This window comes from Melopsittacus undulatus, chromosome 2 (assembly GCF_012275295.1).
Source record: "Melopsittacus undulatus isolate bMelUnd1 chromosome 2, bMelUnd1.mat.Z, whole genome shotgun sequence".
NCBI classification, from domain to species: Eukaryota; Metazoa; Chordata; class Aves; order Psittaciformes; family Psittaculidae; genus Melopsittacus; species Melopsittacus undulatus.
In genome coordinates, this window is record NC_047528.1 from 850016 (window position 1) to 1979942 (window position 1129927).

The 1129927-nt window shown below is 50.0% G+C and overlaps 29 protein-coding genes and 3 non-coding genes across 43 annotated transcripts; 18 read left to right on the forward strand and 14 right to left on the reverse strand.

Annotated features, from left to right (window-relative positions):
* Nucleotides 1–26718: 26718 nt before the first annotated feature.
* On the forward strand, nt 26719–27903 carry TPBGL (trophoblast glycoprotein like). The gene has a single exon (XM_005140014.3). The coding sequence runs from the start codon at nt 26719–26721 to the stop codon at nt 27793–27795; it is 1077 nt and encodes a 358-aa protein (XP_005140071.3). The 3' UTR covers nt 27796–27903.
* Nucleotides 27904–37338: 9435 nt separating this feature from the next.
* PGM2L1 (phosphoglucomutase 2 like 1) lies at nt 37339–77134 on the reverse strand. Its single transcript, XM_034074418.1, has 15 exons — nt 76823–77134; nt 62129–62296; nt 55095–55201; nt 52906–52990; nt 51748–51831; nt 49883–50076; nt 48346–48535; nt 48040–48137; nt 47475–47489; nt 46841–47042; nt 44872–44965; nt 43855–43984; nt 42475–42664; nt 41423–41556; nt 37339–38284 (listed from the first exon to the last, which is right to left on the reverse strand). Exons 1-15 carry the CDS (start codon nt 76931–76933, stop codon nt 38182–38184), a joined length of 1905 nt encoding a protein of 634 aa, XP_033930309.1. The 5' UTR covers nt 76934–77134; the 3' UTR covers nt 37339–38181.
* A 10246-nt stretch (nt 77135–87380) lies between these two features.
* On the reverse strand, nt 87381–89449 carry KCNE3 (potassium voltage-gated channel subfamily E regulatory subunit 3). Its single transcript, XM_034074631.1, has 2 exons — nt 89367–89449; nt 87381–88098 (listed from the first exon to the last, which is right to left on the reverse strand). Exons 1-2 carry the CDS (start codon nt 89408–89410, stop codon nt 87777–87779), a joined length of 366 nt encoding a protein of 121 aa, XP_033930522.1. The 5' UTR covers nt 89411–89449; the 3' UTR covers nt 87381–87776.
* A 1502-nt stretch (nt 89450–90951) lies between these two features.
* On the reverse strand, nt 90952–93201 carry LIPT2 (lipoyl(octanoyl) transferase 2). Its single transcript, XM_034072795.1, has 2 exons — nt 92769–93201; nt 90952–91645 (listed from the first exon to the last, which is right to left on the reverse strand). Exons 1-2 carry the CDS (start codon nt 93199–93201, stop codon nt 91413–91415), a joined length of 666 nt encoding a protein of 221 aa, XP_033928686.1. The 3' UTR covers nt 90952–91412.
* Nucleotides 93202–104983: 11782 nt separating this feature from the next.
* Nucleotides 104984–137509, forward strand: POLD3 (DNA polymerase delta 3, accessory subunit). 2 transcript variants are annotated; one of them, XM_034060164.1, is made up of 12 exons: nt 104984–105077; nt 106450–106505; nt 108321–108423; nt 111549–111588; nt 113240–113372; nt 117233–117497; nt 119228–119300; nt 122046–122208; nt 123481–123593; nt 129768–129865; nt 130699–130780; nt 135377–137509. In XM_034060164.1, the coding sequence occupies exons 1-12, from the start codon at nt 105018–105020 to the stop codon at nt 135577–135579; spliced, it is 1389 nt and encodes a 462-aa protein (XP_033916055.1). In that variant the 5' UTR covers nt 104984–105017; the 3' UTR covers nt 135580–137509. The 2 variants fall into 2 exon arrangements, with proteins under 2 accessions (XP_033916055.1, XP_033916056.1); XM_034060165.1 differs by having other exon boundaries at nt 129771–129865.
* Nucleotides 137510–151701: 14192 nt separating this feature from the next.
* Nucleotides 151702–176910, reverse strand: CHRDL2 (chordin like 2). Its single transcript, XM_034059934.1, has 11 exons — nt 176829–176910; nt 169761–169873; nt 169178–169271; nt 168523–168665; nt 165467–165560; nt 164329–164384; nt 163050–163218; nt 161539–161733; nt 158500–158682; nt 154383–154475; nt 151702–152696 (listed from the first exon to the last, which is right to left on the reverse strand). Exons 1-11 carry the CDS (start codon nt 176908–176910, stop codon nt 152617–152619), a joined length of 1302 nt encoding a protein of 433 aa, XP_033915825.1. The 3' UTR covers nt 151702–152616.
* Nucleotides 176911–180788: 3878 nt separating this feature from the next.
* RNF169 (ring finger protein 169) lies at nt 180789–211968 on the forward strand. Its single transcript, XM_034072797.1, has 7 exons — nt 180789–180794; nt 187085–187436; nt 198518–198594; nt 204739–204885; nt 205743–205855; nt 206799–206898; nt 208876–211968. Exons 1-7 carry the CDS (start codon nt 180789–180791, stop codon nt 210055–210057), a joined length of 1977 nt encoding a protein of 658 aa, XP_033928688.1. The 3' UTR covers nt 210058–211968.
* Nucleotides 211969–220576: 8608 nt separating this feature from the next.
* Nucleotides 220577–229093, forward strand: SPCS2 (signal peptidase complex subunit 2). The gene is made up of 5 exons (XM_034074569.1): nt 220577–220651; nt 225774–225857; nt 226579–226739; nt 227728–227862; nt 228847–229093. Exons 1-5 carry the CDS (start codon nt 220613–220615, stop codon nt 229031–229033), a joined length of 606 nt encoding a protein of 201 aa, XP_033930460.1. The 5' UTR covers nt 220577–220612; the 3' UTR covers nt 229034–229093.
* Nucleotides 229094–231870: 2777 nt separating this feature from the next.
* On the forward strand, nt 231871–234780 carry NEU3 (neuraminidase 3). The gene is made up of 3 exons (XM_034072802.1): nt 231871–231897; nt 231994–232236; nt 233149–234780. Exons 1-3 carry the CDS (start codon nt 231871–231873, stop codon nt 234112–234114), a joined length of 1236 nt encoding a protein of 411 aa, XP_033928693.1. The 3' UTR covers nt 234115–234780.
* Nucleotides 234781–235865: 1085 nt separating this feature from the next.
* Nucleotides 235866–244410, forward strand: P4HA3 (prolyl 4-hydroxylase subunit alpha 3). Of its 4 annotated transcripts, none has more exons than XM_034060232.1 (13): nt 235866–236064; nt 238034–238176; nt 238865–239085; nt 240418–240567; nt 240655–240706; nt 240884–241041; nt 241125–241301; nt 241695–241759; nt 241887–242055; nt 243023–243085; nt 243263–243331; nt 244052–244148; nt 244245–244410. In XM_034060232.1, exons 1-13 carry the CDS (start codon nt 235892–235894, stop codon nt 244313–244315), a joined length of 1608 nt encoding a protein of 535 aa, XP_033916123.1. In that variant the 5' UTR covers nt 235866–235891; the 3' UTR covers nt 244316–244410. The 4 variants fall into 4 exon arrangements, with proteins under 4 accessions (XP_033916123.1, XP_033916124.1, XP_033916125.1 ...); XM_034060233.1 differs by having other exon boundaries at nt 241887–242046; XM_034060234.1 differs by having other exon boundaries at nt 241887–241992.
* Nucleotides 244411–247873: 3463 nt separating this feature from the next.
* Nucleotides 247874–279290, reverse strand: PPME1 (protein phosphatase methylesterase 1). Its single transcript, XM_034074427.1, has 14 exons — nt 279084–279290; nt 264521–264614; nt 262003–262095; nt 260311–260368; nt 259724–259775; nt 257488–257642; nt 256725–256815; nt 255689–255754; nt 254893–255025; nt 254045–254174; nt 253357–253401; nt 252650–252714; nt 251701–251768; nt 247874–250048 (listed from the first exon to the last, which is right to left on the reverse strand). The coding sequence occupies exons 1-14, from the start codon at nt 279179–279181 to the stop codon at nt 250030–250032; spliced, it is 1167 nt and encodes a 388-aa protein (XP_033930318.1). The 5' UTR covers nt 279182–279290; the 3' UTR covers nt 247874–250029.
* A 218-nt stretch (nt 279291–279508) lies between these two features.
* C2CD3 (C2 domain containing 3 centriole elongation regulator) lies at nt 279509–326458 on the forward strand. The gene is made up of 33 exons (XM_034060131.1): nt 279509–279569; nt 281164–281430; nt 282190–282347; nt 282916–283106; nt 284330–284547; nt 285457–285589; nt 286697–286825; nt 287564–287708; nt 288102–288265; nt 289554–289769; nt 290545–290657; nt 292417–292535; nt 293858–293980; nt 295734–296198; nt 296909–297060; nt 298821–299064; nt 299573–299756; nt 300463–300643; nt 301541–301713; nt 302471–302591; nt 304208–304476; nt 305637–305726; nt 306968–307579; nt 307931–308251; nt 310401–310539; nt 312048–312112; nt 312620–312825; nt 313848–313945; nt 314906–315082; nt 315877–316094; nt 317728–318775; nt 319507–319609; nt 325940–326458. Exons 1-33 carry the CDS (start codon nt 279509–279511, stop codon nt 326048–326050), a joined length of 7014 nt encoding a protein of 2337 aa, XP_033916022.1. The 3' UTR covers nt 326051–326458.
* A 2435-nt stretch (nt 326459–328893) lies between these two features.
* Nucleotides 328894–332127, forward strand: LOC101877863 (mitochondrial uncoupling protein 3-like). Of its 2 annotated transcripts, XM_034074517.1 has the most exons (6): nt 328894–329019; nt 329324–329534; nt 329641–329838; nt 330612–330713; nt 330792–330972; nt 331635–332127. In XM_034074517.1, the coding sequence occupies exons 1-6, from the start codon at nt 328894–328896 to the stop codon at nt 331729–331731; spliced, it is 915 nt and encodes a 304-aa protein (XP_033930408.1). In that variant the 3' UTR covers nt 331732–332127. The 2 variants fall into 2 exon arrangements, with proteins under 2 accessions (XP_033930408.1, XP_033930407.1); XM_034074516.1 differs by having other exon boundaries at nt 330612–330972.
* Nucleotides 332128–332728: 601 nt separating this feature from the next.
* DNAJB13 (DnaJ heat shock protein family (Hsp40) member B13) lies at nt 332729–336483 on the reverse strand. Its single transcript, XM_034060189.1, has 8 exons — nt 336329–336483; nt 335834–335937; nt 335015–335176; nt 334453–334610; nt 333641–333754; nt 333333–333446; nt 333176–333252; nt 332729–333013 (listed from the first exon to the last, which is right to left on the reverse strand). Exons 1-8 carry the CDS (start codon nt 336394–336396, stop codon nt 332860–332862), a joined length of 951 nt encoding a protein of 316 aa, XP_033916080.1. The 5' UTR covers nt 336397–336483; the 3' UTR covers nt 332729–332859.
* Nucleotides 336484–336669: 186 nt separating this feature from the next.
* On the reverse strand, nt 336670–348514 carry PAAF1 (proteasomal ATPase associated factor 1). The gene is made up of 12 exons (XM_034060188.1): nt 348445–348514; nt 348078–348118; nt 347338–347441; nt 346316–346405; nt 344068–344166; nt 343135–343285; nt 341066–341260; nt 340122–340213; nt 339059–339174; nt 338206–338288; nt 337771–337853; nt 336670–336975 (listed from the first exon to the last, which is right to left on the reverse strand). Exons 1-12 carry the CDS (start codon nt 348489–348491, stop codon nt 336898–336900), a joined length of 1179 nt encoding a protein of 392 aa, XP_033916079.1. The 5' UTR covers nt 348492–348514; the 3' UTR covers nt 336670–336897.
* Nucleotides 348515–348604: 90 nt separating this feature from the next.
* COA4 (cytochrome c oxidase assembly factor 4 homolog) lies at nt 348605–350107 on the forward strand. Its single transcript, XM_034060190.1, has 2 exons — nt 348605–348652; nt 349689–350107. Exon 2 carries the CDS (start codon nt 349691–349693, stop codon nt 349955–349957), a length of 267 nt encoding a protein of 88 aa, XP_033916081.1. The 5' UTR covers nt 348605–348652; nt 349689–349690; the 3' UTR covers nt 349958–350107.
* A 543-nt stretch (nt 350108–350650) lies between these two features.
* MRPL48 (mitochondrial ribosomal protein L48) lies at nt 350651–359022 on the reverse strand. The gene is made up of 8 exons (XM_034060191.1): nt 358870–359022; nt 357608–357660; nt 357230–357267; nt 356266–356351; nt 355348–355520; nt 353625–353727; nt 352447–352536; nt 350651–350899 (listed from the first exon to the last, which is right to left on the reverse strand). The coding sequence occupies exons 1-8, from the start codon at nt 358888–358890 to the stop codon at nt 350825–350827; spliced, it is 639 nt and encodes a 212-aa protein (XP_033916082.1). The 5' UTR covers nt 358891–359022; the 3' UTR covers nt 350651–350824.
* A 4916-nt stretch (nt 359023–363938) lies between these two features.
* RAB6A (RAB6A, member RAS oncogene family) lies at nt 363939–415896 on the forward strand. 2 transcript variants are annotated; one of them, XM_034060192.1, is made up of 8 exons: nt 363939–364251; nt 392694–392752; nt 398265–398318; nt 399610–399715; nt 402012–402123; nt 403045–403138; nt 411787–411853; nt 413920–415896. In XM_034060192.1, the coding sequence occupies exons 1-8, from the start codon at nt 364182–364184 to the stop codon at nt 413982–413984; spliced, it is 627 nt and encodes a 208-aa protein (XP_033916083.1). In that variant the 5' UTR covers nt 363939–364181; the 3' UTR covers nt 413985–415896. The 2 variants fall into 2 exon arrangements, with proteins under 2 accessions (XP_033916083.1, XP_033916084.1); XM_034060193.1 differs by lacking the exon at nt 399610–399715 and adding an exon at nt 399784–399889.
* A 6198-nt stretch (nt 415897–422094) lies between these two features.
* Nucleotides 422095–428150, reverse strand: PLEKHB1 (pleckstrin homology domain containing B1). 2 transcript variants are annotated; one of them, XM_034074463.1, is made up of 7 exons: nt 428028–428150; nt 426903–426968; nt 426300–426452; nt 424713–424815; nt 423365–423404; nt 422524–422629; nt 422095–422404 (listed from the first exon to the last, which is right to left on the reverse strand). In XM_034074463.1, exons 2-7 carry the CDS (start codon nt 426937–426939, stop codon nt 422268–422270), a joined length of 576 nt encoding a protein of 191 aa, XP_033930354.1. In that variant the 5' UTR covers nt 426940–426968; nt 428028–428150; the 3' UTR covers nt 422095–422267. The 2 variants fall into 2 exon arrangements, with proteins under 2 accessions (XP_033930354.1, XP_033930355.1); XM_034074464.1 differs by having other exon boundaries at nt 426903–426965; nt 428028–428126.
* A 6045-nt stretch (nt 428151–434195) lies between these two features.
* On the forward strand, nt 434196–596650 carry FAM168A (family with sequence similarity 168 member A). 2 transcript variants are annotated; one of them, XM_034074336.1, is made up of 9 exons: nt 434196–434278; nt 480879–480969; nt 518456–518543; nt 575791–575871; nt 586360–586485; nt 591087–591229; nt 593044–593218; nt 594870–595000; nt 596558–596650. In XM_034074336.1, exons 3-8 carry the CDS (start codon nt 518474–518476, stop codon nt 594980–594982), a joined length of 708 nt encoding a protein of 235 aa, XP_033930227.1. In that variant the 5' UTR covers nt 434196–434278; nt 480879–480969; nt 518456–518473; the 3' UTR covers nt 594983–595000; nt 596558–596650. The 2 variants fall into 2 exon arrangements, with proteins under 2 accessions (XP_033930227.1, XP_033930228.1); XM_034074337.1 differs by lacking the exon at nt 434196–434278 and adding an exon at nt 472309–472327.
* Nucleotides 596651–601927: 5277 nt separating this feature from the next.
* RELT (RELT TNF receptor) lies at nt 601928–608593 on the reverse strand. The gene is made up of 8 exons (XM_034074335.1): nt 608510–608593; nt 608108–608193; nt 607716–607952; nt 605558–605638; nt 605410–605485; nt 605153–605332; nt 604967–605078; nt 601928–602925 (listed from the first exon to the last, which is right to left on the reverse strand). The coding sequence occupies exons 1-8, from the start codon at nt 608548–608550 to the stop codon at nt 602887–602889; spliced, it is 852 nt and encodes a 283-aa protein (XP_033930226.1). The 5' UTR covers nt 608551–608593; the 3' UTR covers nt 601928–602886.
* A 4754-nt stretch (nt 608594–613347) lies between these two features.
* ARHGEF17 (Rho guanine nucleotide exchange factor 17) lies at nt 613348–650254 on the reverse strand. The gene is made up of 21 exons (XM_034074579.1): nt 647318–650254; nt 625551–625628; nt 623201–623383; nt 622796–622912; nt 622403–622495; nt 621401–621577; nt 621099–621149; nt 619912–620021; nt 619703–619788; nt 619501–619619; nt 619038–619251; nt 618860–618933; nt 618530–618723; nt 618200–618441; nt 617660–617906; nt 617499–617585; nt 617346–617413; nt 616861–617009; nt 616601–616775; nt 615417–615659; nt 613348–614094 (listed from the first exon to the last, which is right to left on the reverse strand). The coding sequence occupies exons 1-21, from the start codon at nt 650252–650254 to the stop codon at nt 613904–613906; spliced, it is 5835 nt and encodes a 1944-aa protein (XP_033930470.1). The 3' UTR covers nt 613348–613903.
* A 3603-nt stretch (nt 650255–653857) lies between these two features.
* P2RY6 (pyrimidinergic receptor P2Y6) lies at nt 653858–655667 on the reverse strand. Its single transcript, XM_005140413.3, has one exon. It carries the CDS (start codon nt 655660–655662, stop codon nt 654652–654654), a length of 1011 nt encoding a protein of 336 aa, XP_005140470.2. The 5' UTR covers nt 655663–655667; the 3' UTR covers nt 653858–654651.
* Nucleotides 655668–687262: 31595 nt separating this feature from the next.
* On the reverse strand, nt 687263–696619 carry P2RY2 (purinergic receptor P2Y2). Its single transcript, XM_034060224.1, has 2 exons — nt 696494–696619; nt 687263–689465 (listed from the first exon to the last, which is right to left on the reverse strand). Exon 2 carries the CDS (start codon nt 689459–689461, stop codon nt 688385–688387), a length of 1077 nt encoding a protein of 358 aa, XP_033916115.1. The 5' UTR covers nt 689462–689465; nt 696494–696619; the 3' UTR covers nt 687263–688384.
* Nucleotides 696620–722455: 25836 nt separating this feature from the next.
* FCHSD2 (FCH and double SH3 domains 2) lies at nt 722456–861609 on the forward strand. The gene is made up of 20 exons (XM_034060104.1): nt 722456–722615; nt 725600–725697; nt 749735–749780; nt 790719–790795; nt 792412–792556; nt 797112–797245; nt 798372–798426; nt 798804–798932; nt 821146–821268; nt 823756–823851; nt 833837–833953; nt 835365–835469; nt 848922–849083; nt 853440–853574; nt 854450–854533; nt 855058–855235; nt 855927–856147; nt 857148–857277; nt 857440–857522; nt 859390–861609. Exons 1-20 carry the CDS (start codon nt 722595–722597, stop codon nt 859471–859473), a joined length of 2223 nt encoding a protein of 740 aa, XP_033915995.1. The 5' UTR covers nt 722456–722594; the 3' UTR covers nt 859474–861609.
* A 13041-nt stretch (nt 861610–874650) lies between these two features.
* Nucleotides 874651–881226, forward strand: RPS3 (ribosomal protein S3). Its single transcript, XM_005140645.3, has 7 exons — nt 874651–874741; nt 875824–875954; nt 876196–876289; nt 877443–877537; nt 878170–878357; nt 879696–879892; nt 881155–881226. The coding sequence occupies exons 1-6, from the start codon at nt 874712–874714 to the stop codon at nt 879887–879889; spliced, it is 732 nt and encodes a 243-aa protein (XP_005140702.1). The 5' UTR covers nt 874651–874711; the 3' UTR covers nt 879890–879892; nt 881155–881226.
* On the forward strand, nt 877686–877831 carry LOC115947424 (small nucleolar RNA SNORD15). The gene has a single exon (XR_004081351.2). It is a non-coding gene; the product is annotated as a small nucleolar RNA SNORD15 (small nucleolar RNA).
* On the forward strand, nt 879109–879256 carry LOC115947422 (small nucleolar RNA SNORD15). Its single transcript, XR_004081350.2, has one exon. It is a non-coding gene; the product is annotated as a small nucleolar RNA SNORD15 (small nucleolar RNA).
* On the forward strand, nt 880091–880226 carry LOC115947427 (small nucleolar RNA SNORD15). The gene has a single exon (XR_004081352.2). It is a non-coding gene; the product is annotated as a small nucleolar RNA SNORD15 (small nucleolar RNA).
* A 3000-nt stretch (nt 881227–884226) lies between the features above and the next one.
* Nucleotides 884227–890506, reverse strand: SERPINH1 (serpin family H member 1). Its single transcript, XM_005140647.3, has 5 exons — nt 890355–890506; nt 886768–887381; nt 886510–886608; nt 885897–886129; nt 884227–885732 (listed from the first exon to the last, which is right to left on the reverse strand). The coding sequence occupies exons 2-5, from the start codon at nt 887348–887350 to the stop codon at nt 885430–885432; spliced, it is 1218 nt and encodes a 405-aa protein (XP_005140704.2). The 5' UTR covers nt 887351–887381; nt 890355–890506; the 3' UTR covers nt 884227–885429.
* Nucleotides 890507–924506: 34000 nt separating this feature from the next.
* On the forward strand, nt 924507–1089670 carry GDPD5 (glycerophosphodiester phosphodiesterase domain containing 5). Of its 4 annotated transcripts, none has more exons than XM_034074565.1 (16): nt 924507–924709; nt 981681–981855; nt 1044137–1044240; nt 1049100–1049193; nt 1049945–1050004; nt 1053187–1053285; nt 1054420–1054513; nt 1057907–1058052; nt 1067451–1067533; nt 1070514–1070664; nt 1071474–1071692; nt 1073322–1073479; nt 1075532–1075679; nt 1079225–1079307; nt 1085972–1086084; nt 1087263–1089670. In XM_034074565.1, the coding sequence occupies exons 2-16, from the start codon at nt 981739–981741 to the stop codon at nt 1087376–1087378; spliced, it is 1785 nt and encodes a 594-aa protein (XP_033930456.1). In that variant the 5' UTR covers nt 924507–924709; nt 981681–981738; the 3' UTR covers nt 1087379–1089670. The 4 variants fall into 4 exon arrangements, with proteins under 4 accessions (XP_033930456.1, XP_033930459.1, XP_033930457.1 ...); XM_034074566.1 differs by lacking the exon at nt 924507–924709 and adding an exon at nt 927715–927732; XM_034074567.1 differs by lacking the exon at nt 924507–924709 and adding an exon at nt 967238–967256.
* A 6941-nt stretch (nt 1089671–1096611) lies between these two features.
* KLHL35 (kelch like family member 35) lies at nt 1096612–1103382 on the forward strand. The gene is made up of 6 exons (XM_005141447.2): nt 1096612–1097501; nt 1099400–1099584; nt 1100129–1100247; nt 1100723–1100911; nt 1101550–1101738; nt 1103194–1103382. The coding sequence occupies exons 1-6, from the start codon at nt 1096612–1096614 to the stop codon at nt 1103380–1103382; spliced, it is 1761 nt and encodes a 586-aa protein (XP_005141504.2).
* The last annotated feature ends 26545 nt before the right edge of the window (nt 1103383–1129927 follow it).

Genomic DNA, 1129927 nt, shown 5'->3' on the forward strand with positions numbered 1-1129927 from the left:
TGTTCTATACGGCATAGATACTGTTCTATACTGCATATATACTCTCCTATACTGCATATATACTGTTATATACTGCATATATACTGTTCTATACGGCATAGATACTGTTCTATACTGCATATATACTGTCCTATACTGCATATATACAGTTATAAACTCTTTTATACTGCATATAACATATGCAACAGTATTTGTTAGCAGGGTTTGAATGAAGAGATGTCATCAAGCAGTTTCCAGTGCAGGGCACTGGGTAATCTCAGAGGCTCATCAATAGCACTTCACAGCCCCTTGTTCATCTGGTATTTCTCCATTTGTGCCCCACTCTCCCATAACCTCCATCACAATCACTGACACCTCTAGCACTGAGGAGCCCAAAGTGATGCAGAACCCTCACCACCTCTGCACTATGTAACTGTAGTTGCCATCAGTGTGTACACATCTATGTTCCAGCTCAGTCACTTGATGCTTTTGGGGCATTTCTGATGCTGATCTCACCTCTCTGTTGCCCAGGGGCAGAGTCTGCAGAGTGCAAAACTGCTGAGAACTTGTTAACAAAAATCATAGAATCATGGAATGGGTTGGGCTGAAGGAACCTTAAAGCTGATCCAGTGCCAACCCCTTCCACTGGAGCAGCTGCTCCAAGCCCCTGTGTCCATCCTGGCCTTGAGCACTGCAGGGATGGGGCAGCCACAGCTTATCTGGGCACCCTGTGCCAGTGCCTCAGCACCCTCCCAGGGAACAGCTTCTGCCTTATCTCCAACCTGAACTTCCCCTGTTTCAGTCTGACCCCATCACCCCTTGTCCTATCACTGCAGTCCCTGATGAAGAGCCCCTCTCCAGCATCCTTGGAGCCCCTTCACACACTGGAAGCTGCTCTGAGGTCTCCACGCAGCTTCTCTTCTCCAGGCTCAACAGCCCCAATGTTCTCAGCCTGGCTCCATACAGGAGCTGCTCCAGCCCCTGAGCATCCTCGTGGCCTCCTCTGGACTTGTTCCAACAGCTCCATCCCCTCCGTATGCTGAGGACCCCACAACTGCACCCAGTGCTGCAAGTGGGGTCTTCCCAGAGCACAGCAGAGGGGCAGAATCCCCCCTTTGACCTGCTGCTCACACTCCATTTTGATCCTTCTCAAAGTGCCAGGGGATTTAATGGCAGATTTAGCAGTTATCTGCACTATACTCTGTTATAGGAGAGATCCCCCATGTCTCTATGAGACACTATCACTATTTCTCCTCCCTCTTGTCCTCTTCTCACCCATAGCCCTTTCTCTAAGCCTTTAAGTCTCTATTTCCTCCCAGTTCCTGGCTTTAACATCAGGATGGACCATTTGTTCCACCTTTTCCCTCTGTTTGCAGACTCCACTGGTTCTGACATTTAAAGCATAAACAGACCAGGCTAAAAGCTTCTGGTCCTCACAAGAATAATGATGAAAGGATGCCTGTGACCAGAGTAACTGATGTCTGCAAGCAAAATAGGTGTGAATAACCCAAAGTGCTTGCTGGGAGCCTTGGAAAGTCATCCCAGAGCAGGCAGGGGCTGGAAACAAGGGGTGGTACAAATAGACCTGGGATAACAGCACCAAAGGACAGGGAAATGTCCCCTCTGAGCACAGCTTCTGCCTTTGCAGGAGAGGAATGGAGGAGTTTGAGCTCAGCTCAGCTGTGAACTACCAAGAGGCCTTTGTCTGGGGAACAGGGATGAGTGGGAAGTTTGGTTGGTGACAGATTTATTATATGGGCTGGGCTGAGGGAAAATGAGGATTCAATCCTTCGGGGAATTCCAACACCCACCTTCATCGCTAATGGGAATGTCAAGCCAGGAAAACTCCCCTTGAGCAGAAGGACAAGGTCAATATATTGAGCAATACCAGAAAGTCTGGGGTTTGATTCTTTGGTCCCAAATGGAATGGGTCTGGTTGCTCCAGGGCATCATGTGAGTAGAAACTCAGGTTCTTCAGGACTTATCTGGGCTTCCTCTGTCACAGCAGAGCCCATCGTCACCTGGAGCTCACTGCAGCTTGACCGGGTCCTGCTCCTGGTCTGTAAGAGGTAAAGAGGAGCATCGAGCTCTGATCTCCTCTGATGCTGCTGTCTATCAGCAGATAGAAGTGACTTCAGCCTGCAGTGGAAACCTTCACTTCTGTCCTGAGAGACCCCAGCCCCATAGGAGTGAGCAGTGGTTGAGGCAAAGAAACCTAGCAGATCCTTTTCCTGCTCCACAGCTCCCATGTCCATATGTCCCAGGTGGTAGCACCCAGATTTCATAGAAGGGTTTGGGATGAAGGGAGCTTAGAGCTGATCCAGCTCCAACCCCTGCCACAGGCAGGGACCCCTTCCACTGGAGCAGCTGCTCCAAGCCCCTGTGTCCAACCTGGCCTTGAGCACTGCCAGGGATGGGGCAGCCACAGCTTCTCTGGGCACCCTGTGCCAGCGCCTCAGCACCCTCCCAGGGAACAGCTTCTGCCTCAGAGCTCAGCTCAGGCTCCCCTCTCTGGGGCAGGTTCAAGCCATTCCCCTTGGCCTGGCCCTCCAGGCCCTTGTCCCAAGCCCCTCTCCAGCTTTCCTGCAGCCCCTTTAGGCACTGGAGCTGCTCTCAGCTCTCCCCTTCAGGAGCCTTCTCTTGTCCAGGCTGCCCCAGCCCAGCTCTCTCTGTCAGACACAGCTTTGGGGCCTGTTTTCTCTCCCTGGTGCAGGATCAGGGTTCAGATCATCACACCCTGTCCTGGGTGGGTTTTTTGCAGCCAACTGAGCATCTTTAGCATCCTCTCCACTTCACACAGGCACCAGCATTGGGGGGACCCAACATGGGCTCTGTAGCATCCCCAGCCCTGAGCTACTCCAATGACCTTCCTCTCACATGCCCTGGAAGCTGCCTTGGACACAGTGCTTTGCTGTATTACAGGAGCCAGTGAATGATGTTTCCTCTTTCACTTCCCAAAGAGCTCATTTGAATCCAGGGGCAGAGTCATTCCTCCCTTCAGGTGAGCTCTGATCAAGCACTCAGCATCCCATTCCTGCCCTGACATCCAGAGTGACTCCAAGGTCGTGTTTCACAAGGAAGATGTTGGCTCTTCTTGTCTTCCCTCTCCCCACAGGACCTGAGCAAAGACAAAACCTGATGCTGCAGTCCTGACCTGGAAACCAGCAACAGAAAGCATTTGGCATGCAGAACATGCCATGAAGGATCAGTTACAGGCACTGGAAGGAAAAGGAGGGGGGGATATGAATGGTTAATGTCCCTCTCGGAGCCAGTTCCCTTTGCAAATAGCTGTTTGCACTGCTGGAGGTGGCAATGAGAGCTCTTCATCAGCAGCCAGCCAGGCAGCTGCTTCCCTTGGTCAAACTGCTCCTGGTTCCCAAGCAAGGCTGGTGCCGGGGGGGTTATTTCCTTGTCTGACCCATCTCAGAGCAGTTGCCCTCATAGAAGAGGACCAAGGGGATGGGTGGGAGATGGGCACTGCTCACACCAGAGGCTTGGAAGTGTTCAAGGTGATGTGGGAGGGGGCTTGGAGCATCCTGCTCCAGTGGAAGGGGTCCCTGCCCATGGCAGGGGTTGGAGCTGGATGGGCTTTAGGGTCCCTTCAACACAAACTGTCCCCATCCAGCCTGGCCTGTCTATCCATGCTCTTGCCAACCCCAGTGAATACAGTTTCCCAAAGGGATAACTATAGGATTTATGCTGCTCCTCAGCCCTATAGGCTCCCCACAGGACTGATAGCTGCTCAGCAGTGTGCCTCTGGTTCTGAGGGAGCAAGGTCTCCCATCGTATTGCAGAAGGAGGGCAAGACAAACCCTGCCCCACACAATATCCAGTTACCTCATCTTTTCTTGTCCCTTTCCCTCATCTGATCAGTGATGAGTTTTCTCCTCTCCCTTCTGTTTGGTAACTGCAAACAAGTCTTTATCCAGCCCAGTGGTCTGCAGCAGAGCAAGAGGAAGGCATCTGCTATGGGCTCGCTGAAGCAGGGAATGAAAAACTCAGGCGAGCATCACCTGGGAGCCAGGCCCAGGCAAATCATTCCATGGACAGCTCAATAAACCTGGGCTCAGGGACAAAGCCAAGGAGAGGAGAGGTTGATCTGGGGCTGCCTGTGCCTCATGGCTTGGAAGATATGGGGGACCACACCAAAGAGACATCAATCCCTCTTTGTGTGTGTCCTGGATCAACCTGCCCCATCCCCATGCACAAGACTGCACGCCTGCACTGTCACTGCTTTACAAGAACTTGGCTTAAAGCAGCAGCTCTGGGAGTCAGGGATTGCTTGAGAACAGCAGTCTCCATGCCAAACCCATTATTCCCTCCAGCCCCCGTGCTTCCAGAGGGAAGCTTGAGAGCATGGGACACAAAAGCCACAAATCAGAAGACAATGAGAATTATTCCTTCACTGTTTCCAGGCCAGGCGGTGATGGGATGTGCTGCCAGCTCCTGTCTGTGCCTTTGGGGACACAGACACCTCTAAAACCCATTTTCAGTGTCTCCAGAAGTGGCCAAGGTCACATCAAGTCCTCTGGGTGGCCCAAGAGTCCAGCAGCTTCGTTGCCATCCATCTCCAAAGCAGGTAGGGTCATAACTTCAACCTTGAAATGAAAGAAGAAACAACTCCAGGAGCAGATCAGTGAATGTCCATCCTATTTGATTCATTTTCAGTGATTACAAACTGCCACCCCAAATCCTGACCATTCCTTGCAGGACATAACCCACCTCCAGATAGACCCAGGACATCCACAGCCTCATGCAACCACATCTGATGTGACCATCAGTAAATCCATTTCTTACCCAATTCCTTCCCAGTTACCCTCTGGCTGAGGACTGCAATGAATGTTTTAGGAATTGGCACTGGATGGGGTTTAAATGACAAGCTTTTGTTGTAAGATTTGGGTTTACTTCTCATTATCCTGTTCTGATTTAATCGGTAACAAATCAAACTGATTTTCTCAGGTTGAGTCTATTTTGCCCATGCTGGCAACTGGTGAGTGATTCCTCACTGTTCTTATCTCAACCAAGGAGCTTCTCATTGTATCTTCTCTCCTCTGTCCAGCTGAGGATGGGGGTAACAGAGCAGCTTTGGGGGGCACTGGTGTCCAGCCAGGATCACCCCATTCCAGGCACCTTGCACCAGGGAAGGGGACAATTCCCAGCTCCAGCTTATCACTGCAGCCTGTCCTAGGTGAGCAAAGTCAGCACTTGGCCCTGGATGGATGGACCTGCCCTGCTTTGTGCTGGGTTTATTGCCTCAGTTGTATTTCTTCCTTCATTTTCTGTCTGCAAAGCTCTTTCTGGTCACTTCTGCACCTGGCACTTGGACTTCATCCCAGAGGGCTCATATCGAACCTTTCTGTTCATCTCCCCATCACTTCCTACCTCTGTCCATCAGAAATCAGACAAAGCCTAAGGGCACTGAGCCTGGCAAAGCCTCCTTTGTGAGATGCAGCAAGCAGTTATTCACACAGGATCCCTTAGGTGCTGCCAGCTCCTTCCTGACAAGAAGATGCTCTTGCATGATGCTTAGTTCCCAGCTAAATAAAGCAGCAAGAGGCATCACGTGCATCCATGACACACGGAGGTGAGGCTCAATGCTGAAGAGCATCCTTGGAGCACCACAGTGATGCAGGGAGGAGACCCCCAGCACTGGTGGCACCAGAGCAAACCTGAGATGAACAGGTCCAACTCACTTGAGAATGGAAAGCTGCAGGCAGCTCCATCACAGCTGGGTCAACACACAGGTGAGAAAAGGCCTCTGATGTTTCCACCATCAGTGAGATATCCCTTGACAGGGTGAATGTATGAGACCCCAGGATGGGTGACGGCACCAAAGACACCAGCTTTCCATCAGAAAAGTAGCCTGAAGCTGCTTTACACTCTTCTTGTTTGAGCACATTGCTTCCAAAATGATCTTTGTGAGTTAATGGACACAACAGAGAGCAGAGTTTAGCTCTGTATGCCTGAAATATGAGTTTGGTTCTTCAGCTCTGCTAGAAGGGAGTTCTGTAACTCTAAGTGCCTGGATGGGAGGAGAAGAGCTGCTAAAAACAGAGACAAGAATTTTCCACAGAAGGTACATTTAAATATAATCTTTCAGGCCATAAATCAAAGTTTAATCCGACACGAGAGTACAACTCCAGTCCCATCAATCCCTCTTCCGCGGTTACACGTGAACGTGAATATAAAGGGCTCCTTGATTTAGCCAGCCCAGAGAAGCTGTTCGGTGTTTCTTTTAATAGCTGATGCTTTATCTATCAATTCCCCACTCCCCCATGTCTATTCCTGAGCAGCTGATTAGATCTTACCAAGATCTATACTCTGCCACCAAGCAGACCCACTTCCCATTAACTTCTAAAGCGCTGGCTGTTAGAAAGGGAAACGGGAATATTTATCAGCCCTGGATATATCGACATCAGGAAAATAAGATATTAACATTATAAAGCTTTTCGTTGCGTTTTTCTAATGCCACTTTTCCATTAAATCAAGAGCAGCAGCCACGGCTGTGCTGCCTCTGCAAAGCAAAAGGAAGGGGCTGTTTGCAGCTGGACCTGAGCTTAATCCCCTGCGGTCCCATCAAGAGGGTTGTGGGGAAACCTTCCCTGAAGAGGATTTTAACTTCAACAGCCCCTATACAGCATAAAGACCTACCTCACTGGTCCAGCCTGCTGCCATTTGACCCCACAACCAGGGTTTGGGACCATAGCACTGGTTCCCCTTTAGCTGTGTGAGCTGTACCAACAGCTCCTCAAAGCCCAGCATCTTCCTTGTGACTCTGTTGACTTTAGACTAAATATAGGAGCGAAGCAACATCAAAGTCTATCAAGTATTAATTGCCCTCTGAGGGGACAACACTGTTTCTGTGGCCATTCATTGCTTCCCCCATCATCTCCACGTGTCCTTTGATCTCTCCAGCTTGTGTTTCCAGCCCCTGGCCGCCTGTTTTTATCCTTCTCTGTGCCCATCTCCCCCCTCCCCATCATTTTCATTAGCAGCACGTTGCAAACACGCTTAACTCCTCAGCTCAGCTGCCTATCGCACCCTGCTGTGCAGTAAATTGCCTTTGGATGCAGGATCCTAGGGATGTTTCTCCCACCGCTCCCAGGGCAGCTCTTTAGGGGCAGAGCACAGCACATCATCCCCCTTCTGGGACAGTTTCCATCAGGGCACGTGCCAACATGAGGTAGGATCATGGGCACTTCACGCCGAGTCCCCTGTGTCCCATCCCTGCATCAGAATCTGCAGCGTTCAGCTGTAATTCCTATTACCCAGCATTTAAGTTCCTCATTAAGACACGTTAACTCCCATTTAATTCCCTCTCAGGATGGCAAGTGCTCGTGTTTAATGAACTCTCTGCAGAGCTGTCTGGGGAGATTTAAAACAAAGCCTCCAGCAGCTGGTCAGGGGGTGATTAATGATGGCTGTGGACTCCAAGAGGGAAGAGTCAATGGGAGAAGAGCTGCCCATGAAGAGATGCAAGCTCTGCCTTGGTCACTGTAGCTTGTTCCTTCCCAAAGGTGAGCTCATGGTGAGGATGTGGTCAGCATCACCATGCACCACTCTGGCTGCTTGCACTGCAGGGTGAGGAGCTCCAAGCAGAAATGATGGAGAAGAGGATGAAGCCTTCAACATCTTCTTTTGGGACTGGACACACAAGAATCTTCAAGAAGCAGATTGACTTTATGGTCCCCCTAAACCATGAATGTCTTCTCTTATGGCCACACTCACAAAGGAGGGTATTCAGAGGTATACACCTGAGCCACAGTGCCATGGGATGTCCCTGGGAGGGAATTCCCACCCAAATACTCATTCCCACCACCTGAACTCCTGAAGGTATAAAGAAAACCCCAAGATGCCTTTAAAGCTTTTCTCACGTTGTTTGCTGTTAAGCAGTTACATCTTTGCCTCCTCCACAATAGCCCCAAATGGTTCCTAACACATCTGTCTCAGTTGGAAACCTGTAGTGGAATAATCACTGTACTCCACTCATGCCCATGACCAGCAATCCCCTCCGCTATGTGACTGTCCCTCCCGTGTCCTCTTCCTCTCAGTCAGCAAGGAAATGGGGGTCACTGGAAACACCTCCCAGCTTCACACTTGCAAGGAGAGCTCTGACAGCTCCGGAGCCATCAGCAGAGCAGGAAACAGCTTGGCAATAATCCTGTGTCATGAGCTGCAGTCAGCTCCCATAGATAACGCAGGGAAATTCATTTCACAAGTCATGGCTGCTTACAAATACCTTCCCCAGCACCTGGGGCACACTCTGGAGCTCTCTCCATGCACATTAAGCAGTTATCTGTTTTATTCCCCTCCGTTTTCCCCTTTAGTTTGATGTTAAATGTTCTTCCCAGCTGTTCCCTGATGCACTACATTGTACAGCAACAGACCATGACCATGCTCCTCTCCTGCTGTTCACGGCGTCTTCAGCATTCATACGGCAGGACAGAGGTATTGGGACATGGGATATTTGCTGTTCAATAGGTAGTGCTCTGAATTTAATCCTTTGCTGCTCCTAAAGGCTCTTAAAATCCTCTCCAAGTTGCACACTCCACAAATGCCCCTCAATTTCCAGAGAGGTCATTAGACTTTACCAGCAATGGCATTTACTCATCCCCTTGCCAGGGGAATACTGAAGGTCCAGAATGTCACAGTGTTCTGTTGAGGCTGTAAAAACGTGGCTTTCCCCCATATAAATCATATGCAGTGGCAGAAGGGAGCAAGGGGGGGGAGTTGTTTAACCCTGCACTGCCTGGCAGCTGGGTCACCTTCCTGCAAAGCCAAGTGCACTCAGCCCTGTTCCTTTGGGACCCCACAGAGTTTTCCTCCCCTGTAAATCCTTTAGATCCACTTAACTGCTTGTTATTCCCCTTCATTATCCCTGCCTTGTGTAACCCAGGCGCTGGGGGAGGAGGCGCTTCCAGTCCTGACCCTCACATCGCAGCCATCCATCACCTGCTGGCACTTATGGCTTTCATCCCTTGACACCAAACAGCATCATCAGCTCTCCCTCAGTACTCAAACCCTTTCCTTACCTCCATCATCTGCTTTCAGAGTCCAACAGACTCCTCTTGAAGAGCAGCAGACACTGGGAAAATGGCCAACACAAAGCAGGAGTGGGATGGACTGGAATAACCCACAAAGAGGCAGGAAAAGATGGACCATAACCAAGTCGAACCAGAAGCCATAAAATACACAGTGCTGTAGGCTTATACAAGAAACCTTGGTATGAAGGTGACGCTTAGGTATCACTTGAATGCAGCTCTGCCCTCCCTGTGTTTCTCCTTCACTGCTCATCCTATAAGGGACCAGGATGAATGAGGCTTTGTTATGGTGACAGTCCCAAAGTGTTTCCAATCTACTAAAGACAATACAGAAATAAGAGAGCAGAATTATCCCCATTTACAGTCCACAAGGATTGCACAGCTCTGATCACACTGTACCACATCAATAGAGCTGGAAAGTGAACCAAATCTCGAGAGTCTCCAGGTTCTAGTGCTCAGTGATTGAATTCTTGGGTTGCTGTGTTTTGTTCCAAGGTGATGGAGGAGTCGTGACTCTTCCTGTCTGCTCATGTGTGAATCCAAAGGCAGTTCTGCATTAAATGGGGGTTTTCACCAAGGCAGGACTCATATCCACAGATTTCCATCTTCATTCCTGGCATAAACCTCTGCTTTCAGGCTGTTGGCTGGTGCAAGGGGTCTCATGAACCCTTTGGATGAAGTCAGAAGGGGTTGGTTATCTAATCCCAGTTATGAGGTGGCCTCTTTGCTCCTGCTTTTGCCACCCCAGCTGCTTTCTACTTTGTGGGTGATACCAAAACTTGCCAATGACACCAAACTGAGTGGGGATATGGACACTTGGGAAGGGAGAACCACCCTGCAGGATGAGCTGGACAGGCTGGAAGCGTGGGCTGACAAGAACCTGATGGAGTTCAACAGCCACCAGGACATGGGGATGATCAGATCAGCTGCAGGAGGACAGCAGATCCTTTGTGCCTCTTAGAAGGGAAGATGGGATGTGACTGAATGTGTCATGTTGGAAACGTACTAAGCAGAGCTTGGTGTCTGAGGAGGAAATCCTGTGGACATCCAAGCATCTCCTGAGGCTCTTCCCAGGGCTTGGCTGGGGTTTTAGCAGAATCCCATGGGAACAAAGAATCAGAATCCCATGGGAACAAAGAATCATTGAATCCCATGGGAACAAAGAATCATCGAATCCCAGACTGGTTTGGGTTGGAAGGGACCTTGAAGCTCCTTCAGTTCCAATCCCACTGGAGCAGGTTGCTCAAGGACATGAAGAGCAGAGCTCTAAGTCAACTAAGAAGCCCAGGCAGCTATAAACAGGCCAACACACCACCTCTCACCCTGTGCTTGCAGATCCTTTCTGCAGAGGGGTCCATTCACACCAGCATCCCCAATGAGATGCTCTGCACCCCATAGTTCTGTATCCAGTCACTCCAGCAACTCAGATCAGGATTGCTCTGGGCAGGCAGCATCTGGGTTGGTGCCATGTTTCCCAGCATACAAGTCAGTCCCTCTGGTTGTTGATGGAGCCATCAAACCAATGCAGCACTTTCATTCCCTACCGTGTATTGCTCTCTTCTTCCTCATCCCTCTTTATAATACAGAGGCCCTTTATTTCTTCCCCCTCTCAGTTTCTTATTTATCCCTTAATGGCCCTTGATTTTCAATGGGCTCTTAGAGCCCTGTTCTGTGCACACTCTGCACTGCCATTAGGGTTTGCAGTGCTCCTTTGTTCTTTAAACAACCTCCGTCTGCTTTTCCTGCAGAGACATCTAACTGTGCTGGGCTTACACAACTTCTCCTCTGGTGTTCCCAAACGAAACCAGCAAAGCCTTTGGAATACATAAACACACGGAGCCCCTCTTGGTTTCTGCTTCAAAGCATCCACGTTGGAACAGATGTGGTATCCAGTGTTTCTGCACTGAGGCTGGCTCAGCAGCCATTGCTTTCCCCATCCAGGGACCTCTCAGTGCAGATCAATGCTGTTTAGTTTTACCATAGCACCAGCAGAAACAATGAGGGTCAGTTAATACCAGACCTTGATGGGAAAGATCCCAACAACCTCCTGAGTGAGGGCTTTGTGAGCTGGGTCTTAGGAGACTGGGGCTGGCAAAGTCCTCGGTGCCTGAACCCTTCCCATGCATCCCATTCGGATGCAAACAAGGCATCTCCATTCCTGCCCAGCCTTTCCCATGTCTGCTCTGTGCTGTTCATCGTCCCTCTCCCAGAAGTGTTTTCTGAAGGGAATGTGTCTGTAAAGCCTCTACATTTCCCTTTCTGTGTATCAGATGCTCTGCCTGACCTCCCTTCCTGGATGACAAGAAGTGATCGTGAGCTCTCTAGTAAATATTGATACTGGTGTTTGTTGTTCCTTTTAACAGGCAGTCTTCCCTGGAGCCATTCGCTTTCCAAGACACTGAGCTGCTGCTGTAAGGTCTGATGCACCTCCAGCTTTCCCATCCATCCCCTGGAAACAGGAACAGCATCCCTTGCATTGTGTCAATCTCTCCTTTTCCATGCCCACATTGGGGCTCCTGTGGTCTCCTCTGTGCTGCCCATCAACCTATTGGCAACCAGCCTTTAAACAACCACACTGGGATCAAGAGGAGCCGTGTCTTGGGTTGCTGTGGGGCTGCAGCTCTGTCTATCCTGCACTGGTCTATCCATGCACTATAACTGCATGAACCAAGGCTCCAGTCCTGGAGCTGCTGGAGCTGCTGGGACAGCCACAAAGCACAGGTCTGCAAGATACAGGGGGTTAGGGATGAGTTCAGACCTGATTCATCTTGTACCTTTGTCTGTCCTTTAGGCAAACATCATCTGTGCTTGTAGAAACCTCCTATGGAGCAAGAATTGAGTCCTAAGCCTGGCTTTGCACGTGCCCATGGGTGTTGGTGGGGCTGACAAGGGCTGGATGAAGAGGAAGATCCTATAGGAGCAGCCAAAAGGCCCATCTGGACTAACACAACCTTAATGCTTACTCATGGAGGCTGCTTTTCAGTGCCCAAAGCACAGAGACTTTCACTTGCTCCTTAATTTGCTCCTTAAAGCAGTTAACAAAACTCCTGCTATCAATCAGGCCGTGGCAGCCTCTCCAAAGGCACAGCCAGGAACTGCACATTCATTGTGGATGCTTTGCTGAATTTCCTGCATGGCAGCACTGAATTTGTCACTCTGAGATGAAGCACGAACGTGCTGTTGGGCACAGTCAATACTTCCCTAGAGTGCTAGGGAATTGGGATGGATTCGGTACCTTGCCACCTCTCTTGGGCAGTGTATAGGGCTGTATCACCTCATTCCCTGCACAGGAGCATCCTGGGTCAGTGTGGGAAATAGGCTGGGGATAAAATGGACACCTCCGTGCTATCACTTGCAGCACTGGGTGCAGTTCTGGTGTCCTCAGCATCAGGACATGGAGCTGTTGGAGCAAGTCCATAGGAGGCCACAAGGATGCTCAGGGGCTGGAGCAGCTCCTGTATGGAGCCAGGCTGAGAACATTGGGGCTGTTGAGCCTGGAGAAGAGAAGCTGCGTGGAGACCTCAGAGCAGCTTCCAGTGTCTGAAGGGGGCTCCAAGGATGCTGGAGAGGGGCTCTTCATCAGGAACTGCAGGGATAGGACAAGGGGTGATGGGTTCAGACTGAAACAGGGGAAGTTCAGGTTGGAGATAAGGCAGAAGCTGTTCCCTGTGAGGGTGCTGAGGCGCTGGCACAGGGTGCCCAGAGAAGCTGTGGCTGCCCCATCCCTGGCAGTGCTCAAGGCCAGGTTGGACACAGGGGCTTGGAGCAGCTGCTCCAGTGGAAGGGGTCCCTGCTGTGGCAGGGGTTGAGAATGGAGGAGCTTTAAGTTCCCTTCAACCTAAACCATTCTGGGATTCTATTACCTATGGGGGACTCAGCCTGGGCTGGGGTTAGCAGGGAGGACCACAGCAGTGTGATGCTCACTCAGTCACTCTCATTGGAGATGTCAGTACCACTGATAACAAATCACTGCATGGGGCTTGCAGCATCTCTCCCTCTCACCTCCATTGAAGGATTCAGAGCTGTTCTCACCATGTCTCTGAAAGCCTTGGATGGAGGAGGCAGTGCATGTAATGTGGCTCTTGTCCTGTTGGGAGCCAGTTGCTCTAAAACCAGGTTTAATTAGCAATGGTCGTGGTTCATGCTGAGAGGTTAATGTGGTCCCTGTATGGGAGGGTCAGGAGATCTCAGAGTAGCTTCCATCAAAACCTTCTATTTTGGGGGTGGTTTCAGCTCAGCCTGAGCTAAGTGTAGTGATGGCTGGAGAGGCTGGAAATGGAGCTCAAGGGGTAGCATGGGGCTGCAGAGGAAGCCTCTGTCCTTGACAGAGATGTGGTCTTTACAATCATGGAATCATGGAATCAGCCAGGTTGGAAAAGCCCTTTAGGATCATCAAGTCCAACCATTCCCACAGCACTGCAAGGGCCACCAAGATCCCAAGGTCCATCAAACACCCTCACTGTTGGTTCTGAGCCCCCTGGCTGGATCTGATGCAGATGCTGATCCCATGTATCCAGTTCAAAGAGACCAAACCCAACTCCAGTTACCCAAAGCAAAGCACAGGCAAAGGCCTAGGAGACAGTGCTCATCACTGAACACCCCATCCTCCTCCTCCTCCCTGGGATCAGCCCCTGGTCCATCAGATCCAACCCATCCTGGTTCCTGCAGCTCTCCATCCTCCTGCAGCCACCATTGCCATGCAGCAGCACAAGGATCCCTGTGACTCACTTGGCCAGACCCAGAGCATCACACTGAGCTCCAATGAATCCTTATGTCCTATTTGGGGGATGCCAAATCCATGCTGAGAGCAAGATGCCCTGCTCCAGACTGAGCTGAGGCAGGGCTGCAGCTGCAGTGCATGGTCCTTGAGACAAGGAACTGATCACCCTGGAATCATGGAATGCCTTGGGTTGAAGGCACCTTAAAGCTCATCCAGTTCCAATCCCTGTCCTCACCTCCAGAGGAATTTGGGGGGGTGGGATTGGTGTTTTCCAGTGAGATTTTGCTGTTGCCTGGAAGCATGAAAGGAGCCACACAGACTGGCAACTGAATAGCTCCAATTGCCGTGGACATGGACATAAAGGTCAGGAGCTGAAGGTGAGATCCATCAAAGTCTGACGTTCCAAGCAGTCCCACAGTGCCTGGGAACATCCTTTAGGCATATTCTTATGTCCCTGGGACTTCTGCAGTGTGAATTCACCTCACATCAGGCCAGGAAGGGTCCATCATGCACCCTGGATACATGGAAATGCCTTGGCACAGGGGCACAGGGATACAGGTATTTCCCATGGGTTAATGCACTTGGACATCCTTGGACCAGCCCAGACAGATGCTGCTCCATGAGGGATGCTCTTGGGTGCTCCAGAGGCTCTCTCCCTTTTCAGCTTAGTTTTGCTTATCCTAATTGAGCTGCATCTGATTGGAATCAGCTTCAGTTAAAAATATCCCGTGTCTGATCAGCCCCTAAACACTTCCTGGCTGCCACCAAGGCCAGAGGCTCCTGCTTGCATTGGCTCATCCCATAGTGATCTGTGTGGTCCTCAGTAGCCCCATCGCAGGTGGCCCCATACGTCTATAACCATGTAAATACATGGTCAAGTCCATGACCTCTTGCTCTCCCCCAGAACCCTGGACATCAGGGGCTGGGGTTACTGGTGCCATCTCCAGCACTTCAACCCTTTGCTGCTTGGCCATACAGAGAAAGAGTGTGGTTTCCATCCTTTACATTGAGCCAAGCCTTAACCCAGGCCTCCAAGTCTGTCTGGATGTGGAATAACTACAAGCAGCCTCCTAACTCGTACAGAGTCTGATTTAAGCCTTAATTTATGGGTATATCCAGCGAGCAGGAAGCAAACTAGTGCTGCCAATTAGGAGCCATCTGCTCTCTCCTGACCTTGTGCAGGCTTCCAACCAGCAAACAGGAGCCTCCACGGCTGGACCATCACTTGTGCCAGGCACAAGCAGCCCAATGGCTCTCTGTGGAGTGGTGACCATGGGAAGGTGGATGGGTTGCTCTGGAGAGAGGTCAAGGACCAGCATGAGTCAGTGCTGGAGAGGAGGGAGATGCTTCCTCAGTGGAGATGATGGAGATGGTTCCTTTTGAGTCTGATCCTACACCTGAGGATCTTGCACCTACGTGATGGTATACAGGGGACAGCCCTGAGAGGGTAGATGGAAGGGACAACCCACAGCAAAGAGGGATGGACAGATTCCTCTTGCAGAAATAGCTGTTTCACACCTCCCTTCTTACAGCATCCCAAAGACAATCATGGAATGGTTTGGATTGGAAAAGGACCTTAAATCCCATCCAGCTCCAACCCCTGCCACAGGCAGGGACCCCTTCCACTGGAGCAGCTGCTCCAAGCCCCTGTGTCCAACCTGGCCTTGAGCACTGCCAGGGATGGGGCAGCCACAGCTTCTCTGGGCACCCTGTGCCAGCGCCTCAGCACCCTCCCAGGGAACAGCTTCTGCCTTATCTCCAACCTGAACTTCCCCTGTTTCAGTCTGAACCCATCACCCCTTGTCCTATCACTGCAGTCCCTGATGAAGAGCCCCTCTCCAGCATCCTTGGAGCCCCCTTCAGACACTGGAAGCTGCTCTGAGGTCTCCATGCAGCTTCTCTTCTCCAGGCTCAACAGCCCCAATGTTCTCAGCCTGGCTCCATACAGGAGCTGCTGCAGCCCCTGCTCATCCTCATGGCCTCCTATGGACTTGCTCCAACATCTCCACAATGATGCCATGGAGATGCCAAGGATTCATCATGGCTGGGAGAGGAGAGGGGCTGACAAAGCCTGAATTCCCCCTGCCCCGAACAAGACACCAGGGACAACCTTGTGTCCCAACAGCCAGCACAAGGAAGTGGCGTTCCCTGCTCCTGTCCCCTGTGTGCATCACCCTCAGGTGAGGATGGATACTGGCAACCAGAGCTGGATCTGCTCCCAGGCCAGCTGGTCTCACATCCTTGGTGCATCACCAGAGCTGAGCAATTCCAGCAGCTCCGAAGTTAATAATAACTCTGGATGTGATCACATCAGCTTTGCTCATCCCTAAATCCTCCTCCGTGTAGCAGCTGTTTGGTTTGGGAGGGTTTTTAACCTCTATTTGAAGCCCAGCATAATGCTACTGCTGGGAGGTATCTGCCCTCCATGGTGCAGGACATCACCCCACGTCATCAGCAGAGAGGTCCCCAAAGGAGATGACTCAGAAGATGCCTTTGAGAAGTCTTTGGACTTGATGACCTTAAAGGTCTTTTCCGACCTGGTTGATTCTCTGCCTCTGAGAAGCTGGGATCTGTCCTTGCTCCCCCTCCATGCAGCAGCTCCAGAGCAGCCCTTGCTTTGGCTCTCAGAAGGTTTCATCCTGACCTTGATGGAGCTTGCTGGGGCTTTAGACACCAGCCATTAAAGAACAATGAACCAGCAATAACAGGAGCATCGTTTACCAGATGTCACCACCTCCTTTGCCTGCATCTCCTTCTGGCTGCATCATTGTGCTCAGGTGCCACCTCTGCTGCCCTGCCCATGGGTACACGGTTCTCTGGAGGCAGAGGAATGCCCACCCTGCTCGGGGGCAAGGAGAAGAGCCAGGGCTCCCTTGCAAGGCTTGGGATGCTTTGGAGGGATGTTTCCTATGGGCTGTTCATGACTTTGATTCATGGTGCTAAGGATGCTCCTGCGGGAAATACCAGGTTGCCAGCTCTGCTGAGTCATAGCACTGCCTTTGACAGCAATCCCTCCCCATAGGCACCTTCCCCACCCTCTGGAGCCTTCTGCCCATAACACCTTCCAACCGGTACCACGCTCTCCTCAAGACACCATAGACGTGATCTCTTGGTGTGGTTTGGGCTGAAGGACAAAGGCATGGGCCAGGGAAAACACTTGGAGGAGGTTTGGAGGCATCACCATGAATGGGGAGAGGCAGGAATGTTATCCAAGTGTGGATAAAGCACAGCCCCAGTCCTGTCATCCACATCCTGCAGACTGAAGGCTGCTGATGGCTGCTCCAAGCATAACTCCATGAGCCATACTCCTATGGGATGGCAGGGAATATCTCTCATCCCACACCCACTGTGCAGCCACTTGCTGACCAATCTGTACCAATCCACATGAGGCACCATTTATCCCCCCAGAGAGCTGGCATTGCTGGGCTGAGTCCTGGCCACAACCAATGCAAGTCCAGAGCATCCTCTTTCACCCCTTCCTCCAAAGCTGCCCCTTGAGAATGAGCTTCCAACAGCATCCACAGAACTATGCTGTTGCCCTTCGGAACCATCCTCCTCCTCACAGTGCCACCAAGGACAGCATCAGCATCAGATCCCCTTCTGTGTCACCCTGTAGGATGTGGGCTGCCTTCATGCGTTGCTCTGCTGGGGCAGGTTTTACATCACCTTCATTGACCCAACTCCTCTTTACATCACCTTCATTGACCCAACTCCTCCCTTGGATGAACCTCAGGGTCTACCCATGGTGGGTTTTAGTTTCTGAGCCCTCTAAAATGCATTTCAAGCCATCAAATCACTGTGGTTTATAGAACAAAACGGATCCATTTTCTTCCCTGGGTTTTTGCTGGGGTTTCAGTCGGTTATGCCAAAGCCCTTGATGTTTTACAGCCCTCACTAATGCACCGGTGCTTCCCCAAGCAAACTATTCCTGGCTCTGCCACAGAAGGGAAGGTGGAAGGTCCCCACAGTGAGGTATTTATAGTCCTGCTGCTCGCTGGCCTCTGTGGTCCCCTGAGCATCCCAGGAGCTGTTGAACACTGCAGTTAGCTCTGTTATCACTCCATGCTCTGGAACCAGCATCGCATCTCCCTCAGGAAGAACTCACCATAGAGCTCATGTGCTGAGGCCGGGTTCATGGCAGCTGTGGGATGCTGTGTGCCCATCATCCTGCCCCTGTGACAGCCCTGTTCCTAAGGGAGAGGAGAAACATCCATGTGTGAAGCATCCATCACCCCTGGGGAGAGGAGGAACAAAGTGGGAGCTGTCATTGGGGTCTCTGTGGACTGCAGGGCACTTGGCTCTTGTGCTCTCCCTGCAGAGGTCTTACATTAGGTTCTCCTTGTCTCTGAGGAGGCCACGTTTGCTGATCCCTGCCCAGAGGAGGGCAGGATCCCCTCCCTGAGCTGCTGCTCATGCTCTGGGGGTGCCCCCAGCACACGGGGGGGTTCTGGGCTCCAGCGCTCACTGCAGCCAGGTCATGGGGAGCTGCTCCTCACCCAGCACCCCAAGTCCTGCTCCTCAGGCTCCATCCCATCTCCACCAGCCTGGGTCTGTGCTGGGGTTAAGTTTGTCTCAATCCACCTCTGTGTTAGGATTCCTTAACCCTGACAAACAGACCCCATCTGTGCATCTGAGCTGCTACAAGGAGGGGAAAGGGGTCCCTGTAAACCTTCATGAGCATTTTACCTGCCGCATCTCCCCACCCATCACCAAGACCAGGGCCACTCTGTGTTGGTAGGAGCACAGATGTTTAGTAAGGCAACATAAGCCATTGCCATGCAACAGAAAGGGTATAAATAGGATTGCTGGGCCGCGGCAGAGAGCCACCTCTGTCCATCACCACTTCCCCCTGTCCCAGTGGAACTCAGCCGGCTGATAACATCAATGCTGCTTAATGATCACCCCTATGCTCTGGTAAGGGGTGGGTTTACCTATGGGTAAAGGGCTCTGAAGTGCTCCTCAGTTGTATTGTCTCTCTCCTCATGGCAGGACATCCCCCGGAGCCCTTCAGTTTATCTCTTTGCATTGCTATGGAGAACTGTTACTCATGCTTTCCATGGTGTCAGACCCATTGCCAGAGCTGAACGAGTGACAGGGGGTGATGGAGAGGGGGCACAGAGGGAGCTGACCCCCTGCTACCCCACACTGCTCGGGGCTGAGCTTCACACCCAGCTGCAGAGCTGCCTGTAGCATCCCCCATTACCAAGTCAAGTGGAAGCCAAGGGAATGATGCTATCAGAGAGCAAGCGGCTGATGGGCTGCTCGTGCTCCCTCCGCGCTCCGACATGTGCTTCTATGGGATATATGTCATTGCCAGCTGAGCTCTTGCTACTACACCAAGCAAATCCAAAGCTATCCATTTTCCTGCGTGTGGGACCGGGGAGGGACAATCCGATACAATTACTCATATCAGAGCTAACAATTAATAATGGAGACATGACAAATCACACGCTCACCTTGAGCATATTGAATTAAAGCTCAGTGATGTGGCTCCTGGGCACCCTGGGGATGGAGATGTGAGGTAGTGGTTTCAATGGCTGGTGGCAGAGATAAGCTCTAAGGTCCTCCTGTGGGAATGGTGAGGGAAGGATGGAGGGATGGGGATCCTTGGGGATGCGGCTGTCACATGGGGACATTGCTATGGGGACACCCTCTTGGAGCAGCCTGCACCTAGGGGCTTCCCTCTCCATCCTTGCAGGATGGGGGATGGCATGGAGGAGGTTGAGCCTGGCCCCTGGCAGGCCGTGATGGTGATGATGGTGATGATGGTGTGATGACGTGTAAAGCTTACCCTTAACATGGGGTAGCAAAAGTGCCAGCAAACACTTCACCCAAGAACATGCAGCTCCGCTATCCCCACACCACCCAGACATCCTTAAGACACATCACATCAGCATGTCCATGTCAGCAGCCCCAGCACCAGCTAAACCTTAAGCATCACCCCTTTGTAGGGGGGAAAACCTTGTGATCATCCCCTTCCAAGCCATGTCACCCCATGAATCACCTCCAGAGCACAGGCTTGTTACAGGGCTACCATGGGGCTCACTGCCATAGCCATGAACAAGAGCAAAACCAGAGAGAAGAGCCCAACCAGACCGTGATGCACAGGGTTTGCTGGTACCCAGCCCTGCAAGTCTTAAGCTGGGCTGGTACAGCTCCCAAATCACATCTCCATGGCTCAGCATGAAGATCCCATGAAAACCAGGGGGATGAAGAGCTCACCCCTTTCCTCTCTCCTGAAGCAGAGCCACTTCTAAGCTGTCTGCAGACAAGTGATGGATTAATACCCAGCTTCAACAGAGCAAGGCTGCAGGAGAAGGGCTCGGAGCCACAGCCCCATTGTCCAAGGTGTCTTCACCAGGAGGACACTGGACCCTGGGATGGATCATTCACGGCTGGTAGCAAGAGGATTCACTTCTATCTGGGGTTGTGAGGACCCTTTGAAGCAGCAGGGGAGCCCATGATGTGCAGACACAGAATGGATGTCTCTGATCAGCCCCAGCCCATGTGACCTCAGTAGCACAGGTTGGGATGGTAGCATCCAAATGATCCCGTGTCACATCCATAAATTCATTTAATCTCCTTTTCTCTCTGTACCTGGGTGAGAAGTGGGAAGAGTCCATGATGCCCTTTTGGATCTGTGGGGATGATCCCATTGGATCCCATCATGATGAAGACAAATTCCTCCCCATGTACCAGGGATGGGGACAGTGACTTTTGGGGACCACATCCCACTGGCACAGCTCACCCCTTCTCCTACATCTGAATGGGATAAAACCCAAATCAATGTTCTCCTGAGCGTTCTGGGGATGAAGAGGACTCTGACTGCTTGGGAGGCTCAGCCCATGCAGGTAGAGGAGCACAGCAGCAAAACCACTGATGCAAGCAGACCCAGGATGCCATCAGGAGGAAGACTGTGCCCTCGGGCTATTTTTGGCTCGTTCCTCTTAACTATGGAGCCACTGATCTATGCTATTGTCACTGCTGTGACTAAGGGCTCTGCAGTTGGGATTGCATCGAGCCAGCACTGGGGAAGAGAGGGTTGTGTGCGGCTCTCAGGGGACTGGTAATGGGAGAGAGCCCTTCACCTCCTGTTTACACTTTAATGCCCATCCAGGTTATTCATTATTTATTGCTAATGTATTTATAGAGCATCAGTAGCTTAGTAGGCATTTGGGGAATGGTTCCTCTCTGCATTGGATAGCAGGGTATAAATAGAGTGCTTAAACACAAACGGGCTCTGTTGTCCCACTGCCTTTGTACTGGAGTCCTGATGAGCTTAAGGGACCATCAGTCCCCTTCTGGGCCTTGAGGCTTTGCCATGGGGGATTATTTGTCCTGCTGGGCTGGTACAGCATTGGCTTTGTGTATCGCTTGTGTTCTGATACATAACAAAGCCAAACCTGGCTGTGGGCACACAAAGTCTCACGCCTCAGCACCCATTAATCCGTGCCCTTGTCTGGCCATCACAACCCACATCTGCAGGGTTTCATCTCTATGGGGTGAAAACCCACCCTGATGATGCCATGTCCCATGCTCAGGCGATCTCAATTCAATGTCTTCGCTTTCCCCCTGCCTCTCCCTCTGCAGCTCATCAGGATCCATCTCCCCAGCCCAACTCCTACCACAATGACCAAACCAGCCCCAGCAGAGCTGCATTTGCAAGCCCATAATGTTTAAATGCAGAATCCTTGATACCATCTTAAAATATGCAGCAATTAGCTCAGCGGGTCCAATTCCACCCGGCTCTCTGGATGCTGATGCATCAATTAGCAGGGATGGGACTTTGTGGGATGGATGAAGGCTGTGCTACACACTGACCCTCACCATCCTCTAAGCAAGGGGGATATGGGACTGAAAAGGACGTGGAGCTGCTGGAGTGAGGCCAGAGGAGGCCATTGAGCTGCTGCGAGGGCTGGAGCAGCTCTGCTCTGGAGCCAGGCTGAGAGAGCTGGGCTGGGGCAGCCTGGACAAGAGAAGGCTCCTGAAGGGGAGAGCTGAGAGCAGCTCCAGTGCCTAAAGGGACTGCAGGAAAGCTGGAGAGGGGCTTGGGACAAGGGCCTGGAGGGCCAGGCCAAGGGGAATGGCTTGAACCTGCCCAAGAGAGGGGAGACTGAGCTGAGCTCTGAGGCAGAAGCTGTTCCCTGGGAGGGTGCTGAGGCGCTGGCACAGGGTGCCCAGAGAAGCTGTGGCTGCCCCATCCCTGGCAGTGCTCAAGGCCAGGTTGGACACAGGGGCTTGGAGCAGCTGCTCCAGTGGAAGGGGTCCCTGCCCGTGGCAGGGGTTGGAGCTGGAGGAGCTTTAAGGTCCCTTCATCCCAAACCCTTCTATGGAATCTGGGTGCTACCACCTGGGACATGGGACATGGGAGCTGTGGAGCAGGAAAGGAAGTGGCACGAAGCACACAGCCGGTGCTGGGTCTCTACCAGTGACCAGTGATGCCCAGAATGAGTTTGTACTGGCAGCACTAACCACAACCAGCCCACAGGGATGTGCCATCCACACCTGGTCATGGGGAATCTGCTTGGCCATGGGACCAAGGAATCCCAGCCTGACCTCCAGCCCCTGCTCCCATCATGTCCTTGAGCATCCCTGGAGCAAAGCACTAAGCCTATGACTTATTATCCCACTCTGCTGCATCCTGGGGACTGTCTCACATTAGGTTCAAAGCAGATGTTTCCAAGCCTTTAGCAATCCAAAGATGCAAGCAAAGGAGGGAGAGAAATCCTCTGGGATGAAGCAAAACCTGAAGCACGACCACTCACTTCAGTGCCAACCTCTTTGCAGATACAGGTGGGAGGATCTTTCTAAGTGTGAGAAGTGTCATTTCCAACAGGTTTATGTGGGAAATGTGAAAGGAAAATATTCCCCATTTCCCAGCAAAATCCTCCTGCAGAGAAACGAGGAATTCCAGTGTCACGGGTGTGAGTTTAAAGGGATGCTGAGCAAAGGTTGAGAGCTGTGTTCAAACCCTGCAATCTGCTGGTTATAGGATTTCTCAGCAGTGACGGATGCTCTCACACTGCCCCAGAGTGTGCGGCTGGGGCAGAGAATCACCACTTGAAAGGGACCATCAGGAAGAACAAGGAAAACCCAAAGGGAGGCAGAAGGAGAAGCAGAAATGCCCCATCCAAGAGGGCAGAGGAGGGGAAGCCACCACTTGTGATGGTTCCATTCTGCTCCTTCCTTCTCTGTCCTGATGCAGCTCATGGTGCTGCCACAGTCCTTCCCCACCATTGATGCCCAGGCTATGGTTCCATGATTGAGCATCCTTTGCAGTTCAGCCTTTGCAGAGCAGGACTTGATGCTGTGCCCAGGAGAAGCTCAAAGGCCAGGAAATGATTTAGTTTCCCTTTTTAAACAACCTACGATGTCTTCAGCTCTTCCCTTCTCACCCCTCCTGTGTGACCAATGGCCATGGGTTTAGGGATGCTAATAGCCAGCTCAGGGCTGGAGAGCACCTGAAGTGTTTCTGCACTGTCCATGTGCTCCTGCTCCTTTCTTGGCATGGAATCACTGCCTGGAATCACAGGGACAAGCTCTACACCCAGATCTGGTTTTCACCCTACTAACTGCAAGGAAAACCCAAACACATGGATGGTTACAGAGCCTGAGACCCCAGCGAGATGTGAGGAGGAGGAGGAGAGCTTCAGCCTCATTCTGCAGCAGTGGGGAATGAGGAGGGGTGGAGGGGAAAGGAATGAGGCCATCAGCAGGAGAAGGAGCCAGGAAAAGCATTTAATGTCTTTTGGATCCAGCCTTTACTGAAAAGCCACCTGCAATGAGCCAACAAGAGCAGCACCAGCAGTTCAGTCTCCCCTCTCTTGGGCAGGTTCAAGCCATTCCCCTTGGCCTGGCCCTACAGGCCCTGGTCCATATAGCAGGGGCCATCACTGAGGAGGGGGAAGGGGAAGCAGTGTCACAGTACATGTGGCTTTACACTGGTTAGGGAAGGTACAGTGCAAGTAATCTGTTCTCTTTGGAAACCTCCAGAAGACATCAAGGTGATGAGTAACGTGTATTGAATAGTAGGAACAAATCACATCAGCCCAACCCAATCTCATCCTGTGACACGGTGATGGGCATCAGCCAATGGACAACTTTAATGCCAGAAGTCTTTGGTGCTGCTTCAAATGCAGAATTATGGTCTAGGAGGACCCCAAACCCACCCAAGTCTAACAAGGGGTCAAAGGGGACCCCATGTTTGAGGAGGTGCAGGGTTCAGTGTGACCATTAACAACTAGGGATGAAGAGCATCAACCTGGTGGTCAATGTCCAGACATTAGGACTGAGAGTGCAGACTGGTTAAAGGGGTGGACAACTGATCCAGAGCCATCAGAAAGGATGTGGGAATGTCAGTAGAGAAGAGAGGAACACACAGGACCAGCAGAGGAGACCATAAACTCAAAAGGGACCCATTTTTGGGGTGATGAAGACAGAGATGTCCTTGTGCTCCTTTGGGTCCCTGGAGATGCAGTTTGGGCCTCTGCACTTCAGGACAGATAAGACCCAACTGCAGAAAGGTCAGAAGAGAGCAGATTTGAGGACAAAGAAAGGGAAATGTTGTCCTCCAGTCCTGCATCTGAGAGGAACAGAGACCCTGGGCTGGCTTTGGGCTGGACCAGGCTGAACCAAGGGGCAGAGCTGCTACAAGGAGCAGCAGCTGCAGATGCTGGCACAGATCCCCAGGGCTCCCAGCTGTGATGGTTGATCCATCTCCCATCCTGGATCATCACCCCCACACACACACACATCCCAGCCATCCCTTGGGATGCAGGCAGGGAAAGCACCGTGGTCCCACCAGACACCAGTCCCCAAAGCCACCCTACTGCAGCACGGCACTCCAAGCCTTGGAGCATCTCTACCCTTCAAAGTCAAAGGGTTCAGCTGTGTTGGAGCTGCAGAGCACCTCATGCTCTCCCATCACCTCTAATGTCATTTGCTGACCATGGTTTATGGCTTTTGGAGAGGGAGGGATGAGCCCTGCTTCATCCTTGGGTTTATGACAGGCTCCTTCTCAGGGGAGCCACAGGAGAAGGACTAAAGCGATGTCCACATCCCAGCAGATGGGAGCTTGCCAGGACATCCATGCAGAGCAGTGGACCCATTGGGCACTTATTGATCCATTAAATATAAGCAATTAAATGGGATCAATGGGCCCCAAAGTGCTGTTTGGGGGAGAGGAGGATCCATCCAGGAGTGCATGACCCACATCTGCCTCTCCCCACTCCTTCAATGTGAGTGGGGACACTGCCCCATGCTCAGGTATTGGATGGCACACAATTATGTGACATCTTCCTAATTCAGTTCTTCTCCCCCATGAGCTTCCTTGAGTCCTCTGGCTGCTGATTGTCACTTTAAATATGGGGGTTGCTCAGTTTTGGGGTGGTTGGGGGAGCATCCAAACTCTACCCAGTCCCTGCAAAATACAGGTGGAAGGAATCCCAAGGTGAGAAAGTGGAATCCTATGGGAAACATGGCAAGGACAAGGAGAAAAATGAAGATCCAAGAGAAAATATGCCCAGGATGGAGTTTATTCAATGTGACCCACAGATCAGGTCTGGGATTTAGAGGTATTTAGGCACTCAAAAGGGGTCCAGCACCCAAATCCTGCTGCTGACCATGCTGCTATTCCTGGCTCCAAACACAGCATCACACCAGCATCCAAAACTCCCATGCCCATCCCAACACCATCCCTCATGGATTTGGGATTGTAATCCCCATGGACAGCCCCCTGGAATGGCAGAGAGACCAAAACAGGCTTTGCAGCAGAGGTAATGCCTTTTATTAGCCTGGCAGATACAATGAAGAGAAAACAAAGCTGGGAGCTCTGCTTTTCCAAGCCAAGTTAATAAAAGCAATGACCTCCCCATCCCTCAGCATCACCTTTCCTGGGAGTGTTGGCATCCCGGCGGCTGGACCTCACGGCTCCCCACATAGCTGGGAATGGGATGGGCAACCACAAGGGATGATGCGATCGAGTCCCACAAAGCAAAGGCAGCGATAACTTGGAGGCAGGGGCTGATCCTGCCTGTGCCTGTCTCCAGGCTGCAACGCGCAGGGATGCTGTGGGGTGTCCAGCTTGTGGGGAGCAGGGTTGGAAGGGGACTGAAAGAGCCCCATAATGTTCCCTGGGCTGGAAAGGGACGGGGACAGACCCTATCTGTCTGGGTCTGTCACAGGGCTAGGGTGGGGGGACCGCAGCCGCCCCCAGCTCCCCCCATGCTGGGAAAGGACCGGGAGAGCCTCCAAACCCTTGCGGGCTTGAAAAGGGATCGGGATGGCCGCAAAACGCTCTCTGGGGCTGGAAGGGGACAGGGACAATCCCCCCCCCCCCCCAAATCCCCCCGGGGGATGGAGGGTGACAGGAACAGCCCCAACCCCTCCCGGCCTTGATGGGGATGGGGTCACCCCCCAAACCCTCCCCGGGCTGGAAAGGGACAGGGGGACAATGTCCCCCAGGGCAGCGAAGCGTGTTCCCCCCCCCCCCCCCCCCCCCCCCCATAGCCCCCATAGCAGCGGGGCACGGTGGGGGCCGGCGCTTGCGAGCGGGTCCGAACCGAGCCGAGCGGAGCCGAACCGAACCGAACCGAGCCGATCTGTGCCGAGTCAAGCCTTGCCAAGCCGAATGGAGCCGAGCCGAGCCGAGCCGCGCCCCCCCCGACGGCAGCCGCCCGCGGCTCTCCCCCGCCCAGCCCGCAGTGCCAGGCAGCCCAACCCAGCCCCTTCCTCCTCCTCCTCCTCCTCTCCATCCTCCTCCTCCTCCTCTTTCTCTCCCCCCCCCCCCCCCCAAGCCCGATTTGGGCAGCAGCGCGTCCGGTGGTGCCGGCAGAGCCGCCGGGTGCGTGCGCGGTGCCGGAGGCAGCTCAGCCCGGGGGGGGTGCAGGGAGGCAGGTCCGGCCCCCCCACCCTCCATCACCCCCCCCCCCAAACAACACCCCCCGGCCCCCCCTTCCCCTGCATGCCCGGGCAGCGAGCATGGCCCGCAGGCAGGAGCGGGCAGCGGGCAGCGGGCGCTGGCTGCCCTGGCTGGGGTTCGCCCTCCTGCCGCTGGCCGTGCCCCCCGCCGCCGCCCCCGGGGGCTGCCCGTCCCCCTGTTACTGCGTGGCCACCCCGGAGCAGGTCCAGTGCCGGTACGAGCGGCTGGAGGAGCCGCCGAAGGAGCTGCCGCTCACCGTGCACAACCTCAGCATCGCCGGCAGCAACCTGAGCATCCTGCCCCGAGCTGCCTTCGCCGCTCGGCCGCTGCCAGACCTCCGCCTGCTCCGCCTGCGCCACGACAACATCCACACCATCGAGGACATGGCCCTGCAGGGGCTGCCGGCGCTGCGCACCCTCGACCTGAGCCACAACCCGCTGCTGTCGGTGGCCGCCGGGGCCTTCGCCGGGGTGCCCCTGCTGCGCACGCTGCAGCTCAACCAAGCGCTCCTGGCTGCCCCGTTGGAGGACCAGCTCGCCCTGGCCATGGGCAACCTCACCCTGCGGCGCTTGGAGCTGACGGGCAACGGGCTGCGAGCGCTGCCGGCTGCCCTCTTACCTGCCGGCTTGGAGGAGCTGGACCTGCGCAACAACTCCCTGCAGCGGCTGGTGGCCGCCGAGCTGCGGAGCCTGGATGCTCCAGCCTTCAGGGGCTTGAGGCTCACCTTGGGAGCCAACCCATTGAGCTGCGACTGTGCCCTGCGCCCGTTCCTGGCCTGGCTGCGCTCCGCAGCCATTGCCCGTGTTCCCGATGCCCGCAGCCTGCGTTGTGCCGCACCACCGGCGCTGCGCGGGGCCGTCCTGCTCCGCCTGCGGCCCGAGGGGCTCGTGTGTGGGGATGCTGAGGGTGCTGAGCCCGGGAGGCTGGAAACGGCCTCGTACGTCTTCTTCGGCATCGTCCTGGCGCTCATCGGCATCGTGTTCCTCATGGTGCTCTACCTGAACCGCCGCGGCATCAAGCGCTGGCTCCATAACCTCCGCGAGGCTTGTCGTGACCAGATGGAGGGATACCACTACCGCTACGAGCAGGACGCTGATCCACGCTGTGCCAGCGCCATTGGTACCCCCGGCCTCTGATGGCATCCTCAGTATCCCACCATGCCTGCTCCAGCATCAGATCACCATGCCGCACCTCGACACCTCTGCTCCTGGCATCCTCCTCACCTCATCCCGTCCTCATTGCCATCTTCATTCCCTTCCCCATTCCCATCCTCATCCTCATCCCCATCCTCATCCCCATCCCCATCCTCATCCTCATCCCCATCCTTATTCCCTTCCCTGTTCCCATCCCCAACCCCATCCTCATCCGCATCCCCATCACCTTGCCATGACATCACTGAAAACTAGTGTCTGAGGATGAGCCGGCCTCAGGGATGGGTGCTGTGGTGCATCAGTGGGATTCACCCTCCCTGGAGGGCTCTGGACCAGCTCTCCCTGCCCATGCCCCAGTTGACCCTGTCACACTGATTCCAGAGGCAGAACTGGATCCATCCACACCATCCCATTGCCCATGGGCAGGGGGAAGCACATCCTGATCCCCCCTGTGGGATACCAGCACACGCAGCCCCGATGCTCCTGGGAGGATAAGGAGCAGCTTCCCATGGTTTCTCCATTGGACTGCGGGATCCACAGTGAGTGTTTGCTTGGCGCATCCCGGGAAGCAGCAGGATACCTGAAACTGTCCTCCTGGATGTTCCTGGAGCCTGGACCTGACTCTGACCATGTACAGCTCTATTTCCTATTAGATTTCTATTTGAGAGATGCACAACTGAATTTCCTGATGCTTTTCCCTTTTAGTTTGCTTCAGACAGAGGAAAACTCTCCATCCGGCTGCTCCCTCTGGGAACCAACGTTCCCAAACCCGCTGATCCATTTTGGTCAATGACATTCCCAGCTCTTCCCAGGCACAGAACGATGCAGCTGGGTAGGAAAGCCCTCTGCCTGCGTGCATGTTCCCAGCGCACAGGGGACAGCCCTTCTCTGACTCTAAGATGTATCCTAGACCAGTGTCAGCACTTTGTAACTTAACCCAAGCGAGCCCAAAGCTCTCGACCTCCTTCACTTGCCCGTGGTTGCTTTAGAAGCTGTTGTATATCCTAGAGCAAATATATCTAAAGCTGCATCCACTCCGTGGTCTATTTTCTATAGAGCTCCTTGCACTGATTCCCGATATCCCCTTGGATGAGGGGATGCTGATGCTGGAGGAAGGTGCCTATGGGCTCTTCTGTAGTTTTGCTGCTGCTTGGAAACCTCTTTTCCTGGGCTGGTTTGGTGGGCAGGGATGCGGAGAGGTTTGCACAGAGCTCAGGCTCTGCCAGTCCTGATCCTGCCCTGGTAGCAGGGCTGGAGCTTAGGAAATCATCCAGGTGATGGTTTCCTAAAGGGGGTTTTATCTCCTGGGTGGTTTGGTGCTTACTCCATGTGGTAACGGAGTGATGAGCGATGCTGCGAGAGGCAGCGCAGGGCTGCGACCTGCAGCATTCCCTAATGAATCCATAGCTTTTGCAATGTGGCATCTTACAATGCTGGATCTGGGGGCTTAAAACTGAAGTGTTGCATGCGGATACATCCGTGTTTGCCTTTCTCCATGCCGGGAGGATGATACGGGAAGCTGGGCAGGGGTGAGGATGGAGGCTGCATCCTTACATCTGTGCTGGACCAGTCCCTGTGTGTGCTCAGTGTTTTGGGATCCCTGATGCAAGGAGCAGCAGGAATCCGGTGTGTTGGGTTTGTAAGTGAGGGGTTTGTGGGATTTATGGTCCCACATGTGTGTGTATTCGGCTGCCAGGTGGAAAGCTCTGCTGGGGGAAAGCACAGTGATTCCCATCCCGGAGGCTCTGGGAAGGATGTGACCTGGCGCAGGGTCCTTCCCATTTTATCCCTTTGCTTCCCCCCCCCCTTTGCATTTTCTCCCAGTATCCAGGTGGGCAGACTGGGAAAAGGATGCAGAGCCATGCATTTGGACTGTATTCAGGCATGAGTTTCCTGAGGTTTTCTCCCTATCCTATGAGCTTGTGGGCTCCGTCTCCACCTCGCCACCCCATGCAATGAGCTATGGGGCAGGTTTATGGGGAAGAAACCTCAGCCTGCCTCTCGCTGCCATCCCCTTTCCCACCTCCTCTTTCCATTTCCCATCCCCACGCAGCCAGAATGAAGCCCTGGAGCAAGAGGAAAGGCAATGGGATGGGTTTGCACATCTGGCAGCCACATCTGGCAGAGCACACCATGCCCAGAGTAAACACCGATGGGCACTGAGGGCTGTCCTGGGCTGAGACTCAACTGGAGCAGCATCAATTCAAGGGGATGATAATGGGAAATCCTTGGGATTTAACATCTTGCAGTGAGGAAGGGAAGCAGCTGGAAGGGTTTTATAGAACCATGGAATCCTGGAATGGTTTGAGTTGGAAAAGGACCTTAAAGCTCATCCAGCTCCAACCCCTGCCACGGGCAGGGACCCCTTCCACTGGAGCAGCTGCTCCAAGCCCTGTGTCCTTAAACACTTCCATGGGTTATTTTTGCAGGCAGACGGGTGGTTGATGGACCAGGAATCAGAGCATCCGGTGCCTGGGGATAGATAATGGGAAGGAGATTGCCTTTGGGCAGATAGGAAAGCAGCCAAACACACCAGACCCCAAATCCCTTTGGAAATGGGGGTGGCTGGTGTGGGCAGCTGGCTGCTTTCCCTGGGCTTGAAGGGAAGGTTGTGGTGGGTTTTGGGCTCCAGGGATGAGGATATTCCTCCTTCCCGCAGTGGGATGCTGGGAGCATCGTGCTCCCCATCCTCACTGGGTGCACTGAGGTTCATGCACCAGCCCTGTCACCCTGGGAAGGTGACAGGAGAGGGGTGAGATGTGGTGGTTGGGTGGACAACCAGCTGTGGGAGCTTCATGCTTGTGGCATGCTGATGTTAATGCTATTCCATACAGCACTTACCCCATGGATGACAGATCAGGATTAGGGAACCTCTGGATTAGCAAAACCGAGACTCAAAAGGTGCTTTTTGGGTCCCCAAAGGCAGCTGCTGTCATGTTTCCATGCGGTCCCTTCCCACAAGGGGCTCTGGAAGAGGGATATGAACCTCCCAGTGAGCTGTTTCCCAAGAGGAAAACCATCCCGATGGCTCCTTGAGCCGAATGAAACCCGAGATAGAAACAGCATCTGGGATACGTACCAAGTGCAGGATGCTCAGAGCCCTCTGCTCGTCTCCAAAACAGAGGGAAAACCCCCAAAACTCTCTGTTGAAGAGCCCTACATATGAGATGCTTATAAAGCCACCAGTGCTTTGCAGCCCATGGTCTTTCAGATCTGGTTTTCTTTCCTTGTTTTCCAAAGAAAATCCATGCAGGAGCCAAGCAGTGAGATTTAGACAAGGGGGGATGCGGCTGGAGGTGGCATCCTGCATCCATCCTGCATCCTGCATCCATCCTGCATCCTGCATCCATCCCGCATCCTGCATCCTGCATCCATCCTGCATCCATCCTGCATCCTGCATCCATCATCCATCCATCCATCCATCTTCCCCCTGCACACATCCCTGTGGGATCTAGATGCTCATGTCACTGGACCAGGATGTCCCAGGTGTGGTTTTGCTCAGGTTTAGTGGAAGTTGCTCCATGGTGCCTGGATGCTGAGCATGGTCTCAGTGCAGAAGAGGCCAAGGCTCCCCATTGAGTTATCAAGTGGGGATAACTGGGCTGAGCATCATCATGGTCCCTGCTGACATGGGGCTGTGGTGCCCTGGAGTTTGGGCAGGGAAGGAGCTCAGTCTCCCCCTTCCAAGCATGCACAGTGTTAACAATAGCTCATCCTCCCCACACAGGCTCACACCAGGTTCCTTCATCCTCATCCTCTGTGAACAGGGATAAACCAGAAGATAGAAAACCTCAGTGCTTTCATTTATGCCTTTAGGACGAGGAGATGGGAACTGTTATCCTCAAGCATTGGGGAAACTGAGGCACAAACTGAACCAGCTCCTGCTGTCAGGGAAGGGTTTGGCCAGAAACCCCACAGAAACGGGGTTCAAATCTCACGAGGTTCACATAGAACTCAAGGCTCTAAGGCTGCGACAGCCCCTGCTCTGTTTGTCCTTCCTACAGCTCAGGGGTGGCCCCTGCAGCCTGCCAAGGAAATTGGGATTAAACAGGATCCCTTCTATGTACCCGGAGTGCTTCCATTGGCCAGGCTGGGATAACGCTGGAGGTGCAGCATCAGGGAGCTGGGGACCTGTCCTAAGGGAGAGGGGACAGAGGGACGCAGCCAGGGCACAGGGGGTCAAAGCTCCAGGCATGAGCAGTCGGGACCCCCCCGTGCCCATAGCCTGCCCTGGGTGCAGGGACAGGGGGAGATCACAAGATCCCAGCCTGGGTTGGGATGAAGGGACCTTAAAGCTCCCCTCTCTTGGGCAGGTTCAAGCCATTCCCCTTGGCCTGGCCCTCCAGGCCCTTGTCCCAAGCCCCTCTTCCAGCTTTCCTGCAGCCCCTTTAGGCCCTGGAGCTGCTCTCAGGTCTCCCCTTCAGGAGCCTTCTCTTCTGGCTCCGGAGCAGAGGGATCACCCCATGGACCAGAGATGGGCAGGGGCAGGCCAGGCTGCGATGCTCAAGCAGGGCTGCATGGGAGATTGCTCCCTATACCCCAAATGGAGCTGACCAACCCCCATCCTCATGCCCTCCCTGCCACATCCATCCCCAGTATGGGACCACCTCATCCTCCCTGGGAGCTGGCACAGGCCCACTGGGCAGATGGGGAAGGATCTTCCTCCTAATCTGGATTATTTCTCACAATAAACCTGCTTTCCAAGCTGTTTGAAACATGGTTTTGGCACATTGGGATAGGTGGGATTGTGGGATTGCAAGAGTGGAAGTGATGGGTAACACGGGGATAACACGTTAGTGTCTCTATGGCACTGAGGTCCATCTTTTGGGACTAGAGCATCCCTATCAGCCAGTTTTGGGTGGTCTCTCAGCTGGGATGAGCAGGATCATCCCAGGACAGAGCAGTGCTGGTCCCTCACCCTGCATAAGGATGCATGGGCACCTGCTGAGCTGCTCCATCCTCCCAGCACGTTCCCAAGCACTCGCACTGACATTTACAGATCCCTATTTTTAGATGATCATCAGCATCATTCCTAATTGGTGAAGCTCCTCAGAGGACACAGCCTCAGCTCGATGGAGACAAAACCAGTCCCTTCCCTGCAGGTCCTTCCCCCTCCTGTGGTTTTATACTGGTGGGACTGGTCCTATCGTCAATGGTGCTATGTTAGAGCTGCTCCCAGCTCCATTCACTCACCCTTTACCCAGACCTTCCTGCTTCAAAGGATGCCCTTGAGAAGGATGGGCCCCTGTGTTCCCTGAGCCCATGGAGATACTGCTTTGCATGGGCAGGATAAACCCGAGACCCCAAGCCCATGGAGATGCTGCTCTGCATGGGTAGGGTAGGCCCTTGGGTTAAGGACAGAAGGAGATGCTGCTCTGTGCAGGCAGGATGGACCCATGGGACCCCAAACCCATGGAGATGCTGCTCTGCATGGGCAGGATGGACCAATGGGACCCCAAACGCATGGAGATGCTGCTCTGCATGGGCAGGATGGACCAATGGGACCCCAAACCCATGGAGATGCTGCTCTGTGTGGGCAGGATGGATCAGTGGAACCCCAAACCCATGGAGATGCTGCTTTCCACCCCACTGGGGCAGGTTTCCAGAGCAGCTTCCAGCCCTCCCCTTTGAGATGCCCACACCAGCAGCCTCAGAGAGGGTTTCCATACACCACATGTAGCCATCTGACAGCTCAGCCTTGGGAGGAGAGAGGAGCTGGGGCCCACAAGCAGCCCAGGGGACAGGGACTGGATTTGGCCATACCACTGGGTTTGGGGTTGGTGTTTCAGTTCCTTGCTCTGTGCCTCAGTTTCCCTTTACCACTGAGTGTGAGAAGGCCATGAAGGCTCCAGCAGATCTTCCAGGGCAGAGAGACCAGCAAGAGGATGCTGGGACTGCTCTGGTGGGACCCCCTGGAGCTGAAGCCTCTCCTTTGGGTGGGTATTGCCTCTGGGTTGGATGCTGTTGGACCCAGAGCTGGTGTGAGATCTCATCCAGCATCATCAGGACTTCAGGGATGCTCCTTCAGGGAATGCTGCTGTTCATGGGGCATCACTGTCAGTGCTCCTCCAAGCCCAAGGCAGGAACAGCTCCCCCACCAGCTCAGCTTTTGGGCCACCAGTGCTGGGCTAAGGAAGACAGAAGATGCAGGATTGCTACTACGAAGAGAAGATTTTATTACTTGTAACACTTCATTGAACTGAATGCACAGAGCAACACACAGAAAGGGTTCAGGAAAGTGCAAATTCCCACTCTGTAGTTGGAGCATTCCTGGGTTTACAGAACAGGCACTGGGTAAACAGGAGCACAGATCCAGAACTGCCCAGGATTCGAGACAAGGAGAACGATGCAACTTCAATCACCTCTGTACAAAGCTACTCAGGAGCAAAGGGGAGGATGGGGAATGGCCTGGGGGCCTTTAACCAACAAGGCATCACCATGCAAAGAGCCCCAGCTCTCACTTGGGGAGAGGGCAAAAAGGGGGTGGACAACACAAAGTGATGACAATATTGGTTTTCAGATTAAAGGGAACATCCAAGGGCTTTCCAAAGCAGACTGCATGCTCCATTCCCTATGATAGAAACCATCATTCCACCTCCTGGCTGCTCCTTCAATACTCCCTTTAATAAAACAGGAGGTGAAACCCCCAATGCTTTGGGAGCCACACAGAGCAGGGGCACAAAGTGCTTCCCGAGTACTGCTACACCATGGAGTAACACCAGGGATCTCACCACACAGGTATCCTCCAATAAGAGGTATGGGAGCAGCTCAAGATCACCACCAAGCACCACCCAAGGCAGGTAAAGGAGGCCAGGCAGTGATACTGGGTGCTGCAACTCACCTCAACATCTGAAACACATTGAATTATAGCTCTCAATTTACTTTGTGGATGACAAAACCAAGTATTTCCCTTCCTCAGAAGGAAGAGATGGGTATTTATTGTTAAGGAAATGAGGAGATCCCATCAGGCAAAACCCCAACCCAAGGGATACCTGGCTCCTTAGGGCTGCATCCTGCTGGATGCAAGGGAAGTGAAGGGCAAGTGATGCAGACTGACCCACCATTTGGATGGGCACCAGGACACAAAACAGGGGCTACAAGACTTTGGGCTATGGCTCAAGTTGTGCTTGAAGCTTCCAGTCACTCACCCTGTGTTAAACAAGGTCCCTCCTCCTCCTCTTCCATGCAGCAGTTGAGATTCACTGGTGCTGTGGTAGGAAGCATCCTCTAGAGGTGCAGGAGGAGACCCATGAATAGCACTTGAAGGTATTTAAGCCACACACTGGACACTGTAGCACAACCAGAATAAAACACTCAGCTAAAAGCTCTGTACTGCAGATGTCCAACCCTGCCTGGCAGCCTTGTGCTTATAGATGTCCTGTCCTAGGCCCAGGGAAACAACTGCATCCCATATCTGAGTGAGACAGAGATGAAACCTGTCACATCAAGAAGGGAAAGGGCAAACTTGAGCCCTCCTAACTTCAACAAATGCTAAACCCAAGTCCTTGCTGTCCAAGCACAGTTAAAGCCAATGACTGGCTGCAGACCAGCCTCTGAAGAGGCATATTTTAACTGGAAGCTCCTAATAAACATCATCCACAGTGTACTTGGATCTGTTATCTGCTTCCTAGTCAAGTCTGGAAAGCCTTTGTTCTTATCTGGAAAGTAGTAAAGAAGAGCTGACAACTGAAAGAAGGTTGTGCACAAGGCCAACAAACTCCAACACGGTGCAGAACAAAGTTAAGAAGTAAGAGAACTACACAACTTCACATAATAGAAGGGAAGCGAGATCAGAGGGAGGAGATAAAGGAGGAGTTCCCCAAATGGAACAGTATAAATATATCAAACAGTTCAAATACAGGAGGAAAACAATGGTAGCAGCAGCTTAAAAACAGCAATAGCTATTATACCCTTAAATACATTCAACACATTGTGCCTGTTGCTGTCATTCCCGAAGCACTACTACATCTCTAACTCACTGCTCAAATCTATGGACGAGAAGAATTCCAGGTACTAAACTCCCTGTATTTGCCTTTATTATTAGAGATATTTAAACTATGAACAGTTACCAACTTCTAAGAATGCTGACTGGAAACCATAAGCACAATTTGCTTCCATACTGCATTTATAACACTTGTCTACTGCTAGAAAGCAGATCCCTGGGGGAAGATGCAGGTTCCTGCTCTTTGCAGGAGCATCAACATAACTCAAGACATAACTCCTAATGCTAACTGCTACAATACACACAGAACTGGCCTTACCACACACACAATGCTTTTTAAAGCGTTTACCTTTGTTCAAACTTAGGTTCCAAGTTATTTGTTCTCTATTACTAAAAGGCTATTGAAGAACGAATCCAATCTGCCCAAGGCTTTACTCTGCTGCCACCGAAGGAATGACGAGTCCTCCTTCAACTTCATGCAGCTGGGATCCAGACCTGCACCTCTTTGTGAAAGCTGAAGCCAAAGCAGCAGTCAAAGTACCTTCACACCTCCTGACACCTACCAAGCACTGTACAACAACATGAGGATACCCTAAGTGTAAATGCTTTCACCCCATCTCCCCCCCCCATAAGTCAAATATACAGCTAAAGAAAACCAACCAAGTGTTTTGGCATTAGATACATTTCACTCCATTGCAGAACAATCTGGAAGCATCTCCTCTGAAAGTAATAAATAAATATCAGTGGCCAACAAGACTTTGTGCAACACAGACCTCCTGCAGCACAGGTACATTCATATACAGCAAAAATACTTCTCCACGGTTATAGTGCAAAGCTGCTGTCAGCATCAAATACCCAACACGAACCTCTGGTGCTCTTTGGAGCTGTGCACATGTGACACACACAAACCCACTGCCCAATCCTGTGGCATCCAGCTGGAAGGGTATAATAAGAGAGAGGACAAATGGAGGGATTGAACAATAGTGGCAAGACAAGAGCTTTAAATTAAGTGCATCTTAGGTTCTTCTCACGTAACCTTCAATAGAGCCCTTAAGAGTTGAGTTTATCTATTTCTTTTACTGTGAAGTGATAGCAGGGAGATATCCAGAACATACTGACTTTATTCTGGCGCCTCCTATAGCCATTTAGGACACATTAACAAGTATCACTCTCAGTTAATCAATACCCAGTTTTCCTTGAAGCACTGCTTCAGTTAAAGTATCTTTCATGGCTTTTCTGTGCCAAAATGTGGCTTTTGTTTCCTGAAATCCTGGATATATCCATGAGAACTTCTGTACTGGCCTATTTCTTGAGGGAAAAGGGGATGAGCTGTACCATTTTACCCAAGCAAATGTAGGAAACAGATGGGAAGTCATTAGAAACACGCCTTAAAAGAGAAAAAAGAATATTTGCAACTGCTGTTGTAATAGAAATTAGCTTACAAGATACCACAAAAAGTAACAGGTTAGTAACTAGAAAAGAAACTATGATGGTATCCAGGTCTCACCTCCATGTCCACTCCTTTTTAAATACACAGACAATAGGAATTCAAGCCATAACCCCCCCCCCCCCCCAAAAGTCACCAACTGGAATTTTCAGTGAAAGTTACTGGATTTCTGACACCTTTACTATAAGGTTTAAGGTCTCTTTCTCCCTTCAGGGACATGGGCTAAGAGAAAGCGGTTGCAAAGTCGTTCAAATGGGTAACTTAACCAGGGAATGAGCAAGTTTCTATCCCTCTGAAAGCCTTGTAACCCAAACCCAGGCTGCAAGTGGAGCTCTGTGTGGTGCCACTATTGTTACACCGTCGAGTAAATAAGATACACACAGGAAAGTTACAGCGCACCAAGAGCACCTTCAACAACAGAAAGTTACTTCAGGAGCTGAAAAAAGGTCATATTGAACAACTTGCCTAAACAAGGAATGCAAAGCACTGAACTCTACCTCCACTTGTTGGGAAATGAAGAGCTGTCATGATACCTACACTCACACACAACAGCTAGGAAGAAACAGGCTTCTTTGTCAGGCTGGAGCAATTGCTTCCTTTAAGTGACTGATTATAAAGCCTTTTCACACAAAAGCTATTTGGTACCTGAAATGAGTTTAAGACATGATCTAGTGGTTAAGATCTGTCTTAAACCTAGGAGGGCAGTTCATTTGCATTGGAGCAGGTTAACCAAGTCTTTTGGTCAAAAGGACAGAGAACTGTAGTAAGAAATTCCACCTTTTTCTCTCACCTCCTTATCCCAATTTGCTTTTCCAGTTTTCTTTTGGTGAAAAGCCTGACAAAAGAATGCTCCTTTATAGAATAAAACCATAGCTGTTTAACACACACACACATACACACGTATATTCAACTGAGTTGTGTTCTTGGTTCCTTTGTGACACAGGGCAGAGGGTCACTGCTCTGAACACCAGGGCCAGCAGATCTAAGCCGAGCGCCAGATCAGTCCATTCTTATCAGGTTCAAGGAAATTCTCAATCAGAGCTTCAATCAGCTTCTGAAGTTCTTCTTCCAGCACGTTTCTGTCACTAGATAAGAGAACAAGATGGTGTCAGAGGTTTGATACACACCACACATCCATTTACACCCAAAAGCAGGATCTGATGGTGATGGAGCTGTTACGTTTCCTACCAGCATCACAGTGCAGAGACTCCAACCTTCTCACTTCAAGCAGCTACTTTTCCATAGGGACTATTGCAGTATCAATTTAAATTCATTTAAATAAAGAACAAATTAATCACCACTAGAGGGCTCCAGGCTGGCAGAGGGGACACCACAAGTCCTAACTGCAAAACCGATGCAAGACTGGTCAGACACAGAGTGTAAATGGGTTTAGAAGTAAGAATGAGCTACCAAGAGTAAGTAGAAACCCCATATTTTCCTCCACACAGCATCCAGGTGCCCATTTTGGGTGACATGGTCTAGGCTGAGGTGTCTCTGCCCATGGAACTGGATGATCTTAAGGTCCTTTCCAACCCAAACCATTCTATGATTCTATGATCTAGGGTTTCTGATTGTATTTTGGCTAAAGAGCCACTTAGGAGGATTGAGTAATCAAGGCAAAGTGTCATGGTTCAGAAGAGGACACTGTAATGTGCTGATCCTTTCCCTATTTAAATGCCCAGACATTCATTTGATCCACATGCACTAATGCATTGCAAAACTGCTTTAAAAATGCATAACCCTACACCAGAAGTCTCAGTGGAAGGAGAGGAACTCAGCCTGGTTTTAATAGAGAATAGGCAAAACAGGCTTATTTACATCTCCTTGCTTCATTTGTGGAACTGAGAAGCCATCACTGCACTTCAGGTCACCACTTCCTTTTAAAGAAACCACCCCAAAATGCTGTTGTTAAACTGACTTTCCTGATGTTCAGCTCTTAAGAATAATCAATACACAGCAACTCAAGAGTATTTGCAATGCTGTTACAGAAAGGGATGCCTTTGGGGGTTCCTACAGGCCACTTTATGCCTTGAACCAGGGAAGCTTGAGAGCTTTTCAATTTAGAATCATAGAATCATTTAGGTTGGAAAAGATTTCTAAAGCCACTGAGTCCTACTATTAACCCAGCACTGCCAAGGCCACCACTAACCCATGTCCCTTAGTGCCACATCCACTCATCTGTTAAATACCTGCAGGGCCGGTGCCTGCAGCCCTGCCCTGGGCAGCCTGTTCCAATGCCTGAGCACCCTGTGGGGCAGGAATTGTTCCTCAGCTCCATCTAAAGCTGCCCTGGTGCAGCTTGAGGCCGGTTCCTCTTGTCCCATCCCTTGTTCCTTGGGAGCAGAGCCCAGCCCCTCCTGGCTCCATCCTCCTGCAGGCACTTGGAGGGAGCCATCAGGTCCCCCCTGAGCCTTCTCTTCTCCATCTGAACCCCCCAGCTCCCTCAGCCCTTCCCCATCACCCTTGGGCTCCAGGCCCTGCTCCAGCTCCATTCCCTTCTCTGGCCCCGCTCCAGCCCCTCAAGGTCTCTCTTGCAGTGAGGGGCCCAGAGCTGAGCACAGGATTCCAGGTGCGGCCTCCCCAGTGCCCAGCACAGGGGCACAATCCCTGCCCTGGCCCTGCTGATACAAGCCAGGATGCTGTTGGCTATTTCATGTTCCAGATAATAATGGTCATTAACCACAGGTAGTAACTAAAATTAAATGTCAATGTATTCATCTGACTTACCAGAACGAACAGCAGCAGAAGCTCAAATGATGCATCAAAGCATCTTCACATCTGTTGTTTCCATCCCCACTACCTTGTCTGACCTTCACTTGTGTTAAGATTAGGTAAGAGACAGCGTTTCTAGCATTTATTTCTTCCTTTTTGGTGCAGCTTCTTACCCTAAATATACCTCACCTTTTCTCTCACCAAATGGTATGTTGCCCACTCCCAGGTTCATGGAAACATGTTCCAACTGAAGTGAGAATTTCCATACCCACATAAGTGCTTTCACATGCCACACGATCAGAAAGCTCTCTGACTGAATAAATAACTAGGTTCTAGCAAAAGCTGCCACTCAGAAAACTGGGAGGTAGAATTACCACTTCCCTGAGCTGCTGTTATTCCATGGTCAATACAGAACAACTGAAAGCATGATGCAAAAGAGAGGCCATACCTGTGTTGATGTCCTTCATGTAGTTCTTCCCTGGGAGGGTGCTGAGGCACTGGCATAGGGTGCCCAGAGAAGCTGTGGCTGCCCCATCCCTGGCAGTGCTCAAGGCCAGGTTGGACACAGGGGCTTGGAGCAGCTGCTCCAGTGGAAGGGGTCCCTGCCCATGGCAGGGGTTGGAGCTGGAGGAGTTTTAAGGTCCCTTGAACCCAAACCAGTCTGGGTTCTATGATTCTATAGATTACAATAAACCATCATTTAAAGAATACTTCAGCAATCTGTGGAAAACTACCTAGGCATGGATTTGTGTATCCCCTCACATGCACATTTTCCAAGGAAGGGTTCTCCACCACTCACAATCTATCCACTGACCACCTGAATCAGTCAGTGATAAAACCATGCTCAGCCTGAATTCCTGCCAATAAGTAGAAAGAAATACCAAAGCAGAGGCCCCTATATATTATTTCTATTCTCTGCCCCACAGGAATGTTGGAAGAAGAGTCTAAAAGGGGGGATACTCCTGCAATTCAGGTTAGGAATCCAGTTCAAGAGCTGCTTCTCTCCATGAGCTAGACCGAGAAGCTAGGCTCATGCACACTCCTGATTTCAGTGGTGCAAACACACACTGCATTTGCACCCACCTCTTTTAAACTGGGAATAGCTTAATCTAGGTGGCTGTCAAAACAGAACAGACCTCTACTGCTATTCCAGTAACTCAGACAACACAGATTCCCAAATGCAACAGGAATTCACCAGGGTTTAAGCAATGTGCCAGCAGCAGCACTTAATCACTCTTTAATTTGAAGTGAATGAGGAACTGGGTTAATAAATGAGTCTGCTCATGCAGCAGACACCAAAAATTCAGTTCTTTGTCTTATCCACTATAGAAGGGCTCCCTTAGGAGCAGGAATGTGCATCACTGGTGGGTTTAACAGGCTGGAACAGTCAGTGAGGCTCAGGTCTCCAAGGAGGTAGCAGAGAAATCACCCACAGGCAAGGAATTGGTTCCTTTCTACTGACTTTCATCCCAAATGCATGTTGCAGTGTGTGCATGCAGCCCCCTGCTTACCTCTGCTCAGGCAGTGCACACATCTCTGCGTAGTACTTGATCTTTGGCTCTGTCCCACTTGTCCGAAGGGTGGCAACGCAACCATTTTGGAAGGTAAAAGTGATCATCTGACTGCTTTTACTCACTGGCAGCACCTATAAAACCAACATCATCTTATTACACAATACGCCAACTTCAACAAAAGTGGGTGATTTTAGGTTTGCCTGTTGGTAACTACAATATTCAGTACATACAAAGCTAAATAGCCATGCTGGCATCCCCTCCTGTACACATCCACCAGTCAATGCAAGACAAGAACAAGCCATTTCAGTCTGATGAGACTCAGTATTTAAGGATAACAGAACTGTCTCTTGCTTCAGTTGGAATTCCAACATGTGGAAGCCTGCTAAACAGCTTCAGAGTTGAAGAACACTGAGCTCACTTCAACTAACAAAATCAATTAATTGTTATATTAAAATAAGTGAATACTTCTTTTCTTATAATACTTATAGTCTACTCTGCTCTTGTAAAAACCCATTTGCAACACTGTGTGCAGTACTGGTGTCCCCAATATAAGGAGGGGATGGAGCTGTTGGAGCAAGTCCAGAGGAGGCCACAAGGATGCTCAGGGGCTGGAGCAGCTCCTGTATGGAGCCAGGCTGAGAACATTGGGGCTGTTGAGCCTGGAGAAGAGAAGCTGCGTGGAGACCTCAGAGCAGCTTCCAGTGTCTGAAGGGGGCTCCAAGGATGCTGGAGAGGGGCTCTTCATCAGGGACTGCAGTGATAGGACAAGGGGTGATGGGTTCAGACTGAAACAGGGGAAGTTCAGGTTGGAGATAAGGCAGAAGCTGTTCCCTGTGAGGGTGCTGAGGCGCTGGCACAGGGTGCCCAGAGAAGCTGTGGCTGCCCCATCCCTGGCAGTGCTCAAGGCCAGGTTGGACACAGGGGCTTGGAGCAGCTGCTCCAGTGGAAGGGGTCCCTGCCCATAGCAGGGGTTGGAACTGGATGAGTTTAAGGTCCTTTCCAACCCAAACCATTCCATGATTCTCCTGCAAAAGTCCTTCATAACTCACCGATATCTTGTTTGGCTGGCTGCTGTCATAGCCAGTGGTGACATCTCGTACATGTAAGATATTGTAAATGCCGCAAAGTTTGGGATAAGACTGAGGAGCATCAAAGTTCCGAAGTCTCTCAAATATCCTTTTGATAGTAGGAGGATCATAGCACAGGAAATAGGAGGTCTTTGATATGTGGTATCCATACCTACAAGCAGATGAACATTTTCAGTTACCAGACTCAGTTTTCTTCACATTTAGTAAGTAAAGAAAGCTCCTGTGTGGAAAAGCAATACAAGAATGCAACTGTCACAGCTGTGGGAACAGGTATTTATAGGCAAATGGTTGGACTCTGAAGCAGAATTTGCTGCATTACTCAGATTATCTTCAGCTATTTTATAAACTCAAGCATAGGTTTGAGTTCCAAAGAAATAAAACCCAGTCATTTGGCTAGGAAGCCTTCAGGAAATTAATACCCAGTATTATTCTCTCACCATCAAAACTTGTCTGCCGTAGCCATAGCAGATTATTTCAACAGCCTCTGCAGAAGGTGATTGATGAGTCCCTCCAAGTTGAAACTACTACCCCAGATCAGACCTAATGTAAGTGCTCACCAGGTGCTAGGCTGGCAGGATATTAGGCAGAAGCTGTTCCCTGGGAGGGTGCTGAGGCACTGGCACAGGGTGCCCAGAGAAGCTGTGGCTGCCCCATCCCTGGCAGTGCTCAAGGCCAGGTTGGACACAGGGGCTTGGAGCAGCTGCTCCAGTGGAAGGGGTCCCTGTCCATGGCAAGGGGCTGGAACTGGATGAGCTTTGAGGTCCCTTCCAACCCAAACCAGTCTGGGTTCTAGGATTTGCTGTGACTGTGCTGCCAGTTCCATTAGAGCACAGGAACTTCTGCTGATGAACAGAGTTTATCATAGCAAATGACTTAATTCTGACATAAACATGTTCCTTATTTTGCTGCAGTGAACTGTCTGTAGCTGCTGAGCACAGGCCGTGCCTTTAACCCCTGTTCTAATACAAGTCTCTGCAAGAGCAGCACAGAACAATCCCCAGACTGTGTTTAAGTCTAAACCGTGTTTCAAGAGAGGCACACAGAGCACAACTAAGATACAGCTACACACCAGAAGATAACAAGTGACACAGTGTGAATCTAATGAGTGTGATCTGGTAGATCCATAATGCAAAACTCTTTCACAGCAGAAAAGGCCTCTTTAGCCCTTAGGGAGATAGAGCATTTAAGTAGTATCTGTAATACTGAAGACTGTAGTTCACCACAGCATCAGGAAAAAAACAGCTTGCAATGAGAAAACAGCTGAGGGATGCATCAAAAACATTCATTATTCCCAGCTCCTAAATAGTGAAGTGGAACATACTAATGGGAAACACAACTTACGTTTCATATATCTCAATGAGTTTCTGTGCTAGTGAGAGGTTCTTGCCCTCCAGGTAAGTTGCCATCTCAGCTATGACCACAGCTGCACTCACACCATCTTTATCCAACACTGATGTGCCACACATGAAACCTAGAAACCAAGTTGATCATGAGAAAAGTAACCTGAGATACTGCTACACTGATTTACTTTATTGGCTTTTTAACCTTCTTCCTGTAAAAGAATATTGGCCAATATACATAAACTGGTTTTATCACTGCATATGCATTCCCCTTGTCTAAGAAAGCTAAATTAACTTAGGATTGTAGGGCTGGGAAGACGTGCTCTAATCAATTCATTCCAGATCAATAATGTCTGCTTTCTGAGGAGACCTCTCACACCACAGTGCTAGCCATAAAAATAAGCTTGTGCAAGCATATCCATACTGCAAAGAGTCTTGTCAGTAATTAGAATCATTCAAGAGATACAGCCTTGGTAACCTCCAAATCAGTCTCCTCACAAATGCCAGGGTGCTTTCTTTGTGTAGGGATGCATGAGCAAGATCTTATCTCCTTCTGGTTTAAAAGCTGCTCTCCTTTTATGAGAGAAACTGGCATGGACATAAACCCTCTTCAGTGTGTGCTACAGCCTTCCAGTGCCTAAAGGGGCTCCAGGAAACCTGGAGAGGGGCTTGGGACAAAGGCCTCTAAGGACAGGAAGGAGAATGGCTTTAACCTGCCCGAGGGGAGACTGAGCTGAGCTCTTAGGCAGTAGTTTGGCTCTGGCATCTCAGGACTTTCAAGCTGTACCAGAGGAGGCTTGTATCAGGAAACTGCACAAGTACAATACCAGAATCAGAGAGTCATGTATCATTTACCATTATACTGGGCAAATTGATTTGATGAGAGCAAAATATCAATATCAGTAACTACCTGAACAGAAATAAAGTGCTTTTGATTTGTTTCATAGCTAAGACCACTTCTTTTTAGTCACATTTACCCACACTTCTCAACCTCTTAAAATGATATGAACATATTTACCAATAGACTCTTCAAATGCAAAGAGAACTTCTTTGCCATTATCTAGGAGATTTTTTACTCTACTTCCAATCCACTTAAATCCAGGGAGTGTTTCCTGAAACAGAAAAGACAAAGAGTGGATTAAATATACATTTTCAATTTAGTTTCAAATCAAAGAAGTGTATCCACTATTCCCATCACTTTTGGGCTGCTTCAGATAAAGGGGAAAGACATAAAGGAGAAAGGGGGAAAGACAAAGGTGAAAGGGGAAAAAACATTAAGGAGAAAGGGGGGAAAACATCTCTTCAGTTTAGATTATAAATCTAAGAAAAACAGTCACTGGGTAACGTTTTACTAGCAAATACTCAACTAGGACATGAGTATCAAATCATGGAGTATGTGTGCTTGAGAGACCATGGTTCAGTCTGAGCTCAGAAATGATCTTCCATGGTGGTTATCAGGTGAGACAGCAGCACAAAGTTACTCAAAAGGAAAAGTCCTAGACATAGAAACAGCAGTTTGGGGTGATGGAGGGAACAGCACTGCTTGCGCTCTTCAAATCGTACAAAAGCAGTTAGAATCTTAGACACAGTCCTCCTTGGAGAGAAGGAAGGTGCAAGAAGGGAAGGATTTAGAGGAGACCAAGGTGTTCTGTACATTCCTCATCCTTTTTTCAGTCAAATGTGTTCCTTTCCACAAAAGGAAAGGTACTTTGAGAGCTAATGCAATTCAGTACAAGGCATCAGTATCCAACCTGCCTGAATACTGAAAGTCCTCCCATAAGGGTGCTGAGGCGCTGGCACAGGGTGCCCAGAGAAGCTGTGGCTGCCCCATCCCTGGCAGTGCTCAAGGCCAGGTTGGACACAGGGGCTTGGAGCAGCTGCTCCAGTGGAAGGGGTCCCTGCCCGTGGCAGGGGTTGGAGATGGAAGACCAATAGGCTCCTCCAGATCCAACACAAACCAATGTGATTCTATGGTGAAGCATATCTGGCCAGTCACTCAAAATGCATTTTTCACAGTTGTTTTCCACTTTACTTTTTACTTCCTCATTGTTTGGAAAAATGTTTTTTCCTACTACACATGGCTTTCATTTAGACATGTATTAAAAACAAGCCCTGGATCTTTGTATGTTAGTGCTAAGCTTTAGAGCACTTAAGTCTCTTATGGGGGTCTCAGACATCAGAGCAAGCACATAATTTGAATGCAGGAAGTAAAATACAGTCACTGAGGACTTCTCCATTTCCTCTTTTAGAAAGACCTTCACGAAGCTCCATTAAAGATCTGAACAAAAGAGTTCCTTTGTCTGTCACAACCTGAAGTAAAACCTACTTGTAGCCAGGGCACCTGAAGGAACATGGTGTAACCCCTAAGCACTTGTTACAAAGCCATCAAAAAGCATTCCATTTTTGTAGGAAACACTGAGTTGCACAACTTCCATTCTCTTGCACAGAGGAATTTACCTCTAGGGAAATAACCATGACAAAAGCATTCCTATTTTATGTAAGTGAGGGTTTAACTTGTGTCACCTCTTACAGCCTCCTTGCAGGCAAGCTGAGAAGCTAATTTGATTTAAATGCAGGGCAATTCTGTCAAAAAGATCAGGAAAATGTCCTTAAATCTGCAATCACTGTAACGTGCATTGAGAAATACTGGAGATGTGGTAAATGCTCCATACCTGGGAATGTTCGAGGCCAGGTTGGACAGAGCTTTAGGTGACATGGTCTAGTGAGAGGCATCCCTGCCCATGGCAGGGGGTTTGGAACTGGATTATTTTAAGGTCCTTTCCAACCCAAACCATTCTATGATTCTACATGGAAATCAGGTAAAACTGTTCAGGTAAAACTGCATTCTTTACACACTGGAATGCACAAAGACTCCAAGCCAAAAGACCGGAAGTCATCTATTTCTCCACTTCATAAAGTCAGAAGAGGAGGGAGCTACATGGAGAACATGGCCTCTGCCAAGAGGACCTCATAAACCCCACACTTACTTCAAAGTGAAATCCTTCTTTAAGTGCAATTGCCCTCAAAATCTTTGAGGACACCGTGGTCGCCAACATGTAAATGTTCTTCACATCAGCATCTTCAGAGCAGTTTTCCTTCCAGCATGAGAACATCCACCACCCAAACAAAGCTGCTAGCTCATTGCCAGTGAACACCTTCCAGCACCCACTGCAGACAGGATAGAAATGTCAGTGCTCATTCAAGGTTGCCCAGGAGCATCCACACAGGGGGAGATGTGCAGGCATTGGAACAGGAATCAGCAGGAAGCTGCTCTACACAAAGCCACCATATTAACAGGACTTCACATTTCTCACACCTCAATGATTTACAAGCCCAGTGCATTCTGTTAGCAAGTAAAGATACCATAATATGTATCCTTACTGTCAGCTTTAGAATAGCTTAGACCTTTTTAGCTTATCAAACAGGAGTACAGCAATCTATACAGCCAATACTTGATAGGCCAAGGGGAACAGCTTTACACTGAAGAAGGAGAGGTAGGCTTAGGTTGGATTTAAGGCAGAAGCTCTTCCCTGTGAGGGTGCTGAGACGCTGGCACAGGGTGCCCAGAGAAGCTGTGGCTGCCCCATCCCTGGCAGTGCTCAAGGCCAGGTTGGACACAGGGGCTTGGAGCAGCTGCTCCAGTGGAAGGGGTCCCTGCCTGTGGCAGGGGTTGGAGCTGGAGGAGCTTTAAGCTCCCTTCCAACCCATCCCATGACTCTATAGACTGCAGTCAGGTGTATTGCAGACAGCTACTTACACAATGATCAGAATTTTGGCCTGTCAGTGGAAGAAAAATAGTTTCCATTCAATATTAAACAGTCAGGGAAAAACAAAGAAACATAAAACCCCCAATAGCTACAGTCCCACAGCAGAATGTTTGCCTACTAGAAGTGAAAATACAGTAGCAACAAGATCTTGCTGTCTTCAGTAACCACTGAACAGTTTAATTTGGCCTTTTACTGTAACATGAATAGATCTGGTGAATGCTCCATCCCTGGCAGTGTTCACAGCTGGGTTTGATGGGCCTTGATGAGCCTGGTCTAGTGAAAGGTGTCCCTACCTATAGCAGGGGTTTGGAACTGGATGAGGTCCTTCCCAACCCAACAGTCTGGGATTTTATGACATTCTGTGCCTTTTCACTACTACTTCTGCAGAAAGAGATAACAGAAACGATTCCATCACTTACTTCTCCTGCTGCTCCGCCACTGCTAGTCTATCTGCATCTGGATCAGTGGCCACTACTACTTTAGCACCTTCCTTCTCTGCAAGCCTGAGTGACAACTCCTGATGAGAGAAGAGGGATGGAAAGAAAATCACAAGAGCAAATAAACCCAGTCTTCCTACTTAGATGTATTGCATGCATATATAATCTCACACAGATTGTATTAACTGAAAGCCAGGTACTCCCTGTTCTCTTCCTTGGTTTTTCAACACTATCATACCCAAACAGAGGAAAGCTCATAGAAAACTGATGAAATAGAAACAAAAATACCAGCACACATTCCCCTTCTTCAGGATTTGGGCATTTGACAGTGGAGAAGTCTGGATCTGGATCTTTCTGTTCAGGTACTGGAATGGGAGGCTGGAAGCCAAATGCTTTGAAAGCCAACTGCACATAGTCATGGCCAACTCCATGAAAAGAGGTATGGACAAACTTCAGAGTTGTTTGCATGTTCAGCTCCCTGAGGAGGAAAGAAGAATTACAGGAAGATTTTAGTTATTGAACAAGATTCTTTTCATGTGGGAAAGCAAAAGCAAAAGAAAATGCAGTTACACTTTGTACTGTTCTGCTGATTCCTGCATTAATTCCAAAGGAGGAGCAAAGGAAAAGTGCTCATTTGGAGTTTCCCTAGAAATTGCTGCTTGAAAGCTTCTTCCTCTGGAAAATGAGATATTCACCTTCTGCTGAATCAGCTGAAAGTCTCCCAAGAATGAACTGTTGGTTTCTGCATCAACCTCCAGCTCTTCCACCACCCTGAGGATCTTACTCTGGCTCTGCTCTACCCACATTATTATTCACCCTCCTTTTATTCTCCTCTTCTGCCCCAGCCAACCTTTACACTTCATCTTCTCACCTCTATTCCACACATGTACACCTTGCTGTGAATTGCATTTAGTTAGCTGAGCTCCTTTGACTAAGGCATTTTGACTGGGTGGTCTTCTTTAGCATGAGTAGTAATGGGAAGCTCAAGTTGCTGGAGCCTTAGGCTACAAGCAGGTAACTCCCACCTAAAGCTGAACTGAGTTTACAGCCTGTGCTTATTTATGCAAAGGAAGGCCTTAAGCCCAGTGCAAAGTGGAAGGTAAAGGAGTTACATCCATCAGCAAGGCACACCAGAGGTAAGATGACATTTATGGCCCATCTGGAGACAAGGAAAGAACCTGATGATGGATGAACTTTTGTTCTGGGTCCCTCCCTGGAGGCACTCACCTCAAGCTGCTCCTATTCCTGCATCATTCAGTTATTAAATGAGTTTTCTAAGTATCAGACCTCTGATATTGTGCTGTAGGAAACATGAGGCAAAGAATTTTCTTTCACAACCCCACTTTTAGTCTGTATTTCTCTTTGAGCACTTTCATTTGTATCAAATGGTTCACATCAGGGTGCATTACTGCAGCATAGTGCCCAAAAGTAGGGCTCTTCATTAGCAAGTATGATCTAGGCCTAATGTTGGTGACCACTTAATCAGAGGAGGGATGGGGTAAGACAGAATGGGGTGATGACCAGGAATTATTGCCCACACTGCACAGAGCAATGGCCTCAAGCAGACAGTGATGTCTGTGGCAGTGGAGCACCAAGCTCCTGTGAACCATAAAGACACATCAAGTCACTGGTTTGGGACAATAAAAATCACTACAAGCAGGTCTGAAACCATTACAATTTGGGAAGACAGCCCAATCCCTATGTCCAAGTGAACAATGTTTCTGTATGGCAGCACTGCATGCTTTATTACTGCGGTCAGTTTTCCACATGGAACCCAAAGCTCCCTTAAAACCATCATTTACATACATGTTGCTTTATCCAGTACCTGTAATAACAGATCTTCTTCAGGTCCTCCATGTAACAGTCACAGATTTTCTTCAGAGGATCCTGTCTAAGGGGACTGGTATCTACTAGATTCTCATTCCAAGAGCCATTCCATGGTTCCACACACTCTTCTATACACTTGATGATTTCCTTATCATGAGGAGAGGTGATCTGTGCTCCATTTTCCCAGTAAACCTGGTGTAAGTTTAAAACAAGACAGTTTATTCACAAAGATCATCTTGATAAATTCTTTTGTCCATAGGATTCTGCTGGCTTCCTGCTCCTTGAAGTCAGACAGGAAAGGATAACATCAAGAGCAGCTTGATTCTCCAAAGTCACATGGAATCACAGTTTAGCATTCCAGTCATACAACACAACCCAGTTTCCCAAAAGCTGGTATTCAACTATTATGATTGAAATCATGAGGACGTGAGAAAGCAAAACTGGGCACTTTAGAGGGCAGAGCTGTGCAAACTGAACAATCCATTACCTTCCTCACTGTCTGGCATTCCTTTTGTAAAGGGACACAACTTGGGCTGGGAATCAAAGCCAAGCAGATAAGCAGTGTGCCAAGGTACATGGTTTTCTGTAACAGAACAACTGGAATCTTTCAGCTGGAAACACTGTGAAACCCTGAACTATGGAAAGTCTTTGTTAAAGGCCAGTTTTCCCACAGTTGCTTGCCAATAGCATGGTTGGGCTCACAGAGCAGATCAATTTGTCTCTCTTTACTGTCACAAACCCCACAGGTACTCAGTGCCTTTGAAACTATGGCTTGGTCACATTTGGTTAAAGTTGTCCATAGCCTTTAGGAGCTGCTGGATTCATAGAGGAAATAGTGAGAGATAAAACAATTCATGTGGAAGACTAGGACAAAATCCAGTATCCTGACATAAGTGCTTTGTATCAGAGACACAAACATAAGAGCTTCTTGATAAATGAAACACCTGGAAAACCAGTGGGTCTCAATTTCTTCTTCATTGCTATAGCTAAGCAAAGGCTGGTGAAGCACTTCACAACTTGCTCCACAGAAGATAAATGCAGTACAAGCACATCCAAGGGTTATCTGTGTGCAGAAGAAGGCTGGGTTTTCTATCCTTGCCATTACTCACTGACTTGTTACTAAGCTTTTAGAAGACTAAGTTTAGATAAAGTTTAGAGTTTAGTTCACATTCATATAAAGTTTGGAACAAAAATACTGTTACAACACTGCATAAGCAGCTTTTACTGCTATGGATGCTTACAGTGCTCCAAGCTTTCAAAAGGAAGACACCCACCTTCTCTCAATGTCCAGAAAAACAACCTTAGAGGGAGCAGCACAGTCTTAAACAGTCACCAACTATGTGGATTAATCCACCTAAGTTCTAGCTTAGTTTCAAACTCATTTCTAAGTCTAAGATGTGAACATAGAATTAAGCATTCCTTCAGCTGCTGATTTGACTCTATGGAATGTCACAACAGGCTTGTGCTCAAGAAACACAAGCAGTGTGTTCCAGGTGCAAAAGAAAGCACGTGTAACTCAGGTTAAAGAAAGATTAATTACTTGAAATCATTTCTCCTTCTAACCTACACATACATGTGCTCCAAAGGAAGACTCTTCCCTGGGAGGGTGCTGAGGTGCTGGCACAGGGTGCCCAGAGAAGCTGTGGCTGCCCCATCCCTGGCAGTGCTCAAGGCCAGGTTGGACACAGGGGCTTGGAGCAGCTGCTCCAGTGGAAGGGGTCCCTGCCCATGGCAGGGGTTGGAGCTGGAGGAGCTTTAAGGTCCAACTCAAACCAGTCCATGATTCTGTGCTAAGCCAAACACCCAAAGTAGGTAACATGGGAGAGCAGCTGGCTGTGAGAAGCTACAGACTTCAAGCCTTACCTTGTACCCATTGTCCTCCTTCCGGTTGTGGGATGCTGTGATCATCACACCAGCCACAGCATTGAGCTGCTGAACAGCATAGGGCTACAAAGGAAACCCAGAAACATTGATTTTGTCAAGAATTCTGCAGCTAGAATGGCACAATATCATTATATTGTTAGGAGAGTTACACAACAGGATGCTACAGGAGAAGTGGCTCTTAACATTTCACCAGTTGGTTTGAAACTGTATACATGAATGCTCATCATTCTCTTTCCTGTAGTTAATAGAGAAAGTTGCTGCATAGGAACATTATTCCATTTACTAACTACATAAATGCAATTGTTAACTGACCAACTAAAAGCCTACACTCAGATTACACTAGTACTGAAGAGAAAACAGATTGAAATAGAAAGAATTCACCAAAGGGCTTGGGAAAAAACAAGTGACAGGGTACTTTCTGCTAAAGAGCACCCAGTTCTTTCAGGCCTCCCCTCAAAACAGGACCCACAACACACCAGAACAGCTTGCAGAATAGAAAGCAGGGTAAACTGTGAGTCTATTGACTATGTGCATGCAGAAGTCAGCATCATTCTTGTTACAGCCTCCCTCAGAAGGATCTAGACAGGCTGGAGAGATGGGCAGAGAAATTCAGTTAAGTGCATGGTCTTGCCCTTGGGGAGGAATAAACCCTGGCACCAGCACAGGCTGGGGCCTGACCTGCTGAGAAGCATAGGGCTACAAAGGAAACCCAGAAACATTGACTTAGTCAAGAATTCTGCAGCTAGAATGGCAGGGGGGCTTGGGATCTGGTGGACACCAGGCTGTCCATGAGCCAGCAATGGGACATTGGGATCAAGGTGGCCAACAGAATCACATACTGCATCAGGAAAAGCACTGCTGACAGGTGGAGGGAACTGATCCTCCCTCTGCTCAGCCCTGATGAAGCCTTCCCTGGAGCACTGTGTCCAGGTCTGGGCTCTCCAGTATGAGAGATCTGGAACAGGGAAGCTGGACTAGATGACCTCCAGCCTCAACCATTGGGTGATTTTGTACCAAGCAGCCTCTGTTTTCTGTTTAAATAATGGGATTTGATAAAAATTGCTAGTTTGCATTTTTAGTGAACTTTCAAGGACTCCCTTACCTTCATGGTTCAACAATAGAACAAAGATGACTTACCACAAACGGAGTAGGGACATAGGTGGAGAAGAAGTACACAGGTACATCTTTAGCCAGCAGGACTGCAGCAGTGAGCTTTGCAAGTCTATCAACAGGAAGAAGAAAGCATTCAGTCAACCCAACTCTCCACAACACTCCAGCAGCCACAATGGGGTTTGTGTAACCCTCATTTCACTTGTTTGTTAAATCCCCCTGTTGTTTTCTGGCTTACACTAAGAGTAATACCCTATAGCTTGTAGAGTTGATGTAACGCAGCTTTCAGGCTGCAGAATCCAAGTCAGTGCATTTAGTCATTGCTTGAACAGCACAAGGCACTTCAGTCAACCACATAAAGAAATCAGTGATATCAAAACCTCTTGGTGTGACTCCTGACCTTCATTCAAGGACAGAACCAGTCTACCAGAAAGTCTGAAGTGCCAGATGTCTGCAACAGCAGGTTTGGGAATGGATTCAGCATCCCACCCAGCAAAGCTGGTTTGCCAGCCTTGTTCAGACAATACCCATGAAGAGATCTCTTCTTAAACATACTTCTGCAAACCAGTACACTTGTACTCATAAAAGGTTAGAAACACTAACAGCAACTCTAGGTTTAAGCTGCCTTTATAAGCTTTTCCTCTTAAGGAGCAGGGATATTAACTCTCTTCCAGGTAACTCATATGAAACTGCTCTGTTCAAGTCAGGTACACGCAGCTCAGCAGTTAACAGGAAGTCTCAGAATCAAAACAGGTGAGGGATTAAACAGTGTAAGTTTGTTTTGCTCACTTGTCATAGGAGATAAGGAAGCAAATTAATGCTTGTCTGTATACACAAGTATAGGGTAGCCTAAGTTTCACTTAGAATTTCACTGGGGCACCTATCAGATATCACATGAATATACCTCAAGGAGTTTGAGAGCTCAGGTTGGAGTTGAAGTTGCTGACATTTTGCTCCTGTAGCACAATGGTTTATATCAACTTAACCATAGGATACAGTCAGACAGTCTGACATCTCCATCAGCACTGGAGCTGATGCAAAGAAAGGAGCACTGCTGCTCACATAGGGCTGGATAAGCACACTGAGCCAACTGAAAACCCCTTGTGGGGTGCTTCACTTGGATTTCAGCACTACTGGAACTCTGTGTCATCCCAAGGGGACAAAAGAAACATGCAGTTGAGAACAGATTGATTCTTGCATCATGATTTACAACTGTGCTGCGATCAGGTCTGAATTCCAAGCTCTGTGTGGCTGGAAAGGAATGTTTTTCTTACACTTCCACGTTTTTAGGCTGTGCATAACCCAGGTGATGTGGGTAATAACCTTGCAAACACAGTGTAACAGAGAAAAACATCCTGCCAAAGCCTGCCTGCTGACATGCCACACATTCTGCAGAGCAGGGTGGAGAGGCAGAGCTCAGGGGGATGGAGAAGCTCTAAGACACACACTAGATTCTGTGCTCTATTGAACTCCATCCCTGCAATATGAAATGCTGACAAGCATTAAATATCCCAAACTACATTAGTTACAACAATTAGACACAGTAGCTACATTAACTCCAACAATTAAATAGTTAGCTAATGAGTTGGGTGAGAAATGTCATTCAGGGAGCAAAACACGTGTTGTAATTGCAATGGGATTAGGATTCCTTAGAGAATTCAGAAAGCAGCTCTTTTCTAGCTCCTCTCTCCCCTTTCCTTGCAAATGGCACAATTTGACATCACTGGAAGCTTACATTTTAAGCAGTCTAAGTAGAATATTCCCAATGTGGAACTGGGATCACAGACTAAAATAAGGGTACCAAAACACCAGGTTATGGTTGGCTGCAGGTAGAATTATTCTCCCCCAAGCAAGCTTAAGTCAGATGTTAAACGTTATTAACAGTGTACTAACATTTAGTGATTCCAAGCTAGATGTTAGTACTCAGAATCTACCTTCACATTCATATATCTCTCCAGGCACATCAACTTCTTAATATCTGCCTAATGGTCCTGGGCATTTAGACTGTAAATTCTTTGGTGAAGGGACTAGTTTATATGCCACATTTGCTGACAAGGTATATTATAAAGGCTTTAGTCCATGCATCTCTTCCTTACTACTTAAATTGACTAAGGGGAAAGTGTGTATAGCTGCTGACACAAATACACTGATAGAACAGAATGCATTTAAAAGCACAATTTAATGTCTAGTCTTGCAAGTGTAATCAATACTCATACTTCTTACTGCTGCAGTTGCTGGTCACCTGACCTCGTGTGTCATATCCAACAACAAAGCCTCTCTGCTTAAAGTCTGAGAAACACCTCTCAAGATACTTGTAGATCCCCTGGAAAGAGAGAAAAGAGGTTGGGAAGAATTAGCTCCAGTGCAGCACATACAAAGGTTACAAACGAGCTTCCATGTGGGATGAAGAATGTCAGTAGGCAAAACCCAGCTCAGCTAAAACATCAATCGTGCTATTCACAAAAGCAACATCATTTTCCCCCCAGTGTTCACAGAAAGAAAGAAATCTGGGAAAACCAGGGAAATAAAACCCACACAACACTTAGTGACCTGGCAGCATTAGCAGAAAGCTGGAAGCAGTAAAACCCTCAAGCAATAAGTACGTGTTCTCAATCCTTCCTGTGCTTTTACGTATTCAAATCATCTTGGAGGCCCAATTGAGAGTAATCCACTTTTTGAAAGCCTATCCACTGTGGCAATGTTAGGCCAGTGCCAGGCGGTGCTAATCTTTATCCTTCTGCTCACAATACAAGTCAGGCACCTTTTCATCACCTTTTCAAACCATTAGTACCAAATCTGCACCAAAAGGATGCTTCATCCTCACCCACTTCCTCAACCAAAGGTTTATTACTAGTGACCTGCTCCGGTGGACAGATTGAAGCCCTTGATGTATGCACTATGCAGATAAACCAGCAAAAATCCAAACTGCTTTCTCTATATCAAGGCAGAACATTTCCAGGGGAAAGATATCAGAGATCAGCCCCATTCAGGGAGGAGGAAAGGGAGCAGATTTGTAAAACACATTAGGGTGAGGAGAAATATGTGCATACACAGGGAAAACTGAACAGCCCCTTGGTCTGCTACTCCCTTACCAAAGGGGAGGAGATAAATGCTCTTTGGGACTATAGAATCATAGATCAGATAGGGTTGGAAAGGACCTCAAGATCATCCAGCTCCAACCCCTGCCATGGGCAGGGACCCCTTCCACTGGAGCAGCTGCTCCAAGCCCCTGTGTCCAACCTGGCCTTGAGCACTGCCAGGGATGGGGCAGCCACAGCTTCCTCAGCACCCTCCCAGGGAACAGCTTCTGCCTTATCTCCAACCTGAACTTCCCCTGTTTCAGTCTGAACCCATCACCCCTTGTCCTATCACTGCAGTCCCTGATGAAGAGCCCCTCTCCAGCATCCTTGGAGCCCCCTTCAGACACTGGAAGCTGCTCTGAGGTCTCCATGCAGCTTCTCTTCTCCAGGCTCAACAGCCCCAACTTGCTCAGCCCATCAACAGTGCATTACATGATGTTCCAGCTTCACCTTTCCTGTGGCCTTCAAGTGCATTAGTTTCCCAGTTCGAATCTCTGGAGATCCACAGACACAACCTAGGATGGATCAGCAGTTTTAGACAAAAAGGCACTGTTGTTAATGGAAGCTTCCAGAGGCTACAGTTCACTACAACCAGAACACAGCCCTAACACAAATACAGTGCTGTGAACATACCCCAGCAAACAGTAGCCTAAAAAAGACAGCTCTTGTGAGGGTCAGTTTCCTCCTGATGGAATGAAGGTGTGCTCTGCCATAGAATTAAAAAGGCTTCCCTCTAACATTAAGTACAATGTACTCAATCTGGACCTGACTCTGCTCTGGAGCCAGGCTGAGAGAGCTGGGCTGGGGCAGCCTGGACAACAGAAGGCTCCTGAAGGGGAGAGCTGAGAGCAGCTCCAGTGCCTAAAGGGGCTGCAGGAAAGCTGGAGAGGGGCTTGGGACAAGGGCCTGGAGGGCCAGGCCAAGGGGAATGGCTTGAACCTGCCCAAGAGAGGGGAGACTGAGCTGAGCTCTGAGGCAGAAGCTGTTCCCTGGGAGGGTGCTGAGGCGCTGGCACAGGGTGCCCAGAGAAGCTGTGGCTGCCCCATCCCTGGCAGTGCTCAAGGCCAGGTTGGACACAGGGGCTTGGAGCAGCTGCTCCAGTGGAAGGGGTCCCTGCCCTGGCAGGGGTTGGAGCTGGAAAGGCTTTAAGGTCCCTTCATCCCAAACCAATCTGGATTCTATGATCACCAATGAGCAATCTCTGAGCTGGAAAGCCAGACTAACTCCTCATGAAATTCAATGAGCTCAAATTATTTGGTGTTTCTTGCCCTTTTCTCCATAGAACGTGCTTCAAAGCATGAAGAATTGGATACTGGCTTCTCTGGAGAATTATGTCAACTGCAGATGTCTATAGAGGGATTCAGACAGAGAAAAAGCTTTAAAATCAATACATATCCTCCCATATGGACAGAAGTGGAAAGTGCCAACGCACAATCGGCAGCTGAAGTCACCTTCACACTGAACTGAACTGTGTGGACACAAACACACATTCACCCTGCCCTGCAACCTACTAAGAACTTTCATTCACAACTCTAAAGAGACAAGAGATAGAGGAATGGAGAAAACTTGATTGAGTTTAACTTGAATACACTAAATAACATGTAAAGAGATGAAGAGCAGATGATGAGGAGGAGGAGCAAGAGATGATGATGGGGAACGGCTGAGGGAGCTGGGGGGTTCAGATGGAGAAGAGAAGGCTCAGGGGGGACCTGATGGCTCCCTCCAAGTGCCTGCAGGAGGATGGAGCCAGGAGGGGCTGGGCTCTGCTCCCAAGGAACAAGGGATGGGACAAGAGGAACCGGCCTCAAGCTGCACCAGGGCAGCTTTAGATGGAGCTGAGGAACAATTCCTGCCCCACAGGGTGCTCAGGCATTGGAACAGGCTGCCCAGGGCAGGGCTGCAGGCACCGGCCCTGCAAGGGTTCACAGCCCTCAGTGCCATGGGGCAGGGGTGGCCTTGGCAGGGATGGGAATGGTTGGACTGGATGAGCTTAAAGGGCTTTTCCAACCAGGATGATTCTGATTTTATTCTACTATTCTATATTTCCCTATATAAGGTTCACAAAGAGAGATCTACATTGCTTCTGCAGGCATGAATAATCCTCTTGTATGTCCAACCCCATAGGATTCATTTCCAATGAGAAGTGAGGGGAAAGTGATGTTACCAAGAATGGGATAGAAAGATTTGGGGTTGATGAAATCATAAAGCTGTCACTGTCTCTCTTGAAGCCCAGTATTAAAATCTTCCAACTCTTATCTTCATCTTTGCTTATACAGCAAGGAGCAATGATGCACAGATGACTGGTTTTGTCACTGGGGGGGTCAGTGACTGGTTACTCACCCAGTAAGAGAAGTGACTGGTTCAGTGGGGCAGAAGTAATATGTGAGCAGGAGAATCAAGGCTTTATGTGTAGGTTACATCCCTACAACCTTCGAAAGGAAAAGTCCTTCAACAGCAACTTCTGAGTATCCTGTACCTTTCTGGATCTGACTTTTAGTGACAGCAATATAATCATGCAAGGACACAGCACTGCCTAAGCATGCAGCTGAACTAAGATTCAACTGAAGGGAATACTTGAATTTCACTTGTTTTGAACAGCCATTCCTTCCTGGAACAGGACATACAGAGACAAGGTTGTCCGTTTTCACATGAGGTTCAGCCAAACTGTTAATGTCATCAGCTTCTGAAGCAAGAGTACCCAAACAAAGAGATTAAATCTGATGCAGTTGACTTCAGAAACACGTTCTCATCCACTTCCCAGTCTTGACTGATGAACAACCAGAAATAGAAGCTCCAGAGAGGGAGCAAAGGATTTCAGCCCAGACCGCTGCTTCCAGAAACCAGTACTGCCCATGAAACTGAACTCACAAACACATTCCTTGCTGACCAAAATGAACCTTGTCCTTTCTGCCAAGAATGTGTCTCACTTGGGCAACTCATGTTCAGTCACGCTTCCATGAGACTGGAAACAAAGGCAGCAGGCAATGTCCACGAGACCAGAGCACAAGCAAGTCCAGCTTCAGTCGGCACAAGCCAAGAACTGACTTACTCCCTTTGTGTTAACAAGATAATCTTCTGCATGGCTGCATCAGAAGGAGCAGGAGCAGCAGCTCAGGGAGGGGATCCTGCCCCTCTGCTGTGGGAAGGGGAGAGCTGAGAGCAGCTCCAGTGCCTAAAGGGGCTGCAGGAAAGCTGGAGAGGGGCTTGGGACAAGGGCCTGGAGGGCCAGGCCAAGGGGAATGGCTTGAACCTGCCCAAGAGAGGGGAGACTGAGCTGAGCTCTGAGGCAGAAGCTGTTCCCTGGGAGGGTGCTGAGGTGCTGGCACAGGGTGCCCAGAGAAGCTGTGGCTGCCCCATCCCTGGCAGTGTTCAAGGCCAGGTTGGACACAGGGGCTTGGAGCAGCTGCTCCAGTGGAAGGGGTCCCTGCCCATGGCAGGGGTTGGGGCTGGAGGAGCTTTCAGCTCCTTCCAACACAAACCAGGCTGTGACTCTATGAAGACTAAAGGTGGGAACAGATGTTTAACTGTATTTCATATACACAATACAAAGCCATTTGTATTTTGTATGCTCATAAGAAAAGGAACCACAGAACATCCATTTTCTGACTCATGCTATTCCTTCTCAAAAGGATTTAACACTTGTCTGTTTGCCTCCCACTACCTCCACTGCAGTGAGACAAAGCTGCATTGTGCAGATTATTAAGCAAAAAAGCATTCAGATTCTTCTTTACCATCATAAAATACATACAAGAATGCCTATCACAGTCAGGAATGATAGTTTAATAGACCTACAACCCTACACAAATCAATGTTCATATTCAGACTCTCAAGTGCTCAGGGTCTGGATAATATCCCATCAATTTCCAATGTACTCTGAATTTATTTCTCATACAGGTGAGAGTATTTAATATACTTGTTCTGAGCAAAAACTGATAGAGGAATACATCAACTGAGAACAGCCTGGTACTGTATAAGCAGCAAATATAAGAGCACATCCACTATGAGACAGCAATATAGAAAAGGAGCATGGACCATTGGTGATCCAAACATCAAGTGTTCCTTCCAAAGGTGCTTATTGAGAAGGTGGGGAAAGAAATGAGAAAACGAGGGACCTTTGAGGAAGAACAGATCATCTGCCCTTGACCAAACCAGTGCTTCAAAGAAAAGCAGATACCATGAAGCCTTATATTAATCAATAGGTTGATTTATTCAGGCCATCACCACACATATAGCTCATTAACATTGCTTGAAAGAGAAGCAGGGAGAGAAATGGAGAAGGGTGAGATCATTTCCCAGCCCTCTTTGGCGTGCAAGACCAAAATCAAGAGAGGAAAACACCGAGGGTAGAAGCCATTGAAGAAACAAGTCCAAAAGGGTGTACTTCTGTTTGTTATCTACTTAAACCACCAGTCAAGAGAATCTGTAATATGGTTTAAGGAAAAGATGTGTCAGAAGTGAGGAGTCTCTGCCACCAGTCTCCCCCACAACAGCACTGGTGCCACTCATGACTCCATAGCAGCCTCACTGCAGCTCCTCAGCTCTCTGTATCAACTACTGTGTCCTTCTACATGTACACCCAGCACCACCAGCAAGCAGAGCTTAATCTCTGGCACAGAAAACTGGGATTAAAGTTCCTCTGGCCAAAACTGTACCCACACCAAAGCCATCAGACCCTTTCCAACAACACTAACACATGACTATCAAAATGGCAGTCAGGTGCCACATTTAAGTTCCAAGATCTCCCTGTTTGTATTTGAATCAGGAATTCCATCCCATAATACTATACACCAAAATAAAAAGAACTAGTCCTCAAAGATATCAGCACCCATTTACATTTTCTGTAGCAAATCATTCTATGGTGATGTCTCTAACCTGCATACGCAGCCATTAAATCATAGATAAAGCATGAATCAGCCCTCTCTGACACAATATGTAACATAAGATTTGTTGTTTGAGAGTTTAAATTCATATCTCAAATTAACTTTCTTGCATCTCTACTTTAAGTAGTGCCAAGAGCCACAGGGAGACTACAGTCATGGCATTGCCCTTAACCCCAGTATTTTCTACAACCCATGTAACAGCAAGGATTCCCTGCAGTTAATTTACAATACAGATGCTCTTCAGTCATCTTGCTTCCTGTTCGTTTCCTTGGTAAAACCTCCTTTTTTTTCCACATAGTTATGAATAGCTTTAGCTAAAAATGAAAGAAAAGGCTTGTTTGCTCGGGGCTGGGTTTGCTTTTGGCTTTTCTGGATGGGTTTTTGTTTAGTTTTGGACAAATGCTCAAAGTTCTTAAGAGAATCATTCGTTTCCAACTAGAAAGCAGCATAATCATAGAATAGCTGGGGTTGGAAAGGACCTTAACATCATCCAGTCCCAACCCCCTGCCATGGGCAGGGACACCTCACACTAAACCATGGCACCCAAGGCTCTGTCCAACCTGGCCTTGAACACTGCCAGGGATGGAGCATTCACAACCTCACTGGGCAACCCATTCCAGTGCCTCAGCACCCTCACAGTAAAGAATTTCTTCCTTAGATCCAGTCTAAACTTCCCCTGTTTCAGTCTGAACCCATCACCCCTTGTCCTATCACTACAGTCCCTGATGAAGAGCCCCTCGCCAGCATCCCTATAAGCCCCCTTCAGATACTGGAAGGCTTCTATGAGGTCTCCATGCAGCTTCTCTTCTCCAGGCTCAACAGCCCCAATATTCTCAGCCTGGCTCCATACAGGAGCTGCTCCAGCCCCTGAGCATCCTCGTGGCCTCCTCTGGACTTGTTCCAACAGCTCCATCCCCTCCTTATGCTGAGGACCCCAGAACTGCACACAATGCTCCAGGTGAGGTCTCACGAGAGCAGAGCAGAGGGGCAGCATCACCTCCTTCACCCTGCTGGTCACGCTCCTTTGGATGCAGCCCAGGATAGGCCATAAAAAAATATAACTGGCCATTTCACTGGCCAAATCCCAGTGGAAGGGATTATATCCTGCTTCCTCATGTGGCCAGTTAAACCTGTTCAAGCTATTTTCTTTCAGCACTAACCACTCCGTGCTATCACTCTTCCATTGAATGCCTGCTGTGTTTCACCCTCAGCTTGTGTTTCAGCAGTACATTACATGCCCCAAACACCATGAGACCACTTAGTCCTCTCCTATACAAGTACTCAGCTTACCTGTGTGGACTGGATCACTGTAAGATCATTAATGTAGCAGAAGCCAGCTCCCATGGCAGAGCGGAGCCCAGCGGTCCCAAAGGTCAGCCTGCAGCAGAGGCGATCCCGCAGCTCTTTGTGCTTCCCATTCTGCAACAAGCTTTCAATCTGTTCTTTAGTTTTTTGGTTCTGGAAGAGAAGATGAAGATCTTCATTTAGTTCTTGAAACAAGGATGTGAACTATATGCTCAGGGAGGGTTAAATCATTCCTAGTTCTGCAGTGCAGCAAGTACTTCCTATGCTATAAAATGCCCATTTGCACAAACACACCTTTGTTGTAGCTTTCATTTCTAGCATAGAATCCCAGACTGCTTTGGGTTGAAGGGAGCTTAAAGCTCCTCCAGTCCCAATCCCTGCCACAGGCAGGGACCCCTTCCACTGGAGCAGCTGCTCCAAGCCCCTGTGTCCAACCTGGCCTTGAGCACTGCCAGGGATGGGGCAGCCACAGCTTCTCTGGGCACCCTGTGCCAGCGCCTCAGCACCCTCCCAGGGAACAGCTTCTGCCTTATCTCCAACCTGAACTTCCCCTGTTTCAGTCTGAACCCATCACCCCTTGTCCTATCACTGCAGTCCCTGATGAAGAGCCCCTCTCCAGCATCCTTGGAGCCCCCTTCAGACACTGGAAGCTGCTCTGAGGTCTCTTCTCCAGGCTCAACACCCCCAATGCTCTCAGCCTCATCCTTATTTATAAAGGCTTCAGAAGCTCTTGCTGCACCTATATGCTGATGTATTTGCCCAGTTGCTAATACACCTTCCAGCTACACAAAGCCTGGAAATGGGAAGCACAGACTTCAGAAGAGATTTTTGCCCAATGCAGGTCCCATCACTGCACTCTGTGCTGCTGGAAGACAGATGAGGATCCTGACTTCAAAGCAGCACTTCCTTTCCCTTCCTCCCCAGTGCAGGAGAGGTTTGTCAGCAGGCACCATAAGAGCCAGCTGACACTGTAAAACCAGAAAGAGAGCTTGTCTTTTCAAGTTACATCACTTGTTAGGGAGGTGAATACAAGAGAGTGAAAGCTCCTACTGATTGTAGCTGTCCCATAAAGATGGGTAAAAGGCTCAGACGTTTTGGATACTTGCCCTGCTCAGCACATACACTGGAGACAAAGGGCTGGGGAGAACACCAGTAACTGCTACTCCTGAAGGTAGGTATCGCATGGCCCATTGTAACAGCCACTTTCACAACCCTCCAGACTTCAGACTTTTAACTTTATTTACAAGGACCTCAAGAATTTTGTCAGTAAAATGCAGAGAATTAAACCAAACCTTTCCAATTTCTTCTATGTTCAGAAATAATCAATTTTGCCACCCAGTCCATGATACAGAGACTAAAGAAAGAATTACCCAAAACAGCCCTTGGATTTATCCTTCTGAGGAAGTCAAGTCACATATTGAAAGTCTCATGGTTCATATGCAAGACTCAGAGACATTCTCCCTCTCTGGTATCATTGTTAGGGGCTCTTACACCTCTTCACTTCGACTAGCATAGCTTATTGCTGGTTGTAGAGTGGGTACCATGGTGGGGACTTGCTGCAAGAGGCTGTACCAGCTCAGAGCAAGGGCTGGTTAGTGCAGCAACTGGCAGCAGATGCCAAAAACCAGGAATAAGAGCAGCACAACCATAGCAGGAAGCTTGACAAAGGCTTAAGGGTGACCACAGATTGCCTACATAGGGAGATCCTTACCTGCACTGGAGGGTTCTTCATACAGCAAAAGGGATACGAACATGACAAATGAGGACAGAACATTGCTTTTGTCCCCCAACTTTATCATCTAAAACCCATGACTAAAGTGAATGGGCAGCTGACAAGGAAAACACTGGGCTAAAGAGAAGAGGAGGAAGCAATTCTTGTGACCCAAAACCTACTTCATTTTAGAGTCAGTTAGATTCTTCCATAAATGCAATGTTTGTCATTTCCATGCATAGAGAATACATTTTCTCTCATATACAGTTCAGCTGAGGGGGTGATTATACACACCTGAAAGGCTTAATTCAAGTAGTTACCTTAAAGTAGGAAATACTACAGCCCTGTGTTTTGAAGCCACTCCTATGCAATGCACAGTGCGTTCCGTAGCAGGATACAGACACTGATTATATTATCAGTGTTCTCCTGAACTCTCATCACTGTCAAAGCTACGAACTTCCTAATGTACACACTGCAAACACACACAGACAGGTAATCACACCTGAGCCAGCTCTTCCCTGGGAGGTGCTGAGGCACAGGGTGCCCAGAGAAGCTGTGGCTGCCCCATCCCTGGCAGTGCTCAAGGCCAGGTTGGACACAGGGGCTTGGAGCAGCTGCTCCAGTGGAAGGGGTCCCTGTCCATGGCAGGGGTGGGAGCTGGAGGAGCTTTAAGGTCCCTTCCAAACCAAACCAGTCTGGGACTCTATGATTCACAGTTACTCAGCTGATGCTGAGGCTAGGAAACAATGGGACAAAACAGGGAAGCTTCACTATTACCCATGATAATTAGAATTAGACAGTCATGCTTATACCCACAGCATCATCCTGGACATGCCTGAGGAGACCTAAGGGTCAATGAGAGAAGGTGAATCCAGTTGGACAAAAAAAGTCCACAGTAACATAAGAGTATTGATGTGTGCCCTTTTACAACAGGTACTAACAGGGAGTGATTCACCCCTAGGATGCTGCTTTGAGAGAAGCTGCTTGGATGAGTAAGCACTCATATTAGAAGGGAATGGAGCTGGAGCAGGGCCTGGAGCCCAAGGGTGATGGGGAAGGGCTGAGGGAGCTGGGGGGTTCAGATGGAGAAGAGAAGGCTCAGGGGGGACCTGATGGCTCCCTCCAAGTGCCTGCAGGAGGATGGAGCCAGGAGGGGCTGGGCTCTGCTCCCAAGGAACAAGGGATGGGACAAGAGGAACCGGCCTCAAGCTGCACCAGGGCAGGTTTAGATGGAGCTGAGGAACAATTCCTGCCCCACAGGGTGCTCAGGCATTGGAACAGGCTGCCCAGGGCAGGGCTGCAGGCACCGGCCCTGCAAGGGTTCCCAGCCCGTGGAGACGAGGCCTCAGTGCCATGGGGCAGGGCTGGGAATGGTTGGACTGGATGAGCTTAAAGGGCTTTTCCAACCTGGATGATTCCATGGTTCACTAATTTATAGCACAGGGATTCTGAAGGTTCTATGAATTCATTTGGTTATCAAGAAACTGTCTACAGCCATGCAGCTTGGATGAGACATCTCACAGGCGCTATAGACACAACACAACCCAGCCAGACCTGCTGACAACACAGGGGATGTAGCACATAACCAACACACAGCTGTACAAAGCAGTGCCTCCAGCACAAACACTTCTCTAAACCAGTGCTCCTTCAAGCAGGATCCCAAGGAAAGGTTAAAACAGCAAAGGGAATGGGAATGGCAAAGGTGGAGCACCCTGACATTTAAAATAGAGGTCAGCCAGCTCCAGCTCAGGGACTGCCTGCCCAGGGCAGCCTCTGCAGCACTGCAACCAGGGAGGATCAGCAGGAGCAATGGGAAAACACAATGAGGAGAGCTGAACACTTGCAGGAGGAGAAGAATAGTCAGTGCAGTTTGCTGCCCACTTCGAAGCTACCTCCATAGCCTGGTAACAGACCACAAGCACCAACACGAGGAGACGATGAAACACTTCAGATGGCTCCAAACCCAAAGGCATCAGTCACAACCCAGTAGACAATGGACTAACAGTGAAACAAACCCAACAGGGCACAACAAATACTCGGTACCAGAAGTAAAAGCTTCTCTTTCCGTGTTCAGAAACAGCCAACCAGAACACCAGTGATTAATGTGAGGAGAAGCCTAGGCAAAAGGACATGAAAACCTCATTTCACACTATCATAATTCAGTGTATTGTTTTGCTTTAAAATAAGGGCTATTAAATGACACAACATTTTTAATGGCTTTTTAGGATATGCTGTGTTGCTTCTCTGCAAACACAGAGTACCTTTAGAGTTTATGGTTCTGCAGAACAGAGGCAAAAGTTTATTGAAACATTAATTTTACAAATAGATTAACATACATTTTTGATCAAAGTCCCCTTATTCATTTCCAAAGGGAAGAAAATCAGCCACAAGAGTATACAAATAGCATTGAATTCACTGTGTGGAGACCTTAGAGCAGCTTCCAGTGTCTGAAGGGGGCTCCAAGGATGCTGGAGAGGGGCTCTGCATCAGGGACTGCAGTGATAGGACAAGGGGTGATGGGTTCAGACTGAAACAGGGGAAGTTTAGGCTGGATCTAAGGCAGAATCTCTTCCCTGGGAGGGTGCTGAGGCAGGGACTTGGAACTGACTGAGCCTGGGATCCTTTCCAACCCAAACCATTCCATGATTCTGATTTCACTTGCTCAGGTTGCACTTGGTCAACTACAAAAAGGAAAACCACGAATTCAAAGTTAAAGAAGAAAATCTCCAAGCTTCCCACAGCTGATCTGAAACTCTTTGGCAACAGAAAGAAGGAATGTTGAAGCCTTGGAGTAAATCTATATGTGGTGATTATCAGACTCATGCTCTGGGTTATGCTTTCAACAGCATTCAAAGACCCACATCAAGACTGGTCCCACACTTGTGGCACAACACTCACTGCTTTTCCTTTTGTTCTCTCTCCAAGTTGGAACTTTAAAGCTTCAAAGCCTGTGGACCCCTTTAGCTTCCTGCAGAACTGCTGGGGGATGAAAACCATTCACCACACTGAACAGAGACTTTAAAGAGTCAGGTAGGGCTAAAGGATAATGACAGTTCCCACTGTTGACATTTAACCCTGAGGAAGACCCTTAGGATCTTCAAATCCAACCATTCCCAGCCCTGCCAAGGCCACCCCTGCCCCATGGCACTGAGGGCTGTGAACCCTTGCAGGGCCGGTGCCTGCAGCCCTGCCCTGGGCAGCCTGTTCCAATGCCTGAGCACCCTGTGGGGCAGGAATTGTTCCTCAGCTCCATCTAAACCTGCCCTGGTGCAGCTTGAGGCTGGTTCCTCTTGTCCCATCCCTTGTTACCTGGGGGAAGGGACTGACTCCCATCTTCCTACAACCTCCTTTCAAGTAGTTGTAAAGAGTGATGAGATGTAATGCACTAAACTTGCAATAGAGTAACATTAGAGACTGGGGTTACAAAGCAGAAACTCCAGTACATCTTTACACAAAGCATCTTTTCTGAATTCATTAGTATCATTGCACAGCCACTCTCCATCAACACTAACCTCCCTGTTATGCGACACAGGAAGCACTAGGAGTGTGTATCGGATGAGTCAAACTATGCAGCATGCCCTTGTAGTTCCAAAGTCCAAAGAAACATTGTCAATCCCATGCAATTCCATGACATTGAGGCAGGATGCTTACCAGCAGCTGTAAGTAATTCACTGATGTGTTCAGCAATAACTGTAATAGATCACTGCTTGGCAAAGAATCTGTCAAGCTTCTGATGCCCAAAGCAGTGGTAAATGCCCCATCCCTGGCAGTGCTCAAAGCCAGGTTGGACACAGGGGCTTGGAGCAGCTGCTCCAGTGGAAGGGGTCCCTGCCCATGGCAGGGGTTGGAGCTGGGTGAGCTTTAAGCTCCCTTCCAACCCAACCCAGGCTGGGATTCTATGATTCTAAGCCAGGGGAGGCAGCAGAACAGTGCCAGCATCACACTCAATTAGCTTAGAAACACAAATTGAGACAACTCAAGTGCCTGCTCTTCACCATTGCCTGGATTAGGACATCAGGAAGCTCTGTTAATCACAACACAGCAACCTAGAGTAAGCAAAAGAGAAGTCCCTTAGAGATTACCAACTACAGTGTTTGGACAGTACATTTAATACCCTTAAACAACAGAAAGCTGCCTAAAGCTTCCTGTATTAAGCAGAAAAACTAGGCTCTTTCATACCAAAATAGCACTTCCTTAATAAAAACAGTGCTCTAAGATATCCTGAGAGCCCCAAGGGCTCTGACATAACCATTCAAATGCTTCTCATGGATTCAGTGACTTCAGAGCCCACAGAATTCAGAGCTTCGCCTACAGCCAAGCAGTGTGTGGATGTCAATGGTATGAAAACAGCATTTATCCCAACCCCCATCAAACACACCACATCCCTGCACTGGTGGCCAACAAGACTCTGTGGAAGAGCAGCTACAGCCCCCACAGACAGGAGCAGCTCAGGGAATGTGGTTCAGGAGCCCAGCACTGTGCCACCAAGTGCAGCATCAATACAGAGGCACAGAGGGTGGGAGGTGAGGGCAGTGGTGCTGTGGGGAGCTCAGCACCTGCAGTCATACCACACCACTGCAACCTGTGCTCTTCCCCAGGGTCTCCCAGGCACTCCAGAAGTAACCTGGTAGGGTTATCCCAAGGGGCTCACTGACATGTACTGCCAGGGATGGGGCAGCCACAGCTTCTCTGGGCACCCTGTGCCAGCGCCTCAGCACCCTCCCAGGGAACAGCTTCTGCCTCAGAGCTCAGCTCAGTCTCCCCTCTCTTGGGCAGGTTCAAGCCATTCCCCTTGGCCTGGCCCTCCAGGCCCTTGTCCCAAGCCCCTCTCCAGCTTTCCTGCAGCCCCTTTAGGCACTGGAGCTGCTCTCAGCTCTCCCTGCAGTAATACCCCAGTAACTGGGCTTCAATTGCCATCCTGCACTAGGAAATGGTTAGAGAAGGAGGGGTGGGGGGAAAGATGAAGCTGAGTCCATTTGAGTACCTTGGCTCTGGAAGGGTCTGCCTGAGCCCAGCACCTGGCACAATGTATGGCAGAAGCATCCCTGACTCCCATTGAAGAAGGGAGAGCTGGACCCTTCACTGCTGCTACTGGTTTTCAAAGCATTACTAACTAGTGGAAAAAGCATCTGACAAAGAGCAAGGTCCTTCCATCCCACAGAGATCAACCTCCCAAAGGTAGGGAAAGCAGGGAAGAGAGCACTGGGGAGAGGGTGAGACCCACACACAGGTCCCCATCCTACAGGGATCCCTCTGCTGACAGTGAAACAGCTTTAACACACGTCCAACAAGTGGCCACCACACCACAGGGCCCCACACAGGTCAGGAGGCTGGACAAGGCAGTAATCAAGAGGCAACAGACACGGTTCCTCCTGCTCTGGGTGGTGAAGGGGTCCTGACCACTGCTGGCAGGGTGCAAGGAGGCAGCAGATAAGGTGACAGCAGCCAGGAGGTCCATGGAAGGGGCAGCTTGTGCTACCTGAATGTACAGTGCTGGGACCAGGAAAGAGGGGCCTCTGGATGGTGACTGGGCTAGAGGCAGGTTTCTGACTGTAGCTCTCCCTTGGTCCAGCACAGTCAGAAAAGCAGCAGCAGTTCCCTCAGCCTCAAGTGCCCCAGGCCCTGACCACCCTGGAGCCCCTCTAACCAGTTTCTCAGTACCCATCTTGTACTGGTGGGCCAAAACCAGACACAGAACTGGATGGGGGCTAACAAGTGCTGAGCAAAGGGAGACATTCCTTCCCACTCTGGCCCAGGATGCTGCCAGCCTCCTCTGCTGGCAGGGAAGGCTGCTGGCTGCTGCCCAGCAGGCTGCCTACAGACTCCCTAGGGCTTTCCAGCAGAGCCCAGCCCCAGCTCACATGGCCACAGGCAGTTCCCCTTTCCCAGCATGTCCTCACTGAGCTTAACTCCATGTCCATTCCCTGACCTATCTGCTTCCCCTGGGAAGAGCAGTTCTGCCCTCAACTGTTTACTTCCCAATCTGGCAGCACCCACAAACATGATGTGAGTGCCCTCAGGCATTAATCTGCCCTTTTAAGATGTAGATTTAGGAAGCATTCTTCATGTTTTAACAGCTTTGAGGCTTGCCATTGGATAAGTGGGAAGTAGAGAGCAACCAGAGGTCAGGCAATGTTTTCCTATCCTGTTTTAGGTACATGCAGGAAGTCCTCTCATCCTCATGGAGCAGGGTTTGCATTACTGAGGAGCTGGGAGGAAAGAGAATGGGAGAACCTCTCATTCAGTACTTCAGCTTCATGGTCACAGAGAAGAAACAAGAAACACTTGAGACAGAACAGGCTGTGGCATGTGTTCAGAGGCAGTTCTGCACTTACATAGCACCAGAAGATAAGTCCTGCCTTGTTTTTCCTATATGATTATTATACTAATACAGATACATGCCATCTCTAGAGAGCTGGTACTACAAGCTTACAAAACAAGGAGGATTTGCAAGTACCTGTTTTGTCTCTGACTTAAGCTCTCAACCAGGAGCTTCATATAACCCATATAAGTGGTCTTGTGGCATTAAACTTTAAAGTGGTTATAATGGCTTTTAAGAGGGAAGGGAATGAGCTGGATGCAAGACAGACCTTAAGCAACTTAAGATTTACTGCCACAATCAGATGTAGGGCAGAACTGTGGGGTCACATCCTGCACCAGTCAAGATTCTGCAACATCAACACATTAAAGCAGTCTTTGAGCTGTCATTAAACAAAATATATGCATATATTCTGCTAAATTCAGTGTAATGCTGCTTCATCCTCAGTTTCCATGTTCTGCACCTGCTGGACAGAATTAGACTTTTTTTGTAGCTCATCAGGATACTTAATCAGAAACAACTGGAGACTTAAAGGACATTAGCTGAGTGTTCCTTACTGGTCCCTTCATTCCCAATCATGTTAATAACATGTACTTACTGCCAGAGTCGGGTTTCAAAGCTAATCCTGTCAAAGTAAGCAGCAGTTTGCAACTCTCATTGCAATCATTTTCTGCTTTGCAGACACTTTGCATGCAGCCAGGAAGAAGGGAGGAAAAAGGGTCTCAAATTTGCTTAGAATTCAGTAAATTTGACAGCAGCTTTTGGGTTTTAGTCAGCAATTGGTTTAAGCCTCTTTTGAAATGATCTTAGGAACTAACCCTGATTTCCAGGCACATCAGAGCATCTATTTGTAGGCATTCCCAATGAAGAGCAACAGAGCACTGTCCATGGCCTAACTAATCCCTACATATCCAACGTAACATCAGCAGTGACACTTGCATCAAGTTCTCATTTCCAATTTCCATTAGAAATTGTAGGCTTTGATTTCCTCTTGTTAAGCACGAAATGACTGGTTTATAGTCAGCAACTGCATCAAAATTCTAATGTCAAAATCAGTTGGGCAACTGCAGGCAAGCAGTTACAGAGGCCAGTTACTGTGGTGGGAGAAGGAATGGTGATGGAGTGAACCACAGCCTCTACACATGGCTGTAGGTGCTGTATGTCATAGAATCATGGAATGGTTTGGGTTGAAGGGACCTTAAAGCCTTTCCAGCCCCAACCCCTGCCTGCAACAGGGACCCCATCCACTGGAGCAGCTGCTCCAAGCCCCTGTGTCCAACCTGGCCTTGAGCACTGCCAGGGATGGGGCAGCCACAGCTTCTCTGGGCACCCTGTGCCAGCGCCTCAGCACCCTCACAGGGAACAGCTTCTGCCTCAGAGCTCAGCTCAGTCTCCCCTCTCTTGGGCAGGTTCAAGCCATTCCCCTTGGCCTGGCCCTCCAGGCCCTTGTCCCAAGCCCCTCTCCAGCTTTCCTGCAGCCCCTTTAGGCACTGGAGCTGCTCTCAGCTCTCCCCTTCAGGAGCCTTCTCTTGTCCAGGCTGCCCCAGCCCAGCTCTCTCAGCCTGCCTTCATACCTGAGAGGTAGAAGGCTCCCTACCCGACATCCCTTGTCTCTGCCAACTCGCTGGGAATACATGTACAACATAAGTTTGTCTTCTTGTTTCATTTCCAAATCCTGGTCCCACAGTCAGCCACACCACCTCCGTAACAGTTGGCTGCTTCTGGTAGGGAGCCAGGCTGAAAGAACATTTTAGGTACAGTCTACATCCATTCTGCCTGTCTGGAGTGCCTCGTGGAATAGTTTTGCTTTGTGCACTAAAACCAGTGCTCCAATACTGTCTCCAAAGGCCCTACACCTCCCCTATACATTGTACAACCCATATATATAGGACTTAAATCTTCACATTAACAAAACCATCACTCCACCAGCACTTGGAACCAACAGAAGTAACGTGCTCCTCTGGCAGGGAGGCTGCATAGACCACACAGGTGGGCCTCAGTTGAGCATCATGTAGCATTAATAGTGAGCATCCACTCTGGAGGGTGTGAAGCCACAAGCAGTGTGACTTACAGCCACACAGCAGAACACACACACACACCACACTGCTGATGTGCTGCTTCCCCCAGAGAGGGGGACAGGATCATCACAGCTTTTCAGGAATGCTAAACCTGGAAATGTGTATCTGTGAGGAAGAACGGTAAGAAAACCTCTGAACAAGCAATGCTCTGCTTAGAAAGCTCCTGAAAAGAGCAAACACAAGACCAAACACTAATGGCAAGAGGAGCAAGCAGGAGCACAGCTCAAACTGTGCTGATTTAATTCAGTGGCTCAATGTACAGAACAGGAAGAAGCGACAGGCAAAAAGCAGGTCACATCACCATGGTGTTCATCACTTACATTTATAAACACAGAGGTACCCAATATAGGGAAATTCCATAGTATCCAAAGCAAATCTTAATTCTCAAGTCTTCTTTCTGATTCTCATGGTTAAAAGTCTGCACACACTGAACAGCAACACCCTTTCCCACTTCCACACGAACACCATAGACAGCATACAGCTTATTTATCAATGTAGTATCAGTAGATAGCATCACTGTGAAGTACAAGTTTCAAAACCATTCTGATGGACTTTCTATAGCTTAAAGTCTTAGAACAGCACTGAAGGACAGTCCTTGTGTTACTTCAGAGCTTCCCAAAATGGTTGTACCCATTTTGGTGGTACCAACATGGGGTTTGTGTCCCTGTCTACCCACAACCAACTACTTTCAGTATTCAGTCTTATCTTCAATGTTTTAATATTAGAGTATGCCAATTTCTAGACTTACTTTCCCCATTTTTAGTCTTAAATAATCACTTAAAAGGTCTTAAGATACAAATATCTCAAGCTGAAGAACAGGAGCAGCTTACTGGTCTCTAACCACCAAGTCCATTTCCTCTTGAAAGCCACACGCATCTTAAAAGCCACTTTTCTATCTTAAAAGTCACAAGAACAACAAGAACACTGAGGAGCGCTCCAAAACAAAGCCCTGGAACCAGCCAAGCCACATTGTCAGCAAGCAGGAAGCTATTCAAGCTGTATTTATGCTCTGACAATGAGGCCATGAATTAGTAAAGTGAAAGTACAGTGAAAGGAGACTGTGCAAATAGCTCCTGGAGAACTAATTCAAGTTCTCCCCTCCATGTGATGGTCTAACTGTGCCTTTGACAACCACATAGCATCCCCTTTTCCTCCCCCATACACTCCCCAACAGCCCGGGAACAGTTTGTGTACAAACACTCCTCCAGATCTCTGTTGGAGATGGGTAAAGCTACACTACCCTGAGCACACAAAGGGGAACCAGAGCCTTGTCAGTGATCCCAGAGGGGTAATGAATAAACCAGCAGCCAACAGCTTGAGTTTAGGCTCCAGTCATGCACACTGAGGACTTAGGGAAAGCAGAGGGCACCCATCAGTTATTCTGACTTTAAGGCAAAGCTGTGGATCTTTCTTTGGGAACATGCTTTTCATTAAGTAGATGGGGATCTTGGGGGCTTTCCAGCCTGGAGAAGAGAAGCTGTATGGAGACCTCAGAGCAGCTCCAGTGCCTGAAGGGGGCTCCAAGGATGCTGGAGAGGGGCTCTTCATCAGGGACTGCAGTGATAGGACAAGGGGTGATGGGGTCAGACTGAAACAGGGGAAGTTCAGGTTGGATCTAAGGCAGAAGCTGTTCCCTGGGAGGGTGCTGAGGCGCTGGCACAGGGTGCCCAGAGAAGCTGTGGCTGCCCCATCCCTGGCAGTGCTCAAGGCCAGGTTGGACACAGGGGCTTGGAGCAGCTGCTCCAGTGGAAGGGGTTCCTGCCCATGGCAGGGGTTGGAGCTGGAGGAGCTTTAAGGTCTCTTCCAACCCAAACCACTCTGGGATTCTGTCTTAATCATCCTGGTCACTCCCACCAGGTGCTGAGCCAGTTCCTGACCCCTGACTTACACCAAAACCTCCTCTGCTTCAGCCTACAACAAACACTCAGCTTCTCCACTGAGCATCTCATTTTCATGCCACTCTGTGTAGTAAAACCTTGCCACTCTATAAAATAACCCAAGACAAGCACATAAAATCATTACTACAACCAAGGTCCAAAACTCTAACACTTGCTCTAAAGAGGAGTTTGACTGGGGATAACTGCTCTAACACAGCTTTCCACAAGAGCCAAACTCCTTCAGGAGCATCAAGGCAGATGTGGAAATACAGTAGGAAAATTCTGAGTGGATTAAGAGGAATTAAAGGCAAAATAAACAGAACAATGACTAACTGTTGACATAGTTTACCAATGAGGATCAACCACAAGGAGGGTGCCTTGTGCCTCCAGGCCTGTCTCAAAGACAAGAGTAAACACACAGCTATTAATGAGAGAGAATGGGGAAAGAGGGAGATTTAATTACTGAGCTTCCTTTAAACCAGTTGCCAGAAGTACTAATGATAATGCACAACAGTGGTAGGAGAGGAAGAAAGCAGAAGGATCATTTCTTCCACCCACGGCCCAGTCTGTAACCAGTTATGGTTTAACAAGAGGTTGGCACATAAAACCCAATCCGAAAGGATGGAAACACAACTCTAATCATTAATTACAGCAAGTAATTTTCAATTAAGTTAGAGGACAAAAGCTCCCCACAGCAAAATACCACTGTGAATGTAGTGCATGGATTTCTGCCTTGCTTAGAGGCTCAGGAAGCTGGTGAGAGGGCAAATAATCCCTCCTCATGCCATACTTGCTTCTTTGGCCTTGCTCTCCTGCCCCACAACACCTTCACCTCTTGTTTCCATCCTCTATAGAGTGACTGCAAGTGCTTCAGAACCAGGCAGTGCAGCCCCCATTCCTGTTGGAGCATCCAGTCCTCCTTCTGCAGGTGATTCTGAGTACTCAAAATCCACAGAAACTCTCTTTAACATCTCTCCAAGTAGTAAGTTCAATAATACAGGTCATGATTATCACCTAAGGGAGCAAGGCTACGCAGGTGCCATCAAACCTACTCTTCAGTTTGTATTTTCCTGGTTCATTTTAGCCTTAGAAGGGGCTATAGAAACAGTTAAATTTCACTAATCTGGTTTTAATCAAAGTATTTTCCCCAGTGACCTTCATATTAAAAAGTGTAAGTTCTCAGAGGAGACCTTATCCCATATGCCAGGGTTAAAGGGTGGCTAGAGAACATACAGACTCCCTTTTGTCAAGGAGTCCCATGAATAGACTGGGGATGATGGGCACAAGCTCCTCCTGGGGAGATTCCCACTGGACACAAAAGGAATCTTTTCCAATGAGAACAAGCAGCCATTGGAATAATCTCCCTAGGGAAGTGGTGACTCCCCAGTGTTGGACACTGTTAAGATTGGGCTGCACAGGGTGCTGGGCATCCAGTCTGGGTCATGCTGTGCCTGGAAAGGTTGGACCAGGTGATCCTTAAGGTCTCTTCCAGCCTGGAATTCTGGGATTCTTCTACTCCACACATTTCTTAGGACAAACATACATTAAGGTACTTTATAAAGCCCCACCAACCTTTCCATCCACCAAACCCCCCACATTTACCACAGTTCAGTCTGTGTTACCAAGTGTATTATCAGGAATGCTATTTCCTTCCACTCCTTCCCTCCCCCAGGTCCCTATTCCCAGCTATATCCACAACAGCAGCTCCAAGCACAGAACGCACAGATGGCAAGTGCTGATTCCTACACAAATGAAGGGAGACAGCAGATTCCCAAGCAGCATAAAGCCCATCTAAGGGCCAACACAAAGCTCACTTGTAGCCCTTCTGCTTTGATCCCAACAGGACTAAACAAGGAAGAAAGAGCATAAACACATTGATAACCATTCTCTGTAAAGGAAAAGGGGAAAAAAAGCAGGAAAGGAGCCACATAAACCACTGTTTGTTTACCCTCCTCCATCTCCAAGATATTTATAAAGCACAAGCCATGTTTGGGCGAATGAGCTGGAAAATAGAAGTAACCCTTTCAACATAGCCTCCAATACCATCTTAATGTTATCGTTATTATGGCCTCGGATTTGCTTTGGATGGTTTAATCGGAGCTAACACAACCTGCAGTCCTCCTGATGAGGATGGCAAGGAAAGGGGTATGGCAGCATAACAGCCTCTAAAGCCTGTTTCTTTGTAAGGGATGGCGTTAAATGAGGACCGAACCAGAACCACGCCATTTGCCTCTAACAGCATCAAACCACCCTTAAATGAGGTTACATGAGACCCCGTTAATGCCTTAATGAAGGCACAGGAGCAACACGAAGCAGGTGCCGTGCTCCATGTGGCAGTGAGATGACATCACCCCATCAGGTACAGCCCTGGGGGCCCTTCCCTCAGCCTTCCCCTCTCCCAGGCTCCGGAATTCCCAGTCCCGGCAGCATTTTGGGATCGGGATGGTTGTTTTCCAAGGCCACCCCTCAATCCCAACCCCAGGGGGAAAGGGACGTGGCGAGGGAGAAGGGGCCAAACACCGCCCTCAGCACCGGGCAGGATGGGAAGGGGATGGGAACGATGGCAAAGGAAAACGACGGAGAAGCCCCCACCGGGTGTAACGGGGGTGTAATGGGGGTGTAACGGGGGTGTAATGGGGGTGTAACGGGGCTGTAACGGGGATGATCCCACCGCCCCCCCCACCACACACCCACCTTGTCCCAGCTCAGCCACTGCCACACCGCCTTGTCCAACTGCGCGTCGCCGGTGCTGGGGGCGATGAGCACGTTGGAGTTGACGTCCCCGGGGCCTCCGCACTCGCCCATGTCGGCGGCTGCAGGGACGGGAGCCGCGGGTGGAAGAGAAGGGGGGACAACAACGACGACGACAACAACAACGGCGGCGGCGGCTTCGCTTCCTTCACTCCGCCGCGGCCCCGGGCATCGCCTGAGGGAGGGGAAGGGCGAGAACGGAGCCGCGGTGCCGGAGGGGAGCGGGGAGCAGCCGCTCTTTACCTCAGTCCAACGTTCCCAACGTTCCCAACGTTCCCAACGCTCCCAACGGCAACCCCCGCCTCACACCGGCAACGTTCCGAGCGCGCGCCCGCTCCCCGCCCTCCCGCCGCGCGACAACAACCGCGGCCCCGCCCCTCCCGCCGAGGCCCCGCCCCCGAGCCGCGGCTCCGCCAATCACGCCTCGCCCACCCCAGCGGGAGGGGCGGAGGGGTGGGGAGGGCGGTGCCGCGGTGCATCATGGGAAATGTAGTCCCAGAGATGGGGTCGGCCGTGGAGGGACAGCAGGCGAGAAACTACAATTCCCAGCATCCCTTGCGCCGCGCCGCGTTCGCCTCAGGCTGAGGGAAGCGGCCGGGGCTGAGGGGTAGCGGCTGTGCTGCCCTCAGTGATGTCTGCTGCGGGGGATCCCGTTCTCCCTCCGCATTCCCTCTCCGGTAATCCCGGCTCTCCCCACACAGGTCTCGGCTCCGCCTTGCTCCAGGCCCCGGCTCCCCGCGGTGGTGGCACTGGCCCCGGGCAGCCGTCGAGTGTCACCGAGCGCTTGGCACTCGGGGCCTGAGCGGGGTCAGGGTGGAGGCAGAGGGCTGGGTGGAGGCTGCCTCTTGCTTGCTGCAGACCGGACGTGCACGTTGTATCTCTGAACACCCGCTATAATAAGAGCTCTGTGACTGCTGGGTGAGCCATATGAGGAGCTAAAAACCTCCCTGGTTGTGCTTCTGAGGCAGCCTTCATGCTCCCGAGCGCATCTCTTTACCCTGAAAGGATAATGGAAGCAGCACAACCCCACGGGACGAGCTTCTTGCTCTGAAGCGTCTCCAAATGGGCTTCGGCAGCGATTTGGTTTCCATTAGGGGAAAAATCATAACCCCCATCTCCCTCCCCAGGCCGCAGCAGTTCTACTTGTAGTGCTCTGGGCAGAAGACCATGGTGGTGACCACATCCTGCAGAGCATCCTTATCCTGGAGTGCATCCTTATCCCGCAGCGCATCCTCATCCCGCAGCGCATCCTCATCCCATTGAGCATCCTCATCCCATTGAGCATCCTCATCCCGCAGCACATCCTCATCCCACAGCACATCCTCATCCCGCAGAGCATCCTCATCCCACAGAGCATCCTCATCCCATTAAGCGTCCTCATCCCGCAGCGCATCCTTATCCCACAGCACATCCTCATCCCGCAGAGCATCCTCATCCCGCAGCGTATCCTTATCCCACAGCGCATCCTTATCCCGCAGCGCATCCTTATCCCGCAGAGCATCCTTATCCTGGAGAGCATCCGTATCCCGCAGAGCATCCTCATCCCATTGCACATCCTCTCGTAGGTTGCCATAGTGACAGCAAGCACTGCATAGGGATGCAAGGATTTGGGAAATGGGCAGAAGGCGGTGGGACTGCTGCCCAGAGGATGCTGGATGTGAAGGGAGGGATAAAATGCCTGGGTTATGAGCATCACAGGCTCTTGGGCGAGGTGGAAGGAGAAATTCAAATGAGAATGAGATGCAATGGATGGATAACAAACGTGGGAGGTGGTTTGGGGTGCCCAACCAGCATAGCACACAGTTAAAATCTGTACATATAGAAAGGAATGACCCAATAGAAGGAGCTTAGAAATCTCAGTGTAACATCTCCCCCCTTCAAAGCTCTCTGGTCCATGTCCTGAAGGGACCTCTTTCTTGTCTGCAGACACAAACCAACCTTCTGGGCCAGAGGTCTGACTCAGGTGCGGGGAAATGAATCTTTAAATTGGTCTATTACAGTAAGTTACTGATGAAAGTTAAGAGAAGGTCAAGATAAAGAGAAGGAAAGAAGCCAACATAAGTCTTCTGTTATCTCTAAAGGACTCTCTTAAGGTTGTTTCTGGTACAGAAGGAGAGTCTGGATGCTGATAGAGTGAGGAAATCAGGCAGAACAGATGACTCAAACACATTATTCCAGACCTCAGGATAGCTGACAAGGGTTTCTCCTGCAGTGAATTTGCACCTGAGAGTCAGCGGGAGGCGCAGCACCTGCTTTTCATCCCTTTGCTGCTCTTTTCTCCTCCTTTGTGCTGTCTTCAAGGCAAGAAGGTAAAGCCTAGCATAACAAAAGCTCCAGCCCATAAAACCTTCGTTATCCCCTCCAAAAAGGGACAATGGGCATGTTAAATGCTTCTCTAAAGAGCATTTCTTACAGAAGCTCTGTAGCTATTTGGAAAGACAGTAAGAGATGTTGTTGAAATGAAACTTCACAGTCAAAAGGCTTCAATTGTTGCCTCTTTTTTTCCCCTTCTATGTGCTTAATGAAAGCTTTAACTCATCCTGAATGGTGATTTTTTTGCCATCAGAGCAGAAAGGCTCTTTCTGCACATGAAACCTTGAACGTCATGAGGTGCTTTCACACCATGCCCACATCCTGTGTTATCAGCTCAGCTATGATTAAAGGCAGGATTTTGCCTTCTGATAACAGTAGAATGATCATTCTTTCAGATGTCAATGCTTCCTCTATGATTATATCCCTGAAGAGCAGATAAACCAGCCTTATAGAGAATAAAAGTCTAAGCCTGTAATTTCTTTACTGGGAATAACCGGAGCGTGAAGGGTTTAAAACTTCTCAGAATCCCCCCAGTGCATCCAAAGTCAGGATGAGCTGCCTTCCAGATACTTCCCCATGGGAGGACTTTGGTTAGTAAGCTCCGAGGCACCACAGAGCATACAGCAGATGCCAGACAGCTTGAGCAGCTCCAGAGCAAGGCAAGCATCTAAAGATTGTAGCTGATATGGCTTAGATGATGCTTGTGATTTGCTATGTTTACCTGGGGAAATCCCCAGAGGAGATGATAACCAAGTCTGATGTATCTGAGGGTTAGAGCCACCCAAAGAGCTTTTAAAGCTGATTCTGCTCCTGCAGGAAGGTTAAACTGAGACCCATCTGCTTTTGTGCTGGCTCAGAGAGCAATAGGGAAGAAGCTGGTTTGACTGGGCTGTGCTATGGCACAGCACATCATGGCTCTGCTGGGCACTTTGGGGTAATTGCAGAGCCTCCCATGCAGACTGTGCCTGTTGCCAGCAGAAAACTCTATTTTCATCTATTACTAAGGGCAAAATTTGCTGTGGAGGAAAGCCAGAACACAGGAACTGCATGTGCAGCTGAAAGAAAGGCAACGTTTCCAAGCCCTCACCCTTGTGTATCATAGCGTCTAATTCAGGCAGGGCATGCTCAGACCAAACCGAGCAGCAGCAAACAGTCTCAGGGCAAAAACTGCAGGAGAGGACACATTGCCTGTGATGAATAGGAGCCAGGCTGGGAGGAGAAGGGCTGACAGGCTGCTGGCAACCACTGGCTCATGTGCTAGGAGCTGCCAGAGCCAGTGGGGACCGTGGCAGGGCTCAGCTGCAGGGAATGGCTTCTTCCCAGCTCAAACGAGCATGTGTAGCCACATACACACACACTGCTCCTGCTGTCAAGGGAAGGAGCAACTCTGGGCTGCTGTGGGCCACATGTAGCAAAATGCAACTATGAAATGGCAAATGACTGAGCCTGATGCTGCAAGGGCTGGAGCAGCTCTGCTCTGGAGCCAGGCTGAGAGAGCTGGGCTGGGGCAGCCTGGACAAGAGAAGGCTCCTGAAGGGGAGAGCTGAGAGCAGCTCCAGTGCCTAAAGGGGCTGCAGGAAAGCTGGAGAGGGGCCTGGGACAAGGGCCTGGAGGGCCAGGCCAAGGGGAATGGCTTGAACCTGCCCAAGAGAGGGGAGACTGAGCTGAGCTCTGAGGCAGAAGCTGTTCCCTGGGAGGGTGCTGAGGCGCTGGCACAGGGTGCCAAGAGAAGCTGTGGCTGCCTCATCCCTGGCAGTGCTCAAGGCCAGGTTGGACACAGGGGCTTGGAGCAGCTGCTCCAATTGAAGGGGTCCCTGTTGCAGGCAGGGGTTGGGAATGGAGGAGCTTTAACTTCCCTTCATCCCAAACCAGTCCGGGATTCTGTGATTATAGATTCATCAGTACCACATCATTCCTGTTTGGGATTTGCAGTCCTACAGTGTGGGGGTAAAGAGCATATCCATCCTCTTTTGCAGGATTAAATGTATCCTTCCTCCTCTCCAGGTTGGGTTTGCAGCATCACAGTATCACACCCCTTAACAATGATGCATATATTTGTTCTTACCAACATGTTTCATATTGGTTTTCCACAGAAGAAAGATTAAACATGCCTTGATGCCACCATACAGTGGCATTAAACATCTCTACAGCCACATTAGCTCCTCAGTGATCTGCTTCCACACACCAAATCCTCACCCACCACAAACTGGATTAGCTCTGTCTATCACACCACTCTACCCAGCCCTGCACTGAGAGCCTCAGGCCTCAACCCACCCAGTACAGTGTTTCCATGGCAATTTTGCCTCAGTTTATCCCAATTGGCAGTTTTGCCAACAGTTTATCCCAGATCCCTGCAAACAGTCAAGGGCTCCCATGGTATTCCAGGTTGTTTCTCTGCCCCTGCTCTGTGCAGTGAGCTGTGGCCATAAGGGATGAACCCAGCTCATCCTTCCAGCTCTCTGCAGGCACTGTGCCTGTCTTTGCTCTGCAGCACAGCTTCTGTGTTATTACTCATGTACCCTGAGCACCCTGTTCTGCTCTCGGGTTACCTGGAAATGACACAGGTATTCCTTCCATGCCTTTCATTCCCCTCTCTCAGAGCAGTGTATTGCCAGACTGCACATAGGCAGCAGTGACATCCCTGTCAGTTGACAGCACAGGGAGGGGTGGGTGCATTTTGGGACCTGAATGTTGTTTTAAATCCAGTCTGGGCCCCAAGCAGCCAAAGTACTTTATCCAGCACTGATTACATGCTCCTTGGCTTCTTCTGGAGCATTAACACCCTAAATACCCACACTCTGCCACTCTGCTCTGGTGAGACCCCACTTACAGCACTGGATGCAGTTCTGGGGTTCTCAACATAAGGACATGGAGGTCTTGGAGGAAGACATGGATGTCTCTCAGAGGAGAGCACAAGGATGAGCAGGGGCTGGAGCAGCTCCTGTATAGAGCCAGGCTGAGAACATTGGGGCTGTTGAGCCTGGAGAAGAGAAGCTGCATGGAGACCTCAGAGCAGCTTCCAGTGTCTGAAGGGGGCTCCAAGGATGCTGGAGAGGGGCTCTTCATCAGGGACTGCAGTGATAGGACAAGGGGTGATGGGTTCAGACTGAAACAGGGGAAGTTCAGGTTGGAGATAAGGCAGAAGCTGTTCCCTGGGAGGGTGCTGAGGCGCTGGCACAGGGTGCCCAGAGAAGCTGTGGCTGCCCCATCCCTGGCAGTGCTCAAGGCCAGGTTGGACACAGGGGCTTGGAGCAGCTGCTCCAGTGGAAGGGGTCCCTGCCTGTGGCAGGGGTTGGAACTGGATGGGATTTAAGTTCCCTTCCAACCCAAACCAGGCTGGGATTCTATGGCTTTAAATACCCACACAGCTCAGAGACACTGAAACCCTCCTCCCTCAGCCCAAAGGTTGGGCAGGGAGCAGCTCTCCTCCCCATTCACAGCCTCAGCTCTGGTTCCTGGACCCCACCACAGCAAACACAGATGGTGAGATCTTCCCTAACATCCAGCCTGGAGCAAAACCCACACCAGGAGTCCAGTTCTGTCACAGGCACCTGCCTGAGGCAGCAGAGAGAACCTGGGGCTTGACACCTCTTCCCACCCTCATCTCTTGTCCTAGCTGATAAAAGCCATATTATAGGCTCCAGTGACTAAGCATTTAATCTAGGGCTTAATCAACTACTGCTTGTAGGGGCTGAGTAACACAGTGGGTGGTGTGCAGGTGTAGGTGCAGGGAAGTTGTCCTGAGCATCCCAATCCCCAGCACCCTTCCGCAGCAGGCATTGATCCATCTCTCCACATTCTCCCTCTGGAGTAAGCACTGATCCAGCTCTCCATGTTCCCTCTCTGCAGCAGGCATTGATCCATCTCTCCACATTCTCCCTCTGGAGTAAGCACTGATCCAGCTCTCCATGTTCCCTCTCTGGAGCAGGCATTGATCCATCTCTCCACATTCTCCCTCTGGAGTAAGCACTGATCCAGCTCTCCATGTTCCCTCTCTGGAGCAGGCATTGATCCATCTCTCCACATTCTCCCTCTGGAGTAAGCACTGATCCAGCTCTCCATGTTCCCTCTCTGGAACAGGCATTGATCCATCTCTCCACATTCTCCCTCTGGAGTAACCACTGATCCAGCTCTGTGTCCTCCCTTCTCTCAGGGCACAGGTTCCATCCAGAGCTATTCCTTCACCAGGGAAGTTTCAGTGCCTCCTGCTCACTCTTGACCTCAGCACCCTGGGGAATGTGGCTTCAGTCAGCAGCCTCCTCGTGTATCAATGCTTGTCCTTTACCACCAGAAACCAAACACAGAGCTGGTTATTTTTAACCCTCCCCTCTAGGTATTAATAGCTCATGTGTGTGCTGAGCACTTGCACACTACTTGCATCCAGCTGCAGGGATGCAGTGATAGGACAAGGGGTGATGGGTTCAGACTGAAACAGGGGAAGTTCAGGTTGGAGATAAGGCAGAAGCTGTTCCCTGGGAGGGTGCTGAGGCACTGGCACAGGGTGCCCAGAGAAGCTGTGGCTGCCCCATCCCTGGCAGTGCTCAAGGCCAGGTTGGACACAGGGGCTTGGAGCAGCTGCTCCAGTGGAAGGGGTCCCTGCCCATGGCAGGGGTTGGAGCTGGATGGGATTTAACCTCCCTTCATCCCAACCCATTCTATGATTAATCCCAGAGTACAGAATAAATTGTGTGGAGCTGAGAAGTTCTGTACTGAAAACTTCCTGCAAGGAGAATACAGAAGATCCTGGTCTCTGGGATCTCCTGACTGCCAGCAAAAGAAATGATCTTTTGGTCTTTATTAAGAAATGCTGCTTTTCCTTACCCTGTGGGGCAGGTGTTGTAGGGACCCACAGGACAGTCAAGCTGAACTGAACTGCCCCATAGCTTCACAGTCCCAACAGTCACTTTATCACCAGACTTCTGATAACATTGCTGTAGCTGATCATCAGCCTGTGTGTCTCATCCTTGAGCCAGACTGACCACAAGTGTCTTTCCTGCTCACCTGGATGGGAACAGGGGAAGGAAAGGGCAAAAAAAGAGCAGGAAAAGGGAAGACCCAGACCTGTACTGATGAAAACTGCAGTGCAAAGGAGGCCTGGGCCGGGCTTACTCCTGAGTGTAAAATGGGATGTAAAAAGGGTCCGGTGTAGCCCTGAATCCACTCTTCCTGCTCGGGGCTCCTCAGTAAATAACCTGGCAGCTTCCAATGCCCATTTGGGAGCAGCACACACCAGGGAAGGGGGATGATGCTTTGAAAGCCAAAGTCACCTGAGCACTGCATTTCCATGGTGTGCTTAAAACCAAGCTTGCAAAATGACTTGTGTGGGTTAGGCAGGAGCAGGAGCTGTGCCCAGAGCCACTCGGTGAGTGCAAAACCTGCAGCAGCAGTTGTCAGAGCAGCTTTAGGGAAGAGGGAGACGGTCAAAGGCAGGTTCAGTGGGAGCATCCCTCGGAGGAGAGCCGGGAGGGAGCAGTGCTCCCTCTGCTGCCGCAGGGATGCATCCCGCTGTGCCATCACGCTTTTCATTGCGCTTACTTTGGTTTACCTCTTTACCTGTGAGATGGACAGACTTCCATTGCAGTGGGATGACAGGAAACACAGGATAAAGGCCGTGGAGGGCTTAAAGCAACCGGCAGTTCTGCAGAGCAGAGCTGCTCCAGCCCTCGCAGCAGCTCCATGGTCTCATTCCAACAGCTCCATGTCCCTCTTGTGCTGCTGCCCCAGAGCTGGATCCGGGCTCCAGGGGGTCTCCCCAGACACACAGTACATCACCAGCTGCCAGAGGCACCTCATGCTGGTGGCTAAACAGGCACTGATACCCCCAGCATCACTCAGTGATACCATCCTTATCAGTCCTGTTTCCCCTTGCCCAGTTCTTATCATAATGCCCAGCATCCAAGCAATCCCAGGACCAGCCTTCTGTGATTCCCGTTGCTCCAACAATCCTATCTTCGATTCACTAAACCAAAGCCACCCTGAACTTTCCATACACACAACTTTCAATGTCCTTTCCCAAGTACAGTCCCACTGCTCCAGACATCATCTCACCCATGATTCCTTGCTTTGTGCCAAGGAAAACCACCTTAAACAGACCAGCCTCCCATGAGCCCTCTTCTTTTCTTTCTACCTGCATTGCTCAAACCCCAAATGCCATCAGCTGTGATTTGCACGGGTGGGTTCAGGGATTCAGACAAGCCCAGCACTTCCCCAGCTCTTCCTTCCTCTTCCTTGCTGTAACTACAGGAACATTACCCAGGAATCATCTGCTCCAGGGGCTGCAATACAAGGAGTAAAACCAGAGCCCCATAGGCTTTGACAAGGAATCTCTGAGCTCTGGGATGAACACTGACTTAGTTGTGGATTCTATCCTCTGGCAGCTGAAGCCAAACCCATCTCAGAAGGCTCCCAAATCTGTTCTTTCCCCCATATCCCCGTTTCTGTACCCCTTTGAGCATCCCTATCAGCCCAGGGCAAGTCCATGCTGCAGATCAGCTTGTCAAGCTGACCCAGAGACATGGGCCCATGGGGACACCCAACCAGCCTGAAGCCATGGGTCCCATGGGCACCCCAGGGGTGCCAGGGTGCCCCAATGAAGGAGCAGGAGCCCATGGCACAGCTGCCACAAGGTGGCACTGGCATCATCTCACCCAGCCTGGTGACATCCAGCCTGAGGCCCCACGATGGGGGCACCCAGAGCATCCCCCAGCCCTGCTGCAGGAGTCTGGTGGGAGTTTAACTGTGGCCATGGACAGGAGGAGCTGCGATGGGTCAGCAATGGGGTGGATAATGGTCACTGCAGGAGCTGTGTCCTGTGAGGGATTTTCCTCTTTAGGTTCTTCTGGATTAGGGAAAAGCAGCATTTTCTTCTTAATATCTATGATTTATCACCCAGTTACAGGGCTGTCCCACAGGTCACAGCACCAGAAGCTTGTTGTCACCAGATCTATCTGATGTGGGTCGGTAACCATCAGGAGAAGCACAAAACCCACATCACCAGGGGGGGTTGGGTACCACACTCCCCCATCCCATCACAGGGACCCCATCTGCAGCTCATCCCACCGCAGCAGCTGCAGTCAGAGGAGACTCAACACCACAGAGGTGGGGAACACCGATGCATGGTGTGTGCTCACACCACACGGGTGCTGCCACCTTGGCCTGGCCCCGTTCCCCTGCTTTATTTGCAGATAAATGGTTTATTTTCCTTTCCCAGCCCTGCAGCTGCAGGGCAAACACAAGGAAGCCTCCTGAGATACCTCCCACTTGGGCCGGGTGCCTGGGGAAGCGCTGGTGTTTGTCCCTGTGCCCCCTCCTTTGGCACCTCATGCCTGTTGAGAAACCACAACGGGCTCAGCCCCATATTGGGCACCCCCGAACCCCTCTGATTCTGGGGTTGGGCCCGAGGTAAGGCCCATAGGAAACCAGGAACTGGTCACTGAGCTCCTCCGGTGCCAAGGCTGCAGCCGTGCCCCATGGCGCTCGCTCACACCCAGTGTTGTGCTGTGCATCGGGGTCTGGTGTCACTGGGCTGGGGCATCACAGCCGGGTTTAACCTTTGAGTGCAGGCGGAAAGGGCCCCGTGGGCCAGATAATCAACTGCAATTAAAGACATTCATTATGTCATTATTACAGGGCAAGACAAGCGAGGGACTGGGTCACCGCTGCTCTTCTCAAGGATGGGGACATGTCTTGGACCCACTCCATGGGTCAATCCCGAACCTGGGCAGCTTCATAGCGGAGCCAAATCCAAGGAGCCAAAGCAGGACCCGAGAACATCCCCTTCCTGTCCACCTCTGTGCCCTCAGCCCGTGGAAAACACATTTGGGACCTGCGGTACAAAAGGCCAAAGCTACAGCCGACAGCAGGAAGGAAGCAGGAAAAACTCAGGCATCACCGTCCGGAGCCTGGAGAGACCTTTGGGGACATGTGGAGCCGGATGCATCCAGCCAGGCTCGGGCCATGCTCACAGTGTGTGCCCATGGAGGGAGTGATGCTCCCTGGATGGCAGCAGGGAAGAAGTCTCATGTCCTAGGATAGGGACTGGGATGCTGCGTGGGGATTTGCCCCATCTCCGGGGCTGTGATGCCACCAAGGGGTTGCCCTCGAAGCCACCTCAGCATGGATGGGTGCACCATGGATTGCCCCCAACACTGACTGTGCTCAGAGAAGAAGCAAACGTGACCCCACAGGAGACATCCACCTCCTTTAATTCCCCACCAGAAACGCAGGGTTCAACTATTACAGGGTTTTAGCACCAAGACAACCACTGGCCCGAGTCAGGAAGCTGCTGGGAGCCCACGGAGCCCAACACCAGCAGACGTGAGCAGGGAGATGGTGAGTTCATCTCCTTGGAGACCCCTGCCACCCTTGGGAGGCCATGGTGGGCAAGGAGCTGCTTCTGCTCCTGCCACCCCCTGGGGCTGAGCCAAGGTGGGTCTGCAGGAGCAGGACCTCCCCATGGGTCCTAAGCACCTCCATGGGGACATTGGGCAGGTTTCCCAACCGCTCCCACAAGGAGCAGGATGCTCAGCAGCGACGTGACCCCAAATCCCCCAGCTCCAGGGGGGAGAAGGTGCCACGGATGGGCTCAGATCATGGAGACCCTGTTCTTGATGTAGACGTGGTAGGGGTCGCTGCGCTTCTCCACCTTGCGGGAGCGGGTGTAGCCCAGGATGAGGCTGCCCACGGTGACAGCGAAGAGGGTCATGACGAAGAGGATGTAGAGGAAGGCGTTGTCATCGCGGCCAGGCCGGATGCTGCTGCTGCTGTGTGTGACAGCGGCACTGGCAGCATGGTCAGAGGTGCACAGAGGGATCCTGTGGAGGGTCTGGTTCAAGGCATCCAGCACTGCCTGCAGGCTCCGGTGCCAGGTCTCTGTCTGGTTGTGCTCCTCCATGGCCTCCTCTGCGCTGTGGGAGGGAAGGATCAGCTTGGGATGATGCTGGGGTGTCCCACGGGACCCAACCATGGCCCCAAAATGGTCCTTGAGTCACAAAATCCCAGAGGATTGGGTTGGAGGCATCTTAAAACTCATCCAGCTCCAAGCCCTGCCACGGGCAGGGACCCCTTCCACTGGAGCAGCTGCTCCAAGCCCCTGTGTCCAACCTGGCCTTGAGCACTGCCAGGGATGGGGCAGCCACAGCTTCTCTGGGCACCCTGTGCCAGTGCCTCAGCACCCTCCCAGGGAACAGCTTCTGCCTTATCTCCAACCTGAACTTCCCCTGTTTCAGTCTGAACCCATCACCCCTGTCCTGTCCCCACAGCCCCTGATGAAGAGCCCCTCTCCACACCCTCAAAGCATCTCCTCTGCCTCACGGCAAGGGTAGGAGTGGGGCACCCAAACCCTTTGTGTTCATGGCAGCCCCCTTCCATAGAGGGGATGAAGCCCCTGGAGCTTCAGGGCTTCCCCCATCTCCCCCCTGGGGCTGAGGAGAGTGGACACAGATGTCCCAGGGGCCAGGATGGTTGGGTTCACAGCCTGCTTTCCCTAGAGCCATGCACTGATGTCCTGCACCCAGGTGCCAGATCTTCCTGGTGCCCCATTGTCAGTAGCAGCTCCAGGATGGATCCTGCCATGCATCCACCCCACTCCAGGCTAAGTAACCTAGGGCAAGGAGCTGCAATGGCACTGGCAGGGGGCCCAGCACCCCATGCATCCCTCTGGATCCATCCCAAGGGGTCGCTGACCAAAACCCACCCCAGGATTTCCCTCCCCATGCATCACAGCACCCCCCAAACCCCACAGACACACGGTGCCCCTCTGCCAGCCCACCCCGGACCCCCACATGCCCTGTGCACCCTTAAGCACCTTCACACCTTGCTGGGGCTTTAGAGCAGGCACAGATGGGACACAGGGACATGGTCCCCCATATGTGCCCCCCTTTGGGACACGGAAGTCACTGCGGGGTGGCCACCCCCTGCTCCGGAGCACCCCATGCAGGCAGCACCAGCAGCTCTACCCCATGCGCACCCTTCCCATGAAAGGGTGACCCCAAACCCGTGCTGCACCTCCGCGGATGAGACCCCAGCAGTGAGGAGGAGGAAGGGGCTGAGCAGCCACGAGGCCACGGGGAAGGGCTCGGGGCCACGTTTGAAGCAGGAGACGGCTGAATTAGGGGCTTTAGGGCAGATAAAGGGGGTAAAGGACCATGGATGGGAGGGGGGGGCTCGCACTCACCGGAGCCTCCTCCGCCTGCGCTGCTGCCCCCGGCACTGGGGCATCGCGGCGGCCGCGGCCCGGGCGGGGAGCTCCGCGCTGCCTCCTCCCCTTCCCGGGGCAGAGCCACCTGCCCGGGGCCGGGAGAGCCGCAGCCGCCGCTTCCCCCCGCCCCACGGCCGCTCCTCCTCCGGCCTGGCTCCATTGCCGGCTCCATGCAACGGGAATTGCCCCTCTGCTACTCCCCAGCTGCACACCCGAACCCTCTGGAGGCTGCGGGCCCCCATCTGTGGCTCCTGGGGTTAGGGTTAGAATTGCCCCTCCGCTACCCCCCAGCTGCACACCCGAACCCTCTGGAGGCTGCGGGCACCCACGGGTGGCTCCTGGGGTTAGGGTTAGAATTGCCCCTCTGCTACCTCCCATCTGCCCACCCGAACCCTCTGGAGGCTTCGGGCACCCATGGGTGGCTCCTGGGGATCCCTCAGTGTGTGCAGCAGCACAGGAACCCCAAAGCTTGTGGGGCAGAAAGGACCCAGAACAGGTGAGAAAGGGGCTGCAGGTGGGGTCAGGTCTGGTTCTGAGCAGGGTGCTGGGACTTTGCCGTTTTCCCTCCCTCCCGTCTCGGACACATGCAGAGACTTGGGATGGGTCATGGTTGTGCCATATACCAGCAGGGAGAAGGCTCTGGGGAGCCCAGACCCTCCTGCCCATGCACCGGGAGAGCTGTGAGCATCCCCAAGGGGCAGCAGGCAGCTCTGGAAAGCTCCATCCCATGTTGGCTTCTTACCCCTTCAAAAACCCACTGATTAAACCAGTTTCTGTGTCTATTGATAGGTTTGCATTGATGGGCAGGACCTCGGTGCCATCACAGCCCTGGGATGCTGCATCCCATCACCATGAGCCCACATGGATGCTGTGGTTGGAGAAGTGATTTCGGAGGTGACAATACCATGGACCCAGCAGGAGCCAGTCCCCATCGCCCAGGCTCAATTCCATGCTGTGTGGTTGGTCCCACAGGATCTGTGATGGCCACAGCTCCTCTCCCTGGGTATCCCAACCCCTTCCCCTCCTCTTCCTGCTTCCCCACCACATCAGCATCACTCCAGTGGTTTTTAATCACCATTCACAGCCTCTTATCAGCGATTGTTCTTCAAGGCACCTAAAAGGGCTATAGGAGAGCTGGAGAGGGGCTTGGGACAAGGGCCTGGAGGGCCAGGCCAAGGGGAATGGCTTGAACCTGCCCAAGAGAGGGGAGACTGAGCTGAGCTCTGAGGCAGAAGCTGTTCCCTGGGAGGGTGCTGAGGCGCTGGCACAGGGTGCCCAGAGAAGCTGTGGCTGCCCCATCCCTGGCAGTGTTCAAGGCCAGGTTGGACACAGGGGCTTGGAGCAGCTGCTCTATGGAAGGGGTCCCTGCCCATGGCAGGGGTTGGGAATGGAGGAGCTTTAAGGTCCCTTCCTCCCAACCCATTCCATGATTCTGTGATTTTCCAGCCACCCAACACCACAGCGAGGACCTTTCTTTGCCATGTGAGGGTTTCTCTGGGTGCAGAGCAAGGCTGTTATTCACTAAGTCCTGAGGAAAAGAAATGAGCAAAAGATCAGAAACGAAGTTCCCAGAAAGTCTCTTTATAGAAAATCTGCCTCTTTCCGCAGTGGCGAGGGAAGGATGCTCAACCCCTTTCTTCTCATCCATAGGGGGTGTGAGCGTTCACCTAAATCTGGGATATTTAGGAGAAAAGAGGCAGAGATAAACCCACAAAAGCACCTATAGATATGGTTTAGTGTGAGGTGTCCCTGCCCACGGCAGGGGGATTGGAGCTGGATGATCCTGAGGTCCTTTCCAATCCTAACTATTCTATGATGATTTGAGCATCTCCCCAGGGTGCAGCAGGGATGTGGTACCCATGGAGCTCTCAATCCATGGACGTTTGGATGTTCAAGCAACAGCCTGATCCTCTCCGCACCACCGCAGGCAAAGGCACTTTGCAGTAACACCCCAAGTGGCTCCATCACCATTGCTTCATGCCAGGACACACAGGTTCACCACAGCTCCCACTGCAGCTCTCTTTAGTCCCCAGGCTCCTCCGAAAAGACCAAGGTGCAGTCAAAGACCTCTCTGAAGCAGTCAAGGAAGGGCTCAAGGACGTGCTCCACAGGGATGTGCCGGCCCAGCTCCTGGCTCAGTGAGGTGACCCCTTTCCCCTCCAGCCCGCAGGGCACGATGTGCTCGAACCAGCTGAGGTCGGTGCAGCAGTTCAGTGCCAGCCCGTGCGATGTGATGTGGCTGCCGCAGTGCACCCCTGCCCGGACCGAAGCACCCCCCCATCAGCACCCACTGCAGGGGCACACCATGAAGGGGGCTGTGGGGAGCAGGGAGAGGGACATGGGAATGGAAGGGGGGGGACCAGGCTGCAGGCACCCAGCCCTGGGATGCAGGGTGCTGGGCCCTGCTTTGGGGTGCCTCTGGTTGGGCTGCCCCCCCCCCAGTGCATACCCCTCAGTGCCTGCTTCCCCCATAGCACACCCCCAGTGTACCTCCCACCCAAAACACCCCCCCCATCCCCAATACATACCCTCGGGAGCACCCCCCAGCACACCCCCTCTGGTATAACCCCCTTTCCCCTCTACACTCACCCCCATACACCCCTCCCCAGTGCATCACCCTTGCTATAACCCCCCCTTTTCCTGCAGACCCCCCCTGCTGCTCACCCCCCCCCCCATACCCCTCTCCCCAGTACTCCACCCCCGGTGCACACCCCCCACCCCAAAGTGCACCCTCCCCAGTGCACCCCCCTCCGGTACAGCCTCTTCCCAGTGCACAGACCCCCAGTGCATTCCCCCCCGGAACCCCTCCCCGGTACCACCCCCCCCCCCATCGCTGCCCTCTGCTCCGCTGCTCCCCCCTCGCTCCATGCTTCCCTCCCAGTAAATCCCATCCCCGGCACAGCCCTGCCCCGGTGCCTCCCCTTCCCAGTTCGCACCCCCGGTACCCGTTTCACCCCCAACCCCATCCCTTCCCATTCCCGCCCCCATCCCCTCCCGTTCCCCCCCCATCCCATCCCGTTGTCCCCCCCGAACTCCATCCCCTCCCGTTGCCCCCCATCCCATCCCCTCTCGTTTCCTCCCCATCCCATCCCCTCCCGTTTCCCCCCTCTCCCCTCCCGTTCCGCCCCCTCCTCTCCCGTTCCCCCCCCTCCCCTCCCGTTCCCCCTCTCCCCTCCCATTCCCCCCCCCCGTTCCCCCCCTCCCCTCCCGTTCCCCCATCCCTTCCCGTTCCCCCCCCTCCCGTCCCGTTCCCCCCCCCTCCTCTCCCGTTCCTCCCCCCATCCCCTCCCGTTCCCCACCATCCCATCCCCTCCTGTTTCCCCATCCCCTCCCGTTCCTCCGTCCCCCCTCCCCTCCCGCCCCCCCCCCTCCTCTCACCTATAGCACATATCTTGCAGTCCCCCACCCAGACACCGGTGAACGGCGGCGGTAGCGCTCGGGCCTCCCCGAGGCCCAGTCCGCGGCAGAGCCTGAGGCCCAGCTCCTCCAAGGCCCCCACGTAGCGGCGCAGCGGGAGGCGGCGGCGCCTCAGGTGGAGCACGGGGAAGGCCAAGAGCTGCCCGGGGCCGTGGAACGTGACGTGCCCTCCTCTCCGCACCGGCAGCAGCTCCGCTCCCCGGGCCCGCAGCCCCGCGGCCTCGGCCGGGCCCGGAGCGCCCCGCAGGCCCCAGGCATACACAGGCCCCACCGGCTCGCTCAGCACCAGGCTCTCGGCCGCGACTGACCGAGCCGCCGCCACGCAGCGCTCCTGCACCCGCAGCGCATGCGCGTACGGCACCGGCCCCAGGCGCAGCACACGCACCGCGGACATCGCGGGGGATGATGGGAGGGGGGGGGGAGAGAGGAGGGGGGGGAGAGGGAGGAGGGAGGAGGGGGGGAGAGGGAGGGGCACGGGTGGTATAGGGGTAACCAATGCATAGGGGGGATACAGAGCAATTGTATATGGGGTTAAAGGGATTCCTCTGCTTAAACACAAGTATTGTCTGTCCTAAGTACTTCCCATTGCCGTCTGGCCATGGCATTGATCACTGCTGGAGGGGGCGAAACAAATCCTGCCATTGCCATCACTGCTGGAGGGGAGAAGCAGATGCGAGTTAATCATAGAATTGATACACGGGTAACCAATGTACAGGGGGGAAATACAGAGAAATTGTACAAGGGGGTTAAAGGAATTCCTTTGCTTAAACTAAAGTATTGTCTGTCCTAAGTACTTCCCATTGCTGTCTGGCCATGGCATTGATCACTGCTGGAGGGGAGAAGCAGATGCGAGTTAATCATAGAATCATAGAATAGATTGGGTCGGAAAGGACCTTAAGCTCATCCAGTTCCAACCCCTGCCATGGGCAGGGACACCTCACACTAAACCATGGCACCCAAGGCTCTGTCCAACCTGGCCTTGAACACTGCCAGGGATGGAGCATTCACAACCTCCCTGGGCAACCCATTCCAGTTCTACTGACAGGGGACAAGAGCAGATGATTGGTTCTACTGGTAAGCCAGGGAGAGGCAGACTGGGCCCAACCAGACCCTAAGGCCAGGTCTGGAGGTTAAAAGGTGTAAAGTTTAAGAGGAAGACTCATTTACTTCATCCTGAGACCGCTGCCCGTGACCAGAAGGGCACTGCGCAGGTGCAAAGGACCTTCCGGCTCATTAGAATACGAAGAGGGGATAGATAATCAATATGTACAGGCGGATTGAGCAACCTCATGTCTGTGTATACCTTAAGAGGATAAATGTAAAGGGAGAACACCCCTGAGGTGTGCATCCTTTGGAGGAGCTATCCCCATGCACCTCAGTGCTGAATGGAACCATACCTACATTACAGCTTGAACTGGTTGTGGAGTCTGTCCGTGCATCATGGGGAATGGGGCCATTGCACAGGGGATGGGTGTGAGCAGCACTGGGTGCAGTTCTGGGGTCCCCAATATGAGAAGGACATGGAGCTGTTGGAGCAAGTCCAGAGGAGGCCACGAGGATGCTCAGGGGCTGGAGCAGCTCCTGTATGGAGCCAGGCTGAGAACATTGGGGCTGTTGAGCCTGGAGAAGAGAAGCTGCGTGGAGACCTCAGAGCAGCTTCCAGTGTGTGAAGGGGGCTCCAAGGATGCTGGAGAGGGGCTCTTCATCAGGGACTGCAGTGATAGGACAAGGGGTGATGGGTTCAGACTGAAACAGGGGAAGTTTAGATTGGATATAAGGAAGAAGTTCTTTACTGTGAGGGTGCTGAGGCACTGGAATGGGTTGCCCAGGGAGGTTGTGAATGCTCCATCCCTGGCAGTGTTCAAGGCCAGGTTGGACAGAGCCTTGGGTGCCATGGTTAATGTGAGGTGTCCCTGCCCATGGCAGGGGTTGGAACTGGATGATCTTAAGGTCCTTTCCAACCTAAACCATTCTGTGATTCTATGACAGGCACAGGCACAGGGGAGGATATAGGGGATGGAGACAAAGAAAAGGGAATAGGGGACGGGGATGAGAGAAGGGAATGGAGGTGAAGGTTACAGGACAGGCATAAGGGATGGAATGGGGGAGAGGAACAGGCATGGGGGATGGGAGAGAGGAGACAGAGATGGAGACAGGGAACAGGCACAGAGGAGGACAGGGGATGGGAACAGGTTGGAGGCAGGGGCCAGGCATGGGGGGAGAGGACAGAGGGCTCAGAGATGGAGGATGGGGACAGGGATAGGGGAAGATAGGGGATTGGGACTGTGGATGGGGATGAAGGATGGAGGACAGGGGACAGGGATGGGGGGAGAGATCAGAAGGGACAAGGGTACAGAGATGGAGGATATGGGACAGGCACAAGTGATGGGGAGAGGGACAGGAATGGATGAGAGGTGATAAGCAAGGTGAATGGGGACAGAGACAGAGGACAGGGGAATAGAGGATGATAGTTTGGGGCTGGGGCATGGGGCATGGCCTGAGACAAGGTACAGGGATGGGGTGTAGAGGACAGGGAATTGGGACATGGGGGTCACACTTGGGGACAGTGCAGAGATAGGGAACAGGGCCTGGGGAGGGGGGATAAGGCTGAGGGCTGAGACTGGGGACCTGGGGGTGGCTGATAGGGCCCAGGGCTGCAGTAGGGGAGAGATAGGGCCCCATCACTGCAGGGTGTGGGATGCAGGGCACCAAGAGGGAGGGCAGGGGATGGGGACACGGTGTCCTGGTGGGGTTGGGGTGCTCAGCATGGGGTGAAGCTGCTGTTCTGTGCTGGCATCCCCAGGGCATGGGCTGTAACTGAAGTCATTGTGCTGCTGAAGCACTGATGGGGCCACAGTTTGCCAGCCTGTGGCTCCCACTGCTCATTCCCAGTGTAGAAAACACACAGGTCTGGGCAGAGCACTAATGAGTCACCCATTAAACCCTGAGCAAACCCAAGGCCAAGGTCCTGCCAGCTTCCGACTGGATGAATGTGGTTTGAGTTTATAGAGCAGCCACTGTGCTTGGGGTTATCAAAACTGCACCTCGGAGTCCTGGGGACCACATTGTGGCCTTTCTGTGCCTAAAAGGGATGGACAAGAAAGATGGGGAGAGGCGTTTTAGTAGGGCCTGGAGGGCCAGGCCAAGGGGAATGGCTTGAACCTGCCCAAGAGAGGGGAGACTGAGCTGAGCTCTGAGGCAGAAGCTGTTCCCTGGGAGGGTGCTGAGGCGCTGGCACAGGGTGCCCAGAGAAGCTGTGGCTGCCCCATCCCTGGCAGTGCTCAAGGCCAGGTTGGACACAGGGGCTTGGAGCAGCTGCTCCAGTGGAAGGGGTCCCTGCCTGTGGCAGGGGTTGGAGCTGGAGGAGCTTTAAGGTCCCTTCATCCCAACCCATCCCATGTTTTTATGATCTACCCTTTGTCACCGCAGGTGATTCAGGCTGTTGTTTGATAACAGCAATAACGTCTGTGTGGGTATTTGCATGAAGGGAAGGCACCTCCCTTTGTTCAACCGTCCTCTTGATGAAAACCAAGGTCTAGAATGACTTACAATGTAAATATAGCCTGGGGGGAAATATAAACGGGGAAAACCCCACAATAAACCTCACCAGGGGATCATGGAATCAACCAGGTTGGAAAATCCCTTTAAGCTCATCCAGTCCAACCATTCCCAGCACTGCCCCATGGCACTGAGGCCTCGTCTCCACGGGCTGTGAACCCTTGCAGGGCCGGTGCCTGCAGCCCTGCCCTGGGCAGCCTGTTCCAATGCCTGAGCACCCTGTGGGGCAGGAATTGTTCCTCAGCTCCATCTAAACCTGCCCTGGTGCAGCTTGAGGCCGGTTCCTCTTGTCCCATCCCTTGTTCCTTGGGAGCAGAGCCCAGCCCCTCCTGGCTCCATCCTCCTGCAGGCACTTGGAGGGAGCCATCAGGTCCTGTTGGAGCAGCACCCGAGCATCCCCACCTTGAGAGGCTGCTCCATGTCCCTGCCTTGCAGGACACTCATGCCCTGCACCATCATTGTGTGTATTGAGCCATTTCCTCTTCATTATGATTAAGCACCAACTTCTTGCTGCAGATCAAAGGCCAAACTCTTCCTGTTTGGCTCTCCCTGGCTCTGCCTGCGTAAGATGAGGGGGCTCATGTGTAATAGCTCCGGGATCCTCGTCAGCAGCAGGGCAGGGATGAACGTGACTGCATCAGGGGGTATTCACCATCCATATCCTGCTTTTGACGCAGGCAGGAAGTCTGGGTGCAAGGGACATGGATGGCTCCTGCTTTATCCTCCTGTTGGGCTCTGAGTGCTTTCCAAGTGGGGTTTTGCCTTCATCATGGGGTAACTGCTGCTCCGGAGCAGCGTTTCCTTTGGGTACCTTAAACCTGGACCTTAAACCTTAAACCTGGACCAAGTCCCTTGAAGGCTGAGCCGCTGCTGTGGTGTCAGAGCCCATTCCTCTGGCACAGGAGCATCCCTTGGGAAGCTTGATGTGAATCAGGGCTTAACAGCAGGAAGGGAAGGGGAGGACAAAGGTGGTGGCTGTGAAACAGGTGCCTGGCAAAGGGAAGCATCACAGCCCATGGAGGGATGCAGGTGGATGCAAAGGGCAACGTCTTGGCTCTGCTGAGGTCCAGGACCACGTTCCTGTTGACTTTGGCTAGGCTGGGATATGACAGTGGGATGATGGAGCTTCATCCCAACCCAGGCTGGGATATGACAGGAGGTGATGGAGCTTCATCCCAACCCAGGCTGGGATATGACAGGAGGTGATGGAGCTTCATCCCAACCCAGGCTGGGATATGACAGGAGGTGATGGAGCTTCATCCCAACCCAGGCTGGGATATGACAGTGGGATGATGGAGCTTCATCCCAACCCAGGCTGGGATATGACAGTGGGATGATGGAGCTTCATCCCAACCCAGGCTGGGATATGACAGTGGGATGATGGAGCTTCATCCCAACCCGGGCTGGGACATGACAGTGGGATGATGGAGCTTCATCCCACCCCAGGCCGGGATATGACAGTGGGATGATGGAGCTTCATCCCACCCCAGGCTGGAATATGACAGGAGGTGATGGAGCTTCATCCCAACCCAGGCTGGGATATGACAGGAGGTGATGGAGCTTCATCCCAACCCAGGCTGGGATATGACAGGAGGTGATGGAGCTTCATCCCAACCCAGGCTGGGATATGACAGGAGGTGATGGAGCTTCATCCCAACCCAGGCTGGGATATGACAGGAGGTGATGGAGCTTCACCCCAACCCAGGCTGGGGTTCTATGCCATGCCTCTAAGAACACACAATGTGCAGCCACCCCAGGTCCCCATCCCACTCCTTGTGCATCTGCCCAGGTATGAGTGAGATCAGACCCGATCCCAGGGTGTTTTATCCATGGAAAAGGAATGCTCAGCTTGCATAAAGTCATTCTTCCCATCACCAGCCTCCATTACCAGTGCACACACTGTGCCCTGAGGGTGATGAGTGTGATTTTACAGTTCCCAGGCACATTCATGCGGATCAGGGAATGCTCCAGAAATCCCAACATGGGAAACCTGAAGGAGGAAAACACAGAAGGTGCAAAGAGCCTTTAGAAAGTAGATAAAGAGGAGCAATCCACAGAGACCAGCACCCTCAGTCCCTAAAGCCAACACAGACATCGAACCTGGAGGAGAACAGGCAGGAATAACCACAGGGAATGAACAGGAGAGAGCAGGAGCCTGGGGGGTGCCCGGAGGAGGAAGAGGATGAGGATGTGCAGGATCCTGTTGGAGCAAAACAAGCCTGGTGCCAGCTGCGTAATGCACTTGTGGCTGCGGATGGAGCATGGGGCCACGTGAGGTTGCTTTGACACTTGTTCAACATCCACAGCTTCCTTCCCCAGCCCTTGCCAGGGGGAAAGCTGCTGGATCCAAGAGTGGGTCCGGATCCGCTCGGGTTTCCCATGGAGCGAGGTGCGCTCCTGCATGGAGCATCGCTGTGTGAGCACATCGAGTAGGGTCCTTCCCTGGGGCTCCATTGGGGCTGGGCAGAGCAGAGCTGTTCCTGGGATCACACATCCCAAACCGTGATGTTTGCTTGGGATTGGTCATTATTCCCCTTGCTCTGCTCTTTCAGCATCAGATAAGGTGGTTTCAGAAGGGCAGGTGCACATTATGCAAGTAGGGATGAAGGGGAGTGGGTCCATCCCAGCCATAAGGTGAAGCTGATGTGGAACAGCAATTGTAGGAGGCTCAGGGAAAACCAAGGTGCTGGATCCTGCACTTGGGTCACAACAGCCCCATGCAACACTCCAGGCTTGGGGAATTGTGGCTGGAAACTGCCCATGGAACAGGATCTGGAGGTGCTGATTGATGGAGCTGAACATGAGCAGCTCGTGCCCAGGCAGCCCCCAGCATCCTGGCCTGGATCAGCACCAGTGCGGCAGCAGGGCCAGGGCAGGGATTGTGCCCCTGTGCTGGGCACTGGGGAGGCTGCACCTGAATCCTGTGCTCAGCTCTGGGCCCTCACTGCAAGAGAGACCTTGAGGGGCTGGAGCGGGGCCAGAGAAGGGAATGGAGCTGGAGCAGGGCCTGGAGCCCAAGGGTGATGGGGAAGGGCTGAGGGAGCTGGGGGGTTCAGATGGAGAAGAGAAGGCTCAGGGGGGACCTGATGGCTCCCTCCAAGTGCCTGCAGGAGGATGGAGCCAGGAGGGGCTGGGCTCTGCTGCCAAGGAACAAGGGATGGGACAAGAGGAACCGGCCTCAAGCTGCACCAGGGCAGGTCTAGATGGAGCTGAGGAACAATTCCTGCCCCACAGGGTGCTCAGGCATTGGAACAGGCTGCCCAGGGCAGGGCTGCAGGCACCGGCCCTGCAAGGGATGTTTAAAACGTAGATGTGGTCCTGAGGGACCCGGTTTAGAGCTGGGTTTGGTGGTGCTGGGTTAACAGTTGCACTCAATACTCTTAAAGGTCTTTTCCACCTTCAATGATTCTGTAATTCTATGATTCACGTTACTGATCCATCAACACTTCCAACTGCCACAGCACTGCCAGACACAACCATACCCACATCCTGCAGCTCCTCAGCAGCATCTTCGGGTGACGGTGCCAGACTGATGGGGGGACTCATCCAGCCTAAGTATAGCACAGGAAACAGTTTGCTTCCCCTTGAGCTGGTTTTCCTGCCTTAGCTCACAGTGTGGCCGCACAACCCTCATGCTGGCAGCGAGGAGGTGATGGGTGGTGGGATGCAGGCAGGGATCAGCAGCAGCAGCTCTGGTGTGCATGAGGTGAAGAGCACTGTGGGTCTCCTGCTGTTCCCAACTCCATCACCCAGACTGTAGCTCCAGCGCTGCCAGGAGCGTGGGGTCCAACTGTCACCTGCTGCCGCAGACAGGGAATTGCAGCAGGAGAGATGGGGACTCTGCATGAGAAACTGTAGGGACAGGACAAGGGGTGATGGGTTCAGACTGAAACAGGGGAGTTCAGGTTGGAGATAAGGAAGCTGTTCCCTGGGAGGGTGCTGAGGCGCTGGCACAGGGTGCCCAGAGAAGCTGTGGCTGCCCCATCCCTGGCAGTGTTCAAGGCCAGGTTGGACACAGGGGCTTGGAGCAGCTGCTCCAGTGGAAGGGGTCCCTGCCCATGGCAGGGGTTGGGAATGGAGGAGCTTTAAGGTCCCTGCATCCCAACCCATTCCATGGCTGTGTAATCTTCATCCTGTTCTCAGGGCTCAGATCTTACAATGGGAGCAGTACCTTAAATTCTCTGATATCTTTCTCCCATCTGGATATAAGACAGGGACCAGGGAAAGAGCATCCCTGTTTCTCACCCCACACACCCTATGTGACATGGTCAGGCTGACTTTGCCCCCAGTATCTCCTTTCCTGCTTGTCCCTGGGATGCTGTAGCTGTGCATCACCCTGTGTCTGCAGAGATGCTTTCCTGCTCGTTCCCATCTCCGCTTTATCCATCATCCTTCTTCAAGGGATTTTCATTCCTCCCTGTTACCCTTATTTATCTCCTTTAATAGCCTGTCTGCTTGAGGAAACACATCTGCAGAGCTGCTTGAAAACAAGCTGTTCTGTCACTGCTCCTCCTGTGCCCATCCTCCTATTGAATAACCATCAAATACTCCTTGCTGAGGCACACTGTCTTGGAATGAATGCCATCGGGAGCAGGAGTCCAGAGGGGAGCTGTTCCATCCATCTTCCCATGCAAACAGCCCCAGGACATGCTCAGCATGAGATGTGTGTGAGTTAATAACCTGGAGGCAGACAGGCCGGCTGCTGATGTGACTCACCATGGGGGATGTGTTGTGATGCTTGGGAAGGTATTGATCTGCCATAGAATCATAGGATCCTGCAATCTCAGGTTGAAGGGACCTCAAGGATCATCTGCTCCAAGCTCTCCAGGCACAGCATGACCCACACTGGATGCTCAGCACCCTGGGCAGCCCCATCTTCAACACTGGGGAGTCACCACTGCCCTGGGACATTATCCCAATGGCTGCTTGTTCTCATTGGGAATGATTCTCCTCTTGTATCCAGTGGGAATCTCCCAGCAGTAACTTGTGCCCATCACCCCTCAGCTTTCCCATGGACTCCTTGTCCAAAGGGAGTCTCCATCTCCTCTGCAGCCTCCTTTACCTCCTGGCACATGGATCAGGGCTCCCGGAGCCTTCTCTTCTCCACTGAACAGTCTCAGCTCTCTCAGCCTTTCCTCACTGCTGCCCTTGGACCATCTTTGAGGCCCTTCTCTGGCCCCTCTCCAGCCCAGCCCCAGCTTTGCTGTGCAGCAGGACCCAACCTGAGCCCATGCTCCAGGGGTGCCCTGAGCAGCCCGAGCACACTGGGACAACCTCAGCAGTTTCTTAGGTACCTTTCCCTTGTCAGCATCATTGGTGCCTCACTCGGTGAGCATCTCAAGACTCTTACTGTGAACGCACATAGGAAAAGACCATTGGAGATGCAATGAAGCCATGCAAACACACACATCTGTCTCAAGTGCAGCTGTCTCCTGCCATACCAAGTTCTGTTCTAGCTTATGGACCTTATGGGGCTTGGAGCAAGCTGCTCTAGTTGAAGGTGGCAGGGGTTGGAGCTGGATGAGCTTGAAGGTCCCTTCAACCCAAACCATTACATGATTCTATGATTCTATGGCTTCCCTGTGCCTGATTCTGACCCTTGCAATCCTAGAAGCAAACACTGTGTTAAGTCTGCAGCTGGACTCGGTGCTCTTCAAGGTCTTTTCCCACCTACATCATTCTATGCTCCTCATTCCCACTGGTTTTCTTATGGTGTTTGGCCCTAAGCCATTCATGCCTTTCCCTTTGGTGTGGTTAAGGAAAGAGCCATTGCCTCTCTGCTTTCCTTAGCTATAACTCGCCCATCACACAGGTGATCCCACTGATTCCCCATGGTGATTCATAATTCACCTTATTGGAAGCAAGGAGGGGGGTCAGACACTGCATCCCCTGATGTATCTGTCTCTGGACTTCCATTTCCTGCCTTTCTGCTCAGATGGGATTCATTCCTTTCCCAAAACTGGCTCTTCAGATTCCTCTAATGGATTTGCTCATCATAGAATCATCCTGGAATGGGTTGGGCTGGAAAGGACCTTAAAGCTCATCTCGTTCCAACCCCTGCCATGGGCAGGGACATCTCTTGGAGCAGAGCTCCATAGGGGGAAATGGGTGCCAGGTCCTAGATGACTGTTACCTGTGCTTTGACACTGGGATCTCCACATCCCTCCCTTCAGCATTGCCGGCTGCTCAAGGAAATCCCATCTCCTAGGGCATTACTTCATCCTCAACAGAGCTCCTTTCACTCCAGCTCCTCCAAGGCAGATGCTCCATGTCTATAATGAATTTCCAGAGACTCTGCCTATTCTTTTCCATGCTTTTGGAAAGCACTTGTGAACCAACCATTGTGAGGAGGCCTCGGGCTCTGTTCCTGCTGGTGCTGATGGTTTTGGCTGGGGGTACCCATAAGGAGAAAGCATTTGGTCACCATGAAGCATCTGTGAAAGGATCCTTTGTAGTGCTCTGGGGGAAAAAGGTTGGGAATTGGGATACGTGGGATTTACACCTGGGAGCATTGAAAGCTTCTTGGACAAATCACATAACCTCACTCTGTTTTGGTGTTGTCCTCTTTGAAATGGGGATAATGCTTCTTCAATGTGCGTGTAATGTGCTGCTTTTAGGGCCTCAGATGGGAGTACTGCAAATCCTATGCAAAAGAGCATTATTGGACCTTCAAGGGGAATAATCCCAAAGTCTTTTTGGATCCTGCGTTAGGATTCATACACCGTACCTACTGTTGTGCAAGAGAAATCCCATACACCTCAGCATCTCACAGTTGGATGCACTACAATGTGATAATGCCTCTTGTTCCCGTTTCTCCTTATTGTAGCTGTGAAATATAGAATCATAGAACCACAGAATGGTTTAAGTTGGAAAGGACCTTAAGATCATCCAATTCCAACCCCTGCCATGGGCAGGGACACCTCACACTAAACCATGGCACCCAAGGCTCTGTCCAACCTGGCCTTGAACACTGCCAGGGATGGAGCATTCACAACCTCCCTGGGCACCCTGTGCCAGCGCCTCAGCACCCTCCCAGGGAACAGCTTCTGCCTTATCTCCAACCTGAACTTCCCCTGTTTCAGTCTGAACCCATCACCCCTTGTCCTATCACTGCAGTCCCTGATGAAGAGCCCCTCTCCAGCATCCTTGCAGCCCCCTTCAGACACTGGAAGCTGCTCTGAGGTCTCCATGCAGCTTCTCCTCTCCAGGCTCAACAGCCCCAATGTTCTCAGCCTGGCTCCATACAGGAGCTGCTCCAGCCCCTGAGCATCCTCGTGGCCTCCTCTGGACTTGTTCCAACAGTTCCATGTCCTTCTTATGCTGAGGACCCCAGAACTGCACACAATGCTCCAGGTGAGGTCTCACAAGAGCAGAGCAGAGGGGCAGGATCACCTCCTTCGCCCTGCTGCTCATGCTCCTTTGGATGCAGCCCAGGATACGGTTGCTTTCTGGGCTGTGAGCACACACTGAAGCTGGCTCATGTTCAGTTTCTCATTGCCCATCACCCCAAGTCCTTCTCCTTGGGCTGCTCTGGATCTCTTCTCTACCCAATACATCATTTACAAGGGAAACATCATTTACACAGGTCACCATACAGGGGAAGGAGACAAGGTGGGTTCAGTCTTCAGCTCCTCATTCAAGGTAATGAGCAGTCTGTAGCTGTGACAACCACTTCAATGTGCAGAAGTAAGCAGCATTCACTGCAGACCATGAGCATCCTGCAGCTCCCTGTGCAGTCATTGACCACCTTCATAGGGAAGTATTTCTTCCTTCACTCTTGCCTGAATCTCCCCTCCTTTAACTTAAACCCAGGAAGTTTAAAGTCAGTCAAACACCCAGTGCTCATAAAGGTAACGTTTCAGTGCTCTCTTCATTGGAGGAACCCATTTCTCACCCTAAAACCACATTTTTCAGCTCAGCTGAAAGCACAGGAGGGGAAATACGCTTCAGTTCTGCCCCTTCAGATTCAGAAGGAACCTGGGGTCAAAAGCAAGAAACCCAACAGCATCCATTCTGTACAGCTCAGCAGAACAGGAGATAACAGCATCCCTGAAGGAGCCTGGCTCATGCTAACACTGACAACCAGCCCCGTAGGTAGCAGAGCCTTGCCCTCAGCTGCCCTTACTCATGGAACACGTGTAGTGGGATGTGTTTGTACATGGAGACAAGGGACTAAGAGCAAACGCCTGTTGGAACAGACTTAAACACAAGGCAAGCACTGATTCCCTGTTTGAGGTGTGCAATAGCAGGCAGCCAGCACCCCGAGGGCTGTCCCGTACCCCAGCTTTGCACAGGGATGAACTAAACAGCATCCCGACTGTGTGAGGTGAAGGAGCCGCATCTGGGACCAGGGGATGATGTGGGACCACGGGTATGGGAGCGGGCACCGCAGGGCAGCGCCGGGCACAGGGACCCAGCGACGGGCACAGGGACCCAGCGACGGGCACAGGGACCCAGCGACGGGCACAGGGACCCAGCGGTAAGCACAGGGACCCAGCGGTGAGCGCAGGGACCCAGCGCCGGGCACAGGGACCCAGCGGCTTCGCCGCCCGCTGCGTCGCGGCTTTTTGTCCCCGCGCAGGCGCCATCGCGCCGTTGCCATGGCAGCGGGGAGGCGGCCTTGGGCCTGCGCCGCGCGGGAGCCTGGCCGCCATGGAGGACGAGCTGTATGTGGAGAACATCGATGAGTTCGTCACCGACCAGAACCGCATCGTGAGTAACCATAACCATAACCTAACCATAACCCTAACCATAACCCTCCCTCGGGAGGACCGGCCCCTGCCGCCGTTGGTTGCGGGGGTGCCCTCAGGAGGCCGGGCCTTGAGCCCCGCTTTAAGGACACCGCTGCGAGCCCCCCCCCCCACCGGTCCGGTGCACCCCGAGCCTTAGGGGTGTCTGCGGGGAGGGGAGGGCAGAACCCCGCCTGTGGGGCACCCATGGAGGAAGGAGGCTGCGGTGCCTGAAGCTGCTGTGCCCCTCAGGGCTGTTTCCTGCGCCTCGGGAGGGTTCTGTGGTGTCTGCAGTGTTTGCGGTTTGTGTGTGCGCTGTGTGGAGTTACCTTGGGCTTCCTGTCAGGCAATCCAGGCTTGCTGGATGGGGGATGGGTTTCTTCTCAGGTATTCACCCCTCTGAGTTTGATTCAACATCACATAGAACGGTGGAATGGTTTGGGCTGAAGGGAGCTTAAAGCTCCTCTAGCTCCAGCCCCTGCCCCGGTCAGGGACCCCTTCCACTGGAGCAGCTGCTCCAAGCCCCTGTGTCCAACCTGGCCTTGAGCACTGCCAGGGATGGGGCAGCCACAGCTTCATAGCCTCAGGGTTAGTTTAAAGAGGCAGAGTGGGAGGGGAAGCAGGTATAAAAGACATGTCTAAATAATAGAGCAAGTGTTATTAATTTTACAAGGGCCTGGAGGGCCAGGCCAAGGGGAATGGCTTGAACCTGCCCAAGAGAGGGGAGACTGAGCTGAGCTCTGAGGCAGAAGCTGTTCCCTGGGAGGGTGCTGAGGCGCTGGCACAGGGTGCCCAGAGCAGCTGTGGCTGCCCCATCCCTGGCAGTGCTCAAGGCCAGGTTGGACACAGGGGCTTGGAGCAGCTGCTCCAGTGGAAGGGGTCCCTGCCCATGGCAGGGGTTGGAGCTGGAGGAGCTTTAAGGTCCCTTCCACCCAAACCATTCCATGATTCTAAGGCAGTGGCCAAGCAGCAGAAACCCAGTAAATGCTCAGGAGGTGTTTGGGAGAACAGTAAGAGCTTCCCACAGCTAAACCTTGTGCTGTTTAACTGTTTTCTGTATTGTGAAGCTAAGCAGTGAGCGTGTTTTGAATGCCTGCTGTTTATGCAATGGCACTTCAAGAAGGTCTTCCCCAAACCACACCTTTCAGGGCAGGTCTCAGGAATTCAGACTGCTCATGAAAGCTTGGCTGGGTGCAGGTCCAAGTGCTCTCCCTTCTAACAGGTTTTGCTGTGTTTCTTGGAGGTAGGGAGGGTGTGAGGAGTTTGACACACATTAAACAAGCAGATGGAGGTTTAACAAGTCAAGAGGTTAGAGTTTTCGTACTAAAGTGAGATTTGCTTTGTTCTTGTTGCAGGTAACATACAAATGGCTGAGCTACACCCTGGGAGTTCATGTCAACCAGGCTAAACAGTAGGTATTAGTGCATCCCACAAGCGTTTTGTTTTGTGGCTGAGCCTTGCTAATGACTCTTTTCACAACTGGGGTTAACATTAACATTATCCCTGTGGAAATACTTGAAATCCTTCTTGGGCACAGTCTGTTATTCAGTGTCTTACTGGGGGCAGGTCTTGCCTTTGGGAGTTGTGCTTTAGAGAGCAGCTGTCAGCTGGACACCTTATGCTGCTTTAGATCATAAATTCTTTGGTCAGAATAGGTGGTGTAGTGTTATATTCCATCCTGGATGTGTTTTTAGAATGTGCCTCTGGTTCTACACAGCTGTGCCTCTGTGAGAGCCTGCTGCTGCATGTCCCAGCTTAGGATATGGTACGTTATCCATGGATATTGCTAGGAGCAGGATCAGGAAAACACAAACCAGCACTGATTGCAACTGCAGCTCATGTGTATGCAAATGCTCATTCACTCTGATCACCCTGCTGCACAGCCCACTATAAAGAACTCCTTACCAGGCTTGATGGGCACAGGTAGATGCTTGAAGGCTGGGGAAGTCAGGATGCTGTCAGCATGGGTTTGCTTCTCTGAATTTAGTATAAATATATAACCTTGTCTTGGTGTATTTTGAAGAATAAAAATTGTAACCTTTTAAATCTCCTATAAAACGAAGAATGAGCTCTCAAGGGTTCCAGGGCTGTTGCTGCACAGGAGGGTAAAATCAAGCATATGATTTAAAGGCTTCATAAGTGTCAAGCCCTCTAATACAGTATTTTCTCTCCTTGTTTCTGGCTGTAGCTTGGACCTAAAGGGGTGTTTGGTGTGTGCTCAGCTGCAGTGTACTGAGCCCAGCTTCATGTGTCCTTCCCAAATCTCTAGAACATAAACTAATGTAATGAAGAGATTGCCTGGTCTCTTTCCTCTCTGTGTGTGAACAACTTAGATGATGTGTAAACCTGAGTGTGCTTCAGTGATAGTGTAGACCTGACTGGAGAGCTCTGCTGGGAGCAATTCTGGACATAGAGTAGAAGGAGCCAGAGAGCTTTCTGCTATGAAGAAACTGGTCCAGGTGAAGCGGAGGCACCTTCTCATACCCTTGAAAGCAACCTGGAGATGGAGAACTCCTGTGGCATCCTTGTGCTTAAACTCTCCTGGAAGCTGGAAAGTGGCTGATATCACAAAGGAGTTATTTTAGTGATTGTGCTGGCTGTGACAGTGTGGTAATTGAAGCAGTGGTGATCTTCATGTGTTTTTACCAGATACTGTCCTCATGGAGTGTTCAGCAGTGTCTCTGACCTGTTACATGGGACACTTAGCATAAACCAAGCTGAAAGCTTGAGTCTCCACTCAATCTCATCATCAGTGATCACAGAATTCTGTTAATTGTGCTCTTCCTTCCTGTTTCTGATCATTGTGCCAGTGGATCTGGCTGGGCTTATATACATAAATCTGGTAGTGTGATTAAGTACCAGAAATCACCAGTTCCTCATCAGGTTCTTCACTGGGATATAATGAGGAAAACAGCCTTTCCTGGGGTGACACTTTGGAACAAGCTGTCCAGAGGACGTGAGACCACCTGCAACCAACTGGTCAGGCTTTGAGAGCTTGTATTCATTTCACCTTTGGTTTATATGGTGGTTGGATTGAGATTCTCCAAAGTGGCAGAGGAAGAACGTGGCTTACTGAGATTAATTTAATCCTGGTTGAAATAATGCTGCTTATTTGGGAAGTTTCCATGTTAGGCTGGCTTTACTCTTCCTTTACATAAGCTTTGTGGAAGGGGTGGTGATGGGCTCTTTCCTTCCCAGGTGATTAACACTGGTGTCTTTTGTGCAGGATGCTCTATGATTATGTGGAGAGGAAACGAAAGGAGAATTCAGGAGCTCAACTTCATGTCACCTACTTAGTAGCTGGAAGCCTCATCCAGAATGGACACGTGGTGAGTGGTTCTTCAAAGGTTTCTGGGAGCTCTTTGTTCTTGTGGATTCCCTCTTGTTTTATGATTTTGGGATCAAAAGCTGAATTTGCTCTCTCTTTTTTCCAGTGGAAAAAGGTCTTCTATGCACATACAAAATGTGATGCTAGCCTTGTCCCAGCATACAAATGATGGGGAGGAAAGATCATGACTTGATAATGGAGTCCTGAATAACACACCAGGGCTTTGATTTAATGAACTTAAAACCTGCTATCAACCATCTCTCAATCCTATCACTATTATTGGATAGCAAAGATTTTACAGAGATCTGGATGAGCCCTTGTGAGATGAGCACATCCATTCCCCAGGATCTGCTGTGGAGTGGAAGTGCTGAGCAGTGTTTGGAGAGAGCTTAGAATTCAGTTAGAATGGAATAGTAATAAATAGACTAATAGCTTAAATTGTTAATTGAGGCAATGTTTTCTCCTGGTATACAAGGAAAACATGATTAACAATATTTTGTATTTAAAATGCTTTAACTCATGAAGCATTAAGCACTACTTAATTTATATGTTTTGTCTTCCTCACTGCTTGCCACCTAAAATCTCAGCTGGGTACCCCAGAGCTGTTTGAAAGAGAGGAGCAAATGGAACATCTGTTTCCTTCTGCTCACAGAACAACTTAATACCCAAACACTAAATACCTTTGCCATTCTACCAGGTATCTGTTTGTGTCTTTAGATACCCCAAAATCTCTATACAACACAATCCACAGTCTTCATTTGGAATTGGTTCACCTCAAGGTGTTTTGGCTTTTATCTGTGGATTGGGAAAAAGCCCCAAGAAACCTTTTGTTGTTTGTTTTCCTTAATAATAAACTGGTTCAGATGCATGGAATGTTCTCCTTAAATCTCCAAATCTGCCTGAAATGAAAAGTAATTATTTATTTAAAGATGTACATTTACATACATTTTAATATATTTATATAAACACTTATAATGTGATTATTTATAGTTTTCTGATTTATAATGTATCTATTCAAATACCTATATATTTATGCAAGTAAATATATAGATATTAAATATAATTTTAATGTACATATATAGACATTTAAATATAGATAAGAAAACTATAATCATACTACAAATGTTATATAAATATACTGAAATGTATTTAAATAAACATACCATAAATATATTTAAATAAATATACTACATATATAAGTATAGTATATATTTAAATATACTACAAACAGATAAAAATATATATGAATATGCTATAAATATATACTAAATATAAATGTAGATATATATTATAAATATACTATAAATATACAGCTGTGTCACATTTGAAGCTGTGTCACATTTGAAGCTGTGTCACATTTATAGCTTGTGTTCAACAGGTTTTCCCCTGACCCCTTCTGGAAACAGCAAAGTGACATCTCTTGGCTCACTAGAGCTGGCCAGAGGGTTGTCAACACATTCTATTGTTATTAAACTTGCCATAATGTATTTAAAACAAACAAGTGAATTCTGACATCGGAGCAAATAATTATTTATTGGGTATTTTTAAGACAAGATCTATACCCAGGTAAACATAGAAAAGTCACCTATTTTCTTGGTTTGCTTTTAAACATCTTGGGTTTGAACACTGCAGTAGCAGTGTCTGCTTAGAGTGGTGACCTACAGGTGCACTAAGTCATCAGGAACAGGGATGAAGCAATGCCAGGGTTAGGAATGCCACACTGGAGGAGTTTAAAGTTCCTCAGGCTGGCTGTTGGAGGAATAACTGGAGCAGATGGGATAAGAGGGTCAGATCTGGATGATGCTTCCCAACGATGTGTAGGTATTGGAGTAGCTGGTGGGTAATACCTGGCACAAGTCAGTTTTGGGTAGGAAAGGGATGTGAGTGCTTCAAATGCAGCCCTGTGCTTGTGGTATTCCTGCACTACTGTCTGCTGGCAGTAGGTGTAGCCAAAAGACTGTGGATTCCACTGCAAGACTCATCCAAGAGGAGACAGGGATAGAAATCAGTCACAAATCATTCTCATAGTGACATAAGCACTGCACACTCTTTTCTTGCTGCTTTTTATCAGCCTCAATGAAGAATTGAGACTCTCAATCTGTATTTAATGGTTCAAGTTGCCTTTTTCTCCCCTCTTCTGCTGGCTAATCTGTGGTGTCAGTTAAACACAAAACCAATAGCTGGATTTTTGTCTAGTCTGTCTCTTTGGATCCTCTCTGTATGAATTGCAGCCTGTTAAATGCCATGGAGCAGGTACAGTCCTTGAAGACTGGCCACAGAGCATGTTTCCAGAAACACTAATTTCTGGCTTTTAATTTAATGCTTAACTTCTCACAATGTTTTGCTTCTCTGGTGCTGTGTCTTTGTTACAGGTTGCTATGTTAAAGTTTACTGGCAATCTAACTATACATGGGTGGTGTGGGTTAGTATGGCAGATTACTTACTACCAGCTGTGTTTTGCTGTTCTCCACTGTGCTGCACAGTCGTTTAGTTCTTGTTTTATCTGTGTCTCATCTCCCAGTGTCAGGAATGGAAGACAGAGGATTTCTTCAGGGTTGCAATGATCTCTGGAACAGTCTGTTAGAAAAGTAGGAGGGCAGAGCTCTAAGAACTAGTGGCTGATGGCTGTTTAAAGGCATTGGCAGCGTTCTCTGCTGCTGTAAAGCTGCACCTAGAATCAATAGACTGTTATTCAGTAGATCATAGAATCATAGAATGGTTTGGGTTGGAAGGGATCATAAACTCATCCAGTCTCAAACCCCTGCCACAGGCAGGGACCCCTTCCACTGGAGCAGCTGCTCCAAGCCCCTGTGTCCAACCTGGCCTTGAGCACTGCCAGGGATGGGGCAGCCACAGCTTCTCTGGGCACCCTGTGCCAGCGCCTCAGCACCCTCCCAGGGAACAGCTTCTGCCTCAGAGCTCAGCTCAGTCTCCCCTCTCTTGGGCAGGTTCAAGCCATTCCCCTTGGCCTGGCCCTACAAGCCCTTGTCCCAAGCCCCTCTCCAGGTTTCTTGTAGCCCCTTTAGGTCTTATAAGACTGTTACAAGGTCACATAACCAAAAATATCAGTCTTTAAATGTAAAAATCCTTACTGTCCGTTGTTTGCCATCTGTCTGTTTTTTACAGTGCCACAAGGTTGCAGTAGTGAGAGAGGACCAACTCGAAGGTAAGCGACTTGTGAAGTTTATGTGGTTTTGACTTTTTCTTTGAAAGAACAGCAAAGTGAGGAAAGCTCCGAGCTTGCCATCTGCAGTAAGTGCCTGCTCAGGCTGCTGGGTTCAGGTGTGTACTCCTTGTACCAGCTTTTTCTCAGAATTCTCAGTCTCTGAGCCAAGGGCTGTAACTTCAGGCTGGTGATTTGGGTCTGATTTTTCTATTTTTGGGTTTTTTTATGTTGCACACTTCAACCAATGCTCCTTTTTCACCTCCCTGCCACTGACAGGCAGCAGCTCCTTAAGGTCAGCAGTGTCCAGCAGTGTGTTAGAACAGTTCTAAGCCTTTAGGTTCCCAAAGATGCTGAAGCAGGTAATTCTAGTTGTTGGTTATGTGCAATTGTAGTCTTAATTTGCCCTGAATCATGTGGGTTTAGTTTAAATGTCCCATGAGAATGTTCTGACTCTTGTCTGAGAGATTTCCTGTCACAGAGGTTTAAAAACCCCCCACCACTGTGACACTGCTTCCTGCAGCTGCTCTCCACACAGTGTCACTTGTGTTTTACCATCTCTCCAGGTCTGGTTCAACTGATGAGGCCTGATCTGTATCAACTGAAACACAACTGCAGGCTCTTCCTTACTGTCAAATAACATCTTTGGCACTTGAGAACATAATGTGGCATTGGTGACTTTAAATAGGCTCATGACCTCACTTGGTTTGAAAGACTCTCATTTATTTTCCTTTCTGAAATCTGAAGTGGATTTCTTGCTAAAGCCTTCCTCATCAGTGGAGTAGATTGTTGAGCAGCACAACTACTATCTGTCATGTTGCTTGAATTATGTGTGCTACGTAATACTCTGTTTTGCTCTGGAGGAAAGGGTTGGGCATGGTTTTTGTATTAGAAGACAGGCCAAAGGTATGACTTACATTTGGAAGAGGCTGAGATTTTTTTGATGGAGTTAGGGCTGTATAGTCTAGGACTGGCCCCAAGGAATGATTACTGTGTGTATTTTTACAGTGCCTAGAAGCTCTGTCTCAGACCAGGACTGTGTGGAAAGAACAATATAAGCAATGAACAAAGAATTCCTAAAAACCAGCCCTTGTCTCAAGGGAGTCACAGTCTAAATAGTGTGGAAAAGACAAAACATGAATCCCAGCAGACTAGTAGAGTCAACAGTGATGTTGGTTGATAAGGTGGATGCTACCTTAATGGCAGAGAGCAGCTCCAGCAGGGTAGAGTTATGACCATCTATTTTCTTCCTTAGCTTTAGACAGTCACATAGATCTGCCCCCATGGCAGGGGATTGGAACTAGATGAGCTTTAAGGTCACTTCTAACCCAAACCAGCCTGTGATTCTATATTCTGGATCCCAAACACCAGATATTTGGAAAGTCAACACAGAGATTGCTCTTAATTCAGTTGTGTAAGAACCAGGAATATTGTGTAAGAACCAAGAATGTATAGTGGGAAACATGCTTGACTTGTGGGGTCTGTTACCATGAACTCTCACTTAGTGAGAAATGAACAAAGGTACAATTACATGTTTTTATGTTCAGGTCCTTGCTGTCAAGCAGTCTGTCAGTCTTTCTCCATCCTTGGTACAGCCTAATAGTTGCCACATGGTTCTGTGCTAACAGAGGACTTTTCTCCTTGTGTCCCTCAGCAATGAAGGCCAAACTATCCACAATTGCAAGCGTGCATGTCTACAGCATTCAGAAAGCTCTGCTCAAGGACAGTGGACCCCTCTACAACACAGACTATGATATTGTCAAAACAAACCTGCACAACTGCAGCAAGTGAGTTGCTTCTTGGTTTCTCTTCTTCAGCAGTTGGTAGAAGGCCAGCACAGCCTGCCAGGAGCCCTGTAGGCTCTTGGTGGCTCATATAACTGATACACAGGGGTTGTGGTAAGAGACAGGAAATAAGGCATGAGGGGAAAGGAGTAAAAAGAGCTAGCACAAGCTGAAGCAAATGATTTAGAGGAGGGGAAAGGGGCAAATCTTATAAATGTAAAAATAAGGGCAGGGAATTGGAGGGATCAGCTCTACTAGGGAAGGAAGTCCGGAGAGCCCAGCTGGTGTTTGTGTTGCAGGTCTGATCCATTACCTGCAAGGGATCTCCTACACCAAAAAGATGGTTGTTTGGAAGATGGAGTTGACAGGGCAAGATTCAGTGGTTGCACTTGACGATCTTAAAGGTCTTTTCCAGCTGAGCTGATTCTATGATTTGAGGCTGATAGTGTTGCTACATAGAGCACTCCAGCAGAAATCAATGGTTCCCAGATATGCCCAGATTTTAGAAAGCTTGAAGAAGAGAGCTTCTAAGCTGTTCCAGACAGATCATTATATGATTGTTTCATAAACTGAGCTATTTCCATCTTGCACTTGATTCACTTGCTCTGTTACTCTAATAGACAGATTGTTCCACCACCTTTCTTTTCTGATGTCTGGAAACTTCATTCTCATTTCCAGGTCATGCTTGATCATGACCATTTTTATCCAGTGTTCAGTCACACAATAAATAGAAACAGACTGAGCAAAGCATGAGTGATGTGCTCAGTAAAGTGCTAGCATGAGTTTGCCTTCTGGTTTGTGAGACTGTCTGAAGATGTCTTACAGGAACTTTTTCTCCATATATAAGAGCCTGAGGCACAGAAGTGTGCAAAAGAGACCAAGCAGCACAAGTGTCCTTCATGGCTGAATCAGGGAAATGCCCCATCCCTGGCAGTGCTCAAGGCCACGTTGGACATGGGGTTGGAGCAGCTGCTCCAGTGGAAGGTGTCCCTGCCCATGGCAGGGGGTTGGAACTGGATGAGCTTTAAGGTGCCTTCCAAGTCAAACCAGTCTGGTTCTATAAGAGTAGTCCTAGAATTCAGAGGTGCTTCAGTCTCCAGGGGTCATTGTCTCCCCTCCAGAAGCTGCTTGGCAGCTGTGGCTTTTCATTTTATATGTTGTTTCCACCACAATAGCTTCAGCTTGATGTAATCAGGACGTACAATGCCATGACCAATCTGGTTTAGAAAGGGAGATGCCTGAATGTTGTGTCATAAAAAGAGTATAGAATTTGAAAGTAGAATCAAAGTGTGGACAAGGGAGTGGCTGAGAAAATACCACCCTGTGTTTCAAATGTGAATGTCAGGGTTAGAAAACACTGTCTCGGTGACAATGTGTGCTGTAGGTTTGGCTGCAGTTGCCTTGGTCCAGCCTGTTTGTTCTCAGGCACCCCCCATGATGATATCTGTGTCTTGGAGGAGTCTCCCTTTGAGGTTTGTGCATCCAGGAAGCTCAGACAATTCAGGCTCTGCAGTAGCTTTCTGATGTGTAAATCCCTGCCTGGCTTTGGAGCAGGATTTCCCAAGCAAACTGAGAGGAGTTCATTTGTGACCTGGCTCAACTCAATTCAAAGTGAACATGTTCCCTCTGCCATGTCCACTACATGAATTGTCTTCGGGGACAAGATTCCTGCAGTACCTGCAAGAGTCAGAGCTTTATGTTCATAGCTTCTTGTGTTCCCCTGTCAGTCCACAGATCTCTCAAACTCTAGAGCAGGTTCTATATCCTTTTCTGTGTTTATATGGGACCTGTGATGCTGGGGAGATGATGGAGGTATTCAGATGTGCTAGTATAAATAACTGGATTTAATCCATGTTGCTAATGTCAGCTTTCCAAGCAGAAGCAGCTCCTTGCTTGCAGAGCATAGTCCAAGTGTTGCTTGGTTTTTCAATGATTATTCAGTGTATTTTGGATCAAGCCCATAAGCTGTAGTCACACAGCAGCACTAAAGCAAGCTAACTGGGAATGTGTGAGGGTAAAATGTGCTTGCTTCATGGTCAATATAATTTTTGATGATAAAATGTTACTATTTATATATAAAACATATCTTTCCTAAGAGAAGGCTCAAGGGAGCCATTATAGCAGTGTTCTAATACCTAAAGGGGCTGCAGGAAAGCTGGAGAGGGGCTTGGGGCAAGGGCCTGTAGGGCCAGGCCAAGGGGAATGGCTTGAACCTGCCCAAGAGAGGGGAGACTGAGCTGAGCTCTGAGGCAGAAGCTGTTCCCTGGGAGGGTGCTGAGACGCTGGCACAGGGTGCCCAGAGAAGCTGTGGCTGCCCCATCCCTGGCAGTGCTCAAGGCCAGGTTGGACACAGGGGCTTGGAGCAGCTGCTCCAGTGGAAGGGGTCCCTGCCTGGGGCAGGGGTTGGAGCTGGGTGAGCTTTAAGGTCCCTTCCAACACAAACCAGTCTGGGATTCTGTCTGTAATGTGGAGGGTTGGTGGTGTTGCTTATGGGGTATTTGGAGTAGAAGTGAAGCTTCTTCAGCATTGACCATGTAAAAGTAAAAAGGAAGGTAGGGTGTATCTTCAATGTCTTCTTTCCTTCCTTTAAAGGTTTGAATGTCAAGAGAGTGCTGCTGCAGCCTAGAAATGCTGTAGAGATGGTGTTGTTTTCTTAACACATCACAGTTCCTGCTCTGAGGAGAAGTGGATTGTCCATGTGAGCTGCTGATGCTGAGGCACAGAAATTAATTGGCAGAAGCCTGATTTAGTTCTTATGCAAATAAAGCCACACTGTGCAATTCAGGGGTTGGGAGGGCTCAGCCTCTGCCCTTTTTGTGGCATTTGTGTAGGAACTCTGGAGAGCTTTGCCTGTGATTTGCACAGTGGGGAGTGGAGGTCAGTTATTTTTGGGTCCTGCTGTTCCTGACTGTCAGGGAGTTGTAACTGTGAGCACGTTGTTTAGTTCCTGGAGCTCTGCAGCCCCAAGCAATCACACTTCAGACTGGTACAAGCTGAGATGTTTCTCTGTCTACCAGTTATTACATGGTGATGACTTTATGTATCTAACTCTGAATGTCACATAGATCTATTACTACTAGATCTACTACTATTCAAGTAGTTCTCTTTTCAGTTGCCATTTATTTACCTGGCTGATGTGATTGTAGCTGCTTGTTGCATCAGTAGTGGACTGTCAATGCATCTGGAAGTGAATGTTTTGGATCATCAGCCAGACATACAATTTATGTTGTGAACTTTAGAGAGCAGAACCCCTCCAGGAACAGAATGTAGTCTGCTCTGTCTTGAACAGCTTGTTTAGCATTTGAATCATAGAATTAAGGAATTATTGGGTTGGAAAGGACCTTAAAGCTCCTCCAGCTCCAACCTCTGCCACGGGCAGGGACCCCTTCCACTGGAGCAGCTGCTCCAAGCCCCTGTGTCCAACCTGGCCTTGAGCACTGCCAGGGATGGGGCAGCCACAGCTTCTCTGGGCACCCTGTGCCAGCGCCTCAGCACCCTCCCAGGGAACAGCTTCTTCCTTATCTCCAACCTGAACTTCCCCTGTTTCAGTCTGAACCCATCACCCCTTGTCCTATCACTGCAGTCCCTGATGAAAAGCCCCTCTCCAGCATCCTTGGAGCCCCCTTCAGACACTGGAAGCTGCTCTGAGGCTTAATGCTCTGGCTCTTTGTGACAGCTTCAGCTGATCTCAGTAGAGGTCTCCATCCTCTTACTGTATACCAGCCTTTCTTTCTTGTCCCATGCACAAACTAACTTACTCTTTTAGCCATAACAAAAGAACCCAGGACCAGAGAAGATGCTTCCCAGCAGGAAAACAAGATGAAAGGTAAGAAGCTAATTAAACTTGTCCCTCCATCCCACAGGTTTAGTGCCATACGATGTGATGCTGCAGTCCCCAGGCCAGTGGTTGAAGTTGCTCCAGCGCAGAAGTCTGTGCAGGACGGTTCCCAGACCAGAAGTGACAGGAATGCTGCCAGTGTCCCTGCCGTCAATGGCCATGGACCATCGAGTGCTAAACCAGCTACACAGCAGCCCAAAGGGATCATGGGAATGTTTGCAGCAAAAGCAGCTTCCAAATCCCAGGACACAAATAAAGAAACTAAAGTGGAATCTAAGGAGGCCCCAAGTGTAAGTTACCTCAGACTCGTTGGCAGCCCTAATAGCTGTAATGAACCATGCTTTGAGCTTTGCTCTTACTCGACCTAAATAACCTTAACCACTGTAGCAGAGCCTCAGCCACTGCTTCTAGAGCTAAACTTACTGTCCCCTGGGAGTGCTCAGTCACTGTTTTGTAACTGTGTAGTACAGATGTGCCTTCTGTCAGTCATCTTGGGCAGGAATGTGTTGTGCCAAGCTCTGCATCTGTGGACAAAAGTAGATTTGCCATAATTCCTCATCCAGAGGAGGACATGAAGATGCTATGAGGGCTTTAGCAGCTCTGCTCTGGAGCCAGGCTGAGAGAGCTGGGCTGGGGCAGCCTGGACAAGAGAAGGCTCCTGAAGGGGAGAGCTGAGAGCAGCTCCAGCGCCTAAAGGGGCTGCAGGAAAGCTGGAGAGGGGCTTGGGACAAGGGCCTGGAGGGCCAGGCCAAGGGGAATGGCTTGAACCTGCCCAAGAGAGGGGAGACTGAGCTGAGCTCTGAGGCAGAAGCTGTTCCCTGGGAGGGTGCTGAGGCGCTGGCACAGGGTGCCCAGAGAAGCTGTGGCTGCCCCATCCCTGGCAGTGCTCAAGGCCAGGTTGGACACAGGGGCTTGGAGCAGCTGCTCCAGTGGAAGGGGTCCCTGCCCGTGGCTGGGGTTGGAGCTGGAGGAGCTTTAAGCTCCTTCCAACCCAAACTGCTCTGTGATTCTGTAATATCCCAGACACTTTGACATTCCTCCTTGAATGAGTATAAACCAGCACAGCTCCATTACTGTGACAATTGGTCTGTTGTCCTCAGTTAGGCCAAGATATACCCCACTTGAGGATCTTGCTCCTCTCCATTGTGCTTAAAAGGCTTTGTTTTGAGCAAGAAGTGCAATGTGAGAAGTGCAGGTCTTAAAAGCATCAAGGTGTTTAAATATGTGCTGTGAGGGAAGTTTCAGAGCTTGACCAGTGCAAGACTAAACTGTTTATCTTCTCCACTGCTGCTCTTTTCCAGGATAGGATTCCATTTTAATCAGTATAATTGTTTTTAAAGTAATATAGCCAGTAAATGGGGATTTAAATGGTAACATTCCCTGCATATGTTCTGCCTTTTTTTATAACAGCTGAGTGCATTTTAGTTCATTTCTCTGATTTTTGTAGTGAATTTAGCTCTGGTGAAATATGTGTCTGAATATTTAGGAAACTTTAGTGTCTGGTTGCCTTTTTTCTGCATGAAATGGGATTAGGAGGCCAGGCTGCCTTAGGTGGGTGTTTTGTGTACGTGTATGTGAGTGTTTCACTGTGGTGGTGGCTCTATTAGTGGCATTGAGCAGGGATATTCATTTCAGCAGAGCAGGGGACGTGCCAGAGTGGCTGGATGAAGTCTTCATGGTTTGGCCAATCTTTGTTCTTTCCTCTGTCAGTTACTGTGAATTGAGGCACTGATAGTTGAAGTAAAAAAGAACAGTTCTTGCCTGGGATCTGACCCAAGTCCCAAGCACTTATTTCAGTAACACTGTCAACCATCAGATGGGAATGTGACCTAAGCTGCATTTGAAGGCCTTGCTAAGTAGTGAGTAACTTACTCATCTAGGATCTTCACATTCTCTTAAACAGACACTGAAATCCAACACACTGACCAGTCAACAAACTCTATAGGTTCATTTTGCTTGTCCAGAAGCAGGGCTTTGCTGTGTGAATAATTCCTGTGGTTACTCCTCTGTTTGCTTCTAGGTGTCTGCAACGAGCAGCAAACCACCAGCAAAGAGCAACATAATGAACAACTTCTTTGGAAAAGCTGCCATGAGTAAGTGCTTTAGAACATGCATCTGTTTGCAGAAACTGGAGTTTGAAAACTGAAAATCCTGAGGGATATTGGAATTGCAGCTTTCATCTTGAAGCTGAGTAGCAATTAAAAGATCACCAGTGTGTGAGCAGCAGGTTGAGGGAGGTGATCCTGCCCCTCTGCTCTGTTCTGGTGAGACCCCACTTGCAGCACTGTGTGCAGTTCTGGGGTCCTCAACACCAGAAGGACATGGAGCTGTTGGAGCAAGTCCAGAGGAGGCCACGAGGATGCTCAGGGGCTGGAGCAGCTCCTGTATGGAGCCAGGCTGAGAACATTGGGGCTGTTGAGCCTGGGGAAGAGAAGCTGCATGGAGACCTCAGAGCAGCTTCCAATGTCTGAAGGGGGCTCCAAGGATGCTGGAGAGGGGCTCTTCATCAGGGACTGCAGTGATAGGACAAGGGGTGATGGGTTCAGACTGAAACAGGGGAAGTTCAGGTTGGAGATAAGGCAGAAGCTGTTCCCTGGGAGGGTGCTGAGGCGCTGGAATGGGTTGCCCAAGGAAGCTGTGAATGCTCCATCCCTGGCAGTGCTCAAGGCCAGGTTGGACAGAGCCTTGGGTGCCATGGTTTAGTGTGAGGTGTCCCTGCCCATGGCAGGGTGTTGGAACTGGATGATCTTAAAGTCCTTTCCAACCTAAACCATTCCATGAATGTGTGATTTCAGGTGTGTTGTTACACAGCTATGATGGGAGGCATAAAGAGAAAGGAGTGCAACTCTTCCTTCCCATCCCTGCCCAGTCAATCTTGCGTTTTCTTTATATGCCTTCTGTCCTTACAACTTTCCATACCATTCTCCTATTCTTTTGGCCTCAGAGGGGTTAATACTTTTGTCTGCAGCTCTTAAGGCAAAAATTAAGAGAAGTGGAATTTTTTCAGACAAAAAGCTTGCTGGATGCAGATCAATGGAAATGACATATTTGTGCAGCCTAACCCAGGAAGGCTTTTTCTGTGTGTGTGTGCAGAAGAAATCTGATTTAAAGTGAGTACTTCTGGCTGGAAGATTAGCTCTTGGCCCAGTGTTTGCCAAGACCTGTTATACAGGGCGCGTTAATGACGCTTGCTTTTCATCACAGACCACTGAGGAGTCTAGAGTTAGATGCAGGGTTAACTTCTTGCCTCAAAACTGAGGGTAAAACTGAAGAGTGGCCTTCTCTTTGAGCAGGGGTTCAGACTACGCGGCCTCTGGAGCTGCTTTCTGACTTAAATGATCCAAGTCTAAAGCAAATACGCTCTTAAATAGACACTGGAAAAGGATTGTAGGACTTTGAAGAAAGATGCCCTTATAACAAGTACAAAAGGATTCAAAGAAGAGTTACTGGGAGGGAGTAAACAGCCAAGGTCACTTTCTAACAGCCCTCTGTCAGAGTGTGCAGGCTACAGTCCCAGCACTGAACACACAAGACACAGTACTATTGGGCATCATCGAGTTCCTGTTTTTGTGAGGCTGAGGGAGCTGAGGACACAGTTACTACAATGAACTCAAGTAAATTCTTAAGGTCTAAGAAGAGCCCTGAACCAGAGTTCAGATGCTGGAACCCCAGCAAACCGCATGGCAAACAAGACCCAGTGGTGATGGAGAAAGCTTTGTGGATGCATTCCCATGATTTCTAATGGGGTTCACTCTATGGAGTCCTATGAAGGAGTAATTCAAGGAAACTTGAGGTGGCTGCAGGGAAGGAGCAGAGTAGAACTGGAAATTCTGATGTGTTCAGAAGAGAGAGGGTGATTCCAGGAGTAAGATTTATTCCCGACGTGTTGTATGTCTGTCCTGGCACCAGAGATTTCATCCTTGCCAGAAAGTCCTGAGATAACAATAACTGGGTCCTTCAGCTTTCTGCTGTTGATCATAAATAAGAGAGCAGTCAGTCAAGCTCTGCTCCATAAGATATTTTCCCTTGCTCAATGAAGCAGGCGGCCTGGTTTCCAAGCACTATCAGAAAGGCATTGGCATGAAGTCTCAGCCCTCTCAGCAGCCTCTGTTCCTACCAAGAATGTGGTTGATCTCATTGTTGAATACTTTTTCTTTGCTAGGCATCTTGTGCTTTGGGTGCTGCAGGTTTCTAACGTGACTGTTCTTCATTTGTGGTGGGGTAAAGCTGCTCAGTGAAGCTCACAGACTGCAATCAGGTGCTAGTGTGCTGACAGAACCACCTATGAGGTGGATACATATGTTATTTAGTTGTCTGCTCCCCCCTGCTATCTCTTCTGTGGTACTAGATGAAGCCTTTTGAAGCTGAATTATAGGCAGAAGAGGGCACTTCTTAATCACATTGGGGTTAGTGTAGAACAAGAAGCCATGACTCTTACTGACAATACTAATTCTGGGCTCTGACTTTACACAGGATGGGGACTGCACACACCTCTCCTTGCCTTTCATCAGTCCTGATTCTCCTGTTTCCAGGCACTTTTGTGCTTCACCGAAACTCTTAATTTAGAAGGGAGCAATTCCTTATGGATCAGTTGCTCCCTTCTAAATCCTGTCTAGAAGAGGGGCTCCCAACCCTTCTGCTGTGCCTCAGGGCCTGGTGATTGTCAGGGCTTCTGCCTCTTAGCCCTCTTGTACAGAGTGGCTGTGGCACACTTGGTTTTCTTAGGTTGTGCCATCAGGAAGAGCAGAACCAAGCTGGTAAATGGTTTTCTTTAGCCCATCCTTCGCTGTCAGTCAAACTGAATGCCCAGTGTTCTCTTTGTAATGACTTGTCCACAGATAAACTCAAAGTCACCTCTGTGCCTGAGCAGCCAAAGGAAGAGAAGGAAGCAGTCAAGCCTTCGGTTCCTGAAGCACAACCAGTGTCATCCCTTAATACTGTTGTAGAGAAGCCTGGGAAGAAAACAGAACCTGCTAGAAATCAACAGAAGGACAAAAAAAGGTGGGTGACACCTCTCAGGATCCCTAAAATTTATTAACCCACTTGGTGATGGCTGCATGGAGCTGGCTGGTCACACAGTGCTGGCTTACCTCCTGTTTCCAGCTTCTAAATTGCATTAAACCAGGCTAAAATTGTCTCTTTTAGAACTCTCTCCTAATATTTCTTTTCCATTTAGTGCTGTAGATGCCTTGGGGTCATTTGTGCCATTGCATATGGAAGGGGCACGGTCCAGGTAGTATTAGTGGTGGCTTTCCATGAGACAACCCCATGCTGTGAGGAGAGTTAACATAGACCCTGAAGGCAATCTGGGGGGGCTGGCAGGAGCACCTGTACTGCAGGGAAGGTAGTATATTCCCAAACTTATATGTACACAGCTTCCAGCACACAAAGTTCTGCTTGTTGATCTCCATAGCTCATGTAGTGTTGCTTTCAATGTCGCTGGTTTACTTTGGGCTGAGACTCCAAGTCAATTTGAAGTTGAGCCCTTTGTGTTTCATCCAACCCAAACTGACAGAGACAAAAAATCATTACAGGCTGATGGCTCTCTGGTGGCCTATGAGTAATTAATTGGTGGTCTCAATCTGTTTCTAACTAAATAGGTAAGCACATCACCACCCAGCCCACCATCACAGCTAGTGCTCACTGGTCTTCTTATTGCTAGTCTTAGTCAAGAAGCCAAGGGCCTGGAAGCTGCGTGTTGGCAGTGGGATGTTGGGAAGGCCACTTGGGCTGTCCCAGCTCTAGGAGGCTACGTGGGCCTTTAGCCTCCAGGCTTGTTAGTCTGACACGTCTCGCCAACATTCAAAAGAAAGAAGCTCTTTTATTTATCCCAGTAGTCTTTAAAAATGGCTCCAGGATTCTGAGACACTACCTCATAGGCAGTCAGTGGCAAGCAGGCTGTCAAAAGAGCTTCTGAGAGATGCTGTTGGGGACATTAGTGTTTGGGAGCCTGAGCTATAAGAGACAAGATCAGAAAGGCTCTTTTGCCAGGGTGCTGTGGCCAAGCTAGGTGAGGTACTGGGCAAAACATGGGGCTAAAGAAATCCTTCTTGTTTTGGAGAACTGGGTATGGGTGAGAGGCTTCAAAATGCACCTGCACCTATGCCTGATTGTATAGGTGAGTATTCTTCAGTGTGTGTGATGGTTTTAAGAGGCGGAGAGGTATTTGATGTCCTTGCTAGCAGTACTTCCATCTAAACACACGTGATGCTTTCGTGCACACACAAGGGATAACACATATTCATTCCTCTTTTTCCTTTCTTGTTATGGCAGTAAAGTGAAGAGGGTGGACAAGTCGGATAATGAGGAAGAAAGAGAACCTGAAAATGTAAAGAAGAAAAGGAAGCGAATCAAACAGCTTCCGTCTGACAGCAGTGATGAGGAAGGTAAAAAAGATACAAACCCAGCCAGGCATGGAGGTCAGGAGGCTGATTTTGACAATATTACTATCTAAAGCTGTTGGTTAGTGATTGAGGACTTGTACTTTAGAGGACTGAAGGGTTTGTAAGTCTTTAGGACTTAGAGGATTGCAGTTTCAAGGACTAAAGACCATGCAAATGGCTGTAGCTTGAGCTCTGTTTATCTTGCCCTGCAAGTACTTGGGCATAGAGTTGAGATGCTGCAGTCATTGAGTCTTTGTTTTAGCTTAGCTCAGATCTGGCTGTCTCCTCACCAAGTGTGCTGCCAGTCACGCTGACGTGTGGGAAGGAGATACTCAAGTCTCTTGTGAAAGAGAACGCGCCTTCCAGAGCTGTAGGACTGGTCACAACCAGTTTATCTGGTGAATAAACACTCACAAAGTGACCTCCCCCCTTCCCAGGGTCATTTTTAGTATCTTTATTCTGTCTGTTTATAGAAATGGGTTGGAAGAGAGCATTGGAAGTGAGGCATCCAAAAAAGCAAGATAATAGACTGGAGGCAAAGCAGTTGAGCCATATCCGATGCGACTCCGCGTCTCCTCGGTGGCTCTTGGCTTTGAGAGGAGGAGGGTGCCCAGAACGTCGCAAGATTTGGGTTTATAATGAGGAACAGCAGGGCTGGGTTCCAAAGAATTTGGATAATTGAGGTGACAAATGCCGTTCAATACAGATAACTGGAAAAGAAGTTGGGATGGAGCTGGCGAGTATGTGTGAAATGGAGCAGTCATCCAGCAAACTGATCAGGAAAAGAATTTGGGGATCATTACAGGCAAATAATTGAAACCACCAGTTTGGTGCACGGCTTCCAGTCAAAAATAGGTGCAACATGAAATAGGTTGTGTTAGTGAGGGGGTGACTCCAGCTGAAGGTGTTTGCTTATTCAGTGTGGCTAGCAGATGAGAAACAACCATGGAATGAAGAGAATCTGCAAGACAAATTAGAGAGGTGAATACTGTTGAGTGTCATAGCAGTCTCCATGCCACCTTAGGCCTATTTTCATGGGTTCTTTGCTGCCCAGCATAATTTCAAGTGATCTCTGTCATCAGGCATCCATCACTGCTCAGGCTCTCCCACAGGATGATAAATCTCTCGGGAAGCTGTTCTTCATGATCAGCCTTAATTTCATCACATTCCTGTGTGCAGCTCCTTGTTTGGCCATGAAAAAAATATATATGCCCACACTCTTTGGTATTTATTTCTTTAAATGTTTGTAAGCTATTATCCAGTCTTTCCATTTACTCATCACTCAGCCTCCTGACAAGCTGTGGTGTTTAGCTCTGAAGAGGGAAGATTGAAATCAGCTCCTTTGGCCACTGAAAGCACCGCTTCTTGCTGGGCTGGAATCTCTCAGCTCGTTGGCTCTTCACTAGCAGGAGTGGGCAGAAATGAGGCTGTGTTGCAGGAGGGCTCTTTGAGTCATGGGATCCCTGGTTTGGGTTGAAGGGAGCTTAAAGCTTCTCCAGCTCCAACCCCTGCCACGGGCAGGGACCCCTTCCACTGGAGCAGCTGCTCCAAGCCCCTGTGTCCAACCTGGCCTTGAGCACTGCCAGGGATGGGGCAGCCACAGCTTCTCTGGGCACCCTGTGCCAGCGCCTCAGCACCCTCACAGGGAACAGCTTCTGCCTAAGAGCTCAGCTTAGCCTACCTAGTCCAATGTAATAACACCCGATTCTAATCTTGAAGTGCAAAGGCTTCTTGGTTCAGCCTTCCTTGTGCTGCTGTGAGTTGGAGACCCCCTGCCTCCTGGGTTGATGGCAGTGGGCTGAGCACACAGCAAGCCTAGAGATGAGCACAGTCTGCTTTACCTATCTATTTCTCTCTAGCTCCTGAGACTAAAAGCAGTGCTCTATGACTGTTCTAAATTGAGGAGCACTTTCTGTAGAGCCATAGAATCTCAGGTTGAAAAGCACCTCAAGGATCATCTGGTCCCACCTTTCTAGGCAAAGCATGACCTGTAGAGAATACTGCAAACTGCTGCTTGCTGCATATCCACTTTTGGATATTAGAGCTCTTGTCTCTTGTTGGACAATTCACCTTTAGCATGTGCTGAATAGTTAATACCTTTGAATGTGGTGCCTTCTGCTTGAACATATTCCAAGGTTTGCTCCAAAGCCTGTGTGTGTACTCCTGCCTGTGAGTCTGCAGTCGGTCTATTTAGTTGTTGTGCCTTGTTTCATTTGTGCTCTTAAGTGTGAGTTAACTGGATTTGTGATTAGAAGCCATCAGTCTGGTCCTCTGGTCAGGTTGGGAGCCTGTGTATCTTACTGACCTCATTCAGAGGAGCTTTAGACACTGAGAACAGGACAAGTAAGGCCACTCAGTCATCTGTTAGATTGGCTTTTGATTTACTCCTGTTTAACCTCCTGGAGATGCAGGCAGAAAGTTTGACTTTCCATTTGGAGAGCTGCTCTTGCTCCTCCTGTATCATCCGTAGTCCTCTTTGTTCTCTCCAGTATGTGGAGCTTTGTGTTGTGTATTAGAATTGGAAATATATGCAAATTATAGCTTAGACATACAAATTTGTGTATTGATTAGCTTAGTGCTATTCCCTTTTAAAAGGGAAAGATGGGAATCAAGAGGGTGTCTCTGTATTTCCTTTTCAAGCTAGTGGCTATTTAAACCACCCTGACTAGGTCCGTATTCAACCCTTTGATTCTGCTGCTTGCCCTTCTAAATCCAACTGGATGAAAGGAGATGGATTTGGCTTCTTTGAAATACACAGAATCCAAACTGATAATATTCCATTCAGTATTCAAATATAAGGATGTAAGTAACAAATAAATACATATAGATATATAGCAGCTGGGATTTAAGAGCTTTTATCCTGGGGAAGGTTGGAGCAGGTTTCTCCAGAGAGCAGGGTCAATTTTAATCAGCATCCATGAGGAAAATGGGGCCTGGAGTGACATTGTTCCATGCTGCATCCCCATGGGAGCAGGGAGGAAGGCACCATATGCTGCACAGCATTTGGGAATCGCTGCCGGACAGGGCATAGTGCATCCACCACCTGCATAAACACCCCCCAGATGATCAAGGGGTAAGCTTTAAATATGCAAGATGCAATATGGGAAGCTGCACCCCCAGGATGGGATCAAAGGCTGAGAGTGTGGCTGCTGCTGCTGCTAACCTGGCTGACCTCTACTGGAAGCAAAGGAGGAGGAGGAGAAGGAGGCATGGCCTTGGGCAGGGATGCAGCTGCAGATAGGTGATGCTTGTCCACAGCCACTGCTGTGACTGCACTGTGTGAAACTACAAATGAGAACACTGCCCTTGTTCAGGAAGATTTAGCCCCATTTTGTGGGTTTGAAACAGCTGATGATCAAATGCTGCGAGGGCTGGAGCAGCTCTGCTCTGGAGCCAGGCTGAGAGAGCTGGGCTGGGGCAGCCTGGACAAGAGAAGGCTCCTGAAGGGGAGAGCTGAGAGCAGCTCCAGTGCCTAAAGGGGCTGCAGGAAAGCTGGAGAGGGGCTTGGGACAAGGGCCTGGAGGGCCAGGCCAAGGGGAATGGCTTGAACCTGCCCAAGAGAGGGGAGACTGAGCTGAGCTCTGAGGCAGAAGCTGTTCCCTGGGAGGGTGCTGAGGCGCTGGCACAGGGTGCCCAGAGAAGCTGTGGCTGCCCCATCCCTGGCAGTGCTCAAGGCCAGGTTGGACACAGGGGCTTGGAGCAGCTGCTCCAGTGGAAGGGGTCCCTGCCCATGGCAGGGGTTGGGAATGGATGAGCTTTAAGCTCCCTTCCAACCCAAACCAGGCTGGGATTCTATGATGTGAAGCACTGTATGGCTGTATTTATATCAGGGCAGGTCTTTTGCATCGTTCTATATTAGTCTGCTCTTTATATACTGAATATAGCCCAAAATAAGCTCTTCTTACACGAGTGTCAGCACATTGTACCGAGCTGAATATACAGAGAGGGCATAAGGCACAATCCTCTCCATTTAAATGATTTTTCATTAAAAAGTTATATTGGTATGAGGGTGCCTTAGTCACTGCAGGTTGTTTTGCTTCCAGTGCCAGAATAAACCACACAAGTGTGTCCACAGAGGACAGGAGGGTTTGGCAGCTCCAGCTATCCCAACACAGGCAGCGTTTCACAGTGTTGACAAGTGTTTTACAGCCACTTTGGAGGGTGATTTCAGTGGCACTGTAACCTCCACACTCGCTCTGTTGCGCAGAGCAGCAGCACTAAAGCTTCTCACAGTTTGTTTCCAGGCAGGGTCAGAGCAGACTGAACAAAGCCAGGATTTACATCTCTGGGACATCCAATTGCCCAACTTGTATCCATTTCATGCAGCTGTTGCTGTTGAGTAAACTGTGGGCAGCAGCTAGAGGTTGACTCAGGAGTTAGCACATGTCAGAGGGCTGTGTTGGCTGGGAGAGGATAATAAAAGGATAGAGAAGCAGCTTGGTGGTAGTCCGAAACACTGACGTGGGGAGATGGTGCCTTCTGATTGCCAAAAGCTGGGGGGCTTGTTTGAAGGAGGCTAGAAACTAAGCCTAAATGTGCCCTGGGTGAGCTGACACACTGCAGATACCTTCAGCAGCCTCTGCTTGTGTTCAGCAGGCTGCTTTTCACCCCTTCTAGCCCTTCAAATTGCCTTCAGATTGGTGTGGCTGGCTGAGCAGCAGGTTTGGTGCAGTGCAATGTGTGCTCTTTCCAGCCTCCAGTTGCTGTGAGCCTGCTCCATACTGGGAATTTTGAGTTCCCTGCAGCTCCTGGGCTGCAGTCCTGCCTGCTCCAGCAGTTAACACCTTAGAGCTGATCCCTTGTTTGGTGTTTTATCCTCGCACAGCTGCCAGCCCCAGCTCTCTGGAGCAAGGTGGAATACCGAGTCATGTTATCCCTCTCTGTTTGCATTTCTGTGCCTTGCTTACTGAAGTAGTTATGAGGCTGAGCCCTTGTTTGAAGAATGTCATTTATTATTTAGCCTTGGCAGCCAAGCACTGTTTCACTTGAGCCCTTCTTAACCTCTGAAGGTCACTTGGCCCTTTGCCTGGCCAACAGTCATAACTCTTAACACTGACCTAATCGCTTGGGATCCAGAATTCCTGTTACAACAACGGGATGAATGCAGGGCTGCAGCCAGTGGAGCTGGGAGCAGAAGCCAAGCAGGCACCCTGACCTCCCATCCAGCCACATCGGTGCTGTGCTTAAGCAATAGGTCAGATGAGGAGTTTCTTCCCCCCCCCCCCATTCTTAGCTCTGCCCCACACTTGAGGACCTCCATGGCAGTGTTTCTCCCTTTGATTTGGAGGGGATTCCTTAAAGCCACTGTGCTGCATGGTGCAAGGTGCTGCTCCTTGCCCTGCACTGGTTTTGCTTCCCCATGAGGGCTCTTAACCCCTGCCAGCCCCACAGAAGAATGACACTGACTTTCCCCTTTGTGAACCTCACTAAGGCTCTGTTTGACATTGCTGGTAGAAGCTCTAGACCTGGTTTTGCTCTTTATGAAGTGGCCTTGACTATTTCAGCCACTTTTGGCATTAAAATGATTCCACTCTATCCTTGCACCTAGAGGAGAGCACAGGTGATGGCACAGGAGAGAATGGGCTTAGTTTTTGGGGTGGTTTGGTTGCCAACAGAAGGTTGAGGTGTCTCTTAGTGATCTTTTAGGATGGGGGATACTATTATTACACTTAATTCTTGGATTAAGGTAGTTCCAAGTTAATAGCATGGATTGTTTGGAATGTGTAGCACCATCAGTAACTGTTTTAGTGATGGAGGAGAGATAGAGAAACTGAGGTCAGCCAGTGACTGGGAATATGTAGCCTTAAACCCTGACTCTTTCAATCTCTAAACAAGTTCCAGTCCAGCAAGTTAAATACATGGCTAAAACATGCCAGTTTCTGGGCTTATTTGTAAGGTTTCATTTAGAGAAATGGATATCTGGCTTACTGAAATCCCAAATGCACTTCTCCCATCCTATCCCCCCCTCATTCCTATGGGAGCTGCAGCACACAGCACTGGGGGAGCCATCTGGCTGGGGGCTGACCACTCCAGACAACTTGTCCTGACTTGAACTAAGCAAACCTGAGTGAGAACTTGTAAACCTGGATCTAAATATAAGTTACAAGCAATTGCTCAGAGCTGAATGCTATTAGTTAAAACAAAGGGTGGGTGCTATCACAATGTTCATCTTCTTAGCAGGTATCCCACCATCTCCTACACCTGAGGAAGAGAAAGCTCCATCTCCACCTCCTGTACCTGCCCTAAAAACTGAACTGGAGCCTGCATCCACAGAGGTAAGAGCATGTTAGTGATCAGCTTCTGGTTTGATCTAACTCAATGGGCCTTTCCCAACCACTTTTAAGATGCTGAAGGGGAAGTCCTGTTTCCCCGTCAAGCCCATCACATCATCCTGCTTGAAAGAATACATCACATCCACCAGTTCACTCATTTTCTTGCTGTTATTTGAACTCCTGCTTTTCTGCTGTCGTAGGCAGGTTTCTATTTGCTTCTCTTTTTCCCCTCTTAATAGTTCTATGAATTGTGGCTCATATTTCAACACTTTTCCCTCTGAATCTTGGCCTTGGGAGCCAGGGCAGGGCCAGAAATGAAACCAGAGACTCTTGGTATCCAACCTTCTATCACAGAAAAGCTGCTGTGTAAGGGGGTGGGCTGGAGTTGGCAAGAAGTTAACCTCTAAGCAGAGAAAATACATGTCGGTTTACTGAGGGTGCAACTGGGGCACATCAGTTGTGGTGTCTTGCACAGCTTGTTACTTCCTCATTCCTCAAAGGTTTGATGGGACAACCCTGGTGCCCCCTTCTCATGTAACTAAACACGTTTCAAGCTGTCACATGGCTCAGGAGAGGAACGTCCCCCTGTGCTGGCACAAGGGAAGGTGTGAGGTCTCATTTCATTTGTGTTTCCTCTCTCTGACGTTTGTCCTGGTGGGATGGAGGGAACTGTGGCATCATCAAAAGCGAGGCTGGGATATCCAGGGAAGAGACAGGTTTAGTTCTCAGATCAAGCTCAGCTTCATGAGCACGTTGCACACCCAGAGCTGATGCTTTCATGATCTGTGCATGGGGCTTTAACTATTGATTTCTCACAATACCTCAATGTCCCTCAGGTTTCAGCTGGAGGGAGGAAGAGGAAACGGAAGCGTGTGCTGAAATCCAAGATGTTCATTGATGATGAAGAAGGCTGCATGGGTAAGCTGTCTTCTGCACCTCAGTGGAACCATATTGAACATGTGATGAAGATGTTTAAAGGCTGGCCTCTCCCAGGCTTAGAAAGAGGCTCACAAAATCACTTTGCTGCTCCACTTCAACCTCATGCTGCAAGATTGAGATAAATGTCCTTTTGGTGAAGGCCAGAGCAGGGAGTTATGGAGCTGGAGCTGAATCCTGACTCTTTTTTGCTTATCAAAAGTATATAGCAAAAAGAGCAAGAGCAGCAGTCGAGAGAGGGGACCCTGCCCCTCTGCTGTGCTCTGGGGAGACCTGAGAGCAGCTCCAGTGCCTAAAGAGGCTGCAGGAAAGCTGGAGAGGGGCTTGGGACAAGGGCCTGTAGGGCCAGGCCAAGGGGAATGGCTTGAACCTGCCCAAGAGAGGGGAGACTGAGCTGAGCTCTGAGGCAGAAGCTGTTCCCTGGGAGGGTGCTGAGGCGCTGGCACAGGGTGCCCAGAGAAGCTGTGGCTGCCCCATCCCTGGCAGTGCTCAAGGCCAGGTTGGACACAGGGGCTTGGAGCAGCTGCTCCAGTGGAAGGGGTCCCTGCCCATGGCAGGGGTTGGAGCTGGAGGAGCTTTAAGCTCCCTTCCAACCCAAAGCATTCCATGATTCACATGTTTCAGTTCTTCTCCCTTCCCTCCTGCCACCATGAGCACCTCCTTCATGTGCTCTACCCTCCAAAGCCACAAGCTTTTAAAGATGGTGCAGAGAGAGGTCCAAGTTTTGGTATGGATTTTGGCTGGGATCAGTTAGGTTTGATGATTTTGAGTATTTTAGGGGGAGTGAGGTGGGGGTTATGTTTGGTTTTTGCTCTTTTCATTTAGGGATAAAACCAGAGCTGTGCAGCAGACCTTGGTTATTTGTTCATATAAACTTTAAGCATCCCAGATAAGGAATAAGTTGGAGCTGGAATCCTTGAGAGGGTTTCTGTTTCTGATAAGGGCAGCTCTGCTTTCAGGAGGGAAGAGACCCTCTACACAAGTACTGAGAGCCAAAGGCTTTGAATTCCAGCTGGACTGGACCCTGCTTCCTCCTGTGACCAGGGGAAATCTGTGCATCACCCCTGTGCTTTCCTCCTCTGTGTCCTGACATTGAGGCTGAGCTGCAGGAGTTCAAAGTCTGTTATTTAAAGGCTAAAGAACATTAAGAGGGTGGAATGTGTGTTTGTCAGCTGAGTTGTATGGGATGCTTCATGTTCTCCAGCCTTGCTGATGTCAGAGAGCTCAGCCAGTCCTAGCAGAAGATCTGTTGCTGTCCCACAGGTTTGTCATTGTGCATGAGCATAGAAAGACACAGACTTGCTTGGCCCAGGTTTGGAGCTGCCTGGACATGAGTCAGCTTGTGGCTGTTTGCACCTATCTGTGTAGTTGTATCTTCTGTTTCCTATTAACTTTGTGTGTCTCCTTTAAAGAAACACTATGTTGGTAAGTGAAATCTCAAATCCTGGAGCTGTGTCCAAGAATTGGCCTTGCACAAAGCTATTGAATGCTTTGGCTGGTTGTGTTATGGGGTGTTTTGCTCTCCCATCCCAGATAGAACCATTAAAACACTTGGAAGGAAAATAGAGAGCATTAACTGAGGAGTGGAGTTGATCAAGGTCTGCATCTAGGGCTTGCAGGAATGACTGTTCCGGGTTCAGCTTCCAGCAAGGAGTGCTCTTCTCTTTCTTTCCAGCCTTTTCCAAACATACCAGTGCTGGGAATATCTCCTGCCTTTCCCTTCTCATTCCCAAGTTATTTAATAGTCTCTTGTGAAATCCAGACCTTTAGTTTTACAGTCCTGTCCACTACCATTATCTGAGAAGGGTAATGCAAGCCCCTGGTGTGCTTTGGGAGACAGATCCTCTGGGATAGAGGGGGTGGATGGAGCTGGGAAACTGAGGAAATGGCTAAGGAGAAGGGGCTGCTTTTCATAGTAAAGCCCTACCAGTCTCTTGCACAGAACTTGCTGTCTGGTTCTTGGCCAGTTTCTATCCTCCCCTCCCTTTCCCATCCTTTCCATGCACAGGTCTAATCATTGGAAGGGTAAATACCTTGCAGATCTCCCAGGTTGAAGTCAATTGTTATTCTGTGCAATATAAGGGGTTCTTTTCCCCCCTCTCCCTGCTGTCTTTCTAAGCAAGGACTAGGTTTGAAGAGATGGTAAATCCTAACATGAGGATTAGGCTGTACTTGAAATTTCTCCATGATTTTAAGAGATCATTTTCACAACATCTGCAATAGCAAGGAATTGGTGTCAAAAAGCAAAACTAAGTTAGGGATCAGCCCTGAGGGGAATTGAGCAATTAAAGTATCTGTGGGGTTAAGAGCAGGACTTGTACCAAGTGGGACTCTATCAATTGAATGTCTGCCCTTAAGTATATAACAAAGGGGAATTGCTGAGGGTTAAGCTGCTGCATTTTCTACCTTACGCTTCCTAAAGCTAAAAGGACAGAATCACAGAATGGATTGGGTTGGAAGGGATCTTAAAGCTCCTCCAGCTCCAACCCCTGCCAGGGCAGGGACCCCTTCCACTGGAGCAGCTGCTCCAAGCCCTTGTGTCCAACCTGGCCTTGAGCACTGCCAGGGATGGGGCAGCCACAGCTTCTCTGGGCACCCTGTGCTGAATGTAACAGCTGAAAGGCAGAATCTACATTTAAAAAGCAAGAAAATTGAGGTCTCACAATCCAGAAGCAACTCCATGGACTTGTAAATTGAAATATATATGCATATATTGTAGGTAAATTTGTCTTATGGCACCAGTTCAAGTTAAGGGATCGTGTAGTTTGAGTTAGCACTGATACAGCGAGTCTGGCTCTGAGCTGAGCATCAGTATCTGTCTGCATGCCCATATCTGCTGCACATACAGAGTTGGAGTTCAGCTGAGATAGCAGTGAAGGAAAGTTGATCTAAACTGTGTTACCTTGCAATTGGAGGGGATTCAGTGCACGAATTTGGACTGAGCAATGATTACTGACAGAGGTGACAACATGATAACTTTATAAAGCTTAGTAAGTGGCCAGTGCAGTTAATGCTGCTCCCTTGCTTCTGAAGGGGGGTTAGTTTGGGCTTCCAGTCCCTGTTTGAGCATCTGCTAGCACTGCCGTGCAGGGTTTCATACCATTCCTTTTCCCAGTCTCTGGTTACGTAGAAAACCTGCTTTGATTTGATGCATTAATACAAGTGAAAGCCAGATTCCCAGAAGAAGGGAAGTTGGGACATCTGTTTAAAGGCATAGAGTTGCTAAAGAAAAATGGTTTGCTAGAGGAATCCCAGAGCACTGCTGGGAAAACTGATACAACAACATTTACTGGTGTCTGACCATGGCTTTCATCAGCAGAGCTGACTCCACTTTAATATCCCTGAGCCTTGCTTTATATCCCTCAGCTTTCCATCCCTGGCTGCTGCCAGCAGTGAGCTGGCAATCCCCTTCAGAGCCCTTCATCTCACTCATGGGTTTGGGTTTATTGGGGTTTTGAAGGGATTTCTTTCTAGTTGCCCACCTTTCTAGAAAGAAGCTGCCCCCAAGGTTTTGTACTGCTTTATCTAGGTCTGCTTCATGCTTCCCTGACCATTTGAGGTGCTGGTGAGGGAGGGCAGGGCCTGTCTTTGGGTTGTCTCATCTGGATTTTAGGGCAGTCTGATTGTTATGGTCCCTATGGAAATCAGACCAACTAAGAATGGGGGTTTTTAACTATAAAATAGACATTCCATCATCTGATGCTAAACTATGGATTCTGCTCACATTCAGATTCATCACTTCCTGATGGCTGCTTGTCAGCTGATGGCCTTCAGCAGAGTTGGGCCTTGCTTCTAAGAAGAGGGCAACACTCAAATAGATTTGGAAAGGGAACTGTTTTCCTGAGGGCCCTTCCCAGTGGGGAGCCTTGGGCTGCTGCTCTTGAAGGTCTACAGGTGGCATGTATGTGTGTGATGGCATCAAAGAACTGAATGACACTGGTAAAGAGAAGGCTCCTGAAGGGGAGAGCTGAGAGCAGCTCCAGTGCCTAAAGGGGCTGCAGGAAAGCTGGAGAGGCGCTTGGGACAAGGGCCTGGAGGGCCAGGCCAAGGGGAATGGCTTGAACCTGCCCAAGAGAGGGGAGACTGAGCTGAGCTCTGAGGCAGAAGCTGTTCCCTGGGAGGGTGCTGAGGCGCTGGCACAGGGTGCCCAGAGAAGCTGTGGCTGCCCCATCCCTGGCAGTGCTCAAGGCCAGGTTGGACACAGGGGCTTGGAGCAGCTGCTCCAGTGGAAGGGGTCCCTGCCCATGGCAGGGGTTGGGAATGGAGGAGCTTTAAGGTCCCTTCTAATCCAGACCATTCCATGTTGTGTGATTAAAGCTCCTGAGTCATTAACCTGCCATCTTACACTGAAGAAAGAGGGGAAGCAGTTTGAGTCAGTGCATGCAAAGCCCATCCAGTCATCTGGATCTACTGCTTGACCTTGAGCAATGCCCTGAATTCCTGTATCTGGCATGTTCTCCTTGAGCCCCAAATGCTCATTTCCAGCAACACTCATTTCCTCCCCTGCAGCAGGGAGGTCTCTGCTCTCTGCTACAGAGGCTTAACCACCATCATCTGTTCTTCTTCCCTCTTAACCAGTGACTGAGAAGGTTTACGAGAGCGAATCCTGCACAGATAGTGAGGATGACTTCAAGACCAAGCCACCAGCTGCACCCAAACAGCCTGTGCTGCCTCTGAAGAAGGAACCAAAGGAAGAAAGGAAGAACATGAAGAAAGGGACAACAGCTGCCAGCAGAGCCAACAAACAGGTCTCCATCATGGGCTTTTTCCAGAAGAAATGAACTGAGTCTTTCTCCTGGTCCTCTCGGGACCATTGCTCTTCTTGTGCAGCGTTGTGCATGGGAGGAGGACAACATGCAATCTTCACTTACGTAAGATATCTTGCTTACTGTGTAAGTAAGCCCTCTGGACTAGATTTTGTATCAGAGAGAAGTGTAATTCCTGACTGCCATAACTTGAGTCCTCTTCACTGAGTGTGGGAAGTACCGGTTAGAAGCAAGATCTAGAGGAACTCTTGAAAGACTCCCCATTTATCCCATCAGATCTCATGCTTTTTTAATATGGCTTTTTACCTGCTCGGTGCTGAGGCCTCTTCCACAGTGGAGCAAAACAAAGAGCTCAGCTGTGGCATTATGTTCCCCCTTCCTTTTACACCCCCAGTTCTCCAGATTGATGTAAATGGTCGCATCAGTTCGAAGCTGTAACGTAACCGGTCTTGAGACATACACACAAATATTAAACATCTGCTTCAGCTTTAACTGAATGAAATGAATTTGATTTTCCCCCTAAGACTGGTAAATAGTTTGTGCTCTGCCTTTCATAATCTTTTTTTGGACAAAGCAGCCCATATAAAACTCTCTTACTCTTTTCTTCCTTGAACGTATCCTCTGTAAACTGCTCAGATGCCTAATTATAGACCCGGGACACTGTTGGTGCTCTGTGTCTGCAAAAACATCTCTGAGGCTTCCCACCCAACTGGCTCCGGAGTAATTTGGGGGAAGGCTTTGCTGTTATTGGGAAAGCAGCTGTATCCTTAACCTTGGAAGTTAAGGAGTCAAAGGGAAGGGTGATCAGAGGGCACTGCTGATAACAGTGCTCAGGTGTGTTGTCCATGAAGAATTCCTGCTTCTGGGTTTTGTAGGGTTTGAAGTGGTCTTTTCCAGGCATAATCCAGACACCAGGAGAGTTGTTTCCTAGGGCATCTCATCATCTGCCTGCTGAGGAACCAGTTACTAGAGATGAATAAAGCACTGCAAGCCCCTAAACCAGAAATGAGTGCCAGTTTGGATCCTTTTGGGTGCTAAATTTGGTAGATCCATAGAAAAGAGCAAACTTTCCAGAGGTGGGTGCTGAGCATTTCTGAAGCTGGGCCTTTGAGGGTCCCAAATGGGTGACTGATATCATCAGTGGTTGTTTCCAGCACATGTATGGATATGTATGTACATCCTGGTTTATAAAGAGTTTGTGGCTCGCAGAAAGCTACATCAAGCCTAAAGGGTGTCACCAAAGAAGAAGCATCTTCAGTCACCCAACTGAAATCTAACATTTGGCCAGGAAGAGCTGTTTACAGTCACTCTGACCAGGAGATCAGGTTGGTGACTCTGAATTTGAAAGCACATATTCCTAATAGTGACCAACAGTTGCCTTTGTGGCAGCCACATCACCCTGTGCCATCAGGGCATGTGAGAGGATCTCCTTCAAACACCTACAAGCAGCAGTGTCTCTGTGTGCCCATGTGTGTCAAGACTGGGGGGTTCAGCTGCTTGACACATGGATCACTGCTTGACAGGGCTGTTGGAGGGCAACCTCAGCCCCTTCCCCATGTAATTCCTCAGCATTAAGAGCTTAAACTCTGGCCTTAAATTCTGGATCTTTTGAATTGGAGATGTGAGGGAAAAGGCTGTGGGAAGATGAGGGAAGCCACAGATGACAACTACCCCCAGCCATCCAAACACAGAGCCTGCTGCACAAGCTGAAAGGGATTTCATGCTCTCAAGGTGTGTCAGCCTAAGTCAGCTCTGCAGGTTGGGGTGACGTGAGCAGCAGAGGTCCATGTGGAAAGAATGAGCCACCTTGTTCTGCCTTTAATGAAGGGAATTTAACTGTTAACCACACTGCTGCAGGGTTCCTGTTTTTTTGCTGGGCTTGAGGGTGTATTTTTGGAAAGTAATAAGTAACAAACCCATTAAAGACATTTTTCTTTTGTTCTTGCTCTTTGTTAACTGTCCATTAATTCTTCTTCACTCTGATTTCCAAAGGTTGCTGTGACATTTGTCTGCATGGAACAATATCACTGGTGGAGTGGATACAATGTTCTTCCATCAAAGCCAGGGCTGGAAGCATTAAACTGGTTTATGGCATCTGAAATATGGGTGAGAATAACTCAAAATGCTAGGGTCGGTGTTGAATTTGGACCCTTTTTGTCTCATTCCCATGGCAGATGTTGGCAGGACGTGGTGTCCTGAGGCTCTTGCACCTCACCTCTACCAGGGTCTAGCTGGAGCTCACTGCTCCACCCCACCTCCCTCTATAACCAGCTCAACGTCATAGGCGACTTCCTCAGGAAAATGACTTAATGTCTGAAGAAGCAGGACATAGGAGAGCTTCAGACTTCCCAAAATCATGATCTCATACTCCCTGCTCCTGCACTTCATGGGCTGCCAGCCCCAGGGGGGCCTCAGGTCCCTGGTTGCCCCCTTGGTGAGGCTGGAGCATCTCCAGCCATTGCATGGGAGCAAGGTTAAAGGGAGAAGGTTCCTACTTGCTGTGGCTGATGAGGGTGAAATATCAGAGCAGCTCAGAGCCAGGCAAGGCTTTCAGATAAAGAGCATGTCTTTGCCTCACAGTAAGCTCAAGATTTGGTATTTGTGGTGCTCAGGGTCCAAAGTCTCATCCTGGAGCCACAGAAATCCTAAAGGATTTCTTCTTTTCCCTCTGCATCCCCCTTCCAACCAGGTGAAGAGCAATGCCTCATGTTTGGGAGAGGATGTTTGTTCATTTTATAGTGGTGTTTGCTCTTGCTTTCAAACAGAGGAAGCTTCACCCTTGTTTTCCAGGTGGAGTGAGAAGCTGAAGTTGCACCATTGGATACAGCTACTGATGCACCAGGCTCCCATCGAACACTGCCTCTGAACCAGCACCTGTGTGTGCCCTGGGAAGGGGCTGGAAATGCTGCTCCTAGGGATGATAAATCCCTGTCCCTAGAGCTGATTTATAACCCTCCTTCCCCCACGACAGAGCCTGCTTGGGAAAAACCCCTCTGCCTTTCCCATTCTGGATTCACCAGCCTAAAACAGGAAGGATGAGAGGAAGGAAGTGCTGCTGGGTGCTGAGCTGGGCTAACAGACGGTGAGCAGCAGGGCTAAGCTGGGCAGGAGGGTGTCCTGGTGGAGCAGGGAATTGTTTTGCTCTCTGAACAGGCAATGCCAGCTCAGATGCAGATTCCAGTTGGGAATCATGGAGCTGCAGGGCCTTATAAGGAAGCAAAACTCGGCTCTGTGAGGCTGGTGGAGAGGAGAGCGGGCGCTTGCCAGGGCCCTGCGTCAGCATCTTGCTTCTCCCTGGCTGCAGGGAATGGGCTGCAGCACCCCAAGGTGCTTAATACAAGGTGTGGGTGCTGCTGGTAGGGATTCGGGGCACCCCCTGCCACATTGGGGTCTGCTTTGGTTTGTATCTGCTGCCATGGGTGCTGAGATCCCTATGGAAGCTATTATCTGACAGGGTCAAGTTCATCACCCAGCCCCAGCCTTTGACTCTTCTAAGGCAGATGATGAGTGATTCTGCCCATGTTCACGTCCCCCACATCAAGTCCTGGTGCTGCAAGGCACCAGAGATGCTGAATTCTCAGCATCGAGGTTGCTGGTGCCATTATTTGATGGTTTCAGCCCATGTCCCATCAGGAACTGTGCATGAATTCCAGGTCTTCATTCATGGTTTGACTCTTCAGAGGTTTTCCATCTTAAACCACATCTGCAGGCTTCAGAGGAGGGGGTTTGGTGCCTGGAAGCTGCCAAGAGCATCCCAAAAGCCCCTGGCTTGGAAACCAGCAGCACCTGTAGGAACCCTGAGCTTCTTGCTCTGAGTTTGGAGCTGGATCTCACATCAAAGCTGACCCTGCTTTGGGGCTTGGACCAGAGACCTTGAGGGGTCCCATGCGGCATCCACAAGTCTGGACATTAAACTGCAAAGCCATGGCAATATTTAAGCCCCAATGTGGTGTTCTCCAAGGTGGGGCTCTTCACTGTGGGCTGCCCCTTGAAGTCACCACTCTGTTGGGTGGTGGTGTGGTGTGTTAGATGCCTACAACCCAAAACCACAGTAAATGGTGCTCAGGTGGGGCTAAGGGACGGGTACAAGAATGCAGTCGCTAATAGAGTCCTGAGAGCATCACCAGGGCCTTCAAGTTGGTGGAGAGAAGAGATGCTGCAAAATGCAAGAAGAAGCATCACTGGGAGTTTGGAGATGGTTTTTCCTCATCCTCATCTCATGGTGGATGAGGATGCAATAGCCAAGCATCGTATCCCACTCACCATGACATGAGGGTACCAGGACCACGATGTGGGGGGAGCATCCAGGTACTGATGCAGGGTACTGAGCACCCAAGGCCCCTCAGGTCTGAGCATCTCCCTCGGGGTGCTGAGCACCCTTCCTCAGGGCTGAGCATTACCCACCCTTGGTGCTAAGCATCCACTTCAGTGTTGAACATCTGTTGGTGCTAAGCATCCACCTCAGTGTTGAACATCCTCCCTTGGTGCTGAGCATCCACCTCAGTGTTCAACATCTGTTGGTGCTAAGCATTCACCTCAGTGTTGAACATCCTCCTTGGTGCTGAGCATCCACCTCAGTGTTCAACATCCTCCCTTGGTGCTAAGCATCCACCTCAATGTTGAACATCTGTTGGTGCTAAGCATCCACCTCTGTGTTCAACATCTGTTGGTGCTAAGCATTCACCTCAGTGTTGAACATCCTCCCTTGGTGCTAAGCATCCACCTCAGTGCAAACTCAATGCTCAGCATCCCTATTAGCAGCCCTGTTTTACACCCCCCCATCTCCTTGTGTCCACCTCCATGGCTCATAGCCATCCGCATCATCCCCATCCCTATGTGCATCCCGGAGCAGCGGCTCCGGCACTGCCCGGCACGTTGTGGTGCTTGTTTACTCCTTGCATCCCTCCCATCACTTCACCCCGTGAGCGTCCTGGGCTGGTGTCTGTAAGAGGTTATTTTTAACCGTTCCAAAATAGAAAGCTCCTGTTTTTCCATTCCCTTTCCATGTCGTCCTGCAGGGAAGGAAGCCGGCTCCGTAAACAGGCAACGCGGGCGCTGGGGACAACGCGCGTGTGTCTTGGGACTGAAATGAAGGGAAAGCCAAACGGAGAGCCCGTCCACCTTTGACACGGGGCCTTACCTGGGGTTTGCAGGAGAAGCTCTATCTGCACAGGGTAAGAAGTGCACTTATTGCTCATGCTGCACTCGGTGAGTGTTTTCCTTGGCACGGAGTGGGGTAGGTTCTTTGCTCTCTTCACTACTCCCGTTCGAAGGTTTCATGAGGTTCTCCACCAGCACTGGCTCGAGGATGCTCTGTTAAACCCCAGACACAACCACTGCTTGTTTGGGAAGGACTTTGAGGGACTGTGAAGTGATGGCATGGGTGGCCCGGGACACACTGCACACACAGGGCAGCCTTTCAGCCCCTGGATGTGGATGTCACCCCATGCATGGAGGCAGGGGTGTCACCCCTGTGCCACTGCTGGTGCATGGGGAGCACACAGCCCATGGTGATAATGTACATGTGAGACCCCCCCTGCAGCCCTATGTCTGGGGCAACAACACAAGAGGGATGTGGAGCTGCTGGAGCAAGGCCACAGGGATGCTGTGAGGGCTGGAGCAGCTCTGCTGTGGAGCCAGGCTGAGAGAGCTGGGCTGGGGCAGCCTGGACAAGAGAAGGCTCCTGAAGGGGAGAGCTGAGAGCAGCTCCAGTGCCTAAAGGGGCTGCAGGAAAGCTGGAGAGGGGCTTGGGACAAGGGCCTGTAGGGCCAGGCCAAGGGGAATGGCTTGAACCTGCCCAAGGGGAGATTTAGGGGTCAGTATACACATAGGTGTCATCTTGTCCCTGGGTCCCTGCGTATACACAGACATCATCTGGTCCCTGGGGTCATTCATGAACACAGATATCACCTTGTCCCATGATCCCTGCACACTCCATCCTCACAGTCAACACATAGCTGCAGGTGTCACCTTATCCTGAGGGTCCCAGCACACTTATGGACATCACCTTATCCCCAGGGTTACCACATCTGCCTGACCATCCCTTGTCAGAGGGTTGCTGTGCACACAAGGACATCACCTTGTCCCATGGGGACAACCTTGTCCCTTGGGGTCAATCGAGGTCAATAAATACACATGGACAACCCATTCCCCATGATCCCTACACACACACAGATGTCACTTTGTCCCCATGGTCAACACATGCCTACGGCTGTCGTCTTGTCCCCAGGTGTCCCTGCATACACATGGCATTACCTTGTCAAAGGGTCCCTGCATCCACAGGGATCTCACCTTGTCGTTGTGGTCACTGCATACACACACATGTCATCTTGTCCCTAGGGTCACTGTACACACATGAATACCACCTTGTCCCATGATCCCTGCACACACAGTGTCACTTCATCCCCATTGCCAATATGTGCCCATAGGTGTCACCTTATCCTAAGGATCCCTGCACACACATCGATGTCACTTTGTCCCCGTGGTCCCTACATACCCACAGGTATCACCTTGGCCCAGGGGTCCCTGCACACACACGGGTGTCACCCCATGCTCATTACACACACTTGCACATCACTTTAACCCATGATCCCTGCACACACATAGTTGTCACTTTGTCCTATGGTCACTGCATACCCCTTGTTGTCACCTTATCCTATGTACCCCGCATAGCCATGACACCCCCTTATCCAAGTATTCCTGCACACACATGCTCTCTACACACATACCCCAGCATCCCTCCACCCCCATTCCCTTCCCTCCCCCCCCACCACCCTCTCCATGCAGACCACGTTCAGCCCCATCGCCCCGTGCCCATCACCGTGGTGCCCATCCCGCAGCACCCCCTGCTCCGCCGCCGCCTGGCGCTGGGCCGGGGCTCGGCCGCTCTCAAAGCCGCTTTGTGCTCCCCAGCCAGGCCCTCTCCTGGCAGCCGCTTTCAATGGGATCCGGTTACTCCGCTCGGCGCACGGGGAATGTGTTCCTTAGCCCAGGTGGAACGGATCCAGTGCCATAAAACCAACCCCCTCCCATTAAACTCTGCCTTCTAAATAGAGCAGCATTGAGATGCACGACACCCCCCGGCCCCCCGCTCACCCCCCCGCAGTGCAAACCCCTCTCTAAGTGTTTAATGACCATCAGTGTTATGATAGTCCCTGTATGAAACAGGCTCCTGGTCCCAGAGCAGGCTACCGGCCTTACTGCGAGAGGGGGTGCAGGATGCTGGGAGGACCCCGAGCAGCCCCATAGCCATGGGGTGCATATGGGGGTTGGCATCAGGGTGTCACCCTGCCCTGCAGCCAGATGGGGTGGTTGAGGGTGGGGAGGGTGAAGCTCAGAGCCCAGCTGGTGGGGGATCATTGTGTGGCAGTGACAGGGATGCTCGTACCCCCAGTCTGGTGACACATAGATCATACAATAGAATCAGAATGGTTTGGGTTGGAAAGGACCTTAACATCATCCAGTTCCAACCCCTGCCATGGGCAGGGACACCTCACACTAAACCATGGCACCCAAGGCTCTGTCCAACCTGGCTTTGAGCACTGCCAGGGATGGAGCCTTCACAACCTCACTGGGCACGCTGTGCCAGCACCATAGTACCCTCCCAGGGAACAGCTTCTGCCTTATCTCCAACCTGAACTTCCCCTGTTTCAGTCTGAACCCATCACCCCTTGTCCTATCACTGCAGTCCCTGATGAAGAGCCCCTCTCCAGCATCCTTGGAGCCCCCTTCAGACACTGGAAGCTGCTCTGAGGTCTCCATGCAGCTTCTCTTCCCCAGGCTCAACAGCCCCAATGTTCTCAGCCTGTCTCCATACAGGAGCTGCTCCAGCCCCTGCTCATCCTCGTGGCCTCCTCTGCACTTGTTCCAACAGCTCCATGTCCTTGTTATGCTGAGGACCCCAGAACTGCACACAATGCTCCAGGTGAGGTCTCACCAGAGCAGAGCAGAGAGACAGGATCAGGTCCTTCACTCTGCTGGTCACGCTCCTTTGGATGCAGCCCAGAATACATGTTGGCTGGTGGGAAGGCAAAGGGACTGGATGTGAGGTTCCAAGCACCACAGGGACATCCGTGCTCTTCCGAGGTCCCTTGTGGGGTACAGATTGTGTCCCTGGGGCTCTGCACATCCCCACATCAAGGCCCATCCATGGCCCTTGAAACAGCCCACCATAGGCAGTGCTGGTGAGCAGAGCCCCTCAGGGACAGTGTTAATGGGTAGACCTGGTCTCCCAAATCCAGCATCTCAGCCCTGCACCCTTCTCATCCCAGCCATGATTCCCTATGGCTACCCCATGTTCCCTAGGCCATATCCCCTACCAAGCCACCCTCAAGAAGGGGACACAACACCCATTGCTGATACAGCTCCTCCTCATCCTCTGCCATAGGCATGGCATTGCAGAGGATCTGGATCGGTGCCACGTGGTGCCTGTCTTGTGCCAGGGCATGAGGTGCCAGGAATTAACTCACAGGGATAGGAATCAACTCCAGCAGGGAAACAACCACCAATGCTCCCAGCCTCACCCTGCCCAGGACTGGGACTGAAATGGGATGCTGACCCTGCTGGGTGTGATGGAGCTGGGACACAGCATCTCATCCTAGGGAATTAGGTCTTCACCACCATGTTAGGGGGCTTGGAACCGGATGAGCTTTAAGACCCCTTCCAACCCAAACCATTCTGTAGTTCTGTGCTCTGGGTGCCAGGGGGCTCTTTTAGGGTCTGGGGAGTTATTGCCATGGGTTTGGTGGCTTGACCCTTCACACAACCCCAATGACAGCCCCCAGCACAGGACACCATCACACAACCACCACAGCCCCTGCTCACCCGTGTCCTGCTAAACTGGGGTCCTGAAGGATTCTGACCTGTTTATCCAGGAGCAGACCTGACCTTCCTCTTCCTCCACCTCCCCATCATCCTCCTTCTCCATCACTGCTCCTGCTCCAGGTCCTGCTCACCCACCATCACACTATCTTCTCATTGTGGCCCTCCTCACCCTATGTTTTAAATAATAATACTTAAAGTATTATATATCTATTGTAATATTACATATAAAACATATATTAGAACACAGTAATATTCAAATAAGGAGATTATTCTTGCCATGATGGATTTCTGGTATTCCTTGCATCCCACGTGCAAGTCCAAGGCACCACATCCCTCCAGCCCTTTGCCCTCACTCACCATGTTCCTTTCCCTTCGGAAAGGACTTCAGGGGTAAATGTGAGTGGGATGGGATGTGGCTGAGCTGCAAAGGAGCCCAACACCATCACCTCTGCCATCCTGACCAGCTCCCATCCTTCTATCCCAGGGATACCTGCTGTTTGGGTGTCCCTATTATCCCGTATCACTATTATCCCTTATCACCCTGGTGTTGGCCATGAGGATGCTAATGGAGATGTCAGAAGCTTTGTTAAAATCCCAGCTTATTGCATCCCTGGATCCCCCTTATGAATGGAGCTGAAGTTGGGTTGTTCCTGATCCATGTTTGCTGTCCCCATCTGCTTCAAGGGGGAATGCTTGCTCCAAGCCCCTGTATCCAACCTGGCCTTGAGCACTGCCAGGGATGGGGCATCTACCTCTTCCTTACACTGAAGTTCCAGTTCCACCCTCACAGGGAAGAGCTTCTTCCTTATCTCCAACCTGAACTTCCCCTGTTTCAGTCTGAACCCATCACCCCTTGTCCTATCACTGCAGTCCCTGATGAAGAGCCCCTCTCCAGCATCCTCAAGGAGCACTCCCTGCTGAGTCCATCCCATGGGGACACTGGGGTCTGTACCCCACTGATGTCCCCCTCCCACCATCCCAACCCAAGGTGTCTGAGGTTGCAATCATTGCAGTCCCAGGGTTCTGATTGCAGGAGATGCCTCCTCCCTCTCCCCCTCGGTGCAAAGGGAATGAGACCATGGGCTCTGTGAAAGCAGAGCCTGAGCATTCCCCACCAATTCCCGGCTGGAAGACTTGGCTCCGGGCTCACCATGAGCTCCCCCCCGCTGGCCTCAGCCCTGGCCTGCTCCATGGTATTTTGCAATGGGGTTGGTGCCAAGGAGCTGAGGATGACGTTATCCCTCTTCCCAGACCAGGTGTGGGGAGCACGGCTGCCCCCGGGGGGGCTGAGCTTCACTGGGGCAGAGGGACCATCCCCACTGGGAACAGGGACCCCAAGGGTGGTGAGAATCATGGAATTCCAGAGGGGTTTGGGTTGAAGGGACCTTAAAGCTCATCCAGCCCCAACCCCTGCCACAGGCAGGGACCCCTTCCACTGGAGCAGCTGCTCCAAGCCCCTGTGTCCAACCTGGCCTTGAGCACTGCCAGGGATGGGGCAGCCACAGCTTCTCTGGGCACCCTGTGCCAGCGCCTCAGCACCCTCCCAGGGAACAGCTTCTTCCTTATCTCCAACCTGAACTTCCCCTGTTTCAGTCTGAACCCATCACCCCTTGTCCTATCACTGCAGTCCCTGATGAAGAGCCCCTCTCCAGCATCCTTGGAGCCCCCTTCAGGCACTGGAGCTGCTCTGAGGTCTCCACGCAGGTCTCTTCCCCAGCCCCAACAGCCCCAATGTTCTCCTCCTGCCTTCACCTCTATTCTGACCTTCTTTGCTGGTTCTGCTGATTCACATCCAGCTCCAGACGCCAACACCCATGTGGGGAAGCCAGGGGAGCGATCTGCAGTGTCCCCATGGGAGCCTCTTGGCGCAGGTAGGGATCACTGGCAGGCACATCCCGTCTCCTGCAGCCCTCATCACGTCCTGAAGCCTTTGCCCCTTAGGGAACTGGGGCTTCTTGGCTTCCATGGGAGGTCATGGAGGGGAGGACCATGTGTAGTGCTCCTCTGCTGCGTCAGTGGGCTCCACATCCCCTCTGTGCTGAGGAGATGGAGCCCACAGCGGTGTCTGGGTAACCTCTCCTGAGGTGCTAAAAGCAGCCTGGAAGGGGATCAGTGTTCCTGGTCAGTATTTAGTGCTCATCCTCCTGCCATGGAACAGGAGCCCGAAGCCTGATGGGCCTTGGAGGAGGCTCAATGGGTTTGTGAACCCTTGCAGGGCCGGTGCCTGCAGCCCTGCCCTGGGCAGCCTGTTCCAATGCCTGAGCACCCTGTGGGGCAGGAATTGTTCCTCAGCTCCATCTAAACCTGCCCTGGTGCAGCTTGAGGCCGGTTCCTCTTGTCCCATCCCTTGTTCCTTGGGAGCAGAGCCCAGCCCCTCCTGGCTCCATCCTCCTGCAGGCACTTGGAGGGAGCCATCAGGTCCCCCCTGAGCCTTCTCTTCTCCATCTGAACCCCCCAGCTCCCTCAGCCCTTCCCCATCACCCTTGGGCTCCAGGCCCTGCTCCAGCTCCATTCCCTTCTCTGGCCCCGCTCCAGCCCCTCAAGGTCTCTCTTGCAGTGAGGGGCCCAGATCTGAGCACAGGATTCCAGGTGCAGCCTCCCCAGTGCCCAGCACAAGGGCACAATCCCTGCCCTGGCCCTGCTGCCGCACTGGTGCTGATCCAGGCCAGGATGCTGGGGCTGCCTGGGCACGAGCTGCTCATGTTCAGCTCCATCCATCAGCACCTCCAGCTCCTGTTCCATGGGCAGTTTCCAGCCACAATTCCCCAAGCCTGGAGTGCTCCATGGGGCTGTTGTGACCCAAATGCAGGACCCAGCACCTTGGTTTTCCCTGCCTGCTCACCATTGTCAGACACCTCCACTTCTCCCAGGGCTGTAATCATCCATCCCAAAGGAACACTGGTGACACTCACAGTGTGCTGGTGACGTGTGGCCGAGGAGGGGCACAGGCACTGCCTGTGGGGTGATGCCCTGCAATGGTGTCAGTGCTCCAGCAGCCCCAGGAGCCTGCCCCAATAACCACAGCTCCCCACAGGAGACCTCTTAGAGGCTGCTGTCCCCACAGGGGCTCCAATGGGATTAACCCTTGTAATTGGATCAGCAGGCAGAGATCAGGAGCCAACACTTCTCGGTCGGTGGCATCGCCTCCCTCGCCCTGCTCCTCCTCCTGGGTCCCTTTGCCCCTGCAGGGATCTCCCCCTTCCCACCCCAAGGGAGATGGGGTTGATGTGGGGGCAGAGCTGGCTCGGGGCTGTGGGACCTTAAACCTCCTGTGCTGCTGAGTGTGCAGGGATGGGTTTCCTATGGGAGGTTTCAGAGGGTCCCAGAATGGTTTGGGTTGAAGGGAGCTTAAATCCCATCCAGCTCCAACCCCCTGCCATGGGCAGGGACCCCTTCCACTGGAGCAGCTGCTCCAAGCCCCTGTGTCCAACCTGGCCTTGAGCACTGCCAGGGATGGGGCAGCCACAGCTTCTCTGGGCACCCTGTGCCAGTGCCTCAGCACCCTCACAGGGAACAGCTTCTGCCTCAGAGCTCAGCTCAGTCTCCCCTCTCTTGGGCAGGTTCAAGCCATTCCCCTTGGCCTGGCCCTCCAGGCCCTTGTCCCAAGCCCCTCTCCAGCTTTCCTGCAGCCCCTTTAGGCACTGGAGCTGCTCTCAAGGCTCCCCTTCAGGAGCCCCAGCCCAGCTCTCTCAGCCTGGCTCTGTCCAGTCCTGCCATGGGCCCCGACACCAGCCCTGCAAGAAGGGCTCAGAGGGCACTGATGAGTTTTGCCACCCTGCATTCACCCACCAGCTTCTGCCTTGGGTTCCATGGTTTAGTGTGAGGTGTCCCTGCCCATGGCACGGGTTGGAACTGGATGATCCAGGTCCTTCCAACCCAAACCATTCCATGATTCTCCCAGCACTTGCACATGGGTCCAACAGAGCCAGTTTTGAGCTCCACTCAGTAACTGCCCCAGTGAACGTGCTGTGGGCTCCTCATGGGTATTGCAGATGTATCCATGCAATTGGAGCATGGCACATCTCTCCCATTGGAAGGGATTTGGCTCCATGGGGCAACAGCAACACACTGGGGTGTTTAATGCAGCATCCCTGGCTTGGGGCAGGTGTCCCCTGACCACAGCCCCTTCTGTCCCCTCAGTGGGAAGCTGTGACTGAGCTGCTCCCTGTGACTGCTTCTGCAGGGCCCCATCTTCTGCAAGAGCCGGATCTCCTACTGCTTCTCCTATGGGAGCTGCATGTCCCTCCAGCCCTCCTGAAGCCCCAGACCCTCTGTTGGGGTCTGGTTTATGTGCATGGGATATCCCATGGCTGCTGCAACCTGCACCGAGCTGCATTCGGTCCCTGCACAGAGCATCTGGGCACTGGGACCAGTCTGGGTCTGCAGTACTGGGCAGGCAGTGATTGCTGGACCCGGCTGAGATGGAAGATGCACCAAACCAGGACAGTTTTCCCCTTCAGGCTGATCAAACACTGGAACAGGGACCAAAGGGAAGGACCTTGGAGAAACTCAGCCCTTGCCTGGACCCTGATGTCAATCCAAGTTCTCCCTGCTTGGAGCTGGAGGTTGGAGCAGGGACCTGCTGGGGTCCTTCCAACCTGAATTACCCCATGGCTGTGTGCTCCAGGACGGATGGCAAGTCACCACCAGGAATCTTGGCTCTCCCTCCGGGATCTTAGGGCTGTTTTTACGTCAGAGCCATGCTATTTCATGCTCTATTATCAGGTTAGTCAAAACACTGCTCTACACTATATGTCTCTATAATTGCCAGCTACACTCAAGCTTCCTTGGCTCCTGCTGTTTTCCATTGCATCGCATTTGCAGTCATGCAAAATATCTCCTTTCACCTTAATCTGCATGAGCCCCCTTCCCTGCAGGCTCAGGAGGGAAGGGGAAGCCAACACCTCTTGGTTACCATCACTGGAGCCTTGCTCTGCACTGGGCATAGGGAAGAGCCGGTGTCGGGGATTTGCCCAGCTCCATTTGAGGGCCCCATACACCATTAGGGTAATTAGGAGGGGAATTAAGACACATTGAAGAAGGTTTGGTTGGGTTTGGTGCTGCCCTCAAAGTGCTGCATGAACCCCACAGCCTGGAGGTGGTTTGAAGGTCTGGCTCCTCCATGCAGCATCTCCCAATGGATCGGGATGGATGTTCCCCTATCACCTTCCCCCAGCCAAAGAGGGGGATTTGTCCCCAAAGGGATGGGATTTCCCTTACAATGGCTCTTGCAGAGCCCCTCACGCTGTGCCTGCATCCACTTTGCTCTGCACATCCCTTTCTTTTCCAGTGAGGAGCAATGGGGAAAGCAGAGGATGGAGGCATCACTCGGCTCTCCGGCTGTTCCTGTGCCACCATGGACCTGTCTCCTCTCCAGACTAAACACTCCTGATATTTCCTGTCTCTTCTCACATAGAAATGTGTCTGTAATGGCTCTTTGCTGCTGCTCCTGCACCTCTTTGGATGCCGGAGCGGCTCAGGATGTACCTCATCTGACGGCTTTAATGTGAGCTGCTGGGGAAATGAGATCGCCTTTCGCTGCCTGCAGCTATGTCAAAGCTCTGACACCCCCAGAATGGGAAACAAGAGCAATACCTCTATAGAAAACAGCTTTTCCAGCAAGCCAGGACCATCCGGACACTGGAAAAAGCCTCTGGTGATGAGAAAACCAGGTAAATCCTTGGAGATGGGGCTGGAGCTGAGCAGGGATGGGAGGTGGAGGAAACGTGACTGGCACAGCACAACCATGGCCCCAGGGTCTCTTTCCTCCTGTCTCTGTCCTGTGCTACGTGGCCATCCCCAGATGTGGGGGTTCCAAAGGGGAGGTTGGGCATGGGACAAGGTAGAGCATCCCGTGGTCCTCCTGCCCCATGGGATGCAGGAGCGCTGCCCTCTGTGCTGCATTGGGATGGTTTCCTTACTCTCCTATTGCTTGTAAGCAGCTCCTGGTGGAGATCCCTGTTTGTACAGGCTGGATAAAGCCAAAGGAAAGTGCTTACGAGTGCTTCTCAGCAGCACTGCCAAAGGCCCATGAGTCAGTGCTTTTCTCTTTGGGGCGAAATGAATTCGTTCAGGCCCATCAGGATTCCCTAACTCCAGGGGCACAACAATAAACCAGTGTTTAATGGTTCTTCATGGCCATTTAGCACCATCTGGGGTGTCTGATCAGGGGCTTTGAAAACAGTTGGACATGAAGCAAGAAGGATCTCTTGGCCTGGACACCCCCTTCTGCCTCCCAGCTGCACCGGTGATGGAACGGATCCTCATGGATCCATGGGACACAGGGAAAGGGGCTGTGGAGCAAACGTGCACCTCAATGGGCCTCTCTGAGCTGCCTGTTGGGGTCTCTAAATGGGAATGTGATGGGTTTGGAAGGAGCAAAGGAGAAGACTTTGACCATGTGTCCAAATAGCAAAGAGCTCTGCTCTGGACATGCTCCTCTTCAGGCTTTGAGGGATGAGTTTCATGGAATCAGACAGGTTAGAAAGGACCTTAAAGCTCATCCAGTTCCAACCCCTGCCATGGGACACCTTCCACTAGACCATGTCATCCTAGGCCCTTGGGTTTGAATGGGTGAAGCCTGAGCCATCCCTATGGAAAGGTTGGCTATGGAAAGCCTTTGCTGCAGCTCAGAAGGACTTGGATCACTTTGGGTACCCTAGAAGATGGATTTGAGGGGTTTTCAGGTTGGGTTTGGGTTTCCCCATGTTGGAAAGGCAATGAGAGCACCATTGATTCTCAAGGGTGAGGGGATGCTCACCATGTCCAAAGCTGCTCCAGGAGGGGCTTGGAGCCTGCTGGACATTCAAAACAGGCTCATGTATGTTCATCCCTATGGCTCCCTATGGAGATGCCACCGCTGGAAGCCCATGTACACCCTGAATGGCCTCCCTGGGTCCCATGGTCTCTCCAGCAGCTGAATGGGACCTCCCAGTCCCAACTCACAGCCCCACAGTGTCTCCAATGACCACCCCACACCTACAGCTTCTGCAACACCCAGCTGGGAGCTGTGGTCTGACTGTTCCTGTCACCCAGACCCCAAACCACTGCTGCACAGAGGCTTGGAGCAACCTGCTCTATTGGGGGGGGGGATTGGAAGTGGAGGAGCTTTAAGGTCCCTTCCACCCAAACCACTCTGGGATCCTGTGATGAGCCCCTGATGATGAGCGGAGCATCCTCGGGATGCTCCCTGTGGGCTTCAATCCTGCATCCCAACCCTGAGTGAGTACAATGGGATCAGACCCCAGTGGGATGGGGATCTCACCCCTCTCGTGACACAGCCCCTATGGAGAAAGGAGAGGCAGCACAGGAGGCTGAATCAAGAAGACGCTTTAATCAGATTTATCAGCTCTGGATCTCCAAATAAATAGATTTATCAAAACGGAATAAAACCAGAAACCAGAGATAAATACATGTACCAAAACAACCTGAAACTCCCCCAAAGCTGGTTCCAGACAGGGGGAGGGCGATGCTGCTGCACCCCCTCCTCCCCACGCTGCAGAAATGGTCCTGTTCGCCCTTTGGGAGATGCCCCTCCTGTGAATACAGCCCAGTAGATATTAGGTAGGATATAGATAGATATATAGCACAATAACATGCTTGGTAGCGACCTTAGTGCAGCGCTCGGGGTCTCAGACCCTGTCAGCAGGTGGGTCCTCCCAAAAGCTCCATCTTCAAGTGACCTGCAAAGAAGGGAAAAGGAATCCTTCCGGCTGGAACAGAGGAGAGAAGACCCAAGGTTTTTACCCCCTTTGGGGGGGTATTTATCCAAGGAAACCCTTTCCAGGTCACAGGGGCTCCAAGGAAAAGGATAGGGATGGTTTGTCTTTCCTTGCAGGTCATCTTCATGTTGGTGGTTGGAAAGAAGCCCGGTCATGGTTGCTGCTCACTCCTGATGCTCTTCAGGATGCTGGGGTCAGGGATGTATCCCACCTCTTTATGTCTCACATCTCTATTGTCTCTTCCTCCTCTTCCCTCTGCACATCCAACCTCTGTCGCAGGAGGCAATAGCCAACCTCTAGTGCTCTCCCATTGGAGAGAGGCACCTCCATGGCTGTGGTTCCATGTGGTTCTGTTTGGTTCCATTGCTGGAGGTTCTGTAGTTTACACGAGTGCATCCTTTACTGCTGTGCCAGTCTATTGAGTAATGAGGCTTTGTAGTTCCTATATAGGTGTATGTGTGTATGGGGTGTGTACATAGATCAATAGCTAGGGTAGAGTTTGCTCTCATTACAAGTTCTTTGTGTCTTTCTCTGGGCTCTCTGTCATCCGCAGCTCTGACGTCTGGGCTCGGAAGATGTTCCAGTGACCTGGATGAATGGAGATGGACATGGATGAGCAGCAACCCTTGGAGCAGGCAAACACTATTCACCCCATGCACAACACATTCTGCAATGGATGACCTCCAAGAACCACACTGGGAGAGGTCTATCCACAATGGTGACCATGGCCAGAGCAACACATCAGTGCTCCTGTAAGCCTAGAAGTGCCATTGAAATGGTATTTGGGGTCAAAGAGGGGCTCTGTGTACCCCCTGAAATGCAGTTAACAGCACAATCACTGGCATTCCCAATGCTTTCATTGGAAGCCACTTGGCTCTTTGTGCAGGACTCTGCAAGCTCCTAAGGTAGGGCAAGATCATAGAATCATGGAATGGGTTGGGATGAAGGGATCTTAAAGCTCATCCAGCCCCAACCCCTTCCATGGGCAGGGACCCCTTCCCCTGGAGCAGCTGCTCCAAGCCCCTGTGTCCAACCTGGCCTTGAGCACTGCCAGGGATGGGGCAGCCACAGCTTCTCTGGGCACCCTGTGCCAGCGCCTCAGCACCCTCCCAGGGAACAGCTTCTGCCTTATCTCCAACCTGAACTTCCCCTGTTTAAGCAGAAGAAACCCCCTCAGGTCCCTCCACAGCCTCCCTGCTGTGCACTGCAAAGCAAATGCATTGGTGGGAGCTGGGAAACACCCCAAACCCAGCACAAAGCATCCCAACCCCTCTCCTTGCTCTCCCAGCATCCCTGTGTGCAGGAGGGAGCTGGAGATGTTTTCCCATCTCGTAATCCCAGCAAGGATTATGCAGCCCTGGTGTCGTCATTCCCAAGGGAGGGAATGTTTTCTGGCTGAATTAATCTCCTGTTGTGAGGAAATCTCTGGGCAATGCTTCCCTGGGATGTGTGGCAGGGATGGTTTCACAACAGGGCTATTGGTCAGGGGAAACTGAGGCAAGAAGAAGGATCCACATGGCAGAGATCCCATCGAGGGTCCAAAGCCTTCCCTGGAAGCAGGGACTTGAAAATCCCCCTTTGTTTGGCCAAGAGATGCTGCCTTGAATGGACTGGAGGTGAGAACAAACCTCCCTCCCTTGGGCACTGGGAGTGATGGAATGCACTGGGCAGCAGCACCATTCCCAGCCGACCCCATGACCTGTGGGTGCTGGACAAGATGGGAACGGCTCCGATCCCAACCTAACCCATTAGAGCTGATCCCAGCCCAGCAAAGAGGCAGCCAACAGGAAAGAACACGGCACTTTCTCCATGCACAGGCGCGCTCGGCATTCCTGCTCTCTGGAACATCTCCCCCATCCAAGAACATTAAGGATGAGTTCTCAAACTACCTCAAGGGTTTATTTCCCCCAAATCCCTTGCTTAATTCCTTCTTTTTTCCCCTCCTCCCGTGATGCCAGATGGATTAAATGGTATCAGATCCAACAGGTTTACATGCTTCGGAGGCACAAAGCCTTTGGATTTCACAAGCCTGCATCCACTTTTAGAAGGCTGGCTGCCCTTTCCAGCCCCATCAAGTGGAAATGTGACTGCTGACCAGGAGTGTTGCAGATGAAGGGCAGCTCCAGCCCAGCTATGTTTGGAAAGGTCTTTTCCCTATGGATCAGCTCCCTGCGCTGCATCACCGGGATACATGAAGCCTTTGTGGAATGGGTAGCAAAACATGGGGTTGTTTGGGGCTGGAAGAGGGAAGAGATGGGATTTTCCCCTCCCTACCTTCGTTCGTCCTGGTGATGAGTCTGAAGTTCTGTGCTTCCTGCTTGAATTCCTGTTTGCTGATCTTCTTGGTCTGGATCAGATGGAAGATTCCTGCAGAGGGAACCACATTAAGCCAGATTTAAGGCTCAGACAGGTTCAGGTGTCTGCTCCTCTGTCCCCTCCCGAGATGTCAAAGGGATGCTGCCTTCATCCTTTAGTGCAGGACCTGCTGCCACTGAGCCTGGCAGGGGTTTAGGAGTGAATCAAGGGCTGGCCAAAGACCAGGAGGGAGCTCATGACACCAGAACACACAGGGACAACACCATGGGCAGGTGTCAGCAGTAAGGCTTTGCTGCTGCAGAAAGCATCTCCCATTGGAGGAGGTTTCATCTGCCCCAAAGCCATAAGAGAAATAAGGACTAAACCAATGGGGTCCCTGTCCTCTCTGCTCACTCCATCCTCCCCCTCCATCCTGGGATGCTTTCCTTTCCTGGATGCTCACAGGGACCAGAGTGTTCCATCTCTCTGCCCCCAGCCCTGAAACTCCTCCAGGAGAGGAAAAACCCCATAAATGCCCTGTGCAGAGGTTGCTGTTGCTGCCTGTGCCAGCAGCATCCCATTAACGGAGGTGCCTGACTCACGTGTTTGACCCAAGAGAACCAGAACCTGTGTTGAGCAATGGAAGTGACCTTTCTGCAGGATTAGGGGTTGTGATGCTCACATTGGCCTGGGAAGTGTGACAAAGCAGGCAGGTATTCCTGGCACATCCTTCCCCACCTCTCACCCAGGCTCTGCTGCCCATGTGAGAGGCAACATCCCCATCCCCTCCCCTTATTTGGCTAAGAGGCTTTCCCTGATTCCCAGCAGGAATTACACAATAAAGAGTATGTAAGGAAAAGGAATGGGCAAACAATCCATATAAATGAGATGTTAAGGACTAGGGGGAATGAATACAGGAAGTCAAAGCCATAAGGAGGAATACATGGCTCTTTGGCCTGTGAATAAGCCCTTGGAGTGGGTCAGGAGGAGAAGGGCTCCCAGGAACAAAAGAAGATGCTGGTTGGAGATAATAAAAGTGTTGATGACGCAAAGAAGGCACAAGTGTTCAATAAATCCTCCTGGTCTATACTTAGCAAGGAGCAGAGGGGGTGCGTGTGGTCCCCATGGCTGGTGAGGCCCTTTCCAGGGCTTCAGTACACAAGAGGGTGTTTGAAACCAGAGCTCCAAGAGATGAACATCTTCTCATCACCCAACCTCAATAATGGGCACCCAAGAGCCCACTGAGAGCTGCTGGAGACCTTTGGTTGTCTCTGAGAGATGCCAGGAGCTGGGAGCAGTGGGGAATGCAGATGATGCTCAGCAAGCACCATAGAGGTGGTATGGGATGGAGATGGGAATGGGGGATGCCATTTCCCAGCAAATGGGTCCTGTCCAACAGGCAGGGTTGTTGTTTGTGAAGGTGAGGATGAACTGGAGGGAGGTGATGGGGATGTTGGGCACTTATCACCTTTTCTGGTGCTTATGAGAAAGGTGGGGACGGTTTTTGGTAGCCCCTGTAGTGACAGGACAAGGGTGGTGGTTTTAAACTGAAAAAGGGAAGGTTCAGACCAGGTACCAGAAAGAAATGGTTTCCAATGACAAAGTGATGTCCATGTGTGTGGAGTGAGCATGAGGGCAAGGAGATGGCCATGAGGCCAGAGGAGGCCATGGAGCTGCTGCGAGGGCTGGAAGGGGTCCCTGCCCGTGCCAGGGGTTGGGAATGAAGGAGCTTCAAGGTCCCTTCAACCTAAACCACTCTGGGATTTGATGATGTCTTTAAACATGGTATTTACTTAACTATGGGCTAGGGGATGAAGCAAGTCTAACCCAAGACACTGCTCTTAGGACTTGATAGATCATCTGCAAGATGAAGCCTTGATGGGTGCTGGAGAAAGGACCATGGATCCACATGGGTGTATGAGACTCATCTCAGCAGGACCCAGCCTTGGGCCAGAGCCCCATGTCCTGTTCTGAGCTCCACACTTTAAGACAGACACAGAGAGAGTCCAGAGCAGAGCTTTAGGAAGGAGCAAAGGACCCGAAATTTCTGACATCAAGGGATGGGAATAAACCCAGCTTAAACTGAGTTTAAACCATGTAAACTTCAATCTTAAACCGAGTGAAAGAGGACAGAGGTGGGAGCTGATGGCATCCACAGAGGAAAGGAGCCTACTCTGCACACCCACAATGGTGAGGATGAGAAGGCAGGAGCTCGAGCTGGAGGAAGGCTGAACATTGTGACATGTCTCCCATTAGTAAAGGGTTTGTGGCTCTGGAAGGTGTCGGATGGGCTGTAGAGTCTTCATGGCAGGAGATGGTCAACACCAGAGACTCCAAACCATGCTGCTCCCTCTCTGATCCTCCTTGCTCCTTTGTTGCCTTCTCTCCCCATGACAATCCCTGCTCTAAACCAGAAAGGCTCTTTCCAAAGTCACTGAGGTGTCCAGACCCCTCAAACCATGGGGAACCCCCATTGCAGCTCATCGGGGCTGGTCATGCCCCATTACCAAACTGGGTATGGTTTCAGCCTGGTGCTGGCGCTGGTTCCTCCTCTCAACTCCAGCCCCAAAGAGGAAACACAGGAATAGAAGAGGCCACGTAGGTACCATAAGCCCATACAAAGGCAGATGGACGGGCTCCAGCCCTGACTTGCCGGCTCCTTCCTCCACACACGCTGCTCTGTTGGTAGAGTGATGGACCATGGCGAGTGGAATCCATATGTGCCTGAGCTCTTTCCCAATAGTAACACTTTGCTCTGCCAAGCAAAAGAGCTGTGTTGGCCTCGGGGACAAGGGCCTCCCCTGTCCCTGCCTGGCAGGGCTCAGGAGCTCCGTGCAGACATGAAGCTCTTGGCCTCAGAAGGTGCCCAGAAGGGTTTGGGTGGCAACTGGTGCCAAGGAGCGAGGAGAGGAAGCAGTGGGGCCCAGACAGTGCAGGCTCTGAGTGTCCTCAGCCACAAGGTGCCATTGTGTGGGGTAAGGGGGAGGATGGGGAAGGGGCACTGGGGGTGGCAGGGGGAGAGTGGAGATGTGGTGGCAGCCGGGGCTCCATCTCTGACTCTTATCCATGTGTTCTCCCCATTGGCAGCTTGAAGAGGCAGCCACAGGAGGTCTCCTAAGGGAGTGATGGACACAAGGCAGGAACACGGACACAAGGCAGGAACACGGACACAAGACAGGAACATGGACACAAGGCAGGAACACGGACACAAGGCAGGAACACGGACACAAGACAGGAACATGGACACAAGGCAGGAACATGGATACAGGAACATGGACACAAGACAGGAATACAGACACAAGGCAGGAACATGCCCAAAAGACCACTCTTTGCCTACACTCATCCAGAAGACATGGATCAAGATTCACTGTGTCCATAAGTAGGGTCTGACCAACCTCAAGTGCTCAAGGCACAGCTTTTTGCAGTGGGTAGAGTATGTCCAATGGAGACATGGGCTTGGGGCGCTGCAATGCATTCCTGTGCCCAACAGAAACACATCACAGGTACCTACCAAGTGTCCCTATCAGAGATAGGCTCCTCTGCTCCGTAACAGTGTTGTAAAGCTAAAGGTGCGAGGACAGAGCAAGAGATTGGTGTCACTGACAGTGCATTTGCTGTCTGGAGGACACCCCAACAGGAGCATCCAAATCCATCCATCCAAAGTGATCTGGGGCCGGTTCAGCCCCTTTGTGTGCAGCTCTGCAGCATCTCTATGAGCTTTGCTCCAGCAATGAACAAGAAAACAGTGACCAGAACATCCTTTTGTTTTACTTTCCATGTGCATTTGGCATGGAAGCCAGGGCAGGTTTGGAGGAGAACCCATGGCCCTTGTTTGCCCATGTGCTGTACCTCTGGATGCTGTTACAGCTCATGATGGCACACACTGGGGCCAGGAGTGGTTTCCAGCCCCTGATCTCCATGTAACCGACACCAAATAGTGCAGAAGGATGGAGCTGGAGGAGCCAACCTGCTGTCAGCAGCTTTGCACTCACCCCATGAGGTCTGGAGCACCATTAGGAACGCCTGAGAACACGAACAAAGCTTGGAAAGCAGCACGTTTCCACACACCTCCATTGCTGGCTGGGACATCACCCACCTTTAACCAGCTTCCAGTTGTAGATCTCCACCTCTTCTGCAGGCTCCTTCTCCACTGCCATCGTCCTGAGGATCTCCTTGGAGGACCCGGAGCTCGGTGGCACAAACATGTACACCAGGACGCGGTTGGGGCTCTTGCCACAGTGTGTGGTGGCTGCTCCATCAGTGGGTTTGACCTTGGTTTCTGGGCAAGAACAAGGACAGAGCTCATTACATGGGGCAGGAAGGAGCTTGGAGGAGCCAGCTCAGCACCCAGGGCAAGGCAAAGGCATCTCGATGGGTTTGATGCTGAATGGGCCTTGGCTCCCAGGGTCTGATTCCCAGCACCGTGATCTGCAGCAAAGGGAGATGTTGATAATGGGTCTGTGATCTGCTTTGCCCCATGTTTTCCATTCCCTTTGATTTTGGCTTCCTCTTTGCCAGCAGGGGTGGAGAAGGGGGATGTTCTCCACCTGGATGCCCCATACCCGCTGCAGGGACCTTGGTGCCATCACCATTACAAAGCCCATGTATCTCATTGTTGGCATCAAGAGAAAGGCATCTCACTGGGTTTGATGCCACGTGGAACAGCCACAGCTCTGAATGGACCTTGGCTCCCAGGGTCCGATCCCCAGCACCACGATCTGCAGCAAAGGGAGATGTTGATAAAGGATCTCTGGATCTGCTCATCCCCATTCCCCATGATTTTGGTTTCCTTTGTGCCAGCAGGGATGGGGAAGGGGGATTTTCCCCACTTGCATCCCCCATACCCACTGCAAGGACCTTGGTGCATCCCCATCACCACCGCAAAGCCCAGCCTGAATTCCCTGCTTCTCATCTCACTCCTGTTGCCATCCCAGAGGATCGATGCCAGCAACACACAGGGATGAGCCCACAACACAGGAGCCAGCACCGTGCCTGGGCATCGCGCCCGGCTCAGCCCCACAGCCCAAACCATCACCCCACATGGGGTACAACAGTGGGGAGACCCTCAGCAGGGGCATCAGCAGGACCCTACGTGACTCTCAGCATCCTTGCTAGAGCAGAGCTGCTGATTGTTTCATGCTTTTAATGGATCTGGAGTAATTAAGAATCCCCCGTGGGTTTGGAAGGAGATTTATTGCCTTTGGTTGTGGTCTTTGGAACGCAGAGGAGCTCAGCTCTGCTGAATTTAGCCTTGTTCTCCCCGTCCTTTTGGATGCTGGAGCTGTTTTACACTACTCGAAAGTTTGGCTATGAATAGATGCCTGGGGGTTATTTTAGTAGGACAGTCATTCTAGGCCTCATTCGGAGCTTGCTGGCGTGGTCCTGAGCTCCTCTGCTCAGAGAGAGGGTGGAAAACCCCCTTTAAAGGGATGGAAAGCAGGGCTTTGTCAATGGGAGGACAAGCGTTCAGCTCTGCAGGCTCAGTGTGATGTGATAGGGGCCAACCACAACCCACCACCCTCATCCCTGCCACCATGGGGTCCGGATGCAGGAAAACCTCCATCCCGGTCCATCAAACTCCATTCACTCCATGGCTGCTCTTTGCATCCATGGAGGAATCCCCACCTTTACTATAGGGAAGGAACTCCACATCCTTGCAGGTACAACAGGTATTTAACAGCATTGGAGCTTCACTCCTGATGGCCAACAGTGCTGGGACACGGGTCCCAGCCACTACCCCTGCTCCCAGTAACCACAGTGGTCTCCCCATCCAACCAATGCATCACAGCACTGGGCTCCCCTTCAATCAGGACCCTTTTATTGACAGAAATCACTCAGTTTGTCCCCAAGCTGATGGGAAGAGAAGAGGAAGAGGAGCAAAGTCGCCTGGAAGAGGAAGATGGGTGAAGCCTGTATACAGCAAAGCAATGGACGAGCCTGAGACTTGGCTGAGCCCCATGTGTGTGTGTGAGACTGCAGTCTGGAGTACTGGAAAGCAAGGAGAAGCCGTTTTGGCTGGGTCAGGGTGTTTAACTGGAACTAAATGAAGGCTGAGCAGACGAGAGATCCCAGCAGAGAAAGTTGTAGACTTGAAAGCAGAAAGAGCCACTATAATGGGAATGTGAGACTGGAAGGGCTGTGCTCAGTCATCACATCCCGTTCCCACCAGGCACCACGTCATAAATCCTGCTCATAAACACATCAGGAACCTTATTAAAACAAGCTGAGCTTCTGCCCTCCGCTTGCTCAGAGCATCCCTGCTCCGAGGCTGGAAAATCCCACTTCTCAGCCCCCATTCTGAAGCGTGGCCATGTCCTTTGCTGGGTCTATCCAGGGAAACACCTTGAAGATGCACATCAGAGATGAGCCAGGATGTGCTGCATCTGCAGGGATGCTCAGTGATGCTCAGGTACCTTCAGTGTCTCCAGGGTGGTCCCTGAGCTAAACATCTACTGCTGAACCCCAGGGATGCTCTGCAGTGGGAGCAGATCTGCTCTCCCCATCTTGGCCAGGTGTGTGTCCAAGGGAAACACCTTTCCAAAGACCAAGGAGCAGCCAAGAGACCCAAACCCCATTGAATATGAGAAATAAAGAGGTCCTGTCCACCATGTCCCAGCCCCAGCATCAGCCCAGTTCTACCTGGAGCACTCCAATGGTGTTTGTGCCAAACCTTCCCCTTCCAGGACTGGGGAATTCAACACCAGTTCCATCAAGCCACAAGTGCCACAGGTAACACCACAGTTGGGAAGTGTCCTCCTAACTTCAAACCTACATTTCAGCTGCCACCATTTAACCCTATGGCTTCTTGTCCCAGCTGAAGCTCTGGAGAACAGACCTTCCCCCCAGAAAGCATCTTCTATGTATCTGAAGGCTCTTATCACATCCCTCCTTGAGCATCTCTCTCCAGGCTACAGCCACCCAACAGATACAACCTTCTGGGATCAATGCATCTTCCTCACCCTGGGTCAGTCCCATTGCCCTTCAACACAGACCAACCCTTACACTGGTGCTTGCCCTGCTGAGCTGGTGTCAATTCAAGTGACCAGTGATGTGAACACATCTGCCTGGGGCTTCAAACCAAGGCTAAAGGAAGGACCTGGAAGGTACCTGCAGGACAAGGTGGGATCTCACCTACCTGGACATATCTTACAGCACTTCCCATCTACTTTCTCCGGATGGTCACACGGATACTCCTTGGGACAGGAGATCTTCTGGCAGTCCTGGACACCATCCCTGCAAGTGCAAAGGATGCAGGGCAGGAGGCCGTAGAGCCGGAAGACGGGATGCCACACTTCCCCATGGGAATAGGTCTTCCCGTTGTACACACAGGCTGGAGGAGAGAAAACAGAGTGGGAATAAACCCTCCTCCTCTTTGCAAACCCAATGCTTGGTGGAGCCCAATGCATTTCACACCTCCGAAACGGGTGGCTCTGCTCCCTTGAGGAGCATGGTCCTCCCACAGCACATCCAGCAGCAGACAAGGGGATGCTGCAGCCACCCCATTTAGGAGGTGCCATGGAACATGGAGACGAGGCCTCAGTGGTGGCCTTGGCAGTGCTGGGAACGGTTGGACTGGATGAGCTTAAAGGGCTTTTCCAACCCAATGGACTCTATGGGGCAGGGACCAAGCTGTGGGAGATGGGACAACCTCCCCATGGGGTGAGTGTGGGCAGGACCTCATTGTCCTCCAAGGCTCTGCAGCCCAGGGTCCCTCGGAGGCTGCTCCAGGCATGAAGCACAGTGAAGAGTGCCACCTGCTGACTCCTCCATGAACACGTTTGGAGGTCCCACAGCTTCCTCAGGGCTTCATCTCCAAGGGCTGGGAAGAGCCCTTTGGAGACATGGGGCTGGGAGAGCCCCAGCAGGAGGAGTGAGCTGTCCTCTCCCCTCTGCATCCATGGGGTTACCTCCTCATCACCTTTATCTCCATGGGGTTACCTCCTCATCACCTTTATCTCCATGGGGTTACCTCCTCATCACCTTTATCTCCATGGGGTTACCTTCTCATCACCTTTATCTCCATGGGGTTACGTCCTCATCACCTTTATCTCCATGGGGTTACGTCCTCATCACCTTTATCTCCATGGGGTTACCTCCTCATCACCTTTATCTCCATCAGGGTTACCTCCTCATCTCTCTTTCCCTCCTCCAGGAGGAAGACCACAGCACTGGGATATACCCATCACGTGGTAGGTGCAAGGAGCATCATCCTATCCCTCTGTGGCACTGTCCTGGAAGGACCATGTGGAATCTTCCAGCTGAGCATCTCCCTTCCCAGGTCCCAGATCTCCAAAACACCCCAAGGACCAACCTTCTCCCAACCCCTTTTGGAGAGCAGTAGATTAGTATCATAGACCCATGGAATGGTTTGGGTTGGAAAGGACCTTAAGGTCACCCAATTCCAACCCCTGCCATGGGCAGGGACACCTCACACTAAACCATGGCACCCAAGGCTCTGTCCAACCTGTCCCTGGACGTGCCATCAAGTCTGTATGGACCACCAGTGCTGAGGTAGCCGGGTGAGGATGGCTGTGGAGGAACAGGGAGGAGGACTTGATGATGGAAACCTGCTCCCGAAACAGATTCAATGCCCTGGAGCAGCCCCATTGCCCCCCATGCACAGGGCCCATCCCCTCCATCCCTCACCTTTCTTGTGCTTCTCTTTCAGGACGATCTTCACGGTGGTGCCACCTCCTCCCTTGGGTTTGAAGCTCCTGGGCACGAACTCCAGGGAGGAGCTGAGGGCAGTGGCCACAGTGGCTCCGGGAGGCTTCCTGCCCATGGGCTCCCCCAGGCACTGGTCCTGAGAGTGCCTCTGTGGACAGAGAGAGGGGCTCAGCCCCAGGCAGCTGCATTGTTCTCACCCCAAAGCCATGCAGGGTCCTACACACATTCATTGGGAGAGGAGGGTCCAGGGACAGGGATGGACAATGACCCAGGTTGCTGTAACCACTTAAGCAGTGTCAGTGCCCAACATTGGTGTCCTCTCTCTGTTGCATGTGGGTCAACCTCATTGGGGCAGCAACCTCAGAGAAGCAAGTGAGGTCCCACATCACCAGCATAGGCTAGGTCTTTCCTAGATGCCTGCTGGGAAACTGAAGACCGGGATCCATGCTATCCAAACAGGATCAGAGAGGTAAGGATGGGCCGTATCCTGCCCTCCCACCTGGCAGCACCAGGAGGGCTGGTGTGGAGCCAGCAGGGCTGGAATCCCAAGGAGCATCCCAGGCTTCCAAGAGCAAACTGCTGGGACAAGACATGCAGCACAAAGGGTTCCCTTGTGTGTGGTTTGGAGGTGCTGGAGGTGTGATGCTGGCATTGCATCCAGCAGCATGGAAAAGGGCAGGGTCAGGAACTGGGACTTAATCCCACAGGACTGCTATGGGCTGCCCAGCTCTGAAAGGACACCAGGAACCAGCCCTTGGAGCCAGGAGTCACTTCTGGAGCTGCTGATACAGACAGGCACTGGTTGCTCTATGACTGGAGACCCTTGGGTCCAGAGGAGACACCATTCCTGATGCAAAAGCACCCAAAGAGAGCTTTGGGCCACCTGACTATGGGTAAGGATCACACCCAGCTCCTGGTTACCTCTGGGGCTGCTCTGCCCATGCTCCTCAGCTGCTTTAACCTCAACTGCCCAACAAGAGGAAGTGCCCAAGGTTTCCAGGTCCAAGTCTTTTGCTCTTCCGAAGACATCAGAGAGGAAGAGGAAGAGGACAAGAGCCTTTCCTTGGTGCTCTGAGGTCTCAGCCTATGCTGGGATTCTACCTAGAGCCCCTTGTAAACCAAGGGCCAGTGATTCTACCTAGAGCTGCTCATTCCTCTGTAGAAGACCAGGGCTGAGGGCAAGCGTCTGTCTTTGAGCTGTGCAATGGGGCTATGCTGAGAGCAAGAACCTGAGCTTTAACACTCAAACGTCACGTACAACACCTCTGTTTAACTGCGGGGGCTCCTCTTCCATGGACCTCTCCTGTGAGCCATCTGCAAGGGAAACATCATCCTGTGAAACACTGTGGGGTCAGGGCAGGATCTGCTCTCATTGACCACAAGCAGCTCTCTTCGTGGTGCTGGGAGTGCAGAGGGGCTTTGAATTCCCATCACCCCAAGCAAATGGGAACCATACCCCAAAAACTCTTTTATCCCCACTGTTAACAACAGTTTAGCTCCAAGGATGTGGCCTTGTGGCTTCTGAAGGGAGGTGGTGTGAAAACACCCAGAGTTAAAGTGTGAGGTGATGGAGGTGGAATCATGGAATCCCAGACTGGTTTGGGATGAAGGGACCTTAAAGCTCCTCCATTCCCAACCCCTGCCAGGGCAGGGACCCCTTCCACTGGAGCAGCTGCTCCAAGCCCCTGTGTCCAACCTGGCCTTGAGCACTGCCAGGGATGGGGCAGCCACAGCTTCTCTGGGCACCCTGTGCCAGCGCCTCAGCACCCTCCCAGGGAACAGCTTCTGCCTTATCTCCAACCTGAACTTCCCCTGTTTCAGTCTGAACCCATCACCCCTTGTCCTATCACTGCAGTCCCTGATGAAGAGCCCCTCTCCAGCATCCTTGGAGCCCCCTTCACACACTGGAAGCTGCTCTGAGGTCTCTGATTAAGAAGAACAATCCAAAGACATTTCCCAAGGACATGTCCCACCTGCACCAAAGAAAACTGAGAGGGAGGAGCACAAACTGCACCAGAGGAGAGCTTGGAAGGAGCTCATTTATGTCCATGGCCAGGAGAGCACCTCAGCCTTCCAGCTTCGTAGTAAAGAGTCCTTTTGTGCTGTGAGCTCATTGCCAGCAAGGGGTGAACCTGCTCCTTCACTCCTGAGTCTGTCTCCTCTGGAGACATAGAGCTTGATGCTCCTCTCCTCATCCAGAGTATGGGCTGCAGGAGGCAGGGCACAAGTAGATGGGGAAGGGAAACCTTCATCTTTAGTTTCATGGTGGAACTGCTCTGATTTACAGCACAGGCTTCCCAAATCCTGCCAAAGTGGCTTCAAATGGCTCCATCCTGATGGCAACCGCCTGGGGCCTCCCAACCCTCCCATAGGAGCAGCTTTAGGGTTAGGGTTACCTTTGCAGACCTGGCAGCAGGAATCCGGCACGGTGAGGGGAGAGGAGCACAGGAGCTCTGGGCAGGTCACCAAGCCACAGTAGATCTGACCTTCCTAGGAGAGCAGGAGGAACAAAAGCATCATCAGCATCATGAAGAGATGGACAGGGCTGTATGTCCCATGTGGTCGGATGGATCCTAAATCAAAAGCCACCCAGTAATCCATCCTCAACTACCATCACTCATCCATCAGGTGATGAATGATGAAGATCTATCCCTGCAAGCTCCATTATGGAGCATGGTCTGTGGTGTCCTGTCCTGGATGCTCATGGCCAAGATCAAGAATGGGGTGGTGTTCCCTGAGGAGGAGGAGGCAGTGCCTTCCTCTCCAGCATCATCAGTGTTGCCACATTGGAATGGCCTCCACACACTTGTTATTCAACAGCACCAGAGCCATGCACACAAAGACATTGACCAAGAGCTATGGATGGAGGTGCAATGTAGACCTGCCATTGGCTTGCTGGTTAGCTCAGGAAACATCATTCCTGTAGTGATTCAAGCTGAAAACCACAGTACAAGGCCAATCTTGACCTTGGTGCATCCCAATCCCACCTCAGTCAGTGGATTTGCACTTGTTTGCTACAGGGACAAGGTTCTGCTGCTTTGCAGGAGGGTAAAAAGATGCTCAGCAGCACAGCAGCAACCAGACCTCAACAGCAAGGTCCTCTTCTCCATGAACCAGGTATCAGTCAACCAAAGCCAAGAGGTTAACCAATGATATCCATAGAAAACCAAGCCACAGTAGCTGCTTCTCTCCCCAGGAAGCCAAACTGCTGTGAAAGGGATGTGAAGAGGAGGAAGGTTTGGTCAACGAGAGGATATGGTGCAACCCAACCCATGCTTCTGCTTCAGGGTCCTCCATGGGATCCAGACCTGCAGGGAGCAGGGTTTGGCCATGCAGCCTCTTCCTTCCTTCTCCTCCTGAGCAGCAGCTCATGGCAAAGACCTGCTCCAGGCCGGGACAGACCAAGTGTGATAAAAGCAGGATTTATCCCAGCGGATCTGGTCTCTGGGAGGTCTGGACCAGCTGTCCCTGCAGCTGTTCCAGCAGCTGAGCGCATCCGACACAGCCTCTGCAACACTGCATCCCTCTATTTTCCTCTTCGTATCCAAGGCATTATCCTGCTGGATAAACAGAGCCGGAGGGAGGGCCAGTGCCTCTGATAAGGACACGGAGCTCCTGGGGACAGTGGTGGATGGGATGGGATGGGATTGGGTGGGATGGGAAAGCAGGGCCAGGCCTGCATGTAGAGTTGGATTCAAGGGCTCCCTCCCCGTGTTCATCCCTAGGTGATGGGCTGGCATCCAGCTGGGGTCCATATGAGCAGATGCAGCCTCAGAAGCTCTATGATTCCCACACCTAAGCCATTCCTTTCACCACCTCACTCCAAGGTGTGCACAAGCACCAAGGGCTCGGACCAGCTTTACTCATACTTTGCTATCAAGCTGATGGCAACCACAGAGTGCATGCTCTTGGCATGAGACAAGGAAGTGATTTGGGCTTTCTCACTCTTCTCTCTTTCCTGGCCAAGCTTGGGCCAATTACTTGCTGGAAGCAAAGCGCAGACCCATGGAGCCTGGTCCCATGCAAAGGCTCTGTCTGATGGGTGCTGAAAGCCACGTCTGCAGCCCTCTGTTATGGCAGAGGCTTGCAGCCAGCAGGAGCAGCTCCTCCCAGCATCCAAGCCCAGCATCGGCACCTCCAATCCCCCTTCCTTGCTCCGTCTCCATTCATCTGCTGACACTCAGCTCCTGGCAGCAGGGCTCCATGCTCCACACAGACACATGCTCCCAAGGCAGCCCTGTCAGGACTTGGTTTTGATGGGGTTCCACAGGATCCCAGCCTCTGGAATTGCTCTGGGCACAGCGCAGCCAGGTCTGGTCTCATGGTGTTACTGGATGCTCATGGAGAAGGAGCATCCCTCCAGTGCTGGCAATGGGCATTCCATGTGTGCTGAGGAGCACTCAGCATCCTGGTCACTGCCGCAGCTCTCAGGCAGGGCAAGCAAGACCATCAAGGACATGCAAAGTCATCACAATTAGATGTAAAAGGCAGATGCTTCCTGTAGATGCGTTGCCTGGGAAGCACACTCATGGCCCCTCTCCAGGGCATGGCTCTGCACACAGTGGTCCAGAGGCTAAGGATGAAGATGCTGCAGGGGTTTCCAGGGCAGACCAGCTCCTGGTGCTCAAGCTCATCTCAGCCTTGGGTTCAGCTTCCACTCAAATCCAAGCAAACAGGATGATGATCAATGGATGTTGAGCTCCATCCATGCAGGGCAGGAGCTGGATGCTGGTGCCACAGTGAGATCCAGGCACCCAGCAGTGGTCTGGAGCCACCAAATCCCTTCTGGAGCTCATTCAATCTCAACCAGCTCCACATCCCAGGAACTTCCGAAGCCCAAGAGCTGGTTCCTCCTGTTGCTGCTGCGTTCCAAGCGTTCTGAGCTCTTCCAGCTACAAACTCCATCTGTTCTGCAGCTGGAACACGTGGAAAGGCTCCCGGTTGTCCTCTCTGTTGTCCATGTGCCATAGGATGCCTCTGTGGGGCAGGTGGGACAGCTGGATGCTGCATGGAGAGCCCCAAAGCCCTGGTCCTCACAGCAGGCAAAGAACCCCATTGTGCTCAGTGGGGACAGGGCTGTCCCCTGCCCACCCCAAGGACCCCCAGAACTGGCCTGTGGGATCTCCAGTGACTAACCCACTGTCGGAGCAGCGTGTTCATGCTGTTCCCATTGGGAAGGAGATGCAGGAGGCTGCTTTGTGCTCCAACCTCAAGGCCCAGTGGCCCCTGCTTGGGAACCAAGAGAGGGAAGCACCCATCTCTGTAGTGGTCCTTAGTCACCAGGCAGGGAGAACCCAGCACCATGAAGCTCAACCTCCTGCACTGATAACCCCATCCTGCTGACAAACCATCCCACCATGGATGCACCCAATGGTCCTCAATGAGGTTTGTGCCCTGTTGGGGTGCAGGAGCAGACCCCAAGCCCCCCCCAATGCCTCCCATGGTTGCTTACGGAGCAGCTGCACTGCACACACTGGTTCTGCTGGCGGCTGGGGAACAGCTCACTGGTGGTGAACATCTCCCCTTGCTGGTAGCTTGTCCCGTTGTACTGGCAGGACTTGAGGGGTGCCCGCAGGCCAGATGGGGAATGTGGCTCTGGAAAAGATGGGGAAGCAACGGGATGAGAGCCAGGCCCTGGTGTCGCATGGATGCTCAGCAGCTTCCCCACCAACCCAAGCCAAGAGGATGAGGAGCTGGTGACACCCCATGAGGAAGAGGCCAGGGCATCGCATGGTCATGAAGCTTTGGGAGCATGGGGCTGCCCTGAGCCTGCTGAGCTCAGCACAGAGGTGAAACCTGGAAGGTTATGACAGGCTGAGAACATTGGGGCTGTTGGGGCTGGAGAACAGAACAGAAGCTGTGTGGAGACCTCAGAGCAGCTTCCAGTGTCTGAAGGGGGCTCCAAGGATGCTGGAGAGGGGCTCTTCATCAGGGACTGCAGTGATAGGACAAGGGGTGATGGGTTCAGACTGAAACAGGGGAAGTTCAGGTTGGATACAAGGCAGAAGCTGTTCCCTGGGAGGGTGCTGAGGTGCTGGCACAGGGTGCCCAGTGACTGCAGGACCACGGCCACCTTGTCACCCTCTCCCCATGGGATGTCCACCTACCAAGGCACCGTGGGCAGCACTGCTGGGGGTCTGTGACTGAGCTGGCACATTGCAGAGCTGGGCACTGGATCCGGTAGCACCTGGTGTTGGCATTCTGGGGAGAGACAGAGAAGGTTCATTGAGCTCCATGTTCACCCCTGCAAGAGGAGGGAGATGTCGGATGATGGCCACATTATCACAACAGATGATGCTGGTGCAGCTCATCCAGCCATGGGGGTCTCCATCCCCAGGTCAACCCAGCCATGGAGGTCTCCATCCTCATGTCAACCCAGCCATGGAGGTCTCCATCCCCAGATCAAACCCAATCAGCTCATGGTCTCATCATCAAACACCACCCATGGTCCCACCACAGCCCTGAGCCTACAGCCCACCAACACTACTGAGATAGCTCCCTGGTAAGGTGACCCCACCACCCTATGGCGACAGGGGGGATTTGCAAAAGGCAAGAGATGAATCCAATGTCCATATGGGACTGGAAAGGGCTTTTCTTGGTCAAATTAAACCTGCTTTAAACCTGATCTGCCTTAAGGTCAATGCCCATTGCAGCAGCATCCCCACCACCATCCCCCTCAGCGGGACCTGCCTCGGAGCAGCTGCAGCGGATGCAGTACATCAGCCCCTGCGGCTCCAGGTAGGGGTGCCAGCTCTCACCCGGGCTGTACTTCTTGCCATTGAAGTCACAGAACACATCCGGCCCTGAAAGACAACCAGAAGCTATGTAAGAGAATGGGGTGGTCCTTGTGGGAGCTCTCCTATGGGGTGGTCCTTGTGGGAGCTCTCCTATGGGATGAGAAGAGCTGGGACAGGGCCTGAAAGGGGCTATGAGGATGCTGAGGGTGACTCTTCATCAGGGACCGGAGTGATGATCCCTTACAATGAGGGTGGTAAAACACTGGCACAGGCTGCCCAGAGAGGTGTGGATGCCTCATCCCTGGAGATACATGAGACCAGGCTGGATGTGGTTCTGGGCAACCTGGTCTAGATGAAGATGTCCCTGCTCATTGCAGGGGCTTGGACTGGATGAGCTTTGGGGTCACTTCCAACCCAAATTGTTCTGATTCTATAACTCTTTGGCAGGATGAGGCCAACCCACAGCAGGACCTGGGGGGGAAAACTATGCCCAAATCCTGCCCATACTCCCCCCAGGAAGCCCAACTCAGCCATCCCTAATGCTCACATCAAAAAGCATCACTGGTCCTGCAGGACCAGGCTCTGACCCCAGCTGACCGGGCAGGAACCCAGACCCCATAACTCCCACCACAGCCCAGCTCCTGCTCTCTTGTGATGTGTCCCCAAGCCCCAAGCAGCCAGGGGGGATATTCCAGGGCTCAGGCTCTTCCATGAATGTGTGTGTTATTGGTGCTTCCCGTGCTCAAAGCACCACTGAAAGCTGGAGGTGATGTAAGGGTTATGTCATAGGGGGATTGGAGGTATTTGGGCAATGACGTTGCTCAAGGTAGTGGAGATATTTACGCTCCCTGAAGCATTTATGGATCTTTTAAAACCTTGTGGTGCCCTGGGGATGTGGGGAGAGGGGAAAGGGCTGGTTCTGAAGGGATGGGGCCAACTCCTGCTGCCCATCGTGTGAATACAAGCACGCTGGTGGGTGCTGAGACTGCTGCTGCTGGAAGGACTCCTAAAGGTGCCCAAAACGAGCTCAGTGGCATTCACCACCCCAATGATGCTGAAACCATCACAGAACCATTGGGGCTGGAAGGGACCTCTGGAGATCAACCCCCTGCCAAGGCAGGGCCACCCAGAGCAGGTGACACAGGGACGTGTCCATGGTGGGGTTTGAGTGCCTCCAGGGATGGAGACCCCCTGTGTTTTGGTTTATGGCCATCCCATGCTCTGCTCTGGCATCAGGGCAAAGCAGGGATTTAGGGAGCCTGGCCAGGGCTGTCCTACCATGCCAAAGCTGGAGGTGCCACCTGCTTAAAGCATTCCTCCTACCATCAAAGCAAAACCCATAGCAAAACACTGCAGAGGGCAGACATCCCTCCCTCAGCTCCTGACCATAGGATCCCAAACTGGTTTGGGATGAAGGGAGCTTAAAGCCCATCCAGCTCCAACCCCTGCCAGGGCAGGGACCCCTTCCACTGGAGCAGCTGCTCCAAGCCCCTGTGTCCAACCTGGCCTTGAGCACTGCCAGGGATGGGGCAATGCTCTACCATGCCCAGACCCTGTGACCATCAGGAAGAGCAGCCTTATGGGTGTATGATGCTCTTTATGGGTCCCTTCCAACTCAATCCCTATGAGTCTGCCAGCAGCCCTGAGCTCCTCATTGAGCTGATGGCTTCAAGCACTTGATTCTCCTTCAGAGGAGGTGGCTACCAGCTGCCCACACCAGCTAGCCCAAGCACAGCACGATGGGGCCACGTTGCATCTGCAGAGGTGGAGATCTGAGTTAGTTTGGGGGTGGATGCCACCAGAGGCACAGCAGAAGCATTTTCCTTCCTTTTGCCTCCATAGAAACACAGAATCATGAGGGTTGGAAGTGAGCTCTGGATATCGCCTAGTCCATCCCCTCTGCCAAGGCAGGGCCTTTACATTGTCCCCATAGCTTGCTCCAAGCCTCTTCACAACTCAGCAAACCCATATTTCCAGCCACACAGGACATGTTCTTACAGCAAACCACACAAGAACGGGCACAATGTGGTTGGAAACTGCAGAAACACAGATGGAAAAGAACTAAAACTCCACAAAATTCAAAACAAGAAGAAGAAACCCTCATTTCTCATAGCCAAAGGGTGATAAATGACTTCATTCCCCCCTGCTTGCAGCATCCTCATGAGTTACACTGCGGGTGAAGGGATGCAGTTGCCTCCATGCACTGCAGCCCTGCTCAGCTCGCAGGCTCCCATGCCAGTTGGCTGCTTCCTCCAAGCATTTAATCACAAGTGGAGCCCTGGTTTGGGTCCAGGCCTCAAAAGCAGCTCGATTCATGTCTGCAGGGGGTGATGCTCACATGAAAGCTGCCTGGCAACCACGGGCAGCAGCAGACACTTGTCTGTGTCTCAGTAGTGTGATGCCAGGGCTTGGGGATGAGGCAGCAGCGTGTTTGGGGATGGAGGGATGGAGGGAGGGAGGGAGGGATGGATGGATGGATGGATGGGGGGGCAGGGAGGGATGGAGGGAGGGAGGGATGGGCGCATGATGGATGGATGGATGGAGGAATGAATGGAGGGTGGAATGAATGGATGAGTGGAGGGAGGGAGAAGGGGGGGGAGAAATGGGGGGAGGGAGGGATGGAGGGAGAGAGGGAGGAATGGATGCATGGATGGATGCAAGCATGCATGATGGATGATGGATGGATGGATGGATGGATAGATGATGGATGATGGATGGATGGATGGATGGATGGATAGATGGGTGCATGATGGATGATGGATGGATGGATAGATGGGTGCATGATGGATGATGGATGGATGGATGGATGGATGAATGAATAAATGAATGGAGGGATGGATGGATGGATGCAAGCATGCATGATGGATGATGGATGGATGGATAGATGATGGATGATGGATGGATGGATGGATGGATAGATGGGTGCATGATGGATGGATGGATGAATGAATGGAGGGAGGGATGAATGGATGGATGAGGTTTAAAAGCTCTGGATCATTTTTTCCCATGCCAGGTTTAATGATTTCATTCTCCAAGGTCAAACTTTGGAGCTCTTCCCCCTCACTCAGACTCAAAAGCTATCTGGGGCAGTCAATTGCTCCCATGCCGCTCGGTCACCTCATTTATTGCATCTTCAGTAGCCACAGGCTCACAAAGGTCACCTTGCTTCACTTCTGCTCTGCAGAGAGGGCTCCTGAGCTGCCGCAGGTTTGCAAAGCTGCAGGACCACATGAGCCAGGTGAAGCCATCCCCTTGGTTTCCTTCCCTAGCTAAGGAGATGACAATGGGTCAGCCTGGTCCATGCCACCAGAGACACAGCCTGAGCTTACTGATGGCTCCATGCTTGGAGGTGGCCCTAAGGGACCCAGAAGCAGGAGTAGAGGTGGAAAGGGGAGCGTTTCCCACTGTAAATGCCTCCAAGAACAGGCCCCATCTTCTCAAATACAAGAATCATGGGGTCATAGAACCATAGAAGCACAGGATGCCTTGGGTTGAAGGGACCTTAAAGCTCCTCCAGTTCCAACCCCTGCCACAGGGAGGGACCCCTTCCACTGGAGCAGCTGCTCCAAGCCCCCAGGCCATGCTACAGGACACACAAGAGTCCACAGAAGTGAGTCCCTCCTGCAGGTAAAGCCTTGACCTGCATCTAGAGAGGAACTAATGCACCTGCAAGACCCCAAAGCACAGAACATGCAGGCACAAACCTCTCCCAGTTTGCTCACCTGCAGCAGCAAGCCCCCATCAGCCCCATGCCTCAGTTTCCCTGGCAGGGACTTGCCTCCAGCAAGGATGGTACCACAGTGCCCCACAAGTGTCACCCTTTTTCACCCCTGTTTCATGCCTGGTGCAGAGGATCTCTGAAGGAGGTGATCCTGCCCCTCTGCTCTGCTCTGCTGAGCCCCCACTTGCAGCACTGGGGGCAGTTCTGGGGTCCCCAACATAATAAAGGAGATGGAGCTGTTGGAGCAAGTCCAGAGGAGGCCACAAGGATGCTCAGGGGCTGGAGCAGCTCCTGTATGGAGCCAGGCTGAGAACATTGGGGCTGTTGAGCCTGGAGAAGAGAAGCTGCATGGAGACCTCAGAGCAGCTTCCAGTGTCTGAAGGGGGCTCCAAGGATGCTGGAGAGGGGCTCTTCATCAGGGACTGCAGTGATAGGACAAGGGGTGATGGGTTCAGACTGAAACAGGGGAAGTTCAGGTTGGAGATAAGGCAGAAGCTGTTCCCTGGGAGGGTGCTGAGGCGCTGGCACAGGGTGCCCAGAGAAGCTGTGGCTGCCCCATCCCTGGCAGTGCTCAAGGCCAGGTTGGACACAGGGGCTTGGAGCAGCTGCTCCAGTGGAAGGGGTCCCTGCCCATGGCAGGGGTTGGAGCTGGAGGAGCTTTAAGCTCCCTTCAACCCAACCCATTCCATGTCTCTGCATCCCAGGCAGTCCCCTGCAGCTCTCCATGGAGCTGGACACTGTTGGAGCTGTGCTCCAGGCCCCAGGACCTTTGTGGAGGTCCCACACCTGCCTGGCAGCCCCACACCAGGCACAGGGGCTGTGTTTATAGAATCATGGAATGGTTATGGTTGGAAAGGACCTTAAGATCATCCAGTTCCAACCCCTGCCATGGGCAGGGACACCTCACACTGAACCAGGGCACCCAAACATCTCATTCTTTATCATTATAAATATAATAAATGCAAATAAATATACATAAATAAAGCATAAATATTTTATGCAACACAGTTTGTAGGTTTTAAAAGCAGCCATAAATAAGGTGCAAGAAGCAGCATCTGGAACAGAAAGTCCAGGCACTCCCATGACATCCCTGTGTTTATGGATGGCTTTAAGCACCCTCAGCTCAGAGGGGACTGCTTAAAACGCACCCAGCCCTTGGCATGTGCATCCCAATGGCTCTGCTCACACCCAGATCACCTCCCACATCCTCACCTCACCCAGTCCTGGGCTGGGAATTCCTTCTTGGCACTGTGGAGCCTGGAAAACTGCATCTGAGCCTCATGAAGCATCCCTGAGCTCAGCAGAGTGGAGGAACCAAGTCCTGCATCCAGAGCATCCTCATGTCTGTGAGCAGCAGACAGGGTTCTGTTCCCCCTGCTCCTTCCCAAGGGGATCCTTGGGTGTCTATAGTGGGATGTGCAGGGGTCACCTCCCCCTTACCCTGTCCACAGGTAGGGTTTGCTTTTCATCCCACTCCTTCCCCTCTTGGACCATCCTCACCCCATCACACCAGATCCAAACCCATAGAACAGACCCCATGCAACCCTCTTCTCCAGGAGCCACATTAGACATTAAATGAAGCAGTAACCCCCAGCTCCTGTAGAACACCCCTATCCATGCTCTCCAGAGCTGCTGGCTTTAAATACCCCCATCCAAACCATCACTGCCCTCAGCTGTGGCTGCTGAGTTACTCACCCACAGCACATCCAGCCCAGTAACCTGTGCCCCTGACAGCCTCAGCCCAGGGTGTAAATCCCCTAAAATAGCCTGTTTCTGTGGGCAGATTCCTCCTTTCTGACTTGCCCAAGTGCTTCTGCTCCTCACCTATTTTTAGCCACGACACTGGAGGTCTCTTGGCTGATGAGGCTGCTCGGAGCTAATTTGTCCTTGTCTTCATCCTCCCTGAGTGCTCAGCGCAGAGATAAATGTGGGGCAATGAGTGGTGGAGGTGGAGGGAGGAGGATGAGGGTCTCACCACCAAGACCCATTTACCTCCAGTCATGGGGCTCCTGGAGCGCCCAGCACCATGGGATGGACCCTCAACATGGCCAAAGTGATGCAGAGAGGTGATCCCGGACTTCCCTGCCCCTGTCCCGCAGTCTCCAGCCCTTTATTACCACCATAAGTGATGCAAAAGGACCCCAACACTTCCTCCCGAAGCAGACCACCCCCCACTGCCCCCCTTCATCACGGTTTATGTAGGGGCTCTCCTTCCATCAGCAAAGACCTCACCTAGCACCTACTTCAACCACCTGTGATGTCTCCATCCTCCTCCTAGCCTGGGTACCACGGATAACACAGCAGAGGCACAGGGTCAACCCAAAATCCCTTGTGCAAGGAGCGATGCTTTGGGCTGAGCCCAGGGAAGGGGAATTAACCAAACTCACCCTGATTTTGCTCTCCAGGGCTCTGCAAAGCCCCATCCATCCTCCTGCCTTCCCCCCTGGACACTCCACTGCTGGGACAAGCAAATCCAGCGCTCACAGTTTGGGTCAGCGCTCCAGGATGGGTATTTGCCCAGTGCCTAATGCACTGCTGGCAACGGGCAGGGCATCAATCATCTTAATGCAGCCACCGACAGGCTCCGCTGGGATTAGAGAGGAGAACGCACGGAGGGACCCAGCGGGTGCTGCTTTGGTTTGCTCAGGTGGCTTTGTGATGTTGTAGGGGTGCCCAGTAGGTCCCAGTGCCTTACCCAGGTCAAACCCAGCTCCTGGCCCCAGTTAACACCTCCAGCATCCTCCAAGCTGCTGAACAGCCCTGGCCAAGCGCTCCAAGGCTTTCTGAACAAGGAAGCGCTGCACAAACCCCTTTCCCATCCCAAATCCTACCTGTCCCAGTTGCCTGCTGGGAGCAGAAGCAGGTGAGAACAAGGGATGGGCGACAGATGGACATGGAGATGGACAAGGGATGGACACGAAGAAAAGCCCCCAGCTCTGCTTTGGGGTTATCCTTTCCCCAAATTGCCCATGTCCCTGTCCACCCTCAGTGGGGAGGTGTGCTGAGTGGGAGCTGTGCAGGGGAAGATCTGCACCTTAGCTCCCTGCCCTGCACCATTTCTAGCCCATGGGAAGGTCCCGGACCTTCAGCACATCCCTGCCAGCCCCTCCTGCCCCCTCACCAGCACCCAGCAATGTGCTCAGGTAGTGGAGGACACCACTGTGTCCCCAACACTGCAGGATGGGGACCTGGCTTGCTGGGACATCCTGGCCATGGAGGACCAGCATCTGCACCCCCGTATCCCGGGGACCCCTGCGATGGGGAAACTGAGGCACGGAGGGACCCGTGGAGGGGACTTACGAGCCCGGGCGCGGCTCTCGGAGCCGAGGAGGAGCAGCAGGCACCGGAGGAGGAAGGCGAGGGGTCCTGCCCCGGGGAGCATCGCGGCGATCGGCGGCTTCTCCCCTGTGCCTTCGGTCCCGGTGCCTCGGGTGCCGCTGCCCGGTGCCCGGTGCCTTCGGTCCCGGTGCCGCGGGGGCCGCTGCCCGGTGCCCCGGTGCCGGTGCGGTGCTCGTTGATGGCTCGGTCTCGGTGCCGGGAGGCTCCGCTGCCGGTGCCCGGTGGTGCCGGGTCGGGCTCCGGTGCCTGGTGCCGGTGGTGCCGGTGGTGCCGGTGCCGGGGGTGCAGAGATGCCGGTTCCCAGGGGTGCCGGTTCCCGAGGATACAGAGATGCCGGTGCCGGGTCCCGGGGGTGCCGATGCCGGTGCCGGTGCCCGACGGCTCTCGTCTCGCTCCGATCAAAGGCGCCTCCTTTAGGGAGAGCCGAGGAGTTTGTTTGTTGGTATTAAAGGCGGAGATGGGGGATGGGGGTTGGGGGGGGGGGTGTTGGATTTGGGTTTTTTTTTATTATTATTATTATTTTCTCACTTTTTTGGGTGTTTTAGGAAATTCCTCCCCTCTGGGGGGCGGGGGAAGGGCGGGCGCGGAGCCGGTGCGGGAGCCGCAGCTTTAACCCCGTCCTCCCTGTGGCCCGGACGGGGAGGGCGGACCTGCGGTGCTGGAGCCGTCCTAGGGGGCTGCGAGCCGAGAGGGGGATCTAATGGGATAACCCACCCCAAGGCTCGGCTGTGCCCCTTCTGCCTCTGAAACATCACCTGGACCCGGCTCGGAGATGCTTGAACCCCCCCGAGAGAGGTTTAAACCCCCATGTCCATGCGGCGGCACTTACAGCATCCCTTGGCCTGGCACAGCCCCGAGCATCCCCAGCTCCAAGGGGGGCAAAACAGAAATCAGGGCTTTAGCCTCCTCCAGGAGGGTTCTGTTCCACAGCTGAGGTCCCCCAGTGCCCTGACTCCCCGCCCAGTAAAGCCCAGTTGCCTTCCCATTGCCGTGGCTGGGATCCTGCCCTCCCAAGGTAGTGGGGTGCAGCGAGCTGTCCCGTACCCACAAGGGTTTCAGTGGGACAAAGCAGTTGAATCCACTCTCCCCACCAGGTGCTTTACATCCCTCCAGCTGCACAAAGCCACCTTAGATGACCAACAAAGTCCCTGCCTGCAGGACACCCAAGCCATGATCCCAAATCCTCCTCGAGCAGAGTGAAGAGCAGCACTCACACCTCAGCCATGCTCCATCTCCCCAGCATGGAGCTGATGGGCATGAAGCATCATGACCCCTGACGAAGTCACCTCCGTGTTGCTCCTGTTCCTGCTGCTCCCCAGATCCTGCTGGAAGTGCTCCAGCTCTGGCTGCCAGCCCTGCTCTGCCTCTCCATGGAGAAGATGGGCAGCATTGGATCCTCCTGAGCTGCCGTGTCCACTGCTTCCCATGGCCAGGGTAACCCAGTCACCAGTCCATCATGGAGATGGGTTCCTTAGACCCCCAAAGCCAGTTTTAGGGTGGTTTTCACCCATTCCTCCTGCTCCACCTTCACAACTCACACTTCCAGGGGTACAAAGAGCAAGACACTGTATCAGCAGAAGCCATATGGGCTTTAATGCAGTGTTGAACACCTTCATGCCCATGTTCCCACATCAAACAGGCTTGGATGGAGGTTCCAGACCTTGCAGGCTTCTCCTTAATCTCTACACCACAGGGTCTCTCTCTTGTCCCCATCTCCTTCATCTTCCTCACACCACCAGCTGTGGAGAAGCCATCATCACTGCAATTCCTTTGGCACCAGGAAACCAAGATCTCCTTCATCAGCCAACTCAGTTCTTTTCCTCCATTAAGTCAAGCTTGGGATTGGGTTTTCCAAGGTTTGAGGTCTTTATGCCTGATGCCAACCCACTTGGAGTGGCACCAAGCCACTGGTCTGCCCACAGCTCCAAGGTGTCCCCAAGCCCCTAATCCTGCTCACAGCAGCCACATGTCCCATTTGGCTCAGAGAGGGAAGCACCCAAGGGGAATTTCTGCAGGAGAACCTCTTCCATCCATCAATCCCTTCTTTCTGCTCATCTCAAACCCTACCCCAGGAGCCAAACGCATCCCTCTCTACCAAACCACGTCTGCAAGTACCCATTCCTGGAGCTGGATATGATGGATATCTCTTAGATTCCCTGAAACGTGCCTGAATAACACTTTAAATCACCAGCTCTGCTGTTTTCTCTTGAAGATGCTGAGCACAAGAAGCCAAGATGCATTAATGCACCCATCCTTCAAGTGGCCACCACCAAACCACAGGCAGCAAATGGAGACAAGACCTCATCCCACCTGGAGTCTCCCAATGGGGAGCTCTGTGGTCCTCAGAGAGCACATCCCTATGTGCAGAGCAGGGGATGGAGCTGGGCTCATCACAGGGATGATGTTAATGAGCTCTAAAACAACTGTGCCACTCGGTGCATACGATGCACATGGCTCTGGTGCAGGACAGGGGGATGAAGGAGAACATAACCTAGGGGTGCTCTATACAGCATCTGCCACCGTCTGCCTACAGTGAGCACAGCAGTGCACTCACTGCTGCATCCCAGGGCTGAGCAGAGAGGTCCTGAAGTGACCACACAGCTTCAAAACACTGCAGAGAGGGGTGTGAAGGGAAGAGAGCAACAAACACCCCCCCTTGTGTGCTGGGGGCACCCCCAGAGCGTGAGCAGCAGCTCAGGGAGGGGATCCTGCCCCTCTGCTGTGCTCTGGGGAGCCCTGAGAGCAGCTCCAGTGCCTAAAGGGGCTGCAGGAAAGCTGGAGAGGGGCTTGGGACAAGGGCCTGGAGGGCCTGGCCAAGGGGAATGGCTTGAACCTGCCCAAGAGAGGGGAGACTGAGCTGAGCTCTGAGGCAGAAGCTGTTCCCTGGGAGGGTGCTGAGGCGCTGGCACAGGGTGCCCAGAGAAGCTGTGGCTGCCCCATCCCTGGCAGTGCTCAAGGCCAGGTTGGACACAGGGGCTTGGAGCAGCTGCTCCAGTGGAAGGGGTCCCTGCCCTGGCAGGGGTTGGGGCTGGATCAGCTCTAAGCTCCCTTCAACCCAACCCATTCCATGGTTCTGTGATCAAACATCAGGGATGCTCAGCTACAGACTTCCAGGGAAAGGTATGGAAAGCAGCTCCTGCAGCCTGCACCGTGGCCAGCTCATGATCCTGCCACCAGGCCCTCATGGTGAGGGATGTTTTTGGAACCCACACTGTTTATTCAGGAGTTTGTTTGAGAATCTCAGTTTTCACCTGAAAAAAACACCCAAACCAACCCAAAATGCATCGTGTTGTGCTCCATTCCCCAGCAAACACGAAGGGGTTTGACCCAAAGGCTCAGGAACCAGAAGGCAAACAAAAAGCACCCAAGTTTCCTTATTTCCAAGCCAATCCCATGGTGTTTTGGAGCCTGACGCAGGGTGGCAGATGGATTGATGTTGGCAGTATGGAACTGTCAGACAGATTCCTTCGCAGATGAAGATAAAGAGCCCTGGTTTTGCCAAAGGGTGAATGTATTCTTTATGAGACCCACCAGAGATGTAACACAGCACCTTGCTCCTGACAAGGCTGGTCTTTAACTCCGGGGTCTGCACTTAGGCCATGGCTGGACTTCTCCATCAGTTCTAGTCCTGATATGGGGCCAGGAGCTACAGTCCTGACTTCAGCTGATGCTGTTAGAGAAGGGACACTAAATACCTCCATTGACTGGGCTCCGTGGCCCTGATTTCCTCAGCACTTTCATAACCTGCCCACAGAGCTACGTTACAAATGGGCTTTTCAAGGCAGGGAAGAGCTGGGAGAGGAGGTGCCGGCTGCTCCCGGTGGGAGCTGTGTGCTCAAACCCCTTCCATATCCTTATGGAGCAGGAGGAGAAAACAGAGTGTGGTCAGCAAACGTGCAGGGAGCTGGGAATGAGCGGAGCATGGAGGTGAGGGAGGATGGGATAGGTGGGGAGGACCTGGGACCCAGACTGGTTTGGGTTGAAGGGAGCTTAAAGCTCCTCCAGCTCCAACCTCTTCCATAGAGCAGCTGCTCCAAGCTCATTCCTATCCCTCCAGGCCCTTGTCCCAAGCCCCTCTCCAGCTTTCCTGCAGCCCCTTTAGGCACTGGAGCTGCTCTCAGCTCTCCCCTTCTCTTGTCCAGGCTGCCCCAGCCCAGCTCTCTCAGCCTGGCTCCAGAGCAGAGCTGCTCCAGCCCTCGCAGCAGCTCCATGGCCCTCTTATGCTGTTGCTGGATGCAGATTCCTCATGGGGTTGATCTCCACCTGTCAATGCCTTGAGCCCACACAAGCATTGGGCAGCAGCCTAAGACTCCTGCTCCCAGCCCATCCCTCTCAGCATCCCTCCTCCCTGCAGGCACAGAAGCCATCAGGAGATACAGAGGGACGTTTGGACAGTCAGGGCTGATGTCCTGCATGGCTCTGGTCCCCACTGGTCCCACAGAACCCCATGCAGAGATGAGAGCTGGATGGGGAAGTAGATCACCTCTCTGGGATGCAGATTCAGCCTTGTCTCCTTGCATGATGCCCCTGAGCTCTTCCCACCTCTGGCCCTACAGCTCTGATCAAGGTGGAAGAGGACATACAGAGAGGATCCTTCAGGCTGAGCTTTGGTCTGGTTTCATGCTGCTCCTTCTGCATTAAACCAGCATTGGAGTCACCCCAATTCACAGCAGCAGAACCATGGGAGAGGAGCTACCTCCCTCCTATGACTGATGGTGTAACCTTGAGCTCCTCACTGGGCACACTGGAGCCACGTCTGCATCCAGGCTCCTGTCCCATCCCAACCCAGGGCCTGGCTTTGGCTCAGCCATGGCAGGAGATGTGTCTCCAAGCTAGAAGTGAGCACTGAACATCTGGAGCTGCAGGGAGATACCTTACATGTGAGCATCAGCATCTCCTCCTGGTGCACTGGCTGCAGCTGTAGCACTGACACCACTGTGCCCAGCATCCCTGCTCCCATCCTGATGGGTGATTCAAGCCAAGGAGAGCTCCTCCTGAAGGCACTTGTGTTTAGGGGACGTTCAAGCAGAGGATTCACCATGGAGCAGGTCCGGAGGTTGCTCTGCCCAATGGGGCACATAAAATTCAGCCTCACTGAGGGGTTTTATTGCATCTCACACCTTGAGCTATGGAGGCTGCCTACTGAGGACATCACTCTATATCTCCTGAGGACATCACTTTACATCTCCTGAGCACATCACTCTGCATCTCCTGAGCACATCACTCTGCATCTCCTGAGGACATCACTCTGTATCTCCTGAGGACATCACTGTATCTCCTGAGGACATCACTCAACCTCTCCTGATTCCTGCTCCAGGAAAAGGAGGAGCAGCCTTCAAACCCATCACCCTACAGCAGGACCTGTGCTGGGGGCACACCATTTCCTACAGCACTTTGAATGCAAGGGGTGCTCCCAAGGGCTTTGTGCAGTTACAGCAGATCCCTGCAGGAGCACATGTCAGCATCTGAGAAGGTCTGATCACCATCCAGCCCTAACCCATGCAGGCAGTGGTTGGGTTTGCATGAATCAGGGTGCTGGAGGACTCTCAAGAGCTCTAAAGCTGCATCTCTGGGGATTGAAGGCAGACAATGATGGAAGAAGCTTAACAAGGATAATTCACCAATGGAACCCCACAGCCCAGCCTGGGATGGGCAAACGGTGCTTTTAACGTCTGAGGATGATGCCAAGCACAAGAGCTGCCCCAGGGCAGGTTTAGATGGAGCTGAGGAACAATTCCTGCCCCACAGGGTGCTCAGGCATTGGAACAGGCTGCCCAGGGCAGGGCTGCAGGCACTGGCCCTGCAAGGGTTCACAGCCCGTGGAGATGAGGCCTCAGTGCCATGGGGCAGGGGTGGCCATGGGTTGGACTGGATGAGCTTAAAGGGCTTTTCCAATCTCATTGATTCTGTGGTTCCAAGACCAACAACATGGTTAATATATGTAACCTGTAGCCTTTAATCAGGGCAAACCAGCAACAGAGGATAGTGAGTAAGAGATTCCCCTCCAGGGATGGAGATCAGCACCTAAATAAGAGAGAGGGGTGAAGAGAGGCTGGGCAAAGGAAGGGGGAATGCCATAGAGGAGAACGGGGTGGGCACAGCATCATTGCCTGTCCGTATCTCCTGTCTCCTCTGCAGCGCATCCCCACCTGCATCCATGGCAAGTGTCTGCCCAGGGCTGGTACCATCGCTGGGAGGACCACAGAGAGAAACGGGGGTGCCAGAACCCTGCCTCGGGACAGGGGAGGAGCAGGGACACGATCCCTGCAGGCTGGGCAAGGCAGAGCATCCTGCCTGGGGCTGCGGGATGCGAGGCTGGAGCCTTGCGCAGGCTTAGGATACCCTCTGCAGGCCGGCGCTGGGCTCCGCACGTCCTGAGCTGTGGAGTCATGGAATGGGTTGGGATGAAGGAGCTTAAAGCTCATCCCATCCCAACCCCTGCCACGGGCAGGGACCCCTTCCACTGGAGCAGCTGCTCCAAGCCCCTGTGTCCAACCTGGCCTTGAGCACTGCCAGGGATGGGGCAGCCACAGCTTCTCTGGGCACCCTGTGCCAGCGCCTCAGCACCCTCCCAGGGAACAGCTTCTGCCTCAGAGCTCAGCTCAGTCTCCCCTCTCTTGGGCAGGTTCAAGCCATTCCCCTTGCAGGGCTTTGGGCCAGCAGATGAACTGGAGCCACAGAAACCAAGTTCTGTCCAGAGGGCTGGATGCTCAGGAGCTGTTTGGGACAATATCAGACAGAGATCCCTTTCTAACCCCCCTGTGGCAAGGACCCCTGCAGGGAGCTGAAGCTCTGCACGTGTCTTGTCCCATGAGTGCTTTTGGTGGGCAACTGTCCCCTCTTCCCATGTTCTCTGTCCCACCCTGAGGCCTCTCCAGGCACCATCTCCCAGCTCAGGCTGATTCGGGGGGGAAGGCAGTTTTGGGGTGTCCATAGGGACTGCAGTGATAGGACAAGGGGTGATGGGTTCAAACTGAAACAGGGGAAGTTTAGATTGGATATAAGGAAGAAATTCTTTACTGTGAGGGTGCTGAGGCACTGGAATGGGTTGCCCAGGGAGGTTGTGAATGCTCCATCCCTGGCAGTGTTCAAGGCCAGGTTGGACAGAGCCTTGGGTGCCATGGTTTAGTGTGAGGTGTCCCTGCCCATGGCAGGGGTTGGAACTGGATGATCTTGAGGTGAGGTCCTTTCCAATCCTAACTATTCTATGATTCTATGATCATCAGGACACACACCTGAGCTGATGGACCAAGTGCAGTCCCAGCACCCAATCCCTGCCTCCTTCACATGATCATTCATCTCAATAGTCACTGCAATACACTTAAAGTCACTACAATTATTTGTTCCCTGGAAATCAGCTTTTCCATCAGTTGGCCCTTTGTGGATCCCCACAGTGGTGAGGATCGATGCATTGACATCCTTGTATCCATTCAACAGCTGATAGAGCAGGTGAGACAGCAAGGAGATGATAACCCTTAGCAAGTCCCTGGCACCCATTTGAGGCTGTTTCTTGGGCAGGGATCTCCCCTTCCTCTCTCCAACCACGGCTCTTGCAAGGAGCCCCAAATCTCTCCTTATATCCAGCCTAAACCGACCTTCTGGATATAGGGACAGAGGCTTCACCTCTGCCTCTGCAGCCACCCCGATGTGAGGATGGCTGAGATCCTCCATCAGAGGGGGGCCTGGCACTGAAATGCGGTGCAAAGACAGATGGTTTTAGTGCCCCAGTAAGGAGATGGGAAGCAGAAGAGAAGCACAAGAGATTTCCATAGCAACCAGTGCAGAGGCTCAGCCTCCTCTGATGTTCTCTGGTTCCCCCTCCCTGCACACAGCTAATGCAGGATGGACCTCTCTTTAGAGGAGGTTTGGTGAGTGCATGATGGAGCCAAGCAGTCAGGAGTCCCTGCACAGCCACAGAAAGCACCAAGCTCCTCTGCAGGGAGATTCTGAACCTGAGGCTGCCTTAAAAATGCCCCCAAATCAGTTCTTTGAGCTGATTCAAGCTCTTGAATGTAGAAACTGCAATGGCAGAGCCCAAGGGCCATCAGGGTGACATCCATCCAGGCACTACTAAAACCCGTGTGCCACAGAAAGGAAGAGCAGTGCCCAAGCTGAGGGCTAAAGAAGAAGTTCTTGGATGCCATGAACCTGTAGAAGACAGTGTCCTGGGGGAGCTGGTGATGGAGAGCACAGGGAGCAGAGGGGCAATGGGAGATGTCAAAGCAGGACCAGGCTGGGGCAGCACCATGACAAGATACCTGTCCTCTGAGCAGGGCAAGCATTTGAGGTTTCTTCCTTTACTCACTATAGAGCTTTGTAATGGAAACAGGGAATCCTGGAATGGTTTGGGATAGAAGGGAGCTTAAAGCTCACCCAGCTCCAACCCCTGCCATGGGCAGGGACCCCTTCCATGGAGCAGCTGCTCCAAGCCCCTGTGTCCAACCTGGCCTTGAGCACTGCCAGGGATGGGGCAGCCACAGCTTCTCTGGGCACCCTGTGCCAGCGCCTCAGCACCCTCCCAGGGAACAGCTTCTGCCTCAGAGCTCAGCTCAGTCTCCCCTCTCTTGGGCAGGTTCAAGCCATTCCCCTTGGCCTGGCCCTCCAGGCCCTTGTCCCAAGCCCCTCTCCAGCTTTCCTGCAGCCCCTGCAGGCACTGGAGCTGCTCTCAGCTCTCCCCTTCAGGAGCCTTCTCTTGTCCAGGCTGCCCCAGCCCAGCTCTCTCAGCCTGGCTCCAGAGCAGAGCTGCTCCAGCCCTTGCAGCAGCTCCATGGCCTCCTGCATTTCCACCTCTGGTGCTGTGCGAGCCCTTGGAGCTGCAGGGACCTCATTGATGTCAGCGTTTGAAGCTTTAGGGATGCAAAGTCGGTTATGTCTCATGAACCGCATGGAACCAATCCCCTCAGAGGCTTCCCACAAGGCACAGTCATTCCTGAAGGAAGCCTCCTTGGCCTGCAGCATTGAGCAATCAGCAAACAAGGAGCAGAGCTTGCGGAACACATTGAGGGCTTAAAGAACAGCTATTGGGAGGGAAAGGCTTGGAACACCTTCCCTCCTGAGAGGTGCTGCTTCCTATGGAGGAGCCTCGGAGGAAGAGATGCAAAACCCCATTTAAGCATCCTCTTTTTGGGGTAGAAAAGGGAAGGTGTGGAAAGAGGCTGCAAGACAGAGCTGGTGTAGAGGGGCTGTGCATCCAGAGCAGGGAAAAGGAGGCAGCAAAGAGCCAGGCTTTGGAGATGAGCCAGACCTAATGAATAATGGGCATGAATAATGGGCATGGGATGCTGGCTGTGGTGAGCTCAGCGCACAGTGAATCCCAGCTGCAGCCCCATGGAGCCATCGGCAGCCTCAGGAGCACATCCCTGGGATATGTTTTGTGCTTGCTGCCCTTTTCCCCATCCTCCTCCAGGCAGGGTTTGCAGAGGGGCACTCTCCCAGGAGGGAAGGGATAAAAGAGGAGCTGCAGCATCCAAAGGCACAGGTTTTCCTTGGGAAAAGGGGGTTTGCCTTCCCCCCACCCTGGGAATGGGGTCCCCAAGGGACCCTGGAGTAGGGGAATGCCCAAAGGATGCTGTGATCCCATGGGAAGCCTGTGCAGGAGCAGGCTCCTGTGGCCCCTTGAATGGAGGAGCCCACACTGGAGCAGGCTTGCTGCAGGACTTACAGGTCCACTGATCCCATGGTGGAGACAGAGCTCCTGAAGGATGCATCCCATGGAAGGCACCAGCGCTGGAGCAGGTCACAAAGAGTCCCATGTTGACATGGGAAAGACTCACACTGAGGAAGCCCATGGAGTGAACCCCATGATGGAGCAGAGGAGGCAGGAGCAGCAGAGACAACATGGGATGAACTGACCATGCTGGCACAGAGAAGCTGTGGCTGCCCCATCCCTGGCAGTGCTCAAGGTCAGGTTGGACACAGGGGCTTGGAGCAGCTGCTCCAGTGGAAGGGGTTGGAGCTGGATGGGATTTCAGCTCCGTTCAACCCAATTCATGAGCAGTGCTATGCAGTAAACACCAAACCATCCCCAGCCCACCCGCTGCTGCGGGACTGAAGAGGCGGCTCCTCCTTATATAGGACAGTCATGAATATTAACTAGGTGGGCGTGGTCACCGCGGAGCGGGCCCCGTGCTGCATATGGCTCTAATTAACATAAATAGCGGTGGGGGGGCGCTCATCCCCTCATTAATTATGCACAGTGGGCGTGGTCTCTCCCTCAGCGCTCCGTCCCTTCCAAGAGTGAGAAGATGGCGGCGGCGGCGGCGCCGGGCGGACGGGCCGCGGTGGCTGCGCGGCGGGGCCGGCGGCGTCGGGCCCGGGCCGGGCTGGGGGTACCGGAGGAACCGGAGCCGGAGCCGGAGGTGCTGCTGGCGGTGCCGGAGTGCCCCGGGTGCCGGCAGGCTCCGGGGGAGCCGCCCTGCCGCCACTCCTTGTGCCTCGCTTGCTTCCAGCGCTGCCTGCAGGGCCCGGGCCTGCGCTGCCCGCTCTGCCGCAGCCGCCGGGCCGCATGGGCCCGCACCGAGCCCGCTGCCACGACGGCTGCCGGAGGAGGGGAGCAGCGGCCGGAACAAGGTGCGGGGAGCAGCCCCGACGGGCCGGGAGGGCGCAGGGGGGCTGTGGGGCTCAGCCCCGGCTTGCAGTGTGGGTTATGGGGGGGAACAGTGGGTCTGGGCCTTCCCACCTGTGCTGTGGTGGGAGATGGGCCCTATGGGGCAGCCTGGCCTGTGGGGGCCGTGTTTGCCCTCTTCAGCTGCCCCACAGTAACATCCCCATGCCCCCGTCGTGCTCTGCACCCTAGCAGTGATGGGGGCAGGATGGTGACCCCCTCATGGGCACCATGGAGGTGTGGAGACTGGGTGGGAGCAGGGTGCGGGCAGCTTCTTACCCCATGCTCATCCATGGGGATGGTTTGGATGCTCCAAGCGGCTGCTTGAACCCAGAAATGGCAAACTGGTGGTTATTGGTGTAACATGGAGCAAGAAGTGAGTGGTTGTGGGGGAGCTGCCCATTGGAAGGGCTGCAATTGGGGTGGGTTTGTGTTAGAGGAAGGGAAGTCCCGGCCCCTTGTTGACATAAAGATCCCATCGTTTGAGTTCAGGGCTCTCTGTCCCCGCCTCAGAGCCCTCAGCCCTCCTCCGCTCCCTGTGTTTCCTTGGGAATAACTCCCTCCTTTCAGCCCCAGGCGTTGCTCTTTCCCGATGGGAACATTCCCACCGTGCTGCTGTCAGAGCTCCCGGCACACCGGGATCTTCCACCCGTGTGAGTGCTTCAGGGTGGCAGCGCTGCTGGGATCCCTGTGGAGCAGCCGAGGCTTCCAGCTATGGATAAGCATCCTTTGGCCATGCCCTAACCGGGTGGTTTCCAGTGTGTAACCGGTCTCCCTGTTCATGCTCTAGTTTCCTGCGGGCAAAAGGAGCAGGGTGAGCTTCAAGGGCTTGAAGTGGTGGTTTGAGCTAAGCCCGTTCACCTGGAAGGAACTGGGAAGCTTTTCCTGCAAGGGGGTTTGTGGGATCAATGAACGGATGGGGCTGTGCGCAGGGAGCTGAGCCAGGAGGCTGAGAGCAGCTCCTCCTTGGGAGCAGCTCCTCCTTGGGAGCAGTTCCTCTTTGGGACTGTTTAGTTCCTCCTTGGGAGCGGTTCCTCCTTCCTGGCCCAGCCACAGGAACATCCCAAGTCCATCTCTGCTCCAGGGCAGTGGTGTTGGTCATGCTGAAGTGTTCCCAGCTTGGTCTGACCTCACAGGGAGGGAATATCCAGCAGTGTCACAAGGAATATCCAGCTGTGCCACAGGGAATATCCAGCTGTGCCACAGGCAGGGTTGTGCAGTGCTGTGGTTGTTAGGAGGGAACAGTTTTCATTCTCTGCTTGAAAGGATTGTCTGACATGGGAATATGTTGCACATTTTAGGGTGCTGAGGCGCTGGCACAGGGTGCCCAGAGAAGCTGTGGCTGCCCCATCCCTGGCAGTGCTCAAGGCCAGGTTGGACACAGGGGCTTGGAGCAGCTGCTCCAGTGGAAGGGGTCCCTGCCCATGGCAGGGGTTGGGAATGGAGGAGCTTTAAGGTCCCTTCAACCCAAACCAGTCTGGGAGGCACATGGTCACAGAATCCCAGAATCCCAGAATCCCAAGGGTTGGAAGGGACCTCAAAACTCATCCAGTCCAACCCCCCTGCAAGAGCAGGGTAACCTAGAGTACATCACACAGGAACATGTCCAGGCAGGCCTTGAAGATCTCCAACATAGGAGACTCCACAGCTCCCCTGGGCAACCTGGTCCAGTGCTCTGGCACTGTGTTGATTGTCATTTTGTGCTTGCCTGGAGTTCCTAATGCTATGGGATGTCATGGAGACCATCGTGGAGGGTCTTTGTGCTGAGAATCATAGAATCACAGAATGGTTTGGGTTGGAAAGGACCTTAAGATCATCCAGTTCCAACCCCTGCCATGGGCAGGGACACCTCACACTAAACCATGGCACCCAAGGCTGTGTCCAACCTGGCCTTGAGCACTGCCAGGGATGGAGCATTCACAGATTCCTTGGGCAACCCATTCCAGTGCCTCAGCACCCTCACAGGGAAGAGCTTCTGCCTTAGATCCAATCTAAACGTCCCCTGTTTCATTTTGAACCCATTACCCCTTGTGTCACCTTGTACACCTTGAGTGTCATGGGCTCTAAATTAGCCTGGAGTAACCCCTACTCATGCTGTACTCCACGTTTCATGCCATAGACCTTGCCACCATAAAATTACACTTCAAGCTGTGGAGCCATTTAGTTAATAGCTGATGAAGTGAGATAAAAGGAGCTCCAACAGCAGTTCTGATGCATTTCCAGTCTAGGTTTAACCTTGTCCTTTAAATGGCACCAGGTGTCTGTGTTGGGCTAAAAGCTGGAAAGGTAACTGGCCACTTACGATGTAAGTTGGGCCAATAATGTGTCAATCAAAGGGAGCTGATGTGTTACAAATGGTAGGGCCTACTACATGTAGAGAGTGAGCAGTGGATGTGGTTTAACTCCATGTTAGGGATTGATATTATCAGATCTTGATGTTACTGAATGTCCCCATGGCTGAGATTGGCAGGGGCCTCTGCTCACAGCAGGGTCACCAGGAGCAGGTTACCCAGGACAGTGTCCAGCTGGGTTGTGATTGTCTCACATCAAGGTTGGAGACTCTGTCTCCTCCTTGGGGAACCTGTACTGGTGTTTGACCACCCTGACAGTTAAAAAGGGGGTTCTGCTGCTAAATGGAGCTCCTTGTATTTCAGTTTGTGCCTCTTTCTTCTTGTCCTGTCACTGGGCACCATTGCTGCTCTGCAAGGGTGTCGATGGGCCCATAGGTCCCACGTCCTCTCTGCTTGCTCTATGGGCATCTCTATACCATATAGCACATGGAAAGGCACCTTATGTGCTGGTGTAAAACCAGATCTTGAGTTCAAGATGTATTGCTTTGCTAAGAAAGCTTTCTGATATTCAAAGAGTTGCCTGGTGGAAGTCTTGGAAGGCAGATAAGTGCAGCAGATGGAGGCATGGAGACTTCAGCTAGCCAAGAAGAAGGAACAGAATATGTTCACAGCGAGGTGCTCAGCCTGATTTGGAAGGAAATAAATACATTCACATTTGTCCCAAGGAAGATGGAATTCTATGTGAATCAGGGCTAAAGAAGAGGACCTTGAGCAAAAGGACAAGCAGATGAGGTCTGTATCTTGTCAGTAGGCACAAGGCCTACCTTCATTATCAAATCCTCACCACACTGATAGATTTCTGCCTATCACTCCTGCCATTGCCATCCCAGATTATAGATGACTTCAGGGAGGTTGGAAGATTCCTGAAGAACAAACATTTCCCCTGGAACCTGGGAAACAAATTCAGCTTTCCAAGGAAAGGGCTTGTTAAGTTCATCAAGAAGTTTAAACTCCTAACAGGAAAGTGCTCTGGGAGGGAAGGAACAAAACTGGTTTATGGAATAGACCCCCAGGTGTTTTGGAAAGGACCAGGGCATCTGCTCCCTTACACTGCATTAGGATCAAGTGGACCTCAACCATTCCTCATAGACATCCAAATCCATACAGACAGCAGGAGGGGATCCCACATCCGCCTCTGTTCCAGCCTCTGAATCCTTGGAAAACTTTGCTTAACATCTGATCAGAATCTCCTCTATCAAAAGGCAGTTGATTCCTTGTGTCCCTCTGCTGCCTGGTCATGCTGCACAGTTAATAACTGATGCTCTAGTGAGAGGGATGGGGTTTAACACAACTTCCCCCTCCTTCCTCCGAGGCTTTTTTTGGCCGTGGTTTCCCTCTTTCCCCACTGGCCCAGACCAGTCCCACTTACTGAGCATTTCCTGGGATTCCTCCATTTCCTCTCATTCCTATTGCCCTGTCACCAGTTCTCTTTGCCTCCGGACCACAGTGCTATGGGCTTAGAAACAGCAATCCCAATGAAGCCTTTCCCTGCTGGGTGAAAAGCAGGGATTTACTTCCTGCATCAGTCTGATTAAAGCCATCACTGCCTCTTTTAGCTCCTGGCTGCAGCATTGGTGGTGTAGAGCTGTTTGATGGGAAGGAAATAAGGTTCTTCAGGAGCAGTAAGAACCATGCCATGAGGCTATCAGAGTCCTTTCACCTCCATCTTCTCCCTCTCCATCCTCTCGCCACTCATCCACAATGCTTAAAGTATTTCTCCTCTACCATTCAAGCCCTTAATGAAGAGAGAGGTTAGGCCCAGGCTCAGAACTAGCCCCAGTGGCACTCTGAGAGGCTGTCCTGGCATATCACTGGATCATAAACTCTTGGAAGGTCATTCTCCAGCTAGTTGTGCATCCATTTGAAAGGTGGTTATACCTAAACTAGCAATTTGTTTCTCACTGCTTCCAAGAACGGGTTCTTTTGTGTGCTTCCAAATGGAAAAGACCCACTATTTTTTGCTTATTCTTATTCAGGATGCTGAGGACGGGGTTATCCTGGAAAACAGGGATATATCCATTCCTTTCCAACTCTAACTATTCTATGATATCTATGATATGGGAGCTAGAGTGAGCTGGGAACCAGCATGCAAGGAAACCTCATGGAAGGAGCCTATGTCTGCTGGACTTTGAGCTCCATCTAGGATCAGCCCTGCTGTCCCAAGCTGGCAGCTCTGCAGGGCTGCATGTGTGGCTCTGACAGCACCAGGAGAACATCCCAGCCTCTGTGGTTGTGCAGTGCTGTGCCTGAGCTCCAGTGGTCTCCATGAGCCCAAAGGTGTTGGCACTAAACCGTATCGAGCAGGATCCCGTAACCTGTCCTCATGGGGTTAAGAGCTATTGCTCCTTACAGCTTCTCCATCTGGGACCCTGAGCTTCTTCCTCCAATGCCTTCATACCACACTCTGCCTCCCCAGCCAGCTCTTCTCCTCCACACAGGCAGGAGGGCAGGATTTTGAGTTCATAGGATCCCAGCCTGGCTTGGGATGAACGGACCGTAAAGCTCATCCAGTTCCAACCCCCTGCCACAGGCAGGGACCCCTTCCACTAGAGCAGCTGCTCCAAGCCCTGTCCAGCCTGGCCTTGGACCCCATCCAGCCTGGCCTTGGCACTGATTCCTTTATAGTGGTTCCTACTCTTCCTGCTCTCATATTTTCTTGCTTTATTTCCTTACACATTCTCTCCAGAGCAGGTTGTGGACAGTGAAAGAGCAGTTTCTGCATGGGCTACTCACAGATACAGGGGTGACCCCTAACACAGCACATCCTGCTGGGCATTAACTTCTCTAACATGGATATCTTGGTCTCTACAGCAGGTAAAACACCTTCAAACCCCTAAGAGATGAACTCACATCGTTACTTGTTTCTCCCCCATCCCCTAATTTCACCATCAAAGGAGATTGGGTTGAATTCATTCGAGTTGTTCTTAAAGAGCTGGTGTTAATTTGTGCTTTGCCTGTTACCTTCTAGATACTTGCTAATGGACTTAACTGGTTGTAGTACCTGTGCACATACTGAAACTGAGCCTGCTGTTTCAAGGAGCTGCTTCCCCCTCATTCCCCTACTTCTCCATGACCTTAAGGAAAACTCCTTTGCCCCAGGAAGCTTTAAAGATGACCACAAACAGTTCAGAACTTACCAAGGGGGGATTTCACCAGCTTTCTGAATCCACCTCTTCTGTCTCCCTCTTGCACCCCCAGACAGCTCTTTCTTCCATATTCCTTTATTCAAAGCCTCTTCCAGGAGTTACTACCCATAGGAACACACATCTTGTGGATTTAGACCCAGTATGGCTCAAACAACTCCCATCTTCTCTGCGACTGGTGCTCAAACACCGGGCAGAGGCATCAACCAGTTCTTGGACACATTCCTGGAGAGCTCTTTCCATTTACAATGTGGTGTATTCATGAACTCAGTACATTCCTGCTGGCTTTAATGGCCTTTTATCTATTTATACCTCTGTAGGACTCACAGATTGTACAAATTCCATCATAAGACCTATTTAATGTATGTGCATTTGTGCAACCCACAGGCTGGTGTTCACTGTTAGCTGTCCATAGAAACCAGGCAGGGCAGATCAGTCCTATGGATGAGAAGCAGGATTCAAGAGAGTTCTTCCAAAACACCTTCCCTTTTCCATTGTTGAGCATCTTTAGTTGCCTCTTGCTCTCAAAGTACCTGATCACAGGTAACTTTTGGTAAACACTGAAGCATCACTCTTGTGAACACTCAGGCTTTTGCTGTGCAGTTATTTCTCTGCCCCTTCCCATTAACTGATGGATTTCTTTGTTCTCTGTCTTGCTTTTAATGCATCCACTTCCTGGTGGGGTTTTTTGTGCCTTTTATCAGCTTTCCAAGGCAGACTTTTGAAAATGAAGAAATGGAGCCAGAGGTGCAGGGAAAGTGATGATTTCTGTGCCCAGCATCCGTGCTGGGGAGCTGGGGTGCTCCATTTGGAACATAAATCAAGCAAAATGAGGTAATTCTCCTCCTCTCCTGTTCTCTGGGGAGAACCCCCCTGCAGCCCTGATCCAGCTCTGGGGCAGCTGCACAAGAGGATGTGGAGCTGTTGGAATGAGACCAGAGGAGGCCATGGAGCTGCTGTGAGGGCTGGAGCAGCTCTGCTCTGGAGCCAGGCTGAGAGAGCTGGGCTGGGGCAGCCTGGACAAGATAAGGCTCCTAAAGGGGAGACCTGAGAGCAGCTCCAGTGCCTAAAGGGGCTGCAGGAAAGCTGGAGAGGGGCTTGGGACAAGGGCCTGGAGGGCCAGGCCAAGGGGAATGGCTTGAACCTGCCCAAGAGAGGGGAGCCTGAGCTGAGCTCTAAGGCAGAAGCTGTTCCCTGGGAGGGTGCTGAGGCGCTGGCACAGGGTGCCCAGAGAAGCTGTGGCTGCCCCATCCCTGGCAGTGCTCAAGGCCAGGTTGGACACAGGGGCTTGGAGCAGCTGCTCCAGTGGAAGGGGTCCCTGCCTGTGGCAGGGGTTTGGGCTGGAGGAGCTTGAAGGTCCCTTCAAACCCAACCTCTTCCATGATTCTGTGAAAACCTATTGGGAAGACTTGTCTTGGGGAGATCATTGCAATCATTGGTACTAGTCTATTTAGGGTGAGACAAGTGGGGGAGAAATGACAGCATGTTGATAGCTATCTACCACATTAACATTTTTTAGTGTCATCTTCTGCTTCAGCTGGAACTCCAGGCTCAAAACACGGTTCAGTCTATTTTTGTCCCATTTGTCTCTGCATGAGAAGTGGTCTGGAGCCTGTTACATTATGGGAGCTGTTTTGGGATGAAAAACCAAACCTTTCTGGAGGGTTGCATTTCTGTTTTCAGTAGATCAGTCCTAGCTTGGTTCAGGTCTCATTTCCTGTTTGCTGCACCACAGATGCCCACAGCAGGGCATGGGAAGGGATCTGGCATCACTGTGCTCTCCAACCAGGATGAGACAGCTCAAAGTCTTCCTGCAGCTTCTACCTTATTGATTCTTCCACTTATGGTTTATGGCTGAGTTATCCTTGTTTCCCAACATGCCCCAATGAACCACTGCCACATCTTCATGTGATTTAATGTTCTTTTAAAACAACTAGAGAAACTGGTTGGAAAACTGTTTCCAAACCTCTCCATAGGCAGAGAACTTCCCACTCCTTATTCTGTGCCTTGAAAACCTCATTATCTCATCTTCATCTGCAAGTATAAACACCAACTGCTGGAAGTTCAAAGGAAGGACAGTGAAAACCTCAAGATGTTGATTATCCCTGTCAGGAATAAAGGGGACAAGGAAGCTGCAAAGTCTGCTGTAAGATTCCATGGAGCTGAGGGTGATGAGGATTCACTGCTGCAGGTGGCAGAGCTCTGACTTGCACCATGACATTGGCTTGGCAAAGCCCAGCAGCCTCTGAACAACAGACAGGGAACCAAAGGGTTTCTGAATCGAGTTCAACTTAGTTATTCATCCCATGCTGCTGAATTCACCAGATGGATGTTCCTGAAGCTTTTGCCAGCATAAAATCTGCTGGTCAGGAGTGGGGATTAACGGTGACAGTGTGGAACTCACTTCTGTGTAAGGTTGAAAGGATGGAGTCATTGAGGGGGCTTGAAGTCAAATGCCTCTTGTAAAGAGAACCAGCGTTAAGTAATCAGAAACCCTTTTGTCTTCTCAAATAGTGCAGAAATCAGTTGTTTTTTCCAAGATCGAGCACAATGGGATGAAACTCTTGCCTGCCAGCATAAAGGAACAGGATGCTGGGTTTGAGCCTGCTGCTGTGACTGTTCCAGTGTTATCACTGTGCTCAAAAGGAGTATCTCAGTGCCAGGCTTCCCAATAGCCCTTCAAAGTCGGTGTCATTCAGAAACCATTCCTTTTGACCACCAGATCACTCAAGAGGAAGAATAAGCCAGAGTTTTTGTCAAAATCAAGTAAAAGCCTCTTTGTTCCATCTTCTTACCCATTTTGCTGTTGTCATCAGCTGTAGCATGCATTGAAATAGCTGAGCTGCCTTGTCCTGGACCTGAACATCCAGAATTAGAACAGGGAGGAATGTGTGAGATGCTCTGATCATCTTACCTTCCTCCCCAGCTGCATCCCAGTGTGAGGACCAGTCTGGTTCCATTTGTGGTGCTTCTGTGCTGCTAGAAGCATCCTTGGCTGGGGCTGGCTGGCTGCAGGCTCTGTGCAGCATTGCCCTACCCCAGAAACCATAATGGGGTGTTGTAAACATAGATCTACCATTCATTCAGTGCAGCATTTGAAATCTCATCTCTTTTGACCCCTCTGTAAAATACAAGTTAGTGCATGATGATGCTGTATGTACCATTGTCTGTGCCTGGTGTTGGACCACATTAGCTAAACCAGCACAGCTTCATAGATCCATTATTTAACGTCTCTTCTGGCTTGCTGAACCTATGTAAGCAATGAAACAGTTGATGTGGCTTGTCTTTACCACTGCATGGTTCCCTAGGGTTAGTCAAAAATGCTTCTATTACCCTGGAGGGAAGAAATACACCTTTTTAGGCATGGAGATAAGGTCTGAGACAAGCCTTAAATGTTCAGATGTAACTGAACTTGGCTGCAGGCACATTACACATTCCTGCTGCTGCCTTGGGACTGCCTCCCTGGGCATTCAGCTTGATGAAATCCACCAAGAACTGGGAAGTGCTCAAGGATACAGGGAAAACACCCTGTGAGAAGCTGGTGGAAGGCTTCCAGCAGGAGCAGGAGGGAGGAATGCAGCCTGGCCTCCCCAGCATCGCCACCGCTTGGCATTTCTATCACACACATGGGGATATTTGGGATGTTTCCCTTCAAAAACAAGCTTAGCTCATGCAGGCGTGTGAGGGAGAGGGAACGGCAGCTCTTTAGAACAGAGCCTTATCATCTGTATGGCTCATATTTGATTACAAGAGTGGGGTTTCCCCTTTTAAAGCAAGCATGAAAGAAATAGGCTGTGATTTGTTCAGCTTTAGCCTTGGCAGCATTCTCTGTCCATGATTCCTTGAGCAGGAAGCTCCAGAGTTTGCATTCACACTGGTGAGGAAGGACTGAAGTTGAGGGGCTTTCCTCTAGGAACCTTAAAACCAAACCCGTGGAGGTGCAAGGAGGGTTTAGTCAGTCTTTAAACAGCCTGTAAATGGGGCCAGGAGGCAGAGGATGCCCATGGGGCAGCCACCAGCCACTGGGGGATTGATGTACTTATCCCACCATCAACCTTTCATTCTGGACCAGTGTTACTGAGGCATAAAACACTTCCTAAATAAAAGATGGGCAGAGCTGCCGGTTTATATCCTGTAATTTATAGAGCTGGGAAAAGGAAACAGCACTGGTGTTTCCTCCTGGTTTGTACTCATAGTACGTTGGGATGATGCACCCTGTGTGGGGTACTGATATGGGCTGAGTCAGGATGGTTCTTCAGTGGTTGTCTATGGAGCCAGGCTGAGAGAGCTGGGCTGGGGCAGCCTGGACAAGAGAAGGCTCCTGAAGGGGAGAGCTGAGAGCAGCTCCAGTGCCTAAAGGGGCTGCAGGAAAGCTGGAGAGGGGCTTGGGACAAGGGCCTGGAGGGCCAGGCCAAGGGGAATGGCTTGAACCTGCCCAAGAGAGGGGAGACTGAGCTGAGCTCTGAGGCAGAAGCTGTTCCCTGGGAGGGTGCTGAGGCGCTGGCACAGGGTGCCCAGAGCAGCTGTGGCTGCCCCATCCCTGGCAGTGCTCAAGGCCAGGTTGGACACAGGGGCTTGGAGCAGCTGCTCCAGTGGAAGGGGTCCCTGCCCATGGCAGGGGTTGGGAATGGAGGAGCTTTAAGCTCCCTTCATCCCAACCCAGTCTGGGATCCTCTGCTTCTGTTTCAGTTGTTCCTTTTCCATCCAAGCTCCTCTGACTGCAGTACAACTTGTCCAGACTTGTGCTGCAGGGCAGCTCTGAGGCTGACATAAAGGAAGGAGTCATCTGGGGAGTCACAGACTCCAGGGATGGAGGTTGAGCTGTAACCCTGTGCCAGGATGCTTTTGCTTTCTCCATTCCCGAGGGGGAAGGGAGGAAGTGGGAGCAGGATGGGGAATTCCTGCCGGATGGAGCAGCCTATTGCCTTCCTATCACTGACCTCGGGAGCAAATGGAAGCAGAATAAAAGCTGTGCTTGCTCTGGGACAGCACCCAAATGGCTGTGAAGGTGGAGTGAAAACACTGTGTCCCTTCCCATAGCAGGGGTTGGAACTGGGTGATCTTAAGGTCATTTCCAACCCAAACCATTCTGTGACTCTATAGAAAATAGAAGGTTTTCAATGAGTTAATTTAAATAAGAGAAGAACATGGGTGTGAATTGAAGGTGTTGTGCTGCTGCTGTCAGCCTGTGTTCCATGGGTTTCTGGCTGGAGGAGCTGCTTTAAGCCTGGTTTCATATCTGGGCCTCTGATTCCCTGTGGACTCTTAGGGCTGTTACTTAACCTCTGTGTTTGCACCTTCCTAATACTGCCCTGGTTGCTTGTCAAAACCTATTGAGAATCCCAAAAGGCAGTGCAAAATGGTGTTACTTTGCCATCCTCCTCCTGGTGTTCCTGTGTTAAACTGAGCTCTGATAGCATGGGCATAATATAAAGATATAGATATACAAAGATATGTGGTTGTGCAGGCCATGGAGAGCTTATCCTTTGGGAATGATGGACACTCCTAATCACTGTGCTCTAAAACCTGATGCCTTTTTGTTTCTCTTTCCAGACTTTATATTCAGAGCACCCATTAAATTAAGCAAACCAGGGGAACTCCGAGAGGAATATGAAAGCCAGCTAAGGAAGGTACAGTATGCTGGGTAATTGTGGGGTTTCTTCCATAATAACATGGGATTTCCAGCAGGAATGCAAGGAAACTTGAAGGGCTTTTTATGGACTTAGAGGAATGCCAGAGAGCAATTCTTCATTAAGGACTGTAGAGATAGCACAAAAGAGAATGGGTTCAAGCTTAAACAGGGAAGATTGAGGCTGGATGTAAGGAAGAAGTTCTACATTATGAGGATGCTGAGGCGCTGGCACAGGGTGCCCAGAGAAGCTGTGGCTGCCCCATCCCTGGCAGTGCTCAAGGCCAGGTTGGACACAGGGGCTTGGAGCAGCTGCTCCAGTGGAAGGGGTCCCTGCCTGTGGCAGGGGTTGGAGCTGGATAATCTTAAGTTCTTTTCCAACCCAAACTGTTCTGTGATTCTATTCCTGCTCAGTACAAAGGTCATTTATTCCCTCTATGCTGTTCAGCCAGTTCAGGAACAAATTGGCTGTTACCCAGGATGGAGAAGCCAGATTTGCTGTCTTAGGCTGCCTTCCAGACTATGGAAATGTCCCTTCCGTGGTGGGCCTCAAGAGACTCTTTGGTTGTACAGGGTTTATAGAGCATCTGTATTTGTGGATGCAGTTCAACAAAGGCTTTTGCAGCATGAGGCATCTCCTGCAGTAACATCCTTCTCAGAAACTCTCTATTCTGAGCTAGAGCTTTCTGTCTGCAAGAGAAGAAATGGGATTTCAAGGCGGAAAACTGGGAAGGGAAGAAAAGGTTTTCAGCTGTTTTGGAGTTAAAATCTGGGAAAATATTTTCTGTATTTAAAAAGGGATTTTTATTATTCATTTTAAAGCCTGAATCATTGAAACCATCTCCAGTAACTTGTCATTGATGGAAACTGGCTCCTTTTAACGTGAGAAACATCACTGGGAAAGCAATTTCTGCTGCAGCCAAGCAGATAACGCTTTCCAGTGCAACCTCTCTTGTGAGAGTCACCTATAACTCCCTCCAACATTCCCATTTCCACCTGCAGCTCCTGCTTCTGTCACCCCTTCCTCTGCCAGGACCTGTGCAACATCCTGCCAAAGCAACTTGGACTCTGCCCTGATGCTGGTGTCTCTGTCAGTAGATTTGATCACTGTGTCAGGTCGTTGATCTCTGTGAGGGTGTTGCTGTAAGATGGGTTCAGCCTCTCGCTGATTATTGTAGCTGGTGGGAAAAGGAGTTTTTCATCATCAAAGGGTTTTCTTTGGGTTTAACTTGAAGATCTCAAGCATAGAAAGGGCTGGGAAGCTGCTATAGAGTTAGAAAATACCCTTGTCGACTGAGGAGGAAAATGATGCTTAGGTGATATTTAATGTGACTAGTCTAGGAAATGTAGATTTTAGAGAGGGACTCTTCATCAGGGACTGCAGTGATAGAACAAGGGGTGATGGGTTCAGACTGAAACAGGGGAAGTTCAGGTTGGAGATAAGGAAGAAGCTGTTCCCTGGGAGGGTGCTGAGGCGCTGGCACAGGGTGCCCAGAGAAGCTGTGGCTGCCCCATCCCTGGCAGTGCTCAAGGCCAGGTTGGACACAGGGGCTTGGAGCAGCTGCTCCAGTGGAAGGGGTCCCTGCCCATGGCAGGGGTTGGGGCTGGAGGAGCTTTAAGGTCCCTTCCAACCCAAACCAGTCTGGGATGTGTGGGAGGACAATTAAAAGATGTGGAAGACTCTTCACTCCTGCTTTTTGTGTGGAATCAGTGATGCTGATGGGCAGTGTCACTTCAGGGTGTTAGGAGAACTTCAGCAGTTTATGACCTTCCATTAACTGATCTTAAGAAATGCAAACTCCTCTGTGGTCCAGGTGATGTTCACTAGGTAGGCATTGTGTTCTGTGCATAAAGTCTGGTAACTTGTGGTGCCTTTAGCTGTGGTGAGGTGCTTTGTTGACAAAGAGTTGGTTTAGGCATCAGTGTGAAGCTTAAGGGCACAGAAATCTTACTCATATAAAAATCAAGTTTATTAATAAACAACCATCACTGTATTTCATAGAATCAGATCACAGAATGGTTAAAGCTTAAAGCTCATCCAGTTCCACCCCCCTACAATGGGTGGGGACACCTTCCACTAGAGCAGCTTGCTCCAAGATGTTATCCCTTGTCCCAAGCCCCTCTCCAGCTTTCCTGTAGCCCCTTTAGGCACTGGAGCTGCTCTCAGGTCTCCCCTTCAGGAGCCTTCTCTTGTCCAGGCTGCCCCAGCCCAGCTCTCTCAGCCTGGCTCTAGAGCAGAGCTGCTCCAGCCCTCACAACAGCCCCATGGCCTCCTCTGGACCTGCTCCAACAGCTCCAGGTCCCTCTTGTGCTGCTGCCCCAGAGCTGGAGCAGGGTTAAACAGGGGGGTAATTCAGTATTTTCTTTCACTGCAACCTTTAGGATGAGCAAACCTTTGGCTTAAAGAAGAAAATCACCTTTTTATGCAGGTATTAACTGTAAACCTTTTTGGGGTTTCATCAATCCCTCCATAATAGTGAATGGGAGATCTTCCCTGATGATATTGGAACTCACTCATCAGTAATCCTGCCAGACTTGTTGCTTGATGTCTTTAATCCTGCTGCTAAGCCAGAATCTTCTGGGTGTCCAGAGGAGCCAGAACCTCCTGAGTCCATGAGTGCAGGATCTTACTCTGCAGCTCTTCCAGGTGCTTCCAGACTGACTCATACCTGGATCTTCCAGAAGGATTAAACCATCTTCTCTCCAGTGGTCCATAAAGCTTTTATATGATCATTGCATCCATGCAGGAAAAGTAGGTGCTTTGTCACCTCCTGGTAATCCTGATCACTCCATTACTAACTAACCCTTAAGGTTCAATGAACACATTTGGAGCATGATGAGGCTCCAGCTGAAGAGGTTTTTGCAGCCATCCTTTGACTTCAGCTAAAAGCTACCAAATGCCAACACCTTTCCCTTCCCCACCAGGCAAAAGGAAACACTTTTAACGTTTCTGACATCTTGGGCCTGGTTTTGTCTCCTTCCTGTTCATCCTGATTCCTTCCCCTTTTGCTCACTGGCAGATGGGATGTAGGTTTCTGTCCCTTGCAGCTTCAGCTCCTTTTTGCTGACCCTCATCTGAAGGAGCTTTGAATCGTCACCCAAGAGGAAAGGGCAAGGTAATTTTGCTGACTAAATGGCAACTTTTGCCTTATTCCAGGTGGAATTGTGCCTGCTGCCACTTAGTGAGAGTTTCTTGGTGTCTCTGAACTCCTGAATTAGGAAGGAGGAGATGAGAACTCAGGTTTGGGAACCAAAGCTTGCCTATAACCAGACTTCCCTCTGTGTGTCAAGGCAAGAGGTTTCATCTCAGCTTCCCTGCCTGTTCCACAGGGATAACCCACACTGGCTCTGCTCCTGAGGAGGGGAGAGGAGCATTCAAAGCTTTTACATCTCCCAGATGTGAGTTGCTTTCCAAAGCCTCACTCTTGATCTGCTTCCCAGCCTTTTGCAGCTGAAAACAAAGCAGTTCCCATAATGATGCACTGGAGACTTTGTTATTTGAAGGGGATCATCTCCTAGTGTAATTTGCTCATCTGGCTTTCAGCATGACTTGAAATGTTTGCTGTGTGTGCACGAGAGTGAGATTTTCTGTCCCCCTCTTCTATACATCACACTTGGAGCCCTTATATTTCCTATTTTCCCAAAGGAGGATCTCATTCCTGTGTCCTAAACCCCAAACTCACCCTCTTAAACTGTCTTTCTGCCATAAGCAGCCTGTTCAGTGCCTGTTATCACACGTAATCAGGAGGGAACCTCCTACCTGAGGCATGTGCTGACATGCACTGCCAGCAGCATGGGTAGAAGAGCAGGCTGCGGGAGGGAGGAAGCAAACCCGCACAGTTCATGGAGCAGAGAGAAGACACCAAACGTGAGTTTGCCAAGCTTTTGGGAGTTAATGATAGGAGCCAGAGGGATGTGCCCTGAAATGGGCATTTCTGAAGGAAACAAAGGGTTTGTTGCTTGTACAGCTTTGTTTCCTGCAGCTCCAGTAGCCAGAAAGGCTACAGACAGCTTAAAATGCATTTCCTGATCACTGTACTGCTAATAGCTGAGAGTCCTGCATCCAGTATTCCAAAGATGCTCCTTGGATAGCTTCTCCCAGGGTAGGTATTTCCCAGGAGTTTGTTCTAGCTTCTAGTCCTCACGTCCCATTGTCTGTAAGTAAATTCTCTAGGAGATAATTTACATGGAGATGCTTCAAATGACTTTGATTTAAATAGTGCAAATCTTATCCTTGGATTTTGCTTTTGTTTGGAACCTGAATTCTGCACCTCAATTCCTTTGTTGTATCCCATTAAGCAGGATTAAGATCCCAGTGTTGCTTTGTTCACCTTCGGCGCAGCTTGCACTTGAACCTCACATGAACTGTGCCATTGCCCCACATCCTTAAATATTCCTGTGTGTTGTTACGTATGCTTGTGGCTTTAGGTTTGGGAATTGAGTATTATTGTAGAAGATAGATAAAATGGAAAGATTTCCATATGGTTTTCTTCCAGGTGGGAAGTATGGAAGGGACATAAGTGCTGGGAGGTGTTTTCCTTGTGATAAATCTCAATGTGAATCTGGTTTTCAGCTCCTTAAAAAACTTGGCTTTCAGATACTTAAAAAAAGGCTCCTTAAGGTGCAGAAATCCTGTTCATGAGACATATAGCAGAGTATTCATCATACCTGTATCATGTGGCTCTAATCCATATTAGTCAGATATTGGGTTGTAGTTATTGCTCAAGCTTATTAATAGATCAGGAATTTAAAGATACATCTTAAACCAGCTGGAAAGGAGAAGTCAAACCAGTCTTTGGAAACATCTTCAAACCCCCATCATCAGCCAAAGGGTGGCTTTGTTCCTGGTTTCTGCCTTCTCTCCTCCCACCTCTCTCTTCCTTGTCTCTGGGGGTTTGGAGTCAGGAGGATTTGGGGCCTTCTCAGTCTGAAGATCACAATGTGCTTTGCATGTACTGCATCATGGGCTCTGTTTTCTTTGTCAGCCTCATGCCCCTGCTCTGGGGTTTTCCCCCTTCTTCATCAGGGAGTTGAAATACTGAATATTTTGGGGAGAATGAGGATTTATGGGATCGGTGTGGATGCCTTGAGCTTTACTGGAGAGCACAGATCCTGCAGCACTGGGAGGCAAGAGGGAAACTGTGGCAGTGTGAAAAGGTGGGGACCTAACAGAGCATCTGAGGTGCCCACACTCAAATGGGAGGTATTTGATTTCCTTGTGCTTCCCCATCACTGATTCATCAGCGTGATGGAGATCAGTCAAGCAGAGGTCAGGCTTGTTGTCTCACACTTACATACCACGTTGGGTGGAGGAAGGAGGAAGGACCTGGTGTAGATATACATCAATGTATAGACTATTCATGGCCTCTGTGAGTCTGAAGTTGAGGAAGAGGTGAGAGACAAGGTGGGTGAATGGCTGGGTAATGAGTGAGGAGGGAGCTGGGTGATGTTATCCGGGGCTGATGGGCTGGTGCTGGCTGAAGCATGTACCACAGAGCCTGTTCATCAGGAAAAGGTGGTGGGAAGGAGGAGAAGGGGATTGTTGTTGTTGGTTTTAAGTCCTGGCAAATGGGGAGTTTGTCCTGCTCGTGACAGGGGTTGGAACTTGGATGAGCTTTAAGGCCCCTTTGATCCAAACCAGTCTGGGATTCCATGAATTGCTGTATCCAAGTTTAATGAAGGTGATGCTGTCTATATGTCTGCCAGATTGTGTCTTGTGTACAGGCCATTTGAAGACTAAAATTGAACTGTCACAACTTGCACAGAACTCCTGTTGTGCACAGGTTGTTGTCTGATTGTCTACAGGGAGATAAAAGCTTTTGTCTCCATTTCAGATAATACCATAGCAGAGCAGTCTTGGTCAAACCCTCGCCCTAACAGTGCCTTTGCTCTTTTGCAAAGAAGATAACATCTGTGATACTTATGCAGAGTGCATGAACATGAAGGTCTTGTAGAAAGAAACTCATCTTCACGCTGGGAGAACTCACATTCCCACACTGTGAGAAACAGGCATTAACTCTACTCTGGAGTAGAGAAGTAAAGACATGAAAGTGAATGATGTGACCAAGCCCTTGGAACAGCACTTGTTGGCAAGCAGGTGTAAGACTTCAAACCTTTGAAATCCATCTCTTGTTGTTCTTTCCAGCTGAGAGAAGAGAAACTGCAAGAGGAGAAAGCTCCTGAGGATCTGATCCACAAGTTCGTGCTGGACGATGGGGATGTAGGGAAAAGAAAAATGGAAGAGCAGCAGAAGAAAGAGGAATCTTTAGTGCTTAAAGTGAACCAGGAGTGTGTAAGTAAGCTTGGGCTTCTCTTTCTACCCATGTTAGACCTTGGTTGGTAGGTGAAATGCTACTAAGGCTTAGTCCTGGAACAAGAACTAAGGTTTTTAAAAGACCTGGAGTAACAGAGTTTCTCCTGTTCCGCTGCTTGAAACTGGAAGATTTCCAGGATTGACACCTTTATAGCCCCTGAAGACTATGAGCTAATAGGTTATAGACACATTGGTGAGAACTGTATTAGGTTTCTTATGACTCTAGATGTTCTTCTAGAGCTTTATACCCCCTTTTACCTGCTGTACTTGTGACTGGAGGAGCAGCTCTTCCAAACACAGCAGAGAAACCTAAAGGAAACCACTCTGCATTGTGTATCCTCAATCTTCAGGCATATACATGTTGCCACAAACATTCCTCCATGACTCTTCTATGTGTAGGTGTACAATACTGTAGTCCAACAGATGCTTCATGCTGAGTTTTGCCTATTTCCCATTTCAGTTGTGGGACTCAGCAGGAAACGCTCTTAACACTGAAAGACTGATAGGCTGAGATGTGGGTACTGGATAATGTCCTGTAGTACCTTTGTTGTAGGATTATCTCATGTTTCCTTGCTCAGTAAATTAACTTCCTTCAATAAGAGCTTTACATAGGTGCTATGTGCTTATTTTGCATTATTTATACTATTGGGGCCAACCTTTGAGCTGTTATCTCCAGAGCAGCGTGAGCACACATACATGCTGACACACTGCACTCAGTTTACCTCCTGTTGGTGTACTCAGGCTTTTGGCATCTTGGATATCTTTGCAAGAGCTTTATTTCCCCAGGGGTTCTTTCTGGTGTACCTATCACTTAACTCTTCCTTGGTTGACTCCAGTTTCCTGAACGTCTCTCGGATTCAGAGAATGAAGAACCATTCCAGGGCAGGCAGACACATCGATCAGCTTTTGTTTCCAAGACCAGTGCCTACTCCTTTGCTTTCCTTTCAGGGTAAGAGGCTGAGATTTAAGTAAAGGTGATTAATGATGAATTACAGATGTTTTGTGGCTGTTGTTCTAAAGGTACCTGAGATGCTTTCATTAAAATGGGTTTTCCAATCCAAAGTAAGTAATGTTGTCTCTGGAACTGTAGAACAGGTTCATTGGTAGAATATGGAGTGAGTCTGATTGCTTCCTACCTGCTATAAAAGCCTGGGGGTTAAAGAAGTTCGTGTTCATCCCATGGAGCAGAAAAATCATTGTAGATTTAAATGACAGAAATCATGGAATGGGTTGGGTTGGAAGGGACCTTAAAGCTCCTCCAGCTCCAACCCCTGCCAGGGCAGGGACCCCTTCCACTGGAGCAGCTGCTCCAAGCCCCTGTGTCCAACCTGGCCTTGAGCACTGCCAGGGATGGGGCAGCCACAGCTTCTCTGGGCACCCTGTGCCAGCGCTTCAGCACCCTCACAGGGAACAGCTTCTGCCTCAGAGCTCAGCTCAGTCTCCCCTTGGGCATCATTTAATCACTAATTAAAAATCATTAAAATGCACCGTTCTTGTGATGAGCTCTGGCTCCTTCTCCAGCACAGAGCTTAAGAGATAACAGCAGCCCCAAACCCCTTACCAGTGAAAGCTGCTGCATGGTGCAGTGGCAGCAGCTGAGTAACTGTTTCCACAAGAGAAGCACAAGGGTTTCCATAGCATCCTCATTAGCTCCGACCTCAATTAGCTACAAGTAGGTGGAGGTGTCAGCGTGTTTAGTGAGGAGCCCTTCAACACAGCCCAGGATTCTGAGGCTGATCCAAGATTCCTGCATCCCTTTTCCCTGAGGGTGTAGGAGGCACCTCTGGCTGCCAGGGCCAATGCCTCCTCCGCAGGCAGCTGTGCCAGGGCTGTCGGGCTGGTTCTCCTTCAGGTCATGAACAGTCTCCTGTTTTTCCCCATCTGCTTTTTAGGAACCTCACCACCAAGGTGGAAAGGAGTCGGAGCTGCAACGACACCATTCAGGAGAGATCAAAGAGCAGGCAGAGATCAGCCCCAGCCAGCAAAACAAAGGTAGGGGCTGTGTCTGCAAGCAAAGGCTTTGTGAAGTGTCAATGTTCTTATCTGAGGTTACACAGCACCAGGAAGCTGGAGATATGAAACACAGTGTTGGTGCTGCTGCCAGTGCTGTATTATCGCCGCAGGGCCAATCACTTCCTTGCAGCTCCCAAGAAAACCCTGCTAGGTTAGGATTTACTAAGCAGGAAAGCAGCTTATGATATTGTTTGTCAGCACTGCAAGTTGAAAAGGTCCTCATGGTGCTTTAGTTTTGTCATTCAGTTTCTTTTCAAGGCTGAATCCTGGCTGATTAAAGAGGAATCTTAGAAGTTTAGGAGTAAAATCTGCTTTTCCTCCCCATCCTCTCTTGTTCCTTCCAGTGGTGTTTAAAGGTTTAAACTTCCAGTCCTCCATCCCTGGCAGTGCTCAAGGCCAGGTTGGATACAGGGGCTTGGAGCAAGCTGCTCTAGTGGAAGTTATCCATGCCCATGGCAGGGGCTTGGGACTGGATGAGCTTTAAGGTCCCTTCATCCCAAACCAGTGTGGGATTCTATGAAACAGAGCAAAACTTATTTCTTTTCTAGTGTTAGAATACTTCCTTTGTACTTCCCTGGCCTGGTCTTGTTTCCCCTTGCATTCAGCAGCCCAAATGAATTAACCTATCTGTTACCCCTGTGCAGGGTGAGAGATGCTTTGCAATGCACACATTGCTTCAGAGTGAGCAGTGCAGAACTGAACTGGGGGGTTTGAGGCTCTTCCAGCAGTAGTCACTGGGTGCCTTCTGCTCCTTGGAGATGCCCTTTGCAGCTGCTGTTCCTTGTGCCATGCCTGGCAGCACCACTGACCCCTCTGCCATGACAGGAGAAGTAAATCCTTGCACTAATCACTTGCTCTTGCACTGATCTCTGTCTCTGGAGCTATTCTCTGCCTCCTTTCTAATGTGCCTCTGGCCTGTGGGGTCCTGGTGGGAGCCAGCAGCAGCTTCAGTCATGAGAGCTGTGAGTTCTCAGCCTGGAACAGCTCCAGTGCTACTCTGCCAGGGCTGCTTGCTAGGATGTGATAGAACCATAGAATCACAGACTGGGTTGGGTTGGAATGGACCTTAAAGTTTATCCAGTTCCACTTGCCCTTGTTGAACCTCATTAGGCTTCTCTCCGCCCAGTTCTCCAGCCTGCTGAGGTCCTGCTGAATGGCAGCACAGCTTCAAGTGTATCACAGAGTCAGAGAGTCCCAGCTCCTTCAGCCCCAACCCCTGCCACAGACTGGGACCCCTTCCACTGGAGCAGCTGCTCCAAGCCCCTGTGTCCAACCTGGCCTTGAGCACTGCCAGGGATGGGGCAGCCACAGCTTCTCTGGGCACCCTGTGCCAGCGCCTCAGCACCCTCCCAGGGAACAGCTTCTGCCTTATCTCCAACCTGAACTTCCCCTGTTTCAGTCTGAACCCATCACCCCTTGTCCTATCACTGCAGTCCCTGATGAAGAGCCCCTCTCCAGCATCCTTGGAGCCCCTTCAGACACTGGAAGCTGCTCTGAGGTCTCCACGCAGCTTCTCTTCTCCAGGCTCAACAGCCCCAATGTTCTCAGCCTGGCTCCATACAGGAGCTGCTCCAGCCCCTGAGCATCCTCGTGGCCTCCTCTGGACTTGTTCCAACAGGTCCATGTCCTTCTGCTGTTGAGGACACCAGAACTGCACCCAGTGCTCACGCTCTGGGGCTGCAGCCCAGCACATGGGGGGGGGGTGGGTTCTGGGCTCAAGCGCACACTGAAACCAGTTCATGCGGAGCTGCTCCTCACCCAACACCCCAAGTGTTTCTCCTCAGGCTCCACCCAACCTATAGGTGTGCCTGGGATTGCCCCAGCCCAGAGGCAGGACCTTGCACTTGGCCTTGTTGAACTCCATGAGGTTGTCATTGGCCACCTCTCAGGTGTATCAGCCACTCCTCCCATTGTCCTCAATGACAACTGTCTGAGCTGTGGTGCTTTGCTTTGCAGGTGCCCTCAGTCACCAGCACATCCACGCCGCTGGCTGGGGTTCTGTCATCCACCCAGAACAACCGCTGCCTCTCAGCCCCGGACCTGACAGCAGACAAGCGCCTGGTTCTCAACCCTGTTTCCTCCCTCTCAGCCCTGCACAAGCCAGAGCGATCCATCAGCCCCGAGAGCAACGACAGCATCTCGGAGGAGCTCAACCACTTCAAGCCCATCGTCTGCTCTCCATGTACTCCACCAAAGAGGCTTCCTGATGGCCGGGTCCTGAGCCCCCTCATCATCAAATCCACCCCGAGGAACCTGAGCAGGAGCCTGCAGAAACCAACGACCTACGAGGCCAGTCCAAGGATCCTGAAGAAGTGGGAGCAGATCTTTCAGGAGCGCCAGATCAAAAAGACTCTCTCCAAAGCGACCCTCACGTCCTTGGCTTCAGAGCATGGGGAAGATGCTGCAGCTCCTGACATCACCAACTCCATTAGCTGCAATAAGGAGCAGCCACACGCACAGGACGGTCACCTTCCCCCCGACACCACAGGAGACCCTCGCCCCGAGCTGGATTTCTTCCCTTCCATCAGCGAAACGAAGCTGGGAAGAGGGAATGAGAAGAGCAGAGATGCTCAGGCCTTAACCACAGATGACAGCACCACCGATGCAGACATGAGATCCAACATCACCTCCCTCAACCCACGAGTGTCCGAGGTCCCTGACCTAAAGGTGAACACCTTCATGGACAAATCCTGCCTGAGTCTGGGCTCTAAAGTGCTGGGCAGAAGAGTGCTGGGTGTCAGCACATCGCTTCCCGATGGCACCACACTGAAAGCACCGGGTAAGAAGCAGCTGAAATACCTGAACAGCAGCGAATTGATCAATGTCCAGAACAGCACCTGCAGCTCAGTGGAGAACCTCATGGGGGAGCAGCCCCCAGCACTGCGCCGGGGCCGCAAGAGACGCTGTAAAACAAAGCACTTGGAGCACAACGGCTCTGTCAAGAGACTGAGGCACCCAACGGGAGAGGTGGGGTTGGTGCCTGACGTGGAGCAGAAGCTCCAGCAAGAGGAGGAGGACAGGAGGTTGGCCCTGCACCTCCAGAGGCTTTTTGACAGCGAGAACAGGACAGTGGAGAGGCGGAAAGTCCGAGTGGAGCGGTACCTGCTGCGCTCCAAGAGCACGCTGGGTGCCAAGTAGGGCAGATGGACACTGTTGCCTTGCTAGAGGATGATGGGGTTGATCAGATTATCCTATAGGAAACCTATTTTTGGTCAGACTTCCACCCGCACAGTTGGTTTTCTCCATTTCGGTGGTGAGATGTTGGAGGTCCAGTTCAGAGCGAAGCCAGAGTCCTTTCAGCTGAACAGCACCAAGAGGGATTGAGGGATAAGCTCCTCGAGTTTTCCTGGTCCATTGGTCTGAAAGATGTGTGCATTGTCCCCGTGAATACACTGCAATGTATATGCAATGAGTACCTCTGCATGCAGGTGGTGACATTTGGGTTCCCCGGCTAGGAGGGTTGTATGAGGAGCTCATCCACTCCTTGCCTTGCTGCTTCAATAGGCCAAGGGAAATCAGAGCTCTACTCATAGGAAGTAGGGTTTTCCCATCCAAGAATGTCTTCTCTGCCTGTTCTCTTCCTTACGTTGTGGTGGTCAGGCTGTTACTGATGTCAGTGTGTTTGAATGACCCAAGTTAAGGGCTGTCAGAGGGAGGTTGATCTATGTGTCTTCTAGGAAGTACTCAACAGATCCCCCTGTAGTACTTACAAGTGAGTGTACCTCCCTGTGCACCAGCAGCACAGCTCACAGGTTACTTTCTTCAAGTAGAAAGTAGTGAAGAAAGATTTAAAAGAAGGATTTTACTGAAAAACCTTAGAGGTTGCTGTGGCTGCCCCATCCCTGGCAGTGCTCAAGGCCAGGTTGGACACAGGGGCTTGGAACTGGACGAGCTTTAAGGTCCCTTCCAACCCAACCCAGGCTGGAATTCTGTGACCTTGCACATTGGTGTTAGTGACACAGCAAAGAGCTCAGGTAGAGCAGTTGGGACCATGCTCTGGGCACTGTGACCCAGGCAGCAAACGCAGCTTTTCTCCCATCCCTGCCTCTTCCAAGGCAAGATTTTCCTGTTCTTCCCACTCAAATTGATACCTAGAAAGGGAAACTCCAGCTGGGTGATTCCAGGAAGGATTCCTCCCTGCTGCCATGAGCCTTGCTCAGTTCAGAGATCCCTCAGCACACCTCAGACCTGTCCTTACTCGTCCAAAAGCAGCCCCAGGGAGGCATCCCGAGGTCTGTGACGCATCACCCTCCTCTCCCAGCACTGGATGAACTGGGATGGGAGAGCCAGGAAGGGAGCCCAGCACTCCCAGCCTGCAGGCATGTGGATGTGGGTGCTCAGGGTGATGGGAGCCTGCCCTGCCCCTGCTCCCAGCTACCTGTCTTCAGGTTCAAACCACTAAGAGGGCTCAGGTGAGCAATGCACTAAAGATTCCCACTTCAAGGCATGAAGTTGGGCAGCCTGGACTGGAGGTAGCTCGGAGCTTGGACTTGATGGAGCATGTGGTGGCCCATCCTTGGGTTCTTCATATTTCCATCACTCTTTCCCATCATCCATTATAATTCCATTGATTATTTCCTAAGCAATGGAAATGATTTGGTAATTACTCAACAACAATCAGCTCAACTCAGTACTTGCAGAGTATTCACTGGGGACCCTCAATGCCCACAAGGACCTTGTCCAGGGCAGAGGTTGCAGTGTTCACCATCTGGCTGACCCATGGGCTGGGTGACAAGGGGTGTTTTGGGGATGGAGCTGAAGCACAGTGCTGGGGAAAGCTCACCATGATCCCATGGTGTGAAGGGAGGAGAGCCGAGTGTGTTCCAGCAGATGGATCTGATCCAAGAGAACGGTCGTTGCCCAGTTTCCTTTAGCTAGAAATAATGGTTTAATATCTCCTTCCACCTTAAATGGTTAAAGAGAGCAAACAGGAACTGGTTGGCACTGGGACAGGATGCTCAAGGAAGTGCATGTCCCATCCCTGGCAGTGTTCAAGGCCAGGTTGGACACAGGGGCTTGGAGCAGCTGCTCCAGTGGCAGGGGTTGGAACTGGATGAGCTTTAAGGTCCTTTCCAACCCAACCTATTCCATGATTTTCTCTCCTGTGAGGACCCTGGCTCCTTTTTTCCTCCCCAAATTGAACTGGATTCCTTTTTTTATTTTAAAAAAAGAAATCTTATATTTTAATGGATAAAATTTATATATTTTAAATACTATATTTCAACAGATGGACACTTTGGTTTTGAGAAATCTTATAGCAATGATTCCGTAATATATATCTCTCTCTATATCTATCTCTGTATCTCCTTAACACACCAACTACTGGGTGGTTTAAGTCACACCTAGGGCTTGCCAGGCCTGGCTTGGCTATGCCTGACCTGCTGCAGCCCATGGATGATGGCTTTCCATGCCCTCTAACACCACAGCCTCCACAGGTGCTGGTTGAAGCAGGCACTTGTGACCCAAACCGAATCCTGCTCCTGTATCCAGCTGTGAATTGGAAGGAATTGAAGTGATTGGAGCCTTGGACCTGATCTAGATGAGCAGCACAGAGAGAAGAGGATGGAAAACACTGGCACAGGAAGCCCAGGGAAGCTGTGGCTGCCCCATCCCTGATTCAAGGCAGTCTGCTCTAGTTGAAGATGTCCCTGCTCATTGCAGGCATTGGAACTGGATGGGCTTTGAAGGTCCCTTCCAACCCAACCCATTCCATGATTCCAAGTAGCATTGGCCTGGATGAGCCTTTCACGGTGAAATAAGCTCAGAGGGAACCCCACGGATGTTCTTCAGGATTCATGCTGATTTTTCCCAACATTTTGAGCTAAACCCTGCACTTCCCAAGTGCATTTTGAGTTGTAATTACTTTTACAGGTCCCTTCCCCATGGTTCATCCCTTGAGCCCATATCAGACTTCCCAAAACAGCTTCATCCGGTTCTGCAGTGCTTGAGGGATGCATCCAGGCTTGAGCTGCTCTGAGCAAGCCCACACCACAAAACCCAGCTTTTCACATGGAATGTGTCCTTTCTTGCCCCTCTGCACATGGATTTCACAGTCCAATTGTCTTAGATCCCTTCTTCAGATGACATCAGTATTATGGGGGTTTGTGTCTTCATTCCCTCTTCCTAAATCCAAGCATCCAGGAGGTGATGCCTGAGCTTGGAACCAGGAACCCCTCGTGCCTCTGGTTTAACCTCACCTTCACTGGGCTCCAAAGCAAGAGAGTGCTCCTTGGCTCCCCAGGCATCATACATTGCATCCACGTTGAAGACCTTTGGATGTGGTATCACAGTCCCATCATGGAAGCTTTCAGGAAAGCATCAGAGCAAGATCCACCTCTTCTCATGAGGTTTTCAGCCTGATGAAGCTGCTGGCTGCGTTTCCACATCCATTTCTCCATCTGGTTGCTGAAGGAGCAGGGAGAACATGGGATGTTCCCATCTGGATCACCTAAACCTTCTCCCCTTCTGAGTTGTATCAGGAGCATGACTGCCCTTGGCTGAAACCCACCTAAGGCAGTGCTGGGATCACGACCTGAGGTGGTTTGAAGTTAGGATGAATGTGTTACCAATTTAACATTCTGCTTAAGCTTGCACAAAACCAAGTTAATTGTATGTAATTCCACTTGAAAGAGCAGGAATTCTTCCTTCTATCCTGTAAAGGTCAGGTATGACACTGCCTTTGCCACAGGTGATGCCAGCTGAGAAGGAAGACACCTCTTCCTGAATGATGGATGCTGCAGAGGTCCTAAGATGAAACCACATGTGTTCAAGGCCAGGTTGGACACAGGGGCTTGGAGCAGCTGCTCCAGTGGAAGGGGTCCCTGCCCATGGAACTGGATGAGCTTTAAGGTCCCTTCCAACCCAAACCATTCCATGATGCTATGGGAGTCATTTCTAACCGTTCTTTCTGCAGCCGCCTTCTCTCCGGGATGAGGGCAGTGGGACAGGGAGAGCATCCTCCTGGAATGTGAAGCTCTCTTCTCCCATAGGAAGCAAGAAGCAGGTGAAGAGCTTGCCCTGCTGGAAGCACTGAAGGGGCTGGGGTTGGTTTGGTGACAGAAGGACCGGGTCTGCCAAAGATGCCACCGGCTCCAGAAGGTTCCTTCTGGAGCTCTTTGCCTGGGAAAAGCCGTAGGGAAAGGTCCATGTTTGGAGTCAGGGAGGTGAGAGAAATGAAGGAAAAGTGCCAAAACAAGGGGGATTGTACCAGCTGATTGTATCATGGTGTTCTCTAGTGTCAGTATTTACTCAGATGCTGTCGTACGTGCAGTATTCATGCAGTAGTCACGATGTGGAGCTTGACAAGCGCTTCTTTCTGTGTTCTCAATGAAAGCAAAGGGTTGAAGCCTTAAAGACTATCACTGATTTAAACCCAAGCCTTTAGCAATGCTCTGCCTGGACCCTCCAACAGCCCTCTGCTGTCTGCCAGTATCCAGGGAAAGGCTGACAAGGGAGTGTTGCATGAAAACCTGGTCCCTCTCAAGCCATCGAGGGACCGAAGATGCCAACCAACCACTGTTGGATGCATGGTCCTGTGTGGCACCACCGTGGAGCCCTGTATCCCATGGAACTGGGACCAGTGTGAAGCTGGGATGATCCCAACGTGCCGCATCCAACACAAACCTTCCTTGTGTCCAACCCCCCCAAAGCATCAGCTCCGGAATTAGCTCTTCACTATGCAACAGGTGGTGATGGAGGGGGGGTGTTTGCTTGGTTTCCTTGGTATTTACTGTAAAACTGCTCAAATCTGGATGTTTCTGCTCCTTTCTACCCCATTGCTGCTTTCAATGGTTGTGCTTTCGTGTCCTCCTCAGCACCAGGGCCAGGACTTTCAGTGGTCATTTTGGGTGTCAGCTTCATGGGGATGTGTTCCAGAGGGAGGTTCCTGAGGGACTCTTGACTTGCATGTGTTAAATGTGTGGGTGACAGTGCCATGCAGGTGTCTGCAATGGAATCCAACCCTGCTTATGGGAAACAACAAACCAGAACCGTGCCAACAGCCTGCGAATACCGAGGGCATCTTCAGAGCAGTGAGGACTGAACTGCAGGGCAGAATAAACCCAGGTTCTGACAGTGCCAATGACCTGTTTCTGATCCCGTTGTTGCTCTTGGGACCCCGCCGCCTGTCCCCGATGGGTGATGCCTCTGCCTGGATGAGGTGAAGGGGAGTAGGATGATGTGGGTTTCATGTCGGTGAGCATCCCTTGTGGCTTCTTTCTGGTGCTGCTGGTTCAGGGGGGATGGATTTGGGCCTTAAGAAGGGGTTTGTGCCCAGCTCAGCTCCCTGGTGCTGTTGGGACTGCCCCAGTGCAGGATGGGGTTTCCCTATGGGACAGATGGGTGCTGGGACAGTGGGAAAGAGGTGGGAGAAGCAGGGAGCTCCTCTTAGCTCCATTCATGGCAGTGATGCAACGTCCACAGGTCCCTGTACAACCCATTAAGCAGCACAGGCAGAGCCCCAGAGGAGCCATGCTCACCATGGACCATCACTGCTGGCCATGGAATACTCAGAGGGAGCTGGAGTTTTCCTTCCCCATCAGTTTCCATGAGGATGGGGTGAGCACACACCTGGTTTTGCAGGTACTGCACAGCACAGCCCTGAGCAGATGGGGTTCCCATGTGCTGTATTAGCACTGGTGGGGCTGTATCCATGTATCCAAGGTGGAAGTCGCTGCCTGAAAAGCTGGGATGAATCTTGGCACCACATTGGGTTTTCCAAGCTCAGGAGGGGAAAACTGGCTCCAAATAAGATAGAACAGAGCAGATTTATCCCAAGGGGTGGGAAGCTTTATTCCAGCTCTGCCTCTTGGGCACCCTCCTTCCCGGCTGGAGCTGTTTGGGGCTGGTTGGATGCAGCCTCCGAGGGAAGGGCTTTTGCCATCTGTGCGATAGCCTGGCCACCTCCTGGACAAGGAGAGACATCCCAAACACCTCCTGGAATTCCTCCATCAGCCTCCTGGTATTCCCTGCACTTGGATTCCCTCCCCTGCAAGACAGTGGCTGGAAAAGGCCAGGGCTGTGAGCAGGGCAATGGGACAACCCCATGGCTCCAGCATCTCCTCCTGCGCCCCAGCTCTCTTCCATCCCCAGGCATGGGGAATGTCACCATGGCAGGGATATGGAGGCTGGGATCCTGCTCTCGGGGGGGAAACCCATTTGAGCTCCAAGGCTGCTCTGCCACCAGCTGGGATTGGGATGGGGTTGATCCAGATGTGGATCTAAGGGACCCCAGCAGTGTCTCTGTTGCATTTACCCCCCGTTAAGCAGTAGCTGGAGCACTGGGGTGAAAGGCTGCTCCAATGGGACACCCTCCATTCCCACCTCAGCCACATTGAGGGCTCAAGGATGTGTTCCCATCCTTCTCCTGCCTCTGCAGGTACTGGGAAGGCAGGACCATACCCAAGGCACCTCAGTGAAGGTCTGACTGTTTCTCATGGCCAGCAGGATTCCTTCCAGGATCTTGGCTTTTGCCTTCCAGGCAGGAGGACCAGGAGGCTGCAGCATCTCCCTTCCATCTCCTGCCCCATCTCCAAGCCAACATGGGCCCTTGCTGCTGCAGGGGGGGAGGTGAAGGGGGCTCTGGGGGGCTCGTTTGGACCAAGGCAGTGTGGTTTAGACACCAGCTCATTGAGGAGCATGGGATCAGCTTTCCACAGTGGATACAGGGGCTGTGATTCCACTGCCCCCCACCCTACAGACCCATCTTGGATGCTGTGTCCACACTGGGACAGGGCTGGCTTCCCACATGTGAGGGAGGGAGAACAGTGAGGAGCTGGGCCTGGGATCTGGGGCCAAGCCCATGCGCAGGCTCTCAGCATCCATCCACACACATGGGTTGATCCAGATGCAGAACAAGCAGCATCCCTTTGGAGCTCCAGCTCTTTACCTTCTGATGCACGCAGGGCTGCTGCACACAATCCAGCTGTGCCTCAGCATCCCAGTAACCCAGAGGGTGGTTTGGGAGCTGGTGCAGAGCCTGCACCTTCCTCTGGATCCCTGTGAACCAGAGGGAAAACGGGACAATGGAAACCTCTGCTGCTTCTGCTGCCATTGGAGTGAGCCCAGAGGCTGCTGCGAGGGCTGGAGCAGCTCTGCTCTGGAGCCAGGCTGAGAGAGCTGGGCTGGGGCAGCCTGGACAAGAGAAGGGGAGAGCTGAGAGCAGCTCCAGTGCCTAAAGGGGCTGCAGGAAAGCTGGAGAGGGGCTTGGGACAAGGGCCTGGAGGGCCAGGCCAAGGGGAATGGCTTGAACCTGCCCAAGAGAGGGGAGACTGAGCTGAGCTCTGAGGCAGAAGCTGTTCCCTGGGAGGGTGCTGAGGCGCTGGCACAGGGTGCCCAGAGAAGCTGTGGCTGCCCCATCCCTGGCAGTGCTCAAGGCCAGGTTGGACACAGGGGCTTGGAGCAGCTGCTCCAGTGGAAGGGGTCCCTGCCCATGGCAGGGGTTGGAGCTGGAGGAGCTTTAAGGCTTTCCCAAGCAGGAGCTCTCATCTGCACTCACCAAGCTCCAGGTCTGTGCCTCCATCGAGCAGCTCCTCGCAGCCTTTGCCTTGCTCTGGACCCCCCAGGAGCTCCCTTCCTCCCTTCCTCCCTCTTCTCCCTCCTCTCCTCCAGCCTGGCCCCTGCCCTGGGTCTCTGCAGGGGTCTGGACACATCCTGCACCTCAAAGCAGCCAAACAGAGGCATTCACAGCAGCCCCTTCCCACCAGGGGAGCTGATGGGGTCAGCCAGAACCTGCCCTGCTGTGGCCAGAGCCCCCCTATGGCAGCCACCACCTCATCCCATCTCAGTGGGACCAGGCACAGACAAGAGAGAGGCCATTCCCATCCTGGTGCAGACTCCTTTTCCCTTGATAATCCCAAGATTCCCAGAGAAACCCAAGTGAAACCTGCCCTGGGGAGCTCCAAGGGAGTTTTCCATCAGATGCTATAGGGATGCTGCTGGAATGCTGAGCTCCTGCAGCTGGAGCTGCCCACCATAGGGCTGTGCAACCCTGCAGAATACACCTCCCCTTCTCCTTGCTCACCCATTGCCTTTACCCTTCTTGCTAGTGCTTCCTTCCCTCAATCCCTGCAATCCAAGCCGGGTTATAACCCTGGTACCCACAGGACATGCATGCATTCGGCTGGGAAATGATCCATCTATGGATCAAACCTGAGCACTTACAGCTTGGCCCCACCTGTATCAGGAAGGATGCAGCATCCCCCTCCTGTGAGCCCCTTCCTCTTCCCCCATCACCCCCTGTCTGCTGGATGGGGTCATGGAGCTGCTGGGGAGCAGGGGCTGGGTCCGGAGCATCTCCCACAGCTTCCACTGCATCCAGTGCTGTGGATCCAGGAAGGTCTTGGCATCCACACCTTGGGGAGGTGCAGGTGACCTGGGGCACACAAGGGACATCCATGTGCAAGTGGATGCAGTGGTTGGAGGCTTGTCCTGATGGGACAAGGTCCGTGTCAGCGTCTTCAATCCCATAGGATCCCACAGCCAGGCCTGATGGACAAGACTGAATCCAGAAGGACAGTGACAAACCCTGCCTGGGACAGCAATAGTGTCCCCAAAACACCTCCCATCCTTCCCACTTCTCCCTCCATCCTTCCAACCCCACTGGGATCCATGTGTCTGGGATCCATGTATCCCACCCCTCTTCCCATGCTCCCAGCTAATCATTCCTTACCCTGAGAGAGGGTTTCACCCCTTTCCAAGGCACATCCCTCCTTACCTTGCATGGGATGCGGAGGTGCCAGCTCTCCATGGCTGGGCTCTACTGGTGGAGCAGTTGCATTCCCAGCTTGTGCTGGAGGAGCCAGGCCAGCAGAGGCAGCTGCTATGGGAAAGCAGGGGTTGGACAGGCCCTGGATTGCAGGGAGCTGCTTTATCCCTAAGGATACCAACCAGCTGGGCTGCATTCACCAAGCCCCAGCCAAGAGTAACCTGTGAGTTACTGCTCTGCATGCATCACTGCACTGGTTCATCAGGGTCCTGCCTTCATGCACGTCCTACCGTGGCCATAGGCACGTTTGGGCTTTATCCCCCCTGCTCAGAAAGCTCCTGCAGGAATAAACCCGGAGCAGGTTCTGGAAAGCCCTTTGTGGGATCAACACCATTTAGGGAGCAAAATGTAGCCTGAGACTGCACTGCTGCAGGTGGTGGGTTCATATGGATGTGGATGGGTTGATAAGGATATGGATGGGTTGATACGGATATGGATGGGTTGATACAGATATGGGTGTATTGATACGGATATGGATGCATTGATATGGATATGGGTGCATTGATACTGATATGGATGGGTTGATATGGATATGGATGGGTTGATACAGATATGGATGGATTGATATGGATATGGATGGGTTGATACGGATATGGATGGATTGATATGGATATGGATGCACTGATATAGATATGGATGCATTGATACAGATATGGATGGGTTGATATGGATATGAATGGGTTGATACAGTTATGGATGGGTTGATATGGATATGGATGGGTTGATACAGCTACGGATGGGTTGATATGGATATGGATGCACTGGTATGGATATGGATGCATTGATGTGGATATGGATGCATTGATAAGGATATGGATGGGTTGATACGGATATGGATGCATCAATATGGATATAGATGGGTTGATATGGATATGGATGGGTTGATAAGGATATGGATGCATTGATAAGGATATGGATGCATTGATACAGATACGGATGCATTGATAAGGATATGGATGGGTTGATACGGATATGGATAGGTTGATACGGATATGGATGCATTGATATGGATATTGATGGGTTGATATGGATGTGGATGCACTGATACAGATATGGATGCATTGATACAGATATGGATGCATTGATATGGATATGGATGGGTTGATATGGATATGGATGCATTGATACAGATACGGATGGGTTGATAGGGACTTCAATGGGTCCAGGAGCAGCAGCAGGGCACTAACAGTGTCTGCAGGAGCATTGCTCATCAGAGAGCAGCAATGATTAAAGCACCTCCTGGGGCCAGGGCAGGAGGGTCCCAACACCAAAAGGCAACGCGGTCCCTGTCCCAGAGAGCCAAGAGAGAGGGAGGAGCTGCCGCAGAGCTGGGCTCATCCTGCCCCGCTGTGGGTGCTGGGAGGGGGATGCTGAGGCACCTTCAGGCTCGGGAAGAGGGACACAGGCAGGAGACTGCCCCGTCTGCATCTGCAAGTGAAGGGGCAGGGTCTGCTCTGAGCACTGAGCCGTGATGGAGGCTGTGGAGCTGCATCCCAACCTTCCCACCCAAACACATGGAGAAGAGAAGGCTCAGGGGGGACCTGATGGCTCCCTCCAAGTGGCTGCAGGAGGATGGAGCCAGGAGGGGCTGGGCTCTGCTCCCAAGGAACAAGGGATGGGACAAGAGGAACCGGCCTCAAGCTGCCCCAGGGCAGGTTTAGATGGAGCTGAGGAACAATTCCTGCCCCACAGGGTGCTCAGGCATTGGAACAGGCTGCCCAGGGCAGGGCTGCAGGCACCGGGATGGCAGCGCAGGGTTACCGGTTGTATCCAACCATCCCAAAGCTCATCCCAAAGCTCATCCCATAACCCGTCCCCATCCCAAAGCTCATCCCACGGCTCCACCATGCTCCCTCCCGCGCGCTCCCGTCGCCCCCCGCGCGCAGCCACTCAGGAGCGCGCACGCCGCGCCGTGAGGGCGGGGACAAGATGGCGGCCAAAGGCGGCAGGACCGGGCTGCTCGACAAGGTACCGGCCGCATCCCACCCGATCCCACTGGATCCCTCTCGATCCCATCCGATCCCAGCCACATCCCTGACCCCTTCCCGTTGTTATCCCCTCGGTGTCATCCCCCAGGTCCCGTTGTTATCCCACAGGTGTCATACCCCCTCCTCCCGGGCCTCAATGGGGCCCCCTCAGTGCTGAGGTGCATCCGCCGCCTCAGCCGCAGCCTCCCCTCAGCAACCGGGCCGTGAACGGCAGAGGAGGCCCCGGGGGAAGGAGGGAGGAGGAATCGGTCTGAGGACGAGCACGTCCGGCAGGGACCTTGGGAACCCTCGGGGCTCGGGTTCCCTTCTCGCTGCCGGCCTGGCTGCGCTGAGCCGCGGCCACAGCCGTGCCCTGCGGTGCTGGTGCCACGGAGGTGGTGCTGAGGGGGACGGAGGTGTCCGTCGGTAGAACAGAGCTTGCTGCGAAGCCCGGTCTTCAATCGGTGGTTTAAAGGAACGTGGTTGTATTGTGGGTGTGAGCTCGGCTCGGTTTGCAGGGCTCGGGTGTTCGGTGCTGCTCTCTGTGGTGTCAAATAGTCTGATAGCTGGAACTGAACACCTGGAGGCTGTTGTTGGTGTTGTTGTTGTTGTTACGACAGGCTGAGAACATTGGGGCTGTTGAGCCTGGAGAAGAGAAGCTGCGTGGAGACCTCAGAGCAGCTTCCAGTGTCTGAAGGGGGCTCCAAGGATGCTGGAGAGGGGCTCTTCATCAGGGACTGCAGTGATAGGACAAGGGGTGATGGGTTCAGACTGAAACAGGGGAAGTTCAGGTTGGAGATAAGGCAGAAGCTGTTCCCTGGGAGGGTGCTGAGGCGCTGGCACAGGGTGCCCAGAGAAGCTGTGGCTGCCCCATCCCTGGCAGTGCTCAAGGCCAGGTTGGACACAGGGGCTTGGAGCAGCTGCTCCAGTGGAAGGGGTCCCTGCCCATGGCAGGGGTTGGGGCTGGAGGAGCTTTAAGCTCCCTTCAACCCAAACTGGGCTGGGATTCAGGGCATTTTATTTGACATCTTTCATTGAACTTCAAACCAGAGCTGCCTGCAATTGACAACACTTTGGTTTTCATCAATATGTGTATATTCATAACTCCTAAAGGCAACAGTTTTCTTGCCTCAGTTTAAGGTGATGTTATCCTTCCCATCCCTAAGAGTTTGGTGGCTTTTCTTTAAAGCAGCAGATCAAGTTGTTGAGAGGATGCTTTAGGGGAAGTTGTGCTTATGAAATATTTCCTTCTGCAATGTGCTCAGCTTTTGGTTTTGAAATGACAAGTGTTTTGTGGTTCCACTTGAAGAACTCCGGGAAGCATCATGCGTTGGAGCCATTCTGCTGCCTTGTTCTGTGGATTCTCAGGTTATTTCAGGAGGAGGAGGAGCTGTAGGTAAAGGAAACACAATTTTGGTGCAGGAGCTGAAGCCTTCAGTGAGAAACCATCGATAGTTTCAGCAGGGCTTCCACCTGAAATACATACACACGCTTGGTAACGTTCTGACTGCTTTTCCCTCTGTCACCATACCGATCTATGTGCCTTTATTTCCTCTCCCTGGATGACTTCAATGAACTCCAGTCACTTCTGTGAGCTGGTGTATATATTGCTGAGGATTTAACTGGAGAATTGTGGCCTTAGGTGCATAACTTGCTCAGGCTTTTCCCAGACAGAGAAATGATGGGTTATTGACAAGGCTTTTATGGACAGGTTGCTTGTTCAGGCTATCTTGTCCTTCACAAGTAAGCTAAACCAAGGTGAGCTCAGGGAGATCTGTGGTTGAACTAACCTCATTTTTGTCCTTCTTTAAGTGTTCTTTAAGTTCTTTAAGTGTCTTTAAGTGTTTGTGATAACCAAGTAGCTCCTCTTGACCTCTCATCCCTGAACCAGGACCCCTAAGAGCACACACCCTCCGAATTCACAGCACAGCAGTGGCCACAGCCCTCAAACCCCTGATGATCTCACCCAAGTAGCACACTGAGTTACCAACCACACTGCTGCTACTGGAGTAAAACCTTGGAAGGCTTTGCAAGGCTCCAGGACTAAAACCACTGCCAGCTCAGTGACTTCCCTCTGCTCCTGTGCCACAGAAGCTGCTCTCTGCTGCTGGAGGATGTTGTCTGTGAGTGCAGCCAGGCAGCAGAGGTGATCTGGGAAGAGAGAGGCCCAGGGTTTCTTCCTCCAAGCAAGAGGCTGAGCAGCTTGGAGCTGAGAACAGCCACACTGGCTCACTGGAGTTTGCTACAGCTCTTCCTTCAGGAGGAAGAGGAGGGAGCTGACCTCTGCCACTTCCACATCTCATTTAGGCCAGGCTCATGGTGTGCCATGTCACTGTTATCTTGGGGTTTATAGGAGACCTGTGGGTTGGAGCCTCGAGGGAGGTGCTGTGCATCATGTGCTGAGGCTCTTCCATCCTCCCTCAGCCACAGCATTGTGTGTCCTGGTTAGAAGTGTTTCTGACTCTAAGTTTTAGGAAGGGAGGTTCCTTTTTTACCATCCTTGTAATAAAAAGCACAGATGAGATGCAGAAAGATTATTCCCCTTGAGGAGTTTGTATAGTCTGCATTGATGTTCCTCTTGCAGTAATAACAAACCTTTTTTTACTGTATGACTTATTTATGACTGTAATCCCCAGAAGCTGTTGCAGGCTAAACTTGACATAAATGAGGCTGACAGCAGTGGTAGGAGGGGAAAATATAGCAAAGTTTGTGCTATGTCTTTATGATGTGAGCATCTTGGAATTTCTCCTGTAGGATTTTCCCCTCCTGCTGCTTGTGAGGGAGCTTTGGAAAGGGATTTAAATGAAGGTGATGGCTCCAATCCTGCAGTGTCTGCTGCAAATGCTGTACTGCTGTCCCTGCTTTTGGAGATAAGAGGAGAATCTCGCCTGCTGCAGGCAGCTTCTGTACTCACACAGTTACTTCTGGTGTCAGATTGGGTTTGTGGCTTTCTGAAACTGCATTTCTGATTTCATTCTTTAGTTTTGAGTACACCACTGCCTGTACTTCAGCTTTTCCTTTAAAGCCTTGTTCTTACATGGGTGCTAAATCCACTTTCTGGCTGTAGAACATCATATTTGCTTCCCATCAGGTACAGGATACGCTCAGGACAAGTGTAATAACCTTCCACTTGGTTTTTAAACTGCAGGAGTCCAAACATCCAAACTGAAAAGCTGTTTAGAACTGGTTGATGGGGTTTTCCCCTCCATCAGGCTGGCATGAAAACCCGAGCTTTGTTTTGAAGCCTTTGGAAGTGCTCAGAATGAAAACTGGTTGCAAAGCACCATGCACCAACTGGAGGAGCAGATGTGTTTGCATCTGCCAGGCTCCATGGGACATGGGGGCAGCTTCACCTTCCCTCCACAGCCAGGCAGCGCTGGTTTACTGACCCAAGCAGTGATGAAGGCTGGAGAGGGTCCCTGGAAGGGCCTCAAAGATGGTTCAAGGGCAGCAGTGAGGAAAGGCTGAGAGAGCTGAGACTGTTCAGCTGGAGAAGAGAAGGCTCCGGGAGCCCTGAGCCATGTGCCAGGAGGTAAAGGAGGCTGCAGAGGAGATGGAGGCTCCCTTTGGACAAGGAGTCCATGGGAAAGCCAAGGGGTGATGGGCACAAGTTACTGCTGGGAGATTCCCACTGGACACAGCAGGAGAATCATTCCCAGTGAGAACAAGCAGCCATTGGGATAATCTCCCTGTGGAAATGGTGACTCCCCAATGATGAACACTGCTAAGATTGGGCTGGACAAGGTGCTGGACATCTAGTGTAGGTCATGCTGTGCCTGGAAGTGTTGAAGCAGATGATCCTTGAGGTCCCTTCAACCTGGGATTCTGATTCCTCTGTCTGAGGGTGAGCACTTGGTGGCAGCAGCCAAATCTCTGCCAGTGCAGCATCCCAGCCTCTCCCAGCTCTTTGGTCCTGCAGATCAGCCTGGAAGAAGCAGAGAAGCAGCAGCAGCAGTTTGGATTATGGAGCTGTTCCTGTCTTGAGTCAGCACAGCCTCAGTCACAAGGAACCTCAAGAGCTGAGGAACTGCTGCTTCAGCTCCTTGTTTCAGATAGCCTAAGATTAGGTTCTTTTTATCTCCCAGTAACAGCTTTATCTCAAAACATGTGTCATGTGGGCTTTACATCTGCCCTTAAAGTGCTGGTTCTCTGTGAGAGATCTGGGTCAGTTAAATATCACCAATGTTATCCAGCCATTCCAGTGTCAGGTGGTGTGGGACAGAGAGCAAGAATCCAGCCAGAATTCCTGCTCTGGATCCACATAAAGTACTTTGTACGTTCCTGACCTGGAAGCTCTTTCCCAGTCTGTCTCCTGCCAGGGAAGGGAAATGAGCTCTTTGGTAGTTAATAAACCCAACATGGGAGGTTCAGCAGCAGGAAATACCATGAGTGGAGTTGAGGATTGCTTCTAACAGCAGTTAAGTTCTAGCTCCAGTCACTCAACTGGTTGAAATAACACACAGGGCTCAAACTCCCATGTCCAACTGTGGCTAAAAGGGATAATACCACCACAAATAATATCATTCCAGGGAAAAAGAGCCCTTTTGAGGAACTGAGCTCTTGCATCTGACTGTCATGATTGATAAAGGACCTGTTTGTGTGGAAAACATGGATCTAGAAAAGCAGCGGAGGCCTTGGTTTCATTCTGGAGGATGGTTGGACTGAAACTTCATTTCTTTTGGTGCATTTGGATTCTCTTGTACCTGTATTCTTAAGGGGGCCTTGAAATTCTTCCTTCTGTCATCAACCCCCAAAGAGTGTTTGCCACAGCTTGGCTGGAAAGCAGGAATGCATTCAAAGGCAAGAGTTAAGTCCTAACTGATGCTTTCTGCAGCAAACAGAACCAAAACTAGAGTCAAACTGATGTAAAAAGTCACTTTTTAGGTGTCTGTGACAAGGTTTAAAAGCTTGAATCCATAAAGGTAATGGGTAGGATGGTGCTGAGGTGGTGGTGGCTGCGACACACATTGGGGGGCTGTAACCCAATGGATCCTTCCCATCTCTGGTCCGGTTATCCCAACCAGGCAGCTGTTGTCTGGGTTGTCTCCCATCTTTGTGCTTGTGCCACAATATTAAAACAAAAAGCCACTTCTGTTTTTAACTCCCTTTTGTTTCTATTGCAGTGGAAGATTGATGACAAACCAGTGAAAATTGACAAATGGGACGGTTCAGCTGTGAAAAATTCCTTGGACGACTCTGCCAAAAAGGTAACCCCTGATCATGGAATCATGGAATGCTTTGGGTTGGAAAGGCTCATAAGATCATCCACTTCCAACCCCTGCCACAGGCAGGGACCCCTTCAACTGGAGCAGCTGCTCCAAGCCCCTGTGTCCAACCTGGCCTTGAGCACTGCCAGGGATGGGGCAGCCACAGCTTCTCTGGGCACCCTGTGCCAGCGCCTCAGCACCCTCCCAGGGAACAGCTTCTGCCTTATCTCCAACCTGAACTTCCCCTGTTTCAGTCTGACCCCATCACCCCTTGTCCTATCACTGCAGTCCCTGATGAAGAGCCCCTCTCCAGCATCCTTGGAGCCCCTTCAGACACTGGAAGCTGCTCTGAGGTCTCCATGCAGCTTCTCTTCTCCAGGCTCAACAGCCCCAATGTTCTCAGCCTGGCTCCATACAGGAGCTGCTCCAGCCCCTGCTCATCCTCGTGGCCTCCTCTGGACTTGCTCCAACAGCTCCATGTCCTTCTGGTGTTGGAGACCCCAGAACTGCACCCAGTGCCACAAGTGGGGTCTCACCAGAGCAGAGCAGAGGGGCAGGATCCCCTCCTTTGTCCGTCCATGATGCAGATACTCATTTTGCATCAAGCTGCTGCTCAGTTTATCAATGTACCTGAGTCTGGTTTATCTAAATCCATTCCAGAAGCAGTTTATCCCATTGATGGGAAGCACAAAACAATCTCAGCTCCGTGTTTCTCCCTCAGGTTCTCCTGGAGAAGTACAAGTACGTGGAAAACTTCCGCCTGATCGACGGCCGCCTCATCATCTGCACAATCTCCTGTCTCTTTGCCATTGTAGCTTTGATCTGGGACTACCTGCACCCCTTTCCTGAATCCAAACCTGTTCTTGCCTTTTGTGTTGTATCATATCCTTTACAGATGTTCGCATTTATACCTAAAAGGGTTTATATTCCCCACAAAGCACAAAACCCCTTTTTCTCTGTATTCCCCATTTCAGGCCTGGGGGAACTTTACTTCTTATGATGTGGAGATCAGCTGATAATCAAATAGTTTCCATGTGATGGCAAAATTCCTGCCTGTCTGGATGTGACACAGGGAAATCTGGGAGATGTGTGGGTCCAGCCCTGCAGTATGGCTCACATCAGAGGTCACAGCTCCTGGGCAGCTGATCAGCTCTCTGACACAGACCGTGTGGAGACTGCTCTACTTTGTGTGTTAATCCCAAAATGAGGATTAGCTACTGAAAGCTTCAGGGGGTTGTTTTGGGGTTGATTTAATGTTTATTCTGTCCATAGTCTGGTTACAGGGGGGAAATCTGCTCTTTGCCCATGCAACACATCAGGTATGAGCGTGCAGAATGAAGCTTCTCTGGGCACCCTGTGCCAGCGCCTCAGCACCCTCCCAGGGAACAGCTTCTGCCTCAGAGCTCAGCGCAGTCTCCCCTCTCTTGGGCAGGTTCAAGCCATTCCCCTTGGCCTGGCCCTCCAGGCCCTTGTCCCAAGCCCCTCTCCAGCTTTCCTGCAGCCCCTTTAGGCACTGGAGCTGCTCTCAGGTCTCCACTTCAGGAGCCTTCTCTTGTCCAGGCTGCCCCAGCCCAGCTCTCTCAGCCTGGCTCCAGAGCAGAGCTGCTCCAGCCCTCGCAGCAGCTCCATAGTGTCCTATGGCCTCACTCCAACAGCTCCACATCCCTCTTGTGTTGGGGGAATGGCAAAGATTGATGAAAATCTCCCAGTTAGTATGTAATTTCTCATGTTCATGAGCAATTGGCCTGTTTGGAGCCATGGTATCATGAGAGGTGGTTAGATGCTGGTGTCTGAGGGGATCCAACCAATTTCTCTGCCATATTTCTGCTTCCAGTTGCAGCTCCTTAGTTTCCTTAACTTACCCTTGCACATACTTTGTGATGATGGGAATCCTGACCATCTATACCTCATATAAAGAAAAGAGCATTTTCCTTGTAGCTCACAGAAAAGACCCCGCAGGGATGGATCCTGATGACGTTTGGCAGCTCTCCTCCAGTCTCAAACGGTATCCTGGGATTAGTGGGAATGTGGTACCAGCATGGCTTTGGGTTGCCTGTGCTACCATGGCAGAAAAGCTGTGTTTTGGGAAGGGAATGAAGTGAAAATGAAGGGAAAATACTAGTGTTTGTGGAGTGGGGATATGAGCTTTCCACAAAGGAATGGGGACCAAGTCATGATCTTGGTGGCCTTCCAGGCAGTTTCATAGGATCATAGAATGGTTTGGGATTAAGGGACCTTAAAGCTTCTCCAGCTCCAGCCCTACCACAGGCAGGGACCCCTTCCACTGGAGCAGCTGCTCCAAGCCCCTGTGTCCAACCTGGCCTTGAGCACTGCCAGGGATGGGGCAGCCACAGCTTCTCTGGGCACCCTGTGCCAGCGCCTCAGCACCCTCACAGGGAACAGCTTCTGCCTTATCTCCAACCTGAACTTCCCCTGTTTCAGTCTGAACCCATCACCCCTTGTCCTATCACTGCAGTCCCTGATGAAGAGCCCCTCTCCAGCATCCTTGGAGCCCCCTTCACACACTGTAAGGCTGAGTTTGTGATTCACCAGAGGATATTATCACAGGGAAGCACCAAATGTGTGGTGGAGAAGTTAATCATGAGGAGTATAAAACCTTTAGCTGTGTTATAATGAACACCCACATGCTGCAGCTCTTAGTGCCCATGTGGGAACCTCCACCCTGGTGGCTTCCCCCTTAATAAAGATGAGGATTCCTCCTCACAGAATCATGGAATCAATGAGGTTGGAAAAGCCCTTTAAGCTCACCCAGTCCAACCATTCCCACCCCTGCCCCATGGCACTGAGGCCTCGTCTCCACGGGCTGGGAACCCTTGCAGGGCCGGTGCCTGCAGCCCTGCCCTGGGCAGCCTGTTCCAATGCCTGAGCACCCTGTGGGGCAGGAATTGCTCCTCAGCTCCATCTAAACCTCATCTTGCTGTTGTCCCAGCTAAGCCAGGCTCAAGCTGTGCTTTCCCTGGCCCTGCAGGTTTGATGACAAATACACCCTGAAGGTGACGTTCATCAGCGGCAGAACCAAGCAGCAGAGGGAAGCCGAGTTCACCAAATCCATTGCCAAGTTCTTTGATACCAATGGCACGTTGGTGATGGAGGCCTATGAGCCTGAGGTGTCCAAGCTGCACGACAGCCTGGCCATGGAGAGGAAAACCAAGTGACCGGGATGCTGCCGGGAATGCGCTCAGTGAACACCAATAAAGCATCATGACAAGAGGGAATCGTGTTTGTCCTGAGCCCATAACCTGTTCTGCATGAGTTGGGATGGTTCATATTGTATCCAAGATTGGATATCTTGGATTAGAATCTGTGATTATAATCTTGAAACCAGGCTTTTTGACATCAAATCCCAGATGGTTTTAATCCTGAGTTTGGGATTTGTATCCTTGAATCCAGGATTTTTCAGTCTTGAGTCCTGGATTTTCCTCTCGAATCCCAGATTCTGTTAATCTTGAATGCAGGATGATCAATCTCAAATCTCATTCTTGTATCCAGTATTTTTATTATCAGATCCCAGAGTTTTTAAGCTTGAGCTCAGGATCTTTCATCTTGAATCCTGAATTTTTCCATCTTAAAATCCAGGATTATTAATCTCAAATCACAGATTTTTAAATATCAAATTCAGCATTTTTAATCTCTAATCTTAAATCTCAGATTTTTCATCTCCTATTCTTGATTTTTCAATCTAAAATCCAAGATCTTAAATCTCTAATCCAAGATTATCAGTCTCAGATCCCATATTCCTGAATCCCAAGGGGTTTAATCTCAGTTCCCATATTTTTAATGGCAAATCCAGGTTTATCCATCTCAGATCCTGGATTTTTAATCTCTCTTTTCAATCTTGAGTCCAGGATTTTTAACCTTGCGTCCCAGCTTATTTGGATGCCAATGTCAGACCCACTGCTGTGTCCTCAGCATCCTTCCCATGGTCAGTGCATGAAGACTTCAACAGGAGGCATCTCACTCCCTCCCGTTTTACCTCTCTGCATGCGGAATATTCCCACTTCCCTTTCCCATGAGGAATTCAGGACAAACCCATCTGCACCACAAACACGTTCCCTTTATCCTGTTGGGAACAGAGGATTGGTTTGTACAAACCCTTTTATGTGATAGGGGGGTGAGAAATCCGCTTCTTGTCTATGTCCGACCGCGGCGCTTCCCGATACAGCCCCTGTGCGGCCGCTTCTCTGTCGCCGTCCCCATCCCCATCCCAATCCCATCCCCGCCCCATCCTCATCCCCATCCTCGTCCCCATCCTCATCCTCACCCTCGTCCCCATCCTCATCCTCACCCCCATCCCCGTCCCCATCCCTGTCCCCATCCCAAATCCCATCCTATCCCCGTCCCCATCCCCGTTCCCGTCCCCATCCCCGTCCCCGTTCCCGTCCCCATTCCCATCCTCGTCCCCATCCCCGTCCCCATCCCCATCCCCATCCCCGCCTCCTATGGACGGGCCCTGGCCGCAGGACACGGTTTGGGGTCAGTTCGGTTGGTTTTAGTCCATAACCGACCCAACGGGCGCTGGACGGGGCCCGCAGCTCCCCCGGTGCCTTCCGGGGGGGGGGAGCTCCGTGCAACGGCTCCGAAGCCACCACCCCCCCCGCGGCACCGGGCAGGAAGGGGCGGAGCGGAGCGGAGCGGAGCGGGGCGGCCCCGGAGGAGCGGAGGCTGCGGCGGGTGAGGAGCGGGGGGAAATGGGGGGTACATGGGACATGGGGGGTATAGGGGACATAGGGGGGTATAGGGGATATGGGGGGTGTAGGGGACATAGGGTATAGGGAACATGAGGGGGTACAGACGACATGGGGGGGAATAGGGGACATAGGAGGGTATAGGGGACATAGGGGGGTACAGGGAACGGGGGGGTATAGGGGATACAGGGGATATGGGGGGGTACAGGGGGCATAGGGGAGTATAGGGGATACAGTGGATATGGGGGGTACAGGGGACATAGGGGGGTACAGGGGACATGGGGGGTATAGGGGGGACAGGGGACATGGGGGGGTACAGGGGACATTGGAGGTATAGGGGGGACAGGGGAGCAGGGGGTAATTGGTGCGTGCAGGAGCTGGGTTATGGGGTGCACCGGGGAGAATGTACGGGGGGGGTGTCGGGATATGGGGGTGCACGGGGGGGACCGGGAGCTTTGGGTCTGAGGGGGATTGGAGCATGAGGGATTTAGGGGTGCACGGGGGAGGGGGGGGGTGCATGGAGGGGTGTGAAGGGGAAGGGGGCTCTGGGGTGCAGGGGGGTCCGGGTCTTGGGGGGTATGGGGGATCAGTGAGTGTGGGGAGTAGGGCTATGGGGGTGCACGGGTGGTAAATGGGGGAGTCGAGCAGGGGAGGGGTGGAATAGGGGGTACAGTGAAGGGGGGGGATGATGGGGAGATGGGTGCATGCAGGGAGTTGGGCTATAGGGGTGCACGGTGGGGGTGCATGGGAGTCAGGGTGGGGGGGTCCATGGGGCAGTTGGGCTATGGGGGTACATGGGGGGGTGGTCTGGGTATTGAGGACAGGGGGATCGGTGCATGCAGGGGTGTGGGAGGGAGAGAGGACAGGAGGGGTGCAGGGGGGGTGTGGATGACCCTATGGGGTGATGCGCTGGGGGGGGGGGGTTGGGTTATGGGGGTGCACGGGGCTGCATGGGGGGTGTGGGTGACCGGGTGACCCTATGGGGTGATGCACTCGGGGGGGGGGGGTTGTGTTATGGAGGTGCAGGGGGGTTGAAGTGACATGGTGGGGGGGAGCCAGGAGGGAGGGGTGCATAGGGAATGGAGGAGTGCATGGGGGGGACTGGGACATTGGGGGATGCTAAAGGGGATGGGAATGGGGGTTCCTGCAGGTGCAGGGCCCTTGGACCATGGGTTCTGGGGGGGGGGGGGGCAGTAGGGGAGCCCCACAGGGACGGGCAGGACAGTGCTGTGTGACCTCACTGAGGGCTTCACTCTCACCCCCCTTCCACCCCACTCAGGGCCCAGTGAGGGCACCAGGGCATCACCATGTCCCAGCCCCTCTCCTGCCCCAAGGTGAGCCCCATCCCTGCATCCCCATCCTGGGGGGGACATCAGGGAGACCCCCCATTTACCCTCATTTAACCCTTCACATCTGAGTGTCCCACACAGCAGGAGCAGGAGGATGTCGGGGAACCCCCCCCCAAGGCACCGCCATTGGGATCCCCCATTATCTCCCCTATGGAGACGCTGTTCCGGCAGGCGAGCGGGGTCACCTACCGCATCCCGGCGCTGCTCTACATCCCATCGGCAGCCACGTTCCTGGCCTTCGCCGAGAAGCGTTCCTCAGCCAGGGATGAGGATGCCAAGTACCTGGTGCTGCGGCAGGGCCGGCGGCACGGACCCTCGGTGCAGGTAAAACCAGCCTGGAGCAAGGGGTGCTCTCCATCACTGGGAGGGATGGGTGCATCCCATGGCTGTTATCCCAGGGATGCCCCATCCCTGGCAGTGCTCAAGGCCAGGTTGGACACAGGGGCTTGGAGCAGCTGCTGCAGTGGAAGGGGTTGGGGATGGAGCTGGAGGAGCTTTAAGGTCCCTTCCAAGCCAACCCATTCCAACCCCATGGAGCGTTCCAGGCTTGGGGAATTGTGGCTGGAAACTGCCCATGGAACAGGAGCTGGAGGTGCTGATGGATGGAGCTGAACATGAGCAGCTCGTGCCCAGGCAGCCCCCAGCATCCTGGCCTGGATCAGCACCAGTGCGGCAGCAGGGCCAGGGCAGGGATTGTGCCCCTGTGCTGGGCACTGGGGAGGCTGCACCTGGAATCCTGTGCTCAGCTCTGGGCCCCTCACTGCAAGAGAGACCCTGAGGGGCTGGATGGGGCCAGAGAAGGGAATGGAGCTGGAGCAGGGCCTGGAGCCCAAGGGTGATGGGGAAGGGCTGAGGGAGCTGGGGGGTTCAGATGGAGAAGAGAAGGCTCAGGGGGGACCTGATGGCTCCCTCCAAGTGGCTGCAGGAGGATGGAGCCAGGAGGGGCTGGGCTCTGCTCCCAAGGAACAAGGGATGGGACAAGAGGAACCAGCCTCAAGCTGCACCAGGGCAGGTTTAGATGGAGCTGAGGAACAATTCCTGCCCCACAGGGTGCTCAGGCATTGGAACAGGCTGCCCAGGGCAGGGCTGCAGGCACCGGCCCTGCAAGGGGTCACAGCCCGTGGAGATGGGGCCTCGGTGCTATGGGGCAGGACTGGGGATGGTTGGACCGGATGGGCTCAAAGGGCATTTCCAACCTGGCTCATTCCCTGCTTCTCTGTCCCCTCCTTCCCACAGTGGGGCCCCATTCAGGACCTCTCAGCTCTAACCCTTCCCGGCCGCCGCACCATGAGCCCCTGTCCCCTTTACGACTCCAGCACCGGCACCATCTTCCTGTTCTGCATCTGTGTGGCTCGGGGCCGCTCGGAGCGGTGCCAGCTCTGGTGCAGCCGCAGTGCCGCTCGCCTCTGCTTCACCACCAGCACCGACAACGGCCGCACATGGACCCCGCTGCGGGACGTGACGGATGAGGCCATCGGCACCGACCTGTCCCGTTGGGCCACCTTCGCCGTGGGGCCCGGTCATGGTATCCGGTTGGATTCGGGGCGCTTGGTGGTGCCGGCATACACCTATTACATCCATAGGCGCCTGTGTGGGGTGGTGCCGCTGCCATGCTCTACACAGCAGCATTCCCTGGTGTTCTACAGCGATGACCACGGGCACCGTTGGCACAAGGGAGCCCTGCTCGGTGGGCAGCAGACGGGCGAGTGCCAAGTGGCACAGATCCATGGGGATGATCCCGGTGTTCCGGTGCTCTATTGCAATGCACGGGCACCGCATGGGTGCCGGTCCGTGGCGCTCAGCACCGACCTCGGGCTGTGCTTCCAGCCCCCGGTGCAGTGCCCGGTGCTGGCTGAGCCCCCCCGGGGGTGCCAGGGCAGCGTGGTGAGCTTCCCCTCTCCGCACCACACCGGCACCGGTCCCGCACCATCCTGGCTGCTCTACTCCCATCCCATGGACCGGCACCGGCGCCGCGATCTGGGCCTCTATGTGAACCCTTCACCGCTGGAGCAGGATGGGTGGTGGCACCCATGGGTGCTGCGGCAGGGCCCGGCCGGGTACTCGGACCTGGCTGCGTGTCCTGGTGGTGTCTTTGGGTGCTTGTTTGAGTGTGGCACCCACAGTGCTTGTGAGGAGATCACCTTCTGCCTCTTCAGCCTGGGCACCGGTGGCTGCGGTGAGCAGAGCATCCCCACATCCTGAATGGGGCCGGGAGCATCCCGAGCCCTGCATCCCGGAGCCCTGCATCCCGGAGCCCTGCATCCCGGAGCCCTGCATCCCAAGCCCTGCATCCCAAGCCCTGCATCCCTGGGACCTCACCGGACACTTGGGATGCGCAGCATCGTGGAGCTTTTACTGCGGTAATAATGAACGTTTGGGTTTTAATCACCCATCAAAGAGGTGAAGGAGGAGCTGTCAAGGGATTCCTGACTCTGGGAATGCTGCTGCTTCATCAGGGATCAGGAGTTTTCCCCTTGGAGCAGCAGGAAGGCTGAAGGTGCCACCAAGAACAGGTGATTCCCTGAGGGAAGATACCCCCAAGTGGTGGTTTAGTTGGAGGTATCTCTATTCCTGTGTCATTCCCATGTGGCAGAGGGAGAATTCCAGGTTTTTACCATTTTTAATCCCGTTCTATTCACTTTTCCATGTTCAGGCTGAGCTTTGTCCTGTATTCCTATGGGAAAAGCACTCAGATCTCTCTGGGGTGGTTTATTCTGCCCCATAAGGACACGTTGTGGCATCCCAATGGTGACAGCGACCTCATGGCTCTGTTGCTGCCAAATAAAATCCTTCCCAAAGGGATGAATCCAGCCAATACTGGGAAAATCCTATGGGATTTGATCCTGCTGGGGATGGCCTCGAGCATCACCACCTCCTGCTCCATCCCACCACTGCCATTTGGACACACAGCACAGGGGACATGAATGGGATGAATGGGAAGGGGTGGGAAGGGGATCAAGGAAAGTTGTGGGATTTGGGGACTTTGGCTTCTTGGGATGGGGAGGGAGGTTTGAGGGGGGAGTGATGGAGGATTGAGGGGTATGGATGAGTTCTGGGGGTGTGGGGTATGGGGGAGTGCTGGGGATATGGGGTATGGAGAGGGAGGGGAGCATGGGATGTGGATCCCAAGCCAGGATGGGGAGAGGCAGGAGGGGATCGATGAGAGAGGACAGGCAGGATGGAGGCAGGATGGGATGGGGACAGGAGGAGGGAAGACAGGGACAGGCAGGATGGGGTCAGGTGAGATGGGGACTGGATGAGGTGGGGACAGGGACAGGCAGGATGAGCCCAAGGTGGGACAGGGACAGGCAGCAGGGGCTGGGCAGAATAGGGACAACAGGAGGGTTCCAGGCAGGATGAGGTTGGGCAGGATGGAGACAGAGGGGGATAAAGAGAACAGGGATGGGCAGAACAAATCCAAGGCAGGATGGGGACAAGCAAGAAGGGACAGGACAGGATGGGGACAGATAAGGGACCGGCAGAATGGAGGCAAGCGGGACAGGGACAGGCAGCAGGAGTCCGAGGCAGGAGGGGGCAGCATGGGGACAGTCAGGAGGGGACAGGATGGGATAGGATCAGGAACACTCAGGATAGAGACAGGATGGGATGGGGACGGTCAGGATGGGGACAGGGACGGGCAGGATGGGATGGGAGCAGTGGGGATGGGGACCGGACAGCGGGGCTGGGATGGGGACGGTCAGGATGGGGACAGAGATGGTCAGGATGGGACGGGAGCAGTCGGGATGGGGACCGGACAGTGGGGCTGGGATGGAAGCAGTCGGGATGGGGACAGGGACGGGCAGGATGAGATGGGATGGGAGCAGTCGGGATGGGGACCGGAGAGCGGGGCTGGGCACCCTCAGCCCCCTCCCTCCGCAGCCAGCGTGGCGGATCCGGGGCACCCCCATCACCCTCCCCTTTCCCCCTCCCCACCCCCGGGGCGGAGCCTCCGCTGCCCCTCACCGTGGCTGCGGGCCCGATGCGGGCGCTGGGGCTGGGGCTGCTGCTGGCGCTGCTGCCGCCGCCCGCCCCGGCAGAGACCTTCAGCGCCATGAGGAGCGTGCGGGCGGCGATGGGCGCCGAGGGCAGACTGCTGCGGAGGCTCCGCTCCTACCTGCGGGACGAGAGCGGCCGCCTGCGCCGGGTCAGCAGGTACCGGCACCGGGGCTGCGGGGGGCGGTGATGGGGAACACGGACCCGGGGGGGGCAGCCCTGTATGGTCCTGATCAGAATGGGTGTGATGGGAACATCCCTGTACGGTCCTGATCTGACCGGGTGCGATGGGAGCATCCCTGGGTATCCCAGCCCCGGGTGGGAGCAGCCCTGGGAACCCCAGCCCCTGGTGGGGGCATCCCTGTACGGTCCTGGTCCCGGCTGGGTGTGATGGGAACATCCCTGTATGGTCCTGATCCTGACTAGGTGCGATGGGAACATCCCTGTATGGTCCTGGTCCCGGCTGGGTGTGATGGGAGCATCCCTGTATGGCACTGATCTGGACTGGGTGCAATGGGAGCATCCCTGTATGGTCCTGATCCAATTGAGTGCGATGGGAACATCCCTGTACAGTCCTGATCCGACTGGGTGCGATGGGAACATCCCTTTATGGTCCTGATCAGAATGGGTGCGATGGGAACATCCCTTTATGGTCCTGATCAGAATGGGTGCGATGGGAACATCCTTGTATGGTCCTGGTCCAACTGGGTGTGATGGGAGCATCCCTGGGTACCACAGACCCGGGGGGGGCAGCCCTGTATGGTCCTGATCCAATTGAGTGTGATGGGAGCATCCCTGTATGGTCCTGATCCCACCGGGTGCGATGGGAGCATCCCTGGGGACCACAGACCCCGGTGGGGGCATCCCTGTACGGTCCTGATCCCGACTGGGTGCGATGGGAGCATCCCTGTATGGTCCTGATCTGACTGGGTGTGATGGGAACATCCCTGTACGGTCCTGATCCTGACCGGGTATGATGGGAGCATCCCTGTATGGTCCTGATCCCAATTGGATACGATGGGAGCATCCCTGTATCCCCTCATCCCCACGGGGTGAGCTGGGACCGTCTCAGTGTCCTCCTAACACAAGGGTGGGTGCACTGGGAGCATCCCAGTATCCTCCCAGCCTTGACTGGGTGTACTGGAGCATCCCTGTATCCCCCCAACACAAGGGTGGGTGCACTGGAAACACCCCAGTATCCCTCAGTCTCTACTGGATGTGCTGGGAGCATCCCCATATCCCCCCAGTCCTAAGGGTGGGAGCTGCCTGGCAGGGAGGGGGCTTAATGCAGCTCGGACCCCTCCCACCTGGCACCCAATAAATAGGGGCTGTGGGTGCCCATGAATCCCCACACTGAGGGATGTGATCATAGGATCATGGGATGGTTTGGGTTTGGGGTGGATTGGGCTGGACCTTAAAGCTCCTCCAGCCCCAACCCCTGCCATGGGCAGGGACACCTTCCATAGAGCAGCTGCTCCAAGTCCTGTGTCCAATCTGGCCTTGGTTGGGGTGACCCTACATAGGGGTGTGGGTGGATGGGGAAAGCTGCCTGTGCACCCCTGGCTATGCCCAAGCCGGGGGGATGTGATCACCCCAAACCCTGTCTGAGGAGCAGGGATTGGGATGTGATCACCCCAAACCCTGGCTGAGGAGCAGGGATCAGGATGTGATCACCCCAAACCCAGGCTGAGGAGCAGGGATCGGGATGTGATCACCCCAAACCCTGTCTGAGGAGCAGGGATCAGGATGTGATCACCCCAAACCCTGGCTGAGGAGCAGGGATCAGGATGTGATCACCCCAAACCCTGTCTGAGGAACAGGGATCGGGATGTGATCACCCTAAACCTTGGCTGAGGAGCAGGGATGTGCCCATGGCCCAGGACAACCTCGTGTCCCCACTAGGGATGGGGCTGACAAAGTGGATGTTCAAACCCTAACCCTAATCCTAACCCTAACCCTAACCCTCACCTCCAGCATGGTCACAGTGTGGATGTTGGGTCTCTGCCCATGGTTGGAACCAGATGGGCTCCCAAGGTCCCTTCCACCCCAAACCACCCCATGGTTCCATGGGGTTTCCCAGCTAGGGCAGGGCTCAGACCCCAGAGCATCACCCATGGGTGCCCTGTAGGTTCTATGAGAGGGTGCGGGCTCTGCACCAGGACCCCCAGGCCTCGGTGGACAACCCCTTGTTGGCCTTCAGCCTCATCAAGCGTCTCTACTCCGACTGGCCCAATGTCATCTACAGTGAGGAGGCCACTGAGAACACACAGGGTAAGGGGGAGGCTTCAATGTGGGTTCCCTGTCACCTGGGGGGGACAGGAGGTGATGGGGAGTGGATGCAGGAGAAGGGGAGTGGATGGAGGAATAGGGCAACGGATGGAGCAGGGGAATGGATGGAGGAGCAGGAGAATGGATGGAGCAGGGGAGTGGGTGTGGAGGAGCAGGGGAATGGAGGGAGGAATAGGGCAATGGATGGAGGGGGAGGATGGATGGCGGAGCAGGGAAGTGGATGGAGGAGCAGGGCAATGGATGGTGGAACAGGGCAATAGATGGAGCAGGGGAATGGATGGAGGAGCAGGGGTATGAATGGAGGAGGAGAATGGATGGAGGAGCAGGTGAGTGGATGGAGGAGCAGGAGAATGGGTGTTGGAACAGGGCAATGGATGGAGGAGCAGGGCAATAGATGGAGGAGGAGAATGGATGGAGGAGCAGTGGAGTAGATGGAGGAGCAGGGGTATGGATGGAGGAACAGGGCAATAGATGGAGGAGGAGAATGGATGGAGGAGCAGGAGAATGGCTGGAGGAACAGAAGGACAATGGGTGGAGGAGCAGGGCACTGGATGCAGGGAGGCAATGGCTGGAGGGGGGCAATGGCTGTAGCATCAGGATGCAGACCCCATAGACAAGAACCACCCCACCCCACACCCCCCTCATCCCTCACACCATTCCCTGTCCCCAGCGCTCCACGATGGCTTCCAGGAGGTGGAGCAGGAGCTGCCGGGGGCCGAGGACCTGGATGGGGCCGCACGGGCACTGATGCGGCTGCAGGACGTGTATGGGCTCAGCGTCAAGGGCTTGGTCCATGGCACCTTCCAGGGCACCGGGGCCACCCGCACCCCCCTCTACAGCCCCAGCCGGCGGGTGGGCCTCTCTGCTGATGACTGCTTCCATGTGGGAAAGGTGAGGGAGAGCCCATGGTACCCATAAGGGGTTTCCAGGTGGGAAAGGTGAGGGGGAGCCCATGGGTACCCATAAGGGGTTTCCAGGTGGGAAAGGTGAGGGAGAGCCCATGGGTACCCATAAGGGGTTTCCAGGTGGGAATGGGGAGGGAGAGCACATGGGTACCCATAAGGGGTTTCCATGTGGGAAAGGTGAGGGAGAGCTCCATGGGTACCCATAAGGGGTTTCCATGTGGGAAAGGTGAGGGAGAGCTCACCCATAAGGGGTTTCCATGTGGGAAAGGTGAGGGAGAGCCCATGGGTACCCATAAGGGGTTTCTATGTGGGAATGGGGCTGCCGGAGGGATGGATGGTGGGGGGTCCTCTGAGGCAGCCCAATGGCATCCGCTCACCATAGAGGGGAGTAATGGGGCTTCTCCCTGATTCATGGCGTGGGGAGGGCATCAGGGAGAGCTCCTGTCTCAGTGTCCTGCTTGGATCTGGGATCAGCCCCAACCCAGGGGTAAAAGTGGGTCCATGAATCCCAGGGATGGATCCTTGGAGAGGGTTTGGTTCAGGGCAGAGTCCTCTGAGTGTCACTGCAGAGCTGGGATGGAGGGTGATGGTGTGGGATGGGATGGGATGGGATGGAGGTGCAGATGGAGGCAGAGGGTGAGATGGGGATGGAAATGGGGATGGAGCATGGTTCCATGGGATGGGAGAGGAAAGGAAGGGAATGGCATGGGAGAAATGGGGATGGGAATAGGAAAGTGACAGGATGTGCTGGGACAAGATGAGTAGGAATTGTGATTGGACGGCAGGACATGGCATGGAGATGGGATTGAATGGGATGGGACAGCATTAGACAGGGTAAGCACAGGATGGGAAGGGGTAGAGGTGGGATTGGGATGAAGATGGTGATGGGGATTAGGATAGGATGAAGTGATGGGGTGAGGATGGGAGTGAGAATGTGGTGGGATCAGATGGTACAGGATGGGATGGGATGGGATAGGATGGGGAAAGGATGGGATGGGATGAGGATGGTGCAGGAGGCGACAGGGTGGGATGGGATAGGATGGGAACAGGATGGGATGGGAAGGAAAAGGATGAGATGGGACAGGATGGGATGAGGATGGTGCTGGAGGTGGCAGGATGGGATGGGATGGGGAGTGGCTGGGATGGGGACAGGCTGGGATGGGGACAGGCTGGATGGGGACAGGCTGGGATGGGGACAGGATGGGATGGGGACAGGCTGGGATGGGGACAGGATGGGATGGGAACAGGCTGGGATGGGGAGAGGCTGGGATGGGGACAGGCTGGGATGGGGACAGGCTGCAGGTGCTCTGCCTCGCAGGTGGCCTATGACACAGGTGACTATTACCACTCCATCGCATGGCTGGAGGAGGCCGTCGGCCTCTTCCGCCTGTCCTATGGCAGCTGGAACCCGGAGGACCGGAGCAGCCTGGAGGATGCTCTGGACCATCTTGCCTTCTCCTACTTCATGGTACAGCCACACATCCCATCCCATCCCCATGGTGTCCAATGGAGCCAAGCAGTGGGATGCTGATGGGCTCTTCACACCCCCATCCAGGCTGGAAACGTCTCCCATGCCTTGAGCCTCTCCAGGGAGTTTCTCCATTATGGTACATGGGGCAACCTCGGATGTGGCAAGAGGAGGGGAGAGGTTTTGGGGTGTCCCCATCACCTCTGTATGGCAGCAGCCTCCTTCACCCCAGTATGGGATAACCCATCAGGGACTGATGCCAGTGAAGGGAGGTGATGGGGACATGGGGTTTGGGGTGACACCTCCTCTCCAACAGACCCCAGTAACCGCAGGGTGCTGAGGAACGTGGTCAAGTACAAGGAGCTGCTGGAGAAGGGGACACCAACAAGGACAGAGCCCCTGCTGCGCCCCAATAGCACCCACCTACAGAGCCGGGATGCCTATGAGGAGCTGTGCCAGCGCCCACGGGGGCAGGTGGGGATGGCAAAGGGGTCCCATGGTCCCCATCCCACCCCTGTCCCCCCTTTCACACCCTCCATGGGCTCCTCTGTCCCCAGTCGGCCCCACAGCATCACCCACACCTCGTCTGCTCCTATGAGACCAATGGCAGCCCCTTCCTCCTGCTGCAGCCTGCCAAGAAGGAGATGGTGCAGACCCAGCCCTATGTGGCTTTGTACCATGATTTCATCAGTGATGCTGAGGCTGAGACCATCAAGGGCTTGGCTGGGCCCTGGGTGAGCTGTCCCCATCCCCATGGATGCCCTGTCCTGAAGGAGGGTGCCCTAGGAGCTGGTGGTGAAGGGGGGACCAACCTGGGCATGCAGAGATAGGAGGGGGTTAAGCCAAAGCCTTCCTCAGCCAGACCAAGGCTGGGATGAGCCCAGTTTGGCTCCTTCTGAGCCTGGCCCAAAGGAGAACCCAGGTCCATGCATGCACCTAAACCACTTCCCAGCCAGGCTTGACTTAGTGGCACTGGAGCCACCCACTGCCACTGCTCCCATCACCCTGCTGGGACACACTGGGATGGGGACGTGCGGGTATAACCTCACCAGTGTGACCCCAGTTGGGGTCCCTGCTCGGTACTGGGGTCCCCCCTGCAGCACCATCCCCTGCACTGGTGTCCCCAGCTGCAGAGATCCGTGGTCGCCTCTGGGGAGGAGCAGCAGAAGGCTGAGTACCGGATAAGCAAGAGGTAGGAGCCACCACATCCCTTGTCCTATGGCCAATGGGACCCTTGCGGCCCCATTACCATCAACGAGGTGCTAGTGGGGAGCCCCCCACACACCCCATAGCCATGGGTGCGTTGGGTGCTCCTGCAGTGCATGGCTGAAGGACACAGCCCATCCGGTGGTGCGGGCGCTGGAGCAGCGCATTGGGGCCGTCACCGGCCTGGACCTGAGGCCACCCTATGCTGAGTACCTGCAGGTGGTCAATTATGGGATGGGAGGACACTATGAGCCACACTTCGACCATGCCACGGTCAGGGAGGTGCCTGGGGGATGCATGGGGTGGTCCATGGGGTGATGCTCTGGGGGGGTGCTCTTGGGGTGGTTCTTGGGGTGATCCATGGGGTGGTTCTGTCTTTGGGGTGGTTCCATACAGTGGTCCATGGGGTAGCTGCTGTGGTGCTCTTGGGATGGTTCTTGGGGTGATAAATGGGGTGGTCCATGGGATGTTCCTGGAGGTGGATCCTGGGAAGGTTCTTGGGATGGCTCTTGGGATGGTCCATGGGGTGCTCCATGGGATGCTCCTGGGGGTGGTCCATGGGGTGGTCCCTGGGTTGGTTCCTGGGGTGCTCTTGGGATGATCCATGGGGTGGTCCATGGGATGCTCCTGGAGGTGGTTCCTGGGGTGCTCTTGGGATGGTCCTTGGGGTGCTCCTGGCATGGTTCTGTCTTAGGGGTGGTTCCATACAGTGGTCCATGGGGTAGCTGCTGTGGTGCTCTTGGGGTGGTTCTTGGGGTGCTCTTGGGATGGTTCTTGGGTTGATCCATGGGGGGATCCATGGGATGCTCCTGGAGGTGGATCCTGGGGTGCTCTTGGGGTGGTCCTTGGGGTGATCCATGGGGTGGTCCATGGGATGCTCCTGGAGGTGGATCCTGGGATGGTTCTTGGGATGATCCATGGGATGGTCCATGGGATGTTCCTGGAGGTGGATCCTGGGGTACTCCCCATGATACTCCTTCAGGTGAACATCCCATAGTGATCCCTGGGATGTCCCCTGAGATATTGCTGGAGGTGGAGCTTGGGATGCCCCTGGGAGGGGATAGGATAGAAGGGTTGGGGATATCCCTGGGAATGGAAGGAGGAAGCAGGACAGGAAGAGGGAAGGAAGAGGGGATAGGGAGGGATTCCCATGTGTAGGGCCTGAGGTCCCTCCAGGCCAAGCTGCATCCATATAGGACTGACCATTCCTATGGGAATGACCATATCACCTCCTCCCTGCCGGGGGCAGTCGAGGAAGAGCCCCCTTTATAGGATGAAGTCCGGCAATAGGATCGCCACAGTCATGATCTACGTGAGTCCCCCTCACCCCTTCGGTCATCAGTAGGGTTCAGAGTGAACGGGGTTCTCAATGGGCTCATGCATAAGGGCTGCATTGATGCTGTGCCATAGGGGGGGCTGTGCCTCAGTTTCCCCTTGCACAGCCCCATAGCACAGGGAAGGGCCATGTTCCCATATCCTTCCCCTATAGCTGAGTGCAGTGGAAGCAGGAGGCTCCACCGCCTTCATCGCCGCTAACTTCAGTGTACCTGTGCTCAAGGTAAGGGGGACCCTGCTCGGTTTTGGGGTGCTGGGGGGGTGAACCTCATCTCTGGGGCTCCGGTTTGTGGGGTGGCAATGGCCAAAGCCCCTTTAGGGGAGTCCTGCTCTGCTCTGGGTGGGAAACCCCAATTCCAGGCATCCTGGGCATGTTTTGGGGTCACCCCCCCCCCCCAATCTTAGGGTTCCCGTCTGTGCTTTGGGAATGCCAGAATCCAGCTCTGGGGATCCCAGCTCTGGTTTAGGGTGGCCAAAGCTGAGCCTAAGAGCTCCCAGCTCTGGTTTAGGGATTTCATAGCCCAGCACTTCTGGTCCTGGCTCTGTTTTGGGTCCTAACCCCCAATTCTGGGGATCCTGGCTCTGTTTTGGGGGTTCCAAACCCCAGTTCTGGAGCCCATGGTTCGATTTTGGGTTACCAAACCCCACTCCTTGTCCTCAAGGCTCTGTTTTGGGGTGAAAACCCTGAGTTTTGGGACTGCTGGCTCTGTTTTGGGGTGAAAACCCTGAGTTTTGGGACTACTGGCTCTGTTTTGGGGTGAAAACCCTGAGTTTTGGGACTGCTGGCTCTGTTTTGGGGTGAAAACCCTGAGTTTTGGGACTTCTGGCTCTATTTTGGGGTGAAAACCCCGAGTTTTGGGACCTCTGGCTCTGTTTTGGGGTGAAAACCCCAATCCTGATGCTCACGGCCCCATTCCGGGTCCATTCCCTCTGTATCCGGCAGAACGCGGCTCTCTTCTGGTGGAACCTGCATCGGAATGGGGCTGGTGCCAGTGCCACACTGCACGCTGCCTGCCCAGTGCTGGCTGGGGACAAGTGGGGTGAGACACTGGGATCAGACTGGGATGGACACCAGGAAAACCTGGATAATGGGGAACACCAGGGCCATAAAAGGGTCTTTGTCCCCATAATTCCAGTGGCCAATAAGTGGATCCATGAGTATGGGCAGGAATTCCGGAGGCCGTGCAGCACAGACCCACAGGAATGAGGCCAATGTGGGCTCATGGATGCAGCACCCATGGGTGCAGCTGTGACCTGCACCCATAGGGGTGGATGTGGTGTTGGGTGCTATTGGCACTGATGGGGGGGGGGGGTAAAGGTGGGGGGAATAAAGGACACTGAAACAGAGCCTGGAGGGGAGATTCCCGTGTGGTATCCTATAGGATGAGGGGGGGTATGTGTCTGTGTCCCCCATCACCTGAATCCTGGATCCTAAATGTACCCTCAAGCTCCCTCATCCAGTCCTGCATGGAAAGGGTTAACAGGGCTGGCAATGGCATTCCAATGGCCATCAGTGGGCTTCAGAGTGAACACAGCAGCCATAGGGAACCAAAGCAAAGGGGATTCACTGCCTAAACCCGAGAGTGCAGCTCCACATCCCATATCCATCCCAATGCCAGGGGCCCCTTCCTCTGCATCCCACAAGGGGGTTGGGATTTCCCCTTCACAAGGCTGTAGGAGGCAGGAGGAAGCTGCTGCCTTCCAGCTGTGCTGGCCCCCGTCTGTAATGCGCTTGTATGAGCACAGATCCTATGGGATCCCCATCACAGGCTCCCTTTGTCCATCCCGAGCACAGCACATGCGTGACTGGAAGGCCAAAAAGCAGGAGCAGGGATGGGCAGCAGCTGGGAATGGGAATGGGGCTGCTGATGGGCAGCAGGGAGGAGGTGATGAGGGTCAAGGGGGAGGAAGGCAGCAGCTCCAGCACAGAGGGTCTGCATCCATCCAGCCCCATCCATGTGGGGTTTGGAGACCAAAACCCTTCTGGATGCAGGGACAAGGGGATGGGAATGGGGATGGGGGGGGGTGCCCCATCACTTATGGAAGGAAGAGGGATAAAGATTGGGAAGGAGAGGGATAAAACTCCATGGATGGAAGGAAACTCCAGGGTCCTCCTGCTTGTTTTGGGGTCGCCCATGGTTGTGTTCATCCAGCCCCACATTAACCCTGGAGCTGGGAGCAGCACTGGGGCAGGGAAGCACTGGGAGCAGCACTGGGAGCAGCACTGGGGCAGGAAGCACTGGGAGCAATGGTCCAGGAGCGATTCCAGGCTCTGTTAAACCTGTTTGGATATGAAAGTCAGCAACATGTCCCTGAATTCCTGCTTTTCCCATAGGAAACATGTTCCTATAGGAACATCCCCCAACATTCCAGCTCTTAGGAACCCAGCACAGGTTAACTCCAGAGCCAGAGCAATGCTGGTTATTGCTTCCAGATGTTTCCATCCATGCTGGAGCCATTGGACACAGAGGGGAGGGGAAAAGCTAAAGCATCCCCCCCTCTTCCTCCTCCTGGATGGGTGAGGGGATATCTGGGATGTATTCCCACTCTTCCTCCCCTGAGGAGGCCGAAGGCTGGAGCTGAAGAAGGGAAAAGGAGGAATTCCCATTCCAGGCTTTTCACAGATGCTTTATTTGTAGGACAGGGAACAAGACACAAGGGGATGAGGTGAACACGGAGCTGACACACACACATATTCCCTATGGAAACAGCAGCATGGGATAGAGGTCACACCAGCAGGATGGGAAAGCTTGGTCAAAACCAGCCCAGCATCCAACAGGACAGCTTGGAATGAGCATTATCCCATAGGATGTGGATGCTGTATGGACATGGATGCAGCAGGGCAGATGACAGAGCAGAGGGAGGCAGGTTTGGGCTCAGAACTGATGGGTTTGGGTTGGGAGCAGAGCACCAGGCTCAGAGATGGGGTTAGAACACACCAGGGCCATGTGGTTATGGGGAACACCAACCCATCCACTATGGGTTCGGCCTTACCTGGAGATCCAGGTCTGAAGCAGTGCTGAGCACCAGTTCAAACCAGTGAAGGGCTCATAGCCAGAAACCAGCTCCTACCCAGGCCCTTCTGCACCCAAACCCCAAAGCAAGAGTGGGAGGAAGGGAATCAGTGTTAAGGCTCCTGCTGGTACCTGTGGGATGCTCCTAAAGGCTCCTGCTGGTACCTGTGGGATGCTCCTAAAGGCTCCTGCTGATACCTGTGGGATGCTCCTCTGCTCCTGAAGACCCTGTGGAATGTGGGATCCGAGGAATTCTGGAGTCCCCATGAGCAAGAAGCTGAGCAGGGCTCTGGCCTCTCCCCATCACTCACTGCAGAGAGGAGGAGTGAGGAGCTGAGCTTGCTCCAAGCTCATTCCCATCCCTCCATCCCTTGTCCCAAGCCCCTCTCCAGCTTTCCTGCAGCCCCTTTAGGCACTGGAGCTGCTCTCAGGGCTCCCCAGAGCACAGCAGAGGGGCAGGATCCCCTCCCTGAGCTGCTGTCATCACTGCAATCATAAATGAGTGGCTATCAGGGTTGCAATGGGGTTTCTCAGGTTGCACAGTCCCTTCCCTTGCTAAAAGAGGAGGGGGGGGAAGGATTCCCTATAGCTGCATCATGTCTGAAAGCCCTTTGTCATAGAGGGAAGCAAGCTGGTTGTACCAGCCTGAGGATGTCAGCATTGGAACCACAGCCACAAGCATCACTGTTCTTAACTGCTTTGGTATCACCTCCCACCCACCTCACATGGGGCCCAGGGCAGGCTGAAGACAAAGATAAGGCTCAGAAGAGAAGTGAGCTCTGACAGCAGCATGAATCAGCAACCACACACTGAGCGGCTGCACCAGTATGAATCCATCACCCCAGTCACCTCCAGTTCCAAACACCAGCAGGGAGGAGCTGTGCTGGGTTCAGTGTGTGCAGAGACAGGCAGTGAGCTCAGTGTGAGCAGCATCTGCAGTCAAAGCACAACCATGTGCTTTGGCATACAGGAAATAGCTTTCCTAACAATCCCAGTGCTCCTGGGATCTCTGAGGCAGCACTGGTTTGGTCTGGTGCACATAGATCCAGGCACTGGGGTTGATGTGAGGGAGCCCTGTGACTAACCCAGACTGCATCTTCTGCTCCTGCCAAGCCTTGGGGTTTTCCATTGTGGAAGTTTCCACTGCTCCTCAGTCCAACTGCTGCAACACATTAAGAGAGAGCACAGAACTGGAGAATCATGGAATGGGTTGGGATGGAGGGACCTTAAATCCCATCCAGCTCCAACCCTCAGCACCCTCACAGGGAAGAGCTTCTGCCTAAGAGCTCAGCTCAGTCTGGTGCCAGCTTAAACCCAGTGTCCTTTCACTCCATCCACCCTCCTCCTCTTTATCTGCTCTTTAATGCTGCAGGCCATGGAAAAACACAGCAGGAGCTGGTGATTTGGGGGGGTTTCTATAGCCCCCATTTTCCATGACTCAAAGAGAACATTTCTTCTCCCTGCACTTCATTTCACCACAGCCTGCACCATCCTTCACCTAAACACCATTCACCTCCGCCTGTAGCTCCCTGAAACAGGAGAAGAAACCACCACAGCAGCATTAACACCCTTCAGACAGGCTCAAAACGCTTGTGGCTTGACACAGCCAGAAGGAATTCCTCCTCCAGCCCCCCCCAGTGCTGCTGCTGTCCCTGTTGTCACCTCTCAGTGCAGCAGGACTATGGGAGCCCCTGCACCTCCTCTATGGGAGTCAGGGCTGAGCTGGGCACGGAGCAATGTCACATGCAAGAGGCTGTTGAATTCTTTATTGTTTTCCACTCACTTCTCAAATGTTAACAACAAAATAGAATCCAGGGAGCCCAGAGGATTTCGAAGCTGTCATTCATCTTCCAGTGGGGCTTCCTATGGGATACAAAACGGATCTGCTTTTCCATGGAGGGTTTTGGTGGTTTAAGAGCTCACAAAGTGGGAAAGCCAATGGAAAGGGGGAGAGGCAAAGGAGAGGAGTTACCACAATGAATCCCTCTAAGCCAGCTCCTCCAACGTTACTTCAGCACGGAGGAATGTGGCTTTACCAAGAGCATTCATGAGGATAACAACAGGCACATGCTTAACCAGCCTGTGGAGTGAGACTCTGGACATACACATGGCATTATTTCATCTCCAACAGTGTGAGCACAGGAATCATCCGGAAAGGACTTTGCCAATCTTCAGGATAGGGAAAAGTGCTGCTTTGCACCTCAGCTCCATTGAACCCATCAGCAACTAAACCAGGGTGGACATTACACCAAGGTGATAGTAAAGTAAAGCAGGAATTAACACAGTGACTTACAGAGGGAGGTACTGGGAGCCAGCAATTGCTCTTTGCACACCTGAGTGCTGATGGGTGACGTGCCAGGAGAGGGGAGAGCTCTCTGGGATGAGGCTTGTCTCTGATCCAGGCATCTCCCACCCTGATGGGTCAGGGAAGGGATGAAGAGCAAGGCCACGACCACTGGGTCCAGGGCTCACATGCGAATGAAGCAGAGGAGATGAGGGAGGTCTCCATTGGGGGAACCCCAATGTCCAACCAGGCTTTGCCAGCTCTTCACACCATCTCCCTTCACCCACCTGCACCTCTCAAAGGCCAAGAATTCATGACAGCTCTTGTCACAGGACACAGACATCACAGCTCCCAAAATCAGGCCAACAACAGATCTCTGCCTCAGCAAAGCAGCGTTAAACACTGCTTCCATCATACAGCATCGAGGGGTATGGACACAAGGCAAAGGAAAAGGGATTTCAGACATCCACTGGCAAACCATTGAGGAAAACTGCTCCAACACGTGTTTGCTTGCTCTTGAGTGATTGCTTTCAGCAACCTGGCAAAGTGTCTGTGGATCATTGAACCCTGAAGCAAAGCTCTCCGTGCAACTATGGCATTTACATGGGTATCTGGAAGGCAGGCAGCGAACTGGTCGAGGGTGACAGTGAAAACAAGGTCTTTCCTCCAATACTGGGGAGTACTGGAGCAATGAGCAGCAGCTCCACCTCTGCAGCAGCAGGACAGGCCCCAAACTCCTCCAGGGTTTTATTTCATGAGCATCTTCCATTTCTTTCATCCAAAAGGTGCTGATCTCTGCTCAGTTGTGTGCAGCAGCGCAAAGGAGGGAGGCAGGAACACATTCCAGGCCTGTTGAGCATGTTGTTAGTGCTGCTCTTGGGTCTTCCCCATAAACCTGAGCCCAGAGGCTCCTGCCTGTTACCTTCTGCAGCAGATGGAGTTATCCAGGATGGTTTTCTCAGCAAGAGCTTGAAATGAGCATTAAGAAAGCTGTAAGACTCTGGAATGGTGCTCAGGGTCCCCCCTCATCTTTCTGGTTTACAGTCCCATCCAGCCTTGCTTAGGGAACAGCATCTGGGCTCTTCCTGCAGCTTAACCCATAAGGTTGGCATTGGTGAGGCAAAATCTGAGCTCCCAATGAAGCCAATTCCTTGTTGCTTTAGGGGAAAGAGATGTGTGTATAAAAGCAAACCTAAGGGGTGCTGCAAAGACGATGATGAGACAATTCCATGGAGAAATCCTGAAGCCTTTGGCTATGCTGCAATGCCCTCGGTGGATCTGGACTGCCAACAGCCCCTTTGCAGTTGGGTCCAAGAAAGCCTGAGAATCGATGGAGTTATGATCAACTACTTGGGATTTCAGGAGGTCTTTCCTTGTGGCAGCAGAGGGGAGCCCACTTCTGAGGGCCTGAAGAGCTTCTCATGGCCTTCAGTTCAAGCTGCTTCCCAGCAAGGAAGTCCCTAAACATTGACACATTCTGGAGAGCTAGTTCTAAGGGGGATGGATCTCACACCAACTTCTCACTGCCGCTGAACTGGAGAGATGAAAGGATATGGATACATCACAGTGGCCTCTGGTGCAGTTTATTTACAACAGGACTCAGTGCTGGAGAACACCAGGGTATTAACAAGCAGGAAACACACTAGGAAGGAAAAAGGAGAGTGGAAGAGAAGTCACATGTTAAACCCAAGGTATTCTCTGCAGATTGACTCTGCAACAGCCTAAATTCAGCTGGTAAACAAGGCCAAAAGAAGTCTATAATGCAGAACAGAGCCAGCATTAATTCACTCAATGTAACTTGTAAGCTACATAAGCAGTGAGAAGCACAAAAGCTTGGTATGTGGCTTAAAGCACACTCAAGCCACCTCTTTTCCTCCAAGCTTTTTGGTTTAAAGCTGGTTTTGCTAAAACCATAATAGCAGGAGCAACAGTTTAGACCCTCAAGACAGCACAGGTTGTCAAACACCTGGTGGAGATTCAACATTACACTTTGGTCTTATCCCTCCCCTCACCACTTACACATCAACCTACACCATACCCTTGCATTGATTTCAAATACACAGCCCAGAGTCCTGTATTTCCACTGTTTCATCCCCAAGGACACAGGATAAAGGGGGATAAAAGGAGGAGATCATCCAGCAATACCTCTTTAGCATTGCCAGTCCTACAGCATCACACATTTTGGGGCTTTTGGCTTTTGTTGAGGACTTTATAGCTAAAAGCAGGAAGACTTTTCAGGAGTGCTTAAGAAACTGCTTCAAAACCTGCTTATTTTACTGTTCAGCTGAAAGATGATCCCAAAGCAGACATGCACCTTCTGAGCTTGATTTATGTATCAGTTTAGGGTGTGTAACTAAGACTTTGGGTGTTTTTCCAATCAACCTTATCAGCCACAACCTCCTTTTACCATTGTGGCTGCTGGCAGAGACCTGGCTTCTCCAGTTCATTCTGATATGGAAACACATGAGGAAGTCTGCAAAGTGAAGCACATCCTTTACTTGTCTAATCCCACCAGCATTTCTTGGCCAGTGTGGTACAAGTTGTTTCCAAAACACAGGGTTTTGATTACTTTACTTAAGTAATATTATTTAAACTAAATACCATAAAACTTCTAATTCTGCCTTTTGGCAGGCTAATAAGAAAGGTATCAGCTTGGGAGGATTCATGGCTCCTATATGCAAGGAAGGAGGTTTCATTAAGACAAGTTAGTATGTGAGAAGTTTAAAGTTAAAGAAGCTTAAAGAGAATGTGACCTTCATATCATATAGTCATAGAATAGCTTGGGTTGAAAGGGACCTTAAAGCTCATCCAGTTCCAACCCCTGCCACAGGCAGGGACACCTTAGGTGCCCCAAGCCCCTCTCCAGCTTTCCTGCAGCCCCTTTAGGCACTGGAGCTGCTCTCAGGTCTCCCCAGATCACAGCAGAGGGGCAGGATCCCCTCCCTGAGCTGCTGCTCACGCTCTGGGGGTGCCCCCAGCACACAGGGGGGTTCTGGGCTCCAGTGCTCACTGCAGCCGGGTCATGGGGAGCTGCTCCTCACCCAGCACCCCAAGTCCTGCTCCTCAGGCTGCTCCATCCCATATCCCCCAGCCTGTGTTTGTGCTGGGATTGCCCATGTGCAGGACCTTGCGTTAATACCACTGCATTACTGGCTGTGACTCAAAGCTGTTTGGTTACATGTGCTTTTAGCATCATGCCAGAACTCCAGCCTCCTACATTGAGTCAGTCACACAGGCAGCAAGAGCTCAGCTCTGCCCAAGGACAGCACAGCTCTAACACACACAGAGCCTCACCACTGGAATCCACCGATGGGCTCTGTAAACCTGTGACGGATCAGGAACGTCGCAACAGCTTCAGCAACCTGAGCAAAGGGGAAAGACATGGGTCAGAAGTTAGAGGGACATGAAGATAACAGGAAATCCAGGTGGTTTTCAAAGCCTGAAGCATTAACAACAACAGATCATGTCCCTGGAGTCCTCTTGAATCAGTGTTTGCCCCTTTAAAACTAACAGCTCTGTATAACATGCTTTTATAGAAGAAAACATAAGGAACTCCATGCTTCCAGCCTTACTCTGACACTGATCTCCCAATCTGACCACCTCTTTCAGTAATTCTTACATCAATGCCTAACTTTAGCAGGGGAAAAAGGATGTGGTGAGATCATGGAGTAAGTTATTCCCATCAAGGATAAATCCTGACAGTAATAACATTGCTTAGAATGTATATTATATAAGAACTTGGTATGTTTAGATAAAAATCCCTATTTCAGACTGATGAAGCACAGAAAGGCTGAGTTTTACCCTCACAGAGGTCAGTGTAGAACAAGCTTTGAAACCAGATGTGTTTCCAACCACGGGCTCCACTGGCTGAACCACATTCCTGCCTCTATCATAGGATCATGCAATCAAAAAGTGGTTTGGGTTGGAAGGGACCTTAAATCCCATCCAGCTCCAACCCCTGCCACGGGCAGGGACCCCTTCCACTGGAGCAGCTGCTCCAAGCCCCTGTGTCCAACCTGGCCTTGAGCACTGCCAGGGATGGGGCAGCCACAGCTTCTCTGGGCACCCTGTGCCAGCGCCTCAGCACTCTCCAATAGCCAGTTGCCAATGGCCAGTTAAGATGTGCCCAGAATTGCCCCTGAGGTAAGATCTCTGCATCATAGTAAGGAACAGACCCCACTTGCATTTTAAGCTGTGAAGACCATGACTGTTCTAGCTTCAACCCCACAGTGGTGCTGCTCACCTTGTCTGGAGCATCTTCATGGACTGCATGGCCACACTGTGGGAGGACCTGCATCTGAAACTTCCCTGTGGATCAAGAGAGTCATCACTGGAGCTGCTGTTTAAATGACCTGGGCTTCTGACAGCAATGGTTTAGAGAAGCAGTTTGTGTGTACACAGGAAACATCACACACTACACCCTTAACAGCACTGTGAATTTAGGAACTCTTCTAAAACCAATTCTTTAGCAACAAACCTCACTAGATCTCACTATATTTTGTGGTGAAGAGGGAGCAGGGAAGATACAGAAATCCAGAGCAAATTATATAGTACACACAGCGGTTTCCAAAGGCAGAATCAGCTACTTAATTCACAGAATCACAGAATGGTTTGGGTTGGAAGGGACTTAAAAAGAAGGAAGCCCTCATGATCATTGTGATCCAAGAGAAGTGTGGCAGCTCCATGTCTGGAGTTGAACACTAGGCTCAACAAGAACCATGGCAACAGCCCTTCACAACTCCTGATCCAGCCTTTCCCTTCTCAATTTGCCCACTTTCCCTACAACCACAGACACTATGGGATGGATGAATTAATGCACATTTGTTTTGATACAGACTGCACCTGGTAAGAGGCCATTCCAGCTCTTCCTCCTGTGTGTACCCATAGCAACAAGCTACCACCCAAAAAGAGCATTACCATAAGGATAGAGTAACAGTATTAAATATTTACCTTGCATCTGTCCAATTGTTAGATCTTTATCCAGCCTGTCAACACCTACAATCACATAAAGAGATGTATTGGAAATATGACTGTCTAAGCGGGCTTTACTCCTTACTTTGATAGATTTAAACAAAAACAACATCCCTGACACCCACCATAAGGACATTTCCTGGCTGCACCTCAAGACAGTAAAGTGACAGGGAAAAATCCCAGTCCAAAATGCAAGAATACATCCCTCCTTACAATTTAAAAGGGTGTTTGTCTTGGTTACACACTGTATTTACTATTAAGGAACAAAAAGGGGCTTAGACCTGGCTGCAGAACATCAAAAACTTGGCTTTCAGTTGAAATGAAGTTCAAATCATGCCTAGATAGTAATGGAGGCTGAAGGGCAGCTTGGATCTGTCCTGTTAGCCCCTCTTCCACATCATAGAACAAAACCACCCCCCAACAGCAGCAATACACAGTATGTCATTATATGCTTGTTTGATACTAGAGGTTGTGAACTAATTGCAGGTTGGCATGGATTAAATGGATGGTTTTACAGTTCAAGATATGTAGAGAAGCCAAGGTGGAACAGAGAGGTCTGGTGTTCTTGGGAAAAGGCATAAGCCAAACCCTATTCCCTGAAATCCAAGCAGAACATCACTAAAGTCAACAGCCACTGAAGGTGAACAGGACTGGAAGAGCCACGTACCAGCTAAAAGCAAGAGCTTTGGCGTTGGGCAGCTGAGGAAGAGGTTTGACAAGCCCCTGAACCAGCCATCCCAGTACTTCTCTGTTTTCGCCAGCTCGATTCGCCACGTGTATAAGTGCTCCTTCTTTGTCTGCAGGGAGGAAAGAGAGAGAGCTCCGCATTAGGCATCACTAGTAACCCTTGGCCAGTTGGAAGTACATCTAGGAAATAACTGGCTCCCTCTGGTGGAGGTGATTCCAACGGGATGAGCCTCCTGGCTCCTAAATGCCTCCCCAGATGAAGCCAAAGTACACGAGTAGGGGACAAGAAAGTGAGCAGGAGCTACACCTATAGATCAAGAGAAGGCTGCAGTATTCAGGGTGCTCAATTTGCTTGGTTTTACTGGCACAAATAGCTTGCAAATGGTCTGAACGTTCACACTTGGCTCTCAAGTGACACAGAAATACAAGGGGCTAAGCTGGCCCCAGTGGTTTTCCTCGAGGAATTTACATTCCTGGGTTGCAATCATCTGGATGATCTCCTGAATGCTCCTGTGCCTTGGAAGTGAACAAAAATAGCACAGAGACTCAGAACAGAGCATTTCCCATTCAGGCCAGAAGCCTTATTTCAGGTGACACACATTAAATCTGTGAGCAGCTTGGGAAAGGAAACCAAACCCAGGCTTTCAGGTAACAGCCCAACATAGAACTGGTGGCATGAGATGAAGGAGAATAACATTCCCAGTATAAAGTTTTCAGTCCCTGGAGTTGCTCCCTTTTATATTAGGATGATCTGGATCACTACAGGTAGCTGCTCTTCATGGGAGCATCGTGCAAACACAGCTGAAAACACAGCAAGAAGCTTCCTACCTCTGTGTCATCTTCTTTCTTCCTTTTGTTGACAGAGCCTCCCCCTTCCTCATTCTCTTCCTCCTCTTCCTCTTCTTCAATAATACCCTCCACTATGGCTTTAGGACATTCAGGGCTTGCAGCCCCTTCACACCTGGGAAATAAAACCAGAAGTGATTCCCTGCCCAACAGAGCAGGTTTTAACCTGAAGTGTTCAGCAATTCCTCAGATAGTGGCTGAAGAAGTGCTTTCAAGGTTAAAAGTAGCTTTGGATGGAAGATACAGCCATGAGCAGCCATGGGACAAAGTGCCTGTGAAGCACAGGTATCCCAGAGCAATTATCAATGCAAACAGAGGCAGAAGGTGGTCAAACAATCAACAGCTTTACTTCATGGAGTATGAGGTATATGTAAAGGCTGTGGATATATCAAGGATTAGAGTGGTACAACCAGGTTACTCTGATCCTCACAACTCACCCCAGATCACTCCCCAGATGCAATAGATAAATGAAGCATTACTAAAAGGGAGCAAAAGAGTCCATACCCAGAAGGTCAGCTTGATTTAGGACATGATTCCTGAACAGGCATCAGACTGACACTTGTTTCTTAATGTGTGCAGAAACCCAATGAATGCACAACCAGCAGCAGTTAAAACAGGGCTCTTGGTGGATTTTTGCTGCTGTTGGCATCAGCTGTGATCAAATGGTAAGAAATGTCTATTTGCTAGAAGAAATCTTCCCTTTCGAGTGTGTGTGTGGCATTGTAAACCAGAAGAGATGATCTTAAGAGCTTTAAAACCAAAACCAAAAACCACCTACTGTTTGACTTGACCGACCATAGACACTCTGGCAGATTCAAGGTTTCTTATCTGTCCACTTTTTACACTAGGAAGAAATAAAACTAAAATCAGAAGGGCACAAATGGTTACTAAATAGGAACTCTCAGGCTCAGAAACAGAAGTAAAACCCTTCTACAGCTCATTATGTCCCCAAAACATCCCATTCTCAGACATTTGCAGTGGTTCATGCTACACAGTGACCTATTTGAACCCCCATTGTCACTGTAACTGTGGATTTAAAAGCACTGGTGGGTAACAGTGAAACAGGGTTGTACCCATTTCATTGCAGGGGACAGGGAGAAGTCAGAAACAACGTGGGTATTTGGGAGCAGAAGTGGGCTTGCTGTAGGCCAACCCACAAACGTAACCATGAAACCTCTCCCTTTCACATTGAGAAGCCAAAGGTGAAAGTCATTCTTGCTGAATCCTGTTTTCACACATGGGAATGATGTCTCAAGCTTCTTTTGTAAGAGCTGGGACGCTTACAAGGAAGCTGCAATTCAGAACATGAGGCTTTCCATTGGCTGAAACTCTTAGAGGATCCTTCTCCAATGCCCAGACAACTCTTTTGGGAAATTAATGACAGGCTGAGAGAGCTGGGCTGGGGCAGCCTGGACAAGAGAAGGCTCCTGGAGGGGAGACCTGAGAGCAGCTCCAGTGCCTAAAGGGGCTGCAGGAAAGCTGGAGAGGGGCTTGGGACAAGGGCCTGGAGGGCCAGGCCAAGGGGAATGGCTTGAACCTGCTCAAGAGAGGGGAGACTGAGCTGAGCTCTGAGGCAGAAGCTGTTCCCTGGGAGGGTGCTGAGGCGCTGGCACAGGGTGCCCAGAGAAGCTGTGGCTGCCCCATCCCTGGCAGTACTCAAGGCCAGGTTGGACACAGGGGCTTGGAGCAGCTGCTCCAGTGGAAGGGGTCCCTGCCCGTGGCAGGGGTTGGATATGGATGAGCTTTAAGGTCCCTCCAACACAAACCAGTCTGGGATTCCAAGATTCTGGAGACTACATAAGCTCATGCATTACCTCCACTCAATGGCATTCTCCAGTGACTTGAATGTTTTGGGACGACTCCTTAAGAAGTTCTGCATGCTGTTCAGTGCATCCATGGCTGTACCTAAAACCAAACACTGTAACTGTATGGCATCTGATGAAATTATTGCCACATCCCTCTACAGAGAATTGGCTCCCAGGGAACACCCTCAGAGAGAGCTGGAGCTCATTGGGGATTTAATGTGTCCTAAGGAAAGCACAACTCAGTACTCCTAAGCCCAAAGTCATACCTGCTCCCACATTAGGAAATCATTATTTGAAGAGACAGGCCATTCAGATAACAAGAGAAGGCAATAATCACTAACCAGACACTATACATCCTATAAAAAGCCACCCTCCTCCCCTCTAACAAGAAAGTATTGCAAAGATGTTACAGGGAAAGCAGCAAACTGAGTCCATCTAGGAAAAGCAAAAGGAGGGATGATAGCAGGAACACTTTCGTGTAGGATGGAATCAGCACTGGATTAAAACTGGGCAAAACCTTCTTTATTTGGGGATTTGGGCATAAAAGACCTAGGTGGAAGACAGAACCCCATCCCAGGGCACAGAACCCCATCCAATGGGACAAAACCCCATCCCAGGGCACAGAACCCCATCCAATGGGACAAAACCCCATCCCAGGGGACAGAACCCCATCCAATGGGACAAAACCCCATCCAATGGGACAAAACCCCATCCCAGGGGACAGAACCCCATCCAATGGGACAAAACCCCATCCAATGGGACACACACTCACCTTCCACCACATCGATCATGCAGAGCCCCAGTAAACTTGGCACCAGGTTTGCTACTGCTGTGTGCACGGCGATGGCCCCCCCCATGCTGTGCCCGATGAGCATGATGGGGGGTGGGAGGTCCCCATACAGAGCTTCCACCACGTTGCCAACATCTCTGCCAAATGAGACCACAGATTAGTTGGCATCTGTATCCTGAGGTATTCCTGAGGATTTCTATGGTAGGAGGAGAGAGTACAGATCCAAGACCCGTTCCCAGCTCTCTATCCTGTCTGTATGCTCTAACCCACAGGTAACAGACAAATTGATTCTCTGATCACTACATGAGCTTTAAAGTCCTTTCCAACCCCAACCACTTCATGAGTCTATGATTTAATGTAGGTACCAATACAGGAAATCATTTCAAGCCAATACTGTCCTGAACAATCACATCATTTCTGCTTTCATTAAAGGAAAATGCTCATTTAAGTGCCTTTTAATAAAACAAAGAACAAGGTCCTGCCCCTGGGTTGGGGCAATCCCAGGTACAGGCTGGGCACAGAAGTGATTCACAGCAGCCTGAGGACAAGAATTGGGCCCAGAACCTCCCTATGTGCTGGGCTGCATCCCCAGCAGTGTGAGCAGCAGGTTGACGGAGGGGATCCTGCCCCTCTGCTCTGCTCTGCTGAGGCCCCACTTGCAGCACTGTGTGCAGTTCTGGTGTCCTCAGCATAAGGAGGACATGGAACTGTTGGAGCAAGTACAGAGGAGGCCACGAGGATGCTCAGGGGCTGGAGCAGCTCCTGTATGGAGCCAGGCTGAGAACATTGGGGCTGTTGAGCCTGGAGAAGAGAAGCTGCGTGGAGACCTCAGAGCAGCTTCCAGTGTCTGAAGGGGGCTCCAAGGATGCTGGAGAGGGGCTCTTCATCAGGGACTGCAGTGATAGGACAAGGGGTGATGGGTTCAGACTGAAACAGGGGAAGTTCAGGTTGGAGATAAGGCAGAAGCTGTTCCCTGGGAGGGGGCTGAGGCGCTGGCACAGGGTGCCCAGAGCAGCTGTGGCTGCCCCATCCCTGGCAGTGTTCAAGGCCAGGTTGGACAGAGCCTTGGGTGCCATGGTTTAGTGTGAGGTGTCCCTGCCCATGGCAGGGGTTGGAACTGGATGAGCTTAAGGTCCTTTCCAACCCAAACCATTCTATGATTCTGTGATTGACATTTACTGAAGAGCACTGTAGTTTAAGACACCCAAATTAGCTTTCCTGCCTAAAAGCATTCAGAGACAGGAGACCTGAGCAGTATTGCAACTGGAAAATGAGTCAAAGCCCCAAGGATGACCAGTTTGTTTGTGCTGTCAGACAATATTCCTTGAGGATTTGAGAAGAAAAATGAAACCCAACTATAATTTAAGGCTCCTATTTAAAGTCAGGGATAACTCTCAAGATCATTGCTAAAAGGAGAGAATGGTCTAAAACCAAAAGGAACTTGTTTCTCACCCCCTCCCACCCTCCCCCCAAGTAGTTTTGCTCTCATCATTCCATACAGTGTTTCCTCAGGACACCACCACATCAGGATTTGACAAACCACAAGCAGTAGCAATAAGGCACACAATGGAAGTCAGAATCCATTTCACACATGGCCTCCCCTCAACAAACCAAGTGGATTTGTTCATAGGAAGGTTATAAAACCCGTCATGATTTAATTGTTTCATAGCAAAGAGTCTCTTTGTACCAGCTATGGACATAACAATGTGTTTAACAGTGGGGATTTGCTTTTCTTACAGCTTTGTCAACAGGCAGATTTGCATCCCAAAGCAGGTCAGGGCAGCCTGAAAGAGCAACTCCCTCTGTGCTTTAACATCTCAGTCTGTGCCCCACACTTTGGGGGTGACACCAAACTGGTGATTTCAAGCTAAAATGCCCCAATTGCTTATGCCCAAGGAAATAAATCCCCTTCTGCTGGTGTTACAGCATGTTGCAGGTTTAAAGTGTTCACTCAATGAAGCCACTGATCTTTAAAGTGAGTTTAAAGCCTGAAGAACAACTCAGTTGGGAATCTGACTTAGCTGGAAGAGATCTAATTCCAAACAGATTGAAACTGCCCCAAAATGGAAGGAGAAGAAGGGATAACTACCAGACTCGTGTGAAATGAAACCACCTTCCAGCTCCCTGAATGGAGGCTGTGTCTTCTCAAGTAGTTTATTGCTCAACAGATAAAGGTTTGTGAACAGAGAAACACTAAAGAGAGCATCAGCATCCTTACTTTGCCATAGTCTCTGCAGACAGATCCTCAGGATTCCTCACTTTGGTTTCTCCTGAAAGAACAAGCAGAAGTCAAGTTCACACAAGCTGAAAACCTTCAGAACCCCATAGGATTTAGAGAAGCAACTGCACAAAGCTTTTTGGCACAGTTATTAAGAGCAAGGCTACTACAGTTAACATGAATAATGAAGAACCCCAGAGTTAATAGGAACAGTTGGTACTTTATCATAGGAAACACTCCCTATAATCTTCCATATTTGCAGAGTATCTTAAAACTAAAGAACAGAGCTCATTTCTAATGGTAAAGATCAGCTATGGGTTATGAAACATGAAGGAAGGGCTTGGTGGCAGTATGTGAGAAGGAACAAGTCCATCACTGCCTCACACAAAGGCATAGGAGTCTCAGCTTCTAGCATGTGAGGATGGATAGCTGCAGAGTTCCCTTTTCCATCCCTGCTTCGGCATAAACATTGGGATGCCTTAGGGATGCTTTTTTAGTCCTTTTAGCAGGGATTTGTTACATCTTCTTTAAAATATGAGAGTGTGGAACATGCTTTTTGTGATTTTGGTTTGATTCCTTTCACTTACCATGCCCTCGGAGATCTAAAGCCACAATCCTGCACTGAATCCTGTTAATGATTGCAGCCTGCAAGAGGGGACAAAGAGGATGTCATTTGCAAAGTGCCACCCCTCAGCTACAACAGGATTAACAACAGCAAGCACAGCCTGAAACAGCAACAAAGGTGACAAGACCCCTTCTATTGTCCAGGTGGCTGAACTTGGATTGCACACGGTGGCACAGGAAGCAAGCAAGAATATTCCATATGAACAAGCCTTAATTCACCAAAGCTCTATCCTTTCTATCTGAAGACATTTAATCCATGGTGCATAAGACATTAGGAGTGTTTCCTGGGGTAATGAAGTAAACTCCTGTGGCATCTCTGCAAACCAAAGTGCAGCAGTGGGATCAGACACCAAAGTGATGCCTCCCCTTCCCCACACCTGCCAAAGCTCAGTCTTGGCTATACAGCAGGGATGAAGATGAAGCAGCAACGATTCCATTTGCTCCCAGAGAACAGAATGTTACAGTGAGGTTGAAATGTACACAAATTGTTCAGCCCAAAGGGGCCGGGGGGCACAAGTGAGGGATCTTTGTAAAGTAAGGGAGGGTTGCAATCAGATTATGCTCTATTTGTCTCTGACAGCTCCAGTGCTGTAACTTATTTCAGGCATCACAGTGATTAAGTGTTGAAAGGAAGATTCCCATGTTAAGGAATTGTTGATTATTTAAACAGCCCTGCAGGAGTGGGGAAAAGGCATCCATCCAACTAGTGAGCTACAAGAAAGTACCTACAGGCTTAAGCCTTAGATCTCCAGCTTACTAAAGTCCAGCAGTTTCAGGAGACCCAGATCTGCCCCAGTCCCCAGTTCAGGCAGAGTTAAAAATGAACTGTAATTTGGGTCCTATTCAAGACCAGAATTACAGCCCAGTTGGCAAAGTATTCTTCTAATGTGTCTTATATTCTAAGGTGGTTTATGATTACACCAGGATTACTCAGGAATCACGTGGGGAAATCAAGAGCAGTCACTGGTGGCCCTTGTGAAATGTTCATGCTTGTAACTCATTTGAATCTCTGCTTAGAGACTAAGTCATGTCCAGCCCCATGGCCAAAGGGAATGTATCTGACCCAGCCAAAAGCATGGGGTAGAGGCAGAGACTTCAGCCACTCCTCCATGGAAGTCATCCTAGAGCATCATGCTGTATGCTCAAAGAGTCCTTGTATTAATAAGGTCCCAAATAAAAATCACACCCTACAAGTGATTTTACTTTACTTGTCATCCTTGAGAGGTTTCCTTCCTTAACTCCCTTCATTTTCCAAAGGGAATGGGGTGACAGGTGTTTGTTTGGCCAGTCCCCACACTCACTCCCCTACTGACACCACCTCAGGGTTGCTTGAGCACCAAAGGAGATTCCTTGACATGCCAAACAAGGCTTCAACACACAAAGATAATATTAGGATGAGATAAAGCTGCTGGAATTCCACTGGTAGTCAGGAAAAAGCAGCCTTCTGGAAAATAAATGGGTATGGTATGAAGAGAAATGCCTTGGAAATCCACAGGAACTATTTAGAAGACCTGAATCAGGTGCAAAACAGATCATAAGAGAGCTCCTGAACTGATTCTCCTGTGGTTAACATAGCTGAGAGGTGAGTTGCCTTCCACATTAACATGACTATAGTCCCACAGATACATACTTGCAGGAAGCAGCAGGTTACTTACAGTGAATACAGCCCAGGAAAGAGCAGAATGGCCTCCACCGTGTAAGAGCAGCAGGACAGGCCCCTCCAATCCACTCTTGTAAATTCGAAAAGTGTATGAACAGTTAAGGACATTCCACATTTGAACTTACTTGGCTGAGTCTATTTTAGAGTCCCCAGTACCCAGCAGGGGTTTGTGTCCATCCTGGTGCACCCAAAGCCTGATAGGACAAGAGGAACTGGCCTCAAGCTGCACCAGGGCAGGTTTAGATGGAGCTGAGGAACAATTCCTGCCCCACAGGGTGCTCAGGCATTGGAACAGGCTGCCCAGGGCAGGGCTGCAGGCACCGGCCCTGCAAGGGTTCACAGCCTTCAGTGCCATGGGGCAGGGGTGGGAATGGTTGGACTGGATGGGCTTAAAGGGCTTTTCCAACCCAGTTCATTCTATGGTTCTATGACTTGTCCTCTTACCAACAGGAACGTGCAAGCATAACCTGGACAAAATATAACTCAATTTAAGCTTCAAGAGTTGTTTTCTCGCTGCCCAGGTCTCCTCTTCCATGTAATCCTCACTGAATGAGGTCTCTTCCAACCCAAACCATTCCATGACTCCATGAAGAACTAGAAGAAAAAGCAAACCATGACCAGCCCTTTGGAGCATGCTTTGATTTGATCTGATTTCTTATTACTTCCAAGGAAAACTGACAGATAAGCCAGGAAATGAGATTTTTAAGGCAACGTAATTACTCTCTGGAAAACACACAGCAAAGATGCTTCACCAGAGCAGCTACAATCCCTTACAGTATATATTTAGATAGAGAAAAATCAGTTGAACCACCACTAAAACCAATGTCACCTACGGAAAGGTGCAGAAGTGGAAGTCATGAGATGCATATTCAGGACCATGACCAACAGATCCAAGACACTTCACCTCCTTCCACTGTTCTCCTGTTCTTGGGATGAACAAAAGCATTCTGTGGAACCCAACCCTGCTTGTTCTGTTACTGATGAGGCTGTTCATTGGTGTTCTGCAGCTCCCTTTGGATCTGCTGGTGGCAAACAGCTCATGCAGGTGCTCCCTATGGCATTTCAGTTACGCTGTGTCAGCTTAAGCAGTTTCTTCAGCTGGGGTCTGTCCACATGAGAGGTGATGGAATGGTTGCAGGTAGCTGGGGCAGACCAGTGGGCACCAGCTCCACTCATGAATTCAGCACACATCTGTCCACAACCTTTCATACAGGAGCTCAAGCTTCTGTTAAAGGGAGCTGAATACATCCCAACCAACTAAGATTTGCTTAAACCTGGGATGCTTATGGACATCACCTATGCAAATAGGTCCATTATCCTTTTCATTTTACTACTGACGAAGCCTCAGGCGTGTGCACAGCCCTTACATCAAAAGCAGACATGGTGCAAAACATGGAGAATTAATGGGATTAACTGGAAAAATGCCTCTGAACAGAAAACAATGACAAACTGAGCAAAACAACATAGAGAATTGTCTTGTTTCAAATATGCTGCTGGCATTAGAGAATCAGTTCTAAATTGGCTGGTATTAGGAGGAAAATAGCTTGGAAATTTACTCTTCCTAATGGCCAAGCTAGAATATGCATGCTTAAAAAGGATGCAACTATTAAAACTACAAGGTTGTGTTATTTAAACACTGATTACAATGGTTTCATGTTGTAATTAGGTCAAGAGACCTGGAAGTACCTCTCAAACCTGCTTTTGCCAGAGCTGTAGGCAAAGGTAAGACTGATGGGAAGCCTTGTCCCAGCACCTGCACACACTATGCTCGTTGGGAAGCTCCCAGATAGCAAATGGGATGGACATAACAGCAATTTGAGCACCTAAAAGAGGATGACTGCTCTTAACTGGATTAAACTACAACTGAAGAGTAGTGAAGAGTCAGCTTGAAAAGAAGTACAGAAGAAATATGAATGTTTGTAAAGGAAGCAGAGACCTTGGAGATGAAACCACTGCAGTCAAACTTGGTTTGATGCTGCCAGAAGACTATTATGGCAGCAACTCCTTCACCTTGGTCAGAGCAAGAAGTTCCCCAGTCTGCACATAAGTCAGTGGACTGATAATTTGAGGTGCAAGGAGGGACCCACTGCTTGGGTGTGTATATATGGGAACTCACATGCTGCTTCCTCTGTGTCATTTGTGTTAGTGGGAGCAGCATGAGTGTTTCCCATACAATCAGATCATAGAATCATCATAGGTTTGTGTTGGAAGGGACCTTAAAGCTCATCCAGCTCCAACCCCTGCCATGGGCAGGGACCCCTTCCACTGGAGCAGCTGCTCCAAGCCCCTGTGTCCAACCTGGCCTTGAGCACTGCAAGGGATGGGGCAGCCACAGCATCCTCACTGTCAGTTTAGAAGGGACAGCTCTAGTTACTGATTGCTGCAAAAGAAGAACTGAAAGATGAATAGTGGTACATTAAAAAGTTGAAAAGAACCCCAATAAACTAAATAACACATAAAACTGCTCCAGTCCCTCAGAATAAGAACAATTCCATCTGGAAAAAAAAGGATATATCCTTGCCAGTCTCGTTTTCTACCACGACATCCTCCATAGATTCAAAGTACTGGCTCCAAAGCACTGGTGAAAAGTCACGTTTCCTTCCAGGGCTGCAAGACAAAAAACATCAGTAAGTCATTCACTTAAATACAGGTGTCATTAGATTCACTGAAGAGAACACAGCAGTTACACACCAGTGGACTGGAAGCAAATGATGTGTTAGTGAAATTCCCATACAACTACAATATCAGTGTTGCTATGATCACTAAGGAAATCCTCCCTTTCTTTCCCACCTAACTGTTACTCCTACTGAGGAGATGACAAAGATGCACAGGGTAAATAGTGAAGACACAGAGGGAAGAGTATTTATCCTGTAAAGTAATACTAAGGAAGACTGGACCATGGTGTTTTAGACTACACAGAACTCAGCCAAGGGGAAAGAAGAACAGGGCACACAGTGATGCTGTCCCTGTACAACCTCCCCCTCTGCAGCCACAGATCAGCTGCCCCAAAACAGAGCTAAAGTCATTAAATCACAGAATCCCAGCCTGGTTTCAGTCAAAGGGACCTTAAATCCCACCCAGCTCCAACCCCTGCCACAGGCAGGGACCCCTTCCACTGGAGCAGCTGCTCCAAGCCCCTGTGTCCAACCTGGCCTTGAGCACTGCCAGGGATGGGGCAGCCACAGCTTCTCTGGGCACCCTGTGCCAGCGCCTCAGCACCCTCCCAGGGAACAGCTTCTGCCTCAGAGCTCAGCTCAGTCTCCCCTCTCTTGGGCAGGTTCAAGCCATTCCCCTTGGCCTGGCCCTCCAGGCCCTTGTCCCAAGCCCCTCTCCAGCTTTCCTGCAGCCCCTTTAGGCACTGGAGCTGCTCTCAGCTCTCCCCTTCAGGAGCCTTCTCTTGTCCAGGCTGAGATAAAGAAAACACCCTTCTATCTCTAGCCTTACAGCAAGCCTGATGCTGGCATGACTTGGAGAGCTCAGGAACTCAGGAAACCATCCTAAATTTATGACTTACCCCATGAATCACAATGGAAGGAAAAAGAGTAAGTCCCATTCAGAAGTCACCTTGACACCACAGCATTGAAAAGCAGAGTGCCAGCTATTTGCTAATGATTACTATTAGCATCCGTGTATTGCTTGTTGTAAGATTACAGCTTTCCTAGAAATCTCTTGGTTATAAAAGCAGTATCACCCAACTGGAGAGTCAACCTGTTCCAAAGGCTGAGTGGCTGCAGAACAGCTATGGAGAGAACTGAGCACTGTGTTACATAGAACCAACTTAGGAACACTGGTGAGAGCAGAATACATAAAAGCCACTATGTTGAAGTTAGCAGCAGCAGCATGTTCCAATCACAGCTCAGGATTCATGGAATTTACTGCAATGGTTAAAGCTTTACCATACTTGTAAGCAGATTTCTATTTCAATAGAGTATGCAGGGCAACAGCAGGATTGTGAAGGAAAAGAACAGGGTTACATTAACTCAGGATGTGCTCCCAGATCTGTCCTTTAACTATAATGACCATGAGAAAAGCATCACAGAATAAAAAGACCAATGAACACTTTGGAGCCAGAGAAGGGAATGGAGCTGGAGCAGGGCCTGGAGCCCAAGGGTGATGGGGAAGGGCTGAGGGAGCTGGGGGGTTCAGATGGAGAAGAGAAGGCTCAGGGGGGACCTGATGGCTCCCTCCAAGTGCCTGCAGGAGGATGGAGCCAGGAGGGGCTGGGCTCTGCTCCCAAGGAACAAGGGATGGGACAAGAGGAACCGGCCTCAAGCTGCACCAGGGCAGGTTTAGATGGAGCTGAGGAACAATTCCTGCCCCACAGGGTGCTCAGGCATTGGAACAGGCTGCCCAGGGCAGGGCTGCAGGCACCGGCCCTGCAAGGGTTCACAGCCCGTGGAGACGAGGCCTCAGTGCCATGGGGCAGGGCTGGGAATGGTTGGACTGGATGAGCTTAAAGGGCTTTTCCAGCCTGGATGATTCTAAGATACTATGTTCTTAGAGTGACTCAGAAAATACACACTCATGGAATGGTTTGGGTTGGAAAGGACCTTAAAGCTCCTCCAGCTCCAACCCCTGCCAGGGGCAGGGACCCCTTCCACTGGAGCCCGTGTCCAACCTGCCCTTGAACACCACCAGGGATGTTCTTCCTGATCTACAGCATTCTCTGAAAGGCTCAGGTTGGAATGTGATATTTTTCCTTTAATCTGAGTATGAGATTAGGCTGTGGCACTAACACAGATTAATGTTCTCTGGCTTGGGGTAGGTGTGTGAGATCCCATTTACCTGGAATTTGACAGGAACAGCACTGAGGTCTGGAAACCCACAGAAGTGAATCGGGAGCATTCAGGGGGTGGCTGGTTTCTGTTTCAGGGGAACAGGAGCTTTGTTTCTACCCACCTGAAGAGCTTTGCCTGTTCTTTGCTACTTCCTTAGGGAGCCAGGAATTCAGGAGGAACTTCCTTCCACAGGGATTGCTCCCCTGTAAAGGTTTTCACCCCCATACCAAGGCTTGGTATCTATATTCTCTGCTGCCTGCCTCCCCCAGAAGAGATGAAGTGCAAAAAGGCTGTTCCAACGGTGCTCTGTTACTCATCCTGTATCCTGGGCTCCAATGGAGCCTAATTATGTTACTGCCAAAATTAAGCACTACTCTTTTAGCCTTGCTGAGTGACTGTGAGCCTGAGAAACAGCTTCTGCAGCAACTGAGTCATCAGGCAAATCCTGATTGCAGAGCCTTTTGTTAGCAATGGGGATGCAAGGAGAGGGCACAGCTGCACCTTTCATAGTCACAGAATGGGTTGGGATGAAGGGACCTCAAAGCCCATCCAGTTCCAACCCCTGCCACAGGCAGGGACCCCTTCCACTGGAGCAGCTGCTCCAAGCCCCTGTGTCCAACCTGGCCTTGAGCACTGCCAGGGATGGGGCAGCCACAGCTTCTCTGGGCACCCTGTGCCAGCGCCTCAGCACACTCCCAGGGAACAGCTTCTGCCTCAGAGCTCAGCTCAGTCTCCCCTCTCTTGGGCAGGTTCAAGCCATTCCCCTTGGCCTGGCCCTACAGGCCCTTGTCCAAAGATGCCAGCACAGAAATGCTCTGGAAAGGGTTAAGCAGTGAACAGGTTACATCCTGCCTCCAGATTTTCACTATTAGAGGACTGGCATCTCCAGAGGCTGCATCCTCAGCACTGTTACATTCAGGACAGGCAGATTCCATTAGCTCATCACAGAGAACAGGAGCATCTTCCAGAGCTCCTTCCACAGCCCCTGTGACAACAGTGCCATGATTCAACTGGGCTCTGAGCACAAAGGATCAGTCCTGTTTGCTTCGAAGCCCACATTTGCCTGTTCTCCACAATACTCATGACTATACCCCCATCCTGCCTGGTCCATGTAGTTTTCAAGCTGAGACTCCTGCTCTATTGACTGTCCCCTTGCCTGGAAGCCATCCCAGCGCCGATCATGCGCTCCCTCCGTACCATTTCTGGTTCATGCTGGAGATGGAGAGAGCTGCCCACAGCTTGGATCATTTCCCTTCTCCAGTTTGAATAGGCAGGATGTGCAGTTAGCAACAACAAATTTCATCACCATTATAGATGCGGTGTTCCACTGCAGGCAGCCTTTGCTGCAGCATGTTACAGCTGGTTTAGGTTGGACTGTCCTGAGTAACTGCAGGTGATGAGGAAATATTGTCATCGTCCTGGTTACAGCCCTTGCAACATGATCCATAAATGTGGTAAACATCAGGAGCTCCCTGGTAACCTGGGACTGTGAGAGCAGGAAGTTTATAAGTGGACTCTCTTTAAGGGAGGCAGAACATGGGAAATCCTCAAGCAAGTTGCTGGGAGATGAAGAGTTGTGGTGGTGGGAGTGAGGCCAGAGGAGGCCATGGAGCTGCTGCGAGGGCTGGAGCAGCTCTGCTCTGGAGCCAGGCTGAGAGAGCTGGGCTGGGGCAGCCTGGACAAGAGAAGGCTCCTGAAGGGGAGAGCTGAGAGCAGCTCCAGTGCCTAAAGGGGCTGCAGGAAACCTGGAGAGGGGCTTGGGACAAGGGCCTGGAGGGCCAGGCCAAGGGGAATGGCTTGAACCTGCCCAAGAGAGGGGAGACTGAGCTGAGCTCTGAGGCAGAAGCTGTTCCCTGGGAGGGTGCTGAGGCACAGGGTGCCCAGAGAAGCTGTGGCTGCCCCATCCCTGGCAGTGCTCAAGGCCAGGTTGGACACAGGGGCTTGGAGCAGCTGCTCCAGTGGAAGGGGTCCCTGCCTGTGGCAGGGGTTGGAGCTGGAGGAGCTTTAAGCTCCCTTCCAACCCAAACCAGGCTGGGATTCTATGAAGTCACTCATGTCTGTGAAATGAGGTTAGTGCATGGACAGCCACTATTACACAAGGGAAGGGAACACAGAAGCCTGTTGACATTAAACCCATATTGTGTAGGAGAGGTACAAAATCACATGAATCACAAGTAGGCACAAGTCTGGGATATTTAGCATCAAAATTCCTCATAACAAAAAGCAAGAACTGAATTTCCTGCAGTCACACACCAATGCTACAAGCCCGAAGTGCAATAACATGAAACAGCTTCAGCTGTCCCTGATGATACTGGGCTCAGGATCTATCCCAAACAGCAAACCCCATGTTTCTACCAGGTTTTGAAGCATTCAGAACTTCCAGAGGGAATATTAAGCACAACACTCACCAAAATCAGGTACCAATAGCCAAGCCACACAGAAAATATTCATCATCCTGCATAGGCAAGAGCAGGTATAGAAGGACCTAGAATTGTTCCTTTTCTGACAGATGAAGGACAGCTCTCAGAGCTAACAAAGTGAAGTCACATACCCAGGATCATTAACAGGACAGGACACATGGTCCTGTGATGGACAGTGACAGCATGGTGACCCTGGTTGGGGTGTGATTCTCAGGCATCAAAGGATGTCAGCTTGGGGCACAGACTGTACATCTGCTGCATGAGGCACTGGTGCCACCATGTCTGGAATACTGTACCTGCAGCTACATCAATAATCTCAGGATAGAAGTGAAGAGGATTCAAAGAGTAGAGAACAGGATGGAGAGCAAGAAGCTTTACAGAGCCTCATCTGGTCAGATCTTGAGCAAGCTGCTCCAATGGAAGGTGTCCCTGCTCATGGCAGGGGCTTGGAACTGTATGAGCTTTAAGGCCCCTTCCAACCTAAACCATTCTATGATTTTATGATGCACAATGCCAGGACTATGTGGGACAGGGGGGCAGAGGAGAAGTCAAGGATAAGTTAAGTTGACTCCATCTCCGTTGCTCAGAGTGAAGCTCTTCAGCTCATTTTCTCTAACAGATGTTGTCATCAGATCACATAACCTGGAGCAGTTGGTATCAGTCTCAAGCCCTCTGGCAGCTGTTCCTCCTGGAACTGGCAGACAAGGTGACCCTGCAGTCACCAACAGCACTGACACATAAAATGGTCTGGGGTGGAAAGAGCCTGAAGAGTTCCAACCCATGGCATGGACTAGATCTTCTACTGCACCAGGTTGCTCCAAGCCCCTGTGTCCAACCTGGCTTTGAACACTGCCAGGGATGGGGCAGCCACAACTGCTCTGATCTTTCAGACCTGTTCCCTACCTGGCTAACTGCAAATCCATCCAAGCACAGTACAATGGAGAAGATGAAGCAGCATCTGGAGAACATTACAAGACAGACTACTCCTCTCAGTTGCAGCACAAACCCACACAGGGTTGGCCTGATCACACTGCCATAGTCTGAATTTGTGAGGCAAGTATTGATGAAAAGGGTAAACTTTGTTCAGTTCCACTTTGCCATCCCTAATTCCTAGGAAGTGAATTAGATTGGTCGATGTTCCACATCCTTTGCTTGGAGCAAATCTGAATGGGAGATAAAACCAACAAATAAACCCAACAAGAGCACAATCAAAAGACTTATGAGCATTTCCGTATCCCATTCCAACACCATTCCTGACAGTAGAGGTCCAACACAAGGACCACAGCTAAAATGTTCATGCAAGAGGCAGGAAGATGCCAATACCAAGACAGATCCATAAAGATTATCTCATAGATTGCAAGAGGTACCCATGATACCAGAGCCAAGCCCTTTCCTGGGAACTTGCCACTGCTTGTGGTACTGATGGATTTAGTAGCATCAGCCAATGCTTCAAATTCAGTTTAAGACGAGTTAACACTCCCAGAGAAGAAGTTATTATTTGTGTGCTGTATGTATGTGGGAATAATATATACCAGAACCCCAAGGTCTGCAGGGCAATTAGAGCAGAAAGCAAAGAGGAGCTGGAAATTTAAACCCTTTGTCACCTATGATGCAAATATCTGTAGATTCTAATTTAAAGCAAAATATTCCCCTCCAAATAACGCTGGGAACAGTTATGTTAAACCTCTCTGATTTAATGCTGAATTTAAGGCAGAATAAATGTGTAGGTGTCCACAAATCACCTGGTGACAGCAGAAGGTTGGTCAGTGGCTGAGCTCAGAGGGAAGAATTCTTCTTTTCTGAAGAAAAGAATTAATATCTTTGATTTGTTCCTTTTCTAGAGCTTCTGTTTTGTTAGGGATACATCAACACACCCAGAATTAGAAGCAAACCCATCAACAGCAGCTGGGATTTTGCACCTTCCTTTGCTGGAGCAGTATTCTGCTGACCAAATATTTAAACAGAGAGGGCTAATCACTGCTTTTGAATGTCTCCATCAGACCAAGCCACAAATGGATCCGACATAAGCACTTCTCTAGAATGCTCCTTATACTCCAAGCCAACATAGGAAACTGGAATCACAAAGCAAAATCTGGGCATCATCTACAGCTCGTTTCACCCTATTGTGCTGTTGGTCCTCTTCATCATGTAGGGACTATGTGCACATAGTTTTGGTTGTGAAGGACCTTAAAATCATACAGTTCCAGCCCCCTGCCATGGGTAGGGATGACTCAGTCTAGCTCATGTCACCCAAGGCTCTGTCCAACCTGGCCTTGAACACATACTGAAGAGATCCTGGAGCAGCAGGAGCCCACGTGGCTCAACAAACCTCTCATCAGTTCTTAAAGGGGCTTTTGAGTTATTTTCCTAAAACTGAAGAGATTGCACCAAGCAGGGGAAGTATTTTTAGTGATCCATTTTTAGTGGGTTTGCTTCCTGGAAGTCTGTATTTAAAGCTTCTGAAGTGTTCAAGGCCAGGTTGGACACAGGGGCTTGGAGCAGCTGCTCCAGTGGAAGGGGTCCCTGCCTGTAATAGGGGGTGGAACTGGATGAGCTTTAAGGTCCCTTCCAACCTAAATCATTCTATGAGTCTGTATTTGATCCTGACCAAAGCAAATAAAACATAATCTGTATGTAATAAGTGCCATAGGTGGGAAGTTGTATTTAGAAATATTAAATTGACAAGGCAAATATTGTAAATTCTGCCTTAAAGATGCTGATTACAGAAAATTGTAGCATCCCAGAGTGGTTTGGGTTGGAAAGGACTTAAAGATCATCCAGTTCCAACCCCTGCCACAGGCAGAGACACTTTTTAGTGTTTCATGGGGGAAAAAATGGATTCAAAAGGAAGAAATCATTTGGAATTGTCATGAGTGAATGGCACAGACTGATCCCAACAAGCCCTTCTAGATAATGAAAAGATCTTGGGAGATCCTGGAGGTCTGGCAGTGCTCAAGGCCAGGTTGGACCCAGGGCTTGGAGCAGCTGCTCCAGTGGAAGGGGTCCCTGCCCGTGGCAGGGGTTGGAGCTGGAGGATCTTTAAGGTCCCTTCCAACACAAACCAGGCTGGAATTCTATGTTCATACATCATTTTTATTCATACACTAGAAGTGAACAGCAAAGTGTCTTTCATATTCAAATCCCATCCAGATCCTTAACTCTCGCTGCTGGTTCTGTAAGCAAACACATGCTAAACTCAAACAAAATCAGACAGCAAATGCAGCAGCTGCTGCAGGCTTCAGGAGCTGCTGAGGGGAGGGTCTCAACCCTCTGGCTTCACCAGTGACTTGGCAAACTCCTGTATTTGATTTCCCCATAGGACTCTGACCATGAAGTTTGATATTAGCTCCACTGCAACCAAGCGATTCAAACCAATCACGTCCAAGATGCTGACAATTTCAAACACCACTTCTGATGAATTTGCTCCTTAAAATAAGTGAACATTGAAAAATGAAGCTCCAGTTCCTCTTGGTGTGATTTTCACGTCCTGCTCAAGTCAAAGAGAGACATAAAACATGATTCAGCTGGATAATTCACTTGGAGAGCACTTAATACAAGCAGGAGAGTGCTACAGCATCAAAGGAGGGTACTGCTGGATGGTGCACACACGTGTACCTGCAGGGGGCAGGGGGCTGTAGTTTAGGGAAGCAAGGTAGCAGAAATCAATGTGAGGTGCTATGAAATATGATGGAACCATAAGCATACATCTTGTGCTATCATAAAAGAACAGTCCAAGCACTTTTGCAGCAGCCATTTTAACTAGATGGGGGTTTTACTTAGATATTAACATCAGTGTTTCACACAGTCAAGGATCCAGCATCCTGCTGTTTGCATTTTCATGTGTACCATTACTTTGGAAGCATGGAAAGAACAGGAGCTGAAAACAGAGCTAAGATCCAGAGAGATGGATCAGAGCACTCAACTTCATGTTGCAGCCCCACAGGCAAAGCAACGTGGACAGAGCTCTTTGATTTGGGCACTTTGCTCAAATGAGATTCTCCAGGACAGATACATGAAGAAGTGAGTCCAGAGGAGGCCATGGAGCTGCTGCGAGGGCTGGAGCAGCTCTGCTCTGGAGCCAGGCTGAGAGAGCTGGGCTGGGGCAGCCTGGACAAGAGAAGGCTCCTGAAGGGGAGAGCTGAGAGCAGCTCCAGTGCCTAAAGGGGCTGCAGGAAAGCTGGAGAGGGGCTTGGGACAAGGGCCTGGAGGGCCAGGCCAAGGGGAATGGCTTGAACCTGCCCAAGAGAGGGGAGACTGAGCTGAGCTCTGAGGCAGAAGCTGTTCCCTGGGAGGGTGCTGAGGCGCTGGCACAGGGTGCCCAGAGAAGCTGTGGCTGCCCCATCCCTGGCAGTGCTCAAGGCCAGGTTGGACACAGGGGCTTGGAGCAGCTGCTCCAGTGGAAGGGGTCCCTGCTGCAGGCAGGGACACCTAGAGAAGGACAGATAAGTCTCTTTTCACCCATTTCAATGCAGTAATAGGTGCTGGATTATTACAAACTACTGAAACATGTGTTAATCTTTTAGTGAATTACGAAAAAGACATTAACACTTTATTATGGCTGAGAATCCTCAGTATAAATGGCAAAAGGTCATTTTCAGAACGAACAATCTCAAGAGTAATCTCAAACAATGGTTTTAAGAGAGCATCCTGGCTTGTAACTTGTCTTTCTGGCCAAGGATCACTGAAGCTTGAGAAACCTCAGTGCTGTAGTAAATGATTTTCCTATTTCCCTATAGCAATCTTATTTACCCCACTCTCTCCTTCTTATGATCTGCTTTCAACCCCAGCACAGTCATGATAACACCATCTGCCTGGTTGATAAAGAAGGGAAGAGTAAAAAGAGAGTGTCTAACATGATACTAAGAGGTGCACTGCATTTAAATGCTTGCACTGCATGCAAAGCATTTAGCCATGGAAAAATCAGCTTGCCAGCACTGTTGGATATGAAGTTTAAACCCATTTGAATGGCCCTTCCTTCAATTCCAGAAATTCAAGGTGTAGAAATAAAACAGATTCATAAACATGAGATGCTCAACACAGCAAAATAAAGAGGATGTTTTAGTTTATTTTTATTCCCTGTAAAAGTGTGAATTTTAAGGACTATTTCACTATAGGCTTTTGTATTTGTAGCTCCATAAATCACACTCCTTTTTCTCTGTACAACAAATCACATTCTCTCGTGGTGGCCTGACTATGGAATCTTACACTTGATTGTATTCAAGTGAATCTTAATAAAGCTAAACTTAGCTAAGAGTAAGCTAAACCTAGGTAGAAGTAACTTGAAATGAATGCAGAGCACACACAAGCAGCCACACAGAACTGCAGCCCACAAGCTGAGTAGAGGGTCAGTCATACCCCCAAAATAATACAGTCCTGCTGAGATGTATGAATGAAGTCCTCCTCTACAAAGGTAGATGAAATGGTCTTTCCAGTTCACAGCTGTGTGAAAGCCACTGTTGAAGCTGCACATCCAGGTTTGGGCACTGCTGTCCAACAATAAATCACAGCTTAGGATCACAGCAGAGATCAGAGATGCTGCAGGGAGAATAAAAGGCAAAGGAACAAAGTACCGAGTCTGCAGGCTGGTTGTGTTCAGAAGCAAGGGTCTGGATGATGCTGACATCCAACCACAGGTGTCTCCTGTGAGACTCTTCACCAGAGAGAAGTAAATGAGCCAGCCACACAAAGGTAGGTTGATGGTTCAGTCCCCTGTATTCCTGGCGTACAACTGCACTGATTAAGGATCAGAGGCAAAGCTCTTGCCACACCAGCATCCATCACCTTTGTTGATCTTCAGACAGATATTGGAGCTCTCGTTCACACTTAGGAGGGATGGTCAGTACCATTTAAGGCACCTCAGCACCCTGCAGAACTCTTCCATCTTTGCTTTGCATCAAGAGCCATGAAACAGCAAAACTTCACCTGTAATTTATACTTTGCTGTCCATGTATTCCACCAGTCCTTGTCACCTTTTCACCCAAGTCACAAAGCCAGGTTGGACACAGGGCCTTGGAACAGCTGCTCCAGTGGAAGATGTCCTGTCTGTGGCAGGGGGTTGGAGCTGGAGGAGCTTTAAGGTCCCTTCCATCACAAACCACTCTGTGATTCCATGATAAGTCTCTCTGGATGCAGGTGTGTTCATGTCACACAACTGGAACATCATCCATAAAGGGATTTACTAAATGTCAGAGCAGTAAAGCAAAAATACAACTGCACTACACAACTGCAAAGTGCTCCTGAGCCCTGCAGCTTTGAAAGCAAAGGACAAGGGAATTCTTGCTCCTTAACAGCAACACTGCATTTCATACCAATGCTTTCAAACACACTGAAAGGAAGCAGAGGTTTACAGCATTATAGGACTGTAGGAAATACACCTCTTTCTATAATCATTTCCCTAACAGAAAGTGTTCAAAAACCCTCAAACACTGGCAAGATACAAAGCTTTACATAAATTCCTGTATAGGATTAGCACTAACAAGCACTGCACGAGCAGAAATACCCTACAGGTGTACAATGACAGATGTCCATCATCAAACCCACTCTAAGATCCTGGAAGTGCTCATTAGAAGGTGCTTGTTTACCTGTGTAAGTGAAGCAACAAATACCATGAGGGCTTTGCCAGTGCCTCATTCAGGCAGGAACTGAACAGCCTTTACTTTTGTCTTATTTCTAATAAGAATTAGCACCAGGATGTGAAAACACATCCCGCAGCAGGGCAGCCCTTTGCAATGACACAGCCCATTAGAGGCACATGAAAAACCCATCACCTCCTTCAGCTTTACTGCCTCTCGAGGTCTCACAGCATAGCATGGATCCCCCTACACCACAGGCCCTTGTCCCAAGCCCCTCTCCAGCTTTCCTGCAGCCCCTTTAGGCACTGGAGCTGCTCTCAGGTCTCCCCAGAGCACAGCAGAGGGGCAGGATCCCCTCTCTGAGCTGCTGCTCACGCTCTGGGGGTGCCCCCAGCACACGGGGGGGTTCTGGGCTCCAGTGCTCACTGCAGCCAGGTCATGGGGAGCTGCTCCTCACCCAGCACCCCAAGTCCTGCTCCTTGGGGCTGCAACAGGATTTTCATCCTCTTTAAAGCCACCTTAGCACCAGTGTTGAATGGTTTTGTATTTATTTAGCAATACCTCACTCACCAAGCCATGTGTCATGCTGTGCGTTCATGGTGCCACAGGTGTAGGCATGCTGTATGGAAAGAATTAGGTGGGTGCTGACAGAGTTTACAGTGAACTGAACATGTAAAAAGCACATTCAAAACTGCACAACATAACCAAAAGGGATGAGACTCTAAAGTTAAATGGGATGAAACAAGAGGAAGAAACAAGAACTTTATTTCTTCCCTTAGAAATACTGTGGGTTTGCAGACTGTGCACAGCATAAGGGTTGGTTTGGTTAACTCTGAACAGAGCCAGCAGAATTAAACAGTCTATTGAACATTACATCTAGCCTTGTATGCATCAGTCCTGTGAAACACAAGACTCCACAATACAAATGGGTGGTTTAGTGGCTTGGTTTTAACCCCTTGGTTTGATACATCAGGAAATGGAGCTCCCGAGTCCCAGCTCTCAGTTTCAGATACCCAAGAGATACAGGAGAGAACACAGCAGCCCTGAGAGGTTAACTGCCTCCAAAAGCCATCCAAAACCTCTTCTTCCTACTCTCTATGCCTATTTCTCTACTAACAGTACAAATTAATCCTTAAATACAACTTTATTGCCTAGCCTCAAAGCCGTGCCATTAAACACACGAAGCTTAGCTATAAAATAATTCATATTAAAGGCAGTATTTGATGAAGATGTGTTAGTATTAGCTCATATACCTACGACATCAATTGCATTACATCTCTCCAAGTACCATACAAATAATAAGGTGTGAAATAAAGGTCTTAAACTCTGTTTTAAGGAGAGGAGAAGCAGTCCTCATCCATCCATAAATACTAAAGAGCTTATTTCAGTCCCAGCCCTGTAGCTGCCTTTTCCATTGGTTCTTTCAGTTATCTGATTCCATGCACCAAGGCAAAGGAGATTTCCTATAGGAATTGGAGGGTATTCTTATCCTCCAAATAGAGCACTTTGTGTCCTGCCGCTCACACATGGACCTCACAGAGGGTGATGAGGAACACCTCCAGAGGAACAATCCCTGGTCATTGGGACAATCCAGACCTCACATTCCATACTGTGACAATGAGCCTTGATCAGAAAGTCACCCAGTCCTGCAAACACCTTTTCTTTAGGTGTAATCAATCCTCCATGTCTCTGCCATTCTGCTTAAACCTACATGTTGGCACAGGGCTCTCAATGTGTTCTGTCCCAGCTCTCCTGAGCTCAGCTCCCCATGATTACTGCCAGCTTCCTTCACTTTGCCAATGCAACTTCCATCTCTGCAACCAAGCCATAGCCCTGCTGCAAGGAATTCTTTACTATGAGGGTGCTGAGGCGCTGGCACAGGGTGCCCAGAGAAGCTGTGGCTGCCCCATCCCTGGCAGTGCTCAAGGCCAGGTTGGACACAGGGGCTCGGAGCAGCTGCTCCAGTGGAAGGGGTCCCTGCCTGTGGCAGGGGTTGGAGCTGGAGGAGCTTTAAGGTCCCTTCCAACCCAAACCATTCCATGATTCTATGATTATCTTGCTCTCCTTTTACCACAACCAGGCACCTGCTTGGAAGGACAAGGTTCTCCTCACACCTTTGGAAGTGAAGTCACCACATTCCTTCAAAGCCATCCCATTTCCAGCCCCTCTGACTCAGTGTTAGAGCTGTTCTTCTCCAGTCAGTCCTTTCTAGGACTAGACACTTGTCAATCTTCTCTCAGTTTCTAACACACATAAAGCACATGACAGCTGCATTGGACTATCCCAGATTTCCCATCATTTGAAGCAGGGATTTCAGTCACTGTGCAGAGCTCACCTCCTGTACAGCTTCATGTAAGTGCCTGCTGCTGAGGAGTAACACTTAAATACACCCTCTCCCCCAACCCTCAGCACCTCTCCAGGTACCCCCCAGCCAAATCACAACCCGTTGGATCCTCCCTTCAAACACAGATGGCAAAAGGACTAGGAGAAAAGAGCTGCTGAAGAGCACCCCAGCACCAGCCCCCCCAGCACTCTGCATGCAGTGACACCTTTGCCTGCTCTATCACCAAGGAGAGGAGGCTGCAGAAGCCGGGTCCTGGTGCTGTTATGGGGGAGCAGGGTCAGACTGGTCCTTCCCATCATGTCAGCATCCAGGGACACCCATCATGCTGCCATCCTAAGCCCCCCCAAGCAATCAGCACCACAGCCCCTGAGCCTTCCCATAATGTGCATCCCATCCCCTAAAGCATCCCATAGCCCTGCTAAGGACAGAGCCCCCCAACCTGCCCACACATGGGGACCCTCTCCCCTCAGCTGCCACCTTCCACAGAGGATCCCCTGCTCCTAAAACACCCCCAGTAATGGGGGGGACCTCCAATGACCTCCCCTCTCTCCAGACCCCCCAATAACAAGCACACACCCCTCCAGACAGCCAGGAATGAGCACCATGCCCTCCAGATCCCCATAAAATGGGTACCCCCTCCCTCCAACCCCCCTCCTAAAACATGTCCCCTCCCTCCAGACACCCCAATAACGAACACCCCCTCTCCAGAGCCCCTAATAACAAGCACCATTCCCACCAGAGCCCCCAGTAACGAGCATCCCCCCAGACACCCCAAAACGAGCATTCCTCCCCCCAAACACCCCAATAACGAGCACCCCTCCCTGCAGACCCCCAAAACGACCTCCCCTCTCTCCATATCCCCCATTAACAACCCCCCAGCCCCAGTTAAACAGCGATCCCACAGGCCCACGGTACCGAGCCCCCCTCCATCCCCTCAGCCGCCGCTCCCTTCCCCCACCTACCCCATGCGCATCTTGGAGCCGGACTGGCCTCCGCCGCCGGGCAGCGGGGGCCGCGGGGGGAGGCGGCCGAGGTGCAGCTGCTTCTCCAGAGCCGACATGAGGGCGGAGGAGGCGGAACGAGGCACAAGGACACACCGCGGACCCCCCCTCGGAGCCCGGCCACCGTCAACCCCCGCTCCGCACCACCGGAAGCGGCCTCCCCTCACAGCGCCGCCGCGCGGCACCACCACAGCGCAGGCCCCCCCCCCCCCTGCGGGCACCCGTAGGGCGCTCCCGGGGGGTTGTGGGTAATGTAGTCCGTGTCCCTATAAAGGGCTATGGGAAGCGGTGCATGATGGGAGTTGTAGTTCCGGAAGTGCGGCCCTGAGGAGGCGCGGCCGCTCCCGCCCAGGCGGCGGTTGCCGGGCGGGCTGAGGCGCTGCGGGATGAGGCAGAAGAGGCCGAGGGCGAACGGACCGGAGGGGAGCGGCGGCCGGAGGAGGGGAGGTGGGGGGGGCACCGGGGGGGGGGGGGGGACGGGCACCGGTGGGGAGGTGGGGGGGACACCGGAGGGGAGGGACCGGAGCGGTGGTGGGGGGGGCACCGGGAGTGGTGGGGGGAGCACCGGAGGGAAGGTGGGGGGGGCACCGGGGGTGGTGGGGGGAGCACCGGAGGGGAGGTGGGGGGAGCACCGGAGGGGAGGGGGGGGAGGGCACCGGAGGGGAGGTGGGGAGGGGGACGGGCACCAGAGGGAGGTGGGGGGGCAGCGGAGGGAGGTTGGGGGGGGACGGGAGGGGGGTGGGGAGGGCACCGGAGGTGGGGGACGGGCACTGGAGGGAGGAAGAGAAGTGAGGGGCTCGAGGTACAGCTGTCAGAGGTGTTGGTGCGAGCGGCTTTAAGGTGATTTGTAGGGAGTCATGGAATGAGCTGGGGTGGAGAAGCCCTTTAAGCTCATCCAGTCCAACCATTCCCAGCCCTGCCCCATGGCACTGAGGCCTCGTCTCCACGGGCTGGGAACCCTTGCAGGGCCGGTGCCTGCAGCCCTGCCCTGGGCAGCCTGTTCCAATGCCTGAGCACCCTGTGGGGCAGGAATTGTTCCTCAGCTCCATCTAAAGCTGCCCTGGTGCAGCTTGAGGCCGGTTCCTCTTGTCCCATCCCTTGTTCCTTGGGAGCAGAGCCCAGCCCCTCCTGGCTCCATCCTCCTGCAGGCACTTGGAGGGAGCCATCAGGTCCCCCCTGAGCCTTCTCTTCTCCATCTGAACCCCCCAGCTCCCTCAGCCCTTCCCCATCACCCTTGTGCTCCAGGCCCTGCTCCAGCTCCATTCCCTTCTCTGGCCCTGCTCCAGCCCCTCAAGGTCTCTTGCAGTGAGGGATAGACTGGGTTAAAGGTGCAACTAACAGGATTCGATAGCAAGGTTCACTCTGTTACTTATTACATGGGTGAAGCATACAAAGGGAAATCAAGGTAAAATCGAGCTTAAACTTACTGATACAGAGCTCAAAGGCACAAAGGCAGACTGTCCTGTGTTGAGTCACAAGGTTTCCTTTCTAAACTCATTATGGATCCTTGGTACAGCCAGTTCAAGTCTGAGTTTCAGACTTGGACAGTGGCTTATGTCTAATGGAAGAAATACAGGGATTAAGGAAATCCTCCTGTTGAGTCGTGAGGTTCAGAATAGACCCCCTTGCTTTTAAACCCATTATAGAGCCTGGGTGCAGCTGGGTCTAGTCGTAGTCTCAGACTTGGTTAGCTCTTCATTTAAAGTGTTACAAGTGTCACTTAGCAGCAGTTTGCAGTTTTAAGGTGGATCTTGTAAACTGAGTCAATAGAATTTACTATACAATTGTTACAATGATCCATACACACATGCATGGGCATGCATAAAGTCATGTCTATCATGGAGACTGGTTTGGGTTGAAGGGACCTTAAAGCTCATCCAGTTCCAACCTCTTGCCACAGGCAGGGACACCTTCCACTAGAGCAGCTTGCTCCAAGCTTCATCCAAGCAGGCCTTCAGTTCCCAAGATCATGGAGCAGCCCAGAGGACAGGGCTGGATTCACCACCACAGCCACTGACCACTTGGTCCCTTGTCTCCACAGGTCTCAATGACATCCCTGCATCCACCAGCCTACCACCGCTTGTGGAGGGACCCCTGCGCTACTTCCTCCGCTGCACCGTGGCCCGAGCCCTCTGGACAACCCCAAAGCCACCCTCTGCTGCCACTCTGGTGCGCCTGAGGTGGTGGGGGGAGACCTCTGATGGCACCGTCTTCCAGCCCCCCTCCCGAGCAGGGCAGCCAGGAGGGAGAACCACTGCTCGCTACCCAGTGCGCTGCGGGCCCAGGCAGTTCACTGCCTACCTCACAGGTAGAGATGCTTCACCCTCCCCAGAGCTACAGGGAGCCCTGAAAGAGCCAAGCAGTTATTTACTCACCAAGTAACTCCTGTCCTGGTCTCACTTATGGCTTTTTAGGTTGGTTTCCTGATTTGGAAGGCTTTTAGTCTCAGCTTGAAATTGCTGGCATCAATCTCTCTAATGTCAGCTTTAGCATTTTGGGTCTGCAAACTACTGAAATCTCCTGTAGTCCCCTAGTGTCAAGATTTGGTGATTTTTATTGTTATCCATATCATATTAAATAGGCATTCCAGTTTTTGAATGTGTGAAGAAGGGTGTAAAGAATAAGAAGATATCCAGGAGAGCTTTTAAGGCTGTTAAGGTACTTAATTTAGTGAAAGCTCTGCAGGAAATTAATGCAAGCCTAATAGAGTCTGTCTAGAGCCTTTCTGAGAGATTAAGATGAGCTCTTAGGCAGAAGCTGTTCCCTGGGAGGGTGCTGAGGCGCTGGCACAGGGTGCCCAGAGAAGCTGTGGCTGCCCCATCCCTGGCAGTGCTCAAGGCCAGGTTGGACACAGGGGCTTGGAGCAGCTGCTCCAGTGGAAGGGGTCCCTGCCTGTGGCAGGGGTTGGAACTGGGTGAGATTTAAGGTCCCTTCCAAGCCAAGCCATTCCATGATTCTATGATTCTTTGTTAAGCCCTACTATCTCTGTCATCTTAACAAAAAGGTTTTGTGTTTAATTGTGACCGTGTTGCAGGAGACTGAAATGAAGCTGTTCCTAATTTCACAGATATGGGTGTGCTTGTCTTGGAGGTAATGACCAAACTGGACCATCTTCCCATTGGCAGAGCACAAATCACCAGCCTGTCCCAGCTTTCACCCAGCCATCCCATTAGTGGAGTTTTCCCCATCATTTCACCCACATCTGATAAACTTGGAGAGCTGCAGGTACTCCTTATGGCTTTGCTCTTTGTAATTTATAGTTGTAAGTTGTATTGCTGTAACATCTGTGCCTGGATCAAGCTGTAGTAGGTGCACTGCAGAGCTGGTCCCTGTCCAAGGCATTCATGAACTCAGGTAGCAAATGAACTATGAATCCTGACCAGTGTTGACTGTGTTTTCTTTGGGATTTCATAGTTCAGCTTTACAAAGTTGAGTGAGTTTTAAGAGCAGATTTCAAACCAGATGCTCAGTTCTAACACTTCCCCAGAGCCTCACTGGGCTGAAGTTACAGAAGATACTGAAATCTGGGATTAAGAAGGTGGAGTTCTCCTTTACAGCCCCAAATCTGGGCAATTTATGCTGCAAGATAGTTACCTGTGGTTTGAAAACAGGGAATATAAAATAAGTAGTTATAAATATGTCAGTTTTCTGATGTTACATCACTGCATGACATAAATACTACTCTGCATAGAACAGCAACAGTTTTCCATGGCATGACAAGTAAAGTTGAATGCAATGTGTGTAGGGCTTAATGAAGAAAAGAACAAAATGCTATTCGTATTCTGTCCCTCAGGTCTCACTGGTTCTAGAACCTCTGCCAGGACGGTATGACACCAGCAGCTCTATCCCAACCACAGATGAGAGTTTGGATACTGCTCCTGGAAGCAGCAAACCCCAGATTCTTGCTCCATCACAGCAGTCCAGGCAAACACGAGTGACTGTTACTGACCAGGGTGTTAACAGTGGCAGAGCCTCAACTCACAGGTACCTTTTTGTTCCCAAAATGCTGCTTTATTTTGCAGCTCACACATTTTTTAAGGCTATAAACTTGTGAGTTATGGAATACTTCATCTTTCTGAACGGGCACTTCAGATAGGATACAGAGCACTCAGTGTTTCAGAGCTTGCAGGGACAGTTTCTCATCTGATACAAATCTACATCCTGTGTTGACTTAGTTTGAGCAATAATAGCTGACTCAAGAGATGCCACAAATCATTTATTGACAGCTTGAGTTGGTTTCTCTGATGGTATAAGTGGAAATAATGGATGTAAGTTTAGGCTGAGAAAGTTGGGGCTGTTCAGCCTGGAGAAGGGAAGCTACATGGAGACCTCAGAGCACCCTTCCAGTATCTGAAAGGGGCTTATAAGAATGCTGGGGAGGGACTCTTCATTAGGGACTGTAGTGATAGGACAAGGGGATCATGGCTTCAAACTGAAACAGGGGAAGTTTAGATTGGATATAAAGAAGAAGTTCTTTACTGTGAAGGTGAGGGTGCTGAGGCACTGAAATAGGTTGCTCAAGGAAGCTGTGAGTGCTCCATCCCTGGCACTATTCAAGGCCAGGTTGGACAGTCTTGGGTGACCTGGTCTAGTGTGAGGTGTCCCTACCCACGGCAGGGGGATTGTAACTTAATGATCTTAAGGTCCTTTCCAACCCAAACTATTCTAAGATTCTAAGTTAAAATAGTGTATCATGTTTCTCTTTGGAGCATATACTGAAGGGAGGCAGCTGCAGAACTGGGGAGAATTTGAAGAGGTTTGAGTCAGAGGTTGTTCAGCCTGGACAAGAGAAGGCACTTTAAGGGGAGACCTTAGAGCAGCTCCCAGTGCCTAAAGAGGCCACAGGAAACCTGGAAAGGGACTTTGAACAGGGGTCTGTAGGGCCAGGCCAAGGGGAATGGCTTGAACCTGCCCAAGAGAGGGGAGACTGAGCTGAGCTCTGAGGCAGAAGCTGTTCCCTGGGAGGGTGCTGAGGCGCTGGCACAGGGTGCCCAGAGAAGCTGTGGCTGCCCCATCCCTGGCAGTGCTCAAGGCCAGGTTGGACACAGGGGCTTGGAGCAGCTGCTGCAGTGGAAGGGGTCCCTGCCGATGTCAGGGCATTGGAATTGAATGAGCTTTAAGGTCCCTTCATCCCCAACCATTTTATGACTCTATGAATCCCTTTCACTGATCCACTTGACTGAAATAATGTTTCTCTTTTTCAACAGAAGAAAGGACCATTTTCTCTTTCAAGAGAACTCTGAAAACATAAAGGACACTTTTCCTGCTTCTCATCACCCTCTGATTTTACCAGATGAATGTCTGAAAATGAATCCTTTGAATGAAGAAGTGTCGTTTTCCACCAGTCCTAATCTTGAAGGACCTGCCAGAACAAACACTCGGGTGCTGTCTTTACATAACCCAGCTACAAAAGACCTGCTTTCAGGTTACTATACAGTCAGCATCGTCTTTTAGATTTTATTGCCAATAGCTCTTGATATTTCAGGTGCCTGTTTGGAGATAAAGACTTAAGGAAAAGTGGTTTTTTTTTGCATGCTCTCACTGCATTATTTCAGACAGTTCATTATAACACAAATGTCTTTACTTAGAAATTACTGATTTGGTCTTGTTGGAAGATGGTTTGAATATTCAGCTGAGGCAAAATGTGCTGTCTTAGCAGTATGCTGCTCTGACCTGAGGGGTAAAAGAAAAGGATGCTCAGGTTCTCAGGCTGTTTATTCATTGACCCATCTGCTGAGATGGCCATTGAAGGTGCCACTCATGTGAAAAAAAGAAAACCAAAACATGGAAGGGTTTCTGTGCCTGCAACTTTTTTGGGTGGAAAATGTTCTCTTTTCCATCACCTGTCAGCTGGAATCATAGAATCATAGAATCACAGAGTGATTTGAGTTGGAAGAGACCTTACAGCTCCTCCAGCTCCAACCCCTGCCACAGGCAGGGACCCCTTCCACTGGAGCAGCTGCTCCAAGCCCCTGTGTCCAACCTGGCCTTGAGCACTGCCAGGGATGGGGCAGCCACAGCTTCTCTGGGCACCCTGTGCCAGCGCCTCAGCACCCTCCCAGGGAACAGCTTCTGCCTCAGAGCTCAGCTCAGTCTCCCCTCTCTTGGGCAGGTTCAAGCCATTCATCCTTACAGGCACTTGTCCAAAACCCCTCTCCAGCTTTCCTGCAGCCCCTTTAGGCACTGGAGCTGCTCTCAGGTCTCCCCTAAAAGAGCCTTCTCCAGGCCTTTCCAACCTAAACTATCCTGTGATTCTATGATTTATTGTGTTTATAGATAATGCTTTTAAGTTGCATTTGAATGCTGAGGTTTAATCCTTCTGCTCATTTCTCAGCTCTTTTGGATCAAGGCAATAAACTCCGTGATGCCATGGTTGTGTCTGCAATGAAGTCAAGCCCAGACATGGAGATTGAACTGACTGAAGTGTCTCCTTTTGTAGAGAGAGATGATTTCAAAGCACCAGCCAAGTGAGTTTGGAAAGGGGGAAGTGAGATTAAGTTCCAAACCATACATTTTGAGGCCTTATCAGTAAAAGTTTTGCTGATGTATTTTAGGATTCTCATTCAAATGGGAAATTAATTTCTTCTTGTGAATAAAAGCCTGATTTTGTGAATTGATTTTAATCACCATGTAGTAAAGCCTTGATTTAACTCATTGATTTGAATTTTGTTTCCCAGTATATTTGTACTTGGTACAGAATTATTTGATAAGGAAATATTAGAGGTTGATAAGAAAATACTAGATGTTGATAAGGAATAAGAGCAATGGAAGGGACATAGCAAATGAAATGGTACTTTAGCAGCGAGGAGAGGTTTTCAAAGACATTAGTGGCATAAATTGAGTACTTCTGTGTATTCTGGTTTGCATCTCTTGGTGCCAAAATACACATGAGAAGTTGAATCTCTGTCTGTATTCTCAGAATTACAAGTTATTATCTTCTATACAACATTTATCAGCTGATTGCTGAAGTGTTTGTTCCTTTTCAGCCCTAACTACACCTTTGTTTAGTACTGGGCTTAGTAAAAGTTCTCAATCCAGTGGAGTTTAGAAGCATTAAGATAAATGCCTGGGTTTTACAGGAGAAACTTTATTTGTTTGGGAAAAACAACAGTATTGGCTTTTGTTCCTCTATAAACCAGAAAATCACTGCCTTGACAGTCACTGATGCTGTTGCAAACACAGTTTGAATTATTTCTCCTCTAGCTACTGCAGTTTGTTTTAAAATAGAGGATTTTGGTCTTTCCAGGAAAAACTGATAGATCTTCATTTAGAAACATCTCACTTGTCTTTCTCCTGCTCTTTATCTTCTTGTTTGCAGTAGCTTATGGTTTGACTCAATGATTTCCAAGCTAAATATTTCCTTGATTCTATGAGACATTGCAAAGTATAAGATTTCAATGTGACTTACAGCAGACTGCAGGGCTGCAGAAGGGTTCTGTGTACCTAGGGATTTAGATACAAACTGGGGAAGGTTGTCTATAACCTTTCATTTTTATCCTGGATGGAATAATCTTGAATATGCCTTAATGTCTTTATTTGTCCTTTTACTCTCTGTTGCAATCACTGTTATCCAGGAGCACCAAAGGCTTGAACTCAAGTTCTCTGCTCACTCCTGAAGATCCCTATCCCCTTCCTTCTGAAGTTTCTGGTCAGCACCTTGATCTGAACTCCGAAGAGGCAGCAGTCGACCTACTCTTGGGCAGGTGAGTGGGATGCACTGAAGGTTACTCCTTTTGGAGTCCTTATTTGACCACTTTAAACTGAAATATGTCTCTTGACTCTTCAAGTTCTCCACATTCCTGGAAATGAAGTGGTCATGTAAACATGTGAAAGTGATGGGGGTGTTTTATACCTTGGCTTGCACTAAACTTCAGCACATGACAGCCTTGATACCTCAAAGTCCCTTGAGAGAAAACTGATGCTAGGAAGGTTAACCCATGATATTTAAGAAAATTAAGGTTTTTGATGGTTGGAACTGTTGTATCCTAAAATGTTTAAAAGTGCATAAAACAAATACAGTTTCTTTGAAAAGTCTGTAGTCTTTATGTTAAAAATTGAGACAACCAGTAGTTATCTTTAATATTCCTCCAAGTATTAAATTGACCTTTTCATTTTGTGTAGCAAAAGCATAAAAGATGCTTTTACTGTGTCCCAGTCAGGAATATGAAAGAATCACAAAAGGGTTTGTGTTGGAAGGTACCTTAAAGCTCATCCAGTTGCAACCCCCTCATAGGGACAGAGACACCTTCCCCTAAAGCAGCTTGCTCCAAGCCCTGTGTCCAACCTGGCCTTGAGCACTGCCAGGGATGGGGCAGCCACAGCTTCTCTGTTCCAATATAGCACGAATCCCATCTAAAACACAACAGGATTGTCAGGATTCATGAAATACTGACTGGAGAGTTTGCAGCACTAAGTTATGTTCCTTTTTCTTGTCTCCACAGTGCTGATTTCTCCACTGTGCCTTTCTGGGATCGGACGGGTTCCCTTTGGGATTCTCTGTCTCTTGGCAGTGAGGTGTATGACAGTGAGCTCAATGATCCCCATTACGACCAGAGTCTGCTGGAGAGTCTTTTTTACACAGCTCATGTAAGTAGAGATCTGAAGGCAGGTGCTTGATATGGAGTCCATAAGGGGAAGAAAACCAGAAATCTTCATAAAACCAATGAAAAATCAATATTGTAAAGCTTAATAAGCATTAAATATCATACAGAAGCTTGTGAGAACATTGCTCAAAATTACTATTATTAAGGGAATACTATTAAGGCAACGAAGTCAAACATGGAATGTGGAAGTTACTGGGATTGAGGCTGTCCAGGAAGGCTTTTTTCTTTTAAACCTCTGAAATCTTTTGATCCAGTTTTAATTGTTTCAACTGATTCAGTCCACAGGCTGCTTTTATTCTGTGTGCCATGACCACTATGTACCTTTCTTGACAACCAGCGTTGACTTCTTACTTTATGTGCATTATTTCTGTTGCAGAAATCTGATTCCAGCTTAAGTGATTTGCTCAGTGATGATGATGGTGTGAGCTCCTCCAAGAAAGTAACCAAAGCACAAACTGGCAAGAACACTGATCCAAGGAATCCTCAGAAGGATTCTAATGCCTTTGATCAGGATCAGAAAGTGACAGAAATTGTACCCAGGTAATTGAATGACTTGTTTTGCAGCATCTTGCTCATTGTAAGTTAGTATTTGCGATAATCACATGATGTTATCATGCTCTGTCATGGTCACATGATTCACTGAATAATCTTTTTGGCTTGGAAGGTTTCTTCTCATCACTGGGAATGCTGGAGCATCAGCATCACCCAGGAACTGCTGTTTGTTAAAGAAGCAATTGAGATGCAGTTACTTGAAATCATGAGTTTACAAAAAATGTAATCGTAGAATGGTTTGGGATGGAAGGGACCTTAAAGCTCCTCCAGCTCCAATCCCTGCCAAGGGACCCCTTCCACTGGAGCAGCTGCTCCAAGCCCCTGTGTCCAACCTGGCCTTGAGCACTGCCAGGGATGGGGCAGCCACAGCTTCTCTGGGCACCCTGTGCCAGTGCCTCAGCACCCTCCCAGGGAACAGCTTCTGCCTCAGAGCTCAGCTCAGTCTCTCCTCTCTTGGGCAGGTTCAAGCCATTCCCCTTGGCCTGGCCCTACAGGCCCTTGTTCAAAGTCCCTCTCCAGGTTTCTTGTGGCCCCTTTAGGTACTGGGAGCTGCTCTTTTCTTTCTCCTGAAATAATAATCACTGTGTGACCATGATAAATTAATCCCTGTGCTGAAAACCACAAACTCCAGACCAGCTTTGTGCATTTCTCTGGCCTTGTGTAGGTACCAGATACAATATAACTCCCATCCTGTTATCTGCCTTTGCACAGTGTCTCTCTATGTATAAAATCTGTATCCACTTTCCAGGGACAGAGTTTGCATCAGCAGAGTCTGTTTCTCTACTGATTTGTGTTCTCTCCTATAGCTGTCATAAATAAACCTCTCTTCTGACCTGATCTAAATGATACTCACTCTTCTCCATGTCAGAACCAATAAACATGTCCCTGTAACTCCAGATATTGAGCTTTACTGGTTCAATACCATTTAGTATTAAGGTTTTATGACTTTTTTTTCTTTCCTAATTCAGCTCCAGACATTATTTTCTGCAACTTTTCTTACAATTACTCCTCTTTTTACATTCCTGTAAAGTTCCTCTCTCCAGAAGTGCCAACACAAACCCATTTACAAGTCAAATCTTATAGATAATTGCAAATGAATTGCTGTTCCTCTGCAGCAGTCACTTGTCTCTGTGTGTCACTTCATCATCTCCTTTTCTTTGTATTTAAACCCATTCTTTTCAATGAACCATGAGTAGTATTTAATATCCCACCAAGCTACAATATTCCTTTCATGTGGTCATTCCTGTAGTGCTGATTCTCTGTTTTCTCTCTTTAGCCACTCTGCTATCAGACCACTTGCTCCTCCAGAAGATCTCACAGAAGCTGCTCACATCACATCCTTGGGTGCAGACAGGTTGGTGTTGCTGGAGCGAATCCACCTGGCCAGAGTCATCATTGAAAGCTTGAAAGTCCCTCCTGAGAGCATCCAGGTCTCACCAAGAAAGAAAGGTGTTATGGGGAAGCCTCCAAGGCCTGCAGCAGTTAACAAGTGGTAAGGAAGATTGTTTCTCACCAGCTGCATACTTGTGCCTTCAAGATAGATTCCTCTGAGGTCTGTGTGTAGTCCAGTACTCCGGGGTTCTGAGGTCTGACCATTTCTCTGCTCTGCCTTCCAATACCTAAAGTGGCTGACAAGAAAGCTGGAAAGGGGCATTCAGCAAGGGCCTGTAGGGCCTGGCCAAGGGGAATGGCTTTAACCTGCCAGAGGGGAGACTGAGCTGAGCTCTGAGGCAGAAGCTGTTCCCTGGGAGGGTGCTGAGGCGCTGGCACAGGGTGCCCAGAGAAGCTGTGGCTGCCCCATCCCTGGCAGTGCTCAAGGCCAGGTTGGACACAGGGGCTCCAGTGGAAGGGGTCCCTGTCCATGGCAGGGGGTTGGAACTGCATGAGCTTAAGGTCCCTTCCAACCCAAACCATTCCATGATTCTGTGTTTCTCTCAGAACATAGTGTACCATGGGCTTTGGAAAATTAGAGATGTGGGTAACTTATCCTGGCATGGGTTCACTTCAGGTTGTGCTTTATCAGGGATTTTGGGGAGGTACAAACATGGTTTGTACATGGCAAATCATTGAAACAAAAGGGGTATTTTTTGAGCAGAATCTGACATTTACACAATGTTGAAGTAATTAATAAAATAGGTACTTCAGTTATTCTAAAGAAGTAGAATAACAGTAGACTGTGAGTATGCCTCTTTCTTCTCTGCTCACTTCTGTTATGTCCAGTAGCTTTTTGATGGATTCTGATCGTCCATTCCCTTTTTAACTCACAGTACCTTCTTTGTTGAGTACCACTTTCCAGTGGGAGCCTCTAGGGATGAAAAAGGACAGATCTCCATAACAACAGAAGTAACTCGAATAGCTTCACGTAGAATCACAGATGATGGTAAGAACATTCATTTCTCCCTTTACATTAGTTTTGTTGAATCTTTCATCTCTTAGTAATTGTTTAGTAGCATTTTCTATGTATTCTCTTTGCTGCTCTATGATTTGTGGCACCTTTGCCAACAGAGTGCAGGTCAATAAGCCCATTCCTTCACATCAATAGAAACCAAATATGCTTTCTGCTATAGTATGAGGATGATAAAGTACTTTCAGAAATATCAGAGATAATTATATCTCTAATAAATCAGTTTTCCAGATGTTTTAGTATTTCATGTAACATCTGCAAGAGCTCACAGTGCTGGATCTGAGAGATCTTGAGTGCTCAAATCAATCAACGTTAGTCTCTTTACTGGGAGTCACCAGTGTTTCTATCTCTGAGAACAACTAACGTTATGTTTCCTCAGTGAGCAGAGAATGCTGGATGAACAAGATCCTTATTTCCCTGTCTTTCAAGCAACTGGAATTCTGGGGTTACTTCCTACTGCCCCTCCCATAGGGTCATTCATTGGCTTTGCATCTTTGTAGGTAGCTCTTGAGAAATCTGGGGGAATTCTGAGTTCTCTATTTGTGTCCAGCCAAAGCATCTAATACTTCTGAACCTCAAATATTTGTACTAAAGAAATAACACAGCCTCCTGCACTAGATTCCAGCTTTTTGGAACCCTGAAAAACAGGTAGGGCTGACAGTAACTTGAAGAAGCCATCAAGTCCATCCACTGTGGCATCCTCTTTCCTGATTGCTCTTTATCTCAGTTATTAAGATGCCCAAAATGGGAGAGATTCCACAGCCATTCCAGGCAAGGTGTAAAAGTGCTGTGCTTCCTGTTTGAGAAGTTTCCTCATGTCTAACTGGAGTGTTTTGACATCACAGGAATACTTTATCCATCTCAACAAGGAAAAACTGTTCCTGTACTTCTTGCTCTTCTATTTTCTAGGATAAACACCAATTCATTGAGTCTTTTCTTGCAAATATTACTTTTCTCCAGAACCTGTGAGGATTCTTATAACTCAGCTTAGACTATCTCAAGATAGGCCTTGGAATATATTGCTTAAAATAAGACAGGGTTCTCCAGGTGAAGAGGGAAATGCTTTGCTGTATGCTGGGATGACAGAAACTTGGTATCAACTTCACACTTTAGATGCTGCCATAATACTAATTTTGTTGTCCTGCTCAGCAGAGGGGCTGACAAGAAACCTGGAGAGGGGCTTTGGACAAGGGCCTGGAGGGCCAGGCCAAGGGGATGGCTTGAAACCTGCCCAAGAGAGGGGAGACTGAGCTGAGCTCTGAGGCAGAAGCTGTTCCCTGGGAGGGTGCTGAGGCACTGGCACAGGGTGCCCAGAGAAGCTGTGGCTGCCCCATCCCTGGCAGTGCTCAAGGCCAGGTTGGACACAGGGGCTTGGAGCAGCTGCTCCAGTGGAAGGGGTCCCTGTCCATGGCAGGGGTTGGAACTGGATGAGCGTTAAGGTTCCTTCAACCCAAACCAGTCTGGGATTCTATGATTCTATAATTTAATAGGTTGAAACCTTGAGAGTTTCATATTGAGGGTTTCAGGTCCCCACCTTGCTTGATCTCTGTGCAGATGCTCACTGTGTGTTTGACAATCCTAGCACTTTCCTTCACACCTTCTGATCTTTGTGTGTCTCTTCTCACCCTGCATTCCCTCTGCAGAGGCTGAAGTTTTATCTGTTGCTGATCCAGCTCAACAGACAGGTTACCTCCAAACCCAGCTGGGAGCTCACACAACTCTCTCTTCCTTGCAGTGGTGTCATTCCAGCAGCGGTTTGTGTTCCCTGTCCGCTTTGGTGGAGCCATGGTAGAGCACTGGTGGAGCTCTGCTCTTGCTTTTAAAATCTACATGAGAAAAAGCACACAGAAAAAGGTACTTTATGGAAGTTATTTCTGTTTTCTGTGTTGAAAAGCAAAGGAATTCTTTGCATTTCTGTTTCCTCCAAACACACAGGGAGCAGTGGCTTTTCTAAGTCTTCTGCAATGCTTCATTATGATTGCTGACAACTTGACTGTCAGAGACAAAACTAAGTGGTGTGGCTTGACTGAGCCACTTCTTCATCAGCCATTGCCAGGTAGTATGAAGGGAAATGACATAATGTTCAGATCCTGTAAGTTGGACTGATTGCTGTTCAGTCTTGTCACCCGTCTAAAGGGTTGTCTGAATTTGAGACAGGCAAAAAGAAATTGTCTTTCATCTGTATCCTTCATCTTTCAGCCTTCTAGTAGCTAAAGGGGCCATAAGGAAACTGGAGAGGGGCTTGGGACAAGGGCCTGTAGGGCCAGGCCAAGGGGAATGGCTTGAACCTGCCCAAGAGAGGGGAGACTGAGCTGAGCTCTGAGGCAGAAGCTGTTCCCTGGGAGGGTGCTGAGGCGCTGGCACAGGGTGCCCAGAGAAGCTGTGGCTGCCCCATCCCTGGCAGTGCTCAAGGCCAGGTTGGACACAGGGGCTTGGAGCAGCTGCTCCAGTGGAAGGTTGGGGCTGGATGAGCTTCAAGATCCCTTCCATCCCAAACCAGCCTGGGATTCTATAATTCCATGATTTAAAACTTATCTCCTGCTTTTTGAGCATATTGAATCAATTATAATCGTTAGTCCAAATCAAATGCAGCTTATTCAGCAATGTAGAATGATGATATAGAATCATATATAGAATAATGTGGATGCAGCTGATATCATTACTCTGCCCACAGTAAGAGCCATGAGATGTGAGATCCTGTGTAGCTTGTCCATTTAGGGGGAAAAAGAAATATCTTCCTTTTCTCTAACAATATTTGCTCAATCACCTGCATGTGATGAAGACAGTGAGAGGTGTCAACTCATGTTCTACTGTAACCAACACCAAGGATATTTACCCATCTGTTACAGGATCTTTTCTTTTAATGGGTGAATAGATCACCTCTAAGTATGGATACTTGGCTCCGTGTTAGGATTTGGGGTGTTCATTTTTGCGTTAGTCTGGAGCTGTTTGCAGGAGGTAATGGAAGAATTTCCCTTCCTGTTGTCCTGATTAGGCTTGAAAATGGAACTAAGGGAAACTTCCCTACAAATCCTTGTTGGAACAACTAATGGTAGAGTAGTGGGGAGGGTGAGTGGCTGAGCATGACTTCCCAGGAGACTTTCCTTTCACAATATTGCTTTAGTTCCTTAAACCTGACAGAAAGCTTACAAAGTGGATTCTTCCTCTGCCCTCAGCCAGTGGCCATTGGCTCAGCTGCGCTTCAGTTACGTCAGGTTGTTCAGTCGGAGCTGCTCACTGTCAGCTGTGAAATACCTGTGGACAAAGAGGGAGATCAGGCACAAGTTGGGCCACTAAAGGTATGTGTTTTACCAGGTAGAGTTGGAGTTAAACACCAGTTTTGGCTGCATATTCTCTCTTTCTTTCCTCTTTCTTTTCTCTCTTTGTTTTAATTTGGGGATCTCAGGGATGAAGGTTCGTAAGACCAATACAAGATATCATGAACCTTTTCCTTAGGGTTTTGGAGAGATACTGTGAACCTCCTGCATGTCTAATGATGCTGCTGGGTGATGTTCCCCTGGCTGCAGGCTTAAACAATGTTCAGTATCTAGGGCTTGGATACAGAAACCACTCTACAGGCAGGTTTTGAACAGCACATCCTCAGCTCTGGGAGCTTTGGCTCCTGCTCCACACATGACATGAGCTGAGGTCTGTCCTGGTGCAGAGGTCATTGGTACCACCTTGTCCCTTCAGGAGTTACCTTCTGAAGCCCCAGTTTCTAGCAGCTTACTCAGTTTAGGATTGAGAAGTAGCAGTCGTGCACAGCGCAGTGAGAGACCTGGTGGATCTGAGGACAAGGAGCTCCCTAGATTAGAACTGAAGGGTTAAGAGAGTATTAGGGGCTATGAAGCTTCTCCCAGATAAGCCATTCAGCAGAGCTGCCAGTAGAGGGGTCGCAGAAGGATGAAATGTGAAATGCAGAGGTTGGATGTGGGAGGAGAAAAGTGAAGGCAGGGAGGAGAAATTTGGATTATACAGGAGAAGATGGAATGGAACAAGTTGTGAGAGGAGAAAGGTGGAAGGAAGTGGTGTAGGGAATGAATGAAATGAAGTTCAATGCAAGGACTTGAGAAAGGGGAAACTGATGCTTTTAAAGAGGACAAGGGACGTCAGCTACTGGATCCACTTTGTGTTTCTTGGGTTCTTTCCGACAGATGGCCTTGAACTTCTCATCATTGGATGTGTTCTCTATAGCGTTAGGAGTAGATACCATTTGGGATCTTTTGCTGCAGTATCTTGTCTCGTCCCTCCTAAATCCTCCTAAGTCCTTGTGGAGCTATTGGAGCGAGGCCAGAGGAGGCCATGGAGCTGCTGCAAGGGCTGGAGCAGCTCTGCTCTGGAGCCAGGCTGAGAGAGCTGGGCTGGGGCAGCCTGGACAAGAGAAGGGGAGAGCTGAGAGCAGCTCCAGTGCCTAAGGGGGCTGCAGAAAAGCTGGAGAGGGGCTTGGGACAAGGGCCTGGAGGGCCAGGCCAAGGGGAATGGCTTGAACCTGCCCAAGAGAGAGGAGACTGAGCTGAGCTCTGAGGCAGAAGCTGTTCCTTGGGAGGTTACTCCCCAGAAGTAACTTGTGCCCATCACTCCTCATGTTCTCCATGGGATTCCTTGTAAAAACACTCTTTGTAGCCACCCTTTAACTACTGGCACACGGGGCTAAGGTCTCCTTGAGCATTCTCTTCTCCAGGCTGAACAGTCCCAGCTCTCTCAGTCTTTTCTCACACACTGCCCAGTCCTTGGATCATCTCTGTGGCCCTCTCTGGAGCCTCTCCAGTCTGTCCACATCTTTTATGTTGCAGTACTTTTCACCGTGGCTAGGCAGGTGTTCAGTTCTCAGTCAGCTTTGTTATCACTTTTGCCTTTATTCAGCTGTAACTGTGGGTTTGTACTTCAGGTATGGCTTTATTTGATAAAACCACGTGTAATTTATTTTGCAGTGCCAGTTGTATCTTGCAACTAGCACATGGCTGAAGCTAAAGCCTTCTGGCTGATATCTAATACAGTTCTTCAGCAGAACATGCAATGCCTATCCCTGATTTTGTTTCTTGCACAATGCAGGTGTCCTTAGAGCTTGCAGCCAACAACAAAGACTTCACCCACACCACTGCCCGCTCACCTGTGGCTGCACAGCAAGCCCCAGTGCATGCTGTGAGAAGTCCTGGGCTGCAATTCCAGGAGCCCAACAGGAAGAGTTTAAGTCCAGGAAGCCCTCACTGCTTGAAACTTAACCACAGTGACACACAGAATACAGGAGCAGCCACTATCAACATGGTGCAGGCACCACAGGCTGCACCAACCTCTGTAGCCCATCATCTGCTGACACAAAGAGCCACGTCTGAAGAAGATGGGTTATTACTACATGTGCTGCTGATGGTGCCTGATGGAAAGGATTTTGTTGCTGAAGACCAAGGGCTCCCCAGCTCTTGTAACGTGTATTTAAACTGCAAGCTGCTCAGCACTGAGGAGGCAACGAGATCTGCTGTTGTATGGGGTACTACACAACCTGCCTTCAACTTTTCTCAGGCAAGTCACATGTTTGCTATTTAGCACTGATTGAAGTGAGTTATTCCACACTGACAAATATGTCAAAGATAAGTTACTTTTATACATGCAGGAACATCTCTTCTTGGCTCTATCCAGGGTATTAAAACTACTCTCAGTATTATTTCGGCTGGATGGCACCGTGTGAAATGCAGCTCCTTAAGTCATCAAAATAATAAGTAAGATACCTGAAGAATGAAAGAGAAACAGTCAATTTTAGGTTGGAACTGTTGATTTTTCTGCCATTTTGGCAAGAAAATATGTTCTTGATGGCATCCTAATAGATTTTTTTGTTCCACTGAATCACAGAATCGCAGAGTGGTTTGGGTTGGAAGGGACCTTAAAGCCCATCCAGCTCCAACCCCTGCCAGGGGCAGGGACCCCTTCCACTGGAGCAGCTGCTCCAAGCCCCTGTGTCCAACCTGGCCTTGAGCACTGCCAGGGATGGGGCAGCCACAGCTTCTCTGGGCACCCTGTGCCAGCGCCTCAGCACCCTCCCAGGGAACAGCTTCTGCCTCAGAGCTCAGCTCAGTCTCCCCTCTCTTGGGCAGGTTCAAGCCATTCCCCTTGGCCTGGCCCTCCAGGCCCTTGTCCCAAGCCCCTGGAATAATTAAGAGTTACCAGAATACCCTGTACTGAATGAATAGCTTCCAGTGTAGTCTGTGTACTAATTCTGCATTAAACCTTTTCAGGTGATGCCTTTTTCCTTGACTTCCAAACACTTGGAGCGGTTGAAGAACAACGTCATGATTATTGAAGCATGGAACAAGACGGGAAGCCCTGGCTGTGACAAGCTGCTGGGATTAGTGAAACTGCCTCTGCATCAGTTCTACATCTCATTCAGGTAAACATCCTTGTTCTGTAGTTTAGGGGGTTGGGAAATATCCTGACATGCTCAGGGAAAGAAGCTCTTCTCTCTTTCTTCTTTCTTCTCTCCCTTCTTCTTTCTTCTCTCTTTTCCTCTCTTCTCTCTTCTGTTCTGTCTCCTCACTTCTCTCCTCTCTCTCCTCTCTCTCCTCTCTCTCCTCTCTCTCCTCTCTCTCTTCTCTCTCTTCTCTCTCTTCTCTCTCTTCTCTCTCTTCTCTCTCTTCTCTCTCTTCTCTCTCTTCTCTCTCTTCTCTCTCTTCTCTCTCTTCTCTCTCTTCTCTCTCTTCTCTCTCTTCTCTCTCTTCTCTCTCTTCTCTCTCTTCTCTCTCTTCTCTCTCTTCTCTCTCTTCTCTCTCTTCTCTCTCTTCTCTCTCTTCTCTCTCTTCTCTCTCTTCTCTCTCTTCTCTCTCTTCTCTCTCTTCTCTCTCTTCTCTCTCTTCTCTCTCTTCTCTCTCTTCTCTCTCTTCTCTCTCTTCTCTCTCTTCTCTCTCTTCTCTCTCTTCTCTCTCTTCTCTCTCTTCTCTCTCTTCTCTCTCTTCTCTCCTCTCCTTCACACTATGGGTGTGAGTCACACTGTCCTCATACAGAAATACAAGTACTCTATGAGAAATAAAGACATTGCTGCATGAGGTTTGGTGCCAGTTTAACTTGTGGCCCTATGACGCATGAAGGCTGGCAGAGATAAAAGTGACTGCACAGGAAAATGAAGCATGGCATTCCATTGGTGATTTTCCAAGCTTGTGACTGACAGTGATTTTCTTCCTGGTTATGCTCTGCAATGGATCCCATTGCTAGGGATGCTGTCAATGTGCACATCACAAGATAATGCTTGCATCAAAAAGGGCTCTAAATACTTCATGTTTTAATTGTCTTCTTATCCAGTGGGTCTCTTCAGAGCTCTCTGATCTTTTTGGTGCTATGTTTTGGCTTCTTGTTCACTCAAGTAATATAACTGATTAAAACTATGTAAATTAAAGGAAACAATGGACAGGACTGATTCTTTCTAATGCAAAAGATTAATTCATAGACTCATAGAATTCCAGCCTGATTTGTGTTGGAAGGGACCTTAAAACTCATCCAATTCCAACCCCTGCCATGGGCAGGGACCCCTTCCACTGGAGCAGCTGCTCCAATCCCCTGTGTCCAAGCTGGCCTTGAGCACTGCCAGGGATGGGGTATATTTTGGTCACACTAACGATAGGTGCAAATCAGATGGTGCTGGGGCTCACTGGCCACTACTTTGCTATTTAATAATTTATAATAACTTGTATAATTTTTCAGTAATTCACTGTAGTTCACTTGGATTAACTTCAGTTATTAAAAGGTTTCACATTTCTCTGGGATACTGTCCCTGTTCCTTTGCTTCCTGCCCAAATCCCTGCCCAAAGGTGTGTAACAGCCTCATAAAAGTATAATATGGCTGCAGTATATTAATAGGAGGCTTGTTGCAGTTCATCCCCTTGCTCACAGATCTCTAGGCTGACTTATAACTATGTTAGCTTTTGGAAAGCTGTATTTTGTCATTGCTGAAAATAGCCTTTTCCATTTGGCAGCTCATGGAGCTGGGCTGTGTGTAGACTTCATGCACTTGAGCCAAGTTTTGGAGGAATCAAGACAGATTTATCTCTAACAGCATTGAAAGTCCCATCTCAGATGAGCTCTGTGTGATTGTGTTCATATCCCATTGGCTCATTCTCACTTGTTTGTTGTGGTGTTTCTTGTTTGAATCTATTCTAGAGATCCAAAGATTTCCCACTTGCTGCTTCAAGCTCAGTATCCTGTGGTGGCTGTGGACAGTTATATGCCTGTGGTGGATGTTTTTACTGGCAGCAGAAGTGGAAGCCTGAGGGTCATTTTGGCAATGGGGTCAGCAGATCAAATCGTGGCACTGCAAAGGCTAAAAACTGAAGAAGGGATGGTACCTCCCATCACACAGCGACCTTCCCACTCTCTGGACCTTCCTCCTACAAAGCCTGTCATGGTATTGTGCAGTAAATTCCCATTCTTGCTGTTATGGATAAGTGAAAAGGATTTTACCAGTGGGTTCCTTAATAGAGCAGTGATCCCCAGTCTCTTTTGACTCCAATTTTGTTTTACATAATAGAATCCCAGACTTGTTTTAGTTGAAGAGACCTTAAAACTCATCCAGTTCCAGCCCCCTGCCATGGACAAGAACCCCTTCCACTGGAGCAGCTGCTCCAAGCCCCTGTGTCCAACCTGGCCTTGAGCACTGCCAGGGATGGGGCAACCACAGCTTCTCTGGGCACCCTGTGCCAGCGCCTCAGCACCCTCCCAGGGAGCAGCTTCTGCCTCAGATCTCAGCTCAGTCTCCCCTCTCTTGGGCAGGTTCAAGCCATTCCCCTTGGCCTGGCCCTACAGCCTCTTGTCCAAAGCCCCTCTCCAGGTTTCTTATCAGCCCCCTAATATCCTCTTGTATGCTGTTTCCTAAAGAGTCATCCTTTCCATGTAGATTCCCTGTGCTTTATTAGCAGTTAGACCAAGAAGGGGAAGATCTGCTGGAGCATGTGTTTGAGATCCACGTGGAGAGTGTGAAAGGACTGACACCATTACAGTCCACTGTCTGGGGAGAGGCCGACTGCTATGTACAGTACTACTTCCCAGTTCAAGAGACTGGTTGTGGTGCACTGCAAGGAGCTGAATTGCAGGAGGATGGTAAGTTTCTCTTACTATCCTCATTTAGAGCATTGCTTCAGTTAAATCATGTTTTAAGTATGATACTTAAAAGGGTGTGTGATTTCAGAGCTTTCATGCAGCCAGAGCTTGCTGTCCTCAGATCTGCACACAGCTGTGCTTGGGATGCATTGGTAAATGAAAAGCCTGCTTTGATTGAGGCAGGTGATGAAGTTCCCAACAAAAAAGAATTCCTGGTTTTGGGTCTCTTCACATGGCATCTTTTTTTAAAGATCCCAGAGGGCTTCCCCAGCTCATCCTACAAAGGGCAGATTTATAGGGAATGCTGACACTATATACAGCTAAATTCAACTAAGGCTTTCCATACCAAGCCTCTCAAAATGCACATTTTCATGGATACACCAAAAGAAGACTTGCCTGGTTTAGATGGTTAGGCCTATAAAGGAGTATTTAAATAACTGAATTGAAGAAATGGACTTAGTGTTGATCTGGAGGGCTTTGAATCACTAACATGTATTTCCTCTGGAAAATACAGTCAGGAACATGGTTCCATAACAGCTCCTCTGGACTGTGTCAACTGCCAGCCACATTGAACTGTGGTTTTCCACCTGTGGCTCACAGGCTCATGGGATTGCTTGTAAAGACTCAGGAGAGCAAAGATTACAAACAGAAAAAGGTTAAAACCCTAAAATACAGCCATTTTTAACCACCTCTGCTTGACTTATAGGCATCAAGTTAAGGCCATTCCGCACAGCAACCACTTTGTGTGTCCCTGATCCTGTCTTTAATGATGAGCATCATCATTCTTTGTTGGTTCCTGCTGATGTCCCAGTCCAGAGGCTTCTGGTCAGTGCATTTACGGCCCCAGGAGTGGCTGGAGGAGGAATCCAGTTTGAAGTCTGGTGCAGGTACAGAATAACATCCTATTCTTTCAGCAATACAGAGAGAAATATATGGTATTGAAAAATCTCTAGTATTGGGATGGATATGCAATAATATGTGAAGAAATGGTGAGCTCATCAATATTTATTAATGGATATCTGCATTTAAGCTTGCATTTAAGACATGTGGGCCTCTTTCCCCACCCCAAGGGTGTTAATTGCTCTTCTTACAGCTTTAAAGAGTGTGAGCTCTTAGTTTGCTTTCTTCCACTTTGTTATCAGGATAGGGACCTAGAAATCATCTTTAAATGCTTGGCACATCTAAACTTTACTGAATAGCACCCTGGCAGTATAATTTCATTGTTGTGGGTTGGGTTTTTATTCCCTAATACAAGTTACTCAGTACAAAAGAAACACTATAAAATTGGAATCATAGAATAGAATCAAATAAAGTAGGAAACCAAATCAGATAGAATAGAGTCAAATACAATAGAATCCCAGACTGGCTTGGGCTGGAAGGAACCTTAAAGCTCCTCCAACCCCTGCCCCGGGCAGGGACCCCTTCCACTGGAGCAGCTGCTCCAAGCCCCTGTGTCCAACCTGGCCTTGAGCACTGCCAGGGATGGGGCAGCCACAGCTGCTCTGGGCACCCTGTGCCAGCGCCTCAGCACCCTCCCAGGGAACAGCTTCTGCCTCAGAGCTCAGCTCAGGCTCCCCTCTCTTGGGCAGGTTCAAGCCATTCCCCCTAATTTATTGTTTCATTTTGTGTAAATGCATTTACTTGAGCTATCCCTTAGCCATCAGGAGCCCAACTAATGTTTGAAGGTGCTCAAAGGTAACTTGTATGCAGTTGTGACAGAAATGATGATCATTTTGTCATCATGAAAACACCATGATTGATGCTGCTTTTTTGTGTCTTACCAGGTACTATTACCCAAATGTCAGAGATCAAGTGGTTGCCAAAGGAACCTTGCCTCTGTCACGGCTCTGTGCCATGGTCACTATGCAGCATAGAGAGGAAATAGGGATACAAACATTTAATCTTCCATTGGTGCCCCGGACTGATTCCTCAGAGGAATTTCATCTGCGGTCTTCAGGTAAGGAAGACTTTTGGGTTTTCACCCTGTGTGATAAAACCAGGCTCACTAGAGCTAAGCCTGGGGTTGGCGTCCCAATGTTTGAGGGACCGTGTGCTAGAGAGATCCCTCAGTCTGCTCTCTTGGTGGAGGTAAAGGATGGTGATCAGCAGCAAAGGCACAAATGTTGTTGATGTATTAGAAAGCATCTAAATCTTCCCTCTTCTGCTTTAAAGCACATCCCCCAAAAAATCTGTGCCAGGATCTCACCACTCCCACAGTAAAGACCATTTTCCTTATCTCCAACCTGAACTTCCCCTGTTTCAGTCTGAACCCATCACCCCTTGTCCTATCACTGCAGTCCCTGATGAAGAGCCCCTCTCCAGCATCCTTGGAGCCCCCTTCAGACACTGGAAGCTGCTCTGAGGTCTCCACGCAGCTTCTCTTCTCCAGGTTCAACAGCCCCAATGTTCTCAGCCTGGCTCCATACAGGAGCTGCTCCAGCCCCTGCTCATCCTCGTGGCCTCCTCTGGACTTGTTCCAATAGCTCCATGTCCTCCTTATGTTAAGGACACCAGAAGTGCACCCAGTGCTGCAAGTGGGGTCTCCCCAGAGAGCTGCTGCTCACGTTCTGGGGATGCAGCCCAGGACATAGTTGTCTTTCTTTCTTGTTTTGCAATAATAGAGTAAGTTCTGTATTAGGAGATACTACTAAGCCTTGATTATATTGGGTGTAACTATCAAAATCTAACCATTTCCTTTCTTTCATTTCATCCAGGTTTGCTAGATGTGAGTGTGCTCTACCAGCGATTCGTGAGGACAGCAGCAGGAGGAACTGCTCGAGCTGTTTTTCTTGCTGTACAGATACACAGAGCAGCTGGTTTGCAAGCAGCAGCGAGGTAAAGCCTGAGTCAAAAAGGAAGGTTTTTTTTCCTCCTAAAATAGCTTTATCAGGAGGCAGCAGGCTGAGACATTAGATAAGAACAAATTGGAATTGGCCAACTTCCCCTCTGCAGAGTCTGGGACTCAAACTGGGTTCTCATCAGAAGTGAAAATAACTTTATAAAGAACATCAGTGGTTATTTTTGTCCCTGGAGCTGCAGTACAGTGTGCTAAACACTTGTTCTGCAGGATGGAGCTTGGAAGGGCACATTTTTCTATACCAAAAGCTGATATAAGAACTGACAGATACAAAGTGATACCCATTGGGCACTGAATCTGGGTGTTACTGATGTAAGAGCTAGCTGAGATTGGTTTTCTTGAGTTTCACTGTGGAAACATCAATAAATTATCTAGTAAATGAAACATGTTCCATGTCACCAGAAGGCTGCTGCTCTAAGTGCATGGTACGACCTGAACTGAGTTCTAAAAGGTGATTTTCAAGAATTAAGAAAAAGCTAAAGAGAGGGAGTGAATTCCATAAGAGATGAGTGGCTCCTGTTGTTCTAGAGCAGTGCTCACTGACCCTTTCCCCCTGTTGCTGAGCTCCTGATCCATCTTAATTCCAGTTGGCTGGTTGAGGATCACTGCCATATGGTGCTTGGAGTGGTAAAGAAAGCAGAAGATGCTGTGAGGGCTGGAGCAGCTCTGCTCTGGAGCCAGGCTGAGAGAGCTGGGCTGGGGCAGCCTGGACAAGAGAAGGCTCCTGAAGGGGAGAGCTGAGAGCAGCTCCAGTGCCTAAAGGGGCTGCAGGAAAGCTGGAGAGGGGCTTGGGACAAGGGCCTGGAGGGCCAGGCCAAGGGGAATGGCTTGAACCTGCCCAAGAGAGGGGAGACTGAGCTGAGCTCTGAGGCAGAAGCTGTTCCCTGGGAGGGTGCTGAGGCACTGGCACAGGGTGCCCAGAGAAGCTGTGGCTGCCCCATCCCTGGCAGTGCTCAAGGCCAGGTTGGACACAGGGGCTTGGAGCAGCTGCTCCAGTGGAAGGGGTCCCTGCCTGTGGCAGGGGTTGGAGCTGGATGAGCTTTAAGTTCCCTTCAACCCAAACCAGTCTGGGGATTCTGTGACCTGAGAAATGTCTGTGTCTGTGTTACTTGTCAATAATTCCATCTGCTGATTTCACCTCCTTTTGCTTGGCAGTACTGGTTTCTAAAAATAATTTGGCTTTGCCTTTGCTTCCTTCTAAAGCAAATTCTCCTACAGTTACCCTACAGCTTTTTCTGCAGAGGGGGTATGGTTAAAGATGCTGACTACTTTCTCAACCACTTTGGTCTCAGATCCTGACAGTAATAAGAGCAGTTATAATATACAGTGATAACAGTGATAAGATACAGTGATGAACCATGTGTTAGTTACTCTCACCATTTAATATCTGTTTCTAGGATGTTCAGATGACCAAAAAAAAAAGGTAAAAGATACAGTGAGAACCCACATCTGTTTTGACTTAAAATATACACTGGTTTGTCTCATGTCTTCACTATAAAGACTTGCAACTTTTGCTTTAATTCTGTTGGTTCCTAGATCCGTTGTACATTACATTAATTCCCTTTTTTCTCTTCTCTTTATATCCTAAATGAAGAGCTGTGGCACAAAAGAACCCTTCCCTCCAGCACTATGCAGGTGTGGGAGTCAATGCTTATGTCTCTGTGCACCTCTCCTTCCTACCTGAGGCAGAGAGACGACACACACGAGCTGTGGCTTGTTCCTTCTGCCCTGCATTTGAGCATCACATGGAGATTCCCTGTAACCTCATCATTCAGAAGAGCAGTGGAGAAGCCTCTTGTCTAGGAGAACTCTTGCAGTCTGCTGATATCACCTTCTCTATCTATCATCAGAGCACCAGGTCAGGTAAGGAGAACCTTACTTTGATTGCAAGGAATGAACGTTGTTGCAGAGTCAGAGTGGTTTGGGTTGGAAGGGACCTTAAAGCTCACCCAGTTCCAACCCCCTGCCAGGATCTTTAAGGTCCCTTACCACACAAACCAATCTGTGTTTCTATAGATAGTCTCTATTCAAAACTAAAATGAAGGGGACTGGATCACACCTTCCAATACCTAAAGGGGTCTTACAAGAAATTCTTATAAGATCCTGTAGGGCCAGGCCAAGGGGAATGGCTTGAACCTGCCCAAGAGAGGGGAGACTGAGCTGAGCTCTGAGGCAGAAGCTGTTCCCTGGGAGGGTGCTGAGGCGCTGGCACAGGGTGCCCAGAGAAGCTGTGGCTGCCCCATCCCTGGCAGTGCTCAAGGCCGGGTTGGACACAGGGGCTTGGAGCAGCTGCTCCAGTGGAAGGGGTCCCTGCCTGTGGCAGGGGTTGAAGCTGGAGGAGCTTTAAGGTCCCTTCCAACCCAAACCACTCTGGGATTCTATGATGGAAATATTCCCTTCAAGTTTCTCCGGTTTCAGTGGTGCTGCAGCATGTCCTCAATGTGCACTGGCAGTGCCAACAGACAAGATTTGTTCATACCCCTGTTACTCACTGATTTTGGTCTCAGCCTGGAGAAGAGAAGCTGCATGGAGACCTCAGAACAGCTTCCAGTGTCTGAAGGGGGCCAACAGGGATGCTGGGGAGGGACTATTCATTAGGGACTGTAGTGACAGGACAAGGGGTAATGGGTTGAAACTTAAACAGCAGAGGTTTAGACTGGATATAAGGAAGAAATTCTTTCCTGTTACGGTGGTGAGGTACTAGAATGGGTTGCCCAGGGAGGTTGTGAATGCTCCATCCCTGGCAGTGTTCAAGACCAGGTTGGACAGAGCCTTGGGTGCCATGGTTTAGTGTGAGGTGTCCCTGCCCATGGTAGGGGTTGGAACTGGATGATCTTGAGGTCCTTTCCAATCCTAACTATTCTATGATTCTATGAGATGTTCTGAGCAATTCGTGTTGCTTTTGTCCTCTTCACGTGGGTTGAAAGTGCTTCCAGAATGGCAGCTGAGGTTTTGCTGTTGAACCAATGCTTGTGAATCTTATCTTCCAGTCTGATGCATTTGCACAACTGTTTCTTTTCCAGCCATTGACAGATTGGCACCTCGGACATCAAGAGATTGTCTTCTTGGGACAGTCACAATTCCAACCAGGCACCTGCTGAGAAGAAGATCAGGTAACACAGTGGTGTGACACTGCTGACACTGCATAAATGCTCCTGTAATTCCTCAAAACAATATTCATTCCCATTTTGGGTATTCTTGTGGGTTTGTTTGGTTTTTAGAGTTCTTTCAGACATTGTAATGTTGTCTTTAAAAATCCTGGGTTAGAAGACGTACATAAAAGTTGTTTGAAGATTTGTTCTAGGGCTTATGATGTATAGTAGCTGAATCACAGAATCCCAGACTGCTTTGGGTTGGAAGGGACCTTAAAGCTCCTCCAGCTCCAACCCCTGCCACAGGCAGGGACACCTTATCATAGAATCATGGAATGGTTTGGGTTGGAAAGGACCTTAAGATCATCCAGTTCCAACCCCTGCCATGGGCAGGGACACCTCACACTAAACCATGGCACCCAAGGCTCTGTCCAACCTGGCCTTGAGCACTGCCAGGGATGGGGCAGCCACAGCTTCTCTGGGCACCCTGTGCCAGCGCCTCAGCACCCTCCCAGGGAACAGCTTCTGTCTCAGAGCTCAGCTCAGTCTCCCCTCTCTTGGGCAGGTTCAAGCCATTCCCCTTGGCCTGGCCCTCCAGGCCCTTGTCCCCAGCCCCTCTCCAGCTTTCCTGCAGCCCCTTTAGGCACTGGAGCTGCTCTCAGCTCTCCCATTCAGGAGCCTTCTCTTGTCCAGGCTGCCCCAGCCCAGCTCTCTCAGCCTGGCTCCATAGGAGAATGAATATTATGAATCTACCATGAAGAAATCTAACTCTATCCCAGCTAAACCCAGCCCATCACCTTATTTATGTATTCAGTGCTGTTTATTTTCTACCTTAAGATGAGCAGTCCAAGAGTTGTAGTGTTCAGTGGAGGAGCAGTAATTGCTTTTCACATATTAAAGTTGGAAACAGAGGATTAGATCAGTTAGGAAGCAGCAGGATTAATATTTTTAAACTAAATTTAAATTAGCTTCTCTGTGTTGTGTTAGTTTGTGGTGATTATGTCTTGTAATAATGATGTTTTCATTACCACCTTGGTTATTTCTGCTTTAATTTCAGTGTAGTCATTGTTTTCTTCAACGTGAAATTTGGGGTTTATTTTTAGTGGTAAGTAGAGGAGGAAAGCAATGAAAATGTCTAATTTTGTAGCTGGAGATTCATGCGATATAGTTTCATTATAATATTATATATAATATAAATTATAATATTATATATACTTTCCAAAAGGCTGGATAAGTCTAATTCTGATCTCTTTTTCCTGAAGGTATTTCAGGCTGGTACCCAATTACACTGCCTGAAGATGTCATGCCTCCTCACTGCACAAGCATCATGCAGGCCATTGTGGGAGGACTGGAACTCTCTGTCACCTTTGCTCATCAGGATGACAGGGAGCGTGTTTTGGAAGCTGCTAAGCTCTTGGGATGGAACAGTGAGATCCATAGCACAGATGACAGTGATGAGTGGGAGCAGAGTTCCCAGTCAGTGACTGTGACCATCTCAACCCCAAGAGTATGGCTGCCCATCCACTGTTTGCTGCTTGCAGGCCAGACACACCTAAACAAAAGCACTTATTGCTATCTCAGGTATAAACTGTATAACCAAGAAGCCACTTGGACTGTGCTTAAAAGGCCAAAACTGAGTGATGACACCAAGAATGTTACAATAAACTTCAAGAAACCAAACAAGGTGATGCTCAGAAGAAGCCATGGGCTCCATTGGTTCCTCAGAGAGGAGAAGTTAGAAATCCAGGTGTGGTGGGCATATGGGAAAGCAAATGATGTGGAAAGACCACTTGATACAGATCGTCTCATTGGATCTGCCTATGTTGACCTTGCAGCATTAGCAGAGGGGTCAAGGAAGACAATAAGTGTCAGTGGTGAGTTCTAAAGAACATTGTCATGTTTCATCCCCCTTCATTGTTGTTTTAGTTCAGTTACTTCTCTAAGCACTTCAAGAAAGTCATGTTCAGTTTTGTTTTGTCCTGTATGCACCACAGAATGATAGCATGTTTTGGGTTGGAAGGGACCTTAAAGCTCATCCAGTTCCAGGCTCTGCAATGGGCAGGGACCACTTCCACTAGAGCAGCTTGCTCCAAGCCCCTGTGTCCAGCCTGGCCTTGAGCACTACTAGGGATGGGGATCTCACCTGTAATGAACTCTAGCAGGTTTTCCAAGATCTTCTTTGTCCTTTGGCTTGCTTAGCTGGTTCTTTGTGGATTCTCTTGCAGGGGTTTATCCATTGTTCAGATGCAATGCTGCAGACCTAGCAGGAGCTGCTCTACGTGTTCACATCGGCCTTTCTACCACTTCTGCTCTGCCCAGCAGGCTTCACTATGCTGAGGAATACAGCAGCAGTGAAGATGAAGGCACAGAGAAGGCACCTGCTCTGAGCCAACAGGTCTCTGAAGATCAGAGTCACAAACTGGATGTTGTAAGTTCAGAAACCACCAATGGCAAACCACAAGAAGAAGAAGATGATGTGATGCTGCTGGAAAACACAGTTGCTGTCAATATCATTGTGGAAAGGGCAATGCATCTGAGTTTAAAAGGTACCATCACCACCTCCAAAGGTGTATTTCCCTTTTTAATTCCTGGGATCAGTTCAGACCAGGTGCAGCTGAATGGACCAAGTTAAGAACTTATCTTCAAACTTCAGCTCAGTGAAGGGATGTGATGGGTTTGAACTTGGATTCATAGTGCTGAAACCCCAAGAGCATTGATTGCATCGTGTAAAGTACACGAGAAGCAGGACTTTAAACTGTTCAGCCTCTATTAATGAAATGATGTTGTGAGAGCTGGAGCAGCTCTGCTCTGGAGCCAGGCTGAGAGAGCTGGGCTGGGGCAGCCTGGACAAGAGAAGGCTCCTGAAGGGGAGAGCTGAGAGCAGCTCCAGTGCCTAAAGGGGCTGCAGGAAAGCTGGAGAGGGGCTTGGGACAAGGGCCTGGAGGGCCAGGCCAAGGGGAATGGCTTGAACCTGCCCAAGAGAGGGGAGACTGAGCTGAGCTCTGAGGCAGAAGCTGTTCCCTGGGAGGGTGCTGAGGCGCTGGCACAGGGTGCCCAGAGAAGCTGTGGCTGCCCCATCCCTGGCAGTGCTCAAGGCCAGGTTGGACACAGGGGCTTGGAGCAGCTGCTCCAGGGGAAGGGGTCCCTGCCCGTGGCAGGGGTTGGAACTGGATGGGATTTAAGCTCCCTTCAACCCAAACTATTCTATGGTCCTAAGGAAAGCCAAATTATAAATAATGCAGTGCTCACTGTTGCAGGTGACAGCTGAATTCTGAAATGAAGCTTTATGTGGATAACTTCACCCGCAGACACTCCTATCTCCAAGGCTCTTCCCAATTTACATTCCTAGCGTGTAATCAGTGTGTGAAGCTGCATTGCTTGTGCTATCTGGAGGCTGCCAGACACATCAGTGAGGAAGGGCAGTGTAAGTGCAGAGCAGTCTGAGCTCAGCCAGGCTTGACACACTGTTTCCTGCTCTGCAGAGCAGGAGTTACGGTTGGGAGGCTCATCACTTTGCTGAGGGGCACCAAAGAATTGGGTTTTGCTTTTAAATTATGCTAAATGTATTAAAATATTCTATCCTAGGAGGATGTTTGGTTCTGGATGTGCATTGATGTAACACTTGGTGAATTTGCAGGGGTTTGAAGCCCTTTGGTTTTCCCTTCAGTTTGCTCTCTGGGAATGAAGCTCTGTTAAAGATGAGTTAAACCCTTTAATATATCAGGTGCTCTCCCCTTCACCTTGAGCACCTCCAGCACTGCATGACTCAACCATTTTAGGCCTGCTCAGCAGTTGGAGTGATCTGATCTTGTTTGGGCCGTTGCACACTGCATAAATACCAACAGGAATAAGGAACTGACCCGAGGTGGGATTAATGGAAATGTCTCTTAAGATTAATTGTTTCACAGTCCAGTGATAACACAGGAAAGGAACACCCAGCAGCTTGTGGTGTGAGAGGGTCATAGAATCACAGAGCAGTTTGTGTTGGGAGGGAGCTTAAAGCTCCTCCAGCTCCAACCCCTGCCACAGGCAGGGACCCCTTCCACTGGAGCAGCTGCTCCAAACATTCCTATCCCTCCAGGCCCTTGTCCCAAGCCCCTCTCCAGCTTTCCTGCAGCCCCTTTAGGCACTGGAGCTGCTCTCAGCTCTCCCCTTCAGGAGCCTTCTCTTGTCCAGGCTGCCCCAGCCCAGCTCTCTCAGCCTGGCTCCAGAGCAGAGCTGCTCCAGCTCTTGCAGCAGCTCCGTGGACTCCTCTGTTGGAGCCTTGATCTCACAGTTCCATGTCCTTCTTATGCTGGGATTAAGTCAACTATTAAGTCAAAATGCTTTTTGTAACACTAGGTATCTTCTGTTCATGCAGCTAGGATTGCCCAATTCTATGGCCCGTCATAAAGGACAGATTAAGCACTGGAATAGGGTCTTGTGAATTGGTGTTTTATTCCTTAGCTTTGCTTCTTACTCCTCAGATGGTCAAATGGTTTTCCTGTTTCTTCCTTGAATATTCCAGTTTCTGCTCTGTAAAAGGTTCATGCAAGGTTTGCTGCCATTGTAAATGCAAAGTATTTTCAGCTCCATCAATGAAAAGCAGTGTTTCCTATATGGTGGATTCCTTTATTAGTTACGTCCTTTTAATTTCTGAACTTGAGTATTTTATATATTAATAACAAATCTGTATTTAATTCTGTATGATTTTAGGGAGCCCTTTGACAGAACGTGAAGTGACAGCCCCCAGTAGCTGTGTATCATTTGCTGTTGCTGGTGCAGATGCTCCAGTAACAACTTCAGTAATAGACAATACGGACTCACCAGTCTGGGACTTTCAGCAAGAAGCACGGTAAGTGCTGTGGGCTCTCACAGACCCGTTTTGGATGTGACAGCCAGGCTAGGTGTGAAAGGGACATAGCCATTAGCAGTGCCTCCTGCTTCCTGGCCTGTATTCTCAGCTAAAAATGCTTGTTCCCGTGTTTTACAATCACATTTCCATACTGGGCAAAAAGTTGTCTGAGAATGGTTGGTCTTCATGTTAACAGGAGGAACAACAGTTTGATCATAGAATCCCAGAGTGGTTTGGGTTGGAAGGGACCTTAAAGCTCATCCCATCCCAATCCCCTGCCATGGGCAGGGACCCCTTCCACTGGAGCAGCTGCTCCAAGCCCCTGTGTCCAACCTGGCCTTGAGCACTGCCAGGGATGGGGCAGCCACAGCTTCTAGAGGAAGATGCTGCTAATTGCTGCAGGACTCATGGGAAGGTTAAGTTAGACCTGATCCAATTTCTTGGGTTTTCTGCATGTTTTACTCTGTTTCAAGCTTAGAAATTATGCCCTTTTTTGGGACCAGAGCTCTGAGTTTGGATTCACCTACTGAGACTTTATATATTGGGAGGTTAGGTTTCTGATTCAGCCTCCTCTGCAGGCACCTGCACATAGTGAGTGGCTTGACCTGTGTTAGAGACCCAGCTCTGGACAAAATTCCCTAAGGATGCCTGCTTCTTTCCAGTGACTGGCAAAATAGTGTAGGAAACATAGCTCAGACTTAGATATCTGAGCCTAAATTAGAGCAGATGAATTCACCTTTCTATGGAGCCTCATCAGATCAAGTCATACATGGTAGTACCCAGTACTGACCCTGTGTTTGTGATCTTGTGCCATCTCCTGTGTCCCTACACCAGATTTTAAACTAATTCCAAAGCAGTAGGCAAAGGCATTTCCTAAACAAGGTGGAACAAGTCTGTTACAGGCAGCAAGAAGCACAGTGAGTTCATTTTGACAGCCACAAGTATATAGCAGTGCCTGCAGAGGAGTGGGATATGCTACCAGAGTGCTGAGGTGGATTTTGGCTTTAGGGACTTTATGCTGTAATGATTAAACCATGAAAGCCACTGAGAGCTGAAGTTTGAGTGATCTGTTTCAGAGTCTGCTTATGCTCAGAGTCAACTCTGAATTGCTTCAGGCAACTTAAAAGCTGTTCTGTGTTTGACACTGCATTTCCAGTCGGCTCCTTTCCACAGATCAGCTTCAAACATCGCAGCTTTGCTGTCACCCTGTGATTGAGTCATGAGATAAGCTGAGTTCCCATTTCCCCATGGGTTTATTGTCCTAACTTTTAAATGTACAAGAGTGAGAAGAGGGAAATACTTCTTGAATAAGCAAAAGCCCAAGCCATGTAAAGATAGTCATGCTTTTGAGGGCTCAATATGGGGGTTTGTTGTATTCCATCCTCCTCCATCAGCCCAGAAAGAAACTGGTTTCTCTGGATAGATACAATAGCATTGAAACTTCAGAGGCATTTTACTGGACTTGTTCTTTTTCCTGCTTTGTATAATATGAGTTTTGTGCATAACAGGTTATCCAAAGAGCTTCTGCTGGATCCACAGCAAACCTTGGTCTTCAAAGTGTGGCATAAAGCAGGTACAGTTTGTAGTGCAGTATTGAGAGAAGTGTCCTTCCTGCACCCCTGACTTGTATTTCATAGAATCATGCTATGGTTTCCCCTCCCTGAGCTGCTGCTCACGCTCTGGGGGTGCAGCCCAGCACACAGGGGGGTTCTGGGCTCAAGCACTCACTGTAGCCAGGTCATGGGGAGCTTGTCCTCACCCAGCACCCCAAGTCCTGCTCCTCAGGCTCCATCCAGGCTCCCCCAGCCTGTGTCTGTGCTGGGGATTGCCCTGACCCAGGGGCAGGACCTTGCCCTTGGCCTTGTTGAACTCCATGAGGTTCACATGGTCCCTTCTCTCTGACCTGTCCAGCTCCCTCTGGATCCCATCCCTTCCCTCCAGCATCTCGACTTTTGTGCAGTGTCTTTCCCTGTGAAGTCTAGACATATTTCAGGGGCTGTGTAACTGATGTTTAGCATTTGAAGATGTTTTGTCTGCATGCAGTTCAAATTAATACATGCTTTTTGTTGTTCTTCCCCAGAGACTGAGCGAGTGATAGGGTTTGCATCAGTGGACCTGTCTCCTCTCCTTTCTGGCTTCCAGCTCGTGTGCGGGTGGTACAACATCACAGACTTCAGTGGACAGTGCCGAGGGCAGATCAAAGTAGCAGTGTCCCCTCTTCAAAAGCTAACTCATCTCAAAGAAGAAAGGCAGGCAAGGATACGGAGCCAGCCACCGAGTTCTGCAGTATGTGCTTCACTTTCCTGCCACTGCATATCTGATCAGATTGCTCATAACCAGCACTGACTTGGACTGTAGTGATGGGACAAAGGGTAATGGACTGAAACTTCAGCAGAGGAAGTTTAGATTGGAGATAAGGAAGAAATTCTTTACTGTAAGGGTGCTGAGGCACTGGAATGGGTTGCCCAAGGAAGCTGTGAATGCTCCATCCCTGGCAGTGTTCAAGGCGAGGTTGGACAGAGCCTTGGGTGCCATGGTTTAGTGTGAGGTGTCCCTGCCCATGGCAGGGGTTGGAACTGGATGATCTTAAGGTCCTTTCCAACCCAAACCATTCAGTGATTCTATGATTCTATGACTTTGTGCTGATGGGCAAACAGCAAAAGCAGTGTCATGGATCAGTCTGTGTAAACCTTAGGAAACACTTCCTTAAGGATTCTGCTGTATGTTGACAGGGTGACTGCAGACCAACACTAGTTAGAGCACTCATTCAATCCTATGTCATTAGCATCTCCAAAGGCTTCACTCCCTTGTCATTTCATGGGTATTTGTGATGTTCTTTTTATTGTTAGGGGAATATTCTGTGGGTTTGGATGCCTGGGAGCCTGGCATTGTTCTATTTGCTGCTTGGGTTGCACCTGATGCCCCAAACACTATAAATTCATCCTTTCATTGGTTAGGAAATGTCTAATTTGGTAAAAATCTTTGGTTTGGGGAAGATTTGCCCTTTCTTGTGGGGTTGTCTTATTCTCTAGCCTTTCCAGTTGCACTGGGGAGTGATACACACATGTAATGGAGTCCCTACACCCTATTTACCATCAGTTTACTCCTCAGTGGTGTGGATGGAATTAACAATGTTTCTGAAATGAGAGTGTTGTGAAATGATGCTTTGGCTCAGTGCTGGAAAATCCTTTGGGATTTTAAAGCTATTGGAAACCTTCGGGTTTTGTTTGTTACCTCAAGAAGATACTGCTTTTCCCCCTATTTTCTTGCTGTGGAAGACTCATGCACAATGTTCCTCTTTATTCTAGGTAAAGGCCAACATTCCAAAGTTCCCCACTAATGCTACAAGCATTCCCAAGCAGATGAATACCCTGTCAAAGGAAGTCAGTGCTCCGACTCGAGAGCGGTAAGTGCACTGCTTATCCAACAGTCTGATTACTTGAAGAGCTCAATAACCACCTATGTGAAGCCTGTTTGCTCTACTGAAAAAGCACCAGACCCTTCCAAAGGCCTTTCCTTGTGTTTAGGCTTAAAGGTTATACCAAATTCCCTTTAGCAGGGTGAGGGTGGCCCAGGATGTTACCTGAGAGAGGTTCCTGTGTTCTAAACCCAGATGTGTGTTTTGCTCCTCATTAATACATCCCAGTTTCTTTCATTTACACCCTTCCACATAGGGATTTCCACTGTGCCATTGCTGAAACTCTCAGGTGCTTCTTCCAGGCCTTTAGCATAAAACCACAGAATCACAGAACAGTTTGGGTTTGAAAAGGAAAATGAACAAAAACTGAAGAGCTGTCAGTGTCGTTCACAGCAGGATGAGATTCCAGGTGTAAATCAGGTGTATATTTAAGAGAATAATATTTATTATCTCCAGAAATATAGGACTGAAAGACTTTCTGAGTCATTCAATCCCTTTCCCTGCTGTCAAAATCAATCATATGGCAGGGACACCTTCCACTAAACCAGGGTGCTCCAGACTCATTCCTATCCCTACCGGCCCTTGTCCCAAGCCCCTCTCCAGCTTTCCTGCAGCTCCTTTAGGCACTGGAGCTGCTCTCAGCTCTCCCCTTCAGGAGCCTTCTCTTGTCCAGGCTGCCCCAGCCCAGCTCTCTCAGCCTGGCTCCAGAGCAGAGCTGCTCCAGCCCTCGCAGCAGCTCCATGGCCTCCTCTGGCCTCGCTCCAACAGCTCCAGGTCCCTCTTGTGCTGCTGCCCCAGAGCTGGATCAGGGCTGCAGGGGGGGTCTGTCCAGGATCCCTCCCTTGTTCTGCTGCTCTCTGGGGATGCATTTCACTGATGTTGGATATCCACAGCTGTCAGACCTCTCACAAGCAGAGATTTCACCCTGTTTTCTGTTGTCACACATAGGCCTGTTCCTCACAGAACCATCCCCTCTGGGACACGCACACCTCGGCACAAAGAGCACATGCAGAACGTGCGCAGGTTCCATGAATCCCTGCAGCAAGCAGAAGGGAATGCTCATCGGGCAGCAAAGATGGATTCATTGTCAGTGTCCTCACGTGCTTCTCTTCTGACTGCTCTCAGGTAAAGCAGATCTGCAAAGAGCATGGTGAGCAAAGGGGTAGGTTTGCAAAGCCCCTCTCCAGGTTTCCTGTAGCCCATTTAGGCACTGGAAGCTGCTCTAACATCTCTCCAGAGCCTTTTCTTCTGCAGGGTGAACAAGCCCAAATATCATTAAGTATATAGTGATAGGACAAGAGGTAATGGGTTGAAACTTAAACAGCAGAAGTTTAGACTGGATATAAGGAAGAAATTCTTTACTGTGAGGGTGCTGAGGCACTGGAATGGGTTGCCCAGGGAAGTTGTGAATGCTCCATCCCTGGCAGTGTTCAAGACCAGGTTGGACAGAGCCTTGGGTGCCATGGTTTAGTGTGAGGTGTCCCTGCCCATGGCAGGGGTTGGAACTGGATGATCTTGAGGTCCTTTCCAATCCTAACTATTCTATGATTCTATGATATGCCAAATAGATCATAGAATCAGTAATGTCCTTAGATCTTAATAAAGTAGAAATCCTTTGTCAATTAATATTCTTGTTTTTATGACTTCAGTTGGAAAATCATCACAAATGGAACCCATTTGACTGAGTCTAAAACAAGCTCTTTTTTGGGTCTTCCAGCCTAAGTTTTATACCTAATTGGGCATTTCGTCTTGTGTATTATCCTGTCAACCTCAGCACTTGCCTGGTGATCTCTTTTTCAGTAATAACCTTTAATCTCATATTTCATATTTACATGCTGTTGACTGGCATGATACAAATGGAACTGCTCTGCCACAAGCTTTTCTTTGCCTCTTACCCAAATTCTTCCATCTGCTTCCAGAAAAAACTTGAGTGAGCTGGATGAGGTGCAAAGATACTTCAGTCAGAAGCTGACCAAGTCTTTTCCTGACTTCGGGTATGGGAACATATCCAGACCAAGTCATGAAGAGCAGGAGAGTGATCATCGGGGTTCAATGAGCAGAGAAGTGGATCCCAATGGATGCCATCTGTTGGAAAGGTCTAGTCAGTTGGTGTCTCAGGTCAGCAGGCTCATCAGTGGTAAGTTGTCATCTGGTTTAGAGTTTGTTGTCAGAAGCTGCTTTAAAGGATCTGCAAATATTCTATGTATTGAGGACCAGTTGTTGGTGTTGGTGATCTGTGCATGTTGGTCCAGTGGGAGAAAGGTTTGTAGGGACTTCCAGACCCCTCTCACAAATGTCAATGTTGAACTGGAACATTGAGAAAGAAGATTCAGTGGGAGTTAAGGCCCTTTCTATAGAGCCTGAACAGTACTGGAATTTCAGTGTCTGTTCAGTGGGAAAAGGGAGGTCTGTGGAAAAATGATTATCACAGCAATGGTGCGAGGGCTGGAGCAGCTCTGCTCTGGAGCCAGGCTGAGAGAGCTGGGCTGGGGCAGCCTGGACAAGAGAAGGCTCCTGAAGGGGAGAGCTGAGAGCAGCTCCAGTGCCTGAAGGGGCTACAGGAAAGCTGGAGAGGGGCTTGGGACAAGGGATGGAGGGCCAGGCCAAGGGGAATGGCTTGAACCTGCCCAAGAGAGGGGAGACTGAGCTGAGCTCTGAGGCAGAAGCTGTTCCCTGGGAGGGTGCTGAGGCGCTGGCACAGGGTGCCCAGAGAAGCTGTGGCTGCCCCATCCCTGGCAGTGCTCAAGGCCAGGTTGGACACAGGGGCTTGGAGCAGCTGCTCCAGTGGAAGGTGTCCCTGCCCGTGGCAGGGGTTGGGAATGGAGGAGCTTTAAGGTCTCTTCCAACCCAAACCAGTCTATATTATCTAAGAAATGACTAAGATCTGCTAACTAGGAACCAAAAATAGGTGATTGTGGCTTTTTTATGGAACATCAAATCCCCAGAGATTTCCAGGATTGCATAGACTTTTTAATGTTTAAGCCACTGTTCCTGTCACATTTTTCCAGGACCTGTGTTAGGAGCACAGGCAACTTTTACATTTTTACCACCACATTTGATCATCAGTCATAGAATCATAGAATAATAGAGTGGATTGTATTGGAAGGGAGCTTAAAGCTCCTCCAGCTCCAACCCCTGCCATGTGCAGGGACCCCTTCCACTGGAGCAGCTGCTCCAAGCCCCTGTGTCCAACCTGGCCTTGGAATGAGGGAATTTCTGGTTTTCAAATATTGAATTAACATTTGTCTGTCATTTGATTGAAGTTGTTAAGTTGAGCAGAAAGGTTGAGAGTATCAGTAGCAACTGTGTCTTCTGGGCATAAAACTAGGGAAACTGTGAGAGGAAAAGGTGGTGAGATTATCCATCTTTCCTGTGTAGATTATTCCTCTTCCTATGTGGTCTGAACTGTCCAATCTGGTTTTAACCTCTCCAAGCAATAGGTATTTTTCCCATTGGCTTTAGGTGTCTTCTGTATCAGAGTATTTTCACTGTCCAGTTTTTTCCTGTACATGGATGTGGGTATTCCCAGTTATATCCCAGTAATTTAATCCTGAACATTTCCTTTTCCCTTCAGATTTCTGCCCTTCTCTGGGCCTTGTCAGTGGTAGAGAGCAGAATGTGATCACATCAGTGGAGTGTCTGACAAAGCAGTGCATATTTAACTCAAACCCATTCTTACATACATGATTTTCTGCAGAAAGCCCAAATAAATCAGGTAGAAAGTGAATGGTGGCTCTGTGCATTTACTGATGCTGTTTTCCATTCATCAGACTTACAGACTATAACTAAAACCAGTGAAGAATCATCTCATGTGCATCAAGACAGCAGCAGAAAGCTGGGTGGTACACGTGTACCGAGCCAGAGGGATGATGAAGGTGTACCTGAAGTGTGTCAAGGCCAACCTGAGTTGGACTCCTCCAGCATTTGCAGTGATACACAACAGCCATGCTCTTTTGGGAGACCTGTGTTTGATAGACATATGTTGCATGAGCTTCTAGACCAAGCTGTCCCTGAAGAGGAGCATCCTTTGCCAAGGGGCTCTGTCCAAGAACATGAAGGTGCTTTCACTGTGCAGCCACACAGTGAAGAAGAATATGAAGAAGATGTTATAGAACCACGAACTCTCAATGAAATAACAACCATGACAGACAAAACCAGCCCCTGGTCCAGTGTGCTGTCTGATGGGGAGCAGGGGGCTGACCTGCAATCCATAGACTTGAGGCCTGAAGACCAACGCTCAGTGGACACTGATGGTTTCCAAAGAGGAAACAGACAGAGCAGCACCTTCTCCAGCATGCTCCAAGGTGACAACCAGAGCTTGCTCACCACCCTTAGCTCATGCATTAGCCTCCATGCAGATGGGAGCAGTACTTGGGCAGCAGCAGAAGGAATGCAAAGCTTGAATAGAGGCACAGAAGCAACTGAGAAGGAGCTGTTTCAGCCTGCTCACTTATCAGAGCTGCATCAAACAGCCAATGGGCCTGGAGGAGATGGAAACTGTCACTGGGATAAAGCATTTAATGCTAAGCCTCTAGATCAAAATGTAGAGTTTCCAGCAGCCTCCAAAGAACAACTGGCATTTCCAGGGGATGCTGCCTTGACCAACCCAAAAAGCACAGAAAGAAAGGAGGAGGAGGAAAAGGGTGAGGTTGTAAATGAAGATCATCAAGACGAGGAAGAAAGTGGTTCTGATGAGATCTGTATTAAGAGTGTGTCAGCCCAAGCAGGCTCAGAAGGAAATAGTGAATGCTTTTCTGAGGACAGTAGTGAAGACCCATTGGAAGAGTCAGAAAGGGCTGTCAAACCCAAGATGGTTTTGTATCCTTTTCTTACCCACACATTGCATTCAAGGAGAAATACACCATGGGGAGCTCTTCCCTGGGAAATGGGAGTTGGTGACCTGGGAAGGTGTCAGAAGACCCTGTTACATTGTGTTTCATGCTGTGTAGTGGTGACAGTGCTCAAGGCCAGCTTGGATGGGGCTTGGAGCAACCTGCTCTAGTGGAAGGTGTCCCTGTACACAGCAGGGGGTTGGAACTCGGTGAGCTTTAGGGTCCTTTCCGATCCAAACCATTCCATGATACTATTACTTCCTTGCAATTTGTCACCAAATCCATGAGAGTTATCTCATTTTGGGTAGTGTCAACCTGTCTTCTTGCATTTCCTCCCCATGTTGTTTTTCTCCATGGATTACAGCTCTTGTGTTTCTTGTGTATTAATGTAGTTTGGTTTGCTCTTTCCCAAATTTCTTGCACAGATCCCAGATCTCACATTCCATTTCCCTAAGTTGCATTGGAATTTCTGCAGGATGAAGCACTCTACACTTATATGAAGTATTACTGTAAAGCAGGTTGGTGGTCTGTGCTCTGTGAGGCCAGGTGAGAGAACCAGATGTTGAGAATTATAGAATATGGATTAAAATGAATGAGATTCAACATCTGGAGGCCATTAACAGCAGTCACAGTGGGGTTTATTCCACATCTGTAGCTCCAGTGGGGCTCTGTGCAGCTACACCATGCCAGAGGTTGTACCTTAACAGTTCTGTTCAGATCTGATCCTGTTGTTGTTCCCAACTTCTTCCTTCCACCCCAGCAGATGGAGGCCACCATGAGGCTGCTCAGCATTTCTTCTCGTCCCTCTACAGCTCCAGAAGTAAGTATGGGACATCCTCTCCTTCCTTGTCCTAGTTCAGCAGAGTCCATTCATTAAAGCAGGAACAAAAGTACCTGTCAGCACTCAGGGTGGAGGTGATGGCTTCCAAATCATGTCAAGGAGAATCTTCCTGATACCTCTTAGTGAGAATCATTTCCAGTGTTCATGGCTGCAGCATCTGTGATGCTTCAGGGTTTACATAAACCAGTTTGTCTAAATACTCCGTGGACATTGCTCCTCTGCAGTGGGGTCAGTGAATGGGGCTGGAGCTCACTCTGCACTTCAGGCTTTAATGCCAGGTAAGAACTTTGGCAGGAGCCTGTAGGGCCAGGCCAAGGGGAATGGCTTGAACCTGCCCAAGAGAGGGGAGACTGAGCTGAGCTCTGAGGCATAAGCTGTTCCCTGGGAGGGTGCTGAGGCGCTGGCACAGGGTGCCCAGAGAAGCTGTGGCTGCCCCATCCCTGGCAGTGCTCAAGGCCAGGTTGGACACAGGGGCTTGGAGCAGCTGCTCCAGTGGAAGGGGTCCCTGCCCGTGGCAGGGGTTGGAACTGGATGGGATTCAAGGTCCCTTCCATCCCAAACCATTCCATGATTCTGTCATTTCAAGGACACAATCTGCAACTTGTAACTACTCCAATTTGGGTCTTTTAGATCAAGATGAAATGAGGGAGTTTGTGGCAAAAGCCTCCCCTTGAGTAACATTTCCTCAACAAAGGGGTAGTAGAATACTTGGAGTGATTGTTCCTCATCCAGGGAAGCTGTTGATTGCTTTTCCTGTCTTGTCGTTGGTTTGCTGTGCATCAACATGTATTTAGTGCAAGGAGGTTGTGGCTCACTTGTTTTGGAGTCTATGTAATATTCATTTCCAGCCCCAGCTTTGTGATGGGTGTTGGTGCAGGTCTGGGCTCTGTTTACTGCTCCCAGAATACATGACGTGTTGGCTCCCCTCCTCATGACTTACGAAGCACGTGCTTTAAGGAACATTTATGTCACTGGGAACAGCTTGCTTGATTAAAGAGCACAGAACAAACAGGATCTAATAGCTCTGAAGTAATGGAAACTGGTTTAGATCAATAAACACCTTTACAGCTCAGGTGAAATCCCTCATTTGTTGCTGACTTGTGTTGTAAAAATGGCTTTTTTCCTGATTTACCTTTTATTACCTGTTCCTAAAGCTCTTGGAACTTGTTCCTTATGGAAGTAGAAACCTTATCAGAGGAGACTTGGGTACAGTATGCTTCAAGGATCCTCAGATGTGTCTTGCTGCTAACACCTAGTCTGCAGCATGTCTTAGCACATGCTCTTTGTGCTGTGCCTAAATATTCTGGATGGAATCAGCAGCAGAACCTCAGCTGTGTTTCTCCTTTGGAATATCCTTCAAATTCTCTGTATTTGCCTCTGTCCATCACTGATTCCACCTTTCCTCTGCCTTGTTGTCATCTCCCTGCTTCTGAGTTTTGCTTTCTTCACAGCTCCAGTTCTTCCAGGTCTTCCTGAGCATCTGCAAATCATCACTCAGACCCATGGATTAACATTAACACCAGCATTGCTTTGAATTCCCTCTCTCTGCAGTGCTAAGCTTAGTGGCTGAAACACCCTCCTGAAAGTGAGTAGTAATGAGGGAGAGTATTATTGGCACTATTTGAATACAGCTGACCTTAACCTAGCTTCATTCCAGGGTTGGCTACACCTAATCCTTCACTGTGGCACTTGTAGGGGTCTGTTGAGACAGGACTCAGTTGTGCACAGCACGTCACATCCAGCATCAAACACCCTGGATGAAGGATGTTTGTGCCCTATGCTGACGGTAAAACAGCGTTCAGGAAAACTGCTTTCTCATAGTTCTGTCCTGAATTAGCTCTAAGAACCTCACGTTCTAAATCTGGGCTGGTTTCTGCACAGCTCAGCAAACACCAAGCATGACAGCAAGGCTGAAATCGGAGCTGTTGTTGTCTGAAGAGCTGCAGTCCCCTCTCACTCACATGGCAAACTCCTCTGCTGGCCTTCCCAGTGTTCCTGCCAGCTCCCCCTGACTCCCTGCTTTCCATCTTCCTCCTCAAAAGGACACAGAAGTGGTGAGCAGGGGAAGCCTTCTCACAAAGGAGCTGGCTGCAAGGACATGAGGTTCTGAGAAGGTGCCACAGCAGCTGCAGCCTCAGCCTGGATGTTGTGGGCACCTCAGTTTCACAGAGCCTCATGAGATCTTTCCTTTTTAGACCTCTTATCTCCATTACATCAGACTCAGGCTTCCAGTTCTTTAGCTCCTTCCCAGCTCTTCCACACTGGTCACCCACTGTCCTGTCTGATCCACCTGCCCTGGGGTGACTCCTGCTGCTCTTCAGCTTCAGCAGGTTCTGAAGCCCCTGGATGGGGCCTGGAGCAGCTGCTCCAGTGGAAGGGGTCCCTGCCCATGGCAGGGGTTAGAACTGGAGGAGCTTTAAGGTCCCTTCAACCCAAACCATTCCATGATTCCTATCCAAATCTTATTTCTGACTGTTGCTCCAGCCTCCATTCTCCCACTTCACCTTTACTGCATTCATATGTTCCGTATTGTTTTATATACTGTGGCTGATCTTCCAGGGCCAACATTTACTGTCTCTGGGTGTTGTTTCCCTCAGAGAGCACCACAGCATTGGTTCTTGGAAGGTTCAGGGCAATCATATTCTAGAGGGAAAACATTTCAATGTGATTCCAGTGAATCACACTGAAACCATTGAAATCCCATTGAAACCATACATACGGATATAGGGATACCCATAGCCAGGCTGCTGCCTTTCACAGTCAGCCCAGTCTAATGGTCATGGAGCTGGTTTGGGGGGGCAGGAGGAAGTATTTGAAGAACTGGAGAGTTAATAGAATATTCATTAAAATATCTTGATTTTTCCCCCTACCTCTATGAATATTCCAAAAGGATAAGAGATATGGAAACCAATTTTACATAGAATAATTCCTATTTGTATATACATAGATTTACCTTCAATGTCAATTACAGCCAATGCTTTTCTAACACAGATCTTGACAGATTCAGAAGAAAAGGGCTTTATCTGTTCTATAAATGGCCACCAACTGTCCAAACATCTTTACTGGTTGCAATGTTTCCTCTTGACCTGCTCCCACTTCAGCCACAGCCACTAAAGCTCTTCTCTTTCCTCCCTCAGCTTACCCAGGGAGCAGAGTTAAGGCTTTTAGTCTCCAAGCTCACCCTCCTGTCCCCTGGAATGCTGACGTTCTCTTGCATGCTCACAAGCAGTAAAGCAAACAGCAGGGCTGAATTCCTGACGTCCCTTTTGGAGTCTCTGGCTCTGCTCCATGCTTTGATAGGAACCTTTTCCTGTCCAGAAAGCAGAAGTAGGTACAAGGTCATGGCAGGGGGAGGCTGTAGCCTATTAACACAGATCTGTTTTCACTCCCTCATCCCTGTGCACAAACAAATCCAGACGTTCAACTTGCTGAGCCCCAGGGCTTAAACCTTCCCCAGCTCCAGTACCAGGATTCTTTGCCCTTGACATAGCCCCTTTGATCCATCAAAGAAGCATCTGAAAGATGCAGCACAGAAAGTCTTAGTACATGTTTTTTTGTGTGAGGAGTGTGCACATTTCAAAGTAGCTTTATATGGAGGTAGATATGGAATTGTAGCTGTTCTGCATGGAGACCAGTGATGAGTGGTGTCCTCAGGGGTTGGTGCTGGGACTGATGCTGTTCAACATCTTTGGTGCCATGGACAGTGGGATCCAGCACCCTCAGCAGGTTTGCTGGTGCCACCGAGCTGTGTGGTGCAGTGATGCTGGAGGGAAGGGATGGAATCCAGAGGGACCTGGACAGGCTGGAGAGTGGAATCGTGTGAACCTCATGGAATCCAACAAGGCTCATGTGTGAGCTCAAGTGTTAACTGCCCCTTTAAACTTCTCCCATTGCCTTTCACACCTTTGCACAGGGAAGAGAAGCAGGAAGAGCTTCTAAAGCTTTCCTAGAGCTGGAAATTCAGCTGTAGGAAGGTCCTTGGGGTAGGTAAACACATCTTAACACCTCTGCATTGCTGCAACCAGAGCCAGTGGTAGGAGGAGGAGGATTTCAGCCTCTTCTATCTGAAACAGGCTGCAAGAGCTGTGTTTTCCAGGCACACCTCATTTACTGGCAGTCAGGAGCACACAAGCTGCAATCCATCCCCTTGGTGTCATCTAACAGCAGCAGACACCTGCTCCTGTGTCCTGTTGTCAGTGTTCCTTTGGGGTATGTTATTGCACTGGAGGCAGAACGGGAGCAAGGGGCAGTTTCCTGCAGCAGCCTCTCTGACCATAACAGCTCCACTTTGATGTGCCTCTGGCTTCCCTTCAAGCAGGAGAGGTCCTGTGGCACCTCTGGAGTGTTCACTGTAAGGACAGAGGAGGAAAGCTCATTTAATGTCTGCCAATGTGAGCTGCTGTTTCTCTGTTCCCATTGTGCACAAGGACATGTGCAGTGTGAGTACAGCTGAGAGAATGGTGAGAGATAGGAAATGCAGTTCCATGGCCCTTTGAAAGAGGGGATCCTGCCCCTCTGCTGTGCTCTGGGGAGAGCTGAGAGCAGCTCCAGTGCCTAAAGAGGCTGCAGGAAAGCTGGAGAGGAGCTTGGGACAAGGGTCTGGAGGGCCAGGCCAAGGGGAATGGCTTGAACCTGTCCTAGAGGAGACTGAGATGAGAGGGAAGATGTGGCCTCAGCTGCCCACAGGGGGTTAAGGAAGCAGAGCTGCTTCAGGCCATGCTGCTCACTGGGTCTCCTGGCACCCAGGGCTGATCTGAAAGCCAACCCCTTGCTCCAGCCATTCACCTGCATCACTGGGCTGCTTCTCCATCCAGCCGGGCCCAGCCTCACTGGGAGCAATGGAAAGGATTCCTGAGGTGATTGGCTCCCTTATGCAAGATGCAGCATCAGGATCCTGTTTCTGCTCTGACCTCACCCTTTCGGGTGGGAAATGGCTTTTTTTGGTCAAAAAGAAGTGGTTTTGGAGATGTTTGTGTTTTGTTTCCTGCCCTTCACAGGCTCAGATGTGCATTAACCGGTGACAGCATCACTGGGGATGACCCTTAGGGGAAACACTGCAGATAAAAAGAAACACTCCCTGATGTCTACATAGAATCATGGAATCAATGAGGTTGGAAAAGCCCTTTGAGCTCATCCAGTCCAACCATTCCCACCCCTGCCCCATGGCATTGAGGCCTCGTCTCCACGGGCTGTGAACCCTTGCAGGGCCGGTGCCTGCAGCCCTGCCCTGGGCAGCCTGTTCCAATGCCTGAGCACCCTGTGGGGCAGGAATTGTTCCTCAGCTCCATCTAAACCTGCCCTGGTGCAGCTTGAGGCCGGTTCCTCTTGTCCCATCCCTTGTTCCTTGGGAGCAGAGCCCAGCCCCTCCTGGCTCCATCCTCCTGCAGGCACTTGGAGGGAGCCATCAGGTCCCCCCTGAGCCTTCTCTTCTCCATCTGAACCCCCCAGCTCCCTCAGCCCTTCCCCATCACCCTTGGGCTCCAGGCCCTGCTCCAGCTCCATTCCCTTCTCTGGCCCCATCCAGCCCCTCAAGGTCTCTCTTGCAGTGAGGGGCCCAGAGCTGAGCACAGGATTCCAGGTGCAGCCTCCCCAGTGCTCAGCACATCCTGCCTGTCCCTGTTTGCTGCAGCCCCAGCACAGGACGTTAACCAAGAGCTGCTTTAACAGCAGTTACAGTTCCTGCAAGCAGGGAGGACCAGGACAGGTCAGGTTTTCCTCCAGGATGGTTTTCCAGTGCCTGCTCCTGTGTGGATGCCTGTGGCCAGCAGGTCTGGATGTGGTGTGTAGCAGAGTGGCCTCTGTGGCAAAGGGGGATGGATTTCAGGGTTCTGCAAATCAAAGTAAAGTATTAAATGAATTAATAATTACATTTAATAATTAACCCTCAGTTTCAGGGTGTCAGAAGCCAATGGAGACCTTCCCATGGCTCCTTTGGCCCAGACTGGTGGTTCATGTGCCAAAAGCCTTTCTAATACAGGTCTGTACCTTTTGCTTTGCAGTGGGGAGAAAAGCCAGCACTGCAGCAGCTGCTGCTGTGTCAGGCAGGGGAATGCTTCCCCATGGTGAATGTGGCTCTTTCCAAACACTTGGAACAACGAAGGGGTTTTATCCCAACACCTGGAACAAAGCTGGGTTTACCTAAGCCATTGCTTTCCAGTGTGAGGAGCAAGAGAAACCCCCTCCAGGAGAACACTTGTGCCACAGGAACCACTTCACAAGGGCTTTTCCCTGTGTATCCTTTGCTGCAGGATTCCCAATGTGTGTCCCATGGACACTGGCTCCTAACCCTGTCCCTTGTCCCTGCTGCAGGGTATCCCATACCGACGGCCCCAGCGGCCCCGGCCCACACCTGAGGTCTCGGAAGAGGAGACCCAGAGAATCGCCAGGATCTTCTCTGCTCGGCTTTCCAAGAAGGAATAACGCAGGAGAGACCCCCCCAGAGCTGCTGCTTCCTGAGCCAGGCCTGATGCATCACCTCCAGCAGGGAGAGGGCATGGAATCCACACTGGTATCCCATTGATGCCTGCGAGGAGCTGGGAGCATGCATCTTGTCCCCAGTGAGATGCCCTCTCAGGCAAGGAGCTGTCCTCTGCTCTCCAGTTATTCCATTTGTGGGATTTAATCATATGGAATTTCATCATTAACCTTTTGTTTTAATGAGTGAACACACTGAGACTGCTCCTTCAGCCATCCATCAATGGATGCTCCATACATCCATCAGTGGATGCTCCATACGTCCATCAGTGGATGCTCCGTGGATCCATCAGTGGATGCTCCATACATCCATCAGTGGATGCTCCGTACATCCATCAATGGATGCTCCATGTATCCATCAGTGGATGCTCCGCGGATCCATCAGTGGATGCTCCGTACATCCATCAGTGGATGCTCCATACATCCATCAATGGATGCTCCATACATCCATCATTGGATGCTCCATACATCCATCAAAGGATGCTCCATACGTCCATCAGTGGATGCTCCATACGTCCCATCAGTGGATGCTCCATACATCCGTCAGTGGATGCTCCATGTATCCATCAGTGGATGCTCCATATGTCCATCAGTGGATGCTCCGTGCATCCATCAGTGGATGCTCCATACATCCATCAGTGGATGCTCCGTGGATCCATCAGTGGATGCTCCGTGGATCCATCAGTGGATGCTCCATACATCCATCAAAGGATGCTCCATACATCCATCAGTGGATGCTCCATACGTCCATCAGTGGATGCTCCATACGTCCATCAGTGGATGCTCCATACATCTATCAGTGGATGATCCATACATCCGCCAGTGGATGCTCCATACATCCATCAGCGGATGCTCCGTGGATCCATCAGTGGATGCTCCATACATCCATCAATGGATACTCCATACATCCATCAATGGATGCTCCATGCATCCATCAATGCTCCATCAAGTATCCATCAAAGGATGATGAAAGGAGGATAGAGAACTCCGATGCCCATCAGCACACAGAGACCTGATGCTCTGGAAGGAGTGGGAAGATGAGCTCCTTCCCAGGGACCTTCCAAACATACATGCTGGGAAGCACGTTCTTGGAGCAATGGATGTGCCATGGGGGGTGTAGAAGCCAAGGATACTGTAAAATACTAGGATGTGTACAGAAGGATTTTACTAGAAATATGGAATTTTATATCCTAAATTATTTTTGTATGTTTTTAGCTCAGGAACCTGTTGGATAATGGGTTTGGATGCAAACTGAGCCTGGTTCTTTCCATGCTGTTTGTTTGTCAATAAAATTCCCAAGGTTTCTTGTTGTCCAGTGCAAAGTGTCCCTCTGGGTCTGGAGCCTGTCACTGGCAGATGGATGGGATTCCTCCCTCCAGGAGCCTCCAGGGCCAGAGGATGTCATGGAATGTTTCCCACAGGGGCACATGGAAAGGTCACTGCAGAGTAACTGGATATCCGCTTGGAGTGAGTGAGCCTCGAGGGAGAGGGGATGCTCCAAGTGAGGTGCTGTATTCAAACCACTCTTTGTGTTCAGGATTTAAGGTACCAAAGCATCAACATCCCTTTTCCCCCATCCCTGAAGTCATCATGGAATGGGTTGGGATGAAGGGACCTTAAAGCTCACCCAGTTCCAACAAGGGACCCCTTCCAGGTTCAGGCTGATCCCAGTTAGAGCTGATCCCAGCACACCATGGGCTGGATGGGAACACAGCAGAGGAGGTGCCAGTGCTGACTCCTGGCTTATAGCTCAGGCAGGACCTAAACAACTTCTCCCTCTTGCATTTAGGTCGGTGGTGGAGCAGGATCCATCCGGATGGGACAACAGGGCCATGGACACCAGGGATTGGGGACGAGCTTGTGCCTGGAGCCCAGCGCTGGAGCTGAACCAGCTCCACATCCCTGCTCCATACTCAGGGTGAGCTCATGTCTCCCTCTGGGCTGTAGGGCTCAATAGCACCAAGGGTTAACCACAGAGTCCTAAGGAACTGGGGGAAAGGGACATTGAGCCCTCACCTTGGCCTCCAGCCTCATCCCTCCCCTTGGCACCTTCCCCTCGGCCACCCTTAAAGGTCATCCTGGTTTACATCATGGCATCATCTCAGATCCCCTTTACTGCTCCACGTGAGCTCAATGGGCACGTTACCCCAAGCCTCGGAACTCCAGCTCTCTGGAATGGGTTCCAGCTCCATGGTCTGGGGCAGACGGGATCAACCTGACCCTGATCCAGTCACTTGTTAACCCTTTAAGTGTTTGCTGCATCTCATCCTTCCCACAGCACATTTAGGGTTAATCCCAAGTCATTCCCAACCTGAGGTCCCAGCAGCCACCGAACGGGCAGGATCCTGTTGTGGGGTGCTCTGTTCTAATGGGTGCTGGGGGTATGGGCAGGACCCGAGGGTTGGACCTCAGCCATGGGTGGCCCCACTCTGCTCAGTTCAAATACCACCGAGGGAACTGGGTTTCGCTGTCACCCGATCCCGGTGGCTGGAATGCTGTCCTGGAGCTATATAAGGGGGAGCTAAGGAGCCAGGCAATGCCCGTGTGAGAAGCTGGGCTGCCAACGGTGAGGCCATGGAGGGGGTCCCATGTAGCACCCACACTGTGGCTGGGATGGGGTGGGATGGGGTGGGTGCATCCAGGTCCCTGCCTCAGATTCCCCGTGGATACAGATGAGGAATCCAGGCAGGGTTTGGCTTATGGGGTGTGTGAATGCAGCAAGAGGCCACGTCCTCACCCCTGCCCCAAACTGGAGCCCAGCTCAAAGCCCCCTTCCCTTTCCAGCCGCCATGGTGGGTCTGAAGCCCCCCGAGGTGCCCCCCACAGCCGGTGTCAAGTTCGTGAGCGCAGGGCTGGCCGGATGCATCGCTGACCTCTGCACCTTCCCCTTGGATACTGCCAAAGTGCGGCTGCAGGTAGGACCCACTGCACCCCACATCCCTATGGGCACCCCACATCCCTGCGGGCACCCCACATCCCTATGGGCACCCCACATCCCTATGGGCACCCCACATCCCTATGGGCACCCCACATCCCTGCGGACACCCCACATCCCTGCGGGCATCCCACATCCCTGTGGGCACCCCACATCCCTATGGGCACCCCACATCCCTGTGTGCACCCCACATCCCTGCGGGCACCCCACATCCCTATGGGCACCCCACATCCCTATGGGCACCCAGCCTGGGTGTGCGCATCACTGATGTGGGGGTCCCACAGATCCAGGGCGAGGGGCGCATCCCCCGGCCCATTGGCACCGTGGAGTACCGGGGGGTGCTGGGCACGCTGAGCACCATGGTGCGGACCGAGGGGCCCCGCAGCCTCTACAGTGGGCTGGCAGCAGGGCTCCAGCGCCAGATGAGCTTCGCCTCCATCCGTATTGGTCTCTATGACTCCGTCAAGCAGCTCTACACCCCAAAGGGAGCTGAGAGTGAGTGTCCAGGAACACCCCATCCCTGCATCCCTATGTGTGCTCAATGGGGTCCCGCTATGGGGCAGACCCACAGAGCCGGGGTCTCAGCGCTTGTGCCCCACAGGCACCGGGCTGGCCCCACGGCTGCTGGCCGGCTGCACCACGGGCGCTGTGGCCGTGGCCTGTGCCCAGCCCACCGACGTGGTCAAGGTGAGGTTCCAGGCCAGTGGGGCGCAGCTGGATGGGGCCCGCAGGTACAGCGGCACCGTGGATGCCTATAGGACCATCGCCAGGGAGGAGGGAGTGCGCGGGCTATGGAGAGGTAGGAAGGGAATGGGGATGGGGACTGGGATGGGGATGGGGACAGGGGTGGGGATATGGAAGTTTGGGTTGGATCTAAGGCAGAAGTTCTTTACTGTGAGGGTGCTGAGGCACTGGAATGGGTTGCCCAGGGAGGTTGTGAATGCTCCATCCCTGGCAGTGTTCAAGGCCAGGTTGGACAGAGCCTTGGGTGCCATGGTTTAGTGTGAGGTGTCCCTGCCCATGGCAGGGGTTGGAACTGGATGAGCTTAAGGTCCTTTCCAACCCAAACCATTCTGTGATTCTATGATGAGGAAGGGGATGAGGATGAGGAAAGGGACAATGAGGACTGTGCAGTTACAGTGTCCCTGACACAAGAGGGATGTGGAGCTGCTGTGAGGGCTGGAGCAGCTCTGCTCTGGAGCCAGGCTGAGAGAGCTGGGCTGGGGCAGCCTGGACAAGAGAAGGCTCCTGAAGGGGAGAGCTGAGAGCAGCTCCAGTGCCTAAAGGGGCTGCAGGAAAGCTGGAGAGGGGCTTGGGACAAGGGCCTGGAGGGCCAGGCCAAGGGGAATGGCTTGGAAAGGGCTTGGAGCAGCTGCTCCAGTGGAAGGTGTCCCTGCCCATGGCACAGGCTGGAGCTGGATGAGTCCCTTCAACCCAACCCATCCCATGTTTATAATGATGGGCTGTGGGATGCAGATGGGAACAGATGAACCAGGGATGGGTACAGCACCCACACAGGGTACTGCATTCAGCCCCATGCCACCTCCCCATTGCCATCCCTATACCACACAGGTACACTACCCAACATCGCCCGCAATGCCATCATCAACTGCGGCGAGCTCGTCACATACGACCTCATTAAGGATGCACTGCTGCGGGCACAGCTGATGTCAGGTCAGGATGGTGCTGAGCAGGGGGGGCACACACAGTGGGTGCCATCCCATGGCCCTCACCCCACTCTGTGCCCCATAGACAACGTCCCATGTCACTTCGTGGCCGCCTTCGGGGCCGGGTTCTGTGCCACGGTGGTGGCATCACCGGTGGACGTGGTGAAGACGCGGTACATGAATGCACAGCCTGGGCAGTACCGTGGTGCATTGAGCTGTCTGCTGGAGCTGCTGGTGCAGGATGGGCTCGCTGGGTTCTACAAGGGGTGAGTGATGCTGAGCACCAGCAAAGTGGGGCTGGGAGTGAGGCTTTGCCACCAGAGCCACTGCATCCTTCCCTCTATGCTGGAGGGAGGGGAATGGGTGAGGAGCTGCCTGCGTGGTGGCATCAGAGGGTTTGGTTGGTGGCTCAGTCTGAATGGGCACTGGTGACAAGTGGTGTTCCTCAGGGGGCTGGACTGGGACCAGCACTGCTATGGGACTGGGACTCAATGACATAGTGTGCTGGGAGCAGGGCTGCTGGTGGCTCTGAGCTGGGACACATGGGAGGGAAGGGATGGGATCCATGGACATGGAGAGATGGGAGCATGTGAACCTCATGGAGCTCAACCAGGCAAAGCCAGGCTGAGAGAGCTGGGCTGGGGCAGCCTGGACAGGAGAAGGCTCCTGAAGGGGAGAGCTGAGAGCAGCTCCAGTGCCTAAAGGGGCTGCAGGAAAGCTGGAGAGGGGCTTGGGACAAGAGATGGAGGGATGGGAATGAGCTTGGAGCAGCTGCTCTATGGAAGGTGTCCCTCCGCTTGGAGCTGGAGGAGCTTTAATCTCCCTTCCACCCCAACCCCTGTATGGGCACACTGCGACCCACACACCCCCAGCCCCATGCAGGGCACCCCTGGGATGCCCTCCCTATATCCCCCTTCTCCCAATGCAGGTTTGTGCCATCCTTCCTGCGCCTGGGCTGCTGGAACGTGGTGATGTTCGTGTCCTATGAGCAGCTGCAGCGTGCGGCTGTGCTGGTGCGCTCCTGACTGACCCCCCCTCGGTGAGGACCTGCACTCAATTACATTAATTGGTGTTAATTGAAGCCATGGGGGCAGTGATGCCAATGGGCACCCGGCCCCAAAGGACAATGAGAGGAATGGGATGTGTGGATGGAAACACGGATGATGGGATTGGAAGAGGAATGTGGGAGAATGGAGGTTTCCATGGCGGAGGAAGAAGGAAGCAGTGATGGTTTTCCAGCTGGGAAGAGCATCACTTCCTGATGGGGATGAGGAGCAGGTGAGCAGCAGAAGCAAAGGTGGCTTCAGGGTGTGAAACCAGTTTGACATCCCGTTTCCACTCACACAAGAGGCAGGGATGTGGCATTCCTTATTCCTTATGGAAGCTTCCAATAAACCGCCCCTATGGGGTGTGAGCCATCACTCTGGGGGAGGTTTATGATGGTTCTCTCAGCCCTGGGATGCTGCTGGGAAAGGGGAAGCTTATCCCAGTGTCAGGGAGCAGCTGGAGCAGAGGTTTCCATGATTAGGGAAAACCAAGCATGGGTACAGGGTGGGCTCATGGCCATGGGTGCACCCATGGGTGCAAAGAGCTGCTGCACCCCCAGCCCCAAAGGGGCCTCATCCACTCCCACTGGGGTCTGCAGCCCCTTTAGGGGGTCACACGCTGTTCCAGGGCATCCCATAGGGGATGTGCTGATCCCGACTGTCCCAGCACCTTTGTGCCCTCAGTCCTGTGGCTCCTCTCCTGGAGCATCACAAAGCAGCTCAAATGGGACCTGGTGACCATAGGAAGGCCCTGAGCCCAGTGCTGCCTCTGCCCTAGGGAAGGGATCCCCCATGCCCAGCAAGGAGAGAGCTGCAGTGAGGCTGAGCCAATCCTGGGCTCTTCTCCTCCTTGCTTTTGGTCCCTCCTGCATTGCCCCATGGAGTCACCCCCAAACCAGGGGCTGGGAGGACTCCAACCCCCCCACATCCTCCATCACCCCCTGGACCCATCAGGGTGGCAACCAAGGGGCAAAGCTGAGTGAGGGCAGCAGGAACAGCCTCAAGGCTGTTGTTTTGGGATGATCCCAGTACATGGAACCACCTCTATCCCATCCCATTATGGGCTCCAGAGCTTTATTGATGGGAGGAGGACAAGGGCATCATCCCCTAGGACAGGAGAGCACTTCTTAAGAGCATCTTCTTGTCAGGTGTGAGCTTCTTGGGGAAGCAGATGTTGAAGTAGATGAGGAGGTCACCCCTGTGCTGGGGGTCCCCAGGCAGAGGCATCCCCTCCCCTGGCACCACTTTGCAGTATGTGGGGCTGCAGGGCAAAGGAAGGGGCTGAGAGGAGCTGCAGGATGATCCCAACACAGGCTCCAAGCCCCAATGTGTCCATGGGGAGCTATGTGCTCCCTATGGGAACCCCCTGCCCTCCTCTGCAGGTTCCCAACAGCCCAGGAGCCTTTCCCCCCTTGGCACTTACTCCACGATGTCATTGATGGGGATGTTGAGCAGCCTCCCATCCAGCGTCCTCACATCCACAGTGCAGCCAACCAGTGCCTGCAGGGCATGGAGCAGGAGCTGGAGCTGCCTCTGCTGCCCCAGCAGAGCCTGGTCCATGGCCCTGCTCAGCTCTTTACCTTTCCTAGGGGAATGGTGGTGATGAAGATGAGGTTGTCATTGGCTCTCTTGAACCTTGGGTGCATTTTCTCCTGGACAACAAAGGTGATGTCAGCTGGAATGACGTTTGGGCCCTAAAAATGAGGGAGAGGGGAAGGAAAATGAGTCTTCTGTTAAAGACAGCAGGGAAAGCAGGCAGAGATCCACCCCTTTCCAGTGATAAGGATAACCCAGGGCTCCTTGGAATGCTATGGAGCACAGTGACACTGAGCAGTGACAATGTGCCCGTGGCACCAGGACACTGGAAGCTCCAGAGCTCAGGCATTACCTGGTCCCCTTCCTTCTCGAAGGTGATCCTGGTGCCCGGCCTCCAGCCTGGCTGCACATCGATGGTCAGGATCTTGTCCCTGATGGAGCTGGTTTGACCATCCTCGTTCATCACCTGCAGGGGGGATGAGGGGATCAATGGCTGGGGATGGGATCTGAGGAGCCAGCACCAAGCACCGGACCCGTCTGTGCCGGATCGGGACCCTGCAGTGCGGACACAGCCCTGCAGATGGAGCAGGGATCCCTGAGCTGAGCCGGGTCCGAGTCACAGCCTGGGGTGGGATGAAGGGGCTTAAATCCCATCCAGCTCCATCCCCTTCCACTGGAGCAGCTGCTCCAAGCCCCTGTGTCCAACCTGGCCTTGAGCACTGCCAGGGATGGGGCAGCCACAGCTTCTCTGGGCACCCTGTGCCAGCGCCTCAGCACCCTCCCAGGGAACAGCTTCTGCCTCAGAGCTCAGCTCAGTCTCCCCTCTCTTGGGCAGGTTCAAGCCATTCCCCTTGGCCTGTCCCTCCAGGCCCTTGTCCCAAGCCCCTCTCCAGCTTTCCTGCAGCCCCTTTAGGCACTGGAGCTGCTCTCAGGGCTCCCCAGAGCACAGCAGAGGGGCAGGATCCCCTCTCTGAGCTGCTGCTCACACTCTGGGGGTGCCCCCAGCACATGGGGGGGTTCTGGGCTCCAGTGCTCACTGAAGCCGGGTCATGGGGAGCTGCTCCTCACCCAGCACCCCAAGTCCTGCTCCTCCAAGGGCCAGAGCAGCTCCAGCTCTGCCTCCCCACCTCAGGACAGGATGGTTCCTGCCCCCCCATTCACTGCCCTACGGGAGATCTTGATCTTCTTGGTGCAGCCATGGAACAGGTCCTCAAGGGACAGGTACAGATCCCTCACCACAGCCGGGTCCTGCCTCATGGCTCCTCGGCCTCGCAGGCCCCCAAAGGGCAGGATCAGCTCTGTGCCATCCTCAGCGAAGAACTCTATGGGAGCAAGCACTTGGATCAGAGCCCTGGGGTCTCCTATGGGGGATGAGCACCCCAAATATGCCTTGATAAGCAGAAACCTCCCATCTGCTCCTGCCTGTGAGCACCATCCCCTTCCAGCTGCAGTGGTTCCATCCTGCTCCCGTGTTTATGGCACCTCAGCAACCCTGTCCCTCTTTGGGGTTGGGTTTGGGGATGGAAACCTCCATGGAAAGGCTCATGAGAGCCTATGGGGAGGGCAGAGCCTGAACCCACACCCTTGGGGCTCTCACCCACCTGAGAGGGGTCAATCAGGATCTAACCCCCATGGTCCCTGTGCAGGGACGCAGCCTCACAGAGCCCCAAGCTCTCCTGGTGGGACCCACAGATGGGTCCTGGAGCAGCCCAGACCCTCCGTGTACCTGCAAAGGGGTTGTCTCCACCGAAGAACTCCTTGAAGACCCTATAGGGGTCGTTGTGGAACACGTATCCATCGCTCCAGGCGTTGTCAGCAGCGAACTCCAGGGGGATGCCCTCTTTGAGCCCCTCTTCTCCAAACTTGTCATAGATGCCTTTCTTCATAGCTTAGGGAACAAGGAGGAGGTGGGAATCTCAAGGCAGAGACACGGGTTTTACATGGATAAAGGACGGAGGGGGGGGGGTCACCAGCACTCTGTGCCCAGCAATAGACCCTCCTGCAGCACTGGGGGCAGTTCTGGGGTCCCCAACATAAGGACATGGAGCTGTTGGAGCAAGTCCAGAGGAGGCCACGAGGATGAGCAGGGGCTGGAGCAGCTCCTGTATGGAGACAGGCTGAGAACATTGGGGCTGTTGAGCCTGGAGAAGAGAAGCTGCGTGGAGACCTCAGAGCAGCTTCCAGTGTCTGAAGGGGGCTCCAAGGATGCTGGAGAGGGGCTCTTCATCAGGGACTGCAGTGATAGGACAAGGGGTGATGGGTTCAGACTGAAACAGGGGAAGTTCAGGTTGGATCTAAGGCAGAAGCTGTTCCCTGGGAGGGTGCTGAGGCGCTGGCACAGGGTGCCCAGAGAAGCTGTGGCTGCCCCATCCCTGGCAGTGCTCAAGGCCAGGTTGGACACAGGGGCTTGGAGCAGCTGCTCCAGTGGAAGGGGTCCCTGCCCGTGGAAGGGGTTGGAGCCGGATGGGACTCAAGCTCCCTCCATCCCACCCCATCCCCAGTGCAGCAGTGACCGGATCCATCCGCACTCCCCATCCCCGCTCACGATCGCTCAGCACATCGTAGGCCTCCGCCAGCTGCCGGAACCTCTCCGCTGCCCGGGGCTCCTTGCACCGCCATGGATGGTACCTCAGGGCCAACTTCCGGTACCTGCAACGGGACCGACGGCCGGTACAGCACCCGGGGGACACCGGGAGGGGGGTCCCGGTGCCCATCCCCCCCCCGTGCCCATCCCCCCCCCCCGGACCCCATCCTCCCCCCGTGCCCATCGCCCCCCGGACCCCATCCCCCCCCCCGTGCCCATCCCCCCCTCCCTGCCCCCATCCCCTCCCCCCGTGCCCATCCCCCCCCTCGTGCCCATCCCCCCCCCGACCCCATCCCCACCCCCCGTGCCCATCCCCCCCCGTGCCCATCCCCCCCCTCGTGCCCATCCCCCCCCCGGACCCCATCCCCCCCTCCGGACCCCATCCCCCCCTGGACCCCATCCCCCCTCCGGACCCCATCCCCACCCCCCGACCCCATCCCCCCCCGTTCCCCTTACGCCTTCTTGACGTCAGCATCACTGGCCCCACGGCCCAGCCCCAGCACCGCGTAGTAATCCTGCCCCATGGCGGCGCGTTGCTATGGAGACGGCGACGCCGACCGGAGCCTCCGGTTCCGGCCCGCGCGGGGCATCATGGGAGTTGTAGTTCTCAGCCGTGGTCGCCAATCCCAGTGCTGTTTTACACTAAAATCCCATGTTTTTAATGGGAAATTCCTTTTCCACACGGATTTTACCAAAACAGCCGCTTTATTTCAGTGCACAGGGTGAGACATCACCTCCCCCCTCCCAAAACCCCTTTGTTTTTACCTTTTTCCCCTCAAAACAGCGATTTCCAGCACTGAAAATGGAATTGTTGCCATACAAACCCCTCCCCGAGGCTGTGGAGCTGCTCCCCCATTACAAACCATCCCCGTTGTGCTGCCATAGGGAACACACGTGTCCCAAACCCCTCTATACACAGCCTGGCTACCCCAGTGGGCTCAGAAACTCCTATATCCCATCACACGCTAATGGAAAACCAGCTTGGAATAGGACTCTTCCCTCTGCTACATGGTGGATCCCAACACCTAAAGATCAGACAGTTGGTATCTCCTCACTATCCCATCTCTGCAGCACGTGTAGATCTGCTTCTCCCAGGAAGCCACCTGGAAAAGATGAGGAAAAGCAGCATTGACACATTGTGCTTCCCAAGGAACAGCTGGAACGCTCGGATCAGTTTTCCTATTGGAATTCTATAGAGAAGAGTGACTCCTGAAGCAGCATTTAAAGGCCAGTTCAAGGTTCCACCAGGTTAGGGAGGAGGTGAGTGCTCACACAGTGTTCTCCCATTAGATCCAATAGGGAACATGACCTTTTCCATGCTTTTCTCATGCTTTCCTCCTGCCAATGAGTTGTGCATCCAAATCTCAGCCTCTGTGTGAGGCACAATGTTAATCTTGGGGGGGTGTGCTGGTTAGGAGTGGGAGAACTACACTGTGGAACTGGAATGGGTTAAACCAAGAGCTAATTCCCACCAGCAGCACTGGGCTGAGCTCAGGGATGCCTGAGCAGCACAGGCATAGTGGGGAATGCAATGGTAAGAGCTGGTTTCTGGTCTCAAGTCACCAGGGGACAATAAAGGGCAGATAGCACCAAGTGCTGCTGTCACCCTCATGATCTCCTGAGTACAGTTAACTCCTTAGAGAAACACCATAATACGAGAGTATTGCAACAACCAGACTCCTCCACTGCTTCAGTCTGTGTGATGGAGATAACAGCAGTGGAGCTGTTTATGCAGAATACAGGCAGGAAGAAACCACTGAGCTTAAAAGGGAATTTGATGAAGGAATGTGTTGTGAGGCTGACAAACTACAAGCTAAAGGCAGCTCATGCTGCCTGGCATCACCTTTCCCTGCAGCTGGGGTAACTGTAGGTAACTGGGGTAACACTGTAGCCCTTACCTTGTACACAGGGTCACAGTCAGCCTCTGTGAGATCCAGGACGTAATCGAGGTCTTGCTGAATGATAAAGCAGGTTCCATCACCTACATAGGCAGAACACACCCAGCATGAGGAACATGGGCAATCAGTGCAATAAGCCATGCTCTTGGTTGCAAACAGGTCCATCAAACACCTGATCACAGGTTATGAAGCCCATAGCAAGAGGGAAACGTTGTGAGGATAGGAACCTTGAGAGCCCTATTCTGGAGGAACACAAGGGAGGTGGAGGGTGGAAATCACAAGGCAAAAAGCAACCAGGGAACACAGCTCCTACAACATCACCTTTTGCCATGGGCACTGTCCAGCCCTCTCCTACAACCACTTCCATGCCAGAGGGCAATAACCAGAGAGCACAAAGCTCCTCCATTCCATTGTACCACACAGCACTCAAGTTACCTTGGCTGGCAATGAATCCATCTTGGTACGGGAGCAGTGAGAGCACTGGTGCTCCTGAGCGATGGATGACCTGGATGGGAGCACTGGAAAACAGAGCAGAAACAAGGGATGAGTACTATAGTATAGGGCAAGAGCCCATTCCAATGTGTGAACGCAAAGAAGCCAACAAGCTCATGGTTAGAAGACACAAGGAATCCCAGACTGCTTTGGCTTGAAGGGACCTTAAAGCTCATCCAGTCCCAACCCCTGCCATGTGCAGGGACACCTTCCACTGGAGCAGGTTACTCTACACCAGGTCCCAAGCCCCTCTCCAGCTTTCCTGCAGCCCCTTTAGGCACTGGAGCTGCTCTCAGCTCTCCCCTTCAGGAGCCTTCTCTTGTCCAGGCTGCCCCAGCCCAGCTCTCTCAGAGCCTTTAGGATGCATTTGCCATAGAACATCCCATGAGCTCACCAACCTGAGCAGATGTGTCCTCCCCATTCCAACTGCCTGATAAGGCTCAATTCCTTTTCAGAACTGGAGTGTTCTTACTGGAGTGACCCCATTCTGGTCCCTCAGTGGTATAAGGGCACACAGACAGCAGCATGCCATACACTTAGCATTAGTGGTGACAAACCTAAGCAGTCTGGGACAGGGGAATCAGAATCCAGACTGGTTTGGGATGGAAGGGAGCTTGAAGCTCACCCAGTTCCAAGAGGAAGTAATGGCTGTGAAGTGACTCAGAAGCTCATAGTGCCATGGCTTGGGCCACATCCACCCTTTACAAGGTGGATCACCCCCAGTCTGGCTCTTCCCCAAACACATGGGAAAGAGATGTAGTTAAATACTCACAGCCCCAGGCCCTGACTCACTCACTTTGTGTTTCTCACATCCAGCTGATAAATGTTCCCATCCTGAGTCCCTGCCAGGATATAGGTACTGGAGAGGAATGTGCAGCAGTTGAATGCATCAGATCCCACGAAGAGGAACACCTGAGAACACAGGAACAAACGTGTCAGACACACAGACAAGGACACAGGACTCCATCATTTAGAAGCCCACAGAGCTGCTCCCATGAGGCAAACCCAGAGGCAGGTTAATAACCCCTCAAGATGAGAACAGTGCTCCAGGAGCAGGTTTGATGTATCACTGCAATGAGTGAATGCTCCTCTGGAGCAGGGATGTGGGACACAGTGACATGAATCTGATCTTCAGCCATTGCCATCTCACTGAGTACAGGGAGCTCATCTGTTCCATCCAGCTTCCACTGTCCACAACCACCATGAGCAGTTTGATCTGCTACACACACCTACACAATGGTTTGGGTTGGAAAGGGCCTTAAGAACATCTAATTCCAAGCCCTGGCCAGGATGGTCCTGGGAAGATCCTCAGTACCTGACATCTCCCAGCTCCATTTCCCTTTGCTAAGAGGAGGGAGAAGTTCTGGTCCCAATAAAGAGCAACTTCACACCTTGGCTGTATGAGAGCCTCGAGTTCCTGCTTCACAATGACCTCTACTGGCTTCTGTTTAAGCAGTGTCCTCCCCACACCAGACTTAAGTGAGGGGTAATTCTTACTCAAACCCCCCACATAATCTGGCAGGAGGAAGGAGAGAAAACATCCATTTACTGCACCAGGTTTTAGCTTCTGCTCCAGGGAATATGTACAGGGGAGAACAGGGCAGGGCAAGACCTTCCCTGCCTCCAGCCTGGATCTGTCTCCTTCTGTGCCATGTGGGGAATGGCACAGGGATTACACTAACCAGTTTCTTTAGGTAATGAGCTACATAAACCATGTGTGTTTAATGTGGTTCATTCCTCATCCCAGAGCTCTGCACAGGGTTACAAACAAGAGCACAACAGAAACAAAAGGAACAAGCCTGGAGGGGGCTTTGCAGCAGCATCACAGAGCATCCTCCCAGGCAGGTACTTGTACTCACCGGCTGCCTGCTCTGCAGACCCACTCCTTGAAGCCTCTTGTCCTCTCGAGCCAGCAGCAGCATCTTCCCTTCTGTCCCAATTTCACGTTCACCTGAGGAAAGGACAATGGTGAATTCCAGCAGTGGCCACACAACAGATCTTCATGGTACCAAAACCTGCTGGTTTGGAGCATCCCTGATGAATCTAAAGCAACAATCCTCCAGAGCCTAAAACACCAGCAAGGAGACCCCAGTAGTAACCATTCCAACTGCCTGATAAGGCTCAATTCCTTTTCAGAACTGGAGTGTTCTTACTGGAGTGACCCCATTCTGGACCCTCAGTGGTATAAGGGCACACAGACAGCAGCATGCCATAGGCTTAGCATTAGTGGTGACAAACCTAAGCAGTCTGGGACAGGGGAATCACAATCCAGACTGGTTTGGGATGAAGGGACCTTAAAGCTCCTCCAGCTCCAACCCCTGCCACGGGCAGGGACCCCTTCCACTGGAGCAGCTGCTCCAAGCCCCTGTGTCCAACCTGGCCTTGAGCACTGCCAGGGATGGGGCAGCCACAGCTTCTCTGGGCACCCTGTGCCAGCGCCTCAGCACCCTCCCAGGGAACAGCTTCTGCCTCAGAGCTCAGCTCAGTCTCCCCTCTCTTGGGCAGGTTCAAGCCATTCCCCTTGGCCTGGCCCTCCAGGCCCTTGTCCCAAGCCCCTCTCCAGCTTTCCTGCAGCCCCTTTAGGCACTGGAGCTGCTCTCAGGGTTCCCCAGAGCACAGCAGAGGGGCAGGATCCCCTCCCTGAGCTGCTGCTCACGCTCTGGGGGTGCCCCCAGCACACGGGGGGGTTCTGGGCTCCAGCGCTCACTGAAGCCGGGTCATGGGGAGCTGCTCCTCACCCAGCACCCCAAGTGCTGCTCCTCAGGCTGCTCTCAAAGATGAACGTTAAGGAAAGGATCCTCACTCGGAGCAGTTTCAGGTGTGCCCAGGTTGATGGAGCTCTCAGCAGCACCCACAGCAATGCCATTGATGGGAGAGCCACAGTCAGCAATGACCCCCAGGCAGGCAGACTTCCCACAGTCCCAGAGCCGGGCAGTGCCATCCCTGGAGCAGGACAGGACGTTCCTTCCCCGATCCACAATGGCTGTGTCCAAAATACCTGCAGCAAAGCAAAGGAACGTGTTCAGAGAGCACAGAATGCACACAGAGCATCTCAGTTCCCAATGCACTGTCCCCAGAGTGTCATCAGAGCCAAATCAGGTGGGGTGCAATATAGGGACCCACAGTGCCTAGAAAGAGGTGTATGTGGAAGGCAGCAGCTCCCAGAGAGCCATATGGAGCTGGAGCCATCACCTGGCACAAAGGGAAGGTATTGCCAATAAATAGATCAGCTTCAGAGTGAGCCGATTCCACTGTTTCTACCTCCAGAATTAACCCAAAATGTGCCAAGTCCAGTTCTGGGTAACCCCAAAAGGTGTGAGGAGCAAGCAGCATCCCCTCATCTGGCTACAGAGACATCCCAAGAGCAGTGTTTGCAGGTGCTGATGTCCCATCACTCCTTCATTGCAGTGTGGGCTGTCAAGTCTAGCACTGAAAAACAACTCCACACATTCAGGAAGGAACAGTCAGATGGTTTGAAGGTTTAATTGACACTTTCCCTACTGAAGCAGTCATTAAACATGACAAGCTCAAGTGACAGGACAAGCCAAGCACACAGCCTGCAGCAGCTTGGGCTGGAGTTATAAGCAGGGAATAAAGGCAACATGGGAGCTGTCAGGAGCTGTTGTGACCAAAGCTGTGTTACACTGTCTGTGCCTTTGGTTTGATGGACATTTAGAGCTAAGGATTTGAGTCCACACAAAGAAATCACATGAGAACAGCAGCATATTCAGTAGGAGTTATTGAGTTAACCAAGTCTTGGGCAGCCACATGGACCTTTCCAGTAACACCAGCACTTGGGAGGCAGGCAGAGCTGTACAGAGCAGTTAGATGCTCAGGGAGAAGGCAATTGTGGGGCAGGGTTTGGGGCACCCGATGCCATATCCATAACTCACTTGGAAGCAACCACCTGCCATGACAAGTACAGCATCACTGGCCACTGTGCTCTGGGCCTGGTGTAAATAGAGTGAAAGAGGAACATGCTTAAGCAGTATGTTGGAATCCACATTGCTTCTGAACAAAGGGTCCTGGAACCCAAATCTGCTTCCTAAGGCTTTGTAAAGAAACTTGTCTGACCACAGCTCCAGGAGCCTTTTGGGTAGCCCATTTTCCATCCCCTGCAGTTCTTCCCTAGGACTAAGTGGAACAGTTTCTAGGTCAGACCCTCCTGCAAGGAACAGCACTAAAGGCACCATGTAAGGTGCTGAGTGCATCCTCAACACGAGGACACAAGGAGGGTGAAGGATTTACTCTCATTTTCAGCAGGGGCAGAGCTGAACATGTGCCCTCCCTATAGGGGTGAACAAGCTTATTCCAGCCCTTCTTAAGTAATAACCACTTAAGTGTCCTTGCAGCACCTCTTGTTCTGCATTAAACAGCACACATCCTCGAGGTAGGTACCTGCCTGAGTTCTACCAGTCCATAATAAGCTCCTGTTTGCTTTTCTGGACAAGGAGAATGAGAAACCAAACAACAAAACCAAAAGAAAGAGGCTCTGGAGCAGCTGAAGCTGAACAAGGTGTTCTGGTGCAAGCAGAGGCATTCCCAGTGCAGGCAGCAAGGCTACTGAATGCAGGTTGGAGCTCTGGAGGAGCACAATGCCCTCTGCTTTCACCTCTGGCACTCACCATGGGCTAAGGGACTGCATCCTCCCTCTTTTAGTCTTAATTCATGAAGAAAAGGCAAGAAAATGGTGAGATAAATGGTATTTTATCAGCTACTAATCTTACTTATGTTCTGGGAGCTTGCAAAAGCTACTGTGGGCATCTAATACAAATGCAGAGCACAAAGTGCAGCAGGCTGGTGATCAAACATCAGCCCTCAGGTCCAAAGCAATTACACACATGGCAATGAAGCACTGGAAAGGCTAAGTACCTCCTTTGTGGCCTTTAAACGTTACCACGCAGCTGGCATCTTCTGCTGACCAGATCTTTAGCTGGGCATCCATTCCCCCACTCAGAACCACGAGGCCAGATGGGAAAAACCTGCAACAATTCACATCATACACATGGCCTTCCAATAGTCTCTGGAAAAACAAAGAACTAGGTGCTAGTTCCATTGTTATCATCCTTATGCCAAGCAGTTTTTGAGCTATGACACTGGAATCTTGGTGCTCCCATGTGGGCAGGGAATTAAGCTCAAATCCTCTAAGTGTGTATCCCTGGAATGGACTTGTCTGCACTTGAGGCAGTCCAAGAGGCAGCACATACACTTTGGGTCTCCCTCTACCATTTGAGTAGCTAATTGTACAGTAAAGGATACTACATTTGTTTCTAGCCAGAGGTTAAATGTCTTTATCCTCTACCAAGGTCAAGCTCCACAAGGAACATTAACTGGGAAGGCAACAAGCCATGATGGGTTAATCCACCAGAGCCAGGAGTCTTCTCCTCACCTCTTCTCTACTGCAGAAGACACTCAGTGCTTGTAGCACACAGGTTAGGACCTGCCAGCTATCTTCCATTCTATCTATCATCCCTAAGGACCCATTCATACTTCCATGCTGAGACTCCTCTCCAGACTGCTGAGCATCATTTCCCTTAGCAGAAGCCAGAGATCTGACTTAAAACCTCAGAGATGTCAGATCTGAATTAGCTTTGCATTCAAAGGCCAGACTGTAGATTAAATGAGATCTCAGTGTTCAAGGCCAGGTTGGACACAAGGGCTTGGAGCAGCTGCTCTAGTGGAAGGTGTCCCTGTCCATGTTTCTTGCCTGCCCTAGACCTCAACATGGGGACAGCCTGACCTAAGTCAAGGCCAAATGACTTTAATAATGCCACAGACACTCAGAACAAAGCTAGATGCTCTTACTCTTATTTCTCCATTCGCAGCCTGCCATATTTTCATGGTCCCATCTGTGCTGGTAGACACACCAAGGCCTCCACCACTGGAGATATCAAGACAGGTGATCTGCAGGAGGGTAGAAACCACCAAACATTAGCTTTACGTCACCCAGTACATAGACATTTCTGCTCCAGAGTCTAATTCTGTACTGAAGGAGTCTTGCTAAGTACATTATTCAGTGCTATTATCTCCCCAAAACATAACACTGAACTCATTTAGAACATCCCAAAGAGATTCCATACTCCCAGATGAACAGTTTTAGCCTGGACATGGAGCCATTGGAGAGAGTCCAGAGGAGTCCATGGAGCTGCTGCGAGGGCTGCAGCAGCTCTGCTCTGGAGCCAGGCTGAGAGAGCTGGGCTGGGGCAGCCTGGACAAGAGAAGGCTCCTGAAGGGGAGAGCTGAGAGCAGCTCCAGTGCCTAAAGGGGCTGCAGGAAAGCTGGAGAGGGGCTTGGGACAAGGGCCTGGAGGGCCAGGCCAAGGGGAATGGCTTGAACCTGCCCAAGAGAGGGGAGACTGAGCTGAGCTCTGAGGCAGAAGCTGTTCCCTGTGAGGGTGCTGAGGCGCTGGCACAGGGTGCCCAGAGAAGCTGTGGCTGCCCCATCCCTGGCAGTGCTCAAGGCCAGGTTGGACACAGGGGCTTGGAGCAGCTGCTCCAGTGGAAGGGGTCCCTGTCCATGGCAGGGGTTGGGGCTGGAGGAGCTTCAAGCTCCCTTCCATCCCAAACCAGTCTGGGATTCTGTAATTTAATTAAGAGCACCAGGTAATGGCTAACCCATTACAACAGCCATTAAGTACATTGGTAACACAAGTGACAGTTCATGTAACAAACTAATCTGTGGTCATTTGGCTAAAAAAGCCTGAGAAAGTCATTGAAGCAGAAATTAAAACCCCCTCTGATGTTTGCCACATGCCCAGAGTCTCAGGAAGGACTTGGAATATGGAATCAGGCAAAGCAGGAGTGCTCAGAAGAGGCTGCAGGTATAAAGGAGAACTGAAGCACAGTCCACATCAGCTTTAAACTCATCTCCATATGAATAGCTCTCACTTCAGCTGCTTTCCAGAGATCTCTGCAGTGCAGCTGGAACCCATCACCCCCTTTGACAGCAGACTGAACACTTCCACCTGCATCTCCACCTTGCTGTGCTCTGAATGCTGATTCCATTTCCAGCTGGGGACTATGGAGCAGCACAAAGCTCAGGGAAGTGATTCACCTTTAGTGCCAAGCTCCATCTCTCAGCAGAGCACTGCTTCCTCTTAAAACAACTGCAGAGTTGCCTTTATGTCAAAGGCACCTGATTTATGCTGCTTTGGAGCTCATTCAGACTGACTGTGCAGCTTTCCAGCACTTTAGGCTGGGTTTATCACAACCATTTACTCCATAAATCAGGAGATACGTGTCCTGTAACATCTCCAGTGGCCTCAGGGGCTCCCTGCAGGGCAGCTGCTCTATCTGCAGGATACACACTCCCCATTTCTTGGATCATTTCCACATAGGATTAAGGGTTCTGCAGAAGCACAAACTACAAAGCCAAGTTATGAGCTTCTCTTCAGTGAAGAACTGAAGTTTCAGGTCAGTCAGCCTTTGTATATCACTGCTCAGCACGTGGCTGTGCTTATGGCATCCCCATTGGTGGGGGCATGATAAGACAGAAGCCCATTATTCAGCCAAAGGAGCAAGGCTGCTTTAAAATAAGTGAGAAGTTAATGCAATCTATTGAGTTTCAAATACAAGCTGAGCCTTTCTTGTCTCTGAATCCCCACCAGGACAAGTTGAGTTTATGCACATGCAATTCCCAGCCCCACAAACACAAATTCATACAGCAAAGATGGAAAACTTTATTAATGGGAGCAAAGAGCTGCTGCAAACAGGGATTGAGCTGAATGAGTCAGGTGAAGAGCTCAGCACTTGGAACCTCTTATAGGGTTCTGACACACTCACTCATATATCCCTTTACAGGGGGGTCTGTCAAGGGCCTGAAGTGAGCAGAAATGAGATTACTTAGGGCAAAAAAAGGATGTAAGGGATTATTGATAGGGATTAAACTCAACCATGATCAAGTTTCTATGATCTGCTGTATTCTATTACCTGCTTCACACACCAAGTCAGGCTGCAGACCACCCCTCAATAGGAGCACACAGCATTCAGAGACACACTGTGAAAGGTGAAGGTCACTTCCAGCCATTTCTCACTCACTTCATAAAGTTACTCACACTTTTCTGATGGATTCTACCAAACGTTGTGTATGGAGCCAGGAACTTGGTGGACACATTTTCATGGGGACAAGAAATGAGAATGCTCTTCTAGAGGAGGAAAAAGAGGGGAAAAGAATTAGAAGTGATGTTAGTCCTATCAAAACACAAAGTAGAACTACAGTCTGGACCCAGCTGTGGTCTCTCACAGCCTGAAGACCAATAGCAGATACAACACTGGGCTCATCTCTTTATGCCTCCTCAAGATGCAAGCCCTGGGTGGCACAGAATGTTCACAGAGCCCCAGCACAAGTATGGGATGCTCCAGACCAGCTCCAGGGCACGGCACAGGCAAGAGGCCTGGGATAGGTGGATAGCACCATGGAGGGACTGGGCAACAGCTTCAGGCTGCTATTCTGAGTGCTATAAAAGCACAGCTATAGGTTGGGTGGAGAAGTGATTAGAGCAGCCTGAGGAGCAGGACTTGGGGTGCTGGGTGAGGAGCAGCTCCCCATGACCTGGCTTCAGTGAGCGCTGGAGCCCAGAACCCCCCGTGTGCTGGGGGCACCCCCAGAGCGTGAGCAGCAGCTCAGGGAGGGGATCCTGCCCCTCTGCTGTGCTCTGGGGAGCCCTGAGAGCAGCTCCAGTGCCTAAAGGGGCTGCAGGAAAGCTGGAGAGGGGCTTGGGACAAGGGCCTGGAGGGCCAGGCCAAGGGGAATGGCTTGAACCTGCCCAAGAGAGGGGAGACTGAGCTGAGCTCTGAGGCAGAAGCTGTTCCCTGGGAGGGTGCTGAGGCGCTGGCACAGGGTGCCCAGAGAAGCTGTGGCTGCCCCATCCCTGGCAGTGCTCAAGGCCAGGTTGGACACAGGGGCTTGGAGCAGCTGCTCCAGTGGAAGGGGTCCCTGCCCGTGGCAGGGGTTGGAGCTGGATGGGATTTAAGCTCCCTTCAACCCAACCCAGTCTGTGACTCCATGATTCCACTGCCCCTTTGTGCACAGAAGGCAGTTACTAAGTCCCCCCCAATCCCATCACAGCCCTGGTACCTTGGTGACCTCCCCAACCACGAAGCCCTCGGAGGCAGTGATGTCGGGCACCCCCTCGGTGCTGAGCCCCCTCCGGGTCACGCTGCCATATAGGGTCGGCTTCCCTGCAGGAGAGCAGCCATCAGCATGACCCCCTCCTAACACACAGGGCACCCCAAAACTGCCCTGACCCCCCTCATAGTACAGGCCACAGTCACACTCAGACTCTCACCCCCTCCATACCCCACAGGGCACCCCACAATCACCTTCACCCTCAAGCCAAAGGGCACCCTCAACTAACCTCACCCCCCTCATAACCCACAGGGCACCCCCCAACCACCCTCACCCCCCTCATACCCTATAGATCACCTTGCCAACCCTCCTCACTCCCATAGACAGCAATAGGCACCCCCAATCTGCTTCAACCCCCATTAACTCACAGTGCACCCCACAACCACCCTCACCCCCCTCATACCCTATAGATCACTTTGCCAACCCTCCTCACTCCCATATAAAGCAATGGGCACCCCGAGTCTCCTTCAACCCCCATTAACTCACAGCGCACCCCACAACCACCCTCACCCCCCTCCCCACATACAGAGCACCTCATAACTGCCCCCACCCCACTCATAGGGCAGCCCAACTGTCCCCCAGGGCTCCTTCCAGCCCCACATCACCTCATTACCCCCCCCTGCAGCCCCACAGCACCTTCTGACTCCCCTCCAGCCCCATATCACCCCATGACCCCTCCGGCCGCTCACCAGGGCTCCTGCAGCTCAGCCAGGCCTCACCCTCGTCCCTCCTGCACACGGAAACAGCAGCAGTGAGTGCGGGATGGGACACACGGACACACGGACAGGGACACACGGACACACGCACACGGGACACACGGACACACGGGACACACGGACACACGGATACGGACACACGGACACACACGGAAACACACGGACACACACGGACACACATGGACACACACGGACACACACGGACACACATGGACACACACGGACACACACGGACACACACGGACACACATGGACACACACGGACACACACGGACACACACGGACACACACGGACACACACGGACACACATGGACACACGGACACGGGCCCAGCCCTCACCTCAGCGCCCGGCTCCAGTCGCTCTGGATACGCAGAGTCGCCGCCATCTTGCCGAGTGCCTCTTCCGCCTCCTTCCTCCCCAACACCCGCCCCCGGGCGGAAGTGGAAGGCGCTGTCCAATGAGAGGGCAGTCCCGCAGTGACGTCACACCGCGCCCCGGCAGTGCCTTCCTCGACGCCAGTCTTAAAGGGGCCGCGCCGCTGGGAGGGTACGGAGGGAGCTGGGACCGTGGGGTGCTGAGCACCCATGGTGGGGTATGGGGGTAGACAGCCATGGGTTGGAGAGGGTGCTGGGCACCCATGGGTGGGGGTAGGGTGCATGGGGACAGGCGCTGAGCACCCATGGTGGGGTATGGGGGTAGACAGCCATGGGTTGGAGAGGGTGCTGGGCACCCATGGGTGGGGGTAGGGTGCATGGGGACAGGCGCTGAGCACCCATGGTGGGGTATGGGGGTAGACAGACATGGGTTGGAGAGGGTGCGGGGCACCCATGGGTGGGGTATGGGGGGGGCGCTGAGCACCCATGGTGGGATATGGGGGTAGACAGCCATGGGTTGGAGAGGGTGCTGGGCACCCATGGGTGGGGGGAGGGTGCATGGGGAGGCAGTGAGCACCCATGGAGGTTGGGGGTGTGGATTGGGGAGGATCCTGGACACCCATGGGTGGGGGTAGGGTACATGGGGGACATGCTTTGAGCTCCCATAGTAGGGTGCATGGGGGTAATGTGGGTGCTCTGAGCACGCATAGAGGGGTCGGGAGTGGACAGCTATGGGTTGGGAAGGGTGCTGTATGGGGGTGGGGTACATGGAGAGTGCTGTGCACCCATGGGTGCTGGGCACCCATGAGTGGAGGTAGGATGCATGGGGAGGTACTGAGCTCCTGTAAAGGGGTGCATGGGGGTAATGTAGGTGCGCTGAGCACCCATGGAGGGGTGTGGGGCAAACAGCTGTAAGGTGGGGAAGGTGCTGGGCACCCATGGGTGCAGGTAAGGTACATGGGGGTGCTGGGCACCCATGGGTGCAGGTAAGGTGCATGGGGGTGCTGGGCTCCTATGGGAAGAGGCGTGAGGGGTACCCATGGAGGTGTATGTGCTGCATGAGGGGGTGCTAAGCTCTTCCCCCTTTTGGGGAACCGTGTGAGCACGGAGGGTGCTGAGCACCATAGGGGTGTGGGACAGAGGGGCACAGGGTGCTGAGCACAGTGGGGTTTGGCAGCACCCACCTCCTGGCACCTCTCTTCCTGCAGCGATGGCGAGGCCAGGACATGGCAGGAGGCATGTATCACCGGAGGAAGATGAGGATGAGGAGGACCCAGTGGATGCCATGGTCTCCAGGACGGGCTGCATGGCTCAGCACCGGGCGCTGCAGCACTGCATGGCAGAGCAGCAGGATTGGAGGCACTGCCAGCCCCAGGTCAGGGCCTTCAGAGACTGCATGGCCCAGAGGAAGCAGGAGAGGGAGGTACAGAGGGCACCCAGCTCCAGCCAAGGCCACCCAGCTCCTGCTGCAGAGTGAAAGCCCCCTGGAAGCCTGGTCCCAGACTGGGAATGTTGCCGGGAATGGGATGGCTGTGCCATGTCACCCCTTTTTTGTGGTGTTTTTGGTCCACTGGGTGGCTGCTAAACTGGGAGATTAAATCCAGTGGTGTCTGTCACCCTGCCTGAAGCACTGTCTCCTGTCTCTGTCACTGGGGTAACTGGAAGCTCAAAGGGATGGTTGTGGGGTGAGATGGGGATTTCCATCCCAAAATCTTGGAATCACAGAGGAGGCTGGGATGAAAGACCTTAAAGCTCATCCAGTCCCAATCCCTGCCAGGGCAGGGACCCCTTCCACTGGAGCAGCTGCTCCAAGCCCCTGTGTCCAACCTGGCCTTGAGCACTGCCAGGGATGGGGCAGCCACAGCTTCTCTGGGCACCCTGTGCCAGCGCCTCAGCACCCTCCCAGGGAACAGCTTCTGCCTCAGAGCTCAGCTCAGTCTCCCCTCTCTTGGGCAGGTTCAAGCCATTCCCCTTGGCCTGGCCCTCCAGGCCCTTGTCCCAAGCCCCTCTCCAGCTTTCCTGCAGCCCCTTTAGGCACTGGAGCTGCTCTCAGCTCTCCCCTTCAGGAGCCTTCTCTTGTCCAGGCTGCCCCAGCCCAGCTCTCTCAGCCTGGCTCCAGAGCAGAGCTGCTCCAGCCCTCGCAGCAGCTCCATGGCCACATTCTAATGGGTCAGTTAAACACATGTATTTATTAAGAGAAGCTCCTTAATAGGGAATTTTCTTCCCATTCACCACATTATTGACACAAATCTCATGAAATCACCTTCTGGAGGCCTAACAACCATGTGGAGAAGGTCACGTTTCCAGGGGTGGCTCCAAAGTGGATGGAGAGTTCATCTTCAGCTCAGTTCATCTGTGCCTTCAGCTCTTCAAGTTCTGGTCGAGCCTTCAATCGGCTCTTGAAGTCAGCTTCTGTGTGCTGTAAAGGACAGAACAAACCAAGCCAATCAGAACCACATTGAGAACTGTCTGGAATGGAAGAAGATGAACCCTCTCCCAAAAAGAACTTTATTGTCTGATGAACCTAAGGAGCCCAAGCAGAAAGTCCCCACTGAGTAGGATCTTGCAGGCAGCTCCATGGGGAAGCTGGTTGCAGTGCTCTAAGACTCCTCTCTTAGATCCAGCCTGCATCAGGAGCAGGTTCTAGGGGAAAGCAGAGGCCACAATGGTTCTGAACACTTGGTGCTGGCTTGAGCTGCGCTGAAAGTCATCTTTGTAAGCTCTTGCTCTCATTGCTAACTGCTTTTGTCAGTGTGAGTGATGGCATTGGGCTCAAGAAGTCAACTGGACATCTCCATCTCTGCCACTGCCCATCACTGTAGCATCTATGTTCTTCAAGAGACCTGGACTTTCTCCAGATCTTTTCAGGAGCATCCCAAAGCTGTCATCTCTTGCACCACCAGTGCCATGAAGCCACTTGAGTCTCTCCCCTGGGCTTCCTGCATTGGACTGCAATGACTTTGCAAGCAGCTCAATGTCATCGTTGTCCCTCCAGGGCCAAAGCCATTAGGCAGAATTAAACCCAGAAATGAGACCGTGACCAAAGCAGAGATTACTGAGCTCAAGAGATCTTCTCCCATCTTCCTTCTGGTTTTGCAGAGCTGGAGATAAGTAAATACTCTTCAAAGGCCACTTAGGAAGCCAACTGTGCTTTCATGTTTAAATTGAGTTGTGCTGCATTCCCTTGCCAGCCACCAGAGTCTTTTACTCCCTGAGGAAAAAGAGCTTCCTGGGAATGTTTTGTCTGAATGTGAAATGAGTTTAAATATCCCCTCATGCCTGGTACACCAGTGGCTGGAGTTGTGCCCTGAATCCTGAGCTCTGCCCTGAAGTCCTGAGCTCTGCTCTGAAGTCCTGAGCTCTTTCAGCCAGCACCTCAGCACCCTCGCAGGGCAGAGCTTCTGCCCAAGAGCTCAGCTCAGTCTCCCCTCTCTTGGGCAGGTTCAAGCCATTCCCCTTGGCCTGTCCCTCCAGGCCCTTGTCCCAAGCCCCTCTCCAGCTTTCCTGCAGCCCCTTTAGGCACTGGAGCTGCTCTCAGCTCTCCCTTTCAGAAGCCTTCTCCAGGCTGCCCCAGCCCAGCTCTCTCAGCCTGTGTTTGTGCTGGGATTGCCCCGACCCAGGGCAGGACCTTGCCCTTGTTGAACTCTATGAGGTTCACAAGTTTCCACCTCTCCAGCCTGTCCAGGTCCCTCTGGATCCCATCCCTTCCCTCCAGCATCACTGCACCACACAGCTCTATGGATAGGGATGCATCCAGAGGATGCTAAATGGAGTATGGAATACTCATCAAGAATTAGAGCTAATGGTTTTCCATAGACAAAGTGAGAAGCTGGTTCTGAGTGATCCTGGGTATCCACAAGTTCAGAGCAGACAGCAGCCTCAGGACCAGGTCTGCCTTTTCCAAGCAAATTCATGTCACATCCTATCTGCTTCCTGAGTGCCCATCACTGGTAAAATCAAACGTACCTCTTTCACTAAGAGATGGACCCCTTCAGGCTGGTTACTCTGAATGATTTCCAAGAGGATTGGAGCAAACGTGGAGCTCAAATGGCTGATCTGAAAGATGAAATAAAAGTGCTGCAGGAGCAGAACCCCACATCCCAAATGGATTCATTATACTAATGGCATAGAAAGAAAGAGTGTCCCTTTCAGTACGAGCCTGTGGCAGTCAAGCACTTCAGAGAAGCACTCTCTGCTTTATGCTCACACCTTTTGCATACGGCACAGCCCAAAGCTCTCATTTTGGCTCTTCTCTATGAGCACTGTGCTTCCTGACTGCTCTCCTATGCTTCCTGACCGTTCTCGTGCACAGAAAGGGATTCAGCAATGCATGAAGATCTTCATTTAGATAAGAGTCTAATACAAAGGCAGCTGCTGCAAGCCCTGGTGTTCATCACACATCAGCTATCTCCAGGTAATAAAGTCCACCCTTGGGTTTAAAATGTAATTCAGCAGAGGTCTGGCAGGGAAAAATCACTGAGAAGAAAGAACTATTTACCTCAACCAGTTGACCATGTCTGAAACTGGCCCTGAGACTAACAGTGTTTCACTGAGTTTGCCCAATCATCCTTTATAGAATCACAGATTGGTTTTGGGGTGGAAGGGACCTTAAAGCTCCTCCAGCTCCAACCCCTGCCACAGGGAGGGACCCCTTCCACTGCAGCAGCTGCTCCAAGCCCCTGTGTCCAATCTGGCCTTGAGCACTGCCAGGGATGGGGCAGCCACAGCTTCTCTGGGCACCCTGTGCCAGTGCCTCAGCACCCTCCCAGGGAACAGCTTCTGCCTTATCTCCAACCTGAACTTCCCCTGTTTCAGTCTGAACCCATCACCCCTTGTCCTGTCCCTACAGTCCCTGATGAAGAGCCCCTCTCCAGCATCCTTGTAGACCAAATGTGGCTATTCTACCCCTTGAGTATTCTGCATCAGTTGATAAATCGTTGGCCTGAAATACATCATCCAGGAACCTCTCTTCTGCTGTGAGAAACCTTTAGCAAGAAATCCAATTAGACTCCTCCATGCTTCAATTTACACACAGATTACACCTTTCATTTGTTCCAGGGACTCCAGGAGTTAAATGGTTTTGAGGGGCAGCCTGTGATAGGAAGCATTGCACAAGAGCCACAATATGATGAGCAAACCCCTACCTGGATAACCCTCTGATGGGTTGTAAGGACAGCATCCAGCTGAGGTTTGGAACCTCTCCCTTCCAAGAACAGCACTTCCTCAGTTTTGGTGGGCATCGCGTAGCTGCAGGAACCACAGGTCAGTGCTTTGGCTGGGGAGGGAGATTCCTGCTTTACAGGAAGGAATCAGCCTCCAGCAGCAGAGAATGTGGAAGGAGATTAACTTTTCATGAGGAATTAATTATGCAAACTATGCATCAAACAACTCAAGCACTGGCAGAAGCTGGTGCTTTACTGGAAAGAGATAGGGAGAAGCTTGCAGCTCTGCTGCCAACAGAAAGCTGTTTCAGCTACAAACACCAGCCTGGGAAGAGAACTTGCAACTTTTAGAGGTAAAAGAAAGCTCTAAAGCCACAGTTGTGATTTATTCTGTAATCTGTTCATCAGCAACAGAGGCAAAGCTGCCAGGTACCACTCCAAAGACCTTATTTCCACCTCTGAATTCAACAGGAGTATGATGAGGCACTGGATCAGATCCCACTCTGCAGTGAGCGTTCCCCCAGAGACCTCAACTCCCCCTCTCCATGTGCACAGCATCAGTGACAACAGGCTACATCCTGCTGCCCATGTTTTACCCTACAAGCTTTGCTCTCTAAGGGGAAATAATATCTTTCTGTGCATACTGAACTCTGCACACCAAGTCCAACCTCAGAGGGCCTAAATATGGTAAGAGGTAATAAAGCTTTAAGGTAAGTTAAAGATACACTTGCAGAGAAGCAGCACTAAGTGGTTTGACCTACAGCAATGCAGTGCTTCTCCAAGTGACTACAGCTCCTTGGGTGCACAGCAGGCACCAAGGACCTGTCTCACATCCTTCACAGTCATTACAACCAGCAAAGCTGCTATCAGGATACATCTGCTTTGGAGGCTGAGTGTGCAACTGAAGCATCCCCTACTACTAAGGTAGTGGGTAGCTCTCCCACAGCCTCCAGGGGTTTCCTAAGTTCATTCCAGTTTGTAGAATCACTTGCAATGAGCACAATATATGCACAGAGCTTATAAAAACCAGCCACGTAAGTTAGCAATACTTGAGCCCACATTCCCAGCCTCAGCACCCACAGGCTTAAGCCTCTTCCATAGGATCCCAGAGTGGTTTGAGCTGAAAGGGACCTTAAAGCTCATTCCCCAAAGTTGGACCCTCAGGCCCTGTTCAGCCTGGCCTTGAGCACTGCAGGGATGGGGCAGCCACAGCTGCTCTGGGCACCCTGTGCCAGCGCCTCAGCACCCTCACAGGGAACAGCTTCTGTCTCAGAGCTCAGCTCAGTCTCCCCTCTCTTGGGCAGGTTCAAGCCATTCCCCTTGGCCTGTCAAGGACGTTCCTCTCTCTCAAAGGAATGAGGAATAATAGCTCTTTTTCCCTTGAAATCAGTGCCTGAACAACTCCATTTCAGCCTTCCTTATACAAACAGGGCTTGGAGCAACCCGGTCTAGAGGAAGGTGTCCAGAGAGGTTGGCACTGGATGAGCTTTAAGGTCCCTTCCAACCCAAACCCTTCTGTCATTCTGTGAATAAAGCATCCCAAATAGTACAGATACACATAAAGAGAATGCCAGGCAGATGGCAGAAGATTTAGATATGGGAATCCATCAGAGATTGTGCTCTTATCTCAAGGTATCATCCTGGAGGAGCCTGACCTAGCCTAACACAGTGAGATGGTGAGGAATGACAGCACAGCTCCTCGTACCTTTCATTGACTCTAATGGAGAGTCTGTTGCAGAGCTTATGCACATACTGAGCAAAATGCTCCACAAGACACATATCATAGGAAGTCATCTGGATGTTGATATCTCCATACTCATAATCTGTCCCAGCATTTATCTCTTTCATCTGTACTCTGTCCTTTTTCTTCTTTGGAACCTGTATTTAATCAAGAGAACACAGAAAGCAGATCTGTTTGGAACAAAGCTGGAAATAAACCCATTACCTCTTGCCCACACAGGAGACCATCTACAGCTCTCTCTTCTGACAAAGGTTTGCTGAGCTGTGTCGAGTATCTCACAGCCCATCTGTGCTCACTCTCCCTATGAAACTGGGATGACATTCTGTGAACAGATGTTCTCAAGTTGAACAGTTCAGTTTTTGGATGGCAGAGCTACAGAAGTCACACAGAAAATACATGCACACCATGATTCATTTCTTCCAGAAGACAAAAAGGGAGGAGAAAAACTGCTTTTTATTTCAGCTCCTGCCTTCGAGGCAGCTGTTTAGAGGAGTTGTTGGTTCCTCCTTCCATAAAAACTGTCATCTTTCCAAATTTGAGGGCATGTAGAAAGTTGAAATGCACATAAAACCTGCTGACAACATTCTGCAATGATCTGAAGTTGGGGGGTTTAAAATCAGTATCAGGAAGAGATTCCTCCCTCTTAAAACTATTCATTAACTTAAGTAAGAATGTCCTGGACAAGGTATTTATGTACTGGGAAGGATTTATGCAGTGTTGTGAGTGTGACTTAACACTCTTTACCAAGGAGCAGTAAACAATTACATTATTCCTTTTCCATATGATTCATCAGCTATGGAATTAATAATCCCAACACTTAAATCAGACTCTATCAAGATGTCTCAGCTGGAAACAAGCACAGCTGCAGAGGTTTATACCTACCTCTTTCGGGAGCAGGTATTTGAACCTCCCAATGCCATGTGCAGGATGGGACCTGTAGTGTCTGTGGCAACTCAGGAGTGCATCACCTTAAACCCAAAGCAGAACAAACATGTTTCCAGCTCTTCTTTTAACAGATACAAGTGCTTTGAGAGCCCCAGATCCTCACTGCGGGCAAGAATTCATCCTCAGTTCTTTGACAAAGGCAAAGCTTCAGGTGATCTCTGCCCCACACAAACCTGTTACAATTCACAGTTGGTTACAGTGAGAAACAAATAGGGAAGAGATTAAAAGTGATTCATTTCCCAGGTGAATTCTCAGGCAAATAAAAGACAGACTTGTCAGCACCAGTGGATGGGGAGGATGCTGATGAAATGTTGCATCTGTCTCCTCTTCCATGACAGCAGTGCTGCCACCACGATGGATATGAGCTCCACTTCATTTTCAATCCAGTCCTGTTCAAATATACATGTGCTAGGAAGTCAAATCAGAATGCATCAGCTTGTATTTATCCTTCCTTCTCCAGGGTAAAATGAGACCCTCAATAACCCTCATTTTAATAAAAGCAGCTCGGAACAGCAAAGAGAAAGTGAACACCAAGGATTTAAGCCACTCAGTTACTCTTTGCCTCCGCATCAAAAACAAATTCTACTTTAAATTGGGACAGGAGACTCCACCAGCTCAATAAATGTTACAGGCACGAGGGTCTAAGTCAGTTCCTGAGCAGTAATAACAGCGAATAGCATCTGCCTGGTGCCATTCTACAGTGTAACACCATGACTAGGACCCTGCTTAGCCAAGAACAGGGAGACAGAAGGTTAGGGAAACAGGTATGGGAGTGGAAGAGCAGCCACTCAGTGCAAAATAGGCTTAAAAATATCAAAATGGGACACAAACTCTCTAATGTGTCATCATTATTTTGGGTCAACGAGGCTTTTCTTTGTATTGGATTAATAAGAGGCCTTACCTGCAGCACACAGATGGCTTTCTCTGGGTGTTGCTGCTCTGCAGGAAACAAGATAATGATTAAAAGCTCTGCTTTCACCTACCAGATGTGGAAACACAACACATCTGGCCAATCCTGGACCAAGGCTTCCACCCATAGTCCCCCCTCAGACACAGAGAGATCCCATTAGCAATAGGACTTCCTTTTCTGCACATCCAACAGCCCCTTCTGATAACAGACATCAGCTCAAAGTCCTTCCTCTGGAACTAAAACATTCTGCTTGGCAAAGAAGTACTTTTCTCACCACGTGTGTTTCCTGGCAATGCCAGTGGAAGTGACTGAGTGTTGTAATGCCTTACACTGTGTTTTACTTGATAGGTTTCATTTCAGATCACTCACCTGCTGAGTGCAAACACTTGTTTCAGCAACACTCCCTTCTTCAAGCACAGCACCTGCAATGAGCCCCATGGTTAAAATCAGAATCCCAGACTGGTTAGGGTTGGAAGGGACCTTAAAGCTCATCCAGTTCCAGCCCCTGCCAAGGGCAGGGACCCCTTCCACTGGAGCAGCTGCTCCAAGGCCCTGTGTCCAACCTGGCCTTGAGCACTGCCAGGGATGGGGCAGCCACAGCTTCTCTGGGCACCCTGTTAGAATGCAACCAGTGCAGCAGATACCCAGTGAGTCTTCACCAACAGTTCCCTGAACACACCCATTGTAATTGCACTGGAGACCCTCTGAATGTACCAATAACCTTCCCAATCTCTCCAAAGCCTCCAGCTACTGCTGCAAAGAACACAGAGATGATGGCATCCTGGCCTGGATCAGCACCAGTGCGGCAGCAGGGCCAGGGCAGGGATTGTGCCCCTGTGCTGGGCACTGGGGAGGCTGCACCTGGAATCCTGTGCTCAGCTCTGGGCCCCTCACTGCAAGAGAGACCTTGAGGGGCTGGAGGAGGACCAGAGAAGGGAATGGAGCTGGAGCAGGGCCTGGAGCCCAAGGGTGATGGGGAAGGGCTGAGGGAGCTGGGGGGTTCAGATGGAGAAGGCTCAGGGGGGACCAGGGATGGTGCCTGGGTACCGGAGGAGGAAAGAGGGATGCTGAGGGGGAATCTGTGCCACCAGGGTGAGCACCAAGGGCATTAAGCCAGGGTAAGGCCTGTGTCCCCCCAGGAGGCACAACACCCCAATGCCCTTCAAATGAGGAATGGGGCTGGGAGTTCCCCTCCTTTCAGTTCTTAAAGAGGGCTGATAAGAAAGATGGGGAAAGACTTTTAAACAGGGCTTGTTGTGACAGGATGAGGGGTGATGGTTTTAAACTAAAAGAGGGAAATTCAGGCTGAACGTGAGGAAAAACTCCTTTACTGGGAGGGTGCTGAGGCGCTGGCACAGGGTGCCCAGAGAAGCTGTGGCTGCCCCATCCCTGGCAGTGCTCAAGGCCAGGTTGGACACAGGGGCTTGGAGCAGCTGCTCCAGTGGAAGGGGTCCCTGCCCGTGGCAGGGGTTGGAGCTGGAGCAGCTTTAAGCTCTCTCCATCCCAACCCATTCCATGATATTCCAGCCCCAGGGAAGGGCCTTTCCCCCCTCAGCAGCAAGGGCTCGGTCTGTCCCTCACGTCCCCGCCCGCCCTGCCCCGGTACCGGACCCGGTGTCCCCCACAGGTACCTTCGGCAGCGCCGCGCTCATCCCCGCGCCTGGGACGAGGCCCTCAAGGTCTCTCCCTCCCCTGGTTCCCCCCGAGGGAGCGGTAACCCCGGACACCCGGTACCGGCAGCCCCGGTGTCCGGAGGACCGGGCCGGGAGCCTGAGGGGACCGGTAATGGCGGACACCCCGTACCCAGCCCCCCCCCCCTCACACCGGGGCCACGCTCCGCCCACTCCCCGCATCCTGATTGGCTCTGAGCAGCCGCCATGTTGAGTGTGGCCAGGATGGTCCCCGCCGGCGTGGTGCGGCGGCCATTTTGAGTGTGGCTCGGATGAACCTGCCCCAGCGTGGCGGCCATTTTGAGTGTGGCCAGGATCGGCGGCCATTTTGAGTGTGGCATCTCGGCCGCCATGTTAGCGCTGTGAGGGGCAGCAGGGATGGAGGTGCGTGAGGGCTGTCAGGGCGGGCGGACCGGAGCCGAGCAGGCTCCAGGGCTCGGTGTCTGCGTTCGTGAGCCCTCAGCCAGCTCCCGGTGTCCCTGTGGGCTGTGGGGTCCAGGCACGGAGTGATGCGGGCTCCGCAGGACCCTGCTTCAGTGTGGTGCCGGCCGCAGGGCTGGGCTGGGTGTGCTGGGCTGAGGTGGGGACAGGATTTGGTGCTAAACCCGCCTGATTTGGCTCTGGTATGAGCACCGCAAAGGGGTTTGGGGTCTTTATTCCCTTGAAGGAGAAGGGCTGGATCTTACCCTGCGGTCAATGGGGGTATCATGGTCCAGGGTCGGCTGTGTGTATGACAATGGAGGCTGTGAGCATGAGGTGCTCAGTTCCCATTACAGCCATGCTTTCGGCTTGTGAGGGAAGGAGAAGCTCCTCTTCCCTCAGCAGGCTGAGGGCAGAGTGAATCCCACCTTAGGGCCACTGCTGTGGTCCCAGCCCTCCCTCTGGAGGCACTTCCCAGGATTTGAGGTAGGAAGGCTGGAAGGAGAGCAGGGACATTCCTAATGGGTAGTGTGCATTGCCTGGTACAAGAGGAGGGGGCAAGGGTAGAGCAGGCTGTCAGGGATGGGTGATGTGTGCTGTGTGCACCCCAAAGCAGAGTCTGGAGCTAGCTCTGAAAGTCCCATTGCAGACTGGTTCCCCCTGTCCCAGCCACATCCTTCACCTGAACCATGGAATCAATGAGGTTGGAAAAGCCCTTTAAGCTCATCCAGTCCAACCATTCCCACCCCTAACCCACGGCACTGAGGCCTCGTCTTCACGGGCTGGGAACCCTTGCAGGGCCGGTGCCTGCAGCCCTGCCCTGGGCAGCCTGTTCCAATGCCTGAGCACCCTGTGGGGCAGGAATTGTTCCTCAGCTCCATCTAAACCTGCCCTGGTGCAGCTTGAGGCCGGTTCCTCTTGTCCCATCCCTTGTTCCTTGGGAGCAGAGCCCAGCCCCTCCTGGCTCCATCCTCCTGCAGGCACTTGGAGGGAGCCATCAGGTCCCCCCTGAGCCTTCTCCATCTGAACCCCCCAGCTCCCTCAGCCCTTCCCCATCACCCTTGGGCTCCAGGCCCTGCTCCAGCTCCATTCCCTTCTCTGGCCCCGCTCCAGCCCCTCAAGGTCTCTCTTGCAGTGAGGGGCCCAGAGCTGAGCACAGGATTCCAGGTGCAGCCTCCCCAGTGCTCATTATCAGGCCACCTCCTGTGCTCTTCCCCACTCCCTTCTCTCCTGGCTGGCCCTGATTTCCCCTTTGTTGGCAGCAGAGCCTCCTGCCTGCTTCCCTGCAGAAGACAGGAGCCCAACAGCAATGTCTCAGTGCTCTGTATGCTGTACAGCAGCTGCCTGGCACCTGGATTTCAGGTCAGGATTTACCTCTGCTGACTGATCACTGCCCTGACTGTGTTTGGCTGGAGCTGTCAGGGTCTGTCATAGACATCCTGCCTTTATCTCTGGCTCATCTGCGTTCACTGATGTGGCAAGAGTCTGCTGCAAACCAGGCTCATGCGTTTGATTCCAGCTCCGCTCTGCCAGGCCTTGTCCTCACCTGATACCCCACATATTCATCTCCATTGTGATCTGGTGCGTGGAGGGGTGAGAAGGAACAAGAGAGGACAAGGTTTGTCCTATTGAAGAGCATGGGTGGACTCAGTGCCATGCACAGCTCTGTGCTGTCTCCTCTATTCACTCACGTATGGAGGGAGCAGAGAGGATCTGCCACCTTTGCTCTCTCCTCCACCCTTATCAAGGCCATGGGCTCCCAGCTCTGTTCCCTTGGAGCTCCCTGGACATGACAGAACTGCCTATGTGGAAGGGACATTGTCCTGCCCTTTGAGCCCCAGGCAGGGCCACCCTGCTGTGATGCTGGCTTGGTGACTCCAGGCTCTTCAAGGAGCTCTGTGGGAGTCTGGGCTGGGTGGAGGCTTCTGCTGCCATGAACTTTGAGTTCCTGAAGGAATGCAGAGCTTGAGGAGAGGCTGCTGTGACCGGAGGGGGTTGGTTGGTGCTGTCTTTGTGGGAGGAGACCATGATGGGCACTGCCATTAAGAGGGAGTCATGCTCATGGTGACCTCTTGATCCAGGACCACACCTGGAATCCTGTGCTCAGCTCTGGGCCCCTCACTGCAAGAGAGACCTTGAGGGGCTGGAGCAGGGCCAGAGAAGGGAATGGAGCTGGAGCAGGGCCTGGAGCACAAGGGTGATGGGGAACTGATTCTGTGATTCTATGACCTCGAACTCCCTGTGCTCATGGATGGGGCTGCACACCCTACTTCCATCTGCCCCCCATAGGGACTCATCACACAAGATGTGGCTGAGGAGGGAGCATTGCCTGAGGCTGATTTTGGGGTAGAGCAGTCACAAATGGGGGTGAATCAGTGTCCCTTTCCCAGTGACCATCATTGTTCTACCTATCTCAGTGAGAAACGAGTCTGTCTCTTCCCTGCAGAGTTTCTCCATCATCTATCATAGATGGGCACATTTTAAGGCCAAAAGGGACTGTTAAATGATGTAATTCAGCCTCCTGCACGCCTCGGCTATAGATTTCCTCTGCACGGAAGCGCATCGCTCCTGCTTTGATGAAAGCAGCTTCCTCATAAAGGCTCCTTCTCTTGATTTTCCCTGGATACAAAGATAGCGCTGCTCTTGGCAGCTCGTTCTGGTGGCTGAGCACCTTCTCTGTTCAAAACCCTGGACCTCATTTCCAGTCTGAATGTGCCTCAGCTCCCGGCTCTGCCTTTCTGTGATTAATGAACCACTTTGCAGCCAGGTAACCGCATCGCTGTTTGCAGGAGCACAACCTCCTTTGTGACATTTAACAAAGCAAAGGTGTTGCTTTGTTGCTTCCCCCCTCAGCTGCAGGAACCCAAAACACCCCTTTTCTGGACTCTAATTATAACTGAAATAGAACCATGGAGCTCTTCTTCCTTCTCAAGGCTCCTGCAGCTGCTGAGAGGGCCTGGCCTCGCTGGAGGGATTATTTCATCCATCCTCTTCGCTTCACTGCAGATCTCTCCCTGTCACGTAGCTGGATGTGCCTGTACAGCACAAGTGGTGATGCTCGAGTGGTTTGTGACTGATGCAGAGGCTCTTGCAGGCTTCTTGCCTCTTCTCAATCCACTTTCTATTGCACTGGAGGAGCAAAGCTGGCTTAGGAGACTGGAGATCCAGCACCTGAAAGTCTCTCCTTTATGGACTGCTTTAATTACAAAGCCAGTCAAAAGTGTTTAAAAACACTTTGGAAGAAAACCTCTGATGTTTGTCTCCTTTTCTACCTTCTGCAGAGCTTCTCAGGACCATGCCAAAGGCCACCGGGAGTCAGCAGGATGATATCCTCTGCCTTCAGCAAGCAGAGCCAGGTCCCTCTATTGCTTTATCTTGAAAGCCACATCCACCTTCCCTGCCAGCCCCTTGGGCTGAAACCTCTTTGGCAGGCACTGCAGAAATGTTTCCTTTGCCCAGTGCGAAGAGATGCTGAGCCTGAGCTGAGCTTTTGTGATAAGAATAATTGCTACAGCCAACACTTCTCCCTGGTAGAGAGCCTGTATTTTCCCTGGGATCAGCAGGAAAGATCCCTCAAATCCAAACTGACACGACATGGACAACGTGATTCTTCCCTCTGCTTTGCTCTGGGGAGCCCCCCCCCCCCCTTGCAGCCCTGGTCCAGCTCTGGGGCAACAGCACAAGAGGGATGTGGAGCTGTTGGAGCAGGTCCAGAGGAGGCCATGGAGCTGCTGCGAGGGCTGGAGCAGCTCTGCTCTGGAGCCAGGCTGAGAGAGCCGGGCTGGGGCAGCCTGGACAAGAGAAGGCTCCTGAAGGGGAGACCTGAGAGCAGCTCCAGTGCCTAAAGGGGCTGCAGGAAAGCTGGAGAGGGGCTTGGGACAAGGGCCTGGAGGGCCAGGCCAAGGGGAATGGCTTGAACCTGCCCGAGAGAGGGGAGACTGAGCTGAGCTCTGAGGCAGAAGCTGTTCCCTGGGAGGGTGCTGAGGCGCTGGCACAGGGTGCCCAGAGAAGCTGTGGCTGCCCCATCCCTGGCAGTGCTCAAGGCCAGGTTGGACACAGGGGCTTGGAGCAGCTGCTCCAGTGGAAGGGGTCCCTGCCTGTGGCAGGGGTTGGATCTGGGTGATCTTTAAGCTCCCTTCCAACCCTACAGACCCTGATGTAAAGCCCCTACCCAGCACCTTTGTAGCCCCCTTCAGACACTGGAAGTTGCTCTGAGGTCTCCACACAGCTTCTTTTCTCCAGGCTGAGCAGCCCCAATTTTATGCCTTCATACAGGAGGTGCTCCAGCCCCATAGGAGCTGCACACCCTGCGGGCATAGCGTGTTCATCTGCCCTTCCCCTCCGGCAGCTCAGCCATTCCAGCGGGCAGGATTTCACCCCAGCACCCATCACACCCCAGCACCCATCAAACCCTAGCACCCATCAAACCCTAGCACCCATCAAACCCTGGCACCCATCATTAGGCTCCAGAGTGATCGCACCCATGGCTCACAGACACCCTTACCCCGTAGCCCCTCCCCTCTCGCTCTGATTGGTCCGCTGCTCTGCGGTGGGCGTGGCTCAGGGGCACGCAGCGCTACGTGCCTGGCGAGGGGCGGGGCTGTGGCGTGCGCGGGCGCGGTGTGAGGCGCGGGGGGAAGGAGCTCGGCCCTGAGGGGAGCGGCGGAGCCCGCAGTGCTTCACCCCCGGCCTCCGTTCGCCGTTCCGGGGCTCTGCGCCCCGTTAGGTCCCTTCACCGCAGCCTGCACCGAGGAACGGCGTGAGGCGGCCGACAGCAAGCGGCTGAGAGCGGTTCACGGGTCCCGCCGCGGGGAGCGGAGCGAGCGCGGGGCGGCGGTGGAGGCTCCTCCATCATGTCGGCGGGCGGGGACTTCGGCAACCCGCTGCGGAAATTCAAGCTGGTGTTCCTGGGCGAGCAGAGCGGTGAGTCACGGCCCGGCACGGCTCGGGCCGGGTCTAAGAACGGCTCCGGTCACCCCCCCGGCCGCCGCGGCGGACCCCCCCTTGGGTAGCACCTGAAGGAGAGGCCCCCCCATCCTCCTGAAGGGGTGGCTCTGCCAGAACCCCACTTTATGAGGGAAAAAGGGGGTGGCTGTGTCATTTATGAGGTAAAAGGGGGTCTCCCGGCCGTTCCCCTCCGCTTTCCGTGTGCTGGTGGGGCTGCCGTGGGGCGTTCCCCTCCCCCTTGCAGGGCTGCGCTGCCCTGTGGTCAGTGCCCCTTTGGTGACGGGGAGAGACCGAGCTGTGGTTTAAAGTAAAACCAACCCGAAATCTACGGCCACGTCTCCAGGAACAGTTGCTGATTCATTTAATCCCAGCTCCTCTGGGTTTATTTTGGGGGGTAGGAGTCTCAATTCCTGCTTTTTTCCGTGTAAATACAGCATTTTTCGTACGTGAAGTTATGTCTTGGCAAAGCACCGCGTGAAATACTGAATTCAGCCGATGAGATTTTCTTCATCCTGGCTTTTCAATTAGAAATAACAACAAAACCCAAGCGGTTTCTCCTCCTCCCTCAGCACAAGGCCTCTCTCTTCCATTCTGCATTTCAAACCTCTCACCCTGGAGAGTTTCCTGAGGAAAGAATAGCTCGTTTGTCAGATGCTTTGTGTAATCCTGCCCGGATCCTGAGCGGTCTTTGACATAATGAGTAGGTGCAGAATCCTGCCTGTCTCAGGGTGGGGTATTTGCTCCCTCAGCCACCTTTGGTCTCTGTGTGGTAGGAGATGATGAAATCCTAGGCTATTTATTCCTTCTCCCCTAAATGACTTCTCTCTTGGTGTTTCTGTGCTCATCTGGAGATGAGCTTAGTGATAAGGCTGCTATTAAAATTATTTACCTATCTATTGGTTGTTCCTTTCATTGATTTTATTTGATTTCATTTTATTTCTGCAATTGGAACAGCTCATTTTCATATTATGGATTCAGGCAGCACAAGTTCAACTTTGATATCTTGGAGATATATATAGATATATATATATACGTATTCCTTGGCTACGTCACCTTATCTGCTTGGTGAGGTGCTGTTTGGCCAGCCATTTTATGAGGGTTTTGGAAGAGGGGCATGTGTAGAAGATGCTGCTTGGTTTTATCCCGAAGGTATTCAATAAGTATTACCAATACAAAATGCTTGGCTTGTTTTACTCTATTCCTGAGCTTTGATTTCATAAAGTTTTTCAGATAGCTCCATGGAAGGTTGTAGCAGTTGGTGCAGAACCTCAGCAGCTCGTAGTTCACACGTGTCTATCTGTTCTAGCAGACATAACATCAGATATCTGCTTCCTCCAAGTCTTTGTGTTTGGGTTTTTTTGCCCTCTTGGCTAAACATCTGTGTTTATACTGGAAGGTTTGAAGTAATTCTGTTCATAGCATCAAATCTGGGGTGGGGAGAAGGGGTTTTATGGCTAGAGCAGAGCAAAATGCTCCTAACTTAATACATGTAGTGCTGCAACTGCTGTCTTGAGCATGGCTTGTGGATGGGTTTGAGCTGATTTGAATGTGGCTGATTAGGGCCCTGCTGGCAGCTGCGGTGTGAGCTTCAGCCCTGCCTTTGTCTCAAACCCTGGGCGATGACTCCGTGACTGAGCTGTGCTCAACGTGGTGATGCCGATGGCAGTGTCCATGCAGCTCATGGGTGCTGCAGCACGAGCGGGCTCTGATCCCTGTCTCTGATGGAGAAACAGCTTTCTTTTCCTCCCCCTGAATTTGGCTCCATTTCTTCAGATCTTGCTGTCATGATGTCATTCTCTGGGATTTTTTTTACTGTCCAAAGGGTAAATAGCTCCCGTTACAAATGGCTTCTGGAAGAATAAATGCCCTAATAATGTTCTTCTGTATGATGGGGCTAATTCTCTGCTGCTGCAAAGGGAGTTTGAGTGATCTTTGCTTACACACAGCTCCCTTTGGCACTCTTTGTTTCGAAGGTTAAGGACAATGTAGAAATGAGAGCTATCAGAAAGGAGAAGATCTCTTTGTACAACTGTTGCACTGGATTGCTGCATTCGCTTCCTGTTTGGCTATAAGGTTGCCTGCCCTGTTGGAAGGCCCTAATTAAACATGCCCTAGTGCTGCTGGTGGGGAGGCTGCTGCTTCATTTCCATTCAGGGACTTCACAATGACAAATGAAACGTTATGAAGGGCTCCAATGTTGATTTAGCTGCCTCAGCAACCAGAGCTGCCTAATCCCAGACCTTCTCTGCTGTCTCTTCAATAACCATGTGTGTGATGGCTAACAAATTCTTAACTGGAGTTGGTTACTGTGCAGGCTCTTCCATGCAGTGGTGTGAGTGTCATTCCCTGGGAGATCTGGAAGCATCTCTAGGTGGTTTATTCCTGCAGGAAAGAGGGATTGCACAGAGGCTGCAGTGGCTGGTTTTTGCTGGTATCCTCAGCCATATTGTGGGAGTTCAATGCTGTATATACCGAGGCGTTTGTGTGAGCTGCAGTGATCCTTCCTCATCACCAGCTGCAGATTCTCTTTCCTATGCTAAGATGCTGATTATTTTTACTTAAAGCTCCTTCTTTCCTTGCTCCCTCATCCCCAAAATCCTGTCTCCTGTGGCTGTTACCTTGTTTGCCTGCTCTTTATTGCACCAACTCCTCGAGCGCTCTGTGCTGCAGCTCTGTCCATGGGTCCTGCCCATGCTGGTCCATTGGTCCCAGTGGTGGGGTGTGTTGCTAAAATGACATCCCATCACTCAGGGCTCCTTTCAGGATTTACTGCAAGTCATTGCCTCTCCATAGCAGTCCAGTGGTTGTGTCCCCCGTGCCCCTCCCCAGCCCAGCCTGGGTACTTGCCGCATGTACTGTGGATTCATCACGAGCCTGCAACATAATCTGTGTCCAGCTGGAAGAAGCAGCTTCTCTTTCTTTCTTTCTCCTATTCCTTTCCTTGTAGTACAAGGATATAGCATTGGGTGGCTAGAAAGAAGGCAACTTTACTAGTGCTTACCTTAATTGAATTACTTTTCTCAATGATTGAAGATTATACAGACTTTAGCAGTTTTAAATATGCTAATCTTTACTGAAAAGGCAGAGAGAGCTCTGTGCTGTGGGATTACATAGAGCTATCGGGGGGAAGTATGCTTCTTGCTGCCTTGGTCTTGGTTTAGCAAGTGATTTTCATCACACCTAATGGCTCAAGTGGAAGAAATTCTCATTTCTGGGTCACATTAGTTAGTGGCCACATCACTTGTGTTGGGGTAGCTTTGCTAATGGTATATATTCAAATCTTCATGACATTCTCAATTCTGTCTTGCATAGGAACACCTCTACTTCTTAATACATTGATATTTTAGATGGAGTGGGCAGAACTGAATGCTGGGGCACTGCAACAGAAATATTCTTTCATCACGTGGGTTTGTGCTGCAGCTTTTATTGGTGAGCAAGTCTGAAGGGCATTAATATGTACAGAAAGCAAAATAAGTCCCTGTTGTCTCTTTCTGGTGGCATTTCTGCATTGCATAAGATTTTAAAATTAGAATGAGTTTAACATTTGGGGTTTTTTAATCAGGAACTGAGATTTTCTTTTTAATATTGAAACCACTGATAAGCTCAATGTAATAACTTGGGAAATGTAGCTGTTTGGAAACCACTAATGAACTTTACTGTTGTGTAATGATGTTGGTATATGCACTGCTGAACAGTGTGATGTGTCTTATTAGATAACTGGAGAGCTGCAGGTGGTTTGTAGGTAACATGAGGCTGGTCACAGTCATAACCCTGTGCAACTTAAAACTGCCTTCTTAAGGAATTCTTGTCTTTTATGAGCTCCAGAGACCTATTGTTCTGTCCTAGTGGTGATTTAAAATCTTATCCCCTTATCTCTTGTTAATTTCCTAATGTCTTGGTTTCCCTGTGGCTGAATCTTCAGATATTTGGGTTTATATTGGCCTATGTGCATTTGCCACGAGTCACTGAACTTAATATTCTTGGGTACGTCTGGAGGCTTGAATAGGAGGGATGCATCCTGATGAAGAGGAAGTCAGGCAAGAAAGCCAGGAGGCCTGCGTGGAGGAACAGGTTGCTCCTGGACAAACTCCAGCACCAAAAGGAAACCTGCAGAGGAAGACGGGACAGGTAGCCTGGAAGGAACACAGGAAACTATTGTCTGAGCAGACAGGGATCAGGTTAGCAAAGCTGAAACCCATTGCTCCAGTGACACTGCCCAAGTCACAGAAGGCAAAGGCAGGGACTGGGAGAATAAAGAACCTTTTGCTGTAGAAGATCTGGTTCAAGACCATCAAAGGAACCTGAAGAAGACAAGACTTGATGAGATGCATCCATCGGTTCTGAGGGAAGTGGGAGATGAAGTGGCCAAGCCAATATCCATTGTATTTGAGAAGTTGTGGCAGTCTGGAGAAGTTCTCACTGGCTGGAAAAGGGGAAATGTGACCCCCATGTTTAAAAAGGGAAAAAGGGACATCCAGGAACTCCAGGGCAGTCAGTCTCACTTCAGTACCCAGAAAACCATGGAGCATGAGGAGCAGGTTGAGGGAGGGGATTCTCCTTCTCTGCTGTGCTCTGGGGGACACCCCCGTCCCCCCCCCAGTCCTGATCCAGCTCTGGGGCAACAGCACAAGAGGGACATTGTCTAGTGGAAGGTGTCCCTGTCCTTGGCAGGGGACTGGATCCTGATGACCTTTAAGTTCCTTTCCAGCCCAAACCAGTCTGGGATTCTTCTTTTCTCCATCCCTGAAACAGCCCTTTCTATAGTCATACATACCAAGCTTGGAGGAAAAAGAGTTAAATGTCTTGTGGTGACTGTTCTATTGGTGCCTTTTCATCCCTTTCTGATTGTGGAACCTTCTGAAGGAGTTAGATCTCTTCTTCAAAGGAAGAATAGCTGTGTCTTTCTGTACTTCTGTGTGTTTCTTTGTATGTATGTGAGAAATAACTTGAGAACTTGGAAGGAAAGGGTCTTCTTACTGCTTGATTTAAAGGAACGGATTTTATATCTCCAGGTATGGGGGTGTTCGATGGTACTTGGCACATGAGCCAGGGTCTATGAAGCTGATGTCTAAGGCTTTTCCTGTAGCTATAAGTGGGACTAACAGAGAAATAAAGGTGAGGAACCTTATCTGGACCAGAAGATGTAGCATTTGGGAATTATTAGAGCCAACAGTTGTCAGCCATTCTTCTTGACCTCACTGATGGCTAAAATTTGTCTTCATCAGTTTGTGAGGAAGTAGATCCTTTCCTATCTACCTGATAATTTGGGTGTTTAAAAGCGTTTCTTGTGTTCATGCATGTGCAAATACCTGTTTGCATTCACTGCTGGTTAAAAACCCTGCACTGACAGACCAAACTAAGCAAACAAATACCCTCAGTGCTTTGAAATGTGCCTAAATAAATGGAATTTTGCTGTCTTCTACAACCACCATCAGATTTTTCAAGACAACCTGCTAAACTCACCTGTAACATGTGAGAGCAGTTACCCTGTAAGAGGTCAATGTGTCTGATGGGCTGTGGGAGCTCTGATCCATTTCTACTGGTGTGCTGGGCTTCATCAAAAGGAGCATGAGCAGCAGGTTGAAGGAGGTGATCCTATCCCTCTGCTCTGCACTGGTGAGACCTTGCAGCACTGGGTGAAATTCTGGTGTCCTCAGCATAAGGACATGGAGTTGTTGGAGCGAGTCCAGAGGAGGCCACGAGGATGCTCAGGGGCTGGAGCAGCTCCTGTATGGAGCCAGGCTGAGAACATTGGGGCTGTTGAGCCTGGAGAAGAGAAGCTGTGTGGAGACCTCAGAGCAGCTTCCAGTGTCTGAAGGGGGCTCCAAGGATGCTGGAGAGGGGCTCTTCATCAGGGACTGCAGTGACAGGACAAGGGGTGATGGGTTCAAACTGAAACAGGTGAGATCTGGGTTAGATATAAGGCAGAAGTTCTTCCCTGTGTGGGTGCTATGGTGCTGGCACAGGGTGCCCAGGGAAGCTGTGGCTGCCCCATCCCTGGCAGTGTTCAAGGCCAGGTTGGACACAGGGGCTTGAAGCAAGCTGCTGTAATGGAAGGTGTTAGGAATGCCATTGGAACTGGATGAGCTTTAAGGTTCTTTCCAACCTAAACCATTCTAAGAAGTATGAAGTAGGACAGGACTAAAACCTGTGTATGAAAATTAACTGCTATAATCACAATGATGACAAGTTTGATGTATTAGTATAAATTATTTATGGATATAGTCGAAATGAACAATATATTGGGAAGCAAACACCAAAGTACAGACTGGGAAGGGAAGTAGAATATTCCAGGTCTGTTTTCTTGATTTATTTACTGAGCTTACCAGAAGTTGAAAAGCCAAATGAGTTCTTTGTTCTCCCTCAACATAAAACAAATCCTTCTGGCTCTAATATATTGAAGGTCCCAGGGACAGCAAAGAACTGACTCAATTACTTTATATCTGCTATTTTCTTTTTATGTTCAAAACATGATAGGTTTTGAAATAGTTGAGTAATAATAACTGAAAAAAGCCCTTTTAATGTGTTTCAGTGGTATTTAACTCTTACGCAGATGCAGCCCAGTGCATCACCAGAAATGCTGATCTGGGAAGGAAATATTGGGTGAAACTAGATCTAAAGTCTTCTCGTTGAAGAGTGATGTATGGAATGGTTCAGTAAATGTGTGTGTTTACATGTATTATAAGTAGATAATATCAGACTTAGTGTCATGGCCATAGTAAGTGGCTGAGATGCTCTTGAGCTGGAAATGGCTTCTCATTGATAGTCAATGAGTCCAAATACCAACTTAAGGAAATAACCAACTGGAAATGAAAAGCAGCATCAAAATTGGGGCTTTTAGTGGAGATACTTCTCTGATGTTGCACACAGCTCAGTGTGGTTGTAAGATGCCACTAAAACTTCCCCCTGTTGGGTCCGTGGAGCTGTTTTTAGTGTGTCACCAAGTTCTTGAGCCCTTTGCTTGCTTCCCTGTGGAGTCTGCCAAGCAGAACCCAATCTTCACGTTGGGAAGGAAGTCCCTGTTCAGCTCTGCAGCACAATAGTGCCATTTATTTAATCTGACTTTTCAGAACAAGGGTGTAACTTTCCTTTCTTGCTCCCTGTGAGCACATTCGTTCTGCTGGAATGCTGTAAGTAGTGATGAGCCTGAATCATGGTTCCAGTTGAAGAGACATTAAAGCTCCTCCAGCTCCAAGCACCTGGCACGGGCAGGGACACCTTCCATTGGAGCAGCTGCTCCAAGCTCATTCTTATCCCTAACAGGCCTTTGTCCAAAGCCCCTCTCCAGCTTTCCTGGAGCCCCTTTAGGCACTGGAGCTGCTCTAAGGTCTCCTCTTCAGGAGCCTTCCCTTCTCCAGGCTGAACCAGCACAGCTATTCGAGGGCATACTTCCCAGTTCACTCTATGGTTTGGAAAGACTTCCTGGGCTCCTGGCATACCCCATATGAGGTGAACTGATTTAGTTTGTGGTGTGCATAGGGGAGCCTGAGGAATACACTGTGTGATGTCCTGAAGTTTTGCTTTTAAAGTATTTTTACAAAGCCAAACACAAAATCTTGAGGCTCTTCATAGTGATGAGAACCAGTTAAAGACAGTATGTGCTCCAGAATTGCTTGCCTTCTCTTAGGGCTTTTTTCTCCAGGTTGTAGCTTCCTCCTTCAATCCCATCACAGAGACTGGAGCTGGAAATGCCTCATTCTGCAGCACTGGAGTCAAAGTGGGGATTCTGCAAGTGGATCCTGCTTGACTGTGGCCACTTTCACAAGTGCAGATGCACACCAGTGTCACCAGTGGTAGTTGCTTCCATTTTAATACAGGGAGTTGGGACATACTTTAAGAGCTTCCATGACTTGACTTGCTGCCAGTATCCCCTGGAGATGCCACAGAGCTATTCTGAGACTTGCAGGCTCGTAGTGTTCTCTCATCCAGACGTGTGTAGGTGTCATCAACACACAGGATTAAGGCTTTGCTTGAAATTTAAAGCGTGTTTGCTCAGAAGTGAAAGAATTGGGAAAGAAATACTGGAGCAGGGCTGGTGAGGAGGTGGCTGCTTGTCTTCAGACATGGCCAGAACCAGTGGAAGGGGCAGGTAAACCTGCTAATGGATGTTCTTAAGTATCACTTGGTCTCTTCTATCTCTTGAATTGTGACCACTTAAACCTTTGTGCTGTTAGCATTTGTGACTGTAAAATGAATGTCATTTATCCTGCTAAGTGCTGTTTTGCAATGATTTGCTTCCAGGAGAGCAATCTGTGATTGCTGCAGTAACAAAACCCTCCACACCAGCCTTTCTGTAATGAATGCAGAGGCCAGTTTAGTCCATTCCTCTAAATGCTTCCTACTTTGCTTCCTGTCCTTGCCTCTATCCAGGTTTGAGTTACAGCCAGTTCATTTTCTTAATGTTCTTGATCTGTGCAACACAAAGGGAAGGGAAATTAAACCTGGAATAGATGTGTAGCTATGAGAGGGGCCTTGGAGGGTGAAGTCTCTCTGGCAAAGCTCCAAGCAGGGGCTGATGGAGGATTGTCAAGGTTCCCATCAGTTTGAGCCAATGCAAACTGACCCCCAGTGCAAGAGGATGTGGAGCTGTTGGAGCGAGGCCAGAGGAGGCCATGGAGCTGTTGCGAGGGCTGGAGCAGCTCTGCTCTGGAGCCAGGCTGAGAGAGCTGGGCTGGGGCAGCCTGGACAAGAGAAGGCTCCTGAAGGGGAGAGCTGAGAGCAGCTCCAGTGCCTAAAGGGGCTGCAGGAAAGCTGGAGAGGGGCCTGGGACAAGGGCCTGGAGGGCCAGGCCAAGGGGAATGGCTTGAACCTGCCCAAGAGAGGGGAGACTGAGCTGAGCTCTGAGGCAGAAGCTGTTCCCTGGGAGGGTGCTGAGGCGCTGGCACAGGGTGCCCAGAGAAGCTGTGGCTGCCCCATCCCTGGCAGTGCTCAAGGCCAGGTTGGACACAGGGGCTTGGAGCAGCTGCTCCAGTGGAGGAACTAGGGATTGTGACTGGATGAGCTTTAAGCTCCCTTCAGCCTAAACCATTTCATGGTTCCATGTCTGCCTGAGGGTCTAAACAGCTGGTGCTGATGTCGGGACAAGTGAATTCCTGCTAGGAGGTTGGGAGAGCTCAGCTCTGCAGAGGCTCTGAAGCTGCCTGTGTGGATATGGCAGGCAGTGTTGTGTTAGGCTGAGCTCAGACGCGTTTCTCTGCAGCCTGTGGGGTTGGGCACTTCATTTGTTTTAATGAAGATGTTGCCTTCTCTGGGGGTAGGCAATACTCATTACTGACTGTCCTCTGCTGCTGGCACTGAGATGGCTGTGAGCAGCCTACTTGTCAGCGCTGGGAGGGGATTTTTAATAGCCTGAGCAGAGCAACCTGAGCTCGATGGGTGACTGAATCATCAGTGGCTGTCTGAGGTAGTGGGGGAGATGGAGAGAACACAATTTATTGTAAGTGCTGGGAGCAAAAGCACAGTGTGCACACAGAGGTCAGTAAATCATGGAAGAGAGCAGCATGAGCTCAGGACCAGAGGAGAGGGCATCCCATTGGAAATGCAGGTAAGTGGAGAGCACTTCCTTTTGGAATAGCAGCTGAATCTGCAGGTAATGTTTCCTGCTGGATGCAGCAGGTATTGTCAGAGTCTATGAACAGGGCTCTGCTGTAGAACAGAGTAATTGGCTGTGCTGCAGTGGCTTCTCTTTCAAAGAAGGTTCTGACCCTTCTTGTCTTCCCCAGGCAGCAGCTTTGCTGCCTTATTTTTCATGGCTAGATACCCGATTTTAGTGTTTTCTCCTGATTTCAGCCTAATACATTCGCTGCCGAAGCAGTTTCTTGTGTCCTTGTCTCCCTCAAAATGGCTGAAGAATCACTTGTGTCTGCGTAAAAACCAGGCTGGCTTTAGTAAAGCTGAGCTGCTGCTGCTGCTTTGGGTAAAGCTGGGAGTGAAGGTTTCAGCACAGCAGCTGAATGCAGCTGGAGGCTCAGAATGGCTGGAGACAGTTTGAGTTTGGTGTCATCTCCAGGAAATCCAAAGGTTCCTTTTACATCCCTGACCTCGGAATGTCTCATACAGAGGTTTTTACAGGGGGGGGCCTCTTCCAGTCCTTCATTTCCATGCACCCACTGCGTTAGGTTCTTGTGATTCCTTCTTGGCTTTCCAAGCTGTTGCTTGATATCAGTCCTTTATATAGAATCATAGAATCCCAGACTGATTTGGGTTGGGAAGGACCTTAAAGCTCCTCCAGCTCCAACCCCTGCCACAGGCAGGGACCCCTTTCACTGGAGCAGCTGCTCCAAGCCCCTGTGTCCAACCTGGCCTTGAGCACTGCCAGGGATGGGGCAGCCACAGCTTCTCTGGGCACCCTGTGCCAGCGCCTCAGCACCCTCCCAGGGAACAGCTTCTGCCCTATCTCCAACTGGAATCTCCTCTGTTTCAGTTTGAACCCATTCTCCCCTGTCCTGTGTTTATACTCCCTCATGAAGAGTTCATCTTCAGCTTCCCTGTAGGCCCCCTTCAGCTACTTGAAGGCTGCTTTAAGGTCTCCATGCAGCCTTATATATATGCAAACCATGGTTTTGTCCCTATTCTTATCCCAGTTTTCCTTTTTCTTTTCCCTACTTATCTTTCACCTTTTGCTGAGCACTCACTGCCATGGCTTTCATCCACCATCATACCCTTGACTTTTAGGACCACAGTTCTTTTCTACTTTATTTTTAGTTCCTCTGAAATCTCAGTGTTGCTTGGAGAAGGGGATGGGTTGTCCCTAAAACTGCCATAAACAGCAGCAGATCAAAAGCTTGTGTCCCATAAAACTCAGCCTCGGCCTGGGTGCTGCAGTGGAATAGCACTCTGGAAAAAAGCTTTTCCAGTTGAAAAGCTGCAGCCTTTTAATACCATGATTCCAAAATTCCCTCCCCACACATTCAAGAGTAAAGGGGCTGATCTTTTGCCTTTCTCTGTATCTACAGGCTTGATGGACTGTCACAGCAGTTGGTTTGCAGTTAAATACAGTCTTGGCCTTAGGAATTCTACAATTCCATTAAAACACACAAGAGGGATATGTTGTTTTCTCTGGAAGACAGATGGATTTGCTCCCCTTCCCCCCAAAAACCCCATTAAACTCCAGAATATGTTGTAGGGAAGCCTTCTCTTGTCCAGGCTGCCCCAGCCCAGCTCTCTCAGCCTGGCTCACACTCACACTCTGGGGATTGGGAATGTAGAGGATGGGGGGGTCCTACATGGAACATTCTGAAGTTTGGAAACAGCTCAGTGCTTTTGTCTTTAATCCTTGCCTAAAATGCCTGGCTTGAGAATATGCTTTTACACTGCATCTCTGTGCTGCTTCACCAGGTAATTCCCACTGCCACCATCAGCTGCACAGTGGAAGATGACAGCGACCAGGTGTCATGTAGTATTTAATTGACTTGGTGGCAGCTCTTTTATGCATCTCAATGGCAAACAAATGTGACCTTATGTGTCTGGTAGTTGTCTTTGAGGTCCTTGGAGGACCCTGTGGCACAGTTAATGCTGCTTTGTAGGTGTGTGACAGTCTGAAGAGCCCAAATTACCATCTGTGCCCACTTACACAAGGAGTTGCTCAAGTTAGAACCAAGTCTTTTCTGTGTGTCTTGGGAAGTAAATAGTACAGTTAAATAGGAACTTCACTCATGTATGTCCTTAGAGCCCTTATATGATGGAAGTGTTCTGGAATATACTGCTGGAGGAGAATATTCATTTCAAGTTACTGCATCACAGCTGGAATGTAGGTAATTGTCTTCTAAAGCATTTGGAACCAGATTCCTATCTTCTAAAGGCTTTTTCTGTATTTAAATTCTTCTGGATGAGTATTAAAGCTTGGGTCTGCAGAACCCTCAGGCTCCATGGCCTCTCCCTAAGGCATTTGTGAAATGCAGCTGGGAAAGAGCAAGTTTGTGTTGTCAGTTGACCTCAGCTCCCTCCTGAGAGCTCTCTGTCTCAGATAGGAAGTGCTTAGAGGTCTGCACGTTGAAAGGCTGGAAGTTGTTGTGCTGGATTAACATCACTTGAGGTTGAGGTTCTTAATGTACAGTGCAGGTGGAGCAGGAGCATCAAGTGTCTGTGCTGGGGGGTCTCTGTTCTGTTTCCCAGGAGGAAAGCTGGAGCAGTTCAGGAATCATAGGACCTCAGCTTGGAATGGACCTCAAGGATCACCTGCTCCAACCTCTCCAGGCACAGCATGACCCAGACTGGATACTCAGCACCCTGGGCAGCCCCATCTTAACAGTGTCCAACATGGGGAGTCACCACTTCCCTGGGGAGATTATTCCAGTGCCTGCTTGTTCTCACTGGGAATGATTCTCCTCTTGTATCCAGTGGGAATCTCCCCAGCAGTAACTTGTGTCCATCACCCCTCAGCTTTCCCATGGAACTCCTTGTCCAAAGGAAGTCTCCATCTTCTCTGTAGCCACCTTTTAAACCCTGGCACATAGGGATAAGGTCTCCCTTGAGCCTTCTCTTCTCCAGCTGAACAGTCCCATCTCTCTCAGCCTTTCCTCACTGCTGCCCAGCCCTTGGACCATCTTTGAGGCCCTCTCTTGCCCCTCTCCACCCTGCTCACATCCTCTTTGTAGAGGAGCAGAGTTGGCAGGAGAAACATTTATTGTGGTATTGGGACATACTGCTTGTAAATCCTTAACATAAGGTATTTGTGGCTATGTACTGCCTGGACTCGTACAAGTGTCTGAGGAGACCAGAGTGTGCAGGTTCTCAAATCATGCTTAAGGTCTGTATGGTTTTGGTTTCATGGTTGGTGGTTAGGTTTTGGTAACACACACAGTTAGACATGTCCTCCTCTATTCTGATACCACCTCTTTTCCTCCTAAGTTGCTGTGGAGTTGCATCATATACACTAACCCAAGTGTGTTGTGCAGAGGATTGTGTGCACCTCTGGTTCTTTCTGCACCAGTCCCCAGGTACTCTCCTTGTCAGCTTGGATCAGCAAATGCTGCCTCAAGTCATGCTGTGCTGTGTGGAAAGGTGAGCTTAATGCAAGTGCACACAATGTACTCTTACAAGCTGCCCCCTCAGAAGCCAGACCTTAAATCAGGACTATTTTAAGACGTTTGTTCTGAAAAGGTACCTCTATGTCATCGTGAAGGATGAGTTTAAGGGAAAAGAGCTCTTGTGGAAGCTTGTTCTGCACCTCTCGTGTGGAAAGAGTAAAGGTCAAGTCTTAGTCCTTCCAGAGCTGCCTTGGAGATGGGAATAAGGTGGAGGTGCTGTGGAGGAAGCTGTGTGGAGCTCTCTTTCTTCAGGCAGGACCAAAGCTACTACAGTGTGAGGGGCAGGTAACATGAGGAGGGAGCAGGAGGAAGCATTTGCTTATGGATGATGTGCTGGGAAACCTTAGGCAAAACTAAGCCTGTGAAGGATGGAGGGAAGGGATGCTGTGGAAACCTCAAGCACTTGAAGAGGTCTAAAACTTCCCTGATTTGCTGCTTGAAAAGGCTGACACAGCAGTGCTGCTGGTGCTGCCAAGGGCAAAGCAGCTTTAGGAAGCGAGTGATAGCCCATTTCAAGGACTTACATTTAGCCTGTGGCACAGGGAGACGATGCCTGGATTCCCTGAGCTAGGTGATGGCATATGCTGGTTCTGCTTGCATTGGAATAACACTTAGTTCTCCAAAGAGTAGAATTCCTGAATATGTAGCTCCAGAAATACATACTCTGGTGCCTGCACATTTTCTCTCTTCCCTTCCATAGCTGTTCTCTGCCTGAGGATATCACCAGCTCAACGTTATCCATAGCTATAGAATCTTGCATGTTGCATACCATGTACTGTGAAGGAGGGATGTCTCCTGTGAGACAGATTCCATCTATAGTATGAAGAGGACTGGAGCAGCTCTGATCTGCAGAGAGACTGAGAGCCTGGATGGGGCTTGGAGCAACCTGTTCTATTGGAAGGTGTCCCTGCCCATGGCAGGGGCTGGGACTCAATGAGCTTTAAGGTCCCTCCATCCCAAACCAGTCTGGGATTTTATGGTTCTAATCCTGTGCTCTGTGATGCTGGGGGCAGCTCTGGGCTCCTTCCCCTTTTGCAGGAGGAGCTCAGTGCAGAGCACTGCTCACACTTAACCATTCCATACAGAGAGGATCCACACTTCCCAATGTGGTATCTGTGGCTTGATTACTTCTGCTCTGGGTATGTAGCATTTCACACCTTCCAAGCCTTTTACAAGCAGATAAGTGGGTATTTAAAATACAGGGATGTAAAACCTGGATTTATGAATGATGAATTACTAAGGGTCTCCAGGTGGATTCTTGCTTGGTGCTGCACTTGTTTTTAATGGGGCATCTGAATGGTGCAGCTTATATGTAGTGTGTGCTTCAAAAGGTGAATTAATCCCCATAGGCTTTAACTGCCATCATATATAAAGTGCATATTAAGCTATCCTTGCATGACATTAATAAAACTTAAATATTGGGCTTTAAAACTTGATAGCTTCAGAGTTTTTGTGTAAGAAGCAAGTGGACCACGACAGCAGTTGAAATCGTAAGAACAACCTCAACCAAGCCAGCACCAGTTAATAAATAAACGTGCAGTTAAAATTAAAGGCAGAGTAAATATTTAAGGGAGCAAATTTCCCTTCATTTGTCTTTATTCTATGAATCTACCTTAGAAACCATTGATTAGGCTGGAAGTGACTTGGTATTCAGTATGGATTATGTGTCTCCATAGCAAAGTTGTTTCACCAAAATGCTTCACAGTGTAGCATTACAAGGAGGGGACCCAAAGCTCCTCCAGCTCCAACCCCTGCCATGGGCAGGGACCCCTTCCACTGGAGCAGCTGCTCCAAGCCCCTGTGTCCAACCTGGCCTTGAGCACTGCCAGGGATGGGGCAGCCACAGCTTCTCTGGGCACCCTGTGCCAGCGCCTCAGCACCCTCCCAGGGAACAGCTTCTGCCTCAGAGCTCAGCTCAGTCTCCCCTCTCTTGGGCAGGTTCAAGCCATTCCCCTTGGCCTGTCCCTCCAGGCCCTTGTCCCAAGCCCCTCTCCAGCTTTCCTGCAGCCCCTTTAGGCACTGGAGCTGCTCTCAGGGCTCCCCAGAGCACAGCAGAGGGGCAGGATCCCCTCCCTGACCTTGCTCACTCCTTTGTCTTGGGCAAGATTCCTGAGTCTGGATGTTCTTTTGCTTTCCTTATCTGGGTCATACCCAGTTCTTGGTCTTGTTACCTTGTCTTAGGTTTGTTCTTCCTCTTCTTGCTACATTGTCATTTGAGTGAAAGAAACCACATTGACCGCAGAGGTTTAGCACATGCAGTTCCTTTACTGCTCTTCCTGCTCTTGCCTGTTGCTGCAGGTGTGTACACACATATTTTGGTTTTACTGTCTTAGCTTTTCTGCTACAAGTCTTTACAAGATTCTAGTGCTCCTTGTCCCCAAAGAGATGCTCCAACCTTGGTCTGGTACAGAGATTAGAAGACCATTTCTGGATTCCATACCAGCTTCAAGGGTGTCTGTCATTCAGAAATGGGCAGGCTTCTGTTGCTTTATCCCCTAAACAGAACATTTCTGCCCTCCATAGAAAGTCATGGAAGACTGAGCTCTAAATGTGAGTGATACCAGATGTTCCCCTAACAGAAAACTGGAAGTCCTCCTGCTGTGGCATTGTGCAACTTCCCAGATGTTTGGTGTTACACCAGATGAGGAAAACCAAACTAGCCTGAGGTCATCCTCTTGTGACATGAGCTGTGGCTCTGCTGTCTTTAGAAACCCTTAAAACAGTGAAAACAGCTCTGCTTGTGTTACATGGTTCAGTTGGACCTCCTCCACAGACAGCAAGTGGCATCATCTGCAGAACACAAGGCCTGGATATTGAAGTGAACTTTTATAGCTGTGCTTAAGAGGTAACATCGCTCTTATTTTTTACTGTCTCCACAGAGTAATCAAACTGTCATAGTTTATTTCCCTTAATTTTAATAGCCTTGATCCTCCCTCCTCAGTCGTGAGTGGCTGACTCTTGTTCATTCTTGTCTCCAGGTTAAGGAATGTGGTGGAAAACCCCCAGCTTTGCAGTGTGCAGTCTTAATTCTTCACACACCTTCCAGCTGTGAGAGCTATGGAACTCACTGGTTGTGGAATGGAACCAGAGGAGTGACCCATGCTCAGTGTTCTATTTCTTCATGGCAATGATGAGCAAATGGAACAAGGTTTTTGCATTGTGCTCTCATATTTCCCATTCTGGGGAGGAAAAGTGAAGCAAATCACTGAAAAACCCCACAAGAGTTAACAAAGCTGTTTATCAGCATGCGTATTATTCACTGTTACAAGGGAGATCTTACCCATGTATTCATAATCAGTCATATTCCAAGGGAGGGGATCCTGCCCCTCTGCTGTGCTCTGGGGAGACCCCCCCTGCAGCCCTGATCCAGCTCTGGGGCAGCAGCACAAGAGGGACGTGGAGCTGTTGGAGTGAGGCCAGAGGAGGCCATGGAGCTGCTGTGAGGGCTGGAGCAGCTCTGCTCTGGAGCCAGGCTGAGAGAGCTGGGCTGGGGCAGCCTGGACAAGAGAAGGCTCCTGAAGGGGAGAGCTGAGAGCAGCTCCAGTGCCTAAAGGGGCTGCAGGAAAGCTGGAGAGGGGCTTGGGACAAGGGCCTGGAGGGCCAGGCCAAGGGGAATGGCTTGAACCTGCCCAAGAGAGGGGAGACTGAGCTGAGCTCTGAGGCAGAAGCTGTTCCCTGGGAGGGTGCTGAGGCGCTGGCACAGGGTGCCCAGAGAAGCTGTGGGTGCCCCATCCCTGGCAGTGCTCAAGGCCAGGTTGGACACAGGGGCTTGGAGCAGCTGCTCCAGTGGAAGGGGTCCCTGCCTGTGGCAGGGGTTGGAACTGGATGAGCTTTAAGGTCCCTTCATCCCAAACGAGGCTGAGATTCTATGGTGCTCTTCTACTTTTTCAGCTATGCCAGTGCTCATTAGGCTTTACTGAATGGAGAAACCCTGAATTTAAATCCCTTTTGTTGTGATTTGTCTCCACAAGTTTTCATTGGCTTGAGTGAACCTTTCATGTAACAAACACCAAGGGCAGCCTTGTCCAACTCATGTGTAGGCTGTGCCTTCTCCTCTGAATTGCTACAGGCACTTAATGCTCAGCCTCATTATGAGGCTTAGTTTATTACTGATAAATAGGGATGCCAAACTCCACATAGAACTAACTGTGTCTCCCTCATGCAGTAGAAAGCGAAGTACTAAATAAATTAGGATTGTAATGTGTCTAAACAAAGCAAATAGACTAATATTGACTCTAAACAAAAGACTGAGACTAGAAAATACCTTTTTCTGCCTCTTTCTTTTTCCTTTACTGCCAGATTTCATATACCAGTGACAATTCTTTGCTTCTCTTGCTGGTCTTAAAATGCCTGGAGACAGCACAAAATACATGTGTATGGAGCTGAATGCTGAGATCAGTGGCACAGCAAGGCTTTTATCCATCATCCCTCAATATCTTGCTGTCATCAGGGAAACTAAATTGCATATTTTCTCATAGCGTGCCATTTGGATCTGGGTAGAATGGCTGCATGAAAGGTAGATCCTTTGGGAGAATTGTTCCTCTGCTTGTTAGAGGCAATTTCATGTCCATTTTCTGGCCCTAAGGAATGCACATGTGAGGTTGAGCAGAGGCTTCACGTTCCTCCTGAGTACAGCACGTGATACTGGGCAGCACAGGCAGGTACTGTGGTCTCACAGAGGCTGAGGTGAGCTGAAGCAGCATTTGGGGTGTGCTGCTCACAAATGATCAGTGAGGATCATAATGAAGATCACAATGAGGATGTTTGGGCAGGTGTTGCACTGAAGGACACCAGGAGAGCAGCCTTGTGTGTTCAGAGCAGCCAGGCAGGCTCTCCTGACCTTGATAAAGGAAGCTGTTGGCTTTTATACAATTCAGTTGTGCTCTTGATATTGCAGGTGGTGCCTTGTAACTCTGAGGAGGTTCTCTCAGATGTGTCCTGTTGGCTGAGAGTTATCCGTTCACTCCCTGTTGTGGAAATGGTCCGTGAACAAGTGCTTATTGTGGTCTGTGTCCCACCTCTGCAGCCTGAAGTCCAGAGAGGGGCTCAACAGCCAGTTGTGAGGACAGTAATTTCCATAGAATCCTAGAGTGGATTGGGTTGGAAGGGACCTTAAAGCTCACCCAGCTCCAACCCCTGCCACAGGCAGGGACCCCTTCCACTGGAGCAGCTGCTCCAAGCCCGTGTCCAACCTGGCCTTGAGCACTGCCAGGGATGGGGCATCATGTTATCACATCACTCTCATTTACAGCTCTTCACCATAGATTTGCAACTGGTTATGTGTAGAGGGGAAAAGCTTGGTTCTTTTTACCTGAATGTTACAGAGTATTTCACAGCATGAGGTACAGGTATAAAAGGGGGAACCCATAATAATTCTGGCCTCCTTGTCATGCACTGCACATAAATGTAGAGATCATGTAGAACAAGGAGACTGAGCTGAGCTCTGAGGCAGAAGCTGTTCCCTGGGAGGGTGCTGAGGCGCTGGCACAGGGTGCCCAGAGAAGCTGTGGCTGCCCCATCCCTGGCAGTGCTCAAGGCCAGGTTGGACACAGGGGCTTGGAGCAGCTGCTCCAGTGGAAGGGGTCCCTGCCTGTGGCAGGGGTTGGAATGGATGAGATTTAGATCCCTTCCCAACACAAACCACTCTGGGTTTATGCTCCTTCTGTCTGAGAGGTAAAGCACTGAGTAAGCAGCAATACCAGTGAAATTATTGCATCATTTTTCCATATCCTTAGTGTTCAAAATTGTGCTCCTGTACAAATGGACTTGTTTCCTTTGTGTCCCTGTTGTTGTGGCATGCAGAAAGAAGCTGCAGATGATACCAGCCCTCCACATAATAGCTTTATGCGTGCTCAGCTGCTGGGTAGGTGTCATTCCTTGTTATATCACTCTAGTTCACTCGACTCTGTTGCTTCCCTTCCTGCTGTTCTGCACCAGACAGTCATAAATATTCATGTGCACTCCCTCCCATCCATTTAGACTTGTAGACCCAGCTTATGGTCTGTTCTAGTTTGTTAAATGCAGGCTTTTTTTACCACTAGAGTGCTGAAGGCTGTCTAGTGAGCTAAAGGGCTGATGTCACCCATTCTGGTTTGGGAAGTGGCTGGAAACTGCTGAGATACTGAGCCTTGCTTGGAAATTCAGCTGTTACAGACTTGATGGAAGTTCAAGGCACTTGATTGTTATATGGGAAAATGAAATGGAAATTTCCTTAGCAAAATCCTGGCTGTGCTGTTTCTTAGCTGTAAGAATGAGGGAAACTTGTCTTTGTGCCCTCAGCTGCAGTGAGATGGACTCAGCTTGACTGGTAAAGGCCAATTTGGATGGAACCTCTAGGGATGGGGCAGCCACAGCTTCTCTGGGCACCCTGTGCCAGCGCCTCAGCACCCTCCCAGGGAACAGCTTCTGCCTCAGAGCTCAGCTCAGTCTCCCCTCTCTTGGGCAGGTTCAAGCCATTCCCCTTGGCCTGGCCCTCCAGGCCCTTGTCCCAAGCCCCTCTCCAGCTTTCCTGCAGCCCCTTTAGGCACTGGAGCTGCTCTCAGCTCTCCCCTTCAGGAGCCTTCTCTTGTCCAGGCTGAACAAACCTATCTCATTACCTTGTTGGGTTTCAGCCCTCGCCTTCAGTTCTCTTAACTGTGGGGCAGTGCTGTTACTGTTCATCTGGAAAGGTGCTAAAAGGGCCCACAAAGGCAGATGTGTAAGGGTGAGACCTCCAGCTGGGCAGGGTGATGCGTCTTCTCCAATATGAGGAAGGAAGAGGTGGTAGAGTTAGAGAAAATCCTGCCTGCTCTTACCCTGCTCAGCTTGTGTGTGTGTTTGCCTGTGTTTTTCTTCTCTGATCAGTCCTTCTGCTTTAATTTGGGGAGGAAAAGGAAGAACAGAGATGGGTGTCAGTGTGGGGTGTCACTGATGGCAGCTTGAGCTTGCTTCATCTCCAGTTGTAAGAAGCTGCTGGATGGAGGTACTATTTGGTATGAAATAACACTGTAAGGGGATGATTATTCCTTGGGCTTCTGCTTCCTTTCAGTGTGAATCAGGATGAACCTATTGCTCTATACATGTAGCCTTGTCGATGTCATAGTTCTGGTTTCATGGCTTTTGCAGTTATAACTGCTGATTTTGAGGACCCTGGAACTATGGAACAGCTGGATACAAACATCACAGTGTGTTTCCCAGATGTGTGCACTGATACAGCTGTGGTACAATGTGCAAGGTGTAGGATGTGTAACCCAGGAGCAGTGAGCAACCTTACCTACTCTGCTTTATGATACAAGCTGATTCCCAAATGGAGAGCTATGGGCTGCCAGAAATCCCTGAGGCCAAGTTGATTGATCCAGGACAGCAGCAAACAGTTTTCAATAGTGCTTTTAATTAAAGGAGGGGAAAAAATGCTTTGTTGTGGGTGGTGGCCTGAAGAGAAATCTGGGATTGGCAGGGATACATTGGCCTCGAAAGGTCAACTGCAGTTGTATGACATTGGTATTGATTGTGTCTGCCTTTTAGAGTTACTGTTTGAGGTAGGATGCCATAAACCAAACCCAGGCTGGGGGAGATGGGATGGAGCAGCCTGAGGAGCAGGACTTGGGCTGCTGGGTGAGGAGCAGCTCCCCATGACCTGGCTTCAGTGAGCGCTTGAGCCCAGAACCCCCCCGTGTGCTGGGGGCACCCCCAGAGCGTGAGCAGCAGCTTAGGGAGGGGATCCTGCCCCTCTGCTGTGCTCTGGGGAGACCCCCCCTGCAGCCCTGATCCAGCTCTGGGACAACAACACAAGAGGGGTGTGCAACACAGGGAATAAATCATGTTAAAAGAGGATATCTGAAGCCTTTTGTATGCTCAGAAAGGAGCTATTGCTGCTTTGGTGGGACGTAGAACTGCTGCAGTAGCACCAGAACCTCTTGTACAGGTTTGATAGTGTTAACAGCACAAAATGTTCTTATTCCCTGGGATCAATGGGGGCAGTGGTTCCATTTCAGGCTGGGAGGACATCCCTTAGCCTGCTTAGTCCTGCTTGGCCAAAACCTGCTGGAAAAGGTCTGATCAGGGTGCATCTAATTGCCCTTTGCCATTCAACAGGACTTCTTAATTTTAAATACTCCATAACTGTAGCTGTCAGTAACACTGTTTGCAGAAGGTTTGGCTGTGGATGGATCTTGAGGTTTATTCTTTCCAGGCTTTTCTTCTGATTTCCCCTCAACCTAGAGTTCTTTTCCTGATTTATTGAGGATTTAGGGATGCAAAGAATCCGCTCAGGTGGCCCTTTGTGCTGATCTCATCAGGAAAGAAATGGCAGAGTTAAAGAGGGCAGAAGTGGGATCAATGAGGAGAAGATGCTCTTCAGGGTAAAGCAGTTCTTTAGAGGAAGGAGGTGAGACCACATGAACTCTGCTCTCTGTGACCAGACTTGATGCTCTCTGTGACCAGACTTGTGCTCTCTGCAGAGTTCCTCAGCTCTGACTGTGGATAAACTCATGTTCCTGAGGGCTTGGGAGCTGAATGCAGTCTGCTGATGCTGTCAGTGCTGTGGGGTAATGAATGAATCCTGTTTCCTGCTTTGGGGGAACCGGGTGAAACTTCCATCACTTGACAGCGAAGAGCAGAGGAGGAATTTTTTCCTTACAGAAGCTGCTTTAATCACTTTAATACAACATTGCTGTTTTAAGAGCTCAGACTGATGTACCTAAAAATACTCTTCTTGGTGACTGGCTCATCCAGAGCATTTTGAGTCAAGTAGGAGCATCCTCCTTTGGGATCTTCTTTTTAAATCCAAGTCTAAAATTGGGTTTCAGGCATTCATAATTCAGTTTATTGTTCTCAGCAGAGCGTTCTCCTCTTGTTGCCTTGGGTTGGTACTTTCCAGTTTTCACTACCGAGTTTACTGCTTCTGAGCATTTAATGTTTTGAGTTTTAGTGACTCTTTTTAGTGACTCTTTAGTTTTAGTGACTTTTGATCCACTCGTGAAGCTGTGGATCAGAAGCACCAACACATCTGAGTGTGAAAGGTGATGAGAAGGTGGTTGTTGGAAGATCTTGGAGCTGTAGCTTTCACCAGGACTCCTCAGTGGTATTGGGGCATCTGGTTTGAGATGATTGGAAGAGACCCTAAAGCTCCTCCAGCTCCAACCCCTGCCACGGGCAGGGACCCCTTCCACTGGAGCAGCTGCTCCAAGCCCCTGTGTCCAACCTGGCCTTGAGCACTGCCAGGGATGGGGCAGCCACAGCTTCTCTGGGCACCCTGTGCCAGCGCCTCAGCACCCTCCCAGGGAACAGCTTCTGCCTCAGAGCTCAGCTCAGTCTCCCCTCTCTTGGGCAGGTTAAAGCCATTCCTCTTGTCCTATATTGCCCAAGGACAGGACTTTTGGAGCAAGCTGCCCTAGTGGAAGGCATCCCTGTCTGTGCAGGGGGCTGGAACTGCATGAGCTTTAAGGTCCCTTCCATCCCAAACCATTCTGTGATTCTAAGATGTGAGTTTCTGGTGTAGAAGAGGCAAACACACGCCCAAGAAGAGGAAGCAGGGCTGTACACCCTGCTCCTCATGCATCATCCAGCAGCAATGGCACAATCCCAATTACTTTCCCTTTGTAGGTCACTGTTGACTGTTCCCTGAGCCCTTTGCAGACTCCGCCTGGCAACAACTGCCCTTCTAATCCTGTCTGGCAGGGGGATGATTTGTGTTGTCTAATGGGGCTCTTCCCTCCCTGGCTCTCCTCTGAGGCTCCCCAGTGACTCATTACAGCACACAGCATGGAATGCTGCTTGCTGGGCTGCCAGCACCAGCCACTAGCACGTATCCTGCATGTGCTGGCGCAGAGGAGATGCTGGTACCCACCATTAATCAATGCCTTGAGTGGTGTTTGGCACTGGATATACAGATCTCCAGCACGTGAGGCTCCAGAAGCAGGACAAGGCAGTGGGCAAGAATCAGCTGAACGACCTTGAGATCCCTCCTGTGAGTGCTGTCAGATCAGAGCTGCTGGAACCAGGAGCTGTGTGTATTGATTTCAGCTTGCAGATGAATGCTCTTTGTGAAATCAGTGCTAGGCAGTGGCTCAAGGCTTCCAGACAAAGAGGATCGATCAGCTTCACTCAATTAGCTGTTGAAGGCTTTGAAATGGGGCTCTCAGAGTTAATGGCAATTTCCCTGATAGGAACTTCACAAGTTCCCATCTTTTTAACTCAATTATGTGTCTTGGGTGCTTTGCTCTTGCTGCTGCTGATTCAGTTGCCAGTTTAGGAGGGTATTAATAGTTGGGCATCAGCTTGTGCTCAAACCTTGCCTTCTAGGAGTTTCTTGGGTTTATATATGAGAACAGCCTATTTCATAGAGTCATGGAATCATGGAAAGGATTGGGTTGAAGGGACATTAAAGCTCCTCCAATTCCAGTCCCTGTCATGGCAGGGACCCCTTCCCCTGGAGCACCTGCTCCAAGCCCCTGTGTCCAACCTGGCCTTGAGCACTGCCAGGGATGGGGCAGCCACAGCTTCTCTGGGCACCCTGTGCCAGCGCCTCAGCACCCTCCCAGGGAACAGCTTCTGCCTCAGAGCTCAGCTCAGTCTCCCCTCTCTTGGGCAGGTTCAAGCCATTCCCCTTGGCCTGGCCCTCCAGGCCCTTGTCCCAAGCCCCTCTCCAGCTTTCCTGCAGCCCCTTTAGGCACTGGAGCTGCTCTCAGCTCTCCCCTTCAGGAGCCTTCTCTTGTCCAGGCTGCCCCAGCCCAGCTCTCTCAGCCTGGCTCCAGAGCAGAGCTGCTCCAGCCCTCGCAGCAGCTCCATGGCCTCCTCTGGCCTCGCTCCAACAGCTCCACGTCCCTCTTGTGCTGCTGCCCCAGAGCTGGGCACTGATCTTCATCCTGTCCCATGATTGTACTAAAACATCATGGCTGATCACAGTTAATGTTGGTGAATGCTTCCACCTCTTACCTTGTGCAGCAAAACCCTTCTCTGTCTGCTCTTCCCCCAGAAAGCTCTCCAGAAGAGAGCCCCAGGCAGGCTCTGCAGGTGTGTTAATGGGAGCTGGTCAGGTTTGATGGCTCCCTGTGGGAGCCACCAGTGATCTCTACGTCCAGAAGAACTTCCAACCATGATGTTCAGGTGCAGCACTGGAACAAGTGCTGGGTTTGGTTAATCACTTATTCCCTCTGCTTCAGAAAACTCTTGGATGCCTTTGCATGTAGATTCCAGCAATGGAATGACATCTGACAGCTCTGCGTTCCAATGGAGGGAGGAGCATCCACTGCCAAGCTGCATAGGTTAATCCAGAGCTTAATTACCCCAGTGCTAAGGTTGCATGCCTTTTCTCCTATGGCTTTGTTTGGGCTTGGATTTTAGCTGTTAGATCTTGAGCTCCAGAAAGAGGCTGAGACCACATTTGCTTATCACAAAGTCACTCCTCTGCTGCCCATCACCCTTCAGTAGTTCTGGGTGAGCTCTGCAAACTGCCTTTTCCTTGCCAAAAAGCTCCTGGATTGGTTGAGGTTTTTCTTCCTCTGCTGTTGCCCTGCTCAGGGCTGGATAAAACCCCATCCACAGAGTTTCCTCCCTCACCTTTGGTCTCTAAGGATAATGTTGACTGTTTCTGTTCACTTCCCAGTGGAATACCAGAAATATTTCTGGCTAAAGGATGCTGTTTAGATGCATGGAATCAACCAGGTTGGAGAAGCCCTTTAAGCTCCTCCAGTCCAACCATTCCCAGCCCTGCCCCATGGCACTGAGGCCTCGTCTCCACAAGTGTGAACCCTTGCAGGGCCGGTGCCTGCAGCCCTGCCCTGGGCAGCCTGTTCCAATGCCTGAGCACCCTGTGGGGCAGGAATTGTTCCTCAGCTCCATCTAAACCTGCCCTGGTGCAGCTTGAGGCCGGTTCCTCTTGTCCCATCCCTTGTTCCTTGGGAGCAGAGCCCAGCCCCTCCTGGCTCCATCCTCCTGCAGGTACTTGGAGGGAGCCAGCAGGTCCCCCCTGAGCCTTCTCTTCTCCATCTGAACCCCCCAGCTCCCTCAGCCCTTCCCCATCACCCTTGTGCTCCAGGCCCTGCTCCAGCTCCATTCCCTTCTCTGGCCCCATCCAGCCCCTCAAGGTCTCTCTTGCAGTGAGGGGCCCAGAGCTGAGCACAGGATTCCGGGTGCAGCCTCCCCAGTGCCCAGCACATAGAGAGAATGCTGCTGCAGCACTGACTGGTGCTGCCATGGACACATTGTATGGGGAGATTCTTCTGAGAGATTAAATTAACTCACTGGATTAAAACCCAGCACCTGCTTAACAAAACAAGGCTGAAATCTCATCTTGATCTGCTTCCTTTGGCTGTAACCCCCATATTGCTCTCCCAGTTGTGTGCAGTCTGTATTATAAGCAGCCAGTTGTTCTTGCCTTTGTGTTACCTTGTGCTGCTGTTCCCTGCAGAGCTTCATTTTCCTCCTGAGGTCACTAATGCATTTCTTAAGATTAGTTTGAATTCTGATTCTGTCCTCTAAGCTGCTTGAGATCACTCATAAATTAATATATTCTGTGAACTCAGTAGAAACACAGCCAACAACCTGCGATAGAACACGTGTAACAGAGCGGGATTCAAGCTCTCCTGCAGAACCATGGTCAATAACTTGGTCCTTTTATTGGCAATGTTATTTATTCTTATTTATATGGCCCCCAACGCAAGAGGGACATGGAGCTGTTGGAGTGAGGCCAGAGGAGGCCATGGAGCTGCTGCGAGGGCTGGAGCAGCTCTGCTCTGGAGCCAGGCTGAGAGAGCTGGGCTGGGGCAGCCTGGACAAGAGAAGGCTCCTGAAGGGGAGAGCTGAGAGCAGCTCCAGTGCCTAAAGGGGCTGCAGGAAAGCTGGAGAGGGGCTTGGGACAAGGGCCTGGAGGGCCAGGCCAAGGGGAATGGCTTGAACCTGCCCAAGAGAGGGGAGACTGAGCTGAGCTCTTAGGCACGAGTTAACTTTAAGGTCCATTCCAACCCAAACCAGGCTGGGGTTCTATGATTTTGTTCATTTTAAAAGCCTTGCACAGGGGATATTTACACTCTGTAGGGTGTTCTGAATAAAATATAACGGAAAATAAAAGTCTCAGGGATTTATGGGCTGAACTCTAAAGGCAAGTGTTGATTTGTGGCTCAGTGGCTGTTCCTTGTGGCTCTGCTAAGGGAGGGGGAAAGGAGTAGCCCTTTCTTTCTACAGGTTGTTATGTTCCAGCTCTGTGGTGTGGTTTCCTTTCCTAAGGGATTATGCTTGCTGGGAATTCAGTTTGTTACTGTTAGGTTTATCACAGTATCATAATCCCAGACTCGTTTGGGTTGAAGGGACCTTAAAACTCCTCCAGCTCCAACCCCTGCCACAGGCAGGGACCCCTTCCACTGGAGCAGCTGCTCCAAGCCCCTGTGTCCAACCTGGCCTTGAGCACTGCCAGGGATGGGGCAGCCACAGCTTCTCTGGGCACCCTGTGCCAGCGCCTCAGCACCCTCCCAGGGAACAGCTTCTGCCTAAGAGCCCATAATAATGTCATAGGTACAGTTACCCTGTGTTGGTACTCAGTGTGCTCACACAGTGATGTGTCTGAGCCCTTCAGCTGTGTCCAGCCCAGGGGCTTGTTCTGTGCTGTTCTATGGGAGAAATGGGATCAATTCATCATCCATAGATGACTTAGTGTGATTTCATTCCCAACCAGGGCTTACAGCAGCAATGCTTCCACAGGAGAGCAGACATCTGCATCCCCATCACTTCAGTGTGCAACAGATGGTACATGAATCTTAAGGTGATTCATCCAGCTATTTTTTGTAGGGATGGGGATCATTGCTGCCGTTGCAGGCTGGGTGGTGCGTGTGTGGAGGCTGGGAGAGGTGAGATGGTGTAAGCTCTTAAGAATGGCTCTTTTAAAGAGGGGACTATTTAAAGCCTAGAACCCACTGGCCAAAGTGTCTTTTTATGTAATCTCAACCTTGAATGTTTGGAGATTCTTTGTCCTTTCCTTTGAATTACTTCCTTAATGGGAATTGTGGCTTTTACTTCTGACAGGGTTTATAAAGCAAGGGGTGTTTTAAAGGAGAAATGGTGATGCTTCAGTAGCCATGGTGGAATTAAACCTGTAAGTAGTTGGTATTAATGCAGACTTGAGCTGGTGCCTGTTGACAAATGGTATAAAGAAAACCTTGGTCTGTTTGGAGAAGTGTCATAGAGCTAAAGCACATTGAGACACTCTCCAAATGGTGTTTAAAGCAGGTATTTAAATATAAGCAAGCCAAGCAGCACCTTATTTTACCTCTCTTCTTGTGAAGTGGGTGCAGGTCAGGCAGGGAAGCTCCAGGAGTATAGAATAGGTTAACTAAAGGGGCTGCAGGAAAGCTGGAGAGGGGCTTGGGACAAGGGCCTGTAGGGCCAGGCCAAGGGGAATGGCTTGAACCTGCCCAAGAGAGGGGAGACTGAGCTGAGCTCTGAGGCAGAAGCTGTTCCCTGGGAGGGTGCTGAGATGGAGGAGCTTTTCAAGGTCCTTTCCAACCCAAATCCTTCCATGGTGCACTCAGTTTATGCAGATCTTGATGATGAAATGAGGGTTTTGACACAGTTCAAGGTAGTTTGGGATTCAAGCTGCCCACCCAGCTGCATCACAGCTACACGGGAGCTGCAGTATCACAAATGGATGCAGGAAAAAGGCTTCTCTGGTGTCTCAGTGACTGTCAGCTTTGCCTGCAGTGACACCTGATTGCAGCACAAGTGACTCCCTAATGCTGAGCAGTCACTGAATGTACAGCCACAAGCTGCAGCCAGCACCAGGGTGGATAAGGGTGTTTTTAACAGCATAGGAACCAGCTTGTAGGTCCATAGAAGTTCCAGTGAATTCCTTGTCAAAGGAAAGGTGAAGTTGATGGAGTGACAGGGACCACAGGAATGATGGGCAGGTGGTAAACAAGCCTCTTCACAATGATGCTCTTCCATCTTGTGACACTAGAGCAGTGACTGCCACTTGTGTGACAGATACAGACAGTGTGACATTGAGGAGATGCACAGAGGTGTATTTTAAAGCTGTCTTGGTTTAGGAGCCAGAGCTGTCTTGTTTTAGGGATTCTCAGACCTATTGCATTCATTCATTGATGGAATTAATGGAAAATGCCAAATAACTTGTTTGAAATTGGAGCTATCAAATTATTTCTGTTTTCATTTTGAATCATGAATGTTTGAGGATAAAACTGGTGCTCAGGAATGATGCAGGAGCCACCCTTCAGATCAAAATATGCTTAATAGAATCTTCACATTTTCACAGTAAATTAACTGCTATTTTGCTTGTAGGAAGTTAAATTTCAGTGTGCATCTGATGGACACAAAGTAAAACTCCTCCTGAAACTGTTTTTAAACCCTTTGCTTCAAACTTGCAGTGAAATTGTCCCTTAAATCTGTGTCTTTTCTTTCTTTCAGTGGGGAAGACTTCCTTGATCACCAGGTTCATGTATGACAGCTTCGACAACACCTACCAGGTAAACTGATCTATGTTATTGCCTTCTCTAAAGCTCCTCTGTTGCTGTCTCTTCCATTGAAGGAAGAATCCATTTGGTTGAAGTGCATAAGAGTCAGTACACTGGCCAAACTCTTCACTGTAACAGTCTCTAAACTTCATATTTTAACCTGTCAGAGCAGCATCTTGCTGTTGGATGCTGCTCATCTGCTGTGGTCTGAAAGCACAGGCTGGTACAGCCTGGTAATAGGAGTTGTTAGGTCTTTCAGGGTGTTTCCTTTCACCATTTGCCACCAGACCATCACAGATCTAATGTCTCTGTGGGGAAGATGTAACAGGTACCCAGCTCCTTTGAAACCAGAAGCAAGCTGAGCTGCAGGAGGTTCTGCAGTGGGTGAACAAGGACTTGTGGAGCAGACAGCAGTGGTTTGTGAGCCTGGTTGTGCTTTAGGAGCTCTTTAGAGTCTCTAGGATATTTTGTGCTGGCTGATGGAACAAGTACCACAAACCTGATGCTTGTGCACGTCCCCAGCTTGTGACTGCTTATTTGTTACTTATTATTGAAACCAGATTGGGTTGGCAAGCTTGGGGCTGAAGCTGTGGTTGTCTTTTATTCCAGTTGGCCCTGTAGCCCCTTCACTGCTTTGTGCTTGGTGACAAGTCATAGAATCATAGAATCCCAGAGTAGTTTGTGTTGGAAAGGACCTTAAAGCTCTTTCAGTCCCAATCCCTGCTATGGGCAGGGACCCCTTCCACTGGAGCAGCTTGCAGTTTCCAGCAGCTCTATGTCCCTCCTGTGTTGTTGCCCAGAGCTGGACACAGGAGTGCAGAGGGGTCTCACAATTCCATGGAGAGGGATCACTCCTGGGACATGACACACCACAAAGGGCACAACTTTATTGCAGGTGTTTGGTTTCCTTGGCTCAGTACAGAGGGTTCTTGTTTGATTCACAAACACCACTTTCATCAAAAGAGCTTATTGATAAGCTACAGGGGTAAGAGCTAAATTCCTCTTACGCAGCAGCAGCAAAAGAAAACTAATGCACAGCAGAGGTTTAATAAACTGCAGCTTGTGATTTATACACCCAGAACCCAAATAACCTGCTGCAAATCTGAGGTTGGGGCAGCTTTCAGGAAACAGGCCTTCAAAATTCATCAGAAGGGTCCAGAAAGAGCAAATCACCCATTGGGTAACCTGCAGCTATGGCTGACACGTCAATGGTTTGATGGACATTGGCAGTCAAGCACTTGGCTTTAAGGGGTCTCTAAATGATGCTGAGCATGGAGAAATCCATATTCTGTTTGACACTAACAGCTGCTCTGGTTTGGAGCTTTTGGGCTCATCCTTTCTACCAGCTACAGCAAAACAGGACCTATCAGCTCAGGAATGACTTCAGTCAAAGAGAGGTCTTTGGGTGAGTGACTATTGGCAGTACATTAACACCCAAACTAGGCTTGCATCAGTGATAGTTGAATTGGAGCTATCTTACAAGCCCTTAAGACTTCTTCCTGAATCACACATTCATTTTGGAATCATTATGTGTATTATGTCAGACCAGCTTCCCATGGAGATAACTGAATTATCATCAAGTACAGAGGGTCAGACCTCTTCAAGAAAGAACTAGGATGTAAATCCATAGAGAAAAGGAGCAGACCTGAAATTAAAATACTGATGGGGAAAAAAACACCCAGATGAAATAAAAGAGCTGATTCTCTGTCCATGTAATTACAGTAGGGAGGATTTGAAAGGATGTTTGCTCCCTTGGGAGCAATGATGTCTTCTTCACCCCTCCTACACCACAGCAGCTTTGCTTCTCCTGTGGTTGGGTGAAAACAGCATCTCATTGTACCCAGCTCACCTGGCAGAGCAGTGAGGAGGTACTGAAGAGACAATAACTCATGAAGGGGTGAAGAGGTTTAAATGAGATACCTGCACCTCAAGTAACAGAGTTATTCTTACCTTTCCCATTCCCTCCTCCTCCCACCTCCCTAAAAAACCCTTCACATTCATCAGGGAACAGATTTTTCTCTGCTTGGTGGATTCAGAACATCACCAACTGTAACCAAGTCATGAAACGTGTTGTGCTTGGAGCAGACACGCTTGATGAAACCCAAGTGCTTTTATAGCTTGGCACCTTTTCAAGCTCAGCCTGAATTCTGGGAGTGGGCAGTGAGTGATCTCCTAGGATGTGGGAAAGTTACCTTGGGCCAGCTTGACCTGAGGCCAAGGGAGGGGATCCTGCCCCTCTGCTGTGCTCTGGGGAGACCTGAGAGCAGCTCCAGTGCCTAAAGGGGCTGCAGGAAAGCTGGAGAGGGGCTTGGGACAAGGGCCCTTCAACCCTTGGGACAAGGTCTGTGATTCTGTGATAACAGGGTAGCAACAACTCCTTAGCAGCTTTGGGAGGACAGCTGGATTAAGAAGTCTTCTCATACATGGCCCCATCCATAGTGTTGTCTTCTGAAGCTTTTCTTCCTTCTTGTCCTCTTTAAACTTGTGACTGGGACTTAGTGCCTCACTTCAGTTTCAGTGTGCCGAGCTCCTGCTTGTTCCATATGGTGCCCAGCATTCCACAAGCAGGTTAAACCTGCCTCCACCTCAGTGATGGTAATTAGCTTAGCCTAATGTCCATGTGTTTTCCCCATCAGTGAGTCTACTTTTCCACTACTCATACCTTGCACAGCTCTTTACAAGTGATGTGTAAAGATCCCCCAAGTTTCTGTCAGCATTGTTACAAAATGCCTCTTTAAGTTGGTTCTTAGTGAATGTCTGGGATATATCAAATGCTTGAATCCACTCCTTGATAGTGCATTTCCTCTGTATTGTGGGCAGAATGATAAACAGGAACATAGTTGGCTCTAAGTTATTCCATGTACATCTTAAAGCTTGTGAGGGTTTAGGTGAAGAGCCATTTCACAGTGTGAATGTAACCAACCTGCTCTATGTTCTTCTCAGTGCAGCTAGCTCAAATACTTTCTATTCCCAGACCTAAAATAAGGTTTGTGCTTGGCCTTTCTGTTGCATTTCCCATGTTGCGAGCATCCCAAGTGCAGGAATCTGGCTGACTTGACACCTTTCTGCATGGCATTTACATGTCCCCCAGGCATACAGAGACTTCAGAGCTGCTGCTACCGTGCAGCTGTGTGGGAGGGATGGCACAAAGTACAGGCTGAGGCAGGTTTGGGGCTGATGTTCCAGCTCCTGCTGAGAGCAGAGGAAGTCTGAGCTCCAGCAGTTTGTCAGCCAGAATGAGATCCTGACATGTGTCTGTGGTGTGGGATCCTGGGGGTTCTGTAGGCTGTCTTCTGTGAACTGAAATCAGAGAGGCACAAGGGAGGATGGAAGCGTTTCTGAGGCAATCTTCCGAGGAGAATCCACTGCCAAAACAATGTAAAACAAAAGCAGAAGGGAAGCATGTTGTTGGATTGGTCTTTTGAGGGTTCTGGTATCTGCCTTGCAGCTTCAGTATCATAGAGACATGGAATGGGTTGTGCTGGGGGGGACCTTAAAGCTCCTCCAGCTCCAACCCCTGCCACGGGCAGGGACCCCTTCCATGGAGCAGCTGCTCCAAGCCCCTGTGTCCAACCTGGCCTTGAGCACTGCCAGGGATGGGGCAGCCACAGCTTCTCTGGGCACCCTGTGCCAGCGCCTCAGCACCCTCCCAGGGAACAGCTTCTGCCTCAGAGCTCAGCTCAGTCTCCCCTCTCTTGGGCAGGTTCAAGCCATTCCCCTTGGCCTGGCCCTCCAGGCCCTTGTCCCAAGCCCCTCTCCAGCTTTCCTGCAGCCCCTTTAGGCACTGGAGCTGCTCTCAGCTCTCCCCAGAGCACAGCAGGGGCAGGATCCCCTCCCTGAGCTGCTGCTCACACTCTGGGGGTGCCCCCAGCACACGGGGAGGTTCTGGGCTCAAGCACTCACTGCAGCTGGGTCATGGGGAGCTGCTCCTCACCCAGCACCCCAAGTCCTGCTCCTCAGGCTGCTCCAACCCATCTCCCCCAGCCTGTGTCTCTGCTGTATCATCTCTCTGAACTGATAATGTCACAGTTCTTGATGATAGGTGAAAAGTCACTGGATCCTGGGGAACAAAGCACTGTTTGTTTTCCCTCTATGCACCTCTGGTGCTCCAAATCTGCTATCCTGATCCTGACAGGAGGGTTTGTTTTCTGATATATTATATGTAGTTGAAGGGAAATTAACTTTGCATTGTTCAGTTCTGCTTTTTTACCTTGTTACTCACTTGCAGCTGGTTCTCCTGCAGTGCTCACGAGCTGCCTGGCTTTAGTCTTCATTCCTACCATGTAAACTGTCTGGCAGAATACAAGGAATTAGTTATGGGGATCTATAGTGAGGGCATGACTGCAGCTGACAGTATGGAGTATATACAGTAGAGTTTCCGTAAGAAGTGGGAGAAGGTTCCACCAGGCCTCTTTGGTCTAGCTTAGACTTTCCTCTTACCTGTACATTTGCTTTATTTTCCTTTATAAATCCATAGGGAATGTTTTCCAGGCTCTGTTGACATTGTTGAGCAGTGGAACTCCTCAAGGTATGCTCAGTGTGCTCTTGAAGCCAGGGCAGCAGTAGAGTCCCTACAGGTCACCTTGGGGTATCCCTGCTACAGATGAAACTTGGAGGTTCATCCTACAGGGTCATCCTCACTGCAGCCTGGAGAACTGGAGTGAAGGTCATCATGTATGTAAGAGGCAGCTCTTGATAGGGTTTCCTTGTGCTTTGCTGCTTCTCTTAAACACATGCAAGGATGCTCTAGGTGAAGCTCCCACTAGTGTCCAGAAACTTGGATGCAGTGCTGCAGTGAGCTTTAGATTAACTGAGCATTAGTTATGGCTGGTGACCTTGTGTGTGCACAAACCTTTGTGTTGCAGCATATGTGAAGATGTCCACTTTAGCCTGAATGAATCATTGAATCCCAGCCTGGTTTGTGTTGGGAGGGACCTTAAAGCTCATCCAGTTCCAGGGACCCCTTCCACTGGAGCAGCTGCTCCAAGCCCCTGTGTCCAACCTGGCCTTGAGCACTGCCAGGGATGGGGCAGCCACAGCTTCTCTGGGCACCCTGTGCCAGTGCCTCAGCACCCTCCCAGGGAACAGCTTCTGCCTAAGAGCTCAGCTCAGTCTCCCCTCTCTTGGGCAGGTTCAAGCCATTCTCCTTGTTCTGTCACCCCATAACATTAAAATAGATGAATATATAGTGCAGTCAGGAAGAGTTTGGTGTGCTTTGATGCCTTGGTTCAGCTGAGGGATGTTGCCTTAGGTCATCTGCTTAAAAATCCTTGCTGATATTCAGCAGTCCATGTGCTTAAGCTGAAGTTAGTATTAACACCTTCTTGTGCTTTGAGATGTTGTTCTGGTTATGGATATTAAGGAAACTGCTTATTGAATCTTACCTGCAGGTAGAGTTTCATCTTGAAAGGAAGATAAGCCAGTGTATGTATCTGCATTCTGAGGTGGTAGGAATGTTTCTGCCCTGGGAATCATCACCACTGTTCTGACATTTAATTTAAGAGCTTTTTCCCTTTTCTTACAGGCAACAATTGGCATTGACTTCTTATCGAAAACCATGTATCTGGAGGATCGAACAGTGAGTAAGAGTTTTGTGCCCTTCTCTGTGTACAGTAGGAATGAGGATCAGCATCTGTTGTAATTGTGCAGCCCACAGTTGTGAGATCACTTGGAAGCACAGACTGAGCAGCATGTACCAGCTGCTTCCAGACTGACAAAGGCTGTGGAGACAGCTCCCTGCTCTGTTTGGGGCAATGGGAAATCACCTCTTGGTTCGTGAGTGCCATTGACACATGGCAGAAGGTGCTGTAGTGTCATCCTCTTTGGAAACAGCCATACAGATGGTTTGAGGGGGGCATAATGATGGGAATGTGGAGGAGGGGACCATGCTTATCCCCTTCAGGTTTTGCTGTCAAAAGACAGAAGGATCAAATACAAATGTTTCTAGTTAACAGCTCAATATTAATGTTACTGGTTTCAAAAGAAGGTTGCCTTTAATAATGATCCACAAACACTGCTTGTTTCTCAGCTTGATGCAGATCTAGCTCCCCAATGAAATGAGTCCTGTGTGGAAGCAAGCCTGTGGTTTCAATGAGCTCAGATTCTTAATGAAGGCATTCAGAGTTGTGCTATTTGCAGAAACAAATTGTGCAGAGCTGCAAAAGCTCCTGGGCTTGTAGAAACCCCCAATCAATGTGATTGCATTGAAAGTGCTTGAGCAGCGAGATGTTCTCTCCTTGCCCATCTTGCCATATGTGTTGCTTGCAGTATATCCTGCCTTTCCTTTCAGAACCTTGATGGGAAGAGACATTCAGCCTCATTTAGGTGCATGTTACTTTGCAGTGTGGCTAAGGCAGAGCGATCCCATTTTATCCTCCTTGATAAAAAAGCACATCAGAAGCTTTTCCAGTGCTTTGACAGCAGTGAAAGGCTCTTCCATTAGACACAGATGATGGATGTGGTCTGATTTTTTCCACCCTCATCCTCCAAGTTGCTGGAGGTTCCCTGGATGAGGATAACAGCAGAGCAGGGAAACCTCGAGTAGGCAGAACCCCCAGGTGAACATGACGTTTTCCTGTTGCTGCTCTCAGTTCCAAAGCTGAGCAGGTTTATTCCTCCCCTCTGGAAGTCTTTTTGACATAGCAGAAACCCGAGATAGCTGCACATCCACCCCCTTGGCTCCTGCTGGCGCTTGGGAGCGCTCCTCGGGATGCTCCTGATCATCTCCTGCATGATTATCATTTTTATTTAGCTTTTCTTTTGTTTTTCCTTTTGATTTCCTTTTTTTTCTCCTTTTCCAAAGTAAAATTTCTTTCTCCTTTCATTTTTTTGTGGCAGTTTGGCTTTTTTTCATTTTCTCCCACCCACAGATCAGGTTGCAGCTGTGGGATACTGCGGGTCAGGAACGTTTCCGTAGCCTCATTCCCAGTTACATCCGTGACTCTGCTGCTGCTGTAGTAGTTTACGATATCACAAGTAGGTATTTTGGCACTGGCTTTGACCTTTGTTCTTATGTTTCTTGCTTGTTTGACTGATTTTGTTAGGTACGGTTGCAATTATGGGACACAGCAGGTCAAGAGCGGTTCAGGAGCTTGATTCCTAGCTACATTCGTGACTCCACTGTTGCAGTTGTTGTTTATGATATCACAAGTGAGTGGGGGGAATTCTGCATTCCTAATCCTCTGCCCCTTTTCATCCTTTAGCTTAGCTTTGCATGTCCTGTCACAGCCATCTGCTTGTCCTTCATTCTGGCATGACAAACCAAAGTGCTTTCTTTCACTCGAGTCTGATTTTAAGCTGGCCACCTGATTGCTGCTGTTGTAATGTATAAATCATCTTCCAAACATCAGTTTGTAACCTTTTCCTATCACATTCCTGAATCCTGGCTGGTCTTGTTGCACTTTCCCCTCTTTCACCTGCTTTTTTGATCGTAATATCACTATGACTTTTGATCTCAACCACCTGAATCATGTTCATAGATAACTGGATTCTGAAATGAGAGTCTTTGCACTGATAGCTGTAGCTTGCTTCACTCCATTTACCCTCCCCCCCCCAACAATCTGGGCATGGGCTGGGGGGGGGAAACGCATTAACATCCCATTTCCATTTGGAATCAGTCGCTTTCCCATTCTGCAGTATGGAAAACTTCACCACTAAGCCCTTATCTTTTAACAATTGCTCTTTCATTTCTTACTAAGGTATGTACATTTTTGTGAACTAAAACATTAGAGCTTGTCTCAAGCCTTCACTTTCTATCCCTCCCCTCAGTCCAGAGCCCCCCCCCCCCCAACTTACCAGCCTTCTGCATTCACAAACACTGATATAGGAGAATTAAACCTTCAGCCACTTTCATTCTAAACCAGAATCGACCACGAACAATGGCCTGATTCTATCTAAATGCGAAGTGCATGGCCTTTGATTTATAGATCCTGGAAGGTTACAGCAGGAATATGGGGTTTATGTATTAAAGCTTTAACTGTTTAAAATAGTACTTTTATTGGAGCTCGAAGCACAGGTTAGCTGTGAACTTGAATATATTTGTACTGACCTGGCAAATTGGGTATTGCCAAGTAGTAAAAAGAAGAATTCAGACACTGGGAAGTGATCACGTCTTGGCTGTCGAGCACACAATATATTGCTATGCAGTAGAAGCCATTAAACCAATCAATACTCCTCAGGAATTGCTGCAGAGCCTCCCTTTTTTAAGTACTAGGAACTACTTTAGCAGTTCAACTGTATTTCATATCACTCCCTGGCAGATGCTGAGCTCCACATGGCTTTTATACAGCTGGTTTTTCCTTATGGGATGCAACATTTCCACCAATAAACTGTCCCATTGGATCATTTTAGCTTCCTGAAATTCTTCTGTTGCAGCTTTTAAGGAGAAATCATAGAATCCCAGAGTGATTTGGGTTGAAGGGAGCTTAAAGCTCCTCCAGCTCCAACCCCTGCCACAGGCAGGGACCCCTTCCAGTGGAGCAGCTGCTCCAAGCCCCTGTGTCCAACCTGGCCTTGAGCACTGGCCAGGGATGGGGCAGCCACAGCTTCTCTGGGCACCCTGTGCCAGCACCTCAGCACCCTCCCAGGGAACAGCTTCTGCCTCAGAGCTCAGCTCAGTCTCCCCTCTCTTGGGCAGGTTCAAGCCATTCCCCTTGGCCTGGCCCTACAGGCCCTTGTAAACCATGAAGAAAGAGTGTCTGTGCATAGGTTAAATCTGTATTTCTGGTTCTGTATGAATGATTTGGGAACTCTTTGAGCATTCAGTGGTACAGAAGCTGTTAGTGTGTTGTATAACCCTGATACACCCTAGAGAACATCCTGAACTATGCAAGGTAAAAGGGGTTAACCTGTAGAAAACCTGTAGCTGGTATTAGTCTTGAGGAGCCATGAACCTGTAGGAACCTGTTGCTGTAGCTGCACAGCAGTGTAGAAAGCACTATCACATCAACCCTGTTTCTCTCTATAATGTTGAACTGAAAAAGAAGGGAGCTGGTTTAAACCCCAGTGATACTCATCTCAGTTTAGACAGTGGCAAAACCAAGCTCTAGCTCGACTCAACTCCCTGGCTTTGAATTCACCTGTAGTGAGGTGAACTTGACGCCCATCTGAAATGACAGTGTGGGAGACTTGGGCTTTCACTTGCTGATTCTTCATCACTCTGTTACGCCAATTCCAGAGACTATGAAGCTTTCATTTGGGCTTTAGAGATGTATTTAGCAGGGATGTGTGAGGAATCCCTGCAGTGACACATCCTCTCCATGTTCTCTGCTAGATGTAAACTCCTTCCAGCAAACAACAAAATGGATCGATGATGTGAGAACGGAAAGGGGCAGCGACGTCATCATCATGCTGGTGGGGAATAAAACAGACCTAGCAGATAAGAGGTATGGAGGAATCCCTCATCTTCTTGCTGTTGTGAACCTGCTGCTCTTTGCTATTGTAAAGAGAACGTTGGTATTTGTATTAGTTCTCAAATGCTGCAGCTTGTTTTGACTGTGCTGGAGATGGTTGTGACAAGAGACATCTTAATTGTGTATCTTTCATTTGGTTAAGCACAAGTTGCCAGTGAAGGAGCTGAGCGACTGTCACCAGCTTGTTCAGGTGGCAGAAGGGAATGTCAGCTACAACCTGGATCAGCACATGAGTAAACTAAAATTATTATGGAATGCTCCATCCCTGGCAGTGTTCAAGGCCAGGTTGGACAGAGCCTTGGGTGCCATGGTTTAGTGTGAGGTGTCCCTGCCCATGGCAGGGGTTGGAACTGGATGATCTTAAGGTCCTTTCCAACCCAAACTATTCTATGATTCTATTCTGTGATTATAGGTATTCCTACTTTATACATTTGCTCAGCTATCAGTGATAAGTGCAACTGCTCCTCCCTTTTGAAACCCTTCAGGGGTTTTCGTAAGATAGAAAATGTATTTTCCTAGAAGTTGAGCATCTTCAGTTTTTGCTGCTGCTGCTTTTGGGTTTATGGTATTCATAAAATCATAGAATAATTTCGGGTTGGAAGGGACCTTAAAGCTCCTCCAGCTCCAACCCCTGCCACAGGCAGGGACCCCTTCCACTGGAGCAGCTGCTCCAAGCCCCTGTGTCCAACCTGGCCTTGAGCACTGCCAGGGATGGGGCAGCCACAGCTTCTCTGGGCACCCTGTGCTGGTGTCCAGCTGAACTTGAATTTAAACCCATGAGATGCTTTCAGAAGTGCACTGATGCAGTCACCTTTTGGGGTTGAAGACAAGAATCTGAATTTTCAAGGTGTTTGTCTGTGGTTTTTATGCCTAATTCTGTGTTATCTTCCCCAGGCAAGTGTCCATTGAGGAAGGAGAAAGAAAAGCCAAAGAGCTGAATGTAATGTTCATCGAAACTAGTGCAAAAGCAGGATACAATGTAAAACAGGTGAGTAAGCACAGCAGGCACAAGACTACTTCTGTTAATGCACCATTGTGGAAACAGAGCTTCTCTGGGCATTGGAAAGCCTTTGCAGAGGGTCTCAGGGGGACATTTGTAGTCCACATACCACAGGCAACACCTCAGAGTTGAATTGTTGGCTGAGGTTCAGAAGAGGATCCCTGACCTTGCAGCAAAGGGTTTGGAGTCTCTTTCCCCTTGGAAGAGAGGAGCAGCAGAAGGGAAATCCTTCCTGGATTCTTGTCAATTCAGATTTGGTGTTTAGATTGAAGGGATTAAGGCATGAGCCAAAATGTTGGGGAAATAGAGATGCTTCCGCTGTATAGTGAGACAGTAGAAACTGGTGTTTTCACGCTGCAAGGCCCTGAAAGTGTGAGTGAATGTTCTTTGAGAGCCAAAGCTATTTACTTCTGGTAGGTGATGAGTTGCTTTTGAACTGGGGAAAGCAGGGAGAGGTCTTTTGAGCTGATGCAACTGGAACAAAATTAGGTTTCATGCTGTGGGATGAGCTGAGACCTTTTGCATTGTGACATGGTAAATGAGGTTTTAGCACTTGTGCTAATGAAGATAAATCACTTGGCAAACAGTGAACGGGTGGAAGTAGTAAACACGGAGGAGCTGATGTGGTGTTGACAGGGAAGAAATGTTGTGTTCACAAATGGGCTTCCCAGAATCACAGTCACTGTTGTGAATTGGTAGAGACCAGAGCAGAGCTGCTCCAGCCCTCGCAGCAGCTCCATAGTGTCCTATGGCCTCGCTCCAGCAGCTACACATCCCTCCTGTGCTGCTGCCCCAGAGCTGGATCAGGGCTGCAGGGGGGTCTCCCCAGAGCACAGCAGAGGGGCAGGATCCCCTCCCTGAGCTGCTGCTCACGCTCTGGGGGTGCCCCCAGCACACGGGGGGGTTCTGGGCTCCAGCGCTCACTGCAGCCGGGTCATGGGGAGCTGCTCCTCACCCAGCACCCCAAGTCCTTCTCAGGCTCCATCCCATCTCCCCCAGCCTGGGTTTGTGCTGGGATTGCCCCACCTGGGGGACAGGACCTTGCCCTTGGGCTGGTTGAGCTCCATGAGGTTCACACAATTCCACTCTCCAGCCTGTCCTGGATCCCATCTCTTCCTTCCAGCATCACTGCACCACACAGCTCGGTGTCATCAGCAACCCTGCTGAGGGTGCTGGATCCCACTGTCCATGGCACCAGCAAAGATGTTGACCAGTGCTGGTCCCAGCACTGACCCTTGAGGATCACCACTCATCATTGATCTTCACTTGGACATCGAGCTGTTGACCACAACTCTCTGAGAGTAATGGTCCAGCCAATTCCTTATCCACACCGTGGTCCATCCATTGAATCCTTGTCTCTCCCAATTTAGAGCCAAGCATTTGTAACAAGAGGCAAGTTTCTAGCAGATCATGAATTGAGAGTGAGATGGAGTCCATCCCTCCTGACCCAGTGCACAGTGGGATACTGCTGCTTCCTTGATGCAGCAATTTCTTACGTGGATTCATGGCCCTTAATGTATTTGCTCCTTATGGCAGGAGAAAATGCAGCAGTGCAAGAGGTAGAAGAGATTTGTTCCTGGGCATCCCCCCACAGCAAACACATGCACATACATGTGTATGTACATAAACCCACATGTGTTTCTTACGTAGTTCCACAAACAGTTTGTGTGCAGAATTGTGTCAGTTGCTAAAACAGGCTTATAAATGACTTTGTACAATGTAGCCAGGAGTAAAAGGTCTGCTATTAAAATGTCTCTTGACTTTGTATATCAGGAGCAACATTATTCCCTACATAATGGAATAGTGAGACATGTTAACTCAGAGCTGTGTTTCAGTGCATTAGTGAGCATGAAAGTGTTTGGTCCCAGGGTCCCCAATTATCCTGCCACAACACAGAGGCTGGGTTGTAATTAAGGCTTGGATCCCATGCTGGAATTCTTGATGTTTACTGAGACTGTGGGGAGTGAACTTGAGAGCAGTGGCTGAGGGGAATGATGTACAGAGCCCAGCCTGGTTTGGGTTGGAAGGGAGCTTAAAGCTCCTCCAGCTCCAACCCCTGCCATGGGCAGGGACCCCTTCCACTGGAGCAGCTGCTCCAAGCCCCTGTGTCCAACCTGGCCTTGAGCACTGCCAGGGATGGGGCAGCCACAGCTTCTCTGGGCACCCTGTGCCAGCGCCTCAACACCCTCCCAGGGAACAGCTTCTGCCTCAGAGCTCAGCTCAGTCTCCCCTCTCTTGGGCAGGTTCAAGCCATTCCCCTTGGCCTGGCCCTCCAGGCCCTTGTCCCAAGCCCCTCTCCAGCTTTCCTGCAGCCCCTTTAGGCACTGGAGCTGCTCTCAGGTCTCCCCTTCAGGAGCCTTCTCTTGTCCAGGCTGCCCCAGCCCAGCTCTCTCAGCCTGGCTCCAGAGCAGAGGGCAAGAGAGGACAGATCCTATATTCCTGTGCCTGTGGCCCATTGTGGCAGTAGATCCTGTCATTTACTAAAACACGTGCTTTGTAAAGGCACCACAGCCTCCATCCAGAGGGATGGGAGCTCCATTTAATCCACGGTGAAGGAACAAACTTTGCCTTTCTGTGTTCTATGCTGAAGCCATTGGGGGATTTTCCTAATGAGACTGTGAAAGCATAAAGCCATTTCTGTAGCTGCAGCCTCACTTGCTCACTCTCTAGAGACAACTCTTGGTTGGGTAATGGAGGTCTAGACAAACCATGCCTCTGATTTTAATTGCCAGCTTCCATGCTGCAAGACTTGCTGCTGGGAGAAAATAGGGTAGGTAATGCAGCTCCAAGCGAAACAGGGTGATGCTGGGAAGCTGGATGCTAATTCCTTCTATTAAATAGGAGATTTGGTGTTGAGACTTAAAGCTTGTTCTTTGTTAACAGTAAGAAATAGGAGTATCTAAAACCTGCATCATATTTCAAGTGGGTACTTGATATAATGTGAAATCTTGTCAGAATGGGACAAGAGGACAGGTTTTAAGTGACCTCATTCTGTGTGCACAGTATTGAACCACAAAGCCACGGAGGGTGGTTGAATAAGAGCTAAAAATGGATTTCTCTGCTCAGTTTTGATCCCGTGTTGCAGGCAGGGATTGGGATTTGCAGGAACTTCAAAGCTCTCCTGTGCTGCAGAACATTTGGAGCTCTCGCTTTCAATTAGTTTTGTAGGTAACTGTTGAAACAGTTCCCAGAGGAGAAGAGGTTTAATACCATTATTTCCTAGTTCTGTTTCCTTGCAGCTGCTCTGTTTGGTCTGAGTTTATGTTACCAACTTGTCATGAATTCTTCCCTAGTGAAATGGGGACTCCATCACTCTGCTCTCGTGAGCCCCAGTTTGCAGCACTGGGTGCAGTACTGGGGTCCCCAACATAAGGACATGGAGCTGTTGGAGCAAGTCCAGAGGAGGCCACGAGGATGAGCAGGGGCTGGAGCAGCTCCTGTATGGAGCCAGGCTGAGAACATTGGGGCTGTTGAGCCTGGAGAAGAGAAGCTGCATGGAGACCTCAGAGCAGCTTCAGTGTGTGAAGGGGGCTCCAAGGATGCTGGAGAGGGGCTCTTCATCGGGGACTGCAGTGATAGGACAAGGGGTGATGGGTTCAGACTGAAACAGGGGAAGTTCAGGTTGGAGATAAGGCAGAAGCTGTTCCCTGGGAGGGTGCTGAGGTGCTGGCACAGGGTGCCCAGAGAAGCTGTGGCTGCCCCATCCCTGGCAGTGCTCAAGGCCAGGTTGGACACAGGGGCTTGGAGCAGCTGCTCCAGTGGAAGGGGTCCCTGCCCGGGGCAGGGGTTGGGGCTGGAGGAGCTTTAAGGTCCCTTCCAACCCAAACCAGGCTATGATTCTATACATAACCTTCCCATAACCTGTATAAAACGTCTCTTTAATAAGCTGAAGGCAAATTTGACCTTCCCCATACTGATACCTTCTATCCACAATCTATTCTGATGCTGCAGGGCAATTACTGTCTTAATTTTCACACAGGAGTTTGAATTCCAAATGAAAACTCCCGTGTTTAATTAATCAAATTATTATAATCAAGTTTAAAATGATCAGATTATTTTAGATACCAATTCCAGCTTTGGACTATATCTAATGAAGCACATAGATGTAAAAAGTAACATTACCTTTTCCAGATAGGGAATACTAATGTCAAGGTGAGTCTTGGACTAGTTGTCAAATCATTGCCTTGTCCATCAGGGGATAGGTTCAGATTTAGCATTGACTTCATCAGCTTGGATATGGAGTCCAAAGCTGCTGACACAACACTGTTGTTCCCAGCACGACATCCTTCTGCTGGATCTAAATGGGTTAATGGTAGGGAATGACACAAGCTAACACAGAAAGAGGCTTGGGATGAAGCTGAACCCTCCATCCTCCATTGTTGGCTTCTTTGCATTTCCACCCCCTTCACATTGAGGTTTTGGTTTCTGTGCAGTGTCTGCTGTAGACTTTGCTGTTAGCAATGCCAGAGTGAGCTCTGCTTTAACTGATGCCTCATGTCTGGCCCACCAGAGCTTCCTGGCTTGCTTTCCATGTTATCTTTCAGCTCAGAGATGTGAATTCAGCCTCACTTGTGTGCAGGCAAGATCTGGAGGTGTCACTGGGGGCACACCTGGCTGCCAGGCAGGGTTAGCAGGAGCAGAGGCAGCTCAGGGATGCCATGGGACACCAGGCAGTCCCATGACCTCAATCCAGTTGTTCTGAGACATGGGGGAATGATGTCATCTCACAGGCTTCACGGAAGCATGGAATGGTTTGGGATGGGAGGGACCTTAAAGCTCCTCCATTCCCAACCCCTGCCATGGGCAGGGACCCCTTCCACTGGAGCAGCTGCTCCAAGCCCCTGTGTCCAACCTGGCCTTGAACACTGCCAGGGAGGGATCAGTTCTTCCATGGGAGGGTGTACAGCTGCTGGGTACTGCTGGATCCCTTACTGAGTCCTATACACCCCCTGTTTGTTCTTCCTTCCTTCGGAGAGGGGATGTTGAAGGAAGAATGAGTGGATGCTATTCCAGAATAGGAATGCTGCTGAAAGTGTTATTCTGGCCTTAAATTGATGCAGTAGAGGGGAAGGATTCTGGCTTTTGGATCCTGCATGTTTCAGCAGACTGATTGCCAGGGGAGCCCTAAGACAGTAGAGAAGTAGATAACTTATTTGGTTCAATGCAGAGAATCCTAAACTCTGATTCATTTCATTTGCCAGCCCTGAATAAGCTGTATAAGCCTTTAAGATTCATGCTCTCCCTCAGCAGCCTGTGTTTAAGGGAATCTCATTGTTAGGCTCTGCATTGCCTGCCCAGAATGTGTCAGCCTTCATTTTGCTGTCGTGGAGAGAGGAGGCAGAGCCCTGAAGACCTCCTTAGAGCAGTACCTGGCACACCCCACACAGGCTGAGTATGGGATTTGGCAGCCAGACTTTCTCACGCAGTAGCTGAGGGCCTCTGGAGTAACCCTGTTCTCCCAGAGCTGGCTGCATCCCCCTCTTGGCTCCTTCTCTTCTTGTCCTTTGGTTCCTGTCTATCTGATGGGCAGGAATTACTCCTGTGGATTGCACTGCTCCCCTCGGAGAATAGGAATTAGGGGAAGGGGTTTGTTTGCTTTGCATTAGGGAGCAGGTTTCTTGCCTGGCTTTTCCATGTGGACAGTGATCCTCCTTTCCGTATCACTGCAGGTTATGCCTCCTGTTGTTTGTGACACTCATCCAGTGGGGATTTAGTGGCTGCAGGAAGGGGAAAGGCACAGGCTGCAAATGAGTGGACTCTAATGGTGAAGGATGAGGGTTTGTCTTGTGTATCAGGGTTTAATCAGGAAGGAGATTCAGGATTCAGTGCTGAAAGAGACTTTGTGTGGCCCTTACACACTCATATGGCTGTGTTTTGTCCCTGCCTGTGGCAGGGGTTGGAACTGGATGATCTTTAAGGTCACTTCCAAACCCAAACCAGTCTGGGATTCTGGGATTTAACAGCTGCCTTGGGAAACAAGTCCTGAATGCTCACCAATAGATGTGTTTTTATACATACACACACACACATGCACTGATATTCAGACATGGAATCCTGGAATGGTTTGTGTTGGAAGAGACCTTAAAGCTCATCCAGTTCCAACTGGATCCTAAATATCCTTCCTGATCAAACAGGGCAGGGACCCCTTCCACTGGAGCAGCTGCTCCAAGCCCCTGTGTCCAACCTGGCCTTGAGCACTGCCAGGGATGGGGCAGCCACAGCTTCTCTGGGCACCCTGTGCCAGCGCCTCAGCACCCTCCCAGGGAACAGCTTCTGCCTCAGAGCTCAGCTCAGTCTCCCCTCTCTTGGGCAGGTTCAAGCCATTCCCCTTGGCCTGGCCCTCCAGGCCCTTGTCCCAAGCCCCTCTCCAGCTTTCCTGCAGCCCCTTTAGGCACTAGAGCTGCTCTCAGCTCTCCCCTTCAGGAGCCTTCTCTTGTCCAGGCTGCCCCAGCCCAGCTCTCTCAGCCTGGCTCCAGAGCAGAGCTGATCCAGCCCTCGCAGCAGCTCCATGGCCTCCTCTGGCCTTGCTCCAACAGCTCCAGGTCCCTCTTGTGCTGCTGCCCCAGAGCTGGATCAGTGTTAAACATGGGGGGTCTCCCCAGAGCACAGCAGAGGGGAGAAGACACCTATAATATGTATATACATTATATTATAGATGTGTATATATATATGTCTATATATCTATATATATATATCTGCAACCTCCTGCCACATTGGTGGTGAGCTAAGCCTGCTGGCTGGGGTGCTGCAGGCACTGTGCAGCACCGAGTCCCTGTGTTGAAAGCTCCTTTCTAAGCGTCATGAAGTTTCCCTAATTGGATTTGTGCACATATGTTGTGGCTGATAAGCAGAAGGTTAATAAGGAAGAAAGTTGATTTTCTTAGTTGCTGAATTCCTTTTTTTAGTCAAATCATTTAGAGGAGAAATAACTGCTAAAAGCATTGAGGGAAATACTGCTAAAGGCAGGATTTTATGCCTGGGCTTACTGTAAAGGAAGGATTATGGTATTTTCAACACTTAGTCTTTCTGTCAGCAGCTTGGTTTAAATGCAGTAATTCCAGTGGGCTCCCAGCAGCTGAGGTTTTTAAGGCTCCTCACCCCTCTCCTCTATAAACTGCATCCCTCACTTTCTACTGTTATACAAGGGGGAAATACTTGGTTAAACTGTCCACAGTTTAAACCCATTTGTGGTTTTTTAATGCTTATTCCATGTAGCATCTCCAAATGCATGATGCTAGCAAAGAGCTATATGTATTGATGCTTTTCCATCTTCCTATCAGAGCAAAGATAGCAACCAGCCTAATTTAGGCAAGATCTGGTAGGATTATGCCAAACTGTTGCACATCCAGCCTTAAAGGTGATTGGGAGGGATTTCTTCCTCCCCTAAACCTTCTGGGTCAAGAACTGGGTCCAGATGATTCTTTAGAAGTGTAATGTATGAGCAGAAAAAGCCATGGACTGGAAGGGAAGCGAATTTACTCCATCCTCTAACTTACTTCTCTATCAGCAGGGAAATGTGTGTTGCAGGGATGAGAGGTTGAACAGATCTTCCCCTCCAGAGCTAATAGGGGTTGATGTAGTGATGAAGTGATGCACCAGAGAAGAGCAGGGTTTACCATAGCACCCATGCATGCACTGACAACATATCAGGCCTTCTGAAAGCCTAACTGTTGATGGTATTTGGGTATTCTCCAATGGTGTAAAAATATGGATGCAGAATATGTCAGATGCTCATGTCTGGGTATGGATCAAACTCTACTAGGGTTCTTCAAAGGTAAGGAACAGTTAGGTGGTCAGTTGAAAACCCTGGTGAACAGTACAGGCACAAATGCATCCCTCTGTCTGTCTGATCCATTCTGTCCTTCCATTCTTGCTGAGACACATGAAAAGGAGAATGTTGGTGTTGAAGTTTGTGTGGGTCTTGCCAAGCAGCATGGCAAGGGTGTCAGAGAAGTCAGTGAGCTGAGGGACATTCCTTAACTGGGCTGTTCTGTGCAGGAGGGGGCAGACCCTTGTGGGCTCTCAAGTGAATCCCCACACATTAATAGTGGGCACGTCTGTAGGATGTCACCCAGAGAGCTGGGGGAAAGCCACATGATGGGAGCCAGGAGTCCTTTCTCTGGCTCACAGGGCCCCTGAGCCATAGATATGTGAAGCCTGGAAGAAGATGCTTGGGGGATGTCATTATACACATCCCCTTTTCTGATGCTCTCCTGTATGTGCCACCTGGGTCAATACTGGTGTTAATACAACTCCTGGATGCTGTGTTTGATTTGATGTGTCCATGCTCCTGTGTAGCTAATACTCTATGGAGGTGTGAAGGTCAAATTCCCACTTGATATTGGGCAGGTTTTGGGGTCTGTGCACATACGTGAGGTGGAAACGCTACATTCCAAACAGGGGATATTAGCAGAGAAGGTGGTAGAAGGTTTGCTGCTCACATCCAGGCACATTTGATCTCTTCACTCACAACAAAAACCATGGTTTGCCATTTCCTGACAATAAAGGTTATATCTGGTGTCAGGCTTTTGGTGTCCATAGTCCCAGAGGATGTATTGAATCATTGTTTGAACTGTACCTACCGGCTGCACTCTTTCAAGTGGGATTGCTTTGATCTGTTCCCTGTTTCCTTGCAGCTTTTCCGACGTGTGGCAGCTGCCTTGCCTGGAATGGAAAGCACACAAGACAAAAGTAGAGAAGACAGTATCCTTTCTGTGTCTGAGTGGTGGCAGAGTGCTGCCAGGCATTACCCTGCAGGCTCTGAATAACAAGGATGAAGAAAGAAGGAGTAATACCTCTCCTACAGCTCTTGGTCAGCTTCTGGACATCCCCAAATGAGGCTTGAGAGGAGGAATAGGGGCAAGTAAGCTTCAAGCTTGAAGTACTGAGGGGGAAAGCTTGGGGCGATAGAAGGCTGGGAGTAGGAGTGGTAAGGATGGAAGGCTCTACTGTGAAGTAGGGATGCTCAGGGCTGTGAATTGAGGCCATAAACATAAAGACAACTGAATGAAAGCTGAAGGAGAACAACAGGAGGGTGCAGAACGATGCAGTCAGACACATCCAGAAAGATTCTTTGTGTGGTGCTGGAGCCAGTTGGATGCGGGGAGAGAGGGGGAAATGGGAGTGGGAGAAAACAGTGGCAGAGATACCTGGAAAACCCCCACTGTGGCTCTTGCAGATCTGAATCCTGCAATGAGCCAGGATGGAAGAGACCTCTTTAGTTCCCTTCTCCAGCCCTCCTAGACCTGCTCTAGTGGAAGGGGTCCCTGCCTGTGGCAGGGATTGGAGCTGGATGAGCTTTAAGGTCCCTTCAGCCCAAACCAGTCTGGGATTGTATGATTCTATGCTAGACCTGAGTGAGCTTTTTTGAGGCATTGAACTTCTTCAGGCTGTCAGTTTATTTGCAGCAGGGATCACGTAGCTGCCAGCTGGGAAAGGGAGGAGGAATGATGCTCTGGAGAAAGGCTGCAGCAGGAGCTGTAGGAGGAGGACGAGCCTGGTGCTAGAACTGCATCTCCTGTGGAGCATCTGACCCCACAAAGGAAAGGAGCATTTGGGAAGCTGTGGATTGCAACTAAAGCACGAGCTTTGTGCATTATGGATTTGATTGAGCCCAAAACGTTTCCTTATGCAGGACACCAAAAGGTTAATGAGCAATGATCTTTATTAATGAGGATGGTGTCAGAATGCACCAGCAATGGGCCATGCAGTTTCCATATCAGGGCCTTTGATCACCAGTCTCTAAATGGGACTGCAACAAGGGCACTTTGTGTTGGACTCCCTGCAGACTGCAGATAGCAGGAATTCAATAGGATTGTCTCCCAGGCAGCTGTGCAGGATTAATGGGGGAGATTTTCCATAGGCTTCTTTGCACAACACTGAGGGTTCAAGGATCTTGAACTGCTCGTGCAGGGTCATGAAGCTGGTGAGGCTCCTTTTGAGCATCTCTTGACTTGAATAATAGATTGAGGTTTAGATCAGACAGATGGAACAAATATTCAACATTAATTATTGGTCTTTTGTTTCCCTTTTTGTGTTTATGTGTCCTGACTTCCATAAAAGCACCTTCAACCCCTACAGACATAAGTTGGAAGTATCAGCTGCATGATACTTTAGCCTCTGTGTTAACTGATAAGAGAAGGGCTTGAGACTTGTGCTAAAACCATGAGTCAGGTTTGGGGATTAGCATTCCAAGCTCTTCCTGTGAAAGGCTATGGAAGTGTTGGAACTGTAGGGCATCCACTGGGAACTCGAGTACCAAAGGGAATAGCTTATCAGCAGCCTGCATTAAAGCTGAGTGTGGACATGGAGTGGGAGGGATGTGCTTGCCAGTTGGATGTGAAGTAGAGAGCAGTAGGAGTTTGTCCTTCCCTGGGTTCCTATGGGCTCCTGCTGTCTCTGGGCCTTCATTGCTCTTCACTGTGCAGGTAGATCCCTGCATGGGTGCCTTGCAGCTGTGGATGCTGCTGGCTGTGCTGGCAGGCTGAATGCAGCATTGATGTGCAACTGGGGGCTCCCAAGCTGTTACTGGTTCCCTCTGAAGATGGTGATCAGACACAGGGGCTTGGAGCAGCTGCTCCAGTGGAAGGGGTCCCTGCCTGTGGTAGGGAGTTGGAGCTGGAGGAGCTTTAAGCTCCCTCCAGTGCAAACCATTCTGTGACTGGTTTCAGTGGGAAATACAAAGGGAACATTCCCATTCACATCCTGCTCCACCAGAGCTTGGTCAGGAAATTGTTGGGAACCTCTTTTCCTTAACTTCCTTCCTCCAGTGATTGACATAAAACTGGAAAAGCCTCAAGAGCAGCCTGTCAGTGAAGGAGGCTGCTCCTGCTAATACCATGTGGCTTCTTCCTTGCTCCAGAACATCACTGCTTCCCCTCCCTTTACTCTTCATTGACTGCAGTGTGAATATTGGCTTGAACCTTCCCCTCTCAGTAATAACGTATTGCAGTTCATCGTCGCTGGCTGTCTCGTGGAGATGATCTGTTAGCTTCACAAGCACACACACACACAGGAAAATGTCAGTGTCTTCATTATTTATAAGAAAAAACAAAAAAAAGCCAAAATATTCCAGCATATTCTAGTTATAACTTAAAAAAATGACAAAAAACCCACAAAAATAGGTACAATTTCTTAATATTTGTTCCTTTTTTTAATATGTTATGATATTGCACTTTGAAATGATGGCAACTGGGGAAGTTTGGCATTGGACTTAGAGGAGATGTACGTGCAGAAGAACGTGTGGGAATCTCAAACCCATTTGGTTTCTCTTTAGTAACCTGGCAATGACTTAGGGAGCAGTCAGGAAGGCAAGAGGAGGGTTAAATCCTTATCATAATAAAAGCATTAAACCCAAGCTCTTAAATCTTTTAAGCAGAGATTGGTTTTCAAACCCCCTCCCCATTGGGAACCAACCTTAAAGGGGGTTTCAACACCACCAAAGGGTTTTTGAGCTCTCACAGAGGCAACGGGAACACAGCTCCAAGAGAGCATCTGGAGAACACACACAAGAAGTGTCTTTGGGAACGGGCTCAGTGGCTTCTGGAGGTCCTGGGGGGGAAGGAAAGGGTGGATGTGCATTAGCAAAACACTTGCAGGAAACAGGGAGATGGTAGTTGGAGTGCAGGATGAGTTTGGGGTTTCCTTTTGACATAGGGTACTGATGACTTAGATGGGGACGGAGCGGGTCAGGCTGCAGGAGAGAGCGGTGGAGTTCTGTGTTCTTTTTCATTGTAGGGGAAATAGGAAGTGGATTCGGGACTGGGTGAAACCTCTTCCATTGAGCAGGAATGAGGATGGAGCAGGCGGATCCCCCAGCGGAGAGGCTGTGGTGATGCACCAGTCCCAGCTGGGACAGAGGGGAGGCAGGAGGGGGATCACTGCACCCCTTTCCCATAGGATTATGCTAGGTCGGCAGGGGAAGGGGCATTTCCTAGTGGAGAGCTCTTTAGATGGAAGGGAAAGGAGTTGAATAGGATGGAAACCAACTTCTGATTATCCAGATTTATGCCTTTAATTTTTTAGCTCTTTTTTACGTTCGGGCTTTAGTTTGGTTCCTTAGAGCTGTATAGTTTGATCCAACCCTTCCCAATACCCCATTCTCTTTCCTTAAGCTTCCAAATAACCCTTTTTTGGTGGTTTTTTATCCCTTGGATATTTATTTCTTTGCTTCATTTTATCCTTTGTTTCATGTCTCGTTTCGCCGAGGAATCCGTTCTTAGAGCTTTGCTGATGTGAGATGTAGCTACCCCGGCACCACCGAGTCCACCACACACTAGAAGTGCACCCTTGTAATCTTTACTAGTCCTTGTGAAGTTGCTGTGTAAGTTACTAAACCCACAATTGTAAATACATTTGTTTGCTGGGGCCAATCTGGCTGAGTTACAAGTGCAGGAAAGGGATCGGTGAGCCTGGGTTGCGACGGCTGCATCCCATGTTCAGGCTCCTTCTTGGTTCTCTTCTACCCCTTTAACCAGCTTAAGGATAACCAAGTGGGGAAAGAGAGAAGGGAATCGTCCTCACCACCACTTCCACCGGGAAACGGGGTAGGAAACGTGGGATTCTTCATTCCTGATGGGAATGTTGGGCCCGTGCCCTGCCCTGGGTTTCTAGCAGCTCTGCACCAGAATAACTTCAACCAAAAGGCAGAATGGAGATGTAAAGTGCTTTTCTAATGCAATATTAAAGGCGAGGTTTTTCTTTTGACGTGGCATGTCTTGAAATAAACATCAATGATATGTGACAAAGGAGCATTCTTTCTTTGCCAAGAGAATTCCTGGGGGGAAGGAAACCCGGATGCTTTTCCTGTGCTGCACTGGGCTCAATGGTGCCAAACCGGTTCCTTTCCCTGCTCTTCCATGTTGCTGTCCTTTGGGGGGGTCACTTTTCCTCTGGTTCTTCATGCAGCTTCCATTGTGTGGTCCTCATTGCCACGAGCATCCTTGGGTTTGGTTCTGATGCAAACCCCTCTGTTTGCCATCCTTCCAAGCTTTAAGGTTTGTAAGGAGCTGGCTGCACATCCCAGTGGTGTGCTGAGGACTCTGCTGGCTGCGTGGCCAGGAGCAGGGTTGTCCAATGGCCCTGTTCCATCTGCCTCTAAACCAAAAGGCCTCTTGATTCCATGATTCCATGAAGGAGCCGTGGCCACGAGCCCTGTTCAGCCCAGGAACAAGGATGAGCTGCTGTTAATGGGCACTTCTCAGGACCTGCAGGTACGTCCAGCACCATCCTTGCTGACAGTGCCTAATGTGACAACGACCTCCATCCTCTCCCAGTTCCCCTTTCCCAGAGGGAAAACCACTTCCAAAGTGAGCATGGGAACAGCTCAGCCTGCTTGGTTTTCCTTTGCCCCATCATTCCTTGTGCCATCTGTGTTACCAGGGCTTAGGTTTGGAGCTTGGCTCCACGGACATGGTAGGACCATGGGAACAACCATGTCTTGCTTGGCCCAGCTCTTCCATTCCTCCCTCTTTGTCTTGGGACCAAGCAGCTGGAGAAGTTGTGTCAGGGGAAAACAAGGTTCCTTTTGTTGGTGGTGGGATGGCACTGGTACCTCAGCTCTGTCTGATAACTGATGGTGATGCCAACTGAGTCCCTTAGTGTTTGAGCTCAATAAATACCTGTCTCATTGGAAAGCTCTGCCTCTCTTCTCTGGTCCATCTGAGCCTGGATGGGTGCAGGGCATCAGCTTCCTGCTGCAGGAGGTGGCTTTAAGGGCAAAGGGGGGGATTCACTGGGGTTGTGTGCTTGTTCCAACAGTTCCATAGTGTCTCTGCCGTTGCTTCCAGCCCCTGATGAGCAGTATTGAGGATGAGGATGGAGAGCTCGCTCCTGAGATCCAGCTGGTTTCCTCCCTTGGCAAAGGGGATGCAGGTGTGCGGTGCAGCCTCACCACTGCCTTGGCTTCTGGACCAAGCCCATCTGCCTTGAGGAGCATCCTCCTTAAGCCTGCATCCTGGTGGAGAGGGCAGGGACAGGGAGGTGAGTACCAGGAACAGATCCTCTTTGATGGACTTGCCCTTACCCAGTGTTTCCTTAAGGGAATGAACTGGCTTTGGTTTGGTGGCACCAGCAACTTCACGTCTGTCACTTGTTCAAGCTCTTCTCCTCCTGCAAGGACCATTGAGGCCATGGAGAAGAGGAGGCTCAGGGGGGACCTGATGGCTCCCTCCAAGTGCCTGCAGGAGGATGGAGCCAGGAGGGGCTGGGCTCTGCTCCCAAGGAACAAGGGATGGGACAAGAGGAACCGGCCTCAAGCTGCACCAGGGCAGGTTTAGATGGAGCTGAGGAACAATTCCTGCCCCACAGGTTGCTCAGGGCAGGGCTGCAGGCACCGGCCCTGCAAGGGTTCACACCCCTCAGTGCCATGGGGCAGGGGTGGGAATGGTTGAACTGGATGAGCTTAAAGGGCTTTTCCAACCTGGATGATTCCATGATCCAATAAATTGCTTGGGAAAACTGACAGGCAATGAGGTTGGAGCATCCTCTGCAGCTCTGGAGATTGCCCATGGCAGGGGTTGGAACTGGATGTTCTTTAGGTCCTTTCCAACCCAAACTGTTCTGTGGTTCTGTGTGTTGGGGTTAGTGACATGGGAGCAGATGGGAGAGGTCACTGGGGAAGGTTTGTGTCCCCACAGGGACCTTCCATCCCTCATGCCTGGGAGATGGGAGCTCTGCAAACACCCCCTGCACCTCTGGCAGTGGATGGAGGTGCTGGAATCATGGAAGGGACCTTAAAGCTCATCCAGTTCCAGCCCCTTCCACTGGAGCAGCTGCTCCAAGCCCCTGTGTCCAACCTGGCTTAGTGTCACTGGGGAGCACTGGGATGTGATGGTCTCGATTCCTCTTCCCTGCTCCCTGTTGCTGTGGGATTACCTCAATGCTGCCACTTCCCAGACAGGAATCCCAATATCCCTCCTATCAAAGGGGTTGGATTGAGGTGTGCAGAAGGTGCTGAGGGACACCCATATGGGTGCCCATGGGTCCAGCTCTGCTCCCACCCTTCCTGCTTTGCACTGAGCTCCCAATCCTGGATCCCACAGGAGCAGCAGCATCCTCCTGGAGCAGCATCCTCCTCCCTGCTGCAGCCCCAGCACCATCCTGTCCCTGCACAGCACCACAGCACCCAGGATGCTGCAGCTGCTCCTTTCCCATGCTGGGCATGCACCAGCCTGGATGAACTGGGATTGTGTGGCTGCGGTGGTTGGGAACAGCCTCTTCCATCCACGGTGCTGCTCCTCCTGCAGTGCCTGGGCCTGGATCTGCATCGATTCCCGATGGGATCTGTTCCATTTCCCTCCTTTTCACCCCCTTTTCCCATCCCTGAGGGATTCGGAAGGGATTCGGGATCCTCTGTCGCTGGATGTGACAACAGCTCCGAGGATGCTCGAGTGCGATGGGAGCTGAAACAGGGACGGGAGCTGCTCCCTAGAGGATGAGGATGGAACTGGATGATCCTCAGGTCCTTTCCAACCCAAACCATTCCATGAGGAGCAGGGACAGGGCTGGAGGCAGCAGCCGGGTGAGGAGGGATGGGAATTCCCGGTGGATTTTCCAGCCTGTTCCCAAAGTTAATGCTCCATCCCCTCTCTCAGAGCCCACGGTGCTGCCCGGCCTCAGATCCGGGATGCAGGAGGCAGGGAATGCTGTGCATTGATGCTCCCAGCGCTGACACTGACCTTTTCCATGCTCACCAGACCTTGGGAAGAGGGGATGGGAGGAAGGTCAAGGCTTGATCCCGATTTTCTGGCGCTCCATGACCAGGGATGCTTCACTTCCAGATGAATGGGGTTTGATGGGAGCGAGATTCCGGCAGCTCCATCTGCTTCCCTTACCCTGACACACTGATGGATGCCCCAGGGCTGTTTGTGGCCTGCTTGGCTGTAACTGCTTGTGCCTTAGTGCAGATCCCATCACGTTATTCCTTGGATTGGGATTGTCCTGCCCCTATCCCCATCCCTTGGAGGCCCCCAATCCTCAGCCCCACAGCCCCACTTGGTGGGATCAGCCCTGGGATGTTCAGGGACTGCAGGGATAGGGAGCAGAAGGGAATGGGGCTCCTGCAGATGGATGTGGTATGGGAGCAGCACAGCTTCCAGGTGAACAATTCCAGGTGTTTCCATCTCTCCCCTTTGGGATCTGCACCTTGTGTAGGGAATGCTGCTGGTGGCTCCTGGCTTGTGCTGGAGATGGGCTTGTCCAGGGCTTTTCCAGACCATAGAATCATGGAATGGGGTGGGATGAAGGGAGCTTAAATCCCATCCAGCTCCAACCCCTGCCACAGGCAGGGACCCCTTCCACTGGAGCAGCTGCTCCAAGCCCCTGTGTTCTGAACACCCCCTGGTTTGGTGCCATTGGCAAACTCCATCAGGGAATGGTTGATCCCATCCCTCAGGGATCTCATGGAAGCCCTTGAGCAGGATTGGGCCCTGGGGCCCAGTTAGAGGAGGGGGTGTTCACCCCCAGCCTCAGGATTGGCCAATTTCCCCCCCCCCCCATGGACCAGTCATCAAGGCCATGCCACATCCATGTCTTTGGATGAGGCTGTGGGAAGCCATATGGAAAACCCTGGAGAAATCCGGATGGACAACATCCAACACACCCACATCAACCGAGAGGCTTGCTCGGGTATGGAATGAGATGGATAACATCCCTTCCTCCATCCCTCTCTCCATCCCTCCCTCCATCCCTCCCTCCATCCCTCCCTCCATCCCTCCCTCCATCCCTCCCTCCATCCCTCCCTCCATCCCTCTCTCCATCCCTCTCTCCATCCCTCTCTCCATCCCTCTCTCCATCCCACTCTCCATCCCTCCCTCCATTCCTATTTCTATCCCTCCCACCCTCCCTTCATCCCTCCCTTTATCCCTCCCTCCATCCCTCCCATCCCTTTCCATCCATCCCTCCATCCATCCCTCCATCCCACTCTCCATCCCAATGCCCTCCCATGTTCCCAGCCACAGGGAGCAGCTGTTGCTCCACTGGGATCAGATCTGGGATCACCCTGCAGGGAAACCTCTGGTCCTGAGGGACAGGTTTAGGTGGAAAACAGATGGGAAGTGGGGAGGCAATGGGATGCTCTTGGGCCATCCTATGGCTTAAACTGGACCTGCAGGGACCCTCAACCTCCCTTCCTGAATGGATCCAACTCATCCCACAGGGTCTGGATTTGGGAATGGAAGGGCAGGATCCTGCTTCTCCAGCACAAGGAGGGATTTGTCCCTGCTCCATCCCATTGGTTTTGATGCTTCCAGGAGCTCATCCCTGCTCCCTATGGACAGGGAGGGAGGAGAAGGGGTCCAGGAGGGGATGGGGAGCTGGGAACACCCTCACAGCTCCAATGGGAAGCAGGACTGAGCCCGGACATCCCTTGGGAAGCGCCTGCTCCTTTTCCATTGCCTTTATTAATGTGCAGAGCTTTGGTTTTCCATGTTTTCCCTTTCCAAGCCAGGCTGTAGGGAGCAGGTTTGCAGCTGGGGAGAATGGGGATGGGGATGAGGATGGGGATATCCCGATCCCAAGCCAGCAGCTGGGATGAACCGATCCGGGCTGTGATGGTGTGAGCGGGATGGGAGCTGCCGTCAATGGGGTTTGTTGGGGTTTCCAATGCGGACATGGGATCTCATGGCAATTCCTGAGGTTTGGAATCAATCCTGCCTCTGGGGTGATGACGGCAGAGGTGCCTCTGCCCCCTCCATCCACTGATTCCCAATGCATTGATTCCCAATGCACTGATTCCCAATGCATTGATTCCCAATGCACCGATTCCCAATGCACGTCCATGTCCCCTCAAGTGACCTGGGGGGACTCTGTGCTCCCTCAATCCCAAATCCCTGCTTCCCAAATCCCTGATCCTGGCTTGGCTGTCAGGAAGGGTCTCAGCCCTTGTCCAAAGGGATTCCTTCCCCTCCCAAAACCAGGATGAAACAGAGGATGCAGCAACTGCTTGGGAAGCTCCATGAGCTCTTCCCAGCCCTATTCCTAAGGGTTCACCTCCCATTCCCATAGGCTCAGCTTCAGTTTCCAGGGGTTTACACCCCATTTCCAGGCCTTTAGCCCCAGTTCCCAGGGTTTAGCCCTAATTCCCAGGGGTATAGTCCCAATTCCCAAGGGTTCAACCCCAATTCCCAAGGGTTTAACTCCCATTCCCAAGGGCTTAACTCCCATTCCCAAGGATTTACCCACAATTCCCACCTCGAGCATCACCTCTCATGGCCATTCCCATTCTGGCTCCCCCCCCAGAGCAGCCCCAGTTCCTGCTGTGCCATTGGCTTCCCTTGGCCCATCCGGGGCTGCTGAAACCCCATCCATGTCCCCCGGCCCCAAATCCCGGGATCTCCATCTCCATGTGGAGGTTTGGGATATGGGATTGAGCCTGTTTGGGCTCCTGCCCCCGTGCCCTTGGCAATGGGAATCGGGTGCTGGGGGGTCCTGTGGTGGGATTGGGGCATCTCTGTAGCACACAGGGGGTATTTAATGCACAAGCTGGAGCTGGGTGCAGGATATGGGATGGGGATGGGGCTGGGAATGGGATATGGGATGGGGATGGGGTTGGAAGCAGGATACGGGATGGGTTTGGGACTGGGATATGGGATGGGTTTGGGACTGGGAGAGGGATATGGGGTAGGTTTAAGGCTGGGAATGGGATATGGGATGGGTTTTGGGCTAGGAATAGGATATGGGATGGGTTTGGGGCTGGGAATGGGATATGGGATAGTTTTGAGGCTGGAAGTGGGATATGGGATGGATTTGGGAATGGGATATGGGATAGTTTTGGGGCTAGGAATGGGATATGGAATGGGTTTTGGACTGGGAATGGGATATGGGATGGGTTTTGGGCTGGGAATGGGATATGGGATGGGTTTGGGGCTGGGAATGGGATGGGTTTGGGGCTAGGAATCGGATATGGGATGGGTTTGGGAATGGGATATGGGATGTGTCTGGGGCTGGGAATGGGATATGGGATGGGTTTGGGAACGGGATATGGGATGTGTCTGTGGCTGGAGCTGTGTCCCCAGCAGGTCAGGGGCTCCGCGCAGGCTGCTTCAGGTGGGTACCAAGCTGGGGATGAGCTGAACCAGGCTGAGGAGGTGACATGAGCCCTGCGGGGTCACATCCTGCCCTAGAACCAGCAGGGCATCCACATGAAGGAGCCCAGGGCAGCGCCCGTGGCCGCCCCTGCCAGCAGCCCCAGAGCCATCTGGTCCCCAGACACCCGGTAGGGATCCTCCCGCACGATGATGTGGGTCAGCCCTGGAGCTGCAAGGCAAAGGAAGGGGGCAATGGGGGGGTGCCAAGGGGACATCACCCCATGGACACCCCCCCATCACATCCCATTGAGGCTGTGGTGGGATGGGGATGGGGATGGGGGCACCCACCTCCGTGCTGGGGGCCGTAGTGGCCGGAGCTGATGTAGGCAGCCTGGTGGGAGTCGAGGGGCACAGTCTGGTAGTAGTCATCATCATAGGGGTCATAGACGTGAACCTGGGGGGGGAGGGAGGGGGATGAGCAGTGGGGGGGGCTCTGCCCCTGTCTCTGCCTCGGTTTCCCCCCCTCTGTGTGTGGTGGGGGCCTGAAATGGGGCCATGGAGCATCGGAAATGGTTCAGGCACCTGAATCATCTGTGTGTGCCCCTGATACCTCAATGCTGCCTCTGGTACCTTAACCCTGTCCCTGGTACCTTAAATCCTGTCCCCGGTACTTTAATCCTGCCCCTGGCACCTTAACCCTGCCCCTGGTACCTTAACCCTGACCCTGATACCTTAACCCTGTCCCTGGTACCTTAAATCCTGCCCCTTTCCCCTTAAATCCTGTCCCCATCCCCTTCTCTGTGTCCCCCAGCACCTTGTGTCCCCATGAGCCTGTGCCCCCATTCCCTTAACTCTGCTCCCATTCCCTGTAGCTCTGCCCCATGATCCTAACCCTCCCCTGTCCCCTCAGTGCTCTGTGTCCCCATACCCCTCTGGGTCTGCTCTCACTGTAACATTGCCCCTATTCCCCTTAATCCTGTCCCATTTGTCACCTTGACCCTGCCCCAGGGTCACCCTCAGCTCATCTTAAGGAGACCAAGGACACCAACACTGCCCCTGCTTCCCTGTCTGGCTCTGTGGGATTCCCTGAGGATGCCCAACAGACACAGGGATTGGGATGTTGGGATTGGATGGAATCCTCTCCCCCATGGCTGGGATGGGGCTGCTGCTGTGTGGGATGGAGCCTCACCGGGGTGGATTTAGCCTCCAGCACAGCCATCTTCCAGGCACTGTGGATGGAACAGAGGAGCCTGGGTTAGAGTCAGAGAACAACAGAATCACAGCAGGGTTTGGGTTGGAAAGGAGCTCAGAGCTCATCCAGTTCCAGGAGCTTCCTTATCTCCAACCTGAACTTCCCCTGTTTCAGTCTGAACCCATCACCCCTTGTCCTATCACTGCAGTCCCTGATGAAGAGCCCCTCTCCAGCATCCTTGGAGCCCCCTTCAGGCACTGGAAGCTGCTCTGAGGTCTCCCTGCTACCCAACACCACGGGGATGGGCACAGGCAGGTGGGAATGTGACACCTAAATTGAGGGGGAAAGGGGGAAATGGATGATTTGCCATTCAACTGGGATCAAGCTCAATGATGAAGCTCAGCTTGGCCACAGCTGAACATCTCCCTCAGTCTAAGTTCAGCCTAAGGTTTCCTGCCTTTATTTCCTGTATTTTAATATAAATTTAAATCTATTTTTATAAAAAAATCTTTATTTGTATAGAAATGAATAGAAATTAAGCTTTATAGACTGGAATGGAAGGGGCATGGGGGTAAAAGTGGCTTTATCCCCCTCCTGGGCACAGCCTGCAGCCCATGAGGACATCCCATTCACACTGTATCACCCAATGCCAATGCAAACCCTTCCCAGTGATCCTCAGCCTGGCCAGGAGGTGATTTCTCATCCCTGAGGAAAACCCACCTGCAGGAGACCAAGGGCTTCACTATAACCAGTCTGGCTCTAAGTGATGCAGTGGGAAACCCAACAACCCCCAGTCTGTGCCCATTGTCCTGTAGGTGAATGTGGATGTGGGAGAGAACAGGACCTCGTGTGGGTTCAGCCCTGGGGTGGGATCGGGATGGGCTCTTTCCAGGCTTGGATAAAAAGGATGAAGGATTGGATATGACCCAACTTCAGTGAGCGCTGGAGCCCAGAACCCCCCCGTGTGCTGGGGGCACCCCCAGAGCGTGAGCAGCAGCTCAGGGAGGGGATCCTGCCCCTCTGCTGTGCTCTGGGGAGACCTGAGAGCAGCTCCAGTGCCTAAAGGGGCTGCAGGGAAGCTGGAGAGGGGCTTGGGACAAGGGCCTGGAGGGCCAGGCCAAGGGGAATGGCTTGAACCTGCCCAAGAGAGGGGAGACTGAGCTGAGCTCTGAGGCAGAAGCTGTTCCCTGGGAGGGTGCTGAGGCGCTGGCACAGGGTGCCCAGAGAAGCTGTGGCTGCCCCATCCCTGGCAGTGCTCAAGGCCAGGTTGGACACAGGGGCTTGGAGCAGCTGCTCCAGTGGAAGGGGTCCCTGGAACCCCCATGACAAAGGTTTCGGTGCTCACATGGCATCGTCCTCGCTCTCCGCACACATCATGGTCTTGGAGCCGTCCCGCAGCACAACCATCAGGAGGCAGTCGCGGCTCTTCCCCTCGGGAGGCTGCACGTCTGGAAAGGGAAGGGGCAGGATCCAGGCTCAGTGTTGGAGAGGTTCCCAAGTCCCTCCCCATCCACCTCCCCATACACCCCCGGAGCCGCCCCAACCCCGTGTGCTGCTGAAGGATGGAACCATCATGGACCACTGGGACACCATAGAATCATAGAATCATAGAATAGTTAGGATTGGAAAGGACCTTAAGATCATCCAGTTCCAACCCCTGCCATGGGCAGGGACACCTCACACTAAACCATGGCACCCAAGGCTCTGTCCAACCTGGCCTTGAACACTGCCAGGGATGGAGCATTCACAGCTTCCCTGGGCAACCCATTCCAGTGCCTCAGCACCCTCACAGTAAAGAACTTCTTCCTTATATCCAGTTTAAACCTCTGCTGTTTAAGTTTCAACACATCACCCCTTGTCCTATCACTGCAGTCCCTGATGAAGAGCCCCTCTCCAGCATCCTTGGAGCCCCCTTCACACACTGGAAGCTGCTCTGAGGTCTCCACGCAGCTTCTCTTCTCCAGGCTCAACAGCCCCAATGTTCTCAGCCTGTCTTCATATGGGAGGTGCTCCAGTCCCCTCATCATTCTCGTGGCCTCCTCTGGACATGTTCTAACAGCTCCATGTCCTTTTTATGTTACCAGCTTACAACTCAGGTTAATTCAGGCTCCAGCACCACTTGCAAGGCAACCTCAGAGCGATTGTGATCCCAGCTGGGATCTCAGAGGTTAAAAGCCAACAGGAGCTCAGAGCTGACAAGCAGAAACCTCCACCCCCACAGCAGCAAGCAGTGGAAATGCAGATATCTGCCCCTTTGAGTGTGCCCCATTGCAGTGAGCACCCAAACAGTGCAGAACTGTGAGGTCTGTTTGTCTTTCCCCATTCCCAAAGCTCAGTGGGAGCCTTTGGGTTGGTGCTCCCAGTGCTGAATCCCAGAGCTGCCACTGCCATTCCCAGCCCAAGAAAGGTGCTTTGTGTGCAGGCCGTGGGCTGAGCTGAGCTGCTGCTTTGTTCTGCTTGTTTGTGCTAGACAGCGATGGGAGGGCTGTGGGATGGTGCTTGGAGCAGGCACAGACCAGGAGAGGTTCTGCTTCCTTCCTTCCCTGCTTCCTTCTCCATTAGGATTAAGCTGTTCTGAGCTGTGCTGAGATGCCCAGAGAAGCTGTGGCTGCCCCATCCCTGCAGTGCTCAAGGCCAGGTTGGACACAGGGGCTTGGAGCAGCTGCTCCAGTGGAAGGGGTTGGAGCTGGATGAGTTTTGAGGTCCCTTCCATCCCAAACCATTCCATGATTCCCCATGCAAAAGCAACAGAAGATGCACTGTGCATCTTTCTGGTGCTGGCTGGGAGCTAGAGAGGGGTGAATTAGGCAGCCTGGACTGTTTGGATGTGTGCAAGTACAAGCAGAGCATCGTTTAAAGGGTTACAGCTCCATGGAGAGCCCTGCATGGGGTGGGTTTGGGACACAGAACTTGGGATCTGGGTCTCTCTCACCTCTGCACTCGCGCCCAGTCCTCACGTCCCGGCAGCTGTACTTGATGTGGATGCGTCCGTCCATGTCCCGCTGTGTCTCATCATGGTAGTACACCAGGCTGCCATCCAGGTACAGCACAAACCAGTTCCTCTTCCAGCGGCGCAGGATGGAGCCTGCAGGGATGGGGAACAGGGAAAAGACCCCAGTGATGCCCAACATCCAACATCATCCCCTTAATTCACGGCTGGATCCCAGTATCCCATCCAAGAGCAGCTGCATCCCACAGGATACCCATTCCTGGCACAAGGAGCGTGACCAGGTGGCTTTAAATGACATGAGGAAGAGCCATCAGGATGTCCTGGTGCTGCCCCACTGTGTGTGGGACCACATCCAGCCCCGGCCATAGAGCTGCCCGTCTGTCTTCATGGCAGACAGCCCCGCTCTGCGCTTACATAAACCCACGAGCAGCTGAGCCATGATTCCCTCACTGCTGTGGATTAAGCACCAGGGATGGGGGGTGTTGTGTGTCCCCCCCATGCTTCATCCCGGTATTCCATAGCCCAAACCTCTCCAGGTGTTATATGGGGGGTTCCCAACATGGGATGCTCAAGGGTTGCACTTACTCTGTCGCCAAAGCCAACCGCTCTTCACTAGTGCCATGGCTGCGGGAGGGATATCCGGACCTGCTGCTATAGGAGGAATAATGGGGTTAGAACAGCAGCTCCCAGTTCAGCTCCAGCTCCTGTCCCAGCTTTCCCCTCCATGGAGTGAAGTGGGATGGGGATTCACCCTCATTGCTCCTGGGTTTGGGGGGGGATGAGCAGAGCTCATGGGTTAATCGGGGTTAGAGACAGATTTCATCCTATGGGAGATGTGCAGGGGGAGGAGGAACTCCAGCACCTTTCTCTCTGTCATTAATCTCATTGGGATTTAGGGATTATCATCCCGTGGAGGTAAAGGGGGAAATCCAGGCTATGTATGAAGCAGGCAGCAACTCCCCACGGCCCCAGTAACTTTCCATGGCAAAGCACAGCTCTGCTGGTGCAATAATGCCATGAAGTCACTGCTCCCTGCATCCCCAAGCAGAGCCAGCACCCCAGGGTGCTGTTCCCCAGCCATGGCACCCATCAACCAGAGACCCCAGCACCCTGGTGGTGGGACCCTGGCATCCCACAAGGGATCCAGCACTGCCTGGCTGGGTCCCCTCCTGGTTTGGGGCCACAACAAGGCTCAGACATCCCCCCCCAAAGTGCCTTTGTACCTGTGTAACCCAGCTCCTTGGATACACATGTTCCCCTGGGGTCCTCAGCCCTGGTACATGTACTCATATGCTTCTGGTACCCCTGTCCCCCCAGAATTACACCCTCCCGTCCTCACACCCCCCACGTACCCCATCCCCTGGTATCCCCATCCCTCAGCACCCACATTCCCCTGGCACCTGCATCCTCCTGTATTTGCACCCTCCTCGTACCCACATTTAGTGCCCTCATCCCACATCCCCATGTCCCACATCCCGATGTCCCACATCCCCTGGTCGCCCCCTGCCTTGTACCCACATTTTGTGGCACCCCCTTTCCTCACCCCTCTGCTCCCCATCTCCCTCCGTGCTGACACCCCCAGGACCCTCACTCCCCGGGTACCCCCATCCCGGAGCCTCCATCCCCGTACCCCCCATCCCCTTCCCCGCTGCCCCCGGTGCTCGCACCCCCCCATCCCCAGCCGGGACCCCCCCAAACCCGGCTGCTCACCGGGAGGAGGCGGCGCGGTGGGTCCCGCTGCGGGCAGCGCTGCGCTCGGCTGCCCGGCCGCACGGTGCGCCGGGAGCTGTAGTCCGGTGCGGGCAGGGCAATGGGAGCATCCTCAGGTGCTGGCCAACGGGCAATGGCCATTTCCAGCTATTTCTACCCAAAACGGTGATGGCCGAGGTGGATCCCATGGAGGATGCAGCACATCCGAGCCCCACTTTGTCCCCTGAGCCCCCGTTTTCCTCTGGAGGGGGAGCGAGGTTGGGAGAAGCGGAGGGAGGAAGCAGGGCTATGGGGCTGCAGTTAAGCCACACGGTGGAGGCAGAAGCTTTGGGAGGGCTCAGCGCAAAGCGGAGCCCCAGAGCCATGCCTAGGGAAGCGAGGGGGGGACATGGGGTTTCCTGCTCCACACAGGGGAGGGATCAGGGACATGAGATGCTTAGGGGATGCAGGATCAGGTTGGACACAGGGGTTTAGTGGAAGGGATCCCTGCTCATTGCAGGGGTTGGAAGTGAAGGAGCTTTAAGGTCTCTTCCAACACAAACCAGTCTGGGATTCTATGACCTTAGCTGGTGTTGGGAACGGTTCTGAGGAGCTGTTTAACATCCCAATGGGCTCTTGCTGGATGGAGCATCAGGGGCACAGCACTGGCAGGAGGATAAATAAGGAATAACCCCAAGTTTTACCACCTAAGTGCTCATCTGACTTGAGCTTCCGAGTGGAGGGAGTTTTCCTTTGGGATAAAATCAAGCTATGAGCTGGCTCCTGATGGAGTTAAAAGCAAAACCATCCCTGGCTCTGGATATGGATGGGCTCAAGTCACACGTGCTCAAAGGACACGGGGTTGGAAAAGCAGCTGGAGCTGTGGCTGCACATGACAGGAACCCTTCACCCTGACAGAGATGGGCAAACCTGTTGGGAGAGAAGCCACAAGGAATTTCGGAGTGAAGAGCCTGGGATACATCCCTGTGTCTGCTGCCAGCCCTCAGGCAGATGTGGAAGTCACAGCCTGGGAGGAAAACACAAGAGTGAATTATCCAGGGACTTCAAGAGCCAAGAACCACTTAACCCCTTGTATCCACTGCTCTTCTTCCATAGAATGAAGAGGTGTGAGCATCAAATCAAAGGGGGTGATCCTGCCCCTCTGCTCTGCTCTGCTCTGGTGAGACCCCCCCTGCAGCACTGGGTGCAGTTCTGGGGTCCTCAGCATCAGAAGGACATGGAGCTGTTGGAGCAAGTCCAGAGGAGGCCACGAGGATGCTCAGGGGCTGGAGCAGCTCCTGTATGGAGCCAGGCTGAGAACATTGGGGCTGTTGAGCCTGGAGAAGAGAAGCTGCGTGGAGACCTCAGAGCAGCTTCCAGTGTCTGAAGGGGGCTCCAAGGATGCTGGAGAGGGGCTCTTCATCAGGGACTGCAGTGATAGGACAAGGGGTGATGGCTTCAGACTGAAACAGGGGAAGTTCAGGTTGGAGATAAGGAAGAAGCTGTTCCCTGGGAGGCTGGAACTGGAACTTCAGTGCAAGGAAGAGGTAGATGCCCCAACCCTGGCAGTGCTCAAGGCCAGGTTGGACACAGGGGCTTGGAGCAGCTGCTCCAGTGGAAGGGGTCCCTGCCTGTGGCAGGGGTTGGGAATGGATGAGCTTTAAGTTCCCTTCAAACCCAAACCATTCCATGATTTTATGACTCTATAAAAATAAGGGCCAGCAAGGCACAGCTATCTATTTCATACCTCTCCATATACAGATGTGGGGCATGCACTGTGCAGCACTGTGCTTGGGCAGGGATATGTTCTCATTGAGACAAACCTGAGGTGGGAGCCCAGAGCCTCTCCCAAAGCTGTTTTTGCTGCCCAGGGAAGGAAATGGCACATTTCCCATAGATCCACATGAGCACCGGAACCAGTCAGGTCTGAGAGGACTTCGTGAGCTGGCGCTGGCTGGTCTTACACTGCTTAAAATACACATCAGGTTATTTATAGTCAAGGCAGAGCTGATAATAAAGATGTTTATTAAGCATATGGCAGCACTTAATACAGCAAAACCTCATTTACTGCAGCAGGCTCTCAATGTAGAGCCTCTTCCCTCCCCTTCCTCCAGCACTGGCTTTGCAGTGGCCAACAGCAGAAGGAATTTGATGCAGCCCAGAGCCCCCCCGTGTGCTGGGGGCACCCCCAGAGCGTGAGCAGCAGCTCAGGGAGGGGATCCTGCCCCTCTGCTGTGCTCTGGGGAGAGCTGAGAGCAGCTCCAGTGCCTAAAGGGGCTGCAGGAAAGCTGGAGAGGGGCTTGGGACAAGGGCCTGGAGGGCCAGGCCAAGGGGAATGGCTTGAACCTGCCCAAGAGAGGGGAGACTGAGCTGAGCTCTGAGGCAGAAGCTGTTCCCTGGGAGGGTGCTGAGGCGCTGGCACAGGGTGCCCAGAGAAGCTGTGGCTGCCCCATCCCTGGCAGTGCTCAAGGCCAGGTTGGACACAGGGGCTTGGAGCAGCTGCTCCAGTGGAAGGGGTCCCTGCCTATGGCAGGGGTTGGAGCTGGAGGAGCTTTAAGGTCCTTTCCAACCCAAACCAGGCTGGGGTTCTACAGTCTGTGAATTAAATTCCCCCAGCTGCACACAGATTGATTACACAGGAGTTAAGCTGCAAGTACCCATCAGTCAGGGCACACTCACACAGCTCTGTGCATCCCTCCACACTGGTTATCAAGCTCCGAAACACCCTAAATATTTCAGAGACACACATTTGGCAGGCAGGGGACAGGGCACAGAGTCTGTTCTGTAATGAAGTAGTCATAAAGTTCCTTTAGGAAGGGATTTGGGCTGAAATTCGGGTTACTCACTGCTATTGGACCTCCCCTCTGCAGGTAGACGCATGCCATAGCTTGGTACAAACTGTTCTTGAAGCTTTTCTGCCACCTTGTCGTGAGCTCTGCCACAGAACCTGCATCATTTGTCTCCTTGGCAGCAAAAGGACACGCTGCAGAGGGAAAGAAAGAGATGCTCTGTTTCAAACAGCAGCACATGTTCACGGGGTGGAAAACCCACAGCTCTGCACTAATGGGTTCTGCTTGGCTGCAGCCCTCGGTCGCTTGCAGAGAAGACACTGAGCTTAGGACAAGGAGAAGAGGAGGAAACAGCAGCAACAACAATAAAAGAGCACAAATAAACCCACCAGGGAGCAAACATTGAGGCAGCCACGTGCTTGTGAGCGACTGGGTGGAATGGAGGTGCTGGGCATTGCAAACTGAACCAGTAAAGCATTGCAGCATCACTGCTTTCCTTTGGAGGAGTAAATGGTGCTGGGGTGGGATGTGGGGGCTTGGGTTAGTTATTTTGTGTAAATTGGGGTTTTTGGGGGGGAAGTAGATGGGATAAATCTGGGGCTCACTGGGTGGAAATGGTGAACTGCAGTCTTAGGAGCCCATTTCCAGCAGGCAAAGCTGTGCAAGTGGGAGAAGGCAGAGGATGCGACACAGGAACAGGCTCAGCTCCTCACCTGGGGGAGCCAAATCATACATTTCCCAGTGTTTTCTTGGAACTATGGAATCCCAGCCTGGTTTGTGTTGAAGGGACCTTAAAGCTCATTCAATTCCAATGCCCTGCCACATGCAGGGACCCCTTCCACTGGAGCAGCTGCTCCAAGCCCCTGTGTCCAACCTGGCCTTGAGCACTGCCAGGGATGGGACAGCCACAGCTTCTCTGGCAGCTCCCACAGCAACTGGAAGCTGCTCAGAAGAGATGCATTTGAAACTTCCACCTTGGTCTTCTTCCAGCTGGGCTCTGTCCTTGTCTCACCCGGGTGGTTGGTACAGGAAGAAGCTGTCACCGACCAATGGCTCAATGTGTGGTGGAGAACTTCGGTTGTAGCCAAGGCTTTGAGTTCTGTGTAGGAAACCAAGGATTATGGACACTCTGCCCATGTCTCACATGCTGCAGGAAACCAGCATCCCTGGATGGCTCTTCCCTGTGTCCGTTTGCTGTGGAGGCAGATGTGGTGAAGCCCTGGGGGTTCCCTGCTTGATTCTGTGCTGAGCTGCAGGTGAGGACACACCATCAATTGATCTTTCTCTTACTAACACACGTTTGCTGTTGGGACAGGTTGGTGCTTGGGTTGCAGGGGTGATAAACCACCAGTGTGGGCTGTGAAAGTGACCCCAAATTGTGCTGGAGACTTCCCTTACAACACTGGGCATCATGGAATGATGCCCATGGAATTAGACCTCATAGCAGCCTTCCGGTATCTGAAGGGGGCCTACAGGGATGCTGGGGAGGGACTCTTCATTAGGGATTGTGGTGATAGGACAAAGGGTAACGGGTTGAAACTTAAACAGCAGAAGTTTAGACTGGATATAAGGAAGAAATTCTTCCCTGTGAGGGTGCTGAGGCACTGGAATGGGTTGCCCAGGGAGGTTGTGAATGCTCCATCCCTGGCAGTGTTCAAGGCCAGGTTGGACAGAGCCTTGGGTGCCATGGTTTAGTGTGAGGTGTCCCTGCCCATGGCAGGAGGTTGGAACTGGATGATCTTAAGGTCCTTTCCAATCCTAACTATGCTATGATTCTATGGAATGGTTTGTGTTGGAAAGGACCTTAAGATCATCCAGTTCCAACCCCTGCCATGGGCAGGGACATGGTTTATTTGATGTGGTTTTCACAACAACCTCTTCCTATCAGTATGTCAAGCGGTGAGAGATGAAGTGAGCAGCTCGGGTACAGCCCTCACTACCCCTGGGACCCTCGTGTCCCAGTTCCCTGTTTCCCCAAGGGGGGTGTTCCCATTGCTTGGGAAACAAGAGTGAATCTTGACAAAAGGCAGATGGCTTCAAAGAGCATCGAGTGTTGTGAGGGAGTGAGGAGCGGACATGGGATAGAATAATCCAGGTTGGAAAAGCCCTTTAAGCCCATCCAGTCCAACCATTCCCAGCCCTGCCCCATGGCACTGAGGGCTGTGAACCCTTGCAGGGCCGGTGCCTGCAGCCCTGCCCTGGGCAGCCTGTTCCAATGCCTGAGCACCCTGTGGGGCAGGAATTGTTCCTCAGCTCCATCTAAACCTGCCCTGGTGCAGCTTGAGGCCGGTTCCTCTTGTCCCATCCCTTGTTCCTTGGGAGCAGAGCCCAGCCCCTCCTGGCTCCATCCTCCTGCAGCCACTTGGAGGGAGCCATCAGGTCCCCCCTGAGCCTTCTCTTCTCCATCTGAACCCCCCAGCTCCCTCAGCCCTTCCCCATCACCCTTGGGCTCCAGGCCCTGCTCCAGCTCCATTCCCTTCTCTGGCCCCGCTCCAGCCCCTCAAGGTCTCTCTTGCAGTGAGGGGCCCAGAGCTGAGCACAGGATTCCAGGTGCTGTTCCCGGTGGGATCAGTCCCATTTCCTCCTCCCAGACACCATCACTTTACAGAAACACTCATTTCTCCCCCCAAACCGGTGCACTGAGCTGTGGTACCACAGTCTGCACCCACCGGTACTGCTCTCCCCTCTGAGCATCGGGATCCATTGGGATTTATCACACCCGTGATAAAAGTTCCTGCATTAAAACCTGAACCTCCCATCTGTGCTCCCGGAGAAGGGCCCGTTGGGGCCGGCAGCCCCTTCCCAAGCACTGAGGGGGTCGTTCCCCCTCCCACCATTGGACGAGGGCTTCCAGTATGGAATGGGGGTTGTTTGTGGGGCGAAGGCCGCTTTGGGGTGCGGGGACTGGGCCGGGGCCTGCCCGCTCTGTGAGGGGAGGCCGGGCTGTGTGTGGTTAAGGCCTGATCCCGAGGCCGCGCATCCCACCACGGGCACGGCTGTACCGGAGCTCACCGGGCGGCCCGAGGGCAGTGTCCGGATGCCGGGGCCGGGCCTCGGGGATCACCGGAGCCGCGCTCGGTTCATCCCGGTGGGGACCGGGGCCGCGGCCTCCGCGCTCCCCTCAGCCCTCACGGACTACAACTCCCATCATACCCCGCGGTACTACAGCTCCCAGCATGCCCCGCTCCGCCCCTCAGCACTACACCTCCCATCATCCCCCGCGGCCGCACGGGCCCCGTCTCCCTCCCCGCCCGGCGTTGGAACTACATTACCCATCGTGCCCCTCGGCTCGCGTCCATTGCCGGTACCGGCAGCGGCGCGCGGGGCATGCCGGGAGCTGTAGTTCCGGCGGCGGCTGTAACGGTCCCGCTGTGGTACACCCCCCCCCCCCGCCCCTTCCCTCAGCGGCTGCGGGCAGAGGCAGGAGCCGCGGAGCGGGAGCGCTGCGGCCGCCGCACCGGGAGGGGACACCGAGCACCGCAGGTGAGGAGGGGGGGACCGGACAACGGTACCCCCGGTGGGCAATGAGGGGGGGGGGGCTGCGGCTGACAGCGGGGGGGGGGTGGATGTGAACCCCCCCACGCTGAGGGGACGGGGCCTGGGCTGCGATGGCGGCGGTGGAGGGGGTGCGTTTGTCAGCGTTGTGGCCCCCGTCGGTGGTGGAAGGGGAGACCACCGCCCTGGGGGGGAGACCCGGCCCCGCTGCTTGTGCCCCCCCCCCCTCCCCATTAGCCTCTTTGCCCCCCTTTAGTCTTAGTGGGGATTTGGCTTTATTGGGATGGGCACCGGGGCTCGGTTCACCTCAGCCCCCCCTTGCGAGGCGCTTGGGGCTGAGGGGGGGGGAGCCCCCTGAAGACCCCCCCCCCCATTGGGGCCAAGGCAAGTTCTGTGGTGTGGAAGAAGGGGAATGGAGGGACTGCGGTTCCCTACTGCTCCGAGCCCTCGGGGGATGCCGCTGTGGGGGCACCCCAAGGTGGGGGGGGCACCGGTTCACCCCATCCCCACTGCGAGCAGCGAGAGGGGCACATGGTGATGGTGATGATGAGAGCGACAGAAGGGAATATTAAAGAGCCCGACAGCAACTTTATGGGATGGGAAAGGCCGAGTTGTGGCCGTGCCCCTCATCCCGCTGCCTTTGGAATGAAAATGGCCCAGGTTTGCTGAGAGGGGGGGGGGATGTTGGGGTGCAACATCTGTAGCCTGAAAGCAGGGAGCGCAAGGTGCTGAGACGTGAGGCGGCGTTGTCCTCCCTGCCTGTAGGATACAGTGGTGGGTTCTGTGCCTTTGCATCAAAGGGCTGCTTATTTTCTTCCTTTTCCCTTCCCTAATAATCGCTTCGGATACTTTGGTGCTGTGGTTTTCAGGGCAGTGAAGTCCGTTGCTATACAGCGGGTTAATAATACCCCAAAAAGGTGCTGTGATGGGAAGCGATGGAGCCCTCAAGTAATGGGAATGAAAAGGGTTTGTGCTGTGTTGGTTTTGGGGGGAGCAATTCCCCCCCTCTCCCCTCCCTGCCCGTCGTGATAAGCTTTCAAGTTATGGCTTGGATTTCCATAGCTGGAATTTCATTCAAAAGGCATTTGTTTAGTGCTCAATTCTGTCAAATGCAGGAAAATGAGCAGGTTCAAGGAGGCTTTTTTTCCCCTTCTGGACAAAGGCATGTTGTGCTGAGCAGAGAGAAAACCCCAGTGCTTCTGCCCCTGGTTTAAGCCAGATATGATTTAAGATGCGGGGCTGTGTTTGTTCTTGCTGTTAACATCGGTGGGGGGGGGATGCGAGAGCTTTATTTTCCCTAAGGAATGGGAAGGATGGAAACATCTTTTGCTGGACTTGATGGCATCGACTACGTGATTGCATGGAATGTGGACTGGGAAGTGGTTCTGGAGGAGAACTCCTATTGAGGAGTGATATGGAGCAATGTAAAGAAAAGGGGAATTAGTGCTTGGCAGCAAATGCTTTATTTTATGGTGGTTTTTTTAATCCTTTTTGCTTGCGAGTTTGGGTTTTTAACTGTTTCATGTCCTTTTTGGTTGGCTGCATTCAAAAACCCACCCCAAACAACACCTATGGTCTGGTTATTTCTTCTTTCTACATATGTGTAGTCAGTAGAAGGACTGGTATCACTTAGCAGTGTATTTTTTGGTTGAAATCTATATTTTTTTGGTTGAAATCTGTATTTTTTGGTTGAAATCTATATTTTTGGTTGAAATCTGTATTAAATCTGATTAACTTTTGTGCTGGAAGTTGCAAATATGAACTTAGCTACTTATGCATCATAACTTTTATATTATTTTAGTCTTACTAAAGTAAATGTTCCCATTTATCAGAATGGGAACTCTCCCAGATGATGTGCTTACAGTGGCCTTTGGCTTTAGTGAATGTGTTGGGTGGTTCAGATGTTGCTGCTCAGATTTATGGGGGTGTTTTCATACTCTTTAGTTGATTAACATCCCTGGCTGTTAGGAAGGACACTTTTGGAGAGGTATGTGTATAACCCTTCCCTTTGGAACAAAGGGATCAGAAGCCACCTGATTCCGTGCCATGAAGGTGGTTTGAATTTGTTGTAGTGGAAGTGAGGAACCAAAATGAAGCACACACACTGTGTCCAAATGAATGTGAAATAATTATGGGATACGGTCCTTTAGGGAGAACATCTTGGAGAGATCCGTTGTGATCTTGGATGATACTCATCTGTCAAGTTCAATGCTAAGTCTGCATTGCAGTAGGTGAACTATTAAGGATGTTTAAAAGCTTGGCAGTGGAGTTTTCGTGCTTTCCTATGGATATAGGTTCCCCTCTGGAACCCATCACATGGATAATGGGGAAGAACAGGAAAGAAAGGTGATGCTGCTCTAGGTGTACCTGAAAGCATTCCCCAGACGAGTGAAAATGCTTCAGAGAAGCATTTCTGCATAATTATAATGGAATTTGGTCTGTATTTCATTAGGTGATCTGTCCAGAAGAGCTTCTGAACCTCACTTTAGGAGTGTAGGTGCAAATGCAGCCACTTCAGGGAGGGAAGCAGGTATTTGATCCAGGAGAGCATCTGCTTTTGGGAAACTTGCAAAGGCAACCACGGTCAGATTGGCACAGCTCTCCTTTTCTGGGAAGTGTGACATTCACAGCTGGGATGGAGCTCCTGGATCACTGAGTCCTGCCCACCATAAATGCCAGTGACCGTGGCATAAACAGGATTCAGTCCTGGTTTAAATCCAGGTGGGTTTCTGCTGCTGCCTGTGGCACAGGAATGGTTCAGACCTTTCTCCTCTGGTAGCTGGAAACCTGTTTCCACCCAGAGCTCTCAGGTGGTTGGTAGCAGTTGATGAGGCTGTCAGAAGGGAAACACAACTTTTATACCTTCCTTTCTGAGCTCACTCTTCCCTTCAGTCCGGGTTATGATCTTCATTTGTCTTCCACTGATGCCTTTTGGGCTCGATTGTATCTGCAGAGGCCCCAGTTTCCCTTTCCGCAGCACAAGTGCTCCATGTACTTTCTGTTTCCTCTGCAATTCATAAACTCTCCTTAAGCCACCACGTCCTAACTGTGCATTTCAGGCCTGAATCAGCTCCCTTTGTGCTGGCTGGACGATGCTCTGCTTGCTTGGCTTCTCCTCGGGTGTCCATGGAGGGATGAACACCGTCTCCCCATACTGTGGAGGTGCTGGGTGAGCCTTGTCATGAGGTGACAGACGTGCAGAGTGCTGCCAACCTCCTCCTGGCAGTGCTGGGCTGAAGCAGAAGTATTTGAAGCATCCCCATGAGAGCTGTGTTCTTAGCCAGTGTGCTCAGGGAGGAGGGACACTTGCATCACTCTCAAAGTGCAAGTGAGGTCAGTTTTGTACAGCACCAGCTCTGATTTATTTGCTGGTGAGATCTGAGACGAAGCTGGGTGGGAAGTGGAGGTTCGTAACCAAGCATGGTCTTGTTGGTTAATATACTGTGTATATTAATTAGACTCAATTAATTGACTGTAATTAATTAGACTCAGTTTTGTTGCTTAAAATCTCCAAGTCACCATGGTCAGCTTCACTATATGAAGGGTGGGCTTCAGGGATGCTGGAGAGAGACCTTTCATCAGGGACTGCAGTGATAGGACAAGGAGTGATGGGTTCAGACTGAAACAGGGGAAGTTCAGGTTGGAGATAAGGCAGAAGTTCTTTACTGTGAGGGTGCTGAGGTGCTGGCACAGGGTGCCAAGAGAAGCTGTGGCTGCCCCATCCCTGGCAGTGCTCAAGGCCAGGTTGGACACAGGGGCTTGGAGCAGCTGCTCCAGTGGAAGGGGTCCCTGCCCGTGGCAGGGGTTGGGGCTGGAGGAGCTTTAAGGTCCCTTCAACCCAAACCACTCCAGGTTTCTATGTTCAGTCCCTAGAAATAGTGGATGCAAAATGAGTGAATGAGAAAAGGGTTCTTATTGTATTCTAAAGTATTTCCCAAACTATGTAAACAGCATTTTATTGCTGATTTCAGAGTCAAATTGATCAGTCCCATGTGACATCTGCTGGATTATCGTGTGCTCTTGTGCGTCTCTTCAATAAACAGATGAAGATTTTTGCTTTGGTAACAATAAATAAAGTCCATCTCTCCATTTTTTGCCTTTTGACAGTCTTTTAACTCTTTGAATTAAAAAATATTGCCTCTTAATCTGCCACTTTTTAGAGCTAGGAATAAATTTTCAGGAGTTATTTCCACATGGGTTGACTACCTGTCAGTCACATGGATGCCGCTCTGCAGAGGCATCAAATGATGTTACCTTTTTGTTCCTTCTACTCCACTAAGTCATTCTGTTCCTATTTTGGGGTTTAAAACATTGATATCACTAAATATGGAAGGAAAATGGTGTCCCCAACATGAAAAGGACATGGAGCTGTTGGAGCAGGTCCAGAGGAGGCCACGAGGATGAACAGGGGCTGGAGCAGCTCCTGTATGGAGCCAGGCTGAGAACATTGGGGCTGTTGAGCCTGGAGAAGAGAAGCTGCGTGGAGACCTCAGAGCAGCTTCCAGTGTCTGAAGGGGGCTCCAAGGATGCTGGAGAGGGGCTCTTCATCAGGGACTGCAGTGATAGGACAAGGGGTGATGGGTTCAGACTGAAACAGGTTGGTGATAAGGCAGAAGCTGTTCCCTGGGAGGGTGCTGAGGCACAGGGTGCCCAGAGAAGCTGTGGCTGCCCCATCCCTGACAGTGCTCAAGGCCAGGTTGGACACAGGGGCTTGGAGCAGCTGCTCCAGAGGAAGGGTTCCCTGCCTGTGGCAGGGGTTGGAACTGGATGATCCTTTCCAATCCAAGCCATTCTGTGTGTTCTGTGCGTGGTCCTTTGCCAGACTAAGAGATAGGGTTTGTAGGATGGAGTCTGGGAGAAGTTTTCAGTGGGTGGTGAAGAGCTTGGAAGTGTTTGTGGGCGGCTGTTGATGGCCTTTGTGTAAAAGTTGATCTGAAGTAAGTCTTGCTGATTCTGGAGCAAGGTGTATGTGTTTTCATAGAATCCTGGACCGGTTTATGTTGAAAGGGACCTTAAAGCTCATCCAGTCCCAACCCCTGGCATGGGCAGGGGCACCTTCCACTGGAGCAGCTGCTCCAAGCCCCTGTATCCAACCTGGCCTTGAATGTTTCCAGGGCTGTTTTGTGTTATGATCTGATATACTGATGCTTTTCTTTGTTGAGGGCATTATTTTGATGTGGGCTTTTATGTTCATTGATTTAGTTTGAATCGGTGGCAACAGGAATAGTGAATTTTCAGGACTTTCTGTTGTTGAGAGGCAGGTGCTTTGTGATGGGTGTCTGGAGCAAGAATCCCAGAGCCAAAGTTAAGATCCCATCAGGGAATGTCCAGCTCTTAATGTATATCCAGCATTTGCACATCGTCTGCAATTTATGGAAGCTTTTGAGTATGAAGCAGCTTTTAAGAACCAGAGTTCTTCTGGGACTTGGCCTGGCACCAAAGAGGAACATGAATACACAAATCTGATTCATTTCCAGGTACATTTTTAATACAGAACTTCACTAATATTGAGCATTTTGTTCTTTATCTCTTTCTAGACTCTCTCAGTTTGGAAGCAGATGACACAGTTCATTGTGCTTGTATTGAGCTAAACCTTATATTTCATCCCTTTTTCCTGTTGGAACCCTGTAGGGAAGTGATGATGAGGATGATATTCATGGCATAATACTGTACTTTTCAGTGAAACATAAGCAAAGAGGTTCCTTTGAGACACGTTTGGTTTCCTCACAGTGTGAGTAATACTTGAATACTTTTAAGATTTCCTCTGAGTTGTTTACTATGGATGTGCTGGAACCCCTGTGCACTGCAGAGGAATTTCAAGTGACTGTGCTTTCTGTGAGGAACAAAATGTGGCTCTGTGGACTCTCTCCAGCAAACCATTTAGGAGGTGATCGTGAGAGGATTTGGAGATGCTGGTTTGTATTGGGCTGTACTTTTCCCTTGTCTTCCCTTCCTCTCTGTGAGTAACTGGAAGGTGGGAAAATGGAAAGTGAGAGCAGAAAAATGGGGTTTATCATAGAATTCATACAATAACTTCCCCAATAGGAAGATTAATGCTGAAGTGTGTTTGTAGGCTGAACAGTTTTGCCTTTCTTGCCTTGGCTTTGGGAGGATTACGAAAGACAAGCTTAGAGTGTTTTATGAGAGAAAAAGTACTAAATTGGCAAAAAAAGCAAGCCTAGATGCCATTGTGCCTGCTGGGCATGTCTAATTCTCTGATAACATGGATAAGGATTGCAGACAGCAGCGAAAGTTAAACTAGAGCAGCGCATCTTGGGTTCTGCAGGGTTTTTTCTTGCTTCTAATTTAATGTGGAGCTTAATATAGAAGATCTGCCTCTTTTATGGCATCAGACACTTTAGTTTATCTGCCACGAATTAAAGCAGTGTTTGAGCTATTCCTTTCTTTAGTGTTAGATACTTAACTCAATTTGATAACGTGTGGAATTTGATGTTGGAAATCTATCTTGGAGATGAGTGTTCTGAGCACAGTTTGCTATTCCCCAGTTTTCCTTTTGGTGCTTTATACTTGGATTTGTGGGTGATGAAAGCTCGCTTCTTGAATGGACAAGGGGGCTTATGTGGTTATTCAGGTTATAGTCTTACCTCCTACTCTTCCTAGAGCAGGTTAAAGCTCAAGCTTGCTCTTGATTCAACTTAGACTCACAACAGGGTTTTTGAAGTCTTAAAATGCAGTGCCAGAAATGTGAGAAATGGTTTCTTTGCCTTTACTGTAGCATCTGAAGCCCAAATACTGAACTTTCCCTTGTAGCTGAGTTTCTGCATATGGACTGATCTCATTTCTTTCCCTAAGAATTCTTTCCCTGTCTGTAGATAACACACTCATGCAAATGGAAGTTGTAGAGAAGATACTTGGTTTGAGTTGGCTACTGCTGTGATAGTAGCCTTATGTTGTGGGCTCAGGAGATAAATGTGGTATCATCATCTGTTCTCATCTGAGCTTAAGCTTTCCTTGTGTAATTCCTGCAGTTGGGTTTCACATATGTGTTTGTTGGCATTCACCATCAAGAAATCATGTCTTAAAGTGCTTTAGGCTTTGTAAGACAAAAGGTGAGTGCACGGTCCTGGCCCTGGGGAGGGTTAACCCCACACACCAGCACAGGCTGGAAAGCAGCTCTGTGGAGAGGTAACTGTTGGGACCTGGTGGACACCAGGCTATCCATGAGCCAGCAATGGGACATTGGGACCAAGGTGGTCAACGGTGTCTTGGGCTGTATCAGGAAGAGCATTGCTGGCAGGTGAAGGGAGCTGATCCTCCCTCTGCACAGCCCTGGTGAGGCCTCCCCTGAAGCACTGTGTCCAGTATGAGAGACCTGGAGCTGCTGGAGCAAGTCCAGTGAAGGGCTGTGAGAATGGTGAAGGGTCTGGAGCATCTGCACTATGAGGAAAGGCTGCAGAAGCTGGTGCTGTTCAGCCTGGAGAAGAGAAGGCCAATGTGTACAAGTACCTGAAGGGAGGTTGTCAAGAGGATGGTGCCAGCAATGGGATGAGAAGCAACGAGCACAAACTAAACCACAGAAGTTCCACCTGAGCATGAGCAAGAACTTGTTTACCATGTGGCTGTCTGAGCATTAGAGGTTCCCCAGAGAGGCTGTGGAATTTCCTTCCCTGTAGGTATTCAGGAACAGCCTGGACACAGGCCTGAGCAATGTGCTGTGGGTGACCAGCTGGAGCAGGGAGCTTGGGTGAGATGATCCCCAGCCTCAGCCTTTGGGTGATACTGGGAAGATGCTGTTGTGTGTTTTCCAGCAGATGGGTGTCACCTGCAGGTTTTGTCCTTGTGACTCCTCATCTGAGGGTACAAACAACTTCTAAACCCCTCAGAGCTCTTGGTTGCTTTCGCACTGCTGTCTAGCAAAGGGTCCAGCACAGCTCGTGTTGTCCTCTCCTCCTCTTCCACAACACCACTGCCAAGGTCAACCAAGAGATAACCTCTTCCCTTTCTGATGCTGCCTCTATCCCAGTGACCTGTAGCTGTGTATGTACCACTGAGGCTGCTTCTGTCCAAGCTTCTTGGAAGGTCTTTGGTAACCTCCCTAGGTTAAGCCTTGCAATATCCTCGTGTGTAGATGTGCTAACTCTGTTCTCACCATGGAAATACGGAGCCTGGAGATTTCTTCCTGCCATTGCACAGCAAGGTTGGGTTAGATGCTGTCCTTCTCCCCCTCTGGAGGCTGGGAGATTTACTGTGTATGCTGTTGGGATGATGCTGTGTTGGTGGCTTTCTGTATGGACTTAGAGAAGAGTTCCTAGAGCTTAAGGCTGTATCAGATTGACCTGGAGACCACAGACACTTAGATTTTCCCTGTTCCCCAATGATCATTTGGTTTGGATACTCTTTACCTTCTACCAGGACAGTGAGTTTGAATTTGAAGATCTCAAGTCATTAAGAGGCCACCAGTTTTGCTTGTTATATTTTCAGCAGTTAATTATCCTCTCTGATTAAAAATTGAGGTCTAATTTGAATTAGTTTCTATGGGTAGGGGCTGGACCTGCATGAGCTTTAAGGTCCCTTTAACCCAAACCACTCTGGGATTCTTGTATCTTCCCATTGTTTGCAAGGGGAGTTAAAGCTCTCATTGACTTTAGAAGCTTTTCCAGACTCTCCTCTGTAGCTCCTTCCTTTTTGATCCCAAAAGCACTTTGAGACTTCGTGGTGAATAGAAGTGGATCATCTATATGCAAATTCCTTAATTCTTCCCCCTCTGCTAAGTTATATTTGTGAGAAACCAGCATCTCAAGTGATGCCTGTTTTCATTACGGTCAGACTTGATTATCTTAAAGGCCTTTTCCAGCCTCAGTGATTCTGGGATGCTGCTGATATTTCATTACGATGATAATTAAAAAGTACAAACATCACACAAGTTAAAATCAATTATTCAAATCAAGGCATTTTGCAATCCTGATTGAATTAGCAGACCTAGATATATGTAAATGCGAGGCTGTTCTTTCTCTCTGCTGTCAAGGCTTCCAGTCCAGTGATTGCCACAGTTCTACTGGTTATAATGAGGTCCATAGAAGTTACTTTGTGTTTTTAATTGTCCCCTATGATTTTAGGAAACGAATCCCCTATAATCACTTGCTCCTCAGAGTTTCTGTACCCATCCTGTGTCCTCCCCATGTCTTCCATGTGCCCTCTCTTTTTCTCCCTATGGAGTCATGTACCAAGCTCCTTGTCTAGTGGACAGTGTTCCTGCCCATGGCAGGGGATTGGAACTGGATGAACTCAAGTTCATTTCCAGCCCAAACCATTCTATGATTCTAAGTTCCCCTGTAAATCCAGTTCCTCTGCAGTGCTGATAAATGACAGAGTTGAGCCTTTTCCCCCTGCTTTTTATAGGGCCACGTTGCAGCCAACACCTCCCTTTTGTTTCTGAACACCACTGAAGTAATGATTTTAAAGTCCACTTGCTCATCACATCAGATTTTCCTCCTCCTTGCTGGTAAGGATTTGATTTGTTCCTGTTGTAATTCAGCCTCCTCACATCCCTAGATAGCAACAGAGCATCCATTTTCTCCATGGATGCTCTTGTCTGACTTTGAACCTAATTTCCCTTTCTAAGTGTCCTTCTCTTGTGTTTAGCTTATTCTTTTCCTGGCTGCATCAGCAGTTTCAGCTGGGAAGGTGTCTTATTAGTTGGAAAGATGCTGCCTGTGCAATTCCTGCTCTCTCTGTTCCCTGCAGTATCATTCCATCGTTCAAATCCAAGTATCTCATCAGTCGTGCAGCCTTGTTCAGTTCAATGACCTTTTTGTGCCTCCTATTGCATCAAGTACTGGATGTGTGTTACAGCTGGGGGATCAGCTGCCTGTGGATGTGCAGTCAGACTATGATGGGGTGCAGGGCTAAGAACATTGGTGTTTTGAGGCACTCAGCTGCACTTCCTGGCTCTCCCTGAGCTCTGCACTCACCAAAAGCCACTGTCTCGTGTAGAAGCTCCCATTGACTGGCAGATTCCTGCCTGTTTCAGAGGCAGCTTCTGCCAGATCCTCGGAGCTTCCTCTTAGTACACTCAAGCACAGGGAAGGAAAAGCCTGGCATGGCACCACACAAAGGCTGCCAAAACCTCACTTAGCCTTTCCCTTTCAGTTCTTTTCCAGGATCCCTGCAATCTTTCCTCATCAGCTTAGCTCCAGCTGATGCTGAGTCGCTGCTCCCAGTCTGTGTGGTTGCTTGTGACCAGAGTTTAGCCAATATCTGTGATCATATGTTGAAAGAGGAAATCGATGCCAGGCAGGTATTCCTCAGAGGCAGTGGTGCTGATTCCCATAGCGTGTTTGCAGAGGCTGTTTGTCCCCAACACAGGCTGAAGCCAACAGCAGGAGACAGGTCTGCTCAGCATTCCAAGGTTGTTCTTTCCTGCCAACACTAAATCCATGCACACCTAGGTGTGTGACTTACACCATGGGGGTTTCTCTGCCTGTCCTTGGCTTTCTTCTGCTTTCCTGATGCTCTTCACTGACATTCTGGCTCTGTCAGTACTTGACAGTGTGTCCATCTCCTGTTATTGGTGATTGATATAGTATCCCCTTCTCCCAAAACAAAGCTGGGTGCTCTGTTTTTGTGTTCAGCCCTTGGGAAGCTTGTTTTACTCACATCTGCTTTAGGCCAAGTTGTGACCAGCCTTGTCATCCAAAACTCCATGTAACAGAAGTGTCTTCAATGGTGATTGCTTGGGAATGGATTCATAACCTGGTTCAGCCTTGTGCTTTCACCTCAGAGGAGATCTTCCTGCTGGAGAACCCAAATCATAGAATCCCTGCCTGGTTTGGGTTGAAGGGAGCTGCAGCACCTCCCAGTGTTTAATCTATCTTGGGATGTACAGGCATTACCAAGCCTTTTTGCCATATTCCAAAGCGGAAACTGAGGCACTGCTTATGCAGTTGGTGAACTGCAGGGAAATTGTGGGCATAGGAAAAACTGGATTCTGGTCTGCCATGATCTGACCATGAGGTCATCATTCATCACTAGCAAAGTACCACTCATAACAAAGAAGGTTGGTAGATATCTATGAGCTCTGAGGCAGAAGCTGTTCCCTGGGAGGGTGCTGAGGCGCTGGCACAGGGTGCCCAGAGAAGCTGTGGCTGCCCCATCCCTGGCAGTGCTCAAGGCCAGGTTGGACACAGGGGCTTGGAGCAGCTGCTCCAGTGGAAGGGGTCCCTGCCCATGACAGGGGTTGGGACTGGATGAGCTTGGAGGTCCCTTCAACCCAACCCATTCTATGACTATGATTCTATAAGGAGCTTTTCAGCACCAAATAATTCCACTTCCATGGAAATGGCTCTCCCAGAAAGTGCTGCAGAGACTGTTCTGGTGCCTCCCTCCTTTCAGTTCCCACTTGAGGCTGGTGCCTTTGATCTGTGAAAGTCCTGATTTGAATCTTATCTCCTTGCGAGGTTCTGTCCCCAGGCCCATGCTGGCAGCCGGGATTAGTTGGGCTTTACTCTGTTGACAATCTCGGTTTTAAATCTGAGAGGACTTTCAGCACAGCTTTCTCCTGGGGCAGGGAGGAGCATTGATTCTGGAATATGCTTTTCTCAGTGTAACCAGGATTTTCTGGCTATCAAGATAAGCTGCAGAGCTTATGAATCACGGAGTTTGCTTCCTACAGCATCAGCTGGAGGAGGTTGTGTGTGTCTTTGGTGGGTTTAGGTTTTATCTGGCCTTCCTCTGATTTTACCTTTCTATTATTATTTCATATTTCTTGCTTTGTGTGTGTGTTTGTATTAATCAAAAGACAGTAGGAAAACGTTGAGGAAAAGTCACGTATTCTTTGGCCTTTGGTTTGTGCCCTCCTGAGATGCTGGACAAGGGACCTCAAAGCTCCTCCAGCTCCAACCCCTGCCACGGGCAGGGACCCCTTCCACTGGAGCAGCTGCTCCAAGCCCCTGTGTCCAACCTGGCCTTGAGCACTGCCAGGGATGGGGCAGCCACAGCTTCTCTGGGCACCCTGTGCCACGTCCTTGCCACCCCCAAAGTCATCTTTACTCTTGGGGAGATTCCCACTGGACACAAGAGGGAAATGTTTCCCAGTGAGAACAAGCAGCCATTGGAATAATGTCCCCAGGGAAGTGGTGACTCCCCAGCATTGGACACTGTTAAGATTGGGCTGCACAAGGTGCTGGGCATCCAGTCTAGGTCATGCTGTGCCTGGAAAGGTTGGAGCAGATGATCTTTGAGGTCCTTTCAGCCTGGGATTCAATGGGATCCTATGATCTAGAAAGTTTGAATTATGCCCATTCCTGTTACTTCTGGCTCTGGTCCATCCATAGGATTCTTTCTACATAAAGCAGAAGCATCCAGTGGACATGAGATGTTTATTTCCTTCCCAGCAGCCATACAACTTCTCAAGCTGTTCCCTGAAGAGCTGCCTGTAAGTTCTTGTTGATACTAAAACAATCCTGTTGATGCCAAAAGATACAACCCCAAGCTCTGAGATCCTCCAGTGCAAAACACACGTGAAGACAAAGGGACCCTTTGCTGTCATCTGCATCTACATCTCAGCAGAATAAGAGTCATGGTTGTATTTCATGACTTCAGGTTCCTGAAGGGAATCCAGAATCCCAATGCCAGCAATCCTGAGGCTGTTCTTTGAAGGCAAGAGGTTTTGTGTAGGTGTCTTGCAGTAATTTTAGCTCATCCCCTTGATACAGCACACACTGAAGGCTTTTGCTTTCCTCCTGGGTAATACAGAGTGCTCTAAAGGTGCTGATAGCCAAGTATCAGGAGATAGTATTTGATGCTAGAGCATTTAGACTATGTATGAATACCACCTAAAGTACATTTATGATTTCCTTCTCTCTTCAATAGTTAACATAACAGTGCTTTTAGAGGTAGAGAATTATAATTTAGACCAGTTCCTCCTCTGTTAAATGTGCACCAGATGGGCTGAGAACCTGGTTATATGCCTGGTTTAGGTGAGTGTAAGTCTATGGTCCATGAAAGCTGCCATTCTGCCCTTCCTCCTGCTGCACACTAATGTATCTCGTGTCAAAGGCATCATTTCAGGAGGTGCTGATGGTGCTGATACCTTCTTCTTGGAGCTGCCCAGTGATGTTTCCATCATGATGCTTGGTAATACCATGAATTTGGTAACCACTTTCTGGTAATACCATGAATTTATTGACTTAAATGAGCTTAAGTTTGGCTTTGGAAACTGAAACAGCATCCTGGAGGTGTAGTTTTGCCATATGATTGACATAAGGGAATAGAACACTTTGCTACTCTGTCTGTGATGCTTCTCTGACCCTGTGCTGAGGTGGCAAGACAATAACTGACATGGAAACCTTGCACAGCATGAATTGGAAGGGGAAGAGTGAATTCAGGGATTGTGTCTGGCCAGGTTGGAGCAGCCTGCTCTCTAGTGGAAGGTGACTCTGCCCATGGCAGGGGTTGGAACTGAATGAGCTTTAAGGTCAATTCCAACCCAAACCACTCTGGGATTCTATGATCTTCTAGGACTTCTAGAAGCTGCACCTTCAATCCTGTGTTCAGTTCTGGTCCCCCACTACAAGAGAGACCTTGAGGGGCTGGAGCGGGGCCAGAGAAGGGAATGGAGCTGGAGCAGGGCCTGGAGCCCAAGGGTGATGGGGAAGGGCTGAGGGAGCTGGGGGGTTCAGATGGAGAAGAGAAGGCTCAGGGGGGACCTGATGGCTCCCTCCAAGTGCCTGCAGGAGGATGGAGCCAGGAGGGGCTGGGCTCTGCTCCCAAGGAACAAGGGATGGGACAAGAGGAACCAGCCTCAAGCTGCACCAGGGCAGGTTTAGATGGAGCTGAGGAACAATTCCTGCCCCACAGGGTGCTCAGGCATTGGAACAGGCTGCCCAGGGCAGGGCTGCAGGCACCGGCCCTGCAAGGGTTCCCAGCCCGTGGAGACGAGGCCTCAGTGCCATGGGGCAGGGGTGGCCTTGGCAGTGCTGGGAATGGTTGGACGTGAGGAGATGTTAAAGTTCTTTTCCATCCCAGTTGATTCTATGATTTGAGCAGGACAACTCCCTTTTATTTAGTTAGTTTTGAAGTGTTTCTTTTGTTGCCTTGAGAAGACACCAGGAGCTGACTCAGTTTTGTTGTGCTCTTGGGGATCTTCCCATTTAGTAAAAAGGGGTCAGAAAAAGCATCAAGAGAGATAATTTACTTAAGATGTGCTCTCAAGACGAAACCCTGATGCCTCATTGCAGATCAGGAGCCTCTGCAAATCTTTTTATAGTGAAATAATTGAATGGGAGTATCCATTTTAAGGTTATTGGGGAGTATCCTGAGTCTGTTCCTGATACTGAGAGGGGAAATCTGCTTCAATTGGAGCTGTGCTTCCTGCCACAGTGGTAATGGTAGAGAGTGATCAGTAGCTGGTAAACCCCTCAGGCACTTTCCATCCATTTCAGGCAGTACCGTGAGAACCCACAAGAATACTCAGTGTATTCAGACTAGAAACTTCCCCTCAAAGTACCCAAATCAATGGGGACTTGTTCCTGGCATCACCTTTTGGGGTTGTTTTCTTGAGTATCTCCTATTTAGAGAGGAGAGCAATCCATTGCTGCCAGAAATTCCACTCAGGATTTCTTTGTTCCTTCCATATAATTAACCCTAAGGATTTTTTCCTGATATGGTTCACTCTGTATTTGTAGGCACCAAGCAACAGTGAAGGAACAAGAGCAGTTAAGGAAAAGGAAGCCAAAATGCTCTCAGATAAGGCAGGGATGTTTGATAGCTGGGAGCTTTAAAGATAGGTTTTGAAGATAACTGTATCCCTCTAATTTCAGGAGATAAGAGGCTGCAGGCACCTGATTTTTAAAACCAGTTCTCTTTTCCAGGAGCTTAACCATGAAAACTGCTGCTTCTTCAGCATTTACACTTAGAAATACTGGTTTTCAGGGCTAATTTCTTCCTGTTTGACACTGTAATACACATTCCTAACAAACCCTCTGGATTCTGTTGCCACTTGCTAAACAGGAGCGGAAAATGAGAAGGCTCTATTCAAAAATAAATAGCTAATCTGGGATGGCAGACACGAGAATATCTCAGCCCTAAACATGTTTGTTGCCACAGCAGGAAAGGCTCTGCTGTAATCTTTAGTTTCATACACTAAGTATAGCCTGAGTCCTAAAATTTACCTCTAATTCTGAGTTTCCTTAACTCGCTGTTTGTTTTCAGAATGGTTGCACTATCTCTACTGTATCAGGCCTGAGTTTATCTTAATGCTGATTTTCATCTGAGTGACTGTCTTAAAGGCAGCTATAGTGCATTATGTTCTTAGTCCCTGAATCTTCAGCTCTTACAAGTGATGGACACAAGTCATGAAGTGATACAGCACAGAGTCACACGTTCTTGGACTAGAAGCACAGAATCACCATGGAATGGTTTGGTTTGGAAGGGACCTTAAAGCTCCTCCACTTCCATCCCCTACCACAGGCAGGGACCCCTTCCACTGGAGCAGCTGCTCCAAGCCCCTGTGTCCAACCTGGCCTTGAGCACTGCCAGGGATGGGGCAGCCACAGCTTCTCTGGGCACCCTGTGCCAGCGCCTCAGCACCCTCCCAGGGAAACAGAATACATTCTGTTCATCCATCAGGTGTCTCTGGTAGCTGCACTCCCCTGATAGAACCTGCAGGCAAACTCCATAGATAGATAGTATTTATCTGATAGCTGTTTAGATAAGATGTTTGTCTCAGTAACAGTGTAGTTTGCAGGACTCAGATTGCTGTGATTTGATTCTCATAGGAATAACCACATGGATTTGGACTTGCAGGATGTTTGTGATGGATTTTGGTGGCAGGTTGTCTTCTGTGTGTGTGATGTGTGTGTTCAGGGCCAGGTTGGACAGGGCTTGGAGCAGCTGCTCCAGTGGAAGGGGTCCCTGCCCATGGCAGGGGTTGGAGCTGGATGAGCTTTAAGGTCCCTTCAGCACAAACCATTCTGTGATACTCTTCATCCTTGGTGGTGCTGGACTCTTTCCTTCAGTAGCACTGGATGGTCAGTTTGGTCACTCAGTAACTAGTTGGTCTTTGCAAAAGCACACAGAAAGGGGGGAGAATCCATCATTAAATGTTAAAGACACCACTGTTTTCACTTCAGGCTCTTTAGTTTCTCCAAACTTACATCTATTAAAGCCATAGATCAGAAAAGTTCTGGAAATCCACTTTTCCAATGTTATTATCAATTTACCTGTTGGGATTCTGCCTTGTAGCCCATGGCATGCAACGACCACCCCTTAAAATACCTTCATATTATTACATATTAATACATTCATATTAATACATTGAGACACAGCCAAACCTCAACACTTAAAGTCTTGAACTCGGTCTTGTTAGAGCTCATCCACATTATGACTTATTGTCAAGTTTATATGAATTAAGTTAATAATGCCTAAATAGGTTTATTTTCTCTCTAGGAAATTAAATAGGGTTGACTGGGCTTGTATTGCTGTTTGCAGATGAGTAGCTCAGAGGAGAGCAGCAGCACTGAGAAGAAACCTCAGCCCTGCAGCATCTGCAGGCCTGGTGCTGTGCTGAGACCTCAGGGGATGTATCAGCAAATGAAGCTGCTCTTTGAACTGTGTCCCATGGAGTGGTGACTTGTGAGCTGTTGTAATACCAAGTGATGCTTTGATAAAGCAAATTGGCAGTGTGTTTTTGGAGAAATGATATTAATCAGATTAAAACCAGGAGGTTGTCATGGGCAAGCTGGTTGAGTTTGGAAGGGTTTCAATGAGCCAGCTGTGGACTAACAGTGTATTTGTTAGTCACCAGCACAAATGACATGTACAGAGGGGCACAACAGTAAGGCATGGCCCATGAAATAGAGGAGCTGATGGACACATTGGTGTGTGCTGGTCCCCAGCTGCCCAGCCTGGAGGGACAATGCAATGTGCTCTTGTAAGAAACCCAGCAGGGTGCTGGGGAACATCCCCAAGGGCATCACCACAGGGATGAAGGTGTCATTGTCCCAGTGTGCTCGGTGCTGCTCAGGGCACCCCTGGAATACTGGGTTCAGTTTGGCTCCTGCTATACAGAAAAGATGTGGAGGGCTGGAGAGGGGCCAGAGAAGGGCCTCAAAGATGGTCCAAGGAATGGGCAGCAGTGAGGAAAGGCTGAGAGAGCTGGGACTGTTCAGCTGGAGAAGAGAAGGCTCCGGGAGCCCTGATCCATGTGCCAGGAGGTAAAGGAGGCTACAGAGGAGATGGAGACTCCCTTTGGACATGTAGTCCCATGGGAAAGCCGAGGGGTGATGGGCACAAGTTACTGCTGGGGAGATTCCCAATGGACACAAGAGGAGAATCATTCCCAATGAGAACAAGGAACCATTGGAATAATCTCCCCAGGGAAGCGGTGACTCCACAGCATTGGTCACCGTTAAGATTGGGCTGAACAAGGTGCTGGACATCTAGTGTAGGTCACGCTTTGCCTAGAAAGGTTGTAGCAGGTGATCCTTGAGGTGCCTTCAACCTGGGATTCTGGGATTCTATGATGTGGAGCCTGTTTATCTCTCCCCTTTAGACGTGCTCATCAAGGGCAGGTATCATCACATGAGGTGGTTCTCACAGCTTGGTACCTTGGGCTTGTCATCTCTGTTTGATTTAGGCTGCATTCAGAAAGGAAGCTAGAATGGACACGAAGCAATGCTGCTGGAGGTGAGAGTGGCTTCCAGAACAAGAGTGGAGTTACTATTGTGAGTAGCCATCCTCAAGGGGATGACAGTGGTGTGCAAAGCAGGTTTGTGTGACCATGAGGGTCGATGCTGTAGCAAAAATGCCAACACATAGTTCTGATCTTTGTTAACTTCATGAGCAAGAAACTATTTAGAAGAGATCAAATCCCATTCCTGTGTTTGGGACTCGTGACTTTCATACGGGAAGACTGTGTATGAGTTCCATTGCTTGAAATAGCTCTTGGGTAAGTCGGAGGGGAACAGAAGAAACACAAAAATAGGCTGAGGACAAGAAAAAACCCACAGAGAGAAGCTCAGAGCTCGGTCTGGTTTGCTTCTCAGAGGGAGTGCTTGACTGCAGTAGCATCATGGAGTGAAAATTCCAGGCACTGAATGTTCTTCCAAGGAAGTTGTACCTAATATCAGTGTTTTAAAGGAGAAGCTGGACAGGGCAGAGGAAGTGAGGCATTATTAGGGAGGTGGACCAGCCCTTGTTGTGAATGATCAGAGGAAATAATAGCACTTTCCATCACTAGAAATCCCCCTATTTGATCATTTTCTTTTAGAACCGTGTAGACCAACGCAGAGGGTGTGTTCTTGTTGAGTATTAGGTTCAGTTTGTGGGTGATATTTAACAGCATGTGGTCAGAGAAGGGGAATTTCATTGCAGTTGTGGTATTGTCTTGGCCTTTATGCTGATGAAACCATGAAAACTCTTGTCTTCTCAGGCAGGAGGAATCTCAGAAAGGCCCCAGGCACCGTTAACCTGTGGCCAGATAGCAGGGGATGTGATAGGAGGTGATGGAGTTCAATTGGAACACCAGTTTTTACTTAATAGGTCAACTTTTGCTTTAGGTAAATGGAGCTGGAGCAGGGCCTGGAGCCCAAGGGTGATGGGGAAGGGCTGAGGGAGCTGGGGGGTTCAGATGGAGAAGAGAAGGCTCAGGGGGGACCTGATGGCTCCCTCCAAGTGCCTGCAGGAGGATGGAGCCAGGAGGGGCTGGGCTCTGCTCCCAAGGAACAAGGGATGGGACAAGAGGAACCGGCCTCAAGCTGCACCAGGGCAGGTTTAGATGGAGCTGAGGAAGAATTCCTGCCCCACAGGGTGCTCAGGCATTGGAACAGGCTGCCCAGGGCAGGGCTGCAGGCACCGGCCCTGCAAGGGTTCCCAGCCCGTGGAGACGAGGCCTCAGTGCCATGGGGCAGGGCTGGGAATGGTTGGCCTGGATGAGCTTAAAGGGCATTTCCAACCTGATTTGTTCTATGATTCTATGGTTAAAATTAGTCCTTCATTCCATTAAAACTCCCAGTGCAGGATGGCACTGTGGGAAGGGCAGCTCAAATTAACTGCAAGCAGAAAACAAGCCCTAAAAATGTCGTGTGCTTGGTGACCATGGGAATGGATTTGTGTTGCAGAGAGTTAAGAGTCTGCTATATATTTATAACAGGGAGTCTCTAAAAGCTGCAGGACACACGTGGTAATGTGGTCTGCTTTGAGATGAGCTGCTGGTGCCATGGACAGTGGGTTCCAGCACCCTCAGCAGGTTTGCTGGTGCCACTGAGCTGTGTGGTGCAGTGATGCTGGAGGGAAGGGATGGGATCCAGAGGGACCTGGACAGGCTGGAGAGGTGGGAACTTGTGAACCTCATGGAGCTCAACCAGGCCAAGGGCAAGGCCCTGCCCCTATGTTGGGGCAATCCCAGCACAAACACAGGGGGGAGATGTGATGGAGCAGCTGGATGAGCTTTAAGAACCCTCCCAACCCAAACCAGTCCATGATTCTGTGGAATCCGACGATGCTCACAAGGCAGTGGATGTGATCTCAGTTTAGTATCAGTTGAGGGGTGGGTTTATGAAGTGCAACCACCTGTATAATTACCATTTACAAACCATCCCTAAACCCCCTTTCTCCCCAAACTGATCTCATCCTGAGCGTTTACCTCGGACTGTTCTGCCTTTGGTACCTAATTCAGAAACCTTTATAAAATGGGTTTGGATGTGCATGGCAGCTAAAATGATGCAATGAAGATGCTGAAAGGTGTGTGAGCTGCAAGACAAAGACCCTGTCGAAATCCTCTGGCTCCAGGTGATGTACTGTGGTATCTGGATGCCTCCAGATGATCTGTTGTGGTCATTGAAGCCCGGCTATGACTCGGACTCTGTTCATAGCAGCTTTCAGAACATGTGCCACATGCATCGATCAGGCTTTGTCTGTATCTAAAACCTGCTTCTGCCAGTTCTGCCTCACAATCAGGCTGCTGGTTGGAGTGATGTTTGATGTGATCTAAGAATACTTTAGATGTATTGTCAAGGGATTCAGAGCTAAATAAATGACAGGAAAGATGAGATCCTCACAAGCGTTTGAATAACATAAGCAAGACTAATGGTTTTTAAGCTGTTGTCTGTACAGAGCGAGGAAGTGAAAATTGGCTCCATGGCTTCTTTGTACCAAAAGCTGAATATGAGCAGCTGAGGTGAGGGATTTAGGGCATAGGGAAGTACCTGCGCAATGAATGAAACTGGGGTGGGAGGTTATGAAAGTGCAGGGTGACAACTCTGTCCTCTTTACCCACATTTTCCTGTTAGGATTGGCTGTGGAAGACTTTGGACAGGCTGGTGTAGCCTGGATGTTTTAGTCACAGCCCTTTATTGTGCTATAAAGAAGATAGGGGTTTCTAGAAAGCTGGTCTGCTTTGCCATTGGGGATACAAGAGCTGAAGATGTGGCAGGTTGATGGTCAAGGGGATGCTCAAGTCAGCAGAAGACATTTAGAATTTCCCTGTGTTTTCGTGTTCCCTGCAGCAAGTGATGGTCCAATAGTGATGAAGCTCATTAGGAGAAGGAAGGCTCCTGAAGGGGAGAGCTGAGAGCAGCTCCAGTGCCTAAAGGGGCTGCAGGAAAGCTGGAGAGGGGCTTGGGACAAGGGCCTGGAGGGCCAGGCCAAGGGGAATGGCTTGAACCTGCCCAAGAGAGGGGAGACTGAGCTGAGCTCTTAGGCTGTGCTGGCACCAGATTAACTCATCTGGCCATGTGTTTGGAGCAGATTATTGGGTACAGTGTCTGTTCTGTCTCCAGATGCAGTCAGATGTGAAAGATGGGACAGCTTCACTTCGTACTGTCCATCACTACAGTCCTGTAGCTGCATCAGTCAGAGACAGCAGATGTGAAATATGGTCTTACATTGTTTTGTTTTAGTTGGTTGAGCTAAATGTTCTAAAATACACCAAAAAGCATCTGCTCAGGAATAAATACAAGTGTGCTCATTCCATACCAATATGAGAGATTGGCTTTGGAAAACCAAGCTGATTTAAACCCATTTGTGAACATGGGAATAACAACGTGCAAACTGTGATCACTGGGAACCTCCCCTTCACTCCAAGTGTCAGTTGTAATCCTTCAGAAGCCACTTGCTTGACGAATATAACCCCCCTGTAAGAAATCAAGAAGGATCCTGCTCTTGAGTTAATGACATCCAAATTCAAGTGTGTGTTTTTAATAAAGATTAAATGAACTATTCAACCATTTCAGGCTGTGCTTGAGCTCCACGCACCTGTGGGTTGCTTTGAGAGGGTTTTCCTCAGTAATTAAGAGCACTTTACATATGGTAGTACTCAATTGGGTGTCACAGGGAACCTGAGGAGACAATGAAATGCTTTTAATTGCAGACAGACTAAATGCTTAGTGGAGTATACCATGGCATGACCCCAGGTTGTTACCACCTCCTAACAGCAAGAGTGAGTGCTCAGTAAGGAAATGCTGCTTCATTTAGGCTGGTGTTAATGAAACCCTTTTCTTACCTCCAGTCAACATTCCCCATTTATCAGACTTCTTGAAGATGATTTCTAAGGTGGGTAATGCAGACTTGAAACATGTGAATGACCTCGATTGCTGGCTTATGTCTCAGAAGAGGGGGTGGATGTTTCCTCAGGAGCTGCAAAGGTGAATTATAATCTTTAACTGATAAAATGCTATGAAAAGCTTGCTTTTAGTGAGTGTGTGCATGTGGGTGAGGACTGTTACCAGCCAGGGGCTTGTGTGGAAGATGGTGTCTGCCCTTATAGGGTGCAGGGAATGATGCTTTAGTCAAAAGACCCTTTTACCTCCTCAGCTGCTTTAGCCACATGTTTCATGTCATAGAACCCCAGACTGGTTTGGGTTGAAGGGACCTTGAAGCTCACCCATATCCAACCCCTGCCATGGGCAGGGACCCCTTCCACTGGAGCAGCTGCTCCAAGCCCCTGTGTCCAACCTGGCCTTGAGCACTGCCAGGGATGGGGCAGCCACAGCTTCTCTGGGCACCCTGTGCCAGCGCCTCAGCACCCTCCCAGGGAACAGCTTCTGCCTCAGAGCTCAGCTCAGTCTCTCTCTCCCTCTCTCTCCATATATATATATGCTCAGGTTTGCTTTCCCAGCCAATTGTCTTACATTGAAATAGGAACAGTTTTAAAGGAGTTGTTGAAACTGTTATTGCTATGCGTTCTAGTCAGGAGAAATGGAGAACTGCTGGAAAATAGGAAATTACTGTCAGCTCTGAGTTGTCTGTGTTGCTTTAAGTCCATCTCTGTCTGTATTTTGATATATTCTTAGAACACAGTGATTGCTGTGGCTGATCCCTGTTCTCTGGCTTTGCCTGTGATGCACAGCTTGGTATTTGAAACTGCTGAATGAGTGTGAAGCCATAAGCCTAAGATGCAAGAGGCTGTAGTTGTGGGAGCCAACAGCAAGAAGTCTCACTGGAATACCTTCTCTTTTCCATCCCATGTGTCCCTTTCCACTATTGCCAACACAAGCAGGAGTTTCAAGTCTCCTTAAGGCAGCAGCCACAGACCTTCGTCTGCAGCCTCTCTCCAGGGGATGCTCCTCAGTGATGCTGCTCCTTTGGGAAGGGTACAAGTTATTCTTCCTCCTAGCAAAATCCATCAGAGATGAGAAATGGTTGTGCAAATACTGAAGTAATAACCTTGTCAGGGCAGCTCGACCGCTTCTATTTTTAGGACTATTATATATGAGCAAGGGCTGCACTAGGCAGAATGTACTTTAAATACTGAATGTCTCTGAACATTTCCTATTCATTTGGCAAAAGGGATCTTGGGGTCTTGTCTGTGGGAATGGGAGTGATTCTTGTTGCCTGTCCTCCCTTACCCACTTCTATAGAGGGGTTCTGTATATATCAAGCTTGCTGTTTCATTGAGGCCTATGTCTTTCCTTCAGAATCAGAAGCACCTTCAGTTGTTCCTGGAGAGGGCTTAGTTTTGCTGGTAATTTAAGAATATTATGGAGTTTTGGCTCAAAAATAGGCTGCACCTGTGAGGTGGCTGCAGGAAGCAAGGGGTGTGCTGTCATGATGTGCAAGTAACTCATGTGAGAGTGGAACAAAGGCTGTTAGTACAGAGCAGAGCTGGAAACACACACTGGGGCTTTGGGAGGACCATGGCTCATCTTCCAGCTAAGGAGGTACCAACAGGGCAAGGAACAGCCTCTGTTGTGTTGAGGTGTTGACTGTAACAGGAGCAACTGTTAGAAAACAAGACCAAGATCCCTGTAACTTTTAGGCTTGATTTGCTGTAGCCATGTATTAATTTAGTGCCCACGGATTGTTCTTGGGTGTAAAACCCAGTACTTCATAGAATCCCAGCCTGGTTTGGGATGAAGGGACCGTCAAGCTCCTCCATTCCCAACCCCTGCCACAGGCAGGGACCCCTTCCCCTGGAGCAGCTGCTCCAAGCCCCTGTGTCCAACCTGGCCTTGAGCACTGCCAGGGATGGGGCAGCCACAGCTTCTCTGGACCACCAGCTCTTGCAGCATCTCCATGACCTCCTCTTGTGTCTCACTGGAGCAGGTGGTTTGTGATGTGCAGGAATTCAAGGGAAGTGCTGCAGCATCTTTGTATTGAATCCTCTTGGTTTGTATTTAAAACAGGGAAAGAAGTTTGTTGTATCCCTGTAAACCTCCTGTGCCAGTATGAGCCACGGCTGTGGTGCAGGCAGCCTGAGCCTGCAGATACAGGTCTCCATCCATCCCACAGCTTTCCTGGTGTGCAAACAAGTCACATAGGTAAAATGATACAGCAAAAGCTTTGTCTGAGATGAGGAGAGTGACCTGGCAAACTGAGAGTGCACCTATTCACTAATCCAATTAGTTTGAATCACGTTGATGTTATTGCTGATTTTAATTGTATTTAAACCAAGGATCTCAGATCACCAATTGCAAACCCTTGGTTGTAAACTTGGGTTTATTCTTTCTGCTTCTGCTTACCTTGGTACAACCCTTCTGATATTAATCCTAAATTGTTGCCTTTTCATTACAATGAGAACTCCTTTGTTGTGGCCATTGCTTCTGTGCACCCTTATGAGTGACATGGAATCAGTAATGTGAGAGGCTTTAATATTTTATGACATAGGAAACAGAGAAAGGTACATTTCAGTGATGACTTGTGCTAGTAACTGATGTCAGACTTCCCTTGGAAACTGGAATTCAGTTTAATACAGTGAGTGATGTCTTAATAGAGCTACTTGGGATGGATTCCTGAGTGAAACAACAGACCTTTCCCAGAGCAGATGTGATGTTAACAACAGGTATCAGTTGACAGGTGGTTCCTGTCACTGGGTTTTCAAAGTGATTGTGTGGTGCTGTCCCTTTGCTGCCCATCCTCATCCCCAGGGGCAAGGAAAGATCTCAGCTCCATCCTGTGACTGCTCATTGGTTCAGCATCCTCATGCTCACTGCTTCAACCGTGTGCTGGGGGCACCCCCAGAGCATGAGCAGCAGCTCAGGGAGGGGATCCTGCCCCTCTGCTGTGCTCTGGGGAGAGCTGAGAGCAGCTCCAGTGCCTAAAGGGGCTGCAGGAAAGCTGGAGAGGGGCTTGGGACAAGGGTCTGGAGGGCCAGGCCAAGGGGAATGGCTTGAACCTGCCCAAGAGAGGGGAGACTGAGCTGAGCTCTGAGGCAGAAGCTGTTCCCTGGGAGGGTGCTGAGGCGCTGGCACAGGGTGCCCAGAGAAGCTGTGGCTGCCCCATCCCTGGCAATGCTCAAGGCCAGGTTGGACACAGGGGCTTGGAGCAGCTGCTCCAGTGGAAGGGGTTCCTGCCTGTGGCAGGGGTTGGAGCTGGAGGAGCTTTAAGGTCCCTTCAACCCAAACTACTCTGGGATTCTGATTAATCCATGTGAATTCTGTACAATGCAGATGCTGGGAAGCAGCAGGTCCCAGGGGCTGTCTTGGGGCTTGTTTAAGAAGATCCTGTGGGTGAGCAGAACTGGGACCTGATGCTGATATCCAAGTGTTTGGAGTCCTCAGGTGCTGTAAATAAGCCTTTTCTTCCTCATCATTAGGCAGATGACATCTTCAGTAATTGCACTGTTCTAGAGAACTAAAGGGTACCTGAAAGTGTGAACAGATCTCAGCTTGTTTGCTCTAGAAGACAAACATCACTCACTCAGATGAATGATGCTTCCTTCTCTCTGTTCTCCTCAGATGTGTAAGTGCTTTCTTTGCACTTGGATTTTGCATCCCCAGGTATGCCTGTACCCATGTGAGGGCTTTTGTAGCAGGCTGTCTGAGTGGAGGGCTGAGCAGCACAGCAGTAGGACTGAGGTAGGAACACAAGGCTGGATTAAAGCCCCGTGCTTTGTCAGAAGGTATTTTTCATACACAGCAGCCATAATGACAGCTAAGGAAGGCAAAATAGTGTTGCTGTTCCACTTTATTGACACCAGTAATTCCTGGGAGTCAAAGTAGAAAGCAGTTCCAGCATCTGTTTGGAGATGCAGCCTCCAGATCTGTTTGTCTTGTGATACATCAAAACGCAGCCAGTGAGTTTGTCTATGCTGATGGCTTGTTTCCTCTGTGGGGAGATGCTTCAAAGGCTGTTGTACAAGTGGCTGACATTGTTCTTCACATGATGTGGTTGTTCCAGGAGGTTCATTAATGCAACACTACTTACAAGCTTGTTGGGAATGTAAAGGGGCTGATTCTCTCATTTACATCAGCACGGAAGCAGGTAGGAATTGGAATGACTTGAGCTTTTGTAGTGTGTGTGCGTATCCCAAAGAAGAATTAACTTGATGGGGTTTGTGGAAATTAAGGTCAGAAAGGAAAATGATATCGTCTGTGCTAGTTATGTGTAAATGAGGTGGTGCAGACTCTGAGTAGTAAACTAAATACACACAGGCAGTCCTTATGGGCTACACTGACACAAGTAGGAGATGGAAGAGAAAAGGGTAGTAATTCATAGAATCAGAGAATAGTTAGGGCTGGAAGGGACCTTAAAGCTCCTCCAGCTCCAACCCCTGCCATGGACAGGGACCCCTTCCACTGGAGCAGCTGCTCCAAGCCCCTGTGTCCAACCTGGCCTTGAGCACTGCCAGGGATGGGGCAGCCACAGCTTCTCTGGGCACCCTGTGCCAGCGCCTCAGCACCCTCCCAGGGAACAGCTTCTGCCTCAGAGCTCAGCTCAGTCTCCCCTCTCTTGGGCAGGTTCAAGCCATTCCCCTTGGCCTGGCCCTCCAGGCCCTTGTCCCAAGCCCCTCTCCAGCTTTCCTGCAGCCCCTTTAGGCACTGGGAGCTTCCTGCCCTCATCCTCTTGGTATCTCTGTTGGGTTTTTGTTGGTTGAATGTTGCTCCTGGACAAGGGTGTCCACCACCAGCCAGGTGCTGCCTCCCCAGTGCCAAGCTGAGGACAATAATGCCTGCTCTTGATGTAAGGAGGAATGTGGATAAAACACGAGCCTGTGGTGTCATTCCTGTCATGGGGGAAGCTTTTGGACTAACACAAGCCCAAGTATCAGCCCCACTTTTCTAGTTACTGGCTGCCATGCGGATGTTGAGCCTTTGATTGCTCTCTGAGCACCAGTGGTCCAGACTGTTTTAAACCCACTTAGACACATATCTTTGTTTGGAATTACTGCTTTAACATGTAACTGCAAGACTTTTACAGACATATTCAGGGCCTCCAAAAGAGAAAGAAATGGGAAATGAGTCTGTGATTCCATGGAAATGGTTTTACAGGTGCCAAGATAAGGGGGGACTGACATGGACATCTGGTGGGATGAAAAACCCTCCTAAGGCTTGGAATAGAGTGTTTTGTCCTTTGGAAACACTGCATATTCAAGTTAAGACACAGAGCAGTGGTGAGCCCATCATGATTCCTAATACAGGGTTTAGTTTCTCTGCCTCTTCTGTTTAAGGAGGTCCCATAAAGGAGAGGAAAGTGCTTCTGGCCGGTCTGAGACAAGTGGAGGCTTTGCAGTTGTCTTTCAGGTAGGAGATGTGCAGGAACTGAGCTTTCACTTACACTGAACCAGGGTGGAGGCACAGGGCAGAGCCTGATGCTGATAAATACTGGGTGGGAAGCGGGATAGGGTCTGAATCTGGCTAAAGGGTTGGGAAAGGAGGAGAGGAAATGTGAGCGGCTCTGAGATGAGTGAGGACTTACATGGGGGCCCATCTTTGTAAGGGGAAGACAGACAAGCTGCCAGTGCTCTCCACCAACCCATGTTTCATGTAGAGGGGAGAAAGGTACATGCCTTCATCCTGCTCCTGGGGAGGGTAGCACGGTCCAAGCTTCATTAAGTCTTGACAGCTCCTTCTGATGTCCACTTGGGAAGCTCTTCTATGTTGGCTCAGCCTTTTATCTGCTGAGTCCTCAGATACTCCTGTGTTATCTACTTGAGAGCCTTCCAGCACTCCAGGAAAGACTTTGAGGCCAATTTAATATGGACTAGAAGACAAATGCATGGATTGATTTCAGCCCCAGTCGGTCAGGCAATGGTTAGGGAAGTATAATTAGATTTGTAACTGGGATGTGTCTGAGAGAATTAGGTTTAGTAAATGGTGTCATTTAGTCCAAAGTAAAGGGTCAGGAGGAACTTGTAGAGTTTCAAGGTCTTTTGCTGCTCCTGTCTCCCATGGCTGGAGAGGAGCACGTCTGTCCCCTCGGTGACAGCAAACCCCAACCTCCAGAAATGATAGTGATGGGACAAGGGGTGATGGGTTCAGACTGAAACAGGGGATGTTCAGGTTGAGGATAAGGCAGAAGCTCATCCCTGTGAGGGTGCTGAGGCACTGGCACAGGGTGCCCAGAGAAGCTGTGGCTGCCCCATCCCTGGCAGTGCTCAAGGCCAGGTTGGACACAGGGGCTTGGAGCAGCTGCTCCAGTGGAAGGGGTCCCTGCCCGTGGCAGGGGTTGGGGCTGGATGGGATTTAAGCTCCCTTCCAGCTCTAACTATTGCATGATCCTATGAAACCTGGAGGTGTTTGTGTCCCAGTATCCATTCCAGTATCCATAGGGAATACCATGGCAGCAGTGATTTAGCAAATCCCCCATTAAAAAGAGAAAAAAAAGCCTGTCTGTAACAGGGACCTGCTCCATGGGAATCCATTCAGCTTCCAAGGAGAAATGGGTCTATTTAAGGGCCTGAGCTGTGCTTGCCGCAGTTGGATCCCATCTTATCCCCACCACATGATGTACATTCTTTATGCCAAAGGGATGCAGGCTGTTTCCCACATGGTTAAGGAGCTGCAGTCAGGATGCTTTATGCTCTGCAATCCTGTTGTCAGGAAAGGGGCAGCCGTTGAGCTCAGAGGTCAGCTCAGGGAAAGGTTCTGCTTCCCACACATGTGTTACTCATTTGCTTGGTGTTTTTGACTCCCCTTCTTCCAACCCCATGCAGCTGTTGGTTCCCAGACCCTTAGTTTTGGGGTTAGGATTGAATGGGGAGAGAGAAATGTCAGAACCTTTACAGGAATCTCATCATACCACTTGCACATGGAGTGGGGTGTGCAGGGAATGTGTTCCCAAGGTTTAACTCATGCTTTGCATTTAGAGCTTTACAAAAACAACTCCCAAGTGTGGTTTAAGGCCAAAAGCATTGATTGATCAGTGGTGCTTGGGAGCGGCTGCACCTGGGTTGTACCAGCATTCTCTGCCTGTTATTTATGGGGCACAGTCTGCACTGTGCGTGACCCAAGTTTTGTCTGCACATATGGTAGGGCTTGGGTTGTGTTTAGTGGGTGATGTGTGCAAAGGAGCCTCACAGCATGAGGTAAGGGTAGCTATAGTATCAGTATTGCATTTTGCTGTGCTAACGGTAGCAGTCTGTATGAAGGAGGCCCCAGCATCCTGGCCTGGATCAGCACCAGTGCGGCAGCAGGGCCAGGGCAGGGATTGTGCCCCTGTGCTGGGCACTGGGGAGGCTGCACCTGGAATCCTGTGCTCAGCTCTGGGCCCCTCACTGCAAGAGAGACCTTGAGGGGCTGGAGCGGGGCCAGAGAAGGGAATGGAGCTGGAGCAGGGCCTGGAGCCCAAGGGTGATGGGGAAGGGCTGAGGGAGCTGGGGGGTTCAGATGGAGAAGAGAAGGCTCAGGGGGGACCTGATGGCTCCCTCCAAGTGCCTGCAGGAGGATGGAGCCAGGAGGGGCTGGGCTCTGCTCCCAAGGAACAAGGGATGGGACAAGAGGAACCGGCCTCAAGCTGCACCAGGGCAGGTTTAGATGGAGCTGAGGAGCAATTCCTGCCCCACAGGGTGCTCAGGCATTGGAACAGGCTGCCCAGGGCAGGGCTGCAGGCACCGGCCCTGCAAGGGTTCACAGCCCGTGGAGACGAGGCCTCAGTGCCATGGGGCAGGGCTGGGAATGGTTGGACTGGATGAGCTTAAAGGGCTTTTCCAACCTGGATGATTCCATGATTCCTTCAAAGGAAAGCCTCAGTTTCTCATGATCATGAAGCCCATGCATTCAATAGATGGAGCTTCTGACACCAGTGTTGTCTGTGACCTGCTTGAGACCGGGATTTTACAAAGGACTCTTTATCCCATACTCAGTTACTGTTTGTTTCAAAATCCTACCCCATTTTGGTTTAGTGGGATGCTCTGAACAGGGACTGACAGATCCACGTTCTCCACACTTTAAGCAGCTCCTGTGTCATAATGTCCCTGCTACAAGCACTGTCCCTTCTTCATCCATTGCACAACCCCCCCACCCCAAACCCCCATACCCTTTTCTATCCTGTATCTCATATTTTACAGAGCCATCACAAAGCACAGCAAGTTGAGTAAAGCAACCTACCCATGCTGGGATCTCCCTTATGACTAAATTGAGTCTGAACAAAGAGGACAAGGGCAAAGAACTTCACTTATTCAGGTCATTTTTCATCAGGATGCTAAAAGTTAGATAGAAAAGGCTTATTAGATTATCTCTGTTCCATCTTGCAGTTCTGGGGTGTTCTCTTCAGTAACCTTGGGAAATCATCCTTGTCCATATGGAACAAAGATGATTTGCCTCCTGATCATGATTTTTACAGTGGAAAAGGATGGATGGGTTCCTGTCTGGGATACCAGATGCTTCTACAAGGCTTGGTTTTAATACCTAACAACTGTCTCCTCTTCAGCAGTTTTATGGTCCTCTTCCGGAGCACTGTGATCTTTTGAAGCCTGATCCTTACACCGTGGGCCTCTGGTTTGAAGTGCACCCCGTTATTCCAGTTGTTCAAGTGTTGGAATAACCCTGAGGCTGCTGTACCAATTTCACCCCCTTGTGTATCTGCCCTTGAAGTGCTTGCCAGGATTAATGTAGGAACAACAGCAGATTGTTCTTCCTGTACAGTGGGAAATGTGTATGGTGCTCTGCAGATTAAAATCCTCTTAAGGATGGGGGGGGGTTAAGATAATAGCCCCTAAGAGAGCTGCTAAGGAAGTGTATAGAAGGTGAGTTAAAGCCCTCAAAACAACTCAAACAAAGTCTCTTAGCAATGGTAAAAGAACATGGTTTGACAGCAGCTTGTCAGTGCTGTATCTGTGAAGCTTGTGCTATGCACCTTTGTCACAGGCATTGACTGGTTTGGGTTGGAAGGGACCTTAAAGCTCCTCCAGCCCCAACCCCTGCCATGGACAGGGACCCCTTCCACTGGAGCAGCTGCTCCAAGCCCCTGTGTCCAACCTGGCCTTGAGCACTGCCAGGGATGGGGCAGGCACAGCTTCTCTGGGCACCCTGTGCCAGCGCCTCAGCACCCTCCCAGGGAACAGCTTCTGCCTCAGAGCTCAGCTCAGTCTCCCCTCTCTTGGGCAGGTTCAAGCCGTTCCCCTTGGCCTGGCCCTCCAGGCCCTTGTCCCAAGCCCCTCTCCAGCTTTCCTGCAGCCCCTTTAGTCACTGGAGCTGCTCTCAGGTCTCCCCTTCAGGAGCCTTTTCTTGTCCAGGCTGCCCCAGCCCAGCTCTCTCAGCCTGGCTCCAGAGCAGAGCAGCTCCAGCCCTCGCAGCAGCTCCCTTGGACCCAGCACCCCCAAGTCCTTTCCCTCAGGGCTGCTCCATCCGGTCTTCCACAGCCTCTGTTTGTGCTGGGCTTTGGTTCACATTTAACATATTCACCTCACCACGTGTGTTAATTGCTGTGCAGGTGACGAGGCTGTCGCATACATGAAGAGAGAAGTGCAATGTTTTTGGCATTTGTTGCTGTCAGTGGCAGTTGAATTCGTAGCATTAACGTGTCCAAAGTAATACTGAAATTAATATGAGGGTTTGGAAGGAATTCACACATGAGAAGTGTATCTGCTTATTTGACAACTAAGTCACCGAGCCAGTAAGTTCTCCAGTGATCACAGTTATGGTCATAGGATCATAGAATGGTTTGGGTTGGAAAGGACCTTAGGATCATCCAGTTCCAACCCCCTGCTGTGGCAGGGACACCTCACACTAAACCAGGTCCTACAGAGGAGCTGGTGAAATGATAGATCCCACCTTGTGTTCACAAAACATCTGCTTGTGACTCTTGAGCCAATTGGGATGTGTGTCCTGTCACCAGGAAACAGGGAATCTGTGTGGTTTGCTGTAGGAAAGTCGTTTGGCACAGTTCTGGAGCATAAAGAGATGTGATCCTACATCAGAGTTCCAGGGACCATACATGTGGGTCTTCACCTCTTCAGCACCTCTACTGGAAATCGCTGGGGTTGGAGTTTGGAGGGACAATAAGGGAAAGGATGGAGGCCAGTGTGGTCTGGGGGGGGATTAGGTCCTTTGTCTGTTAGCATCCTTAATAAAGTCCCAGCATGTATCCCTAGCATCTTAAAAAGCCTCAGCAGCCATTGTGTGTATCTCTCCAGCCTCTGCTGCGTTCCTGCACTACTGTAGGCTCTTGGGTGATGTCAGGAAATCAGGCAAGTCCATAATTCATGAGTGCAGGATGTATTGGATGTGACAGGGAGAACAACTGAAAATCAGGATGTGCAGAATGAACATTTGTGAAGGCAACAGAGGGCTCTTGGAGCTGGTTGTGTCTTAATGGAGCTGATGTGCTGCTAAAGCAGAGAGAAAGAAACCTTCAATGTGGCCTTTTACTTGGAGTACTGCAGGACCTGCAGCCCTGATCCAGCTCTGGGGCAGCAGCACAAGAGGGATGTGGAGCTGATGGAACGAGGCCAGAGGAGGCCATGGAGCTGCTGCGAGGGCTGGAGCAGCTCTGCTCTGGAGCCAGGCTGAGAGAGCTGGGCTGGGGCAGCCTGGACAAGAGAAGGCTCCTGAAGGGGAGAGCTGAGAGCAGCTCCAGTGCCTAAAGGGGCTGCAGGAAAGCTGGAGAGGGGCTTGGGACAAGGGCCTGGAGGGATGGGAATGAGCTTGGAGCAGCTGCTCTATGGAAGGGGTCCCTGCCCGTGGCAGGGGTTGGAACTGGATGAGCTTTAAGGTTCCTTGAACACAAACCAGGCTGGATCTCCATGATTCTTTATACAACAGTGAGGCTTTTTTGTATAATGGGTTTTCATGATACCTGAGTGCAGCTGTGTTTTAGTCTAAGAAATGATACACCCTGAGGTTGGGCCTCCTGGTCAGACACTGAAACCCCCAGCCTCTTATGCTTGACAACATACATAATATCCCTTCCTCCATCTCCACAGCTGTATATTGTGTCCTGCTGCCAATCCCAGCATCCTGCATCCCACTCCCCATGCAGAGCACAGTGCTGGGGGATGTTGTCCCTGTTCTCTGTGGCTCTATGGAGATTGTCTTTCAGAACAGAAGAGGGGCCTATGGTCCATGGGATCTTTACTTTGGGAGAGTGGTTTTACTGTAGGTTGAATTAAACCCCTGACATCCTTTCCCTTCTCCATCAAATACCTGCTTGGAAGCATGACCATGTACAGGCTTGCAATAAATTAATGCTGTTTGCAGAAGCACTGGAATTACCCACAGTTTTCCTGCCAACTTGGCACAGGAAGACAAGTCAAACCTCAAGTGGAATGTTTTCCCCATGAAAACTCTTTCTCTATGGGGTTCTTTTTCCCTTTTAGCCTGAATATAATAATCAGCTTGGCAAATCTTGTTTAAAGTGAATTGCATAGCTTATAGCATGAAATATTTACCTGTACAGGAATTATCCACTTTGCATCCATGGGGGAGTAAAAAGCCAAGTGTGTGCTGCTCAGCTCTGGGTTGTCCTCCTCGGGATGCTGCAGTGACCTGGAAGGCATCCAGCTGCTGTGTCTCCATAGCTGCCAGCAAAGGAGATGTATTCCTTCATCTTCCAGCTCAGTTCCTGCTCTTGGTGGCAGCTGTTTCATTCTCCTGCCAAGCAGAGTTCCAGGGGAAGAAAACTGCAAAGGAAGGACTTGTTTGGAACGTTGGATCTAAACATAGATGATGTTGGTGATGGCAGGTTCTGTTTTTAGCCTGGCTTCCTAAAGAAGCTGCAGGAACATCTGTTTGTCTGCTGCTTCCTCACAGGTTGAGAGTGCACGGGGCAGCTTTAGCCAAATACTGATGAAAACATGAGGTTTGCTCCAGGTTTTGATGTTTGCTGGATGGTGACAAGTGGGAAAGACCATGGCACAGGGTGCCCTGAGAAGCTGTGGCTGCCCCATCCCTGGCAGTGCTCAAGGCCAGGTTGGACACAGGGGCTTGGAGCAGCTGCTCCAGTGGAAGGGGTCCCTGCCCAGGGCAGGGGTTGGAGCTGGATGATCCCAAGGTCCCTTCCAACCCTTTATGTGATTCCACTTAGGAAACGTTTTTGGCCTTGTTCTTTGGATCTTAGATCAGCTTACAGCAATGTGGAGGGGAAGCTGAATGAGGCAGCGATGGGGAAGCCTCTTTGTATGTGAGTCATTCCTCCCATCCCACAAAGCTGCTTTGATGTGAGGAGCCTGGCTTTGGGCAGGATTAGTCCCGCTGGCTGTGCAGGTTGTGAGGGGTCCATGAGAGGCAGCAAATGGCACTGGGAGAGGAGTGTCAGCCAGCAGCTCAATGTCAACCATGGTGGTTGAGCACAAGAGAAGTGGTGAAGTCCAGCAGAGCTCCTCAGCTTGAGTCCTCATGTTTTTAGGTTGGATTATAAGGAAGAAGTTCTTTCCTGTGAGGGTGCTGAGGCACTGGAATGGGTTGCCCAGGGAGGTTGTGAATACTCCATCCCTGGCAGTGTTCAAGGCCAGGTTGGACAGAGCCTTGGGTGCCATGGTTTAGTGTGAGGTGTCCCTGCCCATGGCAGGGGTTGGAACTGGATGAGCTTAAGCTCCTTTCCAACCCAAACCATTCCATGATTCTGTGTTTTCTCTGCTGCTTTAGAATAGCCTCTGTCAGTTGGAAGGGACCTATAATGATCATCTAGGCTTGGTTACTTCAGGGCTGACCAAAGGTTAAAGCATGGTTTTAAGGGCATTGTCCAAATGGCTCCTAAATACGGACAGGTTTGGGATGTCAACCACCTCCCTAAGAAGCCTGTTGCAGTGTTTGACTACCCTCTTCACAAAGAAATGCTTCCTAATGTCCAATATAAACCTCCCTGATGTAGCTTTGAACCATTCCCATGCATCCTATCATTGGATCCCAGGGAGAAGAGATAAGATCACCTCCCTCTCCACTTCCCCTCCTTAGGAAGCTGTAGAGATCCATGAGGTTTCCCCTCAGCCCCCTCTCCATAGCAGACAAGCCAAGGTCCTTAGGCACTTCTCACTGGACATTCCCTCCAGCCTTTGTTGCCCTCTTCTGGATGCATTCAAGGACCTTCCCATCCTTAAATGGTGAGGCCCAGTACTGCACAGGGTGTTCAGGATGAGGCCCCATCAACGCTGAATGCAGCAGGATAATCACCTCTTGAGACCTTGATGCACCCAGGATGTGGTTCACCCTCAGTGCTGACCTATTGAGCCTGCTGTCAACCAGCACCCCCAGATCCCCCTCTGCAGGGCTGCTCTCCAGCCACTCCTCTCCCAGTTTCATAGCATCATGGAATGGTTTGTGTTGGAAGGGACCTTAAACCTCATCTAGATGGGGATTGGAGCAAGCTGCTCTAGTGAACGTTGTCCTTGCCTGTTGCAGGGTGTTGGAACTGCTTTAAGGTCCCTTCCAACCCAAACCCTTGTGTGCTGCTCTGAATTCCGTGTCCATAACCCATGCAGAAACTGGTTATTTCTTTTCAGCACTAGATAAATTGATGAGAGAAAAAATACCCACTATTGATTTGCCTTTTCCTGTGGCTTTGAGAGGCTGTTAATGCAGCGAGTCCACAAGAGCACTTGTGTCTGCCTGCACAGTCAGCTCTAATAAATTGACTTTGTAAAGAACCCTTTTTAGTCTGTAGTCTCAGTGACTTGATTTGTGCACTAGATGATATCTCCTGGCACATAATTACTCATTTTGGGTTGTGGAAAGGGTTGGAGGAGAATTGTTGATGCATTCTCTGCAGCACTAAACATCTCTCCTATTACTCATACAAGTGCTTTTCTCTCTGTTGTCTTCTTTATTGGAGCTGAGTGGAGAGGTTCTTAGGGATATATTTGTTTTCAGTGTTCAGATTGATAGTGCAGACACTTTGTAGAGGTAATTCCTGCACATCATGGTATGGAAATGGTCAGGATCATGGCAAGCACAATGATTGATATTCAGGACACCAACTATTTCTCTCTCTCAGGGTCACCACTGTGTAAACAGGTTATTTACCATAATGAGTTATGACCCTTTGCTTCTTGTTTTGGGATAGAAATAATAACCTGCAGCAGGACACATGGTGATAGTTGCATTAATGATGGAATGAAAGCAATTTGATAGCATCTAAGAGAACAGGATACCCAAGGAGCTGTCTGTCTGGTGGTGGTCATGAGCTGAGGATGCCAGGGAAGGCAATGGGGAGATGCTGACCTGCAGAGCCACTTGATGCTTGTCTAGAGCAAACACCTCTCTTATCACTGTACTCATGATAGCACCTGGATTGCCTCTGGTAGGGGGATGACCATCTCTGCACAAGATGATGGCACAGTGGATGTCATTAGCTTATATTTACCAAGGCTCTCCACGTCTTTGTGGCCATACTAGGAGCAGTAGGCTACAAGATGGGTGGAAAACTGGTTGCAAAGGCCAGTGGTTTAATGTGTTCAGAACACTGGAACAGGCTGCTCAATGAGGTTGTGAATGCCCCATCCCTGGCAGTGCTCAAGGCCAGGTTGGACACAGGGTCTTGGAGAAGCTGCTCCAGTGGAAGGGGTCCCTGCCCGTGGCAGGGGTTGGGAATGGAGGAGCTTTAAGGTCCCTTCATCCCAAACCAGTGTGGGATTCTGTAATTCTATGGTTTGAGATGGCTGAAGTGATGAGATGGGTCTGCTCCACCTGGGGAAGGTGTATGGAAAACCTTACTATGGCTGTTATCTTCATCTGCCCAAAGGGGAGATCACAGGGGAGGTGGTGCCTGATTCTCAGAGGTGTGTAGTGATAAGAGGCAACAGACACTGGTTGGATTTGGGTTACACGTGGTGGGGGAGGAAAAACAACCCCAAACCCTCAACTCTTGCCTGAGGAAACATGGGAATCCCCATCAGAAAGACTGAGATTAGAAAGCCAGGAATAGATCCAGTATTGTTCTTGCTTTGCCTCTGGGACTTCATGAGAGAAGTGTCATCTTCTTATAAAGAAAACCCCCCAAAATCCAACAAAAGCTGTCCTGGAAATAGGTTTTGTATGTGTATTATTTGTACTGCTAGAACTAGTCATCCTCTTGCAGTCCATCCATATCTTATAGGATCATATATAGAATCCCAGAGTGGTTTGGGATGAAGGGACTTCAAAGCTCCTCCAGCTCCAACCCCTGCCACAGGCAGGGACCCCTTCCACTGGAGCAGCTGCTCCAAGCCCCTGTGTCCAACCTGGCCTTGAGCACTGCCAGGGATGGGGCAGCCACAGCTTCTCTGGGCACCCTGTGCCAGCGCCTCAGCACCCTCCCAGGGAACAGCTTCTGCCTCAGAGCTCAGCTCAGTCTCCCCTCTCTTGGGCAGGTTCAAGCCATTCCCCTTGGCCTGGCCCTATTTGCTCTTACAAATAGTCCCTGAGATGGGCACTGGTGTATTTCATATCCCAACGTTCCCATGTTGGAATCAACTTGAGCATCACTGAGGATGGTTTTGGTGCCCAGTTTTGCTGCTCAGTGCAACACAAACGACCCCTTTTCACTCCCTCCAGAACCATTCGAGTCTCTTTGGAGGAATACAAGTGCAGTGCCACATTTAGTCCTAAATTGAAGATTTCCAGCACCGTGTTGACTACAAGCATATGTTAGTGAAACATGTCCCTGCTTTGCAGATGCTTTTTGTGCTTCTGTGGCAAGCGCATTTAAAGCAAGCAGGGAAAATGTGCTGCTGGAACAACCCAGCACTGATGCTTGGGTCATGCTGATGACTTAATAGGCCTTTCTTTTCCCTTGCTATCTGAATTAAATCAATGATTCATCTAAATGATGCCGAAGGGAGTTAACTGTTATTACATGGGATCAAAAGCTGCCAAACTCAAGGCAAAACTTGCAGTGCACTAACTAAAATGGAGTTTGGAGTTCTGAAAGCATAAAATGGAACCTTTCACCCCAACCAAACTGCATGAACTGGGATTGCCGTGATCCCAGCAAAGAGATTTTGGAAGCAAAGGTTGTGTGGTTGTGGCATCTTTGGAGGCTTTGGCCTATTTGGAGGCTCTCCAGAGCATGAATTGAATGTGAAATACCAGCTCAGGGAGGATAATTGCACTTCATTGCCTGGATCTGCAGAGGAATTTGGGAATATAACAACATTGCTCCAGTGGGAGTTGGGCTCCTCGATGTCTTTGAGGGATTAGACTCGTGTCTATGTAATATGGGTTGTTTCTTATCTCTATAAGAGGGGAGCAGCTCCTTTTCTCTCTTGGAGAGATGTTCTAAGGGAAAACACTTGAGCTATTCCTTCTTGTGGTCAGAGGTATCTCAATTGCACAGCTCTGGGCAGGGTGATGGTCTTGGCTCACAGTGTGCTCTCCTGGCACATTTACAGGCCTGTTTGAAGATGAATTGGAGCTTCTGTGAGAGAGGGTTCATCAAGGATGCTTGAGCAGAAGATAAGCTTTGGTGGTGACTATTCCATGCTATTGCTTTGGAATGTTTCTCAGCTTGGTGAGTGGAGAGGGGAATATCTGTCCTGTTGCTTAATGTTGCTGTGTGCTTTGCACAGAATGTGATGTGGCCCTTTGCAAGTGGCATTTGCAATGGAAGAAGAAGAGATTCCAGTAATGAGAAGAAAATGTGGGAGAGTGGAAACACTGGATGTTGTGTAAAGGGAAGTGGGTGAAAGATATATTTATAGGAATTCTGTAGAGGAAAGACCAGGATATTCTGTGCAAGGAAAAGTAGTTTTCAAAGCAGGAATGAACACAGCAGAAAACAGAGGAGGAGGTGGAAGGCATAGGGTAGAGAAGGGATCATGGGTGGGATGGAGAAGGGCAATTGCAGTGGTGTGGGTATGGCAGAGCTGCTGAGAGCAACCTGCAGTGACTGGGAATGAGAGTGTGTATTTGATAGAGTTGATGTGGAAGTTCGGGAATACCAGGACTCACTATCCAGGTGGGACATGGCTTGGAGCAGCTGCTCCAGTGGAAGGGGTCCCTGCCCATGGCAGGGGTTGGAACTGAATGAGCTTTAAGGTTCCTTCCAACCCAAACCATTCCATGATTCCATGAAATGCATTATGAAAACTGGGAAACTCCACACTCTGCAGTTACTAAACAATTACTAACGGATCATTTCTGGCCTGCTTAGTGAGCTGACCTGATTGCAGACATAGAATGTGTGGAGCAAGGATTAGAGTGCTCTTAGGCCTAGCTTTTGCTGGGATTGCCCAGTAGTGGAAGTGTAGATGATGAAAGTCCTTTCCAAAGGCTGTTACAGGGCTGGAAGGAAGGGTTTTGTTTCTAATAATATAAAGAATTTCTTGATCCATCTGCAATGTGATCACTGTAAGAATTGATGGATATTGCTCTGAGGTTTGGCTAGCTATTCACTGGGCTTGCTGCTATAATACAGAACCATAGCATCAACCAGGTTGGAAAAGCCCTTTAAGCCCATCCAGTCCAACCATTCCCAGCCCTGCCCCATGGCACTGAGGCCTCGTCTCCACGGGCTGGGAACCCTTGCAGGGCCAGTGCCTGCAGCCCTGCCCTGGGCAGCCTGTTCCAATGCCTGAGCACCCTGTGGGGCAGGAATTGTTCCTCAGCTCCATCTAGACCTGCCCTGGTGCAGCTTGAGGCCGGTTCCTCTTGTCCCATCCAACTCCAGACCTGGAGCAGATGTGGATGTAGCAACGTTTCCTTGTAAACTGGCACGTTTGAAAGGTTGGCCTTACAAGAATTACTCTGTTTAAATTAGGTGTAAATATTAAAGCAAACCAGATTGCACTCTTAAGTCTTTCTTATCTGCTGATGTGAGTTCAGATTGCAGTGGCTGACATCAGTATCTTGAATCCACCCATCCTGCTGCTGTGTCAGCTCCAGCTCCGTACGTGGATCCTCTCCAGGGGTGAAATCCAGAGCTCAGCTCAGTAACTGGTCAGTAAGTGAAAGTGTTGTTGGGATTTGCTGCTTTTCCTCATCTTGCTCTGCCCTTATAGCCTGGATACAACATCCTTCAAGTGGAGAAGTGATTATCATGGAGCCCCAGCCTGGTTTGTGTTGGAAGGGACCTTAAAGCTCCTCCAGCTCCAACCCCTGCCATGGGCAGGGACCCCTTCCACTGGAGCAGCTGCTCCAAGCCCCTGTGTCCAACCTGGCCTTGAGCACTGCCAGGGATGGGGCAGCCACAGCTTCTCTGGGCACCCTGTGCCAGCGCCTCAGCACCCTCCCAGGGAACAGCTTCTGCCTCAGAGCTCAGCTCAGTCTCCCCTCTCTTGGGCAGGTTCAAGCCATTCCCCTTGGCCTATCAAACCATCATTGACATCTGGTCCTGGCACCTTTCTCTGCTGAGGATCCCCAATGTGCTGCAGGGTTTGCAAAGACAGGGGTGAGTTTCCTGTTCTGCCCTTTTCACTCAGTGCACATTCTCTTGCCTGCATCTTGTATTTCCTTCCCTGGGAGTTTCACTCCCCCTCTGCTGCCTGTTCCCATCCCAGCTCCTTTAACTCCGCTGTACAACTCTGTGAGGGGCCATATGGTGAACCAGAGCAGCTAAACCCAGGTTATTTTTAACCCAGATCCCATCACAAAGCTGGTTCCCTGCACAGCTCCAGAGCAGTCCTGTTGCTACAAAGGCAACCAGCAATGTTGGAGGGGAGGGAAGATGGGAATGTGCTTCCAGCCAGCAATGTCCCTGTGGTTTCCTGCAGTGTTTGCTGCCTTCCAAACGGATTTCTTTCCATGCCTTTATTTCCTGCTAGGTGTTTTCACAGATGTTTTGGCTTCCAGTCCCTCCGCTTGGATCTCCTCTGGTAGTTCTTTTGCCCATGCCTCTTGGTTTCTCAGGCTTTGGGTTTTAGTTTAATGTGCCCTTAGAACTGAACTGGGCTCCGTTCTGCATAATCTGTGTCTATTCGTGAACATTATGCCCTATTCTACCTTAATTTAGATGCAAAATGAGTTAGGCTGTGTGACAAATGGCTCTGGTATTCTCTCTGTGGTATCTCCTTGCTCCCAACTCAGTACCCCGTGGTTAATTCTTGCCTTTATGTTATAGTGCTTTAACGATACTCACTGCGTGAGTAAAGGTGTCTGAATGAAGGACTGTCAGTGCTTTTCCCACTGTCTAAATACATTGTCTGTCATGTTCCTATTGACCATAGAATCCCACACTGGTTTGGCTTGGAAAGGACCTTCAAGATCATCCAGTTCCAATCCCTACCACGGGCAGGGACCCCTTCCACTGGAGCAGCTGCTCCAAGACCCTGTTATAGCCTTGGAGTGGCCTTGAACACTGCCAGGGATGGGGCAGCCACAGCTTCTCTGTTCAGTCTATTCCAGTGTCCCACCACCCTCCCAGGGCTTCTTCCTTATCTCCAACCTGAACTTCCCATTTCAGTCTGAACCCATCACCCCTTGTCCTATCACTGCAGTCCCTGATGAAGAGCCCCTCTCCAGCATCCTTGGAGCCCCCTTCAGACACTGGAAGCTGCTCTGAGGTCTCCACGCAGCTTCTCTTCTCCAGCCTCAACAGCCCCAATGTTCTCAGCCTGCCTCTATCTGGAATCCCTCTTCTGTGATGCTCTGAAGGTTTGTGTTGCAGTGTTTGTCTTAGATTTAGTTTTTATATAGACATAAAGGTCAAACTGAGGCTGCTGTCAATGAAAGGTGAATTTATATTCTTAAGATGATGGCTGCCTATCATTTTTTAACACTGAAGCTTTCTGAAGGTTCAGTATTGTCACTGGTGCTGTAATTTGTTTCCTTCTATCAGCACTAATCTTAGATAATGAAATTGTTTTCTTTTGGCTGCAAAGTCATCTGGGACTTAGAAACCTCCAAGTGTCTGCTAATAAATGAATTGCTCAAGTGAGAATAACTAATCCAGAATCAATACTTGAGGAACTGGCTCTGAAAAATGGATGAAGCAGGAGGTGAATAACTTCAGCATCTACTTCTGAAGGGTTTCTCCTGCTGCATCAGAAGGAGCATGAGCAGGAGGTTGAGGGAGATGATTCTCCCCTTCTACTCTGCTCTGGTGAGACCCCACTTGCAGCACTGGGTGCACTTCTGGGGTCCCCAACATAAGGACATGGAGCTGTTGGAGCGAGGCCAGAGGAGGCCACGAGGATGCTCAGGGGCTGGAGCAGCTCCTGTATGGAGCCAGGCTGAGAACATTGGGGCTGTTGAGCCTGGAGAAGAGAAGCTGCGTGGAGACCTCAGAGCAGCTTCCAGTGTCTGAAGGGGGCTCCAAGGATGCTGGAGAGGGGCTCTTCATCAGGGACTGCAGTGATAGGACAAGGGGTGATGGGTTCAGACTGAAACAGGGGAAGTTCAGGTTGGAGATAAGGCAGAAGCTGTTCCCTGGGAGGGTGCTGAGGCACTGGCAAAGGGTGCCCAGAGAAGCTGTGGCTGCCCCATCCCTGGCAGTGCTCAAGGCCAGGTTGGACACAGGGGCTTGGAGCAGCTGCTCCAGTGGAAGGGGTCCCTGCCTGTGGCAGGGGTTGGAACTGGAGGAGCTTTAAGGTCCTTTCCAACCCAAACCCGGCTGGGGTTCTGTGCTTTGTCATCCAGAGAAACATATGGATACAAGGACAAGCCACCAGTGTCATCCCTCCCTGTTACCCCAAAGGACATTTATCTCCAGTCTCAGCCAACTTAATGGTATTAGTGGAGCCCACAAGATCCCTTTCCATATTGTTGGCTTTGGATACTCAAAGGGTTAAACCCAAAATGCTGTGGAATAAGATTGAAAGGAAAGTGCCCGTCTCCAGATAAGCATCGTTAGACCTTGTCCTGTTGGATTTTAGCTCCTAATGGTTTTTCTTCCTTAAAAACCCCAGTCTCAGTGAGTGTCCTGATGGATGGCAGTGCCATGCGAGGGACTCAAGCGGTACCGAAGGCTTTTGAGATAGAAAATTGCCTCATAGGAAAGTTCTGCAACTGAATCATTTGCTCAGTGGTTCATGTTTAGTTTTACTCTCCAGCATGTCAGACACTTAGAAAGTGCTTTTATCTCCTCTTGATAAGTAGTTGTGGAGTGTATTTGTATTGAATGCTGCTAACACGGCTGTATCAGAGCCATCTGCAGTCTACCAAGGCAGGTCTTTAATCACCACATTCTAATTAATTCTTAATCTGTTTTATAATGTGTGTACTCAGCTCCTACCATTGGAGTCTACTTGTGTGGAAAGAAGGACAAAAGTCATGGAAAAAGGGAAATTACAGAAGAATAATGGTAGTAATAGGTTGAAATTTAAACAGGGGAAGTTCAGGTTGGATCTAAGGCAGAAGTTCTTTACTGTGAGGGTGCTGTGGCACTGGAATGGGTTGCCCAGGGAGGTTGTGAATGCTCCATCCCTGGCAGTGTTCAAGGCCAGGTTGGACAGAGCCTTGGGTGCCATGGTTTAGTGTGAGGTGTCCCTGCCCATAGCAGGGTTTGGAACTGGATGATCTTAAGGTCCTTCCCAACCCAAACCATTCTATGATTCTATGATTCCATGAACATGGTGGTGCCAGCAGAACCTCCCAATAGGATATTTCCCTACATTTTCCAGTCTGATTCCTGCACCTGTTTTCCCTATGTAACATGTATTTTGTTTTCCTCATTCTCTAATGAATGTCTGTGCTTCAAAGGCCTTGATGGGGAGTAGCTGTGTTTCTGCCCATACACCTCAGTTTTGAGCTGTTTGGCATCACTGTGGTCAGAGAATGGCAGTCCATGGGTGCAGCTGAAGAGGGGTAGGAGATGGGGGTACAGCATGAAGGAAGGTATGGTGATGGCAGCAGTTAGATCTGCATCTTCTCATGCACTGAAGTGGGAAATCCACTTGAAACTGGATTTCATAGAATCATGGAATGATTTGTGCTGGAAGGGACCTTAAAGCTCATCCAGTTCCAAGCCCCTTCCCAACACCTTCCACTGGAGCAGCTTGCTCCAAGCCCCTGTGTCCTTGAACACTGCCAGGGATGGGGTATTTCTGGTGTGTTAGTACCTGTTTGAACCATTTCCCTTAAACCCTGAGCATTTATGACTGGTTTTTGAATGGAGATGGAGGGCAGCTCAATGCAGCTTCTCTCTGCAGTCAAGTCATTATGTACCTAATAGTTTTGACTCCTGGTCAAGCTAAAGCAGAAAAGGGACCAAAACCCACCTCCAAAAGGGTGATTTTACTGAGTGTCTGTGTTGCAGCACAATACAAGAAGCTATTGATGCTATTGCAGCTAAAGAATGATCCCAACTGACAAGGTTAATGGGAGCTGGGACAATACTTCCCTGTGTCTCTTTAGCAGCTAGAGATGAACAAAAGGTGAACTTCCTGATAATCCCGTGGCATTAAGGTTGTTTCATGCTGTCCTCCTGCTAAATTGAGGTGGTGCCTTGAAACCCTCCTGTATTCATCCCACGTAGCAGTGGTGGATGCATCCAGGGAACCTTTACTATTTGCTAAGCTGAGTTTATTGACTTCCTTCCAAGTGTGAAGATGTAAAAATGTTCCAAACCTTGGACTTGAGAAGCAAATGGAGCTGTCAAAGCTGCTCTGCTAAATGAAATCATAATGGCAAAGGCATTGGGAGCGTGAAAGCAGTGGAAGGAATGATCATTGATGCTGTGCTTGATGCTGAGTCTGGGGTAGCTGCATGTGCTGCTTATCCAAGGTCAGTAAAGGTGGAGGAAGACCTGGATGAGGTCGTTTTCTCCCCTTTTCCTTGACCCCTTTTCTGCTTCTTTCTTGCCACAAAAGGAGCCATTTGTTTGATTACATCAAATGTTACTGAAGCTTTTGGAAGTGAAAGTGCAGCCCACGTATCCTGGAGAACTGGCTGTGTGTATTCCTGGAAGGGAGTTAAAATGGGGCTGGGTTATATTTGGTACCTCTCGAAGCACTGAGGCTACTTTGGAGTACAGAATGTGCTCCAAGAGACACTAATTTGCCACTGCAGAGCTTGATGTGATGGGATCTGTCAGGTCCTTGTTTCTGCTGGAATCCTCTTTCCCTTCTCTCTTAAGGATGTTTGTTATCTATCATAGAGTTATGTCTTTGTGTTGGGGACCAGAAAGGGGACTCAAAAAGCCTAAAACCAGGGTGAAATACACGGCTTGGAGCAAGCTGCTCTAATGGAAGATGGAACTGGATGAGCTTTAAGGTCCCTTCCAACCCAAACCATTCCATGGTTCTATGGAATTGCAAGTACTGAGGATGCTTTTTGTAAGGTGGAAATACAGAAGTCAAGCAGCTTTGCTACAGGTGGAGATATTGCTGAGTTGTTTCCCTGAGTGCATTCGTGTTCTTGGTAGCAAGTGTTGGGATTATTTGGCCTGTGGAGCATCACTGTGGTAAGTTCCTCTTTCCTCCCAAGGATAACATCTCAGGTGGTGGTTTCCTGCAGCAGGAGATTTGAGAAACTGCAGTAAAAATGATGATTTACCCTTTTATTAATTTTTGATTTCATGCTGTTTCATTTGCTGGGCTTGAAGGGCCTCTCTCCTGATGCTCTGTTGCAGGGAAAGGTAGGATGGATCAGCGTTCCCAAAGGAACCTGGCATCTTCATTGACATGCAGCCAAAGGAGGCCATGGAGCTGCTGTGAGGGCTGGAGCAGCTCTGCTCTGGAGCCAGGCTGAGAGAGCTGGGCTGGGGCAGCCTGGACAAGAGAAGGGGAGAGCTGAGAGCAGCTCCAGTGCCTAAAGGGGCTGCAGGAAAGCTGGAGAGGGGCTTGGGACAAGGGCCTGGAGGGCCAGGCCAAGGGGAATGGCTTGAACCTGCCCAAGAGAGGGGAGACTGAGCTGAGCTCTGAGGCAGAAGCTGTTCCCTGGGAGGGTGCTGAGGCGCTGGCACAGGGTGCCCAGAGAAGCTCTGGCTGCCCCATCCCTGGCAGTGCTCAAGGCCAGGTTGGACACAGGGGCTTGGAGCAGCTGCTCCAGTGGAAGGGGTCCCTGCCTGTGGCAGGGGTTGGAGCTGGATGAGCTTTAAGGTCCCTTCCAACCCCAACCACTCTGGGATCCTATGGTTTTCTGTGTCCTGTGTTCTCCCCAGGGCTGTTTCTGAGGGAACACAAACACTGGATCTGTGGTTAGAAGTAATGGGATATATATTTAATGTAAACCTTTTGGTAGTGGGTTGACTAAGCTAAACAAGAGTTCTAAGGAGCCGTGGTCCTGCCTTGAGAACAGTGGCCTTTCTGTTCCTCTCTATAATGCATAAAGCATGTGGAGCTGCTCAAGAGCTGTTTTTTGTGCTGTACTTATTCCGAGGTGTTTGTTTTCAGTCCTTTGAGCTTTTATGTCAGCTGGGAAGGGAGGTGTGGGAGGGATGTGTAAAACTGTGGCTAAATCCTCTTCAGTCCCACATCCTCATTAACACGTAGGTAAATGGAAGCTTGAACTTTGCTTTCTGCCTTGTGAAAGCTGAGAGGACCTTTGTTGTGATTTCATCCCCTTCCTGAGGCTGTTTGCTGCTGGTTTCTACTTGGTTCTTCAGCAGAGTGTGGGCAAAGCATAGTTGGTGTAGGCTCTGTGCAAGATGCATGGGTGAGTGCTGCACCCGGAGTCACTGAGCTATAGCATGGAGCTGGAGGAGGATTCTGTGTCGTGATTTGAAGGTGCTCATGTTGAAGTTCATAGAATCCCAGCCTGGTTTGGGATGAATGGACCATAAAGCTCATCCAGTCCCATTCCCCTGCCACTGGTGTCCCAGTGGGCACCTTCCACTGGAGCAGGAAGGGGAATGGAGATGTTTAGTTGCAGGAGAGGTGCCGCGTGGTTGTGTATCTGTGTTTAATGACAGCAGGTAGGAAACAGGAGCTGCAGACCTCTCACATCAATCATGCTCTCTTTGTCCAACTGCAGGTCTGGTTGCCAGCTCCGGAATCCCTTCCTTCCCCTCCTCTTCTCCTTCATCTCCATTGCTCCTCCTTTTCTGACTGCAGGTCTTACATGTGCCCATTGCTCCTGCTCTGGTGGAGATACAGACCTCTCATTGCTCCAGGAGCTGTTGTTTCCATCCAATAGGTTTGTCTTTGGATCCTCACGGTGTTCTCTTCCTCTTGTGTCTCCTGCAGAGCTGTGGAATGCTGTGAAGACTCTGCCCTTCAGCCCTAGGCACGCTCCTCTCCGGGTTATCTCCATCCAAAGGAAGCTCAGATCCAAGAGGTATCAATCCCTGTTTTATGTGTGCTGTTCACTTGAATTCAGATACTTCTCCAAACACCTTTTTTCCTTCCACAAGCAGCAAAGCTTTGGATGCTGTGGAGGTTCAGAGGGTGATTCTGAAGTGTTGGTGTTTGCTGTGGGTTGGACCCTTCTTTACATTAAATGATCTTTGGTACAGAATCACATTATGTTTTAAAAGCAGCAAGTGATTTTGGGCTCAGGAAATGCATAAACTGAAGCTCCAGCAGCACTGTCTGGTGCCTTGCATTGTGTTGGTTTCTGAAGTTAATAAAGCTGAGCTGCTCGGCAGGCTGGAGTGGGGCACACAGCAGGAATGTGCTGCTCCCATAAGGAGCTGTGAGAGTGAAGGGGGTTTTAAGTGTTTATGAGTCTCAGCATCTCCTTAGTAAATGATTTAGTCTTGGTTTGCAGTCAGAAGGTGAAGAGCATCATTGTGTTCACCGCCTGGGTCAGCATCCCTGCTGTGGCCAAGGCAGGGTTTTTGGCATGAGTTTTGCCGTGTGCCTGTGGACAGGCAAACTGTTTGTGAATGGTTTCTGTTGCAGCCCTTTGTAAAGGAAAACTAGAGACAGTTTTTGTGTAAATACCACCTTTCAGTGTCTTGTGCTCTGCAGGATGCTCTGAGCTGCTTCTACCTTAACCATGGAGTTTTGCATATGGTGTCTAGCGTTGTCAGACCTCAACAGGCCAAGCCCTGAAAGCATTTATGTATAAAACAATCAAATACCCTAATGTAGTGGTGTAAAATCATGGGAACGCAGAATCCCAGCCTGGTTTGGGTTGGAAGGGACCTTAAAGCTCCTCCATTCCCAACCCCTGCCATGGGCAGGGACCCCTTCCACTGGAGCAGCTGCTCCAAGCCCCTGTGTCCAACCTGGCCTTGAGCACTGCCAGGGATGGGGCAGCCACAGCTTCTCTGGGCACCCTGTGCCAGCGCCTCAGCACCCTCCCAGGGAACAGCTTCTGCCTCAGAGCTCAGCTCAGTCTCCCCTCTCTTGGGCAGGTTCAAGCCATGCAGCTGATGGTTAAAAACGAACACACACTTGAGGAAGTCCCTGTGCTGCACACAGGTCTGGGCTGGAGAGTTTGCTCAGCAAATGGCACTGTACTGCTGCCCTGGCCTTAACTTTTCCCCTAGGTATCCACACCTGCTGCAGAGAAGACACTGGGGGATAGCCAGAGCATCACTCTGACCCAGTCCAGCTGTTCCTGTGCAGGAGGATGGCAAAAACAGGGTTGACTTTTCCATGATTCTGCTTAGTCACATGAACTGTAAATGTCAGCAGCAGGATACCTGCTGAGTGCTCTGCTCCCACTCGAGGCACATTTCCTGGAAACCAGTTGCAGACAGACAACAGCAGTGCTGAGGGATGCTCTCTGCTCCGTGATCCACTGCATCGGGATGGAACAGGCAGGCATCCTGTGCTCCTCATCCTTGAGTCCAGAGGAGGCCATGGAGCTGCTGCGAGGGCTGGAGCAGCTCTGCTCTGGAGCCAGGCTGAGAGAGGTGGGCTGGGGCAGCCTGGACAAGAGAAGGCTCCTGAAGGGGAGAGCTGAGAGCAGCTCCAGTGCCTAAAGGGGCTGCAGGAAAGCTGGAGAGGGGCTTGGGACAAGGGTTTGTTAGGGATAACAATGAGCTTGGAGCAGCTGCTCCAGGGGAAGGGGTCCCTGTCTGTGACAGGGGTTGGAACTGGATGAGCTTTATGGTCCCTTCCAACACAAACCACTCTGGAATTCTATGATTCTCCCAATACTTTAGCACACAGAAGTCCTCCAGCCCTGCTTTGTGAACAACCCTGCCCTGATGAGGGGCTGCTCTTTGGTTATGGACAAAACAGACTATTGCTGTTCTTTCTTCCTCATCCCACCTCAGCAACTGAACCCATCTTGGCTGGATGGGACAGAAAGTTCAGAGGGCTCCTGCTCCAAACAGGGGTTGGATCTAGAAGCTTTTAAGTTCCTTCCCAATCCAAGCCATCCTATGATTCATCTCCAGATTAAGAAATCAGGTCTGTGTGTGCTGCTTTGTGAGCTCCCAGCCTGCTCCATGGAGACCTCAAGAGTAGAATTGATGGAGCCTGTGGAGATTGGGCCAACCAGGTTGTCCTCTTCAGGCTCATCAGGGTTGCTCTGCAGGCTCTGATTGTCCTGCTTGGGATCTCCACCAGCCACTCCAGACATTTACTTTCCATGTGTCTTTATCTTGGATTGAACTTCCTCCTTTTACACTCATGATGGTGAGCAGTGTTCGGAAATCCTATTGAGGTGTGGGTATGTGCCCATCCTCTTCACTTAGTTTCTCTAGGTTGGGTTATTTCCTGCTTGGGAAGTACCCCACTCCCCCAGATCCAAAGTGGAATTCCAGCTATTCAATAGTTAATCACTGTGTGTGTGTACAATTCACATGTATCTAAAAATACCTTCTTATGTGTGTAGTGCTTTGGGTTGATGTAAGCGTTTCTAAATGAGCTTTTACATTAGGGTGGGTTTATGTAGTGTCTGTGACACGAGTGGATACCTGGGCCTGGACTTTGTACTTCTGCTCCATTCACCTCAATGTGTCTGAACCCATATGGGAAATTCCAGCTCTTTAGTCTCCTGATCATTTATACTGGGTTGGTGGGATCCTTTTGCTGGTCTTCATTGGTTGGGAATGCACCACATCCAGAGCTGAAGGGAAGCATCTTAGCAGCAGCTGATGGGCATCTCTTTGCTGTTGGAGCTTGGGTACATCAGGGTGTGTTTGTAGTGCAGGAGCAAATGTCTTATTCACAGATCTTAAGTTTTCTTCGATTGCCAGCTCTGGTTTAGAGAACAGATCTCCTTTCAGAGAACATGGGGTATGGAAGGTGATCCCTGCTGAGCCACGTTGTGTGCAGCATCCAGCTCTGATATAAGAAAGACACGAGTGTGTTGGACTGGATCCAGAGGAGGCCATGGAGCTGCTGCGAGGGCTGGAGCAGCTCTGCTCTGGAGCCAGGCTGAGAGAGCTGGGCTGGGGCAGCCTGGACAAGAGAAGGCTCCTGAAGGGGAGAGCTGAGAGCAGCTCCAGTGCCTAAAGGGGCTGCAGGAAAGCTGGAGAGGGGCTTGGGACAAGGGCCTGTAGGGCCAGGCCAAGGGGAATGGCTTGAACCTGCCCAAGAGAGGGGAGACTGAGCTGAGCTCTGAGGCAGAAGCTGTTCCCTGGGAGGGTGCTGAGGCGTTGGCACAGGGTGCCCAGAGAAGCTGTGGCTGCCCCATCCCTGGCAGTGCTCAAGGCCAGGTTGGACACAGGGGCTTGGAGCAGCTGCTCCAGTGGAAGGGGTCCCTGCCTGTGGCAAGGGTTGGGAATGGATGAGGTTTAAGGTCCCTTCCAACCCAAACCAGTGTGGGATTCTGTGCTGCATAGGAGAAGAGTGTGACACACTACAGAGATGCTCCTGAAGGGCCCATCCAAGTGGGTGATGGCAGGAGATACACTTGGGCAATGAGTTTCTATTCCTACTGAACAAGTGCAATAGAAGTGTGCTCAGTTCTTGCAGTCTCTGTAGCTGAGATGAGGTTAGAGGGAAGCATCCAGTATGTTCCTACACCCTTACTGCCTCCCTGCAGTGTTTGCTCCACATTTCCACTCTCATTGCCACTGGAAGCAGTGGCCTTTCTTTCAGATGTATAATTTATCACCTCCTCCCGGTGTGCCAGCCTTGTTTGTATTGATAAATGCATGTTCTCTGTGTACACCCTGCAGATCATTCTGCTCATGGAGTGCAGTGCTCCTAAATATACCTGTTTCTGTTGAAGTGCAGTTGTATTTGTGGGTCTGGTTAAGCTGCACCTTGCATAGATCCTTTGTTAACTCATAAAAGCTTCATATTCTGATTTATAGAGCAGAAAGGGGGTAAACTGACATTAAAAGCATTAATTGCTCTTGGTTGCCTGCACAAAGAATAGAGTTGGTGTGAGCCAGCTTTTGATCTAGCCCTTTCTGAGCGTTTGATTTTTGCCTAAGCTGGTTCCAGGGTCTGTATCTGTGGTTTATTTGTGCTGGAGATTGTATAATGAGAGTTTAGTGTGAAATACAGCGACGGGGCTTGAAGAGCAGGAGCCCTGGGCAATCAGAAGGAAGTTATAAAGGAATTGTCCAGAAATTTATATATATATTAATACAGAAATACTCTTTTTCCCATCTGGATGGGATGCATTGGTGAGTCTGTAGGGCCAGGCCAAGGGGAATGGCTTGAACCTGCCCGAGAGAGGGGAGACTGAGCTGAGCTCTGAGGCAGAAGCTCTTCCCTGGGAGGGTGCTGAGGCGCTGGCACAGGGTGCCCAGAGAAGCTGTGGCTGCCCCATCCCTGGCAGTGCTCAAGGCCAGGTTGGACACAGGGGCTTGGAGCAGCTGCTCCAGTGGAAGGGGTCCCTGCCCATTGGAGCTGGAGGAGCTTTAAGGTCCCTTCAACCCAAACCATTCCATGATTCCATGATTTCTGTGTGCATTTCCCTGCTCAGTATCATGCTCTCACTTATTATCATTGTTCCTTCTTTCTTGGGCTTTACCTTCCATATTAAAAGCATTTTCTAATGGTTCCTTCCTTCCCTGCTGTCAGGTAATAGCAAAAGAGATCAGTAATGTCTGAAGACCTGGTTTTTGTGCTGTGGGCTGACTTTTAGAATACAGATGGTTTCTCCTTGCGTGCTCACTTGGATTATGATTAATGGGAATTGGTCATCTCTGCAATATTTGCTTTTCAGAAAGAGTTTAAAGCATTTACTTCTGCTTCCTGGCTCTCCGTGTGGCACAAGGCATGTGCTATGAGATGGGGACTCTCCAGGGAAAGTTTCCCCTTTACTGGGAAGCTTATAACCTAGAGTAGAATAGGTGAGCTAGGAATTTGGGCTCATTTCATAGGGTCATAGAGTCAAACAATGGTTTGTGTTGGAAAGGAGCTTAAAGCTCCAGCCCCTTCTATGGGTAGGGCCACCTTTCACTGGAGCATCTCGCTCCAAGCCAGTGTCCATCCTGGCCTTGAATCATTGGTTTATTAGAGATTGGGATTAAAAACAGCCCTTAACAAGGCTTGGGGAATGTGCTCAGTCAGGAGAGGACTGTGTGGACAGGGCAGGTAAAGGATATGGGCAGAAGAACAGTGAATAGGGCCTGGGATTGAGTCTTGGCAGGAGGATGCTTTGATTTTCATGAGCATTGCTAACCTACTTTCCTCAAATACATCGCAGAGCTTGGTGCTAGGGAAAGCAGAGCAATTCTGCAGGGAGCTTAGTCTGAGGTTCATTTAGAATCAGGAGGTAGATGTGAAGCAATAACTAGGATTTAACCATTTCCCAACCCCTGGTATTTCAGTGAGATGGGGTTTATGGCTCCTGCTCTCTGTGAGCACTTCTATCTTGGAGGTTCGGAAGTCTGGGAAGGGAAGGAGAGGTCTTGAAGATGATCCAGTTCTTCTGGGCTACAGGAGTTAAAGGAAGAAGAGTTCTTAGTGGGTAACATAGCACAGAAGGTGCCACAAAATCTTCAGTGATGTGCTAATGCCCCCATCATGGGAGAAGCTTTGAGCTTCCACTCGATCAGCATCACTCAACACAAGAACAGCTCCTTGGGAAACCAGTGTTCCAATTGCTCCTTGTTTTCTGTTATCTTGGGGCAGTTTTTGTGTCATTGGATCAGTTCAGATCTGTCCCAACCTTGTTTCTCTAGGGAAGAAGGTAAAAGGGTATATTGAATGATGAGTTCTGAGGGCTGGAGTGGGGCAGTTCCATGTCCTTTCAGAGGTGGTTTATCTCTTCACAGTGCACTCTCCAAGAAACCTTAAAACAGATGTTTGCTGTCTCCTTTCTGCAAAACCCCAAACTGAGACCTGCTGCTGGGATGTCTTCAGGAAGGGGTAATGGAAACAGAATTCCCACAGTTGTTTTTAATGGGTTTGATTAGGGTTGGAAAGATGATGGTCGATGAGAAACTGAACATGAGCTGGCTTCAGTGTGCACTCACAGTGCAGAAACCAGCTGTGTGCTGGGCTGCATCCAAAGGGGCATCACAGCAGGTTGAAGGAGGTGATCCTGCCCCTCTGCTCTGCTCTGGTGAGACCTCACCTGGAGCATTGTGTGCAGTTCTGGGGTCCTCAACAGCAGAAGGACATGGAGCTGTTGGAGCAAGTCCAGAGGAGGCCACGAGGATGCTCAGGGGCTGGAGCAGCTCCTGTATGGAGCCAGGCTGAGAACATTGGGGCTGTTGAGGCTGGAGAAGAGAAGCTGCGTGGAGACCTCAGAGCAGCTTCCAGTGTGTGAAGGGGGCTCCAAGGATGCTGGAGAGGGGCTCTTCATCAGGGACTGCAGTGATAGGACAAGGGGTGATGGGTTCAGACTGAAACAGGGGAAGTTCAGGTTGGATTTAAGGCACTAGAACTGGTTCCCAAGGAAGCTGTGGCTGCTCCATCCCTGGCAGTGCTCAAGGCCAGGTTGGACACAGGGGCTTGGAGCAGCTGCTCCAGTGGAAGGGGTCCCTGCCCATGGCAGGGGTTGGAGCTGGATGAGCTCTAAGGTCCCTTCCATCCCAAACCATTCCATGATTCTATTTTGGTTTTCACTCTCAGTCAGCACATCCTTAGAAATAAATGCAATGCATTGGGACCACCAGTGCACAGAGACCATTGTACCATGTGCTGGGACAGCCAGGAGCGTGTGAGCCCATCACCTCTTTGCAGCCACAGCCCAAGGATGTCTCTTCACAGGTACCACAAATGGTTCAGTCTTTGATTTGCCATCATTTGTTTTCCTTCCCCACTTGAAGGAAGTGGCTTTTTCCAGTAGGAGAAGCATTAAATTGGTTCAATGTCTTTGTTTGCTGAAGTAGCACTTTGAAGTGGATCTTTGAAGTTTCTCCTATGATCTGGGTTTCGATTAGAGCACTTTTACCCAGCAGCCTCATAGCAGGGACTCAGTTGGGGAGAATCTCACCAGCAATTGCAGCTCCAACAAGGAGAAGCAGCCCTTCCTTCAATTTTGAGGCTATTGCCTGCTCAGATAGGGCAGTCATTGAGGGAGTGGAATCATACTGGTGGCTAATAAAAACAAGTTCAAGCTACAGTGGAATTGAATCTGGTGTCCTCAACATAAAAAAGACATGGAGCTGTTACAGCAAGTCCAGAGGAGGCCACGAGGATGCTCAGGGGCCGGAGCAGCTCCTGTATGGAGCCAGGCTGAGAACATTGGGGCTGTTGAGCCTGGAGAAGAGAAGCTGCGTGGAGACCTCAGAGCAGCTTCCAGTGTCTGAAGGGGGCTCCAAGGATGCTGGAGAGGGGCTATTCATCAGGGACTGCAGTGATAGGACAAGGGGTGATGGGTTGAAACTTAAACAGCAGAGGCTTAGACTGGATATAAGGAAGAAATTCTTTACTGTGAGGGTGCTGAGGCACTGGAATGGGTTGCCCAGGGAGGTAGTGAATGCTCCATCCCTGGCAGTGCTCAAGGCCAGGTTGAACAGAGCCTTGGGTGCCATGGTTTAGTGTGAGGTGTCCCTGCCCATGGCAGGGGGTTGGAACTGGATGATCTTAAGGTCCTTTCCAATCCTAACTATTCTATGATTCTATGAATCAAATAGAGAAGGAGAGGCCCTGTGGCCTGAAATCTGTATAAATGCGCCTCTGTCCTCCTTCCAGAGGTCTGTGCTTAGAACTGAGCTTAGCACTTGGGGTGCTGGGTGAGGAGCAGCTCCCCATGACCCGGCTTCAGTGAGCACTGGAGCCCAGAACCCCCCCCGTGTGCTGGGGGCACCCCCAGAGCGTGAGCAGCAGCTCAGGGAGGGGATCCTGCCCCTCTGCTGTGCTCTGGGGAGCCCTGAGAGCAGCTCCAGTGCCTAAAGGGGCTGCAGGAAAGCTGGAGAGGGGCTTGGGACAAGGGCCTGGAGGGGTAAGAATGAGCTTGGAGCAGCTGCTCCAGTGGAAGGGACTGGAAGTGGTTGAGCTTAAGGTCCTTTCATCCCAAACCATTCTGTGACATTATGATGGTTCTAGGGTTGCTGTTTTCCTGTTGAGGAGTTGAATGACCTGATAATGCCACGTATGCAAAATAATAATGAGCTGTTTTTTTCTATAGATATGTATTAAAGACAAGGGGAAGGAAGGAAAAGGCACATTTTAGTTGTGCCATTTTTGATCCTAACTCTCACGGTTTTCAGCATTCACCTTTAGTTCCTGACCCGTGCTTGAGCATCCCAATGTGATGGTGTCCTCCCTGCCATCAGCAGCATCTCCCTGCTCAGCTTGTCGAAGCCTGTCTCTAGCATTAAGCCTCAACCTGAAGAGGTAACCCCCTGGAGCCTTGACCTACTCACAATGACTTCCTCCTGCTCTTTTGAGCCTTTGGGGTCTGTCCAATGGCTTTTAACTCTGCGTCAATGCAGCTCAGTGAATTGCTGTGACTGCTGGGCAGGAATCTGTTCTCCTGTCTCACAAACCTCCTTTGCTTCAGTTCCTTCACAACAAAGTAGTTTCTGGAACCAGGCCAGGCTTTTTGTCCAAAGCATCTCCCAGCTTTCATGTCAAAGCAGGAGCAGCGCAGCCAGCTTGTGTCCTAATTCCCCTTCCCAAAGACAAAGGCACTGCCACTGTCTAGACATCGGGGTTGGGAAGATTTAATTCCCTTTTCCCATGTGTCAGTGCAAGGCTGAGGGTTCCCTTTCCCCTTTTCATCCCACAAAACGCTTGCCAAAGCCTCTCAATCTCCCATTGCGCAGCGCGTGAAATCCCACAGAGCCTTTGGGATAGAAGGGGATGATTTGGGAGTATGTGGCTCATGTCCCTTAGGAGTGGAGTCAATAAAGGAAGATGAATGAATCAGTTCTGGCTGGTGGCCCTTGGGTTTAAAACCTCATCTTAGTTTTCACATCCAATGCTGTATTCAGGCAACAAATACAACACAGCAGCTCCCCTTAACCTTACCCACTTCCTTTATGGCTTTATTCACCAGCCTTTCCTTAGGTCCATGCTGCAGAGCTTTTCATTGGGGGAATAGATCCTTGCAAGCTGCACATCCCAAGCAGGAAATGGTAACAACTCAGCTGGTTTCCTGCTCCTTTGATGTTCTCCTTCTACTGAGGGCAGGTTTTGACCTTCTTTTTCTTTGGAAGTGTTTTGCTGGGAAGTTCAGCTCCAGAGAGATCATTAGGATCCTATTTACCCTCGGATGTGGGGTACTTACGGGATCAAGGGAAGGTCAGGTACAGAAACACTGGGACAAATTGGTAGGGGAGGAAAAGCTGCTTTGAGAATGTTGTGACAGGTTCTGTTTGCCCAATGCTCACCCTCATTTTGGAGATGGGTTCCATGCACATGTTTAGTTTCCATGTTTCATAGTGAAGTGTGGAAATCACAGGATCATTGAATCCCACATTGGAGGGACCTCAAGGATCATCTGCTCCAACCTTTCCTGGCACAGCATGACCTAGACTGGATGCTCAGCACCCTGTCCAGCCCAATCTTAACAGTGTCCAACATTGGGGAGTCACCACTGCCCTGGGGAGATTATCCCAATGGCTGCTGGTTCTCATTGGGAAAAATGCCTGTGTTGGTGGCTATTACTGGATATCCACATGTGCTTATTGAAGGTATGTAATGAAAATTAGTCTCCTTTATGGGAACCTAAAGCAAGTGTTGCAGATGAAGTGATCTACCTGGGAATTGTACACTGATGGGGGAAGGAAGATTTGTACACTAAGGATGCTAAGACATTGGCACAGGTTGCCCAGAGACATGGTGGTTGCCCCATTCCAAGAAAGCCAAGGCCAGGCTGGATGTGGTTCTGGGCATCCTGGTCTAGTTGAAGGTGTCCCTGCTCATTGCATGGGGTTGGAACAAGATGAGCCTTAAGGTCCCTTCCAACCTAAACCCTTCTGTGACTCTACGATAGGCTTTGAAGCATTTTGGGTGGCCAGTATCCTATTTACCTTTACTTAAAGGAGGCACTGATTGCACTTAGATCTTGCTAAGGGAAGCAAAACTGATCAAAGGGATAACTTCAATGCATGACCCTGCAGAAGTTGTACAAGACACATCTATTAGCACAGGGTAAGCTTCAAGTCTTGCTTCTGAAGGGGTTTCAATACAGGTGCTTCGGGAAGGAGCATGGAAACACTCTGCATTCACAGAGGTGCCTTGTCCATGGGTAGGTCAGATCTGAAAGGAATTTCTCCAGCACAAAGGCCTGGAAAAGGACTGAACCCTTTGCTATGCATCACTGGGTAGCAATAAAGCAATGCGTCAATGGGCTGTGAGGGTTATTTCACAGGTGCTGCCTCGGGATTATGTTTGTCAGTTCATTAAAGGTCTTGATGGGGATTTATAAGCTGATAGCTTCAGTTGCTCGCGTGGACTTGGTTTGGGGGTCATAAATATATTGTATTTAATGTTCAAATAACAAGGGATTTCAGGATTGGTAAGCAATTCTCTTGTTCATTTAAAAGGGATTATAGGTAGAAAGCTTGCAGACTGCGGAAAGTAATCATAGAATCAGAGTGGTTTGGGTTGGAAGGGACCTTAAAGCTCCTCCAGCCCCAACCCCTGCATGAGCAGGGACCACTTCCACTGGAGCAGCTGCTCCAAGCCCCTGTGTCCAACCTGGCCTTGAGCACTGCCAGGGATGGGGCAGCCACAGCTTCTCTGGGCACCCTGTGCCAGCGCCTCAGCACCCTCCCAGGGAACAGCTTCTGCCTCAGAGCTCAGCTCAGTCTCCCCTCTCTTGGGCAGGTTCAAGCCATTCCCCTTGGCCTGGCCCTCCAGGCCCTTGTCCCAAGCCCCTCTCCAGCATTCCTGCAGCCCCTTTAGGCACTGGAGCTGCTCTCAGCTCTCCCCTTCTCTTGCCCAGGCTGCCCCAGCCCAGCTCTCTCAGCCTGGCTCCAGAGCAGAGCTGCTCCAGCCCTTGCAGCAGCTCCATAGTGTCCTATGGCCTCACTCCAACAGCTCCACATCCCTCTTGTGCTGCTGCCCCAGAACTGGATCAGGGTTAATCAGGGGGGGTCTCCCCAGAGCGCAGCAGAGGGGGAGCTTGAGTGTAATGATGCTGGATAACAAAACCACTACAGCTTCTTTACCATCACTTCCTTCCTCTGCTGCCTTGTCTCCCCTCACCAGTCTCTCCATACAGAATGATGATGCCAGTATGTGCCTGGAGCATCCTCACTCCCCCTTCCTTCCCCAGCTCCCAGCATGGAGCAATGGCGACTTCTCCACTCGCCTTCCCATGCATCTCGCTCCAATTCCATAAGGAATCCCGGCTCTATTTGTCACGTCAGGCTCCAGTTGCTGCTGTAATGTGCTTCTGGTCAGCAGCAGGTTAAGGAATGCTGCCAAATGTTCCATTGCAGTCAGGATGCATTGAGCATCAGGCTGCAGCTGATCCGATGCTCAATGCATCCTGACTGCAGATTCCCACCACGGCAGCGGGAGGGGAGTTCAGTTTTTCCATGTACAGGCAATCGGAGCTGCTTAACAAGCCTCTGGATTTGTTGGGGTTTATCCCTAGGGATTGGGGGGGTGGGGGATGCATTCCCAAGTGTTCCTGTCCATGTTTCACTGTCTTTTATGGCTTGCCCTATTCATTTTCCGGACTTCTTCTGGGCTGGAAGTGTATCAGCACAATATAGGTCTCTGTAGAGCAATCAGAGTGTTTTCCACACGAGAGGAAATGTGCTTTCCATTTTCCTCCTCAAACAGAAACTTGCTTGAAGGGAAAACCAGAATTAGTCCTTTTGTTGCCTTGAAATAATTTGCTGGGGAAAAAAAAGCCTTTTTTGGGGATGGAGGTTTTGTGTGTGCAGGATCCCAGCTTAATGCCATGTAGGAATGGGAATGTTGCTTTAAAACAGGATTGCTTGGGTGCAGGTTATCACTCCATAGTGGTCAGAGGAGCAGTTGTGATGTGCTGCTTCACCAAGAGGAGATGGATGGGCAGGAGCACGAGTAGTGTGAGCAACAGTAAAGTCATTCCTGTTCTCCCGATCATTTGAGCAAATCCATTTATATTTAGGAATATTGAGCTTAGGAATATATAATTTGTATTGAGGAATACCTGTGCTGGGAAAATGAGAGGAAACAATTCCCCATACACCTTTGTTCCTCTTGTTTTCATCCCCTGGCTCCAGAGATTGCTGTGGATGCAAGGGGAACGTTGTGGATTCCCTATGGCTCTGCCTTCAACAACATGTATTTGTTAAAGAGTTCTTCCTCCTTTCTGCTGCTTTGGTTCTGCCTTTCCCTTTGAAAGGCAGGCACGGAGCTGAACCTTCAGTTCTCATCATGATTGGCACCTTTTGTGTGCATCTGCTTTCATTTCTTTCAATCCCACCTGTGAAATCACAGCATCCCAGCCTGGTTTGGGATGAAGGGACCTTAAAGCTCCTCCATCTCCAACCCCTGCCACAGGCAGGGACCCCTTCCATAGAGCAGCTGCTCCAAGCCCCTGTGTCCAACCTGGCCTTGAGCACTGCCAGGGATGGGGCAGCCACAGCTTCTCTGGGCACCCTGTGCCTCAGCACCCTCCCAGGGAACAGCTTCCTACTGCGTATCCCATCGGACACTGCATCCCTGAGCGCTTCCATCAGGGCTCTCTGAAGCTCCCAACTTCATGGTGACCATTGTGGGGTAATTTCCTCCCTGCAGACATCCCTGTATCCCTTTCACTCTTTCCCACTTGCAGCACCGTACATGGAGCACTGCTGGGCCTTGTAAAGGAGCTTGGAGCACCTCGCTGTGACCCTTTTGGGAGCCTCAAAATCCAGTGTTTAATACTAGGCTGTTTCCTACAGCTTAGCTGCTCTCTAATCCATGACAGTCCCTTTTCCTCTTATCTTCGAACTCTGGTGTTTTAATAGTGTCTTGATAAGGCTTTTATTAATAGCTTTTTGAGGTCCTCCCCCCAGTTTTGAGCCTTTTAGTCATTACTATATAGCCACAAGCAGAGGATTTAGCCTGAGTTCTTCTGCTTCCCGTGCTGTGTGTGTTTATCTGAGCACTGTGGGACAATGCATCGTTCCAGCCAGCTCGCTTCATGTGAAATAAGACATGGGGTAATTCCATGATAATCCTTAATACACTTATTAACGATAAGTACAATCTCCTGCTGTTCTGTAATGAGCAATGGGAATAGAACAGTGGATTTATGGAAACATCATGGATGGGTCATTCCAAGCTTTTCCTGAAGGGAAGAACCTTTGGCTTTGGAGCCTTTAGTGTGTATTGACTTTGTCTTCCACCTCGGATCCCTCTAGGAGCTCTCTGGAGGTGCCTGATTTTTCTATACCTGAAAAATAGGACCCATGGAGTAGATCTGTAAGTGATAGAAACATATTCTAGGTAGTTTGTGGTGTTCTCTATGTGCTGCTCTTGCTTTGGGCTTTGACTCGTTTGCTCCCATTAAACTTGTTTCCTGAGGACCTTTCTCCATCTCTTCCCATTGGATGTTCTGGTGCATCTCCTCAGGCAGGATCTATTGTCTTTAACTTCCTCACCTTTTCCCTTAAGGCTCTTGCATACTTTATCTTATATTAAAATCCTCCTGGAAAGAAATGCATCATGTTTCCATGTCACTGTGCTCATCTGGACTTGGAAATCCCAGCTTCCATGGCACTGTGACTGTTGGTACTTTGTAACCACAGCAGTTGTTCTTTTCAGACACAGCCTTGTTACTTCTGTTGTATTGGGCATTTGACGAAAGGAGCCTGAGTTCTTAAATGCAACAGAGATAACGGTTTGAAGATGAAATCTTGAAGTAAGCAATTGCTTCTCTGAGCTTTGCTGTGACAACTGAAACCATTTACATCCCAATGCGTCAACCAGTGCCTATTGCCCGACCTTGAGCAGTTCCTTTCCCAGTAACTGTCTTATAGAGAAAGCATTGAGAGCAGCCTGAGGAGCAGGACTTGGGGTGCTGGGTGAGGAGCAGCTCCCCATGACCCGGCTTCAGTGAGCGCTGGAGCCCAGAACCCCCCCGTGTGCTGGAGGCACCCCCAGAGCGTGAGCAGCAGCTCAGGGAGGGGATCCTGCCCCTCTGCTGTGCTCTGGGGAGCCCTGAGAGCAGCTCCAGTGCCTAAAGGGGCTGCAGGAAAGCTGGAGAGGGGCTTGGGACAAGGGCCTGGAGGGCCAGGCCAAGGGGAATGGCTTGAACCTGCCCAAGAGAGGGGAGACTGAGCTGAGCTCTGAGGCAGAAGCTGTTCCCTGGGAGGGTGCTGAGGCGCTGGCACAGGGTGCCCAGAGAAGCTGTGGCTGCCCCATCCCTGGCAGTGCTCAAGGCCAGGTTGGACACAGGGGCTTGGAGCAGCTGCTCCAGTGGAAGGGGTCCCTGCCCGTGGCAGGGGTTGGGGCTGGAGGAGCTTTAAGGTCCCTTCATCCCAAACCACTCTGGGGTTCTATGCAAATGGTTTTATTTTATCCTTCTTCACCCCCCCCAAATCCCACATACAGAAGCATTGAGTTGTGGAGGTCAGAATTTGACTCACGAGGTGGCTCTGCAATAGGAATGATGGAGCAGATATTGAAGATAGAAGCAGACAAGTTATGCCATGCAGTGTAACCATGTCACTGCGAGCTGAAAGTCCTTGGCAACAGCTTCAATCACAGTTCTTCCCTGTCCCCAAAAAGCTTTTATTCCTGGCAGTGAGGATCTGAAGTGCTGTTTGTTAGCACAATTCATGGATGACTGACAGCATACTCGGTCCTCCGAGGCCTCATGTTAAAGCTGGTTCCTGCTATTGAATAATATATAAGATATCCACAAAAAGAACCCCAAAACCAGGGAATATACAATATTCCCAAGTTAGGAACAGCACATGTGGCTTTTAATGGGGGTTTGTTTGGATCTGGGATATGGGACAAGTGAGATCTTGCAGATGCATTTCAGAGAGAGCCAGAACATTCATATTTCCTTCTCCTACTCATCCGGAAACACTTAGAAAGGAGGAATTCCACTCGTTTGTCTTGTTGATGGCTGTTTTTGTGTACTATAGGAAATAGTTTCCATGTATATTAGACCATTATCTCCTATGGATGTGGAGCAGGTTTCTATTTGCTGCTCTTGGCTAAGAGAGGAAACAGTGAAAGAAATCCAGGGGCAATCAGTGGAAGGAAAGGAGTACTGGAAGCATCTCAAAGCAGTAAATTGTGTCTCTGGCTTAACCTGAGAATTCCTCATTTTGGGAATAACATGATGTGGATAACGAAGGAGAATGGCTCCAGGGCTCACTGATGGCAGTAGGTGAGTGGTGTTGTGTGAACAGTTTTGCTTTGGGCTCACAAGTCTCTTCCTGCTGTTAAAATACGGAGTTATTGGGATGTCACAATGCTTTCTGTAACTATCAGTGTCCATTCTTATACTTGTCATTCTTGCTTAAAGAAGTATGTTGGAGAAAGAGGTCTTTTAATTCAAGCTACAAAGAGCTAATGTTGCTTCAGAGCATCTGATGCACCAAACCCGCTCTGTATCTCCCCTTACTGATATGGTACTTGGAAAAGACTCGGTCCTTTGGGTGGTCTGCAGCTGGTTGTAAATGCCTGAGTCCTCTTTTTCCCTTTGAAAGGGGTAGAAAACTTCCAAACATGGGGATGAAACCTGATTTTCCCTGTTTTCACAAGCCACACAAAGCGATGGTCCATTGGCAGTTCTAATGACTCGAAGCTGCTGATGCCATTAGGCCGGATGAGGGATCAGAATGATGCCTGTTGGTCTCCAGCTATGGAAATAGCACATCTATACATTAATAATAATAATAAAGTATTAAGGGAATGCCTTTGGGGTCTCCTTTTACCCCAGAACCATTAAATCCCTCTCCCAGACCAACTCTTACTTCTGTGTGTCAGAGAACCTTCCAACAGGCAATGTTGAATCGGGTTTTCTTCCTGCAGGACCCTATTGATAACTAGAGATTCCTTGGGATTTCCTGCTAAGACCCTGCAGGATGTGCTCCTGGTGTAGGGACCCAGCAAGCACTAACCTTGGGCAGCTGGAAGAGTGGAAAAGGGATAAGTAAATACGTTATTGAAATCACATGTGGAAATGGGCTTAGGCAGTTTTCATCTTTAAGTTATTATGAATAGTTAAATCTGGGTTAGAGTCTGGTTTTCTTCTAGCTCTGCATCAAACAAGTTGACAGCAGTGACCTGGTGGTGATGGGTGAGGTGGGAAACAGCCTCTGAGGTGGTGCTCCTGAACTGCAGACTTCATTTACACACATAACCTAAAACCTAGGAGTGGGTTTAAAACGTTAGCATTAAAACTGCACAGAGTGCAGGTGAATTATGGAATAGTCAGGGTTGGAAAAGCCCTTTAAGCCCATCCAGTCCAACCATTCCCAGCCCTGCCAAGGCCACCCCTGCCCCATGGCACTGAGGCCTCGTCTCCATGGGCTGTGAACCCTTGCAGGGCCGGTGCCTGCAGCCCTGCCCTGGGCAGCCTGTTCCAATGCCTGAGCACCCTGTGGGGCAGGAATTGTTCCTCAGCTCCATCTAAACCTGCCCTGGTGCAGCTTGAGGCCGGTTCCTCTTGTCCCATCCCTTGTTCCTTGGGAGCAGAGCCCAGCCCCTCCTGGCTCCATCCTCCTGCAGGCACTTGGAGGGAGCCATCAGGTCCCCCCTGAGCCTTCTCTTCTCCATCTGAACCCCCCAGCTCCCTCAGCCCTTCCCCATCACCCTTGGGCTCCAGTTCCTGCCTTTCAGAAGCAATGAATTACTCCTCCCCCATCTGGATCTTGCTCTGATTAAACTGAGATGCAGGAGGAGGATTCATGCTTTTTGAGTTGAAGAATGTGTCTTTGCCAGACTCCCATCTGAACTGTAAATAGCAGCGCTGGGTCTGAAATCCATCCTGGGTTTATAGTCCCCTTCCACAGACGAGTAAATGAAAGATGGATTTGGGAAGTGGTGTCTCTTTTCCTGGTGGTTTTTATGAACCAGGCAACTACTGCCCATAAACCTCCACCAGCTTCCAGTTCCTCCATGTGTTTTGTGTTGCTGCAAGTTCAGATTGTACTTGTTGGCTTCAGATTGGACATTGAAATCATATGTTGGCAGTGGTTTAAAAGCACGGTGTTTACTTGTCATTGGAGCTGGTTTCATCCTGGAAAACATGGAAAATAGGGAAAACATGGGCTGGTCATTCACTCAGAGCCTGAAAGGCTCCTGAAGTAGGGGGGATCTTACAGCCTGGCTGGGGGCTGCAGCACTGGGAGTCACATTGGAGCCATCCCAAACTGACATCTCAGTGAAGCACAAAGGCACATTATACTGCCCAAGATGATGGCTTGGATGTAATGTAGATATCTTAGGTAATAGGGATCAGGCAGAGTAAATTCCAGCAAAGCTTTGACATCCCCAATGTGGCTGGTTTCTGACATTTGGAACTTGAGAGTGGTGCTGTTGGCTTCACATTATATTAGCTTAATTTAGCACATGTTTTCTTCTTGCTTTTCTACTCTCAATCAAAACCACTCTGAAAAGAACAAGAATTCATTGTACAACCATTGTATTAATGTATTAAAGCCTCTGTCCTCAGGGATGCTGAAACTCTGGTTGCATAGCCCACGAGCAACTTAACACAGCTTTGGTGTTGTCCCTGCTTGGAGATGGTTCCTTCCAACCTGGATTATCCTGTGGCTTTGTGATCCCAACACTAAGCTGCTGTTGATCACTTCTCAGCAAAGCAGTTGGAGATGGAGACAGGAATTTGCCCTCAGAACCTCTATTGACTGTGTATGTATGTGTCATAGAATCACACAGTGGTTTGGGTTGGAAGGGACCTTAAAGCTCCTCCAGCTCCAACCCCTGCCACGGGCAGGGACCCCTTCCACTGGAGCAGCTGTTCCAAGCCCCTGTGTCCAACCCGGCCTTGAGCACTGCCAGGGATGGGGCAGCCACAGCTGCTCTGGGCACCCTGTGCCAGCGCCTCAGCACCCTCCCAGGGAACAGCTTCTGTGGTTTGAGCATAAGCAGAGCAGCCTCACATCTGTCTGCAGCTTTCTGTCTACAGACAGGCTCTTGGCAGGCTCTGCTCCTGCTGCAGATGAGGAGGGGAACAACAGCTCCTTGCATGTCCTGCCTTGAAGCACTGGAGGGAAGGAGAGGATGAAGCTGGTGGCACCAGCATCACTCATCTGCTCCATAGGGGACAGCCTTGCCCTGGGGCTGTTGCTCCTTGCTGTGCAGTGTTTGTGCATCTTCATCTGGGAACAAAGTTCATGGCTATTTTTGTCTGTGTCATGCAGTGTTTAGTGGAGCTTTGGGTGCTGGAAGGGGCGATCGATGGAGCTTGTGGAGTGACCTCTGAACAAGGCTTCCTATTGCTCACACAGCACCACATGTTGTAAGCAACGTGCTAAAAGCAGTTCTGATTCCACAGGAAGCCTGAGGGAGAACCACAGAAGCTGCTGCTGGTTCTGGAGGCTGCAGTAGTTGGTTGGTGAAGGGGGTAGCAAGCAGAGCAAGGCTGGGTCCTGCTGATGTGCTTCCTACAGTGACATCCTGTGCTTCTGAAGGCTTCTTTTGGTGGAGGTACTGAGCACCTCATCCGTGCCTTGCTGGGGGAGAGCTCAGTAGCATGGAAGAGATCACTTGGGATATTGTGTTTTCTGCCCCTCTCCATTGCAGGGGTTGGAACTGGATGGTCTCTAAGGTCCCTTCCAGCCCAAGCCATTCTATGGTTCTATGATTCTGTGTTTCAGTGAATGCCCTCCTCTGTTGTCTGAGGAGCTTGGGTTGTAAACTGCTCCACAAATACTCTTTGATTCGATCTCTGCTTTGGAAAGAGGTTGCTCAGCTTTGCAGGCATCCAACCGTATTTGTTGTTGGAATCACAGAATCCCAGACTGGTTTGGGTTGAAGGGACCTTAAATCCCATCCAGCTCCAACCCCTGCCACGGGGAGGGACCCCTTCCACTGGAGCAGCTGCTCCAAGCCCCTGTGTCCAACCTGGCCTTGAGCACTGCCAGGGATGGGGCAGCCACAGCTTCTCTGGGCACCCTGTGCCAGCGCCTCAGCCCCCTCCCAGGGAACAGCTTCTGCCTCAGAGCTCAGCTCAGTCTCCCCTCTCTTGGGCAGGTTCAAGCCATTCCCCTTGGCCTGGCCCTATAGGCCCTTGTCCCAAGCCCCTCTCCAGCTTTCCTGCAGCCCCTTGAGAGGACTCTGTAAGGTTCTATCCACCCTTTGCACCACAGAAATCAGTCTTTGGTTGTTCTTTGCTCAAGTCATTGTTCTATTGCCATCCCCCTGCTTCTGCCCTCCACAGGCTTCTCACACATAAGCCCTTTGCAGCCTGTCTTTCCCCTCTGTGTTCAATGCCATTGCCCACCTCCAGTTGCTCTTTTCCTCCTCCTCCTCCACCATTTGGCTTCATCCTGCTGCCCTGATGGCCAGGCAGAGCTTCCTCACTGCTGCCTTTGCTCCTTGGATGTGTCTCCTCCCTGTGATGCTACCAGGGTACCAGTGCATGGTGACAAGCATCAGTTGTGCTCCCCAGAGTTTATTCTCAGCTCCTGTCTCCCATAAACCAGGTGGGTGGTTGGTGTGTGACAGCTGTCCCAGAGCCCCAGTGCTGGGATGGAGAGCATTCTGTTGGTGCAAACTCAACTCTGGGGGGTTATTCGTGCCTCATTGAACAATCTGCTCTGCTCTGGTGAGACCCCACTTGCAGCACTGGGGGCAGTTCTGGGGTCCTCAGCATAAGGACATGGAGCTGTTGGAGCAAGTCCAGAGGAGGCCACGAGGATGAGCAGGGGCTGGAGCAGCTCCTGTATGGAGCCAGACTGAGAACGTTGGGGCTGTTGAGCCTGGAGAAGAGAAGCTGCGTGGAGACCTCAGAGCAGCTTCCAGTGTCTGAAGGGGGCTACAAGGATGCTGGAGAGGGGCTCTTCATCAGGGACTGCAGGGATAGGACAAGGGGTGATGGGTTCAGACTGAAACAGGGGAAGTTCAGGGTGGATATAAGGAAGAAATTCTTCCCTGTGAGGGTGCTGAGGCACTGGAATGGGTCCCCACGGAGGTTGTGAATGCTCCATCCCTGGCAGTGTTCAAGGCCAGGTTGGACAGAGCCTTGGGTGCCATGGTTTAGTGTGAGGTGTCCCTGCCCATGGCAGGGGTTGGAACTGGATGAGCTTAAGGTCCTTTCCAACCCAAACCATTCTATGACTCTAACCAGTGCAAGGCCACAGATTAGCAAGGAGGAAGTGATTGTCCACAGCCCTGGAGCCAAATTAAAGGCATACAGAAGCTCATAGGGAAACTCTCCAAAGGAAATGGCAGGAACTTGGCTGCTCCTCTTGGGGTAGTTTATTTTGGGAGACTAAAGCCACCCTGGTTATGGGATGTGATGTATTTCAGGGCAATGCAGAGTGAAGAACTCGTGCTGCTTGTTGTCCTCCTGCTGAATCCAAGCCTAGAAATGGCTTTGTAGTATCTATGGGTGAATTATCTGCTCTTGGCACAGTACTGCAGATCCAGCCAGCCAAATGATAGGAAGATTGGAGCTGGAAAAATGATCCTTTGCTCTGAAAGTCCATGGATCCATAAGGATTCATCTTGAGCTTGCTTGCAACATAGGGAGCAGAACAAGCCCCGATGGTCTCTGATGCTGTGGGTGATCTGCAGGGGTTCAGGCAGTTGCATTCCCTTGTGGGGAGGAATTCCTTGGCTTCTCCATGGGTTAATAGGGTCTTAGGAACTTGAAGGCCCTTCTCAGCACATGTAGCCTGGCTTCCTCTGAAGCAGGCTCAGGGGCTTCATGCAGTGATGTCTCCAGCACATCTAGTGCATGTGCTTCACTTAAATTGCTATTTATTGCGTGTTTTCCCCAATGAAGGATTCATGGCACAGGTCAGGAATCGGGGTTAGTTTAACCACATGGAGCACCTTCGGATTAACCAAACCCTCTGGTGGTTGGTGTCTCTGGAGTGATTGGTGATGGGTCTGTCAGGAAATGACACAGACCCAAGTGAAGCTTCTGACCTTCCTCCCTGGCAGTGCTCAAGGCCAGGTTGGACACAGGGGCTTGGAGCAGCTGCTCCAGTGGAAGGGGTCCCTGCCTGTGGCAGGGGTTGGAGCCAGATGATGTTAAGGTCATTTCCAACCCAAACCATTCCCTGATTCTATGTCAGGATTATGTGTAGGATATACAGGGCATGGAGCAGCAGATCACATCATCAGCCAATTCCCCTCAAGTGGTGGGGAGGGAGCTAAACCCTCCCGAGCTGCAGCTCAACTTCCAGCCCTCCCATGGGAAGCAGGCCATGACTGGAGACCTCAGCTTAACAAACCTGCCCTAGGATAAGTGACTGCAGAGAGCCTGGTGCTGTGTGCCCTGAGGGAACAGGCAGGTAACAGTGAGCCGTGCAGGATGCAATGGTGAAGGATGTGTGCAGGCAGCTCCCTGGGCCTGTGGGCTGTGACACAGCAGCCTCTGCTAGCTCCAAAGGCTACCCTGCAGCAGATGTGAGCCCCATCCTTTGGGGAATACTGACAATTCCCAACCCTTTCCTGAGCTGCATGTCCTTCCATGGGATCATTACCCCTGGGAGGGTTTAAACACCAGAGTTTGTGCTGCTGCTGTTTGAAAACCATGGAACAGCCTTAGAAATCCCCCCACCAAACCAGGTTTATTCTATTGAAAGCAAGTGTTAATACAGGATTACAAGCTTGGAAATGGAGTTGTGGTTTTATGGGGTTCTTTTGTAATACCAGGTTTATGTTTAACAAAGATCCTCTTCAGCCCCACCAGTGTTTCACCAGCTTTGGATGCTGGTGACCCCAGAGCTCTCCCTACTGCATTAAACTCTTTGGAGATGAAGTTTTTCTCTCTATCTTCGTGATGGAATTTCCTCTTTCTCCTTCTTTGTATGTTGTTAACCTATTTTAGGAATGATTCTTCTGGATTCGTACCAAATATAGCTGCTGTGACTCAGCCTCTTCTGTGCCTGCCGTTGGACTTGGAGATGCTCTGCCTGCTTTTGCATTTCATAGCACTTCCCTCCGCCTCTGTAATTTCCCTCTTCATTTCTAATCCCATCCTCTTGTGTTCCTCAAGGAGCACTCTGCAGTTTAAATGGCTTTCCTACTGATCATAGAATCATCCAGTCCCAGAGTGGTTTGGGTTGGAAGGGACCTTAAATCCCATCCAGCCCCAACCCCTGCCACGGGCAGGGACCCCTTCCACTGGAGCAGCTGCTCCAAGCCCCTGTGTCCAACCTGGCCTTAAGCACTGCCAGGGATGGGGCAGCCACAGCTTCTCTGGGCACCCTGTGCCAGCGCCTCAGCACCCTCCCAGGGAACAGCTTCTGCCTCAGAGCTCAGCTCAGTCTCCCCTCTCTTGGGCAGGTTCAAGCCATTCCCCTTGGCCTGGCCCTCCAGGCCCTTGTCCCAAGCCCCTCTCCAGCTTTCCTGCAGCCCCTTTAGGCACTGGAGCTGCTCTCAGCTCTCCCCTTCAGGAGCCTTCTCTTGTCCAGGCTGAACAACCAGGATACAATAACCATTCAAGGAGATGGGCATGAGCAGGCTGGACATAAGAGGATGCAGAGGGATGTTGGGGCACAGGATGTCAGTGATGTCAGCTCAGATTTGGAGGATGATACAGGTGCCAATGAGTATTTTCCTTGCCTCTCCCTTCCCAATGTGCTGGCAGCGCAGGCTTAGCAGTCCTCTCTCATGGGTGGCTTTCTGCTTTCCCCCTTCAGTGCCTTTCAGAATCAGATGGCAGCACTGAATTGCAAATCAGGATTAGCACCGGTATCAAACACTCACCAGCACAAGGAGATTACAAGTCCTGGGTCAGCAATAGCAAGAGCTTGGGAGTGTAGCTATGGAGTGTGCTGGAAGGGATGAGAGGAGCAGAGGTTGGTGACCTTATCCCTTCCTGTTCAGCTCTGGTCCTTCTATAAGGTTGCCTCACAGATGTTGTGCCTCTACCAAGGGTTTGTGTTCTCTTATGGAATGCTTGGTGCTTTCACCTCTCCCTGCGGAATCAAACCCTTCTAAATGTCATTCCTCTTCCTCGGTATCCTGCCTTTCTTCCTCTTCCAGCCTTGAACAGCTATTTTGCATCAGATGCAAGCCAGTAGAGGTGCAGGCATATGCTTCATCTTTCTATGGCTGCTTTCCATTTAGGCTGCTCTGAGCAAAGATGTGAGACCAGTGAGCATCAACAGCGGCTTTGCCAAGGGGGAAGGAAGGCCCAATTGATCCATCAGTCTAAAGAAGGACGGGGTTTGTATGTGCTCACTGTAGTGTTGTGTTAATCTGAAACCAAATGCTGCTACCTGGGGCAAACCTGGGCTTTAAAGCTCAGGGCTTTAAACCCTAAAGGTGCATTCCCTTAACTGCTTGCCTATGGCAAACAACTTGCCTAAGGGTGAACTTCAAATGCTATTCCTAGCAAGCTTTCCAATTCCATTGCTATGGACTTCAGCCACATTAGGAGGAAGGGTCTGATGCTGTCCTGCTGCTGTCTCAACCTACACTCTGTGGGTTATTATCTGTGGAGAAAACAGGGAAGTGTGAAGGGCATCTTCCTCTCTGTGTGTTGTGGGTCTTCCTCTGTGGTTGCATTAGGAGTGTTGTGCACACTGAAGGATGCTAGTGGGGGAATCCCAGCCCTGGGAACACATGGAAGTGTATATTGAGATGCTTTATGGGGTGTCATTCACTGCGCTCTCACTTCACAGAATCATAGAATGGTTTGGGTTTGAAGGGACCTTTAAAGCTCATCTAATCCAACCCCCTGCAACGAGCAGGGATGTGCACCCTTCTAAGTGCATTCATATACATAAAGAAACTGAAATATAACATTAATATCTAATGGCAACATTTAATGTGTATCATGAATTGAAAAGGAATAACCAGATCATTTGAAATAAGTCTATTTGGGGAGGGGAAGAAAGAAAGGATGATGCACCTTGAACAAAGCCCTGTCGGTATCCAGTGTGTGTTCCCAGGCTCTCCTGCTCATGGGGGTCATGGTTACTCTCACTATTTGCCCTCCTCTTCTTTCCCCCAAGGGCATTTTTCCCCCTCCTGTTGCCTGGCAATGGACATGAAGATCACTTGAGTCCTGCCCTGGGCTCTCCCTCTGTTTTCTGTGCCCATCACGTTGTCAGTGTCTTAGCGCTGCTCTTCCAGAGGATGCACATCCAGCCTGAAGGGCTGTGGGGGATTTACAACCTTAACTGTGTATTTAACTCCTTCTAGATCTCAGGCATCATTATTCCATGTTGGAATCATCTCTTACACCTGAATTAATCATTCAGTGGAAACCAGGAGCTCTGTTGCATAGAATGATGGAATCAGCCAGGTTGGAGAAGCCCTTTAAGCTCATCCAGTCCAACCATTCCACCCCTGCCCCATGGCACTGAGGCCTCGTCTCCACGGGCTGTGAACCCTTGCAGGGTCGGTGCCTGCAGCCCTGCCCTGGGCAGCCTGTTCCAATGCCTGAGCACCCTGTGGGGCAGGAATTGTTCCTCAGCTCCATCTAAAGCTGCCCTGGTGCAGCTTGAGGCCGGTTCCTCTTGTCCCATCCCTTGTTCCTTGGGAGCAGAGCCCAGCCCCTCCTGGCTCCATCCTCCTTTCTGTGTTTCCACCCAATATTTTAGGACACACTGGGATGTCCAGGCTTGTAAACCCAGACTTAGGCATTCATTCGAGTGCATCTTACCATTATGAGGCCCCTGCCAGGCTGGGTTTGTCATCACAGGTAACATCAGTTTGGGCATTGTCAGAGCAGAGCAAAGCCTGGCAGAAAGGGAGTCTCTTGAGGAGGTGTGTACCTGCTGTATGATTGATGGAGCTAATTTAAGAAGTGAATTGTATTGTGATGAAGAAATGATGGCAGAAGGGTTATTATGTGCAGAGATGATGCTTATCAGCATGAAAATAAACGTGGCACAAATTGGTTGCAAATCAAAGGCCTGATTTTCTTCCTCCTTTTGCTTTCCCCAAATGCATAAATAAGGGGTGTGCATCTGTAAATCCTGTAATTACTGCCTAATGGATGCTGGGGTCTTTGTGGAACATACAAAAGACTTTGTTCTGTAGAGTTTAGCAGGTAAAGCTGTGAGGCTTCAGACATCTCTGAGTGCTTAAACCCAGGTTTAGGGATGCCTACACCGAAGTGTGTTGTGAAATAGCACTGAAATATAAGAGCAATTAAATTATTGGTCATAGGTAATCATAGAATCCACCCTGGGTTGGGTTGGAAGGGACCTTAAAGCTCCTCCAGCTCCAACCCCTGCCATGGGCAGGGACCCCTTCCACTGGAGCAGCTGCTCCAAGCCCCTGTGTCCAACCTGGCCTTGAGCACTGCCAGGGATGGGGCAGCCACAGCTTCTCTGGGCACCCTGTGCCAGCGCCTCAGCACCCTCCCAGGGAACAGCTTCTGCCTCAGAGCTCAGCTCAGTCTCCCCTCTCTTGGGCAGGTTCAAGCCATTCCCCTTGGCCTGGCCCTCCAGGCCCTTGTCCCAAGCCCCTCTCCAGCTTTCCTGCAGCCCCTTTAGGCACTGGAGCTGCTCTCAGCTCTCCCCAGAGCACAGCAGAGGGGCAGGATCCCCTCCCTGAGCTGCTGTCTGATACCTCCCTCAGTATGTATTTGAACACGCACCAGCTCTTGGTTTGCTGTTGGCTTCGGTACGAGGCAGCAGCAAGCACACGTTTCGGTGTCTTCTGTTACATTATTTATGGTGCAAAGCTGTAGGTAGATGTTAGAGTTGAATTTCAGTGGATTTGGGGAAGGCCATTGCCTGAACATATGTGTTCTGTCTTCAGTGCAACGTCTGTGTTCGTGCTTCAGATGCTACTAAAATGATCTTACACATGCAGAAAGCTGAGGCAGGCTGATCATTGAACAGACATAGATTCCTGTTTGAGTTGTGATGGGATGAGTGTAAAATCTGGGGTAACCTGTTGTCTGCAGGTGATATTTAAAACCCAGGAATTCTGTGCTTCCATTGAACTTCAAAATTGATTCCTTATAATAGGAATTAACCTGAAATGAAGGCGTTTTGTGGCAAATGGAAACCTGAAGATATTCTTGTGTCAGCGATGGAGTTGTGGCATCAAAGGGACATGGATTGATAGAAAAGAGGATTTTTATCCTGCTGTGTTGAAGGTGTCGTGGCTCTTGGTGTGGAGGCTCCAGCATCCCTCAAGCCAAAGCAAACCTGACTGATAGATCAGTGAATTAAACTAATCCTATCACTGCTGGATGCTCTCTTGAGTTTCAACACTGCACAACATCCTTTGACAGAGGAATCATGGAATCAACCAGGTTGGAAAAGAGCTTGAAGCTCATCCAGTCCAACCATTGCCCAGCACTGCCAAGGCCACCACTAACCCATGGCACTGAGGCCTCGTCTGCACACATTCACTTCTTTGCTATGGCTTTTATTCTAGATAGTGGCAGTTGTGATTGGAAACCCAGCTTCACTCTTAGCCATGGAGAGCATCATCTTGTATTGCATTTCCTTACCAAATTGTGACTGGTTTAAGGAAGGTGTTTTTCCTGTGCATGGATGCAGGAGCTCTGGTTGTTCAAGTAGTTCTATGTATCCTTACCTTACAATGGGAGATATCAATTTGAAGTGAATAGAAACATTAACATGTGAAGACCAATATTTGCTGAGCTGCATCAGAGTCACCTTTGCCTTTTAAACATTTCCCAAAGACCCAAAAGACCTTTTTTAGGTGGTTTTTAATGTCACCATAGGCTGTTACATGAAGGAAGGAGTGAATAACTGCTCTGCTTTGAGTGCCATTCAACCCCCAAACTGGCCTTACCCCCATGAATGGGAAACAAGAAGGCAAAGCCGGGTCTGACCAGTTTAAGTCATAGGCTTGGAATTAGCAGTTCTCTCCTGCTGATACAAACTACAAGCTGTAAACTCCTTCAGACTCTATTGAATCTCTTCCCACTCTTTAGTTTGGGAAGGAGAGTCCGGAAATCCATGCAAAGAGTGGATTGTTGACTTGCTGTAGCCTTTGTGTGTGCTGCAAAAGCATTCCTGGGCTGGGGATATTCACTGGAAACCTTGGGAATGGTAGGCTGGACAAGAATTCCTGGCTTTTACAGTGATTATGAAACACTATAGGCTCATAGCATGCATCTTTAGTCTTGGTGGCCTGTCTCTTGTGTAGAGGCTGCTGCTAGCCTTGGGTAAGTCCTATTTTGAATGTTTGACTTGTGTTTGAGACCTGCTTTATAACCATGTAGCCTTCATTTAAAACCTCAAGTGGTTGATTGTGGCCATCTGATGCAAACTTCCTTTCTCTTATGCTGTTACAGGTTGTTTTACCATGTATTTTTGCAGCATCAAACTGCAGAGGCTCAGAGTGCATAGAAAACATATTGAGTAGTAAAGAGTTTAGATATGATGTGAGTTGGGTATGTGCTAAACCAGGCTGGGATTCTATAAATCTGGGCTCTGCAGTTCCATGTAGATTGATGATTTCCAAGCAGAGTGAACAATTCCAGCCTGTCCTGTGGGTAGGAAACGCTTTCAGCCTCCTGGGCTCTTACTACAGTTCCTCTTGCCAACACGAAACTACAACAAGGGGATGATAAACAGACCTCTTGCCAAAGCTTCCTTTCCACTCCCAGCTCCAGCCTGCACTCGACTTCATCTTCTCTGGTGCAGCTTTGTTTTACAACAGAGGTTACCAAATACTTAAGGAAGGGCCTATTAGAGAGGAGTCATCCCCTCTATTTGCTCTGTGCATCCTCATTTCCCCAGTGTCTATATCCCATCTTTGTTCCTGCATCAATGTAAGGGGAAAGAGAAGGCAGGGAGGGATTTGCTGTGCTGCTTGCCAGGAGAATGGGGCTGGGATGGAGGATGGCTCCATCCTCCTCCTGCTCCTGAACCCAGCACTGGTATCCAGTCTGGAGCACAGAACAAAGCCTGCAGGAGCTGGAAGGAGATGGTCAGAGGACCAACCGTGACTGGAGGTCATAAATCACACTCAGAACCTGCAGCGTGGTGGGTTTGACCAGCTTGAGCCAAGAGGCTTCTGACCCATATGTAAGTAAAACCCATCTCTGCCCTCATCTGATTTGAACTCCAGCAATACTGTATTTGTGGTGTGTTGACTTTATATGGCATAACCCAGCCTGAAACAGATTTAGCTCTTCCTCCCATTGCAGTGCGTGGGAAGGAGTGAGGTTTCCAGTATTCAGGATCTGCTTGGGAACTGCTTCTCCCATACTGAGGGTTCTAATTGCAAACAGAGAAGGAGGGTCATTAGTGGTGGCAGCTGGAAATTATGGAGCAAAGCAGGAATTAAAGCCTGGCTTTGAGGGGAATGGGGCCTTTCTGCTCTTGAGAGTTTCTTCTGTTAGAAGTTGGTGGATGCAGCTTTGTGTGAGCCAGTGGGAAAGAAAATGAAATGAAAACAGGAGCTGGGGCAGCTGCTGTGATTTGGATGCACTGTTCACATCTTCAACGCGCTGTAATGGTGGCATAGAAGGCAGATGGAATCAGGGATCAAGCACAGACACAGCCTGGGGGAGATGGGATGGAGCAGCCTGAGGAGCAGGACTTGGGGTGCTGGGTGAGGAGCAGCTCCCCATGACCCGGCTGCAGTGAGTGCTGGAGCCCAGAACCCCCCCGTGTGCTGGGGGCACCCCCAGAGCGTGAGCAGCAGCTCAGGGAGGGGATCCTGCCCCTCTGCTGTGCTCTGGGGAGCCCTGAGAGCAGCTCCAGTGCCTGCAGGGGCTGCAGGAAAGCTGGAGAGGGGCTTGGGACAAGGGCCTGGAGGGCCAGGCCAAGGGGAATGGCTTGAACCTGCCCAAGAGAGGGGAGACTGAGCTGAGCTCTGAGGCAGAAGCTGTTCCCTGGGAGGGTGCTGAGGCGCTGGCACAGGGTGCCCAGAGCAGCTGTGGCTGCCCCATCCCTGGCAGTGCTCAAGGCCAGGTTGGACACAGGGGCTTGGAGCAGCTGCTCCAGTGGAAGGGGTCCCTGCCCATGGCAGGGGTTGGGGCTGGAGGAGCTTTAAGGTCCCTTCAACCCAAACCAATCTGGGATTCTATAGTAACTGGTTTAATCAGGGTCATAATTGACTCAAACTGGTGCTGGTGAAAGCCCTGTCCAGCCTGGCCATGAAAACTCCAGCAGATCTGGTCCAGTGGCACAGCCCCCACGTAACCAAAAGGCTTTTCCCTAATGGCCAACTTGAATCTCCCAATGCATCATTTGTGGAGCAAAAGGAGCAGAGAGGAGTCTTCAAACTGTGTCCACAAATCCAATGAAGTGGGATTGGGAAGATGAAAGAATTGGGATAATCAACTGGAGGAGGATGTGCTCAGCTGGAGAGAAGAAGAGCCCTGAATGCACCTACAGCAGGTTCATTCTGAAGGGGAAAGCCAGCAAGGCCTCACGTTAAAGGGATTAATAGGAATGTATCAAGGAAGTTGTTTGAGAACTGAGAATGGGTTTGGACACACAGGGACAGGTCTGGTACATCCATAAAGGATACCTCTGTTATTGCTTCCCTGCTGGTGGAACCCATCATCCTTACAGCTCTGAAGCCCAGGATCCATCTGTATACAGGTATTTCCTGCTCTGGAAATAGGCCCATAGAACATCAGCTGTGCTGGCATCAGGTTTTCCCATTGCTGAGCTGGTTTCTCATATTCTGAGGCCCACAGAGGTGTTTCTATAAGCTCTGCCCAATTCAAATAATACAATATATGGATACGTTTATTATATGCAATGTTCACGCTCCAGGTGCTCCTTGTCTTCCTTGCCTATCTCTGCCTTTCTCAGGCCAGGACAAGGATTTCCTTCCCTATTTCCTAACATGCTATTTGGCATCATCCATCGTTACCTTTTGGGTCCTCTGGTTTTGAAGTAAATCATAAACATCAGCAAAAGCAAGGTCAAGAGTTTGCCTTCCTCAGCACTTAGTGGTGGGCAGGCTGAGATCAGCACATTCCAAAGTCAAGAGCTGCTTCGTGCTTATAAATTACCCACTTAATTTGTCATACAGTGAGGACACGAGGGCTGCTTCCTGTTAGAGCTGAATAACTTCTCTCCAGTGAGAGGTGTGGGGGGTTATTGAGTTAGTTATCTTACAGGAGGCCATAGGTGATAGGAATGTGGCTCCTTAAGGGCTTGGCTACGTGTTCCCACTTGGCCCATGCCACCGTCCTGTGTCTCCTTAGTGAATAGATGGGTGCTACAGCCTGCGTTTGGAGGGGGATGCTATAGGACTGTAAATGGTCCAGCTCATTTGTGTTTTCCTTTTGCTGGTCTGTGACATTGGGTATGTCAGGTACTGGGCTGGAATCCCTCTCTCTGGGGCATTTCCAGTTGGTTTAATTCCTTCCTTCCATCAGCTTCAGCTGAACAGCTTGAGTTTCACCTGGTGAGCACTGGTCCCTGGTGGGCATCAGGGCCAGGCTGGACAGAGCATGGAGCAGCTGCTCCAGTGGAAGGTGCCCTTGCCCATGGCAGGAGATTGGAGCTGGAGGAGCTTCAAGGTCCCTTCCAACCCAAACCATTCCATGATTCTATGATCTTCCCATTCCTGTCTCCTGTTGATGTAGTCCTCAGTGGTGCCATCCCTGGCAGAGGGGACAGCAGGGGACAGCAGCTCATTGCTGAACCCCTGGCTATGTGTGTTTGTATGTGGTTGTCACATAGCAAAGCCTTCCAGGGCTGCGTGACACAGAGCATCTATGAAGATAATACAGTGTCAGTGTAAGTAATGAGTAATGCAATTAAGTCATGTTCAGAGCCTCATGAAAGACTGTACACAAATGATGTTGTGTTTATCACCAGCTGCATTACAGCCATGACATCCCAGAGTGGTTTGGGATGAAGGGACCTTAAAGCTCCTCCAGCTCCAACCCCTGCCACGGGCAGGGACCCCTTCCACTGGAGCAGCTGCTCCAAGCCCCTGTGTCCAACCTGGCCTTGAGCACTGCCAGGGATGGGGCAGGCACTGATGGATGCAGACGTGTGTCCCAAATCTGATTCACATCAGTGCAGACACCCTGTGTGCTGTAACATCAACTGCTAACGCGTTCCCAAACTGCTGCTTCTCTGCACAGCTTCATTCCCACTGGGAATGCTTCCAGGAAAACAAAACAAGGCTCCAGGCCATGGCTGGGAGCTGGAGAACAAGCCTGGAATCAAGTGTAGAAACCCTGTCTGAAACAGCAAAGGTTCTCTTAGGGGAGAAGAGAGACTTCTTGCCTGCCTTTTACTGCTGGGTTCACTGCATGGGGGCTGTGTACATGCAGATGTCAATCCATGAGTATCAATAGATGCATCCACAGGATGGTTTGAGGACCAGGATGACCCATCTGCTACAGCTGTGTGAGTTTATGGAGTGCTGCAGGTTTTGGGGAGCTGGAGTTTGTGGTACAGAGTTTGCAGTGATTCAGGTAAAACAAGGCTGGAAAAGAGCTGAAATTACCTTTGAAAGTGAAAACCTAGGAGAACTGCAGGGAAAAAGCAATATTCAGGCTCTGGAATGATGCCCTGGATCGATCCCTATAATCATCAAGGTAAAGCTGAAGCAGAGTGGAAGAGGTAAAAGTGAATATTACATGGTACAAACAAGAGGAGCCATTAATAATTCACTGCTAATGGAAACCTCACATTTCTTGTGGAGTTTGGCTTTTTGTTGCTTTCCCTCTTTGAATTGATTTGGTTTTAAAGGGGTGTTTTATTGTATTAATAAAAGCAGAACTATTCTTGTGTCAGCTTTGGCTTGGTTCTTGAGCAAGGTTTTCATAGGTCAAATGTGTTCCTTCAGATGAGGTTTGTTCCCTCACGTTCTAGGCAAGGCTTAGCTAAAGAAGGAGGGGATTAATAAGGAGGTGTTAATTGTGGGAAATCACATTGTGTTATGGCTCCTCTTTACCCTTTGAGGGGGAAAGAAGGGACTTATGCTGGAGGGAATGGAAGGGATCCAGAGAGACCTTGACATGCATGAGAGGTGGCAAGAGCCAAGTGCAAGATCCTGCTCCTGCATCGGGGCAATCCCAGGCACAGCTGCAGCTGCAGAGAACACATTGAGAGCAGCCTGAGGAGCAGGACTTGGGGTGCTGGATGAGGAGCAGCTCCCCATGACCTGGCTTCAGTGAGTGCTGGAGCCCAGAACCCCCCCGTGTGCTGGGGGCACCCCCAGAGCGTGAGCAGCAGCTCAGGGAGGGGATCCTGCCCCTCTGCTGTGCTCTGGGGAGAGCTGAGAGCAGCTCCAGTGCCTAAAGGGGCTGCAGGAAAGCTGGAGAGGGGCTTGGGACAAGGGCCTGGAGGGCCAGGCCAAGGGGAATGGCTTGAACCTGCCCAAGAGAGGGGAGACTGAGCTGAGCTCTGAGGCAGAAGCTGTTCCCTGGGAGGGTGCTGAGGCGCTGGCACAGGGTGCCCAGAGAAGCTGTGGCTGCCCCATCCCTGGCAGTGCTCAAGGCCAGGTTGGACACAGGGGCTTGGAGCAGCTGCTCCAGTGGAAGGGGTCCCTGCCCTGGCAGGGGTTGGGGCTGGATGGGATTTAAGGTCCCTTTATCCCAACCCAGTCTGGGGTTCTGTGATCTGTCAGTGTCACTGTTCTAAGAACCCAGTTAAATATGTTTTATTCTTATTATTATGATGATTTTATTTGCTTAGTCTGAAGGCAAAAGGAGAAGAACTGCATGAACTTGCTGAATCCTGCATGCCAGGTTTATTCTCTTAGGAGTTTTTACGTCTTCAATGTCATGTTTCTTTGCCTCTGCATGGTAGGAGTGGGAAACCCCTATAGTTCTATATATCAGAGTGGGAGGGGGATGTAAGAATTGAGATCCACCAATGTGTGCATAGAAACACTTGGGTTAAAGCTTGTTTATATGTTCAAATTCACTGATACCCACCAGTATTGGAAGGTGTGAATGTCTTTGAGAAGCAGCCAAGGTGGTCAAGGTGTTTTCAATGGCATGAAGTAACCTGACCATAAATAGGGTAAGATGTTCCTTTGGAGCTGAGTCTGCAGTAGATGGAAGGTGGTGGCAATACCTGTTCTGGTCATTGAGTGCTTTGAGCGCTCCTCTAGGAAGAGCATCATAGAATCATGGAGTGGTTTGGGTTGGAAGGACCTTAAAGCTCATCCCAGCACAAGCATTTGCATTTCCCTTGTGCTGCCTGGAGATGCCCTGTGCAAACCTGCTTTGAGTGGCACATTGGCCTGCTCATGGGCACCCGACCACTGACCTCTCTTGTGTTGCTGTTTACCCTTCATCAAGTCATTTCCTGGTGCAATGGGAGCATGTCATGCACTGGCACAGGAGAGAGAAAAGAGATGAGAATGTAACCAGGTTACAGGCAGAAAGTATCCCTAGACTGTTTGCTAACAGCTTATTCCCATGGCATTCCTGCTGGAGTTAGTCCTTCCTCTCCTTGCTAGAGCCTCAGCAGCTTGTGAGCATCACTGTTGTGGGGATTAGGATGCAGGGGAAGCTGTGTGCAATAGAGAAATACCAGTGTTTGCCTGTTTATAATGAATTCCTGTTGGTCTTTTTGTTGTGTATTCATGGCCACAAGCAAGTGCTGCAAGTTATTGGGGTGAAGGAGGTTTAATTCTGCTAATCCTGTTTTATTCCCATTCCATTGTAGCTTTTCGAATGGCACAATGTGGTGCCTGTAATGAATTTTAAATGGATTTTGGGATGATATTGTCTTGCAGGATATATTGGAAGCTCATCTAAATGTGCTTTAATACTAGATGCCGGAAAGAAAGCAAGCATCCATCTGAAATGCTGTTTGCATGAACTCCTTCATGCTGGCTGGAGAGAACACCCTGCATACCAAGCAGGGACGAAGCACCAGCCTCTTCCTCACAATGCACTCAAACCCCTGTAATGATTATAACCTTTGTATCCTAGCTAAAAAGCACTTTCTTTCTTCCTTCCCATTAAGAGTGTTTTACCATTTGGTACAACCCCTATATCAAGCCAGATGGATGCAATAGTTCTCACCAAAGTATGATTTGTTTGTAGCCTTGACACCCAGAACATCATGGAATGGTTTTGCTTGGAAGGGACCTGAAATATCTGAGATGGTGTCACAGCTGCATTGCTTAAGTGCCTTGTTCAGTGCTGTTATCACTTCATCTGGGCTGCATCAGCCTTCCAGTGCCTAAAGGGGCTGCAGGAAAGCTGGAGAGGGGCTTGGGACAAGGGCCTGGAGGGCCAGGCCAAGGGGAATGGCTTGAACCTGCCCGAGTTAAAGAGGAGCTTTAAGGTCTCTTCAACCCAAACCAGGCTGGGATTCCATGATTTAATGATACATTCAGTACTGGTGTGATGATCCCCCGTGTTCCCAGGCACAGAGCACATTTGTTGGGAGCACAGTCCAATGTCAGACATCATACTCTTAGTTGGATGCCCAGGCAATGGAAACTGAGCCTGGATATTGATTTTCCTCCTGGGAACACAAGGATGGCTGGATGCTTAAAGGTCCTCGCTGCCTAAAAGCCTGTCTAGAGGCTGTCTGGGCAAGAGGAGGAATTGCTCTATCCCTTGGGAAGCTTTCCAAATGCCATCATCTTGGCAGCAAGGAGCACACTGAGGCAAGCAGCTTGTTTTGAACCTACAACACCTTTACTTCTAATGCCTCCGCTTGCTTGGGTTATGAGTGTGATTGATGCCTCCCTACCTTCCCCAGGGCGTTTGTGGTTTAGTGTGTATTGATGCCTGTCACATTCCCTGTCCCATTGGGCATTTCTTGTCTGGGCTAGAAGGGTCCTAGTAGTGATTTACAGTTCATTATAGCCAGGAGATCTCTGCAACCCTCTAACACCTTTTTCTCTCAAGTCCTGGTTGTGGCATCTATTACTTGAAGCATCTTGACTAGTAGTAACCCTGGGCTATGTGTTCCTGTTACTAGTAGTAACCCTGGGCTATGTGTATTCCCAGTGTTTGACTTCAGAACTGAACTACCCATTGAAGGTGACTCCCTCTGATTGTGTTCTTTATGTAGTGATCTTGGCATGTGGGGACCAGATTCCTTTCAGAGCTTCACTCCAGTTGCCTATCACCATTCTCCAATGTTTCATGGGACCCAGGAGTCCGTACCGATATTGGGCATAACTGGTGATGTCCCTTAGGCAATGTCAAGCCATGTGTCAGCTGGGGACCAGGCTGCAAACCAGACTCAATCTGGTTCAAAGGAAACCCTTGAAGCACAGAGGATGTAACCAAAGGAATCTTAGCACAAAATGCTTTGATTGCCTGATCATGTCTGATTGAATCATTGAATTAGAAGGGACCTCAAGGATCATCTGCTCCAAGCTCTCCAGACACAGCATGACCCAGACTGGGTGCTCAGCACCCTGTGCAGCCCAATCTTAACAGTGTCCAACACTGGGGAGTCACCACTGCCCTGGGGAGATTATCCCAATGGTTCCTTGTTCCCATTGGGAATGATTCTCCTCTTGTGTCCAGTGGGAATCTCCCCAGGAGGAACTTGTGCCCATCACCCCTCGGCTTTCCCATGGGACTCCTTGTCCAAAGGGAGCCTCCATCTCCTCTGCAGCCTCCTTTACCTCCTGGCACCAATTGAGCTGAGCTCTGAGGCAGAAGCTGTTCCCTGGGAGGGTGCTGAGGCGCTGGCACAGGGTGCCCAGAGAAGCTGTGGCTGCCCCATCCCTGGCAGTGCTCAAGGCCAGGTTGGACACAGGGGCTTGGAGCAGCTGCTCCAGTGGAAGGGGTCCCTGCCCTGGCAGGGGTTGGGGCTGGATGGGATTTAAGGTCCCTTCCATCCCAAAGCAGGCTGGGATTCCATGAAGATGTAATGTGTTGTAAGCAGGGGTATGCAGCTATCACATAATGCATGTTCCCCATCTCAGAGACAGATGACATTGGGGTTTATCCTGTAAAGGAGAACTGAAGCCATAAGGCAAGGATCCATTTGCCAGGGCCTGGCTCACAGCACTGCCTGGTGACACGAGGACCAAATGGCCATAAAATCCTTATCCTGGAATGTAAATCCCAGCTCTAATGTCTCATGGATGTAAAGCTTTGTGTTCATTTTCCTCCTGATCTCAAGATCTCCCTTGTACATCAGTGATTTCCTCATGAAGTCTATGTCCTCTCCCAGCACATGTGGTTCCCTTTGCTTTGGGCATTGCTCCTTCTGTGCTAACTTGGGGGTGGAGGGATGGCCAATTAATTTAGCAGTAATTGTTGTCACTTGGTGCCAGCATTTACCATTTGACTCCTTTCCTATCCTGGGGTAAAGAAGAAGGAGGAAATGAACTAACAAATTGAGCATCCATCAGGAGAGGCTGCTTGGAATGAATGGGTTTATTTGGGAAGAGTAAAATAAGACATTCAGAGACAAAACCCTCACGTTTTGCAGCAAGAGCCTTGAGGTTCTTGCCTGGTGGAGACAAATGTGGAGCCTAATAAAGCTTAATGACTGATTTTCCCATTCATCAGAACTGCGAATGTGCTTCATTAAGATAATTAACTGAGCCACTTGCTTTGCTGACAGTGGGGAGAGGAGAATTCCCAAGTTCCTGGCTTTCCTCTAAATGAAACAAGGAGCAAACCCAGCCCCGCATCATCATCGGGGCTGGGGGAGAAGCAAAAGGGCTGTTAAAATCTCATTGCTTCCAGTGTCTGAAAGGGGCTACAGGGATGCTGGAGAGGGGCTCTTTAACAGGGATTGTAATGGTAGGATAAGGGAGAATGGGTTCAAACTGAAATAGGGGAGATTTAGGTTGGATCTAAGGAAGAAACTCTGTATTGGAACAGGAACAGCCTGCCCAGTGAAGCTGTGGCTGCCCCATCCCTGGTAGGGGTTGGGAATGGAGGAGCTTTGAGGTCCCTTCATCCCAACACAGGCTGGGATTCTATGGTTCTATGCTTGTGTTCCATCTGTGACTGCATCTCCCCATCTGGGATGTGGACCTCAGTGGTGGGGTGTGATGGGGGCACTGGGCACCCTGCTCAGCCTTGCACAGGACCCAGCCTTAGCCTCCAGGTTGTTGTAGCCAGCTCACACTGAGAGCTCACTGGTGTTTGCCACTCTCCATCTCACCAGCAGCAAATGGTCTTTTATCTGCAAGGTCAGGTCTGCACTGGGGTTGCTTTTATCACCCAGGAATGATGAGCTCCTCCAATAGGGAGAATTCCATGCCTGCATCTGTGCCTTCTCTTTGTTCCTCTCAAGGCAGAAGTGGGGTCATGAGTCCTAAGCCCCCCAAAGGCAGGGATGTGCAACGTTAATGTGCTCTGGGTACATCTGTAGGCAGAATATGCAGCATGAGGAAGTTTGGGGAATTAACTGAGCTCTCCATAAGCTGAATTATTAACTATGCTGTGTGGTTGGAATGTCTCACTGTAAATCCTTCCCTTCGCAGCTCTCCGTGTCCTGAATTCCAACACAGTGATTCTGTCATGTAGAAGACTCTGTGCAAGAAGATACCTCTGGAGCCAATGTAAGGCAATCATCTCACCTCTGCTTTTCTTTTGTCCTCAGAGTTCCCAGTCTTCCATCATGAACCCTGTTTACAGCCCCGTCCAACCTGGGGCTCCCTATGGAAACCCGAAGAACATGGCATATACAGGTAGGACCAGTGTCCAATGGCTCTTCCATCTATGTCTGTATTAAGTGGTGGGAGCAGATGAGCATTAATAAGTGGTTAATCCCTTAATGAAGGGAGAAAGAGTTCCCATAGGGAGCCAGATGGGAATGTGGCTCGTAGGGAAAGTCCTTCAGCAAAGCCAGTGCAGTAGAGGTTAGTGAGGAGAAATGGATCAGAATTCCTAAGGTGAGGATGTCCTGGAAATCCTAAAGAAAAATGTCCAAATGGGGTTTCTTTAGACCAACAAAACACACAAGGATTTGCTGGAGGTCTTGTATATGGACCTGAACTGAGTGTGAGCATGTGCTGGTGTCATCCTGCTATGGAGATGCAGATCCCGTGTGTGTGCTGGCATCATCCTGCTATGGAGATGCAGACCCCATGGACACTGGGATGTATTATTGTTGCAGGTGGTGATTTAAGTGACATGATTACTGATCTTGTTTTCAAGTTATGCTTTGCTTGAGTTCATCTTCTGTTGGTCAGCAAGGCTGAGGTCTGGTTCAAGCCCATCTTTAGAACCGAGTTGCCCAGATGTCATTTGGAACACTCGAAAAGGACATTGAAATGCATTTACCATAATTATGTTACTCGTGGGGAACTAAAGTGTATTGCTATGGAAAGACCTCAGCTCAGAGAGGAACAGTGCTTCGGAAGAAGAAAACCTCACCTTAGGTGTGTATCTGTGGTTTTCCCTATGGATTATGTTCATCATGTCTTGGGAGACTCCTTCTAGCACTTTGTGGAATGTAACTAGCTATAAAGTGTCATGTTGTGTTAAGACTTACCTTTGCATTGCCAGTTGTATGTGTTGGCTTCTACCTAATGTGTGAAATCGCTTGGGAATGGGCTTTTGTGAAGGAGGATGCTCAACAGCAAAGGGAACTCAGCATCAGATGCTCTCAGCTACTTCATTTACAATATATCCTCATTGACTTAGGTGCCTCTTGCAGCTGGTACATCACCTTCATTTACAATATATCCTCATTGACTTAGGTGCCTCTTGCAGCTGGTACATCAGTAGGGCTGTGAGGAGACCCATGTGAGACCCTATGGAGCAGAGTTCCTCAACAGTGTTCTGCCCTGTTCTTATTCACCCTTTCTTTCCCCCATCACATCCACGCTTGCTGCTTTGTTACAGATAGAGCAGCTTGAGGGACCTTGGGTCTCACAGGCAAAACACAAGAGGCTTGCAAAAGGAAATGTCTCTGTGAGTAACACTCTTAAACCCATCCCTGTTGTGAGAGGAGTGCAGGCTCCAGCAGTGCTTGGGTGATGGAAGGAGCTCAGGAGTGAGCAGTTGTTTTCCTACACTCAAATTAAAAGCAGGTTTGTGCTTTCAGCACAAGGGGGTTTGGATGAGAGTCTCCTCTCCCACTTTTCCTTTTGGGGTGTGCTTAAAGCTGCTCCTTAATACCCATTCAGAGTAGATTTTCCCTATGTGCTTTTGTGCAATGGTGAATGATTAAGAAGTGGCTTTCTGACACTTGCTAAGACAATTCTGCTTCAGTACTGAGGTGTGGCTTGGATGGAGGTTGTACCTTGACCCTTCTGGAAGGAGAATGTCAGAGGGTGATTTCAGGTTTAGATGCATGAAATTCCACACGGCTGCATTCTACAGTAGTGGTCCCTCACTGCAAGAGAGACCTTGAGGGGCTGGAGCGGGGCCAGAGAAGGGAATGGAGCTGGAGCAGGGCCTGGAGCCCAAGGGTGATGGGGAAGGGCTGAGGGAGCTGGGGGGTTCAGATGGAGAAGAGAAGGCTCAGGGGGGACCTGATGGCTCCCTCCAAGTGCCTGCAGGAGGATGGAGCCAGGAGGGGCTGGGCTCTGCTCCCAAGGAACAAGGGATGGGACAAGAGGAACCGGCCTCAAGCTGCACCAGGGCAGGTTTAGGTGGAGCTGAGGAACAATTCCTGCCCCACAGGGTGCTCAGGCATTGGAACAGGCTGCCCAGGGCAGGGCTGCAGGCACCGGCCCTGCAAGGGTTCACAGCCCGTGGAGACGAGGCCTCAGTGCCATGGGGCAGGGGTGGGAATGGTTGGACTGGATGAGCTTAAAGGGCTTTTCCAGCCTGGATGATTCCATGGTTCTATTCTAAGTTGAACAGCAACACTAATAGGATGTTATCTTCTAAAATAACATGTCTGTCAGTCACCATCAACATTATACTGTGCACTTAAATACATAAAGCTTCTGTCCCCCTTGGCCAGCTCGTGCCACCTCTGGTAGTGATCATGCTGAGGTGGCCTCCATGAGACTGCTTTCACCCCAAACCATTGGACTCGAGGCATTTGTCTTCCAGAGTCTGTGTTGTATGGAGAGCAATGAGGGCAGATGTGCAGGAGGAGCTTGGAGGAATGCAACTGGAGGCAGATGAGACGTGAATATCTATAAGAAGGACCTTAGTTATGTCAGTGGCAATCCAAGAGGGAAGATTCAAGTGACTGCTTGAACATAGGGCATTGAAGCAGGAATTCCATCATGTTAATACTTGGTTTTCCCATTGCACAGGTTAAAGTTAAGGAGTTGGGGGGCTGAATTCCTACAGTTAAGTCCCAAAGTAAAGAATAGGTTAAGAAGTGTTTAAACAAAGAACTATTTTCCTTGCTGGGCAAATAGTATTACAAAAGCATTTAAATCTGAATTTGTTGGAATATTTAACGAAAGACCTAAAGTTGTATTTTCTCCCCATCTTTTGCAATATAAGTTTTATCCTTTGTAGAGAAAAGAGGCAGCTCCTCTTTTGAAGTCAGTGAAAGAAGGTTGCTGTGTCTCCTGCATGACAAGTGCCAGGCTCTGTCTAATTCTTGCTTGACAGGGTGCCCAGAGAAGCTGTGGCTGCCCCATCCCTGGCAGTGCTCAAGGCCAGGTTGGACAAAGGGGCTTGGAGCAGCTGCTCCAGTGGAAGGGGTCCCTGCCCATGGCAGGGGTTGGGAATGGAGGAGCTTTAAGGCCCTTCCAACACAAACCAGTTTGGGATCCTATGACACAGGGAGGATAATCTCACTGCAGATGGAGCTCCATGTGTCCAGCACCAGTTTGTACTCCCTCAAGTCCTGGTTCCTTGTGCTCAGCTGGCGACTGCTTCCACTTCACTACTTCAGTGTATTTTAGACCATCAGCAGCAGTGTTTGAGTATCATTTACTGTGTAATTAGACCAGACTGCAATTAACGTGAAGCTTCTGTAAACTGTCATTTTAATTGAGTTTAAGGACTCTCATTTGTTTCTTCTTTACTGGTACAATTCACTTCACCTGCCCCAAATGTGAGCTCCTGAACCTCCTTTTCCTTTCAGTGTTCTCCTTGTGTCCCCTTTTACTTAGGCATCAGTCCTGCAGCAAACAGATCAGCTCGATGGCATGGAATCAGGGATGAAGAATCAGTCTGTCCTGTCGCTTGTTTGACTTCAAGCATGAAGCTCTACAAGTGTTTGTTATAGCTCACACTATGATCATTTTCCCTACCAGAAGGTGATTAATATGCAGATGAGCTGCTGTGATTGATGAACCTTCAGCAGGCTGACTCTGGAGCTGTCATGGTTATTACCGAGTAATGAATGGGACTGAAATCCAAGAGGCAAAGATGGGAAGCTGGGTAGTAAATCTCCCAAGGAGTGTTTTCCAGCTTGAGAAGGGGGAATGGCTTCAACCTACCCAAGGGGAGACTGAGCCGAGCTCTTAGGCACAAGCTCTGTCCTGTGAGGGTGCTGAGGCGCTGGCACAGGGTGCCCAGAGAAGTTAGGATGTAAAGCTTGGGAATCCCAATGGCGTTATGAATGTGATGGATACCCTCATTCCTTCCCCCAGGGCTTTTTCTGGTTTGCCAGGTGGAGCCCCCAGCCTCCCTATGTCTGCAGCAGGAATTCCCATGTCTCCTTTGCTGCTCAACCTTGTCTCTTTCACTCAGTTCCTTTTTCCCTCTTGCATCCATCATAGGTTCAGGGTTGTGCTGTGGATCTTATGGAAAGGGCTGGAAGGTAACACCCTGCAACACCCCCTTCCCTGCCCTTTTGGGAAGGATTCACAGGCAAACCCCTTTGCTGCTCTCCTGGTCCTTCTCCTTGTTGCATCTCTCATTCCCTGCAGTCTCTCACTCCATCCCAGCTCTTTTCCTTTCCCTCTTGCAGCCTGACCCAGCTGGCAAACACTTGGCAGGTCCGGGAGAGCTGGATTCATTTCACCAGCAGGAACCTGATGCCTTTAACAAAAGGGCTTTGTGTGACTGGGTTCTGTTTAGCTGCAGTTCCCAAGTGGATTAACCTGGATTGCCCAGGGCTGCTTGTAGGGAACCTCTGCAGCACATAGAAGTGTATTAACTGTTCAAGGGGAGGTGCTTGGGAAGTGTTTTGGGAAGCAGAGGAGCCTAAAGCAAGGAAAACTTGGAATGACATTTACACTTCATCTGTGCTGGTCCTGCAAGACCCATTAGGTTCTTCCTCAAGTAACAAATGTGTCAGCTTCATCTGAAAGCATAAAATAGTCTTATTTCTGATGATTTAAGGGGAAGTGGTGGGGAAAAGCTTGATCATTTGCATGTGAAGTCTGGTGTCTCCCTGAGTCACTTGTCACCCTGTATTAACGCTGTCTGCAAGGTCTGGGTTCATTAGCTTTCCCATTTAATTGCTTTTCCTGCTTCTTTTCAATGGCAACCTCTCTGTGGGGCTCTTGAGAGCATCGAGAAAGGTATGAGAGTAATGTCATTTTACTTGATGGGGTAATGCACGTGTGGGGTTCTAGATAGAAGATTCTGTGATAGAGGAGAGGTGAGGCTGGTATGGAAATAGCTGAGTCATGGAATCTCAGACTGGTTTGGGATGAAGGGACCTTAAAACTCCTCCAGCTCCAACCCCTTCCACTGGAGCAGCTGCTCCAAGCCCCTGTGTCCAACCTGGCCTTGAGCACTGCCAGGGATGGGGCAGCCACAGCTTCTCTGGGCACCCTGTGCCAGTGCCTCAGCACCCTCCCAGGGAACAGCTTCCTTATCTCCAACCTGAACTTCCCCTGTTTCAGTCTGACCCCATCACCCCTTGTCCTATCACTGCAGTCCCTGATGAAGAGCCCCTCTCCAGCATCCCTGTAGCCCCCTTCAGACACTGGAAGCTGCTCTGAGGTCTCCATGCAGCTTCTCTTCTCCAGGCTCAACAGCCCCAATGTTCTCAGCCTGGCTCCATACAGGAGCTGCTCCAGCCCCTGAGCATTCTCGTGGCCTCCTCTGGACTTGTTCCAACAGCTCCATGTCCTTATGTTGAGGACCCCAGAACTGCACACAATGCTCCAGGTGAGGTCTCAGCAGAGCAGAGCAGAGGGGCAGGATCACCTCCTTCGCCCTGCTGGTCACGCTCCTTTGGATGCAGCCCAGGATACGGTTGCTTTCTGGGCTGTGAGCACACACTGCAGCCGGCTCATGTTCAGTGTCTCATTGCCCAACACCCCCAAGTCTTTCAATCCTCTGCATGTTGTTGGTGGGCAGATGTAATTCTAGCCTTGATTTCAGCCTTTCTCATTAACTTGAAATGAGAACTTTGCTTCATTATTCTCTGCAAAGCCTCAGCCTTTCACAACAGCTCTATGGACAAGAAAACCCTCAGTGTGTTTATGCCCTTGATGCTGCAGCAGGCAGGGTTGAGCTGCTTCCTCCTCACTTCTGCTTGCAAGACCTTCACATGTGTCTACTCCTTCCATACACTATGAAACGCTGCTTGTGGATTTAATGAGGTGCTATCAGCTGTGTAAAACAGGACTTTTAAACTGTGTTGAGGGTGTGGAATTGATTTCAGGCTGCTTAAAAATGGATGAAGTGGGTGCAGTGACTGTTTTCCCTCTGGCGTTTCTCCATGTTTATTAAGCAGTGTGTATGGAGCAGGCAGGCAGATCCTGCTTGACTGGGGGAAGGATGAGCTCTGCCTGTGTAAACTCCTGTTATTTCTATGTTTAAATGCATCATTTTCATCCAGGAAGACATCCAACCAACTTGCTGAATTCCTCAGTGTTGGAAGCTCTTGGAGTTTCAGCGCTCTGCTTGGCTGATCAGTGATGGATAATTCACCATCTTCCTAACAAATGAATTCATGGACTTCCTTGGTGTTCTAAAAAGCAGAAAAGCCTTAAGGAAACAAGGATGAATCTTCCTTTTTTGGGGTAGTGAAGGAGAAGGAAGCAGAGGAGCTTTGGATGAGATTCATAACATGGTTTGGGTTGCAAAGGACCTTTCCAGCTCCAACCCCTTTGCCATGGGCAGGGACACCTTCCACTAGATGAGGTCACTGAAGATCAGGGTTATTCATGAGTGTGTTCAATAGCTCCAGGCTGTATTTGGGATGTTCTCCTGCCAACAGCAGCACTGTTGGATGATGGGCATGGAGGCCACCTCACTTCAGTCACCTATAGATGGATGGTGGTGGTGGTGCACAATAGGTCTTGGTAGACAGAAGTGTGGGTGGCATCTACCTGTGTCCCAGGGCATGTTTTAAAGGCTTTCAGTGTTGGAAATGGAGGCACATAAAGCTCCTTTGAAGGAAGTAATCCATAACATCTCCTTACAGACGCTCATAGGCTCAGCTGCTTCGGAGTCTGGTCCGACTGATGTCACCCTTCCAAGGAGCTCCATAGAAACCTGAGGGAACAACCTTCACCCCTTGTTTTGCAACTGTTTGTAGAGGGTTTTACATGCTTTTGAGTTCCCCTGTGTTGTAAATAAACACAAGAGCCTCAGATCTTAAAAGCAAACAAACCCCATGTTATGTGCTCCTGAATGCCCCCATTGTGTGTCCTGTGTGCTCGGGGAGGACGTGGAGCTGGTTTATGCTCTGCCTCATTTCTTGGCTACAACATTGATGCTGTTTTTCCCTATAGTGCAAATAGAAATGAAAGGATTAAGTGACTGGGGCTGAAGAGAGCTGGAGGAAAAGTGTATAATGTAGGGGAGAGAAAGAACACATAGATGGAAAGAAAAGATGCCTTAAAAACATGCTTTGAACGGGAAATTACTCTATTTAGGGGAAATAAAAGGTGAATGGAGAATTTTCTTGTGTGTTGGTTACTTCTGGAAAGTATTGGCACGTAATGGGAATTTCATAGCAGCTTCCAGTGTCTGAAGGGGGCTCCAAGGATGCTGGAGAGGGGCTCTTCATCAGGGACTGCAGTGATAGGACAAGGGGTGATGGGTTCAGACTGAAACAGGGGAAGTTCAGGTTGGAGTGGCAGGGGTTGGAACTGGGTGAGCTTTAAGGACCCTTCCAACCCAAACCACGCTGGGATTCTATGTTCCCTTCACTTGTATGTGTTTTCCTATATATTCCCTTTGTTTTGGAGCCTCTTTGTAGGCAAAGATCAAGTTGGCATCGTGGTATCATCTCTGGGGCACTTCGGTTCTCCATGCCTCTTGGACATATCACCAAGTCACTTTTGATATGCCATACATCAAATCTTGCCCTTACTTATGCCTCGTTGCTTTCCAACCCCCCATAATTACATCCTCCTTCCCTGTAACTACCTCTGGATGCCCAGTTTGCTCTGTTGAGAAAGCTCCAGGTGTGGGTGATGTTCCTACTATAAACCCTCTATCATGAGGCTGGTTTAGGGCCCTCCCTCCCCTTGTTCCCAATCTAACACAGCTCCTTTCACAAAGCTATGCTGTCCTGCTCCAAATTACAGCATATATGGAAGAAAGATTAGATCAGCCCATGAAATCCCTGCTTCTGGAGGTGCAGAGCATCAGCACCAGCATGGACCAGCAGAGTCCATCAGCGGTCACTAAATGGGTCCATGCTTCTCCTCAGATCACATTGGGAGCCTCTGCTATGGGCACCGTGGAGCTGGAGTGTGACCTTGTCATAGTGTGGATTAGAGATGGGGTTTGTTCACAGGACGAAGTGGGAATGTCTTCCAGCACCACCCCTATTCCTGCTCTGAATCCCTGTGTTGTAACTCAAAATCACAGCCGGTCTGAAAGCAATGCCTTTTCCTGCCTGTTCTTCCTGCCCTTTGCAGCTGCATTCGTGCCCTTGCTGCTGTTTCTCTGTGCATTCCTGCACACCACGTTCAGCACCTCCAAAATCCCCAATTAAATGATTGGAAACAAGCTCCAGTGCTGCCTCATGATGAAAACACTTCCATATTCACTGCCTTCCCTCCCCTTTCCCCCTTCTTTTTCCCTGCCACAGCAAATCAGGGCTGAGACACTGCTTCTGTTTGTGCAGTCTGAAGGGGAGAGAGTCCCATTTAGTGCCTTGGCTTCTAGAAGTGGGTTTGTAGATTAAATGTTGAGTTTCTCTGCTGTCCTCATGCACTATGAGCTTTCACATGTGCCATCAATGCGATACAGCGCAGGGGGCTCTGCATACACAAGCATGATGTGGTCCAGGCTCATAAAAGCCTTTTATAAGCTTCAGACTTGCTTGGTTTGTACATCTGCAAGTCTCTTTTTCTACTGTGCTTTCTACCTAACCTCTTACTTCTCATTTAATGGGCATCAGCTTGCCCTAAGTGATGCAGTTGAGCTCAGGCTTGTGCATCTGCTGCTGTTCTTTGTGTTAGCTCCAGCCTCCTCTCAAACCAGACTCAAGACTTAGATGCAGACACGTTCACACGCTGATTTCAAAGTGCCTTCCCCTCTCGCTGTGCTTGCTGGCACTCGGCCCCATTTCATCTAATGCAGGACTGGGGTAGAATGTTAATGTCTCTGTGGCCAGCAATGATTTATTACATCCCAAAGCCCTGGCTCTGAGTGCAGGAAGAAAATATTGCATCAGTGAGCTGGCTTGGCACTGCTCAAATAAATGAGTCCTGAAAGAGTCCTTAGTGTTACAGCCTCTGCATGCCTTCCCCATCCCTTGTCCTCGAGCCCTCACTTTGGGCTGATGGTGACAAGTGCTGGTTTCCTTGTAGGAATTGCTGTCTCCAGGTCTTTCTGCCATAAACACATTTGTCAACAGGCTCGTCCCATAAAACCCTTGGAATCCTTGTGGTTGCTTTGAGGCCAAGAAGGAGATGGAATCCTCAAGTCGGGGAAAAATGAAGCTTTTGTGTGTGAGGTTGGGCTCCTGCTGGTGAAGTGGTGATGCTGGAGCATTGTGGTGCATGGGGAAGGTGTCCCTGTGGTCCTTGCTGTGGGTGTAGGGCCATCAGCTCTATGCTCAGCATAGGATCATGGAATGGTTTGGGTTGGGAGGGAGCTTAAAGCTCCTCCAGCTCCAACCACTGCCACGGGCAGGGACCCCTTCCACTGGAGCAGCTGCTCCAACCCCTGTGTCCAACCTGGCCTTGAACACTGCCAGGGATGGGGCAGCCACAGCTTCTCTGGGCACCCTGTGCCAGCGCCTCAGCACCCTCCCAGGGAACAGCTTCTGCCTTATCTCCAACCTGAACTTCCCCTGTTTCAGTCTGAACCCATCACCCCTTGTCCTATCACTGCAGTCCCTGATGAAGAGCCCCTCTCCAGCATCCTTGGAGCCCCCTTCAGACACTGGAAGCTGCTCTGAGGTCTCCACGCAGCTTCTCTTCTCCAGGCTCAACAGCCCCAATGTTCTCAGCCTGGCTCCATACAGGAGCTGCTCCAGCCCCTGAGCATCCTCGTGGCCTCCTCTGGACTCACTCCAACAGCTCCATGTTTTCCTTACACTGAGGACACCAGAACTGTGTGCAGCACTGCAAAGACTGCACCAGATGATCCATGAGGTCCCTTCACACCCATTATTCCATGACTGTATGACCTGTCAGGGGTGGCACACTGCCGGGGTCATTGCATCTCAGAGCTGAGCTCTCTTGAGGGCTGTTTTACCTCCTATAGGTTTCGAGAGTCCTTGGGAAACTTGGTTTCTCTGTTGAACTTATTGTATCCCATAAATCTGTGTTTAGCTGGGAGGAAATAACGTTCCCTCAGGTCAAGGCCCAGTGAGTTATGGGTTATCCGTCACCACCTTCTCTGCTCTTGTATGTGCTGCTGGAGAGGTGATTTAATTCTCCAGGTGTGTTTTTCCTCCTTCAGAGGATGGGAAGGAGAGCAGTGAATGTCCCTGTTGTCATTGCTGCTCCACTGCAGGGGTTGGGTTCGGGTCATATCTGCTGCTGGTGTCGCTGAGCCCTTTGCCATGGACTTGTCTGTCTGCTTGTGACTTAAAGCAGAGCCTAAAGGAGCTGATCCCAGTGCTTGCAGGTAACCTGGCTCTGCCTGCTGCTGCTGGTGGTTCTAATGATGCTGCTCGTGTCACCAGCATGGGGTGGGTGGAGGTGATCAGTGTCCTGTGAGCAGAGAGGGACATGAGAGGATCATTGAATGACCAAAGCTGCTCGTCTGAAATGCTGGGGGCACTTCTCACATCCACAGCAGAACCTGTCATAGAATCACAGAATGGTTTGGGTTGAAGGGACCTTAAAGCTCATCCAGATCCAACCCCTGCCATGGGCAGGGACCCCTTCCGTTAGAGCAGCTTGCTCAAGGCCCTGACAATGGTATGAGTGTGCATCCATCTGAGCATCTCTTTACCCCCAGCTCCATCTTATTTCCAATTACCAACTGTTTCTTGAGGTGAAGACCCTTTTGTGTTGCATTGAAGGTGTGGGTGAAGTAATTCCAGAGGAAATGGAGCAGGGTTTCCTAAGCAAAGGCATTGTAGATTATACAGCCTATAGACAAGGCATGGCTGGCTTTGATCTCTCCCTTATCATTCAGGTTCGGAGACTTCTGGAGTCACAGCGTGCACCTACAGCATCTCCTTGGTGAATGGATGAGCAGCAGGTTGGGGCTCTGAGGTCTCTTCTGTCCATCTGAGACAAATAGAGAGCTTAGATGGGGGGTCATTCTTTGGAATTACTCATCCCAGTGGCTTCGGAGAGGTCAGGATAACAGCACTTGTCCTGCAGGGACCTCAGGTTGGGGCTTGATCTTGAACCTGGGAAGTTTGTTTCTTCTCCTCCAGCCCCTGATCCCAACATGCAGAGAGTTAAACCAGAAGATACAGTGGTTGATGTCTCTCTGTCTAATGGGATGGAGAGAGGAGGAATTCATTCCTGCTTCTGTGTGCAGGCAGACACCTGAAGGTCAGTGCTGCTACCTAAGTGATGGAGGCTGCAAGAAGGTCTGTGTCTGTATTTGATTGCCATCAGTTCCCAGAGGTGGTGGGAGTTGTCCATGTCATGCACTTGTTGCAGTGTCTCCTGCAAAATGCAAGTGGAACATAGAGAGGTGACCTGGGAAAATCCCCATGCATCCATCATCTCCCTCTTGCTTATTGTGTAACTCCCATGCTTAACACCACTAAGACAGATGGATTTGCCAGCACCACATGCAGCCTGGATGGAGAAGGTGTGAAGCTGTCAAGCCCTCATCACATCTCCTGGGTCCCTCTTGAGTGCCAAAGACCAGTTGGTTTTCAGATGTGCCATTTGTGCCCTTTAGGAGTTGATGCTCATTGAGATCTTGCTCCTCATCATCCCCTCTTGTCAGTCTTTAGTTGACATCACTGTTCTACTTACTGCCCCTTTTTCTCTCTATCTGGAGGTCTTATGGCTCTGCTTCCTTTCTCCCCCATTCAGGTGTCTTGAGGAGCTGGCCATACAGGGATATTTAACGTGCTGTGATGTGAATGACCTTCTCTGAGCCATTCTTCTGCCACTTCTTCAACCAAGGGCTGTGTTACTCTCTCTGGCAGCCATAGGAATGCCTCCAATGAGGGAAAACACCATCTTAGAGGTTGCACATTATGCTGAAACTAGGGAAAGTAAATGTGGTGTAAAAAGAAGTGCCTGGTGATGGGTACGTGTGAAGGAGAACACCCATTGTATTCCCACTCCTATTGCAAGGAGGAGAGCCCATGAGCAGGGATTAGAGTTCCTTTCCAGCTCACTCAGTGTTCCCATGCCCAAATGCACCTGCCAGAACACAAAGACCCAGGATAAAGAGGATGGGATTGGCTTCAGCATGGGCCACAAGGGCTTGGTGCACTCAATTTGTCCCCATTAAAGCGATGTCATTCAAGTTGCTGCTTCTCTGGAAGTGCTTCTGCCAAAGCAGTTGACACAAGTGACCTGCTTGCTCCCTGCCAACTTGTCCCATTGTAAAGACAATGTTATCTGAGGCCTGAAGGGCAGAGGAGAGCATCTCCCTCAGCAAAGCATCACGCATCTCCCCATGTGTTCTCATCTCTGGGCTCTTTCCCATCCTTTCACCAGTTCACTTTAGCTGGGGAGTATTTAAAGCTCTTTTTGACCTAGACAGTGCATTATCCCTCCCAGCTGCCTGCTTCCTTAAAGGCACTAACATGGAATTCTCCCATGGTGGATGTTAGACCCAGTGCTGCATAAAGATGGAAGTGGAATGCTTTCCCATTAGCTGAAAGCATTGGTTATCATGACAACAGGTTACAGCTTCCCTCATTGCCATGACAATCTCCTGCAGAACTGTTCAAACATCATCTCCTCGTTATTTTTAGTGTGTCCTCTATTCCCATGGAGACAGCCTTTTCCTGGGAGTGTTTGATGCTTTGTGCTGGGAGCCTTTAATGACCCTCACACAAGTATGTAAGTCAGTAACGGCAGAGACCTCCGGGGTCAACTGATCCCTCCAGCAGCCCTTGCAAGAGTGGGCTCTGCAGTGGGGGTTTCTGCTGCTCTGTGTGCACTTCTGCTCTTGTTATTGCTGTCCCCTCTTGTGTGATATTTAACATGTGCAGTTGCTGTAGTGCCCGAGCACTTCTGTTCTTTGCATCTGCCCCTACTTTATGCTTTATATTCTGTCTGAAAACATCAGAGCTGCAAAGGACACTGGAAAAACATCTACAGGGGGGGAAGACAAACTAAAAGAGACTGCAAATGGGATGCTTCAAGTGGGGATTTTGGTTTTGGTTGCTTTGTGGTTGTTCTGGGGGGAAAGAAACTGCTCAGAAATGATGTTTTCTCTCTGTCTTTGGTGCTGGAGCAGCTCTGCTCTGGAGCCAGGCTGAGAGAGCTGGGCTGGGGCAGCCTGGACAAGAGAAGGCTCCTGAAGGGGAGAGCTGAGAGCAGCTCCAGTGCCTAAAGGGGCTGCAGGAAAGCTGGAGAGGGGCTTGGGACAAGGGCCTGGAGGGCCAGGCCAAGGGGAATGGCTTGAACCTGCCCAAGAGAGGGGAGACTGAGCTGAGCTCTGAGGCAGAAGCTGTTCCCTGGGAGGGTGCTGAGGCGCTGGCACAGGGTGCCCAGAGAAGCTGTGGCTGCCCCATCCCTGGCAGTGCTCAAGGCCAGGTTGGACACAGGGGCTTGGAGCAGCTGCTTCAGTGGAAGGGGTCCCTGCCCATGGTAGGGGTTGGGGCTGGAGGAGCTTTAAGGTCCCTTCCAACACAAACCCATTTGGGATTCAAATATTTCTTCTTAGTGTAGATTCTACTCCAATGACTTTTGGAGCAAACAGAGACTAAGAGATAAAAATAAGCTGTGTAAAATCCTTACATCTCCAGGGCATTTTGTCTCTGTGATTACACCCCAAAAAGCACCAGCAGTGCCTTGAAGAAAGGGCTGGTAAGGATTTGGTAGATACGTAAGATACCTGCAGCTGTTTCCAATAGGTTTTGTTTAAAACACCCCCAGAACCTCAAGTAACATGCAAGAGCTTCATTCCCTCAGTAAGAATGGCAAACAGCTCCAGGCACCTGGTGCATTCTTGCACTGGATGCCAAGGAAATTATCCCAAACACGAATCTGTCCTTCAATATTGCTTTCTCCTGTAACAAACACGTCTTTGAAGCCTTGAGATCAAGGAGCAAGCAGAGGCATAGAACAGTGACTTAGGAAATACGATGTTGTTCATGCCCCTCAAAGCATCACTGCTATTTCTTATAGTACCTTTGTGATAACATGGGGATTTCATGTAATTGTGGCCTAATTCTGCTGGATGGGTTCTTGGCTGCTTCTCAGCAGGGTGAGTGTTAGATCCTGTGTGTGTAAGGGTGTTCTATTGCTCTCTGAAAGGAAGATGTGTTATCAGGATGCATTTTGAGTCATAGAACCATCATCGAGCCACAGAGTGGGTTGGGTTGAAGGGAGCTTAAAGCTCATCCAGTTCCAACCCCCTGCCATGGACAGGGACACCTTCCACTTAGACTGGGTTGCTCAGGCTCAGTTTAGGTTTAGCCCCTGCATTGGCTGGGACTGTTCTCATGTTTGTGCTTCTCAGTGTAGCAGTTTGATGAGATGCATGAGGGCAGCTCGCACAGCACTGGGGGCTTATTCAGGACACAGAGTTGGACATAGACACAAGAGTGATGATGGGAAATGGAGCTCTTCAGCTCTCCAGCATCAGTCGAGCTTCCATCCAGGCAATGGTTGGGATGCAGGGATCAGTAGACAAGCGGTTGTTGGTCTGTGTGAATGGAGCGGGGGGTGTTGGAGCTTCCATGAGGATGATAGGAGACTGGAGCAGCTCCTGTATGGAGCCAGGCTGAGAACATTGGGGCTGTTGAGCCTGGAGAAGAGAAGCTGCATGGAGACCTCAGAGCAGCTTCAGTGCCTGAAGGGGGCTCCAAGGATGCTGGAGAGGGGCTCTTCATCAGGGACTGCAGTGATAGGACAAGGGGTGATGGGTTCAGACTGAAACAGGGGAAGTTTAGATTGGAGATAAGGCAGAAGCTGTTCCCTGTGAGGGTGCTGAGGCACTGGAATGGGTGCCCAGGGAGGTTGTGAATGCTCCATCCCTGGCAGTGTTCAAGGCCAGGTTGGACAGAGCCTTGGGTGCCATGGTTTAGTGTGAGGTGTCCCTGCCCATGGCAGGGGTTGGAACTGGATGATCTCAAGGTCCTTTCCAACCCAAACCATTCTATGATTCTATGATTCATATTGTAGTCTGGTATAAAAGAGCAAAGGGCACCAGTGTGTGAGACCAGGATGAAGCAAGCAAAGGGCAGTTCCGGAGGTATCTGCTGTGAGCCCCCTATGAAAGGCTGCAGCCACTGACCCAGAGCTTGGTTATCCCCAGCCCCACTCGTTTGCCTCCCAGCTCTTACATTAACCAAGAGTTAAACCATCCCTGGGAGGCCCTGGGGCTTCCTTGACTAATTGCCCCACTCAAGGTGGTCCAGGTGGTTCTCTGCAGGTCCATCTGGCAGCAACTTGAACCCATCTGGTCCCACTTTGGCCTTGGATAAACCTCTCCTGCTTCCCCTGGGAAGCATATCCCAAAATCCTTGCTCTCAGAAGTGGTTAAGGAATGAAGCAGCTCCTCTGTCAATGACTTCTGCTGCAAAATGGTGCATGACTTCTTTGTCGTGCACAAGAAGTGGGAGCACCCGTCATCCTTTGGGATGATGCTCATGTATATTTAGGAAGAGTAATGTGTGGTCCTAAGGAACTTGGATGTTAAAGCTTCTGGCATATGCATTAAAAGCAGCTCTTCAAAGGGAATGCAAAGCTGGGCATCCTCAGAAGTCAAGGCAGGCATCCTGCATCTCTGTATCCAACCTTGCCAAGCAGGAGGACTTGGCCATTCTCCCGGATGGAGGGATCTGGTGGATCTGGCATGACTTCTGGTGTTGCTGTCCAGGGGGACAAGTTGCATAGAACACAGGAATGTTACGTTATTATATTTTATCCCTTATTTTGAAGTATTTGGTTTGTTTTCCCATTGCTCCTGGTGTAAATCAAAAGGCTTTATCAGGAGGTATCTCCAGATACTTGTCTGCACCTACATGCATATAGACTCTGTAGCATCAAATGTCCTTGCTCTAGGATTGCAGAATCCCAGCCTGGTTTGGGTTGGAAGGGCCCTTAAAGCTCCTCCAGCTCCAATCCATGCCATGGACAGGGACAACTTCCATTAGAGCAGCTTGCTCAGCCTCAGTTCAGGTTTAGTCCCTGCCTTGGCTGCCTGAGGTTAGGATGATGCTGTTCCCTGTGGTACCCAACACAAGGACCTCTGGCTTTCCTTCTAGCATCACCTTTGTGCCTTTGCCCCCATGGCTCATGTGTACAGAGGCAGATTTCTGCAGCTCATTTGCTGCCCCTGTGTAATCATTCTTAGCTCTGCATTAATGTGCTGAGCAAGGGAAAGTGGTTAATGAGAGGAGGAGAAAGGAATCGCTTTGTCTAGGTCTAATGCTCTTATTCCTGGAAGCAGAGGGCAGGAATTAGCATTCCAGCCAAGGAAGCAGTTACTGTGACAGTGTGTATTGATGAGACACCGTTGATACAGGTGAGTTAATTCTAACCAGCCACAGGCCATATGTGCAGCTCTGTCTGTTTTGCATAACAAGTTCTGAGGTCTTAAAAGGAAAGGCTGAGTAGAAACGACCTTCAAGGACTGGTTAAAATAAGGAAAGCCCATGTCCTTTTTGGTGTGAACACATAAACTCATTAGTTACATAAACAGGACAAAGGGGTTTAAGCTCCTTTTGAAGTTATTTGCATATTCATTGGGATTTACTGTGCCCTTTTCAGTTGGGATTCCAGTGATCTGAAAGGGGAGGACACACATGACTGCAAAACCCACCACCTTTCCCTAAGGTTTGTATCATAGAACCCCAGCCTGGGTTGGAAGGGACCTTAAAGCTCCTCCAGTTCCAACCCCTGCCACAGGCAGGGACCCCTTCCACTGTAGCAGCTGCTCCAAGCCCCTGTGTCCAACCTGGCCTTGAGCACTGCCAGGGATGGGGCAGCCACAGCTTCTCTGGGCACCCTGTGCCAGCGCCTCAGCACCCTCCCAGGGAACAGCTTCTGCCTTATCTCCAACCTGAACTTCCCCTGTTTCAGTCTGAACCCATCACCCCTTGTCCTATCACTGCAGTCCTTAATGTAGAGTCCCTCCCCAGCATCCCTATAGGCCCCCTTCAGATACATGCTCACTGAATAGGGCAATAAAAAGAAAAGGGCAATAAAGAGCCCTTTATAGAGAAGGGGGTTTATATATCTATACTTCATATATCTATACTTTATTCATCTCTATTTATGTAGAATCCCCCTGAGAATCTTATTCAACCTTCCTTGGCTGTTTTGCCACATCTCTCCCATCAAAGGGACATTAAAAGGTACTTAATAGTTATTTATTTGATGAGCTTTGCCAGGGGTTTGCTGTTACAATAGCATCCTTTGCCTTGATGCAGCAGCTTCTTGCTGCTGGTGGAGGAATATGGTTGTAGTGGGGTTTTGGGGAGGGTTGCCTCAAGGCTTATGTATCATCAGGGTTGAACCCCATGTCTTATGGTTAAACCACACTTTGAAGCCTCATCCTGCTTAGTAGCTCTTGCTTTTGGTGCTCCAGGCCTGGGTAGTGGATCAGATCAAAGCCCTATGATGAATTTGTGCCCTATACAACTCAGTGTTGGACTTTTTGACTGAAACTCCACATTTCTCTTACATATGAACCATATCAAGTTTCTTTCAAGCAACATTTGCCTGACTTTTAAGTGTTTTCCTCTTCTTTTAATCATTGACTAATTTATAGCAGAAGCTTAACTAGATGTTGGAAGTGTACTGGATTTAAAGCAGGCTTGGAACATAGTGCCTAGCATACAGAATGATCTATGTCATTATAGAATATAGAATATATTAGCATATAGAATGATCTGTGTCTATGTTCATAGATCCTCTGTTTGGTGGGAACAGACCTGGCTTTCTGGGCTGGACACATGCTATGGCTAAACCCAAGGCATTAGACATAAAACATGACGCTGGGATGCCTGGCTCATCTCATGGAGAGATGCTGCTGAGATAAGGAACCTGTGGTGGTTGGACATGGTTATTGTTGTTAGGAGGGACTTTGCAGGGCACAGACTGACAAAAGCACCTGATAATGTCCTGCAAGAGTGGCACCTATGGGATGTTCAGACAATGAATTAATGAATGCCCCATCCCTGGCAGTGCTCAAGGCCAGGTTGGACACAGGGGCTTGGAGCAGCTGCTGCAGTGGAAGGGGTCCCTGCCCATGGCAGGGGTTGGAGCTGGAGGAGCTTTAAGGTCCCTTTAACCCAACCCAGGCTGGGGTTCTATGATTCTAATTGCACCTCAAAAAACCCTAGAGGTCAGCTCTGTTCTCCTCGGTTTGGTTCCTCCGAAGCTTCATGGTCAGAGTGGAGTCACCCCAGCAAGAGCCAGCTGGGAGGTTCCAGGAGGTTTCCTTTGGAACCAGGAGGTTTCCTGCACACAGGCCCTTGTCCCAAGCCCCTCTCCAGCTTTCCTGCAGCCCCTTTAGGCACTGGAGCTGCTCTCAGCTCTCCCCTTCTCTTGTCCAGGCTGCCCCAGCCCAGCTCTCTCAGCCTGGCTCCAGAGCAGAGCTGCTCCAGCCCTCGCAGCAGCTCCATGGCCTCCTCTGGCCTCTCTTCAACAGCTCCACGTCCCTCTTGTGCTGCTGCCCCAGAGCTGGACATGCTTCTATCCCTTCCTATAGCACCTCTAAAGCAGTTTCAGGGGCTGAGCATCTCCTTTTAGAGGTGCCTTCCACCTTGTAGATATTACTCCCTCCCATGTCATACCCATGCAGAACATCAGCAGCCTCCTTCTCTTTTAATCCCATAGACTGCTTTTTCCTCCCCATTCTTATGTATTTCCATGAGCCTTTATAAATGTTTTATAAAACACTGTATTTGTTCTGTGTGAACAAATCGTCAGGGTAAAGAACAGGACATGACATCGTCTCACAACTGAAATAGAGCATTACAAATCGGCTTTCTTCCCCTAAAAACATTTCAGGTATACTCACCAGGATGGGCAAATCCAAGGAAAATGCATCACAGGGCAAAAAAGAAAGAGAAATCTTTGCAGTCACAATGATTTTGGATAGAAAAGATGACTTTATTGGGGCAAATAAAGGTGGGTTTCTTCCAGTTTGGGACTTGGGTAGCCAGTGTCTGCCTGGAGGCTTTAGAGTCATGGAATGGTTTGGGTTGAAGGGACCTTAAAGCTCCTCCAGTTCCAACCCCTGCCATGGGCAGGGACCCCTTCCATTGGAGCAGCTGCTCCAAGCCCCATCCAACCTGGTTTGCCCTCTCCATCACTCCTAGAGCACTTCAGCAGCTTGCCCATTGCTTCCTCAAGGTCTTGGCTCCAGCCTTACCTTCCTCCATCACCCCAGTTTGTCCCCATTCTTTATTCCCAGGTCTTTTCCAGCCTCTCCAGCCCAGCCTGTGGCATTGAGATTCTGTTGAATTTGGCAAAGAAATGGAAAACACAGAAATCATTGGGCTCAGTTTGAGTAATGATTAATACTTATCCTTCCCCAAACACCCTGTTTCCTGCCAGCCTCTGTGGTGGCTTCTAACCCAAAGCATTTCATCAACCCCAAAATGTTTCATTTCCATCATTTATGAGAAAATGAAAGGAAACAAAGAGTGAGGAGAGATGCTGTTTTCCCCCTTCATCCTGGTAGTCCCAGGGTTAGGATTTCAAGGGGGAGGGATATGGAAGAACCGGCTTCGGTTCTGTCTGAGAAGGTTGAACCTTACGCTGTTGTTGCAAGGTTTAAGGACATTTTGGGATGCTTTTCCTAGTTATTTAGATTCCTGCTCTATTTTATGTTAAGACCAGAATGGGACCAGAGTCCAGATGAATATCCAATGGGTTCAGTGCTCTGTATATTGTTCCTGGTGAAAATATCCCATAAATTTGAAGGAGGGTCCTTGAATAACCAAGCTTGGAATGGACCTATGGATGTCATCAGGTCAGGTTGCTCAGGGCCGTGCCCAGTTGATGGAAGTGAATGAAATGCTTTTGACTGGTGGAAGCCACATCCTTTGGCAGGTTTGCACATTCCCTGCCTCCGTTGCCAGGCTGGGAAAGGACAGGAGCTCCACAGGATCCTGGGTTTGTAAAGCACTCGCTCCTGGAGGCTGGAAAGATGACAGAGACTTGAATGAGTGTAGTTGAAGGGGAACAAGTGGATCAGGAAAGCTTAGTGCTTCAGTAGGGATGCATACACAAGGCCAGGTTGGATGAAGCCTTGGGTGCCATGGTTTAGTGTGAGGTGTCCCTGCCCATGGCAGGGGTTGGAACTGGATGATCTTAAGGTCCTTTCCAACCTGAACCATTCCATGATTCTATGATTCTATACCCACTGCAGGGGATTGGATGGGATGAGCTCTGAAGGTCCCTTCCAGCCCAAGCTACTCCCTGATCCTGTGATTAGCTGGAGAGTGGGATACATGTGGCCAAGGTGAGACAATGCTTCTGGGCTTGAGGCTGCCTGGAGACTCTTGCCATGGGAGTGCATTGAAGCAGCTTTGTCATGGCTCTTACCTGTGTGTATTGGTTTAAATGATTGTCAGTCCTGACTTGATACCCTGGCAGCTCAGATACTTCATTAGAACAGAGCAGAGTATTACATAGAAACATAGAGCCGCGGGCTAACTTGTGTTGGAAGGGACCTTAAAGCCCATCCAGTTCCAACCCCTGCCCCAGGCAGGGACCCCTTCCACTGGAGCAGCTGCTCCAAGCCCCTGTGTCCAACCTGGCCTTGAGCACTGCCAGGGATGGGGCAGCCACAGCTTCTCTGGGCACCCTGTGCCAGCGCCTCAGCACCCTCCCAGGGAACAGCTTCTGCCTAAGAGCTCAGCTCAGTCTCCCCTCTCTTGGGCAGGTTCAAGCCATTCCCCTTGGCCTGGCCCTCCAGGCCCTTGTCCCAAGCCCCTCTCCAGCTTTCCTGCAGCCCCTTTAGGCACTGGAGCTGCTCTCAGCTCTCCCCTTCAGGAGCCTTCTCTTGTCCAGGCTGCCCCAGCCCAGCTCTCTCAGCCTGGCTCCAGAGCAGAGCTGCTCCAGCCCTCGCAGCAGCTCCATGGCCTCCTCTGCCCTCGCTCAGAGGTTTCACCCCCAACCAGTCTGTGTTCCTGTGGTTATCGGGTTCAACACTGGGTTTCTTCATTTACATCTCTGTGTTCTATTGGGGTTTTTTCCCCCCCCCCAAACTTTCCAGGCTCTGTGCACACAAAGCATTTGCAGCTGGTGCTGCTTTGTCAATGGATTTCCACATCCTCCCAACTGCAGGATGATGAGTCACTTGGCAGAACAGGAAAGGAGGAGCGGTGCTGCCTCATCCCAAACACATCCCTATTCATGCTTTGGGATGCTGCACGTTATGTGTGATGAGCATTCCGTTGTTTTGTCTTCCTAGAACATGCAATTAGTGGAGATACAAAAGGATGGGGCTTGCATAGTTTCTTTGATAGCAGGATGAGAGGATAACAGCTGAGAGAAGGCAAGAAAAGCAGGAGGTTTTCCTATGGGTATCTCAGCTCTTCTGTGTTGGGACCCATCTTTGCTTTCCAGCTGATTGCTCTTCTCATGAGACCATTTCCAGTGTTCTTCCTAAGTTAACTCCTAAAAGGCACATTTGATGGTTCTGGGAGTGAATTGGTATCAGTTAGCAAGAGTTCAGCTCAGTTTTAATCCTGGAAACCCGGCTTGGTCTTGCAGTTGGGCTCATCTGGACTTGAATCTCCTCATTAGATGATCTTCTTCATTGGAAACAAAGTGTGAATCAAAACAAGCAGATGATGATCACATCAACAAAGGGGAATGGCTTGAACCTGCCCAAGAGAGGGGAGACTGAGCTGAGCTCTGAGGCAGAAGCTGTTCCCTAGGAGGGTGCTGAGGCGCTGGCACAGGGTGCCCAGAGAAGCTGTGGCTGCCCCATCCCTGGCAGTGCTCAAGGCCAGGTTGGACACAGGGGCTTGGAGCAGCTGCTCCAGTGGAAGGGGTCCCTGCCCATGGAAGGGGTTGGAGCTGGATGGGATTTAAGCTCCCTTCAACCCAAACCCTTCTGTGATGCTGTGAATGGAAGATGCCACCTCCTCTGTTACAATTGCATATACAGTGGGTAGTGAACATGTCCCTGTCAGGTCACTGCTCTTCCTTCCTTGTCTGTGGATGTCCTCCTTATTCTTTATTTCACAAGATTAAATGTAAAAGGTAATAATTAAGAAGTCTGATTTCACCCTGGATCGAGTGCATTCTGATGCACACTGGGGGGATGTTCAGCTTTCAGACCATTCTTCTGCTACCTACTGACTTCATTGCCTGCATGCAGCTCAACCTTTGGGAAGCAAAGACCTCTTTGAATATTCATCGAGTAAGTCCTTCTAACATCCTGAAGTTGCATAGCTAATCAGGTGATGTATTTACCTTCTTAATCCCTCCTGACCTCCTTCAGGATGTAAATGACTCCATCTGACAGCTACACTTCCTCACCGGAGAGGCTGATTACACTGACAGCAATTGCAGTGCCTCTTCCCAAAATTCCTTGGAAAAATCCTTAATCTTCAGTCTCCCCTGGTTGTGCTACACCCTTGGTGAGTAAGGAATTAGTTTTAGCCCATTTCTGCTTCCTTTGAAAGGAACCTGCATCTGTGTTTCATAGAATCATAGAATGGGTTGGGTTGAATGGGCCTTAAAGCTTTGTGTCCAACCTGGCCTTGAGCACTGCCAGGGATGGGACAGCCACAGCTTCTCTGGGCACCCTGTGCCAGCGCCTCAGCACCCTCCCAGGGAACAGCTTCTGCCTTATCTCCAATCTGAACTTCCCCTGTTTCAGTCTGAACCCATCACCCCTTGTCCTATCACTGCAGTCCCTGATGCAGAGCCCCTCTCCAGCATCCTTTAATCTCCTGAAAGCCTCATCAATTACACCAGAGCTGTTTGGGAGCTTGTTTTGAAAGCATTCACAGGTGAGATGCCAACTTCACCATCACACTCATCTTTTGGAGCTCACTCCTTTTAATTCCTGTGAAACATGGAGGGGCTGTTCCCTAAACATCCCTAACACCATTTTTAATAGGACCAAATGGATTTCAAGGCCAGGTTGGACACAGGGGCTTGGAGCAGCTGCTCCAGTGGAAGGGGTCCCTGCCTGTGGCAGGGGTTGGAGCTGGAGGAGCTTTAAGGTCCCTTCAACCCAAACCAGGCCGGGATCCTATGGTCCCTTGTTCCAGGTAAAGCAAATACAGTTGAGCTGGAGGAAGGATCTCAAAAGCAAATGAATCTTACAGAAGTTGTAGTGATGAGAGATGGATGGTATTAAAAATGAATGGTCCCTTTTCTACTTTGGCTTTAAAGTAAAACATATGGTGATGCTCCTTAGGGTTAGTTTTATTCCCATAGCACAGATTGGGTTTCTCTTCTGTTGTGATTTTGTTGTTCAGCCTGGAGAAGAGGATTGGAGACCTCTCTCTCTGTGATGATATTTAAGGTGGCAAACCTGTTTCTCAGTGCTAATTTTAACAAGCAAGAGTTAAAAATAACCCCCAAAACAACCTAAAAGATGCCCATAAGACACAATAGTTGTGGGGGGATTGGTGCATGTTGAGATTTGGACTAAAAATGCCATTTCTCCAGCTACTTCAGGCAAGAGTTTGCTGTCATGGAAGATGAATTCAGCACTGACACTGATTGTGTTATACACTCCACTAAAAGAGGTTATCGAGTTACACAGGTTATATATAGTTGTAGAAGACAGATACTGTAGGAAGCACAGAGCTTTCTTCTTTCTCACTCTTACGAGGGAGAATGTGAAGCTAGAATCATTTTTGATGCCTTTAATCATGAGAGTAACCCCTTGCTCAGCCAAGATGTAATGATGCTGAGATGCAGCTTTGTTGCCCTCAACTACATCCAGAGCATCTCTTCTTCTACCAATGCCTGTATGAAATAACCCACATATGTATTATATCTGCTTGCAAGACATGGTTACCAGGCACAGCAGTTGGGGTTTTCTACTGAGGAAAAGGGGGTTCTTTGTGCTAGGAAAGGATAAATGCCATGCAGGGAGGTGGTGTCACCTGCAGGTTGCCCTATAGCTGGTCTGTGTGTAAGCAGGATGTAAATACATGGTGCTCATGAGATGCACCAGCTGAAATAAGAGGTTCAGTAAGGAGATGGAATATTGAACTAGCTTGATGTGGACTATTGAGTGTCACTGTTGGGTTTGTCATCCCGGACAAGAGAAGGCTCCTGAAGGGGAGAGCTGAGAGCAGCTCCAGTGCCTAAAGGGGCTGCAGGAAAGCTGGAGAGGGGCTTGGGACAAGGGCCTGGAGGACCAGGCCAAGGGGAATGGCTTGAACCTGCCCAAGAGAGGGGAGACTGAGCTGAGCTCTGAGGCAGAAGCTGTTCCCTGGGAGGGTGCTGAGGCGCTGGCACAGGGTGCCCAGAGAAGCTGTGGCTGCCCCATCCCTGGCAGTGCTCAAGGCCAGGTTGGACACAGGGGCTTGGAGCAGCTGGGATGAAAACCCTAAGATGTATGAGGCTGCCAAGTGGGAATGTAGAGGAAGGTGGTGCTCGTGGTTTGAGGTTGAAGAGGGCCAGCTCCAGCATTAAATACGTGTATTGAATGATGCCACATTCGATGCTGGAATGATGAGTAGAGACAGAGAAGAAATCTAAGTGAAAATATAAAGACCAAAGGCTCAGTGATAGTGTTCAGAGTCATGTTTCTCATTGTGGTCAAAAGATGAATTGATGTGTGTGCGAGGAACATGTACTGCAGCAGACAGCAGGACTGGAGGAAGGTTCATGTGTGATGAAGCAGCCAAGTGCTGCACTGTTTGCACCAATTTGGACAAGAGGTAACAGGTTCAAACTGGAACAGGGGAAGTTTACATTGGATATAAGGAGGAAGTTCTTTACCGTGAGGGTGCTGAGGCACTGGAATGGGTTGCCCAGGGAGGTTGTGAATGCTCCATCCCTGGCAGTGTTCAAGGCCAGGTTGGACAGAGCCTTGGGTGCCATGGTTTAGTGTGAGGTGTCCCTGCCCATGACAGGGGTTGGAACTGGATGATCCTAAGGTCCTTTCCAACCCAAACCATTCCATGATTCTATGTGCTCTGTGTCCAAGAGCACTGCCAGGCACATGAACCATGGCAAGCATCATGTGGGGTACAAGTTTGGAAGGAACATAAAGCACTGAAATTACAAAGACCCAAATGAGGTCTTTGTGTGCCCTTTGGGAAACTTCTGTGCTGTAGCAGTAGCTGTAGGAGGACTTTTGATTGTGCTGGAGCTCTTCAGATCTTCACTTTCATCTTCTTTTCCATAATCTCTTTAGCTTTTGATAGAGCAACACCAAGAAGAGCTCTCTGAAACCATAAAAAGAAGCTGCTCTGTTTATTGACCCCTGCTTCAATCCCAGCTTCATCGCCTCAGATGTCTTCCTCATTTCATCTCCTGCATTATTATCATCATTGGTCTTTCAAGTGTGAGACAAGCTGGGAACCTGAGAGCTGCCAGTCTGAGGCAGGTCCTCATGGTCCATCTGCTTCCTTCTTTCCATGGCAGGCAGGAGACCTCCAGAGCAGGAAGACATGGAGGAATCTTCCTTTCCCTTCTACAGGCACATGGATGTTAAGCCCTGTCAAGAGTTTTGAGTTTGGTTTAAACTCTCTGGTGTGGTATCACCCAACTCCTTCCATGATGGATGTATTCTGGGCTAATTATAGTCCTGGATTTGAAGACTCAGAGGAGATCTTACAAGTATTCCCATACCTAAAGGGGCTGCAGGAAAGCTGGAGAGGGGCTTGGGACAAGGGTCTGGAGGGCCAGGCCAAGGGGAATGGCTTGAACCTGCCCAAGAGAGGGGAGACTGAGCTGAGCTCTGAGGCAGAAGCTGTTCCCTGGGAGGGTGCTGAGGCGCTGGCACAGGGTGCCCAGAGAAGCTGTGGCTGCCCCATCCCTGGCAGTGCTCAAGGCCAGGTTGGACACAGGGGCTTGGAGCAGCTGCTCCAGTGGAAGGGGTCCCTGCCTGTGGCAGGGGTTGGAGCTGGATGGGATTTAAGGTCGCTTCCACCCCAAACCATGCTGGGATTCCATCATGATTCCATGTGTTACATAAATATCTGTTATCATGTCATCCTCTTATGATGATTTCCACAAATAAGTGTTTCTTATACCTTATATTGTCACTAAATGCTGCCTTGTTCCCTTTGTGCCAGACCGAATTTCCCAGCCAGTTGCTCCCCCCATTCCCATCCCTCCCCTCCATAGGCCGTTCCTTACATTTCCTCTTTCTATTCCATCCTTCTCATCTCCTTTCTCAAATGAGCTGCCCTTCCCTAATCCCCATTAGTTCTGCAATCCTCTCTCCGAGCCGGAGCGCTTGGCACCATACGGAGCATCCAAAGCAGAGCCGAGCTCTGATTAATGGAGATGAGTTCTCCTGCCCTTCATTATGGGGTGTAATATCTTACTGGCTTCCCTGGACCCTGTTTCTCTTCCTCCTGCCTCTGCAGCAGCCCCTTTTGGGAGTGGATGTAGTTCATTTTATACTTTGGATGGGTTCATTTTTCCCCTATATGTATTACTTTCATTCATCTACAGTGGATAATTTTGGTTGTCTTTGCTCATTTTTAGAATCCCAGCCTGGTTTGGGTTGGAAAGGACCTTAAAGTTCACCCAGTTCCAACCCCTTCCACTGGAGCAGCTGCTCCAAGCTCATTCCCATCCCTCCAGGCCCTTGTCCCAAGCCCCTCTCCAGCTTTCCTGCAGCCCCTTTAGGCACTGGAGCTGCTCTCAGGTGTCCCCTTCAGGAGCCTTCTCTTGTCCAGGCTGCCCCAGCCCAGCTCTCTCAGCCTGGCTCCAGAGCAGAGCTGCTCCAGCCCTTGCAGCATCCCCATGGCCTCCTCTGGCCTCGCTCCAGCACCAGGCTTTGTACAGGCTTTTTCCCCCCATTGCATTCCCTGTGTTCCTCAGTGATGGGGCCACTGCTGTTAATCCATTTTCCTCTCAGGTTTGGTTTTCCTACTGCTCTCTTTCCATTTCCAGTGCATACATCACACATTGGAATGGTTTTCTGGTTTACTGCTGTAAATTATAAAGGTGTGGTGCTGCAGTGGATTAACATATAATGAATTATAGACCCTCCTCCACGAGCCAAGGGATGTGGCTGGGGTTATTTTTACCTTCCCAATCTCAGAGCCAGCATTGCCCTATGGCCACAGGGCGACGTGTCCATTTGAATGAGCATCAGCAGTGGCTTTTCTGAAGGCTGCAGCCTCCCCCCTGCTCTCTGGCTCCTATCACTGGATCAGGATGAGACCAAACAGCCTTTCTTGGCTGTTGAGCACTGCCCGTTGTTATCATCCCTTTATCACAGCAGTGGCTCAAACCAGTTCCAGTGGGACACACAAGGTACACCCTGTGCAGGACATGGAGCCTGGGTCATTCCAGGCAATGAGCCTTTCCCCCCCTTGTTTAAACCAGCCCTGAGCTGATACCTTGTAGTGCCCACTGATAGCAGCAGCACGTGTGAGGGAGCATGTGGTGGCTGGGTCCATGGGAGGGGATGAGGATGCTGCAGATGGCAGATGCTCATCTGTGCACTGAGTATTCATCACTTTGGAGTCTTAACTCTTCCCCCTTGTTTTGCCTGCCTGTCCTTTATCCCCTGCCAAAGGATTAAGTGAAACCCATTCTCATTTCATTCCCTTTCTCTTTTTCTTCCTGCCAGGCTGCCTATCTGTGATTTACAGTTCATTTTCCAGAGGATGTGCAGCATCTTGGCCAGGGAGGAAGAGTCTGATTCTTTAGTCTTGCATTGAATCCTAAACCTCTGTTTTGTATCATTTTCTGGCACAGGTGGGAATGATGTTTGTGGATCCTTGGGTCCAAGACAGCTCCTTCCTATAAATCAGTAGCAAACAATCCAGAAGCTGTGTTTCTGGTTGACGGCTCAGTGTATGTCATTACTCCACGCTGCTTTATTTACCCTTTTCATTAAGCTGAGGCGTAGAACTGCCCACATATACAAAGTAAAGAGTAAATTAGCTTCAGCAGGAATGATTAAGGCTATTACCATCGTCTGATTTATCACCCATTAGCAGACAAATGAGCACACACTGACTTTGGGCTCTCCCTCCACCACACTCTCCGTTGCCAGAGTTGCTTCTAATAACAGAAGGTACTTGACACCACTTAGATCACAGTGCCCAGAATGAATCCAGCACCTTTCAGCATCTAAAGTCAGGTGTAAAATAGGACTGCTATCTCCCATATGTAAAGCCATGCTTGTAATTGCAAGTATGGAATTGAAAGATACCATTCTAAGGGGGAGGAGACAGAAGAAGCAGGAACTGAAATGCAAGAGGGGAATAGGGAAAGCATAAAATAGCAATTATGAAATAATTCTGTGTCAGGAACTCTCTGGCTAATATAAATCCCAGAATAATTCCATTTGGAAGGGCTCTCTGCAGCCCCTGGCTCAAATCAAAGCCAACTTCAAAGCTGGATATAGAGTCGTAGCCAGTTGAGTTTCTCATTTAGCCAAGAAAGACTCATTTCATCCCCATCTCTGGGCCTCAGTTCCTCCTTCCTTGTGGATTTCTTTTCTCCCACTATTGAGCTGAAGTTTTCCTGCAGCATCTTGTGCTCGTTGCACATCATCCCTTTGCTGTGCACCTCCAAGGCCATGCTTCCATCTTCCTTCAATCCCCAGCAGGGAATTGCAGATGGCATTAAGCTCTCCCACTTGCCTTTTCTTCTGGCTGAGCAAACCCAGCTCCCATCCTCCCCTCGCACTTCCCATGCTCCAAGCCTTGGGAATACCAGTTTAGCTACAAACCCCTGACGTTACCCTTCCTATCTGATGATCCAGGCGGTTCTTCACCTATCCAGTCATTAACTCCCTGGTTCTGGGGGTGACCATGCAGGGACATGCTGTGGTTGGGATGAACCACATCCACAGCTTTCCTATCTGCTACTGACCCACTTGTCCCGGTACTAAAAGCCATGAGAGCAGCTGGGTGTGATTTGCTCTTCACAAATCCATGCTGGCTCTTCCCAACCACCTTCTTATCCTTCCTGTGTCTGACTGTGCTTTCCCGAAGGATTTGCTTCCTGAACTTGTGTATGGAGCTGAGGCTGATGGAGCTGCCATTCCCTCTGTGTCCTCATTGCCCTCTTTGAAGGTGGGTGTGATGTTGCCCTTTCTCCAGTCACCAGGGACCTTCCCCATCACCATGACTGCTCAGAGGTGACAGAGGGTGGCAGTGACATCAGCCAGCTCCCTTGGCACCCTCTGATACATCTTGTCTGGCACTAGGGCCTTGTGTGTGTCCACGTTGCTTAAGTGGTCCATAACTCATCTGTCCTCTATCAGCTATTGTGCTTCAGCCCTGTAGGCTGTGCCAAGGCAGCCTGCTTGCAGAGCAGAGGAGGTGAGAAAGACAAAGCAAAGAAGGAGCTGCATTATCTCACTCTTTGTTGTGTCCTTTGCTGCTAGGTCCTTTGCCTCCTTCTTCACTGGACCCTTGTTCCCCTTTGGTTCTCCTTTTGTTGCCAGTGTATCAGCAAAAGGCCTTCTTGTTGGCCCTTCTTGGCAGTGTCAACACCAGCAAAGCATTGGATCTTCTGCCAACACTCATAGGACACAGCTCATGGACAGCAACACTCATGGACAGCTTTCCATGGGATCTCTGACCCATGGAATCCACTGACCCAAAGGGCTCTTCCTTTGGCCCCAGCCTAAGTCCATTCAAGAATCAATTCCCATGTATCTAATTTGTGATACTTTACCTTCTTCCTTACCTTGGAATTACTCCTTTCCTCTATGGTCAGTCCTGTATCATTGCCTGCATCACTGTATAACTTCACTTTCCTGGTTCTCCTTCGTGTTCTCCTCCAGGTCTTGCATGTACCACCACCCTGAGACATCAAAGTGAGGTGGGAAGTGCACTCCTGACCCAAGCTAAAGCACTGATGTGGGTACATCTGTGCTGCTTGGGGTCATAGGGTGGCTTTCCTACTCCCTACAGTGCCTGTGTTCTACCCTTGTGACTCTCAAGACACCCTATAAGGTGAAGGTCTTCAGTCCCATAGGAGAGGAGATCAGGAAAAGCATCCAAGATAAGCAGGAATGGGTAAAGGAAATGTGTGTGAAACTGGATGAGGGATAGACAAGCTGAGGATTAAACTGGTTCAGCCTTGGCTGAGGATTAAACTGCTCCAGACTTGGCTGAGGCTGTTAGTAATGTGAAAAGATGCAGGTTTGGGTGAAGTTGAAGGAGGATGTGCAGGAGCTTGGCCAGAAAACAGCTATTGCCAGGAAAAGCTCCTTGGTGCTATTTAAAGCTACAGGTTGGCTTCTTGTGGTGGTGGTGGTTGATTTGTTTTGCTGTTGATGTCTGACTGATGTCTTGCAACTCCTACTCTGGGAGACTCTGAAATGAATTCCTACAGGGTTTGCTTAACGGAGATGTGAGGTAGTGGGGAATGTGTTTAATACATGTCAAGACTGACACATAGAGAGGGAGGGGATCCTGCCCCTCTGCTGTGCTATGGGGAGACCCCCCCCCTGCAGCCCTGATCCAGCTCTGGGGCAGCAGCACAAGAGGATGTGGAGCTGCTGGAGCACATCCAGAGGAGGCCATGGAGCTGCTGCGAGGGCTGGAGCAGCTCTGCTCTGGAGCCAGGCTGAGAGAGCTGGGCTGGGGCAGCCTGGACAAGAGAAGGCTCCTGAAGGGGAGAGCTGAGAGCAGCTCCAGTGCCTAAAGGGGCTGCAGGAAAGCTGGAGAGGGACTTGCGACAAGGGCCTGGAGGGCCAGGCCAAGGGGAATGGCTTGAACCTGCCCAAGAGAGGGGAGACTGAGCTGAGCTCTGAGGCAGAAGCTGTTCCCTGGGAGGGTGCTGAGGCGCTGGCACAGGGTGCCCAGAGAAGCTGTGGCTGCCCCATCCCTGGCAGTGCTCAAGGCCAGCGTGGACAGAGCCTTGGGTGCCATGGTTTAGTGTGAGGTGTCCCTGCCCATGGCAGGGGTTGGAACTGGATGATCTTAAGGTCTTTTCCAACCCAAACCATTCTATGATTCTATGAAATTGGTCTTGTGCCATGCAGTAAGATCTCTCCAGATGTGCTCCTTTCCTTGCTGTGTTGCTGGATGTGCAAAACTTCGGCTTCTTCTCTGATTTTGGGGTTCTTGTTTCCTTCCCCCATGAGGAAAGCATCCATCAGTAAGAGTGTAGGACACCCCAGAAGGCTGAGTGCTGTTTGCTGTATTCAGTTCATTTACTGCCAGCACCTTGTAGCCATTTCAGAGGCTGGACAAAGGCTGCAGCTTCTGTCAGGACTGAAAGCAAACACACAATTAAGGCAGAATTGACACCTCCTGGGTCCCCACCACTTATTTATCCCTGTGCTTTGGTGAATGGGATGAACAGACATTGTTCTGATGTGATGGGGATGGCATTTATATGTGCTGGCTTCATCTGCTTGCTAAAGGCCTTGGAAATCCAAGATAGATCATGGCTGTTGTTTAACTCTTCCTCAGCTGGGCTCATCCAAGGATACTCCAATTGGGAAGTTCAATTGTATGAACTATGTAGGGGAGGGGAATAAGCAGTTTAATGGCCCTACTTGGGAATGCAGGACAGAGTGTGGTTAAATGGCTGTTGGCTGGCTCAGTCTGCTCAGCATCCTTGCACTGGTGATGCTGTAATATCCTGGCATCGTTTACATTCAACAAAACATGAACTCAGACCAGTCTTTGGGGAAAAGCAGGTTTTAAAACCCAAGGAAAGCTCCAACCCTCTTGTTTTGTCTTCACAAGGAGCCTTTCCCTATGAAAGAAGCTGGTGGCTTCCCTCTGGATTCCCTGGCTCTTCCGACTTCACATAGCATCTGCTACCTATTAACGTCTTTCCCATTCCAACAGAAACGTGAGCGGGTGTGATGGGCTTGGATTAGTGCAGAGGTATCTGTGAGAACGGGTGATGTTCTGGAAACCATCCCTCTGGAGCCTGTAGGATGGAGCAGGGCTGCTCCGTGTCTTTGTTTCAGGAACGTTTGTGCTCCCGAACTGTCGTTATCCTAAAGAATCATGGAATGGGTTGGGATGAAAGGACCTTAAAGCTCCTCCAGCCCCAACCCCTGCCACGGGCAGGGACCCCTTCCACTGGAGCAGCTGCTCCAAGCCCCTGTGTCCAACCTGGCCTTGAGCACTGCCAGGGATGGGGCAGCCACAGCTTCTCTGGGCACCCTGTGCCAGCGCCTCAGCACCCTCCCAGGGAACAGCTTCTGCCTCAGAGCTCAGCTCAGTCTCCCCTCTCTTGGGCAGGTTCAAGCCATTCCCCTTGGCCTGGCCCTCCAGGCCCTTGTCCCAAGCCCCTCTCCAGCTTTCCTGCAGCCCCTTTAGGCACTGGAGCTGCTCTCAGCTCTCCCCTTCAGGAGCCTTCTCTTGTCCAGGCTGCCCCAGCCCAGCTCTCTCAGCCTGGCTCCAGAGCAGAGCTGCTCCAGCCCTCGCAGCAGCTCCATGGCCTCCTCTGTTCTCACTCCAGCAGCTCCACATCCCTCTTGTGCTGGGCACAAGCACTGGTTGAAGCCTGGTTTGGTTTCAGCCTCTGACAGAGCAATGGGGAGTTCCCACCAGCTCTTTGCTGCCTGTCAACACTTCCAGGCAGTTAACCTCTGTCCATAGGGAAGCTCCCATGCATCAGTGATGGAGCTGTTAGATGCTGCTGTCTTAGGTGAATGAGAATAATCTCACAGATGGGGGAAGGCTGGAACAGAGATAAAAATTACACTGTTAATTTTGTTTCCCCTTAATCCTGAAGGACGAGGGAACTTCATTATCCAATAGGCTGAAAATTGAATGACCTAATGAAATTTCACACCCACTAAATCTAATCAGGGATTACTCATGCGGGATTTGAATCAGATAAAAAGGAGGCCGCACATATTTGTAGCACTTGCATAAGGTAATGAAAAAGCTGCAGTGTTCTTTGTCCTCCTCAGCTGCTGTCAATTGCTTGACCTACTTTCCTGCTCTTTACTTTGGTCCTGGGGGTTTTGTGGTGTTCATGGACCTGACCCCAGCTTCATCCCGTGCATCGGTGAACAAGCAGGTCCCCATTCACATCCAAGCAGAAGGATCTCAGGGTGCATCCTCCTGGATGTTGTTCATACATGGTGGGATATTGCTTTTGCTTCAGTAGGTTGAGGCTGGGAAGTGAAGTAAGTGCTTTAGCTTATGTACTAAAAGGCCTTGGTAATAAGAGGATGTCATTTGGAGCAGTGGATGGTGGATGCTCAGCTAAGGTTCTCCTCAGGGCTGTGTTTGCAGCTGCTGAATGTTCCTTTGCAGATCACTTTATCCCTCCAAACCTTCAATGTGAGCACTTAAATGGTGTTTGACTCACAAGGATGCTCTGAGCCCCCGAGAAGTGATGGTGCCTGTAGCAACCTGAAGGCAACACACGCTCTGTGCTTGCAAAATGGGGCTATTTGTCACTCGCTGGGTTCCTGGATGAGCAGCAGCTTATTGCACTGATGTAAGTCTTAGCTCTGGTAGAAACCAAAGCTTCTATTCAGCAGCAAAGTTCGACCTGGGGATAGGAGGAGACAAGCACAAAGACTGCACTTGAATCACTCAAGGATCTACTCGTTGCTTGAGCAAATGCCCAAGCAGAGCATGTGCTGTTTGACAAGGAGATCAAGAGACTTCGGGTTCTCATGAGCTAAGTGCAGATCTTAGAATGGTTTGGGTTGAAGGGACCTTAAAGTTCACCCAGTTCCAACCCCTGCCATGGGCAGGGACCCCTTCCACTGGAGCAGCTGCTCCAAGCTCATTCCCATCCCTCCAGGCCCTTGTCCCAAGCCCCTCTCCAGCTTTCCTGCAGCCCCTTTAGGCACTGGAGCTGCTCTCAGCTCTCCCCTGCAGGAGCCTTCTCTTGTCCAGGCTGCCCCAGCCCAGCTCTCTCAGCCTGGCTCCAGAGCAGAGCAGCATCTCCATGGCCTTCAAGTTAAACTCCCTTTGAGGAGCAGTTGAGGCTGGAGAAACCAATGATAACCACTTTCTGACCCATCTCAAGGCAGAGGGAAAGAGCCTTTGTTGTCTGCTTTCAGCAGAGCAGTTGGTTTGAAGCTTGCTGCTCTCTGCCTGGTGTCCATTGGGTGCCCTTCATCTTCAGCAGGAAGAAAAGCAGCAGCAGCTTCTGCTTTGCACACAGAGACATGAAAGGATCCACGAACAAACAGCACAGCAGCTTCAAATGTTTCATCAAGGAATAGGAAATCTCATCACAGTGGGATTACCCCCCAGCTTCAAAGGTCCTAAGGTCAGACTGTAGTTAAATTGTAGAGAACAGCATGAAGAAGGGCTCTGAGGCTTCCTCTGGAGGCACTGAGGAGCTGCTTGGTGTGAAGGCTGTCTCCAGCACTTGCCTTAGTGGGGTTTGTTCCTATAATCCCTTCCTACCAGCAGTTTCTAGGTTTGTAGGGGTTTATTCCCAAGCTTTTCACAGCACAGGAGTTAATGGAAGGGAATTTTCTGCTGAGTAGAAGCAAGATGCTGTTTAAACACTGTTCTTTAGTATTTGTTAATACCATGATGCACCTTTATGATGGTAACAGCTCCTACCACTGGTATCTCTCATGTTGCAGTGATTTTGTAATGGACTGCTATAGCTTCTGTTGACTTCTGCATGTGCACATCTGGACACAGGGGCCATGGGAGGCAGGGAGCTTCCTGGCCATGTTTATCCAGGGATTGCATCTCCTGCTGCAGCAGAACTCTATGGGGCGGCCTCCAGTGTGTCCTCAAGGATGTAGGTTCCAGCTGAAACAGAGGAGATTTAGGTTGGATCTAAGGCAGAAGCTGTTCCCTATGAGGGTGCTGAGGCACTGGAATGGGTGGCACAGGGAGGTTGTGAATGCTCCATCCCTGGCAGTGCTCAAGGCCAGGTTGGACACAGGGGCTTGGAGCAGCTGCTCCAGTGGAAGGGGTCCCTGCACATGGTAGGGGTTGGAACTGGATTGGCTTTAAGCTCCCTTCATCCCAAACCAGGCTGGGATGAGGAACACAAGGAGCTATGGGAGAGGAGGGTGCTCTGCTGGCAGGGATGGAGAGCCCAGCGGTGACACTTGGAATGGCTCTTGTGAAATATGCTTTGCGTTAATTTTATCCAGCAGCAGTTGACATGAATTTAGATCCGAGATCTGTGTTTGCTCATTACTGAGCCTGATGAATGCCAAATCCCTTCATTACTTCCCAAGTGGCTGTTTTATCTTGTCCCATTATCCGGGGTCGCTCTGATCCTCTTCATTCCGAGTTGCCTTTTCTGGCTGTAATTGGGTTTAGGCAAGTGAGATCCGAACTGCGGTGGTGATAACAAGAAGTATTGTTCATCTTTCCAAAGATAGTTTCAGACTTGGCTTTTTCTGTGCTTTCTGTGGCTCATAGTGTGCCAAGGGCTGCTCAGCAGTAATTGTTCTGTGCTCTCTGCATTCAGATGTGTTTCATCACTGTCACTGCCTGTGTCCTGCCTGTACCCTCACTGCTGGAGCCCATGATCCGTAGGAATTTGCCTGTGGAGCTGCAGTGTTCCTGTTGTGATTCCCGAAGGCTGATACAAGGCATCAGCCAGTGCCCAAGGGAAGGAGGACAAAATGACCTTAATACCTTTGAGGAGTTAACTACCGTCTGGAGCTGCACAACATGGGGAGGAAATTGGTTTCCCTTCCCAAAACCATCTCCTCGCTCCCTGAAGGAATGAGGAGGGCTCCATTTATCATCACAGCTCAGATCAACAGGGAAACGTGGCTGTGTTCTGCAGGGCTTTTAACAGGAGGAGGCAGTGCCCTTAAGCTGCTCCCTACCCAAACAAACTCTTTGTTGAGCTTTGTTAATCCAGCCTGGCAGGAGCAGGGGCACCCAGCAGGAGATGTCACAGAGCCAGATGCTGCAGAAATGAGTTACAGCATTTGTGTTCCCTGGGAGAATGCAGGGAGTGAGGCTGGACTGGGAAAACTGATGGAGAACCTGGTGTCCCCCATGTAACAAGGACATGGAGCTGCTGGAGTGAGGATGAGCAGGGGCTGGAGCAGCTCCTGTATGGAGCCAGGCTGAGAACATTGGGGCTGTTGAGCCTGGAGAAGAGAAGCTGTGTGGAGACCTCAGAGCAGCTTCCAATGTGTGAAGGGGGCTCCAAGGATGCTGGAGAGGGGCTCTTCATCAGGGACTGCAGTGATAGGACAAGGGGTGATGGGTTCAGGCTGAAACAGGGAAGTTCAGGTTGGAGATAAGGCAGAAGCTGTTCCCTGGGAGGGTGCTGAGGCGCTGGCACAGGGTGCCCAGAGAAGCTGTGGCTGCCCCATCCCTGGCAGTGCTCAAGGCCAAGTTGGACACAGGGGCTTGGAGCAGCTGCTCCAGTGGAAGGGGTCCCTGCCTGTGGCTGGAGTTGGAGCTGGATGGGCTTTAAGCTCCCTTCATCCCAAACCAGTCTGATTCTATGACTCTCTGAACTGGGAACCAGTTCAACCATTAGACTTTGGGAGGTATCCTTGCACCATATGGTCTTATTCCCTTTTTTTTGCCCAGATAAACTGATGTTCACCCTTCTGTGGGGGTTTCACTCTCTCTGTCTCAGCTTGAGCCCTGTTTTAACTATATGAAGCTCATCTTTCCATCAGAACAGATTTAGATGTTGCTAAGCATCCTCTTTGTCCCAGGTTGGAAGCCTTAGTGAGCTGCCAGCTCACTCTCATTACCTTTAGATCTATAATTACCCCAAGATAAAGTAGCATTAGGAGCAGTCCCCAGTTTTCTCTCCAAAGCCAGTTCTGATTTCCATATAAATCAAACCTGGCTTTACCTTCACCCTGCCCTAATCCCAGAACCAACACAGGCAGGAGATTACATCCTGGAGATGGCAGAAAAGCAATTAGAATTTGCACACCAGAATCAAGAGGGGAAGGAGCATCACCTCTTTATTCCCTGAGCCGAGCAGGGAGATACCCTGACCTCCAATGGGTTTGTTGCTTATTGACTCCTTCTCTTTTGAAGTTCCTGATAGAAAAGCCTTTAATATTCAGAGATGAAAATGGAGGTATTTGAGGGTTATAAGTGATGAGATGGTTTAAGGAGGGTGAGGATTGGCTGCAAAGAGCCTGAATTTGCAGTTAGGGAGGAAAATGACTATTTATAGCTCTGTCATCATGGAGTTACATCCATTGATCTTAATGATGAGCTGAGAAGATGAACCTCCAGTGGCAAAGTGAATGCATGGCAGGAGGGTGAGACTGCAGTGGTCGGTGTAGCAAAGAGGGGTTGCAGCAGTGAAGGTGGGAGGTGAAGCATGTGCCTGTGTGGCTAAGGCTGTGGTTAGAGGTGCTCAACAGCAAGGATTTGGAAGTCTGGAGGAGCAGGATCTGTCCTAGCTGAGGGGAATGGGAATGGGAAGACCATGCAGAGAAGTAATAGGAAGATGTGGTGAGAATAGGTTTGGTGGAGGTGAGGTGGAGCCACCTTTGACTTGGTGGCCTGATCATCTATGGGGTGTCAGCTCTGGGGGTATAGTGAGGGTATCCTGTGGCTGGCACAGAGGTGGTACATACATCTGCACTGGGAGATCAGGGTGTACAAGGTAAAGGTTTAGAAGCTGAGAAGAGAAAGCTGCAAGAGACTCTTTGGAAGTGCTATGGAAGCTGGAAACTTGGAAGTGGCAAAGGAGCATGTACCTATACACTGCTGCAGGATGGGCTCGGTGTCTATGAGATCTATATTCTCAGGTCATGTTGTTGCCCTTGATCATGGAGAACACAGGGGTTTCCTGTAGCTGTTCCCATAATGTCTTTTATTCTCCAGTTTTTCAGGGTATTGGAGAGGATACATTGAATTTATCCTGTATTTAATCAGTACCTGACATGGCAAGTGCTGAAGTTATCATCTGATATCATTTTATGGTGTCCTCAGCATCAGAAGGACATGGAGCTGTTGGAGCAGGTACAGAGGAGGCCACGAGGATGCTCAGGGGCTGGAGCAGCTCCTGTATGGAGCCAGGCTGAGAACATTGGGGCTGTTGAGCCTGGAGAAGAGAAGCTGCGTGGAGACCTCAGAGCAGCTTCCAGTGTCTGAAGGTGGGTCCAAGGATGCTGGAGAGGGGCTCTTCATCAGGGACTGCAGTGATAGGACAAGGGGTGATGGGGTCAGACTGAAACAGGGGAAGTTCAGGTTGGATATAGGGAAGAAGTTCTTTACTGTGAGGGTGCTGAGGCACTGGAATGGGTTGCCCAGGGAGGCTGTGAATGCTCCATCCCTGGCAGTGCTCAAGGCCAGGTGGGACAAGAGCCTTGGGTGCCATGGTTTAGTGTGAGGTGTCCCTGCCCATGGCAGGGGTTGGAACTGGATGAGCTTAAGGTCCTTTCCAGCCCAACCCATTCTATGGTTCTATTCTATTCTGTGATAATCACTGAACCCAATCTGCAGTTGGACTGGATGGTGGTTGTGTCTTCCAGCTGAACCCTTCCCTTCCCTCCTGTCCTCTTACTTTAGTCCACATATAGAAGTAGTCTCGGAATACATCCCATCCTCTAGAGAACCCTGTTCTTCCTGATAGGCTTCTACAGTTAAATAGACCCATTGTGGGAACTGGCTTCTTCCATCCGGTGGATAACCTTGGACCAGTCCAAAGCATCCTTATCAGACCTGCATCCCAGGATTTGCTCCGCATCCTGGCAGGCTCTTGCTTTGAAAGACATGTATTTATGTGACTGAATGTCCCCAGCACCTTGCCCTGTGCCTGGTGACAGCACTCAGCACCTTCAGGATCTGTCCCTCTGCTTTCCCCATGCACCACAACCATACCATGGGCAGTGAAGATAAACCATCTCATTACATCCTGCCCTGTCCCAGCAGATGGTGTTCCTGGGGCTTGCTCCTCACTTTGGGAAAGCCTGGTACCACCAATAAAGAGGGATTGATAAGCACATTCGAAGCATCTCCATCTCTCTGTGCTCTGCCTTGTTGCCTGCACTGGTGTTTTTCTTGCCCTAAGCATGCAGAAGGCAGCTTATTCTGGAAGTGGCTTCCTCCATTACCTTCCTCTTTTGGCTTATGTGAAATGAAACCCTCTTTTTGCACAAAACGCTCTGCTCTAAAGCTTTGCTTCCTATTTTGAGTCATTAAAAGCTGTTCAGATTGTGCCTGATAGCCCATGGGGCCCTTTGGAAATGTATTTTACATTAAAACTCTTCAGGTGTTACACATTCCTTCGTTTTGATAGGGAAAACCCATCTGCTGCAATAGGGGATCACTGTCTTCAGGCATTCCTTGTTCTTCAGCAGGAGGCTGCTTGGGGGGAAAGTTAAACCTTACTCAAGCAGAGCTATAACAGTCACAAACTGCCCTCAGGTCATTTCTTCTCCTTGCCATTTGCATGACAGGCAGTTGAGGGGCTTCAGGTGTCACTACCGAGCTCCCTTGCCTGGAAACCACATTGCAGGGGGACTCCAGATGTCACCATTCGAGTGTATTGAGCTTGAAGGTCTGATTTTCCTGGTTCCCTTTGTGTTGTTTCCGTGTTCAAGTCTCTGCTGTTGCTCAGGAGCGTGTCTGAAATGCAGAGATGCTCACATGTGTGTGCAGTCACCCTAAGGACTCTCCAGCTCCTTTATACATTCATAGACTCACAGACTGGTTTGTGTTGGAAGGGACCTTAAATCCCATCCAGCTCCAACCCCTGCCATGGCATGGACCCCTTCCACTGGAGCAGCTGCTCCAAGCCCCTGTGTCCAACCTGGCCTTGAACACTGCTAGAGATGGAGCATTCACAACCTCCCTGGGCAACCCATTCCAGTGCCTCAGCACCCTCCCAGGGAACAGCTTCTGCCTTATCTCCAACCTGAACTTCCCCTGTTTCAGTCTGAACCCATCACCCCTTGTCCTATCACTGCAGTCCCTGATGAAGAGCCCCTCTCCAGCATCCTTGGAGCCCCCTTCAGACACTGGAAGCTGCTCTGAGGTCTCCACGCAGCTTCTCTTCTCCAGGCTCAACAGCCCCAATGTTCTCAGCCTGGCTCCATACAGGAGCTGCTCCAGCCCCTGAGCATCCTCGTGGCCTCCTCTGGACTTGCTCCAACAGCTCCATGTCCTTCTGATGTTAAGGACACCAGAACTGCACACAGTTTAGTGTGAGGTGTCCCTGCCCATGGCAGGGGTTGGAACTGAATGATCTTAAGGTCCTTTCCAACCCAAACCATTCTATGACTCTATGATTTATGATATTTAGAGAGATGGAACCAGCTCTCAGTTTGGGGAACTTTCATTCACTGTTATTTTTCCCCCTAAAAGACCATGTTTTTGAGGGGGACCCACAGCTGTGTTCATGCAGGCCCCACTGGTTTCCCATTTCTCTGAGGCATCCAGAGGCTGCAGCAGAGGGAAGCATTGAATGGCACCACATTTACTCAGTAGTTCGAAGCAGTGCTGGATTTGAGCTTGACACAAGCCCTTGGTGCACATATGGGATGGTCACAGCTCTGTGGATGCTGGTGCTAGGAAGGTGGATATCCAGCCTGACTATGAAGGGTTCATCACTTGGCTTTTGATACGAGGTCACTTGTATCAATGTTAGCTCAATCAGGGGCCGAAAGCCCAGCTATTGATAGCCATGGTCGGGCTCCTCTTACCTGCAGCTGTACTGTGGATCTCAGAGCTTTCCTCTGTGTTTGAAGGTCTCATTTTACTTTACCCTGGGATAAAAGCTTAGATTTGGCTCACTGGGGACATGAGGAGGCAGGGGATGAGTATTACACCTTAGAGTTCCACCTTCCAAATGAAGCTCTGGTTTCCCCTACAGCTGCTTCCTGCAGGGAGATAGGACAGAGACAGTGACTCAGTGGAAATGAATTGTTCTGCATTGACTTTCTACTTGTAAATCGGCAGAAGTTCATTAGTATTGAGCAGGTTCTGACCCCAGGCTTGGTGCTTATCTGAGCCAGCTTTAGTCTGCTTGTGCCGGTAAGGAGATGGGAGATGTCACCGTGCACCCAGAACAGCCTCTGCCTGTGACTCACTTATGTGGTGGCCTGGAATTGGCTCCTCCTTGGGCTTAAAAGAAGGAGCAAAATCCTTAGGAGTGTTTCATAAGGATGCTCCATCTTGAACCAGTCTGGGGTTAAGGTTGGACTTGATCTTGAAGGTCTTTTCCAACCTAGTGGATTCTATGGTAAACTCAGCTTCCTATAGGAATGCTGGTGGTTGATGTCTTTAGGGCACAATGCACATGGAAGTGCTTCCTCAGAGCCCTTCTTTGCCATCACACAAAAGCCCATTGTCAGGTGATGGGGCTTGGGTTTTGTTTCAGCTGATGCTGCTCAAAGGATTCATTCCTGATGAGTGTTAATGAAGAAATGTCCCTTTGGGTTGGAAGGAGCAGCCTCTTCAAACCCTGACTTCAGTCATGTGGTAACTAGGGATGATCTCAGCTATGCTTGATGAGAAGAATGCTAATGCAAACCATCATTCCTGTAGTCAGTCCCATGATGAATAGCAACTGCTTTGTGTAACGATGCTGGCTAAGATATTGCAGGGGAAATCATTCAACGTGAAGGTGTTTTTAATATGCAATTTCCAACCATGTGAGGAACAAATTGCATCCCATGTGAAAGGGATTTCTAGCTTGATGCATATTTATTTGTATAGGTGGATATTAAATATCTCACATCTTTTAAAGCTGAAGCAAGGGTGGAATGATCAACAGCTCTTCACTATGTTCTATATGGAGAACAGGCCTTACAGAGAGACCTTCTTTAGCCCCTGTCCTCAGACTTGCTGGTCCCTTTGTGTCTCTGCTGCTGGTCCCTCCATCAGACAAGGAACAGGTCCAACCCAGAGAAGGGTCATGGCACACAACAGAACCCCCTGTTAGTCCTATTGGGGCAGTCCTCCTCTTTGGGGACTCCTGAAGCCTTCAGTTCTTCAGTGGAGAAGGTGACTGAAGAATTGAAGTGGATGGAGAACAGAAGTGACTGAAGCACTGAAGGCTTCAAGAGGTGAAGGCCTCCATGAACCCACTTCTCTGCTCCCTTGCACCTACTCTAGGAGATGTTTGGAACCTCTTCCCCTTGTGTCCATCATCTTTTGATGGACCATTGTACCTTGTCCCATCCGACCCTCACTGCCAAATACCCCAACAACCGGATGCCACATCTCAGCCCTACTTTCCTGCTCCATCCTTCTCCCTGCAGGCCCTTTAATCCTTCAGTCAGGACCTCTATATCCATAATTCACATCCCAGGGACCCCCACGGAGGCCAGGAGCCAGCCTAGCTCCTTTTGGCAATGTGTGAATCCATCAAGAGCTCAGAGAGATGAAGAAAGAGCCCTCAGTGTTTTCTATCACTGAAGCTTTCCAATAATTGAAACATATTCTTGGGATACAGCTTTAAAATACCCATATCCCATAAAGCAGGAGTTATTTATACTCATCCTGCTTGGAAGTCGAGCAGGGCATTGGGGTTGACAGGAGGTCTTTGGCATGCTGAGATGGCGTGGGAGGCAGAGGAGGATTTGAGGGGATGCGAAGGGAGAGGAGCATCATTTCCTGTGCTCTGCCACTCAGGTTGATCCTGGAGAGCCTTGCCAGGATGAACACATCCTGCCTGCATATACGGGGTGCCCAGAGAAGCTGTGGCTGCCCCATCCCTGGCAGTGCTCAAGGCCAGGTTGGACACAGGGGCTTGGAGCAGCTGCTCCAGTGGAAGGGTCTGGGGTTGGAGCTGGATGAGCTTCAAGCTCCCTTCAACCCAAACCAGTCTGTGAGTCTGTGACTCTTGTAGGAAGAGACCTTTCTCATATGAAGTAGTGTAGGAAAATATCATTACCTTTGTAATGATGCAAATAAAATGGTGTTTTTTCAGGTTCAAGTGCCTCAGATTACCTCTTGTGAAGGTATTTTGGTGTGATGAATTCATGACAGGTTTCTGCTGTGGGCTGTTTGCTGACAGCTTCGTTTTGGGTAACAATCCCATGGGAGAGATGCCTCTGGACATCTCCTCTCTGCTCCTCACTTAAACCCCTCAGGCTCTGCTGGTGAACCTGTAACATGCTGCTATTCTGAATCCCAAAGCAGAAGGACTCATCCTGCTCTTGTTAAGCTAATTCATCTGCTCACAGTGCAGGAGGTGGCTGACATGAACCATCTGACTTTTATTGTACTTGACATAATGCCTTTGGCTCCTCCAACTTTGGAGCTTTTCCCTTTTTCCCTTCCCTTTTCCATCCCAGCCCATTACTATAATTTGCTATTCCTGGAGGGAACTGGTGACTCCTTATCCTGTTTCCCAGACACGCTGGTGGATGGGTTGTTTTGAAGGCAGTTTCACTTCCTCAAGCACAATGGCTCATTATGGATTTGCAAAGTCCTCTCTGCTTTTCCATAGCAATTGACTTCTGGATTTAATCCTTAAGGGGATAGTTGGAGCACAGCTTAAAATCCCTGAAGGCTGTTACAGGCATAAAATCTTCCCTAAACTCAATGCAACCATCTCCCCTTGTAAAATTAAGGGGCATAGAGCAACCCAAGGAGCTTGTCTTCACATTGGGAGCCACTTCTTGGGGCAGAGGGAATGATGGGGGTTGATTTGGATTTGTGGGGTAAAGCAATGCATTAGGTAGGGTGGTTTATTGGGGAGCACAATGATGTTCCTTGTATTTCCACACATTTTCTGGATCTCTAAGTCTGAAGGCTTAAATATTTCATGTGTTCTGGAATTTATGCTATGGTAGAGCTCTGGTTGCTCTGCAGTGAGTGCTTGTAGGACATGGAGAGGGACATCAGCTGTGGTGGGACATTGGGATGAATGTGGTGGGAAGTGCTCTTGGGATGCTTTTCTGATCTCCTCCCAGCTCAGAGGTGTCCATAGTTCTGTGTCTTCCTGAGCTATCCCAGCCTGGTTTGGGATGAAGGGACCTTAAAGCTCATCCAGTCCCAACCACAGGCAGGGACCCCTTCCACTGGAGCAGCTGCTCCAAGCCCCTGTGTCCAACCTGGCCTTGAGCACTGCCAGGGATGGGGCAGCCACAGCTTCTCTGGGCACCCTGTGCCAGCGCCTCAGCACCCTCCCAGGGAACAGCTTCTGCCTCAGAGCTCAGCTCAGTCTCCCCTCTCTTGGGCAGGTTCAAGCCATTCCCCTTGGCCTGGCCCTACAGGTGAGCTGGTGGAAGGTGTCCCTGCCCATGGCAATGGCTTGGAACTGGATGACCTTGAGGTCCTTTTCAACCCAAACCATCTGGGATTCTGATTTCAGGACTGTTCTTCCTTCCTGGCTCTTGGTGAATTGAGCAGGAGCTGCATTTGCTGTTGGGTTTCTCCAGGGTCTGGTGTAGCCGTCGGGGATCTCATCCCATCTCTTTGCTGGAAGATGAGTACCAAACACCTTGGGATATGGGTTTTTGTAGCATCTCTGTGTTTCTCCGCTCTTCCCAAGAGAATCTTTGCCCTTTTGAGCTGGTGAAATCAGGTTTTAGTTTATGGGAGCCCTTTTAGATACCCCACTGGGGAGTTTTGCCAGGTCAGATATTTGGTATTCCCAACTTCCCTCAAGCACAATTTGAGCCTCATCTCCTGGCCCAAATACATCCAAGAGACCCATTAAGCCTTTCAGCACCCAAACCCTGGTTTTCTTAATGCTCTCTGTGTGCTCCATCTGCTGCTCTGTTTGTCCAAAGCTGATGGCTTTGAGAGCAATTCACTTGCCTGATCCAAGTCCAAACTGCCCCAAATGCCATATGGACATGTTCAAGTCAATCAGCATTTTAACAGTCAGGATCTAACCTGTGATCCCTAAACCCTTGGTCTTCCCAAGCTTCCCTCAAGCTTGGCCTATTCTTACAACCCCAAATAGTTTATCATTGGGAATTTGTCTCTTTCCTAACATTACACATGAAAATTGTTGGATCCATCCTTAAAACTGGTTCTTTTGGGCAAGAATTTGATTCTGTAACATTGTTGTGATCATCTTGGAATTGCCTATTGTTAGAATGAGCTGAAATGGGAAATTTGGTGTCCCCAGAGATCTTGTTGAAGGATGTGAATCAAGAATAGGTCTGGTAAAATAAGGTGAATGCTGCTAACGTTAAAGGGGAATATGTTAGAGGTAGGAAGCAGGTCAAGGCTTGTGCTATAGGAGAGACTTAATTCCTGGGCAGTTTTGTTGTGCTAATCCTTGATCATGGTCTGAGGATGCCAGAATGGCAGCACTGGGGACATTGGCTTTGGTGGAACACCTGGAATAACTCTTCTGATGTAGGTGCAACACAAGGATGAGCAGGGGCTGGAGCAGCTCCTGTATGGAGCCAGGCTGAGAACATTGGGGCTGTTGAGCCTGGAGAAGAGAAGCTGTGTGGAGACCTCAGAGCAGCTCCAGTGTCTGAAAGGGGCTCCAAGGATGCTGGAGATGATTTTGGACACGTATCTGCAGGTACCTGGCACATGGGAAGCCCTTTCCAGATGCTGCTGTTCATTGGAATAAGGCATATTTGGACCTAGTTCTTGTAGACACCAACCAGACCAGAAGGAAGGAATGACAACAGATAGAAACAGGAGCAAATTCCCAATTCCAGGCTCTAAAAAGGCATCAGATATTCACACTGAAGTCATTCCCTTTCCATAGCACTGAGGTCTTGCAGGCTCTGCTTTGTCTGTCACAGAGCAGGAATTAGATCTGGAGCAACACAGCAAAGCTTGCAATGATCCTTTCATTCCTCCTGGCTCAGCAGCAGAGCTGAAAAGGCTGAATTGGAAATGAACCAGATGAACAAGTGCATTTGGGAATCACAAAGGGCTCTTTGCTGAGCAGTTTGTGGTAAATGCCCTTCCATAACCCATAACCTGAGGGCACAGAGAGCCTGGCCTGGCTCTCCTGCCTGCCTGCATTTCCATTACAGACTGCTCCAGAAAGAGCCAACCAGATCTATTCCCTTCAAGACACATGCAGTGTTGCCATAGAAACTGTGCCAGAGCAGAAGGAGACAGGAGCACCAGCTTCTGGAAGTGTGAGGCTCTCTTCACCTGCACAAGATACCAGGGATGAGCAAATTCAGGATGGGAAAGGATTTGTGCTTCTGTATCATCATGTATGAAACTGGAGTCACTCAAGGGTGTTTGTGGGATAGAGTCCAGATTACCAGAGGAAGAGGGATGTCTGTGGGGCCAGAAGGATGCTCTGGCTCCTGCTTGGCTAGGGAAGGAACTCAAGGAGGATCCAGTGCTTAAAATTCACCATGGTGGAGCCTTGTTGGAGCTGCACCAGGAAACCTTCACTTGAAGGGGGAAAACAGTACCAGAAACGTGGTTGTAGGATCCCAGACTGGTTTGGGGTGGAAGGGACCTTAAATCCCATCCAGCTCCAACCCCTGCCATGGGCAGGGACCCCTTCCACTGGAGCAGCTGCTCCAAGCCCCTGTGTCCAACCTGGCCTTGAGCACTGCCAGGGATGGGGCAGCCACAGCTTCTCTGGGCACCCTGTGCCAGTGCCTCAGCACCCTCCCAGGGAACAGCTTCTGCCTCAGAGCTCAGCTCAGTCTCCCCTCTCTTGGGCAGGTTCAAGCCATTCCCCTTGGCCTGGCCCTCCAGGCCCTTGTCCCAAGCCCCTCTGCAGCTTTCCTGCAGCCCCTTTAGGCACTGGAGCTGCTCTCAGCTCTCCCCTTCAGGAGCCTTCTCTTGTCCAGGCTGCCCCAGCCCAGCTCTCTCAGCCTGGCTCCAGAGCAGTGTGAACACGATGTCCTCATCTTCCCTCTCTTCATGTGTATCTCCCCATAGTTCAGGTTCCTGCACTTCAGGTTCCTCCCAATCACTTCAGAGCAGATTTCAGCTTAGATGAAGAAATGCATATGCACTAATGTGAATATCAGTAATTATCCCATTAAGGTACATGAACTGAGCAGGGCTCTGTCTCATTCTCCCCAAGCCACATCCTATCAGCGAGAGCAGGAGGTGATTTCTGCTGCTAAAATGAGCAGGTTTGACTCTGAATGCACAAGGAAAACAGCTTTCCAGTGAAATAAAGGCTACCCCATCACTTTTGTGAGCATAACCTCCCTTCAGTCTGTCATTCTGGATCAGTTCAGCTGCCAGCTCAGGAGCCCTCCTGTGGCATTGCCTCACCATGCTGACCTCCCAAATGTTATAACAGCCCTGGAAAATGGGTTCCATCATACCCAAGAGGGAGAGATCCATGGGCAGGGTGAAGAATGAGCTCTGTGCCCTCAGTGAGTGCAGGAAGAGGAACAGTTGCTCTCATTTCCTTCTTTAAGATACCAGCTAAGGGTCTGATGAAGTTGTGCTTCATCCTCATCACTCTGCAGTAAGGAAAAACTTCTTTTGAAGCAATGATATTGAAATGGCAAAGATTAAGGTGGGAAGAAGTATCTTGGTCCTAGGGCTTAGTCTTAGGTGCCAAAGCCTTGCAAACCTGCTGCTGTTCACATCAATGGGATGGAAGTGGTTCATTGAGGTTCCTCAGCAAAGATCCATAGAGAAACTAAGGACCATGGGAGCAAGGGGAAGGTCCTTTCCGGGATAAGGAAGGCATTAAAGGTAAGAAGAGGGGGTTGGAGTCAGTAACAGGCTCTTCCAGGGAAGGGGACCTGGTGTTTGGCTGTTTGGTGGTGGGAGCTGGGTTTGTTCAGCATTCAGAAGGGACCTGGGAAAGGGAAGGGATGCTGAGAGCTGCTGATCCCCAGTTACTCAGGGCAATAAAAGATGAGGGATGATGAATGTGAAGTTTGGCAATAGCTTCTCATGGGACTACACTAAAGGTGAAATTCAGAGTAGGTGAACGTGAAGTGATGCATGGGAGGAAAAGGAGTCTCTATCTCGCATGTAAAATGATGGGATTTGAGCTGACCATTCCCACTCAGGAGGAGGGTCCTGGATGGTGACAGCCACATCAGCTCAGTGCTCAGCATCTCCATGGGAGCTGCAAATGCTTCCCAATGAGAACAAGAAGCCACTGGAATAATCTCCCCAGGGCAGTGGTGATTCCCCAGTGTTGGTCACTGTTAAGATTGGGCTGCACAGGGTGCTGGGCATCCAGTCTGGGTCATGCTGTGCCTGGAAAGGTTGGAGCAGATGATCCTTGAGGTCCCTTCAGCCTGGGATTCTGTGATTCCATACCTGGTCTTCTGCACAACAAACTGATTGGTGCCAGGTTGTAACGAGAGAGCTGCAGATGGATTCCTAGGCCTGGACAAGTTTCCCTTTGTTTGCAGTTATTTCTGCTTCTCTAATAAAAGATGAGTCCTTACCCAGCAACCCAAACCTCATTGTTCTGCTTCTGGGCTTATTGGTGGTGACCCAGGACTCAAAGCTGTGAGTGGCTTTAGCTACAGAGTGGGGACAAGTTCAGCATCCTTCCAGTGTCTGAAGGGGGCTCCAAGGATGCTGGAGAGGGGCTCTTCATCAGGGACTGCAGTGATAGGACAAGGGGTGATGGGGTCAGACTGAAACAGGGGAAGTTCAGGTTGGATCTAAGGCAGAAGCTGTTCCCTGGGAGGGTGCTGAGGCACTGGAATGGGTTGCCCAGGGAGGTTGTGAATGCTCCATCCTTGTTGGTGTTGAAGGTTAGGTAGGACAGAGCCTTGGGTGCCATGGTTTAGTGTGAGGTGTCCCTGCCCATGGCAGGGGTTGGAACTGGATGATCTTAAGGTCCTTTCCAACCCAAACCATTCCATGATTCTGTGATTTTAAGTTGGTTTTCACCAGGACAAGGATTCCTTTGAGGAAGAATGAAAATCATTATTCTTCAGGGCTGATTTTAGGGTGAATGGAAGAAATACCACTTGGGCTGCTTCAGGTTTAGCAATCTTCTGCTGTTGTAACTCATCTTAATCCTTCCAGCTCAGTATTCCTCTGGGCATCGTGGTAGGATAAGGTGGAACCAGAGTTCAGTGTTTAAGGCAGATTATAATGGTTTCTTTATCAAGGACTCCCACTTTGGGGCAACAAACAAGTTTATTCTCTCATTTGAGACTATTCATATCATGCTTTGCATTAATCAAATACCCAATGCAGTAAATAAGTGAATGGAGCATTAATATTGTGTGACTTAAATGGTTTTCTAGAGCATCTTTCCCATAGAGACTTGTCTCATAGAATCAGCTGGGTTGGGATGTGTAGGGAAGGATGTGACACACGTCTCTTGCCTGGAAGTGATGGTGATTGACAGTCCATCAGGCCCTGTCCCTGTGCTCTATTTATAGCTTGTGCCTTAAGTAATGGAACTATCTCACTAATAGTATTGGACAGTTGCTCCTGGTGTTCAGGATGAGTTTTGCTCACACAGATGCATCCTGCACTAAGGCCTGGGAGGTTTCTGTTGGGTGTAGATGGGAAGTAAAACTGAGGTGGAACTGAAATAAGAAGGGAAATGGGAATAATCTCTTTTGGCCAACAGCTTGCAGCTGTATTGAACCTTAATACAGGTCTGAGCAAGAGGAAAAGAAAGGCACCAAAACAGTGCTTCAGTCATTCCCTAATATCCATTTAGCCTTGTGAAGTCTCTCAGTTCCCTGCCCTGATGAGGGCAACAGCTTCAGGCTGACACATTGCATTGTCCAACCAGAAGGTCCCATGGAATTGCTCAGAGTTCTGTGCTCTTCCTGCCTAATTCCCAGGAATCCAGGGAAACCACAGGGCAGGGAGGCCCCATCACTGCCATTGATACTGAGTTGGGAAGATCTCCTCCAGGTAGGCAGGACCATGTTGTGTCAATGTGACCCACTGAAAGGGAGATAAGGGACCATGCCATCATGCCACCAACTGAAGGGGTTTCTCTCCATCACCTTTCATGTCAAAGTCATCTCTGTCACCTCCATGCCTTTCAGTGGTGCTTGCTTCTAAGTCTGCACAAGATAAAGGAAATGGTCATAAAAAGAAACTATTTTGTGCCAGATTCATGTTGTTTTTGTCACTTTGGGTTGGGGAGTGTGTGTGTGTGTGTTAGGTTTATACTGAAGGTTGCAGGGGCACAGTGCTGTTGTTTGTGATGCCTGTAGAGCTCCTGTCTGTGTAGTCTCCAGGCTTTGTGCTTACCATGTAAGATGTGGATGACCCATAAGGAAAACTTCTTCAGAGAGGATGGAATTCACCCATTCTATCATTCTATGCATGCCCCATGAAGGGAGACAGAACAAGGCACATTGCATTGATAGGAAGGCCATACTCTGCTCCAGCCAGTGCCCTGCAGCCTTCAGTATAAGCCCCCAGATACCAGCCCAGCACCACTCTCCTATGGGAGGTGCACAGCGATGCTGTGGGTGCCTCTACAGTCCACATGGAAATGGGGTTTACATGGCCATGGGTGATGAGCAGGAAAGGAAAGGACTTTGCAGGTGAGAAAAGAACCAACTGCAGAAGGTCTCCAGGAAGGTGCCAGGTCATCAAATGCTGGAGCAGAGCCTTCTTTAACCAGTTGCTGTGTGTGGTGAATGCACCTTCATTTGACTGCTCTGTTCTTGGGCTGATGAGGCTTGAAGCACTAAGGAGGTAGCACTTCTTCCTGGGAATGAATGTGTTTATTATCCCCATAGACTTGAGAGATGCTGGATCCTCAGCCAACCATTGCTGTGCTCTTCAGAGCGCTTCCACCCTTGCTTTCAGCTTGTTTTTACCTCCATTTAGCATGAGTGGGCTGGAATAGTCCCATGGTGAGGCGAATGATGGGATACTGGTGGTGATGTGGGATGATCCATGTAAAATGAAACCTGGGCTCCTGCAGCATCAAGGTCCATTTGCAGATCGGGGTGTTCATCCTTGGTTAACATCCAAGGAACAGCACAGGAGAGAGGTTTGGGTAGAGCTTGACATGGGAGGTGTGCAAGCACCATGCTTGGTTCTCCATGATTAGGGAAGAAGGAGAAGGTTATGCCATCCTTCCTGCTGATGTGAGCTGGCAAAGCAGGAGTCATTCAGGTCCATAGCATTTCACATGTGAAGTGGAATGGGCTGAAATGAGTTTAGGAGGGTCTCAGCTCTGTCCTCCTGAGCTGGAGGCTGTTTCTAGGTACATATTTGACTTGGACAGGTCACTGAATTGGGGAACGTCTGGTTTGAGCTGTAAAAGAAGTTTCATGGAATCAAGGAACCATCCAGGTTGGAAAAGCCCTTTAAGCCCATCCAGTCCAACCATTCCCAACAGTCCCAAGGCCACCCCTGCCCCATGGCACTGAGGCCTCATCCCCACAGTGTGTGAACCCTTGCAGGGATGGTGACAGGCAGCCTGTTCCAATGCCTGAGCACCCTTTAGGTGAAGCTTTCCCTGCAGCACTAGAGCAGATTTGCCTTTCATTAAGCTGGGGGTAAGTGAAATCAAATGGATGTGTCTTGGTGTTTTAGTACCAAGTGTGAGCCAAGTGCCAGCTGAAGGATGGTGACACCTTAAACCACACTGGCAGTCTGACATACAACCCTTTGGGCATACCTGTAGCATCCTAAGAGCCCTTAAGTCACTTGTGACAAAGAGCTCCTGTCTGGTACATCAAGTGTTTGGTCTTGGAAGTGTTGCTCTCTGCTGACCTAACCCTAACCCCATGCCCACCAAGGCAGCTGGACCCATAAACCAAGCAGCCTGATAGTGTTGGGTTATAGCTTATATGAGGGGATGACTGGGTCATGAACATCTAACGGGATGGGGCAGGAATATGTGCTGTGTGTCAAGATAGGCAACTGTGTTGTATCCACACACCTGATTTAGGTGGGATAATGGATTTGCAGTAAGGGATGTTTTAAATTGAGCAGGGAAAGTCAGTAAAATTCCATGTGTAAGAAGCTGTTCAGAGGTCACCTCCACATCTCCCATGCACAAGGGGTGTTCCATGGGGACAACTCCCCCAAAAGCAGGAGGGGATACATGGCCCAGGCCCTGACTTCTATGGTTATGTGAGGAGCAAAAGGGGGCTGAAAAGACCCTTTTGGATGGAGACAGCCTCATGCTGTGCTGTTGAGATCTCTGCTGCAAGTGCTGGAGCTCCTCATCCCTGGAGGCTTGGTTTGCAGGGCAGGATTAGTCCCCAGATGCCCTTCTCAGCTATACCCTCTGTGCCCCCATAGTCAGCACGTAGTTAGGCACATTGTGTCTGGTGTCATTGCTATCAGCAGTCAGTGAGCAGGAGCTCTGCTGTGGGTCTGGCTGGAGAAGGCTTTGGTGGAGCTATGCCAGGAAGCCTCCGTGGTGCCTCTTCCCTAACTTCTCACCTCGGGGGTGATCCCTCAAGTACCATATTCCCATGTCTATGTCATAGGATGTGACTTTTGGCAGGAATACATTCCCAATCAGTCTGAGGGGAACGGATTTACAACAGCGTGAATGGAAGACATGGAGTTTCTCATGTTTCTGTCTGGAAAAGATGCTCAGAAATACAACTTATGAGGAGTTTCTGAGGTCTGGGCTATAAAGAATGAGAAATAGTGGATGACATGAAGTATTGTATAGGAGAAAATAGTTTGGCTTCATATGGCTGAAGAGGTGATGGTAAAGGCAAAGTGGTCCTGGACCTATTGGAGCCTCAAAGCTCTCGGTCAGCAGAAGGAAATCGTGTTTTAGGGGTTTAAAATCATGGAGCCATGAATGGTTTGGGTTGGAAGGGAGCTTAAAGCTCATCCACAGTGAGAGGAGCCCTCAGGGGCAGTGGTGCAAGGAGTTCAAGTGTGGCTTCATAGTGCCTTGTCCTGCGCTTAGGTAAGGGACTTGATTGTCCTTCCCTATGAAAGTCCTTGTGATCCAAGCACTCTAATTGAGTATTGCAGCTCGAGGCTTGCTGGGAATAAGCATGCAGGAGGTTACTTTGTCTTGCACATTCATTTAGGCTGCCCATAGCAATCTAAGCTCTGATCAGATAATGGCCAACAGAAACTGTTGCTGACACATTCAATGGAAATCAGTGTTAGAAGTGACAATTCACTCACCCCATCACTGGTGCAAGGCTCAGATGGGGACCAAGCCACCTGAGCTCCCTAACTGAAGAGAAACAAGATCTTTTCCATGAGTTTCAAGGGGACCTAAGCCAGCACTTGTGGGTTTTCACTGCTGCACAGGCTGGTGTGTTATTGAGATGCTGCTCTCAGCTTGGCTTGGGATCTGAGGCTCAAGCTCACCCACACATGGTGTGAAACTGAGGGTGGACCAGTTGTGGTTGATGCTGCTCTTAGATGCCAAATCCTGGGTGAAGGTGCTGCTCAAAACCACTGCAGTGATAGGACAAGGGGTGATGGGTTCAGACTGAAACAGGGGAAGTTCAGGTTGGAGATAAGGAAGAAGCTGTTCCCTGGGAGGGTGCTGAGGCGCTGGCACAGGGTGCCCAGAGAAGCTGTGGCTGCCCCATCCCTGGCAGTGCTCAAGGCCAGGTTGGACACAGGGGCTTGGAGCAGCTGCTCCAGTGGAAGGGGTCCCTGCCCATGGCAGGGGTTGGAGCTGGAGGAGCTTAAAGGCTCCATCCAACCCAAACCCTTCTGGGATTCACTGAGTCTATGGGTGCAGGTTGCTTGTTTGCAGTTAAAGTCTCATTTAAAGGACACAGACAGATGAGGAGGGGACCTTTGAATTGTGAATTCCCCTTTAAACTTGCCAGAGGTGCCTTGCAATGGGGTTTGATGTCACTTTGTCCCTTGTGCGTGGTCCTCCTGTCCCTGGCAGTGACCTCCAGGGTGTCGTGAGGCTTTGGCTGGTGGCTCATGGGCAGGAAAAGCTGGAGCTTGTTCCAAATGCCAATGGGAATAACAAATATAATCCTCCAACGAGCCCAAATGGACCCGTCCCCTGTATCACTGCCTGTTCAATCCTTTAATCCTCCCTGCCCTGCTGTCAGCCTTTCCTCCAAGGGCAGCCCTTTGCCTGCTGGTGTCTGGTTTTCCCTCTTGCCTTCTCATTCCTCCCCAGTAATGCAGCTCTTCTGCTGTACAAATCAACCACAGTATTCCATGGGGAATATTCCATAAGGAATAAGCTATCCCAGAAAGACCATTATTAAATACCCCATCCACCCATCTCTTGTCTTGTGCAGAAGAGGTCTGTGCTGAGCTTGTGTGTACAGTTCCACATGCCTCTGTGTTGCATGTAGGCAGCAAAATATATATGGCTGGAAATACAATCTAACTGCTTTGTTATGGGTGTTCTGAGTCTGGTTAGGAAGGAAACAAAGCTGGTGCTTAAACCCGTTTTAAGGCATTTCAATGTATTTCATGGACTCCTTTCCTGGTGCATCCCTAAAGCTGTGCATGGTAAAAGGAACTGGGACTCGCAACCTGAAAGCCATTAATCAACAGCAGCATTGCACCAGAGGGGACAGGGCTGAGCAGAGCAGCAAGGAATGGTCCAGAAACGTTTAGGGAGACATGAAAGATTAAAGGAGGCTTTAAAATCCCTTTTGCTGCAGCCCTGGGAGCTCTTCCCTTCCTTATTGAGTCGTAATTCCTGAAGCAGTGCAGTGAGTGCCGCTCGGAGCAGGAGTGCTCCGGGTATCCCATGGGGAGAACACAAAATGAACACTGGCTTTGCTACTCCTATTGATTGTGGGCATGAGATTGAATTAAACTCAAGCAAGGAACCAGCTCCTGAGCTCCTCGGTGAGGAATTGAATGGGTTTTATTCAGGGGGTTTCATCTCATTTGCTTTCCTTCTGCATCATCGCTGTAATCGGGCCCCAAGCCTCAGCAGAGGTATGGTGCCATCATGTGCAGGTCCATATAGGGAGGAAATAAAGGATATCTTCATTGTGCCCCTGACTTTTCCATGTCTCATCCATGAGGATGAGCAGCTCTCAACATAAAATGAGTGGGTTTTACCTGCTTGCTGTTACCTCTGATGCAAGGTGAGAACCATAGAATCATCTAGGTTGGAAAAGACCTTTAAGATCATCACGTTCACCCAAGAGCCAACATAGACATGGCAAGAGGGGAATAGGGTCAACAGGAGCAACAGGGATTTGCAGGAGGGCCCATAGGGTATCCATAGGGAAAATCAGAGCAAGATGCTGCTGCCACTCTCTGGCTCATCCCTGGGCAGTGGACCCAGGCTTTGTCTATGCACCAGGGGATGTAAGACATGGGGACCATCATGGGGACATTGTAGCTTGTTTGTGGTCATTTGAGGGATGAAGAAGAGCCGACAAACCTAAACCCTATTGAAAAACCAATAGGGTGTAGAAATACCTCCTGTGTTTCTAAACCCAGTGTTGAGGTTTTAAACCCAGGGGTTTGAGTGCTGGGAATCCTCAAGCCTGTTTCGCCTGGCACACATTGTCACACATTCTGCTTCCCTCTTATCTTTGAGTATCTCCCAAAAGCAGGAAACCACCATTAATTTCTCTGCCCTTTTCCCATCTCTGTTCCCCCTTACAATAGAAAGGACAAGTTTTCTTGCTGGAGATCAGCACTTCCCAAAGGTTCTGAGATCAGAGAGGAAGATAGAGCAGAGCAGGGCTTCTTCCTTATCTCCAACCTGAACTTCCCCTGTTTCAGTCTGAACCCATCACCCCTTGTCCTATCACTGCAGTCCCTGATGAAGAGCCCCTCTCCAGCATCCTCGTAGCCCCCTTCAGACACTGGAAGCTGCTCTGAGGTCTGAGCAGAGCAGAGGGGCAAATCTACACCAGTTACAAGGCCATGGCAGGGGTTGGAACTGGATGACCTTGAGGTCCCTTCCAACCCAAACCATTCTGTGATTCTATAACTGCTGCAGTAGTTTATGGGATTCAGGAGTTCTTTGAGGGGATTAACCAGCAGCAAAGACCAGAAGAACCTCTTGATGCCCCAAGAGGTTCTCATCTAGATCCTATCCCTAGATGATGGTCAAGAAGGGAGCTGGAGTTGGTTTAACACCCCCAGCCATACTGGTCAGGGGGCAAAGTGGGATCATTGAGCTTAAGAGGCAATGAGAGGACCTCGGAGCATTGGATATACTGGAAAAGAAAGGGTTATCTTCTAATGAAGCAGCGAGCAGTGATTGAAGATCTTCCTCATTAATGTTCTGCTTGCAATCACAGCAAATAACTGCAAGGAGCTTCTTGATTGCTGTGTACATCCCTGCCTCCGATGCCAGCATGGTTTGCTGCAGCCTAAAAAGCCAAGCACAAAGTCTGTTCAACTGCTGCTTATCCAACATTAACTACAGCAATTTTTAATTAACCTGATTTAGAAGCCAAATATATCAGTGATGGAAATGAGAGGGTAGAACACAGTCATTTCTTCCAGTCCAGTGCTCAGGAGTGGTGCATTACATTTACTCCAATGAACCTCCACATTTTGCCGCAGGAACCGGCTCTGTGCCTGGTGCCAGGTTTGAGGAATCTGCACCTTGCTAAGGAGCAATGAGCTTTGGGCTGTGGGAGGGAGGGATGGAGATGGGGTTCATCTTCCTGCTTGTGTTTAATAAGGCAAAACCAAGGCTATGGGTGTGAATGGATGCTAATTGCTGCTTTGCAGACAGCGTCGGTGGAGCTTGGCATGGAAAGACTCTCCAAGGGTTGTTCTGTCTGTCATGGGGTTGGCTGTGCTCTGGGATGGTGGCCAAAGAGATGCACAGATAAAGCAGGGCAGTGGCCATGGTGGGGAAGCACAGTGGAGCCAGAGTCTGCCAGCAGAGGAGGATGGATGTGTTCCATTCGGTGTGACACAGGGATTTACGCAGGAGCACGTGAGAAGGGATGGAGTTATTCAAGTGTTGCCATTTCCAGTCGGGAAGACTTCCAAGAAATGGGAGTAAAGCAGTAAACTGGAGCAGCTGGAGGTGTGGAGGTTGTTATCTGTGGTCTTAGCATCATGGAATGGTTTGGGTTGGAAAGGACCTAAAGATCATCCCGTTCCAACCCCTGCCATCATAGAGGACAAGAGCTTCTAGTTCAGTGCAGGACGTCTGCACTGTGCATGGGTGCACGTAGGGCCTTGGCTCTGCAGTCATTTCCAAGCCTCCCTGCATCTGAGTGCTTTGATGCTTTCCACTGACCTCCCTATGACCGATCCAAGTGAGGATGATGAGAACTGAAGGTGCTCTGCAACCTTTCCTAAAGTGCCCATTAAAGCCTCAAAGGGCAGGAGCTGCTGTGTATGTTCCTTCCAGGTGGCCTGGCAGGTAATCGTGTCCCTCCCAGGCTGGCACTTGTGCAGCCAGGAGTGAATATCGGGGCTGGCAGCTTCTCATGCAGCATCTTTACCTTCCCTTTAGCAAGAGGCTCTGGTTAATGCAAGGACCAGAGGGTGCTGAGCTCTGCCAAGGAAACCTTTCCAACAGAGCTGTGCTGGTGGCTATCCCATAGCTCCACGCTGCATTCCATGTGTGGATTCCTGCAGAGCACATGGAGCATTCCTGTGGCCTGCATTCTGGTTATTGCCCTCCTTTTCTAAAGGAATAGAGGTGAAATATGGATGGTGTCACCTGGAAGCCTATGGAGCACATTCAGAGTCCTTGCTGTACCCTGTGCTTTGCCTCTCAGCTGTGCCGATGGCCTCATTGCACACAGGGGTTGGTTGCTGTTCCCCAAGGATGCTGTCCTCTTCTCTCCATGTTATGAGACCATAATTCTCCTTCTTTCTCATTGCAGGTTATCCGACCGGCTATCCCACCGCTGCTCCAGCCTACAACCCAAACATGTATCCAACCAGCAGCCCCGGCTATGCCCCAGGTAAGATCTGTCTATGGAGACAAGATTGGGAATGGTGAAGGGTCCAGGAGGATTTCCCTTTTGCTGCTCATTGGTTAAAATCCAGCAGCTCCATGTGTTTGACAGCAAATACTTCCCAGGGAAGGGGCTTGTGTTGAGCTCTTCCCTTCCTAACTCTGGCATTAACTTCATGCCCTGCATTGGGAATCTTTGTGTTGCAAAGTAGTTTTGAGGCAGGAATTGTATCCTGATACTAATCCCAGGGATTTTACAATCCTCATCACTGTGATATCTGCACACTGATGGCTTTTAGTGTCTTCTGAATACTGCCGGGTGTCTCCCCAAGATTGCCTTCACCTTCCCTCTGCTCATCCTTCCCTCCTCCTTCCATGTCATAGATGCAGAAATGGTAGCAACCATGTCCTGTTGGATCTCCCATGCTGTGTCTTTACTATCCCACCTTTTCCTGGCAGACTCTAGTCTGTCCTGGGGTCATCTGTGCAGCTCCCACCCTTCACACCACCCCAAAATGGCTCTTCCAAAGAGGCAGTAAGCTCTTCCTGGACAAACTTGGTTGTTCCTGACAACTCTTCTCCATAAGATCCTGTTTTCCCTTGGCATTCCCAGCTTGGCCACTTGTTTTCTGCCTCTGCTTCAGTGTGTCCAGTGGGATGTACTTGTCATCTTCCTTTTCCAGCTTGCCATGAGCCACCCTGCCAGCCAGGCTGATGTTCATCCCCATAGCTCAGCCCTACCCTGGCACTCTGCTCTCTGCCATCTCCAGCCCTGGCATCATTCATCCTTATGGATTGCTGGTACAAAACTCATTTCCCCAGTCCACTGCTTTAACCATGTCATAGAATAGAATCATGGAATGGTTTGGGTTGGAAGGACCTTAAGATCTCCCAGTTCCAACCCCCTGCCATGGGCTGGGATGCCTCACATCCCCCTCTGTGTTCCCTCTTACTCGTACCTAGCACAGGCTACTTGTCCTTACTTAGAGAAGCAATGTCCAGTCCATTTATTCTTAGTGTCTGGAGCCTTACAGCTCTTTTGGCTCAGCCAACAATGTCCATCCTCTTCATCTCTTCCCAAACAAGTGTCTTCCTTGTTCCTTCTGCTCCTCTCCTTGGAAGCAGGTTTCTCCTGTCACCCGCAAAGCCATTTTTCACTTGAATTCCTCTATTAGCCATGGGTTTTATTAACAAGAGCCCATAACAAGACTGCCAAGCTCCTTCCCTTCCCTGCTGAGCATCATTCCTCCACACCTCCCTTCTGGCTGGTTTCTGCTGTTCTGTCTTGGCCCATGGCTCTGCTTGCTCTGTGGATGCAAGGAAAGGTGTGGATGGAGAAGGACACTCACACATCCACAACCTTCCTGTCTGACTAAAAGCCATCAAAGCATCTGGGTGGCAAACCCAGTCCTGCCCTGTCCATCACTTTGGGGTCGAACACCTCATCTGTGTGAGGTGGAGAGACAGAGGAGATGCTTATAGCCAATGGTAGGAGGTTGATGTAGGTTAGGACAGAATCTAAATGAAGCACAGGAGCTGCTGGCAAATAACATCAAGGACACTTATTCCAGGAGAACGGAGCCTCCCACTGTTCTGAAGTCAGAGCAGTTACTCCAAAGCAGGATTCATGCTGTAATTCCCACCTTTCCAAAAGGAGTTGTCTTCACCACAGCATGGACTCATGTTCTGTGCTTCATAAGGAATATTTGAGCTCCTCTGCTGAAACAATCCATTGCTTTTTATGCTTTTGAGCCCCAGTTTGGAAACCTTTCCAGGAGTAGCAGTTTCAAAAGGTGTTTCTTATCCGGATGGAATCAAGTGGGAAGGAGGAGAAGGAAAGGAAATCTCCTATTGAAGAGGGGTTTTGTTGCCCAGAGAAGCTGTGGCTGCCCCATCCCTGGCAGTGCTCAAGGCCAGGCTGGACACAGGGGCTTGGAGCAGCTGCTCCAGTGGAAGGGGTCCCTGCCTGTGGCAGGGATTGGGAATGGAGGAGCTTTAAGGTCCCTTCAATCCAAACCATTCTGGGATTGTGAATCGTGACTTTTTACATGTTTTTGATGAAAAAGGCCTCAAAACATCTATTTCTCACCCATTTCACACATTTGAGCTGAAAGATAACATCTCCCCTTTGCTTTGACTTTGTGGCTCTTTAGATGGTCGAGATGTTTGTTGTGAAAGCAGTGGGATTTGCAGCCTCTGGGATAAAGCCTCTTTCATCTGAGTGTTCAGTAGTCATTGGAGTGAAATAGCCGCTTGCATAAGGAGCACAAAGCTGGAAGTTGTGTCCATCTTGCTAATCCCTTTCCCCTCTCCATTGCCAAGTGTTCAGTCTCCCAGGTGCCATAAAAATCCATGGATCCCAGGTTCTGGAGCTTTCCAAGCTGGCGAAGCAGGAACGAGGGTTTCATTGCTGAAACGTTTTGGTGCTGTCTTCTCCCCATCACAGTTTCAATGCAGTTTTACTTTGCCATTTCCTGCAGATGACTCTGTGGGGGATGTGCTGGGTTTTACTTGGGTTTATTGGCTTCTGGTAGGGTCCTCAGCTGCATTGCCCATGGCAGGGGTTGGAACTGGATGATCTTTAAGGTGCTTTCCAACCCAAACCATTCCATGATGCTATGATTTCTTCCCATTAATGTGTAATATGAAACAAGTTTTCCTCCCCTACACGTGTGCTGGCCACCCTCATCCTCTGAGGGATAGAACACTGAATGAGTAAAGTGAAGAGCTCCCTCACATTAAACCCCCCCCACATTTAATGGTAGCTTGTCCTGCCAGAGGTTGGGAGCATCCTCCCTGCTCCTGCAGCATTCCTGAGTGTGGGCCTGGACTTAGAATCCCAAACTGGGTTGGGATGAAGGGACCTTAAAGCTCATCCAGTTCCAACCCCTGCCATGGACAGGGACCCCTTCCACTGGAGCAGCTGCTCCAAGCCCCTGTGTCCAACCTGGCCTTGAGCACTGCCAGGGATGGAGCAGCCACAGCTCCTCCACAGCCACCCATGCAGGCAGCACCTCCAGCACTGAGGAGATGCCCAAAGGGACACCCAAGTGAGTGGAAGCACCAAATCACTGCAGGACATGGAATTCTGGGGGGGGTCTGTATTGCTCCTTGTACATCTCCAGCTCCATCCTTGCAAGGCTGGAGCTCCAGCTGGACATCGTATGGAAACAGCCCTCAGGAATGATGTGCTGCTAGCCAAAGAAAATACTTCTCTTTGCAGAACCTCGATGGAATCCACACATTCCCCTGGAAAGGTTTCATTTCAGCTTGGTTTGATTTTCCAACGTAAGAAGGAAAAATCCCACATAGGAAATCTTGCAGCAATTTGCCACATCTGGGAATATTTGGTTCCCTTCAGCTATGTAGACCTTAAGTCTCTAACCCTATGTGCCTTCTGTACTCAGTCGAGACAAATAGAGACCTCCCTATAGAGGAGGCTCAGCCTCTCCATGGGTTCCTGTCTGTCCTACCAGGAGAGCTTGAGTTGCATCCTGCCTTCATGTCCTTCATGTCCTTCATGCTCATGAGGAACAGGAAACCAAGGGGTGTTGTGGATGCTTTCTCCATTAACTCTAATACACAGTCAAGGTACACCCAGAGAAGGAGACCTTTAGGATGATGTTTTATGGCATTGTTTTCTTGGCATGGGTTAGGATAGTAGGAATACATTGAGAAATGGGACCTGGATGGTGTGTGAAGTGTAGGTATGGGATGGGCTGGAGGACAAGCCTCCTTCTCTTGAACAAAGAAGTTGCACTCACAAGAAGGGCAAGAAAGAATGCCCTGTGGCAGGCAGCAAAGAAACAGTGAAGAAGACTAGGAACAGGGAAACACAAGGATAACCCTGCAGCTGGGGATCACTCAGGTGAGCAGCAGCAAGCCCTTGGGCAGCATTTTTGATCCCCATCATTCCTGCAATGGCATCTACAGCCTGTGTCCTCCACCCAGCAGACAGGAGCCCCCACACTCAGCAAGGACCAGGTTATCCATCCTCCTTGGTCCGTGGATACAGCCACGTTTGCCTTCAGAAGATCCCTCACATTGTTCCATATGGAATAATCCACCCCAAACCTTCTTAGTCAGCCGCTTTTATAAGCACAACCCCACAAAGACTTTGATTTTCCCTTACCTTTGTCCTGGTGGCTGTGGCCGTGGGTGTCCTCTCCTTCATTAAAGATGCTTCTCCTCCCCCGTGCCTTGATCCTTGCTATATTTTATCACTCCAGCACTTTGCAGCAAGCAGTGCCTGCAGCTTAATTAAAGCTCCAGTTCCTCACGTATTCCTCTCTTTAAAGCAATGCACATCATTGTCTGTTGCTTCACATTTGCATGATGTGAAAGGGGAAAGGAGAGCCCTGGTCAGTCTGCTTTGTGCCAGCCAGCCTTTTATTCACTCCCTTTCTGAAGTACAAGCCTAATCTTAACCCACTTTGCTTTAAGCCTCTCATCATTTCTATGTCCCCTCCTCACCAGATCTTTTTGTTGCATTGCTTAATACTCGGGCAAGGAAGCCTGGGCAGCACCTTGACATTTACATTTCATTGCTCTGTTTGTGGGTCTTAACAAATGCTTTTAATAATCCCTATATTAGAAATCTCCTTATTTCCAGTAGGCTGACAGGTCATTGTGCATCAAAACCAACACTCTCCCAGTGCATAACCCCACATAGCTGAGCACTAAATAAGTGAGGAAATGAGGAAGATGGAACTTGGTGCTCCTCAACCCACCCCCTTGTGCAGAAACCTCCTTCTTTGCCATAAATAATGAGACAGCTCTTGAAATCAGTGCAGTTTAATATCAGGGCAGGGGGTTTCCCCCCACTCTTTGGAGATTTATCTTGTTGGAGGCATGGTTCAAAGCCTTCAGCTTGTTCACATGCAGCCAGGAGGAAAGATGCTTGCATGCATGCTCTTTCATGGGTGATGCTGGGAGTGAGGACAGCATCCATCAGTGTTATCTTTAGAGACAAAGCAAAGGCTACAGAGGCAACACAGGCTCAGACCTTGCTTAAATGCAGAGGGTTTTTTAAGCTACTTGCATCTCCCTGTTTTTATTGAGTTATGGGGTTTAAGATCCTGATCCTGCTGTGGGGAGATGCTGCACTTCCAGCTCTGGGAAGCAGATCCACTGAGGAATGGCTTGAAACTGCCCAAGGGGAGACTGAGCTGAGCTCTGAGGCAGAAGCTGTTCCCTGGGAGGGTGCTGAGGCGCTGGCACAGGGTGCCCAGAGAAGCTGTGGCTGCCCCATCCCTGGCAGTGCTCAAGGCCAGGTTGGACACAGGGGCTTGGAGCAGCTGCTCCAGTGGAAGGGGTCCCTGCCCATGGCAGGGGTTGGAGCTGGATGATATTAAGGTCATTTCCAACCCAAACCATCCCATGATTCTAAAGGAAGCTCCATAAATCATTCCAGCAGTGGGTACATGAGGCAGTGTCCTCAACTGTGTTAAATGGGATGGAGTTGAAGTCATACTGTGGTTCAGTGGCTGAGTTAAAACCAGTTGTCTGTATCGATGCAGAGAGCATTTGTTCATATTGAATCAGCTGCTGTCATACAGGAGGCTGGGGATAACCCCACCATTGGGAAGAACCTGCTGCTGGGGTTCCTGCAACTCAGAGGGCATCAGCTTTGTATTGAAAATCTTGGGTTCAGAAAGAGCAGACTCATTCTAACATGTATTTAAATGGGAGTTTAGATGTTGAACCTTAAGCTGCCTCGCTGCAGAGATGCTCTGTGTTCCCAGCAGAACTGCTGCTTTCAAAGCATCTCACCCACCAACAAAGCTCTGTTTCAACCCTCCAGGCTGGGTGGGGATTGGTGTCTGCTGTCAGAAATCCCTCAGGATCACTATAAAAGCAATCACAAACCCAACTTTCATCCTCTGGGATAGCTGATTCTCCATATGTAGGTTAACTGGGCAGATGTGCCTCTTAATGTGCCTTGGAATAGAGGTTGAAAAGGGTGGGAAGAGCATCCTTTGCTTGTGCCTGATGATCTTGTGGGATGGAACTGGAAGAGAGCTGTCAGGCTTGAAATAAGCTGTTCTGGATGAGCTCAATCATCCCCTCTGGTCCATCCTGAAGGTGTTCCTCAGCTGAGTTCTCTCTGGCCCCAAACCTCATGAGTTTTGCTTGGCTTCCATGCAAAATCATAGCAAGAGATGAACCACCAAGTGAAGGTGAAGGTGAAGGCTGCCCCCTGCTCCTGCCCTTGCTGTGGTTCACCCAAAGGGAAGGACACTGGTGGTAGGTAGGTTTCAATGCCTGGTTTTCAAATAGCTGCTACTTACTGTGCCATCTGCTTCCATCCTTGATGGCCTCCAGACGCTCGCTCACACTACAGTCCCTGATGCCACACTCGAAGCTGGTGATGCTCATCCTCTTCTGTTGACCTCATGGTTCCCAAGAGCTTGGAATCCACATGGAAAATGTTATTTAGCCTTCTAAACGTTTCAGTTGCCTCAATCACAGCCTGGTTTGGGTTGGAAAGGACCTTAAGATCATCTAGATCCAGCCCTCTGCCATGGGCAGGGACACCTTCAACTAAAGCAGGTTACTCCAAGCCCTGTCCAACCTGCCCTTGAAGCATAAGGACACATGGAGAGGAGCTTAGAGAAAGTCTACAGAGACCTTTTAGTGAGGAAAGGAGGATGGTAACTGGAACCAGTCTTGATTCCTCCCATTCTCAGTGTCATAGAATCACAGAATGGTTTGGGTTGGAAAGGACCTGGACATCATTCAGTGCCAGGTACCTGGTGAATATCTGCTAAGGTCTGAGCATCAAAGGGATGGTACATTCTTCACCAGGATATTTCAGTGAACATTCCCAAGGTGTAGATAACAGCTCAGCCAAAGGAGCCTTGAGTCAAGCAAGGGAATGAGCTTCTTCTCATCCACATTGAAACCCATTTCTCCCTTATGTGGTTCTGTTGTGTTTCTCCACATATTTGAGAGGGAGAGACACAAGGAAAGCCCCAAGATCACTGCAAAGCACCACCATTGCATAAAGCTGCTTGCAGTGAGCCTGCTTATTTAGGCCAGTGTTACTGAAACACAATCCCTTTCGAGCATATGAAGACAAGTGCCTCAAATCAGTGCTGCAGAGACACAAGGCACTCCAGTTTAGAAGTTCATTAAGCCTGGAGCATGTTCCCTCCCAAGCATTCTGTCTTCCCGAGCTGGTTTAACTTCCTTCATTAAAAAGAAGCCTTTTTCCTTTCCTGAAAGTAGGACACACACATCTCACATGGAGTCTGGCTCCTGCTCCAACTGCACTTATTAATAATGCAGGGAAGAATAATGCTTCTCATCCATCACTCCAGAGCCCTCACAATGCTGAAGGGATACTGCTAAATCCAGCCCGAGGAGATTCGGGTTGTCCATGGGGATGTTGTGGGACAGGATGGAGGCTCCAAACCCCATTCCTGCTTCTGGGTCCTCCCTGGAGGGAGTGTTGTTCTGCAGGGGGAAAGCGTAGGCATCGTCTTTCCCCATGTAAATGCTTTGAGCTGTCCTCTGGAGGTGCCCATTGGCTGTTCAGAGACATCAATAGGACCCCTAAGGGGGGTATCTTGAGGTGTGAGGGGGTGAATATCCTGTAGAGCCTGAAAAGCTTCCTAAGAACAAATGGGCCCACCAGTTTGAGGCACTCAGGAACACAGTGATGGGGCTGCCTGGGGAATTGAGCTTATTGCAAGCCTCATAGGAGGCTCATGGATGTATCCGTCACAGATAGAATCCCAGCCTGGTTTGGGATGAAGGCACCTTAAAACTCATCCAGCTCCAACCCCTGCCATGGGCAGGGACCCCTTCCACTGGAGCAGCTGCTCCAAGCCCCTGTGTCCAACCTGGCCTTGAGCACTGCCAGGGATGGGGCAGCCACAGCTTCTCTGGGCACCCTGTGCCAGCGCCTCAGCACCCTCCCAGGGAACAGCTTCTGCCTTATCTCCAACCTGAACTTCCCCTGTTTCAGTCTGAACCCATCACCCCTTGTCCTATCACTGCAGTCCCTGATGAAGAGCCCCTCTCCAGCATCCTTGGAGCCCCCTTCAGACACTGGAAGCTGCTCTGAGGTCTCCATGCAGCTTCTCTTCTCCAGGCTCAACAGCCCCAATGTTCTCAGCCTGGCTCCATACAGGAGCTGCTCCAGCCCCTGAGCATCCTCGTGGCCTCCTCTGGACTTGCTCCAACAGCTCCATGTCCTTCTGATGCTGAGGACACCAGAACTGCACACAGTTACTCTGATATTGATGATATTAGATAGTCATGGCTGGACTGTAACCTCTGTGAATTATTGCTTTTGCAAAGGACCAGGGGATATTAATGTTCCTAAAAGCCTCCTTGCTTCACCTTTTGTGTAGCTTTAAGTGATGGATTCCCCAAGAATCCATGATTTAATGCAAGCTCTCGGCCATCTCAGGCCCAAATTGCTGTGATTTTTTGGGAGCTCTGATGTGGAGAAACAGCAGAGGAAGGATCCATATAACACCTAAATAAATTGTCTCATCAGTCCTGGATATTAAAACCTGTGTGAAATGCAGGGACAGAAATGAATGTGATCTTGAAGAAAAGCCTGAGTGAAAGAGTGCTTCTGTCTCAGTGCTGGGAGTTAATCTCCAGTGTGATGTTCGGGAGTGCAGTGTACCATAGAAAACTAAGGAAGGCAGGTTGGAAATCCCTAATAACTCACAAACCTCTGGGAGAGGGCCCATGCTTGGAACAGAACATGATCAGTGCTTGAATGGAGGAGAAACTGTGCTTTGAATCACTCCAAAACCTCTTGTTTTCCCCTCAAGATGATGAGAAAGCAGCAGAGCATCATCCAGGCAGATCCTGCACCCGTAACCATCTCCATACAGCTGATGGTTGCCATGCTGCTCAGGAGAACATCACTGCTGGTGTCCTCAGTGCTCCTCTGTCTGTCCCACATCAGGAGAGTGAGCTGAGGTTTTGGTGGACCAACAGACCTGCAGCACTGCTTCTTCGCTCTCTCTATGGTGTCCAACCATTAGGACCTGTGTTGCTGTTGGCATGGGCTGCAGCACCAGCACTGATTCCTCCTTGGCCTCCTCAATGAGTTGTCCCCTACTTGCAGCCCTGTGCACTCCACTGTCATCCTCAGAGAGGGCTGGTTAGGAGCCTGAGCTGTTGGAGGGGTCTGAAACATCAGTGCTCTTGCCTTTGGGATGCAGAAGGGTTTATAGGCCCTGACCAAGTCATAGAGTCCTTTCTTTGGGACTTAGCACTGAGGAGAAGGAGTTAGGAAGTCTTCATGGAGCCAGTGGGAGGATAAGGAACCCACCACCTCCTCCTTTAGGCCATGGTGTCTCTCCCAAAGAGCTCCTCTTTATGCTTTAACCTTGTCAGAAATGGTTCCCTTCCTACAGAATTCCTGTGTTTTCCCTTTCCTGCCCAAAGATCCTTCCTTTTGACTCCAGAAGTCTCTTGAGTCAAAGTCTCTTTGGACAGATCTGGCCCCATATCCCTTTACCCTGTCCCTATCACCACCCACACAGGGAGAAGCAGACAACAGGACCATACCCAGACCTCCATCCTTCTACAGATCTTAGGGAACTCACTCATTTGCTGTAGAGAGACCATGTCAAGAGCTTGTCTCCTGTGTCCACAAAAATACCTTTAGGGAAGCCATAAATCAGTGATTTTCCTTGATTCCAGAGCTTTATTTTACCTTCTTTATCCTCCAGAACTTCACAGCGAGGTCTGATCAGTGTTGAGGATCCATCAACCCTCGCTTGGTTTTCCTTCCTTAGTAGCTGAGGGTGTGAAATACATCCCATGGTACATGGGAAATCTGCAGCCTTTATACTGATGTCCTGAGCAGCTTGTGGGGAGCAGTGAGCTGGAAGAACTGGCTGAGGCCTTCACAAGAGGGATGAGCTCCATTGGGAGGGGATGGGATTTCAAGCAGGGATGGTTAATCCTTTGGGATGAGCCTGGCACAAGGAGTTAGGGCACGCAACTGGGATACAGAGTGACCTGCCCAAAGCTGCTCCTTCTCCTCACTGACCTTTCCAAAGCTGTGATGGGACAGTCACAGCATCCAGCCCCTTGTCCACTGGTGGCATCTGCTATGCAAGCATCTCAGAAGGTTTTACTGGGAATAAAATGCCTTGCACACCAGGCTCAGCCTGTTTTCCAGCTGGGAAAGGACAAGGACAACCATTACTGGTTCATATGCACAGAGGTGACCAGTGGTAACTGAGGAGGGATGGTGGCTTTGCTAGCAGTGTCCCTCTGGTGTAGATCTCCATGCAGGTCTCTTAGCTCAGGAAACCAAGCAACTGGTTTGCTGCAAACCATCCCTCCATGGGGATGAGGTGGGACAAGAGGAACCATGGTGTGACATTCCTATGGATATTTGTCCTTAAAAGGTGGGAGGGGATAGGAAGAAAGCAGCCAATTGGTCCAAATGTGATCTAAGCATGGGAAGTTTGTTCATTGCTGTGTGTGACACCTCTTCTCTGTCTCCATCCAGCTACACTTCTGATGAAGCAAGCCTGGCCACAGACCTCCTCCTCCTGTGCCACAGAGGGCACCTTCCACCTCCCAGTGGACACTGGCACCGAGAACAGAACTTACCAGGCTTCTTCTGCAGCATTCAGTAAATAAACCTTTTCTTCTGGGGTTTTCCATGGTTGGTTTGTGCCCGTTTCCCTCCTCTCTTGGGGGTTACTTTGGGATGGGGTTATTTGGGATCAGCCTGTTTGAAATGGATGGGATCATTCATGTCTGTGCATCCTGCCCTGTGTGCTGACACAGTGAGGATGCTGCACATCCTGGGCTTGATTTCAGGTGTATACTGCAGTGGTGATGCTCTGTGGTGGAGCTAATGGTATATGTAATAAAAACAGAGGGGGATTATTTCCTCTTTCCTTAAAACAGAGAATTCCAAACTCCAGGTTGATTTTCATGGAATCCAGGATGAAATTCCCACCTTTTAACTCAAACTGGGTGCACAAGAGGCAGGGAGAGGAGATGCTGCTCATGGATCGTGGTTAAACAGGCTTTTCCAGATGAAGCCTTGTAATCTCATCCCCTAAGAGGCCCAACAGTGCCTCCAGGAGGGTGATAAGCTCCCAGATAAGGCTCCTGGTGCTTCCCCTGCTATGTGGGGTGTCCTCTGGCCCCTGCCCAACTGCTCTTGCCCTTATGTTGCCTGTTAAAGCTGGGGCATGGGGTGTGCTGCAAGCAGGAGGTGGGACCGCTCCTAGGTTCTAAGTGCAGAATGAACCTTCCAAACACCCCTGGGACGTGGAGAGGTTGTGTTGGGAGACAAAAAGAATACAAGTCTATGGGAGACTTTGAATAGGTTTTAAGAGGGAGCTGGAGCAGCTCCTGTATGGAGCCAGGCTGAGAACACTGGGGCTGTTGAGCCTGGAGAAGAGAAGCTGCGTGGAGACCTCAGAGCAGCTTCCAGTGTCTGAAGGGGGCTCCAAGGATGCTGGAGAGGGGCTCTTCATCAGGGACTGCAGTGATAGGACAAGGGGTGATGGGTTCAGACTGAAACAGGGGAAGTTCAGGTTGGAGATAAGCCAGAAGCTGTTCCCTGGAGGGTGCTGAGATGGAGCCAAAGGACAGATCCAGTTTGGGACATCCAACCTGAAATGCTCCTGAGTTTTCAGAGCCTGTGCTTAAGGCAGCATCTCCCAGCAGAGATCTGGCAGAGCCACTGCAAACTGAACCTCGTGGCTCTATCTCTTACATTTGATTTTCCAAGTCTATGTGCCCAAGCAGTGAGACCAGCCTGCATGGGGCTGCCCACTGACCACATACTGGGAGGCACAGCCAGATTTTGCCTCCAAGCCCATTTCTACCATGGTGTCTGCTCTTGGCTTCTCTGTTTTTGAAGGAGGAATGTCCCCTGCAGCAGCCTGGAGGTGCAATGGGAAGGAGAAAGCACATCCAGGCATGGGTTAAATTCCAAGGGAATTTTGCCAAACAGCATCTGGGTTTCTACTAATTGCAAGCTGAAAGTTTCCAAACACTTAAAACTTGGTCAAATCCGCTCTGGCATGAAATTAGATGTCATGCAAAGCTCATGCACCATGTGAGGGGTTGTGTCCCTAACCCAATGGATGGTAGGGACGTCCCTTTTTAAAGAGAATCATGGAATTCCATTCATAGAATGGTTTGGGTTGGAAGGGACCTTTAAAGCTCATTTAGTCCAACCCAGGTCCCCCTGCAGTGATCATAGAATCATAGAATAGTTAGGATTGGAAAGGACCTCAAGATCATCCAGTTCCAACCCCTGCCATGGGCAGGGACACCTCACACTAAACCATGGCACCCAAGGCTCTGTCCAACCTGGTCTTCAAGTAGGTCACGTTGCTCCAAGCTCCACCTTGAATGCTTCCAGGAATGGGGCATCCACCACCTCTCTGGGAAAAGGTGGCAGATTCCATCTCCATGGGCTGTTATGCTTCATACCTTGTTAAATACCATAGATAAGTTGTCCCTGATTCAGCAAGTGGGAAAGCACAGCCAGTCTTAACATTCAGGTGCTGAAACCACACGGCCTTGAGCTGGTCCACAGCTCCACACACCCATCAGAAATGAAGCAGGATGCAGAGAGCTGGCATCCAAGGTCTTTGCTTCAAAAACATGAGTTCAGAAGAGAAGGAAATGGGTAAAATGAACAGGAGGTTGGTGGCTCTGTCAGTGACGTTGTTGGGTTCCTGGAGGACCTCATGATGGTGAGTACAGCCCTTCAGAACCTGCAGTTCCATCTCTCCTTTAAAGATAGTTGCTCTGCTGCTAATGTGAGTCAGAATAGAAGGTCACAGCTCCTCTGCTGTTTAATTAACACATTGGATGCAATGTGCAGCAGTCAGGAGGTGGTGAGATGCTGTTTGGGAGTTCCTAGAAAGCTTGTTTTCTTCACGCCCTTGCAGTGCTGGGCGGATAATGTGGGCTATTAGCAGCCTTGCAGTCCTTGCCTTCATTAATTGCTGCCCTGAATAGTGCTTGAGTAAATGACTTCATTATGTTTGATATGGTGCTGCTGGGCTGAGCCTCAGCTTCTCCTCTCCATCCTACAGCTCTTTGGAGCCTGTTGGCTCTAAGGTTGGGTTCTCCCAGTCCTCTGCAAGAGCTGGATACCATTTCCCAGCAGCCATCCCATTTTACATGCTTTTCCCTGCTTGTGTGAGCAGATTTCCTACCATTCCTATTGTAATGAATAATGAACATGAATAAGTAATGAACATTATGTGTTCATTAAACTGTGCCCAACACCTTCATGGCACACTCGATGCAGTCTGGGGCATCCCATGGCACCAGCTCAGCTTTTAGTCTGCCCTAAAGAAAACCCTTTAAAGCACAACTTCAAGTATTCCTGAGGATCAGATTAGGATTAGATGGGGGAAACCACTTCTTTATGGTCTAGACAAGTGCTGTGTGTGGTGGGTGGGCAACTACTGCCCAAAGGTGCTGGTGAACCTTATGACACCCCATGTTCCTTTTCCAGCTGGGGACCTGTCACTGGTGGGGTAGATACTGGGCCCAGTGCTGCTCAGTGCATTCGTAAGTGATCTGGGTGATGGGATCAAGTGCTCCCTGAGGATGTTTGCTGATGGCACCAAACTGAATGGGGATGTGGACACTTGGGAAGGTGAAGCCTCCCTGCAGGATGAGCTGGACAGGCTGGAGATTGGCCTGGAAGAACCTGATGGAGCTCAACAGGACAAGTGTCAGGTTTTGCCCCCTGGGAAAGCCCAATCCTGGAGCAGCACAGGCTGGGATGTGTCCGGCTGGAGCAGCTCTGGGAAAGGGACCTGGAGGAACCAGCTCCATAGGAGTGAACAGTGAACATCTGGGGCAGAGAAACCCAACAGGGTGCTGGGGAACACCAACAAGGGCATCACCATAGGGATGAAGGTGTCACTGTCCCACTGTGCTCAGTCCTGGTCAGGTCACTCCTGGAATACTGTGATCTGTTTTGGTCCTGCTGCCTGTGTCTGCCACCCCTTCTTCTCCTTCTGGCTTGGCAGCAACCTGCTGTGCCTGGTGATGGAGAGAGAAATGGCTTTTCTTACTGGCAATGAAGCAGATTTGCTGCTTTTGTTGCTAAAGCAAATAGCCTAAGGGGGCAGAATAGGTACAAAGGTCCTTGAGCATCACTTGGGGTTCCCTCTCAAACCTGTGAGGTGAGCTGATGGTCACAGTCCTCCTTTGCAGGACAGGAAATTGCTCAGAACTATCCACCTTCATGGAACACTTAAAGGCAACCATCATTTTCACCTAAATATTAATCATAGAATCATGGAATAGTTTGGGATGAAGGGACCTTAAAGCTCCTCCAGCTCCAACCCCTGCCATGGGCAGGGACCCCTTCCACTGGAGCAGCTGCTCCAAGCCCCTGTGTCCAACCTGGCCTTGAGCACTGCCAGGGATGGGGCAGCCACAGCTTCTCTGGGCACCCTGTGCCAGCGCCTCAGCACCCTCCCAGGGAACAGCTTCTGCCTCAGAGCTCAGCTCAGTCTCCCCTCTCTTGGGCAGGTTCAAGCCATTCCCCTTGGCCTGGCCCTCCAGGCCCTTGTCCCAAGCCCCTCTCCAGCTTTCCTGCAGCCCCTTTAGGCACTGGAGCTGCTCTCAGCTCTCCCCTTCAGGAGCCTTCTCTTGTCCAGGCTGCCCCAGCCCAGCTCTCTCAGCCTGGCTCCAGAGCAGAGCTGCTCCAGCCCTCGCAGCAGCTCCATGGCCTCCTCTGGCCTCACTCCAACAGCTCCACATCCCTCTTGTGTTGGGGGACTCAATGCTGAATGCACTGGTTTGGACACTGGTTTTGGGCAGAGCCACTGCTGGGCTGGGTAGAGGATGCAGGCCTGGCTGCTGTGATTGATTAGCCAGGGGTTGGATGCTGGACTCAGGTCTCAGCTTGGTGGGTTTCGTGGCACATCAGCAGATGCTCATACAATCATAGAATGGTTTGGGTTGGAAAGGACCTCAAGATCATCCAGTTCCAACCCCTGCCATGGGCAGGGACACCTCACACTAAACCATGGCACCCAAGGCTTCATCCAACCTGGTCTTGAACACTGCCAGGGATGGAGCATTCACAACCTCATCCCACTTGGTGCCTCCTCCATGCTGAGTGATGCCCATCGAGCAACCATCCTGACCAGCAGCTTGGGTTGCTCATGTTCTCCATGCCCAGCTCTGCAGCTTTAATCCTCACCCTCATTGGCCTCCTCTTCTCTTTGGCAGGGTACACTGCGGGGACTCCCTACAAGGTCCCACCGACCCAGAGTAACAACGCGCCTCCTCCCTACTCGCCGTCTCCCAACCCGTACCAAACCGCTATGTACCCCATCAGAAGTGCCTATCCACAGCAGAACCTGTACACCCAGGTAGGTGCCTCCTCACCCACCACCTCGCTCCACAGCAGGCAGATACAGCCTGAGGTTCCTACAGGGCTTCATCTTTGAGCACCCATGTCCTGGTGGGATGGAGGTGCTCATGGTGGGGCTTTGGGATGCTGGGGTCTCTCTTCTGACTCCTCTGTTAGATCCTCTGGATGAGATATGGTCTCACATGGTTGTTGGTGTGTAGTGGAGTTAACACAGTGTCTCAGTGAGGTTGGGAATCAGGTCCCTTCCTCCAAACCCACATGCTGGGGCCCCATGGCTCCAGGATAGTCCCTGCACCCACCTCTCCCCACCTTCCCCAGTGCTCAGTGTTGCTCTTCCCAAGGGCCACAAATGAGTCTGGGGTACCCCAAGGTCCATTTGCTGGTGGCTGTTGGCTTCTGATCGACCTGGATCACTTTCCAGCCCGCTCCCTTGGAAAACCCTTGTGTCTCCTTCACCAGCACAAGCTACTTCAGGCATGACCCAGATACATGTCCTCATAGAGCAGCTCCTCCCCCAGCACCTGGATGGGTTTCCAGTGCCATCTTTGCTCCTGCATTGCCACCACCTCCAGCTATGTGCTGGGGCCAAGATCCTCCACAGGGATGTAATTTAGAGCAGATGTCCTCTGCAAATCACCTCTGTGCCCCTTCCCACTGAAGATCACAAGCTCCTCAGGGGTATCTGGCCCTACAACCTGACTTTCCAGGTTCCACTCCCTTCCCGTTGCCTCTGTGCATCCCAGAGACCACCCCACATGTCCTCAGGTTCAGATTCATTCCTTCCTTATCCAGGTCTCCAGGCAGAAGGAGCTAGCTCCTGGGAAGGACCAGCCCTGTAGCAGTGCTCAAATGGTGTCCTGAGGGCAGCTCTTTGTACCAGCAGCTACACATGGCAACAACTTGTCTTCAGTATAGAATCTTCCCAGAGTGATTTGGGTTGGAAGGGACCTTAAAGCTCATCCCATCCCAACCCCTGCCACGGGCAGGGACCCCTTCCACTGGAGCAGCTGCTCCAAGCCCCTGTGTCCAACCTGGCCTTGAGCACTGCCAGGGATGGGGCAGCCACAGCTTCTCTGGGCACCCTGTGCCAGCGCCTCAGCACCCTCCCAGGGAACAGCTTCTGCCTCAGAGCTCAGCTCAGTCTCCCCTCTCTTGGGCAGGTTCAAGCCATTCCCCTTGGCCTGGCCCTCCAGGCCCTTGTCCCAAGCCCCTCTCCAGCTTTCCTGCAGCCCCTTTAGGCACTGGAGCTGCTCTCAGGTCTCCCCAGAGCACAGCAGAGGGGCAGGATCCCCTCCCTGAGCTGCTGCTCACGCTCTGGGGGTGCCCGCAGCACAGGGGGGTTCTGGGCTCCAGCACTCACTGCAGCCGGGTCATGGGGAGCTGCTCCTCACCCAGCACCCCAAGTCCTGCTCCTCAGGCTGCTCCATCCAGTCTCCCCCAGGCTGTGTTTGTGCTGGGATTGCCCCAACCCAAATGTTTAAGGCTGCTTGTACAGCAGATCTGGAGGAACTAAACACTTGAAGTCTCAGGGTGAAGGACTGTCACAGTGGAGTCACTTCGGGCTCACAATACAGGCTGGGTTTGGGAATATCCTGTGTCCCATCTCTGCAGGGGGTAAGTATGTGGCTGTGATGCTGCATCACTGCTCACTCTATAGCAGGACCTACAGTATCTCCCTGCCCAGCTGACACCCCCTGCACACAGAGCTGGTCTTTGCCTCTACATAAAATCCTGGCCTTCAAGTCACTGCTTTGCCTTGTGCTGTCAATCCAATGACAAAGACAATGGTGGTTTCTATCCCTTCTCCAACAGGGAGCTTATTATACCCAGCCAGTGTACGCGGCACAGCCTCACGTTATCCATCACACCACCGTGGTTCAGCCCAACAGCATCCCCTCGGCCATCTACCCGGCCCCGGTCGCTGCGCCCAGGACCAATGGTGTGGCCATGGGCATGGTCGCTGGGACCACCATGGCAATGTCAGCAGGTAAGAAGGCAAATATCCCTTTGTTCTGAGCCACTGTTTCATCTCTTGCTTGGGATGCATCCAAACAGCCTGTGCCAGAGATGTATCCTGGATGATGAGCACTCTGTGTTGCCTGCAGCCTTGCAGGGTGTATCTGGATGTGGTAGTTTTGCTGCCACCTCTGCAGGCAAAAATGCTCCTGATACGGATGTAACTCAGCTTTTGGGTGAGCAGAGAGACCTTGTGTTTGGCTCACTCCAGAGACATGAACTCTTGCATCCTTAAATACATTATCCTTCCTCCATCTGCTCCATAATCAGGGATATAACCAGGTTTGTCCAACATTGTATTTCTATCCTCAGGTTCCTCTTTTAGGACACTTCATGATCTTTCATTTGCCAAAATGAACATTAACCTTGGTTTCTGCATCCCAAATCCTTTGGAGTTTATGTGCAGGATTGCTTTTATTGACGGCACATTCACTAAGGATATGGGCTGGGTTTATTTTTCCCAAAGCCTCTATTTTTCTCATTAACAATTCCTAGGATTGTTTCTTGACTTATGCCAAGAAACACCTCATTCATCCTCCTGCATCTGCATTAGCTGTGAAACGGGGCTCTGTTATGGGCCACAGTCCTTGTTGCAAGCAGAGATACTGCAGCCTGGGTTTGACAAGAGCCTCTCTGAGGGATTTACTGTTGCTTATACTGAGAGGTGAGGAGATGCACGTGGGATGCTTTCAGTTCTCTATAGCAGCATTTGCAGTAGCCAGGAACTGAGAGGTTGTTTCGAGCACCCCATTACTCCCAGAGCAGAGTAGTTTAGGGCTGTATCCTCCATCCCCACGTCTGCTGAAGGCACTGTGCAAATTCCCACCTGAAATCCCTCTGTGTATCAGCTGGAGACTGAAAGAGGATGCATGGCGTAGTCCCCATGCTTTGTGGCTGGGAGCAGATCATTCCTGCTGCATCCCAAGGCTCTCAGCTCTGGGGGTTTAAATGAAGCTCTCTGCCCTTGGGGGATGAATGGCAAAGCTCATCTTTATTTTCTCTGGCTTTTTCTCATCCCCTTTTACAATCCTCATCCCATGCAGTTTGGTCCTTAGATGTCTGAGATCACTGCAGTGATTTGCTGTTGCAACTGAGGCCGGTGCCTTTAGCAGGTGGAAGATATCAGCAGATTTCTGGCTACTTTTAGTCCTCAGGGACAAGGGAAATGAGAAAAAGATGAGTTGAGGCCAAAAACAGCATGGAAAATATGCTGGAGCTTCAGGTGGGTTTATTCTGTTCATGGTGTTAGCTGACACCAACCACATGATGCAGACACCTCTGATTCAGGTCTCAAAGGCCAATAATACTTGGGAGAGTAGAAGGGGAAACAAGGCAGCTGATGCTGTGCCTGTCCCTTAGAATCATGGAATCATCCAGGCTGGAAAAGCCCTTTAAGCTCATCCAGTCCAACCATTCCCATCAGTGCCAAGGCCACCCCTGCCCCATGGCACTGAGGCCTCATCCCAACGGTGTGTGAACCCTTGCAGGGCCGGTGCCTGCAGCCCTGTCCTGGGCAGCCTGTTCCAATGCCTGAGCACCCTGTGGGGCAGGAATTGTTCCTAATCTTGTCTGACCTCTCCTGACAGAGCTCCTCTCCTCACTGTTTCTCCATGCTGTTGCAGGAACCTTGTTGACCACCCCACAACACACTGCCATCGGAGCACATCCAGTTTCTGTGCCAACGTACAGGGCTCAAGGAACCCCCACCTACAGCTACGTACCTCCACACTGGTAAACCCACTGGCCAATTCATGTGAGTGCTGCCTTGGCTCTTGTTGTAAGTGCTCTGCTCTGGTTGAGTAATTAACCACCCAGCATTGCTATTGCTTCTCTCCTTCCTGCAAAGCTGCTGAATCCCTTTCTCAGGGTGATGCTTGGCCTGGCCCTCCAGGCCCTTGTCCCAAGCCCCTCTCCAGCTTTCCTGCAGCCCCTTTAGGCACTGGAGCTGCTCTCAGCTCTCCCCTTCAGGAGCCTTCTAAAACATCCTGTTTCATCATGGGGCTTGTGTGCAGCTGCCTGCAACCAGCTGCAGGTTCCTGTTGTGCTCAGGATCCCCAAAGTCCCAGCTGCTCATTTAAACACTCTCCTTGTGTTGATGGAGCTCTTGGTCCTTCATGCCCAATTAGCAGGGAACGCAGCTGATGGGAAGACATGATGCTGCATGGGGAGGCAGCGAGGATCAACCAGCCCTGGGGGCTATCTGAAATCTCTCCTTGCTGCATACATTACACTGAGCTAATCCTTCCCATGACAAATCGTTGTGCAATTAGCAGAGAGGATCCCATCTGCACATTTTTAATCCTCTGCAATGGATACCACCACCGAGCTGCTGCTTCCTCAGCTCCCTGCACGCTCAGTGGCACAAGGGGTGGTTAAATCCCATGTACGTCAGCTATAGGTGCTGCTATAGGGATGCAGAGGAGAGGAGAACAGCTCTGTCTGATCATAGAATCAGAGCCAACCAGGTTGGAAAAGCCCTTTAAGCCCATCCAGTCCAACCATTCCCAGCCCTGCCAAGGCCACCCCTGCCCCATGGCACTAAGGCCTCGTCTCCACGGGCTGTGAACCCTTGCAGGGCCGGTGCCTGCAGCCCTGCCCTGGGCAGCCTGTTCCAATGCCTGAGCACCCTGTGGGGCAGGAATTGTTCCTCAGCTCCATCTAAACCTGCCCTGGGGCAGCTTGAGGCCGGTTCCTCTTGTCCCATCCCTTGTTCCTTGGGAGCAGAGCCCAGCCCCTCCTGGCTCCATCCTCCTGCAGGCACTTGGAGGGAGCCATCAGGTCCCCCCTGAGCCTTCTCTTCTCCATCTGAACCCCCCAGCTCCCTCAGCCCTTCCCCATCACCCTTGGGCTCCAGGCCCTGCTCCAGCTCCATTCCCTTCTCTGGCCCTGCTCCAGCCCCTCAAGGTCTCTCTTGCAGTGAGGGGCCCAGAGCTGAGCACAGGATTCCAGGTGCAGCCTCCCCAGTGCCCAGCACAGGGGCACAATCCCTGCCCTGGCCCTGCTGCCGCACTGGTGCTGATCCAGGCCAGGATGCTGGGGCTGCCTGGGCACGAGCTGCTCATGTTCAGCTCCATCCATCAGCACTCCCAGCTCCTGTTCCATGGGCAGTTTCCAGCCACAATTCCCAAGCCTGGAGTGCTCCATGGGGCTGTTGTGGCCCAGCTGCAGCACCCAGCACTTTGCCTTCTTGAACCCCATCCCATTGGCCACAGCCCATGGATCCAGCCTGTCTAAACTGCTCTTTAGAACCCTGCTACCCTGCACCACTTGCTCCTAACTCCTTGTTTGTGCTGTCTCTGCTCTCTTCCAGATCCAGAGTCAAACATTGTATGCAACTACACAAGTCTTACATCGGTGCTGTGGCCGCTGTCCTGCAGCACCTCGTCTGTTTGCAAGAACAAAAGGAAACCAACAAAAGTGCAAGGGTCACTTTATGCATTCTTTAGTGGTTTTGTAAAAGCTGCTTTTTCTAATCTTCTGCCTCCCTTTTCTTTTGTTGTTTTCTCCCTTCCCCTCCTCCCTCCTCCATTGTGTAACACACGTACTGACACTGAGCAATAGTCGAGTTCTCTTTGGAGTCCTATCATTGGAAAGCTCAGAGTATTCCACTTCTTTGTTCTCCCAGCATTGCCCAGCTGAGTGGTGCAAAGATCCCCCCACTTCTTGTTCGTTTTGGGTTCTTTTCATGATCTTTCTGTTGTCGTTGTTGTTGACAAGAGCCTAGATTTCCTTTGGCTAGTAAGAGTGGTTGATGTTCAGGGTACTACGTGAAAAGCACAGCGCTGGTAGGCAGGCTTCTTCTTCCCATTTTGGTTTTGGGTATTTTTAGTTGAAGAATATAAATTATTTAATCTTCCATAACATATTACAAGAAAAAAGAAAACAAAAAAACACTTGGTGTCTTCCAGATAGCTGTTGTGATAGGTTATAAATGCATTATCTGCAGTGAAGTTCTGAACTCATCCCTTCTTTTGTAGGAGTTAAGAGAATATAAGTATCATTAGCGACGTAACACACTTGTCTTAGGAAGTATGAGGAATGGTCACCATCAGGTCTTTGGGCTGCTTTATCCGACTGGGCAAATGGATCTTGTGTGATGGGAAGAGAGCAGCAGAGACCCACGTGCCCTGGTAGCATCTCTTGGGTAAATGGGATGCTCCCCGTTGGCCACGTCCTGGGGCTGCGTGAGGGGGAAGGCAGCTCCTTCCTTGTGTGGCTGCTGTTTGCAGGCAGGGATGGGCTGGGTGGCTGTTGAAGGAAGCAAGGAGATGTTCAGGGGTTGGTTTGAAGAGCTTCTCCAGGTCCAGGGTTTGGTTTGAAGAGACTAACCAGGTCCAAGGCTTGGTTTGAAGAGCTTCTCCAGGTCCAAGGCTTGGTTTGAAGAGCTTCTCCAGGTCCAGGGTTTGGTTTGAAGAGCTTCTCCAGGTCCAAGGGTTGATCTGAAGAGCTTATCCAGGTCCAAGGCTTGGTTTGAAGAGCTTCTCCAGGTCCAAGGGTTGATCTGAAGAGCTTATCCAGGTCCAAGGCTTGGTTTGAAGAGCTTCTCCAGGTCCAAGGCTTGGTTTGAAGAGCTTCTCCAGGTCCAAGGGTTGGTTTGAAGAGCTTCTCTAGAGTCTCATAGTGTGTGAAAGGAGGAGAGCTGATTGATGGAGAATAGTCTTTGGGGCAGGACAAGGGGTAAGATGGGTGGCTGTACCTTTCACCTGTGTCATTGGCAGGGCTGAAACCAAGCTGTGGTTCCTCCATGGCAGTCAAGGTGCCCCCCTCCTTCTTTGGCTTACAGCTGAGACTTCCAGGAGAGATGTTGATCCAAGCACAAATCCTGGCACCATGGAGAAAGGCAGGAGAGGGGGATGAGAGCAGCTGCTCTGCTTGGCCTATGGGGAGAAGTGGAAAGGAAGAGGAAGCAATAGCAATAAACATGTCACCTTCCTCATGGGAAGGCACCTGAGGCAAGGTGAGAACACGGAAGGTGATCCACAGTTGATGTGGACCAGGCTGGGATACAATGGGCACAGGGAGGCTGTGGGCACTGGGGTAATTTCAGGGGGTTTTGGCTTTGCCAAGGGCAGGAAGATGTGAGGCCAAGTGTGGCCGGTGACATCCCACCTTGGGGTATCCAAGTGGAGCAATAAGTTGTATGGAGGGCAGTAGAGAGAGGTTTTGCAGCCAGTACTTGAGGCCAGTTTAAGTCCTTATCACTAAACCCTGAGTAGAAACAAGGTTTTTCTTCTGTTTTGTGTTTCCTAAGACAAAACCACTGTTGGGTTTTGAGTTTTCCCTCAAGTGTGCCAAAAGAGTTACATGCACCAGCAGTGTGTTTGCAGCTCGCATCTCTTGGGCTTCACGCTTGTCACAATGGACCAAATCCAGAGCCTTTAAAGCAGTCAGGTTAGGAGATGTGGGTGGGAATCCCTCCTGTCATGGATTTCTGACCCATGCATGGTGTTGAGTCAGTGCCCAGATGTCTGTTGGTTGCTCTGCTTTGGATAAGCCATAACTCCATATGGAGGTGAGGGCAGTGGGGAGCAGCACTGGAGGGTCACCTTGACTGGGACATAGGGGTCAGACTGGAGGGTCTTGCAGAAGAGCAGCGTGACCAGTTGTTGGTACCAGGGTGAGACCTTGCTGTTGGTTGTGTCTCCAGCTTGGCTTCTGCTGCCATTGGGAGGAGTTATGGAGCTCCTTCCTATGAGCATGGTCCCAGTGAGGAGAAACAAGCATAGGAACCCAAGAGGACTTCTCCTTCGCTGGTTGGTTTGTCAGGTTGGGTGTTGGACCCAGCACTTCTCTATGGGAGTCATTTAGTTGGTCATGGTGATTTCAGAGGAGATCTAGCAAAGCTCTGGTTGATCTTCCCAACCTCAAGGGGAGCAGAGTGGGGGAAGACTGAACACCAGTGCTGTGGGTTGGAAGGTGGGTTTCTCCTGTGTGGTACTTTGGGTTTGTATAAATGGAAAAGAGAAGGAACCCCCCCCAAAACCTAAGGGTTCACCTTGGCCAAGCCAAGGATTAGCACATAAGGAGCACCAGGAGATTTGGAACCAGTATTACTACATCATCCTTCCACTGTTTGTAGCAGTTCAACCTGGGTGGAAAACCACCCAGTAGATCACAGGACTTGAAGACCTCTCAATACCCTTCTTTCCTCTCATGTTGGCTTCGTGCTGTGTGTTAGGAGCTGTCTGTCAGCATGAAAGCACATAGGGTAGAGTAAGCTCCAGCCAGAGTAATGGCAGTATGGCTTGCAGGGTTCAGTGTTATCACAGCCTAGGCTCTACAGAGGAGGTCCTTCCCAACAGACCTAGGTACCCTTCACCCTTAGGAATGAGTGCCAACACTTGGGTCCATGGCCAGGAAGGAGATGCCAGGCTTGCTGCTGAAAGAGGACACTAAAGGTGGGGTAGAAAGCTCCAGGAGGATCACCCAGTGTTACCACCACTGAGATCTGACAGGGATGGTTTAGGTCTAACTCCTTCCTTTGGACCAGCAGCAGATCTGATGCTCCTCATCCTGTTGTGTCCAGGCAGAAATGCCCATTAACTCAACCAGGGTGTGCAGAGGTGAAGCTTCAGTGCCTGTCAGGTGAGAGGCTCTAGTGAGCACGTTTGGGAACTGGTGGTGGGTTTAGGTTTGGATACTGCATGGCTCCAGGACCACCCCATGGCTCCAGGACCACCCCATGGCTCCAGGACCACCCCATGGCTCCAGGCTTGGGTAGCTCCTTCCCAAGGTGTCTTCATGGGTCCATGATGGTGGTGAAATGCTCCCTGCTACTGCATGGGGATGTGGGGCTTGATGCCCCTCAGCTCATGCCGGCAGTGACCTGCAGCCCTGTCCCCCTCCCTATGGAGGGATATGGGGTTTATGGAATGATCCCATGATCCCAAGCTCTTTCCTTAGCCAAGTCATGGCTTAAGTGAAGGTCCTGGGGAGGTTGCATCCCAGTGGGGGACTCCCTTATGGGGAGCACTGATGGTGGCCACCAGCTTCTCAGATACTTCACTCCAGCAAAGCTTTGCTGATGTTCATTAAGCAAAAGGGGTTCCTATGGTGGAGGATCACACTGGGCATCAGCAAGGAAGAGCAGGAGGGGCTAAACCATCCTTAGGAACCTCTGAAGTATCCCAGAGATTGATATTGCAGCTAAAGAGGAAGGAAAATCACTCTGAAACCACTGTTACCACCATGAACCCATCCCTGCCATTATCTCTGCTTGGAAGCATGAGCTGTAACCCAAGATGTGGGGAGGGGAAAGGCAAATTGATGCTCCTGTATCCATCCAAGTGGCTGAACCCTCCAGGTGACCATTTGCTCTTGTATTTAATGAATAACAATAACCCAGGTCAGCTTTTGCAGTTCCAGGATGTACTCACCATGAAGTGTTATGGAAGGGCTTGGTTTGAAGGATGGATGGTTTAGGGTATCCGTTTGCTCCCCATCCACCAGCATCCCACTGCATGGGGTCCTTCCTGAAACCCTCTCTCTTTGCCATCCTCTCCCCCAGTCCTCCATCCCAGTGGATGCAGGGATATGGGATGATGTGGTCCCTTGTCCAGAGGGTGTGAAACGGGATTTGGCTTTCTTAGAGGGATACACATTTGAGGATGTTTTAGAGGAAACCCACATTGGAAGGATAATTTTCCATAGGGAAACCCAACCAGCCGACAATAGCAATAAGAGCTGCTGGATATCCATAAATCCAGGGCTTTTGGGTTAGTTTTTATGAATTGTCAGTATTTTCAGGCCCTCCATCCATCACCCCCAAAACACAGTGATTCTCTGCCCATCTTCCTTTCACTTTGTCCTGAGCCCATCAGGCTGCCAGCAGGATCAAGCTCCAGATGGTTTCTCTGCCATGCACTAGCATTCCCATAGGGAAAGAGGAAAACAAAGCCTGTTGGGAGCCTGAGAGGGAACAGAGCTTGGAAAAGGTGTTTTCCCAGCGTGTTGCACTTAGGGATTTACCTGTAATCAGGCAGAATAACCTGGTACAGGGATGCTGGCAAAGCAGGAATGGCAAAATCCATGCGTCAACAGCAGCAATTCCCAGTTGGAAACACTCAGTTGTGCTGTTTGTAGGGAAAAGCCTATTGATGCAATACAGCCACCTACTGCAGCTCCCTGCAAGGGATGGAGCTGGGGTTTCCCAGGGTGAAGGAGGTTTGGGATCAGAGGGGTCAGGAAGCATGGGAAGGAAGCAGAGCTGAGCCAGTGGGGTGCAGGACAGCACTCAAACCCTCTCGTTCCCATAGCACTGAGCAAACCCACGTTGGGTTTTACCCTTCTTTCTATGGAATAAGGTTTTTAATCCCATTTCCCCCTCATTTTCAAACAGCATTGGACCTCTTAAGCAAAAAAATAAATACATAAATACCAAAAAGTAAGAGAAATAAAGGCAAAACCCAGGAGTAACCACGGTCTTCCAGGTCCCAAAGGTGTGGAGGGAGCATGGCCTTGCAGTGATGCCCTGGAGAGCCCCCTTCAACCCCTCCCCAGCCTCGGTTTGTCCATCTGGAAGTGTCCATTTGGGTTCAGTTCCCTGGTTTTGGGTTTTGTTCTGGTTTTGGTTCTGAGGATCAGGTTGTGATCTCCCCCCCCCATACCCAGAGTTTGTAACTGTCTGATATTTCCTGTAAGATGTAGAACATTGGAGACCTATGACCATGTTTCCAAGGAAAAAAAAGAGAGAAAAAATAAATAAAAGAGCCCAAGAGGGGGTTTGTGGTTGGTTTTTTTGGTGCTGATGGGGTGAGAAGTGAATGGGAACAGCCATAACCCCAGTTTCAGGTTGGTTGTGGAGCTTGATGGTCGCCAAGTCCACCTTGGGTGGGTTGAGCCCAACATGCTCAAGTCAATGTGATCCTATAGGAGGAGTGTGTGAGCTTCGTGGTGAGCAGAGTGGATCTCTTGGACAGAGATGTACGTGCAGGAGAGCAGCTTGGAGCAGCTCAACCCATGCCCTGGGTGGGTTGTTGGTAAGGTGGGAGCTGTTCTGTGATGCACAGACTGTCATTAGGCTGCAGTGTGCAGTGCTGGGATGGAAATCAAGAGCTCCTCATGTTCCTGGAGAGGCTTCAGGTCAACAGATGAGGAAGGTGACCATGAAATGGCATCCCAGCTGCATGACATCCTCCACTGTATGGTGTCTTCAATGGGGCTGTGCTCTGGCATCATGGCTTTCCAGAGATGTTATCCATCAGTGCACCACCATGTGGCTACCATCACCAGCATTATGGCTCCCAGAGATGCTCTCCATCAGCCCACCATGGTATGGCCACCCCACCAGTGATGCAGCTCCAGGAGATGCTGTCCATCAGGGGACCATGATGGGGCCACCACCACTGGCATCAAGGCTTCCAGAGATGCTCTCCATCAGCCCACCATGGTATGGCCACCACCACTGGTGCTGTAGCTCCAGGAGATGCTCTCCATCAGCCCACCATGCCATGGCCACCACCAGTCCTTGGGGACAGGGAATCCTCACCAGCTGGGCCACACAATGGATTTGCCATGCTCCTGATGGACACCTTGGTGGCAGGAACAGGAGCTGCCACCTCCAGCACTTCTGGCTCCACACAGGACTGGCTTTCACACGGTGCCCATCATCCTGTCCCCTCCATGGGGTGTCTGTGGGTGTCACCGTCCCCCCGAGGCAGCCCCCAGGCCTGGTGCCAGCTGTGAAGGACAAGGGATGGACCACGAATGAGGCTGGATTGGGCCCTTTGCACCACCCCAGTGGCTGGAGCCACTCGTGTCACTCTCTAGACCTACATCCATGGGGGCTGTCACCACCCACGTTGTCCCCACATCACCATAAGGATGCTGAGGCCCTGCAGGATTTGGCCATGGGCTCAGCAGGGTCAAGGTGACCCCAAATATGGGGGGAACCTGGGGTGACAGCAGCTGGAGGGGACACAGTGTCCAGGATGCGCTTCCAGAGCTCCGTGTGCACGTGTGTGCACAGGGGGGGTTGCATGTGCACATGTATGTTTGTCCATGCATATATGTGCATGTGTGTGTGTGCAGAGGGTTTGCATGTGCATTTATGCACATGTTCATGCATACACATGTGCGTGTGCAGGAGGCTGTGAACAAACCCATATGGGCACATCTCTGTGTGTGTGCATGTGAAGACACGCTTGGAGAGCTCCAGGTGTATGTTTGCATGCGTGTGTCACAGCATTCACATGTGTGAATGTACACGCATGTGCACACATGTATGTGGATGTGCAGAGGTGGGTTTCCATATGCATATCTCAGTCTGTGCCTGTGCAGTGATGTGTGCACATCCCTATGTGTGCGCATCCCTATGCGTGTGTGCGCATCCCTATGCATGTGTGTGCATCCTTATGTGTGCACATCCCTATGTGTGCACATCCCTGTGTGTGTGCGCATCCCTGTGTGTGTGCACATCCCTGCGTGTGTGCATCCCTATGCGTGTGCAAATCCCTATGTGTGCACAGCCCTATGTGTGTACACATCCCTATGTGTGTGCACATCCCTGTGTGTTCACACCCCTATGTGTGCACATCCCTGTGTATGCACATCCCTATGTGTGTGCGCATCCCTATGTGTGCACATCCCTGTGTGTGCAAATCCCTATGTGTACACATCCCTATGTGTGCGCATCCCTATGTGTGCATATCCCTATGTGTGTGAGCATCCCTATGTGTGCCCATCCCTATGTGTGCCCATCCCTATGTGTGCCCATCCCTATGTGTGTGCCCATCCCTATGTGTGTGCCCATCCCTATGTGTGCCCATCCCTATGTGTGTGCCCATCCCTATGTGTGTGCACATCCCTATGTGTGCACATCCCTATGTGTGGGTGCATCCCTGTGTGTGCCCATCCCTATGTGTGTGCCCATCCCTATGTGTGCCCATCCCTATGTGTGCCCATCCCTATGTGTGCACATCCCTATGTGTGGGTGCATCCCTGTGTGTGCCCATCCCTATGTGTGTGCGCATCCCTATGTGTGTGCGCATCCCTATGTGTGTGTGCATCCCTATGTGTGTGCACATCCCTATGTGTGTGTGCATCCCTATGTGTGTGCACATCCATATGTGTGTGTGCATCCCTATGCGTGTACGTGCACATGTACATGCTCACACATACATGTGTGACACGTGTGGCTGCAGCCCCATTGCAGGGGGTTGTATGTGCATGTGTGAGGACACGTGTGCCCGTGCCCCTGTGGCACACAGCAGCCCCACAGCCACCCTGCAGTGTGTGACACCCGCTCTGTCCCCCCCATGTCCCGCTTTGTGCATGGCCATAGGTGCATGTATAGGTGCATGCACATACATGAGTGCACATGCACCCTTTGTGCATGTAGGAGTGCACATTTATACGTGTCAAACATGTAAATGTGCTCTATGGGGGGTTCTATGGGGTTTGGGCATAAATGCGTTTCACCTGCTATAGGGGTGCATGTGCAGATGCCCAGGGGATGGGTGCCTTACAGCAGAACCACCTGCAGCACCTCTGCACCAGCACCCATCCCATCAGCACCCACACCTTAAATACAGGGGATGGGATCAAGGGGGGAATTCCCAAACCCCACTGGGAAGCAGCTTCCCAGCTGCTGGAATGGGCTCAGGGATGCTGGGCTGCTCCATCCCATCAGTAGGCTTCAGAGTTAACGCTTCCTGAAGCCCCATTTCCCCCTATGATGGACCCTCAGAGGCTGCCCCCCACCCTCCCATCACCCCCTTACCTTGGGGGGGCCATCGGTGCTCCTCAAGCACACCCCACTCCCAGGCAGGGCTCCATGGTGGGGATCCCCCCCTGCATCATTCCTCACCTCCGGGATACGGGACACCCGGAACCTGTTGGGGAGCATCACATCCACTTGTGCCCACCCTGCATAGAGGGGGACACATGGGGGGGTCCCCCCACTTACCTGCCCACAGACAGGATGGTGACCTCACTGGGCCGACCCCCAGGTTTGGGGCCCTTGGTGGTGCTGAGCGGTGCCAGCACCTCGGGCCACTTGTGGCTGCAGCGAGCACATGGGGCCGGGCCCTGCACTGTGTGCAGGTGGTGCTGGCAGCAGGGGGGAAACTGAGGCAGGAGGTGCAGCCTGGGGAGAGGGGAGATGGCATCAATGGGGGGGTCCTACCATGGGGGTCCTCGGTGCAGCTTTGGGGGGGTCCTTACTTATCTGGGGGGGTCCAGCCCTGTGGCTGTTGTCTGTGATGCTCCTTCAGCAGCTCCTCCAGCGCTGCAGCGTTTTCTATGGGGGGACACCAAAAGGGGGTCATGGGGGGTCCAACCCTCGTCACCCCCACCCAGGGACCCCCCCGACCTTTCTTCTCAGTGATCAACCGCACCAGCACCCCAATGGTGTCCTCATTGGCATCCTCCAGATGGTAGATGGAGCTGGGACCTGGAGGTAGGAGTAAGGGAGGGTTCAGATAGGGGATAAACCCCATTATGGATGAGCAGGGTCAGTGAGGACCAGAAGCCATGGGGATGGGTTGGGTCAGAGGAGATGGGTGTGGGATGATGGATGTGGGATGATGGATGCGGGATGATGGATGCGGGGTGATGGGTGCGGGGTGATGGGTGCGGGGTGATGGGTGCGGGGTGATGGGTGCGCGGTGATGGATGTGGGGTGATGGGTGTGGGACGATGGGTGCGGGACGATGGATGCGGGGTGATGGATGCAGGGTGATGGATGTGCGATGATGGGTGAGGGATGATGGATGCGGGGTGATGGATGCGGGGTGATGGATGCGGGACGATGGATGCGGGGTGATGGATGCGGGATGATGGATGCGGGGTGATGGATGCAGGGTGATGGGTGCGGGGTGAGGGATGTGGGGTGAGGGATGCGGGGTGATGGGTGCGGGGTGATGGGTGCGGGGTGATGGGTGCGGGGTGAGGGATGCGGGGTGAGGGATGCGGGGTGAGGGATGCGGGATGATGGATGCGCGGTGATGGATGCGGGGTGATGGATGCGGGGTGATGGATACGGGGTGATGGATGCAGGGTGATGGGTGCGGGATGATGGGTGCGGGATGATGGGTGCGGGATGATGGGTGCGGGGTGATGGGTGCGGGGTGATGGATGTGCGGTGATGGGTGCGGGGTGATGGGTGCGGGGTGATGGGTGCGGGGTGATGGGTGCGGGGTGATGGGTGCGGGGTGAGGGATGCGGGGTGAGGGATGCGGGGTGATGGGTGCGGGGTGATGGGTGCGGGGTGATGGGTGCGGGGTGAGGGATGCGGGGTGAGGGATGCGGGGTGAGGGATGCGGGATGATGGATGCGCGGTGATGGGTGCGGGGTGATGGATGCGGGGTGATGGATACGGGGTGATGGATGCAGGGTGATGGGTGCGGGATGATGGGTGCGGGATGATGGGTGCGGGTTGATGGGTGCGGGATGATGGGTGCGGGGTGATGGATGTGCGGTGATGGGTGCGGGGTGATGGGTGCGGGGTGATGGGTGCGGGGTGATGGGTGCGGGGTGATGGGTGCGGGGTGATGGGTGCGGGGTGATGGGTGCGGGGTGATGGATGCGGGATGATGGATGCGGGGTGATGGATGCAGGGTGATGGGTGCGGGGTGAGGGATGTGGGGTGAGGGATGCGGGGTGATGGGTGCGGGGTGATGGGTGCGGGGTGATGGGTGCGGGGTGAGGGATGCGGGGTGAGGGATGCGGGGTGAGGGATGCGGGATGATGGATGCGCGGTGATGGATGCGGGGTGATGGATGCGGGGTGATGGATACGGGGTGATGGATGCAGGGTGATGGGTGCGGGATGATGGGTGCGGGATGATGGGTGCGGGATGATGGGTGCGGGGTGATGGGTGCGGGGTGATGGATGTGCGGTGATGGGTGCGGGGTGATGGGTGCGGGGTGATGGGTGCGGGGTGATGGGTGCGGGGTGATGGGTGCGGGGTGAGGGATGCGGGGTGAGGGATGCGGGGTGATGGGTGCGGGGTGATGGGTGCGGGGTGATGGGTGCGGGGTGAGGGATGCGGGGTGAGGGATGCGGGGTGAGGGATGCGGGATGATGGATGCGCGGTGATGGGTGCGGGGTGATGGATGCGGGGTGATGGATACGGGGTGATGGATGCAGGGTGATGGGTGCGGGATGATGGGTGCGGGATGATGGGTGCGGGTTGATGGGTGCGGGATGATGGGTGCGGGGTGATGGATGTGCGGTGATGGGTGCGGGGTGATGGGTGCGGGGTGATGGGTGCGGGGTGATGGGTGCGGGGTGATGGGTGCGGGGTGATGGGTGCGGGGTGATGGGTGCGGGGTGATGGATGTGCGGTGATGGGTGCGGGGTGATGGGTGCGGGGTGATGGGTGCGGGGTGATGGGTGCGGGATGATGGGTGCGGGGTGATGGGTGCGGGGTGATGGGTGCGGGGTGATGGGTGCGGGGTGATGGGTGCGGGGTGATGGGTGCGGGGTGAGGGATGCGGGGTGATGGATGCGGCACATCCAGGGCTCACCGGTGGCTCCAGGCTGTGGCTCCTTGCTGGTGGTGCAGTAGTAGCCCTTCCTCTTCAGCAGGTTGCAGACCAGGATGCCCAGCAGCCCCATGGCACAGAAGACCGGGACGATGGTCAGCACAGCCGCTTGTGCTGCTGCTGCTTCCTCCTCCTCTTCCTCACCCATCAGAGCCACCCATGTCCCATTGGTCCCCACCGGCTGCTCCAGTGCTTCAGGGCTGCGGACGCGCCGCTGGCCTGGGGATGGAAAGCACCGGATCAACCGGATTGAATCCCATTGTCCCAAGAGCTCTGCTGCCTTTAGGGAAGCAGGAACCACTTGTGTCAGGAGTGGAGACATCCCCACATCCCTGCTCTACCAGCACCCACAAGGTGACAGCTCCAGCACCCACCTCGGCACCCTGGGGTGCTGCGGGGAGCACTGGCACAGGGCAGGCACCGTCCCCGGGGCTCCTTCCCCCCTTCGGGGCTGTAAAACCTGTGGGGTGGGACAGCAGGGTCAGGATGTGGCCCATGAGCAGCACCAGGGCTATGGGGCTGCAGCATCCATCCCATGGGCTCACCCTGGCAGGCAGGATCCGCAGCGGCTGTCGGTGCCCGCGGTCCCCGGAGCCATCAGGATCCTGTTGCCATCCCTGCAGCTGGTGTGAGGGGAGCAGGATGTGTCCCCCCGAGAGAAGGTGCCTGGGGGACAAGGTCGGCACATCCCCATTGAGCCACATTCCTGCATGGAGGGAGAGGGAGGTGAGGGATGGATGGATCCAGCACCTTCTGCCCCTGGTGCTGTGTCTTACCCCAGTGGGCTCCTCTCCTGGGGCACATCCTGGTGTCCCATGGTCCTGGGGACCGCAGCTCCCGGCCCCTGCACTGGGGATGCTCAGCACCTGCAGGGGAAGCAGAGGGAAGTGCTCAGCACCAGGGGCTGTGGGAATCCTGCTGCTGCCAGAGCTGTGGTTGGGATGCAGGAGGGGTGAATCCATCACAGGTGATGTGATGGGGGCAAACCCAGTGCATGGACAGGGGATTATCATGGAATCATAGATCCACAGACTGGTTTGGGTTGGAAGGAGCTTAAATCTCATCCAGTTCCACGGGCAGGGACCCCTTCCACTGGAGCAGCTGCTCCAAGCCCCTGTGTCCAACCTGGCCTTGAGCACTGCCAGGGATGGGGCAGCCACAGCTTCTCTGGGCACCCTGTGCCAGCGCCTCAGCACCCTCCCAGGGAACAGCTTCTGCCTCAGAGCTCAGCTCAGTCTCCCCTCTCTTGGGCAGGTTCAAGCCATTCCCCTTGGCCTGGCCCTACAGGCCCTTGTCCAATAGTGATGTGATGGATACAAACCCATTGTGTGCATCGTGGTGGGTGCAAACCCATCACTATTGACATGATGGAAACAAACCCCCACCAGTGACACGATGGATCCCAAGGCACTGCATGCACCACGATGGCACCAACCTGTCACAAGGGATGTGACACATGCAATCCCATGCATGCATCACCAGCACCCTGATGGATGCCATCCCATCACACAGACCGTGATGGATGCAAACCCATCACCAGTGACACGGTGCTGATAAACTGCCTATGGCTGATAGAACCCATTACAACCCTTGCACAGATCAAGGCATCCCAAGGATGCTACAGCCCCAGCCCCTGGGGCTCCCCCATGGTCCATCCCAAGAGCATCTCCTAGACCTGGGACAACACAATGGTCCCATCAGGAGCAGTGAGGGAGAAGCCACATTCCCAAACAGAAGCTTCAGCAGAAGAGAGAAAAGGAGGAGGAAGAGGGAGGAAAGGGGGAACCTAAACCCAAACCGAGCATCCCCCCAAGGCTGAGCAAGCTTCCAGGTGGGAATGTATTGGGGTGCCCTATTGTGGCCGTGGGGTGGTGATGCCGGACTGGGCTCCAGCATCAGAGGATGCAGAAGCAGGGATGCAGGAGGATGGGATAGGATGGGATGGGATGGGATGGGATGGATGAGGCCATACTCACCCCCAGGACAGTGACAAGCCACCAGCACATCCAGCTCCTCTTCATCACCAGGGGAGACCTGTGCAGGAGGAAGCACCAGGGTCACCATCCAGGGGAAATCCCAATGGGAAAGCAGTTTGTGGATCCCTGTTCCCCTCTGCTGGGATGCTCCAAGGCCTGGATACCCCTTCAGCAGCAGCTTCCACCACCCCCATAAAGCTGCATTAGAGGATTGATGGGATGCTCAGCATCATCTCCTTCCTTTGCTGACCCCAACTCCATCTGAAACAGAGAGGGACCAACCCTACAAGGGATCTATACAAGGAGCAGGTGAACACCTTTAAATGAGGGTTTTCCTGCTCTGGAGGTGGCTCCTGTGCATCTGCCCCAAGGAAATAATAAAGGATATAAACCCAAGTGAAATGAGATGTGGTTCCCGCAGGCTCATCCCCCCTTTGGGCTGTAATCCCTTAATGCATGGATGGATCAATCCCTGCTGACAGCACAGGGAAAGGAGGAGTCAGTAACATCCCAAAGGCAGATCCAGCCCCTGTGCCCGCATGGAAACTGATCCGGTTGTCACGGTCCTGTGGCCACATTACAGCCTCTGCTGCTCCTAAGCACTGCTTGGCATCACCTATGGGAGATGCAGCCAATGGCCCAAGGGAGGGGGATGCTGGGGGTGAATGGGGCACAGCCAGGCAATGACAGGATATGGGTTGGGATGTGATGGCCCAGCCAGAATGAGCATCCTCTGTGATCCAGTGCCTCCCAGTAGCTCCCAGTAAGGGAGCACCTATCAGGGTGTCAGCATGGAGCCTTTCTGGGAGCTGCATCCCGAAGCCAAGAGCCACCAAGCCCTATCTGCACCAGTAACACCTGTGCCAAGCTGGGACCCTGTGGTTTTGGGGGTGCCGAATCCGCTGCCATCATCACCCCATCATGTGCCACCTCCCCACTGAGCATCATCCCAGTGCAATAGCATTCCATAGGGACACCTTGGACTTGGGATGCGCCCCTTGACTGCGGAGGGAGGATGGAACTGGTGCAAAGCCTTCACCCTGTAAACCAGCACTACTTAAACTTGAGCTTAAGGTTTAAGCCTGACACCAACCCCTGCATGGTGGGATGCTCAGCACAGGGAAGCCCTGAAGCTCCCATAGGAAAAGTAAACCCAGCACCATTTGGTGGCTCTTTGGGGCCACCCCAACCTCCACCAGCTCCAAACCCCACTTGCATCAATGCAAACTCACAGGGAAGGCAGCTGGGGTCTGGAATTCCCCCATTCCCACTGGATCACGTAAGCCTTTTATTCCCAGCATGCCCTTAACAGAGCCTGTAACCCAAAGCTGCTCACTGGGATTCCAGCGAGGGCTTCCCCTCCCTATAGGGGAGCCGGTTTTAGCCGATACCTCCTGCACATAAACGGGCTATAAAAGGAGCAACCTCTCGGGAGCACTTTGGGAACGGCTCTTGGGGGCAGTGCGGGACAAGGGGGGGCATTATCCGGTAACCTCAGCTCTATCGCATCCCCCTGGCCCCATCGGAACAACGAAACCATCGCACAAACGCAGGCTCGAAGGCAGATGATGGTAGGGGCATCGCTATAGCACTGAGCCCCAACAGCATCCTCCTTCGGCCCCGCTTTGGGGGCAGCCCCACACCGCAGCATCCCTCCTGCTGCAGGGATTGGCTGCGAGCCCTGGGATTTTCCAGCCCTGCCACCGTTCCCATCCCGTTTTCCAGGCGGCGGATGCGGAGTTTTCCCTTAACCTACTTCTTCCCTTCTCCACCCTTTATCCTAACCCATATACGCGCTGCGGCAGCCGGAGCCAGCACCGGGGGGCTCCAAATCACCGCATCCCCCATAGCTCCTTAAGGATAAGGTCAAGGAATAACCCCCCCCATCCCTTATTGCAAACGCACCCCCAAAAAGCACCCCCTTTACCCAGCCCGAACCTGCAGCACCCCCAAACCACCCCCCAAGGGGTATTTAACCCATTAAAGAGGGAGACCCCATATGGATGAGCCCCCCCAATGCAAAGGGGGGGTCTGGGGTTGCCCCTTACCTGCCCCCCACCGCGGGGCCGCCGCTCTCCCCTCCGGCTCTTTATGAATGAACCCACGGACGCGCTTCTCCGGCTGGCCCCGCCCCTTTTCCATGACGTCACCAGCGAAGCTCCGCCCACACCCAGCGCTTAGCCCCGCCCTTGTCTCCTATAGCGCCCCCTGCCGGGCGTGGAGGGCGCAGCGGGAGGGAGGGGCGATGGGAGGGGGGGATTTGGGGGTGTTTGGGTTTATCCCAAGGGATGAGGGGTTTTGGGGTGAAAACCGAGGATTTTACATAGGGAACGGGAAGGGTTTAAGGAAATAAGAGGGTTTTGACCCATATGGGCACCGTAGGGGGGCACCCATGGGTGCTGCACCCTGCTTTCCTCTGGGCCCCATAGTGCACCCCATAGTGCACCCCATACCGGACTCATCCCCTTCCACAGGGAACACGTTTCCCACGCTGGGACACCCCCGTTGCCCCCATGCCGAGTGCTCCCAATGACCCCTGTCCTGGTTGTTTGTCCTTCCATCATTCCCAGGGCACTGCAAGGGACCGGGATACATCCCAATGGGGAAGGGATCCCCCCCAGCATCCCTCCTTGGGGGTTATCCAGGAGGGAATGAGACACCCCCCAAGGAAAAGGACAAGGCTTCATTCGGACACAGGGGACCCTGAATGACAAAAAACCCCCAAGTGACCCAAATCCTGCTCCTTCCTTCCCAAAATGTCCTCATTATCCCAGTGTTAACTCCATCCTGGATGGAGAGAGGGGAATGGGACAGCAGCATCCCTGTCTCTCACTCAGGGCTTTGTGGGGATGGGATCATCCCAGTACATCCCTGCCACCGTTATCACTTCTTCCATGGGGACAAGAGGGATGGGCCTCATTGGGACCCTGGGCTGAAAGCAGGAAAATGGGAGGAAAAAAGGACAAATGGGGGGAATTTTGTCCCAAAAAGTCTCATTTTTAGGGTCCCAACTTCTTCTAAATCCCACTATTTGGGGATGCAGGAGAGCATCTCTGCTGTCTGGCACAGGGATGTGAAGAAGATCCTTGTCCTCATCCAGAAGATGCTTTGAATGCCATCAATACCTTCATCCCGCTCCAAAGAAGATCCATGGGAATCACAGAGATTGGAATGGGGAATCCCTCAATCCCCCCCTCCATCAGTCCTCCCCTCCCTACATGGTCCAGCTCCATCAATGGGATCCAGCTCCATCAATGGGATCCAGCTCCATCAATGGGATCCAGCTCCATCAGTGGGATACAGCTCCATCAATGGGATCCAGCTCCATCAATGGGGTCCAGTTCCATCAATGGGATCCAGCTCCATCAGTGGGGTCCAGCTCCATCAATGGGGTCCAGCTCCATCAATGGGATCCAGCTCCATCAGTGGGATCCAGCTCCATCAATGGGGTCCAGCTCCATCAATGGGATCCAGCTCCATCAGTGGGATCCAGCTCCATCAATGGGATCCAGGTCTACCCCATGCAACGAACCACGAAGCTTTTACCCCCCCCACCTCCAGAGCAGAGGGAGCAGCATCTCCATGAGGATGCTCCTGACCCCCCCAACCCCCCCCCCCCCAATAAACAAGGATGTATATATATATAATATATATATATTTAAAACAAACAATCAGACAAACAGCTATCTGGGTGCTGCGATGGAGCGAGCGGGTTAGCGGGAGCCCGAGGGGGACACCACGGGCACATTGTCCCTGGGATGCTCCCATTGCATGGCCATGGATCCAGGGGAAAAGGGGGGGGATGTGGGGTGTGACCCCCTGTTCCCCCCCCCAAAGCAGGCACACACACAACCGGAGAGCAAGGCAGGTTCTGGCTGTACACAGCATCCTCCGGCCGGTCCCAAGGATGCTCCTTGATGCCTTCCTCCTTCCCAAATGGACTCAGCCCCCTCCCCATCTTCTCCACACCCCCAAATGGGTTCGTGTCCCACAGCTCATCCCACCACCCCCCAGTCCCTTATGGTGGCCGGGGGGGGGGACAATGGGGGGACTGGGGCTCATCCCCCCCAACCCCAAGCACACAGAGAGCAGCCGGGTTGGAGATGAGAGGCGCTGGGGGTGGTGGGGAGGGGGTCAGGACCCCCATCCTCTGCATACAGGGGGCAGCACCCCCCTTCCTGTGGCTGTGGGTGTTCATGCTCTCCAGAGCAGGAGGTGGTTGGTGCTGTCGTCCCTTCCCACTGTCTCGCTGCTGTTGGTCAGGCGGAAGTCCTCGTATCCATCCCCACCACTGATCACCAGCATCTTGGGCTTGGACAGAGCCAGGGCAGGGGCTCGGGGACGGGATGGGTCTCGTTTCTCTGCCTCGCTCGGCTTCTCGGCCCCTGCGGGGTGGAGAACACCCATGTGCTGTCGGATGGGCCCTCGCGGATCCCGTGTTCCCAGCAGCATCCCATTAGTACCATCACACCAGTATCCCACCAGCATCATCCCAGTGTCTTCCTACCAGCATCATCCCACAGGCATCCCAGCAGTGTCCCACCAACATCATCCCAGCGTCCTCCTATTGGCACCATCCCACCAGCATCCCAGCAGTGTCCTACCAGCCTCATCCCACCCGTATCCCACCAGCATCATCCCAACGTCTTCCTACCAGCACCATCCCACCAGCATCCCACCAGCATCATCCCAGCATCTTCCTACCAGCACCATCCCACCAGCATCCCAGCAGTGCCCTACCAGCATCATCCCACCAGTATCCCACCAGCATCATCCCACCAGCATCATCCCACCCATATCCCACCAGCATCATCCCAGTGTCTTCCTACCAGCATCATCCCACCCATATCCCACCAGCATCATCCCAGTGTCTTCCTACCAGCATCATCCCACCAGCATCCCAGCAGTGTCCTACCAGCATCATCCCACCCATATCCCACCAGCATCCCAGCAGTGTCCTACCAGCATCATCCCACCAGTATCCCACCAGCATCATCCCAGAATCATCCCAGCAGCATCATTCCAGCAGCATGATCCCAGCATCCTCCCACCAGTATCATCCCACCAGCATTGCCTCACCAACATCGTCCCACCAGCATCCCACCAGCACTATCCTAGCATCAGCCTCCTAGCATCATCCCAGCATCATCACCCCATTAGCATCCCACCAGCACCATCCCAGCATCCTCCTACCAGCACCATCCTACCAGCATCCCACCAGCACCATCCCAGCATCATCTTCCCATCTTCCCAGCATCATCTGAACATCACCCCCCCCCAGCATCCTCCCACCAGCATCCTCCGAATGTCACCACCACATTCCCAGGTGCCATATCTTGGTCCCCAAAATCTCCCATCCCCAAATTATCCCTTCCCATCCATATTAGCCATTCCCATCCATATTACCCCATTCCCCTTCATTGCTTCCATCTCCCCATCCCACCCCTCAGATGTGGTGACACTGGTGGCTTTTCCCATTGAGAATTAGGGTCTCCCATGGAAACCTGGGATCACTCAAGCCACCCCCAAACCCTGGAGGTGCCAAACACCCAATCCCCCCTATTCCCATTTTCCTCCTTGGGTTCTAACAACACAAGCCTGGAGCAGACACCCTGATGGCCACATCCCAAGCTTATCCATCAGCAGCACAGCATTCCATTGCCTTGGATCGGGCCAGGATTACCCCCATTCCCATTATCCCACCTACCGCTCTCCCTTGGCAACGGGAATAGGACCTCGAATCCATCGGGCAGCTCAATGGCAGTGAGGAAACGGACATGTCCGGTATGGCCTTGGGACAGCCCCACCAGCACTGGGGCTGCCTTGGCTGACACGGACAGGGTCAGCACCACACCAGCACTGGTCCCAATCCAGAGCAGGTCCTTGCAGGCCAGGAGAGCCGTGATCCGCAGGCAGGCGGCTTTGTGCTGCCGGATAATGGCATCGGAGCCTGTGGAGCACGTGGATGTCAGCATCCCACCCTGCCCCGCATTCCATGGATCCATTCCCACACATGGGACATGGGGAAGGGGCATCATAAGCCCCATGTGGTTGGTATAGAGCACCAGGTGGTGTCAGATGGGATGCCTGAGGATGGGATTGTGCAGGTGCTTTATTGTCCTGTGGGATGATGAGGATGTCCACGGATCTGTTTCTCCATATGGGATTATGCATAAGCTCAGGGGCTGTGCTATGTCCATGTGGGAATATGCAGACTCCCAGAGACTGCTTGATTCCAGTGGACCATTCACATGCCATCTAGGGGATTTCCTATTGTCCTATGGCATTATGAAGATAGCCAGGGAATTCCCTATTGTCATATGGCATTATGAAGCCATGCAGAGGATTCCCTATTACCCCATGGCATTATGAAGCCATCCAGAGGATTCCCTATTGCCCTGTGGCATTATGAAGCCATCCAGGTGATTCCCTATTACCCCATGGCATTATGAAGCATCCAAGGGATTCCCCATTACCCTGTGGTATTATGAAGCCTCCAAGGGATTCCCTATTACCCTGTGGCATTATGAAGCATCCAAGGGATTCCCTATTACCCTGGGGCATTATGAAGCATCCAAGGGATTCCCCATTACCCTGTGGCCAGGGGTTGCCCTATTTCCCATGGGATTATGCACGTGTCCAAGGGTGCCCTATTCCTGTGTGAGACTATGAAGCCATCCATGGGATTCCCTATTACACCGATACCCAGGGGCTGCCTTCTTCCTACACGGGATTACACATCCACCCAGGGCTTGTCCCATTACCCATGGGTCGGGATGCAGGAGATACAGCATTTCCCATCCCTGGATGCTGCAGAGCATCCCATCTCCATGGCAAACGATGCCCATGGGTACCACTGGTGATGGTGATGCCAACACTGCTGGCACTTACCCGCGAGCATCTTGTGCACCGGGGGGGTGATATCAGCCTCTGCCAACTGCTCATAGCTGGTGCTGTGGTAGAGCCGGACCTGGGCACTGCTCTGCAGCGCGACCCACACGCCCGTGCCCGAGCTCACCATGCAGGTGACACTGCGCCCGCTGTCCTGCCCCACATGGAGCGTGTGCTGCAAGGGATAGAGCCGCGGTGATGCCGATGGTGCCACCGGTGCCCATCACCGTGCCCTCTGACCCTACCACCACCCCCGGTACCTCTTGTGCCAATGTGGTGGTGTTGAGGACCATGATCCGGTTCTGGCAGCCGCACCACAGCTTCCCTGCCACGGCCACCATCTTGGTGATGGGGCTCCCCGGTGAGCCCAGTGACACCGACTTGGAGGTCTGGGGGTCCCAGAAGCGGCCTATGGGGAGAGGAGGGGGGTGAGAAGTTAAAGCACCCCCATAAAACACCATCTTGGCCTGGCTTGGTGTGGCTGGAGGTGCCTGTTTCCATGTTCCCCATTGGAATGCACATGAGCTGAGGTCCTCAGGGGGTGGCAGAAGCAGACAAGGACCACAAGGAGGATGCTTTTGGGGTCTCCAGCATCCCTGGAGGTGATGTCCCTTCCATTCCCATAGAGGCAGAGAAGCCACCAGCACTCAGAGCATCCCTCTCCCAGGGGCTGCCCAAGAACCACCCCCTTTGGAGCCTCATTTAACCCCACCAGTGCCTTTGGATGTCCCAAATCCATCCTCACCTGCCTCCCGCTGGTACACAACGAGCTCCCCATTGGCCAACGACACGAACACCTGGTTATCCAGGTACCTGTGGGGCGAAAACCCCTTTGTCAGACCCTGCTCAGCCACCCCAAACCACCCTCCTATGGACATCCCAGGGCTCCATCGCTTACAAGATGCACATGACAGCAGCAGCGTGTTGCATCTTCATGCTGTTCTTCCTATTCCGGATGTTATCCGAGGACTGATACACATGGATGCTGCGGAAGAGCAGAGCTTGAGCCCACCTCAATGCGGTCCCATACACAGGTATCCCCCCATACCAGGGACATACCATCCATCCTCAGTGCCCAACCACATGGAGCTCTGATGGGCTTCAGGGTCGAGGCTGAGGAGGTCCTCGAGGCTGCCGCGGGTGAAGGAGCCGCGGCTGGAGCGCCGCAGGGCTCGTCCATCCGTGGGGCTCTCTCCGTGCCGGTTGGGGCCGTAGGTGCCGGTGATGGGCATGAAACCAGGTTCCTGCTCTTCCTCGGAGCTTGTGGTCTCCACTGCTGCCTCCTTGCAGCTTGGGATCTCTTCATCTGCGGAGGAGGAGGAAGGAATGGGTCAGAGCAGGACCGTTTGGTACCCAGCAAAGGGGTAGAGACCATAGATCCCTTTGGTCAAACCCAGGGGGGGATGTAGGGATGCTGAGCCCCAAAACGCACCAGGTTTTACCCAAACCACCCATGGTGTTGGGCTGATGACCCCCAACAACTCTTTTCCAAGGCCTCCACCTGCAGATTTCCCCATGGAATCCAAACCAATGGAGATACTCACAACTTTGGGGCAAAAAAGGGGGATTTTTGCTAAGGAGGGGCTGGGGAGGACTCACTGCCGAAGCTGGAGGAGATGGTCGAGTGGCTGGCTTGGCTCTGCAGTGTCCCTGACGGGCTGGGTGAGGACTCATCATCCGTATCATCACTATCAAAGGGCACCAGCTCCCTATTGCCTCCATCGACCGGCTCCGAGAGCTCCAGCGATGAACCCGAGATGGAGATGTGCAGGCAGGGCTGCGGTGCCGCATCCTCCGGCTGCACCGGCACCGGCTCCGACGAGGGGCTGCCCACCGGCTCCCTGCCACCACAATGGGATGGGGGGGATAGAACCAGCTCCAGCATCACCCCTTCCCTCTGGCTCCATGGTGCCAATGGGAATGTCCTACCTATAGACCCGCTTGAGGCCGGGCACCGAGGCGATGCAGAGGATGCGGGCAGAGCAGACAGCAATGCAGGCTTCCACTGTGGGCTCCTTACGGATGCTGAGCAAACAGACCTGCCCCACGTAGCCATCGCTGTTGCAAACCCAAACTTCATGGGAGCTTTCCGGGCTGCCGTGGCTGGGAGAAGCACAGGAGAACTGCAAGGGAGGAAACGATGGGATGAGATGGGTCGTTTGGGAATGATGCTGGAGCTCTCGGTACCCAGCAACAAGCGCATCGGGATGGAGAGGACCATAAGATCCAATGGGATGCTTGAACGGAAGCTCTGAATACCTGCATCCCGCTCCGTGTCTTCATGATGGGGATGGCCTTGAGGAACTCTGGGTCCAGGCAGTTTTTGCTGGAAGCTGGGAAATCAAAGTGGAGGATGAAGCAGTGATGGAGCAAAGGGTCTATCAAAGCAGGAGGTGATGCTGAGCCCACCACCGCATCCATCCTGAGCTGCTCTTACCCAGCTTCTTCTTGGCATCCTCAAAGGCTTGCTCGAAGCCGAGCCGGGCATCAGGGTTGGGGAACTCAAAGATGAAGTTCTCGGTGCCATCAGCTTTGGTGGTGCTGAGCTCCACCTTGTTGGGGGGGAAGGCCATGCTGAAGGACAGGGATTGCTTCTCCGCCAGCTCCCGGTGGATGGCGGCCATCAGGTCCTTGATCACATCATCCAGGCTCTGGGAATGGGGACAATGCTCAGGTATGGGGATAACGCTCATGGATGGGCCACCACCAGCCATGTGGCTGATGCCGCCCCATATCCATCCCCAAGCATCCTTTGGAAGCTGCCCCATTCCTCCCTATGGCATCTGGGTTCTCTGAGGACATTCATGGTCACCAGCCCTTCTACAGGCTCTGCTTCCCATCAAGGACATCCCAAGTGTTCCCATTGGGAATATGTTCATCCAGGGCCATCATCCCCATACCTGGTGGGGGAAGCTGAGGGTCTCTGATAACTTGCTGACTTGCCCCAACGTGCTGAGGTCTTCATCCAGGCGGCAGATGCTCTTCTGGATGCTCTCCCTGTTGGTGGCTTGAGAGGCGCCTGTGTGGGGACACACATATGGCATTAACCCCTCCTGCCCGCCAGCAATGGGTTATGGGATGGGATGGGACAATGCACCAGACCTTTAACGATGTCCACATCCTCCAGTGGCAGCTTCCAGAGCAGTTTGTACTTGCTGGCAGTGTCAATCACACTGGCCGCTGTGTACCTGTGAGGTTGGAAGGGATGGATGGAGCTGCACCCATATCCCCAGCACCCTAAAGCTCAATGGGGACAACCCTCACAACGTGGGTTAATCCCAATGGGTGTCCCCAAGCCTGGGGGTACTCACAGGCTCATGGAGCTGCGGCGGAGGGAGCCTGACTTGCGCTTCAATGTGGTGCACACCAGCAGGTCCGAGAAGAGGAAGAAGGAGCGGTCCTTCTTCCCACCCACTGCCTTCTATGGAGCAGTGGGAAACACCAAGGGGTTAATGGACAACACTGGGAATGGTCCCTGCCTCAGTTTCCCCATGTGCTGCTTTGGTATAAGGAGGTATGATGGGTCCCACACAACCCACACATAGCATGGGACCTGCTATGTCCTTGTGATGATGAATGGAGGCAATGGTGCAATGGCCATGTGGGCAAACCCATAGGGTCCCACTCATGGGGAAGCATCAGCAACATGGGAACACCAGTCATGGGCTCACAAAGACTCTCATGGTCTCCATCTCCAGCCTCCTGCCTGCTCCCAAACCCATCTTATTATCCCCATCAATCTGTCATTGATCCATCCATCCATTACCATCCATCCTTATACAATCATACAGTATCTCAAGTTGGAAGGGACCCATAAGGATCATCAAGTCCAACCCCCTGTTCCTTGCAGGACTACCCCACACTAAACCATATGACTAAGAGCATCATCCAGACACTCCTTGAGCTCTTACAGGCTTCATGCCACAACCACTTGGGGAGGCTGTTTCAGTGATCGGCCACCCCCTCAACAAAAAACCTTTTCCTAATGTCAGTCTGAACTTCCCCTGATGCAGCTTCCATCCATCCATCCCTCCATCCATCCATCCCTCCATCCATCCTTCCATCCCTCCCTCCATCCCTCCACCCCTCCATCCCTCCCCCCATCCATCCCTCCATCCCTCATTCCAACCATCCATCCTTCCATCCAACCATCCATCCCTCCATCCCTCCATCCATCCCTCCCTCCATCCCTCCACCCCTCCATCCCTCCCCCCATCCATCCCTCCATCCCTTATTCCAACCATCCATCCCTCCATCCATCCATCCACCCATCCACTCATCTATCCATCCATCCATCCATTCATCCATTCATCCCTCTCTCTCTCCTCCCCTCTACCCATCCACTCTTCCATCCACCCACCCCCTCATCCATCCACCCATCCATCTGTATCCTCCCATGGGTACAAGGCACCCCACGACTCTCAATCCCAGCCTCCCACTCTCCCATCATGTGTATTCCCACAGCCCTGCCAGCATCAAGGGCCCATCCAGTTCTTACCACTTCCACGACCATCTCCTGGCGCAGGAACCTGCGGAGTGGGGCCTGGAGCTGTGGGGACAAGGAGGCTCATGAGTGGGGACCCCCAGTGTGGGGACCCTCATGGGCTTTGTCCCTTCCTCTGCAGCCCCCGGCTCAGAACTGGCACCCCAGAGCTTTCCATACCCCAGGAACCCACCAAGGCCAAGAGATGATGGGTAAAGCAGAACCCAGAGGAGAAAATGAGCAGCCCAGAATGAGCAGAATTGGCTGTGTTTTGGTGACAGGGTAAGACTGACCCTATATAAGATCCCCATACATACATCCTCCATCCCTTCAATGTGGGACTCGATCTCCTGCACGATCCGTGCGTTCCTCTCCACCTCCTCCGCGCTCTTCATGCCCTTGTTGATCCTCTCGGCCACTTGCTTGATGTTGCGCTGGGCATCGATGAGGAAGGGGTGGTCGGGGTGGTCCTCAGGTGTGTGCTTCAGCAGGTCCTGCCATGGGGACACAGCCGGGATGTCACCATAGGCAAAGCCATCAGTGATGCCATGGCACCAGCAAGCAGAAGTCCCCATCACACTGCTCTGGCTGCTGGGGATGGAAACCAGCCCCATGCAGGGAAGAAACAAAGCCCTGAGGTTTGGCCATCACCAGCACCCCTAAAGAGGCACCAGCTCCTGAGAGGACATCACCACCTTGCATGGGTACCTGAAATTCCTCACTGGAAGTGCTCAAAGTGAGTATGGATGGGGCTTGGAGCAGCTGCTCCAGTGGAAGGGGTCCCTGCCTATGGCAGGGGTTGGAGCTGGATGGGCTTTAAGGTCCCTTCAACCCAAACCAGTGATTCTATGGAAGCACCACTCATTACCAGCAAGAGTGCCCCTGGCACAGGGAAACTGAGGCACAGGGTTCCCGGATGGTGCTGCTGTGTCCAACCCTGCAGCAGGAAGGTAGAGGGGAAGGGGACTTCACACCCGTGTTGATGGGGGACAGCAGGGTGACATCCTCAGGGTGACAACCTCAGGGTGACATCCTCAGGGTGACATCCTTAGGGTGACATCCTCAGGGTGACATCCTCAGGGTGACATCCTTAGGGTGACATCCTTAGGGTGACAACCTCAGGGTGCCATCCTTAGGGTGACATCCTTAGGGTGACATCCTCAGGGTGACATCCTCAGGGTGACCATCCCCAGCCATGAGTACCCTTGGGGACACCAACTCTGGGTCAAGGGATGGGAGAAGAGGCCAGCAGAGACCTGAGACCCTAAAAGCTCCTGTTAATGGGGTTGAGGTCCAGGCACCCTCCTGCCCGCACCCACCTTCACCAGCAGCTCGTAGCGTGGGATCCTCTGCACTGGTTTGATCATCAGGTCAGACAGAGCCTGCTTCTCCTTGTTCTCCCGCATGCTTTGCTGCAAAACACACATGGGAGACAAGGATGGGCCCATCAGGTTGGACATGGTGGTTGTCCCACCAGCACAGGATCAGGAACAACACCCATTTAGAGTCAGGGTGACTCCTCCTTACACCACCTGGAGTGACTCCAGTTCATCCCAACTCTCCCTCTTTGCAACAGAACCAAGAAGACCACAGGCGGAATATCCCAGTCTGACCATAAATCACCAGTTTCTTCCCATTAACCCCTATCCCACCCCACCAGCAGCCTTGCAAGTGGCTCTGGACCATCCATGGGGACAAGAAGCAGGACCCACCTCCAGGAACTTCATGAATGCCGGCCGGGCTTCCTTGGCAATCCTGACAGCATCCTTGGCATTGAGGAAGTTATCGATGTAGGCAGAGTAGATGTTCACCAGCACGTCCTTGGAGAACTGGGAGGGGAAAAGGGGATAGATCCAGCATGGACATCCCGGATCAGCCTGGAAGAAGCTGCCCCAAGGGTTAAACCGGCTCAGGGCTGGAGTGGGGAGGGTTCACCCCCCATCCACCCCCCTTGGTTTGCACATTACGCTAAGCAGACAGCAGGCCTGGAGATTATCTCCTGTTCTCCATCCCAGGCCTGTTTGGCCTGTGCTGTAATCACTTCCCTGCCTCTCGATCCCAAACTTCTCCAGCCGGAGCTGGGGTCCCATAGGGGAATCCACCCCACAAGGACCTACCGACTGCACCAGTAGGTCGCCCACTTTCTGCTTCTCGTGCCAGTTCTGCACACAGTCATGGATCTGCTCCAGGAACTGCTCGTGGTGCTCCAGCAGCTCCGGGATCTGGTCAAAGATCTCATCCACCAGTGATGGGTCACACAGCAGAGAGTTCTCCGGTTGCTTCAGTGGCTTCATGTAACCCTATGGGGAAGGGAAGGCATTGGGGTGCACAGAGGTTGCTTTTCCCACCTATCCCAGTAGGAATATTTCACCTCCTGTTGAATGGGGATGCTCAGTATGGGGATTGGTGGCATCCTGCAGCAGGGGTTCCCCAGTGAACACTGGAGCCACCAGAAGGACCAGACAGCACCAGGTCCAAGGTTTTGCATCGCATCTTCCCTGGGTCCCATCCCACTCAGTGCATCCCCATTGCAGTGTGGGACCGGGACAGGTCTGCATGAGGATGTGCTCTGTCCCTCAGCCATGGGCTTGAGAGTTTCCAAGTCTTTGCTCTCATGAGCCCTGGTCACATCCATCTGCAACAGAGCCTGATCTTGCCTGGAAATCACAGCAACACAACCATGGCATCCGAAAGCTGATGCATTCCTGATGGGATTTAGGGTGTTTGAGACCAGGAAGGGCTGGTGGTGGATCAACCCCTGCATCATTGCACCCAGCAATGGCCAATGGGGGCAATGTGGGCAATGGCCAATGAGGCACTCTCAGGGCAGGCAGGAAAAGCAGCTCTGCAAGGCTATGAAAACCCTTTCCTGCTGTGGGGCAGAGCTGCAGGAGCAGGAAGGGAAGAGCTGGATTTGCAATGGATGCAGGGTGGGGAAGGTCTTCTCCAGCCTTGCTGCCTCCTCTGCTTGACTGGGTTGGGGTGATGGTGTCCTCCAGGATGGTGGGAGGACCATGCAGATGGGTGGTGAGGACAGGACCCACCTCGAGTGGCTTCGGACACCTCCATCCAATGTGGCAAAGGAGGAATCATCCCAAGGAAGAGGTTCCTCATGCTGATGGTGGGTGTCTTGTGGAGACCCCAGTTAGAAGGGCCAAACCCTTCCTGAGGGTCCTAACCCACATCACCTGCCCTACTGCAGCCAACACACCCAGTGTGAGCTGTGCCATGCATCCCACCTGCCATGAGACTGGGGGAGCAAGGAACATATAGGGAAGCCGACAAGTCCCTACATTGGTTCACAGGGAGAGCAGGCAGGGCTTGCCCATGCACCCTCTATACTGGCTGGAAGATGATGCTCCAAGGTGGTCCTTGTCCTGATAGCCACCATGCTATGCATCACCAGGCCATGTCATGGGTCTGATCACCTTGTCCTGGTTGAGATGGGGAGCACCTTGAGGCCTGGGACTCCATCCCAGAAGGGAGATCCCTTTGGTTTCACCATGTCAGGATGGGCAAGGGCTCAGGCATTCACACCCTGTGGCTCCCACCCATGTCCAACCAGTCCTTCTAGTGGGGAGCTGGAGTTCCAGTCTCCAACCAGCCTCAGACGGGATGGCCTCATCCATGCCAGGTCCAGAGGGACATCACCTGGCTCCAAACCCCATACAGCTTCCCCCAAGTAACCCTCAGCAACAGGGTCCTCTCACCCCTCCATGGGAACATCTGTACTAGGAGCGGGTCCTTCCCTCCTGTAATAACATCTGGGTCCTTATGGGGGTCTGTGGGCAGAGCCTGGCTGGGTGCTGGGATAACGGGTGCCCCATACCCTTGCCCCATAGGCACTGCTTCCCATGGGCCAGAGCAGAGCTCTGGGTGTTAGGTGCTTCCACCTGCAGCGATGTGGTTGGACAACCCAGAGCAGCCTGACTCAGTCTCCAGGGCGTTGACCACCATTAACCTTCATTACCATCTGAAATGTGGGGTGGACCCTCGGGCCAGGGGGGTTGGAACCAGCTCAGTGAGAAAAGGAAGGAGAAAACCCCTTTGGCCCATGGCTGCACTGAGCAGACAAGGGGAGGAAAGGGAATGGGGGTGTAAGGGGTCCCCCATAGTGGGACAAGCACCAGCAACAGCCCAGGGGATGGGGTGCAACACCAGGAAGAGCTTTTAGGGGGTAAGCACATAAAAGGGTTGGGGACACGATACCTGCAAGGTGACAACGCACCAGGAACACTATGGGCTTGATGTGGGGGACAGAGGTGACCCCCTCACCCTGTTCTTGACCCCATTGCCACACTGCTCCCACCTCTGTCCCCATTGTCCCAACATCCCCATTGCCACCCGTGCCCAATCCACCCCAACACCACATAGGTGCCTTGGGGTGCATCCAGGGTCCAACCTGGGCTCCGGGGGACGGTGACAAGGACAAGGAAGGGACAATCACCCCATGATATGGGGCCATACCTGCATCAAGGTGCGCAAGGACTCCACATAGGACTGCTCCGTGTCCAGCAGCGTCATGATGACGTGTTTCCTCATGTCCTGCCCCGGGTGGGAAGAAACAGAGGGTGAGTTTTGGGGTACCCCAATGCAGGGGAGCTGTGCACTGGTGTGGGTGCCGGCACTGGGGCCCGGTGGGAGGCTGAGAGCCGGAGGAGCCCGGCTGGTGTCCAGCTCCCCTCCGCTCCCTCTCCACCCCGCTGGAGGAATCCAGGAGGATTAGGAAGTACATGACACGGAGCGCACAGAGACGCCTGGTTTCCGCCCTGGATCTCACAGCCCTACATGGGTCTACATGGCCCTACATGGGAGGCTCCGCTCCGAGGGGTCCTATAGGAATCCTCTATCGGGGAGCTATGAGAGGAGGGTTAATGGGGCATGGGGGGAATGGGGAGGTGGTTGTGAGGGATGGGCTGCCAGCCTTAGGAAGCTGATGGGTTGGGGGCTTCTTGGTTGTGGGGCTTGGAGACCCTCCTTGTGTGCAGCACTTGGGGGGACACCCCTGGAGCTCAGCTTGGGGCAAGGTGCTCCAAAGGTGCTGAGTGCAGAGATACCCCAAAAGAGATGCTCCAGAGCCCAGGGTGTGAGACACCCCAAAAGGTTTGGGTGCAGAGATGCTCCAAAGGGTTCGAGTGCAGAGACACCCCAAAAGGTTTGGGTAGAAGATGCTGCAAGGACCCTGGTGCAGTGATACCCCAAATGTCTTGGGTGCAGAGATGCTCCAGAGACCCTGGGTGTGAGATACCCCAAAAGGTTTGCATGTGGAGGAGCTCCAAAGACACCGAGTGCAGAGATGCCCCAAAGGTTTTTGGTGCAGGGATGCTCCAAGTGCATCCTTGGTGCAGACACCCCAAAAGTTCTGCATGAGCAGACCCTGCAGAGCCCCTGGGTGTGGGACACCCCAAATGGTTTGGGTGCAGAGACCATCTGCTGGCCCTAGGAAAGGAGGTGCTCCCATGTACTGGGTATGGAGACTGCAATGGTCCTGTTCCTGGAGACCATCTGAAGTACAGAGACACCCCAAACTGTGGGTGCAGGGACACCCCAAATACATTGAGTGCAACGATGCTCCAAAAGCCCTGGATGTGGAGATGCTCCAATGGACCTGGGCACACTCAAAGGATCCCATTAACCAGGACACCCCCAAAGGCCATGGGTGTTGGGATACCCCAAGCGTTGTAGATGCAGGGATGCCACTAAAGCTCTGAGGACAAGGGCCCTGCAAAGGATGCTCAGGCACCCCAACAGCCCTGGGTATGGAGATGTCCCACCAGGACATCACAGCACATTGGGACCGGGTTCCCCTGACCTACTGGAGCCACCAAACCCCTGTATCCCCCATCTCCTTGTGGGTTGAGCGCATGCTCTCATTGGGGACACTTGTGGGCAAAGCCACTCTGCAACCATAGGAGGAGGCTTTATCCCAACCAACCTCACCACAGATGGAGGCCACCATCTCCCCACTGTCCCCAAGGAGCAATGAGGAGGGATCCGGGCCCGATCCTGCTCGGTGCTGGAGAACAGAGCCGTGCCTCAGTTTCCCCTCTCACCCACCAAGCCAGTATTGGTCATTTCTGCCAAGCATGGAGGAAACCCCTGTTTAGAGCCATACATAACAGTGACGGGTCCAAATCCCTGCAGGAATTCTGCCCCCTCAATGCTGGAGTCCTTGGGAACACCGGCTGAGACCTCCCCACTTCATTACACACTCTCACTGCTGGATTCATCTGTTGTAAGCATGGGCTGAAGGGCTCCCATAGTGGATGGGCTTTAGGGGTACAGAGCATCTGCCAGCCCCATCCTGCCTCAGTTTCCTCAACCCTCTCACAACCTGTAGCTCCCCATCTCAATATGATGCTCCCAGTATGTTCCAGAGCTCAGGACCAAAGCAAAGGGCCAGATTAAGGAGATGAACAGGCTCAGCACCACACACTGCACCAGCAGCTAGAGATCTGCAGCAGTGGGGAGATGCAGGATGAGGCCCAACTGTTGGAAAGGGGATTTGTTCCACTGTTACAGCAGTGGTATTATCCCATCAGGGGGACGAGAAGCTGGAGGTAATGCAGCATCCTGACAGGGGGAAGTGGTACCCAGGCAGGGGCAGGATGCACCCACTGCATCCATTACCCCAGCAAAGCATCTCCCAGTGGGGTTGATGTTGCTTTGGTCTTCATCTGCTCTCCCTGGGGCACCCCTACCGCACCCCAGCATCATCCTGCCTCCCCCAGGATGCTCAGCACCCTCGGGATCACGATGGGAATTGTGGCATTTCCCCCCCAACCAATGCCTCCATGGTGTAAATCATCATGGGGAGGGGGGTGGCAGCGATGGCTTCAGCCCCTCCATCACCCCCTCCGGGTGGGAGCATCCCCCTTTCCCTGCAGACCCCGGGGGCGTCAGGCTGAGGATGAGGATGGAGCCACCGTTGCCACGGCAATCACCACCCAGACCCTGCAGGTCCCAGGCTCTGCCGGGCTCGCACGTGTCCAAACATGACGCATCCATGCACCGTCCATACACCCCCCATCCCACATCCCCCTTCTCCTCTCCATCCCTCCGTTCCCATCCCGTTCCCATCACCTCGGTCCCACCGCGGCTGCCACAACCCTTGTCCGGCAGCTCCTCGGCTGCTCCCCCGAGCCCGGAGGAGGCGAAGGCCGCGTCGATGCCGTCCCCGATGTCTCGCATGTCCTCCAGCGCGATGGTGAACTGCGCCAGAGTCCTCACCATCTGCAGCATGCGGGTCCCGGGGTCGGTCCGGCCCACACGGCCCAAGGAATAAGAGATATGGGATAGATGTATCTATATACACACACACAGATCTCCCCCTTCCAAGCAGCTGGAATGCCGGGATGCAGCAAGGAGGGGGATAAAGCAGAGGAGCTATTTATATCAGTAGGGTTCTGTGTGTGTGTATATATATATATATAGGAATAGAGGTATCCGAAGCCCTCCCGCAGGATGCGTCCGGGGCTGCACACGGGTCCCCGGCCCCGGGTGCTACCGAGGCACGGGCAGGAGGGAGCAATGGGAGACGGAGGCTGAGCCGTGCCCACACACGCGCATGGATGCAGGCAGGGCCGGATCCTGCTGGGAAGATGCTGGTGGAGAGGCTTTGCCGGAGGAAGACGTTGTACTGAGGGGGGGGAGTGATGCTTCTTGGGGCGTGGGATTTTAGGGGAGAGGGGGATGCAGGGATCATACTGAGTTAGGGTGCTCAGCATCCTTGGGGTCTCCATCCCCATCAATGGGGTCCCTGGGTACCGTGTCCCCCTCCCCACCTCGCAAACAGGGACACCGAGGCACGGAGCAAGCCTGCTTCTCCCCACATCATCACCTCAGCACCCACATCCCTGCCTGCGGGGTGATGCACCCTGCCCGGATCCATTTGTACCGCTCCCCTCCTGCTTGGGTAATTAGATGTAATTAGCCGCTCAGCCCGTTGCCACAGCAACGGCGTGCAGCAGGGCTGCTTCCTCCCATTGCAGCCGGTACATTTCCTCTTGGTAATGAGGATGAGGAGCATCTCATCCCGGGGACAGTGCACCCATCCATGGGTGCAATGCTGTGCGACCATCTGGTGTCCCCCCCGGCACCCTCCATGGCTGAGAACGTTCAACTCAGTGCATATAATGAGAGGCGAGGTGTATTACATAGGCTCTGGCAGTGGGATCAGGGAGGAGGGACCTGCAGCACCCGGTGTGGGCAGGATGGGTGGCTGCAGTGCACCCGTACAGCTAATTGCATTAGGGGTAATGAGCTGTTTGCAAAGCAGAGGCTCCTGCAATTTCTTCTGCAGCACCATGGTCATCCCAGAGCTGCTTCTGCTGCGATCCCAAACCCGCCTGGGTTGCAATCCCACATCCATTTGCATTGCAGTCCTGGACCCATCTGCACTGCAATCCTAAACTTCTCTGGGATCCAGTCCCAAACACACTTCTGTTGTAATCCCAGGCCCATGTAGGTTGCAATGAGCTGCAACCTTAGGTCAATCCCAGACCCATCTGGGTGGCAATCCTGGGATGTTCTGGGTTCCAATCCCAGACCCATTTGGGCTGCAATCCCAAACTCATTCCAGTTGCAATCCCAGACCCACCTGTGTTGTAATCTTAGACCCAATTGCATTGCAATCCTGTGCTCATCTGGGATTCAGTCCCAGACCCATTTCTGTTGCAGTCCCAGAGCCAGCTGGGTTGCAAACCTGAGCCCATTTGGATTCCAATCCCAGACCCACCTGGTTTGCAGTCCCACGTGCATTTGAGTTGCAATCCCAGGCCCATCCTGGTTCCAGTCCTGGACCCATCTATTCTCCAGTCCCAGAGCTGAATGGGTTTCAAACCTGGGTCCATGTGGGCTGCAGCCTTGGACTCATTTAGGTTGGAACCTAGGCCCCATGTTTTCCAGTCCCACTCCCATTGGGATTGAACCCCAGGCCCAGCTGTGTTGCCATCCCCAGACCCATTTCTGTTGCCGTTCTGGACCCATCTGGGTTGCAACCCTGATGCATTTGGGTTGCAGTCCTGGGCTGTTCTGGGTTGGGACCCCAGATCCACTTGGGTTGCAATCCTGGGTCCATCAGTGCTGTTATACAGGGCTCATTTAAGTACCAATCCCAGACCCAGCAACCTGGCTGCAATCCCAACCCACCTGGGCTGCAGTTCTGGACCCATTTGGGCTGTAACCCCAGAGTAATCTGGGTTTCAGTCCCAGACCCACTTGGTTTGGAAGCCTGGGTCTGTCCGCATTGCAATCCCAGGCTCATTTGGGTTCCAATCCCAGACCCATTCCAGTTGCAACCCCAGGCTCATCCGCACTGCAATCCAGACCCATCAGGATTTCAATCCTGGATCCATTTGCATTGCAATCCCAGGCTCATCTGGGCTCCAATCCCAGACCTATCTGGCTGCAATCCTGGACCCATATGGGATGCAGTTCTGGACTGATTTGGGCTGTAACCCCAGAACCATTTGGTTGCAATCCCAAACCCATTCCTGTTGCAAACCCAGACCCATTGAGGTTGCAACCCCAGGTCCATCTGCACTGCAATCCCATACCCACTTGGTTTGCAATCCTGGGGCTGTCTGCATTGCAGTCCATGGCTCATATGGGCTGCAATCCCAGATGCACTTGGTTTGGAATCCTCAGACCATGTGTGTTGCAATCCCTGATCCATTTGGGTTGCAATCCCAAACTGATTCCCATTGCAATCCCCGACCCATCAGGGTTGCAAACCTGGGTCCATCTGCATTGAAATCCCTGACCCATCTAGGTTGCAATCCCCATCCCATTCCAGGTTGCAATCCCTGACCCATCTAGGTTGCAATCCCCATCCCATTCCCATTGCAATCCCTGACCCATCCAGGTTGCAATCCCCATCCCATTCCCATTGCAATCCCTGACCCATCCAGGTTGCAATCCCCATCCCATTCCCATTGCAATCCCTGACCCATCCAGGTTGCAATCCCCGACCCATCTAGGTTGCAATCCCCATCCCATTCCAGGTTGCAATCCCCATCCCATTCCCATTGCAATCCCTGACCCATCCAGGTTGCAATCCCCATCCCATTCCCATTGCAATCCCCATCCCATTCCCATTGCAATCCATCCCTGCCTCATTCAAACCGCAGCCCCTGCGTCGCTGTGACGCCGCTGCAATGGGGACCGGCTGCTCCGCCTGCAGCAACGCCCTCCAGCATTCCCATAGGAATGCCTGTTCCCGAGGCGAGCAGGGGGATCCCTCCATCTGCACAGGGTCCTTCCCACCTCCCAAACACCACCCTTGAGCCGATCCTTTCATTTAACACAGCATCTTCCCGAGGTCGCATAGCCGGTAGATTCTCTGCTGTCTACTATTAAGGTTGAGCTTCCTCCTGATGGACTGAAAAACCTCTCTCAAACCCACCCAACCTCTTTGGATGCTATCGGGGGAGGAAGGATGGATGGAGAAGGGTTAAACCCATCGCTGCCTGCACCGCTTAAATCCCACTGCGCACCGAGGGGCCCAATGGAGATCATCGCGCATCCCATAGGAAAGGGAAAGCCGGAGCGATGCCGGCTATTCCCGATGGCCGCCGATCCCGGACCCCCCTGCAGGCGGCCCGCAGCCCACAGGAAATTCCTGGGAGTGTTTGGCCACTCCAACAGCGCTGCCTATTTTTAGGCCCGTCTAAAATATGAGCCGGTTATTTTTAGCCCAGCGGCTCTTTGTAAACACCTTTAGGTTTCCTTTCGGACCAGCTTTGAGGTGTTGGCAACCTGGGTGTTTCCTTACCCCCCCCAAAACAACCCAAACCCTCCTAGCAAACACATCCTGATCCATTGGGATGGAGACAAAGGGCTCACCCCCATATCCCAAAGGTTTGTGGCAGCATGGTGAGGATGCTCCTGTAAACCCAGTGATGGAGCGGATGCAGCACTGGGGATGTGGGGGTTCAGCAGCATCCCATACATGGTAAAGGGGGCTCAGGAATGGGTTTTCCCCCAGTTTTTCCCATTTGGAATTGGGAATACTGCCCTGCTTGGCCTCCTGAAGAGGGATGGGAGCTCTCCCAGCTTGCTTGTATTATATCTTCATAAGCCTCTGGGTGCAAACCCATCAGCTTTATTTTCCCTGCCTGGGCACAGTGATGCAGGAGGAGCTTGAGCATCCCTTGGGTTTGAAAGTATCTTAAAGGGTTAAAAACAGGACCTGGGAATTGTGTCCTGCTTCCATCCCCTCTGAACAAAGAGGCATCCATAGAGAAATGAAGTCCCCAAACCTTAATCTGTACAGAAACATGGAATCTGGGGGGGGGGAAAGGAGAGCAGGGATGTGCATCCAGGAGGAATCCCAACCATCAAACAGCTTCAGCCTTAGAGCCCAGGCTGAGACCATGCACACATCAGTGCATGCAATGATGCGATGGGAACTGGGTCACTGGATGCTGGGATGCACAGGAGGGTGTCACACGTGCTGTCATCACCCAGTCTGGGATGTTAACATCACATCCCAAGGGAAGGGGGAATCTCCTTATCTGTTGGAGACACAGTTTCACCCCAGATTCCCTTCCTGGACCTGCAGCATCTCTCTGGGGCCATTGGTGTAATGAGTTGTGTCAGGGCTCAGCCATAGGGGATTTTGCCTTTGAGACCACGTTTTGGGGCAAAACTATCCTGCTTTAGGGAAAACCTGGAGCGTTTAGGGCCATTTTGGGAGTGGGATTTGCCACTCGGGGCCTTCCCAGCTCGTCCTTCTTGCAGCTGCTGAAGGAGGAGCTAATCCTGCTTCAAGCAGAACTATTCCCACCCCTCCGAAGTGGGAAGAATAAATGAATCCAAGTTGTTTTCCCCCCAGTCAGCTCCTGATGCTCTACACTATTGGGCTGGGGAGGGAGGATTCTCTAGTGTCTCGTAGCAGGGTTGTGCTAGGAGCAGCCTGAACCTCTGCACCTCGAGTTCCCCATTCCCAGTTTGGATGGAAAGTGGAATTTCTGCACCCTTTCTTTCCCTGGATGCTTCTTCCCAGGATAGATCCCACTAGAGGGAGCTGGGATATAGCTGGGATATAGTGGGAGCCACTGGCCCATGGGGATAGTCCTCTGCCCCATGCAGTGCATAGTGAATGCTCAAGCTTAATGCACCCTTAGCTTAATTCCTATCGAACTCCTGGAGATAAAAGACTTGGAAACAAAACCAGAGCTGCTTCCATCCATCCCAAGGCGACAGACACCAAAGAGCATCATCCCAACACATAAAACTTGCTCGCACAGCTGGAAAAGCCCCTGGCTGGCACCTTGGGTACCAGTCACCTCCATCCCTAGGCAACAGTAAACTCCATTACTGGTACAAGCCACCTATCCCTGGTACTAGTCCTCCTCATCCCTGGTTACCAGTTACCACATCCCTGCTAATGTCACTCTATCCCTGTGAACAAGTCCCCCTATCCCTGGATACCAATCCTCTTATTTCCAGGGAATGTCATCCCATCCCTAGGTACCAATCACCTCCATCACTGGTACCATCCACTTCCTTCCCTAGGCACCAGACACCTCCATTGTGGATACCAGCCACATCCATCCCTCGTCTCAGTCACTGCCATCCTTGGGTACCAGTTAACCCATCCCTGAGTACCAGTAATCAACACTGATAGGAGCCCCCACCATCCCTGTGTACAAGCCACCTCCATCCTTGGGCACCAGTCACAACTATCTCCTGGTTACCAGCTACCTCAATCCCTGGGTATCCCAAGGAACTTCCATCCCTGGTATCAGCCACTGCCATTCCTGACCACCAGTCACCTCCATTGCTGGGCACTAGTCATGACTATCCCTTGGTACCAGCAACCTCCATCCTTGGGCACCATTCATGAATATCTCCTGGTTACCAGCTACTTCAATTCTCAGGTACCAGCCATCTCCATCCCTGGTACCAGCCACTGCCATCCATGGGTACAAGTCGCCCCATCCCTGGGCACCAGCCATGACCATCCTTTGGTACCAGCCATGACCATCCTTTGGCACCAGCCATGACCATCCCTTGGCACCAGCCATGACCATCCTTTGGCACCAGCCATGACCATCGCTTGGCACCAGCCATGACCATCCTTTGGTACCAGCCATGACCATCCCTTGGCACCAGCCATGACCATCCTTTGGTACCAGCCATGACCATCCTTTGGTACCAGCCATGACCATCCCTTGACACCAGCCATGACCATCCCTTGACACCAGCTACCTCCATCCTTGGATACCAGCAGACCCATCCCTTGTATTGGCCATTGCCTTTACTGGGCACCAGTCACAACCATGACCATCCCTTCGGTACAAGCCACCTCCATCCCTGGAACCACCAGTCCCCATGTCCTGCAGAACCACTCTCCACACCCCAGGGGAGCACCAGGACCCGTATCCAAGCCAGGGTGATGCTGTGGAGCATCACATCCGGGGCTGCATCCCTTCCCAGCCCAGCCACTCAGCTCTCCCACGGGTAAGGAAAGCTGGAGCCGCTTTTCCAAAGCGTAATGAAGAGCATAAATCAGCAGCTCTGATTCAGCTCCACTTGGGTTACTAATAATACTCAGTGTTTATTCACAGTCCTGGGGATGGAGATGTTTGCTTTTCCCTCACTCGTGGTTTTTCCCAGGCTCCCAGCTCACAGAGGAGCCTTGATTCGTGCAGGGATGCTCCCATGGAGAAACCCAGCACCAGAGCCGCCTCCAGGACAGGGAGGAAGAGGAGGAGAGAGAGGAGGAGGAGGAGGAGGGTGGCTTCAGCCCCAAACGGATGCACTGAGAATGCAGTTGTTTTCCCTTCTTTGACTTCTCGGCTGCCGTGATTCATCCCAAAGGACACGGCCTGGCTGCAATTCTGCTTTTAAGTGTGAGAAATAAAACAGGAATAACAAATAAAGGAGCTGGAGCAGTTTTGTAGGGTGGGGGGGGAAGGATGCTGGGAATCCCGGTGCCATCCCGGTGACCGGCAGCGCTGGGACCGGTGCCGGTGGGATGGGAAACAGGGAGATGGCAGGAGCCTCATTTCCCACAGCACCCTCTAAATGCATTGTGGGGCTTTTGCCATAGGATCTTCCCTTCAAGTTAGGGTTTGCATCACCAGTGCTGGGGTGTGAGGGGTTCTCTCTCCTCTTCCCCTCCGAATACAAGGCTCAGATTCATGCTGGTGCCTCTCCGAGCATCCTCCCTGTGCTGCTGGCAGCATCCCATAGACCCCCATCCCCATGTCCCATTCTCACCCCATCTGTGATGCTCACCCCACCTTACACACACACATCCCTACCATCCATCCCCTTGCAGAACCCGTGTTGCCGTGGTCCGGGGTGCAGGGGGGGCTTCCTGGCCCCCCGTTTGCATGGAGCCTTTCCCGAGCCCTGGAGCAGCTTTCACCAAATATGGAAGGGTTTTTTTGGCCTCCGGTTTTCGGCACGCAGGCCACGGCCCAAGAGTGCAGCTTTCCAGATGCTGAGGTCAGCCCTGCTCTTCTCTCCCCCTCCTCCTCCTCCTCCTCCTTCTCCTTCTCTGCTGCCTTCCCTAAGTGCTGGGCCCTGCAATGCTACCCCCTGACTCATCAGCATCCCTGGATCCTCACCAGCATCCTCCTAAAGCACCTAAAAAGCAATAGTTACTGGGATTCTGGGGGGAGAGGGAAGGCAGAGAGAAGGGTGAGTGATGATGGCACCCCTCAGCATCTCTGCCACATGGGGGTATGAGATGCCCTGGGTGCCCCTGTGGTGTGGATCCAGGTGAAGGGGGTGCAAGAAAACTTGGGGTACCCAGGAGGGCACTGGTTTGGTACCCAGGGGGTGATGGGCAACAGGAGATGATGGGCACCAGGAGGTGATGGGCATCCAGGAGCCAGTTGCTCCAGGAGCCACTGGGCATCAGAAAGGGATTGGTAGCCACAGGATGATGGGCAGCAGGATTCACTGGGCACCAGGAGCTGATGGGCACCCAAGAGCCAAAGGGCATCAGGAGCTGATGGGTACTTGAAGCCAATGGGAAGCAGGAGCCAATGGGCATTGGGTATCCAGGAGCTGATGGGCACCAGAACAATGGGCACCTGAGGGCCAAAGGGAATCCAGGAACTCATGGGCACTGAGGTGCAAATGGGAGTGAGGATCCATTGGGCACCAGGAGCTGTTGGGCATCAGGAGCTGATGGGCACCCATGCTCCCATGTGGGCCCATAATTCCAGGGGCACCAGAACCTAAGAGATATCCAGGAGCCAAACAGCACCCAAGAGCTGATGGGTGCTCAGAAGCTGGTGGATGCACCCAAGAGCTGATGGGCACCAGGACCTGGCAACACCAAAGAGCTTATGGGCACCCAGGAGCTGCTGGGTACTGAGGAGCCAACAGAAACCAGGAGTCCATGGGTACCCAGAAGCCAATGGACATCCCATAGGTACCCAGGAGCTGACAGGTTCCCAAGATCCAATAGGTACCAGGAATCCATAGGCACTAAGAAGCCAGTGGACATCCCATGGGTACTCAGGAGCTGATGGGTGCCCAGGATCCAATAGGTACCAGGAGTCCACAGGCACCAATGGGCACGAAGCAGCTGATGGGCACCCAGGAGCCAACAGTCACCCAGGAGCTTACGGGCATCCAGAGTTCATGGGCACCCAAGAACTGATGGACATCCAGCACCCACCCAGGAGTCCATGGACACCCATGAACCCACACACAACCAAGAGCTGATGGGCACCGAGGAGCCAACAGGTACCCAGGAGTCCATGGATACCCAGAAGACAATGGGCATCCAGAGTGCACAGGGATGCAGGAACTGATGGATTCCCATGATCCAACAGGTACCAGAAGCTCATGGACACCCACAAATCCACAAGAAACCACACAATGACAAGAACCCATGAGCTGATGAGCACCAGGGATCCAACAGGTATCAGGAGCCCATGGGCATCCAGAAATGTACAGGTAACCAGGAGACGATGGTCAGCCAGGAACTGATGGATGCTTAGGATCCAACAGGCACCAGGAGTCCATGGACACCCATGAATTCACAAGCACCCGGGAACTGATGGGCACCCAGGATCCAATAGGTACCCAGAAGTCCCTGAGCAGCCAGGAGCTAATGGGTACCCAGAAGCTGATGGGCACCCAGGGACACACAGGAGTCCATGAGCATCAATGGGTGCTCAGGAACTAACGGGCACCCAGGAACTGATGGACATCCATGTGCCAACAAGTACCAGGAAACCATGGGCACCCACAAATCCACAGACATCCAGGAGCTGATGGGCACCCAGGAGCCCCACACAGCCTATGCCATGCCCTTGCCCTGGCTCTTCACATGCCCTCCCCAGCCTGTATCCATCACCTTGGCTGCAGCCTGGATGCAACCACTATGAGAAACCCCCTGTTGAGCCCACAACAGCCTCCATCCCCAGCATCACCCACACCCCACAGACATCAAACCCTGCAACACCCCATGTTCAGGGTCCCCTCACCCAGCATGGCTGCAAATAGGGCAGCAGGGGGGGACACTATGGATCTATCCAGGAACACCCATATCCCACATCACATCAGAACAAGGCGAGAGGTGACACCTTCCCTGCCATGTCATTGTCACAGCAGCACCCCAGGGCAAGGGGGAGAAGGGGGAGAAGGAAAGGGGGTTTCAGCACCGACTGACCTGCTCCGGGTTCGGATGACCAAGGGACGAGTCCCCTCTCCGCTTACTGAGGCTCTGAGCCATCTACATCCCATCTCACCGAGGTTTGGGGCAACCAAAGAGCCAGAAGGAGCAAACCCGATGCCCTACTGCTAGAGACGGTGTTTCTGCTGAGGGGTCAGGATGAAGCCCTTCCAACCCAGAAAACAGCAAGAAGAAGGATGCCAAATCAGGGCAGGCCGACGAGTCTGCTGCTACTCCAGCTATAAAAAGCAGGAAACCATATCCCGGGCTTGGAGATGCCAATCTTCCCATGCAAACAACTCCCTTCTTGTTTGTTTTGGAGAGCACCGGAGGGCTCGGGAACAGGCAGTCACAAATAGCAACCCCATTGCAATGCCAGGGAGCTGCTCTGCAGGCCCATGCGAGGATGCTGGTGTCCCCATATCATGATGGTGGCTTCTCCTGAGGGGACCGGGTGGTGGCTGTTCCCCCATTGGGATGGTGGCTTCTCCAGATGGGATGTGGTGGTGGCAGTTCCCATGTTGGAAACGTGTCCTGGTGGATCTTTCAGGGGTGGACACTACCACAGATGTCCTTTTCCCAGCATATCCATGCAGAGGTGTCCTAATGGGGTTTGTTGGTGTCTTGGATGTCACCAGTGGGGTGGAAGATAGTGGTGGCCATTCCCAAGAAGGGACATGGCCAGGGGACATGGGACATCACAGGACATGGGGACACACAAGCCCAGCATGTTCCTGCCCTCAACCCTTCTACCCCTCAAACTAAAGAGATTCAACTCACAATAAGCTATATAAGGCACAGAGGGACACGCAGCCTGGGGACAACCTCATCTGCAACCAGAAGAGGTGGTCACAGAGCAACTGGTCCCAGCGCAGGCATGAACTGGGCAGACTGGGACCAGTCCCCCGGAAGCTGAGCAGCTCCAAGAGGAGTTACTGGAATATCTTTACCCAGATGCTGATTTTCCTTCTCCCTCCCATTGGCCAGGCCACAGTTCCCAAAGACCCAAAGGCAAACACTCTATTTTTAGAGAAGAGTTCATTTACTGGAGCCATTCCCTTTGAAATTCCTCACCCATCCTCTCCATGGAAACCGAGGGAGAAACAGCCCCATGGGGACCAACCATCAGAGCTTTAAACAGAGCCACGTTGAGGGAGAGGGGGTGGAAGAGGCTGAGTTTGCTTCTCCGGACACATCCTGGCCTGGAAACACCATGGTGGGAATGCCAGTGGGTTTGGGTTAGGGGGTTCTGTCCGTGCAAGGTGGGCTTGATGCCTTCAACAGGTGATGGACTGGAAGATGGACCATGTCTGCTCTGGAAAGCATGTGTGTATGGCTAGTGTTTGGGATAGGTGGTGGAGAGAGGTGGAGGGGATGGCTGGATGGGTGGATGGAGATGGATGGAGGTGGGAAGAGATGGATGGAGATGGGAGGAGATGGATGGACATGGATGGAGGTGGGTAGACATGGATGGATGCATGCATGGATGGATGGATGGATGGATAGACAGACGGAGATGGAGTGGAGAAGGATAAAGATGGGTGGATGGAGATGGATGGAGATGGGAGGAGATGGATGGAGATGGATGGACACGGATGGAGGTGGGTAGACATGGATGGATGCATGCATGGATGGATGGACGGATGGATAGACAGACGGAGATGGAGTGGAGAAGGATAAAGATGGGTAGATGGAGATGGATGGAGGTGGGAAGAGATGGATGGAGATGGGAGGAGATGGATGGAGATGGATGGACATGGATGAAGGTGGGTAGAGATGTATGGATGCATGCATGGATGGATGGATGGATGGATAGACAGACGGAGATGGAGTGGAGAAGGATAAGGATGAGTGGATGGAGATGGATGGATGAGTGGTTGGAGATGGGTAGACAGACGTATGTATGAATGGAAATAGGTGGATGGAGATGGATAAATGAATGGAGAATGGATGGATGGAAATGGATGAGTGAAGGCGGGTGGAGACAGGCAGATGGAGGTCAGTAGATGTGGGTGGATGGATGTGAGGAAGGGAGCTTCTTCCATTGCTTTCCAAAGGAAAGACCTGGGAGAAGGAGAAGAAACTCCATACAGAGCAGACCCCAGTGCTGCCCAACTCTATCTTCCCTTCAAGTGACAGCACCTTCTCCATCCTGAATTTAGAAGTCCATGCTGCAGCTCCAATGCTGTGGGAACCATTGGGACCAGTCTGCATCACACAGGTGATGGAGCCCAGCAATGGAGTTGTAGCAAGGGGAGACCTCAGCACTCACCTCTGTGGTCCCTCCCATGTCACATAGGGATGGAAACCTCCCACTTGGGGAACACCCCTGGGAAGGCTTCTGAATCCCATAAACCCCTTGCAATGATGAACTAACACCACAGCAATAAGACCTGGGAAGCTTTGAGCCTCCATCCCAGCTGACCTTCATAGATGGGTACCAATGATAAAAACATAGAATCACAGAATGGTTTGGGTTGGAAAGGACCTTAAGATCATCCAGTTCCAACCCCTGCCATGGGCAGGGACACCTCACACTAAACCATGGCACCCAAGGCTCTGTCCAACCTGGCCTTGAACACTGCCAGGGATGGAGCATTCACAGCTTCCCTGGGCAACCCGTTCCAGTGCCTCAGCACCCTCACAGTAAAGAGCTTATTCCTTGTATCCAATCTAAACTTCCCCTGTTTCAGTCTGAACCCATCACCCCTTGTCCTATCACTGCAGTCCCTAATGAAGAGTCCATCCCCAGCACCTCTATAGCCCTCTATAGCCCCTTTATAGGATGCAGGTGCACATCTCCTCATGCAGGGATGCAGGTGCACAGCGGCACTGCTGATCTCCAGGGATTTCCTTGTCCAGAGATAAGCACAGATAGCAGGACCTTGGATGTCCCTATGTCCCTTTGCACATGCACCCTACATCAGGGTCCTCATTGTGCACCCCTGTACAGGCATTAATGAACCAGGGACACCTCCATACCCCCTCGGTGCACTCCTGCACCAAGGACCTCTCTATGCACCCCTCCTACACATGTACCCCATCACCAGGTACCTTCCTGTGCCCCCTTGCACAAGAACCCTTTGTGCCAAAGACCTTCCCCATGCACTCCAGCACTGCAGACCTCCCCATGCAGGGATGCATGTGCGCGCCAGCACCAGGGATTTCCCCATACAGGGATACACATGGACAGCAGCAACAATGATTTCCCTGTATAGGGATTCAGATGCACACCAGGATTTCCCTGTACAGGGATACACATGGACAGCAGCAACAGCCATTCACATGCACACCAGGATTTCCCTATACAGGGATGCACATGGACAACAGCACCAGGGATTTCCCCATTCAGGGATACACATGGACAGCAGCAACAGTGATTTCCTTGTATAGGGATTCACATGCACACCAGGATTTCCCTGTACAGGGATGCACATGGATACCAGCACCAGGGATTTCCCTGTGCACGCCTGCATGTGCAACCTGCATCAGGGTCCTCCTGCATGTATAGCCCTGCACCAAGAACCTCTCTGCATGTCCACCCCTGGATCAGGGATCTCTTCATACACCCCTTCACGTGCACCCCTTGCACCAGGGACCATCCTATGCACCCTTGCATGGCCAACCCTGCACCCACAACCACTGTGTGCACCCCTGCACCAAGGACCTTCCCATGCACCCCAGCACTGCAGACCTACCTGAGCAGGGATGCACATGGGCACCAGCACCTTGGATCTCCCTGTGCATCCCTGCACCAGGGAGCTCTCCATACACCCTGCATGTGCACCCATGCACCAGGGACCAATCCATGCACCTCTGCATGTGCATCCCTGCACCAGGGACCTCCTTGTTCATCCCTGCACCAGGGACCAATACATATACCCTGCATTTGCACCCACATACCAGGGACCAATTCATGCACCCCTGCATGTGCACCCCTGCACCAGGGTCCTCTCTATACACCTCTGCATGTGCATCCCTGCACCAGGGATCAACTTGTACATCCCTGCATCAGGGATCAACTTGTACATCCGTGTACCAGGGACCAAACCATACACCCTGCATGTGCACTCCTGCATGTGCACCCCTGAACCAGGTACCTCTCTATACACCCCTGCATGGGCACCCCTGCATCAGGGATCAACTTGTATATCCCTGCATCAGGGACCAATCCATGCACCCCTGCATGGGCACCTCTGTACCAGGAACCTCCTTGTGCATCCCTGCACCAGGGACCTCTCCATACACCTCTGCATGGACATCCCTGCACCAGGTACCTCCTTGTACATCCCTGCACCAGGTACCTCCTTGTACATCTCTGCACCAGGGACCGATCCATGCACCCCTGCATGGGCACCCCTGCACCAGGATCCTCTCCATACACCTCTGCATGTGCATCCCTGCACCAGGGATCAACTTGTACATCCCTGCACTGGGGACCTCCTTGTACATCCCTGCACCAGGGATCAACTTGTATATCCCTGCATCAGGGACCGATCCATGCACTCCTGCATGTGCACCCCTGCACCAGGGACTTCTCTATATACTTCTGCATGTGTGTCCCTGCACCAGGGATCAACCTGTATATCATCCCTGCACCAGGGGCCTCCCCATGCACCCCTGCATGTTCATCCCTGCACCAGGTACCTCCTTGTATATCCCTGCACCAGGGACCTCTCCATACTCCTCTGCATGGACACCCCTGCACCAGGGATCAACTTGTACATCCCTGCATCAGGGTCCTCCCCATGCACCCCTGCACCAGGCACAGGGCACAGAGCCATGGGTCTCTCCGCAGGCTGGAAGTGCAGCTCCCAATGAGCCTGTCCCAGCCTCCATCCCTGCAGCCCCAGCACCCTGCCAAGAGCCTGACCTTTGGGCCAGGCGGCTGCAGGCCAAGGCCAGCCCCTGGTACCCAGCTCAGGCCAGCACTAACCCTCTCGCTCCCCATGGATCCCACCCCATGGACACTGTCACAGGTGTGGGTGCTGCCCTGGGGTGTGTGGGATCAAGGGATGTGTATCCCAGCCAGACCATCCCCTATGTTGGAGCTTGTTGGCTAATGAATTACAGGGTTTTAATTAAAGATAGAGCAAGGAACAAGAGACACAGCTATGGGTGACAGCAGCCACGTGCTCTGTGTCACCCAAGGGTGCTCAGAACCCTGGGAGCTGGGAAGGAAAGAGGCAAAATGGGCAGATCTAAGGGTGGTTTGGAAATGGAGAAGGATAGGATTAAATATGGGCAGGGTTAATGGGATCTGGGATAATTCACTCCCCTACCCCTGCTTTTGGCCTCATGATGGTCCCACCATAGGGTCTATGCTGCTGATAGGGTCCTCCCAATGCCCTCCAGCTTCTCCTTGCTCCATCCCACCTCCAACCTTCCTCCAAAGGGCAGTGGGGGCTCAATAACCAGGCAACCCATCAGCGCAGGCACCGGGGGAGGAAGCCAACATTCACCCATCCCCATCCTCCCCCTGCAACAGCTTTAATTATAGATTCCCACTAACACCACTAAATGAGAAAACTCCAAACCCTGGCCCCAAAAACCTGGTTTCTATGGAGATTTATGGAAAGGCAATGGATGGGATAGAGGTCCCAAGATGCCAACCTTTGCCCAAGGGATATATGGCCTGTGTATGGTGGATGAGCCACACTGGAGGGAGGATGCTCAGGGTGGATGAGGGTGTTTTACGCAAGCATCCCTGGGAATGTGACCGCAGTGACTCCCTCTGGGAATCTCCCTATATCCCTAATGACTGTTTTGGGGTGCATTAGGGTGCATTAGGGTGCATCCACCCTGCTTGGGGAGCTGCAGGTGGGACAGCAGTGGTCGGGGCGCCGGGGGCCATGTTCCCATGACCCCTCTGCTCCCGCGAGGTGCTATATTTAAGTCAATACTTTCCTGTTTAATCCAACTGCTGCAAAGTCAACAACCAGAGCATGGCAGGAACATCCCTCATTTTCCATCCCCTGTGGGATTTGCCCATAGGAGAAACACACTTCCAGCTTGGCATGATGCTTATACCTTCACCGAACCCCCATATCCAGCCCCAATCCACCCTTACTCAGTGCTGGGCTCCTATACATACATGTGCAAATAGGTGCTGCCCATCCCAGCAGCTTATGGGATGCTGGAGGTGGAAAAGCTTCTCTATCTTGAGTTTTGGGGGGGTTCTTGCTCTCTTGGAAGCATCCTTCCTTCTTCAGTGCCTGCACTGTGCATGGAGCAGGACGTGATGCTAACGGCTCATAGGGAATTCAAAGCCTCGTACCCGGTGTCAGACACAGGGTGCAGGACCTTTTGTGCACCAGGACAGCTTGGCCGGCTCCAGCCCCATGGAGGATGTCTGGACAGCACCCAGGACAAACAGTGCTGCTGCGGAAGGAGAACAGCACGTTACCTCCCCACTTGGGACGTGCAGGGTGGCTGGACACAGTAAAGAGCTGGTGTTGCAGTGCTCACCTCTACCAAAGCCACCACCAAACTGGATAAGGGGGAGGGTTTGGGGGTGATGCTGAAGGGCATAGAATCATAGGGAACCCCAGAGTGGTTTGGGTTGAAGGGAGCTTAAAGCTCATCCAGTTCCACGGGCAGGGACCCCTTCCACTGGAGCAGCTGCTCCAAGCCCCTGTGTCCAACCTGGCCTTGAGCACTGCCAGGGATGGGGCAGCCACAGCTTCTCTGGGCACCCTGTGCCAGCGCCTCAGCACCCTCCCAGGGAACAGCTTCTGCCTCAGAGCTCAGCTCAGTCTCCCCTCTCTTGGGCAGGTTCAAGCCATTCCCTACAGGTCCTCATCCCAAGCCCCTCCAAAATACCCAACCCCAAGAGAATATCATAAAGGAGCATCCTGGGAGATAGTATTTTGGGAAGCCATTGCCATGCACATGCCAAACCCCATTACTAATCCCTTCACACCTTCATGTGTCAGAGACAGACACCAGGTCACCCCGACCATCACCCTGGCACATGGCCCCAGAATCCCCAAGCAGCGATGCCCATATCCCCAAGCAGATGACGACCTCAGCATGCCAGCCCTCTCCATTGAGTTAGGGAGGGGAAAAGCATAGCTAAATACAACATAAAGCTTATTTCTTCACTGTTGGTCAGGGAGCACATAAATCTCTGCTCCAAGCCAGCCTTCCTGGTGCCAAGTTATATCCGGTCCTCGATGCTCTTGCCTATAATTAAAGCGACTCCCTTGCAGAGCTCAGTTCCTCTTCATTCCCCCTCCCCAGCCAGGGCTGGTGCCATCTGAAATAAAACATCCCAGCTCCACTCCATAATAAATCAAAGGGAGAACTCAAAATCCTGGTTTCAGTTATGTTATGGCTGCAGCACAAAGGCAGGAGAGAGATCTGAAGATACAGCTGCAGCGTTGCCCTTAAAAGGGAAAATTCGCACCCTCATTGCTGAAGCTGATGGGTTCAAGCAAGGTGAGGAGCAGCATCCCTGGTGCCCAGCCTAAGGGGTGGCCTGTGTCCCAGAGGTGATGCTCGGACAAACTGGGGTCCTGGTTGGGCTGGAGTTGGTGCAAATCCACCCAAAATGGTCCTAAAGTGAGCAGGGTTGGGGTGTATTGGGGTGTGGGGTCAGCAGAGCATCCCTAATAGCAGGGCCACCATAGGGCAGCATCCCTGGGGCAGAGAGCTGACAGAATAAGGTCTAGATCTTTATAAACTACCCATATAAACCATCTAATATGCAAACCTACCATGTTAATAACTTAGAGGTGTTTCTCTATAAAGAAGTGCTGCTGGGTGCACTGCTTTGCCTTGAGGACCTGCTGATGTCCCCATGGTGTCACCAGCTGTGGCTATGAGAGGTCCCTTGCTAGCCAGTGCATCAATAGCACTTTTCATTCTGAGACTGGAGAGGACAAGAACCTCCTGGCCCATTGAGCCAAAATGCTGCAAAGTTCACCCAAAATCACTTCCAAGAAGGTTTGATGCAGGAGCCAGGAGCTCCCAGACCTCAGCCACCAATGGCTGTTGTCTGGCAATGGGGGTAAGAGCCAGAGGAGCTGAATGGGGTGCAGAGACCCACAGGAGAACACCTTGAGGGGAATGATGCTGCAGGGATGCAGGAGCCTGGGAGAACATATTGGGACAATGATGCTGTGGGGATGTCAGACCCCAAAAGAACATCCATGGGGAATGATGATGCAAAGGTGCTGGATCCTAGGAGAATATCCTGGGGGGAATGATGTTGCAGGGATGCCAGATCCCAATAGAATAACTTGGGGAGAATAATACTGTAGGGATGCAGGATCCCAAGAGATTATACTGGGACAATGATGCTGTGGGGATGCCAGACCCTAAAAGAACATCCATGGGGAATGATGATGCAAAGGTGCTGGATCCCAGGAGAATGCCTTGGGGAATGATGTTGCAGGGATGCCAGACCCTAAAATAGTATCTTGGGGGAATGATGCTGCAGGAATGCTGGACCCCATGAATGTATCTCAAGGGGAACGGTGCTGTGGGGACAGCAGACCCTAAAAGAACATCTAGGGGGAATAATGCTGCAGAGATGCCAGATCCCAAAGGAATATCTTGGAAGGACAGTGATGTGGGGATGCTAGACCTCAGGAGATCATCTTGGGATGAATAACACTGTGGGGATGCCGGATCCCAAAACAACATCCTGGGGCAATGATGCTGCAGGGACCTGGATTGTGGGAGCAGGCAAAGGCTCCACACAGCTCTGCCCTGGCCAGCAAGGGTTACACACTGGGCTCAGCCCTGAGGACTTCACGCTTGGCTGCTGCTGTTGGAAGGGAACAGTCCTGCCCATCCTCCTCTATCAGCACCAAAGCCTGGAGCTATTAAAAGCCCGGTGGGTGCCGGAGCTGCTGTGCCGCAGGAGGAGGTGGTGCTGCCAAGCGCTTCCCGGCACAGACACCCGGAGATGGGAACCCAAGGCTGGCTTCAAACAACAGCCAAAGGGCCTGGAATGCCAAAAGCCTTCCCATGGGGGACCCTAAAGCACGTGGCTGCTCTTCAGGGTGATCAAACCACCCTGGTATCATCCCTCAAGCAGCATTAATACTTCCATCGCCAGGATAGAACTTTACCCAAGCATAATAACATGCACAAGAGGGTTTTTCCCCCTTTTCCCATGCTGCCAGCATGGCAAAGCTCATGGTCCAGAGGGAAGGTGGTTTTTTGGGGAGGAAAATACGGATTTGCTTTATAAGGGGTGTGAAACCCAAGAAAAAAAGGATCATTTAAGCCTTTCACACCAAGGAAAAGGCAGTTTTTGTTTCAGCATCTTGGGTTGGCCAAGAGCAACCCCATTTAGCAGGACCTTATGAGCAATAAACCCACCTTCCACTTAGATTTGGTGCTGTTTAACCTGAAATGTGCTTCTTCCCTCCCAAAAGATCATCTTTGTAGGTCACTCCTATAAACAAGACCTCATCCCGTTGGGACCACTGGAAAGGGCTGGGAAAGCTCTTGGCAGAGCATCCATAGGTGGGAATTTGTCCCACCGTAAGACACCCCCAAAGCCACCAATGCTTTGAAGGCTCATTCACCCCATGATGAAATGAAGGTGTTCTGAGGATGGATGGGCACTTACCACCTGTGGCTTGCTCCTGGGGCCATGCTCATTGGGTGGCCGTGGGCACCGGGGCAGCCGGGGCTGTGGGGCAGCGGGTGGAGAGCGGGGTCCATCCGCAGGACTGGGGGTCCCATCACCTGAGTTGAGGGACAGCATGTACCGCTTGGTGACATCCTCCAGGGATGGAGGCTGGAGGCTTGGGAAGCCTTTACCGGATGGGCGTCCAGCAGCCGGTGCTGGGCTGTGGTTACCAGAGGGGACCAGTGGCTCGGGGACGGTGATGGGGACGAAGGTAGCGGGCTCACTGGTGTGCCGGATGTGCTTGGTGGCCGGGCGGCTCTTGGTGAGGATGGTGGGTGCTGGTGGTGGTTGGTTCTCCTGGTGAGCAGCTCGGTTGGAGCGCTTCTTGGAGCTGCGCCGGGCGATGCGAGGGGACAACACATCAGCTAACATGGGGTCAAAGCCATAGCCAGGGCTTGGTGCTGCTGGTTGTGCCGAGAGGATGGGCTCGCTGCTGGATGGGGGGATGCTGGGTTCCAGCTCGCTGATGGCCTCACCAGGACCTTCAAAGGCACCGGTTGGAAGCTCACCGCGGCGGCTGGGGTCACTCAATGACTTCTTCTTGATGGTCTTGCCATTGCCCTTGTCATCGATGAGCTTTGCCATGGCACCAGGCTGGCTGACGATGGTTTGGATGAGGCTGCTGTAGTCCCGTGGCCCATCGCTGCCCAGGGACAGGTCGCTGCCTGCGCTGCCTGCACTGCCTGCAATGGTGGCAGGTTGGGGGATGCCCGTCTTGGTGCTCAATGAACCCAAGAGGTTGCTGTCAACAGAGAAGTTCTTTGCCTCCTCTGCCATTGAGCATCTCCGGTGGGGCATGGGGTCACTTAGGGAGCGGTAGGGCTCAGTGCCACCCTCATTGCCACCCTCCATGCCATTGGTACCCACCGAGGGGAACTTACGGCGGCGCCGCAAGCTGCCGGGCGTGCTGGGAGCCTCGGATTTGCCATTGGGAAGGTCTTCAACCGCCATGGTTGGGTGAGGATGAAGTGGCATCTCCGTGCCAGTGGCTGCAGGGCTGGTGTTGGGCAGTGTCCAGGCATCCACCCCTTCATGCAGGTCTTGGAAGGGCATCCCCATGGGTTCTGGCTCTGTGACGATGCCCTCGTCCGTCACGCTTGACTCGTGGCCTGATAGCTCCTCTATGGATTTCCTATGAGTGATGCTCTCCTCCAACTCTGCTTCCTTCAAACACCTTGTGGTCTCTGATCGTCCACCAAGGGTCACCTCCGTTGTCCCTGTCAATGCCACCATCTCAGCACCCTCCACACCTCCACTGTCCTTCTGCTCGGTCGTGAAGCCATAATCCTGCTGGGAACCCATCCTGCTGATCTTCTCAAAGACCTGCCTCGCCTCCTGGATGTACTGGTCCTGGATGACCATGGGCAGAGCATCCTCATCCCCCCGCTGTCCCCCATCCAAAGCCACCCGGTCCTGGCTGTCGGTGGTGGCCAGGAGGAGCTCGGAGGAGCTCTGCTTCATGGTGCTCTGTAGGAAAAGCCTCCGTGTCCCTGTTTTTTCGGTGAAGGATTTGGCACGACGCAAAGTGGCTGTCAGGTCCTTGAGTGTTGGCCGCTCACCCGGTGCCCAGCGGTTGAGGGGCTGAGCGGTGCCACGGCTGCCTGGGGATGTGCTGGTGATGCCGGAGCAGCCATCAGAGCCTGCATCAATGCCAATCCTCACCCCTTTCTTCTTCACCTTCAGCTCCGAGAGGTCTGATTTGAGGAAGCTGAGGAGCGTCAGGGTCTCGGTGGCGATGTCAGGGTTGGACAAAGACTTACGGTGCTTGGCTTGGTCCCCTTCCAGCCCCGGCTGGTGCAGGCTCTCGCTCCCAAAGTCCGGTTTTACCTTGGCTGTGCCCTGCGGCAGCTTGGGACGGACACGGACAGCCGGTTGTCCCCACGCCAGGCCATCACTGGTCCCAAAACTGGGTGATCTATAGATGCCATAACCCGCCTGGAGAGTCCGTCCTTGGTTGGGCCAACAGACCCCAAACTGTTCCTCTTCTTTCAGTGTCTCCGTGCTGGAATAACGACTGCTGCTGCGCGACCCACCAGGGCTGCTGAAGGGCAGGATGTTCACCTTGGACACACGGGCCACCACAGGCACGGGATGGCGAGGGATGACCCTCCCGCAGCCTTCGGCCTCAGCATCGCCACCCTCGGCGGGGCTCTCCCAACCACCGCTCTCCTGCTTCTTCTTCCGTGCGGCGCGGTGCCGATGGGCTCCGGTTTGCCCTTCGCCTTCGCTGCCCAAGGAAGCACGGGGGGAACGGGATGCGGCTGCCTCGAACTCCCCGTTGGAGCGGGGTGATGGGGAGGAGGAGGAGGGTGGTTGCGGTCGAGCCGAGTTATGCCAGGAATGCGGGCCGGGCTCCGGCGGAGCTCCGCGGGGAGAACGGAGCGCCGGGTGCGGGACGCGGCTGCGGGGTGGAGGCGGCGGCGGAGCTCCCCTCCCGGTGCCATTCCCGTTGCCATTCCCTATCCCGCTGCCATTCCCGGTTCCCCCCGTCGCTTGCCGGCAGCTCTCCCCGAAGAGTTTCCGCATCGCCGGGACGCTGGGCCAACGCGGCGGCTCCGCGTTCAACCCGGGGCCCGGCGGCGACGACGGCGGCGGCGGCGGTGGAGCCGGGGACGGCGGCTGAGCCCCGGCATGAACCGGGCCCGTTGGCTCCGGCTCGGTGAAACGAAGCGAGAGCTGCCGCACCGATGGGGCCAGGCTGCCAACACCCCGGCCCGGTTGGTGCTCGGCGACCGACGGCGAAACTTTCCTAGCCGGGAAGAAGAAGAAGGAGGAGGAGGAGGAGGAGGAGGAGGAGGAGGAGGAAGGCGGGGAGGAGGCGGGCAGCAGACACCGACCCGCCGCTACCCCCCGACCGCTGCCCCCCTCCGCCATTGTCTGCCCCCCCCCGGCCCCACCGCCGCCTCCGCCCGCCCCCCGGCCCCTCCGCGGCCCGGCCCCGGCCCCGCCGCAGGCACCGCCCGGCCCCGCTCCTCCTCCGGGCTGCCCGAGGGCTTCATCCCTCCCGCTTTGTTTGCGCTCTCCCCTTCCCTTCTTTCTCTCCCTTTTCTTTCCGCCTCATTTCGGCCTTTTCCTCCTCCCTCCGCTCCTTTATTTGTTGCTTTCCCATAAACTTTCCTCCCCGGGGCGGGGTTTCCTCCCGCGGAGGGGGATGGGGCCGCTTTGGGCTCGGGGTTATTATGGATTTCATGCTTCTCCTGGGTTTTTGGGGGGTAAAACGGCTGCGGAGCTGCCTTCCGGCTCCCAGGCCAGCGGGGATCCCCCCCTGCATCCTTCACACAGCCCCTTATCCTTCACTGCCCCCCTTTATCCTTCACACACCCCCCAAAGCATCCTTCATCCCTCGCTGAACACTTCACACATCCCCTTTCTTTACCCTCCCCTTATCCTTCGTCCCCTTGTATCCTTCATGCCCCCCTCGCACTCTTCACCCTTTACCTCCCTTGATCCCCCCACATCCTTCAGCTCCCACTTATCCTTCACACCCCCTGCAGCCTTCATCCCTCTTATCTTTCAACCCCCCACATCCCTCCCTACTTATCCTTCATCATGCCCTTATCCTTCATCACCCCCACATCCTTCAGCCTCCCCATTCTTACCCCCCTACATCCTTCATACCCCACATATCCTTTACCCCCTCTTCACCCCTCCGCAACCTTCACCCCACATCATTCAACCCCTTTGACCTGTTCATCCTCCCTTATCCTTCATCCCCCCTTACCCATCACTCCCCCTCACCCCTCATACCCCCCAGTATCCTTCACCCCCCCTGCATTGTTCACTTCCCTTATCCTTCACTCCCCTGCACCCTTCAGGTCCCCATCCTTCAATCCCCCCCTGTATCCTTTATACCCCCTCTGCACCCTTTATAACTCTTTTTCAGCCTCCTGCATCGTTCCCTGCCCTGCATCATTCACCCCCCTTCATGCTTTATCCCCCTCTTATCCTTCAACCCCCTGCATCCTTCACCCCCATCCTTCATCCCCCCCCAGCATCCTTCATCCCTGCTCCCACCTCCTTCACCCCTTATCCCTCCATCTCCTCCCAGCTTTTTATGTGTGTTTTTAGGGGAAAACGGGATAAATAAGCAAGAACTCAGGTGCCAACGAGAGCTCCTTCCCTTTGCTGTGGCTTTCTCTGGCCCTTGCTTTGCATCTCCCCTTGGGAAAGGCAGAACACCTTATTCCCTACTCACACAGAGCTCGCACGGTGACGCACTGCCCCACGAACACACTTCCTCGTGGTGTTTAGCATCACTTGTCAGCACTTGCTATTTGCAGCCTGTATCCCCCTTTTCCCCCACAACAGCAGATTTATCCCTGAGGATGTGAGAAATGAAGGTGGTTGGGGCGGTTGGTGGGTGAGCTGGGGCCTTGGTAGCATGGATGGGGCTGGAGTAGGGTCCTGGGTACATAAAGGACATTCTGGCTCTGGCCAAGGGGCACCGAAAACCTGGTGGTGATTCAAATAAGTCCAACTCCCCCATAAATGCATTTTTCAGGGTCTAAAATGTGCTTCAGGAGATGCTGTGAGTTGCACCATCCCAGTATGTATTCCTTTCCCTGCCCTCTCTCCATCCTCTTTCCAAAGGGCTGGGTATCTCCTGGCCATAACAATGATATCCCCATGCTCATTTGGCATTCAGGATGGGGTTTTGGGAAGAGCCATGGATTTCATCCCTGCTCGGGGCTATAGGAGCTGGTCCTCATGCTGCTGCTGTTCAGCATCTCAAAAGCAAAGGGGATGTTTCGAAACACCCACCTCATCTTTAAGGCACCCTGTTGTGCCCATCACCGTGGCTTCTAGGCCTGGTGGTACCAAGGGAGCTGCTGACAGAACCCCAAGGCCAGGCAGGGTATGGTTAGACCAAAACTAAGCTTCCTACCCTTAAAACCATCCAAAACTGGTGATCCCATCATCAGAAACATCACTCATAAGGGTGTCCAGAGGATGCTGGATGTCACCACCCGAGCCCACACTGTCCCTGCAGCCACCACCAGTATCTGGGGAGCTGTTTAGCTTTATTGTGGTCAATATTTGGCCAAACACCTCCTCCCATGGATGCTTCCCAGGCAGGGAATGGTTGGATAGAGCAGGGTTTATGCTCCATCCATCCTGGAGCCGGGTGGGCTCCCATAGACTCAGCCGGATTCATCCAAATCTGGCTATTTTGCGCCCTCTCCTGGGTCCTGGTGGCGTGGCCCAGTGCCTCCCACCCTATACCCGTCCTTTGGGATGGGAAGAGATGGGAACACCAGGATGCCATTATCCACCGCTCCCGCAGGCCCCCAGTTTAACCTTCAATTACAGAACCCCAAAAGAACATCAGAGGAGATTATGGTGTGGATGAGCTCCAGCCAAGGGAAAGGCTTGGGATGGTTTTGCCTTCTCCATCATACTCCGTGCCTCAACCCAAAGTCATTGCCACTGTGCATGGTCCTCACCATTAAGCCTTATGGGGCTTCAACCATAACAGCATCATTCTGGCAAAACCTGGTGGTTTAAGCTAGCACCACTGCAGGATCCCTCTCCATTCCAGCCCACTGTGATTGTGGGATCTCTGAGCATCCTATAGGAGCCAATGAGCACTTTGAGCACCATCCTCATCTTCGCAACAGCAAGAAGCTACACTGGGACCACTACCCATGGATGCTGGTGAGGTCCTTGGGTGGCAAGGTACTGGAGGAAGGCACCATATACTTGAAAGGAGTAAGTCAGGATGGGTGCAAGCAGCTAAGCTGGAGGGATGCTCATCACTAGGGTTTGAAGCAAATTGCTTCAATAAACTTAGACATGATTATAATGCACAGACAACCTGTAAGGAATGGAGCAAAACAGTTATTGCTATATATGTGTGAATAGGAATCCTACAGCATCATGGAATGGTTTGGGTTGGAAGGGACCTCAAAGCTCCTCCAGCTCCAACCCTACTCCATACATACACACATCCACTGTATAAATACAAAGAGTTTAATCAGGATGGAGAACATCTGTGCTGTGCAGCTTGTGCTGGGCTACAAACCCTCCTGTGCAGGGATGTGTTACATGTATGTACTTACAGAGGGTGTACATATGTGACCATTCCATCTGGAAAAGGAGGGGAGGTTTATTCCCTACACCCTGTATATTAAAGGAGACTCACAAAGTGATCAGTGGTACCTCCACTCTGTACCATGTAAGTGAAGCTCTCCTGGCTTGGAGTGAGGACCATCCCTATGGAAGCTGCAGGGAGCAAAGCTCAAGGCCCAGCCCAGCATGGTGATGGTAGAAAGGCCAAACCAACTATGGTACATATGGTGACATGGCAAAGAGCACCAAGGAGCTTGGTGGTATGGGTTTCCTGTCTCTAGTCATTGTGTCCAGGTCTGCTGGCTTTGGTGGACCCTGGTTAGGAGGTGACAGCAGGGAACGGAGGGTGTAGGATGGAACAGGCTGCCCAGGGTTCACACCCCATGGAGATGAGGCCTCAGTGCCATGGGGCAGTGCTGGGAATGGTTGGACTGGATGAGCTTAAAGGTCTCTTCCAACATGGTTGATTCCATGGTTTAGGTGCTGGGCTAAGCAGGGATCTGGACCCAGGTGATGCTGAAGGTGCCCAAGCAGGAGACAACACCACTGGTTTGTGTCTAACCCAGTCCAAGGTTAGAGGTGGGAAAACCAGCACGGGTGTTACCCTTATGTCCCCTTCCCAGCTCCCAGTTTGGCCAGGAATGCTCTCCCAGCGTGGTACCAGTGGGCCCATGTCTCTTACTGGTGTGGCCTCATTCTGGAGACTGGGGAAAAGTGATGTCCCAGTATTATCCCATAGAACATCCACGACACTGATCTTGAGCTGACAAAAACACATCCTCATGTTCTCCAGACATGCATGAGCTGAACTAAACCCTCCCCATGGCCCCATCAGGGTATCTTTAAACCAGACAGGGGAGAAATCACCCCACAGCAGCTTGTCCTGAGCCAGGGACTGTGTCCTCCATGGTCCCACCATGCTCCCCATGGTCCCACCAGTAGTTTGTATTGCATTGGTGGCTTGGCCACTAAGAAGCCACGGTGTTAAGCTGGCTCAAATTGAGCAGAGGACACTGGATCTGTGCCATGATGGGGTTAATACTGTGCTGCTGCAATGGAGATGGAAGTGCTGAAAGCTTGGGAGATACCATCCTCTTGTCCTCCAGGATGTCCCCAGCTGAAGCCATCTCTGTTCTATGGAGCTTAAAGCCAAAAGTGCCCCATGGCTGATCCTGGTGACACCAGGGTGCCCTTGTCCTCACCTAGGAGCCATAGGTAATGCAATGGTCATGACGCCACTTGTTGCTCATCTTATCCAGGAGGTAACGGGTGCTCTCACGGAACTTGCGCTGGGTGAAGTAGAAGAGGATGGGGTCGAGGACACTGTTCATGCTGGCAAAGGGACGCGTGCACTTGTAGGTGATGGCAAACGCCTGCAGAGCCGAGCAGGACAGGCTGGGTGATGAACGGACAATCAGGTAGATGGTCTTGGTGAGGTGGAAGGGGAAGAAGCTGATGGAGAAGACGATGACCACGATGATGATCATCCGCACGGCTTTGTCCTTCCTCTTGTGCACCACCAAGCCGATCAGCTCGTCCTTCTGGCACAGGATCCTGGCCATGCTGCAGTAGCAGGCGAGGATGGCCACGAAGGGCAGCAGGAAGCCGGTCACCGTGAGGGTGATGCCATAGGGGAAGTAGGCAGAGGAGCGATCGGGTGGGCTCAGGTCATAGCAGACAGTGCGGTTCCTCTGGGTACCGGTGGAAGCGAAGACAAAGGTGGGCAGGCACTGGGCGATGACAATGAACCACACTGCAGCACACACCAACCATGTCAGCTTCTTGCCCTTCTTCTTGTGCCACGAGGCCAAGGGGTGGCAGATACCCAGGTACCGCTGGACGCTGATGCAGGTGAGGAAGAGGATGCTGCTGTGGAGGTTGGTGTAGAACTGGAAGCGGATGAACTTGCAGGTGAAGTCCCCAAAAGGCCAATAGTCCTTCTGGGTGTAGTTGTAGATGAGGAGAGGGAGGGAGCACACGTAGAGCAGGTCAGCCACGGCCAGGTTCAGCATATAGATCATACTGCGGCTGAGAGCCTTACGGGACACCCAGATCTGCCCGATGACCACAGCGTTCAAGGGCAACCCCATTGTGAACACCACTGAGTAGACCAAGGGCAGCAGGACCTGCTTGAACTCCTCATGGAAGGTGCATGAGTTCCTCCCAGCGCCCATAAGGGATGTGGAGTTGGCCATGGTGGTGGTGTCCCCCATTAATGGTCCTTCAGCAGTACCTGAGGATGACAAAGGAGATGGTTGGTGAATTGGACATGAGGGGTTACATCCAGCACAGGAGGATGAACCCGGACTGCTGTGTGCAACCTCATAGCCATGTCCTTCTGGGCCATGGAAACCTTTGGTACCCAGACAGGCTGGGGATGGAGGGATGGAGAACAGACCTGAGCAGGACTTGGGGTGCTGGGTGAGGAGCAGCTCCCCATGACCCGGCTGCAGTGAGCGCTGGAGCCCAGAACCCCCCCGTGTGCTGGGGGCACCCCCAGAGCGTGAGCAGCAGCTCAGGGAGGGGATCCTGCCCCTCTGCTGTGCTCTGGGGAGAGCTGAGAGCAGCTCCAGTGCCTAAAGGGGCTGCAGGAAAGCTGGAGAGGGGCTTGGGACAAGGGCCTGGAGGGCCAGGCCAAGGGGAATGGCTTGAACCTGCCCAAGAGAGGGGAGACTGAGCTGAGCTCTGAGGCAGAAGCTGTTCCCTGGGAGGGTGCTGAGGCGCTGGCACAGGGTGCCCAGAGAAGCTGTGGCTGCCCCATCCCTGGCAGTGCTCAAGGCCAGGTTGGACACAGGGGCTTGGAGCAGCTGCTCCAGTGGAAGGGGTCCCTGCCTGTGGCAGGGGTTGGAGCTGGATGGGATTTAAGGTCCCTTCAACCCACACCAGGCTGGGATTCCACAGATCTAAACCACAATGATGGATTTAGGGGTCCCACGGGAAGGTGAGGATGAAGACAGCAGCACCACAATGGGTGGCACCACACATCACAATGCGGTGACAATGATCCCCACAACCTCAGCCCCACTTCCCCCATCACTTACACCCAGTGGGGAGGTTTGCACAAGGCCAAACCACCCTCACCCCACTGCAGGAGAGGAACTTGTCAGCCACTGACACGGCCTCCTGCTCCTCTGCAGGGGGTGCCATAGCCCTACAGCCGGTCACCCATAGGGCTGCATCCCCCGAGTCCTGTATCCCATCAGGAGATGCCACCTGCATGGAGCCCAGCATCACCCATGGGTGTTCTGTGGCTGCTTTCACCTGTGAATCAGGGCTGCTGATGCTGCAGCCCCAGAGGGGTTTGGTGTCATGGGCTGAACGCCCATCCCCGTGGCCTCTGGGCTGCTCTGACCTGCGGGACAGACCATCTGCATCACTCAAAGGCTGCAGCTACTGCAGAGGACGTGGTCCTATAGCACAAAGAGAGCCCTGGCCCCAGCCATGGTCCTTGCTGTGCCACCCATGGGTGCTGCTTCCTCCTCTTGCTTCCTCCATCGCTGGCTGGTGGCCTGTGGCCAGCACCCACTTCCCTTGCACACCCCAGTGCCTGGTGGGGCTGAGCTTGCTTGGAGATGGGTGGCAGTGTCCCCATACTGGTTGGGAAGGGGAACTGGGGCAGGGAAGGGTGCATGGGGCAGAGGGGACCAGGGGGAACACATGAATCCTACTGTTGTGGCCCCAGTTTTGGTCTTTGGGGACCCATTTTGGGTCTATGGGGTTTTCCCAGCCCCACAGCACAGCCCAGCCATGCGGTCAGGCTTGGGGAGACTGATGGGGACATACACAATGGTTCCCTATTTTTGGGGTGCTCCTGGCTTGTAGATCAGCCCCCCCCCCCATGCTCTCCCTACCCTGCACCCTACTTAGCCCCTATAGCACCCCACTGAGTCCCTCTGTCACCCCATTGCACCCCATTGTCAGCCCAGCTCCAGGCAGTCCCAGCATCCCCCCCCCCCCCCACCTCCAAGCCAATAAGTGCCCTGGGCACCCCCAATACCCTCCCCTAGGGCCCAAGGCTGTAGCAGCACCCACCCAGCCCTCACCCAGGGCACCCATGGGAGCCCCCCTATGCCATATGTGCTCACAGGACCATTGCCATAGTACTGGGGACTGAGAGGCCAGCAAAGGGGGGGCCTGGGGGACCTGGGTGTGCCACAGGGTGTCAGGGGGTGCCCAGCACCCAGCCACATCTGTGTCTCTCGGGTGCTGTGCTCACCCCATTGCATGCAACCACAATCCCAGTTTGCCATCACCATAAATCACCATGGTTTCTATTAGTGAAACCACATCAAGATGCTTGGCCTCATCCTGCTGCCGTGCCCAGACCTGGTGGATTAGCCCAGAAGTCCCCTTTTTCACCCCAAAAACCATCACAGGGTGATGGGGTGGATGCTCTCTGTGTTCAGCTGGCCCTAAAAGCCAATGGGGTTATGGAGACCTGGACCTGACACCACAGTGATGGGCATGAGGTGAAATCAGACCCAAAAATGAGTCTTGCAAGGGGAAAACCAGGGATGCCTGTGGTGTTGGGGTGTCCCTCAGGATGAGACCATAGTGGGGACATCATAGTGGGTTGGTGGCAGGACTGGGATGGGGGGGATGGAACTGAAAGCTCCAGCTCAGCACATCTCAAAGGGGATGAATGGGGTTGCTCTCACTTGGCTAAAGCCACAGCATCCCTGCTCCCAAACACCTTCTGGCTGGTCCCAGAACACCTTCAGGTCCTCATAGACATGTCCCATCTGCCCTGGGGTAGTTGGGGACCAAGGTTTGGGTGTTTTAAGGGGAATCCCTATTTATTGGAGCCTGAAGGTGGAATGATGTGGACAAACCGGGACAACACTGGGCATTTTAGGGTGCTTAACATGAACCCATGGGGATGGAGCAGTGCTGAGGCTCTGTCTGGGCTTGTATAAACCCATATATATACACACACAAACATAGGCAAATATACAGCTATATGTTCACACATACACATGCTTAAACATATGTATATAAGCATGCACACCTCTCCATATAAATATACCTATCTCCATATAAAATATATCTCCATATAAATATACCTATATAAATACAGACATATACAGCTCTACACACACATACACATACATACACATAGAAATATGTCTCTGCAAACACATATGTATAAACTTCTATACCTCTATACCCAAATACATGTCTCCAAGCACATGGACTCACACAGATGTATATATACATAACTATTCATATATATACATAACTCTATTCATACATATACAGATGTATTTATGCTTCTATATGCTTGTCTAGGCACACATGCTTATATATACCTATATATTCATACCTCTGTATATGCACAAATACATATAGATACATATATAAAGACAGAGGACAGGCTGCTGGCACCCGCAGCAGGGTAGAAGACCAGGTCCCTCATGCAGATATAAGGAGATGCTGCGTGTGACACCACCTCCAGTACAGCACTGATCCCTATGGGCACCCCAAGAGATGCAGGAGCATCCTGGGTGCACCCCAGGCTGTGGGACCAGGGTGAACCCACCCCTCTGAGCCTCACATAGTACTGCTGTGGGGATCACAGTGTGATTTTAAGCCTTGTTCTGTTGCCAAAGCTGCTAAAGCTTCCTAAAGGCAAAGATCAGCAGCTGCCATTGGGGTGGCTTTGGGATCACCCCAACAGGAGCACTGATGCTCTCTGGACCTGACCCAATGCAGTCGGATCAGACCCCATGCTCTCTGGTACTCCCTCATCCTGCCCAGCTTGATCTGATCTGCTTGGTCCCATCCTGCCTGGTTCAGTCTCATCCACATGGGTCTGATCCTGCCCTATCTGGCCCCAACCTGCCCAGTTTGATCTGACCCACTCAGGTCCCACTCTGCCCAGTTTGATCTGATGCTGTCGGGTCCCATCCTGCCTGGTTCCATCGGATCCTCTTGGGTCTGATCCTGCCCTATTTGGCCTCATCCTGCCCAGTGTGGTCTGACCCCCTCAGGTCTCATCCTTCCCAGTTCAGTCTGACCATACTGGGTCTCATCCAGCCCAGCTCGGTCTAACCCTAGCATAACCCTGTTTTATCTGATACTCTTGGGTCCAATCCTGCCCTGTCTCGCCTTATCCTACCCAGTCTGATCTGACCCTTTTGGGTCCGATCCTGTTCTCTTCACTCTGACCCACTCAAGTCCCATCCTACTCAGTCTGGTCTGAACCTGTCGGGTCCCATCCTGCCCGGTTCACTCGGACATTCTCGGGTTTGATCCTGCCTGGTTCGATCTGAACTCATGGGGTCCCATCCTGCCCTGTTTGTCTGACACTGTCCGGTCCCATTCTGTCCAATCCAACCTCGTCCTGCCCAGTTCATTCCAACCCTCTCTGCTCTCATCCTGCCCGTTCTCTTCGACCCTGTCGGCTCCATCCTGCCCAGTTCCATCCGATCCCGTTGGCTCCCATCCTGCCCGGTTCCATCCGACCCCGTTGGCTCCCATCCTGCCCGGTTCCATCCGACCCCGTTGGCTCCCATCCTGCCCCGTTCCATCCGACCCCGTTGGCTCCCATCCTGCCCGGTTCTGTCCGACCCTGTCGGCTCCATCCTGCCCGGTTCCATCCGACCCCGTTGGCTCCTATCCTGCCCGGTCCAGCCGATTCCTTCCCTGTTCCCTCGGACCCTCTCATCTCCCTCCGTGTCCGGTTGGCTCTGACACCGCTGGTTCCCATCCTCCCCTCTCCAGCCCCATCCTTACCGGTTCCCTCGGCCCCTCCCGGCTCCCCCCCCCGGTTCTCTCGGTTCCGTCCCCCCCATACGAGGCACTCACCGGTAGCGGGATGCGTCCGGACGGCAGCAGCGGAGCTCAGAGCCCGGGGCCGCCCCACAGCCTCCGGCCGCCGGCCCCGCTCCGCCCCGGGGCCGCTCCGCTCCGCCCCGCTCCGGCCCCAGCACCTGCGGCAGGGGGGGCTGCGGAGGGGTCACATCTGGATTGGGGGGGGGAGAACAGCTGGATTGGGGGGTACCAATGAGTGTATGGGGGGTGCCATGCAAACGTCTGGGTTGGCATCACAGGCGGACATCTGTATTGAAGAGGGTGTTCGGGGGCTTCCGACACCCCAAAAGTGGGATTTAGAGATTGGGATGCTCGTGTATCAGTCAATAGCATGGTCCTGGCTGGGCACTGGGAGCTGCTGAGCCCTCGGTGGGTGGTTGAGGACTGGGACAGGGTCTCCCCGTGGCCCCAGGTCCCAGCCAAAGGGGTCGGTGGCTTTGGTGATCATTAACCAGGAGGTCAAGCCTCGGTGCTTCCTGAGCACGGCTATTAAAGTGCAATAAGGAACCCTGAGGGAATGCGTTGGGTATGAAAGGGCTGATGCATAAACAGCGAAGGGATGCCGGGATTACACAGGATGCCTGGCTTGGTCCTTCCTTTCCCTGGAAGCCCAGTTTGCCCTCCAAAATGATCACCTTCCTTCCTTCTTAGGGGCTTCTGATGGCTCTCGGTAGAGGTGGAAGGGAAGGAGGTGCTGGTCGGCATCACCCGGATGATGGAGCATCTTAATGGGGCTCCCCGATGTCACCTCATTGAGCCATGCACCCCCAGAGCTGACACCCTAATATGAGGTGAAGGGTTTGGGGCAGGGGTCTGGCTCCATAGTGGGATGAGGAGGTGGGATGAGGAGGTGGAATGAGGTGCTGCAGCCTCTTTGGATCCCACTGGCGCCTGTGCTGTGCTGGACAATGTGGGCATTCATCGATCCTGGCACAAGCCCATGGCCAAGCCGGGTAGTGGGGCCACAGGGGAGATGGGCTCTGGCAGGAGCAGCAGTGAATGTGTGTAACCACAGCCAGGCTGGAGCCAGCACCCTCATCTGGGGCTGCCCGGGCTTGTGGGGTTGGGTTGGTGATGGCTCAGTGCCCTCATGAAGTTCCCATATCCTGCCACAGGAGGATGGAAATGGGAGGGGGGAAGCATCTTTCCCTATAATAGAGCAGAGAACAAACCTTGTGCAGTGAGGAACTCAATGATTCCATAAGCATCCATAGGACACAGCTGAGAACGGACACAACTCACTCCTCCGATGAGGCACCAGTGAAAGCACTCATCCCACCTCCATCTTCAGCTCCAGAGCTGGTGACAAAGAGCTGGTGTCCTCCTCTCTCCCAGCACAGCGGATGTCCTTGCAGGTCCCCAAGTTGAATACCCCACAACCAGGTGTCCTGCTATGGGGACAGTGTAAATAGTGTTAAAGAAGGGATAGAAAACAGCATTGGTGGCTGCCTTCCAGCCCAAACAGCCTGCACGGAGCCTGGCAGCACCGGGAATGAATGGGAATGCCTGGAAACATGACATCTTGGGGGTTGAATAGGGATGGGAGAGGCAGATTTGGAGGCAGCAAGTCTAGGAAAGGGATTTCCATCCAGGCAGCATTCTGACAGCTCTTTTGATCCATGCAAAGGCAGGCGAAGCTCATTGGGAAGGATAATCAGGGCAAGGGAATGGTCTGGGTTCCTCTTGGAGCTGCACCGACTGAGTTAATCCTTGGCACAGAGGCTGGATTTGGCCTCATGAGACAATTGGGCCTCTTGGTTTCTGCTCCTCAGGCTGGATGGTGCCAGTAATTGTGCTAGAGGCTGAGTGCAGGCAACCTGTGCTGCTGCTGCCTGGGTAACTGCACCTCCCCACACCGGCTCCAGCCTTCCAGTCACCACTGGGATGGTGGGGATGGAGAGAGGGGCATCTGTGGTTGAGGACAGGGAGAGAAGCTGGGACCATGCTCCTCCAATGGACACACAACTCCCATTGGAGGTGAACAGCAGCATTTCCCAACTGAAGCCTCAGGAATGGGGTGTCCCCCCCACCAGATGATGGATGGATGATGATGGAGTCACCATTGAAAGGGTCCTTCAGGGCTTTCAGGCCCCCCCCCAGCACAGGATGCCAGGCTGCATCCCTCCTGCTCCATCGCAGCTCAGCAGACCGGAGATGTCTGCAGGAGGGATTTCATTACATCTAAAGCCATTAATAAAGGAAATGGAGCTCATTTCCCATGTCTTTCTGGGCACAGAGCAGTGGCTCTGCCTGGGCTTGCTCCTGAGGACGTGACATTTGGTGGCAGCTCCTTTATAAGCAGGGAGGAGGTGGATGCAGGTATCTGCTGCCCCTGCCTTTGAGTAGGTGTTTGGGGGACAAAGTCTCATCTCTTGAGGTTCACTTGGTGCCCTCCACCCTTCCCTTCAATCAGTGCTCACCACAGTCAATCCAGTGCTGCTTCCTGGGGTGAAAGCCCCAATAGAAGAGCCAAAATCATCTCACTGTGGGATGTCTGTGTTGGAGAAACTGGGCATGGACATGGAATCATGGAATGGTTTGGGTTGGAAAGGACCTTAAGGTCATTCAGTTCCAACCCCTGCCATGGGCAGGGACACCTCACACTAAACCATGGCACCCAAGGCTCTGTCCAACCTGGCCTTGAACACTGCCAGGGATGGAGCATTCACAACCTCCCTGGGCAACCCATTCCAGTGCCTCAGCACCCTCACAGGGAACAGCTTCTGCCTTATCTCCAACCTGAACTTCCCCTGTTTCAGTCTGAACCCATCACCCCTTGTCCTATCACTGCAGTCCCTGATGAAGAGCCCCTCTCCAGCATCCTTGGAGCCCCCTTCAGACACTGGAAGCTGCTCTGAGATCCGAGTCCCACTTTGCTGGCCAATGAACCCTAACTTCCTTCTGGAGGTGATAGGGTCCCAGTGACAACCTACAAGATCACTGCACCCATTCATCCAGGGCTCTATGGGACTGCCAGGAAACCTTGGCTTTGATGGGAACTCAAGCTAAGAAGCCCTGGCTTTGCTCCAAGTGGAAGCTGATGCACTGCAATGCTAGTGTTTCTCAAAGCATGTTTCACTTCATTTTCCTCTCCAACCTGCTTTGTTAGAGCCCCATGGATGTCAGCAGGGAAAGAAGGGATTGTTGGGCTTCAAACCAGCACATAGGTGATTGACACCTTGATCTTCACAACCTTTCTATGTCACCATCACACCCTGAGGAGCGTCAAGGACTCAGGGTTGCTTCTACTCATTGCTTTTCATTGCTTGGAGTCCTCAAGGAGCAGTGAGGAGAAGAGGATCTACCCATGGATGGTACCTTAGGCTCCAGTTTCATCCATGGAAGGAAAGTGATGTGTCTATGGGATGTGGTCTGGGTGCAGGAGACCTCATTCATTTGCTGGTGCAGGAGGTTGGGATGGGAGAATTTGGGGTTCACACCTGTGGGTCTTTGCCAGCAGGAAATCCCAGGGCTTAGGGCATGAGAGGGTCTTGTGATGGAGGTGTCCAATGTGGTCCTTAAGACTTCTGAGCCACCTTTGGGAGGTCTCCTTCACCCCCAGTGCTAGGAGGCTCTGGAAAGAGTGGGAGCATCAGCTCTCACTACCTCTTCCTCATCAATAATGGCACTTTAAGGACAGAGCTGGGGTCTGGGATGGGGACATCTCTGAACTTTGCATGGTTGAATGGAGATCAAACACCTCAAGGGTGACCACAATCCCTCCTTCAGCTCCTTCCCCTCCATCCCATGATAACACATCACCCAGGCCTTTTTGGGGTCCCACCCCAGGAGAGCCCTGAGCTCCTGATGCTCAGCACAGTGATGGCCACACATGTCTTCTCACCAATGCACCCCTTCATAAACACCCATTATCCCCATCCTCCATGATCACAGACATAGGATCCCAGCATGGTTTGGGTTGGAAGGGACCTTAAAGCTCCTCCAGCTCCAACCCATGCCATGGGCAGGGACCCCTTCCACTGGAGCAGCTGCTCCAAGCCCCTGTGTCCAACCTGGCCTTGAGCACTGCCAGGGATGGGGCAGCCACAGCTTCTCTGGGCACCCTGTGCCAGCGCCTCAGCACCCTCCCAGGGAACAGCTTCTGCCTTAGATCCAGCCTAAATCTCCCCTGTTTCAGTCTGAACCCATCACCCCTTGTCCTATCACTGCAGTCCCTGATGCAGAGCCCCTCTCCAGCATCCTTGTGAGCCCCTTTCAGATACTGGAAGGCTAATAGGACAGTATGGTATGGAGCAGAGGTGCAACCCACCATGGAGCTCCACCACTGAGTACTGGGAGAACTGGGCTCAACCAGCAGCCCCAGGGATGGGTCCAGATATCAGGTGATACTAAAAGTGTGTCCAAACTCACCTCACATGCCTATGAGGACCTGCAGGACCTGGCAGCTGCATAGTGGGTGATGGTGGAGCATGCCATGTCCCTTTGACTCATCACTTCCAGGCTCCTCCACATTTCAGACCATGTCCTCAGGGAGGAATAAAGCAGTCAAAGCATATGAGATGTGCAGGTACCTTTGGAATTTCCCATTCCGGAAGGATTTACAATAACTTCCCTTGACTCCTTGCTGTTTCCTCGATAGTTTGTTTGCTTTGGCTCTTGGAATGGAGTTTTCCAGCTGGAGAGCTCTCTATTGGGAACTATTGTCCCCAGTTACAACCAGGGATAAAGGGTGGACAGACTGATGGAGATGCCTTCCTTTGGGGTACCACTGTCCCAGCAGGACCACACAGTCGGGCACATTTATAGGGGGAAAACACCTATCTGAAGGTTGCAAACCAGCATCTCAGGTACAACTCAACCCATGGGGCTCCATGATCATGAGCCATCACCATCAACACAGGCCAAACACGTGTTCCTACATGCCACCATGTGCTGCTTATGGTGGGCACTCAACCCTTGGGTCTTATGGATGGGTTAAAGCACCACGAGGGTGAGATGGGCAAATTCCTCACCCTACTGGGTTTGAATCACCAAGAACCCATCAATTTTGTGCCCAAGGGATTTAATGCTTTGCATTAAACTACTTCTTATTGCTTCTCCAGGAACCCCACACTCAGCTCTGCTGCTCTTGGAGCAAGCAATAAGGGAGTTGGTGTGTGCTGAGTTCACCTGGGACTTCCATGCTCCACAGCTCCAATATCCCAGCTGGATGGACATGGAATTTTTAGTCCCTGCACTTAGTTTGTACCTTTTTATAATGGGAATTGAAAGTCTTTTGCTGCTCTTTTTGCCCTTTAACACTGTTAAGTGCAAAGCCATTGACTCAGGATGCCCATCCCCTTGCTAAAGGCTATGGGGATGCAATGGGGACCTTGGGGACTCCTGAGCAGCAAAATAACATCCAGGAATGAGGAATCTCCAATAGGAACCTAAACTTCCCAGGAATTCAGAGCATGGACCATTTACTTCCAAGGAGCACACAGGGACCCATTCACCCTTTGGGCTGCTTTTCCTTTGCCTGCAGATGGGTCCATCCCACCCAGCCACCATGGCAATGATTTAAGCCCCAATGTCCTATTCCTTCCATTGGAAAGGCAACCAAAGAGGGTATGTATATGGGGAAAAAAACATCCCTTTAATGTCTGGCACTGATGATTTCAGATGTTCTCTGTGTGAGGCAACTCATGTGCCCTTGCTTCTCCCTTTCGGTTCTGCTTCTCAGACGATCACCCTTGAAGAGGGAGAAAAGGGAAGCCAAGTGTGTTTCGAGTCTAATTCCAGGAATTAGTCTCTTCCTTCTACAGAAGGAAATGTCCTTTTTTTGTTTTCACTGGAAAACATCAGAATTACAGCAACAAGGAGAAATTTAGACACGATTTTCCCCTTACACTGCATAGAGGTGGACAAAACCCCCACCAGTGCTTAAGGTTTCTACCCAGCTAAAGCAAACGTGATGCTAACACTTAATAGGATGAGTTTTGAGTTATCCCTGATGTGAATACTCCTTGATTTATAGATGATGGGTATTCCATGCTGTTTGCTGGGAAATGACTGAGCAATGACTTGCTGGAGGCTTTACTGGGACCATTTCACATCCTCCATCCTCAAATGGGGATGATTCCCATCATTTTCTCCACACCTAATCCATCAGGAAACCTCTCACGTCCCCTTTTCTGCAAGCAGAGAAGAGCTTAAAGGTCCAGCAAACCCGTTCAGGGCTTGTTCTAGGGTCTGCTTTGGGTTATGGGCACACTGCCCATATAGAAGCAAGAATAAGGGGTCTGAGGCCAGCATGGGGCCCAGGATAAGGAGGAGAACAGGGATAACTTCCCAGAATGGATGCAGTTCTTGCAGGAATGGTGCTGGGAATAGCATTATCCTTGGCAGCATCTTCTAAACAAAGCTCAGAGCAGAGCTGGTGCCCAGACATCTTGTACAAACACTGGGGTGAAGCTATAACATGGAAAATACAATCCTGGGGGGTCCTGGCCATCAATTGTCTGGGTTTGGGCACAACCAGGCATGGGTGCTGCAGGGATAGAGTGTGATGAGGCCTTTGGTGACATGGGTTAGTGGTGGACTTTTAGTGCTGGGTTAGTGGTTGGGCTTGACCTTGAAGGTGTTTTTAACCCAGCTCATTCTATGGTATATGGGTGCCCATCCAACCCAGAAACATGGTCAAGAGATGCTCATGGATGCTCAGGAGATGCTGATGCAGAGGTCAGGGGCACCCTTAGGCTGTTGCAACACCATCCTAAGCAAGGAGGTCTGCACCCATCACTGCTGGAAGTGGACCAGGTGGTGCAAAGGTGTGAAGACCCCAACCTGAGCCCCAGTTCTCCCAGTGGTGTGAAAGAGTGAATGCCCAGCTGCCAGCTAACAGGTAGGAAACACTCCAATGGAGGCTTATACCCTATATCTGCTATAGATGAAGCCTCTTAGATCAGAGCCTCCTGCTCCCAACCTGCCCATCCTGGGCCACTTGGGCCACCTGAGACCTGCCCAAGCTAAAAATGCCCAAGCAGGTCTGTCCCGTTGGGGATGTGTTGCAAAACCAAGGAGCAGGGAAGCTGTGCACACAGGCAGGGAGGGAGGAGGGGAAGCTGATGGCAAACAAGACCAGCTTGTTCTGCTTGCGCCTGCGTGTGCCGGCAGGCAGCAGTGGGGACTTCACTGCCAGTGCTGCTCCAGGGTGCTGTGTGTTACCCTTCCTGCAGGGCATCAGCCTCTTGATGGGGGTTTCTTAGGGATTTCCTGCAAAATAAGTTTGATTTTATTGATTTTATTATTTTAATTTTAATTTTAATTAAATTTATTTTGGAGAATCATGGAAAAACAGATTCACGTGTTGGAAGGGGAGACTTGGAAGGGACCTTAAAGCTCATCCAGTCCCAACCCCTGCCATGGGCAGGGACCCCTTCCACTGGAGCAGCTGCTCCAAGCCCCTGTGTCCAACCTGGCCTTGAGCACTGCCAGGGATGGGGCAGCCACAGCTTCTCTGGGCACCCTGTGCCAGCGCCTCAGCACCCTCCCAGGGAACAGCTTCTGCCTCAGAGCTCAGCTCAGTCTCCCCTCTCTTGGGCAGGTTCAAGCCATTCCCCTTGGCCTGGCCCTCCAGGCCCTTGTCCCAAGCCCCTCTCCAGCTTTCCTGCAGCCCCTTTAGGCACTGGAGCTGCTCTCAGGTCTCCCCTTCAGGAGCCTTCTCTTGTCCAGGCTGCCCCAGCCCAGCTCTCTCAGCCTGGCTCCAGAGCAGAGCTGCTCCAGCCCTCGCAGCAGCTCCATGGCCTCCTCTGGCCTCTCTCCAACAGCTCCACGTCCCCCTTGTGCTGCTGCCCCAGAGCTGGACACAATACTCCAGGTTTTATTTCATTTCCTTGTACTCTATTATCCTTTATTCTATCCCAGTTCATCCCTTTTCTTCTCACACTGCCAGACTGCTCAGACCCAGTGCCAGGCTCAAAGGCAGACACAGAGGCTGGGAGCTGCCAGTGGCTCCGCTCCTCTCTTCCCATGCACATCAATCTGAGATCCTTGGTCTCAGCTGCTTTAACATAAACTTTAGGACTAAAGACCCGATGAGTCTTTAACATAAACAGAGAAAACCTTGTGAAATAGGTTTAATTTCATATATCCAGTAATTTGAGGCATTGTGACCTCTTTCCTGTTATTATCGACCATGTTCTTCTATTCTTGGATCCTTAGGGTTTTCAAAGGAAAACTGAACAATAACAAACATGAGACGAAAATAAGACCTGATATAATGGGAATGATGGATGAGAAGCTCATTGGGCTTCCAGGGAAGTGTGATGACAAACTCCTGCATGGGGATATGACTGTGACACGCTCTGGATCTCCATTGGAGAGGGAGATGAAGATGCTATGCTGCCTTTGAGAACAACTGTGATGGAGCAGCTTGTGGGCTTGGACCTGTTTGGTCCAAACTAGCTCATCACAACAGGGTGCTTGGAGGAAGAGCCGTGGATCCTAATGGTTCTGTCCCTATACATTAATGGGCAATAGGACCTTGTCTTCTAGAGGCTATGGGGACAGGCTGCTGCAATGAACCATGTCATTATATCTCTGTTTCCCAGCACTTTGACATCTGGTTTTCAACACAGACAGAGGAGGAAACACTGGTTTTCTCCACTGGGATAAGAGCAGGTGCAAACAACTCTTGGCTAACCGAGACCTTTGGGCATGACACACCTTGTGCTCTCATCTCACCTTGGCACGCCTGAACGTGCCTCTCTGCTCAGCCCCAGCACCAGGGCTGTGCTGCATCCCATATGCTCCATCCATATGCACTCTTGGATCAGTGTCCAAAGGCCCCCATCTCTGGTATTACAGAGGCACCATGGCTGACACAGCAGTGATCTGTTTGGGCCATTCCCATGGTGGTAGTTCAACCTCAGGGGTATCATTCACCTCCATAGTGCTCACTGTGCACAAGCTGTTAATGCCTGTGAACACCAGGACAGCTCAAGGGCTTGGCTCCCACCTCCCAGCTCCTGGATGGGTTCCTCCATTGGCTCTTTTCCCTCTTCCTTGCTCAGCATTTCAGCTCCTCCCTTCTCTGCAAGACAGGCATTAACACAGGGGAGCTCCCAGCTATCAGAGACGTCACCAACTCGCTCTTTGTGGTGTTGGGGCTTGTGCATAGAGGCTGATTCCTTTGGGCATCTTCCAAGCAGATGCGTTGTGCTCCTCCATTACATCCCCATGCAGGCTTTGGAGGTATCATGCAGGGCTTGGAGGGGACAATGATGTCCATGTAGGTCCTTGGACTGTCACATAGGTCCTAAGGTTGTCACATTGACCAAGGACCATCACATTGACCTAGGATTGTCACATTGACCTAGGACCATTGAGTGAGGAAGATGTGCTCACAGCAATGGGCAATAGCAAGCTCACTGCTGTGGCAGTAGCATTGAGCTGGCTGGTTTCTCCTTCTCCTCTGCTTCCTCCTCCTCCTCCTCCTCTCCTCCTCCGGCAGTTAATATTGATTTGGCTTAGGAATTAGCTTCCCTTTTTGAGATTCAAAGGAGCCGGAATTGGTACATTAAATAAACAGCAGCAGTTTATGACTCACACCATGGCCCCCTTCCAAGGCAAGCATGAAAGCAGAGGCCTCAGCCAAGCTTTGGGAATTGCTCAGTGTCAGAATCCGGATGGATCTCTCTGAATGCATTTGGAGCAGGTGGAAACCTCTCCCCTACCGGTGCTCAGGACCTCTGGTACTCAAGCAGAATGGGATCAGCAGAATGGGGTCAGCAGAACATCCCACTTATAGAGGGATGCCACTGAGAAGGAAAACCTTGACTCTGAAAGGCACATGGGTACCACAGGGATACAGAACCCATCCCAGCCCTTTCCCACACGCCATACATCTCACTTGCTCCGGTATGGGATGATGCAGTCCTGCAGATTCCCAAAAGTCTCTGTTTTTTGGGGTAAAATGAGCAAGAATTGTGTGTCCTTTTGGGTAGGAATGAGTCAAGAAGTTTTAAATAGCAAAATTGTCCTTTTCTACAGTTATTTCCCTCTTTATTCTCCCTCTCTGGTGCTGGTTTGTAAACACTTGCTTTGACATATCTCACAAAGGATTTCCTTTTGGCTGGCTCCTCACACGCCTGTTTCCATCCTAATTCCCATACAAGGACAATGGGGAACCAAACCGCTTTCATCCTTGTAACCTGCCCAGAACCCTCTCGTGTGTTACGGATGGAGACCAGACAGGGTGAGACCACTCCAAGGTCTTGGCTGAGATGGATGCCAACCATGTGCTAAGGAGGGGAAGTGTCTCCTGTGTCTGTCTGCAAGGCAAAGGTCTAAAGTCAATGGAAAATCCCTACCAGAAATGGGATCTCCATCACCTTAGGCTAAGATGTCCCTATGCATGGAGCCACTCTCAGCTGGAGCTGGTGCTGCAGAAAGACACTGAGCCAAAGCCTTTGTGCATGGCCTAAACCAGAAGGGACAATCTCTTCTTGACCCCTTCAGCCACAGCTATTGTGGTCTTCAGCAGACAACCAACATCCACTGGCCATGACTTCAAGAGACCCACACCATGTCCATATCCATCCCACACCATTCATCCACCCAGGGCCATCAGTCCCTGTCCTAGAGGCGCTGTGTCTCCAGCCCCACCATGGATCAGCATTGCTTGGGCTGGAGATGGGAAGACTTGGGGGGGTCTTACCAAATACCTGATGGTATTTTGGGTAATATAATACAGAATTGAGGAAAGAATGAAGAAAATGGAGCCAGGGTCTTGTGGGTGACAGGAGAGGAGGTGATGGGCACAAACTGGAACACAATAAGTGCTGTTTAGACATTGCTTATGTGAGGGTGATCAAGGACGGGCACAGGTTGGTTGTTGAGGTTGGGTCGTTGGAGTCATAACCCTTGGAGATGCTCAAAACCCATCTTGACATCACCCTGGGCATCCCATTGTCAGTCACCTGCTTGAGCATGGGGTTGGACTTAGATGGCTCCAGAGGTCCCTGCCATCCTCATCCATTCTGTGGAATGGAAAGGAGGATAAAGCACCCTTTGGATATAAACCCTATCCACTTGTATGGGAAGGAGGGAGTCTCTCCTGTGCCCAGTGGGTGATCAGGAAAGGCCTTGAAGCCACAGTTTGGTATAATGAGGACATGCCTGTCCTGGGCTCTATCTACTCCTTTGTGACGTGTAGGGGCTGCTAATGACATTCCAATGATGCTATCCCAAACCCTTACATGAGGCTTTCTCCCACCCACCACAGTGCACATTGCGAGTGCTTTGTCCCATGCAGTGGCCTTGTGAGGACACAGTGAGCTCATCCTCCTCCTCCTCCCTCCCCAGTGCATCCCAGACAGCCTCCAGATGTGTTGCAGAGGATAAACACCATGTGTTTGTCATTAGATCAGAGATAAATGCTCCTGCCAAGGAGGATGAACTCCTGTCCTCTCAGGCAGGACAGCCAAGTCCAGATGTTAGCACAGCTGGCAGAGATGTCAGGGCTCTCGTGAGCAGAGGGAGGGCTCTGATGCTGGAGAAACATCTGGACACAGCGGCTGCTTGACCTGGTCCGTATGGAGATGGGCTCATTTCCAGCTGGTTTGGACAAAGGGTGATGGGTTCAGATTGAAACAGGGGGAGCTCAGGTTGGATCTAAGGCAGCTGCTGCAGTGGAAGGGGTCCCTGCCATGGCAGGGGTTGGAGCTGGAGGAGCTTTAAGCTCCCTTCATCCCAACCCAATCTGGGATTCTGTGATCCCAGTCACCTTCAAGCTGTTCTCCAGGCTGTGGAAAGCATCAATCCTGAGGCTTTTGGGATAATTAGATCCCATTTCCCATAATAGTTGGAGAATGTTTGCTCAGAGGATCTTACACTCATTAGAAGGAAGATGAGAGCAAGGATGGTGCCAGAGCTGGAAGGATGGATGTGGTGCATGCATCTCATGCTGCTTTGCTTTAGATATACCTTCCCTAAGCTATGGCAATGCTTTGGCTGCTGCCATGGATTGGTTGGACCAAGGTAACCCTCAAGTTTGGAGGCTGGTGCCTTGAGTGAAAGGCTGAGACCAGAGCCAAGGTGGCATCTGGGCTGGGGAGAAAGCAGGAAAACACAGGGCTGGGGAGAACTTGTGTGGTTAATAGGGTAGAGGATGGTTTGAGGCATGAAAAGGCTCCTGCTTCCCATCCCACTTCCTACTTTCTGTCCCACAAGAGCATCTCACACCATGGACATGGGATGAGGAAGGGTGAAGTCAAAGCTCATGCTTTCCTGCAGGTGTTCAGAGGGGTCATGAGCCATGTCTCTGAGGACAAAGTGGCACCAGTGCTTGAGCAGCATTTTGGGTGCAAACCAGGCAGTTTTGGGGATGCAGAAGCCCACCTGGCTCCCAAGCATCACTGCTGATCGAGGCTTGGTGGGGGTCTCAGGCAACCATAAGGTACCTAAACCCATTGTATCTCCAGAAATCAGAGCCAAAATGGGTGCTGGGCTGCTTGACCTCAGCAATGGGAGCAGAGCTGTCCCCTGTGTGCTGGGATGCCCAAGCCCTTTGCTCCAGCTCCTTGCCCTTGTGTGTGAGGTTGGCTTCCTGAGGGCCTTGAGCAGCATTAACCAGCCTCATCCTTAGCCCAAACAGTCCCATTCCTACCCATGGCTGGCTCCAGCCTGTGCTTCCCTGCAGGACTGCTGGGCTCGAGGGCACCTTGAACCCTTCACCCACTATGGATAAGGGGAGAGAGGCACTGAGCCCCACATTGCTCTGTGCATGGGGGGCTGGAGGTGCCTCTCTTCCAGTATGCACTTCCCATCCCTCCCCGTGCATCCAGACTAAGGAAACAGGCTCCCAGTTAGAGAATTAAAGGGAAAAGATGACAAAATCAGAGGGGAAAGGGGTACAACCACATATTTCCTGCCCCAAATCACCCCCCCAAGGCACTGCTCTCATCCAGCCTGCAAAATCAGCTGGAAAAGATGGGATGCGCTCCCAGTTTAAAACTGATCCCAGTTTATAAGCACAGGGAGAGTGTTTGTGGGGAGATAAGGGCTGGTACATACGCAGGGTGCTGGGATGAGATAACATGCAGGAGAACAACCATCAGCAAATCCCTGCCAGCCTGCACAGCATGGGAATGTGTCAGCTCTATGAAGCTGGATCCAGGGCCAAGTGACCCTGGGCTGTACCAGAGATAGGAGAGGGACGCACTCTGCCAGCCTTGGGGGTATGGATACATCTTGTCCTTCTAGGACTCGATCCAAAGTGATGTACTTTCAAACTAGATTACATTGCTCTGCTGCCTTCTGCATTCCTGAGGTTAAAAGTCACTGCTATGATGAAGTGTAAGTGGTGCAGGCAGGACCCAATAGCTGGTGGGAATGGGGATTAAGTGGGGTGAAGAGGTTAGGAAGGGTCTTCAGAAGGGCTGGATGCTTTTCCAAGCAGGCCAGCAGCACATGAGGGACCTGCCATGCCCTATATGATGGCACAGGGAATGCAGATCTCATAGGGATCCTACTAATTCTAAGGAGCTTGGAGCAAAGTGCATTGCCAGAGGGATGGAGACTCCTTGGAGGAAGCCATAAGGCAGCATTGACTGGCCAAAAATGCATCCCTGGACCATAAAAACCTCCCCTGCCCTCATCTAGAGAACAATGCAAGTGGTCACTGCTCCAATTGGTGGATATGGAAGGTTTCCATAGAACCATAGAATGGTTTGGGTTGGAAAGGACCTCAAGATCATCCAATTCCATGGGCAGGGACACCTTATACTAAACCATGGCACCCAAGGCTCTGTCCATAACCTGCTTGGATGAGTTTCTCCATCTCCTTACATTGTATTTGAGCTGGATGTTAAATCCCTGCCCATGTGTGCAGGAGACACCAGTACAGCTCTGCCCTTTCCCCTATGGGATCCAGGCTTTGGTCCCTTCTCTCCATGGCACTGTGGTTGGATGCAATGTCACGCTCAGCATTGCTTCCCTTGGTGCTGGGTCTTTCCCTTTCCTTGGGGACTTGGATATCATCTGCCCCATGTCCTTCTGCTTGATCCTACTGCATTTATCCTCTTCCTCTCCCCATTGCTTTTGACTCTGACATTGCTCCTTGCACCCTGGTCAATGTGTGCTGAGCAGGTCTAAGCATCCCTGCGGATTTGCCTTGTTCCTGCTTGGTTTATCCATTCACCCCATGCTCAGACTTGTTCTCAAAGCACAATGCAAGCACTTAATGCCACAAAGGGCCTCAGCTAGCGGTTTCTGAATAGCTGGGGACAAGGCTTGGGATTATAGAGAGCCTTTTGCTGCCTACCTCTGAATTGCAGTGACCTCCCACCAGTGCCTTGGAAAGAGAGCACACAGGCATGCAAACAACACATGCAAAGCCAAGTATTTGTCCTTTCATGCTCCCCCATAAAGGGTTTCTTCTGTGGAAAGCAGAGTTATCCCAGTCCTAAACTGGGATGAAGGGGAGAGGAAGGGGGAGATGCAAAGGGAAGAGGAGCAGGTTGGCTGGGAATGAATAACAGAGGCAAACAACGAGCATAGACTCATAGGACTCCTCTCCGTGATGTTTCCAAGGACACCACATCTTCCATACTGGTTTTAATGGGTTACTTCAACCAAGTGTTAATGTGCGTGGCTGAGAAGTGTCCAGCTGCAATGGAGATGGGACATGTCAGTGTGTTTGCACTTGGGACATGATGCCAGAGAAATGGAGATGAAGTGGATCAGGAATCACCGCTGTGCCCAGCAAGGAGCTTGGAAAGAAGCAGAGCTGGTGCTTCACTGGCTTCTCTATCAATGGGGATCCATCCTATGGGTGGAAAGGAGCCGCTGGCTTTGTGGGCTTGTCCCAGTTTGCAAACTGGGAAGTGCTGGTTGCTGCAATTCCAGCTTTCTGGCCCCTGTGAGGACAAGGGATGCCTAGAAAATACTGGGAACACTCCAGGAGGAGAAGATAAAGAGACAACCCTATAATTCATGTGCATTGAAAGCCCCTGTGTTCCTGCAGGCAGCTGTGTTTGATTTTGGAGGGGCTTGACAGTGGCTTGCCTACGAAACAGGATGTTCATCAGCACACTGGAGTGTGTTTGTATGTGATACATTCCTTCTGAGTCACTTGGTCACATCAGGAGGAAGGTGGAGAGCTCGGAAGCGGTGACGTTCCCATCACGGAAGAGGAAGGAGGCAGGTCTTGAATGGTCCCTCCATGGGGGACAAAGCAGTGAGAAACCCCTATGAGACATCAGAGAATCCACTCGTGATAAGGCCTCCAACAGGGAGCACACGAACTGGGTTTTGCCATAGGGCAAGTGTCTGCCTGTCCCCTTGTCCCCCAACACAGCCAGAGATCACCTGGTCCTTGCTCTCCTTCCCCTGGTTGCCCATGGTATCGACCATCAGATGCTGGATCAGGTACCCAGGGTCTCATCCTGTCTTTGCCACTCCAAGCCCTCAGGCACATCACTTCACCCCCTTCCACCTCTGCATCTGTGATGACCTTGCTTGAGGAGCAGAGCTTGGTACGATACAACCCATCAGGTCAGCCTGCCCTGGGCTTAGTGTCCTGGTGGTCCCTGTGGCTTCCACTGCTGGGATAAGAGCCAGCTATGGGAGATCAGAATCCATTCCCTCTCCATCCTCCTTCCCTCTGTGCCCTGGGGGGTTTCCAGCTGTGCTTTCACTCTGGATTCCATTCCAAACCTCAGGCCACACAGAGCAGGGAATGGAATTTAGGGTAGAAAGGCAATGTCCCCATCCCCTGTTCTCCATGAGGTCAGAAAGCTGAGTGGTTAGGAAAGGGCTAAACCAGGTTGCTCCAAGCCTCATCCAACCTGGCCTGGAGCATTATCCATGTGGATATCTTGAGGTGATCTTTATCTCTTGATGTGTTTTCAGCCAGGCAAAGGGTTATTCACCATTCTCCATTGAAAAGGGGGCTATAAGGTGGCTTAGGGCTGCAGATACACCACCAAGCCACAGTCATTTTATATACCAAGCACCACCATACATTGGGGATGCTTCTCCTTAGCTTTTCCTCTTCTTCCATAGCATCCATGCACAAGCTCCTGGTGCTGCTGCCGAGCTCAGAGCAGCCAAGCTGTGATGGACACAGTCAGGGCAAGGCATTTATTGCACTGTCACAGTCTGACCAGTGACTGTGAGGATCAGGATGGGAAGTTCAAGCATCCTGGCCCACATCCAGCAGCACTGGGCAAAGCCAGGACTAATATTCCTCTTAGACTAATCAAGCTGAGTCTATGTGTCGGGAATGTCACTGCCTGGCTGGAGCAGAGGGCCAGAGGGCTCATCCCTGGAGGAGTGTGGTCTGAGGGCAGGGTGACCACACTGTGTGTACAGGGCAAAACCCCAGCTCCGGAATGCAAATGTCCATGGAAATGTGTTCCTGTGTGAAGCACCACTTGTTTCCCACTGGAGCTGGTTATTCCAGAGCCTTGTGTGTGTATCAGGGAGGGTCCCTTTGGGTGATCAATTGGGCTTTCACTGTGTCCACCAGCCTTGACCTAGGATGATGATGGTGGTGGTGAGATTCCCTGGACCCTGGCATAGACCATGATAGACCTGAAAAAAGGCATTTTCTGCAATGATATTTGCTTTCAAAACCATGTAATCCCATCTCTTATGGAGTGCCAAGCAGAGCTGGTGCATTGGATGTGGCTGCTGCTGGATGCTCTGGGCTGCTCCTTGCAGAGGTCCACAACCATTCATAGAATCATAGAATCCCAGAAGGGGTGTTAGGATCATCCAATTCCAACCCTCACAGGGAACAGCTTCTGCCTTAGATCCAATGATTCAATGTCTGAATAAGCCCTTGAAGCTCTCAGGTCCTGAAATCCCCCCCCAATAGAGCCCTCAGTGTGTGCTCCATCCTTGCTGTAACCTATAGGGTTAACCATTCTTGGGCATTACCTTGCTGGGTTTGAGTTGGCACAGACTAAACCCCTACATGGCCCTGTTAGCAAGTGGGATGGACTTAGCAGAGCAGGTTCAATGACTGTAAACTGTTGGCAGTGAAAGGGGAAAGCAAAAGGCTCCTCCTGTATTGTTGAGCTGCAGAAAGGGAAATGACAGAGAAATGAGGAAGCTCCTCAGAATAAAGCAGCTGAACACCAGGATGAGATGTTTGCAGAGGGAGTGGAAGCGGGTTGAGGATGCAAATGTAAAGCACTCATTCAAAAGGGCCATAAAAAGGTTCCTCAGGGCAGCCAGAGCTTAAGATCAGGGTGGAAAATGGCATTAGAAGGGAGGAAATGTCCTGCAGAAGGTCCATGCTATGTCCAAAAGGAAGGCGCTGGAGAGGCCACGAACCCCATAAGCTGAATGCAAACACTGCTCACGTGCATGGGAGATTTTGGGGAACAAGTCACTAAGAGCTGAAAACAGAAGTGAGAGGAAGCAAAGCCCACGGTGAAGAGCTTCATGGTGTTGAATGGAGTTCATTGTGCTGAAGCACATGGAGGAGGTGCCAGCATCTCCATTGAGTCCTTCTATCCCATGGGGAGATGGGCTGGAGATGTCATAAGCCCCAAGAGGGGTGGGATGAAGATCTCCTGCAGTAACTATTCAGCTCCCTATGGTTATAAAGGAGCTGTTGAAGACCCTGATTGTCACCACCAAGACATGGAGCTTGGAGGTGACAACCACTCCATCACCCACCCACTGTCCTACCTGGAGATGATCCAAGTGGGAGAGTTCCCAAAGCAGGGAATTCTGATTATGGAGAGCTGATGGAGCACATGAACCCCTCCTCCACTTCATAGAGCCCTGCAGTACTAAAGCAGGGCATGCTTCCGAGCTGTGCTGTGCTTTAACCCCAGCCAAGACCAGGATAAGCAGGTATCATCACTCATTCATTCCCCCCGTCCCTTTCAAGTGGCCTCTTCCAGCAATGAGGCACTGGGGCTTATGTAAATACATACATATCTATAAGCACAACATGCTTTCAACCCCAGATGTATAGTTATATATAACACACGTTTCACAATATCTTGAAGAAGCCTCACTGCTGTTACCAGGATATCTCCAGATACCCACAGGAAATCCCCCAGTGGATGACAATACAAAACACAAAAGGCTTCTTTGGGTGGTACTAAACCACATTGTTAAACCTGAGATTACCTGGGCTGCCTTTGCATGGTACTAAACCGCATTGTTAAACCTGAGATTACCTGGGCTGCCTTTGCATGGTGCAGGGCAAACATTTGCCTTGCTCTTCTCCAAGGAAAAGGGGTTTCTTATGGGCTTCAAACTGATTCCTCCTCCCAACAGGGTCAATGGCAAATGTGCATCATAGAATGGTTTGGGTTGGAAAGGACCTTAAGATCATCCAGTTCCAACCCTGTGCCATGGGCAGGGATCACTGGTTTCACACCCATCCCATTAACCCACAGCTGGACTGAACCCACAGAGAGCTGGGGCTTGGGCAGGAGCATTGAACACCTGGTGGTTGAACCAAGATTTGGGAGGAAAAGAGGATTCTGGTCAAAGGAAGGACAAAGAGAACAGATTCTGTTGGGGGGTTTTAACCCTGAGGAGCAGGACTTGGGGTGCTGGGTGAGGAGCAGCTCCCCATGACCCGGCTGCAGTGGGTGCTTGAGCCCAGAACCCCCCTGTGTGCTGGGGGCACCCCCAGAGCGTGAGCAGCAGCTCAGGGAGGGGATCCTGCCCCTCTGCTGTGCTCTGGGGAGACCTGAGAGCAGCTCCAGTGCCTAAAGGGGCTGCAGGAAAGCTGGAGAGGGGCTTGGGACAAGGGCCTGGAGGGCCAGGCCAAGGGGAATGGCTTGAACCTGCCCAAGAGAGGGGAGACTGAGCTGAGCTCTGAGGCAGAAGCTGTTCCCTGGGAGGGTGCTGAGGCGCTGGCACAGGGTGCCCAGAGAAGCTGTGGCTGCCCCATCCCTGGCAGTGCTCAAGGCCAGGTTGGACACAGGGGCTTGGAGCAGCTGCTCCTCATCCCAAACCAGTGTCTGTGTCTGTGATCCTGTGACAAATATATAAGTGTGGAGGCTTTTTGTTGTAAAAGTGTCTTTTTGAAGGGAAAATTCAAGTGCTTTGTATCAGGAAAAGGGGGAAGGGGAATTATTCTGCACCTCCCAAACAAACCACTGGTTTTTGGAAGAAAAGAATCAATATCTCCCCAAATAATGATGTGTTCTTGGAGTTGGGTTATTGCATTTCCTCCTCCCCCCCCATCTCCATCCTCAGTTAACATCAGTGTGTAAGCAGCAGAACAACTCACTGGGGGGAAATCTTTCTCTCCATCAACCCTGTCTCTCCGTGGTGAAGGAGCAATCCTATGGGATGTGCATCCAGAAGGTGAGTCGTAGAATCAATCATAGGATGGTTTGGGTTGGAAAGGGACCTTAAAGCTCCTCCATTCCCAACCCCTGCCATGGGCAGGGACCCCTTCCACTGGAGCAGCTGCTCCAAGCCCCTGTGTCCAACCTGGCCTTGAGCACTGCCAGGGATGGGGCAGCCACAGCTGCTCTGGGCACCCTGTGCCTCAGCACCCTGATAGTAAAGAGGGTCCTCATAGGGTCCTGGATCGTCTCATGGAGCAGCCATAGTCAGGAGCTGCACTCGCTGCTGTTCCATCTCTTCCCTGTGGGTTCACACAGCATTGGGTCCAGGGCCTTGTGCAGGTCATGGCCAATGCCTGTCCTAGGACAGGCATTAAATGACCCAACCTAAGCATTTGATGATCGAAAGCAGGGATGAGGAGAGCCCAAAACCACCACAGAACCCCAGTAACAGACCTCTGAAGCAGGGGACCCAAAGGGGCAAAGCTCTCTTCCTCCATCTATGGGCAACCAAAGGAAGGACAGCAGCTACAAGGGAATTATCCATCACCTTTCATCCCAACTTCCATCAGGAGCTGCTTGAGGAGGTGCCATAACTCAGACCCCTTTGCTAATAGGGATGAACATGGAAGTGCTTTGGAGATGGGATTTCGATGCTAGAAGGCGTCAGGCCAGATGCCAAACACATGGATTGCAACATCTGGGAACTATTGCCTGGGAAGGGATGATGAGTTTCTAGGAAACCATCCCAGAAAGCCTGGATGAGGCTCAGGACAGTGGGATATTAATCACAAGCTGGAGCCATGGGACATGGGCACTCACCACTGCCCACAGCCCTGGCTGGAGGCATCATCCCTATGGCTGCTGCTTGATCCAGGCCCACAATCCCCAACATTCCCACTTTCCCCAGCACCAGGAGCTGACCACAATGGGGTCCTGAGCCCAGACCACCCATGCAGGAGCCCACAGCTCCTAATGAGGAGCAGATGAGGAGGCACCAGCAGTGAGGCTGCTCCAGGCCTTTTGATGCTTCCTTGGCAAACCCTGTGTGGTTTCATGCATGCCAGATGGGATTCATGGCCGGCACTGGTGTGCAGATGGGATTGGGAATGCTGACGTTAGTGACAGCGTGGTGACAGCAATGCCACCCACCCGCTGCCCCCACTGGGCTATATTAAGGCTCAGCCCCATGAGGTAATGCTGGGAGGATGCTGGAGGGTAAGGCTTTGGGATATCAGCATCCTGGTGAGCGCAGGACCCTGGAAGTGCTATGGAAGCTCCTCAGGGACAATTCCTGTCATTTGGCATCTCTCATATGGCCGGATAGGAGAAGAAAAGGCATTTCTGGGTCATGCACCCATGGACCCCATTGGGATGCAGCTCTGGGGTGCGCTGCCATGTCCAGGATGCTCTGATCTTGGAACCAGCCCTGTTCTGAGCAGGGGTTGAAGACTTCCATGAATCCCTTCCCTAGGTCCTGTCTGATCCTACCTTGATGGGCTTGAGGCACCCACTCCAATGGGATGCAACCAATGCCCCCACTCTGCCAGAGCAGGTCCCCTGGTTTCCCATAGGGCAGGCAGAGGGGCTGCTGGTCTCCTACTGCCCTTCACTGATGCTTGGAGGTGCACTCAGGTGGGATGTGGGACATGGGCCATAGGAAATGCATCCTCTCTGGTGATCGTGGGTCCTACACAGGGGGACAAGGACATGTAGTAGGGTCTGGGGTGCCCAACTGCTCCAGAGAAACATCCCTTTATCCCAGTGTGAAGGCTGAGGCCATTGAATCCTTTGCCCAAGGAGATCCAGAAGCAGCATTAACCCAATGTGAACATCCCCTGAGCACCATTTCCTATGGCAATGTGCAGTGACAGGATCATACCCAAGAGCTGGCCACCCCCCAGCAGTTAAGACCCAGCTTTGCAGTCCCATCCCAAGGTGCTCAGGCCCATTTGCTCATCAGGGACCAGATGGACCCGTTCAACAGGCCATGGGGATCCACTGCTCCGCTGGGGCATTGCACCCACACCCTATGTGTAAACAGGCTGTGCTGGCACCCAAGCAGCATCTTATCCAGCCTGCAACATGCTCTCAGTCACGAAGCATCCGGATGGGGGTGGTGGAGCTGTTCACCTACCAAGGGTCTTCAGGAAGGCATCATATCCTTGCAGAGGAGGTTGGCAGGGACCTGCTAGTGCTTGGCTTGCATCCCACATCCTGGTGCTGGCTCCCAGCCCCATTAATGGCATCGCAGGGGTGCTCAGGGGACCAGAATAGAATCATTGAATCCCAGCCTGGTTTGGGTTGGAAGGGACCTTAAATCCCATCCAGCTCCAACCCCTGCCATGGGCAGGGACCCCTTCCACTGGAGCAGCTGCTCCAAGCCCCTGTGTCCAACCTGGCCTTGAGCACTGCCAGGGATGGGGCAGCCACAGCTTCTCTGGGCACCCTGTGCCAGCGCCTCAGCACCCTCCCAGGGAACAGCTTCTGCCTCAGAGCTCAGCTCAGTCTCCCCTCTCTTGGGCAGGTTCAAGCCATTCCCCTTGGCCTGGCCCTCCAGGCCCTTGTCCCAAGCCCCTCTCCAGCTTTCCTGCAGCCCCTTTAGGCACTGGAGCTGCTCTCAGCTCTCCCCAGAGCACAGCAGAGGGGCAGGATCCCCTCCCTGAGCTGCTGCTCACACTCTGGGGGTGCCCCCAGCACACGGGGGGGTTCTGGGCTCCAGCGCTCACTGCAGCCGGGTCATGGGGAGCTGCTCCTCACCCAGCACCCCAAGTCCTGCTCCAACCTGATGACTGCTCCCACAGCCACCCATGGATATGAGGCTGTGCAGAGCAGTCCATGGATGCTCAGGGTTATCTTTCCAAACTAATCCCATTTCCATAGGCAGAGATGGTGGCAAATCCCCATCATGAAGCACATGTACCAGGGACCTTCCATCATGGGCATCCAATGGCCACCACCTCCATTCATGCACTTGTGTTCCTTCCCCATTGGTGGCCGTCCAGTTTCCAACACACTTGCTCCAGTTTGGATGAGCAAAGGATGTTAAACAAGGATCAAGCCTTTATGTGTGGGCAGGGACAGAGCTGGAGCAGTGTGTGAATGAAGCACAGATGGTGACCAGGCTCCTTCCTTGGCCTCAAAACCACAGGTCACGAGAGGCTCACGCAAGGGAAGCTTCAAAGCGAATGGAAAACATCTCCTGTTCCTGGAAATCCCCATGGATGGAAAGCAGGACACTGCCTGGAGTGGGCATGAAAGGCAGGACACTGCCTTGAGCATCCATGTGCTCCCAGCATGGATACAGGGACTGCTTCTGGCATCCCTATGCTCCCACTGCTATCCCGAGGCTCAGCTCCCATCCCTTAGTGTGTTCCCAGGCATTCCCTGTATGAGGGACCCCGTTTTCCCTTGGATTGGACAAGGGGTTGCCACATCCCCTTAGCACCAGCAGAGGACTCTGCTGCAGCAGGGTTCAGCCTATGCAGCTGAATGGTTTCCCTATTGAGCATCAACACAGGATGGGTTTTGCACTATGGGGACCACAACCACAGTCTTCCATACATCGTCTCCAAGGTCTCCCATTGGTCATCCCATTGGCTGGGATCTCAGCTGGAACCCCCCACCTCTTTCATTGCAGTTCAAGGATGGGATCTTGGTGGTTTGAGGGCATTTTGGGGCTCCCTCATGTTATGGGGTGTGGGGGGAACCTGGAAATGGGGATGCATCCAATGGGGCTGCAAAACCCACCCAGTCAAGATGCGTTTTGGAGGGGCTGCTTCAGCACATCCTTTGCTGCAAAGATGGGAGCCTCTAACAGCTCATCTCAAGGGTGATGACCCCCAACCAGGCAGCTTTCGGCTCACTGGGAGGATGTGGATTGATGCTGTTGTATAAATAAGGATGTTATGGGGTGCAGAGGGATGGTTTGGATGCTCCCCATGCCAATGGGGAAGCAGGCAGCAGGCAGGGCTCAGGAAAGAGGGTTTAAACCCTTCTCCTGTCCTGAAGGATGCTTTGTGGGCATGAATGTGCTTCTATGTATATGGATGTCTGCATTCCGAATGGGACTGCTCCTCTGAAACACGTACCAAGATGTTGGTGTTTATCCAGTGCTTAAAACTGCAGGGATTTGGGGAGAAATCAATAAAGAAAAGGATATTTTCAACTTTCTGCCTTTCCCAAGCATTTATTTGCCAAAGAGGCTGCAAATATTGGTCTTAAACCCATAGAAGCCTTGAAATAAGCTCCTCTCAAAGCTGTTGGTGTGTTCTTTCCAACACCCACTGGTTTGGTTCCTTGCCTTGGCCCATCCATTGGGGGAATTTGTGCTATAATATGATTAACATATGGGATTTGGGAATCTCCTCCCTTTGTTTGGATGCAATGTTGGGCTCCTGGTTGACTTTGAGGTACCATCACCTTTCCTTGCTCATCATTGATGGTGTGATGGAGACCTCCCCATGCCATCCACAGGCTAGAGCAGGGGGGGAAGTGGTTGTGGTTTCTCTGTTGTCTAATATAAAGGTTGAGCTGCTGAGAGAAGGTCCTTGGGCTCTTTATCCTTTCCATTGTAAGCTGTTTTCTATGGAACTTAACAGTGGAAAGACTTTATCCCTCTATTAAACTGTCCCAGTAGATCAGGAATGACCTGGAGGAGCAGACAGATGTGTTCCATGGAAAATCAAGCCCTAAGGGGGATAACCAGAAGGAAAATGAAGCCAGGATTCACTGATAGAAAAAGAAGTGGACATTTGGGTCACAACAGCCCCATGGAGCACTCCAGGCTTGGGAATTGTGGCTGGAAACTGCCCATGGAACAGGAGCTGGAGGTGCTGAGTGATGGAGCTGAACATGAGCAGCTCGTGCCCAGGCAGCCCCAGCATCCTGGCCTGGATCAGCACCAGTGCGGCAGCAGGGCCAGGGCAGGGATTGTGCCCCTGTGCTGGGCACTGGGGAGGCTGCACCTGGAATCCTGTGCTCAGCTCTGGGCCCCTCACTGCAAGAGAGACCTTGAGGGGCTGGAGCGGGGCCAGAGAAGGGAATGGAGCTGGAGCAGGGCCTGGAGCCCAAGGGTGATGGGGAAGGGCTGAGGGACCTGGGGGGTTCAGATGGAGAAGAGAAGGCTCAGGGGGGACCTGATGGCTCCTCCAAGTGCCTGCAGGAGGATGGAGCCAGGAGGGGCTGGGCTCTGCTCCCAAGGAACAAGGGATGGGACAAGAGGAACCGGCCTCAAGCTGCACCAGGGCAGGTTTAGATGGAGCTGAGGAACAATTCCTGCCCCACAGGGTGCTCAGGCATTGGAACAGGCTGCCCAGGGCAGGGCTGCAGGCACCGGCCCTGCAAGGGGTCACAGTCCTCAGTGCCATGGGGCAGGGCTGGGAATGGTTGGACCATTCCCAATTCCAACCTCATTGATTTCTATTCCAAGTGGCTTCCAGCAACAACATCCTCTCCCATATTAGGGATCTGCTTCCTAGAAAGGCACAGTCTGGAAGGCAAAGCCTGGACTTGGATGCTGGGAAGCTCCATCAGGAGCCTGCCTCCCTCCATCCCACATGGCAGATCTGTCTGCTTGGCAGGAAACCATCAACATCAGAATTGTCTCTTCCTGCTCCCAATGCCAAGAGATATTTAGGATAAGAGGGTTTGGGGTTTTTCTGGCCTGTTTGTTTCTCTGCAGTGACTGCACACCCCCTGCATCCCCGTCAATGGGTATTACTATTGCTTCATCATCATCCTTGGGTTCCAGTGACTCACCCAAGTCAGTGCTGCCACAGAGGAGTCATTGCAAGGAAAAGTTGGATGTCACCCACGAGTTAATGCTATTCACATGCAAGTCCTTTGTCCACATGGTATTTACCCAGGGATGGACTCCAAAGCCTGGGCTGGACATCAAGAGGGGTTTTCAGACAGTGGCATTTAGGGTGTGTAATTTAGGAGGTTTGGGGCTTGCAGTTATTCCTTTGGCTTTATCTTTGTGTTCTGGCAACTGTAATGGGTAGAAAGTGCTTTAATAGGGAAACCAAAGAGGAGCTTTCATCAGTGGTGCTGGGGACCACGAACTCCTTCTGTTACACACCACAGGGCAATGGGCAGTGACTGAGTCTGCATCTTAAAGATACAGCTGGGAATGTGCAGTTCTGGTGTCCTCAGCATAAGGACATGGAGCTGTTGGAGTGAGGCCACGAGGATGATCAGGGGCTGGAGCAGCTCCTGTATGGAGCCAGGCTGAGAACATTGGGGCTGTTGAGGCTGGAGAAGAGAAGCTGCGTGGAGACCTCAGAGCAGCTTCCAGTGTCTGAAGGGGGCTCCAAGGATGCTGGAGAGGGGCTCTTCATCAGGGACTGCAGTGATAGGACAAGGGGTGATGGGTTCAGACTGAAACAGGGGAAGTTCAGGTTGGAGATGAGGCAGAAGCTGTTCCCTGGGAGGGTGCTGAGGCGCTGGCACAGGGTGCCCAGAGAAGCTGTGGCTGCCCCATCCCTGGCAGTGTTCAAGGCCAGGTTGGACACAGGGGCTTGGAGCAGCTGCTCCAGTGGAAGGGGTCCCTGCCTGTGGCAGGGGTTGGAGCTGGAGGAGCTTTAAGGTCCCTTCCAACCCAAACCAGGCTGTGACTCTATGTGATCAGGTATAAACTGGCTGCAGAAATCAGGATGAAAGGGAAGGAATTTGAGCTGTGGACAGCTTGAAACACGTCCATGCCATTCAACAGCCCAGTTTCTATCCCCAGCATCCCCTTTTGTTCACAGATCAATGGGGATGACTGAGGAGTTCTCATAGTAGAAATAAATTTATTTACTACAAGAAATCTGAGGTGTTTTCATGCTTACAAAAATAAAAATGTACAATCATTGTCCCAAATCCACCTTTCTTTTGGTATAAGTTAGTGCTTTAACAGACAGACAAACAATATATATACACTTCCAGTTGGTACCTCTCCAACCGCTCTGCATCCCAACAGTGCCACCAGCTTGTGCAGGATCAGGACCACAGAGGGACCCCCTTGATGGGCCTGCAGGGAGCTTTGAGCTCATTGTAGCTGAGTTACTCAGAGCACATCACTTGGTGCTCGTGCTGCCCTTTGGCATGTGGAGAGCTGGGCTGCAGTAATGTTTGCACCAGTTCAGAGCTGCAGTTGCATTCATTTCTCCCAGTTAGGCCAGTGACTTTGCCGTGATCCTTCCCATAAAGATCCTTCACAGGGAATAAAAGGTGCTGCCACAGTGCAAGCCCTATGTTAACCCAACCCTATCCTCTCCAAGATGGGATGCATCACACCACAAATGTCCTATTTTACTTTGTGGATGTGCCCAGAGCTGAGATAATCCCTTCCTTTGCCTCCTGTGGTTGGGACATTGTTGGTTGGGATGGAGCCCTCCATGGGACCATGTCTCCAGCAAGCCGGGACCACAGGAGCCTCCCCATCAACCCTCAGTGGTCCCAGTCACCCTTGTCTGAACTCTGGTCGTGTTGTGGTGTCTCTTTATCTTCACCAAACCACTTCATAAGATGGCAGAGACTAAGAAGAGGTCTGAGGAACTGGTCTAACCCAGGATCAAAGGTTTGCCTGGGCCTAAAATAGACCCAGGGCTGCTCTTACAAGAAGCAGAACAAGCAATGTGCAGCTTTGGGCTGAGGAATCAGCATCCTCGTGGCAAGGAACCCATGGACCAGGGCAGGGGGTTGGAACTGGATGATCTCAAGGTCCTTCCCAACCCAAACTATTCCAGACAGGACTGGGCTTAAGCTTAGCACCATGCTTATTGGCATGGGTCCCTACCCCAGGGAAGGTCAACACTATCAGTAAGGGTTATGCTGACTGGCTCCAGTGGAGCACTGGGATTACTGGGAGGACAGACAGCGGCATCTGGGCAGCATTTTGGGTCCCACCAAGCTGCTAAAGGTCACAGAGGGCTGTCACCTCTAGCTATAAGGATGTGGCAGCATCAGCCAAGGGGGTGACCAATGGTCTTTGCTTCTTTGAGTCAGTAGTAAGGGGGTTAAGAACAAGGCATGAAGAACTCACCCTACATCTTTATGAGCTGGAGATGATCATTGAAGTCAGCAGCTAAAAGGAAGCTACAGGCCCCTAAAAGCTTTTCAAGGGTGAATGTTGCTGTTGGGAAGCACTAATGGGTCTTTTGGATGATGTTGACCCCACTGGAGAGACCTACGAGGGACCTGCTTGATGCTACCAGTAAACTCCAGTGGGATGGAAGGTCCAGCAGCACCCTTCGCAATGGGAAGGCAGCCCTTGGATAGGAACTAGGAGTCCCCTCCTTGCTCTGCCAGCAGATGCCAAAGCTTGAAGGTGAGAAAGCATTTCTCCAAGGGCACAAAGCTGTGAGTGACCCTTTCCCATTGCATTTGCACTTGACTTGGACCTGTTTAGCAGAACCTCAGCTGCCTCCTTTCATCAACCGAAAGCCTTTGCCCCTTTGCCAAGGCACAGATTCCCTGCAGCCTCTGTGCCAGGGAATCTGGAGACAGGCAGATGGGTTCCTTTGGAGGGACCTTTGGCATCTAAGACATTCAGGAAGTGATTAACTTGGAGCAGATTTGGTCACCCTGATAGAGGTCACCAAGCCTCACTGATGGAGAGATGCTATTGAGTGTTGGACACAGAGGCAGGCTCGGATGAAGAGGGTGATGTGGGGTTTGTGTGTGCAACCACAGCAGCAGCTTCCTGAAGGAGTACAATTGGAACAGCAACGAGCAGAGGAGTGTGTTTGAACACAGCTGAAGTGTGTCAAAGCCAAGGCACCACAACCATCAAAACCATTGGGCCCTGACCTTCCCTCCACTGGGATGAACTGGGGATGGTGCTGGTTATGCTGGAGCACAGCTAGGATTTCACATCCTTGGACAACGTGTCTGTGTCGTTGCTGGTTTCCAGGTGACTGTTGGGCATGATGCCCAATGCCATCTCATTCGAAGGCTTCCCTGGCATCCTGCTGCCTGTGAACCTCATGAATCGTTGTCCTGCTAAGAAATACAATATGGGATCCAGGCAGCTATTGGTGCTAGCAAGGGGACGAGTCAACTTATAGGCTAAATTGATGGCATTGAGGGTCTGACAGCTCAAGTCCCAGCTCCGGAAGGAGTAGTACAAGGTACGAGTGACATGGAAAGGAAGAAAGCAAACGATGAAGACCATCAGGACAATGATTATCATCTTGACCGACTTCTTCTTGGATCGGGACAAACGGGACATCCCCCGTGTGGGCTGCAGCAGCCTCCGGGCCATGAGGCAGTAGCAGATGATGATGATGAGGAACGGGATGCAGAAGAGCAGCACCAGCATCACCGAACTGTAGATGACGAACTGGCCAAAGAGGTCTTTGCTGGAGGTGTCATGGCAGGTGATGGTGTCACGCTTCACACTGGTGGTGACGAAGAAGAGCACGGGTGACTGACACACAACAGTCACAACCCACACTATGACTGACACCCTCCGGGCGTAGCGGACGTGGCCCCACTGCAGTGACTTCAATGGGAAGCAGATGCCCAGGAAGCGATGGATGCTGATGCAGAGGAGGAAGAGGATGCTGCAGTACAGGTTGGTGTAAAACAAGAAGCGGACTATCTTACACAAGCCCACGCTGAAGGGCCAGTTGTCTCCCATGGCATAATAATACACCAAAAGGGGCAAGGAGACCACGTAGAGTGTGTCGGATATGGCCAGGTTAAACATGTATGTGGTGGAGGCGTTCCAGGTCTTGATCCTGAAGATGAAGAGGTAGAGGGACAGCAGGTTGAGACAGAGCCCCACCACGAACACGATGCCATAGGAGACGGGCAGCAGGACATACTTGAAGTCCTCATCAAATATGCACTTGTAGACGTTGTCATCTATGACACTTGGGTCCAAGGAGCTGTTGGTGAGACTGGTCCAGGCTGAAGGAGTTGTTAGGTCTGCCATGGCCCTGCGGGGAAGCAAAGAGGCTGTAAGGACATGGAATCATGGAATCAATGAGGTTGGAAAGGCCCTTTAAGCTCATCCAGTCCAACCATTCCCAGCGCTGCCAAGGCCACCCCTGCCCCATGGCACTGAGGCCTCATCTCCATGGGGTGTGAACACTGTTCCAATGCCTGAGCACCCTTATGGGAAGGAGTTGTTCCTAATATCCAGTCTAACCCTGGAGGTAGGGAGGTAAGGACATGGAGATAAGGAGTCCATGGAAGAGGTGGGTTAGGTTGGAAAACCCCAGCACCACCATACTGTAATACACTGAGCGGTCCATGCTGCCTTATTACTGCATGGAGGACTTACGGTTGAGCAGATAAAGGGAGTTTTATTCATCCTCATTTTGCATCTGGAGCACAGATGAATCAGAATCACAGACTGGTTTGGGTTGGAAAGGACCTTAAGGTCATTCAGTTCCAGCTCCCTGCCATGGACAGGGATGCCTCACACTAGACCGTGTCACCCAAGGCTCTGGCCTTGAGCACTGCCAGGGATGGAGCATTTGCCACTTCTTTTGGCACCTCACAGGGAACAGCTTCTGCCTTATCTCCAGCCTGAACTTCCCGTTTCAGTCTGAACCCATCACCCCTTGTCCTATCACTGCAGTCCCTGATGAAGAGCCCCTCTCCAGCATCCTTGGAGCCCCCTTCAGACACTGGAAGCTGCTCTGAGGTCTCCATGCAGCTTCTCTTCTCCAGGCTCAACAGCCCCAATGTTCTCAGCCTGTTTCCATACCAAAGGAAGTGTGTTCTCCACCACATGGGCTGCTTGTCGATGATGATGATGATGGGGTTTTAATAGGCTTAGTGTTGAGCTGATGGTGGCCACCTTACTCATTCTGCATCCTGAGACACACTCGACAGCATCCCCACCACCAGTAAGTCTGTCCATGCTTGCACAAAGCTTATGCATGGAAATGACCCATTGAGAGCAGAAGAATGGACTCCAAAGAGTCTCTGCAGACACACAGAGTCCATCAGCGCCTGCCAGCAGGGACAAGGGCCCTTTTGTGCCCATGACCCTGCTGACACATGATCTGAGCTCAGCAAAGCCATCAGCCAGGAATCAAATTAAAGGGCATTTGCCTCCCTTCCTGTCAAAGGAGCCGGGTTGATGTCACTGCTGTTCCCTGTCCCAGGGAGCCCATGGGAATGTGGTTACAGGGATGAATCCAGGGTATGAGCTTGCAGAACAGGACCTACTGCAGGAGGAAAGGTTTGAGTAAAGGAATGAGTGTGTGAGACGTGTCCTGACCCAAATCCCACCATGATTTTAGGTGGAAAAGGGCAATATCAGCCTTCTCAGCTCTAACCTGGTGCCACCATGCTGTGGGATGCTATGGGCATGTCCTTTCCTGCTAACAAGCATCATTTTGACCCAGAGCTATCCTGCAGCCACCTCCAATTCAGATCCTGCAGGGAAGGAGGTAGTGAGGGTTTCCTGGATGCTCTCTCATCAAACAGAAGCACTATGACCTTGAGCACCCCATAGTGATGGAGAAGGGATGGAGCGATGCCTCCAGGCTGTCACATTGGGATAACTCCAGCCCTTGCTCCAAGGGCTGGATCAGAAAACCTATATGGATGTGTCATGGGCATGATCCCTGATGATGCTTCCCCCATTTGGCTGCTCTTCCCCTTGGAGCAGACCACAGGCAGTGGGTAGAAACCACACACACGCTCAGGCCCTGACTAATCTGCAGCATCTGCAGAGCCCAAATACATCTCTAGGAACCTCTCTGGGATGAATGTGAGGAGCCAGGAGCTGCTCTTGCTCTCTCCTGGCCCAGGGCTTTGCTTTTCCTGCACCCAGTTCAGCTTTGGTCCCATCAGCCTTCATCCCACTTCCATCAGGTCCTCAGCAATGGGGTTGTCCCTGTTGATGGAGAGGGTTGATGGTAATGGGGCAGGAAACACTTCCCAGCTGCTTTCCTCCTCCATTCCTTCCTTCCCTTGGAGCTTTGCAGATCTGTGGCCAACCAGACAGAGGTTGCCACAGACTTGGCAGAGGATGAAGCAGGTCATGCAGGCCACAGTGACCAAGAGAAGCCACACAAGATGCCCTAAAGGGTGCAGGGAAGTTATGGAACGCCAGACTTCAGCCTTGCATGTGGTTTATGCCTTTACATCTGCATTGCCTCTATCCTCTGCGGACAGCCCATCACCCAGCTCTGAAGCACCCATGGGGGCAAGATCACACCAGCATCCAGCCAACCCCAGCCAGAAACCCCAATAAGGCATTTGAAACCCATCCATAAGCCAAGGTGGGGAACATTGCCCAGCGTTCAGGGTAGACCAGGCCATGCTGTGACCACCGATGTGCCAAGATGCACATCTCCATCTGCATTAGGGTTAGGGTTAGCAGAGCAAACAGGGTAATTACAGTGACAAACCCCCTCACAAAGCAGCCTTGTCCTTGGTGTGCTCTTTTCCTTCTGGAAATGCCAAAGATTTTCTTTCTTTTTTAGCTTTTTTCCCCTATTTTAGCCTGGAATCACTGGACAAAACCTGCTGTGTCTGTCGGAGTGGCTGCAATCCACCCCCTTACCCCATCACTGCTGCCTCTGCAATGAGTGAGCTGCAGAGGACACAGCCAAGGCACAAGAGCTGGCAGCAGCCCTCACCTCTGCCTACAGGCTGGGTGGCACAAACAGCTCTTACAGTGATGCATGAGCATCAATGAGAGGAGGGAGGGAGCAACAGTGATCCCAGAGGATGCCAAGCGGATAAATCCCTCTATGACTCCCTCTATGACTGCCATGATGCTTCAATGAGGACCACCTGCATCTGCTTTATCAGATACCTGGATATTGCCCTAACCAGCTTCCTCCATGCTGCCCATATGTTGGGTCTGGATGAACCTGACTGCATCAGTGGCACTATCACCCTACAGCATGGCCTGGAGCCTGTTTATCCCATAGGACACTGTTTTCCCCAGGAAACAGGTACCATCAGCTGTAGTGGATGAAGGCAGCATGGGAGAGGAGCCCTGCAATGAGCAGAGCCCATGCAGGTCAGTGCTGTAATCACAGCAGCCACATGTCCTCAAGTATATATACCCATAGGCATGTGCATGTGATGCCAGCATCCCTAAACAGCTCCTGTAACAGTATCCACTGGGAATATTTGGATGAGTCAGTATGAAGGGGCTGTCACCAGAGAAGGTCATAGGCAGCTGAGGGATGGGGAGCACATAGGGCCAGCACAGGGGATCATGTGTGGGGACACTGAGTCTTCAAGTAAAGGGCTTTAATCCTGGTTTCTGACCCAGTTTCCAGCATTCCTGGTGCCATCCCAGTGGTCAGCATTGATCCGTAGTGGTTTGTGCCTGGGAACCTGCTACCGAAGTAATGGAAGCAAAGTGCAACCAAATCACAGCTGTGATGAATATGCTTTTTCTTTGGGGAGGGAGGTGTCTGATGGGATTTAATTGACCTTTCCCAATAATTAATGGGGATTAGAATAATAGAATCATAGAATCACAAACTGGTTTGGGTTGGAAGGGACCTTAAATCCCATCCAGCTCCAACCCCTGCCACAGGCAGGGACCCCTTCCACTGGAGCAGCTGCTCCAAGCCCCTGTGTCCAACCTGGCCTTGAGCACTGCCAGGGATGGGGCAGCCACAACTTCCTTGGGAACCAGTTCTAGTGCCTTATCTCCAACCTGAACTTCCCCTGTTTCAGTCTGACCCCATCACCCCTTGTCCTATCACTGCAGTCCCTGATGAAGAGCCCCTCTCCAGCATCCTTGGAGCCCCCTTCAGACACTGGAAGCTGCTCTGAGGTCTCCATGCAGCTTCTCTTCTCCAGGCTCAACAGCCCCAATGTTCTCAGCCTGGCTCCATACAGGAGCTGCTCCAGCCCCTGAGCATCCTCGTGGCCTCCTCTGGACCTGCTCCATGTCCTTCTGATGCTGAGGACACCAGAAGGATGGATGAATTCACCAGCAGGACCTCAGCCCTTTGTCCTGTCAGTGTGAAGAGCTGGGAAATCAAACCCATGCTCCCAGTGCAATCACAGCTCCCATCATTGCACCCTGGAGGTCAAAACCACCATCCAGTGACTGCATCTCCCTCATCAGCTCCTTTACAACAGGCACCATTGCAGTGTGGGTGTTTTCCCTGCCCTAACTCACAGGCTTCCCATAGGCTCATCAAAACCCTCCCTCTGGATCAGGAACTACTCAAGGCAAATGCTTGGCATCATTTCCCTCTCCTTTGGGATCGTGGTTGAAACCCTCCACAACCAAAAGCAAACAGGAGGCGCATTCGGATGCTGCTGAGCCCGTCTGGATGGGAGCCGTGAGATGGGACCAGGCTGACATTTGAGCCTGGCCTAACAGCTTGGGTTTCAGCTGCCCTTTGCATTTGGCTCCTTTCTGCCACCCTGACCTTCAGGGTCTTTGTCCTCCAGGCTGGCTCTGGTCACCAGTGTGGGCTGAGGACATGCCCAGTGCCCTGTTCCCAGCATCCCCATCACCCTTCAATGATCCCAAAGCAAAATACATCCATTATGTGTTTCCAAGGTACCCCAAAAAGCAAGTTTCAAGCATCATTAGGGGCTTCACCCATTTCCCTATCTGGAATCCCAGATAATATCCCTATTCCATCCCCTGTGGTTCTGACCTCTTCCCCATCCCCAAAATAACCAGAAACCCTCATTCCTCCCAAAATAAGCTTGTAAATAATCTGTATTTTCCTTCTTTTCCCCCCAAAAGCACCTTGGAGGTGAAGAAATGGATCAGCTCCATAAAGCATCCCTGTGCCTCAGTTTCTCCTCCTGTACCCCATGTTGAGAAGCAGCAAAGCTGAATCTTTCCCCATTAAAGGCATTTTTCCTGGGGGAGTTTCAGGGTTTTCAGGGACTTGATCCAAGCTTAAAAAGGGCCAAGAGAGAAAATGACTTAGAGAGAACTTTGTAGGTCAAACCTAACGTTTCCCTTCCAGCCAAATGGCTTTTCCCTTTGGATCTCTGGTTTTCCCCCAAGAAACTCCCTGAATTCCTCCCTGATTCAACCACACTTCAATCCTCTGCTTCCCAATAGGCACCAAAACCTCCTGCCTTCATCCGCACCATGGGAAGTCAATCCAGATTAACCAAAGCTGTGGCTTTAAAGCAAATGAGAGAAGAGCATTGAAGCCATCAGTGCTCATGCATGACTAAAGCTGCTTCATTTGGTTGAACCTGACTTGATTCCCAGCACAGCCAATCCCTGGGGATGGATCCTGCTGGAAGTAAATATCACCCTGGCCAGTATTTAATCCCTTCATTAACATTTCCCTTCTTGCTACAGCAAAGGTGATGTTCCCTATGTGCTTTCCCAGGCATCACCTGCCCCTCCGGAGACCCTGCAGCATCCCATGGGCTGGGGACAGATCCTATTTGATTCCCTAAGCTTTGATTCCATTTATTGCAAGGGGAATTGCTCACATCCCTTAGGATTCATGGATATAGAAATGGGTCCTGCATTGCTTTAATACCAAGAACTGGACTCTGGATTCACCCTCCATGGCTTTCTGGTGCTCACCAGAGGGAGCAATGGTTGGGCTGAAAGAACAACATGGGACCAGTTTCTGGTTGATCACCCACTTTGGTAACTATTTAACCCTATAAACCCCATATCTGGGATAATTAACGTTCCCACAGAGACCTATCAGCCTCCTGCCCGACCCAAGGGAGTCACCCACCAACACCACCATCCTCCCAGCAAAACCAAACCCATCAGGGACATGATAACCAGCATCCAAGACTGGGGATAATGCAGTTATCAGGCTCCACCATTGCACCAGCAGGTACTGGGAAGCCAAAGCAGCACCAAACCCCATAGAAACCCATGAAGGATGCACTTTGAGGGATAATGTGGGGGATAATCCTCCATAAAGAGCATCCCATGGAAGCAAAAGGGTCTTTGCTTCATGGACCGGTTGCTGTTAAGGCTTTACCAGGGGACATTGCATTAGGAAGGGATGGTGTGGCCGGCAGCACGCTCTGCTGCCAGCAAACTATTAATGGCTTTGGCTTTATGTCAATAACCAGAGATAAAGATCACATTGGGCAGGGACAGGGGAAAGCCACTTGGTGCCAGGACAGTTAAAGAGCCTTTTGGGGGGGGTTATAACCCACTAAGTTCCAGGGTACAGCCTGTTTAGGGGCTCCCCCTTTGCATTGCTGCTCTGCATCCCATCAGCTGAAGGCCGAGGCTCCCTTTGCTGGGGTGTAAATGAGGAAGAGGAACTCAAGGCATTAACAAAAGGCCCTAATCTTGGTAGCAACAAGCCCTATGCCAGGGGCACCGTCCCCCAGGAGCGGGTTTGGCTGCTCCCTGCCTGGTGCACAGGAAGACAGAGGGTTGCCAAATGGGTTTTGCAATAGGCTGATAAGCAAAAGGGGAGCAGAAAGAGAAAGGAGATGTTTTGTCCTTAAAGCTGCTCGTGGGTGATGCCACCCGGCATGAAGCTATGGGGAGGAAGGGGGTTTGGGGGTGAGGAGCTATTAAAGGGAGTCAAAGGGTTTGAAGGCAGCGTCTCACTGATCCGGGTGAGAATGAAACCAACCCCTAAGTAAGTTACATAGGGAGCCCAGCATGCAAAGAAGTGGAGAAACACAAGCAGGAGTAAAGCAAGGACTCAGCCCCACGGTGCCCACAGGAACCCCCTCCCAAACAGCCATCGAATGCCCCTAGGAAGGGAGAAACCGAGCGGCAAAAGCGATTATAGGGGATTAACGCACCAACAATCACATCATTCAGGGAAACAGGAGCTCAGACTTCCTTGAGTGCTCCGGATCAGCTCCAGCCCATGCGGGGAGCTCGCCGCCCTCTGCCGCTCCAAACACCGCGGTTTTGGGGCACTTTGGGGCAGTTTTGGGGCAGTTTTAGTGTCCCCCCATCGGTGCGCACAGGGATGCGCTCCCACACCCGCACCCCGGGGCCGGTCCTGGGGTCAGGTCGTGCCCCCCACCCCCGTTCCCCCCCCGGTTCCCCACTCACCGCTCGGGGTCGGACCCGACCGCTCCGTGCCGATGGCTCCGCTCAAGCGGGCGGCGGAGGCAGCGCCATGGTCGGGGCTCGGTCCCCACCGGGGCTCGGTGCCACCGCGTGTGAACGGGGCACAGGGACTGGGGCCGGGTGTGGGGCGGGGAATGGGGCAGGATCCGGACAGCACCGCCCTTCCCAGGGCTGGGAATGGGGATGGGACCGCCCCCCCCTCCAGGGATGGGACTGGGACTGGAATCCTGCTTCGGGGATGCAGGAGTGGATGGGAATGGGGTCAGACATCCCCTCCCTACCTGCGGGTGGGATCAGGACAGGAGCCCTACCACTGCCTCCTTGTCTCCCTGCCCAGGGAATGGGGCCATGGATGAGACCAGGGTTGGGGCGAGGATAGGAGGCTCCCATCCAAGGATGGAAGCATGGGCAGGATTGGGGCAGAAAGCTGCCTCCAAGGATGGATACAGGGGTGGGATCAGGACAGGAGCCCCCTTTGCAAGGATGGGAATATGGGTGGGAGCAGGGCAGGAGCATCCCTTCTGGGGATGGTACCATGGATGGGATGAGGACTGGGAACAGGCCTGGATCCTGCTCACCCAGCACTGGGGTCTGTCACATCCCACTGCATCCAACTGCCTCCCATCCAGCCCACATGCCCTTAAAGGGAGCATGGAGCAGCCACACAGGGGCAAGGGGGTCCCAGGATCATCTCCAGAGGGGAAGAAATGCCTCTGAACCAGGTGGATGAGCCCAGCCTGGGGGCCCTGCCACGGGCACCCTGATGTGGGCACTGTCCCACCATGGGTGGCACCAAGCTGTGCCCCATTGAGCTCAGGGAAGGCACCAATGCACCTCAGGTGATGCCCCACAGCTCATCCCTTACCACAACTGGATCATCTTAAGGTCCTTCCCAACCCAACCCATTCTGTGATTCTATCATTCTATGGGGCTGAGAACAAGCCCCATGTGCAGCTGGCCCAGTTGTTCTCCACTACCCTAAGCACAGAGCGAGCCTCAGTGCTCTGCTGTGTATTCCCATCTGTGTCCATGGGCTCAAGCCAGATCCTCCTACTCCAGCAGCTGGATCTGATTTCACCCAGGAGCTCCTTTGCCCTACTGGATATGGACCATAAAGCCCCAGGGAGGAGAGGAAGGGCACTGATGCCATCTATTACTCCAAAGCAGGCAGCTAAGGAGGCATTAACTGGTGCAAGGAGGATATGGACATCTGGCACGGAAGCTGCTGCAGAGATCTCAGTGGCCGTTCTTCATGCCAGAAAACAGCAACAAAAAGCCTGTTTCCTCCTTCTGATGTCATTTGTTTGAGGAGGGAACACAATACATCATCCCACAGCTATTTGGGGCTGATAAGGGAGGAAGAAGTTTGCTGCTTGCACAGAGGGAGGCAGATGCCTGCGCAGAGCAGGGAGGATGAGGGTGGTGATGCTGCCAAGCAGTGTCCTGTGGGGGTGGGAGCGTGGGGCAGAGTTAAACACATCCCTTTGGGGTTTGGAAACACTTCCAGGGCAAAGAACTGAGTTAAGCAGAGCCTGGATTCACTGTGCAGATCCCTCACCCCAGTGCCCTCTGAAAGAGGGGTGAGGGATGGAGATGTGGATGGTGTAATGGGTTTAACCTGCCCAAGAGAGGGGAGACTGAGCTGAGCTCTGAGGCAGAAGCTGTTCCCTGGGAGGGTGCTGAGGCGCTGGCACAGGGTGCCCAGAGAAGCTGTGGCTGCCCCATCCCTGGCAGTGCTCAAGGCCAGGTTGGACACAGGGGCTTGGAGCAGCTGCTCCAGTGGAAGGGGTCCCTGCCTGTGGCAGGGGTTGGAGCTGGAGGAGCTTTAAGGTCCCTTCAACCCAAACCAGTCCATGATTCGATGATTCCATGCCCAGGGGTTCATTGCCTGTCCTTGCACATCCCATGGGGTGGTCACTGCTGCTCAGCACCCATTGCCTGGCACCGTCTCCATCCGATGCCCCAAGCTCTGGTCACCCACAGCTCTTCAAGTGCAAGTGTTCAAGGCCAGGTTGGACAGAGCCTTGGGTGCCATGGTTTAGTGTGAGGTGTCCCTGCCCATGGCAGGGGTTGGAACTGGATGATCTCAAGCTCCTTTCCAACCCAAACCATTCCCTGATTCTATGATTCAAAGATGAAGCCAAACAACTTAAGACAGGAGGCAGCTTTTTGGTGTCAAGGGGTGATTGATGAAGGCTGCAGCTTGCTGAGAGGGCTGCTCAGCAGCATGGGGCTGGATGCTTCAACAAGAGGAGATGGTTTCCTAAAAGCTTGTTTGGGGCAGGGAAATGCTCCCCTGAAGAGTTCTCATCCCAAGCCTGGTTAAAGCCTCAGCAGCTTCCATTAAGCAGGAGCTCCCTGCTCACTGCATGGACAAGCCTTTCCTTCCCCTTCTTTTGTGTTTCCTCACCTTTCTCCACTCATCTGGGTGCAAGGGAGATGGGAGGAGGGGTGCCCACCCTAACCCACCTTAATCATTCCCTTCAATCACAGAACCCCAGACTGGTTTGGGTTGAAGGGACCTTAAAGCTCCTCCAGCTTCAACCCAGGGACCCCTTCCACTGGAGCAGCTGCTCCAAGCCCCTGTGTCCAACCTGGCCTTGAGCACTGCCAGGGATGGGGCAGCCACAGCTTCTCTGGGCACCCTGTGCCAGCGCCTCAGCACCCTCCCAGGGAACAGCTTCTGCCTTATCTCCAACCTGAACTTCCCCTGTTTCAGTCTGACCCCATCACCCCTTGTCCTATCACTGCAGTCCCTGATGCAGAGCCCCTCTCCAGCATCCTTGGAGCCCCCTTCACACACTGGAAGCTGCTCTGAGGTTGCTCACCCCTTGCCCAGGACACCCAAAGAGCCTCCTTCCCCTCAGATCTCCATCCCCAGCTCCCAAGCACCTCAAACAAGCAGTGGATGCTCTAACTCCCATTGAGAGGAGCAGGAGCAGTGCAGGAGGGGAGGCAGCGGCCAGACCCACTGGAGCTGAGCTGGAATCCAGCCCCGTGTTTCCCTTCCCAGCTTCATCCTCCAAGTGCTTTGGCAGCACTGCAGGGTTCTAAACATTCCCTGTTGCCTGGCAGGGAGCAATGGATGCAGTGGGGAGGAATGTGGGGCAGGAACGGGAGGTCAGGGTGGCCGATAGCAGCGCTGCATCCATAGGGAACAGCTTAACCCCACGGTATAGGAAGGGCACCAGTGGAAGTGCTTAGGACAAGCTGGGATATATCACATCCCTTTTCCTTGCTCCCTATTAAAGCTTTCATGGAAGCAAGGAGGAAAGTTGACAGGTATGTGTTGGGTTGAGTCCTCAGAGCTGCTCCATGTTGGTGGGAGAGGAGAGGGTTGGGAATGCTCATCTATGGGAGTGCAAAATGATGTCCTGGCCCATGGGCATGGGTGTTGGGTCACTTCTGGTCTCTTGGCTGGTGAGGGGTTCAGCCACTTGAATGGGAGGGAGAAAGATGCCCTGTGTGACCAGGCATGCAGGAGGGATATGCCATGGGAGAAGGAGGGATATCCCATAGGAGAAGGAGGGGCATCCCATAGGAGAAGGAGGGGCATCCCATAGGAGAAGGAGGGGCATCCCATAGGAGAAGGAGGGATATCCCACAGGAGAAGGAGGGATATCCCATAGGAGAAGGAGGGATATCCCACAGGAGAAGGAGGGATATCCCATAGGAGAAGGAAGGGGCATCCCACAGAAGGAAGGACAGGCCATGGGAGCACATCTGATACTGCAGCTTCCCAGTGTGGCTGCAGTTTCCCTCCAGGATGCTCTAACTCAGGACTACCAACGACTTTGAAGCATATATGAAAGGCATCATAAAGCCCAATCCAGATGAGGGATGAAGCATCTCTCCATGGAGGTGGATGCCAACAGGGTGGGCAGGGATGAGCTCAGGTAGGGTTGGTACCCACTGGGTGCCTTGGAGAGGTGGGAGCACCTTCCCAGCAGCCAAAGCAGGGCTGGTCAGAGAGTGGCAGATCCCAAACTGGTTTGGGTTGGAAGGGACCTTAAAGCTCATCCAGCTCCAACCCCTTCCACTGGAGCAGCTGCTCCAAGCCCCTGTGTCCAACCTGGCCTTGAGCACTGCCAGGGATGGGGCAGCCACAGCTTCTCTGGGCACCCTGTGCCTCAGCATACTCACATGGAAGAGCTTCCTCCTATCCAATGTAAATCTCCCCTGCTTCAGTCTGAAAGAGATGTTGGAGGTGGGATTTGGGGCTGGAAAAGCCCCATGTCCCTCTGTCCATCCATCATACACAACTGCTTCTATACCAACCTCCTCCTGCCCTCCCTGATGTTAATGGTGTCTGAGGGAGCAGCACCCAAGAGCCAGAACCACACTTGGTGGGTGCTGAGCACACAAAGGCACCCTGCACCCTTCACTCACCCCTGCAGCAGGAGCCTACAACTGGGTGCAGATGGGACACCGTGTTGCTCTCTGGGGCTCCATCCAGCTGGTGAAGGGACACTTGGAGTAGCCCTGATGCACATGGTGCTCACTGCAAGCAGAAGGGGTGATCCTCTCCCCATTGCTCCAGTGCAGAGCTTTAGCCCATGGGTGTCTGTTTGTCCCTCTCCACCAGTGGCTGAGGGGGTATTTTTAGCCCAGCTCTCATTTCCTCCCCATAGACCACATGTGATGCTCCAGCCATGGGGCTTCAGAGCAGGAGGGCAATGGAGCTGCTGGGTTTCAAGCCACTCACTGTTCCTCCAGGCTCCTACATAGCCCTATTATTGGAGCCGTTTCATACTCCAGCATCCCCCTTCCTGATGAGGATGCTTGTGAAGACCAATGTGGGCTCTGCCACAGCCTCCCAGGCAGCAGGGATGAGCTGCCAGGCCCTGAAACACAAGGATCCTGTTGTGGCCAACAGAGCTGCTTCTATAAAGACCTTAAACCAACAGAACACACAGGGGAAGGTGTGTTAAAATTAACCCCTTGGCTGGGGCTATGGGTGCTGTGGGCACGGGCTGGTTCCCAGCAGGCCAGTGGTACTGGTGGCTGTGGTTCTGCATCACAGCCCATGAAGGGAAGGAGTAAGGGGGGTCACAAGGATGCTGTGAAGCCCCATAGGCTCTCAAGGTCAGCCTTCCTCCCCTGTGGGGTCATCCTCAGCTCTGCTGATCCTACTGATGGCTGGCTTAGAATAGGAGATGTTGAGTTCTCTGCCTAATTTGGTGCTTTCCCTTCTGCATCTTCCCATGGGAACTGCCCATAAAACAGTAAACAAGACTGAGATTAAACAAGACTGAGATTAAACAAGACTGAGATTAAACAGGGAAACACAACAAGGTCTTATTCAGAGCCGGGATTGGGGTTTACATCATTAGGAGGTGCTGGATAAGGTGACCAGGAGGAGACATTGCCCTGAGTGTGGTTGATGCTGCTGGAAGGGGTTGTGCCCTCACCTTGGTGTCCAAGAGAGCAGGTAAGAACATGCCCTGAGACCAAGGCTGAAACAGCAGCAGTGACCCATCCATGGGGGCAGCAGCACAAGAGGGATGTGGAGCTGTTGGGGCCAGTCCGGATGAGGCCATGGGGATGCTGAGCATCATGGCTCCAGCCCAATGTGGATGCACAGCCTGGTACCACAGTGGGTTTTGCTCTGGAGCCTGGTCCTTGGATGGGGTGGCAGGACCTCCATCGCATCCCATATCTCCTGGTTTGATGTATTCCTCATGGAGGACCCAGAAGACAAAGGCCACAGAGCAGCTCAGGAGCAAGTTCCCATTGGTGGGGAGGGAAAAGCCTTTTTGGGGTCATTCTTCTTGCTCTGAGCTCCCAGCAGCAGGACCACAGGGACCAGTGCATGATCCCAGCCTGGAATCCCTTTGTTCCCCCCTAAATGCTTGTTCTTAATATGGGACTTTTGAACTCACTTCCTCTCCTGCTTCCAAATAACCTTTGTGTCCTCAAGGAGACTCTTGCTGAGGTGACCCAAGATATGGGACTGGGAATAGAGGTGGATGCATGGACCTTGGAAAGCCACTGCTCCCTATGGATACCATGTGGTGGGGGATGCTCCATATCCAGTTGAGCCCAGCAAGAGATTTGCTCCCAGACTGCCCAGGCATGGATAGGAGAGCACACACACAGTGTATGACAGGATGTGTCCGAGATGTGCATGGTCCCTTGGAGATGTCCATCTAAATCAGTGTTTCAAGTGGATGAAAGAGCCAAACTGAGCTCCTCCTCAGGACCCAAACCACATGCACCCTGATATGATGGGTTGGTGAGGATGGGAAATGCAGCATTCCACCTCCACAAGACCCCAATACCCCTCCTTGGGGACCCATCCTGCTTCCTGCCCTTTGGAAGTCGGTTGGTGCCATCCTCCTGCACCCAAGTCACCCCTTAGCATCATCCCCATGGTTACAAATCCCATTTCAAGCAGACCAACATCAGGTCCATCTCAATCCTCAAGGATAATTAAGGTTGGGAAAGAGCTTTCAGATTACTGAGTCCATCTATTAACCCAACACTGCCAAGACCACCACTAACCCATGTCCCTAAGTGCCCCATCTCCATATTGTTTCAGTACCTCCAAGGATGGTGACTCCATCACTTCCCTTCCTGCAGAGGATGGCTGCAATTCAGCTTCTCCATTTTAACCCCCCATTCTACCATTCATTTTCTTGCATTTTCCCTTATTTTCTCATTGAAAACACCATTAAACCCACACTGGGCTCCAAAAGCCTATCCTAAGGAGGGCAGAGCTCAGGGACTGACATCTATCACCCTGGTTATGACTGGAACCAGGAGGGGAGGTGGGAAGTTGGGTCCACATGGATTTCTCCATGACCCTGGGTAAATGCAGGCTGATGAATGATGCTCCATCATGGACATGTGTTTCATTTAACATCCAACCAGCTGAGAGAGGAGGCTCTTGCTTTCCCATATCCACCCCATGATAACCCACCCCTGCAGAGGCAGACCAGCCCAAAGGCTCACTCCCAACTGGTGTCCTTGTCAGGAGGCCAATATTGTTATCTAAGGCCTGGCTGGTGTTCCTGATCTGGATCTTTGCCATTGAAGCTAAAATAACTCTCCCACCACTCCCAGCATCTAAAGGTCACGTTCCAGGGATTAATCTGGAGTGTCTCAGGCCTGCTCCTTGGCTTGGGATCACTGATGGGGCTGACACGGACCGAGAGCATCACGGTGCTGGGTCAGGTCTGGGACCCCAGTATAAAAGGGATATGGAGCTGCTGGAGTGAGGCCATGGAGCTGCTGAGGGGGCTGGAGCAGCTCTGCTCTGGAGCCAGGCTGAGAGAGCTGGGCTGGGGCAGCCTGGACAAGAGAAGGCTCCTGAAGGGGAGAGCTGAGAGCAGCTCCAGTGCCTAAAGAGGCTGCAGGAAAGCTGGAGAGGGGCTTGGGACAAGGGCCTGTAGGGCCAGGCCAAGGGGAATGGCTTGAACCTGCCCAAGAGAGGGGAGACTGAGCTGAGCTCTGAGGCAGAAGCTGTTCCCTGGGAGGGTGCTGAGGCGCTGGCACAGGGTGCCCAGAGAAGCTGTGGCTGCCCCATCCCTGGCAGTGCTCAAGGCCAGGTTGGACACAGGGGCTTGGAGCAGCTGCTCCAGTGGAAGGGGTCCCTGTTCATGGCAGGGGTTGGAGCTGGATGGGATTTAAGGTCCCTTCAATCCAAACCAGGCTGGGGTTCCATGATTCTCTGTGTGCACTCCCAGTGCAGTGCACTCCCAGGCCAGGAGCAAGCAGGTCTCCAGCACCAGGTTCCATGTCCTCAGCAAGCTGGGCTCAAGCTGTCAGCAACACTCAGTTAAACAGAAGCTCCTCCAGGTCTAATGGTTATTTCCTTGTAAATCACAGACTCATGGAATCATAGATTCTATTCACATATCTTCTTCTAGCCCTTGGCCAAGCAGCCCTGGGAAGTCCACACTTCAGAGGCAATAGTTTGACCTTTTTGCAAGCCCTGGAACCAAAGGATGAGGTTTTCCAAGCTAAATACAAGCAGAAAGCAATTGAGTGCTTGATGAAGAGGTCATTGGCTGGGGAATCCCTAAATGAGAGGAGAAATTGGGCCTCAGGAGCAGAGGATGTGTAGGCAAAGAGGAAGGGAAGGGGAAGAGAAATGATGATGCTGTTATCACCAAGGGTATCATGGCAGTTGATAGTCCATGGCTCAGGAGATGGGGAAGGAAGGGGAGCAGCATCTGCACTGTGTTCTCTCTATTAGAGCATCATTTCTTCAGCTGGATGGACCAAACCTGTGGCATCCAACTCTGGAAAGCACAGCCGGTCACAAGCATTCCCTATGTCACCCAGAGCAGTTCCCAGTGCCGATGGTGCTTTCCCAGGTGATGGTGGTGTTCCTTGGGGTTGCTGCCTTCTTTCTCTTCCCATAATGAGGACCTGCTTGGCTGAATCTGGATTATCATGGTAACACCTCCACTACTCATATGTCAGGTTGAGTATAAAGGAAAACAGCTCCACCATAACCCTATGACCATGAGGTCCCTTCCAACCCGAATTATCCCATCATACTCCTCAGATCATTGGATCCCAGCAAACTGGGGTCAGGTTGAAGGTACCAACCCATGGCAGTGATGGAGCAGCACCATGGCCTGGTCCATTGTGGCTCCACTACACTGAGCCCTAAGTCCCTGTCTCAAACTGGGTGAGCATCAGGGAGTTATACTGGGACCAACAGATGACCAGGTCCAGGTCTTTTAGCTGCCATTGGATTTCACCATGGAACTCCTCACACAAGCCAGTGGGTTGTGCTTGGGTTGTTCTGTTAGAACAGCATCACATCTTGCACTAGAGCCATTCATGGGGACACTCCACAGCCTCTTGTCAAGATGATTCCTGTTATTTAACACAGATTCTTCCCCACAGTCCCTATTTATCAATAGTTCATGCCTGGTTTGATATAAGCATGTGTCTGGCTTAGACATCTACTTACCAAAGGCCCCTTTGACCCATGGCATAGGACCTCATGCAGTTCAGGAAGGTCTCTTTGGAAAGGAGAAGCTGAGCTGCCTTTCCTGGGCTGCAGAATGAATGGGTACAGGGTGGTCACCAGCAGACACTGCCCAGCCTATTCCACATCAAGCTCTGGGTTGGCAGTGAGATGGACCACGCACAAGGTACCCATGGAACACAGATGATGGCTTTGCTCCCATTGAGGATTTGGCTTGGTTATACCCATCGTGGTATAACCTGGGCAGGTTCTGGGGGCACAGTGTGTGGGTCACACATTGGGATGTTGAAGGACACACAGGGACATGGTCTGGACCATGAACCCATCATTACCCTCAAGCTGGAAACTGAAGCACAGGCTTATGGAGCAGCAACAAAGCACCTCATCGTCATGGGGATCTACCTCTGATAGAAAACACCATGAGGAGACCCTTCCCTTAAGTGCTTGCAGGTGCTTCCTGGTGATTCCAGGCATGGGGAATGGCCAAGTTTTCCCTCTCAGTGCGTCATTCCTGGGGCTGCCATGGCAGAGCCTTGGGATGTGCTTGGAGCCACAGCAAGGCTCTGTTCAGAGTAAATAGAGCATCTGATAAGAACCCCCTTGGAATAGATGTGTTCAGGAGCAGGGATTTGCAAGGGAAGCAGAGGGAGATCTGTCTCCTGATAGCAGCCACCAGGGAGAGGGATTGCCTATCCCAGCCCCTCCAGTTTCCATAGCAGTGAGTCACTCACCTTCCTGTGGTAGGAGGAAACCCTCCTGCTCTCATAGGAGACCTACACATTGGCTCTCCACCAACCTTTCCTTTGTAATGATGAGGCTATTTTGGGATACAATGCCTCATTTTGGGATACAATGTCTTGTTTCTTCCTATGTCCCCCAGGGCTGACAATGGGAATCCCCAGCTCAGTGGTGACCCTCCATAGGACTCTGGCTCTGTGCTCCCTATCCCATCCCTATGGTCCACTTGGACCAGTGGGAAAAGGTAATGGGCAACTGTGGGCAAAGCTCATTGCTTGTGTTAACCAGCTCAGCAGAGCCCTGGAGCCCAGGGCAACCTCTGCATCCCCTCACAATGAGCAGGGTAAGGGATCTGTGGTCATCTTCCATGTGCCATGAGGAGGTAGGACACGATCATCTCACACTGACACTGGTTTAGGGCACCTGAAGGACCTAACACCAAGCTGATGGGTGTCCTCTGCTCTTAAACCCAGCTCCTAAAGTAACCCTGAAGTCCATCTGGGCAGTGTGACAGGGGTGAAAGTGTGGGACCAGCACCCCCAGCAATGAGGGTTAGGGTTAGGGTTAGGATGATGTGATGGATGGAGAGCAGCACCACAGGTGGAGGGGGTTGATCTTCACTGCTGCAAATGCACACTTCTGATCTGGGGGGCTGGCCTATTCTGATCCCATCCTGGCCTATTGCACAAGGCCAGCGTGTCCCAGAGGCAGGACCATGCACTTGTCCCTGTTGAACCTCTTCAGGTCCCTCCAACAAGTCAACCACACTCCAAGCCTGGTTTTGCTCCCAAACTCACTGAGCATTCTCCATCCAACCATTACAAGAGTGATGCTTGAGCGTGTCCTGGTCCTCCAGCCCTTGCTGGAGCGTGTATGAGAGGTACCAGAAGTGCAGTTTATGGGATCAACAGCCCAGAAATGGGGTGAACTCTTCACATCCCTTCTCCTTCCAGTTGTCCCATTCACTTCCCAAAGTGTTCATGGTGTTTAATCATCAGGGAAGAGAGAGGAAAAGTCATCAGGAGTTTACACTTGGATTAGGATGTGTTTCATGCTGCTCATGTGTGTGTGCTGAGCTCTTATGGGGTCAACTTAGCACATGAGGATGCTTCACTGGTGCCAACTCCGTATCTAGAGGGGCTTCTTCACAGGATGGGGGCCCTGAACCTGTCCCACCAGCATGGAAACACCCCCTGCATCCTGCTCCTTTAAGCATTGGCCATTCCCTGCCCAAGCATCACCTAATCACTCTATTGGTTGTGGTGATGTCTTGTCCTGCTGCTTTGGTTCAGCACCCATGAATATCCTGATGGATGCTCCTGGGTTTGACCCAGCACCCACAGGGGTTTGGGGAGCATGGATTCACCCATGGTTGGGGTTAGAGTTCAGCTGAGGTGAGGGTTAGGGTTGGGGTTAGGTGATGCTCCCTGTCCCCTGCTCTTCCCCTGTTTCAGGGGGATCCCATATAGATGCATTACTTGGGTAGGGGATGGCACTTTTGGGGTTGCCCTGTCTTGGTTTCCCCAGCCTTGACCATCCCTATAAACACCCACAGGGGATCTTCCAGCTCAAATCCAGCTCTTATGGGCATCGTCCCAAGATGTCTAGCCAGCATCTATATGGCCAGACTTAGTTCTGCTCTTAGAGGACAACATGTAAGCCATGCTCCTAAGCCACCCATGGGCTGTTGCCAGGTGTCCCCAACAGGACAGTGATGAATGAGTGGAATCTGAGGAGGAGCAGGACAAGAGGATGCTATGGAGGGCTGACAAAGACATGGGCAAGGCAAAAGGCTGCATTTAGGGCTCAGAGAGGTCAGAAACAGGTTGGTCCAAGGGGTTGCCCATCCCTGATCAATGCCTTTTGCTACTGCAAGAGGGATGCTCAGGAGAGGTAAAATGCTCCCATATCCTGACAAGGGCAACCTGCACCCCAGGCACTGTTTTCTTCCTGACCTCATCCAATGAATCCATCTCAGCCAATGCATGGGGATGCTCTGTACCTACAAAGTGCATCTCAGCTCATGTAACCATAGCGACTACTCATGTCCTATAACCGTCAGTGATATCCCATATGCCATCCCAGAGCCAGGGGGCATTAACAACACAGGGCGTTCCTGTATTGAAGGGCTCCTTGTTCATGTCCCAGCCTGAAGCAGGACCTGCCATGACCAGCAACCAAGCACAGCCCATGAGTCAGACATTCCCTATAATACAGCCTGCAACGTCTCTGTGCAGTTTGGGCATGTAGAGAAGCAAACAGCACCAGCAAAACCATGCAGGCAGCAGCAAGCAAGGATGGGAACCCTTCGATTGCATGGTTTAGATGCACCCCTATGGGATCTTGGGGTCCATGGCACTATATTACTCATGCAAACACCAGCCCTTCAGATGCTCTGTTAAGCCGTGCATTTCCAGAGGTGCATCTCCCCCCTGGATGCTGGGACAAGGCTTAGTTAAGCTCCTGTTTATGCCTCTGAATACCAGGACTTTCCGGATGTAGGATCCACAGTCACAAATGGGCAGAGTAAAAGGATGAGATATTTCATGGCATCGGGACCTAAATAAACTCATGTTTCATTTCCTCCATGAGTCAGAGATGAGAACTCACTCTCTGGAGTGGCTGTTGTGTTTGCCACTGTAACCTGTCAACCCTTCCTATGGGATAAAGACCCTCCTCAGAGCATAAGGAATGTGCTCAGAGCAGAAGGGTTTGCTCTGGTTGAAGGCAGATCTTTCTAGTGCAGAGGGGATGCTTTATGCAGGTGATGCATAAACCCAGCAGCACACCTGAGCCCAGGGCTGCTGGAAGGTGTTGATAATCTGCTAAGGTTGAATGGATTCAGCTTTGGGAGAGCAGTGTGAGGTTGTTGTGCCTGTTGTATGCATGAGGGATCAGCACTGAAATGAGTGTTTGTACAGGGGTTGTGGCTGTTTACTGATGCTCAGACTAAGAGCAGCGAGATGGATGTGTTCATAGAAGTTAAATGAGAACCATAGGATCCCAGAGTGGTTTGGGGTGAAGGGACCTTAAAGCCTATCCAGCTCCAGCCCCTGGGATGGGGCAGCCACAGCTTCTCTGGGCACCCTGTGCCAGCGCCTCAGCACCCTCCCAGGGAACAGCTTCTGCCTCAGAGCTCAGCTCAGTCTCCCCTCTCTTGGGCAGGTTCAAGCCATTCCCCTTGGCCTGGCCCTACAGGCCCTTATAATGGCAAGTAAATATACAACTAAAACCAATAAGAGGTTTTCTTACTGTTAAGATGCTTTGATGAGATCTAACAATGACAGCCCTGATCTCTTTCCTCAGTGCTCCAGGAGAACAAATACCTCTGAATTCATCTGGTTTATCTCCTTTCACAGACTGAGGTTTTCATCTCTCAGATCCTCACCTTCCGAACAATCATATCCCTGGCAAAGCCAAGCAGCAGAAGAGGAAAGCCAGGCAGGAATTGGGCTGATCCCTGTGTTCTCCATCCTTTACAGCAGGGATGAACCACTTCTGCTCTCAGGCTGGTGCTTTGTGCTCACTTTGCTTTAGTGACCATGATGCTTGGCCATGGAGCATCATCTCCAGGAAGAGATGCAGTTCTTATAGAGAAGGGTTTAATAGGAAGTAGATCCCATAGAGACACATCAGCACATTGCTCCCACCATTCCTCTTTCACAGAGGAAGTTTTAGTTCCTCTCCTGCACACCAAGGCCCAGGTCCAAGCTCACATCTCCCCATAACCCTTGAAGCAGCATCTCAGGCCCATATGCAGAATGGGGAAAAACATGTTGAAATTGGCTGACACCAACACTTTCAGCTCTGCACCCAGTTTCATTTCCTTCCCAGCCTTAAAAGAGGATGGGTGACTCCAAGATCTCCACCCATTCATGCATGGGTACCTCTAAGGGCACCCATCCATCTCCTGAGATCCTCTCCTCCTCTCTCCATCCAGGTGCTCCCTCCCAAGCAGGGTCCAGTGAACCACAAAGGTTCCTAATGGGGTTTTCATAGGAGCTTCATCTCTTTTTCCCTTCCTTTATGGCATCCAGGAGGATGCTTCCTGGAGGAGCCAACAGCGATCAGGTCCCTATAAGGTTGATGGAGCAAGTCCAGAGGAGGCCACGAGGATGCTCAGGGGCTGGAGCAGCTCCTGTATGGAGCCAGGCTGAGAACATTGGGGCTGTTGAGCCTGGAGAAGAGAAGCTGCATGGAGACCTCAGAGCAGCTTCCAGTGTCTGAAGGGGCCTATAGGGATGCTGGATGCTCTTCATCAGGGACTGCAGTGATAGGACAAGGGGAATTGTTTGCCTTAGGGTCTGGATGAAGCAGATGTGTTTCTCCAGCACGTTCTCCAAAGGATGACTCTGACAAGTCTCCTCTTAACCCTATGGCCACCAGCTTTACCCTACTTTATGTCATGCTTTGTGCTTTGCATGCTGATACCATCTGGATCACTGAAGCAATGGTTGGACCAGAAGAATTTCTTCCTTATATACTTTCCCACTGCCTCTGATCTCAGTGCTCCTGTAACTCAGCCACATTCACATCCCTTCCTCATTTCTTGCAAACATCACTGGTTCCTTCCCTTTTCCTCTGTTTCTGCCATTCCCATGAAGTGGGTGAGACCCTGACACCAAATACTGCATCCAGTGGTACCCAGATGAAGCCATGCTCAGGTTTTCCTTATCTGGGCAAGCTTCTGGGAGCCAAACCCACAGAATCATGGAATGGTTTGTGTTGAAGGGACCTTAAAGCTCATCCAGCTCCAACCCCTGCCACAGGCAGGGACCCCTTCCACTGGAGCAGCTGCTCCAAGCCCCTGTGTCCAACCTGGCCTTGAGCACTGCCAGGGATGGGGCAGCCACAGCTTCTCTGGGCACCCTGTGCCAGCGCCTCAGCACCCTCCCAGGGAACAGCTTCTGCCTTATCTCCAACCTGAACTTCCCTGTTTCAGTCTGAACCCATCACCCCTTGTCCTGTCACTGCAGTCCCTGATGAAGAGCCCCTTTAGGCACCCATCTTCCAGCAGGACACTGCTTCCTCCTCTCTTCAGCTGCCCCTGGCTATAGGCAGAGAGGTGAAACAGAGCAATTGAGGCTGGATGGGATGAATGGAGACCTCTGCATGCAAAAGCACCAGGAGAAACACAGCGCCAGGGTGGGGGGGGATGGCTGGGGTTGATAACCAGGGATGTGCCCAATGGGGAACACTGGAAACAGGCCATGTCTGTGCAGCCCATATGGGCTGATATGGTCCCTGTGTCACCAAGCCCTTGGTGCAGAGCACCCAATGCTCTGATAATGGGAGGGTGCAGCAAGGTGGCAGCATCTCCACCTTCCCCTTGCCCCATGGTACATCCAGCTCTTCCCACACCATTCCCGATCAGGATGTGCCTGCTCTAAAATCCATATGGTGCCTAAAGGGGCCATGTCCAACACAGACACAGGCAGGAACCCAATGGTCTCTTCCCCTTTGCAGCAGGCAAATAAGGAGAAGAAAGGGTTAGGGTTAGGGTTAGATGACAGCTTCCTATGAGGGTGCTGAGGTGCTGGCACAGGGTGCCCAGAGAAGCTGTGGCTGCCCCATCCCTGGCAGTGCTCAAGGCCAGGTTGGACACAGGGGCTTGGAGCAGCTGCTCCAGTGGAAGGGGTCCCTGCCCATGGCAGGGGTTGGGGCTGGAGGAGCTTTAAGGTCCCTTCAACCCAAACCACTCTGGGATTCCATGATTCCTTGATCCAGCCACACATCCCTGAGTGCTGTTGGGTTCCTGGTCTCCAAAACTGCTCTCAGAGATGTTGCTATAGAAGCTCTCTTTAGGTCAATATTCACTCTCTGTCCAAGAAGGACTTTACCTTGCCTACCCTGAAGGGATCCAGGAAACCCTTCTGGCGTGCCCAGCCCTCCCTTATCATGATACCATCTCTCTTATCATGCTATCATATACCTACAGATAGAAATCCCATTGGTCTGAGCATGGGATGCACCCAGCCAGGGAACAGATAACACTGGGATCACAGAAATGTGCCCCAGCGGGTTCCAGGTTACACATTAACAAGCAATGGGGGAGAGCAGCCGTGACGCATGGATGGGCAGGGGAATTTAGGGCAGGAATGCTCAGCTCATGCACATGGGACAGCAAAGGGGACAGCCCCTTCCCAATGAGCTCCTGCACAAGCCAGGACTGGCAGCAGCAGGTCTGTGTGAGCTGGAGACACAGAGTGTGTCCAGGACAGGAGGGCAAACACTGCTTTGGGATCAGATCCATGTCTGTCAGGACACAGTCATAGAATCATATAATGGTTTGGGTTGGAAAGGACCTTAAGATCATCCAGTTCCAACCCCTGCCATGGGCAGGGACACCTCACACTAAACCATGGCACCCAAGGCTCTGTCCAACTTGGCCTTGAACACTGCCAGGGATGGAGCATTCACAACCTCCCTGGGCAACCCATTCCAGTGCCTCAGCACCCTCACAGTAAAGAACTTCTTCCTTATATCCAATCTAAACCTCTGCTGTTTAAGTTTCAACCCGTTACCCCTTGTCCTATCACTGCAGTCCCTAGTCTAATAGCTGACAACAGTTTGTCATTCCCAGGCTTGGGAAACCCTCAGACGTGGGGAAGCTGTCATAGAGCTGATAAGATCATGGAATGGTTTGGGCTGGAAGGGACCTTAAAGCTCCTCCAGCCCCAACCCCTGCCATGGGCAGGGACCCCTTCCACTGGAGCAGCTGCTCCAAGCCCCTGTGTCCAACCTGGCCTTGATGCTCTCACTGCTCCAGCCTCACACCTCAACGCAAGCATCAGTTGCTGAAGGTACAAAACCCAGATAGAGACCTGCCATCCATGAGCAGCATCTCCATTTCCAGAGCTGCTGAGGCCTCAGGTCAGCCTCATGTCTTGTGGTCACCCTCTGAGCAGCTTCAAGAGGGAGTTTCACCATTCCCAAGCCTGCCATCAACAGCCTTGTTACCTTAGAACCACCCTCATCCTTTCCTGTGTTCTCCCACAACAAAGCCAGGCCACTGGAAGCAATCCACAACTCCTGGATTTGGGAACACACCACCTGGAGAGAGCCAAACGTGAGCTTGAATTGGGCTCCACCATGGGGAAGGGTCTCCTACATGTGCATCAGGCTTCTTGTCTCCATGACCATCATGGGTACAACCATCCCCTCCCCACATCACCCTCTGCTAAGAGGAAGACACATCCTAGGGGGTGTGCATGCACAGACATGGGAACCTCTGCAGGATGGAGATGGAGCACTGCCTCCTCCACCATCAGAGCTGGTTTGCTGCTATGGACCATGCAGTGAATGAGGACTCAAAGGCTTTAATTCCCAGCAACAAGCAGTTGTGCCCTGGTTGTCCCACCCAGTGCATGTGGTTGCTCTGGAATTGCAGCCCTGGAGCACACAATCCTGGTTCATCTGGGATGTCTGCTCTGGGAGAGCCCTCAACACACAGCAACACCATTGGGGTTTGTAGGTCTGACCCAGTGAGTATCCCATTAACCTTGTCCTCCATCAGGTACAAGCATGGAAGGCTCTTGTGATGCTGAAAGCATCCACAACACCCCAGGGTCCTTCTGGTGCTTCATAAGGAGCCAAGTGGCTCCATCATCTTCATGTTGCTATCACACAGCTCCAGAGTTCTTCACTGTCTTTACAACCATCTCAATGTCCTTTGTCTTCATCCCCAGTCTAAGCCTCCTCTTACTGTCTCCTCATCCCCACAGAGCTTTTGTCTTTTCCTTCATCCCTTTTTAGTTCCTATCCCACCTTTCCTTACTTCCATCATTTCCTGAGGTTAAGGTGGCAGCTTAATTCAACAACCTCCTCTTAGGAGGTTCAGGCTTAAGGACTCATATCACACCTGCAGGTGATCTTGCTGCTCACTAGGATGCCCACATCCATGCCCCTGTCTATGTCTGTATCCATGTTCCCATCATGTGGAATTGTCTAGAGGGAAGAGGCTGGTGGAGTCTTGCTGATGCCTCAGCCCTTGGACTTATAGATGACCCCTGGGGTAAAGGCAGGTGGAAGCAACACCTCAGATCCCATCCCAGATCTATGGAAGTCATAGTGACAGTTCCTGGTTGAACACAGATGAGGGTGCCTGGAGTTAAGCCCAGAGATGGTGACTGTGTGGGGCTGGCTCTTAGCTCTGCATCCCTCTCTAGGTGCCTACATCCTAGGGGCAGTGTGATCCACAATAGAATCATAGAATGGTTTGGGTTGGAAAGGACCTTAAGATCATCCAGTTCCAACCCCTGCCATGGGCAGGGACACCTCACACTAAACCATGGCACCCAAGGCTCTGTCCAACCTGGCCTTGAACACTGCCAGGGATGGAGCATTCACAACCTCCCTGGGCAACCCATTCCAGTGCCTCAGCACCCTCACAGTAAAGAGCTTCTGCCTTATCTCCAACCTGAACTTCCCCTGTTTCAGTCTGAACCCATCACCCCTTGTCCTATCACTGCAGTCCCTGATGAAGAGTCCATCCCCAGCATCCTTGGAGCCCCTTCAGACACTGGAAGCTGCTCTGAGGTCTCCACGCAGCTTCTCTTCTCCAGGCTCAAGAGCCCCAATGTTCTCAGCCTGGCTCCATACAGGAGCTGCTCCAGCCCCTGAGCATCCTCGTGGCCTCCTCTGGACTTGTTCCAACAGTTCCATGTCCTTTTTATGCTGAGGACCCCAGAACTGCACACAATGCTCCAGGTGAGGTCTCACCAGAGCAGAGCAGAGGGGCAGGATCACCTCCTTCGCCCTGCTGGTCACGCTCCTTTCGATGCAGCCCAGGATACGGTTGCTCTCTGGGCTGTGAGCACACACTGCAGCCGGCTCATGTTCAGTTTCTCATTGCCCAACACCCCCAAGTCCTTCTCCTTGGGCTGCTCTGGATCCCTTCTCTGCCCAACCTGTAGCTGTGCATGGGATTGATCCCACCCAGGTGTAGGACCTTGCACACTGTGAGCCCATGGAGCTGTACCTGCTGTCATAACCCTCCCAGACCTCAGGAGCATTGTTGGATGGCTCTAGGAAGCTCTTATGGTTCCTCTGTTCCAGTAGTCCCAGTGACCTCCTGCCTCCTGCTCCTGAGGTGCTACTGGTATTAGCACAGCTCCACATCAAGAATGCAGCCAATGGATGTCTGATGTTTGTGGTCCTGCTCCCACACCAGAACACAATAGGACCACATTCACTCCCACCCAAGGGGTAAACCCCATCACTGGGCATCACCTTCATCTCCTGCCTTTGCCTTTCCCCATGTACTCCCAGCAGGATGGGAGATAACATAAGGAGGAGGCTGCGCTAGGACTTACCTGGTTCACACCAGCTCCATTTGAAAGCACCAAGAAGCACCTCCTGGATAGACTTAGGAACAGTCACAATCCAACACTGGGATGGGACAGGGGGCAAGGAGTGGGTCCTGCTCCAGGTGTGCAGATACCTCCTGCTTCCACAGCCCCTGATGTTCACGTCTGGTCATGAACAACCAGCAAGAGAGCAGGAAAGCTGCCAATTGTTGGAGGAAAACAAGCCCCAGGAACCTGCTCTGAGGTATTTACTCATTCAATGTGTTCTCATGGAAGTTAATCCCAGTCTCACCCCTTCAGGTATGGCAAACATGACAAGGGAGGAATGGGGAGAGGCCAGGACAGCAGAGCACAGGGAACAAAGCACTTTGGGTGTACCAGCCTGCATGGAAATGCAGTGGAACAGGCCCAAGCAGGACGTGGCAGGGCTCTATGGGCTCTCGATGATATGGCTCTCTGGATGATATGGGGCAGGGATGGGTATAGGGGATATGGGGCAGGGATGGGTATAGGGGGATATGGGGCAGGGATGGGTATAGGGGATATGGGGCAGGGATGGGTATAGGGGATATGGGGCAGGGATGGGTATTGGGGATATGGGGCAGGGATGGGTATAGGGGATATGGGGCAGGGATGGGTACTGGGGGATATGGGGCAGGGATGGGTATAGGGGATATGGGGCAGGGATGGGTACTGGGGGATATGGGGCAGGGATGGGTATAGGGGGATATGGGGCAGGGATGGGTATAGGGGGATATGGGGCAGGGATGGGTATAGGGGATATGGGGCAGGGATGGGTATAGGGGATATGGGGCAGGGATGGGTAGAGGGGATATGGGGCAGGGATGGGCATAGGGGATATGGGGCAGGGATGGGTATATGGGATATGGGCTCTCTCCAGCTCGGCTGGACCTCCATCCCCATGCAGGATGAGTCCTTCGGCCCATGTTTAACCTGGAGGAGGCTGATTCATCCCATGGGCTCCTGAAGTTACTTCAAGGTTCCTTCAATCTGCACCAGGTTACAACAAGCTCCGGAAAGGGATTTGTTCCTTCCATTGGGGAATGCCCAAGCATGGGAAAAGTAATGTGGATGGGGAAAAATAGGCCTTATTTGGTCTTATTTTGGTCTTATTTTGGTCTTGTTTTGGTCTTATTTTGGTCTTATTTTGGTCTTATTTTGGTCTTATTTTGGTCTTATTTTGGTCTTGTTTTGGTCTTATTTTGGTCTTATTTTGGTCTTATTTTGGTCTTATTTTGGTCTTATTTTGGTCTTGTTTTTCCCCATCCACATTATTTCTTGCTTTTCTCATGTTTTGTGAATCTTATTTTTCTCTATCCATCTATTTTCCTTCTTTTGTGGCAAAAAATAAGAGCAGTCTCCCTACTTCGGTGTCTCCTTTTGCCTTGCCACGGCTGTAGGACACGCGCATCATTCCCATTCGCATCCTTATGGCACCCCCATGTGGGGAAAGGCCGGAGGCTCCATCACCAGCCTGATACTTCCCTTCGGATGGATGTGTGGACATAAAGAAGGAAGAAGTGGACATAAAGATCCAGTAATCAGGGGGAAATCCAATGGTAACAGTGGTTGTGCAATGGAAAGCAACGCAAGGTGTGTGCCAGCAGCATTGCTTCAGCACAAGGTGGGACCAGGACTCAGCATCCCTTGTGTCTCACTGCATCCTAGGAAGCAGAGGGGTGTGAGGAGCACCCATAATAGATGCTGGGATACCCCCAGCCTGGGATGTGCTCATGGCAAGGCATCAGTCCCTATCTTAATGGAGCAATGGGAAGGGCTGGATGAGCTGGAAACATCTGGAGGCACAACAATGTCTATCTGCCTATCCATCTATCAATGAAGCTTTTGATTTCTTATGTATCCCTATTTAATATAAAATATATATTCCTATATATTCCTTTAAAATAGAAAATATATTCCTATATATCCCCATTTATTATAAAATGTATTCTATATATTCCTATTTAATATAAAATACATTGAATTATAGAATCACAGAGTGGTTTGGGTTGGAAGGGACCTTAAAACTCATCTAGTTCCAACCATACCTTCCACTAGAGCAGGTTGATCCAAACCCCTGTGTCCAACCTGGCCTTGAACACTGCCAAAGATGGGATATATATATATGTATTCTATATATTCCTATATACTCCTATTTAATATAAGTTATATATCCCTATTTAACATAAAATATATATGCCTATATATTCCTATTTAATATGAAGAAATACATTTTGTATAATATAAAATATACATTATATTCATTCTTATCCCATATAAAATATATATCACTATATATTCCTATTTAATATAGATATATATATTCCTATATATCCCTATTTAATATAACAAGCAGCTTCCCAGTGGAAGCAGCTCATGTATCATCTCTTCAGGCCAATGTAGGCCTCACAGACCAGCACCTCCTGTCTCCAGCCCCTCCTGCTGTGGTTCCTATTGGAGAGCAGATCCTTCTGCCAGGTAAACCCTGCCAGTCCCATAGGCAAAACCTGCTCCATCAGCATCCGCTTGGATCCGTGGATGGGAACACAGCCAGAGCTGCCTCTTGCATCCAGCACCTCCCTGGGATGCAGCAATGGGGCAAACCCTGCCTGGTTCTGATCCCAAGAGCATCCTGGCAGCACAGAGCCTTTAAATGGGAAGTGTTTTCCACACTCAACATGAGGGGTTTGTACTTCATGAGGTTTAGATCCAGGGATTATGCTCAGAAGGATAAGGAGGCACATGGGAAAGTGGTTGCATTGGAGCTGGATCCGGACATAGAGTCATAGAGTCATAGAACCAGCTAAGTAGGAAAAGACCTTTAAGATCAAGTCCAGCTGTTGAATTAGCTGCCTTTACATGGGGTCAGAACTAAATGATCTTATAGTCCTTTCTAACCCTATTCCTTGTCTATGCACTGAGAGCAGCATGAGGATGGACCCAAGAGGGGCTCCATCCATTGGGATTCATCTATACATTTGGCCTTTATGGATATACTCTGTTTTATGGGGGAGGGAATACACTCCTTTCTTCAGGTGTGGGTTGTCACCATCAGCTGGTATTTGGTGCTTGAGGTTTGCATCCTTCATGTCTCATCTCTCTTGGGGTTCCCTTGGGGATATAGATCAATTTGGGATCGTGTTTTGTGACTTCTTTCAGATGTGAAATGAAATGAAATAAAATCAAAATATATTTTAAAAAATTAATAAAATAAAATAAAATTAATAAATTAAGTTACATTAAGGAAAAATAAACCAAAATTAAATGAAATTAAACTAAACTAAACTAAACTAAACTAAACTAAACCATATAAATAATGGGACACTGTTAGGACTGGGCTGCACAGGGTTCTGGGCCATCTAGTCTAGGTCATGCTTTGCCCAGAAAGGTTGGACCAGATGATACTTGAGCTGCATCCAACCTGGATCCTGTGATTCTGTGAATGAAATCATGGAATCATGGAATGGTTTGGGTTGGAAAGGACCTTAAGCTCATCCAGTTCCTACCCCTGCCATGGGCAGGGACACCTCACACTAAACCATGGCACCCAAGGCTCTGTCCAACCTGGCCTTGATCACTGCCAGGGATGGAGCATTCACAGCTTCCCTGGGCAACCCATTCCAGTGCCTCAGCACCCTCACAGGGAAGAGCTTCTTCCTTAGATTCAATCTAAACCTCTGCTGTTTAAGTTTCAACCTGTTACCCCTTGTCCTATCACTGCAGTCCCTGATGAAGAGCCCCTCTCCAGCATCCTTATAGGCCCCAATGAAAGGAAATGAAAGGAAATGCAATGAAATTAAATGAATGTCTTTTAAGAAGCTGTTTACTCTGCCTGGCTCCTGCTTTTCTCTGTTCATTCAATGCTGATCTCCTGCAATATCCCATCCCCATCCTCACTCCATTGTGGAGCCCAGGGAAGCAGCTCCCCATTCCCACCAGCGTATCCAAGGGGAAAATGGAGTATTAATGCCCTGAGGATGCTCACAAGGACTCGGTCCCTCCAGAAGAGGTTTCAGGGATGGGCTGAACCTTTGCAAACAGGCAGATTTACCAAACACATTCAATAGGATTTAAATCAAGACATTGACAAATTGTTTCCTGAACCACTGGGGGACGGTTGTGTTTTGTTTGTCCCCCTCTATTTATCTCCCTCTATGGATGTCCTCGACATAAAAAGGACATGGAACTGTTGGAGCAAGTCCAGAGGAGGCCACGAGGATGCTCAGGGGCTGGAGCAGCTCCTGTATGGAGCCAGGCTGAGAACATTGGGGCTGTTGAGGCTGGAGAAGAGAAGCTGCATGGAGACCTCAGAGCAGCTTCCAGTGTCTGAAGGGGGCTCCAAGGATGCTGGAGAGGGGCTCTTCATCAGGGACTGCAGTGATAGGACAAGGGGTGATGGGTTCAGACTGAAACAGGGGAAGTTCAGGTTGGAGATAAGGCAGAAGCTGTTCCCTGGGAGGGTGCTGAGGCGCTGGCACAGGGTGCCCAGAGAAGCTGTGGCTGCCCCATCCCTGGCAGTGCTCAAGGCCAGGTTGGACACAGGGGCTTGGAGCAGCTGCTCCAGTGGAAGGGGTCCCTGCCCAGGGCAGGGGTTGGAGCTGGATGGGCTTTAAGGTCCCTTCCAACCCAAACCAGTCTGTATTCTATGACTATGAGGACAGTCCTTTATAACTTGAACTCCAGCTCAACTCCATCCCTTGCTGCTCCACTTTGCTTGGGCAGGCTGAAAAGGGCTGCAGGGAAGGTGATGGCTCCTTTTTCTCTGGTGCAGAGCAAGCCCAGCACCTCCGTGATGCTGGGAAGCACCTAACTGGGTGCACGGGTTCTATCCTGCACCCCAATCTGCATGGCCAGATCCTGCAGTGGCCTCATGCCTTGGAGGCAGAGTGCAAAGCGCCAGTGGTGGCTGTGGGCAGCAGCACTATGACCCTGTTCCATCCATCTACACCTCCAGCACCCCTCTTTGCACCCCCATACATACTCTGCATCTTCATGCACAGCCCTGCACCCCTGTGCACGCTCCTGCACACCCATATGCACACACATGTAACCCCTGTGCACACCTTGCAACCTGGATGCATAAATGCACCCCTGCACCATCATCCCCTGTGCACTCCCCTGCACCCCCTCATGCATCCCCTATGCCATCCCTTTGCACACCCCTGCATGCCCCTTGTGCACCCCCATGCAAATCCCTGCACCTGCCTGTGTATTCCACTTGCACCCCTCTGCACCCCTTGTGCACACCCTGCACTTTCCCTGTGCAAACCCCTGCACCCGCCTGTTCACGCACCCTGAACCCCTGTGCATCCCCATTGCACATCACTGCACCCCCGTGTACACCCTGTGTGCATCGCTACACCTCTCCTGCACCCCCTTGTGCACCCCTTGCACCCCCTTATGCACACCCTGCACCCTCCATGTGCGCTCTCTGTGCATCACCTACATCACCGTGCCCCTCCTTTGCACACCCCTGCACCCATCTTCTGTACACCCTGCACCCCTACGTGCACTCCTCATTGTTCACCTGTTGCACCCCCGTGCACCCCGTTGTGCACATCCTGCACCCACACCTTTACCCCCTTAGGCACCCCCGGCACCATCCCTGTGCACACCCTTACACACCCGGCGCACACCCTGCATCCCCGTGTACATCCCTGCACCCCCTTGTGCACACCCTGCACTTTCCCTATGCAAACCCCTGCACCCACCTGTGCGCACACCCTGAACCCCTGTGCATCCCCATTACACCCCTGTGTACACCCTTGTGCGCATCGCTGCACCTCCATGCACTCTCCTGCACCCCCTTGTTCAGCTCTTGCACCCCCTTGTGCAGCCCTTATGCAAACCCTGCACCCTCCACGTGCACTCCCTGCGCAGCACCTACACCTTTGCGCACCCCTGCACCCCCTTGTGTACATCCCGCACCCCCACGTGCAACACCCCTGCACCCCCCCGTGCACCATTTGCACCCTCCCTGTGCACACCCCTGCATCCCCCTCTGTACCCCCTTGTGTGCACCCTGCACCCCCCCGTGCACCCCAGCGCAAACCCCCGCACCCTCCGTGCACCTCCTTTGTACAGCCCGCACCCTCCGTGCACCCCCTTGTGCACCCCTTACCCCCTTGTGCACCCATTACTCCTGGTGTACCCCTTCACCCCCTTGTGTACCCCTTACCCCCTTGTGCACCCCCTACACCCGCTTGTGCACCCCCTGCACCCCCTTGTATATCAGTTACCCTTAGTGCGCCCCCTTGCGCACCTCTTACACCCTCCGTGCAGCCCCTGCACCCCCTTGTGCACCCGTTACCCCCCGTGCGCCCCCTTGCACACCCCTTACACCCCCCGTACACATCCTGCACCCCCTTGTGCACCCCTTACTCCCTGGTGCACCCGTTGCCCCTGGTGCACCCCCTTGGGCACCCCTTACACCCCCCGTACACATCCTGCACCCCCTTGTGCACCCCTTACCCTCTTGTGCACCCGTTACCCCCCGTGCACCCCCTACAGCCCCTTACACCCCCCTTACACCCCCTTGCGCACCCCCCTCCGCGCCCTCCCCCCCTCCGCCCTCCTCTATGCCCACGAGCGCCGCCCAGCGGCCGCAGCGGAGCCTGCAGGGGGCGTTCCCTCCCTCCTCCTCCTCCTCCACCCCCCCCCGCTCTGTGGTGGCCGCTCCCGGCGCTGGAGGCCTCGCCTCAGGCGGGCGCACGTCCCCTCAGCGGGGCGCTCCCGAGCCGCGCTCCTTCCTCCTGCTCCTTCCTCCTCCTCCTCCTCCTTCTCCTCCTTCTCCTTCTCCTCCCTTTCCTCCCCTCAGCCTCCTCCCCGCTCCCCAGGGCCGGTACTCGGGACGCTGCTCGCTCTCTGCCCGTGAGGAAGAGGCGGCCTTCCCCCCCCCCCCTCCATTCCCTCCCATTCCCTCCCATTCCCTCCCCTTTCCCTCCTCCCTCCGACCGGGACTCGCCCTGCACCGGGAGGGAGCCGATCGCTGCCCGCTCCTCCTCCTGCAGCGGGGGCCGCATCCTGCTGCCGGGGGGAGGGAGTTGATGTGGAGACCCAGCGCAGCACCATGCAGCCGCCGCCGAGGAAGGTGAGGGCCCTGCCGGGGGGTCTGTGTGTGTATGTGTGTGTTATGGGGGGGTAAGTGGGGCTGGAGGCTCATTTGGGGGTGCTGGTAGCGATAGGATGTGTTTAGGGCAGAGTGGTTGGGTCTGGGGGTGTAAAGGGGGGGGTTATGAAGGTGGATGAGGGGGGTTGAGGGGGCCGCAGGGTGGGCTGTGCTATGGTGGAGCATGGAGGGAGGTCGGGTGAGGGAGAACAAGTGTTAGGAGGGACAAGGGGGGTGAATTGGGGGTTGTGGGGCTTGGGGAGGGTGGTCCAGCAAAGGGGGAATGGCCAAGGGGGGGTTGGGAAAGGAAGGGGGGTCTGGTGTGGATATGGGGGGGCAGAGGTTGGTCCATGGGTTTTGGGGTACCCCCAAATGGATGGAGAGCGATGGCTGGGCAGGGCTGGAACGGGGGTCAGGCAGTTGTGGGGTGCTGTGGGCAGTGTTCCGGGCTGGAAGGGGGGTCAGGCAGTTGTGGGGTGCTGTGGGCTGTGTTCCGGGCTGGAAGGGGGGCCAGGCAGTTGTGGGGTGCTATGGGCAGTGTTCCGGGCTGGAAGGGGGGTCAGGCAGTTGTGGGGTGCTATGGGCAGTGTTCCGGGCTGGAAGGGGGGCCAGGCAGTTGTGGGGTGCTATGGGCAGTGTTCCGGGCTGGAAGGGGGGTCAGGCAGTTGTGGGGTGCTGTGGGCAGTGTTCCGGGTTGGAAGGGGGGTCAGGCAGTTGTGGGGTGCTGTGGGCAGTGTTCCGGGCTGGAAGGGGGGTCAGGCAGTTGTGGGGTGCTGTGGGCAGTGTTCCGGGCTGGAAGGGGGGTCAGGCAGTTGTGGGGTGCTGTGGGCAGTGTTCCGGGCTGGAAGGGGGGTCAGGCAGTTGTGGGGTGCTATGGGCAGTGTTCTGGGCTGGAAGGGGGGTCAGGCAGTTGTGGGGTGCTGTGGGCAGTGTTCTGGGCCCCAGCTGCATTGGGGTGCTCCGGTGTGGTGATGCCAGCGGCAATGGGTCGGTTGTCTTGGCGCAGAAGGTCAGGTCTGGAGTTGATGCAAGGATGCCGGTATCCCAGTATGGCTTAGGAGTGACCGAGGGCAGGCAGGAATGGGCAACATCTGTGTGATGGGCACAGTCTGCAGATGCAGTGGGGAGGCTTTTTGTGTCCATAGGAATACGGGGTGCTTTGCTTTATGGGGAACTGGTATGGGAAGGGATGCAAGAAGGAATGTAGGTTTGGAATAAAGACTGTTGCTGGTGCAGGATCTCTGCGTGCAGGTTGTTCTCTGGGCGACTTGAGCTGTAGTGGGGTCTTGAGCTATGTGCAAGTGCTGATCCATGGAGGTCTATTGGTTATGCAGTGGTGTGGGGAGGAAGGGAGAGAGCTACAGCCGGAGGAGCAGGTCTCAGGATGGAGGAGCTGCTCCTTTACAGGCGCTGTGGAAGGGAGTTCTGTGGCTCTGAGCTTGGTGTGTGTTGGATATTCTCTGCTGCCCGATGAGGGCTGTAATCATTCACAGCCTGATTTGTCGTAGCTCGATGGGGCTGGTTGAGATCTCGGATGTGAGACTGAGGTTTCGTGGTGAGGAGATTGCAGGGGTTTGCCGGGTGGAGAACCGTATAATAGTGACTGGGAGAGCTTGGGAAGGGAGGGAGGCTTGAGAGGGAGCATAGACACAAACCCCTTGTCATCCATCCCCAGTAGCCCTGGCAGGCACTGCAGGGAACATCTCTCCTTGGCTCATTCCTCCTCTCGACCTCTCGTTTTGCGGGTGGACTCTGCTTTTGTTGAAGCAGATCTCATTCCTATTCCAGTTTGCATTTGGTGGCTTATTTATGCTACATGTGTGGCATTCTTTGCCTATATTATTCGAGATTATTTCCATTACATGGGTCATCTTGTGTGGGTTTATTTATTTTGAGTAGGGTTTTCTTTTTCATCTGCAGATAAAACCCCCTAATGCTGAAAGTTCATGTTAAAAATAGACATTTTTTTCTGCTTGAGGTCACATACATGTGATTTTTAACTATTTTGGTATCATGTGAAAAATGTGTCTTTATATAATGTTGGCTGAAGGGTGCTGGTTGCTGGGGCTTGTTTTCAGTGTTAACATTGAGGAGGCTTCTGATGGTTGATGAGATCTAAGGGCTTTTTGCCCTTAGAGGGTAATTTTGAGTCTTCTTCCTCTGTGAATGCTTCACCTCTTCCTGCATTACAGTAACTGTTTGGCATTTCTGCCCTCCTGAATGCATAATGTCTTCAGGTCATTTTTAGGCCGATATATGGATTGCCTGTGATCACTACAGGGCTTAAATGCCAAGACCTCTTGTTCTATAAAACCAACCACAAAACACCCCCCAAATTCCCTTCCAGAATCCAGTTATTCCCTATACCCCTGCCAATGGCGCTGCCAGTTACCAAGTTGGTTCCCAAAGTATTGGAACCTTAGCATTGTGATCCCAAGGCTCAAAGGGAAACGACACCAATACTCAAAACAAAAGGTTGACCTTCTGAAGCCTTTTAGAGAGGCTCTTTTGATGTGATGCACAACCAAAATCCAACCTGGTGTTTAAGCTCTCTTTAAATGATAGCAAGTGTAGGACAGTTCAGTACATGTCAAAATGGGCCTGACTTGCACTGAAGTGCTATATATGTACATTATAACATAATTTCCCCCCCTGTGGCCCATTTTTCCTGGGTTTGGTGGGCAAAACTCTTTTTAATGCACACAAGCTCCAAGGTTTTGGAGTAAAATTGCACTTTGTGGTAATGGTTAGGCCCTAAGCATGAGGTTCTTGCCATGTGCAGTGTAATCCTACTGGGGTGACAGCACTTCCTGAAATCAGCCTTTATGAATGTTAAACTGCACTCTTAACTCTGCGTTTGAAATGTGCCATTTCAGACTAGGTGGAGGACCCAAACTGTGTCTTTTTCGTGTTGAAATCCTTTAAACTCTCCAGCAAATATATGTGGTCTGTGGTTTGTTTTGTAGGTGAAAGTTACACAGGAGCTAAAAAACATTCAGGTTGAGCAGATGACAAAACTTCAGGCCAAGCATCAGGCAGAATGTGAGCTACTTGAAGATATCAGGTAAGGTTACAGCAAATGCTACCACAAATTCCTTTAAGGTCCAGCTTTTAGAAGAACATTGGAGTTACAAAACTCCAGGAACTGACGATGGAATTTCCTCTTTGGATTTCCTGCTTTTAGGCTGTTAAAGTTTTGACACAGCTGGAAATTATAACTGGAGCTAACACAATGCAAACCATTTTTTCTTCTCTTCAATGGGGGAAATGGTAAAAAAAAAGCCCCTGTCACAAACAACATGCAAAAAGCATTGGTCTTTTCAGCAATATTTCCCTGTAAAATAGGCCCAGGTTTTGATTTACCAGTTGTAAGAGGCTGCTAAAATGATGCAGATATCTTAAACCCACTCATGATTTATGTCTCCTTTTAAACTACACTTTTAACTAGATTCTGGTTTTTACCATAAGAAACTCATATGAAGATATTTCCATATAGAATTTAAAACTGCCCAGGTGAAGGTCAGTAGGGAAACATGACATAATTGTAGGGGTTTTAGTCTTCATTTTACCTAATGTGATTGCTCCTTTTGAAGTTAAAAGCTTGTTTTTAGGAAAACACAGTGGTTGGGGTATTGCTTTATATGGAAGCTTAATCATTCCATTTGGAGACTCAGTTTCTAGGGTGGCTCTTCTGTCAAGTATTCAGCAGTATGTCCTGTGCCATCCTGCTCTGTCTAGCAGTGTATAGTCCACCCATTACTTATTTAAACAAGATGCCTTGCTCTATATTTGTATATCAAATGCAAATGTGTTGCCTTTGACAGCTGCTGAGCTGTTTGTCTCGCTCTCCCAGTGTGCTCTCTTCATAAATCACACTGTGGAGGCTTGAACCTTCTCTCCCCTGTTTTTCTTCTGTGGGTGTTGAGACACTTTTTTGTCTGGGCAAGATCACAGCATTCATTTCCTTCGATTCAAATGAGTGGCTGTGCAGTGTTTAACTACCAAATGCTGAGTAATAAGTAACAGACTGAGCCAAGGAATTCTTTTCCCCCTGGATAGAAGTGTATTTTTAGAACATCCAGATCAGGTACTGCTGTTCTAGTCCAGGTTTTATTGGCATTTCCTATTTTTCAGGCGCTTATAATCACTTCAGTCTGTGTTCTGCTGAAAGATGTCACAGGCATTATAGGTGTATGGTTACAAACCCAGGAAAACGTGAAAATGCCAACTGAAAAATAGTTTTCTTTCATGTAATTTAATTTTTCTACAGTTAATTTATAAATTTGGATGCTATGGATTAAGAAACTGGGTTAATATATTTAATTCACTACCACAGTCACTAAATGTGCATGGTTTGTTCAGCAGTCTTCCTGCGAGCAATCTGCCTTTGCAGAATCACTGCCTGGATTTACAGATTAAACATTCCTTAAACATGGAATGATGTGATAGGATAGGACAGATCTGTTGTGTCAATGATTTATTCAAATATCAGATAACAGAATAAGAGAGAACAAGAGAAATTTTGCTTAAAATTAATGCAAACTTGCTTTGTAATGCAAAGGCCTTTTAATTGCATCTTGCTGGGAAGAGGGAGCTGGCCTTTGAAGACTTGGTGGTGTTGGTACTGTGCTGGCTGGTGTGTGACACTCGTGTGAGATGCTGGGTGTCAACCTCAGCATCCCATTACTGGTGTGTTTATGACTGTATTCAGAATATGCAGCCACCGTGATTCTGGAATGTTCCAGAAAGCAATGCTCTCTGGAACCACACACAGGATCTTTTTGTCTCTGGAACAGAAAGTGATTTTTGTGGAAAGCATCCTGCTGTTATCCCAAAGTATTAAATTCTAACTGAAAACTGTTTATTTATCAAGGCTTGGGAGAGTTTGGGTCCTTTCCGAACACTGTTGGAGCTTTTGGGCACTGCAGGAGTAGGACTTTCTACTCTTTGAGTTGTACTGTTTGGAATTCTACAAACAACTGTTGCAGTGGCAGCAGGGAAGTCTGAATTCGTGGCTTGCAAGCTAGTGATTAATGCATTTAAAATTCACATTAAAAATGGTAAATAATTAAAACAATCTCTGTATTTATTAGCATATAAATGCAGGCATTAAAATAATACAGACAGTCCTTAAACCATATGATTTGTATGGGATTTAAAACTCTTAATTTCATTTTTTCTGTCATTTTAGTTCAGTTTTGTATACAACTAAAAAGAAAGGGCACAAGGCAAAGATCAGAAAGTTCTCTTATGAATCCTAGAAGAACACAACCATTATGGAGTGTATTAAGAGATGATTTTTGGCAGCCCCCCAGAACATAAGCATACTTGCCATTCCAGTAGCTTTGATATCTTTATGCAAAACTGAGCACTGCTTTAAATGTTTGCAGTTTGAAGGCTTAAACTATGTCATTTGGAGAGGATGAAGACTCGACTCCTGTTTATTCCAAACAGGATTCTTCTTGGTCAGGGTTGTGGCTTATCATAGAAGGCTCATCTTTATAGGTGTAACTACCTTTTCTCCAGCCCCTTTGCAGGTATTTCATAGCCTTGAGGGCTGCACATAACCAAAACCACCCTATTTAAAATATATCATCTTTCTGAGTGATAATGCAGTGCTTTGTATGCAAGGGTGTAGATTTGACAGGCTGAGAAAGTTGGGGCTGTTGAACCTGGAGAACACAAGCTGCATGGAGACCTCAGAGCAGGTTCCAGTGTCTGAAGGGGGCTCCAAGGATGCTGGAGAGGGGCTCTTCATCAGGGACTGCAGTGATAGGACAAGGGGTGATGGATTCACACTGTAACAGGGAATACCTACGTTAGATACAAGGAAGAAGTTCTTTACTGTGAGGATGGTGAGGCACTGGCACAGGTTGCCCAGAGAAGCGATAAAAGCCTGGCAGTATTCAAGGCCAGGCTGGACACAGCCTTCAGCAACATGTTCTAGGGTGAGGTGTCCCTGCCCATGGCATGGGTTTGGAACTAGATGATCTTAATGTCTTTTCCAACCCAAACCAGTCTGTGATTCTATGATGTAGGTCCTGGAGGCTGGGAAGAAAAGGCAACATATTTTGCTTGTGGAAAGCATACCTGGGACTTGACCCAGCTGCGTGCTGGTTGAGTGGAAAGCTTTAGTGGGAGTTGGACAACTTGTGACACAACACAGTATCTATTTAAGAAGTAAAATAAATATCCATTGCAGTCTAACAAACTCCGTTGTGTTTCTCTTCTTTGTGGAAGCTCAGTAGCAGTGACACTGAATTATCTTTTCATGACTTGACAAGACTATAATACAAAATGTGTTAGCAAAGCAGTTTAAAAATACATCTCTGTCTTTAGGATCTGGATTTGGCTTTTGGTGTTACATTGCTTCAGACTCAGTGACTGGGGAATTTGTGGAACAAGTGATTCAGGATGCTTGTAGGCTCATTGGCTCTGTTTTAGGCATGACATATGTTTATCTTCTGGAGCTCACTGAAGCTCCCATCCCCTTTCATGTGGTAGATACGTGCTGGCATTGCTATAACAGGGTTGTCTTTCTGAAACTGTGCTGCAAAAGGAGGTTTTTGCCCCCTGAAAGGTAAATGTAGGTTTTGTTGCTGTCATGTTTCTCTATGTCTAGAAGTTACTACTTCACTCTCCATACCTGCCTGCTTTTAGGCAGCAAGTTAATTCAGTATGTTTCTTTTCCAGGGGCAAACTGTGTTCTGAAGAGCTGCCTGTAACAGAGGTGTTGGCATTTTCCATAGGTTTTCTTTTGGTTTTAAAGATTGCTTTGTTTGGTGGTAGTAAGTAAGTCACACATAGTCGTCTGAAGTTGCCCATGATTTGCTGGGACGTTGGCATGCTTTCCTTTTGGGTGTGTGCATGTGTCTGCAAAAGTGTAAAGCAGGTACTCCATATTTTAAAGCTGTGTAATCCATATTTTAAGTCAATTTGGTATTTCTGTAGTGTATTTATATCTATTATATGCTGTAGGCTTTAGAAACTTGCTAGGTGTTAGTTGCTTTACCTTGAAGGATATCCCAAGGTCTGTTTTGTGTGTCTTTATAGTTTTTGCTAGATTTAGGTTAGATCTTAAGCAGAAGCTCTTCCCTGGGAGGGTGCTGAGGCGCTGGCACAGGGTGCCCAGAGAAGCTGTGGCTGCCCCATCCCTGGCAGTGCTCAAGGCCAGGTTGGACACAGGGGCTTGGAGCAGCTGCTCTAGTGGAAGAGGTCCCTGCCTGTGGCAGGGGTTGGAACTGGATGAGCTTTAAGGTCCCTTCAACCCAAACCAGTCTATTAATCTGTGAAAATGGCTCTTTAAAAGCTTGCCTGCTTTCATGTTTTGCCAGAGAGTGAGGGTGTAGTTTAATCTGTTCTGAAGCCTGGATTGCTGCTGAAGGGGCAGTTCTGCTTGCCAGTGGTTTCTCCTGTCTCCCTGTAGCAGCACAAGGATGGATGAGCCATGTGAATTAGGGAGCTCACCCACCTGAAGTCAGATCTTTCCTGACTTTTCTCTCCAAAAGGGGTATGCTTTGGATAAAGCTGTTTCAGCTGCCTGTGTGGCTGTGCAAGTGCTGCTGCTACCATGAGGGGTACAAGGAAGAGTACGTGAGGAAGGAGAGGGAAAGCAATGTTGTACAGTAGCATTGAAGTCACTGTGTAACCACAGCCTCCTGCTCCCAATTCCTGCTGCTGCTTTGGGAACTACAGAGCTGGAAAGGCCTCTTTATTTGAGTCTTGGCTATTTTTTGCTGTCTGGGTGTGTTGATCCCGTGTTGCTTCATTATTTTAAGCCTGTTGACTGTGTAGTGTGTTGAAAATAGATGTGAAGATTCTGTGATTTCTGGCTGAGATGGATTAGCAGTACAGTCCTTGCATTTGTTGGGTCCTGAATTTAGCTTTTCAACATTCAACAAAATTCAGAATGGAAAAGGAACAGCCAAAATCATATGCTCCTCATCTTTGTGTGCTCCTGATCTGGATGCATCAGAGCATCTCTGTGGCTTCCTCTGGCCTCACTCCAACAGCTCCATGTCCCTCCTGTGCTGCTGCCCCAGAGCTGGATCAGGGCTGCAGGGGGGGTCTCACAGAGCACAGCAGAGGGGCAAGATCCCCTCCCTGAGCTGCTGCTCACAGTCTGGGGGTGCCCCCAGCACACGGGGGGGTTCTGGGCTCCAGCACTCACTGAAGCTGGGTCATGGGGAGCTGCTCCTTACCCAGCACCCCAAGTCCTTCTCAGGGCTGCTCCATCCAGTCTCTGCACAGCCTGTGTTTTCTGTCTTCCATTCTCTGATGATTGCATCCTCCTGCTGATTTATCAACCTGTCTTTTTGTTGTTCCTCCCAGACACTTAATCTCTTCCCTGATCCTTTCTTGATCTAGTTCTTACTTTGTGAACTTTAATTCTTGGGCATCACCTGTTTCCAAGGTGCTTTTGTATATCATGTTCAGCAGTACCACTTCTGCCTGGTAGGGCTGTTAAGCCTCAGTTTACTTCCTAAGTGGGGAGAACTTCTTGGGTCTTCCTTAACAATCTGAGCCCTCTCTGATCTCAGATGCTGTTTCCCTGTCAGCTGCACTGTCACTTCCTTCTGCTCAGCTGAGACATAGCAGGATAGATGTGAAGTGTGTGTGTGAGAGAACAAGGAACTTACTGGGGGTTTATGTGTTCAGGATGAGGACAAAGTACTTCTTCCATGTCTCTAACTTGGTGTCTCATTCCTGTCATAACAAGCCTGAACGAACAGTACAGATAAGGAAAAAGAAGGATGAATGAATATATATCTGCAGATAGCTGGTTGCTGCTAGTTTTAACATGTCATTTTATGCATTGAGTTATGCTCCACTTAATAGTAAGCTTTTGGTATGAATAAACTTTATACTCTCTGCTGGAATTCAGCTGTGCTTCTGTAACCTCACTGATGATGTTGGTAGGTTCGTGATAAGGTTTACAGCAACTCTGGCTGAGAGTCAAGCTACTGAAGTAGAGACTTAACTGCAGTTCCAGTTTTAAATACAGCAAATGTAATAGAGCAGCTACAACACAGATCACTTAACAGGTAATTGTGTTAGGGAACAGTCTCGTCACAGTATGGATAGTACTGCAGGAGGATCAGTAACTGGAAAGGGGACTGTAGAAGAACATTTATCTAGATACATATATAGCCGTATGTATTAGGGTGCTGAAAGCAGAGGAGAAAGCTTTACTTTTCCTGCCCCGAGGCACAGTGGTGGTGAGGAGTTTCCCTTTCTTCCTGTTCTTCCTGCAGCTGTAGGGAATGCAATTTGTTTGGATGTTCTTGAACCCTGTACTGAGCATGTTTGCCTCAGGCTGGTATGTGACAGGGCCCTGTTTTTCATGAGACCAGGTTGCTCCAAGCCTGGTCCAACATGGCCTTAAACACTGCCAGGGATGGGGCAGCCGCAGCTTCTATTATGCTTTATACTGCTCAGAAGCTTGTCCTTCATCACCACAGTTCCTTTTCCCTTCAAGGTCATTCAGCCCATTCACAGATGCAGTGTTTGCCTCTGGTATTGGTGGCTTTATTTCAGTAGGAGCAGAGGGATTTTTCTGTGCTTCCAGCTTCTGAAACCTTCAACCTGCCAAAGTGGAAAACAGCATTAGGGAAACTCATGGAAACTGATGTACAATGTTGTTTGAGTCAGGCTTGAAGATAATGTCTTTGTACAAGCAATGGATCTAAAAGTTTAATTTCTTACTTTAAAGCTTTCCATTTCCTTAGAAATTGATGCTGTTTCTCCCCTCTTGCCTTGTTCTTTCTCACTACTAGTGTGTATTGTGAGTTCCTTCTTTATCCCCCCTCCAAAGCTCAGTTCAATAGCTGAGCACAGAGCATAACTCTTTGCTAGCACACTAAATATGTCTAAATCTCAGCTCTTTGGAGAGAACTCAGTGGTGTTACTCCGAATAATATTCCATATAAAGCTACCACAGGCTCTGTGGTCTGGGCACGTTACCTATAATTAGGCAGGGCTTTAATGAGATGCTCACATTCTTGATGGAATTAAAATCTGGGGATGTTTTGACTGGAACTGTTTGAGGGAAGCTTGGAATGTACCTAAAAAAACTGTTGCTACTGGGTGTGGAAGTCCAAGTTTTGAGCAGAAAAACCCAGGTTTCAGTCTAAACACAGCCCCAGTGTAATGCTTCAGGCCTGCCTTGGCACAGTGACATTGAGAAATGGGCCACACTCCTTCACTAGTTGTTTTATCCCTGCCATATAAAACGCAATCCATCTTCTGTTTCACTATTTCCAAGTAGCTTTACAGTGTCGGGTGAACTGATGAAGGGGAAATCATCAAAAGATGATTGTTCTGAGGTTTTATCATCGTGTAAAACCCCCCAACAAACCATTTCTCACATCAGAAAGGAACGGAATTTCTTCTCTCCATTTTTGCTTCAAGGTTTGCATTTGAATGAGCTTTTGTTTATTAAAGCAATCCCAGCACATGCCATGGAAGTCTCATTTCTTTAAGGGCTTGTGTTTCTTTAGGAGCTTTCAGGAGAATTCAGGCTTCTTACATTAGCTGTGAGCGCTGTGCTGTGGTGTGCATTTGTCCTGGAAGACAGGAAAAGGAGGATTCTGGTTTGAAGTACAACACACACTTTCTTTGCCAAAAGTTGCATTTTCAGTGTTGCTTCTGCTCCCTTTTTAAGAATCAATTCTTTAGCTGCAGAGTTGTGTGGGGTTTTATTTCTTTCTGATTCTGTTTTCTGAGTCCTGTGTCCAGCTCTGGGGCCCCAAACACAAGAGGGACGTGGAGCTGTTGGAGTGAGGCCAGAGGAGGCCACGGAGATGCTGCGAGGGCTGGAGCAGCTCTGCTCTGGAGCCAGGCTGAGAGAGCTGGGCTGGGGCAGCCTGGACAAGAGAAGGCTCCTGAAGGGGAGAGCTGAGAGCAGCTCCAGTGCCTAAAGGGGCTGCAGGAAAGCTGGAGAGGGGCTTGGGACAAGGGCCTGGAGGGCCAGGCCAAGGGGAATGGCTTGAACCTGCCCAAGAGAGGGGAGACTGAGCTGAGCTCTGAGGCAGAAGCTGTTCCCTGGGAGGGTGCTGAGGCGCTGGCACAGGGTGCCCAGAGAAGCTGTGGCTGCCCCATCCCTGGCAGTGCTCAAGGCCAGGTTGGACACAGGGGCTTGGAGCAGCTGCTCCAGTGGAAGGGATCCCTGCCCGTGGCAGGGGTTGGAGCTGGATGGGATTTAAGGTTCCTTCCAACCCAAACCAGTCTGACATTTTGTGAGTCTCTGTTCCTCTGCTAGTGAAGCCGATTCTGTTTTAGTCTGGTTCATGGTCCATTACATTCTGTCTTGCGGGCACACATTCTCGTCTCCTGCCTCTGCAAGGAGGGTGTGGTGGATGGCAGGAGACAGTATTACACCACCAGACCTGGTTTCACTCAAGTGTTTTTGACCGTGTGTCAAGCTGGCTCAGAATAAATTCCATTTATGCCATGCTGAAAATACCCTCTGGCGTGTTGTGAACATTGAGTGTTGGCAATACTGAAGTTGGTGCCACAGAACTGGAGCTAAATCAGGAAGTCAAAACTTGTCTGTGGTCCCTCATGCAAGTGGTGTCACAGGCTGGTGTTTCTAAGGCATAATAATATGAAAGAAGTTGTTGTTCTTTATAGAAGATGATGTGACTTGGAGAATATGATGGTTGTTGTTGTACCAAGTGGTTTTCGTATTTTGACTTCAATGTTTTAATTGAAACCTGTGTGTATTTTGTATCTCATAAAGGTCACTTAAACCTCATAGAGAATCAGAATCCCAGACTGCTTTGGGTTGAAGGGAGCTTAAAGCTCCTCCAGCTCCAACCCCTTCCACTGGAGCAGCTGCTCCAAGCCCCTGTGTCCAACCTGGCCTTGAGCACTGCCAGGGATGGGGCAGCCACAGCTTCTCTGGGCACCCTGTGCCAGCGCCTCAGCACCCTCCCAGGGAACAGCTTCTGCCTCAGAGCTCAGCTCAGTCTCCCCTCTCTTGGGCAGGTTCAAGCCATTCCCCTTAGCCTGTCACTAGTTGCTCTTACAAAAGGTACTTCAGAAACACTATATATGTTACAGACCTCTTTGGTCAGTCCTCTGCTGGTGCATTGTGCACAGTTCCTTTTAATATCCAGTTTTCTGAGTTCAGGTCAAGACTGGCTTCATGGTCAACAGCAGATGGCTGCTCTCATCTCCACTCAGGAGACCTTGAGAACTTTGTGCCTTTTCAATGCTAGTGAGTGGGAAGTTTGTCCTGACAAATGAGGGAAAGGACATTAGCAGATCATAGTTCATGTAGATATGCTTTGCAGGGGAGGTGGAGGTAAAACAGGATTCAGGTAGGATTTATAGAGGGCAGAGTAGTGTGGTTATCTGGACTGCAGAGACCTGTGTTACTGTGTTGATCACTGAGATCAGTTTCTCCTGCTAGACTCTTCACCTGGCTGTTATCTTCTGTTACAGGTGGTGATTTTCATTTTATGATCATGTGCATCTGATTGAGCTGAGCTCTTAGGCAGAAGCTGTTCCCTGGGAGGGTGCTGAGGTGCTGGCACAGGGTGCCCAGAGAAGCTGTGGCTGCCCCATCCCTGGCAGTGCTCAAGGCCAGGTTGGACACAGGGGCTTGGAGCAGCTGTTCCAGTGGAAGGGGTCCCTGCCCGTGGCAGGGGTTGGAGCTGGAGGAGCTTTAAGGTTCCTTCACCCCAAACCAGTATACTTTTATCTTCTGAAGTCAATGAGCTTGTTGAATCTTCTTAGGCACTTACTTCATTAGGAAAGAATGCAAAAGAAGTGGGTTCTGTATTCATGTATTTAAAAAAGGGCAAAACCTAATCAACCCATAGTCATTCCAGTCAAGTACTTGCAGTAAACAGAAGTGGTGTGTAATAGCAGACTGTGGTGCTTTGCTGCTTGGGTATTTTTTATTGTAGCCTTTAAAATGTTAATAACTTTTTTCCAGAAGACATTATAGGAACCTGTTAAGTTAAAGGCTTTTTATGGGATTCATGCTTAAAAGTGGTTGTGTTTCTGTCTGATATAAACAGAGATTTTCCAATCAATAATTGAGGAATGAGTGGAAAAGTAACTAAAGCCTAATGTTGAATTGTAATTTCTCCCTTTTGTCAGCATGTAGATTCTATTCTGTTTTTAAACTGGTTCTTAATGTTCAGAGATGTCACAGTCTATTGAGTTACCTGAAGTGTTCCATTATTCATGCTTGTAAGAACATGGTCAAATCCCATCTCCAGTGGCTCCAAGCAGGTTATTCATGGTTATCTTTGTCCCTGTGTACGTCCTCCAATAACCTCTGTTAATGAGAGGGACAAAACATGTTGGTGTCTGGTTTGATGAGAAGAGCTCAGCCATTCCTGAGGTTTTAAAGGTTTACGGTGGTAAAGGCACTAAATGTAATTATTTAGAATCATAGAATCCTGGATTGGTTTGTGTTGGAAGGGACTTTAAAGTTCCTCTAGCCCCAACCGCTGCCACAGGCAGGGACCCCTTCCACTGGAGCAGCTGCTCCAAGCCCCTGTGTCCAACCTGACCTTGAGCACTGCCAGGGATGGGGCAGCCACAGCTTCTCTGGGCACCCTGTGCCAGTGCCTCAGCACCCTCCCAGGGAACAGCTTCTGCCTTATCTCCAACCTGAACTTCCCCTGTTTCAGTCTGAACCCATCACCCCTTGTCCTATCACTGCAGTCCCTGATGAAGAGCCCCTCTCCAGCATCCTTGGAGCCCCCTTCAGACACTGGAAGCTGCTCTGAGGTCTCCACGCAGCTTCTCTTCTCCAGGCTCAACAGCCCCAATGTTCTCAGCCTGGCTCCATACAGGAGCTGCTCCAGCCCCTGAGCATCCTCGTGGCCTCCTCTTGACTTGTTCCAACAGTTCCATGTCCTTATATTGAGGACACCAGAAGTGCACACACTGCTGCAGGTGGAGGCTCAGGAGAGCAGAATATAGGGGCAGGATCACCTGTGTACAATAGTGAGCATAAAGAAGTTAGTTGTTGGCCTCTGCTGTGTTCTGTTTGCATGTTTAGAGGGAAGGAATAAAAGGGAGAAGAAGGCAAAGAACCAAACAATCCACATTTTTTCTTGAGGGTATGATGCTCTAAGCTGGTCTTAGATCAAAAGGGCTTTTAAAGATGTTTGAATAGAAGAAGACATTAATTTGTGCGTTTCATGAGACATTCCTGGCAATATTTGGGGAGGTTGGAGACTTGAAGAATTACTTGGAATTACTTTCTAAGGGTAGAAGAGGCAGAAGAACTGTGGTTTGAATGGAGAGATTGAGAATGACAGAGATGAGGGCCTGAATATTTTATTAAATAAAATGGACCCAAATGCCCAAATATTTTTCAGACTTTTAACACAGTGAAATAGTTGTTTTCATAATTGTGAATTTCTACCTTGAAGCATCACAATATGTTGAATTTCTGTTCATGCTTGATATAAAATCAAAGTTTGTCCATCCTAAAACCGGACAGAGCACAGGTGCTGGAATGACTTGGGTCTGTTCAACCTGGGGAAGAGAAGCTGCGTGGAGACCTCAGAGCAGCTTCCAGTGTCTGAAGGGGGCTCCAAGGATGCTGGAGAGGGGCTCTTCATCAGGGACTGCAGTGATAGGACAAGGGGTGATGGGTTCAGACTGAAACAGGGGAAGTTCAGGTTGGAGATAAGGCAGAAGCTGTTCCCTGTGAGGGTGCTGAGGCACTGGCACAGGGTGCCCAGAGAAGCTGTGGCTGCCCCATCCCTGGCAGTGCTCAAGGCCAGGTTGGACACAGGGGCTTGGAGCAGCTGCTCCAGTGGAAGGGGTCCCTGCCCATGGCAGGGGTTGGAGCTGGAGGAGCTTTAATGTCCCTTCCAACCCAAACCAGTCTGGGATTCTATGACTTGTGAATTAACCATAATCTTTATAAAACCAATATGCAGAATGAGGGGGTGTTGAGTTCTAGCAGCTGCTTTCCATACCAGTGGTGTCTCCCCAGCCTGGTTTTAGCCTGTCTTATCTCTATCTGTACTTTGCTCCCTTCCAGCTGTGTTGCAGCTTGTGAGAAAGGGTGTTGATGGCAGCAGCTTTACACCTTGTTGTAATGTGCTTGGTTCTTAGAAAGTTTTCTTTCATGTTCATTGATTTAGTGTGATTGTTTCTATTTCTGTGAGATCTAAGCTGCCTAAAGAAAATGACAAGTAAATATAGCTGCTTAGTAACGCCTAACTTGAAACAGCTCCTGCTTTTGAAGTTCATCTCCTTCTTGCCCTGTTCTCAAGGCCACAGAGTTGTGTGAGAGGTACAGGGCACAAGTGTTCACATTTTCCATACAAGATATGCTACAGTATTTTTATGTTTGTATGGATGTGGGAATGCTGGAGAGGGGCTCTTCATCAGGGACTGCAGTGATAGGACAGGGGGTGATGGGTTCAGGCTGAAACAGGGGAAGTTCAGGTTGGAGATAAGGCAGAAGCTGTTCCCTGGGAGGGTGCTGAGGCGCTGGCACAGGGTGCCCAGAGAAGCTGTGGCTGCCCCATCCCTGGCAGTGCTCAAGGCCAGGTTGGACACAGGGGCTTGGAACAAGTGGAAGGGGTCCCTGCCCATGGCAGGGGTTGGAGCTGGATGATCTTCAAAATCCTCTCCAACCCAAACCATTCCATGATTCTATGATTTGAAGCTCAGGTTTTTCTGCTGAGAACATAATCCATGTTATTACGTGAGTCTTTAATCTGTAAACCTGCAGGATTTTGAGGCCAGTACCCAAAGACTGGTTAAAGTTGGTGTTTAACCGACCTGTGGCAGGAGTGAAGTGACTTCACTATCTCTAACACAGGGGAATTAGATCCTCTGTTTTCTGTTGCTCTATAGCCACTACTGGTCTTTAGTCACTTAAGAAATAGTATAAAATGTACCTAAAGAGCTTGAGCATCATCTAGTGTGTGGCTGAAGCCTGATCAAAGTGTTCCATAATTCTTCCTTCTTCACGTGATTCCCATTTGTGCTCCCTTTTCTGTTGGTGAGAGATTGCTCTCTTCCTTCTTGCCTTTCCAAATGTGCCTGAGTGCAAGTAGGAGTGAAGATATGTTTCTTTTACTTGACATCAAGGATGGTGATGTTGTTATTCCTGATTTCCTGCGGAGACTTGGACTTCTGACCACTTGTATTGTGTGTCCTGCAGCCAAGTCACCCTTACCGCAGAGCTCTGTGTGCCAGAGGAATGCGGCTGTTGACAGTGGTCTTTGTTCTGGAGTTTGGGGTAGTCTTTAAACACCCCAGGCCAGGATTGTGGAGCACGTTGAGCTTTGATCTTCCCCACAAAGTTCGTTTCCCTTAGCAGGGGTGCTTTGATGTTCTCTACTTGCTGAAGCTGATGAATGCCAAGTCCTTCAGCATGGAGGTGCTCCATCCAGTTAATAGCTGAGACCAGATCTTTTCCGCCAAAGGAATGTTCTTGTGAATCCAAGTACTTTACTACACTCAAGTGAGCAAATGCACCTCTGTGCTGTACAAATGTATCTGTTGAAAAGGTCAACAAGGGGATCCTGCCCCTCTGCTCTGCTCTGGGGAGACCCCCCTGCAACCCTGATCCAGCTCTGGGGCAGCAGCACAAGAGGGACCTGGAGCTGTTGGAGGGAGGCCATGGAGCTGCTGTGAGGGCTGGAGCAGCTCTGCTCTGGAGCCAGGCTGAGAGAGCTGGGCTGGGGCAGCCTGGACAAGAGAAGGCTCCTGAAGGGGAGAGCTGAGAGCAGCTCCAGTGCCTAAAGGGGCTGCAGGGAAGCTGGAGAGGGGCTTGGGACAAGGGCCTGGAGGGCCAGGCCAAGGGGAATGGCTTGAACCTGCCCAAGAGAGGGGAGACTGAGCTGAGCTCTTAGGCAGAAGCTGTTCCCTGGGAGGGTGCTGAGGCGCTGGCACAGGGTGCCCAGAGAAGCTGTGGCTGCCCCATCCCTGGCAGTGCTCAAGGCCAGGTTGGACACAGGGGCTTGGAGCAGCTGCTCCAGTGGAAGGGGTCCCTGCCTGTGGCAGGGGTTGGAACTGGATGAGCTCTAAGGTCCTTCCCAACCCAAACCAGTCTGGGGCTCTGTTACTCTGTGAAACCTGGGTGGCACTGTCAAGATTCCTAAAATGCAACAGATGAGTGAGGAAGAACCTCCGGGGTTGTTTCCTGCTTCAAACCGTTTTGTTAGCTCCAGGATGAAAGAAGCTGTGTGAATGATGGAATGTGTCTTGGCTTCTTCAGAAGCAAACGGGGATCAAAGACACTCCTTGTATTCCTGTTTCCTAAATACTCCTGGTAGACTGTGTGAATTAACATGTGCTGGTGTGTTTCTAGATAGGAAATGCCTTGAATATTTTGCATCTGGTTTGGATAAGCCATGGAAAAGTACCATTGTTGTATCTCATAGAGTCACAGGGTCCCAGACTGGTTTGGGTGGGAAAGGACCTTAAAGCTCATCCACTTCCAACCCCTTGCCATGGGCAGGGACCCCTTCCATTGCTCCAAGCCCCTGTGTCCAACCTGGCCTTGAGCACTGCCAGGGATGGGGCAGCCTCAGCTTCTCTGGACACCATGTACCTGTATTTGCTTTGTTTCCCTGTTTAAAACAAAACCTGATTAGTGCTCATTGTAAATACACTGAAGCTTCAAACCCAATCTTCATATTGACTAATGCTATAAAGATATATTCAATATTGAATGCCTTTGGTTTGAAAAGGGCTGATGAAACCTTCACAGTCCCCTGCAGCTTCCTGGTTTTGATTCCTCTAAATGGAAAACCTGTGTTTCAGCAGTGTTATGTGTTAGGTTGTCATGTTTCTCTGCTCACATCCACAACTGCTTGTACTTTGCTGAGACAAATAGCTGAAAACATTGCCTAGGTCTGAGGTTATAGGAGTTCTCTCTCTGTAGTGACAGAATTGATTCTTTTTGGCTCTGTTGCTAGTGGCAACTCATCCTAATCCCAAACTGTTCAGTGCTGTGATTTATGGGGAGTTTATGTTGTCTGGAATTGTTTTCTCTGTGCATTGCTGGAGGTTCATTTTTCAGGCACCAGGTAAAGACACTTTGTGGGTTACAATAGAAATAGTTTCTTGTAGGTGGTTTGGACTCAATATTTTTAATGATGAATAAAGTCTGAGCTCAAAAATATGCTTAAAAGTGAAATTGGGAGAAAATAGCTGTGTGATTTTGAGAGGTTTGTGAAGGAGAAGCTTGTGATTCACTGAAAGCTTCTGAGAATTCACTGAAAACCACAAATGTCTTGTGTTTAAACTCCAGTTTCCATGAGGGTTTGCACTGTCACCCAGAGTATTTTGCATATGTATTAATAGCTTTCTTTTAACTGGATAAATTTTACTGAGTGTTTTTTATATGGGCATCACAGGACTGGGCACATGGATCAGGTCTCCCTGAGCCTTCTCCAGCTGAACAGTCCCAGCTCTCTCAGCCTTTCCTCACTCACTGCCCAGCCCTTGGATCATCTTTGTGGCCCCTTCTCTGGACCCTCTCCAGCCCATCCACATCTTTTCTGTACAGCAGGACCCAAACTGAACCCAGTATTCCAGGAGTGACCTGACCAGCACTGAGCACAGTGGGACAGTGACACCTTCATCCCTATGGTGATGCCCTTGTTGGTGTTCCCCAGCACCCTGGTGGGTTTCTCTGCCCCAGCCGCTCACTGTTCACTCCTATGGAGCTGGTTCCTCCAGGTCCCTTTCCCAGAGCTGCTCCAGCCGGGCACATCCCAGCCTGTGCTGCTCCAGGATTGGGCTTTCACAGGGGGCAAAACCTGACACTTGTCCTGTTGAGCTCCATCAGGTTCTTCCCAGCCCATTCTCCAGCCTGTCCAGCTCATCCTGCAGGGTGACTTCACCTTCCCAAGTGTCCACTTCCCCACTCAGTTTGGTAGCTTTGGCAAACTGTGTCATGGTGCAGTTGATCCCATCACCCAGATCACTGACATAGATCACTAGGATATTGTATCTTTTATTTCCTTGGGGAAAACTACAGTTTGAAAATGATGTGTGTTGTAGTAAGGAATTTATGGAGCAGGGAAGAGCTCTGATATGTTGCAGGATGTATGTTTGAATTGTCAGTTTATGCCTTTCTGTAAGATCTTTAGGAAGCTCTATTCAGAACTATTTAAAGCTTAAGACTAGAGATGAGATAGTACAAAGAGTCTGTAGATCAAAATCAAGTTTCAAGAAAGTCATCTTTTATAGAACTGGACTTATAGTGAGCTTCCCTACAGGAAAACCAGCTGCATTTCTTGACTCAGCAAGCAAAGAGCTTCTTGATGTTACAAATACTTGTGCTTTAAGAGTTGTAAAGATGCTCTTCACACATCTGCTGAGATCAGGCAAACCTGCAGTTGATTCACAAGCAGGAAATGTCACTGGCTTCTCATGGTGGCTCATAGAGCTCCATTGTGGGCAGGAGTTTAGGCTGTGGGTGACCTCAGGAGAGTGGTTTTGAGTTTGGCCTTCTGGCTTGTGTGCTTTCCCAGCTGATGGAGCTTGGCCTATGTGAGTGTGCTCTTGTTCAAAGCCTTGGCCTGGAGGCCACATTCACACTGCATTGAGATGTTTGTGGTGTAAGAACTGCAAACTGTCCATACTTGTTGTGGGAGGAAGGCTGGGTTTGCTTTAGGAGTCCTGTCCAGACTTGGGCTTCCATGACCACAAACTGACTTCAGGACCTGCAGACAGACTACCATGAGAGCAGAATCCAGCTTGTTCATGCAGTTGATGGGAAACAGCCAGAAAGGGGAAATATGCCTGGATTAATAGCTTTAGCTTAGGTTTCCTAAGGAGGAAAGGAGCAAACCATCCCATTGTGTGGGAAGATGAGGAGTGTCAGCAGAAGCCCATCAGGGTTGAGCTAGGAGTGAAAAGACAGGATACAGTGAGTGAAAATGATGGGCAGCAAAGGAGTGTTAGAGCTTTGCTTCACTGCTGAAGGGTATCAGTTACACCTACAGCTGGTCCAGGACATAGATGTAGCACTATGGGAATGGTGGCAGCAGAACACTTTCACAGGGGAAGATGTGTGATGGCCTCAAGGGAAATGACTATAGTGCTCAATGTTAATCTCTTCTCCCCTTAGTCTTTGAAGCCAAAATCTTCACTTAGACTTCAGTGTTTAACACAGGTTTGGAAAGAAGAGCCAAGATAATGCTCTGATGTGAATGTTGATGAACATCTTTCTGCAAGACCTGAGGGGGAAGAATTGCACATAAATGTTTCCACATAGAAGGTCATGGTTGATCTTGTGCTAATCTATGAGACAAGTAAGTTGAGCTCAAGAGCAGACAAATGAAGCCAACCCAAAATCTAAGCAGCAGAACTGTGGTTGAACAGTGCTATTAAATGCTCAATGCAGAGCAGTAACTTACTGTAGAGTTTATTTAATAGGTGGTACAAAGTCACTGGAGCAGCTGCTCCAAGCCCCTGTGTCCAACCTGGCCTTGAGCACTGCCAGGGATGGGGCAGCCACAGCTTCTCTGGGCACCCTGTGCCAGCGCCTCAGCACCCTCCCAGGGAACAGCTTCTGCCTCAGAGCTCAGCTCAGTCTCCCCTCTCTTGGGCAGGTTCAAGCCATTCCCCTTGGCCTGGCCCTCCAGGCCCTTGTCCCAAGCCCCTCTCCAGCTTTTCTGCAGCCCCTTTAGGCACTGGAGCTGCTCTCAGCTCTCCCCTTCAGGAGCCTTCTCTTGTCCAGGCTGCCCCAGCCCAGCTCTCTCAGCTGATTATAGCTCTTTTTTTCCGTGTTCATTTCTGTATCTGTTGTGATTTTCATAGAAGTTATGAATAAAAGGAGCACCATAAACCTGAAGAATAATCATAAAACACCACTAAGTGCTGTATGGATTTTCTAGTTACAGTTCTTTATTCAAAAAGCCTCAGGACTCTGCAGCAGCAGAACTATTAGGGTTCCCTCAAGGGGCTGGGAAATACACTGAGGATAAAGGACTGCATGACCATTTTCATTGTAGCACAAAGCCTGAACCAAAAGCTAGTGCTGGTTTCACATCAAGTTTACAGAGTGAATTCTGGAGTCTTAAGGCCACTTAACCCTCTCCCACTGGACATGGTTACTGTTTCTGTTTTGCTGTAGGTGGAACTGGAAGTGCAACAACTGTGAGCTTGCTTCAGCTGGGTGGTGAGAAGGAGGAGACTCACAGTCATAGAACCCCAGACTGGTTTGGGTTGGAAGGGACCTCAAAGCCCATCCAGCTCCAACCCCTGCCACAGACAGGGACCCCTTCCACTGGAGCAGCTGCTCCAAGCCCCTGTGTCCAACCTGGCCTTGAGCACTGCCAGGGATGGGGCAGCCAGAGCTTCTCTGGGCACCCTGTGCCAGTGCCTCAGCACCCTCCCAGGGAACAGCTTCTGCCTTAGATCCAGCCTAAAACTCCCCTGTTTCAGTTTGAACCCATCGCCCCCTTGTCCTATCACTACAGATTGTCTCTCTTCAGCATCACTGTATCCCCATTCAGATACAGGAAGCTACTATTCCTTTCTCTTTTTCCCTACCAATGCTGTGTTTGAACTTAATATACACCTAAGGAAGCTTCCAGAGCTTTCCAGCTGCCTGTCAGCTACTTGTGCTGAACCACAGAGCTAATGGTGATGTTTTTACACCCTATAGGCAGTGAAATGGTTCAGTGCCTGCATTCCAGGCAAGGCTATTGCATTATTACATTTTCTGTACTCACAGGAGTTGTGCTTGGCAAAGGAAAAGCCATTTTTTAGTGTAATTATATCAACTCCCTAACCTGCAACAGTCCCTGCATTTGAAGCTGTGGCTGCTTGTGATGAAAATCACTTCTGATCCCTCAGCCTCTGTTGTTAGATCTATGTAGTGTTAAAACTGCCCCTTTGAAGTGGCACATTGCTTGCTCTTGCCTTTGAAGAACCACATGTGTGCTTACCTGGTGGAAAGGAGCCAACAGGAGACCCCTTCTTATTACAAGTATGTTTCTAATGTTACTAACCTGGTTTGTTGTACTCCAGCTTCTGAAGGCTGTCTATGGATAACTGTAGAAATCAGTGCTTTTCTGTCCAGTAACATCCTTTAGACACTTAGAATATTATGCTTATCCTTCAAAATGCTTTTCTAGGGGTAATTCTATTTAGGATAAACAGGAGAACACAAAGAGCAGCCTCTTATACACAGTCTTGTCCTGAGGGATCATTTCTGTAGATGAATTATTGTTCCAAGTAGGTTGTCTTTGTCTCTGCTGGACATGGAATATTAATGCAGGTTGTTCCTGTGTGTATGGGTGTTCCTGAAGTACCTAATTAGGCACAGAGCTGCTGCTGTGCTGTTAACTCAGCATTTCTTGCCAGCCACTGGCCTACACCAGGCTACAGTGATGACTGATGGTAGCTGAAATGCTTCTGAATCCAGGGTTGTGTCTTTGTCGGTGTCATACCTGTCCTGGTGTTAAAAATGGGGTATAAATTCACTTGTATGATACAGGTTCATGATGGTGCATTTTCAGGTTAATGGGGAAAGTGGGATGAGTTGTGGCTCCCCATCCCTGGCAGTGTTCAAGGCCAGGTTGGATGGGGCTTAGAGCAAGCTGCTCTAGTGGAAGGTCCATGCCTATGGAATGTGTCCCTGCCCATGGCAGGAGGTTGGAACTGGATGATCTTAAGGTCCTTTCCAACCCAAACCATTCCATGGGTGACATGGGCTGGCAGGAACCTCATGAAGGTCAACAAAGGCACATGCCAAGTCCTGCCCTGGAACACTCCATCCTTGAGCAACAGGTCAGGCTGGGGCAGCCAGTTGGGAATGTCAATGCCATCTTGTACATGAATATTTCAGCAGTGAGCAGTTCACCATCGGGTGCCTCCCCTGCTGCTCATGGATCAGAATCTCTTTCCCTTGCTTAGAATAAATCCATCTCATCACTGTAAAAGCCATTTCAGATCTTTGGCTGTTCAGGGAGGTGGGGAACTGATATTTAACGCTGCATTTTAAGTTGCTGCATGCAGGTTTTGGTTTCAAATGTAGGTTGGGCTATTTTGGAGGGGGCTAAACTGTATCCGTGCATATATTCCCTGTTAGATAAATGGGGTTTAGGTTGTTCAGTAGTGATTTTTGTCTTGGAATGGGACAAAAAGGATGAACAATCCCAGTCTGTGATCCTAACTTGATCCATAATGTTGGGGTTTGGGATTACTCCCAGAAGTGAGAGCTCTGCTTTAATGTTTTTAATGGAAGGTTGTGGAGTGAGTGTCTGATTCCATCATAAAGAAAACCAGTTTAGTATGAGCTTGGATATCCTTGCACAGTATGTGTGCTCCCAGTGTACATCAGAAGCAGGAGTTGCAGCGTCATCATTTTCCACTGGCAGATGTTCCAGCTGTCAGGAATTATCCTTGATCTGCTTTATGGGAAGCTGGAAATTTGGGATATTTCCTAATTCCCTGATTCACCTCCTTGAGTGTTGGGGGATTGAGTCACTTGGAAATAAGTCACAATCTGCTCTGCAATTCTCAAGTGGATTTACTTCAGGAATTCTTCATGGGATGAGTTTGTTTTTAGACTCAATTTTGAAGTTGCCTTAATAGCTCATAGCATAAAACCAATGGAAAGTCATCTAATTCCTACTCCTTTTCCCCCAGTCCTCATGGCATTGGGGCTTTACAGATCTGCTGCACTTGATGTGGCTTTTATATCTGTTGACTTGGGGACATGCACAGTTGGTAAAGCAAAGAGAAAGTTATACTGCCTGAATGATGCTGAGGAAATGATTCCTATGGATACAGGAGTGTGTATTAAAAGGATTTAAACAATGGGTTTGGTTACCATCACTGTGCAGTGTGTGTATGTGAAATTCCCCTCTCTCCTTTCATCATCTGTCACATAGCACTGAAAGCATTGGTTCTGTTGCTGTGTGTTCTGCTGATGGGGGGAATCCACTCCCTGTAGAGCTCAGTGTGGTGTTTGCTCATTTCCCTGCACCTTGCTTTGTTAGTGTGGCAGTTGGGGACTGCCTTAGGTCAAGGTCAGTTAAAACAGGTGCTTTTCTGTAGTGTAACAGTTCCAGACCTTGTGGATTTTACACTGTTTTGTACATTTTCTGCTGCTTTGCACAGTTGTGTAATATTCTTTTAATTACAGTTTCTAAGCAATTAAACTGAATGTAAATAGCCAAAAAAAGAAATAAATCATGGAATCATGGACTGGTTTGGGTTGGAAGGGACCTTAAAGCTCCTCCAGCCCCAACCCCTGCCATGGGCAGGGACCCCTTCCACTGGAGCAGCTGCTCCAAGCCCCTGTGTCCAACCTGGCCTTGAGCACTGCCAGGGATGGGGCAGCCACAGCTTCTCTGGGCACCCTGTGCCAGCGCCTCAGCACCCTCCCAGGGAACAGCTTCTGCCTCAGAGCTCAGCTCAGTCTCCCCTCTCTTGGGCAGGTTCAAGCCATTCCCCTTGGCCTGGCCCTCCAGGCCCTTGTCCCAAGCCCCTCTCCAGCTTTCCTGCAGCCCCTTTAGGCACTGGAGCTGCTCTCAGCTCTCCCCTTCAGGAGCCTTCTCTTGTCCAGGCTGCCCCAGCCCAGCTCTCTCAGCTCCTGACATTCAAAGGAAGACAGCCCTCCTCTGCAGACCTTCTCTAGCTGCTTGGCCTTCTGAACGAACATTCCTTTGTAATCCCTCCAGGATTAGGCTCATTCTAGTCACATGGAGCTGTGAGCCAAGGAAGGAGCTGCAGGCAGCAGCGTGAGGAGATGCTGTGGGTGGCTGGAGTTAAATCACGTATGTTGCAACCATTGGAATAGTTCTGAGTGTGACTTTTCCTTCAGGCTCATAGGCTGCCCTAACACTAAGGTCTGTTAAAGACAGGTTCCTGATAACCCTCTGGATTGACAATAGAGTTCCTTTTACATGGCAGCTTTTTGTCCTGATGGTGAGAATAAGCTTGTTTTTATTGGGTTTCTTTGTTTCGGAGACTTAAGTCAGGATTTTCCTGCAGTATGAGGATTGTGGCAAGTATTAGACTTAGATGGAAAATGCTTATAACTTACAGACACCAGATATTGTTGAATATTCTCTTGACAGGCTGAGAACATTGGGGCTGTTGAGCCTGGAGAAGCAAAGCTGCGTGGAGACCTCAGAGCAGCTTCCAGTGTCTGAAGGGGGTTCCAAGGATGCTGGAGAGGGGCTCTTCATCAGGGACTGCAGTGATAGGACAAGGGGTGATGGGTTCAGACTGAAACAGGGGAAGTTCAGGTTGGAGATAAGGCGAAGCTGTTCCCTGGGAGGGTGCTGAGGCGCTGGCACAGGGTGCCCAGAGAAGCTGTGGCTGCCCCATCCCTGGCAGTGCTCAAGGCCAGGTTGGACACAGGGGCTTGGAGCAGCTGCTCCAGTGGAAGGGGTCCCTGCCCGTGGCAGGGGTTGGAGCTGGAGGAGCTTTAAGGTCCCTTCCATCCCAAACCACTCTGGGATTCTATGACTGTATTTATTGTTTCTCACCCTCTTTTTAAGCAATGTCTTTAAATGCTTAAAAATGATTTTTAGGGTGGCAAAGGGAATTCATATTTTGCAGGATAATGTTTAGGATCTACTTTCATAGAATCATAGAATAGTTAGGATTGGAAAGGACCTCAAGATCATCTAGTTCCAACCCCCCTGCCATGGGCAGGGACACCTCACACTAAACCATATCACACTCACACTTTACAGAAACAAACCTAAGATTCTTTTTTGCTTGTCCACTTCTGTTGTGCTCTGCACTAATGCTTAATTTATGAAGGGCTGCAATAGCAGATATTAATACTTCCCAATTGAAAGAATCCCTAAATACCATCCCTGCTTTCCTGCAGAGCCACTAATTCATTCTTACAAGCTTCCCAGTAGCAGTTAGAGAACATTTTATTAGCTCGTGGAACCAAATGTTTCCTTATATGAATAAACTTGGAATTCCATCTGGAACAACAGTAAGGTTAAGAATATCCCAGCTTTGCCCATAAAACCAGGATACCCATGAAAGGGTTCAGGATTCCCAAGTTCAGGAATGATGATGCATTTCTTAGTCAGCCTTTTGTTTTTAGTTCCCTGCTCCAAAGAATTTTCTCCTGGGAAATGTGTCGACTTGAGCCTCATATTTCATCATGTTTTGTAATGTATTTATAGCTGTCATAAAAGGATTCCTGTCTAAACTGTCCCGAGGTTAAATCCAGCTTTGTGTTTGGCTAATGGAGGGAAATGCAGTCACAAAGCAGCGGAGAACACCGGCTTCAAGGGCTGCGGCGCCTCATCCTGCTGCTCCTTCAGGATTTACCATTATATTAATTCACCAAAACACAGATCAAACACCAATTCAAGTGCTGTATAAGTCGCATGATGTGCTGCTTTGCCAGTTTTCATTCCAAACCCCCATTTAAAGCACAGAACAAACTCAAAACCTTTCTAATTGAGGGAGGTGCTACTGTACAAGACATGTTCTTCATGCTGGAGCTTGCAGTCCTGCCAGGTCCAAGATCCTGCTTGGGTTTGCAAGCGGATTTGCTTTGCAGGGTGTTTTGTAGTGGTACAGTAAGGCCAGTTGGATGCTTTTGCTTCTCTCCTCCAGTGTAAACCTTTCAATGTAGCAGGTTTTTAGGGGATATCTCAGGCTTGCAGCTTGTGATATTTGTTGTTATGCTCTTAATTTAAGTGGAATTTGTTTTGCATGAGGAGGGGGTGAACCCTCATGGTGAAATACAGAGCTCCATATCCAGGTTCTGTGTAAGCCCAGTACATTCTGTGATTAGATCATAGAATCACAAGTGATTTGTTTTGGAAGGGATATTAAAGCTCATCCATCCCCCCTTGGCCTGGCCCTCCTTGTCCCAAGCCCCTCTCCAGCTTTCCTGCAGCCCCTTTAGGCACTGGAGCTGCTCTCAGGTCTCGCCAGAGCACAGCAGAGGGGCAGGATCCCCTCCCTGAGCTGCTGCTCATGCTCTGGGGGTGCCCCCAGCACACGGGGGGGTTCTGGGCTCAAGCACTCACTGAAGCTGGGTCATGGGGAGCTGCTCCTCACCCAGCACCCCAAGTCCAAATCTTTTTAATTAAATAATGGAATTTTTAGTATTTTGATTTATATATTAATGGATTTCTTTTTTCCTTCTTTTTCAGAGCATTCAGCCAGAAAAGAGCAGCAATTGAGAAGGAATATGCACAGGTAGGTTCTAGACTAATTATATTATCTCTGATATTGTTCTCTTAATGTAATTTATTCATTAGGTCTATAGGGTTTTTCATTTATGCTTTCTGTAAGTCACTATAAAAGCATCTCTTGAAGCTCCAATTCGGACAGTTTGGCCTATGCAGGACTTAGGCCTGTGCCGTGTTTTCATGGCTGTTTTGACTGGAGGAAGTTCCTGTGTACAGAAACCATTTTTCATATTATTCTTTCAAAGTGTGACAAAGTCAGGGACCTCTTTGAGCTTTTCTCAGAAGTTAGTGTGAAACCTGAGTAAAAAAGTAAGATCAGGTCAATTGGAGGGAGAGGAAATGGGTTCTGGCATCCTCGGGCCAATGTAAATCTCCATTCCCATTCTTCAGGAGGAGCAGCTTCCCATTCATCTGCAATGAAAGCAGCCAGCTTTGGCCTCGTGCTGGTGATAGGGAGTGGAATGAATTCTGATTTGTATGGGAGAAAGGAGGGAGGATTGAGTTTTCTCCTCCCTGTTTCCAGAATTAGAAAGCATCTCATAAGGGTACAGCTGCCTCCTTCATTTCCAGGGAAGGCTCTTGGAGCTTAAGTCCAAGTCCAACAGCTTAAAAAGACATTAATTTCTTTTAAAACAGATTAAAAGTTGAATCAAATAGAAGCAAAGGAGCTTGTGGAGCTCAATACACAATAAATACAACTGGGGATGTGCCTGATGTTACAGTTGTTGGTGTTGGGGCAGGGGCAGAAGTGACTGAAAACTGAAGCTGTTGCTTGGGTGTCTCTACCTGTAGCTTGTGGCTTGTTGAGTTAAGCCTCCTGTTAGTGCTGCATCACCTCCAGAACAAATGTTGCTGCTGGCCTGACTTTGCTGTCAGATGATGGAAGAGGATTTTGGTATCTGTGCTGAACGTGTTTTCTAGCCCTCCATCTCCTGCAGGGGGTCTCAGCCCTCAAACTCAGCTGAAAACACTGTAAATCACATCAAATTTGCACTGAATTCAATCCAGATGCTGACTATAGTGCTCTGAGGATCTGCAGTTACTGCTGCTCCTCTTCCTCTACTGTACATGGCTTGACATCAGCATCTATCGATTCCATTGGCACTTGATTTGATTCAGAGCAACAATTCTTCAATGACAGACTCAATAGATGCCTCTTGATCCTTTTGATTAAAAGTATGTGTTCTTTAGTGAGTTTTGTAGTGATTTTTTGTAATGACATTGAATGTAAGATCCATTCTTGATACATTTATCCATTCTACACCGGGAGTGTTTTATATGCAGCAGTCGCTGCTGTTAGGGAATAGTCTGGATAAGCTGGAAAAATAATTACATTCTCAGATTCAGAAGGCTCAGTCTTAACAACTGAGGCTTTCAGATCCTTGTATTTAAACCACCCCCCCCTCAGCTTTCCAGCAATCCAGCTGCATCATTTGACATCCCTTCAATGCCTGCTTCTATGAATGAGGGCTTTGGGCTCGCTTCCTTGCTTTGCTGATAAGTGCCCAGTTCAGGAACAACGTTGGATGTTTCTCCTTGGGCCAGTGAAAAGGATTTCTGTGTTGGAGATGGTAATAGAATTCCACATGGAGCCTTGGGTTTGGGGGGGGAGAGGAATTGTGCTACAAAAGGAGTGTGAAGTCAGATTCATCAATGGGGGAATCTTCCTTTTAAACCTGTTCTAAAGGAAACTGGAGGTTTCTGAAGCAAGATTTCAACATCTTTTCACAGACTCTATCCAAAAGCCTCTTGTCACTCTCCGAGGGCTCAGAATATTCTTACTTAGGGCTTTTTGGCAAGTGCAAGAGATAAATAGTGGTGGATAGTGAAAACCATTGCCCAGAACTGAATGCTTTGTTGGGTAAAAGAAGTTGTGTTCTGCTGCTCACTGCTTGGTGCCAAGTTTTGCTCCACAAAGTGCTTTTGTTTGGAGTAATACCTATACAAATGCTCATGAAATACATGGGGCAGTGTTGATAATGTACTCAGGTATCTTGAATGCATGTGATGTATCACAGAACCTGTATGTAAGTTATGCTATGGCTCATTTTACCAAGGCAGTTGGTTTTACTCAATCTCTTCACCATATTGTACCTGTTGAAGTGACTTCAAGCTGGTTTCATTGCTTATTACCTGCTATGGTGGTTTCTTCACTGGCTTTCTTGGCTGTGCCATGGTATAAATGGGAGAAGCATCTGATGTATGAGCCCTTCACTTGTGAAGGCTTTTCTGGACCTGTTGTGGATATGCATGAAGCAATTTCAATGGTATTTTCAATAGTGCATCATTAAATAGACATTTGAGGCTCACCTGAATATTCAGAATTGAGAGTTTGAACAGGCTTTCATTTCCCATTAGCAGGATTCCTAGTTAATAGCATTTAAATTGCAGTTTTATAGGAGTATTATTAGCTGTTCTCATGATTAATAAGCTGGCTGAAATCAGGAGGCAGGAATACTCTTTTGTTAGCTGAAAGAGCAACTCAGTGAATGTGCTTTGCTGCTGCCTGATAAAACACTGTTTTCCTGCACTTGTGAAGGAGGTAAAATGCTGGTGTTGTTTCGTGTCAGGTTGTAATTGCACCTCTGCTGTACTCTGTGTTATTCCTTAACAGTCTGAACACAACAGGAGCCATTCACAGTCTGTGTCCCCCACTGGGAACACACACAGGGGAGACTGAGCTCAGCTCTTAGGCAGAAGCTGTTCCCTGGGAGGGTGCTGAGGCGCTGGCACAGGGTGCCCAGAGAAGCTGTGGCTGCCCCATCCCTGGCAGTGCTCAAGGCCAGGTTGGACACAGGGGCTTGGAGCAGCTGCTCCAGTGGAAGGGGTCCCTGCCCTGGCAGGGGTTGGGACTGGATGAGCTTAAGGTTCCATTAACCCAAACCAGTCTGGGATTCTATGATTCCATGTCCTGTTGTGTCATACTTTGGTTTTGGTCCATCTTTGGTTCTCATTGTGTTGGAGTAAAACATGACTCCAGGCAATCAACATGGTCCCCCTCTAGGAGTGCACAAGTCACCCCAAAGAGCTTGAGCTGTGAAACATGCTTCCCTTTTCAGTGCATGCTAATCAGTTGCTAACTGTAGTACATCACCTGAGGGCATTGAGAAAACCAATAGTGAAAGTCCATTCTGTGAACTATATTAGAGCTTTGAATTGGGCTGAGGAGCAAGCAGGAGTTCCTGTTGACCTGAAAGAAAGGAAAAAGCCACTGACCTATGATTTCTTTTCCTGCCTGCCTTTCAGGTGGTCAGATGAATGTTGATGTGTGAGCTTAGTAAAAGCAGCTATCTGATCTGTGATCTGAGAGTGGACAGGTCACTGGTGTTGGTGTCTGTTGCAATGAGAAACGTGATACATTTAAACCACTTTAAAGTATGGAGAAATAAAAGGTGGTACAGTTTGTATCCACACATTCCTGTTGGCAGCTGTGAATGAAGTGCAGCGTATCATAGGATCCCAGCCTGGTTTGGGTTGGAAGGGACCTTAAGCTCCTCCAGCCCCAACCCCTGCCACAGGCAGGGACCCCTTCCACTGGAGCAGCTGCTCCAAGCCCCTGTGTCCAACCTGGCCTTGAGCACTGCCAGGGATGGGGCAGCCACAGCTTCTCTGGGCACCCTGTGCCAGCGCCTCAGCACCCTCCCAGGGAACAGCTTCTGCCTCAGAGCTCAGCTCAGTCTCCCCTCTCTTGGGCAGGTTCAAGCCATTCCCCTTGGCCTGGCCCTCCAGGCCCTTGTCCCAAGCCCCTCTCCAGCTTTCCTGCAGCCCCTTTAGGCACTGGAGCTGCTCTCAGGTCTCCCCAGAGCACAGCAGAGGGGCAGGATCCCCTCCCTGAGCTGCTGCTTATGCTCTGGGGGTGCCCCCAGCACACGGGGGGGTTCTGGGCTCCAGTGCTCACTGCAGCCGGGTCATGGGGAGCTGCTCCTCGCCCAGCACCCCAAGTCCTGCTCCTCAGGCTCCATCCCATCTCCCCCAGCCTGGGTTGGTGCTTAGTTCATTCCCTGTCATCTGGACAGAAAGCTGGCGTTCTTTTCAGCCTGGAGCATACAGAAGGTTACTGTGGCCTCAGGGAGAGCAGGAAGAGATTGTGGACTTTAAGGGTGGGTCCCTGCCTTGGTGACAAACACAAGGCAGCCATAGGGTGACTGGTCAATAGCCTGTTTTGTTAACCCATGAACCTGACTGACTTCTTTCTTCCTTGGAGGAGGAGATCAGATTTACTGCTGTGGCCAATCTCCCTCTAGAGTATTCCTCTAATACTGAAGATGTTTGTCTGGGGGTTGATTTATGCCTGAAACCAGTGACTTTAATCAACCAGTCCAAACTATCAGTTAAATAAGCCCTTAGGGTGGGGAAGATGTATTTTTAGGGCTTTATCTTGTAGGGAATTAAGAGACTTCTGTGTTGCAGATCATGTGAGGAAGGATTTGATTGAGTTGGTAGTAAGCACACATACAGAAAGGGGTTATTTCTCAGGCTTCTCCTTTGATGAAACTTGGCTCTCACTCCATGGTTCCTCTGCAGAGAAACTTCCTCTTGTAGTAAATGAGTAGACTATGTAGAGATTTCCGTGCTGGGCAGGGAGATGAATGATTGCTATATCTGGATGTACTTGATAGCAGTTGGTTTGCAGACAGCGAATGCCTTTGAAATCCAGCTCTGGATTTGTGGACTTCGTAAACTATCTGTAGGGAATATTAGGAGAAATCCAGTGGAAAACCTTTCCATCCATGAGCTTCCTCATGTCTGCAGGTGGCAGCTTTAGCTTTGCTGTCTAGTTTAAGAGGCAGGCAGAAAATCATTAGAAAAGCCCTTTATATCCCTGAGATCTCTCAATATAGTCCTTCTCTTGAGATATTCAATGTCTTTAGTGCACTGTTTTAGATCTCTTTATAAAGCCACATCCAGCCTGGTTCCCACTGGCTTCATGACTGATCCCTGATGCTTCAGAGGCTCGATGGGCATTACTCAAAGGTCTGTCAGTAGTTTGGAGCCAGCTTCATTCTATTTAATCAGTAGTATTGCACAGAACTTCAGTAGTTGTAGGATCCCAGACTGGGTTGGGTTGAAGGGACCTTAAAGCTCCTCCAGCTCCAACCCCTGCCACGGGCAGGGACCCCTTCCACTGGAGCAGCTGCTCCAAGCCCCTGTGTCCAACCTGGCCTTGAGCACTGCCAGGGATGGGGCAGCCACAGCTTCTCTGGGCACCCTGTGCCAGCGCCTCAGCACCCTCCCAGGGAACAGCTTCTGCCTCAGAGCTCAGCTCAGTCTCCCCTCTCTTGGGCAGGTTCAAGCCATTCCCCTTGGCCTGGCCCTCCAGGCCCTTGTCCCAAGCCCCTCTCCAGCTTTCCTGCAGCCCCTTTAGGCACTGGAGCTGCTCTCAGCTCTCCCCTTCAGGAGCCTTCTCTTGTCCAGGCTGCCCCAGCCCAGCTCTCTCAGCCTGGCTCCAGAGCAGAGCTGCTCCAGCCCTCGCAGCAGCTCCATGGCCTCCTCTGGATGTGCTCCAACAGCTCCAGGTCCCTCTTGTGCTGCTGCCCCAGAGCTGGATCAGAGAATCACATCAGTAAGGGGTCATCTCTCAAAAGCAGTTTGAATTCATGCATTTAGGGTACAAAACTAAGAGGAAAACTCAATTTTCAACCTGGATTATGATAAATATGTATTCATTAATGAGTAATTGCTTTAAATGTCTTTATTCATTTTCATTTTCCTGAATAATCTCCTCTTTGGCATGGAATGTGTGTACATGATGTCAGATACCTCTGGAGCCTGCACTGCTTTATTGGTTTGCCTGAAATCTCAGCTTGGCAGCCCTTCCCTTTTCTAGGAGAGGATCCATACAGCTTCCCAGCCACTGCCTGATGCAGAGATCATGCATATTGATGACCTGGCTTGGTCCTTTAAGCCATGATGCTGAAGAATAATACATCAGCAGAACTTACTGCTTCCAGAAAGCAAACACCTGCTTGATCCCACCTTTGTATTATCCTCTCCTATAGCCCAACACCATTCAGAACACCAGGATATCAAGCAGAGGTTGAAGAAAATGAAGTGTAAGACTTTAGGAGCTATTCACCCCATTCTTTCCAACAAAGCATGGAGAATCAGTGGCCCTGAATGCTACAAAGACATGATCGGCCTCATTTCATAAATGCTTCAATAGACTATTGTGGATTTTAGAATAACTTGTAGAGACAAGTTGGACAAATCAGGTGTTCTAATGGGATTATCGATACCATTCTGCACTTGTCACAGCTCAACCCCTTAGTGCACGTTTCCCTTTTTCCCCCCAAACAAGAAGCTCTTTAGAATTCTCTCTGTTAAATGTCCCTTTAACATTTAATATAATATCCTTGGCCTGGAACAAAGGCTGTGGGTCTCCCTGTGACATTCCAAACGATATTATCAGTGCCCTTCTCTTTTCATGTAGATTCTGCATTCAGTTCTTAGTGTAGTTCTTCTTTCTCCAAGAAACCCATGGCAGCATTTAAAGCAGGGGGGAGGGAAGTACCAGGTATCTGATTTAGGGCTTGTCTCACTGACAACATGTTCTCTTAGGTGCAAAATGAAAATGCCTTTAACTGAAATACATGTCCATTGAAAAGGCACGTTCAAAGGCAGCCCTTTAGCAACTGCACAGCTATCTGCTGCAGGCTTTATGGAATTCTTTAGGTTAAAATAACATTGCCCTAAGAACAGAGGTGGACTGTCAGCTTCTATTTTCACTGAAAACATCGGGTTCCTTCGAATGGGGTTGCTAAGCTTCAACTTACACTGTTCCTACAAAGAAGGCCCTTCAGAAAGAAACTGTAGGTTTTGCTGCACTGATGCAAGTGAGTTTCTCTTTGCCTGCTTTCAGCCCTTATTTTTCTTTCCAGTTACTGCACTCAGAAGCATCCACTGCCTGCAGTTTTGATGCATGTAAGTGGTTCTGCTTTCAGATGAAGAGTTTTAGTCTTAAAAGCAGTTCATTTTTTACTCAGTCTTTAAGATTTAGTGAGCTGGGCTGTGTATCCTTCAGTCTGTGGAGTTCATATAAGCATAGAGGGGTTTGTGTTGGAAGGGACCATTAAAGCTCCTCCAGCTCCAACCCTTGCCCATGGGCAGGGACCCCTTCCACTGGAGCAGCTGCTCCAAGCCCCTGTGTCCAACCTGGCCTTGAGCACTGCCAGGGATGGGGCAGCCACAGCTTCTCTGGGCACCCTGTGCCAGCGCCTCAGCACCCTCATGTGCTCTTTATGTACATTGTGCTTTGTTTTAAACCCCCAAAGCTTCTAGGAAAGAGGCCAAATACTTGGCAGATGAGCATCACCTACATCCCTTCCTTCTATTTTACAGCACCCAGTAAGAAGTTCAAAAGCCATTTGTCTTTTAGCCTTCTTCTGGTTTCTTGTTGCATTTCTGAGCTTCCTTAGGCTTGCATTTATTCTGGAGCCATACATTTAAAGTAAGATCGTTTGTATTCCAGCATAACACTGCTTCTTTACCAAATGAGCATCTTCGTTCCAATCCAAAGGCCACAGTTTAGGGTACAACCAGCAATTACTGCGTTGCCTGAGAAGGATGCTCTGGAGAGTGGGCTTATAAAGAAAGGTTTGTTTAAAGAAGTCATGGACAAATAAAGGGATGTAGAGTTTCATTCCTTGTTTTACCCTGGAGTTCAGGTGGCTAATTCAGCTGAGGAAGTTTTCTGCAGTTCAGCTGGGTTTGGACTCTTAGGCAGACCAAGGTAATGCATAGGAGGTCTTACTACTTCCTTCTATGGGGCTATAAAGAAATGTTTGATTCCACCTTCTATACAGCAGTTTTGGACTCTGTATCCCTCCTTATATTATAGGTAGTGATGTTTCTGAGCTGTTCTTTCTTATCACATCTCTCAGGTTATTATACCTTGATTTCACTAAGGATAAGGTCTCCAGTTCTCAGCAGTCCTGATCCCAGTGCTTCATGTGACACTTAGCAGTGTGTTAGATGGATGTCAGGTAAACTGGGCAGTGCCTCTTGGCTACTGAGGCTGTTTGTCTTAAAGGATTTGCTTGAAAGGCTACAGTGGACATGTTCTTACCTATTTTTAACAGCTATACTTCCTTCTTCCCCTTTGCAACCCTGCAACCAGACCTCTACAAACCAGACCGTGTTGACAGCTAAAAAAACCCCACAGAGAGAGAATGTTTAAGTCAAATCTAGCATGAATGATGATTCAGTGTAAGAGCTTATATACACAGTAGGAGATTTGTTCAGTTTTAGATAGATAAAAGGCCTTTTATCAACCAGTCCTGCCTCTTCTCTCAAGGAAGAGACGGGAGAAGGGAAATGTGAGGTTACTGAGGCCAGTGCAGGAGAAGGATCCAAGTGGTAGCTGCAAAGTAGTAAAAGATGTGGTGCTAATGTGATAAATATATTCTACAAGCAAAGAAGTCAACATGAGCTAAGGAAGTGAGTACTGCTGGTGTTTGTGTGGCTTACTCCTCTGGTAAATGTATAACTAAGTTACTAGGATTTGTCTCTTATATAGTGGGGAAATCATAGAACCCCAGACTGGTTTGGGTTGAAGGGACCTTAAAGCTCCTCCAGCCCCAACCCCTGCCACAGGCAGGGACCCCTTCCACTGGAGCAGCTGCTCCAAGCCCCTGTGTCCAACCTGGCCTTGAGCACTGCCAGGGATGGGGCAGCCACAGCTTCTCTGGGCACCCTGTGCCAGCGCCTCAGCACCCTCACAGGGAACAGCTTCTGCCTCAGAGCTCAGCTCAGTCTCCCCTCTCTTGGGCAGGTTCAAGCCATTCCCCTTGGCCTGGCCCTCCAGGCCCTTGTCCCAAGCCCATCTCTGGGTGTCTTGAGGATGTTGTGTTCCACTTGCTGACAGGATTGGTTCTCCCACTGAACTAATAAACCCTCCTCAAGTGTTTGCTAGAGCACTCAGTGACATTTCAGTGTAATTCAACATTTGTTGCCAAGGTGAAAGTTTTCAACCAAATAATGAATTTTTGGGGAAATTCAACAAAACTGTTATTTCTAGGGGGTTGGAACTTGATGATTTCAAGGTCCTTTCCAACCCAAAGCATTCTGTGATTCTGTAAAACACTGGGAGAGATTCATGTAGTAGTGTTCTCAGGTTTGTATCCATTGGTTGCATCTGAGCAACTGGGTGATGGATTTTCAGTGTTCCCCATTAGAAGTGAGATCAGTCTGTTCAATGAGCTTTATGTTGGGAAATATCCATGTCTATTGAAAGGAATTAACTGTAGGGCTTGGATCAGCTGCTCTAGTGGAAGGTGTCCCTGCCTATGGCAGGGGTTGGAACTGGAAGGGCTTTAAGCTCCCTTCCATCCAAACCAGTTTGGGATTCCATGGTTATATCATAGAATAGGGTTTGGTAAGTTAGGGCCATCACCATCACAGATATCATCATCAACATGAATATCACACAGGGATTGGACATCCAGGGTAAGTACAATGTAGGAACAAACCCCATACATTGATTTGCATTTCAATTTCTCTATGTAAAACGTTCCTTTCAGTCACCAAAATAGTTTTGATGAGTGTATGGACTTAATTTATTACCCTGTATTTTCTGCCTGATGTACTCCCACTGCTGTTCATTTCACTGGCAATACATCCAATGTTCTGCTTTTTGCCATTTCAAGGGCAGTTTGTCATACTTGCATCCCAAAGAAAAGCAGATTCCATCCTGGTTGCAAACAGAACCTAATTGAGTTGGAGGAAGGCTGGAGACCTGAGCTCTGGTTTTCTTAGCTCTGATTGTGTGCAAATGTGGCTTGAAGCCTTTCTTTTTCACCTTCACAACCCATAAAGAGGGAATTTAAACTACAAAGAACACTTAGTAAGGGCTGGTCACATATTTTCAGGGATGAGAATTTGGGAGGTCCCAGGTTTCCTGGATGTATTTCTGCTCAGGATGCCAAGTACATCTGTGTTTGCTTTTAGATTGTCCATCCAAATAGCCTGGCTTGAAACTTGCACTTTTCCCATCAAATCCTGTTCTGTCTCTTTATAGTAGTGTCTTGAAAGGCATTTTCTGCCTGGGGTTGGTTTAATGGGTTTGGGGTTTGCTGGTAATTCCTGTTTGATCAAGGTAGAGCAGAGCATCAGTGTGATGGTCCCTGGTAAATGTGGTTGGAGGTGGGATTGGGAGCAGGAATTCTGTGTGCTCATGGAAGAGTCATCTTCTTGGTAAGAAGGATCCCACCAGTGCTGGGGATGCATCAGGGATGTCAGATGGTGGGAGAGAGAGAGGGGCACCCATAAGGGGTAACCATGGGCAGAGAGGAAGGATGACCATGAGGGGTAAGTCATGAGGGGAGGGCCAGCCAGGAGGGAAGATCATGAGGGGAGATGGGTTTGCTCTTAGTGACATGGTTTAGGGATGGCCTTGGCAATGCTGGGGGAATGGTTGGACTTAATGATCTTAAAGGTCTTTTCCAACCTGATTGATTCTATGAGAAGAAGGATAATGCGCTATCTATATCAAAATACGCAACTATAATCAGGTATAACAATGATACAATTTTCACTTCTGTAAGGAACTTCTATGGAAAGCAAATTTCTAGGATGATGTGCCCATGTTTTTAGGCTTTTGGTTAGGAAAACATGCTGTAAACCTGCACATGCTGCTGTTAGATGGATAGAAAATGATACAGGAGAAGGCTGAACAAATTCACCCAGTGTTTGCAGGCTGTGACAGAACATGAATGAAACTAGAATGGTGTGTACCTCTGTAAAGCTAACCTAAACTTTCCCTGTTTCTCTGCTTCCTATAGCTCCTTTCCATGGAGCTGCTGTGAGGGCTGGAGCAGCTCTGCTCTGGAACCAGGCTGAGAGAGCTGGGCTGGGGCAGCCTGGACAAGAGAAGGCTCCTGAAGGGGAGACCCCAGAGCAGCTCCAGTGCCTAAAGGGGCTGCAGGGAACCTGGAGAGGGGCTTGGGACAAGGGCCTGGAGGGCCAGGCCAAGGGGAATGGCTTGAACCTGCCCAAGAGAGGGGAGACTGAGCTGAGCTCTGAGGCAGAAGCTGTTCCCTGGGAGGGTGCTGAGGCGCTGGCACAGGGTGCCCAGAGAAGCTGTGGCTGCCCCATCCCTGGCAGTGCTCAAGGCCAGGTTGGACACAGGGGCTTGGAGCAGCTGCTCCAGTGGAAGGGGTCCCTGCCTGTGGCAGGGGTTGGAGCTGGAGGAGCTTTAAGGTCCCTTCCAACCCAAACCAGTCTGGGATTGTTGGCTTCAGAGCTGATTTCCTGCACTCCAGCAATAATTCCATATCAATAAAAGGTAAAAATTGCAGGGTTTGGTTGTGTGTTTATAATAGCAGGGCTTTATAATGGTAGGAGACTTGAGCTGCCTCTTCTCCCATCCCATTGTTTCAGTTTAAGCTGTCCATCCTCAAGAGTTGTTCTTAGTTGGCCACTTTATGGGAGTTATTTGTAGGGATTTAGAAGTGCATTACTAGTGCTGTATAGGTGGCTGTTAGGACCAGGGTTAGATCCGTTGATCTCCAGAGCTCCCTTTCAACCTCAGCCATTCTGTGAGTTTATTTCTAAGCAACTATTGGGGTTTTAATAGGGAAATGAGCTGTGTTACCTTTTCATGTCACTCTTTCAAACAGCTTGAGCTATTTCAGAGCTTGAATGAAGCTTCTGCCTGATGCAGTTTATACAGATGTGTTTTACTGGCTATTTTGGTGCCTCCAGAGCTGCAAGAAATGAGACAATATGTTTCTAATGCTTTGAAACTTGCTTTTTACAATTAGGAGGCTGATGAGTTGAGGTTGTGCAGGTCATGTACAGAAGTTGGTGTGGACCCTGGGCTTTGTTCTGTTATAGAGTACATTTAAATCAATCCAATACAACCTATGATGTGGGATTGGATTGATCCTCCTTGTTTAGCTTCCCATACTACGGTACAACTGTGCTTTCATGAAGCTTGCAGTGTTTCAGGTGCTTCCCCCCCTTTTGTTCTCATATAAATGAATTCTTCTGGTACTGTAATACCTCTAAATAAGCATTTTCACACTGCTGATGCAGTAAGATTGCATATAACCACCAAGGTATTTGTGCAGGTGTGAAAACCAGGGGACACACACAAAGGTCTTTCTGTTTGAAGGCAAACCAGCTGCTAGCAAAGGGCTTCATCAGTGCTGCAGAATTAATTGCTGGTATTAGTGCTCTTACTTTTGCCCTGGTCTCTATTCATTGCATCACCTTCACACCCTGTGCTCTTAAGCAAGGTCTTCAATTGCAGAGGAGGGTCCTGCAATTCTCTTCTTGCAATAGGCTCCAGGGAGATATAAAGGAGTTTGATTGCAAAGAGAAGTGATGATACTTAACTGGCTGCTGGAATAGGTGAGGACTGCTTTGTAAAACCTAAGGATGAGCTTTTCACTTCCTTCTCTTCCAGCCTTTTGTTTCTCTGGAGCTGTTATTTAACACTATGAGTGATGGCAGTGGAAAAACTGACAAAGTGAAACCCTTTTTGATTGCCCATTGGAACATGTGTAAAGGAAGGGACAATAATGGCACCAGCCATCAGGATAGATGAAGCATCAATTGTATAAGCATGTTTTCATCCAAATGTCAGTACAAACACAGATGATCTTCTTGTTCCTCTCTCTAAAATGGTGAAAGACCTTTGGATCAGTTGTATTATCCTCCTGTGCTCCATCTCCTTTCTATGGCAGCTGTCTCCATTAATGCCTCTGCTCCAGGCTATGGATGAGAACACTTCTGTTCTGCGGCTGTACAGACACACCTGGGTACCTGTGCTTTCAGAACTCATGGAATCACAGAGTGCTTTGGGTTGAAGGGACCTTAAAGCTCATCCATTTCCAACCCCTGCAATGGGCAGGGACACCTTCCACTAGAGCAGCTTGCTCCAAGCCATTGTATTATCCTGTTGGAGTGAGTCCAGAGGAGGCCACGGAGATGTTGTGAGAGCTGGAGCAGCTCTGCTCTGGAGCCAGGCTGAGAGAGCTGGGCTGGGGCAGCCTGGACAAGAGAAGGCTCCTGAAGGGGAGACCTGAGAGCAGCTCCAGTGCCTAAAGGGGCTATAGGAAACCAGTCTGTGATTCTATGAAAAAGCTCAAGAATGGAATTTAACATAGTGCCTATTCCTGCATCCCACAGTGCTGAACACACAAGCTGATACCATCAGCCAGGCTACCCTCGTGCTCACACCAAGTCTAAATTCCCAGTGATGCTTCCTCAGCACATCCTAATCCTGCCATGAATCAGCAGCATTTCATGATCCTGAACCTGGATAAAGTCCAAGAGTAATCAGGGAGAAACTTTGTGAAACACAACATTAGAAGCTGTTTGTAAGAGTAAATCCCTGTTTATTCCTGTTCCATACAACCCTGTGAGGGCTGGAGGTGGAATTTTACAGCTTGCTTAGGAAATGGTTTTAGAATCATAGAGTAGTTTGGGTGGGAAAGGACCTTAAGATCCCCCAGCTCCAACCCCTGCTACAGGCAGGGACCCCTTCCACTGGAGCAGCTGCTCCAAGCCCCTGTGTCCAACCTGGCCTTGAGCACTGCCAGGGATGGAGCATTCACAACCTCCCTGGGCAACCCATTCCAGTGCCTCAGCACCCTCCCAGGGAACAGCTTCTGCCTTATCTCCAACCTGAACTTCCCCTGTTTCAGTCTGAACCCATCACCCCTTGTCCTATCACTGCAGTCCCTGATGAAGAGCTCCTCTCCAGCATCCTTGGAGCCCCCTTCAGACACTGGCAGCTGCTCTCAGGTCTCCACGCAGCTTCTCTTCTCCAGGCTCAACAGCCCCAGTGAAGTTTTAGCAGTTTTAGTGAAGGAAATCTCATCACTGTTGAAGTATTAAGAGATTTGTAAGCCTGAGAGTATTTCATTTGTCACTTAGTCTGTGACTTGAATTTAGCTACATTTACTGTCTTAACTTGGCAGTTACACCTGCCTTCAACTCTGTGGCTTACTCGAAAGAGCACAAGTATCAGAAGCTGGATAAGTATTTCAGGAGGTTGTTTTCAACCCTTATACCTTACCTTGGTGTAACTTCCTAATGGCTGGGACACAGGAGGGGAGAAAGCAAATTAAAACCTGAGATAAGCTGTGCAGATCTGCAAAGCAAAGCACTAAGATACAGCTGTGGGTTTGGAATCAAGATCAGTTTACTCTCACACAGCAGCAACCCTCTTCTCACCATGCACTTAAAGAAACTAAGCAGTCATGGCATGAAGGTCACTGTAAAAGAGAGAACTGGTTCCATGCTCCAAAGCAGAGGGGTGGCCTGAGCACCAGGGACAGGCAGGACTTTGCTCTGGGACTCAGCTGGTGGGGATATGTGAGAGGTGCCCAGAGAAGGTGAGGAGCAATGAGCTGGTATCTGCTGGTGACAGTTATTCAGAGGGGTGAATTTAAGGGCTGGTATCAGGGAAAGGATTTTAATGAAACTGAGTCACAGGATTATGGGATAATAGAATCCCAGCCTGGTTTGTGTTGGAAGGGACCTTAAAGCTCCTCCAGCTCCAACCCCTGCCATGGGCAGGGACCCCTTCCACTGGAGCAGCTGCTCCAAGCCCCTGTGTCCAACCTGGCCTTGAGCGCTGCCAGGGATGGGGCAGCCACAGCTTCTCTGGGCACCCTGTGCCAGCGCCTCAGCACCCTCCCAGGGAACAGCTTCTGCCTCAGAGCTCAGCTCAGTCTCCCCTCTCTTGGGCAGGTTCAAGCCATTCCCCTTGGCCTGGCCCTCCAGGCCCTTGTCCCAAGCCCCTCTCCAGCTTTCCTGCAGCCCCTTTAGGCACTGGAGCTGCTCTCAGGGCTCCCCAGAGCACAGCAGAGGGGCAGGATCCCCTCCCTGAGCTGCTGCTCATGCTCTGGTGGTGCCCCCAGCACATGGGGGGGTTCTGGGCTCAAGTGCTCACTGAAGCCGGGTCATGGGGAGCTGCTCATTATATGCAGTTTTAAAGCATTTAGTGTGTTTAAATGGAGGGTATTTTCCAGTAAAGGCAGGAGAGCATCTGGGGTTGTCCTACTGTGTCCATGTGTCCAGCCCTGTTTATGTTGTATTGTCTTCTTTGCCTTTATTTGTAGTGAGGTTTGACAATACAACATCAGCTGTTCTGCAGGTATCACCTGTATCACTTCTCTTTATTTTGCTCAGGCTTCTGATATTGAAATCTCCTTTTCCTTCCCAGTTTGGGCACAAATCACCCATTGTCATCAGGAGCTTGTGTGACTCCTGTGCTGAGAAGCATCTGGAGTGAGTTTGTCCTCAGTGGTTGTATGGGCTGGGTTATAAATGCTGCTCTACTCAGGTTATCAGAAAGGCCAATAAGGAGTTTGCTGAGGCTAAGATGTGATTTCAGCTCTTTAAACCCATGGCCAGAGGCTATTGATAGGATCACAGGTATTTTTCTGCCATTTAGAATAGAATAAACCCAACCTCAATGTAAAAAGCACTGGTGCATGCTTCAGCCAGGCACTTTTATCCCTGTATTATCCAAGCTGTGTTTATACATGCACTGGGGTGTATCCCTGTACAAGATGTGTTTAATCAGCCCTCTCTGACTGCAAGAGATGTAGTTTAAATCAAAGGTCCCTTTATAACCTTTCTTTTTGATACCAGGCTTTAACATAGAAATGGATCCTGCTTTGGCATCAGTGAGGTGACATTGGAGAACTGCCTCTGTGCCAAAGAAATCAAGGGTTTGACATACCCTAAGCTATATTAAATAGTATTTGTTCAACATTAATGTATATAATAATCCTGGATTTAGGCTTTTTCCCCTCTCAGGTGTTTCTGCATCTCACCTTTGTGTGTTTTTAGAGCAAACTGCACCTCCAGCTGTCTCCTGCTCACTGTCACCAGCTCTGGATGCACAATAAAAGCCCAGTTTGCTATGATTTCACTGCATAAGTGGTCAATGGAGCTGGTATCCGAGGGACGAAAGAATCAGAAGCAGAAGAGCTTTTAATTAACTATCATGTGGAGAGGTACCCCCAATTCACTGCTGTGTGAGCAGGGAATGGAAATCAAACTGAAGAACCAGCACCACTGCCCTTCAGTGTGTCTGGAGGATGGAGCTGCTTTCATCTGCAGATAAAATACCTAATCCTGGGAAAAGCATGAATACTCAGAGCAGGGACAGTGTTGAGAAGCCTGTGGGTATGTGGGGCTTGTAATCTCAGTGCCAGTGTGATCACATACAGAAGGCTCATACTAGAAAAGAATGGGTACAAAAATACATGAAGAAAAGTCATGCCAGGTTTTAGGGTAGGGTTTAAGCAGTTTGGTGCCATGAATTGCTCCTCATTTATATCAATATCACGTATATCAATGTGACTTTAATCACATGATCACATGATAATCAATATGACTATCACATATATCAATATGACTTTAATCATTCCTGTTTGTATGTGGACTCATTCAATCATAGCATCATAGAATGGTTTGGGTTGGAAAGGACCTTAAGCTCATCCAGTTCCAACCCCTGCCATGGGCAGGGACACCTCACACTAAACCATGGCACCCAAGGCTCTGTCCAACCTGGCCTTGAACACTGCCAGGGATGGAGCATTCACAACCTCCCTGGGCAACCCATTCCAGTGCCTCAGCACCCTCACAGTAAAGAACTTCTTCCTTAGATCCAATCTATCATCTGTGAGCTGCTGCTAAGGATGTTTTATTATATGTATTTAGGAGGTGGTTGTTGCAGTCTTTGTCTTTATGGTACTTTATTTATCTGAAGGCTTTTCCATAGGTGAGTCAGTTTTTGGTCATCTCTGGGTTTTCTTGCCCACACATTGAATATCTCAGTGAGTGAGGGAATGGTTTTAGTGAATCCTCTCTTGCTGTATTGGAGCTATTCTTACTATATACAGGGCTTGAAGCAAGCTGTTCTAGTGAAAGGTGTCCCTGCCCATGGTAGGGGTTGGAACTTGATGAGCTTTAAGGTCCCTTCCAACCCAAACCAGTCTGAGATTCTATGAAGCTATAATATCCCAGTGTGCAGTGCTGGGATTTCAGTCCCATCTTAGGTAGATCTTCCCTGCTGTGAACCAGCACTATATTTGCTTTTAATTTTCAGATCTCCCTTTTCATCTGCTGATCATACTAATAAAATCCTAATTCTGAAGGCAATGAGAGACCATCTTTCTCAATGATGTTTTCTTTATATTTAACATATGTTTCGATTCATTTTTGCCTCCTTATTACTGCCAGAATGTCTTTGAGATCCTGACATCCCTTGTATAGGAACTGAAAGGACTTGAGCAAAATCTTTCAGCATTCATGGGAATATTTGATGCAGGTTCCTGTGTTTCCTTGCGTGCACAAGAGCTTTTCTGTCCTTTCCTGTGTTAAAGTTCAGCTCCTTGTTTGTGAAGCTCTGAAGTGTTGCACCTTTGTGTGTTAAGCTTAAAGAGGGGAGACTGAGCTGAGCTCTGAGGCAGAAGCTGTTCCCTGGGAGGGTGCTGAGGCGCTGGCACAGGGTGCCCAGAGAAGCTGTGGCTGCCCCATCCCTGGCAGTGCTCAAGGCCAGGTTGGACACAGGGGCTTGGAGCAGCTGCTCCAGTGGAAGGGGTTGGAACTGGAGGAGCTTTATGGTCCCTTTAACCCAAACTACTCTGGGATTGTTAGTCTGCTTTTATTCTCTTCTTCCTCTTGCCTTATTTTGCCTTCAGTGATCCCATTCCATGCCCCTGAACCACCACCAAACTCCTGCATCTGGGAGACCACAACATATCTATTTAACCTGGTCTTTGATGTATTTGTGTTGCAAGTGCTTCCAGGTAGGAAATCTGTTTCCCTCTGTGTTTGCACAGCACTATGTACATTTGCAACAATATCTAACTGCTTCCTAATGACCCAAACCCTGTGGAAGTCAATTGAGTCTCAGCAGAGCTGCCTTTGACATCTTGTGTTCAGAAACACACCTCTTATTCCACTGAGTCAAAGACGTGATAAAGGAAGGTTTGAGTGGAGAGATGAGACCAGACTGCAAATGGGAAGCTTGCCCTTGGCTGAAGAGGAGTTGTTCTGCTGCAATCCATTATCTAGCAATGCTGATTTCAATATGAATGCAGTTCACTTGGGTTCTGATTCTAGTTGAGATCGTTGGAAACCTGATTTTCTTGGCTTTCCTTCGCAGAAAGTTGGTCTTGATGCAGTTGCTGAAAACAAGACTTTAAAACCCATCTGCATTCCCTCACCTCTATAGACAGAGCTGCCTTCTTTTGCCTTCTTTTGCCTTCTTTTGCCTTCTTTTGCCTTCTTTTGCCTTCTTTTGCCTCTGAGCATTTGTGTGAAGAGCATTTTCCTTTGCAGAAACTTGGGATTTTAGGCACCCATTGGCCGCTGTGTGTCAAATACAGCCCTAAATGAAGGTAGTTTTATTTCTCTTTAATTTCCCTGCTTCATCTCACTTTTAAAGCTTGATTCACATCTTTGTGTCTGGGATTCATTTGCTTTGGCACGCTGCAATGTCTCTGTCTCCCAGGAGCAGCTGATTATTTACAATGAATTCCTTTCCCCTCTTCTCCCTATGGCTCATAGGGGAAGACTTTCTCTCTTTACACAACTCCAAAGAATAGCCAAAGAGGGAAAGTATTTGAGGAATGAAGAGCTCAGTTACCTGTAATGACCTGAAACTCAAACATGACTCACCTCATACCGAGTCCAACACTGGTATTTACTGGTACATCTGTGGTTTGCAGCAAAGACCTTTGCATAGTGAATACTGGCACTATCTGTTTAGCTGGATAGCAAATATTGGGCTGGAGGCCTGCAATGAAAGAAGGAGTTGACAAACATATGTTAATTATATGTTCAATTAATCATCTGGGGTTTGTAGGCCAGAAAAGGGGGAAGTGTCTTTCCTTTCCTCTCAGGTATGTGGATAATGATGTGAATAAGACAAAGTGGCTTTTTGGATCTCATTTTAGAAGGGAATTTGATATATACATATATATATATATATATATGTTTTCTTTTTTTAGCATGCCTTTACTATTTGTCTGAGTGCACTCCTACCAATTATTCTCAGCCTGGAGAAGAGAAGGGGCCTTAAAGGGAGACCTGAGAGCAGCTCCAGTGCCTAAAGGAGCTGCAGGAAAGCTGGAGAGGGGCTTGGGACAAGGGCCTGTAGGGCCAGGCCAAGGGGAATGGCTTGAACCTGCCCAAGAGAGGGGAGACTGAGCTGAGCTCTGAGGCAGAAGCTGTTCCCTGGGAGGGTGCTGAGGCGCTGGCACAGGGTGCCCAGAGAAGCTGTGGCTGCCCCATCCCTGGCAGTGCTCAAGGCCAGGTTGGACACAGGGGCTTGGAGCAGCTGCTCCTGTGGAAGGGATTGGGAATGGATGAGCTTTGAGGTCCCTTCAACCCAAACCAGGCTGGGATTTGATGAGAACCTCTTTTTATATTCTGAATGCTTTTTGTCCCTTTGTCAACACATTTTCTGTATCCCTAAAAGACCTATAATAATTAATAGGCAAAATCTCCTAAATAAAAGCTAGAGCAGAACCTTTAGTAAAATCCACTTCTGTGCAGTCAGATACTTGGAGCCGGTTGGGGTAATTCTCACATGCAGAATAACCCCCAAGGCAATCTAAGTGCTGCCATGACCTGCAGGCATGCTTTAATTACAACAGGGGACGTGTGCTGTGGTTTAGCCATACTTGTACATATGGTTTGAACTCAAATTCCTGCTTATTTACATGTATAGAGGCAAGTCTCAGAGTGATCCCTGTCCTGTAAAGAGTGAATTGCACATAGGACTGACCAAGGATTGGTGACTCCAGTGGAGTTTGCAGTAAATCAGGGTAAGTTCCTAAGGCTGTTAAAGGTTTTCCTCTCTCTGCAAGTCCCCTCCAGAGCTGCAGTGAGTGCTGGCATCAGTGATGCTAAATGCAACCAAGAAAGTGTCAGGAAAGAAGATCTACAGTAAGCACAGATGGAAAGAGCCAGATAGAGGGAAGAAAACAAAGGAGTTGGGGGGTGAAAGAAGGAATGAATGGTGAAGAGCTGTGGAACAGCATAAAGAATGAGATTATAGGAATGGAATGGCTGATCAAGCTTAGTGTAACCAAGCCAAAGAAAAGAAATAGAAGTGGGTAAATGAGGAGCTGCTGAGTTGCAAAGTGTTAGAAGGTGAAGGGGTAGAAGGGAAAAAGAGATTTAAGGGCTGGATCAGATAGTTGGTGTTGAAAATGAAGCTATAGAGATGCCTGATTTGGGGAAGAAGGGTCAGAAGAGAGAAACCTGGAGAGAGTTGTGTCAAAAAGAGAACTCGGAAGTGGAGCATTGGAGTTAAAGATGTTGGTGCTGAAAGACAAGCAGTAATGGAGCACAAGGAAGAACACCTAAAGGAGTAGTTGAAAGATCTTTGGAAGGTCCATAGAGTGCTCAGAAGCCCATAGATAGGCTTGGCCTGGAGCAGCTTCCTACAAGGAGTAAGGAGAGAGAAGAGTGGAGTTAGTGGAAACATAAAGCACTTGATAGACTGGGGAAAGGAAGAATTAAGGTTCTACTTTAGAGCATCAAAATAACCAGTGAGTAATTCCAGACAGGCAGGAGACATTGGTGAAGGCAGCTTACATCTGATGAACTCATGGGCAAGAGCCTTCACTTACCCCTTGTGTTGGTGAAGTCTGTTGGATGAGGAAAACAGGACTCGTATCAGTGACAAGGAGGATTTTACTCATTTCCTTAAAACAGCAGCAGAAGGTACCAAGGACTTCTGGATTGATGCTCAGTGTGAAGTCTTTTAGTTGTTGGGATGTGAATGGGGAAGAGGAAGGGATTGGATACAGAAGTAAAGCTTGTGTGCTTTGGAAACCCGGCTCAGGGATTAGGTAGTGTTGAAGTGAAGCAAAAAGAAGCCTAAAAAGTGAAGTTCTGGCAAGCTAGGCTTTAAAAAGTGAATAAAATGTGCAGGAGGCAGCTTTTATCTTCCATAACTCAGATGCCAGGGTGAAAACCTGTGTCACTTCACTGCAAGTGGAAGAGGTATTGGCCTTTAAATCCCCAAATATGGGTTATCCTTAACATTGCCTCTATAAATTACACTCAACCAACTTCAAGGCTCACTGTAACTCTGATTGCTGTGTCTTTTGGGGGGGATGAAGGAAGATCTTATTGTGTTCCATTTGAGCAAGGTTAACCAGATGATCATTTCTTCTTTGAGTCCCCTGCTACCAGTTGTAGCAACCTGGTGCCTTTACAATAGGAAGAGTAAAGAATAATAGTCAATTGAAGACAAAATAGTGATTATTAAATCAAATAGCACAACCTGTGGTGGTTGCCCTGCTTGTATGAAACCAGTTAGTGCCGTAAATCACAGTAGGATGGAGCTAGCTTGGCTCTGGTGGATGTGCTGGATGGGGAATCTGCCCTGATAACACAGTTGCCCTTGTACCTGTTTGTGGCTGGCAGGGTTCAGCTGTGGAGCTGCATCCTCAATCTCTGTGCAAGTTAATGCTGATGGGACAGAGCATGGTTGACACACCGGGAAGAACATATGGGATCTAGAGGGACCTGGACAGGCTGGTGAGGTGGGACAGTGTGAACCCTATGGAGTTCAACAAGGCCAAGTGCAAGGTCCTGCTGCTGGGTCAGGGCAGTCCCAGCACAAGCACAGGCAGTGGGAGGCTGGATGGAGCAGGACATGGGGGTGTTGGTTGAAGAGATGCTGCGAGGGCTGGAGCAGCTCTGCTCTGGAGCCAGGCTGAGAGAGCTGGGCTGGGGCAGCCTGGACAAGAGAAGGCTCCTGAAGGGGAGAGCTGAGAGCAGCTCCAGTGCCTAAAGGGGCTGCAGGAAAGCTGGAGAGGGGCTTGGGACAAGGGCCTGTAGGGCCAGGCCAAGGGGAATGGCTTGAACCTGCCCAAGAGAGGGGAGACTGAGCTGAGCTCTGAGGCAGAAGCTGTTTCCTGGGAGGGTGCTGAGGCGCTGGCACAGGGTGCCCAGAGAAGCTGTGGCTGCCCCATCCCTGGCAGTGCTCAAGGCCAGGTTGGACACAGGGGCTTGGAGCAGCTGCTTCAGTGGGAGGTGATTCTATGATGTCAGGATGTTTATCTGTTACATTGCATGGCCATTAATGCTGCTCTGCATCTGTTTAATACCTGGTGCTTTGCTGGAAGGGACAATCTTGCCCTTACAATTAGTTATGCCCAGCTTAGAATTAACATTGTGGCTGCTGGTTAGTTTCATCACATTCCTTTGCTTCCAGCCTTTTTGTGTCCTGCTGAATCCTCTAGGAGACAGTTACCACCTAGGCAGAGGATAACTGAATTATTTAGATGTGTACTTAGGTGGAAAATTGAAATATGGGGACGTGAAAAGCATTTTATGTAGAAATAAGTGATTTAGTGACTTAAATTTTGGGTTTTGAAGAGCTGTATTGGAAATTTAAGAAACATTCTAGTGCCTTTTAACAGTATATTACATATACGTTTAACCTAGTCTGTATTGTTGTACACTATAGATTACAATACACACTGCAACAAGGTGGTGTGTTTTAGTAAAACATGTTTAGCTTCATAATCATGGAAGGAGTGAAGTGAAACTAATGCCTTTACATTTGGTTTTTAGTTACTCTGTGATCAGGATGTGGAATTAGGGATCGATCCCTCCATATCATGAACTGAGACAAAACTCAGCCTCCCAGATAAGGAGATGATCTGCTGCCCATTGCAAACCTCCTCCTCCTCGTAGTAAGAGCATCCCGCAGCCCCAGCATTCCCATTGGAGTGATGTATTACAACAAGGAGAGTTCCCACCTTTAAAGGGCTTTGTCCCTTGATAGAATACAAGGGAAAATGTAGAGTAGCTGTGGATGAAGAATACATTTCCTGGGCTCTGAACCCCGTGTCTGACCCCTGGATCCATGCTCCCGTATGGAAATCACGTTACCGTTGGGATCATTTCAAGCGCTGCACAGAGCAGAAGAGCAGCCTGGTGAGAGGGGATGTGTTGCTATCTCCCGTTCACATTCCCTCCCTTCTTTCTCTGGGTTTGTTTTCCACATGAGTGGGAAACAATTGCTTCTTCCACATGGAGCCTTCTCCTATTCCTGGGAAAATAGCAGGGAATAGGGAACATTTGCATAATCGTCTTTAGTGCTATTGTGGGCGGGCTTTGGATGCCTGCACGGAGCTGCAGCCTGGCCACCTGTCCAGAACAAATGAACTTAGCTTTTGTGGAACCTTATCTGCTTCTCCACACTGTTACTTTTGGGTAATGAATAACTCGATTACAATATTATAAACCCCCATCATTTGGGGTGTGTTTGGTTTGGGTTTCATCCTCCTCCTCCTCCCAACCCCCTTTAGGAGCAAGGGAGGGAATTCCCTCTCTCTCTTGAGCACAAGTATATTTCCAGGCTGGCTCTGCCATCGTTTTATAACTGCTTTTGTGAAATGATCCTCATGAATATTAATCAGGGGGGTGGGAAGGAGGAAAAAAGCCACCCCAAACCTCAAAACCATTTGCATTTGTCCTTGGGTAAATGATACGTTAAGTGTGGTCTCATGTATTCTAATGGTGTGCTTCACCTATGTGAAATGAGTTAGTTCTGAGTGAAAGAGGAAGAGGATGGAAGGGATGGTGCTGAGGACACCACCCCACCAGTGCTTCATCACAAGAGTTAAGCTTGTTCACTGCATGCATCTTCTTGACTTATGCATGGATGGATGTTACTTCTTGATCTTTTGTACCCCTGTGACTAAAAACATAGAATCACGGTATGGTTTTACACTATAGACTTTACTATAGATTGGTTTGTGTTGGAAGGGAGCTTAAAGCTCCTCCAGCTCCAACCCCTGCCACAGGCAGGGACCCCTTCCACTGGAGCAGCTGCTCCAAGCCCCTGTGTCCAACCTGGCCTTGAGCACTGCCAGGGATGGGGCAGCCACAGCTTCTCTGGGCACCCTGTGCCAGCGCCTCAGCACATGGCAGCAAACTCATTTGGATTTCCCCTTATAAGAGATAAAACATACAAGGGGTTATTTCATGTGGCATTGGTGCTTCTGCCATCAGGGTGTTGGAAGGACAAACTCCTGGTGCCACATTTTATTGCCCGTCAGCCTTTGCCTTGAGAGTGTTTCAGTGTACAGAGATTGTGTTTCGATTGCTGCATTATAAAGCAAACCAAACCCTCCCATACTTTTTCTTTGGCTTTAATTGGCAGGTAGGTTAACCCAGGTAATAAGATTTCCATAGTGCTTCTTTACGTGGATACTTGGATCTTGCACTCTTGGATGCCCCATCCCTGGCAGTGCTCAAGGCCAGGTTGGACACAGGGGCTTGGAGCAGCTGCTCCAGTGGAAGGGGTCCCTGCCCGTGGCAGGGGTTGGCTCTGGGTGAGCTTTAAGGTCCCTTCCAACGCAAACCAGGCTGGGATTCAATGACATTTTATCTGATGATTACTAAATTACAAATAGGAAGGACATGCATGTTTTCATTTCCAATAGCAGTTAAAGGCAGGAGATGCATTGAGCCAATAGAACATTATTGTCACACTCTTTTTGAGCCCTTACTCAACACTTTGCAGTATCTGTGGTGTTTCTGATTGCTGTTTGCTGGCAGCAGATAAGAGGACAGGAAGGTTCCATCGATCAGCAACTACTCTGCAGTTACGTCCTTGAGACCTGATGTACACCACGTTCATTTTACTGCCTTGTTTGCTTCCATCCTGTTCCTGATACACGTGTATCACTGTGTGAATGGGTGTAGAGCTGCTTCTCCTCTTGTACTTCAGTTAGTAAATCATTTGGTAATCATTGGTACACCTCCAGTGAACACTGCACATTCCTATTTACAGATGACTTACGTGTCAGTAGTATCAGCTGTGCTGCGTGTGAGTTGTGGTGGACTTTGGTATGACATATTTTACCTTTAACTATGAGGATGGTGAGGTGCTGGCACAGGGTGCCCAGAGAAGCTGTGGCTGCCCCATCCCTGGTTGGACAGGCCAGGTTGGACACAGGGGCTTGGAGCAGCTGCTCCAGTGGAAGGGGTCCCTGCCCGTGGAAGGGGTTGGAGCTGGATGGGTTTTATGGTTGAGCTTCCAACCCAAAGTAGTGGTGTGATTACATGTTTCTTTTTCCAAGAGAAGATGCTAACATCACTCCATGGCTTTTTGCTATGCTCTAACCCAGTTTCATTACAGTGAAAGATCATAGAATCATGGACTGCTTTGGGTTGGAAGGGACCTTAAAGCCCATCCAGCTCCAACCCCTGCCATGGGCAGGGACCCCTTCCACTGGAGCAGCTGCTCCAAGCCCCTGTGTCCAACCTGGCCTTGAGCACTGCCAGGGAATGATGGCAGAAGGAAAGAATAAGTATTTAACATCTGTAAAGTAAGCCAACAAGGAGCTTCAAGCCAGGATTTAACTGCTTCAGCAGTTCCCATTTACCTTTTGATTCTGTGTGAATGGATGATTTATTTATGTACTTTACAACCCCATGAATACTGTTCCTTACTATTACCCAGTAAAAAAATGAGCTATTTTGTTTAATTTGCTGTAATTTGTAAACCCTGAGTCATTACACTGTGTTCTGTCTGCCTGAAATGTGTTATTTAAAACACAACCAACTAGTGAGTTGGAAAAGCTGCGCCTGTTGATGAATTGGACATAATTCAGCTTAGATCTTGTGCTGTTCTTTCTTGGTTTGCCTATTTCTTCTATAATAACTAGAAATTGCTTTCACCTTTTCTACCTCTGTCCTCTGAAGACCTCAAAGTTCTCTAATGCTTAGTTGATGTTTCCACTTTACAGGGTTCAGAGCAGTGTTTAAAGGGAGCAGTTCTCCATCTATGCCTCCACTTGCAGGATATAAACCCTGCCTGTTCAGTGCAATCCAATTCCTTTCTCCAGTCCTTATTGATGAGGTTTCCTAGGTTTTCCAGTTGTCAGCTTGCTGATGGGGCTTCAAGATTTAGGATGTGATGCGGCTATGGGAATCTTACTCTTTGTTTTCCTATTAGGAGCCTGACCTCTGGTACCTCGTTTTAACATTGGAGCGGACTCTGGTGAATAATGGGCTGTGGTGAAAGTGCATCCAGCTGGAATTGCGCCTTGGGATGGGGGGGAGGGAGAACTGGGATCTTTAGATGCCATCATGAAGCAATTAGACAAGCTACTTAATAATTTATAGCTCCCTGTCTTAAGAGTCCTGAGCAGTTTGACTGAAGGGGGTTTTGTTTAACCTTGCAGGGCTTTCTGTGCAGCCTTATCTTGAGGTTAGATGTGATTTCCCGTTGAAGAACAGTGGAGAACATAAAACCTGATGACTTTTGGCATCTATTAATTAATCCTTTGTCTTGCTATTGAAATATAACAGTTTGCTCAGCGCTCATCGAGCTCCGGTGGGTTGTGAATACATAAGAACCTTATGAAGCAGGAAAGGAACAAGCAAATCGTGTCACATACATGTGTTAAAGGCCTTTCAGTTGGGTTTGTGACGTTCCTCATGTTCCATAACCTCAGATACTATATTCAACTGGAAAAACATGTAATGCTGGGGAAGGGAGGAAAGGAATTGCCTATCTGGTAGGTCATAAATCTCCTATATTGGTGTTTCTATAAGGGGTTGTTGGAGGAAATGATACAGACACCTCATAGCAAAGTCATTTCTAGTAGTTTAATGTTTAACAAAATGCTGATTCCAAACTTGTGCTGCGTGAAGGAAAGCAAAGCTCACGTGGATGTTGAGGTGCAGGGAATGAAGCTGTTTAGACCCAGTTGCCTGAAGATCATATGAAGGTGAAGAGAACCACAAGTACAACCGACTTGTGCCTAATAAGTACAACCTAACAGCTAGTTGTGTAAAACACCATTTGCAAACAGCATCTCCATCGTTGTAAGTAAAACAGGTTTTCTGTGAGCTTCTTCCATGTCTAAAAATGCTACAAAATTAAAACCTTACAGTTTCTCAAGCATTTCTCTAGAGAAGAAATACTTACAAAGCGCATTGCTGATGTTCTTGGATGTGATGGTTCCATCTCCAGTCGTTGTGTAGCTCAGGATTGGTTCTAACACTGAAATCACACAGACATTGTGATGACCATATTCAGTAGTTATTTCTTCGGCTTATTCCAGTTTTTGCAAGGATATTATTCAAGATATAAACCTGTGTTTTATATGGGGCTGTTGGGTGAGGAGCAGCTCCCCATGACCCTGCTTCAGTGAGCGCTGGAGCCCAGAACCCCCCCGTGTGCTGGGGGCACCCCCAGAGCGTGAGCAGCAGCTCAGGGAGGGGATCCTGCCCCTCTGCTGTGCTCTGTTGAGACACATGCTTCATACAGGGGAGACTGAGCTGAGCTCTGAGGCAGAAGCTGTTCCCTGTGAGGGTGCTGAGGCACTGGAATGGGTTGCCCAGGGAAGCTGTGAATGCTCCATCCCTGGCAGTGTTCAAGGCCAGGTTGGACAGAGCCTTGGGTGCCATGGTTTAGTGTGAGGTGTCCCTGCCCATGGCAGGGGTTGGAACTGGATGATCTTAAGGTCCTTTCCAATCCTAACCATTCTATGATTCTATGAATATTGAAAGCTTGCAGAGAGTTTTGTCCTTTTATTCCTACTTCCCCTAGTTCAGACTTACCCAAAGTGAAGCCCCTGAGACTGTGTGTATTTTACCTCTCACTATGAGGAAACTTCCCACAAACCACACGAGAGCTGCTCAGGGTCTGACACAGACTGAGAAAAGCCACAAAATGCCCCATTTACTGGTGGAAAGGAGGAAAGGTGCCATATGCTTCCCAGCCCTTAGCTGCCAAACTCGTTCCTTCCCTATTGTGTTGGTGTGGTAGAGACCAGATGGTTCCTTTCCCCCAGCGCTAGGCATCTTCTTGCTATTCTTAGTTGTCCTGTTTGTCTGATAACACCAAATCCCTGAGTTTCACGTGTGAAACATGTATAGAGATAGAAAATACATCGAGTTATATAGATAAAAGGTCTTGTGGGTGAACCTGTGCTTTGCAGTGATTGAGACCGAATGAACTCGTGTTGTAAATACCCATAGCAAAGCTTTCCTTCTCCTGGGCCTTTTTCCTCCTCTCCCATTTGTTTTCTGTGCAGAGATTAACTTGGTGATTTTATTTACTCATTTTTTCCCCCTGTTCCTGTGAAATTCCTCCTTCAATGAGCAGGAAGGAAATGATTTTTCATCTGAATGAAGTCCAACTGCGCCGGACTCGGATGCTCTTGGCAGCCCTTGTAAGACTTGGCTTGCTTTGTAGCTTCAGAGCTAAACCGCTTTCTAATAGACTGTTTTTCCCCTCTGTGAGTGCTTTGGCACCTGTAGCCTGGGCTGGGGAAGGGTTTTCTTGCTACAGATGTTTGAACATGGACACAACCTCTGACATCTAATTGCAACTCTTGTGTCCTGTGGAAAACAGAGATCCCTTGGTTGAAGGCACCAAGGATAGCAAATTTACCCTTGGAAGACTTAAAACTAGTAAAGACAGTCGAAGGTTACTCAAACCTTGCTTAGAATTGCACATAGTTTGTATGTGTGTGTTCTAGAGCCTCTCATTGTGTGTCTGCTAATGTAAACTGGGGCTTTTAAAGACCAGATAAAGGGATGGAGGTGCTATCTCACAAGGTTATTGCATGACCTGTAGGACATTTGAGGGAAGTATTGTAGGAGAGTGCTTTGTACTGAGTAATAATGCAACTGTTAACTTATATTCTGCTCACAGTTTGTATGGAGTGTTTGGAAGGTGGGAAATTTGATGTGGTAAAGATCCTTCACTGTAAACCCTGCAAATCCCTGTGCTCTTTAAAACCATACATTGGTTTGGGTTGAAAGGGACCATAAAGCTCATCCAGTTCCAACCCCCTCCCACAGGCAGGGACACCTTCCACTAGAGCATCTTCCTTCATGCCCCATCCATCTTTCTGGATGGGAGCTTGATGGGAGCTTTGGAGCCACTTTGCTTAGGGAATGCTGAGGTCAGTGATCTCCTGTAGACCTTATTTAATGATTTGCAATGGTGTTGATGTGGTACTTCCATCTGGGATCTTCTCACAGCAGACTTCTCACAGCTTCTCAGGTAATAAGAGTGCTGCTGACTTCACTGCTCTATATCCAAAAGCCCCCAGAGGCTTTTAGTGATCAGGACACATGATTTTCATGGACCTAAAGTGGATTTGTTTTAATTGCTTCTCTAAAAACCCCAGCAAAAATCCCTGGCACGATTTGCTTGCAGGGATAGAGTGAGAGATGCTGCAAAACACAATTGAACCTGTGCACTGAGACCTTTGCATGGTTGAACATACATAAGTCTCTTTAGGGCAGACCAAAGAACTAGCTGGGACTGCAGACACCCAGCAGTGTGCCCAGGCAGCCCCCAGCATCCTGGCCTGGATCAGCACCAGTGCGGCAGCAGGGCCAGGGCAGGGATTGTGCCCCTGTGCTGGGCACTGGGGAGGCTGCACCTGGAATCCTGTGCTCAGCTCTGGGCCCCTCACTGCAAGAGAGACCTTGAGGGGCTGGAGCGGGGCCAGAGAAGGGAATGGAGCTGGAGCAAGGCTTAATGGAAGAGACATTAAAGCCCATCCAGTCCCAACCCCTGCCATGGGCAGGGACCCCTTCCACTGGAGCAGCTGCTCCAAGCCCCTGTGTCCAACCTGGCCTTGAGCACTGCCAGGGATGGGGCAGCCACAGCTTCTCTGGGCACCCTGTGCCAGCGCCTCAGCACCCTCACAACCTCACCTAGAAACAGCTTCCTACTCCCTTTCCCTACCTCTGTTTTCAAACCTCAGTAACCAGCAGAAGGAAGGAGCCCTGGTGTCTGCTGGCCTTGAATGCTGAAGATAGTGTTGTGTACAACTGGACTCACTTTACCTCCTCCTTATGCTGTCTGCATCATCCGACTGTTCTCCTTTGGAAGCCGAAAGCTTTGATTCCCATCATCTGCATGATGATGCCATAATCTAATTGCAGATGTCAGCCTGCAGAGCTGCCTTTCTGATTCCCAGCAAACAGTGGGGTTGTTTGTTCAGCTGACACACTTGTCCAGCCAAGGTGAAGCATCTGACTTTGTAGGAATATGCAGAACTTTGTCTCTTTGTCTTCTACCCTTAACATTTGTAACTATAGTTACAAGTTATTTGTAGTTATAGTTAGTGGAAGGGGTCTCTGCCCTGGCAGGGGTTGGAGCTGGAGGAGCTTTAAGGTCCCTTCCAACCCAAACCAGGCTGGGGTTCTGTAAGCTGTGCAGCTTTACAAGTCAGTGTGGTGGCTGAGATGCTGTTGCTGTTGTCACTACAGCCAGAGAGCTCCTCCTGGCATAGTCACGCTCCTGAACCTACAGAAATAGCTTTATACAATCTTCACTGAGTTTATCTAGGAAAGGAAGGAATTCTGTACTGTGAGGGTGCTGAGGCACTGGAATGGGTTGCCCAGGGAGGTTGTGAATGCTCCATCCCTGACAGTGTTCAAGGCCAGGTTGGACAGAGCCTTGGGTGCCATGGTTTAGTGTGAGGTGTCCCTGCCCATGGCAGGGGTTGGAACTGGATGATTTTGGGGCTCTTTCCAACCCAAACTATTCCATGATTCTATGAGCTACAGTTTTTATCCTCCTTGTTGGTACTCCTAAATTCTCTGTTCAATGTTTACCCCAATATACGTTCGTGTAAGTCCCTCTGGCACTACACTACATAGAATCATAGAAGCACAGAATGGTTTGGGTTGGAAAGGACCTTCAGATCATCCAGTTCCAACCCCTGCCATGGGCAGGGACACCTCACACTAAACCATGGCACCCAAGGCTCTGTCCAACCTGGCCTTGAACACTGCCAGGGATGGAGCATTCACAACCTCCCTGGGCAACCCATTCCAGTGCCTCAGCACCCTCACAGTAAAGAACTTCTTCCTTAGATCCAATCTAAACCTCTGCTGTGTAAGTTTCAACCCATCACCCCTTGTCCTATCACTACAGTCCCTAATGAAGAGTCCCTCTCCAGCATTCCTGTAGGCCCCCCTCACATACTGGAAGGCTGCTCTGAGGTCATACTTTCAGGCTGACCATTAACATTAACTTGTATCAGTGGCAGCTACTGAATCAGATGTGTAAGGACATTGTGCAACATGTTCTGGCTTACACTGGAGGACACTGTGTGTTTAATTTGTCTCTGCCACCCTTTTACATGTTGATATCTGTGGGGGTTTCAATGCTCATATCACATAACTTGCCTGTTGCTGGACATTTACTGTCTTCAAGTTGTAGCTGCTGATTCTGTGGTGGGTTTCAGCTGTATTTGCTAATAGAAATACATAGTTTTAACACATATTATCATCCTCCATCTCCTATCCTGAGCCTTTTAAACTCTTGTTCTTGATCCTTTGCTCCTTCCATACACATCTGTTTTCCTTAAGTAAACTGAAGACGAACACATTTAATTTGGCAGAGTTCTCACTCTGCTCAGTTCATAATTCTGCATTTATTAATACTCTCAATCAGTGCCTGCAGATATTAGAATATCTTCATTTTCTTGGGCCACTGCTGCATGTTTTTAAAGCTGGTTTTAATTTCAACTTCCCATTTCTTTCATTTGTTCCTAAAACTCTATTTCGAACCATCAAAACTCAGCTACATGTATTTATAACCTTGTGATCAAGTGGAAGTAACATTGGGCTGTGGAATTTTCCTTAACTGAGCATCCCCAGTTTAACATCCTCCTTCTGCTCTCATATGTGTTTTTCATGTTCTGTTTAAATCCCCTTTCCTACCATCTCTGTTAATCTTTGATTTGGAAGATCCTGTTTTTATTGTAACGAATTCTGTCTTTGGAGGTGACTGATCTAATACATAATCTTATCTTTGTATTTTCAGGCAGTTTCCAGGTTGTATTTTCAGTTTACACTTTCTTTTCATATCTTTCTCCACCCTTCCAGTGTCTGAAGGGGGCTCCAAGGATGCTGGAGAGGGGCTCTTCATCAGGGACTGCAGTGATAGGACAAGGGGTGATGGGTTCAGACTGAAACAGGGGAAGTTCAGGTTGGAGATAAGGCAGAAGCTGTTCCCTGGGAGGGTGCTGAGGTGCTGGAATGGGTTGCCCAGAGAAGCTGTGGCTGCCCCATCCCTGGCAGTGCTCAAGGCCAGGTTGAACACAGGGGCTTGGAGCAGCTGCTCCCATGGAAGGGGTCCCTGGAACTGGATGAGCTTTAAGGTCCCTTCCAGCCCAAACCAGTCTGGGATTCTATGATTCTATAGAATTCTATTCTATAGAATCATGGAATAGTTTGGGTTTGAAAGGACCTTAAGATCATCCAGTTCCAACCCCCTGCCATGGGCAGGGACACCTCACACTAAACCATGGCACCCAAGGCTCTGTCCAACCTGGCCTTGAACACTGCCAGGGATGGAGCATTCACAACCTCCCTGGGCAACCCATTCCAGTGCCTCAGCACCCTCCCAGGGAACAGCTTCTGCCTTATCTCCAACCTGAACTTCCCCTGTTTCAGTCTGAACCCATCACCCCTTGTCCTATCACTGCAGTCCCTGATGAAGAGCCCCTCTCCAGCATCCTTGGAGCCCCCTTCAGACACTGGAAGCTGCTCTGAGGTCTCCACGCAGCTTCTCTTCTCCAGGCTCAACAGCCCCAATGTTCTCAGCCTGGCTCCATACAGGAGCTGCTCCAGCCCCTGCTCATCCTCGTGGCCTCCTCTGGACTTGCTCCAACAGTTCCATGTCCTTATGTTGAGGACACCAGAAGTGCACACAATGCTCCAGGTGAGGTCTCACCAGAGCAGAATAGAGGGGCAGGATCACCTCCTTAAATTACAAAGTGAATTTAATCACAGACTGGTTGTGTTTGCAGTGGAAAGCACTCATGTGCGGCTCTTCACTAGTGCAGTGTGATGCTGTTAGAGCTGTTCCAGTGAAGGCATGACAAGGATCTTTCTCTTTCAAGTTCTTCCATCAGGCAAGTGAACTGTTAATGTCAGTTTGCATCCCTTGGTCAGTCTTCTCCTGTGATATCTTGTCCTCATTCTCCTGCCTTGTAGAGTGGTTGTCACATCTTCAACCAGCCAGAACTGTTGCAGATGAAACTTCAGCAGCCACCCAGGCTCTGAATTCCGGGACATTCGGAAGTCAGCAGTGTTGTACATCCTTACACATTCCAAATCAGGGAAGTGCCAGGTTCTGGTTTCACTCAGCCAACCAGTACTTGTGGAGATAAATATAGGAACGTGAGGATCTGAGAAGCTGTTGGTGTTGGGTGTTTCTGCTCCAGGCTGGTGCCTTGCTTTTCCCTACAGCACCAGATCATCATCCTTGTCTGTCACAGATCTCCCACTTTGATGGTGGGAGGAAGATGCTCAGCATTGGAGGAGTTCACAGAGCCAGTTTTGACTTGTTGCAAGTGATATTTCCCAATGGTTTAAAGAGAAAGTTGTGCAGAGAACAAAGATACCTCGACCTGACAGCATCACTAGCTCCAACCCCACATCTGGTGCCTTCAAAGTCATCCTGTATTGGTGGTTTTAGTTTGTATCCCTCACCCCAGCAGAAAATGATGGTGAGGAAGTGATAGAGATCTCTCCCATCTCCTCCTTCACCAGCACTCTGTGCTCGGATACGCCTTGTGTGCACAACCTGTTTGAGATGAAGGAAGGATGTGGTGGTTGTTTCACAGAGCCCATGTGAGACTGGTGGGTCCAGCAAGTGTGCAGGTAGTTTCCTTTGCTGACTGAATGGTACAGCTCCTTTCTTACTATCACTTTTACACATGGTATTTGGGTTATATGTCACATAGGTGCCCCATCTGTGTTCAGGGCCAGGTTGGACAGGGCTTGGAGCAAGCTGCTCTAGTGCAAGGTGTCCCTGCCCATGGGAGGGGATTGGAACTGGAGGAGCTTTAAGGTCCCTTCCAACCCAAACCATTGCATGATTCTGTTACTTCAAACTAATCCGTCAGAATACTCTTAATAACAGAGATCTGCCAATGAAGAAACTTCCAACACTTACTGTCTGCCCAGGGATGGAGAGCACTGTGGTAATCCCTGGGTTCGATCTCTATCTTGGCCTCATGAAAGATCAGGAATGTAATAGGTTAGAGGATATTTTGCTGAATAAACCTGACTTGGCTCCATGTCCAGCCAGTTTGGCTGCAGAGGATTTAGTCTCTGATCATTTCCCATCTTAAAGCTGTGTTTTGCCTTTGAAAACTCCAAAACCTTTGAATAAAGGGGCAAATTTAGTGCCAGTCTATATAAAACAGTGCTCAAAGAGGAAGAATTCAGTTATATATTGCTCAGGTTAGTTTAAATTCCTAGAAGAGCATCACAGCAATAAAGAGAAGTGTAAAGCAAAAGCCCTTAACACCAGTTGGATTAAGTTCTTTGACTTCTTTTTGCTATTCAGGGTAACAGGTCTGTAAATAGAGAAGGTGCTGGGTTGTCTTCTTAGGGAGGCTATTGGTTCTTTGTTGTGGTGGTCTCAAATGTATCCTAGGGAAGTGTGGTTTCGATACAAGGACAAAACCATGATGAAAACCAGAAGGGGAATCATGTAGATATCAACTAGTTCTTTGATTAAATGGATGAGGTTTAGTAGGGCCTGTCCTTAACCTGGTAATAGTGTTACCACTACAAGGCTGGAGGAGGGAGTTAGGTATATTCTCATTGGAGTTACTGACAGTGACTGGGGATGGGCAGCAGGTGAGTGCCAGCAGGGCTCAAAATCAGCTGGAAAACTGAGTGTGCTCTTTCAAGCATTGGCTGCTGTGTTTCTAGTAAGATGTGGACCAACTGGAGAGAAGCCAGAGGAGAGCAATGAAAATCAAGGGGAAGAGAAGGAGCAGCTTACAAAGGAAGAGTGAAAAACTGAGCTTACAGCAAACCATAGAATCCCAGCCTGGTTTGGGTTGAAGGGACCTTAAAGCTCCTCCAGCTCCAACCCCTGCCATGGGCAGGGACCCCTTCCACTGGAGCAGCTGCTCCAAGCCCCTGTGTCCAACCTGGCCTTGAGCACTGCCAGGGATGGGGCAGCCACAGCTTCTCTGGGCACCCTGTGCCAGCGCCTCAGCACCCTCCCAGGGAACAGCTTCTGCCTCAGAGCTCAGCTCAGTCTCCCCTCTCTTGGGCAGGTTCAAGCCATTCCCCTTGGCCTGGCCCTCCAGGCCCTTGTCCCAAGCCCCTCTCCAGCTTTCCTGCAGCCCCTTTAGGCACTGGAGCTGCTCTCAGCTCTCCCCTTAAAGAACCTTCTCTTCTTAACACACTTCCAATAAAGTAATGGTTTTAACTCCTAACCTTAAGTTAACAAATGAACAAAACCTGTTTAGGAGCAGAGATTTGACATTTCCTTTGCTAAACCTGATAGCAAAGATGTCTTAGGTGATATTTAACTGCTGTAAATTACTTTTTCAGCATTTTCCTTTGCTATCTCTTCGTGCTTCATATATATAAAATGAAGCAGCTTGGAAAGAAGTGAAAGAATATAATAGTATTTTCTGGAACTGGAATCATCTAATGCTATGGAGGAATACTCCATGTCCAGGAAGGAAAAACAAAGTGATTGGAGATGCAGCTTTAGATGCCCCATCCCTGTTAGTGCCCAAGGCCAGGTTGGATGGGGCTTGGAGCATCCTGCTCTAGTGGAAGGTGTCTCTGCCCCTGTCAGGGGGTTGGAACTGGATGAGCTTCAATACAAACCAGTCTGTGACTCCATCATTCTGTGATAACCAACCTTTCAGGTTGTTTCTAGGGAGTTCTACAGTTAATGCTGCAGGCAGATGGAACCCTCTTTCATCCCTGGTTTCACCATGTTAGAGGCCATGCAGGTAAACAGCCCCAGCATCATTGATCTGTGCCTGTTAGAATGTGTTAGACTGAGCTGTAGAAGCCCATGTGCTGCCTGTTATGTGGCTTGTTTTCAGCTGTATTTGTGCTGCAGCACCTCTGTAGTCCTGGTCTCATTGCCTAAGGCCCTGTGTAAGCTCTGAGCAAACTGATTGTGTCCAACAGTGGCTCTGTCATCAGCTTCTAATGGGAATGGGAGCAAGTCCCATCCTGCGTGGAACCCCTGCACTGGGCTTCATTCACATTAAACCATTAAAGGGTTCATTGCATGTAGCTCTAGTAAATAAAATACCACTTTAAATAATCCCTGTGAACACTGGAATTTAATACTGAGCCTAAATAGTTCTGCTGCATTCAGCAGCTGGAGTCCTCCCCACGCATCCCGCGCGTCTCCTGCTCCCACACATTCCCTGCTCCCTGTCCCAATGCTTGGAAGAGGTTGGCAAGGGAGTGGAATATGTTCCACGTCCCTCTCCAGGCTTGTGGAATGGAACATCTGTATGACTGATCAAACTCTCTGCACAGGTTTGGCACCGGGTGTGTTGAGTTGCACTGAGCCGGGTTCATTGGAGCAGCTGAAGTGTAAAATCACAGTGATTTCAGAGCATCAGGGAAGCAGGAGCATCCAACAGGACTTGTTTGGGTTCCCCTCACTTATTTCTTCATTTTTTGCAGCAGAATCGTTGTTCAAAGTGGAGAAATGTCACATTTCTCAGTTGTTTTGGGGGAGTTTTCTCCTCTTTTTGGAGGATTCTCAGTGTATGGCAGTTTCTCTTCATTCTTAAGCACTCTTACTCTACTACAACTAAACTCATAGTATCCCAGCCTGGTTTGGGTTGAAGGGAGCTTAAAGCTCCTCCAGCTCCAACCCCTGCCAGGGCAGGGACCCCTTCCACTGGAGCAGCTGCTCCAAGCCCCTGTATCCAACCTGGCCTTGAGCACTGCCAGGGATGGAAGTTAGGGAAAGAGAGATGCTAAAGAGATGCTAAAATCCTCTTCCCTGTGGAGGTTTTCCCTGCCAGGAGAGTGCTTAGCAGACAGAATAATGCCACTTAGTAAACAGGATACTGTCAGAAAGCTGCTGTGGTGGCACAGATCACATAGACAGTGACCTGAAGGGTCAGGGGTCTTTGTTTCAGTACAGCAGAAGTGTTACTGAGAACAGAACAAGGAGGATCTCATAGAAAAGAGTTACATCCAGCATGAAGTTTAAGAAACCTGGAGAGGGGCTTGGGACAAGGGCCTGGAGGGCCAGGCCAAGGGGAATGGCTTGAACCTGCCCAAGAGAGGGGAGACTGAGCTGAGCTCTGAGGCAGAAGCTGTTCCCTGGGAGGGTGCTGAGGCGCTGGCACAGGGTGCCCAGAGAAGCTGTGGCTGCCCCATCCCTGGCAGTGCTCAAGGCCAGGTTGGACACAGGGGCTTGGAGCAGCTGCTCCAGTGGAAGGGGTCCCTGCCTGTGGCAGGGGTTGGGAATGGAGGAGCTTTAAGGTCCCTTCCAACCCAAACCAGGCTGGGATTCTTTGATTTCTCTGTCCTTTTCAATTCTAAGGGGTTTTAGTGCACCAACAATAGCAGGAGTATAGGATTATTTGTAGAAATGAAAGATATAAGGGGGGTGCTTTTAACTCTGATAAAAAGAAGTGATCCAAATGATGCAAGATACTGAAACCACCTAAATGTGAAAGAACATGAAATTTGTCCAGTTTATAGTTGCTTTCCAGACCTCAGTGTGACATCAGCTATGCCTACCATGCTTTCTGCAGTTGCCAATAGGTTTATGGGGACCTGGCTGTTGTCAGTACCATTCAGTTATTAAAGATAGGGTTGGAAAGGACCTTAAGATCATTTAGTAAAGACTATAGCAGATGGATTTGAACTAGATGAGCTTTAAGGTCCCTTCAACCCAAACCAGTCTGAGGTTCATAGGACTGCTTTGAAAACCATCATTAATACATCTTTATTAAAAGCTACATGCTTTTCTATCAGTGATCTTTCAGTTTGGGACATCTTTCTCTTTCCTGTTCCATTGTTAGTTCCTATTTGTTAGTATAGGGTGTATATAGCTGTATTTTTCCTCCCTCAGTATCTGTTACAACTGACACGTTGGAAAATCCTATTCAATAAATAGGAGGTAAAGTTTGGTAATAGGGAACTTCAAATGAAAGCTGCAGCCTGGAAATAGGGATTTGAGGACCCATGAAACTTTACTGATCTTTTATGGTCCTTCCATTGAGCAGAACTTCATCTGTGGGTGTTGATTCCTCGGGTGATGGATTGCCCCAGTTTTATGTCCCAACCACCCATCTGCCAGGCAGATTTGCTAACAGTTATACCCCCATCAATGTGAAATACTCATTTCTTTTATAGCACAGCAACACAACATGTGGGGTTTGGGGTGGAGGAAGGGAAAACCCAGACATGGGGGAATGAGAAGTGTCTTCTTCATGAGTTAAAATTGGGTTTATGTGACAGCCAAGCTCTTTAGTATGTATTTGCTCTTTCCAAGTCTTGCATAGTGTGTTAATAACGAATGGAGTCACGCAGTACATCTCTTTGACAAGTGGTGAGCAGAGGTTGCACAGTGCTTGAAGGGGTCTCCAGGCATTTCTGACCTATTCTTCCATTAACAATTGATTAAAAGCAGTGTACTTGTAAATCAATAGATCAGTATTACCATTCAGAAAGTATTCATTGAACTTCCTCTTCAATTCAGTGATCTACACCTCACAGTGAAGGGGAAAGTTAAATCCAAACCTCTTGTTTGACAGGCATCATAGAGCAGACTGGTCTGGTAGTTCTGGTGAACTGGGGCTTTGCATGTTTAGAGTAAAAGTTGGTTTAGTGTTTGCTCACCTATCACAGGTTTGATTCATAGAATGGTTTGGGTTGGAAAGGACCTTAAGATCATCCAGTTCCAACCCCTGCCATGGGCAGGGACACCTCACACTAAACCATGGCACCCAAGGCTCTGTCCAACCTGGCCTTGAACACTGCCAGGGATGGAGCATTCACAGCTTCTCTGGGCAACCCATTCCAGCGCCTCAGCACCCTCCAGGGAACAGCTTCTGCCTTATCTCCAACCTGAACTTCCCTGTTTCAGTTTGAACCCATCACCCCTTGTCCTATCACTGCAGTCCCTGATGAAGAGCCCCTCTCCAGCATCCTTGGAGCCCCCTTCAGACACTGGAAGCTGCTCTGAGGTCTCCATGCAGCTTCTCTTCTCCAGCCTCAACAGACCCAATGTTCTCAGCCTGGCTTCCTAAGGCATGGCCTTTCCTTTGCTTGGTACATGGAGGTGCCCAGCACAGTAGGGGGGACAGGGCTCATGGTGGCTGAGGATGCAGATGCACACATCTCCCAGTATTGCTTCTCCTGAAATGGCATTTTGGGTCATGACACTCCAACTATCAGTGAAACTGAGAGGAAGGAGAGGTTCTATGGATGTACTCAACTTGGGCTGGGGATTTCTGTTGTAGTTATTGATAGCAAAGCTATCAGTAGGTACTCAGTGAAGCTGTGTCCTGTTCTATTGCAGCTAAGTTAGTTTTCACTATGTATAAAGGAAGTGTGTCCTCAAACAATATGGAAATCAGGAGAGTGTTTGCATGGAACACTGTTCTTGGCTCTCTAGAAGCATATTGCATTGAAACATCATCATCTCAAGCCTGTACAACGTGATTGATGTGCACAGAAGGGATCGTGCCCCATTGCTGTGGGTGAAGTGCCAAAGGTTAAACAATCAGTTGGCTTCCCTGCCCCAGCCCAACAGTGGTGGGCTTTGTTTCCCTAGAGCAAAACAAGAAGTGTTATTGAGAACAGAACAAGGACGAGCTCACAGGGAAAGGTTACATTCAGCATCAAGTTTAAGATAGCAAAGCTGCTGGGCTGGGCTGATGCAGGACCATGCTTCAACCCAAACCAGTCTGGGATTCAATGGTGACCAGGCAAAGGAGGAATGACTGTGACAGCAGCTCTGTCACCCTTGCAGGGTTTATGAACTAAATGCTGCTGCTCTCTAAGCTTCAATAGGAAACTGTTGTCATAGATTTCCTGACACTGTGCAAAGAGAAACACGGGGACTAAAGAGCAGAATTAATGTTAATAATTAAAAATGGGCTGTATTTTTCAATCTCATGGCTGCTGTAACTGAGTAACTGCCTAATCCCATGAGCAAGAGAACTTGTGTAGTTCACTGATAACCGTGCAGCCTTGAATGATCAAAGTCGGGCATTCCATTGTGGGAATATAGATGACATTGCATAGCTTGTCACAACCCTTGGCCTTACTTAGAGAATCATGGAATAGTTTGGGTTGGGACCTTAAGATCATCCAGTTCCAACCCCTGCCATGAGCAGGGACACCTCACACTAAACCATGGCACCCAAGGCTCTGTCCAACCTGGCCTTGAACACTGCCAGGGATGGAGCATTCGCAACCTCCCTGAGCAACCCATTCCAGTGCCTCAGCACCCTCACAGTAAAGAGCTTCTTCCTTAGATCCAACCTGAACTTCCCCTGTTTCAGTCTGAACCCATCACCCCTTGTCCTATCACTGCAGTCCCTGATGAAGAGCCCCTCTCCAGCATCCTTGGAGCCCCCTTCAGACACTGGAAGCTGCTCTGAGGTCTCCACGCAGCTTCTCTTCTCCAGGCTCAACAGCCCCAATGTTCTCAGCCTGGCTCCATACAGGAGCTGCTCCAGCCCCTGAGCATCCTCGTGGCCTCCTCTGGACTTGTTCCAACAGTTCCATGTCCTTTTTATGCTGAGGACCCCAGAACTGCACACAGTGCTTCAAGTGAGGTCTCACAAGAGCAGAGCAGAGGGGCAGGATCATCTCCTTCACCTGCTGGTCACACTCCTTTGGGTGACTCTCACAGCCCAGAAAGCTGAGGTCTGCATTTGCTCTGTGTGCATCTCAGAGTCCTTCTGGTTTCAGCTTGAACATGAATCTCCTTAATTGTTCTCAAGAATAACTAAAGTCAAATAAAACCATAAAAAGGAGGGGGGGAAATAGCAATCTTGCACAGTACAGTTTGCTGCTAATACAGATTGGTCATTTCTTTATATGTCTTGTTATCAAACATAAAAAGATAAAAGAGCAAAATGTCTGATTCAAGAGCAAAAATGTACCTCTTTTAACCTGTTTGTCCTTCTTTTAACAGAGCATTCAGAAGCTGGCCAGCCAATACTTGAAGAAGGACTGGCTTGGAATAAAAGCTGATGAGAGAAGTGATTATAGGTAATTTCACAGTTGGACATCTTGAAGTTACTCTCTTTATAATTTCCCTCTGTGTAATTATTTTACTTACCCATTTAACACTGCTGTAGTTAAAGTCATTTCTTTGTGGTAGAGCATTGCCAGTTTAAAATGAAGCTGTTTTCCCCTCAAGTACTGAGATTAGGCTTAAAGGGATGCTTATTTAGAGCAAGCTGCTCTAGTGGAAGGTGTCCCTGCCTGTGGCAAGGGATTGGAACTGGATGAGCTTCAATGTCCCTTCCAACCCAAACCAGTCTAGAAATAATGCAGGAAGACTGGAATAACAAAACACCACAGGGAACTGTATGAGTGCATCCTGTTGGGTATTCATGCTTAACACTGAATATAGTGATGGGTTAGTGATGGCTTTGGCAGTGCTGGGGAATGGTTGGAGTCGATGATCTTAAAGGTCTTTTCCAACCGGTTTGATTCTGTGATTCTCTATGTTCTAGCAAATAGCTTTAAGGTTAGAGTGATAAGTGTGGGGATCTCTTCATAGGAAAAGGCAGCAAGACATTTCTCTTTAGGAGGCCATTCTTCATGCAGATCTCATCTGACAGCAGGGAGGAGGCAGAGCAAGAAGCAGTTGTTGCCAAAACTTAGTTCCATTAACATGAAAGGTGGATCAGAACATGAAAGCAGAAGTGACTCAGTTGCTGAAAGCCTCCCCCCTTTGAATTGGACCTCTTAAGTCTTAAGATACTTGATTTTAATCTGTTCTTTGTATCATTCTGACAAGTTTTAATTCAAACAGGAAGAAATTGTGGATGGAATTTGTGCTTTGCACCTTCACATCCCTTGTGTGTGTAAGAAGCAAACTGTATTATCAGTCTGGAGCGTATAGAAAGTGCTCTCTTACCACAGAGACCCTCCTACCTGCAGTTTGCTCCCCACTCACAAGCCTTTCATGCCATTAGATACACCCATAATGAGTACCTGCCACCCCCATGCTCCTCCTCACCAGGTGCTTGGGCTCTGTGAGCTCCACCAACCTTTCTGTGAGCCATGGGGAGGTCTCATTACCTTCTTCCCCCTCTCACCCTGCTCCAGCTTCTTGGGCACTTCTGAGCTTTAGTGGTGAGATCCTGGGGCCATGCAAAGCTCAATACACACCTATGGGTGTTGTCTTTGGGCTGTTGCACAGGATGAAGGAGATACAGGTAGCCGAGATAAAATGGATGAGCAGTCTGTGAATGTTAAGGGCAAGATGCCCAAATCACAAAATCCATGGTCTTATAGAAGATTGTTACATGCAATCTGGCTTTGCCTGCTGGCGTGTGTAGGGTTTGATCCATTGCAGCAACAGCTTCGACCAGAAATCATGGAATCATGGAATGGTTTGGGTTGGAATGGACCTTAAATCCCATCCAGTTCCAACCCCTTCCACTGGAGCAGCTGCTCCAAGCCCCTGTGTCCAACCTGGCCTTGAGCACTGCCAGGGATGGGGCAGCCACAGCTTCTCTGGGCACCCTGTGCCAGCGCCTCAGCACCCTCACCCTATGCTCAGTGTAACCTTCCCCAGCCCTTTTCTCCTTCCTCTTCTTTCTTCTCCTTCCCTTCCCTTCCTCCCACAACCTCTCTGTGTTTCCATGTTTCAGGAGCATGTACTCCGTATGGAAGTCCCTTTTAGAAGGCACAATGCAAGTGGCTCAATCCCGCCTCAATATCTGCGAGAACTATAAGAACCTGATTGCAGAGCCAGCCCGGACCGTGCGGTGCTTTAAGGAGCAGCAGTTAAAGAAGGTATTTGTGCTTTAATAGCTCCTGCCATTTCTGCTTGGTGACTGGAAATGTTTTCCTATGGCACATCTGTAATCAGTACTTTCCGTCTCTTCCTGTGTGTGTTGGTACAGAAGGAAATAGCCAGTTTGTCAAAGAGGGATCACAGTTCAGAGAGTAAAACTGCTTGGAAATGAGGCTTCTCAAATGAGATACACACTGGGGCAAATCTAACATCCTGCGTTGGCAGTGGGGTTTGTAGTGACAATTCCAAGGGGGTTTTGTTAGAATGGGTTCTGATTTTAAGGAAAAGTGTAGCTTAAACCTGAAGGAATGACTGATGCAATCATGGAGTCATAGAACTGGAGGTGTTCTGGATCTTCTAACATGGACAGAGCCCCTCTTTCAGATCTCAGTTGAGTACCAAGTCTTTGCTATATGAGCTTCTATCATGCACTACTTGATCAGACAACTTGTTCCCACTTGTGCACCAGATCTATTCTGCAATAGGGAACCTCCCTTTTCCATGAATTCCTTTGTTCATAAAGAGAATTGCAATAGAACTGAAGTGCAGAGCAGCAGAGGTTTATCCCGTGCTTTTTAGGGGATGGTGACTAAAGGTTCTTAGGGAAGAAGTGAACTTATAAGCTGCTTTCCAAAGAAATTCCTTAGCTAAATACACACATGGAATTGCATGACATGTCCAGTGCATAAAGAAACAGGCCAAAGCTTTCCAAAGTGCACATGAGAAGCAGAGGATGTCATACAGAGCCCAAGGGTGATGGGGAAGGGCTGAGGGAGCTGGGGGGTTCAGATGGAGAAGAGAAGGCTCAGGGGGGACCTGATGGCTCCCTCCAAGTGCCTGCAGGAGGATGGAGCCAGGAGGGGCTGGGCTCTGCTCCCAAGGAACAAGGGATGGGACAAGAGGAACCAGCCTCAAGCTGCACCAGGGCAGGTTTAGATGGAGCTGAGGAACAATTCCTGCCCCACAGGGTGCTCAGGCATTGGAACAGGCTGCCCAGGGCAGGGCTGCAGGCACCGGCCCTGCAAGGGTTCACAGCCCGTGGAGACGAGGCCTCAGTGCCATGGGGCAGGGGTGGAATGGGCAGTGATGGGAATGGTTGGACTGGATGATCCTCTTCTTGGGGACCACTTCTTTATATGTATATAAATGATAGAAATTCCCACTTTTCCTACACTTCTAAATTAGCAGAACAAGTTATTACAGTTATCAGGACAGTACTTGTGGTCCCAAGGATTCTGACAGTGATACAGTTTTCCTCCAACATGGAATAATCATCCGTTTGATGGTATTCATTTTCCTCCACAAAAAATGTATTTTTCATACATTGCTGTCTAAATTTCACCTTTCCTCACCCTTTCCTTTGGATTCCCAAAGGAATAAATTATGCATTATGCTGACCTCCATCCAGACAAAAGCTTATCAGCACTGAATTGCTGAGTCAGTAAAATACCTGTCACATTACACTGGAATGCCCATCTGAAATCAAGTTCCTATTAAAAGCAGAGTCTCCTTCCAAGGTTGCAGCAGGTATTGAGTTGCTCTCGATGAGATCCCATCTTCATTCTCCAGATGCTGCTGTAAACCTTTCCATCCTCCCCTTGGTGGGATACAGAAACTTCATTTCATCACCTCTTTTAATGCTAAACTGGAACCAGTTCAGAAACCTCATCATAACTGGCTGAATAAACATGGATAAATCACAGGGTGACTCTGGAGCAGGGTATAAATGTGTCTCCTGTGGACCACATCCGACCTTGTAAGAAAACTGATCCCCTGCCCTCCCAGCATCCAGACAAAAGGCTGTCTGGAGGGCAGCAGCCCACCCCCTGCCATTATCTTGCCCTAGAGACCTTGTCAGCTCATCCCATAAGTGATGAGTGAAATCACATAAGTGATTGTGTGATCCCATAAGTGATGTGTGATTTCAGATGTTGGCCTTGGAAGGTGTTCTCTTCATCAGGTATCCCTATAAAGATGTTGTGGCCACCACTGAAGACATTTGCATGGATCTCTATCAGAAGACTGAAGGCAAATAGAATAAAACCACTCTGTGTGGAGGGATGCAACAAGAAACCATCTCTGTCACCTCTGAAACAGCTTTTTACAGTGTGTGCACAACCCCAACCCACTGAACACCATCCGGTCTCCTAACACCATCTTGGGAGATGCAACAGCCACGATGCTTTTATGCTTTTAAAACCATCATGTTAACAACTGGGGTTATTTGATACTTTAATTTCTTGATGCCAGCAGGAGACTTCAGGGATCAAAATACCAATGGATGCACCACCCCCCCCCTCACCCCTCCTTTTGCAGTGATTTTAGGTCTCTTGTCAGCTCTCCAACATACACAGCTCTTTCTACCTTTCATTTCTCTATCCTCCACATGGAGGGCTTCAGAAACCCCCTACCCTTCCCCAAACCACCCACATGGAGTTACCTCATGGAGCCTGTTGCTTTATTGGTCTGCACACATCAAACACTGGGTTTAGTGTGAACCTACATGAGTTTTTATGGACGTTGTAGCCAGAAAGGAATGTGACATTTGGAGTGAGAGCAGGATGGTGTGGTGAGAAGAGGAGTGATTTCTATTGCCTCAGACAAAAAGCTGCTTTTTGTATGGGATGGATGTTATTCACAATTGTTGAATGCTGTGAAATCAAAGTGATGATGTTGGATTACATCACCTTATTCTTCTCAAAATGCTTGTAAAAGAGGCTGCATGTATTACTAATGACTGTACTGAAAAACCTGAGGTGTTCAGAGGGGGTGTTCAATACGAGAACAATGTGAGGCACCTGGACTGGAAGAATAATACAGTCACAGAATCCCAGCTTGAAGGAACATCAGGGATCATCCAGTCCAACCTTTCCAGGCACAGCATGACCCAGACTGGATGCCCAGCACCCTGTGCAGCCCAATCTTAACAGTGTCCAGTGATGGGGAGTCACCACTGCCCTGGGGAGATTATTCCAGTGGATTATTGTTCTCATTGGGAACAGTTTTCCTCTTGTGTTCAGTGGGAATCTCCCCAGCACTAACTCGTGCCCATCATCCCTTGTCTTTCCCATGGGACTCCTTGTCCTAAGGGAGTCTCCATCTCCTCTGCAGCCTCCTTTACCTCCTGGCACATGGATCAGGGCTCCTGGAGCCTTCTCTTTTCCACTGAACAATCCCAGCTCTCTCAGCCTTTCCTCATTGCTGCCCATTCCTTGGACCATCCTTGTGGCCCTTCTCTGGTCCATCTTTAGCCCATCCACATCTCTTTTATACAGCAGGACCAAAACTGAACCCATATTCCAAGGGTAGCCTGACCAGCACTGAGCAGAGTAGGACAGTGACATCTTTATCTCTGCTGGTGATGCCCTGGTTGATGTTTCCCAACACCTGGTGGGTTTCTCTGCCCTAGCTACTCACTGTTGACTCCTATGGATGTGGTGTCCCCCAGAACCTCCAGATCCACACAGCTGGGTATGTGATAATGGTGTGAAAAGAGGTGAGAGCTTGGGTCTGGTCTTTGAAGGACAAAAAGGCAACTTGGAATACATTACTTTCCTTAAGCTTGCTTGAGGCTCTGCCTCTTGAGTTTTGCCTGGAGCCTTCATTGACCACATCCAGTCTGTAATATCTATAATTACATAGAAATGCATTGAACTATCACTCTTACGTGTACTTAAGCTCATTTGTGTACAAGAAAATCACTACAAACCTCTTTTAAACATAGTATAGTTCAAGGCATTGATAATTCACATTTGGTTTGTGAACAAGGTCCTTCCTGCTGACCACAGATCCCTTCCCAGGTACATACTTTGAAGCTCATAGGGATCAGCTCAGCAATCACTAAAACATTCCTGGGTTATTCCCTGTACCAGCTACTGCACCCAAAGTTTACATTCTCCCAGTCAGAACCAGTATGGTATTCTTCCTGCTATTCCTTTGATTATTCTATTTTGACATTAAAATGTGTCTTGTGACATTGCTTGGCTTGGATGGAAAAGGCTGGAGATACATTCCCTCCTTCACTCACCCATTCTGCATTCTAAGCCTTGAAGTGAGTGACACTGATTTCTGATACATCCCTATTTGTTGGAAACCCCTCCAAATAGAGAAAAATAAGCTCTTAAAATAGCTTCTTTTTCAGATTATTCTTGTTGTTCTGATGTGTTTTATGTGGCAGCCTTTGTCTTACACTTTAGATTGCAGAGAAGGAAGGATTACCATTTCCTTTATCACCTCCGTAGCCTGCCATCGGATTATCCCCTATTACATTCCACTTATTTCAACTCATTGCCTCATCCAGAGCTTTCACAGGTTTAATATTTCATGTGTGAGTTATCATTGACTTTCTGTCGTTCAAGAGCAGCACAAAGAAAGAGAGAAACACAGGTTTATGTGCTGACCAGCTTTAAAAACAACATGAATAATTGACCAGCAGTGACTCAGAGACGGTGTTGTGCCATATAGAATGCGATTGAGAGCAGTAAAACCATGATGATAGCATGATTTGGATGCAAAACCCCATTAATGCTTTGTTTCCTGCCTGCTTTATTCCAGTGTGTGGACCAGTTGACAAGGATCCAGGCTGAGTTACAGGAGACAGTAAAAGATTTAGCTAAAGGCAAGAAGAAATACTTTGAGACGGAGCAGATGGCTCAAGCGGTGCGGGAGAAAGCAGATATTGAGGCCAAGTATGTTGTTCTAATAGCATGTATATAAATAATTGCATGCATATCAAGCAGATTGGAACTTGTGTTAGTTTTAGTAGGTAATTGCTTTCAATGAGCTTGGGCCAGGTTGTTTGCTTTCTGCTTATATATATACTTCCAGAACCATTTCATAGAGTCATGGAAACGCAGGTTGGAAGGACCTCGAGTATCATCTGGTCCAGCCTTTCTAGGCAAAGCATCACCTAGACTGGATGCCGAGCACCCTGTGCAGCCCCATCTTAACAGTGTCCAACAGTGGGGGTCACCATTTCCCTAGGGAGATTATTCTAATGGCTGCTTGTTCTCACTGGAAAGAAGTTTTACTGTTGTGGCCCCAGAAGTAACTTGTGCCCATCACTCCTCATCTTTACTATGGGACTCCTTATAAAAAGGGAGTCTTCATCTTCTCTGTATCCACCCTTTAAATACTGGAACGTAGAATCATAGAATCCCAGAGTGGTTTGGGTTGGAAGGGACCTTAAAGCTTCTCCAGCTCCAACCCCTGCCATGAGCCGGGACCCCTTCCACTGGAGCAGCTGCTCCAAGCCCCTGTGTCCAACCTGGCCTTGAGCACTGCCAGGGATGGGGCAGGCCCTGTTTCAGTCTGAACCCATCACCCCTTGTCCTATCACTGCAGTCCCTGATGAAGAGCCCCTCTCCAGCATCCTTGGAGCCCCCTTCAGACACTGGAAGCTGCTCTGAGGTCTCCACGCAGCTTCTCTTCTCCAGGCTCAACAACCCCAATGTTCTCAGCCTGGCTCCATACAGGAGCTGCTTCAATCTCTGATGATCCTCGTGGCCTCCTCTGGACTTGCTCCATCAGCTCCATGTCCTTCTGGTGTTGGGGACACCAGAACTGCACACAGTGCTGCAAGCTGGGTCTCACCAGGGCAGAGTTGAGAGGCAGAATGTCCTCTGTTGCTGTAGTTCAATGTACTTTGTAATATTTCCTTTGATCCTTAAGCTCCACTTAGATCCATACAAATAAAAATGAAAGCTTAAGAAGTCATTTTAATTAATATCTTAAGTGAGGTGCAGTGGTTGTTTATCCTGTACCTTTGTAGAAATGATATTAGTCAGTAATATCCTCTCTTCGTTTCTGTTTCAGGTCCAAACTTAGTCTTTTTCAGTCCAGAATAAGCTTGCAGAAGGCCAGTGTAAAGGTGAGTAAAGAAACAGTGGTTTTGCTGCTAATTTCACCAAGCTGTCTTGCATCTTGGATGAGTGACTGTTTGGAAGGTTTATCTTTAGAGAGAAGACTCTTTAAGCAGTCAGAGCACAGAATTACCCATGTCCATAAGGACACTCTTTCTAGTGGGAGTTGGAACTGTTCTTTAAAGCTCACATGTGAAATTACAACTACATGAGGGCAAGATGCGTTAGAAATCCCATAACCATTAACAAAGCTGTTAAACTATTAATCCTTTAGAGCTTTGACTATATTAATTCATACATATGTGTGTTAATTTACTGTTCATACTCTTTTGCTCCTTTAGCTTCTCATTAATACCTATCCTATAACTTCTATTTCTTGTTGCAGTTAAAAGCACGGCGATCCGAGTGTAATTCCAAGGCAATCCATGCAAGGAATGATTATCTTCTCACGTTAGCAGCTGCTAATGCACACCAAGATCGCTATTATCAAACAGACCTAGTAAACATTATGAAGGTAAGGAAGCTAATTGTTATATATGGGAGTTGGGAAGTGTGAAAATATGGAAAGCAAAAATATGGAAGTACAAACTCCTGCGTTGCTTTGTTGAGTTTTCCAATATCCTGGAATAGATGAATGCAGTGCAAGAGATGGATCCTGAAGTAGTGTGTGGGTATTTGGTACCTGTTATCAAACCCAAAACTAAGCACTCACCTTTATACTGAATTCCTGAGAACTCACTTGGATAAAGGAATCAGGTTTGTATGACTAAGACCTGTATTTGCCTATTGTAGTTGACCTCAAGTAAGCTGGAAATGGTTTAGTTCTTCAGTAACATATCCCATAATCCTTTTATATATCCACATATCTGATCAGAACGTTTCTTTATGGCATGATTAATGAAATTATAACCATTCTATCTTGATTTCAAACCATGAATTGTAGAGAATAGCAAATCAGCATTGATGGTGTCACAAAGTCAAGCCAAGATACTTGAACTCATGGGAAATTACGTATTTAAAAAGCTCAAATATGATTGCTTACCCTTTCTTTTTTAATATCATCCTAAAATTACTTAAATGTACATATCTAAAAATGAGATAGTTACAGGAAACCTGTAAAACCTACAAAATCAGCTCTTTAAAGCCAGTTCACCCTCTCTGTAGTTGCACTTCATACATTGCCATTTGCAAAGTTGATTTCAGGTTGAGCTCTGCACACTATTTCCAGGTGATGCAATCAGACACAGCACCTTCAAAGCCTGTAATTTGCATTTCAAATTGCTTTATTGAGAAGCTATGGGTGTATTTTAACAAATCCCTGTATTATCAGCATCTTTCTGCATCCTGGGGGGAAAAATGGTGATAGGAAAAGCAGGCACCCGAAGGAGAAAATGAGAGCACCAAAAAAGAGCTTCCAAGGGGCTTTTATATGTAATTCCATTATATCTTGACTAATTTAAGCAATGCCACCTAGAGTAAATCCTAGCCTGTGTTACAAATTCATTTATAAGCCTAATACATGACTTCTTAGACGGCTTAACCAGATCTGAGTGTCACAGAGGCAATGCAGGGCTCATAGTTCTTGAAGCATCATCCTGTCTTTGCTCTGTGTGTATATGTGGTTGTGCTTTTCTCTTAGTAAACCATGAATATTTGTGCTGACTAAATGGTTATAAGGTATTTCCTTACCATAGGCAAGGTAAAGTTCCTCATTGATGCTTACATAAGATAATTCCAGACTTAGGTGCATGGTTTGTTGTCATCCCTTAATGCTCTTATTTGGATGTAATGCTAGAAGGGAATTTAATATTTTCACAACAAAACAAGCAAAAAGGACATTTGACATAATACAAAGGTGAGGAGATAACCTGGGTAAAGTCCTGCCAGGCTTGGGTGGGTTATGGGTTGCTCTCATTTTAGGGCATTCCAAGACAGCAAGATAATCCCTGCAAAGGGATTCCTGTTTCCTCTATATCTGACTACATGTTGTGTGTAAGACAAACCAAGTGTGTGGTAAGTTAGGTGGGATCTTCATCCCTTTCAGCTTCCATAAACACTTATGTCTTTTGGATGGTGTGAGCCTTCTGTAGTGTGACCTTAGAAACCTGCAGATGCTGCAGGAACGTGGGGTTTTAATAAGCTGCTATAAAACATCAAACTAAAAATGGTTTAATCGTTTCTGAAAGACTGAGAAATGCATGGAAAACCCATGGAAAAAGTAATGCTGATGCCATTCATAGAATCCTAGAATAGGGTTGGAAAGGACCTTAAGATCATCTGTGTATGTGCTGTTGTCCGTGTTCTGTGTGCACAGGCTCCAGTTCCTGAAGACAGTGCTGATCTGTGATGGTTTCTTTACCCAGTTACTGCTTTCCCCCTTATCCAGTCCTTTCTTTTGCAGGACTTCATTTGAAGCTTTATTCAAACTGAACCTTTCTTTATTTCCTAAGGAAACCAACCTGGTCTTCTGTCTAAATAACTGGTGTACTGAAAACCAAAGGTGCAGGTGCTTTAGTTGAGCCATATTGCTTTAGAAGGACCACATTCAAGGGTCTTCTACATCCCTCAGACCTTTCCAGTGTCGTGTCCTGTGAAACTGGGCTCCAGCTGCATTCAGCCAAGAGCTTTAATGTAAATCCAAGTGTAAACTGCTTGAATATGAACAGCAGTGTGTAATCTGGTGCTAAAACCCACCTCAGTGTGGCCCAGCCTTTGAAAAGGGCTTCAGGAGGGGCCCTGGGTGTTAGAGATGAAGAAACCCTATGTGCTACCAGGCTGATTAAGTGATGCATGGAGGCAATTCACACATAGACAGATATGATGTGGTGGAATAATCAGCATGATTTTCTTTCTAAGAGGGAAAATGTCCTTCAGAAAGAGGGGATAAGGGTGATTCATCTGCTTTAATGTCTTGGATTTGCTGGGAGGCCTCAACAAACTTCCCACTCAGTCTCTGCTTATGTAAAAGGACATTGCAGGTGGGGTGCTGAGGGTTTTCTCATAGGTTAATAACTGATGAAGAGATACAGAAGATGTGGGATTAAAGTAAATACTTGAGGTTTATCAGGGAAGGAGAATTGCTGGCAAGGGCCTGGTTTCTCTCTTGCCTATCTTCTCCTCCTGAAATGTGTGTGGGAACCAGGCTTCTTAAAGCACTGAGAGAGTGATTATGTCATTTACCATAATGATTTAACATAAACAGCATGGAGAAGGAACTGAAGAGAGAGGTGATGATTTGAAGGTGTTGAAAAATCACAGTCACAGAGTGGTTTGTATTGGAAGGGACCTTAAAGCCCATCCAGCTCCAACCCCTGCCAGGGCAGGGACCCCTTCCACTGGAGCAGCTGCTCCAAGCCCCTGTGTCCAACCTGGCCTTGAGCACTGCCAGGGATGGGGCAGCCACAGCTTCTCTGGGCACCCTGTGCCAGCGCCTCAGCACCCTCCCAGGGAACAGCTTCTGCCTCAGAGCTCAGCTCAGTCTCCCCTCTCTTGGGCAGGTTCAAGCCATTCCCCTTGGCCTGGCCCTCCAGGCCCTTGTCCCAAGCCAAGGAGGCATTTTGGGAGGGGCTTAAACCTGTTCTGGGCAGCACAGTTCTTGTTTTAGTACCTTGAGTGGTGGTGACCTCATACATGCTGCAGCACAATTGTATCCAACCAAAACGTGTTCCTTTATGTGTTAACATTCTAAAAATGCACCTTTTATCTTCCTATTAAGTCCTCAGGTGTTCTTGTAGTGGCCACCTTGCTATCTCTAAGTGTTTCTCCATTTAGCTGCAGTGGAGCTCACACCCTTGTCCTCTTGGAGCTCCTCAGGTCTCTCCACACCTTCACTTCATACCAAGTGTTTCCATAAACTCCTCACTTTGCGTCTTTCTTCCAGCCCCTTTGGAGTTGTTGCCTTATTGCAGATGCTCAAGAGCTTCTCTTGGTTCTCTTTGAGTGAGGCTCTCAGACAGAGCTAAGCATTCCTGGAACATTCCCTTCTCATACCAGCTGCCCCACGTAAAGCAGACTGGAAGAGTGACTTCTGTACGGAGCAGGTGAATGGAATCAGCAGCATCTCAGGCATCATAGCATCATAGAATGGTTTGGGTTGGAAAGGACCTTAAGATCATCCAGTTCCAACCCCTGCCATGGGCAGGGACACCTCACACTAAACCATGGCACCCAAGGCTCTGTCCAACCTGGCCTTGAACACTGCCAGGGATGGAGCATTCACAGCCTCCCTGGGCAACCCATTCCAGTGCCTCAGCACCCTCATAGGGAAGAGCTTCTGCCTTATCTCCAACCTGAACTTCCCCTGTTTCAGTCTGAACCCATCACCCCTTGTCCTATCACTGCAGTCCCTGATGAAGAGCCCCTCTCCAGCATCCTTGGAGCCCCCTGCAGACACTGGAAGCTGCTCTGAGGTCTCCACGCAGCTTCTCTTCTCCAGGCTCAACAGCCCCAATGTTCTCAGCCTGGCTCCATACAGGAGCTGCTCCAGCCCCTGCTCATCCTCGTGGCCTCCTCTGGACTTGTTCCAACAGTTCCATGTCCTTTTCATGCTGAGGACCCCAGAACTGCACACAATGCTCCAGGTGAGGTCTCACCAGAGCAGAGCAGAGGGGCAGGATCACCTCCTTCGCCCTGCTGGTCACCCTCCTTTGGATGCAGCCCAGGATACGGTTGACTTAGTTATTTGGTGTCGGCTCTTCCAGGATGAGTTCTGGAAGTGGTGCTTAGCTCCCCTCTGTAGACAAGGTGAGGTTTCCATAACCACCATCTCCACAGCAAGATGAAGCTCGAGGTCCAGTTTCATTTTCAGTTCAGTTTGTTTGAAATCAGATCTATTACCTCTACATTTAGATCAAGAAAACTGATGTTTTATGTGGTATATGTCTACATTTTAAGTGCTTTTCAGGCTGGTTTTCAGTCATTCAGTAACCTGCAGATAAACCCTTTCTCTAAACAATACTTCAGAAGGTTGCTTGTTTAATACAGTCACCTTCAGAGTGCAAAAACAAACTGTCCCACATCCCCTGCCTTCAAAAACTCCCTGCTCCTCAGCTTAAATGCCACTTTTAGCATAGGGCTGTTAGAAACCATGTGGGAAATGGGGAGAAACTGATGCTCTGCTTTTGAAGACAGATCTTCTACATCCTTTGTCTAGAGCAGTTGTTTGAATGGCATTTAGGTATAAAGCAGTGGCTGGTTGGTTGGTACTGCTCCTTTGGAGTGCATCAGTGTGGATTTCACTGAAGGGTCAAAGCTTTCTGTGGTTATTGAGTGGTGTCCTCAGGGGTTGGTGTTGGGACTGATGCTGTTCAACATCTTTGTTGGTGCCATGGACAGTGGGATCCAGCACCCTCAGCAGGTTTGCTGGTGCCACCGAGCTGTGTGGTGCAGTGATGCTGGAGGGAAGGGATGGGATCCAGAGGGACCTGGACAGGCTGGAGAGGTGGGAACTTGTGAACCTCATGGAGCTCAACCAGGCCAAGGGCAAGGTCCTGCCCCTGGGTTGAGGCAACCCCAGCACAAACCCAGGCTGGGGGAGATGGGATGGAGCCTGAGGAGCAGGACTTGGGGTGCTGGGTGAGGAGCAGCTCCCCATGACCCAGCTTCAGTGAGCGCTGGAGCCCAGAACCCCCCCGTGTGCTGGGGGCACCCCCAGAGCGTGAGCAGCAGCTCAGGGAGGGGATCCTGCCCCTCTGCTGCTGTTTGTAAAGCTGCTGTTGGGAAAGTGTTGGGCTGGAGACACTTTGGGTTCGTTCATGTTCAGGAGAAGCCAGCACTGATTTTGTTCCTTGTATCTGATGAGGAAATCCCACATTGTGCTGTCCCGTGACACATGAATCACAAATACACATTATGGCCTGATTGAGTTTTCTGTAACAGGCAACAACTAAACATTGTCATTGGCAGGATTCCTGGTGCCATACAGCTTCTGAGGGTTCTCACTCATTCAGGAGATGTTTATTGTAAAGCATTTTTATGCAGAGAGGAAGAAAATGATTCACTTTGCTGGGGTTTGCAACTGTGAAGCCATCACTCAAAACAGGGATGCTTGGAAAGAAAACATTCAATCCTCCAGCATCTTTTAATGAATTGATTCTGTAGTGCCATCCTAGTTTATTCATTACACAGGTAAATAAGAAGCAAAACCATTCTAGATCTCCCTTTAGGACAGATTTTCATCCTGCTGCCTTTTCCCCTGTATATAGAACCATTCAATCGCATGGTTTGGGTTGAAAGGGACCTTAAAGCTCCTCCAGCTCCAACCCCTGCCACAGGCAGGGACCCCTTCCACTGGAGCAGCTGCTCCAAGCCCCTGTGTCCAACCTGGCCTTGAGCACTGCCAGGGATGGGGCAGCCACAGCTTCTCTGGGCACCCTGTGCCAGCGCCTCAGCACCCTCCCAGGGAACAGCTTCTGCCTCAGAGCTCAGCTCAGTCTCCCCTCTCTTGGGCAGGTTCAAGCCATTCCCCTTGGCCTGGCCCTACAGGCCCTTGTCCCAAGCCCCTCTCCAGCTTTCCTGCAGCCCCTTTAGGCACTGGAGCTGCTCTCAGCTCTCCCCTTCAGGAGCCTTCTCTTGTCCAGGCTGCTCCAGCCCATCTTTACAGGCAGTGATGTGGTTTTTTTATGAGCAATGACAAACTGCCTATAACATAGCAAACACTCAAGTATTTCTAAAGCTCTCTGCCTTTAAAGCATGTATTTGTCATCTCACCTAGTGCGGTCTGAGGGCTGTGTTGGAGGAACAGCATCAAAAGCTGTTGTACTTTGCTATCTTTTTTTCCTTTGTGGTTTCACAAAGGGGATTTTTATATTGTTTCAGTCGTGTTTTCTGTATTTTCTGTACTTTCCAGCTTGCTTGACATGAGGAAGTGCAGCTGTGTGACCGGGCCCCTGTTCTTGATCAGAGTTCTCTTGCTGATATGACAGGTTTAAATAGACACTCCACGTTATCTAATTGCCCTGGAACAACTCTTTCCTTCCACGTGGCTGATGATCCTCAGACATATTACAACACTGAGACATCAGGCTGTAAAGTTACAGGTGGTGTGTGATGTTTTCACATCCTCAGCTGGGTTGAAGCACTGTCTGGAAGGGTTTTCATAGAGGAAAGCATCTGTCTGGCTTCTGAGCAATGAGGTGGCCATCATGGGGCTTCATGTGAGAAGTGGTTGAGCTGTTGCAAGGGAACACTGAGAGTGAGTGTAGTACCTGGAGCACAGGATGAAGAAGTAGACACTGGGAAAACTGAAGGGAGATAGTAACAGTCTTCATGATCTACAGCTGCCTAGTGGGGAGCAGATAGAGAAGACTGTTCCAGGCTGGGTATAGGGGTGTTTTTGAAGGCTGGAAGCAACCTAATTGAAACCCAGGTAGTTCTGATTGAAATATAAGGAAGAAGTTGTGCCATGAAGGTGGTCAGAGAAATAGGGACTTGGGGAGGGGAAGATGTCCTGCCTTGAAGACATTCAGAACTTGACTGTACACAGCCTGATCTGCTCAGCCCTGCTCTGAGCAGAGGTTGGACCATGTCTCTCTTTCAACCTAACTTATTCTCTGATTCTGTGAAATAACATTTTCTGTTAGGAGGTTTCTACTTGGGAACCCTTAACTTGGAATCACAGAATCCCAGGTTGAAGTGACCTCATGGATCATCTGGTCCAGCCTTTCCAGACAAAGCATGACATAGAGCGAAGCCCAGCACGCTGTACCGCAGAGCAGTGTGACAATGACACCTTTATCCCTATGGTGATGTCCATGTTGGTGTTCCCCAGCACCCTGGTGGGTTTCTCTGCCCCAGCCGCTCACTGTTCACTCCTATGGAGCTGGTTCCTCCAGGTCCCTTTCCCAGAGCTGCTCCAGCCTGATGCATCCCAAGCCTGTGCTGCTTCTATTGAGCTCCATCAGGTTGTTCCCAGCCCATTCTCCAGCCTGTCCAGCTCATCCTGCAGGTGGCTTCACCTTCCCAAGTGTCCACATCCCCACTCGGTTTGGTGCCATCAGCAAACTTCCTTAGGGAGCACTTGATCCCATCAACCAGATCACTTATGAATGCACTGAGCAGCACTGGGCCCAATATTGGTCCTTGGGGGACTCCACTAATGACAGGTTCACAGTTTCTGGTTGTTTTCTGCCATTAGCTGGAGTGACTGAATGAGCCAACAGCACCAGAATAGTTATGTTGTGATGAACCCTGTTTTCTCTGTATTAGCATTGTTGGGAGTTTTTACGAAGCCGAGATGACATCTGTGTTTTCAGCACCATCATCCATCACTTTTACCAAGCACTTTTAATGATCATTTAAAACAAATGTAACTACAGGCTCCAAACATGACTTGTACAAATGGGATTCAGCTGAAGCTGGCAGTGTTTGTAAGAGTCACAGAATCCCAGGCTGTGGGATTTGGGTTTGAAGGGACCCTAAAGCTCATCCTCTTCCAACCCCTGCCACGGGCAGGGACCCCTTCCACTGGAGCAGCTGCTCCAGGCCCCTGTGTCCAATCTGGCCTTGAGCACTGCCAGGGATGGGGCAGCCCATGTTTCAGTCTGAACCCATCACCCCTTGTCCTATCACTGCAGTCCCTGATGAAGAGCCCCTCTCCAGCATCCTTGGAGCCCCCTTCAGACACTGGAAGCTGCTCTGAGGTCTCCATGCAGCTTCTCTTCTCCAGGCTCAACAGCCCCAATGTTCTCAGCCTGGCTCCATACAGGAGCTGCTCCAGCCCCTGCTCATCCTCGTGGCCTCCTCTGGACTTGCTCCAACAGCTCCATGCCCTTATGTTGAGGACCCCAGAACTGCACCCAGTGCTGCAAGTGGGGTCTCACCAGAGCAGAGCAGAGGGATAGGATCACCTCCTTCGCCCTGCTGGTCGTGCTTCTTCTGGTGCAGCTCAAGATTAAAACTTGTTGATCCACGATTATGGACTAGGTGGTTTATAATAATAATTTGATACATGCCCAGAAAATAATAAGGTGTATATGGCAAATAGTTCTTTCCTGTGGTGACTCTGACTTGAAAAGCAGCTTGACATGGTAGCCGAACATCTTCAGTGGTCTCAGCAATGTTACCCTAGCAATCGTTGCCCAATGTCCCCTATAGAAATAAGAGGGTAACATTTGCATGGCTCCATATTTGTGTAGCCTCCAGAACAAGCAGAGCCACCGTTATCACTGTAAGAAATCATTTGACGTCCACATTATTGTTTTCTGCTTTTTAGAGTGATTTAGAAGCACCCAGGGAATTACTTTGTTAGACCAGAGATTCCTTCCCAAATAAGAAATAACATTAAGAGAAAACAAGTTTGAAGTCACTGGAGGTTTCCATTTACTTCTATAAATCTCTTGTCTGAATTCAACTATTCTTTTCAGATCCTGTCATGCTCCCTTTTATAATGCAGGGGGAACTTCTGTAAGTGGAAGAACTATTGTTTCACTTCCCCTTCTTGTCAGCTGCAAGCCACAAATATACTGTAATTACAATTAAACCAGCCAGAGATTGCTTTATCTACAGCATCAGATGGGCCCAGCTACTTTCTTTTACAGTTGAGGAGCGTGTGTTGCTTTCTCATGTTCATTCCTATGAATGGAGGATGAGTGAAGGGAGGATCTTTGCCCAGTACATGATACAAGTGTTCCAGAAGATGCTCATTGTGGGCTCCACAACAGCTGATCCCAGGCTCTTTGCCCTGCCGGGACCATCAGTGTGTGTGCATACATATACATGTACATGAAGCCCTGGGGAGATTAAATCCTTTCATAAGGCTCTGTCTATAGTGTCCTTATCCATTCATGTAAATTGGTGAATGATTAATACAAACTAGTGCTCTCTCGTTTAGGGGGTTTCTTAAATGCTTTTATATCACACTTTTCAGTTCATACCTAAGATCTGCTTTGGAGAACTTCAGCTCCTTTATAGTCTGTTGAATGTCAAAACTGCAGTTTTGACCATTTGTATTCATAGAATCCCAAACTGGTTTGGGATGAAGGGACCTTAAATCCCATCCAACTCCAGCCCCTTCCACTGGAGCAGCTGCTCCAAGCCCCTGTGTCCAACCTGGCCTTGAGCACTGCCAGGGATGGGGCAGCCACAGCTTCTCTGGGCACCCTGTGCCAGCGCCTCAGCACCCTCCCAGGGAACAGCTTCTGCCTCAGAGCTCAGCTCAGTCTCCCCTCTCTTGGGCAGGTTCAAGCCATTCCCCTTGGCCTGGCCCTCCAGGCCCTTGTCCCAAGCCCCTCTCCAGCTTTCCTGCAGCCCCTTTAAGCACTGGAGCTGCTCTCAGCTCTCCCCTTCAGGAGCCTTCTCTTGTCCAGGCTGCCCCAGCCCAGCTCTCTCAGCCTGGCTCCAGAGCATTCACCAGCTGACTGTGAGGAAGCATTTACAGGGAAGTGAAAAGCAGCTTCCCAGCAGAATAACAGCCACTTCTGATGGTAGTTGTGGTGAAACCACAAGCAGAGGAAGTTGAGATGCCTGAACAGTTAAGTTGCACTGCCACCTGTAGCTATGGAAGCGGTTGATACCATCATCCATCACGTAGCCTTTCCAAGCTCACTCAAGACAAAACACTGTGTCTGGATCACAACTCTTCCTGTTGTGCAGGTGAAAACTGACCGTTGGTTTTCCTGTTTCCCTGATGTCTGCTCTGTCTCACCTCATGTTTAACCACAATTAAATGTGGGTTAACCAATTCCTTGTTTAAGCATATTGGGTGCCATGGTTTAGTGTGAGGTGTCCCTGCCCATGGCAGGGGGGTTGGAACTGGATGATCTTAAGGTCCTTTCCAGTCCTAACTATTCTGTGATTCTGTGATTTGGTCCAAAAAGGCTGTTTATTTCCAGGGGGCTGAGCATTTGTTCCTCCATGGGTGGGGATTGTGTAGTAAAAGACAGAGCCTGATACATAAATCAGGGCCACTTAATTATCCTAAAACAGGGATCATTTTTCATGGGATAATAAAGCTATTTCTTGATAATGCTCCTGCCTTGGCAGTGAGGTTTCTTTTGGCATTTTGACAGGAATAACGTCAGGAATGGCCTGATGGTGAAGAAATGTAGGGTGATTTTACAGATGCTCATGAAAGGTATTTCCTGGGTAGGAAAGTCAGGGCTGTGTTTACATGAGATGGTTCACAGGAGGTGGTGATTGGAGGCGACTTAGGAAGGGAGAAAGGGAAATCATCAGGATGCTGGAGAGAGACTCTTCATTAGGGACTGTAGTGATAGGACAAGGGTTGATGGGTTCAGACTGAAACAGGGGAAGTTTAGACTGGATGTAAGGAAGAAGTTCTTTACTGTGAGGGTGCTGAGGCACTGGAATGGGTTGCCCAGGGAGGTTGTGAATGCTCCATCCCTGGCAGTGTTCAAGGCCAGGTTGGACAGAGCCTTGGGTGCCATGGTTCAGTGTGAGGTGTCCCTGCCCATGGCAGGGGTTGGAACTGGGTGATCTTAAGGTCCTTTCCAACCCAAACCATTCTATGAGTCTGTGATTCTATCAGTGATTGAAGGTGGATACAAAGCACAAGAACAAGGACAATTAATGGAAAGCTAAAAGAGACCCAAAGTCACAGCTGGGGAGAAGGCACAAGGAAGGATTAAGATGGGGATGGAGCTCCTCCCAAATCCAGGCAGTCTCATTGCGAAACCTCATTGAAGGAGTTAATGGAAAACTTTATGACATTTTCATTTCCTTATTTATTTCTTTGGGGCTCTTTAAACATTTTTATGTCGAAGCCATTGAGGGTTTGGATCAGGTTTTTTCTGTCCCGTGTCATAAACGTGCTCATTTTGAACAGGAAATGGAACTTTGCCATCGTGTTTCAAAGCCGCCGCTCTAATACAATAAGAGCAGGTCCCGAAATACTTGGCTATGGCAGAAGCAGCTGGTGCAGCTCCGGGAGGCAAAAGCCAAGCTCAGGAAGCACCTGGGGAGTGCTGGTGGGGAGGCAGGTGGAGCAGTGTCAGAGGGTTTGAACTGGAAGCCTGTGACATTCCCAGTTTAGAACTCATGGACACGCATCCCGAACGGATCATCACGAGGGTTTGTTTTTAGCAACTCCCCATTCAGAGAGTCTAAGACCAGTTTGGAGTGAAGGGAGCTTAGAGATGATCCAGTTCCAACCCCTGCCATGGGCAAGGACCCCTTCCACTGGAGCAGCTGCTCCAAGCCCCTGTGTCCAACCTGGCCTTGAGCACTGCCAGGGATGGGGCAGCCACAGCTTCTCTGGGCACCCTGTGCCAGCGCCTCAGCACCCTCCCAGGGAACAGCTTCTGCCTTAGATCCAGCCTAAATCACCCCTGTTTCAGTTTGCACCCAAAATTGAGAGTGTTTTCATAGCATGTGGCTGTCAAAGGATGAGATGCTTTGTATTCCTCCAGCTTCAAAACCTTTGCTTTTCTTTCTTGATGTAAGTCCCTTTGGTGACAGTGGAGGTCACAGCACAGGTGGCTGGATGGAGGTGAGGAGCTGTCATCACTGTCAGCCTCAGGTAAAGGCTGTTGGAGCTGTAGTTTTGGCGCAGTCCTTAGTAAGCTTCCTTGCCTTGGAATTCCTTCCTGAAGTGGAATTCAGGGCTTGTGCTTACCAGCCTTTATGGTACCATGTGCTCCAAAGACATCACACAGCCTCAGGTTTCAGCTTCTTTGGGCAGGTCAGGGCTCCCTCAGCAGTAAATGGGTGTGCAACAAGTGTCAGAAGAGAGACCTATTCCTTCAGTGTGAGCTTCACTGAAAGGAAACAAATGGAGCTGATCCTTGTGGAATTAGGCCACAGAAGAACATTAGGAGCAAGAAATTCCTGTTTAGCACTTACGGATTGCTAGAGAGACAAGTGATGGGAATGATGGCTCAAAGCTCAGTCAGATGAGGAGGAGGAGGGGGGATCCTGCAGCATGATTTCTGCATCTACCTGCTGCTTTTCATAGAGAAGATAAATTCCCATCTGTTCAAGTTGTCATCTCTGCTAAAAAGGCTTTATAACAGGATAAACATCCTTGGCATGCAAAGGAAACAGATATTCCCTACAGGATGAAGATGTCATTATCCCACTCTGCTCAGTGCTTGTCAGGCCACCCCTGCAATACTGTGCTGCGGTTTGGATCTGCTGTACACTATGTGGATGGGCTGGAGAGGGGCCAGAGAAGGGCCATAAAGATGGTCCAAGGAATGGGCAGCAGTGAGGAAAGGCTGAGAGAGCTGGGACTGTTCAGCTGGAGAAGAGAAGGCTCCGGGAGCCCTGATCCATGTGCCAGGAGGTAAAGGAGGCTGCAGAGGAGATGGAGACTCCCTTTGGACAAGGAGTCCATGGGAAAGCTTAAGGGTGATGGGCACAAGTTACTGCTGGGAGATTCCCACTGGACACAAGAGGAAAACTGTTCCCAATGAGAACAAGGAACCATTGGAATAATGTCCCCAGGGAAGTGGTGACTCCACAGCTTTGGACACTGTTGAGACTGAGCTTTCAGAACCTTCAGGAAGGTCTCAATGCTGATGTTCAAGGCTTTTAATCTCCCAGAACTCAAAGATACAGGAGCTGAAAATGATGTAAAGATGCCTGAAGAAAATACATGTGAATGAATCAAGGCCATCACCTGAGTTTTGGGTGCCTCAGGTGAGTTGGAGGAGCTCCTTTAGTCTGAAGTGTAACAGCAGACGTGTGGAGCTGGGTACAAATCACGTTTCTAATTCAAGCTAAAGAATATTAGAACTAAAGGTTTTAATTGCTCCTATTAATCAAGTTGCTCGGTGCTTTATTAGACCCTAGAGTGGTTCAATTTAATAGATAAGAACTGAGTTTAATAAGAGATATTTAAAGAAGATAGAGAGTCCTAAGGAAAAGATGATGGCAAATCTGAGGGAAAAGCAGCTTTATTCTAAGCGATTTCTTCACTAACATTTGTGGCTGTGAATGGCCAAATAATTCAAGTTTTAAGGAATGACCCACTTCTGTCATGGTTTGCTCTCCTCCATGGGCATTTATTCAGGGACTTCACACAAGGACCTGTGTATGATGAGCTTTAAGGTCCCTTCCAACCCAAACCAGTCTGGGATTGTGGGATTGTCAGTGTAACAACAGTTACAGAATCATACAATCAGGGAATGGTTTGGGATGGAAAGGACCTTAAGATCATCCAGTTCCAACCCCTGCCATGGGCAGGGACACCTCACACTAAACCATGGCACCCAAGGCTCTGTCCAACCTGGCCTTGAACACTGACAGGGATGGAGCATTCACAACCTCCCTGGGCAACCCATTCCAGTGCCTCAGCACCCTCATAGGGAAGAACTTCTTCCTTATCTCCAACCTGAACTTCCCCTGTTTCAGTCTGAACCCATCACCCCTTGTCCTATCACTACAGTCCCTAATGCCCCCCCCAGCATCCCTATAGCTGCCCTTCTGATACTGGAAGGCTGCTATGAGGTCTAGTGTGATTTTCATATACTTCATCAAATAGATGTGTTGAATGAACCCTTTCCTGCTCCAACACAGGCTGTTGTCCCCAATTGTTCTTTGGATTTATCACTTCCATGGTTTTCTTTTTCTCTACATGGGTTTAAAGTTACTTTTCACTTCCAGCAACCTATTCAGTGACCAGGCTGTTCCAGAGCTGCTCACAGCATACCTTTAGTGATGACAATACTATAGACTTCAGTAAGTTTAATCTATAACTGAGCATTGCCCATGGAGGTTGTGAATGCTCCATCCCTGGCAGTGTTCAAGGCCAGGTTGGACAGAGCCTTGGGTGCCATGGTTTAGTGTGAGGTGTCCCTGCCCATGGCAGGGGTTGGAACTGGATGATCTTAGGTCCTTTCCAACCCTGTGTAAAGGGCAGCGCTTGTTCCATAGAGTGAACCCTCCAGTCCTAACAAAGCACTTTACTAAAGGATTACTAAGACTCTTTCCCAGTCATCCTAATACTGAATGACCAAAACAAGTGGAACTATTTTAGGGACTTGTTGTAATGCACACCAATGAGCTTCATGTCCTGAAAAGGCAAATGGCTGCAGTCACAGCACTGTCATTATTGCCATCGTTATAGAATCACACAACAATGAGAGAAAGTCTCTGGAACAATAAAGGGAAAAGCATCCCAGGACTGTGCCAAAGGTAGAGCAGCTGCATTGCAGCACTGAAGATTAATCCGTGTTTCCCAAATGCCACTGGGGAATTCCACGTGCCAACTATGCTTTATTACTTTAGTCTCCGGTTCTTAGTGGTTCCCAGAGGGATCGTGCTGACGGTTTATGGATGCAGCCCTATTAGCACCAATGGGGGAGGGGAAGGATGGTTTTAGTCTGAATTCTGTAATTAAAAACACTGTGAAAGGTTTATTCCTTTTAAACAGATTCCCCTCACTCCCAGCACAAAGCTTGGCTCAAACCCCCCTCATTCCAAGCTGTGTTCCTGAACCAGTGTTGATGGGTTTAGGGACTGTATCGTTCTCATCAGAAGCTGACAGTACTTTAGAAGCTCCTGCTATTGACACATGACAGTGATGAGTAAAAACACTCAATGGAAAAGTGAACACAATGGACTCTGGTGATGTTAAACTGTCTTTTCATTACATCCCTTCTTGAGCTTGGCCTGATTAAATTCCCCTCTCCTTCCCCCATAATGTCATGATTAAACAGGGGAAGATCAGGTTGGAGATAAGGCAGAAGCTGTTCCCTGGGAGGGTGCTGAGGCGCTGGCACAGGGTGCCCAGAGAAGCTGTGGCTGCCCCATCCCTGGCAGTGCTCAAGGCCAGGTTGGACACAGGGGCTTGGAGCAGCTGCTCCAGTGGAAGGTGTTGGGGTTGGAGCTGGAGGAGCTTTAAGGTCCCTTCGTCCCAATTCTATTAATCTATGATTCTGTTTAAGGTCCCTTCATCCCAATTCTATTACTCTATAATTCTGTTAATATTATCATTAATTTTAGTAATCCTTTTCTTAAAGGGACTTTGGGATGGGACACGGTGATGGGCATCTCCTGGTGGCCATTCTGTACCTTTCTGTGCTCTGAGTAGGCTTCAGTTCACCAGCAACAAAGGTTTTGTCATTAAAAACAATGACCCTGCCCTAGTGGAAAGGACCAAAATCATGTGTAGAACAATCAACAAGGGACTAATGAGACCAAACAAAGAACTTGCAAACAAGCCCAAAACCATTGACACTAGCAAATACAAAGCTCTGGGGTAGGGTAAAGTGCACAGTGTGTTTATGAGCCCCAAATGGCAATGTGAGCAAACAGAAGGCAGGGCCCTTGCTGCCTTCTAGTGTTTATTGTTCCCATGTTTGCTGTGATGAAAGCTCCTTCCCCAGGTTCAGGGAGGAGAGGAGGAAACTTGCAGGGTTTATTCAACCATTGTGCATTTAAATGGACACTTTGTACATCTTGAAGCCTTTTTCCTTATGTTACAAAGGCTTTGGACAATGGCCCGTAAGGATAGGACAAACAGGAATGGCTTGAACCTGCCCGAGGGGAGACTGAGCTCAGCTCTTAGGCTGAGCTGAGCTCTTAGGCTTCTAAGCTGAGCTTAGAAGCTGTTCCCTGGGAGGGTGCTGAGGCTCTGGCACAGGGTGCCCAGAGAAGCTGTGGCTGCCCCATCCCTGGCAGTGCTCAAGGCCAGGTTGGACACAGGGGCTTGGAGCAGCTGCTCCAGTGGAAGGGGTCCCTGCCCATGGAACTGGATGAGCTTTAAGGTCCCTTCAACCCAAACCAATCTGGGATTCCTTAACTTCATACCTCAGTGTTGTCATTGTGCAGACACTACAGAGTTGTTCCTACAGGTAGCAGTGACTGAGACATGCAGCAGCTTGCACTAGGTTCCTGTCAGCAGAGAGGTGCTTGCTGCAGGGCTGATGTTTGGGGATGCTTCTGGTGCTTTGATCTTGGGTTTGGTGGTGATTTCTATATAGTAGTCCCATTTTGTTGACTAAATCAGACCTGATTTATGTGACGATGTTTTAATGGATGAAACAAGGTTGTTCAGCAGTGACAAGAACTGAAGTGATGGGAGAACACAGTCTTTAAGGCATCAAGCTCTTCCTCTCTATTCAGACATACTGATGCTTAGAATAAATTACTGCCAGGAGTCAGCATTTTGAAGGGAAAATGACTATGGCACGTAGCTGTTAACTGAAAACCATGGGTTTTCCTGACCTTCCTTCCTTTCCTTCCTGATGTCCTTGGGAACTGCAGTCCTGTATCACTGATCTGAATACTGCTGAGTTTGGCAAAGCCAGCGGACTCGAGCTGTTGACTTTATTACTTGTGGGGTTTAGATGAGTTGTTAAAATGCTCCATCCTTCATTGTCACATAACATGAGATGATTCCTGCTCTCTGCTTCACTCTGTTGAGACCCCCCTGCAGCCCTGATCCAGCTCTGGGGCAGCAGCACAAGAGGGACATGGAGCTGTTGGAGTGAGGCCAGAGGAGGCCATGGAGCTGCTGCGAGGGCTGGAGCAGCTCTGCTCTGGAGCCAGGCTGAGAGAGCTGGGCTGGGGCAGCCTGGACAAGAGAAGGCTCCTGAAGGGGAGAGCTGAGAGCAGCTCCAGTGCCTAAAGGGGCTGCAGGAAAGCTGGAGAGGGGCTTGGGACAAGGGCCTGTAGGGCCAGGCCAAGGGGAATGGCTTGAACCTGCCCAAGAGAGGGGAGACTGAGCTGAGCTCTGAGGCAGAAGCTGTTCCCTGGGAGGGTGCTGAGGCGCTGGCACAGGGTGCCCAGAGAAGCTGTGGCTGCCCCATCCCTGGCAGTGCTCAAGGCCAGGTTGGACACAGGGGCTTGGAGCAGCTGCTCCAGTGGAAGGGGTCCCTGCCCGTGGCAGGGGTTGGAGCTGGAGGAGCTTTAAGGTCCCTTCCAACACAAACTGCTCCATGGCTCTGATCTGTTGCTATGCTTGGGATAAAATACATGCAAACTACTTTTGTTCTTCAGCTCTCATAGTTCCAGAGTGATGTCTTAATAGTAAGAATTCCCATTAAAACTAAACCTGTTACTGTTTGTACCCAACCTTTTTCATTCCTTTCCATATGCTGAAGCATTTGCATATAAAAACTCAAACACTTGGAGTCTCATTTCCCAAAATCATCCAACTGAATATTCCCAGACTGTCCCATCCATGAGCTCATGCTGTTTAGTTAATGGATTATAGGGATAAGTTTTAAACACAATCACTCCAAAAGCTCCTCTCACCATGCTTGGTATCTGATTTATGGTTAGAGTAGTGTTAAAGGAACACAGCATGGAAAATCGAGTCCCTGTTGTAACTGGGTTACAGGTTGATTTCAAACCACTGCACATCAGGGATAGATAAAACAGGGTTTCTAATGCAAATGAGAACAGGGTGGTATAAGAATGTAATATTCATTTTTAATAAGGTGAAATAGAGAGAAGTTAACATCTGTGATAGGGATCTCCCTTCTCATATAGGGATTTGCTTTGATCGAGGAGGGGAATAAGTCCCATTACCCTAATGCTATGCCATTGACTGCACAGCCCCGTTATCACTCTCCAGACACAATGATTTTTGCTCACTTCAGTTAAAACTCCTCCTTATCTTCCCAGTTTCAGGCTCTGGGCTGGGTAGGGTAAGGTCAGGACTGACTTTGTTATGTGACCTCCAGCCATGTAAGGGAATTCTCTGCCATCAGCATCAGCTCTATTGTTTCCAGCAGAGCCGTGGCAGCTTAGGAAGCAGTTATCAAGGGTTTTTCATGCTCAGCACAGGCAAAATCGACTCAGGTGAACTGTTGAGTTGTGTCAGCCCATGCAAGGAAGGGTGTTTTCATGTGGATACTTGGTTTGATCCATGGGGGTTGTCTCATGGAAGGAGCGAGGTTCCAGGGAGGGTTAGGGAGCTCAAAACCATATCCAAACATAAATGCCTGTGTTTGAATGTATAAAATATATTGGCAATAGAAACATATATATATATATTTGTAGGCAATCACAGAATCGGAGAATGCTTTGGGTTGAAGAGACTTTGAAGCTCATCCAGTTCCAAGCCCTGTCCAGCCTGGCCTTGAGCACTGCCAGGGATGGGGCAGCCACAGCTTCTCTGTGCCAGCACCTCAGCACCCTCCCAGGGTGAATTTGAGTTAAGGTATAGGGTTTCTTATAGAAATACACTTTAATTTGCTTGTGTATCCATTGCTGTTAAGTATCAGTTCTTCCCAGTCCCAATTTCATCATAGACTCATAGAATGGTTTGGGTTGGAAAGGACCTTAAGATCATTCAGTTCCAACCCCTGCCATGGGCAGGGACACCTCACACTAAACCATGGCACCCAAGGCTCTGTCCAACCTGGCCTTGAGCACTGCCAGGGATGGAGCATTCACAGCTTCCCTGGGCAACCCATTCCAGTGCCTCAGCACCCTCACAGTAAAGAACTTCTGCCTTAGATCCAATCTAAACTTCCCCTGTTTCAGTTTGAACCCATCACCTCTTGTCCTATCACTGCAGTCCCTGATGAACAGGATTTTTGCACCTTAAAATCAATAGTTCCATTGTAAAGACATTATTTGTTAAAAATCATTGACTTCTGTCTACCCTTGGAGGTTGTAATTGTGTAGTGCTTTGTATTGTCTTAGTCCTGATGACACATCTGGCTTTTAATAAAGAAGAAAACCTTGATTTCCTTTTGAGGTTGAAAAATAGACAGGTTTTCAGTCTGATTGTAACCCAGCGAGTGATTTACTAATCCTGAGAGATTCAGAAAGAGAACAAAAGCCATTGTAGGGGAATAATATGGGCTGGGCTGCTTGAAATCCTTCTTTTTCCACTTCCCCCTTCAAGGTGTTTGATCATAAAACCTGGAAAGACTTTTTATTTCCAATGTGAATGGTGATGGTCGGGGTGTTGTAAGTGAATGACATTCAGGTTATGAAATCCAAGAGGAATGTCTTTATATCACATAGTCCAGCAAGTCAGCTTGTTTAATATTAACATATACAGCTTCATACAATAATCACCATTTGGAGAAGGAATAACCCCATTATCACTGAAAGCCATTTGTAAGCAGGCAGCTCTGTGCCCTGTCACCTTGGCTGTGCAATGAGTGTTCTCCATGTATTAGAGCTGCACATGTAGCCCTGGCTTCTCCTGGCTCCCAACCATGCCTGTGTTGTCTCATGTTGCCTTTGCTAACTTCAGATCTGGCAGCTCTTAACAGTAATTAAGAACTTCATCATCTTGAAACCACTTTATTTAATGAAGCGAGGAAGGTTGTGACACACTTTCCACATGCTGACAGGTTTGTGGGAATCTGGTGGCTTTTCTTTGGTGCTTTTTCTTATGTATCCAAAGGAGACGTGGAGAGGGGCTTGGGACAAGGGTCTATAGGGCCAGGCCAAGGGGAATGGCTTGAACCTGCCCAAGAGAGGGGAGCCTGAGCTGAGCTTTAAGGTCCCTTCAACCCAAACTAGGCTGGGATTGCATGAATCACACCATAGAAGTACCAACTTCTCTCCACTGACTCTGTAAAGAACTGAGAGTGACAAACTCCAGCGTATGCATCAGGGCTGGAGAAGTCTCAAGTGAAATGATGTGAACCCTCCTGCTGGCTTTAACATAAAATGAACATATGGGCTTTATAGGAAGGTGGGGGCGAGCTCTGAAGTACTGGTTTATAGCACACTGGAAGGGAAAAATCACAGCTGCTTTGCAAAACAGCATTTAGAATTGCCTTGCCAAGCTTCAGCTATTTATTTACATGTATTAGCACAACTCGAGCCTGGTGTTTGGGCTGAAAAGCTTCAGAAACAGATACACTCTATCATAAAATCCCCAAATTGTGGGTTTTGGGAAAACACAACCAATCTTGGCATTTTTACCATAAAATCATAGAATCCCAGCCTGGTTTGGGTTGGAAAGGAGCTTAAAGCTCATCCAGCTCCAACCCCTGCCATGGGCAGGGACCCTTCCACTGGAGCAGCTGCTCCAATCCCCTGTGTATAAGACATCCATGCTGTTGGGACAGAGTGTGTTTGATGTGAAATCAAACGTTCTTGAGATGGGATGGACACTTAGGCACTTGGATAACTGTGATGCTGTGGGCTCATCCCTCCAGCTGTATAAAACCTCATGAAGTGTTAATAATACTTAGGCTAACCTAGGACTGTGCCTTATGGATTAGCGGGACTGCAGGATGCATTCCAATAGAGGTGTGTTATACCAGGATAGGGAAGAGGTGAACATCTGCCCCATCCCTGGCAGTGCTCAAGGCCAGGTTGGACACAGGGGCTTGGAGCAGCTGCTCCAGTGGAAGGGGTCCCTGCCCGTGGCAGGGGATGGGAATGGATGAGCTTTAAGGTCCCTTCCAACACAAACCACGCTGGGATTCCATGAACCCATGTATGTGTCACTGTAGGTTTTTCATGGAATTTCCTGGCATTTTTATCAATAGAACATCCCAATCATAAGCTCTTATTTCATTATTCTTTTTTAATATGATGCTTAAAAGAGCGTTTGATGGAGCTGCCATCACTTAAAACACCCTGGACAAGTGAACCTATAGGTCTTTCCCAGCCATATGATGCTTCTCCCTTCCCTTCATGGAGCCTTTCCATGGCTGGGGCCTCATGTATCCACCCTGGCTGCTGACCCTTCAAGCTGGGCTTGGATATGGGTCGCTGGTGGCTTACGGCTCAGTGAGCTGCTGACACTGGAGGGGCTTGGAGCAAATTCCCATGTTTGCCTCTGGATTGGCACTGCCTGGCTGGCAGTTTCCTGACCCCTGGAATTCTGTGTGCTGGCACGTTTCAGGCAGGTTTCATGTCTAAGACTGAAGGGGAAAAACCAGTTTTTGCTAGGTAGGACTTTATGCTTGGGAGGTGGAGGATGGGGAAAAGTGGATTTTGGATATAAAACTTTGGATGCCAGAATTCCAGTCAATCAATTCTATTATTTTCCTCCTCAAAATGATTTAAATGGACAAATGCAGTGTTATATAGGAATGCATTCTTGACTCTGTTGAAGTCTGATATACACTGTTTCACTGCCTATACCATTCAAATGGCTATCTGGGAAATCTGGTATCATTAAATATATAGACTATGAGTCAACTGTATCCAGAGTTGAACATTTAAATGGAGTTATCAGTTCACTTACAGTTTTGCAGGTTTAAGACAGAACATGCATTAAACCAATGTGTAACCCAGGCCCTGTGATGTGATTTCCCAGCTCTGGTTAAGAACAGGGGGTTTGAGGTTGAACTTTGCTATAACTGTTCAATTTATGATAAGTTTTTGGGATGTATTTGGGATTTCTGTGTACAGAAGAGTTCCATTGTGCTGATGTGAACTGGCAGCTGTTATCAGTGGGTTTTAATAGCAAATAACTGTATTTGAATGGTAATGATGTTGGGCATCTTGGAGATGTCATTTGGAGCGAGGAAGTGCTTTGAGGTGAAGCCCCATGTGTATCCTTGTAGTTACCAGGTGCCTTCCTTGCCACAAATCACATCTCCTCTTCTCCACACCTGACTTCACTGTTCTGCTATGGCTGTATTACACAACTGGATGTAAATCATTTGATAGGTGATATTACAATGCTCTGTGGTGCCATCTAATGGAACTGAAGCACTGTCATTTCTCCTTGTCAAAAATGAGTGACATCCAGCAGACACCATCCAAGGCTAATCATTATAGGTGAATGTATTAGGAATAATGGCCTGAGCATCTTAAAACTCTAAATATGAATCCTAATAAATCACATATGAAAGCACTCTGCTTAATTCTCTTATATTCTTCCCCTCCTGCAGGCTCTCGATGGAAATGTATATGATCACCTTAAGGATTACTTAATGGCATTCAGCAGGACTGAACTAGAGACATGCCAAGCTGTACAAAACACATTCCAATTTTTACTGGAGACTTCCAGCAGGGTAAGTTGGAACTGAATGATCCTTTGTAACTGAATACTTGGAGCATATATGACGTTCCCAGGCTGAGGATTTGCTTCCAGAATAAGGCCAAGCCTGAAGGCTCATTAGTTTTGGTTACTTCTGAGTGGTATTGAGTTAAAAGAAATGAGCCAGTTTTCCTGGTGGGAATTTTTCCTGTTGCCACCCAGGATGCATTCTCAGGAGTGCATTTACACAGTGCCCATTCTTTATAGAACAGCCCTCAAGAGATGTTCAGTTATACTCACTATGCAGCTTTGGAAAGAGGAATAGCATCTGAGAGTTGTGCACTGTGTGATGTGGACCTGTGTTAGTCATCCCTCCCATCAAATCCCTGTGAAACAGTTTGGATCATCTCTTAATAATTGGCTGTCAACTTAAACCCCACAATATTAGAGGGTTTGTTCTCCTTTGAATTAGGAATGACAAATAGAGAAAACCCATCAGAGCCTTGTCGTGAACGTGGTTTCTTTGCTTTGTCAAGCAGCCAGAATCACAAATACATGATCCCTTCCAGGATGATTCTGATACTTGGATAATTCATCTGCCAGGCTAAAAGAAAACCCCAAATACATGTAATAGCCATTGGGGCTCCAACTGTGGTGCAGTCATAATATTCCTTTATGTGTTTACCTGAACCAGCCACTCAGAAACAGAGCTCATTTATGCAGGGAAGACAGGCTGAGAACATTGGGGCTGTTGAGCCTGGAGAAGAGAAGCTGCGTGGAGACCTCAGAGCAGCTTCCAGTGTCTGAAGGGGGCTCCAAGGATGCTGGAGAGGGGCTCTTCATCAGGGACTGCAGTGATAGGACAAGGGGTGATGGGTTCAGACTGAAACAGGGGAAGTTCAGGTTGGAGATAAGGCAGAAGCTGTTCCCTGGGAGGGTGCTGAGGCGCTGGCACAGGGTGCCCAGAGAAGCTGTGGCTGCCCCATCCCTGGCAGTGCTCAAGGCCAGGTTGGACACAGGGGCTTGGAGCAGCTGCTCCAGTGGAAGGGGTCCCTGCCCATGGAACTGGATGAGCTTTAAGATTCCTTCATCCCAGACCACTTTGGGATTGTAAGATGTGGATGAACATCACGCCCTGGTCAGTGCTGAGAGTCATCTGAACCTACAGATGGTTCCTCCTTTAGCATGTTCTGAATTCCTCTCCATGGTGATTCCCAGTACAGACACCCTGTAACCTTCCCTGTATGTTTTCCACACATTTGAATGTGTTTGTATTCAACTGCTCAAATGGGTGCAGTAATGATGTACTTCACTGTTTCACATGAGAGCATTACTGACCCTGGAGGACCATTGACTTGCTTTAACTAAAGATTCATTTCTTACAGCTCAGTTTTCCAGCAGTGCAAGCATCAACGTTGTGCTGTGTTGGAGAACAAGTTGTATTTACCACTGCACATAGAGTACAATCAGAATCCATGCTCATACACAATGCTGCTATTCTGGGATAAACACCATCTTTATTACATTTAACCATTTAAACCCTCACTTTGCTAATAGCTATTTATAATTTCATGCTGTTATTTATGTATTCCCATCAGCTGAAGCAGAAAATACTCTGTCGAGTATCTTCATGTTGCAATCACTGAGGTTTTCTTGGTAAATATGTGTACATTGTGACACAAGAGAGTGTTTGGGGATACATGTCACTCTGTCTGCAGTGTATCATTAAAGACATTTCGGAGCTGAAGGAGCTTTGGATTGGCAAAATGCAGCTTGGAGAGTTTCCTCTGAAAGCAATTGCCTAAGAGATGAATGTGATAACTGATTTTGTATGTCCTTATTGCAAAGAGGCTTTTCAGCTCTGGCAACTAATAATTTGTGTGAAAATCAGACATTTCAGCTGGAAAAAAGAGCTGTGCACACAAAATTATCCACAAGAGGAGAGGAAAATGTTTACAGTAGTGACACAATTCAGTCTTTACTCAATAGTTGGGGCTTTCCCCCAGTTTGCCTTTGGATTTCTCATAGGTTAATGGCAGATACAGAATCATAGAGTCATAGAATGGTTTGGGTTGGAAAGGACCTTAAGATCATCCAGTTCCAACCCCTGCCATGGGCAGGGACACCTCACACTAAACCATGGCACCCAAGGCTCTGTCCAACCTGGCCTTGAGCACTGCCAGGGATGGGGCAGCCACAGCTTCTCTGGGCACCCTGTGCCAGCGCCTCAGCACCCTCCCAGGGAACAGCTTCTGCCTCAGAGCTCAGCTCAGTCTCCCCTCTCTTGGGCAGGTTCAAGCCATTCCCCTTGGCCTGGCCCTCCAGGCCCTTGTCCCAAGCCCCTCTCCAGGTCTCCTGAAGCCCCTTTCAGCCTTGGGAGCTGCTGTAAGGTTCCCCTGGAACCTTTTATTGCATTCAGCATTCTGCATATTTGACCTCTGTTGGAAACACTTCCTCATTTCACTATTCAGCATGTTTTGAAGTTTCCAAAATGAATCTAAATGTCATTTTTTGCTTGCAGGTGGTGAGGGATTACAATCTCCAGCTGTTTCTACAGGAGAACTCAGTGTTTCACAAACCGCAGCCTTTCCAGTTCCAACCAAGCGACAGTGACACTGTAAGAACCCTCCTGGATTCCTTCATTTCTTTGTTCTTGCTCTATTTGTGTGAATGCTGATAGAAATGAGTAAGAGAATAACGCTCACAGGTGTTCCACTCTGGTTTAACCTCATCTCTATGTATGGGAAAGGAAAGTGCCCTTGAGTCCAGCAGCTCTGCTGGCTCTACTTGGGTCATCGTAACAGAAGCATCAAACAAGCTCCCTGTCATCCACAGAAGAGCAGGATCTTTTTGTGCTTCCATATTGTGCCTGCCAGTCCTGTGTTCCTCTGCTGTTAGTGTAATTCCTACTTCATTTTGTTACCTTATTATCATGCTGGTGAGGTTCTCCTAATGCTCACTAATACTGTTTTACAACATGTGTGATGCTGTGCCAACTCAGTGTCCATATACCTCTAGATTACTCAAGGAATACCTACAGACACATAGAAGTAACTGATTGATAGAGAAAGCACACTGTTAAAGCCTTGCATTCCAAAATACCCTCAGAAAACACTATTTTGGTGTATGTGCTGCCCCCAAATGCCATTAAAACAGAGTAAATCTTAGTCTATAAATACATTTCCAGCTAATACTTTAATACAAGTGGGTTGCTGATGTCCCACTCACATTACTGAAGTTATTATAAGAAATCACAGTTGAAAATAAGGCTGGATCTTTATAAAGAAGTTCAACTTTTGCAGTTTATTGTTACATGAGTTCCTTAGCAGGACTTGGAGAGCAGTCTCTTGATCTCCAGTTCAGGTGATTTAACTTCAAGAACCCTCTGAATAGATACATAAGAGTTATTTTTCCAGACATTCTCACATCCATAACACAAGTTCCTTTGTCTTTCCATTGTAACAGACTGTGATGTTGATATTTCTTCCAGCTCCTTTGTATAGAATCAGTTATTTCCCTACAGTTTAACCTTGTTCTTAACACAGTGAGCAGAACCTTTCTAACTGTCTTTGCCTTGCTGTCTAACCTTCACTGCTGTGTGTTTTCCTCCTTGTGCCATCTCTGCATCTAGAGTTTTAATACAGTTCAACTGGTGGATATTGAGCCCTCACCTGTCAGTGCTATGAGAATGACAATAGCAGAGGTATATGTAGTACTTATGATTAACCTTTGTGTCCTTGTTGCATGTGGCTTGGGTTGCTGAATTTACACTCACATAGAGGTGGCAACAGAATGCACAATATATGTATAATACATAGAATCACTGAATCATGGAATGGTTTGTGCTGGAATGGGCCTTAAAGCTGATCTAGGTCCAACCCCCTGCCATGGGCAGGGACACCATCCACTAGAGCAGCTTGCTCCAAGCTCCCCATCCAGCCTGGTCCTACCCCATTCAGCGTGGCCTTGATATTGATGGGCATCTCAGTTTGCCTTTTAGGACTCAATTTTAGACCTAGGGCAACATGTTCTCAGTTGACAGACCTCCATTATTCATAATATAATAATGCATAATATATATATAGATACATCAAGTGAAAATAAAAAGCTTTTCCCACAATGAGACTTTAAGTTAAAGGAGGACAAAGCAATTTAATGGTGTTATTTGTGGGGATCACCCTCACACTTCCCTTTTGCATTCACACAGCCTTTTGTAATTGCTGTTCTAATCTTTTGGGGGCATGAATTCAAATTTCACAGCTCCAGATAGTGATGTGTGTAATTGGTTACTTCTCTAATGTGAATAGGAAGTTGTAGAACAACTGGCAGCGATTAGTATGTGCTGATGACATGCAGCCCTATTACTAATTTAATCCCGTTCTTTATCCAGAGAGCTCTGCCCATGTCAAACAGAGCTGTAATTCATCTTGTTAAACTCTTCAACATTAAAAATGACATGATTCTTTGACATGGTGCTTGTGTGGTCTGATAGCAGACACGTGAGCTGCATGTACTGCTTGACTTCAGGAGACTGGAAAGCAGTGAATGAGTCATTCATAGAATAACCATAGACTGGGTTGAGTTGGAAGGGAGCTTAAAGCTCCTCCAGCTCCAACCCCTGCCACAGGCAGGGCCTCCTTCCACTGGAGCAGCTGCTCCAAGCCCCTGTGTCCAACCTGGCCTTGAGCACTGCCAGGGATGGGACATGGGATGGAAAGAGCTGGGTTTGTTCAGCCCAGAAAAGAGGAGGCTCCAGGAAAACCTTATAATAGTCTTTGAATACCTAAAGGGACTATGGAAAACCTGGAGAGGGGCTTTGGACAAGGGCCTGTAGGGCCAGGCCAAGGGGAATGGCTTGAACCTGCCCAAGAGAGGGGAGACTGAGCTGAGCTCTGAGGCAGAAGCTGTTCCCTGGGAGGGTGCTGAGGCACTGGCACAGGGTGCCCAGAGAAGCTGTGGCTGCCCCATCCCATGCAATTTAAACCATTCTATGATCCTATGTCTCTCAGTACCTCTTCACTTTCAGTGACTTCTCCACTTGGCTGACCCACTTGGGCTGCAGAATGACTGCATTTCCTCATGGCACTGCTTGTTGCTGAGCTTCCAGCTGCTTGTGCTGTAACCACTTCTCACAGCAGTAAAGAAACAATGCAGGCTTCTTTATGATCCATAGAATTATGCTCAGCTAACAGGGACCTATCTGGGCAACAGCAGGTTTGACATTCACCATTATTAATCAATAAGTACAAGGGAATGAGGGGTTTGCTCAGGCTATGAATTCTTAAGGCATTGTGTTCATTGAAGACCACTGAGCAAGCATTCTTTTGCCACCTATTCTGTTTGGAGATGCTCTGCAGAGATTCAGTTGCTTTTCATTTGTGTGGTTTATGCATGATAATCTTCACACTGAAGACTAACACTGAAAGGAATGTAAGTAGAGTGATGAATACATCTAATCACATCCTTTCCAAGAGCAAATCCTGGCCACTCTGCAGGCTGAATACCTGATCACTTGACTGGGGTCAAGGTTTGGAGCATTTCATGGTGCTTGAATGGGATTGTGAGTATTGTAGGCAAGAAGCATAAGCAATACGGACGTGGAACTCAACTCAGTGCAAAGCTCTGAATGCTGTTGTACCTTCTAGTTTTACATTTGCCATCTCAAATCTGCATTTAGAAGGGGAGAGCTGTGGCTAAAAACTAATGTTGAGTGGATGGCCATGAAATCCTTGAGTCAGGTACAGATTGCTCCAACAATTCCATGTCCTTCTTATGCTGGGAGCACCAGAGCTGCACGCAGTGCTGCAAGTGGGGTCTCCCCAGAGCACAGCAGAGGGGCAGGATCTCCTCCCTGAGCTGCTGCTCACACTCTGGGGGTGCCCCCAGCACACAGGGGGGTTCTGGGCTCAAGCACTCACTGAAGCCGGGTCATGGGGAGCTGCTCCTCACCCAGCACCCCAAGTCCTGCTCCTCAGGCTGCTCCATCCCATCTCCCCCAGCCTGGGTTTGTGCTGGGATTGCCCCAACCCAGGGGCAGGACCTTGCACTTTGCTTTACTGAATCCATGAGGTTCACACTGTCCCATCCCTCCAGCCTGTCCACAGGCTCCTTTTCTACAGGGAAATGGTTTGTTTCAAAAGTATTCAGCAAGAAATCATTGATTAATTCCCATTTAAATCTAATGCTTTCAATAGATGAATTGACAAATCAAACTGGGCCACTGCAGCAGGGTGGGAGAACAGAAAGGGATCTCTTGTACTCCCTTTAGCCTCACAAGACAAACCATCCAGCACACGCTGGTCTCCCACAAGGGCTCCTGCTATATTCAGTGTAATGACAATTTAATCACCCAGCATCCTCCCACAAGGCAAGTATTAAGTCCACAGGAATCCCGTGTGTTGAAACGTGCTGTCCCCATGCCTTGCAGATAAGCCCTGGCCATAAGAACAGGGCAAAATCCAAAGGAAATGAGCCAGCTTTTCTCTGTTTCCTGTTTGGAATAGAGTCTTTTTCCTTGAACTGCCTGTTATCGTGTGAGAAAAGCAGGCAGATGACAAAAAGCCTGTCCATGGTGAGGGGGATAATGGCAACAAGAAGCTGACACTCAACTTCTGAGGTCCTTTTCCTGTTGTTTTAGCCACATTGCCTGTGACTGTAGTTTCCCCTGGACATTGACTGATGCTTTCATCCTCTTTGAGCACGCAAGTACAAACTGGAGCCAGCTTATCACATGAATAAATGGGGGTTTCACACTGAAGCTGCACACAAACCACATCTCAGCATGTTCAGTGGAAAGTTTTTGGTGTTTCACCCCTTGCTATTTGCATGTAGGAGTTTAATGGATATATTGGGGCAATAAGGATGATTTTCACTATCCTATGTAGAATATCTTGTCTAGTGAGCAGCTTGTATCAGGCTGTGTGATGGAAGCTACCTGAGCTATACTTACTGAAGGACATCAGTCTTGCTTGTGCCCAGACATGTCTCTGCAGCTCTGCAAGTGCTCAGGGGTTGGAAAGTGAATGGAAATCAGTGCCCAAGTGGAAAATCAGGAGTTGGGTGAGGGCTGGGCTTTGTCAGACTTCACTTTTAACAGGTTTCTGTGCACAGAGAGGGGTTTACACAGGTCAGCGTTTACTATTGAATGTATTTCCGTATTTAAAAGAGGCTTAAAACTCATTTCATATTAGTCTTCCATCTATTTAGATCATATTATACATATGTGCATTATGATTAAATATTTTACTATTCCTTACTGCTAGTAAGAATGAATCCCTCACCTAAGTAAGCCCAGACTAACAAGTTCAGAGGATGCACTGATTTCTCTGTATTTAGTCTGTGCTTTCAGTACCAGAGGACAGGAAGGTGGCTGGTTTTAACTATAACTTCCTTAAAGCTAAATATATATAGATATATATAAGGTAAGATTTCATTTTATCAGTGTATAAAGCATCAAGAATTAGGAGGAGAAATACAGCCATTGAGGTAAAGAAATGCTCAGCAGAGCAGTACATTCCCTGTCTGATTTGATACATCCTCTGTGGACAACACAACTAAAACTGATTTTACTTCATCCCCCATGCCCCAAATGTTGTTACAACGAGGGCTGAGTTATAATACTCATATTTGAGGTTGATATTGAAGGTTTAATTGGAAGACAAGGGGGAAATCTGTGCCGTGGAGTTAATGCCTGTCTTATTATGGTTTGAATGTTAACCCCATTTGTGATTGATTTCAAGTATAATGAGCTGAAATTGGCTCATACCGAATTGATTTGGTTGTAATTTAGAGACCCCTGTGTTAGTATCCACTTTTTGACAGTCAGGAAACACTACTGAAGCAAAGCTCTGCATCAGTTCTAACAGTGAGAGCAGAGAGCAGAAGTATGATTTGAAAGAAGTGGCCACTTAAGTAATAGATCTTCTTGTGTATCACATTGAAAACATATATGGAATCCATTTCTGTGTGTCAGAGTTGATCCTAAAGGCATTCCTTTGTCCCTTTGCATCCCTAATGGCAGCAGTTTTTCTGTGTTTCTAGTTATGATAGAACCCATTATAGATTATCTGGATAAGTTGGATGTAAATGGAGCTGCTGTGATAGCTGAGGGGAATCAGATTAATTATGAGGGTGAGAATGGAAGTGCCCTAATGAAAATACACATACCAAATTAATTGCAGTGAGTATCACACAAACCCAGCCTGGTTTGGTTTGGGTTGGAAAGGACCTTAAGATCATCCAGTTCCAACCCCCTGCCATGGGCAGGGACACCTCACACTAAACCATGGTACCCAAGGCTCTGTCCAACCTGGCCTTGAGCACTGCCAGGGATGGGGCAGCCACAGCTTCTCTGGGCACCCTGTGCCAGCGCCTCAGCACCCTCCCAGGGAACAGCTTCTGCCTTATCTCCAACCTGAACTTCCCCTGTTTCAGTCTGAACCCATCACCCCTTGTCCTATCACTGCAGTCCCTGATGAAGAGCCCCTCTCCAGCATCCTTGGAGCCCCCTTCAGACACTGGAAGCTGCTCTGAGGTCTCCACGCAGCTTCTCTTCTGCAGGCTCAACAGCCCCAATGTTCTCAGCCTGGCTCCATACAGGAGCTGCTCCAGCCCCTACTCATCCTCGTGGCCTCCTCTGGACTTGCTCCATCAGCTCCATGTCCTTCTGATGTTGAGGACCCCAGAACTGCCCCCAGTGCTGCAAGTGGGGGCTCACCTTTGGAAGCACCAAACTTGACTCTTGCTACTGCTTTTTAGCTGTGAGTGGTGTGAAAAACACCATGCATAGTCCTTTGTCCCCCAAGCAGTGTTGATCATGAGGTTGAACTTGCTTTTCATGCTAACCCCTTATTTTCACCTCTGTAAAAGAACTGACTGTGAGTCTTAGGTGTGTTCTGTGTCAGTGATTTGCATGCAGTAAATGTTCACTCCTTTTTTTCCCCTGGCTTGAACTATTTTAGTCCTCAGCTACAAAATTAAGGAGCTTTTAGGCTCAAGATTCTACTTCTTTTTTGCTCTTCAAGCTGTCCGTGTGCCAACAGCATCCAGATGTACCAGCTTAAATAAGGGAAACGGTGTGTTTGACCCTGTCTTAAGGCATCTTCTGCACCTGCAACAACATTTCAGACCAAAATGGAGAAGCAAAGTGTGTCTACAGCCTAAATGCATCTGTTAATTTAAGACACAGCATCACTGCTCTCTAAGCTGGAGTCATCTGGAACTTTCTCTTGGTTTCCTGATTGAATTTATAGCACTAAATGCTGCTTTCACTGTAATCCAAACCCTGAGAGAACAGCACAGTGTCCATCTATGTTTAGCTCAGGGGTTTTTTTGCCTCTTCCTTCATTCCTTGGCCATGGAAAGTGGCTTTGGTTTCCCACTTTCTTGGGAAGAGGCTCAGTCATTGGACATCTGAACATCTTGCCACCACCAAGTTCCAGCCCTGAAAACACTTAAGCAAGTGCTTAATTTAGTAGAGCAGGTTAGGACCAAACACTTCAGTTCCTCACCTTTTTCCCTATAATTCTGATTTCAGAGGAATCTCCACTTTTAGCTCCTGTCTTCATCCCTGTTTTAGTGGCAGTTGATGCCCCTCTCTAGCCTATCTTTACCTGAGGTTGCAGACTTCCTGCCTCATCCCTGCAGTCCTCCTGAAGCCCTTGCTCTTCCATGCCAGTCATCTTGCTGCTTATATGCTCCTCTGCTTCCAAGTTCCTTCAGAGCCACCTTCAGTGCCTGCAGCTTGGTCTTCACAGGGCACTAAAGGCCCTCTCCACCCTACCAGCTCCAGGTCCTGCTGGGATGAAAACCTTTCTCCTTGCTCAGGTATTTCAGCCCATGCGTTTCCACCACACACTCTGCTCTTGTCCAGCTTAGGAGCTGTTTCCAGCTTATTGCCCAGACTATATTTGCCTCTAGACCTTGTCTCCTCCTTGTATTCTTGGTTTCCACACAGACCACAGCTTTAGGTTTCTCCCCAGGTTTGTGTTATTTTTAGGCCTTTAAGCAAGGGTGAGGTCTCTTTGGTTGCAGTTCTGCTTTATGAATAACTGATAGAACCAGTCTGATGCAGTAACAATCCTCTTCTGGTTTAGTACACCCACAGGAGCCTCAAAGCTTGCATTCATTCTTTCTGGTCAAGTGCCTTTGATAAATAGATTAAAACCCCAAAACACACATGGGATAATGCAGAAGGTGCTCAAGTGACTGAAGTCTGTATTGGTGCTTAATGAAAATGAGATGCTGGGAAGGACCAAGACTAATGGGAGCCCTGAAAATTCATCAGGAGGTGTCTTATAGAGGAGAGGCAATGTCAGACCATTCTGCTCACATATGCAGCCAGTAAGAGTCAGCTGGAAGCTATGGAAGGAGCTGGATAGGCTCATTCCAGTAAGCTGAGGGAGGGAAAACTGAAGTCTGATGTTATCTTAAGGATTGGATCTGCCTAAATGAATCCATGTGTTTGGCTCTACCTTTTGCAGTGACCTGATGGAGTAGCTTTATGTAGGTGATTAAAGAGGTCAAACAGTGATGACTCCTAGAATGGTTTGGGTTGGAAGGGACATTAAAGCTCCTCCAGCCCCAACCCCTGCCATGTGCAGGGACCCCTTCCACTGGAGCAGCTGCTCCAAGCCCCTGTGTCCAACCTGGCCTTGAGCACTGCCAGGGATGGGGCAGCCACAGCTTCTCTGGGCACCCTGTGCCAGCGCCTCAGCACCCTCCCAGGGAACAGCTTCTGCCTCAGAGCTCAGCTCAGTCTCCCCTCTCTTGGGCAGGTTCAAGCCATTCCCCTTGGCCTGGCCCTCCAGGCCCTTGTCCCAAGCCCCTCTCCAGCTTTCCTGCAGCCCCTTTAGGCACTGGAGCTGCTCTCAGCTCTCCCCTTCAGGAGCCTTCTCTTGTCCAGGCTGCCCCAGCCCAGCTCTCTCAGCCTGGCTCCAGAGCAGAGCTGCTCCAGCCCTCACAGCAGCTCCATGGCCTCCTCTGGCCTCACTCCAGCAGCTCCATGTCCTTCTTATGCTGGGGACCTCAGAGATCATAAAGCCACCTTTCCTTTGCTTGCTTCTACCATTGGAAATCATCTCTTTTACAACCTCTCTGACAAGAAGAGGATGAAGAAGAATAAAGGCTGTATTCAATTTTGATGAAAAGGAGCTTAGCTGAACAAAATAAGCTAGACTAATTTTTGCCTCATTTTCAATTAAATCCTCTGATAGGATGTTCACAGAAGTTGCCATTATTGCCTCTCCCATGAGGACAGTATAATCTGAAGGCATAAAAACCTCCCATTCAGTATCACTTTGGTTGGCTTCCTTTACAACAGTCTCTACCAAATAGAATTGTCTGTTTCCTTGACACCAAATGAAACCACTTCACCATCTGAAATACTTGATAACACCATCCATCCCTTCTTCTGCATGGGCTGGAGGCTTCTCACCTAGCCTGAAAAGTATTCCTTGTCTTTCTCTTCTCTTACCCTTTTCCTGCTGGCTAATCATGAATTTCTCCTTCCTAAACAATGTTTTGGATCATAGAATCCCAAACTGCTTTGGGATGGAAGGGATCCTAAAGCCCATCCAGTTCCAACCCCCTGCCATGGGCAAGGACACCTTCCATTAGAGCAGGATGCTCCAAACCTGTCTTCTCCCACATAACAAGCAATAGGATGAAACAGCCTCAAGCTGCACCAGGGGCAGGTTTGGATGGAGCTGAGGAACAATTCCTGCCCCACAGGGTGCTCAGGCATTGGAACAGGCTGCCCAGGGCAGGGCTGCAGGCACCGGCCCTGCAAGGGTTCACAGCCCGTGGAGACGAGGCCTCAGTGCCATGGGGCAGGGGTGGGAATGGTTGGACTGGATGGGCTTAAAGGGCTTTTCCAGCCTAATGCTTCTCTGATCAATGCACTGGGGAGAGCACTAATGGAAACTGCAGAAGGATTTGGAATGATTTCAGTAAATAAATGCTGGGATGTCTGTCTTCAGTGTTTCCAATGGGTTCTGTTCAATCTGGAGACAGTGGAGGACTGCTTCATCTTGGAGTTGGTGTTTATTGAAGGGGAGGATAATGAAACACAGTAAAAGAGGCATAAGATGTAACAGTATCAAGAATGTGATTTGGAATTGAAATTGATGTTTTGTAGACAATTTGGAACAGAAATTGCTGTTCTAAATATTTGATGGCCTTGAGATTGAATCCCAAATCACAGCAAACCTAAACAGCCCACTGGGTCACATATAACCTTCCATCTTTGCTTCCTATAATGCATGTATTCAGCTGTATGGGTGAAACTGTGTTTTGGCTTTATTCATCATAAACGGCTTTCATTGCAGTCGGATTGTCTTTGGTGTTCAGTATCACTCTGCTTGTTCCCATTGTGACCATTGTGGACTCTGGTGAGCTTTGATTTGGTTTCACTGTTGGCTCTTCACAACATGGGACCACACAAAGTTCATGAGGAGGAGAGTTGTGTTTGTGGAGTCTTGTTTAGTATGAAACAAGATCCCATGCTGATAAATGCAATAGGAAGTTATCCTATAACTATCATCTATTGTACAGGGGCAGGCCTGGGTCTGTGACGTGACTTGTCCTCTTGTTCTCTGTCCCAGAGTCGACAACTGGAATCGGAAACTGGGACGACTGAAGAGCACAGCCTCAACAAGGAGGCTCGGAAATGGGCAACCCGAGTGGCCCGGGAGCATAAAAACATCATCCACAGTCAGCGGGTAGGTTGGGAGAACATTCCTTTACCTATTATATCCCTGCATACAGGAGGAGCCACTGTAAGCACTAAGGAATCAGCTTTGTCTGTTCATCAAAGCCTTTCTTGGCACGATACACTCAAACTACCAGGTCAGCAGCTCAGTCATTTTGGTTCATAGGATCCCAAACTCGTTTGGGTTGGAAGGGACCTTAAAGCTCCTCCAGCTCCAACCCCTGCCACAGGCAGGGACCCCTTCCACTGGAGCAGCTGCTCCAAGCCCCTGTGTCCAACCTGGCCTTGAGCACTGCCGGGGATGGGGCAGCCACAGCTTCTCTGGGCACCCTGTGCCAGTGCCTCAGCACCCTCCCAGGGAAGAGCTTCTGCCTTAGATCTAACCTGAACTTCCCCTGTTCACATTTAACTCCTTGCCCTGATGAAGAGTCCCTTTCCAAAACACAAATGCCACTTCCTTAAACACTGAATCCCAGGTTGAAGGGAGCTCAGGGATCATCTGCTCCAACCTTTCCAGGCAAAGCATGACCTAGACTGGATGCCCAGCACCCTGTGCAGCCCAAACTTAACAGTGTCCAGCACTGGGGAATCACCACTTCCCTGGGGAGATTATTCCAGTGGCTGCTTGGGAAACATGTGAGCCATTCCTCAAACCACCCAGGGGAATGCACTGAGGAGGAAGCAGGAGCAGGGAAGGTGTTTACCATCTTACCTGTCTTCTGCTGAACCTGGGTCACTCCATAGCAGAAAACAGCAGTTGTAGCTCCAGGCAGAGGGTGTTAGCAGGGGCTGTAACCCAAATATGATGGGAAATACCCAGAGGAAGGAGAGAGCATCCTAGATTCTGGTCCTAGCACCTGTTTCTCCTTCTGCTCTTTCCCCAAAGACTCTTTAACACAAAACATATGAACAGTCACAGATTTGCACGTACCTGGTGACAGTTTGTGCAGTTACATTTGCTGTTCTACAGTCAACATCCATGTACATGAACCTAAGAAACCTCCAATGTGTCTTCTGTGCTCCAGCAAATCCTCTGGACACAACATTCCTGCAGATGTAGCAAACCCACTTGGCTTCCCCTACAACAGAGCTTCCATTAGCAGCTTCCCTCTCCATGTTTAAGATGCTCTTCTTCATCCAGACATGAATCTAGAGCAATTTAAGTGTGTAATTATCAACATATAGATGAATGTATTCATACCATGATACTGTGTTTCTGTGAAGATGCTGAAGTGTTCCTCTAAGTGGAATTTCCATGTATTTAAATGGCATTTTGCCTTGGTTTTCCTGGAATGGACCATCAGTGGTCAACTCAGCATCTAGTCTAACAATGATTTCCCTGACATCTCATTAATATTTATCATGTAAATGGTTTGCTGGCATTGACTGCATACTGGGATGTGTTTCCTTGCTCCTGACAGACACTTGAAGAGCTGGAATGCCATGGGCCTGTGATGTCTGAGCAAACCCGAGCAGACCTGGAGCAGAAAATAGATGAAGCCAGAGAGAGTATTCGCAAAGCTGAGGTAAGAAGGAAAAGGTTTTGGCATGTTCAGCTTCCTACAATGGAAGGGTTTATGTGACAGCTCTTTAGTTTAGAATCAGAGAATCCCAGACTGGTTTGGGTTGAAGGGACCTTAAAGCTCCTCCAGCTCCAACCCCTGCCATGGGCAGGGACCCCTTCCACTGGAGCAGCTGCTCCAAGCCCCTGTGTCCAACCTGGCCTTGAGCACTGCCAGGGATGGGGCAGCCACAGCTTCTCTGGGCACAGGAAACTTGTGTTTATGGAAATGTCAGCTTTTAGCATCCAAAATCAGGGAATTTTAAGATGGTTTTTTTTCCCCTTGATTTTTGTACTTCTCAAATCACAGAAACAACTTCATGAAACACTCGGGATGAGAAGAGTGATGTTAAAAACCCCTCCTGATGAACAGTGATTAAACTTGCTCCCTTTTCTGCTCCTCTGTAAAGGTCAAGAATCTCTGAATTTAGGGGCTTTGTAATAAATAGAGATAAAACAATCACAATTTTACTGGTTTCCTTCTACTTGAAGGAATTGATAGCAGAAAACAGTGATGGTATCTCTTACTTGGATGCTTTCTGGTTTCTAGAAGCAACTGCCACATGCTGCTGTGCTTCTGTACTAGCAGTTTTGATACACATAGTCATTTGTAATGTCAATGGGAAAACATGTGAAATAACCTTTACATCTCTTTCTGCTTCTACTGTGAGGTACCTTTCAAAAGACAACAGTGATTTATGAGCCCTGGTTTGGGTTAAAGACTCATGAAGAGATAAACCAGCTTCTGCTTGTGTTGGGTTGGTAACACTGGACTGGTTTCATGGTCAAGAAACCTATTGGAAGCAACAGGAACTGAGCTGTTAGTTCTCAGCTAAGTTGCTTAGTTAAAACTATGGAGCAACTGTAACTGTTTGAGTTAAGTGCTTCTCATAGCACCAGCTATGCAGAATACCTGATGTAATTAGGAATGTGATGTACAGTTCAAGAGGTTAGAAAACAGAGTGAAATCACTTGTGCTGCTGGGATAGATGTTAGGTGTTCCTTTAAAACCAATCCAGAATATGCTCTCTTCTAAAAGTGCTTTCAATGTAATAGCCTTTCTGACTACACTGTTTCAAATAGGCTGTACTCCAGTGTATACAGAGTTAATGCTGAAATATGTAAGGACAGAGGGAATGAGAATGGAAGATAAAAGCAGCAGAATAAAGAAATCAAATCAGGACATGAAGTTGCAGAGGAGAAGATTTGCACAAAGAATATTATAAAGAGTAACAAATGAAATCAGTCTGGACCTGAAGTGATTGCAAGTCTTAGGAGTGTGTGATTAACAGAACCCAGTAAATCAGTGGAAAAGTGAGTGGAGAGATGACATGTTTCCTGGGGGAGGTGATGGAGAGGAAAAGACACAGGGGTGATTCTTATTCGTTGCATTCTGGAAAGAGCCATAGAAACAACTGGATTGGGAAAGACCTTTATGATAATCGAGTCCATCCTCAAAGGCAGAGCTTTGATAGGGAGGTGCTGCAATAGGAAACACCAAGGAGGATGTCCAAGTAGAAAATAGGCTTTGGCTCTGTATGAATCATAGAATCCCAGCCTGGTTTGGGTTGGAAGAGAGCTTAAAGCCCCTCCAGTTCCAGCCCCTGCCACAGGCAGGGACCCCTTCCACTGGAGCAGCTGCTCCAAGCTCATTCCCATCCCTCCAGGCCCTTGTCCCAAGCCCCTCTCCAGCTTTCCTGCAGCCCCTTTAGGCACTGGAGCTGCTCTCAGCTCTCCCCTTCAGGAGCCTTCTCTTGTCCAGGCTGCCCCAGCCCAGCTCTCTCAGCCTGGCTCCAGAGCAGAGCTGCTCCAGCCCTCGCAGCATCTCTATGGCCTCCTCTGCAGGTGTTTAAACCACTTTGTGACTTCCATATATTGCCATAAGTTATAATATAGAATTCATTGTAAGAGTAACCAGTAAGTGAATTCTATATAAGCTTTTTCCTTGGGGTTACTAATTTCTGTCAGCTTCACCCCTTCTTTGTCCCTCCTCCCCTAAGTGGCCCCATTCACTAATTTCAGGGCCATTAGACAGGAGGTCTCTGCACACATATGATCTCTAGAAGAACAAACGATGCAAGCTTTGAACACAAACATTTTCTTTGGTAATGCAATTATAATTCTTTTCAGTGTGTGAACCCCAAACATTTGCAGCATTCCTGCATATTTAAGTGGGAGTGATTAAGCTGGAATGGTTGGGTTGGGGAATGGAGTTTGTGCTAAAAGTTACAGTCACTCATTCAGGCTATAGGGGAGCTGTGGATTTGCCCTTTCCTTGACCCACTGCACTGCAATGGGGGCATGGAGCTGCAGCTGGTAAGTGAAACAAAGCAAAGAGCCCCCTGATGTAGGTCAGAGCTTCAAAGAGGTCCTTCTCATTGTAGCAAGTGGGGGAAGAGGGTGTCTGGAATGCTGGCAGTTGATGGAAGGACCTGGCTTAGGGATCCTAGAATCACAGACAGGTTTGGGTTGGAAGGGACCTTAAAGCTCATCCAGTTGGAAAGCAGAAAAGGAACAGACTTCACTGTGAAGGTCAGTTTGATGTATGTCATTTATACAGTAAAACAGGAAGAAATAAGTCCCAAAGCATGCCAAGACCCATTTATTGGATTAACCTTTGCTGCTGTTACTGAGGATATGGTCTTTTATGGTTGCCTGACACCATCCATGCTTGCACCCTGTGTGAACAGTGCAAAGTAATTTGCCCTTTAATGTTACTTAGTTCATTATCACCTTGTCACATTAAATCTTATTATCTGCAAAACACTATGGGTGCTGCTGTGGTTGAAACTACAAGAGTAGCTTTGTTCTTGTGCCATGTCTAGAGGTGTTTCATGATAACACATATGTTGTTACAAGAAAACAAACTGTTTTAGTGGGAAGGTATCAGTGCAGCTTCACTTGCAACTGCAACAACTATTAGTTGATGTGATGGAATCATAGAATCACAGAGTGGTTTGGGTTGGAAGGGACCTTAAAGCTCATCCAGTTCCAGCCCTCTACCATGGGGACACCACCTGCTCTAGTGCAAGTTGTCCCAGCCCAAAACTCACTTGGTTTTAAATAGAGTGTTAGACTACAACTGATAATAGCTCTGACACTGGCAGAGCTCTACAACTGACTGTGGTTAATGCTTCACCACACAGCTTAGATCCAGAGGAACTCCATCCTTGTCAGAGCAGTGTTTCACCATCACTGTGTCAGGGCTGGATCTTGATGAAGACAAGCCCTGAGAGCAGTGGATGCTCGTTTAAATGAAGGTGGCACAATGCAAGCAACAGCTCTAAAAGAGGTTAACACCTTTGAAACTCAATGAGTTGAGAACATGAACTGTTGGTGTAGCTCCTTTGCACTTACTCAGCCAACTCATGTAACCGAACTACAACTCCTGTGTTTTAAGCTTTCATTTTTGAAACAAGAGTAGAATCATAGAATCACAGAATGGTTTGGGTTGGAAAGGACCTTAAGATCATCCAGTTCCAACCCCTGCCATGGGCAGGGACACCTCACACTAAACCATGGCACCCAAGGCTCTGTCCAACCTGGCCTTGAACACTGCCAGGGATGGAGCATTCACAACCTCCCTGGGCAACCCATTCCAGTGCCTCAGCACCCTCACAGGGAACAGCTTCTGCCTTATCTCCAACCTGAACTTCCCCTGTTTCAGTCTGAACCCATCACCCCTTGTCCTATCACTGCAGTCCCTGATGAAGAGTAAGGAAGGTTCAGTCAATTGAATAGATCTAACCTGCATTAAAGTAGCTTTTTGTTTCTCCACTGCCTGTATCCCTTTATCTCTAACCTATCCCTTTATCTCTAAACCAGTAGGGACAAAAAGCTACTGCCTGCACTGATCTGTGTTGCAGAAATAAAGGAGAAACAAAGTTGATGTTTCAGTATCCTTCAGCCTGCATCCTTAATGCTTAGGCTGAGTTGCTGGAATTCTTCCTCTCATCTTACTCTGTCTCTATCAAACTAAAGACTTTGATGCTTTGATAGTCCAGTGGGAGTCTCCCAAGCAGTAAAGTTGGTCCCAAAGCTGACATAATTCTTCTCAACGATGATGGGAGATTTCCCATTTGTGCTCAGGTCTGTGCTCAAGGAAGGTCTTGGGGCCTCCACAGCAATTAATCCTATTTCCACTTAATTATAGGGGGATGCATTTTATCTCCTCATTAGGATATCTACAACTCTCAAGAGAGTCTTTGTACCAGATAAGATTTGATTAAGACTCATTATGATGCTCTTTACTTGGTTTGATGAGTTCAGAAGCTTAGGTCCATTTTTAATGGTAAGAGGAGGGCTGTTTCCTCCCTCCCTTTGTATTTGGCTATGAATATTTATCACTGCTGTGATAACAGTTGTGTTTGCTGGCTGGGCTCCTGTTCTATCTTAGGAAGGAATCTATTAATCATGTGCTGTATGTGGTCCTCAAGTGGACGTAGCTACATTTCAGCCTGTTAACATGTTCTTCCAGTTGAACCCTTCAACAGTGCAGTCCTCTGCTCCTAAGCAATGTGAGAAAAGCTCATTCCATATGCTCCATGGCATGGAATAAGGCTGCCAACCCCCAGAAAGCTGGGTATGTAAAATGTCACTTGCTGCTATCTATGGCTTTGCTCTGGAAACATATGCTTGGGAGGGCTATGCTGGGTAAACAGATTGCCTTCTCCATATGAGAGCTGTTGGAGCCGTTCATCTTTCCGGCTAAGAAGGTTGGGAATAGCCTGGAAAAATGCCACTGAAATCCACAGGTCAGGAATTCTCAACTCTTAAGGTAAAAAGCAGTTTAGTGAGAAGAGAATGTCATTGTTGAGAGGGACATCATCAGTCTATGGTATTACAGAGATGTGTCTTTGTACTTTACCAGCTATACCCAATCACTGAACACGGAGAGAAGGCTCCAGCAAGACCATGGAGCAGCTTCCAGTGCCTAAAGAAGCACTTTAGGCTGGAGATGGGCTTTTTACAAGGGCCTTGTCCAGGCTGCCCCAGCCCAGCTCTCTCAGCCTGGCTCCAGAGCAGAGCTGCTCCAGCCCTCGCAGCAGCTCCAGGGCCTCCTCTGGATGTGCTCCAACAGCTCCACATCCCTCCTGTGCTGCTGCCCCAGAGCTGGATCAGGGCTGCAGGGGGGTCTCCCCAGAGCACAGCAGAGGGGCAGGATCCCCTCCCTGAGCTGCTGCTCACACTCTGGGGGTGCCCCCAGCACACAGGGGGGTTCTGGGCTCCAGCGCTCACTGAAGCTGGGTCATGGGGAGCTGCTCCTCACCCAGCACCCCAAGTCCTGCTCCTCAGGCTCCATCCAGTCTCCCTCAGCCTGGGTTTGTGCTGGGATTGCCCTGACCCAGGGGCAGGACCTTGCCCTTGGCCTGGTTGAGCTCCATGAGGTTCACAAGTTCCCACCTCTCCAGCCTGTCCAGGTCCCTCTGGATCCCATCCCTTCCCTCCAGCATCACTGCATCACACAGCTCGATGGCATCAGCAAACCTGTTGAGGGTTGCTGTGTGTTAACAAAGGCTTGAATACATATATTTTATGTACATTTCATTCTCTGCCTACAGAATTTGGGTACTTTATATTCAGTCCCATTACCAGTCATGTGAGAGCAACTTCTTAAACTCTAAATGCTTCAATGCTTCTCTTCTCTACTCTCCATCTCCTTCCCAACCAACTGCTTTCCTTGCTTAGGGACTTCTGATGTTTCTATATGCTTGGGCTTGGCCAGACTCAGGTGGGCTGGAGCTATGCAGGTGGGCTCCTCTCCATGAACAGCTTCACCTCTGCTTTCTTCACCTTGGCATTCCCTTTTGAGACCCGTTATCTGTGTCAGTGTTTCATTTCCTGTTTGCTTCACCCCAACAGACTCGTTTGATTTCACTCCATGTGGAATATTTAGCATATAAATTAACTGACTTTGCTGTGATATGTGTAGAACCTTCCTGCCACTTAAAAACCCTAGAAAGTGTTGGAAAATGTCATTTATTAGCTAATTCCTTTGTTGGTGCAGAAAAAGTGTTGGGTTTGGGGATTATCATGCAATCAGATCGGTTTGGGTTGAAGGGACCTTAAAGCTCCTCCAGCTCCAACCCCTGCCATGGGCAGGGACCCCTTCCACTGGAGCAGCTGCTCCAAGCCCTTTCCAAGCCATTCCCCTTGGCCTGGCCCTCCAGGCCCTTGTCCTAAGCCCCTCTCCAGCTTTCCTGCAGCCCCTTTAGGCACTGGAGCTGCTCTCAGCTCTCCCCTTCAGGAGCCTTCTCTTGTCCAGGCTGCCCCATCTGTCTGTGGTTTTGGTCCCCACCTGATGTGTTCATAGATGGGTTGGTTCCAGCTTGCTGCGGCCTCACTGCAGTCACAAACAGTGGCTGAGCTTCCCCTGCAGCCCAGAGGGAAGTGATTTTCTCTTGGCTGTAGAGAAGACAAAGCAAACACAGGTTAAAGCAGGAAGAGCATCCTTAGCTGCTTCTTTGTTCTGGCATCGTATGGCCTCGATTTACAGTACTGCAGTCAAACGCTGCACATCCAAATCACTGCAAGACTCCTGTGCCAAGGCTTAGCTCAAGTTCCTGCCTCAGGCACCACAGTTTTAGGTGAGCTGTGTTGGATTGGATTTATCTTTTCAATTGGGGTGGGTTTGGCATAGCTGCTCTCCACCCCTAACATCCACAAGGCACTGAAAGCTGAATTGCATGGATTATTGAATGCATCCCTACTGGAATAGCACTGGATTGTGGTTTAAAACCGGTTTGCATGGGGGGGAGGTGGCCTTACATTGCTTTCTGAGACATATTTGGCATTCCAATGCTTGTTTTTACTGGACTGGTAGTTCCTTCTGTCACTGAGCAAATACTTCTGCTCGCCCCACATTTGAATGATGCAGTATTTCTCTTTAAGAGAATGAGTTCATTTTAATACACTTTTCATCTTAAGAAGCCCAGAATTAAGTGTGAATGTTTCTAAATGGAATAAAAAGAATGATAATATCTTTTCAGGCTGTTTTGCCAGAACCTTTCCATGTTCCTTTCTTCTTAGGTAAAACCATTTGCCAAATGAGCCTCTGTGACCCACTTAATGGTTATGTTCTTGCCACTAGAAAAACACTGCAGTGAAATAATGTATTTCTCAGAAAAGATGGTTTAGATCTACTTATAATCCTAATTTAATGTGTTTTTAATGCCTGAACATGCTCATAAATGTAACCTATGTCTAAAAGAAGTAATTCTGGGTAATTTAAGAGAAAAGCTCCCCATGACCCAGCTTCAGTGAGCGCTGGAGCCCAGAACCCCCCCGTGTGCTGGGGGCACCCCCAGAGCGTGAGCAGCAGCTCAGGGAGGGGATCCTGCCCCTCTGCTGTGCTCTGGGGAGCCCTGAGAGCAGCTCCAGTGCCTAAAGGGGCTGCAGGAAAGCTGGAGAGGGGCTTGGGACAAGGGCCTGTAGGGCCAGGCCAAGGGGAATGGCTTGAACCTGCCCAAGAGAGGGGAGACTGAGCTGAGCTCTGAGGCAGAAGCTGTTCCCTGGGAGGGTGCTGAGGCGCTGGCACAGGGTGCCCAGAGAAGCTGTGGCTGCCCCATCCCTGGCAGTGCTCAAGGCCAGGTTGGACACAGGGGCTTGGAGCAGCTGCTCCAGTGGAAGGGGTCCCTGCCCATGGCAGGGGTTGGAGCTGGATGAGCTTTAAGGTCCCTTCCAACCCAAACTAGTCTGGGATCCTATGGAAAAATGGGCAGGGCAGTGGGGTTCAGGTGGGTTTATTATAGATCCAGAAGCCCAGGGACTGTGCAGCAGGGAGAGATTGGACACATGTTGGTCCTGGTCATGTTCTGCACCTTGAAAAATCATGGTAAATAAAGGAACTCTCTTTTCAGGAAGCCCCATTGAACACTGACCTTCACAATCATCACCCAGAGCACTGAAGGGCCAACATTAGCTGAGCTTTGCTGGATTTCTCCTTTACCCCAACACTTCTATAACTGACTTTAAAGGGCTTGTAATGAGGTGTCTGTGGGATGTGAATGAGCCCTTGGTTTCTTGTAGGCCCTTTTCTCTCTGGGAACAGAGACCAGCTATGTAATGTGTTCTCCCTGGGTTACATGTGCAGTTGTGCAAGCTGTAGGTCAAAAGCCTTTGCTTAATGAAGCCTGGAACAGTAAATAAGCAAAGTTATTCCTTCTTCCATGTAGAGCAATCATAGGTATGTGAGACATAGATAACAGTATTTATATCTTTGAAGGTATTGGGGGTTTTCCCTTTCATCTGCTTATAACCTACCATCAACTAAGGCAATAGGGGAGCAAGAACCACCCAGAGCACTGTAAGTTCTGTGGGTGGCTGAGGCTTTTTCAATCAGTGTTAACTCCTTAGCCAGTAAATAGGAAAGGCTGAATAGGAATTGTAAATAGGAATTTCACTAGTAAATAGGAAAATATTTCTCCTACAGTGAGACTTAATAGCAATGAGATTTGGGCAGCACCCAGAGTCCTGAATTCCAGCATTCCCAAGCTCTCGAAACCCAGCTGCCTTCCTGGAGGTACTTAATACTGCTGGGAATGTAAGTGCTTACTTGACTTAACATGTTGGACTGGCTGATCTTAAAGGTCTTTTCCAACCTAGCTCCTTCTGTGGTCCCATTTGCAAGTCTATGAGCTTCTGGCAGTGGAGGTCATTCCATCAGGAATGGGGCTGCTGGAGTCCGCTTCCTTGAGAGGGAAAAATCAAGGATTAAAGCCTTATTTAGTTATTATTTGCAATATATTATGAGGGAACAAGGCTTTGAGAGCTTGTGCATCCTTTCCTAAGGCTCTTGTGGTTTTACATGGTAATGCAAAGCTGTGATGTGTCCCAGAGCATGCCATGCTCACCCCATCTCACTGCATCACTTCCTGGCTCCCTTCCCAGCTCAGAACTCCATAGCCTGGGCAAGCTGGAGTTGGCATTCTTGTGCAAGGTGGGTCCATCTGGATGTAGTCACGACTTAGACACAGTGATAGTTGGATGAAGGGCTTGTAGTTTTAATCCTAGAATCATGGAATCCCAGGCTGAAGGGACCTCAAGGATCATCTGGTCCAACCTCTCCAGGCACAGCATGACCTAGACTGGATGCTCAGCACCCTGTGCAGCCCAATCTTAACAGTGTCCAACATGGGGAGTCACCACTTCCTAGGGAGATTATTCCAGTGGCTGCTTGTTCTCATTGGGAATGATTCTCCTCTTGTGTCCAGTGGGAATCTCCCAGCAGTAACTTGTGTCCATCACCCCTTGGCTTTCCCATGGACTCCTTGTCCAAAGGGAGTCTCCATCTCCTCTGCAGCCTCCTTTACCTCCTGGCACATGGATCAGGGCTCCCGGAGCCTTCTCTTCTCCAGCTGAACAGTCCCAGCTCTCTCAGCCTTTCCTCACTGCTGCCCATTCCTTGGACCATCTTTGTGGTCCTCTCTGGCCCCTCTCCAGCCCATCCACATAGTGTACAGCAGGACCAAACCTGAGCTCACTATTCCAGGGGTGGCCTAACAAACACCAAATAGCATGGATTAAATCCATAGGTAGCTGTTCCAATGTGAGAATATAGTTATACTCCTGTCTGCTTGGGGTTTCTTGCATTCTTATAGGTAGGAAGCTGTTAATCCTGGTCTACCAGCAGCATTATTTAGCTTACAATATATGCTTGTAAATGTGTTCTGCATCTTTCAAGTGCAGGCCTGACCTAACCCTGTTGTTTTATGGCTTGTCTGCAATGGAATGAAACTCAAAACAGTTGTGGTTTGGAACAAACATTTGTCAAATATTAAGGCTACTATGTGTAAATAGGGGGGGGTAATTCCTTGGATTGACTTTGTACCTTGGATTGAAAACTCCTGTCTGATGCTTAGCAAGTACAGTCAAGGGTCTTGGAGCAGCTTGTTTGTTCTAGGTAACAACTTAGTACAAACAACAGGGTTTACAACAGGGTACTAACACGAAGTACAGATGTTTATGGCATGCCTGGACTGAGGTTTGGTGCTGTTGTGTAACTCAGGCTAATTAGGAATTGCATAATGAGGTGAGATAGGAAAACAACGAGGCTGATCCTGGCCTAAGGAAGGCACATGGAAAGTCCTTGTAATGGTTTGGGTTGGAAAGGACCTTAAGCTCATCCAGTTCCAACCCCTGCCATGGGCAGGGACACCTCACACTAAACCATGGCACCCAAGGCTCTGTCCAACCTGGCCTTGAACACTGCCAGGGATGGAGCATTCACAACCTCCCTGGGCAACCCATTCCAGTGCCTCAGCACCCTCACAGGGAACAGCTTCTGCCTTATCTCCAGCCTGAACTTCCCCTGTTTCAGTCTGAACCCATCACCCCTTGTCCTATCACTGCAGTCCCTGATGAAGAGCCCCTCTCCAGCATCCTTGGAGCCCCCTTCAGACACTGGAAGCTGCTCTGAGGTCTCCACGCAGCTTCTCTTCTCCAGGCTCAACAGCCCCAATGTTCTCAGCCTGGCTCCATACAGGAGCTGCTCCAGCCCCTGAGCATCCTCGTGGCCTCCTCTGGACTTGTTCCAATAATATCAGAACATAAAGATGAATTAGGAGATAACACCTAACTCCACAAGTGGATACACACATGGAGGCAGCTCAGCTTAGTGAACTTATAAAACAGGGAGTTTCTCATTGACAGGCTAAAACAAATGACTTGTGTTGAGCTGCATGAAGTCCATCTATGGGAGTCTCAGAAAGCAAACACAAGGAAAGGATGATGTGTCCCCTTGATGCTGCACCTGGCTTGGAAGGATCTGCCTTTGAGATGGGAATGCTGATGCGTGGCTCCATCCTTGGCCTCTGTATTCATTCTGCAGCAGTGTTTGAATCATGTCTGCAGTACTGTGATGCATATAACTGTGTTTTACTTCTCCCCTTGTTCTCAGCTCTGTGAACAGTATTCACAGCACACGTTAATCATTCACCTCAAGACCACTTGGAAGGAGAAGTGGGAGCTTCACTTGGCTAAGCAGCTTTGGCTTTTCCCATGGGAAATACTTCCCAAGCTCAGTCTCTGTACCTCATCATGTGGGAGAGTGTGTGCATGCACCAGTGCCCATAGGGAGATACCTTTGAAGTGACAAATTCTACTCTAAATACATACTGCTTTAAATAATCACCTATTGTCATGGTTTGAGCATGATGTCTTCTACAGGGAATTCAATATAATGCCTCTCAAAAGTAGTTCTATTGTTTGAAACAGGCTTAAAGACATCATTGCAGATGGCTTTAAAATGAAAACAGATCCATGTTCAGGGTTTGCCTGAATGAAGGTTGTAGTCGTTGATTTTCTCACTTATCTTCTTAATAGGAAGATAACATTGAAGTGCAGGAGCATGTGGAGAACAAAACCACCACAATCAGTTCATATCAGACAAGCTTCTGTGTGGAGTAAGGGTGTGAGTTTAGAGGGAGAACAATCTGTGTGACACCAATGGGTGTCTGGATTCACACTCATAGAATGGATGTGCTCCAGCAGCTCCAGGTCCCTCTTGTGCCCCAGAGCTGGCTCAGGGCTGCAGGGGGGGTCTCACAGAGCACAGCAGAGGGGCAGGATCCCCTCCCTGAGCTGCTGCTCACACTCTGGGGGTGCCCCCAGCACACGAGGGGGTTCTGGGCTCCAGCACTCACTGAAGCTGGGTCATGGGGAGCTGCTCCTCACCCAGCACCCCAAGTCCTGCTCCTCAGGCTCCATCCCATCTCCCCCTGTGTTTGTGCTGGGGTTGCCCCGACCCAGGGGCAGGACCTTGCCCTTGGGCTGGTTGAGCTCCATGAGGTTCACAAGTTCCCACCTCTCCAGCCTGTCCAGGTCCCTCTGGATCCCATCCCTTCCCTGCAGCATCACTGCACCACACAGCTCGGTGCCATCAGCAACCCTGCTGAGGGTGCTGGATCCCACTGTCCATGGCACCAACAAAGATGTTGAACAGCATCAGTCCCAACACCAACCCCTGAGGACACCACTCATCACTGGTCTCCACTTGGACATGGAGCCGTTGACCACATCTCTTTGAGTGCAGCCATCCAGCCTATTCAATTCCTTATCCATGAGTGGTCCATCCATCAAACCCACTGGACACATACCCTACATAGCCTACTGTGCTTCAGGCACTACATAGAATGTACTTCCCCTCTGATTTCTGCTTCAACCCATCTACCTTTGCTGAGTTTGCTTGGTTTCACAGTGCTATTAACTTAATGGGTCACTGCAGGTAGCTATGCTGTCTTAAAGTGCTTCTGATCCCTGTGGAAGGGTGAGGAAGGACATGAAACTTCCCTGCTTGCTCAGCAGCATGCTAAGAAGGAACAACACTGAAAGGAAACACAGGGAAGGCTCAAGGGGTGGTTCAGTGGGTTCCTGTTGTTGCCTCCATCAGTGACTCACTGAAGGATGAAATCACTTGGTATTGGTTCCTCTGGTGAGCAAGTGCAAGAGGAGGAGGAGGAGGAGGAAGAGGATGATGATGGCAGGGGTTGGAAATGGATGATCTTAAGGTCCTTTCCAACCCTAACTGTTCTATGATTCTGTGATGATCAGGATCATGATGACAATGGTCATAAATAACATAGGATTTTCCCCCACTTCCTTTATTGATCTCTGGAATTCCCCTTTGCTTTCCTTCAAGTCCTTCATTTCTTCATGCTGCTCTTGCCCTTCCTCCTCTTTAGGTTGTTAATGATCTGGATCAGGGTGGTGGTTTGCCATAAACCAGTGAAAGCCTTGGCTCCAGCCCCACAGGAGCATGCCAGGATGCTGAAGTGCATCCAGCCATCAGGAAACCTGCATTTGCAGTCAGTTCCAAAGACAGAACTCATGGAGCTGTTCACTGCAGTGGGATACTTCATTCTGGGATTATAATACTCTGTTTCCATAACAAAGGAGCTTCCTGTGAGCTCTGGGAAGTGCTGATGGGAAAGAGACACATTTTGGGGGTGTGTGTCTCACATTGGGTTTCCTTGGGTATCATAGCCAGTTTAGTCACCAGCTGAAAGAGCATCCAGGGTCTGAAGCCCAGGAGTATCCCTGATTCTAAAACACAGTGAAATGCTGGGATTTGTCTGCTTTCTTGCCCTTTGGAAATGATCTGCATTAACCAACCACTAGAACATAGGAGGAGAAACTTAGCATGATGCTGTTTTCATGGAGTCATAGAATGATTTGGGTTGGAAGGGACCTGAGGGATCATCCAGTCCCAACTGGTGAGATTGGCTGTGCCTGTGGTTTTACCTCTCTAGAACACCATCCGCTGTCTCTTGGCTCACTCCACATCCCTACAGGCAAGGAAATGAAGAACCAGCCTTGCTCCGCATGGAGCGATGGATCAGGAAATACCCCATTGGAATCATGGCAAGGAGTGGAAGGTGATCTCGAGAGGGCTCTGACTGCTGTGTGTTTGTTTCCTCAGATAATAAAGCTGAAGGCAGAGGCTCGTCTGGACCTGCTCAAGCAGATCGGGGTGTCTGTGGATACGTGGCTGAAGAGTGCCATGAACCAGGTGATGGAAGAGCTGGAAAACGAGCGCTGGGCCAGCCTGCCCTCGGTGACCAACAATGGCTCTTCACATCTGGTAGGGCTTCCATTGTCTCAACCTCACCTTGTGGCTCTTTCCTAGTAGCAATTCCTAACTTAACACTGAATAAAACCCCAGATTCATCAGGAATCATTGAATCAAGGAGGGGTTTGGGTTGGAAGGGAGCTTAAAGCTCATCCCAGTTCCAACCCCTGCCACAGGCAGGGACCCCTTCCACTGGAGCAGCTGCTCCAAGCCCCTGTGTCCAACCTGGCCTTGAGCACTGCCAGGGATGGGGCAGCCACAGCTTCTCTGGGCACCCTGTGCCAGCGCCTCAGCACCCTCCCAGGGAACAGCTTCTGCCTCAGAGCTCAGCTCAGTCTCCCCTCTCTTGGGCAGGTTCAAGCCATTCCCCTTGGCCTGGCCCTCCAGGCCCTTGTCCCAAGCCCCTCTCCAGCTTTCCTGCAGCCCCTTTAGGCACTGGAGCTGCTCTCAGCTCTCCTCTTCAGGAGCCTTCTCTTGTCCAGGCTGCCCCAGCCCAGCTCTCTCAGCCTGGCTCCAGAGCAGAGCTGCTCCAGCCCTCGCAGCAGCTCCATGGCCTCCTCTGGAGCTGCCAGTACCAACAAAGAGAAGAGAAACTGCTGTAAGACCTCACAATACATTTATTCTCTCTCATCCCTTCCCTGGCCGGTGATGCTGAGCTGTCACCTTTGGCACTAGAACTAAACCCATGTGTTGCTCCTCACCAGTAACCAAGCAAAATGAAATTCCTGAAGGTTTGGTCAATTTACCTCAAATAAATCTTAACTTTTCTTGTTTTTATACTTTTAATATTTAACAGAATTCAGAGGCTTTTACAAAGTCTTGGTTTTCATGTAGATCCTTTCCCAACCACAGCCTTCATAGTGGGTTAAAGCAACCTCATTCATACTGTATCTCCCCTTCAGAGTGATCTTCATCTATGCACACCCAGAACGTATCTTCTGAAGAGCAGGACTTGCAGGGAGGAGCAGGGATGTGGTTTTTCTTTGCATTGCAGATGATTTGCTTCCTTTTGCTGACCACCTAAAACAAACAAAATCTCCCTTTCAGTAAGACTCTACACACACAAATTCCTGCTCATTCCTGTGTTTCCTTGTGCTTTTCTGCTTCTTTAGTGTCTTCTTGGTAATGGTGGCAAAGCCATAGAGGGAAAAGGGGGTTTTGGATGTAGAAGTGTTATCATCTATGTCAGCTTTAGTTCAAAGAAGTGAGCACTGAATGGAGTCTGAGCTCATAGAATCATAGAATAGTTAGGATTGGAAAGGACCTCAAGATCATCCAGTTCCAAGCCCCCTGCCATGGGCAGGGACACCTCACACTAAACCATCCCAAATCCTCTCTTTGCTGTCTTCAGGCTGTTGGGATGTCTCTATACAGAACTCAGACACAGTGACAGTGATATGCAGGAAAGGTTGTTGTAGGCACTACTCAGTGTAGTCTGTCTCAGCTTTGTTCCCATGGTTAGTGGTGTAATTAGAGATTAAAGCTGTAGTATGCAGATCCATGCTCCAGTCTTCCCAAATCCCCAAGGAGTTCTTGTACTGAGATTCCTTTCAGATCCCTTCTAGATGAGGATATGTCACATAGCTGTGTTTAACACTGCCTTTTTTCCCTTTCTTCTTGTACTCCACCTCCTTTACTTCCCCTCGTGCATGTTGGAATGTGCCCAATGCCTTGTTCTCTGTCTCATCACACATGCCAAGAGCCAGCCCTGGAGCCAAGCCCTGCGTTAGTCCCTGGTGAGCCAGCAGATGCCACAGAGTGGGAGGCTAAACTCTGAGCCTTATTTTCCCCCTTTACACTTACGTATGCTCCTGTGTGAAAACAAGATGCTGTTGACCTTGGCAGCCAGCTGAGGACAGCAGGAGATGGAATTCTTGGAAGGCCAAAGGCCAGAATTACTCTGCTTGCAGTTATTAAAGGAATTACTGCAGCGTGTCACAAGCAGCAGCTTCACTTCAGTGTTCACTGCTCAGGAACCAGCTACCCACCTCCTGTACGTGGTACCCAGCTTTGCTCTTTGATGCAGTGCTGGCCATGGGAGTTTGTTCAGCAAAGCTCTCCATGTGTTTCCTTGTAAAGAGTGATAAAGGAGAAGGGAAGGTCAATGTCTGCATTACTACAGTAATGTGATGAGCTGAAGAGTTAACATCCCATTCCCTCTCCAGTGGGCTGATCTTGTGATAGAATCATAGATCCACAGCCTGGTTTGTGTTGGAAGGGACCTTAAAGCTCCTCCAGCTCCAACCCCTGCCATGGGCAGGGACCCCTTCCACTGGAGCAGCTGCTCCAAGCCCCTGTGTCCAACCTGGCCTTGAGCACTGCCAGGGATGGGGCAGCCACAGCTTCTCTGGGCACCCTGTGCCAGCGCCTCAGCACCCTCCCAGGGAACAGCTTCTGCCTCAGAGCTCAGCTCAGTCTCCCCTCTCTTGGGCAGGTTCAAGCCATTCCCCTTGGCCTGGCCCTCCAGGCCCTTGTCCCAAGCCCCTCTCCAGCTTTCCTGCAGCCCCTTTAGGCACTGGAGCTGCTTTAAGGTCTCCTTCGAGCTAAAATCATTTGACACAGCAGCAATTATAGGATCATGGAATCATGTAGGCTAGAAAAGACCTTTAAGTCCATACATATATATATATATGGTGATCTTGATCTTATATATATTTTCATACCTTTTTCATATGTCTAATCAAACTATCTCATCACTTTATACTTGCATTTATTATTGTCTCGTTGTCTGTTTCATACCTTCAGTGTAGTTATCTCATGTATTTATCCTTTGCATGTGCTGTCTATCATCACTAATGTGTTGAAAGATGAGTTTTAGGGAATGAGCTGCTTCATTTTCTGTGTCATTGATGCTGCTTTCCCTCTTGCAAACAAATCCATTGAAGGAGATTGAGCAGCCCCCACACTGCAAATGGCATTTTCTGCCTCGTGTTAGGAAACCAGGAGCAGATGTTTTCTGAAGGCCTCTTTCTAGACATGATACACTCATTTCCATGATGTTCCTTGTGGCTGTCAACTGGATCAGCTCCGGCTGCTGGGACATAGACCATGCACAGCAAAAGGCAGTTAGAAGCTGGAGAAGGAAACCTTACATTTGCCATAGTTTCTGCTTGGTTGGGAACACATCAAAGCACGAGGCAGGGCAGTGATTTGCTGTTACAGCAACATCCATCAACACATTCTAATAGCAACAAATCAAGCTTGAAGCATAGAATCAAACAGGTTGGAAAAGAGCTTCAAGTCCAGCCTTTACCCAGCATTGCCAAGTCCATCACTAAACCATGTCACTAAAGGCCCTATTGAAAATGTGAGGGGGAAATAATCATCTGAATTATCAGATTTTAGCCTAAAAATTGCAACATTACAAACGAATCTGAGTTGGGAAATGATGAAGTTTTGTGCTCTTCCACCCCAGCTCTAGAAGAGCAAAGATGCTGCGGAGCAGAGGTACAGCATCACCTGGTTTAGGGAGGATGCCTTTAGTCTCAGCCTAACTTTGTGTTGATTTATGAGGAATACCAAATGCACTCCCAAATTTAAAGGACTATATAAAGGGAAGATGGCAAACACAAATACCCCACAGTGTTGCCTTTGAATGGAAGGACTGGCCTGCTTTCACATGAGATAAGGTGTTTATTCAGGATGTCATCCAGGCAGGAGGCCAAAGCACAGCTCATGGCACTGCTGCCCCAGTTACCCTTATGGAAACTTGGGTTTTTCCAGTATCTTGACTTGAGGTGTATTTCAGCTTTTACACCTAGTTTTTAGTCATTCTTCCTCTTAGGATTGTTGTTTCTTGCACCAAGCCCATTGTGCAGAACACACCAGTGAGAAGCTCATTTTTCACCTCATCAGTTCTTATTTGTGACTTCCAAGTATTCCCATTGAGGCTTCATTTCAGACTCCTCCTCACGAGTACATTCAGCTTTAGTAGCAGAAATTCTCAGTCAGTGACTCCTCTTCCCATTAAACTCTTTGCTGTGCCTCTCAAATTGCATCTCCAAAGGATGTGAGTCTCTGCTTATAGCTTATAGGGAATAAATAACTGCCCATCAGTGCAGTTGGAGCATCCAGACTTGTCTGGTTCTTTCTAAATCCATAGTACTTGAAAGAGGAAGTAATCTGAGTTAAGCAGAGATGTAGGTTGATGACAGCTCTGACTCTTTTCCTTCCCTGTATTTGCTGTTTGATGACTTTCCTCACATTACTTGAGAATCATGTTGAATATTATTTAGTCATTGGGGTTTTTGTCCAGTTTGAATGATCATAAATAGTAAAAAACACACTGAAAAATACTGATCAATTCATCTCCATTGTTATTCCCTTTTCATTTGATGCTCTGATGCCAAATGTCATTTGTTTTAACAGGTAAATGCTGATGCAGAGAAGGAGGAAGGTGAAGAGTTTGAAGACAGCATGGATGTGTTTGATGACAGTAGCTCTAGTCCTTCTGGTACTCTAAGGAATTATCCTCTCACCTGCAAAGTTGTTTATTCATACAAGGTTTGTGACTTATCTTTTTGTATTGATTGGAAAACTGAATTATGCAGCAAACATCATAGATGTAACTGTGCTTATGGGACGTGAATAGAATCACCCCAGAGTAATAGACTGGTTTGGGTTGAAAGGACCTCAAAGCTCATCCAGCTCCAACCCCCTGCCATAGGCAGGGACACCTTCCACTAGAGCAGCTTGCTCCAAGCCCCATCTAGTGTCAGCATTTGACTCAGTAATTGAATATATCTGGCACTTGGTTGTGAATATCTGCAGCAGTAAATTCCCTGCCATTGTGAAACACATTTAAACTGCAGTTCAGCACAGCCCTGACGTCTGTTCCCTATTTACAGCTTGCAGAGATGTCCCTGCCTGGCTTCAGGGCCCCCAGCTGTGTGTCTGCTGTTACAACCTGTTGTCATTGCTGTTGCTGAGCCGGTGGGGCTGTAGCAGAGATGCCTTCTCAGGGTCAGGCTGCATGACAAAGCTCCTCTTTGTACTGTAATAGTGAAACCTCCATTCATGAGTTCAGGCTTTGCTGACAAACTGCATTCAAGCTGTTTATGTCTGCTAGCACTGCAAGGTCAGTTGTAAATCACACCACGGTGGAGCCAAAGCCAGTGGCAGACGTAGACCTAGAGTACAGTGTAATGAGAGATCCCAAAGTAAATAGGGTTTGACATGCTGATGCTGTTCAGGGTGCTTCTGTCTATCCTGAATGAAACAGGGCCTTGTGAACATCAGCAAATGTATAGAACACTTATGTTTTAAACTATGCTATACCATAGACCTTTCAATTCTTGCAACCACATAAGCTTTAATAGTCTGGATGAGAATGTTCTTTACACTGCTTGATTTTCTGATCTTCCTGTAATATACTTCAGGCTTCCCAGCCAGATGAATTGACCATAGAGGAACATGAGGTGTTGGAGGTGATAGAAGATGGAGATATGGAAGACTGGGTAAAGGTACTGGTTTCCTGAGATTGTTTTCTTTTCATATAGAGTCATAATAGAATAGTTTGGGTTGGAAAGGACCTTAAGGCTCAGGTCCAACCCAGGGAACAGCTTCTGCCTCAGAGCTCAGCTCAGTCTCCCCTCTCTTGGGCAGGTTCAAGCCATTCCCCTTGGCCTGGCCCTACAGGCCCTTGTCCCAATCCCCTCTCCAGCTTTCCTGCAGCCCCTTTAGGCACTGGAGCTGCTCTCAGGTCTCCCCAGAGCACAGCAGAGGGGCAGGATCCCCTCCCTGAGCTGCTGCTCACACTCTGGGGGTGCCCCCAGCACACGGGGGGGTTCTGGGCTCCAGCACTCACTGCAGCCAGGTCATGGGGAGCTGCTCCTCACTCAGCACCCCAAGTCCTGCTCCTCAGGCTGCTCTCAATGTGTTCTCTGATACTTTTAAACGTAGAACTTGAGACAGGACAAATCATTGGCCTCTTTTCAGAGCCATAATAAGCAAAAACAGAGAATCTTTTCTGCCCCTCCTTTCACAGGCACGGAATAAAGCAGGTCATGTGGGGTATGTGCCAGAGAAGTACCTGCAGTTCCCAACGTCCAGCAGCCTGCTGAGCATGCTGCAGTCCCTCGCCGCACTGGATAACAGATCACACACCTCAAATAACTCCACGGAGGCTGACTTAGTCTCAGGCACCCTGAATGGAGACTCCAGTGGTAAATACCAATGAAAAGCTAAATTGTGTATCAGCCTTGTTCTCAAAGGATTCTATATGTTGAGTTTGGATGTTGCATAGGAGAGTTTCTCCTATTTGACCAGTTTCTGAGTACAGTTCTTCTCATCTCAAACCTGTGTAATTTATCTGTCTCTCAGAGTTGAGATTAAGGAAACCAAAACCAGAATCCCAGCCTGGTTTGGGTTGGGAGAGACCTTAAATCTCCTCCAGCTCCAACCCCTGCCATGGGCAGGGACCCCTTCCACTAGAGCAGCTGCTCCAAGCCCCTGTGTCCAACCTGGCCTTGAGCACTGCCAGGGATGGGGCAGCCACAGCTTCTCTGGGCACCCTGTGCCAGCACCTCAGCACCCTCCCAGGGAACAGCTTCTGCCTCAGAGCTCAGCTCAGTCTCCCCTCTCTTGGGCAGGTTCAAGCCATTCCCCTTGGCCTGGCCCTACAGGCCCTTGTCCCAAGCCCCTCTCCAGCTTTCCTGCAGCCCCTTTAGGCACTGGAGCTGCTCTAAGGTCTCCTTGGAGCCAAAATCATTTGATTCAGCAATTATAGAATCTTAGAATGATGTTGCTTGGAAAACACCTTTAAATTCATCAAGTCCAACCTTAAATGTATGTATAGGATTGGGGTTTTTATGCCTTTGCCAATCATGCTTTTCTTCTTCCTCCTCCATCCTTCAGTGTGTTTTGTGAAAGCACTTTACGATTACGAGGGCCAGACGGATGATGAGCTCTCCTTTCCGGAAGGAGCCATCATCCGCATCTTGAACAAGGAAAACCAGGATGATGATGGCTTTTGGGAAGGAGAATTCAACGGCCGCGTTGGGGTCTTCCCATCAGTGTTAGTTGAGGAGCTGACAGCCTCGGAAAATGGGGAGACTCAGTGGATTGGAGATATTCAGGTATGTCAAGGGCTGAGGTGGTGGCTGGAATGTGGGGTATGGGTTTGTCAGGGTGGTTGTGCAATGCTCACAGGTTTGCTGCTTCCAGAGGGGAAAAAACCCAAATTGGGACCAATTTAAGAGAGAAACCCCATAAATTATTTAAGCAAAATAAATCAGAACCAGTTTAAGGAAAACAACCAAATCAGAAGCAGGATGAAATGAAAAACCCAAACCCTGAGTGCTTCACTTTGAGTCTCTTTCCCAGCCCAACTGATGTATTTTACCAAATGGATCTGTGGATAAAGGCAAGTATTTGATAGAAAGGAAATGAAGCCAAGGAGGAAATTCCCAGTCTACTTCCTGTAATGAATTTATGGCATTGAGTGAGACATCAAATGCAGGCTGGCAGAGAGAATTACAGGCTCTCTCAGTCCTCATTTAATGCTTTCATACTGAAGTCTGTTCTGTATCTGCTCAATCTGGAAGGGCAGAATGCTGTCAGATAGTGCATTACAGTGATTTTAGCCAAAATGGCCTCGTTTCATGTTAGAATATCAGACACATTCTCCTGTGTCATTGGGCTAGAAACTGGATTTTTGTGTTCCCTACAAGGTCATTTCTCTGCTATTTTTAGTCTTTGATGGGGGCTGACCATGAAAACTTCACTTCTACATGATACATATGATAAAACCCACAATCTGGAAGCTCTTGTATGGCCAAGTGACTTTCAGCTGACCTTCCCAAAGTCTCAATTACCTGGGAGAGGATGAAACTCTCTGCTCGGTGGCAACCTGTGATTTACCACCAATGCAATCACTGTTGGATATCTTGGGTTTCCTCCTCAAAACCCTACCTGAGAGCACTTTGGACACGTGGTTTTCCTTCAGATGAAAGCTCCTGTGTACTGATGTGTCAGTTTGAGTGTAGGGATGTGTCAGACAGCTGCCTGTGCCTCAATGGGGGGATAAAAGCTATTGAGGAGTGAGGTTTGCTGCAACCCTCTCTCTTCTTCCCACAGGTATCCCCAACTCCAAAGCCTAACCATGGCCTTCCACCTCTGCCCCTGTACGACCAGCCTCCCACTAGTCCCTACCACAGTCCAGATAAACGAGGTTCTCAGTACTTCCCCAGATCACCCTCAACTAATGGTAAGAGGTTTGGGGATGGCAAAAGAAACAGCTCAGCAAGATGCTTCATTATGAATGTTCCTATTTCAAGGGGGTGGGGGGAAGAAGCTGTTTTTGCCACCTGAAGGTCATTCAGTGATGTAGAGAGGCTTGGTTTTGATGGGTTGTTCCTTCCCCCTGCAGAAAACAGCTTCAGCTCAGAGTCCCCTGGATTCTCACAGCCTCCACGAATTCCTCCTGACAGTTCCTATGGAAAACTGCGACCTGTGAGTTCAAACCAAATACTGATGTTCTCTTGAAGCTATGAATGTATAAAGCCCAGTTTAGGTGAAGCAGGATGGGTGCGTTCAAAGCAGGGGGGTGATGCAGCACTGAGGAGCTCTCCGTGTTCTGCAGATACCATTACTATGTATTAAAACGTGTTCTCTCAGATGAAGACTGCAGGGGAAAGTCTGTTCACTCCCCTTTGATGATACCAAAGATGTGTCAAAAAGCTGGAGGACACAAGAGCTCTTTGAGGTGAAGTAAGCACTAGAACAAAACAAAGCTGTGCTTGTTTGAACACTTACTCATTGTGTGTAAAGATGACCTTGAATCTTACCCATCCCTTCTCCTTCATCTAAGCTGCCCTTCTGCCTGCATACTTGTAATACCTCTGTGTCTCTGCATGAGGCATGTAACCTGTGAGGAAATTACATCTATAGTGAGAGCTAACTAGGTGGTAGGCGATAAACTTAGAGTGCCTTTGCAGGCATTGGGAGGTTGTTTCTGGCCTTGACACATAGAATAACCCCTGAACAGAGCTAGAAAAGGGGGTGAATAAATGCCAGAACCATTGAATTATATGTACAATTCTCCTCCAGTATGCCAGCAGACATACCTGCTTCCTAGCAGTTTGAGGTAATGTGTGGACTCCATTGCATTTAGGGTTAAATTTACTCCCAAACCCCTTGATTGGAGAGGTTGGGATTTAAAAGTCTGAATTATAACATCCATATATTCTGGTTTGTCTTTGCTGCCCCAAAAGAGAGACTTTGACAGAAAAGGAAAGGAAGAATTTAATCACTTTAGGACTTGCAAACCCCATCTCCTAGGATTAGCTTTGAAATCAAGGTTGGGATGGTTTCAGAGCCCTAAATCAAATCATCTTCAGTTGTATTTTTCCTGGCAGCCTCAACGGTTGCACAACAAGAGCATTTGGGGCTATTCATAAGTTACATTCTCATTATTGCAGTTAGTCAATGAGTTACCTTTATCCACAAGGCAGAGGTAGTGCTGCATCATTTAGCATTTAGCTAGTCAATGGAGAGGTTTCATATTCCCTTGCAATAAGATGCTGATTCAGCTTTCCCATTTAATAGCTTTATATTTCATGAGTTTCATGCAATTTAGTGTCTTTTCAGGATATTACTCCAGTGTCATGCCTTAATTGAAAGGATTTCTGTTAGTTTTGCATTTTAAATACACCTGTATATATATATAATGTGTAGTTTATTACATTATTGCTTCACAATCCATGTTTTCCATAGCAAGTCACTCCAGTGTATTCTGCAAGCACGTGCCAAAACTCATGCCATGCAGTGCTGTTAGCACTTAAGATAAGCTCTATCCAGAGCAGTAATAACTATATTGATGTGGCAGAGTGTAAATATAGCATCAGATTTCAGGTGTGTATCGTTCAGGTCAGGGATTGAGTAAATACCAATAAGCCACTTAGATGCAACAAGACATTGTTGTAGCTCCCAATCCACGTGAGTGCCAGGCAATGGCATCATCAGATTTCAGCATTTGATGTTAGATCCAAAGTGTGTCCCAGGTTCAGGTCCTGGATTATCCATGGATGCATGCAGAATAAGTGGGATACTTCTCTTGGTGTGTTTGCCCTGTTGGGAGTGCTAGTTATCCTGGAGGAAAACCACCTAAGAGTAGTGACAAGTTATAGAGGAGAGCCTTGATGGCTTAACTGGGGATGACTGGACCTGAATTCACCTGGTTTCTCCCTGTAGTTCAGTTGATCTTCATATGTAACCTATACATTTGCTGCATCTGGAGGGATGAGCCTAAAACTGCTGCTTTAGTCTCTACAAGCTCTGAAATACTCTGATAGTTACAGGCTGGTTCTGGCTGTTTCAGGTACGAGCAGCTCCACCACCCCCAACACAGCATCACCGCCGGACCACAGAGAAGATAGAGGACGTGGAAATCACTCTGGTGTAACGATGGGACTAGTTAAGTAGTAGTGCTACAATCAAGACCAAACGTGATATTTGGTCCAATCTCAGTTTTTAGGCACCTTTGCATGATGAAGACTTTGACTAGAGCAAGAGATAGGGAGGATTTTATGTGGCAGTGACCTGGTGGACTCCTTCCTGCAGTCATGACTATTTTGTGCCTTTTGATTTTGTTGCTTTGATTTATATACATCATTTTTCCTCTCTTAGCACAAAGCAAGACAGGCCAAACAGCGAGCAGAGGATTGCCTTGGAGCAGGTTTCTCTCTTGGCTGAAGATGGTCAGTTGTTATATGGAGGCTGAAGAGAAGAGCCTCCTTCATGCAACTTAAGTCATAACGTCCTTCGACCACGTGCATTAGTACAGTATATTACTGTTGCCATAGGAATGTGTGAAATGATTGTCAATTCCTCAAGTAGCATTTACTTTGTCTGATTAGGGATTAATCAGATTTGCAGAAAGAAAGGGAACTGAAATAGGTATAAATAGAGGCTGGCTCCTCTTCAATCCCCTTGCAGAAAGGAAGAAACAGGCAAAGAATCTTCTAGATGAGGCAAACTGATGCAGACCATACATTAATGCACACCTCTCAATGATGAACAGTCCAACTGTATGTCCTTTGTATTCGTATTTATGCAGTACATTTAGGAATAGAGTATCTAATACAGAGGTGCTGAATTAGTAGCAACATCTTGTTCCATAGCATAAACCAACTGGTAGCAAAGTAAGTGAGATTTTTTTTGTCTAGATCTGGAAATTGAGCTTCTTTTATTCTATTCTTAGCAGATTTTGGGGGGTTTTGGTTTGGTTTCTGGTTGCCCAAGTATTTGGGTCACTCTTCTCCCAGTTATTGCCGTGTGCTTTATTATCCATCCTTAGCAGTGTATCTTTGGCATCAGAACATCTTAGGAGTTACATTTAGAGTATATACATGCATTAGTTAGTTTTGGCATTGGATGGTCCTATAGCATATTCCCACATGGACAACCCATTCATTAGCCAAAGCCAGGGAGCCAGGAGAACCTCTGGCTCCTGTAAAGCCTTCAAGCCACCTTGGTGGCCGAGACCACAGTCTCCAATTGCTCTTATAGGCAAGAAACAGAGAGTAAAAGAACTTCCCAACTACTTCTCAATTGAGATCTCTGATAAAGGAACCTTTTTGTTCTTGGAATGGTCGGAGGAGAGGGGAAAGCTGGAGGAAAAGGGGGTTTCTTTAGGAACTCAATGATTTTCAGCCATCTCCATCAGATCAAAGCTTCAGCTAAGAGGCATCATCACAAGGTTGGGGTTTTTCAGCTGTTGTAGGGGTTCTGTTGCTTTTGTGTCTTCGTTTTCTTTCCTATGCCAGTACATTCTCTACCTTTACTTCATTAACAAGGGCTATCTTTTGAGGCTGCATTTACAGCAAACAGAGAAAACCCCAACCCATCTAACCAGCTTTTACCATACACCTCACACACACTTGTCAATCCCAACCCAGGCTGTTTGCCAGTCTCCTTTCCCAATGGGATCTTGAACCTAGAGCGGAGCTGTTTGAAGAAACCCATTCCTGGATCAGTGCTGAAACCAGTGCCTGTCCTATGAAGTCTTTCCCATCCGCGTCGTTCTTTTGCACCTCTCGTCCTGTTGATCTGTTTGAGGTCTTTTTATGTGTTTTATCAAACTTGTTCTTAAGTTTAACGAAGAAAAAGAAGTTTTTAAAGAGAAAAACTAAGGATTTAAACTGTTTGCAAACCATTTGGAAAGCTTCACCATGCAGAAGAACAACTATTGCCACCGTTAACGTTCACCTTTGCTTTCTTTGGCCAGTTTCTCTTGCGTCCTTCATCCCTGGACTTTCAGAACAGCAGGAAACGTTATTTAAAGTCTCTTTTCGTTGTATTTTAAGATATTTTCTGTAAGAGCTGCTAATTTTATTTAAAAAAGAAAAACAGACAAAAAAAAGGAAGAGAAGTTGTACAAAGAAGCCTCCTTTTTAACTATGATTTCTTCATACAGGGCATGTATCGGACGTCTCATCGTGTCCAGCGTCAGTACACTGAAAGCATAGGTGCAAGATGCTTTCTTTCTATGGGCTGTAAAAAGTTTGTATTTATTATGTATAAAAAGTTGAATAATAAAAAAGTGGAAGTAAATCCATGATGCAGGAGCTGGTGCAGAAGGTTTGGGCATTAATCCAAGGGGGAAACCAGGAATTTGGGGATGAAAATGGACATTTTCTTGGTTGTTTTATGCTTTTCCATAGAAATGTGAATCTTCTGCTCAGAAAAACCCTTCTGCACCACTTAGAGTGGTCTTTACCCCTCCCTTTAAGGTGGTATTTATGTGAGGACCTAAAATGATGCCCTAACTGAAAAGCCTGTAACAAAGCTCCACTTAGCACCAGGATTGTTCAATTGCCTTGATGTAATTAGGGTAATTGCATAACCAAAGAGAGGGATTGATGATAACTCTTCAGTGTTGACTGTCCTTTAATAGGCTTGATTCGCCTAATTGTGTGAGGAGGTTTCCTGCTGCATCCCAAAGCCCCTCTAGCATTAGGGTCCCTTTTTGCTCTGGGTTTCCATTCCCCTTGGCCTGGCCCTCCAGGCCCTTGTCCCAAGCCCCTCTCCAGCTTTCCTGCAGCCCCTTTAGGCACTGGAGCTGCTCTCAGGTGTCCCATTCAGGAGCATTCTCTTCTCCAATGGTTCCGCTTCCCAGATTTCCAGAAGGGAAAATGAGACTGAGAATTTGATGTAAGTAATGGGGATTTGTGATAAAATTCACTCCAAATGAATTGTTCTAGGGTTTCTGTCTGTTTCATGGGGATATTTAAAGAAACCCCAGCATGTGGGTGAATTCTCCTTCCCATATAGCACAGGTATCTCTCACTGTGTATAGGAATTCAAAAGGAGAACAAAACCCCCATCTTCTCCTCCAAATAACAGATCTTTTGCTTCTCTGCATAGAACAGAGCCCTGGCTACTCTGCAACGCCTGCAGATCTCAGCATGGCAGAGGATAGCTCCCTTCATTGCCCTTCTTTATGCTGAGCTGCCTGGGAGAGGAGCTGCTGCCATGGAAAGAGCCCTTTCTCCCTGTGTTTCCTCTGTTTGCCTTGCATGAGACTGATGGGAGGGATGGGGGAGTAGCTGCTCCCTGTATCCTGCATCAAGAGGTGAGCTCGGGGGTACTGAGACACAAAGGGAGGGTGGAGAAAGGGGTAAAAGGAAAGGGAACTTCATAGCAATCAGGGATGCAGCACATGGAGATGGAAGATGCTGATGTGCTGACTATAGTGAGTAAGTAGTTCCCTATTCCAGGCATTCCCCAGGGGGGATTGAGGATTACAGATCCAGGAGGAGGATCAGTGTAGCAAGCCTGCCTCTGCATTGCAGGTCATCTCATCCGGTAAATCACAGCACTGCAGTGCTCAGGGCTGGACGGGGGAAGGCTCCGTGGTGACTGGAGTTGAACTGGAACAGAGCCCTCTGTTCCCGGCAAGAGGAGGGTGATGCTGGGTTTAACTGGAGTACAGGCAGAGGCTGATTGAACACAGCAGCATCTGTGTGTGGAGCTGGTGCGGTTGTGTTACAGTGCTGCTTGTACTATGCAAGCTGAACTAAAGCTGCAGCTTTAGGTAGCCAGGAGGTAGCCAGGCTGCTGGTTAACATGCTGGAATGTGCTTTACATCCCAAGGGATATCGCAGCCCTTCACCCCCCCAGCTCCCAATTCCCCCCTGGAATTACTGTGTTGAGCAGACCATGATGTAGTTGGTATCATGGAATAAAGATGGGCTGAGAAACAAGAAGTTATCCCCATAACCTGGACCACTTGTCTTAGATGTTCAGGATTCCAGAAGCTGTTCCCTGTGAGGGTGCTGAGGCACAGGGTGCCCAGAGAAGCTGTGGCTGCCCCATCCCTGGCAGTGCTCAAGGCCAGGTTGGACACAGGGGCTTGGAGCAGCTGCTCCAGTGGAAGGGGTCCCTGCCCATGGCAGGGGTTGGGAATGGAGGAGCTTTAAGGTCCCTTCATCCCAAACCAGACTGGGATCCTATGGTTCACTTCACCTCTTCCATCAGTTGGGTGGAAGCTTGGGTGGGGGCTACCTCAAACCCTTATGGGCATTGCTGGAAGGTTCTGTCTCCCCATGGATCTGAGGCTCATGAACCCCCCCAAGTCCATTGGGGACTCCCATTTCCCCCTGGAGCCAAGGACAGGGAATACCACAGCTCCAGGCTGCCTGTGGGGATCTGGGGGCCATGGGCAACACATAGAGATGAAGACCTTTTGTATATGGGGCCAGGATGTCCTCAGTGTCTCTTTGGGCTTCTTTGCCCTAATGGGGACCCTCTTTTGGGTCCTGGCATCCAATATTCACAGCTTTGCATCCAGGTTTTCTGAAGTAGTGGGGATTTTTTGCCAGAGTTTCAATGGAAATTTAATTCCACATATTATAAACATTATATTATATATAATACATAAATATTATAATATATCCATTATAAACATGGATTTTGATGTGTTGGACTTAGAATAGAGCACGTTTCGAGCATCGCCCTGATGAAAAGCCTGCACAGATCTGCAGCAGGAGCCCACTGCAACATAGGAGCTGCGTGGTTGTAAGTCTCCAAGTGCTGAATTCTCCACCTCCAGTGACACTGGAGGGATGGGAGCAGAGTAGGGAGGTGGCTGGAGCAAGCAGTGCATCAGTCAATCTGCTGTTGTGATCTTTAACCCAGCTCTCACCTTGTGAATGCCCTGTACCACTTGGCTTTCCATTGCTGTTGGCTGCACCATAAATCACTGCTGCTTCCCTCAAGTGATGCTCCTGCATCCCAGCTCCTGCATCCCAGCTCCTGCATCCCAGCTCCTGCATCCCAGCCCCTGCATCCCAGCTCCTGCATCCCAGCTCCTGCATCCCAGCTCCTGCAGCAGGGAGCCACGTGGATGTGAGGAGGCTCAATGTCAATCCCCTTCATGTTCCTGGAGAGCAAACCCACATCCCATCCATTCTCAGCCTACCAAGTGTTCTTGAGGTCAGTATAAGGTATAACCCAAGGACACAGGCAGAGTGGGATTGTTCTGGGATGACGAGTGGGATAACTCATGTGCATCCAGCAGGGAAGTGCTGCTGCTGCTGCTGCTTTGGGAATCATCTGACTGAGCTCACCTGAGGATGAGGAGACAATTCATTGATTTCAAGCCCTAAGCAGACAGAGGGGGAGGTAATTCTGGGATGTTGGGGGTGTTATTCCAACAGAACAACAGGATCAGGAAAGACTTCATTTATCTATAGCCCCTTAAGACAATTGTGTTGTGGTTTATGTAGGGATGTGAATAGCTGAGATGCTGAAAACCAGAGCTCCCGATGGCAGTCACTTGGTGTGTTTGCTGATTGCTTGTTGGCCAAAGCAGATAGCCCCCACACTGCAAACACTGCTTTGAGCTCACCCTTTCCTTACAGATACATTGAAAAGAGGGGAGGAAAAGGTGTTAAGTTTAAGCTGTGCTTTACATACTGCTCTGGTGTCTTTTTGCCTCTTACAAGGCTGATTAATGCCCTAGAAAATAACCTTGTGCTAAGGGCCCTTTTATCCCTGCTGCTCTCTTGCTGTTTTGGAGGTGGATGGAGACAAAAGCAAGGACCAGGTTATTGCCAGGCTGCTCACAAGCAGCTCCCATTGTGCTGCTGTAGCATCGCTCCCTGGCCCCAAGCATCCTGCCCACCTCATCCGGATGAGCAGGGCTTGGAGCTGAGCCTGGCAAAGCACCAGCTACACACATCACATACACAGCACAGGCTCAGCCTAAGACCCAGCTGGTGCTGGCACCTCAGAGTGTTCTGCTCCATTAGGCCTGGGGCTGTCCTTATGCCAACAGCCATTAGAAGGAAGAGCAGGATGGAGGTCAGCCAGCCCTGGATCTGAGAGCTTCCCAAAGGAGCCCTGGGGTTGGATTACAAGTGAGGAGGATGCTGCTTTGAGGCCTTCATCTCCATTCTCTGCATTGCAAAGTAGTTTGGCTGCCTCTTAGCACAAAGAGGTGACTGAGCTGAAAGCTTCCGAGGGACCAAGGGTCTGGGCACTGAGATCTGCCCTTCAGTGACTCTGCTGCAGCTTTACCAAGTCACTTTGTTGGTGCTTGCCTCCAGTTCTCTGTGTTTTCAGGTGTCACCATCCCTGATGGATGTCTCCAAAGAGAAACGTGGTTGATTCCTGTCCCTTTCAGACCTTTTGTGTTGTTGCTTCCCACCTGCAGTCTTTCACCATCACATCTGCTGTCATTCACTGTCGCAGTCAGGCTGGGGTGAGCTCTGCTCCTCCCTCATTCTGCCTTATCTCCAACCTGAACTTCCCCTGTTTCAGTCTGACCCCATCACCCCTTGTCCTATCACTGCAGTCCCTGATGAAGAGCCCCTCTCCAGCATCCTTGGAGCCCCCTTCAGACACTGGAAGCTGCTCTGAGGTCTCCACGCAGCTTCTCTTCCCCAGGCTCAACAGCCCCAATGTTCTCAGCTGTCAAAGTATCAGCATCATCTGTGCTGTTCCTCACTTAGCAAACCCAAACCCATTTCCCTGCTCTGTCCCCATCCCTGTGTGCACTCCCACATCCATCTCACAGCATCCTGAGCTCCCCACATCCTCCTGTGTCAGGTAACCACAGTGAGCAGTTAAACCACGAGCTGCTGCTGGAGGAGTGCATGGAAGGGCAGGTAATGCCCTTATCTCATTGCCTCTGATGCAGATGCACCCATAAATCATCACAAGATGTGTTACACAGGGGAAAGCAGCCACCTCCTGCCCTCTGCTGCTTTCCCGGAGCTCCAGGCCTGATTAAGAAGCACTTACTTAAGCTGATGGGTTTCAAGTGATGCTACCAAGGGGCAAATGGAAGTGCCCATTAAGGTTTCAGTTTCCCTGCCTTGCTCAGAGCCACAGTGCTGGGGTGTGAGCTGCTGGAATGACCTCTGGCAGCAGCCAGTGGCTTCATTAAATAGTGAAGAGCTGAACTAAAGAGCACACCGAGCTCCTTATTCCATTTCCTGTTCTTAAAGGAAGGATCAATTATTTACTCCTGTGCTTCAAGGCCTTGAAGTGAATCCAAGCAGTGAAGCAGAACCTTGTTTGCCAGGGCAGGTGCCCAAAGGGAAGGGTCCTGGTGATGGGCACGTTTGTGAGCAGCCATTCAGACACATTTATGAGCTCTAATGGAGGTGATGGGGTTAGATGGAGGGTCAGGTGCTGCTCTAATGGGTCAGACTCTGCTCTTGTAATGACTTAGTGACTGCTGCAATTGGTGGCTTCAATGCAGAGAATTCCTGGTGCACAACTTCTGCATTTGCCCATTCGTAAGTTTAAAGGGGTTTGTTTTCAGGCTTTGACACTCAGAAGCTTTAACCATGTTCTCACATCATAGAATCATGGGATAGTTTGGGTTGGAAGGGACCTTAAGCTCATCCAGTTCCAGCTTCACACTAGCCTATGTCATCCAAGGCTCCTAGGGATCCACACACACCTTTCCAGAGCCCCATTTCACCCTTAGCATAGACCTGAGCTGTTCCTGCCCCACTTTCAATCCTGCTCTTGGATTCCTTTAGCTGCAGGAACAGGATGGGATTGGCCACCTCTGCCTGCAACCACAGCGCCCATTCCTCTCCCATCCCACAGGATCATGCCACCTTCCTTGTGCTGCTGGAAGCATTCCTGGACCTGGTTCCCTATGCTCTTGCCAAGCCAAGGAACAGTGAACCCTGTGTGTGAAGTGTTTGCAAAGGGCCTCCAAACGTGGCCCTGAATCCTGCTCCTCCCCAATGTTCTTCCACTCCATCCCACTCTGCCCTTACAGCTTCCTTGTGCTGCTCCATGTGGGATGGGGCTCACCAAGCAGGCTCTGGGTTCCCTATGAGGCAACCGGCTCCAAAGGGGCAGGAGATGCTGCTCAGGAGCTTTTCCAAGCTGCAGGAGAGTTGGGAATAGCTCGAGGAGGGGCTTTATACCAGGCAATTCAACTGGAATGGTAGCAGCTGCTCCAACTGCAGCAATAAACTGGGATACTCCAGCCCATGCAATAAACCTCCCATCAGAGGCAAGCTTTGCAAATGCTTTACAACCAGTGCTTGCAATCCATCATATCTCCATATGAATTACATTCCAGCAGCAGTCCCCATTCATTTAATGCAATGTCTCTCATCTGGTCCATCCCTGCCCTGGGTTGCATTTCCCACTGGTACTTACTGGGAAAATCCATTAGGTCTGTGCTGTGCCTGGTGATGGTGCTGGTTGGAGGGGTGAGGATTGGATGGTTTTCCTGGCCTGGGAGCTTTGGATGGGGGTTTGGCTCTTGGGAAGGTGGGACAGGCAGCCTGTGCCTCTGAGGATGGGGATGCTCCAGGTTTGGTGCCTCTCACAGGCCATGCAGCATCCCCATCCTGCAGATAGAAGGCTGGGAATGTGCCTTAGGCTGCTGTGTCTTGTACCCTCATCCTGGATAGGCAGAGCTGATGGAGACAATGATGTGTCCTATGGAGCCAGGCTGAGAGAGCTGGGCTGGGGCAGCCTGGCCAAGAGAAGGGGAGAGCTGAGAGCAGCTCCAGTGCCTAAAGGGGCTGCAGGAAAGCTGGAGAGGGGCTTGGGACAAGGGCCTGGAGGGCCAGGCCAAGGGGAATGGCTTGAACCTGCCCAAGAGAGGGGAGACTGAGCTGAGCTCTGAGGCAGAAGCTGTTCCCTGGGAGGGTGCTGAGGCGCTGGCACAGGGTGCCCAGAGAAGCTGTGGCTGCCCATAAGGGTTTCTCCCCTTGGCTTCCTGTATCTGTGACCCTGGCTCCCTCCTCTGGTCCTGGCAGAGCCAGGATGCAGCTCCCAGCCTGCACGAGGGCCTCAGCTTGGGCTGAGATCCCTGCTCCAAGCTCCGTTTCCCATAGCAGACACCCTCCTCTGGGACCATCCCATTGCAGGGGAGCTTCCTCCCTGCTGGGAAATGTGCCTGGGAGCTGATTGGCATCAAATCCATCTCTTCCCCCCCTCCTTTATATGGTTTGGTTGTTCCTGTAATAGTGATCAGCAGCTTTCCAGCTGCCCCTAGCAGAGACCATCTCAGGCTCCTCCTTGCTATTCCCATTCCTGAGGCCTGTGTGTGATCTGCTGAGCCCATAATGGACCTTGGCCATCACAGATCCAGGAGTCTCTGCCCTGACAGCACAGGGTTGTGGTACATCATCCTGCTTGGGAATAGCCTTGGGAATCCCATCCCTTGGAGCCCATCTATCAGCCTCAGTCAGAAGCTGTATATCCTGACACATCCCTTTCCTTTAGTGCCAGCTCCATCTCCTGCTGCCCATAGCTGCAAGGGGAACAGCTCATCTGCTGTGAAAGGGGTGATTCCAGAGGCAGGGATTACATTCCTCCAACACCCCAGAGAGCCTATGGGGGAAGGAGGTGCATCCTCAGAGACAGAGCTCAGAAGAGAGGCCATAGTGAGGACTCAAGGGGCTCTTTGGGGGTAGATGGAGACAAGGTCTGTGCTGAGCCTGTTGAAATCCCCCCATAGCATGGCCGCAAAGGCTCTCAGAGGGAGAGAATCAGAAGGAATGGGATGTTGCTGTCCCATCCTGGTGGGTACCAACTCTGTATCCCAAATCCCACAGGTGTCTGAGCTCCAGGGATCAAATTCCATTCACATCTTGCTCTGTGTGCAGGAGGAAGAGGCTGGATCGGGATGCAGCAGCCCTGCCTCACTGGGGAATGGCTGTGTTGATGCAATGGGAAGGGCAGGTCCTGTGTTTGTGCCTGTACCTGGATGACCCTCAGGCTGTTCCCTGATGCTTCATTCCCTTGCAGAGCCACCACAGTCCTTCGGTAGTACGGGATCTCCCTTTGGGATGATTTTGCCCTATGAAAACAGCAGCGATGACAGTTGGGGACATTCCCAGCCAGGACATTTGCTCCTAAAATCACTGTTATCCATAGAAAACACAGGGTATCCCAAATCCAGCATTCCTACAAAGCAGGAAAGCCACTGTCTTCCCTGGCCCCTTCACTGCAAAGGGCTGCCAGCCCCTCCTGGATGCTCTGAACGGGAGCCAGATTCCTGGGGAGAAAACACTGGGATGTGGGTTTAATGGAGCCTGTGCAATGGCCTTGGGCTGCCATAAACCATGTTGCTGTCTGGGCAATGAAAAGAGCTGCGGGGAGGCAGGACAGCTCCTGATTCCCAAACCTGCTCCAAGCTGGCATTCCCACAGTGAGGAAACCTGCTGCTAACCCATGGCACCTGCAGGGAGGGCACAGGGGTTCCCTGGTGCCACCAAATGCTATGTCAGGGGGTAATATCCCCACCTCTTTGCTGCAGCAAGCTCAGGGGGTTTCCATCCACTTGGACATTGGGAACAAAGGGAATCTCTGGCCCCACAGACCCAAATGACAGCCATCCATCGTGGGATTTATGGATAGCCATGGGATTTATGGACAGTCATGGGATTTATGGATAGTCCTGCAGATCTAAGCCTTACTGGGGCTAGGAGGCCATTGGGATCCTTTCATTTTCCAGACTTGATGAGGGATATAGGCACATCACAGCTTTTTGGGATGCTGCCAGTCTCCCTTTCAGCAGGGATGGAGCAGAGAGGCATTCATCCCCCATCTGGCTGCAAACAGCATCTCAGAGCATCACCCTGTATCCCTGGGAGCCGGCTGGGATGGATGGAGCAGAGGGAGGAATCCCATGTTGCTATTTGTGGAAGGGACTGAAACGTTCCTGGCTCCAAAGGCTGCAGTTTGGAGCCCATTGGCTTAACTGGGCCATGTCTGGGGGGGAGCAGGGACATTCCCGTGCTGCCTAACGCCACCCAGGCCCCTGCTTTGTACCAGGGTGCAGCTTGACCCCGGCTCTGGGTGTCGATGCTGACCCTGAAACGCTGATACAACACATAGTTTCTCCTTAATAGGGCATGGACAAGGGGATGCATGTCAAGGCCAGGCTCTTTTGCTCATGTTGTGCCTTTCCCTGTCTTTATGGGATCCAGAAATACGTTGGTTGAGCCTCTCCTGGGTAAACTTAGCCTAAAAATATGAGATGATCTTGGGCCAGATACTTCCTGCTCTGGAAGTATCGTGGTCCCAGGCTGGAAACCAGCAAACAGAGTGGGGTTTGTGCAGGTTAGAAGGGTCTTTCCTTCAACATGGTTTGAGATTCTGGTTAATCTGTTCAGATCCCTGCACAGAGACATCCCCAGCTCCCAGCCTGATGGATGGGCTGGTGTGACCCTGGGATGAGGACCTCAAACGCAGATGTCCCCTCATTGTAGTGATAGGACAAGGGGGAATGGGTTTAAGATGAAACAGGGGAGATTTAGGTTGGATCTGAGGCAGAAGCTGTTCCCTGGGAGGGTGCTGAGGCGCTGACACAGGGTGCCCAGAGAAGCTGTGGCTGCCCCATCCCTGGCAGTGCTCAAGGCCAGGTTGGACACAGGGGCTTGGAGCAGCTGCTCCACTGGAAGGTGTTGGGGTTGGAGCTGGAGGAGCTTCAAGGTCCCTTCAACCCAACCCATCCCATGATTTTATGATCCAACATGGCACGATGCTGGGATCATGGGTTCCCCAAGCACCACCTTAAACCTCACCATCTCCATGGTCTTTTGAGCAAGGTGTTCCTGCCTAGCCCCATCCCCATCCCCATGCCCTCGGTGCTCCCAGGCTGCTGTGGAGCTGGGCTGGGGCAGGGAAACAAGCAGGGCTTTAAATAACCTCCTCCAGAAGATATATGTGTTTGTGTTGGATGGTTCCTGGGAGCCAGTTGGCAGCCGGGCTCCAGGAACAGTGGGATGGGCCAGGGAATAGGGGAAGGAGGCAGCTCCTCATAGCCTCTGCTGCAAGGGAAGTGTGATACTGCACCATGCTGGAGGAGAAAGGGAAGCTTCCCTTGGAGATGGGATGTCTCCTGCTTGTTTTGTGCCTCAGTGATGGGCTAGGGGAAGGTCACACACTGTTGCTGTGTTGGTCAGTCCTATGGTCCATCCAGATGGATTAAGGATGTTTGAGGTACATCCCTGGCCTGTTTGCTTTACTATCTCCTCCTAATGTGGCTACTCCATCCCCTTTTCCTACCTGCTTTCCTCCTGGGTGTCCTGAACTTCCACATGCAGCCCAAAGATCCTCTGGAGCACAAGGCTTAGTGGGTCCCTCTGAGGGGTGAATTCAGATGAGCAGCAACCTGCAGGCTGAAATGGGGGCACAGCAATTAGGGTGCCTTAAACCCAGGTCTATTTAGTGCAACTATAGACCTAGATGAAGCCTAAGTGGTGATTCCTACAGCAGGGAGAAGGATCAGCATCTATTCCACCATCTGGACATGAGCTGGTTTTGCCTCCTCATGCCCAGGGATGCAGATGGAGAAGAGCACCAGGAGCCCACTGAGTGCTTAAGCAAGTATTTCTGTTCACATTAGTCCAGCCCAGGCTGAGCCCTGGGCCCTCAGGGCTCCTTAAATCCATCCCTGGTCAGCCTGGCTCCAGCCTGGCCACAGCCACAGTCCCTGAGGAAGAGATGGGAAGAGATTGATGGAGTTGTGGCTCCTGATTTTGGCCAAGAGGAATTCTCCATGGGGAACATCACTGATGGGGTCTACAGACAGAAACTGGCACTTGAGGAGCATTGGGATGAAGGGAGAGGGCAGGATGGGGACACCAGTGGGGTTGGTGTGTTTTGGCAGCCTGGGAGGGAAGAAAGTGGGAGCAAAGGATAGTAGGAACAACAGGAGCTGGAGGGGGAGATATGGGTGAGGAATAGAGTGTCCTGCTATGTCCCTTCCCTCTGGAGGGATCATAGGGAGCTTGAAGGGTGGATGGTGTGGGAATGCCAAGCTTGGATCAGCCCAGGGAGGGGAAGGAGCTGCTTGAAGGGAGGATATGATGGCTGGACTCACTGCAAGTGAGGGGACACTAAATGTGTCTGCTCTATGGGCTGCTCCAGACAGGCTCTGTCTCACCGATGCTCCTCCATCCCTCACATCCTGGATAATGAGTCCCTGAGGAAAGAAGGAAGAATGAGAAGAGGAATGAAAGGAAGAAGCTTTTCCCATCCTGGCAACCGTCTCCACTGACATCTAGTGGCAAACCAAGGTGAGGATGGAAGCTGGGTCCTCAGGCACTGCTTTGCCTCCCCATTGCTCCCATAGGCAATACCGGGCTGGGTGTTTGAAGGGGGGGTGTTTTACCGGTGCTGTACTGGTTCTACTGGAATTCCCTGGCTGCATCTCAGGGAAACATGAGCCCCAAAACACCATCGTTGGTGTTAATGGGGCCCTGGTGGGGTTTAGGCACAGTTAGCAGGGGTCTGGATGTGGCCATCCCATTAAGGAGAGAGATTAAAGGACCATGGATTCAGAGCTGGTGGTGGAGGTCCCACTGTGCTCTGTCCTGCCCTCAAGGCTTGGGACCAGCTCCAGAGCAGAGGTGTCTTCATGGTGCTGTTCCCAAAGGAATCCCAGTTGCTTCCCAGCATGTTTATGAGGACCTTTGCTCATCAGCTCTGCATGGCCTGAGCACTGCAGCCCAAAAGCAGAGGTGGTGGCCAGGCCATCAGTGCCACCACCAGTGGCAATGGCTCTTGGTGGGACATGGTGGCCCATGAACCTTCTGATTTCATAGGATCAGGGAATGGTTTGGTTTGGAAAGGACCTTAAGGTCATCCAGTTCCAACCCCTGCCATGGGCAGGGACACCTCACACTAAACCATGGCACCCAAGGCTCTGTCCAACCTGGCCTTGAACACTGCCAGGGATGGAGCATTCACAACCTCCCTGGGCAACCCATTCCAGTGCCTCACCACCCTCCCAGGGAACAGCTTCTGCCTTATCTCCAACCTGAACTTCCCCTGTTTCAGTCTGACCCCATCACCCCTTGTCCTATCACTGCAGTCCCTGATGAAGAGCCCCTCTCCAGCATCCTTGGAGCCCCTTCAGACACTGGAAGCTGCTCTGAGGTCTTCCTCTGTGACTGACTGAAGAATAAAGGTTCAACCAACACAAAGGGCCCGTTAAGGCTGTTGCTGATCCCCTCACCTCCACCTGGCTCCACATGAGCTGTGCTCCTGTCACGTCTGAGGCAGCTGCAATGCTGTGCTCTTCAATACCAGCTATGAAACCAGGTGAATTACATTGGATCTAAGGCAGAAGTTCTTTACTGTGAGGGTGCTGAGGCACTGGAATGGGTTGCCCAGGGAGGTTGTGAATGCTCCATCCCTGGCAGTGTTCAAGGCCAGGTTGGACAGATCCTTGGGTGCCATGGTTTAGTGTGAGGTGTCCCTGCCCATGGCAGGGGTTGGAACTGGATGATCTTAAGGTCCTTTCCAACCCAAACCATTCCCTGATTCTATGATTTAGAATTACAGAGCCATAGGATGGTTTGCATTGGAAAGTGCTTTCAAAGCTCATCAGGCCCAACCCTTCTCATTGCAGGGACATCCTCAACTAGACCAGGTTGCCCAGACCCACATCCAGCCTGGCTTGAACGTCTCCAGGGATGGGGCATCCACAACCTCTCTGGGTGACCTGCACCAGTGTTTTACCCCCTCATTGTAAAGGTTCCTTCCTCCCATCCAGCCTGAATCCTCCTCTTTCAGCCGACAACCATCACCCCCATCCTACCGCAACAGACTCCTCTAAACACCCTTTCCCCATCATTCCTATAGCCCCTTTAGGCACTGGAGCTGCTCTCAGCTCTCCCCTTCTCTTGTCCAGGCTGCCCCAGCCCAGCTCTCTCAGCCTGGCTCCAGAGCAGAGCTGCTCCAGCCCTCGCAGCAGCTCCATGGCCTCCTCTGGGATCCGAGCTCAGGACACCGGAGTCTGCCCCAGCCCAGGGCCGGACATTGCTGCTGGCCCCATTGAGCCTCATGAGGTAACGACCCCTGATGGACACCATTTGTCACTGTTGTCCATGCAGACATCGACCCATTGACCAGTACCCCCCATAGCTCTCCAGTTTATCACCCTGTGCCCCTTTATAACCGGTTTGTTACCGGTTTAATGCCTTCTATGTGCGTTCACACAGCCTGGAACCCCCCGGCAGCGATAGGGTTAATCCTCCCCAACATGGCGGCTCTCCAGAGCACCGGCAAGACTACATTTCCCATCATCCCCCGCCAGCCACCCCACGTGACCCAGGCGGACCAATGGGGAGCGGCGGAAGGCCGGTATACCCCGCCCTCAGTCCCCCCTCCCTCCTTTCCGCCGGGCGGCGCGGCTCAAGATGGCGGTGCAGATCTCCAAGAAGCGCAAGGTAAGGGCCATGTCCCCGCTCGCCGCCGGTGCCGGCCGCCTCCATACCGGTACCGGCGCATCGGGGGCGGCTGCGGGGCTCACCGGGAGGGGCGATGGAGCGGGGATGGCGGCGGAGGAGGGAGGATGGCGGCGGATGCGGTGCCGAGGCCCCGCGGGGAACATGGCGGCGGCGGTGGGAGGCCGGCGTGAGGGGTTCCCCACACAGCGCTACGGGAGGCATGCGCAGAGCAGGCAGGTTGGGGGGTGCTGGAAGCGGAGGAGCTTCCTTAGTGTTCCATGGTTTATAATGGGAAGCGTTGGGATTTGAGTGAATCCCGGTTTGTGTGGGTCAGAGGAGCCGGGAGAGTGCGGGGACTCTGTTTGGAGAGGGAGGGAGGCCTTGCTGCTGCCAGGGGGGGAGTGCGAGGGTCCGGTGGGGCTGGTAAAGGGATGGGAGCCCCTTTAGTTCCTTAAGGGTTATAGGGAATCAAAGCCCTACTACAGGCCATAGCCGTGAGGTGTGATGTCAGCCTGCAGTGTGCCTGCAGCCGGGTGTGCACCGGGCAGTGGGGTAGGTGCCTGCTAGAGTCAGAACTCCAGCCTGGTTTGGGTTGGAAGGGACCTTAAAGCTCATCCAGTTCCAACCCCAACACCTTCCACTGGAGCAGCTGCTCCAAGCCCCTGTGTCCAACCTGGCCTTGAGCACTGCCAGGGATGGGGCAGCCACAGCTTCTCTGGGCACCCTGTGCCAGCGCCTCAGCACCCTCCCAGGGAACAGCTTCTGCCTTATCTCCAACCTGAACTTCCCCTGTTTCAGTCTGAACCCATCACCCCTTGTCCTATCACTGCAGTCCCTGATGAAGAGCCCCTCTCCAGCATCCTTGGAGCCCTCTTCATGTATTGGAAGAAGTGATTTGTCTATGGGAATTCCAGGGAAAACGCTTTTATTTCTCCCCCCTGCTGCTTCCTTTCCATGGAGGGGGAAGCATCAGGTCTGCAGGATGGTCCCAGGGACCAATTGCTCCCAAACCCCAAATAGGAAGATCTTGTGCTCAGGCTGAGCACTTGAAAAGAGCTTGACTTAGTCCATTTGGTTTTCAGTTTGTCGCTGACGGCATCTTCAAAGCTGAGCTGAATGAGTTCCTGACTCGTGAGCTGGCTGAGGATGGGTACTCCGGAGTAGAAGTCCGGGTCACTCCAACCAGGACCGAGATTATCATACTTGCCACCAGGTAACTGAGATGCTGCTGTTGGGATGCTGTGCAAGGCTCTGTAGGGGATGTTGCTGCAGCCTGGAGCTTAAAGTGGTGACTGTTATGGGAAGCTACTTGGGAAGTAGATCCTGGAGTGATCTCCAGTGCTATGGCACTGTTGCAACCCCTGAACTGAGATGCTCAGTCTGGAAGCTCTTTGGGATGGTTGCAGGCTCTGATGTGGAGACTGTTGTCAGTCATACTGTCCTCTCTTTCCCAGAACTCAGAATGTCCTGGGAGAGAAGGGCCGCCGCATCCGGGAGCTGACAGCTGTCGTGCAGAAGAGGTTTGGATTCCCTGAAGGAAGTGTTGAGGTAAAACTGTCTCTGTTACAGCAGTGTAAGTGGGTTGTGCAGGTTGCTTTGTGTGGTGTCTGGATGGTGTCAGCTGAAAGGGGGTTTAGCTTGGATCATGTTTTGCATGCTCTCACAATGCTTTGCTGGTTGTGGTGCTTTGAGTGCTGTCACTTTGGCTGGGTTTCTCTGATTTCCCAGCAACGATACAGATAAAGCTGTTAAGATTTACCTCTATATATGTTATAGAATGTTGTTGTCCCAGTATTGAGGTGAGAACTAGTCTAACAGCATAATGTTTGTGTGTTACCATCACCCCTGCTGAATTCATAATGCTTCTGTCTTTATACTGTTCTGGTGCAGAAGTACCTCTGAGATTTGAGTATGATACTGTAACAAAATAGACTTTAAAGTGACACCAGACCAGTGACTGGTCTTGTAATGTCTGAAGTTTGGTGCCCCTACTAATGCTTTCCTCTAAAACGGATTAGTGGCAATGGGAAATGGGTTGTCTGGGGTGGTGCTCACCTTTATTCCTGCTGGGCCAGCATTGCTGGATCACATTATACAGTGAACCTTGCTGATTATCCCCAGCAACTGCTTAAATAGACTGAATGGCACAAACCCTCACGGAGCACATCATGATTTGTCAGCTCAAGGAGTATCATGTGCATGAGTTTGAATGGTTGCTGCTTGTCAAGTGTCAGATTTGGGGCTCTTGGAGATGTTGGGTTAAATACACCTCCCTCTCAAAGCTTTCAAAAATCAAACTATTTCTTAAGCTGGGTTTTAAACCTGAAGCAGACTTATGTAATTGAGGTGTAAAGACTGCCCTTGTGATTATCTGGATACCTCTGTCCCATTATCCCCTATGTTATGGAGCTGCTTGAAGCAGCAGCTCTTTGACACAGCACCATGGAGGTTTAAATACTCTCCTGACTTTCAGCAGTCTTCCTGATGTGTCTCAGCTGTGCCAGGAGTAGGAGACTGGCACCAAATGAGTTATGGGTATGTATAGAGTCCAAGGATTAAGCTTCAACATGTAAATGTGGAAAGACTAACTGAACTGGGTGTAGAGAATGGAGATATGAAGTAGTATGAAGCTCCTGTGTTATAAATTAAAAGTACCTTGAAATACAGCCCTGTTTCTGAGTTTACTTCTCTTCCTTTGTAGCTCTATGCAGAGAAGGTGGCCACGAGAGGTCTGTGTGCAATCGCTCAGGCAGAGTCCCTGCGGTACAAGCTTCTGGGAGGCTTAGCAGTGCGTCGGTGAGTGGAGCAAGCTGAGTGTGATGGCACAGTGAGGAAGTGTGCATAAAGCTTGCAGTTACTTGTGAATAAATGGGTGGAGGAGTGAATTTCAAGCCTTCTGGCTGAATTATGGTTCAGGTGACACTTGGCCTTGCTTCTTAGATCCCTTCGGTGATGATAAGATGACGAGTCAGAAGTGGGTGCCTCTTGATGTGGTATCTGTGCAGCATCATGTTCTGTGATGCTGCATGTGGTTCTTCAGCAGGAGCATCTGTCATCATTGGTTGATTTAGAGGCATTTGTCTGAGAAGGGATGGGAGCTACACCCCTGATGTGGCTGTATTGGCTGCCTCAGTTGTGCAGCTTTTCTTGTGTCACTAAAAATGTGCTTGTGACTGTTCCCACAACCTTACAAGGACCATAAGTCAGAAGAGCTGTGTTTGACAGTGCTAAAACAACATGGAGAGTTCTGCTGCTTTGTGGAGCACTGACAGAACTTGGGGTGCAGGAGTGTGTGTGCAGAAGGTCTTCTATAAACAAAAGCAGAAGTGCAATTGCCTGTGCTTGAGATTGGGATAAAACAGCTCCATAGAGCCATTTGGATTTGGCAGACTGGGACTAACACAGTGGCTGTTGCTCTCTCCCTACAGAGCTTGCTATGGTGTCCTCCGCTTCATCATGGAGAGTGGTGCCAAGGGCTGCGAGGTGGTTGTGTCTGGCAAGCTCCGAGGTCAGCGAGCCAAGTCCATGAAGTTTGTGGATGGTTTGATGATCCACAGTGGAGACCCAGTGAACTACTACGTTGACACAGCCGTGCGTCATGTCCTTCTGCGGCAGGGTGAGTGCATGGGGTGCAGATCCCTCTTGTAGCTGTGGTGGGTCCTTGTGTTGGGCTTCAGAACCAGAAGATCTCAGCTGCTGGTATCCCATACTTGCAGGTTGGAGGTTTCCCTCTCACCTGTGGGGTGGGAGCTCGCATGGTTTTGATGCACCACTGATTTGGCAGAGCAATTCAGTTGTGCTCCTTGGTCAGACTCCAGAAACCTACTGTTTTCCTGGCCTTTTGCAACTAAACTGTTGGTGTGGAGTTTGCACGTGACATCTGAAGTAGAACTTTATTTGCATTTGGGAATGGGAAATAGAGAAGTGGCCTTCAGCAGACAAACAGACTTGGGTATTCATCCCACATCCACCTTTCTAGTGGTGGGGTTTGAATGTTTGCAGTTGGGCACTTGGCTTTAGCTTTCTCACATACTGTCACTTGTATCCTGTGGCCTCTGAGGCTGGTAGTAAAACAGCTTACATGAAACACAGGTTGACTGAACTTGAACTGTTGGCAGCTTGAATTCTGGCTTTCTTGGCTCCTAGGGGTAGGCAGACAGAACATGGGAGCTACAAGATGCACAAAAAGGCCAAATGCAGACAGTTTTCCCCTATGGCTGTGCCCTGGCGAGTCTTCCCAGCTCAACCAGCCAGGCCTGCTTACACTTGTCCTTCTGCCTGGTAAAACACACGACTAATGCATCTGAGTTTGAGTTGAGTTGCTTAATTGATGTAGGGGTAGTAGCATAAAGCTCCTCTCCACTTCCCTTCAGTGATGATCCGATGACGAGTCAGAAGGGATGTCCTTGTGTCATTGCAGCCTGTTCAGTGCCATGTTCTGTGGTGCTGTGCTGAGGCTGCCTTGGGCAGGATGTCCTATTCATTGGATGATTTTGAGGCATTTGTCTGAGAAGGGATGCAAAAACCCTCAGTGCAGCTTCCTAGGAAAGTGAGTTACCCCAGGAAGGACAGAGTGTAAACCAGGGTGGGCATGACCTAAGGATAGAGTGTGTTTTCCTCCTAGTCTCAGGCTGAAGTTAGCAAAGGCAATGAACTGGATAAAGATAAAACATACTGATTTAAGTTCAGAGTAATGGGGTTTCTGAGCTTTAGCACAGGTGGAACAGGGTTTGGGGCCACCTGCTCCAGTGGAAGGTGTCCCTGCCTGTGGCAGGGGGTTGGGACTAGATGATCTGAATGACCTTTCCATCCCAAGCCATTCTGTGATCTGTGTTAATCACCTTGCATCTTAGTGTTGTCAGGGGATGTTTTTGGTGCAGAAAGCATGTTTTGTGGGGTTTGTCCCTGCTGAATGGGTGCTTGATATTTGGTATTGTCCTGTCACTCTTTACAGGAGTACTGGGAATCAAAGTAAAGATTATGTTGCCCTGGGACCCAAGTGGAAAGATTGGCCCCAAAAAGCCTCTTCCAGACCATGTCAGCATCGTGGAACCCAAAGAAGAGATCTTGCCCACCACCCCCATTTCAGAGCAGAAAGGTGGCAAGCCAGAACAGCCAGCCATGCCTCAGCCGGTTCCCACTGCCTGAGGGGTAAGTGCCTCTCTCTGTGTGGTGGGAGGCAGGTTTGGGGAGGATCCATATGGAAAGGGTGTCATGTCACCCCAAAATGCTGGGGGAAAAAGGTGCTGCCTTAAACCAGGTAGAGTGTTCAGTTGGACTTGGTTTAGAGTATTGCCCTGGATGAAGAGGGCATGGTCTGTGGCAGGCTGCAAACCAGCTAAGCACACCCTTCAGTGAAGATGAGATGACGAGTCTGAAAGAATATCCTTGTGCAAGTGCCCTGTTTTCATGTTGTGTCCTACAGCATGAATCTGGGGACCTTGGGTCACAATTTGATTGACTTAGAGGCATTTGTCTGAGAAGGGTTCAGTGCCTTGAGTGTTTTCATGTTATGCCACTGGTACCAGTGTGCAGTTGACAGCACAGGGTATCTGTCCCAAACTGGATCCCATGGGGGGTATACTCGGAAGCCAATAACGTTGAGCACAATGCTTAGGCTAGTTTGAAACCTTCTCTGAATGAGCTTCTAAGATGGAAATAGATAGCTTGAAATTGTCTTAAGAGCTGCTCTGAGTTGTCCCCAGTGAACATGTGCAGTTTGCTGGCTTTCTCTGAGAGCACCAGGAAGGAGAGGGCCTAAGGCTGCTTCCAGATTGCTCAGCTGCTGCTGAAAGCAAGGCTGTGGTGGTCTCTGAATGAGGAGCTCCTTTTCATTTTAAACCCCTGATGAAGAGTCCCTCTCTGGTGTCTTTGTAGGCCCCCTCCAGTGTCTGATGGGGGCTACAAGGATGCTGGAGAGGGGCTCTTCATCAGGGACTGCAGTGATAGGACAAGGGGTGATGGGTTCAAACTGAAACAGGGGAAGTTCAGGTTGGTGATAAGGAAGAACTTCTTTACTGTGAGGGTGCTGAGGCACTGGAATGGGTTGCCCAGGGAGGTTGTGAATGCTCCATCCCTGGCAGTGTTCAAGGCCAGGTTGGACACAGGGGCTTGGAGCAGCTGCTCCAGTTGAAGGGGTCCCTGCCTGTGGCAGGGGTTGGAGCTGGAGGAGCTTTGAGGCTCTTTCCAAACTGTGTGATTCTGGGAAGCTGGCTTCATGTGAACAGGCAGAATTCAGGGAGTGAGCAGGGCTCCTGTGGGGAAAAGGGGATCATTGGCTAAAATGCAGGAAGTGAGAGATTGGAAATCATGGAACAACCATGGAACCATGTTTGTTCAGTGTTTGGGGTAGGAGAATGGTTATGGGAAATAGCTTGCCACCATCTCACTCAGTATTCTGTTTTCTGTTATAGGGTTTGTAACATCCGCAACCAGAAGCTTGACTGTCCTGAAAACATCTCTTAATAAAATCACAAAAGACAGTGTTTGTGGAGGTCCTTTGTTTTCCAAGATGTATTCCAGGAAAGCCTTGCTCCACCTTTGCTATGGAAGGAATTCTGTTGCATTTCTTCCAGGTCGTGTTGCCCTTTTGGAGTGAACTTAGGAGATCCTGATCTAAAAGTGGGAACAAAATGCTGATGTCTGGTAGAGCTGCAGCAGCAATCTGGTGTTCAGGAGGCCATCAATAACATGAGCTAGAGTAGTGCTTGTAGCTCTTCACTTCCATACAGCCCCTTACTCCAAGGCTTCCAGAAGGGGGAGCTTTTTTAGCAGTGTCCAAAGCAGTCATTGTAGTTTACACCTTTGTGGCTTCAACTGAAAGTGTAAACTGAAGTGTTACTGTATTATACTGAATGCTTTTTGCACCTCTGTGCATCCATTTATTTCCCTTGGCACTGAAAGGATGTTCAGTGTGTGACTTTCCAGGTCTATAGACCACACAGGAGCATTATAGCTCCTGTTAGGGTCAAGGAACCTTTGCTGGTAGAGATGGGGAGTGAGACAAACTTCTGAGCTGGGGACAAGTAAATGTACACTCTTGAGTTTCAAACCTGTCCTAAGCTTTGAGATGGAAACAGATTGAAGCAGCTGGGGAAACACTTGTCTTCCTTTGAGGCTTGGGCAGACAGTCTGTTATTTCTCACTGTATTAATAACTGGCTTTAATAAACTGTAGGATGACATCCTGAAGCTGATAGGTCATCTATGACCTAAGCTGTTGAAATGTATAGTCTGTATGCAGAGATGTGTTTCCACCTCTGTTCTGTTGCTGTATGAATGTAACTGTTCCTGTCTGTTGTGCCTGTTAAGCCTGTAGCTTAAGGTGGTGAGACTGAGCATATGATTAAGTTTCAGGCAGAGATTCTGGTTCTGTCATCTCCTTTCCCAGTATGTTTCTCCAGCTCCAGTGCAGTGATGGGAAGAGCCTGTTACACACACCCTTAGAGATCACGTTGTGTGCAAGATCAGGACTTTCTATCCCCATTTGAGCAATTCATAACCTATTTGCTGCATTGAAGACTACAAATCTGCAAGCTGCATTGCTTGGGAATGGCTTTGACAGCCAGATTGCCATTCTGGGGAGGCTTCTCTGCAGGCAACTGGAATTCCAAGGGGACAGTGTCAGGAAATGCTGTCTGGCAGTGAGTGTGGATACGTGAGCCTCAGCCTGCCTATTCCCAGCTTCTCTGGCAGGTCTCCTGTCAAACAGTTGTGCTTCCTCAGGGTGTAAGAGAAAGTGGTTGCAGGTTTCTGTGCACATCTTTCCATTGGAGCTTTTAGAAGTTACTCTAAGTGTTAGAGTAAGCAATGCCAACATCAAATTCTGACTTTTTAAAGTAACTTGGATTTGGAAAGCAATTCCAAAAGGCAGGATGAGAGACCAGTTTTGTCACATTATGGGAGCAGGAAATGTGTGAAAGCTGGAAGTAATAGAAGAGAGCAAGGATTTGCACATTCTAATACATCCCAGTATGTGAAATGATGATCAGCTAGGGTTTCTCCTGCAGCCCTCCAGTGAGGGCTGGCTCCTGGAGAGTATGAGACTCCAACTCATGGTGCTGATCACTGGTACCATCAAGATGTTCAGTTGCTTGTGAGTAAGATCAAGGGATGTGCAAGTAGTGAACTTAAGAGTTAGGATTGTGTGCTTCTCTTCTTGCTAGATCAGTCGTGTGAGAAGCTGAGGACAACATCAAGGATTTATTGCTCTGGTGAGATTCCCTTCTGGAATACTGTGTCCAGCTCTGGGGCAACAAAGAGGGATGTGGAGCTGTTGGAGTGAGTCCAGAGGAGGCCATGGAGCTGCTGCGAGGGCTGGAGCAGCTCTGCTCTGGAGCCAGGCTGAGAGAGCTGGGCTGGGGCAGCCTGGACAAGAGAAGGCTCCTGAAGGGGAGAGCTGAGAGCAGCTCCAGTGCCTAAAGGGGCTGCAGGAAAGCTGGAGAGGGGCTTGGGACAAGGGCCTGGAGGGCCAGGCCAAGGGGAATGGCTTGAACCTGCCCAAGAGAGGGGAGACTGAGCTGAGCTCTGAGGCAGAAGCTGTTCCCTGGGAGGGTGCTGAGGCGCTGGCACAGGGTGCCCAGAGAAGCTGTGGCTGCCCCATCCCTGGCAGTGCTCAAGGCCAGGTTGGACACAGGGGCTTGGAGCAGCTGCTCCAGTGGAAGGGGTCCCTGCCCTGGCAGGGGTTGGGAATGGAGGAGATTTAAGGTCCCTTCAAACCCAAACCAGGCTGGGATTATAAGGACAGGTGACCTAATACTATTCATTTCCCTTGATGGGCATGTGCATTAGGTGTATTTTTTGTCCCTAATCTCTAGATTAAGGCAAGTGAATAGGATTGAAGGATGGCAAAGAGCCTCTCCAGGGTTTTATCAGGAGTATTTTGTCTCCATCCCAACCCTTCAAGTGTCTGAGGCTGCCAAGGGCTTCATTGAAAAGGTTTTATTGCAAAATTAGACACTTGTCACTGTGTGGTACAACAAAAGCCATCAGACACCTGCATCCACACATGGTTCACAGCATCCCACAGTGTGTTCCTGCCTTTCCCACTCCTTTACCCCCCACCCCAAGCCTCCAGCGTGTAGGTTTCAGTGCGCTGCTTCTCACCAGGTAGCATCTACCCTATACCCTGGGCTTCAGGCTTGCTGTGCATTTGGGTATATCCGTGTGGATTGCTTCCTACCTCCCACAAAAGCAGCTGGGAAGGGGCTTAAGGATCTCCCATTGTGGCTGGCTTAGATAGGAGTCAAGGCAGATGCTAAGCTTGTGTAAGCTTGCAGACCTGGAGCATGCATGGCCAGGTCCAACTTGGGGGCATGAGCGGCTGAGTTTCTGCTTGGAGGAAGCACCTAATAGAGTTGCTGGTTTTAACTTAATAAATAAGTGGAAATAGTCCTGTTTATGGTCTGGGAAAGTGCAGTATTGGGCTGCTGTGTAGGAACCTGACAGCAAGCACAGTGGCAGGGAGAGGAAAGGGAAAGTAAAGCAATGCAGTTGTTGCTCCTTGCTGGGTTTGAGTTAACTGGCACTTGGATTGTGATGGATTCCTCCCAATCATCTTGTCATGGTTTGCAGTGTCTCTCAGTGCATAGCAACTTCAATGCTAATGGGATCATATCAGTCACTGCCTTAAGTATTAACCTGATATCCCTTAAGAAGATGGGAATAGCCTCCAAGTCTAGGCTGTGAAACATGCTCTTTATCAGACATAAATAAGAGTATAACTATAACTACATTTGGTTTTCAGCATGCTGTTACCCAGGACAGCCATCAGGGAGCTAAAGCATCATGCAAAGGAGCTTCAGAGGAGGGTCAGGCAATGGCAGCTCTAAAGCTTTGTATTTAAAGAAGTGGAAGTGAACCTACTCCAGCATCCAGAGTCCCTTGGCCTGCAACAGGAGCTGACAGCCACCAGCCCTGCTTGTAACTGGGACCATTGCAGTGGTAACTCCTTCCCAGTCTCATCTGCTGATGCAGAAGCACCAGGAGGAGGGGAACCACTAACTTCTCTGTGTTGAGCAAAGCTGTGCTTGGCTTTGCAGTGAGTGGAGTCGACAGCTTATTGCAGGCTGGAGCAATCCAGAGCAGAGTTAGGCAGGACAGAAAGGCACAACTCCATGCAGTCCCCATTCTTACATGGTGTCACAGTCCTGCTCAGCTCCCAGGACCATAGAAGAGGCTGGACCTTAGAACTGCCCCTTTGTGCTTTGTTATATACTATTGAGGATAGAAGAGATAAGCAAGGAACAAGTGCAGAGCAACCTGAGCAGCTCTAGTGTGGTGCCACATAGCAAAGGAGGAGGAAAGCAAGCAGCAGAGCTCAATGTGCAGAAGCATTTGAGATGGAAGCATGAAGGGCTTGTGCCTTTGTAGAGCAGCAAAGTACTTAGGAGGAGGCTTAACTAATGCAAGGAGGAGGTAGGCATCAGCCTGAACATGGCAGCTGGGATGGTGCATGCTCCACTCCTGGTAACTCTCTTGTGCCAGGCTCCTCTCTGGAGGTGGGTTTGTGCAATAGGTATATTGGGGTGAGGTAAAGTGTATGCTGGTTTCTCATCACAACGCACCCTGGTCTGAATAGCACCCATAGTTCCAGAAGGATACAAAATAGTGTTTCCCCTTGTTTGAGATCCCCCCACTAAAAAACACACAAACCAAAGCTCTTGGGGCTAAACCCAACCTCAAGCCCAACTACAACTCATCACGCATCTTCTCTCCTTTGGGCCTCACGAGCCTGCCAATGAAGAGGATGGAGTTGGTTTTACTGTCCTTGATCATGAAGATGAAGGGGTGGTCAGCATAGAAGAGCTTGGGGTTCCTCATCTCCTCTCGGCCGTAGATGTCAGCATCATACGGGTTCCCTTCCGTGTCCCATTCCAGAGCAGCAGCATGGAAGACATTGGACAGGTAAAGGTCTTTCTTGCCAGAGATCTTGGACAGGTCAGCCTTGGTTTTGTCAATGGCTTCTGTCAGACCCAGATCAGCCAAGTGTTTCTAGGGGGAGAAAAGGGGTCAGAGATGAGACAGTGCAATCCATTCCAGCCATGGTTACACCAGCCCTAATGGATGCCAAGCATACAGAACCCATCATCCCACTATCTTCTCTCCCAACCCCAACAACTCCAAGTCCCAATGTCTGCTTTAAGGACCCCCTTTACCTGAAGGTCGTGGCTGACTTCCAGGACAACTTTAGGCAGGGAGATGGCCACTGATCTCTTCTTCATCTTGCCAGCCCAGGTCTTCAGCTGCTCCCTGGTCAGCAGCTTCTCAACCCTCTCCAGAGGCTCCACATGGTTTGGCATGATGAAGATCATGCTGGAGAGCTTGTGAGCAAGTGGCATCTCCACCACCTGGAGCTTCTCTGTCTCATCATCATAGTAGTTGTAGAAACCTTGGAATCAGAAGGAAAGGGTGAGATGTGGAGCAGGAGCAAAGCTCCCCACAACCTCGGTGTGAAGTCACCATGGACCAGTAGGGAGTGAGTCTGAACACTGCTATGGGAACCGGTCCAGTGTTATTTGAGTTGGCAACAACTCCAGACTGCATCTCATTTGTGGGGTGAGCTGGGATTTACTCCTAACAGCCAAGCACCCAATAGTAAACATGGATTATCTCTGCCCACAGAGCAGAACAAGCAACCCAGCTGTGTCCTCTCACACTTACTACCCATGAGGAACACAACACTGGAAACACTTGGTGGAAAACCAAGTCAAGGAGCAGGAAGTTTAACTCCTGTTGGTCCTGACATAGGGATGGAGGTTTGTAACTCACCTGTACGGTGCATCATGGGGACCCCAACGGTGTAGGAACGGGATACCATGAAGCCACGGTTGTCCACCATCTTATGGTGGAACTTCTCATCCCAGTGAGCTACATGAGGGAGAAATTCAGGGTGTAAGAACAGGGAATGGGTGGTAGGTGCATGCACAGTTCCTAACTAGAGAACATGCCTCCAGTGTACATAGGACATGGGCTGCTCTCTATTGCCTTAGGTTGTGGGTCACATCAAGAACAGAAGGTACAACTTACGCTTGAAGAACATGGCATTGACAATGAGGGCTCCATCAGTCTTCTCCACATCCTTTGTGACCTCTGGGAGCTTCCCATCCGTGGTCTGAGCTGCCCATTCATTAATGGACTTCAGGGCACTCCTCTTGTCTCGGAAGTTGATCTTGGAGTGCTCATAGTTGTAGTGTTTCTTGCTGCTCTTCACAAAGTCATCCGCAAAGTTGATGGAGGCTGGGCCATACAAGCGGTTCCCAATCTTCCAGGTGACATTCCGGGCTGTGCTGTTGCTCACCTCGTTCAGGAGCTCGGATAACCCGCTGTGGACATAGTCATCGTTGAGCTTGTCAGCACTGAGCACCGCCTTGGCTTGGGATGCAGTCGTGGCCTTGCCTCCAAGGGACACGAGGCCGAGGGAAGAGGCCACGACCACGGGGGACAGGAGGATGTTCTCCATGTTCTTGTCCTTCGCCATGGCATGGTAGAGGTTGAAGGCCAGTGTTGTGCTGCGGTCAGCCAGGGTTGTTGCCTTGTCACTCAGCTTCCTGTCCTCCGAGGGCACAGCAGCAGTGAGGCTGCACAGAGCAAGGACCAGGATAATCCACATGGCTTCAGCAGCACCCGATGCCTCTGAGGACCTGCAGGGCAAGAGGAGCTCGTTGTCAATGCAATTCAAGCCCTTCCTGAGCATTCAGAGGCTCTTCCCATAGTGATAGGCAGAGCATCTGCACCAGCACTTCACTTGGGGTGCAGCCGTCCCAAGTCCACACTGGGCTTTCCCCATAGCAACGGTTAACCTAGGAGAGTGCAGGCTGTGCCCTGGCTTGCACAGCCCATGTGTTTTGAATGAAAGCTTCATTTTAAAGCAATTTGACTCTATTACTTTATGTTCATGGGCAGTAAAGGATGTAAAGAGGGGTGAGGGAATGGAAGAACAGGTCTGATATGGGCTTGATAGACTGGCACAGGGTGCCCAGAGAAGCTGTGGCTGCCCCATCCCTGGCAGTGCTCAAGGCCAGGTTGGACACAGGGGCTTGGAGCAGCTGCTCCAGTGGAAGGGGTCCCTGGAACTGGAGTTGCTTTAAGGTCCCTTCAACCCAAACCAGTCTGGGATTGTCCCAGCAGCAGCAAGTCAAACCTGTCCTGCTCAGAGGCTAGAACTGGGATGTTTCTGCTGCCCAGGACCACACAGCACAGTGCAGCCCATCAGTCCAGGGGCTACTGTGGTCAATGTACAGCAGGGATTGTTCTCTGTGGGGAGCTCAGCTTGGTACCCACAGTACTCAGCTTTCTAGGCACTAGATGGAGCACATGAGCTTCCAGCAGGATAAGGCAGAGGGGGGGCTTGGAGGAGCTCCAACACTGTATGGTCAGCTCTGTCCCATTAATGTCTTGCCTGTACAGCTCTGCAAGGGAGGCACTGGGGCAACTGAATATGGTGGACCCCTATTTTCCCCCAGCAGAGCCTTATCTCAATACGTTCATGCATTAGGTTGATGCATCTTATCACAACACATGTGCTCCATCCCTGTGAGGGCTCAGAGCTACCAGCTTCATAGAACCATTTGTGCTGGAAGGGACCTCAAAGCTCCTCCAGTTCCAAGGGAGGGACCCCATCCACTGGAGCAGCTGCTCCAAGCCCCTGCGTCCAACCTGGCCTTGAGCACTGCCAGGGATGGAGCAGCCACAGCTTCCTTGGGAGCCAGTTCTAGTGCCTTAAATCCAACCTGAACTTCCCCTGTTTCAGTCTGAACCCATCACCCCTTGTCCTATCACTGCAGTCCCTGATGAAGAGCCCCTCTCCAGCATCCCTGTAGCCCCCTTCAGACACTGGAAGCTGCTCTGAGGTCTCCACGCAGCTTCTCTTCTCCAGGCTTAACAGCCCCAATGTTCTCAGCCTGGCTCCATACAGGAGCTGCTCCAGCCCCTGAGCATCCTCGTGGCCTCCTCCGGACTTACTCCAATGGGAGCTCTGATAATCTCCATAGTACCAGTCCTAAATGCCATGCCTGGGAGCTCTCTGTAGCTCACACTGGTTACCCCCAATGCTATAACCTGTCCCATCCCTTCCCTCCCTCCTGCCTTTACACTGCTCACAGCAGCTCCTAAGGGCTTCAATTCCTCCTCCTTCCCCCAAGCAAGCCTTTGGATGACCTCCTCCTCCTACCCAAGGCTATGGGGAACCTTCCCTCCTTGCTCCTCTCCTCCCACCCAAGGCTATGGGGAACCTTCCCCCCTTGCTCCTCTCCTCCCACCCAAGGCTATGGGGAACCTTCCCCCTTGCTCCTCTCCTCCTACCCAAGGCTATGGGGAACCTTCCCCCCTTGCTCCTCTCCTCCCCTGCTCCAGGCTGCTTTCTGCATGCAGGGATAAGAATGGGCTGGCACGGGTTAAAGGCAACAGAGGAAGCCAAGGGCCACTGGGATTACATATGGAAGGAAGCACGCACGTAGCCTGAAGGGAAGCGAGTGCGCAGATGCAATAGGGACCCTTTGCCAGAGCAGGATTATGGATCCTCAGAGACTTAGATCCTAAACTCCCTTTAGGAACAAGCCTTGTGTGGAAGGAAAGAGCCATCCCGGCTACTGAGGAGCAGAGATTGGTGCAACAGGCTTAAAACTGAGCTTTAAAGGTGGAGAATAAGCACTTCTTTGGTCCTTTTCCTAAGGATACCTTGGAACTGTTTCCTAGGGAAGCCAACGTTTGCCTTTTTCATTCTGAAAGAGAACAGATACATGGAGTAGTTCCCATAAGGAATGGGCAGCCCACACTGCTTCTATTGTCAGCTTAAGACGGGTTCATCACTTCATAGACCAGCCACAAATGGGTGATGCAGTCCAAGAAATGCTGCCCATCCTTGGATCATAACTGGGATTAGTGGAGGATCCATTACCCAGGCTGGAAATAGAGGGAATGCAGGGGGAATGTGCAGCCGATAACATCCTCTCTTGAGTGTGTGCAGCCCAGCCCAGTGGTGGGACGCCCTGTGCCAACGTGGCATTCCATAGACCTCCTTGGGATGTCAGGATTTGCTCTGCTGGTGGGATCTGGAGCCCTGCGAGGGCTGTGTACCCATGACCAAGGCAGAGGAATGCATGCGAGAAAGCAAGAGGCCATTCCCATGTCAGCAGAGGGATGTGACACTTTAAGGCAGGCAAAGCCCAGCGTTAGTCTTGCAGGGAGGCTGGACTGGGCTGGTGCCCAGGGTCCCGGAGGCTCCCAGGCTGAGCTGGAACTGGAGCCGGAGCCGTCCTCCCACCAGGAATGCACTGGGACCCTTTGGACCGAGTCAGCGCTTCCTTCATCTCCTTCTTCACCTTCCATAGGCTTCTGCACCCCCTCCAACCACATAAAGTGATGGGGGGGACATCTTTTAATGCCTTTTAACTAAACGTACCCAGTTTGTGGGGCAGCCTATCCCATACCCCCACTCCAATGCAATCCATCCCCAATGCACCCCTATGCAATCACACCCCCCCCCACACACACACACAATTCCCCTGCCCTATAGGCGCAGACAGGACCCCAAAGCGACCCCAGCTCAATGCAATCACTGCTTGCCCACATCCCTGCCTGCATCAGCCCTACCTTAGGGTACCCCATAGTCTTACCTGGGGTTGGGGCGCTGCCCTGCTCGGCTCCGGGTGCACCTCCCGGTCCTAGGGACACGGGTATATAAGGGGTCGGGAAGAAACTTCTGGAAAGTTGGGAAAAGCCTCTTCAAAAGGGCTCCGGGAGGAAGGGGAGGATCGGATGGAGGATCCAGGCTCGGAGCCAATGGCTGGGAGCCGTGGAGAGGAGGGGGGGTGCGGGATGCGCGGTCCTAGTGCCCGCCCGGCCGGAGCTGAATGGGAACGGGGCAGTGTTGCCGGGATAAAGCCGTGTTTGTGTGGGGCTGTGGTCGCTGTTATCAGCATCTTATGGTGGTATCCGAGGGCTGAGCGGCTCTGCTATGGAGCCAGGATGGGAGAGCTGGGCTGGGGCAGCCTGGACAAGAGAAGGGGAGAGCTGAGAGCAGCTCCAGTGCCTAAAGGGGCTGCAGGAAAGCTGGAGAGGGGCTTGGGACAAGGGCCTGGAGGGCCAGGCCAAGGGGAATGGCTTGAACCTGCCCAAGAGAGGGGAGACTGAGCTGAGCTCTGAGGCAGAAGCTGTTCCCTGGGAGGGTGCTGAGGCGCTGGCACAGGGTGCCCAGAGAAGCTGTGGCTGCCCCATCCCTGGCAGTGCTCAAGGCCAGGTTGGACACAGGGGCTTGGGGCAGCTGCTCCAGTGGAAGGGGTCCCTGCCCATGGCAGGGGTTGGAGCTGGATGGGATTTAAGGTCCCATCCAACCCAAACCGGTCCTGGGTTCCATGATTTTATGGCATCCCCCTGCTCCCAGCACCTCCTGAAGCTGCTCAGTTGTTGGCACATGAGGGGTTGATCTAAGCCAGAGCAGTCACAGGCAGCAAACGTTTCACATCTCCACCTGATTCCATCCACTTCCATCTCTCAGATGCTCCCCAGTTTGGTGATACCCAAGAGGACCTGCAGTCATTGAATCAGAATGGTTTGCACTGGAAGGTACCTTCAGAGCTCATCTAGTCCAATGCCCTGCAATGAGCAGGGACATCTTCAACTAGCTCAGGTTGCCCAGATGCTTTGCTGTGAGCTGATATCCAAGTTACCAGCAGCTGGGAACCTTCCTCATTCCTGTATACCCAGAGGCTGGTTTTCCATCCATCTCTCCATGTGCATTAACACCCACTTCTCCTTTTGGGTCAGTGAGCATCTTACCAGCCACATCTTCCATAGTTCCACATTTCCCTCTATACTTTAGGCATGAGATGAGCAGGTCACTTATGGTCTATTCTTCACTGTACCATAACACAGTGGCACAGTCCTCCTGCCTGGCAAATGAGGCAGATTAGAAAGGCATTAGGGCAGCAAATCCGGCCCCAAAGGGATGCTGAAGGAGTTAAATGCTCATGGGCAGCCTGCCTGGCTGAGAGCTTACAGCAAAGTATGTGCCATGGAGAGTTTCTGTGCTGAGTCACAAGTCCTGAGCACCGCTCACATTTAACCCTGGCACACTTTAAGCCAGCATGGGATGTTTTTAATGGCAGTCTGGGATACAGAGGTAACCTAGATACTGCCCATGAGATAAGCACCATCCTCATTGATGGTTATGTTAGCAGGATGCTGCAGCATTGTGTTTAACTGATGTCTGTGTCTTCCCTTGCTTCTAATCACATGTAACCTCATTCCTCCCTCCTCCTATGTTGGCTCTCCAAGTTTCTCCATTTCCATTGGAAGACAGGTACAAACAGGTTACTACCTCTTGTTGCTGTATAGAAACCAGCCTTGGACTGTATCTTCTGGCTTGGGATAGTCTGTCCTCAAACCTGGCTTCTTGTCTTGCAAGCACCTTGCATCAGGATCATCTCATCTCCCCACTCTCCATTCTGCCCCACAACTCCAGTGCACTGACTCTAGAAGGTGGCATCCAAAGGGACATTTTCCCCCTAAACCATTCAGATGATGCCAGGTGAGTAGAGACTCCAACAAGGAGAGATCTTTAACCAGAGGTTCTCACCAGCTGCAAGGAACCAGCACCCCAACAGCAGCACACAGTGTGTGTGTGTGTGTTCCCATACTGGTCTCACTCACAGCACAGCCTGCAGCACTGAGACCTTGATAACAGCAGTAGCAGATAACAGGGGGTTTGTTCTGCTCATTGGGTGTTTCATCCTGGCTGGGAGAAGGATTATCCCATCCAACCGTTCCCAACAGCCCCACATCCAGCTCTGGGGCAGGAACACAGGGGGGACATGGAGCTGTTGGAGCCAGGCCATGGGGATGCTGAGAGGGCTCCTGAAGGGGAGAGCTGAGAGCAGCTCCAGTGCCTAAAGGGGCTGCAGGAAAGCTGGAGAGGGGCTTGGGACAAGGGATATAGGGACAGGACAAGTTTCCAGCTGGCATCTTCCCTGGGCAGGCACCTTATGCTGCAGTCTGATAATGTGCCTAATGGCCTCAGGACCATGGTGTTCAGGGTTTGCTTCCATGTGGGAGTGATTCAGTGCAAAGGAGAGATTAAAGTACCTTGAGCATCATATGTTGTGTGTATTTGCAGCAGTTTCTATCTTTGTATCCACATAAATGATCAGAATTAGGGTTTTAACAGCACATTTGGTGCTTTGTTATTGCCATAGTATGAAAGTGAATTTGCTGATGGTGAACAATCAATACCCAATGACATCCCACTGTTGTGCACCAACAGCATGGACCAGAGCTGAGGAATGAGGAAAGCTCCTTTAAATTCCAGCGTCAGCTGGTTTCCATTGCCAAGCTCTGCCTTGCTCCACCTTCAACCCCTTCCCTCTGACTACTTCCCATGTAAGATTCCTTTCTCTTCCTAAGGAATAGCACAAACCCTTAAGCTTTTGCTCTTCATGTCTTTCAGTGCCTCCCAGCACCAAACCCCTTTGGCACAGGGCTCTGTGCTTCAGTCCTTTAACCGGCTCCATCTCAAACCCAGGTATTTGGGGTTGGATATGAAGAGTTCTTTGTGATATTGCAGCTTTTGGTCTGATTTTTGAGTGTATATCCCAATTTCTGCCTTTCTATCACCAAACACCCCATGCTACTAATTCACCCCCCAGGGAACTCAATCCTCAGTGCATCACCACTGATTTAGATGCAGACACTGATTTAGATGCAGAATATGGGTGAATTCCCATAAACCATCAGCAAACAGCTTCATCTGGACCGTAAAGATCATTTTCCAGGGTAAAAAGTGCTGGGAATGGGTCTGATCTGCATTATGGGGGGAGATCTGAGCTGCTATCGAGTGAGTTCCAAGCGCAATAGGGCTTTGCAGGCGCTCCCTGCCCCCACAGTGCCACGTCGGAGATCCTACAGCAATGGGATGCGGGAAGGGGGAGCGATGCTGGGAGGTGCCTTCTTCCGTCTGCATTGCTCTGTAATGAGAGGGGCCGGCTGCCAAAGGACACATCCAACACAGCTCCTCCCCTCCAGCTCCATAGGGAAAGACTTGGATTCCTTTAGTTGGGAGCTATTTCCAGCCTGGTTTTGATCCCTGGGGAGGTTTTGGGTTCAGGGTGGGAGCAGATCTAATGGGTTATAATGTACTTTGATTTAAACCCCCCCAAAACGTTGTTGGATGGGGCTCAGAGCATCCTGCTCTAGTGGAAGGTGTCCCTGCCTATGGCAGGGGTTGGAACTGGATGGGCTTTAAGGTCCCTTCCAACCCAAACCATTCCATGATTCTATGATCCAATATCCCTGGATAAACCAGACTGGGATTCGCAGCCTTGTCCCAGTGCTTGGGCTGGGGGTGTGGGAGCTGCTGGGGGGGAGGAGATGAGATCTGAGTGGTATTGGGTGTCCTACCCCCAGCTCCATGCCCAGCTGTGGAACATCTGGATGTGCTGTTGTGGTCATCTGGCTTCTCTTATTTAAAGCATAGAGGGTTACTAATTCACTTGATTATATCTTAAAGGAGCAATTTACTTGTACAGAGCCAAACCCTGCAGTCTAACAGGCTCTTTGGGTATAACTCCTTACACACAACCTCCAGCAGCATCCCACATTCACCCTTTCCTATAGGCTGCAGTGATCCAGGACACTTGTTTTCATGGAATCCCAGCCTGGTTTGGGTTGAAGGGACCTTAAAGCTCATCCAGTTCCAACCCCTGCTATGGGCAGGGACACCTCACACTATAGAGCCACTGTGTCATCTCTTAACCCTCCAGGAAACAGCTCTGGTGCAGGAATTCTGCTTCCCAGCATGGTCTGTGATAGCAATGGAGGCAGTTTGTAGAGCAGAGAAACTCAACCCCTTGTAGCTCACAGCTTTAATGGGGCAGGGGTGTAAAGCTGCTCACCAGATCCCACACTCAGGAGCATGAAGGTCTCAGGAGCTCACTTTGAACCAGATCCCTGGTTTAAAGGACTTTAAACCAAGCCTTTCTCATGCACAGGAGGCAGATGGATCCAATCTAAGAGGCAAATTAGACTAATGAGTTCCAGATGGAGATGCTAATGGGGAGGGACTCATCATAAGGGACTGTAGGGATAGGACAAGGGGTGATGGGTTCAGACTGAAACAGGGGAAGTTCAGGTTGGATTTAAGGCACTAGAACTGGTTCCCAAGGAAGCTGTGGCTGCCCCATCCCTGGCAGTGCTCAAGGCCAGGTTGGACACAGGGGCTTGGAGCAGCTGCTCCAGTGGAAGGGGTCCCTTCCTGTGGCAGGGGTTGGAGCTGGATGGGATTTAAGGTCTCTTCCATCCCAAACTGTTCCATCCCATGATATTCTCCTTACCCAATGAGCAGGAATGGACAGTGAAGGTAACCAGTGTATGTGAGCTGGAGGGACCAGCCTGACATCACCTCCCAGAGCCATGTGAAGCGCCCCAGGACCCAGCCAGCATCAGGACCCCAGTCACAGGTGAGTTCCCAACACCATGGCCTCACCTGCAGGCAGATCCATTGTGCTGGATGGGGGGTTCTCCATGCAGAGCTGTCAGACCTCACCTGCTCCTATGGGTACCCACATGCTTTGGGGTGGATTCTGCTCCTCAGCTCGAGGGCAAGGTCAGGGTTGATGCTTTAATCTTCCCTTTGCAGCATCCTCCTTTGCCTCTTGCCCAGCTCAGGGCCTCACAGGGTGATGATGTCTTTGCAAGCAGTGATCCAGGCAGAATCCAGCCCTTTTCCCCCCTTCTGGCTTGCAGCTGTGTCCAAGTCCCAGTTTGGCTGGAGCAGGAAGGGACCAGGTCTGAATAGGCAGCACACAAAGGATGGCAATGAAGCTGAAAGGCTGAATGTCCCATGGATCCGTGCCTTGGCCTGCTTGGGCTCCAGCACAGTGAGCCAAACCCATCTCTGCTGTTCCCAGAGCTGGGGATGCTGGTCCATGGCTTTCTGGGGGGTCACAGGGTGGGTTTATATACCCTAAAGGTGCAAATCCAGCCTAAAACCCTCTGCAAAGCACTTTGCTTCTGCAGCAGATGTGATGGAAGAGACTAAGGAGCAGGGAAACACATTGTGATTGCTCTGGAAAGGGGGAATCCTCCATCCATGTATCCCATAGGTGTCTGTGATGCATTGATGGGGAAGGAAAGCTCATTGAGGCCACAGCTTCAGCTTTCCCATAGGGCACAGACTCCCTGTATCCCAGTTTGTAATCCCTATTTAATGCTCCCAAAGAGGAGTTCAAACTCCACAGGCTCTGCAGGCAGCACAGAGGGGGGGGAATTCCTCTGGTGCTTTCGGGTGGAAAGAATGACATCTGCATGGCCTTGGGGGAGAGCCAGGATGGGTGATGGGATTGCAGCCCCAGCATCCTGTATCCCTGCAGGAGGTGGGATATGGGGAGAGGAGAAGGGGTCCTTATGGACAGGGAGTTTGGTGTCTGGTGTCCCCAGCATGAGAAGGACATGGAGCTGTTGGAGCAAGCCCAGAGGAGGCCACGAGGATGCTCAGGGGCTGGAGCAGCTCCTGTATGGAGCCAGGCTGAGAACATTGGGGCTGTTGAGCCTGGAGAAGAGAAGCTGCGTGGAGACCTCAGAGCAGCTTCCAGTGTCTGAAGGGGGCTCCAAGGATGCTGGAGAGGGGCTCTTCATCAGGGACTGCAGTGATAGGACAAGGGGTGATGGGTTCAGACTGAAACAGGGGAAGTTCAGGTTGGATGTATTCTATGATCCATCAGGCAACAAGCTGCGAGGTCCCACATAGCCACTGGGTCCTGTGCTCTTCCTACACTGATACAGGAGCTCTGGTTTGGGGTCATGGCAATCTCATGACTATAGGGAACCCTTTCCAGGCTGGCTGTGTGAGCTGCACGCTCCTCCCTCCCCACAGTGACTGGGACCATCTGGAGCTATCCCAAAGCTCACTTAAAGAGAGAGGAAAGTGGTGCCTTTTCCAGCCATGTCATCCCCATGCACAGCCAAGGTCACCTCAAGGGTAGGCTGTGAGAGCAGGGTGAGACCAGGGATGCTGGATGCGGGATGCGGGATGCTGGAGGCTGGATGCTGGATGCGGGATGCTGGATGCGGGATGCTGGATGCTGGATGCTGGAGGCTGGATGCTGGATGCGGGATGCTGGATGCGGGATGCTGGATGCGGGATGCTGGATGCGGGATGCGGGATGCGGGATGCGGGATGCGGGATGTGGGATGCTGGATGCGGGATGCTGGATGCTGGATGCTGGATGCGGGATGCGGGATGCGGGATGCTGGATGCTGGATGCGGGATGCGGGATGCTGGATGCGGGATGCGGGATGCGGGATGCGGGATGCTGGATGCGGGATGCGGGATGCTGGATGCGGGATGCGGGATGCTGGATGCTGGATGCGGGATGCGGGATGCGGGATGCTGGATGCGGGATGCGGGATGCGGGATGCTGGATGCGGGATGCGGGATGCTGGATGCGGGATGCTGGATGCGGGATGCGGGATGCTGGATGCTGGATGCTGGATGTGGAATGCTGGATGTGGAATGCTGGATGTGGAATGCTGGATGTGGAATGCTGGATGTGGGATGCTGGATGTGGGATGCGGGATGCGGGATGCGGGATGCGGGATGCGGAATGCTGGATGCGGGATGCGGGATGCGGGATGCTGGATGCGGGATGCTGGATGCGGGATGCTGGATGCGGGATGCGGGATGCTGGATGCTGGAGCTTCGGTTTCCCACTGTAAGGAGCTGAGGCAGGCAGCAAGGAATGTCCTGTATGGGGTTTTTAACCCTTTAATGCCAGCAATGACCAAAGAAGGCCCAGGAAAAGGGGATTGATCTGCACAGAGTCATGTATGGAGCAAGGCTCCGAGGAGGAACCTCTGATGTCTCCTTAAAGCTGAGCTTCCATCCCCTGCGATGCTAAAGCTCTCCCTGGCAGAGCAGCAGATGGGGACTTTAAAGGGCTGAGCTCTCTTGCCTCTCCTTTACATTGAGTTGAAGCTGCCAGAGAGCTGAGGGAGCAGAACCTCATCCCCCCATAGAGCAGTGCAGTTTTGGCCTTGTTCTATAGGAAATGGGATGTAAAAGGAAACCAGTTCTTGTGACGGAGCAGAAACGCCCCTCAAATGGATTCCTTTCTTGGAGAGGGATCCTCCTCCAGCCAATCTTCTGCTTCCAGCACAGAGCAGGGCAGGGGCAGGCTCAGTATGTGCTTATGTACATGTATGTGCATGTATGTGCAGGCACACTTGTATGGAGCACACTAACCCCTGCCTCACCCCTCTTACTGGTGTTGGGAATCAGCCCCAGACTGGGAATGGGGATGGGATGTGGACAGGGCTGGGGCTGGAGGGTTTCACTGTGGTTTGGGCTCTGGATGCAGCAGTTCTAAGGCAGGAAATGGGGATGGGAGAGCTGGATGTGAGCACAGACACAAGGCACTGGTCCAGCAGGAGCAAGTGCCATGTGCCTTTCTCATCACCCATGTGCTGCGGATGCAGGAGCAAAGGGATGCTGAGGAAGGGGCTTGGCTGCCTCTTTGTCTTCCTGCTCTCCCATAGGCAGCAGGAAAGCTGGTCAGAGACATACAATAGGAGAAGGGGCTTCATCCTGCCCAGTGCCCAGGGCTCTTGGTTGCTGATCCAACCACCTCATTGTGCTGATCCAGTGGGATCCAACCAGTTTTGTGCCTACATCCAGGTTGCTGCGCCTTTGGTTGGGATGGCACATGGGAAGCACATGGCACACTGCTCAGGTCCCTTCATATAGGTCAGAATTGGGTCCAGGACCATAACCCTCATGGCAGTTTAGGATGTATTCAGCCTCCAAGGCAATGGGACTGGTTGGTGGGGAATCATAGGATCCCATAGGATCCCATTGAATTCCAGGTTGAAGGAACCTCAAGGATCATCTGCTCCAACCTTTCCAGGCACAGCATGACCTAGACTGGATGCCCAGCACCCTGTGCAGCCCCATCTTAACAGTGTCCAACACTTCCTTGGGGGCATTATTCCAATGGCTGCTTGTTCTCATTGGGAGCAACTTCCCTCTTGTGTCCATTGGGAATCTCCCAGGAGGAACCTGGGGAGGAGGATGTGTTTCTGCATGTCTGAGCATCCTTCATCCCACATTACTGGCTCTGCATGCAGGACCCTTAGCAAGAAAGGATGACTTTTATACATCCCCATGCATCAAAACCCACTTACTAAGCTCAGCCTAAGCACTGCTGCCGGTATCAGGGATCTGCAGGATGTGTTTTCCAGCTCCCATATGGATTTGCAGTGCAAACTTGGCAGGACAGAGGTGGAAAGCAGGATTTATGGAGGAATCAAGGAGCCCACATGATGCAACCCTGATGTGTTCTTGCAGTTTGATGCCTGCTGGTGTCATCTTTACAAGGGCCAGAGCATCCGGATGTCAATGGGCTGCATCCCTCCATGCAGGAAGGACTATTCCATGGTCAGGTATCCAGCCTGCTGGAGCTCCAGGGTTTGTGCTGCCATGGAAGGAGGGCTGGAAAACTGGATGAGCTTTAAGGTCCATTCCAACCCAAACCCTTCTGTGGTTCTATTGCAGAGCACATTCATGCTCCAGGAGGAATTATGTTCATTTTAGAAGCAAAAACCACTCTTAGAGTTCCCTTTTCCTTCCTTTAGAACCCATAGGGAAAGTTGTTCATCATCCAATGAACTTTTCTCTATTTCCCATCTTGGAATTAACCACAGGGATGATCCCTGTATTCCTAGAACAGATTTGAGTCTAGAAAGGGTTTTTTCCTCCTATTCCCATATAGGTCTATCAGCTCACAGTAGTATTTAGTTGAGGGCATAGTCAGGCATTCAGGACATGTCTGTGGCTGCATTGCTGCAGTAGGAACAGCAAATAAGGGTCCTGGAGCAGGGGAAGCTCCATAGTTGTTCAATGGGATATGGCCACAGTGATGCAGGGCTCAGCATCTGGGAGCTGAGTCACAGCAGGGAAGATCTGACTCATCCCATCTGCAGATGTCCAAGTGTTTGTGATCTGATCAAGGAAGCTGTGGATGCTCCATCCCTGGCAGCTGCTCCAGTGGAAGGGGTCCCTGCCCATGGCAGGGGTTGGAACTGGATGGGGTTTAAGGTCCCTTCCAACCGAAACCATTCCATGGATCTAAGCATTTGATGAAGTTGTGCAAGACCAATTGATCTGGTTTAAGACTTGGGGAAACTGAGGCACGAAGAGCAAGTCGAGGGCAGAAGCAGAGCCAGGCATCCTGCCCCACTGCTTTGTGCTGCTTTCCCTCTCCTGAATGATGCTGAGCACTTCCTAAGGGTTCATAGAGGCATCTTCCCACCCCTTGGACACATAACCTGCCTGCAGGGCTGGTACCCAGGATGCTGGGCTGCTCTTTGCCACTTGTACCAAGCACCCCTATGATCACCCCAGCTCAAACATCACCCTAATGGATCTCATGGCCAGGCAGCATCGTGGTCCTCACAACCCCAGAGCATCCTTCTCTATCCTTGTGTCCTCCCCCAGTTTCTGGCTATTCTGTTACAAACCCCAAGCAGGAACAGGCTCTTGTAGCCCCTTGCACCACAGGACCACGATCAGTGATCCTTTGGGCATCCTTCTCCAATGGGGATGCCCACATTTTGCTGTAGCCCAGGCACTGATTCCCATAGATGCACAAAGGGCCTCTCTGTGCACCTCCAGCTATGGGGCTGCCCAAAGGCAGTCCCTGCTCTCAGCCCAACACACAGCATCACACATCTCATGTGCAGCACCCAGGGCCTGAGAGGCTGGAGGAGGCATCAGTGCTGATGGATTTGGGTTTGCACACAAGGTCTCTTGTTCAGCATGGGGCAGAGGTGGGGTAGGAGGGTTAGATGAATGAGGAACGTTGTTTCATTCCTTTAGGGAATGCTGGATCTTTACCAGCCATACACAGCTTGGATTCAGCCCTCAAACCATTTGCACTTCTGGACTATAGGCTTTGACAATAAGACCTGTATCTCCTGCATCCCTGGTTTGGTACCCAGGGGATGCTGTGGTTAGAAAGACTTGTGTGAATCGAAGCCTTACCAATGCCCTTCTCCTGCATGGATCTGGCTCAGCCCCATCCAGTTGGGGTTTATTTCCAGCTCCTTTGCTGCCTGAATATAGCAAAGGAGCAGCAAGGAATGAAAGGCACCTCCTGAGCTTTGAATAGGTCAGGACTAGGAAGGGCTGCAGTTTACTTAAAGGGAAACACTCATATCCTAACCTTCCAAGGCCACAGGTTGGATGTGGATATACCCAGCTGTGGTTATCGTTGACTGCAGCTTCCAATGGTAAAGCCATGTGCTGGCCACACAAAAACATGGGGGAACTGTAATTTGCATATTGTATAATATGTAAATAAGCCAAATTTGCTGCCAGGTGGAGAGAGACAGTTGGGACATGTCCAGATCCCAAATCCCTATTTCAGTACAAGCCCAAAAGTGGTTCCTGCCCCAGCAGCCTCCTTTGGTGAGCTGTAACCTTCCCAACATGTGTTTCCTGTATGGTCCTGCTCTAGGAGAGCTCATGGCACCTCCTCAGAGACACAGCATCCATATGGGAATCCCAATGGCATGGGAATCTGATCTCAATGGACACACTCATGGTGAGGGTTGGCAGGGTAAAATACAGAGCATTTGGTGGCTCCTGTTCACTGCTCATGAGCATCCTCCAATGCCACATCACTAGGGAAGAGCTGCCTCAGAGCTCAGCTCAGTCTCCCCTCTCTTGGGCAGGTTCAAGCCATTCCCCTTGGCCTGGCCCTCCAGGCCCTTGTCCCAAGCCCCTCTCCAGCTTTCCTGCAGCCCCTTTAGGCACTGGAGCTGCTCTCAGCTCTCCCCTTCAGGAGCCTTCTCTTGTCCAGGCTGCCCCAGCCCAGCTCTCTCAGCCTGGCTCCAGAGCAGAGCTGCTCCAGCCCTCCCAGCAGCTCCATGACCTCCTCTGGTCCCAAGATCATGGCCCTTGGGATGGGCCCAGCCTCATCTCTGGGGCTCTGAACCCATGTTGGGGTTGCTGGGGGCTCCTCACTGGTCTGGAGCAAAGACATGAGGTTGGAGGTGTTGGATGATGGGTATGGAGGGAGCTGCTTTCTCCTCCTTCCTCTGCAAACCAAGGGGACACTGCAGGGCAGTGTTGGTGGCCTCAGTGGCATCTGCAGAGCATCATCACCCTGCACAGTGCACGTGGCTTCCAGAGCAAAGCATGGGATGGGTTTAGGCTGCATGGAGACCTCAGAGCAGCTTCCAGTGTCTGAAGGGGCTCCAAGGATGCTGGAGAGGGGCTCTTCATCAGGGACTGCAGTGATAGGACAAGGGGTGATGGGTTCAGACTGAAACAGGGGAAGTTCAGGTTGGATATAAGGAAGAAGCTGTTCCCTGGGAGGGTGCTGAGGCGCTGGAATGGGTTGCCCAGGGAAGTTGTGAATGCTCCATCCCTGGCAGTGTTCAAGGCCAGGTTGGACAGAGCCTTGGGTGCCATGGTTTAGTGTGAGGTGTCCCTGCCCATGGCAGGGGTTAGAACTGGATGATCTTAAGGTCCCTTCCAACCCAAACCATTCCCTGATTCTATGGTGACCTGCTGGAAGTGGAGCTCTATTGATGGAGAGGGATGTGCACAAACCCATTGCAATGTTACAGGCCCAGCTTTGAAAGAACTGGTTTTGTCCCAGGGCTCATTCCAGGGATGTAATTCATTGTTCATTGAGGACAAATGAAGTCAGAAGGGACAGTTTCCTTGCCAAGAGAAATCCATGGCACTTAATTGGAAGGAAACATTTTGGGTCTGTCTTTGTTTCATTCTTCATTCTTCTGCACTGGGTAAGGGTTTAATGGAGCCTCAGTCACCATCCTCAGACAGAGCATCATAAACCAGATCTGTTTATGTGCCTGTTTGTTTTCCCCCATCCAGTTTTCAAGCACATCCCAATGTCAGGACTATCATCAGCCCCTACCCTGGTGAATTAACTGTGTAACAATGATTTTCTCCCTATTGCCAGCTCATAGAACAATTGGATCTGCTGGGAGCAATGTGGGAAGCATCGTGAATGCAGAGTCACCACCACCGACCTTTGGATCAAGTAAGTCCCTACTGGCACAATGGGGATGGCAGGATAAGCCATGGTGCTTGCAGGAGGGTCTGTGGGTGCTAAGGAAGGGGATGTGAAGTGGAAGGGGGGTCACTGGGTGGGGAGATACCAGAAAGCCCTTCAGGAACCATCTTGGGTACCACAGAGCTGATGTAGATGGTGCATGTGGGCAGGGGAAGAGGCAGACGTGGCACCATGGGGTAGTGATAGTATAGGGGGAATGGCTTGAACCTGCCTGAGGGGAGACTGAGCTGAGCTCTGAGGCAGAAGCTGTTCCCTGGGAGGGTGCTGAGGCGCTGGCACAGGGTGCCCAGAGAAGCTGTGGCTGCCCCATCCCTGGCAGTGCTCAAGGCCAGGTTGGACACAGGGGCTTGGAGCAGCTGCTCCAGTGGAAGGGGTCCCTATGCTTGGAACTGGATGAGCTTTAAGGTCCCTTTAACCCAAACCATCCCATGATTCTGTGGCTCTGTGATCCCAGGATATGCTCTCCATCAAGTCCTATAGGATCTCTGTACCTGTGTTTCCCCATTAGCTGGAGAACCCCAATGCTCTTGCTTGAGATAAGGAGAACACTGTGTGCTTTGGTGTCACCCCTGCATCTGTGCACCCACATCACCACTGTCCTCAGGGGCCAGCTCAATGAAAAGCCTCCCTCAGCCTTGACAACCACCAGGCTTTCCCTTGGCCATCCCAGCCCCAATCCCACGCCCTGAATCCTGCTCTGGGAATACACTCCTGGCTCCATGTGTCTGCAGCTGAAGCTTCCCATGCTTCAGGAAGTGCCATAAGGCCACAGGAAACAGCACGATCCCTGTGCTGCTGTTTCCAAGCTCCCTCTGATCCCTGCTGGGGTTGGTGCCTACACTTGGGACAACAGTTTTCCTTAGGGAAAGGCTCCAGGCTGTGAGTGTCCCTATGGGATAAGCAGCACCAAGGCGGAAATAGAGGGGGTTAAAATAGCAGAGACAGAGGAGATGGGATGGGAGAGAGATGGGAACAGAGACCAAGTTAGTGCAGCTCAGGATTGATTTACTCCCTGTTCCTATATGGAGCTCAGACACCAGCCCTGGGCAGGGCTTTCCCCTGCAGACCCCCCCATGGCACTGCTGCCTCTATCCCAAGGGGTTCCCTATGGAGCAGTGCCCCAACACGGCTCGCACCCGATATCCCCATTATGTGGAGCACCAGGTCCCAGCTCACAGGATCCCAAGGGTTGGAAGGGACCTCGAAAGATCAAGAGCAGGGTAACCCAGAGTATATCCCATAGGAACTTGTCCATGTGGGCCTTGAACATCTCCAATGTAGGAGACTCCACAACCTCCCTGGGCAACCTGTTCCAGTGCTCTGGCACTCTCATAGTAAAGAAGTTCTTCCTGATGTTAACGTGGAACCTCCTATGCTCCAGTTTACACCCATTGCCCCTTGTCCTATCACTGGATATCACTGAGAAAAGCCTAGCTCCATCATCCTGACACCCTTTACATACCTGTGAGCACTGTTTGGTACTGTTAGAACAAGTCCAGAGGAGGCCACGAGGATGCTCAGGGGCTGCAGCAGCTCCTGTATGGAGCCAGGCTGAGAACATTGGGGCTGTTGAGCCTGGAGAAGAGAAGCTGCATGGAGACCTCAGAGCAGCTTCCAGTGTCTGAAGGGGGCTCCAAGGATGCTGGAGAGGGGCTCTTCATCAGGGACTGCAGTGATAGGACAAGGGGTGATGGGTTCAGACTGAAACAGGGGAAGTTCAGGTTGGAGATAAGGCAGAAGCTGTTCCCTGGGAGGGTGCTGAGGCACTGACACAGGGTGCCCAGAGAAGCTGTGGCTGCTCCATCCCTGGCAGTGCTCAAGGCCAGGTTGGATGAAGCCTTGGGTGCCATGGTTTAGTGTGAGGTGTCCCTGCCCATGGCAGGGGTTGGAACTGGATGATCTTAAGCTCCTTTCCAACCCAAACCATTCTATGATGAGCTCCCCCCTCAGTCTCCTCTCCCCATCTCCCTCAGCCTCTCCTCATACGGGAGCTGTTCCACTCCCTTCATCCCCTGTATACCTCCATCCCTCCATCCCCTCTATGGCTCAGCGCTGGTCTCTTCCAAGCCATTCCCCGTCCTCCTTGCGCTGCGCTCGGGGCTGCAGGACCGGGGTAGCCGCTGCCCTGCGCTGGGCCCCGCTCCGGACCCGGTCTCGTTGCTCCCCCCAGTGCTCGGTACGGGGGGTGCGGGGCCCGGAGCACCCACAGGCAGGGAGAGGAGTGGGAATGATGCTCTCCCAGGTCAGTCCTGCCCCGTGCAAGGGGAGCAAAGCAAAGAGCAGCCGGGGCCGGGCTGCAAATGGGTTTGATCTTCCTGGTGTGGGAAGTGGAGCTCGGGGGTGATGGATGTGCATTGGGTACTTAGGATCATGGAATGGTTTGGGTTGGAAAGGACCTTAAGATCATCCAGTTCCAACCCCTGCCATAGGCAGGGACCCCTTCCACTGGAGCAGCTGCTCCAAGCCCCTGTGTCCAACCTGGCCTTGAGCACTGCCAGGGATGGGGCAGCCACAGCTTCTCTGGGCACCCTGTGCCAGCGCCTCAGCACCCTCCCAGGGAACAGCTTCTGCCTCAGAGCTCAGCTCAGTCTCCCCTCTCTTGGGCAGGTTCAAGCCATTCCCCTTGGCCTGTCCCTCCAGGCCCTTGTCCCAAGCCCCTCTCCAGCTTTCCTGCAGCCCCTTTAGGCACTGGAGCTGCTCTCAGGTCTCCCCTTCAGGAGCCTTCTCTTGTCCAGGCTGCCCCAGCCCAGCTCTCTCAGCCTGGCTCCAGAGCAGAGCTGCTCCAGCTCTCACAGCACCAGAATCATCCATGGGTCTCCATGAATGAGGGTTACTTCTGCCCAGCATCTAGCAGAGGGCAGCAGGGATGTCAGTGATGTCCTGGGGCTCTGCATTCATCTCCTTCCCAATTCATCCTGGTAAGGAAGACACCTGCAAAGTATCATTTTAAATGGGATTTATTAGAGGTACCACTAGAAGCAGTGACAGTGCAGATCACCCCATGCCCCTTGAGATGCTGAGGACCCCAACCATGCAGCATCAATGGATGTAACAGCAGCATGCAGCACTCCGGGACATCCTGGATGTGTTTTCAGGTCAGGGCTGCTGTTCTGTGAGAAGGCAGAGAGAGGGAGTCCTTCTCCTTCTCTCTGGAGCAAGTGCAGGATCCTTTTGTCTGGAATAGGGATCCCAAGGCTCCTGATATCCCATATTCCATGAGAACTCCATGAACACTTCGTTTTTCCCATACAGGGAGAGAAAGAAGCAGGAAGCAAGAGGGATCTGCAGGAGGAGTGTGAAGGAGGAGGGACAAGGAGCAGCTCCCATATAATATCATTGAATGGTTTGGATTGGAAGGGACCTTAAAGCTCCTCCAGCCCCAACCCCTGCCACAGGCAGGGACCCCTTCCACTGGAGCAGCTGCTCCAATCCCTGTGTCCAACCTGGCCTTGAAGAGGAACATGTTTCCTTCATCCTTGACCACTATCAAAACCACAGAGGCTTCGTGCTGGGTCCTTGATGATGCCCTCATGGCAAAGGGTGATGCACTGGGGTCAGACAGCAGGAGCTGCCCAGGAGCCAAAGCACAGTCATAGAACCATAGAATAGTTCTGGTTGGGAAGGACCTTAAGATCATTCAGATCATCACTACAGTCCATGGGTGAGAGCAATAACAGCCCCTCTACAGAGCGATACCAGGACCACCAACCAGGAAGGGTTTGGGCTTGTAGGGAAGGGGTTTATTGTCTTTGACTGGTTTGATCTGAACTGGATGGAGCCAGGCTGAGAGAGCTGGGCTGGGGCAGCCTGGACAAGAGAAGGCTCCTGAAGGGGAGAGCTGAGAGCAGCTCCAGTGCCTAAAGGGGCTGCAGGAAAGCTGGAGAGGGGCTTGGGACAAGGGCCTGGAGGGACAGGCCAAGGGGAATGGCTTGAACCTGCCCAAGAGAGGGGAGACTGAGCTGAGCTCTGAGGCAGAAGCTGTTCCCTGGGAGGGTGCTGAGGCGCTGGCACAGGGTGCCCAGAGAAGCTGTGGCTGCCCCATCCCTGGCAGTGCTCAAGGCCAGGTTGGACACAGGGGCTTGGAGCAGCTGCTCCAGTGGCAGGGGTTGGAGCTGGAGGAGCTTTAAGGTCCCTTCAACCCAAACCAGTCTGGATTCTGTGAATGGAGACCAAACATTTTATAGCATCATAGACTCATGGAATGGTTTGGGTTGGAAAGGACGTTAAGATCATCCAGTTCCAACCCCTGCCATGGGTTTCTCACTGCCCATCAAGCCCTGAGCTCTGCAGTGCATGATCTGAGCTGACAGCCCCAGTGGTGTTGGTGCAAATGCCAGCAAAACCTCCTGATTGACCTGAAAAACCCCTTCAGCTCTGACATGAAGCATCCCATGCTCAGGGAATGGGTATGTGATATGAAACAGCAGGAGCAGCTTCTGCTCATGTCCCCTCCTCTCCTGACTCTGCAATTGCCAAAGGTTGGGAAAATCCCTGTGCTCTAACAACCCCATGCATTGGAATAACCAACTGAAACCATATGGTTTACACTGTATATACCCAGGACAGAGCAAATCGAGCCTGTCATCATTAATACAGCCTGTCTATGGTGATTTCCCCTGCATCCCAGTGCCTATGAGCACATCTCTGGGTGCCTCACACTCACCTTCCTTAAGGACACGGTGCTTCCCGCAGGGATCTGCTGCAGGAATAGGGAATTAAAGGCATATGGTATCCACTGAGCTCAGCAGCAAGCTGGCTTCCCAAGCAGCTCAGGGGCTTGCCTTCCATGGAGGATCTGCTTCTGTGCCATAGGGAGGTGGGATATGAGGTTGGAGAGATGCTTTCACCCTTCAGCATCCCCCCTGTAGCCACTCCAGTGCTGCATCCCCAACCCACTGAGGACCTGAAAGCAGGTTATACCCACCCCACAAGCCCATTTCCCTTAGGAAGCCTTGTTCCACCTCTAAACCTTATGGCCTTCTGCTTGCAAACACTTTATTTCCATCCTCTTGGCTCTCCCCTCTGTGTCCTATACATGGAAAGGCTTAGACAGACACTGCTGCACATTTCAGGCTGTGTGACCACGGGATGGATTGAAGCAAACCCTGTCAGATGATCTATCCCAGCACACTCATTAAAGGGATTATTTTCCACTGACATTCAGTCTATGTCTGCACAGGGATGGGGGCAGGAAAAGGGTGAGCTGGTATGTGTTGAATAGATGGTGAATGGATAGCACAGCAGTCAGTGTCCCAGCACATCTTTGTCATACCTGTATCACTGCCTGGTACCCTCCTTATGATGTTAAAGCTCTTCCATAAGATGCACAGCTTACACTAGGAAGGAAGCCCAGTTGGTTGTGTAGTAGATGCATTCTTGGGTTCATTTCTTAGCTGCTTGAGCTCAGAGGTGTTTCAGCCTCTTCTGATGGCCCCAAATGGATGCTCTTGTCTGGGTTGAATTGATGCTGGGTTGCCCCACTGTAATCTGCAGCCTTGAAGTCTATAACTTGCATAGAGGGATGGGGAAATACTAAAGCCCTGCTGAAGCTGACTTGAAATGCCACATACAATTCCTGCAGCTTGGATGGAGAAGAATCAAGTCAATCTGTAGTGAGTGCTATTGATGGGTTCTTCAGGACAGGGCAGGTTTGGAGAGGGATCATTGCTCTATCACTTGCTAAACACCAGGCAAAGATGATGGTGTTGATAGGAAGGTCAGAGCTGTCTTGGGATGCTTGTCCTGCATGTAGTCCCCCTGCAGTCATGTACTTGGGGATGTGGTCATGTTGGGGAACCTTTGGCTGTTTGCAGCCCAGTGAAGATACCAAAACAGGGGGGTACCAAGAAGAGACTTGTAAAGAAAATGATAGGAAAGAATGGGAATCAGGAAGATGGAATTTGGGGGAAAGATGGATTGAAATGGGGTTTTTAGCCATTAGAAACCAAGTGGAGACAGAAAATTGCCTTCAAATCCATAGAAAAACTGGGATAAAGAGGAACAGAATAAACTTTTCCATGCTCAGGATGCACAGGAGGAGCTGTTATAGGTTAAATCCTACTAGTTAAGGTCAGACATCAGGGGAAAAGATATAAGGATGAAGAAGGAGGAGGCTGGAAAGGGCTTAGGCTTCCCATCACTGGAGGTCTTAATGCACATGGTAGCTATATACATACCATAGGTGGGCCTGCCTGAGGCAAGGGATGTCTCAATGGCTGTGTGATTCCAAGTGATGATGATTTAAGTCTATGGAAACAAAGGATGAGACATCACCAGCTCTAACCCTATAGGGAGTCTGGAGAGGGAAGGTGGAGCATCCACATTGAAGGGGAAATAAAGGGACTTTGGGATGGGATTGATGAGCCTGGATGATGGCTCTGAGCATCCGAAGGTCCCAATCATGGCACTGGGATGTTCTCTGCCTCCCAAAGTGGGGGACTGAGGAACCCACTCACTGGGGCAGCTCAGCAGTCTCTGGGTGAGGTTATGTGCCCCAATGCAACTGAGGGTTTCTGAACTCCCATTGAGCCCTTAGCTCAATGCAAACACCTGATGAAACCCTGCATTTTGTATGGTTTTGGTATAGGATTATGGTATTATATATGGTTTTGATAGCTCAGGCTTGCTATGACAGTGGGAAATGCCTCCTAGTGAGCATTAAATCAAACACAACCCAAGCAGCACAAGCTGCAAGCATCTGGTCCAGCTCAGACAGGACCATCCTGATACAGATGACTGCAGTACCCCTGTATGTCTGTGACCTCTGTGGTGCCAATGAGGCCACATCTGCACTCTTCCATCCACCTCCAGCTTCCCCAGATCTCAGGTTCTGCACATGAGGAATCCAGGCTTGCCCCTGAGGCATGGATATATATGAAGGTGTCCCAACCCATGGGACTGGATGAGCTTTAAGGTCCCTTCCAACCCAAACTAGTGTGTTATTCTATGATATGACTCTATCCCATGTGGCACTATAGTCATCCCTGGATGTCTCCTCCTTAACACATGTCTGTGCACATGCAGCTAAGCTGAGCTTCCAAATAGACTTGAGGTCCCCCATTATGGCTTACCCATCAATGGTGACCATCACCATGATGATGTGCACATGAGATGTGCTTCCCTTGATGCCCAGTCCCCCAACCCAACCCCAGTGCTGTAGGATTCCACCTCTCCTCCTTTCCAAAGCATCCATTGGCAGCAGGGCAGAAACAGGGACCTTGGGATCCTCTTGGACACATCCCTGCACAGCTCCTGACATATGGGACCGTGATGCCTCCTTGTTGCTTTCCCTGGGGCTGGAGCTGGAGCTCTCCCATGGAGGCAATGGGGTGAGATGGAAATTCCTACTGGGAATGAGTCACCCTCCATGTGCCTGGAAAAAGCAGCCACTGGCAACTGCTTCCCATCCTGCTGCAGTGCTGGGAGGGGAGAAAGGCTCATCAGTTCCTTTGGGATCAGTTTTAGGTTGTTGGCTTGCATTGTGTTTAATGGGATGCACGACAGGGCTGAGCATTCCCTGGGAGGCTGAGAAGGGCTTTGGGCAAAGGCCTGTAGGGATCCAAGTTGTTATGTGATTAAAGCCGTTCCACTTGGCCTGGCCCTACATCCATTGTCCCAAGCCCCTCTTCATGTTCCCTGCAGCCCCTTTAGGCACTGGAGCTGCTCTCAGGTCTCCCCTTAAGGAGCCTTCTCTTGTCCAGGCTGCCCCATCCCAGCTCTCTCATCTGGGATCAAATCCCAGATAACTGCCCCATTCCTCAGCACTTTGCACCATACAAACCCCTTATTTTCCTTCCTATCTTGTAGAAAGAGACAATCCCATTTCATAGACACAACACCCAAAGTGCTGGCTCCCAACCACTGATAGCCAAGCACGAAGGTTTATCTGTGCTGCTGCGTCTTGAAGCATCCTCATGGCCTCAATGCAGTACTTATGGTACCATAGAAGCCAAAACACTCCTGCCTAAACCCCCTATTTATCAACCAGACAATACATGGGATGGTTTAGACAGAGAAGGAGCAGCATTAAACCAGCTTTGAGCGTGAGTTTTGGTTCTGTGATGGAGCTGCAGAGCATAATCTGGGCTTAACTTCACTGGGATGCAGGATTGATGCACCAGGAGGGTCATGAACCATCCCAAGGGCTGAAGCTTGAGGAAATCCTGTGAGTTTCTAATCTTAGGCTGCTTTGCTTGGGGAGTTTATTTCCTTAAATAGAAAGGCTTAAACAGGATTGACTCCTACAATCCTTCTGCTCTGGACCAGGCTGTTAGCTTTGGTGGCCAGCGATGGGCACTGGTGCTGCATCACAGCACATCCTTCCTATGAAGGTTTAGATGGGCTCATTTTCTGCTGTTTTATCTCATCCAACCAATTTTGGCCCCAGATTTAGAGCCACTCGATAGGTAGTAACAGCCTCTGAGCCTTGTGAAGCTGGGCAGGTAGAGGAGCTCTAAATGACACATAAGGGAAAGGCTTGAATAGGAGCACAACCCTTTAGGAGACACTAGAGAACCCCCATCCCAGAAAGCCTCTATAGCCACAGCCTGTCCTCTTTTGACTCAGTTATACCATGTGTCCAGAGCATCCCTCACTCTAAATAGAGTCCAGTGTGCTGGTGGAAGAAGAGTGCTCCAGAGATGCTGTTGGTTATAGATGGGTAAAGCTGGAGGCTTTAGGAACTGGAGTTCCTAATGGGGTCATTCATTCAGAAGAGCTTTATTAACAGCAATTCAATGAGGCAGGGAAGCCAAATGCTTCTCAGTGTTTAGAAATCACCCTGTGAAGGAATCACATCCATCCAGCAAGTGCAGGCAGCTCAGTTCGGTGCTGAGCAGGTAACGTGGCAGTTCCATATGGAGACATGTCCCTCTGTTGCTGTATGTGTCCAGGCCTCTCTCCAGCTTCTCCTGTCCTATAGGAAGCCCATGTGAGATGGTGAAGGAGGGAATGGGTGGTGAGGATGGATCATGGAAGAGAAGGGTGATGGCCCCATGGCTGTAGCTGCTCCATAGCCACCATTACCAGACCATTGAGCAGCAGAAGACCCAAATGGGATGTAAATAAGGTACAGCCCTGGCCATGGAGGAACTTGAGACTGGTGCATCTCTCTGACATTGTCCATCTGCCCATACACGAAGCATGGCAGACACCTGGACCGCAGCCACACAGAGGCATCCTCATCACGGGATCTTATGGCTGAAATACTTGGGATGCTTTTTAAAGCTTATTTGTTCAGTCTGGAAGGGAACATCTTGTTCCTCTGCTCTGACTCACACACAAAGCAGGTCAGAGAGCGTTGTCCCCCCCTCAGCTTGCAATGGCATGAGGGAAGATCCTTTTTGGGATGAGCAGTTATCTATGTGGATGGTCTCAGCACCCTCACAGGGAAGAGCTCCTTCTTTATCTCCAACCTGAACTTCCCCTGTTTCAGTCTGAACCCATCACCCCTTGTCCTATCACTGCAGTCCCTGATGAAGAGCCCCTCTCCAGCATCCTTGGAGCCCCCTTCAGACACTGGAAGCTGCTCTGAGGTCTCCACACAGCTTCTCTTCTCCAGGCTCAACAGCCCCAATGTTCTCAGCCTGGCTCCATACAGGAGCTGCTCCAGCCCCTCAGCATCCTCGTGGCCTCCTCTGGACTTGCTCCATCAGCTCCATGTCCTTATGCTGAGGACACCAGAACTGAGTCCTTGCACTACCCCCATCTGCCCCAGCTTCCCCATCCTGCTGCTGTGTGTGTGATGCCCTCTGACGTGTCCCCGTGGCACAGGGAAGGATGAAGGGAGCTCTTTCCTCCTCCCACCCCCCAGCCTTGGAGCACATGAGGAGTCCATCACCATGGAGAGACTGTGATGAGTCAGCATTTGTATGTGCTGAATCAGTGCAGGGAGGTGCAGAGAGCAATGGGGGGGATGCCCAACCCTATGGGAAGTGTAAATGCCCCAGGAGGATCTATCTGAAACCAAACACCTATTGATGAAACCCATGGAGCTGTCAAGGGCAGGGCAATACCTTGTAAGGCTGCTGTGTGTCTGAGCTCCCAGGGTGGTATCAAGCTGGGTATATGCAGGGAAAACAAAGAGTGTGTCAATGCCAGATGATGGGATCAGATGTATCCTAAGGAATGTTGCTGATGGCACCAAACTGAGTGGGGATGTGGACACTTGGGAAGGTGAAGCCTCCCTGCAGGATGAGCTGGACAGGCTGGAGAATGGGCTGGGAAGAACCTGATGGAACTCAATAGAAGCAGCACAGGCTTGGGATGCATCAGGCTGGAGCAGCTCTGGGAATGGGACCTGAAGGAACCAGCTCCATAGGAGTGAACAGTGAGCAGCTGGGGCAGAGAAACCCACCAGGGTGCTGGGGAACACCAACAAGGGCATCACCATAGGGATAAAGGTGTCACTGTCCCACTGTGCTCAGTGCTGGTCAGGTCACTCCTGGAATACCGGGTTCAGTTTGGGTCCTGCTGTATAGAAAAGATGTGGATGGGCTGGAGAGGGTCCAGAGAAGGGGCCACAAAGATGATCCAAGGGCTGGGCAGCAGTGAGGAAAGGCTGAGAGAGCTGGGACTGTTCAGCTGGAGAAGGCTCAAGCCCACAAAGCTGGGCTTTTGGGATGCCTTTGGAGTGTAACTGATTCCCAGTCCCCACTGATGCAGTCTGCATCACTCTTCCTTAGGTGAAGATCCCACTGAGTGCATGTGATGGCTTCAAGCATGGATTAGCTCAGGACTGCATCCCTGGTTCTCAAAGCAGGTTCAAGATTCCAAGGTAAGAGTTGCAGCATAGGCAGGTCCTCCCTGCTGGGTACCCTTCCTGACCCCAGCACCCTAATACCATCCTAATACCAACCCTAATACCATCCATCCCTCGATGAACAGCATGAAGTGGACAGGAGGATGCTTTAATGTCCATCCCTAAATCACCTTCTCTCTTGCCAAGCACTTGCTGGCAGCAGGGATGCTCCTAACAGCCTGAAGGAGCCCTGGTTATTTCTATCAAGCTCTTGATTCCCTCTCCCCTTTCTTTCAGCCATAAAATGGGAACAAAATGAGCTCCTATGTGCAGGAGGGACAGTGACAAAGCCTTTCCCATCACAGGTAGGGTGGGAGCTCATCCACACCATGGCAGAGCCAGATCTTCCTCCAGATGACCTTCCCCTTTCATCCTATCTAGGAGTTAACCTATTTGGTTCTTCCTTCCTCTTCATCCTCTCCTACTGCTGTAAACCAGGCCACAGGCAGGACCAGGATGCAAAACAGGGGCACAAACCCTAAAGAGATTTAGGTTGACTTCTGCTCCCATCAAAGTTCAATGCTCTCATCACGCTCCCTGCTCTGGCTAAGGTCAGTAACAGAACCAGGTAGTCCTGGCATTATATTTTCACCTCTATTTCCAGCTTGAATGGGATAAAATGGGTCAGGAAGAGCTGGAAGAGCCACCCCAGCAGTTTCTGCTCTTAGGGTCTGCTGGTATTGCCTTTAACATGAAATGCATTTACTCCTATTGCTCAGAGCAGAGGCCAAGCAGGGAGTGAGGCTGGGAAAACAAGGGGTCATGTTGGAGATCCCTTTTCTCCCCTTCACTTCACTGTGAAATAAAACCACATCTCAAGCTTGTTTTGGGATTAACAGTTAAAACCCATCCTGATGGGAACCATCTGTGGCTGCTCTCCGCTTCCCACCCAGCACACAGATGCTGGTATGTGGGGTGTGTTCCTCTCCCAGATATTATTCCTCTCATCCCTATGCTGCTCAAAGGAATCCCAACTATTTAAGGAGGCTTTAGTCTCCTTATGAGGCCAGCATTAAACAGCAGCAGCTCATTACACCTATATAACATAATATTTGCTCTCCTCATTACAACCCCGCTGCCCAGCACAGCTTGCTGGTGGCTGCTGGTCCCATAGGGTAAATACTGGAAGCCTCTTTATTATAACCTTTCCACCCCAGACGTTACCTCATGTTCAAAGCAAACATCTCGTGGCCTTTCCAACCTGTCCTGCAAGGCAGGAGGGGAAATCTGCCCTAAAGAGTGGAAATGTCCTTGTTCTGTATGTGCTGGGAATCATAGAACCATAGGATGGTTTGGGTTGGAAAGGAGCTTGAGATCATCCAGTTCCAACCCCTGCCATGGGCTGGGGCACCTCACATTAAACCATGGCACCCAAGGCTCTGTCTAGCCTGGTGTTGAACACTGCCAGGGATGGAGTGTGAGTGTATTCACACCATATATATATATAGGGAAAGAGAAGCACAGTGATTGCTGCAGTGGTAGCTGTGGTTTGGGGTATTTGACAGTGGAATGGAACTGGTTCTGGGTTGGATGACTGGTAATAGGAGGATAAAGAGGGATGTTTCCAGCACTGGAGATGCTGGAGAGCATTCAGAGCAGCAAAAAGCCTCTTAGACCAGGAAGGAAAACTCAAGACCAGGATGAAACCAACCAAAGCCAGGGCAGGTCTGGTCCTGGGAGGCGAGGACGAGAGGCTGATGCATGTCCCTGCTCTCACCATGCTTCCGGCAGGAGAGGAGGCTGAGATGGGATCAGCTCTTGGCAGGTTGAGCAGGAAGCTGGGAGCAGGACAGGACCAACAGGTTCTCCAGTGCTGTGAGAGCCTCTCAGTGAGCAGCTACAGACCTGAGCTGGGATCCACCCCCTGCTGAAGAGTGAGGTGCTGAGCGGGGCATTTATGGGGCAAAATGAGCACTTTTAGGGGCTTTTACAAACCTGGTTTGTAGAAGGACTTTTGTGGGTGCCTGAAGAGCCAGGACATCTTCACAGGGAGTCCACACCTTGCTTGGGATATGGTTTGGATTCATTTACACAAGTAATGAAAGGACCTGTAGGTCTTGCCTGCAATGGCTTCCTGCTTATCCCTGTAGGACAACTGCTGCGTGCAGAGTGGGGACCCCCATTTAACCTACTAGGATTTATCCTGCCTCTTTACAAGGGCCTGTAGGGCCAGGCCAAGGGGAATGGCTTGAACCTGCCCCAGAGAGGGGAGACTGAGCTGAGCTCTGAGGCAGAAGCTGTTCCCTGTGAGGGTGCTGAGGCGCTGGCACAGGGTGCCCAGAGAAGCTGTGGCTGCCCCATCCCTGGCAGTGCTCAAGGCCAGGTTGGACACAGGGGCTTGGAGCAGCTGCTCCAGTGGCAGGGGTTGGAGCTGAATGAGCTTTAAGGTCCCTTCCAACCCAAACCAGGCTGGGACTCTATGACTCATTCCATGTTTCCTCCATGGAGCCCAGCAGGAGTTGGCTGGAGAGAAGGATGCTGCCCCTATCATTACCTTCTGCCCATTGGGGATGGCTGAAAGTGTCCCACACAGGCACATCACAGGGGATGAAGGCAAAATGCCTTTCCTCTTTGATGCTAGCAATCCATCCATAAGACACTGGCCTGTCCCTGCATCCGGGGGTGTAGCCCATGCTCCAGGCCCTGGAACACGGGATGCTCTGACACTGCTTCACCCAACCCTGTTCCAACCACAAGCTGGGAACAGTCATTGCTGTCCTACCCATCCTTCCTGTCTTACATCCCTAGGAATTTGGGTGGTAACTGCTGAAACTCCCTTGGGTTTCACTCTGCCCTAGCACCACAGGACCCCATGGACAAGGAGCCTTTGGAGCTAAGTGCTGGCTCAGCCCTTGCCCAACCAGTGCTCCCAGTTCTATGGGACCGCTTTGCTGCTGGTGACCATGAGAGCTGCCAGCACAGCTTGGGATGAGGGAGTGGATTCCTTGCTATATCCATGCCTTGTGCCTCCTGCTGTTTCACACCTATGGCTTTGATTTCATCTCGTGGAGTACAGACACTGCCTAAGGACTCCAGGCTTGGATGCAAAGGTGAACTCGTGTAGTGATGAGTGTGGCACATCAGTGATGGATGCAAGCAGAGCAGCAAAGCAATGGGAAGAGCCGTGTGGCCTTGGTACTTAATGTGGGGCTAGAAACCTGCTGGGAAAGGTCTTCCTGAAGGATTGGATGTGGAGCTGTTGGAGCACATCCAGAGGAGGCCATGGGGATGCTGCGAGGGCTGGAGCAGCTCTGCTCTGGAGCCAGGCTGAGAGAGCTGGGCTGGGGCAGCCTGGACAAGAGAAGGCTCCTGAAGGGGAGAGCTGAGAGCAGCTCCAGTGCCTAAAGGGGCTGCAGGAAAGCTGGAGAGGGGCTTGGGACAAGGGCCTGGAGGGATAAGAATGAGCTTGGAGCAGCTGCTCCAGTGGAAGGTGTCCCTGCCCATGACAGGGGTTGGAACTGGATGAGCTTTAAGGTCCCGTTATCCCAAACCATTCTGTGACCCTATGTAACTGTGCATCAGAAATGAAGACTGGTCCTGCTTTTCTAGTAGGGCTTTTTGGAGGGGGACATTGATATTCAGGCAGCATCAGCTCTGACCCCTCCACTCTGCATCAAATCCTCTCCATAAGCCCAGGCCACCCAAATGCTGGTGCTGTTCTGCAAGGAAGACCCATCTTTCCAAGGTCTTATACTGAGGCCCTGATAGGCCAAATAGTCCCCAAAATGCCCATCTTACTTTAGTAGAGGAGTTTGCTTGTGCATATTTAGTGATGCTTGGCCAACTGAAATGAGATGCACACACACACAAGCTGTATTTCACCCATCAAATAGCAATTTACAGCTGATATTTATATAAACCTCTGCAAGAGCATCATGTAAAGACACATTATATGGTATCAGGAAGGAAATACATTGCTGCTTCATTAGGTGGTGGTGAAGGAATGGATTCACATTGCATTTTGAGGACAATGAGGGTTTGAACACTGGGGGTTTGCTTTCAGCATTGTTTGTGCAAGCACGCTCCAGCACAGACAGCTTTAGCCAGAGGCTGTGATGGGTCTTTCATTGCAGCCTGCAGATAAAGCCCCTGTTATGGGGTCACAGAACAGAGACCTTCAAACCCTGCATCTCTGGGATGGAGATAACCAGCAAACTGATGTTCCCCTTTGCCTTGCTGCATAAGAGAGGCTTTGTTCAGGGATGCAGGGATGCAGGCCAGGTCTGTGGCACAGCCCCTTGCAGGAGATACTATTTCATCTGCCTGCAATGAAGCTATGAGAGGAATGTGGCAGGTTCCTCTCTGTCTGCAGCAATGGAGAACTATCCCCCAAAGGTGTTGTTTAATATTAACTGCCCCAATGCACATCTATGAAAGGCTCAATTGTGTGCCTATCTGTGTTTATATGGAAACAGCACCTCCAAAGCCATGCTAATGTGGTTAAAGCAGGGCTGGAGCAGGTGAATGTTATCCCTGTACCCATGATGGTTGTTGTCAATAGAGATAGGTTTCTATGTTGGCACAAGGAGAATGAGCCCTAAGCTCAGACCTTCCCATGCTGGGGGATGCTTCAGCTAAGAGCAAAGGGAAGGGCAGGCAGGGAGCAGAAGGGAACAATGCAGCCCTGTTTGCATGGGGAGCAGCTTGTGGGAGCTCAGAGAATGCTTTGGGTAGGAAAGGGCCTTAAAGCTCATTCAGTTCCAATCCCTTCCTATGGGCAGACACCTTCCATAGACCAGGTGGGAGTTTGCTTTAGGATGGATGCGATGGGAGCTCCTCCAGCAAAACACACTGGGTTTCAATGCAGGCTTGGCCTTCACACTCATCCTCTCTGAGTCTTAGGGCCAGATGGTATCAGAAGCATTCTTGGCAAAGCTCCTCACAAGGGCAGGGGAATCTTGCTTCACACAATGACAAACAGGTTTCCTTCCTTGCTGTTTCAGCCCCATTGGTTTAGCATGTGGACCACTAGGAAACACTGTTAACCACAGTCATTTTGACTCATTGGTTCAGAGACAGCTTTACCTACGTGCCCTCCAGTTCTCACAATACATATAGACACAGTCTGGCAGTGGGGGGGTAGTTATTCCCACCTACAGCTAAATGCATGTTTCAAAGAGGAGTTGCAGGCTTGAAATGGTCTCATTTGCCACCAGTTCTGTATTCAGGACTGTGTTTTCCTCCCTTAAACCACCTTCATTCAGGGAATCACCAGATAGTGGGGATGGTGCTGGTTTAATGGCTCTAAAAAGGGAGGAAAAGGATGCTCGGTGATGCCTCAATGTTCCCTTCTGGGAGCAAAGAGCTTCAATGTGATCCTAATTCATCTCTGTTCACATATGACATGGTGTCTAACCATGCTTGAGTGCTGTGTCCTCCTGAGCCTTGAGCACTGAGGGTGGAACAGCAGGACAAAAGACCTGTCCCATCCATATAGTCATTGATGCTGGTTTGTGTGAGGAAAGGAGATGCAAACTGCTCCTTGGTACCAAGAAGATGCACACATGGGTCTTAGGGATGCTGTGCATTGCATCCAGTGATGAGTGATGCTGGCTGGGTCAGTGTGCTCAGGCACTGCCCACTAAAGATACCTCCCTCCTTCAAACACCATCGTGTGCACAGCAGATGTATCCCCTCTGCTAACAGCACATGGCTGTAGTCACCAGGCATGTGTTTCATGAGTGGGGCCAGCTGCAGACCATAGGTGAGATGCCTGCTCTAACTCCTGCCCCTCAGCTGAGCTGGGCCTACCAGTCCAGATTTAACCCCAGACATTGATTTTACTGCAGCATGAATGTCTCCTGCACTCATAGACCTTTAGTAATGAAGGCTGATGTGGGAGGCAACATGGGATGTTGTATTAATGCCTGCCTATTGTTTTTCCCCCGTAGCAGACCTGTATTTATCCTCAGCTTCATAATGAGAGCAGGAGCTGAGGGTTACAGATGGGGTCATTACCTCCAATTGTGCATTTAATGTGGGGAGAGAATGGCAACTAATAAAAGGGCAAAGCTTGGGATATAGGACTGAGATGTGCCACTAACTTGGCTGTGGGTGCCCTTTATGGCAATGTGCAAACCCTTGTCAGTTGTCTGCATAAGGTCAATCACACTTTCCACCTCACCTCCATCCAGGGGGCCATGGATAGACTGATTGGACCCATGTTTCTCCTTCCAAGCCCTTTGAAGAGCTATGGTGCCAGTCCAGGCGCTGTTACCATAAGATACTGATATAGGGCAAGATCCTTTAGGGTTTCTAGAGGGAAAGGAGAGCACAAGGAGCTCTTTGTCCTGAGAAATCCTAATGGAGACAGACATCCCCCATCCCTTGTCACTGGTCCATCATCACCACAAAGACTCCTCCTGGCTCCTCCAGACCTCTTCTTTTGATGACCAATCCTCCCCTTCCTCCATCCTTACAGCCAATGCTGCCTGCAACCCCCTGTTTGGGCCTTACCAGCTTTATCCTTACTCTCTTCTATTGGGTTCACTTGCTGAGGAAGTTCATACTTTGCTCCTAAGGAATCGATCTGGGGGATGGTGATGGAGAGGCCTCCACGTGGGGAGATGGGGCTGAGACAGCCAAGATGGTCAAACCCTGGTTAACCTTTGCTCAGGTGTGCCCCACTTGCCTGTTCAAGGGCTTAACTGCACCTTTCAGATATGACAGCAGAGGAAAAGCCTCATGTGACTGACCTGATAATGCACCTTCAGTCATGTTCTGCCTCTGTTTAAGAGCCTATATTTAACTACCATCCTAGTTTCCTACGAAGACATCAAATGGGGAGACTTCTGTTTGTCACTTTCCCCACTCATTTCTCCTAAGAGCTAAAATAAAACCCTTGTTTGTCTTCTCATCTGACTCTGTTGTTGACTTCCTGCTGCTTGCTCTATATGATGTGCTCAGGGCTAATTCTGTACTGATGACATGCCACAAAGCATTTCATTGCGATGGTGGGGAAGGGATGCAGGAGCTGACTGTAATTCCCTCTTCCAGACTATGCCAGGACAAAATTAGTCCTTGTTTCTATTCATGACTAGATGGACCATCAATAGGGTCATGACTAGATGGACCATCAATAGGGTCATGACTAGATGGACCATCAATAGGGTCACAGTTTCTCCCCCATACTGGAAGATGCTGGTGCAGTGATTAGAGGAGAATAAGGGTGGCTGGGATCTGATTTACCTGCAGCAATCATTCATGCCAGTGACTTGCCAGCTATTGAAGTGCATTCATCTTATCTCCTGGAAGGGTTGTGGGGCTGCTGGTTAACCTACCACAGAGCAGGCAAACACGGCTATAGTGCAAACAGTGTTTCCTGACTTAGTGGACAAACAGTTGCTGGGTAACACCATTCACATGGCTTAGATATAAGGAAGCTCTTCCCTATGAGGATGCTGAGGTGCTGGCACAGAGAAGCTGTGGCTGCCCCATCCCTGGCAGTGTTTAGGGCCAGGTTGGACACAGGGGCTTGGAGCAGCTGCTCCAGTGGAAGGGGCTGGAACTGGATGAGCTTTAAGGTCCCTTCCAACCCAAACCACTCTGGGATTCTATATTCATCCTCATTGATCACTTCAGGGCTCACAAGCCCACCCCTGCCCCTGCTGCAGGGATGGATGGATACCCCTTGCATGGCCTTGTAATGAGTAAAATAAATGAAGGAGGGGTTGAAATACAGAGGATGTAATAGCAAAATAGCTCTGCGTGTTCTCCCTGTGTTATGATGGTGAAACCATTGTGCCTAAGGGGATGCTTGCAGTCAGCACCCTCCTTACACTTATTACAGGCACAAAGGCCTGGGAGAAAGAGGGAAAAGCACCTTAATGAACACACTGGCAGCACAAACACAGGAAGGCACAGCTCTCCCTCCTGTTTGCCCTGCATTCCTTGAGGATTTGCATGGAAAACAATAGCATGTCTCTTACTGCTTCCTTCCCCTTGCCCAGGGCTACCTACAGGGCAGCTGCAATGGGGCTTTACCTCCCACCAGCCCTGCACAGACAGACAGACAGGCAGACAGACAGCTCTTGGCTCACTTCCTGCCTGGATAAACTTGGCCTTGCTTTTCTCATGCTTCATTTTCTCCTTCTGAAAGGCAGATAGAGCATTGCAGCTCCCCCATCCTTGCTCAGTGCTCTCCATCCAGATGCGGCACTGGATGAACTGGATGTTCCTTGCCAGCTATGGGGGAATCTGTTGTGCTTTCCCCATACACCCTATTGTTTTCCAGACCTTCCCAGCCCTAAGCAGAGAAGTTGTGGCTGCCCCATCCCTGGCAGTGCTCAAGGCCAGGTTAGGGTTAGGGTTAGGGTTAGGGTTAGGCCAGGTTGGATACAGGGGCTTGGAGCAGCTGCTCCAGTGGAAGGTGTCCCTGAGGGTTGGAACTGGATGAGCTTTAAGGTCCCTTCTAACCCAAACCAGTCTGGGATTCTATGAAATGCAAGAAACCAACATCTAAACTGCTCTGACCTTGGGGAGGAACAAGATATCCTGTGACACTGAGAGAGATGCATGGATGTGTCATCAGATGGCCTTAGGCAAGTGTTTCTCCATGGAAGATGTCCCTCCTATGAGCCTGGAAGTAGGAAAAGGAGGTTTCCCCTACCTACAGAAGGGGTAAAACCCCACTTTGTCTTAGAGGAGTGTGATGCTGTGGTCAACGACCATTCACCCCCTTCCCTCTGTATCCACTCCCTGCAGCATCTCCTTCCCCATCCCCACACCCCAAATAGCATCACACCACCTCCTCTAAGACTGCACGTGATGCCCTTTGCATTCCCACATCTCCAGTCTCGTATTTCCCTGCCAGAACACAAAAATATTCCCTTCTGGACCGATTCCTCCTCTCCATAAGTGTGTAAGGAAGAACGCTCTCAGGATGTGGTGTGAAATCTGCCTACGCCTGGTTTAAAGCATCAGCGCTGAGCTGGGTCCTAATGGAGCAGCTTAGGAAGCGATCGCACACTGGGAATGTCATAGGAGTACAAAGGGGTTTAAGGAGGGGTTTAGAGGTGCATCAAATGTGGATGGGGATATACAGTGAGGATATAGTGAGGATACAGTGATATAGAGTGATACACAGTGAGGAATGAGCACAGGAGAAATCCCAACTGTGCCAGAGGGAGGCATTTGAAATGGCTTTGGGCATTCAAGGCTCTAAGCAGGATAAGGGGCTTTTAAACCTGAAAACAACATTCCCAAACCAAAATTCCATCTATTTTCCTAGAAGCTGCCTCAAAATTCCAATGCAATTTCCTTCCATTGGCTGCTCCATGACTGTCTCCATTGACTTTAGTAGGGGGCATAGATGGTCTGCTCCTCATTCCTCTCCTCACAGCTGCTTGGAGATGGCTTGAAAAGGAAACCATCCCCATCCCTGCATCCCTGCAGGGAACCTGGGTGGGATTCAACAGGCCAAGTGGAAGAAATACACTGAAAATGATCCTTTTTGGGGGCATTTTGCTCAGCAAATGGATGCTAAAAAGCAAATCACTGCTGGACTTCCATGAACCTCACAACTCAGAGGTGTATTTCCTCCCGGTTCCCTTTATATTCCCAATGGCTGGACTATGTCTGCTGGAATGAAAAGGAGACGATCCCTAGGCAGGCACCCAAGCCTAAAGTCACAGGGACAGTCATGACTTTGTTATGTGCACCAGCCCCATACCCATCCACCTTAAGGGAAAACACAGCCTGAAGCTCTGCCATGGCCCCTGCAAGCAGGCGAGCAACTAAAATGGGATAAAACACATCCCATGGGATGTATTCCCATCAGGACTACAGATAATCACAGCTCTGAGGGATGCTTCAGTTTGAAATGCCTGCTGTCAGCAATGCTGTAAGGAACAGCATTTGGCATACAGCTACCAGCCTATAAGGCAGCCCTGCATCTCTTCTGCTTAGGGATGGGAATCTCTGCTTTAGGTCAGACTTTATACATTGACTTTCCAGCTCCAGTCTTTTCCTTTAGGGAAGGTTTTCCTGCTGGTGGATGCAGTTTTTGGGCTGTTTCTATGTCTCTTAGGAAGAGAGAGACAGAGAGTTGTTGGCTTTATCTGGGTAAGGATGAGCCTGGATCTGTCTTTCTCTTGCTTGTTATTTTAACAGCACATCCCCTCCATGCATAGGCCCAAATGATGGGAAATGGTCAATTTGCATGGAAAAGAAGGGATTTATTGCTCTGAGGTGACTGCTTTGCCACCTCACATCAAGAAGGGCAAAAGACTCACACCAAGGATACAGCTTTTTGCCCATGGTGCTGGGTGACCCTGGACATCCTTTGTGCCCTGATGTTTGTGTGCACAAAACAGGTCCTGAGCATGGTGTAGACACAACAAAACACTCATCTTTGTACCCAAACTTTCCAAGCTTTCCTTTTCCCATCTTTCCCCTCACCTTTCCCAAGGCCAGGTTGGACACAGGGGCTTGGAGCAGCTGCTCCAGTGGAAGGGGTCCCTGCCCGTGGCAGGGGTTGGGACTGGATGAGCTTTAAGGTCCCTTCAACCCAAACCGGTCTGGGGCTCTATAAGATGCGCAATGAAGCTGGGGGTTCGCTGCCCTTTTGGGGCTCGGTAGATCCAAACCCCACAGTACATTACCACCCCCCCCCACGGCTTCCCCATCCATTCAGGGCTCCCATAGCCGACCTTTGGGACATGACCACGATGTGACTGAGTCACCCCTTTAGTAGGGATGCCCCAACCACTGTAACCCCAAACCCGAACCCTTGTGTCCCGGAGGTGTTTCCTCGCACCCCCACAGGGACACCCCAAGCCAGACGGGCTCCCCTTTGGGTGCATCCTGCTTCTCTTCCTCCTCCTCCTCCTCTTCCTCCTCCTCCTCCTGCCGGGGCGGAGCCGCCGGCCCCAGCCCCCGCCCCGCTTCGGGAGCGGGCGGCAGAGCCGAGCCGAGCCGAGCCGGGCTGCGGGGACACGGGCACGGGGCTGTCACCTCCGTCCGTCCCCTTCGCTGTCCCTATCGCATCCCTACCAACGGGAGCAGCAATAGGGCTGCCCCCTGCGCCCCGATCCCATCCCGGCGCTGAGCGACCTGGAGGCTTCCCCAGCGGCAGCAGGTAAAGGGTTGGACCGGTTGGACGGGGAGGAAGGGGTGGCCCTTTGCATCCTGTATCCCCCCTGGCACCGGGCTGGGGGGGGATGATGCTGAGCTGGGGTGTGTGTATTGTGGTATTCCGGGTTTGGCCCCACAAAAGGTGCTCTGTTGTCCGAAAAGCTGATTCTTTACCCCAAAAGATGGTTCTTTGCCCTCTGTGCCCCCCCCCCCCCCCACCAAACGGCGCTCCCCAACCTCATGCGTGGCACCCCTAAGAGGGAGCATCCCAAGCAAAGTTATGATGCGATGGGATGCTGCTGTGTGATGGGGGGTATGAGAGGACACCCACCCTAAGGACGGGCTCCGGGACCCCCCAAGGTTCCAGGATATGGATCCAACCACCCCCTTTCTCCCCATGAAACCCTACTTGTTTTACAGGTAATGCTTCATGTTTATACATGGCTCTCAAAGGAATGGCATCTGCAGTGTCCCACAGCCCCAGGGCTTTCCAATGGGATTGTCCAGCGCCGTAAAAGCCTGAGACAGCAAAATCCCAAAGGAATGTATTGCTCCTTGCCCCCATGAGCACCCTGTGCCTACCCAGCACCCAAACTCCCCTCGCACGCTCTGAGGATGCTATAGGGATGTCCTGGATGGCTCTTAGGGACAAAGCCCCGTGTTAAGGCCCCCTATTTCTTCCCAGCACTGAGCAAGGAAGGTGAATATAAAGGGTATTATTTTGCCTTGATGCTTGGCAAAGGAATTGCTTGGAAAAAGGGATAATTCAGGAAAAAGAGGGAGGAAAAGAAGAATCAATCTCATTGCTGTTGTATAGAAGCTCTTTCCCAAGTCCTGTCTATTCACTGCTTGGAAAGCCAGGCTTGGAGGAGTTGCAATGGAAATGTGAGCCTTTCCTCTGGAAAAGCTCTGGTGTAGCAATTCCTGATGTTGGGAGCTGGGAGATTTCACCCCTGGCGTGATGGAAATAGGGATTCTTCAGCCAGGCTTAAAACCTGCCTGTGTCAAACTCTCCATGTACTGGGTGTTGAGGGTTATTGCTGCTAATCGTGTTGGTTTAAGGGTTATTTTGGGGCTGGGAAGGGATTACGGGTGGATAATCGGGACGGTGGTGACTGTGCTGCATGGGAAATGGAGCAAATATTGAATGATGGTTCCCTTTGCTGGCTCTTTGTCCCTCTCTGAAGGGAAATGAGTGTTTGCTCAGTGGATTTTCCCCTGTTAGAAAGTTATGCTCCAGTATGGAGAACATTAAACCCTATTGCGCTGCTCGGATGCTGTGTTCTCATTGGGGTGCTCCCAGCAGCCAGAACATTTAGACTGGTCTATTAGGGAGCAAAGTTAGACCAGGGCTTAGTCCTAAAGAGCTTTTGTGGGGGGTTGGATCACACAGTGATGCAGGATAAATGCCTTTTACCTTTGTTCCTTCATCTATATTGCCAGCTTGCACTGGCTGGGGAAAAGCTGAACTAAATGGATTTCCTGCCTTGCATTTTGCCTGTTCCCAGTCATCAGATTGCTGTGGGAAGCGGTCCATTAATACATTATAGAGCCTTCATCCACCTGAGCAGTGATGCATCCTGCATCCTTAATCCCGCTATTTTAACCTATTTTCCTCCCTTGTGACGTCTTCACACCAATATCCCAGCACTGTTTAGCTCCCAAATCTCTCTCTTTGCTTTAGAAGGTGTCAAGTATAAGCTCTGCTTTAAGGCAGAGTTAATTTTAGAGTGGGTGTCTCTGTCAAGCTGTACTTTCTCCATCAAATAAGTGTGTTCCTCTCTTCCTTGGGATGAATCCTGTACTTGGATGCTGAGCATGACAACGAGCAGCACCAATGAAACAAGGTCTGCTTGGATCCATCTATTTGGTGTCAAGCTGTAGGTTCAGTGACTGCTGGCTTGGAATTCATGATAAAGGGGTTTGGTTTTGCAAGGCAACAAATTGCTTTTAGGAAGCAGGGAGATTATAACAAGATACTGAGCCGGTTGTAGGGGCCAGGGACTATTTGTTGTAGTTTTATCCATTAACTGCTATGGGAATTCCATCCTGCATTAAAACTGCTGTAGTTTTTCCCACTGTTCAATGCCCAGATCAGTATATTTAGGGTTTTGTTGTGTGTTTTCTTAAGGTGTGGGTGACAGTAACTCAGTTGCAAAGGGTCTCCCAGGTTGAGCTGAAGATGCTGGTAGCAGATGGCTCCTTCACCCTGTTGTTTGCTATGAGGCACTTTGATGCTCCCAGGTGGTGGGAGTTAGAGCTGGGTCCCCTTTTAACAGCCACACCTGCAGGGAATATTGTCCTTTCATTCACTTTGGGTGAAGATGAAAGGATGTGGTTGTAGCTTTGAAACCCTCATAGGATTGCTGTTGTAGAGCCAGGGGCTGGTGTGTGAAGGTGCTGTTATCACTGACATTGAGAGTGTTGTGGTTGGATGAAGATGGGTGTTTAGGGCTCCTCCTGAGAGCAGCTTTCCTATGAACATGGGGTATAGGAACATGCTTTCCTATGAACATGGGGTATAGGAACATGCTTTCCTATGAACATGGGGTATAGGAACATGCTTTCCTATGAACATGGGGTGTAGGAACATGCTTTCCTATGAACATGGGGTATAGGAACATGCTTTCCTATGAACATGGGGTATAGGAACATGCTTTCCTATGAACATGGGTATAGGAACATGCTTTCCTATGAACATGGGGTATAGGAACATGCTTTCCTATGAACATGGGGTATAGGAACATGCTTTCCCTGGAGGCTGGTTTGGAACTCCTTTCTCTTGAGGAGATACATCCAGAAAGGCTATTACCCTGTCCACAACCCCTATAATGAGATGCTTTGCACCTTCTTGATGAAGGAATGGGATCCACCTGGGCTGTGGCCATAAAGAGGCTTTTAGGTTGCAGCAGCTGATAATTAAGCTTTAAGGAGACCAAGTAGGGGTTGCTGGTCCTTGTGCAGAACGAAGCTAAGTCCTTTTGGTGTCAGGAGGCTGCTTTGGGCTCTGCTGGTGCCGGTTGTGGGGTGAGTGATGCTTTGGTTTACAACCGTTTGCTCTGGGCTGGGTTTTGCTCCCCCATAATCATTGTATGGGGCTGGGTGTGAAGCGGAGCAGCTCCTTCTGCTCAGGAGAGGGCAGTGTCACACCAACGAGCTGCTTCCTTATCCATGCTGGAATACTTGGAGGGGAAAGCTTTGCCCACCGAGGGGTCCAAGAGGGTCCTATAGGCGTGTAGTGTTAGTGTGTATATGGGATCCAGGCATCTCATTCCTTCTCCATCCCTTCTCAAGCCAAATATTCCTCTTCCATCTCTTCTCCTTGATGGTTTCCCCTTACCCTGAGTACACTGCTAGTGTTTAACAGACCTTTGTAGGAATACTCTAAGAGTGATGCTGGGAAAAGGGATTTAAAAGGCTGTTTATAGCAGTTGCTTTCCCCTGCCAGCCCTCTATAAACAGTGATTAGATACAGCTCCTTTAATGCATGTCTTGACGTTCCAAAATGAAGCTGAAGGATGGTGGTTTTGCCTTTGCTGCTTTTCCTCTTTAGCTCATCCCTGTGTTCTCCTCACTTCCCCCCTAATACCCACAGATACTGGCAGGACACTGTTGGTTAAATAGCTTGTCATTGCTCAGTAACCTGAGAGGGAAGCCTTCTTTATACAGGGCATGAAACAGGAGGTCCAGAGTGCTCCCCTAAAGGGTATTCAGTGCAAACAAGGACCTGCTTGGGTGATAGAGGGGAGTTCTGTGCTCGCATCCATCTCCATGCATCATGTGTTGTCCCCTACTGAATCCATTGCGCATCGTGATTGATTCATCTTTGGGCAGATTCAGCTTTATAGGACTGTGGGTTTTGTGCCTCCTGATCCAGGTGTTGCTGATGTCAGCTGTTATTCCCTTCCCATTGGATAAAGGGTGGGATGGGGATCGGAGGGAGCCAAAAACCCCCTTCCTTTGGGTGATGCACAGATCTGGGCTCCCACATCTGTGCTGCTGGCAGCTGATGTCTGCCTCGGAAATAGCTCGTCCTGGTTTTACTGTAATTCCTGAGTCATGACAAAACTGAATCCTCCTGTTCCCGGATCACTGGCTGCTTGGGAGCCAGGGTTTGGCTCCAGGCTGCTGGATCCCGGAGTACTTGGAGGTGATGGACTGTAAGCTTATGCTGCTGTTGGCTGGGAGGGCTCAGAAGGATGTGTTTCACTTTCAGGTTTACCATGTGGCATGTGTTAAAGCAGCTTTTATCTTGTGCTTTTCCCCCTTCAAGCAAACTTGTCTTTAATCTATAATCTTTATTTTCTTTATAATCTTGCTATTTCTCTTAAAACTCCCTTAAAATGCAGCTGAAACTTGTACAACCTCTTTATAAATGCCTCATCCCCACATTTTTGCTTCCCTTTACCCCCTTGCTGAGCTGAAATGAAACTTCTCTCTCCCCCAACCTGAGGTTAGATGCAGTTTTGGGCTCCTATTTACCCAGCTTGCTCATGGGAAGCATCTTGACTTAAATAGCACAAGGTAAAGCTCAGCATTTCCTTTAGTAGGTATTTTGGGTGTAGCATTTAAAAGGATGTAATGGACTGGCTGTAACCTTCAGTGTCCAAGTGTTGTTCTGAGCCACTCTAATAGATTATATCTTGGGCCACTTAACCTCGTATTGATGAATCTCTTGAGTTGACAGTCACCTCATCATAAATCAAATTGCCTGAGCCTAAAATCAAGTCAATGGCCTGTTGCCTACTGCAGAACTGCAGCAAAGCAAATCAAATAGATGACATTTAGAGGCTTGGAGATGGCTACAGCACCGTGGATGCTGGTTGGGAGTTGGTACCCAAAGGTTCTGGGGTGATGCTCTGAGGGCTCTATGAGGTTGCTGGGAGGTAGGTGTAATCCTGGAGCAGGTCATTGAAGAGCATGGGGAGGATTTGAGGCTTGTGCTTCGGATTAGGGTTCCTGTGTTTGGTTCTGGGCCCCTCACTGCAAGAGAGACCTTGAGGGGCTGGAGTGGGGCCAGAGAAGGGAATGGAGCTGGAGCAGGGCCTGGAGCCCAAGGGTGATGGGGAAGGGCTGAGGGAGCTGGGGGGTTCAGATGGAGAAGAGAAGGCTCAGGGGGGACCTGATGGCTCCCTCCAAGTGCCTGCAGGAGGATGGAGCCAGGAGGGGCTGGGCTCTGCTCCCAAGGAACAAGGGATGGGACAAGAGGAACCGGCCTCAAGCTGCACCAGGGCAGGTTTAGATGGAGCTGAGGTGTGGGAGCTTCCCAGGTCACACTGACTGGAGGTTCTACTGGTGTCTGTGAGAGGGATGGGAGGATTGAGGCTTGTTTACAGGGACTTAACCATGGTGGTGAGGTCACTCCTGGATATTTGGGTGGATTTAGTGTGTTTGGGGTTTTATTGAAGAGGTAATTAATGCTTTCCTTGGGATTAAAATGCTTCCTGCATGTCTCAGCTGCTGATGTAGGAAGGAGTCATTCAACCCTTTGACCTTCCTTGGAGACCAAAAAGGCCTTTTGGAGAAGAGCTCTGTACACAAACCCAGTGTATTCTTCCTTACCCACTACTTCCTTGTATGAAGAAGCCCCATAAAGAAGCTCTTTGAGGCTGTGATGTTTTGTAGGCAGTGGCCTGATACAGCAGTGATTGTTTGCAGGTATTGTGGGCATTTTGGTGTCCATCTACCCACTCATTATTCATGGATCTTGTCAATGAGGCTTGAAACTGCCAGTTAAACCTATTGCAGATGGAAAGGGAGCAAGCAGGCAGTGATTGCGGCTTGGGCTGGGTGTCCAGGCAGGAATCCAGCTGACTGATTCGCTCCATTTCTCTTCAGCTCTTTGGGTTATGATCTTTTCCATCTGTGGCTATAGCTTGAGCTGAGATTTGCACTGGGATAGTGGCTGGACAGGCTTTGTAATCCGGGGCTGGTTTGGGAGCCCTGGAATCCATCAAGCCCAGAGGTAAGGTGAGACCTGTGGCTTCTCAAAAGGTCTATTTTTAGCGTGTTCCTGTTCACATGCAAATGATGTTTACCATGAAGGTTTGCTCTGCACTTCATACCCTGAACTTGGGAGCTGGTTTCCAGCCTTCACACTGATGGCAATGTATAGATATCATTGTCTCATCTTCCCCTATGCTCCCAAGCTGAGTCCTGTGAGCTGGACCACTCACCCTGTTGCATTTGATGCTCTGTAAGTACATACTGGTGGGTGGCTCTCATCTTAGGGGTGGGTTACCCTAATGCTTTAACATTAGCCTCAAGAGTTGCTGGTGCCTGAGAGCAAGCTCCCTGTAGTCTTTGTCTCCTGTTTCTGCTCCTGCCTGGAACCTGGAAGCAGGATGGGTATTAAAGCAGGATGGGTATTAAAGCAGAATGGGTATTAAAGCAGAATGGGTATTAAAGAAGCAACTAAACTCATTTAGCCCCAAGTTAATCACTGAAACACAGAGTGCTTGCAGCCCTCATTAAAAGCCTAATTTAAAGTGCAAGGTTGACAGCTGGGCTGGAGATACTTTCCCTTATCACAAGTGTTTCCTAATCTGTCTCCTTTGCATAAGGATTCTGTGTGTGTGTGTATCTCCAGCCTCTTGGAGAGCTGTGTGTTAAAGGAATGTGGTGTATCTGTGGGGAAGACAGCTGTATATGTTAAAACATTAATGTGATGGGAATAAGTGGGTTCTGGTGTCTCTTGTGCTGTCAGGGAAGCCTTTGTGCCTCGCAAGGTCACAGTGCTGCGTGGATGCTTGTTGCTGAAGCACAAACTGTGTGGGTTATCCTTATACAGCTTTGCTTTGCAAAGGGAAACAAAGCTGCTTGTGGGTTTATAGCAAGGGAGATGCTGTCCCTGAGAGCTCGGGTAGGAGCCATGCTGCTGAAGGCCAATGGGTGAAGAGATGTCCTTCGAGTTGGTACCCAGGCAGCCCTGCAGTGTGCTGTGATTTGAGCTGTGAGCTTGCATGGGGTATGGGAAGTAATACGGGTAGTGAGGAGCTTAAAGCTTACCCTGTTGTTTGCTAGGCCTCTAGGGCTGGAAGGGAGGCTCTGGATGCAAGAGCATCTTTGTGCTCTTGGTGCAAACCATACCTGAAAGCCCCTATGAGGAGGGTGAGCATCTGTCCTGCTGTCACAGCGTGAAGGCAAGGACCTGATGCTGTTAACGTGTTCAACACATCTAACTTGGAACCTTTAAACCTAAAACTGAGTAACCCACCCAGAGCATCTTGTTTTGGTGATTGGGGTTTAGCATCCACCAGCCCCTTTCTTCTGCTTTGCTTAAGGTAGAAGTGTGTAACTGAAGCAGGTGGAAGCTGTGAGCATTGTCTGAAGGGAGATTGCACAATCAGACTGGCTTGTGTTGGAAGGGAGCTTGAAGCTCATCCAGTTCCAACCCCTGCCACAGTTAAAGCCATTCCCTGTGTCCAAAGCCCCTCTCCAGGTTTCCTATAGCCCCTTTAGGTCTCCCTTTAAGGAACCTTCTCTCTCCAGTCCTTAAATCCAAGCTTCTTGTGTAACAGTCTGGCTGTAGCAAGGGCTGTATTGGACCCATGAGGCAATCACTCTGCTCTCTTGGCTCCTTCCCTGTTTCCATGAACTTTGTATCCTGGCTGCATGTTCCTGGACGGCTGTATTGGGATGACCTGCTGAAGGTCTGGAGTCTGCTCTGCTCCTTGTGCTGTTTATGGGCTGGATGTTGGGCTGTCCTTGCCTTTGAGGGTACATGGGGTGATGAACAGGGAGCCCCTGAGGGCATGAGCTTGGTCAGATGGGGTCAGAAGATGACGTGTCCACTTGTGTGCCTTCCCATTACGTGCCTCTCCCTATCTCTGTTGATGCTTGCAGCGCTGATAAGGGAGGTTCAGAGCACACAAGTGTGCTCTGCTGCAGATAAACTGTGTGCAAGAGCTGTTCCAGCCCAGAGCTCATCAGCACCATTAAAACCATCAGAAAGCTGGAGAGATAGGGGTGTTTTGGGTCTTTTAGTGCGGAAACATCCACCCGGGAATGGTGCTGGAAGTGCTGCTGCTCTGTAAGTCCCTCTCAAATGTGCTTTTTATAAAGGAAATGGGCAATTTGGGGCTTGTGAACCGGTCAAACATGTGTCTGAAATGCTTCTGTGCTGTATGATTGTGGATGTAATGAGCTGGGATGCTTAGTGAAGGTGGTAGTTGGTCTCAGTGTGGATTGAAATGGAGGGATCTGCCTTCTTGCATCTCTCCAGGTTGCTCTTTGCTTGGAGAAAGGGTTCTTAGAGCTTCAATAGAGCTATTGAACAGTAGTGCAGGGAGGACAGTTCTCTTTGGTGCTCTTTCAGGGCATTGGCTTATGGAAGCATGGCAAAAACATGGATTGAAAGTGGTGTAGATCTGGGCCAGGAGTCACCCTAATTTGGAAGGGTGTAATTCCCAGCAGCTCCCATGTGTTACCTGAATGCACTGAGATGAATGGGGAGGATGCTCCAGTCTGAGTGTGGGTATGTCTTGTCCCCCTCAAACTGGGGCAGATGACTCCATGCTAGGCAAGCATCTCCATCCTCTTGGGATATGCAATGTGGAGCCTTTCCAGAGGATAGATGCTCACAGCTTCTCTCTGAATGTGTGGCTGGGGTTTATTGTGGAGAGAGATGTGGTGGTACCTGCTTCACAGGAGGGTGGTGTGATCAGAAACTGCCTTTCCTTTTGGCATGAGGGAATGAATGTCCATGGAACCTCCATGGAATGGGATCTTCAGCCTCTGTACAGCTCCTTCCCCATAGGGGATGCAGTGTGGAGGTTGAAACCAGGCAGCCTATAAGTCAAAGGACCTGGAAAGGGAGCCTGTTTCTTTGGCTGCTCCCATTAGGAAGCAAAGCCAGGATGGGAAGGGACATTCCTTGTTTGCTTCCTTGTTGTTATTCATGACTCCTGCCAGAAATGTACACAAAATCATGGGAAAAGAGGATCAAACCTGATGTTCATTTGCTCTGGTCATGGCAGGAAGGTCCCTTTAGCTTGCTGCCTTCTTGCTTGAGTGTCCCCTCTAATGTGAACACAGGACAAATTGGTCCTCAGTCTTGCCATGTGTATTAGGCCTATGGCAATGATGGAGGAGGAAGGAGCTGGGACTTGGCAAGAGAGATGCTTGTATAGCATGATATATAGCAGAAACATGTCCACCCTCTGCAAAGCCACGCTCCAGGCTTTAGTCTGGTTGAACCAGCGTTGGCATGAGGAACATCAGCCTTGCTTGTGCTGCAGATAAGCTGAGCTATTGAAAGACAAGGGAGCAAACACCCATTGCTGTTAGTGCTGCTGTACACAAGGTCACTGTGACCATCTGGCTCCCAAACTGGGCAGTTGGGTTCACTCTTTCAGCAAACAATTGCTGCTGCTCAGCTGTGTGATCAGCTAATAGGATTAAACACAGCATCCAGTGCTCCCAACTTGGCTTTGTGATGGCAACCTCATCCAAAGAAGCCAGAGTTAAAGTGAGTGGGAATGGGAGTTCCTGGGGTTATGCAATTGCAGTACTTCATGTAGGAAAGCCATTTGAATTCTATCAGAGTTGATACCCTCACCATTATATCTGAATTGAGTCAATGTTGTGAAGCTGGGGAGAAGGAGCATCACTTAGTACGGATTATGGCTCAAACATGTTGTGCTTGAGGCAGTGTCTCTTGGTTAAATACTGCAATTGGGAAACACAAACCAGCCTCTTGCATGGAGAGAATCATAGAATCACAGAATGGTTAGGATTGGAAAGGACCTTAAGATCATCCAGTTCCAACCCCTGCCATGGGCAGGGACACCTCACACTAAACCATGGCACCCAAGGCTCTGTCCAACCTGGCCTTGAACACTGCCAGGGATGGAGCATTCACAGCTTCCCTGGGCAACCCATTCCAGTGCCTCAGCACCCTCACAGTAAAGAGCTTCTTCCTTATATCCAATCTAAACCTCTGCTGTTTAAGTTTCAACCCATTACCCCTTGTCCTATCACTACAGTCCCTAATGAATAGTCCCTCCCCAGCATCCCTGTAGGTCCCCTTCAGATATGTGGTTGCAGTGATTTCAAATCCTCTTTTTACCTCCAGAGCTGTTGCCGGGATCCCTGACCCATCTCATACTACTTATAAGGAGTTCTCTGCCTCAAGTTGGAAGTGAAATAAAACCATGGTGGGGCCTGGGGTTAGATCTAAGAGGAATGAAAACCAAGCAAGTGCTAGTAGGAGGAGACAGCAAGAACAGCTTAAATCCTGTTCCATGTGTGCCATGTCCCCTTTAACCTTTCAGTCTCTGGCATCAGCTCTGGACCTTGCTCTCCTTTACTTGCTCATGTGGGGCTGTTGTTCCAACCCTTTGCCAGGCTCCAGAAGATGATAAAGGCCTCTGGAATCCCAAGGGGGGTAAATGGGAGAGAGGAAAACTCTTGTCCAAGTGCTGCTGTTCCATGGGAGTGCCCCAGTGCTCAATGAAGCTGAATGTTGCATCCTCCTTGTGCATGTCCCAGCCACCATCTCCTGGCTGCTTTTGCCTGGTCACCTAAAACTGATAGGGCCAGGCCAAGGGGAATGGCTTGAACCTGCCCAAGAGAGGGGAGACTGAGCTGAGCTCTGAGGCAGAAGCTGTTCCCTGGGAGGGTGCTGAGGCGCTGGCACAGGGTGCCCAGAGAAGCTGTGGCTGCCCCATCCCTGGCAGTGCTCAAGGCCAGGTTGGACACAGGGGCTTGGAGCAGCTGCTCCAGTGGAAGGGGTCCCTGCCCATGGCAGGGGTTGGAGCTGGATGGGATTTAAGGTCCCTTCATCCCAAACCATTCCATGATTATTGCTCTGTTTTAGCATTGCCTGAAGCTGATGAGATGTTCTGCAACCAAACTGGCATTTTTTTCCCTGACAGGTCTCATAGTTAGGTTTGACCCATAGTTAGTTAGGTTTGACCCATAGTTAGTTAGGTTTGACCCATAGTTAGTTAGGTTTGACCCATAGTTAGTTAGGTTTGACCCATAGTTAGGTTTGACCCATAGTTAGTTAGGTTTGACCCATAGTTTTGGCTTTTTTTGGAAGGAAAGGTAGGAGACAAATATTGCCTTAAACACTTGTGGCTGCTCCAGCTCCCCTTGGACAGGGATGTGAATAAAACCCTGCTCTGTCTCATGCACCATCAGGTTTAATGCTTGTTAAATGGCAGAGCTGTGGAGAGAAATCATTGGGCTGAGGTGATGTAGCTGGTATTAAAAGAATAAATATAGCTGCGAATGGCTGAGCTTGGAGATAGATGAGGCTGTGGCTGTTTGGATCTACAGGGATTGCTGAGGTGTCTGGATTCCCAAGGGCTCTTTGTTAAGTGGGACATTTGGGACTTGGGCCCTAGTGCTGGTCCTTGGGAGCACCACTTATGACTGGTCACCAACTGCTTTCCATTAACCCGTGCTGACTGGGCCTGGTCTGCTTATAGGGTACTTCATCTGCCTCTTCCTCCTGGTTGGGTGGTCTGCAACAGATTCCCATCATGATATCTGCCTTGTTGGGCTTTCCTATGATTATTATCCATGATCACTCAACCCTATCCTAGAATGGTTTGTGTTGGAAGGGACCTTAAAGCTCCTCCAGCCCCAACCCCTGCCACAGGCAGGGACCCCTTCCACTGGAGCAGCTGCTCCAAGCCCCTGTGTCCAACCTGGCCTTGAGCACTGCCAGGGATGGGGCAGCCACAGCTTCTCTGGGCACCCTGTGCCAGCGCCTCAGCACCCTCCCAGGGAACAGCTTCTGCCTTATCTCCAACCTGAACTTCCCTGTTTCAGTCTGAACCCATCACCCCTTGTCCTATCACTGCAGTCCCTGATGAAGAGCCCCTCTCCAGCATCCTTGGAGCCCCCTTCAGACACTGGAAGCTGCTCTGAGGTCTCCACGCAGCTTCTCTTCTCCAGGCTCAACAGCCCCAATGTTCTCAGCCTGGCTCCATACAGGAGCTGCTCCAGCCCCTGAGCATCCTCGTGGCCTCCTCTGGACTTGCTCCAACAGCTCCATGTCCTTATGTTGGGGACCCCAGAACTGCACCCAGTGCTGTAGGGGGGATCTCACCAGAGCAGAGGGGCAGGATCACCTTCAACCATCATTAAGCTGTAGACAATCAAATACTCTCTAACCCACAAGGGTACTCCATCACCTCTCTTTCCTTGCCTCTTCCTTCTGATGAGTTTGTTGCCATCCATGGCTGCATTTCAGCTTTTCAGGTGCCTGCTTTAATGGGTGGGAATCTAACTCCAATGACAAGTTCCCAGTGCTTTTAGCAGGTCAAGTGATGGGAAGGCAACAGCCCCTCCTGCAGAGCAGAGCTGCAGCTCACTGTTGGCAGCCCTTCAGATGTGGGTGCCTTTCTGGTTGCAGACACAGGGCACTCAACCACACAGCATCCTCTTATCTCTGTTGGGGTGAGATGTTTAAACCCAATCTGCCTGAGTATCTACCACTGAGCTTGTGATGAAGCTGAGATTTAAAGCCTTGTCTTGCCATCCCTGTCCCTAAATGCAGGGATGCTTTCCTCTTCCATTAGGGATTCCAAGAGATGACATAGAGAGCTTGGGGGTGGTTGAAAAACCCCATAGAAGGATCTGGGTGGCCTTTGTGGGGATGGAGGTGACCTGATGGAGGTTCATCCTTGGTGATGGGCTGGAATGGGTAGATGGCAATACTTGCAATGGAGGTGGTGAGCCATGCCTGGGAGGTGGGAAGTGATGTAGGCTGAGATCATAGAATGGACTAGGTTGGAAAAGGCCTTTATGATCATCAAATCCAACCATTACAGTGACTGAGGGTCTGGAAAATGCTGTGTAGGAGCTTTTGCCTGGCTCCAACATAGTTTTTGTTCCACTATGATGGCAACCTCAGTGTAATGTCACTGTTTCCCATGAGCAGCTATACAGATCTGATGGAAAGAATGGAATATGTGAGATGGGACAAGGGAATCTGCAATGGGTTTTTTCTCCTTCCCTTTTCCTTTCTACCAGCTTTTCTCCAGTGCAATAACCACATATTGAGCACTTGATTCGTGATTCACACACCCCAGTGATGGATGGCAACCAGATACCATAAATACCTTCAGCTTTGGGCATAACCTGCCCAAAATAGCTGGGAGCTCTGAGGGTGCTTGTACTTGGCAAAGAGCTCTGCTCACTTTATCCCGATCGTGCCTATGGGATGAGTTCACGGAGCATCTTTGGAGTCAGAAGGGTGTGAAGGTGGTAACGGGAAAACCTTCCTGCTGCTGCCATAGTGACATAGGGACCATTTAATCTCATAGGATGCTCATGGTTTGCAGCTGCAAACTGGTACCCCCAAGTGCTTTTTGGTACCCAGGGATTGGACTGGGAATATAACAGAGCTCTTCAACCCCAGCAGCTCCCTGCAGAAGCAGCTTGTGATGGTTTCCATGTGTAGAGGAGGCATCTATCCCAGTAACACCAGCTGGGGTGGGAGTAAATTCCCAGTCGTATGGGTCTGATTACAGGACTTGAGCTATCTTTAGCTGCTTTTCCCCTTGAGAAGCATTTGCACATGGTGCAGAAGTGTCTGGCAGCTGAACCTGTCTCTGTTTCACCCCCATAAGCCTGGCTTACAGAGACTCTGTGGGTTGCTCTGTGAGTAATGTGGAAGGAGGGCAGCAGGGAATGCGTTGGCTCCTTGCGTGCAATATGGAAATGGCTCTTTCCCATGTGGAGGTGGGAATAAGAGGGGGATGTCGCTGCATGGGAGGTCTGCTGAGCTCTGGAGGCCTAACTTTGCATTGGTGCTCACAGATGGATCTTAAGGTTGATGCTGAACTGTAAAGCATCCTTTTCATGGTGCTTATTCACCCAAGTGGAGGTGGGAGCAGCACGGGGGTTGCTGTGAATGGTCTGACTTGGTTTCACCAAATACTGCTGGTAGAGGCTGGTTTTCAGACTAAACATGGGTCGTTTTAGGACAGCTCCTGAGCTGTGATGGGGTAAAACACAGAACCAAGTGAGAACTGGTTTAATCAGAGTTTGAAGCTGTTCTGTGCCCTTGATCCATTGCTACTGACCTGAAGGGGCTGTGAACCTGGTGAGCATCCCCATAGCATAATACACATTGTTGTAATGTGAAGGGTGAAGAAAGTAAATCTTCTCTAAGATGCCATTTTCCAAAGGGAATTGTTAAGGAATTGATGTGCTGGCACATGGGACACTAGTGGGATTGGTCTGCTGTGAGATATGGGGCACTTTGCTACTCAGACTTAAGGTTTTCAGGCAATATAAGAGCTTGCATTGCTGATACCTCAACCTTATTGACAAGGAGTCCTATGAGAAAGCCAAGGGGTGATGGGCACAAGTTACTCCTGGGGAGATTCCCAATGGACACAAGAGGGAAATGTTTCCTAATGAGGAAAACCAGCCACTGGGATAATCTCCCTAGGAAGTGGTGACTCCCCAGTGTTGGACACTGTTAAGACTGGGATGCACAGGGTGCTGGGCATCCAGTCTAGATCATGCTTTGCCTGGAAAGGTTGGAGCAGATGATGTTTGAGGTCCATTCCAACCTGGGTTTCCAGGTTATCATTGTACCCTGGGTCTGATGCTACACAGCTCACACCAAAGCCAGTCAATGGGACAGTGGCTACCTAAAAACATGGTTACAGATGTCAGGGTTATTCTGGCTTGAAAGAATCAAGTGTGCAACACAACTTCCCATGCAGTGTTTGCCTGGTCAAGTGGGGCTGAGGAAGATACTGGTGACCATTCCAGTCTTGGTGGGCCTGTTCCTGCCCATTGGCTGTAATGGGGACAGCATCAAGCTGCATCCAAGCTGTCACTCAGTGCAATCACTCTGCAGTCCATCACTGGCCTCCTGGTGCTGCTTTTGGCTCCACAGCCTTTATTCAGCTCAGATCTGTCACCCAGGAGCTTAATCACTCATAATGATGGTGTTGACTGTCACATCTCTGATTTCCTGCAGGCCTGCTTGCTTGATGCTTGGCTTTCCATCCGCCTCCAGCTCACTAATGCAGCCTCTCTGCTTTGGAGACTACTGATAATGCTCTAGTCTTTCTAATAGCACTTCTTTTTTGGGGTGAAAAGATCAATGCTGCTGTGGCTTTTGCTCTCCCACCCTGGGTGTTAGTTGTGGATGATTGAATTTCCCTCTATTCCAGATGTTTAAGACTCCTCCTTACTGATGAGACCCTTTGTGACAATGGTTAGTGATGGACTTGGCAGTCCTGGGGTAATGCTTGGACTTAATGACCTTAAAGGTCTTTTCCAACCTGATTCTGCAGTGCTATGGATCGCATTGGACTCACTGCATGGATCTGAGCACCTAAATAGCACAAAGACATTGCCTTGCCCCCAGCTCACAATAGCCCATAGCAAATCCAGGCACTGATTATGGCATCGCTCACCTCCCTGTTGGTGTTGCTGTGCTGCAAGGCAGAGCAGCAGGGTCACAGGTACTGAGCAGAGCAGCCTCAGAGGAGTCTTTATCTGGGTGGAAACAGATGGAGTTTGACTTTGTTTTAATGATGAGACCGGAATAACTCAGTTCCACAGCAGAGGAAGGGGAAGGGTCCAGCGCTGCCACAGCCTTGATGCTGATGAGCAGGAATTGAGCTCGGAGGAGAGCTGTTCCTGGCATGTACCTTGATTACTTCCACACTTGAGAAGCTTGGGCATCAGGAGAAAGCTGCACATGTCATGGGCTGTGTAGGCATCCATTTGGGAATGTGCTACACGGGGCATTATAAAGCATCTTAATGAGTAACAGATCCCATGGCTGAAGGCTTCCCTTGGAGAAGGGATGTCACAGCTAGTGTATGAGTGAGGATCTAAAGGATGAGAGCCTTAAAAGGTCCCCTCTTTCCATGCCACTTGCTCCTGTTGTCTATTTGGGATTGGATATGGAACTGGTATATTCCATGTGGTCTCTGTATTTTCTCTTCCTGCATAGTTTGGGCATGCTGCTCACCATGTATTTGGATAAGGGTGTTCTGGAGTGCTCACACAGTCACTACCAGCTCTATTTAGCCCCTTTGTACCACTTGCCCTGTAATTCCCAGTCTCTCCCCTTCTTTTCTATGCTTGATGAGCAGTTTGTTTTGCAGAAGGGTCAGAGCTTGGCTCTTCAGAGCACCATTGCATGCAGGGCATCCAGCAGTCACTAGGACTCCAGTGGTGTTCAGAGGTCTCAGCTTTGTTCCTGGGTGAAGGATCACAGTGCTTTGGGTCGTGGTTAGATAGTGGCAATCCATCCATTTGATTGTATTGTGGCCAAAAAGCTGCCTGATGCTATTAACACCAGGTTGGAAGGGACCTCAAACATCATCTGGTCCAGCCTTTCCAGGCAGAGCATGACCTAGACCAGATGCCCAGCACCCTGTGCAGCCCAGTCTTAACAGTGTCCAACACTGGGGAGTCACCACTTCCTTAGGGAGATTATTCCAATGGCTGCTTGTTCTCATTGGGAAACCTTTCCCTCTTGTTCCCAATGGGAATCTCCCTGTGCCCATCACCCCTTGGCTTTCCCATGGGATTCCTTGTCCAAAGGGAGTCTCCATGTTCTCTGTATCCACCATCCCTGGCAGTGCTCAAGGCCAGCTTGGACACAGGGGCTTGGAGCAGCTGCTCCAGTGGAAGGGATCCCTGTTTGTGGCCTCATTGGAGCTGGAGGAGCTTTAAGCTCCTTTCCAACACAAACCAGGCTGGGATTCTATGAAACAAAGGCGTGACTTGAAGATTGCTACCACATGTGGCTGGATCTTAATAACCCCTTAATATCTTGCAGCAATTAACTAGTATTAAACCCAGGTCTCCTGCATCAGCAAGTGTGGGCCTTTCCCAAGCAATAATTAATGTTTAACCCCAGTAATCCTGCTAATGTTTGCCTTTTGCCTTAGAGGAAGGAAATGTGATCCTAATCTTTAGATCAAATGGCATCTGTACTTCCATTGACAAAAGTCAATTTGTAATGTGCTTAATGAAGCCTGGGAAGATGTTTCTGATAATGGGCAGAAAAGATCTGCTTTTACACAAGTTTTGCCTCCCAAAGTTATTGTAAGAGTTCCTGTTATGCTTTATAATTGTTTTGTCATCCTTTGAGCTTTCAGAGGGGAAAATACCCTTGGAAAGCAGATGCCAGGGTGGAAACCATAGAATCATGGAATGGTTTGGGTTGGAAAGGACCTTAAGGTCATCCAGTTCCAACCCTCCTGCCATGGGCAGGGACACCTCACACTAAACCATGGCACCCAAGGCTCTGTCCAACCTGGCCTTGAACACTGCCAGGGATGGAGCATTCACAACCTCCCTGGGCAACCCATTCCAGTGCCTCAGCACCCTCCCAGGGAACAGCTTCTGCCTTATCTCCAACCTGAACTTTCCCTGTTTCAGTCTGAACCCATCACCCCTTGTCCTATCACTGCAGTCCCTGATGAAGAGCCCCTCTCCAGCATCCTTGGAGCCCCTTCAGACACTGGAAGCTGCTCTGAGGTCTCTTCTCCAGGCTCAACAGCCCCAGTGTCCTCAGCCTGGCTCCATACGGGAGCTTCTTCCCTTAACATTTGGGTTCAAAGCATTCCCTTCATACCAGCCTCTGTCTCTGTGGGAGATGTAGCATTGAAACACACAGGGATATTTGTAGGAAAAGCTTAAAGATAATGGGGCGTGTGAATGATAACAGCTTCCTTTGGGAAGAGGTGTGAAGATGTAATGTTTCTAGCACTAAAATAGCAGATGGAGAAGGTGCTTTGAGGCTTTTGCACCGTTTGAGCTCATTTAAAGTCTAAGCACACAAGTGCTTTGCCTCTACCAGCCATTATTGGGGGGGTGATTTCTTTAACCATCACTTAAAGGTTGCCCTGAATGGTGATTTGAGAGGGATTAGGAATGAACCAGCACTCCTGGTTGGTGCTGCAGGACAGGACAGGGCAGAGAGCTGGGATCCAACAGTGGGTTATTATACCATTAGTAGAATCATAGAATAGCTTGGGTTGGAAGGGACCTTCAAAGCTCATCCAATTCCAGCCCCCCTACAATGAGAATAGCATCTTCAATTAGATCAGGTTGCCCAGAACCACATCCAATGGCCTTGGATGTCTCCAGGGATGGTGCATCCTTTCTGGGCAACCTGTGCCCAGTGTCTTACCGGTAGTAAAGGGCAGGTTTGCTTTGGTGGGATTAGCATTAAATGCTGTGCACAGAAGGCTGCTTTGAGGTTTCAGATGCTTTGAACTCCTTATATGTGAAGGAGAAGGTGTGGTAATGTCTTTGCTGAGTGTCGGTAAGAAAAGGAGCCCCAAATGTTAAGGTTAATACATGGTTGTTATGTGCTAATGGGATTTAATTTCTGCAAAGCTTTTGATGAGAGGGGAAAAATACCTCAAAGGACCCACAGGTATTTTGGGAAAGGCTTAAGTGGGATATAATTCAGTTGTGATTATGTTACAGCAGGGTGTTAACTGAGCTGGAGCAATGAGTTTTACCATTGCTAAATAGGATGCGCACAGCCCCATTTCTTCTGCCTGTATAGATATCCTTGTGGTCTTCCATGCTGGGAAGAGGGGTATCCCAATGAAATGGGGAATCATACAATCATAGAATAGTTAGGGTCAGAAAGGATCTTAAGATCATCTAGTTCCAGCCCCATGGAATGGCAAGGAATGTGTTGGGTGTGCAGCTTTCCCCACTAAAGATGCTGGAAAGCTTGTGGATATCCTCCTATCCCCACATTGGATTTGGATTCATGACCCAGCAATGGGCATTTTGCTCCTGCTTCCTCACACCACCAGGGCTCTTGGGAGCTATTGAGTGATGGAGCAAAAGCCTGACCCCGTTATCCTGTGGCCTGTTCTGCTGGGGGAGGTGGAATAAGGAGCCAGGTTCCAATTGGAAGGGAAGGGGGATCATGGAAGGTTTCCTTCCTGGGGAAAAGGGCTGGGAATACAGCTTGGGAAAAATCAAACAAAGCCTCTTCTCTTCCCTCCTGGCTCAGTGGGGCGGAGGGATGATGTCAATGTGGAGCTGAGCCTTCCCAAAGCCTATGTTGTGTATGGGGCTTTTCCTCCTTTATTTGAGGGTTGGGGGATTAATGTGTATGCTTGTCTGTTCAGTCTCTCAAACAATGCTGCTTCCTCTTCCTTGGAGCAATTGTTCCCTATGCGCCTGACTTCCTTCCTTCCCCTTCCTCTCCATCGTGGGAAGCGCTCGCCTGAGCTCAGCTTTAGTCTCTGGTTTACTCTCCTTTGTCCTGCTCAGGTCCCTCTGTATTATTGTGTAATTGCTGTCTGTATTCTCATCACAAGAGCCACAAAAACAGATGTAGAAGTGATAAATGCTCCATCCCTGGCAGTGTTCAAGGCCAGGTCTTGGGCAGTGTGGCATGGTGTGAAGCATCCCTGCCCATAGCTAACCTCTACTTCTGAAGTATATCAGTTCCATAAACCATCTGCTATACCAAAAACTAGTAGAATTGCCTTGAATACTATTGATAAGACAGATATGGAGCTGTTGGAGGAGGCCATAGAGGGCTGGAGCAGCTCTGCTCTGGAGCCAGGCTGAGAGAGCTGGGCTGGGGCAGCCTGGACAAGAGAAGGCTCCTGAAGGGGAGAGCTGAGAGCAGCTCCAGTGCCTAAAGGGGCTGCAGGAAAGCTGGAGAGGGGCTTGGGACAAGGGCCTGGAGGGCCAGGCCAAGGGGAATGGCTTGAACCTGCCCAAGAGAGGGGAGACTGAGCTGAGCTCTGAGGCAGAAGCTGTTCCCTGGGAGGGTGCTGAGGCGCTGGCACAGGGTGCCCAGAGAAGCTGTGGCTGCCCCATCCCTGGCAGTGCTCAAGGCCAGGTTGGACACAGGCTTGGAGCAGCTTGGTCCAGTTTAAGATGTCCCTGCTTATCACTAGCGTGGTTTGACAAGATGAGCTTTAAGGTCCTTTCAACCCAAGCCATTCTTTAATAGAATCACAGAATGGTTTGGGTTGCAAAGCGCCTTAAGGCCACCAATGAAGATTGCATTTGTTCTCCAAGGATGTTTCCAAGGAAAAGCTGCCTTCAATCAGGCCTTGACAGAGCAGCATGAGAAGATGCTCATCTGTTCACTGAGACTTCACTGTGTGTGCATTGATTGACTTGAACCTGAGCAATCATAGAATCATAGACTAGTTAGGATTGGAAAGGACCTTAAGATCATCCAGTTCCAACCCCCTGCCATGGGCAGGGACACCTCACACTAAACCATATCACCCAAGGCTTCATCCAACCTGGCCTTGAGCACTGCCAGGGATGGAGCATTCACAACCTCCCTGGGCAACCCATTCCAGTGCCTCAGCACCCTCACAGCAACTGAGTACCATACACAGGAGTAATAAACCCTTGGATATTAGAGGCTGAAGGATGCAAACAACCCCCTGATTATGCAGTTACTTTGCTATGACCTAATTCTTTCTCCAAATATCCCCTAAGCTCCATGACACAGCAGATAAGGACTTCCAGGTCCTTTCAGCATCTATCAGAAGAGCTTCCTGCAGTGATATTTGCTGAGCAGGAACAGGAAAGGCGACTGGTGTGACTGTTCCATGATAGCCTTTGGTTTGCTTGGCTCATGGGGTGAGCTAGGAAAGGCCAACTGATGGGGTTTGCCCTCTCCTGTGAGGTGGAAATCACATGGGCTCATTAAGCAAGAGCAGTTGTTGATAATGGGTTTGAAGGGGTTATATCATGTTTCAGCAGAGCGGGGCATGCATCCAGGACACATTCATCTGGGTGATAAGGCCAACACCCACTGTAAACACTGTGTTGAACAGTCTGAGCCTGTGTGCAATGCTCTAATGGGAAGCTGGAAGTAAGCAAGAAGCTCAAAGAAGCCCATGGTGGGTATTTAAAGGCAGTGATCAACTACCTTGAATGTTCCTTAGGTTAGACATAAGGAAGCTGTTCCCTGTGAGGGTACCCAGAGAAGCTGTGGCTGCCCCATCCCTGGCAGTGCTCAAGGCCAGGTTGGACACAGGGGCTTGGAGCAGCTGCTCTAGTGTGGGGTGCCCATTAGGGTTGGAACTGGATGAGCTTTAAGGTCCCTTCCAACACAAACCAGTCTATGGGGTAGTTTTATGGAGAGAGGTGAACCTAAATGCTTTCATTTGCAGCTTGCATGCGATGGAATGATGTATTTGTGTGTTTAAGACATTGGGATCGTGTTGATCTGTCCTTCTGCATGTACATTTTGGAGCTCCATGTTGACCATGTTCATGGCTTTTGTTGTGTTCTCACTCATCCTTTTGCAGAGCAGCAGCAAAATGCTGCAGCTACAAGGTCTGTTTGGTGCAGAAAACACCACTTTTAGTAAATGAGAACCTTGGGGTTGGAATTCATAAGGAAGAAGCAAGTGGAAAGTGAGAGCACATCTACTTCCCTGCTGAATATCACTAGTGCAGGGGAAGAGAGGGTGTTGTTTTCAGCTGATGAGCATCTGAAAGCCTTCCAGTTGGCAGAGCAGGAGATGAAGTTATCTGATGGGGTGGGTGAGTATTCCACTGTAGGTGATTTAGTCCAGCTCTGCTGTAGAAACTCATCTACATGGACTGGTTACTGCCATGGATAAGGTTTTGGATGAGGGTTTCTCTTGGGAACCTCAGATTTATGCATTGACTTGAACTGGGGGTTTCTGTTGGAGGTTTGCACTGCTGGATGCTCTATGGGATCATGGTCCTCAAAGGAAAACACCTCATGTACTAATGTGGAGGATGAGGCCAGGTCTTCTGGAAGCTGTTAATATCTGGCTTGGATCCTACAGCAGATCTCAGTGTTATAACATGTGGTGAGGGCTGTGATAGAGCTGTAACAAATAATCAGCCACATCTGTGAGCTTATCACCAGCTCCTGCTTCCCATACAGTCCAGAGTGAGTCTGGGATGCAGTTATCCCTGCAAGGCTCCTACTTTGACAAGGAATGTGAAATTCCAGCTTTCTGGCTTCAGTGCCATTACTAATGGCTTGGTTGAATTGTCTGTAGATCACTTTGCTCTCATGGATGCCCTGACAAAGCAGCTAATGAAAAGTGGGGAGGAATGGGGTGACTTTACTAATGTAAGAGCCATCAAAACCCAACTATGGCAGAGCAGTGGTGTAGTGTATATACATTTAACTCTCAGTTATAGTATTCCTAAAGGATTTTGGGGGGTTTGATTTAAAATGGTTCTCTTTAACCTCCTTTCTTCACACATGAAAAGGGGGGACTAGAAGTGCCAAGGCACTATCCAAGGCATTGGGCAGTCCAGGTAAGGTGGAACCTCACCTAAACATGCCTAGTTTAGTGTCTTTTGAGAAGCAGATGGAAGGTTATAGGGGTGTAAATACGTTGCCAGGCCCTAATGTGACTTTCTATACGAGTAGAGGGCAAGAGACTGGACTTGTCCAGACCCTAAAGATGAGTGTAAAGACTCCTGAATGACTTGGAGTAGTTTCCCATCCCTGATCATGTTCTCATGCCCCAGGCTGTGGTAAGCTCAGTACCAGGCACCCTGGGTTTTGGGAATGGCGAGATTTTGCTTGTGGGGGATATCAATGGATGGATGCTGCATGGGGCAGGGTGCAGGGAGGCGAGAGCATCTCTAAGTCTTTTTGGGTCCATGGGAGTGGAAATTACCTCCTAATGGATGTTTTGCCCCCGGAATATTGGGTTAAATTCATGTTGTTGAAATGCTACAGACTAAATCTAACACTTGCTCTGGCCAAGGTGTTTCTTAGTGTCTTATTTCTCCTTTGGGTGCTTGCCTAACTGGCCATGGGTACCACGAGGTGCAGGTGACTTCCCTCCTGCATCCGTAGGAATTGAGGTTGCTGTGTTGGGAAGAATTGGAACTGATGCAGATTCTCCCTCTGACTTCTCTTGTGAGCTGTTAATAGGGCATCTGGTTCTGTTCCTGTTTATTTAAAGAGTAAAGGGGAAAGAGAGACCTTTTAGTGCCCTTCTCAAAGCACGTGGGGATTAGGAATGGCAAGTAATCCTCTGAAACAATTATTGACTGGGAATAGCTTGGAAATGATGCTGTTTGCTGACTTGACAGATAGGCCCCTGAAACAGCACAGTCTAAGCTGTACCTAAGGATCTGTCCTTGCTATGTCACAGTCACTGCAAGGCTTTACCTGCATCTGCAGTGGTCCAAAGCCAGATGTATTTTTAGACAGTGTTTAAATAGACATTGTCAGTTTAGTGCTGTCTCATGGGGACAAGAGTGGTTGCACAGAGGACTTTGCTATAGTACTGAGAGCTCATTTGGGCACTGTGGGAAGCACAAAGGGATGCTGATGCGATGGGAACTGGGACTGTGGTGGCTGCAGCACCTAAAATGCTGATCTTGATGGTGCTGAGCAAAGATGTTGGGTTGTTCTTTGGTTCCTTATCACTGCTTTTAATGAAATAAAGAACATGGAGCTGTTGGAGTGAGGCCATGGAGCTGCTGTGAGGGCTGGAGCAGCTCTGCTCTGGAGCCAGGCTGAGAGAGCTGGGCTGGGGCAGCCTGGACAAGAGAAGGCTCCTGAAGGGGAGAGCTGAGAGCAGCTCCAGTGCCTAAAGGGGCTGCAGGAAACCTGGAGAGGGGCTTGGGACAAGGGATGTTAGGGATGGGAATGAGCTTGGAGCAGCTGCTCCAGTGGAAGGTGTCCATGCCCATGACAGGGGTTGGGGTTGGATGGGCTTTAATCCCAAACCAGGCTGGGATTCTATGGTTCTATGAAATAAATTGCATAGTGAGGAGCTATGCAGGTGCTTGGTTCTGTGCTAGAGAACCTCACTGGTTCTTGCATTGACCTGGTGCTGGCCAAGCTGGAGTATCTGGGGCTTAAAACACCTCTTTGACTTACTCTTGGAGATGGGCTGAGATCTCCCTCCTCTTAGGAGGTGATTATGTGATGTTTATGGCATCCCTTGCTGGAGGTGGATGGCAGAAGTCCTATAGAGATCACCTTGGGCTGTTTCAAACCCTACCTGTACAGCTCTGCTTGTGTGCAAGGAGCAGCCTCACTGCCTCACCCATAAGTGTCCAGTGAGTGTCCAACACAAGCTCCTGTGTCATCTGCAGTGGTCCTTGGATTTGAATGGGCAGTGCTCCATGGGTACAGCTGTAGTAGGGTTGTTGTTCCCAAGTGTTGAGCTGCTTCCTTCCTTCCCAGTTCCTCAAAACAAGGCAGTCAATGTAGGTACCAGATACATTGCTGATTCTGTATTAGTTGTTTGCTCTTCTCCTTGGTCCTTTTGTTATTCCTTAGCTCCCTATTAGCTCCCTAGTCCTAATAGGGCTCCCCTATTGTCCCTGGAGTTTGGGCCCTAGGGAAGGCACTTTTCGAAAGCCTTCAGTGCAAAGCGGATCCAGAGGCACAGGAAAGAGCAGAGGAACAGAGTCTATAGTGCTAGTATCAGATACAGATTTCCAGCCTCCATGCTTGTTGCTTGGATACCTCTTATAATAGTTGTGTAAAACTTATATTCCTGTTTAAATACAGCTGGTTATTTATTACAACAGGTCTTGGTGGAATTTGCTCTTAAAAGTATCTCTCTTGAAAGTCTTTGGTCTCCCCTTGTTGTGTTTTAAGCCCAGCTGGAAACTCGGACATCCCAATATCCTACTGTAGAATCATTTAGGTTGGAAAAGCCCATTGAGATCTATAGTAAGGAGTTTTGCAGGTGAGCTGTTTGGTGGTGATCACTTTGTGTTGGACCTTCTGCTCTTGGTAGAACCATGTTGTGAAGAGCCCTGGAGGATTTTTGCCATCTTGGGTGAGCTTTGGACTGCTACATCTGTGTTTTGGTCCCCAGATGGACCATGTGCAAAAGCACCGGCCATAGATTGGTGCTGCTATGGATGTAGCTATGGATGACCTTTGTGTCATGGCATGGAATCATAGGATGGTTTGGGTTGGAAGGGACCTTAAAGCTCATCCGGTTCCAATCCCCTGCCATGGACAGGGACCCCTTCCACTGGAGCAGCTGCTCCAAGCCTCTGTGTCCAACCTGGCCTTGAACACTGCCAGGGATGGGGCAGCCACAGCTTCTCTGGGCACCCTGTGCCAGTGCCTGAGCATCCTCACAGGGAACAGCTTCTGCCTTAGATCTAACCTGAACCCCCCTTGTTAAAGCTTGAGCCCATAAACCCTTGGGATGTGGACTGTGTATGGCATGGATGTGGTTGGTGCGTGCTGCTGCCAAGCCTGGCTTCAGCTCCAGTTCAGCCTGACCTTGCTTGTCTGAATCACCCCATTTAATCCCATTACTTATTCAAATCGGTGTCAACAGCCAGTGTCTGAGCAGAGATTAGCAGCGGATGAACGAGTCTGCCTGCAAAAACATGGAGAGGAAATGGAAGGCTTTCCAGAGCTAAAACTTACCCCTAAGTTCTTGCTTTGAGCTTTGTGTCTGTACTTGGATGAAGCCTTGGGTGCCATGGTTTAGTGTGAGGTGTCCCTGCCCATGGCAGGGGTTGGAACTGGATGTTCTTAAGGTCCTTTCCAACCCAAACCATTCCATGATTCTATAAGGGATAGCTGATACAAGGACTCCTCCATCCCTAAGTCAATCACTTCGGTTCACTGCTGGCCCCTCTTACTGGTGCAGACTGGGTGCCTTTGAGCTATGGGGTGGCCGGGCTGTGTGTGCTGCTCCTGCTGATCCATGTTAATGCTCTGTTTGTAGAGCAGCCTGCATTGCTAATAATAGGCAGCTTTGTGGGAGATAAGCACCAGACTGACCTTATCTGTACCCATTGAGTTTGGCCTGAGGGGTGCTTGTGTTTGAGCCCATGGTGCCTGTGTGTGGAATAAGGAGGAAAAATAAAGGTTTTAAGCTATAGCAGGAGCATTTAGATGGGAAGGGCTGCATAAGGATGCTTAGGGATGCTTAAGGGTGGGTATGGCATAGCTGGAAGCGGCACTGAAATGCCATGGTGGCTTGTGATGGCCCAAGTCCAAGTGATGTGACATGCTTGATTCTCTGCATCACATCATCATCTCAATGAAGAAGCCAATCTCTGCTTTGGGCCTGCGTTGGCCATAATGGATGGTAACAAACCCCATTGTCTTTTAGGTTGTTCTGCATCAGAGGCTGCACTGTAGAGTCCTGTTCATTTTAAGCAGAAACAAAGTGCTGGTCCTATGTGTTCTGCATTGATCCTGGTGGGATGAGGGGTTCCTGTGTTGTACAATTGAATGGGTAGAGGGACAGAAACTGTTTTGTTGTGCTGAATGAGATGATTTAGCCTCTGTACTGCACACTAAACCCTGATGCTTGTCAGCACCACGTGTAGGCAGCTCTTAGCTCCCTTTATGGGGACGAGCTGATGCTCAGCATCCAGCACTATGTGTTTGAAAGGGAATACTCAAATGAGAGGCTGGTGTTGACTTCTCATTAACACCAGCTCTCTGCACCTGAGGTCATTGCTCTTCTAAGTGCTTCCAGTGTGCTCACTTTGCTCCATGTGTTCTTTCAATGCCTGTGCCTTGTGGCTATGAATTTAGCATGAAATGGTGTTTGTCAGAGGGTTCAAAAGCTGCCTATGGAAATCCTAGGAAGAAAGCTAACATGAGGGCAGGCTTTGAGAGATGGGAGAGTGTTTGCTTCTGCTTTTCCTTTGGTGGAAAGGATTGGAATGTGTAAAGCTGTGTGTTGGTTTTATTAACTGATAGTCAGACATCTCCTGAGCTGGTGGGGTCGACTCGTCTGCTTTCCTATGTGTTTGGAGATATAAAATGGGAGGATTAGAGCAAGGAAAGAAGGAATTGATGAATATTCATCAGGAATAACAGCTTTATTCCCTGGTGCCTTTCTGTTATCTTGTTCTGCCTCTGCTTATTCCTGGAGCAGCAGAAGGTCACAGTGACATGTATTAAGATGCCAGCCATCGTGTGTCTTGGTCGCACAGTGGCAGTCCCTGTAGGCTGATGCCTTGAGGAGTCCTTATTGCTAAATGCTGCTGTGACAGCAGTGCTGCCTTTGGCAAAGGGAAATTAGGATGTGTTGAAGGATCTTGTTGCAGTGCTTATCGTGAGTGGCTTCTGTGGATGCTCTAGACAGGTGCTGGTCCAGGGATACCTTGGAAAGTACTGATATGTACACTTCAAAGTGTTTCTTGGATGCTTGGGCTGATGTGGTGCTTTAATCGTGGAATCCCAGAGTGGTTTGGGTTGGCAGGGACCTTAAAGCTCATCTGGTTCCAATCCCCTGCCATGAACAGGGACCCCTTCCACTGGAGCAGCTGCTCCAAGCCCCTGTGTCCAACCTGGCCTTGAGCCCTGCCAGGGATGGGGCAGCCACAGCTTCTCTGGGCACCCTGTGCCAGCGCCTCAGCACCCTCCCAGGGAACAGCTTCTGCCTTATATCCAACCTGAACTTCCCCTGTTTCAGTCTGAACCCATCACCCCTTGTCCTATCACTGCAGTCCCTGATGAAGAGCCCCTCTCCAGCATCCTTGGAGCCCCCTTCAGACACTGGAAGCTGCTCTGAGGTCTCCACGCAGCTTCTCTTCTCCAGGCTCAACAGCCCCAATGTTCTCAGCCTGGCTCCATACAGGAGCTGCTCCAGCCCCTGCTCATCCTCGTGGCCTCCTCTGGACTTGTTCCAACAGCTCCATGTCCTTCTTATGTTGAGGACACCAGAACTGCACACAATGCTGTAGGGGGGGTCTCACCAGTGCAGAGCAGAGGGGCAAACCTGATCTGTTTGTTGTAGAAGTGCTGGGAGCTGTTAGCATCAAAGACTTGTTTTTACCCTGTAAATGGAAGATATGGGGTTAGAAATAGGTGTCCCAGTTGATGTCCCCAGACTGGGAGGAGGATGGTATGAAGGGACTACAGAAGAGGCAGCCCATGTGTGTACCCACACTGCCTGGCTCCCTAGAGCACCTCCTGAGCTGTAAATGCCTGATGTCAAGTTAGGGGTCAGGCGAGGGCAGTGTTCACATCCTGTAATTAACATCTGTGCAGTTAATTACGGGCTCTGGCAGACCTGGAGACGCTGGATGTGGTTGGATCCCTGTCCCAGGGATGACAGGAGGCTAATAACACATATGTGTTGACTTGGGCTGTCTGTGCTAATGCCTCCTCCTCCTCTTCCTCCTCCCTTTCCAGCATATGTTTGCAGTGTATAAATCAACATCCTTATAAATCACTGCTTTGACTTTAATTTCTTCCTCCTCTTTGGCCTCTTGGAAAACAGGGTTTCTGCAGTGCTGTGGGTTTCCTTTATAGTACATGGACCTGGGAGGCAGGTTTAGAGCTCAAGCCTTGAACACAGCATCTCTGTGTAAGCCAGTGCTTGGTGGGACACCAGAGCTGCTCACAGGAAGCCAAGCTGAGACCTTGGGAGGCTGCACAAGCATTCCTTTGACTCTTATGGACTTGAGGATGTTAATGACTGTTCAGTGCAGCCCCACATCTAATACTGGGCAGGTAACTGTGGGTTGAAATGTGTTAATAGCTTGCTGGTGTGATTAAACTTGCAAAGCAGGAAGTGTTTGGGATGGATTGATTCACCCTTGCCACTGTTGCTTGTTTAGGGAATGGTATTAAGGCTGCAGAATAGGACACTGGCCCTGCCAGGTTCAATTCAAACTGAGCATTCAGAGGATGCAGTTATTGTACTTCACTGATGGATGGAGGGAGGCAAATGGTGATGATGACTTGAGATCTGCTCTTCCATTGTATGTGCTGCAGAATGGGGACCTAAGATATCCCTGGGCTCCCCCAATCCTATGTGAATCCCAGACACTGTTAAATGCCCCTGGCTGCTCTTAGCAGTGGGCCTGCCTTTGCTGTGAGGATGACTTTGCTGATATAAGGATTTAAATCCTATTTGTGTGCTTTGCTTTCACCTTTTGATTGATTGCTATTAACCCTCCCTTGGAAGAGAAGAGAAATCCATACTCTCTCTTTCATCTCTAAGCTGTGTATTAAGCCTTTAATTCCGAGTCTAAAAAGAGGTGGTGAGGAACAAAATACTTCTTTTCTAGCAATATGGAAGTGATGTTGTTAAAACCAGAGGCAGTTAAGGCTCCTAAACCAGCTAGGTCTGTAAGAGTAGAGACATAATGAATGAACACTTACCCAAATATGCTAGGGAGCCAATTTATACCCTTATCTCCTTAAAAATGATATGGAAGGGTTGATGTGCCCTCATGTCCCACAGTGTGAAGAGGAAGCAGGGTCTAGTCCAGAAGCTGTGTGGTAGGGCAGTGTTGAAGCCACTCATGAGTCCTGCTTACAAGGGTGTATGTGACTCTTGCCACTGAACGTGGTACAGGACATCTCTGGAACGGGTTGTTGGTAGCTTGTGGTGTGAGGTTTGGGATGGTGCCCCAAAGGTAGCCCATGTGCATTAGTGCATGAGCCCATATATATTCAATGCATTAATAAAAGTCTTCTGGAAGAGGCCAGGAAAGGATCCCAGCTCAGTTATGGAGAACTGGGAGAAGCACAAGGATGACGGAGCTCTTATTTCCCATCTATTTGCATTGCCAGCATGATGTTGCTGTAAGAGAGGCCAGGGGTGATATGAAAGAAGGAACAAGTGTCCAGCCTTTTGGGGTACATTACAATGGGCTCATAGCTCTCATTTCCACCTACCCTTGCCCTTTTGAGCCTGATGTGTGGCTGTTGGGGTATCCTGACATCCCCAGTCTGAAGTCCACAGCAGCCTGGGAATGTCTGCCTTCAGTAAAAGCTTTGTCTTCAGTGATAAGGAAAAGCTTGAGGACATCAGCAGAGCAAAGTGACCCAGGGTACCAGCAGTGCCTTGTTCAGTCGACAGCACAGCTTCTATGTTGGGTTTCCTGTGCCTTTCCTATAATTGCCATGCTCCTCAAAGGATGAGGGTTTTGAGACCTCACCTGGAGCATTGTGTGCAGTTCTGGTGTCCTCTGCATAAAAAGGACATGGAGCTGTTGGAACAAGTCCAGAGGAGGCCATGAGGATGCTCAGGGGCTGGAGCAGCTCCTGTATGGAGCCAGGCTGAGAACATTGGGGCTGTTGAGCCTGGAGAAGAGAAGCTGCGTGGAGACCTCAGAGCAGCTTCCAGTGTCTGAAGGGGGCTCCAAGGATGCTGGAGAGGGGCTCTTCATCAGGGACTGCAGTGATAGGACAAGCGGTGATGGGTTCAGACTGAAACAGGGGAAGTTCAGGTTGGAGATAAGGCAGAAGCTGTTCCCTGGGAGGGTGCTGAGGCACCGGAATGGGTTGGCCAGAGAAGCTGTGGCTGCCCCATCCCTGGCAGTGTTCAAGGCCAGGTTGGACAGAGCCTTGGGTGCCATGGTTTAGTGTGAGGTGTCCCTGCCCATGGCAGGGGTTAGAACTGGATGATCTTAAGGTCCTTTCAAGCCCTAACTATGATTCTATGAAGGATGGAGAGCAGGGTCAGCATGAACTCTATTTTCCTGCTCCCAGGTTATTCTGTCTGTTGTGTTCCTGCAGTAGCTATTGCTGTTACAAGAAAAAAGCCCCTTTAAGGTACATTTCTACCACTCTGCAACATAGAAAACTAAACTACCTCTGCTGGGCCCTCTGCAAGCACATGAGGAAAGGCCATTCTTCCTCACACACAGCACTGAAGTATTCCCAAGCTCCCTGTCCCTGTGCTATTGGTTTGGATGAGGGCAGACCTTGGGAGCTCTTCTATACACCCTCTTGCTACCTAAACCCAAAGCAACAGGGGCTGAATGTGGTTGGTGACTGCATCCTGACACTGAGAGCTCTCTGACTCTTGGTTTGAGCAGATACCATTGTGGGACCAAGCAAGAGGCTCATTATGGGTTGTGAGAGGAAGATAACACAGGTTTGAAAGTCTGGTGCACATCCCAGGTACCTGTCTAAACCCATGGTCTCTTTATGGACTGGTTTTGATGGGGAAGATGGAGTGATCCCAGCCTTCTGTGGGGTGGGAGAGGGAGATACTTGCAAGCTGCATCCCATGAAGCTAAAGAAAGCTGTTCTGCTTGGTGTGCTGAACTGAAACACAGCCAGATATCCCTGCCTGCATCCCTGCAGGAAGGAGATGGGCAAGTGGATTATCCAGGTGGTGTCTGAATATTCCCATCCCTGGGGAAGAAGCCGGGGAGAAATGATGGATTCCATGGCAGGTTGTACTTCAGGTGCTCTCAGAGGTGGTGAGGAGCAGGATAACCCTCCAGCAGACAGGATGTGGTGTTTGGATGCTTGGGAGGCTGGAAGGACCCCAAATACCATGTCTGTGGTTCTTATTTGAACCTCTGTATTATACCAGAGATGCTTCCAGAGCCCAGGGTAGCAGCATCTATTAATGAGGGATGAGAACCCTAAGGACTTGTGCTGATTCACCTGCTGTCCTTCAGGATGAAACCAATCTTGCCTTAATCAGTGCTGATGAACAGACTCTTTCTTCACATTGGAGTTATCTGATTCCTCCTAAATGGTTTCCTTCCTCTGTTTTCTTGTAACACAATTCCTAAACAACACTTAAATCCCAACTGAGTCTTTCTGCTCAGTGCTCCTGTGATGCTGATAACCCTCCTCTAGTTTATAGCCCTTCACCCCCTAATATTTATGTGCATAGGAACAGAGGAGCAACAAATCTGACTTGCCACCGCAGGCCTCTGTGACCATTCCAAACATAAGCTTGACTTAGCTCTGGGCTCTCTCTTCCTCTTAGCTGCACGGCTGGCTTTCCACATAATAAATTCCCAGCATTTATTGGTCTTTTGACATATAGGTTTCCCAAGGGAAAGGCAGGAGATTGGCTGAACAAAGCCTCCTCTATGATGGGAGTTTGCAGCTTTGGTCAGAAACTGTGATGCTGGTCAGTGCAGGAAGGGTTTTATGGCTCTGTCTATAGCCACAGTTATGCCAAGCAGGAGGTTTGGGAGATGCTGAATAATAAACCTTGTGAAGAGATTGATGTGTATAAAATATGATAGTATAATAGATATCTAATATCATAGTATAATATATGATTCAGCTTGAAGGAATTGATCTGGGGGAGGCATCACTGGAGGCAGTTTTAGACTCCCAGACTGGTTTGGGTTGAAGAGACCTTAAAGCTCATCCAGCTCCAATCCCTGCCCATGAGCATGGACACTTCCACTGGAGCAGCTTGCTCCAAGCTCCATCCAACCTGCCTGTGATGTGGGACTCTCAATGCCTCTCATGCTCCCACTGCTTGAAATCTGGGAGCATCTTTAACCCCCTTGTAGGCTCCATGTACATGTGTGCTGGCACTGCAGATGTGCTGAGCCTTGGAGCTGTTGGAGAGCTGCTACTCTCAGTGCTTCTCTGCTTGTCCTAAGTTCTGGCTGCAATAAGCAGGAGCATCCAATAACCTGCACCCAAGCATTGCTCTAGCAGCACTAGCACCAGATATGGATCATTGGCCATAGGCATCGTGTGCCCTGTGTGATTAAGATGTGGCTGTATAAGATGAGCTGGACCTCTGGTTGATGTAAGACTGCATTTGTTCAGTATCACCTTGTGCTGAATGAGCTTGATGCTTTAATGAATATCATTTACACCAACACATCTCAGACTCACCTAACCTATGCTGATGGTCCATCAGCTCATGTCTGTGCGAGATCTGATGGTTTTCTTTCATGTGAAGGGTGTTCTTCCATAGGAACGCACATGGAATAGCCTGGGAGGAAGGCTCCTCATGACTCTTAAAGGTCTTGCTCAGGTTCTTTGCAGGTGCATAGGAAACTTGAACCTTCTGAGATGGATATGTCTTGCATACATGGCACTGCTTCCCATTCACCTCTGGTTGCAGTGACTGGGGTGAGATGTATCTGAAGGTCAGTGACTTCCCTTCAGACTGGCTTTGCAGAAGGTCAGTAGCTCTTGGGTAGGTAGCCCAGCATGAAGACCTGATTTGAGAGCCTTATCTTGCATAGTAAGAGTGAGGAAGCTCCTCCAGTGGACAAGCTGCTGAGTGAAACTCTTCCCATTCTGACTCCCTGTTCTGATGTTTTCCTTGCCTGTTACACTGGGAGAGTGGATGGATTTCATATGGGTCTTGGTCAGAGAAGACACTGCTGTCTATGGGCATCCAGCTGGCATTGTAGTCAAGCCAATGTGTCCATCACCCCAATGGCTTTGTCCCTGTTTCCCTTCCCCTCTTGGAGGCTGGTTTTGAGGGAGGCTTTATGAAGGCATCTGACCTACCTGGAAGATGCTGCTCTTCCCTATCCTGCCTGAAGCAGACCTGAAGCATGTGCTGGCAGATGAATCCAATGGGAAATACTATTGGTATTAGAGCTGAATCCGGGTCCTTCAGAGACCCTGATTCCATCTTCTTATGGTCTCATTGCCTGGGCAGAAGGATGATGATCCCTGTAGGGAGCAACCTGTGTCCGGAAGAGGCATCACTGTATAGGTTGTGGCAGGGCTCCTGCTCATCTCCTGTGCTTGCAGAGCAGCAATAGCAGCTGCCTCATGCCCTTTCCTAGCCAGGAGGGAAGAAGTAGGTCAGGATTTGCATTCTCTGCCTGGTTTCTGTGCATAACTTCCCCACTTTTGTCCTTTTAGGTCCTCTTTTGAAACAGGCTGTTCCTGTACGTGTGTGTTCCTTGGGCTCCCCTGAATCAGAGGGCAAGGACTTAGATTCAGATGTATAATTGAGCTGTGATGTATAATTGGGCTTTAATGTCTGTCTTTCCTCCAAGAGCACTTCTGGGAGACTCCGAAGGGCTGATTCCAGCATGTAAAGATCTGGAATAGATGCTTAGGGCAGTGTCTTCATTTTCTGGCTGTTGTATTGCCTGGATCAGGATTTAAATGTCCTCCTGTAGTTCGTTTTTGCATGACAAGAGCAAGTAATTGGGATGAAATCATCCGTGCTGTAAATGTGATGGTGAGATTTGCTCTTCAGCTCTTCCCTGTGTGTTTTAGGGCTGGGTTGCAAAGTCCTGATGGTGGGGGGGAAAAGATGGAGTGCAGCAGGATTGGGGCAATAGAAAGGAGTCAAAGGGCTGTTTTATTGTGGCTTTGTGCACTGGGAGAGAAAGAGCTTTGTTGCAACAACACTGAAACAACAGGCGTGCTTGGGCTGATGGGGATGGGGCAGCTAGTGCAGAGGCTGGGACAGGAGAGGGGTTAGCTCATGGGCTGCATGGTGGGGAGCATCCTGCAGTGAAAACCGGGGCTGTTGAGGCTGGAGAAGAGAAGCTGCGTGGAGACCTCAGAGCAGCTTCCAGTGTGTGAAGGGGGCTCCAAGGATGCTGGAGAGGGGCTCTTCATCAGGGACTGCAGTGATAGGACAAGGGGTGATGGGTTCAGACTGAAACAGGGGAAGTTCAGGTTGGAGATAAGGCAGAAGCTGTTCCCTGGGAGGGTGCTGAGGCGCTGGCACAGGGTGCCCAGAGAAGCTGTGGCTGCCCCATCCCTGGCAGTGCTCAAGGCCAGGTTGGACACAGGGGCTTGGAGCAGCTGCTCCAGTGGAAGGGGTCCCTGCCTATGACAGTGGGTTGGAGCTGGATGAGCTTTAAGGTCCCTTCCAACCCAAACCAGTGTGGGATTTTGCAGTAATCTGCTGAGAAAGAGGAATGGAATGTGCTGAAATCGGGTGATTTTGTTTTTCATAGGGAAAGGTTTCAGCCTACAGTGGGAAGAAAAACCTGCTGCATGGTTCTGGTCCCTCTTCATCCATGCAGGTGATTTATGCTGTGGGCTCCTGTGGTTATAGTCTCTAGAGGCCTTGTGAGCTTTTTGTCAGTGTGAAATAAAGCAGCTACTGTGTCCTGAGCACAGAGATACGGGTAAAAGTGATAGAAAATGTATTAATGCAACATAATTGTTTTAATGGATTTTCATTGTAAGTAGGGATGATACATCACTGAGACTTCAGCTTTGTATCTTCTGGGGTACACATAGACAACTCAAGGATGCTTCAGGGTGGTTTACCTGCTGTAACTGCTGTATGCAAGCGAAACTGCCACCTGAATCTGTCTGGAGCTTGTGCAGATAGCAGCCGATGTCAAGTCTCTTCCTATTTGTGCCCCCCTTTGCTTATGTTCAACTGCCTAGAAGTGTCAGCAGCTTGGAGGTGTTTCTGCACAGGAGCATCCTTTTGGGGGTTGAACTTCTCCTGCCTTGTTTGAGCTCTCTCCTTGAGGCTATTGCATGTCCAAGGCTGCTTAAATATGAATACAAGATAGTCTGAGTCTTTTTACAGGGTAGGAAGAGCTTAATTTGAGAGTAGGTTTAGGGATTGCAGTGATTGCAATGAAAGCACCTCTGATTTCTTTGTTCCCACTCATAGCTGCCATCCAGTTTACATTAATCCACACGGATGTCCTATTGTTCCCTCTGGGTATTAGGTTTTTGATTGTGCTGTTGTCTTTTAAAAGCAGTGTGTCTACATGCTGGGAACTTGTATTCAGTGCTGTATGGCATGTGGGTGTAGGGAAGATCATCTGGGGAGGTGTTGAAGAAAGGAGCTATTGTCTTCTCCTTGGAATACCCTCAATGATGAAACACATCCTGCACATGTGGGTGCATGAGCACAGCTAATGCTGCCTACTCGGGTCACTCATCCATCCTGATTTATATGGATTCGCAAGGAAACTTGGTTTCAGGCCATATTATGCCTCTTCCATCATGTATTCCTGTTTCCAGCAAACAAAGGTGGGGTGATGTGTTGGTTTTGCAACAGTGGGATGTGGCTGTAGTCTCTGGATGATGCTGTGGTCAAGGAGGAGTGCTGCAAAGGTCTTATTATCCTTTGCTCAGCATCCTTGTGTCTATAAGGAGCTTTTCTCTCCATGTTATATTGCATCTGACAAATTCACCACCAATTGTGGTCCACAGTTTTGGTGTTATCAATATAAGAAGGACGTGGAGCTGTTGGAATAAGTGCAGAGGAGGCCACGAGGATGATCAGGGGCTGGAGCAGCTCCTGTATGGAGCCAGGCTGAGAACATTGGGGCTTGTTGAGCCTGGAGAAGAGAAGCTGCATGGAGACTTCAGAGCAGCTTCCAGTGTCTGAAGGGGGCTCCAAGGATGCTGGAGAGGGGCTCTTCATCAGGGACTGCAGTGATAGGACAAGGGGTGATGGGTTCAGACTGAAACAGGGGAAGTTCAGGTTGGAGATAAGGCAGAAGCTGTTCCCTGTGAGGGTGCTGAGGCACTGGAATGGGTTGCCCAGGGAGGTTGTGAATGCTCCATCCCTGGCAGTGCTCAAGGCCAGGTTGGACACAGGGGCTTGGAGCAGCTGCTCCAGTGGAAGGGGTCCCTGCCCATGGCAGAGGTTGGAGCTGGAGGAGCTTTAAGGTCCCTTCCAACCCAAACCACTGTGTGATCCTGAATAAACCAGCATTATTCTGAGCTAAACTTCTCACTTTGCTCTGTTCAGCTGCTGATGCCCAAGTGCTATTTGTACGTTCAATCAATACCACACAGATTGCTGCAAAGAATGAGGAATCTAAGCATTAATCTGCCATACTTTGCCTAGATCTGGAATCTCTTCTCCATGTTGCCTGGATAATGACAGGCAAAATGTTTGAGCTGTTGTGTAGGTGAAGTCTTGGCCACCTCCTGCTTCTAGTTTTGCAGCGAGCTTCCACATTGTGTTAGTTTAAACCATCTTGTGAGAGGGTTTCAAAGCTCTACAATATTAAAGGATCCAATGAGTTTCTTCTGCCTCCAGGTCCTGATTTAACAGGAAATCGATGAGGAGCTTTGGCTTTGTTGGGCTGTCTTGTTTGGAAGTAGGGAGGTGATGAATGGATCCCATTGCAGTTCCTTCTAGGTAATAACTGCCCCTGCAAATCCTTTTAGCTAATAAACTGCATTATAAAGTAAAGCACATCTTTAGGACTGTCATAATACAAAGATGGAGACCATCATGAATACAGCTTATGGCTGCCAAGCTGAACATAAAGAACTCGGTAGTGAGAAGCTGTTCTGGAGAGTACTTGTTCCATAAAGGAGGAATACAGCTGCTGACAGCTCCTGTCTTTGAGGAACAAGTGCTTCAGCCTCCACAGCAGAGGGTCTGCATTACAAAGTGTGAATGTGCAGTTAAAAGACACAAATCTCAGCCTTCTTGCCAAGGTTATTGACTCTCCACTTAAAAGCTCTCCTTTTCTTGTGTTTCTCATGAGCGTTGCACTGAGGATTGGGCAGGAGAGTTACCTGTCATAGCAGTGACACAGGGTAATGCAGTAGAGCATATAGGGGAGAAGGATGATATATTTGCCTCTTGAAACTAAATTAGAATCATAGAATGGTTTGGGTTGGAAAGGACCTTAAGCTCATCCAGTTCCAACCCCTGCCATGGGCAGGGACACCTCACACTAAACCATGGCACCCAAGGCTCTGTCCAACCTGGCCTTGAACACTGCCAGGGATGGAGCATTCACAGCTTCCCTGGGCAACCCATTCCAGTGCCTCAGCACCCTCACAGTAAAGAACTTCTGCCTTATATCCAATCTAAACCCCCCCTGTTTAAGTTTGATCCCATTACCCCTTGTCCTATCACTGTGGTCCCTAATGAATAGTCCCTCACCAGCATCCCATTCAGATGTGTTTGAATGGTGTTGTTGAAGCTGGGAATGTTTGGTGGGTGTTTGCACTGGATCTCCTGGAGCTGATCCTGTACCTGCTTTTTAGCTCTATGGTGAAGTGGTCAGCTTTAGTAAATGGCTTTTATTTGGCTCTTCATAGAATCATAGCATAGTTTGGGTTGGAAAGGACCTGAAGATCATCCAGTTCCAACCCCTGCCATGGGCAGGGACACCAACAGGGTATGTAAGGACAAGTCAAGGGGGAATGGCTTTAACCTGCAGGAGGGGATTCTCACTTTTACTGTGAGAGCCTTACTGTGTTGCTATGGGATGGCTGTGTCTTGATGTCATCCTTCCCTATAGAAGAAGTATCTTGGGACAGACAAAACAAGCTGTAGGGAGGTCACTTGTGACAATATGACAAGAAGAGCTTTTGCTTTCTTCCAAGCAAGCCAGGGAGATCCTATTGCTCTGCACCTGTAGTTCCTTGGGTCTCTGAACAAGGGATCAGGAGCTGGGGAAGCTAATGGGAAAGCTGGTGGTACATGGCTGGTGTTTAACTAAGGGTCATAGTAACTCTTTTGAGTTATAGAAGAAAGCAAAGCTGTTTCCCTGTATGAAATAGTGTCTGGAATATGGCATGTTCCCCTCTGTGCTTCTTGCCTTAACAGGATGGTGCGAGCTTAGTGGCACCACCACTGAGTTTGTTCCTATCTGCAAGTGAGCAGTCTTATGGCTTGGAAACTTCCATAGACAGATATGGAGGCAGTGACTCAAGGTGTGGAGAGACTAAGCCAGTGTTGTGAGCATTAAATACATCCTATGGCATCCAGCTGTGTTTTGACCTCTGCTGCATCCAACTTGGATGAAGTTGGTTTTAACCCAGGGCACAGCAGGGAATTGCCTGTGCAGTGACTGTAGAATGGGCCCTCAAGCAGCTTGTTTTGAGTTGGCTGGATGTAAGGCTGGGTTTAACCTGGCTTTGGTCTGTAGAGAGCAGAGTAGTGTTGGGGTGTACTCATTGTCCTGAAGCTGGGTGTAATGTAGCCATGTGCTGGCTGTGGAGCTCTTGTAGCCATGACCAATCTGCCAGCAGGACTATGTCCTTATGGAATGGTTTGTGTAGGAAGGGACCCTAAAGCTCCTCCAGTTCCAACCCCCTGCAATGGGCAGGAACACCTTTCATTGCTTGCTCTTGCCACATGCACTTAAGCTTACTTAATGACTTCCTATGAAGCTAAAGAGCTTGAGAAACAACTTCCCTGGAGCCCTATTGGGAAAGATCCCGTGCTAGGGAATGGTGCTGCTTAGTGAGCACCCCATTACCAAAGAGCTGTCTCTCCCACTCTCAACCATGTCTATAAGCGTGTCTGTATCTGTGATCATTCTGTGTCTATATGTGTGATCATTTTGGTGCTTGACCTCTAGGCACAATGTTGGGCTTGTCAAATTTGCAGGTCTTTTAGTAAAGAGCTTAGGTTTTCATCTGCAGGCTTGAAATGCAACAGCTTTGACATGTCAGTTAAGGAGAAAACCCAAGGGCTATGTTCAAACATCCACTGTGAGCTCAAGGAGAGACTGAAACCACAATTACATCCCCATAAAAACTGAGCAACGTGTTGCAGAGAGAGCTCTTGAGCTTGGGTGTGCTGAGCAAGCTGCATATGCTGGGTTCAAACCCACGGTCCTAAGTGGCAATGATGCTTCTGCAGCATAGGGAACAAAACCTTATTCAGCTGATAAATGAAACATGAACAGCCCATTGAAAGACAGAGCTAGACGAGACATGGAGTTGCCTTTGTGTTCTCACTCGAGAGGGATGCTGTGAAGCCAAACAGATTGAGGACCGCAGTGTAGGTGGTGTGTGAAGAAGGCACTTGCATAACGTCACTGGAATAGAAAGGGATGTGTGATGCTCTGCTCTCATCCCTGGGGCTGGAAGCAGGTGGTATCAGTTGTTGGCAAAAATAGGGGAAGGTTTTAACAGGCTTTGGTCAATTGGTGCTCAAGGGAAGGGATAAAGGAGGAAATGTGGAGTTCTTGAGGGCTTGGCAGAACACTGAACAGCAAACAAATCAACTTGAAAATGTTGAAATTTGAGTTGATTTTATGAGATATTAGTAAGATCTAAGGCTTGGAGCAGCTGCTCTAGTGGAAGGTGTCCCTGCCTATGGCAGGGGTTGGAGCTGGGTGAGCTTTAAGGTCCTTTCCAACCCAAATCATCCTGTGATTGGGACAGTGTGATTCCTATGATGGTCAGAGGGCTGGAGCAGCTCTGCTCTGGAGCCAGGCTGAGAGAGCTGGGCTGAGGCAGCCTGGACAAGAGAAGGCTCCTGAAGGGGAGAGCTGAGAGCAGCTCCAGTGCCTAAAGGGGCTGCAGGAAAGCTGGAGAGGGGCTTGGGACAAGGGCCTGGAGGGCCAGGCCAAGGGGAATGGCTTGAACCTGCCCAAGAGAGGGGAGACTGAGCTGAGCTCTGAGGCAGAAGCTGTTCCCTGGGAGGGTGCTGAGGCGCTGGCACAGGGTGCCCAGAGAAGCTGTGGCTGCCCCATCCCTGGCAGTGCTCAAGGCCAGGTTGGACACAGGGGCTTGGAGCAGCTGCTCCAGTGGAAGGGGTCCCTGCCTGTGGCAGGAGTTGGGGCTGGAGGAGCTTTAAGGTCCCTTCATCCCAAACCAGGCTGGATTCTAGCCCAATGAGAGGCTTTCCAAGCTGAGAGAAAAGGACTTTCTGAAGTCCCACAGGCTACTCAACAGCTTTCAATTGCTGTGCTGCTAAGGGCTAAACAGTCCTGGAAAGCAGCATGATCCAAGCCCCCAGCTTGCTGGAATGTCTAAAATTGCTTAGAAAGCTGTAAGTTAATAACCAGGGTTAAAGAGGGAGAAAACGGTTACTTACAGCAGCTTGGCCAGCATTGCTAGCTGAGGGATTTATGCTGGAAAGGATGTTTCCAGAGCAGCCACGCTCTTTTGGAGCTCATATGTAGGCTGTAAACCTCAGGCTGGTTTACAACGTGGTGAAGCACTTGGTTCTTTAATGGAAGCATTCCTTTAGAAAGAGAGGAAAAAGGGGGAAAATACCCCATTATCCAGAGCCCTATTTCCAAGTCAGAACACAGCATCACCTTTCTCCAGGTCCTTGGGATGTGCTCTCCATAGCCAAGAGGCAGATACCACTCCAAAGCTGCCTTGGCATGGATCTGTGAAAGGAATGCAGCACTTCCAGCCTTTCAGGTTCTGGGAAGCCTTTGTTGTCACCTTGGCTCATCAGCAGTGGTTTGTTCTGTTTGCTTCCTGTGTTTTCTTATGGTACATGGAGGTGGCTGGTAGACCTGATATCCACATCGTACTGTCCCCAACTGAATGTTGGCCCCCCAGTCTGTACTGGGGAGCACTCTGCCCTGCTTAAAACCCTGTAGGATGCTTATTCTACCTCCTGCTGTGTCTCAGAGCTGCTTCAGAAACATGAACTTTCAGCCTCTCCTCTTTCTGAGGCCTTTTCCTAGAAAGCAGAGTGTTTTAGGGGAAAGGGAAGGGAAACATTGGTGCTGTTTCATCCTGGCTCCTGTGGGGCTTGTGCTCAGCTGCTCCAGATGTTTGGATAAGCTGCTCCAGGCTGGAAGCAGTGCCCACAAGCTGCATAGCTATGTGTTAATAGACCCCTTGGGGTCTTTCCTCAATAGCTCGATCTCTACAGCATGAGGCTGAGGATTGTATTCAGTGACTTAAATGGGCATTAGTGCTTCGAGGCATGGCTAATGGAGGGCTTGGAGCCAGCATCCCCAGACACCCCCCCCATGCTTGTTGTGACCTGGCCACAAGTTTGCTTTGAATACTTTAGGCTGACTGATATCAATCACCAGATGGATGTGAATAAGGAAGGGGAAAGATCTAGCAGTGTCTGTAAGGATGAGCAGTGATGCTCAGCATTACATAGGATGGTCTGGGTTAGAAGGGAGCTTCAAGCTCATCCATTTCCAACCCTTGCCACAGGCAGGGACCCCTTCCACTGGAGCAGCTGCTCCAAGCCCCTGTGTCCAACCTGGCCTTGAGCACTGCCAGGGATGGGGCAGCCACAGCTTCCAGTTCAGATACTGGAAGGCTGACAGCACAAGTTACAGGATACCCCTGCTCTTTATGCTTTACTACCTAAATAACTCCTGTTTACCTTCAGGTAGAGTTTCACTGCAGGCTGTGTGGAGGGAATGTGGCTTCAGCTGTCTCTGTTTCACTGTAATGCTGATTACATTGTGGGGGTGCTGGCATGGAGTGGGTTAATGCTCATTGTATTAGAAGCCCTCTAAAATGATTGAAAGCACTTTGACAAATAGGTCTCGGATTTGCATCACTAAATGGGTTTATGAATCCCTTGTGACTGGTCCCTTTTATAAGGAAAACAAGATAGTAGCTGATGTAAGTGGCAGATGGAGGGGGTTTGTTTTCATTGGAACAGGACTCTCCAGGCATGGGTTTGGAATGACTGAATCCTCTGTTATAACTGGGAGTCAACCTACGGAGGGGCAGTTTCCTTCCTGCCTTTGCCCTCTCCCCTTCCCTTGACGTGCCACTTCTAACATCAGAGTCACAATGACCTTGACCAGCTCTTTGAGATGCTCTTTGGGAAGCCAGGAGCGTTTGGGACTTGCAACCACTTGCCAAGTCACTTGGGAAAATTCCCTTTTCCTGGAATACCGAAGCTGCTGCAGAGTCAAATCCCTTCATCCTTATTCATGTCAAAGTGAAGATCAATGCCATAGTGTGGAAGAATACCCACAGCAGCAGTCAAGACAAGTATTGTAGCTGGCATTGAGTAACTGGGTGATGGGGTGGCTGTAATCTGTCTCTTGTTACCAGCTTCTTCCCTCCAGATGCAGTTTTCATTCACTGCTCAGTGCAATGGTTGAGCTTGAAAACCCTCCTGTCTCCCTCCTTGCATTGAATAGATTCATCCAGAACTGGAAAGAGTTCAGTAATACCTGGAAGGAGGCTTTAGGAATGTGAGACAAATCCATGTTACATTGAGCAGAAGAGGGGGTAAACTGGATGCGTTAGCCTTTCCTTGGTCAGAAGTCAAGGTATTTGCTGTACCACAGGGATGGAGGAAGGGATGGGGGTTGTGTATACATCATTCCTTTTGTTGCCAAGTGATCAGAAAGCTGCAGTGAAGGCGATGAGATGGAAACAGCCAGTTGTATATGCCTGCTCTGACAGCTTGTGAGAAGGGGATTATCTCCTCAGACTGGAATAGCTGTGGGGGGTAATGTGTTAACGTTGGAATCCCTTTATGGGAAGGGACCTGCTTGCTTGAAAACAAACAGATGTTCCTGTTGTGGAACTGAGGCTCCTGTGGTGGGTGGCATCTGATAGTTCATTGACTCTTAGACCCATTGGGTTGCCTGGGTGGGAGGGGGCTTCAGGAAAACCAGACTGGTTTGGGTTGGAAGGGACCTTAAAGCTCCTCCAGCTCCAACCCCTGCCATGGGCAGGGACCCCTTCCACTGGAGCAGCTGCTCCAAGCCCCTGTGTCCAACCTGGCCTTGAGCACTGCCAGGGATGGGGCAGCCACAGCTTCTCTGGGCACCCTGTGCCAGCGCCTCAGCACCCTCCCAGGGAACAGCTTCTGCCTCAGAGCTCAGCTCAGTCTCCCCTCTCTTGGGCAGGTTCAAGCCATTCCCCTTGGCCTGGCCCTCCAGGCCCTTGTCCCAAGCCCCTCTTCAGCTTTCCTGCAGCCCCTTTAGGCGCTTTCATCTCCTAACCCATCTTTGCTTGTTGAGCTCTCCTGGGCTGCTTCAGTTAGCTCATAGCTTTTCAGAGTGCTCCATCCAAAAGGGAATACCTATAATGCCTTCCCAATCTGTTTTGATTGCTCTGAATCAGTCCAGTTGCAATGGGAAGGAAACAAAGCACAAGAGTCAGAGGTTCTCCAAAATCAGGGAGACAGAAGTGACTTTTTGTTCTTTCACATCACCAGATCCTGCTGACTATCTCCTTTGTGATTACTTTGGCCACAGCACATCCAGTGTGCTTGTAGTAGGAAGGACTTTACTGTGTGATTAGAGTCTTATCAAATGGATTTATGCATTCTCAATGTAGGAAGCCAAAACAGTGTCTGGCTTATAGAACAAGGGAGCTATAGAGGAGCCGCTAACCCTTATGGAGCAGTGACTATTTGCTTTGGAAGAGGAAGGAGAAATGACATCTTGGAAGCTGTATAGACCTTGTGGATGTGATCAATGAGGGTACTCTGGTGCTGCATGTGCTGCCTGCGTGCAGAATGGGAGGTAACAGCAAGTATGGGAAAGCAAGTTTTGCTCCTTCATTAAGTTGGCTTGAGAGCAATTCTGATTGAGGAATGGTTTCTTCTGGCAGCCATATGGAAGGAATCACTCATAGGAAATAAAGAGCTTGTAATCCATTTAACTAAGACTTTCCACCTGTCATTAAGCCAGAGACATTCATGCTTAATTCTCCTTATAGCGGTTGCACAGCAGATGTGAAGGGTTATCGGTTGTAAAATGAGGCTTGCTGGTTGTGTTTCCCCCCCTTACTGTTTCAATTGGTGTGTGTAGGGGGTATGGAGGCATTTTGCTTGTTCTCAGATGGGTGTTGTTGGTGTGGTTCATGCAGGTCTCCTGTTCTTGCTGGTGTGAGCCAAGTTTAGCACAGTGGAGCAGGGAATGCATCTTAGGGACAGCAGATGACAAGCAATGTGTTGGACAGGCTTCTGCTGTAGCTGCTAATGCCTTCCATAGAGGACCAAACCTGCCCCTTGGAGGGCCAGCTAATAGGATTCATGTGTGGTTACAGTGAACTCCTCAGGGGTGTGTGTAGGAAAAGGGTAATCGGGGAGGTGGAGGGGAGAGCAGCTTGTCTGTAAAGGAAACTGCTTGTCAGGGTGTGCGTGTTGAAAACCAGCTCTGTTTCCACTTAATTCCTCAGCAAAACCACATGCTAAAAAGGGCAGCAGGAGTCTGTGGGGAGGACAAACATTATGCAATCCTTCTAATTTCTTACACATCTTGCAATGCCTTGTCTGGGTTTGAGACCCTTCTGTGTTCTTCAGCATCCAGCTGTGCTTTCCTTCCACTGATGGCTTTTCCTTCTCTTGCCTTGGCTGTGTCTGTTCTCATCCCTGCTGATGCGGTTTCATCACCCAGACCATGCCAGCATCACAGTGCATTCTCCTTTATATGATCTTTAGGCTGCAGAGGTTGAACATGAGGTCTTTTAGTCCAGACACAGCCTCTCTACCCTTCCAGTTCCTCCCAAATGTATTTGGTGCTTTTCTACATGTCTCCCTGCTTTTGTGGTGCAGATACATCCTCTTCCATGTCTCCTGATAAGATCCTGGTGATGTCTGCGTCCTTGTGTTGCCTAAGCCCAGCTTTTAACTGTTGAACTGGTGTCTTCTTAACATAGAATTGTCATAGAGTTCAGTGTCATAGTCCCAGACTGGTTTGGGTTGGAAGAGACCTTCAAGCTCATCCAGTTCCAACCCCCTGCCATGCACAGGGACACCTTCCACTAGAGCAGCAGCTAGAATTGTCATAGAGTCCAGTGCCATAGTCCCAGACTGGTTTGGGTTGGAAGACACCTAACCTAACCCTAACCCTAACCCTAACACCTTCCACTAGAGCAGCTTACTCACCTCCCACTAGGTCATGAGCTCCTTGGGAACAGAGTGAGATGGGAATGAGCTAAGCAAAGTGTGCTGGTTGGAATGTTTCTGGCACACTGTCTCCAACAGGCATAATGCCAAAGCAATGCTCATCACTGCTCCAAAGGGCTGTACTGTGATGATGATCTAGTGTCAGCCACGTGTCTTCCTCCTTGGCTTCGCTGATCATTCAGGACCAGACATGTACTGGAGCCACTGTGCCCGGGGAAATCAGAGGCACTTAGGATAGGGCTTAGTAAAACCTTCTGCACCCAGCCTATTTCTGTCCTTGGTGTTGGCTGGAACCCAAAGGTTCCTCCCTGTGGTCTCTCCACCGGTTACTGGCAATGGCATAAGCAGTTGGCTGTTGTAACATGGAAACTCCCGACTGCTGCCCTCCCTCTTCCCAACATCACCATCCCTGCTGGCTGGAATGCTGCTTGAATGCAGGGAATCCTTAGCAGAGTGACTGGCATCTCTTGCGGTTGATGGCTTAGGGTTTCAGACTCCTTGTTTTGAGTAGCATTGAGATGTCCTCATCACTTTACTATGTATGGCATCAGCACCTCCTGGTGCCCAAGTGAACTTTTCAATGTGTCAATGTGGTCTCTGAACTTTCTTCTTCTCTTTTTCCTTCCTATATTCCCCTCCTGCCTCCTGTTCTCTGGGAATTTCATTCCAGCTTTGCTTACAACTGGATTCATCATCATTACTGTAGCATAAATGTTTCTCTGCCCACTGAACACAAGCTTGATGTTTGTTGGCCTTTCTTGTCAAGCACAAGAGATGCTCTCCTATGGCACTAGAACAGGCTGCTCAAGGAAGATGTGAATGCTCCATCCATGGTAGTGTTCAAGGCTGGGTTGGGAGTCTTGGGTGCCATGGTTTAGTGTGAGGTGTCCCTGCCTATGGCAGGGGGCTGGAACTGGATGATCTTAAGCTCCTTTCCAACCCAAGCTATTCTATGGGTACTCCAACTTGGGCCTACCCTGTGAGACAGACACAGAGATGGAAGCAGACTTTCACAGATCCCCCAGTTACCCTGAGGTGCAATCAGCTCTATCCATGCCCCTGAATGCATTTTCCTAGCTTCTTTTGGGTACTGTGGACTCCCCCAACCATCTGTCTCTGTAGCAGTTAATAGCTGGTTTTCCCTTCCAGGAACAGTAGGGTTTTACACCACTTGAGCTGCTTAAAACTCCTCGTTGCTCCTCCTAAAAGCCAAGAACCCCATTAGACTTGCAGATGGGAGCAATGCATGAGTTGTTGCCCATCTCATCACCAGCCTCCGGAAGATCAAACTCCCTTCATACTGGGATTGCCAGGAAGCCTTTGGCAGAGGGGACCAAAAGTATCCCATGTTTCCGCCTAATGAAAAGTCCTCATGTTCCATCTGTTTTGCTTCCTTCTTCCAGTAACTTCAGGACCTGTTTGTGGTTTCACCTGATTCTTTAAGCTATTACATGTAAGAATAGTGGAGGTGCAAGATAAGGCTTGGTAAAAACAGAGGAAATGAGCCAAACAAGGCAAAAGGGAAGCCGAGTTTTGAGGTCTCTCTTGGGGAGCCACAGAGGTTTATTGCACAAGAACCACTCCTACAGCAGGGAAAGCTTTGAGCACGGTTTGTGTTCTGGTCACTTGGAGCTAATGGTGGAGCTGAGGTTGGGAAGATGGTGTCTTCTGCTGCATTATCCAAAGCTGTTGTGCTTCAGGAACTCAACCATTAAACTCCAAAGCAAACAACGTGGACTCTATGGACTTTTCCAGCTAGGGAAGCCTGGGAGATGTTGGACATCTTATTATCCATTATATCCTAGTCCCAAGTGACTTTATCCTCCTTTGAGCAGAAATCTTTGGTCTGCATTACTACTTGTTTCTGTGATTCTGGGGCTCTCTAGACAAGCCAGCATCCTAGGTAAGAGCATGTGGGGTATCCTCATGGCTTTTCTATCTACATCCAGCTTTCTGCTGGCTTTCTAATTGCTGGGCATGAAGTGGAACTCATTTCAACTGGTTGCCCTGGTTTCCAGTCAACAGGCAGGCACAGCTCATGGGGTTCCTCGCATGGGTTTGTCACTGCTCATTTGTTATCTGCTGAGTCTGCATTTCTGAATAGCTCTCTAGGAAGGATATAAACTGACTGTGAGGTGGATTTTGTGCCTTTTGCATGTCTAGAGGTCTGCCAAGACAAAGGAAGTAGCTTGGTTGTCATCTTGGACATCACATCTGGTATATAGGGTTATGGCAGAACCTTATTCCTGCTGTCTTTTGAGGATGTACAGATGCAAGCGCTTTAGATAGGGATGGAACTAAATGGGGAACCAACATCGTCTCCTTGAGGGCATGCTTGTGGGATAACTGTGCTGTGATGTGCAGGTACAACTTGAAGTTAGGCAATGCCAACATAGACAAAAATGGAGCACGTTAGTAGTAATAGTAAGATCTGTGCAATGGATGCTTGTTGCTTCCATGCATCAGGGAAGGAAAGAACCTTTATCTTCTCAATGGCTTTGACTGTCACAGGTGGTGAAGAGGAGAGATTTAGGTTGGAGATAAGGCAGAAGCTGTTCCCTGGGAGGGTGCTGAGGCGCTGGCACAGGGTGCCCAGAGAAGCTGTGGCTGCCCCATCCCTGGCAGTGCTCAAGGCCAGGTTGGACACAGGGGCTTGGAGCAGCTGCTCCAGTGGAAGGGGTCCCTGCCCATGGCAGGGGTTGGGGCTGGATGAGCTTTAAGTTCCCTTCCAACACAAACTGTTCCATGCTCCTATGCTGTGTTTTCAGAGCTGTATCAAGGCCTTGACTTGCAAGGTTTTACACCAAAAGCAACGATTGCATTTGGTTATTGCTGTTTGAGATGCTTGTACAGGTTCTTGCAGTGTCCTGTTCTGCTTTTCGACCCTTCTGAAATGCTGGGCAGCCAATCTACCCCTTAGCCTGAGGAGAACGTTCAGGAGCTGGATTGCAGCGGGTATTAGTACATACACACTGTGCTTATTTATTTAGGGAGATTAAAGTCTAAGTTTCCCTTTTGTAATCCCTTTGAAGGGTTTATCTTTTGAAGTCTGAGTTTTCATCAACTGGAAGCATCCAACCCCTCAAACTACACCGTGCCCCAGTTTCAAAGCATTCAATGGAAGAAAGAGAACTTGAACAATAAACAACAGGGCAGACCCATAGGGGCTATACATCAGCCAGACCCTGAGTATTTGGGTCATCACTTGCCACTTTGTGAATCAAAGGGGCTCTGCGGGCTGTCTCCTTGGATTGGGATGTAGTCATAGGGTTGTGGCAACAACAGGCATCAGGGTTAAAGTGGTGTTCCCCTTTGGAGGTGATGGATCAAGGCATGGCATGTGAAACTAACTTCTTTATTCATGTTTCTTATTATTTTCTGTCACTGGGGCAGCAGCGCTTGGCCTTGAGGACAAGGATGTTTTGCCAATGTGGGCTTTCCTGCCTCAATTCTCAGCTGAAAGACTTCACTTATGTATCTTATATATGTGTTTTTATATATATATATATATATATATATATATATACTTCCAGTGCTTAAAGGGGCTGGAGAGGGGCTTGGGACAAGGGCCTGGAGGGCCAGGCCAAGGGGAATGGCTTGAACCTGCCCAAGAGAGGGGAGACTGAGCTGAGCTCTGAGGCAGAAGCTGTTCCCTGTGAGGGTGCTGAGGCGCTGGCACAGGGTGCCCAGAGAAGCTGTGGCTGCCCCATCCCTGGCAGTGCTCAAGGCCAGGTTGGACACAGGGGCTTGGAGCAGCTGCTCCAGTGGAAGGGGTCCCTGCCCTGGCAGGGGTTGGGGCTGGATGAGCTTTGAGATCCTTTCCAACTCATTGCATTCAATGATTCTATATGCACATAGCAAAGAACACGTTGCTGCACTTTACCTTTATTGTGTGTTTGCCAGACAATGGTAACTTGCATTTTAACACATCTTCTGCTTTTAACAGAGTCTTCAGTGTTATCAGTATAAACCTGAATGTTTGTAGCCTGGGAAAAGTGGGTGGGAGACCTGTAACCCAACCCAGTTTCCAGAGTGGGAAATAACAATGTATTGGAAGGAATAACCCCAATGAGAGAATGACCCTGTTGGGTCATCCAGAGGTATTCAGTGATCAGGGGGGTCATTACTTGGGTACCTTCCACCACTGAAACGCATCATCTCATCCATGAGGCTGTTTATGGCTTTGGGGTGTTCTCAGACCATTCCTGCCTTGAAATGAAACCTTGGAAGTTGAGATGCTCTGGGTTTGAGCCAACACACTGTGGCAAGTACTGCTCAGTGCATGTGTGTGCATATAGATTTCCTCCTATGGGAACAGCTGGAGCAAGCATCCCTCTGTCAGAGCTGCTCTGTTATTAAACAGATGGGAACATTGTCCCTCTTCCATTTCATCTTCCAAGTCAGGGAAAGTGAAATTACATTACTTGGGATGAGCTCAGTGTATTAGATTCTGAGAACCATGAGGAGTCAATGAAAGTCACGGGAGTTTACATCAGTTCCTTCTAATACTTTAAATCACTTTAGCTCTGGCAATAAAGGATCATTGTAGTTCTTTTCTGTGTAGGGTTTGCTCTGGAAGTGCTTAACTTCTATTGTGTAGAAAGTCCTTAAGGAGAATCAGGATTTCCCAGTATAATGAATGAAACAACTGACAAGAAGGCTTCCAAGAGCACCAGAAGGGATAATGGGTTAGCAGTGATGTTCTCACCTAATGGGTATAGGTAATTATTTGCTTAGCAAGGTTTGAAGCATAACTAGCTTGATGGAAGATTTAATAGGGATGGAGATGAAGCAGTTGTAGAGATGCCTGCGAGTGATCCCATGAGTCAATACTGGGAGGAAAGAAACTTCTTTTAATGTGGAAATCAGCTGAATTTGGCAAAGCTCTGTTAAAATGGGTTATGATAAGTCTCCAACAGCCCCAGGGTCTCTATTTTCTGCATTTATTTGCATTGCAAGTGGGGTAAGCTGCATTGGGCCTGGTTTAATGGGATACCTTGGTTTTGTGTGCCTGCTGCTGCAATGGCATTTGGCCTCTCTGAATATGGGGGTTGCCCATGTGATGGTATTTCTGTTGTCTGCCTCATTCTCCCAACAAATATGCCTCTAAAACCATAGGAGCCTCCTCATGGAAAGCCAAAGTTTTCCTTTTGATGGGTCTTTCCAACCATGTATTGATAGATGGAGATATAAAAGACCATGAATGTCCTCCACATCTCAATGGGTGGAGATGTAGGAGGTGTCTTCCCCTTCCCAAGTGCTTGGGTTTGCACATTCCAGCATCTCCATAGACTTCAGAAATCAAAGCATCCTTGGCTGTGTTTTGGCTCTTTCTTGGATGTGCTGATCCAGTTTAGGAGTAGTTTGCAGGCTACTAACTAGTAGAAGTTAGTAGAACTACTCAGAACTAAGTAGAAGTTAGTAGAAGTTACCTAACTAACTAGTAAGAAGTTATGTGCTCATTGTACCAAACCAACTTAGGGTATCTGGGAGATGGCTGAAGGCAAGCAGGAGCCTGTAGCTCTCATATCTCCTTCCAGCTCCTCCAAAGCACACTGACCAAACCATGTGGGTATTCAGAGCAGTGCTGTGGATAGTGTCACTGGATGTGCTTTACTCTGCTTGTCTCTGGGCTATTAAAAGGCTTGTCCTGGGATCCTGAGTGAGCTCAGGGTGGCCTGTGTGAAATTGGGTTGATAGGAATAAAAACCCAAAGGGATGGCTTGGACTGTACCAAGCCCTGTGGAAGGGTTGGATGCTTTTAAACCTGCTGTTCCATTCACATTATTCACTCAGTACAATTCAATTGTGCAGTTGCTCTTCCCTTTGCTTAAAATCGATAGCACTGAGGTGGTTTAACAACAGTCCTCATTGCTCTGCTCCCTCCCCACTCCAGGTCTGAGCATTGCTCTAAGGCTACAGGGCTGGAGGAGTTAACCCAGACAAAACCCAGCACTTCTTTTTTAGGCCAGATCTCCCCAGAGAGCTTCCCTTTTAAATGTGCCACTTGAATCCCTTCATCTCTTATCTCTCTGATGCTCTTTGGGAGGGAATAACGTGTCACTGGCTGTAAGGGATACCTACAGCCCGTATCTCAGGGATGCAGCGTGTGCTCATTAGGCATCCCAGAGCCTTCACAATATGCTCCCACTGCCTTTGCAGATGGATTCCACCCTGCTCCTCCTTTATGGCCAAACTCTATGGCAAGCTCAGTTATTCAGCTCGGAGACGTTTGTAGCCATTGGCGGATGATGCATCTTTGAAGCCCAGGTTGGATTGCTTGTGTGGGTTTGTGTTTTATCCCTCCCTTCTGGTGCGTGGTGCTCAATGTGAATAATTAATGTATGTTGTCTTGCTTCCTGTTTTCATTTCTGTATGTAATGCTAACCAGCAGGGGCTTGAATCATTCATAGCCTGCTCTCTCCACCTCAACGCTGTAGATGTCATGGGAACAGTGATTCTAAGGTGGTACAAGCTTTCTGCTTCTTGCCATTAAATCCATTTCTGGAAGCAGGAGAAGTAAGTATTGAGTCCAGCATCTTGGCCATGCAAGGATCTCTAGGTAGATAGTATCAGTGGGGTTTCTTGAGCAGCATCTTGCCTTGCTGTGCTTCAGTCTCTTCCTGCATCTCTTGTTACTACTCAGGTATCTATGTGAGCAGTGGGGAGGATGGGTGCTGTGTATGCGCTTTCCTTTCCATTGTGGGCTTCTATGCATCTGCCTATGGTCTTTATGGAGAAGAGGGAATGATTTTAGGCTTCCAGGTTGTGGCTCCTGCAATTCAAATGCATTTAGGAATGTTCTGGGTTTTTTAAGGTCATCTTGGCTTTCTTTGTGCTTCTCCTGACTGCTTCCATAGAGAGCAGCCTGAATCTATGGGTTCCCTTAGTATCTCCTTGTGCTGGGGTTCAGTGAGAGGAACCAGAGTGGGAGCTTCACTTGTGAGCTTATGGAGCCTTCTCAGCTCTGTTTTCCCTTGGGTGTTCTTAGTGGTTTAGCTGTTTTAAGCTGCTCTTAAAACCTTCCAGCAGTGCTTTCTGGTGATCACATTGGTAGGCAGGAATGCTTTTGGTTTGGTTGCCCTTTTGTACTGAAGACACTTATGTCCCTCCTTCATGCTGCTAGGAGCTTGGGAGATGCTGGGTTAGATGCTACTGTGGGAGGTTGGTAGATGCCCTTCAGAACTGGACCACAAGCTCAAAGCTCTTGCCTTGACCCTGGCTATTGGTGTCCCTGTTAGGATGCACCTTCAGGGTGAAGGGTTAACTGCTGGTCCCCTTTCATTCTGAAGTGCATTTACACCTTATTACAGCAATGCTGCTTGAAAAGGCTTTGGTGCCTCTGCTGTTTCTGGTTGTGCAGCAAAGTTCATGCCTTTAGCTGATAGCTTTGGATGTGCAGCTGTGAGAGGGATGTTGGTATCTTGAACAGGCTGAATTAGGGATCCTGGTGATAGCCCTAAGATGGGAACTCTTCATGTACCTCCTAACTTGTGGGGCTTGCCCAAACCCTCCCTATTCCCTTCCCAGCCTTACAAGGGGCCTCCTGTGAGTTGTGCTGTGAAGCTTTGGCTAGGAACTAAAGTGCTTGAGCCTCATGTTTGTTACTGGAATGATGGATCCATAACACAGGTTATATTACATCTGAAGGGCAGCATCTGCTTCAGGCTCCTGCCACTTCAGGTGAATTAGATTTCTGTTTGAAGAGTCAGGGTTTGCCACCTTTGACACCCTATATGCATGTGGCTGGTGCACAGGATTGCTTCTCCACGTGTCTGGACAACAGCTAAGGCCTTCCCAGAAGAATGGAGTGATGAAATGCTTGAGTGTGTTTGAGTTTGCAAGGCAATTCTTGCAGGCTAACAAGTAAAGTACATGGTCAAAGCTTTTACACATGGAGATGTGTAAGTCTGCCCTGTTGTCTTGCATGAAGAGGTGGAAATCAGGAGAGATGCTGTCTTTTGGAGCTTGATTCATGAAGAATTGCTTGTAACGACTGTAGCTTGCTAGGTTTGCAGGTTGGGGATGTGGGCTTGGCACTGCTGTTGTTAATAGGCTCTGAATAACTTGTACATCGTGCTTACATCCTGCAGCATCTTGAACATCGCTTGCTCCTTAGGGTCTTCAAGGCAGAGAATATGGCTTTGTCCAAGACCCTTAAATAGCACTGAACTTTGCATGCCCTCAGTGTTTCTGGCCTATTCTAACTGACAGTTGTTCCTGCCTGCAGTGTGCTGCTGGCATATGGGGAAGGCAAACCAGGGAACTCATCTTATAGGGACAATCCTGAAGCAGACACAGGCTGAAGATAGGAGGCAACTTGTACAGTGACTAATACAGAGCTTTATAAATAGCATGAGAAGGGATGAGCTGCAGGCAGGGAGGTGTCCTCAAGCATGAGGCCATGGAGGTGGTACAGTAACTCTTAGGGGCAGATGAGCTGGGAGGGTATGGGGTGATGTGATCAGCAAACCCTGCTTCAGGCTGGATGTGCTTGTGGCTCTGTCCTGAGTGTTCTCCCTTAGGGGCTGAACAAAGCCACTTGGGGTCTGGGTCAGCAATGAGCTGATGTGCAAGTCCTGTGCATCTCGTGTGCTCTGCTTAGGTCAATGCCTCGAGCAGCACCAAGAGCATTATAGAGAGTTTTGCTGAAAGGACAAAGCAATGTTCTGTGTGTTCGTGTTAGAGAAAAGCAGGGGACCTAAGGGTTTGGGGCTCTGGTAATGGTCCGGTGGGCTTTGAAACTACAACCACCAACCAGCAAGATCTGTCTGCCTTGAGGATGCTGAGTCCTGATTAGAGCAAGTCAGGACAGGGCTGTCCTAGGCTGTCAGCATGAGGCACTGAGTGTAAATGGATACAAGGAAGGACAGAAGCTGGAAGGGTTGTGCTGTGTCCTCACTGGCATTTCTAGACTCAGCCACAGTGATTGTGATGCCCACAGCATCCCTTATGCATTGGCTATAAGGGAAAGTATGCACCACTCTTGGGTGCTTGTTTCCATAGGATATGGCTGCCCCATCCCTGCCAGTGTTCAGGGCCAGGTTGGATGGGGCTTGGAACAAGCTGCTTTAGTAGAAGGTGTCCCTGCCTATGGCAAGGGGTTGGAACGGGATGAGCTTTAAGATCCCTTCCAACCAATTCCATGCTTCTATGACATGGCCATTACAGGCTCTTAGGTGGTTAGGTTACCTCCTTAAGCCCTGTCATGCTTTGCTGATGGAGTGAGGGTGCTGCTACTCATAGCTTTATGTAAGACCTTCACACTGGGGATGCTGTATAGAAAGGAAGTGTTTCCCTTAGAGAGGATGCAATTGCCTTATTGCCCACAGGTCCTATATGCTCTGGAAAGGAAACCAATCACCTTGCAAGCTCAGCTGCTGTTGAGCATCACTCACAATGCACTGACTATCCCCATCACAGCTGTGGGTGTACTCATGTGTACCAGGAACCTGTGGAAAACCCCTGGTAGGAGATAAGGGCAGCTGAGAGCTGTGTGATGCCATCAGACAGGCAAATGTTTGCTTTGAGGTTGCCAGCCCCACATGCTGACTCTATGAATGAGTAAGAGAACACGACTGCTCGGTCTGTTCTCGATATGAATCTCACCAGACACAAAGCAAGCATCTAACTATATATATACGTATATAAAAAGCCTTGTGACGCACAAAGCATGTCATTGATGGAGCCAAGTACTTCCCCTTGAAACAGTGATAGAATCACAGAATCAATGAGGTTGGAAAAGCCCTTTAAGCTCATCCAGTCCAACCATTTCCACCCCTGCCCCATGGCACTGAGGCCTCGTCTCCACGGGCTGTGAACCTTTGCAGGGCCGGTGCCTGCAGCCCTGCCCTGGGCAGCCTGTTCCAATGCCTGAGCACCCTGTGGGGCAGGAATTGTTCCTCAGCTCCATCTAAACCTGCCCTGGTGCAGCTTGAGGCTGGTTCCTCTTGTCCCATCCCTTGTTCCTTGGGAGCAGAGCCCAGCCCCTCCTGGCTCCATCCTCCTGCAGGCACTTGGAGGGAGCCAGCAGGTCCCCCCTGAGCCTTCTCTTCTCCATCTGAACCCCCCAGCTCCCTCAGCCCTTCCCCATCACCCTTGGGCTCCAGGCCCTGCTCCAGCTCCATTCCCTTCTCTGGCCCCACTCCAGCTCCTCAAGGTCTCTCTTGCAGTGAGGGGCCCAGAGCTGAGCACAGGATTCCAGGTGCAGCCTCCCCAGTGCCCAGCACAGGGGCACAATCCCTGCCCTGGCCCTGCTGCCGCACTGGTGCTGATCCAGGCCAGGATGCTGGGGGCTGCCTGGGCATGAGCTGCTCATGTTCAGCTCCATCCATCAGCATCCCTGGGTCCTTTCCTATGAGCAGTTTCCAGCCACAATTCCCCAGTCCTGGAGCATTGCATGGAGCTGTTGTGATGTAAGTGCAGGACCCAGCACTGAGCCTTGTTGAACCTCATACAATTGGCCTTGTCCCATTGATCCAGCCTGTCCTGTAAAGCCTTCATATCCTCCAGCAGATCACTCTTGCCCAACTTGATGTTCTCTGCAAATGTACTGATGTTTCCATACATGGCAGTTAGAGCACTTGCACTGGAGTCAGCCTGGCCTTTTGGGAGCCAATGCTGTTTAGTGGAGAGGGGATCATCCTCCAGGGTGAAGGCTGCATCCAGCTCTGCATCTCTGACTGCTTGTTTGAGATGCTTGTGAAGGGAGAAGGGAATATCTGCCTTTTCCAGCACGCACAGGGAGTATGAGTTCATCATTGGGACTGTTTTGCAGGCTTCGTATGATGCTCAAGATAAACTGGTTTAGCTGGGCTGGGTTTCAGCTTTGCAGAAGTCTCTGAATCCATTTTCAGGCTGAGCTTGCAGGAGCTCTGGGTCTTTACATTTCAGTCACTCAGAGAAATCTAATCATCTTGATATAAGGAAGAAGTTCTTTACTGTGAGGGTGCTGAGGCACTGGAATGGGTTACCCAAGGAAGCTGTGAATGCTCCATCCCTGGCAGTGCTCAAGGCCAGGTTGGATGAAGCCTTGGGTGATATGGTTTAGTGTGAGGTGTCCCTGCCCCTGGCAGGGGGGTGGGAACTGGATGATCTTGAGGTCCTTTCCAATCCTAACTATTCTATGATTCTATGATCTGAGATGTGAATTATCAGCCTACTGCTCTTGTCCTGCTGTGGCTTTTCCCTACTGATACCTCCTATGAATCCATTTTCTTCTAGTGCTGTGGGAGAAACTGCACAAGGAAATAAAACCTGCAAACTAAGACTGAGAACATCGGGGCTGTTGAGGCTGGAGAAGAGAAGCTGCGTGGAGACCTCAGAGCAGCTTCCAGTGTCTGAAGGGGGCTCCAAGGATGCTGGAGAGGGGCTCTTCATCAGGGACTGCAGTGATAGGACAAGGGGTGATGGGTTCAGACTGAAACAGGGGAAGTTCAGGTTGGAGATAAGGCAGAAGCTGTTCCCTGGGAGGGTGCTGAGGCACTGGAATGGGTTGCCCAGGGAGGTTGTGAATGCTCCATCCCTGGCAGTGTTCAAGGCCAGGTTGGACAGAGCCTTGGGTGCCATGGTTTAGTGTGAGGTGTCCCTGCCCATTGCAGGGGTTGGAACTGGATGATCTTAAGGTTCTTTCCAATCCAAACCATTCTGTGATTCTATGATTCTCATCTTGTTGAGTAACAAGACAGTGACAGGGCTGGCAATAGATGTGATGATCATTCGATAACCAGAGGCTGTGGTTAATTATTAAACTGCTTTTTAATGCATTGAAGTATTACTTTAGCATCTTAAATCCTTCTTTTTTACCCCCTTTTGTCTTGTCCTCTTGCAGGGCTCTCCCAGGACCTGATGGATTGCTGATACCCTGCTCCTGAGGGGCTGGAAGGAGCATGGTTAAACACCAGCCGCTGCAGTACTACGAGCCACAGCTATGTTTGTCCTGTCTAACTGGGATCTACGGCTGCCGCTGGAAACGGTACCAGCGGTCACATGATGACACCACCAAGGTGGGTTGGTGGTGTTGATGGGACCCCATCACCTCTTGGTGGCTTTGGGGTGTGGATGGGTTTTGGTCTTGGTTGAGGGTTGTGGGTATTTGTTGGCTTATGTAGATCATTGGGTGAATGGATGGAGGTCTATGTAAGACCATCACCATGTGGTTGATGATGGGTATGGTGATCAAAGGGATTGAATGGTGTGGTTACATCTGTCTGTATTTTCCTTTTGGTACTAGCAGAGACTTCTGGTTTGCTTGTATCTGACTGATGAGCTTGCAGTTGCTTTGAATGTGTAGGACCTGCATTGCTGCAATGCCTCTGGCTTCTGGGTGTGAAATGAGTTTTGTGGGTAGGGAAAGGCAGAAGGAGGTGAGAATTAGCTAGGGATGAAGGGGGAGATGTTAGAGGTTGCTCTTTCCTCCTCTGGATAAATGCAGCTTCTATGAGATCTGGTAGAGGGAATTTGGATAGTGGGGCTGGACTTGCACCTTCTCAGTTGTTTGAAGCTGTGAGATGGGGTTTCATGAGACCTGATGTGTTTATAGGAAGAAGCATGAAAAATACACTGTGAAAGCTGCCCTGTTACATCTTCTGGGTGTAATGCCTGTGTTTTACTGTTCTTCTGTGTTCTCTTGTTCCTATAATCATGAAATAGTTTGGGTTGGAAGGGACCTTAAAGCTCATCCAGCTCCAACTCTCTATCATGGGCAAGGACACCTTCCACTGGAACAGCTTGCTCCAAGCCCCATCCAACCTGGCCTTGAACACTTGCACCCTTGTCTGGTTTGTTCTTATTTAGTCTGCTTATTACTTAAAGAAGGAGGAAAAACACCCCAAAGCCAAAACTTATTTCTTCTAGCAATGCTTCCAGAGATCCCATATTGATTTTGAGGGTTAGTTTTGCTTCAGTGACAGCTTCTTCTTTGTTTTTAAGCCTCTAACCAGAGATCTTCCTGTCTGCAGAGTGCTTTTCCTTTGGGAAAGAGGCTGTTAAGGAGAAAACACTTCTTGGCAGCAGATCCCATGCCAGAAACACTGCTGGTTCTGAATCGCATCAATTGTTGGTGATGCAGCTTGGCCGCGAGCTCCTGTGTGGATTGAGGATGCCTTGTGTTTGTGCAGCATAAAACATGTTTCCTTCTGCAAAGGAGAAGTGTTTGTGCTGGTTTTCCTTTGCTTCCACCCTGGCCAGGTCTGTCTGTGTCCACTTCAGAGCCAGAGGATGTTTCCTGTGCACCAACACCCGGGTACAGCCGTAACAGAGGGAATAAATGGGGTTTAAAGGCTTTGTCAGGGAAACAGTGGGATGTAATGTCTTGGCATCTATGCCTGTACTAACTTTAACACTCAAAATGCCCAATCCAATATGCCTTATGAACCAGAACACTGTGCTTCTTAGGTAAAAATCCATAGTAAAATTACCATTGACTTAATGTCTCAGTGAAAGCTGCACTGATTTATTTCATTGGGGCAGCCTTCCAGGTCTGTTTAGAATTCCAATTGGTTTCCCAGTGTTATAATAATTAGTGGGTCTAAAGGTGCCTGATCTAGGCTTAAAAATAGGTGTAGTCTCTGAGTTTGTCTATGAGGCCTCAATGTCCACTTTATTGAGGAGATAAATGGAGATAAAAGCTGTTTGCAGAGCAAGAGAACAAAGCCTAGGATTAGCTCCAAGCTGTGCAACACCAAGGTATGAAGAATCTCTTCCCATCTTGCTGTCAATAAAATGCCTTGCAGGTGTTGGTGCTGGAATGAGTGATTCTAGCACTGTATTTGGAGGGGAAAGATGCTAAAGAAGACTGATTGTCCTCTGGGCATGTCTATTGGCATGTGCTTGAGTACTGCAGAGCATGGGTGGGAACTCTAGAGTGTATGTGTAAGATGAATGAGAGACCTTTTCTTTAATTATTTTCAATGTCTTTTATTTTAAATTTAAATTTAATTTTTATTAAATTAATTTGAAATTCTTTAGATTTTTTATTTTTTATTGATTTTTGAGTTTTAATTTTTGATTATTTTTTAAATTATTTTAATTTTGTTGCAAAATAGTCCTTGGCTGTTAGAGCGAGCAGGTAACTCCTATGGGCTTCCAATCAGTATTTAGCATCCCTTTGCCTCTCTCTAGTGGGAGGGGGTTTCCATGGTATCACTCATTCTGGACCACTTGTCCTGCAGACTCCAATCTCTGCTGTTGAGTGAAGCTCTGAAGCATTGATGGGCATACCTCAACATATAGGATGCTCCCAGTATTGCTGTTATCTCTGCATCAGAGGACTTTTGGAATGTGTGAGAACTTGCCAAGATCCCAAGGTATCGGATGCAGATAGGACGTTTAACATATGCTTATTGTCTCCAGCTGATATATATCCAGCTATAGCACTTGGGTATGTCTATGAAGGATAAAAGAGGCATATACCCTTCTTTAACTTAGGTGCCTATTTGCTCTGCACAAAGGCAGTGGTGTGTTGATAATACCTGTAGTATTGCTCTGTATCTGACCTTACAGTAACTCAGTCACTGCAAGCCAGGAGTAGAGGCAATTGTAGTGTGATATATGTTTTCCTGTGCATGGTTACCATAAAAAGGGGCTATGGCATCTAAGAGGTTTTAAGGCTTGTGAAAACCAGAGTTACCTGAGAAGGAAGGAACACATTGCCCAAACAAGTGGTAAATGCTCCATCCTTGGCAGTGTTGGACACAGGGGCTTGGAGCAGCTGCTCCAGTGGGAAGGTGTCCCTGCCCATGGCAGGGGTAGGGGATTGATGGGCTTTAAGGTCCTTTCCAACCCAAACCACTCCATGATTCTATGAATGAGGCCATGTCCATGTTATGTTTCTGCAGTTTAATTATCAGAGAGCAAGGCATGCATTCAGAGAGTGACTTATTTAGTATAGGCTACAGCATGATTGTTATCTTTCTATTTAAAAGACCATGCTTTCCACAATAAAAGGCTTTCCCCTAAATCTGGGGTTTGAGCCAGCTTTGCATCCTTGAAACCTTCTCTATGTGGATACCTGTTTATGGAATTGTGCTGCAGCTCAACAGCCAGTTTTAATGATTCCTTTCCTTTCCCCCCATACTGATGCAGGGCAGGCTTTCTACTACTCCATGACAATGAGAACTGTAACTGTAAACTTGAGCTCTAAGTTTCTTCAGGAGGATGCTTGCTAGAATTGTAGTTACCTTTGGCTTTCCTCTCTCCTTTTGAGGATGAAGGAGGGGGCTGAAGGCACCCAACCTGCACAACCCAACCTCCTCTTTGGAGAGCTGCAGAATTCCTTTGTCTATTGTGTGCCTTCAGCTTTAATGGCAAGAATCCCTTGTTTTTTAAGTCTTTAATGTGGTTTATTTGGGTTTATTCTGTTTTCATGACAGGCATATAAAAAAGACATGGTCTTGCTGAGGTTCAAACTATTATAACCTCTGTAGCTGGTATGAGGAAGCAATTCCTGATCTAACTACAAGTATTCCACCAAAGAAGGTCTTATGAAATCAGTGCATCATCTTAACAGAGCCTTATTGCCCTGAACACAAACTGAGGGACAATGAGCTTTGGCATGTCATTGCCATATGTGCTGTTAATGGTCTCAAGGAAGTTCAGGTGGCAGCTTCCAAGGTATCTCCCAGACCCTGTTGATGGATTGGCAGCAATGAGAGCACAGCACTGCTAATTGCAATGTATAAGCACAGTGCTCTGCACACAGTTTGTGTGCCTCACCCCTAATGAACTGATTGCAACACCACAAGAGCTCTTGCCCCTGGGGTAGAGTCTAGGGCTGGTTGCAGCCTCTTATGGAGATCTCCATCCAGAGATGCTGTAGGATCAGTATCCACATAGGAGATGTTGATGGGTTGCATTATATAAACATGAAGTTGAATCTATCAAATAGTTCTTATTGCAGGGGGGTTCTTTTATTGCTTCCCAAACCATGTTGTCTGTACACAGTAAATATCCCACCTGGGAAATCAGCATGGATGGGAGTGGGGAAAGAGATATTGTATGGAAGAAAATGACAATGATGTTTTTTCCCTATTCACCTCTATCTGTTGGCTTTCTGGCTGTTGGGTTTTTGCAGTTATTGTGTATTGAAAACTCTTGGGATCTTTATCTTATTCAGTTCCCTGCCATATAGGATACTATAGGATACTATCACTGTTTACTAAGGACTCGGCTTCTCTGCTTAGCGAATGGCATGGCTGCTGCTGTGCTTCACAGCATGAACCCTTCTGAGATATAGGTTGAGGCAGACAGAATGTAACTGGGATCTCTTTTTGTCTCCCATTTCCCTTGAAAGCTTTCTGTCTTTACAAAGTACCTTTTTCCTCCATAAAATTGCCAAGAATAGGCCAGGAGAGGTGTGTGCTTTGGTTGTGTATGATAGGAAGGGCCATCATCATCAGAACCCAGAATAATAGAGTCAACCGGGTTGGAAAAGACCTTTAAGATCAAGTCCAACCTTTAACCCAGCATTGCCAAGGCCATTGCTAACCCATGGCACTGAGGGCCTCATCTATACGGTATGGAACACTTAGGATGGTGATTCCACCACTTCCCTAGGAAGAAAACTGGCAGGTCTGGATCCCAGTTGACTGAAGGTACTGGAGCAGGGAGGGTGTCTCACTAGAGGGGTGATGCCCTCCCTCAATGTGCTGGCCATGCTCCTTTTGATGCTGCAGTGTTAATGAATGGGACTGCTGCTGGTGACATACAGAAGTCTGTGATCAACGCAACCTCCCATATTCATCTTGCAGTGTATGAAATGGCATAGAATCAGAGAATAGTTAGGGTTGTAAAGGACCTTAAGATCATCCAGTTCCAACCCCTGCCATGGGCAGGGATACATCACACTAAACCATATCACCCAAGGCTTCATCCAACCTGGTCTTCTATATGCAAATGCACTTAGAGGCTTCCTGATGGCACTGTCTCTTGACCCTTGGTTTGGAGGTGAGGAGCTAGGAGCAGTATCTCCTATGGCACTGTGGCCAATGGCACCAGGAATTGCATCTAACTTGGTGGGTTTCAGTCGTGTTCTTGCAGCTTTAACTTGTCTGCCTGCTTATTCATGCTCTGGGTAATATAAGCAGCCTCTGGGCTGACCTTTCTATAGGTGATTGAGTGACTCCTATAGCAACAGCCCACAGAGTTTCCAATGCTTTGTCATTACTACTTTATCCAGAACCTTTGAAGCAATCCATGTGCAAGCTCCAGGTGATAAACAGCCAGAGCAGCCCCCCATACAGACACAAAGGTGCCTTGTGGCTTTCCCAACATCACTGGCCTCCAGGGTTTTACTCTGAGTGTGGCATTTCCTTGCTGGAGCTGCCAGATGTGCTCCCTCCAACTGCTTTATGTGCTTCACTAATGGAAAACTGGATCACTGGAGCCCATTGCTTCCTGTTTGCTCCTGCACCTTTACAGGAGGATACAGCAAATGCTGCTTTTCCTGTTCTCCTTGAAGCAGCTGTGTTGCTCTGAAGTGTAATTGGGGAAGGTGAGCTCAGTATCACTGATGGCAGGAGGTTGTTTGCCTAAAGAATCACAGGATCCCGAGGGTTGGAAGGGACCTCAAAGCTCATCCAGTCCAACCTCCTGCAAGAGCAGGGTAACCTGGAGTACATCCCATAGGAACTTGTCCAGGTGGGCCTTGGATATCTCCAACATAGGAGACTCCACAACCCCCCTGGGCAACCTGTTCCAGTGCTCTGGCACTCTTACAGTTAAGAAGTTATTCCTGATGTTAACATGGAACCTCCTATGCTCCAGTTTATACCCATTGCCCCTTGTCCTACCACTGGATATCACTGGAACAAGCCTAGCTCCATCATCCTGACACCCACCCTTTACGTATCTGTAAACACTGATGAGGTCACCCCTCAGTCTCCTCCAAGCTAAAGAGCCCCAGCTCCCTCAGCCTCTCCTCATAAGGGAGGTGTTCCACTCCCTTCATCATCTTTGTGGCTCTGCGCTGGACTCTTTCAAGCAATTCCCTGTCCTTCTTGAACTGAGGGGCCCAGAACTGGATGCAATATTCCAGATCCAGCCTCACCAAGGCAGAGTAGAGAGGGAGGAGAACCTCTCTTGCCCTGCTAACCACCCCCTTTCTAATGCACCCTAGGATGCCATTTGCCTTCTTGGCCACAAGGGCACATTGCTGGCTCATGGTCACCCTCCCATCCACCAGGACCCCCAGGTCCCTTTCCCCTTCACTCCTTTCCAGCAGGTCAACCCCCCCAAAACAAAGAGCAGAGCAGAGGGGCAGCATCACCTCCTTCGCCCTGCTGGTCACACTCCTTTGGATGCAGCCCAGGATACGGTTGCTTTCTGGGCTGTGAGCACACACTGCAGCCGGCTCATGTTCAGTTTCTCATTGACCAACCCCCCCAAGTCCTTCTCCTTGGGCTGCTCTGAATCTCTTCTCTAATGCTCTCTACATCTCTGCAGAGTTAATACAGAGGGAACCAGAAGCTTTTCTTTCACTTCAGCATCCCCATTTGCAAAGGAACGTCTATGGTATCAATGCCCTTTCTGTAGTCTGAGCATACAGATTGTTTTACATTGATGCCTCAGGGCCAGCACCCCAAAGGTGTCCCCTGAAGGCTGCTGGGCATGGGGTCCCCATCACCCCCGTGTCATTGTGACACCACCTGGCAACGCAGCAACCACAACAAACCAGGATGGTATAAAAGGGAGCATCCTCCTGTGTCCCCTGGTAGAGATGGTCCAGGGCAGCCCAAGGACATCCCAGAGGAGGTCCTTGAGGAGCTGATGGAGTTACTTGGAGGGGCCTTGAGGGAGGAAGACCAGCACCTGGTCAAGGCTGCTGGAGACAGCTCCTGGCAGGACCAGCCTGCTAACAAGTGCGTGATATGGGAACAATTCAGCTGGATAGCTGTGGCCGGACCATAGGAATGCCACCTGAGGAGCACTGCAGAGCTCATCATCCTCATCCCCTGCGGAGCCGTAAGCAAAAGGATACAGAGATCCAGGGATCCCAGTGCTGTGGAGCAACCACTGGTTCCCTGCCAGGCATAGGGAGGGAGGATGCTTGGCCACAGGGTTGGTCAGGCCAGGGGCCTTTGACCACTCTTGGGAGCTGCTGAGGTGGTTCTGGGTTGAGGGAGAATAGGGTTAGGGTTAGGGTTAAGGTTAGCCTAGGGTTAGGGTAACCCTAACCCTAACCCTTTGGAGCAGAATCAGGTCTTGCTCCCATGCTCAGGGACAGCCGATTGCCAGTGTTGGGGTCAGGAAGGAATTTTCCCCCAGGCACATTGGCCCTGGCTTGGGGGTTTTTCGCCTTCCTCTGAGCATCCAGCAAGACCACTGGTTAGGGCTCCTCTGCTCCATCCTGGCTGCTCATGCACCATGAAGGTGGCACCTCATGTCCTGCAGCTGGGGGGGGAAGGCTTTTTTCCCCCCATGGATCTGAGAGTGTCCCTGTGGGTTTTTTGCCTTCCCCTGCAGCAGTGAGCCAGCCCCTTGATAGGGCTCCTCTGGGCTATTATGACCCAAAGGCTGCTGCTCCTGCTCCATGAGGGTGCCCTTTGTGCCCCACATCTGGGGGGAAGAAGCTATTGTGACTCCCAGGGTAGCCCTGGGGTTGCTGCTTGTCCTCTGTTGCATTGAGCACAGCCCCTTGTCAGGGTCCTTTAGGCTTGGTTCTCACTCGCTGCTCTCACACCTCCAGGGCACAACTTGTGCCCTGGCTTTCCCTGGCTCCATTGCCCAGTGCAAGCTTGGAGCAGGAGCGAGCTCTGCTCTTCTCTTGGCTCCATTCCCTGGGGCTCTTGCTTGTGCACAGCAGCCTGTGCTTGGAAGGGCTCCAGCCTTACTGCCCATCAGAAGCTGCCACTTTCCAGCTCTCCCTGAGTGCAACACTAGTGCCAGGAAGGTATGAGAGCAGTTTACGTTCATCTCTGGCTAGGAAGTGCAGTAGCAAAGCAGTGTTGGAAGTCAAAGGAGTGCTTGTCATAGATAGGTGGCATGCTTTGAGAAGTACTGCATGGTCCATACCTATTCTTCATGATGTTGTGAATGGTGGAAAGGAACATAGTGGAAAGGGAAACAAAGGAGCAGAAAGGAGGGTAATGTGATGGAAATGAGAGTAAGGGAAAGGAAATTAAATTAACAGAAGAAAAGATAATAACATAATGGAAAGGAATGTACCAGAAAGGAGGGGAATGGAATGGAACAGAAAGGAACGGAGTGGAATGGAATGGAAGAATGAGAACACAAAAGGAAAGGAACATAGTGGAAGAGGATGTTTCATGTAACAGGAATAGAAAGTAATGGAAAGGAAGGAAAGGAGCATTACTGAAAGTAGCATAACACAGCAGAAAGGAAAAGTAAAATGGAAGAAGAGTAATGAAACAGAAATGGAAAGAAACCTGCTTACTTGCAGCATTGTATGTGGTTCTGGTGTTCCCAGCATCAGAAGGACATGGAGCTGTTGGAGCAAGTCCAGAGGAGGCCACGAGGATGCTCAGGGGCTGGAGCAGCTCCTGTATGGAGCCAGGCTGAGAACATTGGGGCTGTTGAGCCTGGAGAAGAGAAGCTGCGTGGAGACCTCAGAGCAGCTTCCAGTGTCTGAAGGGGGCTCCAAGGATGCTGGAGAGGGGCTCTTCATCAGGGACTGCAGTGATAGGACAAGGGGTGATGGGTTCAGACTGAAACAGGGGAAGTTCAGGTTGGAGATAAGGAAGAAGTTCTTTACTGTGAGGATGCTGGAATGGGTTGCCCAGGGAGGTTGTGAATGCTCCATCCCTGGCAGTGTTCAAGGCCAGGTTGCACACAGGGACTTGGAGCAGCTGCTCCAGTGTGAGGCCAGTGAAGCTCCAAATGCAGAATAGCAAATCAAAAGGAGATTGTAGGGATGGATCTTTACCACCCCCAGCTGCATCTTGGGTCCCAGTGAAAACCAACCTTGAATTAACAGCTTAAACCAGGCCTGAATAATTGGTGTCTGTAGTCTGTGTAGGCAAGTAGATCTGACAGCCAAGTGCTGTCTGCAGGACAAAAGAGGCTTTGATCTACTGAGGAGGGGGTGGGGGAAGAAAAACAGAATGACACCTACAATTTAGAGAAGGATATAGGGAGAAATGGGACCTTCCAACCCCTTACAGATCCCTAGACAAGCCAGGACAAAGCTGGCCCTGTCCTGTTAGTGGTATTCCAGGTATGCCCATGTTTCCTTTGTCTTTATTCCAGCAGCAGCAGCAGTCTGAGGAGGTGGCTCTTGTATTCCCCATCACCCTCCTCCCTTTATCTTTGGTTTCCAGACAGAAGTGTAGGCTGCCTGTGCTTCCAGGAAACCCATTGTATGTTATCAGGGGGTGTAGCCAAGCCTTTCCTAGAGAGTATTTGGGAAGAGATGACTTCAACCTTGTCATACTCAGCCTGGGGAAGAAGAAAGGCTGAGAACAGATAGGGTTGGGTGTCTTGAAGCTGTTGAAGATAAGCATTGCTCTAGGAAGGAACTAAAGGCTCAGATAGATGTATATGAGGATACTGGCTTCTGATCTAATACTGGAGAGAGGGAGAGGGCTCAGAGCTTGATGGTTTCCAGTGGTGGCTGATGGAAGAGATGGGAAACTGCAGCCTGCTGCTTTGTGCTCTATGCTGGGAAAGCTGAGCTGAGACTTGGAAGTCGCGGCTGCTGCCAAAACCGCATCCAAAACTGACCTCAGGTGCTCTGCTTTACATGGATATGTTCACCTTGATAATTTAGGCTTTTCTCCCTGTATTCCTTCATGGATGTTTATGACCATGGAAGTGTTTCCATTATAATCTTAGTACTTGGAGAAGAAAAGGCTTGATGGATCTATTGTCTCCTCTTTATTCCATTGACCAGATACAGATGTGTTTAAGGCAGAAGGTACTTCAGTTGATTTATCCATCCCTCTACCACCCCTTACCACTAGGCAAGTGATGGAACAGAGCAGTTAAAGCAACCCAGGGAGGAGCAGAGCTACTGCTCACAGTACTGGTGCTGGGTTGTAGGGGATGATGACACCAGTATAACTGGTACAAGATGAATGTTGTAGGTAGTGTTATGGCACGTGTCTACTGCTGTTGAGATATCAAAACATGTTCTTCTATGGGCATGTTGTGGTCACAGCAAAGAGATGGGGACTACTGGAACATGTGAGAGCAGTGGGGAAATACAGCAATGCCCAAAGCCAGATGTATCTGTCCTTTCTGCAGACAGCATCATTTAAGTATCAGTGGTACTCAGCAGGAAGAGCTGCTGTAATGGAGATTGAAAACCAAATTGCCCCTTATGGTTTAAATCAGTGTTTCATGCAGATGCCATGGTTGGCATGTGGTATGAGGGGTGAAGTCAATGGCTTTGTTATGGCCTATGGGGCAGTTTATGATGCTCACTGCAAAGCAGCAGCATCACTGGAGTTGCTGCACCACTGGTGCTCATCTGGAGATGGTGTTTTTACATCCTCCATCTCCTAATCCAGTGTTTAAATAAGTGCAAGTTGTCTGAAACTGGATAGATACAGAAGGGGAGATGGGAGGAATACCTAATACTTGTAATGCTACTCCCTGCCTTTAAAGTATCTACTGCTGCTCATGTAGATACAAGCCAGCGTAAATGAGATATCAAACCCTAATGAATTGGGCATTTGCTGTTAGAATTTACTACCTTCAAGTGGAATGTGAATGACTTGAGATGGTCCATCTGGTTATAAGCACCACATAGCCTTGGGCTGAGGCTTCTGATGGCTTTTTTGGGTCCCTTTGTGAAAAGGCAAATGAGGAGCTGTGATCCATCGACATAATGGATTGCAGTGCTGTGATATGTGTATTAATTCACTTTATATTGAATTACTCTTGTAATTCCCACTTGGCAAGAGCTGTTCAATGACCTGAGCAGATGATCTAAGCCACGTTGGTGTGATTTATCTGTGTGCCTATAGGCTTTGGGGATGTCTCTTCATTGCTTATCCCCAGACAGCCAAAGGTCACTGGTCACAGGAATTGCTTGCTTGGCTGAAAACCACTATTAAAGGATGGGTTAATTTGCCCTTTTCTATGCAGTTTTGATTCGTTAATGTTCATAACCACAGTACTGGGTTTTCTTAATGGAAAGAGGCTCTTTCAAGCCTGTTTAATTTAAGGTTGGGCACTAAGGCATTGGATGCTGGATGTTGGATGTGATCAGTGATGCAGAGCTGAATCCCCATGAATGGATGTGTCTTGATTTATAGGAGTGATGGGCTGAATGCAGGAAAATCCAATCATCAGATTAAATATTGATCTATGTTCTTTCTCATTTACCTCCATTGAAAGCAGAACTATCCTGTTTTCAGGGCTTTACACATCACTTAAACATCCTTTACATTCACCTTTGAGCCCTTCATTTTACAGGGGGACTGTGAGATGACCCAGGGTGAATGGTTGTGTAGGGAAGGTCTTAGAGATGCTCCTAACTGCATGTGTCAGCTGAGCCAGGCAGGAATTGCATCTGCTGTGCACGGTGCCATCAGACCAGTCTTTGCAAGGAGTGTTATTGGGTCTATCTGGGAGTGTTTTGGTCTTCTATGAGAGGAGCAAGACCTCTCATAGGCTGGGCAGGAGTCCCATGGTAGGCTGGCAAGGAGCAGAGAGGTGTGTTAGCCTCAGAAACTGGGCTTAACCTGCAAGGACCTTGCTTGTCATTGAGACCCACATCCTCAGACAGCTCTAGGAAGATTAGGATGAACTTGCCACAGAGGGATGCTGAAGCTGTTGCCTACTTAAATGAGCCTTTAGAAGACCATTCCTGGTTACCTCTAGATCCTACCATGGTGGTACAAGCCCACTTGTTTCCATGTTTCCTACTTCATTAATGCTTGTTTGAAAGATGGGAAACCCCAAGTGCTTGAAACCCCAGGACATCCATGGTGTTTGATAACGGGGCTGCCTGGTGCAGCTTGACACCGTCAGGGTGAGGATGTTGGATGCTATATCCTTTAGCTTAGTCCTGATGGAGGCAAAATGCCTGTGGGAGAGGATCTGCAGAACCCATTAGTTGTGCCTGGGTTAGGATTAGGGGCTCAGACTGGGTGATTAACATGCCCTGGGATCTATAATGCTTTAGAGGTGTCAAAGGCTTTTACTGCAGGGCATCTGCAGAATGGGTTTCAGGCTATAAATAGCCAACATTGAGCTGGAGCTGGGGAAAATGGAGGCAGGGAAACATGGAAAAAGAGGGAGAAAAGGGGGATTTGGGGCCATGGTCCCTTAGATTCAGCCCTGTGGTTTGTGAATGGCTCTATCAGGTTTTCCCAGCACTTTTCCCTGGATCTATGGGTACAGCAATGTCCTTCCAGTCTACAGACAGTGGTGCAAACACTATTCTAAAGTCTATGTCTTCAGAGATGCTGGGGGAGAGATGAGACTTGGATGCTCAATCAACACATGGTTTAACCTACTGCTCCATGTGGTAGAGCCTTGCCAGGCTGTCCCCATGAGTCCCCTTGTGCTGTTTGGGGCTGGGATAGAGTTGATTTTATGCACAGTAGCTGGTACAGGACTATGTGTGCAGTTCTGGTGTCCTCAGCATGAGAAGGACATGGAGCTGCTGGAGCAGGTGCAGAGGAGGCCACGAGGATGCTCAGGGGCTGGAGCAGCTCCTGTATGGAGCCAGGCTGAGAACATTGGGGCTGTTGAGCCTGGAGAAGAGAAGCTGCGTGGAGACCTCAGAGCAGCTTCCAGTGTGTGAAGGGGGCTCCAAGGATGCTGGAGAGGGGCTCTTCATCAGGGACTGCAGTGATAGGACAAGGGGTGATGGGTTCAGACTGAAACAGGGGAAGTTCAGGTTGGAGATAAGGAAGAAGCTCTTCCCTGTGAGGGTGCTGAGGCACTACAATGGGTTGCCCAGGGAGGTTGTGAATGCTCCATCCCTGGCAGTGTTCAAGGCCAGGTTGGATGAAGCCTTGGGTACTGTGGTTTAGTGTGAGGTGTCCCTGCCCATGGAGAGAGATGATCTTAAGGTCCTTTCCAACCCAAACCATTCTATGATTCTAAGTTTTGGGTTTGTGACCAAACCAATGTTAATAATAAAAGGATTTTTTTAGGTGAAGAATGCTTACAACGCATCAAGGTAGAATATTTACTGAATTCCTTCTATAAGTGGGGGGAAGGTTGTTTTTCTGCTTGCTTTCCAAAACAGATGTTTTCTTTCTCGCCTGTGTAGTTGATGGTAGCACTGGAGTTAGATTTTCCCTATTGAATTGTATAAATCCCATAACAAAAGAGGCAATGGAACCTGTACTCTTGCCAATGTAAACTTCATTGTTGGTAGCTGCGCTAGCACAAATTGATTCTGTGTGTTGCTGTTCACTTAGATATTCAGTCTTTTCCTATGTCTAGAGCTATAAGAGTGTGAAGTTTGAAGACGACAAATGGCAGAAGTGAAATATTAACATAATGAATGTTTGACTTGTCTGTTCTGGTGTCTGAAGCTCTCTGTTCTCAACAAAGGTAGTGAAAAATGGTACAGTTATAGGATCCCAGCCTGGTTTGTGTTGGAAGGGACCTTAAAGCTCATCCAGTTCCAGGACCCCTTCCACTGGAGCAGCTGCTCCAAGCCCCTGTGTCCAACCTGGCCTTGAGCACTGCCAGGGATGGGGCAGCCACAGCTTCTCTGGGCAACCCATCCTTTATGGAAGTTGTTCATCGATGCTCATGGGTCCGAAATGACCACCAAAATTAAGTAGATGAGAGGGCAACCTGGCACCAATGGGAGTAAATGGTTGAAATGGAGGGTATAAGAAGGAGCAGGATGAGCTTGTGAGGATGCTCCTTTGTTAAGTGTATGCAGAGGGAAGTTATACAAGCAACAGCCTTAGTAGATGTGGTCTCCTGCCTTCCCCAGCCTGCATCCTATCACTTGGGACACAGCCTCCTTCTCCATTTCACTACTGTTTGGCCCCATCCCAGCTCCCAACCAGCTGTTCCCACCAAAACTGTGAATGGCTGAACATAAGCTTGTGAGATATTGATGGAAACTAAAAGGCTGCATTCCCACAGGGCCCTGCTTGGGGACTGCGGATGAGCTGAGCTTTACAAACAGCCTCCCTGGGTGTCCTCTCTATTTCCAGCACTGCATTAGGTATTTATAAGAACAATTTAAACTTGGCACCACTTTAGTGTTAGTTTTAAGTGGCTGTGAGTAGCAGCCTCCAGGGAAGGGGCAAAACAAAGTAAAGACATCTCTGTGATGAAGAGGTTGAGCTTCATTCATAGCCATGAGTGGAGCATGAATGGTCCAAGACAGTGGTGTCCTTCAGCTGTAGCCCTTCTTGAGATGTATATTGGTTGCCAGGGGAGGTGTGTGAGTGGGTTTGAGTGCTCCATGAGGGTGCTGGTACTTTGCTGGCAGAAGGAAAGATGCAGTGATGGAGAACTCAGTTCTTGCCAGATGTGATGGGTGGGAGATGCTGCTTTGCAGATAATGGGATATAAGCTGATGTATAGGTTGCTGCCATAGGGAGACAGAGCAAGTGAGGTACTGGAATGGGTTGCCCAGGGAGGTAGTGAATGCTCCATCCCTGGCAGTGTTCAAGGCCAGGTTGGACTGAGCCTTGGGTGCCATGGTTTAGTGTGAGGTGTCCCTGCCCATGGCAGGGGGTTGGAACTGGATGATCTTGAGGTCCTTTCCAATCCTAACTATTCTATGATTCTAAGCTTAGGATGGGAAGGCTTCAGAATAGTGATGGGTTGCCAAACATTGGGGAGAAGAGCATGCTTTGGATGGTGGAAAGAGAGAATTAGTGGGAGAAGGTGAGTCTTGATGTAGGAGAGATGCTTCCATATCCTTTACCATATGGGAGAAACCTGCCTAAGTGCTAGAAAGCTTCTTGGGAGCTCTGTGCAACTCTATAAGGGTGCTCAAGTGAGATAGTGAAACAGTTGCTGGAGGCTGCAGAAAGGCACAGATTTGAGCCTGCCTAGTGTTTGTCTACTGGTTTCTCTGCCCAAAGATATGTGTTGTTCTTCAACCTCATCCCTTTGTTATGGGATTAATGCAGGATTGAGGAGAAGACTCAGGAAGAGTCAATTTTCAGTGAATTACAGTTAAAGAAGCAGTTGATTTTAGCAGCTGCTGCCATCCTATGGGTTTATGGAAGGGGAGAAACATCAATATAATGGGAAGGAGAAGGCCTACACCAATACCCTCTCTTTCATGAAAGTCCTATCTCTGTGCTGCTGCTAACTGAGCTCCTTTGCAGAATGTGGTGGTTTGCATGGGGGAAGGTCCTTTGGCTAAAAATGGCAGGGAAAAACCAAGTCCTTTTGTATGGCTATTGAACTGTGGTTAATGGAGCCATGCAATGAGCCTTGCTTGGAAATCTCAGCAGAAGCAGCAGGTTTTGGAGCCCTTAAGTTCCTATAGGTGTTGGAAATGAGCCTCTAAGGAGAGGGTGATGTGTTGTACCCATATGAGAGAGCCTGCAGTGAGGATTATACTCTTCTGTCTGGCTTCTAGCCCATGAGCATAAACCCAGCTAGCAAGGGGTGGATATGCACTCATCCAGTCTAGATGCTGTACCCAAACAGCCACAGGGTCCTCTTGTCCAGCACAAGGACTGGTCTATCTCAGTGCTCTCTGGCTTAGAGCAGAAGTTGCATCCTGGATTGAAGGAATCTCATGATGAAAGATCCTGCTTTTTCCTCAAACCCTCTGGTTTTGGCACCTTCTTTTCACAGAGTTACACTGAAAATTCCTGATGTTCTGCTTTATTTTAAGCTTATTTTGATTTATTTTTGTTGCTAAACTGAATCTCTTGGCAGTGGAGCATTCAGGCTCTCACAAGGTATTTATGGGCTGTAGCTCTAAATGAGGCACATCTTGCCATGTCTAAAGATGATGAGTGGCATCTGCATCCTGCTGCAGACATGGACATAGTAAGGATTAACTTGTAGGTTCTGGTGCTATGTTCTTGAGTGGTCCTCAATGGTCTTGATGCTGTTTTGCATAACAGGATAGTCTCACACTGTGTTTGACCTGCTGTTCTGGACAGCGGATTGTGCTATTTTGAATTACCACATATCCTCTGTGGCCTTAGGAAATACCACAGGGATGGTTTCAAGCCTCCAGAATCCATCTTTAACTGCGCTGATGGACATAATTTGGCTTGAATGGGATCTAACAACTTGCAAAAGTGGATTACTTGGATCTATTCCTTGTTTTACTTCAGGCCATATTGAGGATTCTTCATCTCCAAAGCCTCACATACCTTCCTGCAAACTCTGCCTAGAAACCATGTTTAGCTGTAGCACAGTACTAATGCAGTGGCCTTTCGTGTACAAGTCAAGCTAGAAGACTTAATGATCCCTTTGGTTTTTAAGCCAAACGTTGCATGTGTTTCATTTCATGATGTAAAAAGCTTCTAAATTGAGGGCAGAGGTTACATTGCCAAATACATTGCAGCTGCTCATCCTCATTTGGATGGGGAAGCTGCTGGAAGTCTGCTGGAAGCAGAAATGAATAATGACATCTTTTAATACAGATATTAACATTCATGGCTCTGTTCTGGGAGTCGGGCCAAGTTTCTAAGTAGAGGAATTGCACATAGCTCCTGGTCCTGCCCTTCACCCCAATAGCATCCCACAACAGGTACAGCCTGAGATTAATTTCCTCGCTGGAGTTCCCAATCCATTTATCCATAACTATGAGCTGTTTGAGACACGTGGTTGGGTTTGCATTAAAGAGGGCAGAAGCCGTTTTTCCCTATGGGGCAATTGCTCTTTGGAGTTTGGAAGTAAATCTCATTGCATTAAGAAAGCCACCACAGACTGAAGCTCTGCAGCTTTCTTGCAGTGTGTGTGTGGGGTTGAATCTGATGGTTGTGGCTGTTTCTTCACCAGAAAAAGGCTGTAGCAACTCAGCAGATGTGTGTTGTACTTACTACAGGTTTACTAAGTGTGCTTACTGCAAGCAGTTGTGGCTGCCCCATCCCTGGCAGTGCTCAAGGCCAGGTTGGACACAGGGGCTTGGAGCAGCTGCTCCAGTGGAAGGGGTCCATGCCTATGGCAGGGGTTGGGAATGGATGAGTTTTATGGTCCCTTCCAACACAAACCAGTCTGGAATTCTATGAGGCTGGAAAACTCATAGGAAGGACTTGGGAACACAAATGGGTTATGGTGATGTTTTGGGAGCTGTTCTTTCAAGCTGCACTCAATGGAGGTTGAGCAAACACCCAGAATGGTTGCCACACCAGCCCTGTCTCCTGACCTAAAGGCCTGTGTGCTTGACTCTATGTGTGTGTACATGTGAAATCTGGATATTAGGTATTACTAATATCAGACCTCAGCTGTAGTTGCTACAACCTAATTTCCACCGTGCTCTGCTAGCAAGCACTGTTATGCCAGTGTTGTGCAATGCTGTTTGCTGCTTGTTCTCTTAGGTGCCATCTGCAGTTCAATTCTCAGCCTGATAAATACATTAGTGAGGTGAGGAGAGGAATCATTGCTGTGCAAATGGGACTAATGATGTTAAATCCTTGGCTTGTAGGAAGGTCCTTCCCATAGTCCTGCAAACAAGATTTGAGCTGGTTACACCATGGTGGAGAGCAGACAGATCTCTGCCTCGGCTTGCTAATGGGATGTAAAAGCCTAAGAGCCCTGTGGATGTCTAAGTTAGACCTTGTTTGGTGCTTGGATGTCGCTGCTTGTTGCAGGAGGGTGGATTAGAGGATCTTTGAAGGTCCTTTCCAACCCAAACCATTCTATGGTTGGGTGTCTTGTGGTGCATGCAGGTTCCCGATGCTTTCAGAAGTGGTGTGGTGTGGGTAGAATGATGCTCTGCTCCATGAAGGTTTGGTTTCTGGTAGGTACCTCTACAGCACCCAGTGGTTAATGGAGAGCAGTATAAAGATAGGTGGAGATTTGGCCTTCCTGGCATCCAGCACAGGACATTTCAGTAACCTGCCAACTTAGAATCATGGAATGGTTTGGGTTGGAAAGGACCTCAAGATCATCCAGTTCCAATCCCTGCCATGGGCAGGGACACCTCACACTAAACCATGGCACCCAAGGCTCTGTCCAACCTGTCCCTGAACACTGCCTGTATTGTTTTAGGGATGACTTGGCTGCGTGTGGGATCCGGGTGGAGATCCAGACTACTTCAGCACTGAGGTGTTCAACTCAGGTTCCTGCAATGCTTATGTCTTTATGAACTGGGAACGTCTGTGCTGATGATGTGTTGCCTTTGTTAGCAAAGTCAATGAAGAAAGCTGAACAATATAACAAGTGTTCTTCATTGTTGGCTCTGAAGTTGATCTACAGTTTCTGCCTTCACTGTCTTCTGAGGTCCTGGATCAGGCTGCCCAAAGGTGTTGTGAATGCCCCATCCCTGGCAGTGCTCAAGGCCAGGTTGGACACAGGGGCTTGGAGCAGCTGCTCCAGTGGAAGGGGTCCCTGCATGTGGCAGGGGTTGGAGGAGCTTCCAACCCAAACCATTCCATGAGTCCCTCTGGAAAAGGGGCCTTGAATTTAGAGGTTTTTGATTGCAAATTCAACCTTTTTCTCCAGATTGTTTCCAGAAGAGCTACTGCTCTTCTCCGTACTGTGATTTAAAGGCTGTAAGTGGCAGCTGGAAGATGTGCAAAGAGAAACTGTGCTTAAGTGTGGCTGGATGTTTTAAGGAGTTTATTTGATGGCTGGTCCTTGTAGCTCATCTCATCCCTGAAAATCAGTCATTTGCTTTGTGCCACCTCTACATTGAGCTGTTAAAGGGGAGGAGCTGATGAACTGGTCTGGACCCATCACGTTTGTCTTGTTCTCCTTGACGTGTAGTGTTGAGCCTATATTTGGCAGCAGGTTTATTTGTAGATGATGTCAGCCAGCACTTGAGGATCAATTGACTTCAGTGCGGTCAAAAGAGGCCCTTTTTCAGGGCCAGTTATGGAAAAGAGAAATGAAACAAGTGAGGTCTTGTTTGAGGTCTTCTAAACTTGGAGCATTCCAGCTCTTAGAGGTTGAGTCAACTTCCTTGTGTGCTTTGCTGAGGCCTCAGTGAAGCTGAAGTTTACTTTTGGGTGACAAAACCCAGATACCATCAAATATGACTTGAAAGGTTGTTCAGATCACTTTATATGACCCCAACTTGTGCCCTGCTCTAAGGAGAGTGGCTCTTACCTCCCTACCCATCACTTGGGTGTCTGAGGTTGCTGGGATCATGCTGTGATAGCTCTTGACTTGAGCGCGATGTGACTATAAGATGCCTGGTGACTTTAACCTCACCTTATGGGTAAGTCCTCTTTTTGGGCTAAAATTCCAACATTGATGCAAAACTCAACCATTTAATGGGATCAAATAAGTTGGCTGCTTAGCAAAAGGGAGAGGAGGTAGACCCAGGACTCGTCTAATCCACTACAGGAGAAACCAACCCTTTTCTTGGTCCCAGATGCTGGTTTCACCCCATGACTGACGTTTCATTCTTGCTAGCTGCTCTCTCTTCATGCTTTACATTTTCTGGTGTAGCTATACTGGTAAAACAAACCACCTCCTGCTTCCTCTAACACAGAACACATTTCTGTGCCTTCCTTTAGGGTTTGCTTAGTTAGTAACCACCTAAACCACAGTCCTTGAGCAAACCGCACTGCTGTGAGCTGTGCCTTATTGTCTTGGAGCTTTCCTTCCCCAGTAAGCTCAAAACCTGACATTGAGTTGTGTGGGATGATGTAGCCTTTAGCTGAGTGGTGTCTGGAAAGGGCATTTCATTTCATTGCTTCTCTCCTTGAGGTTAATGTGAATCTGTGTGTGTTTGCAAGGGTTATCAACAGCGCAACCAAGTCTGAACAAGCTGTTGGAATCATAGAGTAGTTAGGGTTGGAAAGGACCTTAAGACCATCAATGCTCTGCAGCCATCAGGGGTTCCTGCTTCTTCAGCAGGAAATGAGTGATAAATGGCAAAACACGAAGTGAAACCTGCCTGGATGCTGCTGTGTTATCCTCCAGTGTGTTTTATCTCTGCTTTATTATGGCACTGCTGCGGAGACAAGGCCTCGAATAAGCTATGGTGTGATGAGCAAATTCCAGCACTGAAATGATTCCCCTGATGGCTGATTGAATTTTTAATATTTTTTACTAACTTTTAGCCCTTGAGAGGTAAAAAATATTAAATCCTTAAATCCTGCAAGGAAAACTCCTGCATCCTCTGCACATGGATGCTGGCTTTGGTAACGCGGCTGCTTCTGCAGCCTGTGACTTCATTTGGTTTCCCTTTAGCAATGCACTGAACCCCTTTAAATCTTCTATAGGGAAAAATAGGTAAATCCCTTCCATATGTCAAGCAGTAGAAAAAGACATGATTTCTTTGACTTGCACAAAGCATCCTGTTGTCTGCAGACACAGGAACAAGTGCACCCTTGTTTCTGGGAAGCCAAGCTCTAACCTCATGCTGGTAGATCTGACATGTCACTGTCTGCTGTTTCAGATAGTCTCTGTTCCCATTAGCTGGGTATGTGGAGGCTGGGGAGAACCCTGATCTTATTGATTTTCCCCTTAAAAGAGAGGCTTCAGTTTTACCCTGCTCTAAGTCTATTATAGTCCTTCAGGTCACTGGGTTGCTGCCAAAGGATAGGGGAGAAAGCATTTTGCCTATTAGCCTGCTCAATAGCTTTTGTTAACAGATGGGTCTTTGCCCTCTGGATCTCATCACGTGGGATAAATAAGCCTGTGTATTGATGGGGCAATGTCTTGGGGAGCAAAGTGCGAGCACGTAGGACTTGCCAACTGGGTCAGACAAAAGGTTGTCTTGCTCAGCATCCTGTCTCTGCAAGGGCCCAGCAATGGGAAGAGCAAGAGAGCATCCTGTTTGAGAAGAGCAAGGCATCATCCTGTCTGTGCTCTGTGCTCCCTTCTCCTGGCTTCTAGTAAGCCAGAGCTGAATGATGAACCCAGCATCACTCCTTGAAGCTGCCTGTGCTCATCAGGGGTGACCTTATAGCCTTCCAGTATCTGAAGGGGGCCTACAGGGATGCTGGGGAGGGACTATTCATTAGGGACTGTAGTGATAGGACAAGGGGTAAGGGGTTGAAACTTAAACAGGGGAAGTTTAGACTGGATCTAAGGAGGAAGTTCTTTACTGTGAGGGTGCTGAGGCACTGGAATGGGTTGCCCAGGGAGGTTGTGAATGCTCCATCCCTGGCAGTGTTCAAGGCCAGGTTGGACAGAGCCTTGGGTGCCATGGTTTAGTGTGAGGTGTCCCTGCCCATGGCAGGGGGGTTGGAACTGGATGAGCTTAAGGTCCTTTCCAATCCTAACTATTCTATGATTCTATGACCTGGTGCCAGCAGCTTGCTCCAGAAATGCTGTGGAAACAGGAAATGAACATTAGATCCATTTGGTGGTTTCCTGGGACACTGGAAACTGCCTTAGGAGTCTTTGAGTGAAGAACTGGAAAACTGGAAGGTCGCTGAATTGGGGTTCTTTGTTAGTGGATGTGCTTCTGCTCATAGGGCTTGCAAGGGGTTAGGGTGTTACTTTCCAGCCTGGTATCTCTTCCTTAATGTCAAATGATAAAAGCAGAGGTCAGGCAGGTGAGGGAGAGCTCAGGCTTCTTCTGCTGGTGAACAGGCTTTCAGAGTAACTGGAAAGGGGCATGAGCATCTGTCACTACCCATTGGTCCCTTTAGGGATGCTGTGCAGTGATGAGTACATCATGGGATGAGATATGAACCTTCAGCATCTTTAGCTTCCCAGTACAGTGGATCATCAATTGGGCCAAGAGGAAGATGACAGCAAGACAAACAGGGCCTTGGGTAGGAAGGATAAATATGGGGTGGGAGTTTTAAGGGGGTTATGAACAGTGCTCAACAAATATTCTGATTAAGTATCAGAATTGAGATCCATTCACCTGAAAAACCCAAACCAACCCAAAACCCTCCCAACCAACCCAAAACCTCCCAGAATACAGCAAGAGAGGGGTTGAAGTTTGAGTGCAGGTGATGGGAAATTCACTTGGTTCATTTGAGCCCTTAGCAAAGAAGTTTTCTATTTGACAGCTATGTGAACTCATAGATCACAAAAGGATGAAGGAGCTACAGGCTGTCCTCATAGAGCTGAGCATCAGCCTTGGACTGTGTAGTCCTTAATATGACTTGTGTAACCAAGGCATGGACAGCTGGCTAAGGGAACATGGATTGTGTGGTGGTATGTTTGATAGGGGGATGAGTACTGAGGTTTCACTCCTTCCTTCCCTTTGTGGCTCTCTTTTTGCTCCTTTATAGCAGTTTTTACCTATATGTCTGGCTTGAACTTCCAATTCTTATTCTTGTGCTCATGAGATTGCTTTTCTTTTCCATGTGCTTGCTATCCAGATGAACTGAGGCTTGTAAAACCTCAGGCAAAGCCTGGGGAAGAGGAAAGGGTGGATGAAGGGCAAGGAAATAAAGCAGTAGTGAGTAGGGATGGGACAGATCCAATAGCTGGAGGCACTTTTTGACTTTAATTATCTGATGTCCATCAACTTCCTTGGAAAGTGAGTGGAAAAACCATTCCAATTGAATAGGTATTGCTTGACCATATCTTAAAACTGATAAACCCCTGATGTTTCCTATTGAGATTGCATTGGATGGACACGCAGACTTCTTAAAGTAATAAAATGGTATTAGGGTGGTTTCTGAGTACACTCCTTCTGAATCAGACAAGTGGTTGGAGATGGTCCCAGGGATCTCCTTCAGTATATTGTGTTTTCACATATGTCTCAGGATAGGATATTGTTCTGCTGCTCTGAGCCTTCCTGTACTGTACAACTCAGGCAGAGCTTACATAGGAGGAGAAACAGGTTCAGGATCATCACTTCTTGGCTGTATTTGTGCTATGAGTGGTTTTTAGCTCTGCTCAGGGGTTCCATGCTGGAATATCTCCATAATGCTTCTAGGGAGCATGTATCTTATTGAATCTGAATTTGTGGATAAACTGCTTCTTCTTCCAGCTTCTTGTTCACATGTGGCACAGTCTGATCTTTGCATCTTCTCTGCTCAGAAGCATGAACTGGGCACCCAAACTGCAGGTGACCTCATCTAAATCAGTGCAGTTCACACCCAGCCTATCCCCAAGTGTAAGCTGCTCGTGAGTGGTTTGACTTTGTGTTCTAAGAGACATAGTAAAAAGGATAAGGTTGTTGGTGCTCTAATGTGCAAATTAGGTGAAATAAGCCTAAAATGCTTATTTCATGGTGGATTTGCCCAGCTGGTTGAGATTTTGGGTCTGGATCAGTTCTTTTGACCTGTTTTCTGCACCCACATTTGTCCATACCCATAGGATATAATGCTCTGATGTCCTGAGACTATATATATGGTCTAGATAATCTTAAAGTCCTTTCCAACCCTAACTATTCTGTTATTTCCCCATGTTTTATAAGTATAGAGGAAAGCTGCTGTTGCATCCATCCTCATTCCTTAGGGATGCCACAAGTCTGGTGTAAAACAGTTGTCTTGAGGGGAAAGTGTCATGAGACAGGGGGAGAGGTTGACTCCAGGGCATGACCAATGCAGGGGCACCAAGAGCTTCTGAGTATTTATAGGTCTGTTCTCAATGGAAGTGCTGGTTAATAACAGCAACAGCTTGGATCATGCAGGAGAATTTGGTAGCTGAACAGCTCCCAAAGAGGCTGATAGCATCAACATATTTAGAAGCAGAGATGAGTGGGGTCTGCTGGCCTGGGTCATCCTTGTAATGCTTGGCATGGAAAACATCACAAGGCACCATCCAATGTGTGATGTGGGCAGCTTGATTCCTCCAAGAGTGAGCAGCTCATTTCTCCCTTGCAGTAAAAATTCCTCCCCAAAAGTCACAGATTTGGTTATTCATCTTTTTAATGTGTTTCTGACCTCGAATACAACTTTTGGTCTCAGCAATATCCCTTTAAAACTTCCAGCCAACCTGGGACATAGTCATTACTTTGTTGTTCCCCATCTTCCTTGGCTGGAAGAGGGCTTTGCTCTATAATTCAGTGGTATTCACACTGGGTTGAATTTCATCAGTTCCTCACCAGGAGCCCGTCACTGTTTCCATAATAACCCACAATGTTTATGGGCAGCAGATAAAGCTGTGAAAGGTTTTGTGTGCGTATGTAGGAGACTTCAAGCAGGGATATGGGAGGAGTTTTACATCTTCAGTTATTGAAGTTAGAGACAGAGGAAAAAGTTATCCATTTGGCATCTCACTTGCAGCACTGGGAGCAGTTCTGGTGTCAACATCAGGACATGGAGCTGCTGGAGCAAGTCCAGAGGAGGCCACGAGGATGCTCAGGGGCTGGAGCAGCTCCTGTATGGAGCCAGGCTGAGAACATTGGGGCTGTTGAGGCTGGAGAAGAGAAGCTGCATGGAGACCTCAGAGCAGCTTCCAGTGTCTGAAGGGGGCTCCAAGGATGCTGGAGAGGGGCTCTTCATCAGGGACTGTAGTGATAGGACAAGGGGTGATGGGTTCAGACTGAAACAGGGGAAGTTCAGGTTGGAGATAAGGCAGAAGCTGTTCCCTGGGAGGGTGCTGAGGCACTGGAATGGGTTGCCCAGGGAGGTTGTGAATGCTCCATCCCTGGCAGTGTTCAAGGCCAGGTTGGACACAGGGGCTTGGAGCAGCTGCTCCAGTGGAAGGGGTCCCTGCCTGTGGCAGGGGTTGGAACTGGATGAAGTTTAAGATCCCTTCATCCCAAACTATTCTGTGATTCGTGATCAACAGCCTGCACACTGGACTTGTCACAACTTGCTGGATAATGCTAAGCCAGGATGGTTCCTTATTCAACTTTCAATTCAACCCATGTTCCTTATTTGACTTTCTGGTTGGGTTTCGTATCTTTGTGCCCTGCTTTGTGCAGTATTTATTATCCAGGCCATTGTATGATCAGGAGCTTACTTCTGCTGGGGAATTTGGTGGTACCTCAATACCACTCACATAACAAGTCCATCACTCCTTTCTCTCCCCAGTGCATTACAGATGGGCAGATAAATAATCATCACCAAAGTAATTCACCTTACATAGCTTGGTTTGTGTGATGGAGCCTGAGGTGCGGAGCTAGGTGACTTCAGAGCGGGTTTATTAATGTAAATACACATCTGCTTCATCAGCTTTCCAAAACCAATGTGTCCTGCAAGGTTTGGTCAGGTTCCTTTACACCAGCAGAGCATTGGTGATGGTGAGCTCATTATTGGGCTGAAGATGTGCTCATCATATCAGAAACCTCTCTTCTCTGCCTAAATGTGTCTAACTGAAGTGGGGGTATTCAGAGACTAAATGGTTTGCTATGAAACAAAACCACCCAGGGGCTTTTATAAGGATCTTATTCCTGGTTGGGGAAGCTGGAACACCATCAGGAGCTGCTGCTTGTTATTCATGCTTCTGACTTGGCTTTTTGAATGAAGTTAAACAGTGGTGTGTTTGCTTTGATGTCTATCATAACCCTTACCTGGTTTCAGGAGAGCATCCCCATCCCAAACTGCAACATGTTCCCTTAGCTTAAATCTTGAGCTTCCTCCATAAGCTGCTCATTCTTCATGGCACAAGGAGCTCCTTGTTTTGTGCAGGTTTCCTATAGCTGAGATGTGGAGTATTGATGGTGGGGCTCATAAACCATGGTTCAGTGAATTTCATTGTGTGTGAGGACTAGAATTCATTGAGGGATAGAAACTCTGCTAGGTTCTGAAGCTTGGTTTCTTTTGTAACCTTATCCAAGAGCCTTGACTGCGTTTGGGATTCTTCCCTTCATATTCCATCATTCCCATTTGTGAGTCTGCTATTGTAATAAAAGCCCTGAATGATGGATATGATGGAGCCTGGGGTCTGGCCCTTGTCTTACCAGTCTTTCAAGGTATAAATGTACTGTTTCTTCTTCATCTGCTGATGGGGAACACTGGCCTGATATCAGTGAAGTGATGTTTAACACTTTCAGTGCTCTGCAAATACAGCTGTGAAAGTGCTGAGGTGGTGGTGAGCTGATGAATGTGCACATGTGCTTGGGGAATAAATGTTGCAGTAGCCAAAAGGATGTGCTTTTGCATGTATTGTGTGTATTCCATCCCTGCAAGTGTTCACACACTGTGTAGATGAAGCCCTCAGTGCCATGGGTTAGTGGTGGCTTTGGCAGTGCTGGGAATGGTTGGATTTTGTGGTCTTATAGGTCTTTTCCAACCTGGTTGTTTCTGTGAGTGTATGGATTCAAGCTGTAACTGGCTGTGTTCTATGCCACCCATGATGAGGATGGAAAACAAGCTAGGAATGCATGTAACCTATCTAACTGTCAGTAGGCAGGTTATATGCACTATTCAACACCTATTGAACACCTAAGAAATCAACACCTATTGATTTCTTTTGGCTCTTCTAATATTTGAAGTAGAACGTATCTCACTAAATATGTGTATACCTGGAAGTTTATGAGGATTCCTCCTGCTTCCTCCTGTAGCCTGTGGCCAAATAAACTTCTTCCTCTTGGGTTCTTGTAATGAAAGTGTTCAACACCCTCCTGGCATATAAAAGGGAGTAGATGTGGATATAGGGCAGCAGGGAGAAGTGATAGGTTCTGTTTCTGAACATGACAGTAATGCAGTGATGCTGCTAAGGCTCTTCAGAGGCTGTTGGAGAATAGAGCGGCTGCAGGAGGATGCTGATGTGTAAATGCACTTATGTGTGACGTATGGGATACAGTGTACTAAAGGGCTGTGGTATGTCCTGGAGCAACTTTCCAGGCCTGATGTCTTCACACTGAGATCAAATGCCCTCTGGGGAGATGCTGTGGTTGAATTGCTGCATTGATGCTTTCAGATAGAGGGATCAATAGATAAATACATCTGTGGAGCAGCCTGGCTAAGTTATTTAAAGCTATATGTGATTCCATTTCCTCTTTCCTGGAAAATCCTGCAAAATCCAAGGAAGGGCTTTTTCCTGCTCTAGGAAACAGCTTTCCCATGCTGAGCTTGTTCCTTCAAAGCAGATTGATGTGAGAGCATCTCAGCAGTTACAGCTGGGGAAGAGCAATGAAGAAGGGACCATCTCCCTCCCTTTTCTCTCCATCTTGTACATTGATTGAAGCATAAGTGGCTTTCTTTGTCTGCCCTGGCTTTGCCAGGTAAGGAGTTGGATTGGGAGCTCTGGCTAAGGACAAGGTGTTTGGTGCATGGGCAGCACTAAGCTCCCAGCTTGGTTTATGGCAGATGCTCCCTGGAGGCAAATGCATCTTGTGACTCACTTACAAACCTGCACCAGCCTTGGAGAACAGGATGCTCCAATTGTATTTATTGTCTCTTTGGCAAAGCACAAGCTCTTGGGTCTAAATGAGAGTCCTTGATTGTGAGAGCCTGTCCTCATTAACATTGCCATTGCAAATAGGGGATGGTTGGTTGCTGGAACACCGTCTGGGAGGGGGGAAAGCTGTGGCTGAGGCTCCCTGCTGTTGTCTTGGTTCAAATCTTCCTTTTGCTGAGGGTTTTTAGCCATCGTGCATCCATTTAGCATGTTTCTCCTTCAGTTTTCCTTGTGTTTCAGCAATTTCAGTGTGAAACAAGTTGGAAGCATATTTGTTATTTAGTCCTGGACCACTGCTAAAGGGATCTGTGTGTTGGAAGGCTCATCTATACTGATGCTAGGTGTGTTTTAGCCCCTGTCTGTATTGATCTGTCAGGATGTTTTAAGGTTTTAAGGCAGCTGGAGCTCAACAATTCTATTTCACAACAGGGCTAAGGTTCAGGAGAGCTCTCCACCCTCTCTGTCTAGGTGTGATTCATGAGACAATTCACTGCCTCTGCTCCCAAATTGTCTCCCTTATCAATTACCACTTGTTTTCCAGCCTGTCATTACATGGGTTGGAAGCTGGGCTTCCCCAGGGGGAATGTGTTTGCCTTCGAGGCTGCCAACAGTGATGGATGGGTTCACCTCGAGCTGGGTGCTGGTTAGAAATACTCCTGCTGCTCCCTTTAAAATGATGCTGGGCAAGCATATTAAACATGATGGATGGTGGCAATCTGTCACTGCAGGTATTAGGGTGACAATGTGAATTGCTGCTTGTTTTTCTATGACCTCTCAGTGTTCATATTTCTGTGCATGAGATGCTCTTGGACCTGTTTTGCTGTCAGGGTTACATGACTCTCACCCCTTCTGCTCATTGAGGGCTGTCTTATAAAGCACTTTAGGACAGCTTTGGAGATGAGGACCTCTCTCCCTCTCCTCCCTTCACTCCCTCTGACTTGTCTGCAAAGGGGATAGTCATCTTGCCCTTAAGATGCTGCTCTTCAGGTTGTTGCATTATCTTTGCTTTGTAAATGACTCCCATCCGCAACACTAGAGGGTGATTGTGGAAGCATCTGCTGGTGTTTGCACATTAACTGGTTTATGAGCAGTCAGTGCTGAGAGTGCATTATGAGAGGCCAGCACTCAACTTTTTATTAGTCCAGGGCCTTTGTGCCTTGAAAACAAATTGAATTTGAGATTCTCAACACTTGCAAACAGTGTTTAAAGCTATTAGAGAGCCAGAGGAGGCTGAAATGACTGCGGAAGCCCCCATTATAATCCTTACCACTGATTGAAGTGGTTTCAGAGGTGCCTTGTAATGCTGAGTGTAAGGGCTTAATAAAGCAAACCAAAAGCAGTGATAGGCTATAATGGGGTTTGAAGCAACTTGTGGACTTTCCTTCTTCCTGCTGTGTGAGGAGAGGCTGAGAGAGCTGGGACTGTTCATCCTGGAGAAGAGAAGCATCAGGGAGACCTGATCCATATACCAGGAGTTAAAGGGTGGCTACAAAGGTGATGGATGAACTCCAACAAGGAGTCCCATAGGAAAGCTGAGGGGTGATGGGCACAGGGAGATTCCCATTGGGCACAAGAGGGAAAGGTTTCCCAATGAGAACAAGCAGCCATTGGAACAGTCTCCTTAGGGAAGTGGTGACTCCCCAGTGTTGGACACTGTTAAGACTGGGCTGCACAGGACATCCCGTCTAGGTCATGCTTTGCCTGGGAAGGTTGGACTGGATGATCCTTGAGGTCCCTTCATGGCTTTCCATGGTTCTATGGCTCTTCAGAGGTCTGCAGTGTTATTGATAGGGTGAATGTGGTGCAGGAAGAAAGGTCTCCAGCCCCACTGCTGATGGGCAGGGATGGCTGTGGATGAGGGACATTGCTGGGAGCAACCCCTTGAAGCCTACATTACTACTTCCCCTCCCTTCTTCCCCACTCTGTTTTTCTCCCTCTTTCTGTGCTCTTCTTTCATTGTTCCTTGCTTACAAGGAGAGAAATAGCCAAAATCTCTCTCCTAAAACCTGCAATGTGAGTAACATTGGACTGGTCAAACGCAGACCCTTTAACTCCCATACCTCCTTTGCACTAGAGCTGCTGGGGACGATGAGTTCTTGTTCTCTTCTACCTGATGATGCTGATTTTCAGACACCACCAAACTAAGCGTGTTTTTCCCCTGCTTTGAGCTCTGTAAAGGGAAGCACTTTGACATTGATGGCTCTTCTCACAAACAGGCAAAGTGCTATTCATATTTTCCTATTTTAAGTGTATGAGCAACTTCTTCAGGCCCAACTTACTCAGATGCTGCTGTCAATAGGTGTTAAAATTGGGTGGAAAGTCCTGAAGAAAATAGATTAAATAGGTTGCCATTGTTTCTTCTGTCTGTGTTTGTGTGTCCTCTTTGGAGCAGATTGAAACCAATGTGAGCTCTGCAGTTCCAGCTTCCCCTCTCCACTGATGCTAGTGCCCTGTGTATCCCTTTATCCTTCATGAAGGGAAATGCTGATAACAGCATTAAAACCCCCTGTGTCAGGAACCAGAGGAAAGACAAGATTTAGCAGATACAGCTCGAGGGGTACAAGTGAATTGGAGTGATTAATATGATGTTAGAGTTCTGTAGATATTAAACATCCTGAGCTCTTGCATAAACGGAGCTGCAGTGCACAGAGAGTGGGTTGCTCCCTCTGAGGGCTGTGTTGCTGCAGTGAATGCAGGGGTTGGCTTTGGCCAGCTGTATATTTGGAAGGGTCAGGGGTAGCTGTGCCAAATTGAGGCTGTTTCATGACCTATGACAGCAACAAGTCCAGCTGTTGTATTATAAATACTGTAGTGGATGTTATAGGGTGGATATTGCCACCCCCATCACTTCCAGGCCTGTCTGTGCAGCTGCTGCTTGTGCCCAGGTTTAATTATAGCAGTGATATCTAAAGATGAGCATGTCCCTCTTTGTAATACCACCCCCAGTTAGCACCCACAGAGGAAATTCCCCATTTTCCTCCTGCTAAATGTGTGACTGTCAATGGAGAACTGGGTTTGCTTCCCATTTAGGGGAGCAGTGAGAGGGAACCAGTCCATCGCTGTGTGCAGGGAGGTCAAGGACATGGGATGTCCAATGTCATCTTTGGCATGTTTGAATGGCTGCACTTCCTAAAAGAGCCTTGGAGGCTTCAAAAGGGATGGGGGTGATGATGTCTGTATGCTGATATGCTTGTATGGGGAATAAAAAGCTTGTAGAACCAAGGCTGTCCACTCAGCAGAATGGAGCATCAAGTTCATTTTACAAATGGCAGTTGGACCTTTTAAAATCAGCTCTTCTCCATGAAGAAATGCATGAGATATAGAGAGCAGTGACAAAATGCATTTAAGGACATCTTGGAAAAGGAGGAGGATATGGGCTCTAAATATGGAGCTAAAAGGGGACATTTGCATCTAATGGTCTTCAAAGTCATGTCTCTCCTGTCAATGGAGGAGGCCTTTGAGATGTGTGATCAGCAAAGGCATTAAAAGCCACCCAGGTACCTGTGGAAGTAAGTTGCTAGGTGAGAAATTGATATCTTTTGAAGGATGGGAATGGTGATGCCTTTGTAATGGAGGCTTTGATCTTGGCAGGTTCCTCTTATACCTCCTACAAGCTTCAGGCTGGTTTACAGGATGCTAGGACTGGTCAGAAGGTTATGAGAGGTGTTTGGTTGGAAGCTGCCTGCAGTACCTACAGTCTTTGGTACCATATGGCTGTACAGGAACATAATAGAGGAACTGTATTGTGTTGCCTGTTTCTTGGCTATCTGAGGTGTGTGTCCCTGGCTAAGGGAGGAGATGGAGACCATGTGCCTGGATGGAGAGCCCAGGGTCTGGCTCAGCATAGGAAAATCAGAGCATTGCACTATGTCCCCCTCTCCCTGGAGCTAGCTGGGAATTGTTCATCTCCTTTATAAAGGAAGAAGCTGTGGCTGCCCCATCCCTGGCAGTGCTCAAGGCCAGGTTGGACACAGGGGCTTGGAGCAGCTGCTCCAGTGGAAGGGGTCCCTGCCCATGGGACTGGATGAGCTTTAAGGTCACTTCTAGATGTGGGGCTGTATGGGCAATACCAGAGTTCTTGTCCTATTCTGTCCTAGGATAACATGGCCTTTGCATGCAGCTGTGCAAAACATATCTCCTGGGCTGGTGCACAATAACATCTGTGTAAAAGCTGTGTTCTTTTCCTCCTTTATGAGAACAGGAATCAAGTGTTGTCCCAGCCCACAATGGCTGGGTTCAAAACCCCAGGCTTAAATAAGCTCTGTTTTGTGCTGTTCTCTACATCCCAGCCCTGCCTATTTCATGTCTTCTGCCATATAAGCTTATGCTCAGTAATGTGTTGACTGACCTATGTTTTAGTAGCTTAAAGCTCTGGGTTTTGTGGCAAAGGGCCAATGAGCATCATGGAAATGCTGCTGTTTGATAGCTGCACTGGTGGGTCTGGTCCTTAGCTCCTGGTTTGTCACTACTATTTGATGGCATCTTTGAAGACTTGTATTCAAAGGGGACATACCTGCTGGTTTTCCATAGCATTTTGGTGATGTACCTCAATGCTTGGCTGTACATCCAGCCTGCCCCTATTTCAGTTGGAAGAGGACTTCTTCCTCCTTCCTTCCTCTTTCTGTACCAAGCTTCTCCTTTTCTGTAGTGTCTATGCTCAGGGGGGAAGCATGAATGAGATGTTGGTCTGTAAAGGCCTCTTCTACAGCTTTTCTCATCTGATACATGGCCAAGGCTGTTGGAAGTGCAGCTTTCACACCCTTTGTTGGTGTTCACTCTGTTCTTCCCATGGTTGATGGATCTAGTGTCACCCTTTGAGTGCACAGGAGCAGATCTGCCAGGCCTGCAAGAAATATTCAAGGTGAAAGGCTCCCAATGGACCATTTTTGCCCTTATAAAGGCAAAAACCTTGCAGAATATATGGAATTTGCTTCTTCCTGTGCATTGACTCATTCTTTACTCATTCAAGAGGACTTCTGTCTTCTGCCTAGCTGATTGACTGCAGTGTTTTAATGTAGCAGGGTGGTTTGGGGTTGGTGGTGAACAGTCTCTAGCAATGTGAATGCTGGCTTGTGTGCTGTGTGAAGAAGGCAGGACACAGATCCAGGTGGGTTTTAACACTTTTTGGCTTATCTCTATGTATAGGCATGTCTCCCTCTCCCGATGTTATAAGACTTCAGCTGTCTCAGCTGAGTTATAAGTATTAGTGCCATAAGTAGCTTATTGCTCCATAAAGACCTTGCTGTATTGTCCTTTGTTGGGTATCACCAATGTATGCTTGAAAGGTGATGGGGACAAGTTTTGGGTCATGCGTGGGCTCTCTTCTCTAAAGACAAGACACTAATAAGTTATTTTTAGGATGAACTGAGCAGCAATGATGATTTGACCCCTCAAAGTCCAACCATGGGATCATTTGGCTGAAGAGAATTAACATGTGTATGAGGTTGCAAGTTATGCTCCTGGGCTGTCTGGGTGTAGGCTTGGTTGGTCATGCCAATAGCCTCTCCTATGAGACATAGGATGTACTCTAGACACCAGGTTGGAGAGTGGGGAACATGTTTCTCTCACCCTAGGATAGAATCGTGTAGTATCTAGGTTTGGAAGGGACCCATAAGCATCATTGAGTCCAACTCCCTGTTCCTCGCAGGACTGTATAACACTAAATGGCACAAGAGTACACTGATTTCAAGGGCTAGATCCTCATACTCCAAGGACACTGAGGCATTCCCAGGCATCTGAAATTGCATCCTAATTTAAGGTAACTCACAGGCCATTGTGGCTTCAGGAGGATGGTAGGATGTCTGCTTGTTTCTGAAACGTAGGTTGCTGCATATGGATTTGGGTGATGGTTTCACTTCCCATGTGTGGAAAGAGTTCCCATTTCTGTGCTATGGGGTAAAACTTGGAAGAGATAATATGAAAGATGCATTAATAAACAGCTTTAAAGAAGGATCCCAGCTCTTATTTAGGACTTTTGGGGTTTTTTGCTTCCCTCTTCCAGTTGTCTATGGAGAAAGATGTCATCTTTGAGCCTAACTTTATAAAACATCCATTGCAATTTCTTAGTTAAAGTAAATGGGTTCCAAGTGATAGGAGAAAATGCCACAAGTCTGAAGGCCGGATCTCAGTATCACAGACAAACAGAAGAGTCAAGTAGCCTAAACTTACTGGGATTTTTATTCTATATTGGACTAATCACAGTTGCAGAACTGCTTCTTGTATATAGCTTATCTTAATGGGATACCAGTTGCAGGCATCAGCTGGAGAGGTATGTATCAGATTGGGCTAACAAATGACATGTGGCACACTGAGATTACATCTAGAAGAGATGATGCTGATAACCAGAGGTGTGTTTAAAACCACAAGTGCTAATGTACCTGCCTTCAGTTGGTGCCATGTATTCACTGGAAGCACTTGTGCAGAGCCTGCCTGGATGCTGAGCCAACTTGGGGTGGTCCAAATAGACAGAGAAGAGCAAAGACACCTTCAAAACCAAAGGTGATCCTGAATAAAAGCAGGATAAAAGACTTGTCACCATGCACCCAGGGCTGGAGCTGGTGAATGGATTGACATGGGATCAGATGGGTGCATCCTGCTGGGGCACATGGATAAAGATGCACTTAAAATAATCAGGCATCCTTCAGAGGTAGGGCAGTAAATACTTGCAAAGACTAATTTAATCATTTCCTATCTGCTGAAGACCAAAACCTTTTCTATATTGAAGTAGGGATCATGGTAGCTTAACAAATGCATGAAGGCAGCTGGGGTAAATGTACCTATAACTGCAATCACTGCACTGCATTTTACTCTCAAATTGTGCTGCTTTAGACTCTGATGGACCAAAATTGAGTGCATTTGGTAAAGTCCAGATACAGCTTGCAAGCCTCTTAACTTCGGATGTAGCTGCTCAAAATATCACCTAATGGGAAATGGATTCTTGTGTAGCACTGGCATTGTGTCAGTCTTCCAATAGCTCTTGGTTAGAGTGGGAAAATGCAGCTAAATCTCCCAAAATACTTCAGTTTTTGAGAAATTATAGATGTTTAGGCAAGAATTCATCATTATAAAGTAGATATGTGTTATTCTGGCCTCTTGAATACACAACATGGGTCATTCTGGTAACTCTGGAGAAGTAAAATAGCATCTCAGGTTCAGAGAAGAGAATACCAAGTGTGAACGACACTTTTCTGTTGGGCTGTAGGAAGTATCTGCCTTGAAAAAGGAACTTGGGAACTTGGGGTTTTGTTTTCCAACCCTACATCTCAGTTTGGAGTTTTGGGTTGTATTTTAGGAATTGTTATTCCTAGGATCAGAACTTGCCTTTTTGGGTGAATTATATAGATTGGAGAGGATGAACCGATGCCCATCCTCCCAAAGAGCTTGGTGTATAGAGAAGAGGTCATAGAACCCTGGAGTATTTAGGGTTGGAAAGGACCTTAAGATCATCCAGTTCCAACCCCCTGCCATGGGCAGGGACACCTCACACTAAACCATGGCACCCAAGGCTCTGTCCAGCCTGGCCTTGAACACTGCCAGGGATGGAGCATTCACAACCTCCCTGGGCAACCCATTCCAGTGCCTCAGCACCCTCACAGTAAAGAGCTTCTTCCTTAGATCCAGTCTAAACTTCCCCTATTTCAGTCTTAGCAATTCATGTGTTACTATCTTGAGCTTTGTTTAAGCACTTTTGTCTATGATCATTGTGCTGGCTGGAAATTGGATTATGGGTTGTTTTTCTTGGCTTCCTGGAGTTTTGTTTGAGAAGGACACTAACATATATATATATATATATATATATATATATCTGTTATATGCTATATGCGACCCCTAGAAACTCCGTATAGTGCCCCCCTATCTAATATCTGATATCCTATCGGCTATACATATATGTTATCAACATACAAGTTATCAGCATATATGTTATCAACATATATGTTATCAACATATATGATAACCCTATAAGCTATCAGATATAACAAGCTCTGTTATTAAGCCCTATTTACTGCGTAAGGACACTAACATTGAGGATGAAAGCTTGTGAAACAATTAATGTGCTGCTTGTATGTTTGGCTACTGCTTTAGATGTGTTCTAGCTTTCTACAGGAGATTTGCTTTCATACAGTTTGGTGGCAGGAGGGTTATATACATATGAATCTAATTATCTGCAGTGGTAGGGAAGGAGTCCTCCATCGTGTGTGCTTTGTCATTCCTGTCTGCAGGACTGCAGTTATTTATCCTCTTTGGGATCCTGTTGCAGTCCAATTCCAGATGTCAGAATTTGCTGGGGTTTAAAAATGATGTTAATTTACTCAGAGATCCAGAGAGGGCATTGGGATTGATTTCCTGTCTGTGAATAGAGACTTCTGTGGGATGTGAGCTTGAAAGACAACTTCTGGCCCACTCTGTCTTTTCAAAGGCTTTGTGAGCATTGAAAACCGAGTTATCCAGATCAGTCTCTTCTGGAAAACGTTGTTCATCCTATAGAAACATTGGGAAGGCTGTGGGGAAAATGGGATGTGTTGGTTATCTACTGTGAATGCTCCATCCCTGGCAGTGCTCAAGGCCAGGTTGGACACAGGGGCTTGGAGCAGCTGCTCCAGTGGAAGGGGTCCCTGCTCGTGGCAGGGGTTGGAACTGGAGGAGCTTTAAGGTCCCTTCCAATGAAACCAGTTTGGGATTCTATGATCTTGATGCAACTGCTTGTACCTATAAAATGCACCTCCTGCTGTCATCAGAGAGCCAAGCAAGGGCAGGTATCTGGTAATAGACTTGATGTGAGAAGCAAGTATTTCTAACAGCTTTCAGATCTCACAAGCAATATTGTGCCTTTGTGAGCAAAGATGTGTTCAAGGTGTTAAACCTGTAGGCCTTCAGGAATCCAGCTCTTGTATCCCTGATCCTGAGTTGCAGGTAAGGGCAAAAATCAAATACAGATGCAGTGGAGGTCTGTTTGGCTTCTGCATGGAGTTGCTAGTTACGATTCCTCTGCAAAGGCTTTCCTGACATTGGCTTTTAGGGAAAATGGGCTGTATGTGTATGTAGATTGGATCTAAGGCAGAAGTTCTTTACTGTGAGGATGCTGAGGCACTGGAATGGGTTGCCCAGGGAGGTTGTGAATGCTCCATCCCTGGCACTGTTCAAGACCAGGTTGGACAGAGCCTTGGGTGATATGGTTTAGTGTGAGGTGTCCCTGCCCATGGCAGGGGGTTGGAACTGGATGAGCTTAAGGTCCTTTCCAACCCAAACCATTCCATGATTCTATAATCAGTTGTACCATTTACCTGTGTTGCCTTCATCTCCTGTAGTTATTGCTCTTTACTTAGTGCCAGATCTGGGTTTGCTCTTCTTACTGCACTCATTAAGCAAAAGTAATCATGGTTGGGAATGAATTATTGTACTTCATGTTCCTCCCTGTTTGTGGATGAGGAGAAACAAAGTGCAGAGGGATCAGGTTGTATGGAATCCATCCTTGTACTATGTGGTCCCTTTTTGTGTATGAGGAGGAGAAACAAAGTGCAAGGGGATCAGGTTGTATCTTAGGAAGTTTGCTGGACTTCATTGCTTTGTCTTGGCTGTTGAGCAGCATTTCTGCATGGCTGGAGGCAAGCATTGAGCTCCTTTCACATCCCTAAGAAACAGGGAAAGAAGAGGATAAGCTCATCCAGGACTTGCACATGGTCCAAACAAAACAGCATCAAGGTATTGCTCCTGCCCATTCTGCTGTGCTGGACATCACTGTTCAGTGTGCCATTAGTGTGCTGGTTGTCCTTATCCTCACTGGGTGTGCAGAGGTGATCAATGCAGTCATTTTCAAGATGCTTTTATTACTTGTTGGCTCCTATTTGAACCTTGATCCAGGTTTATAGATTCCTTTGCCCTTTCTGTGACTTCCCCTCTCAAGCATCTGATGATGGCTCATCCTTGGGAAAGGTTCAATTGCTTTCATTGAGTATGTTACACTAAAACACCTGTGGTTGAAGAGTACAAACCTGCTGGAGCAGGTACCCATGGTGATGGGAGGTGAGATGAACTGAAGTCTTGGAGGGGCTTATAAAAGGTGGAAAGCTGGCCAGGTTATGGACTAAGCAAGCAGTTAATGTCCTTCCAGTGTCTTCTGTGACAAGGCCAATTGTATGAGGTTCAACAAGGCTCAGTGCTGGGTCCTGCACTTACATCACAACAGCTCCATGCAATACTCCAGGGTTAGGGAATTGTGGCTGGAAACTGCTCATAGGAAAGGACCCAGGGGTGCTGATTGATGGAGCTGAACATGAGCAGCTCGTGCCCAGGCAGCCCCCAGCATCCTGGCCTGGATCAGCACCAGTGCGGCAGCAGGGCCAGGGCAGGGATTGTGCCCCTGTGCTGGGCACTGGGGAGGCTGCACCTGGAATCCTGTGCTCAGCTCTGGGCCCCTCACTGCAAGAGAGACCTTGAGGGGCTGGATGGGGCCAGAGAAGGGAATGGAGCTGGAGCAGGGCCTGGAGCCCAAGGGTGATGGGGAAGGGCTGAGGGAGCTGGGGGGTTCAGATGGAGAAGAGAAGGCTCAGGGGGGACCTGATGGATCCCTATAACAGATTGTACCACAGCCCTTTTAAAGTAAAACTAAAAGCAAATCCTCAATGTAATAGATAATAAAGGAAGGGAGGTGCCATTGTCACTGTTTATGGCATCGTGATAATTATACTTCCAAAGCAGAGTGTTAATTTGTACCTTGCTAGAGTTGTTGACTTGCATTTATAAACCCCATAAACCAATTTGATAGCTGCTCAAGGCAGGTGGGTATGTTATTTTCTAGACCTAATGATTTAGGAAGGGTTTAGTAAGCTCAATAACATCATTGGTGCAATTGGTTTTATGGGCTGGTTTATCCCATTTGGCACTACCTGCTTTGTTCCCAGTGTGCTGCTGTGTTCTGACTGTCTTGCCACAACCTGAGCATAGCTTGCCTGCTTTCACTTGATGGGGGGAAATGAACCTGTCCATCTGAGGCTGTTTCTGGCTTTCCAACATCTTTGTGCTGGGGAGAGGTGACTCTTAGGAATAGGTGTGAGATGACAGTGATGAAAGGGATGCTGTGTACCTTTCAGAGTGGGCTGATTTCTGCCTTGATCTGTAGCTTTTGTACATCCTTTCACTCTGTAAGTTGGTTGACAGAGCACAGCTTCCTTTGATGCTCTTGGATGCTTTCTGGGAAGTAGCTTGCAAGAAACTCTTGGAACTGTTTGTTCCGAGGACAGGAGTTCTTATGCTCCATAGGGAGCACAGCAAAAGCTTTTAGTCACCCTGAGCACATAGCTCTACTATGAGAGTCTGGAGATGATGCTTGTGCTGTTCACAATCCATCCATAGTGAAGATGTATGAGTGAGGTTTGAGGAATAAAGTCCTTGAATGATCTGAAATCCAGAGAAGGATGGGACTAGATTGTCTGACCATTGGTATAGGAAGGCCTGAACCTTGCCCTAAAGTCATGTCCTGTTACTTTCAGGGGTGTTTGGGAATACTTAGCTCTTGCAAACAAGCTTTCTGCAAAGTATCTGTGTGAGCCTTGCTGATTCCAAGTCCGTAGCTGGTGTAGAAATGGAGTTCTGCTCTTTATAGAGGCTGCTTTGCCCCAAATCCAAGATCTGTCCCTCCTTTATTAGCAAGGGTTTAGTAACTAACCTAAGACACCAACCAAGCGATGGTTGGTTGAGGTATAGACATAGTGGTGTCTACTGAAAAGGTGAAGCTGAAGTACTTGAGAGGAAGATGGGCTCATCATTCTGAGCCCTTCCTAATCCATTTGAGGGATGCTCTGCCCCAGCTGGAAGAGTTCCCATTTAACTCTGAGCCTTGACCTCCCTACATAGAATGGTGGAGTAGTGAAGTGCTTAACTCTTTACTCCATCATTCCATGGCAGGGGGCTGGAACTGGATGAGCTTTAAGGTCCTTTCCAACCCAAACCGGTCTGGGATTCTGTGATTCTATTGTGTGATACTGGCATGTCTAGTTTATGGCCTTCCTTGCATGACCCCAGGCAGATACTGCATCTGCCTATTTCCTACATACACATCTGCTGTGTGAAACAGTCACTGGGGAACACTGTGTGCTAATAACTCAGTTTCACAGACAGCATCAAGCATATCAAGAAGATAAGGATTTGGCCACAAGAATAAATCTGCCAGTTCCTGTGAAGTCCAAATTGTTCACTGGAAACCTTCTAATGCAGCCTACTGGTATCAGAAGGGGGCTCCAAGGATGCTGGAGAGGGGCTCTTCATCATGGACTGTAGGGATAGGACAAGGGGTGATGGGTTCAGGCTGAAACAGGGGAAGTTTAGGTTGGATGTAAGGGAGAAGCTCTTTACTGTGAGAGAGCTTCAGTCTGTCTAATGAGTACAACCCAAACTTCTGGACAGGAGTTGGAGGACCATCACCAGCAAGGAGAAAGCACTGGGACACTGTTCTCCCAGCCATTCAAATGATTACTGGATAAATCCAGTGAATAGCCCATTAGCACTGGGCATAATTGAATGTAAAATTAGTCTAGGCTGGTTCTCTTCCTAAAACTGAATTGACCCCTGGCTTTGGCTGAGAGGTGATGGGATTCGGCTCATTATTTCCTGTTCATTTGGTTTGTAGTTTCCATTCAACAACCTATGCCTCTGGGTATTTCAAAGCAGAAAGGGACCTTTCCATTCCCTTGTTGCATGTTTCAGGTATGGTGTCAAGCCAAAGGGAGATGTACTCCAAGGTGTACCCAAGAACATGATATGAGTCATATAAAGGACCACAAAGCTTGCTCTGCTCATGTTAATGGTCCAGCATCAGTTAAAGTGGAGTCTTGGCTAAACTGATTATTTAAGTACCCATCTCTGGCCACAATTCTTTTCCTGGGAACACCAACATCCATATGCACTTCTCCCTATGGCTTCCTAATTAAAGGTTTGACCATGAGTGTGGGTCACATTCCACCTTGTCCTGTCTCACCTCCTGTAAGCTCAACTGTATATTAGGTTGGGCTGTGGTCACAGCCTGCTTCCAGCCTGCTGCCCTGTGATCTATTAGCAGTGATTTATTGCCACTCAGTTTTGCATGGCATAGTGCAATCATTTCCTTGGCTGGGACATTTGTAGGCATCCTTGGCTGGAGAAATTAGGTCTGATTTTGTTTCCTTAATGCATTAACCTTAGACCTAAAAGCTCATCAAAGTTTCATGCACTTTTGCTGATGGAAATGATGTTTGTAATGCCAGGCAGGAACCGGCTGCATCTTTTTGTCCTATGTGTTGCTCCCAGGGATACTGGCCACAGCCATCAAATGCTTTGGGAAATGAGCCCTGTGATATGGGGCAGGTAGTTGAATATTCAGCTGTCTTTTAGGTGCAGGTTGATGGTGCTGGCAGTACTTGGACTTTCAGCATCTAATGGAGATCATCTGGGGCTAGGATGTCAAGGGAGATGATGGAAGAGCCTTTGCTTGAATAATTCAGGCAAAATCTGAATGAAGACCAGTGGGGAATAACCCTGTGTTACTGGAGATCACAGTCTACATGCATGTGATTGGTGTGCCCAAAGAGATGGAGCTTGGGGCTGCCTTGCTTCAGCGACCAAAGCTCACCCTTCAATCTGTCTTTGTTTTTTCTTTGCCATGAGTTTCCTAATGAAACATAACCAATTTGGTATTAAATGTAATGAGAAATTGCATCCTTTTGAGTCAGGAGGTGCTGTTTGTACTTAGCTCTAGAGCTACTGCCTTGCCTTTTACTGGCCTCTTTTAGTGGTTGCAGCATGTTAGGTACTGGAGTAAGTCCAAGGCAAGTCTCTTGAGCTTGTAGACTTAAAGAGCAGATGCACCTCCTACCTCCGAGCTTCCCTGCCTGTTTTTAGATAGGAAGGAACAAGGAGTCCTTATAAATCCCTGCAAAACCCCCGTGTTAATCTCTTAGCAGATTGGAAACATTAATAACCTGACTGCTGGAGAGTGATTTTTATCACTTCTATTAAAGAAGTCGGAAATATGGCTTTGCACCTGCTATATTTAGAGGTACCATCAGTCCCACTGCAATGGGAGCTGAGGTGCTACAGATAACCCTGATATTTCCTGTGACAAAGAAACCTGGATTGTTTGGACGGGCATCCTGCAGGCTTTGGTAAATCAGGCTTTGCCTTTCCATTGCCCTACTCTTTGTGTAGGCACTGTTGACTGTGTTGTTGGTATGAACAATAAGCAGATGTCTTACACCTGACATGCTTTGATATAAATAGTTGTAATTAAGAACCATGACTGCTGTAGCTATTAGCTGAAATATCAGGCATACTTTCCACACCAACTCTTTCTTGCTGGAAGAACTTGGATGCTCTGAGCTGAGACCAGGGGCCTGAAAAAGCCCAGCTGAAGAGTAAAGCCAAAACTATGGCCCGCTGTAGGGCATTCATCACCCAAAGCATCTTCTTCAACAATACAATCTTCTATATAGGGGTTTGACATCAAAGCCCACAGAGATGACTGTGCGCACTCACAGCCCAGAAAGCCAACTGTATAGTGGGCTGTATCAAAAGCAGTGTGAGCAGCAGGCTCTGCTGAGACCCCACTTGGAGTGTTGTGCACACTTCTGGTGTCCTCTACATAAAAAGGACATGGAACTGTTGGAGCAAGTCCAGAGGAGGCCACGAGGATGAGCAGGGGCTGGAGCAGCTCCTGTATGGAGCCAGGCTGAGAACATTGGGGCTGTTGAGCCTGGAGAAGAGAAGCTGCATGGAGACCTCAGAGCAGCTTCCAGTGTCTGAAGGGGGCTCCAAGGATGCTGGAGAGGGGCTCTTCATCAGGGACTGCAGTGATAGGACAAGGGGTGATGGGTTCAGACTGAAACAGGGGAAGTTCAGGTTGGAGATAAGGCAGAAGCTGTTCCCTGTGAGGGTGCTGAGGCGCTGGCACAGGGTGCCCAGAGAAGCTGTGGCTGCCCCATCCCTGGCAGTGCTCAAGGCCAGGTTGGACAGAGCCTTGGGTGCCATGGTTTAGTGTGAGGTGTCCCTGCCCATGGCAGGGGGTTGGAACTGGATGATCTTAAGCTCCTTTCCAACCCAAACCATTCAGTGACTGCTGCAGGTTTTGTTGCACAGGCAATTATAATTGTGCAAGAAGAGGAAGAGAAATGCTTTGGAAAGGTTTATCAGGGTAGGCAAATCTTAAATGAAAATCCAATTTTCTCTTTCTCTTTGCCATGCATTTATCTCCTCTTGTTATTCCTTCAAGTCCAAGATAATTTGTCATGGTCTGAACAGAGTAGGAGGAGAAAAAACTGCTCCTGATAGTGATGTGGTCAGCAGGCCTTAGAGCATCTTGAGTGTCTGCCAAGGTTCCCATCCACCATGTAACATGAAATCGATTGAAGAGCTGCTTTTAGTATTCTGAAGGGGAAAATCTACCTGTAGCAACCTGCATGACCAAGCTGGATGCTTGGCCTCTCTGTAATGCTCTTTCACTTGAGGAAGCTACCTTGAAGGGTATCCATGTACTGAGCTGTTAATGCCTGGATGGGGTTTCGCATCCTTGCTTCTTACCTGGCAGTTCTGGATCTGGACAGGGGGATCAAGTGCTTCCTCAGTGTGTTTGCAGATGACACCAAGTTGGGTGGGAGGGTTGATGTGCTGCAGGGTAGGAGGCTTGGACTTGATGATCTGAAAGGTCTTTTCCAACCTAGTTGGTTCTATGTCCAGTAAGACATGAGAATAGATTAGTGCCATACAAGCAACAGCCCATGGGGGAACTTTTATTCCCTTTAATCATCATGGAAGCTCTAATGAAAGACCAGCCAGATAAACTGTCTGGTAGAGCTTTCTAGAAGAGAGAGAAGATGATATACCAGGATCTGAGCTGCAGGGCTGGGATGTCCTCTCCTTTTCCTCCTGTTGTTTGTATAGCTTCATGGGTTGGGTTCTCCTGCATCTCTGATTCATCGTAAGGAGCTAACTAATGGGGAAAGCACCATTCCCTATCTGTCTGGTTCATCCATGAATTGCAGGTGGGGTTTATGGCTTGCAACATGGTGCCTAGTTGATGAAAACCAATATAAAGAGGAAAAAGCTGATCTCCTTTCCCACCTCACTCTGTGCAAGGGCGAGTTGGCACCTCCACAGAGCACTAATGCATGCAAAGCCCTGCAATCTCTGCCTTTGCAATTGCTCCCTTTATCCCTTAGCTGCAAAGATCAGTATTAACACCCAAGGAGGCCACTCCTGCTCTTACTCAGCTGTTTGTCATGCTCTGGTGCTGGTGGCATTTGGGCTCCTCTATAAATGATCTTGGTTTTAGGCCAATAAAAGCTACTTTGTAAGCTCCTAAGTGGATAGTAGGGAAGTGAGTAATGAATATATGTGTATCTATATAAAAGTTCTCTGGGGATGTTAAATGTGTGTTAGATTTGGGAAGAGCTCAAACTCTGCTGTTATTTATAGACTCATAGGATGGTTTGGGTTGGAAAGGACCTTAAGATCATCCAGTTCCAATCCCATCTCAAACTAGAACATGTCACCCAATGTCAAAGAAAGACATTCCTTTGCTCCATGAGGAAGCTGGTGAAGGATCATTGAATGCAGGCTTTATACCTTGGTACAATGAAGTTTGTTCCTAATGTGGGGCTCTAAGCAAATAACTCCCTGAGTCTCTTCCACAACAGGAGAGGGGCTGTGTGTGGTTTTGATCAGAGTACCTTTGGGATGCTATTGTTGACACTGGGGGCAGAGCCTGTCATGATCTATTCCTGTGCTTGGAAACATTTATTAGCATGTATCCTAGATGTGAAGCCAAAAGCCATGTTGTTTGTCATCTATAAAATCCCAGGCTGCAGAACAGTGATGCTTTGGGAATTGTGTCCTTACATACTTCCCCAGGCTGTTTTTCCCATGCATGGTATCTCTATGGTCCATCTGTATCCTGGCCAAAACTGGCTTTGTCTGCAGCTTGATAAATACCAATGTTGTTCAGGATAATGTGAAAGCAAGTTTGCTAATGGAATATGTCCCATGTCATGGAATGGTTGGGTTGGAGGGAGCTTAAAGCTCCTCCAGCTCCAACCCCTGCCATGGGCAGGGACCCCTTCCACTGGAGCAGCTGCTCCAAGCCCCTGTGTCCAACCTGGCCTTGAGCACTGCCAGGGATGGGGCAGCCACAGCTTCTCTGGGCACCCTGTGCCTCACCATCCATGTCATGTAGGAGAGCTGCAAGATTAGCACCTGATGTATTTTACAACCAGTGTGTGGTGAACCTTAGCTTTGATTCTCTGGGTTGTTTTCAGTGCAAGCTCTTTTGAACATAATAGAATCATAGAATACTCAGGATTGGAAAGGACCTCAAGATCATCCAGTTCCAACCCCCCTGCCATGGGCAGGGACACCTCACACTAAACCATGGCACCCAAGGCTCTGTCCAACCTGGCCTTGAACACTGCCAGGGATGGAGCATTCACAACCTCCCTGGGCAACCCATTCCAGTGCCTCAGCACCCTCACAGGGAACAGCTTCTGCCTTATCTCCAACCTGAACTTCCCCTGTTTCAGTCTGAACCCATCACCCCTTGTCCTATCACTGCAGTCCCTGATGAAGAGCCCCTCTCCAGCATCCTTGGAGCCCCCTTCACACACTGGAAGCTGCTCTGAGGTCTCCACGCAGCTTCTCTTCTCCAGGCTCAACAGCCCCAATGTTCTCAGCCTGGCTCCATACAGGAGCTGCTCCAGCCCCTGAGCATCCTCGTGGCCTCCTCTGGACTTGTTCCAACAGCTCCATGTCCTTATGTTGAGGACACCAGAACTGCACACAATGCTCCAGGTGAGGTCTCACAAGAACAGAGCAGAGGGAACATCCAGGAAGTGTCCTCTTCAGGTCAGCTTCCTAAAGGAGCAAGGAAAGTCAGTGTGGCTGCGATGCTGCTTTGAGAACCCTCTCAACTGCATCAAGCTGCAGAAACAGCAGTAATGGCAGACGTGCTATTTCTGTACCACCTTCCATTGGAGGAACTGAAATGCTTTAATCAACGTGGAGCTCTTGATGAGAGGGATAATTATTCCCGTTCTTACAGTTGAGAATGAGATTCAAATGCCTTTTCTGGTGCTGCAAACTCCTTTATGGCAAGGAAATAAACTGAGCTCTCTGGAGAGCATCCTCCCAGTGTGCTTTGGTTGTGTCCAGGGCCAGAAACATTCAGTTTGACTTGGAATGGTGAATTGGGAATGTCCCTCCCTTGGGGGCTCTGTATCTCATCTCACTCGTGATATGCCCTCCTTGTTTTGTGCTTTTTGATGCTGTTGGTCATGCAGTAAATGAGTAAAATCAGCTTTAATTGGGCATTACCATTATTTGGGCATTTAACAGCTTGCATGTTGAACTCCCATTGGAAAACACTAGGAAACAAAGCAGTTGCAATGCTTTTTCAGCATGTTCATAGAGCAATCAGGCTTTGTTCCTGCATGAAACAGGATGGACATGACTGACTTCTCTTATCTGCAAGTTGCCTGCTTGCATTTTAGTCATGGTGATGGGTACTGAAAGCATAGAGCTGCATGGGGATCTCCTGCTTCCCTCTAGACAAGCGTGACAGAGTTGTTCTTACATGATTTGACTTGGCTATGCCTGACTTATAAACATCAAAGAAACTGCCTATTGGCAACAAATGTGATGTGTGATTTGTCAGGGATGCTGGAAAGCAGAAAGGGGACCTTGTGTAAGCCAGATCTTCAGTTTCTTTGCTGCAGCTTTTATTAGCCAGTAATTCTTGCTTCCTGTCATCATCATTTCTGTGTCTTCCAGATAGTGGCTTCTGACTATCAGAACCATTTAGGTACCTACTGCTTTATGGCTTTCCTTGGTCGTGGAGTCCAGCTGACCTCATCAGGCAGCGCAGCTGGATAGTCAGCCCTTGCAAATGCCTTTTTAAGCTGTCATTGCTTGTCATTTGTGACACTGACTGAGAAAGAAGAAAGAACCAATGTAGTTTTGCACATGGGGAATCGTTCTGGTTTGCCTTTTTGGGACCACTTTGTTGATGCTCTGGGTTTAGTTTGTATCTGCTGGTGTGGGCAGGGGCTCTGCAGGTGCAGCAAATGACCACTGTGAGAGTGATGGTCATAAAAATGATCATTGTGAGGGTGCTGAGTTGCTGGCACAGGGTGCCCAGAGAAGCTGTGGCTGCCCCATCCCTGGCAGTGCTCAAGGCCAGGTTGGACACAGGGGCTTGGAGCAGCTGCTCCAGTGGAAGGGGTCCCTGCTCGTGGCAGGGATTAGAACTGGATGGGCTTTAAGCTCCCTTCCAACACAAACCATTCCATGATTCAAAGGCGAAGGGACCTCATTGATATCAAGAATACCACCTATTGCCCTTTTTACTTCACATATTTTCTGTTATCACCTTCTCAGCTAGCAAAGAAGTCCTTGGAGAGGGGTGTTTGTGCCAAGCATCATGACAAAGCAGCAGGTTTAGGTGTTGGTTTGCAGACACTTGCTGCTAAGGGTAAGATACAAGTGAAATAAACTGTCCAAGGAATAAGCTTAGTGGCTGTTTCTCCTCCTAGTCCGATCCTTTGCCCTTGAGTGTGTTTGACATCTGTTGCAGTCTATTTGGGATAGGACTGTTTGCTCTGAACCAGAGCATCTTACAACAGAATTCCTGTAAATGCTCCTAAAACACAGTCATTCCCTTTAAATAGGGATAAATATTCAGTATTTATCCTATCCACCATTCTTCCCAATGAAAATCGTGCTTATTAAACTCATAAATACCAAACAGAAAAGAGCTGGAGGCACATCAGAGCCTGGGATTAGACTGATCTGATCAAACTGCACCAGCAGTCTGGGTCAGCTGAAATAGAGTCAGCAAAGATCAATGCAGAGCTATATCCTCTGGTGTTGAGTGACCTGTTGGGATGAGGGTGGTTGGACTTGGCTTGAAGGTGTCTGGGGTTTTAATAACTGCAACCTTTCTAGGCCTGGTCTAGGAGCCTTCTAGCCCAATGGCTCATTTCCAACCAGGGCCAGAAGCAAACCGGTAGGAAAAGACGTTCCAAAACCCCCAGGATGGGCCCAAAATGATCCTCATTCTGGTAATCTGTGTTTCTGATCTTTCTTGAGTAAGAGGTGGTACTGAGGCCAGTGCATGTAGTGGTCTTCTTTGTCTCTGTTCTTAGTTAACTTACATGGTCCTTTCTATTATGAAACCTGCTTTCATTCAGCCCATATTTAATCTCAAACCCCATTGCCTCAGGACATTGGTGCTTTAATTAACAAGTGAATCATAAGCTGAATAAGCAATTCAACAGCATCATGTGCCTCTGAAAAGGGCTATCATGAGGCTGGCAGGAATAACATCCTCAGGAGACATTGAGGATGCAGTCCTGCTGCTTTGATGCTGATGAGAGCTCAGCAGGGATGCTGCGCCCAGCAAGGGGCTCACTTCAGGTGGAGCTTGGACCTCATCCAGTTGGGCTGTGCAGAAGTGATAGGCTGTATTAGTTTGTTTTTCCTAGATGAGGCTCATCAGTAGAGACTGAAAGAGCTGGTCCTATTTAGACTAGAAAAGTTAGCTGCCTCCCCTTGGCTTCCATATAGGTAAAGAGGAAGGGAATAGCGCATCATTAGCATCAGTAATAGGTCTGTAATACTTGAATCCTTCCATTAGCATGGCCAGAAGCACTGGGTGTTGTTTGGGAAGGATCCAGCAGATTAAAACCACATTGCCAGGAGCTGTGGAAGCAGAGTAAATCATGCTGTGGGGGGTAGATTGGGGGAAGCCCTATTGCTCTGTCCTGTTTTCCCATGAATCGGAGGCTCCCTAAGGGATTTCTGTTCACCTCTGTGCTGAATGAATGAGGGAGGGTATAATTGCAGGAGGCAGAGCTGGTCCAGGGCATTATTATTCCTGCAGGAAGCCCCTTGGGTCCATTAGTAGCCACAAACAGCCCCGGCTGCATCTGTGAACTGTCGGGAATGGCACAGGAATTCCCATTGTAGCACCATCAGGAGTTGCCAGTGTTGTTTCTATGATGAATAAAGCTGCTGGGGGGCAGTTAGATGTTGTTCCTGTTCAGTGAGGTACACCTAGAGAGAAACTGGTCCTCTGTGAAGAATGATGGGGGAAGGAGGGACATGTGAGTATGTGTTATCCCTTAGTTTGGATACCCTCATCCCTTTGCTTGCAAGCTCTAAATCCTGGAGGGAATTGGTCCTGCCTGACTGCCATTTGTGATGGTGTTTTTGGAGGTGTAATAGTGTTATTTATAGGGATTTGGCTCTCTCTGTTACATCTGTTATCTACATGACGGCAGCCCCAGTAGGAGCACATATTTCAGTAATATGGTCCCTGCCACATTCCTTGACCTGCTAAATTGAATTGTAAATGGAGCATGTCACAGCTGAGCAGTCTCATTCATGGCCTTCTCCAACAAGGTGTGCAGCGAGCTATTAGCTGATGCTTTACAATAATCAAATGAGATTTGTCTAAGGTATGCAGTGACTTGCTTCAGGAAGCATCTGGTTAGCTTCTGAAGCCTCAGCAGCCACAATGGCTTCAGTGTATTTGTTCTTCTTTCTTCCGTTGTATGTTGGACCCAATTTCATCCTTTTTCTTCCCATTTATTTACTTATTGGCAGATGTATTTATTACCATATATAAGGCAGAAACTCTTCCCTGTAAGGGTGCTGAGGCACGGGAATGGGTTGCCCAGGGAGGTTGTGAATGCTCCATCCCTGGCAGTGTTCAAGGCCAGGTTGGACAGAGCCTTGGGTACCATGGTTTAGTGTGAGGTGTCCCTGCCCATGGCAGGGGTTGGAACTGGATGGAAGATGGAAAGGAATTAGTCCTTGGAATTAGTCCTTTCCAACCTGTATTATTCTATGATGCTCTGCCTCTTCTGCAACACCATATTCTGTTACTGAGGAGGGCTGCATCAGCCAAAACCTTTGTGGTGTTTGTGGCCAAACTGGCTCATATCAGTCGTGTTGACTAATATTGCCTTTCAATCAGTCCATCTCCTACTTGGAGAAGGCTGTACCAAATGGAAGTAAGGCCCCATAGAATCATACAGTGGTTTGGGTCGGAAAGGACCTTCAGATCATCCAGTTTCAACCCCTGCCATGGGCAGGGACACCTCACACTAAACCATGGCACCCAAGGCTCTGTCCAACCTGGCTTTGAACACTACCAGGGATGGAGCATTCACCAGTTTGGGCAACCTGTGCTGGTGCCTCCACACCTCATGAGATTTGAAGTTCTAAGCAATGACAAGAGAGAAAGCTGAGGGTGTGTTCAGGTGGAGTTTAACAGCAGATGTTCATTGTCTTGGTTGTCAGATGGAGAGATAATGAAGCCTTTGGCAGGATACAAAGTCCTGTGGGAGCTGACTGATGCAGCAGGAATTGGTGTAGGAATTGCAACACAGGCGCCTTGCTTCTGTTCCTGATGTATGTAAGGGCTGGTAGGTCAACATCTGCTAGTCAAGGATATTGATTTTCTCACTTAAATGCTTTAAATCCTTGGAGAGCAAAATACTTTCCCTTCATTATCTCTCTTTGCAAAACAAGTTTCAGCCATTAGATGTACTTTTAAGCCAATTACATCCTGGGCTGTAATAGGGACAGGGACTGGAGAGATGTGGGTTTTCCTATTGATGACACTGACAGACCACATCCGAGCCTGGTTTGGGGCTCCATAAAACCAAGGCAGGCAATAAGAGACTGAAGTGAGGCCAGTGGGGCCAACTGGGATGTATGAGAAGAGGCTGAGAGCTGGGGTTTGCATCAATAGAAGGGAAGATCTTGCTGCTCTTTGGAACTATCTATGGGGTGGCTGTAGAGATGGCTCTTGGCAAGAGGCAATGGACATAAGCTCTATGAAGGCAAATTGCTGTTAGCAGGAAAGTATCTCCACATGAGGGTGGCCAAACCCTGGAGCAGAACCATTCTATCCTTGGAAGCATTCAGACCTTGCTGGGATGTTGCCCTGAGCAACTTGAGTTGGCTTTGCTTTGAGTGGGAGTTTAGAGCAGAGCCTGCCAGAGGTTTTAAACCTCTCTAAATGGTTACTGGGGTTTGCATTTCAGCTTTGACACTGACCAGACCCTTCCACTGGAGCAGCTGCTCCAAGCCCCTGTGTCCAACCTGGCCTTGAGCACTGCCAGGGATGGGGCAGCCACAGCTTCTCTGGGCACCCTGTGCCAGCGCCTCAGCACCCTCCCAGGGAACAGCTTCTTCCTTATCTCCAACCTGAACTTCCCCTGTTTCAGTCTGAACCCATCACCCCTTGTCCTATCACTGCAGTCCCTGATGAAGAGCCCCTCTCCAGCATCCTTGGAGCCCCCTTCAGACACTGGAAGCTGCTCTGAGGTCTCCACGCAGCTTCTCTTCTCCAGGCTCAACAGCCCCAATGTTCTCAGCCTGGCTCCATACAGGAGCTGCTCCAGCCCCTGAGCATCCTCGTGGCCTCCTCTGGACTTGCTCCAACACCTCCATGTCCTTCTTATATTGATAACACCAGAACTGCACCCAGTTCCAGCTGATCTTTGCTCTTGTTTATCCTCAGTTCCTGGTTCTAAGGGAGATGCAGTCATCTTTCATCTTCAGAGCTGATTTAATCACTTGCTAGGAGATGATGTTCTGCTGTTTGATTGAATGAAGTCCAATTGGGTAATCCGGGAATGAGGCATCATGCCATCAGTTTTCCTTTTGTATTCACTGGATAAACGTTAGCTTGTCTCCTTTCTCCTCTAAGCTAATGCTGACAAATGCCTGCAGGGAATTGAGCCTTGAAAATGTCAGAAGAGCATAATGAAGACTCCTTAGTAAACTCTATTGTATCCAGGAGTGAATTTAGACAACCTGAAAACACACTTGAGTAATGGTTTGAGTCCAGCTCTTGTGTTTGCTCTCAGCTAAAGAGCAGTTATTTAGGACTATGTGGCCTTGCTCCTTTGAGAAAATCCATTCATTTCCTAAGGCAGGTGGATATTTAGGGACTCAAGGATGTGTGCACTGCAGGAAGATAAAACAGCTCTTCTGTCTTGCTGCAGTTACATGTTTTGGGTGTCTCTGTGAATGCTGTCTGAATTAAAGCCTTGAGTATGGAGATTTACAGTGTCTTAAAGGAAAGGATAAATGCATTGTGGCAGGGAGATGGAGATGAGGTTCATCCACAGCAGTTGCTTAGCTGCTCTGGTTAATAAAGCTTAGCTCTTCCGAAAGCTCTGCAGTTTATCTGGTAGGTCCTTCAAGAACGGCTTGAATTTAAAGGGAGTGATGGGAGAAGTGTTTAGGTATATAATGATGGGGCCAAAGAGAGAAGAGGGATTCAGGGAGGCCCCACTATAGACCAAGAAGAAGCCAGTGGGCATCTCTACATCTGATGTGTGTAGAGCTATGGAGGTGCTAATGTAACTTGGCTGAAGTTACTGCTTGCTCTAGTGGTTTTGCTGTAGCTGTGATTTGCTCCTGGATGTCTCCTTAAATAATATGGGTATCCTTGCCCATACATGTATGGATATGTCCCTGCTTGTGGGGGTTTTAAGGCCCCTTCCAACCCAAACAGCTCTCTGATTCTGTGGTCCTTAGGCAATAGAATGATATCCTTAGGTAAGCGGATCTGACCAGGGTGTATCAAATCAGCCAGTCTAAAACAGCTGGTGTCCAGAGATCCTAGTGCTGGCAGGGCAGAAGTGATGCACTGTGACCTGTGGTGGGGAGAAGACTGAAGCCAACAGAGCATGGACCCGATGTTGAGTTGTGTGCAGATGAGGTTGGTGGCAGGGATTATGATAGGAACCAGTTTGAGAGGCTGAGGTCTGTCCTGTCACTTGCCCCTGTCCTCAACATCGAATCATAGAACCAACCAGGTTGGAAAAGCCCTTTAAGCTTATCCATTCCAGCCATTCCCAGCACTGGCAAGGCCACCATGCACTGAGGCCTCATCTCCATGGGGTGTGAACACTTGCAGGGGTGGTGCCTGCAGCCCTGCCCTGGGCAGCCTGTTCCAATGCTGAGCACCCTGTGGGGCAGGAATTGCTCCTCATCTCCAGTCTAACATGTCACATCACCCCTCCAGACTCCTGTGTTATCCCTTTTGACTGTTCCATACTGCTCACTTTACAGCTCCATTTCTTCCAGTCCCATGGTTGAATGGGTGGAATCGATTTCATTGTATGTATGGTCATATACATGTGCTGTTGCTCTCCATCTGCCTGTACACATCCTGACCCGTGTACTGCCAGCTTTGGCAAGGGCTCAGCCTCTGCTGTTTCCTCTGACCAGAAATTCCAACAGCCTCACATTGAGATGCCCTTTAGCAAGAAATTGCTTTAAAATATGGTATTTCCTATAAAAGCTTCTGTTTCTTTCCCAACTGGAATCTTATGACAAGAAGGGGAGAGGGGAGACATTGTCAAAAAGCTTCTTCCTGCCCAAGCTTGACTTTTAATTACTTATTTAATCCTTTTGAATGAAAGAACAGGAGGGTTACTGTGCTCAGGAGGCAGAGAATGGGTAGGGGTTGCCACAGAGACTGAAAGCCATGGATTCCTAGAGGCACTTTGACTTCAACAAGAGCCCTCTTCATATGGGATGAATGACAACTCCTAAATCCAATCTGTCCTTCCAATTGTTCCTTTATTTCTAGCTGGGGGACACAAGCTATGCTTGGGAGAGGCTCTCCAGGAGGCACATTGGCACCCTTACATGGCATGCTATGGTCCTGGTTTGAATGGTTGTACTTGCAGAGATGCTGGAGGGAGCAGAGTGGAAGCTGAGGTTGTTTAACACCCATTGTACACCAAGTTGCTGTGAAAATCATCTCTGGTCATGGGGGCTGGAGGTGGAACATGTTTCTATTAATGCTGATGGCAAGAGACCCATGGGGTGGATGGTGAGGAGATATTCACACTATCTAGTGGAAGGTGTTGAAAGGGAGAAGATGGTTCCAGAGGCTCTTTATATAGCCAAAAAGAGGATCAGCTTCCTCCAGAGCAAATTTAGATCATTAAATCCAAACCTGTGTTTGGAGCAAACCTCTGGTTGAGTGCACATGGAGACCGCTATAGCCTTAGATATATGTGTAGATAATATTCCTGGCCAGTGTAGCTATGGATAAATACAATTCCTGTTTTTAATAGTGAGGAGTGATTTCCTGCTGTGTTTTGTCAGTAACTAGTTCTAAGGAATAGGCTTAATGTCTCTGGTCTCAGAAACCTCTGACCAGAACACAGATCCCATCAGGAGGGGAAACGCAGAGCCAGTTCTAACTAGCTTGTTAGATTGGATTATTCTGCCCAGTTTGTATTGTAATTCAGTGTTCATGTGGAGGAGTGAGTCAGATGTTTTTATTGCCTTGTTTTACACTGACCTGTTCTGAGCATGGGACTGCAGAGCACTCAGGTGTCGGATTTGGAAAGCTGATTGGTTTAAGAGGTTGAAAGTATGGGTGTTTGAAAGGAGGAATCCCAAACTGGTTTGGGTTGGAAGAGACCTTAAAGCTCCTCCAGCTCCAACCCCTGCCACAGGCAGGGACCCCTTCCACTGGAGCAGCTGCTCCAAGCCCCTGTGTCCAACCTGGCCTTGAGCACTGCCAGGGATGGGGCAGCCACAGCTTCTCTGGGCACCCTGTGCCAGCGCCTCAGCACCCTCCCAGGGAACAGCTTCTGCCTCAGAGCTCAGCTCAGTCTCCCCTCTCTTGGGCAGGTTCAAGCCATTCCCCTTGGCCTGGCCCTCCAGGCCCTTGTCCCAAGCCCCTCTCCAGCTTTCCTGCAGCCCCTTTAGGCACTGGAGCTGCTCTCAGCTCTCCCCTTCAGGAGCCTTCTCTTGTCCAGGCTGCCCCAGCCCAGCTCTCTCAGCCTGAAGACAAGGATCTGTGAACAGCTTTGGCAACATAAACCTTAGTTCTGCTCAAAGTAGCAACAAGACAAGGAGGGAGTCCAGTCGACCAAGAACATTTAATGCTGAGTGATTCCCTGGTGCACCATAAAATAGAAGTTAACAGAATGGAGGAGAACAGAATTAAAGGGAACTTGGGTTTATCCAGTGTCCTGTGATAATGAATCAAGCAATAAAAGGTTTCTTGGTTCAAAGCCAGAGTGCAGAGAAGAGAGATGGAGTTTTCCTATTGATTTCAGTGGCTCATCTGATCCTTTGCCCTTCAGCCTCCCCGCTGTCACACTGCCTTTCCGGTCGGTAGCAAATGCTACCTGTCTTTGTTCTTCAAATGAAGGCTGAGTCTTCACACAGTGGTCTGTAATGAAAAGCTGTTTTTCCCCCTTGCTCTGTGGTTGAGGGTTTTAAGCTTCTCTGTGATGTTTCTTGATGTAAATCCCTCTGGGCTAAGGAAGCTTTGAGTCCAAAGGGAATCAATAGTTGTGTATTTTTCTCTTTCTCCTCTATTTAAATGCTTGAGCTAAAACCTGTCAAAGTTCAAGTTCCTCATGCGAAGAAATGTCTTCTGTTACTAAAGGACAAAGGTACCCATAATCATAGAATCCCAGAGTAATTTGGGTTGGAAAGGACCTTAAGAACATCCAGTTCCAACCCCTGCCATGGGCAGGGACACCTCACACTAAACCATGGCACCCAAGGCTCTGTCCAACCTGGCCTTGAACACTGCCAGGGATGGGGCAGCCACAGCTTCCCGGGGCAACCCATTCCAGTGCCTCAGCACCCTCCCAGGGAACAGCTTCTGCCTTATCTCCAACCTGAACTTCCCCTGTTTCAGTCTGAACCCATCACCCCTTGTCCTATCACTGCAGTCCCTAATGAATAGTCCCTCTCCAGCATCCTTGGAGCCCCCTTCAGACACTGGAAGCTGCTCTGAGGTCTCCACGCAGCTTCTCTTCTCCAGGCTCAACAGCCCCAATGTTCTCAGCCTGGCTCCATACAGGAGCTGCTCCAGCCCCTGAGCATCCTCGTGGCCTCCCCTGATCTTGCTCCAACAGCTCCATGTCCTTCTGATGTTGAGGACCCCAGAACTGCACCCAGTGCTGCAAGCAGGGACTCACATGAACCCATAAAGGAAACTCACTCAGATTGTGAATATAGGTTTGTTCTTGTCTTCTTTCAAGCCTCCTTATGCTCTCTGGAGGCTTTCATGGGGCACTGTGAGAAAGATCATGGTACCCCACTTGCTCCACTCATGTAACTTAAACTTCTCCCACAAAACAGTAGGTTGTTCCATCTGGCTGGTCTCAGTGGTGGCTTAGTGTGAAGTTGTTCCTGTTTTCTGCCTTTTAGCCTTTAAAGGGTAATATATTTTAATCAGGAAAAGAAACTTGCTTTTTTTGTGCATCTCCATTTCTAATCAACCACATGCTCACCTCTTTATTTAAGGCCCTTGGGGTGATATTTTGCTCGCTGTGGTTTCAGCTGCTTTGGGGACCAAATGCCTCAGAGGGTTTAATGTGAATGCTGGCACTATCCTCACAGTTGGATGTGAATCAAAAGGGGGACTGTAAAACCCATCTGTTTCCATCTGTGGGCTGCCATGATTAGCTCTACTGGTATAAACTGGAGTGAGCTCGCAGCAACGTTGCAGCATTGGCATTTGATTTCCTTCCTCGGAAAGCTTCTAGGGATGCATGAGTTGGAAAGGACCCGACTTCACCCACATTGGTTGACTGCTGGAACGTTGTTTGCTATGAGCTAATCTGGGTAGGAATGGAGCTTTAATCCATGCAGCGCTGGCATCTCCTCTTACCCAGTCACAGTTCAAAGCAGGCTTTTCTCTTCCCAGTTCACTTTGAAACTCAACGTTGCTTCTGGTTGTGCCAGAGAGGATGCTGGAGGTGGTGTGTTTGCTTTAGGGGGATGCTGCACTTGTATCCCAAGGCCAGAAGGTGCAGATGCATCTCAAGGATGCAAATCCTGCTGTTAGGATGAGCTGGCAGATCTCAGCAACCACCATAGGTGGAAGAGGGCATTTCAGGACTGGGGTTGACTGGGGTGATTCCAGCAATGTCTGTAAGGCAAAATGTTTATGCTCTGCTTCACCCATCTGTAGGCTGCAGGAAATGAGCTGGCTCCAGCCTTGGCTTGAATGGAGCCAACAGTGCTCTGCCCCTCCTGATAATGCAGCCTCCTCCTCCAGCTGGGTGCAAAGAAAGAGTAAGGGGGGCAGCTTAGCTCATTGAGCAGCATTTCAGTGGCCTTTGGGGTTATCTATGCTAGGAAATAAGCAATTTAATGTGGTCTAACATGTTGTATCATTTTGTTTTGCCTCCATGCCCCAGACAAGGCTTGGAACATCCTGATAGACCCATCGTAATTATACCAATATTTAAACCACATGAACAGGGACATGTGTGAGTGTAGTGATAACTGCTTCAGATCAATGGTGTCTCACCCTGGGCAATCTTGATTTTAAGATCTTACATGTTCTTTCTCAGTTCTATGTCCAAATCACACTCTATTTACATCCTGATGCTGAGCTGATCTGCTTTTTGGGGAGATAATGGGTGATTTGGTGATCTGCAGGTTTAATAAGGATTGAAGTAAATCATCAAATGGACATGGTTCTGGCTTCTTTAGAATGGCACAGCACTGAGTCCAGTTCACCCCATAATTCAACAGGGAATGACTGGGGCAGGCAAATGTGCATTAGCTCTGCGTGTGGCTGGGTTTGGCAGAGGTTTGATCTCCTAGTGACAGCCAGAGAACCTCCTCTAAAGGATCCTATTTAAAAGCCTGGATTTGTTGGTTAAAGAACATCTTTGGTTTACAGATGCTATTGTACAAAGAGATGTCAACCTGGCAGTGCTCAAGGCCAGGTTGGACACAGGGGCTTGGAGCAGCTGCTCCAGTGGAAGGGGTCCCTGCCCATAGCAGGGTTGGAACTGGATGAGTTTAAGGTCCTGTCCAACACAAACCATGCTGTGATCCTGTGAAATAGCCCTTGTAGGTGGCAATGTGCATGTACATGAACTCCATAATCCCTCCTATAGATCCTATAGGAAAGAGAATAATCCTCCTGAGCCTCTCTGCTCTCCTTCCACTGGTGCCAGGTTGTAGATAATGCTGTGTCCTCCATCTGGGTTGGGGAGCTTCAGCTAAAGAGGCTGGAGCAGCCAACTGATCCCAGATAGGGAAATCTCTTCTGTTCTCTGTGATAAGACTTTTGTGGCTGTTTCAAACAGGTCAGATTAAAACTTGCATCACGAAAGCAGGTAAAATGCATGAGCCAACTTCTCAATGAGTCACAAACTGGGTTGTTGTATGATAAATGCCTTTAATTTGGGTGTTTTTTGTGCTATTATCCCTTCCTTTGAGAACTGGTTGTGCTCCCACCTGACACAGGTGGGACTGGGAATGCACAAAAGTGGTGGAAAATGTGGCTGAAAAGCTGATTCTTTTTAATTCTTATTTTCTAAGGATTCTGTGATTTGAATGAGTTAAGAAATCGCTGACAAACTGAAACTTGGCAACAGGTCTCTGTCTTCATTTGCTTCCTTTTGGGGCTTGGCCAGGTTGGACAGAGCCTTGGGTGCCATGGTTTAGTGTGAGGTGTCCCTGCGCATGGCAGGGAGGTTGGAACTGGATGAGCTTAAGGTCCTTTCCAATCCTAACTATTCTATGATTCTATGATCTTAAGGTCCTTTCCAACCCAAACCATTCCATGATTCTATGCTTATGTCTGTAGATAGTCTTGGAATAAGAAATCATCTTTCCATTGCTAGAAGTGGCCTCACGATAAACCCGAGATCATAAGCACAGTGGTACCTGTGAGATGCCTGGTTTTGATAGCTCTTCTGCAGCACAAAAACCTTCAACTTGTGTCTGATCCTTTCAAATAGTCTCATTTCAAGATCATTTTTCTTACTTTAGTTGATATTCTTTTCATTCTTCTTTGGGCTATGGCCTTCTCATTGGGTGTGCTCCAACTAAGGCTTCATCCATGCACCAGTTAGCTCTTTCTGAGGTTAACTGAGTGTATGGTACATGTCCTCTGTAGACATTTAGCTGAAGGATAAAGGTGAGACTCTTCATTTATTGTTTTTCCTTTCAAGTTAAATGTTGATACAATGAGGTTAACATAGAATCATAGAATAGTTAGGATTGGAAAGGACCTCAACATCATTTAATGCCATTCTGTAAGACATGGCTGCATCTTCATTAGCAAGTGGTGTGGCCCAAGATAAGAAGCTTGTGGAAGGAGATAGTTGGTGCTGAAATCCTGATGTCCATAGGATAGTTAGGGTTGGAAGGGACCTGAAGACCATCTAGTTGCTTTGGAGGTGGTGGTGTGGTCATTTAGGATTAGCTTCAGTTAGGACGGAGTGCCCATTGGTAGTTGAGGTACATCGAGTTCATTCCTGGAGCACATCTGGTTTTGCTTCACCTAAAACCCTTTAGTGATGTGAACCAGAGTATAGAAAACAGGACAGAACATGAAGCTACTTCCAAATTGCATCCTGGTAGGAATGAAGATGCTAATACCTGTACTTGGTCAGGTTCATTTGCATGACAATACTGAGTGCAGTGTGAGCTGAGCATGTTTAAGCTTAGTGCAAGTAACTGGTAACTAGTGAGCACATCCATCATATCCTGGTGTGAAGAGGGATAAACTGAAAGAGAAGGAGGGAAGGCTTTCTAGAACTGCCAAAATGTCAGTGCTGATATTCCTATAAGATATCATAGAGCTGAATATGGATGTCTTCTGCAGGCACCTTCAGACCTAGTGGTTCTGCTTGAGCTTCCATAGGTGAAGTAGCACCATTTCCTCCTCCTGCTTGAAGCTGTGATTGAGTGATCAGGATGACTCCATTTTTAGCAGTAGAGGCTCAAAGCTGTTGAATGGTGAGGATTTCACCTTGCTTTAAAGCATGTGGAGCTTGTGAAGTAGGGGCCTGTAGAGCTCTTCTGATGAGGGGTGGTTGGAGGGAGGTTGTAGAGGAGCCAGGCCACATCCATTATGTTGTGTACATAGGTCAGGTGGATGTAGGCTCAGATTTGGGCTCAGTCTGTGCTGAATCGCATCAGTGGTGCTGGGGATGTTCCCTGTTCTTGACCTCACTGAAGTATGCCAAACCTTAAGGAATTGGACTGGGTTTACACAAAATCAGCCAGGCAAATCCATCTGGCAAGTGCAGCATCAAGGACAGACCTAAAATAGCTTTTGGAGAGCTTTGACACAAGCTCTGCTACTTGCATGTAAATGAAGGAGAAAACACACCAAAAGTAGATATATAAAACATAAAGCACAAGCATGTTCTGAAATGCTTCCCCTTGGCTTATCAAATCACTGTCATCCAGTGCATGAAAGCTGGCCAAGCTTATCCCATAATAACCTTTAAAAAGCTGGGGGATTACTATGTTTGATTTAGGAATATTGGTCCAGCATTTGGGATACTTTAAACCTCATTCATCTTGCAAAACCTGTCCAGTTAACTGATGCAGCAGTGTTGCTGATACGTGCAAGGTGTTAGACCCAAGGGAGACAAAAACCAGCTAACAATAGGGGAAAGTGAGGTTTGAAGGCTTGGAGAACCATAGACTGGAAGGCATCAGGAGAAAATAGTCATAGTTTAAAGGGTTAGGAATTGCTTCTTCCTGGGGAATTTTGGTGGGATGGAGTGAAGGTGTGAGTGGGTTTAGGTTGGGGTGTTAATATAATCTGGATGTTCCATGGGTGGATTTTAATCTGGAGCTCCTGGGTTGCAAAGGGTTGGCTTGGCTGTGTAGTGGTGGTTGACATGGAGGAGGTTCATCACGGAGAGGTGTTGCAGCCTTGCTGTTGGATTTGGGACTGGGGAAAGCTGGTGTTGGGTATGGAGGTAACATAGATGCTGTAGATGGGATCCTGCTACCAAAGGTGGGGTGTACTGGGCCTAACTCAGCATTCCAACCGCAGTGCTTTCCTTCCAGGAGATCACTTACAGAATCGTAACATCCCAGACTGGTTTGGGTTGAAGGGACCTTAAAGCTCCTCCAGCCCCAACCCCTGCCACAGGCAGGGACCCCTTCCACTGGAGCAGCTGCTCCAAGCCCCTGTGTCCAACCTGGCCTTGAGCACTGCCAGGGATGGGGCAGCCACAGCTTCTCTGGGCACCCTGTGCCAGCGCCTCAGCACCCTCACAGGGAAGAACTTCTGCCTTATCTCCAACCTGAACTTCCCCTGTTTCAGTCTGAACCCATCACCCCTTGTCCTATCACTGCAGTCCCTGATGAAGAGCCCCTCTCCAGCATCCTTGGAGTCCCCTTCAGACACTGGAAGCTGCTCTGAGGTCTCCACGCAGCTTCTCTTCTCCAGGCTCAACAGCCCCAATGTTCTCAGCCTGGCTCCATACAGGAGCTGCTCCAGCCCCTGAGCATCCTCGTGGCCTCCTCTGGACTTGTTCCAACAGCTCCATGTCCTTATGTTCAGGACCCCAGAGCTTCACACAATGCTGCAAGTGGGGTCTTACGAGAGCAGAGGGGCAGGATCACCTCCTCTGACCTGCTGGTCTCTTGTGTGCATAGATGCCATATATGGGTAAGGTGGAGAGAGTATAGTTTTTGCAAGTATGGCAGAGCAGTTTGGCCATGTGGTTTTGAATGCACCCAGTACTTGCCCTGTGCAATTCCCATTTTACCTGCTTCTGGTCCCTTTTTCCCCACTTATCCGTAACACAAAGACCCTCATGGGATGGAGCTGGTAGGGAGGTTTGATAGAAGTTGGCTTATAAACTTGAGCTGAGTTGAAAAAGATGTTTTAACCACAACCCCAGCCAAGACTTGGGAATTTCTAGCAGAAAACATCACTTTTGGCACAGCAAAAATGAATAAATTCCAGCCTTTTTATTGCTTTCTTTCTTTCTCTTGGCACTTGTTATAAAACAAAGCATCCAAGGAAGAGCTGTATCACAAGATAGGTATCCAGGGTGATGCATGATGGAAAACAGCCAATATACAGTTAAGCAAATAGCTTCAGCCTTTAAGATGGAAAAGGAAGGCAAAGACCAGTAGTACTTCATATATCACCAAAGCAGTGTTTGTGTTGGTTACGTTGTTCTGCATAATTGAAAAGCCATGAGAGTAGAGAAAAGGGCATTTTCAGCAGAGATTAATGTTGTGCTCAGGGTCTGGAAGGAAATTATAGTAGTGGAGTTACTCATTCACGTTGTCAGTTTTCATCCCTTCGTGTTCATGCTGGGAAGAGAAGCTTCATATTTTCCATAAGGAATGTGTTTCTGTGATGTGTTCCAATCAGACTGGATGCTGGTTGGAAACAGAAACATGTGTGGACTATTGGATGCCTGCAGAGTAAAACCAAGTAGAACGTGGAAATAGGGCTGGTTAGGGACAGTTTGCAACATGGTTCTCTTCATGGATGTCATTGTGTTTGGGATTTTGCTCATGCTTTTGGATTAGGACCCTGACCACATGTTTGAGGGGCTGATTGGTTTTTTCCTCTATGTGTGTGTGTAGAGTGTTATTTGGAACATTCATCAAAGCTGAATGGTGCTGTAAATCCCCATTAACCAGTGCTGGTGTGGTCTCTCCTCCTGGAAAACACTTGTATATGTGGTGGTGGTGGGAATGAATGAACACTGTGGATGGGTGGTTGGCTTTGCAGGATCCTAGTGCCCTAGGGAAGGAATAAGGAAGGGTTTATATATGTGTGTGTAGTAGCAACATCCATAACCTGCTGCATAGACTTTGCCATTTGATAACTCCTCTGTCATTTAAGCTGAGAGTAAGATGTCAAGTTGCACCTCCCACATGTGAATGGAAAAGTTAACTCAACAATTGCCAATAAAATACCCCAAACCCAAACAAGCAAAGAACCCCAGCTCTGTATCCAAAATGTTCCCTTATTCCATGTGCATAAAGAGCTGGAGAGATGCTGAACCAGCTCTACATAACAGGGATCTACATAATGGACCTCTATGCCCAGGGCTGGGTACCAGGGTAGCATCTCCCACCTTCCCCAGGGCAAAAAGGTCCCAAATCTACCCTTGGAAATACCCAGTTAGCTCCATCCAACCTCCACAGCTTCTAGATGGAATGCTGGACAATATGGGGGCACTGGCCCTGGAATGGGCCAGTATTAATGCTCACCTCTCTTTTTATCCACAGTGGGAGCGGCTCTGGTTCCTCATCCTCACCTCATCCTTCTTCCTGACCCTGGTTTGGTTTTACTTCTGGTGGGAAGTGCACAATGACTACAATGAAATCAACTGGTGAGTAGAGCTTCCCCACTGCAGAGGAGCAAGCCCTTAACAATTCTAGCTGCCATCAGGATCCTTTAAGAGTTGTCTGATGTTGCCTTGGATGCATTTGAGTCCTTCAGATGGAGCTGTTACTGACAGCAAGGGAAAGTGAGGTAGGAAGTGAGTCTGCAGGAGAGCGTCTATTGGTTACCTTGACTGATAGAATCATAGAATGGTTTGGGTTGAAGGGACCTTAAAGCTCCTCCAGCTCCAACCCCTTCCACTGGAGCAGCTGCTCCAAGCCCCTGTGTCCAACCTGGCCTTGAGCACTGCCAGGGATGGGGCAGCCACAGCTTCCCTGGGCACCCTGTGCCAGCGCCTCAGCACCCTCCCAGGGAACAGCTTCTGCCTTATCTCCAACCTGAACTTCCCCTGTTTCAGTCTGAACCCATCACCCCTTGTCCTATCACTGCAGTCCCTGATGAAGAGCCCCTCTCCAGCATCCTTGGAGCCCCTTCAGACACTGGAAGCTGCTCTGAGGTCTCCACACAGCTTCTCTTCTCCAGGCTCAACAGCCCCAATGTTCTCAGCCTGGCTCCATACAGGAGCTGCTCCAGCCCCTGCTCATCCTCGTGGCCTCCTCTGGCCTTGCTCCAACAGCTCCACATCCTCCTTATGTTGGGGACCCCAGAACTGTATAGATGTAATGTATGTTTCCTATTGCCTGCTTTCACAGACAGATGTAATGTGTCCTCACGTCTCCATTGCGTGCCTTTAATGGACCTTGGGGTAGGTGTTCTCCCATAAGAAACCACAGTTGGGGCTCGAATCACGTAGAAGCATTTGGTTGTGTTCAGTTTGTGTCCCTGTCTGGCTGTTTAGGGAAGTGCCTGAGCAATTTGGCTGCATCTTTCTGCAGCATATAAATGACAAAAGCTCAGCCTGAAGCAGACATGGGTGTGGAAAACTTGGCAAGGTTGGGAGCTGAAAACGAGCTTTCCAGAGGGATGTGCTGGGGAGTTCGGGTGTTACCAGCTCCCTCCAGTGCTGGGAATGATCATCCCTTTGTGTCTCAGCAGCATCTTAAAACACTTTGACAGAACCTTGGGCTCTCTTGTAACCAGACTGCCTTAATACCATCCTCTTGTGGACGATAACATGTAAACTGTGGTTTAAGCTGATCCCTTAAATGCATCACATGCTTTAGATGCTGATGCTGTGGGAGGGAGGATGCTCACCAACTCACTGCTCACCAACTCAATGACGTGAGCTGGCTCCTCCTAGGAGTGTGGTTTTACTCTTTGCTCAGACCCACACTGTTAGAACTGAAACCAACACCATTGCTCTTGGTTATTTGTAATACCAGAAGGAAAAAACCCTTCTTTTAAAGGGTGTTTTTCAACTCCTTTCTCTTTGGGTTTGTACCGGCAGTAAAGATGTGAATGCTTCTAATCCGCTCCAGTGCAAAGCCAAATCTGTCTGAACTTAAAGTTGAGAGAGGGCTGAATAAAGTCATGCAGGGATGAAGTAAAGCTCTGGGAATGCTGTGAATGGGCTTTGCAGCTGCAGTGCTGCAATGGTTTGGGTTCCCAAATACTATGCCAGAGGTGACTTAAGAGGTAGCAGAAACCTGCAGCTGAACACAGCAATCGCTGCCTGTGATTCAGGCAGCAGCTTTGGTGTCCAACAGTGGATGCACCTATCTCTATAAAACCAATCTAGCCTAATTAAACTGTGCCAGTGATAGGATTTACCTACATAAAGATAGAGATTTGGCCTTCCAAATTGTAAAGACTTAAGGGAATATTCTGTGATTGAAATAGGCTTTAGAAAGACAAGGTAAATTATAGGCTGGCATGTATTGCTGCAGGCTTTAACCTTTCCCTGTGAAGCTGAACATGCAAAGAGGTCCTTGTGGCTCTGAAATATAGGTAAATATCTTTTGATGTCTACATTTAATTGCATTATACTTCAGCTCTTGGGTGTGCAAGTGATGTACTGCAACGGGAAGCTCAGCATTGATTAATGGAGGATGTGGAGATGCTGCATTTGGGAGCCTGGCTTTGTTCCCTCTGGAGCAGAACTACAAATACAAGTCTGTGTGGCAAATACCTTGTTCCTTAGTCATGGAGAAGGCCCATGTGCTTCATAACTGCCATGGAAACAGCGGTTTAAAGCATCATTTGCACATCAGGTGAAGACCTGACCCATCAGATGGCCACTTGAAGGGACATCAGAGCAAAACTTGAGTGTACTGAAGCTGAGCTAAGGAAGCTTTCAGTGGTGTCATAAGCAAAGACTTGAGAGGAGCCCTCTTCTCTTTCTTCCCTCTTTTTTAGCTGTAGCATGTCTGAATCCATCCAGATCCCTTTGAGTCCCTAAGCAGAACCTGGATGATGGCCATTTGGACCCAAGATTTTGCTCTGCAGATGCTATGTGAGAGTGTTACTCCTGGACAGAATAGATGGAGCAGTTGCCAGGCCAGGGTTTGTGGCTGATGAATGGTGCTGGATTTGAGTAGTGGGGTGGAGGTTGAGTCTTACGTATATGGTCACATACAGCATTAGTCTGTTGTAAGCAAAGAAAGGCCATGACAACACTGGATGCTTACCTTGGTCAGTTCATTGGATGAGCTGATGAGTGGGATTGAGGAAGGCCAGTGGGACCTGAGCCCCATGTTTACTATGAGGGTGCCCAGAGAAGCTGTGGCTGCCCCATCCCTGGCAGTGCTCAAGGCCAGGTTGGACACAGGGGCTTGGAGCAGCTGCTCCAGTGGAAGGGGTTGGAACTGGATGAGCTTTAAGGTCCCTTCAACCCAAACCAGTTCTGCTGCATCATCCACCCTGTAACCATCCTGTCCTTGCTGTACCAGAGGGTTACCATGGAGATGAAGTTAACCCAAATCCAGGTCAATCTAGTGATGTTTGCTCTAAAACTCCAGTGGAACAAGTTCAATCCAGGTCAGGCTTGAACTCTAAGAAGTTGCAATGAAGGTTCTTGGGTTTGGCTGCATCTCTCCTGGTGTGCTGGGGCCTGGGTGTCCTTCTGCATTTCTGGCCAGGTAAGGTAGCTGATTGAGTGTCTTGCATCTTGCTTTGCCCTAATGTGCTTTAATGTCTTTCTAATCCAACTCCAGACCAGTTTTACTGGGAAGTGTATTGCTATTCACAGGTAGATTTGACATTTAAGACCCAATGCTAGGCACAAAGGACAGTGTTATTGCTGTGATACGTGGTGCTCCTGTTCATACAGCTTTTACTGCCCATTGGCTTCAAGGGAATGATGCAGGATGCTGAGCTGAACCTGCCTTCTGAATATAGGGATGGGAAACCTGGTAGCTGAGAGTGGGGAGGATAAATAGAGGAGAGGAGGGAAGAAAAACCACCTTCAGCAGGAGGATGAAGCCCATTTCTTTGCCTATGGGTTGGAGAGATGGTGGAGGCAGAGCCCTGCGATCCCAAAAGCTAAGGTGGGGAGTGAACATGGGTTTCTCTGTTCCTAGAGCAGTGCTGTGACCACTAAGCTATAGGAAAAGCATTTGGCTTCTATGGTTTGGTGCTGCTAAGCTTTGAGGTGACAACTGTTCTTAAATGTGTGCAGGGAAACTGGAATTCACTGGGCAGGGATGGCCTAGAGGAACCAAAGAAGCTGTTTTGGAGGTACATGCTTTGAAGATATACGTATAGGGTGTTATCTATACTTTGGTATCACTTTAACTGTGCCTAAGTTCCTGTTCTGACCCTCCAGTGCATCAGGACATGGCTGCTACCTCTTGCCCAGGTTGGACCACAAATCCATTGAATGGTCCATATCTTACTTGAAGTTTAAGGGAAACACAAGGACCAAGAGAAGGGAACCCACTGAGCCAAAACCCCCCCACAAGCATCCTTCAGGCTGGGCAGATGAACCCTATGGTCAATTGAAGATGTGATCTCCCTACAAGTGCCTGCAGGAGGATGGAGCCAGGAGGGGCTGGGCTCTGCTCCCAAGGAACAAGGGATGGGACAAGAGGAACCGGCCTCAAGCTGCACCAGGGCAGGTTTAGATGGAGCTGAGGAACAATTCCTGTCCCACAGGGTGCTCAGGCATTGGAACAGGCTGCCCAGGGCAGGGCTGCAGGCACCGGCCCTGCAAGGGTTCACACACTGGAGATGAGGCCTCAGTGCCATGAGGCAGGGGTGGCCTTGGCAGTGCTGGGAATGGTTGGAGTGGATGAGCTTAAAGGGCTTTTCCAACCTGGATGATTCTATGGAAAAGATGAATTTCCTCCAACCAGCCCCATTTGGGAAGCCCTGATCTCAATTCCTGCCACTCTCCACTCATGCAGGACTGGAGCTTCTCTACAGCCCACTGGAATAAGAAACACCATCTCCAATAAGTCCAGGAGGACCAATTTCTTCCATTGCTTTGTCCCTCTACAAAGAGCTCTCACCTTGAGGATACAGCACAGCTTTGCACAGCTTTCCTCCCCTGCCCTTGCCATCATCTCTATATCATATTTATTAGTCTAAAAGCACGCGGGACAGTGTTAGATCTCTTGTTTAGGCCATCCATGGGGATATTTTTCCTCTTGTTTGTAGGGAGTATTTATGGGAAAACTCAATCCCTGATTCCATGTTGCTGTTTTATGGTGGTTTTCCCTTTTACCATCATATCCTTGTGGCTGTGTTTGGACAGATTCATCCAATTCCCCTTTGCAGAGTTAATTTACCATAAGGAATCAAAGCACAAACCTAGGCTTTTATTTCACAGTGACTTAAGCTTTTTGCTGCCTCTTTCTCCTCTGTAGAATGGGAACAAAAAGACCCATTTTCTAAAGGTTTACCTAATCCTGGTGAAGTTGTGGTGTTGAATCTCTTCTTAACCTGTCCTTCACCCTTCTCTTCCAGGTTTTTATATAACCGAATGGGATATTGGAGTGACTGGTCTATTCCAATACTGGTGACGACTGCTGCTGGCTTTACTTACATTACAGTGTTATTGGTGAGTGGAAGGAAATGTCATTTCCTAACTGGGTCCTTGTTGTCAAATGCACATGAACTTCTCTCTCCAACTCTCCACCTCGAGCAGTTTTCCTTTCAGAAGTGATTTCTCTTCCTCTCTTTGCCTTAAGTTGCCTAAAATCAATGGGAAGTGAAAAATACACACTTAGACCTCAGATGATCAGGAGCAAAGATGGAGACCCTGATACCAGTGATGCAGTTGGCCTGAGGAGGAATGCAGCTCTTGTTCCCCTTAGTATGGTCCAGTACACTCTGGTGTCTGCCAGTCACAAGTGCAAGTTGTTTCCCCTCATCCCCTCATTCCCTCATTCCCCTCATCCCAGCATCCAGAGAGTGCTGGGACCTCCAAGGTGATGTCCATTCAGGTAGCATCCTGATACCTGGCCCATGTAGGTGCTGATCTTCAAGGTGATGTCCATTCAAGCACCATGCTGGTACCTGGCCCCATGCAGGCACTGTTCCCTGTAGTGCCAGGAACTGTGGACCCATGGACCAGCATCCCAAATCCCTACCTCTTGGAGGTCTAAGTCTTTCCCTTCACATCCTTGGCTTTGGAGAGGATCTGTTTGTACAACTGAGCCAGGTGGTGTCTCCTGGACCATCCTCATGCCAACACTGCTTTCTGTCCTGGCCTGTTTGGTTTTCTCTATGGATGGTGATATGTTCCTACACATTCAAACCCTTGAAGGTTGTGATGTGCCTATGTCTGACTCTTGCTTTCTTCCTCCCAGATACTAGCACTATGTCACATAGCTGTGGGACAGCAAATGAACCTGCACTGGCTTCACAAGGTAAATGGGCTCTTCTCAGCTTGGAAGTGAGTGGGAGCTCTATAAAGCAGGGGTCTCAGGAGTAGAGTATGGTACTCACTGTCATGGTCTTTTTGGGAAGAGCATATATTGTAGATGTCTTTGGTTTGTGTGTCCTCATCTCGGAGCAAATTGCACATTTGGATCTGTCCAAAGGGATCAAAGACATTGGTGAAGTGCTTTGGGGTCCCTGCTGACAGACAGAGGGCTGCTTTTGGAGGTGGATACACACTGAGTCATTAGGTCAACCTGACCTTAGTCTCAGCAAAGCGTGGTTCTCCATTATGAACCTCTCTGATGCTCCTTTCTGTGCTGAACCCAGCCCTGGATGAGGGGCCGACCAGATGTGAAGCTGTTGAGGATGGGCTTGGAGGAACTGAGTGGAAAAGCCTTGGGAGAAGAAGTAGGTGTTTAAACTGGGATGTGCAATGTGCAGGTTGTGGTTTGGTGGAACCCAAGGAGGTCCTGATTCATGTGTAAAGCAGCTTGAAAAGCATTGCTGTGAGGTGTCCCTGCCCATGGCAGGGGTTGGAACTGGATGATCTTAAGGTCCTTTCCAACCCAAACCATTCTAGGATGCAGATCTGGTATTGGGAGCACAGAAGGGGAGAGGAAGGGTATGTAGCAAGCTGCAGGGAGACACAGTGCCAAAGAAAACGGCTTGGCAGCATTCCATTGTAACAGCCAATCTGCTATAGGAGGTAATTAAGGGACCAGTCCTGAATGTGCTGATTACACAGCTCCTCCTGAAACTGCTTGTTCTGCACGTGACAAGGTCCTGCAGGATCAGAGCCTGAACAGATGTACCAGCTCTATATGGTACACAGGGACAGAGAGAGCACAGTCATCCCCTCCCTCTCCTTTCTTTTGCCTAGAAACAATAGGAATTATACTTCCTTAGGAGGAGGGTATCCAAAGATGGAACAGGGACTATCTGGAGAAGAAATAGCTGTTTCTTGAGCCTAACATATGTTTTCCCCTTGGGAAAAGTGGTGTTTTTCAGACACGCTCCAGGTGGTGGGTGGGTTTGGATGAGTAAGTCCCAAAGAGCAACGTGTTGGTGGAGATCAGTTGGTTCTTGCCTACAGAAACCCACCTTTCCTTCCCTTCTTCCAAATAAGCCCACTTGCATCACAGCTCTCTCTTCCCTTCCCCACACTTCCCTCTGCTGTCTATGGAGGCTGAGATGAGAAACTGGAATAAGTTCATATTCTTCCCTGCAACTGTGCTGAATTACCTTCAAATATAGAATAAAGCCTGTGGGAAAGGCTGGAATGTGCAAACCACACGATTCATCCCAGTTTCCTGCTGTAATCCTGCTAAAAGGAGCTGAGGATTGTAAACCAAGCTGGACAAAAATAAGAAGCAATAAATAGGAGCTGATGGGAGGAGGAAGTGATGGGATGGAGACACTTGTGTCCTGATGCCTCTGTGCCTCACAGGGCAGTGATATCAAGGGGAATTAAGGCTGTGCTGAAGAAATCTGATAGGCAAAGTCTTCTGTTGCTGTTGAATTTGGAGTCAGCTTTAGGGGGATATACAATGGACTAAAAGTAGATTCAATAGGGGTTGTGTGCTGGTGCTTATGGTCTGGCATCTCCATGGCAGCCTCTGGCCTCGCTCCAATAGCTCTACATCCCTCTTGTGCTGTTGCCCTAGAGCTGGATCAGGATTGCAGGGAGGGATCTCGTAAGTAGAGGGGGAGAATAGGGTCAGAAGGTGGTTTGAATGCAGCCTCATAGCTTGAGGATCCTTCCTACCCATTGCAGCTGATCTCTTGGGCCCTTCTGTTGCCCCATGTGCTTTGTTCATGTTCCCCAGAAGCTGGAGGCTCAGGGTAAGCTACTGATGTCCTTTGGACACCTCTTGTGCTGTTGGCAAGTCTGTTTATGGGCATTTAGGAAAGGAACAGCGGGTATGAACTGATGCTAAACTAGAAAGAGAATTCCTATCCTCATGTACCAAAGTGTAAATGCTGGGGATGGGGGAGTTTATTTGCTTGCCAAAGGTGTTCACCCAATCTGAAACTGATGTAGAGATGTCCTATGCATCCTAGCTGATGGGTTCATTGCTATGTGTCAGTCAGCCTGTTCTGCCCAAGTCTCCCACACAGATTTGAGATCTAGACGCTACATGAGACAGAGGCATAGAGCAGCAGCATCCTTTGAATCCAGCAGAGACTGAGACACCAGACTGTGAACTGTTTCTTGATAGGCAGCCCAGATTTTGGGTCTTTACAGCTGGAGTTCTTTCTATGGCAGCTCTTGATAGTTTGAACTTTTTACCTTCAAAATGGAGATGACATTTTCTTTCTGACTGCTTTGCTGAATGCTCCCATATGGAAGGAGAAGGAAGCTGATGGACTGGGTCTTGGTTTGCCATCTCAGTTCAGCCACTGTCTCATCCATTGCCTCTTCTTAAGTCACAATACCTATTGTAACTGCTCTGTCAGCATGGCTTGGATGCTGTCTGCACAGGTGCAGGTGAAGCCACATCCATGCACAAAGCTGTGCTTGAACCATCTCTAGATGATGGTTTAGTGATGGAGCTACACAGCCTTGCTTAACGCATATTCTCACCCTTACTGATGCACAGTATTTGTTGTGTTGGGTGTGCTCAAGCTTTATGTCTGAACAGAAGTGTTGGGCAGTCAAGCTGAGCCAAGTCCACCAACCTCCCATAGCACTGGTGCATCAAGGACTGTTGTAGCAGGGGCAAGAGAGTCCATGACCACCTCCTGAAGTTCCCATTCAGAACCCAATCTCTAAGCTGGCTTTGATCCAGCTCATTGACAAAGGAAATCACCTGATCTTTCCATCCTACTGGCCAGAGTTAAGGGATCATCCATGAACTGTGTCCTCCTGGTTCAGCCCACTGTTATATCTCCAATGGTGGAAAAGGGGAGGTTATGCTGGGACAGCACACAAGCCCAACCTCTTTCTTTGTGGGTCTTAAGGCTAGTTGGGTTTTGACCTTTAATTATTATTAGACTTTATTTTAGTATTAGATTTTATTTTAGTGTTAGATTTTATTTTAATATTAGATTTTATTTTAGTATTAGATTTTATTTTAGTATTAGACTTTATTTTAGTGTTAGATTTTATTTTAGTATTAGATGATAAATGATAGGCTACAGGATGTGTAAATACTCTCCTTTGTTGCAGATTGGCCTGGTGACAACCTTGATAACTACCGTGGTGACCATGTCATCGATAGCACAGCTCTGGGATGATGAATGGGAGATGGTATTTATTTCACTACAAGTAAGTTATCTGCAGGGATGCTTCTCAAAGGGGCCGCATGCAGCTTTCTGCTGTATAAAACCCTGTCTTGATGTTTGTGACTTCCAATATCGAAGTCTTGGCAATGAGAAAAGTGGCAGCAAAACCCCTATGGAGTCTTCAAGGCCATTATGACTTTGTCTCCATCTCCTGGGCTCATAAACTCAAACCAGGCTTGGCTGCAGACTTTGAGGTGGAAAATACTGAGTGTGACTCATAGCTGCTGGATGGAGAGGGCAATTCCTCCCCTTGTTTTGGCTAGGGATGTTGGTGTCCAGCCTGGAGCGCTGTGTTCATCCCAGGCTCATGGGAGGAGTACTCTGGGTTTGTTTTCACATTGCACATAAGTTTATATACCTAAAAATGAATGCAACTGCTGTGTTCTTGTCCTGTGGGGTGGGGAAGAACAGCACTGACATGAGTGACTAATGCATCTGACAAGTGCTTCCCTTTCCTGGTTGGTGTTTTGTTGTTGTTTTGAGTTTAAGATTTAGGCAGACAACTGGAGAGCAGAAGTGTGACTCAGAGGATGCTTCTCAAGCTTTCTCTCCTGGTGATATGATGTGATGATACACAATATAGTGTGTTCATAGGATGGTTTGGGTTGAAGGGACCTTAACGCTCATGCAGCTCCAACCCCATGCCATGGGCAGGGACACTTTCCACTGGAGCAGCTTGCTCTAAGACCTTCCTAAGAAGATCTTTGTTACTGCCCCAGCCTGGCTCCAGAGCAGAGCTGCTCCAGCCCTCACAGCATCTCCATGGCCTCCTCTGGACTCATTCCAACAGCTCCATGTCTCTTCCTGCTTTGACTTCTGGACAACCTGATCCCAATGAAGATATCTGTGCTTACTGAATGGGCTAAATGAGCTTTGAAAGGTCCCTTCCAACCCAAACCATTCTGTGATTCTTAGAGGCTTGAGTACCAAAGGCAGAGGTAGGATTTGGAAGAAGAGATACCCAAATAGGATGCAGGAGCCTAATGTAGGAAAGGTGTAACATCCAACTGGAAACGGAATGGTCTGATGCCCTATGGAGCCTGAGGGATCAGTGGATTTCCAAGGTGTTGTTGTGTTTGCAATACCTTTTTTCCTCTCCTGTTCTTGTGTCCTGCAGGCCACAGCCCCTTTCTTGCATATAGGAGCCCTTGCAGCAGTCACAGCCCTGTCGTGGTTGGTAGCGGGGCAGTTTGCACGCACGGAGAAAGCCAGTGAGTACCACTTGTGTCCTTGCATGGTGGTCAGGGGCTGGTGGGGTATTGGGTTCTCTCTTTGGGGGCAACGCTGGTTCCTTCCCAGGGCTCAGCATCCTACACTCAGCCACGATGGGGAGGTGGATGCTCTGCTGGAGTAATCTGTGTGATACTGGAGTGGTGCTTCTGATCTGGGAATGGAATAGAATCATAGAATAGTTAAGGTTGGAAAGGACCTTAAGATCATCTAGTTCCAATGGGTTGGGTTGAAGGGACCTTAAAGCTCCTCCAGTTCTAGCCCCCTGCCATGGGCAGGGACACCTACCATTAGACCAGGTTGCTCCAAGCTCCTGTGTCCCAACACTGCTGGGGATGGAGCATCCTAACTTCATTGGAATGTGCACAGATCCCATGGCTGTCAGTCTGTAGTCAGAAGCACACCTGGGCTGGAGACAAAAGAGCTATTTTAAATGATGAAGTGAATAAAAGCATTGAGATTTCTATCAGTCTACTTTAGAAAACATAAATGCACCCTCTGCAGCTAACATGCAGTATTCTCTCTATCTCATAAGCACTTCTTCCTTCTCCTGGCTTCTTGTTCATCTGCATTTCTGGCTTTTGAAAGTCTTAATGGACTTCTTGCTTGTGGTACAGTAGCACCCAGAGGGCTCAGTAGAGATCTGGTCCTCTGACGGTTAGGTGCTTACTTGAATGCATACAAAGACATGGTCAAAGGTCTAAGGGAGAAGAGCTGTGAAGGTCACACTGAACCCAGCTCATCCTATTGATGCTTCTCTCCACTGAAGCTCTTCTGTGCATCCCCTTATCCCACCCCATTGCCAGGGGCTCTCCCAAGGTTTTCATGTGAAATAACTTGATCCCTGTGCCCTCAGAAGTGTATTTCTTCAGGGCATCCGTGGATTTTCCCAGCCATTAGCGCCAGCTCCGGAACAATACATTTGAATGGGTATTTAACCCCCAGTAAAAAACAAGCCCTGGAAGGATTTGGCAACACTTGCAAGAGACTTCCAAGAAGTGGGAGTGAAGAATGAGGAAATGGTGTCTGTAGATGGAAAGGTTTTGCTCACCAGAAAGACCTTTTAAGCAAGAATTGCTCTGCCTTGAGTTATAAATATGCCAATAAAGTTGTACCCAGTTCTTCTTAAGTATGGCCTAGCATGTAATTAGGCTGCCAGTTAAGGGAGGACTTGTGGTTATGCCTAAAGCAGCTATTCCATGCGCTCCTTCTGAATTCCTTCTGCCTTTTAGCTAAGCCAGGAAGCAGTTTCCCTTCTCTTCTTCTGCTCCTGGCTCTGTGGGGTTTGGTTTATAAGGAAACCGTTTGATCTTGGAGTCATTTTGGGGTCATTTTACTTGTGAAGCACATCTTACCTGGAGGAGTTCACAGGCTTTTTGGTGCAGATACACTTGATGTGATGGTGTTAAAAAGGGAAGAGAACAATTGCGAGAACCCACAGTCACTTGGAATGGGAAAATACAGTTTCATTCACTAATAGGAGTCCTCTGGAAATAGCTGGTGCAGCTGCTTTGGTGCAAATCTGCTCTTGCATCAAGTCTCATTTCTTTGAGGCATGTGACAGTCATGAGCAACCATCTTCCTTTCTGAGCAAATTCATCTATTTTCTTTCAATTTATGTTCATTCCATCTATGTTACTGTATAGAGAATAGATGCTTTCAAAGTCTTTTCAAAGGTAGCATTCACTGGAATGGGTTGCCCAGGGAAGCTGTGAATGCTCCATCCCTGGCAGTGTTCAAGGCCAGGTTGGACAGAGCCTTGGGTGCCATGGTTTAGTGTGAGGTGTCCCTGCCCATGGCAGGGGGTTGGAACTGGATGATCTTAAGGTCCTTTCCAACCCAAACCATTCTATGAGTCTATGATGCTATAAAATGTTTGGTCTCCATTCACAGAATTCAGACTGGTTTGGGTTGAAGGGACCTTAAAGCTCATCCAGTTCCAACCCCCTGCCAAGGGCAGGGACCCCTTCCACTGGAGCAGCTTGCTCAAAGGCCCTGTCCATCCTGGTCACTTTAACATGACCCATGCTGGGGCATCCTTTCCTTGTGGGTGCAGCCCAGTGATCACTGTTCTTGAATGCCCATGCATTTCACATGATGCTTGCTTTTAGTCTGAACCTGAGCCAGGTTGGATGGGGCTTGGAGCAAGCTGCTCTAGTGGAAGGTGTCCCTGCCCATGGCAAGATGGTTGGAACTGGATGAGCTTAAAGGTTCCTTCTAATCCCATGTATTTCATGATTTTGGTGCTGATGGAGCACAGGGCACTGTGTGTTTATAGTGCAGGACACAGCATGAACTCACTTAGCACGATGCCATTCAGTGCCTTGAGTGCTCTGTGGATGACTGACCTCTCTTCCACAGAGGAGGAAAGATTAGCTGGCAAAGTTACTAGTGTTCCTTTCTGGCTCATAGGAACACGTTGAATGAGGCTAATAGGTGGTGGATGCAAAAAGCACCTTATTTATGGGTGAAACCAGATCAGTTGTGGTCAGGACCAGACCTGGGCTGCTCTGTCCTTCCCTTTTAAACCCCACCTTCTCCATCATATACCCATTGCAAATATTTGTTTTAAAGGATATTTTGGAGGTTTTCCCTCAAGTTCCAAACCCTGAACGAGTTTTCAAAATACATCATTATTATTAAAATAAGAATTGAAGTATTTTGCTTTAATATCTGTGGTTTCAAGTGACTCCAAATAGCTCAGGAGTTCAAAGGTGCCTGTTGTTCTTTATAAGCAACACGTCTGTTGGGTACAAGGGTGTCTCTGTTGCACTGTCAGCACCTTTGAAAGACTCCCAGAGACTTTGGACCTTGTGGGAAGTCACTGGTAGTTGGAGATGGGAGGCAGAGCTGTTTGTTCAGCCCCAAGCATTGCAGCTGATACCCTATTTGCTGCATTTGCTGGTGCTGTAATACAGTTGCTTGTGGAGACCCTGGGTAGAGCAGCACCATCACAACCCAAGGGTTTCTCTAAGCTATCCAGTGCACCAACATGGTCCCATGGCTTATTTATAGGTGTATTTATCTGATGCTCTATTTCTGCTGTCAGGAAGGGCAATGTTTGGTGCTGTTCCACCTGATGGGCTGAAAATCAGTGTTGTTTTGGGCTACATTGCAGGGACCATGGGAGAGGGGGCTTGGCACTGGGTGATCTTAAGGTCCTTTCCAACCCAAACCCTTCCATGATTCTATGACTTTAAGCAATTCACTTAACCTGTTTCTCCAATGCAAAATGAAGTGAAAACCTCCCTCAGGACTTGAAGAGCAAAAAGATCTCTTCTATAGAGGAAGGTGAAGGTGCAGTGACTTCACTCCTATGGTATGAGATCAGGATCAAGGTTTTCACCAGCTCTTTCTCTCTCTTTCCATCTCAGCTTCTCAGATGCTGATGTTCACAGCATACCTCGCAGTTGTAGTTGCACTTTACCTCGTCCCCCTCACCATCTCATCCCCTTGCATAATGGAGAAGAAGGCTCTGGGACCAAAGCCAGCCATCATAGGTCACCGTGGAGCACCAATGGTGAGTAGTCTGATGTTATTACTACTTGTTGTCTGGTTCTACCATCCTCTATGCAGGCAGAACTGGATCTGATGGTCTCCAGGCTGCTCTCCAGAGAATATATATGACAAATGCAGCTTTAAGGCTAGGATTGCAGTGGTGGTAATTCAGTGCATGAGCCCAGAGTCGAGTCATGTCCCAGATGCCTTTCAAACCAAAGGCCAATCCTTGCTTTGCTAAGGGTGGTTTGTGCCATTGCATCCTTCTGGCTGCTGGTTCTGCTGGTGTTTGCTCTCCATCCTTAGTCCTTGAGCTGTAGCAAGAGAAGATAATGGTATTCTTTATTATGTTAGAGCTTGAGGGCTCTGTCTCCATGTCCTTTGCAGGACCTCACCAGCCATGGTTAAACTCAGCTCTCAGCAAGATGCCTCAAGTACATGGCAGTGTGCACTAAGATCCAAACAAGCTGTGCTTGACCCTACATGACTGCATGGTGCTCTTGCATTGCAGAACATCATGAGATGGGGTGAGGTGATGAAACATTCCTGTCATCTGCCTCTGGGTAGAGCTTGAAATCATAATCATAGAGTTCTTCTCTGAAGTTTCTGGACATATCCAGGCTAAATATGGAGTGTATTGGCTTGAATAAAGCTATCCTGTAGAGTTTGGGTCTCTGGTTTGGGTGCTTCTGTACCAAGGTGTGTTGAATGGTTGCACCTCTATCTCTTTCTGCTGGTTGATTGCCTTGCATACTGTAGAGTAGGCAAATGTACTTTATATATGTATATTTTAAGGCATTTAACTAACTTTTTGCTGACATTCAGAGCAGTGAAATTATCTGTATAGACTGTCAGAAGCTATTTGTCAGGTTGGAATGTCCTTGAGCTCTTCTCCAAGCTTAAGAGTGCGCGCAAAGAGTTTGCTAAGGGACATAAGTGCCTATCACGACACAAGTATTTTAGTTCACTTTAATGATGTCTTTCTTTAAGCAGTCCCTTGAAGTGCCAGCTTAATTTGTGTCACTCCTTACTCCATTGCCTCTGGGTGGTGAAATGAAGGTCTGGGCATGGTAAATGGTTTTTGCATGCATGAAAGCCAGAAGCAGCCAAGGGAGAACCTGGGGTCCGCATGCTTCCTGTGTGGTAGGGAATCATAAAGCTGTTAGATGAGCTCTTAGGCAGAAGCTCTTCCCTTTGAGGGTGCTGAGGCGCTGGCACAGGGTGCCCAGAGAAGCTGTGGCTGCCCCATCCCTGGCAGTGCTCAAGGCCAGGTTGGACACAGGGGCTTGGAGCAGCTGCTCCAGTGGAAGGGGTCCCTGCCCATGGTTGGGACTGGATGAGCTTTAAGGTCCCTTCAACCCAAACCAGTCTGGGATTCTATTGTCCCAGTGGGGTTTCCAGGCTTGAGTGCCCCTCATAGCCTTCTAAAGAAGGAATTCTGCTGTTTAGTTTCTATCTTCCAGCTAGTTTACATAAACCTTGCCTGGAGTTAGAATCCCAGCAGAGTTTGGCCCTTTGCTTTGCTTCATGTTCTTTGGAGCCCACAATCACTCCTTGCAGGGTGGAACAAATGGAAGATGCTGCCTGCATGTCAGGGTGCTGAGTTACAAAGGCTGACCAAGAGCAAGGGTGGAGAGCAGTCAGTGCTGTGTGTGGAGCTGTGGCATTCATCGGAGTCCTGAACTTCCCCTTTAGCATTCCCAATGCACAGAGCAGGTTGTCCATTAGCAGCAGATGGTTTGCTCTGACACCCACAAGAAGCAAGACTGGACACTACCAAGTCTTCTTCCAGCCTCCAAGCAGTAGCCCCCATGTCTCACAATGAGCTGGCAATGGGTTTATCCAACTGCTTTACCTTTGCTGTATGTGTGGTGATGCTCTTGAGTAGCAAAGCTGAGGTGGGATGAGAGAGATGAAGCCCAGAGATGATCTAAGCTTCCTTCTACTTCCATCTATGCTCAGCTTTTCACTGTAGCAAATAGCAGCTTGAGTTTGAAGAGCCCCATCTGCAGTACAAGTCCTCAGGTGGTACTAAGTCATATTTGCTTGGAAACTAGGGATTTTCAGCCTTGCCAGACAGCATTTCTGCTCATTGAGTCTTGTTTCACAGGGCTTCTTGCTTTGCTTTTGCTGTGTGTAGATTGTGCTTGGAGAAATGGAGCCAAGTCAAGCTGGAGAGGAGGAAATAGCCTAGAGAAGAGTCTGGATTCTGTGCTGTAGGACACAGACATCCTCCCTTGGGCAATGCCTAGATCAAGTCTGCAGCACCTGAGAATCTGGGGCCTGAAGTGAAGTTAGATCTGGTGGGACTGGAGAGGATAAAAAGCAATGCAGTATTTGCCTTTGAATCTCCTAAAGCAAGGCAAATGTGGTTTGCTGTGCAGACACATGTGCTCTGATAGAGCCTGATAGCTGATGGCTTCACCAGTCTGGCAGGGCTGGATCCATAATAGAATCATAGAATGGTTGGGGTTGGAAGGGACTTTATGTTGCGTGTGTACATCCAATGTTCTTGTACTAGACAGACACAAGTACAACTGAGTGCTCTTCTGACAAATGCCAGTGAAGGAGATGCATGGCATGGCTGAAGATGCTTGCTGTCCTGGAATAAACGGGGTTCTGGGGGACGTGGTGTATGGTACATGAGGCAAAAGGTGGTGAAATGGAGTCTTCCCATTTCCAATGGAGTTTTCCCATTTCCAATGGAGTTTTCCCATTTCCAATGGAGTTCTCCCATTTCCAATGGAGCTTTCCCATTTCCAATGGAGCTTTCCCATTTCCAATGGAGTTTTCCCATTTCCAATGGAGTTTTCCCATTTCCAAGCTGTGTGAACTACCTGGGGGATAGTGATCCATCAGTGCATGCAGCCTGCTCCTAAAACAGTGGCAATGATATTCCTCTGTGCTCCTCTCTGCTTTCCTCCATGCATGCACATACCTTGTCTCTCTTCTCTTGTCCCTTTAGGGTATTTAAGAGCAGCATTCATGGTGTGTGCATGGAACTCAACTGCTGTTCTTGTTCTGTGGGGGAAAGAAGTGAGGAACAGAGGCCATATGGCTCATAGAATTTGTCTTGGAGCAGTGGAAGAGGGAAAAAGCCCTTTCATTTGGAGTAGCAAGAGAAAACCAGAACCCATCCTGGCATCTGTACCCTTATGAAGTCTGTCTTTGTGGTACAGGAGAGCTGCTGGTCCCACACTGGCTGACCCTTTGTTGTAGCAGTACCACTTCTCCAAGCCACATCCCTTCTTTATCATCCTATTCCCCCCTCCCAGGCTTTAATTCTCTGTTAGAAAGACTCTTCTGCTTGACTCCTCATACCTTCCATTGCCTAAATGTTATCCAGTCCTGGCCACCGTTTGCTATGCTAAATGTCCATTGCCAGCAGGGTGCTAGCTGAAAACCCTTTCTCCTAGCAGGTGCTTAGTTAATCAATCACTTTCTTTTCAAAGGCTCTTTTAAAATGAATTATTCATCCTCCAGATCCATTTCTGCCTTTCTGGACTCCCATGACAAATAGACTTGACTCTGTTCTCCCTGTGCTGGCAAATACTGTCCTTATGCTGAGAATAAGCCAAAACAAGGGTAGAAGGTAAAAGCTGGGACCAAAACTGAGGTGGGAATGAGGAACTGTCATTTGCCATTGAAAGTCTTCTCCCAAGTGTCTTTCTTCACATGGTGCTTCAGGTTGAGGCACGTTGTCTTTGCTTTTGAGATCTGAAGGTGATGTCCAAAGTGTTGATTCCTGCTTGGTTTCAGGCTGTTAGTCCTATATACATTCCATATAAAAATCATTAGGCTCATCATGATGACCTCTGATTTCAAATGGCAGGTAAATCACCCAAAGGATTAATGATAGCAAGGACTTAGTTGAGCAAGAGCTGCATCTATCTCCTTGGAAACTCACATCCCATTACTGGGACCAAAAAGGCAGTGGTTGGTCCAGAACCTGTAGAAACCATTCAGACATGTCAGAGGCAAGAACAGCTCTTGATTTCAGAGCTGGAGGCTACAAACAGCATCAAAATGAACTCTTTTGGCAAACCACATGCACAGCTGGGTTTTGGCATGTCTTAACAGCGATGGATACGGTGCTCATGCTGTTGAGCTCCTTCCTGCACGACACATGATGCCCATCTCCTTGCTGAGCACAGACACTGTGCTGGGAGGAGCAGTTTCAGCCCTGCTGACTCATTGGCTTTGCACAATTCCAGAGTGGAAAAGTACCCATTGCAATAGGACAAAGTATGTTGGTGGGAAGCCAACGTTTAAGTGCGCTTAGGGTTGCCTGTTGGGTTATTGCATGGGAATGTTTTGTCTCAACAGGGAACATGTCCTGCTGTTCGTGGGACAATTCCATGTGGAGTTCATAGAATCCCAGACTGGTTTGGGTTGGAAGGGAGCTTAAAGCTCCTCCAGCTCCAACCCCTGCCACAGGCAGGGACCCCTTCCACTGGAGCAGCTGCTCCAAGCCCCTGTGTCCAACCTGGCCTTGAGCACTGCCAGGGATGGGGCAGCCACAGCTTCTCTGGGCACCCTGTGCCAGCACCTCAGCACCCTCACAGGGAACAGCTTCTTCCTTATCTCCAGCCTGAGTTTCCCCTGTTTCAGTCTGACCCCATCACCCCTTGTCCTATCCCAACAGTCCCTAATGAAGAGTCCCTCTCCAGCATCCCTGTATCCACCTTGAATTCCTGGGGATTAAAGACCTATTTCATTTTCTGTTTTAAACAGTATTGTTATTGCCTCATAGTGACCTGATACAATGGAACACTAATGCTGAAACCCAGCATCCTGGCAGATCCCCCCCCCATACAGAGAATGCCAAAGGATGTCTTTTTATGGAAGGAAAATCCAATTTTCCAGGTATTACCTTGTGTGATGAGTCCAGTTATTGTCTCACGAGGAGATTGAGACTGGAAAGGAGAGATAAAGATCATGAGAACACCAAAAATGATGCTCATGTTTACAGAAAGGTATCTTTAAAGCCTGTTGATGGAGCAAGCATCAAGTCCTTTAGTGCAGCTCAGTGCACAATGCAGGGGAAGGAGTTCAGTTCTCTTGTGCAAGCTTCTTTGTTAGCATCCTCAACATGCAATGATGCAGTGATTGGTGATGGTGCTTTCTGGAGGCCTGGGTAATTAAAGGAGAAACACAACATAGTGATGGCCACCTCTGCCTTGACTAGCACACTGCTATAATCTTCATTAAGGAAGGTCCAAAGCTCTCGACTCCATTTGAACACCCTTGCAATTGACTTCTAAGCATAAAAGTAGTCAGAATGAGTTAATTCATGGGTAGCTCTCTAGAGATCCTTTGCTGTGTCTCTGTGGGCAGAAAGGAATGAGAGTAACCTGAGTTTTGCAAGGGCTGAGCCTATCAGACCAAGTGTGAACAGCTGCTGGAACACTGCACAGGGTCTGTCTGGCTTTCAGTGGGTGTTGGTGTGGTGTGTATAGGAGACAGGTTTTGGGGTGAAATCCTTGCATTGTGTCCCAGGGTTTCCTTCACTTCAGCACTGGGTTACTTAAGTAATTGAGTCCAATCAATGCAAACCTGGGTTTAGGTTTTAGGCCCCAGAATGTATTGTATCAAGGAGGAAACCTATAAAACAAACTGGAGGGAGCCAGAGAGTAATCTAAGCAGGAAACTTATGCATTTATGTATAGTTATTGCAGTTTTGCTGTGAAGCCCTTTAACAAAAGCTTAACGCTCAGCAAGTAAATCCTGTGCCAGCAACTGTCCCACTTGGCTGCATCTCTACTTAAACCATACTGATGTGGGGTTTCACTCCCTCTTTCTTGTAATGAAACAGACTGGGATGATGGGAATACATCTCAGATTTTCCCTTTTCACAACAGATTCATATTGCATGGGATATGAACCCCCAGCACAGAGAAATCCTGCCTCTGTAGTAGTGCCAGGAGAGCCTCTGGGAATAGGAACAGGGTTAAAACTGCTTTCCTTGCTGTCTGCTTGACCTTTACTGGGTTACTCACTCCTTGGTGAGTGGCTTGTCCAGTCCCCTGAAGGCTTGGATTGACCCAGAGGGTTGGAAACCAGGGAGGACAGCTTTCTGCATCGATGATGCACTCATGTGGAGATGCTATTATTTATATCAAGATAAGTGGCTCTTTCCAGGTTAGGAGCTTACCCACCACATGCTCACAAGAAGATGACGTCTTTGCCTGCAAGGCTTATATATAATCTACTTTTCCAAAGCTTCTGACACACAGGGAATCAGGCTGCCAAGTAATAGCCTTGTGGTGTTATAGAGACTACCCAGCACACACAGGGCATGGCGTTATGGAGAGCACCTCTGCTGACATCCGTACTGTTTGCTGATTCAGAGCAGACAGAGCTATTCATCCATCTGTGATGTTCTTCACTTGCAGGGGTCTTGTGATGAAGGTGAGACAGTCGTATGTGGAAGTTTGTGGTTCAAGTGTCATATCTAAACTATCAATACAAGATCAGTACTGTGTCATCAGATATGGTTATAGATACATATGGAAGTTTATGCAATTCATAGTTGAAGTTATATACGTACAATCCTAAAGGGGGAAAAAAGGAAACTTCAGATACAATATAAATATGTCATATGTTTTATATATAGCAGCTTTCCAGTGCTTAAGGGGCTGCAGGAAAGCTGGAGAGGGACTTGGGACAAGGGCCTGTAGGGCTAGGCCAAGGGGAATGGCTTGAACCTGCCCAAGAGAGGGGAGACTGAGCTGAGCTCTGAGGCAGAAGCTGTTCCCTGGGAGGGTGCTGAGGCGCTGGCACAGGGTGCCCAGAGAAGCTGTGGCTGCCCCATCCCTGGCAGTGCTCAAGGCCAGGTTGGACACAGGGGCTTGGAGCAGCTGCTCCAGTGGAAGGTGTTGGGGTTGGAACTGGATGAGCTTTAAGGTCCCTTCCAGCCCAAACCAGGCTGGATTCTGTGATGTTACAGCTTCAGAGTGTGTATTTCTATAGAACAGTTTCAAATGCTGTTTCCTCTGCACAGCTGCATTTGCAGCCTGGGTCTGGCCAGAGTTTTGTAGGTTTATTTCTCTCCCATTTAGGGTTATATTCCTGGGAAAGGAATAGATGTGCCTCATATCTGAGCAACCACACACAGCCCTAAGTGGGATCCAATTAAGTTTTACCCTTACTGAAGAGTGAATCTTGGTCTGCAAGCTCTGTAGGGGCTAGAGATGTGGCAGGAGTGGAATATTCCATTCCTGGGGCTGGGATCGCTTTAACTCCATGGGGTTAAGCTCAGTAGCAACTGACTTGAGTGCTGAGGGTGATGGGACTGTCATAGTGCCCTGAGTTTTAAAACTCAGTGAGTATCTCTGTCTGTTGCTCACTGCAGGCTGAATTAATAGCATTACATGCATGAACATCACTTCTATAGGATCATATAATCAGCTAGGCTGGAAAAGAGCTTTAAGATCATCAAATCACGTAAAGAAATGGTGCTCAGGCATTGGAACAGGCTGCCCAGGGCAGGGCTGCAGTCACCATCCCTGCAAGTGTTCATACCCCATGGAGACGAGGCCTCAGTGCCATGGGGCAGTGGTGGCCTTGATAGTGCTGGGAATGGTTGGAGTGGATGAGCTTAAAGGGCTTTTCCAACCTCATTGATTCTATGATGCTATGGACTTGTGTTACATCATCCTGACAGGCTGATGGTCTTGTGTTGTGAGCTCTAGCTCAGCTATCTCACTTTATTGCCCTGTGATTGTGGCAGTCTCCTTAAGCAGACATCGAGCATTACCCTGTGGAGAGGGCATCACCTTACCCTGTTATCTCAAAGGAACCTGAGCTACTTGGGATAAGAAACCCAAGATGCTGAAAGCAACCCAAAGAGATAGAGCAAATCGGATGGGATCTTCAGATCTTTGTGGCTGCTGCTCCCTGCTGACAGCTCTGAGCATCGTGCAGACACTGCAACAAGCTCTTGTAGCCCGACCTTGTGTGACCCAGTGCTGGGTTGTACTAGTGTGTGTGATGGGGGTATTGGCTCTGTCTTCACCTAGACAAGCCAGGCTTTGACTGGGAGCCTTTTTGGGATGATAACGTGGCTCTGTATCGCCTTGGAGCAAACAGAAACGAACTAGTATTGATGGTGGCTTGAGCCAGAGGAATTGAGTGGAGAGATAACCGGAGCTATGCGAAGGTTGTTGCTGACATTTGGTCTGATGATTGTGCCCTAAAGCTTTGCTCACCCAAGCATTGAAGGTGATGAGCTTATAGAAAACAAGTGATTTTTAGAGACACCTTAAACTCTTGAGCAGGTTTTTATTGTGTACCTTTCATGGTGTTTTTAGGCCTTAGTTCTAATTGTTCCTCTTCTGAACCCCATGAAAATCATGGCTTGTGTCTTGATGGGAACCTACTGGTGCTGATGGTGCAGAGATGGGTGGAAAATGGGGTTAGAGGTGCCCTAAACCTGAAAGCAAATTGGAAACTAGAAAAGCTTTAAAATTAGCTTTATTTTGATGTACTTGTGTTTCAGAGCAGAAAGCTTGCCTGTATTTCCTCCATAGTTGTGGTGGTTTATATCTGGTGTGCCTGGTATCGGTTTATGGCTATTCTGGGCCTAGCTACTGTATTGGTTTGTAGAAAACCAAAGTGTTTGTGCTCGTGCTGTATTGCTTTTAAACAAACCCAAATCTTGTTACCATCTGCTCCATTCCACAGGATGAAATATGAGCTAAGTTCTGAGACCTCATCCACGATAGCCATAGGGATACATTTTCAAGGCTTAAAGCTGTTTTTCTAGTTGCTAAACTAACTGGAACATTTGTTATTAGAGGAATGATCTGATTTTGAGATGGAGCAATAGATGACTCCATTGAATGAGTAGACACAGAGACAAAACGTGCTAGAGAACCTTTGTTGTAGTTCTTCATGGTATGGATAATACCCTGGTTTATGGGCTTTCTTCTTGCTATAATGATACTGTAATCACTATTTGCATAGAACACTAGGAGAGTGAAGAACTGTTAAGGTATTTTAATAGCTATAGATACAACCCATGGATAGAGAATTGGCATCACATTAACAATCACTTCATGGGGATCTCCATCCTGCCACTATTTAGGAACCACGCTGGTGAGCAAATCTCTCATACAGTAATATTGCACCAGACCTTGAGCTCATGGGTTTCTGGTATTGCAGGTCATAATAGCTCTGCATTGAACTCTGTATGTGAGACCATCAATGGAGTTAAATGCACTGGTCATCTTCAGACTGCAGTAAGATACAATCCTGCCTGAGGGATGCTGGTACTCCAGTGTAACTGGCTGCTATGGAGTCTGCAAACCAAGATAGTCTTGGCTCCCTAATATCTCTAAATCTTCCTCTCAGCATCCACTACTTCATAAACTCTGCACTGACTATTAATCTCTCATTGTTTCTTATTTCCCCCCATAGTTGGCACCAGAAAACACTCTGATGTCCTTCCAGAAGGCAGTGGAGCAGAAGATATATGGAGTCCAAGCTGATGTCGTACTGAGGTAAGCCAGTGTGCTCTTCAGTCTCTCTCAGTGGATGGCCCAATCCATGTAGATGGGTCTTTCCTATCTGGTGTGGGTCTGGTTGCTACTGCTGTTTGCCATTGAAAAGGGCTCTCATGGTGAATCCCATTTGTAATGCACACAGGATGCTAATGGTTTCCTTGAGATGATGATTGAAGGTGAAGTTGTCCAGGTGGAAGAACCTTTATACCTTTGACATGAAACTCATCTTTGCAGGAAGACAAGGCTGATTTAGGGAGATTTAGAGAGGGTTATGTCAAGATCTGTTCGTTATTTCAGGAGTTTGATAGTTCTTTAATACTCTCATTCCTTTTCTGAGCTGTTTTTTTGCATGAATTACATAGATGTGCAAGAGGGCATAAGTGGCACGAAGGCAGCTGTAATGCCTTATCTTGGTGATCATGGAATCTGAGATGGTTTGGGTTGGAAAGGACCTTAAGATCATCGAGTTCCAACCTCCTGCCATGGGCAAGGACACCTCACACTAAACCATGGCACCCAAGGCTCTGTCCAACCTGGCCTTGAACACTGCCAGGGATGGAGCATTCACAACCTCCCTGGGCAACCCATTCCAGTGCCTCAGCACCCTCCCAGGGAACAGCTTCTGCCTTATATCCAACCAGAACTTCCCTTGCTTCAGCCTGAGCCCATCACCCCTTGATTCCTCAACTTCTCTCGGTTCCAATTATAAACACAAGAAAGACTCAAAGCTCCTATTTTATCCCAACCACTTTAGAGGTTGGTGTTGATAGAAAGATCATTTTGCCTGGTGGGAGATGGGTTTCTGAAGGTTAAATGTTATGGGGCTTATTTCTATCTTTATATCATTGTTTGAGAACAAAAACTAAAGTCATTTCTTCCCCCTTGGGAGCAGAAGGTCACTGTGGAAGGATGAAGTGTGAATTGGGATGTATGTGATGCAATTCCTGTTCTTTCCAATGTTAGTTCATTAACAGTTGTGAAGGGACAACTGCTTGACTGCCCAGACAAGCACTTCCCTCACGTGGCTGAATCAGTCACTTCCATTAGCACAGACCAAGGAGAAAAGTGGACTTTTGGGAGGAGGAGAGCTGGAAAAGCTCCAAGAGCTTTCCCTGTTGCCACTCATCAGCTATCCCAGAGGAGCACTCCAAGCATCCATAGCTTAATGCCCTTGTTAGCCCAGTTATCTGGGGTCCTCTCAAGGAGAACTCTATAAAAGGAGGACTCCATTGACCTTCAGACCAAAGAGTGAGTTATCTATACAGCAGCTTTGGGAAGGGTTTGTGGCACAAGACCTATTGCTCTCTTTATCCCATTGAAAGATGCTCTTTGTGCCTGCGTCTGGATGGGTCCAGGATATCCCTCCTGGCATGTCTTCATGTTCTTCTAGGTACATATTTGCTGTGGGTGAGCTACTCGGACCTGCACTCAGACCCATCACATCCTTACCCATTACAGACCCTAAACTGGGTGGCTCTGGTTATAAAGCCACAGTATCCATGTGTGTTCCTCTCGTCCTCTACCTCCCCTCACATCTCTTCTTCTAAAGCTCTGATTCCTGTCTCTGAAGTACTTTTAGCCAATCTGTGCCTGTAATAGGTTGTGGTTAGACTCAAGTAATGCTGAGTGACTCTGTAAAGGGAAAGATTAGAAAGGAAAGGAGCAAATGGGAAGTGCCCCCATAGGTTTTCCACGCTGCGGTTAAGCCTTAACAGTATCTGACGATGCTCTGCTATGAGATGTTAAGACCTGAGCTCCTATCTCCCTTAAACACTCCACACTTTTAATTCTGCAGTTGCTTAGCTTATTTTCTTCTTTTTAACCATATTTATTAAACCCTTTTGTGATTGCAGAGGCACAGTGTGCTGCTGAGCATGGTATTGCTGTGTCAGCGTGATGCTTTGGGTTGGGGAGTTGGCACAGTGCGTGCTAGAAATAGCAAACAAAGTGACCTTTGTGATAAGGGACCTCTGCAGGCAATGGTGAAGCAGAAGCAACATTTGCTCCATCATCTACAAGTGATGTTTTCCCCCTGGCTCTGGGAGTGAGTGCTGTGACTTGGCTCCTCATTCAGATGGGGTTTGTGTTTGAACCTCATCTCATTTCCAGACCTTATCCGAGTCTCCCATGATGAAGATGGGTTTCTTGCTTAGGAGAATGTCCTTGTAATCAGGCTGGGTTTATCTTGATTTCTGAGCGCAGACAACAGTCGCCTGGCCTGGATAGAAACCATCACTGCCCTGTGTGGTGTTATCAGTGATTCAATCACTGAAAACAGAGTGGAAGAAAGCTTAAAGGGCTCTTTCGGCTCCTCAGAACCATTTTTAAGCCATCTGCATGGCTTATAAACCATAGGACACGCATTTGCTTCTTTTAGTTCCACCTGAGAGGTGGGATTTCTTTCAGATGTATGGACTTATGTGAGCGTGGCTGCTTCCTGAAACCCATTTTCACCTGGAAATGGGCAATTTCAGAACAATTTTGGTAGCTGGGAACCCTGCATCTTACTGAAAGCCTTTTTGTTCTCTATAGTCTGAGAGCCTCCGAATCTTTCTCATCATCTACTATTAGCTATTTGGGAATAGTCTGGGGGTGTGTCTGTGCAAGCAGGGTATGGAGAACCTCTGATATTGGGAGCTACAGATCCTGCAGAAAGCTTTGGTTCATGTGAGTGTTCAGAGTGGATGTTCTTGTCCAAGCTGCTAGTCTGGTCCTCTAGTAGCCATCTAGAGATGGATGGGGTCAGTCAATGTATGAATGACTGCAAACACCTAGCAGGTATCTAAGAGACTTTTCCCTCTGGGTGCATCAATGGATATTGAGGCTGCTGGGGATGTGTTGAGCTGGTTGAGATCTTCATAATGATTTTGATGTGAAGCTGTGCAAGAAGCTGGAGTGGGAACAGGCATTTATCTAGTACCATGTACATGGTTGTGTCTTCTGACCTTGTAATAGGGCCTTCTGCCTGTCTTTGCAGCTATGATGGAGTGCCATTTCTGATGCATGACAAGACACTCAGGAGAACAACCAACGTGGAGGAAGTGTTTCCAGAGAGGGCCTATGAGCACTCGTCCATGTTCAACTGGACTGACCTGGAAAAGCTCAATGCTGGAGAGTGGTTCCTACGGGTGCGTATGGCCATGGAGAGGGTGTCCTGGAGCCAAGCATTATAGAATCCCTGACTGGTTTGGGATGGAAGGGACCTTAAAGCTCAGGGGTTGGAACTGGGTGAGCCTTAAGGACCCTTCCAATGTAAGCTTAAACATGGCTTGCTGAGGCTTTGCTGCAGGTACTGGTTTATTCTGCCTGCTTGGACTTGCTTGGGTTCTTGCTCGGTGGAAGCCTGAATCCACCATGGCTTCATTGCCATTCTGATCTGAGCTGGTCTGGAGGTGTGATGGGGATGTCTATATGGTACATTGAACAGAAGCTTGCACATGCGGTTGTGTGAATGCAGGGAACTGCTCCTTGCCAAATGAGAAGAGCCAAAACACCATCTGGAAGGGTACTTTGGGGGATGTGCTTTGATGTTGATGTTCCTGAATGTCCTTAAGTCAGGAGCACATCTCTTCTAATAGCCTTTAGTTGCTCTCTGGTCACTTGGTGACTGTGAACATGGTGTGCAAAAGTACACTTTTAGTTAGGGTTAGGGTTCCATTTACCATGGAAAATGACATTACTTGCCCTATAGCTCTGATCTTCCTCTGGAAATGGGGTGACCTGTCCAGAACACCTTGCTTTCAGTAAGGATCTGCCACTTCCCCTTATATAGGGGAACTGAGGCACAGAGAAACACTTGAACAAGCTGCAATATGATCACCAAGAGCAGCTGTCCATGTGCCCCAGTGTTGCCAAGATGGGGTAGAAAAGGGTCTTCACCTGTACTGGGGTAGTGTGGATGTCATGGCACTAAGACTGGGATGTGCTTTGCTTCCAGAATGACCCCTTCTGGACAGCCGGGTCTCTCTCAAGGTCTGACTACTTGGAAGCTGCCAACCAGTCTGTCTGCAAGCTGGCAGATATGCTGGAGGTGATCAAGGACAACACATCTCTCATCCTCAACTTCCAGAACTTGCCATCAGCTCATCCCTACTACAGCACTTACATCAACATCACCCTGGAGACCATCCTGGCATCGGGAATTCGGCAGCAGGCTGTGAGTTCCGTGAGGATGGGAATGGTCCCAAAATTGCCCTCATTATGGGTTTCCCTGAATCCTTGAGTGTCTTCATTTGGGTATCAAATCTGATGGGATCCGTTTTGGAGACTTGATGGGAAATGCCACCCTGTGCCAGGAAGTCATGCTGGAAAAGACTGTGACTCCAGGCTGGTGGCCCTCTGAAAGGCCACTAGTGATGCAGCAGTACACCCTGGTAGTGAGAAGCCTTGATAGCATGTTGTACTCATGTTAGTAAAGGTGTAGATGGAGGGAAGTGATTATTCCCCTTACTCAACAATCATGTGCTCAATATAGGGCTCACTAATACATGGCAGATAAGCTGGAGTGAGACCTGCAGAGGCCACCAGCTGGGTTAGGGGGCTGGACATAGCAAGAAGTGCTGAGGGAACTGAGTCTCTTCCTGAAAGGACAAGACTTTGAAGAGCTGCTATTAGGTCTTTCCAGCACCAGCAAGGAGGTTGTTGAGAAGCTGGACCAAAGCTCTTCACTGAGCTGCATGTCAGGATGGGAGGCAGTGGTGATAACCTGGAATGGGAAGTGTTCCTGCTGCATGTAATGAAATGAGCTTTCCCTGCGAGGGCAGGCAAGTGTTTGAGAGGGGCCCTGAAAGACCCAGCTAGACATTAGCTGGATAGTGGGAAGATGCTGTTCCCTGTGAGGGTGCTGAGGCGCTGGCACAGGGTGCCCAGAGAAGCTGTGGCTGCCCCATCCCTGGCAGTGCTCAAGGCCAGGTTGGACACAGGGGCTTGGAGCAGCTGCTCCAGTGGAAGGGGTCCCTGCCTATGGCATTGGGCTGGAACTGAATGAGCTTTAAGGTCCCTTCAACCCAACCCATTCTATGATGATCCAATGAAGATTATTAAACAAACAGTGCAGTGCTCAGTGATTCTGCAGGGTTCATCAGGTTGGGCCCAGCCTCTGCATGGCACAAGCCATAGAATCATAGAATAGTTTGGGTTGGAAAGGACCTTAAGCTCATCCAGTTCCAACCCCTGCCATGGGCAGGGACACCTCACACTAAACCATGGCACCCAAGGCTCTGTCCAACCTGGCCTTGAACACTGACACTGCCCATTTTGGTTCCTGCATCCGCTTCACATCCATCAGCTGAGCAGTAATTCATTTGACACACTTTCAAAGCCTGCTATGCACTTAGAGAAATCCTTGCCCTGGGCTGCAGTAGACATAGACCCTAATAAAAGAGGGTGAATAAAACCAGTTGTAACCATGGGGTTATGAAAGGGTTCTCTTGTGCATCCCATCTACACTGTTAATTTTAGCCTTGTGTCCTTAGTTCTCTTTGTGCCCTGAACTAGACAGGAAGAACGGGATTTAAGGATGCTCCACATCTCATGAGCTCTTGGTGTAATCCCTTCATACCTCAACCCTTTTTACCTCTGCGTTTTGCACATTGTGCTCAAGAATGAACCTGAAACGCATTTGATTAAAGATGTGGGGGCTGTAATTGCCTCCTACCCCATTTGTCTGACAAAGAAGGCAGTCCCTCCAGTGATTTAGCTTCTGGCTTGGTGTACACTGGCTGCCTGTGATGCTGCCTCATGTGAAGAGCGTTGTGAACCACCTCTATCATGCTCTGCATTGCAGGTGATGTGGCTGCCGGACACAGAGAGGCCACTGGTCAGACACATGGCCCCAGGCTTCCAGCAGACTTCTGGCCTCAAGCTGGATGCAGAGCGCATGAGGGAGAAGGGCATCGTCAAGCTCAACCTGCGTTACACCCAGGTCACGAATGAGGATGTCAGGTACAGTCCTCTGGTGGGGATAGCCCATGTGGTCCACAGTTCTGAGCATCCTCCTGCATCCCTGGCCCCGCAGCATCTTCTCTGCTCATCCCAGGCTGTGTTATCTGCACAGAGGTACCTTTTCAGATGGATTTGCTGTACAAGCTTGTCCCTATCCATCACCTAGAATGTTCCCAGGAGCTGATTCTAATTCATTATATGATGATCCTGTTTGAAATAAAACATGGGAATTGTCTGGTTCTTATTACCTGTCAGCTCTGGGGGAACGTGAAGGCTTTTCACACCAAGTACCTCCAAGTTCTGTTTCATCCTCCTTAGCTCCTGACCTTTGCTTGTCTTCCTCTGCTCCAGAGTTACTATCACAGCATCCTGATTAGTCCAAAGTCTGGGTATGCTTTCAGGAATTTCATATTGCACATTATCCATCCATTTCATTACTGTCCTGTGGCATCTACTGAGACTGCTCCAGTCTCCTCTTTAATGAGATTGGCACATTGTGGGGTTCCTCCCAGTATCTCCCAAGGAGCTGGTTTATTTGGGAGCATATTTAGGCTGGAAGTAGGGAAGAGCTGAGCCTGCAGCTGTTTGGGATCCTGGTCCTATCCAGTGTCACCCAGTGCTGTTTTCCCATGGCTGCCAGCAATCAGTCTAGCTTTTCACCTTTAAAACTAATGCTGTGCTTTAACTGCAGGATAATGCCTGCCTGGTTTTCATCCTATCTCATGGAGAGGACTATATTGAGGTGCTGGAGTGGGGCCAGAGAAGGGAATGGAGCTGGTGCAGGGCCTGGAGCCCAGGGGTGATGGGGAAGGGCTGAGGGAGCTGGGGGGTTCAGATGGAGAAGAGAAGGCTCAGGGGGGACCTGATGGCTCCCTCCAAGTGCCTGCAGGAGGATGGAGCCAGGAGGGGCTGGGCTCTGCTCCCAAGGAACAAGGGATGGGACAAGAGGAACCGGCCTCAAGCTGCACCAGGGCAGGTTTAGATGGAGCTGAGGAACAATTCCTGCCCCACAGGGTGCTCAGGCATTGGAACAGGCTGCCCAGGGCAGGGCTGCAGGCACCGGCCCTGCAAGGGTTCACAGCCCGTGGAGACGAGGCCTCAGTGCCATGGGGCAGTGATGGGAATGGTTGGACTGGATGAGCTTAAAGGGCTTTTCCAACCTGGCTGATTCCATGGTTCTGAAGGCCTTGTGGTGCCCATCAGTGTTGCTGCAGTCCTGCAGCACAAACCAGACTGAGCTCAACAAAGCCCTGGTTTAAACACAGTTCTTTCAATCCCCCAGAAATCAGCCTCTGGATGTAGCATTGCTACAACCACCCTTGAGCATCCTTTAGCCTTTAGAGTAGCTTGATCGTGTTGTGAGCATTGAGATGTCCGCATCTTGCACAGTGCCCTTCCACCCCAAAGTGCTTTGCTGATATTAAATTGCAAGGATTAATCTCTATGCTGCCCATGTGAGGGAGATTAGTGATGCTTCTGCTTCATAGAGAGGGAGACAGAGTAATTAATGCAAATAGTATGGGTACAAGGAGTCCACTGTCAGTGCTTGGTTTGCTGCTGACAGCTCCTGTACTGCAGCCTGGCGCTTCAGCTGCTTGGAAAGTGACCTCAGGAAGCTGGAAACTCTGCAACTGTCCCCAAAACAAGGGCATGGAATTGATGTTGGAAACAAGCCTGTCAGGTTTTAATTAAGCACATTGCCAATGGAGGGTTACAGGTGTCTGAGCCAGATGTGGGTTGTACATTGACGTGATGAGGCACTTGGTACATGAACATGCTGGTCCCTCATTCATAAGGAAGTGTCTGATGGGTTGTGGCTTGGGTTGGAGAGCATCCAAGTGGTGAAGAAACCTCTCAAGTTCAAGCTATTTGCTTGCAATGCCCTTGGGTTGCTTATGAAGTGACTCTGCTGTTATAAACCTGTTCCATGCAATTCAAACCCAATACATCTGTGATAACAGCAGTGTCTGATGGCAATGGCTCTACTCTTACAGACCAGGGTCTGATGTTTGCTGGGGCACTCACACCTCACCATTGTCTGTCTCCTGGCAGGGACTACACCATGGCAAACCTGAGTGTGAATCTGTACACTGTGAATGAGCCCTGGCTGTACTCCATCCTGTGGTGTGCTGGTGTCCAGTCGGTCACCTCCGACAGCTCCCACATCCTTCGCAAGGTGCCTTTCCCCACCTGGCTGATGGTAAGAACGATGGGATGCAGTGGAGGGGTGTAGAGGTGGTCATTGACTTCCATTGATCTCCATTGGGTTTGTTCAGAAGGGCTTCATTGGGTTCAATGTGCTTTTGTGCTTGAATGTTCCCCCTCTGGATGCTCGAACCCCAAGGTGGTAACGGATCTTGTTCCTCTTCCATAATCCTTTCCATCCAAGGGCCTCAAACAGGGTTTGGGTGGGATTCTTGGTGATTGTGTTGCATGCCCCATTTAACCCATGTGATTTACTCCTGATGGAAAAGCATCTTTCCAGGTGTGCTGAGCAGCTGTTAGAGTTACAGCAGAATCAGACATAGTGATGAACCAGAAACCATGGCTTCTATGCCTTGGCCAGGCTGCAAAACTAGCTTTTTACATGTTTGTGATGCTAAATGAGGCTAAATCTGGTTACCCCATTGCTGGACAGGTTAAAACCAGAGACCAAAGGCCCATCACATTGCCAGTATATGCTCAGAACCAAAACAACTGTTGTTCCGAGATGGTCTCGGAACCAAAACAACTGTTCATGTTGGATGGGAGAGGGAATGATGGAATAGTTGCACCAAAGCATTCCCAAAACAAGAGCTCAGCTGCAGAGGAATAAGTGTGTGTGATGGAGGGGATATTTTCTGCTGACAGATCCTATCAGGGGTAGGACCCGAGGATGCTCTGGCAAACCTGCTTGGGAAAGAGGAGAATAAGATGAGCATAAGGATGGTTTGATGTTGAGGATCTATGTGCATCTTTAGCTGGAGGGAGGATCTCAAGGTGGTGAACCTCTATGGGTGATGTTCAGCTTAACCTACTGCTTGTGTCTGACTACAAACTCACACTGGTGTGTGCTGAAGCTGGAGGCTGGAAATGGTTTTATGAAGACTGAATCTGTTGGCAGTGGAGATGATCACAATCTGAATGGTGCTGCTGCAAACATCTGTTCTCCACCACAGCTGGCGGCCTTATTGATGACACTTGGAACCCTCCTCTAAGGGATTTCCCACCTCAGCTGCAAGTGCACACTCTTATATTGCCAGCAGCATAAAGATCCCTTCACTTCCTGCGTATTGAAGTGCCTGAGTGCTGTAATGTAACCAACTTTACCATCTGAGCCACTTCCATATAGGACATGGCTTGGGAGCTGGAACAGATCATTGCTCCTTCCAGGCTTTGCATGCCCAGTGCCCTCAGGGGCTTTGCTGGGCTTTATCACCAGCTGAACAGTGCAAAGCTGTTCTGCTTCACTAACCCAGAGGCCATTTGCAATGGCAAAAATACATTTAACTTGTGGTGCAGTTAAACAGAAGGGAAAATTGAAGCTAAAGTGTCTCTCTTCCCTCTATTCTTGATGGAAAGCTGCTGGCAAGAAGAGAGCATCAAACATGGCATTAGAGGGGGGCTTTGTAAAGCTTGAGCTGGAGTTCAGTGCCCAGTCTGATGTTCTTTAAGCAAGCACCCATCATGGACCCCTTCTGAGAGTCAGAGCTGGGGTTTGGGTTGCTCTCTGCCCAGTTGCACTGAATTGATGATGGGTTTGATGGGCTGCAAGGATTACAGAAGTAGGACTTATATTGGGTAAAGCTTATAAAAGCCCCTGGAACAGCTTTGTTTAAAGAAGAGGAAGTGCAGGAGGAATATAACAGGTTCCAGGGTATGTCTTGCTTTGGATGGAGCAGGACAAGTTGCATCCTCAATAGATGTTTGCTGACCCGTGCTGCCTCTGCAGGACCAGGGAGGCATCTGCTCACTGGACACTCAATAGTGATGCGTGCAGGGTGAATGTCTTTGGATAAATGTGGTTTTCCTCTTTTAATCACCTTGAAATTCCATCTTTGTCACTTATAAAACCTCAATTTCGTACCAAAACCTTCTAACTTTGAGATTCCTGCAGGACTTTAAAGTGTATATATGGAATACCTCTTATCGGATGTTGGAGTCTGCCCAGCAAACTCCTGTCTACCTATTGCTTGGGGTATGTCATAGGAAACCCAACTTCTGCCCCACAGGAAAACCTGCTGTTTGGGTTCTCGAGTTGTGAAACGGTTGCATAAATGAAAGATGTGGATGAGTAGATTTTGTTCTAACTTAAAACTGTCGTTTTCATTCAGAATAGTCCTGATGACACTTTCCTGCCTAGAAAATGTCAGGAGACATCAGTTTTGTGTCTGCTCGTCTTAATAGGTCCAATAAATGTAACGTTTAATGTCACCCTTCTGTAATTCAGCTGGAGAATACAAGTATTAAATCTCCATCAGCAGCACTGGCTAATTAAACCATTGTCATGCTAATTCTATAATACACTTCCACAGGATAAATTGAGATGCACACAGATTCACTGAGGGGGAAAAACCTCACGTTCATCTCTGCTGGGAGACAGATGTAGAGGAGTTGATGGCTCCCAACTGGTTTTATCCATATCACGCTGCCATTGTGTGAATTCATCTTTATGCATTATGTATTCTGTGTCTGTACTGAAATATTACCGTGTGCTTTAATGGTGGTGGTGGTTATGATGGATCTGTCAGTAACTCTTTCCTGGCTGGAAATAGTTCAGGTCTCATGGTACCACATCACCTGTGTACTGGGCTGCATCCCCAGTGCGTGAGCAGCAGCTCAGGGAGGGGATCCTGCCCCTCTGCTGTGCTCTGGGGAGACCTGAGAGCAGCTCCAGTGCCTAAAGGGGCTGCAGGAAAGCTGGAGAGGGGCTTGGGACAAGGGCCTGGAGGGCCAGGCCAAGGGGAATGGCTTGAACCTGCCCAAGAGAGGGGAGACTGAGCTGAGCTCTGAGGCAGAAGCTGTTCCCTGGGAGGGTGCTGAGACTTGTGCATGGGTGGATGAAGAGGTTCTTGCCTGATGGAGCAGAGAAGGCTCAGGGGGGACCTGATGGCTCCCTCCAAGTGCCTGCAGGAGGATGGAGCCAGGAGGGGCTGGGCTCTGCTCCCAAGGAACAAGGGATGGGACAAGAGGAACCGGCCTCAAGCTGCACCAGGGCAGCTTTAGATGGAGCTGAGGAACAATTCCTGCCCCACAGGGTGCTCAGGCATTGGAACAGGCTGCCCAGGGCAGGGCTGCAGGCACCGGCCCTGCAAGGGTTCACAGCCCGTGGAGACGAGGCCTCAGTGCCATGGGGCAGGGCTGGGAATGGTTGGACTGGATGAGCTTAAAGGGCTTTTCCAACCTGGTTGACTCTGATTCAAGATGCACTGTCTGTATGAATCTGTTTTCCCACAGACTTCAGTTTCCCAACAGCATCTTGCCCTCACCTCAAGCACCAGCTGAGATAGAAACTTTCAGCCCTCCAAGATCTGTAAGCAAATGTCAGCACATGAAAGGAGGGAGCATTTGAAATTGTTCCTGTTTGTGCCTTTTCCTGATAACATCATTTTTAGGTGATGCATTTTAGCAATGTCAGAAACATTGTGATTTATATGTGACTCCTTCAGCTCTCTCTGCCCTGGTGGTGACTTTGCCATTGTGTGGTCTCCTTCTGATTGAACAAACCAGAAGGCTCAAGTTGTGCCTCTGTTCTTTGTCTTGCAGCCTCCAGACGAGTACCGCCTGATCTGGATCACATCTGATCTCATTTCATTTATCATAATTGTAGGAGTTTTTATATTCCAGAAGTAAGTAGCATTGTTACAGCTCGATTGTCGTGCTCTTGGTGACATGGGCTTTTGTTCAGAGCATGGGGTGGAGGTGGGGAAAGGAGCAGCGTGCTCCAAAGGTGCCTGGATTGCAACAGCAGGGAAACTCTTTGTTATAACCCCCTACAATGACTGCAAATGGTAATTCCATTGTGGCATTGAATTGGATGTAGTTGCTACTTTGTGAGAAGAGAGAAAATCTTAAGGTAGTTGTGATAGGCACTTTGCTTTACTCATAAATGCTTGTGGGAGAGAAACAAAATGCTTTAAGGTAATAGACATTAAGAAAGAGATTTAAATGTTTTAAAGGAAGAGTCATAGAAATATAGAATGGTTTGGGTTGGAAGGACCTTAGGATCATCCAGTTCCAACCCCCCTGCCACAGGCAGGGACACCTCACCCTAGACCATGGCACCAAAGGCTCTGTCCAACTTGGCCTTGAACACTGCCAGGGATGGAGCATTCACAACCTCCCTGGGCAACCCATTCCAGTGCCTCAGCACCCTCACAGTAAAGAATTTCTTCCTTATACCCAATCTAAACTTCCCCTGTTTCAGTTTGAACCCATCACCCCTTGTCCTATGGCTCCAGTCCCTGATGAAGAGGTGATGTTCTGAGATTTCACCATTATAGTCTTCAAAAAGAACATGCTTAAATCAGTTTGTTCCTCTTGGGGTGAAAAAACACAGCTATGATTTAGCAAATCAAGTCACTTGCTAAGTTTGATGCCTAGAGAAAGTCTCTCCATTTTCCATAGAAAAGGGACAGCAAGGATGTGATGAGGATGTTGCAGAAGCCTCTCTGTTAGCCAGGATCCCTTGAAAACAGACATGGAACATAAAGCCTAGAGGCAGAACAAGTTCAGACCCTGATAAATCAGGAGGAGGTAAATCAACTTCCTAATAACAGAGGTGGCAAAGCTGCTCTCCTCCTGATTACACTGCAGGAGTCCACAGTGTTCCTAGCAGTGATGTGCCTTTTATCCTAGGGAGGCATTTTAGCTGTCAGTGGTGACAGGGTAATAACCCTCTCTGGGAAGAAGTGAGCTCAGAGATGCAGTCTCTGTCACTCTCAAATTGCATCCCTTATTCCCCTGGCTCTATAATCTCATCTGCTTTGGCATGCACAAGTGACTGTCCTGAAGACATCAAGGGACCTACGCTTCCCTTCTGTCTTGAGATCCAAACTGCCTTTGTGTTAGGAGCAGCAGTTTAATTTGCTCCAGCCTCCTGAGTTAGTGATTTTGCTGTCACATTGTCCCATTTCATCTGCTCTCAGCAATCCCTTTCCTTCCCTGGGTACAGAATTACCCAGGTATGTTTGCTGTGTTACAGCCAGTGCCCTCTATGAGTCTGACTTCAGGCCACATGTTTGATCTGTTTATAATGGTGTCTAAAGGCACTGTCCAACCTGTTTCCAGTACCCAGCAGGTCCCCAGTTCCAGCATGTGATAATAGAGTGAGCAGCAGGTTCATAACTCAGATTAGATTAGGTTTCCCAGCAGTTAATGAAGCCACTGACCACAATGAGATTAAAGCTTTCCTAAGTGGTCTTGTGATCTGAATTGTGGCCCATTAAACCTCTCCTCCAGTTCATTCTGGTTATGTTGTCTGGAAGCTTCCTCTACTTCCTCAACTACATCACTTGGCTTAATAAGAGATGTCCCTGTTCTTTAGACCCTGTATTTCTCTATCAGATGCATAAATGCAGGGAGGAATCTGAAGACAGGGAATAACCTCTCTGAAGAGCACAATTTGAAGGCCAACTTGATATTTGCAGCCATTTCCATCACCTCCCATAGTCAGTTTTAGAAGGGATTCCTGAATGGGACCCAAGAGAGCACAGCTGAAGGAATTAACCCAATTCAACCTCATGAATGGGAGCTATAGGTCTCAGAGCACAGTGAAATGATGCGTGCTCAGAGAGGGAGCAGCCACAGCTCTATGGACTTTGCAATAGTTGGTCCTTTCCTCTCTATACATATGTAATTCCAGTTTGGAAGAGGTTTGATGGAGTAGGGTAAGGAAGGGGAAGCATTATTAGAGGTTTCTCTTCCACCTTCAGTGTGTGAGAAGAGAGAGCTGGAAACCACCCCCAGCTTTACTCAGGGTCCATCATAATGGAGCACTGAGCTCCCAGCCTCTGGACCTCACATGGAAAGGCAGTTCCATTCAGAGAGGTCTGGCCATGTCCATCATAGCGGGGCTGAATGTCATCTTTTGGATCTCTCCCTTAGGACAACTCATAGAATGAATCATAGGCTGGTTTGGGTTGGAAGGGACCTTAAAGCTCATCCAGTTCCAACCCCTGCCATGGGCAAGGACACCTTCCACTAAAGCAGGTTGCTTCAAACCCCATCCAACCTGGCCTTGCAACTCTTGAGGGTTGGACTAGAGGACCTTTGAAAGGTCCCTTCCAACCCAAACTATTGGATGAACTCAACCCCAAGTAAGTAGGAGGAAGAAAGAGAAACTCTAATGCTAGAAGCTAGACTTTCTGCAGCAAAGGGCTTGTTCTTCCAAGAGCCTTGTGCAGGGCAGACCCATTTCCATGCCATTACAGTTTCTCCACCCCATGAAAGCATTGGTAGCAGTATTGAGGAGCTATCAAGAACAGATCACATAGAGTTGCCCAACTACTACCTGCTGATGTGATTCGGCTCCGGGTAATGGGGTTTGGCACTTGGCCTTCAGTGTTGTGGTTTCTTCTGTTGTGTGATTCCAAGTCAATTTTGGGGCAAACCAGAGCTGCTTCCTTCATGCAATGATGGAGGGGGTGGGTGGGAAGAGAGCCATTGCTTCGATGTGCTCCTCCTCTCTCCTACGCATGGCTTGGCTCTCTCTGTAGCCATGGGTAGGGATTGCTCCTGCTCTTCTGCTTCAGCCCTGGTGACAGGATGGTGGCAGCCTCTCCTAAGGGGGATACCAACTGTGATGACTTCTAACTGATCTCTTTTTGCCTCTTTGCCTCGGTTATTTTCTTACTGCTCTGACTGTTGTGCATGTTCCTCCTCTTTCTCTCTCTGCTGCATTCTGGCATCTCACAGCTATCACATGATCAGGTAATTCTGGTGCTTTCCTCCTCTTTTCCATCCAACCTTCCTTTCTCTCTTTCTTTCTCCCTCTTTTCTATGGCTTCACTGCAGATGGACACAGTTTGTTATGATGCTTTCAAACATCTACCTTCACATGGGGGACCATAAGGGTCTGAACATCGCATAGCCCATACCCATGAAGCTGATGGATGTTTTGAAGGCAGTCTGACCTCATGCAATGATCTAAGTTGCTGCCTTTTGAAACAACCCTATTCTGAGGTCCTGCAGCATGTTATGACTGAGAAATCCCCATTGGCTTTAATGTTTTATCCATGCAAATGATCCCATGCAAAATATCCCCTTCCTTCCTGCATCTACCAGTGGGTTTTGGCACCAACATCTTCTGAATTGGCCACTTCCAAAGAAAATAATGTAACTTGTTCAATATATATGTAGCACTTCTCTAGCCCTGGGAATGAATTGATAAGGCTAATAGCTGGAAGGGGTTTGCTCATCAATTGCTGCACTCAGAACTTGGGATCTTTGAGTCTCTTTCAAGTTACACCACCATGACACTGGAAATTCAGTGTGAAAGTAAATAGGAAAAGGATGAGAATGAGCCTGGGATGGTGGATTGGAAGTGTCATCAATTGGAAAACCTGATTTCTCCTTGTATTGGTTGTTTTCTCACCCAATGTTTGATATTCTCCTCCCCTTTGAGGGAAGCATGGTCACTTTCCTGCAGTAAAGCCTTCATTGTGTCCATACTGGGGCCAAACCCTTCATGTGGTTCCTTCTCCATTCCTTCTGCTGTGTGCCATGGGGTTGGATTCCTGAGGACTTAGCTTCTCCCTGTCTGTGCTTATCTGTCCCTTTCCCTCTGCCCACCCATTGCCTCAGGGGTTGGGGTTGCCCATCTGCATTGCCTGCTCCATGAGGTTCCATGGACTCAGCGTTGTGTCCTCAAGCATCTCCCCAAAGCAGGACCTGGCTATGGGGCTGAGCTGAGCCCTTCTATGGGTACAGGGAGGTTGGGTGTTTTCTCCTCCTCTTTGCTCCCTGGCTTATGGATAAGGAGAAGACAGGCATGGAAGAGTTGGGCAGGCTTTAGGCAAGAGCATTGCAGGATGGGGACTGGTTGCAGCTGGCTTGGCTCTTTGCTCACTCCATCTTATCACCTTGGTACCAAACAACCCCATGTCCTCCCCTCTTTCCCACCCCATTTAGCATCTCCCCTCCAAAGCAAGGGTCCAGCCGTGGCCCTAACACAGTGTGTGCTGTCTCTGTGTTGTTGTCCCAGTGTTTTTTAGTCTGTTCCCACCCCGTCTGGTCCGCTTTGACTCCAGCCTCCCAGAGCAAGACCTACCTGCTGTCTGTCTGGCCTTTTTGCACGCTGCTGTCCTAAACGTGGTCCATCACAACAGAGCCCAAGGGGGTAGGAGAGGTGCTGTTTTCTCTTAAACAAGCTTCCTTGGAGCCCCAAAGGCGACTGAGCACAGCAGAGGGTATTTCATATGGTGTTGATTGGAGTTGCGTTGTGCTTCAATGTACTGGTGGCTCTTCTAAGATGGTATTTTGGACTACCATGGGGTTACCCTCTCCTAGCTTGGTCAATCAGAGCAATACACCCCTATGAGAAATCATTGGCCTCTTGTATGTATTTAACTGCCCTGGGTCTCACTGTAGCCACCATGGGAGGAGGAGAGGAGGAGAAAAGCCCTTGGTCCCTGCACCCCTTTGAGGCTGGGTTGTGTGAGCCTCAAAAAGGCCCATGTCCTCCATGGGGTGTCTAGGACCTATGGGCAGGAGATCATCATGCCTTTGGGCTATGCAACCCAGCCTAATGCTGAAAACCCTGATGTGGTGGGCAAAGAAAAGACTCATGGCAATATGACTTGACCCTGACTATATCCTGTGAGGTCCTATGCACTTGCAACCACATTAATCTTAGAGGGATCTACCTGCATGGGACACTAAGGGCAAAAATGGTCTTCCAGGTCAGAGGGGCTCAGTTTAGATGATGATGATAGAAGACAAATATTGGGGAGGGTATTTTTAGTTATACTTTAATGTCTTTGCATCCTTGTGCTTCCTCTGTGTTGCTTCTGTCTGTGGGTCTGTGGTTTGTGTTGTGTTGCCATCCCACCCCTTCTTTTCTCTATAGCAGAGCATCTGCCTTCATCTGTACCCCACTCAAAGCCTGATGGTGCAGTGTCACCCGTGGGGTTTGGGAAGGGGATGGAAACCCCATGGAACTGACACCAGCGAGGTCTTCCTAGAGAAAGGAAGAACCCCTTTTGTGGCTGTTGCTTTGTCAGGCTGATGCTGTGGATCCAAGCTGGAGATGTGTGGGGTTTCTCAAACCCTCTGCTCCTGGGGGCTGGGGAGGGAGTTAGGGCTTTAAGAGAAGGTGGTTGTGACCCTTGACATAAATAGATAAATAGGAATAGTCTGGCAAATCACCTCCTTTTCTATGGGGAAGCCACTAGATGGTGCCAGAAGATCAGAACCCCCCTAAACCACCTTAAACCACCTTAAATCCCTGCTGTTCCTTCATCAAACAGCCTCATAGCATCCCTGGCTGTGGCAAGGAGAATGGGATTTACTTGAAAGCCTTCCTCGGTGGAAGGAGGATGGATTGGTGGGGTGTGGGCTATGAAAGCCTGGCTTAAACAGCATCCCTTGACAATGGGATCTTGGGAATGGCTGCGTTGTCTGAGCCCACCAAGCCCTGTTCTCCCCTATTGCAGCAGCTTATGCTCCCAAGGGTCTGCTACAGGGGTGCTCTCAGGCTGAAAAACAGCTTTAAAAGCAAAATGCCCCTAAATTTGCTGCTATTTCTTGTATCTATCAATAATGTTCTTTACACACATTCAGTAACGAGAATAAAAGTCTGGCCTAATGTTAAATCAAGGCAAGTTCCCACCAGCCTCATATTGTTTATGTGCCAGAGGCTTTTGGTGATGCTGAGTTTCATCAAGGCTTAAAAAGTGGCAGGTTTGTGTACCAACATTAAAGACCCAACATTTGGAGACACTAAAATGACACTTAAAGGCACTGTATGTGACCAGCTCCCTGCAGTGGGACTGCTTGTACTTCCCTGCAGAGCAGCTCATGATGGTGTCTCTGCTGTGTCTCAGGTTTGAGACCTTAACTTGTCTTTGAGCTCTCTTCTGCATATAGAATGGCTTGGGTTGGAAAGGACCTTAAGATCATCCAGTTCCAACCCCTTCCCATGGGCATGTCAGTGAGGAAAACATTATGGTTTCTTGGTTTGGTGTCTTGTTCTCTTCCCATTTTCCAGCCCTAAGAGTCAAAGTAGCCCTCCCTCCTTTGGGCAGATGGATAGATGATGTGATAGGGGCTTGGGGCATCTGTAGTCTTTGGAATTAGGGTGCTCAAGGTGGTTAAAGATGACCTGCTTGTATGTCTGTACCCCTCTGAGATAACATCCTCATCTCTAAACATCCTCCTACCATGCGGGTCTGTGTAGGTGCAAGGGAGCAAGGGGAATGGGGGACTTGTTGGTCTACATTGGTGGCCACTTGCGCTGAGGATGCTGCTGTCATTGTGGGGACCAGTCCCTGATATCTCCCTCTTGTCTTGCAGGTGGCGTTTCGGCAGCATCAGGACCTACAACCCAGAGCAGATCATGCTCAGTGCTGCTGTCCGTCGGTCCAGCCGGGATGTCAAGATCATGAAGGAGAAGCTGATCTTCTCAGGTATGGATGGGGATGGTCAGGGCCCTTTGCTCCATCACTCTGATGGTGGAGGAGGTGGTCTTGATATGGGTGTCATTATCTCCTGCTGAAGACAGGGGGACTGGACTGATCCTAATGCACTTGTGGGATATGGTCATGGTCATTCCAAACTAGCCCAGGTCTGAGCACTCAGAAATCCTGCATTTTGCTTCCCAAGTTATGCCATACAGTTCTTACAATCTTGCAAGGTCTGAAATCAGAATCAACCAGGTTGGAAATGGCCTTTAAAGATCATCAAGTCCAGCCTTAACCCCAGCACTGTCAAGGCCACCATTAACCCATGTCATTAAGGGCCTCATCTGCATGGCTTTTGAACACTTCCAGCGATGGTGATTCCACCACTTCCTTAGGGAGCCTGTTCCAATGCCTGACCACCCTTTTGGTAAAGAAAATGCAGAGGTAGGCTCCAAATTTAGAGGCAGACCCTGTTCAGAACTGGTTTTGAATGGGTGCAGTGTAATTAAACCTGGGGTTAAGTCATAGAATCATAGAATGGTTTGGGTTGGAAAGGACCTTAAGATCATCCAGTTCCAACCCCCCTGCCATGGGCAGGGACATCTCACACTAAACCATGGCACCCAAGGCTCTGTCCAACCTGGCCTTGAACACTGCCAGCGATGGAGCATTCACAACCTCCCTGGGCAACCCATTCCAGTGCCTCAGCACACTCACAGTAAAGAACTTCTTCCTTATCTCCTAGCTGAACTTCCCCTGTTTCAGTCTGAACCCATCACCCCTTGTCCTATCACTGCAGTCCCTGATGAAGAGCCCCTCTCCAGCATCCTTGGAGCCCCCTTCAGACACTGGAAGCTGCTCTGAGGTCTCCACGCAGCTTCTCTTCTCCAGGCTCAACAGCCCCAATGTTCTCAGCCTGGCTCCATACAGGAGCTGCTCCAGCCCCTGAGCATCCTCGTGGCCTCCTCTGGACTTGTTCCAACAGTTCCATGTCCTTTTTATGTTGAGGGCACCAGAATTGCACACTACTCCAATACACAAATCTCCATAGCAACAGGTGGATCCCATGGGGTTGGAATAGCATCCCTGCTCAGTGCCTCAGTTTCCCCACTATGGGTGGTGCTCACTTGGTGACCTGGTGGGATTTGCATCCCTCTGACCATGTCCCTGCTTTCTCATTGCAGAGATCAACAACGGTGTGGAGGCCACGGACGAGCTCTCTCTCTGCTCCGAGAATGGCTACGCCAATGAGATGCTCACCCCCATGGACCACAGGGCCACCAAGCTGCGGATGAACTGAGGGGCTCCGGTCCAGCCCTTGGCACATGGCATCCCCTGTGCTCGGTCCTGCAGTGAGAGCCGTGCTCTCCTGCTTGCTATGGGATGGGAACCTGTGAAGAACTGCTGGTTGGGCAGAGACCCCATCCCAGACCCCATCACTCGCTGCTCCACCTCCCTGGTTGTGAGGTTTTGGGGCTCCTTTTTTTGTAAATATGTAGAAAATGGGACATTTTTGTGTCTTTTTGGGGTTTTTGGAGTGGAAGTTTTCCAGGGCATGAGTGGAAATTCCGTGTTCATTAAATCCTCAACCGTGAATCTTGACCCGACAGCCTAAATCCTCTTGGGGGGGCTCTGGGAAACCCACCTTGGATGTGTCTCTCCTTTCCCCCCCTAGCCCTGCTCCATTCCTTCCCTTGGTGCAGTGACTGAATAGCTGAATGTTGTGATGCTCTTGTGAAGTGATGTTTTGTTATGGGTTTTCTCTTGATTTCCTTCCTTTTCCCCCTTTCCTGGGCAATGAAGTTTTAGCTCTAATGCAACAAGAAAGCTGTTTGGAGGAGAGAAGCTTTCCTAGGAGAGGAGGTAGCACTCAGAGCCAGGGAAGGGGTTGCACTGGCTCAAGTCACTTGGGCACCGTCTCCTTCTCCCATCCTCCTTTCCCCAAAGCCTGGATGCTCAATGATGGCTTGCAATAAGCAATGCCATGGGCATCATCACCACTCGGATCTGGCTAAAGTGCCTGCCACTCCAAGTGGCATCTACAGTCGCTCCTTGCTTCCCTGTCCTTGCACCCACATAGGAATAGGAGGTGATGGTGCAGTGTGAGCTTCCCCTTCTCCACACCAAGGAGATGCCCATGGATGAAGGAGCTGGAATGTGAAGCAGCCCCAGAATGTAACTTATTCCTGCAAGGAGACCTTTCCTCCTTGCTTTACAAGCAGGATCTTTAGAGCTGCATGTTCTTGTCCTCCAAAGGAGCGATGGGCTTGCAGCAGATGCTGCCAGGCTCAGGAAGGTGAGAGCTCTTATGAGCGTGTTTCCAATGCAAAAGGCTTTAAACCAAACTCCTAAACTAGAGGTAAAAAGCTTAGAAACCAAGTAAATGATGACTGAATTTTATCCCATCCCTAAAACAGCTCAAGGGCAACTTCAGCTCTTGGAGACCTTCGAGTCCTCATGGAGAAGAGCCTGTTTTGGGGTCACTTTGTTCCCATAGAGCCGGTTCCCAAGGCAGCTGAAGCCAGCTGGAAGGCTGCTGGAGCTGTGAATGGGTCTTGGCTCAGTCCCCATGGCCTTTTGGGCTTGGGTTGCTTCCTTCCTCGCTGGATCTTGGTCGGAGCAATGTGAGAAATCCCATTGAGGTCAAGCTTCCTTTGAAGCTCTGCCTTGAAAGCAATGGGACCATCAAAGCCATTCACCATGGAGGGAATGGGGAGCTGAGCTTTTGGGTGCTGGCCAAGCTGGGAGAAGGCACCTTGCAGAGGAGAAGGTGGTCTTGGGCATGCTGATGTGCATCACGTTTGATACCCAAAACAGGTTTGGAAGGGGCAAGAATAAGCCACAATAAAAGCAGCTTTGAGCAGTTTTGGCAGCACTGAGCTGCTCTATCTTAAGCTGTATTCAAGTAGCATTTTGAAACCCTGAAGTCTTGGGTTTACTGTGTAAGAACTGGGGGCAAAAGTGGCCAACTTATCTATGTAAAACACCCCTATAGATAATGGGTAAATATGGATTGTGATGCTTTAGTAAGCAGTGCAAATCAAGACTTTGATTCTCTTGCATCTCCCCTGGGTTTACATGAATGTAAGTGGAGTAAGACCCTGGTCCATGCTCTTACTTTACCCAAACACCTTCCTTCTATGTGGTACTCTGAAAACCAATGTGGTTTTCTTCTGCAGAACTACAAGGTTTTGGTGGCTTTGAAGGTGTTTGAGAACAAAGCTGCTTCTCCCTTTAATGTGGTGCTGTCTGAAACATTCCCGGTGGATTGTCATTGCCAAGTGAGAGATGTTCCATCTCAGCATCTATTGATAATCACCTGCATGTTCTGTTTTTATCCTTGGAGATGACGTTGAGAAGTGCTTCAAAGCTTGGAAGTGTTAAAGCAATCCAAGAGACTTCAATTCACTGGTTTCTTATTCGAAGGATGAGACCCAAACTTCATGTGTGATGCACTGACCGTTGCCATCATCATCCTCAGTATTTGCTACCTTTTCTTAACAAAAAGGATGATACTTTTGGGATGAAAATAGAGCTAGACCAAAATAAACTGCGATGCTCTGTGAAATAAACTGTCAGTATTCCCCTGCCAGCCTGTGGTGATGTTTTGTGTTCTGGGATCGCTTGTAATGTGGTGATGCTTTGATCTTCATGCTGCTGGTTGTGCTTTAGGAGACCTTCATAAAGGTCTGGCCAGAGGGAGGGTGGAGATGCATCGTGGTTGGTACAGTTATATGACATCTCTTAATGATGGCACAGGGCTGAGTGCTGCAGTTAACGTGCCTGAAGAACGGGATACCATCCAGATGGACCTGGACAAGCTTGAGGAATGGGTCCACGTGAACCTCATGAGGTTCAACAAGGCCAAGTGTGGGATCCAGCACTTGGCAAATCCTGGTATCCATGCAGGCTGTGATGAATGGATTGAGAATAGCCCTGAGAAGGACTTGGGGTGCTGGGTGAGGAGCAGCACCCCATGACCCAGCTTCAGTGAGTGCTGGAGCCCAGAACCCCCCCGTGTGCTGGGGGCACCCCCAGAGTGTGAGCAGCAGCTCAGGGAGGGGATCCTGCCCCTCTGCTGTGCTCTGGGGAGCCCTGAGAGCAGCTCCAGTGCCTAAAGGGGCTGCAGGAAAGCTGGAGAGGGGCTTGGGACAAGGGCCTGGAGGGCCAGGCCAAGGGGAATGGCTTGAACCTGCCCAAGAGAGGGGAGACTGAGCTGAGCTCTGAGGCAGAAGCTGTTCCCTGGGAGGGTGCTGAGGCGCTGGCACAGGGTGCCCAGGGAAGCTGTGGCTGCCCCATCCCTGGCAGTGCTCAAGGCCACGTTGGACACAGGGGCTTGGAGCAGCTGCTCCAGTGGAAGGGGTCCCTGCCCATGGCAGGGGTTGGAGCTGGATGAGCTTTAAGGTCCCTTCCATCCCAAGCTGTTCTGTGGCTCTCTGGTTCTCCCCCATCCTGGCTCTTTAAAACAGTAACTGTAAAGCAGTGATGCAGAGAGGAGACAACTGCAGACCTGAGCTGTGAACAGTAAATGTAGAACAGCTTTTCAGTGTCTGTGGCCGCATGAGGACAATGATGCACCCACAGAACCTGTCAGGCAGCAGTTTTAAACCCAAAACTGGTTTAAAAATTGGGAGCAGTTTATTTCTAGCACACATTAGGTAAGTCATGGCCCTGGGGCAGTGAGATCCACAAGCCATAAACAAGCTCATGGTGCAATAAATGGCTCATATATCCATTAGCACTTACTAAACACAGGAGTCCGGATGCAGGGTCCTGCTTGGGAATTCCCTGAGCAGCTGTTTGCTTAAATATGGATATTAAGGGAACTTTTGCTCTCTTTGGCTTATTCTTTCCCCAGTATCTGCTCCCAGCTGCATGCAGAGGGTGCTTTGGGTGAGAAGGGGATCATGTCTGGGTCAGTGTGGGCTTGTTCTTTGTTAAGCATCTGTTTCTTCCAGCCCCTCAATGGCTGCATCTGATTGATAGGCTTGGATTTGCCTTAATCCCATTCAGCATCTCCCTGGTTGGTGATGGGTACTCAGCAGTGGGTCAGGAATTTGGGCTTTGGGGCTATCATTGGAGTGTTAGGTATAGAAACACCCTAGGGGAAGGGGTAGAGCTCCTGATATCAACACTATTGAATAATCCCTAACTGGGGGCTGTGGTTGCTGTACCATAGGGAAAGACACTGAGAAGCTGAAAGGGGGAAATGAGAGGCATGTAAGCTGTGTCTGCTACTCAAATAAAGGAGCTGAGGACTGGTTGCTGGCTCGAAGCCCACATGGCTTAGGACAGCCAACATTGTGCTCTTTAACTCTTTTGCTTCCTTTCTGAACCTGCCCTTATTTATGAGAGCTCAGTGGTACAGCTGGGATAGTTCTCATGGTGTCTGGAAACCTTTCCAGCCCTTTACATTTGGCAGTTGCAGTGCTGGGGTCTGGGAGGTGATGCTGATGTGACCATGCCCTAGGCATACACAGTTATCTGCCATCAGAAGGGTCTTATGAATGTATATCTATCTTATGGATATCCTATCCATAGGAAGCCAGGCTGAGGACATTGGGGCTGTTGAACCTGGAGAAGAGAAGCTGCGTGGAGACCTCAGAGCAGCTTCCAGTGTCTGAAGGGGGCTCCAAGGATGCTGGAGAGGGGCTCTTCATCAGGGACTGCAGTGATAGGACAAGGGGTGATGGGTTCACACTGAAACAGGGGAAGTTTAGATTGGACATAAGGCAGAAGCTGTTCCCTGGGAGGGTGCTGAGGCACTGGCACAGGGTGCCCAGAGAAGCTGTGGCTGCCCCATCCCTGGCAGTGCTCAAGGCCAGGTTGGACACAGGGGCTTGGAGCAGCTGCTCCAGTGGAAGGGGTCCCTGCCTGTGGCAGGGGTTGGAGCTGGAGGAGCTTTAAGGTCCCTTCCAATCCAAACCATTCTATGTCTGTTCTAACCATTCTATGATTCTATCTCAGCTAAAGCATGAGTACAATGCAGTGGGTAGGAGCTTTCAAAGTTCAAATGCAATGTGAAAAGTCTAGTCGTGATGTGAGCAGCATCATGAGGCTGGAGACTGATTCCTCTTCTGGACTCTTGGTTCAAACAACCTCTTCATGGCTGAAGCTCCTGAGCAGGTCTCAACCTCAGTGAGTATTAACCTCAACTGAAACAGGAAACTCAGTTGGGCTTTTCCCCTCTCTTAAACCTCTTTGTTTTCATCCTCTCTTCCTTCTGGACCCTGTTTCTGTTCCTGTTACTTCTCTGCCCTTACTCATCTACTTGGCTGTGCTGCTTCATTTTCTTCTTCCAGAGACTGATGCCCTCCTTTCACTTCTGCTGCATGACTGAGGATGAGAAGAGGGTCTCCTGACTCTCTCCATGCAAGGTGGAGCCTTGGATGGTGGTGCCAGGAGTGCACAACAGCTGTCATGGATAGGATATGTTTCCTTCTCTTGGTGTGGGGAGGTACAGACCAAAGCCTGATCACCTCCATCAAGGTGTTTCCATAGCATCCTTTACTTGATTTACCCCAAACTCTACATCTCCTCTTATCCTTGTCATTCTTTTATTCCCTTGTTTTCTCTTCAGTTTGGCTGCATCACAGTTGGACATCTTGAAGTTACTCTCTTTATACTTTCCCTTTGTGTAATTATTTTACTTACCCATTTAACACTGCTGTAGTTAAAGTCATTTCTTTGTGGTAGAGCATTGCCAGTTTAAAATGAAGCTGTTTTCCCCTGTAGTACTGAGATTAGGCTTAAAGGGATGCTTATTACTTGAATAAAAGCAGGGCTTAGAGCAAGCTGCTCTAGTGGAAGGTGTCCCTGCCTGTGGCAAGGGATTGGAACTGGATGAGCTTCAAGGTCCCTTCCAACCCAAACCAGTCTAGAAGTAATGTAGGAAGATTGGAATAACAATGTAGCACCATAGGGCAAGTGTATTAGTGCATCCTGTTGGGTGTTAATCCTTAACACTGAATACAGTGATGGGTTAGTGATGGCCTTGGCAGTGCTGGGGAATGGTTGGAGTTGATGACCTTAAATATCTTTTCCAACCAGTTTGATTCTGTGATCCTTCTCCTTCCTCCTCATACATGCACACTGCTCCTTTGGGCAGCTTTGGTCCTACATTCACACAGAGAATGTAGGTGCCTGGAGTTCCTGGTCTCACATACTTGCAGTTCCCATTTTGCATCTGTTTAATCCTCCTGTCTTTGTGCCTTTTGGCTTCTCTGTGCCAGGGACTGAGGTTTTTCAATGCAAAGAAAGGATTTTAGCATCCTAATTCACTGTAAGATCCCTGCTTCTGGTGTCTGTGTCTACCTTGAGACAAGACCCAGAGCACTGGGAGGAGAGGTCAAGCCCTGCCCCTGTATAAGGTGTCCTTTGATGTTGGCCAATATCCCTTAAGCATCCTTTTATCCCTGCTATGTCCTGCATCTCTGGGGTATTTAATGCTTTATGTTCCACTTAAAAAGGCCACAAATATGGGCTGTAGCACAGCCTTTGCGCAGTGACAACCACTTTGGACACACATAGGGATACCCAGGGCCAAGTGCAGTGCAATCTGGCTGTAGAAATCTCCTCCATAAGCAGCTTGGTGTGATCATGGGGACATCTCACTGCAAAACCTTCTCCTTGTGCTGTGTGTTTGCAGCTCTTAGTAGCTGGTTACCCCCATCCTTGGGGTGCAGGCACTGCTTGAAGATGGGGTTGGCAGCCTATGCTTTATGCCTGCAAGGAGATGGCAGCTTTGCAACCTTGCTGAAGAGATTGCAACCCTCTGGACACCTTCTTATTGTGCTCCACAGGGCAGGATCAGTGCTGTGCTGCCCCACTGGGTCCTGGTCATCTCTATCCACATCCAAGCAGAGACATGGTCGCAGTGCCAGCTCTATCAGGGTGGAAGATGCTAAGAACAAGGACCCCAATCCTCCCAGCCCTCTGCACAGGCTGGGAAACCACAGTCCTTTCCAGGTTGCCAGTGATTCATATGCAAATGCTGGGAGCAAGCAGGATGCCAGCTTGTGCCCTGCATCCCAGCGATGGGAGAAGGGCAGGAAGGAGCCAGCAAGCAAATGTGATGGTGGTGCCATGCAGAAAGGTGATTTCAGTGGGGTTACAATGTGCAGGGGATGGTTATTGTTAGTATTTCTCTTCTATCTAATGAGAAACACTACAGCTTGCTCCAAGTGATGCTGGGTAGCTAAGGGAGGGCTGGCTGCATCACGTTAGAGCTGACAAGGGTTACTGCATGGAGCTTCCCCAGGGATGCTGTGATCCCTGCTATGGGCACTTCAAACTGGGATGGAGTTAGAGGGGAGTGTGCAGAAAACCACATGGTACCAACCTCCCCTTCTGTTCTCATCATCCTCAAGGATCTAATTACACCACATTAATGAAGGGCACTGCAGCTCATAGAGCCTTTTTGCTCAGAGCTGTATTTTATCATCTTCAGTGTGGTTTCCAAGTGAGACGGAGCCTCTGTCCGATGAATCGCTCCACCTGGACCTCAATGTGCTCTCCAGATGGCTCAGCCCCTCTTAAGCTGCCCTGGTGTGATGTGTTGAGATGGGTTTTCCCTGCATCCTGGCTCCTCCCCACATGGCTGTTACTGACAGATGCATGGCTAATGCCCTGTAGCTCTCTGCCATGTCATTCAGGGGAAACAAAAGCAGATTCCCCCCCCTCCAGCTCTCAGCACTGAGGATAAAGGGGATGCTTTTGTGCTTCCCCTGCAGAAGGGCTCAGTGTGCTTTGCAGAGGGGACCTGGCTCTGTGCAGAGTCCTAATGCGGATGGGAGTGCTCCAAGAGGGAAGCTGAGCCTTTGCTAGGTCTGAGCTGGAGAACACAGCTTGTGAGCAAGGTAATGTTGGACTTCTTGCACTGGGGAGACTTGCAAAGTGTATATATATATATATATATATATGTGTATATATATATATATATATATGTGTATGTATATAGATAATGCAGGATTTGCTTCTGTGTGTTACTGGATGGAGAGGGTGTCCCAAAGAGAAGTACAGGTGATGGTGAAGGGGTAAACCCACTCTTTGGCACTGGCATCATCTCTCATGGGTAGAATGGAGGGATGTGAGCTGGGAAAAGGCATTTGGATTAACTGGGGAGGGAAGGGGGGAATATCTCTTTGTAAACTTAAGCTTCTTCTTGCCAGCATGGAGCTATGTGTGGCCAGATGGATTGGAATGTGTGTGGATCAGGGAGAGAAGTAGGGATAACAGTGTTATTCCTTAGACATTCCATTAGGGCTTATCACTATGCTTCACTGCTGTTTAGGTACCTGCAGCATCCCTATGGCATGGGCAGAGGTGTTTTCCCACTGCTGGGGGATTCTGGAGGCACAAGGGATATGGTGGGGTGAAGATCCTCAGCACTAGGTTTGGTTGTTCCACACACAGACAGGAGGTGTCCTCTGGAGCCAGTCTGAGCACCTTTGGGGTCTGTGGTCAGATGCAAGGACTCAATGGGAAATGCAGGTGTAGGGAAAGAGATGAAGGAGTGGAGTTAAGAGAGGGGGTTTGGCTCATAGGAACTTGAGTGTAATCCTCCTCAAGGGCTGTGCTGCTGCCTTCCTGTGGGGGAGTGGATGAACACCATGAAGCCATTGATGTCCAGCACCTTGTCACCCCAATGGGGACTCATGCTCCTGCCCAAGGCTCATGGTGAGATGCTCCAGAGCCTGACTTAAGGGGTCCTTAAGAGCACCTGAGCACCCCCCAAATGTCTCTTTGCTGTTACAGAGCCTCAGAAAAGCAATCCAAGACCTACATGGCAGTGGTAGAAGCTGTGATCAGGTGTGATCTGATGGTCCTCACTGGAACCCAACTTAATGAGTGGTGCTGACTCTGTCATCCTTTTAGAACATGGCATTGCTGTGCTCCTCCAACATATATAAATGCTGGAGCAGCTCCTGTATGGAGCCAGGCTGAGAACATTGGGGCTGTTGAGCCTGGAGAAGAGAAGCTGCGTGGAGACCTCAGAGCAGCTTCCAGTGTCTGAAGGGGGCTCCAAGGATGCTGGAGAGGGGCTCTTCATCAGGGACTGCAGTGATAGGACAAGGGGTGATGGGTTCAGACTGAAACAGGGGAAGTTCAGGTTGGAGATAAGGCAGAAGCTCTTCTCTGTGAGGGTGCTGAGGCGCTGGCACAGGGTGCCCAGAGAAGCTGTGGCTGCCCCATCCCTGGCAGTGCTCAAGGCCAGGTTGGACACAGGGGCTTGGAGCAGCTGCTCCAGTGGAAGGGGTCCCTGCCATGGCAGGGGTTGGAGCTGGAGGAGCTTTAAGCTCCCTTCCAACACAAACCGGTTTGGGATTCCGCTGTTGAACATCATAGAAACATGGAATGGTTGGGTTGGAAAAGCTCCTCCAGCTCCAACCCCTGCCACAGGCAAGGACACCTTCCACTGGAGCAGCTGCTCCAAGCCCCTGTGTCCAACCTGTCTTGCCGGACCGGGTTGACCTGACATCTCAGTCGGGTGTTTTAACAGTGCCCTGTTCTTGTGTCTCCTTCCCCATCAGGATGCATCGAATGATGAAAGAAGAATCAAGTTTCAGGACAAACAGCCTGGAGAAAGTGACGCGGGACCCAAGCAAAGAAAAGCTGCACATGAAGCTCTGCAGTGGGTCCTGCCATGCAGAGCAGATCCTCCAGACCCTCAACTCCTACAGGCAGAGCGGCATCTTCACCGACGTGGTGCTGTTAATAGATGGACAGGAGTTCCCCTGTCACCGTGCTGCTTTGTCAGCCAACAGCACCTACTTCAGGGCCATGTTTGGTGGTAACCTCAAGGAAGGCCACCAGGATATCATTAACATCCAGAAGATATCTGCTTCCACTATGTCTCTCCTTCTTGATTATATGTATGGTGGGAGCATCATCATTCAGGAGGACAACGTCGAAAGCATCTTGGAGCTGTCTGACCTGCTGCAGATCTCCAAGCTCAGAGATGCCTGTGTCACCTTCCTCGAAGGCCAGCTTCACCCATGCAACTGCTTGGGCATCATGAAGTTTGCTGATTCATTCTCCATTGCTTCTCTGACAGAGAAGAGCAAGAGGTTCATGCTGGAGTGCTTTGTGGAGGTGTCGTGCCATGAGGAGTTCCTGGACATGGATGTGAAGGAGCTGGTTGAGTATCTGTCCGATGAGGAGCTGGTGGTGCCCAAGGAGGAAGTGGTCTTTGAGGCAGTCATGCGCTGGGTACGGCATGATGTACCTACCAGGAAGGGAGCCTTGAAGGACCTCCTTGAACACGTTCGTCTGCCCCTCCTCAACCCCACTTACTTCCTGGAGAAGGTGGAAATGGATGGGCTCATCCAGGACTCTAAGGAATGCATTCCTTTACTGCATGAGGCCCGCAAGTACTACATCCTAGGGAATGAGGTCAGCTCGGTGAGATCAAGACCCAGAAGGTAAAACTCAGCATCATCTTCCCTAAACCAGCATGGCCCCAGTTGATGGATCTTAAAGGGGAGTTCTTGGGTTGTGTTATCTTCTTTTTCCTCTGATTGCTTCTTGTTTTGGTCTCCCAAAATGAAGGTATTAGAGATGTTTGTCTCACTTTAAGGGTTCCTATGAATTATAGTAATGCATGTGACACTTTCTGGAGAGCAAGAAGTGTTCTACTTGCACTGCTCTGGGTGTGCAATGATGTTCTCCAGGTACCTGTCCAGACTATGGGTAGGAAGGGCTGTTTGTAGCTCTTTATCTGCTGTCACCAATGGGTAGAGCACTGGGTTGAGACTCATTTTCCACTCCCAGCTCTCCTCTTATTTCACCTCTTTTGGTCTCTCTTCCACCTTCTCCATGCTGCTGGAAGGCTTGGACCATGTCCAGTCCTCCTGGCTATCAGCATGGTACCTCACTCAAAGGCATTGCTGCAGGGTCAGGAACTGATGTCCAGGGATCAAAATCAGTTACTATCTGAGACGTTCCCAAACTATTGCTCTTTGCATGGATCTATTGATGAGCAGGAAGAAGATAAAGAGATGCTGACCCAGGCAGCTGCCAGTGTAGAGTGGGGGAGGCAGAGAAAAAGTGATTTCTAGCATTGGGTGTGTGTAGAAATCTATACCTTTTAGTGACTGTTTAGTTTGGGCTTTACCAGCCACGTTTTAGGTCTCTGTTGTTTCTTCATGGTGCTGCGGGTTCCTTATGATGTGCTTGGTAAAGATGCTGATGGACACCTCTGTTCTGGGGGGGCTGTCACATCAAACCAAGCTGGTTTGTGAGGCTTCCTATGCTTTTCCAGAGGACACCCAGGACCATGGGGCTGCAGAGCCAGGTCCTTGTGCTCTCCTATTCTTCAGCCCAAGGAGTGCAGGGTTTTATGTCGCTCAATGGAGCATCCTGGGCAGAAGGATGGAGGTTGCCTCAGTGCACCTCAGAGGTCCCATCCTGGCATTTAGAGCATGTTTCTGATGGTTTGACACATGTTCCCTGTGCCTAATACCAGAACAAGCTCAAGGCCAGATTGGATGGGCTTGGAGCAAGCTGCTCTAGTGGAAGGTGTCCCTGCCCATAGCAAAGGGTTAGAACTGGATCAGCTTTAAGGTCCCTTCCAACCCAAACCAGGCTGGGATTCTATAACATACAGAATTGCTCAACAACAGAGTCACTGCATCCTTAAGGATGCAAACAGCTGAAATCCCGTGTGAATAAATCCTACCCCTCAGCATCCACATTTTACCTCCCTCCTTCCACAGCTTTAACATCAAGGGAACTGCCTCAACCTGCACAACCCAGGGCAGAGCTGGGGATTGGTCCAAGTCTTTCAAATCCTCTTTCACCCTCCTCCTCCTTCTCCCTCCTCTCCTGCAGAACCGTTCCTCTCTTGCCACCTACTACTTGGCTGGGTTTCCCTTCCCCTCATGTCTGCCTTCTCTGCTCACTGCTGTTAGAGCTGGGTGAGATTAAGATCTCTTGGAAGCACTTCTCTCTCTGGGTAGAGAGCTTGCTCAGGCAGGATGCCAGGAATGGCTTTCCATGCCTGTGGCTGTGCCTTGAGGATTACTAGGTTGGATTCTGCTGGAAAGGGGAGGGTGAGTGGCAGGAAACCATCTCATGAGGGGCTTTTAAAGGTCATTCCCATTTTCTTTCCCTATGCAGTTTGGACCTCTTCCTACCTAAGCCTTTGATTTTGTCATGCAGATAAGAAGGAAGATGAAGTGGTGAAATGATTTGCCCAGAAAATCAATAGTTGATACAGGAGAGGATCTTGTTCTGTCTGTACAATCAGTGTCCTGGATAGGATGGGAGGGATGATGGAAAGATCTGATTCAGAAGCTTACCCATGCCTTTCATGGTCTAGGTTCATGGAGCTATCAGAAGTCATCGTTGTCATTGGGGGCTGTGATAAGAAAGGGCTCCTGAAGCTGCCCTTCACTGACCTCTACCACCCAAAGAGCAGGCAATGGACAGCCCTCTCCAGCATGCCTGGCTACACCAAGTCAGAGTTTGCTGCCTGCACACTGAAGAATGATGTTTACATATCAGGTGAGATGCTCTGGACCAAATGGTCCTTTTCTGGTTGAACCTTTGCTTGGATGCTGCTCCTTAGGTCTATTCACTAGGACTCATTCACATGCTGGATGCTTGGAGCAAAGCCACTTCTTGGTGAAGTTTATCCTTAGGTGGTTTGGGTTATATCCAAAGGAACAATATCACTTTTGAGTTGGAGGGTGACAGTATGAACAAAACCTTTCCCTTCTGTTGGGGATGTATGAGAAGTGTTTCGCCATGGAATGAGCTGGTTTTGGTGTGTGCCATCAAGACAGAGCTTCCTAAAACATCAGTCTTCTGCCTCACTTAAATATGATGTCTATCAGATGAGCTCTATATAAAGGATGGAGCAGGATGGAGCAGTATAACAAACACCCTGAAGTCCATAAAGTGTCTCCCTTTGGAAGCTGAGTTTACATGGCCATACCCCAGTAACCACATTCTGGCCTGAGCTGTTCCATTGCATGGAGGACCTATGCAATATTGTGGTGCAGTGGGGTGATGGGATCACACCAACCCTCCATCCCTCTGTTTTCAGGAGGACACATCAGCAGCAATGATGTCTGGGTACTGAGCTCCCAGCTGAACGTCTGGATCAAGGTTGCTTGTCTACAGAAAGGCCGATGGAGGCACAAAATGGCAGCTCTTCAGGGCAAGGTAAGCGATGGCCTAAAGCTGGGAAGAAGCCACATGGAGCATCCCAACTTATCCTGCTGCCCAGTACAATGAGAAGCTGTCAGTGTGTGTTTGTCTTCTGGGTCATTTAGAGTTGGATTTGATGGGAGAACAGCTAAGATATGATGGAGATGTCACTCTGTATGTGTTGTCACCTGATGCAGCCACAAAGGAAGTTGTAGCATTAATGTCTATCATGGTACAAGGCTCCTACAGATAGCTGTGTTAAGTCTTTGGGTGAAAGCTATACACTTTGGGGTAATTCATAGAATCATAGAATGGTTTGGGGTGGAAAGAACCTTTAAAGGTCATTTAGTCCATCTCCAAGGTTTTACCATGGCTTCATATCCATCTTTCTGGCCAAGTCCTGGTCTCTCCTCCCATACACCATGACAGCATAGCCCCATAGGTGAGTCCAGGACTCTCTAATCCGCTTGCTTTGCTCCTCTTGTGGCAGATCTATGCTGTGGGAGGCTTTGATGGCTTTTATCGCCTCTCCAGCCTGGAGTGCTATGACACCTTCTCCAACACTTGGTCAACCTTGGCCCCGCTGCCCCAGGCAGTGAGCTCGGCGGCTGTGGTCTCCTGCCTCAACAAGCTCTATGTGCTGGGAGGTGCTGTGGATGACACTGCTAACACTGACAAGGTATTGCTGGGGCATCAAGGATGGATGTGGACATGGAAAAGAAGGTTTGCTAGGGAATGTGGAGGGAATGGGGTTGTCCTTAACCCACAAGGGCACCTTTTTAGGAAGACTAATGAAGTTTCCCTTATAATAAGATGGGAAGTCATGCATTTAAATGGAAACCAATGAGACTTACAGACCAGAGAGGGAAGGTGTCAGGAGTTAGAGTATATTAGGCATGGTTTCAGTAGAGCCTGGTTAGCCCTGAGCCACCATAGAACAAACCTCCAACAGTGTGGACATCCATTCAGATAAGCAGCAACAACAGTAACTTCCTGGAGGAGGCCTCTACAAGCCAAACATGATGCTTCTGGTCTCCTGAGCTGCAGGAAGAGCCATCAGTGCCTCTCAGCTCCATCTCTGAACACTTAACCATGTGCAGTCTGGGTTGAGAACAGCCACTCTAGGGGCTTATATGTATCTGGGATGCAAGAAGCAACAATAGAACCCCTCATCCCTTTGCTCTCTGGGTGCTGAAGTTCCCATCCATGTCTCTCATGTTTCTGTCCCTATGTCCGATTGTTCTAGTGGATAGCAGCTTCATCCAAGCAGGGAGATGTAGTAAATCCATGTTCCCATTGCTGTGTTTCTCCTCCCAGGTCCAGTGTTATGATCCAGAGGACAACAAGTGGACGCTCTTATCTCCCACCCCTTTCTACCAGAGGTGCATCAGTGCTGTCTGCTTGGACAACATCATCTATGTTGTGGGTGGACTCCTCAGTACAATCTTCAGCTATGACCCAAGGAAAGACAGCTGGAGAGAAGTAGCCACCCTCCCTGGGCCTCTGGTATGGAAGCACAGCAGGAAAGAAGCTCTAAGCCATCCCTCTCTATACACAATAGCATCCACTTGGGCTTTGCTGAGGTTGAAGGCAAGGAAAATACATTGTGGGTTTGCCTCTGAGCATGTGAATGTGCAGAGCAATTCAAGCATATTTGAATATGTATTCATGATGTATTCACCATCAGTGTCCATACTGCTTGGAGGAGGTCTCTCCCATAGCAAACCCAAGTTTTCTTGCTGAAGCTGGGTCTACATTAATGCTATTCATTCTAGATTAGTGTATCTGTAGGGTGAAACTATTGGTGTTGAGGACCACGCTATGTGTTTCAGGGTGAGGGTTATACTGGCTCTAGTCTGGTCCATGGGCTGAACGCACAGTCATAGTGGCTGTATACCTTGTTCTAGTGTCATCATGGCTGACACCAAACATGGATCTCCAAGGCCATGCTGCCATGTGAACTGTGGCACAGTGTAGAGCATTGATGAGGTGCACCCCTTTAAGTGGCTTTGATGTGGGAGTGATGGTTGCTTCTCTGGGCTCTTGCTGTGCTTATGAGTCTGTACTGTTCCTGGAGGGCTGCCAGAAACAGCAGTGGTCCCATCACTGTCTCAACGCATGTCAAATACCTGAACTCTCATAGAAACAGTAGGATTGCAGCATCCCAAGAGCCAAACATCACTTAGAATCATAGAATCATAGAATAGTTAGGGTTGGAAAGGAGCTTAAGATCATTCAGTCCCAACCCCCCTGCCATGGGCAGGGACACCTCACACTAAACTACATCACCCAAGGCTCTGTCCAACCTGGCCTTGAACACTGCCAGGGATGGAGCATTCACAACCTCCCTGGACAACCCATTCCAGTGCCTCAGCACCCTCACAGTAAAGAACTTCTTCCTTATCTCCAACCTGAACTTCCCCTGTTTCAGTCTGAACCCATCACCCCTTGTCCTATCACTGCAGTCCCTGATGAAGAGCCCCTCTCCAGCATCCTTGGAGCTCCCTTCAGACACTGGAAGCTGCTCTCAGGTCTCCACGCAGCTTCTCTTCTCCAGGCTCAACAGCCCCAATGTTCTCAGCCTGGCTCCATACAGCAGCTGCTCCAGCCCCTGCTCATCCTCGTGGCCTCCTCTGGACTTGTTCCAACAGTTCCATGTCCTTGTTATGCTGAGGACACCAGAACTGCACACAATGCTCCAGGTGAGGTCTCACCAGAGCAGAGCAGAGCAGAGCAGAGGGGCAGGATCACCTCCTTCGCCCTGCTGGTCACGCTCCTTTGGATGCAGCCAAGGATACAATTGGCTTTCTTACTATCCTCACTTATCCTTTCCCTTCCCTTTCCCTTTCCCCTTCCCTTCCTCTGTGCAGGTGAGATCTGAGCCCATTGCAATGACTTAACCCCATCACCTAAAGCTTGAGGCTTACTCCTTATCTCTAAGGCTTTCCTTCTGCTTTCCAGGAGAGCTGTGGCCTGACGGTGTGTGGAGGGAAGATCTACATCCTTGGTGGCCGGGATGAGAATGGGGAAGGCACAGACAAGGCATTCACTTTCGACCCGGTGACAGGCACCGTGGAGCAGCAGCCACCGCTGCAGCGCTGTACCAGTTACCATGGCTGTGTGACCATCCTGCAGCACACCAACAGATGACCACAGGGCTTCAACTGCATCCACTTCCCACCCAGAGCTGCCCCTTCAGACCATGGCCATGCAGTATGTGGACAGACCCCTCATCTTTGTATGGGGAAGGGCAGTAGAAGCCACTGAAGATGCTCCAGCCAGCCCCTGATGATGGCCTGATGATGCCAATGGCTTTGATGCTGATCTTGGTGAGAGGATGTAAAGGTGCTGGGCTGTGTGAAGCTGCATTGGAGACCTTGCCACAGCAGGGTTCAAGCATCCTCGCAGCCTCTGGGACTGCTGAATTTGACCTTTACTTAGGTTTTTGTGGCTATAGATGTCAGTTTTCCTTTATGTTGGCAGCAGAGGCTCACAGTCCTACAAGGACATGTAACTGCTGCTTTCTGATGCCAAGACTGCTGCAGTAACAAATAGATATGGGATCCAATCCTTTAGCTAAAGCTATCAGGTATTTATCTCTGTAGAACCCTCGTTCAAACCATGGTGGTGTAAATGGTCATTAATGTCCATGAGGAATTAGACCCATCACAGTGGAAAGCTGAGATTGAGACTTCAATACTGATACCTCTGCACTCAGTCCCCAAAAGCCTGGTTAAATAGTCCAAGCTCTGGCTCCATTCTGCATGTGCTCTATGAGGGTCTATCACTTAAAGCCTAGATTTCTGTCTCTTTCATATGTTTTGTGGTTGGGTTGAGGTCTCACTGTGTCTTTGTCATTGAGAGGACAAGTGGATGATGTAGCCAAGTGCAGAAGTAGGAGGAATATTAACATGTCGGAATGAAGCATGAAGACCTGAAGCATGATAGCCATAGAATTGCACCTGGCTCATTTTGGCTCTGCAGTATGCTAGCAAGTATTGAGATAAACTCAACACTTAACAGATTTGATACAGAATCCCTTGGAGCCAGAACATGCAGCTCATTTGGAAGGTGAGCTTTTAATATACACACTGTGCTGCTCCAAGCCAGTTGGTCTCAGGTCTAGAAATGATCCTGAGTCCTTCTGATAAGGTAGAACAACCATAGATTTTGGTGTCAGTGTCTTTACTCCAAGGCTGGATGTGGTAAATCTGGATTGCTCCATGTAAATGTTCATGTTGTTCGAGTTTGGACTTAGTTGCTGCTAATAGTAGAGTGGGGTCTCTTAAACTCCCATTACTTGTACATTGTGGGGTGTACACCCTATAGCAGGCTGCTGGCTGGCTGTTGGCTTCTCTGCACCTTCTGTTCCTCACCCCAATGATGTCTTCTTCCTGAAGCAGAGGAAATGACTTTGTCCACTGGCCCAGATGTTCCCCTTTCAGGGCCATTTAGTTGTCTTCAATCAGGTTTTGACTGTTTCCCACATATAGCTGGTTTTACGAGGTCCTTTTTAGTACTTCTGTCACCTCTGAGAAGTTCAATTCTTCATGATATGAGGCTTACCTGTACAACATGGCAAACAGAAGTCCCTCCTGAAGAACCAGAACTGGTTGTACTGGGACACACGGATCTCCTCTTCTCTTTAGCAAGTGTGTATTCTTCCATTGCCCAAGCGGCAAGCACAGTGTTTTACTGCATAAAATGTACCTTATGCTCTTCATAGTCACATCTGAGAAGTCTCAGGGCTATCAGACTCAATTTGATCATCAAGGTGCATTATTTGGATGTTTTCAGCCTCAAATTCTCCTTAAGGCCTTTGCATGTGAGTTAGCCCTTTTATCAGATCAGGAGCAGCATAATGTGTTCTTTAAGCAGTATAAAGGAGAATCAGTGCTCATATAGGTTATTCCCATGAGGGAGAAAAGGAAATTCATGCTGGTAAAAGGTATTTTTATTGCAATCAAGTTGCATCCACAGTGAGGTGTTTAATGGGAATGGAGATATGGGGAGAAACTGGCACCTTTCCCTCAGCTGGTTAAATGGGCACAAAAGAAAGCACTAGCACATCAACACATGCTCTGATAGCCCTCAGGGACAGAGGCCTCTATCCTCCTATAGCCTGATCTCACGAGGACCACAGTCCATCTTTCCTCCCCATTTTTGCCTCTCTCACTGTTCCTCTGTGCCTTAAGCAATTCACTGCTTGGGCATCCTGTCAAAGTGTGTGGCTTGGGACCCCCTATCACCACCTTGACCCATAATTCATATTGTAGAATGGTTTGTGTTGGAAGGGACCTTAAAGCTCATCCATTCCAACCCCCTGCCATGAGCAGGGACCCCTTCCACTGGAGCAGCTGCTCCAAGCCCCTGTGTCCAACCTGGCTTTGAGCACTGCCAGGGATGGAGCATTCACAGCTTCCCTGGGCAACCCATTCCAGTGCCTCAGCACCCTCCCAGGGAACAGCTTCTGCCTTATCTCCAACCTGAACTTCCCCTGTTTCAGTCTGAACCCATCACCCCTTGTCCTATCACTGCAGTCCCTGATGAACAGTCCCTCTCCAGCATCCCTGTAGCCCCCTTCAGACACTGGAAGCTGCTCTGAGGTCTCCACGCAGCTTCTCTTCTCCAGGTTCAACAGCCCCAATGTTCTCAGCCTGGCTCCATACAGGAGCTGCTCCAGCCCCTGCTCATCCTCGTGGCCTCCTCTGGACTTGTTCCAACAGCTCCATGCCTTTCTCATGTTGAGGGCACCAGAACTGCACACAATGCTCCAAGTGGGGTCTCACCAGCAAAGAGAACCTTGGATCATTCCACTCAGCTGAAGGATGAGGAAACTCTTACTCCTGTTTTCTCATGATAGAAAGAGTGTTTCCAGAGAAAATGAGAAATGATTTGTCTTGGCTGGTTCTTGCTTTCCTTGTTGTGACAGAAGTACACAAAGCATGAACCTGTCTGCCCCTACAATCTGCTTCTGCGTGAGACAACATTCCTCAGACCACATGTAAAGCACCTCCTTGCCGTGTTTACAGCAATGCCCATTCTTGCTGTGGGTGCTCTGTATAGCAAAAGATATAGAAGGAAGTAGTGATCATCTGCAAAGCATGTGCAGGAGTTACAGTTTCGTGTATTTAAGCTTCTAAAAACAAAATAAATGACTCATTTTGCACTCCAAAGCAGTGACTGTCAATCACTTCCAAGCAGCATTTAAACCATCCCTTCCTCTCCCCATTCCTTTGGGTTTTCCTGCTGCCTGTCTCAGCAGTTGTGTTATTTTGGGTACGTTTGCATTCTGAATAGGAGCCAGAGGGAAGAAAAAGCTTTCTGTGCACAAATCACATGGATGGTGTAGACAGCAAGATCCTCAGGGACTGATAACATTTATCCATGACAGACAAACTAGACGACTTATAAATAACCTGGCAGACAGGGCTGCTGTGGAAAGCAAGCTGAAATGCTCCATAGACTTTGCTGCCTTGTAAAGAAATGGCTTTTTCATGATGGTGAATGGGATGTCATGCTACTGGGTAAGAAATAAATGTCACCAAGAGCTAAAGGAAGGTCCTGGGATGTGGTGTCCAGAGGGGGTTTGGTGGCTACAGTGAAGAAACAACTAATGTAGTTTCCAGTGTGACACTTGGAAGAGATAAGGGATGTGTGAGCAGAAGGATGGTGCAGAGGGTTGCACTGGGTCACTGCTGTCACTGAAGAGGAGAAGGGACCATGGAGCAAATCATAGAAACATAGAATAGTTAGGGTTGGAAGGGACCTTAAGATCATCCAGTTCCAACCCCTGCCATGGGCAGGGACACCTCACACTAAACCATATCACCCAAGGCTTCATCCAACCTATCTAAATAGGTGTTTGTATGCCCAAGCTGAGGTTCATAAGCTTCAGTTTTCAGCCATTGGGAAGTTCAGGGTACTCCAGACAGATAGAATCTGGAGCTTCCTCCAAAGTCACTATGGAAAAGGGAAAAAGCAAGTCAAGCCCTTTGCTTTAGACATGTTGCTTGGAGCAAAATGGACTGGAGAGAGACCTTAATGACTACTTTGAAGTACCTACCTTTAGTTGGAAAAGGCTTCTTTTAGGATGAAGCCTCTTTCATACCCTGCAAGTCCTTTACGTCAAGGGTAGAGGCATTTGTTTTAGTTCCACCCAAATTATCACACTCTTGGGAACTATGAGAAATGAAGCATTTGTCTTAAATAATTTTATCACCATTTTCTTTTTAATTTTGTGATGATTTTAGCATTTGTCTTGAATCAAGTTTGATCCTGCTGTTGTGTGGAGTGAAACCATCTGCCTCCAGCTCGGGTCGACTGAGGCACCATGGAGCAGTCTCTAGTCTGTGCTTTGGTAGGAGGTGAGAGCCATCAGTGCTTCATTGTGGGCACCTTAGGGAACATTTCTCACCACCCACTTCTCTTTACATAGTGCAAGGCTGAGATAGCTGCATTCAGGCAGGAGGCTTACTCCGGGCTTACTCATTGGAGAGAACAACACTTCCCCACTGTTTTGCCATGGACTGGCTTGGGCTAAGCCCAGCAGTAACTTCCACAGACCAAGATGGAGACCAGTTTTAAGACCACCATTGACTTGCCATCTACTTGGTCATAGAAACTATTTCATTGTCTCACTCGCTCTGTTTTCCCCTCTCTTAACCCCAAACCTTCCTTCTCCAGTTTTCTCCTGTCCCATACAAGCTTGACTGCCAGAGATACATCCCTTGCCCCATCACATCCCCCTGGCCTGTGCTGTTTCATCTATTCCTTTTCCTTCTTGCCCAAACACTTCAATCCCAATGCCTGTGCTGTCTCTAATGAATCTATTTACTCATATGGTAATCATTGTTTTTAATGCATAGAGCTGAAAAAACACCTCCCCAGCATCAATGTGGCAGCACATCACTATTCTCCAGCCCCTGGAGGTGCTGAAGCTCTCTTTGCATATAGCTGTGCAGCTGGCAGGAGATGATAGCATCATGGGGCAGGAGGAGGGATGCAAGTCCCATCTGAAAGGATGAAGTAGTGCTGATTAGCTGAGATTAAGGGTCACATCAGCCAGCTGGGAACTGCTGAACAGAGATAACAGCAGCTTCAGTGGCTGTCTATCTGGCTTTAAATAACCCTACAAGAAGGAATGGGAGGAGGGAACTGTGTCAGATTTATTGTGACCAGATTTATTTCCTATTAAATGCAAATAATGGTAGGAACAGCAGGGGCAGTCAGACCCAGACCTGGCATTGAATTCCCACTTCATGTGGAATAAGATGTTTGCAATGTGTCGTGGTTTAAGCCCAGTCGGCAACTCAGCCATGCATCCCTTGCTCACTCCCTCCTCTTCCTCCCCCCATTCCCGGAGGGATGGGGAGGAGGGTCGAAAGAATGTGGCTCCCATGGGTTGAGATAAGAACAGTTCAGTAACTAAGGTATAACACAAACCACTGCTGCTACCACCAATGATAATGATAGGGGAAATAACAAGGGAAGAGAATACACCCACCAACCGATACCCAGCCCAACCAAGCAGTGATCTAACCCTTCCCATTAACTGCCCCCAGTTTACACCCTGGACATGACATGCTCTGGTATGGAATACCTCTTTGGTTAGTTTGGATCAGGTGTCCTGTCTCTGCTTCCTCCCAGCTTCCCCTCCTCCCTGGCAGGGCATGAGACTCACGAAGTCTTTGGTCAGAGTAAACATTACTGAGCAGTAACTAAAACCATTGGTGTTATCAGCGCTGGTCCCAGGCTGAAAGTCAAAACCACAGCACTGCACCAGATACTAAGAAGGAGAGAAACGACTGCTACTGCTGAACCCAGGACATAATGATAAGGATTGAATCCTGCTTTTAGAACTCATACACACACTACAGCTCTTCATGGGAGTGAGCCCTGGTTTGTGTGTATAGACTCAGCAGGGGCTGTCCAGCTGTTGGGCTTCATGTGTCGGTTCTCAAATGCTTCGTCTCAGATGTGATGCAGTTGCACCTGAGTGAGCTTGTATCTGAATGCAAGGAGAACATTTCAGGGATGTGATTCCATCACTGCCCTGGTGCAGCTTGAGGCCGGTTCCTCTTGTCCCATCCCTTGTTCCTTGGGAGCAGAGCCCAGCCCCTCCTGGCTCCATCCTCCTGCAGGTACTTGTAGGGAGCCATCAGGTCCCCCCTGAGCCTTCTCTTCTCCACACTGAACCCTCTCCCAGAGCCTTCAGATGCTCCAACTTACCCCAAAACCCCACTACCTGCATAAGAGAAGGGGTGGATGGAGTTGGGGTTGTCCATAGGGACCACACTGGGACAGGTAGGCAGAGGTGTAACATCTCTGAGCAAGGTAATTCTTGTCTCACAGAGCCAACCAAGGGTACCCACTGCTCTGCATGGGAAGGTTGTTTGGGATCCCATCCAGCCTAGGCTTGGCAAACACTGGCCATTGACAGCCTGTGCAGGGTCCCTCTATTTGGTTCCCATTAATCCCTGCAGAAAGGGGATTCAGAGGCACGCCTGGGCTGTGGCCAAAAGCCTTTGTGCCATCGCTTTGGTGGCAGAGCCTGCTTGCTATGAGCTGCCAAGACACTAAAGGAGACTGAAAGCCTGTGTGCAGCAAGCCCCATGGGCAGCAGGAAGCAAGGGCTGCTCTGCATGGAGCAGCCATCACTGCTGCAGGTTATTCCCTCCACGTAAGCTGCTTGGGCAGCTCTGTCCTCCATACAGGGATGCTCAAAGGAGCCGCAGGACCTGGATGCAAAGGCTGAAGAGGAGGGGAAAATCCAGGATGTGAAGCTAAATTAAGGTAATTCTTTGTGGTAAAGTACAATGAGGTGTATAAGAGCTAAACTGTGGTTGATTCAGCAATTAAGTAGTGGCTTCCACTGTCAAATATGTTTTGCTCCTTTTAATACTCCTGTGGGATAGGGAAATACCCCAGTCAGAGGTGGTATTGGAAGCATAAAAGGAGAAGTTCAGGTTGGAGATAAGGCAGAAGCTGTTCCCTGGGAGGGTGCTGAGGCGCTGGCACAGGGTGCCCAGAGAAGCTGTGGCTGCCCCATCCCTGGCAGTGCTCAAGGCCAGGTTGGACACAGGGGCTTGGAGCAGCTGCTCCAGTGGAAGGGGCCCCTGCCCTGGCAGGGGCTGGAGCTGGATGGGCTTTAAGGTCCCTTCCAACCCAAACCATTCTGGGATTCGATGATTCCAAATCTGATGTTTAGTGTTACTACATTTGACCATCTATCCTGCTCCTAGGGACTATTTCTCTTCATAGGCAGGACCATATTTAGTACATCATTGCACGCACACATAGATTAAAGCTGCTATGAAAATTGGATGCCATACACTTTGGGCCCATCCCTTTAGCCCTGGAAGAACAGAAACCTGCAGTACATGATCTGGGTCTATTGTAAAGTCTATAACTTGATCCCAAGCAAACCAGGCTGCATTATATTCAGCTCTAAGTAAAAAACATCAACCAAGAGAAGTTTCTCATAGAAAGACTACATATTCCCTAAACTAGTTCACCCCCTTTCTTTCCTTTCAGGAAGACTATTTGCAATAGTCGTCCTAGGCCAGTTTGGATGGTGACACAGTCTAGTATGAGGCACCCCTGCCCATAGCAGGGGGTTGGAACTGGATGAGCTTTAAGCTCCCTTCCAACCCAAACCATTCTATGATTACTGAGATCCTTTTAAGTAAGAAGCCAGGATTGAACCAAGAACCTGTAAAGAAACAGGAAACAAGTGAAACAAAGCCAAGTTTCTCTGGGGAAGAGGTTTTCTCCTGCTTCCATTCCAGTCAGTGCACTCCAGAGCCCTGGTTTCAAGAAGAAACTACAAATACCAGAGGAGATTTATGCTTTTGGGAGGCATTATGCTCATTCCTTCCCTTTTCCTCTAATTAAGTCATTCCAAGAGTTATTACAGGAGGTGTTAGCAATGGTATCAGAGCTCTTCATAGCAACTAACTCAATCCCCTCAATAACACTTAAGGCCTAACGCAGAATATAGGAAAGTTATTAAAAAGCCTTTTACTGACTCTTATTTTCATAATAACACAAGAGGGAAGAAGAAAAATACTTGTCAATGTACACGGATAGATTCATATTCAGACCATGACACAGTAGATGAAGGGGACTGTATGGTGAGCCCTTGGGGTTGCCTTAACCCTTCTGCACCAGGCCATGCTAAAATAGGCACCCATTGCCCCACATCTATAATGCCTTTAACATCCCAATGTCCCTCTTTCAGTGGAGTTTGCTCAACTTGCATGCAATGAGAGTATGATACCTCCATAGAAGGAGATATCTGCCTCCCATTGAACCTGATGGGATGTAGGTGCCCAAGGGCTTGTTCTTCTGCTTTGTTTGCTCAGGGTTGCCAACCAGTCAGTGGCAGAACATGGATTTCAATGCACATCTCCCATAGTCTGTGCCAGGGCTTGTGCAGTCTCAATTCTTTCAGCTCTTGTAGTCTGCTTCTTGCATTCAAACATGAGCTCTCCTGGTTACAATCCCTCCCACTGTCTGCAGTGCCTTGGCAAAGGAGAATGAAATGGGCTTTGCATGACTCTAATGCAAAACCATGGGCTGGATGGGGGGAGCTGGAAAAGACTCTACTAAACAGGCAAAGGCATTTTAGCTTTATAAAGTGAAATGTGGTGGCTAAAAGTGATAAATAAACCAGTCAGAAGTGGTTTAAAGGCAGTAAATAAGGAATGTTTGGTTGTTTTCATAAAGCACAAACTAGAGGTCATGTAATCACATTGCCAGGTTGAAGATACAAACGTACTTGATGATCTTAAAGGTCTCTTCCAACCTAGTTGATTCTAGGGTTCTGTGCTGAAGGAGATATTTCCCTTCATGTCATTAAGCTGTGAAGCTATTGCCACAAGACAAGATGAATGTTAAAACTTCACATGGGCTCGGTAAAGCAAATGGACAAAGCTCAAGAAAGGAGGATTCTATAGGGAGTGTTAATGCAAAGATACCATTTTCAGCTCAGGAAACCCGGGAGCTGCAAACTGCTGGGGGAATACACAGTGAAAACTGTGGGGAGACCCCCCTGCAGCCCTGATCCAGCTCTGGAGCAGCAGCACAAGAGGGATTTGGAACTGATGGAGTGAGGCCAGAGGAGGCCATGGAGCTGCTGTGAGGGCTGGAGCAGCTCTGCTCTGGAGCCAGGCTGAGAGAGCTGGGCTGGGGCAGCCTGGACAAGAGAAGGGGAGAGCTGAGAGCAGCTCCAGTGCCTAAAGGGGCTGCAGGAAAGCTGGAGAGGGGCTTGGGACAAGGGCCTGGAGGGATGGGAATGATGTTGGTGCAGCTGCTCCAGTGGAAGGGATCCCTGCCTGTGGCAGGGGTTGGAGATGGAGGAGCTTTAAGGTCCCTTCCAACCCAAAACAGGCTGGGATTCTCTGATTCTGCATCTCCTTGCACCATGAAATCACCTTGAAATACTGCATCAGGAAGGTGTTTAACCTAACCCCAAATAGTTTTTCTTGGGGTCTGAAGACTGCGATTACCCAGGGCCCATGCAACTGCTGCTCCAAAGACCCAGAGCAGCCTTTGTTTCAGCTGCTGAGCAGCACCAGCCTTCACTCTACATGCAGTATGAACACTGTAATGTCCTGCTGGGCTGAGCTGAGTTTGCCTTGAAGAGATGATTTGGCTTTAACCACCTTTTCTGCCAGAGATAGAGGGATGACGGGTGTACAATGAGATATAAATCAGCCGTCTCCACTGCACCCCTAAGATAGATGAAGTGAGGGGAGTGATCCTGCTTATGGCCATTTGATTTGAATGCAGCATAAACAACACAGATTTATTCAGGCCGGGGGAATACTGAGCAGCTGATCACATGCTAAATATTAATGCCCAGCTGGGGGATTCCTTGGAATGATGTTTTTCCACCCCTCTGTAATGAAGCTGGCAGCAGATGCTCTCCAGAGCTCATTAATGGAGTGGGAACGTGGCTATAAATCCAGACTCACATGGGAAGAGGATGGGGCTGGATTTGCTTTGGCTGCAGATGAGGGTTTTGATGGTGGAAAGGAAGCTTTTCCAGCTCTGAACTGGTGAGGCTATCCCCTTTGCTCTGTGACCAAGGTTCCTTGGCTGGGGACAGTTTGCTTTCTAATGGAGGGGCATAGAGAGGTGATGGCTATGACTGCAAGTGAACAGTAGATAGAACAGATATGGAAGCTCAGGGCATTCCTTCCTCTTTCCCTATTGCCTGCTCCCAGTACCAGCCCTTGATGCAGTGTTTCTGTTCCCAAAAGGAATACCCCCTCCATCAACCTGGGATGATCCTGGATGGATGCTGGATGATGCTTCTCCTAGAGAAGCACTGATGCTGCCTTCTCAGATAGACAGGAATGTGATCAGCACACTGTATTGTATGAAACACCTTTCTATGGGGCTTTCATACAACCTCACTCCTTTCCTGCAGTGATTTTGATCTCAGCCTCTTCCCCCCTGATGGGGGACAGTAGATCTTGGCTTGTCTTTGATTTAGGCACATGGGTGTGCTTAAACCTGGCTATGTTATAATCAGTTGTAGTAACAGCAAAGCACCTTAGCAACTGCTCTATCCAGGGCTGACTCTTTCAAGAGGCCTCAGCCCATCTACTGAGACACTGGCAGAGGCCAGAGGATGCTTTTTCTCTGCAGAGGAGTGTTTGGAAGGGAATTAGTGGAAGGGAATTATTGGAAGGGTTTGGCCAAGCTCCATCCTTGAAGGTTTCCAAGCCACAACTGGATAAATCCCTCAATCCAAGCCCCAGAGCTGTGAGCAGGAGGCTGCCCTTCCACCCTGCATTGACTGTGATCCTAAGGGTCAGCCATTGGAGTTTGTCAGAAGAAGCTATTAGACAACAGGAAGAGCATCTCTCCTGCCCTGGGTAATGTTAATGTGCAAAATGAGACCATCCATCCACTGCAGACCAAGGGGTGGTACAGGTACAACTTGGGGTTAAAATGACCCCAAATACATATGGATTCCATGCTGGAATTCCCACTTTGTAGCCTTTGTTCTACTGCTATTAGTCACGCTGCTTCAACATGTTCCACTCCAATGCAGATGCATTTTCACTTCTTTCAAAGGCTTTCTTCTACAGGAGGTTTAATCTTCCCCCACCTCTGTGTATCCATATCCCCAACCTTTATCCACCCCTATAACTGCATAGATACTATGGAGAAATGTTGCTTCCAAAAAGGCCAACGAGGTCAAAATGGAAATGCAGGGATCTCAGCATGACATTTATTTATCCATCAGCTGATACACATGGAAAGTGTCAGGATAGGTGATTGATGGGCTGAGCATTGCCCAGCCGTGTACAGTCAGAGGCAATAGCCTGGGGACTGCTCTTTATGTGCAGGTCAGTCCCCAAATCGCTGCTAAATAAAGGCACATGCAAGCAAACAAGGGAATTCCCTATGTGTGTATTCCAGATGAGAAGGAATAGATGCATTTATTCCTTCCTTTGTCAGCCTTTAACCAATTTACTCCAAGAAATAGAGGGAGTGTGGAAAACAAAGTGAATAATAAGAATGGAATGGAGCTATCCTACTGGGAATCCATCCAAACAGATGGATCTCCCACTGTATGAATATCTGATCATGTTTCTTGTAGGGAATGAGGAGGGAAGAAGCAGGAATAGCAGCAGATCAATACCTGGCTCCGAGCATGGTGCCACCAGCAGAATAGGAGGGTTTGGTCATGGTTTGGTTTATATGACACCAGGCCTGTTGGTAGCAGACAGGATACACATCTCAATGGGAGAAAGGATCTTTGTACAGGAGTTTAGCTGGGTTCATTAGAAGAGATTTGAGCTAGATTTGAAGGGGGAAAGGGATAAAACCAGGTTTAATAGAGATAAGCCTGTGGATGGCTTATGGTGTACTAGTGAGGTCCTTTCATCTGCTGTCTTGGTGGACATAGGGGATGGATGCAGCATTATCATGTATTAAACACCACAGAAGTGCCTGAGAATGGTCACATAGGAATTAAGGCTTCTCCTCCCCAAAAAGGTGGTGGGATCAACAGCCCAACTGAAGTGTATCTACATGGATGCAGACAGCAAGGACAATGTAAAGGAGGAGCTGGAAGCCACTGAACAGCAGGAAAACTGATGCAGTTGCCAAAGGGCTCTGGACAAGACCAAAAAAAGGCCTTAAAAAGTGTAAAAAATCCTCATAATGAAAGAACATTTAGTTTTTCAGGAAGATGGATTTTTTTGCTGTATTTTTTCATGCAAATACTGTATCCATCAATTAATAATTCAATCCAAACTTATTTGCCTTAACATTCTGAAAACACTATTTCCAGCTCTAATAGCCAAATGCGATAGTCTGATCTCATTGGAAGCTTCCTCTTCCCCTACTTATAGAATAGTTAGGATTGGAAAGGACCTCAAGATCATCCAGTTCCAACCCCTGCCATGGGCAGGGACACCTCACACTAAACCATGGCACCCAAGGCTCTGTCCAACCTGGCCTTGAACACTGACAGAGATGGAGCATTCACAGCTTCCCTGGGCAACCCATTCCAGTGCCTCAGCACCCTCACAGTAAAGAACTTCTTCCTTAGATCCAATCTAAACCTCTGTTGTTTAAGTTTCAACCCATTACCCCTTGTCCTGTCACTACAGTCCCTAATGAATAGTCTCTCCCCAGCATCCCTGTAGGCCCCCTTCAGATACTGGAAGGCTTTTCCTTCTCCTTCCCCTACTTCTTCCCCTTTCTCTTCTCCTTCTCCTTCCCCTTTCCTATTCCCCTTCTCTTTCCTCTTCCCCTTCCCTTTTCTCTTCCCTTTCCCCTTCTGTCTTCCCTGGCCAGCAAGCCTGAATATGGGGTATTTGCAAGATACCCTTGCCATGTCCAATGACCAATGCTTGGGAGCCACCACCTTGCTCCACTGCCTGCCCATCGAACCATCTATTCCCAGCCTATTTCCTAGGCAGAAGCGCCATCTGCTGTAAGATAACACTTCTCCAGCCAAAAATCCAACGTTTTCTTCAACCCCATCAGGTTTGGGAAACACTGGGAAAGGAGAAGGTGTTTTCCTGTCCCCTGGATGAAATGGGGACTCAGGACCAGGCTATGAGGCACCTCTGCACAATAACCTTTGCTTCTAGGGAGCAGCCTGGAGAAGAGAAGGGTCCTTAAGGGGAGACCTTAGAGCAGCTCCAGTGCCTAAAGGGGCTGCAGGAAAGCTGGAGAGAGGCTCTTCATCAGGGAACGCAGTGATGGGATGAGGGGTAACAGTTATAACATGGAAAGAGGGTAGATTTAGATGAGACATAATGCATTCTTTACAATGAGGGTGCTGAGGCGCTGGCACAGGGTACCCAGAGAAGCTGTGGCTGCCCTATCCCTGGCAGTGCTCAAGTGCAGGTTGGACACAGGGGCTTGGAGCAGCTGCTCCAGTGGAAGGGGTCCCTACCCATGGCAGGGATTGGGACTGGATGAGCTTTAAGACCTCTTCCAACCCAAACCAGTCTGGGATGCTGTGACAATCTTCCCTGGACTCACATATTATGGCTGATCCTGCTGGAGCTATTGTCCCTGTTAATGTTTTTCAATGGTTCATCCTTATTCCCTCCCTGTTTTCCCATGTTAATTGTTCTCCTCTTCATCATAAGCTTCCTGGGACAAGAACCTATGTACTATGCCGTCTATGGGAGGAGTATATGTGCCCACCTAGCACAACTGGACATCAGCAAGACTCTTGCCTATGCCTAAGTCTGTTAAATGCTCTTCTGGTACACACAACAGTCTACATTTCAGTCAGAAACAGATATTTATGAAGGTGAAAGGGACACTCAGTCCCAGACCACCCATAAGCTGCAGTTCAACGTGCACTCACTCTTTTGGGGTATATCTTTTGGTGTTCTAGCTAAATCTGGTCTCATAAGGACAGTTTGTAAGACTGAAGACCCACCTCAAGGTCATCCCAACGTGGTGTGGCCAAGACACCTCATCCTTCTTGCAGTGTTGATCCTCACCAGTGGGTGTCATCTCAAAACCACCAGTCCTGGACTTCATAGCTCTATCCAGGTTGGATTTCAGCCCACTCCTGCTGTGTTATCCAGTAGGATTTTCTCAACCTGGAAAGGATGCTGTCCTCTTCTCCCTGTCCATACATAAGGTTACAAGTGCAGACAGAGCTATTGCCATCCGGGTTTGCACAGCAGGGAGCTCTCACTGTCTGGGGCTCTGGTTGGATCAGTAGCAGTCAACAGCAAGACAACATGGCCCATGCACACACCAGTTCTTACTCATCTTCTCTTTGCAGCTCCCTCTTTTATCCCTGCCCTGCAGTGCTGGGTCCTGCTGGACCTGGGTGCTGCTTCCACAGGGAAGGAGCTAGGACCATATGGCTTTGAAAATGCAGAACAACGGTGTTTGGGTACATGAAGAAGAGAAGATGTGATTCTTTAGGTCCAGCATATGTAAATGCAGTGAAGAGATGGTAAAACATGAAGGGGAGAAGACTCTGGGAACACCTTGTTGCAGCCTTTCTGTACTTAAAAGGGGCTTATAAGAGAGGGAGAGACATTTAGTAGAGCCTATACTGGTGGGATAGGGAGCAATGGTTTTACACATAGAAAGAGGAGACTGAGCTGAGCTCTGAGGCAGAAGCTGTTCCCTGGGAGGGTGCTGAGGCGCTGGCACAGGGTGCCCAGAGAAGCTGTGGCTGCCCCATCCCTGGCAGTGCTCAAGGCCAGGTTGGACACAGGGGCTTGGAGCAGCTGCTCCAGTGGAAGGGGTCCCTGCCCATGGCAGGGATTGGGACTGGATGAGCTCTGGGCTCTGTACTGCATTTTAAGACCTTGAGCAGACAGATCTGGAGCTGAATTACATCCCTGCTTTGCAGCACATATGGGTGCAATGACATCATGGATGTGCTGCAGAGAAAAGGAGTCAGAGCTGGAGTTTGGTTACAGAGCAAGATTCCTTCCCCAGACCAGTGCAAGCTCACCTCCGGTCACAACTGTCTAAAGGTACATTGGGAATCAGGGTGGCTTATAGGCTCCTAGGAGAAGCACTGAGGCTTAGCATCCAGCTCCACTACAAACCATCCACCTCCCTTTAGCCTCTCTGTTGATGGGTCCCCACCTTCAAAATGGATACTGCCATAGCAGCACATAGGCTCTTTGTAAAAAAGAAGCCATCTATTGCTTAACAGAGCTTCTTTCCAGGAAAACCCTTAATTTTGCTTAGGAAAGGGGTTTTAGAGGGATAAATCCCCTAAGGATTGGGATGGAACAGGTTGCACATTGGGGAGGCATCTCAGGACATGGCATCTGCTTCTCTGTTTTCAGCAGCATCCCACTGCCTTGGGAAGCAGGAGCTCCAACAGCATCCCACAGTTGCTCGCCATGGAAACAGCAGAGCCAGTCCCAGCAGCAGGTGGGTTAAGCCGTGTATGATGCTCATGCACAGCCATGGGTGACCAGGGTTGGAAATGACAATAAAGATGAGTTTGTTGTGCAGGTTGGGGCTGTAGCTGTTGGGGTGCTGTTTCTGATAAGGACCGGATGGTTGGAAACCTCTAAATACATATACAATTCCTCCCTTTTTCCTTTTCCTGGGAAAAATAGGCTGGGATGAGGATGCAATGTAATACTGCTGTTTCTAACCACACACTGCTCACAAGGTCAGCCCAACCATGATCATTCTGAAAGTGGTCTCAGTGCTTTCCTGTTCCTCAAGCAGCCAAGCATCATATCTGTGATGAGAGCTTTGATTTGAACACTTCTTTGATGCTTTGGCTTTGAAGGAGAGCCCCAATGGGGCTTTGACCCATAGCAGACCATGGATCATCCAGAACCATCCCTTGAACAGAGAAGATGCTCTGAGTACCTCGTCCTAGAAACAGCGGTAAGAAATAGAGTCCTTCAAGATGAACTCATGGCACACCTCTATGTCTCCAAGTATTACTTGCAAAGCACTAGGCCAGCCCAAGGGTGTCTATGTTTAGGAGCCTTAGACCAATGAATATCCTTGACTTGCTGTTTTCCTTCCCCTTCCTTCTCTTATTCCATGACATTAGAAGGTACCCCTGACTTAATGGATTTTGTAATGAGGATTTATGGGGATGTTTGCACCATAGAAATTCGGAGCCTTTGTCCCTGTGTCTGTTGTGTCTGAGGGCCCATCCATCCCCACAATGGGACACTTTTTGTCTGGTCCTCTTTTCCAGCCATGTCAATGACAGAGCATGCTCCAGACAAGCACTAAACCATGCAGCTGGGTTGGGTAATAAGCAGGTCCTTGCTTTGTATAGGGTAAAATGCAATGGGCATCCCTTCTGGCTGGGGGACAAAGCTGCACCATGGTCTTTCCCTTGTGTGTTGGTCCAAGCTTCAGCTCAGATCATGTTTAAGCAGCTATGAGTCAACTCCAGCAGATCTTTGCCTCTTAAAGACCCAAAGCTGTAGATCACGGGCACTGATTCACCTCCCCATCCACAGCAAAGCCACCATACCCACAAGTACAGCAAAGGTGATGCCCATGTCCCTTCTCTAGTAACTGAGATGCCCTTGTAGGATACAGTGGACCTGGTAAGGAAGCAAAGCACATATTGGTCCCTTACAGCCAAGAGGTGATTCCTGGAGCAAATATAGGACCTAAATTGGCAGCAGGGTGTTAGATGGGATGCCAAGGGGGTCTCAGCTTATTCTGGTCTCAGCTGTGCCAGTCTGCCTGTCCCCAACCCCTCACTAGAGATATAGAGGGGGTTTTGGTGTCCTCAGAAGCTTCCCCAAGCCCTCAGGAAGGGAGGGATTTGCTTCATCCCTGTATTATTTCACAATGATGAGGTGAAGGCACCTGCATTAAGCCTTTGCATCCCTCACCCCTCAATTACACTACAACTGATTGACTCCTCTCTGCTCCTTCTTTTCTAAAGCATGCCATTAATGTGCAAGAGGACTATTGCAGTTCACATTAATTCAGTTGGCTGGGCCAGAGAGCAGAATGAACATCATCTGAGATAGATTTGCTCCCCTGAGAGACCCTTCTCCCTCTTCCTCCCCCCCTTTTGCCATCTGCTCATGACAAGGGCTCTCGGCTCTTCTCCCATCCACCACCATGCATCCATCCATCTCCATCAGCTCAGCTACCCGTGCTGAGCATGGTACATAATGAGCTCTCTGCTCTCGAGTTAGCCCTGTGCATAGTGGTTGGAAGGGGCTTGGGACAAGGGCCTGGAGGGCCAGGCCAAGGGGAATGGCTTGAACCTGCCCAAGAGAGGGGAGACTGAGCTGAGCTCTGAGGCAGAAGCTGTTCCCTGGGAGGGTGCTGAGGCGCTGGCACAGGGTGCCCAGAGAAGCTGTGGCTGCCCCATCCCTGGCAGTGCTCAAGGCCAGGTTGGACACAGGGGCTTGGAGCAGCTGCTCCAGTGGAAGGGGTCCCTGCCCATGGCAGGGGTTGGAGCTGGATGAGCTTTGAGGTCCCTTCAACCCATTCCAATCTGGGATTCGATGATTATCACCTGCTTCATGGTGCCTATGATTGTTATCCCTTTGTTTAATGGTTGCTCTCCCTCTCTCTTCAAGCTCTCTACCTTCTCCTGTGTATATATATTTGTGGAGTGCTAAATACAGAATAAGGGAGAAGATTATAGTAAGAGGCTATAGTTAGGGCATGAGCTACATGTGAAGTACCATACACATTATGGGTATGGCTGAGAGCATCAACATGGCCTAGGGAATTGGAGGTGTGTTTTGGGAATAGGCAGGGTGAAACAGAGAGATTAAAAGGCTCATTCTTTGTGGCTACTAAACCATAGGTATGTAAGGAGAGGGAAGAGCCCAAAGGGGAGGCTGCATTGGTGGCTTCCAACATAGAATAGAATCATAGAATAGTTAGGATTGGAAAGGACCTTAAGATCATCCAGTTCCAACCCCCCTGCCACGGGCAGGGACACCTCACACTAAACCATACCACCCAATACATAGAGACAACAGTGAGGACATCCCCATCCCTTATGGCATACATGTGGCTCTGCAGAGGTGAGGCTTTCCAGCTTATGTCCCAGGTCTTTCCTAGGGCAGAGCCTGCAGGAGTCAGGGGCAATGGGAAGAAACCAAGCCACACCTCTGCTGGGTTTTATACAGACAATGGAGAGATAGAGGCACCGAGGTTTTGGGATGTCCAAGGATTATACATGGGAGAATGCATGGTCTCCTCATTGCATCATGGGCATGTGTGCAGTTTTGGGACCGTCTCTACACAGAGACCACCAGATCCTTTACTCTGCTCTCGTGAGACCTCACCTGGAGCATTGTGTGCAGTTCTGGGGTCCTCAACATGAGAAGGACACGGAACTGTTGGAGCAAGTCCAGAGGAGGCCACGAGGATGAGCAGGGGCTGGAGCAGCTCCTGTATGGAGCCAGGCTGAGAACATTGGGGCTGTTGAGCCTGGAGAAGAGAAGCTGCGTGGAGACCTCAGAGCTGCTTCCAGTGTCTGAAGGGGGCTCCAAGGATGCTGGAGAGGGACTCTTCATCAGGGACTGCAGTGATAGGACAAGGGGTGATGGGTTGAAACTTAAACAGCAGAGGTTTAGACTGGATCTAAGGAAGAAATTCTTTACTGTGAGGGTGCTGAGGCACTGGAATGGGTTGCCCAGGGAGGTTGTGAATGCTCCATCCCTGGCAGTGTTCAAGGCCAGGTTGGACAGAGCCTTGGGTGCCATGGTTTAGTGTGAGGTGTCCCTGCCCATGTCAGGGGGTTGGAACTGGATGATCTTAAGGTCCTTTCCAACCTAAACCATTCTATGATTCTATGATCCTTGCATTACATGTTTTTAATGTAACTTGGAGCTTACACAAGCTCTTTGAATTCAACCAGGTCACAAGCACAGGTATCCCATCAATGAAAATGAGTTTAGAGAGGAAACAGGGAACAGACCATGGCCTCCAACACTGATTTAACCAAGTTCATACCACATCCAGGTACAGATTGCTCTTAGTTTTACTGAGATAGGGCAGATAAGTGCCTGGACTGGTGCTTTGGTCTCAAATCCATCCTGGAATCCTGAAGCAACTGAGGGGGATTCCCTTTGAGGAGGAGACGTTTGTGAGCAGCTGTTTGGTACTGAGGGTATGTTGAGGAATGGCAGATGGACTGACAGATGGGAAAGAGACTAACAGCATGTTTTCATCGTGTCTGCTTTTACTTTGTTTATGGTACTTGTTGTTAGTGTGTTTATCATGGAGAAGCAAGAGTCCTCTCTTCAGATGGGGATGCATTCCCTGCAAGCAAACTGGGGTTTAAGCAAAGGAGGGTTTGGAATCTAGTGTTGGGAGCCGGTCTTGCTGCAATATTGGAGATGCTGCTAAGTACAGATTGAAGAGTGAGTCACTGAGGAGGTGATGAAGGGGCTCTAAATACATAGAGGAAGTCTGATGAGGGCTGAATGGGCTTTATTGGGCAGGGACATACTGCAGCCACCAGACCTCATGGGATCACTGGAAGAGATGGAAGGCACATCAGAACAACCAACCACCTCCTGGTACAGTGAACACTGTGGCCAGATGTGTGGGTCTGTGGTATCATTACAGTGCCTGAAGTCGTTTTGTGGAGGGAATGACCATAGCCTAAAGGGGCTGCAGGAAAGGTGAAGAGGGGCTTGGGACAAGGGCCTATAGGGCCAGGCCAAGGGGAATGGCTTGAACCTGCCCAAGAGAGGGGAGACTGAGCTGTGGGTCCCTGTCTGTGTCAGGGGTTGGAGCTGGATGGGCTTTAAGGTCCTTTCCAACCCAAACCAGGCTGGGATTCTATGTCTTTACAGAGAGTTTCCATTACAGCCATGAGGAGGTCACCAAAACCTTCTACCTCTCAGCTTACCCACTTAAGCAGAGTTTGCCTCAGGCTGTTCTATGTGTAATGATACTGAAAGGATCACTGTTCTTACCTCATATCCCTGATCAGGATGTGGCATGGTTTGGTACCTGTTAATTTTTGAGTCATATACTGCTATCCAGTTGTTCACTTTCCCCATTGACTTGTGCAGAGTCTGTACTTAGCAGCATCTCCAGCTCTATTGCAGCAAGGCCTCCCTTGTTCAAGCACCTTGACTGCAGTTTCCAGCATATGGATGCATGTTTCTCCATCATTTTTCCTTAAAATCCTCATGATTTCTGCATCCATAAATTGTGTTTGATATCTTAAGTCTGGTCCCGTACTAAAATGGTCTGAAACGTGCCTTGTTTCTGCTCCACCAGTCAGTCCAGTGCATGTGCTGGTTTGCCACATCACCTCTCTTCCTGGCTTCTGTGTTTGTTTTTCCATAGAAATTGGCTTCCATAAAAGCCATTTCCAGTTTCTGCATGTAGAAAACGACCATGTGAAGAGCTCTCACTCTTGGAATGTTACCCAGTGCTTCAGCTCTTGTGCAGACATTCAGTATTATGTCTATGGGGTGAAGACCGCATTGGGGTGAAGCTACAAGATTAGGAAGCTAAGAGAGTGGTACAATCCTGCCATCCCAAATAACTATGGGTTGTCAGCTCTGGGATGACCAGCTCTGGAGCTCTGTTGGTGTTTGAGGCTGGGTGAGAAGCATCACAGCAAAGGTCTGCTCTTAGGAGAGGACCATGTGTATGCCCAGAGATGTCCAAGTAGGTCCTTTGAGCTAGGAAATGTCTTTTTACTTATGGTATTCATGGTTTTGAGGCCATCTGGAGAACCTCCACATGTCCCCAGGGCTTTTATGAGCCAGCTGCAAGCAGAACATCTGGAACAGTTGGGAAAACCCTTTCTGAGGATGATCAAAAGGTGCTTGTCCAAAGAAGTGGTGAATGCTCCATCCCTGGCAGTGTTCAAGGCCAGGTTGGACAGAGCCTTGGGTGCCATGGTTTAGTGTGAGGTGTCCCTGCCCATGGCAGGGGTTGGAACTGGATGAGCTTAAGGTCCTTTCCAACCCAAACCATCTATGATTCTATGCTTAGGGCCAGCCCTAAGGGATGGAGTGGACATTGCATGATCAAACACATGGCTTCTCTGCATTTCCCAGCCTATCTATAACAAGCATTAATCATATTTGATCCATTTGTTAAAATGGGCAATGCTGGGAAAACCCACACCTATAAACCAGAGATTTGGTCCGTGAGGATTCTGATCCAACTGTGCCCCAGGCAGGCTGATTCTTAGGGCATTAGGATTGTGATTCATGTCCTTTTGATTGCTGTGATTCACTTGTATCTGTGGTCCGAGGTCTGCCTGCTTTTGTGTCCGGGTTTCCTTTTGCTTCCCTGCAGCCCTGTTTTCAATCTGACTCCAGCTCAGCAGACAAAAATCACATCCGAAAAGCTGGCAAATGGCTTGAACTCAATTAAAGCTGTGATTTATGTGGTGCTTCTGCTACCTCAAGAAAGGCCATATATTTTCCTGGTATTAAGGGGAAATTACTTCGATCTTAATGCGGAAGCCAAGTTCAAGTTATTGTTATTGCATATTTCTATTAGCAAGGTTCTCTGAAGTCAGATTTGTCTCCTCCTTTGCTTAAAGAGATGAGAACACCGGGATGTTCAGACCCCAACATGGAGTTTGGTGCTCTCTGACCCCACAGTGTTTTCATGCACCCACTCACCTTCAGTGCTGCAGGAACTGTGTGTTGCTCCCCTCCAAACCTACTATCTATGTATTGCCTTTAACCCTTTAGCTGAGATTTCCAGGACCTTTAATTGTCTTTAGTTTTGAGTTTCAGCCTGTTTTACCCATTTCTGAGGAGGAAACAAGAAGAAAGATGCTGTCTTAATGCCTACAGCTCCAACCACCATCACTTGAGCTGCTTTCCCTTGCACACCAAGGTATCAATGTACCTAAATCTTAGTGCTCAGATCTCACAGCTGAAATCTCTGCTCTTCACAGGATCATGGAATGGTTTGGGTTGAAGGGACCTTAAAGATCATCCAGTTCCAATCCCCTGTACCAGGCAGGGAAAAACCCTGGGAAGCAGGTTAAATTGGGGACAAAACCACAAGATTTGCTTCACATGTTATGCTCAGTGGGAAAATCTGGCTGCTAATGTCTTCCAAGATGCCTTCTTTGAAGGACATGTCCCAGTCACCTCCATGTGTGTGCCTCATTCCTCTCTGGATATAACAACCAAATCCATTGGGCACTCGATGGCACTGATTCCATCTCTCCCCTCTTCACCCCTCTTCTAACTCCTGCCCATGACAATCAGACTGGGTGGAAGAAGATGCTTTCTCCATTTAAAGGTCGTGTATGTGCAGGGCATTTGAGATTTCCCAGACACCTAAAGAGCATCCAAGCAATATGAAATACACTGCACTTTGTACCTGCTGTTTGGTAACCAATGGAGGAGTGTGTGTGAATGGGGGAGGAATAAGCAGAATATTCTCCCCTTTGCAGAAATCAGTTTATTTCTCTAGAAAAGCCCATTTTTACAATGATAGCTATAAAAACATAGTTAAAACTTCAGTCATAAGGATAACTTGTACAATTCCACATCAGCTTCCAGACACTGATGGTTGTCAGTGTTTGAAGATGTCTCTAGACCTTCAGCAATGGGGTTGTATTAATGCACAATACACTCGGTTCCTGCTCTTTGAAACACCTTCTCATGGCTTTATAGCTCATGAGTGGTCCATGAACCACAGGTCAACACTGAATCAGTGCAGCAGAGCCTGTGCTTTACCACATGAGCCTCTTCTCATCAGATCTGTTCATTCTGGGGGTGATTTCTTTGCTGATGTCTCAGAACAGAGCCATAAATCACCTCCAAATGCTATTAAACAGAGCTGACATCTTCACAAGGCCTCTCACAAGCTGAGCGCTTGCAGCTCTAATGACTGAAATGGTCATTGCTTTTACAGCCAGGATTTCCCTTCCCTTTGAAGGAGGTTAAAATTCAGCCTAGGAATTGCTTCTGCTGACACCACAACAGAAGGCAAAAGGGAAGCCTTGACCCAGCAGAAACTTAGTGAACACCAGGAATCTAATACCTAGATCTTTCCAGAGGAAACATGTTTATTGTATGAGAAAGCACTGTGGGATTTGCCCATAGCAGTGGAGCAGGGATACCCAAAAAGGGATGCCTCTGGGAAACCCCAGGATGGTGGGAGCTGGTGGTGACCAGTCAGTGCATTCACCATCTTACAAGCATCAAACCATGGAGTAAATGGAGTAATGAGTGAGCAGAAGGGTGAAGGAGGTGATCCTGCCCCTCTGCTCTGCTCTCATGAGACCTCACCTGGAGCATTGTGTGCAGTTCTGGGGTCCTCAGCATAAAAAGGACATGGAACTGTTGGAGCAAGTCCAGAGGAGGCCACGAGGATGCTCAGGGGCTGGAGCAGCTCCTGTATGGAGCCAGGCTGAGAACATTGGGGCTGTTGAGCCTGGAGAAGAGAAGCTGCATGGAGACCTCAGAGCAGCTTCCAGTGTCTGAAGGGGGCTCCAAGGATGCTGGAGAGGGGCTCTTCATCAGGGACTGCAGTGATAGGACAAGGGGTGATGGGTTCAGACTGAAACAGGGGAAGTTCAGGCTGGAGATAAGGCAGAAGCTGTTCCCTGGGAGGGTGCTGAGGTGCTGGCACAGGTTGACCAAAGTGGTAAGTGCTCTCTCCCTGGCAGTGTCCAAGGCCAGGTTGGACACAGGGGCTTGGAGCAGCTGCTCCAGTGGAAGGGGTTCCTGCCCATGGCAGGGATTGGAGCTGGATAAGCTTTAAGGTCCCTTCCAACCCAAACCATTCTATCTATGATCCTATGATTCTAAATGAACAAGGGCTGCCAGCACACACCCTATAAATCCCCAACAGCTACAAACCCAGGGTAAAACCAGATCACGCTGAGCACTGTCCCCAAAATCCAGTATTTACAAGCTTTTTCCCTTTACAGACCCAGCCCCTGCCCATTCCGAGTGGCAACTCACACAACAAATCCTGTTTTGATTGTGCACCATATGGCCTTTCCATCCCCATTCCCTGGCCCAAATCTGTTCAGATTGTCTCAGCTGCTCGAGTATTGGGTCATTTGTGCTGGCACAACCAACCTAATTGTCCCTCTTTGTCATGCCTCTTTGGGCTGGGATTGGGTCTTGTCAGCAGCATTGAGTGAGTTTATCCATCAGAGCATCTGTCAGAGGCTGGAGGGAGATGAGTGTCAGATGGGGGATGGACAGATGTTTGCTCATCCCTAAACCCGTCATTGGCTGTCAAACTAAGTCGCAATTCATTCCCATTACAGCATCCCAGCTCCATCTGAGCCGGGAATATAGGGAGGCAAACAGAAAGCTCTGGCCTCTAATAAATCCTGGGACCCTTATCAGACAATTCACCTCAGTGGCTTCAGCAACTGAAACTGCAGCTGTTTTATATGGGTTTTAACAAAGAATGAGCCTATTTCTGGACTGTGCAATGCTCTCTTTTGATCATCTGCACAGCTCCTCTCAAAGAGCCACTTCTTTCCTACAGCTTTCCATACAGTTAATTTAAATCACAGCATTTCTCTGAAAGCAGCCATGCAGAAACACTGATTGGAGGTACAGCACACACAGGTGAACCCCCTCACAGGCTGATACTGGCTGTGCCTTCCCTCTATTTACCCAAATTAAATGGAAGCAAGTTAATATCCCTCATCCCTAGACAGTCATCAGCTTCCAATCAGCAATTAATCTTCACCGTCTGTTCCAGGGAGCACAAAAGGGAAGGACCATTAACTCTCACTTCATATACTCTACCAATGGGTTCTTACCAGCTCTGTGGCTTCGCATGGGTATGGCTTTGTCTGAGCTTCACACAACTGTGATTTGCATCATTTAATTAATGCTTCTTCACGCAAAAGACTGAGATGACTTAAGGATCACTTGGACCTCGACATGAGCATCTCCTGTATGGAGCCAGGCTGAGAACATTGGGGCTGTTGAGCCTGGAGAAGAGAAGCTGCGTGGAGACCTCAGAGCAGCTTCCAGTGTCTGAAGGGGGCTACAAGGATGCTGGAGAGGGGCTCTTCATCAGGGACTGCAGTGATAGGACAAGGGGTGATGGGTTCAGACTGAAACAGGGGAAGTTCAGGTTGGAGATAAGGCAGAAGCTGTTCCCTGTGAGGGTGCTGAGGCGCTGGCACAGGGTGCCCAGAGAAGCTGTGGCTGCCCCATCCCTGGCAGTGTTCAAGGCCAGGTGGGACACAGGGGCTTGGAGCAGCTGCTCCAGTGAAAGGGGTCCCTGCCCATGGCAGGGGTTGGAGCTGGATGAGCTTTAAGGTCCTTTCCAACCCAAACCAGTCTGGGGTTCTATGATTCTATGGATGGATGGTTGTTAGGTTGTGATAAACCCAGGGCAAACCCCACTGCACACTTCTGCAGCTTCTATGGGTCCTTAATGTCTCTTCCCTCCCAGCCTACCTAAACCTTCCATCTCCTCTCCAGTCCTTCCCAATGAAAGGCATGAATGGTTCTGCTGTGATTAAACCAGCCTGGTCAGTGAACTGGAAAGAGAAAGGCACCAACGTTGGCAGAAGGCAACAGTGGGGTCTGTGCATGTGAAGCATCTCCATTAGGGAGATGGGATGTGTGGCTGGGAGGGATGGGTAGTGCGTAGAATGGCTTTACAATGTAGACATCCTCCATCTACTGCATGGAACCCCCCTTCCCAGCCCCAGCCTTCAACAATAGCAATGCACAATGAATTGCAAGCGCCCTGTGTGCAAACATCCATGTTTGAGCACAGAAGAGGTTTGCAAATGCTTCTGCACCAAAGACTCATGTAAATTGGTGCCAGAGAGATGAATGTGCTCATTTGGGAAGTCATGTTCAAGCTTTCTCCTATAGGGTTGAGTGGTAGATACCTCTACCAGAGGTTAATAAATCTTGGAAATGAATAGAAGGCATGGCCTAATAGCTCCTCTTTCATTTGTGAGTTCTATGGTTTTAGAGGCTGTTTAATGGCTTTGAATAATAAACAACAGCTCTCCAAATGGAAAAGGAATTGTTAAGCAAAATATAGATGAAAGCCATTGACGTGTTTCATAGAGGGGGGAAAAAGAGAGGAGAAAGAGAAAAAGAGCTTGTTCTCTGTATTTTTATTCCCCAGAAATAGCTACTTTCTACTGTATATCCAAAATGGGTTCACATTTATGCTGGACTCAGTAACCTCATGGGCATGGTGCACAAGGGACAAAGCAGGGTGTAGGTGGGCAAAGCTGTCCCCTATAAATACATATATTTACGTATGTGTTTATGTATATACATACACATAAATATATAAGGACATGTCCATCATCCACAGCCCAGCCCTTCCCTGCAGGAAGAGCCACTGTCTGTCTCTTGCTTCCGTATGGGAACTGAAAGGCAGGAAGGAGTTAAAGCCGAGCACTCACTGCAGTAAATCATCTGCCTGCTGTGAATCAGTGAATCCTTCATCTCCATTCATCACAGTCAGAACAGCCTGTGTCTGGCTCCAGCAGCAGCAGCCAACAGGCTGAGCAGCCTGTTCCGCTCCACACAGGCTGGGTGCTTCTTCTGCTTGCTCCATGCTCTCATTTCTAGCAATAGCAGGGTCCATCTCTGTCTCAGTCTTGTCTCACCACTGAAATGTCCTTTAGAGACCTTGTTTCCTAAAGAAGGATGGATGAGATTGGCCGCTACAAAAGGCTCATGGGACAAGGCACCTCTGAACACTTTCAGCTTAGAGCAGGATTAGCCCCAACCTGAGACCAGGGTGGAGCATGTCT

Bases quoted from the DNA above. Each gene is read 5' to 3' on its own strand.
- NEU3 (XM_034072802.1), top strand. From the start codon at position 231,871: ATGTCCCAGCCCCTCTCCTGCCCCAAG. The intron at 231,898-231,993 runs GTGAGCCCCATC...TGTCCCACACAG, and splicing joins AGCCCCTCTCCTGCCCCAAG to CAGGAGCAGGAGGATGTCGG. The intron at 232,237-233,148 runs GTAAAACCAGCC...TCCTTCCCACAG, and splicing joins GGCACGGACCCTCGGTGCAG to TGGGGCCCCATTCAGGACCT.
- MRPL48 (XM_034060191.1), bottom strand. From the start codon at position 358,890: ATGAGCGCGGCGCTGCCGAAG. The intron at 357,268-357,607 runs GTGAGTGATCTG...TGTTTCCTGCAG, and splicing joins CAAGTGTTTGCACTCAGCAG to AGCAGCAACACCCAGAGAAA. The intron at 352,537-353,624 runs GTAGGGGTTTGC...TTCATCTTTCAG, and splicing joins CCCATCAGAGGGTTATCCAG to ATCAGCCATTTGAGCTCCAC.
- C2CD3 (XM_034060131.1), top strand. From the start codon at position 279,509: ATGAGGCAGAAGAGGCCGAGGGCGAACGGACCGGAGGGGAGCGGCGGC. The intron at 304,477-305,636 runs GTAAGGAGAACC...TTTCTTTTCCAG, and splicing joins TCATCAGAGCACCAGGTCAG to CCATTGACAGATTGGCACCT. The intron at 310,540-312,047 runs GTAAGTGCTGTG...TGTGCATAACAG, and splicing joins GACTTTCAGCAAGAAGCACG to GTTATCCAAAGAGCTTCTGC.
- KCNE3 (XM_034074631.1), bottom strand. From the start codon at position 89,410: ATGCCCCAGTGCCGGGGGCAGCAGCGCAGGCGGAGGAGGCTCCG. The intron at 88,099-89,366 runs GTGAGTGCGAGC...TCCCTCCCACAG, and splicing joins CGCAGGCGGAGGAGGCTCCG to CGCAGAGGAGGCCATGGAGG.
- SERPINH1 (XM_005140647.3), bottom strand. From the start codon at position 887,350: ATGTGGATTATCCTGGTCCTTGCTCTGTGCAGCCTCACTGCTGCTGTG. The intron at 886,609-886,767 runs GTAAGTTGTACC...TCCCTCATGTAG, and splicing joins CAATGCCATGTTCTTCAAGC to CTCACTGGGATGAGAAGTTC. The intron at 886,130-886,509 runs GTGAGTTACAAA...TCTGATTCCAAG, and splicing joins CCCCATGATGCACCGTACAG to GTTTCTACAACTACTATGAT.
- POLD3 (XM_034060164.1), top strand. From the start codon at position 105,018: ATGGAGGACGAGCTGTATGTGGAGAACATCGATGAGTTCGTCACCGAC. The intron at 117,498-119,227 runs GTAAGTTACCTC...GTTTGCTTCTAG, and splicing joins AATCTAAGGAGGCCCCAAGT to GTGTCTGCAACGAGCAGCAA. The intron at 130,781-135,376 runs GTAAGCTGTCTT...CCTCTTAACCAG, and splicing joins TGATGAAGAAGGCTGCATGG to TGACTGAGAAGGTTTACGAG.
- P2RY2 (XM_034060224.1), bottom strand. From the start codon at position 689,461: ATGGCAGACCTAACAACTCCTTCAGCCTGGACCAGTCTCACCAACAGC.
- RELT (XM_034074335.1), bottom strand. From the start codon at position 608,550: ATGGGACACCAGGATGTGCCCCAGGAGAGGAGCCCACTGGG. The intron at 608,194-608,509 runs GTAAGACACAGC...CCCACCCCACAG, and splicing joins CAGGAGAGGAGCCCACTGGG to GTTTTACAGCCCCGAAGGGG. The intron at 605,333-605,409 runs GTAAGGACCCCC...CCCTCTCCCCAG, and splicing joins GGCTGGACCCCCCCAGATAA to GCTGCACCTCCTGCCTCAGT.
- ARHGEF17 (XM_034074579.1), bottom strand. From the start codon at position 650,254: ATGGCGGAGGGGGGCAGCGGTCGGGGGGTAGCGGCGGGTCGGTGTCTG. The intron at 619,789-619,911 runs GTGAGTACCCCC...CCAACCTCACAG, and splicing joins CGCCGCAGCTCCATGAGCCT to GTACACAGCGGCCAGTGTGA. The intron at 618,724-618,859 runs GTATTCAGAGCT...CCTCCCTTGCAG, and splicing joins AGACACGGAGCGGGATGCAG to TTCTCCTGTGCTTCTCCCAG.
- PLEKHB1 (XM_034074463.1), bottom strand. From the start codon at position 426,939: ATGGCACTAGTGAAGAGCGGTTGGCTTTGGCGACAGA. The intron at 424,816-426,299 runs GTGAGAGAGACC...TTCCCTTTCCAG, and splicing joins GACTGGGCGCGAGTGCAGAG to ACGTGCAGCCTCCCGAGGGG. The intron at 422,630-423,364 runs GTGAGGCTCCAT...CTCCCCCCCCAG, and splicing joins TGGAGGCTAAATCCACCCCG to GTTCACGTCTATGACCCCTA.
- TPBGL (XM_005140014.3), top strand. From the start codon at position 26,719: ATGGCCCGCAGGCAGGAGCGGGCAGCGGGCAGCGGGCGCTGGCTGCCC.
- GDPD5 (XM_034074565.1), top strand. From the start codon at position 981,739: ATGGTTAAACACCAGCCGCTGCAGTACTACGAGCCACAGCTATGTTTG. The intron at 1,067,534-1,070,513 runs GTAAGCCAGTGT...CTGTCTTTGCAG, and splicing joins CAAGCTGATGTCGTACTGAG to CTATGATGGAGTGCCATTTC. The intron at 1,071,693-1,073,321 runs GTGAGTTCCGTG...TCTGCATTGCAG, and splicing joins CGGGAATTCGGCAGCAGGCT to GTGATGTGGCTGCCGGACAC.
- RPS3 (XM_005140645.3), top strand. From the start codon at position 874,712: ATGGCGGTGCAGATCTCCAAGAAGCGCAAG. The intron at 874,742-875,823 runs GTAAGGGCCATG...TTTGGTTTTCAG, and splicing joins AGATCTCCAAGAAGCGCAAG to TTTGTCGCTGACGGCATCTT. The intron at 877,538-878,169 runs GTGAGTGGAGCA...CTCTCCCTACAG, and splicing joins GGAGGCTTAGCAGTGCGTCG to AGCTTGCTATGGTGTCCTCC.
- SPCS2 (XM_034074569.1), top strand. From the start codon at position 220,613: ATGGCGGCCAAAGGCGGCAGGACCGGGCTGCTCGACAAG. The intron at 225,858-226,578 runs GTAACCCCTGAT...TTTCTCCCTCAG, and splicing joins TGGACGACTCTGCCAAAAAG to GTTCTCCTGGAGAAGTACAA. The intron at 227,863-228,846 runs GTATCCTGGGAT...CTGGCCCTGCAG, and splicing joins CTCTCCTCCAGTCTCAAACG to GTTTGATGACAAATACACCC.
- P2RY6 (XM_005140413.3), bottom strand. From the start codon at position 655,662: ATGGGGGACACCACCACCATGGCCAACTCCACATCCCTTATGGGCGCT.
- PAAF1 (XM_034060188.1), bottom strand. From the start codon at position 348,491: ATGGCGGCGACTCTGCGTATCCAGAGCGACTGGAGCCGGGCGCTGAG. The intron at 346,406-347,337 runs GTACCAGGGCTG...TTCCTCCTCTAG, and splicing joins TGGTTGGGGAGGTCACCAAG to AAGAGCATTCTCATTTCTTG. The intron at 343,286-344,067 runs GTAAGAGCATCT...TTGTTTTTCCAG, and splicing joins CTGCGAATGGAGAAATAAGA to AGACTATTGGAAGGCCATGT.
- LIPT2 (XM_034072795.1), bottom strand. From the start codon at position 93,201: ATGTCCGCGGTGCGTGTGCTGCGCCTGGGGCCGGTGCCGTACGCGCAT. The intron at 91,646-92,768 runs GTGAGAGGAGGG...CGGTCCGGGCAG, and splicing joins CTGCAAGATATGTGCTATAG to GGGTGCACTGCGGCAGCCAC.
- PGM2L1 (XM_034074418.1), bottom strand. From the start codon at position 76,933: ATGGGCGAGTGCGGAGGCCCCGGGGACGTCAACTCCAACGTGCTCATC. The intron at 62,297-76,822 runs GTGGGTGTGTGG...CTTCTCTTCCAG, and splicing joins AGTGGCTGAGCTGGGACAAG to AACCAAAAAACTAAAGAACA. The intron at 48,138-48,345 runs GTATTTTTGTTT...TTCTCTCATCAG, and splicing joins AAGAAGGGGAATGTGTGCTG to GAGTTGTCACTCAGGCTTGC.
- PPME1 (XM_034074427.1), bottom strand. From the start codon at position 279,181: ATGTCGGCTCTGGAGAAGCAGCTGCACCTCGGCCGCCTCCCCCCGCGG. The intron at 254,175-254,892 runs GTAGGAAGCTTC...TCCTCCCTGCAG, and splicing joins AGAAAGAAGATGACACAGAG to ACAAAGAAGGAGCACTTATA. The intron at 253,402-254,044 runs GTACGTGGCTCT...ATGTGATTGTAG, and splicing joins AAAGCTCTTGCTTTTAGCTG to GTGTTGACAGGCTGGATAAA.
- LOC101877863 (XM_034074516.1), top strand. From the start codon at position 328,894: ATGGTGGGTCTGAAGCCCCCCGAGGTGCCCCCCACAGCCGGTGTCAAG. The intron at 329,020-329,323 runs GTAGGACCCACT...GGGGTCCCACAG, and splicing joins CTGCCAAAGTGCGGCTGCAG to ATCCAGGGCGAGGGGCGCAT. The intron at 329,839-330,611 runs GTAGGAAGGGAA...TATACCACACAG, and splicing joins AGTGCGCGGGCTATGGAGAG to GTACACTACCCAACATCGCC.
- COA4 (XM_034060190.1), top strand. From the start codon at position 349,691: ATGGCGAGGCCAGGACATGGCAGGAGGCATGTATCACCGGAGGAAGAT.
- FAM168A (XM_034074336.1), top strand. From the start codon at position 518,474: ATGAACCCTGTTTACAGCCCCGTCCAACCTGGGGCTCCCTATGGAAAC. The intron at 518,544-575,790 runs GTAGGACCAGTG...TTCTCATTGCAG, and splicing joins GAAGAACATGGCATATACAG to GTTATCCGACCGGCTATCCC. The intron at 575,872-586,359 runs GTAAGATCTGTC...GTCTCCATCCAG, and splicing joins CAGCCCCGGCTATGCCCCAG to CTACACTTCTGATGAAGCAA.
- CHRDL2 (XM_034059934.1), bottom strand. From the start codon at position 176,910: ATGCTCCCCGGGGCAGGACCCCTCGCCTTCCTCCTCCGGTGCCTGCTG. The intron at 169,272-169,760 runs GCAGGTCCCGCT...GTCTCTCCCCAG, and splicing joins TCCGCTGCAGCTGCTCCGAG to AATGCCAACACCAGGTGCTA. The intron at 165,561-168,522 runs GTAAGCAACCAT...CTGCTCTCCTAG, and splicing joins GTGTGCAGTGCAGCTGCTCC to GAAGGTCAGATCTACTGTGG.
- KLHL35 (XM_005141447.2), top strand. From the start codon at position 1,096,612: ATGCATCGAATGATGAAAGAAGAATCAAGTTTCAGGACAAACAGCCTG. The intron at 1,100,248-1,100,722 runs GTAAGCGATGGC...CTCTTGTGGCAG, and splicing joins TGGCAGCTCTTCAGGGCAAG to ATCTATGCTGTGGGAGGCTT. The intron at 1,100,912-1,101,549 runs GTATTGCTGGGG...TTCTCCTCCCAG, and splicing joins ACACTGCTAACACTGACAAG to GTCCAGTGTTATGATCCAGA.
- DNAJB13 (XM_034060189.1), bottom strand. From the start codon at position 336,396: ATGGGGCAGGATTACTACGCGGTGCTGGGGCTGGGCCGTGGGGCCAGT. The intron at 335,177-335,833 runs GTGAGCGGGGAT...TTGTTCCCTAAG, and splicing joins CTACGATGTGCTGAGCGATC to CTATGAAGAAAGGCATCTAT. The intron at 333,014-333,175 runs GTAAGTGCCAAG...TTTGCCCTGCAG, and splicing joins CCCATCAATGACATCGTGGA to CCCCACATACTGCAAAGTGG.
- RNF169 (XM_034072797.1), top strand. The intron at 198,595-204,738 runs GTACAGTATGCT...TGTTCTTTCCAG, and splicing joins ATGAAAGCCAGCTAAGGAAG to CTGAGAGAAGAGAAACTGCA. The intron at 204,886-205,742 runs GTAAGTAAGCTT...GGTTGACTCCAG, and splicing joins TTAAAGTGAACCAGGAGTGT to TTTCCTGAACGTCTCTCGGA.
- FCHSD2 (XM_034060104.1), top strand. From the start codon at position 722,595: ATGCAGCCGCCGCCGAGGAAG. The intron at 722,616-725,599 runs GTGAGGGCCCTG...TTTGTTTTGTAG, and splicing joins TGCAGCCGCCGCCGAGGAAG to GTGAAAGTTACACAGGAGCT. The intron at 821,269-823,755 runs GTAAGTTGGAAC...TTTTGCTTGCAG, and splicing joins TACTGGAGACTTCCAGCAGG to GTGGTGAGGGATTACAATCT.
- P4HA3 (XM_034060232.1), top strand. From the start codon at position 235,892: ATGCGGGCGCTGGGGCTGGGGCTGCTGCTGGCGCTGCTGCCGCCGCCC. The intron at 239,086-240,417 runs GTGAGGGAGAGC...TCTGCCTCGCAG, and splicing joins ACTGCTTCCATGTGGGAAAG to GTGGCCTATGACACAGGTGA. The intron at 241,042-241,124 runs GTGGGGATGGCA...CTCTGTCCCCAG, and splicing joins GCCAGCGCCCACGGGGGCAG to TCGGCCCCACAGCATCACCC.
- RAB6A (XM_034060192.1), top strand. From the start codon at position 364,182: ATGTCGGCGGGCGGGGACTTCGGCAACCCGCTGCGGAAATTCAAGCTG. The intron at 364,252-392,693 runs GTGAGTCACGGC...TCTTTCTTTCAG, and splicing joins GTTCCTGGGCGAGCAGAGCG to TGGGGAAGACTTCCTTGATC. The intron at 403,139-411,786 runs GTGAGTAAGCAC...GTTTCCTTGCAG, and splicing joins CAGGATACAATGTAAAACAG to CTTTTCCGACGTGTGGCAGC.